The sequence below is a fragment of the Oryctolagus cuniculus genome, chromosome 10 (genome assembly GCF_051225735.1).
Source record: "Oryctolagus cuniculus isolate XC-2025 breed Fujian yellow rabbit chromosome 10, ASM5122573v1, whole genome shotgun sequence".
NCBI classification, from domain to species: domain Eukaryota; kingdom Metazoa; phylum Chordata; class Mammalia; order Lagomorpha; family Leporidae; genus Oryctolagus; species Oryctolagus cuniculus.
The window spans coordinates 87355710-88276867 of NC_142876.1; the positions used below are offsets into that span (position 1 = coordinate 87355710).

Consider the following 921158-nt stretch of genomic DNA (forward strand, 5'->3'; position numbering starts at 1 on the left):
CTAGACTAAGTTACTGGAATTAAGACTTATTCTATGCATCTGCTCTCCCACAATATGGCGCTGGGAGAGGAGTAAACAGCTTCTACGCAGCTGCCTCTCGCCAACTTGAGTGATGACCTGCAGGAGCTGATCTTGCTCCTGATTGGAGGAGAGCAGCGTACTTGGCGTGTGGGTAGCAGAGTTGGGATTGGTGGAAGAGGACTATAAAGGAGGAGAGAGACAACATGCACCAGGAACATCTAAGGGGAACACCTGTGCAGCCCCCGAGAGAGCCGGCTGGCGGTGTGCTGCTCCCCCGCAGAAGTGGGCAGGGGGAACCGCCCTTCCACGGAGGTGGAAGGGTTGGTAGCCAACCCGGGAAGAACCAGCAGCAAACCCGGGGAGGGCCGAGCAGACAAAAGAACAGTGCAGGGTCCTGTGTCGTTCCTCCGCGAAGAGGGGGAGCGACAGGGGGTCACTATTCAACCCAGTACTGTAATTTATAAGGACCTTAGCATTGTATGTTAGGTTGATCAATACAATCATTTGGTGGAAAATACAATTAGTTTAGTTTAACATACATTTGCTGAGTGCTTTTTCTATGCCAGTTTTCAGGGCTTTTAATCAAGAAAAATGCACATGTCTTTGGCTTGGCAGTTTTCCTGATTGGAACTTCTCTGTTGATGTTCTTACAAAAGAGCGACAAGATTTAATTACATGGTTGTTCCTGGTAGCATTGTTTGAATAAAATCCATTAATAAGGGATTAGTTGGTATTAGTTTTTTATGTAGCTATTAGAAAGAATTAGGTATGTGTTAATATGAAAGATATATTAATTGAAAAAAATTGGGTAAATTATAGAATTTTATGAATATGAATAAATAAAAATAAACATCTACGTATATGTCTGTACTGGCATAACCAATGAGTGGCATACGAGTGCTGGGACAAATCCAAGAAACTATTCACAGTGCTGCTTTGTCAGAGAAAGTCTGAGGGAGGGAAAATCAGAGGATGAAGGAAGACTTTTACTTGCGCTTTCATGGTTCTGTGATGGATTGAATAGTCTAACTTTGTACCCATGTTGTGTTTGTTTTATCTAAAAATTTGAGAGTGAGTGAGCGAGTGAACTCTCAGCTGCTGGCTCACTCCCAACTCAATCCAGGTCTCTGATGTGTGCCACAGATACATAAGTGTTTGAACCATTACTGCTGTGTACCAGCGTCTTCATGAGCAAGCATCTGGAGTCAGGAGCCAGAAGTAGGACTTAGGCCTGGGCAATCTGATTTGGGATATGGGTGTCTCAACCAATAGGTAAAACTGTGCCCCCCCCCTTCCAACTTCTAGTTTTTAATGAACTATGTCAGGATTATTATTATTATTATTATTTTTAGTACTTTGTTCCTTGAGTTCTAGAATTTTATAAGAGATTGGAGTCTCTTCTTTCAACTGGAACCTCAATTCAGGTCTGCTGCTTGGGATATTTTCTTCCTCCGTTTGTATATTTATTGTTGCTCTTTAAACTGTCTCATATTTCCTTGTGAAACTGATCCTTACGTCTCCAGGATTTAGTAGCTAAATATGCTGACCTTCCTCTCATGGTTTTAAAACCATCACACATTTCTCTCTGTTGTTTTAGAGCTATCTTTCACTCAATCATTTGGGTTACAAATTTGGGTTTCACCAGTGATCATCTTTAGTTTGAGTTTTCTATTGATTTTTTAAAAATATATTTATATATTTATTTATTTGAAAGGAAAAGTTATATAGAGAGACAGAGAGGTCTTCCTTCTACTGTTTTACTCTGCAGATGGCCACAATGGCCAGGCTGGGCCAGGTCAAAGGCAGGAGCTCAAAACTCCATCTGGGTCTCTGATGTGGGCGACAGGGTCCCGGACCCTTGGGCCATCTGGAATGGAAGTGCAGTAGCCAGGACTCTCGGTGCTCGCAGGGGATGCTGGCATTGCAGGTGGCAGCTTACCCCACTGAGTCACACTGCCAGCCCTGTTGATTGATCTTTTAAATTTTAAGATCCTATTTTTAGGAAGATGTGTGCACGCACATGTGTGGGAGAAAGTTGTGCACAAGTGTCCAGACACATGAATCTAAGTTGTCTGCCTCTTCTGACAGTTCCATTTCAGTAGAGTCTCTTCTGAATATTTTATTTGTTCTTGTTCATGGTTCTTGGCTCCCTTCCCCTCTCCATTCCTTGGGTTTGTTGTCATTTTTCTCTCTGTTGGGGCTGACATGTGTTGCTGTGGATCTAGAGGCAGGAGTGGAGGCACTGCCATCTCCACCATGTGCCTTGATAGAATGAGGCAGGCCATCAGATCTGTCATGATGGCGGGACTTGGGTTTGTCAGTGCTGGGGACAGAGGCACCTTATCCTATCTCCTATCAGCACCTCCATTGTCTCCATCAGGGAGACATGATTAATGTCCCAATCTCTTTCTGGTGGAGGTGAGGTCCAGTGAGCGTAACATCCAAGAATGTGGTCCTTTACTGAATATTGATGCAGTGAGACTCTTCTTTGCTGTTTCTAAGATTTTCTTCTGGTTCAGAGGGGGAGAAAATCTTGACATCATTTCAATTATTCTGTTTGGTCCTTACATATATACCATCTGCAGATGCCTTGGCTAAACACAGCCTAGAGCCAAAACTATAGCCTTCCTGCACATATAGCCTATCTATCTAGCTGCAGTCTAGCCAAGAGGAGCAGAGCTGCCCAACTGAGGCCAGCTTAGACCAGCTGACCTGGATCTGGCCCACAGACATGTGACCTGTTAGCTTAGGTCTGGTTACTATGTGGCACTTCTGGTTTGTTATGCAGCAATAACTGATACCAGAGGAAGAGTGAGATGGAATATTTCTACATTTTTCTCTATACGTAAAAATAAACATCTTAAAAAACTGAGTCCAAAGGAAATATTTAAATGGTGAAAAGGCAGATTCTTTTTTTTTTTTTGACAGGCAGAGCGGACAGTGAGAGAGAGAGAGAGAGAGAGACAGAGAGAAAGGTCTTCCTTTGCCATTGGTTCACCCTCCAATGGCCGCCATGGCTGGTGCATCGCGCTGATCTGAAGCCAGGAGCCAGGTGCTTCTCCTGGTCTCCCATGCGGGTGCAGGGCCCAAGGACATGGGCCATCCTCCACTGTACTCCCAGGCCATAGCAGAGAGCTGGACTGGAAGAGGGGCAACTGGTACAGAATCCGTTTCCCCGACTGGGACTAGAACCCGGTGTGCCGGTGCCGCAGGTGGAGGATTAGCCTAGTGAGCCGTGGTGCCGGCCACAGATTATTACAAATTTGACTAAGATGAGATTGTAGAGTCTCGGTTTAAGGTAGTAGAGGTCTGCATTTACTCGAAGACAGGAGCTGTGACCTATCAAAGTCCCATGTCATACTGCCTGGTCCAAGAAAGGAGCTCAACAAATGTTTACTAAGTAAATGACCTTTGAAATACTCCTAGTGAAACTCCGATCTGATAGGTGACTGAGATGAGTTCCCCTATATCAAGTTAAGGGTTGATCCTGAGTCTTACATATCTTCAAGATGGGAACTCACTATCTACGAGGTAGCTCTTTGATGAACAACAATAACGATTAGAATTATTTAATTGAAACCAAAGAGGAAATCTAATTGACAGTGTGCCATATTACCTATGTAATTAAAAAACATAATTTTTTTTCCTAATAAGAACCCTCCTTGGGGCCGGCACCGTGGCTCACTAGGCTAATCCTCTGCCTTGCGGCGCCAGCACACCGGTTCTAGTCCCGGTCGGGGTGCCGGATTCTGTTCCGGTTGCCCCTCTTCCAGGCCAGCTCTCTGCTGTGGCCAGGGAGTGTAGTGGAGGATGGCCCAAGTGCTTGGGCCCTGCACCCCATTGGAGACCAGGAGAAGCACCTGGCTACTGCCTTTGGATAGGTGCGGTGCGCCGGCCGCAGCACACCGTCCGCGGCAGCCATTGGAGGGTGAACCAATGGCAAAGGAAGACCTTTCTCTCTGTCTCTCTCTCTCTCACTGTCCACTCTGCCTGTCAAAATAAAAAATAAAAAATAAAAAAAAATGAAAGAACCATCCTTGGACCAAACAGTCTCACTAGTTGAAAACAAAAGGACTGAGAACCAAGACATACACAGAAGTGCCACCGTTCAGTACTGGTACTTAACATTTCATGTAGTTCCAAAATTACTTTCCTTCATCCATAATAAATGACTTACTTTCAGTTGGAAAAAGCAAAATGATTTCTTTTGGCTGGAAATTACCTAGGAATGTAATTAACGGTATCTCATTTTGTTAGCTCATCATCTGAACTCTCTGTGGATGGCTTTAAGTAGGAAAGATTGGCAGTTTTATTGTGCTCTTAAAATATTACAGACATTCTTACCACTGCGGATGACTATTGGGCCTGTCCAGACATTTCATCTGACCTTAAACAAATTCAGTTTGTGTTTTCTTAGTGAATGGTAAATATAAGACTTAAAGAGTCCTTTAACATACGCAGGATCTTAAGAGACATGCAGCTATCTGATTATAGGTACAGTGTGAGCACAAAGATTATCAATTGAGCTCTTCATCTCTCTTGTCCTTTTAATTTTAAAAGTCTATTGTGGAAGTCCCCAATCAATTTACATAATATGATTAGCAAAATATGTAACACACAGTATTTGAAGAAAGTCATTAATTATATTTATTATAATAAGTATCACCACTAACTAGTACAGCCGCTGTTAAAATAATGAGTCATTAATATTATGACTTTTTTCAGGTGTGTGAGCATTCTAGTTATATAAACATTGGAATTTCAAATAGTTTCTTATCACCACATTCATTCTCTTTCCCAGATATGTTTGGATTGTTTTCATCTAATCCACAGAAATTATATATATGACAATGTATCTTCTTCTCACCTGACTTCCGAAGTCAAAGCTACGGGTGCTTAGGAGAGAGAGCCAGGGGTAATCTCAAGAACACTCCTAGAGAGCGATGCAGAGACTGAAGAAGTCATGGCACAGGTGTAATTCACCAGGTAAAAAGCCAAAGGCATTAGGTTGAGAAACGCCTGCCTGAAAACTTCAGTGCACAAATCACCTGTTTCTCATGTCTCGCTCTTCTCTGTCAAGTTCCAACAATATGCTCCTTGCTCTGCTAACACTGGATATGTAGAAGAAACTAAGGAAGGGCGAGTAATTTCTTATCTGAAACTAAATGAATGCTTCTATTTTCCATCCAGCCCAGTAGATAGCTAATGGGGTGACAGGCAGGTCCTATTTCTCATTGACTTACATGTGTTTTGGTGTGGAGGTATCACCAAGTTGTAGTTATTATAGGCTTGACCCATTGGCCCCAGTGTCCGATGGAGGGTTGCCAAATATCTGGCTCACGTGGATTGCAGCACATCTTTTTGCTGAGTGTGCTTGCACCCTGTAGTACACATGCAGACGTGTGACCCAGATTCCCTTTTTAGGAAGGACTCACTGTCCACCTGAGCAAGTGTGGTCATCAGACATTCCAGCTATCGGTACCTTCGAAGTCAGCCTCAGCTGCAGTACATGCCTTGATTGAAAGCCAGGTCCTCCCTCCATCGACATAAAGGCTGGGAAAGGTGGGAACTGGGGTAGGAGAAGATTAATAAGATCCAGCTTTTCCAGGGCATTGTGGGACATCTGGGATGGGAAGCACCCCACAGGGCCCTCTTCTAGTCTGATGGAGGCTTTGCAACCCTCCACTGCCGTTTGTCTTTTCCCTTTGCCCAATCTTACTGCTTCTTCCTTCTTTCCTAGGCATTGGTCCCTAATTATTACCTCACACGTAAAACTCCATCTCTACAATTGCTTCCAGAGGACCCAATCTAGAATTCACTACCAATAGATTGCAGCTGGTATTCACAAGCCCACTTTCCATGCCTATCCAAAAGTGGGTGCTCTCTGATAGGTAGTTGATCAAGATTCGCAGAACATTGAAAAGTTCTTTTTGGTCTGCTGGCTATGGAGAATATAGCCTGGTTTCAGTGACCTGGCTCATTTCAGCAAAAATAAATAAATAAAAATAAATAAATAAATAAAAAGCATGCTCTCCTTCAAAGTACCCAAATTATTTCCTTCACTGCTGAGCTGGGGCTTTGGAACACTGGCACCACTGGGAGGGGTAGTTCTTTGCTGCAGGGGACTTCCTGTGCTTTATAGACTACTTAGCAGCACCCCTGGACTCTAATCACTGGGTGGCAGGAGCACCCCACCTTTATCATTTTTGACAACTAAAAAACGTCTCCAGACTCTGCCCAGGGACTCCTGGAGAAGTTGTAAAGCATTCCTGCCTGGGAACCACCCGTCTGGGGAAGTGGCCGCCAGGTAAGGGACACAGAACCCTGGGCGGGTCTGGAGGCCATCCTTCTTGGTGTGCCTAGATCTTGAAAGGAGGCAATGGCTCCTTGAATTACTCCTTCCCTGAACCGAGGAAAGATTGATGGCCTTGAACACCGCCTTTTGCAGCAGTGAAACCATTTCATTTCATTTCCTAGTTAATGAAGTTGAATTCCGAACGTGGTAGTTGTCAGCTGTACTAAATCTTAGGCTCCACCCTCTGAGTCCCACAATTCCATCCCGGAAGCACCTCTCACCCTGGCACCTCGAAAGTGGGTTGTGGTTTCTGTTTACTCGTTGGGGGAAGTTGGATTTCTCTTGCTGGTGACAACATTCAGGGCTGATTTTCTTTCCTTTCTGTTTTTTTTTTTTTTAAAGATTTATTTATTTATTTGAGAGGTAGAGTTACAGAGAGAGGGAGAGAGAGAGGGAAAGGTCTTCTATCTGCAGGCTCACTCTCTAAGCGGCTGCAATGGCCAGAGCTGGGCCTATCTGAAGCCAGGAGCTTCTTGCGAGTCTCCCATGTGAGTGCAGGGGCCTGAGCACTTGGGCCATCTTGTACTGCTTTCTCAGGCCATAGCAGAGAGCTGGATCAGAAGAGGAGGAGCTGGGACACAAACCAGTGCCCATATGGGATGCCGGCGCCGCAAGCAGAGGCTTGGCCTACGATATCACAGTGCCAGCCCCTGATTATTTTCCTTCCTTGCTTCCTTCCTTCCTCCCTTTTTCTTTTTCTTTAAGATTTTTAAAATTTATTCAAAAAACAGAGAGAAATATCTTCTATCCTCTGGTTCACTTCTCAAATGGCTGCAACAGCCGGGACTAGTCCAGGCTGAATTAAGGAACTTGGAATTCCATTCAGGTCTCCCATGTGGGTGGCAGGGGAGAAAGCACTCTGGTCATCTTCCGCTGCCTTCCCAGGTGCATTAGCGGGGGACTGGATCAGTAGTGGGGCAGCCAGCACTCTGACTGGTGCCTTAATATGGGATGCTGGTGCGGCAGGCCTGGGCTTAACGTGCTGTGTCACAGTGCTGGCCCCCATGACTGGTCTTGTGTTGCTGGGATTAATTTGAGCCTGACAAAGTTGAAATCAATTACGTAAAAGCTAAAGCAATAGTAAATTTTATGGGAATTTTCAAAAATATTCAGAACTTCAAAAATGTTAGAATGTTTGGAATTGGCTATTGGTGTATGTATGTGTACACAGACTTATTTTAGTTGCTCTTTATTAATTGATGTAGAACATTTGTACTATTTATGGGGTATAATGTAATAAACTGGGTAATTAGTATTTCCATATCCTCAGATGTTATTTTTTTTCAAGATTTATTTATTTATTTGAAAGGCAGAGTTACACAGAGGCAGAGAGAGAGGGAGAGAGAGAGAGAGAGAGTGTGTGTGTGTGTGAGAGAGAGAGAGAGAGAAAGAGAGAGAGAGAGATCTTCTATCCACTGCTTCTATCCACTGGTTCATTTCCCATGGCTGGGGCTGGGCCAGGCTTAAGCCAGGAGCCAGGAGCTGCTTCCAGGTCTCCCACACGGGTGCAGGAGCTCAAGCACCTGGGCCATCTTCTGCTTTCTCAGGCCATAGCAGGGAGCTGGATTGGAAGTAGAGCAGCCCATATGGGATGCTGAGATGCCAACAGTGTAGGTGGAGGCTTAACCTGCTATGCCACAATGATGACCACTATTATTATCATTTCTGTGTGTTGGGAACCTTCAAATTCTTCTAGAGTTATTTTGACATGAGTAGTTAATTGTTGTAGACTATAGTTGTCCTATCATGTGTAGAGCATTACAACTGCTTCCTCCCTTCTAGTTGTGGTTTGCTACCCTTATAAATGTTCACTTAGAACTTTTTAAAATAAGAATATCCACTGAAGAGAATTAGAAGAATATTCATCTTCAGTGATAATAGATCAGATTGTGGTGATATTTTGCAACTCTTTGGACTACACTTGTGCTTCAAAAATTTTGTGGAAAAATGGAATTAAAAGATAATTTTATTTTGGTGCAAAAAAGAGTTTGAAATCTCAGCACAGCTTTCTGTAATCTGTATTTCCAAGAACTTTTTGATGACTTACTTCATTCTCAAAGATCAGGTTGGGGCTATAATTTTTGCACCACTACTTTCCATCTTTTTGGCAGTTGTCCATTTATAATGAAGCCTGCTGAGAGAGTTTTATTTTAATTTTTTAAAAATGTGTTTTTAATTTAATTTAATTTTTCCCCAAAGAAGCCTTTTATTTAATGAATACAAATTTCATAAGTACAACTTTAAGAATATAGTGATTCTTTGTACCATAAACGCTCTCCCACCCCTACTCCTACCCAACCTCCAACCTCCTCCTCCCTTTCCCATTCCCAGTCCCATTCTCCATTAAGAAAACAAACAAACAAACAAAACAAAACAAAAAAAACAAAAACTGTTCCTTGACAGTCAAGACAAGTGCTGTTCAGGTCATCCCTTCTCAAATTGTCAATTTCACTTCCACAGATTTCCTTTTAGGTGCTCTCTTAGTTATCACAGATCAGAGAGAACATACGGTATTTGTTCCTTTGGGATTGGCTTATTTCATGAAGTATGATGTTTTCCAGATTCATCCATTTTGTTGCAAATGACCAGATTTCATTTTTTTTTTTTACTGCTGTGTAGTATTCCAGAGAGTACATATCCCATGATTTTTTTTTTTTTGGACAGGCAGAGTTAGAGAGAGACAGAGGAGAGAAAGGTCTTCCTTCCGTTGGTTCACCCCCCAAATGGCCGCTACAGCTGGTGCGCTGTGCAGATTTGAAACCAGGAGCCAGGTGCTTCCTCCTGGTCTCCCATGTGGGTGCAGGGCCCAAGCACTTGGGCCATCCTCCACTTCCTTCCTGGGCTACAGCAGAGAGCTGGACTAGAAGAGTGGCAACCGGGACAGAACCGGCACCCCAACTGGGACTAGAACCCGGGGTGCCGGCAACATAGGTGGAGGATTAGCCAAGTGAGCCGCGGTGCCAGCCCCATGATTTCTTTATCCAGTCTTCCATTGACAGGCATTTAGGTTGATTCCATGTTTTAGCTATTGTGAATTGACTTGCAGTATATATGGGGTGCATGTTTATTTTGGAAGTTCCTTTATTTGCTGATTTCTTTTCCCTTGGGTAAATTCCCAGGAGTTGGATGGCTGGGTCATATGGTAAGTCTATATTCACATTTTTATGCTATCTCCATTCTGTCTCCCATAGTGGCTTACCAGTTTACATTCCCACTAATAGTGGATTAGGCTACCTTTTCCCCCCACATCCTCACCAGCATTTGTTGTTTGTTGATTTCTGTATGAAAGCCATTCTAACAAGGGTGAGGTGGAACTTCATTGTGGTTTTGATTTGCATTTCCCTGATGGCTAGTGATCATGAGCATTTTTTCATGTGTCTGTTGGCCTTTTGGATTTCCTCTTGTGAAAAATGTCTGTTTAAGTCCTTTGCCTATTTCTTTTTTTTTTTTTTAATATTTATTTATTTCTTTGAAAGACAAAGTTACACAGAGGGAAAAGGAGAGGCAGAGAGAGAGGTATTCTATCCTCTGGTTCATTCCCCAACTGGCTGAAATGGCTTATCCGGAGCCAAGAACTTCTTCCAGGACTCCATTGTGGGTGCAGGTGTCCAAGGACTTAAACCAGCTCCCATATGGGATGCTGGCACTGCAGGCTTTACCCGGCAAGCCATTTCTTTGCCCATTTCTTAACTGGGTTGTTTTGTTGTCGAGTTTCTTGATCTCTTTGTTTATTTTGGTTATTAATCCTTTATCAGTTGCATAGTTTGCAGATAATTTCTCCCATTCTGTCGATTGCCTCTTAACTTTCCTGAGTGTCTGTTTTGCAGTACAGAAGCGAGAGTTTTTTCTTATGACTAACCTCAATCTGATTTTTGGAGCTGAATGAAGGTGAGGCTTGGGAGTTGCTAACCATGTTCCTTGCTGTCCCACCTGCACCCACAGACCCCATAATGCCTGACTCACATCCCTACAAGCCTGAGGATGGAGACTAACTCTGACTCACTTGGCAGATTCTCCTAGAGAAACTGAAGGCTGAGTCCTGAGGAAATCTCCACTGATAATACGATAGCTGTGTAAGAGCTTCAGACAGTGTCGGCGCACAGCCTATTAATGCTGCTAACACAGCACCTATCAATCTATAGGATTTACAAGGTAATTGAAGGAAAACTTTGTTCCCAAAGCCAGACTTTTTCTGTCTGTCAAGGCAAAGCTTTTAATATAGATGCTTGGGGCTGACCTTGAGGGACACGTTTGCAACTGAAGCAAGCAGCAGATTGACCTGAGAGCTGCTTCAAAGAGTTTCCAAGAGATGCTGGGGCCAGACGGCCTCATTCGGAGGCAGCCACTGGGGATTAGAAGTGGTTTGCCATTAATTATGCCCATGACCTTGAGCCAATCACTTCTTTCTGCATCTCCATTTCTTTCTCTGTGCAAATATTCTTTTATTATTATTGTTTAAGCCATAGGCCTATTTGGCTTTTGCTTGCATCCAGTCTGGTGTTGTGGATACAACAGACCAGTGTGCTCTCTGCTCCCAGGGAGCTCACTTTCTACAGCTGAGCTGTGCCACTGTGGCAGCCTCTGGCCGCATGAGTCTACTGAGTACTTGAAACGTTGCTCGTCCAATTTGAGTTGTGCTCCAAGTGTAAAATGCACACGGGATTTGAAAGAGATAGCATTTAAAGAGGAATGTAAAATATACCTTTAATAATTTTTTAAATATTGGCGACACATTGAAATGGCAATGTTGGGTATTGGATTAAAGAAAATGTTACTAAAATGGATTTCATCTGCTACTTCTTGTTTTTAAAAATGTGGCTGCAATAACATTTAAAGTCACATCCATAACTTTTCTTATAGTTCTGCAGGGCAGTGCTGGTTAAAGCAGACAGGTAATAATCCCCCTATAGACAGGAAATAAACCCCCTGTAGACAGGAGTATGTAGTGACAGTGGTGCTTAATGCTGTGAAGTACAGGGTTCAAAGGTCACTGGCAAAGGCAATGGACTTGGTGTCTGGGGTTTCCTAGGGATGAGGAAAAGTGAGTCAGGTAAAGATGAGGTGGTTGTTGGAGGCAGAGAGCTTTCTTGGCAAAAGCAACAGCAAGTATGAGTTGGCAAGTGTGAGAGGGACAAAGAAGGATGGGGTACAGGGAGGAGATGGAAGTGGGTGGAGAGAGGCAGGGGAGGGCCACGATGGGCTTGTGGAGGGCTTGGGATATTTGTCAAAGGAATGGTTGGGAGGAATGACACGACCTTAAAAAAGATCAAGTTCTTCTTACTGCAGAATTAGACAGGATGTGTATATAAATGTGAAGATAACCAAGAGTGTAGGATTAAGTAGGAGGAGGCCCTGGAGCAGGTGCAGAGACTCTGAATCACGTTACTCACCTGAGCTTATTTTTCTAGAGGACATTGCAGAAAAGCTCTTGCAACCTTGCACTTAGAGGGGACCAGGCAACCCCAAACAAGGACAGCTGCAGGAAGCCAGGCTGAGCCCGATGTTTGAACACACGCAACATGAAGATGTGCAGTGCTTGAGCAGAAGGGCTTGCCTGCTCCTCCTTCCCTGTCTCCTGGGCACTCCCCTAACCTTTGCTGTAAAAGCCCTGGCCACTTGCTACTTGGGGAGGCAGTTTGTGTAGGGAACTCTGTCTTGCCACTATCTACTTGTCACAAGTAAATCAAGCTTTGCCTTGAGCAACATAAGCTCTCAGCTTGCTTGAGGCTGATTATTTGGTAACAGCCCAAGCAAATGGACTCCTAGTGCTCCTGGAGAGGCCTGGCTGGACTAGGGTGGTGGAAGGAGATGTGGAGAGAAGCAGATGAAATCCAAGATTTGTTTTGGAGGCTGAGTAGTCAGTCAGGACTTGGTGACTTGCGTAGCATGGGGGTTAAACAGGAAAGATGAAGCAAGCAGGCTTGTGTTCTGAGTATTCTGAGTGGGAGATTTGCAGCATTTTCATGTGGGCTTTAAAAAAACTTTGCTTCTGGATCCGGTGCTGTGGCGTAGTGGATAAAGCCACCGCCTGCAGTGCCAGCATCCCATATGGGTGCCAGTTCGAGTCCCAGCTGCTCCACTTCCCATCCAGCTCTGCACTATGGCCTGGGAAAGCAGTGGAAGATGGCCCAAGTCCTTGGACCCCTGTACCTGTGTGAAAGACCCAGAAGAAGTTCCTGGCTCCTGGCTTCAGATGGGTCATTGTGGCCAATTGGGGAGTGAACCATTGGAATGAAGACCTCTCTCTCTCTCTCTCTCTGACTCTGCTTCTCTCTCTGTGTAACTCTGACTTTCAAATAAATAAATGAATCTTTAAAAAAAAACAGCAAAGCAAACCCAGAAGTGTTTAAAAAAATTTACCTCTTACACATAAGGGAGAACATGCAGTGTTTGTCTTTTTCTGTCTGGCTTACTTTGCTTAACAGGATGTCTTCCAGTTCTAACAGTTTTGCTGCAAATGATAGAATTTCATCATTTTTTCAAAAAATAGCTAGTAATGTTCCATTGTGTGTGTGTGTGTGTGTGCGCACCACATTTACTTTATCATTCGTCTAATGATGGACACTTTGGTTGCTTCGATGTTTTGGCTATTGTGAACAGCACTGCAATACACATGGTGATGCAGGTATATCTTCGATACAGTGAGTTCATGTGTTTTTGGTGTGCGGTACTGAGATTGCTGGATCACATAGCAGGCCCATTTCTAGTTTTTAGAGGGATCTCCATACTATTTTCCACAGCAGCTGCACTAATTTTTGTTCCTACCAACAGTGTAAAAATTCCTTTTGCCCCCATCCTCCCCAGCATTTGTTGCTCTCTTTCTTTTGGATAATGGCCATTTTGGCAGGGGTGAGGTAACATCTCATTGTGGTTTTGATTTGTGTTTCCCTGATGGCTAGTGATGTTGAGCATTTTTTTTTTTTCATATACTTGTTGACCATTTGCATTTCTTCTTTGGAGAGCTGTCTGTTCAGGTCCTTTGTCCACTTCTTGACTGGTTGTTTTCTTGTAGGTGAGTTTTTTGAGTTGCTGACATACTCTGGATATTAATCCTTATCAAGGGCCAGCTTTTACTAAGACTTCTTCCTGGGTACCAGAGGCATCACAGGAATTCACTGTCTAGTGGGAGAGAGAGACCCTGTGATACAGGGGGAAGGAATTTTAATGAGGTACTCGGAAAAAATGTTTTCGGAGAAGGAAGATGTGAGCTGACCTGGAGAATGACCAGGATTTTATGAGCAGAGAAGGCAGGGTGTTCTAGGTGCAGGAAAATGGCTACTGTAAGACATTATGCAGTTGAATTTCAGGCTTCCTGTGGGCACCTATGTTGCCCATAGGTGTTAGCTCGGTCTTAAAGCCACAGGTCCCAGGTTGGCACTGTTGTCCTCATTGTCCAACAGATATTGAAATTTGAGTCCTCACTAACAAGCCCGATACTCACATAAATATTCACAGAATCCTACTAGTGAGTGTTAGGCCAAGAATTCAAGTCTAAGTTGGTCTGTGCTTTGTAGACTTTGTTGGGTAAATAACAGTCTAACAACATGTGTTTAAAATGTTTGCACTTTGAGGTATATAAACACTGACATGGATTGAAGGTTTACTGCATGCCAATATGTGAGCCCATGGCCTTTCTGGAAGGAGCAGCGTGTCCAGTGGTTAAAAGCACAGATGTGGGTCAGTTCGTGGGTTCAGATCCAGGCTTTCCTCTCGAGCTCCCTATGGCTCAGTTCTCTCTTCAATAAAACGGGAATGATGACAGCAGTTTGCTCCTCAGAGTTGAGGTGAGGGTTGAGATAAATTCTTGGCATAGTGATTTGTTCAACAATAGCAGTCTTATTTGATTCTCACCTTGACTTTGTTTTGTTTATTCCCCAAACCGGTTGAGGTTGTTGCCCAAGGTTACATGGAAGCTAAGGGCCAGTATTGTAACCATGTTCTTTCTGACCCCTGGGTCGGTCCTGTGCTGCTTCTTTGGTTTGGGTCGGAGCAGTGAGAATCTGTTTCTGGCAGTTCCTCACTGAGCTGATTTCCATGCCTTCCATCAGAATGTTTGCAACTAAGTTCCGAGTGTCCCTTTCCCTCTTTTCCCCTCGTGCCCATGTTTACCGCTTATCTTGCAAACAAAAACGTGGTGCTCTTGCAGACCCTGACGTCCCACTCACAGTCATCTAAACCTTAATTCCTATTTCCCCCTTTTCTTGTGATCCTTTTGTCTTGATGTTGCCATGAAAATGTAACTGTCGCCATGAAAATGCAAAATGGGGGGAAATTTGAGTTCTGGAGAGAACTGGGATTTGAGCATTTGCTCAGATCCAGTCACTGCTTAGATAAGCTGCAGCAGAGACCAGGAAAAAAAAATTCAAAAATGATAATTAAGGCAGTTACAAAAAATGATGGCCTTGGGGCCGGCGCTGTGGCGCAGTGGGTTAAAGCTCTGGCCTGAAGCGTCAGCGTCCCTTATAGGTGTCAGTTCTAGTCCCAGCTGCTCCACTTCAGATCCAGCTCTCTGCTGTGGCCTGGGAAAGCAGTAGAAGATGGCCCAAGTCTTTGGGCCCCTGCATCTATGTGTGAGACATGGAAGAAGCTCCTGGCTCCTGGCTTCAGATCAGCGCAGCTCTGGTCGTTGTGGCCATCTGGGGAGTGAACCATTGGGTGGAAGACCTCTCTCTCTGTCTCTACCTCTCTCTATAACTCTGTCTTTTAAATAAATAAAATAAATCTTAAAAAAAAAAAGATGGCTTTGTTCTGGTTCCAGAGGCAGCTTGATATGAGAGTGTGCAAAAGAGTAACTTTTATGTATGCATATGTATATATATATAATTTGAAATACTTATTTGTATTGGAAGAGTAACAGAGATCTTCCAAATACTGGTTCATTACCCAGAGGATTGTGAAAGACAGCACTGGGCCAGGCTGAAGCCAGGAGCTTCATCTGGCTCTCCTACATGGGTAGCAGGGGCCCAAGCACTTGGGCCGTTTTCTACTGCTTTCCCAAGCACATTAGCAGGGAGTTAGTTTGGAAGGGGAACAGCCAGGACTCGAACTGGCACCCATATGGGATGGCAGCATCATAGGTGGTGACTTTGCTACATCATGGCTTCAGCCCCGGGATAGTGAATTGTAGAGACATTGTCTATTTACACAATGTATATTGAAAAGCTGTTTTGGGGATCTGTGACTTGTTTATGTAAAAGTCCAGATAATAAATATTTTAGGCTTTGCAGGTCACAAACATTTTTGTCACAATTACATGACTCTGCCACTGTAGTTTGAAAACAGTCACATAAAATACAGAAATAAACAAATGTGGGGCCGACATTTTGTGTGAACACAGTGACGTGGCCTTTACCCTCACAGGGTCACATGAAGTTGTCAGATTTTCCTTCTCAAAGATGTGCTAACGTACATGGTGAGTTTCCAACAAGGGAATAGGTCAGGGCCAAACCCACTTGATTACAGGAGCTTTTCACACTGGAACACTTGTTGTGACTTCCCTGTGACACACTGAGCAAGTCCTCTGGCGGCCGGGCTGAAAGAGCAGGCGGAATCCAAGGTCTCTTTCCTCTCAGGTTCATTCTCTGTCTCCCAGCAACAGGCAGAGCTTAAGAATGATGTTTAGATTTTTATTTTTATTTTTAATAAGGAGCTGGAATTGATAAAGACCCAGTTTGTCTTTTGGTAAAGCACGTGGTGTTACTTCCCATTTGCTTATGGAAACCCCAGGTTGAAGTGCAAGGCTGTGACTCTGTTCAGTCCTTACAGTTCCCAGGACACCGTTCAAAATCACCCCTCAATGGCTCCTGGATTCATTTCCAACTTCACTCTTCTCTGTTGTGTAATTGCTGCTTTAATAATTAAACCTCCAAGCTTGTCTGACCCTAAGCTCTTTGGAACCCGGGGCCCACAGTGCTGAAAGCAGCTGAAATGAGACTGGGCAAAGCTTCTAGACTTTAAACCAAGGTGTGAATTGTTTAAAAGCAAGCACAAATAGCAGGATTTAGTGGGACTAGTTTTGATTAGAATCCGAGAGCCTTTGCAGAAACTCATGTAATATGAATGATTCTTGAGGCCGGAGGTGCTACAGGACTTAACAGGAAAGTCGTATTCTTGGTGGGAGTTGGTGTTTAGAGTCACCACAGGACTATAAAAAGTTGTGTTGGGTCAAAATTACCTTTGAAAGCACTTTAAATCATCAAAGAAGTACCAAAAAAAATGTTGCTATGTAGTGCTCTGTAGTCTCTTAGTAAATCTGAAGAACTAAAATGTTGTTTTTCCTCCTGTAGTGTTGTATGGGTTCCTTATATTTTAGTTAAACAGCAGGCAAAGTCGTTGGCTTGCATTCAGGGGTCTGGCTGCACAAAAAACGCTCTTTCCCTCCTTAGTAATTGAATTACCCTGAGAGATGTGCTCCTCCGACGTGGCCTGTTCACCCTGAAACGTCTTACCATAAATGATTGGAGATTCATCACATTGGGAAATGTGATTTTGTTCTCCATCTGTCCTTCTTCATAGGGTCCCAAATTCCCTTTGTGTTTCAGTTCATTTATCACTCTCAGCATGTCCTTGGCGATGCTGGGACACTGCATTTTCAGGCCCTTGCTGGACGCTCTGCCCGGCCACTCCATAAAGAACCTGAGGATGTGACTAAAACGTAAGGATAAGGTAGGATTCATTTGTTCAGAAAAGTAAAAGGAATGAAATCAACAAGGCAGAGCAAAGTGAAATGAATATCCCCATAGGCCCACACGTATCTATGCAGAGCAGAGAGGGGAAAGACATTCTCTTTGTGGAAGGTAGAGGCATTTGTGTGGCATTCAAACCCTAGCTTGTCTCAGTCCAGTGTCCAGTTTTGATCCACTGATCTCACTGTCCTGGCCCCCAGTGTCATCATAAGGGAAATCTAGATGTAGCTGGAAGTATCTTTGGAGATGTAGCCAAATGCCACACCCTTGAGCTACTGCCTGCATCTGGCAGTGAAGTGGCCTCAGGCATGGTGTTATGTAGTCAAGAACCTGATACCTGTGCAGTATCACAAATTTGTACTGAATTTTATGAATTGGTGGGATTTAGCTGTGCTTAAATTCAGCTGTGAGTGGGGCCTCAGAACGCATTTCTGGAAAAGGGAACATCTGAAAATGAAGACTTGGAAAAGTCCTCTAAACCACGTTGGTTATGCCAGGATCAAAGGAGTGGAAGATGCTTCCTTCCTGCTTGTTGGAATGACCAGTACTGGGGGATGCTGAGCGTTTTTGTTTGGTGAGAGCCTGAAGGATATAAAAAGCATTCACAGGGACAGAAGGTTGAAAACTGGGTAGAATCAGATCCTGGAGGTCCTCTGGTGTTGTCTGGGGGGAGGCAGAAAATGGCCTCCAGCACTATCCATGCCCAGACCCCTGGACTGGAGAATGTGTCAGCTGAGGAGGCAGAAAGGAATAGGAGTTGCAGCTGGGATGCAGATGGCATTGGCTGCCCTGAGATGGGCATAGTCTCCTGGGTTACCCAGTGGGCCCAGGATAACCCTCTGTTCTTGGGAGTGTACGTAGGAGGTCAAAGCAGAAAGGTAAGAGTGTGAGGAAGACTCACTGTGCCCTGGCTGACTTGGAAGAGGCAGAACGGGGCTGCTGGCTGAGGAATCTGGAGAAGACAGGAATGGATTCACCCTAGAGCCTCCAGAAGCGATGGAGTTCGGCAGCCTCCCTACCTGTGGTGTGGTGACAACAGTTTGCCTTGTCTGTGAGGCTCACATGTCATGGAACTATATAGGAAATTGGCAACAGATGCACAGTCCCAAGGAGAACCTATAGAACCTATAGTCCCAGGTAGACCGTGGGATAAGCCCACATTCTTATTAGTCATGGAATCTTGATAACTTATTTTGCTAATTAGAGCAATGCTACACATTGAAACTCTGCATGGATGAAAATACTTTGAATCTTTGTTGCCAGTACTGCAGCTATTAACTATGTTTTTAACTTCTTTCAAAATGTGGCTAGTCGAGCAGGCAGGCATTATAGTGCATGGTGGATTAAGCTGCCACTTTGGATGCTGGTATTCCTCCCAGCTGTTCTGTTTCCAGTCTGTCTTCCTGCTGGTGCACGGGGCAAGGAGGCAGAGGATGACCCAAGTACTTAGCCGTCTGCCTGCATGGTGGTAGACCCAGATGGAGATCCTGGCTCTTGGCTTTAGCCTGGCTCAGACCTTGCTGTTGTGGGCATGTGGGGAGTACAGCAGTGGATGGGGGTTCTCTTTCTGTTTCTCCCTAAGAAATAAATAAATTTTTTTTTCAAGAACGTGTGGCTAGTATAAGTGAGGAACTGAAATTTTAATTAATTTAGATTTGCATCAATGAAAACACAATAAACAACATAGTCTCCTAGTCTTGATTTTTTCATCTATGATGGGGAGGTAATGATAGGAGGGTACTTCACAGGGTAGACTGAAAATGGAATTACAAGGTACATTTATGTTGGTGCCAAAAATACTGGAAATCTGTATATTTTCCATAAACACATTTTCCCATGAAATTGCCACAGAAAAACTCTACATGGATTTAAAAATTTTTTGCACCATAATAGACATCTTTAAATTCTACTTTACACACTATTTTTTTTCCTTTAATGAGAGAGAGAGAGAGAGAGCCCCCCTATCTGCTGGATTACTCCCCAAATGCCTACAACAGTCAGGCTAGGCTGAGCAGAAGCCTGGTCTCCTATATGGGTGGCAGGTGAGCATCACCAGTGATGCCTGCAAAGTTGTAGGAGTTGTAGGAGCCTGCATTTCCGCACCAGCCTCCTTTTGTCACATGTTTGAAGCCTCAGTAACTGGTGCCTCCGTCCTCTCATTTGCCCCGCAATTCCTGCACTCACAGTCAGCTGTTACCAGGACCGGTGGGGGCGCCTCCCACACTCATCAGACTTTCTTTTTCTCTAGCCCTCATGCAGCCAGCGAGTCCAGGCTGCCGGCATTGCTTCCCTAGGTTCCTGTCGCGGTTCCCAGCAGATCCTCCCACCTCCAGTTTCGTTCTCCACCCACTCCATGCACAAGTGTTCTTATTAAAATGCAAGTTTTTATTGGATGCTCTCACTTAAAATCCCCAGAGAGTCCCCAGCTGATATATAGCATGTCGTAGGTGCTGGCATTGCTTTATGGATCTTTCATATAGTAACTCACTCAATTTTTACAACCTCTCCAGGATGCATTGGCTACTCCCTGCCCTCCCCTCTCTCCCAGGTCCGATGGTTGGTTTATGCCAGAGCCTATGTAGAAACTGTAGCAGGAAATATTTTTGTCTCAATTTAAAAAAGAAGTTTGAATTATTTGAAGGCCTGCCTCCAGTTAAGTTTTTCTGTGTGCTTCAGAGGGTGTAAACATCTTGTCTGAGCTGATTAGGTCTCATCATTTCTTGTTCCCTGTATTCCAGCATGGAGTTCTTCCTTCTTGATAATATTGCCAGCTCCTATTGCTATGTTTCTCACTGTTAGTTCTCGGTGTTCCATCTCTGTTTCTCATCGTGTGCCTGAATGTGTAGGTTTTAAGCAGAAGGAGCTGGAAGAGGAGGTGTGAACTCATGGAAGAGAACTGGACTGGCCCTCTGACCTACTAAAAATAAGAATTGGGGGGTGAATATTGTGGTGCAGCTAGTTGAGCTGCCCTTGGGATGCCCATATCCCATATCAGATACTGGTTTGGGTCCTGGCTACTATGTTTCTGATCCAGTTTCCTGCTCATGCATTGTGGAAAGACAGTGGATGGTGTTCCAAGTATTTGGGTCCCTGCCACCCATGTGGGAAACCCAGATGGAGTTCTGGGCTCCTGGATTCAATTTGGCCCAGCCCTGGCTGTTGTGGTCATTTGGTGAGTGAACCAGCAGATGGAAGATCTCTCTCTGTCTCTGTCTCTGTCTCTGTCTCTTTCTCTTTCTCTTTCTCTATCAAACAAACAGATAAGTAAACCTTAAAAAATACACAGATGAATCCTTTTCCTAAGTAGTAAATTCTCTGTTGACACATATATACCCACATATAGCCACTATGATCTTTCAACTCTTCTAAGTTTCTCCTACATGAGTAGTTGTTAATAGTTGAAATATATCAACTTGTTGAATATTTGTTACATTTATCAGATTTTTCTTGTATTTGCCTTTATACTTTCTTCATCCATCCTTTTCAGAAATATATTTATACTTTGTATGATCAATAGCCTTTAATGTTGGGGATTTGAAATGCAATATCAGTCTATAAAAGTCTGTTAAACTCTGAAAACAAAGGCTCACCTTCACAAAAGGTGGACTTTAATTTCATTTGGCTGGGCTTGTGGGTTGGAGGATTGCTGGAAATACTTGGAAATCAGATTTTGCTGGCTTTCTGGGGAAAGGGTCTGCATTCTCTAGGGCTGTGTTGCAGACAGGAAGTGATGGTTTTTGAAATGAAGACAAGCAGAGTCATTCATCCTGGGCAAATCACAAGCAATCACGCTGCTCCCAGCTTTCAGTTCGATCTCTACAGCTTTTGTCTACCAGGAGACAAATTTGTTATCCCCCCATTGGCAGAATACTGAATGCTGTCCCTGAACATCAGGCTTTGAGACTGGTTGACAGCTTCGTGTTGCATACGGGAGACCAACCTAACAGCCAGGCAGAGCCCTGCACGTGGGAGCACTCTATCCCATTATTTAACAGAGGAGTTCTATACCCAGAGTGCCCAAGTTTCACCCCCACGCTACCTCTTGGTTGTGGGACCTTGTGTGAGTGGTTTAACATCTCTGATTGTGGGCTAATTGCAAGGGTGACAGAGGACTAACTTCACAGAGGTACTCTAAGACTACTCAAAATGTCAATGTACATATAAAGCACTTGGATTAGAAGCTGATGTGTAGCATATGCTCAAAACAGGTTTTCATTATTTCCAGAGTTAATTGTGTCTGTTACATACCTGTCTTCTACTGTGTTTCCTGAGTCTACTCTAGTACATGGCATGTGTCAGCATTAATTGAATAAGTGAACAAAGAGAATGACTAAAAGCCAAACAACGACAATAGCAATAGCAATTGCATAGTCTTAGTAAGGCGTGTTCAAAGCATTTTGTCATTCCCTAACCCATTCATGCCTCTGAAGAATCCTAGATCATTACTGTTATCCTCATTTTACAAGTGAGAAACTAAGGCCTAAAGGAATGAAGCCATTCCCCCAGAGATAAATCGTGAAACATCTTTTTTTTGTTGTTTTATTTTTAAGATTTTTTTTATGAGATGAAAGAGAGAAAGAGAGAGAGAGAAAGAGAAATTGTCCATCTACTGGTTCAATTCCTAAATGACCACAATAGCTGGAGCTGGGCCAGGCCAAAGCCAGGAGCCAGGAGCTTTATCCGGGTCTCCCACGTGCGTCTAGGGGCCCAAGCACCTAGGTCTTCCTCTGCTGTTTGCCCAGGTATATTAGCAGGGAGCTGAATCAGACTGGAGCAGTCAGGACTTGAACCAGTGCCCATGTGGGAGGTCAACACTGCAGGCGGCAGCTTTACCTGCTCTGCAACAGCTCTGGCCCCATGGAGCACCTTTTGAATTAATGATTGTGTGAGTCCAGGGCCGGACTATTTCCAAGACAGTTGACAGACAAGAACTGAGCCTCAGGTGTCAGCAGGCCCTAAGTGTTTTCAGGGCCTGCCAGTCTTCCTTCTCCTGTTTTTTATCACCCTTGTCTTTTCTAGGCAGAGCCCAGTGTAGGATTCCCAGTTTCGTATCCGTTCCTTTTCTCATCACACTGTGTTTGGCAGCAGAGAAACAACAGTAAAAACATTGCTGATGGTTTTGGAGGGGCAGCATCTGTTTCATGTGCTTTGATCAAAACAAACCATTTCCTTGCAATAATGCCTTGGGCACATGCGCAGTGCACACGTTCACAGTCAAACATAGAGGAAGAGTGCGCAGCTTCTCACATGGCCTGGATGGGTCTGGTGCTGTACTGGATGCTTTACATATCCACACAATTACTCAGTGTTGCAACAATAATGAGACCATGACAGTCATTATCACACTGATTACTTTATTCAGCAAGTGTTTCCTGGGTACCTCCTTGGTGGTGGGTACTGTTTCCTCCTGAGGAGGTTGCTCTAAGACAACCACTGTCTGGTGGAGGATTCTTTTTTCATTTTTATCCATTTTAGTATTTTCTCTTTGTTCTAGTACTATTGGTTGAACTCTGTGATTAACACACAATTATTCTTAGGTGTTTAAATTTTAACTGAAAAGTGATTGCTGTTAAATATAAGAGTGGGAATAAGAGAGGGAGGAGATGTACAATTTGGGACATGTTCAATTGGACTTGCCCCAAATGCTGGAGTTAGAATCATGCCAGGGGATCCCAATACAATCCCATCAAGGTGGCATGTATCAATGCCATCTCACTAGTCCAAGTGATCAATTTCAGTTCACAATTGATCACACTGATAGGTTTAAGAGTTAAAGGGCTCACACAAACAAGTCTAGTGTCTGCTAATACTAGCTGATAGAAGCAAAAAGGGAGAGAACGATCCATCATGGGAAGCGGGATACACAGTAGACTCATAGAATGGCAGATGTCCTAAATAGCACTCTGGCCTCAGAATCAGCCCTTAAGGCATTTGGCTATGGCTGAAGAGCCCATGAGAGTATTTTAGGCATGGAAAGCCAAGACACCATGGAAAAAAAAAAAAAAAGGAAGACCTAAATGGAAGATCTTTACGAGTGAGATCCCAGTGGCAGTGGAAATAATGGGGCCATCAAAGAAGGAGGTACCTTTCTCTGAAGGGAGGGGAGAACTTCCACTTTGACTATGACCCTGTTGGAATAAGATCGAAGTCGGTGAACTCAAAAGGCTTCCATAGCCTTGGCAACTCATGACTAGAGCCTAGGGAGATTACTGATGCCATCAACAAGACTGTCAAATTGTTAAGTCAACAACAGGAGTCACTGTGTATTTACTTCTCATGTGGGATCTGTCCTTAGTGTGTTGTCCAATGTGAAGTAATGCTATAACTAGTACTGAAACAGTATTTTACACTTTGTGTTTCTGTGTGGGTGCAAACTGATGAAATCTTTACTTAATATATACTGAATTAATATATTTACTTAATATGTACTGAATATGTACTTTACTTAATATATACTGATCTCCTGTATATAAAGATAATTGAAAATGAATCTTGATATGAATGGAATGGGAGAGGGAGCAGGAGATGGGAGGGGTGTGAGTGGGAGGGAAATTATGGGGGCGGGGAAGCCATTGTAATCCATTAACTGTACTTTGAAGATTTATATTTATTAAATAAAAAATAAAAAAAGTTTGATACAAATAAAAAAAGATTTATTTATTTATTTGAAAGACAAAGTTACAGAGAGAGGTAGAGACAGAGAGAGAGAGGTCTTCCATCTGCAAGTTCATTCCCCAGTTGTCTGCAATGGCCAGAGCTGTGCCCATCAGAAGCCAGAAGCCAGAAGCCAGGAGCTTCTTCTGGGTCTTCTACATGGGTGCAGGGGCCCAAGGACTTGGGCCATCCTACTGCTTTTCCAGGCCACAGCAGAGAGCTGGATAGGAAGAGGAACAGCCAGGACTAGAACCAGCATCCATATGGGATGCTGGCACTTCAGGGTGTTAACCCACTGTGCCACAGCGCTGGCCCAGGTGGAGGATTCTGAAGGCCCAGCTCCCACAGCCTGGAGTATGGTTTACCCTCTAGGGCTCCCTGTGGGGTCCCACTATCATTGCAACTTTGCCTGATGTCGCACTCTGCTTAGTCGTTTCCCTTCCCATTCTTCTGCTACCAGGTTCTCTTAGATGCACGTCCTTACCAAATCCCTCATCAATGAAGTCTTGTCTCAGTATTTGCTTCTAAGGAATTTGCCCCGAGAGATGCTCTGTGACCTCTGGCCTCATCTCATTGCTGTTGATGTCGCCTCATATGGCAGAACATTCTTGTGGCATGGAATTCCTAAGGCTTCCTGCTGGAAGCCAAGGATGCAGTCCTTCCCAAACTCCTAAAGCCAGCTCTTTTCCAAGCCACCTGTGGGAGAGAGGCTACTCATTCTGACCAGGAGTCAGGAGGAGAATGGGACATCTCTGCTTTCCTGGGTCTGCCACTGAGTCAGAAAGTCATCAGTGAGGGAGAGGTGAGGGACTGAGCTAGGAAGCTGCAAGGGCTTCTGGGAGTCCACACTAATCCAGCTTCATCCCTTGATGAAGAGCTGCCCAGGGGACCACAGCCCTTCACAGTGAGAGAGAAGATGTTTTGGAAAGAGGCACATTTTCATCTGATCAGGAGTGACTTCAGAATTTTAATTAGGATGTGATCCTGGGCTTTGCAAGGCTTCTTATGCATATCCCTGTGCTGCCCAGATGCTTGTATTTCACCCCAAATAGCTGCTTAACTCTGGTGTTGCTGAAGTAGATCATAGGCAGGCAGGGAGGCAAAACAAACAAGCATACCAAGCATTGCTCTCAATACAGTGAGTGTACCGGCAGCTAAGATAGCCTTGAAATTAGAAATGTTACTGGGAACCAACTTGTGTGGAAGTCATTCCTGCATTTGGTTCTCTATCTCCTTCCTCAGCTTGCCTGTTCTATAAATAACAGTGATATTCTCCAGGGCTTCGTCCTTGGGTGCAGGACGCAGAATAGTGGTTACTCGAAGATGTCCACATACTGATCCCTGGGGTCCATGACAACCTTACCTTACTTGGCAAAAGCATCTTTGCAGATAAGATTAAGCTAAGCATCTTGAGATGGGAGATATTCCTGGATTATCTGAATGGAACAGATGTCATCCCAGGGCCCTTCAGTAGCAAGAGAGGGAGGCAGGAGGGTTGGGGTTAGAGAAGGAAATACGACGAGAGAAGAGGTGGGAGTGAGATTGTGGCTGGGAGAGAACCTTGGGGGAAATGGGGAAAGGCAGGGGGCAGGTGCTCCTCTGGGGTTCACACGCCTCTGCTGCCACCCTGTGGGGCCCACTTCTGACTTTCAGACCTAGCTGACGGGAATGCATTTGTGTTGATTTAAACTGCTGTGAGTGTGGGGATTTGTTACAGCAGCAATGGAGATGTCGTCTACTCAGCTTCTGCTCTTCTCTTCTGGAGCACGCATGACCTCTTACAGCTTCCAGGTTCCCATGTTCGCTGGGTCCTGCGGACTCTTCAGCCTAAGCCTCTTTCTGTCTCTCACTTGAGGCAGAGCTCCTGTGGGGCTCTTCACCACCACATGGTATCTCAGGTGCCACCTGTATTCTTCTTTTTTAAAGATTTACTTATTTACTTGAAAGTTAGAGTTACACACACACACTCACACACACACACACACAGAGAGAGACAGACAGACAGACAGACTTCCATCTGCAGGTTTACTCCCCAGATGGCTTTAGTGGCTGAGGATGGATCAGGTAGAAGTCAAGGGCCAGGAGCCAGGAGCTTCTTCCAGGTCTCCCATGAGGGTGCAGTGGCCCGAGGATGTGGGCCGTCATAGGCTGTTTGTCCACACACATTAGCAGGGAACTGGATCGGAAATGGAACAGCCTGGACTTGAACTGGTGCCCAAATGGGATGCTGGCATGACATGCAGCAACTTTAACTGCTACACTACAACACTGTCCCCACCACCTGTATTCTTTGTGGCATGACTGGTTGGCTGGCCAAAACACCTACTAATGTGTGTTGCTTGAAGTGGTTTTGATGGTTTTTGAGGATTTGGAGGGTGTATCTTTTTTTTTGGGGGGGGGTAACAGTTTATTTTATGTGACAATAAATGTCATGTGAACTGTGAGTTGTTAATGTTGCAGAACTGAGTGAACAGGAGTGTGAGTTTCTCTCTGACCGTTCATTTCCAGTGAGCCCATCAGCTTCTGTGTGATGGAAGCCAGGCTCTTCTCCTGGACTCTGTACTTTGATCCATTCTCCATATTCAACAGGGTCCAGGTTCTAATAATGTCACCTGCTAGACATCGTTGGGATCTGGATCCTTCAAGACAAAATGGGCCCTCAGAGAAGCAAGCATCATGATGGGATTCAGTGTCTAAGGATTTGTCTGGAGCAAATGGCTGTGTGAAGGGAAATTCGTAGGGAGCCAGACAAGGCTGGGAGAGCCGGTGGAGTACTCTGCAGGTCTGAGCCTGGCTGTTAGGGGCAGAGAGAGAAGGCTGGGGGCGGGGAGTTGAGAGCTTCTTGACTGCCTCACAGTCCTAGGAAGTTTCAGCAAAGCTATTAGGGAGTCCCCGAGCCAAGACTGGCTCCAGGAATGGGGCTGCCTAGCACCCATGCTGTCCTTGGTCACCAGAAGATAGCAGCTCAGGAGGATGGGCGTGGTGTGAATGCCGTGGTGTGTAATAGGAGGTGTCTGAAAGGCCACCTTAAGGACTAAGTCTGTGCCACCCTTCCGAGGTGCCCTGCTCACCACCCAGTGCGTTCCTGCGGCTCTCTTGGCTTTACGTGATTGCCTCGTGTGTTCTCATTGTTCTGTTGGCTTACTTGTCTTCCATAGTAGATAGTAAGATCATAGACCAAAGATCTTAGTCATTTTTTCTTTCATTTCCTAGCCCCATCGCAGGGTATAGCACATATAAATACATTTCCAAAAGTTTGTGGAAAATGGAATTCAAAGAGAAGTTTATTTTAGTGCCCAAAGTTTTTGAAATCTGTACATAGTTTTTTTATAACATGCATTTTCTATGATATTATTAAAAATAGAGTTAAAATATTTATGAGAGAGGGAGAGAGAGAGAGAGAGAGAGAAACGAGAGAAAGAGTCCCCATCTGCTACTTCACTGCCTAGTGCTGGCAGCGGTTGACTGGGCCAGCTTGAAGCTGAGAGCCAGGAACTCAATCCAGGCATCTTACGTGGGTGGCAGGGATCCAAGAACTTGAGGCATTATATGCTGCCTCTAGGAGTCAGGACTAGCAGGAACCTGAAATCACCAGCAGAGCTGGGACTTGAACCCAGGAACTCCATTATGGGATATGGGTACCTTAATCACTAGGCCCAATACCCACCCTGTTTCCATGAAGTTTTTGCAAACTTCTTGTAGTAGGGACATAGGAAGTGCTTTCATGTGGTATGCAGACCCCATTCCTATGTCATAGATAAGGAAATTGAGATTTGCATGGGTGTGTGGCTATGCTACAGTTACATTGGAGCCCACTAAGGACTTGAACATCTTAGTGTGTTCAAATTGTATGGTTCTTCCTCAATCCAAAATCCTAAGGGTGACATGGAGGTGGGGACTAAACCAGCCTTTGACTCACCCAATCACTCCACTCCAAGATTAAGGAAAAGGACACATATGTGGAAATACCCAGTAAGCAAACATACTGGTTCAAGGTTGAAGTATATGGAGATGTTCTGTGCTCCCAAGGAAATATGAGCAAAAAAGCAGATGTCTTGTCTTTGCTTCTTTCTGTGTCTCAGAACTCAGTTCTTGCTTCAGATTTTCAGGAGAAGCTGTAGACACCCTGCCTGTAACTTTTCAGCACTCACCTCTGTACACAGAAAGATCTTCACTGGGAATATCTGCAGACTTCTGCTGAGAGATGTTTCTGGCTGTGGGTCAACAGCACCCCTGGGCTAACACTATCAGCTATCTTCAAACAGTGATTGACAAGGAGCTGATGGATAAAGACCCATCCTCGTCCCCTCTCGGTTGAAATAGTGTCCTTTGGTTCCCTAGCACGTTGAGCACATTGAGCCTGTGCTGGTCTCTTGCTTGATAAACACACCTCTCTTTGTTTCCTACCATTTCCTTTCTCCCTTCTCCACTCTGCTACGTACATCCTTGGGACTATTTCCCAAATAAACTACTTGAACTTGAATCTTTGTCATATAACCTGTTTCTGGGGGAAACACACACCAAGCTGAAAGTACTTTGAGTGTCACCATTGTCCATCTACATTTCTCCTGTCTGAACTCCCTTCTGCATCTGAAGGGTAGATGTTCTTACTTGCATTTACAGGTAAAGAAAATGAGGCTCAGATAGGCTAAGTAACCATCCTGCCAACCAGAGGGCTAGAATTGGAGTACTGATCTCTTGGATTCAGACTCCATGTGATTTTAAAAAATTACTTATTTTCATCTTATGGGAAGGAGGGAGAGAGGGAGAATGGGGGAGAGAGGGGGAGAGAGAGGGAGAGAGGGGAAGAGAGGGAGAGAGGAGGAAGAGAAGGGGGAGAGGGGGAGAGAGTGGAGGAGAGGAGAAGAGAAGGGAAGAGGGGGAGAGAGAGGGAGAGTGGGGGAGAGAGGGAGAGAGAGAGGGAGAGAGGGGAAGAGAGGGAGAGAGGAGGAAGAGAAGGGGGAGAGGGGGAGAGAGTGGAGGAGAGGAGAAGAGAAGGGGAGAGGGGGAGAGGGAGAGAGAGAGGGAGAGGGGGAGAGGAGGAGAGAGAGAGAAACATTTATTGGTTTAGTTCCCAAATTTCAGCAACAGCCAAGGATGGGCCAGACCATACTGTGGAACTCAATCTGGGCCTTCCACGGGACAGGAATACGAGTACCTGAGTGGTTATCTGCTGCTTCCTGAGTTATTCTTAGCAGGAAGCTGGATCCGAAGCAGAGGATCTGCATGAACCAGACACTCCTATGTGGGGTGCAGATGTTCCATGTGGCATCTGAACTGCTGTGCCAAACACCTGTCCTGAGATTCATGCCTTTAACCACTCAGCCATCATATGAACCTTGACACTATGGAAATACAACTTGAATCATGGTTATGACTTTGGGCATATTACCCCACTTCTTGTCCTTTAAATTGGACTTCATGATATCAGCCTTCCTTTAGACGTGGTAGGCAAATGTCTGTAAAGTATTTAGACTCTATTGATATTGTTGTAAAATAAACCCCAAAATAGAACTTCCCATGAAATATTTTGAAGTTCCACAGCATTCAGACTTTTTGTGTATATTTTACCAGAACCTTGCATGGGGATGCAAATATGAGGGTACTTCAAAAAGCTCATGGAAAATGGAATAGCAGGTACATTATTATTGGTGCAACCATTTTCAAAATCCATGCATATCATGAAGAAAAGATGTATGTGTTTCAAAAAACTATTTTGCATCAAAATAAGCTTATCTGTTAATTCCATTTTTGTACGAGTTCATATATTACCTGGAAGATTGTTAATAGCTCTTTGTGGCCAGATTATCATTGATTATCCCCTTTAGAGGAACTGCTGTCATTGTGTTTAATTCTTAGAAAGAAAAGAAGCACTGTATGGCTTGGAAACTGGCTAGTATCTCATGACTTTTTCTAATTTTTTTTGAGCCACTCTCAATAAGCTAGAAGGTGAAGCTTCAGCACAGCCAACATACAGGATCTTTTGAGGAGCAATTGATAAATAGATCCATTGTTCCATAAAAGCTTGGTGATGTCTCCCAGAGCCCTATGAACAAACTTCTTCGCAGTACTTGGTTGCCCCGTCCTGCTTGTGGGGGCTGTGTTGTTCCTAAATCCTAAAATTGTCTGTTGTTCATAATATTCCCCATTTGTTCTTTTCATAGCCACAAGCTCTGTGGTGATAACACCCTTTTCATTCAAGGTATTGGAGATTTGTGCATTCTCCTTAATTCCTCACCCAAACGTCCTTTTATTTATTTATTTATTTATTTATTTATTTATTATTTTAAGTTTTATTTATGTTATACATTTTTTTAACTTTTATTTAATGAATATAGATTTCCAAAGTACAGCTTATGGATTACATTGGCTCCCCCCCCACCAATGACTTCCCTCCCACTCGCAACCCTCCCCTTTCCCGCTCTCTCTCCCCTTCCATTCATATCAAGATTCATTTTCAATTTTCTAAATATACAGAAGATCAGTTTAGTATACATTAAGTAAAGATTTCAACAGTTTGCACCCACATAGAAACACAAAGTGAAAAATACTGTTTGAGTACTCGTTATAGCATTAAATCTCAATGTACAGCACATTAAGGACAGAGATCCTACATAAGAAGTAAGTGCACAGTGACTCCTGTTGTTGACTTTACAAATTGACACTCCTGTTTATGGCATCAGTAATCTCCCTATGCTCCAGTCATGAGTTTCCAAGGCTATGGAAGCCTTTCGATTTCACCGGTTATACATGTTTCATGTGTTACATATATATATATATGTATATATATAGAAATAGATATAGATATAAATATAGTTATAGATATAGATATAGATAGATAGATTCATGAACACAGTGATATTTCCTACCTACACTTCCTCCTGCCCACACTCCTACACTTCCTCCTCCTCCCTTTCCTATTCCCACTCTAAATTTTTAAAAAGATCTATTTTCAGCTTGCTTAATGATCATAAGGTTAACCATACACTAAGTAAAGAGTTCAACGAATAGTATGAAGAAAAAACACTGTTCATCAACAGAAGAGACAAGGCCTGTAAAGAGTCATTGAGTCTCAGAATGTCCATTTCCCTCCATTACCTTTTAGGTACTTTACTAGTTATCCCAGATCAGGGAAAACATGTGATACCTGTCTTTTTGGGACTGGCTTTTTACACTAAGTATAATGGTTTCCAGTTGTATCCATTTTGTTGAAAAGACAGGATTTCATTTTTTGTATACTCCATAGTGTATATATATATCATAATTTATCCAGTCTTCAGTTGGTGAACATCTGGGTTGATTCCATATCTTAGCAATTGTGAATTAAGCTTAATGAATATAGGGTACAGATAATTCTGTATTAATTTGGTTTAGGTAAATTCCCAGCACTGGAATGGGTGCATCATATAGTCATATTTCTGAGGTATCTCCATGCTGTCTTCCACAGTGACTGTTTACATTCCCACAAACAGTGGATTAGGGTATCTTTTCCCCCCATATCCTTGGCAGCATTTATTGTTTGTTGGTTTCTGTATGAGAGCCATTCTAACTGGGGTGAGGTGAAGCCTCATTTTGGTTTTGGTTTGCATTTTCCTGATTTTTTTGAGCCACTCTCAATAAGCTAGAAGGCCAAGCTTCAGTACAATGTGACTAATATATAGGATTTGGTTTGCATTTTCCTGATGGCTAATGATCCTGATCATTTTTTCAAGTGTCTGATGGTCATTTGAATTTCCTCTCTTGAAAAAGGTTTGTTCAAATCTTGGCCCATTTGTTAACTGGATTGTTTATTTATTGTTGTTGAATTTCTTAAGCTCTTCATAGATTCTGGATATAAAATTGTTTGTCAATTGCATAGTTGAAATTTTTTCTCCCATTCTGTTGGTTGCCTCTTCACTTTGCCGAGTGTTTCTTTTGTAGTACAGAAGCTTCTCAGCTTGATGGAATCCCATTTATCAATTTTGGTTTTGATTGCCTGTGCTTCTGGGGTCTTTTCCAAGAAGGCTTTGCCCATGCCAGTGTATTGCAGTTTCCCCAAAGTTCTCCAGTAATTTGATAGCATCAGGTTGTAGACTTAGGTCTTCGATCCATTTTGAGTTGATTTTTGTATAAGGTGTAAGATATGGGTCTAATTTCATATTTCTGCACATGGAGATCCAGTTTTCCCAGCACCATTTGTTGAAGAGGCTGTCCTTGCTCCAGGGGTTGATTTTAGCTCCTTTGTTAAAGTTCAATTGGTTGTAGATGCGTGGATTGATTTCTGGAGTTTCTGTTCTGCTCCATTTTCTAGATATGAAAAGAGATCTTGTTGGCTGTGCTGAAGCTTCAACTTCTAGCTTATTGAGAGTGGCTCAGAAAAATTAGAAAAAGTGACGAGATGCTAGCCAGTTTCTACATGTCTGTTTTTGTGCTATTTTGACTACAATTGCCCTGTCTTGAAATCTGGTATTGTGAGGCCTCCAGCTTTTAGTTGTATAAGATTGCCTTAGTTATTCAGAGTCTCTTGTGTTTCCATATAAATTTTAGCATCATTTTTTCTAGATATGAAAAGAATGTCATTGGTATTTTGATTGCTTACCCAAACTCTTTTAGTTGGTTCTTCACAAAAACCAATAAAGCCCATTAGCCTTGTTAATTTTCTCTTCCTTTGTCACTGATTGCAGTTCTCATCTGTTTCTTTTCTACTTATTCCCTTTCAGTTACTTTGCATTTCTTTGTTATTTTTTTTAGATTCTTAAGGTGGAAGCTGAGGTCATCCGTTTCATAATATTTTTTCTTTTCTAACATAAGCATTTAAGTAATAAATTTCTTTATAACTACTGTTACAACTGCATCCAACAAATATCAATATATTGTATTTTCATTTCCACTCAGTTTGAAATATCTTCTAGTTCCTCTGTGATTTCTTCTTCTTCTTTTTTTTTTAGGTTTCATCTACATTTGTTTTTTTTTTTTTATCTTTTATTTAATGAATATAAATTTCCAAAGTACGACTCATGGGTTACAATGGCTTTCCCCCCCATACCGTCCCTCCCACCCACAACCCTCCCCTTTCCCACTCCCTCTCCCCTTCCATTCACATCAAGATTCATTTTCGATTATGTGATTTCTTCTTTGACCTGTAGATTATTAGAAGTATGTTATTTAATTTCCAAATATTTCTATTGACTTCTAGTGTAATTCTATTGCAGTGAGAGAACATATCTACATGAAATCAGTTATTTCAAATTTATTGAATTTTTTATGGCCCAGAATATATTCTATTTTTAAATAAATGTCTGGTATGCTCTTGAAAAGAATGCACATTGTGTCATAAGTAAGTGTGAATATCAATTAGGCCACGGCGGTTGAAAATGTAATGCAGGCCATGCGTCTTTACTCATGTTTTGCTCAGCTGTTTATCTATTTCTGGGAGAAAGAGGTGTTAACATCTTCTACTGTTATTGTAGATCTGTTGATTCCTACACTTAGGTCTGTCATTATTTGTCTTTCCATAATAAGCATCTATACACTGGTTTCTCTTCAGATTGTTTAAATCTTTTGCCTTTGACATAATACGTTTTTATACAGGTTGGCTAGGATGATTTTGTTGATTTCTGTCAGACTTGCTTAAGTACCTATGCATAGTATGGGAGTCAGTTGACCTAGATTAAGCTTGTCTTGACTTGTCTTGGGGGCTCTTTTTTTTATTATTACTAAGGGTGGCAGTTCTGTTGGTCAGCCACAAAGTTCTTTATTTGTCTCTTTGTGTTTGGACCAGTGGGCAGGCCAGGTCATGCTCCTCTCATAGACAAGGAACAAGACAGCAAGCAGAATATTCTATGGCTCTTCAGACCTGGGGTAAGAATGGGCACACTGTCAATTCAGTCATAGGCCCAGAGACAAGGTGCGGAAAGATGTGCTCTGCTTACCTGCAGGCCACAGTGTGCTTACAGGGGCTCTGCCATTTTGTCTTTTTGCTTTATTTATTTTGAAGCTTTGTGGCTAACATGGTTATATTCACATATTTATGGTTGTAATATCTTCCTAATGTACTTGTCCATTGATCATTATGAAGAATGAGGAGGTCTTCAAAACATTCACAGAAAATGTGTGTTCTAAAAAATTATACTTGGATTTCAAAAATTTCCTACAGCAGAATCAACTTATCTTTTAAATTAATTTATTTCTTTTTTTTCTGTATGAATATAATTTCTTTTTTTTTAAACTTTTATTTAATGAATATAAATTTCCAAAGTACGACTTATGGATTACAATGGCTTCCCCCCCATACCGTCCCTCCCACCCACAACCCTCCCCTTTCCCACTCCCTCTCCCCTTCCATTCACATCAAGATTCATTTTCGATTATCTTAATATACAGAAGATCAGCTTAGTATACATTAAGTAAGGATTTCAACAGTTTGCTCCCACACAGAAACATAAAGTGAAAAATAATAGATGATTTTTTTTAAATGATGATGAAATCAGATCAGACCTATTGTCATGTTTAATCCCAGTGAGAGTCAAGTAGGGAATTGATAATTTCTTTTTTTTTTTTTTTTTACAGAAGATCAGTTTAGTATGCATTAAGTAAAGATTTCAACAGTTTGCACCCCATAGAAACACAAAGTGAAATATATTGTTTGAGTACTCGTTATAGCATTAAATCTCAATGCACAGCACATTAAGGACAGAGATCCTACATGAGGAGTAAGTGCACAGTGACTCCTGTTGTTGACTTTACCAATTGACACTCCTGTCTATGGCATCAGTAATCTCCCTATGCTCCAGTCATGAGTTTCCAAGGCTATGGAAGCCCTCTGAGTTCTCCGACTCTTATCTTGTTTAGACAAGGTCATAGTCAAAGTGGAGGTTCTCTCCTCCCTTCAGAGAAAGGTACCTCCTTCTTTGAAGACCTGTTCTTTCCACTGGGATCTCACTCACAGAGATCTTTTTGCCAGAATGTCTTGGCTTTCCATGTCTGAAATACTCTCATGGGCTTTTCAGCCAGATCTGAATGCCTTTAGGGCTGATTCTGAGGCCAGAGTGCTATTTAGGACATCTGCCATTCTATGAGTCTGCTGAGTATCTCACTTCCCATGTTGGATCACTCTCCCCTTTATTTATTCTTTCGGTTAGTGTTAGCAGGTACTAGACTTGTTTATGTGCTCCCTTTGACTCTTAGTCCTTTCATTATGATCAATTGTGAACTGAAATTGATCACTTGGACTAGTGAGATGGCATTGGTACATGCCACCTTGATGGGATTGAATTGGAATCCCCTGGTATGTTTCTAACTCTACCATTTGGGGCAAGTCAGCTTGAGCATGTCCCAAATTATACATCTCTTCCCCCTCTTATTCCTACTCTTATGTTTAACAGGGATCACATTTCAGTTAATTTTCAACACTTAAGAATAACTGTGTATTAATTACAGAATTAAACCAGTCATATTAAGTAGAACAGACATATTAAGTAGAACAGATCTACTAAGAGGGATAATGTGTTAAGTTGTTCATTAACAGTCAGGGCTATGCTGATCAAGTCACCATTTCCCATAGTGTCCATTTCACTTCAACAGGTTTCCTTTTTGGTGTTCAGTCAGTTGTCACCGATCAGGGAGAACATATGGTATTTGTCCCTTTGGGACTGGCTTATTTCACTCAGCATGATGTGTTCCAGATTCCTCCATTTTGTTGCAAATGACTGGATTTCGTTGTTTCTTACTGCGGTATAGTATTCTAAAGAGTACATATCCCATAATTTCTTTATCCAGTCTACCGTTGATGGGCATTTAGGTTGGTTCCAGGTCTTAGCTATTGTGAATTGAGCTGCAATAAACATTAGGGTGCAGACCGCTTTTTTGTTTGCCAATTTAAATTCCTTTGGGTAAATTCCAAGGAGTGGGATGGCTGGGTCAAACGGTAGGGTTATCTTCAGGTTTCTGAGGAATCTCCAGACTGATTTCCATAGTGGCTTGACCAGTTTGCATTCCCACCAACAGTGGGTTAGTGTCCCTTTTCCCCCACATCCTCACCAGCATCTGTTGTTGGTAGATTTCTGCATGTGAGCCATTCTAACCGGGGTGAGGTGAAACCTCATTGTGGTTTTGATTTGCATTTCCCTGATTGCTAATGACCTTGAACATTTTTTCATGTGCCTGTTGGCCATTTGGATTTCCTCTTTTGAAAAATGTCTATTGAGGTCCTTGGCCCATCTCTTAAGTGGGTTGTTGGTTTTGTTTTTGTGGAGTTTCTTGATCTCTTTGTAGATTCTGGTTATTAACCCTTTATCTGTTGCATAGTTTGCAAATATTTTTTCCCATTCTGTCGGTTGTCTCTTCACTCTCCTCACTGTTTCTTTTGCAGTACAGAAACTTCTCAATTTGATGCAATCCCAATAGTTGATTTTGGCTTTGACTGCCTGTGCCTCCCGGGTCTTTTCCAGAAACTCTTTGCCTGTGCCAATAACTTGAAGGGTTTCTCCAATGTTCTCTAATAACTTGATGGTGTCAGGTCGTAGATTTAGGTCTTTAATCCATGTTGAGTGGATTTTTGTGTAAGGTGTAAGGTAGGGGTCTTGCTTCATGATTCTGCACGTGGAAATCCAGTTTTCCCAGCACCATTTATTGAACAGACTGTCCTTGCTCCAGGAATTAGTTTTAGATCCTCGATCAAATATAAGTTGGCTGTAGATGTTTGGGTTGATTTCTGGTGTTTCAATTCTGTTCCATTGGTCTATCCATCTGTTTCTGTACCAGTACCATGCTGTTTTGATTACAACTGCCCTGTAGTATGTCCTGAAATCTGGTATTGTGATGCCTCCGGCTTTGTTTTTGTTGTACAAGATTGCTTTAGCTATTCGAGGTCTCTTGTGCCTCCATATAAATTTCAGCACCATTTTTTCCAGATCTGAGAAGAAGGTCTTCGGTATCTTGATTGGTATTGCACTGAATCTATAAATTGCTTTTGGGAGAATGGACATTTTGATGATATTGATTCTTCCAATCCATGAGCATGGAAGATTTTTCCATTTCTTGGTATCCTCTTCTATTTCTTTCTTTAAGGTTTTGTAATTTTCATCGTAGAGATCTTTAACGTCCTTGGTTAAGTTTATTCCAAGGTATTTGATTGTTTTTGTAGCTATTGTGAATGGGATTGATCTTAGAAGTTCTTCCTCAGCCATGGCATTGTCTGTGTATACAAAGGCTGTTGATTTTTGTGCATTGATTTTATACCCTGCTACTTTGCCAAACTCTTCTATGAGTTCCAATAGTCTCTTAGTAGAGTTCTTTGGGTCCCCTAAATAAAGAATCATGTCATCTGCAAAGAGGGATAGTTTGAGTTCTTCCTTCCCAATTTGTATCCCTTTAATTTCTTTTTCTTGCCTAATAGCTCTGGCTAGAACCTCCAGAACTATATTGAATAGCAGTGGTGAGAGTGGACATCCCTGTCTGGTCCCAGATCTCAGTGGAAATGCTTCTAACTTTTCCCCATTCAATAGGATGTTGGCTGTGGGTTTTTCATAGATTGCTTTGATTGTATTGAGGAATGTTCCTTCCAAACCCAGTTTGCTTAGAGTTTTCATCATGAACGGGTGTTGTATTTTATCAAATGCTTTCTCGGCATCTATTGAGAGAATCATATGGTTTTTCTTCTGCAGTCTGTTAATGTGGTGTATCACATTGATTGTCTTGCGCACATTAAACCATCCCTGAATACCAGGGATAAATCCCACTTGGTCTGGGTGGATGATCTTTCTGATGTGTTGTTGCATTCTATTGGCGAGAATTTTATTGAGGATTTTTGCATCTATGTTCATCAGGGATATTGGTCTGTAATTCTCTTTCAGTGCTGCATCTTTTTCCAGCTTAGGAATTAAGGTGATGCTGGCTTCATAGAAAGAATTTGGGAGGACTCCCTCTTCTTCGATTGTTCTGAATAGTTTGAGAAGAATTGGAGTTAGTTCTTCTTTAAATGTCTGGTAGAATTCAGCAGTGAATCCATCTGGTCCTGGGCTTTTCTTTGTTGGGAGGGCCTTTATTACTGTTTCAATTTCTGTCTCAGTTATGGGTCTGTTTAGGTTTTCGATGTCTTCCTGGTTCAATTTACGTAGGTGGCATGTGTCCAGGAATCTATCCATTTCTGATAGGTTTCCCTGTTTGCTGGCATACAAGTCCTTGTAGTAATTTCTGATGATTCTTTTTATTTCTGTGGTGTCTGTTGTTACATTTCCTTTTTCATCTCTGATTTTATTGATTTGGGTTTTTTTCTCTTCTTTTTTTAGTTAGTTGGGCCAATGGGGTGTCAATTTTGTTTATTTTTTCAAAAAACCAGCTCCTCGTTTGGCTGATTTTTTGTAATGGTTTTTTTGGATTCAATCCTGTTGATTTCTTATCTGATTTTAATCATTTCTCTTCTCCTACTAGATTTGGGTCTGGTTTGCTGTAGGTTTTCTAGATCCTTGAGGTGAATTGAAAGCTCATCTATTTGGTGCCTTTCCAATTTCTTGATGTAGGCACCTATTGATATAAACTTTCCTCTTAACACTGCTTTTGCTGTATCCCATAAGTTTTGGTATGTTGTGCTGTTATCCTCATTTACTTCCAGAAAGTTTTTGATTTCTCTTTTGATTTCTTCTATGACCCATTGTTCATTCAGGAGCATGTTGTTCAATCTCCATGTGTTTGCGTATGCTCTAGGGATTCCTGAGTTGTTCATTTCCAACTTCATTCCTTTATGGTCTGAGAAGCTGCATGGTATGATTCTAATTCTTTTGAATTTGCTGAGACTTGCTTTATGGCCTAGTATGTGGTCAATCCTAGAGAAGGTTCCATGTACTGCTGAGAAGAATGTAAAATCTTTAGCTGTAGGATTGAAAGTTCTGTATATATCTGTTAGATCCATTTGGGCTCTAGTGTCATTTAAATCTACTGTATCCTTGTTGATCTTCTGTCCTATTGATCTGTCTATTTCTGAGAGTGGAGTATTGAAGTCCCCCAGTACTATTGTATTGGGGTCTAAGTCTCCCTTTAAGTCTGTTAATAAATCTTTTAGATAAACCGGTGCCCTGTAGTTAGCTGCATATACATTGATAATTGTTATATCTTCCTGTTGAATTGAACCCTTAATCATTATATAGTGCCCTCTTTGTCTCTCTTAACAGTTTTTGTGGTAAAGTTTATGTTGTCCAATATTAAGATGGCTACGCCTGCTCTTTTTTCATTTCTGTTGGCATGGTATATCTTTTTCCAGCCTTTCACTTTCAGTCTGTATGGATCTTTGTTGGAAAGATGTGTTTCTTGTAAGCAGCAAATACATGGGTTTTGTTCCTTAACCCAATCAGCCAATCGGTGTCTTTTAACTGGACAGTTCAGGCCATTCACGTTCAATGTGACTAATGATAAGCGGTAACTTTGCCCTGCCATTTGCCAAAGATAAGTTCTAATATATGCTTTGAATTCCCTGTGATCTTTTGCTGTGAGCTTTCCTTCCTTGGTTTCCTTCCTTTACCTTCTTTCATATTGATGACCGTGTTTCTTTGTTTCTGTGTGTAACACATCTTTAAGCATCTGTTGCAGGGCTGGACGAGTGGCAACAAATTCTTTCAATTTCTGTTTGCTATGAAAAGTCTTTATTTCACCTTCATTCACAAATGATAGCTTTGCAGGATATAATATTCTGGGCTGGCATTTGTTCTCTCTTAGTACCTGGGCTATATCTCGCCATTCCCTCCTAGCTTGTAGAGTTTCTGATGAGAAGTCACCTGTGAGTCTGATTGGAGATTTTCTGAGAGTAATCTGACGTTTCTCTCTTGCACATTTTAGGATCTTTTCTTTATGTTTCACTGTGGAGAGTTTAATTACAACGTGTCGTGGTGAGGATCTCTTTTGGTCGTGTTTATTAGGAGTTCTGTGAGCTTCCTGTACTAGGATTTCTCTGTCCTTCTCCAAACCTGGGAAATTTTCTGCTAATATCTCACTAAAAAGGCCTTCTAATCCTTTCTCCCTCTCCATGTCTTCAGGAACTCCTAGAACCCAAATGTTGGGTTTTTTAATAGTATCCTGAAGATTCCCGACAATATGTTTTAGATTTCTAATTTCCTCTTCCTTTCTTTGGTCTGACTGTATCCTTTCCTGTTCTCTGTCTTCTAAGTCCGATATTCTCTCTTCTGCTTCACCCATTCTGTTTGTAAGGCTCTCTATTGTGTTTTTCATTTGATCTATTGAATTCTTCACTTCAGTCACTATCCCAGTTTCCTGTTGTACTAGTTGTTTCGTTTCATTTTGATTCCTCCTTAATATTTCATTTTCACGAGAGAGATTTTCTATCTTGTCCATTAAGGATTTCTGTAGTTCAAGAATTTGTTTTTGAGAACTTCTTAATGTTCTCATCAATTTTTTGAGATCTGCTTCTTGCATTTCTTCTATGTCATCATCTTCATAATCTTGAATTGGGGTGTCTTTTTCATTTGAGGGCGTCATGGTGACTTCCTTGTTTTCATTACCTCGGTTTTTGCGTTTGTTATTTGGCATATTGGAGATATTTGGTTTCTTCACTGTGGTGCTTTTTCTTGTTATACTATGACTCTAGATTAAGTGGACTATCTGTTTTTGATGGAGCCTTAGGGCTTGAGATGGGTGTGGCCTGAGAGCTCTGTTTGGTGTGCCAAAGGTGACACTCCCAGGTTAGGCGTGGTAAATCTCTCTCTCTCTCTTTCTTTTCTTTTTTTTTTTTTTGATTCAAAAGGGAAGTAATTCCGCACAGCTGAACGAAGTTGGAGGTAGTTAGCAGGCAAATGATATACCCACAGGAGCCAGAGATCGGAAGCTCTTTCCCAAGGACCACACAGGGAATCTGTTCGGCCCTCAGAGTGGGCTCAAATTCTCCTTCAGTCTCCCACTGGGTTGCCAAAGTTACGGAATTGTAGCGTCTCTGGAGAGTGCTCACGTGAATTCCGTGAGTTCTCTCCCCCACCGTCTCTTTTTTCACAGTCTCAGTTCAGTAGCACCACAAATTTACTAGGTCCTAATCTCCTGTTAATTCACCCCACCCAGAGTCAGGTTTTTCTGCTAGGCTCAGGGCCGGTGCAGACCTGAGGTCGCTCTGCTTATGACGTATGTCCAAGATGGTGCCTGCTCTTTGTCTTGCTCGCCCTTGAGAGGTGAGCGGAGAGAGAGAAACCCGTGTCCGTACCAGTCACCTTTTTTTTTTCCCTCTCTCTCTCTTCCAGTTAGCTTGGTGAACTTCCCCTCCCCGGGGGTCGTTCCCTCTAGTCTCCTCTCTCCGCTTGCCTGCTGGTGTCTCGGGCTATTGAGGTTCGGCTCACCTCGCGTTCCAGCGCTGGTGTGTTAAGTCTGCCGCTGGTATCCCGAACTGTGGGCTCCTACACTCTCCACGCAGGTCCGCTGTGAATCACGCATTCCGGAAGAGTTTCTTCTGCTGTTTCCTCCCCTACTCTTCCTTGAACCTGCAGTATCTCCACTTTTATTAATCTATCTCTCCCCGGACTATCAGTGTGCTCCCTTCCTATTCCGCCATCTTGCCAATACAATCTAAATTAATTTATTTCTTTGAAAGGCAGAGAGAGGGGGAGATCTTCTGTTTGCTCATTCAACTTACTGCATGGCCACAACAGTTGATGCCTGTCCAGGATGAAGCCAGGAGCCCAGAATTCAGTTTTTGTCTCCTACATGGGTGACAGAGACCCAAACACCTGAACTATCACCTGCTACCACCCACGGTATACATTAGCAGGAAAGTTGAACTGGCAACAGAACCCGTATCCAAACCTGGACAATCTCATGTGGTATGCACATGTCCCATGCAACATTTTAACAGCTGCACCAAGTGCTTGCTCCTAACTTATCTCTTTTTAATTTTTTTAAATTTTATAGAAGGCTTTTATTTAATATAAATTTCCTAGATACAACTTTTGTTATAGCAGTTCTTTTCCCCATAACCACCCTCCCACCCCCAAACTGTCCCACCTCCTACTTCTTCTCCCATCCCATTCTTCATTAAGATTCATTTTTAGTTATCTTTATATAGAAGATCAATTCTATACTAAGTAAAAATTTCAGCAGTTTGCACCCACATAGACACACAGCATATAAAGCACTGTTTGAAGACTAGTTTTACTGTTAATTCTCATAGTACAACACATTAAGGACAGAGGTCCTACATGGGGAGCAAGTGTACAGTGACTCCCATTATTGATTTAATAGTTGACACTCTTATGTATGATGTCGCTGGTCACTTGAGGCTCTTGTCATGAGCTGCCAAGGCTATGGAAGCCTCTTGAGTCCACAAACTCCGACATTGTTTAGACAAAGCCATAATCAAAGTGGGAGTTCTCTCCTCCCTTCAGAGAACTAACTTATCTTGTAATAATGAACTCTTTGAGGTATCCTTTTATATATCTTTGTTTTGAGGTCTACTTTATTTAATATGGCTATATGGCTACTCTACCTTTCTTAAGCTACTGTTGGCTTTGTGTATATATTTTTCCCATCAATATAACTTTATTTTATATTTTAAACTTGTTTATTTATACCTATTCAAAAGGAAGACAGAGATAGTTTTTTTTTAAGATTTTTTTTTTATTTGAAAGGCAGAGTTATAGGGAGGCAGAAGCAGAGAGAGAGAGGTCTTCCATTCACTGGTTCACTCCCCGGATGGCTGCAACGGCTGAAGCTGTGCTGATTCAAAGCCAGGAGACAGGAGCTTCTTCCAGGTCTCCCATGTAGGTGCAGGGGCCCAAGGACTTGGGCCATCTTCTGCTTTCCCAGGCAATAGCAGAGACCTGGATAGGAAGAGGAGCAGCCGGGACTAGAACCAGTGCCCATGTCAGATGCCGGCACTGCAGGCGGTGACTTTACCCACTATACCACAGCGCTGACCCAAGATAGATTTTCTATCTTCTAGTTCACTAGCCAAAAGGCTGCAACAGCCAGAGTTGGGCCAGGCAGAAGCTAAGAGCCCGGAATTCTATCTCATTCTCTCACATGGGTCATAGGAGCCCAAGTGTTTGAGCTGTAATTTGCTACCTTCCAGGATGCATTAGCAGGGAACTGGATCAAAAGTGGAGGCTCTGGGACTTAATGGGGTGTGGGTGTCCTATGCAGCAACTTAACTGTCAACCTACTCCCTCGATATCACTTTAATTTACATGTGTCTTTGTATTTAAAGTGCATCCTTTTTTGAAAGATTTATTTATTTACTTGAAAGAGTTATACACAGAGAGAGAGAGAGGGAGAGGGAGAGGGAGAGGGAGAGGGAGACGGAGGGAGGGAGGGAGGGAAGGAGGTAGGGAGAGGGAGAGGGAGAGGATCTTCTATTTGCTGGTTCAGGAGGCAAGTCAGGAGCCACAGACTCAATCCAGGTCTCCCACAGGGTGGCAGGAATCTAATTCCTTGAACAATCACTGCTGCCTCCAGCATCTATGTTAGCAGAAGCTGAAGTCAGGAACTGGAAGTGGGCATTGAGGCCAGGTTCTCTGATATAGGATGAGGGCTGCTGCTGCTGCTGCTGCTGCTGCTGCTGCGGCTGCTGCTACTGCTTCTGCTGCTGCTTCTCCTTTTTTTTTTTTTAAGATTTATTTATTTGAAAAGCAGAGTTACAAAGAGGTAGAGGCAGTGAGAGGGAGAAGTCTTCCATCTGCCGATTCACTCCCTAGATGGCCACAATGGCCAGAGCTGCACCGAACTGAAGCCAGGGCCCAGGAGCTTCTTGTCTCCCATGGGGGTAGCAGGGCCTAAGGACTTGGGCCACCTTCTGTTGCTTCTACTGCTTTCTCAGGCCATAGCAGAGAGCTGGATAGGAAATGGAGCAGCTGGGACTTGAACTGGCATCCATATGAGATGCCGGCGCTGCAGGCATTGGCTTCACCCACTATGCCACAGCACTGGCCCTGGGATGTGGGCTTCTTAACTGATGACTTCACTGCTTGGTCAAAGGTGACCCTAGGACTTTGAATCTTGAAACAACAACTCCCCAGTTCTCATTTCCCTTAGCCCATGGCCACCACTATTCCACATTGTTTCAAATGTGAATTAGTGGCTCTAGGTGTTTTATATGAGTGGGAAACATATTGTGACTGGCTTATGTTATTTAGCATGATGTCTTCAATTTTGTTCATGTTGCAGCATGAAACAGAATATTTTTTCTGTTAAAGCTGAATAACTTTGTAAGGTATGTGAATGCCATATTTTGTTTATCCATTCATCTGTCATTTGGGCTGTTTCTACCTTTTGGCTACTGTGCGGTGATACTAAGAATACAGCTCTACAAATATATTCCAACTTTCAGTTATTTTGAATACAGAATTAGAAGTGAAATTGCTGGATCATACAGTGATTCCACTATTAATTTTAAAAGATTTATTTATTTGAAAGAGAGAGATTGCAAGAGCGAGCATTCCTGTTCATGGCTCTACTTCCCAAATGCCTGCGATGTCTTAGGATGGACCAAGGACTGAAGCCAGAAACTGGGAACTCAATCCAGGTCTCCCACATAGCAAAAAAATCTCAGTGACTTGAGCCATCACTGCTGCCTCCAAGGGTCTGCATTAACAGGAAGCCATAGTCAGGTGCCAGAGGCAGGTATCAAACCCAGTGGTATGGGTTGAGTAGGATTTGCCTCCTCATAACTCAAGCAGAGTTAAACTCAGATGTCTTAATGTCAATGATGGATTGAGTAAGGATGGAGACTTGATCTAATGGTGGCATCTGAGAGGAGTGGCTGGTGGTAGGTCTTTGGGTCATTGGGGGCGTGCTCTTGGAGGGTGGTTCTGTTAGAGATTTGAGTGCTTCAGTTCAAGTTTAGCTTATATTCTCTCTTGCTTCCTGGCTGACCATGTGAGCACTGCTTCCATATCCACCATAATCAGCTTCCACCAAGCACTGGAATAGGAGGCTGCTCTATCCTGTCACCTCCACTGTAAGCTGAAATAAATCTTCTCTGATGCTCTCAAGTATTCTAGTTAACGTAACAGAGAGCAGACTAACACACCCAGGCACTCGGATAGGGGACTTGGCCATCTTTTTTTTTTTTTTTTTAATTTATTTTTTTAACTTTTATTTAATGAATATACGTTTCCAAAGTACGAATAATGGATTACTATGGCTTCCCCCCCATACCGTCCCTCCCACCCACAACCCTCCCCTTTCCCACTCCCTCTCCCCTTCCATTCACATCAAGATTCATTTTCGATTATCTTAATATACAGAAGATCAGCTTAGTATACATTAAGTAAGGATTTCAACAGTTTGCTCCCACACAGAAACATAAAGTGAAAAATAATAGATGATTTTTTTAATGATGATGAAATCAGATCAGACCTATTGTCATGTTTAATCCCAGTGAGAGTCAAGTTGGGAGTTGATAGTTTCTTTTCTTTTCTTTTCTTTCTTTTTTTTTTTTTTACAGAGGATCAGTTTAGTATGCATTAAGTAAAGATTTCAACAGTTTGCACCCACATAGAAACACAAAGTGAAATATATTATTTGAGTACTCGTTATAGCATTAAATCTCAATGCACAGCACATTAAGGACAGAGATCCTACATGAGGAGTAAGTGCACAGTGACTCCTGTTGTTGACTTTACCAATTGACACTCCTGTCTATGGCATCAGTAATCTCCCTATGCTCCAGTCATGAGTTTCCAAGGCTATGGAAGCCCCTTGAGTTCTCCGACTCTTATCTTGTTTAGACAAGGTCATAGTCAAAGTGGAGGTTCTCTCCTCCCTTCAGAGAAAGGTACCTCCTTCTTTGAAGACCTGTTCTTTCCACTGGGATCTCACTCACAGAGATCTTTTGCCAGAGTGTCTTGGCTTTCCATGCCTGAAATACTCTCATGGGCTTTTCAGCCAGATCTGAATGCCTTTAGGGCTGATTCTGAGGCCAGAGTGCTATTTAGGGCATCTGCCATTCTATGAGTCTGCTGAGTATCTCACTTCCCATGTTGGATCACTCTCCCCTTTATTTATTCTATCGGTTAGTGTTAGCAGGTACTAGACTTGCTTATGTGCTCCCTTTGACTCTTAGTCCTTTCATTATGATCAATTGCGAACTGAAATTGATCACTTGGACTAGTGAGATGGCATTGGTACATGCCACCTTGATGGGATTAAATTGGAGTCCCCTGGTATGTTTCTAACTCTACCATTTGGGGCAAGTCAGCTTGAGCATGTCCCAAATTATATATCTCTTCCCTCTCTTATTCCTACTCTTATGTTTAACAGGGATCACATTTCAGTTAAATTTCAACACTTAAGAATAACTGTGTATTAATTACAGAATTGAATCAGTCATATTAAGTAGAACAGACAAAAAAACTACTAAGAGGGATAATGTATTAAGTTGTTCATTAACAGTCAGGGCTATGCTGATCAAGTCACCGTTTCCCATAGTGTCCCTTTCACTTCAACAAGTTTCCTTTTTGGTGTTCAGTCAGTTGTCACCGATCAGGGAGAACATATGGTATTTGTCCCTTTGGGACTGGCTTATTTCACTCAGCATGATGTGTTCCAGATTCCTCCATTTTGTTGCAAATGACTGGATTTCGTTGTTTCTTACTGCGGTATAGTATTCTAAAGAGTACATATCCCATAATTTCTTTATCCAGTCTACCGTTGATGGGCATTTAGGTTGGTTCCAGGTCTTAGCTATTGTGAATTGTGCTGCAATAAACATTAGGGTGCAGACCGCTTTTTTGTTTGCCAATTTAAATTCCTTTGGGTAAATTCCAAGGAGTGGGATGGCTGGGTCGAACGGTAGGGTTATCTTCAGGTTTCTGAGGAATCTCCAGACTGATTTCCATAGTGGCTTAACCAGTTTGCATTCCCACCAACAGTGGGTTAGTGTCCCTTTTTCCCCACATCCTCGCCAGCATCTGTTGTTGGTAGATTTCTGAATGTGAGCCATTCTAACCGGGGTGAGGTGGAACCTCATTGTGGTTTTGATTTGCATTTCTCTGATTGCTAATGACCTTGAACATTTTTTCATGTGCCTGTTGGCCATTTGGATTTCCTCTTTTGAAAAATGTCTATTGAGGTCCTTGGCCCATCTCTTAATTGGGTTGTTGGTTTTGTTTTTGTGGAGTTTCTTGATCTCTTTGTAGATTCTGGTTATTAACCCTTTATCTGTTGCATAGTTTGCAAATATTTTTTCCCATTCTGACGGTTGTCTCTTCACTCTCCTGACTGTTTCTTTTGCAGTACAGAAACTTCTCAATTTGATGCAATCCCAATAGTTAATTTTGGCTTTGACTGCCTGTGCCTCCCGGGTCTTTTCCAGAAACTCTTTGCCTGTGCCAATATCTTGAAGGGTTTCTCCAATGTTCTCTAGTAACTTGATGGTGTCAGGTCGTAGATTTAGGTCTTTAATCCATGTTGAGTGGATTTTTGTGTAAGGTGTAAGGTAGGGGTCTTGCTTCATGATTCTGCACGTGGAAATCCAGTTTTCCCAGCACCATTTATTGAATAGACTTTCCTTGCTCCAGGAATTAGTTTTAGATCCTCGATCAAATATAAGTTGGCTGTAGATGTTTGGGTTGATTTCTGGTGTTTCAATTCTGTTCCATTGGTCTATCCTTCTGTTTCTGTACCAGTACCATGCTGTTTTGATTACAACTGCCCTGTAGTATGTCCTGAAATCTGGTATTGTGATGCCTCCGGCTTTGTTTTTGTTGTACAAGATTGCTTTAGCTATTCGAGGTCTCTTGTGCCTCCATATAAATTTCAGCACCAATTTTTCCAGATCTGAGAAGAAGGTCTTCGGTATCTTGATTGGTATTGCATTGAATCTATAAATTGCTTTTGGGAGAATGGACATTTTGATGATATTGATTCTTCCAATCCATGAGCATGGAAGATTTTTCCATTTCTTGGTATCCTCTTCTATTTCTTTCTTTAAGGTTTTGTAATTTTCATCGTAGAGATCTTTAACATCCTTGGTTAAGTTTATTCCAAGGTATTTGATTGTTTTTGTAGCTATTGTGAATGGGATTGATCTTAGAAGTTCTTCCTCAGCCATGGCATTGTCTGTGTATACAAAGGCTGTTGATTTTTGTGCATTGATTTTATACCCTGCTACTTTGCCAAACTCTTCTATGAGTTCCAATAGTCTCTTGGTAGAGTTCTTTGGGTCCCCTAAATAAAGAATCATGTCATCTGCAAAGAGGGATAGTTTGAGTTCTTCCTTCCCAATTTGTATCCCTTTAATTTCTTTTTCTTGCCTAATAGCTCTGGCTAGAACCTCCAGAACTATATTGAATAGCAGTGGTGAGAGTGGACATCCCTGTCTGGTCCCAGATCTCAGTGGAAATGCTTCTAACTTTTCCCCATTCAATAGGATGTTGGCTGTGGGTTTTTCATAGATTGCTTTGATTGTATTGAGGAATGTTCCTTCCAAACCCAGTTTGCTTAGAGTTTTCATCATGAACGGGTGTTGAATTTTATCAAATGCTTTCTCGGCATCTATTGAGAGAATCATATGGTTTTTCTTCTGCAGTCTGTTAATGTGGTGTATCACATTGATTGTCTTGCGCACATTAAACCATCCCTGAATACCAGGGATAAATCCCACTTGGTCTGGGTGGATGATCTTTCTGATGTGTTGTTGCATTCTATTGGCGAGAATTTTATTGAGGATTTTTGCATCTATGTTCATCAGGGATATTGGTCTGTAATTCTCTTTCAGTGCTGCATCTTTTCCCGGCTTAGGAATTAAGGTGATGCTGGCTTCATAGAAAGAATTTGGGAGGATTCCCTCTTCTTCGATTGTTCTGAATAGTTTGAGAAGAATTGGAGTTAGTTCTTCTTTAAATGTCTGGTAGAATTCAGCAGTGAATCCATCTGGTCCTGGGCTTTTCTTTGTTGGGAGGGCCTTTATTACTGTTTCAATTTCTGTCTCAGTTATGGGTCTGTTTAGGTTTTCGATGTCTTCCTGGTTCAATTTAGGTAGGTTGCATGTGTCCAGGAATCTATCCATTTCTGATAGGTTTCCCTGTTTGCTGGCATACAAGTCCTTGTAGTAATTTCTGATGATTCTTTTTATTTCTGTGGTGTCTGTTGTTACATTTCCTTTTTCATCTCTGATTTTATTGATTTGGGTTTTTTTCTCTTCTTTTTTTAGTTAGTTGGGCCAATGGGGTGTCAATTTTGTTTATTTTTTCAAAAAACCAGCTCCTCGTTTGGCTGATTTTTTGTAATGGTTTTTTTGGATTCAATCCTGTTGATTTCTTATCTGATTTTAATCATTTCTCTTCTCCTACTAGATTTGGGTCTGGTTTGCTGTAGGTTTTCTAGATCCTTGAGGTGAATTGAAAGCTCATCTATTTGGTGCCTTTCCAATTTCTTGATGTAGGCACCTATTGATATAAACTTTCTTCTTAACACTGCTTTTGCTGCGTCCCATAAGTTTTGGTATGTTGTGCTGTTATCCTCATTTACTTCCAGAAAGTTTTTGATTTCTCTTTTGATTTCTTCTATGACCCATTGTTCATTCAGGAGCATGTTGTTCAATCTCCATGTGTTTGCGTATGCTCTAGGGATTCCTGAGTTGTTCATTTCCAACTTCATTCCTTTATGGTCTGAGAAGCTGCATGGTATGATTCTAATTCTTTTGAATTTGCTGAGACTTGCTTTATGGCCTAGTATGTGGTCAATCCTAGAGAAGGTTCCATGTACTGCTGAGAAGAATGTATAATCTTTAGCTGTAGGATTGAAAGTTCTGTATATATCTGTTAGATCCATTTGGGCTATAGTGTCGTTTAAATCTACTGTATCCTTGTTGATCTTCTGTCCTATTGATCTGTCTATTTCTGAGAGTGGAGTATTGAAGTCCCCCAGTACTATTGTATTGGGGTCTAAGTCTCCCTTTAAGTCCGTTAACAAATCTTTTAGATAAACCGGTGCCCTGTAGTTAGGTGCATATACATTGATAATTGTTATATCTTCCTGTTGAATTGATCCCTTAATCATTATGTAGTGTCCCTCTTTGTCTCTCTTAATGGTTTTTGTGGTAAAGTTTATGGTGTCTGATATTAAGATGGCTACGCCTGCTCTTTTTTCATTTCTGTTGGCATGGTATATCTTTTTCCAGCCTTTCACTTTCAGTCTGTATGGATCTTTGTTGGAAAGATGTGTTTCTTGTAAGCAGCAAATAGATGGGTTTTGTTCCTTAACCCAATCAGCCAAACGGTGTCTTTTAACTGGACAGTTCAGGCCATTCACATTCAATGTGACTAATGATAAGTGGTAACTTTGCCCTGCCATTTGCCAAAGATAAGTTCTAATATATGTATTGAATTCCCTGTGATCTTTTGCTGTGAGCTTTCCTTCCTTGGTTTCCTTCCTTTACCTTCTTTCATATTGATGACCGTGTTTCTTTGTTTCTGTGTGTAACACATCTTTAAGCATCTTTTGTAGGGCTGGACGAGTGGCAACAAATTCTTTCAATTTCTGTTTGTTATGAAAAGTCTTTATTTCACCTTCATTCACAAATGATAGCTTTGCAGGATATAATATTCTGGGCTGGCAGTTGTTCTCTCTTAGTACCTGGGCTATATCTTGCCATTCTCTCCTAGCTTGTAGAGTTTCTGATGAGAAGTCAGCTGTGAGTCTGATTGGAGATCCTCTGAGAGTAATCTGACGTTTCTCTCTTGCACATTTTAGGATCTTTTCTTTATGTTTCACTGTGGAGAGTTTAATTACAACGTGCCGTGGTGAGGGTCTCTTTTGGTCGTGTTTATTAGGGGTTCTGTGAGCTTCTTGTACTAGGATTTCTCTGTCCTTCTCCAAACCTGGGAAATTTTCTGCTAATATCTCACTAAAAAGGCCTTCTAATCCTTTCTCCCTCTCCATGCCTTCAGGAACTCCTAGAACCCGAATGTTGGGTTTTTTAATAGTATCCTGAAGATTCCCGACAATATGTTTCAGATTTCTTTTTTTTTTTTTTTTTTATTTTTATTTTTTTTTTTTTTGACAGGCAGAGTGGACAGTGAGAGAGAGAGAGAGACAGAGAGAGAAAGGTCTTCCTTTTGCCGCTGGTTCACCCTCCAATGGCCGCCGCTGCAGCCGGCGCACCGCGCTGATCCTGGCAGGAGCCAGGAGCCAGGTGCTTTTCCTGGTCTCCCATGGGGTGCAGGGCCCAAGCACCTGGGCCATCCTCCACTGCACTCCCTGGCCATAGCAGAGAGCTGGCCTGGAAGAGGGGTTTCAGATTTCTAATTTCCTCTTCTTTTCTTTGGTCTGACTGTATCCTTTCCTGTTCTCTGTCTTCTAAGTCCGAAATTCTCTCTTCTGCTTCTCCCATTCTGTTTGTAAGGCTCTCTATTGTGTTTTTCATTTGATCTATTGAATTCTTCACTTCAGTCACTATCCCAGCTTCCTGTTGTACTAGTTGTTTCGTTTCATTTTGATTCCTCCTTAATATTTCATTTTCACGAGAGAGATTTTCTATCTTGTCCATTAAGGATTTCTGTAGTTCAAGAATTTGTTTTTGAGAACTTCTTAATGTTCTTATCAATTTTTTGAGATCTGCTTCTTGCATTTCTTCTATGTCATCATCCTCATAATCTTGAATTGGGGTGTCTTTTTCATTTGAGGGCTTCATGGTGACTTCCTTGTTTTTATTACCTTGGTTTTTGCGTTTGTTATTTGTCATATTGGAGATATTTGGTTTCTTCACTGTGGTGCTTTTTCTTGTTATACTATGACTCTAGATTAAGTGGACTATCTGTTTTTGATGGAGCCTTAGGGCTTGAGATGGGTGTGGCCTGAGAGCTCTGTTTGGTGTGCCAAAGGTGACACGCCCAGGTTAGGCGTGGTAAACCTCTCTCTCTCTCTCTCTCTCTCTCTTTTTTTTTTGATTCAACGGGGAAGTTATTCTGCACAGCTGAACGAAGTTGGAGGTAGTTAGCAGGCAAATGATATACCCACAGGAGCCAGGGATCAGAAGCTCTTTCCCAAGGACCACACAGGGAATCTGTTCGGCCCTTAGAGTGGGCTCAAATTCTCCTTCAGTCTCCCACTGGGTTGCCAAAGTTACGGAATTGTAGCGTCTCTGGAGAGTGCTCACGTGAATTCCGTGAGTTCTCTCCCCCACCGTCTCTTTTTTCACAGTCTCAGTTCAGTAGCACCATAAATTTACTAAGTCCTAATCTCCTGTTAATTCGCCCCACCCAGAGTCAGGTTTTTCTGCTAGGCTCAGGGCCGGTGCAGACCTGAGGTCGCTCTGCTTATGACGTATGTCCAAGATGGCGCCTGCTCTTTGTCTTGCTCGCCCTTGAGAGGTGAGCGGAGAGAGAGAAACCCGTGTCCATACCAGTCACCTTTTTTTTTTTCCCTCTCTCTCTCTTCCAGTTAGCTTGGTGAAGTCCCCCCCGCCCCGGGGGTCGTTCCCTCTAGTCTCCTCTCTCCGCTTGCCTGCCGGTGTCTCGGGTTATTGAGGTTCGGCTCACCTCGCGTTCCAGCGCTGGTGTGTTGAGTCTGCCGCTGATGTCCCGAACTGTGGGCTCCCACGCTCTCCACGCAGGTCTGCTCCCCTTCCAGCGCCGATGTGTGGACTCGGAGCCCTGGACTTCCCAAGTCTCCCCACTGTTGCACTCCCCTTCGAGCACTTGCGCGCAGACCCTGCAGCTTGCGCAGCTCAGTCCCGCGGCTCGGCTTCCGCGGCTCAGTCCCGCGGCTCGGTCCTGCGGTTCGGCTTTCGCGCGCGGTGGGCGACCTTGTTCTCCCAGTAGGTCCTCCGATTCACGCCCACTGGATCCAGAAGAGTTTTGTCTGCAATATTTTCCTGGTTCTTTTTTCTGAGGCTACCGTAACTCCCCTTTTATTAAACTAAATTTTCCAGGACTATCGGTGCGCGCCCTCACTATTCCGCCATCTTGGCTCCGCCCCCCGGGACTTGGCCATCTTAACCAATGTCTCACATGCTAGGCCAAACCATTGCCCAGCTTCCTTGTTTTTGCCTCTGTTTCCAGCTTAAGGCTGACCAGAGAAAGCTAAGTGTGCACCCCTAAGAAATCAGATAACATGCCCCACTCCTGGTTGGCCTGTCTGTAGAGTCTTCAGGCCAGGAGCCCTGAAACAAGGCACACAGGGAGGCTTCCCTTTTTTCCATCTGAAGCTTTCCCTCTCCCCTGCCCATTCCATTGCACATGGTAGTGGCTGGCAGTGGCTGGCAGTGGCTGGTGTCGCTCCCCGTCTTCGCGGAGGAATGACATAGGACCCTGCGCTGTTCTTTTGTCTGCTCGGCCCTCCCCGGGTTTGCTGCTGGTTCTTCCCGGGTTGGCTGCCGTCCCTTCCACCTCCGTGGAAGGGCGGTGCCCCCTGCCACTTTCCCCACTTCCACAGGGGAGCGGCACACCGCCGGCCGGCTCTCTCGGGGGCTCTCTTGGGGGCTTCTCGGGGGCTTCTCGGGGGCTGCTCAGGGGTTCCTCAGGTGCTCCCCTTAGATGTTCCTGGTGCATGTTGTCTCTCTCCTCCTTTATAGTCCTCTTCCACCAATCCCAACTCTGCTACCCACAACGCCGAGTACGCTGCTCTCCTCCAATCAGGAGCAGGATCGGCTCCTGCAGGTTATTGGTCGAACTGGAGGCACCTGTGTAGAAGTTGTTTACTCCTCTCCCAGCGCCATATTGTGGGAGAGCAGATGCATAGAATAAGTCTTAATTCCAGTAACTTAGTCTAGTCCGAGTTGCTCCCCACAGCTGGCAGTGGCTGGCAGTGGCTGGCTCCCTGGAATAGGGAGCTCTCACACGCCACGTTTGCTCATTCTCAATTAGGTGACCTAGAGTAATTTCCAAGGTAGTATTCTTAGTGTTTCATTTCTATTGGTATTTATTCCTCTTATATATTTTTAAAAAATTTATTTATTTATTTGAAAGTCAGAATTACACAGAGAGAGAAGGAGAGGCAGAGAGAGAGAGAGAGAGGTCTTCCATCCATTGGTTCACTCCCCAATTGACCGCAACAGCTAGAGCTGTGCCAATCTGAAGCCAGGAACCAGGAGCTTCTTCCAGGTCTCCCATGTGAGTGCAGGGGCCCACAGACTTGGGCCATCTTCTACTGCTTTCCCAGGTCATAGCAGAGAGCTTGATGGGCAGTGGAGCTGCTGGGTCTCGAACTGGTGCCCATATGGGATGCCAGAACTACAGGCAGTGGCTTAACCTGCTACACCACAGTGCTGGCCCAGCTCTTACATATTTTGTCATCTGCATTTGTCATATAGTTTTGTCTTCCTTTCCTTTCTCCTTAGCAATATGCTAAGGCAGATATGTCATGGAATATTTTTGAAAAATATGTTGATAGATGCATAATAATTCATTTTATGCACATGCCCTCAGTGCACTAACCATTGGTCTGCTTTTAAAAAAAATTTTTTTTAAAATTTATGTATTTTTGAAAGATAGAGTTATACAAAGAAGGGGGGGGAGGGAGGGAGGGAGGGAGGGAGGGAGGGAGGGAGAGATCTTGCATCTGCTGGTCACTCCCCAGATGGCTGCAGCCAGGAGCCAAGGGCTTCTCCTAGGTCTCCCAGATGTGTGGCAGGGACCCAACGTCTTAGCCCATCTTTCACTGCTTTCCCAGGCCATTAGCAGGGAGCTGGGTTGAAAATGGAGTAGCTGAGACATGAACGGGCAAATTAAGGGATGCTGTTGTCACAGGTGGTGGTTTAATTAGCTATGCCACAATGTTAGCCCCTTAACTTTAAAGAAAGTTTATTAAGTTATTTTCAACTGCTTGAATGGCAGAGTTATGGGAGACAGAGACAGAGACAGAGAGAGAGACAGAGAGACAGAGAGACAGAGAGACAGAAGTCTTCTATCTGCTGATCATGTTCCAAATGCCCTCAACAGTCAGGGCTGGGTCAGACTGAAGCCAGGAGCTCAGAACTCCATCTGGATCCTCCATGTGTGTGGCAGGTGCCGAAGAACTTATGCCATCATCTAGTGGCTTTGAGGCACAGTAGCAAGAGGCTGGACTGCAAGCCAGCATAGCCAATAACTTGGATACAGGATACAGGAGTCTCAAGCTCGCTTCAACGCACTTAGCCAGAACACCTATCCCCTCAATGCTTCTCTTCCCTCATCTATAAAATGGGCATACTAATATCAATACTGCAGGATAGCAGTTAAGAATAAAATTTAAAGAATATTAAGAGTTTCTAGCAGAATTCCAGACACACAATAGACACTCCATGAATGTTAATGCCCCTGACAGTGAAATAGGATGCTTCAGCTAACATCTCTACCCCTCCACACCTCTCTCCTCTGCCCCCAGATTCTGCTCCACTGGGGTCAAAATAAATTCAGTGCTCAGATAAGCTGTCTGTGGGCCACAGGTCAAGTTTCTCAGCATCTCCCATAACTGAGTGCTTCTCAGAGAACTTGGTAATGAGTAAACAGAACTCCAATAGGGCTCTTCCCGTTGGCATGGCAACCTAACTACCAGCTGTCATGCAGCTTTGTCAGACTGCACATTTAGGGGATTTTGCCAGCCACACCTGATTAACACTTCTTAGCCTGGAGAGAGAGGTAGTGGATGTATAATTGCACTAGGGGCTTGCTATAGGGGCTTGTTCAACCGCACCCCTCAGCCAAACCCAACAAGCCTGTTTGAGGCTTGATTTAGTGAGAGATCTTTATGATCTGCTCCACCCCAGCAGCTACAGATTGCTTAAACCAGGGCTGCCGATATTACCTGCTTGAAGACCTTTTGTCTTCAGGTTTCTGCCTGGCTGACTTTCAAAAACCTCCCCAATCTGGGCTTCAGCCCCGCCTGTGCTCTGCAGGTACAATCTGCAGGTGAGACTCCAGGAAGGCGGAAGAGGCAAGGAGCAGCAGCCAGTTGTCAAAAATGCCAGTGTTTGGGAGACAGAAATCTTGTCTGCAGGAGCAACTCACTGCCTGGGGGTCAGAGACAAGGAGCCTGGTTACCAGTTAACATGAACACAGGGCACCATGGGGCCTGAGCTGTCTGAAGCAATTATGTTCATCCCATTATTTATCCTTCCAACTTCAGGAAAAATGTCTGATTTCTTTCCCAAAGGGTCAGGCGTTTTTCTCAGGGTGGTTGTGTGTGGTGGTACGGGTTGTGCATTGCTCAAAGCTGTTTGACACAGGAGTCAAATAGGAAGCTGAGATACTGCCTCCCTCACTGCTCTGGAATGGGGTCCTGTCTCCCCAGAGAGTAGAAGCTGTTCCTAATTAAAAGAAGACCTTGAAGAAGCTCACAGAGACTCTGCTGAGGCTGCCTCACTTTACCAAACTGTAACAGCAGGGCTCAGGGGAGGGGGTAACTGGGGCAGTGGAAGGGGCCAAAGGGAATAGTGGTTTGTTTGTTTTTTTTTTTTTTTTTTTTTTTTTTTTTTTTTTTTTTTTTTTGCTTCAGGTACATTTCTAAAGAACCTCAAAGTTAGATTTTTCTCATGGAGCCCAGTGAAGTTTGTAAATAAAACGAAGGAGTTGAACCAGAAGGATGGAACAAGTAAAATAGCTTAGGATTTTTATAGCATGGGTTTGAGATATTTGCATTTTCTTGTACAACAGGAGTCTTTAGATGTGCAACAGGCTTGAGCCCCTCTGGAAGCCCTCGCTCTGCTCCCTAGGCCGAGAGGGAGCAGCCCTAGTTCTGGCCTGGAAGCTGAGGGAGTGGGTGTGGTTTGATGGTGATTCTGTCACTTTGCTTCCAGGGAGCTTTTGCGAACTTACTATTGCTGCTCTGCCTTTAACCCTTAGGACCAGTGCTGCACAGTTCACTGGGCGGTGGGACGATCTGCAGTGGTGATACTTCTGGGCCTTTGACTCCCCTAGTCTCCTGCCTTGGTGCAGGTGAGTCAGAGGACCCATGGATCCCAGGCCAGGAACAGGGGTCGTGGACAAAGGCTCTTGTGAGAGTTTCATAAAGACAGAGACTTTGTCTCGTTCGCTCCTTAACTTCATTGCCTGGCATCTGACAGGTTGGGTGATCAAGGGTTCCAGTTTATCTGGGACTCTTCCAGTTTCAGTACGGATAATCCAACATCCTAGGAGGGTAAATGGTCACCCTTCAGGGGTTTGTTAAACAAATGAATGAATGAACAAATGCTTTTTTTCTTCCAAAAGTGTGCATGCATGGAAGAGGTCATGCTAAGTTTCTTGGAGGCCCACACAATCAGAGAGCAGAAGTAGTCCAGGGTCTGCAACTCTGCCAAATGTATCCCATTGCCTATTTCTTTCTTTCTAAGTCCTGAACACTAAAATGACTTTAGAAGAGTCAACTAAAGAATAATATTTTGTGACACGTGAAAATTTCATGAAAATGGATTTCTAGGGTCAGCAAGTACAGTATCATTGACCACAGTCACGCTCGTTCATTGACGTGCCATCGAAGCCTGCAGCAGCTCTGCAGTAGAGTTGGGCAGTTGTGACAGATGTCATGAACTGCCAAGCCAAAATAGCTGTTGTCTAGTTCTTTATAGGGAAAGCTTTCCAGTCTCTTATATTCAAGGCGCTGTCTGGGTTCAAAAGGAGATGAGAGTTAGAGGGTGAGAGCCAGGATGCGCATAGTGCAGGCCCTCCTGGAGCAGCAAGACATGGCGGGTGGTGGTTGGACTCATTCAGGGAGTTCTGCCTCAGCAGGGTGTCTGTACACACTGAAGCCCAGAGCTGTGTGTGCAGAAAGACCACTGCAGCTGTGACATGAGAAGGGTGGCTGTGACCATGGCGTTTGGGAAGTCATGAGCTGCTATGGTTTGGATATGAATTTCCTTGTTGAATGTTGCCCAGAGGCCCATGTATTACAAATCTGGCCTCTAAAGCCTTCGGTGAATGACAAAATTTAATCTAGTTATGGTGTTTAGAAATGGGCTCTTGGGTAGGCGATGGGATTGGGTGATCAAGGTAGAGCCTCCATGATTAAATGCCGGTGGCTTTGTAAGAGACCCCATAGACACAGATAGACACACTCCATATCTCTTGCCATGTGATGCCCGGGTCACTTTGGGATTCTGCCAGCCAGAATGCCATCACCAGAGGTCAAACTAGTGCAGCTTTCCTGGTCTTGGACTGTGAGCTTCTGGTGCCAGGAACCAAAGCAAGCCTCTCTGCTTTATAAACGGAGCTGCCTTGGGTATTTTGTTGTAATAACAAAATAGTGGACAACTGTGGGAGGCCTTTCTCTGTCTTCTGGCTGCCACTGAAGCCTGCATTCTAAAGCACTGCTCAAAGAGGAGCTCAACTGTGACTAAAAGGGATCTCCCATGCAGACCAGATGTGATGAGGCATGGCAACTCATACGAACTGAATTGAGTGAAAATGGAGAAATAGCGACATCTTACACATCTGGAGTGGTGGCTAAGCCTGATCACAAGTTCTGTGGCAGGTTCTGTTGTTGTCATTGCGATATCTGAGGATATACATAACCTGGGGGCGTGCTAAGCCAAGGCCTGAAGTTTGAGAACTGGGATCCAGGTGGTTTATTTTAGTCCAAAGCTGTGGGCTTGTCTGTCCTCCATCTCCCGGGAACCAGGGCAAACCTGGCCTATAGTTGGTGCTAAGTAAATGCTTAATGAGTGAGCAGCAATTTTTATATCTTTCCTTTCTAGGCCCACAGAACCTGTTTCAATCTGGTGTAGATAGTTTACAGGTCACTGTGAGTTTTAAGTATATCGCTATAACTCCTAGGAGTGTGCATTTAAGCTTTATCTATAGTGGAATAAAAGTGTGTTCTTCAACTGAAGAGATTTAAACATTAGGAAATTATCCAGTGACCCAGACCTTCCTCAAATTCTTGAAATCAGTACCTTAAGCACTAATGCTTACTGTACACCCATGAAGTGTCAGGTTCTATTTATTTGTGTATTTATTTGAAAGGAAGACTCGCTCTCGCTCTCTCTCTCTCTCTCTCTCTCACACACACACACACAGAGAGCGAGAGCGAGAGCGAGAGAGAGAGAGAGAGAGAGGGAATATCTTTGCCAGGAGCCAGGAAATCCTTCTGGGTCTTGCATGTGTGTGGCAGGAACCCAAGCATCTGGGTCATCAGCTCCTGCTTTTTCAGGCACATTAGCCGGGAGCTGGGTCAGAAACAGAGCAGCCAGGACTTGAGAGATGGCACTCTGTTGTGGGACACCAGCATCCCAAGCAGCGGCTTTTATTTCTGTGTCGCAGTGCCCCAGTTGTAAGGTTCCAAGATGTGCACACTGTGTGCATTATCTGGAGTCCTCGCAGAAATGCTGCAAGATAGCTCTTCTTCCTGGACATAGAGGCAAATTGAAGTTCACAGAGCTCATGAGACCCACTCCAGGTTACAGAGCAGCGGCTCATCTTTCTCAACCCTCTCAGTCTCTGCTGCACGGGGAGTGCCTGGGAGGAAATGTTTAACCACTGTTTCTCAGAACAAAGGGTTCCCAGAACTGCATCCCTGCTTTTCTTCTGCATGTTGAATTTCTGAGCATGAGCAATTACATAGCCATCACAGACTCTTGCCCATGGGAAACATACTAAGCTTCTCTCCCAGTTGTTTTGCTAGCTATGTGCAGCTGATTTTTTAAATCAATCATCTCAGAAGAAATACAGATAAACCTCCGCTTCATTGGCTTCATCTGAATACTGGGGAAGTTTAGCAAGAGAATGACTTCATTTTAGATAATCAGCTGTCTTCCCCAACTTTTCTCCATCCATAAGTAAGTAGCTGGGTGAGCATCCCTGGGGCCGGGCTGGCCCCTTGTTTTTAGACAAAGTCTGTCTCACGTGGAGTCCAGACTGGCAGTATTCCCCAGAATGGAATGAAATGAGGTATGGATTGAGGATTAATTCCCAGCTTTGTGACAAGACCTTCAACATCCAATTATCAATTATAATGCTATAGAACATATTCCCAGTTCTCATAGCAACTTGGGGACTTGAAGAGATTATTTACCTGGCAGATATTGTCATTTTTTGCTTCTTGTTTTCATAATGCCAAATAATTCCATGTTATGATTTAAGGACTTTCTTTCTTTCTTTTTTTTTTTTTTTTACTGAATCCTTGCTTTAACGCTCTTAGAGTTATCAGCTTGGGAAACAAGAAAGTTGTTTTCTGTGGAGGACTCACAGAGGTTATTGTAGCAAAGGCATTTCTCAAAAGGGGGTTAGTAAGGAGCTTCGTTTTTGATTTTGAAAGACTTTGGGGGAACACTTAAGGTCCAGAGTTTTAAAAATTAACCTTTTCTTCCTGAGTGTAAAAAAGCAAGCAAACAAACTAAAATAACTGGGTACATGGAAACATTTTAATTCAAACATTTAAATGAAAAGTTAAAATCACTAATCAGTGGTTGCAATGATTAATACTCATAATACTTGGCATTTTTAAAGATTTATTTATTTATTTGAAAGAGTTACATAGAAGGCAAAGCAGAGAGAGAGAGAGAGACAGACAGAGAGAGAAAGAGAGAAAGAGCAAGAGAGACACATCAGTCTTCCATCTGCTGATTCATTCTTCAAATGGCTGCAACAGCCAGAGCAGGGCCAGGTTGAAGCCAGGAGCCAAGCAATTTATCTGGGTCTTCCATGTGGGTGCAGGGGTCCAAGGACTTGAACCATTTTCTGCTGCCTTCTCAGGTGCTTTAGAAGGGAGCTGGATTGGCAGTGGAGCAGCCAGGACTTGAACGGGCGACCATATGGAATGGTGGTGCTGCAGATGGTGGCTTTATTCACTGTGCCACAGTGCTAGCCCCTGTTTGGCACATATGTATGTGCATTGTTTTTAAGGGCTAAGCACTAGGCTATATATATATATATTTTGACAGGCAGAGTGGACAGTGAGAGAGACAGAGAGAAAGGTCTTCCTTTGCCGTTGGTTCACCCTCCAATGGCCACCGCGGCCAGCACGCTGCGGCTGGTGCACCGCGCTGATCCGAAGGCAGGAGCCAGGTGCTTCTCCTGGTCTCCCATGCAGGTGCAGGGCCCAAGCACCTGGGCCATCCTCCACTGCACTCCCAGGCCACAGCAGAGAGCTGGCCTGGAAGAGGGTCAACCGGGACAGAATCCGGCGCCCCGACCGGGACTAGAACCCGGTGCGTCAGCGCCGCAGGTGGAGGATTAGCCTATTGAGCCACAGCGCCAGCCTAGGCTATTTTTTTAAAAAAAAGTTTATTTATTTATTTGAAAGGCAGAGTTACAGAGAGGCGGAGGCAGAGGCAGAGGCAGAGAGAGGTCTTCCATTTGCTGGTTCACTCTCTAGATGGCTACAACAGCCAGAGCTGAGCAGATCTGAAGCCAGGAACCAGAAGCTTCTTCCAGGTCTCCCACTTGTGTGCAAGGGCCCAAGGACTTGGGCCATCCTCTACTGCTTTCCCAGGCACATTAGCAGGGAGCTGAATCACAAGTGGAGCAGCTGGGACTCAAACTGGCATCTATATGGGACACAGGCAGCAGCTTTACCAGCTATACCACAGTGCTGGCCTCCACTATGCTATTTTACATGAATTTCCTTAAGTCTTTCTACAAATGTTTTTTAAAATTAATTAATTAATTAATTCGAAAGGCAGAGTTACAGAGAGGGAGAGGCAGAGACAGATGGAAAGGTCTTCCAACTGCTGTTTCACTCCCCAAATGGCTACAATGGCCAGAGCTGAGCCAATCTGAAGCCTGGAGCCAGGAGCTTTTTCCCATTCTCCCATGCAAGTGCAGGGGCCCAAGCACCTGGGCCATCTTCTACTGCTTTTCCAGGCCCTAGCAGGGAGTTGAATTGGAAGTGGAGTAGCTGGGATTCATCTGTGGGCTGGAGGAAGCTTAGCTTACTATGCCACAGCACCGGCCCCTACAAATGTTTTTATTAACGATCATTGCACATATTTGTGGATGACAGTGTGATTTTTCATTGGATGCATAGAAGCGTACTGATCAGAACAGGGTCTTCAACATTTCCCCTCTGTGATATAACCTTATGACTGGAGACTTGGAGCTCCTTCTGTTCATTCATGCAGCATACGGGGCCTTCTTGGGGGCTGTGGTCCCCTCACTGTGCTGTGCAACAGCAGGATCTTGTTCCTTCCGTCTGGCTCTGACTTGGTACCTGCCATCCAAACTCCCTCTTTCCCTGCTGCATCCTCTCAGCATCTGTTAATCACCGTTCTGTGTTTAGGCTGAGTTTTTCGTGGTTCCCACATAAGTGGGATAACTTGTGTTGTTGGTCTTTGGGTGTCTGACTTACTTCACTTAACCTGATGGCTACTTCAGGAGATAAGTAATGTTGTTATCACATTTTGTAGATGAGAGGCTGTTTGGAGACGTTAAAGAATTCGCTCAAGGCCACCCTGAGAAAGACATACATGTGGGATTCAAACCTACCTAAACAGAGTAAAGCTAGATTTCTGAACTTGGACTCTTCCCATCCTTGAAGGTTACATTTGTAGGTATGCATACAATAGATGTCCTGTTGCTGGCTATACATATTTAATTACATATATTCAAGTGAATTCTTTTTGTTTATAGAGCTTGTTATTTTACATGGTGTTCCTTCTTAAATTTGTTTATTTAAAGGCAGAGAGAGACAGATTTTTCATCACCCCTCAAATGCCTACAACAGTCAGGACTGGGCCACGTTGAAGCTAGGAACATGGGACTCCATCTGATATGCCAAATGGATGGCAAGGGATCCTCATCTACTGCATTTCAAAATGTGCATCAGCAGGAAGCTGGGTCAGGAGTGGAGGAGCTGGGACTCAAAACAGCCACTACTGTAAGGATTGCTTCCCAAGTGGCAACTTAACTACTGAGCTAAACACTTGCCTGCAAATTTGTGTTTAGTGCAGTTACTTACCCTGTGTACATAGCTTTGTGCTCCACCTTTTTTTTTTTCTTTCTTTTTCTTTTTAAAGATTTATTTATTTATTTCTCAGGTAAAGTTACAGACAGTGAGAGGGAGAGACAGAGAGAAAGGTCTTCCTTCTGATGGTTCACTCCCCAGTTGGCTGCAACGGCCAGAGCTGTGCCGATCTGAAACCAGGAGCCAGGAGCTTCCTCTGGGTCTCCCACATGGGTGCAGGGCCTAAGCGTTTTGGGACATTTTCTATTGCTTTCTTAGGCCATAGCAGACAGCTGGATTGGAAGCAGAGTAGCCAGGTCTTGAACCGGCGCCCATATGGGATGCTGGCACTTCAGGCCAGGGCGTTAACTCACTGTGCCACAGTGCTGTGCTGATCCAAAGCAAGGAGCCAGGTGCCTCCTCCTGGTCTCCCATGCGGGTGCAGGGCCCAAGGACTTGAGCCATCCTCCATTGCCTTCCCGGGCCACAGCAGAGAGCTGGACTGGAAGCGGAGCAACCGGAACTAGAATCGGCGCCCATATGGGATATGGGCGCCGCAGGCGGGTGATTAACATAGTGTGCCACGGTGCTGGCCCCCACCTTTTTTTCTATTGAACTTGTCAGACACATTTATTTCCCCATGCCATTAAATTGTTTTAAGAAAACCATCATTTTTAATTAGTTGCAATTTAAAAAAGATTTATTTATTTATTTGAAAGAGAGAGAGCATGCCCGCTTCCATCCACTATTGTGCTCCCCAGATGGCCACACAGCCAGGGCTGTCAGCTGGGAGCCTCATCTGGGTCTCCACATATGTGGCAGGGGCCCAAGACCTTGGATCACTTTCAACTGCTTTGCCCAGGCCATTAGCAAGGAGCTGGATTGGAAGTGGAGCAGCTGGGACATTGTCGCTCCCCCTCTTCGTGGAGGAACGACACAGGACCCTGCGCTGTTCTTTTGTCTGCTCGGCCCTCCCCGGGTTTGCTGCTGGTTCTTCCCGGGTTGGCTACCGTCCCTTCCACCTCCGTGGAAGGGCGGTTCCCCCTAGCCACTTTCCCCACTTCCGTGGGGGAGCGGCACACTGCCGGCTGGCCCTCTCGGGGGCTGCACAGGTGTTCCTTCAGATAGATGTTCCCTTAGATGTTCCTGGTGCATGGTGTCTCTCTCCTCCTTTATAGTCCTCTTCCACCAATCCCAACTCTGCTATCCACACGCCGAGTACGCTGCTCTCCTCCAATCAGGAGCAGGTCCTGCTGTTTATTGGTTGAACTGGAGGCAGCTGTGTAGAAGCTGTTTTCTCCTCTCCCAGCGCCATATTGTGGGAGAGCAGATGCATAGAATAAGTCTTAATTCCAGTAACTTAGTCTAGTCCGAGTTGCTCCCAGTTGCTCCCCACAGGACATGAACCGGTGGGGCCCATATGGCATGCTGGCGTCATGAGGGATATATTTACCCACTACACAACAATGCTGGCCCTCAGTTAGTTGAATTTGTAGAAAATAAAATATTTATATTTTACTTCACATCACGCTTTACAATAAATTCCAGATAGATTTAAACAATTCTAAAAAGAAACAAAACAAGTGAATCAGCCCACCTGAGTTTGAACCACAGTCCTCTTATCAGCTCTGTGATCTGGGCACGATACTTATCCTGCCTCATCCTCTACTTTTATATTATTTTAACTGTTGTAAGAATTGTAGATATTTATGGAGTAGCAGGTGATGTTTCTACACACGTCTATGATGTGTAATATCCAATGACAGTAGACAGATCTATTTTCTGAATGTTTAACTTTTTCTTTGGTGAAAACATTCAAAATCCTTTGTTCTATTTTTGGTTTTCAGATAAATATATAATTTGTAGTCCTCCTATATGCAATAGGACACCGAACTTCTTAATCCTAACTATAACATTACCGATTAATCTACATTTTCTCATTTTTCCCTCCCTACTACTCTCCCCAGACACTGGTGACCACCGTTATACTCCTACTTTCTATAAGATTGATTTATGTTCCACAGATAAGTAAGATAGTGAGATACTTCTCTTCCCATACTATGTTTATTTTACTTAATGCAATGACTTCCAGTTCCTGTTGCCAATGCAAGATTTCATCTTTCTTCTGGCTGAATAGTATTCCATTGTGTTTACACCCCAGACTTTCTTTATCCTTTTTACAGTTGATGGACATGTAAGCTGTTTATATTTCTTGATAATTGTCAACTGTGCTTCAGTAAGCATGGAAATTCACACGCCTTTTTTTTTTTTTACAATAATTTCATTTCTCTTCCATGTGTTTACTTGAGAGTTGTTTTGTGACATATCACATGATCTATCCAAGAGAATCTTTTATGTGCTGTTGAGAGAAATCTGTATTCTGCAGATATTGGATGGTAAATTCTATAGACTTCTGCAGGTCCAGTTGATCCAGGGAACAACATAACTCCACTGTCTTTGCTGATTTTTTTGCTTGGAGAATCTGTCCATTTCTGAAAGTGGGCATTGCAGTCTCCTAATATTATTATATTGGGGTCAATCTTTTTCTTTAGCCCTACTAACATTTGCTTTATGATTTGAGTACTTCAGTATGAATGCATATATTTATAATTGCTATTTCCTCTTACTCAGTTGAACCTTCTATAATTATATAATGACTCCTTGTCTTTTTTTTTTTTACTGATTTTGAGTTAAAAATCTTATCTGATATGAGTATGTTACACTTTCTTTTGGAGTCTATTTGAATAGAATACTTTATCCTTTTATTGTCTGTGTGTATCCTAAGAATTTAATTGTTTCTTTTTAAAAAAATATATTACACATCTTTTAAAAAAGTATTTATTTATATGAAAGGCAGAGTTACAGAGGGGCAGAGAGAAAGAGAGAGAGAGGGATAGAGATGGATAGATATATATATATAGAGAGAGAGAGACAGAGACAGAGTCTTTGACTTGCTGGTTCGCTCTCCAAATGGTCACAGTGGCTGGATCTGGGCCAATCTGAAGCCAGGTGCCTGGAGCATATTCCAGGTCTCCCATGTGCGTGCAAGGGCCCAAGGTCGTGGGCCATCTTGTACTGTTTTCCTAGGCCATAGCAGAGAGCTGGATAGGAAGTGGAACAGCCAGAACTCAAATGGGCATCCATATGGGATGTTGGCACTGCAGGTGGCAGCTTTATCTGCTACACTACCGTTGGCTCTGAAATGAGGTTTTTTTTATGATTTCAAAATATATTACAAAAGCAACAGTAACCAAAGAGTATGTTATTGTGTAAAAACAGATACAAGGAACAATGGGACAGAATGGAGCCCAGAAGTAATCCCATGTGAATAGTCACCTGGTATTTTTCAAATGTACCAAGAATAATCATTGGGGAGAGAATAGTCTTCAATAAATAATGCTGGCAATGAGACATCTACATGAAGAGAAAAGGAGATTTTTACCTTATGGTATATCCAAAAGTCAGCTCAAAATAATGACTTAAATGTAAGACTTGAAGCCATGTAATGCTAAGAAGAAAACTAAGGCAAAAAAAAAAAAAAAAAACTCTTGACATTGTTCTGGATAGCAAGATTTTGGATCTGACACCAAAAGCACAGAAAATAATAACTAAAACAAGTGGGACTACATGAAACTAAAAAGTTTCTGCACAGCAAAGTAAGAATAAAAAAGAGAAATAGTATCTTAATGGAATGGGATAAAAATATTTGCAAACCATCTGATAAGAGGTCTATCCAAAATATACAACAACTCTTACAACTCAACAGCAACATAGTCTTCCCCCCAAGCAATTAAAAGTAGATAAAGGATCTGAATATTTTTAAAAATGATACATACAAATGGTCAGCAAGGAAAATAAAATTATGTGGGTAGGCATTGTTAAGCCACCGCCTGGGATGCTGCTTCCCATATCACAGCATTGGTTTGAGTTCTGGCTGTTCAGCTTCCAATCAAGCTCCCTGCCAATGTGCCTGGGAAGGCTACAGAAGACAACGCAACTGGCACTGTGGTGTAGTGAGTGAAGCCTTTGCCTGAAGTGCCAGCATCCCATATGGGTGCTGGTTTGAGTCTCGGCTGTTCCTCGTCCAATTCAGCTCTCTGCTGTAGCCTGTGAAAGCAGTGCAAGATGGCCCAAAGAGACCTGGAAGAATCTCCTGGCTACTGCCTTCAGAACAGCATGGCTCCTACCATTGTGACCAACTAGGGGGTGAACCAGCAGATGGAGGACCTCTCCCTCTCTCTCTCTCTCTCTCTCTCTCCTCCTCTCTCTGTGTAACTCTGACTTTCAAGAAATAAATAAATCTTAAAAAAAAAAAGAGATGGCCCAAACACCCTGGCCCCTGCACTCATATTGGAGATCTGGCTCCTGGCTCCAGCCTGACCCAGGCCAGCCTCAGCCCTGTGGCCATCTGATGCCAACAGATGTAAGACCTCTTTGTATCTCTCCCTACCCACGCCCCATCACTCTGCCTTCCAAATAAATAAAACAAATCTTGAAAAAAGAAAATATTTGCTCTGCATCACTAATCACTGGGGAAATGTAAATAAAAATCACAGTGAAATATCATCTGACATCTACTGAGATTGCCATTACCCAAAACCCCAAGGACAACAAGCGTTAGCAGGGGTGTGGAGAAGGGGAAATGCTTGGACACTGTTGTTAGGAACATTAATTGGCACAGCTAATATGGAAAATAGTATGAAAGTTCCCCAAAATATTAAAAAATAGGAATGCCATATGACCCAGATTGATTAGTTTTTGGATGTATGTGCAAAGGAAGTAAAATCACCAACTGCATGAGGTATCTGCAGTCCTAGGTTCATTGAGGCATTAGTCACAATAGCCAAGAAATGGTTACCACTTGAACAGATGAATGGATAAAGAAAACATGGTGCACACAGACACACTGGGATATCATTCAGTCCTGAAATGAAGGAAACACTGTCATTCACAAAAACATGGATGAACCTAGAGGACAGTGTGCTAAGTTAAGCTTAACGCAGAAAGACAAATAGTACATGATATAGCCTAGAAGCTGAGGTGTTAATTAAGTCACCTGTATCCCACATAGAGTACCTGGGCTCAGCACCAGGCTCTGGCTCCTGACTCCAGCTTCCTGCTAATGCAGACCTTGGGAAACAGCAGGTGAAGACCCAAATAATTGGATTCCTGTCACCCATGTAGGAGACATGGATTGAGTTCCCAAGCTCCTGAATTAAGTCTGATCAAGCCCTAGCTGTTGCAAGCATTTGGGGCATGAACCAGCAAATGAGAGCTCTCTCCATGTTTATCTCTCTCTGTCTCCCAGTCCCTCCAAGAAATACATTTAACAGAAAACACTAGCAAACCAAATTCAACAGCACATTAAAAAGACCACAGAAACACCATACAGCACAGCCAAGTGGGTTTTATCCCAAAGATGAAAGGATGGGTCAGCAAATCAGTCAATGTGATCATCTCAGTAGGCATTAAAAAAAGAAATCCAGAGACACAGACACTCATTCACAATCAAGAAGCTCAACAGAATATGTACAGAAAGCTCTCACCTCAACACAATAAAGGTCAAATAGGAAAATCCCACAGCTAACCTCATAATCACTGAGAAAAAATGCAAGTGTTCTCTCTAAGATCTGATACAAGGCAAGGATGTCCACTGTTGTTACTCCTTCTCAACATGGTTCTGGAAGTCCCAGCCAGAACAATTAGAGAGGAACAAGAAATAAAAGGCACCCCAATTGGAAAGGAAGAAGTAAAATTATCTTTGTACCTGGCATGATTATATATGCAAAAGTTATTTTTTAATAAAACATTTACTTATTTGAAAAGAAAGAAAGAGAAAGAGAAAGAGGAAGAGGAAGAGAGAAAGAGAAAGAGCAAAAGAGAAAGAGAAAGAGAGCGAGGGAGGGAGAAATCTCTTCCATCTGGTGGTCTACTCCCCAAAAGCCAGAGAAATGAGTTTCTTGTAAGCGGTATATAGTTGTATTTCACCCCCTTTTATCCATTTTGCCAGTCTATGTCTTTTAATTGTACAACTTAGCTCCATTTACATTTAAGAGAATTCTTGATAGGTAAGGTTTTACTACCACCATTTTGATGCTTATATTGTGTTTCCCTCCCTCCCTCCCTCCTTCTCTCTTTTTCTCCCTTTCTTACAAACCTCATTTGTGGTTAAGTGATTTTTCTCTAGCAGCATATTTTGATTTCTTATGATTTTTGATTGAACTATTATAAATTTGTCCTTTGTCTCCCATGAGGCTTATAAAAATACCTTTTGGTTATAGCTATCTATTTTGAAATGACCACTACTTGACATTGGCTGTGAAGATTGGAAAAGAAACAAATAGGAAAAGAGATGAGAACTAATAAGAACACAACATGCTCCATGTCTCCATACATCTTGAATTTTTGATGACCCATTTTACGTATTTCTATTTTGTCTGTTTCTAACATATTAGTATAGTTATCATTTTTAGCAAATTGCTTTCTTTTTAGTCTTCATACTAAAGATATGAGTGGTTTACATGCCATGTTTATATGATTTAAGCCTTCTGAATTTGTGTAGTTATTCTTCCCAGTGAGTTTTCTATCTTGCATTTTCTTAGTACTTGTTTCTCTTTCAGTTTGAAGAATTCTCTGGAGTATTTCTTGTAAGACAGCTCTGGTTGTGATAAACTCTCTCAGCTTTTGTTCACCTGGGAATGTCTTTATCTCTCCTTCATATCTAAAGGAGAGCTTTACTGGGTTCAGTTCTTGGCTGACACCTTTTTTCTTTTAGTACTGTGAAAATTTCCTACCGATCTCTCTTGGCCTGGAAGGTTACTGCTGTTGGGACCCCTTTACGTGTGAGTAGTTGGTTTTCCGTCTTGGCATTGAGAGTCCTTTCTTTATCCTTAACCTTGAAGAGCATGATTGTAGTATGCTTTAGGGTTGACTGTGATGAGTTGAATCTGACTGTTGACCTTGACTTTCCCATGGCTGGAGAGTGCCATCTTTCTCTAAGTTTGGGATGTTTTCTGTGATTATCTCTTTGAACATGCTTTCTACTCATTTGGAATTCTCAAGTTTCTCTTGAACTCCAGTAACTTAGATATCTGTTTTTTTCATGCTGTTCTGAAGTCCACAAAAGCTTCCTTAATTCCACTTGATTGTTTTTCTTTGTTTCTTCTGACTGTGTATTTTCAAAGAGCCTGTATTTGAGCTCTCTGACCCTTTCTCTTTGTGGTCTGTTCTTCTATCAGTGACTTCTACCATGCTTTTAATCTCACTTAGTGTATTTTCAGGTCAAGGACTTCTGTTTGATTTTTAAAAATTACTTCCTTCTCTCTGTGTGCTTTTGAAGTTTGCTGAGTTTCCCTAAAACAGTTATTTTTGATTATTCATATTCATATTTGAAAATGTCAGTGTCTAAGTGATTGGCTTCTGACATTTTACCTTGTTCATTAGGTGAGGTCATGGTTTTCTAAGAGTTCTTGACACTTGTTAATATACGAAATTGTCTGTACACTGGGGGACTAGTTTTTTTTTTTTTTTCTGGGCTTTATAATCTGACTTCATTTGTGGCTGTCCCTTCAGAAATTCTAAGTCTGTTTATTTTCTCTGCTTCCATTCCAGGAGTGGAGGGTGCCCTACACAGAGATTTGCTGTGATTCTACTATTGGTGTATTGTTACTGTTTCAATCCTAGAGGATGCCCTGAGCTCAGATGTGTCCCAAATTTCCAGTTGGTGTGTTATTCAGAATGTACTGCAAATGTCTAAAAAGAGGATAGTCTATTTCTACAAGCCTCTTCCTGAGTCTGGGATAGACCCAGACAAGTCCCATGACTGTCAGCCTCATAATGCTAGGTCATACGCAGAGCCTACAGCCCACTAACACAGTGCAGCATGGGGATAAGACCAGAGTCCACGCTGCTGTGGTCTGTATGTTGCTGTCGTGGACTCACGGTGATGCTGGCTGCATTGTGAATGTGATCAGCTGGGGTCACGTGACTCCACCAGGCCTCAGGGCTGGCCCTGCAAGTACTGGTCTAGGGACAGGGACTGTAAAGATCTGCCAAATTTGGAGTTTTACCATCCTGGCTTTGAATCCTAGGGCCCAATTCTACAGTTCCTTGCTGTTTTCCCAAGGTTGATGAAGGAGTAATAAGGCAGCCCCCTGGCTACCCAAGCTGGCACTAAACTGGGTCCCATCTTGGTCTTAGAGTCACTGGGACCTAAAAAGGTTGAGACTTGCATTCCAGGCCAAAATGAGACCAACTGTGAGTCAAACAATAGCAAGTCCATCCCATGGGGGTACAGGACTCCACCTGAAGCTGGAATAATTCTCCAGTCTCCATCTGCCAGCCCTGGCCTAGGGCTAGTGCAGGCCTTTTTAATTTTATCAGGTGCTGAAAAAGTGGGCAGGGCTGGTTTTGTGGCTTAGCAGGTAAAGCCACCGCCTATGACAACGGTATCCCATATGAGTGCTGATTCGAGTTCTCACTACTCCAATTTCAATCTGTTTCTTTGCTAATGGCCTGGGAAAGAAGAGCAGAAGATGGCCCAAGTGCTTGGGTCCCTGCCACTCATGTGGGAGACCTGGAAGAAGCTCCTGGCTCCTGACTCTAGCCTGGTGCAGCCCTGGCTGTTACAGCCCTCTGGAGAGTGAACCAGCAGATGGAAGATTCTCTCTTTCTCTCTCTCTCTCTCTCTCTCTCTCTCTCTCTCTCTCATTCTGACTTTTAAAATAAATAAATAAGCCTTTTGTAAAAGATTTTTTTTTTTTATTTTGAAAGTCAGAGTTACACAGATAGAGAAGGAGAGGCAGAGAGCTGCGCTGATCCAAAACCAGGAGCCAGGAGCTTCTTCTGGGTCTCCCATGCAGGTTCAGGGGCCCAAGGACTTGGGCCATCTTCTACTACTTTCCCAGGCCACAACAGAGAGCTGGATCAGAAGTGGAATAGCCGGGACTCGAACCTGTGCCCAGGTGGGATGCTGGCACTGCAGGTGGTGGCTTTACTCGCTACACCACAGCACCAGCCCAATAAATGAATTTTAAAAAAAGAAAAAATAGAGGCAGTCCATCTATAACCTCTGAGCTCCAAGGCAAAGTCTCGTGTTCCTTCTCCCATACTCCTCAGTATTTTAAATCTTGCTCTGCTGTGTGCCAGAGGCTCAGTGAGGCTGTCTCTTGGCCTACTGGATAAGGAGGGTCCAGAGATTGAGTCTGCAGATACCAGGCTGGGAGCAGAGGCCTTGGGGCCATGTCTGGCTCCGGTGGTTGCCATGGTGGGACACAGACTCTCACTTCTGAAGTCTGGACTCGATTCCCTGTCTGTCCCCTAGGTGGCAGGTGTCTCTCTTCATGCTGTGGTACTTGGAGTTTTGGGAGGGGTGGTATGCAAGACTCTTGCCTTTCTGCTTTCTTTCATGTGTCTTTTGTTATTATTATAGTAAAACCAGGCACTGTGGTCTCTTACCTGGCTTCCGTAGCTCTGGCGAATGTGACTTAGTGTGTGAATAGCTGTTGACACTGGTGTCTTTGTGGGGAGCTGAGCATCAGAGGATCTTAATCAGTTGTCATCTCGCTCTGCTTTCTGCTTCTTAGTCCGCACAATAGAACTGAGATAGTTTCCAGGTCAGAGGGCTTTAGAGAAGTTTGGAGAAGTTCTCTTCCATGAGAGAAGTTGAGAACTGTGCCCAGCATATAGAAAGTTCTAAGTCATGTTGGATACTATTATTATATAAGCATGTAAAGAAGGAAAACAATTTGTCCAAAATTTCTGGGATTAGCAGCCCTTGCCCCTGCCCCAGGACTGCCTCTAAATAATGCATTCAGTTGAACTAATTAGATCCCTTAACTGCTTTTCCATTCTTGAGAACTGAGGTCTGTTTGAATGGGTATCTAATGAGGAATTGCTTTTATTCTTGGATGTGGCTTGTGGGTGAATTAAGTCAGTTTTAAATTAAGTTCAGAAATGAGAATATTGTCTTCCTTCCTCTCAGCTTATTTTTTCTCTATTACAGAATCACAAACGAGAGGTTTGGTGTATGAGTCTGCATATTCACAAGAGGCAAAAATACGATTTCCATAACCAGCTTCCAGTCTTCAAGGAAAAGAGCTGGCTTAATTGCTAAGTAAAGACAGAGGGTGAATTCTAGCCGAGTCTCAGGTCAGATGTAGCCCCAACCTCCCATCAAAATGAAGCCAGAGTTGTTTCAGATTCAATATGAAGCTACTGACACTTAAATATGTTAAATTTGCTAGATGTCCTCAATGACAAATCTGTATGTAAACTCGGCTGTGTGCCTGGCTTGTTTGGATCTGAATGATAAAATCAGACAGCAGCGTTTCATCAGAAAGCTTGAACAATATGTGGTAGACTAATGAAGCAGTTGGCACTTCCAAGAAATTCTAGAATGACTATTCTAGCAACGTGAAGCCTTGTGTCCTAGGATTAAACAGCTTTGGGATGGCAAAAAGCAGCAAGCATCTCTTCATATGCATAATCTCTTGCTGTATATCTTCTTTGGTGAAATGTCTGTTCAAATATTTTGTATATTTTTAAAAATTGGATGTCTTGTTTTCTTATACTAGTCTAAGAGTTGTTCTTATATTCTGGGTACATTTCCTCTATTTGAGAGAGAGAGAGAGAGGGAGAGAGGAGAGGAGAGGAGAGGAGAGATAGATCTCATTCTCCCAGCCACTGGTTCACTCCTCAGTTGCTGGGTAGCTGGGAATTCAATCCTGTGTGGCAGGGACCCAACTACTTTCCTCATCACTGCTGCCTCCCAGGGTGTACACTAGCAGGGAGCTGGAACCTGGAGCAGAGGTGGGACTTGAACCCAGACACTCTGGTGTGGGAAGCCAGAAACCTGGAACTCTACCCAGGTCTCCCACATGGGTGGCAGGGACCCAAGTGTGTGGGCTATCTTCCACTGCTTTCCTGGGCATGATAGCAGGGAGCTGGATCAGAAGCAGAACAAGCGGGACTTGAAGTGATGCTCATTTGGGATGCTGGTGCTGCAGGCTGCAGCTTACCCTGCTGTGCCACAACTGGCATTAGTAATGGCTTTATAGGAGGGAGAGTGAATGAGCACACTTGCTCTGTTTCTCTGTGTGCTGCCCTCTGTCTGTGATGCTGCAGCAAGAGGGCCCTTACCAGATGCTGAGCAGATGCTGGAGCCATGCTCTGGGATTCTCCAACCTTCAGAATTGAGAGCCAAATGAACTCCGTTCTTTATAAATCACCCAGTCTCAAGTATTTAGTTATAGCAACAGAAAACTCATTAAGGCAGTAATATGAGAACAGTGTAAAATTTGTTGAATATTGGTATGTAAATATACATGAAAAACAACCATAAACAAATTATATCGATTTTTCTTGAAAGCAGCTGTCAAACACTTGAGAATAAAAATGCATATATATGAGAAAGGAAAACATATGTGTGTGTATATGCGTATGTAGTATATATGTATGTATATACAAGAAGTATATAAGTGTATAAACACACATATTTTTATCTGTTTATTTTCATTGTCAGCTCATGCATTCCTCTGCAATTGTTTATAGTTCATTCCTATTGTTAATTATTTTCATGCCTGGGAGCCCATCTAACTGGGCCCCGTCTCCCCTTAAAATGTGCCATTGTTGTGTAAAGCACTTTTTTTAGGGCACAAGATGTTCCAGGCTCGTCTTGTACTTACCTCACCCAGCCCTGAATTCAGCTGTTTCCCTAGGAGTCCAGGTTCCTTTCAGTTTCCCCAGACTCTTCATCTCCACCTGCTAATGATGATTGCTTCTGAATAGTGGACTTGGGGATGGTAATGTGCTTTTTGTGCGGCTCTGAATTTTTCTTTTCTGTAACGAGCACATTATTTTTCCTCCCCAAAACCAATACCTGCAATAACCAGATTGGTGTTGAGGTAGGGTTTCCAACGGGAGCTTTTCTCTAGTTACTTCTTTTATGTTTTTGTCTTCTGTCCCCATTGACTGCATTTTTGAGATCAGGGAAAAGTAGTCTTGTTGGCTCACATTGAACCTTTAATCTTAGGATGAGACAGGAACTTTGCAGGGAGGTTGTGAGTTGCCACACTGCAAACCTGAAAGAGTAAGGGCTAGGCTTTGGGTGAAAAGGGAGGTTTTATGTCACATTGAGGGTGTGGAAGGCCTTATTGAGTCAATATACACAAAGTGACCTGCCAGCAGGTGGCAGAAGGAAAGGGCAGCATCTTCACGACTGAGGGCTTTGGGTCACTGTCCTACGACGTCCAACAGAGTGGGGCACACAACCTAACTGCACTCCCTTTTGATTGAATTGTGGGCAGATGCTAAGAATAGCATCTCTCATGCCAAGGCTGATGGGCAGAGGACACTATAGGCAATGCACAGATGAACCGATCAAAGGTTAAAGTGTCCCAACATGGTTATCTGGGGTTCAGAGACTTTTAGAGAAACTATTTAATTCATTTCTTCCCCATCTTAAACAGATAAACTGGAGTTTAGAGAGAAGAGATTTGCTCAATGTTCCGGTGCTGCTTAGGGGTCTAATTAGGGTAAAAATGTGAGTTGGCTGATTTGCATGCAGTGCTGATATAGATAATTGCCCTGTCTTGCGGGGTGTGTGTGTGTGTGTGTGTGTGTGTGCATGGTTGGAGCCCAGTTTTCTTAGGACATACTTAAAAATACTTATAATGGAAGATTTCAAACATAAAATAATCAGAAGAGTAGAGTGAACTTTCATGTTCTGATCATTCAGCTTCAGCAACTCAGGAAGAATTTTGTCTTCACCCATTTCCCTGCTCCTTATTATTTTGAAGTGAATCCCACACCTTACACCATCTCTTCCTTAAAGATTAGAATATATATATACTAAAAGGTCAGTGCTCTTAGACATTCACCACGATGCCACTACACTCCTTAAAAATTAGCACTGATTCTTAAAAATCAGGAGATCTTAAAAGTCACCTGCTAACTCAGGTTTGACAAGTGTCAGCTCCTGACACAAGGTGATTACAGTATGGAAAGAAGAATAGTACCCAGGAGATGTGACACATTTTTAGAGGAGTGTGTAACAAGGATTGCTAGCCAAAATCTGGATGCTTGGTTAAATTTGAATTTTAGGTAAACAACAAATACTTTTTTAGTCTAAGTATGTCCAAAATGTTGCCTCAGATATGTATATACTAAAAAAGTATTTAAGTATATCTGAGCCTTAAAAATACATTTGTTGTTTATCTGAGATTGCAATTTCACTGGGTATCCTGCATTTTTGTTTGGTAAATCAGGCAATGCGTTATAAAATATTTAAAATGTATTTTATTTGTTCTACAGGGATAGAAAGAGAGAGAGAGAAAGAGATCAATCTTCAGTCTGCTGGCTTCCTCTCCAAATACCTGCAGCAGCTGGCGCTGAGTCAAGTTGATGCCAGGAGCTGGGAAATCAGTTTGTGTCTCCAACACAGAGGTCAGGTACCTATTTGAGCCATTGCTTGCTTCCTCCCAGGGCATACAGTAGCTGGAAGCTGGAATGCAAGGTGAAGTCAGCACTCAAACTCAGGCACTCCAGTATGATATGTGGACATTGCAAGCTGTGTCTTACCACTATGCCAGTCACCCATTCATAAATCAGGCATCTTTTAATGCCACTGGGGAAGGGAGGGTTTTAAGGCTTCCTGGAGGAGGAGACGCATCTGTAAGAAGAGGTAGGCATACCAATATGGGCCTGGGAATGGTAGGTAAAGGGATGTAGAATTCTGGAGTACTCTCCTCCTCTCCTTCCACCTCTCTGGAAGGCCTCTGGAAGCTTCCTGCCTCCTAGTCACCTGAAATAGGCAAAATTCAAATATACTGCTACTGCAATATTGGCCACATGCCAGATACCATTTGTATCTTAAAATGAATGCAAATTGCCTCCATCCTCTCAAAAATTTTGCTGGGACAAGTGTTCCCGTTTTACAGGTGAGGAAAATGAACTTGGGAGGGTTGGTGCGATGTTTCCAAAGTCAACCAACTTGGGATGGCAGCAGATTTCAGACCCAGGTGGGTTTACCTTCCACATCTATATGCTCAAATGATGCTCTCGGTTACGTGTAGGCCCTAAGAAACAACTGGATATTTTGGAGAGCCAACCTGGAATATCCTAGTTGGATACAGGCTTCGGACTGTGCCATTGAATTTCTCAGCCCCTAAAGTGATTCTGAACAGGAGAAGATGCTTCTATGCTTGGTCTAGGGTGAAGCCACAGGGTCTACTGGGGGCCAGGTCTGGCCTGGAGAGGTGGGACAGGGAAACGAGTTTAGTTCTAATTCCCTGATATGGTGGAGTTCAAGCAAGGCAGAGCCAGGAATGACAAGTCAGGATAGGGATTTTCATCCGGGAAAATGGGGAAGTGGAAGAAAGGCTCAGAAGCTGTTTGCATGGTAGACAGTCTTTGGAGCAGACACCGTGGGTCTGCGACTTCTAGCAGCATGCCTGGTCAAGTCACTTGAAACCTCTGAGTCTTGGATTTCTGGTAAGTGTGGTTTAACTTGAGGTGGTGGGAAATGCTTGCAAAAACCCTTAGAAGCTCCAAGTGCAATAACTGATAGCTATATCATCATCGTCATCATCATCCTTCTTATTACTATTATTGAGGAACTAGTAATTCTGAGCTACCTTATCCTGGAACCCCGACTGTTGTTTGCCTTCCATGTTTAGTGAGCACTTGCTAATTTGTGCCTAACTTTGGGTAGAAAAGAACACAAGGAACTCAGTCTGCTGGCCATTTAACCACCTACCCCCCTCCCACCCCACCCCCCACTGCAAAAAAAAAACAAAACACACAACTCAAACGACCAAAAAAAAAAAAAAAAAAAAAGCAAAACCGAAACCAAAACCAAAACAAACAAAAAACCCTAGACCATTCAAAATGAGAGGGATGGAGTCAGGGACTGTGGGAGCCTAGTAGCTTCAAGCTAGTCCAAGCCCAAAAAGGAACTCACTGGCTGACTTAATTGAGAGGTTCGGGGGCTGTCTGGCTTCATGAATTGCTGTCCTCCTGTGAGACCTGAGCCAGGTGCTTGCACAGTGTCACTGTGAATCCGTCTCTCTTCATCTCGCAGCTCTGGCTGCTTTTCTATTGTCTTCAGTCTCAGTCAGCTCTCTCCAAGTGTGGTTTCCAAGGGCTTAAGAACCCTAGTGGAAAAATAAAACCTTTCCCTTAACACTTTCAGCACCGACTCTTTGTCTTGGATTAGATGCATGTCTGTCCTTGTAATTCCCCCCGCCACACACACACACACACACACGCACACGCACACGCACACGCACACGCTCAGCATCATAAGCCCATCTATCTCTGAAGGACCACCTAGTTCATTTTCCAAGGGGAAACTGAAGCATGGTTATAGGAAGCCGGGGTGGATACTCGGTAAATGAAACAGCAAACCTATACTCGAGCAGTGATGGGTAGAAGGTCTGTGAGAAACTTGTAGAATGAAGGGAATCCTGTTTGAAGCCACCAATTCCTAAAAGTATGGCTTAGAAAAATAATTTATTTGAAAGGGATGGAGAGAGAGAGAGACAGATAGACATAAAGATACAGAGATCTCTCATCCACTCATTCTTTTCCCAGATATCTGCAATAGCTGGGGCTGGGCCAGGTCGTAGTGGGAAGCTGCTAGAGCCAGGCTTCTTCCTGACCCCTTGCAGCTTGGTTCTCTTACCCTGTTTGTGCTTTGGGAAGGATCCCTTTGTTGTCTAGTTAATTAGCCAGTCTGAGTCTGTCATGCGGGGCCTTGACTGGTCTGACAGCATATACACTTGGAGGTGATAGGCAATCAAATGGGTCCCCCAGTCAAGTGTGTCTTTGGGAAGAGCCCCTTGTCATCTTTTCTGAGGCTGCAGAAAGGGCCTTTCAAATACATGTGCCTGCAGCATGTTGGCTGGAAGTGAGAAAGACAAAGAACTGGACTGCAGGCTTTGTCACCAGTGGCTATCCAGTCAAGGTCCTGTGTGATTTGTAATCTAAAGCAAGCTTAATAGGAAACATGTATTTTAGCTTCATCTTTCTCTCCTTCTAATGATGTTTACTTTGCAAAATGCTTCTCATGATTTTCTAACTGCATCTATCTGTCAGCCTTCTCTTTTGTACCAAGAGCACAAATACTTCATAGATCCAATTTTGTTGGGAGGAAGCTGACTCTATTAATTATTCTCTGAAATGGGACTTCTGAAACCCAGCAGTAGAACTAAATAAGAACCTGAGAATTATCACAAGAGCATGAAAAAATATTTCTACCCAAATATATACCATAAAATCAAGTCAAACCACCCATTATGTACTCACACTCCTTCACCATCCTGTCATCACAGACCGTTGGCCTACTCCAACCAGAAGCCAGAAAACAAGGTTGTCTTGTCTATGCAGTCCGTAGAGGTCAACCTTACCAGAGGTAGAGCTGGGTACAACAGAGTGAAGAGAAGAGCTGAGAGACAAATAGAGAGGAATCATCATACCTCCTGCTACTTCCACCATTCATCTCAAACCTTTGCAGAATGTCCACTAGTCAAGATCCAGTGAAAATTCCAGTTGTGGCCACATGATGTAGAAGGTTCAGCCTCCATTTCCACCTCTGTTCTCAGAGGTCATCTGTTAGAAAGTGATTCTGATCAGAAGGGGTAGGGAAGTGGCAAAGCAGGATGGGGAGGAGGCTAAGTAGAGGGGTGTGTCTCAGTGCTGCAAGGGAGGCCTGGGGTCAGCACACACTGGCTTTGCAGTTGACCCAACCACTGAGCAGGGGCCAGACTAGTCGAATTCCCACACAAGTCAGTGGTGAAAGATGTGCATTTCTCTGAGCTTCCAAGGTAAAGTGGCTCTAGCAGTCTCTGGTTAGACACCAACAAAGTGTCACAGGTTCTGGCTGTTTGGTGTTGAAGCTCTCTAGTGCCTGATATGCATTAAAGTAGTAAGGGAACCGACAAAGCTGGCACGGTGTCCCGACAGATCTTTTGTTGCACCTATCTTCTCGATAGTTCTGGAGGGGAAGATGAGAATCCTTTTCTGTAACTTCATATATGTCTTTGTAGTATCAGCATCCAGCCCCAGTGATGCCTTCATGATTGTATGGCTTAGGTATTTACACAGCACTCAAAAGGGCCCCTTACTTGGTTTAATACTCTGCTGTCACCATACTGACATGCTTAATATTGGTTGATCAAGCAGCCCTGAAGTTTTGTTTTGCACTGGGCCTTATATAGCCAGAGCTGTCTAGCACAGTGTCTGGCACACAGAATGCATCCAGTGTATTTTTACTGAGTGAAGAAATGAATGCCTGACAGTCAGTCACTATGTGGCTAACAAATGCGGCTAAATGAGTGCACCATGAGCAGCTAACGCCTTATGTCTTCAAGCTGGAAGATGAGGAAGCTGGAGCTGAGTCTTGCCATCTGACCTCCCACCCACGCCCCCCTTCCAGTCTTCACACCTCGCTAGAGCCCCACGAGGCAGGGGGAGGACTTGTTTATTTTGAGCTACTATTTATTTTTCTCTCTCCATGACTTGGAAAATTCTTGGCATCAGGCAGCACTATTTTTATTTCCTCAGCAGAATAATTAAATTTAGGCTCAGTCGCTTTTCTTCAGCAGGGAGGCTGTGGGCAAAACAGGATGAGCAGGCTGCAGCAAGGTCTGTTGGGGCTGGGGTTGCAGGGAGACAAGGCACAATGATCGGGAGCACATTTGCCGTGGCCTCACGTGGGGTGGAAGGAATGAAGGCTTTGCTGACATCAGCCAATTTGACCTTTCTGATGTGCAGGGAACCCACAGATGTGTCACAGAATCCTCAAGCTGGATGGAACTATAGAAATGACCTAAACCATAGCTCATGGGCGAAATCTGGCCAATCACCTGATTTTTTAAATAAAGTTTTGTTGGAATGAAGTCGTGGCTATTTGTATATTGTGTGCAAGAGCTTTCGGGATACAGCAGATGGAGCTGAATAGCTGTGGCAGAGGCCGTATGACCTGCAAAGCTAAGAATACTTACTGTCTAGCCTCTTACAGACAGTTTGGTGACCACTGACCTAAACAGGGAACACTCAATTTTGTTATGTGGAGCATTACTGTATTAGTCATCTTGCATGATTGCAACCAAATACCTAAGGAAACTAACTTTATAAAGAGGAATGATTGATTAAGCTCACAATTTTGGAGGTTCAAGTTCAAGAATGGGCAGCATCATTGCTTTGATCTCTAGTGAGGGCACTAGAAGGTAATGGCAGGATCACATGTTGGAGCAAGTGGTTCCATTTCAAACCAGGAAGAGAGAGATAATTTGGTACAAAGGCAGACTTTATAGCAACCCTTTGGGAAGAACTGCCTTCTTGGGTTATGCATTCTTGTGACCTAAAGACTTCCCACTAGGCCTCAACTCATGAAGGTCCCACCACCTATCAAGAGTACTGTGTTGGAGACCAAGCTTCTAACATATTGAGGGGTACCAAACTATACTAAGTATTAGTCCTTGAGGATGGTCTATCTAAAGTAGATTTTGTGGTCACATATATTAGGAAAATGTACAGCTTTAGTCTGCTGGAGCTTCACAAATCACATTCCATGATTGTAGGAGACTGTTCCTGCTCTGCCCATATTCTCAAGATTTGTGGTCTTTCCCTATGTTCGTTCGTTCGTTCGTTCTTTCTTTTTTTTTTTTTTCTTTTTTTTTTGACAGGCAGAGTGGATAGTGAGAGAGAGAGAGAGAGACAGAGAGAAAGGTCTTCCTTTTGCCATTGGTTCACCCTCCAATGGCTGCCACGGCTGGTGCGCTGCGGCCGGCGCACTACGCTGATCCGATGGCAGGAGCCAGGTGCTTCTCCTGGTCTCCCATGGGGTGTAGGGCCCAAGCACTTGGGCCATCCTCCACTGCCTTCCTGGGCCACAGCAGAGAGCTGGCCTGGAAGAGGGGCAACCAGGAAAGAATCCAGCGCCCCGACCAGGACTGGAACCCAGTGTGCTGGCGCCGCTAGGTGGAGGATTAGCCTATTGAGCCGCGGCGCCGGCTACCTGTTTTCTTTTCTTTTTTTTTTTTTTTTAAAGGGTAGTCATGACCTTCTTTATTTACAAGCACAGGGTGAGTCCCTAACCTCCCCCAAGACAGCAGTCCTACCCGCCCAGTTTAATACTGCAACTGGGGGGCAGGGAAGGTTTGAAGGAGGAGTTCAGGGAAGTACAGGACTAGGGGAACGTACCCCAAATTAAATAGTTATATACACACCAGTTCCTGTGGTTCTGTACAAAGCAGCGGCTGACCCCACCCCCATAGGACATGGAATGTGGGAGAGGAGACAGGGTACTGAGGCCAGAGCCAGCCCCTGGTGAAGTGCAATGGAAGCAGCAAGGTCCTAATGGTGCAAAAGAACCCCCAGGGCTACCCACCCCCACCCTGCCCTGGAATGTGTAAGGGAGAGGGATGGGTTCAGGGAGCACATAGGAAGAACTAGGCTAGAACCGTCTTGAGGACCCAGGTTTAGGGGCGACGTTTTGCCTACTTCACCCTAAACTGCAATCCTTGGAGGAAAGCAGATGGCCAGCAATGGTCTTATCCACCCCTCCAAACCAAATGAAGGCCTGGTTCCTTCCTACCTCTCCCCAGGGAAAAGGAAGGCAGCTGCTTGGCTTCCTCACAGAAGCCCAGGGAGTCATCCCAGCTCCCTTGGTAGTGTCACTGTCCCCACCAGGGAGGGGCCAGGCACAGTCTGTGGGTCATCGTGGGGCTCAGGAGAAGTTCTGGACAGGGTGGCTGACCTTCATGCAGGCCCAATAGAGGGCCCTGCCCAAACACAGCACAGCCAACAGGATCACAAACGCCCAGGCTGCGTAGATGCCTCCATACCGCCGTGCATGCTTCCGTGTGCCAAAAGCAAGGCCAGTAGCAGTGACCACAAAGAGTAAACCAAGCAAGAAGCAACAGACACATCTCTTTCGTGGGTATCTGCGCCCAATAGATGACACTTTCCTGCAGTGAGGGCAACGCGCCAAGGTTCGGTCTGTGAACTCTGTCCACAGGAAAGTATTCTTGCAATGTCCACAGGTGACTCTGACACCCACGGGCTGTGGTTCTGGACTCAGAGGTCCTGGGTGCACAGGTCCGAGGTTGATGATTCTTTTGCAGTAGGGCCGAGGACAGGCAATCCGCTGGGAAGTCACTTTGCAGATAAGGAGGCAGTTACAGGGACATCGGACATATTTTTTTTCCTGGAGGTGCATTCTTGATGGGAGTGGCTTCGTTGCAGACACCACATTTGACTACATGCTGATGCATCTTGCCTTCCACATTGATGAGAGAATGGCAGACTCGGCAGGTGATCATGGGGGCGCTCCCACTATCCGGGCTGGTCAGCGGTGAGTAGGGGGGTGGGTCCTCCCCAGGCAACACAGCTGGGTGCCCCTCGGGGAACGGGGGGAATGCGGAGGGGGTCAGGCCTCCCCCGGGCCCAGCCCCACTCCCTCCCGGCCCCACTAAACCGTTGCCGCCAGCGCCTCCGTCGATGGGTTCGGACAGCAGCGGGGAACGCTCTCCATCCGCCGCCATGGCCGCTACAGACGCCTCCCGCTCTGGTCAGCTATCCGGCTGCTTTCGCCGCCGCTGTCGCCGCAGCCGCCGCCACCGCCGCCACTACCGGGTCCCCCACTGTTTTCTTTTCCTTTTGACCTAGGAAGCACCTGTAATGGTGTGCAGGGCAGGGTGGGAGTACCCGGAAGTCAGTGCCTCAACCAAGGATGTGTGGTGGTTGGGAGAAAGTTCCATAGCTTCTTGTCTTTTGGTTGGGACAAATTGGAGGCATGTTTTCCCTTCTCTCTCTCCAGTTTCTCACCAGTGGGACTGAACTCTAGGTGTGCACCTAGTGAAGCTGCTCACTGATGTATCCTGTGTTGATTGGTTTCACTTCCCCTGGTGAAGCTGCCTGAAACCATCTTGCAAATTAGCTAATTCTACTCTAATTCTTATCTCAGAGTATGCTTCTAGGGGAACCCCAACTAAGATACCTACTAATTAAGGAGTCTGAGAAGTCCTTCAGTAAACACATATGTCTTCTTTGTGAGGCCCTCAAGGCTTTTTTGGATCTGGCCTCCATCCAACTTCCCAGCCCAATTTTTTCACACATCACCCACAGCTTTGTTTTATGGTGCATTTGGGTCACAACAAACTTTTGTTTTCAGTTCATTGGAGCTGCCATGCTCTTAACAGTGTCACTTTTTCCCTGTTGCCTTGCCAGTTCTTATGCATCTTTCAGACCTATTATCTGGGAAGTCATCCAAATAAAAAAAAGAAAACAAAAACCAGGGTTGGGTGTTCATGCTGGGCATTTTTGTGTTTTTCCTGTCACTGGAACTTCTTGAACAGCATAATTTCTGGTTTCCCTCTAAACAACTCAGTGAGAACAAATACCTGGACTGTCTTGCTCCATCAATTGTATCTCAGAGCCCAGAAGAAGTGTTTGATGAATATTTGTTGACTTAGTGAAAGGAAGATTGAGTGGTTCTTCTCTATAAGGCCTTGTCTTTGGCCTGTTGTGTCCACTTTACCAGGAATCACTTACCTTTGATAGCCAGTTAGGTTCTTCATCTTCTCACTATTGCTACCTAACCAAATTCTGTTAATATTTTTCCGTCCATTCCTCTCACCCTGATTGTTGGCTATCAACCCCCAGCTGGTACTTTGTGTTCATAATTAAGTTCAATAGTAGTCTTCCTCACGTGCTTAGCTTGGAGTTGAGCTCAGTTTTATAAGAAAATCTCTCCTCTATTTTTTTTTTTTCTGACAGGCAGAGTGGACAGTGAGAGAGAGAGACAGAGAGAAAGGTCTTCCTTTGCCGTTGGTTCACCCTCCAATGGCTGCCGTGGCCGGCGCACCGCGCTGATCCAATGGCAGGAGCCAGTACTATCCTGGTCTCCCATCAGGTGCAGGGCGCAAGCACTTGGGCCATCCTCCACTGCACTCCCTGGCCACAGCAGAGAGCTGGCCTGGAAGAGGAGCAACCAGGACAGAATCCGGTGCCCCGACCGGGACTAGAACCCAGTGTGCTGGCGCCGCAAGGCAGAGGATTAGCCTAGTGAGCCGCGGCGCTGTCCTAGAAAATCTCTCCTATTGAAGTAACACAAAGCCTGTCTTGCCATTTTAAACAAGTGTCTGTTGCAATTCCTCTTTAACAGAATGGTCTGCTGCTTTATATTTGCACATCGGTCCAGAACAGCTGAGAGTTGTACTCCTAACCCCCAACTTACAAGCATTTTAACTGTGATGAGTCAATGTGAGTGATAATTGACAGAGATCTATTTCCTGTCTCTGCACAATTCATCTTTTACCCACCTGAGTCCCTAGCCTTTCCCTGTCTTTGTCACACCTGTTCCTGATTTCCCATACGAGTGTCTCATCTTTGTAAAAGACATGGATTTTTCCATCTTCTACACAAGGTTCAATCATGAACCATTTCCCAAAGTATTCCAAGGAATACCTGGAATTACCACAAGGCAGACCTCCCAAGATATCACAAGTATTTTTTGAATACTTATGATGTGCAAAGCACTGTTTACATGATGAAAGTCAGGGGAGGGTCTTCCTCTGTTTTGATTTCTCCCCTAAGCAAATGCCGGAATAAGGGCTTAGGTGCAGGAAGTTTTTTTTTTTTTAAATATATAGAAAGCTTTTATTTAATATATATAAATTTCATAAGTACAACTTCTAGATTATAGCGGTATGTGCAGGAAGTTTAATGGAAGGCAATATTAGGAAGATTGGCAAGTTGAATCAAGAAAAAGAAAAGAAAGCAATATAAGTAAGTTGATGAGTAGGATGTTTCTGTGGACAGTGGGGGCTCAGTGGCACTGGGGATCTTCTGGAAACTGTGAGAGACTTGCCTCATGATGAGAACATGGTAAGGCTGATGAAGTTACCCGCTGACTCCTGTACCCCATTGCTCCTCTGTACATCTGAATTACCCCTGCCTGCTGTAAAACAAATTCCTGGAGCTCCAGGGACAAAGAGAGACACATATACTTGAGATAAGACACTTTCCATATGCTGGCAATAGTCTAACTGTGGTTACAGATACACCTGGGTGAGCTGGGAGAATATGGGATGGACATTAGTATCATTTTCTACAGAGGTGGCATTGAAAATATATGGCAGCTGGGCCGGCGCCGCGGCTCACTAGGCTAATCCTCTGCCTAGCGGCGCCGGCACACCGGGTTCTAGTCCCGGTTGGGGCGCCAGATTCTGTCCCGGTTGCCCCTCTTCCAGGCCAGCCCTCTGCTGTGGCCAGGGAGTGCAGTGGAGGATGGCCCAGGTGCTTGGGCCCTGCACCCCATGGGAGACCAGGATAAGTACCTGGCTCCTGGCTCCTGCCATCGGATCAGCGCGGTGCGCCGGCCGCAGCGCGCTGGCCGCGGTGGCCATTGGAGGGTGAACCAACGGCAAAGGAAGACCTTTCTCTCTGTCTCTCTCTCTCACTGTCCACTCTACCTGTCAAAAAAAAAAAAAAAAGAAAATATATGGCAGCTAACATGGCCTGGGCGCAGACCATTCAGAATGATCACTGTGTGTGTACATTTGCTGTGGGCATGCCTGTGAGTACACAGTGACAGGTGACACGAGATGAAGAACTCCAGTTCTCAGGCTGGAGACATTCAGGCACAACTCCTATGGCTTCTGTGACAACCTACTATTCCAGAGCTTCTGCATCATACCCAGATAGGCTCAGAGGATTGAAAACAAACATTAGAGATAAGATCCTAATCAGGCTGATTCTGAGTACGGTATCTGAGGGTACAGACAAAAGCCTCCCCTTTCTTTTTATCCTCACCACCTGTCTCTAGCTTAATTTCAGAAGAGTTCCAGGAGTCAAGACATCCCTGTTCACTCCCATACAGAGATCCTAGAGATGAGAAGTGATGTTCGTTCACTTTCTCTTCTCCCATCTTCATTTCAGAGACAGAGGTGAAGGGAAATCGAGCAAGGACTGCTCGTGAGCAGTAAACCACACTGCTGTGCAATTTCATGTCTTTGGTATTCTGCCCACACTTTTCATGAGGGGCATCACACTCTTTCCTTGAAAAACAAAGCATCAGAAAACTTGGGGTTCTCCTTTTACCAGCTTTCATTTCATTATTGATTTTTTTTTGCACTTTGATTTTTTTTACTTTTATTTAGTAAATATAAATTTCCAAAGTACAGTTTATGGATTACAATGGCTTCCCCCCCCCCATAACTTCCCTCCTACCCGCATCCCTCCCATCTCCCACTCCCTCTCCCATTCCATTCACATCAAGATTCATTTTCAATTATCTTTACATACAGAAGATCAATTTAGTATATATTAAGTAAAGATTTCAACAGTTTGCACCCACACAGAACATAAAGTGTAAAATACTGTTTCAGTACTAGTTATAGCATTAATTCACACTGGACAACACATTAAGGACAGAGATCCCACATGAGGAGTAAGTACACAGTGACTCCTGTTGTTGACTAACAATTTGACACTCTTGTTTATGGCATCAGTAATCTCCCTAGGCTCTAGTCATGAGTTGCCAAGGCTATGGAAGCCTTTTGAGTTCACCGACTTCGATCTTATTCAGACAAGGTCATAGTCAAAGTGGAAGTTCTCTTCTCCCTTCAGAGACAGGTACCTCCTTCTTTGATGGTCTGTTCTTTCCACTGGTATCTCACTCACGGAGATTTTTCATTTAGGTCATTTTTTTTTTTTTTTACAGAATGTCTTGGCTTTCCATGCCTGAAATACTCTCATGGGCTTTTCAGCCGGATCCGAATGCCTTTAGGGCTGATTCTGAGGCCAGAGTGCTATTTAGGACATCTGCCATTCTATGAGTCTGCTGTGTATCCCGCTTCCCATGTTGGATTGTTCTCTCCCTTTTCTATTCCATCAGTTAGTATTAGCAGACACTAGTCTCATTTGTGTGATTCCTTTGACTCTTAGACCTAGCAGTATGATCAATTGTGAACTGAAATTGATCACTTGGACTAGTGAGATGGCATTGGTACATGCAACCTTGATGGGATTGTATTGGAATTCCCTGGCACATTTCTAACTCCACCATTTGGGGCAAGTTGATATTTTAAGTATCAAATAATGCAAGACACCCAATAGTAGAAATACAAGATTACTTCAAGAAGTTTGTGGAAAATGAAATTAAAAGATAAACTTATTTTGATGCTCAAAGTTTTTAAATCCATGCATAGTTTTTTGCAGAATGTGAATTTTCCATGAATAGTCTGAAAACCCTTGTATGCATGGATTCCAATTTATTGTACCAAAATGAACTTAACCACAAACTTTTTTTTAAAGGTAGAGTTACAGACAATGAGATAGAGAGGAGGAGAGAAAGGTCTTCCTTTTCCATTGGTTCACCCCCCAAATGGCCGCTATGGCTGGAACTACACTGATCCAAAGCTAGGAGCCAGGTGCCTCTTCCTGGTCTCCCATGAGGGTGCAGGCGCCCAAGCACTTGGGCCATCCTCCACTGCCCTCCTGGGCCACAGCAGAGAGCTGGACTGGAACAGGAGCAACCGGGACTAGAACGTGGTGGCCATATGGGATGCCGGTGCTGCAGGCAGAGGATTAGCCATGTGAGCCACGGCGCCGGTTCCAACCACAAACTTTTTTTTTTAACTTTTATTTAATGAATATAAATTTCCAAAGTACGACTTATGGATTACAATGGCTTCTCCCCCATACCGTCCCTCCCACCCACAACCCTCCCCTTTCCCACTCCCTCTCCCCTTCATAAGAGTTACTTTAACAGTTTTGACCAATACATCAATGAGGCCTCTTTTCCAGAATTGACAAAGGTACAACTTTACTTTTAAAAATCTTGTTGGCAAGCAAGAAAATCCAAGTAGGAAGAGATTTTAAGGACTCTCTGGCCATGGAGTTCCTCACTTGGTAGAAAGGATCTGAAAGCCCAAGATGGGTAGCCCCGAGCAGAGTCAGAATCAGACCTGTTTCTGACTTCCTCGTCAGCGTTTCTACTGTGCTGCCCGACAAATGCCAAGGTCAAGAAGATGCCAAGGGCTCTGCTGCCCTCCCTTCCCATTTTCCATGGCTTTCTTCACACTATTTATACTTTGTTTAAGGAAAACCACAGGCTACGGACCACACAGGTTTAAAAATTTCATTGTCTTTTCCCAAAGGAATAATTTCTTGGCAAACTAAGCTAAATGACAGACAAGAGAAAGCATGTTACATTGTTATTGCATTTTAGAAAAGCTCTTCTTAATTCTCTTTGGCTCTGGGCATTTGAAATACTGTTGCTCCTTACTATTCTTCCTCCTCATTTTGGAGAAGAGTTTGTTGCAATTAGGAATAAGTCTCCAATAATGGGGAGGCTCGTTGGGTAGTTGGATATCCACTAATGCTATCAAAGAAAGCAGCTAGAGTGGGTCGAGAAACAAGCCTGCGTTGCAGCCCTGGCTGTGATCCTGCGCTTACCACTCTGTGACCCTGAGTCACAGGTCCCTTCCCTGCATTGCCTTCTCAATAGTCAAATGAAGATGCTAGTGCTGGTCTCCTAAGGCTGTGTAGGGAATTAAGCAATAGACCACACTGCAACACTTGCATGTAGAAGATGTTCTGCAAGGAGCAGCTATTAATTAAAATAACGATAACAACAATTTATGTAGCATTAGGCACATTAGAATAGACATTAGACACGCGCACATATCTACTCTGCATTCCTGAAGTACTTAGCAGCCTCTTGCTGTCTCACAGCATCTTCTTTAAGTAAGCAGGCTCCTTTCAGATTCCAGATCTACATTTGGAGAAAGCCGAGGTTTGCTCAGAGAAGATGGAGACTTCGCCAGAGCCACACAGCTTGTGGTAGATCTGGGATCAGAGTCTGGGTCCTCTCTCTGCTCTCCTGACAGTGATTTCTCTCAGGGTGTAGAGCTCTCAGCTACACACTTGAAATTTCACACCAAGTGGGAGATATAAAGACCCTAAGTGGGCCCTAGCTCCGAACCATGTTTCATCACCAAATGAACATGAAAAGAATCTGATGGCTCCTGCTCTTTAGATCTGTGATTGTAGATAAGGTGCTGGGAACTTGTAACAGGAATGCATGATATTCCTTAAGTGTGGGAGGTAGGGGCCTTGTTTAATATTCCATTTTATACTTTGTCACTTCCTGAATTTGGTTATTTATCATTTATACCCCCTAAAGGATCAAAGATGTGTCCTGGCACAAAATTACAGAAAAGGAGATTAGTACAACGAACCTGTCAGGCCTGAATTCCTTGGGGGCAGTGTCTCCCCTTGCCAAGGGGCTGGGCCAGTGTTTGACTCATACATCTGAGTGAGCACCCAAGGGCTCTCATGAGTTCCACCAGCACCGAAGGTCAGCCTGTGGCAGGACTGCCACTGGTTCCCGTTCAGCCCTTTCTTACAAAGGACCAATTAAAGCACAAACCCCGATCTTGCACTTGGACCCATTTTTAGATGCTGAACTAAGGAAAATTAGGGGTGCTGGGAATGGGCATGTTTCCATCACACTCACCAAACTACAAGGGTGCCACAGCTCTTGTATAAGAATCTGTGAGCTAAACTTAGTCACAGGACTAGCTCTCAGGGAGGCTCAGGTTAGCTTCTTTCATACAGTGACCATGCACAAAAGGTTTCACTTGGAAAAACACATGCAATCATGCCTTCAAGACACTGTTGCCAAGAAGCAAATAGCATTGCTCTTCCAGTCCAAGTTAGGGATTTTCTTGTAGACATTCTTATAATTTCCACTGTTGGTCCTTTCTTCCTCTGTTGCTTCCTTCCTTCTTTGAGAACCTGCTGCACACTCTCTGGGGAGTCAGTTCCCATGGGCGCTGCTGAGAGGGCCCTGTGACCTGCCTTCTTGTCCACAGGCAGGTGCACCAGGAGCATCCCTTCTTGAACTCAGTCCTGAGGGTAGAATCGGGACTTGTGAAAAGCTACCGAGAGGCTGTAGAGCATTTGAAGAGAGAGGTAAGGTCAGTTGCAGAGACAGTGTGTTTGACTTCGGGTCAAGATACAGAACAAACTAGTCAGTAGATGGAGAAGGTAGAGATAAAGAGGTAGGTAGGTAGGTAGGTAGGTAGAAAGAAAGAATGGAGAGTAAGTATTACATGCAGAGAGAGGCAGAGCCAAGAGCTCACTTCATTTAAAAGAGAATAAGAGAAACCTCAGTTTTACTTTTATGACTCTTTCTAGTATTTTGTGCACATTCCTTGCATTGTTTACCCTTTTATTTCATTTTATGCCCTGGACCTTGTTGATAAATATAATCATATCATTTTTCCTTTGTATTAGGGTATTTCAAAAAGTTTGTGAAATACAGAATTGGAAGATCAGTGTATTTTTTGTGCAAAAAAATGTTGGTATCCATTCATGGCTTTTGCATAATATACATTTTCCATGAACTTTTAGGAGATTCCTCTCTGCACGCATCTCAATATCTTTTGGCATCAAGTAAGCTGTTTAAATTCTATGTGCCAAGAACTTTTTTGATGTGCCCATAATGTGTGTGTATATGTATATGTATATTTGTATCTATATATCTTTTTATTTATTTATTTATTTATTTTTTGACAGGCAGAGTGGACAGTGAGAGAGAGAGACAGAGAGAAAGGTCTTCCTTTGCCGTTGGTTCACCCTCCAATGGCCGCCGCGGCCGGCGCGCTGCGGCCGGCGCACCGCGCTGATCCGATGGCAGGAGCCAGGAGCCAGGTGCTTTTCCTGGTCTCCCATGGGGTGCAGGGCCCAAGCACCTGGGCCATCCTCCACTGCACTCCCTGGCCACAGCAGAGAGCTGGCCTGGAAGAGGGGCAACCGGGACAGAATCTGGCGCCCCGACCGGGACTAGAACCCGGTGTGCCGGCGCCGCTAGGCGGAGGATTAGCCTAGTGAGCCGCAGCGCCGGCCATCTATATATCTATAATTAAAGTGGATTTTCTTTCTGGAAACCAAGGAATCCCAAGACATATTTACATCATAATCTTACCTGCAAAGAGGAGTAACATTTCCAACATGGCACCTTTGTTATAAGAGTTGAGCTCACGGTCCTGGAAGTAGAACCAAGAAATGGGAACTTTCATGATCTGTGTCTCAGCATCCTGTCCATTGATTTATCTGTCACTGATGCTTCAACATGTACACGTGCTTTTGCTCTGTTTTCGTTCTTTGCATCAGGCTAAAATAGATTCTGTAATTTATATCCCCCTCTGAGGAGCGTGACTTTCCATCTGGGATGGATTTTCAGAAAATTCTTACTGGGAGTCCAGAGAAGTGGAACGGCTTCAAGTTTCTTCATCGTGCCATTGGCCAGCCTCTCTTTCTTCCCTTCTCTGAAAGGTGTGAATCTGACCTTTTCATTGGTCACCGAGGTTGCCATATTCAGCAACTTGCAACTGAGCCACAAAGGGCTCTGAAAGAGAACAACCCACAGAATTCTATTTGAGGAATGCCAAATGGTTCTCCAGGGTCCAGCTGGTACTGCTATCTCTTCACAGTTGCCTGAAGTGTGCACAGCTATTTTGGTTGAGTTTATAATATTATTTCTCACAACGAAATCTAATATTAAACAAAATTAACATTGCCTTTGGGAATGGCAGGGAACTCTCAAACCTGTCGTGTGACTTTGGGAAAATCAAAAACTCTGTGCTTCAGTTTCCTTGTCTGTAAGATGTTCATTAAATAATAACAATCACAGTGATAACAATAATACTATAACAACAACAGCAGCAATAATAGTTACCCCACAGGGTTATTATGGGGGTTCAATGATTTATTAATTGTAACACCCCTGGCACAAAGTATGAGTCCTGTGTTCACTCAATAAGTAAATAAGAAAAAAAACTTTTCTCGGCTTCTCTCTCCCACTTGCTTTTATTTATTTTTTAAAAAGATTTATTTATTTACTTGAAAGAGTTATACAGAGAGAGAAGGAGAGGCAGAGAGAGAGAGAGGTCTTCAATCCATTGGTTCACTCCCCAGATGGCCGCAATGGCTGGAGCTTCTCCGATCCAAAGCCAGGATCCAGGAGCTTCTTCCCGGTCTTCCACATGGGTGCAGGGGCCCAAGGACTTGGGCCATCTTCTACTGCATTCTCAGGCCATAGTAGAGAGCTGGAATGGAAGTGGAGCAGCCGGGACTAGAACTGGCGCCCATATGGGATGCCAGCACTGCAGGTGATGGCTTTACCCACTATGCCACAGCGCCGGCCCCTCAACTTGCTTTTAGACAAACAACTCAAAATTGGAAGACACTGAAAACTGGGGATAAAGAATTTTCTTTGATCACCTTTTCTTCTTTTGTTGGGTACGTAAGTTTGACACCTTCTGTTGAACACATCTGGTTATTGCTAAAGTGGTGATAGAACACAGAGTGTGGAGCTTTATCCTTTGCGTGGCCTTGGACTTGTCTGAGGGCTGGGAAACGGGGAAGGCCTAGGAGATGCTTTTGGTGGATCTGGGACACTACAGGATGAAATAACACTTCACCATACCAAGGTCTCTCTTGACTTTGCTTGGTGTTTATGTGTGGGTCTGATAGTGTTGGGTAAGAAGACAATGTGAAATGGGAAAGGTTCTTGGGAAGTCATAATAATTTTACAGTAGCTAAAAATCTATTTGAAAATATTTTTTTAAAACACGGGACTTCTTTCTTCCTTTAGTGGCAGGTCTGTATCAGTTTGTCTGGACTTCTGGTCTAAATTGGCCCCTTGCAGGACCCAGGCTGACGGCACACACTCCAGTGGGGCATATTACCAGTTAGCATGGCCCCAGGGAAGCAGAGTGGTGGAATGAGCCCAGGCTCCTCAATCTTCCACCTGCAAGTGGCACACATCACTTCAGCTCAGATGTCATTGGCAAAGCATGAACCACTCAACTCAAGGGAGGTGGGGAGAGCTTATATAGTGCTCCTGTGTGTTGGGCAGGAGAATGAAGATGCCTGGTGAATATCATGATCCTACCACATGTGCATCCAAGTTTTACCAGCCATAAATTCCTTTCAAGTAAAAGCTGTCACTTTCTGTTTGCCTTTCTGTGACACTTGACTATAATAGAAGTGCAAAAAATGTTAGGTGACTCGAAATCTTGACATGTGATTAGGACAAAATGGGAATGGGGCTATAAGACTTGGTCTTCCCTTCACTCTTTACTTTGTTTGGAACCTCTCTCCTTTCCTTGAGCTGGGGTTCTGACTCTGGAATTGATGACCTGGATGACTCTGGGTCATCACTTAGCATCTCTAAATATCAGTTCCACTTGCTGGAAAATGGGAAGATGATTCATCCCTTGTCAACACTTGTTGAGATAGTATGTGTTGGAAGCCAGTGAGTTTCAAAGGCTTGTGGCTCTGATTGTTGACCAGTGGCCCCTCTGGGGGTTCTTGGCTGCCCATCACTCTCTGACAAGCTGCTCCACTGAGGTCTGCTGTCCTCAGGCCCACAGGAAGATGTCTTTGGGATATGACCAATATATTCTATTTCATTATTTTAAAAAATGTTATTTATTGGAGAGTAAGAGAAAGGGGAGCATGAGAGTAAGAGTAAGAATGCATGACCACATGAGAGAGACATGAGAGAGAGAGAGAGAGAGAGAGAGAGAGAGCTCCTAAGTCTGTTGGTTCACTCACCATATGCCCTCAACAGCTGGGAGACTGATGCTAAGAACTGGAAACTGAATCTAGGTCTCCAGTGGGAGTGGGAGTGACCCAATCACTGGAGCTATCACCTGCTGCCTCCCAGGATCTGCAACAGTAGGCAGCTTGACTCAGGAGTGAAATGAGAACTCCAGCTCAGGCCCTCCAGTGTGGGACACAGACTTCTTAACCAAGATGCCAAATGGCTCCTCCAGAATATGGCCACTGTTAGGACATTATCTCACCATGGTCAGAAATGACAATGATAATGAGTCTGATTTTTTTTATTAAATCAGGTTTATTTAGGTATAAATCACATACAATAAAATTCACCCTTTTTTTGTGAGTGCAGTTCTAAGAGTTTGATGAATGCATGCAGCCCTGCATCTACCACAATCAATGTGGGAGACATTTACATGCCCCTTAAATGTCCACTTGTACACGTGTGTGGACAAACTCATTTAGTAGGCCTGGATGCTGCTGCAATATTTTGTTGCCTTTTAGGGAATGTCAGTAAAGCTCTGACCTTCGAACACAGGTGATAATCTTTTTTAGTATCCTATAGTCCTTATCATAATGATCATTTCACTGTATATGCATTTGACAGAAGAGTTGTTCAATGTTCATCTCTTCTGCTAGGCTTTTGCAAGCACATCTGAGGAAAGGGAGGGTCGAGCCAGTTCATGATTGTGTTCCATGAAGCAGATGTTCAACAAATGTCATTTAATGAACGTAAGAATGAATGAATGAATGACTCAGTGATTATAACAATGTGCTAGGTCATGATGGACTCAGCAAAAGCAAGGTATTCATTGGTATCAAATCTATCATCTCATCCAGGGGCCATATGTTCAAACAGTCCTGAAGAGCAAATGCAGATGTTTAGTTATATTGGATCTGAGCATCTGCAATCATAACCATCACTAGTATATGATCAGTAGATTCAACTCATCAAAATCAGATGGAAAAATCTTTAATATTTTAGTACTGTTTTTTACTGTTATTGTATATAATTGTATATTTAAAGCTATTTTATTTTGTAGTTTTTGCACTCCATATATTTTGTAGCAAGTCTGACATAATAGTGATGCTTAAGAGTAAGATCATAAAGTCCTCAAAGTCGAGTTTATTTTCTGTCTGCTCATCAAGTTCAGCAAGGATTTCTTTGTATTTTGGTTTGGTTTCTTGTCCCTGTGAGGGTAAAGAATAAATAAAAACCAAACTTGTTATGCAAACCTTGTGTTTACAGACATAAAGTAACAATAAATATATTATTGCTTTTTAATTTTTGAAATTAATGGTAATTATGCATATTTATGGGCTGCAGGGTGAAGATTCAGTACATGTACACAGTTCATAGTGATCTGCATTTCCCCATCTTTACGTTGCTTTAGGATTGGAGGTGTTTTGTTTTATTTGTTTATACATATATACTAGGTGATTCTGCATCAAGTTACCACTAGTGCAGCAAGTTAAGCATGGTATTAAATCTTTTTTTAAAGATTTATTTATTTATTTAAAAGGCAGAGTTACAGAGTGAGAGAGAGAGAGAGAAGATAGAGATCTTTCATCCTCTGGTTCACTCCCCAAATGGTTGCAACAACTGGAGCTAGGCTGGTCCAAAGCCAGGAGCCAAGAGATTCCTTAGGGTCTTTTATGGGGGTGCAGGAGCCCAAGTTTCTAGGACATCCTCCACTGCTTTCCCAGGCACACCAACAGAGAGCTGGGTCAGAAGTGGAGCAGCTGGGACTTGAACCAGTGCTCATATGGGATACCGGTGTTGCAGGTGTCAACTTAACCCGCTACACCACAACACCAGCTCTATTGTTAAATATTTTAATGGGTTGTCTCATTTAATCTTCACCATGGCCTTAGTGAATTTGTTCTATAATTATCCCAGTTCTATAGATGCACTATCAAAGAGTCTGGTGAGAATTAATGGACTTGCCCAAGACTAGTGGATTTTAGTGTGGAGTCAGATGGACAGCTTTGTCTATCTGATTCTGCAAGTAACTGTTAAACTATCCTGCATTTCTTTGAATGTGGATATTGTTGGTTTCTGATTTTCAAAATATAATCTCTTTGTTACGGGAGGTATCTGCTGTATATTTTACCCAAACCATAGCAGCATCCAGAAATATGGAATAAATAATGCTAAAAGAAAATGTGCTTGGGAATATTGTTCAGCATTTACTTTACTCATAAAACAAATCCAAGTTCATAGTCCCCATGAACAGGTTGAAGGGGAAACATCTCAATGATACCTAAATGGAGATGCTTTTCCATTTCCAGCTCAGCTTGTAAGCTATCTTTCCCAGCGATGTTTAAAAGGCTGAGGTCATTTGACTCACTGTTATGCTGTGCTTTGTTTATTTTGTTCAACTGCAACTCTCACCCCTGTGCTAGCTGTAAAAAACAGTCCCAGCCAGAACCCAGCCACTTCTGTGGTGCTGGTACCTTCCTCCTACAGCTTTGGACCCCTTCTGGTCTTCCTTGGCCATTTATCCTCAAGAGATCACCCATTAGTGGGGGCCTAGGGAGCTCTTCAGCTCCTCTGCTGAGAGCTAAATTGGCTTTTTGGAAGGGATAGCCCAAGACAGAGCGATAACCACTTCACTGGTGGAATGCAACAGTGTTGGCTCAAAGGACACAGATGGGTGTAGATTTTCTGCTGTCTTTTTCCTGCTTGTTGTAAGAGCACAGAGCCGACTGAGGTCTGGTCTTCCTGGGGCATGACTGGCCAATTGTTTTTGTATCTTCTGAGCAGTGCCTTTAGGTGCTAATTTTATGAGAGCTGGCTGGCTATACATCAAAAAATCATATTTAGACTTATGAGAAAGGAGATTTTTCTACTTAAGGCTCAAGCCTCAGCCAAAAGGCCTAGCTCTATTTGCAAAGAACTCCCCAAGGGGATTTAGAAGAGTGGCCTGGTTAGGTCAGGGCAGCATCCCAACACTCCGTGTTTGCTAAGTGAAGTTAAATAGTGTTGCCTATCCCAGGAATGTCCTGGGGTGAGCTGTCCCCTCGAGCCCCTGAAATCTGGCTCTGCTGTCTGGTGCCTGTCATCTCACACAGCAGACAAAATTACGCTGAGGCCTGGGTGTGTCTGCAGCTACAGAAACCCTGAGATCAGTTGCTTTTCTTGGGTTTAGCCTACACCGAGGCACAAGAGGCTGAGGGTATCTTCCCAACTGACTTGGGTTCACATGGTTTTCCTTTGGTGTCGTCAGAGGGCTGGTAAGTTGCATCAAGATGAAAGATCCACTTAGGCCTGTTGTCATCCTTGTCTTCTTGTTACAGGCTTGCTGGGGAGTTTTCATCTCACAGGTGACAGGCCCCTTTTCTCCTGGGCCATTTCTTTCCGCCTCTGATGCAGGCTAATGTTAAGGGGTTTATTCACCTCCTTTTTTAAGACACTCAAAACTTTTTATCTCTCATCAAATTCTGCCTGATACTTAAGCAAGAAAAAGGCTCTTCTTAATATTTTAACAATGATCCATATTTTTTTTAAAAAAAATTTTAAAAAGAAAATGTAAAATAAGTTTTTACTCCATTGCCCAAAGGCAATTCCTTTTAGCCATCTCTTTCCAAGCATTTTTCTGTATCACATTATACATTTTTGTGTGTCATACTATATTCACAAAAACATAACTATTAATAATTATATGGCCAGCACCACGGCTCAATAGGCTAATCCTCCGCCTGCGGCACTGACACCCCGGGTTCTAGTCCTGGTTGGGCTGTTGGATTCTGTCCCGATTGCTCCTCTTCCATTCTAACTCTCTGCTGTGGCCTGGGAGTGCAGTGGAGGATGGCTCAAGTGCTTGGGCCCTGCACCCATGTGGGAGACCAGGAGAAACACCTAGCTCTTGGCTTTGGATCAGCACGGTGCGCTGGCCACAGTGTGCTGGCCGCAGCGGCCATTGGGGGGTGAGCCAACGGAAAAGGAAGACCTTTCTCTCTCTCTTTCTCACTGTCCACTCTGCCTGTCAAAAAAAAAATTATAGTCACAGGGAGTTGTGCTCTTGGTCCAATTCCTTCTGGTGAGTGATATCTTACATGACTGGAGTATAGTACAGCCGTGTGTATGTGTGTGTGTGTGTGTGTGTGTGTGCATGCGCGTGTGCACATGAATAGAATAGTTATCTTTTTAATATAGGAACACATAGCACCCTAGAGACTACCTCTGCAATTTTTTCTTGCTCTGCCTATCAGCAAGTAATGGTGGTTCCAGCTTGTGTGATGCCTACTTTTCTTCATACACATTTTCCCTAGGCCAAAATTTCCCAAAGTCTGAAATACACTGGTGGTAGAATGTCATCTAGTTCTACGTGATGTAAGAATAACTGCTGATAAGAATGAATAATCATCTTTTATTTGTTACTATCATTTCTATATTTTACTGACTGAATTTACTTTTAGAAGAGTTACAAAGTATCTTTACAAAACAAACATTTAGGTATAGCAAAAACGTAAAGGGAAAGTTGCAAGTAAACAGTGATTCAGGCTATAGGTAAATGTGGAGAAATACTGAAAGTGGAATTCTAATCAGGGACACCTGAGAAACATGCCTCTAGGTGACTCAGGTGACTCCTTTTAGGTGAGTGACATTTGTAGATTTCCAGGACTCATTTCTGTGTCTCGAACACTCGATTTCTTTCCAGACTTCCCAACTCATACAGCCTGTGGCTGGCTGAGTTTCTCCACTAGAATGTTCCATGGACCTCTTAAAATTGACACATGCTAACGGAATCCATCACCTGCTCCCCCTCTCCCCACTTCCAATCTGCTTCCCCAACCTCTATCATTTGCGGAACCAGCATTCATCACTTCGCTAATTTGGAAACTGAAGTGTTGCTGTTTTCTCTTTTCCTTCAACTCTGAAAGCCAATCTGTGTTTGGATCCTGCTCTCTCCACCCTCCAAATGTCTGGAATTTGTGTTTCCTTCCACCTTCACTCTAGTCCAAGCCATCTCCATCTTTGGATTGAATTGCTGTACCATAGTTAGCCCTTTTTTCTGGTCCTCCCATGCCTCTCTATCATCTACACTGTGCCTCAGATTTGCTTTTCTTTAAAGATTTGTTTATTTACTTGAGAGGTAGAGTTATAGACAGAGGGAGAAAGAGAGGGAGAGGGAGAGAGAGGAAAAGAGAGATTCTCTATCTGCTGGTTCACTCCCCAAATGGCCACAATGGCCGGAGCTTGGCTGATCCAAAGCCAGTAGCCAGCAGCTTCTTCCGGGTCTCCCATGCAGGCAGGGGCCCAAGAACTTGGGCCATCTTCTACTGATTTCCCAGGCCATAATCTGGGAGCTGGACTGGAAGAGGATCAGCTGAGACATGAAATGCTGCCCACATGGGATTCCAGCACTGCAGGTGGAGGCTTAGACTCACTATGCCACAGTGCTGTACCCACTGGGGTGTGTTTTCATTCCTTGACTTGCAGACTGTTCCTGGCCTGGTCATGCTCTCAGGCTCTGCAACCATGAGATCTAGCTACTTCTGACCCTCACCAACCTCCTCTTCCACTATTTCCTACATCCCTCCCTATCCTCACTAAGTACCTAATGTCTTTCCAGATCGTTGACCAGCCTCAGGGCCTTTGCATATGCCATTCCCACTGCTTGGAATGTCACCATTTTTTACTACCCCTTGCCTACCCAAATTTTGTTCACTCTTCCAGGAATCTTTGACCAGCTGCTCCAAGTTGTTGCCTCTACTTCCTCCCTGAATGTTATGCTATATCATGGCCTTTGAGTACTTCTAATTACTTTTTCACCATATTTAAAAAAAAATTTTGCTAGATTTTTAGTTTATTTTCTGCATTAAACCTGGTCTCCAGCTCCTGGAACATAGTTGGTACTCAACAAACATTTGTCAGAGTTGTTGGCTTTCTGTGTCAGCCATCATGGTGTGGTTCCTTTTTCTTCAAGCATGTAAGTCCTCTTACCTCTGTGAAATTGCTAAATTGGGTTTGTAGAAGATGTTTGGCAGTAGTTTTTGCAAGTTTACCATCCGGGTCAGAAGAGTTCCTGAAAATCAGAGCCAGTGGCAATGGCTTTTTCCAGATCTGAGCCCTTCTCCAGAGCTGTGAGAAAAGACATGTGCAGTGAGGTATCATAGATAAAAAGTAACCCTTCCCCAGGGGACACGGTCAATTAAGGTACCAACTGTGTGCCCGCATCTCACATGGGAGGGCTGGTGTGAGTTTTAGCTGCTCCTCTTCTGATCCAGCTTCCTGCTAATGTGATTTGAAAAGCAGCAGAAGATGGCCTGAGTATTTGGAGCCCTGCCACCCATGTGGGAGCCCTGCCACCCATGTGAGAGACCTGGATGGAGTTCCAGGCTCCTGGCTTCAGCCTGATGCAGCCCTGGCTTTACAGGCATTTGTGAAGGGTCTCCCATGTGGATGGCAGGGACACAGCTATTGGAAGCATCACCTGCCACCTGCTAGGGTGTGCATCAGCTGGAAGCTGAAATTGGTAGCAGAGTTGGTAGAACCCACGCACTCAGATAAGATACATCTGAAGCAGCCTCTTACCTGCCATGCCAGACACTTGCCCCTGGAATTGATTTTCTTGGTCACACACAGCATCTCCGCAGGTCAGTATGCTAAAGAAGAATGCTACTCAGGAGAAGCTTTGTGACATAATGAGAGACAAGTGATCTCCTTGGTTGTGGCCTTACACAGCCATGTGCTAGTTGACTGCTCTGATTTAAATTCTTTGAAAGAGCAGAGCTACAGACTTGGGCTCTGTGCTCTCTTACATCCTGCAGCATAGAATTTCCCACACTTTATAGTCAGTGCGTGTTTAACTCGCTCCTCAACTGCTTTTTTTTTTTTAATCACTATATTCCAGGTGACCAGTGGAGATGATCCATGGTAAGGGCTCATATATGCTGTTAAGTGAACACTTGGAGAAGTAAGGAAAACAAAATATCTCATATTTCAGCCTAGGAAGTGTAGACAGAACAATGTCACTTTTGTATTGAGCAGTCACTATGTGCCTGGTAGTCCCTTAAAGAACTCAGCATGCAGAGGGGACAGAACCAGATGTGGTCAACTCCCTCAGACACCTTAGGAGAGAAATAAGTAAAGAGTGGATGTCTACATGTGGATCTACATACATATTCAGGTTTATTTATTTTTGATAGTTATTTCTCTTCACACACACACATACATGCACACACATAACATACATTTTGCAAATTGTGATAGATGAAGCAAAGAAGGTGCAAAGACAGAAAAATATTTTTCTGTTGTGTTTGAGAGAAGACTTAGGTGATCTTAAATGCCCCCGTGTTCACTGGTTCACTCTCCAACTGGCCGCAATGGCTGGAGCTGCATGATCTGGGGCCAGGAGCCAGGAGCTTCTTTTGGGTCTTTCACGTGGGTACAGGAGCCCAGGGACTTGGGCCATCTTCCACTGCTTTCCCAGGCCACAGCGGACGGCTGGATAAGAGGTGGAGCAACTGGGAACGAATCAGCACCTAGATGGGATGCCAGCACTGCAGGTAGCGGCTTTACCCGCTACACCACAGCGCCGGCCCTGCTACATAATCTATTGCAATTCTCTGTTTGTTATACAATTTGCACAAATTTCTTCAGCTTTTTCATGCAATTTAATAAATCCAAAATTCTTATGGCAGAACATTTAGTAGTGTCATACATATCAGAATAATCTATGAAGTTTCTTTATATGCCTTTTTATAAGATTTAGGTTCTGGAAATTATGGTGGTAGGTCATGATATTCTAAGAGGTTTCCTAATTATAAAAATTATTTCAGTTAACTGTTTGCTAAGTTTTTGTTTTGTTTTGTTTGGCTTTGGTTTTGTTTGGATAGCTGTTTTTGTTTTGTTTTGTTTCCATTTTTAAATTTTGCCTTCGTGGGGCTGGCATTGTGGTGTATCGGGTAAAACCGCTGTCTGCAGTGCCATCATTTCATGTGGGAGCCAAATCACGTCCCAGATGCTCCAGTTCCAAATCAGCCTCCTGCTAATGACCTGGGAAAGGCAGCGGAAGATGGCGCAAGTGCTTATCCTCTGTCATCCACGTGGGAGACTTGGATGAAGCTCCTGGCCTCTGATTTCAGCTTGACTCAGTTCTGGCTGTTGCGGTCATTTGAGGAGTGAACCAATAGATGGAAGCTCTCTCTCTTTCTCTCTCTTCTCTCTCTCTCTCTTTCTGTTTCTCTCTGTCAGTAACTCTGATTTTCAAATAAATAAATGTTTTTTAAAAAATAAAGTAAAAAAATACATAAAATCTGCTTTCCCATATCATAATGTTCCTGAAATAGTAAATGATTTTTTCCAAAACTGTATTTAAATAAAAAGCAATAAAAACAAGTATTTTTTTTTTTTAAAAAAGCCCCATGCTGGCGCCGCGGCTCACTAGGCTAATCCTCCGCCTTGCGGCGCCGGCACACCGGGTTCTAGTCCCAGTTGGGGCGCCGGATTCTGTCCCGGTTGCCCCTCTTCCAGGCCAGCCCTCTGCTGTGGCCAGGGAGTGCAGTGGAGGATGGCCCAGGTGCTTGGGCCCTGCACCCCATGGGAGACCAGGAAAAGCACCTGGCTCCTGGCTCCTGCCATCGGATCAGCGTGGTGCGCCGGCCGCAGCATGCCAGCCGCGGCGGCCATTGGAGGGTGAACCAATGGCAAAGGAAGACCTTTCTCTCTGTCTCTCTCTCTCACTGTCCACTCTGCCTGTCAAAAAAAAATGATTAAAAAAAGCCCCAGTGAATAGAGTAAAAGCTAAGCTAACACCGATAGGGTGACCAGCCAACCATGGAAAGAGGTGGGATTCGGGCTTTGGTGAGTGTTGTGGGCAGGCTCAGGGAGCAGCACATTGGAAGGCTGAGGTCAAGAGGGGCTGGCACCTTGGAAGGGAACAGTCGTGGCTGGAGTCGAAAGCTGCAAGGGTCTTTGATTAGGAAAGGTAGGCAGAGGCTATATCATGTGAGGCTTACAGGCCATGAAAAGGAATCTGGATTTTCTGTAAAGTGTAGAGAAAGCATTAAAGGGCTTAAATGTGTAATTTTTAAAAAAGATTTATCTATTTATTTATTTGAAAAGCAGAGTTACAAAGGCAGAGGCAGAGAGGTCTTCCATCTGCTGGTTCACTCCCCAAATGGCTGCAATGGCCGGAGCTGGGTTGATCCAAAGCTAGGATCCAGGGGCTTTTTCCAGGTCTCTCTCCAGGTCTCCCACGTGGGTGCAGGGGCCCAAGGAGTTGGATCATCTTCTACTGCTTTCCTAGGCCATAGAAGAGCTGGATCAGAAGTGGAGCAGCTGGGAATAGAACCGGCACCCATATGGAATGCTGGCAGTGCAGGCAGTGGCTTTACCCATTATACCACAGTGCCAGCCCCACATCTAATTTTTCATGTGGAGCAGACAAGAGTCGAGAGGAATGAGTGAAGGAAGGGAGTGTGTGGACTGCCTTAGTTTTTACTTTATTTCTGAGTAGGGTGAACACTAAGTTATGATGTGACAGTTAAAAATTTATTTACTTCTTTTCTTTTTCTTTTTCTTTTTTTTTTTTAACTTTGAAAGGCATGGAGACAGACAGGGAGAGCTTTCATTCATGGTTTTACCTCTCCAAATGCCTGCAACAACCAGAGCTGTGTCAAGCCAAAGAAAAGTACCTGGAACTCAATCCAAGTCTACCACATGGTGCCAGGGACCTAAGCTATCATCTACTGCCTTCCAGGGTGCACATTGGCAGGCAGCTGGATCTAAAGTGGAGGAGCCAGGACTCGAACCAGCCACTTCAGTATTGTGTGCAGACATCCCCGGTGGTGACTTGTGCTTCTCTCTGATATGACAAATTGTGTGAACACAAACAACAACCAAAGAGACTGGTTCTAGTCAATGTGTTGGCACCTCTACCTATTGCAGGGGAAACTGCGTCTCTACCTGTGCCCTGCCACCATCCATTTGTCCTGAAGCTTGAACAACTTGGACTTTCTGCTCTTGTACAATAGATGATGCTTTTCTTTGCCGCTCACTCAGGAGTCCCTACTAAGCTGTTCTAAGCTAAAGCAAGTCAAGGACTTGTGTGTAAGCAGCAATCTGGTGGGGACAGAAGAGTGGAGCTGCCATCTATCTAGCACCTACTATGAGCTGGATACTTGGTATAAATTGTATATTTAATTCTCATAACATCCATAGGATTTATTATATGAGGCCTCCTCAAAAGATTCATAGAAAATATATATAATGAAAAAAATGTGCACATGTTTCAGATCTTTTTGCACTGAAATATTTATCTTTCAGTTTTGTTTCCCACAAACTTTTTCAAGTACTATTCTGTTATTTAAATTTTTATTGTATTGTTAAGAAAGATTTATTTATTAAAAGAGAGAGAGAGAGAGATGGAGAGACAGAGACAGAAAAAATAGAAAGGGAGAGCTATCTTCTATCCCCTGGTTTTCTTCCCAAGTGGCTGCAGCAGTCAGGTCTGGACTAGCAGCCAAGACCTCTATCCAGATCTCTCACATGGTGTCAGGAACCCAAGCACTTGGGCTTTCTTTTTATCTGTTTTCCCAGGAGCATTAGCAGGAAGCTGAACTAGGAGCAGGGAAGCCCAGACTTGAACTAGCACTATAATATGGGATGCCAGCATTATAAGTAGTGGCTTAACCTGCTGCACCACAACACCAACCCAAAAATGTATAGTATTTTTTAACTTTATATTTTTAAATAGTTACAGGATGTTGTAAAGAAGTGTGTGAAGAGGTCTCATGTACCCTTAACCTGGTTTCCCCAAATGGTAGCAGTTTGTATGACTTTAATAGCAAAACTGAGAATCAGAGATTGATAAAATCCAGAGCTTGTACAGATTTTACATTATTTCTATACTAGTTGTGTGTATGTGTGTGTGTAGAATTCTGTTCAGGTTCATTCCACATGCAGTTTGGTAGCAACATACAAAAGTGTCCCATCAATACTTATCTTCATATTACTTCTTTGTAGCCACTGCCAATCCCTCTACCCTCTATTACTAACCATTGCCAATCATTAATCTGTTCATCTGTGCAGTTACATAGTTTTATGAGTGTTATATAAATGGGTTCATGTACTACCTAGCCTATGAAATTGGCTTGCTTCCCCCACTCAGCATAATTCCTTGTGATTCATCCAAATCTTCACCTGGATCTATAGTTTGTTCCTTTTCTCTGCTAAGTAGGTTTCTATGTTATGAACATTCTAGTTTATTCAGTCATCTACCATTGGCTGGGAAGGTTGCTTATGGTTTTTGGATATTACAAATGAAGCATCTATGAATATTTGTGTCCAAGTTATTGCTCCATGATATTTCATTTTCTTGGAATAAATGCCCTGGAGGATAATTGTTGGGTCGTACAAGTCATTTTTTGTAAGAAATCATAAGTTAGTAAACTACTTTATAGTTTATCAGTAATGTATGAATTTGTTGTTGTCACAGTTTTTGGATTTTTGCCATTTTGATAGATGCATAGTTATAAGTTGCTGTGGTTTTAATTTGTGTTTCTTGATGTCTAATGATGCTGAACATACTTTCATGTACTTCATTACCATTTGTGCATCTTACTTGGTAAAATTTCTGCTTTGATCTTTTCATGGCTTATGCCCATTTTCTAATTGAATTTTAAAAACATTTGGGCTTTGAGGGCTTCATATCTGTTCAAGATAATAGTTCTTTGTAGGATATGCAATTTGCAAGTTTTTTTCTCTGAGTCTGTAAATGATCTTTTTAACCTCAGTGGGGGTCGTTTGCAGAGAAAAGTTTTTAATTTTGAAGAAGTCCAATGTATTAGTTTTTCTTTTTGGGAAAGGTTTTGTCCAATACTTTTCCCTAAAAGTTTTACATTTTTGTGTTGTGCATTTAAATTTTGGATCCATTTTTCATATTACGTGTGAGATACAGGTCGAGGTTCTTCTCTTTCCTTTATTTTTTGGTGGATGAGCAATAGTTCCAGTACCAAGTGTTACAAATATATCCTTCCATTTTAAATTAATTTGCACATTTATCAAAAATCAGTGGATGTGTCTGTGTGAATCTATTCCTGGTCCTCTGTTCTTTCACATTGTCTGACCCTCTGACAATGCCACAAAGTCTTGATTATTATAGCTACACGTAAGCTATAACATTGAGGACTTGGTCCTGCCATTTTCTTTTTTTTCTTTTTAAAGATTTTATTTATTTATTTGAGAAGTAAAGTTAAAGACAGAAAGAGGGAGAGACAGAGAGAGTGGTCTTCCATTTGCTAGTTTACTCCCCCAAAGGCCACAAAGCCTGGATCTGGGCCTTTCAGAAGCCAGGAGCAAGGAGTGAGGATCCCTGGTCTCCCACACAGGTGCAGGGGCCCAAGGACTTGGGCTATCTTCTGTTTTCCCAGGCCACAGCAGGGAGCTGGATTGGAAGTGGAACAGCCAGCACATGAACTAGCGCTTGTAAGGCCAGTTCTTGGGTCCCTGCACCCAGAAGATGGTGCCCAGAAGATGGCCCAAGTTTTTGGGTCCCTGCACCTAGATAGAAAGATCCTGGCTTTGGATTAGCTTAGCTCCAGCTGTTGCGGCCAATTGGGGAGTGAACCAGCAGATGGAAGACCTCTCTCTCTCTTTCTCTGCCTCTCCCTCTCCCTCTCCCTCTCTCTCTCTCTCTCTCTGCCTCTCCTTCTTTCTCTCTCTCTGCCTCTCCTTCTTTCTCTGTGTAACTCTGAATTTCAAATAAATAATAAAATAATAATAAAAAAGAGTCCCTGACTTTGTGCATCTTGACTTCTGGTGGACGACAGCGGTGAGTGACAGTGAAGGTCATCGTCTCCATGCCCTGCACTTCTTTTTTTGTTTTTTAAAACCCACTTTTATTAATTAGTTGTAAGTAATACAAATATTCCAAAAAATATAAACAGACACAATGACTTATTGGCGTCCTACATTTCAAGTTTTGAATACAACAAATGTATCAAATCATGAAGCAAGGTAGTCAGAATCCCATAGCTCAGGCACAGGGGGAAGCAGATTCCCGACCCTCCAATGGCATCGCCAAGGGGGGATGGTGCGGGACCAGGTGGACCATGTCAGACTTGGGGTCATCATAAGCTCAGAGGCCCACAGTGGGCCACTGTGGGGCAGGCCCCATGACAACCAAGGAATGGGGAGGCAGGGCAGATGGCTGACCCCCTCTGCCCTGGGTGGACGCTGACACTTACTGACATATAAAAGGAAGAACACAGACAAAACAAAACACCATTTTATCGAGAGAGGCAGCTTGAGTGGGCGGACAACCAACTGAAGACCCAAAGGGGTAACGGGCTGACCGTCCTCCTCTAGTGGCCTGGCTGGGACTCGGGACTCTGGACAGCCTTCCATGGGGACGGCCCGTGTGCACAAGGCCTCAGGAACACATAGGGGCAGTGGAATACACGGGACCACCTCCCAGGCAACAACAGCTGCTGTAGACTCCCCGTGTTTAGCCTGGATCTGAAGCACAGTGGACCAGGAGCCCGAACTGCACTACCCTTCGGGAGACGCATGGCTGATGGGCGCCTGTGGGCAGCCACACAGCTGTGGGGGAATGATCACACAAGCTCTGGGGGCCGTGCCACTTCTGGGACCCCAGCGAGTGGAATGAGGCCTCACAGCCCCGGGCTTGGGAGGGAAGCTGGCACCACCATGGGTCACACTCGCCATGCCAGACTGCTGCTCTGCAGCCCGTTGTCCTTGCCGCTGGTTAGCGCCTGAGGCTGGACCAGTGTGTGGGAGTTGAGGACAAGGGGGTGAGTCCTGAGTGGGCAGTGCCCCCACATATGAAGCAATTCCCAAATGCTTTGTGACACCTGCCTCGGGGGAACAGAGATGGGGACAGCAACTCCCTCCCACCTCTGCAGGAGGGAGGGAGAGAGGCGAGAGCCCCACCCAGCCGCGGGGAGGCCATGATTAAGGTGGAGGTGGGGGCTCCCTCTTTGGGGGCTCCTTGTGCTCTCAATCATGGCAGCACTTCCCCTTCTGTTTTTTCTCCCCGGGGATACTTCCTCTTGGTGACTGTTACAGCATTCGCCAATAGGGACCACTGAAAGCCAGACACGCCCAGAGAGCCCTGCACTTCTTTATGGGATGGATGTACGTGACTCAACATTCAGTCTAGTGTCCATTCTGGGAGATGGGTCCTCATATCATCTCCACGTTACAGCTGAGAAAGCTGAGGCCCAGAGAGGTTAAGTGGGCTTATCCAGTGTCCCGCGACCAGTGTCGTTCCTCGCTCCATTGGACACTGCTTCTTGCTATTGTTTTACAGGCAGTGGATTCTGCTGGACTCTTTCCCAAGCCCCTAAATGGGGTGATAGATCTCTTATTTGGCTTGTGTTGTTCTGTAGACAGAACCTCTTCATAACCCTCATATTGAAGTGCTTTGTTTATTTGTCTAAATTATTTTGTAAATAGTGCCATAAAAAATACAGTATGAGTCATAATCATAATTTTTGAATATTATGGTTGCCTCATTAAAAGTAAAAGAAGAAAGTGAAATTAATTTTAATGACACATTTTATGTATGCATTTTATAGTATGCAAATATGTTATTTCAACATGTAATTAATGTTAACACATTATTGAGACATTTTATACTTTTCTCCATTAAATCTCTTAAACTCTGTCTCAGTTCAAGCTAATCACAATTCAAGTGTTTAGTGGCTATATTGGACAGCATAATTCTAAAATGTATATTTCCTAAGGGAAGTTATGGCATCTTATTTATCTTCACATTCATTTCCATTTCCTTGTGTTTTGTTGGGCTCACTGTACATATGTTGATCTGAGCTGACTTGGACTTCAGAACTGTTTCCTGTCACTTCCTGCTCACCTACCCAGGGACCGAAAACACTAAATATTAAGTACTTAATTTAGTGAATCGCTAATGCTTTAGTGTGAATATAAATACCACTTTTACTTAATACAGCAGGTGGTCAGAATCACTTTATAGAACTTTTCCAATCATTAGTTATTTTTGCAAATAAAAATGTGAATACCTGTACAGGAGAGTAGTTTGCAGTACAGTACAGAGTGGTTTGCCCAGTCTCAGATTGGAACATATAGTAGAGTCAAAAATTAGATCTTTGATCTCTACTTGCTAGGCTAATAATTTTCCCATTAGTGTAATATTTTTCAAACCTTTCTACAGAAAAATTGCCCTGGGTGTCTTAGGCACCTATATATTCACCCCATATCCTTGATTCTTAAGTAACCAATGGAGAAAATATGGGTTTATATTGATTTCTTTTTAAAGAGAGAGGGAGAGAGGCAGAGAGGCAGAGAGGCAGAGAGGGAGAGGGAGAAAGATAAAGAGGCGGGGAGGAACAAGAGCTCACATTGGCTCTTTCCCTCTTCAAATGCCTGCAAGGACTAGGACTGGGCTGAGGCCAAAGCTGGGAGCTGGAAACTCAATTCAGTTCTCCCATGGGTGGCAGGATCCTAACCACTTGAGCCATCACTGATGCCTTCCAGGATATGCATTAGCCGGCAGCTGGAATTAGGAACCAGAGGTGAGAATTGAACCCCTGGACCCCAGCAGTCCAATGTGGGATGTTAGTATCTTACCTGCTAAGCTAAATGTTTGCTCCCAATTGTGTAACTTCTTGAAACAGAAATCATGGAACAGAATTCATGTTTTGTGAAGTGTGAAAATAATACCTTCATCTAGGTGGAGATTTATTTAATTAAAAATGTAAAGAATCTCTTCTAGAGAGATTAACCAGCCACCTAGAAGGAAAAGCAACTACAGCTGATTAATGCCCAGCCATCATTGCTACCCTGTAAATGTGTTAAGTCATCAATTTTGGAATAAGATAATGGTTCAAGTATATGAGTGCTTTTTGTCTTGTATTGCTATTCCCATGGAAATGCTGTTAGTTCTAAAGATATTTTACCAAAGCAATCAAATTCCAAGGGTAAGTAATTACACGTGCTGGCCATACTGTGTTCTCCCTCAACAAACAGAGGCAGCTGGGGTTTATCATGTCCTGAGTTCATCCGTGAGTCATATCTTTATGGTCCTTCTGTGGACATCCTGAGGATGTTGCCCATGAAGAAGAAACTGGGTATGATGGGAAGAAAACTAAATTAAGAGTCGGGGGACTCATTGTCTCATCTTAGCTCTACCTTTAACACAGCTTTTTTTTTTTTTTTTTTTTTTTTTTGGTTTGGGCAAGATGATTCTTATTACTGGACCTGAGTTCTCAAATTTTTAAAAAGAACATCATGAATATTTGATGAATATTTGATAATTTATCCATAAGTTCTCTTAGACCTCTAACATTCTGTGACGTACTATATTTTTTAACTCTTGACCTCCCATAATTATAGAGGACAAACATGCACATCTCAGTTGTCCCATGCCTTACCTTTTATTGAAGTGAGTTGTTTGGATGTTGAAATGCTGCCAACAAAATGAAAGAAATATAATGATTCTGGGAGCTTGGGTATTGGCATCAGCATCCAAAGCAAAGTGGTAAAAGGATTTAAAAATTATCTTTTTGCAAATCAACTTCCATTGAGCATTCTAGTGGAGCAGTCTTTTGTTTCCCAGAATCCCTTGTGCCCTTGCCACATAATCAAGAAGTGCTTGATTGTGCCTGGCCAGATAGCTCACATATTCCAGCCTTCCTTGTTGCCATGTGGCAATGAGACTAAGTTCCTTTGGAGGAAAGGAGCAGAAGAGAAGTGAACACCTCTCAAGTAAGTACTCTCATGCACTTTCCCTTTTCCACTTAACTAAGGTGGGGATTACCAGGAAGGTGTTGGAAGTTGCATTAGGGAGATGGTAGAGCTTCCATTGACCTATGTCCTTTATTGGATGCGTGGAGTAAAGGTAACCCCAACTTGGGATTGTCATGTGAAAGAGAAAAAAAGATGTATTGTCCTATAAAATGCTTGAGATTTTGACCTATGTTTGTACTAGTTGCTTAGGCTGCTTAACTAAAAATCAAGGCATCAGTGAGTGATCGAGACATGTTTCTGGCCTCTTGGGACTTAGATCCTAGTGCAGAAGACATTAGACATAGTGGCAATATGTATACCACAGAAGCTGGCAAAAATTTAATTCACAATGCTCCTTGCTAACTCTCCCCTATCTGTGACACAAACAAAATTGTCAATAGGTTCCCTGCTGATCAATCCCAGAGAATGGGGGAGATGACTCATTATCACATGATTTGAAAGCAATGATGAAAGAAATCTCATTCCATGGGAATTCTATAGTCATTTTGACGGTTTGGCTGGATGCAACCAGAAAAATCGTTACAAACTTCCTCTCCCTCTCTTACCCCCTCATTCTCCACTGGGCCATCCCCCGCTGCCTTCTCAGGTGCATTAGCAAGGTATTAAACAGGCGATTCAATAAAGAGTAATGCCAGAGCACCTATAGAGAGCAGAGAAGGACTCATCTCCTGCACTGTTAGGATGATAGCATTTTACCTGAGGCTGATGAGTCAGTTGGTGCAGGAGGAAGAGTATTTTGAGCAGAGAGAAGACTGTGTTGTAATTCTGCATCACATGATTGAAGAACTGAAGGCTAAATAGGGTGGCTGGGATGTAGGCGGTGAAGGAATCAGTGGAGGGAGAAGAGGCTGAAGTCTCAGGTCAGGGTCAGAGCAGGCTGAACCTGGGAGACTGTGTGAAGGATTTTGGTTGTTATGCCAAGGGCAATAGGGATTACATGATCAGATTTTTGCTCTGGGAAATTATTTCACCTACTGTATCAGAAATAGATTAGAATGGAGCCAGACTGAAGACAGAAAAATGAATCTTGCTTCCTTATAAGCAGAAAAAAAGAATTGCTTGATTTTTCAATCCCCAATGGATGGAGTAGTTTTTAAGGAAAGCCAATAAGAGCAATAGAACTTGTCCACACCTTTGACAACTCCTGAAAAAGAACCATTGTGTACAGGGCCTGGTTTTGGTATCAACTAGTAAAGGGATCATTGCCTTTGAGGCCCTCACTTTTCTTACTTGTAAAATTAGGGAATTGGACTCTATGGTATCTTGGACCCTACATGGTCTTCTTGGTGAGATCCTCTTGATTTTCTAAAACCTCTGCACTGTTAATTTCTCCTTCATAGACAGAGGGATGTGCCATCTTTCCACTTTGCACAGCATTCCCTTATGACCTTGCATGTGCTATTTTCTATTGCTATGATTGACTTTCTGTCACGACTGTTAGTCTTTGGGGCCCTTGAGAAACAAGAATTAGGCTATTTGTCTTCATATCTTCCACTCCTTGCCTAACAGAGAACCTAGCACTTGTTAGGTGTCCAAAAAACACTTTTAGAACTCAAGTTGTTTTCCCTAAGTGGAATTACATAAAAAAAGAACCCTTTGCATTTATTAGATCCAATTTCACATATTCAGGTAACATGAAATAATTTCTCTTTGCCATGTATAATTTGAAAGGATATGCTATACAGTTAAAACTATTACTCATTTCGATTCATGAATGATTTTTCAAAAGGCAATCAGAGATTTGTGTTAATTGCATCATCTTTTCAGTTTATAGTCAAAGATGCCAGTTTGTTCTTTTGTTCTTCCAATCCAATTTAAAGCTGGATTGGAGTGGGTAATGGGCGCACTTGCAATCTCTTATCTACCAAGGTACTGACAAGCACTCTGTGGGTATCCACTTGTGGCCTAAATGAAACTTGATAAAGGAGAGGCAACTACCACTGACCTTTGTGGCATTTTCCTGGATGCTACAGTGGATGTTGCAGCTGCAGACGTATTGGGCTCCCCTTCCGATTGGAGTGCTTGGTCCTGGGTACTGTGCATACAGCCGCCCATTGTCCGGTCTCAGGCTCTTGTTGTGTGTGGGCACTTCCTAAGAAACAGTCACCTGCCTACTGTTACTGTGGTTGCTCACTGCATGACAACCACACAATGGCACTTTCATGAGAACTTTTCTGCTGTGCTGTTCACACATTCAACTCTTGCATCCAGGATTTGAGTTTTACTCTAGGTCAGGCTGTGCAGCAGGATCCAATAGTGAACAAAAGCAGCCACAACCTTGATGTACAGGGAGTTTAGTGAGATATCCATGAAGTAGTCAACATGAAGAGTGACTGTTTCACCATCAACATGATCAAATGAAGCAGATGCCTGAGGGTGGAATCAGTCATTGAGGTGTCCCTGGGGAAGAAGACTTGGTGATGAGTCGGAGTTAACTAGGTGAAGGGGCGAGAGCTCACCCATCTGTAGGCAGAAGCAATATCCCCATCCCATATCCTGTGACAGAAGGGAGTGCGGGGGTCAGCAGGGGCTGGAGGTAGGCCAGTGAGATTGGATCGAAGAAACCAACAGGCCATGTGGCTCCATCGGAGGCTGAAAAGAAAGCACAATGGCCAGGCTCTGCATGGACTAGTAGGCCATGGCAGGACATCTTCACTTTGTGTCAAAGGAGTGGAAAATCACTTGCGGATCTTCAGTAAGGCCGTTAATGGAGTTAGATTGACGTTTTGGAACACTCACCCCGGCCTCAGCGTGAGCAACGTGCTAAAGAGTAAATACTGGAAGACCAGCGTGGAGACAGTTTCACTTCCTTGTGGCTTAGCACTCCTTCTCTAACAACTGGGAGAAGCCTCAATCCAGTTAAACGTGTCTGTCCAGGGCCGGCACGTGCAGTGATTGCTTGTGTCACCGGGGAGCTGATGAGTGAGAGCAGATAGAAATCTCGATAGAAGGTAAGAACAGACATCATTCAGGCTGTCTGCTGGATCCAGGGACACTGCTCCTCCCTTAGTGCTGCATCGCTGGTCACCGGTCCACCCTCAGTCTGACCACGTCCATGCTCTCACTGCCTGATTCTCTTTGTGGGGTTTCTTTTCTCTTTCTACCTCTTCAGTAACTTCCTTAGCATTTTTTATTTGATTTTTTTTTATGGCAAGAGCATTTGATTGCCTCACTAACTATCATTTCCCATTCTGGTTGTAATTTTGGTGGCTGGGCCATCACACAGGTTGTCAGTTACCCTATGCAATTATCTCCAATGGTCAGGTAATTATCCTAAACCCATCTCGGTGTCCAAGCTAAAACCTACAGCTGTTTTCCTCAGAAAGAGACAGGAGTAGGTTTCCCAGAATTTGTAATTTTAATAAACACTCCAGGTATGGGCTGTGTTGAAGAGCTGTTGGTGGGAGTTAGAAAAAGAGAGAAGGGAAAGAAACATGCTGTGCTCTGAGCTCTAGGCTGTGCCTCCTTCTGGCTAAGCCAATCAGGAAACCAGTGGCAAAAGAGGCTGTGATATGAGTCTATAGGATTCGGCTTCCTGGGGCACAGAGAAGGGCAGAGTGTGGGATCAGTGGGAGAGGCTCACAAAAAGGGCAAGAAAGAGCAGGATGACGACGACAGTGCTGGTGATGATGAAAGAAACCGTCTGGGAATTGGATGTTTATTGATCATCTTCTTGTCAGAACTGATTTGAAGCTGACATTCTCAGAAAGCTACAGAAGGTTTTTTCAGACATTTCAAGTAGTAATGCAGTATTTTTTCCTGATACCAGAATCTTAAAATATCATGGGTCATTTAGGCTATTCACACAGAGTATCAAACCATGTAGGCAAAGCTTGCAAAAAAAAAAAAAAAATCCCCACATCAACTTGGTTCTTGGGTGATGTGAAACAGTGCTTTAGTTAATGGATAGAGTAGGTATCAGTTTAGGGAAAAGACATTTGTGGGTGGGAAGCAGGGGTTTGACAAATGGCTCTGTGTGGATTTATTGACAAGCACACAGGACCACCTGCCCGGAGGCCGCAACCAGGTGGCTCTTGCATGTTGGCTCAGCAGGCTGCAGGCAGTGCAAGGTTAGCACAGTGCTAACGGTGCTTGAGGCTTGGTAAACTCACTGAATGAGAAAAAACTGCTAAAGCAGGGGAACAAGTTTTGTCAGATGTGCTCTCACACTCGGGTTCACTGCCCTGCTTCCTCTGCAGCCAAAATTCAGTATTGAGAGAGAGTAAAAGATTTGCTTTTGGTGGAAGGCTTGGCCTATGATTTTTTCTGGTGCTAAATTCTTTCTTAGAAGGTCTGGAAGTTCTGAGGCCGGCACTGAGGTGCAGTAGTTGAGCCTCCATCTGTGGCGCCAGCATCCCATATGGGTGCCGGTTCATGTCCTGGCTGCTCCTTCCTCTTCCAATTCAGCTCCCTGCTTATGGCCTAGGAAAGCAATGGAAGACTGGCCCAAGTGCTTGGGCCCCTGTTTTTGATTCTCGACCACCATTAGAAACAAGAGTTCTCAGAGTTTAAAAATGATGAAATAGAAGTGTGGTGAAGTTAAGTTATACAAAATCATATGACTAATAGATGAATCTGGATCCAAAGCTAAGGCTGTGGAGTTTCAAAATCATTGCTCTTTATATCACACCACGTTGTCTCTTCCGTAATTATTTGATCACTTAAATTACAGCCAAAGTCCTTGTTTCCTACACCAACAGACCACAACAACTCAGGATAAATCTTATGAGAAATCTGACTAGAATTTTCTAACCCACTCTCTCAGTATCCCCAAAGCACATTCTACTTCTATTCAGCACATCTGATCATCTGCCTTGTATTTGTAATCAGTCATAATTTGCCTTCTTGCCTCACTGGATTGAGAATACATAATAATAATAAAGAATGTTGATTTAGACATGTCTAAGTGCCAGATGTGCTGTGCACTTCACATGCATCCTCTGATTCAGTTCTTAGAGTCCTCCTTTGGTGAACACTCTTATTGTTTGCATGGTGCAGATATTAAACGGATCAGAAAATTTAGACTTGCCCAAGAGCAGATACCAAATAAGACTTGGGTTTCAAGCGTGTGTCTTTCTGACTGCAAGTATCAAGCTCATGATCATGGTCTTCACATTAGGGACCATGTCTTAATCCTCTTTGATTCTTCTGCTCAGAATTGAGCTTCATGCCCAGAAAGTGTTAATGAGATTGACATTTGTTGAAACCGTGTGACCCAGAGTCTAGAGTGTGATAGCTATTGAAGAAGCTGGATTTGTGTCTTGTTGGGGGATATGCGTAGGGCCCAGTGCTCCCTCCCTGAAAATGAAATAGAATTCCCCAGAAGGGGTGCCATGCTTACTGAAAATAGTGATGATAAGGGTATTGGGTATAGGCCTTCAGGAAATATTTGTCTTATTAAACCACTGTTTATGTCCCCATTCTTCTGTTGATGTATATTTGCAGTGTTACAAAGAAAGGAATTAGGAATATTTTCTTTTTTTTTTGTCTTTTTTAACTTTTATTTAATGAATATAAATTTCCAAAGTATAGCTTATGGATTACAATGGCTTCCCCCCATAACTTCCCTCCCACCCGCAACCGTCCCCTTTCCCGCTCCCGCTCCCCTTCCATTCACATCAAGATTCATTTTTTTTTTGATAGGCAGAGTGGACAGTGAGAGAGAGAGAGAGAGACAGAGAGAAAGGTCTTCCTTTTGCCGTTGGTTCACCCTCCAATGGCCGCTGCAGCCGGCGTGCTGCGGCCGGTGCACCCTGCTGATCCGAAGGCAGGAGCCAGGTACTTCTCCTGGTCTCCCATGGGGTGCAGGGCCCAAGCACTTGGTCCATCCTCCACTGCACTCCTGGGCCATAGCAGAGAGCTGGCCTGGAAGAGGGGCAACCGGGACAGAATCTGGCGCCCCGACCGGGACTAGAACCCTGTGTGCCAGTGCCGCAAGGTGGAGGATTAGCCTAGTGAGCCGCGGCGCTGGCCAAGATTCATTTTCAATTCTCTTTATATACAGAAGATCAGTTTAGCATATATTAAGTAAAGATTTCAACAGTTTTAACCCACATAGAAACACAAAGTGAAAAATACTGTTTGAGTACTAGTTATAGCATTAAATCACGATGTACAGCACATTAAGGACAGAGATCCTACATGAGGAGTAAGTGCACAGTGACTCCTGTTGTTGACTTAGCAAATTGACACTCTTGTTTATGGCATCAGTAATCACCCTAGGCTCTTGTCATGAGTTGCCAAGGCTATGGAAGCCCCCGGAGTTCACTGACTCTGATCATTTTTAGACAAGGCCATGGTCAAAGTGGAAGTTCTCTCCTCCCTTCAGAGAAAGGTACCTCCTTCTTTGATGACCCATTCTTTCCACTGGGATCTCACTCACGGAGATCTTTCATTTAGGTTTTTTTTTTTCCCCCAGAGTGTCTTGGCTTTCCATGCCTGAAATAGTCTCATGGGCATTTCAGCCGGATCCGCATGCCTTAAGGGCTGATTCTGAGGCCAGAGTGCTGTTTAGGACATCTGCCATACTATGGGTCTGCTGTGTATCTCGCTTCCCAAGTTGGATCATTCTCTCCCTTTTTGCTTCTATCAGCTAGTATTTGCAGACACTATTCTTGTTTATGTGCTCCCTTTGGCTCTTAGTCCTATCATTATGATCAATTATGAACAGAAATTGATCACTGGGACTAGTGAGATGGCATTGGTACATGCCACCTTGATGGGATTGAATTCGAATCCCTTGGTATGTTTCTAACTCTACCGTTTGGGGCAAGTCAGCTTGAGCATGTCCCAAATTGCACATCTCTTCCCTCTCTTAAGGAATATTGTCTACAAATTTTTTAGTATATATGCACTCATTTCTCTTGGATCTATGTTGAGATATGGAATTGCTGAGTCATAGGGTAGATGATGTCTAATTTTCTCAGAAATTGCCAAATAATCTTTCAAAGGGGCTGTTCTATTTTATACTTTGAACAGTAATGGATAAAAGTTTTTTTTAAAAGAATTAATTTGAGAGGTAGAGTTACAGACAGAGAGAGAGAGACAGAGAGAAAGGTCTTCTATCCACTGATTCACTCCCCAAATGAAACAGCTGCCTGAGTTGGGCCTATCGGAAGCCAGAAGCTAGGAGTTTGCTCCACATCTCCCATTTGCATGCAGGGGCTCAAGCACTTGGGCCATCTTCCAGTGCTTTCCCAGGCCATAGCAGCTAGCTGGATCAGAAGAGGAGCAGCTGGGACTTGAACCTGTGCCCATATGAGATGCTGGCACTGCAGGCAGAGGCTTAGCCCACTACACCACAGTGCCAGACCTGAAAGTTCTTACTGTTCCGCTTCCTCGCTAGCATCTGGCCTTTTCAGTCTTTTACATTTCTGTTCACTTGGGCATCACAATGTGATTTTAATTTGAATCATGTTGATGACTAATGACAATAAGTCCCCTTTCCTGTGCTTGCTGGCCATTGGTTATCATCTGTGGAACACTTCCTAGTAATAAAAAAGAACAAGTTACAAATACATATAACTATGAATAAAATGCAAAACCATTACGCTGAGTAAAAAAGTCAGAATATTTATGCTGTATGATTTATTTACATGAAGTACGTGAGCAAGTAAAACTAATCTAAACAGACAGAAGTTGGAATAGTGGTTACCTCTGAGAGGAACGTGTGTTGTAGAGGGAACTTTCAGGGAAAGTTAAGAACAATTATATCCCAATCTTGGAGGTAGTCATATGGATGTGTTCAGCCATAGACAACTTTTCCCTGAGTGACGCTGATTAAAACTTTGGCCAGGTGAATTCATTTGAAGAATGAGAGTCCATAAACTTGGATTACCAATTTGAGATCTTTGTCAAAGGAGCCCTTGATCGTACTCGACCAGCAAACCCCACTGTGGTTCTGCAAGTAGGGGAAGAACACTGCTTCCCTCGTCGCCTGCTGGAGCTCTCCTCCTGTCTTTGAACACCATCCTTTCTTCCACAAGGCAAGAATTCTCCTGAGTCTCAAGAACTTAACTCTCGAGCTAAATATCTCCTTAATTCTATTAGTAAAGATGCTCCTTTTCTATCTAATGGAAACTTGATAGGAATAATTTAGTTTGCTGGGTTCTTCAATTTTGTTGCCACAAATTCTGTTGAATAAACTGCACAATTAGGCTTGTGGCATTGGGATGATTTGTATTGATTTTTTTTCAAAGCCTAATCTAATTCTCTTATCCTATGGCTAACTCTTTTCTTACTCTACAGTAAAGGAAAGCAGAAGCTTTGTTTTCTGCCAAGACAGTGTCTTATGTAGCCAGGCAATATTATCTAAACTTTGGAAGGTGGTGTCATTGCAGCTACTGGTAATGGTGCTCATACTGACACTTTGCTGAGACTTCTTTTTTATTCATTTTAAAATAAGGTTTATTTTTCTGAAGGGCAGAGTTACAGATAGAGAGGCAGAGGGAGGGAGGGAGAGACAGAGAGATAGTGAGCACTGGCATCCACTTGCTCGCGCCCCAGATAGCTGTAATGGCCAAGGCTGGAGCCAGGGGCTTCATCTGGGTTTCCCATAAGTGTGTAGGCACCATCTTCTGTTGCTTTCCCAGGCACATTAGCAGGAAGTCAGACCAGAAGTAGAGCAGCTGGGACTCAAACCACTGCCCCTATAGGATGCTGGCATTACAGGTGGCAACTTAACCTGTTCCACCACAATGCTGGCCTCACTTTGCATTTACTTTGTTGATCTTGCCACAGTGGGAAGCAGGTGCAAAAGACGATAGGGGAATTTTATACAACTAGATCTTCTTCACTTAGTAGTTATTACATCCAAGAAACAGAAAGTTGTCCTGCTATAAATTTTTATATTCCCTCTTCATCCCTTAGTAATCAATCACTTGTTGAACCTCTACTATGTTATTGAGAGATGCAAGTTGTGGGTGACAGAGACTCTGATGTTTTAGCCATCATTGCTGTATTCCAGGGTGTACATTATCAGGAAGCCATAATCACATGCAGAACTGGAACTGAAACTCAAGTACTCCCATATGGGCCTTAGGCATTTTAACTGGAATCTTAACCATGAAACCAAACACCTGCCCTTTGGCAATGCTGTTTTTAACTTTTGAGGGACTTCTACAATGGCAGTATTATTTTAAATTCCCACTGATATTGCACAAATGGTCTGATTTAATTTTTTTAATTAATTGAAAGATATTTCATATATTTCATAAGTAGAATTCTCAGAAGATATCTGTACTTCCCTCCCACCCTCCTTTCTTATTTATTTTTTTTTTGCAAAATTCCCTTCAATTTACTTTATAATTACAGGCTTAATGTACCACTAATTAGAATATTGAACAAGTAAAAAGTAGAAAGTCCACAGTTCCACAGGAGTATAGACAAGGGCTAAAAACAATAATCATATGTATGTTTTGTTCTCAGACATTTTTTGTGTATTTATTAATTACCACGTATCAGAGAAAGTATATGATATTTGTCTTTGTGGAATTGGCTTGTTTTTCCAAACATCATGGTTTCCAGTTGTATCCATTTTGTTGCAAAATACAGGATTTCATTCTTTCTATGGTTAAGGAGTATTCCATAGTGCATATAAAACACATTTTCTTTATCTAGCCATCAGTTGTACATCTGCATTGATTGCATATCTTAGTTATTGTGAATTGATTTGCAATAAACATGGTAGTACAGCAAACTCTTTCATAGGCTGACTTCATTACCTTTGGGCAAATTCCCAGGTGTGGGATGGCTGTGTCATATGGCAGATGTATTTTCAGATTTCTGAGAAAGCTCTCTACTGTCTTTCACAACGGCTGTTACAATGTTTACTATGTTTACACATGGCTGTTACTATGTGATGATTTATATTACCATCAATGTGGAATTGGCTACTTTTTCTTCAGATCCTCACCAGTGTTTATTGTTTGACTTTTCAATGAGGGCTATTCTAACTGTTTTTTATTCCCATTTTCCAGATGGTTAGTGATTCTGGGCATTTTTTCATGTGTCTGTTGGCCATTTGTATTTTATCCTTTGAATATTGCCTGCTCATGTCCTTTGACTACTCTTTATTTTTTGTGTTTTTTGAGATCTTTATAGATCCTGGATATTCTTTATCAACTGTTAGTTTGCAAGTATTTTCTCTCATTCTTTCAGTTGCCTCTTCACTTTGTTGAATGTTTCCTTTGCAATGCAGAAACGTCTTAGTTTGAAATAATACTATTTGTCTATTTTGGCTTTGATTGCTTGTTTCTGGGGTCTTTTCCAAGTCTTTGCATATGCCAATATCTTGCAGAGTTTCCTTCTAGTAATTTGATGGTATCAAGTTGCAGATTTAGATCTTATATGTAAGGCAGGGGTCTTATTTCATACTTCTGCACACATAGATGAAGTTTTCTGAACACCAGTTGTTGAAGAGATTGTCCTTTCTCCAGGGATTTATTTTAGCTTGCTGGTCAAAGATTAGTTGGTTGTAGATGTAGATGTATGAATTGATGACTAGAGTTTATAACCTTTTTTATTTTTTTTAACTTTTATTTAATGAATATAAATTTCCAAAGTACAGAATATGGATTACAATGGCTTCCCCCCCATAACGTCCCTCCAGCCCACAACCCTCCCCTTTCCCACTCCCTTTCCCCTTCCATTCACATCAAGAGTCACTTTTTTTTTTTTTTTTTAATCTTTTATTTAATGAATATAAATTTCCAAAGTACAACTCATGTGTTACAATGGCTTCCCCCCCCATACCGTCCCTCCCACCCACAACCCTCCCCTTTCCCACTCCCTCTCCCCTTCCATTCACATCAAGATTCATTTTCGATTACAAGATTCACTTTTGATTCTCTTTATATACAGAAGATCAGTTTAGCATACATTAAGTAAAGATTTCAACAGTTTGCTCCCACACAGAAACATAAAGTGAAAAATACTGTTTGAGTACTAGTTATAGCATTAAATCACAATGTACAGCACATTAAGGACAGAGATCCTACATGAGGAGTAAGTGCACAGTGACTCCTGTTGTTGACTTAACAAATTGACACTCTTGTTGATGGCATTAGTAATCACCCCAGACTCTTGTCATGAGTTGCCAAGGCTATGGAAGCCTTTTGAGTTCACCGACTCTGATCATATTTAGACAAGGTCATAGTCAGAGTGGAAATTCTCTCCTCCCTTCAGAGAAAGGTACCTCCTTCTCTGATGACCTGTTCTTTCCACTGGGATCTCACTAACTCGCGGAGATCTTTCATTTAGGGTTTTTTTTTTTTTTTTGCCGGAGTGTCTTGGTTTTCCATGCCTGAAATACTCTCATGGGCATTTCAGCCGGATCCGCATGCCTTAAGGGCTGATTCTGAGGCCAGAGTGCTGTTTAGGACATCTGCCATACTATGGGTCTGCTGTGTATCTCACTTCCCATGTTTGATCATTCTCTCCCTTTTTGCTTCTATCAGCTAGTATTTGCAGACACTATTCTTGTTTATGTGATCCCTTTGGTTCTTAGTCCTATCATTATGATCAATTGTGAACAGAAATTGATCACTGGGACTAGTGAGATGGCATTGGTACATGCCACCTTGATGGGATTGAATTGGAATCCCCTAGTATGTTTCTAACTCTACTGTTTGAGGTAAGTCAGCTTGAGTATTTCCCGAATTGCACATCTCTTCCCTCTCTTATTCCCACTCTTATATTTAACAGCGATCACTTTTCAGTTAAGTTTCAGCACTTAAGAAGAATTGTGTATTGATTATAGTATTCAACCAAAAGTATTAAGTAGAACAAACAAAAAAAAATACTAAGAGGGATAACATATTAAGCTGCTCATCAACAGTCAGGGTGAGGGCTGATCAAGTCACCGTTTCTCATAGTGTTCATTTCACTTTAACAGGTTTCCTTTTTGGTGCTCAGTTAGTTGTCACCTATCAAGGAGAACAAGTGGTATTTGTCCCTTTGGGATTGGCTTATTTCACTCAACATAATGTTTTCCAAATTCCTAACAGGGATCACTTTTCAGTTAAAATTTAAACACCTAAGAATAATTGTGTGTTAATTACAGAGTTCAACCAATGGTACTAGAACAAAAAAAAAATACTAAAATGGATAAAGTATTACATTGTACATCGACCGTCAGGACAAGAGCTGATCAAGTCACTGTTTCTCATAGTGTCCATTTCACTTTAACAAGTTTCCCCTTTGGTGCTCAGTTAGTTGTTTCTGATCAGGGAGAACATATGATATTTGTCCCTTTGGGACTGGCTTAATTCACTCAGCATGATGTTTTCCAAATTCCTCCATCTTGTTGCAAATGACTGGGTTTCATTGTTTTTGACTGCTGTATAGTATTCTATAGAGTACATGTCCCATAATTTCTTTATCCAGTCTACTGTTGATGGGCATTTGGGTTGGTTCCAGGTCTTAGCTATTGTGAATTGAGCTGCAATAAACATTAATGTGCAGACTGCTTTTTTGTTTGCCAATTTAATTTCCTTTGGGTAAATTCCAAGGAGTGGGATGGCTGGGTTGAGTGGTAGGGTTATATTCAGGTTTCTGAGGAATCTCCAGACTGAATTCCATAGTGGCTTAACCAATTTGCATTCCCACCAACAGTGGGTTAGTGTCCCTTTTTCCCCACATCCTCTCCAGCATCTATTGTTGGTAGATTTCTTTTTTATTTTTAAAGATTTGTTTATTTATTTGAAAGATAGAGTTAGAGGGAGAGAAAGAGAGGGAGAGGAAAAGGGAGAGGGAGAAGGAGAGGAAAAGGGAAAGAGAGAGAGAAAGAGAAAGTTTTCCATCCACAGTTAACTCTTCAAGTGGCTGCAATGGCCAGAGCTGGGCCAATCTGAAGCCAGGATCTTCTTCCGGGTCTCCCACGTGGATGGAGCAGCCCCAAACACTTGAGCCATCTTCTACTGCTTTCCCAAGCCATAACAGAGCTGGATAGGAAATGGAGTGGCCAGGACTCAAACTGGCCCCTCGTGGGATGCAGGCACTGCAGGTGGTGGCTTTACCCGCTAGGCCACAGTGCTAGCCTGGAGTTTTTATTCTGTTCTGTGGGTCCACATGCCTATTTTTGGCCTGTACCAGGCTGATTTAACTATAACTGCCCCGTAGTATTTCTTTCAGTCTTACATTGTGATGCCTCCAGCTTTGTTTTTGCTGTTTCAGATGACTTTAGCTATTCAGGGTCTCTTGTGTTTCCATATGAATTTGAACATTGTTTTTTCTAGTTCTGAAAAGATTGTCATTAGTGTTTTGATAGGGATCACATTGAACTCATGAATTGCTTTGGGTAGTATGGACATTCTGATGATATTAATTCTATAAATCCATAAACATTGAAGATTTTTCCATTTTTTGGTGTCTTCTATGTTTTTCTTTAATGTTTTATAATTTTCATTATAGAAATCTTTCACTTCTTGGTTAAATTTATTTCTCTGTTTTCAAATTTTTTTTTCTAACTGTTGGGAATGGGACTGATCTTACAAGTTGTTTCTCAGCTATGACATTGTCTGTGTATACAAAGGCTGTTGATTTTTGTGTGTTGATTTTATATCCTTCAATTTCATGAGTTCCAGTAGTGTCTCAGTGGACACTATGTTTAGTTTCATGTCACCTGCAAACAGGTATAATTTGACTTCCTCCTTTCCAATTTGTATCCCTTTTATTTATTTTTTTTCTTGCCTAATGGCTCTGGCAAGTGGTCTTATTTCTCTGCATCCTTGTCAACAGTTCTTTTATGTTTTAATTTGTTTGATGGTAGCCATGCTAATGAGGTGATATCTTTTTTTTTAAAAGATTTATTTATTTTAAAAGCAGTGTTAGAGAAAGTATTTAAACTTAATCCAATTAAAAACATTCAGTTGTTTTTTGTTATTACAGGGTTGTATGTTCTGAGTTGTGTTTTTGAACATTATCTCATTTAATGCTCACAGTGAAAAGAAAGCAGTATTAATAACTTTACAACTGATGACTCTGCAACATGCATAGTGAAATTGCTAATTTGCAATTTGTTCACTAAACAAATACTTATTAGATAACCACTAATCTCTTCTCCATTTCTGTACTCTATCATTCCATGAATGTCATATAAATGGTATCATGCCATCTATAACTTTTTGGAATTGGATTTTCTGGAAATTGCTTCAGGTTGTTACATATTATTTTTTTTTATTACTGAGTAGTATTCCATAGTAGGCAAGCACCACCATTTTGTTTAGCTATTCATCCACTAAAGGGCATCTAAGTTGTTACTAGTTGAAGGCTGTGTAAAGTTTTTTGTGTGAACTTAAGTTTTCAATTTTGTGAGACAAATGCCCAGAAGTGCAATTGCTAATTGTGTGGTAGTTATACATTTAGTTTTGTGAGATAATGACAGAAACTTTTCCAGGTAGCTTTAAAACACCACCAACATTATGTGAATGATCAAGTTTCTCTGCATCAAGTTCAAGTTGCATTTGGTGATACCATTATTTTCTGTGTGAGCTATTCTGATAGGCATGCAGGATACTTCATTTTGGTTTCAATACGCATGTCCCTCAAAGCTAATGATACTGAACATTGTCTCATACATTTGTTAGTCATTTCTAGATATTCTGTAATGGTTTTTACATGTCTTGTACCCATTTTCCAATCAGATTTAAAAATTTTTTACTGTGGAGCTTTGAAAGTTCTTTATATATTTTAGTCACTTTGGTGTCACATACATAGTTTGCAAATCTTCCATAGCACCGCTTATACATTTATTGTCTTAGGGGAATCTTTCACAAAGCCAGAAACTTGAATTTTGAAGAAGTTCAAGTTCTCACATTTCCCTTTTATGGATTATCCTTTGGAGTTGTGTCTAAGTATTCTATGTGAAACCCTAAATCTTGAACATTTCTCCAAGTTTTTTCTAAGAGTGTTGTGGTATTACTTTTTAAATTGATATTTGTAAACCTTTTGGAATTAACTAACATGGTGTGAGCCTTATATGGAAATCATTCATTATTTTATGCATTTCCAATTGCTATAGGGCTATTTTTTAGTAAGGCTATCCTTCTAACATTGAATTTTTTTACCTGTGTCAAAAATCTATTTGACCTTTTTGTGTGGGTCTATTTTGGGTTTTTGCATTTTGTTTAATTGATCTTTGAGTCTATACCCGATCATATTATTTGCATTTGGTATAACCAAGATGTTGTAGCTGATATGAACCCCAGGAATTTGCTCTATCGACAGTGAAGTCTGAGGAAGATGAACGAACTGAGAAGGCAATTAAACAAAAGAGTTTCGTTGACAAGAACAGAGGTGTTTAAACAACAGAGGGAAAGTTCCCGGGAAAACAGCTGGAAGGAACAACTTCAGCGGGAAGAAGGCTATCTATGAAGACCTGACATTGCAGAGACTGATTGGTTCCCTCTTACTCAATTTCTTTCCCAAAATTAATTTATCTATTCTAGGTCCTTTAACTTCCTGTAGACATTTTAGGATAATATTGTCTATATCTATTGAAAAATATCCACCTCACTGGGAATTTGGTAGGAATTCTATTAAAGAATGTAGAGGAAAAGGAAACTATTCTATCTGCCCATAGTTTAGCTTATCCTGTTCTTTGTTCCACTCTGATGTTCAGAAATCCTCCTCTGATAGTTTGCTTTATGCTTACAGAACTTCTTTTAATCATTGTTTTGGGATAGAGATGGTAACAAATTCTCTTAGCTTTCCATTATGTGAGCATCTGTAATAACCCTTTCATAGTTTAAGAGTTGTTTCACTGGATGTAGGCTTTGGGACAGACATTTATTTTAGTACTTGAAAACTGTTCCATTTTCTTTTGTTCTTCGTAGTTTCTAATGAGAAATCTGAAATTCTGTTTTCCCCCCTTTAAGTTATGTGTTGCTTCTCTTTTGTTGATTTCATACCTTTTCCATCATCTTAATTTCCAAGTTTTGAATATGATAGATCTTGGTGTGGATTTTCTCCTACTTAGAGTTTACTCAACTTCTTGAATTTACAAATTTATGTTGTTTTTTTAACCAAGCTTGGGAAGTTTTTAGCTATGATTTCTTCTTGGACTTTTTAGTAACCCCTTTTGTTTGGTCCTCTCCTTCTAGGACATTGGGATGAAATCAATGTTATATCTTTTTAGAGTCTTCCAGGTACCCACAATTTAGTTAACTGCTTAGATTTCATAATTTATATTGTTTTGTCCTTTAAGTTAATTGATTTTTTTTTCTGCAGTCTCTAACTCCACTGCTAAGGAAAAATTTCAGTTAGTGTGTGTGTGTGTATATATATATATACATATATATATACTTTATAAGTGAAAAAATATATATATTTTCACTTATAAAATTTACTTTAGTGTTTTTTTCATATCTTCTGTTTATTTGCTGAGAATCTATTTTTAACATTTATTCAAACATGTTCATAATTGGGAAACTGTTTTTTTAAAATGGCTGCTCTAAAATATTTATCAGATAATTCTCAAATCTTTGTCTTCATAGTATTGGTATCTGCTGATTTGTTGATTCATTTTGTTAAAGATTTTTCTGGTTCTTGATATCATGGATGATTTTTAAATTGGAATTTGTATATTTTGGTTATTGTGTTATAAGGCTCTTAATCTTATTTAAATCTTCTATTTTTGTCAGTTTGCTCTGTATTTCCTCAACAGGTGAATGGGCAGGATTTTGCCTCATTACTAACAGTTATGGGCAAAATTCTAGGCTGTTCAATTGGACTCCATTGATAAGCGAGAGGGGATTTCCTCATTACTTCTGATTGATACTGAGACTTGTGACTTCATGTTACGTTTCCATCGATACTTCTCTGGCTGGGAGTTAGAGTGCCTTTTGCTGCTCCTGATGTTGCTCCCAAGGACATCATTGTTGGAATTGGTCTTTTCTGCTGGGTGGTGGTGAAAGTTGCGTGTCCTTGCTTGGTTTCCCCTAAGATCACCCCAATTGGAAATGGGAGGAGTCTTTGTTACTTTCGGTTGGAGTGGAAGTGCAGGCCCTGCCATGATATCACTGGGTAAGAAGACTTGTGACTGCAATTGGAAGACAAAAGTCCCAATCTTTTACTTGTCTTCGATAGCACACTGATGTGTGGCTGGGCAGTCTCCCTACAGCTTGGAAAGGGTGGAAGTATAGGCCCATTCGTAATTTTTGCCAGTGTAGTGGGGTGGTGCAAAATTGTAATGACATTTAGTTTCAGTGGAGTCCTTATATTCTAAAAGCATTCTGGCTTGATAGGCTGCCCCTTTCTTTGAGTAAAGAAAGCATATTTTTTTTTCCAGGCAGAGTTAGACAGTGAGAGAGAGAGAGAGAGAGAGAGAGAGAGAGAAAGGTCTTCCTTCCGTTGGTTCACTCCCCTAATGGCCGCCGTCGCTGTGCCGATCCAAAGCCAGGAGCCAGGTATTTCCTCCCAGTCTCCCATGCGGGTGCAGGGGCCCAAGCACTTGGGCCATTCTCCGCTGCCCTCCTAGGCCACAGCAGAGAGCTGGACTGGAAGAGGAGCAACCAAAACTAGTACCTGGCACCCCAACTAGGACTAGAACCCAGGGTGCTGGCACCACAGGCAGAGGATTAGCCAAGTGAGCCACAGCACCGGCTGAAAGCACATGTTTGCGAGCACTCTTTTTGTCTGTTTGCATTGGTGTTTCTGGTGACCGGCTTTGCCAGCTTTCAAGTCTGAGCTCATATGAGGCACAAAGCAACCCCAGGGCACTCACTTCCCAATAGTTCTTTGAATCCTGAGTTTGCCTAGCAGTTTGTTGTCTTTTCTTTGCTTAGGCTGATTTTATGTATAGTACCTAGGGATTGTGATTGTATTTAGGAGGAAGAATTGGGAGAGTTTGTTTATTCAATTGTTGTGGAAGTAGAGGTCTTCATATAATCACAGGAACATTAGTTTATTTAAATATTTGCCATATAGTCATGGACAGGCTCAGAGAAGATAAGTAACTTATCCAGGATTGTGTATTCTAATGAGACACTACACAGCTTATATAATCTCACCATGTATCTTTGCCAGTAATGGTATTTCATAGTACTGTTATATTGTGGAATAAAGTATTTATGGAAATCTGTTGGATTCTTGTGACTTTGGCAGTTACATTGACATACTGTGTCGTCTATGTGTCTACACTATAGACTATCTCTAACATCACTCTCTATCTCACTCTCTATATCTCACTCTAGTTACTTTTATATCTACATTCTGTCAACCCCTTTCTGTATATCCATGCCATTAGAGTCTCATAATGATATGTATTGGATAGTCTGGTCTTTGTAAAGAAGCCTTCTATTAAACTTTTGCATTAAAATCCACAGTTGGTACACCCCTACAGACGACTAGAGATCCAGGCTTCATGAATATAATTACTACACAGCAGAATTAGACCTGCCAGTGTGACTTATTTTATGTAACATCCTTTTTGGTGGTTTATCTATTTTTAATGAAACAGTTCTTTCTGATTTACTACGTGGAGCCAGCAGACACTGGGGCCCAAGGCTGTCAACACAATGCAGAGGTTTGCCAGGTCCATTTCCTCTCTTGAGCTGGGCACTGGCAAAACCACTTGGAAAGACCCTGGGTTTGTCATCAGCCCACACAGTGCTTTTGCTGGCTGATGGCCTAACACATATCAGTGCCTGACTGATGGAAAGGAAATTAAATTTCTGAATAAGGATGTTCAGCATTTTACTGGCCTAGGCTTTAATTATCTTACAATATAGTTGGGGGAAAAAAGAGAACCTTTAGTTTTCCATTGGTGACTGTTATTATGCAGTCCTTTCTGATGCTTGTTGGAGAGGGAGTGACTGGTTCTGATGACAATCTGGGGCCTTCTTATGAATAAAACATCCATGTAATTGCAGAGACACAGCCAACACAACCCCATATATAAAATCAATGCTTGTTATCCCATCAATTAACACAGAAAATTAAACCAAATTTTAGGTTTTGTTCCTGTTAGTAATCTGCCACTCACTAAAAGGGTTTGGAATCTCTTGGGCTAATCCATGGGTTCTTAGTTTAGAATTTTAATGCCCACAGGGAGAAGGAATCAGGCAAAAATGCTCAGCTCAGCTTAAAGAGGTTTGACTTAAAAATGGAAGGAATTATTTTTCATCCTGGTCAAAAATGTTCACTTGCATTTCCTGAAATGATAGTTTGTGTGGGGAAAGGGCTTACTTTCAAAGTCATCAGAAATGGTTTATCTGTATTTATTGAGACTTAGAATTTATATTTTGAATACATAACACTCTTACTTTAAAAACCAAATACCTAAAGAGGTAGACAGTGAAAAACTACCTTCCCATTACTGTGCATGTCTGCCCAAGTTCCATTAGTTCTCCAGTTATTTTCACCTTAGTATGAATTAGTTATAAAGCCAATTTTCTTCTCAAGAAAATTCCATGCTTGGTTTCCAAACAGAATTAATATTGTCTTAGGTTCTTTAGGGGATAAGGTACAGAATAAATGAAGACATAAATCCATTGCTATAAAACATATCCAATTGAGACATGAAAAAGCCACAGTTTCCTTCCCTGTCTCTGCACTGGGCATCTTTCAGAGGCTGTGTGCTTCCTGTCTGATTGATAAGGAGGCACTCTGTGTTTCTGGAAGTGGCAGAAGGCATAGCGCATAGTGGGCTTTGCTCCATATTGGGAGAGTTCTGAACCCTTGGTATTGCCGTTGTGAAGTTGCGGCTGTCCTCTCCTCTGACATGACGGTTAGGCTCTTTGCTGCTCTGTTCTTTTCTACTTGTGTTTACTGCTGCAATTGTTTCCCCTAGACAACTGAAGTGCTCAGTCTTCACTCAGACCTTTATGTGTCTCCATTTATTTCTCTAGCATGTGACTTTGCAAATTCAGTGGAAGCTTTTTCCATGGTGATGTCAGAGTTTGAGACTAATCTGTTCTGAAGGAATAAAATACAATAATGCAATGAATTTCTATTGATGCTTCTCTGTTGAGGGGAATGCAATTTAACCCGGAGAGATTTGGATTCCCAGAATACCAGCAACATTTATTTTTTAAAGCTTTAGTACTCTACTGTTTAGGACCATATTCTCTCCATAGTGGGCATAGAAGATTTAAAAAATACTGTGTTGATGAATTCTTTTTTTAAAACTCAAAAACAGCTGGCAGTATGTCTTTTTTACAGCGTGTTTGAAATTGGACAGACACAAATAAAGAAAACCAAGCTGTAAACAGCAAGATCCAATCTTGAATCCTGAAGAGAGATTAATTCCTTGAAGACTCTATTTGGGGGGTTTTAATTTCCCTAACAAAATAAATGTCCTTTGGAGATCTGACTTAGGAAAGTAGGGGCATCAGCAAGTTTCCTTCAAGTGCTCAGGGCCTGTCACGATGATAAATTGTTCTGTGGCATGTCTGCCCGAGCAAATCCCACTACCAATTTCAAGTCACTAAGCCCTCTGTAGGTTTCAGAGAGCATAGAGGATCTCAAAATAAGACCCAGATAAAGATTAACTGGTGCCCCAGTTACCTCCACCTATCATTGGTGCTATGGATGAGCAAGAATTACCATTTCTTCCCATAGTGAGATTGCTTTTGTTCAAATATCTAATTTAGAATGAGGTTCCTTTTGGGAAGAACAGATTTTGGAACCATTTTTTCACAGCTGAATGAAGTTGAATGAATTCTTGCTGTTTGTATGTGTTTGTTCTTCTATGCTCGTTCATTCATTCATTCATTCAGAGTCTCTGGGAATTCTTCCAACACAGGCTGAGTGGCAAGTGGGTCCCGGGCACCATCATAAGGGCTTGAGGCTGCAGCCAAAGTCGCCACCTTTTCTTTTGTTGACATTTTAGTGGGGGATGACAGACAAACACAAAAATTACTGATTTTGATATGCTGTGGGACTCTGACATATTGTCATGGCCTAGCATGGAGCAGCAGGATTAGGTGGGAAACAGCTGTAGGTTGGATGGTAAGAGCGGCCTGCTCTGGTGACACTTGAGCTGAATCCTGAACAAGGGAGTAATCCGGGTGACATGCCGGCTGAAGGGCGCTCCTGGCAATGGGAATGACACATGCATGATTTTGAGACAGGGAATGGCAGGTGTGGGGCCTGGGTAAGAGTAACTACCATGCTTAGAAGAATGATCCTTACCTGAGGGCAGTGGGAATCAAGAGGATGACAGAGATGTGTTGAAAGCTGGAGCACAGACTATAGAGAAAGCAAGCGGGGTGGTGGGTCAGAGACTGTTGAAATTGTTGCCTTGTGATGAAGATCAGAAAGAAGACATTTGCATCAGGGATGCAGGGAGAGTGAGGGAGAATAGAGACATATTTTACACACTATAGGATAGGGGGATGTGGCGGAAGAAAGGACCAAAATGACCCCTTGCTTATTGGCTTAGAGGACTAACGTAGATAACCATGGAATTGTTAGAGGTTCTCTGTGATTGTCAAAGGCAGAGAAAGCAAAAGGGCAGGCGGTTAGGAGGAGGGCAGGCGAGTACAGATTGAAAGGCTGCCGGGGCTTGCATGGCTACACCCAGGAGGGAGCAGGATGAAACCTCTTGACAGTTTGTCCTGATCCAGGCAGAAGGCCTGGGCTACAGGCTTGAGACTTTAGAGTTCATCCTCCAGACTCCATCCTAGGGTCCAGGAATGTGAAGGTAAATTACACACTTCAGGAACTTGTTGTCTGGAGCCTAGGAATGAGGGAAATAAAGAAATGTGTGAATGTTCTGAGTTCACTCAAAAGGGCACACAGCTTCCTCTACCCACAGGGCCTGGCTGGCTTTGTGGAGGAGAACTTTTGCAGTTGGATCTCAGCTAAGAATAGTTTGCAAAGGCACAGAAGTGCAAGGTGTGATTAGTGTGTGTTTGTGTATGTATAGGTGCATTCCTTCCCAAGAGAAGTCTGGAAATGAATGAGAGCCTCAGAGTAGCTGTTACAAGCACACATGGCTCCAGAAGCCAGGCAGGCCCCCAGTGAGTGATGGATGGCAGCTGGTGGGATGACATTGGGGAATGGTGGCAGCTTCATCAGTCTGGAAGAGGATAGGGCCTGTGTAATGAGGCCAGAAGCATGGTCGCTCCAGCTAACAACTGCCAGGAGAAATTATTATCTGAGGAATCCTGAGTGTGCTGGGCTGATCCCAAACCAGGAGTCTTCCCACATGGATGCAGGAACCCAAGGACTTGGGCCATCTTCCATTGCTTTCCCAGGCCATAGCAGAGAGCGAGATCAGAAGCAGAGCAGCTAGGACTCGAACTGGTGCCCATAAGGGATGTAGGCACTGCAGGCAGCGGCCTTACCCACTATGAGATAGCACCAGCCCCTCCCTTGAATTATAAATGTTGATGTTGAATTTGAAAGAATTTTAGGACACTCGGAACACTTCTGTGGACTAAGTGGGGTAGAGGTTTGGCACCCTTGGTACTTTGGGTACAGGGATTCCTATGATTCCATTGTGCATGTCCTCAGCTGGGCCGTGTGAAGCTGGCTATAGACTGGTAATTTCATGGGAGTACACTATTGGGTTACCAGGTAATATTTGCAAGGCACCACAGCACAACAACTTCATTTCTCCAGGTGTTAGGTATGTACCTGCTGTGCACACAGTCCTTTCTCAGCTCTTGCAAATGGGCACAAAAATCTAGGTTGGCCCGGTAGAGCTGCAGTGGTAATATGGTAGCCATTAGGTACATGGGAAGATTTAGATTTCCACTGAAATTTACTAAAATTAAAAATTCAGTTTCTTAGATGTGACGTTTCAAATACTTCACTATTGCATGTGGCTAGTGGCTAACATACAGGACAGTGGAGGTACTGAGTATTTTTAACACTGTAGAAATATATACTGGATAGCACTACATGTGATTTCAAATTGTGTGGAGAGCCAGTGTGTTAACTCTGTACACTAGCACATGGTATTGGGCACTTAGGAGCTTAACAAACATGAGTTGATTGTTTAATTGGCTGAGAGCTGGCTCCGTTCAGAAAATGAATGGAGGCTGGATATTTATAGGTAGATAAAAAGCAGCTTTAAAAATCCCATTTGATGTGTGTCCTTCTGAAATCTAACTCTGTGCTCTCTACATTACCAATGGGAATGCTCTGAGACCATTGAAGCATTTAATAGTTGTCATGTTTCTAGTGTTGCTAGTGCTTACCCTCATGGGCTCATGTTCCAGAATCCACAGTAGCCTAGCAAGTCGAGGCATGTAGCTTAGGGGCCAGCTTCTGGACTTGTGTGGTTGCATCAGTGGATGGAGTTGGCATTGTTCCTGAAAACCTCCAAGAATGGGGAAAGGCCTAGATCCATCCAGCAAATAGAAAGTACTTAATACTCTGACATTGTCACTAGGGGAAATAACTTAAATGTCTACAAACTTCTCTTCTGGGTGAGAAAACTGGGATTCAAGCTATGACTTAGCTGCTTAAAACTGATAGGACCAAAGCCCACATGTATTTCCCCAAGTCACAGTGTGAGTGTTACTGTTCTTGTTCAGCATAAAAGGAAACTGAGGCACAGAAGTGTTAAACTCCTTTCCCAAGACCATGCAGTTGAAAAGTGTGGTGCTATAATCCAGACTGAGGCAGTTTGATTCCAAGCAGAGTTTGGTTAATCACAGTACTACTATGTCTCTGGTCTTTGCCCAGTTAATTTAACTCCTCTGTACCTCCGTTTCACTGTGCAAAAAAGACTTAACCTTACCTACCCCACAGGATTTGTTGCAAAACTAAAATTTTGGTGTACTGTGTCAGCTACTGAAGGATTTATTTGCTTTTAGACCAAGGCATTTGCTACTTATTATTGTTACTATTAGTACCTATCAGACTGACACAGTAAAAAAATCAGATACTAATTGAGTGAGGGAAGTGGGTAAAGAGGTTCCTGTGCACACACAGCTGGTGGGATTGTAAATGACCCTGAGGGAAGATGGCTTAGTGTGCTTGGGCTGCCTTCACAAAACACTGTAGGCTGAGTAGCTTAAACAATGAAAAATCAGTTCGTCGGTTTTGGATGCTACAAGTTGAAGATCAGGATGCCAGCAAATTTGGTTCCCAGTGAGGGCTGTGTGGCTGGCTTGCAGCCAGCCATCTTCCCATGGTATCCGCCCAAGGCCTCAGCTCTGTGCTCCGGGGGAGAGAGTGGTCTCTGGCACCTGCTGCTTCTCCTCTCAGGGCTCCGGTCCTATCAGGGGAGAACTCCACCTTATGGTCTCATGGAACCCAATTATCTGCTTAAATATAATCACATGGTCTCCACATTTATCTTTAGATACAAGCACACTAGGGGTTATGGTTCTATGTGTGAGTTTTGGAGGAGACACCATTCAGGTAATAAAAAAGCAGGTAGTGTGTGTCAAAACTAAGGATGCGCAGGTCTTTGGAACCCAAGAAAGCCACTCCTGGGAGTTTATCTTAGAAATGTGTGTTCAGTGATGCTCCTTGCTGGGAAGTCCATTGTAGCAGACGATTGATCTCACAGTCTGAGGGTCCTTTGACAGAGCATTGACCAAATCAGCAGTTGGGAAACATTTTCCATAGTCAGATATCGAACAGGAACCCTTTAGCACCGTGAATCTCAGTCGATGCTGTTGTTGTCTGAACGCAGCCATTTACAATATGCAGACTTGATTGGAATTAACTTGATGAAAACAGATGGTTGGCTGGAGTTGAGCCTGTTTTCTTAGTCCCTGGTCTAAATAAGTTTTGGTACATACACACAGGGTCTTATACAGTCATTAAAAGGAAAACTCAGATATAAAATTAAGTGGAAAATGATGATGCAGATGCCCCAATCAGGTACTGCCCATGTGCCAGGCACTGTCAGTAGTGCTTGCCATGAACAAGGGGACTTGAACAACTTCATGGAAAAATGGAATTAAGACACTGTACATTTTGCATGAATTTTTTGATGATCCCTGTATTAATAATTACAGTTTCACTATGAGGGAACAGCTATGTTAACCCCCATTTCATAACTAAGTATATATATATGAACATACAGAAAGGAACTTAGTCAGCCTTTCTCAACTAGAAGTAAGCCATAGAAGCAGGATTCAGGCTAGGGTTTGAAAGCCAAAGCCAGGGCCAGCGCTATGCTATGGTGGATTAAACCAATGCCTGCAGTGCCAGCACCCAATTTGGGCACTGGTTCTAGTCCCAGCTGCTGCACTTCAAATTCAGCTCTCTGCTAATGCACCTGGGAAAACCAATGGAAAATGACCTAAGTGCTTGGGCCCTGCACCTGCATGGGAGACCCCAATGAAGCACCTGCCTAGCCCTGACTGTTGGGGCCATTCTCTGCCTCTGTCTGTACGTCTACCTTTCAAATTAAATAAAAAGAAGAAAAAAAAGCATACAAGATTCATAATTCTCCCTAGAAACTTCAAAAAAGGGGGGGGGTGAAGGAGGAAAAAAAAAAGCCAATGACACAGTTTCAGTGTGCTGTCTCTAGGAATACTGTTTACCAGGACAGTGAGTTACTTCTTACATAATACAAAAAAGTGGGATTTTACCAGGGTGTCTCGGCCTATTTTTCATTAACACCTCTTCTAAGGAACAATTTTAGACTCCTTTTCTTAATGGCCTCCCTAGGAAATTATATCACAGATAGACAAGTGTATGTTCATGCACTGCTTTACTCAGAAAGAGGAAGATTTTTCTGCTGTTCCCCAGAGCCAGCTTCCGCCCTCCTGGGGCAATGCCACCTTCAGTTGAGAATTCATGGTTTACTATATGCTTAAGTCTTCATCAACCTACATTCTCATCTTGAAGAATCTGTAAGAAACTGAGAACTGGGGTTGGTATTAAAGTGCACTGGATTAAGCTGTAGCTTGTGATGTTGTCATTCCATATTGAATTGCCAGTTTGAGTCCCAACTTCTCCACTTCCAATCCAGGTCCCTGCTAATGCACCTGGGAAAGCAGCAGAAGATGGTCTGAGTACTTGGGGCCCTGCAGACCATCTGGGAGATCAGGTTGGAGTTCCTGGCTTTTGGCTTCAGCCTGGCCTGGCCTTGCCTCAGCCATTGTGGCCACTTGAGAAGTGAACTAGCAGGTGGGAGATTTCTTTCTTTCTCTCTCTCTCTCCCTCTGTGTGTGTGTGTGTGTGTGTGTGTGTGTATGTGGTCCCTCTCTCTATAACTCTGCCTTTCAAGTAGATAAATTTTGTAAAAATAAAACAACACATCTTATATTAAAAGCAAATTGAGAATAATCATTGCTGCTGGGGTTACAATCTGGGGAGGTCTGAACCAGAAGACCCTGGATTGTGTGACTTTGTACAAAAAGGTGTGTTAATAGAAGTCTCCAAGCTGCCAAACAAGTAAACTGTCTTATGAAGGTGGGCAAGGCCCCACAGTAGAGCACCTGCTGAGCTCCCTGGGCTGGCTGTGGTGCAGGAGCACTAATGAGGCCTCTGAGTCTCCAGAAAGCCCTTGAAAGGAGCAGGGCAGCTATTTCTCAATCTGTGGGGAGAGCCTGTATGTCTGGCTTCGTGGTTTATTCCATAGCCTCTTCCCCTTTGCACTGCACATTGGCATAACTAGATATTTAATGAGTTAACCCTTTGCTGGAATGTACCCGGACTGCCTCCTCCTTTCTTAGAACACAGAAATCTCCTCTGAGTTTGTTAAAATAAAACACACATCCCATTTATTCTTTATTGCTCAACAAATGAAGACTCTACAGTGCATTTTAGGGAAATGGGTTTGATGGCATAGAGAACTGGTCAGACCAGGATAACGACTTTGTTAGAGGCCCCAAACATTGTTCTCAGCCACTTGATCATCCCCCTGCTCTGGTGTCGAAACACTGCATATGTGTCATGGAGGACTGGGCCCTTTAATGGGTCAGATCATGTATGGTACCTTCATGCATGTGAATCAGTCAAGAGAGCAGAAACCAGCCATGAAAAGTAAAGGGATTGCAATGGAATGGAACAGCTGAATAATGTAGAGAACACAGACTGTCCTGGGTGGTAATGATGAAGCCTGTTGTGTAAAACTCTGAGTTTAGTGCTGTATGCTGTATGTGTATCAGGGCACTCAGAACATGAGTGCAGTGCTTGTCCTAGTAGGAGATGACTCTCAAACTGAGCCTTGTGAAAGTTCTTACCCTGCCTGTCATCCTCTGTGACATCACTTTTTGTACATTCTCCACATTAATATGCCTGGAGTAGTTTACGTATTTTCACTTGGGGTGGTGTAGAGGGGGAGGGAGGATCCAATGGTTCGTCCTTAACATAATGCACAGGTGTGGACTTCAGGTGAGACTTGCACTATGACCTTGGGATGGTGCAGTTTACAAACAGGTGTAGGGAAATTCCTGCTTAACTTTCTGAAGGCTTGGTAAGTGAGTCTCCTGAAACAAACTGACAATGGTGGATTAACAGGAGAAAAAGTATAGAAGTTCCTTCATGAGCATACATGGGTGGGTGTGGGGAGCAACCCGGACTAGACTAAGTTACTGGAATTAAGACTTATTCTATGCATCTGCTCTCCCACAATATGGCGCTTAGAAGGGAGAAACAGCTTCTACGCAGCTGCCTCCAGTTCAACCAATAAACAGCAGGACCTGCTCCTGATTGGAGGAGAACAGCGTACTTGGCATGTGGGTAGCAGAGTTGGGATTGGTGGAAGAGGACTATAAAGGAGGAGAGAGACAACATGCACCAGGGAACATCTAAGGGGAACATCTATCTGAAGAAACACCTGTGCAGCCCCCGAGAGAGCCGGCCGGCGGTGTGCCGCTCCCCCGCGGAAGTGGGGAAAGTGGCAGGGGGAACCGCCCTTCCACAGAGGTGGAAGGGTCGGTAGCCAACCCAGGAAGAACCAGCAGCAAACCCGGGGAGGGCCGAGCAGACAAAAGAACAGCGCAGGGTCCTGTGTCGTTCCTCCACGAAGACGGGGAGCGACATAATGGTGCCGTGACTCGGATATGAAGCCTAGGCAGGGTTTAGTGTCGTTCCTCCATGAAGAGGGGGAGTGACAGGTGGGCACCATGTAAAACATGAAACTCAAAGAGCAGTTTGTAAGGTTGGGACTCAAGTATCTTCTTTACAGGGGAGAGGGAACTGAAAGATGCAGGAAATTTAGAGGTGTAGTAAATTCTTTTAGGAAGAGTGAATGGGCCTAAAGAACAGAGCACGGGTTGGGACAAAACTAACAGGATGGTGTTGGATTTTCAGTCTTCTCCTGTGTGATAGGCGTTTACTCTCCCTTGGTTAATGAAACTTCAGTGGGACTCGAAGGTGGCAGGTGTGCTCCTCTTCGTGTATCTGATCTCAGGTAGGTGAGGGAACGTCAAAGAAAATCCTTCTCTGTGTTCACAGCTCCCCTTGCGCTCGCCATTGAAGGTCCAAAGCATCGGTTTTCTTCTCAGCCCCAAGCAGGGTAGCAAGCAAGAGTATCCTGGAGGTGAGCCACTGAGAGGCAGGGCTTGGAGGCCTCACAGTGAAGGAAGCATTCTGGCTGTGAGCAGACAGCAAGCTGTTTGTCACCATGCTGGAAACATGACAAAGCAGAGTTAGCATTTTGTTTTCCGTTCTGGCTAGGCAACATGTTATATTACCTATGGTATCATAGTATGCATATTTTAAGAGCAATGTGCAATATAATAGCTTGTAAAATGTATCATATTTATTTAACAATTATTTGACTACTTGGTATATTCCAGGGACTGTTGGAATTGCTGAGGTACAAATGTACATAATATGGCTCCACTCTTCATAGAATTTATGTTGAAGTGGGAGAGACATATAAAAATAAGGCAACAAATGAACACATAGTGTGAGTTTAAGTCTATGTGTAAGCTTTCCCATTGGGCTATCAAAACACTGAGGCAAGATTTGTGTCCTGTTCATCTGGATGTTTCTGTAGCCATGTGCTTAACTATGAACACTTGATGTGCTCAGTGATCTCATCTACAAACAATGTATTTTCAGTTCTTTGCACACTTCGACAAGGATAAATATTGGCTCTTGGTTGGGAACATTGTCGAAGTTGTTATCTCTGTATGTGATCATGAAAAAGCCACCAGCAGCCACACTTTAGGGCTACAGGGCAGGCCAACATGTAATTGCAAAGTTATGCTATTGACTGCAACAAGTATCAATTTTAATCATCATTATCAGCTATTGAGTGCTTGAGGCAAATTTGCAATACTTACATAAATCATTTTATCCTTTCTTGGCAGGACAGTGGGTAGACAGAATAATGTCCCCCGCAACCCCTCCCTCCAGTGTCTCAGATCATATGACATAGGGGAAATAGAGCTGCAGATAGAAATAAAGTTGAGAGTCAGTTGACGAAGGTTGAGAATTTATTCTGGGCTCCCCATGTAGGCCTAATGTAATCACCAAGGTCCTTTAATAGGGAAAAGAAATTCCAAAGGGGAAGTTGGAGGGGTGCCATGTGTGAGAATTCTACCTGCTTCTGTTTCCTTTAAAGGTGGGGAAAAACGGTCATGAGCCAGGGGATATAAGCAGCTCCTAAAAGTCGGAAAGGATAAAGAAATGGAATTTCCCCTAGAACCTTCAGAAGGAAGATAGCCCCGCTGATTCTCGGCTTTTATCCTGGTGCTACCTTTGCAGGATTTCTGTCTTACAGAACTTTAAGACAACAGATTTGCTTTGTGTAAGGTGCTATGTGTGTGGCCTTTTGTTTTGATGGAGAAGGCAAACACAGGTGGAGGTCACTGTCATTATAAGGGTGAGGAGTTGGAGGCTCAGACATGCTGAGGTCCTTTCTTAGAATCCAACAGCCCGTTTGCCTCCAGTCTTGTAGCCAAGATGGAATTTGGAGCTAACTCTCTCCAAGCTGATGTTTATACTCTGCTGCTAGCAATTTGTATAACAAATTTCCATTGTAAAGCCAATAACACTTACTGGTGCAGTAAGATGAAATCTATCCCCCAGCACCCAAGATAAACATCCAAACTCAGGTCTCATTGGAGGCAGCAGTCAGTGCTGAAAAATGCATCCTTGAGAGAGCATGTGGCACCCTGCTGCTAAGTCAGGTGGAAACATTGATCATGGCTAACTGGGAAATTTCATCAGAAGGCCTGTGAGCTTCCAGAGAGCAAGGTGAATATGGCCTTGCAAAAAGGTCAATAATGGTCAGAGCAACCCATCACCTAAGGAACGACCCAAATTCTGGAAGTAGTATGGCAGTGGGGATCACTCACAACAGGCTTGGTTCCATGGGAAAATTTCAGGAGAAAATATACAGAAGAAATGCAACTTAACAGAAAAAGAAGGAAAAATGTTGATAATAAGAAAAAACATTGAGTTAATATTTTGCATTTTTTGTGTTTACCAGATTGGCATGAAATCAGATAGTATGTTATGTGCAATTCTTTCCAGTAAGTGGGGAGATAGCTTTAAGTGCATATTAATGAACTTCAAAAAGCTTATGGAAAATAAAATTAAAATATTTTTCTATATTGGTGCAAATATTTTATAACACCTTGCACAGTTTTTGCATAATATGCATCTTTCCATGAACATTTTGAAGACAACGCATATGCATGGATTTCAAAAGTTTTTATACCAGAATAGCTATCTTTCAATTCCATGAACATTTTGAAGTACCATTATAGGAACCACTGAATCTGTTCACAGCTCAATCCAATTACATCATTTTAGACTACAAGAGGTCAAAAAATCAAAAATCAATATATGAATAAAATAGCAGAGACTCAAAAGAAAACACCTTCTCAGTCACCAGGAATCCTCTTAGATTTATTCCAACTGCCTTCAAGTGCTTGGTTCAATAAGGTAGGGTACAGATAGTGGAGCCCTGTCCATTTAAAGGAAATATTCAACTAGACTTAAGACATTGTCCACAGAAACATGGGATTTCCAGGAAAATAACTCATTTGCTCTGTTCTCATCTTGGCCTTTAAATGTCTCATGAACAACTATTATTCAGAGGTGAGCATCCAGGTGGATTGCAGGAGCCAGAGCCATTCTTGGAAGTACTTATTGTTAACAGGGTTCTCAAGAGCATTTACCCAAACTCTAAAACTCAGCAAAGCCTCAGACTTCATTTAAGCATAGTAAGAAATCATTCTTGGGGTCAGTGCTGTGGCGCAGCAGGGTAAGCTACTGTCTGTGACTCCGGCATCCCATATGCCTCCACCTGTGGCACCAGCAACCCATATGGGCACTGGTTCATGTCCCAGCTGCTCCTCTTCCAATCCCACTCTCTACTGTAGCCTGGGAAAGAAGTGAAAGATGACCCAAGTCCTTGGGCCCCTGCACATGTGTAGGAGACTTGGAAGAAGCTCCTGGCACCCCACTTTGACCTGGCCCACTCCCGGCAATTGTGGCCATATGGGGAGTGAACCAGTGGAAGAAAGATCTGTCTGTGTCTGTCTTTATCTGTAACTCTGGTTTTCAGATAGATAAATCTTTCTTTAAAGGAAAAAAAAAAAAAGGAAAGATAAATGGGCCCTTAGCAGTCTTAACCACTTAATTAACTTACTCCGTAAATGGAGTCTGACCTTACTCACCTCCGCAAATGCTTCTGGCACAGGCTTTCCTTCTGTTAGGGAATCAGCATCCATGTGGTCTGGGCCTTATGTTGATTCCACCCTTGATCAGACAAAGCACATCTTGCATAAGATGTAGTTTAACAGTGAGTTCAAAGAGAAGCAATGCTGTGTCGCTCCCCCTCTTCGTGGAGGAACGACACTAAACCCTGCCTAGGCTTCATATCCGAGTCACGGCACCATTATGTCGCTCCCCGTCTTCGTGGAGGAACGACACAGGACCCTGCGCTGTTCTTTTGCCTGCTCGGCCCTTCCCGGGTTTGCTGCTGGTTCTTCCCGGGTTGGCTACCGTCCCTTCCACCTCCGTGGAAGGGCAGTTCCCCCTGCCACTTTCCCCACTTCCGCGGGGGAGCGGCACACCGCCGGCCGGCTCTCTCGGGGGCTGCACAGGTGTTCCCTCAGATGTTCCTGGTGCATGTTGTCTCTCTCCTCCTTTATAGTTCTCTTCCACCAATCCCAACTCTGCTACCCACACGCCAAGTACGCTGTTCTCCTCCAATCAGGAGCAGGTCCTACAATTTATTGGTTGAACTGGAGGCAGCTGTGTAGAAGCTGTTTCCTCCTCTCCCAGCGCCATATTGTGGGAGAGCAGATGTATAGAATGAGTCTTAATTCCAGTAACTTAGTCTAGTCCGAGTTGCTCCCAGTTGCTCCCCACAATGCTGTTGTGGTCTAGAAAGGAGTTTTGGAGCAAGGAGCTTGGGATGCAGAGAGACCTGGATTTCTGTATTGGGAGGTTTCCGTACAGTTCCAGCTCAGCGACTGAGCAGGTAGCCTAATCTTTATGAATTTCTGTTTTCTCATGTGCTCATGAGTATAAAAATAGGACTAAATCTTGTATTTCCTAGGAGTGTAAGTAGGAACATGGATATATAGTATCCGACAAGGGTGAGTGTTTGGAGTAGAAGTTCTGGATCCCTTTGTCAGCTCCTTGGTAATGCACACCCTGGAGGGCAGCAGGTCATGGCTCAAGAAGTTGGGCCCCTGACACCCACATGGGAGGCTTGGATGGAGTTCCTGGCTCCCAGTTTCTACTGGGCACAGTCCCAGCCATGACAGGCATTTGGGGGGAATGAACTGGAGGATGGGAGATCTGTCACTGCCTCTCAAATAAACCCAATAAAGAAATACACTTTAAAAAGCCTATAATATAGTTCTGTGTGCAGAGTACCCAGTGGATAGTAACAATGAGGAACTATTTCTATTATTGAAGTTGCTCACAAGGATTTTTGCCATTACCTGACTTTTGTGAACTTCGCTTCTATAAACTATTGTATAGGAATAATATGGGTAGTGATAACAGTGCTGTGTGTTTAAATGCAAAATGCTTACTTAGCTCAAGGGCTGGCATGTTGTAAGTACACAATAAATATTACCTATTACTTTATAGTTACTAAATAATGCATCTTTGAACATCTAGATAAAGTCAAGTGACACACTGATGTTGAAGTCATATCTATATGCAAGGAATACTGGGGAGTTAATGCAGATAGAAATATCTAGAGCCAAAAAGGGACTTACATTCTAGTCTTCTTATTGTCATCACATTGGCCATGCTGTTTAACATTGCCTAACCTCACTGTGGTAGATGCTGTTAGTGGTCCGTTCATTTGCTCTCATTACTCATCCCTGAGTGCATGCTGACCTAATGACTCCCAGTGTGCAGCACCTGTGATGCTGCCCAGCACTTTCTCTATCTGTAAAGCCCATTCACAGGATGGCTGGAAAGTGCTGGGGGATTACCACTCTGCCAGAGCAGCGATCATGTGGTGGGACTGGGTGGATATACACCACAGCTCATCTGCTCTTTAATTCTGTTAACTGTTGAGTGGTGTTTTGTAGTATGTTGCATGTTCTCCAGTGTGAGAGAGACCCAGTTCTCTACAACTCTAACCCTCTCCATAGCAAGACTAATAATTGGCTTCCCTCTGTTCTGTGACTCACTTCTCTAAACCTCAACTTGTCCTTGAATTCTTGTCTCAGGGTCTGCTACCTGGGAACTCAATTTAGGATACTTGCATTCAAGTGTAGACAATGGCATCTACCTTTAAGCTACACTGTAGATAGGATTAAATGCAGTCACAGATGTCATGGATTTTGAAGAACCCAAAGTGCTATGTGTAGGTGGAGACTGACTCTTCAGCTGGTATTTGAGAGTTCCCCACACCAATATTTAAGCTCCTAGAGTTGGCCTGCACTATTGGTGAACAGTGATGCAGCCCTCATCCTAGTTTGGGCTGCCAGTCTTGGCCTCTGGCTTCTCAACCTGTGCCCATCCTCCTTCAACTCTTTTGCTTTTCTTCATGTCTTCACCCTGTTTTATATCTTCCTTAACCTTATTTTGGTATATCTTACTTATCTGTTGATGCCCTGATTGCCCAGCACAAGATAATACACTCCGTGAATACGTGGGTAACACCGATCTTCTCCAAATTTACATCCTTGGCACCTAAAAGAGAGCTTGGCACATGGCAGGAGCTTAATGAACAGCTGTTGAGTGAATTGATGAAGTAAATAGTAAATCCTTTTTCTGCATCCTCACTTACAAGACAATGTGGAAATAGTATAGAGTCCCATGAACCATTCACTTTGCTCTCCACAAGGATGATTTATTGTGTAACTATAGCACAATCTTAAAGTCAGAAAATTACGAGGGGTCTCCTCAAAGTGAAAATTTTAAATCATTGCCCTGATTAGTTACCTAGTGGCATCTCCATTCACTTAGAATGAGGTCCATTTCCTGTGATCTCCATAGTCTCTCATAACCCCGATCCTCTCTTGTGTGTTCCGGTCCTACTAGCTTTATCCTTATAAGTCTTGAGAAGGTACTGAGTGATCTTCCACCTTAGGTCCTTGGATGAAGTCTTCCCTGTGCCTGAAATGTTCTGCCCAGGATGGACTCCTTACTAGCTCATGTCTTCACTTCTCAGTTGGAATGTTATCACTTGAGACTGGGTTTCACTGTCAGCCTTATCCCATTCCTCCCTACACTTGGCCTTGTTTCTTTCCTTCATAGCATTTATCAAAATTTATTCTTGTGTATTTTGCTGATTTACTTGCCTGCTATTTGTATCTTTCAACTTCCTGTGTTAGTTGCAAAGATGTTAGAGACTTTACTTTGCTCACCTTAGTACAATTAGAAATTTGACTTGTAAAAACTCAGGTTTACTTAAGAAGTGTGTATAGATCCTCACTGTTCAATATCATACTGATATGATTTGGATATTAACTCTGGTGTTTTCCCAAAAGCTCGTGTGCCGAAGACTTGGTTCCCAAAGTCTTATGTTAATAGTTATTGCTTAAAGGGGAATTCTTGACCCAATTATGATGGTTTGTATCAGGTGTTTAGCAGGTGGGCCCATTGAAAGGTCCTTAGGTCATTGAGGGTGTATCAGACTGTAGTTCTTGTAGAAGAATTGGTTATAAAGGAGTATCCTGGGCCCAGTGGCTTTCTCTGCTGTCTGGCTCAACATGTAATCCTTTCTTTACATGCATTTAACATCTGCTACCCTTTTCAGATGCCTGCCCAGTAGGGCCACCCATTTTTGGATCCTCAACCTCCAAAACTGTGATCATCCTGTTTTAGATCTTCTTCCTTTATAAATAGCTTCTTTCAGACATTTGTTTTAGTGACGAAAGCCAACTATTGTACCAACTCCCTGTGCTGTGTGCTACGCAGTTAATTAACATTTCTCACACAAGGGTGGATTGATTCTTGTCCTACCTCATGATGTGGGATTATCTGCAGTTCCATTTTACAGACTAATAGTGATATTCAATGATCACTTCAATGAGTGATTTTAAGACTTTGTGTTTCTTTCCCTTGGCCAGCCTCTAATTTTAGCCACCGATAGAAGGGAAGCATGCACCTTCCAAGACAAATGGGGGAGAGGAGCATGGTGATAAGACTGAGGCTGTCTCCCTTCTACTATCCTTCTGCCTAATAGATGTTAGCACCCAAGGCTTTTATTTATCTGAAGAGCTAGGGGCCTGATCTGTTCAAGGGCAAGTGCAATTGGGAAATTTGGGAAAGTTACCTTCACTTTGGACAGCTCAACCAATTGGGCCTGGGGGTTAGGAGATGAAAACTCCTGTCCCTTGATGGGAAATTGCCAGATATATTCTGAATACTCTTAGAGATGATGAAAGGATTGATTTCTTCCTGCCTTTACCAGCAACAGCAGGAGCACACCATTTTATTGACTTTCCCTCCTTGCCTGTCTCGTTCTCCCCACTCACTCACTCACCCCTGCATTCTGGAATTGTCTCCTAAGCAAACCACTTGGAGCCAAGCCCTTGTCTTTGGCTCTGATGTTAGAAGACCCCAAATCCAGACAGTTCCTGCTGTGAGCTAGAAGCTGCTTGATCCTAATTCTAAGAGGCAGATAAGATGTGCAGTGGAATGAATGAGAGGTTAAGTATCTTGCCAGAGGCATTCATTGCCCTGCCCACATCCCCCAGTGGTTGAAGGTGATCTCCTGGGCTGTTAACTTGCCTGCTTCCCAAGCAGTGCTTGCCTGTTGGCTGTGACTTCATGAAAGTTTCTGGACTAAAAACAAACAAAAGCAGAAGATAGAAGGAAAAAAGAATCAAAGGGAAGAAAGGGGGAGGGAAGGCAGGAAGAGAAGAGAGAAGGCAGGCCAGTGGGTCCTGGGTTTTGGAGGGAGCACTGATGGAGAAGAAAGAGGAATGTTGGGTAAATGGCAGTGCAGAGGTTCTAACACAGACAGCAGATCTCAGAGCCCACCCTTCTTACCCACATCGTATATCTCCTCCCAAAGGAACACTTAAGAAAGTGAAGTCAAATCCAAAAACTCAACTGGTGAGTAGTGAAGCCAAGCTTCCGAAATGGGTTGTTGAATACACAGATCCGGGCTTGCCCACTCCACCCATCACCTCCCTTTTCCACAAGGTCAAATTTACGCTCTGCTCTTGAAACCAGAATGAATGAAGCCAGTTCAGTGAAATCCCCATTGGGTTACAGCCGCTCTCTGTTGTAAGTCTGTGGCAGGCTAGATGCAATGTCTTTCCATACGTCACAGCACCTGTGTATTTTGGAAGTGCTAAGTCTGGTGAAAATCACTGCTGATTTTAAGGATTTCTCTAGTTTAAGAGCTCATGGGAGTTTGTGAAGCAGAGGTCATGTTCTCCTCCTGGACAGCCACTACCCCAGCAAATGAGCAGGGGAGGGAACCAGGGAGGGAGAGCTCATGTCAGTTCTCCTCTCCCATTGCTAGCCCTCTGCCTCACAGCTACTAGGAGTTAAGGTTTATTTCCTCATCCTCAGGTTACCCATACCCCCTTCTCCTCCTCCTCAATTCTCAGTACTGAAATCCTTTGAACATGCTATTGTCATCATTTCTCTCTGCTTAAAAAAATCTTTTAATGCTTTCCATTAGTTTCTTTAGCATAAAGGCAGAATTTCAGGTCATGATGTCCAAGCAAGTTTCAATCGTGCACCTGCCCATCATCATCTCATCTCTTTCAAAACCACCCTTGCTTATTATATTCAGGCAACTCTGCATATCCAACTCTTGCAGGCTCTCCTCCACCTGGGACATCTTCCTCTCCCACATGTTCTGTTAAACTCTTTGCAGTCCTTAGGTCTGAAGCTGTTAATTTATATGGCCTCATTCTACTTGTGCTATTTTATCCCTGGTGATTTGATTAGCATTGAGTGTGCAGGAGGTCTTAGAGTGGTGGAATGAATGAATGAGCAGCAGTAGGTTCACTGAACAAAGACAGGGGAAGAGATTAGAACCACTGTATATTTTACCTTTTTTCTTTCCTGGTTAAAGCTTACCAGGTTCTGTCATTGTAATTCTTCATCATCCAGTCAATATTGTATGCAATAACTTTATTAAGGTCAAATAGATATCACAATACAGGCCTATCCAACAGGATATAGAAACTGTTTACACATATCATCTAAGACACGAGATTGCTTTGTGCTAAAATGCTTCCAACATCACAGATCACACAAAGAGTTTACACATCAGTAACGACTTGGATCTGGAAATACAGATGCTCTGTTTTCCCTCCTATTGGGCCTTTGTGTTTCAATTGAGTTAAAACAAAGAGCTGAAGATTGGCATTTTCTTGATAATGAATACATTCTTGGGAATATTCTGTGAGAATCCTCTTAGGGATACAGAATGGCACAAGGAAGCCACTTCTAATTTATAGGCTACATTCCAATCAGAATTAGTAAGCTGAGCTGTGACTTGAGAATTTCCAATAATTAGATTTAGAAACATGTTAGCTTTAGAAATAAATAGGATTTAAACATTTAGCTGGTAGTGTAGGTTTTACAGAATAACCTTTATAGGTTGATGCTTCCTCAAAGCAATTCTTTTTTTATTAATTAATTAATTTATTTTTAATTTTATTTTATCCTCATAGCAATTCTTGACCACAGTATCTGTATCTGCATCTCCATTATTCTACATAAACACAAACAATTACTGGGTCTTAAATTTTATGGTCCACAGAATAAAAGTCACAAAACACCATAGAAAGTTAAAAGAATGTAAATATTTAGTTAAGTAAATAGGATAGATACTGGGCAATTACTATATATATATATATTTCACTGTATATCTACTAATAGGACAATATCCCCGAAACCTTAGTTACAATGCATTCAGAAACTTGGTAAAGCCAAAGAGACAACTCGTAAAGTATATAAAGTAGTGAATCTGTTTACTTTAAACATTCATTTAACAAATTCAGGGTGCAGACTGGAAAATTTTAATAAATACAGTTGAAATGTTCATTGTGTGAGAAAACGCTTATTCATGCATTAAATCATTTAAGCACTGATTGATCAAGTAAAAAACACAGAGTAATTGTCTGAAACAAATATTTAGAGATGCACAATCCTACAAGGCCTAAAACTAAAAAATAATGCATGCATGTTGTGATACACCAAATTGTCTTTTAGGAATCCTTAAAACATCTTTTGCATCAAAATGCATAGGAAAACTCAGTGCTATTTAATTTACTTTATGCATATTACATACTAGAGACTTGAAGCTACAAAATGCTCTTACTATCTCTACACACATACAAAATGACATAAAAGTATCTGTGTATATAACAAGGTATTCTCTCCAATTAGCTGTCTATGATTAATAATATATTTCCTTATGTAGTCTCACCTCTAAGTACCATTTATCACGACCCAGGCCTTTCTGCCTTAATGAGGACCACAGCTCTCTGATTTACATTCCACACTCTCTGCATTAATAATTGATCGAAACTCATAAAAAATTCTTCTGCCACTAAAATGGAAAGTGGTGAGGCTATCTCCAGAAGAATACAAATGCTGCTCTTTTAAATCTGATTAGTAAAGGAAGTAGGACCACTAGGCTGCTGGCCAAACTCCTCTGAGGATGGCTCCAACCTGGCCTGCTGGCTATACCCACCACTTGACCCATAGCTATCTTGGTTGTAACCACCCTGACTATAGCTGCTGGAGTGTTTCTCCATGGGGTCGGAAAGATACCGCTGTCCAGAGGAATGCCAGCCAGTCTCCTTGAAAACAAACCATATGTTTCCAGCCCAGAGGATGAAGTTCAAGAATCCAAAGACCTGAAAGAGAATCAAAGCAAATGAGTTGACTGACTAGACAGTGACCCAAGGGAAAGAATCTCCATTCCAGAAAAATCCTCCATCATCTGAAGGCCACTTATCACTTTAGTGTTGAGTCCAGTTCAAATATTTCTTTTGGAACCACTCTCTCATTTACAACATATAGCTTTGATTGAATGCATGTTCCTGGTCAGACACTCCATGGAAGATATTATATATCAATTCACTGAGTTTAAGAGTCAGGATTAGAGGAAGGTGCTATTATTATACCCATAGTAAAGGTATGGAAACTGAGGTGCAACAAGGAAAATAATCTGGTTCCAGGTCACAGGAATTGGTAGATTTGGAATTCAAACTCTTTTGACTCCACAGTTTGGGTTCTTACCAAAGCCATGCTTACCTTCCCAAGTAGGACATCGCTCAGAGTGTGTAAGAATATTTTCAGGTAGTACAGGGCTAAATATTTTTGTTTTAATGTGATACATCTATTTATAATGTTAACTTATCTTTATGGCTAGTAGACTTCTGTCTATTGTAATTACATTTAATTTAAATAAAAACATTAAGATTCATTCAAGTAGTATATAGATAAACACCTACATGATAACACTCCAGGGCCTTTAAAAATGTTCATGGAAATGCATATTATAAAAAAGCTAGGCATGGCTGGCACTGTGGCTCACTAGGCTAATCCTCCACCTGCGGCGCCGGCACTCTGGGTTCTAGTCCCGGTTGGGGTGCCGGTTCTAGACCCAGTTGCTCCTCTTCTAGTCCAGCTCTCTGCTGTGGCCCAGGAAGGCAGTGGAGGATGGCCCAAGTGCTTGGGCCCTGCACCCCATGGGAGACCAGGAGGAAGCACCTGGCTCCTGGCTTCGGATCGGCACAGCACGCCAGCCGTAGCAGCCATTTGGGAAGTGAACCAATGGAACGAAAACCTTTCTCGCTCTCTCTCTTTCTCTCTCTCATTGTCTAACTCTGCCTGTCAAAAAAAAAGTTAGGCATGGATTTCAGAGGTTTTTTTATTTATTTTATTTATTTTATTTATTTTTTTATTTTTTGACAGGCAGAGTGGACAGTGAGAGAGAGAGACAGAGAGAAAGGTCTTCCTTTGCCGTTGGTTCACCCTCCAATGGCCGCCGCGGCCGGCGCGCTGCGGCCGGCGCACCGCGCTGATCCGATGGCGGGAGCCAGGAGCCAGGTGCTTTTCCTGGTCTCCCATGGGGTGCAGGGCCCAAGCACCTGGGCCATCCTCCACTGCACTCCCTGGCCACAGCAGAGGGCTGGCCTGGAAGAGGGGCAACCGGGACAGAATCCGGCGCCCCAACCGGGACTAGAACCCGGTGTGCCGGCGCCGCTAGGCGGAGGATTAGCCTAGTGAGCCGCGGCGCCGGCCTTCAGAGGTATTTTTTTACACCAAAACCAACTGTTTTAATCCAATTTTCTATGAATTTTTAAAACTGCTCTTGTATGTGGAACACGAGTCTCTGCAGAGTTGTACTTTCTTGCTTCTCACTTTAAAAGTGAACTGTGAAACCGACTATGGGAGAAGTATAGATTCCAAGAGATATAAAATGTCTTTTTTTTTCAAGGAAAGGCGTGGGATTTGCCCATCGAATTTCTTCTTACTCTGCAGAAGGTGATTGAGAGGACAGAGCTTTCCCAGGGCCTTGTGTTTGGTGGAAGAAGAATTGTTGGCCATGCAAATGGTCCAAACAGAGGCCCTCAGGATGTGGCTTGTCCTGCAGCTTTGATCAAGGCTGGGGGTTGGCTTGGGAATCAGCCACAGGCTGTCTGTTTTAACAGCCCTCAATTTATTGATATTATTTTTAATTGACACATAATAATTATACACACATGTTTAGGATGCACAGAGTGTTATTCTGATACATGTAAAAAATGTGCACTGTGTTGGGAACATTCTAAGTTCTTTTTTTAGTTTTCACACCTATTTATTTATTTATTTATTTTGACAGGCAGAGTGGACATTGAGAGAGAGAGACAGAGAGAAAGGTCTTCCTTTGCCGTTGGTTCACCCTCCAATGGCTGCCGCGGCTGGCGTGCTGTGGCCGGCGCACCGCGCTGATCCGATGGCAGGAGCCAGGTGCTTTTCCTGGTCTCCCATGGGGTGCAGGGCCCAAGCACTTGGGTCATCCTCCACTGCCTTCCTGGGCCACAGCAGAGAGCTGGCCTGGAAGAGGTGCAACCGGGATAGAATCCGGCGCCCCGACCAGGACTAGAACCCGGTGTGCCGGCGCCACAAGGTGGAGGATTAGCCTGGTGAGCCGCGACGCCGGCTATAGTTTTCACACCTTTAATAAGTCATTGTTAACTACAGTCCCCTAATGTGCTACAGAACATTAGAATTTTTTCCTCCTATCTAACCATATTTTTTACCCAACTGCCAACCTCTCTCTATGCCCCTTTACTCATTCCCTTACCAGTCTGTGTAATGACTATTCTACTTTCTACTTCTATGACACCAACTTGCTAAGCTTCTCATTATGAATAAGAACATGTCCTATTTATTTTTTTGTGGGTGTGCCTGGTCTATTTCCCTTAACATAATGTCCGCCAGTTCCATCCCTGTTGCTGCAAATGACAGGATTTCAGACACAGAAAGATAAATATCACATAATCTCTCTCATATGTCAAGTTTAAAAAGTCAACCTAAACTTAGAATGAGGATTACTAGAGACTGGGAAGGGTGGAGGGAAGGAGGATGGAGGAATGTTGGCTGTCAGGCCCCCAAACACAGGTAAAATAGATTTTAGTGTTCAACAGCAGAGTGGAGTGCTTATAGTTTGCGATAATGTATGATAGACTGTATATGGCAATGGAAGAGAGGAGCTGGGAGGCTCCAAACCTAAAGAAAAGGAGAAATGGAAATGCTAATTACTGGATTTGATTAGTTTATGCTGTATACAAGTGTTGAAATATTGCACGGTACCTCTTAAGAATGTACAAGCACTATGTACAAGCACTATATTAACATAAAAAATCTAAAAATTGAAAAATTACCGAATTTTATTATTTTCATGAACAAATAGTCCACTGAGTGTATGTACACATCTATAGAGAGAGATATATATATCACATTTCTCTATCCATTTATCTCTGCATGTACACTGAGGTTGAGTTCATATTTCAGCTATTGTGAATTGTGTGACAATGAATGAGGGTGTGCAAATATCTCTTCAACATCCTGATTTTTCTTTCCTACAGATATATACCCAGTAGTGAGACTGATGGATCATATAGCAGTTTTGGAAATCTCCATACCATTCTCCATAATGACTATACTAATACACATTGTCACCATAGATGAGTAAGAATTTACCTTTATATGCATCCTCACCAGCATTTGTTATTTTTCTTTTTTTTTCTTTTTGACAGGCAGAGTTAGAGAGAGAGACAGAGAGAAAGGTCTTCCTTCCATTGGTTCACCCCCAAAATGGCCGCTACGGCTGGCATGCTGTGCCAATCTGAAGCCAGGAGCCAGGTGCTTCCTCCTGGTCTCCCACATGGGTGCAGGGGCCCAAGCACTTGGGCTATCCTCCACTGCCTTCCTGGGCCACAGCAGAGAGCTGGACTAGAAGAGGAGCAACCGGGTCTAGAACCGGCACCCCAACCGGGACTAGAACCCAGAGTGCCGGCGCCGCAGGCAGAGGATTAGCCCAGCGAGCCACGGTGCTGGCATATTTTTCTTATTTTTTAAAATAATATCTATTCTAACTGAACAGCCCCCTACTGGAGACAGATAACAAAAGTGTAATACAAAGAATATTTAATACCTCTTTAGCATGACACAGAGCATTCAAAATAGACTTGGACAGTCCTCATAGTTCTATAGCAGGTGTTGGAAAGTTCCTTGCTGAGTCAAAATTAATCCCTTAGTTTTTGGATGGTGAGGTGGTCTGGAGAGTGCTGTTTTGGGAGTGAGGAGGGCTTCTTGTGCAGTCAAGTTGTGGGACTTTTATCAGGGGCCATTTACTAAAGTATATCGATATTTAAGCAGTAGGTGGATTACAGCATACTGGGTGTCTTTGAGTTTTGGAATAATTTCCATGGGCTTTGGAATTATAGTGGCTGAGGCACTGTATTCTTTCTCTATGACCCTGTACAAAGGATTTAATCTCAAGACTTCAGTTTTGTTTCTCTGTTTATAAAAAGAAGACAGTAATTTCTTACGGGATAGTGGGACAATTCAAGAGATCATGTGTAAAGTAGCCAAACAGTGTTAGACAAAGGACAAACATATTGAATGTGAACTGATCCTCTAAATCCATTTCTAAAAAATGTTTGTGAGTTGCATTTCATTGACTATTTTGCTGCAGTATAAACTGAAGTGGAGCTGTGATAGGACAGATTGTCAAGAGATGACAATGCCCAGAACAGAGTCACTATGCCTCTGCTGATGTAACGGAATCTAGTTTATCTGAACACTGGTTTATCTAGACTTCCTGTCCTTCTTCACTTCCTTCTTTTCTACTCCTTCTTTTCTATTCCCTTCCTCTTTCCTTTAATATTAACTGAGAGCCTGTTTTGGCCTATTTTGTGCCATTCCATAGGCTACTTGCAGAGAGTGATGGAAAACATAAAATTTAACAGTTGCTTGACCAAAACTAACAAGCTAATCACAGACCAAAATGTAACTTAGATACAGAACCTTTGAACCATGTGTGTAGTAACTAGGATATTTTCCATTAAAGGGGAGATACTAAATAAATTGTGCCTTTATAAGTATTTATCAAGACATGAGTGGGAAAATTAGCAAGGAGTCTTTTCACATAGGAAGGGATGACTCTATCTGGACTATAATTTTGCCAGATTATTATCTTTTGAACTCTTCATTTTCCCTATGATACTTGATTTTAAAAATGATAGCCTCAAGAGGAACCTAGACATTGGGTAAATGCAACTAAAAATAGAAACACAAATAAAACATTTCAGTGGGCACATTTAAGGAACAATGATTTCTTACTCCATGGTCAGCATAGAAATATCAATCAGACTGCTCTTGGCTGCAGTATTTTAAGGCACATGGGCCCTTGACTTTCCATGCCATTTTGTTGCAAAGAAAGTCAAGGTGAGGATTTTGATTGAACTCAGATGTGAGGACAATAGAAAGAAAGATGGAAAGAAACTATACATACCAGGAGAAGGAATGGGTAGATGAAATCTACATTAGCCAAAGAGATGTGTCTAGATTGCCTGTTGTGAAGCCAGAGAAGCAGCCAAATAAATTATATACAAAAATAGTTATGTCAGTGAACCATCAAAACAAAGATTTAGAGGCTCTCTCAATCCCACGCCTCTCTGGGATCTAACACTGTATGACATTTCAGAAAATGAGTACATTTCACTCGCAGGTTCCAGTTAATACATAATGAGCTTTGGTCCTGTGGTGGGCACCATGACAAGGGGTTTTCACGGCTTATTTCACTGAATCCTTTCAACAGTCTTGAGGTCTGTTCTATAATTACCCTCATTTTACAGGGGATTAAACTAAAGTTTAGAGAGCTTAATTATTTTGTTTAAGGACAGCCAATTATAGTTTTGAGTAGCAAAGCCAAATCTTGGTCCAGGTAAGGAGGAAACTGTGCCCTTATTTGAGTGGCAAGAGCATTAGGCGAATTTGCCTGTAGCTCAAGCATGGCTATAACTACTCAGGAAATCTTAAACAAGCCCCTGAAACTCAGCTGCCCATGTTTGTAGAAACTGGCTAGCTCATCTACATTTTATTTTATTGTGAGCTTTCAGAAGCCAAAGTACTTTGAAGAAAGTACATTTGTTACCAGTGGTAGAAAATGAGATCATTACTTCCATTTACTTGTAGAGAACATCTATTGTGGATGTGTCTGGCTCCTTCTCTAAAACTTTGCCCAAAAAGGTGGGTTCTTTGGATGAATGCTTTGACTACATGATTCCCCAAGCTTTTTAGCCATAACTGATAAGACCAAGGTAGACACTTGGCCTAAGGTGGGTCAATGAGTTTCTGTCGTCAAGAAATTTGGAATTGGACCTCAGCTATTTTAGTTAATTACAACATGTTTCTTTAAAAACTTACAATATTATAAACTTTAGAGAAGCTATCTTCTGTATTTATAGAAAAAGAGATAAAATTGTATCTGAAAAGGGAGTATTTTAACAGATGAAGAGACAGATGAGCAGAAACAGTAAAGAAGAATGGAAGGTGAGAACAGTCCAATTTTTTGATGGATGTCCAGTTCCTGGCCCTGGGTTCTGCCCTGGGAAGACACATTTCAAACATTTCTTTCCAATTATTTCTGTTTGCATAAGCTGGCTCAATGAGTTGAAGACAAACAAGTTGTCACGAAAAAGAACAAGTTGTGTTTTGGCTAATAAGCTTTCCCCTGATCTCCTTTGCAGAGCCAAGTTGCAATCCAATGTCTTGAGCTTGCTCCCAGATCCCTGCCTCTAGAGCAGAGTAATACAAGGTTAGGTAAAACTTGCTTCGCAATAGGGACGTCTTGAAGAGCTGTATGCTACCTTACACCTAGAACCCTGGATCTGCTCTAGATTCTGATTTTTTTAGAGCCTGTTTCTTCAGGTTACATCAAATTGATGAGCTCCCTGATAGCTTCCCAAAGAACTTTTCACCCTGACAAAGTCAGAGTCAGTTTCTGTGACTTGCAATCCAAATACAGGGCATACAGATACTGGTACTAGAAGGGTGCAAAGAACAAATTTCACCAATACCGGATTGTTTTACTTTGACCAGTTGGAAAGGAGTTTCCTGTCACAAGGAACTAAAAGGCTCTTCAGGGACATAGATACATACCTACAAGCACAACATATGATTTGATTTTAATATGACTCTCTTTTTGGTTTTACAAGCACATCATTTTGTTTTTCACTCATAATTCCTATTTTAATCTAAAGTTTATTAGAGATATCAGAAGTGGAATTAAAGGGAACATACAGGGTCTCATAATTTATTAGGAGATGATTGGACTAAGAGATACATCAAGTAATTTGATTTTTGTCCCTTTATGCTTTGAGATCAGAGTGACAATAGCTTCTATTAAACACTGTCCAGAAACAAATGACAGAATAATAACTATATTTGTTAATGCATACCTTGAACTATTCATATGCATATATGGCCAATAGTTAATAAAAAGTTTCGAGACCCTCGTATATAGTTTATTTCCATGGTTACCATCTCACCAAGGCAGGATTCAGTCAAGTCATCAGGACCAGAGTAGAAACATTTTCCCCTTTCTTAACTGTCTTCCCAGATTGAATTTGAGAAAGCTGTACAAACACAGGCTAACCTTGAAGAAAAGATAATTTTTTCTTAGGGTTTACTTAAGAATGCTGTTGCTTCAACAAACATGGTTGAGCCTTGTATCTGTTGATGACTGCTGCTTTTCCCGGCCACTACAGTTTATGTCTTTGTGAGAGAGAGCTTCTCTTTTTAGAATAACACAAGTTTTAACACTTATAAATTAAGAATCCAATTTAGTGTCCCTGGTGTCAGCTTGTCTCTCTTTGTTAGAGCTAAATACTTGTTAATAATATTTGACTTTGTTCAACTACTATAATGCCGATCTTCTAAAATCATCAAGTAATTAAACTGGGAGCACAGAGAAGACAAAAATACATTACCATAACCACTAGAAGTACCTTTTAATACCATGTACTGTATTTCTTTTTGTAGCCTACTAGGTCTGTGTTTTTTTCTTTAATCAATAAGGTGTGATCTACATGTGGCTTCATGTTTCTTCCCAGGAATAGACTTCTATTGCCATCACATAGTCCTTTCAACTTCTCTGACAAGCTTCAGGATTAAAGCTCAGATTTTACATTTGCTTCTGGCTGGAAATTTTGACTTGACTGTTATCTAAACAGCAGCTGCTAATACCTGCTGTGTACTCATTAAGAACTCTGCAATGGGTGGCATTCAAGTCTACGGCTTCTCACAATAAAGAATTTGAAGGCCAAAGCATCACATTGCACCTGAGGTGAAAGATCACCTCTTTGAGAGGTCTAGTTTTGGAGGCAGAAATTTCCAAGATGACTTCTGAGATACTAGTCTTACTCCTTTGACACACAGAGATTTGGGAAGGAAAGCACACATGCAAGCCTACTCACCACGGAAGTGTTGAGGCTGGACATGACAGGGCTGTGGACAGCCATGCATTTGTTGGATGGCTGTTTGCAAGCTGACATCAGTAATAAGACTTCCTTGGGGTCTGTTGCAACTTTGACATCAGATAGTCCTTTCGCCCAAGCAGATGAACCCACCAACCACAGGAAGGAAAAGACTACGGTGACGATGAAGTCCTACAGAAACAGAAGAGAGCAAACAGCAAAGGGGAACATGAATTCTAAAAGCAAATGGTTAAGTTTATGTACTTATTTGGCCTTTTGGAAACTTAGAATATTCTGTAACATTGGAATAGAGGAAACATGATGAAAAACAAAGAACAGAAGGTTTATGATACTTGTATATAAATAATTGTAGTGTTTATTCAATGCTTATTATGTCCCAGGAGTAATGCTAAGGACATGATAACCATAATCTAATTTTCTCATAGCATCCTGTCAGGGAGTTTTTACCATCATCCTATTTGTAGATTACAAACTCAGAAAACAGTTGAACAACATGTCTAGAACATGAAAGATAGGCAGGGAATGTATTGGGATCCAATACTGAGTCCAACCACTTAACTAAAATGCTGTCATGATCTCAAATATGTAGAGAGACTTACCAGTTGTTAAACACTTCTGGATGTCACTACTTACTCATTTATTCACTTTTTAATTCAGCAAACCTACAAGTTATTTATTGCAATGCCTGCAGATGTGTTTAAAAAGGTGGGAGACAATAATAGCTATGTGTTCTAAGTGCTTACCATGGATGAGAAGTTTTAAGTAAAATTTTCCTTATTATAATCCTTTTATGTAGTTATATATAACATCCATTCTAAAGATAGAGAAACTGAGGCTCAGCTACATAAGGTAACACATAGAAAGTGGTGGAGCCAGAGTTGAAGTCTGATGTGTTTGGCATCAAAGCCACCTGTTGTGTGTGCAGGGGAAACAAGTTTCTTGGCCCACATCATACAATATTTCTGTATGTAAGGCAATGACCATTTCAGAGAACCAGCATCTGTGTACTTCCAGAGGGGGCTAATTCCATAGCTTCCTGTTGATTCCAAGAGGTGGCTAGTGGAAGTCACTTTCTAAGGGGTAAGCAGAGTATGTTTCACTGACTAGGACAATTTTCCAGATCACCTATATTTATATTCAGCTACTGGACACATGTTGTGTGCTGCTTCACGATGGTGTGGAAAGAAACCATGAAGTCTGATGCATCGATAGAAATGGGCTGCTCCTTTATTTTAAATCAGTGCCTCAAGTAGAAAGCATGGTGTGTTTGTTTCTCACTCAAGAGCATGATGACCGGGACTTGTTCAGGTTACCCTGTCCTCATGATATCATTGAAGACCTTGGCATTAGACTCTCATGACCTATAGGCAGAGAGCTTTTAGCTGTCACGCTGCTGTTGTGCCCCGTGCTGGTTAGGTTTGACCTTCCTGGCGAGTGCCCTGGAGGCTCTACTTGCAGAAGAAGCTGAATTGTGTGAATGATTGGTCTCTTTTCATCTAGTGGTGGTCATGGATTATGTAACTCACTGGTTACATCGCGTTGGCTCTGTACCATTGAGGACCAGTTCATGACTAAATCCTAGTTTTTATGACATTGGCATTTTTATTAATTAATTTGCATGCTTTTCATAAATACAAATTCAGAAACAGAGTGATTCTTTCCCTTCTACCCACCCTCCAACCCACACTCCTACCCCTCTTCCTCTTTGCTCTCCTGTTCCCAGTCCTGTTTTTCACTAAGATCTATTTTCACTTAACTTTATACAAAGTTTACTCTATTCTAGGTAAAGAGTTTGGCATTGGCAGTTTAACCTTATTTTTTACTTTGCTATATATGCCCATACTTCTTTTCCCTTGGCCTTCCCTCTTCATTTTTTAAAAATTAAAATTGTTTTTCTGCTTCATTGTTTTTTTTTTTTTTTGACAGGCAGAGTGGACAGTGAGAGAGAGAGACAGAGAGAAAGGTCTTCCTTTGCCGTTGGTTCACCCTCCAATGGCCGCCGCGGCCGGCGCATTGCGGCCGGCGCACCGCGCTGATCCAATGGCAGGAGCCAGGAGCCAGGTGCTTTTCCTGGTCTCCCATGGGGTGCAGGGCCCAAGCACCTGGGCCATCCTCCACTGCACTCCCTGGCCACAGCAGAGGGCTGGCCTGGAAGAGGGGCAACTGGGACAGAATCCGGCGCCCCGACCGGGACTAGAACCCGGTGTGCCGGCGCCGCTAGGCGGAGGATTAGCCTAGTGAGCCGCGGTGCCGGCCTCTGCTTCATTGTTAATTAATCCATCTTGGGTTTTACATATCCTTGTATGTCATCTTCACTGTTTTCTGAAATGAGGTAGAGGTATAAACAAAACAAGTAAAAAAGCAATTATCTACAGTTGTTTCAATATTAATAAGCATTGGAATAAAGAAACTCAAGTGTTAGGTTTGAAATAGAAATTGGAAGACTAGTTATAAATAGTGAAGCCAGACTGACTCCGAAATCACTACTTTCTGTTCATGTGCAGTCTGGTACCTTATTTCATTTATTTATCCATGCATTCATTCAAACTTTAATTTGTGATTAATGTGCCAGGTATTAAGCAAGGCGTTAGAGGAATAAATATAAAATATGGATTCTTGCCTCTTAATAATTTAAAAAATTTAACTGACAAAATTTTTATTTATTTATGGGGTATTGTGTTATGTTTCAATACATGTATATATTGAACAATATTTAATCACTGTAAACATATCTTCCATATCCTCTTTTGTCATGTATCATTTCTTGTAACTCTATTCTTCCAATTTTACATATTTTATAGGGTTCATAGTTACTATATAATTTAAACTATAAAACAGTGACTGCCATTATTCATAGTCATCATAGTCAGATAGAGTCTTAAAAAGCCATCCAGATGAGAAATAAGAATAAAATCTTGTGAAGATCATTCAGTTGAAAATTGAAAAAATTATGTCTGCATTGTTAAATTTAATGTTGAAATACTAACAGTACATAAGATTTACTGACCACTTACTATGTGCTAAGTGTTATTTCAAGTTCACATGTGTTAACTCATTTGATCTTGACAACAGCACTGTGGAACATGCTAATCCTGTTTCTATTTTAAAACTGAGGAAACTAAGGCAGAAAGAGGTTAAATACAGTGTGCAATGCCATGAGTTAGGAAGTGAAGGAGCCAAGATTCTAAGTCTGGCCATCTGCCGCCAAGGCTATGTGCTTGACTCTTATATACTGCTTCTGCTGTCTGGTTCCTGTTTAAAACAAACTAAAAATGTTTTTTTTTTTTAATGCTGGAGTTGAGATCATCATAATTTTCTGTAAATCAACATCATGATTAAATTCACAGATCTATACCCTTGTATTAAATATGGTGTTTTTGGAAGCTGATATCTTTTCATATTTTGTAGTAACTTCTTAAAAAGAGGGATCAATATATTGTAGTAAGTTATCTTTTACCTGAGTTAAAGGCTCAGACTTTGTGATCATAGAGACCTGGGTTCGAGTCCTCAATTTGACGTGTACTAACCATGTGGCTTGAGGCAATTTGCTAGATGCCTTAAAGCCTCAGTTTACCTCTCAGTAAACTAAGATAGTATCTGTCCCATGAGATAGCACAATAAAATGCTTTCCAGTGTGCTGAATAATGAGTGTTCATTATATATAAACTTTAATGTCACCGATAAAAGAAACTATAAAAGCCACAACAGTAATATAAATAGTACGATGCTATGGAGAACTTGCATGCTTATAAATCTTCCTCAAGTGACTTATATCTATGCAACAGAGATGGAGACTATGAACAGGTTGTAAATGACACCACTGAAAACTAATTGAAAAAGTTGGCAACTAGCTCTATGTCTGGCCTCAGAGAAACTCACATGCAGCCATGAAAAAGAACACTGTGGAACACTACTGACATTCATTTACTTCCGACACAGTGGGCAGAGTAAGACACAAGTGTGAGCCTGTACCTACACTTTTTTACTCAGAAACTACCAGTGACTCCAACCTTCCAGAACATAAAGTCCCATTGAGGTTCACAGGGGTTCATAATCTGGCTGCTATTCCTGCCTCTTGGACTTCAGTTCCTGCCTTCATCCATCCCCCTGTCGCATAGGCCTCCTGTGGACACTGATCAAACCCATGAAGAACACTTTCACAGACATCATTAACCTTACAACTTAGGGACTTCCAGTTTTACTTAGGAGGAAACTGAAGCCCACGCAGGTTAAATATTTTACTTATAATTAACATCTGGCTTGACTGCTGCAGCATGTTGTAAGCCTCCTGATAATTTGGAGGGCAAGATGCTTTTTGGTGTATTTTCCCTAGATAGCTTCTCTGATGTTCTCTAAATTTCCGTTCATTTGCTAATACCTAAACAATTTTCATTTCTACTGACTTCTATATTATTTAATGTTTCATTTAAAGCAAATTATGCTTTTTATATAAGCAAATTTATATTAGAAATTATACATTTACTGTCAATGTTAAACTAATATTTCCCATTGATAGAAGAAATGCTGCAAACATAAATGCTATCTAAGTAAAAAAAATAACTGGAGATGTTTGCCCATGGCTTTGGAGTATATGATGTTTGTTAGACTGGGAGATTAATGAGTGCTGTTAATGAAGTACTTTGCTGCCTTAATCAGAAGACTGGAAGTTAAATTGGCTATGGAATAGCCTTTTCCTTGCTGTTATTTTATGCCACATTAAAGGTCTGACCAAGAGCATCTTCTGTATTAGGAGAGGTGAATGCTGACACTTGGGAAGTGACTTCATTGTGATGGTGCTAGCAAGGATTCCCTTGTTCACAAATTTTACTTCTTGTCTTTATAACAGAGGTAGTACGTGCACAGGGAAGATAAATGGTTCTCATGGGACGTACATTAACCCCTTGAAGGCAGCTTCTGCTGGTGTTGCTTGTATTACTTTTTTAGGATGGAGAAGTTGCTGTTTGGAAGGGGCTTCAGTGCTTCCTAAAAGCTCTCCAGATTGTGATTTGTGTGGCTCCCTACAAAACCCTAAGCAGTCAGAGTAGGTGCTATCGGCCTCATATCACATGAGAAAATTGCAGCCAAGAAAGTTAAGCGATTTATTTGCATATGGGTCATTAAATGGTTTATAAAGGCACTCTGAGCTACTGGTCTCATTCTAAAAGAACTTTGACATGTGACCTACCTGTGTTTCTGCAACAGATGAAATATCTATTCATTGAACTGGGAAACTGCTTCCTTGCCACAGGGAGTAGCCTGGCTCTGTGTTGGCTGAGTGGTTTATTTCCATTTGATTTGGTGGAGGTATTTTGTTGCCCTCACTTCTCATAAGTTACTGTTAGCAAACTCATTTTTAAATGAATGTCATTCTGTTAGCATAATAAAGTTGCTACTCCTGGATCACATTCAAGAGGGAGTCATTTTTGGTGAGAGTACTTTGTATTTCAGAACCAGGTGAACTTGCCTCCATCTTTCTCTGATATTGAAAACTACAATAAATTATTCCATTTCTATAACTATGAACAAGTATTTCCAACACTGTATTTCAATCTAATGACTGTATTGAGCCTATCTGTTATCTTTGCTATGTTTTCTGTTGTTGATACTTATATCAAGAGCCTATACCAGAAAATGAACTGTCCAAAGAGCCATTCTTATCTTCAGTGGTAGTGGATTGACTTTGGTAATTTAACTTCCAGAAATCCCAGAATGAAATTATGAGTCAGGAAATATAGAAACAAAATAGTAAGACAGTAGCTCAGAGAAGAGGGGTTGGCACAGGAAGAGAGAAGAGCTTAGCAGTGGCTAACAGAACAACTCACTGTTCTGTCCAGTTAGTTTTTTTCCCACTATTCCATCTGAAGTACTCACCATACTGATACTAGGATGTCATACTGATAGCAAGATCACTTGTTTGTTACAATAGATGTGTGAGGGTGAAGATATTATATCCATTTTACAGAAGAGAAAAGGGGAGGCAAGAAGTTAAGTGATACACCCAAATTGTCACAAGTAGCTGAGACTTGAATTCAGGAAACTGGGCTCCTTAGAGACTGGGCTTCCTTATGCCCACATTTTCTGAAGTTTGGGTTGCCTGCCATGGCAGGAACAGAGAAACAGCAATAGAAAACACTGAGCTACACCAAGACAAACACACTCTTCTTTCACATTTTTCTTGTAATCTGAGCAGTAAAGGGGAGACTCACTTAAGGGTTAATCTGTCTAATGCTTATTTAACAAATTCTAATGCCTTCCTTTAACAATGTTTGATTATGTGTGTGTGTGTGTGTGTGTGAGAGAGAGAGAGAGAGAGAGAGAGAGAGAAAGAGAAAGAGAAAGAGAAAGAGAAAGAGAAAGAGAAAGAGAAAGACAGAGAGAGAGAATATGCAAGTAAGCAAGTGAGAGTGCTCCCAGTCAGTAGTTCACTCCCCAGAGGCCCTCAGTAGCCATAGCAGAGCAGGGGCTAAAGCTGGAACCAGCAAGTAAATCCAAGAACCCGACCAATTGATCCTCCATTGCTGCCTCCCTTGGTCTCCAGTAGCGGGATGTTGGAATCAGCAGCAGGAACTGGGAACACAATCCCTAGACTCTGATGTGGGATGTGTGAATGTGTGCGTTTTATCCACTGGACTAAACACTTGTTTTTGTCTTCCTTTTTGTCAGGAAAAATTGCCCTCAGGCTCAGAGCCTTCCGGCAAGCAATGATACCTACCTGGGATATTTCTCATTGCTTCACTTCTGTGTTTTTCTTCTTATTATGTCAAATACTGCTGGATTTCTCTATTAATGGTATAGGGTTTTATTAAAAAGGTGTATTTTGTTTAAGAAAGTGGCTTAAAGAAAAACAATCAATCATTTGTGGTTCAGGTGATAGGAACATGGAGTAAGAATGCCTGAAGTTTGGAAACAGCTGCATGATACCATTCTAGGATAAGGACGCAGATCCAAACCCAGTTTAACAGAAATCTGCAAGTCACATATGTTGCTTTAAGTTTTATAGTTGGCACATTACAAAGAGTCACATGCTGTTAATGCTACCCCATTGTACAGTTCTTCTCAAATTCACAATTAACAGAGTCACAACTCTATCCATGATCACATGATAGTGATGTCTCTTCTGCTGCTTTGGGTCATTGATGCACTTTGCTTTGGTATTTTGCTCTGAGATGGTCCCAGAAGCCTTCCATCAGCTTAGCTTTGCCAAAGCCAACATGCCTCTCACGTGCCTCTTTGAACCTGTAAGATCCAATAGGTGAGTCAGATAGTTGGTCAATTCATTGCCTCAGTGGTCTGGTGGAGGTCTGGAGTATTGGCAGCCCAAGGAAGGAGATAATCCCAGGGCAAAGGGAGAAAGGCTAACTTACTGCTCTGTTCACACAATGTGACAGGTACAGAGGGATAAAATATGGAGCCCCTTGTTTGCAGGGCTGGCTAGCATGATGTAATCAGAGGGGAACAGGAACACAGAGGGGAACAGGAAAGGAAGAGGAAGGAGAAGAGAAAGGAGATGAGGAAGGAACAGAGGGGGAGGGGGAGAGGAAGGTCTGAGACAAGAAGGAAGAAGGAGAAGAGAAGGTAGGAGTGGAGAAGAAGCAGAGAGGGAGGGGGTAGGAGGAGAGAGTGGAGGAGGAGGCAGTGTCTGAAGGAGAGAACGAGGAAGGAAAAATAGAGACATCAGAGTTCCCACCCCCACTGGGCATGTATCACATCCAGAGTTGTGCTGTATGAGCTATATGCACCATTTCATCTTCACACCAACTCTGTGACACAGATATTACTACGATTTTTGTCTTATTAACAAGAAAACAGGAACCCAATTTCTAGAGGTCAATCATTAAGTTAGACTAGGTTGGAGTTTTCAGTCCTAGGAGGCCCATTTCCTCTCTTCCTGACATTGAATGTTCTTGGACAAATCCCATCAATCCCCTAGACTTGAGAATCCCTAAGACAAATCCCAAGTAAAAGTGGCCAGAGCCTGTTAGGGGAGCTCTAGTCTGTCTGAAAAGCCAGTGCTTGACCGTCAAATGCCCGAAGGGAATTCACATGGGCTGAGAGTGGTCAGCTTAGCAAGTCTGTTCATCTTTGATAGAGAGGAGAACCACAAAGTCAGAAAGTCCCTCAGCATAGGCAGATGGACAGCTCCACGGAGTCGTGGACATGAGTCCTTTGATTTTGGAGACAACTCCTTCCTCTGTTTATTTGATGACTAACTTAAAGCTAACGAGCCAAGGACTGGGGGTACCAGCTAATTCATTGGTGCAGCACTTAAGTGGGAAAGCCAACCCGTGGGCCTCTGCTTCACACCCCACATCAGCTTTTCTTCTTTTTTAAGTATTTATTTATTTGAAAGGCAGAGAGACAGAGAATCAGAGAGAGACAGAGAGATTTCAAATCCGCTGGTTAATTTCCAAATTGCTGCAACACTGGGGACTAGGCCAATCCAAAACCAGGAGCCAGGAACTCCATTGAGTCTCCCACATGGGTGGCAGGAACCTAGATGCTTGCACCCTTATCTGCTGCCAGCCAGGTGCACTAGCAAGAAGCTTAATTATTAGTGTAGTTAAAAGTTAAAAAAAATTATTAGTGTAGCTGGGAGTCAAACGAGATGCTCCAATACAGGATGCAGACTTCCCAAGCAACAGTTCCACTAGCTGTGCCACAATGTTCACCCCTCCACATAATTCTTCTAACACCAAAGGGAAAGAGGCTCCACATTTATCCCTCCACAAAGGGTCGCTGTGCCTCCTTCAAGTGGTTTTTTTCCTGACCCCAGCCAGACTTCTGTGTAGGCAAGAGTGCCACAAAACCAGCTACCCAGACATTCCATGTCATTAGTGGTCATTGTTCTTATTCTGTGATTAATTTATGGGATGAGCAGTTGCTGTGCAGTTCGTTGTGACCCCCTGAAGAAGATGACGAGGGTGGCGCAGTGCTAATGTGATGATGCCGATGGAGCCGCTTACACTCAGAGAACACCTATTCATGCTTCACATCTATTTGCTTAGTTATTTTCCCAACAACCCTGTTGGGGTAGGTACTATTATTAGGCCACTTTGCAGGTGGGGTTAAATTACTTACACCTAGTTTGAAAGATACAGTTCCAGGATTTGAAGCTAGGGAATTTGGTTTCAGAATCTGTATGCGGAACTATTTTAAAAGCACTCTGCTGCTTTTAGAGGGCTGTGATTTTATTGACTCATAACAAAAATTAAGTATTAATGTTAATATTTGTGACTATCATTTATGGAGCAGTTATTAAGATTCAGACACTATGCATTCCATATATTATTCATTTAGTTCCCACAGTAATATTCTGAAATGGCTCTTTTTTTAAAAAATGTTTATTTTTAAAAGTTATTTGGAAGAGTTAGAGAGCAGGGGAGACAGAGATCTTCGATCCACTGGTTCATTCCTCAAATGGCTGCAATGGCCAGGGCTGGGCCAGGCCAAAGCCAGAAGCCAGGAGCTTCTTCTGGGTCTCCCACATGGATTCAGGGTCCCAGTGCTTGGGTCATCTTACACTGCTGTCCCAGGCATATTAGCCATGAGCTGGATCAGAAATGAAGCAGCCAGGACTCAAACTGGCACCCAGATGGTATGCCCGTGTTGTAGGCAGCAGCTTTCCCTGCTATGCCACAGCACTGGTCCCAAGATGGCTCTTATTGACCCAACTTTACAGATGAGGAAGTCAAGGTTCATAAAGATTAAGTGATTCCCTATTGATTTCAGAGTTACTAAGTCACTCAAGTTTGGTTGTGGCTAAAGTTTGTTGAGTTCCTAATAGTGTGTTTCTTACTGGAAGGTAAAATACTTGGCTTCCATCCCAGCTTGAATGGGTGTCCATTATGTGAGTGGTGTGATGTCAGGCTGCTTTACCTGTTTGAATTATTTCATTTGATACAAAAACTCTGTTTAGTAGCTCCTAATTTTTTAAATTTCACCAATGTGGAATGGGAAGTTCACAGCAATTAATTACAGAGAGGGCCTGGATACCAAACTTGGTTCTGTTTGACTCCAAATCCCATTGACTTGTTCACTGTCCGTTGTTGTCTCTGTCCTTTTTCCCAATCATCTAGTCAACTAGTATTGTGTTCCCACTCACTACAGGCTGGTTGCCATTCTACAAATGGTGCAAGGGCAGTAGGATACCAGCTGACGATCTGTTCCGGCTCACAAATGGTTTACGCCTTGTCATTGTCTGGGCTGTTCTGTGCTATAATGGTAACAAACATAATTGTCACGTTCTCAATCAGGATTCTTCAAAAAAAGAGAGGGGCATTGGGTGCTGATATTCTCTTCCAAGGGCTCAGGACTAATCAGTCTTGTTGTTTGATGTGTGAAGGATCTGACTTAGGCTTGAGAATCAATGTAGGATTTAATTTCTTTCCTTTAAGTTAAACTTGTGATTGACATCCTGTGCTTTTTGTTTTCTACACTGTTCCCAGATAACTTTATCAATTGATCTGTGATTGTTCAGTGGTGGAACTAAGAGTTCCTAATTCTTAAATTATTTTTGTGTGTGAAAATAAGACCAAAAAAAAGACCTTTTGCATATCTCCTGTTAGTCGAGTCATAGGCAACTGATTTCATAATCTTGGTGCAAGAGGGAAGTATTTCTGGCTCTCTGGCCACTCAGAATAGATGCAAAGTTCTCACTGGATTTCTGCAGTGCTATTGTAAATTACGAGGTAAAAACACTCTTGAGGCTGGCTAATCCTCCGCCTGCGGCGCCAGCACTCCGGGGTTCTAGTCCCAGTTGGGGCACTGGTTCTGTCCCAGTTGCTCCTCTTCCAGTCCAGCTCTCTGCTGTGGCCTGGGAAGGCAGTGGAGGATGGCCCAAGCGCTTGGGCCCTGCACCCACATGGGAGACCAGGAGGAAACACCCGGCTCCTGGCTTCGGATCGGCGCAGTGCACTGGCTGTAGTGGCGATTTGGGGGGTGAACCAATGGAAGGAAGATCTTTCTCTCTCTCTCTCTCTCACTGTCTAACTCTGCCTGTCAAAAAAACAAACAAACAAACAAACAAACAAACAAAAAATACTCTTGAATACCTGAGATTTGGTTCTCAAGTGCTCCTTCCTAACCTCTTCATTACCAATAGCACAGACCTTTCAAAACAAGTTAATAGTAATGTTAGCAAATTAATAGCTATGGAAATAAATTAATGGTACTGGTAGAAGTATTATGATCAATAGATACTATTAAGTCAGGTCTGACCATGGGGTAGGCACTGTGCTAAGTCCTTTACATACATGATTTCACTTAATATTCACATAAAATGTGTGAGGTAGGCCTTATTACAGGTAGGCTCTGAGCAAAGAAAGTATCGTAGTGGTTAATTCTATAGTCCTTGGAATCAGGTAGCCCTGAGTTCGAATTTCAGTTCTTAGTGCTCAAAATGTATCTAGCCTCAGTTTCTCAATTTTTTTTAAAAAAATGGTCATAATGATATCCATTTCATAAGGTTTCTGCCAAGAATAAAAGAATTAATGTAGTAAAATGCTTAATATAGCACCTGAAAGTTCACTTTTATAATTGGTCTTGATGCAGGAAAAATTCCTCTCTATATATAAGTGAAATACAATATATAAGTGAAAATACAATATATAAGTGAAAATATAATGCAGACAAATGTGTTTACATTATATAGTTGGTCTAGGCAGTCAGATGAATCAGATGCATTCATCCATTCATTGAAAAAATAACTACGTAGAACCTACTAGGTGGTAGGTGTTGGGAATATAGTAGTTAAGAAGAACAGTCTTTCTAGTGGAGGAGAACAATCTTAAATAATAACAGAAAAAAAGTGTAATTGCAAATGGTGGTGATAACTTTAACTTTGCAGGAAAAAGATTTGGTGTTCTGAAAACAAAAGAAATACATGAGTAGCACTGACCTGCTTAGGGAGACAGGAGAAGTTAGACCTAATTGAATCTAGGTTTTTAATTTGGCTCTTGCATGACTCTTAAAGCAGATTCATGTTGAATGATAAATATAATATAAAATGGATCATCTGGAAGGCCTATGAATGCCTGGGAGAGCATGTTGGGCTCTTATGTACTACTGGCTGGCTCCATGCCTATGGAGGATGCATATTGGTACTGGATCTGTCAGGACCAAAGGGTATTTCTTGGGTTACACTGCTAGCAGAGGCAGCTATCAGTGTGAGGAGAAGACTGCTTGCTTCTTAGGAACGTGGGTGGCTTGCACAGATTCTGAGACTATCAGTGCTCTGCACTTGTCCACTTATAAGCCTCCCTCTCTTACAAAGCTAAGCAATTAACAAAGTGTATCCAGAGGGTAAAGAGAACTAGGATGGATCTGTTCACACATCTAAATGTTGGCAGCATATTCTTCCCTTTCTGGATCCTAGCAGTTTGCGAGTTCTGGGAAGTAACCAGTGTTAAGTGTTTCTAGGAAAGTTGTTAGCCTATAGAGGAAACAGCACCCTTTCCAAAAAATCCTGGTCATTGGTTTGGATAAACCATCATTAAATACAGAAATAAGTAATAAGCCCAAGATCCTAGTCCAGAGATTAGATACCCTAAAAGTAACTGAGCAAATATTATATGTATAGAATTAGTCAAAGATGAATCTGGAAAATTGGGGATGCTTATTAAACATCCTATCAATCCTTCTTAGTTTTAAATTTTTTAACACTTTAAAAATATTTTTGGTCTGCCATTGGGCAAGATAGGTGAAAATGTAGAGATTTAGATAATTAACCAGCCGCCTTGTTTACTTGTCACACAACATCTGGACATAAACATAGCTGGAAAACACCAGATGTCAAGCAGCATCTCTTGTAGATGAAACATCTGGAGGAAGGGGAGCATGCAGGAGACACAGTGAGACGATCACTGGCAGAAGCAGCTGGGACTGAACTGCATCTCCCACAGGTGCTCTGGACAACAATGCTTTCTCACTGTGGGGATAAAACTCTCCCTCCACAACCCAGACACACGCATCTTAGAATTTGCGTATATGTATGTGTATCACACACATACCTACAAACAACAGCAGACAGTAGAGACATGGGTGATAAAGATATTTGAAAAGTTATTTCTGAACTTGCTTAATTTTTTTAAGTTGCTCCATCACTAACTTATATGTGAAAACAGCCATGCTGTATGGGAAATTATTTCAAGTAAGCCACACCAAGGAATTTCGACTCAGAAAATGCTGGCGGGCCTTTCATGGGTCGCCTTTTAAACCAATCAGCTCCTTTCTGAACTCTGCTGTATGTTCTTTGGCCATCATCTTCCTGAAACCAGGGGGAAAAATGCATGTCTTCCTTCCCCAGAATTACACAATATGAGAGTGGGAAGGAACTGCTGAGAGAAACTCAGGCTGTCAAATACTCCTTTGAAAACATAATCCTATTATTTATTACCTTACTATTCTACACTACTGGTATCTCCCACATAGAACATGAAAGATTTGATATGCATGGCCAGACTTTATGCAATTAAGTCAACCTGACCGTGGTTTTTGAAATTTTCTGGACTTCAGTGTTTGCATCTGTAACATAGAAAGAAGTGCTTCCCTTTCAGGGCTGTTGGGAGGATTAACATCAAGTAAAAGTGTTGAGCATGGAGATATCAAAATACCTGAAATGCTTACATTTCTGCCTTGATGGTAGTGATGATGATGGGAAAGATAATGCAGTCTTCAAGTGACATGGCTGGATTTGGTCAACCACAATTGACCATGACTTTAGCTGAGTTATTTTTTTTCAAACTGTATCCTGACATTCCTTTGAAAATAGAATCATTCTGCTGAGGTTACATAAATATAGTCAAAACCTTGCCGACTCAGTCAAAAGTGTTGAATCACTGGGTCTTTATAGATAGAGCTTCAGACCTGTTGGGCAGTAACCAAACATCTAAGTGTTGCAATGTCTGATTGGAAAAAACTTTGGATAGTTGTGTAAAGACTTGTAAGACCGTTTGAAGAAGTTCTGCCTGGGATAATGAACCACTGACAGATCAATGAGTGCCTTAATCACAGTGCTGCATATCATGGCTCTTCTTTGGGGATAGGACTCTCCATCATCTGTGTTGCTAGTGTAGAGCCAAATGCCAGCTGTTAGAATCTTAGGTATATCCACTGAAGGGAAGAAGATAGCAAAGAGACTTTATGTTTTGTGGAGATGCCAAAAGGTAAAAGTCATTTGGGTCTCAAAAATTGACAGGTTTCCTAGATTAAAGCCAAGACAGAAGAAACTCATAATGCAAAGAGAAGAGAATTTAATGGCTGGAGAATAGAGAAGGAAGGTTTGTTAAAAATGCACTTTTATTATTTTTCTTTATGTCTACTTTTTCTCCTCCACATGCCCTTTAAGGAACTGAGAAATTCTGGCATGATTTTAGAAGAGCTGTACTTTACTGGATTTGACCTTTGGCAATTATAAGGAACTTTCTGTTTAGGAGAATGATTATGATTGTGTCACTCTTCCCCTCCCCCACCCCCAACTAACTTTTTTTTCTTTGCAAATGAGCAAGTGGCATTAACACACAGTTAGGTTCATGAAAAGAGCTGCTATTTTTCAAGCCTTCCTTCTGCCTTTCTAGAATTGAAGACCCATTATTCTGTCATGTATCAAACCCATCTGTCAGCCTGCAACAGATGGTTAAAATGAAGAACTTCTAAAATACCAAGGAGGAAATTATGTTGTGCTTTCACATCCACAGCTCCAGTTCAGCCTGACTTCAGAATATTCCTTTGCCACTTCCCCACTCATCATATGAAGTAAAAGTGAGGGAAAATACTGCATTTGAATTACAAATGAGGAGACATTTCTCAGAAAGGTGACTATTGGCTTCATAAATGTCTTTATTCTCAAGGAAGGACTTGGGTTCGAGTGTCAGTTACACTACCTCTTAGCAGCATAGCATTTGGCAGTTTATTTTAGCTCATCAGCTTTTATTTGGTCAGGTGAAAGAGAAGAGAATTAATAACTCACATGGATTATAAAGGAATGGATGATCTTGTGGGGATAGGACTTAGAAGTAGGCACCTAATATATGATAGACACTGTTATTTTCACCATCAGTTCTCCCCTTCTGTTCTTAGTCTCTGATTCCCACAAGTTTATTACAGATCAAAGCTTCTATGTCTTTGGCACGCAAGATTTGAACAGGTGCCTAAGGCCAGAAGGTAGGCAGACACGAGACAGCGAGAAGTTGTGGATGAGGTAGAGTCTGTCGATTTCTCTGCAACATGTGGTGTACACAGAGTGTCACCCAGGAAGTGTTGTGTTGTTACTGTTGTTGTTTGGAGTGTGTGAGGGGAAAACACAGGGAGTCAATAATACTGCCTTTTAGGAGCATGCATGCTTTCTGAAAACCTGAGAGTACCAGGAACTTGAGCTCAAACCCTTCCAAAGAGAGTGAGGACATGATTCCTTGATTTTTATTTCAATTTGGATGGAATAAATATTTGTGATTTTTACTCTGTCTAGGCATAAGTATGAATTAAATCGTAACTTCTGTTTCATCCTTTATTTAGCTGACTACTTATTTTTGTCACTTCTATGATATTTCCAATACTTAAGTGGTAGAATTTTGCACTCACAGTACTTCAGTAGTAGGGATTTGGGGGAGTACAGGCTCCCTCTCCCCAGTGTTATTTTGTAAGTGCAGATGTCTGTGATAGGAGATAGCAGCTAATCTGAATGTTTTGAGAAGCAAGGTGTGTTCCAGAGAAGGGCTTTGCAACTTAATGTGTCACACAACCTTTAGGCATCTTGTCAAGAAACAGATTCTGATCCGGTAGGTCTGGAACAGGATCTGGGAGTCTGTTTCGAATAAGCTTCCAAGGGATGCCAGTGCTGCTTTTCCATGGACAAACTCTGGGAAGCAGGTCTTAGCCAGGGAGGAAATTTCTTCATTAGAAACTTCCCAATCTGCTCCTGCATCCACTGCTGTCTACCACCCTACTCTCAGAACAGCTTCCCCATGCACTTGCCTACGTTGCCATTCTGTTGTCATAATGGCAGGTCTTATTTTTCCAGCTCAGTTTTAAAATAACTAACTTTTGAAAAATACTTATTGGGTAATTTCTATGTGTCAGGCACTATACTGAGTGTTTGCATGAGTTAACAGCAGCTACTTTAAGTCTGATTTAATTCTTGGTGATGTAATAGAGACTAATAGGGTGGGGTCTTCAAAAAGCTAAGAGAAACACATATTATGAAAAAACAATGCAGTAATTTCAAAGTTTTTCTTTTGGTACCAAAATCATCTGACCTTTTCCTTCCAGTTTCTCATGAATTTTTGAGTGTACTTGCATGATGGGAGTGAGTCAGAGAGAGGTTCAGTAAAATTGCCCAGGGTCTCCTAGCTTTCAGTGGCAAAAGCAAGGAACAAATGAAATCGCACTCCACAGTCTGGGTCCCCGACCAGGAAGGATTTGCTCAGAGTTGTGCTTTTTATGGGAGATTGTATCAATGTATTCTCTTTTTTAAAGGTATTTTCTTTTATTTTATTTTGACAGGCAGAGTGGACAGTGAGAGAGAGAGAGACAGAGAAAGGTCTTCCTTTTGCCGTTGGTTCACCCTCCAATGGCTGCTGCAGCCGGCGCGCTGTGGCCGGTGCACCGCGCCTATCCGAAGGCAGGAGCCAGGTGCTTATCCTGGTCTCCCATGCGGGTGCAGGGCCCAAGTACTTGGGCCATCCTCCACTGCACTCCCTGGCCACAGCAGAGAGCTGGCCTGGAAGAGGGTCAACCGGGACAGAATCCGGTGCCCCTACCAGGACTAGAACCCTGTGTGCTGGCGCCGCAAGGCGGAGGATTAGCCTACTGAGCTGCGGTGCTGGCTGCGTCAATGTATTATTATAACTCCTAAACACATATTCCAGTGGTATATTTAATCAATACAAGCAGTAAAAATATTTTTTAAAGAATATATAAATGTGTATTTATACATATATGCCATTTTAATATTTTTTTTCCTACTAATTGGCTGCTTAATGAAACCTGTGGAGCTGCATATTAGGGAATTAGGACAACCATTATCAGACAAAAGTCCAAAAATAGGCACTTAGCAAAACTGATGATTATTAGAATCTGGTCATGAGTAGTTATGCTATGGGAGCATCATTGGACCCATGTTATATTAAAATCTGTTACAATGAGATCTCATTATATGCCATATTGTATCCTGTTGATGAGGGGAAGAAATGAGTTGCTAAAAAAGTAAAGGTTCTGAATCAAATGTTTTTTGTTAGAGGACCCTGCTTTCACACTTTCACAGACACTTGCTGAAGATGTCATAATCTTGTACCATTTTGCAAAGCTGCCCCCTGTTAAGTGCTGCTCATCATATCATTCCAGTTTTAAAAATAATGTTCACCATACCTAAAAGGAAACCATAGAGAAAATGTGTTTCAGAGCACAAAGAAAGCTTCATCCCACTCAAAAGGTAAGTGTGTAGTACTGTGGTTCCATGTTTCATGAACCACACCCATGTGGTTGAAGGCAAGCAGTATGGCCTGTCCTGGAAAACACCGGGGAACAAACATTTCACAAGCACTGCTCTTTGTTTTTGTTTTGTTTTGTTTTAAAGGAGTTTTTTTTTTTTTGATTTTTATTTATTTATTTGACAAGTAGAGTTACAGACAGTGAGAGAGAGAGAGAGACAGAGAGAAAGGTCTTCCTTCTGTTGGTTCACTCCCCAAATGGCCACAATGGCTGGAGCTATGCCGATTTGAAGCCAGGAGCCAGGTGCTTCTTCCTGGTCTCCCACGTGGGTGCAGGGGCCCAAGCACTTGGGCCATCCTCCACTGCCTTCCCAGGCCACAGTAGAGAGCTGGACTGGAAGAGGAGCAACCAGGACTAGGACCTGCGCCCATATGGGATGCCGGCGCCGCAGGCCCAAGCACTGCTCTTTGTTTGGAAGAGTTTGAGAGAACAGGAAAGCTACCTCATCGTACCTATTAAAGTAATGGCTTAAATTAAAAAAGAAATCCACACTGGTAACAAAAGTAACCTTTAAAAATGTGTTGGAAATGTAGGAGAGTTGGATCACAAGTAGTGATAGGTTCTAAAATATTTTTTTGCAATAAAAATATTCCCTAAGTATGAAAATAAACCTTGACAGGCTTTTGAGGTTTCCTGTAGCAGGCAGTGTCTTGGCCTTTTGTGCATGCGTTAGGCTGTTGGCTTGTTTTTATGACTATGTTGTATGAAGCCTGAACATCTTCAGAGGTCAGAGTTTGGTGAAGATGCCCTTATTCCACCTCAGAAGGTCTGAGTTTGATACTGGTTCCAGCTCCCTGTTAATACAGATACTAGGAAGCAGCAGGTGATGGCTCAACTAACAGGGCTGTTGGCACCCCTGTGGGAAACCTGGATTGAGTTCCCAGCTTTTGGTTTAGCCTGGTCCACATGAGTCCTCTGTGAGCATCTGGTGAGTGAGCCAGGCAATGGGAGCTCTCTCTGTCAAAGATTCTCCCGTTGTAAGAATCATGTGGGGGCTGAGAAATGGCTGCATACGTCTGTGCTTATGTAGGCTGGGATTTTTTTTTTCTCGTCTGCATTTTTTTGTGTATCTGTATTTTGTTAGTCTTTTCTTTTTAGATAAATACAGATCTTTGATTGTATGTCAAGTGACTATACAATGCACCCACTCTCTTACTGATTTACAATGGCCATGAATTTCTTGGTTGGTTGGTTTTGAGTGGCAATCCCCTCACTCTGCCTTTCCTAAAGATTCAATATAAAGCTTCTACACCTAGTGTCAATCTGGAGCCAAGGGTGGCTGGGTCAGCTTTTCTAGTGCTGTACTAGCTTTTCTGGCTCCACTTAGGACAACAGTAGAAAATATCCCTGGAGGGTCAGTTCTTTGCCATTGCCCCATCTCTTTAGTTTCTGCCCTTTAAAATGGCAGTAGAGCATAGAAGTTACCAGCCACAGTTCTAAGTTCTTGAATCATCATTGACAGTTAATGACTTTAGCCAGGGTCTCTATACTCTGTCAACCCTAATTTCCTCACCTGTTAAATGGGGGATAAACCTCATCTCGCAAACCTGTTACAAGGACTAAATGTGATAGAATATAGGAAGCATTAATTACATGCCTCTCATATGATCAGTACCCAATCAGTATTACGTATTTGACAACAGTGAATTCTGAAAGCAGATCCCTGGCAGCAGAGACAGTCTTTCTGGAAGTGAGGCTGCTGGATATGTTGGATGGGAAGTCATTTATTGCAATAGGAAAAACCCAGTGGCTTTCAGAGACTGATGTAGCAGCAGCTAAGTCCCCCTAGTTATTCACCACGTTAATCAAGGGTGACATGTGTATTAGATTATTGCTTCTGCTGCCTGGTGAGGTGGCAGCTAGCTGCCCAGCTGAATCGCTTCCTTTGAGAAGTTTGTCCTGCACCGTGTGCCTGGCTTTCACTGGTATTTCTTCCCACTCTGTTAGGAAATCTATACTGTCATTTAACTCCCACAGGCCATGCCTGCTTTGATTTGTACTACTGTGAGCAGAGAATAGTTATTAAAGTGTTTTTCTGAGTCACAGTTTTAGTTGCTGCAGGGCACTTAATTCCATGCATTTTGGCAAAGAAATGCAATCATTCCAGTCATTCCCAGGGTTGCTGTTGTGTTTGCTGAATCACCTGTATTTTTACCAACACACACATATTTTCTGCGAGATAAGTAGAGATTTCTCAAAACTTTGAGTTCTAGTCTAATGAGGTTCGGATGAACTTTGTTCATAAAAAGAAGTAATGAAATAGAGAACTTTCTCTAATACTGGCCAACTTTTTTGTTTCTAGCCATAAAATAGCTGTGAGGATTAATTTTACTTTAGCCATTAGAGAGCTTTTAGCTCAATTGGGTCATATAATAGCTATTTATAAGCATGAGTGAGAAGGCCTTTCAAATGAAAATTCATAATTCATTTTTAATATTTTTAAAATGGAAGAATCCTTCCTCCCAGTGCCTGGCACTCACAACTAAAGAGAAACAGCAGAATATCTTTCTCAAAATGATAGTAGCAATTTTTTCTCTCTGGTTTGTTTTTATGGTAACTAGATGTGAGGAGCCAATCTCCAAAGCAATTTGAAATGACTTAGGCACTTCAAGTGAGAGAGCACTGGGAAAATTAGATAATGCAGTACATTAAAAAAAATACACCAAAAAGAAACAGGAAACATCACCAATCGTTCATCTTCCACCACATGTCAAGGGAGATTCTCAACACTGAAAATACAGTAATGGACAAAAGCAAACAAAAGTCCCTGCACCCACAATGGACTTCCTTGTGGAGGAGACAGACAGCTAATGAGACAACAAGTGAAATACACAGTGGCTCAGACAATGGTGAATGGGGTAGGGCAGGGCTGGGGAATGGGGACAAAAAGATGAACCGTGTATGCCGAGCAGGGAGAGGCTAGAGGGTCCAGACAGGGCAGTCAGGCCAACTTTGCTTGAGGGTGGCTTTCAAGTAAAGACCTGAAGAAAAGGAAGCCAGATATATAGAAACCAGGGAAAGAGCCTTATGAACAGATGGAAGAGCCAGCACAAGGGTTCTGACATGGGAATGAGCTGATAGCTTTATTTGTCTAGAAAAAGGCAAGACTTACGTGCTTTTAGAGACCCTCATAGATGAGAAAACAGACACGTAGTATCTCTGGGAAATTAGATTTGAGGGAAGGAGGCAAAAGGTAGATGAGTAGTAGATTGTGGTTGCATTGTGTTTTATTTAGTTTTTTTAATTTTTTTTTATTTATTTGACAAGCAGAGTTAGAGAGGGAGACACACAGAGAGAGGTCTTCCACTGCTGGTTCACTTCCCAAATGGCCACAATGGCTGGAGTTGAGCAGATCTGCAGCTAGGAGCCAGAGCTTCTTCTGGTCTCCCATGCGGGGGCAGAGGCCCAAGGACTTAGGCCATCTTCCATTGCTTTCCCAGGCCATAGTAGAGAGCGGGATCAGAAGAGGAGCAGTAAGGACTAGAACTGGTGCCCAAATGGGATGCCAGCAACGCAGGTGGAGGCTTGGCCTACTGCGTCATGGTGCCAACCCTGTGGTTGCATTTTAAACAAGAGGTGATGGTAGTCCGAATTAGGACAGTAACATTTGGATTCAAGGAAGAGATGATAATCAGATAGATTTGGTGAGATTTAGTGAAAGGTTTGACTTAGCATCAAGGAGGAGGTGTCCTAAGAAATCCCCAGATCTCTGGCTGGCAAGATGGTGGTTACATTTACTGGGGACTCAACTCTGAGAAGCTCCAGTTATGAGACTGCTACTAGCAGCACTCTTGACCAGCTAACCATGTGGGCTTGGCGGACCTGCCTTGCTGAAGTCTGCAAATTCTGGAGATGCAGATGTGCCAGGCTCCCAGATGGTTCCTTCTTCCAGATACAAGCTCTCTGCACTGCTCTTATAAAATGACACACAAGGGACAAAAGGACCACTGCATTCCCAAATCTTTTCTTTGGTTAGGGCTGGTTAAGGGAAACCTTTCATTTATTCATTTCAAAATCTTTTCATGGGAGATCTTCCAATGGTCAGCATTGCCACTTAAGTTCGAGAGAGTTCTCTGAGTCTCTCAGTGTTCATCCCCAGCACAGGGCAGTCTTAGAGTTAGACCTTTCCTTAATCTTCCTTCTCTCACATTCTCATCTGTTCTCAGGACCTCATCTCATTGCGTATCCACGCTCCAGCTCTCGGCTACTATCCATACACGATGTCCTCTGCTCCTCCAATTCAACTTGGCTGAAAATAACTCACTGTCTCGCTCCCGACACCTACCTCTTCGCCGGCCTGCATCCATTTGCTGAAGACAAAATCTCATGCCATGTGCTCAAATGGCAACAGCTTTCTCAGGCTCCTCCTCCCTTCACTGCCCTCTACTTCTGGATGGGGTGAGGTGGTGAGTACGAGCCCAGGCCCTGTGTCAGACAGACCTAGCTGCACATCCTGCCCAGAATTTACCAGCCATGTTATTTACTTTGGTCCTCACTTCAAATGGGACTGAAACCACATAGTTTACGAGATTTCTGTGGCTTTAAATGACATAATGCAAGGGAAACACTTAGCTCCATGCCTAGCAAATAGTAAATGCTCAGGAAACAGTGGATGTTATGGTTGGACTCTGGTCTTCTGTTAGACTATTGCAGTCACCTCCTAACCACTGCCTCCTCACCGCCTCTATACCAGCATATCACTTAATGCTAGCATAAAGTTTATAAAATGTATATTTGCTAATACTGCTGACCTACTGAAAACTTCAGTAACATATGTAAGTCCATGGGCTTCATCCTACCTTGGGAAGTTACTTAGTTACGATTATTGTTGTTGGAGGAGGCAGCCACAGGCTGTTCATAGTTTGTACATCCACAGTTAGGCCCCTCCTACCTTTCCTCCACTTTTACACATCCTTAGCCTCAGCCTCATTCACCTAGCCCCACAGCCACACCTCTGTTGTCTTCTACCTTTGCCCTAGGACTCTAGATCTTCTCATAAAAGGAGCTTCCCACTGTATTTGTATTTTGAGGTCAACCTTTGTATTTACCTTTGAACTTACTCCCCCTCACTTACATATCCGACTTGCTCTGGTTGGATCAATTCAATCCCTTGCTCTTTTGATGTTTTCCAGCAATAGCCATTTGCTTTCCTCTCAGTTTGGACCCTGGTGCTGTGAAGCATAAGTCCCTGACACCAGGGTTCTCTATAACTCAGCTTTCTCTGGGCCTTGGGACCAAGGGCAGTATTGTGCACCTAATGATTTCTCAAGTCAACTGTTGGTTGAATTCAATTAGAAAGATTTCAGTCTCTAAGATCTGAATGTAAACATGCAGACAGCTTTGCGTCTCCTCGGCCACCTGCTGCTCTCTGGTTCACAGTTTACCTTACAGCTGAGTGTGAGAATTGTATTTGCATAGCCATCTGTTTCACAAATTGCCAACAGGACCAGCTTGGCCAAGTCTTTGCATCACCACACCTTACAATCAGTTCTTAGCAGTGAGCCTTTTCAGTGATATGTGCCACCTGTCTGTGTAGACCAGAGATGAAAAACTGGCCCAACTAGTTTGACTAGCTAATGCAAGGGTGTTAAGGAAGAGAGGAAATGTGTGATGGGATTGTCAAGGGTCATGGGTTTCTTTGTCCTGGTTAATATGTTAACTAATAATTGGAAAGAAGATTTAGATAATTTGTTGTCTTTGCACAGACTATTATGGACTGGCTTGGCACACTGCTAGCAGAATAAAGGCACAATTTTAGGAAAATGAGACCCTTGCTTCTTGATGCTTGAAAAATCATTTGAGAATATCTTTCCTGACTTTGCACAAGGAAATGGCTAAGAACTTCCTAAAATTAGCACCAATTCCCTTACCCTTGTATAAATTATCATCTGGTGTTTCTTTCATGCACTTGTGGAATAGAATATATTAAATACCAGCAACATTTTATTGTGAAAGTTCTACTTGTTATCAAATTCCCAAAGTTGTGAAAACTGTAAGTCTACACAAAGGCAGAGGATGCTCATGGTCTTTGGTGGAGGTGGATCTTCTTGAATCTAATCTAAGAAGAAATAGTATGTTTCAGTCTTTAGTGGAAACTTCCTTGTAGCCATCCAGTCAGAACAGGAATAAAGGAAGCTTTGCCAGCTAATGATAGAAACACTACTGTCCCTTATATTTGTTGTATAAAATAAGGACCTCTGGAATCACCAAATTAGTGCTTCTTTTCAGAATAACTGCTTTGAAAAGATGATAAACAAGTAGTTTTTACTGAAACAGAGCTTAGTATCAACGGAAAATACAATGCAGACTGGAATTTTCAGTGTCTTCCTTCCAAGCCCATGCCTAGAGAAGCTTCTCAATGACATCCTTCTTCATGCTTGGTCCTTTATGTAGCAAGTTTCCACAAGAGAGCTTTGTTACTGACTTCTACCAAAGCAAACTGACTGGTGCAGGGATCTCCTTCTACCCACACAGCAAACATGGGGCCCACATCTTTGGTAGTGCTTCTCTGGGTTTGATGATCACGTGTCCTCTGAGTGTTGTCAGTTTGAAGATGGTTTCCTCTGTAAAGCTTAGCTTTTCCCCCACAATCACAGGTAGGGTTTAACCTTTTGGCTGGAGCCAAGGTACTTCAGGAAGCCCAAATACAGCTTGGAACCAAGAGAACTACATCTGAGAAGTTAGTTTTATTTCCAGTCTCAGATTGCTTCCTAAGCAGGGAGGGTCCCCTCAGTAATAGAGCAGAGCTAATGAGTATGGGCATGCAAGCTGATGGAGTGCCAGTGCAGGGGAGGATAGCAGAAAAAGGAAAAACCTGGAATCTGGAGAGGCTGATGGCAGGAGGTTCAAGAAGCAGAGGAGAAAGCCACAGAGGGTGGGCATAAAACAGAGGCCAGGGATAAAGAACAAGTCATGTTTTGATTTATTTAATGAATTTATTATATAATGTCTAATCTTCAGCAGAGTTCTAGTTGTCCATGAAACTTACTGATTGTTACTTTCTTTTGGGTAGAGGGGATTTTTAAACATTTTTAATTAATGAATAATAGCAGCTATTTGTAGGGGTATACTGTGATGTTTCCATTCATGTATATTTTGTATAATTATCAAATCAGATTAATTATCCTATGTATCAACCTAATTTCTATTATTTCTTCTTAGTGAATACATGTGAAATCTTCTCTTCTAGCCATTTTGAGATAATAATGCATTATTGTTATCTGTATTCATCCTGCTGTGTGAGAGAATGTCAGAATTTCTTCCCATTTAATTGTAGCACTGTACCCATTAAACAACCTGTCTTTATCTCCTGTCCCCTTACTCCCTCCAGCCTCTGGTAATCCATATTCTCCTCTGAAGTTCTATGAGATCAGTTTTTTTCAGAGTCCCCAAAAGTGAGATCAAGTGAGTTTGTCTTTGTGTAATTGGTTTGCTTTACTTAACATAAATAATGTTCCTGGGTCCATCCACGTTGTTGCAGTTGACAGGATTTAAGGTTTATTTTATGGCTGAATAGATGGGCTTTTTTGCTGTGTGACATGCAATGTAAGCTTCTCTAGTTCCCATGAAATTCACTCTATGTCTAACACCCATTCATGTTGTTGGAGGTAGAATCTGCTGCATGGCAGGTACTCAGTGACTTACGGGCTGCACAGCTTGTTTGTCTTTGTATGTGGCTTGTGTGGGACAGGCCTATTGCAGAGATTCACTTCTGGCACTGCCTGAATTATTTGAAATGATTGGTAAGTGCTGACTCTGACTTTCAAAAGTGTATGTCTGGACAACAACATGGCTTTTATATGATTGTACTTTTTTTTTTTAAAGTATTCATTTGAAAGGCGGAGAGACACACACAGAGAGATTTTCTATCCACTGGGTCACTCTCCAAATGGCTGCAATGGCCATGGCTGTGCCAGGCAGAAACAAGGAGGTGGGAACTCCTCAAGGGAGGAGAAGGTAACCTATCTTTGGGTAGAATTTTATTCATCTGTGATCCTCAAAGCCTTGTCACTGCTACATAAGGGTTTTAATGCATAATCATGCTACCCTTCAGGATTCTTGGAACAAAGTCTAGTAAACTAGGGAGAGGTTTAAATTTGAATCTTTTGCACTAGATGAAATTTGACTAAGGAATTTCATGCTGAATCATGAGTTCCCACATTCCTCCCCAAAATACCCTCTCTAGCTCCAAAGGGACTTACTCCCCAAATGTCACAGGACAGATTTTCTAGCAGTTATTTTGCTGTTAATAAACACTGACTGCCAGGCACTTTGGCAAATGCCAGGTGCTTGTAAATGTTAAATAGTCATTATAAAGCCACATAAATATTTTAGATTCCACCATCCACAGCAGGGAAAGAAAAAATTTCGGATTCTAAAGGGGAAAATAAAAAATCCTTGACATTCAGCGAATGGCTTTGCCTACCTATGGGCCCACTTGGTAGCTTGAAACTTTGTGTGTCTTGGAAATAAATACTCTACAGAAGATCATTCTGTGCCTACTTTGATGGAGGCATTCTTTCCCCAACTTGGCTATTGTTTGGATGATCATGATGACATGAAAATTCACAGCCCAAGCCACATAGTCTTTTCATTGTCCTCTGTCCTGAATCAGACTGATATAGAATAATGGGATAGCACAGCTGAATGTCAAGATGAACTTGAAATTTCTTTGGCCTCCCTGATAGACCTGGACATGTTAAGCATTACTGGAGGCTTTGTGAACAAGTTGTGAGACCTTGTGCAATGGACAAAATCTCCTGGGCTTGCATTGGTGTATAAGAGGGTGTAGAAAATGATTTCCTCATGGAAATGTCAGAAGCCCATGATCTGCCCCTGCCCCAGCACCCTGTGAATGATGACAACCAATGGAGGAAGTGACCTTTGTCCCTTGGAGTAGAAGGGAGGAGGTAAAACTCAGAAAGGCAAGTCTGGCAAGTAAGGGTGATGGATGGCACAGTCAATAAGTTGATTGAAATGAAACCAAACAGCTTGTCTGAAGTAACTTAGTCCCGAAGCTGAGTTTTGTAGGAGATGAGTGGAAAAGGATTTCCAGGGCTGGCATTGTGGCATGGCAGGCTACACCAATGACTGTGACGCTCGCATCCCATGTGGGCACTTGTTTAAGTCCTGACTGCTTCACTTCGCATTCAGCTCCCTGCTAATGCACCTGGGAAAGCAATGGAAGATGGTCTAGGAGGTTGGGCTCTGCACTCATGTAGGAGACCTGAAAGAAGCTCCTGGCTTCAGCCTGGCTGAGCCCCGGCTGTTGCAGCCATTTGGGGAGTGAACCAGCAGATGGCAGCTCATTCTCTGTCTGCTCCAACTTCTCCTCTACCCCATAACTCTATCAAATGAATAATAAAGCAGGTTGTTAGTGTTTATTAGGCTGAGCTGTGCACGTTCTTTGTCTTTAGGAATAACTTGTATTGATGAGTGACTCACTAAAAGTTAAAAGATCACTGTGCGAACAGTTCTTGTGGGCCAGGCTTGGCAGGGACAATGCATGGGGTAATGATGAGTGAGGATTCCTGCCTTGACCTGATCCACTGGTGTGTTGGTGTGAATGGGCTGGGCACTGGGTTGGGCTGGAGGAGTCTGTTAACAGAGAACAGTTAAGAGGTGAAGAAGTCCAAGTGGGAAAATGCATGTGGGCCTGCTGCCCTCACAACCGCGATTTCTGGGAACTTCCTGGGCACATTGATGGTACACTGAGAATCCAAATAATCAGTCCGATAAAATCAGACATGGTAATACTGTAAAAAACAACAAAAACAAGTGATTCCAGAGCTGCTCCAGCACTCATTCTTATTCCTTTTTCTGTAATTTCATATCCTTTAAAGATGGAAGTAATTGTGGGGTTCACAGAATTTATTTTGGGGATGGGAGGAAATAGCATATATACATTGGCCTTTCAATGGTCTTGGTAGCTTTGGAGCAGAACTTGGAGGTTGCTGGTGACAGTGAGTGACTAGGTCAAGTTTGCATGTGTCTCAGCTACATCCCAACTCTGCTATCAACCAGTTGGTTTCATGCTGCCTGTGCAGGGTTCCAGTGATGCAGGTTCCAGTGATGCAACAATGACCCCATTGCTAGTCTTGGACTTGGGATGATGAAATCTTCTGGGAAGTCTCTGAAACTCTGTCCTATTCCCAAGAGAAATGTTCCCAATGAGTGCAGACAGGCCAATGGATGCTATTTCAATTTTACAATTAATAGTAAGATTTTTCCCCAGTGGAGTTGTTGTCCCCCCAGTGGCTGAATCCTCATTTTGACGCTGCCTCCCTAGGGGTTCCTATTTGCTACAGCACTCTCAAAGCACATACAAAACCCAGCAAAAAGACTGCTGCTTTGTTTTAGTATTGGTGCTAAGCTTAGGAAAAAATAAATCACAAGAGAAACCTCCTTCCTCTTTTAATTCCTTTGGGAAGAGCCTCATTCTCAATTCTTATTAAAAACAAGAAAGCAGTCCTAAGAGGTATCTGGAGGTCAAGTTCATAGAGTGAATATGCATAAAGCAGCTGAATACCACATTTTTGTAATTACACCTTTTCATGCATACAGTTCCAGGAGTGAAATCAGCTTTGACTTTGGCTGATTTAAATTAGAAAGGCTCTATTAAATCTATCCCTTCACTTCTGCTTAGCTGTTGTTCAATTTTAGATGGGAGGAATGGGTTCCTGTTTCCCACTTGCTCAAACCAAAAAAGATTGTGCATTTCTAGACAGGAGTGATGAGATAATGTTTAATATTTGACCTCCTTGCCTGATTCAAGAGCTTTGGGGGAAGGAAAGTATTTCTGTTTGGGAGAGATAAACTGTTAAATGAGAGGGCAAAGGAAGATGAAGAGACTACTACAGCTTAGGTGACCATGACTGGTTAAGTCAGCAGGCATTGATCTTCCTTGTGAGAACAATGCTTAGGATGGGAGAGAAGACTTGGAATAATCTCACAGCAAAAGAGGTAGTTAAGAAGATATCCAAAAAAGCATAGTTGAAAGTAGAATTTTGATGAATATGAAGTCCTGTTCGAGCAATTTGATTTGATAGGTAGCAAGAATCAACCACAAACATTTTGAATCAAATGCAACTGAAAAATCCCAGGACACACAATAACATGAATAACACTCAAATGTAAGATTGTTTCAGAATGAAGGTCAAGTACGTATGCGGGTTTGGATTCTAATTAAAGAGCTGAACCTTACACACACAAACTGGAATGTGCAGTTAATTACTTTTTCATTGTGGGGTGGGGGGGAGGGAGAGAGAGGGAGGGGCAGAGGGACAGAAAGGGAGAAGTAGTTAACTAGTTATTCGCTTCTCAAATGCCTGCAATGGTAGGAGCTAGATGGGCACCAAAGCCAGGAAGCAGGAACTCAGTCCAGATCTCCCATGTGGGTGGTGGAGGCCCAACCACATGAGCCATCGTGGCTGCCTCCCTGGATCTGCATTAGCGGGAAACTGGAGGCAGGAATTCAAGTGCGAGGCTGAACACCTGTTTCTGGAGTTTATTCCTTTATTAGATACTTCCTGAATGCCTCCTGTCTAGTTAGTGCTGGTCTGTTTGGGATAGAAGAACAAATCCTACCTCCAAGAAGCTCATTTTCTGGGATAGGGAGCTATTACATCAGCGGAAAACTGGAAATGTGGAACTGTCATAGGATCACAAATCCGGGAGGGGCCACTGTACCTAGTCTGGAAAAACTTCATTTGTTTTTGAGAAATAAATTTGCTGAACACATCTCACTTAGGAAGCTTTGCTTATGCAGTCTTTCATTAAATTACTTTACATAAGCATGGGCATAAAAGCTTGGTGAATTAGCTTTATTTATTAGACACGGGAGAAAAGGGACTTCTCTCTTGTACAAGTATTTGCAAATCATCTTAACTAGGAATAGAGAATATTACCAGTTAATACTTCTATTTGGATGAAACTCACACCAGATCTTAAAAGGGTGGCTCCTATTCAAGAGCAAATCTAGTTTTCTGCTTCTGTATTTACCAAGTGACCACCTATACCAACAACAGAAAACCAGAGAGATGGGTGTTACGAGTGAGAGGCAGAAAGGATGCTTTACAAATTTATAACCTAGAAATTGCCTTGATGGAGTATAATTAAACTCCATTCTTCTAAATAGAAAGGTATGAATTCAGGCCAAATTAAAAGACAAAGACTGGAGGAGTGTCAGGTGTACTCCATTTGTATTCCGTTTCCCTCTTGCACAGTGTTCATTAGGACAAGGGCATGACAGGAAAAGCTACGCTCTGTTTCTCTGTGGTGGGGCACATAGTGTGTGTGTTGTAGGGAGTATTTGAGAAGGATCAGAGTTTACCATTTGAAAAGGCCAGTTTAGGCTCTTCAGAGGTGGGGCATTATCTTAATTACATTTATGCATTTTGGAATTTTTCAAAATCCTGGTGTTAAAAAGTATAGCAATTCCACTGGGTACCTCCAATATCTATAGACTCAGATTATGAACAGTATTTTATATTTTTTGGAATTCTTTTCTATTTGGTATGTGCAACCAGTTCTAAGCATAGATCTTAGCATACACTAGGAACTCAATAAATGTGTGTTGAATGGGTGATTATAACTCTGATGTTATCCTTAATGATAATATTGGAAGCTCATTAATTTTTTTAAAGTTTGTCATTTATTTATTTATTTGAAAGGCAGAGTTACAGAGAGGCAGAGACAGAGAGCGAGAGAGCGAGATCTTCCATCCTCTGGTTAACTCCCCAAATGGCTGCAAAGGCCAGAGCTGGGCCGATCTGAAGCCAGGATACAAGAGTTTCTTCTGGATCTTCCACATGGATACAGGGGCCCAAGCACTTGGGCCACCTACTGCTGCTTTCCCAGGTACATTAGCAGGGAGCTGGATCAGAGGTGGAGCAGCCGAAACTTGAACCGGTGCCCATGTGGGATGCTGGCACCACAGGCAGCAGCAGCTTTACCTGCTACGCTACGGCGCCAGCCCCCAATTTAATTTTTAGTACTGCTACAGTTGTAAGGAGCTATAGCTGTATAGAAATACAGTAGTCCTTGTTCTTCAGATTTTTGATACCATAGAAGGGGGAGAATTAGACCAAACCACAGCCAACTAATATACAAGGCAGTGATAGTTTTCAGAGAGAGAGATTTTAGGAAGGTCCATGGAGGTTGTCTGGAGGGAGAATTGACATCTCTTTAGAAGTAAGGGTATGAATGGCGAGGAAATACTTGATGGGACAAATAACTCTTGAGTTGGGTCTACGGGGATAAATCAGATGTTGAAGGCTGAGATGGAGGAGGAGAGGAGATGAGGAGGACCTTCCAAGGAGCTGATAGAGACTCACTAACAACACAGAAATAGGAATTCACCCAGGATTGTTAGGGACTAGTAAATGGTCTAGTTTGGCTAAAACATGGAGTATACAGAATAGCAGGAAATGATTGTGAAGGGTAGGTGAAGGTCATCGTTTAGGAGAGAGCATTTATTTCTAGAAGCCAGAGGTGGCCAATGGCACAAACACAACTGTACTTAGAAGGACTGGAAGGAAGCAAGACAGAGGTACAAGCTGACTCCAGTGAATGTCCATAAATGTGACTGGACATGATTGATTATTTCCTTTCCACAGCTCCCTGCCCACCCTGCTCCCCATAACTGTGCCAGTCCTCAGGACGTGAGGGGTTCATGCAGCTCAGGATGGTCTCCCCACAAATGCCTCTGCCCATCAGGCATGTGTGTCTCATGCAGTTTGGTTTTGTTTGCTTTTTCCATCCTGAATCAACAATTTGCAGAAGGAGAGAAAATAAAAGTCAGAGAAGGCTGTGGGAGATGGCTTAATTGGGGGTTTGCAAGGAGCCACCAGATGCGTGCAGCAGCTCCCTGAGGATGCCTGCTGCAGGCACGGCTGGCGCCACTCCCGCCCTCGCTCTCCCTGCCCATCTGCCGGGCTGCCACGTTCCCAACCACAGGCGCAGGAGACGCCCCAGGAGGAAACTTAGCGACTATCCCATTATTTTAAGGAAATATTACACGGAATTTTTGGATGCTTATTTTTTCTTCCATTCTGACCAGAGGAGCTGTGAATGGTCTTGAACTTCACTGACAGCCCCAGTGCAAGAGCACAGTGCCAGAGCTCACGGCACAGAGCCCAGTGCTGGGGCTAAACTTCAGCTGCTGTGCAGATTAATGCCTGTCTTGGGGATTTCTCCCTGGTAATTAAAGCCTGACTTTCTGCATACTTGAACATAGCCTGAGCTGAATTTTTGATGCATCCCTAGTATCTCAAGTTTCAAAGCAAAGGTTTCGGTAGCAAGTGTCTTGGAATGACTTGTTTTTATTTTTCTCTTTTCTGGGTAAAAAATTCTCTTTGTAGATCTTTTTGGAAGATTTCTTTTAGAGCAGCATAAATTCTTAGGGACTAGGATAGATAAAAAGTTGAAGTTCAAAATTTTTACTCAGATGTTTTATATAGGCTTAAAAATAGAAATTCTCTCTTTAAAAATCAGGAAGATAATTGACTTCGGGATTTTATCCTGAAGACAAATTGTAAATGTATGTGAAGATTTAAATACAGACTTATTGCTTAAGAGAGAAACATTCAAAGTGATAAAATAATTCAAATTTTAATAAGAGTTGGGATAATTTCTTTCCCTTGATATATTAGATTATTATGCAGGTGTATTAGAAAGTAAAACAACCAGAGACAAATAATAATGAATATAAAATTATTATCAGAATTATTTTATCCTTTCTTGGTTCCATGAATAAATAATTTTTTAAAATTTTTGTTGAGAACATAGGTGCTTTTTTTTTTTTTTTTTTACAGGCAGAGTGGACAGTGAGAGAGAGAGACAGAGAAAGGTCTTCCTTTACCGTTGGTTCACCCTCCAATGGCTGCTGCGGCCAGCGCATCGCGCTGATCCAAAGCCTGGAGCCAGGTGCTTCCTCCTGGTCTCCCATGCGGGTGCAGGGCCCAAGGACTTGGGCCATCCTCCACTGCCCTCCCGGGCCACAGCAGAGAGCTGGCCTGGAAGAGGGGCAACCGGGACAGAATCCGGTGCCCCGACTGGGACTAGAACCCGGTGTGCCGGCACCACAAGCGGAGGATTATCCTAGTGAGCTGTGGCGCCGGCCAACCATGAATACATAATTAAAAAGCATCTACTTCCTCCGCCTAGCGGCGCCGGCACACCGGGTTCTAGTCCCCGTCGGGGCGCCGGATTCTGTCCCGGTTGCCCCTCTTCCAGGCCAGCCCTCTGCTGTGGCCAGGGAGTGCAGTGGAGGATGGCCCAGGTGCTTGGGCCCTGCACCCCATGGGAGACCAGGAAAAGCACCTGGCTCCTGGCTCCTGCCATCGGATCAGCGCGGTGCGCCGGCCGCAGCGCGCCGGCCGCGGCGGCCATTGGAGGGTGAACCAACGGCAAAGGAAGACCTTTCTCTCTCTCTCTCTCACTGTCCACTCTGCCTGTAAAAAAAAAAAAAAAAAAAAAAAGCATCTACTATGTGCTTCGTACCTAACTGATGTAATAGACGTTTGTTTTTTAATATTCATACTGTTTGATGTGTGGGTTCTTAACAACTTTTTACAGAAGAGAGAAAATATTTAAGTCAAGATTACAAGAGGTCTTCAAAGAGTTCATGAAAATACATATTACAATAAAAAATAAGCATGGAGCTCAATGACATTTTGCTCCAAAACAAACATTTTTTGATTGCATTTTCCACCAACATTTTAAAGTATGCTCATATTTTCTGGGGCAAGTATCAGAGCAGGAATCAAGCAGGGAAATTCATGAGCTTACAAAGTCTATAGTGTGTTAGCTTGAGATATGGCTGAATATAGGTGTTGACATTTTTTCCCCTTCATTCTGTCAAGTCTGTCTACATCTCTATTTCTCCATCCTAAGACCTTTACCTCTGCTCGGCTTTATTCTTGAAACAGTTTCCTTCCATATAATGGGCTATGTAGCAACCATCAGCTAGACCACCCATTCCCAGGGGAGCAATTCAAACCCAAGAAAAAGTCACACCAGGACAAAATCAAAAGTAGACTTGGAATTATGTAGTCTTACAACACTTGAACTTCTGTGATATTAGATGAGTTATCACGATTGATGGTCCAATGGATCTGTGTGAGAGGAGAATGGTTTTCCCAGAGAAGGCAGCCAGCAGGCCAAAACAGTAATGACTGAAACATCTTCCTCCTCTCATTCTTGCTTCAGCCATTACTTGAGTCAAAAACTCCTACTTTATAACCACCTAGTTTTCTGTTCTTTGTCACTGACTCTGTAAGTTGTCTTTGACTATTAAAACTGTTAGCAGCTGCTCTTTCCTGTTGATTCCTACATGATACCTCCATAATTTGTAACAATAAAAACACACTTTCTTTGTACCACCTGTCTTGTCTTGTTGACTTGACTTCCAGCTGCAGTAGTCAGGTCATATGAGTGTAGTCAGTAGTCAGGTGAAGTCATATGTATTTGATGCCACTGTAGGCTGCGCATGTCTCCAATACAGCAGGTGCCCAGAGCTGGTATTCTTGGTTTGTAATTTTCCTATTCATGGGTAAAAATGAGGTGGCAGAACAGCTCTATGGTAAGGAACATAGCTCTGGTTCCCACTGACTGTGTAGCCAGTGAGTTAAGTTACACAAGCTATTTAACATAGGGGCTGGCATTGTGGCCTGGCAGGTAGAGCTACCACATGCAACACCGGCATCCCATATGTGCACCGGTTTGTGGCCTGGCTGCTCCACTTCCAATCCAGCTCCCTCTTCAAGGCCTGGGAAAAAGCAGCAGAAGATGGCCCAAGTGTTTGGTCCTCTTCTAGCTGTGAGAGGGATCCAGATGAAGCTCCTGGCTTCATCCTGGCTCAGCCTTGGTAATTGCGGCCATTTGGGGAGTGAACTGGCAGATGGAAGATCTCTTTCCCTCTCTCTAACTCTAACCTTCTAAATAAATAAATTAATTAAAAAAGTTAATTGTCCTCAGGCAATATGACATTACATCTTTAAAGTGGGGATAATAGTAACTGCTTTAAGGCATTTGTGGAATTGCTGCTCTGTGGAAAATATTCAAAAATAAATAGTGGCTCAAACAATGGCATTTAAGCTTGCTTTTCCCCAGCTCCAGTAGCAGTTTTTTAAGGTTCCTTTTCCACTCTAGAAGTTTTATTGTTTTTTGTTTATGATTTCAAGATTATTAATACTCTACATCCTTTTCTGCCAATAACTGACTGATCACTTGACTAGTGGACCTACTAGATCATGTATAAAAAAATTGATTACAATTTAGGCTTAGCTATTTATTGAGAAAGCATAGGAATTGATTAGATATTTCTTACATATTTCAGAACGATATGGAGGAGACTTCAACGTTGCAGGTGTTAGATGCATGGGGATGGGGGACTGAATGTGAGATCATGCCTCAGCCAAGCTCTCAGACATTTTCAGTAACCACTTCTCTCACAAGGGATCCAAGTCAATTTTACCTTGAGTCACTCAGTACCTGTTCCCAGGGCAAATTTTGAAGCCCTTTCTTTTATGGCTCTGTGGCTTGGATTACAGTGTTCCTAATAAGCATTGGAAATGAAGGTGCCCAGCTGGGAGGGAGAGCTAAGAGGGCTGCGAAACCCCTACCTCTGGACTTGGTGCCAATTATGTGACTGTCTAATGAACTGTAGGTATTAGAGCAAGACATGTGTAAACTGCACAGCACCCAAGTGAAGCCAACACTGTGTGTGAGTGTGGGCTTGTTCCAATTCAGAGAAATTCATTTAGCAGATAGATTTTTTTCCATGTTAGGGGGTGGGGTGAGGAAGATCTCATCACTTAAAAAAAATTTAGAGCAGTAGGGTGAAAGTCTGAGATCAGTTTCTTAGTTGGGTGCCCCAACAGTCAAATTTCCTGTTTATCCCTGTACTCCTGAGAGGTTCCTCACACTCTTCTGCTATTTTCAAACTTGCCGGCTGAAAAGGATTGAAATTCCTGTTCTAGGGAGACTGGTCAGTTTGTGACAGAGTCAGGCTCATTCCCCCCCTTGCCTTGGAACTTGAGTTCTGGTTTTCCAAGATGGTGAAATAGCAACAGGATGGTCAGAATCACAGGAGGCAAAATTAATGTTTAAAAGGGTTGAAACTACAAGCCATGGGTAATTGGCAACAGAAAACCCAGGCAGAGACAGTCCAGGTCCATGGCAAAAAAAACAAATGAGAAGGGGGGCGGGGCAGTGGAGGCTCCATCCCTGAGAAGAGAACACTGGCTGGCACCAGCTGACCAGGTGAGAGTGGAAGAGGAATTTGTGGATTTGCAGAGAGGTGGAGAGCAGCAGAAGAGAGCAAACTGTGAAGTTACACGTGGGGAAAGAGTAAATGAACAGATAGGGAGGTGATGCGCCTCCATCCCCCCCATCCTCCCCACCCCCAAGGCAGCAGGGACTGGAAGATAGTGGAAAAAGCCATTCTGCTCCTCTGTTTTTTTTTCTTTTTTTTTTTCTCTAATTTTGGACCAAGCAGGTGGCAGCTGCTCCTGCCTCCCATTCACACACCCAGCAATAGCGGGAGTCACCTCACCCTCCACCATGCAAGCCTTAGAGCAAGGGGAAGCCATGCCTATCAAAAGCTCAGGCCCACTATTGAGAAGGGAGCCCAGTAGGTGGGGCTCTGCTCACTCACCTGCGACCCACAGACCTATAGAAGCTCACAACAGAGGGAACCATGCTCACAGGAAAATCGCCACAGAACAAAGATGAAGCTCATTAAGCAGTCCAACTACTTCTGAAAACATGAGAGACTAACACCAGGGTGTCCCGCAGCTGTGAGAAGGGCTGGTCACACCAACAGAGGTGAACACCCTCCTCTACAGACATCCTGCGGAGAGCTACAAAGCCCCACAGGGGCATTAATTTTGATACTTGCTCCACGCTGGAATACTGAGCAGAGCTACCAGGCCACACCCACCACACACCTCCTGATACTCAGTGAATGTATGGACACTTCACTAAACCACACACATGCCAAAAAACAAAGCCAAAACTTAAAGGAGAATAAGGAAGACACTACGAGCCCCCCAAAGGAACCCAACAACACTTCAGTAGTAAATGAAGATAGAGATTGAGTATATGCCAGAAACAGAATTCAGAAAATTAATCATCAGCCTACTTAGAAGCAATCAAAAGCAAATTCACAAACTAAATGAAAATTTATCCCCCAAAATTGAGATATTAAAGAGAAATCAGGATGAAATACTAGAAATGAACTCTATAGATCAAATAAAAAATGCATTAGAAAGTCTTAGCAATAGAGTAGGTGTGACAGAAGAAACAATATCAGAACTAGAAGACAAATTTCTGGAAATTTAACTGTCAGGCCAAAATAAAGAAGTTAGAAAACTGAAAAAAACAGTGTTGCAGAATTAAAAAAAAAAAAAAAGAACTTGAGATCTGAGTGCTATGCTTGCAGTGGGAGAGGCAAAGGGAGCAGAACAGAGTGCAGGGGCCCAGGGAGAAGCTCCCTGGGGAGACTGATTGCCTTTTCTGTAATGTAGTAGATTTTGCTGTGTTTGGAGGCCTCCTCATAAGTGAAGTGTAACTAACAGAGCACCTGATGTGAACAGTGCAGGAAGAAGCCTCTTCCATGGCACTTCTTGTGATGAGAAAGTCAACGGAGGTTGTTTTCATTCCCTTGTCTCCCAGACGGTCATGTGCTGAGATTTCATAGACAACAGCTACACAGAACGCACAGGATGGACTCCAGGGCAGATCCTAATTGGGCTGATAAAAACAACAGCTTGTATGAATGTATACCTACTGGGTGCCTTCTGGTGTTCTCGTGGCTTTTTATATCATACCCCATTCAATCTGACAACTTCATAATTTAGGAAACATTATCTCCAGTTCATAGGTGAAGAAACAGAAGCACGGAGAAGGCCTAGAAGGCGCCCAAAGCCACGCAGGCAGTGAATGGTACTATTGTCCTCTGGGCCCAGGGCCTGAGTTGTCACCACTGGCTTCTACTAGCTCTCCGTGACAGATTTTGCCTGGAAGGATAATAGGAAGAAAGCAGGTAGTATGAGGCTGGGTTTTATCCAGCTCTGTGTCCTTAGTGTCAAGCACAAGGCCGGGGACCCAGTGTGACCTTAACAGGGTCACCTTAATTACTCTTTCCTGTTGAATCCTACATGATACCTCCATAAGTTTAACAATAAAACACATTTCCTCTATTTTATTTTTACTCTTTTATTTATTAATTTTTTTAATTTTTGACAGGCAGAGTGGACAGTGAGAGAGAGAGAGAGACAGAGAGAAAGGTCTTCCTTTGCCGTTGGTTTACCCTCCAATGGCCACCGCGGCTGGCGCGCTGTGGCCTGCGCACCACGCTGATCCGATGGCAGGAGCCAGGTACTTATCCTGGTCTCCCATGGGGTGCAGGGCCCAAGCACTTGGGCCATCCTCCACTGTACTCCCTGGCCACAGCAGAGAGCTGGACTGGAAGAGGGGCAACTGGGACAGAATCCGGTGCCCCGACTGGGACTAGAACCTGGTGTGCCGGCACCGCAAGGTAGAGGATTAGCCTACTGAGCCGCGGCGCCGGCCTGTTTTATTATTACTCTTGATTCTGAGAGATGTGTCTTGTTATCAAAAAGAGAAAACCAATCTAAGACAAATTATAAAAAAAAAAATCTGTGGCTAGCTATGAATTGAATAGGGAAGTATTTTTTTTCCCTCTACATTCCTAACAGAATGCCTTTTTTGGAGCCTTGTCAAAACTCCTTGTGGTAGATGTGAAGTTAAAGTGGTGCCCCATACTGCTTGGGAATAATCAGTGGGCTCCAATTCCATATTAGCAAGGGTGGGCAAGAACAAAGTGAAAGCTCCTACAGTCTTCTTGGGGGAACATTGTGTTTTCTGCTAATGGAAAATAGGAAAGTGGTCAAGGAACTGGGACTGGCGCCACTCCTTTTCTAGGATGACAGCAATAGCAAATAGCAGAGGTTGGGAGAAAAAGCCTACAAAGGGGAGATGTTCAGATTTGTGGGATGGGGTGTGTGTGTGTGTGTGAGACAGAGAGAGCACAAGAGAGTGAGTGAGAGCCAGCCAGCACACTGAGTGGGGAGCCATGAGAAGAAACATAAAGGACAGAGAGAGCACTGGGGTGGCCAGAAGCCAGCAGTGAGGCCCGTGGACAAGGGGAAACAAGAGCCGCGAGGGTAGCGAGTTCTCTGAAAGTGGAATCATTCAAAGACAAACGAAGCCACTTCTGAGCCCAAGTCTGCCAGGCCTGTGCTGCCTTTGGGGCAAGACTCGTCCCTTCCTCAGCCTCAGTTTCCACCTCTGAACAACGGGAATTAAAATAGCATGTGTGGGGGCCGGTGCCGTGGCGCAGTAGGCATCCCATATGGGTGCCGGTTCTAGTCCTGGCTGCTCCTCTTCCAATGCAGCTCTCTGCTGAGGCCTGTCCCAAGAGCTTGGGCCCCTGCACCCACGTGGGAGACCAGGAAGAAGCTCCTGGCTCCTGGCTTCAGATCAGCGCAGCTCCAGCCATTGTGGCCATCTGGGGAGTGAACCAACGGAAGGAAGACCTTTCTCTTTGTCTCTCCCTCTCACTGTCTGTAACTCTACCTCTCAAATAAATAAATAAAATCTTTTAAAAAAATTTAAAAAAATAGCACGTGTGCTATTTCAATACCTAGGTGAGCCTGGAGGGGAGCTGAGACACCCAAGATGAAGACAGCAGCAGGTTCTGTGGTTTGGTGAGGGCTGCTGCTTCTGTGATGGCGCCCGCTGTACCCTCTGGAGGAAGGTACACTGTGTCCTCATGGGGCAGAGGCCCAGGGAGCTGATCTCTGCATGAAGCACCTTTTATATAGGCTCCAGTTCCACCCACAGAGGAGGAACCCTCAGAGCCTACTCACGTCCTACAGGTACCACCCCTTAATACAATCACTCAAACAACACACAGATTGTGAAGAACACAGATTCAAACCATGGCGTTGCACTGCTGGCCTCCCAAAATCCAGGCATTGCCAGTGAGAGTATTAAGAAGGGGGTCTTCTGGGGGTAATTAGGTTGTGAGGGCCCCTCATGAGATTAAGGCCCCTATGAAAGAGATGTCAAACAGTGTTGAGCTCTTGGGTTCTTCTGCCTTCCACCTTGGGAGGATACAACCGTCCTCCCTTCCAGAGGAGTCATCTTGGAAGTAGAGAGCAGGCCTCCCTAGACCACAGAACCAGCTACTTTTTTTTTTTTTTTTTTTTTTTTGCCAGGCATAGTGGAGAGTGAGAGAGAGAGACAGAGAGAAAGGTCTTCCTTTGCCATTGGTTCACCCTCCAATGGCCGCCGAGGCCGGCGCGCTGCGGCTGGCACATGACGCTGATCCGAAGCCAGGAGCCAGGTGCTTCTCCTGGTCTCCCAAGGGGTGCAGGGCCCAAGCACTTGGGCCATCCTCCACTGTACTCCCTGGCCACAGCAGAGAGCTGTCCTGGAAGAGGGGCAACTGGGACAGAATCCAGTGCCCCGACTGGGACTAGAACCCAGTGTGCCGGCACCGCAAGGCGGAGGATTAGCCTAGTGAGCCACGGCGCTGGCCAGCTACTGTCTTTATCTTGGATTTCCTAAGTCTCCAGACCTGTAAGAAAATAAATTGTTTTCTATAAGTGATCCCAACTCAGGTATTTTACTATAAAAGCACAAGTTGGCAAAGACGAGTGAGAGGGGAACCAGTGACAACCCCCTACCCAGGAATCAGAAACCACTGTCAGGGGGTGGGTAACAGGGGCAGCAGACTGCTTGGGAAACCCACATCCTACCTAGGAGTACCTAAGTTTGGGTTCCAGCTCCACTTCTGATTCCATCTTCCTGCCAATGCACACTCTGGAACAGTAGCTGTTGACTCAAGTCATTTTTTAAAAATGTATTTATTAATTGAGAGGTTGAATTACAGACAGAGGGAGAGACAGAAGGCTTCCATCCACTAGTTCACTCCCCAAGTGGCTGAAATAGCCAGAGCTGGGCCAGTCCAAAGCCAGCAGTGAGGAGCTTCTTCCCGGTCTTCCACGAGGGTGCAGGGGCCCAAGTACCTGCCATCTTCTGCTCTCCCAGGCCATCAGCAGGGAGCTGAATTAGAAGCGCAGAAGTTGGGAATTGGATTGGTGCCCTTATGGGATGCGCGTGTCACCATGGGAGACTTAACTTACTGTGCCACAACACCGACCCCAGCTGAAGTATTTAGGTCTGTGCCACCCACATGGAAGAACCAGACTGAGTTCCTGGTCCCTGGCTTCAGCCAGCCAATGCTGTTGTGGGCCTCTGGGAAGTGAACCAGTAAAAACCAACTGGTTCAGTTGAGAAAGGGGGCACAGTTTTCTCTGCCATGCTTTGCCATGCTTCTGCTAGTCGAGACCTATTTTCTAACTGGAGGATGAGTTCCCCGGCACGAGAGGAAATTGAACCAGAACGCATGAGGCTAGGACATACATTTCCCACCAGCCTTGGGAAGGCACTGAGAGGCACACGGGACGTGAAGAGACGTGGGACCTGCAAGACTGACCCTCGTGCTTTAAGCAGTTTGCTGCCTTTGTTACAGCTATTGGGCTCTTTGTGTTTAACCAGTTAATTGGAGAAATGTGGTACCAAATAGGGCAGGAATTAACCTCCATTTATACTGTAATTAAGAATTTGCTAATCACGAAGAAGCTAAAAAAGATTTGAGATTGTAAAATCCAATAAATCACATAGTTGCTATCCTCGGAAAATGGGAAATGGATGAACTTACTTAGATTTTTGTGGGGTGTCAATTCGGGAAAATGTATTTATTAATGCAAAATTTTTAGGAGTATAGATGAGGTATTTCAGGTTAAGTCTACACCCTTTTGACTGCCCACACTTGTTGTTTCAAACAATGAGGTATAACACACACACAAATACAAGCCACAGGGTCAGGTGCTGACAGGTTAGCCTACCACTAGCAATGTACTTACTTTCAGGGCTGAAAACTGTGTGAATATAGTTTTAGCATCAAAATTGTGTACCTGGGGCAGAACTTCCCAAACAACACCCTTCATTCTTCTCCTGCAACAACCTCTTGCTGCCCGGTCATTGTATTTAAAATAAGTGCACACTGTTAGAGGTGTGGAGGAAGCAGAAGCCTTGCTCCCAAGGGGAGTCAGGCTTCCTCCTGAAGGTTACCATGGCCATGTGCACCCCTCCAGGAGGCTCTCTGTAGGGAGGCTGTGATGATGCAATAATCTTCCTCCACAGACTGGATGCTTTTCATTCACCTGTGTTTTCCTGTTGCCTGGTCCAGTGAAGATACTTTTTGCCTATTAACCTGAGATACTGTCATCTGTGAAGTGGAACTGATAAGATAGAGCAGAGCAAACATAACAAAGGAAGGGGGAGTTGTAGGGAGTGAAAGGGAGAGGAGGGAGGGAGATTTATCAGCAATTTCTGAGGAGTTCAGATTCTGCTACATCTTGTTTCCATCTCTGCTTACAGCCAAGCAGAGGGGCAGCTGGTAGTCAGGAAACAGCCTTCCATGCTCATTCCGTGGGCATCCAGCCCTGTGCTTGTCTCCTGTTGTCCTCCATGAGTGATGGCCCCAGCCTGTACTGCAATATGGACAGCCAATATGGACAACGTACTGGGGTGGTTACCAGTCTACTTGGGGTAGACTCAAGAAACAGAGGCACGTAGAATTGTGTGGCCCCAGTCAATTAAAGGAAGGTGCCTGCAATTTTCCTTTGCAGGTCTAAGACTCTACCCAATAATGGGTAGAATAATTAAAAGTAATGGCAATTATAATATTAGAATTAGATGCTGTTAATTTGTCACTTACTATCTACATTTCCCTGTACAAAGTGCTTTACAGGTTTTAATTCTTCCTTTCTTGATAGTGCCATACATAACTACTGTTCTACTGATGAAGTATGACATGCAGGGGGTCAAAACCCAGAACTGTGTGGTTTAGCCACTACCCTTTAACAGCACAGGCTTAAGCATCTCAGTGCTTGTTTTGCCATCAACTTCATCGCTGACAGCAGCACGGGATTCATTTCCCACCATCGAGTGCTCAATAAAATGGAATTAAATTGAACCTCTAGAATGGGGCCTAATCTCATTGCTCTGCTCTTTGAGGATTTTTTGAGCCCAACTGGGGAAATATGAAAATATTTGGAATGCATTGGGCATAAAGCAAATATGAGCCCTGATACAATTGTGGGCCTGCAATGAGTTTGCACTCCTTGTCCCACAAACCACCTTCGGTCACCCTTGTCTCACAGAAACAGTGGAGTTTGAATAACACAGCCTGTTTATTTTCCTCAAAATCTTTTTTTTTTAAATAGTTACTTGAAAGGCAGAGCAACACACAGACACAGAAACACAGATGAGAGAGAGAGAGAGAGAGAGAGAGAGAGAGAGAGAGAAAATGAACAGGAGACCAGAATGAGATCTTCTATTTGCTGCTTTACTCCCCAAATACTTGTGATACCTGGAGCTGGGCCATGCTAAAGCCAGGAGCCAGGAACTCTATCCAAGTGTCTCACCTGGTGTTAGGAGCCCAAACACTTGGGCCTTCATCCACTGCTTCCCAGATGTATTAGCAAGAAGCTCTTTTGTAGACAGAGTAGCTGGGACTCAAAGCAGGCACTGTGATATGGGCTAGGGCAAGAGGGAGTACCATGGAGCAGCTTAGCCCGCTGTGCTACAATGCCTGCCCCCAGCACAAAATCTTACAGAGGATACTGGGTTTCTCTTTGATTCATAGAATAATTACTTTCAAATTCCTTATAATAAGGACTCACTGAAAGATGGGATGTGTTTACTACACACTCGTTCTTCGTGCATTCTGTCAGCCTTGTAAGATGACTTACTCTGTTAAACCTGCCTTGCATAATATGAAGAAACCCTAAAGCCTGACTATTTGACATGAGATCTGAAAACAGCTCAGAACGCCCTGTCGCATAAATGTAGGCAGGAGATTGGCTTTAAAACGATACTCTAAGGAACATAACAAAATGATGTAACCAGATGTGACATTTCAATTCCACCACCACGCACTGTGCAGGTGGCCATTTCTGCTCTCTGGAAGCTAATGTTTATTCATCTGTACAGGCAGGCTGTACTGTAGAGTGGTGAGGGTCTGGCTGATTCTTTGACCTGATTTTCTGGCTATTGTGTCATTCAGGGTCATTTACAGTTGTTACTTCTAAAGACGTTCAGATTCTCATTTTCCCTTAAAGGTGGGTGATCTTGTCACGTATGTTCTGTAGGAAAATATTTTGAGAAATAGCCGTCGGTAAGCATGGCTCTATTCCATGTGAAACTGCTCGCAATGGCTTACAAATGTATACCAAGCACTCTTGCTAATTGCTGATTTGGAATACACTGTGGCCCTTGCTATCTTCAAAGTACGTTCTCTCCTATTGGCATCTTTTTTGTGTAAGAACCATAAAGCACCACACATATGGAGCCTCCAGTTTTTGCAGCATCACACATTCATATCAATCGTTCAACAGCTCCAAACAGATTGTGAAGGCCAATAAAAACACTTCTATGACAGTCTAATGAGCAGAAAAGCCTGGGGATTACAGGGTTTGGTATCTACTCCAAGATCAATCTAGAATTTATACAGGTGTACGAACTAATTTACCTTATATGTCTCTACCCTCTCACTTCAGTAGCACATTTTCTACCAGGACTTTGGACCCTCTTGTGTAGGTGGTTTGTAGGGCCCCAAGTTTGGGTCCTAACTCTATGCCCTTTGTCTGTTACTAGTGATATGATATAAGAGAGTTGGTAATGCCACTAAGCTTTCTTTTGCTCATCTATAAATGTAAATAGTAATAATGTAAAGTAAGGACATCGTGAATATTAAATCAGTTCAGCATATGGTAGAAGCTAGTCAGTATTAGTTAAAACTATTATCATCACCTTTGTCAATATTAGTTGATATTATTATCATCACCATTATTACCCTGGCCACTTAGCTACACAACAATTTTATTTGTGTATGATGTGTAATATTAAATCCTTTAAGATCATAAATCTAGATGGGAATGTGTTAGTTTTTAGATATGAACTAGCTTAGAAGTAAATCTGACTTAAAATTGCTTGAATTAGTTCATGGCAGCATACTACAGTAACTATGTTTTAGACTAAAGTTTGGCTTGGAGAATCAGGTAGAATAAAAAAAAATGTGATTTGTTCAACATGAAAAAACAACAATAAATAAATGCCAACTAGAACAAAGTTGTCCAAGTAATGCTTAGGAGCCATCTTTCTGAATAAACAAGATTGGTTTGAAATGATTACAGTGATTGTTAACACCTGGACAGGTGATTTTCCAGTACTTGAAAGTTTTCTTTGGGATGAGTCGCCCTCTAGAGATCTTGCCCACATCGTGAGTTTGCTCGATGGTGTGACAGCACACCTGCACCACTCAACTTGTGGCCTTGTCTGGTGGATCTTGGTATTTGCATTCACAGTGGCATCCTACTGGTCTAGCTCCTAGGACTCAGGCTCATTTTAAAATTAACTTTTATCTGCTGAGCAATGAGCCTATCAGTTTTTTAATATCACGGAACTTTCATCTCGGAGCCTTTCCATTTTTATTACTGGAATATTCTCCCCTGCATTCCCCCATGATGCAATAAAACAAAATCTACCCAGTGTATTACACAACTCAGGATTTCATTATATCCTGCTTGATGAGAAAGACTATTTACACAGAGACAAAGTCGTAGGCTTTTACTAGATGATTTCTTATGAGTACAGTGTGGTTTTATATAACAACATATATCTCTCCCACTTTATCGGTGATCAAGCTATGCCAACTGCTTCTGTGAGGAAGGCAGGCTGTTGCCTCAGGCTTGAGCATTCTGTGAGAACTCGGCCTGTCTCGAGGAATGGATAGATGCATGTTGGTTTGGTGGCACATGTGTAGCAGCCTCTCTTGTCTACCCATCTGTGGTCCATCTGCAGTTTCTTTTGTCTACCTACAGTACGTGGCAGTCTCTTTTATCTACCTATCATCGTGGGAGGCATGAGGTCGAGTTAGGTGACTATTAAAGAAGTTTTAAACTCATTAAAGTTCAGCTCCAATTTGATAGGAAAAATACGGGTACCTGCACATAAAGATTAGAGTTGTGCTTCATTATTCCATTTTTTTCCCAAAGTGGTACAAAATTGAAATTTTTTTCTAGTCCCCTCAAACTTAACAAGAATTGTAGTATTAGGGATTTCTTCTAGTTGCCTTTAAAGATTGGTTTACATGTTAAGTCTTTAAAGGGTAAGTCAGAAATTTATAAATAGAAAGTACTCTCATCCACCAATTCACCCCACAATGCCTACAATGTTGGGGAGGTGGGGGTGTGATGCTGGAAGCTGGGAACTCAATCTAGGTCTCTCACATGGGTGGCAGGAACCCAACCAGTGGAGCCATCACCACTGCATCCTGGGGGATGCGTTAGCAGAGGCTGGACGGGAGCCAGTGCAAACTGCTAGGTCACATGCCTGCCTCTCCCTAGCCCCGCCTCCACCAGCCTCAACTGTGTTCCTCCTACTTGTGTTAGCTTACCATTAAGTTTTGTTTTCACTAAAAGTTTAAATAGTTGCAAAAAAGTTTTTTTTCCTACCATATTCTAAGTATTGCTGCTTAAAAATAGCTATTGTATCAATTTTAAAATATACCCAGTGGAACCATTACTTGATACTATCAGTCATTAAAAGCAGTGAGCAAGCTATTAAATAGTTAGAAATGTTACATGCCTTTTGTTCTCTTTGAACTTTATGTTTTGTACTTTCCTCAGGGGATTATAGCCTAATGTAACAGTTCTTTTTCTGGAAAACATGTTATTGATCACACTATTCTGTTTCTTTGCATCAAAAATAGGTACACAAATTTGTTACTTTTTAATTACTTTATGACCCTGAGGCTTTATGAATGAAAAATTTATTGTGGGTTGTGTGATTATTATGAATGTTAGTAATGAACAAATACCCTACATGAACAAAATATATTAAAAATGTAATAATAATCTGCCAAAGTAAAAATTTTGTAGAAAATTTATGTTTATTAGACAAATGAGGTATTTTTCTTCATAAAATATATAATTGTGACAAATATTTATTACTGGAGGATCACATGATTCAGTATGAATTTTGTTTCTGCTGTTTTATAGACAAATGCTGAGAAACTTGCTCAAATGAGTGAGTACACAGAAATGGATGTGGTTTTGCTGCAGCAATGTCATTGATTTCTTTGCTTCTGAGGTACAGGTCCAAGAGTGACTAGTAATCCATCATAAGAACCGTTTTTTTAATAATCCATCAACTGAAAGGTAGATTATGACTTTTAATTTTAGTGAAGGCAAAACAGTGGAACATTCCTTATATCCCCAAAAGTATGTTACCTAGACATAGAATCACTCATTTTTGTCAGCATTAACACCAGTATTTCAAAAGGTCTTTTTTGAGTGTGTAAGATATTTTTTGTTCTATAAATACACTTTGTTGTAAGATTTTGGAAGGTGGAGAAGATTTGTCTTTTGTAAGATCAGAGTAGGCAATTAGGAAATAAGAGTGAGATATTTTCAGATGTAACATATTCTCAGGAAGATAAATTTTAGGCAAATGTACCAGTGCAGGTTGAGAAATTTAAAATTTCTGTACTTAAAATCAGCCATGCCCGTGAGAATTATTGTGGCCCCCTAGATGTATGAGTGCCTGTGAGTAGAGATGCCAGATCACATTGACGTCACCCATATGAGTCTTTGGAGCATTGTATAAGGTAACAGAGAGTAGAGGTAGGGAAGGGGTGGTGGAGATGGTTGACAGTGAGCTAAATGGGAAAGGAGAGACATCCAGAGATGAATTGCATCTTCAAACAGTTTTCTGCCCAGGGTATCATAAACTAAGGGGATAACACATTTCACATGAGCACCAGTGAGAAAAATGGGTGACTTACTCCCTGGTGCCGGAAATGCAAACAAACCAGCAGCAAGCCTCCCTACTCCTTCCTTGAGCCCTTAAGATTTCCAATCATTTATCTCTAGAGATTTTTGTCAAGTCTTTATAGTTTCCAAATGCAGGGCACAAGTGGTTGATAGACATCTAACCTCTTGTAGATCCAAGAAACTTGGATAAAAAAAGAATACGATTTTCTGTCAAGTACCTGCCCCAAGGGCTTGGGTAACCATACAGCTGTTCAAAAGCATTAGCAAAAGACGTTCGAAGAGATAGAAACAGTTATTTCCAAAAGAGAACCACTTACTATGAGTGGGCCCCGGTTGTTTTCTCGGTACTTGTTCTGGAAGAAAATGTAAACAACGGTGGCGGCCAGAGAGTAGAGGAAGGCGAACACAGCCACGGTGACGAAGAACTCTGCTGAAGATGAGGAGTCGCCAATCAACGCCAGCTTCTGCCGTGTCTTTCCCTCACAAGTAGGCACCTCAAATGCCACCTGGTACAACCTAAAGGGGCAGATGTGAGAAGACACTCTTAGAACTGCCAGGCAGAGGCAAGAAGAGAGTGCTCCTAGCAGGAGTGGGGAATCTATGTTCCTGCCAAGGGCCACTTGGATAATTATGATATCATTCATGGGCCATACAACATTATCCACTTAAAACTGAGCCTCGTGGGGATTTGCTGACTTTCGAGTTGCCTTGGCAGGACCAGACCAGATGATTTTGCAGGCTTTATAAGGCACAGGGGTTGCACGTTCACCACCCCTGCAGTAGAATGAGGTATCACTTGGGTATTTTATGGCATGTTAACATGGCACATTAGTTGAGGAATTTATGCATTATAGCTGGAAACATGGAAACAAAACTGCTGTGAATACCACTCAATTTGGGTTTCACAAGAGCTGGTCAGCCTAAGAACAGCAGCGAAGGGGGAAGGGAACCACAAACAGTGCTGGGTTAGCCTTTGGCATCTCCTTCTGAAGTTCTCCATGCCCTTTCTCCATAGCATGGCCTGCCAGGGCTTTAATCCTGGGCCCCCAGCGATGTCCCCAACTTCTCCACCTATTACTTTGGCTTTCATTAGCTTGCTCCCATCATATGGGCCCTGCTTGCTGTTTCTCAGTTGTAGTCCTGAGGTCCTCCCATAGATGATTTCCTTCTCCTGAATCACTCTACCCCTTGGCAGGCTCCTTGCCCATGGCTGGCTTCTTGGCATTCAGGCATCAGTGTAAACATCTTACAGAAGATGTTTTCTGGCCTTTAATCTCAAGCTCTTTCCTTTGAACATTTTCCATCACACCATCCTGTTGGATGTCATTCATACCACTCCTCTCCCAGCGAAGCTGTCTTGCTAATGTATCTGATGATTTTTGTTTTGGCCTCCTCTGCCCTCTTCGCAGTGGTTATGATATCTCCAAAACAGTGGGGATCTTGGTTTCCTTCTTTGTGTGTTCCCAAAGCCTGACACTTGTGGGGCACTCAGTACTTGGTTAAGTGAATGGACATTCTGAATTCTGCAAGATGACTTATATATCTTAATATTTTTTAAAAAAATGCTTATTTGGTTTATTTGAAAGGTATGCACACACAAAAAAACAAAAACCCTATTCGTTGACAGGCAAGACAAGGGCCGCCAAAGTCATCCCTTCTCAAAGTGTCAATTTCACTTTTGCTGATTGCATTTTAGGTGCTCTATTATTTATCACAGATCAGGAAGAACATATGGTATTTGTCCCTTTGGGACTGGCTTATTTCACTAAGTACGATGTTTTCCAGATTTATCCATTTTGTTGCAAATGACCAGATTTTTTTTTTTTTCATACTGCTATGTAGCTAGTGATCCTGAACACTTTTTCATGTGTCTTTTGGCCATTGGATTTCCTTTTTTTGAAAAATGTCTGTTTAAGTCCTTGGGCAGTACTTTACGCTCAGCAAATGACACCTAAGAAAGATGTGTTATAACCTATACAGCAGCTCAATGGACCAGAACTAGGTGGTAAACTGTAATTTAATATAGAAGTCAGAATTCTTCAGAAACTCTTCTTAGGGAGGCACTTGAAAACAGACACGGATGAGGCTTATTTTATCAATAAAGTACCACCCAGAAATTATCTGTGGAACTAACAGTGATGATCAAGCTATTGATCAACCTGGTAAATTCCTAGCTCATGATTAGAAAGTATTTTTCTCACTAAGAAAAATCTCATCTCTTTAAAGCAGGTTTGTTATGCACACTCTCTTCCAATTTGAATAATGGTGATAAGGGTAAAAAAATAATAATTGCAACTAACATATTGGATTATTAGGCCAATTGTGGCATAGACAGACTCTTTGTAACGTCACCTAGGAATAATTTGTCTTAAGCCACATGGTGAATAAATATGGGGCCACAAGGATTTACACTTGAACCTGATTCCAGAGCCTGATCTTTTAACTTCTACATTAACATTTTTTAAAAATGAGGACATTAGCTAGAATAAATATTTTTTCAAAGTGAAGGTCAGGGGCCACTGGCATTGGAGTTACTAGAGGCCTTGTTAAAAATGTCTATTCCAGGGCTCCATCCCCAAACTAGGAGATTGGCCTACTTGACAGATAAAGCAGGAAATTTTCCTTCCCCTGAGTTCCTTATTTTTCAAAAACACGTTCTTTTTTATTTACTATTTGATTAAAAAAAGAACTATTTATGTAGTTAATTTGATTTTGCTTGTGGTTATTGACTTTCCTTACAAAGGATGTAAAACAAAAAAAACCAGACATACAGGTGCACAGCTCCAATAAAACTCAGGAAAATAGAAACATTCATTACAGGTATATTACAGCACCCGTTTCCTGCACTTGCCAGAAATACTAAAACACTTCTTGACAGTTCCGTCTGTAGGTGCACTGAAAAACAAAAGGTTTATTGTGTAATCATCTCCATTTTTCTGCTATGGATTATTTTCAGAGAGTATACACTTTTCTTATTATATTTTAATATATCATACATTTAACACATTTTAAGATATCAGATTTCTCTTTATTTTGATAGAGGATTTATTCAACAAGTTTGATACTCTTTGCAACCAAATATTCATGAGTATCTACATTATGGAAGTTCATGTTTCATGCCTACTATACATTTTCAGCACACAGACAAAATAAAAATTCAGCCTTCTTCATGAATCAATTAGAACAAAATGAGGAAGTAGCAACCAACCTCAAGATAGGTTCCTATAGTGTAAATTCTGATGTACACTGCACAGGTCACCTTTAACTTTGAAATGGATTACAGATACATGCAAATCAGCAACTTCAGAGTGCTGAAATTTTTTTTTAAAAAAGGTTTAGGGTAGTTTTATTTACAGTATCAAAAAACTAGAAATAATTCATACTTATCAACAGATAAGTAAAGTGCATTAAGTCCATCTGATGCACAGTTTCCTCATAATATACATTTTCCTTCAACTTTTTGAAGCTCCCATCATGTGCAGGTCTGAAATATTTTTACAACAAAATCTCTTTTTTCCCCAAAAAACTTTTTGTTTAAGGGCTACAAATTTCATAAGTACAACTTTAGGAACATAAATATTCTTCCTACCATATCTGCCCCCCCATCCACACTCCCAACCACTCCATGCCCAGTCCTATTCTCCATTAAAATTCATTTTTAATTAACTTTATGCACAGAAGACCAACTCTATACTAAGTAAAGATTTCAACTATTTGCACACACACACACAAACACACACACAAACTGTTTGATAACAAGTTTTACAATTAACTCTCATAATACAACTCATTTAGGACAGAGGTCCTGCATGGGGAGTTAGTGCACAGTGACTCCTGTTGTTAATTTATCAATTAATGCTCTTAGGTATGACGTAGGTCACCACCTGAGGCTCCTGCTCACTGATAGCCATGTATGAGGCTTGCACTGAGTTTCTGGCTCCAGCTTGGTTCCCAGCTTCCACCGGGTCCAATTCTGGCTGCTGAAGGCATTTGGGTAGTGAACCACCAGTGACTCAGAGAGCAGCACTCTATCTGCCTCTCAAATACATACACAAATAAATAAAAAATAAAAATACTATTTGTATAAGAATATTCATAATATCCCAAAAGTAGGAGCAGCCATAGTCTGTCAACTTAAGAATAAATGAAATACGATGTATCCATATGGCAGAATCTTAACTGACAATAAAAAGAAATGAAGTACTAAAATATACTACAACTTGGATGAATCGTGGATATGTTCTAAATGAATGAAGGCAGTCACAAGACCACACATTGTATGATTCTGTTTGTATGAAATGTCTAGAATAGGCAAATCTATTTAAATTTATGTAAAGCAGATTTGTGTATGTCTTGGATAGGGCAGGAGGCAGGGCATGGGAGAAGTGGGGATGATAACTAAGGGGTATACAATTTCTTTTTAAAAAAAAATTTGTTTCAAAGTCACAGAGAGAGGAAGAGACAGAGTGAGTGAGTGAGCAAGAGTACTTCCATCTGCTGATTTCTTCCCCAGATAGCTGCGATGGCTGAGACTGAGTCCAATGCCTGAAGCATCATTCAATTCTTCCACTTAGGTAGCAGGAGTCCCAACAGTTTGGCCATCAACAGGGGGCTGGATTGGAGGGGAGCAGCCAGGACACAAAGTAGCACCCATATGGGATGCAGGCACCTCTTAACCTACTATGCCACAATGCTGGCCCCGGAGGTTAGGCGATATTGAGAATCTTCTGTAATTGACTGTGGTTACTGATGTTCTGTGAATATAATGCAAGCCTCTGGCTTGTCCATGTTAGAAGGGTGAGTTTGTGAGATGTATGGTGTGAGAAATTTTTCCTTGGGAAAATTGTCAGACAATAGGTAGGAAAGAACATGCACTAACCCTCTGCATAAGGTGAGGAGTGGAGCACATGGAGAAACGCACTGTGGTTTGGGAGGCTGGGAGATGGTGAGAAAGGGGGTGGGTGGCATAGGATGAGATGCAGAATAACCTCAGGGTCCCTGTTGGGAGGCCTCGGGAGCCAGGTTATAGATTTTGGTCTTTTTTGTGAGACAAAGACTGGAAAGATTTTCAGAGTATCAACATGTGCAAAACCAGAACCATTTTGCCTCCCATGTGGAGATGTGCACAGGTGCCAAGGAGGCAGCCATGTGTGGCTAGCATGCCATGTCCCTCAGATGATACGCACAAACTGGGGCCACAATCTCTGGGTACTGAGGGCAGTGAGTGAGACGGGGCAAACACAAGAACTACTCGTGGTCTACAGCCAGCTGAGTAACACCATTTCCCTGCTGCTAACTTATTGTGTTGACTTTCAGGAATTGTCAATTTTGCTAATTTATAGAAGGCCCAAAAATCATTAAAAAATAAGCTGTGCTTATTAATAACAGTGATCTATAGTTGGGTATTTATTGTACAAGCCACACAGGAGTAAAATCAGGACAAAGAAGGGACAGGGAAATGAAGCTCTAAATTAGTAGCTAATCTATGAAGCTCTAAATAGTGGGAGCATAATAGTTCATATCATTAAACAATCTGAATGCAATATGAGAGCATAAATGGCTATACGTATATGAGTTCTTTTAATCAATAGTTTTCTATATGTATAAGTACATATGTATTCTGGATGGGGACAATTTAGTCAGCGTGTGTTTTGCAGCCATAATAACTTTGGAAGCAAATGGCATTCATTTAGAGACTGTTCTCTGCAGATCAAGCGTGTCTCTCTACAGAATCTGGAGGCAGACAGGGCCACCTCTGATCCTGTGCGGAACCAGCTAGGGAGCAATTGCTGAGGCTGCAGAAGGGACCAAATCCAATTTGTTGATTTCAAAGTATAATTTCCTTCTTGGCTGGCCTGACCCAATCAAGGGGTAATTGAATTTTGCTGGGTTTTACTGCATTGTGTCTATCAACGAAAGGCCTCCACTTTACAGTCGTTGCTTTCTTTAAAAAATGTTTTTACCAACAGTTATATGGAACAATTTAAAGCATTTCACTGGTGCTTCAATTAAACTAAACGAATTGCTGAGCACTCATGGTTTTGAGTTCTGTTTGTAGGGCCTGGGAAAATATTAAATGTAACTATTGCTTCAGGAAAACTGGAGCTTGTTGCTTTATTAAAAACAATGTTTATAAAAACAACAACATTTTTGGACCTTTATACATTATGCTAGGTTCTTGACCTACTTGTATCTCCCTTAATGCTTAGAACAACTTTCTTGGGGAGGGACTATCACTACCACTGTTTTATCGATGAAGCAACTGAGGTTTGGAGTGAGCAGTGAGCTTGCCCAGGGCATGTGACTAGTGATGGCTGAGAGCAATCTTGGGTGCAAGCAGATGAGGCGGCACCTACACCAGTAACCACTGCATATTTGTGCTGCTCTGGCTTTACCAACCACAGCATCCTTGTATGTCCAGTTGAATGCTGGCACAAAAATAACCAAGCCAGCTTTTCTCTGTCTTTTCCTCTAATGGTGGGCTGACAGTTTCTGCTGAATAGGATGCTTCCAGCATTCTTGCATTCTTGCAGCTACCTAGAGGTATGTGAATTGGCCTTGTCCAAGGTACCCAGCAGTGATACGGTTGAATTCCTATAGAGCAACCAATACACAGTTACTAAAAACCTTCTGCTTCCCAAATATGTTCCTGGGTAATTTCAACATATGCCTCCGAACCAAGCAGGAGGCAAACAAACTTGATGACATACATGTAGAAATTGCAACCATCAGAGTGTGGTTCCTGACTGAAAGAGGGCCGTTCAGTGAAATACGGCACAGATTGATCTCTAGGGAGCAGTGTACTATTATGGTCATCTGGTAAAAAGACTCTTGAAATTATTGATGGTATCTTTCACCGAGTGTCAAGAAAATGGGATAAAATCTCTTATCTGTGGGTGGCTCAGTGTGAGACAGTAATAACATGTCCCAGGGGCAGTGATGTGGCCACAAACCAGGTGTGGAAATGGGAAGAGTGTGGGGAAGCAAGCTGCTGTCATTGAATTTCTGAAAGTTGGAATTCAAGTGACTGAGGGAGGAGCTGAGGGCAGCGGGAGCTGATCTTGCCTTTTCTTGACCTGGTCATTTGCTGTTGTTCCCATTTCAGTCCTTTTTGCCAGTTGACAAGGACTTAATCCTGCTGCTTTATTTTTTCACAGGTCTGGTTTTAGGTCAGGTTTTGTTTGCCGTGTGTGTGTGTGTGCAGAATAAGTGTGTTTTTGTATACATTCACAGAGGTGCACACAACCATACCCTCTCTCCCTACTTTCTCAGCTTCAGTGGTCCATACATAAATGACTAGTCTACAAATCCCGAGAGTCCACGTGCCCTTGGACACACTGCATCTAGGTTCTTTTCTCTCTCCACATTTGTAGACAGGGAAGTTATAACTCTATCATCTTGAAAGAATCACCTAAGGTGGCCCAGAGAAGAGGCACATCTAGAAGCCAGGATTCCTGACACCCAGCTCGAAATTATTATCCTCATGGCCCAAATCTCATTTCTAGGTTTCCCAAACCATGGGCTGCAACATTGTGCTCAAATCCTTCCTCCATTCAACTGTGAGTTATTGAGCCCCAGGGTGCTGGCTACCACAGACCCTAAGATAGGAAGGCCGTGAGTCAGGGAGGGTGGGAGTAAAGATTGCCAAGGAAGTCAACGAGGGCAAAACACTCTCTGTCCCTTCTCCTGGTTTTCTTACTGTGCCTGATGCTGTTCAGGACAATGATGGTGATTTCACTTCCCCTGCTACTGAATGCCAATCACTGATTGATATTTGTTGAGCCTGTACTAGCCCAGCCACCATGCCAAATGCTTTTGTACATTATCTCACTTAAGCCTCCAAGCCGGATGTTGTGCTTGCTGTTACCTTATTGTACCCCTATGCAGAAGTGAAGAGACTTATTGAAGTAAGTACCATGAAATGCAGTTTGTCTGACCCTACCACTCTTGCCCTTAATCTTCCATATAAAAATATAATGCTATTGATTGTCCTTATAAATCACACATTTGTTGACTTCTTAGACCACTGCTAGTTTTTCTAATGGCCCTCTCACTTGTCACATTCATTCATCTCTCTTCAGGACAGCAATCATGGGAAGAATATGTGAGCTGGGGGCTATTTCTTCTACAAGTTTCTTGGCTTACAGGTGATTTCAAAGTAGTTCTAAGGAGTCATCTTAGTTAGAGCAAGCTTGGCCTTTATGCCACCAGCACCTTATAAGGCACAGTTTTATGTTGTGGTCAGAATCGGATTACAGAGTCTGCCTTTACAGAGCCTAAAGTTTAGCATCTTTTTGTGGTAAAAAAGGCAGAAGAGTTGAAGGTCTCTATGGATCTCACACCTGGGAAATACACCATTGTGATGAAAACCAAAAGGAGGCCCCAGCAGTTGGGCTCAGGTTGCTTTAGCTGTCAACAAGGTTGAAGTTTTGAGCTTGCGAATGGCAATAGTTTATATGAAGTGCAAGATCTGTTCCCTAGATGTTGAGAAGGGTAAGTAGACCTGCGACGCCTCTGTTGAGAAAAGGGGGTCATTTCTGCCCTCTATCCAAGATCGAAGCAAGCAGAACTATAAAACAATTCAGAGCACCGACATCCTTCTAAGAACCTCAGCGATTCTAACGGTGCTCACTGTTTCATGAAGGTCAGTGGAAACCAAGATGTTGGTACTGAAACTCATTGCTGCACCCAAGGAACGACCTCCAACTTTCTTATCTTGAGGTAAATAGCATTGTTTAGGTAGTCAGAATCATATTTCTAGACATTTCCATCCTAACCTTAGTTGAATCACAGTTTCATCTTCAAGGCTTCCAACAATCGCATTCACTCAAAATATTGTCTTTCAAAAGAATAACTTTGCATTCTTCCTGTCCTTTCTACTGTACTACTGGAGAAGATAATATATTTTTTTAAAGGGCAAGAAATAAACACAAGGAACTGAGCTAGGAGTTGCAAAGCATGATCAAGGTTCCTGCAAACAATACTCTTTTCTGCACTATTAATTGTATTCGTGAATGTGGAGATAAGGCTGGAAAATAACTGTATTCTCTCCTCTACCACTAGCATATAGTTTTCATTTTCTCATGTTAGGAAGAGATTTATCCCTTTATTCAAGGTGTGCTATGTTAGTAAGGAAAATCATTTCAAATTTCACCATCTCACACACCCAAGTTTGTAATTAGGCAGACAGACGTTTCAAAGCAAACATGCAGGCCCCAAAGAGATTAACAAAGAATGGTTCACCAGAGGTCAGGGCAAGGCTTAGAGTTGAATTTAGAGAAGTAATACTTTATAAAACCCTTATAATGGCTTGCAAAGAGGCATTTCTGTGCTCACTAAACCATGATTTATTAATTTTGGTTTCTTCAAATAGAACTTGAGTAATAGAGAACTCAGACTGCCTCTCCATTGCCAAATTAAAATACATAATGAGGTCATTATCTGTATATTTCAGGGAAAATTCTTTGTTAGTCTCCTGTTTTTCTTCCCTGAACTTTGGTCTTCCACCCAAGAGAACTATGAAACAAAACAGTCTTAGAGTTGTTGTTATTCTAAATCTTGAACATCCACATGACAACTGCTTATCCATCCATTTTATTTGGTTTGCACAGAAATGTTGCATGAATAGACAATATGTAGAACTGGATTAAAAGATGCAACATTCGAAAACACACAGTAGCTTGGGGTAGGGCAGCAAAACTCTTTCTGAGCTGATTTGTCCTTGTGATTTTTGGTCCAACATGATTAAAGCAGTGGCAGTCCTTCAACTTGCCTGTTAGCTCATCTCCTCTCATACCTTGGGGGAACACTGCAAAGAATATTCAAGTATGAAACCAGTCAGTGAGATGTTATTTCCAACACACTCCCGGCCCTAGCATACCTTCTGTTTGTCCTCATTTTGTGCCCAGTGGAACACTGTCTTTTTGCTTCTTGTCCTTCTAATTGAAAGACAATAAAAAGCAGCTCCAGCAATCATCAGCTGTGTGATCTTTGGCAAGTGTCGTGACTTGCTGAATCTCAGTTTTCTCAGTTGAAAAATGGGGGAAATGAAAGCACCATCCTTATAGGGGTTTTTGTGAGGCTCAAATGAGATAACAGAAAACATTGTATGTATTATAGTGCTTGAATGGAATTAGCAATTACAGGTGTTATTTATATGTGAACTGCAAGGAATTTCCTAATTTCAAAATCAAGGAACAAGTTTAATTACTATAGTTTATTTTTAAAATCTAAATGCTTTCAAAATGTAATATCAAAGACCTGGAAAGAGACCAAGTACTATATGGCTGTCAAAGAAGCCAGCCATTCACACAGATATTTGGTCATTTTCTGTTTGCTATCATTTTGTTCTTAACATGATAGCTGGCCTTGCTGAATACTCAGGATACAGAACCTAACAGCACTCTTGCTGGGTAGGAAATTCAATATATATACCGATTAAAATGAAATAAACTGTAATTGCTTATATATATAGAACAACATGCAATTTCCTTTAAACTGCTGAAAAGCTATTGCCATGTCAGGAGGCTTTTGAATTGTAAATTCTCAGTTCTTCAGTGATTAAAATCACCATCGTTTCTGGAAAAAAAAAATGTTTCTGACTCAAGGAAACATTGTTCATTTTAGTTAACTAGGAACTGTTTAACATAGTTACCAGCTTGGGCTAGCAAAAGTGCCCTTTACTGTCAGCAAATATAATGTTGCCCATGTTTGCAATGCTTTGCCTGTGATTAGGAGATTAATCATACTATTTTCAAGTTGCATTTGGAACCTGATATGTAAGAACTCATTTTCTGCACAGCAACCAGAAATCGTTTAAACACATAAATCTGAGCCTGTCACTCCTCTTGTGAAACTTCTCCCTAGGCCTGCTTTGAAGTCACGGCCATGGGCAAAGCCCTTACTGGGGCACATATGGGCCAAAATAAACTGGCTCTTACCCACTAGTTTTCTATCATCATGCTTCTTTGTTCTCTCGGAATGAAATTCACCCCCGAACTTGTCCCCACGTTGTTGTTCACAGCTGGCTTCATCCCTTCACACTGGCTCAAATGTCACCCCCTTGGGAGGCTTCCTTGGACCACCTGATCTAAACCATGCATCCCATCCCTGGTTATTCTATCATCTTGTTCCACTTATTGGTCTTTTGCCTTGTCAGTGGCTGGAGGTATCCTGTTTGTGAGCCTGCTTTCCTACTAGATCGTAAGCAGCACAAAGGCAGGCATATCTACCTCCTTATTACTGAATACCTAACTGTTTCTGGTTCATAGTAAATACTCAATATTTGCTAAATGAAGAAAGGAAGGAGAAGAAGGAACACATCATAGCAGATTCTCAGAAGATACTTGCTTGAAAGCAGACCCTGCTGTCACTTTGTACAGTTTTGAAAAGAGATGCCCCACTTGTTTCACCAGAGGAGACTAATGCTAGAGAGGTGATGAGGCTCCAGGACAGCCATGTAATGGAAAAATGAGCTCAAGCTTTCTGCTCCTACATCAGGGGACCTACCATGACTCTGCAATTCCTTGAAGCAGCAGCTCCCTTGGGGCCCAGGGAGGCCATGCCTGGAAGCTGGGAGAGCCAAAGGGACGGAGAATAAGAAAATGAAAGCCATTCTTCTGATTATGGGCTCTACTGGAGAAACTCAACAAAGGGTCTTGCCTGCAGGCTGGGACCAGAGGTTTGCTTCAGAATCTGTGTCTCTAGGGTACACCTCCACACTGGCTGTGCTCCAGTGGCTGGACTGGGAACTTTTGCTCCTGAAACAGCACCATGCTCCCAGCCTATGCGTCATTCATTCGTCCACCTACCTCTAACACGCTGGGCAGAGTACTAGAGATTGCTGATGTCACAGTAATTAATGTGGGGATGCTAAGTTTTTTTCAAAAATTTTATTTATATATTTTAGAGGTATATTTACAGACACAGAGAGGGGGAGAGAGAAAGGTCTTCCAACCACTGGTTCACTCCCCAAATGGCTGCAATGTCCAGGGCTGGGTCAGGCCGAAACAGAAGCTTCATGCAGGTACAGGTGTGCAAGTATCTGGATGATCTTCCACTGCTTTCCCAGGCCATCATCAGGGAGCCAGATGAGAAGTGGAGCAGCTGGTACTTGAACCGCTGCCTATATGGATAATACAACCTAGTACGCCCTAGCACCTCCCCACTCCCCACCTCCCCCAGAGTTTTTATTCTAAGAAAAGGCATGCACTTGAAAAAGTCTTTGCAATAAATGGCTGTAAGAGTGGAGATTAGGGTAAACAGGGACCCTAATCTAGTTGAGGGGATAAGAGAAGGCTTGCTAGGGGAGGTAATGTTTAAGTGAAGTTTTAGGTTAAAGAGGAACTAGTCAAGTACAGTGGCTAGAGAGTTGGGGAAATGTGGGCATTAATGATGATAATAGTACTGATGATATCAGTAGGGATTGATTGCTCACTTTGGGCCAGCCATTTTACCATGGGCTTCACATATCACATTAACTTTTTTTTTTTTTTTTGGTACGATTTATTTTGTTTATTTAAAAAGGAGAAAGAGAGAGAGAGAGATTGATCTTCCATCCATGGGTTCACTCCTTCCTGGCTGGGCCAGGCTGAAATCAGGAGCCAACTGAGTGTCCCATGTGGACGGCAGGAAGTCAACTGCCTAAGCCATCAGCTGCTGCTTTCTAGACAAATGTAGAAAGAGCTTGATCAGAAGCAGGATAGCTAGGACTCAAACTGGCACTTCAATATGGGATGTGGGTGTACCAAGTGGCAGCTTACCCTGCTGTGCCACAATGCCTGTCCCAATTGCCTTTAGGCTTTCCAACAGCCCTGATAGGTCATTATTACTATTCTACAGATGTGGAAATTGAGGCTGAGCACAAAGGAAGCCAATGCAATGGGTGCATGGAAAGAGATTCTTGTTGTCCAGTGGAATGTCTTCCCTTTGCGTCCCGCTGCTGCTGTCATGCTGCTGTAGGCATGCTCAGGCAGACTGCACATTTCTCTAGCCGTTTTCAGGGACTCATCTTACCCAGATACCTACAGAACAGCAGGCGAGGAATTGCAAATTTTCATAATGGTAGACACATCATAAACTTTATTTTTTATATCCATTGGCTAAAAAATCAATTTGCCAAATAATTAGTGGACCTGAAACCATCATGGGGAATACTGCAGGTGTTTTGCTCCACACTTCGAACATCAGCAAAAATGTGGATTGTTTGTGTGTGTGTGTGTGTATGCATTGGGGTGTGGTAGAGGACTTGGTCCAGTAAAGTCAATACAAAGTAATGTGTTACCAGAGAAGATCCCATCTTTCAGCAAAATGATTACTTGGTAAGATGGCCAGAGGAAATAGCTTTCCTGTGTACTTAACTTTGGTTGGAATTAGCTAAAACTAAATGGTAGCCTCAGGGCTAACTCACATTGCTACTAGAAAAGAGTTTTTCAGGTCTGATAACATCTTTAAAGCCAAGGTCATCTACAGAAATGAAGCCAGTAAACATGATAGAAGAAGAAAGCAAATTGCTTTTCTAACTGCCCAGGAAAAAGAGTGAGATGGTTTCTTTCTGTCCCTGGGTCTTAAGTCTGCTTCCTGATCAGAGACATTCTTCCATTATGTCCAGCTATAACGCTTTCTGCTTATTCAAGTCACTGTCCTGAAATTTTGTCTTCAAATAAATCACCCTTTCTTTATTGAAAGGTAATCTTGTACAATATCTAGCAAAGGAAAAACATGGAATTTTTTTTTTAACTTTTATTTAATGAATATAAGTTTCCAAAGTACGAATAATGGATTACTATGGCTTCCCCCCCATACCGTCCCTCCCACCCACAACCCTCCCCTTTCCCACTCCCTCTCCCCTTCCATTCACATCAAGATTCATTTTCGATTATCTTAATATACAGAAGATCAGCTTAGTATACCTTAAGTAAGGATTTCAACAGTTTGCTCCCACACAGAAACATAAAGTGAAAAATAATAGATGATTTTTTTTAAATGATGATGAAATCAGATCAGACCTATTGTCATGTTTAATCCCAGTGAGAGTCAAGTTGGGAGTTGATAGTTTCTTTTCTTTTCTTTTTCTTTTTCTTTTTCTTTTTTTTTTTTTACAGAGGATCAGTTTAGTATGCATTAAGTAAAGATTTCAACAGTTTGCACCCCCATAGAAACACAAAGTGAAATATATGGAAGTCAGTCTGGAGATCCCTCAGAAACCTGAAGATAACCCTACCGTTCGACCCAGCCATCCCACTCCTTGGAATTTACCCAAAGGAATTTAAATTGGCAAACAAAAAAGCGGTCTGCACCCTAATGTTTATTGCAGCTCAATTCACAATAGCTAAGACCTGGAACCAACCTAAATGCCCATCAACGGTAGACTGGATAAAGAAATTATGGGATATGTACTCTTTAGAATACTATACCGCAGTAAGAAACAACGAAATCCAGTCATTTGCAACAAAATGGAGGAATCTGGAACACATCATGCTGAGTGAAATAAGCCAGTCCCAAAGGGACAAAGATCATATGTTCTCCCTGATCGGTGACGACTGACTGAACACCAAAAAGGAAACCTGTTGAAGTGGAATGGACACTATGGGAAACGGTGACTTGATCAGCATAGCCCTGACTGTTAATGAACAACTTAATATATTATCCCTCTTAGTAGTTTTTTTGTCTGTTCTACTTAATATGACTGGTTTAATTCTGTAATTAATACACAGTTATTCTTAAGTGTTGAAATTTAACTGAAATGTGATCCCTGTTAAACATAAGAGTAGGAATAAGAGAGGGAAGAGATATATAATTTGGGACATGCTCAAGCTGACTTGCCCCAAATGGTAGAGTTAGAAACATACCAGGGGACTCCAATTTAATCCCATCAAGGTGGCATGTACCAATGCCATCTCACTAGTCCAAGTGATCAATTTCAGTTCACAATTGATCATAATGAAAGGACTAAGAGTCAAAGGGAGCACATAAGCAAGTCTAGTACCTGCTAACACTAACCGATAGAATAAATAAAGGGGAGAGTGATCCAACATGGGAAGTGAGATACTCAGCAGACTCATAGAATGGCAGATGTCCTAAATAGCACTCTGGCCTCAGAATCAGCCCTAAAGGCATTCGGATCTGGCTGAAAAGCCCATGAGAGTATTTCAGGCATGGAAAGCCAAGACACTCTGGCAAAAGATCTCTGTGAGTGAGATCTCAGTGGAAAAAACAGGTCTTCAAAGAAGGAGGTACCTTTCTCTGAAGGGAGGAGAGAACCTCCACTTTGACTATGACCTTGTCTAAACAAGATAAGAGTCGGAGAACTCAAGGGGCTTCCATAGCCTTGGAAACTCATGACTGGAGCATAGGGGGATTGCTGATGCCATAGACAGGAGTGTCAATTGGTAAAGTCAACAACAGGAGTCACTGTGCACTTACTCCTCATGTAGGATCTCTGTCCTTAATGTGCTGTGCATTGAGATTTAATGCTATAACGAGTACTCAAACAAAACATGGAATTTTTAATGAAGCTCGTAATACTAACCTGTTCACAGAAGGGTCAAAGAGGTCTTGAAAAGGAAAATGGTATGCAGTTATTGGAAAGATTTAAAGAAAAAACCAACAGTGCAAAACAATAATCTCTTTTCATAGCAGGCTAGGGTCTATCCTCTACAGATTTTTGTCTTGATTCACTGAATACATAAATGGAAGTGAATAGAAGCTAAATTCAACTTCTGTGATAACTAAAAATCCAGGCATAAATGATGTGAACATATGCTACAACTAACTGTTTCAGGGAATTTAATATTCCATAGAAATTGCTTAGTTTCCCAGAAAATCTTACTGCTTCTGAAAACTGCAGATCGGGGATTCTTAAACTGCGGTTCAGAAACCCTTAGGGATGTCTCTTTTAGGGGGGGAGGGTTCATGAAATCAATACTATTTTCACAATGGTGCTAAGACCGTATTTGTCATTTTCACATTCAGAAGTGCACAGTGGAGTGTTATAGAAGCTCTACGATGTGAGATGATGCCTTTGTTCTGATGGTTAATGAAATGTATGTTTATAACTTTGTCAGTTTTGGTATCTAATATGGTAAATACAGACATAATCACATGAAAAAAAATGACCAAGGAATACAAAGAGTCTTTTAAGAATGTCGAGAGGTCTGAAGATTTAATGTTTGAGAACTGCTGCACTAGATGATTTTTGTTTTTTTTTTCAGTTGATTTCACTTATGACCATCTTCTGGTAATTCAGGGGTGCATCACCTGACTGATGTATTTAACATAGGATTTCCTTTCACTCAGATACATTCTGAGTACCTAATGTATGCATGTTACCATACACAGTAAGCAATAGTTTTTGTTGTCCTTGTCAAATGGTGTATGCATATACCAGTTCCCTGTTCTTGGTCAATAAAGAATAAAGGGCTCTTGTCTCCAAAATAGATATAATATTACTTAGATACTCCTCTCTAGCTGATTGTCCATATCCAACCCAGAAAGGAGAAACATCTCTCCCAGATTGTGACTGTTCCTTACTCTCTCAGGCTAGAGGTACAGGAACAGAGGTCAGACTTGGATGTTCCGTTGTGGTGACTGTGCAATGCACTCCTCACCACTTCATCCTTTCTTTGATTCCTGAAGGGGAGTCACAGATTAAGGCTTCAATTTGGGGCAGTTTGCAATGGGAGAGCAAATGCTTGCCATCCCTTATGAACTGAGTATCTGATATTTTTTCTTCCCTGGCACCTGTTCTTCATGTTCAGACAGTTCTTTGATTTTCTGAGTTGACTGTGGTATTTACATATGATCAATCATCAAGTTTCATGCCTCGGCTTTAAGGATCTTAGACAAACATACTGTATCCTACTCCAGGATAATGGGGTCAGCGCAAAATCAAGCACGGAGAAAAAGTGAGAAAGATTCTAGTTAATTATTGTGTCCCTAGCACTCAGCAGGTGTTCAGAAGTATTTACTGATTTAGCTGACTATGACCGAGTCTCTCTTCAAATGCCTGGAACATCTCAGATAAAAACAGATAACTGTATAATCCTTTGTTTTCAACAGGCATCCGCTGTAGAAATACTCAATGGCACATCCAAGGTTTAATAAAATCCACTTCCTATTTTTTTTTCCTCTTTCCTATCTTTGTTGTTACCTTGTACCACCTTCTCTAAGCATGCTCTTTTCATTCCAAGTACACTCTCAGGACTCTGGATAGACTGCATGATTCAAAAGCTTTTGTTTCCCCTGAAAATATCTTTGATTTTGCATTTCTAGGCTTAGCTTGTGTATGCTCTGAATCTTGTGAAAGAAATTTCATGTGTAGCCAACCTATGCAAGTCACAGACTGCATCTTGAGTCGGGAAACACGAACCAAAGTGGATGAGGTGAGTGAATTGGAAGAGGAAGAGCTGATGGAAGGATGGTTATAAACAGCAGAGTTCAGGGCTCAGTAGATTGGGTTCCTTCAATGAAGTGAAAACAAAATTAACCTTAAGTTAAGATTTCCTTCTAAAATCTACTTAACAATTCCAGAACCTCCCCTACAAAAGATAGAGTGAGTCTGATAGGATGAGAGGACTGATGTGTTCCAGCATCCTATAGCATGACCTGCAGCACACTGGCATCTTTTGTTGGTCAAGTTTTACAGGAAACCATGTTAAGGAAAGCTTACCTAAACATCCAGTCTCCCTGTTTCTATGTACAGTTAAAAGAATTGTATCTTGTTTATTGTCAACACTGGAGACCAAGGGCTGGAAAAAGTGGTGGCAGACCAACCCTCTGTTCTCCAAGCTGCCTGCCTGTGCTTGGCTTGCTCATTCTCCTTGTGGGGTCCAGGTAGACATCTCACACATCTTAGCAGATCGGCAGCCCTGACTGTCAGCAGCCAACTTCCGTTTCATCTTCAATAGGAAAATCCAATTTAGGTCTACATCCATCTCTAACAATCACCAAGGCACAGGGATGGGTACACTAATTGGCCAGGCTGCGTTCGGAGGCCCACTATGTGTGGCTCCCAGAAGAATTAATTTTTAAAGTCATTGTTTAGGGTACAATCACTTTGGGCAATACTTAAACCTTTTGTTTCATGGATCTATATTGCTTGTTGTGTTGTGTGGAACCACACTCAATGTCATGCTGAATAATTGCTCTATTTTCAGAAATGTTTTAGGATTTATATTCCCAAGCAACAAGTCCTACGACATGTCTCACCACAAATGATAAGATTAATCTTCTATTTGCATACCTATTAAGTTCAAGTTTGGGATACATATTCTTTAAATCTTTTTGAGAAATTTAGCTTAAGAACTATAACCTGAGAAAATGAGCATGAATCAGGTTTATTTATAAAATAACTTCACACTACCTTTGGTGGTTTTACTTTGTTGAGAAATCTTTCATCTTTTGAATGACTAGTACTCACATTCCAAAGTATCAAAATGTAAACCACAAGCCAGGGAGTTCTGTGTGTGTGTGTATTTTCAGTTATGTAGAAACTTGCAACTACAAAACTGAAATCACAGACGTCCTGGTGAAAAGGTGGAAAAGAGATGAGAATTTAGCTTTCTTTCAACTAAACAAATGGCTGGAACAAATCAGACATGTGGTCAGATAAGGTTTATGTTTTCCAAATAGAGTTACTTGGACTCCTGTTTGCTTAATTATGAGTTGAAAACAACCATCCATTTCCAGGAATGACTTGGCAACTGTATATTATATGAACAATAAGAAAGTGGTTTTGTAAGAGATTTGGTTTATTTGAAAAGTATAGTTAAAAAAGAGAAGGAGAGAGAGTTAAGTGAGTGAAATTGGTTCACCTTCAGTTTGCCAGTTCACTCCACAAATGGCCACAATGGTGAGGGCTGGGGCAGTGCAAAGGTAGAAGCTTGGACTTTCATCCATGTCTCCCATGTAGGTGCAGTGGCCCAAGCACTGGGGCCTCCTGCTGCCGCTTTCCCAGGGGAATTAGCAAGAAGCTGGATTGGAAATGGAGCATCCGAGTTTCAAACTGGTGCCCACATGGGATGACAGTGCTACAGATGGTGGCTTTACCCACTATGTCACAGTGCCAGCCCCAAAAAGTCTTTAAAAAGTGAAAAATAGAGGGACTGGCATTGGGTTAAGCCACTGCCTGCAATGCCAACATCCCATGTAGGTGCTGGTTTGAGTCCCAGCTGCTCCACTTCCCATTCAGCTCCCTGCTAGTGTGCCTGGAAACCAGCAGAGGATAGCCCAAGCAGTTGGGCCCCTGCACCCACATGAGTGACCCAGAAGAAGCTCCTGGCTTCTGGCTTCAGCCTGGCCCAGCACTGGTCATTGCAGCCATTTGGGGAGTGTACCAGTGGATGGAAGACATTCTCTCTCTCTCTCTCTCTCTCTCTTTCTCTCTTTTTTTTTCTCTTTTTCTCTTTCTCTCTCTAACTCTACCTTTCAAATAAATACATCCTGTTTTTTTTTAAAGTGAAAAATGGATAAAAATGTGGCTGATGAGAATTGACGGTGATATCAGCTTACCATTGCCATGGGAATGCTATATAATTAACCAATACTAACGCTGTTGCTCTCATGTCTACTGGTGGGCTGGAGCCTGATGTAATTTTAGGACTCTACATGGAGGGTACAACTCCAGGAAGGTAAGCAGGAACACACTGTTTCCATTTTGACTTTCTAGAAAATGACAATTAAGATCACTTCTGTCTTTCCATTGACCAACTTTCTGTTAAGCCCAAAATCATGGGTTGGGTGAATATAGACTCCATCTTTGAGACCCTGGCAAAGGTGACCTTGCAGCCTGTGAGGGCACTGCAAGAAATTCACTGATAAATCTAATTGCAAGCTAAGTTTATTTTGGAACAAAAATAATTTGAAATCCATGCATTGTTTTTCCATATTAATAGTTTTCCATGAACTTTTGAAGATCGCTCCTGCTGTTTAGGGAAGTGAGATGAGGAATTAAGACCAATAGTTCTGTCTAACAGAATCATGTTAACTATCAAGAGCTGCTGTCTCATGTTCATCATGCACTAGCCACATTGGCTTCTTCAATTTACCACACATATTCTCACTTTTACACATGATTTTCTAGTCCTGGAATTATTTTCCTTTTTATCTCTTCTTCTACAAAGTAACGTTAAGATGCAGGGCAATCCTGTTTTGGAAGGCTAATATCTGGTTAACATTTATTCATCTGTGGTCTTATTTATCACCATAATAGACCCATCATTCAATCCTTAAAGTAGTTTGGCTCTATTGACCAATGCACAACAATAAAATGATTCAGGATCTTATAATCTAGTTGATCAGTTTTGCAAGTGTATTCCATGTGGCAAGCTCAATTTCTTGCCTTTCTTTGGAAGCTCAACTTGTCCTGGGACAAGTGAAAGCTAAGTTAGCAACTCATATTTAGAAAGCAAATATTTATTTGTGGTAGCTTGATTTCCATAGGCAATTTGACTTGAACATATAAAAGCTTTTAAAGTTTAAATCCAACACACTGTAAGTGATCTGAATACACCCTAACGTTACATAATCGTTCCTCTAGAGTTAGGCTTTTGTTTCGTTTTCTGTCTTCAAGCCTTCATTTATTTAATTATTCAGTTAGTAAACATTTTTTTAAGTAGTTTGTTTTTAACTTTTATTTAATGAATATAAATTTCCAAAGTACAGCTTATGGATTACAATGGCTTCCCCCCCATAACGTCCCTCCCACCCACAACCCTCCCCTTTCCCACTCCCTCTCCCCTTCCATTCACATGAGGATTCATTTTCAATTCTCTTTATATACAGAAGATCAGTTTAGCATACATTAAGTAAAGATTTCAACAGTTTGCTCCCACACAAACATAAAGTGAAAAATAATAGATGATTTTTTAAATGATGATGAAATCAGATCAGACCTATTGTCATGTTTAATCCCAGTGAGAGTCAAGTTGGGAATTGATAATTTCTTCTTCTTTTTTTTTTTTTTTTTACAGAAGATCAGTTTAGTATACATTAAGTAAAGATTTCAACAGTTTGCACCCCCATAGAAACACAAAGCGAAATATACTGTTTGAGTACTCATTATAGCATTAAGTCTCAATGTACAGCACATTAAGGACAGAGATCCTACATGAGGAGTAAGTGCACAGTGACTCCTGTTGTTGACTTTACAAATTGACACTCCTGTTTATGGCATCAGTAATCTCCCTATGCACCAGTCATGAGTTTCCAAGGCTATGGAAGCCTTTTGAGTTCACCGACTCTTATCTTGTTTAGACAAGGTCATATTCAAAGTGGAGGTTCTCTCCTCCCTTCAGAGAAAGGTACCTCCTTCTTTGAAGACCTGTTCTTTCCACTGGGATCTCACTCACAGAGATCTTTCATTTAGGTCATTTTTTTTTTTTTCAGAGTGTCTTGGCTTCAGTTAGTAAACATTTTTAAATGACCTTAGAAATGTACCAGGCACTGTGCCAGACCTCAAAACACAAAGATAAATTTACTGGAAGAAGCTTACACACCAGTGGGACATAGGCATAGAAACAGATTATAACCATGTGCTGGGATGCATAAGTGGGCCTTCAGCTGAATGAAGCTGAACGTTCAGTGAGGTATCAAGAAGTCTTTGTAGTACAGGTGAAGTTTGAACCAATTCATGAAGGAAGAATAGGAAAATATCAGGGCAGAATAGTCACGGGAAGGGAACATGGGTAGAAGATCGTAGACAAAGGATAGATTGTACACACAGTTATAGAAATGTCTGAAAACATGAAGTTTGGAAAACTACAAGTCATCCCATAAATTTACCATCTCAGAGAGATGATTACTGACTCTGATTTTTCTTAAGTAGCAAGTTTATTGAGATGTAATTTGTATACCATTAAGAAAAAACCAGAAATGGACCTGTCATGTGAGCCAGTATTCCACTACTGGATTTGTTCCCAAAAGACATGAACTCATTATATCAAAGAGGTATCTGCACTACCATGTTTATAACAACACTATTCACAACAGCCAAAATATAGACTCAACCAAGTCCATTATCAGATGAATGGATTAAAAAAATACATACAAAATGAAATATTATTCAGCTATAAAAAAGAATGAAATTAAGTCATTTGCAGCAAAATGGATGAAACTGGAAGACGGGTTGAGTGAAATAAGTCAGATACAGATAGGTAAATACTGTGTGTTTTCATTTATTGTAAGATTTAAAATAAAAAATTGAAACTTTTAAGGTATGTATTTCAGTGGGTTTTTACACATTCAAGAACATAGTCATAGGACAGTCGTTACTACCATCCAATTTCAGAACATTGTCATTACCCTCAGAGGAAGCCTTATGCCCATGAGAGCCACATGCAGTATATTTATATCGAAGCCCCTGGGTACTACTGGTTTGTTCCTATGGATTTACATACTCAGGACATTTCATAGAAGAGGAATCATTCTCACCAGGTTGCCCTTTGTGACTGACTGCTTGTATTTAGCATGTTCTCAAGGGTCATCCATCTTCTTGCATGTGTCAGTACCTCATTCTTTCTTGTATATTGCTAAATATTATTCCATTGCATATGTACACCTCATTAAAAATCCACCAGTGGATAGAGATTTGGACTGTTTCCACCTTTAAGCTATTGTACATAATGCTGGTAGGTACATTCATGCATAGTTTTTGTGTGGACATATGCCTTTATTTCTCTTATCTACTAGAATTATTAGATTCTATGGTTTAATATTAACATAATCATATGTGTAGCATTGAAAGGAACAGCCAAACTGCTTTCCAAAGTGGGTGTACCATTTTACAGTCTCAGTAGCAATGTAAGAGAAATTCAATTCTTCTATATCCTTGTCAACATTTACTGTGGGTGGTTTGTAGTCATTTTTGGGGATTTGAAGTGTATCTATTGTAGTTTTGATTTGCATTTTTAAAAAATTAGGTACATATCTCCCAGATAATAATCCATGTTGCAGCAGTAGTCAGCTTCTAGCTGCCCTGCTCGACTTCTGCTCCTTGCAGCATATGGCAGCAGCAGGCATCTTTCTTGCTGACCTGCTCATCCAATGCTCCCTTGCAGTGTTTTTTTATTTTTTATTTTTTTAATAAATTCAACTCTGCTTACTCCTCTCTGTGTTCTGCTGCTAGCGACTTCCTTCACCACCTTCAATGCCAGTTTCAGTTAGCTGCTTTCGGCGACATAGAAGTCCATCCTTATGCCAGTATCACTTGCTCTATATTACTTTTTTTTTTGATAGCACAGAATAACATTTCACAGCCACTATTAACAAGCAGTTCCAGGAGCAAAGAGATGTGCCAATGAAAATCATCAATTCTTCTGACTGTAGTTACAATGAAACTGAAAGCCGTTTCTAGAATCAGTAGAAGGAAAAACAAGTCATCGTGTTCTGTGTGAAAGCTCTTTTATGCTGATGCATCTGTCTTTCCTACCCATAAACATTTTCTTGGAAGTCATATTTTTAGAATCACATTATAGATTTCTGCCTTTATTACACAGTTGTGGAGGACCTGCTCTTTGCAAGGGTAAAGGATCTCTGTTTCAAAGAATAGTTCCTAAACTAACAACCATGTCTGTAATTATAGGTGTGAATGTATGTGTAGCATATTTATTTGTTTTTTTTTTTTAAAGTTTTTTTGTGACTTCTTCCAAACATTTGTTTTTTTTTTCTGTTAAAAAGATGGCTTCCTAAGTAATTTAACATGGAAGGAAAACCCTGAATTATATGGAAAACATGAATAGGAGACAGGATATACTTGTCAAAATGTGTTGCCCTTGATTTCAAATCCAATATGCTTAAATAAGATTCTTAAGATTTCTCTTTCCTATTATGTTAGAGTTTTAGTCCCTAAAGTAGTTTTTTAATTTGGATATTTAGTAGTGTTTTATTGCCAAGCACTGAGTTTCCCTTCTTCATTGATAACACCTTTATTTTTCCTTTTGAGAATCCCATTTCCTGGAGAAATGACTTGTCTCCCATGGAAAGGGCCAATCCAAGTGATGGATGTGTGATCCAACTTCAACCAACTAGATTCCTCTAGATTTTGAGGCTTGAGTGTCATGATATAAGAACGAAGAGAAGTAGCTCAAAGAAATCATCCTGATAGCAATGCACAGATTGAACTATGGCTTGAAACCGTTCCTTACTTTCTACTGTGTGTGGGCCTGGAGCTATGTTTTGTTTTTGTTTTTGTTTTTTAAGATTTATTTATCTATTTGAAAGTTGGAGTTACACAGGGAGAGAAGGAGAGGCAGAGACAGAGAGAGGTCTTCCATCTGCTGGTTCACTCCCCAGTTGGCTGCAATGGCTGTAGCTGTGCCAATCTGAAGCCAGGAGCTTCTTCTGGGTCTCCCATGTGGGTGCAGGGGCCCACAGACTTGGGCTACCTTCTACTGCTTTCTCAGGACATAGTAGGGATCTGGGTCAGAAGTGGAGCAGCTGGGACTCAAACCAGCACCCATATGGGATGCTGGCACTGCAGGCTTTACCCTCTAGGCCACAGTGCCAGTCTTTCTGTTTTTCCTCTCACTTCATGAACCGAACCTTCCCACGTCCCTCCTTCAAACTCCTTCTCTGCTTTTATTCTCCTAAGGAAATTTCTGTATACTCTCAAGAACTTGTAGTGATTCAAAGCCTATCTCTATGCTTACCCATTCTGGAACCCTCTGAAGCAAGCAGGGGCACTTAATGTGGGTTTTCCATATGCATTTGTTTGCCGACTTCTTTAATTTCCCAAAAGACTCACCCCGAAATTCTCCTGTTTCTTTTACATCCCAGAATCTCTTCAGTATTCCGAATTCTCTTTCAAAGGATTTGATTGAGACTTTGTGTAACAGGAGGTAGTGACATTTGATAATAGAGAAAAGCACAAATCATCCATTCATTCCCATCCTTCAGTTATGTAGTTCGTATCTACTGAGGACATACCACAGCCTGTCCTAGATGCTAGAAATATGAAAATGATCATGAAAGATTCTTGGTCCTTAGACACCCTAGAATCTAGGAGTGGGAGATAAGACATGCAGAAATAACCATAATTCCAGAGAGACTGTGATAAGTGCTATAATTGAGGTACAGGTCAAGTGGAATGGGAGCACAAAGCAGCGGAGATTAATTCAATGCTGGAAGGATTGGGGAAGATTTCAGGGGAGGAGATGGAACTTCAAGTGGACTAATCCTCCTGTAAGTGCCTAGTGACCAATTATCTCCAGGAAATGGAGTTTGCAAAATTAAGCCTGTCCTGTAGAGGATAGTTTATTTTTACTAAGCATGGCTTAGGAGTTTCTCAGGTTTATGCCTTCTTGGGCAATGGCCTAAATTGCTTAAGACAGGCCTGAGGACATCAGGATATTGAACCTTGCTATTCCCTGCCTAAAATGTCCAGGGCCCAATGTTTGCATCTTCTGGAAATCAGTGGGACCCAGTGACTACTGACTATTGCTTGGACTGGGGGGCCACATGCTTGTTAATGGTATTTCAATCTGGTTTAAAATTAACTACCAGATTCAACTAGCTGTTGGGGCTGTTTTCTCCAACTATAGACAGCAGCAAGGACAGAAGCTGTAACTTATACTCAGCTGCCTTGAAAATAGAAGTCATTTCAGGTTCTTTTATTTCCATACCTTCTCTTCTCCTACCCACGCAATGTAGCCAACTTCCTTCTTGATTTAAGAAGAGAATGGATGCTCTGAATTAAAACTGAGCTGAACAATCAGTCTTTCAGCGTGAGTCTGAAAAACTTACTGCTCTTACTGCACAGGGTGGGTGATGGGTGCAGGGGGTTTTGTGTGAACTGCTTCTTGCATGCTGGATACCTCTGAGGCATTAGGAGGATGTGTTATTTGGAACACAAAATATTGTGAATTTAGGGGACAATGGATTCATTTACCTAGCCAGAGCATGTGCATTGAGAGAAAAAGTCATTTATTTAAAAAATTCTATTTTTTTTCAAAAAGGACAGTTTCTATTAATAAGATAATTAGCCACTGTCCCTTTCCACTTGCCTACAAAAATCACAATATAGACAATGTTGACATAAGTTTTTCACTGGACAAGAGCAAAGGGAAGGAAAGAAAGATTACTGCTTCTACCAGTAACTAGGAGAAAGACATTGTAAACTGCTCTTTAACTGAACCCGTCTGTGTGAACACACTCACAGGAGCCTGGTGGTCTCCCATTCACAGGTAGATGGGACAAAGGAGAGAAGGCTTCAGTGGGGATTCGGATGCTCCTCTTTCCCCACAGCACAGCAGTCTCAACTTCCAGCTCAGCTCAGTGATCCCCAGAGCTGGGAAGGTGTACATGCAGAGACATAAGAGGGCCTCCAGATCACCGGCCCTGTGTTTCTGTCCAAAGTCCATTTTTGAAACTTACCAGGCCATGGACAATGACTCAGGGCCAATGAATGTGTCCCTGTTTGCTAGTATGGATGGCACTGTGTCTTCCAAAAACACATGGTGCAGTGTTTGCTCCCAATACATCAGAATGTGAACTTATTTGGAAATAGACTCATTGCAGATATGAATAGTTTAGATGAAGTCACACTAGATAGGGTGGGCTCCCAGCCCAATGTGACTGGTATCCTTAAAAGAAGGCCACCAAGTGAATACACAGAGACACACAGGGAGACCACTGTAAGGCAGCAGAGATAGAGATCTGAGTTAGACTTGGGGTTTTCAATAAATTGAGACAATGGAATTTCATTTGCTTCAAGGCACTAGTTTGTGGGCCTCCATTACTATAGTTCTGGGAAATGAATACATATTTGCTTTCAACTGCATTTGACTGTGTGTTGTTGATGCCTGGGACACAGACTTCCAGGTTCAGGGTCCACTGGATACCTGTCTCCTCCTCACGGCACCTTAAGCTTTGGGCTCTCTAGCCTTTGAGCATCTCATTCATTTAGCATATGCTTTCCCAACTCCACAAGAGATTCCTTTCTGGGTATAACCAGAACCAGAACTGAAGGTTAAGGTTCTTGGCTGCCCTGATCTTGATTCAGTTCCTGTTAATGTAGATCCTGGGAACCAGTAGTGATGACTTCAAGTGTTTGGGTCCCTACTGCACATGTGGAAGACTCAGGTTGAGTTCTGGGCTCTTGGCTTCATTCTGGCCTAGCCTTGGATAATGCTGGCATTTGGAGAGTGAACCAGAGGATGGAAGATAGAACCGAACATAAACTTAAAAAAATATTTCATGGGTCTGGGCCTCCTCAAAGTCTGCTCATTATACAAATATAACTTACAGTGAAAACCGTCCCAGGAAGCCTGTTGGAGGACAATGACTTTCTCCTACAAAATGGTTGATTTGTACCAGAGATCTGTTTTGCTATTTATTTATTTGAAAAACAGAGCAAAGGCAGGCACTGCAGCTCACTAGGCTAATCCTCCAGCTGCAGCGCCGGCACCCCGGGTTCTAGTCCTGGTCGGGGCGCCGGATTCTGTTCCGGTTGCTCCTCTTCCAGACCAGCTTTCTGCTGTTGCCTGGGAGTGCAGTGGAGGACGGCCCAGGTCCTTGGGCCCTGCACCCACATGGGAGACCAGGAGGAGGTGCCTGGCTCCTGGCTTCGGATCAGTGTGGTGCGCCGGCTGCAACGCACTGGCCATAGCCCAATGGAAGGAAGACCTTTTTCTCTGTCTCTCTCTCTCTCACTGTCTAACTCTGCCTGTCAAAAAATTAAAAAAAAAATAGATGAAAAACAGCAAGGAGGAGGATGGTCAGGGAGGGGAACATTCCATTTGTTTTTTCATTCCCCAAATACTGGTGATAGCCAGCGGTGGGCCAGTCCAAAGTCAGGAGCCCAGAACTCAGTCTGGTCTCCCATATGGATGGCAGGGACCCAAGAACTTGAGCCATCATCTGCTACTTGTGAAGGTACACTATAGCTGGAAGCAGGGTGGGCAGGACTCAAACCAGGCACTGTGATTTTAGGGCTTGGGCATCCCAAGCAATGTACTATGTCAAACAAGTATTCCTGCTTTGACATTGGACTAACTGACCACATATATAGTTCCTCCTCATGTACTAGAACTTTTCAACAGTGGAGACTGTGAGACTGTATTTTACCCATTTGGTATGCCTGAGAGGCTTGCTGTTCAAATCGTGGTCCTCCAGCCAGAAGCACAGACGACAGATTCTCAGCACCACTCACCCCCTTTCTGGATGAGGATCTGCCCTGAAACCAGTTCCTGTGAGGCTTGTAGACAAAGTCAAACTCAAGTACCATTGCTAGTAGTACCTTGACTGCATGCATGCTTTGTGTCTGCTACTCTGCTGAGCACGTTGACTTAGATTATTCCAGAACAACTCCATTAACCATCCTGTGTGGTCGGTAGCATTACTCCTTACTATCTACAGATGAGAACACTGGAGTGAAGTTGGGCTAGAGACTCTGGGAAGTGTTCTGGCCTGTCATAACTGAAAATAGCTGGGAACATAACAGCTGAAGAGGAGGGAGTTGCTGGGAGCAATTTAGACCCTGTGGTTGTCCAGGTAGGTGAGTTCCTTCCACTACCAAGTGGAGGAAAAAGAAAGGCAGGACGGACTGCATCATTTCTGGAATGTCGGGGAAACAGGAACATGTGTATGTGGTGGGGGGGGGGTCCCTCCTTCGATCAGCAGGTAAAGGGTTTTGTTTTCTTTCCTCCTTTCTCCCACACCCCTGGATATTAGGAGTTTTTATGTGCTATTTTATGTCAGCCTGCTAGGGCTGGGAATTCTCGCTGGCTTTCCTACGTGGAAGGGGCAGGGTATAGTGGTGGGGACAGCAGCCCTGTGATGCTGAAGAGCCCCTTCCCACTGACTAGCTGCTGGACCAATAGCAGCACACGGTTCTTCTGCTGGGAAGTTTCATGATGCATTTTCTTCCTCAGGCTGCATCCCTCCTCTCCAGCAATTTAAAATGGCTGGGCAGACCCCAAGAACAGGGGCCCCTCCTTGCCTGATTGGCATAGGAACTAGTGGAGAGCTGCAGAGGGACAGGACACACTGGCCCCAGAATGTTCCTGTCACAGGGACCTCCTTATTTAATCTAAAATTCAGTCCCCTGAGTTGAAGTCGTTATCTAGCTCTTTTTGTAATTATTTCAGCAAATACACTTACCTATCTGTTCTATCCTTCTCCAGTGAGGCATTAACTCCTGTGGAGTGCATATAGAGTCTGCTGCAATTTGCATCTTACAGTTTTTCAGCTTTGACTGTCACCTTCTGAAATCACTTGGCTTCTACACTCTGGAGCTGGAACTAGCACAGATATTCTGTGACTATCATTTGTTTTCCAGACATTTTCCTTTTCCTTTTATGTGTGTATCCCTATGTGTGGAGGAGCAGGATGATGGTGCGATTCAATGCACAAGCCCTGGACTCAGGCAGGCTGGTGGTCAAATTTCATCTTGACCATTGTAGGCAGGTCAGTTTGATGGGAGATAGTGATAAAGCTGGGTTGAAGAACCAATGGGAAACTAACAAAGGCAATAATTTGGTTTCTGTATTAATCCCCCTTTCACTACAATGATGAAACGCCAGCGACAACTAACTTTGTAAAGATAAAAGGAAAGGTCTAAAATCAGGCGGTCCCATTGGGTTGGCACCTGGTGAGGTTAGTGGATGACAATGGCAGAGCAGGTATGGAATAACGGTCTCATGGCAAGGCTGTGAGTTGAGAATGGCTGGGCTCAACTCAAGTTTTTATAACTGACTGTCTAGTAATGAATACCTTCTGCAGGCATTCCCACAGGGACCTAATGACCTATTGACTCCTAATGATTCTGCCACCTCCCAACAATGCCATCCTAAGAATGAATCCTTTAAGACATAGCCCTTTGGGGGACTCCCAAACTAATAGCTAAACCATAGCATCTGCCAATTCTGGGTATCCATTATTTCTCCATTTATAAGAATCACATATTTCAGCCCTAGAAGGAAGAGAGTTAGGCCAGTCTCCAGCCAGTCCTCTCTTTGCTGATCCCACTGCTCAAAAGAGGGGTGAGAAAGATTGTATGGGATTCCATCAGTGCCAAGAAATGCTTACATATCTGCAGGAAAGGATAATTTCTGGTTCTGAGTATGAAACAAATATAAAATTCTCTCTCAATTTTTCTATTCATGCAAGTAAACACTGCTTATTTTCATAAAAAAACTGGGAGAAGTCCAAGTGTGAATAAACCCTGACCCACACTGTCGCTCCCCCTCTTCGTGGAGGAACGACACAGGACCCTGCGCTGTTCTTTTGTCTGCTTGGCCCTCCCCGGGTTTGCTGCTGGTTCTTCCCGGGTTGGCTGCAGTCCCTTCCACCTCCATGGAAGGGCGGTTCCCCCTGGCCACTTTCCCCACTTCCGCAGGGGAGCGGCACACCGCCGGCCGGCTCTCTCGGGGGCTGCACAGGTGTTCCCCTTAGATGTTCCCCTTAGATGTTCCTGGTGCATGCCGTCTCTCTCCTCCTTTATAGTCCTCTTCCACCAATCCCAACTCTGCTACCCACACGCTGAGTACGCTGCTCTCCTCCAATCAGGAGCAGGTCCCACAGTTTATTGGTTGAACTGGAGGCAGCTGTGTAGAAGCTGTTTCCCTTCTCAGCGCCATATTGTGGGAAAGCAGATGCATAGAATAAGTCTTAATTCCAGTAACTTAGTCTAGTCCGAGTTGCACCCAGTTGCTCCCCACACACACCATAGCCTAGTAGTTATTCACGTTTTAATACTCACTGCCCTGGGAATTGTAGTTTTAGGGGGATACTTAGCATTGCTGCACAGACAGATGTCTTTTTGCTAGTTCAAAACTAGTTGATGAGTTCATACCTCTTACAACATTGCATCCACAAAATGTTTAATGGAAAAACCAGATTTGAGAACTGCTAAATATTATATGCCTTTCTTGAATATTAATAGGGCAGAATCACCTATTAAAGGCTTGGACATGACCTCAGTAAATATACCTGCTTAACTTTGTTTTAACTCAGTAGTCCCTGAAGTTTATTTGACTCCAAATCGAGATTGCATAACAGTCATTAACATTCTGTGAAGCACATTTTTGGTTTAAAATGAGATGTTAATGATGAAGGGAGATCAAGAGGGAGATGCTGCTCATGGATTGCTTTTTGATTCAGAAGGGGGAGTGTGGAGAGTGAGTGAGCATTTCCATCCTGTAGTTATCTTCCAAGTGGGAGTTTTCTCAAAAATCAGATATTAGCATGTGGGGAGGAAGCGAGGGACCAGCAGGAGCTTCTGACCTACTGGGAAGAGCGGTTCGTTTCTCCATGCATTATTAAATAGCATAATGTCCTCCCTAGAATCTTCTGTTCCTTGCTATCACTCAAGGGACAGACCTTTGATAAAATTAAGTAGGATATTAACTCTGAAGTACATTGGGAAGATAAAGTGTCCTAATAAATCATTTCAACTTTTAAGATATGGGCACTGAAGTGGTGCTCTTGACACACAGAGACACACTACTGCAAAGCAGCAGCAAACAGCCATGCAAAGACCACTCATGACTTGCCACAAGGTTGCCAGGCTCTAGCAGTAGGGCAAAGGGGCAGGGTGGTATATGCACCTGGCCCTCAGCCATCGGAGGAAATCTCATTTTGAGGGTCTGTTGGCCCTGGAATTAAAAGGGGATGGAGCCTTTGTGGTTGGGCAGGCCTCTTCTTTATTTGGAGGGGAGATTTCCTTTGCATCCCAGCGCTCATAGAGAGCAGCTCTATGCAGCGCTACTCAGGGCTCTGACAAAAAAAAAAAAAAGCTTCAGGTTTTCCAGGGTTTTTGTCCAGGAGAGAAAGAGCCCTCCCTTTATTGCGAATCCAGGACAGCTACAGCTTGCTGCCTGGGTGTTTATAAGGGGAACAATATTTTCTTTAGGGAAATAAAAAGGAGAAGTTGAGTTTGGTGAATTGGAAGCAGAGACGGCTCCTTGCAGCTCCTCTCCATGGGAACACGGGCGCTAGCATCAGTGATGCCTTTGTGATGGTGCCTGGGGATTAAGCAGGCTAAGAGGAGGTGTTGTGTGCATTTTCCACTAAGTTCTCCATGTTCCTTTTTTCTCAGAATTACTTGCCACTATTATTCTGCCTGACTTGGCTCCGGGTGCCCGTTCAGTCTGGTTGCCTTCGCTCCAGTGTCTGTCCACTGAAGTCTCACCCACTGTTTCAGGCCTTATTCAGACTTCCTCCCTGGAATCTTCTGTTCCTTGCTATCACTCAAGGGACAGACCTTTGATAAAATTAAGTAGGATATTAACTCTGAAGTACATTGGGAAGATAAAGTGCCCCAATAAATCATTTCAACTTTTTAAGAAATGGACACTTGGAGGGATCCTTGTGGACTCCTTTATCTGCATAGCACCCACTTTCTCTCCATCCCCTTTCCTTGTTTGATTTCTCTCCATAGCATTTACTTGCCCTATTCAGTCTCTGAGAAGAAGTTCTGATTGCCTCTGGGCAAGAAAGACTTCTCCTCTCAGGCCTGTCTGGACTTTCAGGAAGCATTCTTCACATTTTCATTTGCCCTGGTGGGGAGTCAATGCTGTTTCTAGGTTCACATTGTGAATCCCATGAAGATGGGATTGGATTCTGAATCCTGCCAGCTAACCTCTGCCATAGGACCGGGCATACAGCTCGTGGTCACTTGTGCCTCAACAACCACACAAGATTGCATTGGAGCTGCCCAAAATCCTCACTTGCATGTTTGTCCTCCCAATTGTGTCTCCTGTCCTGTTTCCTTATGTGGTGTTTCTCGAACACCTGTCATTCTCCTGTCACTCTCTGTGGGGAGCAACCCGGACTAGACTAAGTTACTGGAATTAAGACTTATTCTATGCATCTGCTCTCCCACAATATGGCGCTGAGAAGGGAGTAACAACTTCTACCCAGCTGCCTCCAGTTCAACCAATAAACAGCAGGACCTGCTCCTGATTGGAGGAGAGCAGCGTACTTGGCGTGTGGGTAGCAGAGTTAGGATTGGTGGAAGAGGACTATAAAGGAGGAGAGAGACAACATGCACGAGGAACATCTAAGGGGAACATCTATCTGAAGGAACACCTGTGCAGCCCCCAAGAGAGCCGGCTGGCGGTATGCCGCTCCCCCGCGGAAGTGGGGAAAGTGGCTAGGGGACCCGCCCCTCCACGGAGGTGGAGGGACGGCAGCCAACCCGGGAAGAACCAGCAGCAAACCCGGGGAGGGCCGAGCAGACGAAAGAACAGCGCAGGGTCCTGTGTCGTTCCTCCACGAAGAGGGGGAGCGACATAATGGTGCCGTGACTCGGATAGGAAACTTAGGAGGGAAGAAACGGGAAGAAGTGGGAAAATACTGGAGAGAGAGACTAGCAAAGAGCCTAGGGAAAAGCCCGACGGAAAAGGTGCTGGAAGAAGCTATCGAAAGCCTAGGCATAGACTCGGATACGGACTGTGGGAAAGAAGTTAGGATTTAAAGTGAAAGCAAGAAGAAACTTAGACTCAGATACGGACTGCAGGTTGAAAGTGAAAGTGAAACCTATAAGAAACTTAGACTTGGATACGGACTGTGGGGAGAGGCCAGGAGAAATGAGGGAGGAATATTGTTGGAAGAAAACTTAGGGAAACATACCGGGTAGAGAAAAATGTTAGGGAGGATGAAGCCGCGAGTGCAGGCCGAGGCAGAGACGTAAGCCAGCTTGGAATTCTTCAAGTCAGCCCGGGCAGCAAAAGGCGAAAATCTGGAACCAGAGGCAGAGACGTGGGCCGCCAGGTTGGAATTCGCCAGGTTAGTCCGGGGAACTTGGACTGAATGCCAGCAGCGGAAACGTGAGCTACGCTGTGTGATTCGCAGAAGCCACTGTGTGCAGAGAGAGCACGGGGCGTGAATAGATAGGGAACGCGGGGCTGGCGCGAGGCCATGGTGCGGGCGCGAAGGGCGTGGAGACCACGGAGTGTGCGCGCGAAGCCGAGCCGCGCAGAGCCAGGAGCCCGCCGCAGGGCAGGCACCGGGAAGCCGCGCAGATGAGAGAAGCGCGGGCTGAAGCGGCTCTGAGCCGGGAAGCCGCCGAGAAGCAGCCTCGGGGCGGGCGCCGGGAAGCCGCAGGGATAAGAGAAACAGAAATTTAAAAGTAAAATGAGAGAAATAGGAATGCTGGAAGATAGAAGTAAAATGGGAGAGATAGGAATGCCCGGAGATAGAGAAATAGAGAAAAATAAGGCCTCCCCTCAACATGGCAATGAGAGAGCTTGGATTCGGTCTGCCTGATTAGGGAGGTGGTGAGCACCTGTGGGTGGCTAGCAGCTTATGCGCCGCAGGTCACCGAAGACAGGCACGATTCAACACCAATAAGTCTCCCCACAAGACGGCAATGAGAAGGCTTGGATTCGGTTTGCCTGATAGGGCTTGTAAGCACCTGCAGGCAGTTCTAGCAGAGCAGAGCATGCGCTGCAGGGCACCGAACACAGGCACGCATCAGCGCCTAAAAACCTCCTCACAACATGGCGAAGAGAGGACCCGGATTCGGTTTGCCTGATTGGTAGGGCTTGTAAGCACCTGTGGGCAATTCTAGCAAGCAGAGCAGTGTGTGCCGTGGGGCACCGAAGACAGGCGCGTATCAACGCCAAAAATAAAAAGAAAGGGGGATCTGTGGGGAGCAACCCGGACTAGACTAAGTTACTGGAATTAAGACTTATTCTATGCATCTGCTCTCCCACAATATGGCGCTGAGAAGGGAGTAACAACTTCTACCCAGCTGCCTCCAGTTCAACCAATAAACAGCAGGACCTGCTCCTGATTGGAGGAGAGCAGCGTACTTGGCGTGTGGGTAGCAGAGTTAGGATTGGTGGAAGAGGACTATAAAGGAGGAGAGAGACAACATGCACGAGGAACATCTAAGGGGAACATCTATCTGAAGGAACACCTGTGCAGCCCCCGAGAGAGCCGGCTGGCGGTATGCCGCTCCCCCGCGGAAGTGGGGAAAGTGGCTAGGGGGCCCGCCCCTCCACGGAGGTGGAGGGACGGCAGCCAACCCGGGAAGAACCAGCAGCAAACCCGGGGAGGGCCGAGCAGACGAAAGAACAGCGCAGGGTCCTGTGTCGTTCCTCCACGAAGACGGGGAGCGACACTCTCCTTAGCGATGTCACAACTGCACACCACTTATACTTCTAGTAACATCTTGCTTGAGATAGATGCTCCTATTCTTTCCTGGTTAAAATTTTTATTTATTTTAAAGGCAGAGAGACAGTCAAAGAAAGATCTTCCATTTGTTGGTTGACTCCCCAAATGTTTACAATAGCCAGAGCCATGCCAGGCGAAAGCCAGAACTCAGTCTGAGTCTCCCATTTAGGGGTGGCAGGGCCTAGCACTTGCTGACTCCCAGGGTGTGCATTCGTATGGAGTGGGAATTGAAAATGGAGCTGTGACTCAAATTCGGGCACTCTGATATGGAATGTGGCTGTCCCAAGTATCACCTTAACTACTGGGCCAAATGCCCCTTCCAGATTCCCATTTTTCTTATGTGAAGTCATTTAAAAAGCAGACCGTTGGGGCTGGTGCTGTGGCACAGTGGGTTAATGCCCTGGCCTGAAGCGCCAGCATCTTGTATGGGTGCCGGTTTGAGACCTGGCTGCTCCACTTCCAGTCCAGCTCTCTGCTGTGGCCTGGGAAATAGAATATGGCCCAAGTCCTTGGAGCCCTGCACCCACATGGGAGACCCAGAAGAAGCTCCTGGCTTTAGATCAGCGCAGCTTTGGCCATTGGGGCTATCTGGGGAGTGAACCAGCGAATGGAAGATCTCACTATCTCTCTCTGCCTCTCCTCTCTCTGTGTAACTCTGACTTTCAAATGAATAAATAGATCTTTTATAAAAAAAAAAAAAGCAGACTGTTTATCTCTACTATAAACATAAACCTAGTGCCACTGCCTTTAAATAAACACCTTAATAGAAGGGGAATGAAACATGATGTTTATTCATTGAATAAGTATTTACTAAACAACTAGTCTATACTAGGCAATTTGCTATGCTCTAGTTATATAGGAATGAACAAGAAAGAAAGGATCTGAGCTCTCTTTGGGCTTATCCTCTGTTAGAGGAAACAGCTAAACTATAAAGGTATAATAAATGCAATAGGGATAAATGAAACAAGGAAAAGGGATGGAGAGAAAGTGGGTGCTATTTAAATAAAGGAGTCCAGAAGGACCCCTCCAAGGAAGTGATATTGGCATGGAGATCAGAGGAACAAACCCTGTGACCCTCTGGAGGCAGAGGCCCAGAGGCCCAGGAAACAACAGGTGGTGGATCTGAGAAGGAAATATGGCTTGAGGATTCTCAGGACCTGGAAGGAGGTGAGCATGGCTGGATCAGGCTGAGTGCGGGGAGGAGCTCTAGGAAGTGAGGCAGGAGACAGAAGCAAGAACAAGAGCACAGAGGCACTGAGTCTGAGTTGACCCCTAAAAGGGACTGGCCAGTATGCTACTGCTGTTTGGGAAATGATACCATTGGTTAAATGAAGATCTCAGTGAAGTCCCTCTTTGGCCTTTTTGTAAGTAAAATTAATTGACTTGGAAAGAAGAGAGAGAGAGAGAGAGAGAGAGAGAGAGAGAGAGAGAGAGAGACAGAGAGAGAGAGCATGCGCATTCTTTCCTCTGCTGGTTTACTCCCCAAATGCCCATGATCCATGGGGCTGGGCCAGGCCAAAGCCAGGCAAATGGACCTCAATTTGAATCTCCCTTGTAGGTGGCAGGGAGCCAGACATTTCAGCCATCACCTATTGATTTCCAGGGTGCATACCAGCAGAAATGTGGAATCATGGAATCAGGAGTGGAGCCAGGACTCCAACCTAGGCACTGTGATATGGGATGGGGTGTCCTAAGTGATATCTTAACCATGGAGCCAAATGCCCACATCTCTTCTTTAGCCTTTTAATTAGAACGTCTTCCCTAACTCAGGTTCAAACCCTGCCAGCAAGCAGGCTTGTCTTCAAGATATGGTAGAATTTCTGGGGATATAAAGTGTTCAGTGCCAAATTTCCTGTTTGCTTCTCTAATTGGTGACCCCTATTGTAGTGTACCTGGTGTCAAGTTGACAGGTCTTAATCCCTAGAGGAATGAAGGGAGCATGTATTGCTACTGACTCCCAGTTTTTTCTCTCCTGGTTTTAGATCTGTCTAATCCATGACTCCCACCTCAGACTCAGCTCACTCTACTAGAGCAAGCAGGGGATAGAATATGATCTGCCAAGGAAATGTCCCTCTCTTCATCCTAAACCACCTGTTCCTTGCCAGGCTGTGCACTGGGAGCACCTGTGGAGCTCTGGAAGCTGACTGCAACACCCAGGCCCCACTTGAGGAGATGTTGGCTTGCTTGGTCCAGGTAAGGCCTGGCATCTGGGTTTCTACAGTTCTACAGGTGATTCTAATGCAAGCAAGGCTGAGAGCCATTGCTTGAAGGGAACCCAACATTTTTACAGGAGGAGAAATTAGGAGTTTCAATTTTGCAAGATCACATACAAACAGGTATGTTGATGTGATATATATAGGTTGGTGGGCATGGAATAGGCCATGCTGGAGGTGAGGTACACAAATCCTTGCACTGAGAGGGGGAACCACTATTTTGGTTCTCCTTGTCTCTTGCCATTGTGTATTCCAAGTTCACATAGTGGTCTTCTGTATCTATTTTATCATATCTACCTGTGGTCACATAGACACAGCTTTCAGGTTGGAATCTGGGAGAAATTTAAGTTTCTATTTTCGAAGATCCCAATGCTAGCTACTTTTCCTGTACATGACACAGCTCCAGTCTATATTAGTGACACAGGGAGCTAAGGATGAGTTGGCTTTCTCTTTTTTTCCATTCTGATGGATTTTTGACCTCCATATCAGGAAGTTGCTAAAAGGCAGAAGAAACAAGATAGCATTGGATACTGACATTTAAAAGGCTTATGACAAACTTTCTTAAGCAGCAGCTGCTTTGGTTATTCTGAATGAGACTTGAAAAGCTTTGGAAGTGAAAAGGAAGGTGTTGTGGTTTGGATTAAGTTTGAGTGTCCCCCCAAAAGGCCCAAGTGTTTAAGACTTGCTCCCCAAAATCTTAGGTTAGTAGATAAATGTTAATGGATTAAGGGTGGAAACTTAATACAATTATGATGTCTGAAGTAAAGCCTTTGGGAAGTGGTTACATTGGATTAGGTTATTTGGGCAGAGCTACTGAATGAATCATGGTTGGTTTACATGGTGAGACTACCTAGACATAGACTACGAGTGTTTTCCCTGTCTTTCGCCGCTTCCTTTTTCTCCGCGTGATTGCTTCTCTGCATATGTTGCACCCTTGCCACCCTCCAGCCCCACCAGAGGGCTGAACCAATGAGGCCCACTTGATCTTGGACTGTGAACCTGCAAAACTGTAAACCTCCTTCCTTCCTAAGTGACATCTCTTAGGTATTTGGTTGTAGTAATGAAAAGTTGCCTAATACCGATGGCCTGCAGGTTGAAGGCCACATTCCTCAAGTCTGAGGATGGCTCTCTGAACCTGCTACTCAAAGGTGGGCTAGAAAGGTATAAAGGATGATAGGGTGATGATCATCAATGCACAACTTGACAGTCTGTGTTTTGGAATCTTAGGAGACAAAGATGAAGCCTATAATGCTAACTTCAAAAGCACTGCCAATTATTCTAAGTGTGTGATGATACTGTCTGTGTCATCCCACCCCCTGATCTTGCCAAACTTTGTCCTTAGTAACTATGCTAAAAGATAGTGACCCAGGGGCTATGGCAGCACATTCCCCACACTCACTCCATATGCTGATTTTTTAAAGAAGATATATTGATTTGAAATGCAGAGTTAGAGAAAGGGAGAAAGAGATCTTCCATTGACTGATTCACTCCCCAAAGGGCCATAATAGCTCAGGACGTACCAGGCCAGAGGCAGGAACCTGGTCTCTAACATGGCTGGCAGAGGCCCAAGCTCTCGGGCCACCCTCTTCAGCTTTCACAGGCACATTAGCAGGGACTCAAAATGTCACTCAGATAAGATGTTGGCATTGTAGGTGGCAGCTTAACCTGCTGTGCTACAACAGCAGCACCTCATTCTATATTCTAAATCATTTACTTCTCTTTCCAGAATTACAGGTTGTTTGAGCTGGGAAATTTGAGAAATCACGCAGTACCTTACTTTTCAAATTTAAGTGTTGAGATGATTTCTCAGTGGTATTCTTCTACCTTTTGTTTTTTGTATTAATTTTTTACTGACAGGGAATAATAATTACTTTTCACTTACAAAAGTGATATGAAACTTCCTTCCACAGTGAATTAAGTTCAAAATAAGATAGTTTTTATCGATATGAAGTACATATCAAGAAGGCAAGGTGTATAAGGATATGCTAAATTAGGGATGTGAGAGAAGATGGACAGTTGTATAGGAGTGTAGCCCTGCACCAATCTCTCATTTGACAGCTGAGGGACCTGAAAGTGACACTGCCCAGTATGAGGCACATTCCTGCTCATGCCTTTTCTCCTGGTTTTTCACTCTACGTGCTGTCCCTCTAAGAGGACCATAAAGCAGCTAACAGTCCATTACAGACTGACCTGAGATCATAGTGAGCAGATGTATGCACATCTCCCATATATATGTGTTATTAGCATTTTTCTTTTTATTCTCAGACTCTCTGCTACATGCAAAACAAGCAAGCACCAGCTCTGATAAAGGGCCTCCTCTCTGCAGGGCAGGCCACCCCAGAAAGCATCACGCTGAACACCAGGCAGAGCTGACCCAGGCAGACTGTCACTGGCCCCAGCCAGGGCTCTGGCAGTTACTGCCTTCTGTGGTTGGGGGCAAAAGAAAACAGTAGTTTCTGGTATTTGGTGAGGGGGCAGGAAGGGAGAGGAGGGAGGGAAGAGATAGAGAGAATGAACTAACAGGGTCTGTGGTCTCTTGGAGGGATGTGGCCAGCCCTCGGTGACCATGCCTGGAGGACCCAGGAATCGTCCCTTCACTTACTCTTCCCAACTCACAGCTCCTGCCAGTGCTTCCCATTCACCAGAGACAACAGGAAGCCAGGCAGAAAGGCCTCCTGAGGCACAGTGCAGGGTGTTGCTGGGTGACGAGGTACGTGGAGGGGCCAAAAGCAGGCAGCTAGCATGCTTCCTTCTTCCTTCCGCTTCCTTGGCTCACATGTGGTGTGGTCGGGAAGGTGGGATTTTCACAGTACCGTGCTGTCCTTGGGAGCATGAGTGCAGGCCCCATGTGACTACTGTTTCTCCTGCCTCTCTCTCTTTTTTTTTTTTTTTTTTTTGACAGGCAGAGTGGACAGTGAGAGAGAGAGACAGAGAGAAAGGTCTTCCTTTGCCGTTGGTTCACCCTCCAATGGCCGCCGCGGCCGGTGTGCTGCGGCCGGCGCACCGCGCTGATCCGATGGCAGGAGCCAGGAGCCAGGTACTTATCCTGGTCTCTCAAGGATAATAATCAGCACTTGGGGCATCCTCCACTGCACTCCCGGGCTGAGCCCTCTTCGGTGTCTCTCTTAGAAACTGACTCCAAATCCAAAGCATTACTTTCTAGACTCTTCTGTCAGCCTTCTTTGCCCCAGCCCATAATACATTTTCCCACATAGCTGCTAAAGTTAACTTTTATTTTTTTAAAGATTGATTTATTTCTATGAAAGACACAGCGAGAGAGACGGATAACTTCCATCTACTTGTCTGCTCTCCAAATGGCAGGGCCAGGCTGAAGTAAGGAGTCTGAAGCTTCATTTGGGTCTCCCACATCAGTGCAGGGGCCCAGGCACTTGAGTCATCTTTCATGTCTGTCTCAGGTCATTAGCAGGGAAATGGATCAGAAGTGGAGTAGCTGAGACTCCAACCAATGCCCCCAGGGGATGCCTGTATCACTGGTGGCAACTTAATCTGCTGTATCATCATGCCGGCCCCTAGAGTTATCTTTTAAAATACCTTTCACATAAATAAAAATGAAAATAGGCCGGCGCTGCAGCTCACTTTGCTAATCCTCCGCCTGCGGCGCTGGTACCCTGGGTTCTAGTCCCAGTTGGAGCGCCGGATTCTGTCCCGGTTGCTCCTCTTCCAGTCCAGCTCTCTGCTGTGGCCCGGGAAGGCAGTGGAGGATGGCCCAAGTGCTTGGACCCTGCACCCGCACGGGAGACCAGGAGGAAGCACCTGGCTCCTGGCTTCGGATCGGGGCAGCGTCGGTCGTAGCGGCTATTTGGGGAGTGAACCAATGGAAGGAATATCTTTCTCTCTGTCTCTCTCTCTCTCTGTCTAACTCTGCCTGTCAAAATAAATAAATAAATGAAATAAATTTTAAGAATAAAAACGAAATGACAGACTCTGGGTTTACATTCAATGATGAAAAACCAGTGAGATGTATTGGAGGAACTGGGAAGGAAGGACAGTGAGAAAAGAAGTGAAAGATGTTCACTGATTCATTCCCTGTTTATTCTTTAGTGAATGAGGGTTTTTTCTTGATTAAAGTGAGTCTCTTTCCTCAGCTCTCTGGAATTCTAATCTTCGTTCCAGATGTGCTCAGCATAGCTAGGATGCCTTCACCCTTCCTGCTCAGCATATCCTAGTCCTCATACTAGTTCTGCATGTATTTCAGGCAGTTCGACTGTTACAGGAAGCTGTTCAGGATCTCTCCAGATGGAAGTAATCTCTTGCCTCTGTAAACCACCACAGCCCATGACCGTCACCTGTCTGGTGGATGTAGCTCTGTTCATCTTTCAGTCTGTCAGTCCCTTTCCCACCGCTGCCCCACTATGTGTAATTTAATTTACTTGGAAGTCCCTTTATTCTTTGCTCAGTGTGAGCCCTACAGTTTGCAGGAAAGCAGGGCTCACACAATATTTATTGAAGACACAGTTGTGTGCATTCAACTAATTTCCACAAGAACAACATAAAGCAAAAACCCTAAGGACACATGAACCTTGTTCATGCAGCGAACCAAAACACATTGGCTTTCTTGCCTCTGCATGTATTTTTTAATTTTCCATAATGGTCTGTGATCGTTCACTCATCAACTGAAGTAAAACAGTTTAGGGAAAGCCAACTCATATATTGACAAGGAATGATAAGCACAGCCAGAAATGGAGACTACAAGGAAATGAAATGTCATCATTCTAACCTACTTGATCAGGCACTTGGGAGCAGGGTGGAAGATAAGAGCAATAGGTGGAAGAAGAGAAAAAGAGAAGAAAGGAAGATTATTGTTGGCTACAGGGTGGATATGCTAGCTGCCGGTCAGTGGGGAGTAAAAACACATTCTCCAGGGCTAGCTTGGCTACTCCCATGCTTGCGCACTCTTCTAAAAGAGTTACCCTCATAGGGAGGGACCCTACCATTTATTGGTTCTCAAAACCTATCTTATTTAAGCCTACTCCTAACCTGAAGAATGGATAGCATCACGCTACTTTCATAAATGTTGAAACTGACCTACAGTTCTGCAGGCACCAAGGTGTTGTGAGAGAGGGTACTGGCTCTGGAGCTTTGGATGGACTGAGATCTATTTCTGGCTCCCCATGCCCCTCTTATCTGCTGAGCATGTGGCTCATGCTCCTGAGCTTTGTTAGCCAATGGTAATAAATAATTCCTTCTTTGGAAGGTTGTTGTGAGTGTGGGCACTTAGAACAGTGTCAAGGATGCCATCAATGTTAACTGAATAGTTAGAGAGGTTGGGTAACTTGCCCAAGGCTGGCACATGGTAGATCTATGATACGAATTTAGGTGTGTTGAAGAGGAAATGTTAAACAGTGGAGGTCTAAAGCAGTCAGCAGTGTGATTGAAGGGAGAGAAATCGCTCTAATTTGACTCTCACATCCACACCAGCATCACTGGATATGCAGATCATTTCCTCAGTTTCTTTTCTGAACAAGCAGACTCCCGGGCTTGGGACACAATGAGATCTCCCCTGAAACAAGGCTATGGGGAAAGGGGTCAAATGTGCACTCTATGGAATATTTGGAATCAAAAATTCAGAAAAATAAAAGCTTGGCATGAGTATCATCATCTTGAAAAAAAATCTTACAGATGACAGAAAATTTGTAAAGTGGGGCTGGCACTGTGGTGCAGTGGGTTAAAGCCCCAGCCTGCAGTGCTGGCATCCCATATGGGCGCCAGTTTGCGTCCCGGCTGCTCCACTTCCAATCCAGCTTTCTGCTTTACCCTGTGAAGGCAGTAGAAGATGTCCCAAGTGCTTGGGCCCCTGCACCTGCGTGGGAGACCCAGAATAAGCTCCTGGCTTTGGATTGGCGCAGCTCTGGCTGTTGTGGTCATTTGGGGAATGAACCAGTGGAATGGAAGGTGTCTCTTTCTCTGGCTCTAAAACGGAAGAAGGTATGTCTCCTGCTAAGTTTCTACTCATCACCCCACTCCTCATCGCCAACTGTTTTAGAGACAAAGGACAAAGGGTGTATATCTGATCTGGTTTTGGTGTAGTGTTTGTCACTGTCACTGTCACAGAATCTCCCTAAACTCTGACATATCCTGGATTCATGCTGTATACATGAAATCAGTCTAGCTAGGGGTTTCCCTTATGATGTTTAGTCTTCTACCACCATCAACCTTCACCAGGAAATCATTCCATCCAGTATGTGCATTTATGGCATGTTTGTCACACCATGTTATAATTCTTCTTTGCCTATTGGTCTTCTTTTTGACATCATGAGTTCCCAAGGGCAGAAAATGCATCTGATAAATGTAGTGTTTAGGATCTCTAGATTTGTGGTCAGGTACACCAACTGGAGCCCTGACATGCTGTGACTTCTCTCCCTTCTGACCTATGGCAGATAAATGAAGGCACATCTTCTGAAGTTGTCTGCCTGTGCTTAGAACCCCTATGCAGTATTGTTCCTGACTTCTCTATAGTCCTTGGTGTGTAAATAGAAGCACTCTAGTTCACTCTTTGATTTGTGAAACAACTAGTTCTAGCAGTTTCAGAGTTCTTGAGAATTTCAGTCAATAACACACAAAGATAGATCAGTTAGAGGCCACAGTTTATGCTCCTTTTGAGGTGGAATGTTAACTTCCCCCAAGAGCAGGTCTGGCTTTTACAAACAGAGTTTTGCAAGATACCTTACATGACATCCAATATACAACACTATTCAAAGGCTTCATGAATATATATTAAAATTTTAGCTAAAGAGAGCTAAGAATACTTTAATACATCAAAGATTTTAATGAAAACAAGAAAAGTTGCTTTCTAATACTTGGAAAGGCAAATGCTCACCAAATTGATGTTAAAAAGGAAGGAAAATTCTGACAGAAGATAAATAGAGCCAAGTTAGATGCCAATCATTCACTGCCTTTGGAACTGTGCTCTGAGAAGATACACTGCATAACAGAGTTACAGAGGGGGAGGAAAGGCCATTGTCTTTGTTTCAGGCAGACATGGGTTTGAATCTAGGCTCTGCTGTGCCTCAGATACTTGAAGGCTTTATTTGCTGAACTACAAAATCCAGAAAAAAATCCCACCTAATTTACAAGGTTGTTAAGAGGATATAATGGCTATCATTCTATAGATACTCATTAAAATTATTTCTTCTTGCTTTAGAATTTTCCTTCCGATGTGGCGTAACACCATAGTGACTGTTTCTGGTGCAGTTCTTTAAACATGAAGAAGAGAATTTGACCCAAATACAGCTGATATGTCAGAGGTACAAGACCTCACTGATTAAAAAGAAGCCCTTGAACATTATTTAGAATCACTCAAACAGTCTGAGCCCAAAAGAAGAACAATCTAGTGTTATCTGCCCAAGATGACCAGAGACAAAGAGAGATAACCATGGAATGTCCTTTGCATATGAAAACCAAGACAGGAAGAATGAGTTAGTACAATCTTTGGGTGTCTTTCTGAATATCAATGCTCATGTTTTGAACTGGCAAATCTAACTTGACACATTTTTCTTGAAAAGCTATTTCTTTTCTTTTCTTTTGACAGGCAGAGTGGACAGTGAGAGAGAGAGAGAGACAGAGAGAAAGGTCTTCCTTTGCCATTGGTTCACCCTCCAATGGCCGCTGCGGCCGGCGCACCACGCTGATTCGAAGCTAGGAGCCAGGTGCTTCTCTCGGTCTCCCATGGGGTGCAGGGCTCAAGCACTTGGGCCATCCTCCACTGCACTCCCTGGCCACAGCAGAGAGCTGGCCTGGAAGAGGGGCACCCGGGACAGAATCCGGCACCCTGACCAGGACTAGAACCCGGTGTGCCGGCACTGCAGGGGGAGGATTAGCCTATTGAGCTGCGGTGCTGACCGAAAAGCTATTTCTTAAAAAGATCATGCCTCTGCATAAAGGATGTTGATTGTAGTGGCATTTATATTCGTCTAATTAATTGCTTAACGCGTCATTGATGGGAAATTAACTAATTGTACACCACCCAAGAACTGGTTAAGCAGTTAAGATCTGTCAGTGTAAGAAGGGACATTATAGTTGTGGTGATGCCAGGAAAATGTCAACTAACTGTCCACAATGCATGGCATTCACAATAGAAAACATGATGTGGTTGGCTTTTATTTTTGATGTTAAAAATTAATATGAATATACTTTATATAAATGTACACATACACTCAAAATTTGGAAGGTAGAAACACATGATTTGTCTATTCATCTTTGTGCTTCTCTGAACTAGTCGAATTCTCTATAGTGATTTTGTGTTGGTTTAATAATAACAACAGCAATCAGTAAAAAAAAAAAATCAGACTCTGATCTTTCACAATACCCATTATCAATGTTTCACCTTCTCTTCTCTTTTCCCAGGACAAATGCACTTGGATATGCCTCCATTTCCATTAACAGGCAACTTGGGGGAAAGAACTCAGCTATACTTCGATTTTTCCACTTAAAGAAAGATGGTTTTCATTATTCATACCCAGCTGACGAGGAGAGAGAAAAGAATAAGCGAGAAGATGCTGCTTGGAGTGAGGGGAGGCTTTAAGGTAATAATTATAACAATTTCACTTAGCACTGGGGCAGCACCTAGCATATTCTAAGCTGTCTCAGACACTGTCTAATTAAGCAAAGGGAGGAGGACAATGACAAGAGTGAGAGATTTAATCTAAGAAGCATGAGGGGGCCTTAAGATACCGAGGAGATGAAAACAACAAAGGGGTGTAGCAAGAGCAGCAGGGTGAGAATTTCAGAGAAAAGTCTGAAATATCATAAGCTCACAGAGGAGGGCCAAAAGCAAAAAATGTAAATTAAGAAGATACAGAAAGGAGAAAAAAGACTGATGGAACTGGGAGAAATGGAGGAAGGGAAAGTTTAACATTATTTAATATTGTTTTTAGAATCTGACATCATTAACCTATTCAATCATGCTTCGTAAATATCTGAATGTGGAATAATTCCTGTGACTCTGGAACTCACATAATCCCAGAGGCCTTGAACATTGGGCCTGCCACTCAGAATTACTGGCAACATTAATCTCTGTAAGAGAGAGAATGCATTAAACATACATCACAGATGTTCTTGGGGGAAGCCTTAGAAGGCTGCCAAACTCCTGCCCCCGATCCAATTTAAATGCACTGAGAAAACAAGTAGAGCAGAGGCCATCAAAAGAGCAAGGCTTAGGCACCTTAAGAGGAGAAGGTTATTCAGCAGAAGTTGAGAGAAAAAGCTAAGATAAAGAATGCTAATTTAGGAACCTCCAGTTCTTGGTTGAGCTCATCCTTGGAAACACTGATCAAATCCTGCACTCCATTACTTGCCCCAAATTACCTCATTCTATAAAATATTTTAATTTTTCTCATTTAGTAAGACAATAATATGTTGCCTTGAAGTGCTTCCTATAGCAGAAAGTAGAGAAGTGATATTTGCAATGGGCATGGAAGGATTAGTGCCAATCTGTCTGGATGAGGGAGGAGAATTCCAGGAGAGGTCATGGAAGTAGCCAACATGAAAACCACAGATGGGATGTATTTTCTATGCAAGCTAGTAAATAGGGGGACATTTCTTAGTGTTGCTCCACTTTATACAACCATCCATGAAATGCTCTGTCCCCTTCACCAGGTTTGAACAGGTGCAGCTGGCCTAGCAATGTGACTTCATGGGTTCAGCTGCTGCTTGGGATACCTGTATCCCATATTGGAGGTCCTGGTTCCAGACCCAGCTACTCTGCAATCCTTATCCAGCTTCCTGCTAGTGCTTCCTGAGTGGCAGCAGATGCTGGCTCAAGTACTTATATCCCTGCCACCCAAGTGAAACACCTGGATGGAGTTCCTAGCTCCTGGCCTTGGCCTCACCCAGCCCTGGCTGTTCAGGGCATTTGGGGTATGAGCCAGCAGATGAAAGATCTCTCTCTGCTTTTCAAATCAATCAATCTTAAAAGAAAAATAAAGATTTATAATGATGCACTGCACATCCTGAAAATAGGCATTGCAATGCTTGCTTCCTCCCCTCCCTGCCCCCCAAAAAACATTCAAACTTGAAATGAAAATCCAGCTACCAAACATAAGTTTTCTGGCCCACTGGTGCTTTGCACCTGTGAGAAGCCAGATAGGGAGTAATCCAAAGTCAGCTCTGGGTTTTGATTATATCTGTATGCCATATTGAAAAACTGAGTGCTCTATAGAACAAAAGGAATCAAAGAAGGAGACACCTAGCTATCTGCTTCAGATATTACTCACTGCATTTCTGATAGCTGACTTGAAACAGTGGTAGAGGGGGAGGTTAGAGTGGGGAAATGACTACCTTAAGCCACTGGAGACAACCCCGGATATGTTATGAATGTTTACGGCAGGGTTTATGAATTAAATATAAATGGCTTAATTTTAGAAGATGTCCTGCTGGCTCCCAGCACTTCCTCATTTGTCATAATTATAATCTACTTTATTTCTCCTTCCTTCCTCTATCCCTTCACTCTTTTTTCTTTCTTTCCTGTATTTTCCTTCCTTCCATTGGAATACCATACAGTTATCAAAATTAAGACAGTTAAGTTACAGAACAAAATACATGTTATAAAGCCACTTTAAAAATCAATAAATAACAAACAGCCTGTGTGTGTAGCACTTTTATCTGCCCCACAAGATCTTTCCTTTGGAAAATTCCCCCTTCCTTTGAAAGTTATGTGATTCCCAGGGAGGGGGATGACTGTTAAACAAAGTCTCTTGCTCCCCTTCTCCTGCCATAAGGGGTATTCAAATCCAGACAGTGAGGGTTCTGTTTTGCTAACCATGAAGACTGTTGGTTGAAAACTAACACAGGCTAATCAGAATCTTTCCACAGGTTTTGGTTTATTTACATTTTTATTTGACAGGCAGAGAGAGAGAGAGAGAGAGCGCACGCGCACGCACTCATTTGCTGGTTCTCTCCCTATCTGCCTTCAGTGACCAGTGCTGTGGTAGCAGAAGTAAGGAACTGGGAACTTAATCCAGGTCTCCCAAATGAATTGCATTGACCTACCTATGTCAGCATTGCCTGCCTACTGCTTTGCAGCATCTGCATGAGTGTTGCTCCCCTATTCGCGGAGGAACGACACTAGACCCTGCGCTGTTCTTTTGTCTGCTTGGCCCTTCCCGGGTTTGCTGCTGGTCCTTCCTGGGTTGGCTGCCGATCCCTCCACCTCCGTGGAGGGGCGGCTCCCCCTGACACTTTCCCCACTTCCGCGGGGGAGCGGCACACCGCCGGCCGGCTCTCTCGGGGGCTCCTCAGATGTTATCCAGATGTTCCCGGTGCATGTTGTCTCTCTCCTCCTTTATAGTCCTCTTCCACCAATCCCAACTCTGCTACCCACATGCCGAGCACGCTGCTCTCCTCCAATCAGGAGCAGCTCCTGCAGTTTATTGGTCGAACTGGAGGCAGCTGTGTAGAAGCTGTTTACTCCTCTCCCAGCGCCATATTGTGGGAGAGCAGATGCATAGAGTAAGTCTTAATTCCAGTAACTTAGTCTAGTCCGAGTTGCTCCCCACACATGAGCAGGAAATTGGAGTCAGGCGAAATACAGGGCACGAGTGTGAGTGTTCCAATCAGCATGTTGCCTGCGAGGTCAGACACCTGTCCCCCAACGGTTTTGAGAGTTTAGATTTTGAAGAGAAAAAGATGTTGCTTTTTGAGCCCTGTATGAGTTTCCTTTGGTTGTTAGAGCAAATTACGACAACCTTAGTAGCTGAAGAACACCAACGAGTTACCTTACAGTTTGGTAGGCCAGAAATGGGCCCGAGGTCTCAAGTGCCAAAAGGCTGAGCTCCCTCCCTGAGCATCTGGGGACAATGAATTTCCTTGGCTGTTCCAGCCTCCAGAGGCCACTCATACCCCATGACAATTGGCCCCTTCCTCCATCTTGAAATTCAGCAATAAGTGGCTGTGTCTGTCTCTCATGTTATCTCTTTGACTTTGCTTCCTTTATCCCATCTCTCTGCCTACCTCTAACTCTTCTTCCTCCTGCTTTCATTTCCAAAGCTTCTTTGACTGCTTGGGGGCCCACCATATAACACAGGACCACCTCTCTATGTTAAGGTCATTTTGTTAACAACCTTAACTCTATTTTATTAACCATCTCAATTCTCTTCTGCCATGTCAAGCAATGTATTTTTGGTTTCTGGGGATGGGGATGTGGACTTCCTCGTGTATATGTATTGGGGGGATTTTATTATTGTCTTAAGTTTGGAGTTGGGGGCCGGAGCTGTGGCTCATTAGGTTAATCCTCCACCTGCAGCACTGGGATTCCAAATGGGTGCTGATTCCAATCCAGCTCTCTGCTATGGCCTGGGAAAGCAGTGGAAGATGGCCCAAGTCCTTGGGCCCCTGTACCTGCATGGGAGACCCTGAAAAAAGCTCCTGGCTTTAGATCAGTGCAGCTCCGGCAGTTGTAGCCAGCTGGGGAGTGAACCAGTGATGGAAGATCTCTCTGTCTCTGTCTCTGCCTCCCTACCTCTCAAGTAAAATAAATATTTCTTAAAAAGTGAATCCAAGGTTGTACATACCTAACTTCCTGAACACATCAAGAAAAATGAGGTAGAGACATAAAAAACAGATGTGCCAAGAGAGAGGTAGGGAGAGAAACTGCCCTGCTGTAAACCCTGCATCCAGCCATTGCCGACACTAATACACCTCACTTTAATATAAGCCAAAATGTCCTTCCCATTCGTTCAAACAAATTCTGAATTGCAGTTCTCTCATTTGTAACTTAAAAAATCCTAATTACTCACATGTGTGTATGTGTCTGCAGATATGTAGTCATTTATGTTGACACAGGTCTAGAGAAAAGTAGAAAGAATAGTAGGAAATAGAACTGGGAGGCTTGTACAGGGTAACTTAAATTTCTGACTTAATGTATTTGTATTATTTGACTATTTTTCTATGGCCATGTATTATTTCTATAATATTCAAGAAGATAAAATAAGAGACTACAGCATAAAAACTAAGTTCCCTTAGGGCTCCAAGGTCTAGATGAAAAGCAGAAAACCCATACATTTCTCTGTAACTTGGTGCTTTTAAATAGTATACATATTCACACAAGAGCCAATAATTACAAGTTGCTTCCCAGGCCCTGATAACGTGCTTTCTTCTTCTAGAAAAGCTATTTAGATGGGGCCACGATGATAAAAGGTCCATGCTCAGAGACAAACAAAGGACCTGCTGGCTCATCTTTGTGGGCCCCACATAGGCCTGTCCAGGGCCACACAGCAAGCCCTGAAAGTACAAGTTTGTCCTAGTTCTGCTTTCTTACCTCCTTGGACTATAAATAGGCATATCACAGGGATCTAAGTTCAAAGAAAAGCAGCAGAGACAAATGCCTCCATTCCCCTTGGCAAAACAAAGACACAAAAGCAAGCCTCCACCCCAGATGCATTAAAACAGGAGAATAGAGGAATTGTTAAAAAGTCCCAATTAAGAGATCTGAAGAATCCTCTTGCTGGACTGGGCACAGTGGGATGCAGGATGCTGGATCTGAATTCCTCGTCTTCTTTCTTACAAGACCTGCTACACAGAAAACCCACCGACTCACGCAGGTATCTCAGCCCCTTCCTTGCAGGGGCCCCTATGACTATCCCCAATCCCCCTGCCTGTGAGCAGGAGTTTTCCATGGAGCCCTTCCTGGTGCTAAGTTTCATGATTCCCCATACTCAAAGGGCGTAAGCACCACTCAAGAATCTGATTCCACAGCCAGAATGTCAGGCTCATCTCTCACAGGTTCACCATCAGGAGCTGTGGGGCTGAGGCCAGGAATCTACATTCCAACAAGCACTGCCATATAGTCAGACGCAGGACTACCATCACAGAACAGATCACACACACACAGCACACACTTCCTGGTGTCACTGGCTGCTCTGTCACTTCTCTGAACCCTCTGGGACTCTGATGAGCACAACTTCCCCAGATTCTCAGTACAAAAAGAACTGAGATAAGGAGCTATTTACATGAGTAACTATTCTTCACCAGATCTTTAAAAAGACACCAAGGACCTCACAGACTATTAACATGAGACTAAATAAAGTCATAGTCCTCCAGAGAGCAATAATGAACTTTTCATATGTTAAATTCACCCCTCTGTTGATAGATATTCAAATTATACAAGGACTCAAACTTTATTGATCAAAGCTTTCTGGATTCATGTCAAGGACTTTCAGTGGGCTGCCTAACTTAGGAACCCTCTCATTTCTGCACAGGTATCCCTGTCTGCACAAGGTAGCTTGCTCACTTGTCTGCTTTGTTTAGCTGGAGGCCTCGTGGTGCTCGATGCTATCACCCCCTATAACCCAGCCATTAAGAAAACAGGGGTCTAGTGCAGTTGTCCATGGCAGAGCAGGATTTGACTCCATTAAGTAGCAAGTAAGTAAAAAGCAGAGGACTGTTTTTAATCTCCACTCAAAAATGTGTGTTGAAATCCAAGACTGGAGAGAAGCACAAGGCAGCGATGGTGACCTGGCTTTGAACTAAGGTCCTGCCTCTGTCAGCAACCGAATTTGCAAAAATTTACCTAGCTAGTGGAGGCCCGCCTACCTCGGCCACCCAGCATGGCACAGAATCCTTTTAAATTAATTGCTGATCCCCCTTAATTTATTCTGTGTCTCCCCATCCACTGGCACATACACCATCAACCCCACCCTTATTTATTTATTTAATTCATTTGAAAAACAGAGTGAGAGAGCTTCCATCCACTGGTTCACTTGCCAAATGTCTGCAAGAGCTGGAGCTAAGTCAGGCTGAAACCAGGAGTCAGGAACTCAGGTTGGGTGTCCTGTGCAGGTGGTAGGGGGCCAAGTTCTTGAGCCATTACCTACTGTTTCCTACAGTGTCCATCAGTGGAAAACAGAAGGAGAAACAGGACTCGAACCAGGCACTCTGATGTGGGGTGCAGGCACCACAAGGGGCATCTGAACTGCTATGCCAAACACCTACCCTCATCCCCTTGTAAATGTAGGCTGTGTTTAGAGGGCAAAGAATAATCTTTGCCAAATGTTCAGCAAAAAGAGGAAGGGGAGAGAACAAGCAAGGAAGAAAGAATAAAAGACAGGGAGGCAAGGAGAAAGCAAATTCTGTCTTCCATGAAAAATTAAATGAGATGGCCCATGTTTAAACTACTGCATAAGACAGTCGTTTATTACGAATTCTCAGCTTTCAGTAATAAAAGCTTTCTAGAAAGGATGGTTTCATGCTAAGTTTTTTGTTTCCGATTATATTGTAAACTTTAAAAATACAACCTTTTTACTGTGTGCTAAAAATTACCTTTCTCAGGAATATTAATTAGCAGGAGCTTAAAATTTATCATTAATTTTTATTATCACTTCTTAATAAATTGACAGTTATTCTTTGGTATCATAACCGAAGGGACTGAGATTCCTCTTGATCAAAGTGTGTTCTGTTTTCAACATCTCCCTTGGCTCAAAGCAAACACCCAGCACCTAGCACCTCGCCATCAATGGGGGTAGCCTAGATATCTGGGCACAAACAAGGAACGTGCAGAGAAACCGAGAAAATAACAAGAAAAAGGCAGAACATGTATTATGAGGATAAAGGAATTCTCATAATGAACATTTATTTTCAGATACGTTTTCAGCCTGGAAAACATTTTGTGTGTGTGTGTATGTATTCCTTATATATGATGTATATTATCTTGGTAATACACATCCAAACAACCAATCTGAAAGATTTGTGACCTATTCAGAGTAATAGAGCTCATCTTAGAAAAGCTGGGACTTGATTCCAGGATCACCCCACCAGGAGTTCTATGTCTCTCAATTTAGATTTGTCTTTCATCTCAGCATTACACCAAGGTTAGGCATTTGTAGAAAGAAAACTACAGAAGAAATCTGGGGATCCTGGGGCATTGTGTCAATTGTTTATTATTTTTCTCATCATCATTTGTAATTACTTTGGAGCAGATACATTAATCAAACGTCCAGTTTCTCCCAAAAATTTTGTGCATGTTTTTAGCATCTGTTGGTGAGGATCTCAGCATTTCAAAGGCCAGTTCTTAAAGGAGCTTAGTGCTAGTGGCTGGGTCTGCTCGTGCACCATGGTGTTTTTGTAGCCTCTCTTCAGCATTCATGTTGCTTGTGTGACACAACTGCTACTTCAGCTTGTATTGTCCTTGGGATTGGTTCATTAAATCTCAAGCCCAAGTTCTTATAGCCCAGTGCTCACAGACTGTCATATCTGAAGCAGCACAATGGTTTTTAATGTTTATTTCTTAATGATTCTTATAAGAGGTACAGCTTTTTTTCTTGCAATGAGAATGCAAATTTGCTAAAGTGTAACTTAACACTTCTCAAAGTGTGTTCTCTGGAAGACTGATGTTAGTGAATGTAATACATTAAGAAGAGTTTCTATTATCAGCTCTCTGGGAAATATGAGGTTAATAAAGACAAATGGATTTCTGTATTGCAGGACTTCTCAGAGCCTTTAATGTTCCAATATATCTGGTGATTAGACTGGTAAAAGGTATTTCTTGATAATATTTGAATTCTTTCTTTGAAGAACATTCCACAAAGTTAATGTTTCTCCAAAATCACTTTGGGGAATGTATCCTAGCTTATTCATCTATCAGGACACAACCTCTATGCTAAAATTATTTGAGAAAAGATGTTAGAGAAGTTTTGTGGCATGCAGTTGATGAGCTTTTTAGGTACATTGGTGACCAGTAGGAACTGCACACATGGAAGGGGGCATGTGTCCTCTAGCTGCCACCTCAGGCCTTTTCCACTGCTTTTCAGGGTGTTGGGCTCCATGTTCAATCAAGAGTTCCTTTCATAGATTTGCTCTGCAAGATGGAATGAGGAAAAGAAGAGAGAACAAAAGGGAGAGACCAAGAGAGAGGAAAGAAGACAGTAGGAAGAGAAAATAAAAAAGGAAGGGGCTGAGCAGGAGGGAGGGCAGAAACAATGAAGGGAAGTGTTGGAGGGAGGCATGAGGAAGGGAGGAGTGTCTAAATTGGAGTGATACCAAAGTATAAAGAAGTTGGGCTGCCTAAATACCCAGGAAGAATGACAAGTAAACCTAGAATGACAGCCAAAGTGGCATTTGTTGATAGATTGAGGTTTCATCACAGGGGGACATGAAGATGCAAAAATCAAAGAAGACCTATTATAAGACATCAGTGTCACTGACTGAACTATCTAGCAGAAGTTTGTTGACTGGAGCCGGTTTTGTTGTATAGCAGGTTAAGCCACCACCTGCAAAAAAACAAGCATCCAGTGGCCGGCTCTGCGGCTCAATAGGCTAATCCTCCGCCTGCGGCGCTGGCACCCTGGGTTCTAGTCCAGGTCGGGGCGCCGGATTCTGTCCCGGTTGCCCCTCTTCCAGTCCAGCTCTTTGCTGTGGCCCGGGAGTACAGTGGAGGATGGCCCAAGTGCTTGGGCCCTGCACCGCCCTGGGAGACCAGGAGAAGCACCTGGCTCCTGGCTTTGGATTGGCGCAGCACAGCGGCCACTTTGGGGGTGAACCAACGGAAAAGAAAGACCTTTCTCTCTGTCTCTCACTGTCCACTCTGCCTGTCAAAAAAAAAAAAAAAAAAAAAAAAAACCAAAACAAACAAACAAACAAAAAACTAAAAAAAAACAAGCATCCATATTTGAACCATCCATATGGTTCCAGACCTGGTTGCTCCACTTTGATCCAGCTCCCTACTAATGCACCTGGGAAAACAATGGAAGATGGCCCAAGTGTTTGGGCCCCTGCACACATGTGGGAGACCTAGAAGAAGCTCCTAGCTCTTGGCTTTAGCCTTACACCGCCCTGGCTGTTGCTGCCATATGGGCAGTGAACCAGTGGAGGGAAGATTTCTCTCTTTATCTCTCTCTTTCTGCCTTTCCAATAAATAAAAATGTCTTTTAAAAAACAATGCTCTTGATTAAAGCTTATAGCCAATAGGGAGGGGATAATTGTTTAAAGATACCATTGATAACCAATAAAATGTTTTCTTAGGTTGAGGGGAGATCAAAATGTGTATTGTGTATATAAATGCATTACAATAGAAGCCTATTATAGTAGAAATGGTCTTCACTATACCAGTTAACATTTTGATCTCTATAAATTACTTAAGAGATAACCTGCAAGCTACAAACAGCAGACATGCAAAGTACTCATGCATTCAAATGATGGATTCTCTTCTGGCCTCACCCTCTACCTTGCTCTGAAAAATTACCAGTCATTTCATTTTGGATTGGGTCACCATCAAGGCCAGAAAGAGGGATGGACTATCCAGTGCATACTTCTCCTATGAGATATTGTCTCTTTCCCCCAATATCCTATTGTCCATTGTTGTGGAAAAATATATCAAGTGGGAGAAAGAATTAGTGTTTCAGAGCCAGGTAGAGGGGCAACCAAAATTGAGCACTGATGATTACTTACAGCCCTTGTCTCTACTGTTGAAGTCATTACTCAGTGTAGGTTTAATTTTCTGAGTATGATATACAGTTCAGCACATGCTTAATTGGACATACCTCTAATGGTAGAGTTAGAAACGTGCCAGGGGATTCCAATTCAATCCCATCAAGGTGGCATGTACCAATGCCATATCACTAGTCAAGGTGATCAGTTTCAGTTCATAATTGATCATAATGATAAGATTAAGAGTCACAGGGATCACATAAACAAGACTAGTATCTGCTAATACTAACTGAGAGAATTAAAAAGGAGAGAACAATCCAACATGGGAAGCGGACTTATAGAATGGCAGATGTCCTAAACAGCACTCTGGCCTCAGAATCAACACTTAAGGCATTCATATCCTGCTAAAAAGCCCATGAGAGTATTTCAGGCATGGAAAGCCAAGACACTGTGGCAAAAAAAAAAAAAAAAAAAAAAAAAAAAAAAAAAAAAAAAAAAAAAAAAAACCAACAACAACAAAAACAAAAACAAACAAACAAAAAAACCCAAAACCTTACCTTTCTCTGAAGGGAGGAGAGAACTTCGACTTTGACTATGGCCTTGTCTAAATAAGATTGGAGTTGGAGAACTCAAGAGGCTGTTGGATGCTACTCAGGATCTTTACCATTAGTCTATGCAGCCTCTGATGCTTCCCAAAGCAATTTTCAGAATGTCTACAGAACTCTCTCTTACTTCTTTTCATTTGTTAAAAAATGCTTTTCCTCAAGCATTGAACCAGAGAATTGTCAGTTTTGTAGCAATTTCTTTTCTTTAAACACTTTGTATCCTTGTTGTTTATTGCAAATATATTACAATTTAGTAGGATATACAACTATAGTGAGCTAGCCTTGGAACCTAATATGCTTTACGCTCCAGAGAAAAATGACTGACTTATATGTCAACTTGGAAAAGCAACTAGTTTGTAAATTTAAGGGACAGATGTTAAAAACTTGTTGGGTTTATTAAGCAATAAACAAAAAAAGTTTCCAAAGAATATTTAATGAGATAGAAATGCTAGCTAACCTCTTTGGAGCTTCTCACACTGAACATATACATCAAATTATCACACTGTATCCCAATAACATGTATAATTAAAATAATAATAATAAATTAAAAAGTCCTGCAGAGTGAAAGGAGGAACATAGATGTGAATAAACAAAGTGGTATTTTGTTAGTTCTGTTTTGTAATAATCCATTCTGAGCTGAATCAAGTTGGTACTTAATAGGTTTTCATATAAAGTTATTTTGGGGGGGGTCACAGAAAGGTTTGGGAATGTTCTTTCTAAGATCTTCCTGAAGCAAAGCAATTGGTATTGATGTTTAGCTGACCAAGACTCTTCATTTTATAATGTACCCCAAACCTGAACTCAGATAGATATATGAACACATGCATGAATATAAGATTTTAAAACATCACTAGTATAATGTTCTCAATACAACATTGAATAATAAAGAGCTCATTACAAGGTTATATTGTCTATTTGATAGAGATTTGGAAATATTCATGTTGTTGATTATTTTCAATAAAAATTTTCTAGATTCACAAAGTAATGTGCAACATTGTGTAGAACATGGTAATCTTAGATAATCTATATTTGTCCTTGCATAATGACATCATTAAAACCAATATTCTATATATTAATTCATATTGGTATCTAAGTAATTCATGATTATTTTCAGATTCACCACTTAATTTTAGCCACTGTTAAGGTTACATGCGTTATACACACACCCACACACATTACTTGTGTACATGTTTGTTAATTTTGAGAGGCACTGTCACTATTCTACATATTTGAATCCAGAATATACAATTCCTTAAATATTTTATGTTATAAAATAACACATTTTTAGTAAAATAAGATGTAACAATACTGGAACATATGAAGAAACTCTACTTCCTTCAAACTGTGGCTTGCTGCAAAACAGTGCATTTAGAAAGTAGCTTCAACAGAGAAAATAGTATAAGAACTTTGAAAATTAAAATTCTGAAAAGAACTTTGAAATCGATTTCTGTTCAGAGATCATTTTTGATAGTTTGCAATAAGGTGAGCCACACTATTTTGAAAACATTCGAGTTACAAAATGCCTGGATTATCAAGAGAATGAGAAGACACTTGCAAAAACCATATCTAATAAAGAGTTTTTTTTTTATTGAAAATACACAGAGAACTTAAACCTCAACGATAAAAAAATCATCCCAAATACAAAATGGGATACAGATATTAACAGATACCTCACCAAAGAAGATATACACATGGCAAATAAGCAAATGAAAAGATGCTCCAAATTACGCAGCATCAGGGAGATATGAGTTAGGACAGTAATGAGATACCACTACACTTTCATGCACAGGAGAATGGCCAAAATCCAGAACACTGAGAATGGCAGATGCTGGCTAGGATGTCGAGTGATGGAAGCTTTCACCTATTTCTGGTGGGGACATAAAATGGTCCAGCCATTTGGGAAGACAATCTGCTGGTTTCTTAGAAAACCCTCTTCCCATATGTGATCCAACAATCATGCTCCTTGATATCTCCCAAAGATGCTAAGCATATGTCACACAAACATTTATAGTAGCTTTATTCTTAACTCTCAAAACAGGCATGCAACCTAGATGCATTTCAGCAGGTGAATAGATAAACTATAGGATGTCCGGATAAAGGAATGTTATTCAGTATGCAGGTGAAATAGCTATCAAGTCATGAAAAGCCATTGGAGGAAACTTCAATAGACACTGATAATGAAATAAGCCAATTTGAAGAAGCTATTTACTGAGTGGTTCCAACTACATGACATGGTAGAAATGGCAAAACTGAGGACACAGCAAAACAGATCAGTGGTTTCCAGGGGAGTAGGAGTTGGGGATAAGAGGTCAGTAAGCAGAACAGATACTCCACTGGATATTATTTGGTGAGTACATGTCATTATCCATTTGCCCATACACAATTTACAACACCAAGAGTGAGACGTGATGACAACTATGGACTTTTGATGATTATAACATGGCACTGTAGGTTCATTAATTTTAACACTCTGGTGGGAGATGTTGATAATGGAGAGGCTATGCATGTGCGCAGGAAGGGAGTACATTCTCTCTTCTCTCAGTTTTATTGTAAATGTAAACTTTCCTTAAAAAGTTTTGAAAAACAAATATTCTAGGTGTCACTGCCCAATAGGAACAGAACGCAAGCCACTAATGGGAAACACAAGTGTAATTTTAAATTTGGGGTTAACAATAATGGAAATATCTAAAAGAAGTGAAATTAATTTTGATAACACCTACATAAAGCACTATATCTAAAATATTACTATGTCATTGTGTAATCAACATAAATCATTAAGATGTTATATACGCCTTCGATATTAAATCTTTGCAATCTATCATGTAGTTTATACTTACAGAATGCCTCCATTCAGACTAGTCATATTTCGAGTGCTCAGATGTCACATATAACTAGTATAAATAGCACAGTCTAGATATTTATGATTCAGACTCTTATTCAAATCATCTAGATGCTAATCTTTCCTGTTCATCATGTAGATATTTTTTGAACATCTATTATTTTATCATATTGTGCTAAATTCTCAAGTATTTTAAACACTAGATAGCATACACAATCCATTCTGATTAAACAGAGAATTTTCTGCAACTAAGGATTCTTAAAGTCATCACACCCCACGTTACCCAAAGCAAGACTTAAAATAACAAACAATGTGATTTTGAAAAGCTGATGACGATGGAAAAGGTTCACATTTACATAGCAATTATTGTAGCATTTATCACCATGTTTCTCTGTGATTACTCAAATTCTTATAATTACTCTATGTGGTAGGTACATGATATTGTACATAGTAGCTATTTTTGCAGTAATAGTGGCTGATATTCATACATACTTACTGTGTGGGTCATGTAATTTGTTAAGCAATTAACTGTCATTGTGTCACTAAATTTCACAAAAATCTTTAAAAAATAAGCATTATCAGTTCTACTCTCCAAATGAAAAAATAGATTCAAAGAGATCATCTTATACAAACATATTCATAAGTGGGTTACATTCCTGTTCATACATGTAAGGTGCCACAATACATGATGTATTTTATAACTGTTAACTTACTTGACCAAAGCAGCTTTCTTCTTTGGGGACTTTTTAAGGGACTTAAGAAGCTGAGCTCACTTGCTAGTAATAATTGGAAATGTCACGAAAGCAATGAATGAGCACAGGTCAAACTGGATGGCTCTGATAGGTGAAGACAAGAGAGCTGGAACATTCTAGAAACACAGCTAGTCGGAAAAAAAAAATCTTCTCTTCAATGCCAGCATTTCTCCAATTTGTACTCATTTTACTAAACCTACAGTGATAGGATCATGATAGCTCACATCCACATGCATAATAAATATTGTCATAAGTTGAGCACTTTTTTAAAAAAAATTATATACTTTGGCTTCTTTGATTCTTGAATCACTTCACCTTGTGAACAGAGAATATGTTATACCTACTTTACTGCTGAAGGGAAAGCGGATGGACTTGTCCAACATCAATTGCTAAGTCAAAGATCCAAAGTCAGATCTTTAAACTCTGAATCTAGCTCTCTTCTTTCTATGTTGTTTCCTGGAATCTGGTACATGCAAGATCTAGGAGTTGTGAGATGACTGTAGGTACACAAAATACTTTTCTTTATTTTTGCATCACCTAATTATTTCAATGAAATTCTGCACAGGCTAAACTATATACTTAGGTTACCAGGGTGAATTTAATCATTTGAGGATGTTAAGTAATTAATAATCTAGGTGGTAAGCAGATATGGAAACTGAATGCCTTAAATAGTGCCATGTATTTCCTTATAGAAACTGTCACTTGGTCTTTGTATTACTCAATAGATATTCCAATGGGTCAGGTCATGTATTTTATGTTTTATTTGATTATAAAAGGAAATTTAATCACAATGGCAAATAGTGTTGTAACACCTTTAATGTTGCATTTTCAATTGCCTAATAATTCTTGTATTATTATCTTCTCTGCTCCACTGGATTGTGAACTTCTAATAGACAATGGCACTATTTAGTGATATTTGTAGGTGTTAGTGTGCCTCCACATTTATTTCATTCAGGTTAGTTTACGAGAAGGAATCTGAGACTCCTTTAGGTAACCTCCAGAATAAAGCACATTTTTGGAAAAGTACATATGGACAGAACTCTAAGTTAAGAGACAGAGGTAGCCCAAGGGAGCAACTCATTTCCTCTCTCTCAATATGCTGGTTTTTTGAGATGTCTTTATTGCTCTGTTGGCTGTTCTCCTTCCTCCTGCTGACATCCTTTTTTTGTTTCACTTTTTCCTTCCACATAACTTTGGCTTATTAAGTGCTCTTTGGGCCTCACTGGCCTTGATTGTAATCCCTATCCAAACTCCTTCTTATGCTCCCTCTAGTTTCTCAGTGCAAATTCCCTAGACAGGGATTCTGATTAGTCTAGTGCAGCTTTCTACAAAAGATCATCAATCACTTATCAAAAGAGTACAGCACAATGTACCTGATAAAAATTTCAACTTTACATATCCAAAATAAAACAACTGGTTAGTGTCTCACCAACCTCCCTCTACCACACTTCCAATACTTGGGCCCCAGTCTTGATTGATTGGGTTATTTCCGCAGCTTATCGCCCATATGTCTAACAGCCACTTCCATGAGCATGCCTTTAAAAGTTCATGTCAGAGACAGTAGCTAACACTGACAAAAAAAATCATATTCTAAATCTTTCCAGTTTTCTCCATATCAACCAAAAAACTCCAATTAAGCCACCAAAATCTCATGACTAAAATAACTGTGAAAGCCACTCTCCTAGTTTCAAGCAAAGGATGTCCATTTCATTTAGAATAAAGTTCAAGCACCTTACAGGGCTTATGAGGCCCTATCTGATACTGGCCCCTGCCTGCCTCAATGCATCTTATTCTGCATCTACCCAGAGATGCTTTCATCATTCTTTTCTCTGTTCCCTTATACCAGGTGCCTTCCTGCACTTGCCCTTATGCTGCATCTGCGTGTCATTTCCAGATCTTCACACAGTTCACCCATCTCATCACTCAGGTCTCAGCTCAAATGTCCCTCATAAGAGGGACCTCTTGGGCTAACCCCGCCCTTGGTATTCTGTATCACTGTCTATTTCTATTATGTGCCCCCATTGTTACATAACTTAATCTTGGTCTCTTGCTTGTTTATTTTCACTGTTCGTTCCCTTCACTACAACTGAAGTTCTTGAGAAGGAACCAATCTCTCTTGTCCTCAATAGATCTCCAGTCCCAAGAACAGTTCCTGTTCCAAAGTGGGTATCCAGAAATGTGTTAAATGAATGAGTCTCTCTTTCTGCCAGGAGCCATTCATACACGAACAGTTGGCTAATAACACTGATGCTCACCTTCTATCCAACTAACTAAGATGAGTGGGACCACTAGTACACAGGTGTGGCTGAGCTGGGCTGATGTTTGTTGAGGGCACACATCCCATCCTCCACTGGTGAGATGCTTGGCAATCGCTGACCCAACAAGTGAATAGGTGAGGCCTTGGAAGTTCAACACATCTCTGAGGATTCCTGCTGGTGTATAGTGAAGCTTTGAAGGAAGAGCTGAGTGTGCTTATTTTTTCCTACTGTCTGCATTTCTCTCCCAAAATGCATTATAAGAAGTGCCAGAGAAACACTGTTTATCTGGCTCATGGCATTTGGTTGAAAATTGAAGTGATTCTTAAAACTACAGAAACACAGTCATCTGGCACCAGTGATGAGTCTGAGTTATGAAGGAATTCACATTACATTTTCATTTAGTCTTGCACAACATAAGGCATTTACATTCATTTTCTTCTATGATTCTATTTGTTCCAATATGGGATATTTATGGTTTACTTTTTTTGATGTGTATAAAGCAAACATTAAACTAATCATTCTATAGAGAACAAACACTCCACAGAGGGTCTGAATTCCATTTCTAAAGTTCATGGTAATCACAGCAGTAATTTTAGATTTGGAAGAAGGAAAGTTCATGTCAGAGACAGTAGCTTGCACTGACAAAAAATCCTATTTAATGGTGTATTGTTGGTGGCATTCATTCCCTCTTGACAACTGCTGTGGTGCCTCACATAAAGATATAAGAAATCAGTCCCTTCTCATGTTGGCGATAGACTAAATCTCAAAGAAACAAGAATAAATTCTGGAAATTAATCCTGAAGATAAACTCTTCAATGAAACCTTTCTATCTATGAGTGATTCAGAAATAAGTTCTCTTTGTAACCACTATTAAATGGATTCCTGTTAATGCCATTATTTAATGAGGGTTGTTAGGATGAACATTATGATACAAATTAACTTAGATATGAATTCTCAACAGTTCTATCACACTGTGTAAATATTGAATTGTTAATTTAGAGATTGATTACAGACCTTCATGTCATCAGTAAAGAGTAACAGGACTTTAATTATAACTCTCTGCCTTGTGACTCTGTGCAATGGTCATATTGGGTAAGGACTTTAGGGACATCAGTACAAATTCATTTATAACCAAGGATTGGTTGTGGGTGGTAGGGGGCTATGTAATCTCTCTGAGTCTCACTTTTAGCAATATTGAGCTATTCTTTAAAAAGAAGAAACTCTATGAAAAGAGAGTCTGTTTCCTCTTCATTTTTAAGTTCCTGTCAGTGTTAAGCACCATACTGAAAGTGCGTTGTGTAGATAAATAAATCTTTCAGGAATGCGCTCAGGAATACTGATTTAATACATCAGCTGGGTTAGGGTGGCCAAGTGAGAAGATGGGTTTGTCAATGATTATATTTAAAGAAACTTGAGTATACTCTTCGTCAAAAATTTTAGCTGCATGGTAGATTTACTTGTAGTTTTTTGAGTAACTGCCATATTGTTCTCCCTAATGGCTGCAATAATTCACTCTCCTACCAGCAGTATATAAAGAATTCTCTTATCTCCCCACCCTTACCAACATGTTACCTTTTGTCTTTCTGATACCAGCCATACAGAGTGGAACAAGCTGCTATATCATTTTGATTTTGATTTGTGTTTCCCTGATACCTAGTGACACTGAGCAGTTTTTCAATGCATTTGATGATATTTGTACTTCTTTTTCTGAGAAACATCTATTCGGATTCTTTGCCTGTTTTTCAACTGGACTGATTGCTATTTTGCTGAGTAGTTGGTAGACTCCAGACACAAAGAAAAGAAAAGGACATGGGAAGGCTGATTGCCTGCTATGACCAGTTGAAACTAAGGAGCAGTGCAACTAAAGTTCCTTCATTGCAATCAGAGATGTTCACATCCCCTGATTGGTATCTGGGGCCTCTTTACTCTACTCCCGCTGTTTTCCAGAGTCCACCTCTTTACCAGAGAAATGAGTATCTCCCATAGCTCTTAACCCATGAAATAACTGTATCTTAGAAAACCCTATCATTCGTGTGACTCCTTCACAGCCAGTCACAAGTGACAGCTACCACTCTGGCAGAGCATCTTTCAAAATGAAATACATTAAATTCTACAAACTGAATCAACAACAGCTTCTTTATTTCAAATTCTTGCTAGTTCACAAAGAAAAAAGGGAAATCATTAGCTCCAGCCTGGAGCTTTTTGTCTTTAACTGTTTATTCCTGGATTCAAGAAATCAATTGGAAGAAAATGCCAGGAATCCAAGTCCCAAAGACCACAGTGTTCCCAGAGAACATTCCCTCAATCTCCTGGCCTGTCTTACTTGCCTGCTATGGTGAGTCAGCTATAAATCTAGGAGCAAGGAAGGAGCTCTATGGCTGTGGCAAGTGGTCAACTCAAGTGTATCTCTGCTGTCTTCACGGTGTGGCGGCCAACATCATGGTCTTTGGAGGGAGCCAGACCCACATATTCAAAGTCTGCCTTGCACTTTTCAGTTTTGTGAACTTGGGCAACTCATCTAACCTCAGAAAAGCTTTGTTTTCTTATCTTCGGAATTGTAAGCAGTTATCTCATAGGGGTATTATTAGCACTAAGGTGTCTAATAAATGTAATATGCTTTGCAGTTTCTGATGTATGGTAAAACTATCCATAATGGCTTTTATTTGATGAGAATGATGTTGTTGATGATGATGGCCTTCATTATCATCTTCATCATCACTCAGTGTTTCTAGAAGGAGTTTGGGATGGTGCTAAACAAGTCCATTGAGACCCCTAATTTGAGCAGGCTTTCGTGTGGTATTTTCCAGTTCTGTGGCCTTCAACAAAGCTTGTCTCTGTGTGCTGATCTATGATGAAGGGAACAAAAAGCATGAGACGCTGACTCTAGTACAGTGCTTTTGTAATAATCAAGGGGACAATGACCCCAGTGAATCATCAATCATTATATGGAAATATATTATACACACACAGACACGTGTGCACTAACAGGACAATGTCTCTGATTTATACTGTTACTTCTGCTTGACCTAAGGGAAAAGAGCAACAAAGACTTCAGCCTTTTTAAGGGGTCATGCTCAAAACCCCACTGTGGGAGGAATAAAACTGTCTTAGTTTGCTCATTACTACTGTAGTTAAATTACGTATCGTATTTTAACAAGTTTATGGGCTTTCTAAGAGTAATAGTTACTGTAACAGAAAATATAAACATCCACTTGCTCATTCAGCATACTTTTCTGTTTTATTGTGTTAAATATAGTAAATAAGGCAAGCATTTGTGTAAAACGAAATGTAATCCCAAATACTTTTTTTAAATCCATCAATGTTTAAACACAAAATATCAGGCTATTGCAAACTGAAGCTCTACCCAATTCTTTTTAGGTCAGCAATAATTTAATTTCTGCCGGTCTTAGAATTATATGGGTGCTTACTAAAATGTTAGTCCTGGACCTCACCTGTATTGATGCTGACCTGGTATGTCTGAGGTGGAATCTTGGAATCTGCATTTTTAAAAAACTTGCTACAGGATATGATTCAAGAAGGGAGCCCCTGAACCTCATGATTCTAAGGTCCTGTGAATTCCCACAACAGGGTCTTGGAGCAGAAATTAGGTATGTGATTCCTAGTCTTACAAGTGTCACCCCAGGCCCTGATGCTTTCATGTCCCAGTTATATGCTACTGGAACATCTGGCTAATGAGTAGCTTCAGTACTTGCTTCCTTTTCCTTTGACCTTGCAACTCCTAGAGAATGCAATTCATCCCATGGCTCACAGAGTGCCATTCTGTCAGGTAGAAGGTGAGTTTGGGGCAGGAGGGGAATCCCAGGTCTCCACTGATGGGAAACTGGCGCAGTTCACTGCATGGCCCAGCTACCTGAGCCAGGCTCCACCCCCATCCTAATGGGATTGGCTGCTCTTGCTTCCCTGCCCGCCCTCAGGCAAAGTTTTAAAAGGGCCTGTTCCTGAACACGTGCTCTCTTGGCCCTTCTCTCCTGCTCTCTCTCAGCTCTGCTCCTTGCTCTCTCTTGCCCCTTCCCTCCTGCTCTCTCTCTTGGTTCCTCTCTCCAGCCTCCTCCTCTGGGCTCTTGGCTCTTGGCCCTTCGCTCCTGCTCTCTTTCGGTTCCTCTCTCTAGCCTCCTCCTCTGGTCTCTTGGCTCTGCTCTCCTCTCTCCTCTGCTCTGCTCTATCTTCTCTCCTTGCTAGCTCCTCTCCTCTCTGTTTCTCTCTTTTTCCTTCGCCGCCCCTTCACTCCTGTCTGTAGGGTGTTCCTCAATAAACCCTTTCCCTTACTCCGGTGTCCGGTGTGCTTTGCGACGGCTAACATTAAGATATAACATCCACTAGTAAAATGACACCAACTTGACTTTGTAAGGTACACTGTGTGTAACTTCCAGCCATCTGCTCGAGGTGATACAAAGAAAGGTCCCACATTTCTCGCTTCCGTGAGGAGAAGGCAGCAGAGATAGAGGTTAATGGGATCATGGAATGGGCACTTAGCATTTAAAGGCAAATGACATCATGGATAGACAGGATGTTTCCTTGTCACTTTCTCAGCTATCACGGATTGGATTCCTTTGTGCTTTTCTAGGCCACTCAAGTCAGTCGTGCAGCTCACCGTCTCCTCTCTCTCCCTCTCTGTCCTGTTCTAGGAAAGAAAACAGATATAAAGAACTTATTTTATAACATTAAATAAAGAAATGTCTGTGTTCCTCTAGGGTACAAGGTTTCTTCCAGGTAATGAAGTTCGTCCCACCATATTCACCCCTGACTGCTCTGTAAAATTACACACAGTGAGACCCAGAACTACGTAAAAAGCCCACTCAGTACCACTGATTTAATCTCTGCCCTTTGTCACCACCCTATGGGAGCTCAACAGAAACAAAGGCCTTGATTACATAAACTACAACTATTGTCAATAAGTGTTCTAATCCTGGTCTCTGAAAGCCTGTTGAGATTTTACCTAAATAGGACTTGCATCAGAGCAAGCCCTGTGAATCTGAAAGAGACACACAGGGAATAGTTTTATTGAATTTCTGCATTGCCTCTGCTCTTTCTGGAGCAGAAGTAGCTGGAGCACCACCAGGATTCCTAGCCAAGGTCAACTTCTACCATTCTCCAGGAGGTCTAATTCTCTCTTAAGAAGACTTTAACCAAACTTTCTCATTTGTAGATGAGGAAGGTGGGATTGAGCCAAAGGTGCTGTGCTAATTATTGCCTGTCTTTTTCCCATTCCCTGCCCCGCCCTACTCTGCATCTCTAGGGTCTGATCTTGACCAACTGCTTCCAGTAACACTCAGCCAATGGGAAGCTCTGGGAGGAGACTGGAGGGAAGGAGCCAGTGGGCAGCCAGGTTATTTCTCTCCCTCATTCTAATGCTGCTTTGGGGAACATCTCTGGCAGCAGCAGCTGCTTCTCCTTGGTTCCTGCTCCTACTGGACACTTCATCTCACCATGGTCCCAGCTTCTGCAGACAGGTACCACCTTGCATTCTAATAGGATCACTCCCTCCTTTATAGCTCATTCTCAGCAACTGTATTTTTTTTTAAAGGACCAGGTATCATATATGTTAGACCTTACAGGCCAAGAGGCAAACAACTGTATTTTTTTTAAAGGACCAGATGTTATATATGTCACACTTTGCAGGCCAAGAGGCAAAATTGAGGATATTTTATAGGCACAAGATAGCATTTAATATATAATCATTTAAGGGCGGGAATTTGGCATGGTGGTTAAGGCACCACTTGGCAGGCCCCTATCACATATCAGAGTGCCAGGGTTCATGTCCTGGCTCCTCTCCTGATTCCAGTTTCCTACTAATGCCAACCCTGGGAGGCAACAGATGATGTCTCCAATAACTGGGTTCCTATCACCCATATGAGAGACTTAGACTGAGTTCTCAACTGGCCTAAGCCTAGCTGTTGTTGGCATCTGAGGAGTGGACCAGCAGATGAGGGATTTCTGTGTTTCTATCACTTTTGCTCTGCCTCTCAAACATGCATTTTAAAAAGAATTAAATATAATTATTATAAAATGTCTGAACTATTCATAGCCTGTGGGCCACATAAAAGCAGGCAGTAGACTGGCTGGGTTTGGCACAAAGGCTGGACTTTGCCAATCTCTGCTCTAGTCTCAGGAGCAGTAGTGGCTTCACAGAGTTGCTAATCTCCTGATTGCTTCCCGGGCCCCTTTTCAATCATCCACACATCTATGCCCTGTGTACCAAGTTCCCTGCGTTACAACTCTTTTTAATTGAATCATCTGGCATGAGTTCTCTTTTCGTTCATGGACTTGAACTGATACAATAGGCAATGACTTGTTTAAAACCACATTCCATAAAATGGAATTATTATCCATTTCATAAAATTCTCATTGCATTCTGGTCTTCAAAAATGCATTTCCAAACATGTCTCAATGGAATCATGGAGAGTCATCATTCAAGAGAAATTAAGCTGCCTGCCCACTTGTGTTTCGACTGTCTAAGTTGATGCACTCATGCAGTGCTGAAAAACTAGTAGCCCAAAGGGATACCCACAAATCAGCATCAGGAAGAAGAAACTTAAAATATTGACCTTCTTGACCAACACTAACCAATATCACAATCAAAAGAGATGGAAAAAGGTGCCCCACAGTACTGGGTGGTAGATGGAGGTACATACTAGAAGTGACATTAAAGCTGAACTCTGAGGCCAATTTCTTGCACCAGACTAAGTTAATAATAATTACGACAGTAATGATACAATTCAGTGAACACCTGACACATGCCAGATTCCACACTACACAATTTACTTGCCATCACCTAAACTGAATAATCATTATTTCCTTTATACAATAAGAAAACAGAGGCCCAGGGAAGTCATGTACCTGGAAGATAGCTGCTGAGCCTCTCTGCCCATGTACTAGCAAAGCTTGGATTGCAGCCAAGGATTGGCTAGAGATTCTCCATTGACGCTTTGGTCACATGACTTTCAAATCTTTCCAATTCTCTGTCTCATAGAGCCACCAGATCTCATTATACAGAAAATATAGTTTAAGGCACAACATTAAAATAAGATACTGTGGTTATAAATTTTCTGAAATTTTAGCCATAAAGAGTGAAACTCCTTGGTTATGCAAAACTATAAATGCATGCTTAAGTGTAATTGCATATACAGCATTTCCTGAACACAAGGAATAAAAAAATTGTAGCCCTTAACACTTTTATTTTCCCCAGTTTGGCTTTTATGGTAAAAATGTTTATCATCACTGCTTTTGGATATGAATCTTAGAAAACATGTTTTCTAAGAGCTACATTGCCAGATAACGGCCAAACCCCTACAGCTTTCCTGGTATCTACTTCCATCTGTATCCATATTTCAAGTAGAAGTAATAGAGCAATGGAATAAGATGCTGGAGCCACGAGGAGGGGAACAGTGTCCAGCCAGCCAGAGCTCAATGAAGCAGTCCCAGCTTACTGTTGTATCCATACAAAAGACCCTCTCCTGGAATTCTTCAAGGATTTCAAGAGCTAAAAGCAAGTTAATGTAAGATAGCTAAATATTTATACTTTTTATTATTTGAATATGAGGAAAAAGGGAGTGAAGGAAAAGGAGTGAGAGAGGAAGAGGGTGGGGGGGGGTAGAAGGGGAGAGAGAGAGGAAGAGATATGCAGAAGTAACCACTCTGGGTTAAATATAATAAAGGAGGCATTTGTTGTCTCAAGGATAATTTTGCTAACTAGTAAAAATAATTCCATATTTTTAGTTATTATGTTTATTTTTAATTACCTCTACTTGATTATAAACAAAAATAATTTACTAAAGTAAAACTCACTGAATGCCAGGTCTTGTATTAAGCATTTCATATACATGTCTCAATTAATGCAACAATATTATGAATTAGTTGACATTCCACAGATAAGAAACAGAAATGATAAGCAATTTTCTCAACAGTACATAGCTAATAAATAGCTGAGTGCAGATTTGAATGCAAATAATCTGTCTCTAAAATTCAAACTATACTGTTTCTTCAGATTAACAATATAAAAAATCATAAAAGCTTACTGTAGAATATCTAAAAAATATGGACAAGGGTAAAAAGAATATTTCATGTACTCACACTCTCACTGCCTAGAAATAAATGGCATTTTTATGTGATAGCTATGGTATAATCTTTTATAAACACAATTTAATGTGTGTACTTTGGGTATCCCATGAGAAAACTAATATTTAACACCAGATTTGGAGAATATATTGGGGAATATATTGGAATATATATAGAATATACTGGAGAATATATTATGGACTGACCAAAAATAGAGATTATGTCTTACACAAAATGGATTTCAGAGGTGCATGAAATCCTCCAACATCTGAGTAATGATCTACTTTTCAGAAAATCTGAAAAATGAGGTTGAAGCACATCCTACTATAACTGCCAATCAGGGAAGCCCTACCATATTGATTAAGATACTATGGATGGAGAACAACTATGGCTTCATATATGAGACCTTGAACTGAAAACCAAAAAGGAAATGTTTTGACTTGTAGCTATTGATTTCCTACCAAGTTTGTTTTGTTTTTGTATGAACTATATTATGTAACATGATTTAGAGTGAAAGGAAATAGCTATCTGCTCTATCCAATGAACAATCAAATATGTATCCATCTATTTTCTTTAATGATGATAATTTTCTAAAGTATGCCAGTGTTTTAGGTTCGACTTTCAGAAACAGACCCTGTGATCAAGAATTGAGTACAACTCCCTTTTGGAGGATTTATCCCTGGAAACACTAGAAGGTAATTAAAAAGGTGAGTTAAAGATCAGAGTGCACTGATCTCAGAATCAGCCCTTAAGGCATCTGATCTGGCTGAAAATCCATGAGAGCATTCCAGGCATGGAAAGCCAAGACACTGTGGCAAAAAAAAAAAAAAATCCTACATGAAGGATCTCTGTGAATGAGACTCCAGTGGAAAGAAGGGGTCATCAAAGAAGGAAGTACTTTTTTCTGAAGGGAGGAGGGAACTTCCACTTTGCTTATGGCCTTGTCCAAATACTGATGGAAACTGTGGACTCAAAAGGCTTCCATAGCCTTGGCAGTTCATGTCAAGAGCCTCAGGTGATCACTGACGTCATACATAAGAGTGTTAATTGTTAAATTAACAGCAGGAGTCACTGTGCACTTACTCCTCATGCAGGACCTCTGTCCTAAATGAGTCATACTATGAGATTTAACTGTAAAACTTGTTCTGAGTTTTTTCTTAATATTTTGTATATGTGTGTGAGTGCAAATAGTTGAAATCTTTACTTAGTATAGAATTGGTATTTTGTATATAAAGTAAATTGAAAAATGAATCTTAATGGACAAAGGGACTAGTAATGGGAGACAGAGGAGGAAGTGGAGAGGAAGTGTGGGTTCGGAGGGAAGGTATGGTGGGAAGAATTACTGTATTCCTAAAAATGTACTCATGAAATTTATACTCATTAAATAAAAGGTTAAGAAAAAAAGGACCAGAGTGCAGCCATCCTGCTGGGTAACTATGAGGGATAGTACAGAACCAGCCTTAGAGTTGAGGAAGTTGGGATATGTATTCTCCAACTCAGATTTGTCAATGGATGTGGGTTGCTCTATGGGATATTAGCCCCTCAGCATTTCTTGCCTGCCTGGTCTACTGACCAAGCAAGTTCCTATGGTTAGAGAAATCCCTTCAACAGTAACAGGGACTCTGAGAAAAAAGTGTAGGCACAATTAGTCAAAGAGTAGGAAAAATGGGTGGCAATGGCAGTGTCTGCTACAGTCAGCCAATATACAGTTAAACAAATCTATGCCATCCCACATACATAGAGTCTCATTCAGCTGTGTCACTTAATATTATGTTGACAGTATATCACGTTTCACAATACTGATCTCCATTTATAATTTCCCAGTATCTCAAATGATTTGACAATAAATATCTCTGCTCAGACTTTATTCTATCTCTAAGTATTTTTGGGGGTAAATTTATCAAAGACTACTTACTAATTACCTAGAATTATGACTACTAATCTCATATTCAAAAGAATGCTTGAGATAGTAGCTAACTTACTCTTTTTTCATCCTGATGGGATCTCAAGACATGAAAGTGACATGACAACTAATTTAATGAATGTGTTATTATTTTGCTTAATTTGGGATTGGGGAAGAGAAAGGAGAGGGAGATTACTCCTGTCAGTGATTTACTTCCTAAATATGCATACAGGCAGGAGTGAGGCTAAGTCAGAGCCAGGAGCCAGATCTCTCATGTGGGTAGAAGGAATCCAATTACTTGAGCCATCACCAATGTCTCCCACAGCCTACATAAGCAGGAACCTGGGTTCACAAGACAGAGGTAGGCGCTGGACCAAGGCACTCAAATGTGGGATGGTGCTGTCTCAGTCCACATTACAACCACTTGCCACGCAGCCCACCCTAGTGCATTTTCTTATTATAACTCTTCTGTTCTCTTTGTTCAGTAGTTCTTAATTAATGGAAGATAGCTATACACCAGGAAACCTTAATGAGTAGTTTATTTGCCCAGCCTAAGTTTATCAAATTTATTAGTCATCTAGTGATCATATTACTTTCAAGAATGAAGAGGTGAACTAGTCTATAAGAAGATCATTAACCAACTTGATGTATTTTTTGCCCAAATCATCAACTCAGACTTATTGGATGATTGTTAGTCTTTTGAATTTTGCATTTCACTGTGTAAGGTAAAATACACCTCATTCTACTTCTTATCCTCCAGCAGTTTGGTATGCTTTCTTTCCCACTGAAATATCTCCTAAAGCCTTTAACAAGCTATACTCGATAGCCTTTTCTTGGTTTCACGCTTTTACTTCTGTGAAGTACTCAGGACTGCTAGTGCTAAAGTGCATGGGATTTTCTTATCTCCCATGAAAACTACACTTTCCAAACTCTTCCCCATTTCATTCTCCTTGGTCTCTGTCAGGGACTCTTCATCTCTGTAAGTGTGGGCATCCCCCATAGTCGGCCACCTGCTTCCGTTCTGTCTCTTGTGACCTCTCTTCTTCAGGGACTTACTTTTTCTTTCTTTTAAAAAAGTTTTCATTAATATAAGCAGAACAGATTTCACGTATTTCACAGGTACAATTCTAAGAGAACCATGTTTCCCTTTCACTCTTTGAGGCTGGCTCTTAATGCTCCATTCTTAAGCTTTACCTCTTTCTTTCTTCATGAAGTCTAACATCAATCTGCCTGAAAGAAAATTCTTCCAGGCTTCTTTCAAGAGCCTCAAATACTGTGTGATCAAATCCAAATTTATCCTCTACATTTCAAAATGGTTTTCCTTATTATTCTCTCTTTATCACCGTTAACTCCTTCCTATTCAATCATCTTATAATTCAGTCTCCTTTAATCTGGGTGAAAACCACCTTTCCAATTTTACCACTTCTTTCCATCATGAATTGTTTCTCTGCTCACCATGGTTCATGATGAATATTTCTTACCTCTTAGTTTTATGCAAATTAATAAAATGCATGAAATCCAAACTTTAGATTTTATGTTCTGTGTGATGTTGTCAGATTTCTCTCAGTCATTTCAACTGGTGTAACAGTAACCTTCCTCATAGAGTCTTATACAGTCATATAACATAATGTACTTGGAAATGTGTAGCACAGTATTTGGCATATTACACCCTTACAGTAAGTATTTGTGTATGTGTTCATTCATTCATCTCTTTGATGCTTCAAAAGTAGCCTTTGCTATGAAAACCATTACCAGAGGCCCCTAAATTCTCAACTTTGACCTTTGCCACCATTTGTGCATGTGTAAGTGTAAAACATTTGCTGTGAGTCCTCAGGTAGACTGCTACAAACATAGGAAACAGCTTAAAATGAGAAACCCAACTCGATACTTCCATGGATAAAGGACGCGCTAAAAATACTGAATACAGAAATACCCTTTTCCCAATCATCAAGCATGTACAAAGATGGGACAAAACAGATGAGCAAACAGTGAAATACTGCTTTTTCACTTAAATAAAGTCAAGTTAGTTCAGGTGATAAATGTTTTTCCTACAGTAAATGATATATTGATATATGCAAATTCTAATATAAGTATGAGACAAAAATACATACGCTGTATGATGGTATAAGTATTTGTACTTTTTGGTTATGTATTAGGAACAGCACATCAGTATTTTGTATGCTATCTACAATTTACTAAAATGACAATGTTTTACATCTTGAAGTACTTGTGTGATAATGAGTTAAATAGCTTCCTTTGATCTGTCATTTGTAAACTAATTGTTTTTTATTCAAATGACATGGGATTTGAGTTTATTGTCTTCCCTGCGATTGTAATAATCTGAATAGTGATGAATGCTCTTATTTTCAAGATTCTGATCAAATCACTGGCATTGGCTTGGGAAGTTTTAAGGGAAAATAACATCCTGATAACTAATTCTACAGTTTCTGAAGCAAATGCCTTCATAATAATCTGTATAAATCGAGCTTCTTACTGACATGTTCTGTAGGAGAATAATGGTACAATTTGTATTTGAATATAAAATTGAAATTGCAGACTTTAGTGTAATTGATTCCCTTTAGAATGGCATGGATGTCTCCTAGATGGATGCTAGTGGGAAGAGATTCCTTGCTAGTATGCAATAAATGTTGTACAGACATGGTAAGAAGAGGGAAAAAAGGTTTCTTACTGTCTTATAGAATGGTCATATTTCAATGGTTTCTAGGAGACTTGAAGATCCCAGAAGATACCGCAGAGGCTGTATGGGATGGGGTTGGAGGAGTGGGGTAGAGTATGTGTGTGCTACACAGAGTGCTAAGGGGGACTACGTAGGGACCTTCAGCTCCCTTCTTCCCTGCTTCTACTTTCACCATGACTCTCATCTGTCTTATATATGGAGGTTCTGAGTGACATAGTGTTTGAAAGTCAAGCTGTGCTACTAAGAAAAACAATAATTGAGCATCGTTGTTTTAGGACGCACATAAACAATTTTAAAATGCAGGGGCTGGCCAGCGCTGCAACTCACTAGGCTAATCCTCCTCCTGTGGCACCGGCATCCCGAGTTCTAGTCCCAGTTGGGGCGCTGGATTCTGTCCTGGTTGCTCCTCTTCCAGTCCAGCTCTCTGCTGTGGCCTGCAGTGCAGTGGAGGATGGCTCAGGTCCTTGGGCCCTGCACCCACATGGGAGACCAGGAGGAAGCACCTGGCTCCTGGCTTCAGATTGGCGCAGCCCGCCAGCTGCAACACACTGGCCGTAGCAGCCACTTGGGGGGTGAACCAACGGAAAAAGGAAGACCTTTCTTTCTGTCTCTCTCTATATATCTAACTTTGCCTGTCAAAAATAATAAAATAAAATAAAATAAAATAAAATAAAATGCAGGGGCTGCTAACCTTATTGGTGTCAGTAAACACTTTTATCTAATTTCTCCATGTTGCCTTTCACTGGGCGGATCCATACAACTTTGCCTTGAGAATAAAATCAAGGAGCCCCATGGGAGAAAATTTGTTAAAGAATGTTCTCAAATTGTACCATGAGTCAGGGATTGCAGGAAATGAAATATGACCCTGTAGAAGAAATACAGCCACAACCAGAGACAAAGAAAGAAAAGCAGACCCCTCCTCCCAACACAGACCTTGCAAAGTGGCTACTCGCAATTAACTAGTGAAGCAACTGCCCACTGTTATCTTGTCTATGGAGGGAAGAAGTCTTAAGTTCTGCTTCTATAACTCCAGTCATAAATCTGTCCTAGTAAATCTGCCCCAGTATCTCTTTTAGAAACATACTGGCTCACTGACCATTGAAAGTGTGGTCCTAAGTCACACTGGCTGCAATTTAAACCCACCAATGCTGTAACAGCTAAGGTATGACGCTGATGAGCCTATAAATATTGTGAGAAACTTGGGACTGTTGCTCTATTCTCAAGAAATGATTGTAGCTGGGCCCGCTGGCATAATAAAGTACTTCAATATTCCACTGTCTCTGGTGCCTGTTTGAACAAAGACAGTCTTTCCACCTTGGATTTCTGTAACAACCCTGCTTACTATGCCCACTGCAGCTCACGCACTTGTTTCTTTTCCAGAAAGATCTCTTGATTGCTCTCCTCCTGTGTGAAGGACTACTGTGCTCCAGTAATTCAGTGTTTACTGACTCATTACTCTTCAGATCTTAGGGAACCGACCTTAAAGTTAACTGCTCCTACTATACCTCTTGGTGTTGAAATCACCATAGATGGAATGCAAAACATATGATTTCATGAACGAAGTCCCTAAACCGTGTGGTCGTTGCCTAGTCATTGGCAATTCTTACATCCTATCCTAGACACTGCAAGTTACTCAATGAGTGAGCACATACTGGTTTGGCCAACCCCTTCATAAGTAATCTGGAACTTTCAGAAATGCCAATGACTTTCATGGGCATTTCTACCAGCCCAGCACAGCTCTAATAAACACATTACCAGGGATTACATGCTTCCTATTTTTGAACTTTGTACTCTCTTTTTGGTTAGTGTGTAGACTATCTAGTTGAAGAAGTGTCTGCAACTGCTTCAAGCTGCATTCTTAAAAACCAGTCAGAATAGCGGGATATATACCATGTCCTCATGACTTTTAACTTAGACACCAAGGCACCTTATTTCACACTACAAAAAGTTCACTAGACCAATAATGGATGTGTGCATTTAAAAAGCAAAGTACCAAGAAATATTTCTTGAATTTATTTTATCATATTTTAAAATTCTTCCTCTTAACTTCTCTCTTCTTCACTCCTCCCCCATCTTGCTTATTCTCTTCCTTTTTAATGAAATCAGTTTTCTATAGTTCCATGGAAAATATTTTTGAAAACACTTTCCTTTTCTGTTTAGAAGATTTTGGGGGGCTAAGTTTTTTTTTTTTTGTATTTATATGGCCAGCATCATGCCTGGCACAAGATCTATACTCAATAAGTACTTGTTAAGTTGAAATGAACAAGAGAAGAAGAGAGAATACTGATGTTATGCTAGGCTGTTGAAAGCTTTCTTTTTTTAAGATCATACCAGTTACTTGGTGCCAAGTATTTGGGGAAAATTCAGAAATAAATGATTTCAAAATTGAATCTAGTTAGCTTGCTTTGAATATATGGTTCAGAATTATAAGATGTCAGATTTGGGGCAAAGCCTGATAGGCATCTAACTTTATAAACAGGGCATATATGTAGATAAGGTATTGAGTCTCATACTGAATTTATAAAGAGGTTACAGGAGCTATTCTAAGCAGTTTCAGTAGAGCAATGGAAATATGAACATTTGCTCAAGCCAGTTGCACTCAAACCCTGGCTGTTACTCTGAGCTGAGGGCATATGGACAAATGGTACCTGTGCCTTAGTTTTGCCACTGGTCAGTGCTGATGGTCATGGTACTCCTCAAAGTGACACTGTGATGAGAGCCTAGCTAAGCCCAATGTCTAGCACATGGAGGTAGTGTTAGATATAATTAAACACATTGTCAGACACAACTGCATAGTTACTATGAAGTTAAAGGTGATGCACCATTCTAGAGAGAATTTGGGAGACCTCAAGATTAGGAAATTGGAGGAGGAGGAAGGAATCATGTATCTGAAGTCTCTGCGTTGATATCCCTCAATGCTGGACCATGTGTAGCATTTGCTTTTGAAGACAGTCAGCTCTGGATTGCAAGGTACAACTCATAAATCTTCCCTTTGTAGGGGCTGGATGTGCACTTTGGGCATTTTGTGGCTTTAGGCAGAATCTATTCTGTTTATCCACAACTCTCTGGGAGAATGCATGTTTCTATGAGAAACCACAGAGGAAGAAAACCCCCTCTCTTTCACAGTAAGGTGCATGAACCGCCATTTCCTACCTGAATGGATAGGCAAACGCTATGTCAATGCTCAGGTTACTTTCTGTCTTGTTGACGCAGTCCACGCTCAGCCGCAGGCCTCCAGAGTAGCCACCACATGTTGCAAATGCAAAGATTGCAAAAAGCTGGGGAGAACAAAGAAACACAGGAGAGGGTCACTATTAGGATGATGTTGACCTGGTGCAGCCTAACAGTTGGAGCTCAGTCATTCATAAGGGCAGCATCGAGTTTGCTTGAAGCTGGAAGAGAAAAGGTGGAAAAATGGGAGGATCTGGGGGGCAGGTGTCTATATGAATAATCCTGCAAATTAGAGAAATGTTGTTTGGTGCATCATGTAAGACTAGCATGAAATAACTGCGCTTTCATGTGCAAAGAGCTGCCCTGAGACATAAGCCACAAAGACCTCAAAGTAGTGTGCCAATAGGTCAACAATGGATATCTCCAAGTAGGGAGAATTTGGAGTATATCCTTAGTTTCTTCTCTCTCTCTCTCTCTCTCTCTCTCTTTTTTTTTTTTTGGCCTTATTGTCTGTGGTACACACATTTTGTTTATGTTGCTGCAAATTACAGGGCTTCATTATTTTCTTATGCCTCCACATTACTCCACTGAGCTTATATACTGCATTTTCTTTTTCTTTTTCTTTTTTTTAATTTGACAGGCAGAGTTAGATAGTGAGAGAGAGAGACAGAGAAAAAGGTCTTCCTTCCATTGGTTCACTCCCCAAATGGCTGCTACGGCTGGCGCACTGTGCCAATCTGAAGCCAGGAGCCAGGTGCCTCCTCCTGGTCTCCCATGCGGGTGCAGGCGTCCAAACACTTGGGCCATCCTCCACTGCCCTCCCGGGCCACAGCAGAGAGCTGGACTGGAAGAGGAGCAACCGGGACTAGAACCCAGCGCCCATTTGGGATGCCGGCGCCGCAGGAGGAGGATCAACCTAGAGAGCCACAGCGCCAGCCCCTACTGCATTTTCTTTATCTGCTCATCTGCTGATGGCCACTTTCTTGAGTCCATATTTTAGCTAACGTGAATAATGCTGCAATACACAGGGGAGTGTAACTAGAAGAGGGGATTCTGAGTCTTCTTGCCACAAATACATGAGAACTGATTTGTGGGAATATGAGACACATGATGTGATCGTTACACAGTGCATACATGTGTCAAAACTCCTCACTGTACCCCATGAACATATATAATTATTATCTATCAATTAAAAACAAAATAAATTCTTAAGCATGTTTTTTTTTCTTTTAGAATAATACAGATCAGTTTTTGGAAAGGTGTGGTCAAAGGATTCTATAGCTAAAAAGATTGTAGATATCCAGGAGATGAGAAGTGTATTTGCAGAGCATAGGACCAAGGTATATTTCAGTCTAAAGCCCTGCTGGTGAATACATCTCTGTGGTGGCTGTTATTTCTGAACCAACTATTAAAGATTTTAACTGATGACCAGCGGGTATCATCATTTCTCCTGGGTAGAAAATTAACCTGAGAACCATGCTCTCAAAATTATGAGAAGTATTCTAGAAAGACATGGGCCAACCCCAGGAAAGCAGCCTTAGCCTAGGGTGGGAAGTTGGCAAATCCCCAAATCACTCACATGACAATTTGACTAAATTCAGAAGAATTTCCTGATCAATTCCAACATAAGTTAATCCAATGCATTTGCTACAAAGCTCCAGTTTATTTCAATGTTGGAATTTAGCTTTTTGCAGTAGCTTGGGGGTTCCTATTGGGACTACTTGCTCACTTTGCACAGTGAGAGGAATTATTGTGTGGCAATCAAGTGCATGGTTTCTGGAACATGACACTGGTTAAGATGCTTAACTTCCTCATGCCTTGGTTTTCTTGTAAATAAAGTAACATTGATCATCACTCTTAAATGTTGCTCTGTTATTTGTTTCATGAGGTAGATAACCATCATGCACAAGAAGACTGCTGGAGCTCACAAAATCATCAAGTAGAAAGTCCAGAAGTTGAAACAGATCCGAGTCTGATTTGGGAAGAACACTCACAGGATTATTTGCCTCAATTGGCTATTTAAATTTAATGGGCAAAGACTGGACTGTGACAATAACACACTGTAAAAGCTTTGCAAGGAAGCAGTGCTTTGTGGGGTCATATTTTGGTGCATGGCAGTTTTAAGTTATAAGCCTTCAAAATTAATATTTTTTACATGGAAACAGCTTGACCAAAAGCTTGGCCTGCAGTGAGAGCAAAATGTGTTAATGTGTTAACACACGTGGAACATTCAAAATATATACTGGCACATCATAAACACTCAATAAATGTTAACAAATATTATGACAGTAAACACATGTTTCTCGATGAGATGCTGCAGGCCATAAAATAGGAAATTAAGACTTAATGCCTAGCAAACTCTACTTGATTGTCAGTTCCAGTGAACCAACATCCAGGCAATCCAGAAAAACTGATCTTTTTGGTTGCTTTTCCTCCTAGTTTGCTTTACTGCTAGGACTTGACAAGACAGTCAGACGCTATTCCAGCCCACACACAATCTGGGCACAGTGCACACAATGTGAGAGCTCAAAGAACCTGGCCTTCATCCCCATGGTGTGGATTTGCTCACTTCTCATGACCAAACGCTCTCTTCCTCTCAGCTCTTAATACTGGTAGGAATAAAGACAAATTATTCAGTGCTCACATCTAGATTTCACTGTTTAATACTGGATGGCCCAGCCACTTGCGCTAGGTCAAGACACCATCTTTCATGAGACTTCTTTCAGAAGAAACAATCAAGTGATAGAATCTAAATCTGCATGCGATGACTGTGGGGACAGCTCTTCTGTGTCCACAAGATCCTTATCTGTAAAACAGGGATATCCCCTGTACTCCTTGAATTGTGGCGAGAATGAAATGATGTGAAGTATATATTGATGTATTGCCCTCTCCAAATGCATGCCAAGATTCCTGGGGTATTTACACACACGTACTTCCCTGAGGCAAGAGTCCTGTGTGTGTCATCAGCTGTTGGGCACACAAAAGGAAATACAGGTCATCTACTGCTGCAGTTGGATAAGAGAGGGTCCCCCAAAAGCCCGTGTATGGAAGGCTCGGTCCTCAACATTCCTCTGTGAATTGTTAATGGACTAATGGCAATGATCAATGAGTCAACGGTGGAGACTTGGTACAATCAGAATGTTCAGAAGGTGCACCCAGTGAGAGGTCTTTAGGTCATTTTGGAGCATGCACGTGGAAAATCATTCTCCTGAGAGGGTTGGTTCTAACAGCCACGTTGGGATCAGCTGCTGATTCCTACCTTACCAAGTAATCTCCCCATCTGCCTCCACCAAATACACTCAACAGTGGGAGTGCCTAAACTTAGACTTTTTTAGACCTTAACTCTGTACATTGAAATACACTTTCTTTCTTCCTAAGAAGTGCCTGTCAGGTATTTTAGATGTAGCAAGGAAAAGCAACAAGTGCTGAGAATCTGATGTGGCTATTTTCAAGTGCTTACCATGGGCCAAGTTCTTTTTTTTTATTTTTATTTTTTGACAGGTAGAGTGGACAGTGAGAGAGAGAGAGACAGAGAGAAAGGTCTTCCTTTTGCCGTTGGTTCACCCTCCAATGGCCGCCGCGGCCGGCATACCGCGCTGATCCGATGGCAGGAGCCAGGTGCTTCTCCTGGTCTCCCATTGGGTGCAGGGCCCAAGTACTTGGGCCATCCTCCACTGCACTCCCTGGCCACAGTAGAGAGCTGGCCTGGAAGAGGGGCAACCGGGACAGAATCCGGCGCCCCGACCGGGACTAGAACCCAGTGTGCCGGCACCGCAAGGCGGAGGATTAGCCTAGTGAGCCGTGGCGCCGGCCCGGGCCAAGTTCTAATACCCAACACTTAACATACATTATTATATTTTCTTGTGATAACAGTATTGTGAGGGGTGTATGCATGTATGAGGCTCAACATTCGTTTATTAAAAATATGGCTGAAAAGCACAGTTGCTTCAAAAAGTTGCATTCAGAAAGTTCCGTGGGACCTTCTAATGTACCAAGTTAAAAGGTGAACAGCATAAAAAGAAATCTTGTTGATTTCAGTATTTAGTAGCTATAAAGGGAGTATCTTGCGTTTTTATCTTATTTAAAAATACATATTTATTTATGTGAAAGCCAGAACTACAAAGAGAGAAGGAAAGAGAGAGAGGTCTTGTATCCACTGGCTCACTCCCCAAATGGTTGCAATGGCCACGGCTGGCCAGACTGAAGCCGGGAGCCAGAAGCTCCATTTGAGACTGATACATGGACATACAAAGGCCATCTTCTGCTTTCCCAGGCACAATGGCAGGGAACTGGATCAAAAGTGGAACAGCAGTCATTTGGGATGCTGGCACTGCAGGTAGCCATTTAACCTCCTATGCCACACCTGCCTCAGTTTTTCATCTTAAAATGTTTTATATACAGTAGGGTATTATTAATACCACCACATAAGAAACTTCAGATGGAATGACAATTACGTACTTAGCTAGTTCAAAATGTTAGACGCATGGAAAAGAGGCATCAGTCTGTTCAAACCACATACGCAGTTGTTTTTAGCTTGTTTGGAGTTCTAAAACACAAGACATTGTTCTTGAGTTAAATATGACACTTTCAGGCTTCCTGGTTCAGTTTTTCCCATCCACACAGTCCTCACTGATTAAAGGGAAATCATACTGTGTGACTGATATTATATTCACATGGGTTTGTGAGGATTAAACAGATAATATCTGTATAACTCCAGAAGAGGCAGATCCTGCTGAGCGAATAACTTATTACAGGGTTGGCTGATTTCATATTTGGGAGAGTGAAATCAACTCCTCCAGAGTATAGCAGCTAGAGGCCTGGTCCCCAAATTAGCATACATCAAGACATCAAGACAGTGAGGAGAGTGGGCCTATAGAGTCTCTTCAAGGGGTGAGGGGGGTGGCGAGAGTCTCTTGATGTGGCAGAGAAATGCAGAGTGGGAGGAAACATTCAAAGTCCTCCTGCTGATTCCCCTTCCATTGTTCCACCAGCCACTCCACCCTATTGTGCACACAAGAGCAGTTCTGAAATCAGGCACATCTTGAGTTTGAGCCCAATTTCCAAATGTGTGGCACTAGGCAAATTAGATCAACCTTCTGCCCCCACATGTGTTAATTCACTGATGCAGTCAGGTGTTCAGTGGCACACTTGCCCCATGGGACAGCCGGTGGGGAAGAGAAAGGTAATAAGGTCAAAGGCAAAAGTAAAGTAGATTTATGTCTGTTATGGAGGTTAATGCTGGATGGAGAAGGCAGAACTAATAAGTATATATAAATTCTTATAAATCATGGTCATTGTGTTGAAAGGAACCTCTTTTAGATAGGAAGTTATGCCTGTGGATTGTATTCTTTAAAAAAGATTTATTTATTCAAAAAGCAGAGAGACACACACAGACAGAAAGAGATCTTCTGTCTACTGGTACACTGCCCAAATGGCTGCAACAGTCAGGCCAGTGGTAGGCTGAAGCCAGGAACCAGGAACCTCATCTTGGTCTCCCTCAAGAGTGGTAGGGGTCCAAGCTCTTGAGCCATCATCTGCTGCTATGCAAACACATTAAGGAGGGAGCCGCATAGGAAAAAAGCAAAGTAGGAGGGACTTGAACCAGCACTATGATATGGGATGCCCACATTTCAAGAAGCAGTTTAACCCACTGAGCCACAGTGGCTTGCTCCTAAGGATCTTACACCTAAGTTAAAACCTGGAAGAAGAGCAAGAGCAAGCCTGCAGAAAGTGTAGGGGGCAGATAAAGTGCTTTGAGTAGCGGAATCAGCTTATGTGACATCCTTAGTGGGGAAAAGCTCAACAAATTCAAGAAGCCAGTGAAGATCAGTGTAGCTAGTGGGTGCTGAAAGAGGTTGGGAATAATAGTATTGCTACCTACTGAGAGAGCACATGTAAAGTAGTAGGCTAATAGCCTTCATTCAACATCCAAACGTCATCTCCTTCCTCTTCTGTTCCTTTACCTCCTTTCCATCCTCCTCCTCTTTCTCTTCCCCTTCCCCTTCTTCCTGTTGTTGTTACTACTACTCTGTTGGGAAATAAACCCAAGAACTGGAGGAAAATCATCCTGCCCAATGCAGTTAGAAGCAGAGTTGGAACTAGAATCCTGGTCTGTAGACTCTACGTCCATGTTCTTCTACCTAACTTGAGAACTGCAGAAAGGACAATTTCCAACCACATAGTTTGAAGGAGTGGACTGTCAAATGATCCACTGTTCTCTGGCAGATACGCACCATGGTGCTTTAATAACCTGAGGTTCTCCATCTTTCTCGAGTGTCTCATAAACACATAGGCACAAACTCTGGGCCAAAGCAGAACAGGTGCTTTGTCCTCCCTCTCTCTTTTCTTTTCACCTTAATGAGATGGGAGAATTTATAAGAAAGACCTTGAAAGGCATTGCAGAGACAGAGCCTTCCTTAGCTTTATAATTATTGCTCTAAGGGGCCATTAATATAAGCAAGAGGAGGGCTGATATGACTTGCAGATGCTTGGCTCTATGTAACTAATTTGGGTTCCTAAGACACACAAGGACCTCTTCTGGGAGATGGGAAAATTCTCTTTTGCAGCCAGGATGGAATGAAAATCTAGGAGTGGGTCCCTGCAGGCTAAGTAAGGAGAAAAGCCTGAGAGTACACTGGGTTCCTGTGCATGTGTGTGTGTGTGTATGTGTGTGTGTAAAAGAAACCAGAAAGATCTCCTCGAGGCTGTTTATAATGATAAGCAACATGAAATGAAGTGTAGACATCGTGCTTATTTGTGAGTGTGCATGTGCATGTCTTTTTTCCAAACCTGGGGCTCTGCACTTCTATTCACAGCCAATCCTGTATTTTGTAGCAAGGAGGTAACTAGCTCACATTTCTTACCATTGAGGGTATACCCCGGGTACAAAAATTCATTTATCTACTGAAGAGGAATTATAGAACCTGAGGGTTTCCGTGTTTCCTCAAATTCCCAATTCTCCTCCAACAAAGCAGAAACCTCACCTTCCAGCATATGCCATGATAATCAGTGAATGACCACTGGCCCATTCACTTTCCTTGAATTCTAGAGAGCAAATTAAATCTTCTACAACGAACTTTGATTTTACTGCTGTGTGAGTGATCTATGGTTCTGTTCCTAGCAATAAAACGTGTCCCAAGAAAGGGACAAATTAGTCAATGCAGAGTTCCCTTGTATGAAACCTGGTTAGAAATACATTTGAAAGAGATGAGAGGCAGTACCCTGCATTTTGTGGCTTAATAAGCATCCATAAACCATAATCACCCAAAGCAGGAGTGTTATCTTTGCAGTTAATGACACCAAAGGTTTCCCCTGGAGAGAAGGCAAGCGGCTCCCTCCTTGTAACTAATTGAACCACACAAGGAATATCAATGAAAAATGCTATTAATCCTTCAGCTTAATTTGCAAGTCACTGTTCAAAGCAATAGGTTGATGGAGGACAGGAAAGCAGCTGATGAATAGCTCTTACAGGATCCTCAGTCTGCAGTGAAACCAGGGAGGGACTGTCTCCCAGGTCTAGCGCAATTTCAGGCAAGAGAGGCATGAAGGGGCCCTTGGAAGAAACAGGCAACAGTAAGGAGACTGGTAGGAAAGGGGGTGGGAAATTGGGATTAAGTAATAGTACTCACATTCACACTGAGCTGTGTGTGCCACAAACTAGACCTTCCAGGGCTAAAGCTATGATTGATGGCATTTGTCATCACCACAGTGTAAAGGTTTCCACCACAGCCAACTGTGAGCTAATTGAATGCCTGTGAACTTGAAGTGGGAAGAGATTTTCACTATCTTTGTGTTCTAGCACATTACTGCCACTGAGGGACTCCCCTGGGACAAGAAACTTCAATCTCTTGAAGTTTCAATTAGTTCAATGATTTTATCCATTCACTCATTTTCCATCAGAAAGAATGATCCATTCCTTCATGGATTTATCTCTCAGCTACTTAATCACTTATTCCTTTTTCTATAAGAATATATATTGATGCCCTGCCTGTATTCCTTTAAGTCACCCTGGAGGCCACCTGCAGCTGCAAGGGGTTATAAAGCTTCCTTTCTCATATACCCAAGTCTCTCTGCTGAGGGCTTCTCATAGGCATGGCATATGACCAGGGCAAGGCAGAAGTCCCCAGGAGTTAATTCCCTGGCAGCTGCCAACCAGCGTAGGGTGGAACTCAGGGGTAAAAGCTACCCTGTCTTTGGCTCTCTGTGGCACAATTTGGAGATATGTTTGATCCCATTTCCTAAGGGTTGCCCACTGGGAGGGAGCTCTGGTGGTGCAGGAACAACCTGCTTCCTCACACTCCTTTGCTTGGTTTCCCTCATTCCCTGCCCTGTCCCCTACTCTCATCACGTTTTCTGCCAGCACCTCCCACAGAAAACTCTTGAACCAGTATTCTTGTCTCAGTATCTGTTTTGGGAAAACACAAGACAGTTCTCAAGCACTAACTGAGCAGGCACCTCTCACTTTTTAGGGGCTGCAAGGGGTCCTCGAGCTATGTGAATGAAGCAACTTGGACTTAGTCCCTGGGACCACCTTGTCTCAGGCCTTCCAGCTTCTAGAATTACTATCTCTGGCTCTCTTCATATAAACCAGAGTCCTTCCAGCTGCAGACCATTTGTGTTTCCTGTCTCCTCCTGAAGCTTCCTCCTTTGTAGGCTTTGCATGGAGGATTCCTTTTCAATCTTTTCTCTTTTTAAAAATCGTGTTTATTTCTTGCAAAGAGAGACAGAGGCATCTCCCATCCAAAGGTTCACCCTCCCAGAGGCCTGCAACAGTGTGAGCCAGTTGAGGCCAACAACAGGAGCATACAACTCCATCTGCATTCCCCACATAGGTGTCTAGGTAACAAGTACTTGAGCCCTCACCACGGACACCCAGGTTACACATTAGCAGGAAGATGGAGTTGGAAGCAGAGCCAAAAGCCGAACATGGACAAACATGGGATGCTGCCATCCCAAGTAGTATCTCAACCCCTGTGCCAAATGCCTCTCCCCCTTTTCTTTCTCAAATAAGAAATCTTTGATTACACTGTCTAAACTAGGCTTCCTTCTCATATCCCACCCGCATCTCATCTCTGTTATTCCAGTTGCTTTTTTGTTTATTTTCAATATGGGCAGCAATTTAAAACATATGTATTTGTCTGGTATTATTTATTCACTTGTTTATGTTTCATTTGACACCTCCCCTGAGGAAAAATAACACATTGCTTTCACTGTTGAATCCCTGCCACCACCTTGCAGGGCTTGGAGTGGCATAGGAGTTCCCTAAATGCTAGTTTATTTAAAAAAATAAATGGGATACAAAAGTTAATAAAGACATGTCCCTCCCTCACTCTCAGGGAACTTGGGGTTAACTTGGGGATCCAAACAAGTGGATGAACTGGCACTCTGACAGTTTTTCTGCAACAACAGTGACTAGATCGTGTCAGAGAGAAATGTAATTATGGGGGCAGGAAGAGGCATCAGTCTTTGGAGGAATGGGAAACCAGGGGAGCATGCCTGATTTATGCAGGTGAGAGTGAGAAGAAGAGGGCTGTGGACAGAGAGAGCAGCAAGTCAGAGACTCACAGCGAGGTCAGTGAGGCAACTCTGGGTTGTGCAGTTGATACAACAGCAGCACACGTTACCAGGTGACAAGAAGAGAGTGACTGAATTCAAGAGGTCGGCAGGGCAGGCACAATGATAAGTATAATCTAGCAGGGATCCAAAAGCTACAGGTCCTGGACCACTCCAGCCACGTCTACTCATTTCAGGATGGTCACTGGCTGCCTTCACGCTATGATGGTGGAGCTCGGGATTTGCAACACAAAACTTGCAGTCCACAACACCAAGCATATTTCTGACCCTTGCAGAAATAGTTTGCCAATCTGAAGAATCCCAGGTTTGACAAGATAATTTAGTTTTCATTGAGGAAGTGCTGAACCTAGAATGCAACTCAGAAAGGCTACACTAGTTAGCCTTTCTGGAAACTGTGGATTGAAAGAGGATGGGATCTGATACTGGATGATGAGAAAGCATCTTCCTTCCCCAGGCAGGCTGCAAATACTTTGCCCACAGGACTATCCCTTGGACATCTTTGTATTCGTCATTGTGCAAAACACGGTAGGTAACTCACAAACTTTATCAAGTGATGAAGATGTGCACGAATGAATTGGCAAGAGAGGATGAGAAGACGACCTGGTTGGAAAGGACTACTTTGGCACTGAATAACAAATCATAAACAAGACAATAATCACTTTTGCTTTTCTGTGCCAGCGTCTTCAGTAAGCACCCTGTTTGCATTGGCTTCTTTAATCTCTACAGCCTCCTGCATTAGAAACCCAACTCCTCCCTTGACAGAGGAGGAAACAGATGTGACAAATCCTGCCCAAAGTGGTGTGGTTATTGGTAAATGAAAAGGGCATGATTGGAGCTCAGATCTGCCTTTCTCTAAAGTTTATCTTTCTTTTTCCAACTCTCCCAGGGGAACAGAGGGGATTCTTTGGAGGACTGTGGAGAGAAGAATAGGGAACTATCAATTACAGACTTTCTAATTAAGGCTCTCTGTGTTGTGTTAATGTTTAGGAGGCCAAATGAGGGCGAAGGGAAGCATCTGTAGGACGAAGCCCTGATGATCCAAAGAGCTATGACTGTAATTCTGTTCTGCTTCAGATGCACACACAGCAGCAGTATGCACAGGCCAGCAGAAGCATGTTACAGTCTGGCCTGACAGGACTATTTGCAAAGCTGATACGAGAAGATTATGCCAACTACACTTGACAAGTCCTGCCTCCTGAGCAAGGCAGGGGTTCGATTGCTCACTTTCATACTATCAGTCAACAGCCTATAGGTTAAAGGTTATGGGTTACAAAGGCCCAAACCTTCTCCGTGCACTCCCCTCTAGGAAGCTCTCTGGTCCCTGTCTCTCTGTGTAATTTGTCTTGAGCTGGTGAACCATTTTGTCCCTTGTACCTATCAGAACCTATCTGGCGCTGGCGCCACAGCTCACTAGGCTAATCCTCCTCCTGCTGCGCCGGCACCTCAGGTTCTAGTCCCAGTTGGGGCGCTGGATTCTGTTCCAGTTGCTCCTCTTCCAGTCCAGCTCTCTGCTGTGGCCCAGGGAAGGCAGTGGAAGATGGCCGAAGTGCTTGGGTCCTGCACCTGCATGGGAGACCAAGAGGAAGCACCTGGCTCCTGGCTTTGGATTGGCTCAGTGCGCCGGCTGTATCGGCCATTTGGGGGGTGAACCAACGGAAGGAAGACCTTTCTCTCTGTCTGTCTCTCTCACTGTCTAACTCTGCCTGGCAAAAAAAAAAAAATCTGGGGAAAATCTGGGGATGCAGCTGTTTATAGGAGTTAACTGTCCCAATCACGGCCCTGAAAGCAAGGAACAGTCACTGTCAGCTCATTCTCCAGTAAGAAAGAGCTTGTTGTGATTAGGTGTGGCTTCCCTCACAGTGCACCTGCTGATCAGGAAGCACTGGGAGACAGATGGACACCCCTAACGCTTAGTGTTTCATTTCTACTGAGCCAATTCTCTTCTACTTTTGTTTCGTCCTATTTACTGATAATTGGAGTTTTTAAAGAAATTGGGCAGTTTCTTAGCTATCTGTTTATGGTTACTGAAGGATGTAGAACATTTTGACCCAGAAGACATTCAGGAACAACTCTGTAAAAATTCAGATACGACTTTCATGTGAAGATAAACACTGCCAGTTGTCCCTGGAAGATGGTAGCATTGCATTGAATTGAAAGGCTCTGGAAACTGCTGTTAAAAAGCTTTCCCCCACAGAGCTGTATGTTTTTTCCTGCCTCCTGCATATAACCTTCTGTGTTCTCAAATGGCTCCAATATCTTCTACGCTATATTCCATTTCATGCTACCCGTGCAAAATTGGATATGGGCTCTGCCAGCTGCATTGTGATTGGTATGTAATCTTCCCAGAAGAAAGCAGCCTTAAAGAATTGGCACTTCAGACACTCAACTGGGGAATTTTAACCGGGCACCACAGAAAGATCACTCCCAATTACTTACATGGCAAAAGAGGTTTCCTTTCTTATTTTCCTCTTTCTTAAAAGATTTATTTATTTATTTGAAAGGCAGAGCAGCAGAGAGCTAGAGACGTAGAGTGTGACAGAGTGAGAGTGCAAGAGCGAGAGTGAGAGAGTGAGAATCTTCTATTTGGTTCACTCCCCAAATGACTGCAATAGTCAGCTCTGGGCCAGGATGAAGCCAGGAGCCAGGAACTCCATCCAGGTCTCTCACATGGGTGGTAGGGGCCCAAGCACTTGAGCAGTCTTCCACTGCCTTCCAGGCCAATTAGCAGGGAGCTGGATAGGAAGTAGATCAGCAGGAATTTGAATTGTTCTGATGTGGGATGCTGGCACTGCAAGTGGTGGCTTAACTGCTACACTACAATACCAGCTCCTCATTCTTATTTCCTTAAACCTGCAGCCTGAGGGACTGAATCAGATAGCCAAATAATCAGCTACAGACAATAGAAAGCTTGACTCACAGTGGCTAAACGTATAGGAGTTGGTTTTTCACATATGTCAGGAATTCTAGAGCTAGATGAACCCTGATATAAATGGTGTCTAGGCCCAAGTCCCTTTGGCTCTTATACTCTTTGCCTCATGGTCACAAAATGACTGCTATGTCTTCCTGTGGACACTTTTAACTGTGTGGCAGTCTAGGAAATGAACAGTTAGATTCCCTGAGCTCTATAAGGGAGCTGGGCAAGGGTTTAGGAGAATTGACTGGGGATTGATGGTTGAGAATCATCCTCTCCACTGTCTCCCAGAGGATCTGATTAGAGAAGGGTGACAGGAATATAACAAATATCCACGGCATTGCATAAAGACAAACCCTTCACCCCCAAGGTCATTTCCTCTTCCCTACACAGTGCCTCTGTGCCTGCATGCTACAAATTTAATTCTTGCCTATGAATTAATGTTTAATTTCTGTTTGAATTGTATTTTCCCACAGAAAGCACAGAAAAAAAAAAAAAGAAAGTTTAAACTAAAATACATGCCTGAGAAGAGTAAAAGCTCTTTCAGGAAACAATCCTCATGCCTATAAAAAATAGAGTAATTAAATAAATTATGAGCCATTCAATCAGAGAAATTTTATGCACTAAAGGAATGAATAGCAGTATAGAAAGTTGACAGGCCGGCGCCGCGGCTCACTAGGCTAATCCTCCGCCTAGCGGCGCCGGCACACCGGGTTCTAGTCCCGGTCGGGGCGCCGGATTCTGTCCTGGTTGCCCCTCTTCCAGGCCAGCCCTCTGCTGTGGCCCGGGAGTGCAGTGGAGGATGGCCCAGGTGCTTGGGCCCTGCACCCCATGGGAGACCAGGAAAAGCACCTGGCTCCTGGCTCCTGCTATCGGATCAGCGCGGTGCGCGGCGGCCATTGGAGGGTGAACCAACGGCAACGGAAGACCTTTCTCTCTGTCTCTCTCTCTCTCACTGTCCACTCTGCCTGTCAAAAAATAAAAAAAAAAAAAAGAAAGTTGACAGTTGTTCATAGTCTTCTGTAAAGCAAAGTAAGAACGTAAATTGCCAAGTATAACTTACATGCACTGCATCTTTCTGAAAGTATTTGCACATGTACACATGTACATTTTTAACAGCTATTGAAACATCTAGAGAGGAAGCACTGAAGTGTTAGTCATTGCAATCACTGAGTGCAATCTGAAATCAGAATCTCAGTTTTTGATTATTTTTATTTTATTTCAACCTCCCCCAATAAGCAAATTAAATTTAGACCTGTCATTTGATGGTTGCACTATTTTCAGCATTAATTTGGATGGAAAAATGTCAAATCAAAGAAATCTACAACATTTGGAATTATTTCCAATAGTATTTTCACATTATTTATATTTACAGAGACTAAGAGTGAAACAATATTTTTGATCTGCTAATGTTAACACTATTTTGGCAAAGTCATTCTTCAATCAAGGTAAAAGTACTTCAAAATACATCATGGGAACCCATGAGCCTGTGTAGCCAGTGTAGCATTGATCATGAGTTGAGTAAAAAGTATGACTTACTTATCTTTCATCTGACTAAGAATAATTTCTTTCAAGGGAATCAAGTCTAATTTTCTCTTATCTGTCACAACAGAATAACAAGATAAAATAAAAATTCACCAAAGCTTCTCCTTTAGAGCAGACACCATTGCTGTGACATCTGATTAGTGTTAGTCTTGTGCATTAATTTCTTGCCTATGGTAGTTCTTTTAAACTTGTCATTTTCCTAGGTGAATTGGTGATATAGATTTCCCAAATTTTCTTACTACCATATCATAGTTGAAGAATCTCATTGATGATGGCTATCCTAACTGCATATTTCAGCTGGATAGGAAAATAGAGCAAGGTACACCCAAAGCACACAGCTAGAGCTCTGCACTTCAACAATATGCCTAGAATATAATGGCATGAACTATTCCTTGCCAGAAGCTATACTTTCATGATAATGCACGAAGACTAATTTTTTTTTTTTCAAACTGAAGATGTCACCCCTCTAACTCTCCCCTACCTTTACTTCCCAGCTCTAGACCTCTGATTACCATGTCCAGTGTTTTCTGAATAGAAAACAAAATTCCAGTTTGGATTCTGTTCTGGTTGGGTTCAGTATATTTGGCATATCTGTATTAAGGTTTTAGTATTTAGAGTTGTATTTATACCCTTAAGACATTTTAGAATAGCATGGAGTTATTGTGGGAAAAAATATGGTTCCATGACAATTGCTGCATTCAATTAATGGTTTTACTAGACAGCCATTAAACGAAGAAGTTTCATCACCCCTCCTCTTTTTTTTTTTTTTTTTTTTTTTTTTCATTTTTAAAAATACCTGGAGTGGCATTTGGTGTTAAGATTGCTCTTGCTTGGAATTGCCACATTCCTTAGCAGAGTATCTGGGTTCAAATTCTGGCTCCAGCTCTTTGTTTCAGCTTCCTGCTAAGCATACTTGTGGAGGTAATAGATGATGGCTCAAGCACTTAAGTCCCTGCCATGCATGTGGGAGACCCAGCTTGAGTTACTGGCTCCTGGCTTTGGCCTGAACCAGCCCTCACTGTTTTGGGCATTAGTAGAACGAACCCATAGATAGGAAATCTCAGTCTATCCCTCCTTCTGTGACTCTTTGCCTTTCAAATATATAAAATATATTAAAAAAATCTATCATTACCTTAATGAAAGCTCAGGGTCCCATGAATGAAAAGGTAGAAGCTGTTGTGGCGAGGAAGGGATGTTCTTTGGGGCTGTATTAAGTAAAACTCAGGGCTTACCAACTACAAGCTATGAGTCCAAGTAAGCATCATATTTCTGCTTCTAAATGTAAGCATCACAGAATTAGTCATAGACACATTCACTGTCAGACATATTTTAAAATATGCAAATAATTGTGTACATAGAGTTGAAGACTTCACTGACAACTTGCCTGCTCATTCTTCAAGATTTCCATGGAACTGTTTGCCTTTTAACCTGGGAATCAATGTTTGAGACCAAAACAGTGCATGGTCATCAAATTACCTAACACCAGGGAATTTATTGAAATGCATTATTCTGAATGTTCAAGGGGAACAAACAACCCTGAAATAGACAATGAAGAGGTAGCCTATTGTCTAAATTTTGAAGTGTCAGAGTAGAGGTTCTAGAGGATCAGTTTGAAGTGTATTCAAAAGAGGTATTTTACGATTACAGTTATAATGAAAATAACAACAATGGCTACTGCTACTTAGCAACGTTCTATCCATCATACCTATCATATTATTCAGAAATGATTTACAGATGAGGTGGTCCCATCAAAAGCATGGCTTAGGTGATTCATTCAAGGCAACAGAGAGTATATCCATGAGTTCATAATAAAGGGAACAAGTGAACATAAACATTCAACTGGTCACCATTTAGAGGATACTACTGAACTTACTCAGTCTAAAAACTGATGAAGAAAATAAGTCATTTATCTTGTCTTTTCTTTAAGAGTACCACTAGCAGGTGGCCAAACACTAGAGGACAAGATTCTGCAATTTGTTATGGGTTGACCATTGCCCCCTAAATTCATGTACTGAAACCCTAACCTCTAGTTTAAAAACATTTGGAAGTGGAGCCTCCAAGGAAGTAATTGAGATTAAATGAGTCACAAGGGTGGGGCCATGAATCTACGGTCTTAGTGTCCTTACAACATGATACACCAGAAAGAGTAGTCTGTCTCCATGGTGCGTACACTAAGAAAAGGTCACACAAGCACACCGCTGATACCAGAAATACACATGGTAAGAGACCTTGGAAGACAAGTATCGGGGCTGGCACTGTAGTGTACCAGGTTAAACCTCCACCTGGAGTGCTAGCATCCCATATGGGTGCCAGTTCGTGTCCCCACTGCTCCTCTTCCAATCCAGGTTTCTGCTAATGGCCTGGGAAAGCAGTGGAAGATGGCTCAAGTGTTTGGGCCTCTGTACTCCCATGGGAGACCTAGAAGAAGTTCCTGGATTCAGATCAGTACACCTCCATCCGGGCCCACTCCATCTGGGGAGTGAACCAGTGAATAGAAGACCTCCCTCTCCCCCCGCCTCTGCCCCTCAAATAAATAAATAAATCTTTAAAAAAATAGATGATGAGTACCCTGTTAGCACCCTGAACTTGGAGTTCCATTGCTCAGAATTATGAGAAATAAATGCCAATTTGTTTAAACCACTCAGTCTATAGTATTTTGTTCTGAGTAACAAATCTAAGCACTGGTAACTGAGCCCACAGAAAGAGAGGACATTGGATACTATGTGACTCTTGTGGAAGAAGACCACAGCAATTTTGTGATATTCTTGGTCAAAAAAAGAAAACACTGAACTTAAACAAGCTTGTATGCCCAACTGCCAATTTACAAAAGAATATAGAAGAGAAAATGTGTACAGTGATAGTATAGGATGAAACCAACAGAACCAGAGCCTTAGAAACTCTCCCGGAGAAAACATCTCCTATATTCAAGGACATCCCGAGACTACAAAATGAAGAAGAAACCAAAAAAGAGAAGGAGGGAAGAGACAGGCAGACTGACACAATGAGAAAGAGAGGGAGTGGAGCTCACAGATGCAAAAGTCTTCAAAGATGTTATCAACCAATCACATTGTGCGAATTTTGTAAGACTCAAATTCAAGAAAACTATACAAAAACCATAAGATTAGTGTGCCTGGGAATGTCTAGATATATGATGACACTGAATTGTGGCTAATTCTTTATATGTTATATGATATTGTGTTGTTTTTCTATTAAATATTTTTAAGAGATACAAATCCTTTTAGTTAAGGGACAATTGTGTATGTTTGGGGAAGTATAAGGATAGGAGTATACAAGGAACAACACTAGGTATGAGATGATTAGTGTTGAGTTAGACAATGAGGCAGTAGATACTCATTATATTACTGTTTTTTATGTTTGAAAATTTCCATTTTTAAAAGTTTTTAAAAATTGAGGTGATACTAGGGCCAGCATTGTGGTATAACAGGCTAAGCTGTCACCTACAATGTTGGCACCCCATATGGGCACCGGTTCGTGTCCTGGCTGCTCCACTTCTGATGGAGCTAACATACCTGGGAAAGCAGTGGGAGATGGCCCAATTGCTTGGGCCCCTGCAATTACGTGGGAGACCAGGATGAAGCTTCTGGTTCCTGGCTTCCACTTGCCCAGCCCTGGACACTGAGGCCATTTGGGAGTGAACCAGCACATGGAAGATCTGTCTCTCTCTCTCTCTTTTTTTCCTCTCTCAATCTGTAACTCTGCCTTTCAAATAACTATACAAAATCTTTAAAAAATTGAGGTGACATTATAAAGTAATCTACATATGAGTATGGGGGGAAAGACAGGGAGAGAAACAAGATTCAATGTAAGTTTTCCATTTAATATTCATATAAACAGTTTTCATGCTTTTTAAAAATATTTAAAAATACTCCTAGGGTTCCCTGGGAGAAATACTTTATAAAGAAAGCAATCTCATCCACTCTGTTCCATTATTACAATACAGCAGGACTTAGAAGAAAAGATATTCTCTTTGTTTATGAAAAATTTTTCCTTCTTAATAATCTTTTATTGATTGCATAAAGATCCATTTAGTGCTGCCTCATTATGAGAAAGTGGCTTTTTCTCATTATGTTTTAATGAGATGAAAGATCCCTGTAGCCTAAAGGGTTATACATTCCATGTAAAGGACATTATCTCCTAGGCATAATGACAAAAATCTCCACCAACTTTCAATAATATTTTTCTATTGATTAAACCCAAGAGATAATAAAATATATCAAATTATTTAAGATTTAATATGCTTGTTTTAGTTTCTGAGTATAATGGCAAGATTTAATATATTAGTTTTAATATTTGAGTGCAATGGTAAGTGTAGTTCCCCTAGACCAAAACATTGGGGCAGATGTAAATATCAGACCATCTACTCCAGCACTGAAGAACAAAGTACAAATATGAAACCGTCTACCTGAAAGACAGAGGGAGCTTTGAAAATACTGGCTTTCAGCTCCAAAATTAAAGTTACACCGCTTAAAATTTTTTAAACAAAACTTCAGGGGGTGGAGGAGAGTTCCCATTCATTGATTCATTCCTCTCTATTGCCTGCAATAGCTGAGGCTGGGCCATGGCTGAAGCTACAAGCTGGGAACTGAATCCATGTCTCTGATGTAGGGGACAAGAGCCCAGTAACTTCAGCCATCATCACTGCTGCCTAGAATCACTTTTTAACACATGCAGCATGGCTGAAATATATCCAGGGTCATCTTAATTCTTCATGGTAGCCAAAGACAATTACACAAAAAATACTGACAAAATTCTGAAAGGAAGGAATTGAATAGGCTAAAGAAAAATATAAGGTATGGGATAGACATATAAGAGGAGCATGCTTTGCAAATACTTACAGTAGTTGCTCAAAAATGTGTTTAAGGAATATGAATGGACTTCAAAATGTTCATAAAAAATGAAATGATGGATGTATCTTGGTGCAAAACAACCGTGGAAACCCTTGTATGGTTTTTTTTTCTTAAAATGCATTTTCTATGACCTTTGCAAGATGCTTAATATGCATGGATTTGAAAAATTATGCACTAAAATAAGTTTATATTGTCATTTCATTTTTCCATCAGCTTTTCTAAGTACCTTATGTTAAAGGATAATTTTTTTCTCCAAAGCGAACAAGGAGCCTTTGGCTGGGGTTTCTGGGGGAAATGTTGAGTTGCAAAGGAGGGAAATTGAGGGTCCTACATGGAGGGACCTGAATTTTCTTAGTAAATGGAGATGTGCGATTAAATGATGAATGGGGGTGAAGGAGGAAATTAGAAATTTGAGGAACTAGGGAGAAAAGCTGGAATGTCTACTGAGGAAGTGGAAAGAAATTAAGTACAAATCAAGCAACTAAGAATTACAAAAGGGTACAATACCATTATATTATCTTCCCTGCTTAGTTGGGCCATCTTTTGGTTATCTCTGTAACCCAGTCTTCTCCATGAGGGAAAACACACTCAGAGCAAACCTCCATTCTAAAGAGACAGCAGAAGTAAGCTCAACAATAGGAAAAGATATTAGAGAAGAGTTCTTTGATGAAGATAAATAAAAATCAATGACAGAACCAGTATCAGGATACGCACTATGTATAACTTGTAGTTAGCATTTATTATTAATTTGTTCAATTGATGGAAATGCACCCCTTCTCTCTAAAAAGAATGAAACTCACAAATTTCTATCAAAGTGATTAGGGAAACCAAACAGATGTGGTTGTGATGGAATTGTAGAAGGAAATAAGAGGTCACGATGGAAGTTGGACTGACATGAGGAATGTCTACGGCTGGTGTGGTGACATGAGGAATAAGTAAAGATGGTGTTTCTTAAAAATTTTTAAATTTTTATTTTTTTCATTTATTTGACAGAGTTAGACAGTAAGAGAGAGACAGAAAGAAAGGTCTCCCATTGGTTCACCCCCCAAAATGGCCGCTATGGCCGGTGCTGCACCGATCTGAAGCCAAGAGCCAGGTGCCTCCTCCTAGTCTCCCATGCAAGTGCAGGGGCCCAAGCACCTGGGCCCCTCCCAGGCCACAGCAGGGAACTGGAATGGAAGAGGAGCAACTGGGACTAGAACCTGGCGCCTTATGGGATGCAGGCAGAGGATTAGCCAAGTGAGCTACAGCACCGGCCTTGTAAAGATGGTGTTTTAACTCTGTTTTCCCTTTGGGAAACTACTGAAAATCATGAATTTATTCCACTGGAAAACCCTAATCTGCACACATACATAACAACTGTTGTACAGACTTGGTGGAACCAGAGACCCTGCAGGACTCTAATCAAACAACACAGAGATCCCAGGACCCTGGGCTAAGAAACCGTTAGAATCACTTGTTTGACACCACAGTTGGTGATGGTCACTGGATGCCTCCTCCTAGACTTACCCATTACGTTCATTACCAGCTACTTTTTAGGTAACCACTATTTCCAAGAAACTTTCCAATGCTATTTTCTCCAATATTTACCTTAAATCCTTGTCTTTAGAGCTATGTCACTCGGTAATTTCTTTTCTGTTCTTTCTATATACTCCAAAACATCATCTGAAGAAAATCGAGGATCTGTTTTTTTAGCCAGTCTACTTCATAGAGGGGAATTAGCCTGAATGGAAATCACCCCCACTGAAAAGGTAAACTATAAAACAGCCTACAGTAAAGTGACTTTGTTCATATCTTGCTCCCTGGACTACACAATACAGTGGAAGGATCCTCCTGAAATCCTCCTGGCAGAGGTAAGATCTTAATGACTGTGTGGCACCAAAGCGATTTCTAATGGAATGACCCAATCTCTGAGGAATGTGGTTAGCAGGGGCCAAGGCGGTAACTCCCCACAGCAGCTGAACTGTGTGTCTGCAGAACAGAGCAGTCCAGAGCAATGGTGGGGCCCAGCCTCCACTCATTTCCCCGACAACCCCAGTCTAGGTGCACACACCAGCACACTTCTCCTTACAGGAAACCGAGAAGGGTGCCCAAGAGACCGACTGAGTGCATCAAAACCTTATGGTGCTGTGACATCCTTTACAGAGACTGGTTGGAAATGCATATTCTAATAGATGCACACTGAAGTATGTAAAGAACAATTTTCCAGTCTAATGTTTTCACTGCTTCCTAATCATAATAGGTGTAAGAGGGAATCATCATGTAAAAAAGCTAAGTTTCAGCTCATTTTATATAAACATCATTTAGGGAAGGCATCTATCTGTGACCTCCTGTATCAACAACTTCAGGAAGCTGGTGCATAGTATTTGGGGAATAAAGTTTAACTCAGTGCCCTATATTAGAGGTTAATGAACATCCATTTACCCTACTGAATTCAAGATTTTATTCCATATATGGTTGTTTCTGAGATCCTTTTTTCCAAGGCGGTTTATCAGAAGAATAGAATTTTCTCTTAAAATTAAAATCTAAGTATAATCTACATGTAAATATTTATTAACTGCATACTAATTATCAGGCATTGTATAGATGCTCTGTGCAGGCCTGTGTGTGTGTGTATACACAAAGATTTCAAAAAAGTTCATGGAAATGTAAATTATGATCCAACTATACAGGAACTTCAAAAAATTTTACAGCAGAAATAAGCATATCTTTAAATTCCATTTTTTGCACCCAAAATAAACCTAACTTTAATTCATTTTTCATGAACATTTTGAAGTTTTGTGCTTTTCAGGCTTGGAGTCTGGTAGGAGTAACAAGCTGTGAATGAAAAGATAAATATATAATTCTGATAAAGAAAATTCAAGTACAAGCAGATACAGTGATAATGAATAACCGTAGGACATTCTCAATGAGGCAAACAGGGAATATTTCTTAGAGAAGGGGATATTAAGGCCTGCAAGACTGAGAAGAAGCCAGCTTTGGGAAGGATTAGTGATGAGAGCAGAACCCAGGCTGGTGATTCTGAGCAGGGCAAGAACTTGACAAGTCTGAAGGAATGAAAAGATCCTACTGCAGGTGCCATAGGCAAGAAGAATAGCAAGAGGCGAGGCTTGAGGTAGGAACTGGAATGTCCTCCTAAGAAATCTGGAAATACCACATAAAATCAGTTTAGTATTATTTATTTATGAGTCATTCTACTGTAATTTTAAATAATAAATTAACATTTAGAGAGCACTGGTTACGATCAAGGACCTATCAGGTAGGAAGTTTGAAATTAGCCTATGTGTGTGTGAGAGGCGCCTGAGGAGACCAGCATCTACACTTCCAAGTCCTGCCCAGGCCCTGATAACCTGCCAGGTGGTCCCAGACCTTTCCCCCAAGGAAAGCTCTCAGGAGAATTCTCCTCAGCACCAAATGGGTTACTTGGCTTGATAACCATCCTTCCACTCTAGGACTGGTGCTGGGGTGGCCTCACCCAGTCTGATAATACTGACGAGTAAACTTGGGGAGGAATTTTTCTTATTTACACTCAGTAAACCCTTCGTACTAGAGGAGGAGGAGGAGGCAGGGAAGAAAAACAGTGGGAACAAACTGGACCCTTCCAATATAAGCCTCCGTCTGCACAAAGACGGCACGCTCAGCTCTCTGCTGAGCCGCCTAGCTGGCCCGCCAGGTGTATTCTCTTCAATGAACTGTAACTTTCTTCTCCCCCAGTCTAAGTGACTGGGCACTCTCTCTCTGTCCCTTCCATTCTGACAGATGCCCTGTTCCCAACAAAATCTTGCTACTTTGCTCTCTGCCTCACGCCTGAATTACTTCTTGCATGAAGACAAAATCCCCATGACTTCTCTCCGGTGACAGACACAAAGTGCTTTACACTGGTTGTCTTAAGTGATCATCCCAAAGTACCTGCAAGATAGGCATTATTCTTGTTCTACATCTGGGGAAACTGAGGCTCAAAACATGGGAACTTCTCTAACATCACACAGGGAGTAAGTGTTAAGGCCAGGAGTTGAATCCTAGAATATCCAACTTGAGTTTTCAGTCACAGACAGAGCTACCCTCCTTCTCTTCAACTCTATCTATCCTGAAGCTCTCAAACAGGAGAGCCTTAAAGGGAGAATGCAGAGGGACTTGGGCTCCTTTTGATCCCACTTGGTCTTGCTGTGTTATCTATCTGGCAGCTGCTGGGATAGGATCCAATGACCAATTACCTAACAGAACCAGTGGCTTGTGGGGAGAGGATTAGAAGAAATTTTTGACTCAAGTCCAGAAAAAGACCAGAATAAAGATATAAGAAGGTGTCAGACTTGCTCAAGTCAAAAGATGAAGCTGCTGCATTTGGCTCTTATTGGTTGATGTATTTATGCTCCCTGGTGAGAACTGGTAGACAAATGCCAGAGGGAAGTAGAAAGAGCTGGGGAGTGTGCAGCTCGCCGCAGAGGAAGCAGATCTTTAATGATTACAGTTCCCATAAATGTCCTCATTTCTTAATGCTGCAGGTCCAGTGAAAGATTGGAAATGACACAACAAACCAACTTACCAAGTACTGTGAGAATTTCTGACTTAGTACACTGTTAGGAATCTGGGGTTCATGAGCATCTAAAACCTGTGTTCCTTTTAGGATGTCTAGTAGAAGCCATAGGAACTGTCTGTCTGAGATATGTACAACCTTAGCCTATGGTACCAACTGTCTCATCACAAAAGTTAAAAAAAAAAAGTACCTAAGAGTCATCTCACATTTCTTTTTCCATCATACCATTCAGTCAGTCATCTAGCTCTCTTGATCCTACATTCTTGGAGTTATTCATAGCTGTGTATCCTTCTCTACTAACCTGCTAAGGCTTTAGCCAAGGCTAATATCATCACTTGCCCAAAGTACTGCTGTGGTCCCTTATCAGTTGTACCTTCCTCCAACATTGCCCAAGATATCCAGTCTCTACAATACTTCAAGGGCAGTCTTTTCACCATGCAAGTCTGACTGTGTTGGCTCCCTTGCCCCACTTACAAGCACTCAGTGGATCTCCATTGCCTGACAGTTGAAGTCTAGCTTCCTTAGCATGACATACAAGCCCTTCCATCTTCACATCCTTGACCCCTGACCCTAGTCTCATCTCTAATTGACTTCAGTGAAGAACAACCTTGCTAGGGTCCAGTACTGTGGCTCAGCAGGTTAATGCCCTGGCCTGAAGCGCTGGCATCCCATATGGGTGCTAGCTCAAGATCTGGCTGCTCTGCTTCTGATCCAGCTCTCTGATGTAGCCTGGGAAAGCAGTAGAAGATGGCTCAAGTCCTTAGGCCCCTGCACCCACATGGGAGATCTGAAAGAAGCTCCTGTCTCCTGGCTTCAGATCGGTGCAGCTCTCGCTGTTGTGGCCAATGGGGAGTGAAGCAGCAGATGGAAGACCTCTCTTTCTCTCTCTGCCTCTCCTCTGTTTAACTCTTTCAAATAAATAAATAAATCTAAAAAAAACCCTTGCTATTCTTTGCCTATAAGATCTCACTTATGCTGCTATTTATGCCTATACTCCCTTCTCCATCTTTGTGTTTTATGGAGTTCAAGTGTTACTTTTTCCTTCAAATTCTTCTTATATCACATCCTTACACTTGACAGGCAGAGTTAGACAGTGAGATGAAGCTCCCAAAAATATGTATGTCCTAATCTACGAGGTGATTACCTTACATATTAAATGGGTCTTTGCAAATGAAATTAAGGACCCTAAGATACAATGATGATCTTGGATTACCTTGTTGGACTAAATGAAATGACAAGGAAGATGGAAGAAGGAGCCATAAAGCCAAGTAACAAAGGCAGCCTGTAGAAACTGGAAAAGGCAGAGCAAAAACATTCTCCATGAAGTTTCCAGAAGAAACACACCCCTGCTGGTATCTTGGCTTTAGGACTTCTGACTTTCAGAACTGTCAGATAAATCTGTATAATTTTAGGCATGAAGTTTGTGGTGATTTACTATAGCAGTGATAGTACACAGTCCTGCTCTTCCTTTCCTCCACAAGGGAAATCAGTCCCTTCATGCTAACGCTTCTACTGGTCCCTCTACACCAAATTTGTACACCTGCCTTTCCTAATGAGTACAGAAGCTCTTGAGGGCATAAACATCTCATATGTATTTGTGCATGAGCACACGACTGGGACATAGATGGTTATGCATTCATTCATTTGCTCACTTGCTCTCTCATTCAACTATTTATTGAGTACTTAATAAGCACTAGACACTGCTATGATTAGTAAATGCAATGAGAAGCAAAAAACAGAGAGGCATTATGGCTTCAAGGAATTTATAGTTAGATGAAGGAGACAGACATTGATTATGTAACCACTAAAATAATTTGAGTTGACTGAAGGATGTATAAAAGTAGATGAAGGGCAGTCAGGGTGGAAAGAACGTTCTGGCAGAGGAAATGCTATGTATAAAGTCTCAATGAGGGAATGGAGCAGGTATGTTTGAGTGACTGAGTTGGATGAAGCAATGATAGAAGAGATAGGAAGAAACAATCCAGAAAGGCAGGCAGTGGCTAGATGCTACAGGGCCTTTGGCCGTGGCTGTTATTGAATGTTAAACAAACAAAAATCAATAGGAATTAACTAGAGCTTGTTAAGCTGGGGAATTGGGTGAGTGCACTTGAATTTGGAAATGATGGCTGTAGTCCGTACATGAAGAAAGACAGCAGGAACTTTTATAGGAGGTTGGAGTGACCAAGGGAAAGAGAAACAAGAGAAGATGTAGAGACATAGTTAGAGGGAGAGATAGTTTGGAGGCAAACTTGACATGGTTTCATGATGAATTGGAGGATGGTGGATGAGGGAAGTGTCAAGGATGACTTTGCTGAATGAAGCAACAGAGCATTTCCTATATGTTAATATTGGAATATTTTGTCCATGTCTTGTCCAATAAGATCTAGAGATTGCAAAATGCAGATGTGAATTGCCTTCTGACTCTCAAGGAGGTCATACTTTGCTGGAGGAGACAGCACTTGCATGCATGAATATTGGGCTAATTTAACATGAAACATAATTGCCTGGTAATATATGTAATGATGCTCCAATACATAATGGAATGACAGGAATGTCAAAAATCATAGACTATGGCCTTTTGGCTCTGGAGAGGAAGGGTTAGCGTTTACAAGTTTAAAAGGATAAAGAAAACTGAGTGTGAATTAAAGAATATAAACAATTATTGAGTGTTTCGGGCTGGTGAAGGGCCTCATTTCAGAGAGGTGTGTGAAAATTCAAACTGATAGGTGGTAGAAGCAAATCTGGGCAGGTGAGTTGGGGACAAATCAGCAAGTGTGGCCTGTAGAGAACTTGAGCATGGTGTATTGGATCCTGGGGAAGCATGACGGGTTCTGAAGTGGGAGAGAGACAAGATAGGCAAGATTAATTCAGAGAGAATGTGCTAGATGTTTATTTATTTATTTGACAGAGTTAGACAGTCAGAGAGAGAAACAGAGAAAGGTCTTCCTTCCGCTGGTTCACTCCCCAAATGGCTACTACAGTTGGAGCTGCGCTGATCCGAAGCCAGGAGCCAAGTGCTTCTTCCTGGTCTCCCATGCGGGTGCAGGGGCCCAAACACTTGGGCCACAGCAGAGAGCTGGACTGGAAGAGGAGCAACCTGGACTAGAACCCAGCACCCATATGGGATGCCGGCACCAGAGGCAGAGGATTAACCAAGTAAGCCATGGCACTGGCCCAAGCCCAATCCCAAGTCTTAAGATATTGCAACTTGCTCACACACCTAGAACCCAGAGAGAGTCAAGACAGCATTAGATGAAGAAAGTTAAGTGGCCGACTCAACCCTGCTTTCCCGGTTGACAGAAAGTTGACTCTTAGAAAGAAAGCCATCCGCAAAAGATCTCTGTGAGTGAGATCTCAGTGGAAAGAACAGGTCTTCAAAGAAGGAGGTACCTTTCTCTGAAGGGAGGAGAGAACCTCCACTTTGACTATGACCTTGTCTAAACAAGATAAGAATCGGAGAACTCAGAGGGCTTCCATAGCCTTGGAAACTCATGACTGGAGCATAGGGAGATTACTGATGCCATAGACAGGAGTGTCAATTGGTAAAGTCAACAACAGGAGTCACTGTGCACTTACTCCTCATGTAGGATCTCTGTCCTTAATGTGCTGTGCATTGAGATTTAATGCTATAACGAGTACTCAAACAATATATTTCACTTTGTGTTTCTATGGGGGTGCAAACTGTTGAAATCTTTACTTAATGCATACTAAACTGATCCTCTGAAAAAAAAAAAAAAAGGAAACTATCAACTCCCAACTTGACTCTCACTGGGATTAAACATGACAATAGGTCTGATCTGATTTCATCATCATTTAAAAAAAATCATCTATTATTTTTCACTTTATGTTTCTGTGTGGGAGCAAACTGTTGAAATCCTTACTTAATGTATACTAAGCTGATCTTCTGTATATTAAGATAATCGAAAATGAATCTTGATGTGAATGGAAGGGGAGAGGGAGTGGGAAAGGGGAGGGTTGTGGGTGGGAGGGACGGTATGGGGGGGAAGCCATTGTAATCCATAATTCGTACTTTGGAAATTTATATTCATTAAATAAAAGTTAAAAAAAAAAAAAAGAAAGAAAGCCATCCGATCAATCAGAAAATGACCACCTCAGCCAAGGCCAGAGGATAAGTGATCAAGCCGAGCTCAGGCCAGACTGGTTATCCACAGATTCATGAGTTATTTAAGTGGTGTGGCTTCAAGACACTCCATTTTAGAATGGGCTGTTACGTGGCAAAAGTTGATACTTAAACTTAAACTCAAGATTATCAAGGAAGAGAGGCACAGTGCGATGCCATCAAAATAAACCATATACATTCACTGGAGAACTAATGTTGCCAGATTTCATGAGACTTTTTGAAGTGTGATAAATGAATTACCTTATCATATGTCAAAAGCAAACAAAATTTAGTACCCCAAATACCCGTGTTTTCATAAAAGGTGTACACCTCACTAGGATTACGAGTCAACAGAGGAAGATGAAAAAGAACTGAGGCTCTTGAAAGGAGAGAATGATTCCTATAAATAGGTTGGAAAAGCCAACCATTTTGGGTAAAACAGGCAAATAAAAAAGCAAGTCAATATGAAATTTATCATGTCTGAAGATAACACTAATATGCAAAGCATCAGCCAAGGGTAAGGTAAGTATGTAAACTTAAACTTAAGGCATGAAACTAGGCGAAAGTAGAGTCTTCTCTCTTCCTGGAACGAAGTTTGCTGAATACTCAACATGTCCATGAGATGGTTTGAGCTCTGTGGGTTTGTACACTTGTTCAGTAGAGTACCTCCTTCTTGTGTAGGTGACACAAATTAGACTCTGCTCTGCTGAGACTTCTGATCCTTTGCTAAATGTGGAAGCTTAATTACTGTCTTGAATCTGTGGGTTTTTACATTTTCCTGTTTCCAAGATAATAAAGGCAGTTTGTTAAGCACTTGAAGATCACTTCAATCTTACTTCGACTGAATTTATTTTAGCAGCTGTAAGAAATATCACCAAAGAACTCATTAAAAATAACTTTCTATGCCCGGTGCTATGTATGCTGGTGAGACAATGATGCCCTAAAAAGTTCTGGGGGCCAGGAACAACAACAAGACTTTAAAGAGAGGATAAGAAATCATATACAAAGAAACTTTATGCTTATGTAAATAAACAAGGTTCAAAAAGACAAATCTCATATATTTTCCCTGATATGTAGCAGCTAATATGGAATAGAAAAAATGTAAAGGAATGAAATGGTCACTTTGGGATCAGATTGTCATTTTTCGCTTGTGTTTATAATCCTGTGGAACTGTGATCTTCCTACTTTTTATTTGTTGAATATCATGATTAGTGGTGAATTAAGCCTGTGAAAAGAGAGTAGATTACAATTATGTCTGCAAAAACTACTGAAGAGAGGGGAGGGAGGAGGGGAATTGGTGAGGAGTAGGGGAGTGAAGGAAGTGTGGTCTTCTTGGAATTTTACCTATGGAAAGCATAAAATCTGTTCTCTTTATATAATAAAATTTTGTAAAAAACAATCAATATAAGTGGAAATCAAAATTCCATAAAATGGCATTGTTAGAATAAAAAAACCCACATAATTAACTGGAACTGAAAACTTTTCTTGGGAAGTCAGAATTTATGCGAAGAAAAAGCACAGAGGAATTTGTGAGGAATTTCATTCTTATCTTTGGAGAGGGCAAACAAGAGGGCTCTGAGCATGGACCATATTCTCGGAGGACTCTGAGAGGTGCTTAAGAGAAGCTAGAAAAGGCAATCTAAGCTTAGAGGGTAAGGGCCCCACTTAGGGAGAAACAAGCAAAGCCCACAGCTGTGAGCAGCTCATCCTTCACACAGCTGGCAGCCCTACAAGACAGTCCAGGAGAAGGCATTGTCAAGGGGCCCATTAGCAACCTGTATCCACCAACTGTCAGAAGATAAAACACAGTTTTATTGGTATGTGTGTGTTCTGTCCTCATCTGAGGTGAAGTGCACACCAATTATTCCAAGGTAAACTTGAGGTCAAGGATGTCAAGGTAGGGGGAAAAAAGAAAATCCAAAGAGAAATGGGCCAGGGTGAAGAGTGGGTTCTGAAGCAGGCATTGTGGTGGATTATCCTATGTCTTGAGGCATCTTCATCCCATATCACAGTGCCTGGGATGGAGTCCTGCCTTTGCTTCTGATCCAGCTTCCTGCTAATGCACTCTGGGAGGTAGCAGATGATGGCTCAGGGACTTGGGTCCCTGCTATCCATGGGAGATCCAGATATTGTTCTGGCTCCTGGCTTGGGTCCAGCCTATCCTGGGCTGTTGTGTGCATTTGGGGAGTTAAACAGCAGGTGAAAAATCTGGATCTCCCTCTCCCTGTACTATTGTGGCTTATAAATAAATAAATAAATTCAAGAAATAAAAAAACAGAGTAGGTTCTTCACCAGAGGGATGGGATAAATAGCAATAATTCAGGAAAAGAACCATGACCATGAATCAGATTTGCCCTTTTCACAATTTCCAGTTGTTGTAAACATGGTCGTTGAAAAACAAGTCAGTCAGTCTTCTTATAAGCAAAGAAGCAAGAAATTCACCTGGCGATGAAGGTGCTTGCATCCCATACTGGAGTGCCTGTGTTCCAGTCCTGTCTCTGCTCCTGACTCCAGCTTCCTGCTAATGTGCACCCAGGGAGACAGCATTGATGGCACAAGTGGTTAGGGCCCTGCCACTCCCATGAGAGACCTGGAATGAGTTGCTGGTTCTCAGTGTTGGGCTGGACATTGTAGGCATTTGGGGAGTGAACACGTGGATGGGAACTCTCTCTCTAAATCTGTCTCTTCAATAAGTAAATGAACTTTAAAAAAGAATGCGGGCTTCAGATTGAACCAGACCTTGGAATAAATCTTATACCATCACTTCCTAGTTCTATGTCCTTGAACAAAACCATCAAGTATGATCCCTCAGGCCATCTATATTACCCTTTCTCAAGGGAGTGAGACAGTCCCTACCTCATAGTGTTGTGAGAGTTCAACGACTGAATGTATTTAATGTCCTCTGCCCATGCCTAGCCCACAGTCAAGTGCTCAAGAAAAAGTGAGAGCTGTTAATTCTTGTCCCACCCATCCCATTCTCTTATCTGATCAATTTCATCAACCTACCCTTCACCTGGCAAGTCTTTCTGAGGAGGCTTCAAGGTACTGATGCAAGAGAAAGCTGATGGAAAACTGAATTGTAAATAATTGTTATTTATTCATTAACTAGGCATTTCCTGGGGACCTACTAAAGGCCCAAATTATATCTTAGGACGATGATCAGCAGCTAACTTTGTGGTGCAGCACAGGAAGATGTCACCTGTGATGCCAACATCCCATGTCAAAGCATTGGCTCAGGTTCCAGCTGCTCTGCTTCCAGTCCAGTTCCCTGCTAATGCATGTGGGGAAGCAGCATTAGAGGGGCCAAGTACTTGGGACCCCGTCACCCATGTGGGAGACCAGGATGGAATTCCTGGCTTCTGGCTTTGGCCTGCTCCAGATATAGATGTTGCAGCAGTTTAGAAAGTGAACCAGCTGATGGAAGATCAATCAATCTCTCTCTCTCTCTCTCTCTCTCTCTCTCTCCTCCCACCCCTTCTCTTTAATTTTCTCAACCTTCTCTTTCTGGTACTCTACTTTTCAAGTAAATAAACAATTTTTTTTGATAGGCAGAGTGGACAGTGAAAGAGAGAGACAGAGAGAAAGGTCTTCCTTTTGCCGTTGGTTCACCCTCCAATGGCCGCCATGGCCGGCACGCTGCAGCCGGCGCACTGCGCCTATCCGAATACAGGAGCCAGGTGCTTCTCCTGGTCTCCCATGGGGTGCAGGTCTCAAGCACTTGGGCCATTCTCCACTGCACTTGCTGGCCACAGCAGAGAGCTGGCCTGGAAGAGGGGCAACCGGGACAGAATCCGGCACCCCAACCAGGACTAGAACCTGGCGTGCCGGTGCCTCAAGGTGGAGGATTAGCCTGCTAAGCTGCGGCGCTGGCCACAATTTTTTTAATAGATGCTGAGTAGCAACAGAGTGGGCTTGATGTTTGATGTCCACATCAGAGTAAGTTTTTGTAGTTAAATAATTTATTTGGAAGAGGGAGGGAGAAAGAGAAAGAAAAAGAGAGAAAGAGAAATACAGACAGAAAGAAACGAGATCATATCTTCTGGCTCACTTCTCATTGCTCACAATCATCTCCAGTTGGGGCTAAAACTGGGAGCCACAAACTCAGTCCAGGTCTTCCACATAAGTGACAGGAACCCAGTCACTTGAGCCATCACCATTGCCTCCCAGGGTGCACATTAGCAGGAAACTGGAGTCGGAAGCAGAGGAAGGTATCAAACACAGGTACTCAGGAGGAATGCAGTCATCTTAAATGGCATCTTAACCATTAAGCCAAACAGCTCTCCCAAGGTCTATTTCAGAATAAAGAATTTAATGGGAGCGGGGTAAAACCATTAACATTTGAAGAAAGTCACACACAGAGGTACAGGTGCATGCTCGTGTACACACACACACACACACACACACTATATGCAATCATTTAAAAGGCAAATGAAGAGAGAAAAATGAGGATCTTCTTTGAAGTTCATTTTTTTAAAAGATTCATTTTGTGTATTTGAAAGAATAACAGAGAGAGGAGGAGACAAAGAGAAAGAGACCTTCCATCCACTGATTTACTCCCCAAGTAGCTGCATCATCCAGGGCTGACCCAGGCCAAGGGCAGGAACCAGGAGCTTCATCCATGTCTCCCCTGTCTATGCAGGGGCCCAAGCACTTGGCCATATTCCACTGCTTTTCCAGGTGTATTAGCAGGGAGCTGGATTGGAAGTGGAGCAGCTGAGACTGGAACCAGTGCCCATACAGGATGCTGGCACTACAGGCTGTGGCTTAAACCACTACACCACAACGCTGGCCCTTTTTTTGAATTTTAATACAACTGACTTACTGAGTGGGTAAATGTACAACTCAACTGGTAGATTCAGTAGGGCTTAGCAGCATGAACTTTCCCTGATACTCAGCACATTATGGAAGTCAGTAAATTTTTTTAACTGTTTTTTAACAGAGCAACTAAATAACACTGTAGTCCAAGCATTGTAATGAGCAAGAGTTATTGAAGAATATCAGCATGCTTAAAATTACAAAGTATTTTGATTTTCTGATCCTGTTATTGACATGTTATTATTTCAAAAACTATTTTACTGTTAAAATATTCATTTACTTGAAAATTAGAGATAAAGAGAGAGAGAGGGAAGGAGAGATAGAGATCTTCTATCCACTGGTTCACTCCCCAGATGGCTGCAATGGCCAGGAGTGGGCCAAGCCAAAGTCTGAGCTCAGGAGCTTCTTCCAGGTGTCCCATGTGTGTGGCAAGGCCAAAACACTTGAGCCATATTAGACTGCTTTTCCCATGCCATCCATAGGGAGCTAGATCAGAAGTGGAGGAGCTGGGACTTGATCCAGTGCCCATATGGGATGTGGGCATTGTAGATAGTGGCTTAACTCATTACACCATAATGCCGGCCCCATTAGGTTATTTCTAGCTTCAACCCCCGTGCATGTAGCAGATGCTATGGCTAACTCATGATGAATTGTAACTCTTATCTTCAAGAACCTAGGAGAATGAGGCTAAAGAAAATTGCTTTCAGAATGTGACCATCTTAAAAATTATGATTGCAGGCCCGTGCCGCAGCTCACTAGGCTAATCCTCCGCCTGCGGCGCTGGCACCACAGGTTCTAGTCCTGGCTGGAGTGCCGGATTCTGTCCTGGTTGTTCCTCTTCCAGGCCAGCTCTCTGCTGTGGCCCGGGAGTGCAGTGGAGGATAGCCCAAGTCCTTTGGCCCTGCACCCACATGGGAGACCAGAAGGAACACCTTGCTCTCGGCTTCAGATCAGCGCAGCACACCAGCTGCGACACACTGGCCATAATGGCCACTTGGGGGGCTGAACCAACGGAGAAAGGAAGACCTTTCTGTCTCTCTAACTTTGCCTGTCAAAAAAATAAAAATAAAAAATAAAAAAAATTATGATTGCAGAGAAAATTGCCCTTCAGTCATGCTTTATTATTTACAAATGAATTTCTTTTTAATTGACATTCTTAAATTATTCTTACATTGATGCATTACTGGAAAAATATCTACCCTGCCAGAACTTAGGGACTACATACATTAGAAATCCATTTGTACTACCCTTTCAGCTGTTTGTACTGCTAGCGACAATTGCCAAACATCCATGCGTATTTCCTACTTTTTCCTTAATATCATGTTCCAAATGGAGTTGAGGGGAGAATTTACATTATGCTTTTGTGCTTGTGTGTGTGAAAGAAACTAAGGCAAGATCACTAATGACAGTATAAGATATGATTATGGAAATTGTTTGAACCAGAATTTTAACAATGTAATGTAAATTGTCACCTCAATACAATAAAACTAGAAAATTAATGAGGTCATTTAAGAATCCACAGGTGGACATAGGTCAACTGGAGTGCAGTTGTGTTCTAATTGTGCTCAAAGTTTTAAAATGCTATTTTTTCCAACATATTGGTTATCACATTTCCATTATTAGATCAATGTGATGCTTGCATACTAGTGATATAACAAGGGGGAGGACTTCTATTTTCTTTTTTAGAAGATTTATTTAGTTAAAATTGGAGTAACAGAGGAAGACAAACACACACACACACACACACACACACACCTTTCATCTGCTGGTTCATCACCCAGATGGTCACAATGGTTAGGACTGAGCCAGGCTGAAGCTAGAAGCCATGAGCTTCTTCAAAATTTCCCACAATGGAGATGCAGAGGCCCAAATACATGGGCCATCTTCCACTGCTTTCCCAGACAATTAGCAGGACACTGGATGAGAAGTCCGGCAGCTGGAACACAAACTGGTGCCATACAGGATTCCAGCATTGCAGGTGCAGCTTTATCCACTATACCACAGAGCCAGACCTAAGATTTTCTAAGATACGTATTATGTGCTTAACTGGTAGAATTCCCTGGGATACCATTTCAATTCTGAGCCAGTAAGAATAAAATTGGTCATAAGTTTAAATCAAAAAGTATTAAAAGAGAGCTTCTTTGGAGTAAATGCTTTAAAAGTCCAGGCTAAAATTTAAGTACAGTTCAGAAAATTCCATAATAGCCTAACCAGATTTATATCTATGAGGATAAAGTTGTCTTCAAGCTGATGCGCCATGACTCAGAAATTCCATTTGCTTTCATATCATTTATTCTCTTTTCATTCTCAACACCATCCCTTTTAGACAATGGTAATGGCTTGAGCCTAAAATAACCCCAATGAATCCAGGCAATGCCTAAATATAGCAACACACAGAAGTCTGAAGCCTGGAGCCCAAAGCCGTTACCTTTCTTTTATGGTAGGTGAAAGAGAACCGAGGTTTATGTCTGCGTTGCTCCCTACCAGTGCAGAGCCATGGTTTCTGTCACTTGATGGAAAACGCAATCTACAATTAATCTGTTTCATGGGGCTATTGTGAGCAACACATCAAATGACGCTTGACTTTGTCAACTGCTAAGTGCCATGAACCTGCATTCATCACAAACTCTGTGGGGGCACAGAAGAGGGAGTCATCAAGTTTTGGTCATCAAGCATCGAATCAACTCAAAATTTTCCAGTAGGGTGACTCTTCACTTTTAAGTAAACCTAGAGAGAAAATCTAAAACTTGCAATGATGAAAACAGTTATTTATATTTCCAAAACTTTTCTCTAAGTTTCTTCTCATAAATTCATTGTTTAAATCAGCTCTTTCAACTAGGCCTTTGAAAGAATGGCCACTTCCCTCTACCTGTTCATTTCTCTATCAATCTTGATAGAACTTGTTTCATTATTCCTGCCCCTCCAAGTTGCACTGAAGACCAGCACACTCTGACCCCAGGCCTTGAGAAGCTTTCTGGCACTTAGTAGAATATTCATCAACATTTCTTGCATGAATAAGTGAATAAATATAGTGACAAGATCTATATTCTCAATTAAGTTAAACAGCACTTCAAAAGTATTCAAACTGGGTTCCTATTGACAGCAGCTAATCTATAATTTCATGATTATGGCTTGATAATAGAGATAATTGGAAAGCAATGACTGTGAAATTTCATTCTACTTAATAGCCAATAAGAACATTTATGATTTATGTAGGCTAATACTATAATGCCACACATTTGTGAGAACTGCTGAGATCCTCATAGCAGCTCCTTCCCTCCCCAACAGTGAGAATTCTTTCCTCACTTTACAGATGAGAAAAACTAAGATTCGTACCAATGTAAATCACTCAAAAGCATGCAGGCAGTGAAGAACTGGAACAAGTATTTGGCTGGGTCCAAAGCACACATTCCACAATGATAGTTCCTTCTAGCAAGTAATTATTTAAATGAAAAAATTAAATCTGATTTCATATTTGGTAATGTTGTAAAAGTTGCCAGAATTAAAATGGAGTCACTACCACCATCAAGCCTTAACCTCTTGCTCTTGCTATTCCCCCCCTCCAAAAAATCATTAAAGCCAGGAGTTTATGAAGGCCTAAATATAGCAAGTTTATGATCCTTGATGAACATATGCTTGACAGCAAAAACTATGCATGAAAAACTCTGCCAGACCTGCAACCTTGCACAATGGCCATAACACTGCCCCTTCAGTGTGTGTTCCATTCAGACTGGTGCCATGCTTGTTAGTAATCCTTGTAGCTAAGGATTACTGTTTCAATATATCTTACACAACCCTCACTGCACATTTAAAAAGTTGTCCTTGCTTCAGTCTCTGGACACACTCAAGTTTGGCATGCCATGTGCAATGGTCTTCTCCTCCCAAATAAATACCACTATTCTCTTGAGAGTTTTTCTCCGATCATTATGCAGAGGTTTTTTGGGGGGCAGTGGGTGTGAGGTGGGGTGGTTTCAATACTTATTATAAAACTAAAAACCTGAAACCAAAAAAGTACATTAAAATTAGGATGACACTGTCTGTCTAAACTGTATTCCTGTTCCACACAAACACCTTAGGAGGACTATTCAGTTCTCATTGGGAAGCCTTTTTTCTCAAGGCATTTGAATACATCATTATACCACATTTTGGCATTTATTGCCATTCTGAACAGCCTGTTTTTAAAAGAAATATTTTTTAAATAAACTCACAGGTGATTCTGGTATAGGTGGTCCATGGACCACACACTGCAAGAGACTCTAAGTCTCTACAAAATCTGCCTTTTCAATAGTTCAAAGCTCTTATGTGAGGAAGGCTGAGGTCATCCTCATGGGGGAGGCAGAGGAATTCTGGGCAGGTCAAATAACGGCCATTGAGCATCACAGCCAGGGTTGGTAACTTAGTCTTTTCAGCTGTTCTATACCTGAGCCTCTCAAACTGAACTGTGGCTGGGAGACCATCTCAGTGTAGATTCCAGGTACTCAGAGATCTGTGATAGGACCCCAGAGTTTCCTTTTCCAGCCAGCACAGGTGGTGCCGATGCTGCTGTCCCCAGCTGCCCTTCAAATGGGAAGTTGTAAAAGCAGCTGGCTGCTTTCCTTGAAATATATTTAAAGGCTACAGATTCAGCACACCCAGTTCCAACCAAGTTCCATTTCATCTGCAGAAGGCATCACTGTAGCTCTTACTCAGATACACAGATCCTCTGCCCTCTCTATTCTACCAGTATTTTCCAGGATATAGACAAGGTGAAGACTCTTTTGTATCAGCTGCTCACAGGTTAAAATAGAGTTGGATGTGGGGTCCAGCACATCAAAGCTACAGTCTTGGGGGTCAGCACCTACAAAATACGTGATTTTGGACAAGTGGCGCAGAGTCTGTGCACCTTATTTTCCCCATCCTTAATCTAATCACCATGATTATGCTGAGATTCTGACAGGGGTTGAACTCTGTGACGTATATAGCACAGTGAATGGTAAACAGTAGGTATGTGTGAACTCTTGGCAACTTGTCCAATGATGCCCCCTCATTCTGATATTCCTGGATTTACCAAAGGAGCCCATGCCCTTCAGATCTTATTTGCTCTAATCCTTTCCTCTTTTAACTCCCTCAAAGAGTTGTTCTTAGGATTAAATGAATTAATATGCATAAAACACTTGGAACTGTTCCTGTCACATAATTAATTAGTACCCAAGATGGCTTAGCTTTTATTTTTAGCACTTACTACAATGACAATTAAATCACTTTTCAGGGATTTTTAAATCAACTCTCTCCCCATGAGACTGCAAATCTTATGAGAGTAGGCATTGCAATGTTTTTCTAAATTTCATATCCCGAATCTCAACACTGTGCCTGGCACACAATTCCTGCTTAGTAAATATGGTAGGAATGTTTAATAAAACAATTTTACTTATTTATTTGAAAGCCAGAGAGACAGATTCACTGATTCATTATCCAGCTGGCTTCAATAGCCAGGGATGGGCCAGGCTGAAGCCAGCAGCTGTGAACTAAATATGAGGTTCTCAGGTGGGAGGCAGGATCTCAAATAATTGAGCCGTCACTCGCTACTTCGTAGGGTGCACATTAACAGGAAGCTAGAATCTGGAGTGGAGCCAGGACTTGAACCCTGGCACTCCAGCATGGGATGAGGGTCTCTTAACCAGTAGTTCCAAAGCCCACCCCCCAATAGGATGTATACATGAATGAATCAATGAGAAAATGAGTGAATGAATATCAAAATATTCTTGCCTTTCTGAAAAGAGTCCCAGAAAAAAATGAGAAGCATTCTCTTTGAGTGTTGAGATAATGGATAAGGGAAATAATTCTATCGGGGGTCTGGAGGGAGATGTCTTTTCAATATCTCAGAAGACAGGAGGTGAGCTGAGAAGGAGCCTCGGCAGGGGATTTTCAGCAGACACAGTCTTAAAAAAAAAAGTTCGAGCTAACAATTTCCTGACCCAATGTGTCAGGAGGGGCTTCGAGGTAAAATAAACAGGAAAAATGAGGTGTCTTTGAATTTCCTGCAGCAGGGTTTAATGAGGAAGCCAGAAAAAGCAACAAGAGGCTTTCCCTGAGCTGTGGTCCTTGGGGAGGAGCCAATCACCGATTGTCAATTCCTCCGAGGAGCTGCCGGGAGCAGGTGGAGGGAGCAGGGGTTCAAGTTCACACAGGCTTAGCACGAAATGTGCAAGGCTGCAGGACATGGAAGTCCCCAGCCCTGACTACACAACCAATGGGAACTGCCAAGATGGATGAGAGTGAAAGGATTCCAAGGAAGTAGAAAGGATAACTCAGGGGTAGTCCTCCAAATAAGTTAATCATAGGGAATGGCTTTATCCACTTTACATTTGGTTTTATTACAGTTATTCTTCAGGGATGATACTCTCTCTGCAAAGGATAATATGAGGGGAAAAAAATCTTCCCTTAAAAGGGAATGACTCATTAAAACATTTCTAGACTACTTTAAACCCACTCTATAATGGCAGTCCTCTCCCTGGTGGACTAGAGAAGCCATTTCCTATAACCTCAGGCACTCACTGAGGCATGGGATGAAAACTGATAGCAAAATGGACTTCATCTACAAAGGGAAGAAAATAACAAGGCCATTGTCTAGGTCGGCTTGGTCTCCAAAGAGCCTTCCTCCACGTATCCCCTGTAACAGTGATCTTCTCCAAAACTGTGGGGAGAGGGCTCATTGTTTTCATTTTACAGATGAAGAGACTGAAGCCCAAAGAGGGTAGATGAAATGTCCAAGGCTATGCATATTCCTAAGTTGTACAGCAGGATTTGGAAGCATTTCCTCACTACAAGCTCAGGGTTCCAAGGCAATACAGGCAGAAGGCAGTCTTCATGCTGAGAATTCTGCCAGAACAAAATGGTTGCAAGGTCTTTATCTTGGCAGATGTGCCAAGGGTTTTAATAGTTACAAACAGTTTTGAATAGGTCATCAGAAGATCAAGGATATAGGCCCACATACAGTGAGTTCCCTCTCCTGGGAAGGCTGCACATCTGTTGATGCTCAGGAGCAGGTATGATGAGTGCCATTGCAAATCCCCACCTGCCTTTAATGCAATTCCTATGTCTACTGCTCTTCTATTACTGTAGTCTTTAATAAGACTGAAATGTGTGTAATCACCAGAGATGTTTAGTTGCACCTGATTAAGAAACAGGGACCTATTTCAGGGTCCTAGACCTCTACTTACAATCCAAATACACTTCTGGTATGTTCCTGACTCATTCGTTGGCCTTCATCCTTCTGCAATGGTTCTTCAGCTCCCTGAGCTGGAAGGACACTGAGGGCTGCTGTTATCTTCCATGTGTACTGCATGCAACATGAGGTCTGGGCCAGTGAACTCACCCCTTAGGGCTTAAGTTTTCTGGCTTCAAGAAATTAAGCTTTGGGGCCAGTGCTATGGCTCACTTGGTTAATCCTCCACCTGTGGAGCCGGCATCCCATACGGGCGCTGGTTCTAGTCCCAGCTGCGCCTCTTCCAGTCCAGTTCTCTGCTGTGACCCGGGAAGGCAGTGGAGGATGGCTCAAGTTCTTGGGTCCCTGCACTCGCATGGGAGACCAGGAAGAAGCACCTGGCTCCTGGCTTTGGATTGGCACAGCGCCGGCCATAGCAGCTATTTGGGGAGTGAACAAATGGAAGGAAGACCTTTCTCTCTCACTCTCTCACTGTCTATAACTCTACTGTCAAATTTAAAAAAAAAAAAAAGCTTTAATGTCTTACAGCCACCAGAGGTCAGATAATTTGAGAGGGTCATCCATCATCTCTTCCTGCCAGGTGCTGACTCATATGGCAAATTCATGTGACTTCAAAAGCCTGTGCGGTGTACACTGTGCTGAACACATCTCTATGGCTTCACTGTGTGTCACTCTACAGTCCTGGAACTGTTGCGGGAACTCCAAGAATGTAAGTAGACAACGCAAAACTACGCAGCAAATACTTTTGTGTGTTCAGTAGAGAAGCCAAGTCTGTAGGATAAAATCCCTAGGATAAACCATACAGCAGAGTATATGAAAGGAAGGGAGATAGAAGTACTGGAAATATGGGGGGGGGATCTGTAGTGATTTGCATCTAGAGGGCAACGTTTGGAGGTAACTCTGGTTGTCGCAACATGGGGGAGAGAGGCTGCTACTGACATCTAGTGGGGAGAGGTTAAGGATGATGACAAACAACCTATAATAAAATAACCCCTCACACAATATATTAACTGGGTCAAAATTTTAATGGTGCCAATTTTGAGATTTTCAGATCTATTAGAACTTTATGGACTCAGAAACTAGAATATCGTCTTTATTCTCTTCCCCTAGCATCTAGGTTACTTGTCATGAAAGAGGAATCCGATACATAAACCTATTTGTTGAATAAGTGGATGACTAAATGAACACTCACTGAAAATCAAATAACACAACTTAGATGAACTCAGATAGTCAGGGAAAATACTGCCTTCTCTAGGTACCTTCTTGGTTTACTTTTCTATCTTCTTTACTTATCTGTCCTGACAAAGCTTTTTTCCTTTCTTTTCTCTCCCAATGCAAGGCAAGAATGAGAGTAACCTATCACATCTGAGAATACCTCTGAGTGTTAAATAATGCTTATAAAATAAGCACTGTAAAATCTTTTCCATCCCCTGCCTTCAAACCACTCCATTGCAGCAGACAGTAATCACATCAGTAAATAAGTGGATTCTCTCTTGTTCCTTCACTGAGCAGGAACAGACAGGACCAAAAGCACATATTTCCTGCGGATGTCTTAGTGGAGCAGTTCAATTGTGCTTTTAAGAACATACATTCTGGGACATGAAATACAAACTAGGCTTAGGTGAGAAAATGGAAGATGAAGATATTTAATTCCGAATGTGCATATATTATATGTATTTGTTCATCACTCTATCTCCCATGGTTCCTGGTGCTTAGTGAGCATTCCTGAATACTTTTAAATGAAAGGACAGCCTGTTGAAATCAACATTCCACCCCTTCCCTTAAATCTGCCCTATACACACATAGACACACATACACACCTGGTACATATGTATTTGCTTCAACCATTCAATTTCATAGGAAGGTAGTTTGATTGCCATGGGTTCTGAAAAACTATGTCCACTTTACTTCCTGATATTGATACAAAGCCATATAAAGATATGTGTGTTTATCAGTGAGAAATGGATATCAATATGGTGATATAAAATGTCCTTGCAGTAACAGTTCATATTGGATACAAATGTTCTTAAACCCTTATCTTACCAGGGGTAAAACTAAGCCTCAGGTATGATTCATATTTGCCAGAAAATTTACACTGAAACAATGTGTAAAATTTGGGAGGATTTAAAGATTCTGTAAGCAAGGCTTCCAAAGCCACATGGCGATATCAATAGACACATTTAATGCCCAATAAAACATTGCCCCAAAGGACCATATGATATGACTCTCCACTTCTATTGGCCAGTGCACACCTGCACAAGGAACTAACTTCCCTGTACTAGGAATAAACTTTGCAAAAACTGTCATGTAATGTGTTTTGAGTGACCCCTGCACAATTTTCCATTAGTACTTTTGGCTTGAATCTGTGATAAAAAATGATCTCTATAATATATATTAATTATGCAGATCCATTAGTCTGTAGAGTTGAGAGACTGAGGTGTTTCCATTTTCAACTCACCTAATCTTCAAACATTTAAAGACACACTGATGACCAAGAGCCTCTTCTAGAGGTCTTAGTTCTTCACATGCTGATTTCAGACTCAAAATAACTCATTGATTGTATTTTTTATGCCTATAACAAGATCACCAGCTCTATCTGTACATCTGTCTAGGATGTTTGATGATACATTGAAGACCAGTGCAGTCCTCACTATGTCTTAACACCAGCTGCATTCTCCGTACTTAGTAGAACATTTTAAAGCACTTAATCATCCACAGCCCTAGCCAAAGAAAGGGTAGAAGGAAACACAGGTAAGATGAAGTACAAACTCTCCTAGTATTTATTTGGGATTGGGTCACCTCTCTGAAGAAAGTAGTATCTTCTTGCTAGAGATCAAAATATGATTGACTTTAGAAAATTGTCTCTTAGAATGAGTTTTAGGGTATAGCCTTTATTTGTTGAGTCCTAGGCTGAGCACAACATATTTCATTAAAGCTAGTTCTCATCTGATAGCTCTTAGTATTCTTAAAACCTTCACAAATTCTATTAGAACAAGCAAATTGACTTACATTTCTTTATCAGTAGTGGCTCTAGTACTACACTTTTTGATTAAGCCACCCAATTATGATGATTTTTTAACAACAAGAAAAAGAAGAAATGTAGAATCAATGAGCTATCAAGCTTTTCTCCCACAAAAATGAATATCATTTTTCAAACATTTTATTGTGTGCTGCACTCTAAACCCTACTGAATCCACTGTGTGTGCAAGAGCTCTCTCAAAAGCAAAGGCTTATTAGACACAACAAAGCATAGCACGAAGTCAGTGTTTTGTTAAACACTTTAAAACTTGACTCCTAGTTCTCCCATTTGTGGAAGTTGGGTTTTATTTATTCCTATTTTTTTCATATCCCTATAGTTTTTAGAAAAAAAATAGCAAGGGTATTCCTGAGCTAGGGTCTATTTTGTAGCTGCAATCTTATCAGTCGTCATCCTCTTTCATAATTTCTCTCTCATGGGAGTGAAGAAAATGCAGTGCTTCCCAGTCTCAGCTCACGAGTGGAGTGTCCTGCCACCAGTCTGAAAGCTGCCATTTGAGGAGACATTTCAAACACACTGGTTCTATGTCTGGTGCATTTGCCCCCTAAGACTCATCTGAATTTTACTGGCTCAAACAGATCGCCAATGGGCTCAGTGCTCAGGTGCAAAGGAATGCACTTGGAGACTCTGAATCTCCACTTTGCCATGTTTTGCCACATGTTTATCGGCAGCTGTGTTCATTTTTTTAATTACCCAGGTGACACAGATGGTTGGCCAATTCTACCTGAAGTGCCACCTCCGCCCTTTCCAGCTAGCCAGAGAATAGAGAAAAATATCATTGTTGGGGGGTGGTGAGTTTAAAAGCTGAGGATTCTATTAAGTTCTCCATAAATAAATCATTTCAGTTAGAATGGTGTTTTAGATTTTGCTTTAATGACAAATCAGATGCCTTGAGATACTGATATTTCCAAGCCACTGTGGCATTGTTATTTTGGCTTTATGTTCAAAAGATTGAAATGACTTTATTGTTATCAATTATAAAATTTACCATCATTTAGCCACTTCCGTGTATACATCTCCTAAGGCTGGCTCCCTCTCCTTACATCCCCATTTTTGTAACTGTACAAATTGAGTGGAAATAAAGCACACATTCTTCAGTTTTAAACACATAATTATCTAGGAGTCATAAAGGCACATTCTGAGAAGATGGTGGTTAGGTAGTGTCAGGAGGAGGAAAAGTACTAATGAAAATGCCATGTGGTATCATAAATCTCTGTGAATCACTCTAGCCTAGGAGTTCCAATTGCTCTGATGAAGTGAAACCCGACAGCGGTGGCAGAAGAGTGTGTCTCTGGAATGAACCCTCCTGATTCTCATCTTCATCACCGTGCTGCCTCCAGCAGAGTGCATACTTGCCCTGTCTCCATTATCTTATCTGTAAAATGGAAGGGAAGGTACTGTTATATCCCTCAAAGAATTATTGGGAGAGTCAAAGGAAACAAACCCTATGGAAGGCTTAGCCTAGTGCCAGGCATACACTAAATACTTATCAAATGGAAAGGACTATTATATTCTTCAGTCTGCTAAAAAGTACAGATGATTGCCTTGTGAAGGTTTTTAAAAAGCCCTCTATTAATTGTCCCCCACATGGCACAGATTTTTTAACTCCCTGGCATAGATTACAACAGATTTTCTGGCTATGTCATTCTCTACTTGTCTGAAGTGACAGTATTAAACATCCTGTATACCATCAGTAACTCAAACTAAGGGTCCTGACCTCTCTCAGATGCAGAGGTCCGGTAGTCCTTCCTGTGTTGGGAGTCTGAGCACACTGGCAGCCCTGCATCTTCTATAAGCTGGAAGCAGGATGCCATGCCTTCAAACCTCACTGAGTTATATTACTGAAGAGCTTCAGATGATGATAACTCCATAAACAACTAAAGTTGTTAATGACTTTATACACAAACTGTAACAATGGCTGTGAAAGCAGAATCCTAACAGAAAATTGAAGAGGGGTTGAATTGGGTATATGCGTGTTGGGTGGAAGCAATGCTGAATGCTGGTGTGTTCATTTAGCAGTAATCAGCAACAGCCCAAGTATAAAAATTGTGCTTGTTTTCCCAGGAAACTATCTGCTAAGGAACACTTGGCTCCAGCTTGGCTGTCTAAACATCGAGGGCTGTTATTAGGAACACGCTAATTGTGACCAGTAAGAAGGCAATATGCTAATTTCTCATAGGTTTAGAGGATTTGTCCATTGATGAGCACTGTTAGATGAATCAAAATTTATTCTATTTGTCAGAATGAACAGCTCCATCCAGTGTGCAAAGGGTGTCAGAGTCGTGGACAGCCCAATGGCACTGGGCATGAGCGTCAGAACTTTCCCAGATGTATGTTACTGTTTCCCAGAACACCCCTAACAGTAGTTCAGAATTTGAAAATTGCTGTTCTGGAAAAGAATATATACCTAAGAGCTTCAGGCATGTGTGACAGTCCCAATTTTACTTTCAAAAATCTCTGAAAAATATATAGACTTCCTCTTCTTCACATTCCCCTGTGCCTTTAACTTTCACTATAAATATGTTCTCTGGTTCATTTCTGCATGGAAAAGACTATGCAGATTTGTTGATTGTATAACAAAAAGAGAAGATTAAAGTGTCAGATTGTTTCCATTAGAGCAATTAGTTAATCATCTTATCATCTCTGCCTGGGATAATTATATTAATAGACTTTCTCCCAGACTTCTTCATTAACAACACAGAATTCAGACCATCTTTTACTTGCTGGGGGGAAAAAAAGGAAGCAGTTAACCAGGTAATGCAATTAAAAATCATTACTAGCAATGGTGACCAGATATTCATTTTACATTAGTCTGAATTTAACACATCATTTTTTCTCCTGATTAGCTTCAGCTATAGAAACACAAGAGTGGGACTGGGCATTTGACAGATGGTGGCATAAATACACAGAGCAAAGACAGAAGAGCAGCAACAGCCACTTGGGAGTCTATCTTTTTCACGAAATGCTAGAGATTTACTTAAATGGTCCAAATACTTCTTGTAAATCCAGTTCTTTGAAAAGCGTGTGTTCCCCAATCATAGGAGAAACTCATCCCATGCGTTCCACCTTGGTACAAGATCCTACAAAATTAGCACATGTCTTCTGGCACAGAATAGGATATTTGGTAGCTATTTATGGAGTTTAAGATATTCTCACTCTGGCACTGACCAAAAAAAGTTTAATTAAAATAGTAAGCAGGTTGTAGCATAACGAATGCACCCAGGACATTAAACACTCCTAAGGGAGGGTAGGGTAGAATGATATTACATTTTTACAAAGCAAATCTAAGTTTGCTTAGACAGTTGCCTTACTATATTAAAAGAAACCCAGTATACACTTCACCACTTAAGGTAAGCATCGCATTATCACCCAACACAGCCTCTTGTTTTTAAATACATGAAATATGAGAAAGCAAAAAAAAAAAGATTTTTAAAAGACATATTATCCTAAAAGATTCCCAAAGCATTATTTCATAAGAAAAGTATACAGCTGAAATGTACCTAGGCAGATACACACATGCATACGCACACACACACACATACACAGAGCAGCTATAAATCAAGATAGATAAAAACTTACCGGAGCAAATATCACCATACACATTTACAAAAGAATTGATAATCCAACTTCCCTCTCCTGAAAGAAAATAGAGATTGTCTCATACTAAAAATAAAGCCTCTGTGTCCACAGTAGCAGCCACTTGTCCCTCTTTCTGTGAAGCAAAGGAGGAGAACAAGAAAATCAATGCGGAGGGAAAGTGAGATGCTTGCTATACCAATCAGGTAGCAGCTTCTGTCTTATTTGCAGGGAGATGGCAAAACGGTCATATTAGTAGACAGTGACAGCCCACAGCCGAGTACAGGAACCTGATACTTCCCTCTGGTGAGACGCTGCCTGCTTTGTGGGGAGGTGGTTACCACCATGGTGAGCTCCCACACTTGGCTCTCTGCTCACAACTGCAAGTGCAGGGCCGCTGTGCACAAGCAGCCTGCATTGTGAGCAGAGGCTCATCTTCCCCCGACTCTGTGAGCCCCCTCCTCCCTCAACCACAGAGCTCAAAAACATACTGGGAGAGAGAAAAAAAAAGCCAGAATTTGTGTTTGAGGGTGCAGAGAGAAACAGTAGTTTTATACAATCCTTATGAATAGATTTGCATAGATTAGGTGAATGTTGATATGTTTGTTTTTTTTAAATGCCCTCGTTTTTATGGAAATGCAGATATTATGTCTGATCCCCAATGAGGAAATTCATAGCCTGCCCATAAATAATCATTAAGGTGATGAGACTGGAAGAATGGCTTTTTAGGAACATTGCCTTTGTGAAAGGGACAACTTGGTTCATCACAGCACAGTTTCTGAAGGCCTTCTGCAAGATCACAAAATTAAAAAGCTTTCAGAGGCTGAAATCAGACCTAAATCTGCTTGTTCTCCAAACACTGAGCCCAGCAACTCCCAGGGGCTCAATTCACGGCATCCTGAAGCAGGTTTTCAGGGCACCAAAGCACCGAAAGCCTGCCACAGGTGCCACACACTCCCCAGGCTGGCATCCCAAGCCTGCCACAGGTGCCATGACCAACCAACGAAGCATGATGAAGCAGCCTGGGTTATAGTCCTGATCCACCACTTCTATGTCAAGTGATTTAGGAAAACCCTGAAGGTGTCTGAGTCTCAGTTTGCCTCCTTTAAAATGGGCATACTAACATCTCAGAGAGCTGCTGGTGGGGAGGCATGGGCAAGAAAAGAAAAACAGCCACTGCAAGGCTTGCCAAGTTGTACTGCAGTCCTGCACAGTGGGTTCAGGGACCTCTGGCTCCCCTTCTCTGCCTCTGCTTTTGATCTCCTTGTTCCTTATGCAGAAGCCTTCAGGGTACTTCCAATTCTCCAAACATTGTAATTCTGTAAGAACCTTTTTCTCCCAATTTCTCCAGGTCCACCCTTGACCTGCTCGCTGAAAAGTCAGTGCATTCAATGAGAAGAGTTACCTGGGGGAGTAAATGAAGCAAGTGAACACAGCTGATATAGAACAATAGGCTGCGAGCCACCAGGCATTCAAGTGAGCACTCGGCGTGCACTGATACCGTAAGTGAAGGAAGAACTGAGCAAAGGATCATGGTCACTGCTCCTGCCAGCACTGTCACCAAAGGGCAGTCACACTGCTCAGTGTCCTTAGGGGCACCAGGGAGCGGTTCTCACTGGCTGGAATATGAAGAGCCCCATGTGAAGTGAAAGGAAAAAAACTGTCTTCCATGTAATAAGTAAGCATTGCTTGAATATGTTTACTCTGTGCCTGAGATTGTTCTCAGTGTATTTCGGTATTTTACCTTATTTGGTCCACACAAATCTAGGCACTTACTACCTTGATTCTGGTTCACAGATAAGAAATAGAGTGAAATGAGTTATCCAATGGGACACAGTCAGTAACCGGTCAAGCTGAGACTTGAACTTGGTGGATTGCCAGCACCTAAGCTGTGAGCCACTCTGCTGGAAATATTGCAGAATGGTGCTTATACCCCTATTCAGTGTATGGGGTATGACTAATCCACAGATAGTACATGGACCCAACAATAACTCACAGATATAGCTTTGTGAGGGATCACACCATAAAAGTTGTGAGCCCCTGGCTAGAGACAATCTACCATGCTGCCAATGTCCCTGCCCACTACCTACAGATCCTCTATGGACTCATCTCACCATTTAACACCTGGGAAGAAAGGAGGCATGAAGCTCAGTCTTGGGTTTTCTGGAAACCCACCTGCTCCCTGACCTTGCCATGTTCTCAGTGTTTCCATGTTTCCTTCAATGTAAAGAAGGATTTCAATGGAATGAGTTCCAAAGGGATTTCTTGCTCCACTTTGACTAGACTAGCTTCCAATGCTAATAGGTAGGGTCTCATCTTCCAGTTAAGGGAGCTCTTGCCACTTCATGCTTCTTTTTTGTTCCAGATAAAGTGTTAGCACTGTTTCCACTGCTGCACGCTGCCACCAACTCCTCTCATCACAGCAGACTTCCAAAAGGTCTCGCTACTTTCACAATTACCCCAATAAATCACTTTGTATGTTATCCATGGTGAGACTTTTAAAGAATGTGAGATGATATTCTCATCTGAGGAAATCATTTCAATGATTGTCCAGTAGGTTTAAAGTAAAACCTAACCCTTTACAGTGCCTTCGCAGCTTTCCCCAACTGCTCTCCCATCTCCCCTCAGGATTTCTTCTACTTCCAGCCCTCTTCTTCCCCACTCTAAGCCATGACAGCTTTCTTTGCCTTTGCACTTGCCACTTCTTCTGCCTGCAACTTTCTCTCCTCTGATCTTTTCCTGTTGTCTCTTCCTTTAACATTCATTTATGAGACTTGTTTTCTGTCTACAGAGTCCACTCCACTGATCACTGAATCAAAAAAATTTTTTCTCTTTCTCCATTCTGTTCCTCTCACATTATTCTGTACTTTTGTTGTTGTATTTGCTATGATTTCTATTTTTTACACTTATTTCCTAATATGTCCTTGCTTACTTATTGTTTATTTAATTATCTTCCTTTTGCTAAAAGATCATTTGCATAGAAGCAAGAAACTTGCTTGTTTTGTTCAGCACCCAAGTTCCATGTTAAGAAAAGTACCTGCCACAAAATAGGTGCTCAATAGATATTTGGAAGATAAACAAATGAATGATGAAATCAATGAATCATTATGAGAACAAGTTAAGCCGGAAATACAGAACCAATGACCAATGGCAGTTGATGTCATTCATATGGGTGAAGACTCCCTGATATTTCAGGGAACATTCTCAAAGCATTGCCGATGTCAGTATTATCTTGAGTTAAGTGGAAGTCATGTCAAAGATGGTAGTGAGCTCCTTATGTAAACTGTGCTGATCAGGTGTTTTATAAAAGTCTGGGTTCACAGGGTTCAGCCCCCCTAGGCCCACTCAGAGTAGGTGATATTCAGATAGTTCCCCACATAGTTATCATTAGAGGACAAGGAGTTGTGTAAGTTAACCACTTAGACTGTCCTTCTTTTCAAATTTAGCCAACAATTCACACAGTTGGCTACCATACTCTATCATGGAATTCGAACTGACAAAAAATTAGGCAATATGCCATTGTTTTGATGGTTCTTGTTTGAACATGCTGTTAGCATTGTTGCTACTGTCTTAAAAATAACACTTACCCATTATTAGAATACTAAAAATAGAGCTCCAGTGTTTTCTAAGTTGAACATTTATAGAGAAGGTTAGGTAGATTCAAAATAATCTGTGATTTGATGAAACCCTTATTAGCAATGCTAATTTCAATATGGTCACATTTCAACTCTAATCTTTCAATTGAGCCTGGCCTTCAGATCAGTTCAAAATAATTTAGTCTTTTTCAGAACAGAAAAGCTTGTCTCCCCTTTGGAGGCCATCCCTCCTAGTTCAGGCAACTGTTCTTTTCTTTAGAGCTTCTATTTCTAAACATCTGGCCTCTCAAAAGGGGTCCTTTCAGGCCCACGTGCTCCTGGGCTTGGCAGTGGGACGCCTCACTTTCTAAGCATTTAGCAGAGCCCGAGAGGAGAATTCCAGAGCCGTGAAGATCTCTCCACTGGTGGAAGGGGTGTAATCAAAGACAAGACGACTCTGGCCAGACTAATAATGACTGATGGAGTTAGTGAAGATTCCTCCATTCTGCTCCTAGGACAATTTCAACTCTTTGAAGCCACAGCAATGAGAGCACTTGCTTTCAATGCACTCCAAAGAATGACCTCCATTTGGGCCCTTCCTTCTCTGTCCGAGTATAGGTACTAGCAGGGGTAAAACGGGCTCACTCTGATGTGAGCAGGACAGTCAATGCAGAGCTTCTTAAGTCTGCTGTCTTTCATTCCCCTTGTAGGAAAGAAAGGGTGTTTTTCTCCAACTGTTTTCCTTTTCAAATGCCTAATGAGATAAAAAAAAAATCAGTGTCATTTGAGCATTATGTTAGATCATTAGCTTTCCTCAGTGGAGTTCAAGGGTGGTTATGGGATCTGTATGTGGAGCTGAAAGCAGCAGCAAAATCTAGGGAAACACGAATAGCTCAGAAACACAGCGGATCAAGACTGAGAAAAGTTAGGATATTTGGGTGGAAATGCAGTCATGCCTAGGACAGTAGAAAGAGAACTAATGGCATTTTAAATGGCAAGTTAGAAGTGTTCAAGACACGTTTGGAAGCTCTCTAAGCAACTTAACTGTGAGCCCACAGACCACAGTAAAGTGCCTGGCCTGGCACAGAGCAGCTCAGCAGTGACGCCTTACTGACAGATGAACGCACAGAACCTCCTGGTGGGCAGAATGCACTGGACAAAGCCTGATCCCCTTCTGCAGACACCGTGGTGGCCAGCTTCCCTCTGTCCCTCTAGAATTGCTGTTGCACCCACTCCAGTCTTATGAGGCTGACCTAACACAACACATCAGCAAGCACCCATTCTCCAAGGCATTCCAGTGGAAGGTGCTTCTATTCCAGAGGAAGGTGGGAGGAGACTGAAGGCAGGGTGCTTGTTCCCTTGATCTGTCCTGATGGGTCCCAGGGCAGCTTTGTTCCCCTGGTGAAGTCATAGAGGGTATGAAGCAGCCTTCTCTAGACCATGTAGCCTTTCTGTCCCTCCTTCATCTCTGTCTCTGGGGCTCCTCTGCTCTCACCCTGACCCAACAGGTGGGGAGGGATCATACCTCCCATCAGTTACTACTCCCAAATACTGGCCATGCCATACCTCTTTTTTTGCTTTATTTAAATTCCACACACCCCTTTGAAAGTCATCCTTTTATTTTTATTTTTATTTTTTTGACAGGCAGAGTTAGACAGTGAAAGAGAGAGACAGAGAGAAAGGTCTTCCTTTTTCCATTGGTTCACCCCCCAAGTGGCTGCTAAGGCCAGCGCACTGCGCCGATCCGAAGCCAGGAGCGAGGTGCTTCCTCCTGGTCTCCCTGGTCTCCCATGCGGGTGCAGGGCCCAAGCACTTGGGTCATCCTCCACTGCCTTCCTGGGACACAGCAGAGAGCTGGACTGGAAGAGGAGCAACCGGGACAGGATCCGCCACCCCAACCAGGACTAGAACCTGGGGTGCCAGCACTGTAGGCGGAGGATTAGCCTAGTGAGCTGCAGCACCGGCCAACAATTCATCCCTTTTCAAAACTCCTTTCACTCACTCCATGGGTCAGCTATTTCATACCTGGAACCTGACTAATCCAAACAGGGGGACTCAATTTCCTGTTCTATCTCTCACTGATACGTCACAGGCCCCATCTACAAAACTAGGTTCTTGCAAACAAATGCATACCCAGTGTTACATGCATAGTGAGCTTTCAATATGCGGCATATATAATGAAGATAGTGACACTCCCTGGCAGGTGGTTTGCTTGATGGAGACGATGAACATATTCTTTCATTTTTCTTCTAGAAGGAAGAGTTTGCCACAATTTGTGAAAGCAAAGAAATCTCATGCCTCCTCCACTTGAATTTTGGGGAGTATAGAAATGACACTGAGGCACATGGCATAAGGCAAATAAGTAAATGCTGAAAATGGCTTTGAGTATCTGCATGTCTTAGTATTCAAAGTATACCCACCACCCCTCGCAGCCTTCGGAGCAGGTCTGCAGAGAGCTGCCTCTCTCTGATACTCAGGATAGCCAAATCATGGAATCACGATTGTCCACCACCAGCCCTGGACCTCTGGCAACAATTCCAGATCTTTAAAGCGCTGATTACCTCTCTGCTTTCATTCTTTTCCTAATTAAATATTTCAAACCAGTGAAAAGGCTCAGTGCCTTTAGGAATTTCATCAACATCCTAAAAAGCCTGACTCTGGAGAGAACAGGATATAAGTATTATATATCACAGCTAAAGCCTACTTGGCAACTCCTGTTTTCAACAGGGAAGAACACTTTTCAAATTCACAAGAACTCTATTAATATTCTGAAGTTAACTGGCCATCCTTCATTAGCCTAAAATCCCAAATCTGTAATTGTTTATGAGGAATGTGTTATAAGCCAGGCACACACTCAATTCTATTGATACAATGTGGATACAATGGGGAGAGATGAAAACAGCTATGGCCAAAAGGAACTTAGAATTTTTCTGAGTATTGCACAAGCCAGGAATGTTTCAGGGCCTGAGATACAAACAATGTTCAATACATATTTGCTGAACGATTAAATAAATAGTCCTGAATTATTATGATATACTTCTTAATTATAAAGACCAGCATGTCAACATGTGAGCTTGGCCACACAATTTTCAGAATGTAAAATAAGACCATGAAATATTTGCCAGTACTGGGATACAGGTAGCCAAATCCAGTGAGCAAATCATCTCAGCTTATAATAAAATATTGAACATAACATTTAATACCACAGTTTTAATGTCAACACTGAAAATTCCAAGGGAATGCTTCATGGCACACAATGGAGATGGGAAGACAGTGCAGGGGAACCCAAGGAAGTCAAGTCTCCCTATCCCTTCTCTATTTCAATCTGCACACTGCAGAATTTTCTATCCTTTTCCCCATATTTCTCAACAAAAGTGCATTTGAAAACATTAGCAAACTGTGGAGTATCACCAATCTAATGAAACCATGAGGCAACTGTGATTTCCTGCCATCGACCTTTCTGATACTAAGAGTGATACCAATCTTTATTTCTGGGTATTAGCCCAAGCACTGTTCATGCATTATCTCATTCGATTATCACCCAACACTATGAACTAGAATCCGTTGTTATTATCATTTGACAAAAGAGGAGGCTGAAGGTTAGTACAGCTAAGTAAACTGCCCAAGTCTGCAGAGATAGTATTAGAATGAGGCCTTGAACCTGGAATGTCAGATTCCAAAGCCTTGTTGTGCTCTCCGCGTTATAAAGCCTTGCTAATGTGTGCAAGCTGAGCATATACAAGATACACGGCTGGACAATGTATCTCTGGCTGCTGTTAGAGCTTACACTTGTGGAAATCAAAAGCTATGATGCAGTTCAAACAATTTCTGGTGATTACAATTACTGTTCTGCTATAGGGAGTTACATGCGGGCAGCTCGTGGCAGGGTGTTTATCCTAGCAGTGCAGATGCTGCTTGCAAGCCTTGCACCTGACATGGAAGTGCCTGTGTTCAAGCCACGGATCTGCTTCTGATTCTCAACTTAAAGCTCTGGATAAAATCTACATGTTTATGATGTACAGCATGATGTTTTGAAGATTATTCTGTTAATGTTGGAGGCAGCAGGTCACAGCTTCTGTATTTGGGTTCCTGCTACCCATGTGGGAGATACGGAGTGAGTTCTCTGCTTCCAGCTTCCACCTGGCCCTATCATTGTGGGGCATCTGGGGGAGTGAACCAGAAGACAGGAGCTGTATGTGTCTTTTTTTGTGTCTCTGCCTCTTTCTCTGCCTATAAAACAAACAATGTGCAGCTGGACATTGCATTTGTTTCTGTAATTTGAGCTCAAACTCACAAGAAATGAAAGGCTCTGCTACATTTTGGGTGCTTAATACCTGGCAGTTAAAAGTAATGCTCTGATAGACGCATTAAAAGTGATCCCATCAGGGTCACTGGTGTGGCATGTCAGCGTTAGCCACAGCCTGTGACACCAGCACCCCACATGTGCCCAAATTTGAGTCCCTGGTGCTCCACTTCTGATCCAGCTCCCTGGGAAAGCGGCAAAAGATGGCCCAAGTACTTGGACCCCTATTCCCACATGAAAGACCCTGATGTTGTTTCAAGCTCCTGGATTTACATTGGCCTAGTTCTGGCATAGCAGCCACCTGGGGAATGAACCAATGGAGAGAAAGTGTGTGTGTGTGTGTGTGTGTGTGTGTGTGTGTAAAACTCTGCCTTTCAAATAAATAATTTTTTTAAAAAAGCAATTCTATCATAAACCACTGGATGTCCTGTAGTCTTACATAGCACATAATATTACTTTGCACATAGTAGGTACTAAATAAATCTTTGCCAAAATATTAAAGAAGAGAAAAGGAGTGAGTTTTCTCAGGCTCACATTCGTAATTCTAATCAGAAGTAGCAAAGGTCCATGGCTTTGTGGCCCTCCTATCATATTGATAACAGGGTGAGCTTGCTCAGAAAATTGATGGCTTAAGAGTTTGGCTGCTCCTGTCGCATGGTTCTTAAAGCCTAGTGTGGAACCAGAAATGAATAGCTGTTATTATGATTGAGGATTAAGACTCTATATCAGAAAGAATCCCTAAGGTCTGGTTTTTACATGAAACTTGTTAGTACTGTAATAAGAGTGAGAGAAGGAAAACATGAGGACCATTTTCAATAATCTGGCTCAGTATACTGAGAAATGAATAGAAAATTAGATCAAGGGCTACATGACTTTTCACTGATCATTTTCCCATGAAGGGAAGGTGTCATTGCCAATTGTGTTTACTGATGGGTCTCTCCTAGCCTTCCTCCGGCTTTTTAAAGTGACAGATAAAATGCATGTTTTTATAATGAACAACATGATGTTTTGAAGATTATATACATTGTGGAATGGTTACATCAAGCTGTTTAACAAATTCTTTACCTTACATAGTTGTCATGTTTGTGGTTGTCATGCTTGTGGTCACTTCTCTTGCAGTTTTCAAGGATACAGTCTATCTTTTGTAACTATAGTCACTGGGTATACAATAGCTCTCTTGAACTTATTCCTTCTATCTAATTAATATGTCCTTTGACTAACACTTCCACAATCCTCACTGCCCCCATCCCATCCCATCATCTGGTAGCTGCCATTCTATTCTCTATTTCCATGCAATCAACTTTTTGTTCTTAAATGCCATCAATGAGTGAGATCATTTGGGAAGTTGTCACATAATGTCTTCCAGATTCATCCAAGCCTCTTAGCCTTGCTAAACTTCAGTTTCTTCATCTGTAAAATGGGAATGACAGCCCTGAGTTATATAAATACATGAAGAAGAGCTTGATGATAATTATAATGACATGAGTAAAATGCAGGCTTTCTTCCTGCTAGTGCTTCAGGCAAAGCAGAATTGAGAATCAAACACTTGCAAAAAGGCTGTCTGGTTTTTCTTTCCCTCTCAACAAATTGAGTTAAAAATCTCTGTTAAACAAACATGCCTCCAGAACCTGGACCAAATTACAGCTCTTAATAAAATAAGGCGTAGGTGGGAAAGAGGATGAAAGACTTTCTCCTCCAGGTAGTTCACAAAATACAGAATTGGTAACATTTGTGTGTTTTCATGGAGTTCCAAGGAGTCTAGTCATGACCGACGTGATTAGGAATCTGTCTGAAGGCATTTTCCCCCTCTGCTCCCATGACCACCCCCAGTTCCAACCTAACAGACACAGAAAATGCCATGTAGCAGGGGAATGGATTGGGTCAAAAGGGATTTGGAGAAATATTTTAATTTGAGGGTTTATAAAAATCTTTGCAAAAATTCTCTTTCTAAAATGTTTTTAAAAAATATTTAGTTATTTTTTTTAAAATGTGTATTTATTTTCATCCACTTGAAAGGCAGAGTTAGAGTGCCAGAGAGAGAGAGAGAGAAACAGAGACAGAGAGAAATGTTCCACCCTGTGGTTCACTCCGCAAATACTCGAAACAATACTCAGGCATGACCAGGCCAAAGCCAGGAACCCAGAACTCCAACTGGGTTTCCCATGTGGGTGGCAGAGAATCAAGTATCTGAGCCATCATCTATCTGCTGCCTGCCTCCCTCCCAGGGTGTAGTTTGAAGTAGCTGGAATGGAACCAGAGCTTCTGGAAACCAAACCAGCACTCTGGTATGGGATGCAGGAGTCCCAGGAAGTGGCTGACCATGTTGCACCACAACACTGTGTCCTGAAACTAGAACTTCTCTCTTTGGTGCAGTGACTGAGTGTGCTCCCACGTCAGAGTGCCTGGCATCCAGTCCTGTCTCTGCTTTGGATTCCATGATGATGTGCCTGTCCCTGCTACCCACACGGAAGCCCTAGAATGAGCTCCAGGCTCCTGGCTTTACACAGCCTAGCCCTGGTCATTGTGGGCATTTGGGGAGTGAACCAGTGGATGGAAGATTTCTCTCTCTCCTTCCCTTTCAAAAAAAAAAAAAAAAAACTTTTCTTTTGCCAACAGAGGAGGCATTACGTCAGAGATGTTTCTGGATTCTTGTGATATGGGGCAATCCACTTGGCTGATAACATTCTCTACAATTTTATTAAGATGCTTCTTCTGTTAATTCACATTTTCCCACCTGTGGCTTGAGGGCTACCAAGAGACATGCTTTGTCTCTAGTTATTTCACCAGGCAGCTGTGATGGTTAGATGAGACAGCTCATGGGAAAGTCCTTTGAGAACTAAAATTTGTAAGACTAAGGGGATTTGGAGCTGGTTTCTGTGTTCAGTGTCTCCCCTCATAAACATAAGATAGGACTCTATCTTGATCACTTCTTCCTGCAGTCCTGTTGAGAACAGTTCAGAATGCCATGGGCATTCACGCAAAGGAAACTCAGTCTTCTTCCTCAGCCACGCGTCTGTTTATAAAAGAGAATGTTTCACCAATGCCTTCCTTAAAATGTTAGCTCCTTCTTAAACAAATCAAGACTTAGTCTGAAGAAGGACACCCTGGTATTTCCAGAATGTCACTGATCTCAACTTCGAGAGCAATATGTGGTGTTTCATTTCTATGAAAGTGTAGAGACAGAAACTGCCTAGAAGGAGCTGCAATAGCACTTGCAGTATGAGAGTCAGCCTCAGAGTCTGGAAAGAGTTAAAAAGTTCACGCTTTCTGTTACAACACCACAATGCTCTATGGTATGGACCCTGGGTACCAAAGCCAAGTAGCAATGTGGTTCTTGAACCTGGCTGAATCACTTGGGCAGCGTAGAAAACAGCATGAATTACCAGTTCCAAATACAGACCTCCTGAATGAGAAACCAGGAGTGTGGGAAGTGCAGAAATCTGGAAGTGATCAAAGGTAACTGGAGAGGGAACGCTGACACAGTGCAGGAGGCCAATGACTGTAAGAAGATACCATCAATGAGGCCACCATAGCTTGTCACACAAAGTGAGTTCCCTGTTCAACAACGGCTCTGAGGACAAAGAGACTGGTTTCTGGTGAGAGGCTGGCTGCTAGAATGACTGTCACAAGATAGAAGCACGACCAATGAGCCCTCAGGCCCCCCTTCTTCTTGTCACTCATGGTCTGGGGTCTTACCCTGTTCTAGAGCATACTGTCATAGGAGAAACAAGAGGAAGAACCAATTGTAAAACAACATGAGAAAGTCCTTTGAGAACTAAAATTTGTAAGACTAAGGGTATCTGGAGCTGGTTTCTATGAGAGCAACAGCCATGCTTGATATTTATGTGTCAGGCCCCTTTTCAAGCACTGCATAGCAATGGACTCAGTCCTCTTTAATATACAGCTAAATAGGGATGACCTTTGAGCTTACCAGGAAAGGAACCCATGTCTCACATTGGATGGCCTGGATTCAAGTCTTGGCTCCAACTCTTGACTCCAGTTGCCTGCTACAGCAGACCTTGGGAGGCAGCAGTGACAACTCATGTAATGTGGCTCTTGCCACTCATGTGGGAGACCTGGATTGAGTTCCTGACTCACAGCTTCAGCCTGGCTCAGCCTCTGCCATTGGAGGCATTTGGGGAGTGAACCAGCAGATGGAACATCAACATCAACATCATTATCATCATCATCATCTCTCAAAATAATTTTTAAAAAATGAAAATTAAAAAGATCTAACTTGAAAAAAAAGTTAAAGACCAACATAAATATCCCTTGAAGCATTTCCTAGCATCAGCTTAGATTCTGCTATCTTGGCTCAAACCATCCCCAACGTTGTCCTTGTCAGTTCGTCAGCTCCGCTACCCGGATACCATCTGTAGGCTTAAGCTGTCTCAGTTTACCCAGTCCTCATTAGATAAGCAATAAGTGCAATGAGTTGATTTGGAAGGTGGTAACAGGAAAGGGAGTGAGGAATTCATACAGAGAAAGGAAAGAAGCTAATCAAGGGGGTGTTAATAAGCAGATGATCACGGTAGGTATGTGGGGTTTGATCTCAATGGGGTGATCTTGGGGCCAGTGTGCACACACTTCAGGGTACTGCACACTTGGTGCATAAAGCAGGTGCATTTATTTTCCAGCTCCCTTCCCTCACTGGCTTCTGTAGCCATTACATCCCCTGTATTTTCTGGCTGTCCCTCTGAAAGACCTGAAACCCGCAGGCAGAGGTGGTCCCTTCATGAGGATGCTAAAGTGTGTCATAAGGCAGTGAGTGTGGCAGAGAGAACAGCATAACCTTGGCAGTGACTGCTGTAATAGAATAGGTGCCTTTGAAAGACCTAAGTTACAGCAGGGAAGGAAATAAAAACAGAAGGAAACCATGACTTTTTTTTTTATGAGGGCACCAAGGAAAGATTATGTTGGTTCTGGCTCTACTTCTGAGTGATTTGTGTGTGTGTGTGTGTGTGTTTGCTGGGTTTGTTTTTAATGGACTTGGTGATTTATGTAACAGATCCATCTTTTCTTCCTAGCGACATGCTTTTGAGACTCAGCCCTTTGCTTAAGCTGTTCTCCCCATAGAGAACGTCTGGGCTCCTCTACTCAACCAACCATAATTCCACCTGTCCTTCAAAAGGCCTGGTAAATTGCCTGTGACACCCTTTAACATTTTTTTCTCATTTACATCTCTTATTTCATTCTGTTGGTATCAAAGTCAGACCTCTCATGTTTCTCTGCCTCTCTTATTCCAGTATTCTCCAAGTGGGAGGTGCTCAACAAAATGCCTATTGAATGGGTAGACCTATCCTAAATTAGGACACTCCATGCTTCTTAATAGTTTTAAGTGCAGACCCCAGGCACATGGCTGTGGAAGAAATATCTTGTTTCTCTTCTTACATTTACAAAAGTTCTATTAGTTTGTTCACTGTTACAGGTTTCTAACATCTTCTTCTCTGCTCTTTATAACATGAGAAGTGTGATATCACTGTCCAATAGAAATAACAGCACAAATATGCTTCTGTAATGTGATGACACAGATCAACAAACCCATCAGTGAAGGTCAGTGAAGTAGTAATATTAAAGATAAGGGGGGAAAAATCACTGTTTACTCTGCTAGGAAGGGAGCAGCAGCTTTGCAAATTAACTTCAAAATCTCTTCGTCTGGCTTTACTGAAAAGCCACTTTCCCTGCTGGGAATTTATGATTTGGTTTATGAACTCCTACTCATCCTGCAAAACCCAACACACTTATCCATGAAGAAGAAAAGAAGATACATGCTGACACTTGTAGACTGCTTACTTTTCCAGGCAGTGTGTGTGACACACCACTTATTTTATTTTCCCAGTAATACTACAAGTCAGGAATTAGCCCCAGCTGCCAGAAAAGAAAGGTGAGGCTAAGCAAATTTCAGTTAACGAGTGATGAAATCAAGATTGGAATTCCTATCTCTCAAATAGCAAAGTGCACATGCTTTGTTTTAGTCAACATTTTCCTCCATACCATTTATATTATTCACTTTTTTGGCATAAATAAATTCTATTACTATCTCAATAAGTCCTCAGAAAATATGCTGTTAGTTGGGTATTATCAACCACATTTTATAGGAATGTCAAGGTCTAAGTAGCCTTTTTCTGCTTTCACCTTCTATTCTTTCATAGTGACTGATCTGTCTCATTATACTATTGTCTGAATTTTTCATAATTATGCATTTATGTTGTATATCTCCCCAAAAGAGCACAATTTCCTTGAGAACAAGATTTCTATCATCATTTGTGTGCATCGTCAGCATAATGGACAATGAATGAAAGTATGCAATGAACAGACTCATCCTGCCCCCAAAAATAAAATGTAAAAATATATCAATGCTTTGAAAAACTGCGAAATTTATTTGAAAAAGAAACTATTGACAAAGGGATGTCATAGAATGCTTGATGTCCAACTGGCCATTCTAGAATATATTTTATTTGTTCATTTGTGCTATTCACATCCACACCTCTTTCATACCTGACAATGCTCCAAGTCTTTGTCTCTGGACATAGCCAAGAATCAAGATATAATCATCTGAAAGACATGTCACCAGGCTGTCCACACACTAAAGGTCACGGACCTGATTCAGTTCAGCGGTCACCTGGCCCTAACACACAGCATTGTTACTCTTCCATTACAAACACTCCTAATATGGTGAGTTTTGCTGCATTGATAGCATGTTAGAAGAAGCCAAGTAAAATGGAACAGACTGTCAGCGGCAGGCACACTTAAAGTCCTATGGGAACAAGAGAGCATACAAAAACAATAAAAGGGGTGGAAGTAAGAACCGGGAAGCACGGCACTCTCAGTATATTTTATGTAAGGGCAAAGCAACCCTGCTTTGCTCCACAGGTTCCGAGGATGTCCCTGTGCTGTGGCAAAGAACAATATTGTTACAAACTGTTAGCATGTTTTCTATCAACTCTATTTTAAGACACAAGGACATGAACAATTTGTATTTTTCAAGAATAACTTCTATTCAAAACAGTTCTGATCTTTAAAAAATAAAAAGCTAAAAATTTGCTTCCTAAAAGGGCAAAACTTCAACTATCAGAAATCATGGCTATTAAGAAAGAATAGTTCCCTGTGGGTTCTGGAGATTGCCAAAGTGTTACAGCCCTGAGATGGTGCCAGTCTTGGTAATAAGCAGAGTGTGCAGTTGTGCTAAGAACAGTTGGGTATCTCACAGCGGAGTTCCTTTCACGAGCCAAGGCTACTGGGTGTATTTTAGAGACCTACTTAGCTTTGGCAATGTCAAATCCTTTCCTTTGTTACCCACTAGCATGCACTACAGAACAGGAGGTTATGCTGGTGTATGATATGCAAATTACTGATACAATCTTTTCATTGTTGTGAGTAATGAAGATGTTGATCATCTTCTTAGCATAGATTCTCTTATTATTTCTTTTCTTATTTGTTGTGTATTACACCAGAGCTATATCCATATACATGAAATAAAATGGGAAAAAGAACATCTATGGCCCTAATTTGCCAACATCAATTTTCTCATTTTCATATGCCTTCTAGTTCTTGTTCATACAAGAACTAGGAAAAATGACCCTATTATCTCTTTTACTGTGTCCACATTTGTTCACTATGACTTTAAGCTTTCAAATGAAAGACAGCTGATCCCTACTCCCTGAAGCTACACTCTTGGCATATCTATCTCTGGCAATAGGCTGCACAGAAGTGAAGCACCCACTCTGAGCCAAGGTCTCAAGTTGACTTGTAGCTTTACCTTTCTTGGAGTCTTTCCAAGCCATCAAGTGAATAAGCCTGGGCTAGCCCACAGGATGACAGAAGTACAACATATGGTTGAGTTACATACATTGTCCCAGCAGTCAGCTGGCCACCAGTTATGTCAGTGAGGCTATCCCAAATCAGTCAGTACCTGGCTGACACAATGGCTGACGACACACACAAGCAAGACCAGCTGATCAGCAAAACCATTTGTGCATGAATAAACCAGTGAGTTTTAATAAATGCTTATTGTTTTAAGCACTAAGTTTTATGTGCTCCTTATGCAGCAATAATTGAGACAAGATGCATGCAGTTGACTTAGTCATAATCACGTAGTAAATCAAACTTCTAATAGCTATCCAATGTGTCATAAAGTCAATATACAGTGATTAATTTAAACGTTCCCCCAACTGTTAGATATTTAAGTTGTTTGCAGTCAGGAAAGGCAATAATGCAATGCAGTATGCACAAGCTACTGGTCTTCTAACAGTGATTTTTAATCCTGAAATTCCTGATGCTGAAAACTCTGATTTGGCAAACTTAGCCCCAATTAACCTCAATTTTCTCATCTGTGAAAATGGAATAATTGCAATTTGAAATTGTGTCTTGAATTCTCAAGATGATATATGACCATCTAGTGCCTGTAGTTGACTAACAAATGGAGGACAACATTTAAATAATTTTGCAATTCACTTAATCCCAAAGTATGAAATTGTGGGTTCAAATATAGAAGCAAAAGATAAGAAAAGGAGAAATATTGTTGGATTGCATTTAAGAAATATATCACATGGTGTATAGGTGCCACCAATTGTCTTTGGAATGAGGTTTAATTTAATAAGCAGACACACAACAATGGGTATGGAAAGAAAAAACAGAGCTTAGAGAGGGAATTATGGATTTATTTACCTTCCATTTCTTAAGATGAGAGGCCCCAGCCGGTGCCGTGACTCACCTGGCTAATCCTCCACCTGCAGCACTGGCAGTCCGGGTTCTAGTCCCGGTCAGGGTGCCGGATTCTGTCCTGGTTGCTCCTCTTCCAGTCTAGCTCTCTGCTGTAGCCCGGGGAGGCAGTGAAGGATGGCCCAGGTGCTTGGGCCCCGCACTCGCATGGGAGACCAGGAGGAAGCACCTGGCTCCTGGCTTCGGATTGGCATAGCTCCTGCCGTAGCAGCCATTTGGGGGGTTAACCAACGGAAGGAAGACCTTTCTCTCTGTCTCTCTCTCTCTCTCACTGTCTAACTCTGCCTGTGGGGGAGGTGGGGAGAAGATGAGAGGTCCTTAAAAATCAGTGTTCTACAGGAGTAGACTAGTTCTGGACCTTGGGAATCAAAAACCACAGCTCTGGTGTATACCAATACTAGTGTGTGTGGCAAGAACTCAAAATGTTCTAGAAGAATAGGCTAACACCATAAAAACTGATAAATTTTGAGATGAGTGTGTTTACCCCAATTTAAATGTTATACAACTCTCATTTATCAAAAAGAATGCATAAAATTCCATGTGATTTATTTTATAAACAAGTATATTTTTAGGGTATCAGTTTAAAATAATAATAAAAAAAAAAGACAAAGAAAGCATAATGAGCCAATGAGCATGTTAAACAGCCAACTTCTTAAGCCATGTATCCAAGGATTCAGCTTCAGTGTATCTGGAGCTGAGTCCAAGAATCTCTTCTTGAGCTTTCCCCAGGAGAATGTTAAGAATCCATCAGTTTCAGGGGAACCACTGGTTTACTGCCCATCCTCTTTATTTTTCAGGCAGGAGACCAAAGCCAAGAAAGGTAAAAAACAAACAAACAAACAAACAATGCTGGGCTTCTGAGGCCTGGTTCCATGGGGCTAACCATCAGGAGAGTGATCCTGAGTTCATCAAAGGACAGGAATCAGCCAATGCCCTCTTCCAAAGAGTTTATTCTTCCCAAGGCCAGCCTCCACCTCACTCTGTTTCACACACGCCTTATATGCTGGGGAAATGATTAATGTGAATACATTCTTCATCCTCCCCTGAAAAACTGTCCTCTGAAATGTGACTGTAGTGAGTGACTTTCAGAAAGCTTCAAATGCGCTAAGAAATGGTTTATCTTATACATCAACTTATAGCTGAGTGCTAGCATTAACTAGCACTAAATAAAATCAAGGTGAATAGATTCTCTTAAATCTTATTGTCTCCTTGGGGCGTTATAAAACTTTTTTTTTTTGGATCACAGAACATACCATGTTTTATAACTCATTTTTTCAAACATATAACATGAGACATTTCTGTCTCCCAAGTTAGAAGTTTGGGAGGGGGTACTCTGGTCATTTGATTTGCTCAAATACAAAAGAAAAATTCTTATTTTGGTAGAACTAGAAGGCTTGATACAGCTTTAGACTTATTTAAAAATTAGTTTAATATAAAAGTTGAATTCAGGCCCAAAGCAACCTATCAGTCTAAGTCAGCTGTCTATCATTCTATGCTTTAAGTGACTTGGCAAGAAGAACAATTCATGGTGTAATAATGAGAAGCCTGCTGTTGGAGGTGACGAGGTTTTAAGTCTTCCCCATTTAGAGACATATGACGTTAGACTGACTCAGCTTCCTTAAGCCTTAACATGTCCTCCCATGTAATAATTTTAATCAACATTTACTATATGTCGAGATATTTGAAATAGTCTATTTCCATGATTTCACTAAGTACAATAACGCCATGATGTGGCTGTTGTCTTTAATGCCCATTTTATAGAAGTAGATATTAAGAATCAGAGAATATGAAAGCTCAGTCATTACCTTGCCCAAAGTCATGCAGATAGAATGGGATTAAGCCTTACTTTGAACCTTGACAGACTGATTCCAGAGCCGAACCTAAATACTCAAGAGCTTGGAGTGTGCTTGGCTTATAGTGGGAGCTCAAAAATAGTAAATCTAATGCTATTATTGTTAGAGGAGTAAACTGAAGAACACACGTAAGCTAACTTCACGTATTTTTTCCCTTCAATAATTTGTAGCATACATACTAATAATCAATGAAACTAAGCTCGTTTAACAGTTTGCACTCTTTCACATAAGTCTACTGTAGTCTGGAAAATACATAAATGTATAAAGTTTACAGAATCCCACCATTTTTGACTTAAAAGTTTATCCTCCCAATCTTTTCTCTATGCCAGTGACTACTGCCCATTCCCCCCTAAATATCAATTATGTATAAATAAGACTGAAACCTTCCCCCTCCTCCCATAACTATATTATGAGCATTCTTTCCCATAGTATGTAGTATCCATGAAACCAGGACTTTGGGGGCCACCACTGTGGGATAGCAGGCTTAAGCCTCTGCCTACAGTGCCAGCATCCCATATGGGTGGCGGTTCATGTCCCAGCTGCTCCTCTTCCAATCCAGCTCTCTGTTGATGGCCTGGGAAAGCAGTGGGAGATGGCCCAAGTGCTTGGGCCCCTGCACCCTGCTCCTGGCTTCGGACTGGCCCAGCTCTGGCCACTGCGGCTATTTGAGTAGCAAACCAGCAGATGGAAGACCTCCCTCTCTCTAATTCTGCCTCTCAAATAAGTAAATCCTTAAAAACAGGATTTTCATCATGGCACAATATTTCATTTTACAGATAAACTGGAGAGAGGTAGGAAGAGTGACTGCATTTGCCCCTTCCTACTCCCCCCTCTGTAACAGGAAGCATCTGATGAAATCAAGATGGGTCACATTATCTAATGCATTGAAAGATCGTTCTGTTAAAAACTTACAGGACTTTGCTCCCCGCCCCACTTAATTTGGTTGAAGGACGAGATTAATGCCCATCAAACTTCTTCTTCCCTCTTTGCGTCCTCTCCTGCCATGGGATGGAGAGTGTTGTAACCCTGAGATTTGGTTGTGGTTAAGGAAGTCTGGGAGAGAAAATTCTGCTGCCTAAGCACATGGCTTAGTATAATCTGCAAGTAGTTTCTTTTCCCCTGACGTGTCCCATATTGTCAGAGGGATGGTTAACACTGTGTATATTTTATTGTTTAACAGAGTGAGTGCAAACCTCTTCTGGGAGACATCAGGCAAATCAAGCTTTTTTTTTTTTCCCTTAAAATAAAATAGTTCATGGATGATATGATTCTTGTTATCTCATCAAAAAAGCATATTTAAGGTGATACTATAATAACCGTATTAAATTAGACTAATAAAGGTGAGTGTTTGGTCTGGTGGTTAAGACAACACGGCCAACATTGGAGTCTGTAGTCAGACAACAGCTCTGGCTCTTGATTCTAACTTCTTGCCAAGGCAGATTCTGGGCAGCAGTGGGTAATGGCTCAAGCTCATATCAGACCTGGACCCAGCTTTGGCCCTCACCTGGCCCCAGATGTTATAGGAGTTTGAAGAGTGAACTGTTGATAGGTGTACTCTCTGTCTATATCTTTGTCTCTTTTTCTATGTCTAGCTAACTCTGCTTCTCAAATAAAATTGTCAAATATGGAAAGAACAGGGCCAAAGAAGAAGGTACCTTTCTCTGAAGGGAGACTATGACCCTGTCGGAATAAGATCAAAGTCGGCGAACCCAAAAGGCTTCCATAGCCTTGGCAACTCATGACTAGAGCCTAGGGAGATTACTGACGCCATAAACAAGAGTGTCAAATTGTTAAGTCAACAACAGGAGTCACTGTGCACTTACTCCTCATGTAGGATCTCTGTCCTTAGTGTGTTGTCCAATGTGAAGTAATACTATAACTAGTACTCAAACAGTATGTTACACTTTGTGTTTCTGTGTGGTTGCAAACTGATGAAATCTTACTTAATATATACTGAATTGATCTTCGGTATATAAAGATAATTTAAAATGAATCTTGATGTGAATGGGGTAGGAGAGGGAGCGGTAGATGGGAGGGGTGTGAGTGGGAGGGAAATTATGGGGGGGGGAAGCCATTGTAATCCATTAACTGTACTTTGAAAATTTATATTTACTAAATAAAAATTTTAAAAAAAATATATTGGAATAATGGGTAATTGTTACTGAGCCCTAATTATGTGCCGAATGCTTTACACATCACATTTAATGTCTCAATGGTTCTCTGAATTAGAGGTCATCATCATGTTGCACAAGAGGAAATGGAAGCTCAAAGTAATTGTGTGACTTCTCAATGACTAGGTGACCATGAGTGATAAAACAAAGATGTCACTGCAAACTTGCTTGCCTACAAAACAGTATTTCTCCACATGCTGTTCTGCCAAACTGTTGCTGGGGCCAGTAGGTGATGCTTTCGTTTACAACATAAATTTTAAATTTAGAATATTTTAGATTTATAAAAAAGTTTCAAGAGTATTACTCAGAATTTCCAAAATCCTCAGTTTTGTTTTCTTTCTCTCAAATTCATGGATTTGTTTTTTCTTCTCCTTCCTGTTGTTACATAAGCTATTACATACTTTTTCAACAGCATGCACAATATTTGCATTTTTGTGTATAAATGTTACCATAATTAGCAATCATTCCACAACTTGCTTTCTTTTGACAACAGATTTTTGAGATATGTTGATCTATGCATATCTAGATCATTCATTTTTATCTCTTGGTGTCTCATATTATGAATATGCCATGTTTATCCATTTGTCTAACTGGATATTTAAATTGTTTTCAGTTTTTGTCATTGCAACAATATACAATGTACATCTTTGTACTTATTCTTGGTGGTGATGGGTGAGTTTCTCTACATTAGCTATCTAGCAGAATTCCTGGGTCTTAAAATACAACACTGTTCATCTCTTTTTCTAGGTATGACCAAACATCTCTCAATGTATACTTTATTGCCACAGCACCATGGAATGATACTTCAAAATATATGTAGGAAAATGGGGTTAAAAGATAAGTTCCAAACATTTTTGTATCCAAATAAAATTTTTTTAAATTCCTTTTCCAATGAACTTTTAAAAATATCCCTGTGTGTTTCCATTATTCCTTACACTCAAGGTCCATTTAGAACTTTTAATAATTCACAAGTTTGATGGATAAAAAATGTTTCGATTTAATTGACAACTCTAGTAAGCCTTCACTGATGTACAAAAGACTGTACCTATGTAAAGGGTACGATTTGATGTTTTTTCAGCACTGTAGAGACAGATGAGCCCACCACCAAAATAAAGTTACTGAGTATTCTATCACTTCCAAATTTCCTCATGCTTCTTTGCAAACCATCTCTCCTTCAATTTTTTTTTCTTTACTTGAGTCACCATAAACATCAATCATTTTACTCAACAAAACAGGTGTCTTTTTTGGAAGGAACAGTGAAAAATAAAAAGCAACTGCCATTTCCATTCTATCTGAGAAAACACCACAATATAGACAGTGGTTAAGGAGAGTGATAAAGCATACTGCTTTATGTACATCTCCTCAACTTCACACTCCAGGTGCAGTGAACAGGATTCTAAGACGGTCCACAAGTTTTCCACCTCCTGGCATATGCACCCTTTGCCTTGAGTGTGAAGGGGAACTGTGAAGAAGATAGCACAGCACTCCAAGGCTTAGGCTACATTATACGGTGAAGGTGAAAAATTTTGCAAATGGAATTGAGATTCCTAAGCAATTGACTTCAAATAATCAAAAGGGAGGTCATCTAAAATGGACCTGTTCTAACGATTTGAGCTTTTTTTTTAAGATTTTTCTTCATTTATTTTTATTTATTTATTTTGAGAGGTAGAGTTACCGACAGTGAGAGGGAGAGACAGAGAGAGAGAATTCTTCCTTCCGTTGGTTCACTCCCCAGATGGCCACAACGGCTGGAGCTACAGCGATCTGAAGCCAGGAGCCAGGTGCTTCTTCCCAGTCTCCCACGTGGGTGCAGGGGCCCAAGGACTTGGGGTCATCTTCTACTGCTTTCTCAGGCCACAGCAGAGAGCTGGATTGGAAGAGGAGCAGCTGGGACATGAACTGGCACCCATATGGGACGCCGGCGCTGCAGGTGGAGGATTAATTTACTGAGCCACCCATGTGAGCTTTCTTTAAAAAAAAAAAAGGTTCTCAAAGAGAGTCAGAGCAATGATGATTAAGAAATGTAAACAAACTCTCCTGGTAGACAGAAAGAACCAAACTTCCATGGGTGGAGAGTACCATGTGGCAGAGAACGGGAGACCCTATAAAGAAGAGTTCAGGCCTTCATTCATGCAACTACAAGGAGCTGAAATCTACTAACAATGATGGAGCTTGAAAGAGGACCCAAAACCACAGATGAGAATGTAGCCCTGATTCCACCCTGAGCAGAGCACCCAGGTAACTCCTGTCTATGAAATGTGACATAGTAAATATGGGTTTAAGTCTTTAAGATTGTTGTGATGGATCATAAAGCATTAGAAAATGAGTACACCAGGAAATAGCTTACCTTTTTACTTTCACCATAAATTAACTTGCATTGTTTAAAAATATATATTTTTTGGCAGAAAGAGAGAGAGAAAAGGAGAGTGAGGGATTGTGATATCTGCTGGTTCACAGCCCAAATGCCCTTAAAAACCAGGACTGGACCAGACCAAAGTCAAGAACCCTGAACTCAATCTCAGTGTCCCATATAAGTTGCAGGGACCCAAGTACTTGATTCATTACCTACTGCCTCCAAGGGTGAGCATTGTAGGAAGACAGATTGAGAAGGGAAGCAGGTATTGAACCCAGTCACTCCAAAATAGGATGCAGGTGTCCCAGATGGCTTCTAAATTACTGAGACAAAAGCCCACCCCTAGTTTACATTTTCTAGATTTCTTACATTAAATGCACTCATTTAATATGCATTCTCTTTTTGAGATTAATAATGATTTCTGAGATTTATCCATATTGCTGTGTATACGTATTTAGTTTATTTTTGTTGAGTATGTGGATATACTATGTATAATGGAAAATTGATAATTTCCAGTGTTTTCACTATTACAAATAAAGCTGCAAATCTTTGTATGGACATACGTATCATTTCCCTTATTTTAACTCTAACTATTTTTGAAATATTTTAATTGTCTTTTCACATTTTATTGTCATTTCAGTGTCTTCTCCCGGTTGTTGCCTCGGAGTATCTTCTGCTCGTTTTTCTACTGAGATGTTTATATTGCTTTCCACTGATTTATAGGAATTCTTTGTATATTCTAAATTGAAGTCCTTTGCCAACTGTTATATTTACTCAAAGTGTCACTTCAAGTAGACTATTGGCCTTAAGACATCCTTTGCCATACAAAATTTCAAATTTTTATAAAGTATAATTACCTTTTTAAAAATATTTTGTTTTATTTATTTTTTGACAGGCAGAGTTAGACAGTGAGAGAGAGAGAGAGAGAGAGAAAGGTCTTCCTTTTTCCATTGGTTCACCCCCCAAGAGGCCGCTATGGCTGGAACGCTGTGCTGATCTGAAGCCAAGAGCCAGGTACTTCCTCCTGGTCTCCCATGTAGGTGCAGGGCCCAAGGATCTGGGCCATCCTTCACTGCCTTCCCGGGCCACAGCAGAGAGCTGGATTGGAAGAGGAGCAACCGGGACAGAATCTGGCGCCCCAACTGGGACTAAAACCCAGGGTGTGGCGCCGCAGGTGGAGGATTAGCCTAGTGAGTTGCGGCACCGGCTATTATTTTGTTTTTAAAAAGTCCCTCCTAGACCTGAAATCATAAAGATATTTTCTTAACCTTTTTAATCATGATTTCAGAGTTTTTTTTCCCCACATTTAGATTTTTAATTATTTTAGAGCTTATTCCTCTACGAAGGGAGGTAGGCATACAAGTAGTTTTTCTGTAAAGAAAACCAATTTTCAGACTTCTACATATCAAATAATTCATCCTTTCTCTGGTGATTTTCTGTGTCAGATACAGCAAAGCCCATATGTACAAGATCTATTTTTCAGCTTTCTATTCTGATGCCCTTGTGTATTTGATTACTACTGAACCAATACAAGCTGTTTTAATTATGATACTCTTGTCACAAGCCTCATATGTTTTATGACATTTCCCTCTCTTTTGTTTTCTCTGCCAGAATCATCTTGTCCTTTCTTGGATTTTACTCCTTTAGATAAAATCGAGAATAATTTACCAGCATACGTGAGCATTTTTGGTGCATTTTCCCCCCTAGAATTGCATTGATTTTATAGATTAACTGGAGGACAATTTACATTTTTACAATGTTGAGTCTTCTCATCCCTGAGCATATTATATCTGACCATTTTTCTTGTCTTCTTTTCAGTGCTTTAATAAGGTTTTGCAATTTCTTTTACCCATAAAGTCCTGCACTTCCTTTTTTAAATTTATTCCTCAGTAGAAAAGTCTTAAAATTTCATGCAGACCATCATAGCTGTTTCCCTATGAAAGTTAGAATGTGCAGAAATTGGAATCTCACCAAATAGACTACTTTCAACAAAGAAAATGAATCAGCTCTTGGTATTGCTTACAAACTGATTTCTTAAATTATATTTTCTCTATTCTTTGTTAAGAAAAGCTCACTGTTATCCCTCACATGTCGCATGCCTTTCCCATAAAACTACCTTCTGCAGTCCGCATTCAAGATGTACAGATAGGCACTCAACAACCTTCCTGATGGGAGCAGGTATTACTCAGCTCCAAATACTACTCCAGCTAAGAAACGTGGAAGACAAAGCTTACTGGATCTTCTGTTTTTCAATAAAAACTGACAATCCAAGTTTTTATATGAAATTTTCTAACTTTGAAGTATTATCAAATCATTTTTAAAAATACTGAACATCAGGTGGGCCAAATTAAACAGACCTAAGGCCTGACAAGACATAAGACTTCCCATTTCCAACCTCTGGGTTGGTTTGTCATCATGAACTTTCAGTTCAGCTTCTCTTTTTCAGATCATACTCCTTAGCCAGTAAGAACGGGCAGTACCATCATGTCTGGAATCTGAGTTGTAGCTCTAAGTATCTGGTATTACGAAGTCTGTGCTATAAAGGATATAAGCTTGTGTCTAGATCTATTTTACTTTTGATGGTTATAGCAGTTTTCAGGTTGACACAAGGAAGCAATCAGCTCAGGTACATATGCAGTACATATGCAGCAGGTTCTCCATTGCTCACTCGGATCATTTTACAAAACCTTCAAGGGAGAGGCTGCACCCCTCCAAAAAGCCCTCAAGTAAAGAAGAGCTTATTTGACAGGTTACAGAGTACTGAGTTATTGTTCCTTTTAAGGATTGCATGGAAGAACGCTAACCAAAGTACAGAGAACTCACAGTCACAAGTGTAAGATGAAGATAGATAATCATGCACACTAAAAATTAAAGCTCTATGCAGCCAGATATTCTCGTTTACCTCTTAGTGGATCATGGGCTAACATCTGAACAGTTGTGACCAGACTTTCCAGAGGAGTGGGCGGGAAGATTACCATAGTATTAACATTTGTGCTTTAAGCATTTCTGCTACACGGTCTACATATCAGCATGCATTGGTGGCTGCACATAAACATACCCACACGAATAGAATGAAATACAATATAATGACAACCTTCTTGCTACAAACAGCTGTGTGAACTGAAACCCAATGCTCAATGATTCAATAGAAAACAATCTCAGCAAACTGAAGTACATTTCAACTCAAACATTTGGATTTAGATCATTTAAAAGAGCAGAGGGTTGAATAAGGAGCTATGCCTTGCTTGTAACCTTCAATTGCTCTTAAGAGTTACCTGAGCAGCTTAGGGAATCAAACAATTTTCAAGGGCTTTAAAATCACAAAACTTCATTTTACAACCGTCATCATTTGATTGACCAAAGTGCCTTCAGAGATGGAATTTTCCATCTAATGGAACTGCAAAGTGATTCAAATGAGCTGTACTGCAATTTGCTGCAGTGAAAGCCATTGATACATTTAATTCCTTTGTGGCATTGCCTAGATTTAAGACTATTATGCCAATTATTATTTATTGATTAGAAGGACTCTTTAAGAACATGGACTTAATTATTCCTGTTTGTAACTACAGAACAAGTTGAAGAACTATGGTCGTTGGGCCAAAGCAGGCCCACTAGCTGTTTGACTGAATTCTTATTGGAATACAGCCAATGCCCATTTGTCTAGATTTGGTCTGTGGCTGTTTCTATGCTATCAATAGTGGTGACAGAAACTCTGTGGCCCACAAACCTGAGACCTTCCGTCTTAGTCTGTTTTCTACTGCTCTAACAGAATATTTGAGATGGGGTAATTTGTCAAGGAAAGAACTTTATTCAGCTCATGTTTCTAGAGGCTGGAAGTCCAAGATCAAATGAACCCCTGTGTAACATGGCAGAAAAAGGTAAGAACAATAGTAGCCTACAACAATTTTGCAGTAACTAATCCAGTCCATGGTGATTGCATTAATTCCTCTTAACAACCTGATCACCTATTAAAGTTCCTACCACTTTGTAACACTGTTACCCTGGAGACCCAATTTCAATAAGAATTTCATAGAGGACAAAACATATTCAAGCCATATCACATTTACTACTTGTCTTTCAGAGACACGTTTGCTAGAAATGGTCTATTGTATATCTGTCTTTATTTTTCAACAACCCTTTTATAATTTTCAAAAGCATTTCAGTTTCCTGGGATAGGATTTGATTCTTGGGTCATAATTTGCCAATCTCTGATACTAGACAATCAGAAGAAAATCCGATTGGTAGCATTTGCCTATTTCTGTGGTGTAAACAATCTTACCTTGACAAATACCAAGCTCCCAGCACGTGTTTGTTGAAAGTAGTGTTGGAAAAAGCAGCACAGTAGCAAGCTGTTATGTATTGTTTTAATGTAGGTACAATTACACATGAAAAACCTCAAGAGGACAATGATAATAAAAAGTAATAAAATAATGAATGGTGAATCTCAAGTGCTTATGACTTCTGAACATAATCATAAATTTTAAGTTTATATCATTTTAATTTTAACATTAAGAAAATACTTAACAAGTGACTCATAAAATCCTTGAGAATTTAACAATTGGATCTTGCAAACCAGTCAAAGCCCACTGCAGTATAAACTGTTCTTAGTAAATTTCCCACTGTTTAGAGATAAAAGTACAATAAATATTGTAGTTCAAAAGTGGTAAGTTTCAAAATATACAATATGTACTTGAGGAGAAGGCCTGTATACAAATGCACTGGCCAATTAATATCATTGCATGTACAAAAGATATTTGTTATAATTAAAGGCTATAAAAGCTCAAAAACTCACAGTTTCTATCTACAATTGGCCATAAGCCTCACACATTCTGACATAGCCCCAAGTAAATTGTCTTCCAGCTCAAGAAAAATAGTCACTAGCAGGTGGGTTTGATCTTGATTGATTCAAAATATTTAGTAGGTAAATTTTCCCAAGTTTTCATCAGTGAAGGAAGATTCTCCCAGTTTCTGTGGTATATTTGAATATTTACAATAGTTCTTAATTGCAGTAATGAAGAGACAGGGATAGGTTTATTACAGCATTGTGACATCTCATTGTCACTGTGTTCATGTTGAAGAAGGCATTTTGACCCATTTGCTGCACAAAGTCTCTTCTTAGAGTTCTTCAGAATCAACAGATCCCAGGGTAAGGAGACACATTCTCATGCTAATAAAACTCTAAAGAATAAAGAATTCATCAGCTAGGTCTCTACTGTTTGTGAGTTTTTAAAACGATATTTAATGTTTTATGTTTTTAGGAAAAGAAACACAAAACTAATTTCTGTCAACTACATTTTAAGCTCTCAGTTATCTAGCCTGAAGAAAGCTGTTATTAAATCACTGTAAGCCTTTTTTGCTTTTCTTCCCACATAAGAATCATTATTTTATTCATAATATTAGCTTCAAAACAGAGGCTGTCAATCAAGATACCCAAGTTACTGCCTCAAAGAAAGGGCCTTTGTTTTTACTTCAGATACAGATGAAATATATATATCCTCTGGAGGTTTCTATTTCACACCTCCAAATTTTACTAAGAAAACAAATGGAGAAAGGCTCCTTCTTTGAAGATACAGCAGCTCATAGCTTTTGAAAGATCATTTCTTTTGTTAATGTTTAACTCCTCATTATCTTTCCAGGGCAGTAGAGCCCTTCCCATCTGGGCAGTATGGAAACACAGTTGGCGGGGGATTTTTCTTTCCAGTTCCACTTCTCCAAGCAGAAGTCGTTTTCAACAGCAGCTGCTAACCGAGGGTGCTACAGAAAGTAAGACAATGGCTCACAGTGATGTGAATGCAGTAAGTCCAAAGCAACCAGGGATTTGCTCTCTAAAGTTCTAGCTCAGCCTAACAGATATCAGATGAAGTAGTATTCAAGCCTGTATGTGGTCCAAGGGTCTTTTCTCACATCTGTCCTCATCACTCCTAGTAATGAAGGGAAATAAAATAGCTTTAGTCTAAAAAAACTGCATTTCCTATTTTGTGTTTCATGAGGACTAAATAAGGCATTACACAGATCTTCAGGGTTCTTTCTTAGCAATTGTTCTCAGTTACTTAGTTATTATTTAAATTAAGACCCCCAAGAAAAAAAGCCCCAAGAATCAAAATGTCACCTCAACATTCTCCTTGGCTCTCTGAGCCTTTGGCAATTGTGGCAAAAGGTAATAGACCACCACAGGTGCAGTCACCTACAGTCAGAACCTGAAGACATGGTCACTGGTCCCAGCACCCACAGTCTGAACACTGTGGTGACTCATGGAATAGGATGCAGACTAAAATATGCCAATAAAGAGAGATTAAAGACACACTGTGCCTTGTTCCAAGCTTGCTTTATGAAAGGAAAATGGTTATTTAATAAGAAAGGTTATTGTATGGTTTCCAGTAAGTGAGTCAGCAAGTGCTGTTTTGTGATTCTTATCTAATTTAGCCATGAAAAGAACGAAGTATAATGCAGCATTTTCTAAGTGCCATGCTTCAAGTAAGTTAAGATAATGACATGAACACTCAGAACCTAAAGGCAACAATGAATATAAAATCTACCTGCTTGAAAGAATGCAGATGGCAATTTTGGATTACGACTGATACTCTTTAGGTGTCCTGTAAAAGCCATCCCAGCAAATCTCTAGAGTAGTTTTCTGCCTAAAACACAAATCTGATCCTTACTTCCCATTGAATGAAATGCTTTGATGCCTCCTGGCAATTGTCAGGTTAAAGTTCAACAAGCTTATAGGATATCTGATACAGTCATCTTCCTAATCTATAGCCTTGTTTGATTACCATCCAGCCTTGAACTCCCTAGCAGCAGCCATATTTAATATTGGTGATTCCTTAAGAATCGTGTACTCCTCCATGACTATAAGCCTTTGAGCTACTGTCTCCTCTTCCTGGAATACAACTAATCCATGTTCCTCAACCTTACAAAATGTGCCTTTAAAAATAATCCACCATTTGCCTTTTATGATGTTTGTATGCTGACCCTTACAGCTCACAACTATACCATATGCTCTCCCCTTCTTGACTCTATCCTAGGGCTTGTTGGAAGGTATTATGTTGGCCCAAATTTCACTGAATAAATGCATGAATGCTCCCAGCTTGGGTTTATTCTTATAAATTTGGCCAGATTCTATCTTCAGCCGATCCTGCTTTTAAGATCAACAGAGAGAACTCTCCAGTGCAAAAGTCTCCCTGCATCTTCTCACCCCAGTATTCAACTGCCAACTTGTCTTCTGAATACTCAGACACTTCAATCTCACCATGTGAAAGGCAGACAACATCATCCTCAGCCTTCTGTTCCCCAGTCTGATGCTCTTCCAGTCATCTTTGCGTAACTTCTCCAAGTCAGAAAAGTTTATCTATATCTCACATTTTGCATCTAGCAGTATCTCTTAAATACCTCTCTAATCATATTTCCCTCCAAGTCTCCTGCTGATGTCCAGAAAGATCTAACGGCCCACTCTTGCTTAGACTACCTTAGTAGCCTTGTAATTTACTTTCCTGGATTCATGCTATTCCCCCACCCCATCCTCTTTCCCCATTATGTTTAACCTGGTATTTTAGAATGCATGTATGGCAAGGCTAACACTTAGCTTGGAACTCTTCGATAGCCTCCCATTGGTTTTAGAAAATAGATCAAAATCATGGCTAGGCCTCTGAGACTCTGCTGGTCTGTGACTCCCCAATGCCACTATGGCCATTCTCACCTCTTCCCCTTAGCCCAAGATCATCAGCTTTACAGTTCTTTGAATGTGCCATATTCGCTGTCTGCATGGCCTTGGCACCAGCTGCCCATGTCTCCCTGAATATTCCTTTGCTCTCTTTCACCCTTTTCCTTTGTTTGCCCTTTATATCTCATCTCGAAAATAACTTCCTCTAGAAAACTTCCCTGACCCCATGTGCTTGGCCATATTATACAGTTAGATCATGAACTGCATTTTTCTTTATCAGTTTGGGTGGCCACTTAATTATGTTAAGTCTCCCCACTACATAAAATTGTTAGCCAGAAAAGGGCTGAGATTATGCCAGCCTTATGCACCATTACATTCCCAACTGCCTAAGCATGGGGCCAGACATGCAGTGTGCGCTCTGTAAACATCTGTTGAGTAATGGAACGAAGAGATCTAGGACGACATGGGTTGCTAAAAGGATGCTGCCCACACCAGTTTGTCTAGGGTGGACCTGAAACTCATCGCCTTTTCAAGCCTTACTCCCTTCTGATCTCAGATTTTAATTCCTCACCCACTCATACACCTTCAGATGAGCCACTTGCTGTTCTGTTTCTCCCAGGATCTGGCCTGAAACTTTCTGAGTCAGCTTCTACATTGCATCAGTGAACCTGCTTACTTGAAGAGGCAGAAGCTGAGTGTGGCTGAATAAGCACAAAAAAAAAGTTCATTAAAGGATAGTGGGTAGCTCACAGATACTGGGAGATTTAGAGAATTGGGCCTAATGCCAAATTTCCAGGAATAATGCTCCCAATCATGTTCCAAAGATAGCCCAAGAACAAGAACACGGCTGTCTCAATGCCTGGTACTAGTGAGGGAGCCTCTGCCAGCACTGCATCCTCCTGTGCCAGTCGTTCAGCCCTGCTATTACTGTCCTTCCCAAAGCCTGGGACTTCTGCTGCCCCTCAGCCATGAAGGATTTCACACTGAGCCCTTTTCCTCAGACTGCTCATCTCTGCATTGCTGTCTGGCAGGGATGAATTTGATTGGTGGAAGAGGGTCCCGTGAGACAGGTGTCCTAGCTGCAAAGGAGGCTAGAAATAAGCCTTCAAGTTTCCATCTTGGGGACTCATTCAACAGCAAATACTAGAAATATAACACAGTGTTTAAAGATGCTACATATCCAGAAAGTGCAGCCAATGTCCACAGAATGGATCGTGAGGAAAATGTCAGCATCTTGTTCAACCTCTCTTTGGTGGTGAACCACAGCGAATTTGCTTTTCCTGTCAACACCTAGATTGGCAGCTCATAGGGAACTTAGCCTGCTGTGCTGAAGCAGACCATGTCCAGACCTTGAACTATTTTGAAATCCCATTGTAAATTATTCTAGAAACCTGCAACAGTGTTTCAGAACATAAATTCTCCGATCCAAAGGTTTGCATTTGAAACTCAACTGCATCCTTTCATTAAATGCGTGGCTTTAGTGGACGTGTTACCAGGGACAATACAGGCAAGTACCATGGATTACTTTTGCAGTAAGTACACAGTCCATATCTGGCATTCAGAAGCTAGTCCTTAATTTTCAGCTGGGTGATTAATAAATGGGATAAATAATCACCTTGAATAAGTAATTCATTCATCAGCATAAGAAAGGTTAAGCTGCATTAACAATCTGAAAAAATTAGTAGCTTAAAACAAATGTTTCTTTCCTGTATGTTGCTACCTGTTCACTAAGGAATGCTGGCAACTCTGCTAGTGAATGCAGTTCCCACTATTTGGAACACATTTGGGACACAGGAAAAGAGAGCATGACAAACAGTCCATCAGCTCTGAGATCCTCCAATGGATGCAATGCTTGTCAGTTCTACTCAGATTTTATAAGTATGCCTAATCCCAAGGCCTTACAGTAGTATTTGAAAAGAAAGCTTAAAATACATGAATTGCAGAAATCATGGCTTCAACTTCGCCAAATGTTAGTTTGCTCATTTTTAAAATGAGAACAATGAGGACAGATGTTCAATGGTTAAGAAATCACTCGGGACATCTGGAATGCTTGAGTTTGAGTCCTGCTTCCATTCCTGATCCCAGCTTCCTGCTAATGTGAACCCTTGGGAACAGATGTTTGTTTAAGTATTTGGGTCCCTGCTAGCTATGTGGGAGATGTGGACTGAATTTTTGGCTCCTAGCTTTGGCCTCACCCAGCCCCAGCTGTTGGGGGAATTGGGGGGTAAAACAGCAAGTGGAAGATTCTCTCTCTCTCTCTCTCTCTCCCTCTCTCCCTCTCTCTCTCTCCTTCCTCCTTACCTCCCTTCCTTCCTTCCTTTCCTCTTCCCCCTCCCTCCCTCTTTCTGTCTTCCTGCCTCTTAAATAAATTTAAAAAATTTAAATGGAGATGAGCATATCATCTACCTTATCGGGAAAGATGACATGACAACATGGTATAGTACCCAGTGCACTCACATCTAAGGAACAATATTTAAATTTTGAAAGTTCTTAAGGAACATTATGATAAGAAGAACATAAATTTCTAGGGATCTTTACCACCATGGTCCTCAATTTACAACCTCATAGGAGTAACACAATAGCGCCCAGGATTGAATGTCAGCAGTAAGTCAAAGACAGGCCAGCTTACTGAATCTTGAAAGTAGGACGCACAGGGAATGGACCTAACAGAGCAAGCTATGATCAAAGCGTCAGTCCTTGTGATTTTCTTCCCACCCTTCCTGTCATTCAGAGGTACCACACTGCCTCAAGGAGAACTAGTATGGATATACAGAAATGCAAACAGAGCAAAAATATCCATCTTTAGTGTTGCTGAATTCAAAACTATGTTCTTGAAGCCCACATCAGAAACAACTGTTTTGAAAGCCATGGCTTCTGCTACAGAAAGATTCTTGACGAGAGAATAAAGGGATTTTGAGAATGAAAGTAAAGGGCCCTGAGGAGTAAATGAGTGATACAGGTTTATGCTATGGATTTACTGTTACTGGAACATAACACTGCAGCATGATTCATCTATAGCAAGACAAGCGTGATAGGGCTCAAAAGAGGAGTTAAGAGAGGAAGAGGATTGGAGGGCTCAAGATCCTGGGAGAGCCTACTGGGGTAAAAGAGGAAGGACCTCATGTAGAGGAGTGGAGGTTGGAGCCAACCCGCATGGAGACTGAGAAGATGCCCTTTGGGAAGCTGTGATGGTTAAATGTAGGTATTGAATTGATTACAGGATGCCCACACAGCTGGTAAAGCATTATTACTGGGTGTGTCTGAGGGTGTTTCTGGAAGATTGGCAATTGTGTCAGTGGGCTTAATAAGGAATGTGAGTGGGCCCCATTCAACCAGCCTCAGACCCAGATATAGCAAAAAGGCAGAGGAAAGTTGAGCTTACACACTGTTTCCTGCCCTGAGGCATTAAAACTCTGGGCTTTCTGGCTTTTGGACTGTAGAACTTGCACTGGTGGTCCTTGTTTTGCAAACCTTCAAGCCTCTAACTGAGAGATCTATCACTGGTCTCTGTGACTCTCAAGCCTTCAGGCTTGGACTGAGCCATGCTAATGACTTCCCTGGTTGTAGAAAGCACATCTTGAAATTCATCAGCTTCAGTAATCATCTAAGTTGATTCCTGTAACAATTCCCCTCTCATATCATCTATTGTTTTTATTTCTCTAGAGAGCCCTAAATAACATAGTAGCCAAAGAAAAGCCAAGGCAAAATCTGCAGATTTCCACTGACATGTGGTGAGCACTACAGGTCATCAAACTGAGCCATTTAGCTAGTTTTCTAAAGACATCTGTGAATTATTCCACAGAAAGACACCAACATTCTCAGTACAGAGAAATGATTTATGTCTGATGCAAAAGATGTGCCAATCACCTTGGTTTGATAATTAGACACGCATACATGTAATGGAATGACACCTGTATCCCATAAATACATGTAATTTCCATGTATAAATTAAAATGTGTATGTACAAAATATGAATAAAATATGGCATTAGCACATCTGCTTTTTTTGTTGTTGTTGTTGACAGGCAGAGTTAGACAGTGAGACAGAGAGACTGAGAGAAAGGTCTTCCTTCCATTGGTTCACCCCCTCAAATGGCCACTACAGCCAGCGTGCACGCTGCACCAATCCAAAGCCAGGAGCCAGGTGCTTCCTCCTGGTCTCCCATGTGGGTGCAGGGCCCAAGAACTTTGGCCATCTTCCACTGCCTTCCTGGGCCACAGCAGAGGCCTGGACTGGAAGAGGAGCAACTGGAACAGAATCCGGTGCCCTGACGGGACTAGAACCCGGGGTGCCGGCACCTCAGGCAGAGGATTAGCCTAGTGAGCCGCAGCATCTGCACGTCTACTATTTTTGTTGAATGCCAATGCAAGTAGACATTCTCACTCCCTTAAAATGACCTTAGATCCTGATATCTATCAAAATACAGACCACTGAAATCAACATGGTGGTGTTGAAGGAGAATCTTGAGTGAGAAAATAGAGACACTCACTTTGGGTCACATTCTAACTTCTGAGTGCATTTTCTACTCATTTCACCACTTGTCTAATTCCTCACTAGTACCACAGTGCACCTCTGGATTCAAATTTTAAAGTATTGATTTATGTATAGTTCATTTATTTGTGTTTTTTTTTCCTTGAGTACAGATATTGGGAAACTGTGCAAGTCTACCAACTAAAGCTTTTTACTTGTAAACTATTATTCCTAATAGTATTGAGCAAATATTACATAACAGGTCCACAAAACACTTTAAATGAAGTATTTTCAAAAGTATTATGTGATAGATGTGATAGATGAGAAAACTGAAGCAAAGAGTTCAATGTCAAACATGCAGTGAGAATGATTTGAACCATCGAAGTCTAAGCCCAGCTTTCACTGGATGGATCACTATACCAAACTGCTTAATCCACTTACTTCCTGGGATCAAGAAGTTAATTGGACACAGTGTTACGACTCTACAGAGTTCCTTCTTGTCTATGCTGCAATGGTCATTACTGCCATGGTCCTAAACTATTCAGGTGATTTCTTCATGGAAAATCAATATGCAGTGGAAGTAAGTGAAAGTCTTACCACTATGTGATCCCAGGTAAGTGCATAAATAATTTAAACTATTTGTGATTTGTTACATGTTTTCAATCTTCCAATCATAAGCTCTTTGGACTAGACAGGTGGATCATGAGCCCAGGGTACTACAAAGTTCAGAGGTGAGGTGGCACTCCTTAGAGTCTCAATTATTCAACATGGACTGATCTGGGACAACCCAAAGGGCACCAAATCACTTCCATTCACACTAAAAATATCTAGACTGGAACTTATGCTCTGGTCCTGACTTCTAACTCTTGTGGAGTTCAATGTGGGCCATTAAAGTTAATAGAACACTTTCTTTCTATCACAGAAGAAAGCAAGAATGTAAAGAAAAGACTCCTTCTGCTGTTTTAATGATACCTGTTTTTAAGACTAACCAGCTCCATATTCTACACTCAATAAAATTTCCTTGTTCTTTAATACTTTTTAAACCCCTGTTTCTTTCTACTAGAATGTGTACCTGCCTTGGAAGTCTCTGTCTCCCTTTTCCCTCGAGAGCTACTAGTATGCTTTACAAAGAGAATCAAAGTCAGGCAGGGGTTTGGCCAGTCCCAACTGAATGACTTTGGACAGAAACATGAATCTGTTTCAAATCCAAGTTCTGAATTTATAACATGAACAAGCTCCCTCCTAAGGTGCTTGAAGGACTGAAAATAACAGAAGTGAGCACCGAGCATAGTATCTGGGGTAGAAAATATACTGAATCCATAGTCTAAGCTAGTTTCTTAATTATTTGATTTATTCCTAGTTTCTCTTTCTTATCCCAAACCTATGGTTTCTCAATGAAAAAGGAACAAATTGCATACTGGATCTGACAGCTACAAGGGATATTGGAGGTAAGATAAAAAGGCTTCATTCTTAGTCGACATACTTCAACATATGACTATCATACACATCTCATTATTGTCCTCTAAGGTTCATTTCCAGTGACAATTCTGGCTCTGGAGTCAGGCTGCCAATGCCCACATACCAGCTTTGCTACCTCGTGCAACGGGATCCTAGGCAAGAAGTCGACCTCACCAATCTTTACTTTCCTCTTTATATGGCAGAAAGAATACAAGGAGTATATCTAATTCACCATATTGTGATGATTTAATGAGAAGTGCTGATCAGGTGCCTGTCATAGAGTAAGTGCTCAATAAATGCTATTACTGTGATTGCTTTCACTATTTTCCTATTATTGGATCCAGCACAAGGGAATGCACCCTAGTAATTGAGCATTTAAGCTACTGTGGAAAAGGTTTTGTGGCTTCTGTTCCTTAATGCTTTTTTCAAATGCATTTAAGCTCTTCCTTGTCCTAGCACAAGCCACCTAGCTCTTGCCCAGAATTTTGCCAAGAGTCTCCAGCTACTCTTTTTGCTGTCAACTTTGTCCTCCTTGTCTTTCCCAAGCCACTGTGCAGGATTTTCCTGAAGGGTTAGTGTACTCATCTCACTCTTTTGTGCAGCACCCTTTTTCTGCTTCCCATTGTTCTTAAGAGAAACTCCCTCCTTTAATACAGCATAATTATTCTAGACAGCCTCCATGTGAAACATACCCTCAGTGCTCCTCTAGGATCTGGCTGGACAGATCCATTTTCACCCCTTCAAGGAGGGCTGCTCTCTGTTGTCCTCTCTGCTTTGCAACTGCTGATCTCTCCTACCCTGCCTCAGGATTTCTTCTGAGATTTCCAAAATGTGCATGGCATGTTTGCCATGTGATTTCATAGCTTCATGTGTCTCTTCTGTTAGGTCACTTACTGCATCATTCAGTTTTTTCTCACTGAATTCTGAAGCTACTCTATACAGATGGCTAAGGGCAGAAACTGAGCTTGTGTTGTTAACATTGCAGGTCAGTCCCATTCCTCCACTGGTGAAAGGGAAGGACAGAGATCCCCTTAAGATGCAGAGAGCCAGTAACCCTGCTGAGAATATACCCTGCTCATCAGGAATGTCACTAAAGAAAGGTGTGGACTACTGCACCCACTCAGTTCTCAGGACATGTGCCACATGGTAGGTGTGCAATAAATACTTGTTAAATGAAAACTAAATAAATGCACATTCACCTACTCTGCTGGCTTGCCATTTCTGATTATAAAGAGCTAACGTAATGCCTCTCCCTTCTGTAGGTTGGTTTTTTATTATTATTAGTTGAGAATCAGAGAGAGAGAGCAAAAGACAGAATTCCTATCTCTGCTATTTACTCTTGAAATGCTTTTACTAGCCAAGGGAGCTGATGCTGGGAGCTGATGCTGTGAGCCAGGAACACAACCCAGGTCTGCCACATGGATGGCAGGGACCCAACTATTTGAGCCATCACTGCTGCCTCTCAGGTTCTACATTAGCAGGGAGCTGGAATTGGGATCCTGACCTGGGGCTTGAACCCAGGCACACTAACGTGAGATGTAGATATCCTAACCAGCATCTTAACTGCTAGGCCAAATACCTACTTCATGCAGATTTTTTTAATTACAGTTTTAGAGAGCATATTAATCTTGCTTTACTCCTGAGATCTATATGAAGTGTTTAAACACATTTAACAGATGCTTTATTTAAAAAATCAATTGATAATGTCTTTATAGAAAGAATTCCTTCAATAAGAATCTGACATTTAGCTTAAATACTGATACTCCAATTTATTATTTTTATTTGAAAATAAATTAATTCAATTAAACTGCCATATGAAGTAGCTGATCATACAGGTTACTGCAGTACTGGGGTCCTCATGGGAGATAAAAAGCATGTGATTAAAATATTATTAAAATGATGGGTTTATAAGAACTGCAGTCTGACCTACTTCTAAGGAAAATCAGAAAGATAACAGCCTAAAACATTGTGCTGAAACCTTGAGGTAAAGATTTAAGATAATTGATTTTCTTTTAAATGAGGGTTCCTGCTTCACAAACTCTTTTTCATAATTTTCCCTAATATAGAATATATACTTCGTGTTAGAATATTATCATTGTTACAGTTCTTTGTTAAGGAATCTATTTTACTATAATTCTATCCTCAGTAATTTCCTTAGTAACAGGCTGCTCTTTTTTCTTTTAAAAACTATTAAAATGTCATTCACATCACATTCTAGATGTGAATCCAGCTATTCCCAATAGCTATTCAAAAAACATAATCACCATAATTACTGTTGACACCTAATTAACATTCAGTTTCCTTTCGACAGCATCTACAGCTGGACAAACCACCCATTCCAGGATAAAAGCTAATATTCTGCTGCTTTTACTTCAAAAAATAAAACAAATCATGGTCTAAACACCTGGGCTCAGTGTTTTGTGGTGGGAGGTAAGACAGCTGCCATGAACACCTTTCTAAACACTATCAACTGATAAACAGGACTTGATCCTAAGAAATTAAATCCTTCCCCTAGTCACTGTAGTGCTGCTGTTGACATGTGAGTCATGGACAATCAAGGATGACTCCCAGAGTATGTACCTCTTGACTTTGGATGAAGCCTGCCTTGATCCATGCTTGCCCTATCTGCTGACTTCATCACTGGCGACTCTTTGATCTCACTGTCTAGTGCCTCCTGGACTCCTTACAGCTTCCCAACATCATGCTCTCTCACACCTCTGGGGCTCTGGATATGTGATTCCTCTGTCTTCTTCCATTAGTGTGATGGTTAAAGGTGGGGCTTTCATACCGGATCCTCCAATTTCAAATCTCAGCTCTCTACACTACGAGGGGTATGACCTGGGGCACATCAGTTCAGCCTCTGGGTACCTGTGCTCTCTCACTTCTTAAATGGTGATGGCATACAATGGTGATATGCCTACTTCATGGGATTATTGTGAGGTGTGTGTGTGTGTGTGTGTGTGTGTGTGTGTGTAAAGGCATGTTTACTACATGGTCTCTTCCTGTGGCTGGAGTCTCTGTCTCTTATTTGAGGCTGAATCCTCTAGAAAAGCTTCTTTCATGATCCAGGGCATCCTAGGTCTCCGTGTTGTGTGCCCTTAGCCCCCTTTGCTTACACACTGCACTACTCACACTTGGAATGATTACATCAAGCACATCATGTATTATTTTATTTGTTCAACAAATACATCGATCCTTCAAAAAAAAAAAACTGAAGGAAAATAGAACTAAAAGATTTGTTTATTTGGGTACAAAAGTATCTTTATCGTGACACAAATTTTCCATGAATTTTTGTAGACTGCTTGTATACATGAATTTCACAGTCTTTTGCACCAAAATAAACTGATTTTTTTTCAGTCCATTTTCCCACAAACTTTTGGAAGTTACCTTGCATTTCTTGAGCTGCCACTCTGTGTGGCACAGAGGATAGAGCAGTTAAAGCAAAAGATAAGGTCCTTGCTTCAAATGGGCTTACAACCTGGTGAGTGTCTGGAAATATAAAGTCTGTATGTATACAAACTAAAAATGAAAACAATTCTAGGGTTAAATATTATGAAGAAAAGACAGCAGTATGACGAGGCTAGGAGTGACTGAGTGTTGGTGTCTTCAAAAACAGTGGCATTTGGACTGAACCTAGTTTGATTAAAAAGAGCTAGCCAGGTTTTGATGTAAGGAAAAGAGTTCCAACCAGAGGGAACTTCAAAGCCAAGGGCTTGGTGGTTGGTTTGACCTATGCCTTGTGGCTCCATATGTTTCCCTTACATTCAGTGCAAAGCACAATGCAAGCTCCTACCCTCTTCCCCTATCCTGCAGTTATCAAAATCAGAAGGAACCCCCACAGCTGTATCCACAAACACAGCAAGGCTTCCCTTTTTTGCTCTTGAGGGTTTGCTATATAAGTACAGAATACAAATAAAATGTCTGAAAGTCAGAGTTCCCACAATTCATCCTCTCCCTTATTATCATGAGCCATGGAGTAACTATGCATGCATTTCAGACATTTTTCTGCCAAAAGAAACTTATCTGTTTAAAAGAAGTTTTCTATTTGTTGGCTATTTATTTGAAAGGCATAGTGACATTGAAAGACAGAGGGTCAAAGAGAGAGAGAAACAGACAGATATACCTCTTATCAGCTGGTTAACTACCCACCTGCCTGTGACAGGCAGAGCTGGCCAGGATGAAGCCAGGAGCCAGGAAATCCAGTCTGGTTGCCCAGGTTAGTGCAGGAACTCAAGGAGTGGAATTATCATCTGCCTCGCAGATTAGTAGGAAGATGGATCAGTAGTACATGGGACTCAATTCCAGCACCCTGATTCCAAATGTGGGCATAGCAAGCAGCAGTTTAACTTTCCACACCACAACACCCACCCAAAAATTAACATTTATTTTAATTCTACTTCTCTTGAACTTTTGAGATCCCCTCATTTTTCCTGAATTAAAAAAAGAGGTTTTCTTTAGATCCCTTCTTCCTGCCTTTGACACCATCCTCATCTAAGACAGCCGGGGCTACTTCCCCTGCAATAATGCTCTTCATATATGTACTTATGAGCTTGAGTATCTCAAGGACATACAGCAGGCACCTTTGCATCTCAAGGGAGCAATGTGAGTCTCTTAGGATCAGCACACTGCAGAGTAATTTACTCTCCAGGCATTTCCCTGGCCAATGACACTGCTTTCTTTAACTCTTACTGTCCCAGGGTTCCTCAATTCTCAGTGAGACCAGATACAAGGATTGCAAGCAGGTATCACCCTCCACTATAGTTCTGATCGAATGGTAGCAGCTGGTCAGAGCACCATTTTCACCCTCATGAGGCCACATTCAGGCTTTGCAAAAGAGCACTATGAACTATTGATGTCTACCAGGAACCCAGTCACAGTGGCAAAAGTGCTCCAACCTGTTGTGACAGGCATGCAACAGCCCATTGTTTCCTGCTGTGGGCCAGAAGCATGACTCTGAAAGGATCACAATCAATGCTCTCTGAAACTCTGCGCAGCCCACTTGGGGAAGTCAGCACACAAGTGATGTTTTCTTGCATTTTCTTCCTAACCCCTTAGCCTTAGTCCTTAGGCTGGCTCACCTGTAACGGCACTGAAGGCAGCTAAGCCTGACACTGAGGGCCCAATATTGGAGTAGCACTTCCTGGCAGCACCCTGATACAGATCTACTTGGCAGCAAACCTAACGACCATTACTGTCCTTTTTCTTCTTACTTCTAATCGACTATAGCAATCTCCTCCTCCGAACTGAATGGCTCTCATCAAGCACTTATTTGATTCCTGGCCAGCCTGTTGAATGCATACACACCTGCAGGGTACTCATCAGCAAATCCAATTATCTTATCAGGAGCTTTCTCTGCCATTTCACTTGGAGCGTCCTTCATAGATTTCTTCATAATACCTTTGTGAAAGCACAGATTCCATCTCCATATCTCTCTTCCTTTATCCACCTGTATTATAGCCTTCAAAGCACTGTAGGTTTTCTAAACCCTCCTCCTCTCAAACTAGGGCTTCTTCTTCATTATCATACTGAAAATCCTTTTTATTTTTTAATTAATCCAGTTGTGGTAACCCATCCTGACCCTGCCATTGCTAAGTCTACTGCTGATTTTGTCTTCTCTCTGGACAAGCCCACAGTATCTTCCATCATGGATACCAAGCAGTTCTGCTTTTGCACACACTGCACTGACTCCTATTTTATTGACTTTACTGATTTAATTACTGACTTGGGACTGTTCTTCCCCTTTCCCTTCTTATAGCACCCTTGTTTTAATTTAGGAAATTCCCTCTGCCCCACCATGTTCAGTTCAATGAGTTCATCCAGTAATGACCTGTAGTGCTTCTAACATATGCCCACAAATTCTGACACTCCCACCACTGAATGTGGGGCCAAATTCCCCTCCTTTTAGATGTGGGCTAACCTTAGTGACTCTCATTAAATGAATAGCATGGCATTACCATGATGGGGTATGACCTCCCATGTTTTCTCAAAAAAAGAAATGGCATCTTCTTTGATCTGTCTTGGGAAATCTCTTATGGGGTATGTCAACTGCCTTGTTGTGTGGACACACACACCAGCAGCCTTATGGAGAAGGCCTGCTGGTGAGGAAACAAGACACTCCACCAGTGCAGCTCTTAACCATCCTGTGAATCACCCATTTTGGGAGTAGATCACCTCATGCAAAACGCCATGTTACATCCTCCCAGCTAAGCTGCCTCTGTGGGGAGCAACTCGGACTAGACTAAGTTACTGGAATTAAGACTTATTCTATGCATCTGCTCTCCCACAATATGGCGCTGGGAGAGGAGTAAACAGCTTCTGTGCAGCTGCCTCTCGCCAATTTGATTGAGCTGCAGGAGCTGATTCTGCTCCTGATTGGAGGAGAGCAGCGTGCTCGGCGTGTGGGTAGCAGAGTTGGGATTGGTGGAAGAGGACTATAAAGGAGGAGAGAGACAACATGCACGAGGAACATCTAAGGGTCCGAATAACATCTGAGCAGCCCCTGAGAGAGCCGGCCGGTGGTGTGCCACTCCCCCGTGGAAGTGGGGAAAGTGGCAGGGGGAGCCGCCCTTCCATGGAGGTGGAAGGATCGGCAGCCAACCCGGGAAGGGCCGAGCAGACGAAAGAACAGCGCAGGGTCCTGTGTTGTTCCTCCGCTAATGGGGGAGCGACAGCCTCCAGACTCCTGACCCACAGGAACTGTGTGGAATAATACATGCTTACAATTATTTTACGTTTTGGGGTCACTTGATTGGCAGCAGTAGATAACACACTGCATCTCACTAAGACAAGCAGCAGAAAGGGCCATGTATCGACTGCTGCCGTGGAGGAACCACAAACCTTATCTTTTTTTTTTTTTTTTTTTTTTTTTTTTTTTTTTTTTTTTTTTTTACAGGCAGAGTGGACAGTGAGAGAGAGAGACAGAGAGAAAGGTCTTCCTTTGCCACCGTTGGTTCACCCTCCAATGGCCGCCGCGGCCGGTGCGCTGTGGCCGGCGCACCACGCTGATCCGATGGCAGGAGCCAGGAGCCAGGTGCTTTTCCTGGTCTCCCATGGGGTGCAGAGCCCAAGCACCTGGGCCATCCTCCACTGCACTCCCTGGCCACAGCAGAGAGCTGGCCTGGAAGAGGGGCAACCGGGATAGAATCCGGCGCCCCGACCGGGACTAGAACCCGGTGTGCCGGCGCCGCCAGGCGGAGGATTAGCCTAGTGAGCCGCGGCGCCGGCCCCACAAACCTTATCTTCATACAAACATTTGCAGTGTTTCCCCCACACGTCTAGAGGTCAGCGGGTGGCTCTGCTGAACTTGGCTGAGCCTGCTCTTTCTTCTATAGAAGGCGTTGGGGTTGGCTCTCCTAAGCAGCTGCATTTCACTTAACTCTGATTTCCAGTCAACAGCAGATGGACATAGGTGTATTTCTCCTCAAGCAAATAATATAAGCACAAATGAATGAGCAAAAATAGAGGAAGACTGGACTTTCAAAGCCTGGACTAGGAACCAAAACAGTTTCACCTCTACCTTGTTTGGTCAGCCAAAGCCAAGTTACATGGGAAATAAAATATACATTAATGGGAGAAACTATAGAAATGTCCACCAGACTGAGGATGTGTGAAATGAAGTAAAGCATGACACAATAATCTAGTGGACTGCAAGTCAGATTTCACCTTACCCCTTGCTATGGTTTGAATGTCCCCTAAAATTCTCATCTTGCAACCTAATGTCAAATGGTATTGGGGAGGTGTTTTGGGAAATGATTGGATCGAGAGAGCAGAACCTTCATGAATGCTATTAGCACCCCTACAAAAAAGTCCCCAGAGAGCTGCCCCCCTCCTTCTACCATGTAACGACACAGCAAAAAGTCATCCGTGTCATGGTAGCAGCCACCGTGACTTAGATTGATCTAATGAGAAGTCACTTCCAGGACCCAAGTCCAACATTCAGCCTCTCCATTCCAGCCATGTGTTGTGATACAGCTTTTCCTGCCATGACCAGTGATGTGTTCTTGCTTCCTCCCAGCACAAGAAGTCTTGGTTTCTGCCTGTTTCTAAGTCTCAGTCCTCATCTTTCAATCCTGTGAGTCTAAAGTAATTTTTCAATAACTGTCCCTCTGTGGAATCAGTTCTGTAGCTTGCACTGAGAGAATCCCGAAAGATGCAACTTCTCCTCGGGTACCTGAAGCCAGCAGCAAGTCAGGTCTCACACACTTCAGCATCTTGAGTTCTCTCATAGCTTGCTCATTGAATGTGGTTTTCACTCCATCATTTAGTTACATCATGAGAATATTTTTCTATGAAAACATGCTTTGAAGAGGAAGATTCAAACAGTTCTCTGTGTGTATTTGAAATATCAGAGAAAAAGGGGGGCATATTTCTTTGTTTTAGATACTTTGTTAGTGGAGACTAAGATCACATTTGCTTCACAACCAACTCAAAACGCTTAAGTGCAGACTAAGGAAGCTAAGCAAGTTCTCTCACTACCCTGCTTAAACAACCATGTTGCCATCTTTTGGCTTGGGGAGTCCTTTTGTCTTAGGAGTGGACTTTCGTTTATAGAAGACCAAGAAGAAGAAGCAAACTTTGAATGAGCCATATTCCCCAAATTTGATCATTTTGTACCCCATGTTTTCCTATGGAAGCTTTCATCTCTCTTTAAACCAAACACACCTCAGAACAGTGCACAGCTTCTTTCTCCTCTGTCTTCAAGGATAACTGGAGGTTCTGTTTTCCATTATGACCTGAGTAAGGTTTACATCCTGAAATGATTTCCTTCCTGGTGCTACCTGAGACTGCTTCAGTAACACTTTTAATTTTCTACAAAGACAATTTTTAAGACACAGAAGACAATAGGTCTGATCTGATTTCATCATCATTTAAAAAATCATCTATTATTTTTCACTTTATGTTTCTGTGTGGGAGCAAACTGTTGAAATCTTTACTTAATGTATGCTAAACTGATCTTCTGTAGATAAAGAGAATCGAAATGAATCTTGATGTGAATGGAAGGGGAGAGGGAGTGGGAGAGGGGAGGGTTGCGGGTGGGAGGGATGTTATGGGGGGGAAGCCATTGTAATCCATAAGCTGTACTTTGGAAATTTATATTCATTAAATAAAAGTTAAAAAAAAGACACAGAAGAAAGGAAAATTAATATATCCCAACATTTTAAGGATGTACTCCTTCTTTTTGAGGAAGCTACCATCTTCCCTATTTTTCAGATGTGTAGATCGTTTTTAGAGAGACCATAACTGCCTTCTTCCAAGTTTCATCATTACTCAGTTGCTGAGTGAAAATGCGATCTCAGGTCCACATGATTCCCAAGTTGATAGTTTTTCTTGTGCACCAGGCTAGAAGGCCTAATACCGTATAGGCTTCTGATGTCGTGGTTTTTCAAGATACCCAGACCTTAGGAATTGCACTGATTTTTTAAACTGTGACAATCTGGGTCCAAGAGTTCCTCAAAGGTACCTTAGAAGCTTCCAAAAAGAGGAGGATAGGGGAGGGGTTGGGGAAAGACAAGGAAGTAAAGGAGTAACTGTCAGGAGGGCTAGGTAGATAAAATGCAGGCCTCTAAACTCCATTTGTACCATATTGGCTCCATTTCTATCTATGTTATATCCCACAGTTCCAAGTAAGATTTTTAAGGGTTTGCTGCATTGAAAAAGGTTTAAAACTACACATTTATATCAGCTCTCTCATTTTACAGATCTATAATTCCAGAGGAGAGTTAGATGGTTGGCTGCACGTCTCCATAAATAATAGCACCCAGACAACTTCCAGATATATTGTTTCTCAGTGGGGCACTTTCTCTTCTCTCCCGCCCATAGGAGCCTTTAGGCCTTCTAGAACTAGTTGCTTATAGGATTAATCCCCTCTCTACAATACTTTTAATATCAATATCTTCAAGGCCCTAGCTGTTCCCTATTATTCTACTATGTGAGGAGCCCAAGTTCTAGGCTAAAGTTTCCCACAGCAAATAAAATACAGATATGAAACGTTTAAACTTTGTTTTTGCCTCTTCATCAGGTTTTGAGTATTGTTGGTCCCATGCTGGAAAAAGAACTCGACCCTCTCTCACACGTCTTTTCAACCTGAAGACCTGACAGCCCAGAAACTTACCCAGTAGTGCTCTTGACACATTAAGAAAAAAAAAAGAAACTGTCAATTCTGGGAACTAAAGATGTTGGCTGAAAAAGAGGCATTGCCTGAGCTAATATTGTTTCTGAGAGGTATACTGTTTTAGGATGCTTCAAGAAGGAGGGATTGAAAACCTCTCCCGGCTTTTTCCCTCTAGCCCTCTAGCCACAGGATATTGACTGGCTTGCAGAGTTGATTTTATGATTTTCTTCCTGGGGTTTCACTTCTTTAAAACCTTATTTTGTCAGAAAGGGAACTCTTGAATTTTTCCTTATTTTTAGGCTGATAGCTTTCCCAAGAAGTAAGATCAGGAAAAGCCTTATGAAATGGCTGAATCACTGACTTGAAAGGCAATTAAGGCCCTTTCAGAGAGAGGACACACCAGCTCCAGCATTCATTAATGGTGGAACTGAAATCATGCAAGGGACCACGCACTGTGCAGGTGCAATCACCCCAAGGTGGTACGTGTGCTGGAAGGGACAGCTGGCCCCTGTCTGGTCAGGAGTTCAGTCACAGATGGTTGCTCATGCTTGTGTGGTTATTATTAGGTTAGTATTATATAAAGGCTAATCTGATTATCCTGTTTATGATGGGCCAGGAACTCCGCTGAATGTTTTATATGTTCTTACTCATTCGATCCTTACAAGAGATAAGGAAATGGAGATCTTGAGACACTAATAATATAGAATTGGGATTTAGATGGAGCCAATGTATTTCTAGAATACTATTAACTGGAACTATAAAGTAAATGTTCATCTTTACAATTAAAAATAAAAAAATAAATTCTAAGTAATGATTTTTGGATCCACTAGATATGGAAAATCAATATAGTCCAACACATAATACAGATAAAGCTATTGGAATAAAGCTCATCACTGAAAAGGATGATGTATATAGAATGTATACAATGTGTGGTAGCTTTGGGAGCCAAAAGGAGGGAAGGCCTACACCTCTGGGAATGCAAAGTTCCTACCTGTACTTCCAGGGAAGAAAAGTCCTTGTCAAGGTCTCTGCGGGTGCCTAGAGGTCAACCAATGAGGATCAGACCCGCCTCAACCTTTAACCCCCACGCCCTGAATCTATAAAAAAAGCCCTCCCAATCTGACGCATGACTTCCCCGGCCCCCACTCTGTTGCTCTGTTGGGACCGGGGAATCTCGCCCAGGAGTGGAACCCCAATAAAATCCTGTGAATTAATTGATTCGTCTGCCTAGGAAGATTTGTTATGCGCCAGACACCTTGCAACGTGCATATGTATAATACTTGGCAATACAGCTCACTAGGCTAATCCTCCGCCTGCGGCGCTGGCACCCCGGGTTCTAGTCCCGGTTGGGGTGCTGGATTCTGTCCCAGGTGCTCCTCTTCCAGTCCAGCTCTCTGCTGTGGCCCGGGAGTGCAGTGGAGGATGGCCCAAATCCTTGGGCCCCTGCACCCGCATGGGAGACCAGGAAGAAGCACCTGGCTTTTGGCTTTGGATCAGCGTGGTGTGCTGGCCGCAGTGCACCAGCCACAGCGGCCATTGGTGGGGGGTGAAGCAATGGAAAAGGGAAGACCTTTCTCTCTCTCTCTCTCTCTCTCTCACTGTCCACTCTGCCTGTCAAAAAAAAAAAAATGACAGATACATACTTCTTGTAGAGAGGTAATAATCCACACCATAATAGTAACATGAAACCAGTAGCCCCTGGATTATTATGTCGGAATCATGTAGATGTCCTGGTTGGGGATTAAGTGATGCTTACCTGGGAGACCGTCCTGGTTTGGAGTAAAATACAATGGAGTGTTCCCTGTAGAGGTGTGAATATGGTAAAGCAGTAACTGTTGGGCAGTCTGAGGGAAGGGTTGGGGTACTTTGTGTTACCACTGTAAGATTCCTGTAAACTTGAAATTATTTGGAAGTAAATTACATTTTAAAACAAAAAAAAATACTTGGCAATACATTAAACATGCAATGCTTGCTACCCAACATTTGTGTTTGCTTTTATTCTTTGATATGTAATGGTGACAGAGCTCCAGCACATGAGCTAATTGACTTTAAGCAACTCACTTAATTCTCTGATTCTCTGAAACTCATCATCTGAAAACAAATACACTCAGAATACTGATCTCACAGGGGTGTGGTGGGGCTCAGATATGATAATGTGTGTGAAATGCTTAGCACCTGGCACACAGCAGTGACTCAACATCAGAAGCTAGAACTTTTGTTGTTGTTATTACTATCACATGTATTTTGCCACAAGCACTAGAAATGTTTGTGATCTTTCTGAAGTAACAGGATAAATACAGATAAAGAGACTTGTTAACAGGTTCCTTTCCACTTTCTGAAATTTAGCATAAGGAAATAATTAAATAGAGCCAAGAAGTAACGTGTAAGCTTCACTGAGCAGTAGTATTTCCACAATCTCATGAGTTAGGAAAGAAATGATAGCCATCTAACAACTCTCCCATGGACTGACAAGGAAACTTGACCCAGCAATTGCAACCAGTGAATGTTTTGTCCCCTCAAGTACTCAAATTGTCTGAGGAGCAGTGGTAAGGACCCAAAGCTTTCAAACCTATTATTATTCACCACGGGTGGATGGTAAAAGTGAACTCTTTTTCATTTAATTGTATAGACCAGTAAAAGCTTAATTAATTCTATCTTCATAGCAGAATCTATTTTTGCTGAAGGTTTTTTTTCTTAAATTATGCCCCCGTAAGTATGAGATAATTTCCAACTTCTCCTGATGCTAATGCTCAGAATTGCTTTACTGCTTAAAATTTGCTTTTGGTAAAAAGAAATTTACTGTTGGCAGTGGGGCCTATAGCAAGTCAGGATATGTACTATCCAAGGAAATCAAGAAAGCATTTTTACTTTGAGGGAGAGCTCAATGGCTCCTCGGATTCAAAGGTTGAGAGTTGCCTGATAAAAGGTAAGAGACTTTGCCATATGGAAGAAAAAAAATGGGGATACAGTTGACCTATTTTAAGCAAGCTAGAACAAAAAGTTCATGTCCTGGCTGCTTGACCTCCAATCCAGCTCCTTGCTAGTATGCCTGGGCAATCAGTAGAGAATGGACCATGTCCTGGGGCTCCTACATCCAAGTGGGAGACCTGCATCAAACTCTTGGCTCCAGGCTTTGGCCTGGCCCACACCCAGCCTCTGTGACTATTCGGGGAGGGAACCAGCAAATGAAAGCTCCATCTCTCTCCCTCTCTAACTCTTTCAAAAAATTAATTAGATAAATTTTTTTTTAAGAAAGTTAAGTTTAGAGGCAGGTGTTGCTGAGGCAGTTAAGAAGCTGCTTGGGATGCCTGCATGTTTTATTCATTTGAGTCCTTGCTGTGCTCTAGATTCTAACTTCCTGCTAATAGAAACCCTGGGAGGCAGTGGTGATGGCACAAATAGTTGGATCCCTGCAACCCACACTGGAGGCCTGGATTGAGTTCCTGGCTCCTTGCTTCTGCTTGGACCAGCCCTGATTACTGCAGGCATTTAAGGAGTGAACCAGAGATGCAAGATCTCACTCTGCTGATGTGTCCATCTCTCTTTTTCCTTCCCTTGCCTTTCAAAAAAAATGTTAAGTATATTTATAGTTTCAGTTAATAATGTTCTCAGGAACCAAACCAGGAGATTCTTGTTGTGAATAGAGCTTTCTTGTTTCTCTAGCAATTATTTCTTAGAGTAAAAAAGCAGATGGAAATTATACTAAATTCTGGGTCAGGATGAGTGAAGTTAGTATTCAGTATCATTTTTTTTTTTTTTTGACAGGCAGAGTGGACAGTGAGAGAGAGAGAGAAAGGTCTTCCTTTGCCATTGGTTCACCCTCCAATGGCCGCCGCGGCCAGCACACTGCGGCCTGCGCACCGCACTGATCCGATGGCAGGAGCCAGGTACTTCTCCTGGTCTCCCATGGGGTGCACTTGGGCCATCCTCCACTGCACTCCCTGGCCACAGCAGAGAGCTGGCCTGGAAGAGGGGCAACTGGGACAGAATCCGGAGCCCCGACCGGGACTAGAACCCGGTGTGCCGGCGCCGCAAGGCGGAGGATTAGCCTAGTGAGCCACGGCGCCGGCTTCAGTATCATTTTTTAAAGTGAGCAAATAAAATAATTATAAAAATGTGCTATAAATTAGGAAACTAAGGCAAAGAAAGGTTTTAAGAGTTGTCTAAGGTAACTGATCTAGCAAAGGGGATGAACTAGGACATGAATTCATGTCTGTCCTGTTAGACAATTCAATTGCTTGCTGAGCAAAAAAACATTTTTATTGCACTTACTATGTGTTAATGCTTTCATCTCAGGAAAACATATTGGCTACATGTAACACAATCTTGACCTTGGAGAAATTACATTCTGAGAAAATAGATATTAGTGTACTTGCTTAGAATGGATTTATAAAACAGACAAAAAGAAGCCATAATACATAAAGAGCAACACAAATTGATAAGAAAAAATATTCAACAAAGAATATGAAAAGTCACTTCATCAACAATGTGACACCAACAGAACAGTATTGGTTATTTATTATGTTAACAAACTTAAAGTTTGGCAATAGTTTTGCAATAATATAGGACAATAGTCATGCTCTAACCCTAATGAAAAGAGTAAGGGCACAATGAGCAGTTACTTGGGGCTTTGTGACTCAATATTATACCTCTTAGTATTTACCCTAGAATAATATTCACATATGTCTGAACAAGGAGACAAACCAAACTTTGTTTTAACCTTAAAACAAACTGAAACATCCTAGCTACTCACCAGTAGGGGGAGGGGTCAAATAAAGTCTGGCATACGGATCCTGTGAGATATCATCTTACTTTTCCCAAGAGTGACTTGGTTCTACACATAACAGATGACTGTATTTCCAATACACACATTTCAGGGATTTATTGTTTAGTACAACATAGGGAAAAAGGCATATGGGATGATATTTATGTTAAAGATTCTATTCATACCATTTAGTTTTTTACAACCTAAGCAGGTATGGAAAAGCATAAAACATGTATAGAAGAACCACAATGTATGCACTACAGAGCAGGTAGGAATTGGGGCATGTGTCAAGAAAAACTGGATATGTGTGTATTCTATTTCAGGACAGTTTCTTCCAAAAATATACTAATAAAGTACAAATAAATGTTAATGAAGTAAAAAGAGAATGTTGCTTACTGAGTGACAACACTGCCCAATAAGAAAATGGAGGGTTTGGTGCTGGACCGTGGCTCACCTGGTTAATCCTCCGCCTGCAGCACTGGGATCCCATATGGGCACCGGGTTCTAGTCCTGGTTGCTCCTTTTCCAGTCCAGTTCTCTGCTGTGGCCCATGAAGGCAGTGGAGGATGGCCCAAGTGCTTGGGCCCCTGTACCCATATGGGAGACAAAGAGGAAGCACCTGGCTCCTGGCTTCGGATGGGTGCAGCGCTGGCCATAGCGGCCATCTGGGGGGTGAACCTTTCTCTCTGGCTCTCTCTCTCACTGTCTATAACTCTACCTGTCAAATAAATAAATAAAACAGAGGCCTCATTCATCACCTCCTTCTAGCAAAAGAAGATCACTTCCCCTTTGGTTGGTTATTGTGACTGATCACTCAGGCAGTAGAGGTATAGCTGCTTCTAGGTATGATAATGTTAATATTGCTTCCTATTTGTGCAGCACCTCAGAGTTTTCAAACTACTTTCCCCATACATTATCCCTCTGGATTCTTACCATAGCCTCATGAGGTTGCAGCTCTATTCTCCAGATAATATATGAGTGAATAAGGACAACAGATTTTCAAAATGCCACCAAGTGGCATACACACACACAATCATTTTTTCCAGGGTCACCAATAGCCTTATTTTGCTAGCTCTTTTTGCAAAGGTCATCCATCTTATTGAGCAAATTTGAGATGCAAAAATGGTAATGTGGAGTTTGGTATAAGGATGTAATCTGAGAATCTATTTAATTTTTGTTCTGTAACCAGAGAGCAGTGCCACTTCTGAAAACCTAATGATTACTTTCTAAAGTTGGGCAATCAAATATTCTACTCTGATTATACTAATGCAAGACCTACAGGAAGGAGGGATGTGTGGTATCATTTCTGATACTGACGCTCATGTCTTCTCCGGAGTAAATTCATCATTACACAAATATTAATAATTAATAATACTTTTTAGTTAGGGAATTGAGTTTTTAGTCCTAATGCACCTATAGACTACTTACAATATCAGCTCATACATAAAAGGTTTTGTTCATTGCTCCCATCTGTTAAGAGGCTGCATATCCATGACAGAGGGTATAGCCATTGTCATTAAGAACCAAAGTGCTAACGACAGGCACTTCTGAATCATTTTCTCCTCTGCTATGTACTCACTGTGAAATGTAGAGTATGTAACATTTCTACTGGAAGCTTCAGTTTCCTCTTCTGTAAAATGTGTTTGTAGGAGTTAAGAACACAGATCAACCCCATCCTGCAGGTTCACACCTCAGTTCTGCCTCCATCTTTTTTTTTTTTTTTTTGACAGGCAGAATTAGAGTTAGACAGTGAGAGAGAGAGAGAGAGAGAGAGAGAGAGAGAAAAGTCTTCCTTCTGTTGGTTCACCCCCCAGATGGCCACTACGGCAGGCGCTGTGCTGATCCTCCTGGTCTCCCATGCAGGTGCAGGGCCCAAGCACTTGGGGCATCCTCCACTGCCTTCCCAGGCCACAGCAGATAGCTGGACCAGAAGAGGAGCAGCCAGGACAGAATCCAGTGCCCCAACCGGGACTAGAACCTGGGGTGCCGGCGCCACAGGCAGAGGATTAGCCAAGTGAGCCATGGCGCTGGCCTGCCTCTATCTTCTTACATGATAATACAAGTGATTTAACATTTATTTTCCTCAGTTTTCTATATCAGAGATTATTTTGTACCCTTATTAAGGTGTTTTCATGAGAATTAAAAGTACCTATTTTATATATACAAAGGGACTTCAAAAAGTATGGAAGATGGAAGTTCACATTGGTGCCAAAATGTTTGCAAATTCATGCATAGTTTTTCACCATATACATTTTCCATGATAGTTTTTTAAAAACTCTGGATTCACAGATTTCATGTTTTTGCACCAAAAATAAAGATACCTTTTAATTTCATTTCCATGAACTTTTCAAACTACCCTCATATGTGTGTGTGCATTTGGTAAATGTATCCTCACAGATGGTAGTAATTATTGTTAATGCTCTTAATTTAGTATGTAGCACATAGTGAGTGCTCAGTACAGCATAGTGGATGATAATGGTGCTTGTGATACAACTGACTTTAGGAAGAGACTTCTTGCAGATTCAGACAAAGCAAAGAAAAATTCCTCCATTTTGGGAGAGGCACAGAGTTGATCCTCAGCAGATATTACTTGACTAGCAGACACAAATGTCCTCAGAAAGCCAAAATGACTCTATTGAAATTTAGAATTACAAAGGCACATTGGCATAAGTTTTACAGAATTCTCCTGCTGTAATTTGGTATGTTCTCCAGAAGCCTAGAGTTTGTGGACCCCAGGGAGGCCAACTGGGAAGGATGAGTGGGACACAGGGGCTCCTTTAGACACTTCTCAAGGCTGGCCAGAGCCCTGAATGAAGATGAAGAGAATTCGTGATTCGTGGAAGAATTGTCCCCAGACATCTTACTCCACAAACAGATTGAAAACTTATTATTGGGAAAGGGTTGTGTTGTAATGAAATCTGGTAATTCTCATTTTAATGATTTTCAATTAAGCATGAAAACATATTCAGTAGTTACTATGCCCTGTATCTTTCTTTGGCATTGAAAGTATAAATAGGAGCACAGTGAACAGGATTCCTGCCCTATGGAGCTCACAGTCTAAAGAGAAACAAACAAAACAGAAGGCTCTAGAGGAATAGAATAAGCTATGAAAGAATAATAAAACCCGGGAGTAGCTTTCAAGACAGTCTTAGCTGAGAAGCCAGAAGTTAGGAAGGAGCACCCTAGCTAGGGAATAATGTAGAAGGCCCTGGGAAGAGGTGCATTTATAAAAGTTTTAAAAAATTTTGGCTGGAGCCAGAACATGATAGAAAATGTGTGTGAGAATTATGACTCTTGTCTTGGGGGTAAAAACTTGTTGTTCAAGTTCTCACAGATGATATACACCCAAGTCTGTCTGACCATAAAACCAAGAACATGCTCTATTTCCTACCACATGGTGCTGTTGGCATTGTATTCTCACAGTAGCAGAGAGCTCCGAGTCCTCAGGAAGTCATCAGTGAGGACACCATCTTCTCTTCCAGGGGTCAGCTCATACCCCTTTCTTTTTGGCGGATAGTCTAATTTGTCTCTAACCTTTCAGTTACTCACATCAAAAGCTATCACACTTAAATTGCACAGTCATTCATCCTTTCTGGAGTTTCCTGCCTTTGATCTATTTAATAACCACCTGGGTACCATTTGAAGGGTGTATACTTGCTACTCTGCTTTGCTAAATGTACCCTCAAGAGGAAGACCTGTCTGGAAATCTTTTTTCTGCTCAAATTTTTGATTAAGATTCAAAAGGAAGCTACTAAACACATTTGTTTACTATGATGTTTAGAGAGAGATCAGTTGTCCTGTCCCCAATTTGTGTGCAAAGATGGAAAAGGCTGAGTTATCACACAATGTTCTCTTTATGATGCTAGGACAGTATTAAAAATCCCATGTAAAGGTGGAAGCTATTAGTGCTAGGTTCCTAATTGAAGTGAGATAATATTTGTGGAAATGCCAGCATTGAAACCAGAGTATGCTTGTGATGAACTATAATGATAGTTCTTAATTAGCAATGCTCCTATGATCCAAAGAGATTCTGTGGACACTTTCATAACTATCATTACAACAATCCTACAAAATCAGATGAGCCCTGTGGGGAGCAATCCGGACTGGACTAGGTTACTGGAATTAAGACTTATTCTATGCATCTGCTCCCCCACAGTATGGCGCTGGGAGAGAAGAAAACAGCTTCTACACAGCTGCCTCCAGTTCAGCTAATAAACTGTAGGACTTGCTCCTGATTGGAGGAGAGCAGCGTACTCGGCGTGTGGGCAGCCGAGTTAGGATTGGCGGAGGAGGACTATAAAGGAGGAGAGAGACGGCATGCACCAGGAACATCTAAGAGGAACATCTAAGGGGAACATCTGAAGGAACGCCTGTGCAGCCCCCCAGAGAGCCGGCCGGCGGTGTGCCGCTCCCCTGCGGAAGTGGGGAATGTGGCCAGGGGGAACTGCCCTTCCACGGAGGTGGAAGGGATAGTAGCCAACCCGGGAAGAACCAGCAGCAAACCCGGGGAGGGCCGAGCAGACGAAAGAACAGCGCAGGGTCCTGTGTCGTTCCTCCACGAAGACGGGGAGCGACAGAGCCCCATTTCATATATCAGAATAATGAGGTGATGAGAATGGAACTAATTTGCCAAATATAAGGGGTAGAAGCAGAATTTTTGAATGGACATATATGAAATGTTTTTGTTTCATTGACATTCATTTATCTGTTTTATGGTGACAGCATGTTGATTCTACTTTTAGAAATTACTCCCATTGAGTTCTCAATCCATACAACTGCAGAGTGGCTAATAGGGTATTCTGGGGTGGTGGGGGATGGGCAGGTACACTCACCTGGCCAACGAGGATTCCCTAACTGCCAACCACAGTGATTGATGTATACACAGGTACCCAACCTAGCTAGCCAATCAGAGCCGAAGAATATTAGCCCCACAGAGTTGACTTGAACTCCCTCAGCTACCACATCTTTAGGGCTTGCCTTAGTTGAAGATTTCTGCTTCACTCAAAGCCACGCCTTCTTCCTGAGACAATCCACATCCAGTGTGGACATCTTTGAGGGTCATCCTTTCTCCAGAATTTCCCATATGGCCACCTAGTCTTTTTACTAACTACCCTTTAGGTCATCTTCCTCAGCCACACAGTGCTTCTACCCCCTTGACCTCCCAAGATGCTGGCCCAATGATGGGAGTTCCCCTGGTGAATTTCCTGAATCTAATCTTTGACTGAGCATCTTCCTCCTTGGAAGTCCAATCTGTGACATGCAGTAGTCCCAAGAGATTTGCTCCCTATCCCAAAGCTGCTTTGAGTCCTTCTACTTCAAACTCCCACTACCCTCAGCAGCCCCCACCTTACATAGGATTTCTTCCCACCCCCCTCACTCCTTTTTCAGGGCAGCCCTTCATTAAGTGGTCCAATGTGGCCTTTTTGGCTATGACTATGTGCTCCCATTGTCTTTCTCACTCTGCCTTTCTCTACCTACCCTCCAAATTTCAGAAGACAATTCTTCAGTTGGCAAGAATATTTTAGGAGGTGTACATTCAAAGTTCTTCCAATCACAGAGAATAACAGTGATGCTAAAGTTCTCTATATTTATATAGTGATAAAGTACTTCAATTTTAAAAATCTAAAGGTTATAAAATTTGAAGTCCATTTATAAGAAAGCATGGATTTTTGCCCTCCCTTCTAAACACTATGGACATGCTAAAAAACTTCTGCATTAATTTAAATATACCAGAATAATTGAAAGGAAAAATTTAAACCATATACTTGGTTATGAGGTAGTACATGGATATGTTGAAAATTACATATGTGGGATGCAAATGACTAAATTATAGAAAATTCTTTCTTATGGGGTAGTTGGAGAATCAAATCAGATCACACTGAAAGCAAAAAAGCAATGTGTGAGTATGAAACATTTGTTCTGATCCTTAAATTGCTGCATTATCTATTAGAGAAGAGTTCTGATTTAAAGAAATGGCAGCTTTCCTAAGAGGACTACCGTGCCAAATGTAACCTGACTCCGAAGAATTGGAATTCTAGAGGGATCTTTGCCATTTGTTTCAAAAACTCAAAATCATCTGGAAAGAAGAGCAGAGGCCACTAACTAGAGTTCCAGCTATTTTTTGAGGTTCTCCTCTGACCCCAGGCAAGCCATTAGGAAACTGAAGGAGCCAGGATGCTTTGTGGTCTAGCCTGAGATGCTGGCCCCTAGTAGTGCCAAGGTGTGCTCTTCTGTGATGTGTGTAACCAGCCTCTGGCTTTCACTAAGTCAGCCTGGGCTGCAAGCACAGCTACATCCTTGAGGCAGATCTGAGGTCATTCACCCAGAACTGAGGCTCCTTGGATCACAGTGAGTCACAGCAGAATTTGCATGTTGAGAAGGTGGGGGGAAGAAAGGAAGGAAGGAAGAAAGGAAGTAAATATAATTCAACTCTGCTCTTGCTCTCGTGGAAGGTAATTACAACCAAACAAGAAAATTAAATGTCAAAGTGCCAGACTATATTATAATTAAACAAACACAAAGCAGGTTCCAGAAACGTTAAGAATGCCATCTAAATGATTCAAACAAAGCTTGTCAACGAGGAAGGCAGACACCTTGTCATTACTACAGAACTCAGCACTGCCCATGCCGTCAAAGATGGCAGGCAGCAGTGGAACACATGGACTCCTACAGGGTGGAAGAAGTTCTTTTGTTATTTTGGAGGTAAGGCTCAGTAGTTACAGCACAGGCTATGGAGTCAAATGGATCAGGGTTCAAATCCTACTTGGCCATTTAGCATGTGCATTCTCATTGCCTTCATTCCCTATCTACAAAGCAAGAATTAATAAGAGTTGCAAAAGGTGTATACAGTTGGCCATCATGGAGGCTGTTTTGCAGTAAGCCCTTTGTAGATGTTAAATGTGCACTCCCAAGATAATTACCAATAACCACAGTACCTGATGTATAACAATACCTGATGAAATAAAGGTGAATGAACAGCTACCTACACAAAATCAGAAATAGTGGGTATTTTCCCTATGTGGCCTCAAATAAAGTCTAACTACTTGCCCCTAATCCTGACCCATTACATCATTTGTAAACATTTTATAGATGATTTTTTAGAAAACTATGAATTAGTGGTAGCAGGGAGAAGAGCTAGACTTGCTGTTAATGTGACAGGCAAATTATGAGTTTATGTTTCTTAAGTCCAAAGGGAAGACTTGCAAAAGACCTTCTCATTTTACTGAGTAATTTTATTTTCAGAAAAATTCTCACAGAATTCAAGCCAGTGATTCTCAAGTTGTTGGGCATTGCTTAGAATGAGAGAGGATAATAGGTAATAAAGATATAACATTAAATAACATTGGATTATACCACTGAGTAATTACTCCCCTTTTCCATTATTTTTAATATATTACATCAAAGAGAACCTCTCAGTCTGGGGCCAACATGTCTGATGCATCTCCATTACTGTTGTTAATCTCTGAGAAGAGGAGTAAGAGGAGAGAGGCAGGGGTAGAAAATAGTTAACATGTTCAAAGCCACCGTGCCACATTTAAATAGAAATTAATTTATATTTTCTTCATTATGTGCGTTTTCAGAGGGATATGTTTAAAGAAGAATATCAAGGAATTGCTAAGTAAATAATAGCACAGTAGGTATCAATACAACAAAAAATTAGGGGAGCAGTTTTATATCACTCATGTCTATATTCTTCTAGACTGGGGCTTACTGTATTAGGTTTTTCATGCTTGGAGACTGAGAGATGAGGCCATTAGATCATCTAAAATCAGAATCTCATGCCCCTTTCACTTCAAGAATATATTCTAAATGATTAAATAGTTTAAAGCCAGCTCTCCTCTCTAGTTAAGAAGATTTACAGTTCAGTCTAGCTTCAGTATCACTAACTATAATTCCTTAGACAACACAATCTCTCTAAGCCTTACTCTGTATCTTTTGAAAAAGAGGAAAACAACAGTATCTTATTCCTAGTGTTGTTATAATAAGAAAAAATTTAGCACAATCCCATACACATGCAGGTTTTACATGTATCTGATTAAAGTACGGACTGAAACGCTTAAAATGATCACTTTGGGAAATGTTTGACCATTCTAGCACTATACTGGCATTTCAACAGGCATGAACTGGTCTATCTTAGCATACATTGTTCACTCCCTTTCTTGAATAAGCCTAACCCTGGTTAAGGAACTATAAGGCTCTTCCTGAGACAGAGATCAAAGGAACCTGAAATTATAAATTGTGCTCAATCAAAAATATTTTTACAAAAACACTGAAGTTCGAGGAAGGTAGAGTACTGAGAAATTGGTCTTAACTCAATCTCAAAGGATGTCCTATGTAGAAGTTAAAAATGGCATTTGTCCCAGACATATATTAGGATCCAACAAACTTCTATGGATATATATATATATATATATATATATATATATATATAGAACACTTACACTATGCTATACTTTCTACTAGGTGCTGGGAGTATGCCCACAAGTAAGAGAGATCAGGTCTGCTTTCAGCATGTTTTACAAAATATTCTAGGACTCTAGTCTACGGTCACACAATCTCCCCTGTATTTACTGAAGAAAGCACAAGTGGAAAGTAGTAAAAGAGTAGGCATCAGGTAACTCAGCAACATAATTTTACACCCTACAACTGATGTGGTACATTGAAGAAGGAATACTTCCTCTGAATGTCCTCATTGATAAAACCATGTCATTAGATGCTTGATAAAGATTTTCTAAATATCTAGCATTTATATGAACACATAATTACTACTGTTTTCATATATATATATATATATATACCACATGATTCAAGATTTATTCCAGTAAGTTATTTTTAAAAGAAATTCTATGTCACTATCATAATTATGGTATACAACATATGCCCCCCGACACACATGCATGCTACATTGTCGTATCTTCTTACATACATGAAGTCATACATTAAAAGTTTTACTTAAGCTTAGTAACAAATTATAGCCAGCTATCTATTTTTACAGCTTTACTCAGGCATAATCAGCAAATGAAAAGTGTACATATTCAAGGTACGCAATATAAAAATTTTATACTTGTATGCACTGTTTGATGATTACAATCCAATCAAGATATCCATCATCATAAAGTTATTCTTTTAAACGTGGATGTATGTGTGCAGGGAGAATGTGGATGTGGAAGATCTATTTTCTTAACAAATTCCAAGTAAATGGTATAGTGTTACTAACCATCATCACTAGTTCCAATTAGCTACTAAACTGTAATAGAAGAGATGTATAGGAAAGCAAAACACACTCCTAGGTATCACTGTGGAGAGGAATGCTCTTTACTGCTCCTACACAGAGTCTTCCAAAACTTCATAGAAATTATTTATTATAAAAAAAACTATGTATGGATTGCAAATTTTTTAACAAAGTAAACCAATCTTTTTTTTTTTTTTTTGACAGGCAGAGTGAACAGTGAGAGAGAGAGACAGAGAGAAAGGTCTTCCTTTGCCATTGGTAAACCAATCTTTTAATTCAATTTTATCCTACAAACATTTTGAAGTACCCTTTACTATTTGTTTCACATGACAAAAGTTTCATTGGGGAAGTTCATGATACTGCAGGAGTGACAGGTGACTTACCTGCTTAATAACATTGAAAAGGATAAAGAGTACTCTGGGTTCATTCTCATGCTACATTGCGTTCTTCAATTTGATATTTGACCACCATGTATTACTCCTTGATTTCATTTTTTTTTTTTTTTTGTTGTTGATAGGCAGAGCGGACAGTGAGAGAGAGAAACAGAAACAAAGGTCCTCCTTTTCCGTTGATTCATCCCCCAATGGCCGCTATGGCCAGCGCACTGCAGCCGGTGCACCACGCTGATCCAAAGCCAGGAGCCAGGTGCTTCTCCTGGTCTCCCATGCGGGTGCACGGCCCAAGGACTTGGGCCATAGCAGAGAGCTGGACTGGAAGAGGAGCAACCAGGACAGAATCTGGGGCCCCGGACCGGGACTAGAATCTGGTGTGCCGGCGCCGCAGGCAGAGGATTAGCCTATTGAGCTGTGGTGCTGCCCTGATTTCATTTTCAACTTGTTTGGAATGTCACTGGGTATAAGGTGGTTTTTTATTATGACAGTGAAAAGCCAAATTAAGAACCATCAGCAAAGTTGATGGGAAGCCATGTAATCGATGAGAAAGGACAACAACTCCGTAACTCTTTGATAAATCTTAACCTCTGTAAAGGTAAGATGATCAGACATTTGCTATCTCCTTGTATGAAAATCACACCATTTGTAAAATACTATTCCAAGGAATTAATTCTGAAGCTAATCAAGTCTCTATGTCTAAATTTCAGTTTGTGGAAACGTAGGATGTAGAAGAATGTATTACATGAAACGAAAAATGTAATCATTTAGAATATAAAAACTTTCCTAAAATAAAAAATTAACTATCAGCTAAACCAAGTATCTTTTCAATAAATTGGTAACAGGGAAAGGGAAAGAATGAGAAGATGAAAATTAGCTCTGTGAGAAGATAAAGTACATGTAGTTTTCGTTATTCTTCCTGCTAAGTGGAATTACAAACCCTGGAAATCACAGATAAGGCAAACGTAAGATTCTTAAAGAAAAAAAAAGGAAGACTGGCTATGGACTTCAGTGCTCCAAAAAAAGGCATGATGATATGCTTCCTATATGTTCCTTTTTTCTTATATATCCCAGACAAGGAGATGAAGAAGCCAGAAACCTGAAATCAGTCACAAGTGCTGACAAATTAAGTCCCAACAAAAGTCTGTTTTCTACAAAAAACAACTTGCAAAAATGGTAAAATTGTAGAAAATAGTTTATCTATGACAATCAAACAGCACTGAGAACAGCTGTGGCCCTCCTTTCCCATATATCAGCTAGGGTCAAGTGAAAAAGCTAGACTTTAAGATTCACGAGAGTCAGTGAGAACCTTAACTCTATCCCCTTCTAGCTGATAAGAAATGCTATCAAAGAAGGCTGTATAGGAATCAAGTGATTTCATGACTTTGGGGCAATACCAAAGCTCCTGGAAGACTCAAGAGTTCACCTAGGGAGCCTTCGTCACCTCCCAGTAGTGATGAGACATCCCTCCAGCTGAAAGGTGCCAAAACAAAGTCTAGAATACCAAATTTTCACTGGTGCCTAGAGTGAGGAGGCCATCTCGCATTCCCATGATGTCAATGGAAAGTGTTGTAAAAAGGGATTCCTACTTTTCCATGCCAGGAAGGTATCATCCCAGACCTATACGGAAGCGGGATTTCCCAACTGCAGTAACACTAACAACTATATGCTCCTCTCCTCGGGTGTCATTGTAGGCTAGTTGGGAAATCTGGACTTCTACTCTCACCTGACAGCAATGAAGAGGACACAAGCTTCTATCAGGAAATTTAAATAAGGTGCAGAATTTCACAGCATGAAACTCCAAATAGGTAGGTCTCTTTTAAGAATTTGTATATGGTCACAGGAAAAGAAAATAATTAACTGAATGGAAAAAAAATACAACCACTGGATTCCAAAACCTAGATGACAGACATGTTATTATCTGACAACGATATTAAGTTAATCATAATAAAATGCTTCAATGAAGAACTGCAAATATTAGCGAAAGTGTGGGAAAAGTAGAAGTCTCAGCAAAGAACCAGGAAATCTCAGTAAAAACATATAAAAAAATTTTGATCTGAAAAACACAAGCACTGGAAAAAGATTCAGTGGGGCTCAGCAGCAAAACAGAGGGAACAGAAAAAAAATGTTGACCTTGAAAACAGAACAACAGAAATTATCCCATTTGAACAACATACAGAAAATAGACTAAAAAAAGCTAAACAGAGGCTCAAGAATTTCTGGGGCTTTAACAAAAGAACTAGCTTTTATGACACTGGTATTCACAAAGGAGATGAGAAAGAAAGCAAGATAACAAAAAATACTTGTAAAAACTTCCCAAATTTAGCAAGAAATATAAACCTGCAGTTACAGAAACATCAGAATACCCTATACAGGATAAGTCCAAAGAAATCCATCCCAACACACACCATAATCAAATCAATGTTCTGAAAACTAAAGGCAAAAAAAGTCTTGAATGCAGTGAGAAAAAAAAAAAATGACGCCCTCTCTAAAGGGAAAAATCCATTAGAATTACAGGGGAGTTTTTATTTTTGAACCATGGAGGCAAAAAGGGAGTGGTACAGCATATTTAATGATAAAGAAGAGAAATACATAGCCAGAATTTTATAACCAGTAAAATAATATTAATCAGGAATTGGCAGGAAAAGGAATACAACTAGAAGCCTTTGTTGCCAAAAACATATACTGAGGGAATTGATGAAGGAAGCTAAACATTAGGAAATAAGAAAGGAAAGACCCTTGGGACATTAGAAAGGAAGAAGAAATGGTGAAAAATAGAAGCACAGCAGTAAATATAAATATAGGACATTTGTCTTTTCCTTGAGTTTTCTAAAGTATGAAAAATAACACTGATGTGGCTCTAAGTGTATTTAGAGAATGCATTTTATTTTTTTAACTTTTATTTAATGAATATAAATTTCCAAAGTACAGAATATTGATTACAATGGCTTCCCCCCAATAACGTCCCTCCAACCCGCAACCCTCCCCTTATCCACTCCCTCTCCCCTTCCATTCATATCAAGATTCATTTTCGATTTAGAGAATGCATTTTAGATGTCATGCTATCATGAGGGAAGGAGGAGGCAAAAGAAGTTTTCTATACCTGAAATGCAAAATTTTGAAACTTGTACACACATTTTAGCTACATATACACAAAGTAATACTAAAAGCTGTACAATGACATACACTCAAAATCACTAAAGATAGCACAAATGGAATTTGAGAAAGATGTTTAAGCAATCCATAGGAGGGCATGAAAAAAGAAAGCAGAAACAATGAAGTAAGAGTGAAAAGAAATAAAAAAATAAAATGGTTAACTTTAACACATCAATAGTGGCAATAAATATAAATGATCTAAACATGCCAGTAAAAAGACACAGCTTAGAATACCCTGTGTAAAGTAGTATCCAACTAAACGCATTCTACAAGAAATCCATTTAAGCTACAAAAATACAGGCATGTTGGAGCAAAGGGATTTTCAAAGACATATCATGCAAATATTAATCAAGAAATCAGTAGTAAAAAATAAATTATAGATATAAATAATAATGTATTAAAGTAGAATTCCAAGCAAAGAATATTATAGAGGGACATTTTATAATGATAAAAGGGTCAATCCAATAATGTGACATAGAAGTCTTTTTTCACCCAAGAAAGCTTTCATTTAATGAATACAAATTTCATAAGTACAAGTTGAGGAATATAGTTATTCTTCCCATGATACCTGCCCTCTCACCCACACTCCCACCTCTCCTCCTCCTCCCTCCCCACTTCATATATAACATTTTTCCCAACAGTGTCATAGCTTTCCATGCATACAATGTTCTCATGGGCTTTCAGTCAGGCCAGGATGCTATAAGGGTTGATTCTGAGGTCAGAGTGCTACTTAAAATGATTGTCATTCTGTGAGTCTGCTGTGTGGATTGCTTCCCATATTGGAACATTCTATCCTTTTAATTCTATGTATTATTATTACCAGGTACTTTATTCTATTTATATGATCACTTTAATACTTAATCCTATTTATATGTCATTTTAACACTTAATATGATCACTTTAACAATTAAGATGGCATTTTTACCACCAAGCTTAAGGGATCTGGAGTCCCTTGACAAGTTCTTAAACTGTACCCTTAGAAGTAAGTCTATAGGAATGTATGCAGAACTATATAGCTTTGCAGTTCCAAACTTCCTCCTCCCTCTTTTATTCCCACAATTATTTTTTACTGAGACCTATTTTCAACAAATTGTATGAAAGAAAACAAAAAAACAAAGAAAAATTAAACTGTTCCTCAACAAGACAAGGGCAGCTCAAGTCATTCCTTCCTGAAGTGAAATTTCACTTGTACAGATTTAGTTTTAGGTGCTCTGTTAGCTCTCACAGATCAGGGAGAACATATGGTATTTGTCCCTTTGGGACTTGCTTATTTCACTAAATATGGTGTTTTCCAGATTCATCCATTTTGTTGCAAATGATTGGATTTTATTCTTTTAAAACTGCTGTGTAGTAAGCCATACTATACATATCCCATAATTTCTTTACCCAGTCTTCAGCTGATGGGCATTTAGGTTGATTCCATGTTTTAGCTATTGTGAATTGAGTTGCAATAAGCATTGAGGTAGAGACAGCTCTTTTATCTGCCAATTTAATTTCCTTTGGGTAAATTCCAAGGAGTGGGATGGCTGGGTCACATGGTAGGACTATAACCAGATTTCTGAGGTATCTCCAAACTGTCTTCTATAGTGGCTTTACCAGTTTACACTCCCACCAACAGTGGATTAGGCATTGTCTATGTATACAAAGGCTGTTGATTTTTGTGTATTGACTTATATCCTCTCACTCTACCAAACTCTTCTATGAGTTACAATAGGTGACTACTGATAAGTAACAACTTGGCCCTGCAAGTTTTCCAAAAATATTCCTATTTTTGACTTTGGATTTCCTTTGAACTTTTACTGGGAGATTTTCTTCCTTTACCTTCTTTCATAGGGATGACCATGTTTCTGTGTTTCTGTGTGCAGCACATCCTTAATCATCTTTTGCATGGCTGGATGGGTGGTGGCAGATTCTTTCTTTTTGTTATGAAAGGTCTTTATTTCACCTTGATTCAAAAATGAAAGTTTTGCAAGGTATAGTATTCTGGGTTGACAGTTTTCTCTTAAAACTTGGAATATATTTTGCCGTTCTCTCCTAGCATGTAGGGTTTCTGATAAGTCCGCTTGTGAGTCTTAATTGGAGATCCTCTGAAAGTCATCCAGCATTTCTCTCATGCATATTTTAAAATCTTTTCTTTATGTTTTACCATGGTGAGTTTGATTACACTGTGCCATGTTGAAGATCTTTTCTGATCATGTCTATTAGGGGTTCTATATGCTTCATGTACTTGGATGTCCCTTTCTCCCAATTAGGGACGTTTTCTATTATTTCATTAAAGAGGTCTTCTAATGTTCTTTCTTTCCACGCCTTCAGGAACTTCTGGAACCCATAGGTTGTGTCGTTTGATAGTATCCTGTAGATTACAAACAGTGTTTTATAGTTTTCTAATTGTTTTCCTCTTGTTTTTGGTCTGACTGTATAATTTCCTGTGCTTTGTCTTCTAAGTGGATAGTCTTTCATCTACTTCACCAATTCTGTTGTTAACACTTTCCACTACATTTTTTATTTCTTCTATTGAAATCTTCATTTCATTTTGATTTCTTTTTAAGATCTCAATTGCATGTGAGAGATTTTCTTTTATGTCATGTATGGATTTCAGTAGTTCATGCATTTGCATCTGATTACTTCTATGTAATCTTATGATCAACTTTCTGAAATTTATTTCTGGCATTTCTTCAGTCTCATCATCTTTACAATCTAGTATTAAAGTGTTGTTTTCTTTTGCAGGCATCATCATATTGTCTTCCTTATTCTGTTTCTTGAATTGATGTGTTTGTTATTTGGCATTTGTAGTTGTTGTTCTGCTGTGGCAGCTTTTACCTTTTTACTATGCCTCTGTAGAATAGTGTGGTGTCTGCTTTCAGTGAATATCTAGAAGCATGTAATGGATGTGGCCAAGGAGCTCTGCTCAATTCTCCAGGGTGAAGGGTGTGTCTAAGGTAACACACCCAGGTTTGATGTAGAAAATCTTTTTTCTTTTCTTTTTTTTTTTAACCAGAGGGAGGTTTTTTTCTACTCAGCTGAACTCCTCTCCTCAAAGGAAACCAGTGCTTGAGCACTAGCCCCAATGCCTGTAACAGTCACCCACTCTGCCACAAGGACTACACAAAGGATCTGTGCGGTCCCCAGTGTAAGCTCAGATTCCTCAGCAATGTCCCACACCAGGCAACTAGGGAGCCCTGAGTGTGTGTAGTCTCCCACATTGACTGCTCAGTCTCAGGTACACCATGACCCTCCCACACAGTCCTAGTTTTTTCACAGTTCCAGCACACAAGCATCCCAAAGTCACCAGCATGCAGTCTCCCATTAGTTCTCCCCACCAGAATCAGGAGTCTCTACTTGGCTGGGCACAGACACGAGTTGGCACAGCCGTTATGTATGTCCAGAATGGTGCCTGCTCTATTTGCTTGTTACAGGATGCTGTTTTAAGGGGATCAGGGAGAAAGAAAACATGCCCCTCCTTTTTTATTTTCTCCTCTAGTTTGGCAAAGTACACTATCCCTCATGGGGCTGCAAGCCAGGTTCTCTCTAGGTTCTTCCTGCAGCTTTAGCACCAGTGGATTGGGCTGCTGCAGTCTGGTCTCACCTCACTCTTCCTCACTCTTCAACGCTGTTGTTGAAGTTTTCAGCTGCTGGAGTCCTGAGTTGTGGGCATCCACACCCTCCTCATAGGTCCACTGTGTCCCTCTAATTTGCATAGAGTTTCCTCTGTAGTTTTTTTTCCCTAAATCTTTCCTAAGATTGCACTCTCTCCCCCTTTTTTAAAACTATCTTCTCCTAGATTAGAGCAATAAGCTCTCTCCCTACTCCACCAACCTGGAAGTCACTGACATAGTAGTTTCAAATGTGCATGAACAACAACAGAAGGAGCTACAAAGTATTTGATACAAAGTCAGTAGAGCTGGAGAGATAGACATACTCACAATTATCTTTAGAAGGTTTAACATTCCCCCCAAGAACTAGAAAGAAAATGGCCAAGAATACAGAATAACTGAAGAGTATCACTAACAAACAGAATCTAACCAACACTATAGTACCTTACACTAAACAATACCAGAATACATGTACCATTGAACTTGTATCAGGTTATGACATTTTTTAGCCATAAATCTAAACTCAATGAATTTAAAGAACTGAAATCATTCAGAATATATTTTTGACCCCAATAAAATAAAACTAGGAATCAATAGCAGAAATATAATACAAAAGCTCTCCAAACATGAGGAAACCAAAAAATAAATTGATATATAGCATATGGATGAAAAAGTAAATACCAAGTGAAAGTTTTAAAAATAGATTGAATTGAACCCAAATGAAAATACAATGTTGTCAATGTGTGATACACAATAAACAAGTGTTAAGATGAAAACATATAGCACTAATTGATTATATTAGAAAATATTTTTAGAACCTTATATCATTGTAGAGATCTTTCACATCTATGCTTAAATTTATCCCAAGGTATTTAATTTTTTTGTAACTATTTTGAATGGAACTGATCTTACAAGTTCTTTCTCAGTCATAACATGGTTGTTGTATATGAATGCTATTGACTTTTTTTTGTTGAATTTTATAACCTTCAAGTTTGCCATACTCTCTTATCAGTTCCAACAGTCTCTTGGTGGAGTCTTTTAATTCCCTTACATAAAAGATCATGTCACCTGCGAACAAAAATAACTTGACTTCCTCCTTTCAAATTCATACCCTTTTGATTTCTTATTTGTGACTAATGGCTATGGTTAATATTTCCAATAATGTTAATATTAATAGTAATGGTAAAAGTGGGCATTCTTGTCATGCTCCTGATCTTAAATGAAAATCACAAATCATTAAGGAAAGAAATACAAGATTACAGAATAAAAAGAAAAAATCTCCTGTGCTCATGGATTGGAAGGATTAGTATCATCAAAATGTCAGTATTATTCAAAAGCAATTTCCAAATTCAATGCAATCCCAATCAAAATACTGCAGACATTCTTCTCATTTCTAGAAAAAATTTATCCTAAAATTCATATGTAAACAGAAGACACTTCGAATATCAAAGCAACCTTAAACAATAAAAACAAAGCTGGATGCATCAAAATATCAGGTTTTAAGACTTATTAGATGGCTGTAAAATCAAAACAGGCTGATACCCACACAAAAATAGACATGTGGACTAACAGAACAGAATAGAAATTCCAGAAATTAATTCACATTTATATAGCCAACTAATCTTGACAAATGTGCTAAACTCACTGCCTGGAGAATGGACAATCTCTTGAACAAATGGTGTTTGGAAAATTGGATCTCAGCATATGCAAGTATGAAATAAGACCCTTACTTTATACCTTGTACAAAAATCAACTCAGAATTGATCAAGGATCTAAATGTAAGACTTGAAACCATCAAATTACTAGAGGAAAATATAGGAGAATCATTGTAAGACATTGGTAAAGACTTCATGGTTAAAGCCACAGAAGCATAGGCAATAAAAATAAAAATAGACAAACAGGATTGCATCAGACTTAGAAGCTTCTTCTGCACAACTATGGAAACATGCAACGAAGTAAAGAAGCAACCAATAGAATTGGAGAAAATATTTTCAAAGTATGCATCTGATAAAAAAATTAATATCCAGAATATATAAGAAAATGAAACTCAGCAACAACAAAACAAACAATCCGGTTAAGAGATGGGATAAGATCATGAATACACATTTTTTAAAGGATGAAATACAAATGGCCAATAGACACAAGAAAAGATGCTCAGGATCACTAGCCATCAGGGAAATGCAAATAAAAACCACAATGAAGTTTCACTTCAGTGCAGTTAGAATGGCTATTATCCAAAAATCAAAACAACTGGTGAGGTTGTGGAGAAAAGGTGCCCTAATACACTGTTGATGGCAATGTAAACATGTACAACTATTATAAAGAGAACATGGATACTGCTCAGGAAAAATAGATCTAGCATATCACCTAGCCATAACAGTCCTGGGAATACACCCAAAGCAAATAAAATCAGAATTTCAAAGAGTTTTCTATACCACCTTGTTTACAGTAGCTTAATTCATGATCGCTGAGATATAGCATCAACCTAGATGTCTATCAACTGATGACTGGATAAATAAAATATGATATATAGATAAAGATATGATGGAATACTACCCAGCCATAAAAAGGAAATCTTGACTTTTACAGCAAAATGGATCAAACTGGAGACCACTGTACTTAATGAAATAAGCCAGACCCATAAAGACAAATATCACATATTTTCTCTGATTTGTGGTAGCTAATATATAAAATATAAAAAATTTCATGTATATGAGTGAAACTGACACCTCAGTATTTGATTATTGTTTATAACCCTTGTCTATATTACTGCTGAATAGTGGTCATTGTACTTTTGTACTTGAACTCTTCATTTAGTGGAGTATTAATCCTTTAACTATAAAGTAAATTAAAAATATAGGGGTCAGCCCTTTGGTACAGTGGGTTAAGCCACTGTTGCAGTGCTGACATCCCACATGGGCCCTGGTTCAAGTCTTGGCTGTTCCACTTCAGATCCACCTCTTTCCTAATGTTCCTGGGATAGCAGCTGAGGATGGCCCAAGTGCTTCTGCCCCTGCACCCATGTGGGAGACCTGGTGAAGCTCCTGGCTCCTGGCTCTGGCCAGGGCTAGGCCATCTGAGGAGTGAACCAGCAGAAGGAATGCCCTTCTGCCTCTATTTCTCCCTCTCTCACTGTAACTTTGACTTCCAACTAAACAAATAAAAAAGTTACCACAAAATTAAGAAAAAAAAGAGGAAGCATCATTACATTCTTAGAACTGTGTCTATGAACTACATGAAATGTCTTCTCTTCAAATAAATAAAAATGTAAATAAAAAATTAAATGCTGGGTGTAACCTTAAAATGAAATTTTATTATTATTTTTATTTTATATATTTTTATATATTTTATATATTTTATATATTATTTTATTTTAAATATTTTATAAATTATTTTTTAACTTATTATATCAGTAATCTAACCTTTCATGCCTCAGGAACCTACAAAAAGAGGAGGAAAAATAAACCCAAAGCAAGCAAAAGGAACAGAAAAATAAAAATAAGAGCAGAAATAAGTGAAAATAATAAAGACAACGAAACAAGAAATTGGTTTTTAGAAGAGCTAAGTAAAATGAACAAACCTACAAAGAATGGCAAGGAACAAAGGAGATAAGGTATATATTAAAAATCTTAGGACGACAAGGAGATCTATCACTACAGACTCTGAAAATGTCAGATGGATTGTAAAGGAATGCTGCAAACATCGCCACAAACTGCAATTTGATGAGTAAAGTGAGAAAGATCAACTGTGCAAAACGCACGAACTACCATTACTATTGAGCATGAAATAAATAATCTGAATAGCTCAGTAACTGTTAAGCCAATTAAACACAATTTAAAAGCTTTCCCCCAAAGAAATTTCTAGGCAGATATCGTTTCATTGGAGAATTCTATCCAATGTTTAAGGAATTATTAACACAGTAATTCAATAAAATCTATTCCTAAAAACTGAAGAGGAAAGAATACTCCTCAGTTCACTTTACTTTATTTAAAAAAATTTTTTTTGACAGGCAGAGTGGACAGTGAGAGAGAGAGAGACAGAGAGAAAGGTCTTCCTTTTCCGTTGGTTCATCCCCCAATGGCCGCTACGGCCGGCGCACTGCGGCCGGCGCACCACACTGATCCGAAGCCAGGAGCCAGGTGCTTCTCTTGGTTTCCCATGCGGGAGCAGGGCCCAAGGACTTGGGCCATCCTCCACTGCACTCCCGGGCCACAGCAGAGAGCTTGACTGGAAGAGGATCAACTGGGACAGAATCCAGCGCCCTGACCGGGACTAGAACCCGCCTACTGAGCTGCAGTGCCAGCCCCTCAATTCATTTTATAAAAGTAGGATTACTGTATTACCAAAATCAGAAAAACACAGCATTAAAAAACTGTAGACCATCATCATTCATGAACATGGATGTAAAAATATTTACCAAAATATTAGCAAATAGATTTCTGCAACATATAAAAAATATTATATACCATGACCATGTGAGTTTATTCTAGGGATTCAAAACTGGTCTAAGTTTGAAAAACAAACAATGTAATCAATATAATCAATGAAGTATTAGCAGGTTAACAAGAAGTATCACATGGTCATGTAAATAAATGCATTAACAATGGGTGACAAAATCAATACCCATTTATTATAAAACTCTTGGAAAAATAAGAAGGAAGGAACCTCCTTAGCTTGATAGAGAGTATCTTAGAAAACAAAACAAAAACTCTAACTGGGGACAACCATTTGGCCTGGCAGTTAAGCTACCTGCGAGGACTTCTGAGTCCTTTGTCAGAGTACCTGGCAAGTCCTGGCTCCATTCCCAATTCTAGTTCCTTGCCAACACACACCCTGGAATGCAGCAGGTAGTACCTCAATTAGTTGGTTACCTGCCACCTACATTGGAAATCTGAACTGAGTTTCTAGTTACTTGCTTTGGCCTAGCTTAGCACTGGTTGTGGCATGCATTTAGAAAGTGAACTAGCAAATGGGAGTCATATTCTTTTTCTCTCTGCTTTTCAAGTAAATAAAATAAATAACTTTTTAAAACCCTACAATGCATACCAAATGATTTTTATTATATCTATTTACTTATTATTTGAGAGAGAGAGAGAGAGAGAGAGAGAGAGAGAGAGATGTCTTCCATCCACTAATTCACTACCCAGATGGCTGCAATGGCCAGAGCTGCACTGACCCGAAGCCAGGAGCTTCTTCTGGGTTTCCCACATGGGTACAGGGGCCCAAGTACTTGAACTATCTTCCACTGCTTTCCTAGGCCATAGCAGGGAGCTGGATAGGAAGTGGAGCAGTCGGGACTCGAACCGGTGCTCATATGATATGCTGGCACTGCAGGTGGTGGTTTTACCCACTACGCCATAGTGCTGGCCCCTATACTTAATGATTAAAGTCTAAATACTTTCCCCTTTATTTTGAAAACAAAGCAGGAATGCCTCTTCTCTGTCTGGTTCAAGTTCTGGCTATTTCTGCTTCTGATCCATCTTCCTGCCAAGATGTATAGGAGTAAGCAAATGGCTAACGTGCTTGGGTCCTTGTCACCCATGCAGAGATCCAGATAGAGTTTCTGGCTTAGGCCTCAACCAGCCATCGTTGTTGTGGACATTTGGAGGGTGAAGTAGCAGATCAAAGATCTCTATTCTCCCTGCTCTTTCTCCTCTCTCCTCTTTCTCCTCTCTCTCCTCCCCTCTCTCTCTCCATCTGTCTTTAAATTAAACAAAACAAAAAAATAAATATTTTAAGACAAATGAATACCTATTTTTTAAAGTTTTTATTTATTTATTTATTTGACAGGTAGAATTACAGACAGTGAGAGAGAGAGAGACAGAGAGAAAGGTCTTCCTTCCGTTGATTCACTCCCCAAATGGCCGCAATGGACGGAGCTGTGCCAATCTGAAGCCAGGAACCAGGTGCTTCCTCCTGGTGTCCCATGTGGGTGCAGGGGCCCAAGTACCTGGGCCATCCTCCACTGCTTTCTCAGGCCATAGCAGAGAGCAGGACTGGAAGAGGAGCAGCCGGGAGTAGAACTGGTGCCCATATGGGATGCTGGCAGTGCAGGTGGAGGATTAACCTAGTGCGCCACGGTGCCAGCCGTGAATGCCTATTCTTACCACTTGATATCATATAGGGCATTATAGCCAGTATAAAAAAAAGAAAGAATAAAAAATAGATCAAATATAAGAAACACTACTGCTTCTACTTGCAGATGACATGATTTTCTATGTAGTAAATCACAAGAAATTCATAAAGGAAAAAACTCCAAGAAATAATAAGTGAGTTCAGCAAGAGTAAAGATACATGATAAACATACAAAAATAAATTATATTTTTACATTAGTAATGAATGCATGGAAATAAAACAGAAAATACAATAAAACACTTATCTGGGAAAAATGAAATAGATTTTTATCTATCAAAGCATGTACAAACGTACATCAAAGACTCATGAATAATGGATTTATTCAAGACATACTACAGTGCAGTTATAATCAAAACAGCCTGGTACTGGTACAAAGATAGACGCATAGATCAATGGAACAGAACAGAAACACCAGAAATCAATCCAACCATCTACAACCAACTTATATTTGATCAAGGGGCTAAAACCAAGTCCTTGAGCAAGGACAGTCTATTCAACAAATGGTGGTGGGAAAACTGGATTTATACATCCAGCAGTATGAAGCAAGACCCCTACCTTACACCTTACACAAAAATCCACACAACATGGATTAAACATCTAAATCTACGACCTACCAGCATCAAATTATTAGAGAAAATCGGAGAAATCCTGCAAGATATTTGCACAGGCAAAGACTTCTTGGAAAAGACCCCAGAAGCACAAGTAGCCAAAGCCAAAATTTACAACTGGGATTACGTAAATTGAGAAGTTTCTGTACTGCAAAATAAACAGGAAAGTGAAGAGGCAACCGAAAGAATGGGAGAAAATACTTGCAAGTTATGCAACTGATAAAGAATTAAAACCAGAATCTAAAAAGAGATCAAGAAACTCCACCACAGCAAAACAAACAACCCACTCAAGAAATGGGCTAGGGACTTAAACAGACATTTTTCAAAAGAGGAAATCCAAATGGCCAATAGACACATGAACCACAATGAGGTTTCACCTCACCCCAGTTAGAATAGCTTTCATACAGAAATCAACAAACAACAGATGCTGGTGAGGATGTGGGGAAAAAGGGACACTAATCCACTGTTGGTGGGAATGCAAACTGGTAAAGCCACTATGGAAGAAAGTTTGGAGATACCTCAGAAATCTGAAGATAACCCTACCGCACGACCCAGTCATCCCACTCCTTGGAATTTACCCAAGGGAAATTAAATTGACAAATAAAAGAGCTATCTGCACCTCAATGTTTACTGCAGCTCAATTCACAATAGCTAAGACATGGAATCAATCTAAATGTTCATCAACAGAAGACTGGATAAAGAAATCATGGGATATACGTCTACAGAATACTACACAGAGGAAAAAAAACTGAAATCCAGTCATTTGCAACAAAATGAAGGAATATAGAAAACATCACGCTGAGTGAAATAAGCCAATCCCAAAGGGACAAGTATCATAGGTTCTCCCTGATCCGTGACAACTAACTGAAGATCTAAAAGGAAGCCTGTAGAAGTGAAACTGACACTATGAGAAGCAATGACTTGATCAGCCCTTGTCCTGACTGTCGAAGAACAGATTACTATTTTATTCTTTTTACTATTTTCTTTTTCTACTTAATACCATTGATCAAACTCTTTACTTAACACAGATTATTCTTAGGTGTTTAAATCCAATTGAAAATTGATCCCTGTTAAAAATAAGAGTTGGATTAAGAGAGGGATTAGATGTACAGTTCAGCACACGCTCCTTCAGACTTACCCTTACGGGTAAAGCTAAAAACTTGTCATGGGACTCCAAATCCCATTAAGTTGGCAGGTACCAATGTCATCTTACTAGTTAAAGTGATCAGTTTAAGTACATAACTGATCATAAACATAGGATTAAGTGTCAAAGGATCACATAAATAAGACCAAGTGTCTGCTAACAATAATAGAATTAAAAAAGAGACAAAAATCCAACATGGGAAGTAGGGCACACAGCAGACTGATAGAATGACAAATGCCCTAAACAGCACTCTGGCCTCAGAATCAGTCCTTAAAACATTCAAATCTGGCTAAAAAGCCCTTGAGAGCATTTCAGGCAGGGAAGCCAAGACATTGTGGCAAAAAAATGACCTAAACGAAAGATCCTTGTGAGTGAAATCCCGGTGGAAAGAAGTGGCCATCAAAGAAGGAGGTACCTTTCTCTGAAGGGAGGAGAGAACTTCTACTTTGTATGGCCTTGTCTAAATAATGTCAGAGTTTGTGGACTCAAGAGGCTGCCATATCCTTGTCACCTCATGACAAGAGCCTCAGGTGATCACTGACATTGTAAATAAGAGTATCAATTATTAAGTCAACAAGAGGAGTCACTGAGCACTTGCACCCCATGTAGGACCTCTGTCTTACTGTGTTATACTATGAAAATTAGTGGTAAAACTAGTCTTCAAACAGACTAGTTTTGTGTGTCTGTGTGGGTGCAAACTGCTGAAATCTTTACTTAGTATAGAGTTGATCTTCTGTATATAAAGATAATTAAAAATGAATCTTAATGAAGAATGGGATGGAAGAGGGAGTAGGAAGTGGGATGGTTTGGGAGTGGGAGGGCAGGTATGGGGGGAAGAACCACTATAATCTAAAAGTTGTATTTATCAAATTTATATTTATTAAATAAAAGCTTTCTATACAAAAAAACCATGATCAAAAAAGAAAGGATTTAAAATACAGAATCAACAGAAATTGATGCCTAGTATCTCATGATACTGATTTTCCACAAACTTTTTGAAGATCCCTTACGAGTATTCATATGAATTCAAGTGTAGGACTTGCACATGGAAAACTACAAAATACTGAGGGAAGAAATGTAAAATCATCCAAATTAATAACAAAACAGACTCTGCTCATGGATTTCATGATGCAAAATTTGAAGAATATCATTTTTTTCTTCTTCAGCAAGATTTTATTTGGAAAAGCAAAGGAACTTGAATCACTGTACAATGTTAGGAAAGTGACGAGGTGAGATAAATCAACCTACCTAACTACAAGAATTATTTTGTAGTTATAGTTATCAGTACTATGTGATACTGGCAGAGAAAAAACTATATAAATGGAATAGTATAGAAACCAGAAATAAACTCAAACAGAAAAAGTGCAACTGCTTTCTGACAAAATTGCAAAAATAATCTAACAGAGAAAGGAAAGCTTTTCAATAAACAGTGCTGGAGTATTTGGACATCCACAGACAGACATGACCTTCAATCTCAGCCTAAATTGGATGAGTGCTATGTGACAGTTTATAATTATTCCTTCTATTTTTATATGTGCTTGCAAAGTTCGCTAATAAAGAGTTTAAATAGACAAAGAATTTGAAAGAAAATACCTTTCGTACTGTACGGTTTATTGTTATTTAATGCTATGACTTTGGACACTTAAAGTGGCATTATAAAATATCCTGCTAGATCAACTCAAACACTGATCCACTTGTCACACTAATAAACTAAGTTGCTGTGATTTATATAAAAAATACAGAGTTACTCATTGAAAATATTCGACTATATACCTTTCTAAGATGTTTAACTTCGTGTTCCTGAAATAAATGCAATGCAGGTCCATACATTGAGTCTAGAAACTATAGCCTCAGCTTTCTGTTTGTTTTCTGATTCAGCACAACTGGTTAACAGAGTTTGTCTGTTTAAAGTTTAATGTTCTGGTAACAAAAACTCATGCTCATTTATTCTTACAAACCTCAAATTTCCATTATATTTGCTTTTATTAAAGATTCAACTTTGCAGAGAAGAGAAAAATCATGAAAAGCATAACATCCTATACAATAACTGTATGGTGCTCTGCTAAGTATAAAGCCATGTAATTAACACTTCTGTTTAAGAACACTTAAATGTTCCTAATTTTCAGGAACATTGTCCTTATAAGGCATTTTTTAAAACATCTAGAATGTATCTGACTTGTTCTACTTCATCCTTGTTTGATGATTCTTTCTAGATAAAAAAGGAATCCTTACCTTTTATTTTATAGTACAGTAAAACAAAGACTGTGACCCAAAGTAAAGGATTTCACTACAGATGATAGGTTGGCATTGCCTTACTGAGATCTGTTATTGTCCTGAAGCTATTTCCTTGTACCTTTCCAGGCTGTCAGTTTCACTTAAACTTGATAATTATAAAGTAAGACTTCTTTTCTTACCTTAAACTGACTTCTAACATGGGAGCAAGTTGTCTTTTAAATCTACAATTGTAAACCTCATCTGTTTAAGCCTCAGCAGACTAGAGCACCAATGGCTGGAAAGTTGGTAATATAATGTCATGTCTTGTTGAAATATTTAGGAACAAACTCTTTTTCTTGCTAATTTTGGGTAAACTGAGTAAATCATAAAGGGATGTACTAGAGAGAAAAACTTGTATGTATGTAATATGTTCAAGCTGGCACTTGAACTAAAGCCATGAAGGTGCAGAAAGATCCAACCAAGTGATGACCTGGGAGGAAGCAGGTGGCAGGCAGGATGGGAGGTGGCAAGTGCAAATGCAGAGGGGTGGGAAGTTGTGCACCTTTACAGAGACAGGGAGAAGCTCAGGAGAGTAAGTGACTAAGATAGAGGACTGCAATGATAAAGAAAGCAGGGAAAGCAGTCATATAATATAGGCTGTGATCAAGGTTGTATTTTATCCTAAGGGTAATGGCAAAGATGAGAGATTTTGACAGTTTTGTGATGTTAACTGATTAAAAATGGGACATGATCATTCTTGCAGCTGTGTGGAGAATGGGTTCTAGAGTGGCAAAATTAGAAGGTTTGAGTGAGAAGACTGTTGCAGAAGCCCTTTTGAAGGGTGGTGATGGCTTGGAACACAGAGATCTTAGGGAAGATGCAAAGAATGATTTGGAACATATTCAAAAAGCACTAGTACAACACGTGCTGCTGAATTATAAAGGAAAGGTAAGAGGAAAAAAGGGAAACCAGGGCTAATTCCTGGCAGGAGAAGAATCTTAGAGGAACACATTTTAAGGTGGGAAGCAAGAGCTCCTATGGACACGTTCATTTCTGGAAACCTTCACACATTGAAGTGGACGAGTCTGGTGGATCCATCACACACTCAAGTCTGGAGTTTAAAGGGCAAGTCACGGCTTTGGTAGTATTATTTTTTTACAATAGGACTGGAATAAATCACTGTACTAATACTAAACTTGATGACCTATCTAGAACATAATTGAACTGTAAATTGGAGGTCTTAGCAAAAGTGATTTTAGGCTCTCTCATTTTTACAAACTATAATCAAAATATCAAATAAGTATAGCAGGAAACCCTGAAAACCTTGAAGACTCATGGTCTAAAATTACTTTGATTACACAATCAAAATGCAAATATTTAAATTCTAATTCAACATTGAGTTGAGAGGATTTTTTTTCTGAGCTTCTGAATATACTATGCAAGTATTTACACAGGAGTCTTTCTCTAAGTCAGCACTCTAAATTTTGGCAAGGCTCTCAATTGTGATTTCAATGCTCAACCTGATGGTGTAAAAGATGAAATTCCAGGGCCAGTGCTGTAGCACAGCGGGTTAGGGCCCTGGCCTGAAGTGCCGGCATCCCACGTGGGCGCGGGTTCTAGTCCTGGCTGCTCCTCTTTCGATCCAGCTCTTTGCTATGGCATGACAAACCAGTAGAAGATGGCCCAAGTCCCTGGGCTCCTACAACCACGTTGGAGAACCAGAAGAAGCTTCTGTCTCCTGGCTTTGGATCAGCGCAGCCCCAGCCATTGCAGCCATATGGGGAGTGAACCAGCAGATGGAAGACCCCTCTGTCTCTACCTCTCTCTGTAACTCTGTCAAATAAATAAAATAAATCTTTTAAAAAATTAATTTCCTCCTTACTTTCCTCTCCAATCAAAAACTGTTTGGGAGCAGAAGATACACTTATTTTGTATCTCACAAAGTGCTAAGAGCTCCATCTTGAAGTTTTGCCTCTGCCTAAAAATTTCCAGCTATGCCTATAAATCACAGACAAAAGGCCACATGTTCTTTGTCCATTTTAAATGCTGCAGTGTGCAACTGCCACAGTTAAACTCCAGAATAATTTTTTGGATGAGTACGAATTCCATTCTTTGGACCTCTACAGAAGTGAGATTATGAAGTTCTATTAAAAGAAAGTATACAGTAGATTTGGTCCTGGCACCCTAGACAGCTTGTCAATATGTTTTTAAAAAATTCACCTCCAGGCTGATCAAAGGATTAAAGAAATCTCAGACAGAGGCAGAGTCAATCCTTTCGGAATGCTCTCAAGGGCCTGGTTTTCTAAATGAAATCTTGCCAAGTATTTTAAAATATCATTGCTCCTGTCTTGGGCCAGATTTGGAGAAGCTTATTCCGTAGGGGAGACAACTGCCTCCTTGAAGGAAGCTTTCAGAGGATAAAGGGGGATTAACACATCCACTTCACGTGGACATCCACACACTGATGACCATTTACACTTCTCATCCACCTGCCTGGCCACTGGCCTGTGATCTGGACTTTCAAAACTCACAAATAGAAAGGGTAGCTCCCAAGAACAGAGCACAGTTTTTACACATTATTCTCTGCTCTAGATAATAAATTCAAATGAATTTCATTCACAAAATCATCATGGGGTAAGAAAAGGATTCTACATGATTTGAGTTTCTCAATCTCTAAACTCTATAGGTCTTTGCTAGTCCGGATCAGTCTCGGAATCCCACACCCCAATAAAGAAACAAGACCGGAAGTTTAAAAGGTCTTTAACACAATGTGTATAACATGATATTAGATGATTGCTGATTATCCCAGGCACAATCAAATCAATAAAGATGACCTGAAAAGTTTTGAGAACAACACTCTCTCCTTCCTGCACTTTCATGCCAGAGGGTAATGATTCATCAAATGACAACAACAAAAGGGCAGCAGGTTGGTAAGAGATTAGATCTTAAGAATCTGGAATACTAGGTTCCAAATAGCAAAGTACTGGATTGGTATATTCACTGCAAAAAGACAAATAATGAAAGATTTGGGGAAAGCAAAAGATAAGAAATGCCACCTATGTTTCGTTACTTGGCAATAAGCATTTTTTTAAATTTCTGGGATTACTGTATTCTGTTTTTGCATGTTCATGTATGATCTGAAGTCTATTTCACCTATACTGACCACTGCCCTTTCCACGTCTACTCCATGTCCTGACCTGACAAATGGGTTGCCAGGGCTGCCAAAGAATTGCCATAAAATGAGAGACCTGAAACACAGAAACTTCTTTTATACAATTTTGGAGGCTAGAACTCCCAGGTCTCATTGTTGGTATATGTGGCTGCTCTTGAGGCCTCCCACCTTGGTTTGCAGAAGATATTCCTTTTGCTAATTCTTTACATGTATGTCCTCTGTGCATGTATCCCCCATATCTCTTTCCCTTCTTAGAAAAATATAAGGATTAGAGCTGCCTTGTAACTTAACCACCTGTTTAAAGATTCTGCTTTCAAATATAGTTATATTCTAAGGAGGTTGAATTTGAGGAGACATGATTCCATGATCTATCCTAGACCATCAACATAGAAGTTACTTTCCACTTATGTCAAAAATAACTGGGGAAACCACTTGGCTTAGCGTGTAAGATGATGGTGGAAAAAACTCATAGCCCATGTTGGATTATCTGGGTCTGAGTTCCAGTTCCAGCTCCTGACTCCAGCGTCCTGCTAATGTGGACCTTGGGAGGAAATAGTGATGGCTTAAGTGATTGAGTTCCCTTCACCCTTTTGGGAAATCTAGATTGAATTCCAGGTCCTGGCAGGTATTTGGGGAGTGAACAAGTAGACACTCAATCTCACACTCACACACTCTCTTTCTCTGCCTTTCAAATCAATTAGTTTTAAAGAATTTTTAAAACTAACAGGACCATAAGTGTTCATCAATAAATGCAGGGTAAAGAAAATGAAAATGTCATACACACACACACACACACACACACACAAATGGACTGCTATCCTGTCTTAAAGCAGGAAACCCTATCAGTTGTGACATCATGGATGACCTAAAGGCTATTAGGCTAATGAAATAATCCAGTCACAGAAAAACAAAAAAGTCATGATCTCCTTTATGTGAAATCAGGAAAGTTAAATTCATAGAAGTAGAGAGTAGAAGGATGGTTACCACTGGGTGGGGAGAGAGAGAGAATAGGAAGTTGTTGATTAAAGGGTACAGTCAACAGGAAAATATATTTTGAGATTTATTACACAGCAAGGTGACTATAGGCAATAATAATTATATATTTCAAAATATCTAAGAGGTTAAACTTCAAATATCTCACCATAAAAGTAATAGGTAAGTGATAGGATGAGTATCTTCATTGACTTGATTTAGTAATCCCACACTGTGTACTCATATCAAAACATCACATGGTACCCTATAGAGTATGCAATTATGATTTCTCAATCAAAAATAACTTCAAAACTTGAAAAAGAACAGTATCTTCATAGAAGACATCCACTTCAACTCTAAGAAGCTCAGTGGCTCAAATCGTGGTTGAACAGCTATCAACATTCAGCCTTCATTTTGTCACCACCATCACCTCATTGAATCTTTGCTAAAACTCTGTCACATAAGTTTGAGACCCATGACATAAAGTTTAATGAGAGAACTGTGTCTTCTTTTGGTCAACACGTAAACTTCCATAGAAATACTTGGGTAAAAGAACATTTCCTCTAAACCTACTATGGGGGTAATGAGAATCTGTTAAAACTTAATAAGAATACGAATCTTGAATTAATTTTTCCTTGGGTGATAACTAAGTTTTTCCCACCCGTTTTCAAGAAGGAAGAATCCTGCCTCAGTACATAGTGAAAAGCTACGAGGACTCTGTTAATCTCAACACTGTTAGCACAGAAAATTTGATTAACTTTGTTGACATATACTTTATTTCAGAAGACTAAATATTAAGTGACATGTGTCATGCTTTGCAATATGACTTGAAGTAGCATTGTATAAACACAACAGCTCTTTCCAAAGCTGTCAATAAACTGGTGTGGCCAAATTCAAGGATCGTTTTGCACTCTGCTTCTCCATCAGTAGCACTGGATGCCATCATTGCTGCCTCCTTTGGGAAATATTTTCCTTCCTTAGGTACTACGCCTTTATACCTCATGGAGCTCCTTGCTGCATTTCCCCTGTTTTTGCTCCTGTATTTGGAGTCCAGGCTCATTCTTCTGATCTGCTCTGTTCCTATTTCCCTTCAGAACATCCTGACCTTTTAACAAATTCAATCCATGACTTCTTGCACAGGTAGTCCTAGAGTGACACTTCCAGACTTGAAGTGTTTCAAAACTTGAGTTTCTTACACTCCCCTGGAGCCTTTCCATCATCAGTGTTTTTTTTTTTTTTTTTTTTTTTTGCAGTTCAAACTCGGCATATGCAAAATCATATTCCCTTCTCGCTCTTACTATCAACTCACCCTGTACTATCTCTTCACCTTAGCACAGGACATTCAGGCTTGAAGCCTGAATAAAGTCATTCATTAATGTATTTTTCAAGTATTTCTTAAGTCTCTTCTGGGAAGGAAACACCACTAAGCAAGGCATATATCAGCGAATGAAACAGTTTTTAGCTTCACAACTGCTCATGGAACAGGGGAACTATCTTTAATGACCTGTCGCTTGTCAATAAATTCTGTAAACTCTACCTTCTGATTACTACTCAGGCTCATCTCTTCTTTAAAAAGAATCCTATACTGTCAAAACCAACTTCTTGCTCCTGGTATCATTTTTATCACACTGGGATGAGTCTAACAAATAAAAGTTAAAAAAAAAATCACAACAATATGTATGAAAGTGTAAATTATTATGTAAATTTAAGGAATGCATAACTTAGTAGTGTTTTCAATTATTGTAAAATTCTATAGCTAATTTCTGTTTTCAGTTACTTCTATTAAAAACCATTAAATCAATAAAAAAAAAAAAGATCCAAGCTAATCCTTTACTTCTGACCTCCACCATACTCCACCATCATCACCCAATATTTCTTTTTTAAAAAAGATTTATTTATTTATTTAAGAGGCAGAGTTACTAACATAGAGATGGAGAGTCACAAAGAGAGATCTTTCATCACTGGTTCACTCCCCAAATGGCCACAGCAGCTAGAATTGGGCTGATTACAAGTGAGCAGCCAGAAGCTTCTTCCAGGTCTCCCACTTGTGTGTAGGGGTGCAGGCACTTGGGCCATCTTTCACTGCTTTCCCAGGCCATTAGCAAAGAGCTGGATTTGAAAAGCAGCAGCCAGAACATGAACCGGTAACTATATGGGATGCCAGTGTTACAGGTGAAGGCTTTATGTACTACACCACAGCGCAACTCCAGCACCCAATATCTGCAGAATATTTTGACAATGTTAGTCTTTAGCTACTGTTATTAGCACTTAAATTCCCTGCAGAAATTTGTGAGTATATTGGCCTTCTGAAAATTAAAGCCCAAATCACAGAGTTGAGGATGTTAAAATAAAAGCATAGCTCTTAATTCTTGTTTTTCCATTTAAATGGTAGGTGTTCCCAGAAAAGTCACTTACCCTCTCTGGACTTGTTTCTTCAATTGAGATATTTGGATTAAAATGGTTGGCTAACTCATTAAGCTGTTATAAGGTTCACTTGCACAAAATATTATTACTACAACCATGGGCACCTGGTCTACCACTTAATGTTTATGAAGCACTTAAGGTGTCATGCATGTGATTATTGCTTACCATTTATTAGAGCACGTAAGCACCACTCTATATGGTGCAATATCTGTGAGATATTGGGGCAAGTCTCTTAACCCATTGTGGCTCAGTATTTATTTTCAAAATGAGGTGTTATGAGTTGTGACTGTGATAATACATGTGAATCACAGTACCTAGCATAGCCATGGTTGGACGGTTATCCTGTAACACTAATTGTAACTCTTAGAGAGTTACAAATCAACCCATTCATTTCCAATTTCTGAAACTACATTATGAGCTTCCAATAAGATGAAACTGTCTTTCTTTGCTTTGTTTTCTTAACAGGAGTGAATAGCATACAGAAAACCCATGCTTAATGAATGTGAATGAATTACCAGGTAACCACTGACATTCAAAAAGGTGCATACCCTTCATTTAAAGTTGTAATCTAGAAGGAGTCAGAGTGGTCTTTCTTGATCAGGTTTTACAGTATTTGGCCTTCTTGGCCACCTGCTTTTCATAGTCTAGTGAAGCTATTCACTTTTAGTTCCATTCTTATAATTATCAATATCATCTAAGTCTACCTAAGATCATGAATAATCTTCTCACCCTCTTCCACCAATGAAATTTAGCAAGGAGTGCTGGTTACAGTCCTGGCTACTGTGCTTCTGACCCAGCTTTCTGCAAATGCATACCAGGGGACAACACAAGATGACTCAGGCGCTATCCCCCTACTCCCCACCTCTTTCATGGGGGGGACTCAGATGGAGTTCTGGCTTTCTGGTTTCCGTTTGTCCCAACTTGCTGTTTCAGGCATTTGAAGACTGAATAAGTAGATGGGAGTTCTGTTTCACTCTTGCTCTTGTTCTGCTGTTCAAGTAGATGAAAATCAACAAGTATTTACAGAAAGGAAATTAACATTTTAAGAAAAAAATAAACCTATAGGAAAATATCATTCAGCTTTGCTTGAGAAAGTCCTGAAAATATTTAGATTCTACTTGAATTCAGTACATAATCAGAGACTACACAGGGGTTAATGAGCACTGGAAATAAAGCTAATTATGATTCTGTTTCTTTTGCAGAAAATAAAATGGATCCAGTAGCATTCAGTCTTCCAACTCTTTTACTGATATAATTACCAAATGCAAATATTTATGAATTGTACAGTCAACGTTCAATATCATTTAAAATAGCAAACAGCTGTTGCCACAACAAAGGGAATCAGGGAACAGAATTTCAAAAGTTTACAGAACATTTGTTCACCTTGTTTATGTGAGAAATAATGAGAATATGAAGCATCTACCCATTAACAGACTCATCACACTAAAGTACCAATGGTTAACATTTTGGCACTGTTTTGCAGTTGAATATAAACTCTAATAAAAGTGCTTCTGTCCATCCAATTATACAGGCATGTATATCATTTGCATGTATGTATCTCCTTTGGATAACATAGGCCTTCTTTGCTGTGGGTAAGCTTTTAACTCAAATGAATGAAAATAGCACTAAATATGTTTCTTCTGCTTTTCAGTATCTTTTTCAGGAAATATACCCTGGTGATATTTTTGACAGCAAATGGTAAGGCTGCCACTCTTATCAGTGATTTTTCAGGTTTATTTCCCCATGTTAAATTTTAATCAATCATATTTAAAATTAAATTTCCCCTATGAATCTCTATGTGGATGCCTAAAATGTAAAAGAGATAATAGGAAAGCTTCTCTAGTTACAGCTTCCTTGGGGGAGAGGATACTGAACTCTGAACTATCCCCCACCCACTGAAAAACTCCTCTTATTTCCAGTTAGGAAGATTCCCTGAGGAATGATGGGGCTCCATGGAACTCTCTTTGAATACCACTGGACTCACTGGTCTTGTAGTCTGTTTCAAGTTCTAAGTGTCAGTTCTCTATGACATTCTGGTTGTTGAACACAGCCTTCAAAGCTATCATTTGGTCGAATTTGCCCAGTAGATTGTGTATCGTGCAGCTAAGCCGGTGGTGCCCTGTGCTTCAAAGCACATTGGCTATGCTGAAAGCCACACCTTCTGTGAGCACATATTGCCTCTGCAGGCAGTTTACCTGCCCTAAATATTTCCTGTAATTACTGATGTTTAGTGATCTCTCCTCCTCTGTTTTCCAGATCGCTTTGAGATTCTCCAAGGTAAATCTTTTTATTTAACTTTATTTCTAAAATGCCATATCATTAACATGGTCTTTGTTTCAGTTTAGTCAGGTCACATGAGATCACAATTCAGCTTTCCAGTATATTTGTTTATCCTTCAACCTTGTTTCATTTACAAAACAGACGAGGGCAGCTTTTTAAACACAGAGCATCCCAAGTCTCATCTCATGCTCAGTGGCAGATTCAAGCAACTCTAGTTTTCCCATGTTCCCAGGTGACTCCTATTTACTCCTAGACAGAGCTCCCTCTAGAGGTCTTTAAGCAAGTGACTGCTAGCAATGGAAGATCAGGACCAAGGACAGAGAATATCTGACCCCTGGTTAATTTATGAGTAATGTATGCTGGACAGTTCCAGCAATTAAGAATTCATTTACATTGTCTTCTGGCTTAATTTTTTATACATGCTGAAAGGAAGAATTCCTCAGTGGGTTTCCTCCGAACCTTACTTATATCCAGATATATCTGTTTAAAATGTTTTTCTTTTTCTTTTTTTTTTTTTTTGAGGAGTCTGAAGTTGATGCTTCTAATATGTCTACTTCCTTCCACATGTGCTCATAAGCCATTTATTTGACTACTTATCCTTGAAATTGGCTCTGGTTAGCACTAATCTCCTAAACCTATAGACTGTACTATCTACATATATCCCATACCTTTTAAAGTATTCCAATTTACAAATGAATCGAGAAGATCTCTAAATACCTTGCAGGAAAGTACAATTTATTCAGAACGGGACAAATGAATCTATTTAAATTCCAGTTATATAACTTTTATGAAATGTCAGTAGCTTTAGCACTGTATGTCTTACATTTCTACAGCAATGGTCACCATTTTTGGAAGAGTAATTAGACCAAAGAACAGGAACTTAGTGTGGGAAAATTTTTACAGATGGGAACACCAGCAATAATTTTTAGCCAGTATTACTTGCTAATATTTTTTCATCCATCCAAATCAGAAGATCTATCTTTAGGAATAGTAGTAAAAATAGATGTAATTAGGTGCTGGTGATAAATTTCTTTTCATACTTAACACTTATACTCATTATCTTACGATATTCTCATAACTGATACAGGAAGTGAGTCCATATGGAAGTAATAGAAAAAGTTTTGATCTATGTGGCACTTCCTCTATTTCCTGCTACTCGGAACATTACAAAAAGGCAAATATTATCTCATACAGGGCCATATTTTCAGTATCTAAGTAGTACCTGGCACAGAATTGGAATACAATAATATTTAAATGGAATACCTAAATAAATGTTCACATCAGTATAAAGCAGCTGACCTTGTATAACCCCTACAATGGCCCCACATATTAGAAATCATTCTTTATCTTTTTTTTTTTTTTTTGACAGGCAGAGTGGACAGTGAGAGAGAGAGACAGAGAGAAAGGTCTTCCTTTGCCGTTGGTTCACCCTCCTATGGCTGCCGCGGCCGGCGCACTGCGGGAAGGCAAGAGTCAGGTGCATCTCCTGGTCTCCCATGGGGTGCAGGGCCCAAGCACTTGGGCCATCCTCCACTGCACTCCGTGGCCACAGCAGAGAGCTGGCCTGGAAGAGGGTCAACCGGGACAGAATCCGGCGCCCCGACCGGGACTAGAACCCGGTGTGCCGGTGCCGCTAGGTAGAGAATTAGCCTACTGAGCTGCGGTGCCGGCCTCATTCTTTATCTTTATAGATAAGGAAAATAAGGCTCATAGTCATTAGTGAATTGCCTAAGATTACACAAAAAGTCAGTATCTGAACAACGAGCTGAACCCACATATTTCAACTTTCAAGCTATAAATAGATTTTATGTCTAAATCAAGTTCCGAACGAATTGAGATCACTTTGTTGTTCAGCCACTTACAATATGCAGACCTTCATAAAGTCTTAGAAAGTCCCACACCAAGTCTGACTTCTAATGAAAAAGAATCATATTTCATATTGGAGACCTGGGTTTGAGACTTGGCTCTGCTTCTGATTCAGCTTCCCACTAATGTGTGCCATGGGAAGTTATAGGTAATGAATGGCTCAATTGCATATGATCCTGCCACTCATGTGGGAGACCTGGATTGAATTTCTGTGACCTGGCTTTGGCCTGGTCCAGCCCTGGCAGTTGCAGGCTTCTGGATAGCGAATCAGAAGGAAGATCTCTCTCTACCTGCCTGTCTATATGTCTGCCTTTCACATAAATAAAATCAAAAATTTAAATGGTATTTCAAAAAAATAAGTAAAAGGAAGAAATACATGTTTCTGGCTTTGTTTACCAAAATGGCTGCTTTAACATTCAAAGGAAAAATGTATAAGCTGTAAAGTACAATGAAACATAAAAAGATTATTATTAGCTCTCAACTCTTCTCTTGAAGAACATGATTAAGTATCTAAACATTAAAAGACTGATATTTACTACTGAAACAGATGCTGTGTGAAGCAAAAATTATTTAAATTGCTACATAAGATAGCTACGAGCCAGGTAATAATTACAGGGAAGGACGTTGGTTTCCAATAGTTAAGCACATAGAGTATTACTCTGAATAGTATAAAAACTAAAAGTTGTATTTTAAGATTATTTGCATATGGATATTAGTGAAATATTCTTATGTCATACCTACTGCAGTTCAGTCTCCATATACAGGTAATTTTTTGGATAATTCTATTGGTGTAAGAAGTCTATTTTCTCAGGAATCATTGAGATAATGACTTCTGCTCTCCATGAAATTCCATCTTATTATTTGTCTAGTAAGAGGCTCAGGGTATAGAGCAATTTTAGAATCAAGGGACTGGATTTCAGAGAGTGGAATCATTATATTGGCACCTTTTGCTAGTGGCTGAGAAATCTCAGCTCATTAGTTTGAAAGTCACCTGCTTATGAAAGCTTTCCCTACCTGCCTCCCTCATAAAACTAAGCTAGGTCCCCTCTTCAGCATCCAGAATGTTCTCCTTATGGCATTCATTGCAATTGTGATTACAGAGCAATTTTTGTGTGATTATTCAGAGTAAGTCCCACCAGAGTATAAGGTCTTTAAAGATACTACTTGTTCACATTCTTTTCCTAGAGCTTCATTGTCAGATTTGGCAACAGAGGAGGAACTTAATTTTTTAATCAACACATCTTCGAAGCTAGAACAGAAAGACAGCTGTTTTATTTATCTCCAGTAACATGCTTCCTAATACAGAAGCTGCCACTTAGTGGTTGCTCATCTTCTAACAGCTAAAGGAAAGCAAAGCTCCATAGTTGGGCCTGGATAGGCTTAATTACACTGCGGCAGCAAACACCCATCTAATCCAGCTGGCCTTAAAACAATACATGCTTATTTTTCACCCATGCTATAAGCCCATCAAGTATTGGGTGTTGTTCACACACTCAGGAATGCAATTTGATCATGGATTTGGGAACAACTCTGGTTATGGTGTCAGGAATAATATGGCAGGGAGATCATGCACCAGTCCCTAAACGCTTTTGTCTCAAAGGGCAATCATCACTGTCACTCCCATTTTATTGGCCACAGCTATCCAATTAACTATGAAATTTAACGGCAAAGAAAAATGAATTCCTCCTGTTTCCAATATTAATCATATATTAGCAAACATTAGTAACATCTCATCTACTGCACAAACAATTGTTGAAAATGTAGTAACATCCGCTATTTTTCCGGAGGTGCCTCACAAGGCCACCAATTTCTTACTATTTAATATGATGTTTGCATATGGTAACCTGTATAGGCATATAGAATGGGATATCTGAAGTTTCAGGTTAATTAACACCCTATATCAGCCATAACTGCAACTATAGCTACCATGATGTATACTATGTGGCATGATTTACACACAGTATTTCACATTAACATCACAATAATCCTAACAGAAAGTAATATGAACTGTACACTTGCTACTCTGATCTTATATCCTTCCAGCTTTCTCCTGGTAACATCACTGTATGTTATCTTCAGGGAATCAAAATTCCTTGATTGCACACAGCCTTATGGTATGACTGTAACAGAAGCTTATTTGTCCCTCACCAAGAATGGACATACAACCTGTCATAGGCTGTTGACAGTCCTGGAAGCTTACAAATCTTGAAGATTTGAGGAGAAAAATGGAGTTGTACACCCCACTAGTGGCAGTACAAAGCCTTCATTGATTTAATGTGATCTTTGGTTGTTTATTATGTTTAAGTGATACCACAGCAGTGCACCAAATGTTATCTGCTGTCTTCATGGAATTCATATTCTAGTGAGTAGATCATCAGAAAGCACAAATACTCAAAAATGTAACACAGGATCTTAAACAGCACCAAGTGTTATGAACAAAAACGTAAAGAGATAGAGTAGAGTGGAAGTAGGGCCTACTTTACACAGGGTAATCAGTAATGCTTCTTAAAAGGGTGACTCTGGGTTTGAATGAAGTGAGGCAGTCAGCCACGTATTAGGTAAATGGTGTTTTGGTCCAGATGAGATGACAAGTACCAAGACCCTAAAATAGGAATAAACTATTTCAGTGCCACCCAGGAAGCTTATGTGACAAGCATGGTGGGTTTAGAAAAATACCCTATGTCTAGAGAGTTATTTGTTGTAGGCGAAGATGAACACAATCATTTTTATTTTATTTTATTTTGGGGGAAGCCACAATTTTGCTTTTTTTAAGCTTTCATTTTGTAAATTTAAAATTTTATTTAATTTTGAACAGATTCAGTATGATTTCCTGTTACAAATATAAGAACATAATATTTCCCTCGTCCTCCCACCACCCTTTGAGCTCACCTTCCTTCTAATTTTATTTCCTTTTTTTGTTTTTGAGACATTTTAAATTTAAATTACAGTAAAAAGCCTTAATATTTTACTAAATAAGAAGGTTAACAAGTAAAAAGCTAAAAGATCCTAGGTTAATAGGAATATAGACAATGGCTACACATAATAGTTGAATGTATAAAGGACCATTTTGCCCATATATAGGGTTTTATTATTTTTTGTTCAAGTAGTCATTCACATTCTCTTATAGTGAAATTGAACCAATGACAATGTAACATTTAAATATTTTCAGTGTGGTTATAATTATGTTCACATAGACTTTGAACCATTTTCTCTCAACAGTTTATACACAGGAATGATTTTTGAAACAATACCTGTTAAAGTCCTGTGCCTATTTCTTAAAACTGGATTATTAGTTTTATTGTTGTTAACTTTTTTGTGCTCTTCATAGATTCTGGATGTTTATCATTTATCAGTTGCATAGTTTGCAAATATTTTCTCTCATACTGCTGGTTGCCTCTTAACTTTGTTGAGTGATTCCTTTACAGTGCAGAAGCTTCCTGATGCTATTTCATTTGTCTATTTTGGCTTTGCCTGTGCTTCTGGAGTCTTTTCCAAGAAGTCTAAACCTATTCCAATGTCTTGTAGCACTTCCCCAATGTTCCCTCTAATGTTTTGTTGATATCAGGTCACAGACTTAGATCTTTGATATATTTCAAATTGATTTTTGAATAAGGTGTAAGGTAGGGGTCTTGTTTCATTCTTCTGCATGCCAAGATTCAATTTTCACAGCATCATTTGTCAAAGAGATTGATTCCAGCTCCTTTCTCAGGGACTGATTCTAGCTCCTTTGCCAACGATTAGTTGATGGTAGATGCATGGATTGACTTCTGGGGTTGCTATTCTGTTCCATTGGTCTACATGTTTATTTCTTTGCCAACATCAGGCTGTTTTGATTATAACTGCCGTGTAGTATATCTTGAAATCTAGTATTGTGAAGCTGCTGGCTTTGTTTTTGTTGCATAAGGTTGCTTTAGCTATCTGGGGTCTCTTGTGTTTCCATATGAATTTTAGTATCATTTTTCTAGATCCTTACATACCAAGGATAGATCCCTGGTGAATGATCTTTCTTATGTATTCTTGCACATGATTATCCAGGATTTTGTGGAGTATTTTTACACCTATGTTCATCAGGGTTATTATTGTATAGTTCTTTTTCTTTTTCTGGTTTTATAATTAAGATGATGTTGGTCTCATAGTAGGATTTTGGGAGGATTCCCTGCCTTTCCATTGTTTTGAACAGTTTGATAAGTGGAATTATTTCTTCTTTGTTGGGAGGGTCATTACTACTGATTCAATCTCCATCTTGGTTATCATTTTGTTTGTGTCTTCAGTGTCCTCATGCATCAATTTTGGCAGACAATATATGTCTAGGAATCTTTCCATTTCTTCTGGATTACCCAATTTGTTGTTGCATTTATTTTTAGGTATTTTTTGGAAACACTGATTTTTCTCCAGTGTTCAGTTTTACCTCTGAACTATGCCTCTGTGGCTTAGTGGAATATCTATTCCTTCTCTGAAAACCCAGAGGGAAGGGCTGTATGTGGCCAGGGAGCTTAAGAGTGGGACAATAATCCAGTGCGACACCAACGCTGGGCAGGGTAGATCTCTATTTTCAGCAGGGGAAAGGGTATGATTACCCCTGTTGGCAAAATTATAATCTCATCTCTTCTCTTCCAAAGTGATCAACGCCTGGGGTTACCCCACTGTGTGTTCAGCCATCAACAAGGCTGGCACATGAACCTCACAAAGGATCTGTGCGGTCCTCAGTGTGAGCACAGAACCCTCTGCAATGAACCACCCCAGGCAGTCAGGGTGCTCTGAGCCTGTGACACCTGACACAGTGGTTGCCCAGAGACCTAACTACACCCAATGTGCTATCATGCAGTTACAGTGTTCCTACAGTCACAGTGTGCAAGGCTCCCACAGTCATGGGGTACAGAGGATCTCCTCTCTGCCCCATGAGCCTGCAAACAAAGCAGAGTCATTTCTAGAGCTGGCTGCCTGTGGAAGCTCTGACTTAATTTGAGCCTGAGAACCTGAGATCAGTTGGGAGGATGGGGGTGCCTCACATTCCTAAGTGAGTGCCCAGCCCCCTGTCAACCCTCCCAGACAGACTCAAAGGCAATGAGAAACATGGAATTTTCTCTCTGCTACAATCCACTGGTCACGTGGGAGAAAGCTGCCTCAGACTCTGCTTGTATCAGATGGTGCCTTCCCCCTACAGATTGCCAGGTGTCCTTGCTGGGGGCTGGGGAGAAGGATGTGTGGTTTTTCTTTGCTGAAATAGGTGGAGCCCTGCATCCCCCACCCCAGCTTGGGTGTTAGGCCGCACTCAGAGCCAGTATAGTCCACAAAGCTCTCCCTTGGGCAATATCACCAGGGATGCGAGCTGCCCCAGTCTGCTCTCTCCATGTTCTCAGAACCTGCCATCTCCTCCAGCCTCCAGCTGACCAAGTCAGGGGTGGTGTTCATGCTCGTTGCTACACATCTGCACGTTCCACACAGCCCCGCAGAGATTTTCTTTCTGCAGAGTTCCCACTGCAAACTTCTCTCCAGCTCTCCTCTGGGAATACACTTCCTCAGCTTTTTTTTCTGCTACCTTTTGCTGGCCAGAGCCAGCCTGTCTTGTCCCTGTTCAGCCATCTTAGAATCTCCTTGGGCCCACAAAATTTGATACGCTGTTTTCCCATATCTTTTGCTCATGGTACCACACGGAGGAAAGGGCAGCCGTGGAAGTATACATCAAAGACACCGGTAAGCAAGAGCAGAGATGTCTGTCCAAGACTGGTCTGTGGCAGAAATAGCAAAAACGAGAGCAGCACCTCTAAGTAGGGTCTGGGGCCAAAAGAGCCAGCTCTATTTTCAGTGAAATGGAGACTCTTCAGAAGTTTTAAGGAGAATAGGTAGCTTTTTTTTTCTTTAAAATAATGACTCTGGCTGCTATGCACATGGGACAGGAACAAAAATCAAAGGTTGGAGAATAAAAAGAGGCCAACATAAGGTTCTAGTTCTGTAAGCAGGGCTTCTTGGTCCTTGGACGTGTGTGGGAATTTAAAGTGGTCCAAATCAATAGGCAGGTGGAAGCCATGATGAATATAATTTCTTCACAGATTGCATGTGTGTATGAGAAAAAAGTAAAGATGGATTTCTCCAAGATTCTTGGCTAGATAAACGGATGAAAGGGGTGCAATTACAAATAGGAAATACTGGAGTTTGAGATCTGTTTACCAATTTTATTTTTGTATTATCATACAATCATATGGAGATGTGTATCACTACTGGCAGTTGGTGCAGAGATCTCAATTTTTTTATTTTTTTATTTTTATTTTTTTTTATTTTGACAGGCAGAGTTAGACAGTGAGAGAGAGACAGAGAGAAAGATCTTCCTTCCATTGGTTCACCCCCTCAAATGGCTGCTACGGCCGGTGCACTGCGCCGATCTGAAGCCAGGAGCCAGGTGCTTCCTCCTGGTCTCCCATGTGGGTGCAGGGCCCAAGCACTTGGGCCATCCTCCACTACCCTCCTGGGCCACAGCAGAGAGCTGGAGTGGAAGAGGAGTGACCGGAACAGAATCCAGCACCCCAACCGGGACTAGAACCCAGGTGCCAGTGCTGCAGGCAGAGGATTAGCCAAGTGAACCGTGGCGCCGGCCTAGATCTCAATTTCCACAGGAGGAGTAGGGCATGGAAGAAAAGGATGTGATAAGCTTTCAGGGTGGCTATTAATTGCTACTTTATGAGTCACTAGAGCTTCCTGAATATTCCTGTGCCTTCTTAACTCTCAAATAAATTTTCCACCTGTACCCTTTCTATTTGAAAAGTCATTTTCTGCTGTTTGTAACCAAAGGCACCTGTTATTGCCTCTATCCTAAAAATATGGTTCAGAGAAGCTGCAAGACTCGAAAGAAATCACACAGATTGTAAGTGGGGGCAGAGTTTGGAATGAAGGCCTGGTCTGTTGGTAGGATACTCCTTAGAGTCCCAGAACATCAGTGTATCATTCAGAACATTACAGAGCTGCTGCCTGCACTGTCTCCTCAAAGAAGCCTTCAAAATCTTGGTGCCCCAAGGGGCTGTTTAACGTGACCTCACAGTAGTTGAGAAAAGGTACAGGAGAGGCACAGAGTTCAAACATAAAAGAATGTACAGCTGGGAGAGCCAAAAGTTGAGAACTTGAAGTTCCAGGAGGCATCTCAAAGCATCAGGGAGTTTACCTGATTCCCAAACCTCAACCCAACTTAATCTAAATCTCATGGTGGGCCCAGGAATCAGCATTTTAGACAGCTCCCAGATGATCCATATATACTTCAATCTTAGGTTCCATGAGAATCCTAATCCCTACCCCATCACACACATCATGCTGTACAATTGAGAGGCCTGCAGGCAGGCAATGGGACCCTCATGCTATAGCAGGTTAGGATACAAGGGAGGTGGATTTTACAATGAGAAGGAGCTCAGAGGAGAAGTGCTTTATTTTATTGTCCACAAGAGTGGATGAAATGGAGAAAGGCTACATGGAAAGATGATGCCCCCACCCCAACCCCCAAAGGGACACTCAGGATCCACTATGGCTGAGATGGAAGAAAAGAAGCATCACTCAAAGACAAAAGCCAGCCCAATGTCTGGGCACTGGATACTCTTCAAAAGGGCAAAAAGACAAACAGGTCAGGCTTCAGGATTCGAACAGAGATTCCTGAGAGGTTGATAAGAAGATGTCTAAAGTGAGAATGAGGGGTGGGCACTGTGGCATAGTGGGTAAAGCCGTCACCTGCAGTCATCCCCTATGAGCGCTGGTTCAAGTCCCGGCTGCTCCATTTCTGATCCAGCTCTCTGCTGAGGCCTAGGAAAGCAGTAGAAGTTGGCCCAAGTCCTTGGGCCTGCACCTGCATGGGAGACCCAGAGGAAGCTCCTGGCTCTTAGCTGCAGATTGGCACAGCTCTGGTCATCGTGGCCAACTGGGGAGTGTGCCATCAGATGGAAGACCTCCCTCCCTCCCTCCCTTCCTCCCTCTCTTCTTTCTCTCTCTCTCTCTCTCCACCTCTGCCTCTGCCTTTCAAATAAATAAATAAATCTTTTAAAGAAAAAGCGAGAATGATCTCTGGGTCTCAGGCAGGGATGGTGAGAGAGCTACGCAGCTCTCTATACAGGCATACCCAGGGCTGGAGATAGGACATAGAATCTACCAAAGCCAAGAAAGCAATCCCAATTCCAGAGACACAAGAAACTAGGGCACTGATGTTTACCATATGGGCAAGGCACTAAGATTTGTAATAATGATAGTAACCATTTATAAAGCACTCAACACTTTTCATGCAAAAACTACTAGTCTAAGGATTTTTTATCCACATGTTAACTCATTTTAATGTCACAATAACTCATGAGGGATCCTCCCAATTTTCAGTAATAAAAGGTTTAGAGAAGTTAAATGTCTCATATAACTTCTAGCCAAAACGTAGCAAGATGGCAACCCATTATTTTGTTTCTAGAATCAGTCTGCCTACCTCTACACTGGAATGCTTGACTTCAGCACTGCTTACATCTTCTGATTTTATGGTTTTCTTTACCTTGATCTATTGAGAAACTCATTCTCTTTCTATTTCTAAAGTGACTTATTTGTTAGTATCAGGGCAAAGGAAGGCCAAAGTGAGGGGCCAGGAACTCAATCCCAGTCTCCCACATGAGTGGCAGGGACCCAAGTAATTCAGTCAATACCTGCTGCCTCCCACAACACACATTATCAAGAAGCTGGACCAGAAGTAGAGAAGGCTGGACTTGAACCTTAGCGCTTCAATATGGGATGTGGGCGTAGTAACGGGAATCAACTGCTAGACCAAATACCCACCCACATATTAGCACATTTCATTCTCATGATACCCTTCTCTGTTGCATCATTGTTTGTCTAAATTCCGTACTCCTCCCTTTATCTGTTTCTTTTATCACGTAGTGTTACAGCTCCTCTTTGTAAAAGGGAAGAGTGTATTTCTCTCCCTTTGACTTTGGGTTTGACCATGTCACTTGCTTCAGTGAACAGCACAAGGCAGGAAAAAATGGTGTGCTACTTTTGAGCCTGTATCTTAGGAAGCCTTGTGTGCCTCTACCTGTTGGTGCCTTTTCTGTTACCATGAGAAGAGCATACTGGCTACTATGAGATGACGATGAGAGACATGTAAAGCAACAGAAATTTGCAGAATGGAGCAGACACAGCTCAGCTCAGCTTGACCATTGAAATCTAGCTGCCCCTTATTGGTACACAGTAGCAAACAGTCATGGCTTCAGTCCTTGGGCTTTTAGTTTATCTTGTACAGCATTGTTGTAGCAACTACCAGCTGATGCATCTGAGGAGACCATTATCCTCATTAATATTCATTTTACAGATGAGGAAACTTAGACACTGAGAGGTTCTGCCGCCTTTTCTTACAGCCAAGTGTCAGACTTGAGATTTGTACCCAGACAGCTTGACTTGAGCATCTGCATTTTTACATTTCAGACACAGAGCCACATAAGAAAGCTGTAAATTCACATTTAAAGCATCCACTGATTTTACTAAAGTAACACAAAGCATGAAGAGCAAAGAAATTTAAAACAAGGAATGCACAGTCTTCTATTTTTGGACATTAAAGTTGTCACAGGTATTCGGTCTCTTCCTAAGAAAAAGCCTGTGCATGGACTCCTGTGATATCACCACACTGTTGCTTTTAGCAATGTGTCTCATTCGCCCAGTTGGATGTGGTGTGAAACTTAAGTTTTATGAAGCAGGGCTAAAATGAGGGGGATTGGAGTCATCAGTGAGTCAGGCCAGGGGCGTCACTGCTAAGGACGTGATTCACCCAACTGATCTGTTCGCATCATGATCCAACTCCTGGCTAATGCCCAAATCTCCATTTCAGGACTGCGTGGGCCAAGCCTAGGGTAATCTATCATGAATGTCAAGTAGCAGCAGGATATGCTGCTGAAAACAGCAGCCACAAAGTCAAAGGCGGGGGTTCTAACTGAGGCAGCAGCTCAGGCAGCCTCACCAGGTGTCCGTCTCGGAAGAAGAGGATGACTAAGGGTGATCCAGCTCCTCCCTGGGGAGACACTTCAGCCCTCTCTGGGTCAATGCCAAACTCATCCTCCTCTGAATTCCCATACCAGCTCCTTCTGTGCTTTTAACAGCGCATACATTTCCCGAGGATGGCTGTGTATCCATTTCCATTTCATCCACATCCTCTTACATACAACAAATGCTTAAGATGCTTTCTCAGTAAACGAATGAACGAATGCAGAGGACGGAAGATACTTACAGAGGGCCAGTGACGCAGACCTCTCATGTTGATCACTGTGCCCCAGGGACCAGTACACTGCCTGGCGCTTAGTAGAGGAAAAGTAATCAGGTCCTAGTGAAGGAGTGAACATTCTGCCCTGAGAAGCAGAGAACCAAGGCTGGAGTAGATTTTTAGGTTGCAGTGGCCTGAAGAGATTCTCCATTATACAGACAGATCATTTTTATTTTCCAATTAAAAATTAAATCTGAAAAAGGGGGAGGGAAAGGTACTCCTTTGTGAAATCTAGATGCCTAGAGCATCTCTGTGCCTTGTTGATCAATGGTTCTTTGCTCTGTTTTCCAGCTGCTGTGCAATAAATTCCTTCAGTTAGGTGGACCTGAATTCCTTCAGTTAGGTGGACCTGAATTCTCTTGGGTGCATCAATGGAGTCCTAAAAGATAAACCATTATATTCTCAAAATATAGCCCAACGTTCTATTTGCATGGAAACCACCTGAGCTACAAGATGTGGATCCAAGGACTTCACCCTTGACCTCCTTATAGATTTTCTGGCAAGCTCCTTCTTCATGTGCTTTGAGAACAACTGGAGGAAGTTCCTTCCAACACTGCAACCCTACAACTGTATGGGACAAAACAGTAGCTCCAAAGCCTGCAAGCCTTGGTGATTAGCATCTGCTCATTTCTTTGGCCACTTTGTAGGTTACTCTCCCATCAACACTCACTGTACTCCATCTTTTCCTGAATGCTTTCGGTTTCTACCCTCAGGACCTTTTCACTTGATGTTTCTTATCCTGGAAGTCCCTCCAAGGTCTTCCTATATTTCAGCCACCCCTACTGCTTTCCCAGGTACATTATTAGGGAGCTGCATCATAAATTGAGGATCTAGCACCCAAACTGGCACTGTGATATGGAATGATAGCCTTGCAAGCAGCAATTTAACCCACTGCACCACAACACCGGTCTGCCATAGCAGTATATTAGCAAATATTACTGAATAAAAAGAATCTATGAATATTAAATACTGATGGAATATTATCCTATGTGTACTATTGAGCTTAAAATAGTCTGCAGTTAGTAGAATCAAATGTCACATTCACCTTTAGGAATTTCTCATCTCATAATATTTTCAGCATTATTATTTGCACTGTCCACGCTTTGATCTCTACTGGGTGCTTAAGAAAAATGAACTCCTGTTTTAACTTTGTATTTCCTTATCTAAGGAAATCTTGACTTCAGTTTCCTTCAAACAACAAAAAAACAGGAATTCATGCTTCTCAGAAACATTAGGGAATAAAGCATAGCAAGCTTCAATGATTCCCCCCCACAGCTGGTTCACACTCGATTTGAAAAGCACACATGCCCTCTACTGGATGTATGCAGTATTGCAACTTGAACTCAAACTGTCAAACCCATTAGGCATGGAGTGTCAAGTATTCCATTACCCCTGAAACCAGATGAAGTAAGCAGATGAAAACAGCAAGACCTACAACAAAGAAAAGAGCCGTATTCATGGTGTTTATCAGTTCTTGGGTTTAATTCACACAATCAATTAGGCAGATCACTCAGAATCTGGCCTTTGAGACCCTGAGTATATATCTTCCAGTACAAGCAATGAAGGTTATGAACAACTACTTTAGGTCAGTCTAAGAAACAAAAAGAATTAAGCAGGAAAAAATGTAATAATGAAATATGGCCTCTGATAAGAAGTAAACAGTCAAGAGAACGAGGCTACAACCCACAAGGAATTTCACTGGGTTCAAAGTCCTCCTTGGTCACACACAAGAGGTCAGCATAAAGGGACTGCAGGCTGTGGGGCAGACTCAAGCAGCAGGCATTGCTTAACCCATTCATTACTGCTTAGACTGAATCACCAGAGCAAGGATGCCACCGTTTGCTACAGTCCCTCTGTCCTTCTCTCATGCACAGATCAAAGAACTTCAAGTTCAGAGAAAAGTGGAATTAAACATTCACTTTATTTTGGTGCAAAATAAAATTAGAAATCTTGAACACATGTTTTCATTATCAGCATTTTCCCTTGAAGTTGTTCAAGACCCCAGGCCCTTGTCTGCTTCTGACCTAGGTGTCTGCATCGAGGGCAGGTGTCACGCTGTTCAGGGTACTGCTAACTTCCCAACAGCTGCTCTGCCTCCTGCTTTCACTTTGCCTGTCTGACCCCTGCAGGCAGGCGCGTGACCTCACACTGTTGCCTGGCCTGGTGTGGGTGTCTGGTGTGATGGTGCTGCATCTCTGTCCTCGTGTCAGCTTGCACACACACGCAGCTCCGGGGACGTGGCTTTTCTTTCCCCTCCCATGCTCCTTCCATGATATTCTGGAGTTCCCATTTGCCAAAAACCATAAAGAAGACAGAGCTCTCCTATTCCTTGATGACAACTCTCAGCTCAAGATTTGTAGTGGGTTTATTGAGTGTGGCATGTTGGAGTAGGGCAGCTGTCTGGTTTCCCAGAGGCATCTTTTCCTACTTATGCTGTCTAGCTAAGGCAAAATCCTGGTTTTCCCTTAGAATTCAGTGGCTGTGGAATGTGTGCGTGCACAGCTGTGCGTGCAGAGGAGGAGGGTTAACCCACATTTTGCCCATATTAAGCAAGATATCTTGCCCACATATTAAGCATAATTACAAATGTGAAGGTTTTCTTCCTCTGATTCCTCTTCCAAAATTCAGATTAGGACTCTAAGACATTAAATCATGATATATTGGTTCCTCTTACCAGTTCCAGTATAAAGTGGCCACAAACAGTACCTTTCTCTGAAGGGAGGAGAGAACTTCCACTTTGATTCTGGCCTTGTCTAAACAAGATTGGAGTTGGTGAACTCAAGAGGCTTCCATAGCCTTGGCAACTCATGACAAGAGCCTCAGGGGATTACTGATGTCAAAAATAAGAGTGTCAATTGTTAATTCAACAACGGGAGTCACTGTGCACCTGCTCCCCATGTAGGACCTCTGTCCTTAATGTGTTGTACTATGCAAATTAATGGTAAAACTACTACCCAAACAGTACTCTATACTTTGTGTGTCTGTGGGTACAGTCTGTTGAAATCTTTACTTAGTATATACTAAGTTGATCTTCTATGTAAAGATAACTGAAAATGAATTGTGATGAAGAATGGGATGGGAGAGGGAGTGAGAGTTGGGATGGTTGCAGGTGGGAGGGATGTTATGGGTGGGAAAAGCCACTATAATTCAAAAGTTGTACTTTGGAAATTTATATTTATTAAATAAAAGTTAAAAAATAAAGTGGCCACAAAACCCCCTGCATTTCAGAAATATAATGCCAAAGAATTAAGAACAGCTTATATCTAAGCTTTGATGAACTTAATGTATTCAGATGAATTCACTGGATTACCTCTTTTTTTAAAAAAAAAAAAAAAACCTTCTGAGAAAGACACAGAGAAAACAAAGCAAATGAAGTTAAAAGGGTAAAATTAAAATTAAGACAAAATTGCATCTCTCGCTATCCATAATAGGTGTGGCTGAATCTTTTATGCTTCCGCCACCTTCTGGGCAAAAACAACTGCTACTCAAAATGAGCCAGAAGCTCCTTCAGTTTAAGCCTATGAAGATCAAAGGTGGCGAGACATTCAGCAATAATGTATTCACAAAACAAAAATGGCAGGTGCAGAACTTAGGCAAAGGATAACCAGGCTTCTAAAACCACCTGTAATGACCCAGAAAGGATCTGCTTCTACCAAAATTCATACAGAAAATGCTAGGATTTCTCCACAAAAGCCAGATGGAAACATCTTCAACCACATTTGCATTTCATTACTGTCAAATCCTGGCAGCCGTCTATTGCTTATAAGCTTGAGTAGGCAAAGAGGAATCACCAGTTAAGACAGCTCTGGGAGGAAAGGGATTATCTACAGGCATTGAGAAACCTCATAGATACTCACACTAAGTGAAGTCAAGAATGAACTACATCCCAACACCGTGTAAACTACATCACCCCCAGGGAGTTTCCCTCAATCCTTTAAGGTGAGCACAGGGTTGTTCTCATTCCACACATGAGATGAAGCCCAGGTAGCTTTTTTTTTTTTTTCTTTTGAAAGAGTTATAGAGAGAGGTAGAGACAGAGAGAGAGGTCTTCCATCCAATGGTTCACTCCCTAGATGGCCACAAAGGCCTGAGTTGCGTTGATCTGAAGCCAGGAGCCAGGAGCTTCTTCCAGGTCTCCCACGTGGGTGCACGGGCCCAAGGACTTGGGCCATCTTATACTGCTTTCCCAGGCCATAGCAGAGAGATGGACTGGAAGAGGAGCAGCCAGGACTAAAACTGGCGCCCATATGGGGTGCCAGCGATTCAGGCCAGGAATTTAACCGGCTACACCAAGCGCCAGCCTCCAGGGTAGCTTTAACACAGCCTATGACCTCATAAAATAATGTTTTGCTCCACAAAATTATTCCTGATCTTTCATATATATGTATGTGTATGTAAATATATATATATATATATATATATAACCCTTACATCCATGTCATTAAGAAATCTTTCGGATTATAGGTGCCCCATCAACAAGTACTTTTTTTGACAGGCAGAGTTAGACAGTGAGAGAGAGAGACAGGGAGAAAGGTCTTCCTTTACCATTGGTTCACCCCCCAAATGGCCATTATGGCCGGCACACTGCACTGATCCGAAGCCAAGAACCAGGTGCTTCCTCCTGGTCTCCCATGTGGGCAGCAGGGCCCAAGCACTTGGGCCATCCTCCACTGTACTCCCTGTCGCTCCCCGTCTTCGTGGAGGAACGACACAGGACCCTGCGCTGTTCTTTTGTCTGCTCGGCCCTCCCCGGGTTTGCTGCTGGTTCTTCCCGGGTTGGCTACCGTCCCTCCCACCTCCGTGGAAGGGCGGTTCCCCCTGCCACTTTCCCCACTTCCGCGGGGGAGCGGCACACCGCCGGCCGGCTCTCTCGGGGGCTGCACAGGTGTTCCTTCAGATAGATGTTCCCGGTGCATGTTGTCTCTCTCCTCCTTTATAGTCCTCTTCCACCAATCCCAACTCTGCTACCCACACGCTGAGTACGCTGCTCTCCTCCAATCAGGAGCAGGTCCTGCTGTTTATTGATTGAACTGGAGGCAGCTGAGTAGAAGCTGTTTCCTCCTCTCCCAGCGCCATATTGTGGGAGAGCAGATGCATAGAATAAGTCTTAATTCCAGTAACAGTCTTAGTCCAAGTTGCTCCCCACACTCCCGGGCCACAGCAGAGTGCTGGACTGGAAGAGGAGCGACTGGGACAGAACCAGAGCCCCAACTGGGACTAGAACCTAGGGTGCTGTTGCCACAGGCAGAGGATTAGCCTAGTGAGCTGCAGCGCTGGCCTCAACAGGTACTTTTAAAGTGGCCTCAATTAATCCTACTTCAGACACTTACTATGGTAAGCTGAGAAAAAGCTAAAAAGAGAGGCAAAGAAATTTGGTATGCATTTCATCACACTTTTCATTATGATGAGCTCTCAACTGCAAGGAACACATATAATTGTAAATAACCATTTACATCATTTTTAGAAAGTAAAAGGGTCATACAGAGATCTCTAGAAACCTAAGATAACTACATTGTCATAATAATAAATGAATATGTATTTTTCACTGGGATAAGAATTAAAGACAGAATCATAGCAAGATTTAAGTTTTATGTAAGGGCTGGCACTGTAGAATAGTGGACTTAGCCTCTGCCTGGGCCGCCGGCTTCCCATATGGGCAGCAGTTCATGTACTGACTGCTCCTCTTCCAATCCAGCTCTTTGCTTATGGTCTGGAAAAGCAGTGCAAGACAGCCGAGGTCCTTGGACCCCTGTACCTGTGTAGGAGAAGTTGCTGGCTTGTGGCTTTGGTTTGGCCCAATTCTGGCTGTTGTGGTCATTTGGGGAGTGAACCAGCAGATGGAAGACCTCTCTCTCTCCCTCTGTGTAACTCTACCTCTCAAATAAATAAAATCTTTAAAAAATATATGTTATATGTACACATTTTAAAAGGATGATTCAATAATGCTTTCAGTTTTAGAAACAACATTAATGTATGTAAAGTTTGAATAAAATAGTTTCAGGAAGTGCTATGGTAGACAAAGGCAACACTTCAAAATTAATGTAGTGTTTTAGAATATGCACTTGTAAGTCCAATGGAACTTGTCCTACTAGATCCATTCTGCACTCCTCTCTGATCCTCCCCAGGAGGCAACCTGCGTGGACCATACTAATGGGCTCCCTTGGACTCTGATGTGGAATCGACTCAGCCAGAGTCCCTCAGGAGATCAAAGGATGTGGCAGGGGTGAGGGCAGGCTCTGTTCCTGGCATGAAACTTCAAGAATGCTTTGCCTCTCTCTGCAACTTGTAACTCTTCTCAAGACTGTACCCTTCCTTGCTTGGTACCATATGGGCTTCTGCCCTGCCTCCCTCTGGACACAGCTCTGCGGCTACTAACCTCAGGTCCCTGAATATGACACCTGCTGGCTCCCATATAACCAAACTGCACTTTAATGCTCCCTGTATAAAGAAACCATCTTGGCTGAATATGCATCTGTTTTGTATGGGGTTCCCAACAGATTAAACAAGGACATAAATTAAACCCTGCAAGTGGATATTTAACTATTTTCTATATATCCCCAAAACAGCACACATATAAATAGATCAAATCTTTTTTTCCTTGGATATTCACAATAGAAAAAATAAAGCAGCATTTCCAAAACTTGTACTCAGGGCTTTCTGATTTGTGAGCTCAAGGGCATACTACCTCCCTCAACAAAACAGGTAAGAAAGAAGTGACACTTACAACTAGGTCAAATGTAAAACAGTGCATTCCATTTCTAAAGGGCTGTTGGTGCTTTGGGTCTTTTTTTTTTTAAATGCCAGAATTGTTATTATAAGCACATCCTGCTAAACACAAGAGTTCTGGTTATTACCTTTTATGAAAATGTCAGGAGGGCAGATTTTGAACTGAGCTACACAATAGGGAAAGAACATTTTTTCCATCCACAGAGTCTTTGAAATGGATTGCCAACGAGTCATCTCTGAACAGCACCCAGTGAGGCCCAGAGCTCTCCTAATGATGTACATCTGTGAAGCCTCACTTGGGGTTTGGCTGCATTTACATCACTATAAACTCTGCAATTACAGCTCAAGCCATTTCCGGGGTAGACACAGAGAATACGAATTGCAACAGCAGGTTGCATTGGATTTCTGCCAGGAGCCTGAGTCACCATCCTAGACATCTGTAGCACATTAAACAGTACCCTTGTTATCTCTGAATATGCACAACAATGGCCCAAAGCTCTGACAAAAGGGCCAAAGCCTTCTCAAGACAGCCCCTAAAATAAGGCAGTCAGCATGAGCTTGCATAAAGCAACAATTTATGCTGTTGGAAAAAAAAAAGCCAAACTCTAGCTGATATGGTGCTTGTAATCTGGACCTTATTTAAGGTTCATGGATGTAGATGGCCTGAAAAACATGTCCCTGTGTTGCCACCTCAACAAAAAAAAGGATGTCCTTAGTCTTCAATTGAAGGTGCCCAGCCCAGTAGGGCAACAAGGCAGGAAGCTTCACTTCCCAGCGGTGATCAGACTCTGCCTCCTTCTTGCTGTCAGTACTGCAACTTCGAAGATGGAAGCCATCAAACTCTGACTTCAACAGCAGCCTGCGAGTGCTGTACAACTTGTCTTTGTCATTCTCTCCTGGCTCTCCTACAATCCACTCTCCTTAGCATAGGCATAGCAATCTCATATGGATATAAATCTAGGAACAATTTCTTCCTGCTTAAAACCATCAAAGGATGCCACAACACAATACAACAGCATCCAAGCACCTGCCATGGATCAAAGGCACAACATTATGTGGCCTCCACCCTCCTGTCCACCTTCAACTCTGATCAGTCTTCTTATGTCTTCTGTTTTATTCTAGGTAGATTTCCTTTCCTACAAAATGCCAGGCTTGGATCTTCCTCTTGGGCTTTGCACAAATTTCTGCTTCTCCTTCCTATGTTTTCTATGGCTGGCTACTTTAGTTCTTAGCTTACATATCACCTCCTTAGAGAGGCTCTTCCCAGTCGACCATATTTTGACTTTATGTGCAATATTTACCATTATTTAAAAGCACACATAAAAGAAAAAAAGCACACTAGTGATAAATTTATAGTCATAAATTCTACAACTTAATATAAATGGACCAATTCCTCCAAAACAAACCACCCAGAATCAATCAACATGAAACAGACAATCTGGATAGCCCTATAACCATTTCAGAAATTGAATTTGTAATTAAAGAGCTCCAAACAAGGAAATACTTAGACCCAGATGGTATCACTGGAAATTCTACCAAACATTTAAAAAACAACAGCAATTTTACATCATCTCTGCAAAAAAATAGAAGAGGGAACATTTTTTAACTCATATTATGAAGCCAATATTACTCTAATCCAAAGCATGTCAGAGACATTGTTAGAACAAAAACTTCAGACTAATATCTCCCATGGACTAAGACATAAAATCTTTGTTAAACAGATTTATTTATCTGCAAGTCAGAGTTACAGAAAGAGGAAGAGACACACAGCGAGAGGTCTTCCATCCACTGGTTCACTCCTCAAGTTGCACTAACAGCCAGTGCTGAGCCAGGCCAAAGATAGGAGCTTCATCCAGGTCTGCCCGATGGGTGCCTGGGGGTCAAGCACTTGGGTCATCTTCCACTGCTTTTCCTCAGGCCATTAGCTGGGAGTTGCATCAGAAGTGGAACAAGCGTTACACAAACTGGCAGCCTTACTGGATGCTGGCATTGCAGGCAGCAACTTAACTTGCTATGCCACAAAGATGGTCACAACACAAAATCTTCAACAGTACACTAGCAAACTGAGTTCAACAATGTAGAAACAAAATGATATCCATTAGCAAATGGGATTTCTTTTAGACATATCAATCTTCAAAAGTAATTTTTTCACCTTAAAAAAAAGCATTTACAATGATCAGAAGTGTGGTATCAAAGGAAGCACAGCAAAACAAATCCATGGAGCAGAACAGCCAGCCAAATAATAGATTCAACAGAGTGAACAGATCTTTGAAAAAGCAATCAAGGGAATTCAATGGGGGAAAGGGTAATGTTTTTAATAAATGGTGTTGGAACAACTGGACATTCATAAGTAATTCAAAATTTAAAAAAAAGAACCTTATACATAGACCTTGTAACTTGATAAAAATTACCTTAACTAAATCACAGACCTAATTGTAAAATTTCAAACTATAATACTTATAGAAGATAAAACAGGAGAAAATCTAGGTGATTGTAGATTTGGAGATGACTTTCAGCAACTAAAGCACAAACCATGAAAAAAATTAGATGAGTTGGACTTCAATACAATTAAAAATGCATGTTCAGTGAAAGATAATGGAAAGAGAATGAATAGAGGAGCCATAGGGCGAGAAAAATATTTGCTAAGCAAATATCTAATCAAAGACTTGCATCCAAGATATACAAAGAACTCTTAGATTTCTGTAGTAAAAAAGCCCAATCAGAAGTTGGCAAAAGTATGAACAGAAATGCTATCAAAGAAAATATATGGATGACAACAAACCACATGAAAGATACTCAAATTCAAATGTCATAAGGAATTACAAATTAGAATAGTATGAGATACTACCACAATGTATTAGAGTGCTTAGAATGCCTAACATGGGGCCGGCACTGTGGTGTAGCAGGTCAAGCTGCCACCTGCAGTGTTGGCATCCCATATGGAAGTCAGTTCGAGTCCCAGCTGCTCCACTTCGGATTCAGCTCTCTGCTATGGCCTGGGAAAGCAGTAGAAGATGGCCCAAGTCCTTAGGCCCCTGCACCCACGTGGGTGACCCGGAAGAGGCTCCTGGCCCCTGGCTTCAGATCGGCACAGCTCTGGTGGTTGTGGCCAATTGGGGAGTGAACCAGCAGATGGAAGACCTCTCTCTCTCTGTCTCTCTCTGCCTCTCCTTCTCTGTGTAACCCTGACTTTGTAACACTGACTTCGAAATAAATAAATAAATCTTTAAAAAAAAAGAATGCCAAAAAATGCCAACATCAAACTATGATGAAAATGTGGAGCACCAAGAATTCTCATGGATTGATGGTGGGGATGCACAATGGTACCAACTGGAACATAGTTTCCCGGCTTCTTAGAAAGTCAAACCTCATCCTCTGGGATCCAGCAGTTGTGTCACTAAGTATGTGGTCAAAGGAAGTGAGAACTTAGGTCCACACAAAAAAATCTGCCTACCAATGTTAACAACACCATTGTTTCTAATTGCCCAATCTTGAAAGCACTAACAAGAATTCATATTCAGTGAGTGGAAAAGCAAACTATACAACCACACAATGAAGTATTGCTATGCAATAAAAACAAATAATCCCTAAATTCACAAAAGACATGGGAGAACCCTAAATAACTACTGCTAACAGCAAGAAGCCAGCCTGAAAAGGCTATCTGTCATATAATCCCAAACATATCACATTTTGGAAAGGCAGAGCCATAGAGACAATAAAAGATCAGTGGTTTCTAGGGATTAGTGATGGAAAGAAGTCCGGGAATAGCACAGAGGATTTTTAATGTGATTAAATTATTGTGCTTGACAAAATCCATGGAAGTGTGAAATCCAAAGACTAAGTTCTAATGTAACGTACGAGCTTTAAAAGAGAATAATGTGATCAGTATTGGCCAATTTTACTAAATGTTCCACCCTGATATAAGATATTAAAAGGGAAAATTGTGTACAGAGGAGAAAGGGTAGATAGGATTCACTATAGTATGTGTTCAATTTGTCTGTGAACCTAAACATTCTATTAAAAAGTACATTAATTAAAAAGGTGAATGACAGAATCCAGGTGGTAGGTTTATGACTGTTTTACCACATGTTTTTGGAAACTTGATCTATAAATTTGAAACACTGTATAACAGAATGTGGAAAGCAAGGACTTATGACCACACAGAACCTTCATATGTATATTTGTTGCAGCTGCATACTTCCTAGCTAGAAAATAAAAATAGCCCAAGCACTCTTCAGGGCGTGAATACTCAGCCCAAGTCTACTCCATTTATGCCGTGGACATCAGTGATCAAAGGGCCAGCACTATTGCTACATGGAACAGCTTGGATGTGAATCTGAAGGGAATTCAACCCAGTGAAATAAAGCCAGGTCCCAAAGACTACATACTCAACAATTCTATTTATATAACATTCTCGAATTGAAGAAAAATTATAAAGATGAAAAAAGATCAATGATTTCCAGAGATTAAGAATGAGGTGGAGGACAGAACTTGGTAGCAAGCCTAACTCTGGATTCTCACCCATTAGCAAAGTCCTTGACATTCAATGCAAAGAAAGGATGAAAGGGAAATGACCTTTTCTGAGCTGGGAAGGGAGCTCTGTGGGTTACAGGTGATCTTCCTAAGCAAGGGGACCATTCCTCAGGTCACTTTCTGTGTTAGCTTCTTGTTCCTTATCACCTCCTTAAGTCACCAAACCTGCTAGCTGGCAGGTAAGATGGATGGCTGAGACCTGGTCTGCTCTCTGCCTCTCCCATCTGCTTGTTAACAGAGCCTTGGCTTACTCCCAGGGAGACCACACTCTGGAGTTTAAGAGCTCTTCCCCAGAGCTCTTCAACTTCTCTTTTGCTAGTTCCTTCAGGTGAAACATGATTTCTTGGGCCAAAACCTGATGGTATCTTTAATTTAAAACTTTTAAAAAGTACCAGTATAAGTGCAAAGCCCTGAGGATAGAGGAAGGGTAGAAGGAAACTACTGTCCACACTTAGACTCTCCCCTGCCTTCCCCAGAATGTCCACTCGGTCTTCAAATCCAATTCATCCTTCAGAGCCCAGAGCATATGTCACCTCCTCCCTGAAGCATTCCCCTGATGATCCTTTGCTATTCTCCAGGCAAAGGTTTTTTTAAGTCTGTGAACCTGATAGAATTACTCCTGGGGGCCAGTGCTGTGGTGTAGCAGGTAAAGCCACTGCCTGCAGCACCAGCATCTCACATGAGTGCTGGTTTGAGTCCTGGCTGCTCCACTTCTGATCTAGTCCCCTGCTAATGTGCCTGAGAAAGCAGCAGAAGATGGCCCAAGCACTCAGGCCCCTGCACCCACACAGAAACCTAAAAGAAGCTCCTGGCTGCGGGTTGGCTGAGCTCCAGCCACTGTGGCCATTTGGGGAGTGAACCAGTGGATGGAAGATCTTTCTTTATCTCTCCCTCTCTTTCTGTAACTCTGCCTTTCAAATAAATAAATAAATACATCTTTTTTAAAAAAAAAAAAAAGGTAAAAATCTCAGGTGTTGGTCCATTTATTGCATTAACACTTGACTGGGGCTGGCATTGTGGCACAGCAGATTAAGCTGCCACCTGCAGCACCAACATCCCATACAGGAACCCTGATTTAAGTCCCAACTGCTCTGCTTCCAATCCAGCTCCCTGCCAATGTGCCTTGGAAGGCAAAAGAAGATGGCCTAAGTATTTGGGCCCCTGCCTCCCACATTGGAGACCCAGATAGAGTTCCAGGCTCCTGATTTTGGCCTAGTCCAGTCCTGGTGTTACATGCATTTGGGGAGTGAACCAGCAGATGCAAGATCTTTCTCTTTCTCTGCCTCTCCTTCTCTGTCACTCTGCTTGATCAAATAAATAAAAAAAAAAACTTTCAAAAACAGAAACAAGAAAAAAAAAAACACTTACAGATTCCCTGAGTTTTGGGATTGTGAGAGACTCGAGAAATTCCTATAACCCATTTGGTTTTTCAGGGAGTTTCAGAGGTTAGGACCCTGCTCAAGGCCGCACAGCCAGGGCCACATGGGGAAGCAGTACAGTGAACCTGCTTTCTTCCTTTCTCTGTAAGATGTCAGTTTGGAGTCATGTACCAAAATGTTAATACACATGTAAAAGAGGATGGCAAATAACACTCATTCAAACTTATTTGTTGGCTTCCACTTTCGTTTACTAAAGTCCTCAGACTCCTGAAAGGCAAAAACTACACTTTATAAAAATTCACTTGCTGAATTTTCTCACTCCAAACATACAGAATGGTATCTAAAATACATATGATAACATAATTCTCTTTTGTTTATTTAGCAAGAAGGAAAGTTTTGTCTTTAAAATGTGCTTCTCTGCTTAACAGCTATAATCTCACCAACCGAACATCCACAATGACAAACAGAAAATCCAAAAATATTTTTGACACGTACAGTTTTGGATTTCTGAGCACTGTGGACTTCAGATTTTAGCAACAGGAACGCCCAACTGGTAGAAAGAGGTAGAGAGGGCCGGCACTGTGGCTCACTAAGCTAGTCCTCTGCCTGCGGTGCCAGCACACCGGGTTCTAGTCCCAGTCGGGGCGCCGAATTCTGTTCTGGTTGCTCCTCTTCCAGTCCAGCTCTCTGCTGTGGCCCGGGAGTGCAGTGGAGGATGGCCCAAGTCCTTGGGCCCTGCGCCAGATTGGGAGACCAGGAGGAAGCAACTGTCTCTTGGCTTCAGATCAGCGTAGCCCGCCGGCCGCAGCGTGCCAGCCGTAGCGGCCATTTGAGGGATGGACCAACGGAAGGAAGACCTTTCTCTCTCTGTCTCTCTCACTGTCTAACTCTGCCTGTCCAAAAAAAAAAAAAAAAAAAAAAAAGAAGAAAAAAGAGGTGTAGAGAGGAAGGGATGGAACCGGGGGTGGGGGAAAGAGAGATCTCTCGTTGCTGGTGCACTCCCCAGATGCTCTGCACAGTTAGGCCTGGGCCAGGCTGAAGCCAGGAATGCAGAGCGGAGCCAGGACCCAAATCCCAGTACTCTGATGTGGGATACAGGTATCTCAGGAAGCAGATTAACTCAAATGCCTGCCCATATCATCTCCTAAGCCATATGCCTGCCTATATGATCTGCTGAGCTATTTTTTGTCTATAAAATAAAATTAATAACACTACCTACATGTGTCGCTATTAGGTTAGAATGTGGTCCACTGTTATCTACTGGCTCTTACATTTCAGGCTGTTAACAGGTCCTCTCAAGCATGTAGTCTCTGAAGAATATTCTGAAGGCATTTGAATCCAAAGGCAGAATGAGTTCCTATGTGGAGACTAAACTCTATTGCCATCAACCTGATTTTTTTGTTTTTGAAGATGTCCACAAAAAAGAAAGTAGGTAACCAAAGAGCCAGACACCACTCTTCAGACAGATCTTTGGTGTTTTAAGGGGGCTGGACATCTAGACTGCCACTTACAACTCACCTTCTCATGAACACATCCCGCATAGTGGAGACTGGTAAGAAGCAGAACTGGTTAGTCACTGTGGTTAAAGGTTGGAAAAAAAGTTTTTAAAAGGCTTTAAGGGAGGGTAGATTTTTTTTTAACAAATAGATTGTGTTTCTCAGAGCTGTTTCAGATATAGAGAATATGTTAACAGAACGTACAAAGAATGCTCATGTACCAACTCCTTTCTGAACACATAATTTCCTTTATTATTTTAAATCTGAGAGGCAGAGAGACAAAGACATTGGAAGAGGGAGACAGTAAGGGGAGAGGAGAGAGAATTCACATCTGCTGGTTCACAGCCTAAAACCCAGAGTGTCCAGGAGTGAAGCTGAGAGCTGGGAACTCAATCTAGATCTCCAGACTAAGTGGCAGGAACTCAGTCACTGCTACCTCCCATTAGCAGGAAGCTAGCATGCAGATGCAGAGCCAGGAATCAAACCTAGGCACTCCTACATGGGACATGGGTATCCTAACTGGCATCTTAACTGCTAAGCCAAATGCACACCCCAAGGTCTTTTATTAATAAAGTTATCCCTTGGTGTAGTGCATTTGGTACAATTGAAGAACCCATTAATATACACTGATGTCTATATAGTATGCTGAGTCTTACTCTGTGCTCATATGGGCTATGGGCCCATTGTAAAAATCCCATGTCCCACCAATTTGCCCCTCCCTCCCTCTCTGTTAACCTTTGGTAACCAACAATCTTTTACTGTTTCTACAGTTTTGTTTTTTTTCCAGAGTATCATACATTTGGCCACATTTTGTGGCCTTTTCATATTCAATTATTTCTCTTAGCAATGAGCATTTAAGGTCCCCCCATGTTTTCTGTGACTTCACAGCTCATTTTTTTATCACTATATTCTATTCCATTGCATAGATGTACTACAGTTTGTTTATTCACTCAGTTATGAATGCTAGTTGTTTCCAGTTTTGGATAAATTATAGATAATTCTGCTATAAATATAGGTGGCAAGGTTTTTGTTTGGATACAAGTTTCAACATATTTGTAAATATTTAGAACCGTGGTTGCTACATGATATAGCAGACTAGATTCAGCTTTGTATGAAATTGCCAAGCTACCCTGTAGATGCTTGTACCATGTTTGCTTCTCACCATCATTGAAGAGAGTTCCTGCTGCTCCATACTCTCACAATGTCTAGCGTTGTCAGTGTTTTGCATTTCAGTCACTCTAAGAGACATCCAATTCTTGGAGTTGCTTTAACTAGTAATTCTCTAATGGCATATGATGTTGCCCATTTTTTTTTTTTTAACAGGCAGAGTGGACAGTGAGAGAGAGACAGACAGAGAAAGGTCTTCCTTTGCCGTTGGTTCACCCTCCAATGGACGCCGCGGTCAGCGCGCTGCGGCTGGTGCACCGTGCTGATCCGATGGCAGGAGCCAGGTGCTTCTCCTGGTCTCCCATGGGGTGCAGGGCCCAAGCACTTGGGCCATCCTCCACTGCACTCCCTGGCCACAGCAGAGAGCTGGCCTGGAAGAGGGGCAACCGGGACTAGAACCTGGTGTGCCGGTGCGGCTAGGCAGAGGATTAGCCTATTTAGCCGTAGCGCGGGCGCCCATCTTTTCTTATGCTCGTTGGCCATCCATCTATCTCCCTTAGATAGTGCCGGTAGTTTTCGTTTTTCTCATTGTTGGGTATTCCTCAAGTGTAAGTGCTTTATCAGATATATGTTTTGCATATATTTTCTCCCAGTCTTTGGCTTACCTTTCATTCCCTCAACAGTATCTTTCATGGAGCAAAAATGTTTGATCTTAATGAAGTTCAACTTTGCAATTTTCTGTTTTCATAGATTGTACTTTTGGTGTTGTTTTTAAAAATCCAAGACCACCTAGATATAAATCAAAGATTTTCTAGATTTTCTCTATGTTGACTACAAGATATTTTATAATGTTGCTTTTACCTTTAGGTCTTGATTCATATTGACTTCAATTTTATGAAAAGTGTAAGCCATTGTCTAAACTATCTACATAATTTTTTATTTTATTATTTATTTGAGAGGTAGAATTACAAACAGAGAGGAGAGACAGAGACAAAGATCTAGTACAAGTTCTAGTTCTATCCTAAAGCAGAAATTCATAGTTGTTGCCTCTTTTGAATATTATGCATTCTCTTTTAGAGTGTAATCTCTTGCTGACCCAAACACTGTAAATATTTTTCTAAACAGATTTTTGTGTCAAGATGTTTATCACTGCCTACTGTTGCATGATGCTTTCAACTAAATTTTAGAGGTCAGGCTTTTAGGCTGTTTTCAACATTTCTATTCCTTGCACATGAAAAATGAAGCTCTCATGAATTTTCGTGAGTCAGAAAAGTGACATTTAAAGAAGACTCGGAGGCAGGCCAGGAAAACAGAGATGTGCACAGACAGCAAGGGCACCATCAGAGCACATGGCCAGGAGCGACGGGCAGTTTTTTGTGTCAGGAGTATATCTCCGTTAAAGAAACAAGTTTCAGAAGAAGCCCTCAAGTGAGTGGTTTCCTCCAAAGCATGGCGATTCCTGGGACATTGACTCAATGAATCTGATGGAAGCCTCCAGGCCTTTCAGGTATGGGGCCCCTTGTGGCTCTCGCCTCCTTCCTGCCTTGGCGTACTTTGTGCTGTGACCCCAGGGCACTAAACTCAATCCTGATATGACTCTGGCCACTTCCCCTGGACTCTGTGCCCTAGAGAATGAGGCAGCGGGCAGTAGGCAGCTTCCATTACATCCCTGAGATTAGGTGGTCATGGTGCACATTATGGACTTACTCCCCAATCTAGAATTAAACCTTCTGGAGTAGGCTTCCCAAGTATCTGCCAGTGGAACTAATTCTATCAGCTATAAAAAATGAAATACCTGCTTAGTCACCATGAAAACATAAATCATTATATGCCCAAGGTTTAAGATATGCAATGGACTTCTCAGGGCAGGAGAAAGATTTTCATCAGAGGCAGCCAGCTTGGATTCCCAGTGCCTGTCATTAATGGCATGGTCTCTAATCATCACCATCTGCCTGCACAGGCACAAATACACTCGCTGCTCTACTGAGACAATTTCTCAAAATGTCACGCCTAACTTCAGTAAGAGGGGCTGATAAAAGAGGGCTAGGGCAATGGCCATTCTTATATGCACCTGATCTCTCCTCACTAAACCCCTTCACACAGGAGCAAAGTGGGATTCATACTCCTTCTGGAATCTTCCTTACAGCAACCATGTCTCAGACAAACCCCCTGCAGGCAGTCACTTTAGAAAGCCACCCAGAATTAACTCTTTGATTTTAACTCTACAGTCAAAGTCCATTCCTGAGGGAGGTCTTACGGGCAAATAGATTTTACTTTGCTGTCTGGTCCTGTTTGTTTCACAAGCTTTTCTATGCTGGAAAAAAAATTATTAGCTATTCTGTATGTCACAGCCAAAGCATTTGCAATTAAACACTTCTGTCCTGCTTACTAAAACATCTGTGAGCCAAAAATACTTTATGGTACTCGACTGAAATAGCACAAAGTATTCTAAAATAATAATAAAAACTTTAAGATGTAGTATGTAGTCTACCACCAGGTGTCACCAATTTCTCCATCCCTGTAGACTTTCTTCATCATTCATGTAGTATGAAAAGTCTCTTAGAACATTTTGCCTTTTAATAAACTCTCCTGTGCATTCAAGGAGAATAGCATAGAAACTGCTTCCAATTTCAATACAAATGGATAAAAATTAATCAGATGGAAAAGACCAAATTCAGTGGCAGATTTCTTCGCACCAACATGACTATCTTTGGATAACTGCCGTGACCGGAAAAGGAAGAACTTGAAAGCAACTAAGAAATTCTTTCTTGAGGTCTCAGCCCTCATTTTTGTGTTTTCCTTGCTTTATTTTTTTATTTATTTATTTATTTTTTTTGACAGGCAGAGTGGACAGTGAGAGAGAGAGACAGAGAGAGAAAGGTCTTCCTTTGCCGTTGGTTCACCCTCCAATGGCTGCCGCTGCAGCCGGCGCACCGCGCTGATCCGATGGCAGGAGCCAGGATCCAGGTGCTTTTCCTGGTCTCCCATGGGGTGCAGGGCCCAAGCACCTGGGCCATCCTCCACTGCACTCCCTGGCCATAGCAGAGAGCTGGCCTGGAAGAGGGGCAACCGGGACAGAATCCGGCACCCCAACCGGGACTAGAACCCGGTGTGCCGGTGCCGCTAGACGGAGGATTAGCCTATTGAGCCACGGCGCCGGCTTTTTCCTTGCTTTAAAACTTAGAATCTTCTCTTTGCTTTGAGGAGTTCGAGTGAGTATATCATTGGTGGACAACACCAGGCAGGGGGTAGATAGTAGGAACTCAATACTTGTCAAGTTTCAGATAAGTCTAACCAGACGCGGGAGGTAACCGAGGAGTAGCTCACAGATTCTTTGAAAGCTCCTTAACCTGAACTGAACAAAGCAAGGTGAAGATAAACTCAAGGATTAGGAAAAAAAAAAAAAAAACACAAAACCTGTTCTTGAGATGTGAAAGCTCTCATATGCTGTTTTGGGATGTGCATTACTACACTAAACCCAGGGTTGACTTTGTTCTCTATGGGATATCCAACAATATCTGGAGATGTTTCTGGTTGTCACAGTGGTTGGGATGTGTGTGGGGGGAAGTACTATTAGTTTCTGTGAGTACAGGCCAAGGACCCTGCTAACATTTCACAGTACACAGATTAGCCTCTGCAGCAAAGGATTAGCTGGCCACAAATGTCAATTGTGCTGTCATTGACCAACCCTGCTCTTGGATAGTGAAGACTCTAGAAAAAAAAACCTTGGATTCCAACAGCCTGAATTCCCATCCTAGATTTACCACCTCAATGTTGATGACTTTGGGCAACGTACTAGAATTCTCTGGGATTTCATCTCTCATTCACAAAACAAGAGTGATGAAGCCCTTGTTTGGTAACTGTGGTTAAAACCAAATGAGAGAAGAATCTTGGGAGAGTTCAGAAGGGCTAAGTGAATGTTTCATTTTCCTAATTATTAATTAAGATTAAGATTCATACATATCCTAATTCTTTTTCTGTCTTTTCTCCTTCTTCCCTCCAATAAATCTACAGAGTGGGAGCTCTGAACAAATTACTAAAGTCTGGAGCCACAGAGAAAGGACAGATATATTTGACCTTTCCAGACCTTACTTCTAGCACAGGAATCAGTCACGAAGCCAGCAGCTACTCACTGTGTGTAAGGCAGGAGCTATAGGAAGCCCTGCAGACACGAGTGGGTCAAAACTGAGGATGGTAGTTGGAGAGGGCAGGAAGGTTAGCCTTGAAACACAGGTCAGGAAAGGGAGAAAATAAACCAGGTGTTTCAGCAGGATTCACTGAAGTGTCGATGAGAGAATTCTTGCAGAATTCACAGAGTTTCTATTGCTCTGGGAGTAGGCACTGTGGTGCAGCGGGTTAAGCTGACACTTTGGATGCCTGCATCCCACACTGGAGCGTCAGTTCAACTCTCAGCTACTCTACTTCGGATTCAGCTCCCTGCTAACACGCCTGGCAGGTGGATGATTGCTCAAGTACTTGCCATTCACGGCAAACACCCAGATGGAGTTCCCCGCTCCTGGCTTGGGCCTGGCCCAGCCCTGGCTGTTATAGTCATCTGGGGAATGAACCAGCAGATGGAAGATCCTCTCTGTCTGTCTCTATCCCTTTCTTTCTTTCCCTCCCCCTTTCTCTTTGAAATAAATAAAAACCTTAAAAGAAAAAAAGACTTGCACTCACTCATAAGCATCAAATGAACTCCTATGATTCTGCTTTGTTATCTAAAACTCATTTCGGTTGTCTTAGAATAATCCTAAAATATTATCCCTGGCAATTTCCTGAGAGACCCTTTAATGTTAGAATAGCAAAACAGTTTTATTTTCATCTGCAAACTATGTCCAGTTATGAAGACTTTCAGAATCAATGTGTTGAGAAGGATTCTGAGGCTTCATCCAGACTTAAGGGAAACATAATGAAACAGCAACGTCTACTCAAGAGCAGTGTGGGCATGCAGGTCAGAATGTTCTTTCTAACCTTCATCCAGGCCAGCACCTTCCTTGCAATGAGGATGAATCTGAAAGTTCAATTGCTTAACCAAGTGGGATCTAGGTGGAGGGGACCTCTATTACAGTTTTTTTTTTTTTTTTTGTCTGAACAGCAAGTTTTGTTTCAGAAAACCTTCTTCCTCATCTGATGAGGCTACTATTACATGGCTGACAGGCAGCCTGGAGTGAAACAGCATGTGTTGCCAAGTTAGGCTTCTGGGTTTCAAGCATCGGCCCATCAGTTGCAAGCTGTGTGATCTTAAACAGGCTACTTCATCTCTCTGCACCTCAATTTCCTTAGCTTTAAGAGGGGATAGTCATTATAATCACAGCTCTTTCACAGGGCTCATGAAGAAATCAAAGGGAATTCAACATTTGAAGTCTTTTCCAGTGACTAGCATAGAGGAACACTTTATATGTGTTCGCCATCTCCTCTTTCTAGTTTGGTTTGAGCCCTGTTTAGAGATTGATTTAAATGTGCCCTTGGAAAGAAGACAACTCTACTTGTGAGGTTTCCAGTATGGCGACACACTTAAATTTGGATCAGGCTGAATCCTGGATCCAGCTGGACCCTGAGTAGGGATCTGAACCTAGACTGTAAAGTCATTTGCATGTAACTTCTTTTCCTAAGGCAATTTGAGCAAAGCTCTCAGTCCTCACAGAAAACTCCCTTGGAGAGATGGGTCCTTGGAAGCATCTAGAAGAATGTTCTAGAAGAATGACTCCAAAAGACCACAGAGGACAGACTATGCCACAACACTGCTGCTTTTTCTCAGGGTCCACCAGCTGCAGACAAGGCTTCCGGGGGCCAAGTAGCACTTCTGAACTCACAGCAATCAGTGCTCTTCCTGACAGCATCAGGCATAGGAGAGCCCACACAAGCCAGAAGACAGGATGCTCAAAGCTCAGGCAGGCCAAGTTCATGCTAAAATGTTGGCAGGAATGCCTGTACCCTGGGAACAAGGGGTTGCCTGTCCTCCTGCATGCCATCTGATTTCAGAACATTGACTGTAACATCCACTACCCTGTATGAAGAGAAGAAGTTAAGAGGCAATTCCTCAGGCAATGGAAGAACCTCTCCTGGGAGAAGTACTCAGAAGCTCCAGGATTGCTAATTTCTAGTCAAACAGAAGCCCAGTCTCCATTCCCATTCCTACAGCAGTAGGTTTAGACTCTGCATTTAAATCCAAGCTCCACGGGCAGGCCTTGTGGCCCAGCAGGTAGGGCTGCCACTTGGGATGCCCCCATCCCATAGCACAATGCCTGTGACTGAACCCTGCTCTACTTCTGATCCACCTTCCTGTTCGTGCACCTGGAAGGCGGCAGATGGATCCCTGTCACATATCTGAGAAACCTGGATGGATTTTCTAGCTCTTGGCTTTGGCCTGATACAGTGCTTGTTGTTGCAGATATTTGGGGAATGAATATGGATGGAAGTGTCCTCTGTGTCTGTCTCTGTGCATGCTTCTTTCTCTGTCTTCTTCTTTTTCTGTTGCTCTGTTAAGTAAATAAACAAACAAATCCCTCTGAAAATGAATTCTGGCTCCACTAAGCAGCTGTGACACTTTGGGCAAATTACCTCTCCATGCCTCAGTCTTCTCACCTGTAAAACAGGACTGAGAAAAGTAGCTACATCACTGGGCTGTTATACTTAAATTGTATGTTCAGTGACCAGTTTAGTTGCTGATACATTCTAAACTTGCAGTTATTACTATCTGTTGTCTTTCCTATTGAATAGCCCTGGATTGTGAATTGAGAACTCTGAAGTCAATTTGTTGAACTGTCAAAGTTTTTCATGTGTTTATTTGAACAGGCTGTGTACTGTTCTGGGCTTGTTGATCATAGTACTACTGTTGCACATCAAAGGACTCGCAGACTGCTCCTGTTTTCAGAACTGTGATAGCTGGGACAACCCTCAAGTTGGATCTGATTTATTGACTGCACTCAAAACACGCAAGTAACAACTATGTGGTACAATTATTATAGTGCAGCTTGTAAAATCTGGAGATATGGCAGCAGATTCGAGAAAAATGGTCCTGGCCCCTCATGAACATCATAAATAAAAGATAGAAAAAATAAAGCCACCACTACTGCTTGGTCATACAATACTTAGGCTCAAACAGAAGCCACTAACACAGGTAGCTGGTTTGTCTGCCCACTGTGGATTTAGGCACCTGCCCTGGGGAACTTGGAGTTGTGACCACCGAGTTCCTCCGAGGTCATATCACCCTTGCAAGCTGACAGAGTTTATTTTGCAATGACCACAACACACAGAAGCTACAGATTTGTGGCTGAGCCCTGAAGCACTGTGTTCTTCCCAGTACTGCTGGCTTACTATTCTTAGTCACCAGCAATTTTGCTCTTCTGCTCATTCCCTTGTCCATTTGAAAACCACGTGACTCTGAATCAAAGCCAGGCAGAACAGGCATGTTAGGGAAAGCGGGCCTGCACTGCCCAACCTGGTCCTTAAACTCTCAGGTCCTGCTGCTGCATTCTGAATTCCTTCTTTTAAATACAGACCAGTTTCATTCAGCACAAAATGCACCAACTCAGGCCAGCAATGCTAAGCAGGTCATCTAATCATGGTGAAATATGCATCCTTATTAGATAATTCTGTAAAGCTACAACAAGGGAGACATGGGCTCTGGCTTCTAGAACCCTAGGGATGAGGGGGGGAAAGCAAGAAGGAACTCTGACTCTCCAAGTTGCACAGTATTTCTGAGGGCGTGTTCTAGCTTTTTAATGACTTAGTATTAAGCATCTTGAATGATTTAACTGGTCCTGATGGACATGCGATTTGTAGAATTTCTTAAAATTAATGTTAAAAATGTAGTGATGGGTTGACTAAAAGCTATTTTAGACCCAGCATATGTGGCATTCCTCATTTGAATAACATTTTACAATTTATGCCCAATTAATTTGCTAACAATGTTTAGTTTGTCCTGCTTTTTCCATCTGTGTCTCTCCTGCTCCTTTCCACAGACTGCCTTTAAAACTGAGTTTCTTGATATATTACATATGTGCAGCAAAGTGCAAAACAACTCAGTGAATTTTCAGAGGGAACTCACCTCTCAACTCAGTTCCTGGAAGACAGACAGAATGTGATGGAAATGCCAGCAATCCCTTCCTACCCTGTTCCTACCAAAAGTTAAGATGGATAATTTTACAAATGTGTTTTAAATGAATTGAATTGTAAGCCATATTCACTGTTGTGTCTGTTTTTTTTGTTCAGTATTTAGTTTCATCCATGTTGCATGAATTCATTGACAGAAGCAATTGGTTCATTTTCATTGATAGAAGCAGTCCAATGTCTACATACAAAGCTATGTATGTGTCCATTAGACAATAGAGAGGCATTTGTGGTTTTATAAACAATATTATGAACATAATTATCTGTGTCTTTTAGGAAACAGACACCTAAGGACAGAATTGCTTGAACATAATGCATTTATAATGTATATGAATATGGACAGAGATAAGTATGTTTGCATGTGGGGAGCAACTCGGACTAGACTAAGTTACTGGAATTAAGACTTATTCTATGCATCTGCTCTCCCACAATATGGCGCTGGGAGAGGAGTAAACAACTTCTACACAGCTGCCTCCAGTTCGACCAATAACCTGCAGGAGCTGATCCTGCTCCTGATTGGAGGAGAGCAGCATGCTCGGCATGTGGGTAGCAGAGTTGGGATTGGTGGAAGAGGACTATAAAGGAGGAGAGAGACAACATGCACCAGGAACATCTATCTGAAGGAACATCTGAGCAGCCCCTGAGAGAGCCGGCCGGCAGTGTGCCACTCCCCCGTGGAAGTGGGGAAAGTGGCAGGGGGAGCTGCCCTTCCACGGAGGTGGAAGGATCGGCAGCCAACCCGGAAAGAACCAGCAGCAAACCGGAAAGGGCCGAGCAGACAAAAGAACAGCGCAGGGTCCTGTGTCGTTCCTCCGCGAATGGGGGAGTGACATTTGCATGTATTATACATATGCAATTGCATCCTATAGTTATCACATGATACATATATAACATATATACTAAATACAAAGTATGTATTATCTTTATAAGCAACTAAAGAGTTGTGCAAAGTTACTTCAATTTATGTACTCAGCAGTAGTAGTGTAACAAAGTTTTAGTTGTTCTGTATCTTTTCCATTACTTGCTATTGTCTTTTACATTTTACCGGGAGTTTAGTGTATATATTTATACCTGGCCTCCAATATACATTCCTTATATCAACTGACTATTTTTTCCTTCCAGTTTCATTACCGATTGGAACTTCCACAGAGTTAGCATAAAGCTAAAAATAAAGCATTATGATTCATTTCATTTTTTAAAGCAATTTAGTTTTCTAATGGAGTGAGACAATATTGCTAAGGGTTCTGGTAAAATTTAGGAGGAGGGAAATTAACCTGATGACGATTTCAACTCAAGATAATTGCATATTATACCTCCTAAAACTAGCCCAATATGAACTTAACTTGCAAGACTACAAGTAAAGCCTTCGATTACTTCCATGAGTTAATGAGTCCAATTCTTGCTAAGAACTTGGCTTTCTTCTGATGATCTCAAAGTTAGTAACAATGTCAATCCCTCTCTGAATTCTTTAACAGAAGGACAAACTTGGATGATAATGGAGAAGAAACCGGTTTCAGTGTATCACCGTAAGATGGCAGAAGATCCATGAATGGAACACAAACCTCCACCCTTCCAGACAAGACTGGGCACCCAACGATATGTGATAAAACATGTGCAATTCCAAACAGCAGCTCTTGGGAGTTCCTTTTTAACCAATACAGAATAGAGATGTCCACTGGAATCTCTGCATAATCCCATTAGTTACAAAGGAGACCTTCACAATGCAGACACGGATTAACTACTGCCCTTAATAGCTAGTAAGAGAGGAATAAGTAAATGTGTTATAAGGTATTTTGATTCATACACAGTACCAAATAGATAGCTGGAGAACTAAATTCTTAGTGAGGTCCTATAAGCCAGCTTCTGCCTCTATTATCTGTAGAGTGAGAGGTCAGTGCTCACCCTCCACTGTCAAACTGACATGTCCAAACTCCTGCACTACTCTTGGCTTCATGAGGGTTGTTAATATTTATCTTGTTTTTTTCTCTTCTTCATTTTTCACATTGATGAAGACATTGTTCCTACTACCAAGAGGTGCTACTAGAGGATCATACGTATGTGTGGCACAATCATAACTTCAGATACTGGTCAATTTCCTCCTTTATTCTACCTCATCCCTGTTCAATTAGACAGACCTGGGGTCACCATTTGCCCTGGAGCTGGGACTGCTCAGAATAAAAAATAAATTTCTCAGCTTCCGTTTTTATCTTGGATACATAGACAAGATCAATCTTTCTTTACAACCCCCAAGCCTCCCAGAGCCCTGGAGTATTATGAGGACAGGGCATCCAAAACTCTCATGAGTCTTCAGCAGAAGGTCAGTTGGCTGAGAAGGAGGGGTGCGTGGGCACAAGGTTCTGATATGGGGACAAAGTACTCTGTGTCAGATGTGAATCAAGTGGACAGTTGTCACTAGGAATGATGGGAAGATAAACTTCACTTTCCCAGGTTACCAGAGCCAAGAATCCAATGGGGATCAATCCAAACTGGCTTACCTAAGCTCCATGTGGACGTGCAGCAAGGTTTGACTAAAACAATTTACCCTGAGTGTAGGAGGCTGGTAGGGGGCCTTCCACGTCCAGGGAAATACACACTCCCTAGTGTCACCAATTTGTGACTGGAGAAGATTCTTGAGATTGAGACTTCTTGAGATGAGTATCTTCTCTGGGTGGAGGAGTGAGCATGATTGCATCATATACCTGAAATGACCAACACACTTCTGCATCAGGCCTCTCCTAGAAGGAGAGGATGTGTGGATGATGTTCTGACCACTAGGTGGATTGTGGGCTCCAATTATTTTGTTAAACTTTTGTTTCTTGTGTATCTCAAGTGCATGATGCCAGCATCATACTTCTTACATGTGGAAAAAAATGCCTGGTCCATGTAAATAGCCATTACTTTGTGCAAGATCTAATTATCACCTTGCCTCTTGTCAGCTAAGAATTAAGTGGTAATTGCAGTGGCTGTTCTGCCATGCTATAAATACTACTACTACCATTTAAATGGCAGAGAATTTTCTAGCTTACAACCTGCTCGATATATTTTATGGGTGCCAAGACATATATGCAGAAAACTGATCAGATAGTGTCATGCAAAAAAATTTTAAAAAATATGATCTTTACAAAGCATTCATCACCACCAGCAACTTGAAATAACTTAACTGAAGCAATAGGTGAGGAAAACACTTTGAGAGCTCCTAAGCTCACAGAGCAAGTTTTCTGATGTGTTCATAGGAAACAATGTGCCTCTTGCTTGTGAAATTTGTTGTGCTCTCTCCTGAGGTCCATGGAGAACAGCCAGCCGCCCATCACCATCTGGCCAGGCTAATTCTGGGTTGCTGCAGCTGCAACCCAGTGTCTGGTAATCACAGCTCCAGGTTTTCTCCATACTAAACAGCTAGCTCAAGTTGCTGCCCGGTGAGCAGACCCCACTACGGCAGCCTCCCTCTCCAAAAGAGATTCAGATTTCAATGCACCAAGAGCACACATGTAATTCATAAGCCCAATACCAGCTATCTCCTTTCTCTCTTCCTTCTAGTTTATAATGGACTTTCAGGACAACTGGACCTTATCTCACCTGGATAAGTGGTTAGACATGGACCATGATAACAGTTCCATAGTTAGTCTCTTTGTTCTGATTTTCAAGTCCAGCCATCTACCCAAGGCTGATCCTGGATTAATCATTCAAAAGCTCAGATCAAGCCATATCACCTCTCGACTCACAAACTTTAAATATTTCCCAGGTGGACACGGGATAAAGGCAAACTTCCGGGCTTCGTATTCAAGGTCCATCATGGGGAAACAATATAGTGTAATGGCTCATAATCCAGGCTGAAGTCATTGCTGCTGGCTTAAAGTTGAGGTCCACTAGCTTCTTAATGAGCTTTTATCAACTTTAAACAGATTTTATCTGTTTATTCCTCTTAAAGTGAGATTAATAATTCACAACTGTTGTAGAAATAGAATGAAATCAAAATTACTTGCCTAGTACTTTTGTGCTGAAAACACTCCCCTTGGAGGAAGGTGATATTTGCAATTCAGTTTTCAGAATTATTTTCCACTACTCAGTCACAATTACTGGCAGGGGCCATATAAGTGGTTAAATATTAGGATTTCACATTGAGACTGGGGTTCAATGCTGATGATGATACTTGGTGTATGACTTGGATGCTTAACTGTTTGGGGTCTCATTGTTCTTCTCTGTAAAATGGATATAATGCATGTGATGGGATATTTTATTAAATCAGAGCACTAATATGTAACACTGAATTCTTGGAACAAAATGTGTGCTTAGAAAAAGCAGGTGCTATTTTCCATCGTATCAAGAGCTTACTTTTAAGTCTGTTGAGTTCAATCTCCTTCTTTTTTGATTCTATAACCATCCTACATTCCTTCTTCTTAAGGTCTTGTAGTCTTTAAACCCAGACCAAACACCAAATGTTTCCTTTCCTGGTGTCCCAGCAGCAAACAACTTTTCAGAAATAAATTAATATGAGGAGCAGGCACTACAGTGCAGCAGGCAAACCTGCCACCTGCAATGCTGGCATACCCTACGTGCACCAATCATGCCCCAACTACTCCACTTCCAATCCAGCTCTCTGCTAATGGCCTGGGAAAGTCAGCCGAAGATGGACCAAGTGCTTTAGCCCCTGCCTCCCCCATGGAAAACCCATATGAATCTGCTGGCTCCTGATTTCTTGGTCCAACCCTGGCCATTACAGCTATCTACAGGGTAGCTGTTTGTATACTATTTTATCAACTAAAAAATCAAGTTCATATCAACTCCACAAAAAGAACCCAATAAACCAAGTTTTATCCATTCCCCCTCTGTTTTGCTGAAGTGCTCAGAAGTGGAGGAACTAACGCTTCAGGAAAGGAAGGCAAGTGCATGGTCCACTGGAAAATGATCATCCCTGGTGCCTGGAGGAGTTGATAGCATCACAGTTGGCCTATTCATGTTTCTTCTGGGGCCTGTTGTGAGCATTTTGCCCTTAGAGAAGAAGGATTACTGATGTTTCAAAAGGCCTTAGGTGGACGAGAAACAAATGTCAAAAGCTGTAGTCTGATCGCTGCCACAGTCACGGTGCAGCAGAGCCTGGCACTCTGAATTCCATTGGTATGCTTCAATTAGCCTCTGCTTTGAGCCTTCCCTGCATTTTGGGGATTTAGGGTCTTAGCTTCCTTCTACCGCTATCTTTGCAGTGCCTGCTGAAGAAAGCTTTCCCTGGATAATCTCCCAATGAAAGCCTCTCTCAATCCTTTAAAGGGATATTTGAGGCTGAAGAAATGCAGTTTGGCACAGGTAGTCCTTGGAAGCTGCTATCCTTGATTCTGGAGTCTCTTCTAGAACATTTGACTCAGAGTGAGTAACTCAGTCTCAGACAGAGACCTGTAAATTTGTCTCCATCTGTTTACAGAGCAGTTCAATGATGAGGTCCTCAAAGGCAGGAGAGACATGGGGATTCAGTGCAAAGGACTTGTCCTTTGCCCTCACACAAGATTCAGGCTTTAACATTAGAAAGCTTGGTGGTGGGTGAGTGACTATGGCTTTTGTTGCTACGTTGCTTGCTTATAATATGGCAACAGGACCACTTATCTCACAAAATAATCCCATGTGTTAAAGACCTAAGATTGTGTATATTCAGTAATACTCCTAGTCAGTTTACTTTTGTAGACACTGGATAGACCAATGGCCATGCACATATTTTGGGTTATGGGTAGATGTGTATCTAAGGCCTATCTTTCCTACTATAGACTGTGTGACTTCAAAAGAGGATTTCACGCCTCTAAGCCTTTGTCTCACCATCTGTAAAGTGAAAATAACACCCCTTCCCCAAAAACCTGTGGAAAATTGGCGAGTTCAAGAAAATGAAGCGCTTCCCACAGGAGCACTCAAAGGCCTCTGCCCACTTCCTCTGTTTACATGTGTTTATATCCAGCATCTACATCACACACTACTCATAGGATGCTCATGCGTTTCCACACAGTATCAGGTCTCACTCTACTCTCTAGCAGGGAATTTTCCTATCATTACAGCCAAGCAGTGGGTTTGCAAGAGGTTGTCTCTCCTCAGTGACTGTTTTAACAGGCCTAATTGGGCTAATAACAACAATGTACTCTCTTGGTGACAGGAAGCTGTAAACACCCGAGAGGAACAGTCACAGTTTCAGCCTTTTCCGAGCTGACAGCTGATCATTCCTGCCAACCAGCCTGACAAGGCTGCTCTGACGGCCAGGGAACTTGAGAGGGCCCACTGGGAGGCATCTAAAGCAGGGAGCAAGGCGGTGCGGAGTCGATTTTATTCGAAGGACATTTCCTCCTGGTTCAGACTGGCTACACGGGTACAGAGGTGTGAGCGCACACTTGGAAAATCTGCACACTCACGTGCAGCTAGGTGTTTAGACTCTTCTCCCCAGTGGAGGAGCAGAGGGAGGTTTCTCCCAATCATAAGGAAGCAGCAAACTTTCCTTGGATATCAACACATATACTACTCTTTTTTAAATTTTTTTTTTTTGACAGGCAGAGTGGACAGTGAGAGAGAGAGACAGAGAGAAAGGTCTTCCTTTTGCCGTTGGTTCACCCTCCAAGGGCCGCCGCGGCTGGCGTGCTGCACTGATCGAAGGCAGGAGCCAGGTGCTTCTCCTGGTCTCCCATGGGGTGCAGGGCCCAAGCACTTGGGCCATCCTCCACTGCCTTCCTGGGCCATAGCAGAGAGCTGGCCTGGAAGGGGGGCAACCGGGACTAGAACCCCGTGTGCCGGTGCCGCTAGACGGAGGATTAGCCTATTGAGCCACCGCGCCAGCCACATATACTACTCTTACTTCCGGGCATTAAAATTAATTCCTGCTTTCTCTGTGCCCACAAGTAACTTGACTTTGTTAACCCATGCAACAGTCACCACACTGATCTCTTCTAGAAATAGAATTGGATTCCAGTGGAAATGTTTGACTGCCACAACTCACAACAAACCAAGACTTGGAGAGAACAAAACGTACTTTTCTCTTTGGATTTTTCCTCCAGAGTCCATATGTTTCCTTATGCTAAGATAACCAAGAAAAAGTGCCATTGTATTGAAAGGTCACAGTGGAGATTAAGTCCTTTGAATGTTTTAACCCAATGAATATGCTGTCGTAAAATATTGACATTTTCTAAAAATAAATTACAAAATCTGCAACAGCTTTTCTGTGTTTAAAAGAAGTGTCTTGCATTTTATCAACTTCAAAACTGCATTCTACATAATTATTCTGGGTATGTTGTTTCATCAGTTCATGCTGTATGTATGTGTTAAAATATTACATTGTATCCCATAAAAATGTGCAGGATTACTGGTTGGTAATTTTTAAAATTAATAAAAAAGTTTTTAAAACTGGGTTCAGAAGGAGAGAGAGAAGAAAGGGACAAAAAGAGAAACTCAATGCACATCTATCTAACACATACACTTTGATGCAAATACAATTTGATCTCCTTGACTTTTCTGGAATACATCTTTTAAAGCACGTTAATACTTCCAGATTCCAAAATTAACAGTCTGATTTAGTCAAAGGTGGAGGAAAAAGAAAGCATTTTGGATTATAATTTCTTTAAAAATGGTAGGAATTAAAAAAAAAAGTTGTACAGCCTCAGTTTACAGAGTAAACTGAAAACAAAGTCACACAGCAAAGCTAGCATTAAAATGTTTATCTGACACTCCAATCGGTGCCATTTCCATGCAGAAAGTCAGCAAAGAAAATAAAAATCAAGAGCTCTTGTAATACACAGCTGATATATTGCGGTCCCAACATTTCTGTCCCATCAATCCTTCAATAATGGTTCATTCACTCAGTCACTCAGTAAGTGCCTCTGAACCCACTCCCTGTTGCTGTGCTACACAATTTCTTTAAGTTCTGCGGGCACAAGCAGGTGGAGACCTGCATCTGGGATCTGCCTCTCTGGCCAGCAGTGTATTACAGAATAAATTCTTAGAGGCCAAAGTCCTCTCACTTGAGTGATTTTGTTCTTAACAAAGTATGCTTTTATCATGGTGCTTCTATAGCATAATGTTCCTTTCCTCAGCTTCATCTGCAAGTACTTACTAGAAAGAAGAGAGAGATTTTCCAAACATCGAGTGGATACACAACATTTCATTTCCTTGTTTTACCTTGACACTGTTTTGATAGAACTAAGCCGAATATGCTGACTTTCCATTGTCCCATTAAATCTGCTTTCAGAATTTATAATCAGGAAAAAATGAAATACATTTCAAGATGTTTATGAAAGCACTATCTATAATACAGCCAAAGCAAAATCAATATAGTTTTTTCCATCATTAGGAAATTATTAAATAAACTATGATTAATATGATCAACTACTATAGAATGATAAAAATAACCTTTTAAAACAATTCCTAATGCTGCAGAAACATTTTTGTCATATGACATGAAAAGGAAGTTTAACTCTAGGTATACAAAGCACATATGTGCATTATGTTCCAAATCACAACATCTTCAAATGTTGTAATTATGATTTTTAAAATATTTTCATTTTTATTTAATTTTAATGTATGCAAGTTTCATGTATTTCATATATACAGATTTTGGGACACAGTGACACTTCCCCCTTTATGCTCCCTTCCACCCATGCTCTAGTCTTTCTTACTTCTCCCTCTCACATCCCCACTGTCAATTTTTACAAAGATCTATTTACAGTTTACTTAATGATCATGTAGTTAACCCTATACTAAGTACAAGAGTTCAACAAATAGAATGAAGAGAAAAAAAACAAAACACACCAAAAACAAAACGCTGTTCCTCAAAGGAAGAGACCCGCATTGAATATCAAAATGTGTATTTCACACCAATACGTTACATTTCAGGTACTGTATCGGTTACATCGAATCAGGAGAAACATAGGAAATCTTTGTGGAAGTGGCTTATTTCTGTCCACAAACTGTTGACTGGATAAAGAAATTATGGTATAAACAGTATAGAGTACTACTCAGCTGTAAAAAAGAAGAGATCCTGTCTTTTGCAATGATATAGATACAACTGTAATGACGATTTTAAGATAGTCACCAAATTACAACAGCAAACATGTATCATTTTCGTAATCAGAAAAATACCTATAACTGAAGACTTAACCAGAGCTTCATGCCAATTTGCTTCCTATCATAAAATTATTTTACTAAAAGTTAAATTTCTGTTACCAAAGATATGGAAGACATAAAATCCTTGTTTTTCAATTCCTCAACAAAACTCTAGACTTACTGCCAGGTATGAGTACTGTACCACTGTACAGAAGCTTGACAGAACACTATAGACAAGGTAAATGACAAGGACATGTACTCTTTCCTTATTTAGTAACTTAATCGTGGGCCAGAGTTTGCTTGTATATTTTTAGTTAAATAATCTGTTTTTTTCAAATAAATTTTTCTTGATGTAAATATGTCAAAATAACTCTTACCTGTAGTAACAGATATAACATGGTCTTGAACAATTAAGTAATCTTTTCCAAACCCAAAATTCATGTCTGCATGAAGAATCATATACCTATGATCTCTATTTTAAAAATATTTATTTATTTACTTACTTACTTATTTATTTGAAAGGCAGAGTTACAGGCTGGGCCAGGATGAAGCCAGGAGATAGGAGCTTCTCCTGGATCTTCCATGTGGGTACAGGGGCCCAAGGAATTGGATTATCCTCCACTGTCTTCCCAGACACATGTGCAGGGAGCTAGGTCAGAAGTGGAGCAGCTGATAATTGAACTGTATGTAGTCCATATGAAATGCTGGCACTGCAGGCCATGGCTTAACCTGCTACACCACAGTGTCAGCCCCACCTATGATCTCTTGCAAGAAGTCTTCAATCTATAGGGTCATATGTCAGGCAACATAAATTCTCAATGTTATACTTTATCTATGAAGTCAGGAACTTATTATATGGAAATTCTTCTACATTAATTTCTTAAACACCACAAATAAAGGAATGCATTATATTTGTATAAGCTATTAAAATCTCCATTCATGATGTATTTTTCTTGACTCAGACTAAAAAGATAGCCACTTCAAGGAGAAAGTGAGGAAAGAACATTCTAGAAGAGGAGCCAAGAGCAACAGTCTCAAGTCAGGAAAGATGTTGGTCTGCTAGAAGAACTAGGCTGCATTTGGTGGCCCCTAGAATGGGGCAAGCTTTGGGGAGCTCAGTACAATAGAGTTGGATGGGGCCGTACTGTGGCAGGGCAGGCAGGGGACCTGCCATGGTATTCTAGCATCGCAGGTGGTGGCTTTATCCACTATGCTACATGAATTTATAGTTTTAATAAGAGCACATGCAGTCTTTGTCCTGCAGATTGCAGAAATGCAAATATGGTAATCTTACTTATGTAAAATAAAGGCAAACAAAGATATTTCTGAGAAAATTCATCAATATGTCAAATAGAAGTTACTCAGATTTTGAATAATTTTGAGGGATAATTTATTCATAGAATTATTTATTATGACTATTGATTATTATATTCACTTCATATTTGCACATCAGAAACAAAAATTTCTGGAAAAGAATGAAGATGACAACACAATGTGTCAAAACTTACTGGGATAAATTTATAGCAATTAATTCCTACATCAATAAATCAGAAAGGCATCAAATAAATGAGGTATCAATGTATTTCAAGGACACAGAAAAACAACAAACCAAACCCCAAATTAGTAGGAGGAAAGAACATTAGAGAAGAAGTAAACAAAGCTGAAACAAAAAAAAAAATAAAACATCAGTGAAATGATGAGTTGGTTGTTTGAAAAAAATAAACAAAATTGATAAAGCATTGGCCGAATTACCCCCAAAAAAGAGGGTCAAGACCCACATTAATAAAAATAATGAAAAAGGAGATGTAAAAAATGCCAGAGAAATAAAAAGAATCATTAGGAATTTCTACAAACAGCTATATGCCAACAAATTGGAAAATTAGAAGAAATGGATAGGTTCCTAGACAAATATAACCTACCACAGTTGAAGAACAAAAGACTGAAAACCATAACAGACCAATAACTAGGATAGATATTGATTCAGTAATAAAGACTCTACCAACAAACGAAACCCCAGGATGGGAAGGCCTCACTGCTAAATTCTACCAAGCTTTTTTTTTTTTTTTTTAACAGGTAGAGTTATAGACAGTGAGAGAGAGACAGAGAGAAAGGTCTTCCTTCTGTTGGTTCACTCCCCAAAAGACTGCTATGGCTGGCGCTGTGCCGATCTGAAGCCTGGAGACAGGTGCTTTTTCCTGGTCTCCCATGCAGGTGCAGTGGCCCAAGCACTTGGGCCATCCTCCATTGCCCTTCTGAGCCACAGAAGGGAGATGGACTGGAAGAGGAGCAACAGAGACTAGAACCTGCGTCAATATGGGATGCCAGCGCCACAGGCAGAGGATTACCCAAGTGAGCCATGGCACTGGCCCCTCTACCAAGCTTTTAAAGAAAAATTTCAACTCTTCTCAAACTATACAAAACAAATGGAAGGTAGAGAATCCTCCAAAACTCCTTTACAAGGCCAGCATCACCTAAATTCCCATACCAAAAAGATACTACAAAAAAAGAGAACTGTAGACCAGCATCCTTGATGAACATGGATGCAAAAATCCTTAATAAAATGCTAGCTAATAAAATCCAACAATGCATCAGAAAGATCATTAACCTGTACCAAGTGGGATTTATCCCTGCTATTCAGGAATGTTTCAATATCTATAAGTCAATAAATTTGATCACATTAACAAAATGAAGAATAAACATCATGATTATCACCATAGATTTGATAAACTACATCTGATAAATGCATTTGATAAACTACAACATCCTTTCATGATAAAAACATGAAGCAAATTGGTTATAGAAGGATCATACCTCAACACAATCAAGGCAATCTGTGACAAATCCACAGCCAGCACCATACTGAAAGGTGAAAAGTTGGAAGCATTTCCACTAACATGTGCTAGCAGACAAGGATGCCCACTTTCACCACTGCTATTCAATATAGTCCTGGAAGTTTTAGCCAAAACCATTAGGCCAGAAAAAGACATCAAAGGGATACAAATTGGAAAGGAGGAAGTAAAATTTTATTCCTGTTCACAGATGACATAATTCTATATATAGGGGAACTAAGAAAATCCACTAAAAGATTATTTGAACTCATAAGAGTTTGGTAAAGCTGCAGAATGTAAAATTAATACATAAAAATCAACAGCCTTTGTATACACCAACAGTGCCACAGCTGAGAAAGAACTTGTAAGATCAGTCACATTCACAGTAACTAGATAGAAATTTAAATACCTTGGAATAAATTTAAACAAAGAGCTGAAAGATCTCTATATGGAAAAATGCAAAACATTAAAGAAATAAATAGAAAATACAAAAAAAGCAGAAAAAAATTTTCCATGTTTGTGGATTTGAAGAATTAACATCATCAAAATGTCCATAGTACTGAAAGCAGTTTACAGATTCAATGCCATCTCAATTAATGTACCAACAACATTTTTGTCAGATCTGGAAAAAACAATGCTAAAATTTATATGGAAACAGTAGTCCCAGAATAGATGAAACAGTCTTAACAAAAACAAAGCCAAAGGCAACACAACACCAGATTTCAAGACATACATTAGAATCAAAACAGCTTGGTATTCACAAAGAAATAGCCTTGTAGACCAAGGGAACATAGCAGAATTCCCAGAAATCTACCAACCAACAAATAATTGACAAAAGAGATAAAATCAATATGCGCAAAAAAGGACAGTTTCTTTAACAAATGGTGTTGGGCAAATTGGATCTGTACATGCAGAACTATAAAAAAAGACTCCTATCTTACACCTTATACAAAAATCAACTCAAAATGGGTCAAAGATCTAAATCTATGACCTAATATGATCAAATTATTAGAGGCAAACATTGGGGAAGCTCTCTAAGACACTGGATTAGGCAATGACTTCTTGGAAAAGACCCAAAAGCATATGTAATCAAATATAAAATTGACAAATGGGATTACTTGGAGCTGAGAAGCTTCTGCACTGCAAAACAAACACTCAGCAAAGTGAAGAGGCAACCAAAAGAATGAGAGAAACTATTTGCAAACTATTCAACTGGTAAAGGTTTAATATCCAGAATCTACAAAGAGCAGCAGAAATTGAACAACAACAAAATAAACGATCCAGTTAAAGAAATGAGCAAAAGACTTTAACAGGCATTTTTCAAAAAGAGGAAATCCAAATGACCAACAGACACAAGAAAAAATGTTCAAGATCACTAGTCATCAAAGAAATGCAAATAAAAACCATAATGGGCCGGCGCAGCAGCTCAATAGGCTAATCCTCTGCCACGGCGCCAGCACACCGGGTTCTAGTCCCAGTCAGGGTGCCAGATTCTGTCCCAGTTGCCCCTCTTCCATTCCAGCTCTCTGCTGTGGCCTAGGAGTGCAGTGGAGGATGGCCCAAGTCCTTGGGCCCTGCACCCACATGGGAGACCAGGAGAATCACCTGGCTCTTAGCTTCGGATTAGCGCAGTGTGCCTGCTGCAGCGCGCTGGCCACGGTGGCCATTGGAGGGTGAACCAACAGTAAAGGCAGGACCTTTCTCTCTGTCTCTCTCTGACCACTCTGCCTGTCCAAAATAAAATAAAACACAATGAGGTTTTACCTCACTCCAGTTAGAATGGCTTTCATATAGAAATCAAAATAAAATAAATGCTGGTGAGGATGTAGGGGGAAAGGTTCTATAATCCACTGTTGGTGGGAATTTAAACGGGTTCAGCCACTGTGGAAGAAAGTACGGAGATTCCTCAGAGTTCTGAAAATAGATCTACCATATGACTCAGCCATTCCGCTCCTGCGAATTTACCCAAAGGAAGTGAAATCAGCATATCAAAGAGTTATCTACACCCTCATGTTCATTGCAGAGCAACTTACAATAGTTGAAATATGACATCAGTCCAGGTGCCTATCAATTGATGATGACTGGATAAGAAAATGTTGCATATGTGTGTGTGTGTGTGTGTGTGTGTATAAACACACTCAGATACTATTAAATATTACTCAGCTGAAAAAAAATTCCATTTTCTACCAAAAAATGCATACAACTGGAAGCCATTATACTGAGTGGGTAAGCCAGTCCAAAAAGACAAATACTATATGTTTTTGCTGATTTGTGGTTACTAATAGAGTACAAAAAAAGTCATGTATTTGCATTGCAATCTGCATAAAATTATTCTTGTGCATAAGCTGTTGAGAGGAAATGGCTTAAAGTCTTAATGAACTTAATTATGATCTTGTAACCACAAAGGAAATATTTAGAAGTTACATTGTCATTGGTTCTATTAAAATGAAAGAAATTATGAATGACTAACAAAAAATGTATATATATGAAATGGTAATTTTTCCATTCAATTAGAGTTTATAGCTGTGTTCTACATTTCCATTAAACTAGGATCTTTTTGCTTTGTACTCTAAACTTCTTATTCAATGAAGTATTGAGCCTTTTTACTGTTAAGTAAATTTAAAATATGTCATCTCAGAAACTAAAGAATAAAAAAGAAAGGTAGAAGGGAAATGGAGATGGGAGGAAGAAAGGTAATATCATTATGTTCTTAGACTTGTACCTACGAATCATATTCAATCTGTTAAAATTAATTAATAATAAAATATTAAGATGAAAAACTTGAGAAAGTATTATGCAAGATTCTTTTAAAAAATACTTGTCGGGCTGGCACTGTGGTGCAGTGGGTTATGTTATATCCCTGGCCTCTAGCACCAACATCCCATATGGGTACCAGTTAGAGTTCCAGACATTCCACTTCTGATCCAGCTCCCTGCTAATGTATCTGGGAAGGCTGTGAAGAATGGCCAAGTTCATGGGCCCCTGCAACCATGTAGGAGATCTAGAAGAAGCTCCTGGCTCCTGACTCCTGGTTTCAGATTGGCTTAGCTCCAGTTGTTGCAGCCATTTGGGGAATGAACCAGCAGATGGAAGACTTTTCTCTGTGTCTCTACCTCTCTCTGTAACTCTTTCAAATAAATAAAATAACTCTTTAAAAAATATTTGCACGTTAGAATTTATCATATTGCCAATGGGGAGAATTTAGATGATCACAGAATTCTAGACCTGAAATAGAGCATCTCATTTTACTCACTTTTTTTAAAAGATTTATTCATTTATTTGAAAGGCAGAGTTGTGTATGTGTGTGTGTGTGTGCGCGCGTGTGTGTTTGAGAGAGAGAGAGAGAGAGAGAGAGAGAGAAAGAAAGAAAGAAAGAAAGAAAGAAAGAAATAAAAGAGGGACTGGCGCTGTTGTGGTGTAGTGGGTAAAGCTGCCACCTGCAGTGCCGGCATCCCAAATGGATGCCGGTTCGAGTCCCAGCTGCTCCACTTCTAGTCCAGCTCTCTTCTGTGGCCTAGGAAAGCAGTAGAACATGGCTAAAGTCCTTGGGCCCCTGTACCCACATTGGAGACCAAAAGAAGCTCCTGGCTTCGGATTGGCCCAGCTCCGGCCATTGCAGCCATTTGGGGAATAAACCAGTAGAGGGAAGACTTTCTCTTTCTCCCCCCCCACCCCCACTCTGTGTGTAACTCTTTCAAGTAAATAAATTAATCTTTGGAGAGAGAGATAGAGAAAGAGAGATCTTCCATTTTCTGGTTCACTCCCCAAATGGTCTCAACAGCCAGAACTAGGCAGATCTGAAGCCAGGAGCTTCTTCCAGGTCTCTTATGTAGGTGCAGTGGTCTAAGTACTTGGGCCATCTTCAGCTGCTTTCCCAAGTGCATTATTAGGCAAGTGGATTGGAGGTGGAAAGTCAGGTCTTCAACTGGCACCCATATGGGATGTCAGCCCTTCAGGCGGCAGCTTTACCCTGTATACTACAAAGCAGTTCCTTACTCTTTTTTTGACAGAATTAGACAGTGAGAGAGAGAGAGAAAGAAAGGTCTTCCTTCCGTTGGGTTCACCCCCCAAATGGCCACTATGGCCAGAGGTATGCCGATCCGAAGCCAGGAGCCAGGTGCTTCCTCCTGGTCTCCCACGCAAGTGTAGGGGCCCAAGCACTTGGGCCATCCTCCACTGCCTTCCTGGGCCACAGCAGGGAGTTGGCCTGGAAGAGGAGCAACCGGGACTAGAGCCCAGCGCCCATATGGGATGCTGGCACCGCAGGCGGAGGATTAACCAAGTGAGCCATGTTACTGGCCCCAACTTATTCTTTTTATATAGGAGAAAAAGGAGCCTCAGAAAGAGGAAGTTACTGTCCAAAATTTTAATGATTAACTACACAAATGCATAGGTCTCAGGTCTCTTACTTCTCACCCAAGAGTCCTTCCTCTACATCATGCTGGGTTCAGACACAGTGTTAAATTTAATACAATGCACAGAAGACTATTTAACATAGGTGTTGAAAATATTTTTCAGATGAGATATCCTGTTTTTTGACCAAGTTTTCACATATGTACATATATGTACAAACACATATACACACAATATTAAGTTCTGATTACCTTGAATTTCTTACACTTTTCTCAGATATTATGCCTGTCTACAGACCCCAACTGAGACTTACTGTGGAGGAGTTATTCAGATGATTAATTTACTGACATTATCCCCACTATCAACCACTGGTTGTCAGGGGTATAATAAAGTTTCTCAAACTCATTATCAAGAGTCATAAGATCTAACTATATCTTATTTTGAGACACTAAGAAGAAAATCATAAGCCAATGAAAACAAAGCAAAAAGATGTTTAAACAAAACAAAAATACTACTACCATCTCTTGGCTTCTGTTCACTTGTACACATTCAACTTTATACTTGTGATTTTTGGATGAATGTGGGTTGGAAGGACACAACTGCATTAAGTGACATCTATGTGCATTCTAGGGAGCCTTAAACTAGTTAGAAGAATTGAGAGCGCAACCAACAGTTCATTAACAACCCCTACCACAGCAGTTCACATACCTGCACCTGAACAACCAGAGCCAGCTGCTCTCATGGTCTGAGCATGAGCCATGACCCACTTCCTGACTTCTTTTTTGAGAAATTCTCTCTAATGACTTTCATGCCATGTGAATCAGATAAAGATTACTCCTTGTTTTAAGTCAATACTGAATCGAGATCTAATCCAGCCAGTGCCCCATAGTGAACTCAGCACTGAATCTGTATTGAGCACATGAGCACATCAGAACCAAATAGCACAGCATAAATCTTTTTGCTGATACTTATAGCTATGGAAGACATTATCCTTTTTGGGCACGGATCTGGCAGGATGTTGGCTGGGGCTGCCATGACCATCTTGGCAACAGGAGTGTGATTCTGTCTGAAAATGGAACCACCATGTTTCAAATCAGGCAAAAAAAAATAGGGGTTAAAAAAAGGTGGTTTCCAGTTTTATTTAAAAATAATTTAAAATTAATAGAGAGAGAGAGACAGATAGAGAGAACCAGCCCCACCATCTGCTGGTTCACTCCCCAGATACCTGCAATGGCTAGCGTTGGTTCAGGTTGAAACTGTGAGACAAGAATTCAATCCAAGTCTGCCACATGGGAACACACAGTTGTTCACTCAGCTGAGCCATCAGCACTGCCTCCTAAGGTCTGTTCTAGTAGAAAACTGGAGACTGGAACCATAGCCGGGTATGAAGCCCAGGTTCTCTGATGTGGGCATACTGATAACTATCTTAACCACTAAGCCAAATATCACCCCAAGGTTCACAATTTTTGAAGAATAAAATACTTTCCAGTTCATGGAGTTTAATACAATAAATTCTCATCATCATGAGATGAACTTCCAAACTGAACTCAGTTCTAAACCAATAAATTCCCTCCCCTCCTTTTTTTCTACAATCAATTTTCATTATCTATTGTTTGAAATACATAAAACAATGGAAGTTCACCTTCTTCCTCAAGTCTGAGATCTTCTGAGAAGAAATCAAAACTCAAGGAGAGACAGATGAGCTTGACCCCATTCCAACTACATGGAAGGGAAAGAGAAGACCAGGTGGGCAGTAGGCAGGAAAGGGAATCTGAGATGTAAAGAGAAGGATGAGGGCAGCTCCCCATCAGATCCAGCTGAACACAGAGCCTCTACTCCAAAAAACTTTCACTAAGCAAAGAAGCCTAAGGGCTTGGGAGTGAATACATAGAAGAGGGCTATAAAATATAGCCCAATGTTATATAAATAACATCTTAGGCAGAGAGCCAGTAGAAGAATGTCATTTCACTTACTTGTGTAAATGATTCTGGGGGGACCAGAGCCCCTGTGGTTTGCAGGATAGAACAAACACTAGAAAGCAGAGTGTGGCACAGAGCACTTGGTAGAGGGCTCTGACTAGTGTTTGGCACATGCATGGGAGGAAGCTGCCCATGGCTGGGGAAAGGAGCACATGGAAGGCTAGCAGAAGAGTATGTGATATTCACACAGGGATGCCTACCAGCCAGGTTGGAAAACCTGCCATTCATGTGAACTATGTAGAAGTCTTGTAGTGTTGGATTAGGTATATTCAACCCCCATTATTAACTTATATAACCTACAAAAATGTTTAAGAAAATCTCAAATAGAAGGAAAATGACTGATGAATTGCAGATCTAAACATAGACAGGCAGAACAAAAGGAATGGTAATCTCATAATTTATTATATGTTAATTAAATCTCAAGGAAGCTACTGGAAATGAAGTACATATGAAGAATTAAAGTTGATTATTTCCTCTACATTTTATACTTTCTATGCTGAAAATACCAACATTATCAGATAAACTTCTTATACTAAATTATTTTGCATATTACCCACAATGAATGAAACCACTATGGAAAGTTCAAATAATTGCAAAACAAAAAATTTCTCTTTATCTCTCAACTTAAATGTCAAGGTAAAAGAAGGGATTTTATTTTAGCAGTTCTTATTTTTCTTGCACATTCTAACCCTCTTTCTTTTTCTAGCCTAATATTTTCAAGTCTTTCTGAAGGTAATCTTTCTAGTGTCTTTGTCCTTCAGAGTTCTTTACTTTTTAAAAATCCGTATTCATTATTTTTCCCTAATGCCAGCAAGATTAAAAGCCATGAATTAAGTCCTTCTGTAGTTGATATCGGATCTCAATCAGTCCCTCAGTACCAACTGCAATTAGACCAGAGTCAATGTTCCCTTCCCTTATAGTGCAATCTCTAAATAGGTTTCCCCCATAGAATTTTAACAGCACAGAATTTATCACTTCAGCTCCACATGTGACCCCTTTAAGAACACTTCATACATGAAAATCAAGATTTACAGAACTTGTAAATTGAAGGCTGCCTGCATTGTACAAAAGACTCATGAAGACTTTCTCTAATGTTAACAAAAAATACACTCTTTGAGCATGAAAGCAGAGATGAAGGTTGAGAAAGGGAGAGACTGCAATACTGCGTGCAAAGGGTTGAAGGCCAGTGAGTGAGGAGGATGAAGCGTTTCTGAAATGACAATGTTGGTTAGTGCTAAACTAGGAATTATCAGGACAAAACTTCTGGGGATACATGTATTAGACTGAAGGAATTAAACTGGAACTTTGTTAAGACATTAGTGACATTTATCTATCTAGCTACCTACCTACCAAGAGAGAGAGAGAGAAAGAGAGAGAAGAGAGAGAAAGGGAGAGATACAGAGGGAGAGAGAGAGAGAGAGAAGGCAATCTTTTATCTCTTGATTCACACCTAAATTACCAGTAGCAGCGAGGGTGCTGAAGCCAGTAACTCAATCCAGGTCTCCCATGCAGGTAGCATGAACCCAATGACTTGAGCCATCACTATTCTGCTTTAAGAAGAAGCTTCTGACAGGTTCTGCCTTAACAAGAAGCTGGAACCAAAGTCCGGAGCCAGGAATCAAGCCCATGCACTCCGATGCAGGCTTCTTCATCACTCGGCCAAAGACCCACTCCCTGTGACCATTTTTAAAATAACTTTTTAATAAAAGGACTGATTTCCATAGAACTATAGTATTTAAAGAGATGGTGAGTGTGGTGTGTATATAATTCAGGGGTGAAGCCCTTGGGACTGGAAATCAAGCTGCCTGGGTTTGAATCCTGGCCAATTCACATAACTTACCTCTGGGTTTCTAATTCCTCAGCTATAAAATGTGGACAATGGAAATATCTTCTTCCTCTGGATTACTGTCAATACTGTATTAGACAACACAATTTTTTTTTAAGATTTTATTTATTTATTTGAGCGGTAGAGATACAGACAGTGAGAGCGAGAGAGACAGAGAGAAAGGTCTTCCTTCTACTGGTTCACTCCCCAAATGATCCCAACAGCCAGAGCTGAGCTGATCCGAAGTCAGGAGCCAGGAGCTTCCCAGTCTCCCACATGGGTGCAGGGGCCCAAGCACTTGGTCCACCTTTTACTGCTTTCCCAGGCCATAGCAGAGAGCTCGATCAGAAGAGAAGCAGCTGGGAGTAGAACTGGCACCCATATGGGATGCTGGTGCCACAGTCGGAGGATTAACCTACTACACCACAGCGCTGGCCCCAACACAAGTTTCAATACTGAAGAAATATAAGGTTGCTTGGATATCATCATGCTCATTAATAATTTTCAATATTAATTGTCCTGTGGGTTCTTGCCACTTATTCAGAAAACGATTCTGAATGCTGGCTCAAATAGACCAGACAACATGGTAAGTTTTTAAGGATTTTATTCAGTGAGAGAAATGCCCAGGAAACTGAGGGCTTTAGTTAGGGAACAAAGAGATCTAGAAGCAAATTGGGGTCCTTACCAGGCAGAGAGCAGGCTAGGAGCAAGCGTATGGTTATGAACAGCCACAGGTAGCTTAGCACAGGTAGCAAAGTACAGGCAGAGAGCGATTTCTGGGTGCTCCTCACCTTTTATATGCTTCCCAAAGGGGAATGGTTACATAGCCTGATGGGCAGGTGGACACTCAGGTGAGATCAGGTAGGGGCATGAGATCACACAGGGTGTTGTCTCCAGCTTGAAAATCTAATAGTAATCTTATCTGCCTGCCTATCTCAGCTTTAAGCTCATAGAAGGATGGACATTGAGAGAACTCACAAAAGAGAAGCTTCCTGCTAGCCCATAGCCTAAGATGGAGCAAGAAATCAGCAGATGACAACTATTACACTGGCCCAGCAACTACCTTCAGCTGTCATTGTAGAGAGTGTAAATTTCATAATTCAGGAGAAGAAATACAGTAAAAATGAAGACAGTTGAAGAGTAAGCTCTGTCTCCTTCCCTAGCCCAACTGATTGGCTTTGCTGAAGTCTACACCAAGGGGATGTCAAACCCATGATTAAAATCACCTGTCTGCCAAGTGGAATGCCTTTCTGAGATTAGGCAAAGAAATCCTTTTCAGACATGAGAGAGCTTTGATTGATTTCTTTGCAGTTTGAAGTCATAATTAAGCATATTGAGTTGCCGCTACTCTGATGTTTATCATTCTAATGAACTCCTTGGCAAATTCTAATGGACTATCTATAAACTAATTTAATATTGTTTTTCATCACCAATAAAGCTGATAGACAGAGGTAATGTCTGTGTATCTGGAAAGTCCCTAGTGGGCTGCCAGTGGGCTCTCCCTGTGAAGAACTATCAGCTGTCTGACAAGCCATCAATCACATGCCTTGGCACAGCCATCTGTTTATAACACAGCTTCTTTAATCTTCCAGGAGTGAGGGACGCAAGATTGTTCTAAATTCAAACAGACTGAAAGCGAGCATATTGAGAAACCTCACGAAAGAGAGACGCTTTCTTCCTTTCCCTTAAGGCTTGCTCCTCAGAGCTGCACCTGCACTTAAATTGACACCTTGAATCAAGGAGCCTGACATTCATTCATAAGGTGAATACCACAGCAGTCCTTGCCTCCAGGGACATACAAAGGATAAAGAAGCTACAAATGGTACTCTTATCAAATGCTATAAAAGCATAGGGACTTTGAAAACCTAAAGGCTTGCAGAATAAATGAGGGGGATCTGAATCTTGGGGGAGGGTAAGGAACCAGCATCTTTCAATCAAATGGGCTAAGATTCAAACCCAGTGTCTTCAATGGTGGATTGGACTTTGGCTGGGGAAAATGCACAGACTGCAATGAATGGGCAAGTCCAGAGAAGAGAAGCTGGGATGGGAAGATGTTAGATGACCCAGTACATCCAGTACTTGTGTATTTCCTGGAAACTAGGACTTCCTGTGTTAGAACTGGGACAGAACATGGCCAACCTAGGTTATGTAAGAAGTGCCAGCATGGGTTCTGAGTGTATCTAAGAGCTGAGTCTAATGGCAGAGCTTCTGAGAGGTGGTATGTGAGTAGCGTGCTCGCACGTCAAATACATGGATTGCTTGTTAAAGACAGGGATACCAGAGCCCTGCCTCTGATGTACTCCATCAAAATTTCAGGTGGTGGGGACTAAGTGTATTTTAAATAAGTTCTCCAGGTGATTCATAATCACAATGTAGTCAAAAAACTAGCAGAAAAAAATGGTTTATTCAAGGGAAAAAAAATCTAGGAATAGGCATTAGGTATAGCAGTAGAGACATCACGTGGGACAGCCACAAACCCACATCACACCCACGCCCACACCATCCTATATCCCATATCAGAATGCCCAGGTTCAAGTTCTAGCTCTGATTGTAATTCTAGTTTCCTGCTAAAGCATACTGTATGAGGCAATAGATGATGGCTTGAGTACTTGTGTCTGTGGCACTCACGTGATGGATTCAAGACTGCGTTTCAGGTTCCTGCTTCAGCCTGGCCCAGACCTCACTGCTGAAGTCATTTAAAGATGGAACCAGTAGATGGAAGATACCTCTCCCTCTCTCCCTCCTTCCCTGCCCACTCTGCCTTTCAAATGAAATTACATGAAAATTTCAAGTCTAACAACACAATAAAGAATGAACTCTTTCATGTTATGTTTATGTCTTATCAATTGCCCTGTAACAAACCAGCTCCCAATTATTATTACACAATTATTTCCTATCACGCATAAATTCTGAACATCGGAACCCAGCAGTAGTTTATCTGGATGGTTCTGGCTCTAAGCATCTGATAAGATGGAGTTAAATTGTCAGCCAGGGCAACAATCATCCCCAGGCTCAATAGGAACTAGAGAAACACTTTGAAGGTCACTCATGAGATTGTCCACAGGCCTGATCTCTATACTGGCTGTTGCCTGGAGGCAGTGCAGGGGGATGGGAATGGCATACAGATATGAAAACATGGGGCAGCTATGTGATCTAGTGACTAAGATGCCACTTTTATCACTAGCATCCCCCATCAGAGAACGGGATTCTAGTTCCAGCTCAGCTTCTGATTCCAGCACCCCCTAGGAGGCAGCAGGTGAGATGCTTCAAGATTTTGGTTCCTTGTCACCCACAAGGGATATCTGGGTTGAGTCCCCAACTCCTAGCTTCAGCTTGGTCCAGCCTTGGCTGTTGCAGGTATCTGACAAGTGAACAAGTGGATGGGGGATAAGTGTGTGTGTGTGTGTCTCCATCTTTATGCCTTGCTCTTTCTAAATAAGTAAATAAATAAAATTTAAAAAGATGTGAATACCAGACTGTCACTGGGCATCTTTTACGCTAGCTAGTACCATTCTCAAACTACCCATTATACAAGTCTGAAAACTAAGAATCAATTGGAAAGTAACTTTCTCTTTTGTTCTGTATGTAATATGACAGAATAAGAACTAAAATCAAGATCTCTGATCTTCAGCTTATACAAAAAGAATGCAATAAAAATCATCATTTGAGATTGTATTTAGTAAGGTACTGATTTTCTTCAGCAGTAAACAGTACAATTTTATACTTAATATTAAATTTAACACTAACAAAAATTCAACTCCCTGAGAAACCAGGTCTTGATGACGAATCTGTTTTTTTTTTCCCCAGAGAGACATACATGATGGTCTCATTTAAAAGAAAGATGATTGTGATACTTACACTTGAAAGACAAAGAAAATTTTGAGTATTTTGCATGAGTTATTTGTATGAGTCTCATTTACGATATTTTCAGATCATATAATTCCAACTTGGAGCCTCTGGGACAAAGATCAAAATCTTATTGCAAAACATGTACAGTCGTAGTATGCTCTAGAATTTCAAGGCCCACTTCCATGTAGGTGGTGCCATTTCTCTGGCCTGATCTTCACTTTGCTCAGAGAAACCCAGTCATTGTGGAAAGAGACAGCTACTTTTAAATGACCAGTAATTTAAAATTTCTTACACATATTCCTTTTTTTACTCCCCTGACTGTGAGGGGACTAAAGCTCTTACTGTTTGGGGAGCTGGACCACAAACAGTGATGCTTCTCTGCTCAGTTCCTAAGTGCCTTCTCCTCCAGGAAAACTCTTGCAGAAAAGGGATCTGCAGGTGTATCCATTTACAACACAATACAAAATTAACCCAGCTGTTATTTTTTCCAAGAAAATTTGCCATTTAAGTGCTATCACTAACTAAGGAAAGCACAGCTTTTATGGACAGTCCTAGAATAAGAAAAAGGCACAGAGGAGAGCCAAAAGCGCTCACTGGAGAATTCCTGTGACTTCTCAAGGTAAACTGGGGGCATGTTTCTGTGATGGATCAGCTCTATGGGCCTTGGTGACAGTACGGTTTGGGTCCCCAGTTGCTCAGAATTACCCATGAGGACATTTTCATTAACTACATTTTCTTGGTAAAACCTAAAAGAACCATTCTGCTTTACAGGAGAAGATACGGTAACATCAAACACTATGTCGGCATCTTTAAAAATCTCACCAAAAGTTACTGGCAGAGTCCAAAACATCTTGCTTATTAAGTGATAATGCACTTTTCTAAGGGGGAGAGAAGAAACTCGAGTCCATGTTCAATGCTGTTCTTCACTCTTCCAAGTACGTGTCCCTTGCTGTGTGCCTGCTGAAGGGCAGTGTTCTAACTCTGTGACGTGCACATGCAGTGAGCAGTGCCACAGGGAATCTATCGGGCAAGCTCTGCTACTACAATTTTGCAAATGAGATGAAGCTCCCATCTGGCTTCCATCTGGAAGTAGCTGACCACACACTTGAGAGTGAGCCTGCCTGAGGCCATAGGATGAAACGCTTATGTGCATATAAGGAGCTGCTGTTCAGTGTGTGAGCTTATGTAGGTGGTTCGCACACGGTGTGCTCTCCAAAACCAGGGAAGTGCGATTTTACAGATGAATTCCCTGGAGTTCCGACACAGAAGTGGTTTTCCAAGGGTCTTATCAGCAGGTGGGTCAGGATCTTTTGATGAATAAACTTGTCCCTCCCACTAAACCACCTGTAATATTTGTAATTAGGGCACAGTGAAAACAGTAGTGATGCTTAGAAGTGAATAAATTTCAGAGTATTTTCTTCCCAGTTTTCTTTCTGAATTCACGTATCACAGTACTTGAGTTTGATACTTGGTTCTAGCCCACGATTCCAGCTTCCTACTGATGGAGATGGTAAGAGGCAATGGTTAACAGCTCAAATAATTGGGTCCCTGCTACCCTCTTGGGAGACCAGGATTGCATTCCTGCCTGCCAGCTTTGGCCCTGGCTCAGCCCAGGTTATCATGACCACTGAGGAATGAAACTGCAACTGAGAAATAGTTGTCTTTTCTCTCTCTCCATCTGTCTCTCCATTTCTCTGCTTTTTGTGTATTTTCAGAAGATGTTCTTTTTTTTAACATTTGTTCAGTAAACACAAATTTCCAAAGTACAGTTTATGGATTACAATGGCTCCCCCCCCCCCAATAAATTCCCTCCCACCTGCAACCCTCCCATCTCCCTCTTCCTCTCCCATTCCATTCACATCAAGATTCATTTATTCATTTTCAATTATTTTTTTTTTTTACAGGCAGAGTGGACAGTGAGAGAGAGAGACAGAGAGAAAAGTCTTCCCTTGCCGTTGGTTCACCCTCCAATGGCTGCCACGGCCGGCGTGCTGCCGATGGCAGGAGCCAGGTGCTTCTCCTGGTCTCCCATGGGGTGCAGGGCCCAAGCACTTGGGCCATCCTCCACTGCACTCCCAGGCCATAGCAGAGAGCTGGCCTGGAACAGGGGTAACTGGGACAGAATCCGGCACCCCGACCGGAACTAGAACCCTGTGTGCCGGCACCGCTAGGCGGAGGATTACCCTATTGAGCCTCGGCACCAGCCTCAATTATCTTAATATATGCTAAATTGATCTTCTGTATATAAAGTAAAGATTATCAGTTTGCCCCCACACAAACACAAAGTGCAAAATACTGTTTGAGCACTAGTCATAGTGTTAATTCACACCGAACTACACATTAAGGACAGAGATCCTACATGAGGAGTAAGTGCACAGTGACTCCTGTTGTTGACTTAACAAATTGACACTCTTGTTTAAGGCGTCAGCAATCTCCCCAGGCTCTTGTCATGAGTTGCCAAGGCCATGGAAGCCCCCTGAGCTCACCGACTTTGATCTTATTTCCACAAGGCCATAGTCAAAGTGGAAGTTCTCTCCTCCCTTCAGAGAAAGGTACCTCCTTCTTTGATGGCCCGTTCGAGACGATGTAGCTACAAAGTCTAAGTTAGGCAACATGAGTGTGATGCACTAGGGCAGAGAGGGAATCCACGACTCCCCTGCAACAAAGAGAGAAGCTGCTCTCAGGAAAGTTCAGATTGAAGTGTACTTCAAAAAGCTCCTGTAAAGTAGAATTGGAAGATAATTTATTTTGGTGCAAAAACATACTGAAATCCATGAGTTTTTTTTCTGCAATATTTATTTTCCACAAACATTGTGAAGACCTCTCTTAAATAGAAGAGTAATTTGCAAAGTTGAGATGGTCCCAGAAGGACAGGTAGAAATTCAACTGGGTAGACAATGGTGAAGCAAGAGATGTTCATGAGGAAGGGCACTCCAAGTGAGAAAATGACTCATCCATGTATTCATGCCTCCATTCATTTTGGAAATATGTGGGTGCCTACAATGAAGCACAGTTGCAGATAATGGAGCTGCAGAGTTGAAGTTGCCTGAACAGGTTCTTGTTCTAAGGCAGCATACATTTCGGTGAGCTTCTGGTACCATTCAATACAGGGAGTGAAATTAACCTGATGGTCAACAGTGAAGCCTGGATATTTCAGGGTTCAAAAAAGACAAGACAGGAACTTCACAAACAAGAGTGTCAAAAAGGGACAGAAATTAGTGTTTTAAGCATTTACTTGCAAATCTAAGCTTCTGTAGAGACTTTCCCACAGCGGTTCAACTCCCCTCATTAAATTATGTGTGTTGAAGTGCAAGGTTAATACAGGAGACTTGAAAGAACTACTTAAAACCATTGTCATTTTCAGAAGATTCATATCACAGCCTCAGGACTGCCCATCATTTACTTTCGTGAAGGAAAAGTGTAGGAAATTCTCGTTTTCTTACACTTCAGTGCAAAACACGTTTTTCAAAGTAATGAACTGTGCATGTGCATCCAATTCAATATGAGATTACCAACAACACCTCACACTCATTTCTTCCATACAAATTTGACTTCAAATAAATAAATCTTTGTAATGAATAAGAGAGGGAGATATGTACAATTTGGGACATGCTCAGTCGGACTTGCTCCAAATGGTGGAGTTAGAAATGTGCCAGGGGATTCCAATACAATCCCATCAAGGTGGCATGTACCAATGCCATCTCACTAGTCCAAGTGACCAATTTCAGTTCACAATTGATCACACTGATAGGTCTAAGAGTCAAAGGGATCACACAAACAAGACTAGTGTCTGCTAATACTAACTGATGGAATCAAAACGGGAGAGAACGATCCAACATGGGAAGCGGGATACACAGCAGACTCCTAGAATGGCAGATGTCCTAAACAGCACTCTGGCCTCAGAATCAGCCCTTAAGGCATTCGGATCTGGCTGAAGAGCCCATGAGAGTATTTTAAGCATGGATAGCCAAGACACTCTGGCCAAAAAAAAAAAAAAAAAAAAAAACCACCACCACCTAAATGAAAGATCTCTGCGAGTGAGATCCCAGTGGAAAGAACAGGGCCATCAAAGAAGGAGGTACCTTTCTTTGAAGGGAGGAGAGAACTTCCACTTTGGCTATGACCCTGTCGGAATAAGATAGAAGTCAGCAAACTCAAAAGGTTTCCATAGCCTTGGCAACTCATGACAAGAGCCTAGGGAGATTACTGACGCCATCAACAAGAGTGTGAAATTGTTAAGTCAACAACAGGAGTCACTGTGTACTTACTCCTCATGTGGGATCTGTCCTTAATGTGTTGTCCAATGTGAAGTAATGCTATATCTAGTACTGAAACAGTATTTTACATTTTGTGTTTCTGTGTGGGTGCAAACTCATGAAATCTTTACTTAATATATAGTAAATCGATCTTCTGTACATAAAGATAATTGAAAATGAATCTTGATGTGAATGAAATGGGAGAGGCAATGGGAGATGGGAGGGGTGCGAGTGGGAGGGAAGTTATGGCGGGGCGGGGGGGGCACTGTAATCCATAAACTCTACTTTGGAAATTTATATTTACTAAATAAAAGTTTAAAAATAGGCCGGCGCCGTGGCTCAATAGGCTAATCCTGCACCTTGCGGCGCCGGCACACCGGGTTCTAGTCCCGGTTGGGGCACCGGATTCTGTCCCGGTTGCCCCTCTTCCAGGCCAGCTCTCTGCTGTGGCCAGGGAGTGCAGTGGAGGATGGCCCAAGTGCTTGGGCCCTGCACCCCATGGGAGACCAGGAAAAGCACCTGGATCCTGGCTCCTGCCATCGGATCAGCGCGGTGCGCCGGCTGCAGCGGCGGCCATTGGAGGGTGAACCAACGGCAAAGGAAGACCTTTCTCTCTCTGTCTCTCTCTCTCTCACTGTCCACTCTGCCTGTCAAAAATAAAAAAAAAAAAAAAAAAAAAAAGTTTAAAAATATTTTAAAAAATGAAGGCTTTTCTGTAATTTGTTCTACAGCTGGAACTGTCTTTTAAGTTAGCCAACAATTACAAGCACTTTTTAAATAAAGATATTTCAAAATATGTACTCAAATTTCCCAATAGTTACTGGAGTTCTGCCTTATATTGGATACAGCACTCTGCACATTTTATACCTAAAGATCACCCGGGATATTATCTAAATATCTACCTTTATTCTTCCAGCTTTTCACAGTAATAGGAAGGGTCTTTCAAAAGTCCATGGGAAATGTATTATGAAAACACTACGCACGGATATCCTAATTTTTACATCAAAATAAACAACCTTTAAGGCCACTTGCCAAGAATATTCTAAAGTACCCTCACACTACCAAAAATAAAGGCTGTATCTACAAATCAGAGTGGCATTCCCATTTTTTTCCTGTGAGGAACTAAGACTCACAAAGTGACTTCTAATGTTCACATGACTTAAATGTAGAGGAATAGAGACTAAAGCCTGGATTTTCAAATCTCATTCTCCTCTAAATCGTATTTCACTGCATTTAGTAGAACTATTCTAATTTTCTAGATCTTCCTTTGCCAATATGCTTTTTAGAATATATGGCTTATTAAAAAAAAAGAAAGAAAACTACAGGAACATTCCTGGCTTTGACTGGGTTCTCTACGGGCACAGCCTGAAACAGAGATTTTTTGTGCTCTCTATATGCTGGGATAGCATGCTGCAAGAAATGGCACATGACACAAGAAGGAGCTAGGAAGAAGCAATCACGGAGAGGCTAGTTCCAGACTGAGCCCAGCAGGTGTTCTTAGGTGTGAATAACACTAGCGTTCATCCCATCCTAAGGCAAGGGAGCTAAGTTTTTGCACCTCAGTTTCAGACTGTTGCTGGCTTTGGGCTATCCTTGGGTTGGGGTGTGAGCTCCAGAATGAGGTGGCTTTCATTCAACCAAAGACAATTCCCTAGAAAAGGGCTGTTCTGTCCTTTTGACGGTCAATATTCACATCAGCTGGGGTGGTGGTGGTATGTGGTGGTAATTTGGTAAAGGATCTGGACAGGGAACTGACAGAGTTCCCCACAATTACATTATCCTTAAAGCATACCAGAAAGTTGGCACAAGGTTGCTGAACACTAGCACCATGCTATACTTTTTTCTTAACCAAAAGCACTTTAGTTAGTCCCATACTGGCACTATCTTAGGATGACTCAGAGATAGAGGGGTTGTGGATAGAGAGATGGGTAAATGCAATTTGTTTTCTAGAATTCACTCTCACAGCTTAAACACAAGCAGCATTTGCAATTTTATAAAATGTTAAGCCCAAAGCCTAATTTACAAGGCATCATCACTCCCTCCTGTCCCATATCTGTACCCCTACCAGTTCCTCTGTGAAGAGCTCTTCTGAAACTTGAAACCATTATTGAAACATATCCAAATCACTCTGGAACACCATAAATGAAAAAATGTATCCTGATGTTGCAATCAAGGCCACTCATCATTTGTTGCTAATTTTAATACCAAGTACCACTAATGATTAATGAATTCAACAATGCTACATTCAAAGCATGGAAATACCTCATCCTGCTATACAGGAGACAGTTTGAGGATGAGTATCCTCAACATCTGAATGACTGTCACCACCCATGGAGAACCCTCATTTTTGCTCCTTTCTCAGGTACTGTCAAACTATTACCATCACTCCCCCATGATTTTGTGGTTCAGCGTTGATTACCAACTTCCTCAGACCTTGCCTGCATATCATCTTTGTGTTTTCTCACACTTGAAAAACATTATCAGTGGGTACAGATTGCAACCACTCCCTTTCTTAAAGAATCCATATCTCTGTGCATATTTGGCCTATTGGTCAACATGCCCACATCCTTGGGACCAGCATTGTGGCATAGTAACTAAAACTTCCACCTGTAACACTGACATCCTAGATGGGCACAGGTTTATGTCCCACCTGCTCCATGTCCAATCCAGTACCCTGCTAATAGCCTGGGAAAAATAGTGGAAGATGTCCCATGTGTTTGAGCTCCTGCCCCTCACATGGGAGACCCAGATGAAGTTTTTGGCCCTTGGCTACTGCCATCTGAGGAGTGAACTAGTGGATGAATGAGTTCACACTCTCAGTAACTCTGGCATTCAAAATAAATAAATCCTTTTTAACAAAATGTCCATATCCGATATCAGAGCACCTAGGTTCAATCCCAGCTCCAAATCCAGACTCTACCTTCTGGTGAATGTAGACCCTGTTTGAGGCAGAAGTGATAGTTCAAGTAGTTGGGTCCTCGCCATTTACCTTGAACAGCTGGATTGAATTCTTGGTTCTCAGCTCTGGCCCTGGCCCAGCCCTAGTTGTTGCAGGCATTTGAGAAGCAGCCAGCAGATGGGGGCCTATTCTCTCTCTCAAATCAATTTTAAAAATTCCACCCCACAACACTGGCTAACCTCTGGACACTACGTGGTCCTGCCTCTTCCTGCTAATCTTACTATAGGACTATAGCTGAAGCCTACTGCAGCTAAGGCTGAGGCAGCGATTTCTCCTGTCTGGAGAATCTGAACTAATAGACAACATGCTGGACCCTTCAACGATGAGGCCTTAGAACAGATAGGTCATCAGAGATATGGAGCAAATATACAAAGAGAAGCAAAAAACAGATTTTACAAGGGCCCAGTAAGATGATGCTCATAAACTCATCCACTTTCCAGCCCCTAGATCTTACTTCCCTCTCCCTCACTCTCATGATGTTTGATTTAACTTCTTGCCTTTTGGTAAACCCCAGTTCTTTCCAATACATTCTACTTTTTCCCTTCTTAAGCCAGAATGAAAGGGTTACTCTTCCCTACAACCATGTAATCCCTTGAGAGTTTGAAAGATGAGAATGAATTCATTTTTTAAATTTAATGTAGGTTTAGAAAGCAAACTGAAAAATGAAGCAACTATTTGAAGCCTATAAGAGGTCTTCAAAAAGTCCTGGAAACCTGTATCATGAAAAACCTATGCATGGATTTCAAAAAATATTTCGCACCGAATAAAATTATTTTTAATTCCATTATCCACCAACTTGTTCCAAGTGCCCTGTTACTCACTGTGTGTCTGTTTCAGAGAGGGAAGTCTCTCCCCAAGATCCCACTCTCCCCTCTTTCTGAACAAGTTGTGTTGGAGCTGTCACAATGCGCAGGTATCCACACCATTTCCCTGATTCTTCTGTGGACAGGGCCAGGCATGGGACACAACAGACAACCTGTGTTCTACATGTGTACCCAGAACCTCCCAATGAGAGTCAACTGCAGGTACCAATAGTGTCAATGTTTTAGATAAAGCACTCACTATTACTTTACTTCCATTCCCCGTATGTCTCACTTTCCATGTCCTCAGCAGTGGACAGCTGTGCCAATCCGAAGCCAGGAGCTTCTTCCAGGTCTCCCGTGTGGGCGCAGGAGCCCAAATACTTGGGCCATCTTCTTCTACTTTCCCAGGCCATAGCAGAGAGCTGGATCGGAAGAGGAGCAACTAGGATTATAACCAGCAGCCATATGGGATGCCAGCACTGCAGGCAGCAGCTTTACCCGCTATGCCACAGCACCAGCCCCTTGGGTGCCAGGTTGAGTCCTGGCTGCTCTATTTCTGATCCAGTTCCCTACTGATGGCCTAAGAAAGCAGTGAAAGATGGCCCAAGGGCTTGGGCCCCTGTACCCACATGGGAGACCTGCAGGAAGCTCCTGGCTTCAAATCAGCCCAGCTGTGCCAGTTGTGGCCATTTGGAGAGTGAACCAGTGGATGGAAGACCTCTCTCTATGTGTCTCTCCCTCTGTCTCTCCAACTCTGCCTCTCAAATAAATAAATAAAATCTTTTAAAAAAAAGATTTATTTATTTGAGAGGCAGAGTTACAGACAGTGAGAGGGAGAAACGGAGAGAAAGACCTTCCGTCCGTTGGTTCACTCCCAAATGGCTGCAATGGCCGGAGCTGCGCCAATCCAAAGCCAGGAACCAGGAGCCAGGTGCCTCCTCCTAGTCTCCCATATGGGTTCAGGGACCCAAGGACCTGGCCCATCCTCCACTGCCTTTCAAGACCACAGCAGAGAGCTGGATTGTAAGAGGAGCAGCCAGGACTAGAACCAGTGCCCTTATGGGATGCCGGTGCCGCAGGCAGAGGATTAACCTACTGCACCACGGTGCCGGCCCCAAATAAATAAATCTTTTTAAAAAGTGTATTTTTAACATCATAAAAACAATTGTATCAAAATATTATCAGACTACTTTGCTAACCTAAGAATTGACAAGTATCTCAACATCCTTGTGGGAGAACCAGAGCAAACTCCTGGCTCCTGGCTTTGGATCAGCCCAGCTCCAGCCACTGCAACCATTTGCAGAGTGAATCAGTGGATGGAAGATCTCTCTGCCTCTGCCTCCCTCTAACTCTGTCTTTCAAATAAATAAATCTTTAAAAGAAAAAAATATATTCTGGTCAAAAATGGACTGCATAAACAGTGTTCCTATAAGATTATAACGGATCTGAACAACTTCTATTGTCTAGTGACACTGTAGCTATAAAATGTTATAATGCTATACACTGCTTATGCGTTGTAGTGATACTGGTGTAAACCAACCTGCAGCATTGCCAGTTGCATCAAAGTACAACACGGAGCCTATCGTGGCACATGGGTTAGGCTGCTGCTTATGATTCCGGTATCACACACTGGGGCACCAGTTTGAGTCCTGGCCACTCTGTTTCCCATCCAGCTCCCTGACATTGCACCTGGGTAAGCAGCAGAGGTTGGTAAAGTGCTTGGGCCCCTGCCATCCATGTGGGAGATGACTCCAGCTATCAACCTGGCCTAGACCCAGTTGTAGCAGCCACTGGGAAATCAACCAGTATATAGGAGATCTCTGTGTGTCTTCCTCTGTGCCTTTAAATAAATAAGTCATTAAAAATAAATAAAAAGGATAGCATATATATTACAGACAATAAACGCTACTTGATAATAAATGATTATGCTACTTGTTTCTGTATTTGCTATATATTTTATCATTATTTTAGATGGTACTCTTGTAGTTATTTAAAAAGTTTATTATAAAATAGTATTCTATGTTACATAGGCAACAGCCTCACACATCTCGTTTATCAGGTTTCTTGACTGCATCACTTCCCCTGTCCTTGATTAATCTCATGTTGTTCTGTTCATCATGGTCCCAAAGCATAAAAAAATCTATTGCTAGTGTTGCCAGTAAGAGGTCACATCAAGCGACTGGCCTGGAAATGAAATTAAAAGTGATTAAGGACTATGGAGGTGGAAAATTGGCAGTAGGTATTGCTCGCGCATCAGATACACAGCATTCCACCACAGCTAGGAGCCTGAGGAGCAAGAGCAGAGTGAAGGAAGCTGTGAAGTATCTGCTTCACTGAAGGCAATATGACTACGAAAGAAGCAAGAAGGGCCTGAATCACATATGGAGAACACTTCTAATGATCTGCACTGAATACCAGAACCAGAAGCTTAGCCCTCTCAGCACCATGACAATCATAACCACAGAAGATGCTTGCGATGCTAAAAGAAAATGCTGGACCTGACTACAATGTTGAATTAGCACTCAGTGGCTTAAGCTGTTCAAGAATTGTTGTGTCTGCGAGACTGGTAGGAAGGCAGCAGAAGGATTTTGGAAACTGTAGATAAGCTGATTGTGGAAGAAAATTACTTGTCAGAACAAATCTTCAATATGGATGAAATCTGCTTGCACCACGGTGAAATCACTGAACACTGCAACTCTCAGAGCATATCCCACTGTTAGCGGCACATGACTGCATAAGTATGTGAAATTTATAAACATATGGAAATACACAAAATGCATAAAACATAAACTAAGGTATGGTGACATTGCAAAAACTTAGAGCCTAACACCATTTTTTTTAAAAAAAGATTTTTTATTTATTTGAAAGGCTGAGTTACAGACAAGGAGTCAGAGACAGAGACAGAGAGAGATCTTCCATCCACTGGTTCACTCCCCAAATGGCAGCAACAGTTGGAGCTGGGCCAGTCCAAAGCCAGGAACTATGAGCTTCTTCCACATCTCCCACAAGCATGCAGAGTCCCAAGCACTTAGGCCATACTTCACTGCTTTCACAGGCATATTATCAGAGAGCTGGACTGAAAGTGGAGCAGCTGGGACTTGAACTGGTGCTCATATGAGATGCCAGTGTTGCAGGTGACAGCTTTACCCGCTATGCACAATGCTGGCCCCAGGGTCTTGTAATTTTCTAGAACTTGTTTGAAATGTTCATCGCCACTAACACAGTGAAAATTCAATATAAAAATGAGTGTTTTAAAGAACAGTCTTGTGGCAGGCATTTGGGCTAACCGATAAGTCACTGGTTGGAATGCCCGCATCTCCTATCAGAGTCCCTGCTTTGACACCTGATCTTCCTCCATGCTCAAGTACATGCTGGGACACAACGGGTAATGGCTCAAGTACTTGGGCCTTTGGCCACCCAAGCAGGAGGCTTGATTCATATCGAGGCTCCTCAGTTTGACGTGACATGGCACATCCCTGGATGCTGCAGGAATTTGGGGAGTTAATTAGCAGATGGAAGATCTCTGTTTCTTACTGTCTCTCTGCCTACCAAATAAAAATAAATAAATAAAAGCAGAGACACTTTGCAATAGCTATTTGCTGAAGTTTGGGATCTGACATTTGAACAATTATATTTACAATGTCCCATTTGTTAAATAAAAGAAAAAATTAGTTCTTCAAGTATAGCCATATAAAGAACATTCCCATTATTGCAGTATATTGTACAGTACAGTTCCTACTCCACAGATAAATATTCAGAATCACCCCCATTAGGATTCATTTATTCATTGGTTCTTTAAATCACAAATAACTCAGCTACATTTTTAGAGAATCTATTTAATTCTTTGAAATTACTCTGGCTGACTGAGAGAGTCACTTCTTCTCAGCATTGCTGATACTTGGAGCTGTTTTACTAACATCAGCCACTGCCTCCACTCCCATTAGTGTTTGGGACCAAGACATAGTGCCTGTGGTTTTATGCTTCTTGGATCTCTAAGGAGGAAGTTTCCTGTTTTATCTGAAGGCAAGCAAAGCAGACTCACTGATTGCAGCATCTCAAAAGCCAACTTACAGTTACTTTCTGAACACTACATTTCCCATTCCTCCATCAGACAAATGGCTTCTGAGAACCTCCTGTGTAAGAAGAACTGGGCCGGATCCTTGGGGATACAGACACAAAGCTCCCAGAGGTCCAAGAAAGTACAGCACAGCAGGGCCAAGACAGAGGCTGTGAGCCACATTCAGAACCCAGCCACATGTTGTTTATTCTGCAAAGGATGTGCTTCATCAGTTTCAACAAAGAAAACCATCGAGTAGGGTTTTAGCCTAGTGGTTAAGCCTCCTTGCGGAATACCGTGTCCCACACCACAGTATCTGACCCAATGTGCACCTCTGGATCCCGATGCCAGTTTTTCTCATGCAGACCCTGTGAAACAGCCACGGTGGCTCAAGTCATAGGGTTCCTGCCATGGGAGACCTGGATTACATCTTTGGCTCTTGGCTTCAACTCTGACCCAGACCCAGACCAGTAAACCAGGGGATGGGAGCCCTCTGTCTCTGTCCTATTCGTCTTGTTGTGTCTCTCAACTGGGTAAGTGGTTGTTGTTGTTTAAATCAAAGAACAAAAAATGAGAAACACTCTGGACAAAGAAATTTTTTAATAGGAATACCAACACCTTCATTTCTGTTTTCTCAAGAAAAGCAAAACACTGGGGCACATTGGACCTGTATTTCTGATGAGCAACAGGCCAAAGTAGAAGCAACTGATCCCACAGCAGAAAGTGCAGTGTGCGCCACCCCTTCTGTCCACTGATGCCATGCATGGCAGCCTGCATACTGCTTCCTAATGCATTGTCTGCCTGTCCCACAACACACCTGGTCTGCAGCCTGTTTCTATCATCCATTCCCCCAGTGGCCTTCGGCATGTTACCTAGGTTTTTCAAAGGCAGGCCAACCAACGTTGGGGCAGAAACTGAGCATCTCCCAAAACATAGCAATAAAACAAAACATTTACAAGGACAAGGATCTTCACATTTTCACAAGTGGGTAGGAGTGGAGTGAAGAATTGCAAAATAAATACTGAATCCTTAAAGAATATATTAAAAAAAAAAAAAGCAGGGAACATCCAATCCCATGGTTCTTAGTTGTCTGCTTTCCCTTCCTGGCTTCTTCATTGGACTTAAAAAGTTGTTTTTATTAACATGTAAAACTTGTATATTTTTATGGGATGTGATGTATTTCAACACACAGATATAATATAAACTGTTCAAATCAGGCAATTAGCATTTCTACTTCTTTTTTGTTGTTTGCAGCCTACCAGTTCTTCTCTTCCAGGCTATGTGTTTTCTATAATTTGTTACGTAACTGTGGTGGTTCTCATTTATAAAAACAAATCAAAATTAAAATAAAATCATTATCATGCTTTCATTTGTTGGTTCATCAAGTATATTCATAACAATTGAAACTTTTTTTTAAATGACGTGGTTTTGAGGTACAAAGAGAACTTAAAAATCTAATGGAGGCCGGCGCTGCGGCTCACTAGGCTAATCCTCTGCTTTGCGGTGCCGGCACAGCTGGTTCTAGTCCTGGTCAGGGCGCCAGATTCTGTCCCGGTTGCCCCTCTTCCAGGCTAGCTCTCTGCTGTGGCCAGGGAGTGCAGTGGAGGATGGCCCAAGTGTTTGGGCCCTGCACCCCATGGGAGACCAGGATAAGTACCTGGCTCCTGCCATCAGATCAGTGCGGTGCGCTGGCTGCAGCGCGCTGGCCACGGCAGCCATTGGAGGGTGAACCAACGGCAAAGGAAGATCTTTCTCTCTGTCTCTCTCTCACTGTCCACTCTACCTGTGAAAAAAAAAATAAAAATAAAAAATAAAAATAAAAATAAAAAACCTAATGGAGACAAATAATAGCTACACTTGATCTCAGCCAAAAGGCCAAGAAGCGATAATAACTATCCTATGACAAACCACCACCTTGGTCAACTTTGCCCCGACAGGGACTGGTTCTTAAAGGGATCAAATTTTAAGGAGAGAATCAGAATTTTTCTTCCTATATTACTAAGAGATTGAACACATTAGGTCTCTTTGATGGCCAGTAGAATTGGAATCAAATCTTAGATTTCTTGCCCAAAAGGGAAGAAACAAGAATGTATATGTTTAAAAAGAGCTACTAGAGGGGGGCCAGCACCGTGGCTCACTTGGTTAATCCTCTGCCTGTGGCACTAGCATCCCACGTGGGTGCTGGGTTCTAGTCCCAGTTGCTCCTCTTCCAGTCCAGCTCTCTCCTGTGGCCCAGGAGGGCAGTGGAGAATGGCCCAAGTGCTTGGGCCCCTGAACCCACGTGGGAGACCAGGAAGAAGCATCTGGTTCCTGGCTTTGGCCATAGTGGCCATTTGGGGGGGTGAACCAACAAAAGGAAAACCTTTCTCTCTCTCTCCCTCACTGTCTAACTCTGTCAAATTAAAAAAAAAAAAAAAGAGCTATTAGAATTAAATGGTATAACATTTAGAGGATACTTAGCTTAAGGTCTGGAACACCCTAGGTATGCAATGAATTTAATAATTGCTATTTTAATGCACAGAAGGGCCAAAGTGACCCTGAATAACAATATGTGAGACAGAGGCAAACTACATCTATCACATTATGTCAGATTATGGCAAGTGTGGTCAGGAATGGGATCAAAGAAAGAAGGGAAATGCCCTTGGATTCATGTAGCTATTGAATTTATTTTACTTTATTAACAAGGTGTTCTACAATCAGAAGTCAGATGCAGAGACAGATTCTTGGCACAACAGTTAAGTCACCACGTGGGATTTCCACATCCTGTGGCAGCGTGCCGAGCTTGGAGTTCCGACTGCTCTGCTTCCAATCCAGCTTCTAAGTAATGTGCACCTTGGGAGGCAACAGATGGTGGCTCAAGCATTTGGGTCTCTGCTCCCACAAGGGAGACCTGGGTGGAGCTCCAGCTTCTTGACTTAAACCTGGCCAGCCCTGGCTCTCCTCTTCTCTTTCTCTGGTTTTCTCCACCCCTTCCCATCCCTCTCTTTCAAATAAAATGAAAATAAACTTAAAAATGTGAAGCCAAGTAGGTTTCAGATTTTTCAGATGATGCAGGAACGCTCCATTCATGCTTTACCTCCAAGGAATGACGTGAAGGCCTCAAACCCATCTGCAAAGTACACTCAGGATAAATTTGTGTGAAGGTGTCTATCTCATCCGTGTTTCTGCGTGACCTGGAATTTCACGAAGGTCTGTATCTGGACCAACACTTTTGAGTATCATTCACAGCAAAGCAGTAAGTTATTTAGGATGAATAAATTTAAACTATCATATCAACAAACTGCAAATAGAAGAGTACATACATATTATAAAATTCTTTGTTTCAAAAGATTTTTCCTAGCGGTTATCTTTGACATTCTAATGACAACATCTGTTTTGTATAATGATTCAGAGACAGAAACGCTCAGTTGTTTGCTTCTCTGCCCAAGTCAGAGAACAGCAATCTAAATAATTTCCAAATGGTGGAATAGTACAATGACCTAGAAAGATTATGGCAGCAGCTTATGTAAAAGTTCACGTGAACAGTATCATGATTTCTCAGCCTCAGCTATTGCTTTATAAATCCACTCTGTGTATCTAAACTCGTTTCAAATCAAGAATATGAGCAGTCGTAGAAAAACTGTGCCATTTCATTGTAAAATGGAAGGACCAACTCAGTTGAGACCCCGCTCTTTTATGTAATGTACACACTAGAAACACTTCATTGGAGGACAATCTGGCAATTTTTTCAAGTATCTTTTTTTTTCTTTTTTTAACTTTTATTTAATGAATATAAATTTCCAAAGTACGACTTATGGATTATAATGGCTTCCCCCCCATACCGTCCCTCCCACCCGCAACCCTCCCCTTTCCCACTCCCTCTCCCCTTCCATTCACATCAAGATTCATTTTCGATTCGCTTTATATACAGAAGATCAGTTTAGCATACATTAAGTAAAGATTTCAACAGTTTGCTCCCACACAGAAACATAAAGTGAAAAATACTGTTTGAGTACTAGTTATAGCATTAAATCTCAATGTACAGCACACTAAGGACAAAGATCCTACATGAGGAGTAAGTGCACAGTGACTCCTGTTGTTGACTTAACAAATCGACATGCAGCTTCTCAAGTATCTTGAATATCTACAGCCTCCTGAACAAGCAATTCGGTATCTAGAACCCATGTTAATAGTAATAGAGGTTAAGTGATCATTTCTCTTGAAGTGAAGTTCTCTGCCAATTTGATAAATATACATTTGAAAACTGATGAAATTAAGAACTCAATAATATGTATGACAGGCATAGAGTACAGTAATATACAGCATTGAAATTATGGATAAAGATACTTTACCTAGAAGCAAAGAAATGTAATTTACAATAGCAAAAGATGTACAAAGCAGGTAAAAAAATTATGTGTTTTAAACACTTATTATGGGTTGAATTATGCGCTCTCACAAGATTCATATGGTGCTGTGCTAACTCCTAGCGCCTCAGAACGCTACTTTCCTTGGAAAGAGTTATTGCAGGTATACTTAGTTAAGGTAAGGCCATCCTCGAGTTAGAAAAGACCCTAATTCAGTACCACTGGTGTCACATAAAAAGGGGAAGCTTGGACACAGACATACAACCATAGAGCAGTTTTGTGAACATATCAGAAACCAGGGTGATGCATCATCTATAAACAAGGATTGCCACCAAACCACAAGAACCTGGGACGAAGCATGGGAAAGACTCTTGATCATGACCCTCAGAATGAACAAACCCAGATGACACCTTGACACTTTTTGTTTTCTTTTAAAAAAACACTTCTTTTGTGATCCTTTGTTACGTGGTACAGTTCTACCAAGTCATGTATCAAAAAGTCATATGCTCATAAAAATGGCTCAAAGTTTATTGGGGGGGGGGCAGCATTATGTCTCAGCAGGTTAAGCTGCTACCTGCAGTCATGGCATACCACTGCGATCCTAAGTTTGAGTCCCATTTGTCCTGCTTCTGATCCTGCTTCCTGCTAATGGGAAGCAATGGAAGACCACCTAAGTACTGACACCCATGTGGGAGACCTGGATGGAGTTCTGGGATCCTTGCTTCGAATTGGCCTGCCCCAGCCTTTGTAGTTATTGGGGGAGTCAATCAGTGGATGGAAGATGTCACTCTCTCCGCCTCCCTCTCCTCCCCTCCCTTCCCCTTTCCTTCCCTCCTTTTCTACCTTTCAAGTAAGTAATTTTCTTAAAAAAATAGTTTATTTTTCAAAATATTAGCCCATAGTTATCTCCCAGTAGAAGGGAATTAGTTATTTTTTACTTATCGCTGTTTAGTTATTATTTAACGTATTACTGATGCATAAAAATGGCTCAGAACAGCATTGCCCACCCTCCCCCCTCCCCCAATAAGCCCATCCCAAATACAAATGCAAAGATTCTCAGTGTGTTAGGCAGCGCAACAGGCATAGGAGAGGCTGAAGATCAGGTGCATAAGGCTTGAGATCGTTCTCCTTACTTAAAAGCTGTGTACCTTTGGACACTTTGCATTCCACAATGGTCATGAGCTTTGAATTAAAGTCCATCTTATACAGCTTGGCATGAAGCAAGAGCTTGTTAATCTCTAGCCATTATAGTGAACACCTATTATTAATGGAGACTTTGTCCTTTTTTTTTAAATAAATGAGTATATTATTCCCTTTAGAAAAAAAACTTCACAAATCCATGGTTACCTCGACAAAGGCTATGAGGCTCCAATGTGTCTGGGACAATGATCTATGAGTTAATACTGTTGTCAAATCTTTTTTTCCTTGCTACATATGTCTGCTAAATTTTACCGACCCACTCAAATGTATTGCAGTTATATAGATCTTCTCCTTAATGTCTTTTGTATAAAGAGCATATATGCACAGATATGCATGTGTGCATGCCCTATGCACAGAAAAAGATTCTGGTGAGTTTTCCATTTTTTCCTTCTAAACTTGCACAGTAAAAAATATTTGGGGTGTGGGGAGGGAGACAGAAAATCAATGTGCTGTGAATATTTCTTGTGTGTTACTAGTGTTGCAAATGTCATCTCATTTAATAAACACAATAATTTTTTCTGCTAGTTGTTATTTCTGCTCTCATAATTATGAAAATTCCAGAGAAATCAACACATTCAAGTTCATAGAGCCTGGTAGTCAAATATAAATCCAAGGAGTCTTTATATTACCAAGCAGGAATGTAGCAAATAAAGTTAGGCATTAAAAAAAAAAAAACTCTATCTGTTTATCTACCTATAGGAGAGGGGCAGTGGGGCAGGGGCAGACATTAAGATTTCAAATTTACTTTTAAGCCTACCTGTTTCCTTCAGAAAAGCTAGTGCAATGCCACTATCAATTTCACATGCAGTTTTACATAAACAATGAAACATTTGAAAATGAATGTCAAATACATCACCGGGGATATTTAGTTGACTGCATAAACAATCATGCCTTACCTTCAACAGACAACAAATTTTCTTAGATAATCTCTAGTGGGTGACAACAGCTGTGAAAATACACCTTCCCCACTTCCTCAGACAAATGCAGCTGTAGATGGACAGTGAAGATGGTTTATCAGGCACTGCTCTTACAGGAAGGCTTCCCTGCACAGCTGAGTGGCATGGGCCCAAGGAGGGGACCATTCATACTCTTTGGCTCGTTTTACTGCACAACTCTGTGTTATACATGTTCATCACCATTTTATAGTTTAAGAAACTCAAGTCCCAGCAGTAAATGGATCTGCCCTGAATTCATTTCATCTCAACACATTTCTAACATTACAACACATCTTTGATGTAGTTAATATCCCTGAAGAACATGAGGCTCAATGAAGTCAGTTTGCACATGAGCATACCTAAGGTCTGAACTCATGCTGGGTGGTTCCAAATCCAGCACAATAGGACTAACAGTCATAATCCCCACTCACCCTTTCCTTCTTCCTGCAACCTCCTTCCCAACTGCAATGTCTCATAAGGTCTCCATCCGTCGCTCAGACCATGAGTCTGGGCTTAATAATTTTCTACCATCCCTTTTCCAATCTAACCCTTCTACCTTCTCAGCCTTTCTGGGCTCTGCTTTCAGGAAGGATCCCAGCAGGTGTGCCAACAGTCTACCAAGTCCAGGCAAAAAATCAGCAGGTGAAGTCATTGCATGAAAGCACAGCCAGGCAGTCTCATGACAGACCAGATGGATGTGTGAGCTCTTCCTGTAAAGTCATGGGTGTTTTGTCTTATGATTTCACACATAATCCTGCAAATAACAAATTCAAGGAACAGCAGCTCTCTCTGTCATACACACACAGAATTCAAAAGCAAAATTCATTTGCACCTCTATCACCCATGATGGAAACTGTCTGATTTGATAATTCACCCAGTATCTGAGAGTAATTAAAGTTGTCATAATCTTGCTAAATATCCAGATCCTTCCTAAGTTCTACAAATCTCTTTATACCCTGTTGTAATAATATACTCCAGAGTTTTATTTTCTTTTTACAATGATTAGTGAAAGAATAATTCATTGAAAAATAGGTACAAGGTGAGTAAAATTTTCTCCGGGAATAGTACTGTTTTTTTGTGGAAGAAAACAGGACCATGAAAAAGTTTGGACTCGCTCATCCTTATGAGGGCATTTGAATGTTGCTTTGTCCACTGGTAACACAGTAGAGTGGAAAAGGAACTGAATTAGTAATGAGTAGACATATGACATTAACAATGAATTACAGGGGCTGGCACATGGCACAGGTTAAGCCTCCAATACCAGTATCTCATATGAGCACAGGTTTGAGTCCTGGCTGCTCCACTTCCAATCTGGTTCCGTGCTAAAGCACCTAGGAAAATAGCAGAATACAGCCCAAGTACTTGGATACCTACACTCATGTTGGAGATGTGGATAAGTTCATGTAAAATGCATATTGTGAAAAACTACACATGAATTTAAAATGTTTTAGCATCAAAGTAAGTTTTTCTTTTAATTCCATTTTTTACAAACTTTGTGAAGTTTCCTTATGGATATAGATATACACACCTACATATAAATATATATTTCCACAAACACTTTTCCCTATCTTCAAAGGACAATCATTTAACTCCAAGACCTCAGTAGTGAATAACCACTAATAATGGGACACAATCAAAAAAATGATTAAGAGCATGGAATCTGACATGCATTGGCCCAGGTTCAAACCCTGGCTTTATTATGTACTATCTGTATCACTTGAATCATGTATTGTGGTCTCAAGGCCTCAATACAAGTTTCCCCCACCTGTATTAATTACTGCTTCATAAAGGAAATGTGAGATTAGGGGCTGATGCTGTGGCATAGCAGATAAAGCTGCCACCTACATTGTTGGCATCGCGTATGGGTGCCGGTTCAAGTCCTGGCAGCTCCACTTCTGATCCAACTCTCTGCTATGGCCTGGGAAATCAGTAGAAGATGGCCCAAGTCCTTGGGCCCCTGCACTTGGAAGAAGCTCCTGACTCCTGGCTTCAAATCGGCACAGTTTCGGCCACGGCGGCCAATTGGGGAGTGAACCTATGGATGGAAGACCTCTTTCTGTCTCTTCTCTCTGCAGTTAACTCTGACTTTCAAATAAATAAATAAATCTTTAAAAAAAAAATGAAGTGTGAGATTAAGTGAAATAATACATGTATACTGCTTAGTAAAGTGCTTGTCTCTATACAATTCTATTAATAATATTTGTATATTGTTTATGATCACCTCACAATTTTCTCCCAATGGAAGATAATGTAAAGAAAAATCAATATAATAATATACCGATCATACTTTGTTTATACAGAGCTAGGCAATTTTAGAAATTAGAAATGTTTAATAGCATTTGTTGATACATTATTTAAAACAACCTATCCCTCAGTTAGAGGGACCAGATACTTCCAGAAGTTTTAACAACAATATCTTACTTAACTTTCATGGAAATCAAAAGCCAAGACTGTTGATTTTTCATTTTTTTGAAAGGCAGAGAGACAGAGACATACATGACAGAGAATATCTTCCACCTGCTTGTTCATTCTCCAAATGCCCACAACAGCTGCAACTGGACTATGGCAGAGGCAGGAGTTTCAAATTCAATATGCATTGGCCCAAAGAGGTGGAAAGGACCCAAGTACCTGGGCCATCACCTTTTACTGCCAAGGTGTGCTCTACCAGAAAGCTCAATCTGGGAGAGGAGCCAGGACTCAAACCCAGGCACCGCAATGTGGGATAAGGGTGTCTCCAGTGGGGTCTTAACCACTATACAAACACCACCCCCCTCCCGACTCATGGAATCCTCATTTCATTGCTGTGGACCTTAAGAGTCTGAGTAATTATGCAACCCACACAGTGTCCCACGGCTGGGACACATTGCAGCATAAGGCTGATTCTAAACACATCGTCCTTCAAACATCATGTCAACGCCCAGTTTTGCACAGGGTCATTCCCCTTTCCCCAAAAACCCATCACACAGAATAGGCCAATGACTCTAGCATGAGTAGTCTATTTCCTATCACATTCATAAACACACACAAAACCATAATCAATGTAGTCTTCTAGCATTAAGGATAAAAGCTAAATTAATCTACCAAATCTAGGAGTAGAGACTGAATACACTTGGGATTGAGAGACATACTTTCATAAATGGCCTACACCACCACTAGGCAAACCTCGATATTCCTTTCAGGAGGAGGCTTTTAAACAGATAGACGAGATGGCACAAGCTGGTGGAGCCAAAATCCAAAAAATTATTCCCTAATCAGAGAAAATTCCAAGAATGCTAATACCAAAACCTCCAAGGTAAAGCATCTTAGGAAATTTACTCAGTGCCACTTTAATGAAAGAAGTACTAATGAAGAAATCATTTACTCTATTGGCCTGTTGGGCCCATTATCTGGAAGACTGTGGCTCCAACAAGTCCAGCTGAAAGAAGACTAAAGATAATTTTTTTTAATCTCATTCACAGGTGAAAGTATAGTATTTGCTATCTGATCCATGGGCAACCAATCCATAGAATGGCTACTGGCTTACAATATAGCTTGCCACTAACAGTGGTGTCCAACAGAAAAACTTATTAGCTAAGCTAATCATATTACTTCTCTTAGTACGTTAGATGAGAATCATGGAAAATACAAATTGCAAAAAGAATGGAAACACACTGAGAGAAGGCAGGACAGTGGCCAACACATTATAATGATGTTGCTAATCCTTGATCCTTGCTAACGTACTCTTACTGCTCACTGCCTTGAACGCCAGGACATGAGTTGGAGTCTGTTTCAGTTCCTGTGCTTTTATTTCTGTAAGGGTTCTCTTCTAGAATTATATACGAGCTACCTCAGTCATAGCTCTCTTTCCCTGACAGTTTAGTCACCTTATATAAGTACTCTCTTCTAGAACCAAGACTAACATCGACAAAGTGTTTTTGGTGTAAGTGCTTGCCATATCTTTAACAATGTAGATACTGAAAGGGAACTTAAACTACATCCATTCTGTTTCTAGAACTCATTTATTCATTCTTGATTCTTTTCCCCACCTCCTTGCAACCACACACAGTAATCAAGTATAGTCTGGTTGTTTTGGTGTGATCTGTGTATGCCCCTGGAATTGGCCCTGCCATGTGACAAGCACTGTGCTAGGTTCTTAGAACACGCTCACAGACAAAATGAGCAAGACCCCTGCTCTCATGGAGTATCTCATCCAACAAAGGAGCTAGACTGTATATACATCATTAAGAGTATGCTCTGGAAGTCACCAGGAGTCTAACCCACTAAGACCTCTACAGAGGTCTTGCATTAGTCAGACCTTTTCTGCTACCGTGACATACAAAACACAACTAACTTTATAAAGAAATTAGACTCATTTTAGCTCAAGGTTTCAGAGGTTTTCAATCTAAGATAGAATGAGCCCCACTGGTTTGGCCCATGGTGATTCTTATATCCCCAGGTGGTGTACAGTGTCATATGGCAACAGAGAGTGTTTGTCTCCTATAAAGCCACATAGATTTAATGATGGGGGCTCTATCCTATTGGCAGAATCTAATCTAATCACTTCCCAAAGATTGAGTGTTAGGGTATAGTTAAGTTAGTAAGTGCTGCCAGTTGACTCTATGGGGACTTTCATCTACATCCTGTTGAATTCAGTTGGCTACACTGTAACCCTTTAAGTTTTTGACAATGTTTTATGAAGGACTATGTTTTAAGAAGGACCTGGAAAATTCTCCCTCCATCCCTCACCAAAAGCTCCTCAAGGCTCAAGTGCTTCCAAGACTCCCATTAGATCTTTTCCTTTGGTTCAACACTGGCCTCTCTGGAATTTTGTTTTGAAAGTTTTCTAAGACACAAGACCCTGGAAATTCATTCATGTTATGATAAAAATAAGTCTAGTAGCCTTCCATACTAGGGTGTAGAGATAAAGGGGCTCTAGAGATGTCTAAGTAAGTATGAGTACAGATTTTCTACTTCAGAATTTTCAAAGAGTTTCACTTACAGGAAATTAGTGAAAATATTCTAAGTTGCACTCTGATAGATTTATGGCTTTTTTTCACCATCATCATAATCACCAGAACTATCATCAGCACCACCTTCATAATCATTTATTGAGCACTTTTTATAGCCCAGGCACTCTGTGAGGTACTTTACTTGGATTAAGTCATTTAATCATTATAGCAAACCTTTAAAGCAGGAACTATTATTAGCTCTATTGTACAGATGAGAAAAATGAAGCCTAGTGAATTAAATAACTTGCCCAAGGTGACCAAGCTACTAAAGAATAAAATGTAGATTCAAATCCCTAAGAAACATTCTTCCATTTTATCTCTTTTTTTCTGTTCTTGTGGGGTTAGATAACAATTGTCGTAATAAATTCAGAACAGCATTAAGTGATGAATCTATTAACACACTGGGGTATTGCTTTTTTTATTGTGTATTTCTTGGTTCATATTCCAATAGCATGTGATTTTTGTCACTAACTGAAAGGCTAGAAAATTATAGCTAAATTCACATGAATGTAGCTTAAAACTACATTAGAATCTCAATGGCAGATTGCTGCTCATGATTTAAATGTTTTACATTATAATTCCCCATCTTGTTTATCCTTAGGGAAAAAAAGTTATTTCATGCAATAGACCAAATAAAAAATACTGTTAATGTTTGCTGAATTCATCTCTAAATGCACACCTTCTCTGGTATTTTCAAGAAAGGTACCAAATATATATCTTAAGAGGGGAGATAAATACTGAAAAGTGAGATACCATCTGGTTTTTAAAGTTTCTTTGAGGATTAAGGATCAGATAGAACAAATACCTGCCTTGCTGGAGGAAGGAGTATAGGGCAGCCTTTAAAGCACAGTTTGAAGTGAGGCTACTCAAATCTTGGCTTTGCCATTTCCCACAGTTTTGTCCTTTGAGTTGATTATCATCCTTGAGCCTGCAGGTGAAATGTTAGAGTCACATGGATCCAACATGAGAGCATGTGGAGAGTACAACACAGTGCCTTATATCAAGTTTGCATGATGAAGGTAGCTATTATTATGTCTCTAATGAGAGCCTTAAAATGTGATTCTAACTCTGACCTATTCTATTCTACTGGATGGGCATGATCCATTTTATTTTTCTCACTAGCATGACCTGTAAATTCTATTAATATAGAAAGCAGTAGGATGTTTTCTTGAAAAACATAGCTCAGAATGCAGGTTCAGGAATGAAGACTGTCTAAATGCTAACGTTGACCCATACTTCAGATATCTGATGTAGCAAATCTCTGAACTATCTGGCCACCCTAGGAAAGCAGAGAAACAGAAAGGAAATACAGAATAGAGATGTAAAGTCCAGGGGTTATAGCAGAAAATGGATAACAAAATTACAGATGGATGTCAAAGAATAAACATTTGAGGAATCAGGCAAGTTAGTCCAGCAGTTGGTTCCACTGGGAAAGAGTCTGGAGCTGGGCTCTGAGCTGGGGGACAATGCAAGCCAAGCAAATTGCACGTTGGGGATTTTAAGTCCCTTCAACGTCCTTTGATCAGTGTGGTCCTCAACAATGTGGATGTGTTAGAGACATCCATACTCTATTTCACATAAATCCACATGTGCAAAGTTAGACCCTTATTAATAGTAGAGTAAAGTATGCTCACAGAATTATTCTAAAGAAAAGAAAAAAAGGGGGGCAAGACCTTCTGGCAAAGTATGGAAGCAGGAAATATGAAGGATCAAAGACAGAAGGCAGAGCACCAACTCAGCTTTGCAGGTAAGTATTAGCATAAAGCAAACTCCATTTTCCCACCACCACTAAATGATAGTTCAAGACATCCCCCATCTCTATTTTATCATCAGAGAATCCATGAAGCAGACTGCTGGGATTAGCACTGTGTCCCAAATTTATGTTTTGTCCCGAAAGATAGTGAAAAACCCCTGATCTCAGTTCAGTAGAGATTAAAGATGTGGAGGTTTTGCCTCAAAGTATTTGAAATTGGCTAAAACTTTTCTATGAAGGTTTGACTTCTATACTATCAAGATATTAAATTTAGGGGTTGGCACCGTGGCATAGAGGGTTGGGCCTCTGCCTGCAGCACTGGCAACCCATATGGGTGCTGGTTTGGGTTTCAGCTACTGCACATCTGATCCAGCTCCCTGTTAGGGTGCCTGTGAGGTCAGTGGAAGATGGCCAGGTCCTTAGGCCATGGGATTCCTGGAGAAAGACAAAGCTCCTCGATCCAACATGGGAAGTGGGATACACAGCAGACTCACAGAAGGGCAGATGTCCTAAACAGCACTCTGGCCTCAGAATCAGCCCTTAAGGCATTTGGATCTGGCTGAAGAGCCCATGAGAATATGTTAGGCATGGAAAGCCAAGACACTCTGAAAAAAAAAAAAATGACCTAAATGAAAGATCTGCTAATGAGATCCCAGTGGAAAGAATGGGCCATCAAGGAAGGAGGTACCTTTCTCTGAAGGGAGGAGAGAACTTCCACTTTGACTATGGCCTTGTCTAAATAAGATCAGAGACGGCAAACTCAAACGGCTTTCATACTGACGCCATAAACAAGAGTTTCAATTTGTTAAATTAACAACAGGAGTCCCTGTGCACTTACTCATGTAGGATCTCTGTCCTTAATGTGTTGTTCAATGTGAATTAATGCTATAACTAGTACTCAAACAGTATTTTACACTTTGTGTTTTGGTGTGGGTGCAAACTGTTGACATCTTTATACTAAATCGATCTGTATATAAAGAGAATTGAAAATGAATCTTGATGTGAATGGAATGGGAGAGGGTGTGGGAGACGGGAGGGTTGTGGGTGGGAGGGAAGTTGGGGGGGAAGCCATTGCAATCCATAAATTGTACTTTGGAAATTTATATTCATTAAATAAAAGTTTAAAAAAAAAAGACAAATTTCCTGGTTGCTAACTTCTGCTTGGTTGCTTGGTCCAGCCTGGCCACTGTAGCTGTTTAGGGAGTGAACCAGCAGATGGAAGATTTCTCTATCCTCAAATAAATAAATCTTAAAAAGAGATATTAAATCTACTATATCCATGACTCTTGGAAGAGAAGGATATACAAATGAAGTGCATTTTCCTCCTAAGGCTATAAATTCAAAAGTGGAGAGTGCCGTTCGAGGTAAAACCAGCTGCTGGGGTGAGTCCATAGGAAATAATCTAATATACATTATTTTTAACAATTCCTCAAGTGCTTAACTGTGGACAAGTGGCAAGCCTATCATCGTTCCTGCCTATCACAGCTTTCTGTATGCCTCTACCATTCTTTACTAACTTCACCTCAAACTACACTCTTGTGAAAAAATTAATCTTAGTAGTTCAGTGGTATAAAATTATGCATTACTCACAAATAATACACAAACATGCACAACTATACTTCTGTGTTGAAGGACCATTGCACCAATGTGCCTTTTTTTTTTTTTTTGGACAGGCAGAGTGGACAGTGAGAGAGAGAGAGACAGAGACAAAGGTCTTCCTTTGTTGTTGGTTCACCCTCCAATGGCCACCGCGGCTGGTGTGCTGCAGCCAGCGCACTGCACTGATCTGAAGGCAGGAGCCAGGTGCTTCTCCTGGTCTCCCATGGGGTGTAGGGCCTAAGCACCTGGGCCATCCTCCACTGCACTCCCTGGCCACAGCAGAGAGCTGGCCTGGAAGAGGGGCAACCGGGACAGAATCCGGCGCCCCAACTGGGACTAGAACCCGGGGTGCCAGTGCCGCAAGGCAGAGGATTAGCCTATTGAGCCACGGCGCCGGCCACCAATGTGCTCTTGAACAACATGGATTTGTTGGGGTTCTCCAATTTCAATTTTACACAAATACAGAGGTTCATGTCTGGAGCCATGTAGTATTAGAGGGGACAAATAATGGGCTAACATGGCTTTCTTTTTTTTTTTTTAAAGGAAAAAAGAACCAAATACTAATTTTTCAAAAATACTATTGTATACTGTCTTTGAATATGGTTGAATCAATCACCCATATTGATTAAAATGGATTTTCCATGAGATAATTTTATGAACTATATAGAATGAAATTTATTTTTCTCACTTCAAGTTTACCCAAGTATTGAACTCCAGGTCAATTCATTCTGTTTAATGACAATATAATATTCCATAACATGCAGGATTCATATTTGAATTACTTTCTTATAATGGATTTACTACTTGTTTCCAGTTCTTTCCACAGAAGATGTTTCAATAGGTATCTTTGAACACAGTGCTATAATTTGAATATTTATATGTAGCCTCCCCAATATGAGATCACACTTCCATATTGGTATTATCTGTCACCAGTAAAGGTACTTCAGAGTGGCTCCTCACCCAGCATACACACACACCGACTTGATCTTGTTTACCCTTGTGCACGGCCTTTAACTTTTCCAGGTACTAGCTTTCTCTGTCTTTGCCCTCATGTTTCTGCCATAGCTCTTCAATGTATAGGTCAACCATCTGACCTACCTGTCCTTTTAGGTTTCTTTGTCCATTAGTCACGTTATCACTCACAAATGAGAGCCTACTCACTGCTTTACATGAGAAAAAAAAATGGCCAATATTTTAAGTGGTGTGACTTCCCTTTCTGTCTTCACACACATACACTCCAAGGAAGGAACAACTACAGGGCAGTATAGAGTAGTGTGGAAAAAGCTCATCGAATAATGCATGAAATAGAAGCTCACAGAATGTGGTATATCATTCAGTTTGGATTAGAGGAAAGGTGAAGAAGTAAATACGGGAGAAATCTTCCTTGAGGAGGTAATATTTAACCTGAGATCTAAGAAAAAGCTTATTTTCTAAGCTTAAAATGGGTGGATTCCATGCAGTGTGAACTGAAATACCAAGGACAATAAGGTAAATCCTGTTTTGAGTTTTGGAGGGACCCAATCCATCTTAGGGAGGTCATTCTCAAAGTTCCATGTGCCTAAGAACTATAGAAAGAGCTTGTTAAAAACACAGACTCCTAGGCACTCATCTTCCCAATATTTGTGCTTGGATACTCCTGCCTGGATAGCATTAGGTCATAGCCAGTTAGGCTGCTGCCACCTGGGATGGCAGCATCCCTTATGGGTGCTAGTTCCCATCTTGGCTGCACTCACCTGGGAGACCCAGATAAAGCTCCTGGCACTGGCTTAGCACAGGCCTGGCCTCTGCAGCCATTTGAGGAGTAAACCAACAGATTAAAAATCCTCTCCCCTTCCCCCTCCCTCCTACTCTGTAAATCTGGCTGTCAAACAAATAAATCTTTAAAAAAGAATTCTGTATTCTAAACAATTTCATACAGACTGACAACTTCTTGAGATACACCAGTAGAGGCTGTGTGGTGGGTTGTGGCACACAGTAACATTCCAAGAGCACAGAACAGCAAGTAATGCTTCAGTGAACTGACAAGTTGAGACAGTCACAGATTATGTCGGAAAATCATGTCAGATCTTTGAACTTTGTTGCAGGATAGTCTAATCTGACCACAGAACTATTTTCAATCCTAAACATCACTCCTTCACAGGAAGTGCTCCTTGAATGCCAAGTGAATGAATGTGGATGGTATAGTGAGATTGTCAACTGAAAAGTTTCCTGGATTATGGGCATTGCTTGGTTTGCTTAACTTGGCTATCAAAAAACAATCCAAGAATAGCCAGCTCAAAACCCCTGGTTCAAGCCATCCAAGAGTGGCCTTGATGTATGCTAAGTTGATATGTTCACACGTTTTTATTCTTGTCTACAAACAAGGCAAATGTGATTATCATGTAGATCGTCCAAGTAAACAGGCACCACAGCTGTGTAGGCAAAGCCTGTTACAACCCTCTGAGCTAAGACCTGGGAACACAGAACAGGCTCTTACATAATTTCCCAGCTAGTCCATGTTAGGGCGTGTGATTAATGCTACATGACGGGCTTTGAACTTTCTGTTCAGATAGCTCCGCTTGCTTTTCAGAGCTCCCAGCAAGATGAAATGTGTGACCTGCAGATTTCACTCCAAATAACCATCACCCCAGCCAACAATATTGCTCTGTGGCCCCACGAGTAACCATTTCCGTGCCTTCTTCCCCTGTCCAAGGACAAACTGCCATGGGACTGTCTTCACTATTTTTTAAGGCAACAAAACAAGATGAATATAGTCTCCTACATCCCAATCACTGAAGAAAGCTACACAGTCTTGGGGGTTCTTCTGGAAGAATATCAGAACAGCCCTCGAGGAATGGCAGAGAAACTACAATACAGAAACAAGGAGATCCACTCTGTGTGCCAACCTCTAGTTAGCGTCGCCCAGCATCTCACGGGCTGCAGCTCCCGCCCAGAACTGGACTACAGGACTCCCAGCAGAGCGGGAGCTGTCCTAGTGCTGACCAAGTTTGCAAGCTTGGTCAGGTCCTCCCAGCCACTCGGCGGGTGCCTCTTCCCCTGCCCTCGGCCCGAAAAGGTAAAAGAGCCCAGCAGCAGCTTCTTCCGTCCCCTCCCCACCTCCGGGAAACGTTGCTAGCAACACAGCTCCTGCGCCTCCGTGAGAAGCGCCAAGGTGAGAAGACACCTCCTCTAAGCGCCTGCCAAATCCCTCCGCAAAACCCGCCTCAAAGCAGGGTCTCTGGATCCTGTCTCCGCCACGCCGCGATGGCACCGCGGTGGTGGGCAGGCTCAGAGCGAGGGCAGCCGACCCGGGAGCGCCCCTCTTCGACTTCTCCTCACCTGATCCTTAACTGGCTCAGTCCCCCACCCGCACACCGCCACTCACCAATTCCAGTGCTCGAAGAAAGGCAAGAGGCTCCTTCAGTGCCCGGAAGGTGCCCGCTGAGGCCAGCTTAACACGAAGCAAAGAGAGAGAAAAGCAAAAATGTGAGGAGGGGGCTAGGGCGCCTCCCCGGACCCCCAGGGCCCCCGAGCGCTCCAGCCATCCTGCCTAGTTCTGTCCTACCTGACTCACGGGGTCCATTGCTTGCCCTTTGCCTAGAGCGTCTCAGCCGAGCGTTCCCACTGAGAATGAACTTGGATGGACTCCGCCGTCCTCAGGGCCACAAGCCCCTCCAGGAAAAAGCTGGCGGAGCAAGGCCTGGGAGCCACCAAGCGAGGGCAAGGGACTTGGGAGAAGCGGCGGCCCGGCGCCAGCTCGCGAACGCTGCGTCCGGCTGTGCGCTCCGGGAACGCTGCGCGTCCAGGAGGCGAGGCGAGCCAGCCGCGGGGCGGGAGGCGAACGCCGGGCTCCGGCACAGGCAACAGGGGAGGAGAGAAACCCACCCCGCCTGTGAGAGGCTGTCATTGGCCAGCTTCGCGCTCCAGAGGGCAGGGCGAGCGGTGAGTGAGGCAGAACCCACAGGCATTGGTGCGGGCTTAGCCGCCGCGCCCGGTGTTCTGGAGCTCGGGATAAACTTTCCGGATGTCGGTTGCGGAGAATGGGTTGGCCAGCTTAGCAAGACGGTTTTCTACGTGAGACAAGAGGCTCCTGGGTAAGAGAAAAACACCCACACCTGACAGGGGGCACGTGTGCATGAATTCTGTTTGACTTCTGAACACCATAGAAAGACTGTTGGCTCCTTCATTCACACCCTCAAACCTTAATGCCAGGTTCTCCACGTGGCCATGTAGTGACAGCTGCTGGGATACCTCAAAATAATAATAACAATAGTAATAATAATAATAAGCACTGCCTCTTTTCCTAGGACAAAGGAAATTGCAGTGTGGCTTGATTAAAAAAATCTGAAGGTGAGCACAGGTGCTGTGAGTTTCCTAGCAAGTGCATCCATTCTGGCTTAGTGAGGGTCAGGAGAGGGGGAATATATTTATCTTTAATGGGTCCTGAGGTCGGGCTTCTGATATTCCTGGTCTCTGTGTGAAGTCAGGAGCAAGTTATTGTGCCCACTTGTAAAGAAGAACACAGATTTATTGAGGTTGAATTAGCCAAAGTAAAATAGCTCATAAAGGGACACCAGGCAATGGAATGCAAGTACCTTTCTTGTTTTTTTTTTTTTTTAAGATTTATTTATGTATTTGAAAGTCAGAGCTACACAGAGAGAGAAGGAGAGGTAGAGAGAGGTCTTTCATCTGCTGGTTCACTCCCCAGTTGGCTGCACTGGCTGGAGCGGCACTGATCTGAAACCAGGAGCCAGGAGCTTCTTCCAGGTCTCCCACATGGGTGCGGGGGCCCAAGCTCTTGGGACATCTTCTATTGATTTCCCAGACTATAGCAGAGAGCTGGACTGGAAGTGGAGCAGCCAGGACTAGGAATCTGCGCCTAAATGGGATGCCAGCAATGCAGGCAGTGGCTTTTACCTGCTACACCACAGCATCAGCCCCTCAACTGCCTTTCAAATTCAAGGCGTTTCTATTGAGATCCTTTGGGTAAGTTCCAGACCCCCAAATAATGCCCTCCTATAAAATTAATCAATTCCTGTCTTCAATGGTACACAAATTCTTTGATTGGAAATTTGTAAAAGGTGATACATAGATGATCTCCCCCCACACACAGAGTTTGTGGGCTGACCTTACTAACTATAGTTACAATTGAGTGCTTTCCGTGAGTTAGAAACTGCTAAGTAAACATTTAATAAATATTCATTAGATATTCTCAAAACACCCATGGATTAGTAGTGCTATTATTCCCATTTTATGGATGAGAATAATTAGGGCTCCTGGAAAGGATGCTAACAAGCAAGGAAGCTAGAACTGAACTCAAAAAGGAGTCAGAAAAAAAAAAGGAGAAGGAAGTGGGTGGGAGAGAGAGGCGCTCATATCCACTACACTCACTAGATGATAGGTCCTCTTCCTTCTCACTCCCTTTGGACTGGATTCCCTGTATGAACTGGTCTCCTGGCAACACAGATAGTCCATCTGTTTACTACAAAGACTTGCCAAAATTGTTTGGAGTTTGTGTGTATTTGAGTGTGTGTGTGTATGCGTGTGCGTGTGTGCATGGGAGAGGGTCAATTTAATATTTAGAAGTGAGAGAAAAATGTAGAAAGTAATAGTTTGAAGTCTGGGAGGCCAAAAGTTGGTAAGAGAGACAGTCTCCAGTGTAGATTTTACCCTGCCCATGGATTTTGTTGGAGATAAACTAGAAATGTACAAAGTAGGAACTCCTCAGAGCCAGTTCCACCATCTGCAGTTAGCTAGTTTTGTTCCTACTGCTCTTCCTACATGCAGATAGAGTATAAAACAATTAGAAATGGTTGTTTCAAAAATAAACCATTATACAATCACAAGGGGTGAAGTGGGAGCAGGGGAGAGCGAACATGATGGTATATTTAGTGTGTGTCCTGCACTTTGTGTATATGCTCTTAAAGGGGAAGTTGCTTAAGCACTTCAGGCATTCAGTTTATTGCAATCTGCAAAATGACAACTTGGCTGGTTGTTTTGAGAACCCCGTGAGATTTTGCAGATCACATACTGAGGGCAGAGTCTCACACTTCATGATCTCTGCAAGTGTTCGGTAAACATGTCAGCCCTTGGCACTTGGACAGAAGCTAGGATGAAGACGGAGGGCCGCATCAGAAGCAGACTGTAGCACTGTCCTGCTGCCGTCTTTACTGCTCTTCCGTTAAGACAAATCCTTACCATTTTGGACTCAGGAGTAGTTATTTGATTTGCTCGACCGATGAATTATGGGTAGAGGTAATTTGTACATTTCTGGGCAGAAGTTTTAAGACCCACCATGTGATTTGTTATGTTTCTTTTTTCCCTCTTTGTTGATGAATAGAATTTTTCCATAGAGGCTGTTCTGATAGCCTGAGTCCTGGTGTCAGAATGACCCACAGTGAGCTGCAGGTGGGCCTTGATGGAGAGGTAGCTGAGCAGTGAATGTGTTTTTGGACAGTAGCAACAGGATTCTATGTCTTCTACTATTACAGCACAACATAAACTAAGCTCATTAATAACAAGAGTTCACACAACTAGCAAAGTAGCTGAGCCAAAATGTTACCTCATTGTCCTTGCATTCTAGGACAGTGTCCTTATTCTGTGCATCACAGTCCACTAGATTTTGGATTATAATGTTTCTTACAGGTGTTTAATAATAAGAATTACTGTTAGAGTTACTATCAGTCAAATCCCTGCTCCATACCAGGCATTGTTGTAAGTGCCTTATGTACATCATTTAAGCAATCACCACAGTCTCCCCTTTTCCGGATAAGACATCCAGGCTTAGAAAAGCTAAGTAACTTCCTCAAAGTCATTTTATCTATTTGTATCTCTTTAGACAAGGCGAGTGATTATTTAAAATATTATCTACCTACATATCACTTGAATTGAGAACTTGCACAAAGTGTTACTATTGAGTCTACTCCCCCAGGTCTCTCTTCACACCCAACATTCCTCTTCGCTAATATGGTGCCAAAATTCTCCAGTTCTCCAAACACCATGTGAAGTAAGCCAGAATGATGACAATTGGCGGCGTAATAGCTTAGACAACAATTGCTCATTGTCACAGGATCCTCTTCACATTCCAGAAATGTATGAGCTTTCAACAGCTGCATTACCAAAATAGCCCAGAGTTCCATATCACATTTGCAGTGTTAAATGTTTTGTAGACTTTGGGGTTAGAACCTTTGCATTCAGACTTGGAGATAACATTGGGTTCCCTAAACTGGGTTGTGAGGGGCAGAAGAGATGATGTAAACACTGCCACAGTATTACTAATGGCAGCTCAGTGACCACTTCTTTTTCACTCCAAGATCTTGAAAGATGATGTCCTTCTTACTGTAATAAATCTATTGCTATGATGCAATGATCTTGTTGACTTTGGCGGGGCATCAGTGATCCATTGTAGTGACTTATATTTATTTAAATCAAACATTTTTGGTAGTCTTTTGATTTCAGCCAGGGACTTACAGACTTACTGCTAGGAGGGTTTCCTTTGACAATCCATTCACTTCCTACAGTTGTTCTAGTTCTTGAGAGAGAATGACTTCACTCCTCCCTCCAACAGCAGATATGCAGCAATGTTTACAGATGTTTATGACTGTCACAACTTTGAAGGATGAAGTGTGCTGCTGGCATTTAGAGGGTATAGCCAGAGATGCTGCTCACCATCCTGCAGTGCAGAAGAAGACCCCTCCCCCAACAAAGAGTAATCTGAAAAATGCCATTAGTGCCAAGGGTCAGAAATCCTCATTTTTTTTTGACAGGCAAGTTAGAGAGAGAGAGAGAGAGAGAGAGAGACAGAGACAGAGAGACAGAGAGAAAGGTCTTCCTTTTTCCATTGGTTCACCCCCCAAGTGGCCACTACAGCTGGCACATTGCGGCTGGCGTGCTGCACCAATCCGAAGCCAAGAGCCAGGTGCTTCCTCCTGGTCTCCTATGCGAGTGCAGGGTTCAAGGACCTGGGCCATCCTCCACTGCACTCCTGGGCCACAGTGGAGAGCTGGACTGGAAGAGGAGCAACTGGGACAGAATCTGACGCCCCAACCGGGACTAGAACCCAGGTGCTGGTGCCACAGGTGGAGGATTAGCCAAGTCCTCACTTTAAAAAAAAATTATTTATTTATTTGAAAGGCACAGTTACAGAGACACAGAGGCAGAGAGAGAAAAACAGCAGAGATCTTCTATCCACTGATTTACTCTCCAGAAGGCCGCAACGGCCAGAGCTGCACCGATCTGAAGCCAGGAGCCAGGAGCTCCTTCCAGGTCTCCCACATGGATGCAGGGACCCAAGGACTTGGACCATCTTCTACTGCTTTCCCAGGCCATAGCAGAGAGCTGGATCAGAAGAGGAACAGCTGGGACTTGAACCAGCATCCATATGAGATGCCAGCACTACCGGTGGCGGCTTTACCCATTAAGCCACAGAACCAGTCCCAGAAGCCCTCACTTTTTAATCCAGCAAGTAAGGACTGAGTTCCTATTATGTGCTAGTACTTATATAGGTACTTTAAAAAAATTTTTTTAGATTATTTTCATTTATTTGAAAGAGATACAAAGAGGCAGAGGCGGAGAGAGAGAGGGAGATCTTTCATCCATTGGTTAACTCCCCAAATGGCTGCAATAGCCAGAGCTGAGCTGATAAGAAGTCAGGAGCCAAGAGCTTCCCCCAGGTCTCCCATGCAGATGCAGGGTCCCAAGGCCTTGAGCCGTCTTCCACTGCTTTCCCAGGCCATAGCAGAGAGCTGGATCGGAAGAGGAGCAGCCCAGAGTAGAACTGGTACCCATATGGGATGCTGGCACTTTAGGCTGGGGCTTTAATTCGCTGTGCCACAACACAGGCCCCAATCTAGGTACTTTAAATAGCTCATCAACATGACTTCACCAAGCTTATATTTTAAGTGGGATACACTTTTAGTCCAATTTTTGAAAGCAAAGTATTTTCTTTTTTTTAAGATTTATTTATTTATTTGAAAGTCAGCGTTACACAGAGAGAGGAGAGGCAGAGAGAGAGAGAGAGAGAGAGAGAGAGAGAGGTCTTCCATCTGATGGTTCAATCCCCAGATGGCCTCAACGGCCGGAGCTGTGCCGATCCGAAGCCAGGAACCAGGAGCTTCTTCTGAGTCTCCCACATGGGTGCAGGGGCCCAAGGAGTTGGGCCATCTTCTACTGCTTTCCCAGGCCATAGCAGAGAGTTGGACAGGAAGTGGAGGAGCCGGGTCTTGAACCGGTTGCCCATATGGGATGCTGGTGCTTCAGGCCAGGGCATTAACCCACTGTGCTACAGCACCACCCAGCCCCCAGGTATTTTCTTAAAAGGCAAATAAATAAAACCAAATATTTGATCAAGTAACAAAACCAACCATTTTGCATCTCAAAGAGGGTTAGTCTTGGATCAAACCTTCAAAAACCAAAGTCACAAGGGGCAATAGAAGGACTTGTATTATTCAAGAAAATTAAATCTGTTTTTCAGATTTCATCTGGGTTTCATCTTCCTATGTGTCTGTGACATAGAAAAAGTAATTTAAAATTTTATCTTTATCTAGGAGGTTAACATAGGAGGGAACACTGCCCACATATTATGAAATCTACAATACAGAAATAAGTGAAGAGGTGAAATGTGTCAAAATGTTATATATGTAACTCTCGGTTCATGCTACTAATCAGAAATTTCCAAATCTTTCCTTAGGTGATTTGGTGAGTGAGTGGGTAAATGAGAAAGTCAAGAACACAAACATGTCTGTGCACTTTTCTGTGTTTTTTGTTTGTGTACAACCGTTGGTCCACAGGATGGGAATTTTATAATAAATATAACATTGATTCTTCACTCAAAGGTCAAAAGAAAAAGCTGTCTATACTTTCTTATGTTTCTGTCTTAAATGGATACAGTAAAATTTGTGTGAATATGTATATGTGTTTGGTCTAAAACTTTATCACAAAATAAGATTCCACAGGCTTCCTATTAGAATACCTGGTATTCAAACAAGGTCATTTTTATTAATAATCATATCTGATAAAAGTTTCAGTATGGATGGCCAGTGTGAATTCACATTGTCAAATGATTTTCCCATCTTTGTTTTTAACAAAACAGATCTGTGTAAATTTGGACAAGCTTGAATATATGCAAATTAGAGGAGCAAAATCAACATCAAAGGATTTGTCATTGACCCCAGGGAAAAATGGTAGCAACAGTAATCATAATAATGACTCTGGCAGCACATTAAGTATTAAGTTGCTGCTGTATGAATGCTAAGTGCTTCCATAAGTCTAACTCATTTAGTTTCCTCATCAGCATTATAAGTATGCTCTACTGTTATTCCCGTTATGCAGATGAGAAGATTTAGGCTCTAAGAAATTTAACATCTCAGCTAAGAGTTTAAGAAGAGTAAATAGCAGAGTCAGGATTTTCCTCCTACTCTCCTAACTTTCCAAGAAAAAGATGATACACGGATTCCATTGCAAATTTGAAAATCTCACAAGAACAATATTTTTTCTTTTTTAATGTTTATTTATTTGAAAGTCAGAGTTACACAGAGAGAGGAGAGGCAGAGAGAGAGAGAGGTCTTCCATCTGATGGTTCACTCCCCAGTTGGCTGCAACAGCCGGAGCTGCACCGATCCAAAGCAAGGAGCCTGGAGCTTCTTCCGGGTCTCCCACATGGGTACAGTGACCCAAGGACTTGGGCCATCTTCTACTTTCCCAGGGCACAGCAAAGAGCTGGTTGGAAGTGGAGCAGCTGGGACTCAAACTCGTGCCCATATGGGATTCCAGCGCTTCAGGCCAGGGTGTTAATCTGCTGCACCACAGCACTGGCCCCTGGCAATATTTTTTCTTGCTGAAGCACAAACAAAACTCTTTTGTGGGAAGTGAAGTAACATGGGCACCATATTCTACTCCAACTATTATTCTGTAGGTATACTAGAACTCTATTAGAAAAAAAATCCTTAGTTTTCTCCAAGGCTCAATCATTCTAATTATTTTCATCTTTCATAATTAGCTGTGTTTTCCAAACTGCTCATCATTTTTATGTTCTTGGATCACTCCCATGTTTTCGCAGACTCATGGAGTACAACAGCTTGGAGTTAATTGTGCTCCACTCACTGCAGTTTTTGAATGAAGTAAATGGATCCCGAAGACTGGAGGCCTCTTGCCTAAGTCTTCTTCCCAAGGAAAGATTCCAGCATAAGGGGTGATAGCCCAAGTTCTAGAATCAGATAGACTGAGTTCATCGTATTCTGGCTTCGACACTTCCTTGTGTGACCTTGGAGAAGTCACAGTCTTGTCATTCAGTTTCCTTATCTTTAAAGCGGAGATAATTATTTGACCACCCCCATCAGTGTCTGAGAAAAAGTGCTTGCAAGGGTACCTGGCACCAGATAAGCTCATGTGGACACCCACTAAAATGACCACCAACAATGGCCAGGACATGGTCTGTGATGCTCGCACCCTGAATGCTGATCTGGGAAGCAATATTCAGAATACACCTTTTTAAGAAAATTTTTGGAAAACTTCCTTCATTCTTTTCAAAAGTCTCATTTCTTTTTTCCCTCAATTCTTTATTCTTCTTAAGCCTGTAGACTATCCATTGACAAGCAAATTTCCTTGGAGATTAATAAAAGTACTGAATCATTCAAAATATCCTTTGGGGGGGAAGACATACCTACCCTTTCTAAGATTATATAATTCAACTTTTCTCTTTCTCTGATGATTATAAATGGGAAATTGGCAGTAATTTTTATGATTTTCTAAAGAATAATGATATTTGGCAGTGGTTACAACTAACAATTTTTTTCTTATTTACGGAAGAATTCTTCTTAAAATTTTATTTATTTACTTGGGAGGCAGACTTATAGAGAGAGAGAGAGATAGAAAGGTCTTCCATTCGCTGGTGCACTCCCCAGATGGTCTCAGCAGGCAGAGATGAGCTGATCCAATGCCAGGAGCCAAGAGCTTCTTCTGGATCTCCCACGTGCGTGCAGGGGCTCAAGCACATGGGCCATACCTCCAATTCTTTCCCAGGCCATAGCAGAGAGCTGGATCGGAAGAGGCACAGCCAGGGCAAGAACCAGGGTTGTGGAATCTGGCTCCCCAGGCAGAGGCTTAGCCTGCTACACCCTAGCTCCAGCCCCAGAAGAAATATCTGTATGTAAAAAACTTACAGGTTATGAAGATATTAAAGATCAGTTAATAAAAGTATGTAATCCACATAGTACCAAATGTATTTACTTTATTTCACTCTCCAGATAGTCTCCAGAAAGTCTTTAGACTTTGTGCTTTGTTATTACAAAATAGCTTTCACATCTGCTTCTAATGAAGTAAAAGTTATTCTTTCCTAATTTAAACCTATAAGTAAAACACAAATTTAAATGAATTTGAATACAAGGTATTAGAAAATTGAGTCTTCTGGCTTCCATGGTCACATTCTCCAACTGCTTAGCTGCTTCCTCACAGTTGATGACTGTGAGGATTCTGCTGAATCCACACACAGAGAGAGAAGCACAAATCCACTATCTAAAATTAGCTTTTCGCTAAGTTATATCGCACTGCACTTTTACACCTGCTTACAATAATGCACCTGGGTATTATTGGCAAATAATACTCAGAAGAAAGGTACAATTACATATTCTTTTCCAGAAATAGAGGACAAGTTAAAATAATATTTAAAAAGAGAGAAGGAAGGGAAAGGAGAAGATAGGAACAGAAGGTCTTCAGAATGGGTGGGCCAGTGTTATCCAGTTCCCTGCTAATGTACCTGGGAAAGTAGCTGAAGATAGTCCAAGTATTGGGGCCCCTGGCAACTACATGGGAGACCCAGATGGGATTCCTGGCACATGGCTTTGACCACCTGCTGGTTCACTCCCCACATATCCAGCAGGTGAACATCTCTGTATCTCCTTCTCTGTCTGTAATTCTGCCTTACAAGTAAATTAATCTTAAAAACAGAGTATATGAATCTTTCCATAATCTGGTCAGCAGATATCATTACCAGCATTATTGTAAAGTGCTTTTTTTTATTTTTTTAAAATTTTTTTGACAGGCAGAGTGGACAGTGAAAGGGAGAGAGAGACAGAGAGAAAGGTCTTCCTTTGCCGTTGGTTCACCCTCCAATGGCCGCCGTGGCCGTCGCACCGTGCTGATCCAGTGGCAGGAGCCAGGTGCTTATCCTGGTCTCCCATGGGGTGCAGGGCCCAAGTACTTGGGCCATCCTCCACTGCACTCCCTGGCCACAGCAGAGAGCTGGCCTGGAAGAGGGGCAACCAGGACAGAATCCGGCGCCCCAACCGGGACTAGAACCCGATGTGCCGGCGCCGCAAGGTGGAGGATTAGCCTAGTGAGCAGCGGCGCCGGCCGTAAACTGCTTTTAATCAAAATGTATTCCATGTCAGACAAGTGATAAGTTCCTTTTAATAGTTCATATTAGTTATTATTATACCCAGTTTAAAAATAATGGAGCTGAAACACAGATAAGTTGAATTACTAGTCCAAGTTCATGCAACTAAATGGAAACAAAGCCATGCTTAAGTCAGTAATCCTAGAGATTTTGAACTAACTGTATACTTCCTGATTATCCAAGAAATATACATCTCTCAGATCCATAGCTAGAAGCTTGAGATATTGATGAAGATTTCATGTAGTCACCAGCCCCAGCTGCCTATATTCTCAATCTGTGTATGTCCTTTGCTTTTGGTCTTACTGCTAATGATTTTGCAACATGATTTTCATCTTAAGAAAAGCACTAGTCTAAGTTTGTTTTCGAAATAACTGATGTATTTCTTATTTTGCCTTTGGGCTATAGGACATTAAATACTGAGGTGATAGAAAACTGTTACATTCAAAAAAGTTAATCACTACTTAGCTCTATTATTACTCTAATTAGGGTTCTATTATACTCAGTGGTAGAATAACAAATGAAACATGATTATGTATTGTTCATCTGGTGAATTGAATGCTATATTACTTTTTCTTCTATGTGTTGAATAAATTAACCAAGTGAAATTGCAATTTTCTTTTGAATGACTTTTGCCTATGTCTAACGATCAATTAAAAGTAATTTTGTTTTGGTTTGATATGTGTAAAATGGGTGTGTCTATGGGGAACTTATAACACACAAATAAAAGCAAATTAACCCTTCTGGTACCTTTCCTGCTCTGTTTATTTTGCCAATATTTATAGGAGTAAAAATATATTTCCCATTAATATAGAACCATGTAAACCACAAAAAGGAGTCCTTGACCCCCCTACTCCTGCTTTTGCCCAGGAGTAACAAATGTCCTGTACAGAGATGTATTTATGTGTCAATATAGGTATGTATATATAGATGTATATCTATACTCATATTTAATATGTAATTATCCCATAAATCACATAAATATAATATATACATGTATTACATATTATAAATCTTACTATATATATTATTATGTATTTGTTTTATTCACTCTGCATTTTTTCATGGTTACATTTCCTTTTCATTATTACACACAGATCTACTTTGCTGTTTGCAAATTCTGCATTGTATTTCATCATTAGATATAACCAATCCTGTATTGTTGAACTTTGCGAATGCATCTGTTTTCACATTACAAGTATAGCAATATGTAAATATAGATATGTCTATATTCTCATAAGATTTATAGGTAGTTTCTAGGTAGTAAAATTATTTGATCAGTAAAAAATTATGTTTTGTTAGGTAGTCTTCTACTATCTTTATCTCCCAAAAATTTCATTAGCAGCTTTTCAGTCAGAAAAGGTGTCGATATCCAGTTCCCTAGTTTTCTATAGAAGGAAGCTCCAAAACTGTTGAAATCTTTACTTAATGTATGCTAAACTGATCTTCTGTATATAAAGAGAAACGAAAATGAATCTTGACATGAATGGAAGGGGAGAGGGAGCGGGAAAGGGGAGGGTTGCGGGTGGGAGGGACGTTATGCGGGGGAAGCCATTGTAATCCATAAGCTGTACTTTGGAAATTTATATTCATTAAATAAAAGTTTAAAAAAAAAAGAAGGAAGCTCCACTTTTTGGTACATCTGCCCTTTAAGGGAAATGCTTATTTGCTTGCAGTCATTCTCATTGGCATAGGCATTTGGCCTACCATTTAAGATGTGCATGTTCCATATTAAAATGCCTGGGTTTTTGTTTCTTGGCTCCAGTTCCTGATTCCAGCTTCATGGCAGTGCAGATCCTGGGAGGCAGCTGGTGATCACCAGATAGTTGATTCTTTGCCAGTGACACGGGAGACCTTGGTTGAGTGCCCAAATCCTGACTCCTGACTCTGACACTGGCCTATCCTTGGCCATTCTCAGCATTTGGGGAGTGAAACAACAGGCAGGAGTTCTCTCTCTTTTTGTATCTGTTTCCCTCTGCCTGTATCTGCTTCTCAAACAAACAAAAAAAATGGAGCTTCTCAAATGGCAGAAAGTTCCAGATATATACGTAGAATAAGTTCTAATGTTCTTTGCACAGCAGGGTAACTATGGTTAACAATAATGTATGCTTCCAAAGCACTAGAAGAGGCAAGTTTGAATGTTTTCTCACAAAGAAATGATAGATGTTTAAAATGGTGGATATGCTAAGCACTCAGGTTTGATCATTATGCAATGCTTCTATGTAAGAACATCATACTGCACCCCCAAAATCTGTACTATGTATAACCTTAAAAACAGAATATCTGAGTTCTAGCTGGACATGTGGCTATGAAGATGATAGTACATTTTCCTGCCACCTTTGCAGTCAGGTGTAGTCACACCTGTCTTGTGGATCATATTACAGGTATTTAATTATTTATTTATTTGAGAGTGGGAAGAGAGAGAGAGAAAAAACAAGCAAGAGCACACTCCCATCTACTGGTTCACTCCCCAAATGTTCACAATGGCCAGGGCCAAAGCTAGGAGCTGGCAATGAAATCCAGGACTTTCATATAAGTGAAAAGAACCCAATTACTTGGACCATCACTGTTGCCCACTTGGGTGTACATTAAAAGGAAGCTAGAATGAGGAGTTGGAGCTGGGACACAAACCCAGGTGACTCCAATGTGGGATGTGGGCATCTTAACTGTTAGGCTAAATGCCCACTCCTCTTCTTGAGTATTTTCTTCACATAACTCACTTGCATTCCTTTTGCTTCTCTTTTTTCCTGGTAACTAGAAGCCATGTATGATCAAGAGCAGCCACCTTGGAGACAATGAAAGTCACGTTTGGAGGAAGATAGAATATTCTTACACCTGATCAGTTACAAGGTAACACGTTGTTCATGTGATTATTTGGGGGGGGGGTCTCTAGTGGTTGCTAGGGTACTTTAGAATAGAGAGCATTAATTTTTTATTAAAATGGCATCCATTTTGGGAAGTCTTCTGTAATTCCACCTATTTTAGTCATTTGTCAATCAGAACTAGTCACTTTTATCTTATGTTCATTGTACTTTGAAAATATTTTATTTAGTACTTAAATTCATTCCCCTGGCTTTATCATAGTTACCTTAATTTAGCTTCTGTTTCTGATGTTAGAAGCATTACCTAATGCTCCAGACTGTTCAGACTGTTCTGATAGCATCCTATGTTTCTCTGTAACAGTTGTTTAAATTTACTCTTCCAGTATTTATCTTCCCTTTGCATTGTATAAGCTTCATACAGAGAGGAGCTTGGTTGAAATTCAGGTGACTTTGTAGCCAATATCCATATATTTGTTGAATGAACAAATAATCTCTTTGAAGGTAGGAAATGTGAAATGCTCATTTTTGTAGCCAATTTATTGGTAACCTCAGTGTCAGGTGGTTATTAGGTAGACAATTAATCCAGAATGCAACATATTCATTTAGAATGGGATGATATTAAATGAGCAGAAATGGAATACCGTCGGTTCTGTGCAGTTCTATATAGGGTGGTAGATGGGTATTTTTGGTCCAGAATTGCGTCACAAAAAGCATATCTGGCATTGTTTCTCATAGCAAATATTTTTAAATGCCTTTATATCTGACAAATGATTGCTGGTAACAGCAACAATAACTCTAAATGTGCCAGAATGGAATGGTTACTTCACAAATTCTAAGATAGGTCTTGTTATTTAAAAAGCAGTTGTATACAAAACTGTTTTAGTTTGTACTCCTATACTCATATTTCTACAGTCAAGCATTTGTGAGAAAAATATAACAGTATTTAATTTACTTATTTATAGGTAAATTCAAAGCATGATTCCTGCATTATTAGGAAGATGGAATATATGCTTATATTGTAATTGGGCAAATAAACATATGGGATACTTGTACATACAAATGACTTCTCAATCAGTTATTACTACAATTAAGATTACAAAAATGTCTTTTTGCAGGCAGGCATTTCACTCTTGTAAATGGAAAGGAAATTTCTAAGACTGACACAGTTTAGACATTTCCAAATCAATGTTATTCAGAATATTTGTTTTGTATCTTAATTCATTTCATTCAATTTCCCTGTAATAAAATTGGTTTGATATTTGGTCCTCTAAACTTTTAGAATATTCCATTTTACCCATGAAATGGAAATGATCAGAATCAAACACATGCAGTAGATATCAAGAATGTGTTGATTTATTTGATCATCAGTTTATAACACAAAATAGTGATTTTCTGAATATCACTCTGGCCACTCTTCTTGCTGTCTGAATGGCTTGTTATTAAATGACTCTTTCCTAAAAAATACTTTATGACTGTTTTTCCAAGTATAATCAGGAGTTAAAATCTATACCCCTTTTAATTTGCAAGTTCACTTTTATGATAATCATCCAATGTGCAAAACAGTTATTATTCAATTGAAGGAAATTCTGAGTTTGTGAAACCATACCTGATATTATTAGCTGTTTCAGGATTGTTGTTGGTTTTTTGTTTTGTTTGTTTGTTTTTGTTTTTGCTGAAAGTCATGCTACTTGAACACATGGACTCTATACTTTGGTCTCCTTTGTTTCCTTTAAAATTTATTCAGTGGAGAAAAATGCCCCCAGGCCCTCTGAAAGAAGCCTTAATCATGACTCTGGTTTACTCACAACTCTTTTTTAAAATTGGCTTATGCTTATTTAAAGCTGTCTTGAATCTAAAATTTGTAGTTTTTAGTACCATATTAGAATCACAATTGCAAACCTGGTTAGAAGTTAAATCTTCCACCGGTCCCCCAGCCACCAGCCAGGGCTTGTGCAAGTGAGAAGAAGGACTGGAGCTGTTGTGCATGGATTGTTGCTTCCTTCCTTGCTCCTCCTCTCTTTGTTGCTAACAGCCTTCTGATAGGCATGGAGAGGAGCTGGTGGAACAGGAGTGCTGTTCCTTGACTGACACTGTGTAAACTGGCCTCAACTCTCTTTCATTCCGGAATATTTTCCTCTGCTTCAGAATGACTCTTCTAACTCCCACTGTTGGGAATAATTCACTGCCCCTCCTTTTTATGAATGTTATTTAAGGTATACAGGTTTCATGCATTTCATATATACTGCGGGCTCAGGAATATAGTGATACTTCCCACCCTACCCTCCCTCCTGCCCACGCTCCCACTGTTCTTCCTCCTCCCTCTCCTATTCCCACTCGGAATTTTTACAAAGATCTGTTTTCTGTTTACTTTTTACTCATAAGATTAACCCTACACTAAGTAAAGAGTTCAACAAATAATATGAAGAAGAAAAATTGTTGCTCATCAGTCTAGACAAGGGCTGCAAGCAATCATCAGATCTCAATGTGTTGATTTCACTCGTATAAGTCACCTTTTAGATATTCCATCAGTTAGCACAGATCAAGGAAAACACATAGTGTTTGTCCTTTTGGGACACTTGCCCTCCTTGACTTCAGCAAAGGTGTGTCTTTCTGAACTGCCCACTCCCTTCTTCTGTGTCGCTCCCCCTCTTCGTGGAGGAACGACACTAAACCCTGCATAGGTTTCCTATCCGAGTCACGGCACCATTATGTCGCTCCCCGTCTTCGTGGAGGAACGACACAGGACCCTGCGCTGTTCTTTTGTCTGCTCGGCCCTCCCCGGGTTTGCTGCTGGTTCTTCCCGGGTTGGCTACCGACCCTTCCACCTCCGTGGAAGGGCGGTTCCCCCTGCCACATTCCCCACTTGCGCGTGGGAGCGGCACACCACCGGCCGGCTCTCTCGGGGGCTGCACAGGTGTTCCTTCAGATAGATGTTCCTGGTGCATGTTGTCTCTCTCCTCCTTTATAGTCCTCTTCCACCAATCCCAACTCTGCTACCCACACGCGGAGTACGCTGCTCTCCTCCAATCAGGAGCAGGTCCTGCTGTTTATTGGTTGAACTGGAGGTAGCTGTGTAGAAGCTGTTTCCTCCTCTCCCAGCGCCATATTGTGGGAGAGCAGATGCACAGAATAAGTCTTAATTCCAGTAACTTAGTCTAGTCCGAGTTGCTCCCAGTTGCTCCCCACACTTCTGCAGCTGCTGAGGAAACTGGCAGTGACCTCAGGACCCCTTCTGGTGAAGCCCTGTTGGCATTGCAAGAAATCCCCTGAAAACAGGATCTAAGAAGTCCTCCTGACAGCTCCCTTACATGTGGCCCATGGAAAAAACTCATACATCCTCTTCCCCAACTATTTTTTTAAAGATTTATTTATTTGAAAGTCACAGTTACATACAGAGAGAAGGAGAGGCAGAGAGAGAGAGAGAGAGAGAGAGAGAGAGAGAGAATGTGAGAGAGAGAGAGAGAATGTGTGAGAGAGAGAGAGAGAGAGAGGTCTTCCAACTGCTGGTTCACTCCCCAGTTGACCATAGCGGCCAGAGCTGTGTTGACCTGAAGCCAGGAGCCAGGAGCTTCCTTCTGGTCTTCCTGGATGGGAAGTGGAGCAGCTAGGACTCGATCTAATGCCCATATGGGATGCCGGCACTGCAGGCAGCAGCCTTACCCGCTACACCACAGCGCTGCCCCCCCCCAATTAATTTTGAGAGAGCAGGTCACCCAGAGTCTCCACTGCCCCATTCACTTGTCCTTTTAGCTAGCCTATTATATTTCTCAGAAGAAAGCCATTCATGAGCTTGCATTTGCCAACTTCAGGGGATAAACATTGAGCTCCATTTTCATGTTTATAAGTTTTTAAGGAGTCCATGTACTTCCATAACTTTATAAGTTTTTTTTTAAGATTTATTTATTTGTTTGAGAGGCAGAGTTACAGAGAGAGAGAGAGAGGAGAGACAGAGAGAGAGACCTTCCATCCACTGGTTTACCCCTTAAATGGCTGCAATGGCTGGAGTTGGGTCAGTCTGAAGCCAGAATCCAGGAGCTTTTTCTGGGTCTCCCTGTGGGTGCAGGGGCTCAAGCACTTGGACCATCTTCTGCTGCTCTCCCAGGAATGTTAGCAGAGAGCAGGAGCAGAAGCGGAGCAACCAGGACTTGAACCAGCGCACATATGGGATGCCAGCATTGCAGGCTGCTGCTTTACCTACTATGCCACAATGCCGGTCCATATACATTGGCTTTTAAAGCTCTTAGAATGGGCTGGCGCCGCAGCTCACTAGGCTAATCCTCTGCCTGCGGCGCTGGCACTCGGGGTTCTAGTCCTGGTTGGGGTGCCAGTTCTGTCCCTGTTGTTCCTCTTCCAGTCCAGCTCTCTGCGGCCTGGGAGGGCAGTGAAGGATAGCCCAAGTCCTTGGGCCCTGCACCCACATGGGAGACCAGGAGGAAGCACCTGGCTCCTGGCTTCGGATTGGTGCAGCGCACAGGCCGTAGTGGCCATTTGGGGGGTGAACCACCAGAAGGAAGACCTTTCTTTCTATCTCTCTCTCTCACTGTCTAAATAATCTACCTGTCAAAAAAAAAAAAAAAAAAAAAAAAGAAGGAGTTGTGCTTGCTCCTTTAAAAAAAAATTAGAAGACTAGCCCAGCCCAAGATCAGATATGATTTATGGGCCTTATCTCCACAAAATCAAAATAAAAAGTGTATTTTATGGTTGTGTTGCTATAAGGAGGACTATAACCCAACCTGGATTATATTAATTTTTTCTTTGGATTTTAAAGAAATTTAAATACCTTTATAAACCCCTAAAAGCATTAGGGAACTCAGGCACTGGGTCTACTGGGTGTATTGGAGAAGCCAACTGGGAATGAATTCCATAAATATTTCATAAATATGAGTATAAAAAAGCATTTGAACAAGTGACACTCATGAGGTTTCATAACAATACCTTTTTATTTTGATTTTCTTCCTAATATCAATTTACTGAGCTTCTACCAGGTTCTAGGCAATATAGTAACAAATACAATTGCCACCTGATGATTTCAGAATTTGATTTTGTATGAAGTGAAATAGTGGACACAATGATGGGAAAAGAATGACAGGGCAACAATGTTACAAAATATAGAAGACAAGACAATAAATCTTAGGTGATTGAAATGGATTATGCTACAAATTTTTGGGGGAATATGGGTGCCCCTTTGGTTGGTGAGGGATAGTCATGTTCCCATTCTTACTGATAATAAATATTGCAAAACCCTTGGCTTGGGTGTTACCTGGTTTGCATTCTCTGAAATATCCATGAATTTTGGCTATTTGCATTTCTAGACTCAATTTCTTCAATATAAAAAAAAAAAGGTTTAGAAGAGATAGTCTTTGTTATCTCTGCTGCTCCATAGGGAAAGAATTAAGGGAAAGAAAGTAAAACATTTTGCCATCTGATAAATCCAAATTAAATTTATGAGTGCACACAGGCTCTAACTATTATTTCTTCAAACGAATGAAGTGTCTCACTCATTTAATAAATGTTTATTTAATGCTTACTCAACCATAAATATTGCACTGCTGGCGTTAGAATAGTGATGTCCAGCCAACATAGGGTGTGAAACTCTAGTCATTGAATAAAGTGCCCCATTTCGGATATTCCAGTGTATTGAACATTGCAGTAACACATAATTTTATTATTAGAAAACAAAAATTGTGCTTCCATTACTTTTTTTTTTTTTTTTTTTTTTTGGACAGGCAGAGTGGACAGTGAGAGAGAGAGAGACAGAGAGAAAGGTCTTCCTTTGCCGCTGGTTCACTCTCCAATGGCTGCCACAGCTGGCGTGCTGCGGCAGGTGCACCGCGCTGATCCGATGACAGGAGCCAGGTACTTATCCTGTTCTCCCATGGGGTGCAGGGCCCAAGCACTTGGGCCATCCTCCACTGCACTCCCTGGCCACAGCAGAGAGCTGGCCTGGAAGAGGGGCAACTGGGACAGAATCCGGCACCCCGACCGGGACTAGAACCCAGTGTACCGGCGCCGCAAGGCAGAGGATTAGCCTGTTGAGCCATGGCGCTGGCCTTCCATTACTTCTTTGCACATAAAATTATTACCCTTTCTCAGTAACATCTCTGTATCTTAAATGCTCAACATCACTGGCCGAGAGGGAAATGCAAATGCAAAGCACAATGAGCTATCACCTCATCTCTGTCAGAATGGCTAAAATCCAAGAAACAGAAAGAAACAAATGCTGGCAAGGCTGTAGAGAAAGGGGAAGACATATACAGTGTTGGTGGGATGTAAATTATTGCAGCCACTGTGGAAAACAGATGGAGATTTCTTAGAAAATAAGAAATAGACTTGCTATATAATCCAGCAATCTCACCACTGGTTATATACCCAAAAGACGTGAACACATTGTATCAGAGGGATATGTGCAGCACCATATTTATAGCAGTACTGTTCCCACTAGCCAAAATTTGGAACCAACCAAGGTCTATCATCAGATGAATGGAAAAAGAGAATCTGCTATATATACATAATGGAATATTATTCAGCTATACAAAAGAATGAAATTCTACCATTTCTACCAAATGGATGCAACTGGAGGACATCATGTTGACTAAAAGAAGCCAGACACAGAAACACAAATACCACATGTTTTCTCTTATACTGGGGAGCTACAATTTAAAAAACAAACAAAAAAAGAAAATAGAGAGGTAACTGTGTGTATCATTATTGCTGCAAATATAGTTCCCTAAACCTTTGTTTTCAAACTTTGTCAAACCAGTAGTTAAAAAATTATGCTTTCATAGTTTTAGTGATCACTGATTGCTTTAAAATTTACTGTATATGGGTGAAATCATTGTTTTTCCTTTCAATTATTGTTTATAGCCATTGTCTATATTTCCACTGAGCTAGGGTATTTTTCTTTTTATTTGCAAAAACTTCTTATTTGGGGAAAGTATTAAGCCTTTATATTATAAAATCATTTTTTTTTTTGACAGAGTGGATAGTGAGAGAGAGAGAGACAGAATGAAAGGTCTTCCTTTTGCTGTTGGTTCACCCTCCAATGGCCACCACGGCTGGCGCGCTGCGGCCTGTGCACCGCGCTGATCCGAAGGCAGGAGCCACGTGCTTCTCCTGGTCTCCCATGGGGTGCAGGGCCCAAGCACTTGGGCCATCCTCCACTGCACTCCCTGGCCACAGCAGAGAGCTGGCCTGGAAGAGGGGCAACCGGGACAGAATCCTGCGCCCCGACCGGGACTAGAACCCAGTGTGCCGGTGCCACTAGGTGGAGGATTAGCCTATTGAGCTGCGGCGCCGGCCTATAAAATCATTTTATAATATGTTATCTCAAAAATTACAAAAACAAAAACAAAAAAGGAGTAGGAAAGAAGGTGGGAGGAAGAGAGGGGGAGGGAGGGAGAGAGGTCAGAAATTTCCAATTAGTGCTAACATAGCTATTTCCTCAAACATTTAGCATTTATTTGCAGTAAAAGCATTGAAAATCCTTTTTCTAGCTTTTTAAAAAAGAAACATCCAGTGTATTATTAGTATCTGTAGTCATTCTATCATGTGGTAGAATATCAGAATCTGATTATAACTGAATTCCCATTAAGAACCCTTTCTCCATCAATCCCCATCTCTTCTATTTTCCTCAACATCTAGTAACCATCATTATACTCTTAATCTCTAAGATCAACTTTTGCAGATTGCACATATAAGTGAGATTTTATAGTATTTGTCTTTCTGTTCTTGGCTTATTTCTGTTAACATAATGACTGCTGGTTCTATTTGTGTAGTTGCAAATGACAAGATTTCATACTTTTTATGGCTAAATAGTGCTCTATTATATAAATGTTCATTTTCCTTATGTGTTTATCAGTTAATGCACACTCAATTTATTTCCATTTTCTTGGCTATTTGTGAATAGTTCAATAAACATAGAAGGCAAATGTCTCTTTCATGGAGTGATTTTATCCCTTACTTGTGTAGCAAGCAGTGGGATTGGTAGGTCCAATAATAGTTTTATTTTTAGCTTTTAAAAGAGCTTCCAGAGTGTTTTCTACAATGGCTTTATTAAAGTACATTCACAATAGTATGTAAGGGTTACCTTTTCTCCACATCACTCCAGAAGCACTTACCATCTTTTGTCTTTTTAATGGTAGCCAACATGAGTGGAGTGAGCAGATACCTCACTGTGGTTTTGATTTTCATTCCCTGATGATCAGTGATGTTGAGCATTGTTCATGTACCCACTGAACATTTGTATGTCTTTCTTTGAGAAATGTCGACTCAAATTTGCTGCCCATTTTCATTTGGGTTATTTGTGGGTTTTGGTTTTGTTTGTTTTTGCTACTGATTTGTTTGAGTTCTTTGTATAATGTTAACCCCTTGCCAGATATGGAACTTGCAAATGTTTTCTGCCATCTTGTAGGTTGTCTCTGGCTCTGTTGTCTATTTCCTTTGCTGTGAAGAAGCTCTTCAATTTGTCTATTTTTTTTTCTTTATTGTGTTTTGATGTTTGTTACAAACTATGCTTGCCAAGTATAATTTCCTGAAGTGTATTCTTGTATTTTCTTCTACTGGTTTCAAAGTTTCAAGTCTAACATTTATGCCTTTAATCCGTATGGAGATGATTTTTATACATCAGGTAAGAGTCTAGTTTTATTCTTGTGCATGTGGATATTCAGTTTTCTTAGTACCATTTATTGAAAGGACTGTCTTTTTTTTGCATGTGTTTTCTTGGCACCTTTGTCAACACTGGTTGGCTGTGGATTCATGGGTTATTTATTTTTATAATTTATTTGACAGGTAGAGTTATAGACAATGAGAGAGAGAGACAGAGAGAAAGGTCTTCATTCTGTTGGGGCCAGTGCACTGCACCGGTCCGAAACCAGGAGCCAGCTACTTCTTCCTGGTCTCCCATGCAGGTGCAGGGGCTCAAGCACTTGAGCCATCCTCCACTACCCTCCCGGGCCAGCAGAGGGCTGGACTGGAAGAGGAGCATCAGGGACTAGAATCCAGCACCCATATGGGATGCTGGCACTGCAGGTGGAGGATTAACCAAGTGAGCCACAATGCCGGCCCCAGGATTCATGGGTTTATTACCAGGGTCTCTGTTCTGTTCCTTTGGTTTCTGTGTCTACTTTTATGTGAATACCATGCTGTTTACTAATGCCTCCTGCTTTCTTTTCTTTAACATTGCTTTATCTATGTAGGGTCTTTTCTGATTCCGCACAAATATTAGTAGTGTTTTTGTTTTCCTAGTTCTGTGAAAAACATCACTGGTATTTTGATAAGAGTTGAATTTATTATGTAAATTTTGGGGGTAGTATGGTAATTTTATCAGTATTGATTCTTTGAATTCATGAGCATGACATATCTTTTCATTTACTTATGTCCTCTTCAATTTTTTTCATCAGCGTGCTAAAATATTCATTGAAGAGATCTTTTACCTCTTTGGTTACATTTGTGCCTAGGTATCATTTCTTTCTTGATTGCTTGCTTGCTTTTGACAGCTGTTGGAAATGGGATTGCTTTCTAGATTTTTTTTTTCAGATAATTCACTGTTAGTAAATATCAATGCTACTGAATTTTGTACATTGACTTTATATTCTGCAACATTGCACATTCTTTTTGATGAAGTCTTTGATGTGTATATACAAAAAATGCTGTCTGCAAGTAGGGATAATTTGACTTCTTCCTTTCTAATTTGAATGCCCTTTATTTCTTCTTTTTGCCTAATTACTCTGGGTAAGAATTCTGGTAATATAAGTAGTTAAACTGGGCATCCTTGACTTGTTACAGATACTAGTGAATATTCCCTATTCAGTATGATGTTATTTGGTAGATTATATAACTGGCCTTTATTAAGCTGAGGTACATTCCTTCTGTACTTAATTGGCCTGAGTTTTATCATGAAGGAATGTGGGATTTTATCAAATGCCTTTTCTGTGTCTGTAGAGGCAATCCTGTGGTTCTTGTTTTTCTTTCCTTTAATGTAGTGTATCATATTCTTGATTTGCATATGTTGAAACATCTTTGAGTGCCTTGGATGAGTCCCACCTGATCTTTTCAATAATGTATTTTTTAAAAATTACTTATTTTAAAGGTACAGAAACAGATAGAGCCAGACCAAGATCTTTTGTCTGCTAGTTCACTCCCCAAATGTTTGCAAGAGCTAGCACTAGGCCAGGCTGTAGGTAGGAGCCAGAAACTCAATCTGGGTCTCCCACAAGAGTGGCAGGGACCCAAATTCTTGAGATATCTTCTGCTCCATTCCCAGCGTTCCCATTAACAGGGGAAGCAGAATTATAAGCAGAGCCACGGCTGGAGCCAGGTACTCCAATATGGGATGTGGGTGTTCCTGGCAGCAACTTAACCACTGTGTCAAATGCTTGCCCTTGAATGATCTTTTTAGTGTGCTGTTGGATTTGGGGTTTACTACTATTTTGTTGAGGACTTCCCATCTATGTTTATCAAAAATATTGCCTTGTGGTTTTTATTTTTGTTATTGTGTCCTTATCTGATTTTAATATCAGGGTAGTGATGGGTTTGTAGAATGACTTTGGAAGAATTTCCTCATGTTCTATTTTTTTGCATGATTCAGAAGGAGTTTATGTTAATTTCTTTTTTAAACATTTGGTAGAATTCAGCAGTGAAGCCCTCTCAGTCCTGGACTTATATTTTTATATTTGATGGGATACTTTAAAATTTATTTGTGAGACACACACATACACACACACATGCACACACACACACACAGAAATCATTCCCATCTACTGGTTCACTTCCCAGATGTCTGAAACACCTAGGGCTAGGCCAGGCCAGGCCAAGATCAGGAGCCAGGAACTCAATCCAGGTCTTCTTTGGGGATGGGGAACCTGATCCCTTGTATTCCAAGGTGTACCTTAGCAGGTGGCTGGGGTTAGGAATGGAGCAAGACTCAAACCCAGGCAGTCCTATGTGGGATGCACGTATCATGGCAGGCATCTTAACCACTAGGTCACTCATCCCCTGATACCTTTAAAATTTTAATTTATCAAAGATCAGGGAAAATATGAAATTTTATTTTTGGGGCTAGCTTATTTCACTAAATATAATGGTTTCCTGTTGCATCCATTTTGTTACAAAAGATAGGATTTCATTCTTTTTTTTTTTAAATGGCTGAGCAATATTCCATGGTGCATATATACTACATTTTCCCTGATCCGTGGTAACTAATAGAATACAAAAAGTGTAATACATATGATCGAAATTGACATTTTGAGGCTTGATTATTGTTTATAGTCTCTATTTTTGAGGAACAGCGGTTTTTATTTCTTCTTGTTGTTCTTAATATCTGTTAAAATTTTTACTTAGTGAATGTTTAAGCTTGTGATTATAAAGTAAAGTAAAAGTATGTCATTGTAAAAATTACAGGAAAGAGTAAAAAAGGAAGGAGGAGGCAGGGTGGAAGTGTGGGCAGGAAGGAGGGTGGGATGGGAAGTATCGCTATGCTCCTTAATCTGTATATATGAAATACATGAAATGTGTTCACCTTATATAAATAAAAATTGTTGTAAAAATAAATAAAATTATAATTGACATGGAAAAAATTTAATTTATTTGAGAGAGTGACACACTCATGTGTATGCACATATACACACAAAGAAAGAGGAAGAGAGGGAGAGGAACTAAAAGTTATAAGAAATACTAATAAAGGTCTCTACATTTGCACTCCATTCTTCCCCAGATTTTGAATCTTTGTTGTCTGACCTTACGTATTAAAATAGTTATTTTTGTCTGTTTTAGTCTGCATGATAAAGACTTTGTTTATGCACTTTGTTTACTATATTAATGTATCCTGAATTTGTCTGCAAATCATCTTACTAGTGCAATTTCTACTTTCCAATATTCTTCTCTTACTTGATAGTGGATTTTTCTTTAAGCTTGGAGAATTTACTTTAGCTACTTTCATAAGACAAATCTGGTATAGATAAGTTCTCTCAGCTTTTGTCTGGGCATGTCTGTACTTCTTTTATATTTGAAGCACAGCTTTTCTGGGCCCAGTATTCTTGGCTGGATGTTTTTTACTTTAAGTACTGTGTAAGTCTGATATACTCTCTCCTTGCCTGTAAGGTTTCTGCTGAGAAACCTGCAGGTTGGCAAATTGGAACCCTTTATGAAATTTTTATTTTGCAGCTTTGAGAATTTTCTGTTTATCTTGACTTTGGAGAGCTTCATCATGATATGTCATGGCGTAGATCTGGTTGAGTATAATCAGTATCTTCTGACCTTCCCATACCTGGATAGTTGTACTTTTCTCTAGATTTGTAAAGTTTCTGTTACTATTTCTTTAACTATGATTTGTATCTCTTTCATGTTCACAAGTCCCTACTGAACCTCATAACTCAGGCATTTGCTCTTTTCATGCTGTCCCAAAGTTCCTGTAAGCTTTCTTCATTCCTCTTGATTTTTCCTCTTTTTTTCTATGAAAATGTGTGTTTTCAAACAGTTTGTTCTGGAGCTCACTGATTCTTTTTCTTGAATTGTTCTGCTCTGGTCCCATCTATTGTATTTTAAATTTTGCTTAGTGCCCTTTCATTTGAAAAAATCTCTGTCTGATTTCCATGTCTCCTTCAAAACTCTATGTTGGATAATTAATTTATTTTTCTGTATTGTCTTGAATTTCATTGAGTTCTCTCAAAACAGCTATTTTAAATTCTTCATGTAAACATTTTAAAATGTCAGACCCTAGGTGGTTTGTTTCTGGCCCATTATTCTGTTAGTCAGAACATGTTATGGTCCCCTAAGAGTTCTTGAATATTGTTATAATATGATAACACTTGCATTTTGAAGGGTTATTTTTTCCCCTCTCCATAATATGGCTTCATTTGTTACTGTCCTTCCAGAAATTCTAGGAAGTATGTAAGGTTTTTCTGAATCTGTCAACACTCTGGCACTTAAACACTAGATGGCACCCTAGGTTCCTAAACTAGGATTGGCCAGAGTCTGTTTCCATTGCACTGTCACTGCCTCAGTTCTATAGGATGCCCTCAGCTAAGATTGGTCCTGAATCTGCAGTTGGTGTGCTGTTCAGAATGAGCTGGGGAATTGTCCAAAAAAAGGGTAGTGTGCCCCTATAGACGTCCCCCCTGGGACTGGGGCAGGCCCAGATACTCAGTCCTGTGGCCACAAATCCTGCAATTCTAGACATCCAAAGCCCACATCCCACCAAATCCAGCACAGCATGGGGTTAGAACCAGAGCACACACTGCTATGGTGGACCCACAGCCCTAGACCACTACAACCAGCCACAGTGCTGGCTGAGATGTAAGTCCCGTCTACTAAGGCAGCAGGATTCCAATGGTTTCCAGGGTAGATACAGAACCTCCATCTGTAGAAACTGGTTTGGGGACAGGAACTATTAGGGTCCTCCAAATGTTGCATTTTACCAGCACAACAATGAGTCCCAAGACACAGCCCTGGGCTTCCTTGCTGTCTGGACAGTGATGGGGAACGAATGATAAAGGCAGTTCTTTGGCTGCCTAGGCTGACACTGAGCTGGATCAAGCTCTGGTCTCACAGTCACCAGGCCCTGTGTAAGCTGTGCTGTGAGGCTGGTGGGGATATACGCTGAAACAAGCAATTTCCACTGCAGTACAGACCTCTGCCTAATGCTGGGGCGATTCTAGGGCTCCATCTGTGAGTCCTGCCCTGGAGGCAGATGGCTTTGAGCTTTAGCAGGTGCTGGGTGTCATAACTGTGGGACCAACTCTGAGCACCAAGGCAAGACCTAAAGTTACCTTTCCTGCTTGGCTCCTCAGAAGCTGGAGTCTGCCTCTGCTGTCTGCCGGGGGATGGGGAAGGGTGGTGGAGGTGATCCCTTAGCCACCTGACTGTGGGAGGGGAGGGGAGAGTGGCTGTCCAAAAGCTCAGTCTGCAGAGCTGAGGCTGTTGGGGCTGCCAAGTACTGGGTTTTATCCTGGTGAGTGCAGTCCTGGATTCCAAGTCTAAGGTCTGAACTTAATCTGCTCACTTTTTCCCAAGTTGGAGATGAGTTGTGACTCCATGCTGTACTGCTTGGAATTTGGGGAGGGCCATTTTGCTGGGACAATTCTTTCCTTTGTGATTTCTTTAATGTGTTTTTTCTTATTGTTCTACTAAAATTGTACACTGTGGTCTCTCACTTCACTTCTGTAGCTCTTGTGAAGGTGATTGGTGCATGAATAGCTGTCCAAGTTGGTGTCTCTGTTTTTGTTTGTTTCTGTTTACATAGCTTCTTAGAATTGAAGAAAAAAATTTTTAACAAAAATATGCATTTCAGGGGCTGGCATTATGGTATAGTTGTATAGTTGGTAAAGCTACCACTTGCAATGCTGGCATCCCACATGGGTGCTGGTTCGAGGCTCAGCTGCTCCACTTCCAGTCTAGCTCCCTGCTAATGTGGCTGGGAAAGCAGTATAATATGAACCAAGTTCTTGGGCCCCTATGGCCATGTGGGAGACCTGGAGAAAGCTCCTGGTTCCTGGCTTTGGCCTGGCCCTGCTCCGGACCATTGCAGCCATTTGGGGAGTGAATCAGCAGATAGATCTCTTTCTCATTCTTTGTGTCTCTTCCTGTCTCTCTATAACTCTGACTTTAAAATAAAATAAATAAACCTATTTTTAAAAATATTTATTTATTTATTTATTTGACAGTCAGAATTACACAGAGAGAGGAGAGGCAGAGAGAGAGACAGAGGTCTTCCATCCTCTGGTTCATTCCCCAGATGGCCGCAACGGCCAGAGCTGCGCTGATCCGAAGCCAGGAGCCAGAAGCTTCTTCTGGGCCTCCCATGTGGGTGCAGGGGCCCAAGGAGTTGTGCCATCTTCTACCGCTTTCCCAGGCCATAGCAGAGAGCTGCATCGGAAGTGGAGCAGCTGGGTCTCAAACCGATGCCCATATGGGATGCTGGCACTTCAGGCCAGGGCATTAACCCGCTGTGCCACAGCACCAACCCCATATTTTTTAAATCAACTATGCATTAAAAAATTAGAGAATGTCATCCAGACACAAACTTCCACTATATACTGTATACTAAAAATCAAGCTAGATTATTTCTATGGTTTTGAATAATTCCAATGTCTTTGTTATGAGATAAAATTTGTTTGGTCAAGAATCTTGTAATGCTCCTTTCATGTTGCTGGATTTGAATCAATTTTATATTTTCTGTTACAGACCAAGAGCTATTCTCACTAAGTACAACTTAGTTTCATGTTGAATGTCTAATGACATCACAGAAAGAAAAATACTGGGATCAAATTAACATTTAGTTCTGGAAACGTGATATAAATACATATTGTACTGCTATAAACTGATAAGTGATATTTCAACTTTTTATTTTTAAGATTTATTTATTTGAAAATAAGTTACAGAGAGGCAGAGGCAGAGAGAGAGAGAGAGAGAGAGAGAGGTCTTCTATCTGCTGGTTCACTCCCCAGATTGCTGCAACAACCTGTGCTGTGCTGAGCTGATCCAAAGCCAGGAGCCAGGAGAGTCTTCCAGGTGTCCCACGTGGGTGCAGGGACCCAAGGACTTGGGCTGTCTTCTACTGCTTTCCCAGACCATAGCAGAGAGCTGGATCGGAAGTGGGGCAGCCAGGACTTGAACAGGCAGCCATATGGAATGCCGGCACTGCAGGCAGCAGCTTTACCTGCTACACCTCAGTGCCGGCTCCCATATTTCAACTTTAATAAAATTACTCTAAGGGTGATTTTCTTCTTAGATGTGTACAGTTTCATTGCCTGTTTAACGGACACATACATAGTTATCTGGAAAATGTTTTTTTAGAGATTTATTTATGACAGAATGACAAGGAAGGAAGGAAGGAAGGGAGGGAGGAAGGGGTTAGAAAGATAGACATCTGTCTGCCAGTTCAGATCCAATGCAACAGCGTTCAGAGCTTCAGCAGGCAAAAGCCAGGAACTCCATCCAGATCTCCCACATGGGTGCAAAGGCCCAAGGACTTGAACCTTCTTAGGCTGCTTTCTCAGGTCATTACTAAGACCGTGGTTCATAATCAGAGCATCTGACAACTGAACCTGCACTCTGCTATGGGATCCAGCATCACAGGCAGCAGCTTAACTCTGCACCACAATGCTGACCAGAGGGACTTTATGATCTACTATTATTTTAGTTAAATTCACAATATTCATGATGTAGCTGCTAATTTTTCCATATTTCTTCCACAAATTACTTAGTTCCTAGGCTTTTTCATCAGCTCAACACCACGTTAAATTTCCACCTGCAGTTTTCTTACTTTATGGAACCCCTGAGTCTTCCCTGCCCCAAGCAGATAATGCATGTGTTGAATGCTAAACTGTGTAGATCATCCATATTTCAGTGCCCACAACGGTACAGCAGAGTCACTGGGGCCTGGGCACTGGAGGCAGAAAGGTGCTACATGACACATAAAAGCTGTGTGACTTTGGGTAAATGACACTTTGTCTCTGCATCATTTTCCATGTACAGAAGATAGGCATGTAGTAATATATAGTCTATCTTTTTGTGGTTAGTGGAAGAAATAGCCGTTTTGAAAGATGTCTACTAAATTCTTTGATACTTCTTTCATCAAGGTGTAAGGCTGATGTCCTCTCCTATTTAGTCTGGACTCTGGGAGGGCCTTGCTGTGTCAGTTTCTGGGCAGTTAAGAACTATCTGCTTCTTGCTATATCTTGGGATGCTTGTTCTAGGAACCAGTCATGAAGCCAAGTCTTAGAATCTCATTGAGAGACCCAGATGTAAAAGAATTTGAGCTCCTTGCCCTTGGCCATGGCTGAGCTCCCAGCCGGCAGCAGCCCCATGTGTGTCAGTCATGTGAGAGATTTTCAAAGTGAGTCTTTCAACTTCAGTCAAGTTTCCCAACTGACACCACAAGGAATTCAAATGAATTTTCTGTGTTGGTTGCTGGTCTGAATCCAGGAGCTAAATAAATTATTGTTGGTATTGTTTTTTTTTTCAAAAGGTTAATTTATTTATTTGAAAGGTAGAGGTACAGGTGCGGGTGAAGAGAGATCTATCCTCTGGTTCACTCCCCAAATGTCTACAACAGGTGGGGCTGGGCCAGGCTGAAGCCAAGAGCCAGGAGCTTCCTCCTGGTCCCCCACATGGATGCAGGGACCCAAGTATGTGGGTCATTCACTGCTACTTTGCCAGGCACAGTATCAGGGAGCTGGATTGGAAGTGCAAAACCAGGTCTGGAACCAGCACCCATGTGGGATGTCTATACTGCAAGCAGAGGCTTAATCTTCCATGTCACAGTGGCAGCCCTTAATCTTGTTTTAAGACACTAAGTTTTAGGATGGTTTATTACACAGAAGTTTTAACTAGAATACAAATTCAATGAGGTTTTATATATTTGTTGTTAATTTTCTAGAGAATATTAGCACTTAAAAAATTCCTAGAGACTAAGTAGGTGACAGGTGACCAACTGGTAGTCCAACTGACCCACAAGTATCTTCTGTTTGGCTCTTACAATATTTTCTAATAAATTGTACAAACATCTACAAATATGGGCATATCTCATGAAAATGTATAGTTCCTGTTCCTCTCCTAAATGAGACCATGTATCTGTTAATACTGGGTCCATGTTACCCCAGGCATCAAGGAGCTATTGTGTGCAAGGTTACTCTCTGTTTGAAGCACATTGACCCAGGTTAACTCCACCTACAACCCAACACTCTGAGAGCTAGTCTGTTCTCCCATTTATATTTCTACTGTTATTTAGTTTTTCAATCTGCCCAAATACAGCTTCCTTGTCATGCAAATGAACAAGGAGATATATGTGGAAATGGGAAGGTGCACTGCAAACCTGCGTTTTTGACACTGAACTCCATGTAGGTGTAATCATTGGAGACAGTGGTCTCTGTGACTGAGCTAAGCTAATTTATAGTGGACCTGTGCCTGTACTTCCCTAGATGCACCCAAACATACTTGACTCTCTGCCATGGATCCTTGGCTACCATGTCCATGATTTGGGGACTTCCTCTGTCTTCTCTAGGACTTGGTCCTGGGCTTTGGCAAGGCTTCCATTACACATGCTACAGTGAAGACCATAGCATACAGTCCACCTGAATAGACCCACATGTCCACCATTGTTACATCCAGGTAACAGCTCACCCAGTGGGATATAGAATTTGCCTCATCCATCAGTTTCCCAGAAGGATCAAATACCACCACCTACAAATACAGGGGAGTCAAGTGGAGCAAAGTTGGCCGAGAAGCGAGACAGAGGGAGAAGCCACTGTAAACTTCCTCAGTATGCCCCTCTCTATCAACCCCCTAATCTCTACAACACCCTTTTGGAAGAGCAATGATTCTCTTTATCTCTCAAGAAGGGTTCTGTATGGCCAGGCACACAGCTATGTTTCCAAGTAAAGTGTGGCTGCTGGGGCATCACTTTCTATTTGTTTTCCCACCTGCTCCTTCCTCATTCCTTTTCCCATCCTTTGTATCTTTGAATTACAGTTCCCAGAACAGAATCAGCATGTAAATTTGTGTCTTAGGCTTTGCTTTCTTTAGAACCCAGGTTAAGGCACCATTCCTGGATAATATTTGTTGACTTTTTTCCTCAAGAAACAATTTTAAATATAGTCTTGTAAAGGTACTTTTCATTACAAGATCAGAAGCTCTGAGTTTTTTTTTAATTTTTAAAATTGTTTACATATTTGAAAGACAGTCATAGAGAGTGAGAGAGAAATCTTCCATCTAGTGGTTCACTCCCCAAATGGTCATGTTTGGGCCAGGCCAAAACCAGGAGCCAGGAGCTTCATCGGGTCTCTCCCATGAGTGCAGGGGCCCAAACACTTGGGCCATCTTTTGCTGCTTTTCCCAGGTGCGTTAGCAGGGAGCTGGATTGGAAGTGGAGCAGCCTGGTGTCAAACCAGTGCCCATACAGGATGCCAGCATTGCGGGTGGCAGCCTAACTTGTTACACCACCACACCAGCTTCATTTCTAAGTTCTTAATCCCACCCCTGCTGTTCATTCAATAAATGATAGCAAATGATCATTTAACTAAGTCCATCCACAGTTTTCCTACCTGAAACTTGGATAAAGGCTTTGGCAGTCAGCACTACCCAACATTTTTGACATCACAGCATACACAGAAATTGTATTTGTTTAACATTTTGTCATAAATGTTCATAACTGGTGGTAACAGGCCTGGATGATGTAGGTGCTCTGGGCTGAAGGATGAATATCATAGCATATCTGTAAAAAAGTCATTGTGTTCCCTGAGCAGTAAAAAAGTTCGAAGGTGGCAATTTCAACATTTTTAACAGCAATTCACATAAATAAAGACACAATCACCTTACTATTTGTACAGCCACATACCTCCAAAGCAGTGGTTCTCATCGGAGGGTAACTTTGCTCCCTAGAGAACTTTTGGCAACATCGGGGGAGATGTTTGTTCCTCATAGCTGAAGAAGGGTCGCTACTGTATCCATTGGGTGACAATTAGTTGCCACAGCAAATACCACAGACTGGTAGCTAACAAGGAAGTCCAAGATCCAGCCGTCTGCAGGACTGGTTCCTGCTTCTGTGGCCACTGTCCTGGACTAGTAGGTGGCTCTCTTTTCCTTGTGTCTTCACATGGTCTTCCCTCTTTCCCTGTCTGGGTCCTAATCTCTTCTTGTAAAGAATCTGCTCATATGGGATTCTGCCCCACCCTGCCAACTTCATTTGGACTGAATTACCTCTTTAAATATGCTACTTCCAAGTACCATCGCAGTTACTGGTGATTGGTACTTCAGTATATACCTTTCAAGGTGATTCAATTCGGGCCATAAGAACAGTGATGCTGCTGAACATCCTGCAGTGATTTCCCACCTGCCATCCGCCCTCACCAAATACACACACCAGTAAAGCTGGCCCGGCATGAAATTCCAGCAGTGGCAAGACCTTGATCTAGAACCTGGTCTAGGGCATAGTGGATATTCAATATATCCTGAATAAATACATGCGTGATTAAAAACAAACTAAAACAAAAGTTTCATAAAGGAACTCTTTGTGTGTGTGTATACACACACATATAATATAATATAATTATATACATATGATTATATATATAGTGAACTCTGGTATTTTCACTTTAACTTTCAAAATATGGGTTTTGAAAAATTTTGCTAAATTAATTTCCTGACCAGTTAATATATCTTGATCCACAGTTTTAAAAATGCCTAGTTCAAGTGTTCTCTAACTTTAACAATCCAGCAATTCTGTAGTTTAAAACAAATATGCTCTATAGAATGCTAGGTAAGTCAGCATTACAAAGGTTTTTAACAGAGAGACTAGAATTTATTCATCAAAATTAGTATTTTTTAAACTTTTATTTAATCAATATAAAATCAAATATCAATATAAATCAATATAAATTTTGAAAGTATAACTTTTGGATTATAGCAGTTTTTTCCCCCATAACCACCCTCCCAACCACAAATCATCCCTAAAATTAGTATTTTTAAAAAGTCTAGTGGCTAGTCTCATGGCTTAGCAGTTTGAGCTGTTGTCTGTGCCCCTGGTATGCCATGTAAGTGCCAGTTGAAGTCCCAGCTACCCCACTCCTGATCCAGCTCCCTGCTAATGCACCTTGGAAAAGTAGCAGAAGATTGCCTGAAAACCTGGGCTCCTGCTACTTGTCTAGGAAGACCCGGATAGAGTTCCAGGCTCCTGACTTCTGTCTGGCTCTGCCCTGGCTATTGCAGCCATCCTGGGAGTGAACCAGTGATGGAGGATGTCTCTCCCGGCATCCTTCTGTTTTTCCATCTCTTTCTGTAACTTCGCCTTTCAAATAAATAAAATAAATCTCTTTTAAAAAGCAGCAGCCTGAAGTATAAAAGAATATTTTGTGGAAGGATACACCATTGTTTCCTTCAGACTTGGAAAACAATCATTTGGTTTTAGTTATGGTCCTTTTTTCATTGTAAATTTATTATGTAAATGGAATTACTTTCTTACTTACCACAGTTGATTCTAAGCAGCCTTTGGCTACCGTTGAAATTTAAATCTACCCTCAGAGAGCAATTATTTGGCATCTGTTTTAGGACATTCAGAAGACTGTGTCATAAATTCTAAAAGCAATTCCAAAATTCAACTTACCAAATATTTTTGGTGGTGTAAGTTAACTCCGGGTGAGTTGGAGGCAGCCATTCTCACCTGCCTATGTATGTTCTGATGATTTGTACAACTTTGGTTGCCCGCAGGCATGCCCATATGCCACAGCATATGAAAATGCATGTCGTTGTCCATTTCTGCAAGTCATACCTCAACACATTTTTAGGAAGCTTTCTCGTAGATTTGTAGTGAGAAAAGCTACATAGCCACTTTTGTGGAGTGACACAAAGAAGTTTTCCTTTAAGGCACGTTGCAACACCCTTTGAAACTGAAAAAGAAAACAGAATAAATTCTTTTTGGCAGCTTTAAACTCTATGGTAAAAATATTTAAGACACGTGTTATTTTTTCTGCTGAAATTATCGTAACAAATGCTATTTAAATGGAATTCTAATTCAATGTAATGGATCACAAACCCTGGCATAAGCACACAAGGGATATTTTATTAGGACAATAAAAGTGATCCATGCCTTAGATTTAAAAATCTTTATAAAATGAAAAGTCCAAGTCTTTAAAGGAAATTGGTTAATTGTGTTATCCATATCCTCAAACATTTAGTACACATAACATTTTTATGCAAGTGTAGTGTGTACTATTCAGTTGTTCCTCACTTTGCATGTTTTTAATTTAAAGTTTATCTTGCACATCTTTTACAGCAGAGTGTATTTATTTGCTTCATTATTTCTAATAGCTCCACATTATTCCATTGTATGTGAAGTGAGAAAGGCTACCTCATTTCACTAACTCAAATATGGAAGACAGTTAATTGTCTCTGTTTTTCATTTATGCAACTTAATTGTATCTCGGGATTCTATTCCCCTGGGTGCTCAAACTTGAATCTCTGCAGTTCTCCTGCATGGCGTTGTCTCAGTTTCGTGAGACTTGTGAGGACATGGATGGGAGCTGGACCTTTGTCCCTGGTGATTGATTTTCCACATGCACGGATGCAGAGTTGTACGCCATCCCATCTGGTCTTCGGCCGCTGACCTGGGGAGCTCTTTGCTCATCATCCCTGGTTCCCACTGCAGTTCTTCCAGAGCCTTCTTCTCTCCTGAAGATGACTGTGTTATTCTCAGACACGGGGAATTACTGTGCCATGCAGATTTCTTTCTTTTTTTAAGATTTATTTATTTATTTGTGAAAGAGTTACACAGAGAGAGAAGGAGAGGAAGAGAGAGAGAGAGGTCTTCCATCTGCTGGTTCACTCCCCAGATGGCCACAGCAGCCACAGCTGCTCCGATCCGAAGCCAAGAGCCAGGATCTTCCTCCAGTTCTCCCATATGGGTCCTTGGGGGCCATCTTCGACTGCTTTCCCAGGCCACAGCAAAGAGCTGAATGGGAAGCAACTGAGACTCGAACCAGTGCCACTATGGGATGCCGACAGTGCAAGTGGTGGCTTTATCTGCTACGCCATAGCACCGGCCCCCATGCAGATTTCTGGGAACAATCTTGCAGACTCTCTTAGATCCATCTCTTAGTTCTATCATATAGCTCTTCTACTCTATTCTTTCAGCACTATGAGAGAATACTGACAAAGCTGGGATTCCTGCTGTTTTATCAGCATTTCACTAAAGTTTCCATCGATCTCAAATTTGGCACAATGATCTGTGGATTCCCAGCCCTGAATTCAGCCTTACCTGGAGGACTCCTTTCTAAGGCACATAACAGCTTTCCTTCTAACTTCTTGACTTCTCCCAACCCACAGAATTTTTGTCTATGGTGTCAGATACCTAAGCTTCTGTTATTTATGCATAAATTTCCAGATACTCTGTTTATGTCAGGGTCTAGGCTTTTGAAAGTAAAAAATCAGACATTTTCTACTGGTTTGTTATTTGCACTCTGCTGCATTCTTTGTCCCCTAAAGCAAAGCATTCAACACACCAGATGGAAAAGAACTTAGAGAAAGAAGATAGTACTATAAATGTTATCTCACATGTATGTATGTGTCCTATTTATGATTCCTTATCACTAGTTATATATGTTGTTCATTTGTACCGCTGTTGTTGTGAAAAGCTACAATAAATATTCTTGCCAGTGTAGCTTAAGAAATTATGTTGGAGTCAGGATATTAACAATACAAATCCTCACATTGCAAATCCTGGAACAAAGTTTGGTTGTTTGTTTATTCCCCAAATGCCAGGGATGGCTGAGGCTGAGTGGGATTTGAAGCAGGAAGCCAAGAAATAAAAGCTGTTTCCCCATGTGGGTAGCAGGGACTCAACTACTTGAGCTGTCACTGCTGCTTCCAAAGGCCTGCATTAGCGGGAAGCTGGAGTCTGGAGTTCATGCTGGACATCCAACTTAGGTAGTGCAAGATGGGAGGTGGTATCTTAACCTGGTGTCTTAACACCTAGATCAAATGCTGCCCAAGGTCTTGTTTAAAAAATATTTATGGAAATCATGGCATTTACCTCCAGAAAGATCACCCAATCACTATTTTATATAGGAGTTTCTCCATAGCTTCATTTACTAGAATTTTTCATTCCTTTTGAATTTCTTAATCTGATAGATGAAACTGTTGTCTCTAGGTTTTTCTGATTTTTCCATGACTTTAATTAGAGGAGTAGATTGAATATTTTCCTACAGATATTCTGGCCTTTTTCATTTTCTGATCCATGAGCTGCTATTGTCATGCAAAAGACCGTGTTCAGTAACCCCAAAGTGCATTAAATTGATATTTGTTTCAGGAATTACATGTTTATTTTTGTTTGGATCGGCAGACAACATAAATTTGAACTCAACTACTAACGAGTCTCTACTTCATTTGGTAGCAAATGAATGTAAAGAAAGGAACAAACAGAGGATCAAAGTTTGGATCATCAAAACAGAACTAATAATTGCATTTCAACAATGTCATCATGTCTCCAAATACAGAGCCCGTTTTCATTAAAGTGGCATTTGCTCCCATGTTCACATGATAGCAGGCATGAGAGACAGCCAGTACAATGAGTACGTGTCCCTTGACCCTATAGAATGATGCAGGTTGCAATAACTAGTTAGCATAATGATTCAAATATTGCAGAACATGCATTTCACGTGTGCTATGTTGCCATTGCCTCAAGAGTTTCCACTTTAGTAGATTTGCTTCCAGTAAGAATCCCACAAAGCCTTCCGCAGGAATAAACAAAGACTTACTGCTAACTGCATGATTAAGGCTTTTCAACACACTAGCGGTGTAACATCTAAATTATTGGAATTTTTATCTTTAAAACTTCCCCTTGTCTATTTAATATATTTCCTCTATTGTGCATACCTGAGTCTAACTATTTTACAGCAAGAAAACTTTAAAATGTGAGTAACCTACTTTGTTGCAGACCACCTTGTGTTTATATTGATCATAATTGCAGCCATTCCTCAAAGCATCCCACGTGCCAGGCCACACTGTAAGATACTTATGCTTATCAGCCTGATGCTGAGAGGTGAAAACACTGTCCAGAATCAGTGTGTGCCAAGTTGTAGAATCAGCATTCACATGTTCTAGGAGACTGGTAAATTCTGCACAGAAAAAAAAGGGAGATTTTTGATACGAGCTGTGGCATTTCTTGGGATAGAGCTTGCTGGAATTGCTACTTAGCAGCTCTCAATGTTAAGGCCTTCTTGATATTACTTTCCCTCTGGGCGGTTAGCTGTCCTTTCAGTACTCTGGCTGTGTTTAACCCTGATGAAAGATTGAAAGGGTGGGTGAGGCAGCCAGTGTTATGTAATTCAAGAATGGAGAAAACACGTGAGGCCTGGGCTGGATTCCTGCTCCCCTGCCCCATCTTTTGGTCATTTCTCTTCATGACAGAATTGGTGCTGAATGTACTATTTCCTCTTTTCCCTTCTCCTTCATGGTCAGGAGCCATGCACCCCATAGTCTTCTGACCATTCATCTCGCCGTATTTAGGGTAGCTCACTGAGGGAGCTTGGGAAACGTCTTTCCCTTGAGAGCCAGGAAAGGAATGAATGAGATTTGGGAATGAAGGTATGAAAAGAGACTTAATCCTATAGAACGGGACCAGTAGTGGATCAGGTATTGGGGTTAGACCTGGAGCTACTTAAGAATATCTCAAGCAGCCAGGAGTTTAGGATAGTAATGTTCTTGGAATATATATATATACATATATATATATATATATATGATAAAAGGCCTTAACTGTTCACCTCCATAATTCAGCCCTAAGTAAGCTCAAAAGTCATATCCCTTGCTGTCCTTAACAGAATAAATATAAATTTTCGATCAGGGATTTTTTTAAAAAAAGGTGACTCAGACTACCTACAGGGTTTATATTTTTAAGATATTTATTTAATTCCCTCATTTTGCAAAATCTGAGGTTCATAGAGGAAAAGTGGCTTGTCTAGCCACGCAGAAAAAGAAGTATTTCTACTCACTTTATAATTTTTGACTAGCATTTGGAAGACAGTTTCAATTCAATACTTGTGATCAATTTTATATGTAAATATTATAAAAGTTCCAGTTGCCCTAATAAGTATATTCCCCCTTACAGTAGCTCACATTTGTTGAACTTAGCACAGTACCAGGTTCTCTGCCAGACTCTGCTGCATGATGTCCTCCCAATATTTACAATAATGCTGAAGCGAAGGAGGTTGTAGAAATCCCAGCTCCACAGGTGAGAAAACAAAGGTTCCAGGACTTCCAGTCATTTCTAAGTTGCTAATATGAAGAACTGCATCCAAGTGTTTGGATTCCAGAGCTTATGTAGGCTCTCATTACAATGACACATGGAACTCGTGGACAACATCTGAAGAATTTCCAGCAAATCAGGAGCACTGCTTCAAGGGCATACCCATGCTGCTCCTTCTGCCTTGTATGCACCTTCTCTAAATAGCCCCAAGGCCTACCTTGTGTTAGCAGGCTAATTTGGTAATTTTGTTTGGCTCAGACATGAAGTTATAAACATCCAAATAGCCTTTGGCAGAGAAAGATTCCCCAGCTCTGGAACCCTCATTTACTTCAGCTCTCTGTTTAAATGCCACCTTATCAAGGAAGACTGTTCTGACCCCTTGCTGGGCATTGCATAAAACCTCCCTTACAATATGGCGCCTGGCAGATGTTCGAGGGGCGTGTCTGCAGCTGCTGCAGTTAAGCTGTGTAAGATCAGACCACCGGCAGGGATAGGTCCGCTTTAGTTCCGGACACATGGACAGTGCGTAATCCCTATACTTTGCTTAAGGTGCCCCTGTGCGTGGTCCGCCCCTGCCTGCATGACCTTTTCTCTGATTGGCTCCCCTAGTGCGCATTGTAAGCTTTATAAGCCTGCATACTTCTTCAATAAAGCAGTTCCTGCTTTGACAGAACCCATGGGTGCTTGTGTGTGTTCATCACACGTCGACCTTACCTCTCCCACTCACCTTGTTGGGGAGTGTCTGCAGTGGCCCCTGCTGGCCAGGGGCCAGCCTAGGGCTTGAGACAACCCATGGCAGGAAATACCAATACTTTTGCATCCATACTTTTTTTTTTTAAATCTCATTCATTGTGTCTCATTTTTCTGTATAGAATTTACTATGATGTCACATATTATGTATTTACTTATGTGTTGTGCCTCTCTCCTCTCACTACAAATTCAGTTGCTGTGGGATCATGAACTTGAATATGTTCCCATAACTCCAGTACCTACAAGTGGGCTTGATGCATAGTAGATGCTGACTAAATACTCAGAGTAAATGAATGAATGAATGAATGCATCAAACAAGTGCAACCACATTTCCATCATCTTCCTCATAAAGATATCAATCAAAAAAGTACTCGAGGACTTTAGGAAGTCTGGTTTAAAGGCGTCTGATTTTCTAAAGAAATAGACTTTAAGAATAACGTTTAAGGGGTACATTTTCCTTCAAGCACTGACAGCTGGGAGAAGAATGTGCAAGTCTGCTCTCCTTGTCTGTCCTTGTATTTCCTGGAGAGCTCTGTATATTTAACAGTCACTGGGGACACTCAGCCTGAGAAATGTAGAAGCCTTTTTTTTTTTCCTTTCTCATAAGCCAAACACTAACTCCCAGTGGGTATTGTTTAGTGATGAAATGTTTTTAACTCCAGCACTTATCAGTGTTTCTGCAATATACAGTGTAATTAAATTATGAAAAAGTTGTACTTTAATTAGGAGCAAATTAAATGAATATTCAGACTGTTCGTTGTTGGGAAATGTGAAGAGATTGTCAGAATACATTCATCACAGTCTCAAAAATCATCCAGAAGAGGGTGCTAATGTTCTTTATGAAATATCTCACACATATACACACACATACACACACACTCCACAAAGCATTATGTAACTGACCAAGTGTTACTAACTGTATGGACTGAATATTAAATAGAAAATATAAACATAAGCAGTTTAAAACATCAAAATCATTGCCTATAGATAGCACTAAATTTCTTATAAAATGGAACAGTTAATAAAATCTACCTCAACTCCATACAGATTATTTAACAATTAACTACACTGCCATAAAATTCATATATTTCCTCTCACCAGAAATACTCATCTGAGTTCATAATATGATGTTTCATTAAATAGCAAACCTCCATCAAAGCTAGGAAAAGAAAAGCAACAGATAAATAGTCTGGCTAACTTAGTATTCTGGACAATGATAGATTTCAAATGAGAAGTTACGCTCCTTTCACTTGATTAATAGCATGTGCTTCTCTGTAAGGCTTTTTTTTTTTTATGATAAATGAAGATGAGTACTTAGTATTGCCTGTGATTCAAAAAGTCATGTTCTGGATTCTTATCATCTACCCCAAATGAAAACAGAGACTGGACATTGATTTATTTTCTCATTCACACAGTAAAAAATAAGATTTTGGAAAGCATCAAGTTTCCATGAACTGAGTAATTCTCAAAATTCCTTTCTAGTCGTGCTTTGGTGATGTCAGTTGAAGATAGCCATGGTAGAAAAATCTCTTATTTATGTCTCCAGTGTGCCCTCATTTCTCTTTCCTATCCTAGGTTTCCTGAGCGCCTGTCTTTACAGTTCAAGCAATTGGTATTTTTTTTTTTTTTTTTTTTTTTTTTGACAGGCAGAGTGGACAGTGAGAGAGAGAGACAGAGAGAGAAAGGTCTTCCTTTTGCCGCTGGTTCACCCTCCAATGGCCGCCGCTGCAGCCGGCGCACCGCGCTGATCCTGGCAGGAGCCAGGATCCAGGTGCTTTTCCTGGTCTCCCATGGGGTGCAGGGCCCAAGCACCTGGGCCATCCTCCACTGCACTCCCTGGCCATAGCAGAGAGCTGGCCTGGAAGAGGGGCAACCGGGACAGAATCCGGCGCCCCAACCGGGACTAGAACCCGGTGTGCCGGCGCCGCAAGGTGGAGGATTAGCCTATTGAGCCACGGCGCCGGCTCGCAATTGGTATTTTGATTATTTCTTTGAAGCAGAGCAGTCATGTGAACTGTATATTTTCTGTGGGCAAAATAAATGCAAATAAGAAGAGCTTCCTCTGCCTGCCTAAGTGATTTTGCTTAGAATACAAATAAGAAAAGCCATACAGACAACAAAAGCTATTTTTATTCCACTATTAGCTCCTAGGCAGAGCGGATTGGACAGCACATCTGTATTCCAAACACTCCATAGATGGATGATCTGAAGTGAAGTCCCCATCTCACAGAGCTTGTTGAACAGAATTCTCACTGGAAAGAAGCAATGTGTTTGCATGGAAAGAGGAGTCTGTTCATTCATTCACACACAAGACGCATGTGTCTCTTTCAAACTGACATTGACTGCCAAGCGGGAGTGGAGGAACTGCGGTAGTCAGCTGGGTTAGGCGAGGGCACACACAGACCTGGCCTCTGATGGGGGAGATGCCTGTGCCAGCACTGGCAGCACTGCAGTGACTCTTCCGAACCCAGCAGCTGCCAGTGAGTGGTGCCCAACCTGTGACTGCTACTCCTCAGATTCACTCTCTTGTTCTCTGCCAGGTTGTGTGTTGCAGGAAACAGCGTTTCCCAGGCTCCCGTGTCTTCTGCTTCTAGCTGGGCACGACTAAAGGATGCTGGAAGCCTGCAGAGTAAGCAGATGATAGAAGGACATCTACCCCACTTTCACCTACACTCTGTTTCAGGTGGCATCTCCAATAGTGGCTGCAGTGTCTGTGGGCCTCAGGTCCTGCAGAACGGCCCCTACCTGTACACTCTGGGCTCTCAGCAGATGAGCAACGAGGCAACCACTTGTTGCTCTTCTTATTCTAAGCTTAGAGGGAGGCTGGCTTCCTTGCTTTCACCAAATTCAGAGAGGCCTCATGGTGCTCTTGGTTCCTTAGCTGTTCCATCGTCTAGGTTTGAAGTACTTAAAGCTCCCTTCTTATGGACACAGGGACCATCATTTGAGTTATGGGAATATTTGGAAAGAACCCCTTGCCCTAGCTTAGCCTGCATATTATATTCAATAGCATTTTAAAATCAATCCAAGGGACCGGTGTTGTGTTGCAAACCTGTGAGGCTAGCATCCCATATGAGTGCTGGTTGAGCCGCAGCAGCTCTGCTTTCAATCTGGTTCCCTGCTAATGCACCTAGAAAAGCAGCAGAAGATGGTCAAAGTACCTAGACCCCTGCCACCCACATGGGAGACTCAAATGAAGTTGCAGGCTCCTGGCTTCAGCCTGACATAGGCCTGACAGTTGTGGCCTTTTGGGGAGTGAATCAACTGATGCAAGATGGATCTCCCCCACCCCCTTCTCTAACTCTGCCTTTCAAATAATTAAAATCATCAAAAATTTTTTTAAAAAGCCATCCAAGTGGCTACTATAAAGCAAAATTTTGGTTTTTCTATACCAGTTTCTACCCATTTCAGAAATAAGCAAATACATAACTCTAAGGAATTTGTGACAACATACTACCTCTTGTGTGATCGTATTGAATACATATTTTCCATTATTCTTCAACTCTTTAAATGCTGATGAGTTATTCATGAAAGAAATAAGCAATTCTTGAACCACACTGTTGACAAATTTTGTCTACAAATGGAGGTATGTGAAGAAATTGCTTGTGCCTCATCCCTTTGAATGTATTCTTCCACTGTCTTTTGACAGTTGTTCTATGTCTGCCTGTGAAGTAGGGATAGCAATATGATCTTTCCCTTTCAATTGTTGTGGACATTAAACGAGAGATACTTAAATAATGACTGGCTCACAGCAGTCACTAAATGTGAGCTACATTGGTGACTACAAGTCTTCTGTCAAAATAAAGTACCATTTCATTGTTGAAATAAATCTTTTAGTCTCTGGTAGCTCTTAAAATTTTTTCTTATTGATATTCTGTAGTTTCACTACCATGATTATGTGAGCTTGTTTAATTTGTCGTCGTCAGATCGTGTAGGTACTCCTTTAATCCTGAGGCTGATGATTCTTTTTCAATTCTGAAAAATTCTTAACTATTGTCTTTCCTTGCCTTAGGTGTTCCATATTCAGTGTACTCTCTCCTTCCAGAATTCTTATCAGACACAAAGTAGACTCTGTCCTCCTGGCTTTCACAGATTAACTTCTTTTGGTTTTATTTCTCTGTCCCGCATTCTAGGTCATTTTCTTACATTGCTTAAATGCTTATTTGATTTTTTAAAAATTTTGCTGAGTTATAATTTTCATTTTAAAATCCAAATGAAGTATTCCTGTCCATTTTTCAAATCTGTTCTATTTATGCTCTCATGTGCTAGCTTTGTCTTTTCTGGTTCTTTGCATCTATTAAAGCATTTTAAAAATAATTAAGGGGTTTTCAGGCAATTCTATTATTTCTTGTTCTTTATGAGCAAATTCTTCTTTTTGTTGCATTCTCTTCCTCCCCATCTGGTATTTCTCTTCCCTCTTTTGTTTGCAGCTTCACCCAGGGGCTCATCTGCAGGTGACAGAGAATGCTGTAGTGAGATATCCTTCTTGGGCTGCTTTGACTTTGCTTTTTCTGAGTTTCTGTGCATTTCATTCATTTTGGGTCAGTTTTTGTGTTGGTTTCTCAACTAGGAGTTTCTGTTCCTTATTATTGGTGTGAATTTGTACCTGCTCATTCACATGATGGTAGACTCAAATTTCCCCAGGTTACCTTTTTTCTAGCTTCAACCTTGCATATAATTCATGTTTTTATGCTTCTCCTGCCCGCTGAGGGGGATACAGTTTGCGCAGTCCCTAGAACTCCTGGCTTTTTGCAGATATCTCACTTCTGTTTCCTGCATGAATAGGACATGTGTCCTGGACTACCTTTTCTGCACAGACACCTGCTGTGGTGTGAATAGGATTTGACTCCTGAACTCATGTAGACAGATCAACGCCAAAGTCGTAAGTTAATGGTGCTAAGAGGCTTGAGACATAATTCTATTATGGTTGGGTAGAAACTGAATCCAATTATGATATTTAGGAGATGGGCCTAGTGAGAGATACTTGGAAACATGCCCTGGCTGACTGTTCTTTTGTGGAGGTTAGTTATATAAGCCTAAGGCAGGCCCAGCTGCTCTCTCTGTTTCCTGCTTGGTCATGGATTCATTCCTCTGTGTGTGCTCTGCTGTTGCCATTTTCCATGATCACTAGAGGCCAGACATATGGGGCTCACTCAGTTTTGGACTCTAAAACCTCTGAAACCATGAGCCACAATCAACTCCTTTCATAAGTCAATTGTATGTATTTAGTTGCAGTGATGAAAACCTGAGTAATACATCACGTAGTAATACGTCCAAGCATGAGGACATATACTTACTTCTCATAATGCTATGGTGAGTTTCACCTGAGATCCTACCCACTTCTCGGATTTTGTTTGTTCCATTTTTGAAAATGGTTATTTTCTTTTTTTATTTGAATTCATGTATCTTTTACATATTTTATAATATGTTATAAGTTTCATTCCCCATATTTACCATGTTGAAAACAAAACATGCTCAATATTTATAGAAAGTTTCTTCAACAACATGTAGTCTCTGTAATTTCATCTGAAGGGGATGTAAGTGAAGTCCTTCACCAGGGAGAAGATATTATTACTTGTAGCTGATCAGAAATCTACAAGGAATTTTGAAATGATGCAAAAAAACCAAAACTTTTTCCACCATATAATTGATTTGTTTGGTGTGCTTTTGTCAAGAGGTAACAGAAAACTCAAAGAAATATGGAACATTATGATTAAATGCATAATAAAACAATAATTATTAATTTTATTTTAAAAATGTAGCTTATGTATTTGAAATGTAGGGTTACAGAGAGAAGGAGAGACAGAGAGAAAACAATGGCAATTTTAGAATCTACTCTTCAAAGATATTATTGCCTCATCCAAATATAAATATATTGAATTATCACTGCTACTATACTTTAAAATCACTATTATGAGACAACATCTTCCCTTACCAACTATTTGAAATAAAGCCTCAGTACTCCATTTTGTTTTGCTTTGAATCATATAAAATACAAATAACCACTCAGAATCTAAGTTCCATCAGTCATGAAAATCAAGAGAATGAAAACTCTAAAAATGTAAACCTCCTTATTTAGTAGCTCCCTTTGTGTTTAACCTAACAAAAAAGCTATCCTGTTTGATGTTTAGCATACTCTGCTATTAGTTTTTCATACATGTAAAACTCACCCCAAAATTAGACATCAGTACATGGTAGGGAATGGGGGAGAGGCTTGAAGGGGTAGAGGGTAGAAAGTAAAGAAAAGGAACTGCTGACGAGAAAGAACCCAACCAGTAAGGTCCTTTTCTACATGGCAGGTAAAACCAGAATCACAGGAAGAAAAGGTTGTTTGGAGTTATTTTTTAATTGAATTTCTTTCTTTCATGAAATTGTAGTAGATTGACTTCTAGTCAGGAAAAATGATAGAAATGGGTTGTTCTCTGCACCTTCTCACTCTGCACAACTCTAAATCCTGGGAAGAGGGCAGGAGAGAGCAAGAGGAAAATTCTGAAAGGTAGAAGACAGCAAGATGGTTCAGAACTCTGGATGTGAGGAACAGCATGGTGGCAGGGAATCGTGTCCCCTAACCCAACTTTAGCTCCAAGTGAAAGTCCTGGTGACAAGGATGAAAAGACGAGTTCCAGCACGAGAGAAAATATTTGCGAATGTCCTATCTAATAAAGGACCAGTGTTTATAATAACATGACCTTTTAGATAAAATTGAGAACTGGAGAAAAAATTAGTGGTTGCTAAGGGTTAAACTTGCCTCTGGATGTCCAAGTACTCTGGTACTATTAGTTGAAAAGTCTATCTATCCTTGATCTGAGTTTAATTTATAGGTTTGTATCATTTATGTGTTCATGGCAGATCCATTCTAACCAGGGACCAATGGGTGAGAATATGCGAGAGAAACATGGAAAATCCCTGCTCTGTAGATCTAGTCAGTTTCTTGACTGTGGTGCTGTTAAAGTTGTTTTACTTTGAGAAAGAGCATCAACACAGGTGCAAAATCAGAAAGAACTTGGTGCACATGCACAAGTGCACACACACATAGGCACAGCTGAGTACAGGGAAAACTGGAAAATCTAAAGAAGATCACTGGGTTGTATCACTGGCAATGTCCCGGTCGTGATGCTAAACTAGAATTTTGCAGGCTTTCTTGGTTGAGGGAGATTCTATGCAAAACGTGCAGGGATCTCTGTGTATCATTCCTTACATGTGAATCTGTAATTGTGTAATGAAAACATATTAAAATGAAAGAGCCTCTTCTTATTAATTGTTAGGTAATGGAAATTGGATAATTGCATTTAGCTATGTCATCTCGTATTAAGTTGTCCAAAGCAGCATCTTTTAGGAGAAGCAAGCAGATGGACTCAGGCCTGCCGGCTCAGAGCAGAATGTACTGCACTCTTGCAGCAAAAACTCTGACTATTGAAAAGTACGTTTGAAACTTTTAAAGTCTGCTTATTTCATCTATTGCTTCCATACAGGGGTAGCCACAGAATTCCTAAACAGCGGGGTTTGCTAGAGATGGCTCCATTTTTTTTCCCTCTTAATCCCAAAGCAAAGTAGGCTGGCAGTCTGGTTTGGTGTACCTGCTCTGTACCTAAACCCAAAGATACAGGGGATGGGAAAATTTCCAGCAAAGCCATTTTTGCCATACTCCTAAGCTAGATTCTCCAACCAAGCTTTCTGAGAAATTAAGTTGACATTTTGAACTTTATCTTTCTTCTGTTTGTTTCTGAATTATTTATTTATTTTATTTAGTAAATATAAATTTTCAAAGTACAGTTAATGGATTACAATGGCTTCCCCCCCCCCAATAATTTCCCTCCCACTCACACCCCTCCCATCTCCCATTCCCGCTCCCATTCTATTCACATCAAGATTCATTTTCAGTTATCTTTCTATACAGAATTGTTTCTGAATTATTTCTAAACTTGGGTAAATTAGAAACGGGCTTTGGGCTTCCCTTTGGAAGAGGCAATGACCATTGGCAACATTTCTGTAGCCTCACTCTGCATAACAACACGTTGTTTTTATTTAGATTGCTTGGTTATTTGGGATGACATGGGGGAAATGGCTTATGGAGTTGCTATAGGCTAAATGCAGAAGAAAACTTTTGGCTGTTACATATTTCAACATTATATAACATTCTTTTCCTTTTTCTTGGTGTTTGATAAAAATGGTAATTTTCTAATAAAATTTAAGCTAGGTGCAGGTATATGCCATGTAATGTGAATAGCATATTAAAAAATGCAGAACAAATTGCACAGATTCTTATAGGATTCCACATTGATCCTCTGTGGAATGTAGTGGTGGTGCTGTTGTCAACATGGGGTGGAGGCCAAGAGGAAGAGAGAGAATATTCCATCCATGGGTTCACTTCCCAAATGACTGCAATGGCTGGAGCTGGGTGAATCAGAAGCCATGAGCCCCCTCTGAGTCTCCCACATGCGTGCAGGGGCCCAAGGACTTGGGCCATCCTCTGTTGCTTTCCCAGGCACATCAGCTGGGAGCTAGAAGTGGAACAGCCAGGGCCTGAACTGGAGCCCAGATGGGATGCTGACACTGCAGGTGGCGGCTTTAACCTCTGAACCATAGCACCAGCCCCTCTCTGTCTCTCTTAAACCTTGGGGTAAGGAAAAGAGAATTTGAATTTATATCTCTCTCCAGCTGAAAGAGATTTGCTTCCTAACCACACAGTAGATTAACCATAATGTTCACATCCCTATTACATCTTCCAGGAAGCTACGACAGTGGTTTTTACATTTCAGTGGGCTTAACAGTTCCACTGAGTGCTCTGTTAACCATGCATTCTTGGGCCTGTTTCCCAAGGAGCTTGATTTAGTTGGTTTGGAGAGGACTCTAGGAGACTCTCAGTTTAACTTTTAAATCTGAAGCCCCAGTCTTTGGATAACACTTTGAGATGGACTGTACATGAATAAAATTTAAAGACTTGATTTAGTTGGTTTGGAGAGGACTCTAGGAGACTCTCAGTTTAACTTTTAAATCTGAAGCCCCAGTCTTTGGATAACACTTTGAGATGGACTGTACATGAATAAAATTTAAAGACTCTCCTTATTTTTATTATCAGTATAAGAACTGAATGCATTTCCAGATAGAATTAGCAAAGTAGTTCCTAGTCACCACTAGAGGGTAGCATGTAAAAATTTTGAGACCAACCAAACTTGTTTCATTACATAATTTTTTTTTCTTTTTGGTAGAAAAAAAGAATTTGAGGATTTAATACAATTTTAATGTAGAGTTTAAAAAACCCATGAATAAATTAAAACAAAACTTTCTTTGGAAATCCTTTTCCTATTCACCCCCTCCATGCAACCAAATGATAATCTGAAATATTTCTTGGCATTGCTGATGCATTGTGATTTCAGCTGATAACAGATAGCAATTGAAGGATGTTAAAGACAAGCAAGCCCAGTTTCTGCATTTTACAGATGAGAGACGTCAAGCCCCAAAGATAACAAGCTTAGGGGCTCTACACTTAGTGCCATTGTTGGGACAGGTTCCCAGGTGTCCTATCCAGTCAATATTGTTTCCCATATGCTGTCTTGAAAAGGTTAGATAATTCGCAGGAGCTGCAATGGAGGAAAGAATACTACTTTGTCACATTTCAGTTCTTTCAGCTATAGTTCCAAGAAAAGCCAGAATCTGAAATGTTCATTTGAAACAGCCTTTGAAAAGTGTTTGAAGTCACCCTGTTTAATGACTTCATAAATCTTGCATATCTTTCTGCAAATGAAGTGCCCCATTTCTTTATTTCTTCCCACTGTGTCAAACTCTCAGTTATAATTCTTCCACTTCTATCTTTTTGTCTTGTGCACTTGTTAGTTAGTTTTTTACTGGAAGAAATAGATCTTCCCATGTAAGGACAAAACAAGTCAAGATTAAAAAGAACAACAGCAGAGCAAGGCTAATATGTTCATCTTGTTAAAATAAGGGGAACGGGTGTAAATGCTCCAGTAAGATCAGCCAATTTATATTTTAAGTCGTCTTGGCTTTGATAAGGAAATCTGTGCAAAAAACTTGAACTTTCTTTTCTTTTTTTTTCCTGACATGTGACATTTGCTTCACTGAATGGCTTAGCATCTGGTGAAGGCTTTTGCTTGCTTGGCATGCTTCTCTCCCCTGAGAGCTACTGAAAGAAAAATTGGCCTTTTTCTAGAAGGTTGCTGACCACTTTCAATGTGGAGCCAAGTTTGGCAGACTCAACAGTGGTATTATCCCTTTGAGAAGAAGCACTAACATTAGTTAACATGATCGAAGTAATTTCTAGAGATGGATGAGTTAAGAATCTAATTGCAGTAGAAGGAGTCACTGAGCAGCAACCTAGCATTTTTCCCCTTTAACGGGAAATTATAATTCATTCCATGCCCTTTGAAATGATACCTTCTGAGCATATTTTTAAAACTTGTCATCTATTTATTTGCATTTTACTTGAAAGTAAGAGAGACAGTGAGCAAGCGAGTGAGTGAGAGAGATCCTCCATTCTCCAGATGCCCACAACAACCAGAGCTGGACAAGGCTGAAGTCAGGAACCAGAAGCTCAATCTAGGTATTCCACATTGCTGGCAGATTTGCAAGCACTTGAGCCATTATCTGTTGCCTTCCCAGGGTGCACATCAGAAGGAAGCTGTATCAGACGCAGAGGTGGGGTTTGAATCAGGCACTCTGATATGGGGTGCAGGCAACTCAAGTGGTATCTTAACTGCTGTGCCAAATCCCAATCCCTTTTGAGTATCTTATACATAACATGGGGGGCCATGAAACTCCAAATTTCTAAGGTACAAACTAGCCTTAATATAATAATAGTGATGGTTAGATTTGCCAAGTTCCTGCTAAGTATGAGGCGCTGGGATGACAGTTCCATCCATACAGTCTTACTGATCCCTTGGAACGGCCTTATTAAGTAGTTACTTTTATCAAAAATATTTCTTTATTTTGTGTGAAAGCAGAGAGAGAGAGAACGACAGACAGACAGAGACAGAGACAGAGACAGAGACAGAGAGAGAAATTCCATCCACTGGTTCACTCTGCAAATGGCTGTAACGGCTGCAGCGGGGCCAGGTCACAGCCAGGAGCCAGGAACTCCATTCAAATCTCCCATGTGGGTGGCAGGGGCAGTTGTTATTACCATCCCCATTTTACTGTTATGTGGTGGAATAAGGAGTTAATATGAAAAATAAAAATTGGGAGAGTCTTCTCTCAAATCCAGGCAAAGTCTGAATGCAAACTCTCCATCTCTGTGCTATCCATGCTTAATTTATGTGCAGATACACGTCTCTAGTGAGCACTTCTGTGGAAACCCCTTTTACTTTTGAGCATTTACGTGGTGTTTCTCAATCTTTTTTTGAAGGTAAAACTACTGTGAAAGGGGTAACACAGTTAATTACTAGCTGTACCTTTGCTGGTGAAAGCAAGCCTGCAGAAGCTGAGGTAGGATTAATGTCTAGGCTACAATTCAAGCCAGACCTGATTTTCATGCTCTATTTACTGTAGCAGAACAGAATCCTTCCTCCAGAATATCTGTAAACAAAAAGAATAAATAGCAGACATATGTAAAGGACCAGAACTGAGACATGCTGTGCAGGTTTACCTTTGAGACAAAAGATCTTTCAGGTCTATTACGGCACTTCATGAAATTTGTGGACAAATGGAATTTTAAAGTAAGTTTATTTTGGTGCCCAAAATCTGAAATTCAGACAATCTTTCTTAATATGCCTTTTCCAGGAGCCTTTTGAACACCCCTCAAGTGCATGGATTTGAAAAAAATTTGTATCAAAATAAACTTACCTATTAGTTCCATTTCCCACAAGCTTTTTGAAGTATCCTTATATTCATATAGTAAATTATATCTCTCGTGCCTTGGTTTGTAGTAGTTTGTAGCCCTGTCTTTGCAAGATTGTCCTGAACACCCACTGACATGTGCAAGTGGGAGAACGAAACCCCTGTGGGGAAGGAGAAGCAGTGAGGCTCACACTCCAGGAAAGCAGCCGGTGTAGGACGGGCCGGGCATCCTGTGTCCGTGTATCCTGCGTGCTAGCTGAGCTGATTTCAGGGGGAATACATGTCTGTAAAGACATGTTGGGGCGGTGCTGTGGCATAACGGGTTCAAGTCCTGGCCTGAAGTGCCAGCATCTCCTCTGGGTGCTGGTTCATGTCCCAGCTGCCCCTCTTCCCATCCAGCTCTCTGTTTATGGCCTAGGAAAGCAGTAGAAGATGGCCCGAGTGCTTGATCCCCTGCACCCACGTGGGGGACCCCGAGGAAGCTCCTGGCTCCTGGCTTCGGATCAGCCCGTCTTCAGCTGTTGCGGCCATTTGGGGAGTGAACCAGCGGAACAAGCACCTTTCTCGTGTCTTTCCCTCTCTCTGTCTGTAACTCTACCTCTCAAATAAATACATGAAATCTTTTTTAGAAAGCAAAAGACATGTTATTAGATGTATATTAATTTAATGGGCATTAGTGAAAAAAAACTAGCATCTAAGCTCAATGATTTCATGGATATTGCTTCTTAGGACAAGGCTTTCAAAAAACCTTTTTAGTTTAGAATAGTTTTAAATTTACATAGCAACAAATTACAAAAAATTCCTCACATCCAGCCCCCCATGGTATCAACTTCTGTTATTACGTGTGTTACAAGCCCTCAGCCACACTCATTTTCCCCTATTTTTAAATCCAAAGTCCCTGTACTCCTCCCACTCCTCCCAGACTCTGGTAGCCAACATTGTGTGTGCACATATTTATTTTTTAGTTTCCACAGGCTACATTTTGAGTGAGCAAATTTAAATCTGATTCAAATAAAGGTTTAAGTTTAGTAATAATGATAAGCAGATTTGACAAAATTTTGAAAAAAACTCTACAGAAGAGATTGGAGTTTGGGAAAATGAAGTATGGCATAATTGTTATGGGATGAAGGCTCTGGATGCTTGGGTCTGATTTCTGCCTCTGAAATGAACTAGGCACATGACCTTGGGTATGTCATTTTAATCCAAGCAGTTTTGACTACAAAATGAGAGGTTTAGTCTAGATCAGGTTGGCCCTCTAGAGACTGTAGACCCTGCAAAGGCTGCAGAATTCTCAAAAGGGATGTAAGGATCCAGATACTCAGCATTAGTATTGAGTATATTAATACTAACTCAATATTAGGTTAATATCCTTACCAGTAAACATGTGGCTAGTTCCCCAAAGCACATAGGTGTTGTAATGATTGCTTATGAACTTTAATTTGAACGTATTCATCTGGAAGCTCTATTGAGCTCTACAGGTACTTACATTACCTGCACATTTTCCAGAAAAAAAAGATAAATATAATTGCAATTCATATTTTTAAAAAGTTTCATGTATCTACTTGATAGGCAGAGAGATAGAGAAAGTTCCATCTGCCAAGTCACTCCCCAAATACTTGCTACAGTCCCTGGCTGGGGTTAAAGATGAGAGCTGGAAATTCAAACCAGAATTCTCATGTGAGTGGCAGGAACTCAATTCCGTGAGCCAGCCCAGCTTCCCAGGATCTGCACTAGCAGGAAGCTGGGCTAGGAGTTAGAGGTGAGGACAGGACCCATGCACTCTGATATGGGATGAGGGTGTTTTAACCACCAGACTAAATCCAACAAGTCATATTTCTTGTACTGAAAAAAAAAAGGGGGGGGGCGCTATGGCATAGCAGGTAAAGCCTCCACCTGCGGCACCAGCATCTCATGGGTGCCAGTTTGTGTCCCAGCTGTTCCACTTCTTTTTTTTTTTTAAGATTTATTTATTTATCTGAAAGTCAGAGTTAGACAGAGGGAGAAGGAGAGGCAGAGAGAGAGGTCTTCCATCTGCTGGTTCTCTCTCCAATTGACTGCAGCAGCCAGAGCTGCACCAATCTGAAGCCAGGAGCCAGGTGCTTCTTCGGAGTCTCTCGCGTGAGTGCAGGGGCCCAAGGACTTGGGCCATCTTCTACTGCTTTCCCAGGCATAGCAGAGAGCTGGATCAGAAATGGAGCATCCAGGACTCGAATTGGTGCCCATATGGGATGCTGGCACTGCAGGTGGCAGCTTTTTACCCGATAGCCACAGCACCAACCCCTGCTGTGCTTCTGATCCAACTCCCTGCTAATGGTCTGGAAAAGCAGTGGAAGATGGCCCAAGTGCTTGGACCCCTGCACCCACATGGGAGACCCGGGTGAAACTCCAGTTTCCTAGCTTCGGTCAGGCTCAGCCCTGGTCATTGAGGCCATTTGAGGGAATGAACCAGTGGTTGGAAGATTCTCTCTCTCTCTCTCTCCCTCTCCTCTCCCCTCCCTCTCTCTCTCCCTCCTCTCTCTGTGTAGTTCTGACTTTCAAATAAATAAATTAATTTAAAAAACTGCTATAGATTCTCCCTTTTAATACCATTTAAAATTCTCCATTGTGGAAACACTGGAAGTGTGCCCATCATCGAGAAGGGTCCTAGGAGATCATGAGCAGAAATTAGTTAATTCCCCTGCTACATTATCGTGCTGAGTGGGAAAACACCCTCATTTGATCTTTGTCATGACTTAGGGTATCTGCATAGAAGCACCACCATCACCCAACTCATCTCACATTCCCAAGGTGATTCCAAAGAAAGCAGATTTGTAGACAACTGTTTTTTTTTTCTGGAAGTTTATTATTGGTAATGATGATGTGAATTGCCCCCATTCATCTAACAGGTAGTGTGTGTCCCTATAAATTAAGTATGAGTACCGCTAAATTGTAGTTAATGAAACTGGAGGTCATGGAGATTGAAGACTTTTTGTCCAAGGCTACCACTGCATGGATGATGCTGCTAGGATTCCAATCCACACCATTTTGATTCTAAAATGACAGGTAATTCTACTGTGTTCACCTGATTTCTGAGCTAATAACTAGACATTGATATAGGAGAAAGAATTGTGAGTAGCAGGCTCTTCAGAGTTTTCTTTAGTGAAGACAAAGTCTGTGAAGTTAAAGGATGATGGTGCTTTAAGTACAGGACCCTCTGTGGCTCACTGATTGTTTGGATTAAGCTTGGATTGAGCAGGTGTTACTTTCACAGACTGGGTCCATGACTGTATCTCCTGCCACTTACTAAAAATGTTTTCTCAAAGTTAAGCTAGCAGGGTAGTCACAGAGTTTTGAAGGCTATTATTTATAGAATTGTTTAGATTTATGTTGTGTGCATCAGTTGGCTCTCATCCAACAACTTGGCAGTTTAACATACTAAGCAGATGTAGACAGTCTGAGAGGGATAGCTTGAACCAAACATTGAAATTATTGTATTTCCATAATTTCCCTCCTGCTTCAAGAAATAAGTATGAAACAGGATCATTGGAAAATGATAATGGCCCTGAGATAGGGGATAACACCATGTAGACGAAGTAGCTTGAGACATGATGTGTTTTCCTTATGGCTGCTATGAATGGAAAAGAAAGGGAATTCATCCACCCGTTGATTCAAAGATTAGTGTGTAAGTCTTGTCATACAGAAGTTACTAATGGCTGGAGAATGTCATTAGACAATTTAGTAATCAAGGTCAGAGGAGCCCCACAACACACCTTAAAGATTAACTTTATCCTTGAAAGTGTATGGTTTCTGTTGACCATTGCTATCTACATACAACATTGATTTGTACCATAGTTGTCAGAACACTGGACAGAGCCAAGAGAAAGTGATGAAGTCTTTATTCTCTTGCTGATCATATGTAAACCTTGTATACATCACAGAAACTCAGACTCAGTATTCCTCGCTGATATAAGGGAGTAAGAATATGTCAAATCAAAGCAAAGATCTAAAGCAATAATCCTTTCCTTCATCACACAAATATTAATTCCTCTTCTCCGCATTGATAGGAGAGTACCCAATGGTTTAGAGACACTCCTGAAATGATAGCCCTAAAGGATGGCAGCTTTCAAGTTATTGCCTGATTTGCTGCCAGGATCTCAAATGGTCAAGAACCCAAAACTAGAATTTGGACTATTTTCCCTATGCAATTTCTGGAGTAGCCACTTGGTGGTGCCAGATAGTTAATTCTATTTTTTGTTTACATGCAGAAAAACAGAAAAACCAATACTAGGGTTTTTTTTTTAAACCTAATATTTAATTTATTACTTTTTGAGATAATATGTTTTAACTTATACTATAGTCAAAGCTTAATGGCGCTCCTAAAGAGTTCAACAAAGAAAAAAGTCAACATACCATGGTCCAGCAAGAAAATAGAAAAAAGGGCCTTAAACAGTAATTGAATGAAAAGATATTCAATGTCACACATATAAATTAAATTTTAAAATATTCATTAAAACTAGAGTGGTATAAAATTCCTATCAATTTTCTCAACAAAGATTTAAAGCAAAGTTTGTCATAAAAAGTTAAATAAGAATTCACCTTTTGTGTTATTTATGAATATATTCAGCATGGTCTTAACCCATCAAAAGGTACTGGGAACAGGAGTCTAGAAATTTGAGAGTATGATAAATTGAAGGGAAAATAAATAAAGAAGAAATGAATTTAAGGACAAGTTTATAGACCATCTAGATTAAGGAAGCGAATGAATGGGATACAACAGTGAAAATATGCTACAATCAGACTCAGAAATCTATTCAATTAATTTTTAAAAATTATATGTTAGAGTGGCAGCATTGCTGCTTGCAGCTTCAACTGTTTGAATGTATGTAAAGTGAAGATGGTAACTCCTCATCTGCTCAAAGGTAAGAATACCCTGATCTGATGGCTTAGTCTTGCTTCTTGCTCCAAGGCAATGGAGTCTGATAGAACTGATCAAATTGATGCTGCATTTAAACATCAGTAACTGCTGCTCTACGTGGAAGATGGAGTAGTAAGCAGAATGGGTTTGTCTAGTGAAGGTGATAGTTTCATGCTAAAGCTCTGAATTCTTCATAAACTCCTGGGGCGTGGATGTCCCATTCACAGGAGCCATGGCTTCACTCTTGGCCTACTAAATAGCCTCACAGCTGGCTTCCCTTCCTCTTGTAACCTGTTCTGCATCCAACTGCTTGAATAAGTTACATCATACCATTCTCCCCCTTAAAACCCTTCAGTGTCCATTCATTACATTTAGAGTGAAATCCAAACTCCTTCCTATGGAAGACAAGGCTGTATGATCTGACCCCAGCTTGCCTGTGGAAGACACCTCTGGCTGACGATCCATATGGAATCAGTTTCTGTTCTTCCTATGAACGTGTCTTCAATTGTGTATGTGACAGCATGAGCTCAGTTAGAAATTCTCAATCCTTCAGACTCCTTTGGGGTTAGTAGTAGCCATATGAACCATTTCTAGCTAGTGAGTTATAAGTGGGAGACTTCTGCTAGGGTCCTCCTGGGAAAGCTGTTTTTCCCATCATTTTAGAAAACGACACTCAGCTTGCATGATCCTTTACCCTTCATGTTTCTTACAGCCTTGAATAGAAACAAAATACCTACAGATAGAGCCTTAATATCATGACAGTGAGGTCAAAGCTTGCATGCTAAATAGAGAGACTCAAAAAGATAAAGGGGTCTTGAGACTCCATGGATGGCCTAGAATGTGACAGCAGCTTGAGTGGCCTATCTGCAGAATTTTTTTTTCTAATATGGTAAAAATATATCTATACTTGCTTTAGTGACTGTCCTCATTTTTGTTTCAAGTTGTCAGCAGTAATCTTATGTCTCTGAATTTATCTTCTACATTTCCCTCCTCACTCATCACAGCTGTTGTTGATGGGTTGTTCTGTTGATCCTCCCCTTAAAACTGAAATAACTATTTCTCCAATGTCTACTTCCTAGACCCTTGAGATGCTCCCTAACACGATGAGATTTCATTTTACTCATCACACCACTCCCTTTTTGAGGCAATGCAGATGTAATCGCTAAGAGACTCTTCAGTTTTGAACCATAATTAGTGTAATATATGTGTGTCGGTCCTATCTTGTCCCTGTAGGGTACAACCATGAAAGACTCTTCCAGTCTCAAAGTCTCCTGCGGATTGAGCAAAGTCTTTGTCGTAGCCCAACTACTTTCTCTTCCCAATCCTGCTTCTTTCCCTTCCCTTTCAAAGACATTGATTCCCAAAGAATATTCTAATAAAATTCCTGCATGCTAATGTCTTTCTTGGAGTCTTTTGATGAAGGAGCCCAACTTTCAGGAACTGATGCCAGGATAGTTTGAAAAATAGATGAAAAGAATGAGATTCTGGAGCTGAGTCACCTACCAGTCACATGGCAGTGAGATTCTTGTCACTGATGGTAAATGGAGCATTGTGGTGTAGCATGTTAAGCCTTTGCCTGCAGCACTGGCATCCCATATGGGTAATAGTTCGAGTCTCAGCTGCTCCACTTCCAATCCAGATCCCTGCTAATGTACCTGGGAAAGCAGCAGAGGATGGCCCAAGTGCTTGGGCCCCTGTACCTGCATGAGAGACAGGGAAGAAGCTCCTGATTTGGCTTCTGCCTAGCCCAGCCCAAATTTTTGCAGACATTTATGGAGTGAACCAGCAGATGGAAGATCTCTCTGTCCTCAACATCATAATTGGATTAAGTTTTCACCATCTTAGAACTGCTAACTTAGGACATTGGTGTTCAAACATCTCCTTGAGCTGAGGGAAATACAAAGCACCTCTCATAAGCAAAGCATCATGATAAGTTCTTAAGTCATGCAAAAAAATTCAAATACGAATTCTGCTGTTGAGGAAATCAACCTACCATCTTGTTAGTAAGCACCAATTGTATACATAAAAGAGCACAGTAGAAAGTAGAAACAGTTTAATTATGTAGTGAGAGAAAAGAAATCCCATAGAAATCGGGGGGGGGGGGGAAACGGCCCTTTTAGCCATGTGGTCATTATCTGCATGCCACCTATAACATGGCTATGCTGTGTCTTGTTTTCAGATATACGCTGTAAATGATGTAAATTTATATATATAAAAAGAAAGTGCATTGGATGGCTTACAGTGAGACTGGAAAATAAGTCTTGAAAAACAAGCAAGAACAAATAGGGTGAGAACCCCAGCTGATATCATGGCAGTAGTGTGGTAGAACATAACTGTGGCCACTATGTATAACGAGATGCCATATCTGGTAACATGCTTACCTTTCCTCTTCAGGTGAAGAACCCCAAAATATGGAGGCTTAAAAAACAACTTCACTACCAGGGCAAAACGCAGAGTAAATTTACAACAAAGATTAAATACACCAATCAAGGGGGGAGGGTTTCCAGTGCTAGAGATGGATATCCAGAATCATCTTGGCATCTTGGCAGACGTCACTGGAACTTGCGTATGGCATTGAGCTCTTTCCCTTTGTTGCTCCAGAACAGGACACCTCCCAATTGCCAGGCAACAAAGCAGGGCAATGTGACCAGTGCTGGCCAATGAAATGGAGTAGCGGGAACCTGTGTTCCTTCTAGGCTAAAGCTGATTGATTCTTGAGGTTCTCTCTTCCCCTACTTGACAAATAAGGAGGCTGAGTGTTGAGACAGTAGGAACATAAATTTGCTGAGTAATTGCACAGGGCATAGCAGCCTGGGAGACTGTCGGGTTTACAACAGATTTGGGTAATCAAGAAATGCATTTTTAAACCATTGATATCTTGAAGTTGCCTACCTAAATCTAGCCTACTTTGCCCTAATACAGAATTCTGACAGCTACAGTAAGAACTTTCTGGCACTTATTTTGAAATACCTATGCCTTTTCTCATTGGGATATAGATAATGTGACTAGATATTTATAAGCCACTTATACATTCCACATTTCACCCTGAGTTAAAAATCAGGGCAGGTGGTATTTTTTAAGTTGAAAATAATTTTTAAAATTAGAAATAGATTATTTTACTCAACTTCAAGGCATAATACCATTTCTCAATCTACTCTGTATCAGTCTTTCTAAATTCTCGTGGCATTATTCTATTCTTAGGTTATATAATTCATCAATTTCCCATCAGGGTTTGGCTAAGCCATGAATCATTTAGAAACTTTGCAGTGCACTGTATCACAAGTTGATCTCTTACATCCAAGGGCATGTACATAGCTGCTAATTGCTATTCTATCAGGAAGAATATGTTGCATAAAGGGTCTTTTCTAAAATGGCAGGGCCTGACATGCAAGCTCACATTAAACATGGCTTGTGTATTGAGAAACCACTCTCTGCCCAGCACTTTGTAAGAAGTATCTGGGCATGATTCCTTGCATGGATGCATATAATGTAGTCTTTCTACTACACCTTTAGTGGTTCTGTACTTTGGGTAATGGTTGAGCATCCCCCAAATGCCCACATGTCAGTGATTTGGTCCCCAGAGTGGCACTGTTCAGAGGTGGTGGAACCTGTTGGAGGTGGGGCCTAGTGGGAGGTCCCAAGGTCATGGAGTGTATATTGGGAAGGCAATTTGTGAGTGACTCTTTGAGTTCTCCGAATGGAGTTCTTAGGAAAGTCTGAATTGTGGCCCTCTCACTCTGCCTCTTGTCTTACCTTGGGCTCTGTGCTCTATACATGCTCTGCCGTCCACCATTCGGACTGCCCTGAAGCCTAGGTCTTGCCCTCATCTCAGGCTCCAAAGCCATGAGTTAAACAAACCTCTTCCCTTCAAAAAACACTGGTCTCATGTTTATCACTATAGTGTGAAAAACTGAACAATGCAGATTGCTAATATAGTGGCTAATATTAATGATCATCAACAATATGCTTGGCCCAAAGCTAAACTCATTGGATATATTTTAGTTATAATAAGGACCCTGAATCCCAGAAAAAGCAAATTTTCCTAAAAACGGGAGTATACAGATAAACAGGGTCAATGCTGGGATTCAAATCTGATTTTGCTGACAAAAGAGTACTTGCATTTTACTAAAGAATTCTTCTGACTTCCAATTAGCAAGCGAGGAGGGTCAGAAGTGGAGTGCTGAAACAGGACTTGTTTGGCCAGATCTGTACATCTCCTGGGGGCTTACTACCTAGCTTAAGGTCAGAGAAGTACAACACGAGATAATTGGGCCAAAGCCACAGCTTCTTCTTCTGTGCTGGTGAATCTATCCAAATTTGTTTCTGCTTTCTATGCTGGAGGGCTGACTTGTGCATTTTCATTCTTTGTCTTCAATGATTAGACCAATGTTTCTCAACATGTATCAGTTTGTGACTCATAATGGATCTAAGCATGTTGAACTCAATTCTAGACCTCCTTTTTTATTTATTCCCTAGATTAAATGCTTTCTCATCTATTTACACTATCTTGCAAGGTGAAATCATCTAGCCCTATGTCTGTATATACCGTCTGCATCCCTTAATTCCAAAATTATATTTCAAGTTTAACCCTCTTCTTAGAAAATTATTTACTCAAGTGCCTGCTTCACCTCTCCACTTATAGTTACCAAAGACTAATCAAACTTCAGATATTTAAATGTTCATGTCTTCCATTTGTATGTAGTTTGTGTCTCTACCAGTCTTTCCCACACTCCTACCAGCCAAATCAAAACCCTAATGCATTGATCAGAGGCAATGGGGACAGAGACACAACACACCACACTAGTTATCTGAACTAAGATCATTTGACATACAGGATAGTTTACAAGGAGTTTGGTGCAGTGATTAAAGCAGCAGCTGGGATGCCTACATCCCAACTGAAGTACCTTGGTTCAAGTTCTGATGTGGCTACAGACTCCAGTTTGCTGCCAGTGTCGCAGATGTGGCCCAAGTGGTTGGGTCCTTGACACTCACAAGAAAGACCTGGATTAAGTTCCCAGCTCCTGGCTTTAGGTTGGCACAGCCTCAACAGTTATAGGCATTTGGGGTAGTGAACCAGTTGATGTTCTATCTCTCTGTATTTCAAACTTTAAAAAAGAATATTAGGTATAAAGTTGTTAACTAGATAGCTGAAAAAAATCAAAGAATATGAAGTTATTATAGAAGCAGCAATTGATGGGACAGCTACCACCTCTAGACTCAGGGAGCAACAGGGAAACAGCAGTTTCCTTTTTTTTTTTTTTTTTTTTTTTTTTGACACGCAGAGTGGACAGTGAGAGAGAGAGACAGAGAGAAAGGTCTTCCTTTTCTGTTGTTTCACCCCCCAATGGCCCCTGCGGCTGGTGCACTGTGCTGATCTGAAGCCAGGAGCCAGGTGCTTCTCCTGGTCTCCCATGCGGGCGCAGGGCCCAAGGACTTGGGCCATCCTCCACTGCACTCCCCGGCCACAGCAGAGAGCTGGCCTGGAAGAGGGGCAACCGGTGTCGCTCCCCCTCTTCATGGAGGAATGACACTAAACCCTGCCTAGGCTTCATATCCGAGTCACGGCACCATTATGTCGCTCCCCCTCTTCGTGGAGGAACGACACAGGACCCTGCGCTGTTCTTTTGTCTGCTCGGCCCTCCCCGGGTTTGCTGCTGGTTCTTCCCGGGTTGGCTACCATCCCTTCCACCTCCGTGGAAGGGCGGTTCCCCCTGCCACTTTCCCCACTTACGCGGGGGAGTGGCACACCGCCAGCTGGCTCTCTCGGGGGCTGCACAGGTGTTCCTTCAGATAGATGTTCCCCTTAGATGTTCCTGGTGCATGTTGTCTCTCTCCTCCTTTATAGTCCTCTTCCACCAATCCCAACTCTGCTACCCACACGCCGAGCACACTGCTCTCCTCCAATCAGGAGCAGGTCCTACAGTTTATTGGTTGAACTGGAGGCAGCTGTGTAGAAGCTGTTTGCTCCTCTCCCAGCACCATATTGTGGGAAAGCAGATGCATAGAATAAGTCTTAATTCCAGTAACTTAGTCTAGTCCGAGTTGCTCCCCACAACCGGGACAGAATCCGGCACCCCAACCGGGACTAGAACCCGTGGTGCTGGCGCTGCAGGTGGAGGATTAGCCTAGTGAGCCGCGGCGCCCGCCAGAAACAGCAAGTTGCATCGACATGAGAAGCTTACAGGGATAGGGGCTTCACAGCTGTAATTCAGACACCTGAGAAGATGGCACTGGCCTCTCAGAGGAAAGATCTGGGGCTGATTCTGAGTTCTAGAACAACTACAAAGTGGGTTAAATCTGAGCCACGGCTTTTGCTGGCAAGTACAAGGCTGGAAGCCTTGAATGTAAGCAGAAAGACCTCTGAAAGTGAACAGGAACAACAAGTTCCTCTTTCTACTGTTCCATCTCTCAGGCATTCCTATTGGAAGAATCTAATAGGGAGCAGCTGGAAAGCAAAAAGTGGTTGGCAGAGTCCCAGCCTGAGCATCACACAACAAGGAAAATTAGCAACCCCAGACACAATAGCCTATTACACAGCTTATCGGGCATTAACCATTTAATAACTGAATTATCTTTGTTTCCTATTCCTGCTGAATTCCTGCATCAAATGCATCAGAAATCCCTAGTATCATTCTTTCCAAAATAGTTCTTCATTTGTGGCTTTTTTTCCCCTTCTTTGCCATCATAAACGAGAGTGTAAGGTTCTGTCACCTCTTACTCAGACTACATCAACATCTGTCGTCTTCCTGGTCTTTTTAATTTCACTCCTGCTCTCTTCCAAACCCTACATTCATTCAACAAAAGTCTATTGAGTACCTGCTGTATGCCATCACTGGCCTCACACATGGTGTATTACAGTGAACAAACAGACCAAGTGCTATCTTTGGGATTCTCTGATGTCATCTCCTCCCATTGACACGGAGCTGCAAGGTGGCTCTTTTTAAAACCCTTCAAAGGCTTCCCATTCCAAATAATACAAAGCCATGTCTCTCTGTGATGTGTAAGTTCTTGTATGACCTGATGACTTCTCATCTCTTTACATGGAGTGATGTCTCTCTCATCTTAAGAAACATTCAGTTTCATGACAAGATCTTTTCCTGCTCATTCATTTCCCTCTGTCTAGAAAAGTCTTTAGCTCACTAGTGGCATCTCACCACTCGGTCTTTGTTAAAATATCTATTCCTATTTCTGAATACTGGAAACAGTAGTCATCTCCCCCATCTTGTCCTCTGGGGATATATTTCAGGACTCCCAATGGCAGATGCTTAGAACCACACTTAGTGCCAAATCATACATGTACTATTTTCCTATAGATAGACAAATAACCTTTTCACATATAAGAGTTAGTCTTGCTTTCTGTATTTTATTCCCTGTGCCTCTTCTGTATCACTATTGTTGGACTTTGGGGGCCATATTAGGCAGAATAGGGTTTGTGGACACAAGCAGTGCAATACCAAGAGAGTACATCTGACAACCAAGATAGCTACTAAGTGACTATATATATATATATATATAGCATGGGTACACTGCACAAAAGGATGATTCACTTCCCAGACCAAACAGAGTAGGAAGGTGCAAGATTTCATCTTGCTACTCAGAATGGCACAGAATTTAAAGATTATGAATTTATTGTTATTATCTTTAATAATTTGATATATTGGTTCACCAACAGTAACTGATAGCTTCAGAACATGAAATCATGGATAAAGGGTAACTGCCGTATGTACAAGAAATCCTTTCCTTAATTGCTTCTATCACTTCTTTTTTTTTTGGTTTCTTCATAGAACTTGATAAGTTTTATAATTTTAGGTAAGTATTTTATTTGATTATTTACTTACTGAAGAGATGTCTTTCTACTTGACTATAGTTTTAAGACTGCAGGGGCTAAATCTACATTCCTGCATTTAACATATAGTCTAGTGCTTCAAAACCATTTCAGAATGAAGTAATCAATTGAAATCTCCAAGAAGTCAATTTAATGTTGTTTAATCCAGAAATACCCAAACTTATTTGGCCACAGAACCATTCTTAACATAATGCCTCTCAATTCCACTAAAGAACTCATGTTATGTTAATAGATGTTGGGGAACACAAACTTTCACTTCAGACCTTCATGTGTTAATACAGAAATAAGATTTTCCAAGTAGAAAGTACAATGAGTCAAATTTTACTCTCTCAAAAAGCAAAGAACACACAATTTATAGGTACATCTTATAAAACTCCAGCCAGCACACTAGGTTAGGGCAAATGTTAGAATTACAAAGTAATTAGATTCCAATCCTCTCTTCTGTAAAGTGAATATTATAATTCTGACATTTAATGATTCTTGGAAAGATAAAAATGAAATATCACAAATGTCATGCTTTCACCTGCCCCCTTTGTCCATAATTTGGAGAAACAGATTGCTAACATTTTTCAGAGAATAATAGAGACACCTAGACAGCACATCCAAGGCTTGGATTATAATAACTATTGCATAGTATTCAGTTTATCCTTTATAGCTTCTGGTCTCTACAATTTGCTCAAACTACTAGTAAATATAGTCCTACACTTGAAATTTAAATGCTAATTCTGAAAATAAGCAATCCATCCAAAATAAATGACTAGAAAGAAAGAAAATCCTTACTTGTAATTAACATTGCAAGAAAGGAGGCAGAAGGGCTGAGGTATCTGAGATTTTTTTTCTCATACATGACGCTGGGAACCATGGGTGTGCAATTCCTCTTAGACAACCTCATATACTGAGCAGTCTAACAAATGCTTTTTGACGGAGTTGGGGAAATCCAATCCAGGTTAAATGAAATTCTGGTTTAATAACATGTACTTCTAAGACCATACTACATTTGCAGGAGTCTGTCCTCATAAATCCCCAACTAAAGAAAGATCCAAGCTACTTTCTCAGCTCTGACTTCGCAGCAGAGTGCTTCATTACAGACCCTGGGAAGCTCAAATGGCAAGCTAATTTTTCTCCTTCCCCCAAATTGAAAACAGCTGGAGCTCTCTAAAGTCCCTGTCATCTACCAAGGCAGATGGAAAACTAAAGAAGAGAACAACCTTATAACAAAATAACAGCAGGATTAGCCTATGGAGAGAGTGAGGGCTTGAAGAGATTCAACAGAACATTATTCCTGCAAAAGACTGTAACCTTGAGTCTCCTTGCTGAAGGACCATTATATCATCTAAAGTCTAAAGAAGAACTTGAAATTAAAAAAGGCATTATGATACTTCTCTCACCAGCCAAATGTATTATAACAAAGTTAGATTGGCAGGATCTGGGGAAGAGGCTGAAAAGTTGTAGGAAGAGTTTATTTGCTACAGATTGAATTTGAGGTACCAATGAAACATGCATGAAAATGTCAAGTATGAAGGTGGATTACTAAACATGACTCTGCTAGAGAATAAAAATCAGTGCATTTTGGTTTTGGATTCTGGCACCTGAAGCTTTATTTTCAAATCAGCATTAATGAGAACTTAAATTATGGGCTTATGTCATGTTTAAAGAAGTATCATGAAATCATAATGGATTTGGAATAAGCTCTCTCCCAAACTTCAGCCCACATTTGAATATTGAGACTCTTCCTACAGACTCAAGAGTACTGAGATTAGGTATAAACTGAAAGGGTGTCCTCTTTTGTTCTATTTTTGTTAGTAGTGTTAGAAATATTACCTAATAGTATGTATTATGCTGTTATTTGTTAGTAAATAATAGTTGCATATATCTATGGGGCACATGTAATAGTTAAAACATGTAAAAATCATGTATACATCGTATTAGAGTGATCAGCATTTTTGTATCTTTTTTTCTATGAGTGGAGAATTGAGCTCCTCCTCTGGCTCTTCATCAAATACATACTGGGTTGTGCTATTGCACATTGGGACTTATTCCTGCTGTCTGAATGTATTTGGGAAACTCTTACCCAACATCTCTCTATCTCCTCCTCACCCTTCCAAGCCTTTAGTAATCACTATTCTACATTCATATTGACCTTTTTAGCTTCCAAATATCAGAGAGAACATGCATTATTTACTTTCCTATGTGACTTAATTTACTTAGTTTCCTCAAGTTCCATCCACTTGCAAATCACAGGGTTTCATTCTTCTTTAAGGATAAACCACTCCCCAGTGTGCGTGTGTGTGTGTGTACATTTTTTTTAGACATTCATCTATGAGTGGACATCTAAATTGATTCCATATCTTCGCTGTTGTGAAACTGAGAGTAAAACATCTCTGATATACTGCTTTCATTTCCTTTGGATGTATATTCAAATAGCGATCCTAGGGAAGATCTATTTTTAGTTTTTCGAAGAACTTCCATACCGTTCTCTATAATGGCTGTACTAATTACATTTCCACCAACGGTGTTTAAAAGTTCCTTTTCTCCATATACATGCCAACATTTGTTAATGTTTATCTTTTCAGTTATGTACATTCCAACTAAGATTGAACATATTCATTGTCATTTTTATTTGCATTTCTCTGAAGATCTATGCATTGGGCATTTTTTCATAAAATTTGTTAGCCATTTGAATTTCTTCTTTTGCAAATTTTTATTCAGATCATTTGCCTATTTATTTATTTATTTGACAGGCAAAGTTAGACAGTGAGAGAGAGACAGACAGAGAGAAAGGTCTTCCTTCCGTTGGTTCACCCCCCAAATGGCCACTATGATTGGCACACTGCACTGATCTGAAGCCAGGAGCCAGTGCTTCCTCCTGGTCTCCCATGCGAGTGCAGGGCCCAAGCACTTGGGCCATCCTCCACTGCCTTCCCGGGTCACAGCGGAGAGCTGGACTGGAAGAGGAGCAACTGGGACAGAATCCAGCACCCCAACCGGGACTAGAACCTGGTGTACCGGCACCGCAGGCGGAGGATTAGCCTAGTGAGCTGTGGCACTGGCCTCTTTATTTGCCCATTTTTAAATTGGATTGTTTATCTGTCAGCTTTTCATTTCCTTTTATATTCTGGATATTAATCATTTGTCAGTTGAATAATTAACAGCTATTTTCTCCCATTCTGTAGGTTGTCTTTTGCTTCTGTTGATTATTTCCTTTCCTGCTAGGTTGGCTGTAGTTGGTTGGGTTTCTTTCTGGGATTTTTCCTCAGTTCCATTGGTCTATGTAGTTTTTTTTCATGCTACCATATTGCTAGTTTGGTTTATATGGCTCTCTGGTATGTTCTGAAATCAGGTATTATGATGATTTTTTTTTGTTGCTCAAGATTTCCTTGGCTGTGTGTCATTCATGTTTTCACATGAATTTTAACATTTTTTTCTACTTATACGAAGAATGCCATTAGTAATATGAGGATTGCATTGAGTTGGGAAATCCCTTTGGGTAATAAGGACATTTTAACAATATTAAGTCTTCTAATTTACAAACAGGAGAGATCTTTATATTTTTGTGGGCTTCCTCAATTTCCTTTATCCATGGTTTGTAATTTTATTGTTGAGATCATTTATATCCTTGGTTAAATTGATGATTTTTTCTTTTATAGCTTTTGTGAATAGGATTGTTTTTATGATATCTTTCTCAGCAAGTTTGTTATTGGTGTATAAAAATGCTACTGATTTTCAGGGTTTGATTTTATATCAGGAAACTTCATTGATTTTTTGTATCAGTTGTAATAGTGTTTTGATGGAGTCTATAGGGTTTTATATATATGTATGTGTATATATATATATATATATAAAACTACATTAACTGCAAATGGGGATAATGTTATTTTCTCCATTCTTTTTATTTACTTTTTATTTCTTTTTCTTTTTTTTTACCTGTTTGCTCTGGCCCATTAATTCAATACCATGCTGTTAAGTTTACATGCATTTGTGTATATATACTGATTTCTTTTTTTTAAAAGATTTTATTTATTTATTTGAGAAGTAGAGTTATAGACATAGAGAAGCAGAGACAGAGAAAAAAGTTTCCATCCACTGGTTCACTCCTCAAATGGCTGCAACAGCCAGAACTGGGTTGATCTGAAGCCAGGAGCCAGGAGCTTCCTCCCAGTCCCCCAAGCGGGCGCAGGGGCCCAAGGACTTGGGCCATCCTCTACTGCTTTCCCAGGCCATAGCAGAGAGCTGGATCAGAAGTGGGGCAGCTGGGACATCAACTGGCGCCCATATGGGATGCCGGTGCTGCAGGCAGGGGCTCAGCCCACTATGCCACAGCACTGGCCCTTGTTACTGATTTCTGACTTTATTCCATTATGGTAAAAAAAATAGATGATCTGCTTTAGATTTTTTTGTAAATTTGTTAAGACTTGTGTCTCTGTTCTAGAGAATGTTTCACGTGCTGATGTAAAGAATGCAGGTGTTGGAGGAGATGTTCTGTAAATGTCTGTTAGGCCCACCAGCCTAACTCTGGTGTTGCTTTGTTGACTTTTTTTTTTTTTTTTTGGACAGGCAGAGTGGACAGTGAGAGATAGAGAGACAGAAAGAAAGAAAGAAAGGTCTTCCTTTTCCATTGGTTCACCCCCCAATGGCCGCTGCAGCCTGCGTGCTGCGGCTGGCGCACCGCACTGATCTGAAGGCAGGAGCCAGGTGCTTCTCCTGGTCTCCCATGGGGTGCAGGGCCCAAGCACCTGGGCCATCCTCCACTGCACTCCCGGGCCACAGCAGAGAGCTGGCCTGGAAGAGGGGCAACTGGGACAGAATCCAGCACACCAACCGGGACTAGAACCTGGTGTGCCGGCGCCGCAGGTGGAGGATTAGCCTATTGAGCCGCTGCGCCGGCCTCCTTTGTTGACTTTTTTTTTTTTTTAACTTTTATTTAATGAATATAAATTTCCAAAGTACGATTTATGGATTACAATGGCTTCCCCCCCATACCGTCCTTCCCACCCACAACCCTCCCCTTTCCCACTCCCTCTCCCCTTCCATTCACATCAAGATTCATTTTCGATTATCTTAATATACAGAAGATCAGCTTAGTATACATTAAGTATGGATTTCAATAGTTTGCTCCCACACAGAAACATAAAGTGAAAAATAATAGATGTTTTTTTTTTAAATGATGATGAAATCAGAGCAGACCTATTGTCATGTTTAATCCCAGTGAGAGTCAAGTTGGGAATTGATAATTTCTTTTTTTTTTTTTTTTTTTTTTTTTTTTTTTTTTTTTTACAGAGGATCAGTTTAGTATGCATTAAGTAAGGATTTCAACAGTTTGCACCCCCATAGAAACACAAAGTGAAATATATTGTTTGAGTACTCGTTATAGCATTAAATCTCAATGTACAGCACATTAAGGATAGAGATCCTACATGAGGAGTAAGTGCACAGTGACTCCTGTTGTTGACTTTACCAATTGACACTCCTGTCTATGGCATCAGTAATCTCCCTATGCTCCAGTCATGAGTTTCCAAGGCTATGGAAGCCCTCTGAGTTCTCCGACTCTTATCTTGTTGACTTTTAAAACAAATTTCTATTGATTTATTTTCATTTTATTGGAAAGGCAGAGAGACATTCTCCAAATACCCAGAATATTCAGGACTGGCCCAGAACTCAATCCACTTCTTCACAAACGTGACAGGGACCCAAGTCTTTGAAAAATCATCTACTACCTCCCAGGATGTATGTTAACAAGAAATTGGATCAAAAGCATAGGAGCTGGGACTTGAACAAGGCCTTCCAATATGGGATGCCAGCATCCCAAGAAACACCTTAATTGCTGAGCCAAATGCCTGCTCCTCTTCATTCACTAGTTTGCTTGAAGGGCCTGTTCATTGATAAAAGCGGGGTGTTGAAATCTCCTTTGCTCTTGTACTGATGTCTGTTTCTCCCTTTGGATCTAATAGTGCTTGCTTTTATAAAATTTGGTGCTTTGATATTATATGTAGTACATAGACATTTTCAATAATTATCTTTTTCTTGAATAATCATTTATTTGAGAGGTAGAGTTTCAGACAGAGAGAGGGAGAGACAGAGAGAAAGGTCTTTCATCTACTGGTTCACTACCCAAATGACTGCAATGGCTTGAGATAGGCTGATTCAAAGCCAGGAGCCAGGATCTTTTTCCAGCTCCCTCACTCTGGTGCAGGGGCCCAAGCACTTGGGCCATCTTCCACTGCTTTCCCTGGCCATAAGCAGAGAGCTGGATGGGAAGAGGAGCAGCCCGCACACAAACCAACACCCATACAGGATGCTGGTGCTGCAGGCGGAGGTTTAGCTTACTATGCCATATTGTAGGCCCCTGCTTTTTACGGGTTTTTGTCTTAAACCATGTTTTTTCTGATAAAAGTATAGCTTCTCACACTCATTTTTTTTTGTTTCCATTGGAATTCTTTCTCTTTCAGTCTATGTGAGTCTTTACTGGTAAAGAAGTGAGTTTCTTGTAGGTGTTTCGTTTTTTTTTTTTTTTTATAACCATTCAGCTAGTCTGTATTTTTAATTAGGGAATTTAGTTCCTGTATAATCACAGTTATTATTAATAAGTAAAGACTTACTCCTAAGCCAAGACACTGTGGCAAAAAAAAAAAATGACCTAAATGAAAGATCTCTGTGAGTGAGATCCCAGTGGAAAGAACGGGTCATCAAAGAAGGAGGTACCTTTCTCTGAAGGGAAGAGAGAACTTCCACTTTAACTACAACCTTGTCTAAATAAGATTGGAGTTGGTGAATTCAAGAGGCTTCCATAGCCTTGGCAGCTCATTTCAAGAGCCTCAGGTGATTACTGATGTCATAAATAAGAGTGTCAATTGTTAAATCAACAACAGGAGTCACTGTGCACTTACTCCACATGTAGGATCTATGTCCTTAATGTGCTGTACTATGTGAATTAACGATATAGCTAGTACTCAAACAGTACTCTAATACTTTGTGGTTTTGTGTGGGTGCAAACTGTTGAAATCTTTACTTAGTATATACTAAACTGATCTTCTTTATATAAAGATAATTGAAAATGAATCTTGATGAAGAATGGGATGGGAGAGGGAGTGGGAGATGGGATGGTTGTGAGTAGGAGGGAGGTTACGGGGGGAAAACTTACGCCTGTCATTAAGTTAAATTTCTTCTCATTGCTTTGAATATCATTTGTTCTTTTCTTTCTTTTTGTTCATCTTGTGGTTTGGTGGCTTATAAAATTTTTTCTTTTATCTTTTGCAAAATCTTTTGCAAATCTTCTATTCAAATGGGCTTATACTTTCATGTGTTCTAATGATGTAGTTATCTTTCTTTTACTTCTGGAAGTAGGATTTATTTGAGCATTTTTTTTTAAGGTCAGTCTGGTGGTGATGAATTCCATTCTTGTTAGTCTTGGCATGTCTGTGTTTATATTGTATTCTTTCTCTTTTTAAAAAAATGTATTTGTTTATTAGGAAGTCAGAGTTGCAGGGGAGGGGAAGTAGAAAGAAAGAGATATATCCACTGGTCCACAGCCTAGATGGCTGCAATGGCCAGGGCTGGACCAGGTCAAAGCCAGGAGCCAGGAGTTAAATCCCCATCTCCCACGTGTGTGACAGGCCATCTTCTACTATTTTCCCAGGCCATTAACAGGGGAGTGGATCAGAAGTAAAGCAACTGGGACATGAACCAAACCCATATGGGATGCCAGCATTGCAAGTGGTGGCTTTATCCACTACGCCATAATACCTCCCCTGTCTTTCATTTCTGAGGGATAACTTTGATGGGTATAGTATTCTTGGTTTACAGTTTTTTCTTTCAGAATCTGTATGATGTTATTCCATTTCCTCCTATGTTGTAAGATTTCTGCTGAGAAATCTGCTGTTAGTCCAATGGGTGTTCGTTTATATTGACTTGGCTCTTTTCTGTGAGTTTTGGAATTCTCTTTGTCTTGTAGCTTTTGACAGCTAAACTGTAACATGTCACAAGTGAGAATCTTTTCTGATTGTGTTTTTTGGATTCCTTTGGGCCTCCTCTAACTGGATGTCCAAATCTTCCCCAATGTTGTAGAAATCTCTAGCAGTAATTTCAATGAATATCTTTCTTTGTTATTCTCTTTTTTGAAACTCCTCAAATTCCAAATATTGTTCATTTAATCACATCTTAAATGTTTGAGATGCTGTCTTTGTTATGTCTTCATTTTTAGTCTGAGATGCTTCAGAAATTTGCCTTCAAATTCATACATTGCTTGTTCTGCTTCATGTAGTTGGCCGTGAAGCTTTCAAATGCATTTTTATTTGACTCATTGAGTTTTTCATTTCCAAGAGTTTTTGTTATTTTTTGAGATCTCCCTTTGCTGTATTTTTCACTCATATCATGAATTGTTTTCCAAACTTTTTTGAACTATCTGTATTCCCCTGATCTTGTTGAATTTACTGATACTCAGTCTTCTGAATTTTTTAGCAGTCCTCTCATCGATCTTCTTTCCTTTGCCATCTGTTGCTAAAGAGTTACAGTGTTTCTTTGGGACATTATGTTACCTTGCTGTTCCATATTTCTTGTGTCCCTATGTTGATATTTGTGCACCAGGCACAACTGTTTATTATTTTTAAATGGTGGATGCTGTAGTAAATATATTTCTCCTGAAGATGTCTATTGGAGTGTTGGTTTAGCCTGATATATTGGCCTTTGTTCCAGCTGGGGGCCGTAATGTAGTGTCTGTAGCTTCCTCCACTGTATTCTATGGTTTGGGCATAGTGTATATGGTATGAGGATCAGAGAGCCCTTCTGACTCTGTGGGCCACACAGGGCAGAGGATACAAGAATGACCCAGGGAGGTTGGTGCACATAGCAGTGCGCATGTGATTCTCACCATGTGGCCAACCCGTGCCACCAGAAATAGGGGTTGAGGTGGATGTTTCCTTTGCAGCAGGGGAGGGGACAGGGGAACTGTGTGCAAATTCTGTCAAGCAGAGGCATGAGCTGTGGACAGGTGGGGGTGGCAGTAATGCTGTTGGTAGAGTACACACTCTTGGGTCTAGCAGTAGCTCAACAGCAGAAGGCAGCATGGAACATGGGAACACACATCCCAGACCCAGCAGTGGTGTGAAGTTAATGGCAAGTAATATAACAGTGTGGTTTGACCTCCAATCTGTCACCCTGGGACAATAGCTTGGGCTCTGAGTGTTACAGAAACACAATACAAGTTCTAGCAAAGCCACAGCATAGCGACTCCAGGTAGCTCTCTCTAACTGGGCATCAAGCTCTGACATCTGTGGAACCCTTCTGTGGCTTAAGTTGCTGGCATCCAGGATGGTGGGTCCTGCTGGGACTCCTCTGTCGCCCTTTCTGCTGCAGTGGGGAGACTCCTGCACCACGGAGCCATGTGCTGCATCCTCACAGCTGCAAATGTGTTGTCGTACTATCCCTCATCTCCCAGTCTTACAGGTTCCCATCACCCCTTGCTGGGTTCAGGTGCCACCTGGAAATGCAGCCCTTTATTTGTTGTTCTGATTCTTCCTTAGGAGGAGCTGAGTGCAGGGCACCTCTATGTGGCTGTCTTGCCAGTCTCTAAACCAGTGTTTTTTTATTAAATGAACTCTGCTGAACTTTGTAATTTATTGAGGGGACAATAGATGGGGAGAATCAACAAATTATATTCTCTGCACTCCTTGGTCAGCCCAAACAGCCCACTTTGTCATTTTAATACTTTAATTTTATTTCTGATAAATCATTTCTATTGCTTAAAAAATTCTGAAAGTCGCAATGTTGGGTGATTTGTGAGAAGCCTTTCCATGAAAAGTGTGGATCTATGAGACCGGGAAAGTTCCTAATGTTCTCCGAAGCTTGGTAACACCTGAAATTAAGCTGCTTCTTTTGTGAGGTGGCATTTTCCCCATTGCCTTTCTTCATTGCCCTAGGAGCTTTTGACCTGATTATGGTTTTCATTATTGGAAACATATTGATTTACATACCAAAAAGACAGTATAAATGAAGACAGGAAAATTTTTGCAAGTAACTGAATCAATGAAGCATAAATGAAACTTCAACTTAGTTTGCTAGTGATTCATCCTTAATATTCAGTTTTTAGTGGGACTATATATAGGGCCTACAACACTTGAGAATCCACAAAAACAATGCTTGTATTATTATTTCATAGAGGAGGTAACCAAAATCCTCACCAAATACCTGCTAAGATAAAAAGGAAAGATTCATGAGAATACAGACAGGATGAGAAACAGAGAATAAAAGAATAACAGGAGAGAGAAGAGGAACAAATACCAGAAGGCAGGAAGCAGACAAGACAGAATTAGGTTACAGAAAATCAGCATGGATGACTTTTTCTTTTCACTAACAGCTACTTACTATGTAGTTTCTCCTGACCATATCTGTCATTTCTGCACTTCTGTTCTTCAGTCACTCTTCTGTTGCTAATGTGTTGGACAGGAGCACCAAAAGCAGGAGTGGTGTTTATAAAAATGAAAAAATGGAAAAAAAAATGGAAAGCTGGCATTTTGGTACAGTGCTTTAAACTGCCCCTTGGGACACCATCATCAGTTATTCTTAAGTGTTGAAACTTAACTGAAAAGTGATCCCTGTTAAATACAAGAGTGGGAATAAGAGAGGGAAGAGTTGTACAATTTGGGACATGCTCAAGCTGACTTACCCCAAACCGTAGAGTTAGAAACATACCAGGGGATTCCAATTCAATCCATCAAGGTGGCATGTACCAATGCCATCTCACTAGTCCCAGTGATCAGTTTTTGTTCACAATTGATCATAAAGATAGGACCAAGAGTCAAAGGGATCACATAAACAAGACTAGTGTCTGCAAATACTAACCGATAGAATAAAAAAGGGAGAGAACGATCCAACATGGGAAGCAGGATACACAGCAAACTCATAGAATGGCAGATGTCCTAAACAGCACTCTGGCCTCAGAATCAGTCCTTAAGGCATTCGGATCCGGCTGAAAAGCCCATGAAAGCATTTCAGGCATGGAAAGCCAAGACACTCTGAAAAAAAAAAAATGACCTAAATGAAAGATCTCTGTGAGTGAGATCCCAGTGGAAAGAACAGGCCATCAAAGAAGGAGGTACCTGTGGGGAGCAACTCGGACTAGACTAAGTTACTGGAATTAAGACTTATTCTATGCATCTGCTCTCCCACAATATGGCGCTGGGAGAGGAGGAAACAACTTCTACACAGCTGCCTCCAGTTCAACCAATAACCTGCAGGAGCTGATCCTGCTCCTGATTGGAGGAGAGCAGCGTACTCGGCATGTGGGTAGCAGAGTTGGGATTGGTGGAAGAGGACTATAAAGGAGGAGAGAGACAACATGCACCAGGAACATCTAAAGGGAACATCTGGATAACATCTGAGCAGCCCCCGAGAGAGCCGGCCGGCGGTGTGCCACTCCCCCGCGGAAGTGGGGAAAGTGGCAGGGGGAACCGCCCTTCCATGGAGGTGGAAGGGTTGGCAGCCAACCCGGGAAGAACCAGCAGCAAACCCGGGAAGGGCCGAGCAGACAAAAGAACAGCGCAGGGTCCTGTGTCATTCCTCTGCGAATGGGGGAGTGACAGGTACCTTTCTCTGAAGGGAGGAGAGAACTTCCACTTTGACTATGGCCTTGTCTAAATATGATCAGAGTCGGTGAACTCAAAAGGCTTCCATAGCCTTGGAAACTCATGACAAGAGCCTAGGGTGATTACTGATGCCATAAACAAGAGTGTCAATTTGTTAAGTAAACAACAGGAGTCACCGTGCACTTACTCCTCATGTAGGATCTCTGTCTTTAATGTGTTGTTCAATGTGATTTAATGCTGTAACTAGTACTCAAACAGTATTTTTCACTTTGTGTTTCTGTGTGGGTGCAAACTGTTGAAATCTTTACTTAATATATACTAAACTGATCTTCTGTATATAAAGATAATTGAAAATGAATCTTGATGTGAATGGAAGGGGGGAGGGAGAGGGAAAGGGGAGAGTTGCAGGTGGGAGGGAAGTTATGGGGGGGAGCCATTGTAATCCATTGTCGCTCCCCCTCTTCACGGAGGAACGACACAGGACCCTGCGTTGTTCTTTCGTCTGCTCGGCCCTCCCTGGGTTTGCTGCTGGTTCTTCCCGGGTTGGCTACCATCCCTTCCACCTCCGTGGAAGGGCAGTTCCCCCTGCCACTTTCCCCACTTCCGCGGGGGAGCGGCACACCGCCAGCCGGCTCTCTCGGGGGCTGCTCAGGTGTTCCTTCAGATAGATGTTCCTGGTGCATGTTGTCTCTCTCCTCCTTTATAGTCCTCTTCCACCAATCCCAACTCTGCTACCCACATGCCGAGCATGCTGCTCTCCTCCAATCAGGAGCAGGTCCTGCTGTTTATTGGTTGAACTGGAGGCAGCTGTGTAGAAGCTGTTTCCTCCTCTCCCAGCGCCATATTGTGGGAGAGCAGATGCATAGAATAAGTCTTAATTCAAGTAACAGTCTAGTCTGAGTTGCTCCCCACAATCCATAAACTGTACTTTGGAAATTTATATTCATTAAATAAAAGTTAAAAAAAAAGAAGAAGAAAAAAGTATATCTTTTGAGAGCTAGAGAGAGAAAGCCAGCTCATGCCTGGTAGCTCACTTTCTAAATGCCTTCAATGGCTGTGGCTGGGCCAGGCGAAAAAAGGGAGCCAGGAATTCAGCCTTGGTGCCAATGAGAGGGTAGGAACCCAATTCCTTGAGCTATCACCTACTGCCTCCCATGTTGTACATTATCAGGAAGCTGGAATTGTGAACGCCACTGGGACTCAAAGCCAGGCATTTGAATATGGGGTACAGGTGTCTTAATCATCCAGTCACTGCTTCACCCCAGGTCCCTCCATTTTAATTATGCAAAACTAACACTCTTAATTTAGTTAAATAAAAGTCTCTCCCCACATATATGCCCTTTATTGATTTTTTCTTATTGGAGGGTAGAAAGAAGGAAACAGATAAAGATTTCCATCTGCTGGTTCACTCTCCAAGTACCCGCAATAGCTGAAGCTGGGACCAGGTACTCCATCCTGGTCCCTCACATGGGTGGTAGGGGCTCAAGTACTTGAGCCATCACCTGCTGCCTCCCAGGGTGTACCTTAGCAGGAAGCTGGAATGCAGAGCAGAGGTGGGACTAGAACCCAGGCACTCTGATATGGGACGTAGGCGTCAAAAGTGGAGGCTCAGCCATTGTATCAAATATCCACCTCCACAGTTACATTTACTTAAATGTTTTTCTCTCAGTAAGAGCAATGTCCTGGTGGGAAAAAAAATTGTTTAGCTAACATGGGCTCTCTGAAGTTTTCCAAAGCCTATTTACTACAAAACAAAGCCTCAATTCATTCAACAAATATTTATCATGATCCTTTCAAGTATATGCTGTTGGGCAGCACACTGAGCAAGACAAACACCAACCATCCCTGGAAGAGCTTTAAGTCTATGCCAGGGACCACTGTGAAGCAACTAATTACCTAATTAATTATTTACTAAAATCAGGATTGGTGTTACTCTGTGGAAGTTAAGGATGCTAGGAGAGTGTAGGTTAGAGAACTGGGACCTCTTCTCTGAGAAAGGAATGAGGGCTAAGGGGAAATTAACTAGCTGAATAAGGAGAGGGAGAACAGTTTTTCATGCAGTTTATTTAAATATCCCCAAATGAGAAGGAGCCAATGTGTCTGGTATGACCAGAGGGAGGCAGTGTGGCTACACCCCAGAAGCAAAGAATAAGTTGTCCTTGGATTGATAGAGAATCTAGCAGAGACCTATTAGATTGTGAAGAGCTGACTGTGGCCATACTTTGTTTTGTATTTTTTGGTTATTTTTATTATTTTTTATTTATTTGGAGGGAGGGAGGGAGGGAGGGAGGGAGAGAGAGAGAGAGAGGGAGAGAGAGAACGAACAAGCTGTCATCAGTAATTCACTCTCCAAATGACTGCCACATCAAGGATTGGGCTGAGACCAGAGCCAGGAACCAGGAATGCAGTTATTTGAGATATCACTGCTGCCTCTCAGGGTCTGCAATATCAGGAAGCTTGAGTTAGGAGCCGGAGGTGGAGTCAAGAACTGGACACAAATATTCAGAGGCGGTTCACGAGCATCTTAGCTACTAGGCTAAATGCCCACTGCTGTATTGTAAGCTGGATACACAAATTATTCAGCAAGGCACTTTAGGAAGCTTGCATTGTACATGAAAATCATCAAAGTCCCGAATTTATGGTAAGGTTGATTCTGGAGTACAAGGATTTGCCCATTCTAATTTTTTCTTCTATCATTTACTCTCTCTTGACCTTTAAAACACAAAATGATGTTTACATTGCCCAGAACAGAAGTACATTTAAAGTAAGGTTAGTTTATTTATTTGAAAGGCAGAGTTACAGAGAGAGAGAAAAAAAGACAAAGAGGTCTTCCATCTGTTGGTTCACTCTCCAAATTGCCAACTCTCCAAGAGTTGGGGTTAGGCCAGGGTAGGGCCAGGAGCTTGGAACTCCATCTGAGTCTTTCACATGGGTTGCAGGGGCCCAAATGTTTGGGCCACTCCCCACTGCTTTCCCAGGGAGCTGAAGGAGAAGTGGAGCAGTTGGGACTTGAACTCGTGCCCATATGGGATGCTGGCATTGCAGGTGGCATCTTAACCTGATGCTCCACAATGCTGGCTCAGAGAGTACATTTTTAAAGGATGGCTGAGTTTTTAAGTGTTTCCACTCTGTTATTAAACATGTAAGGTAAACTTTAGAGGAGAATGGAGGGACAGTGACCTAGGAATTGTGTCTTGTGAATGAAATACCATGTTAACTTTAAAAACAAATAACCAAATCAGAAATGAAGCTTTAAGGAAGACTAGTAAGTTAAACCAAGGCAAATACATGACCTTACTGAGGGATTTCTTCAAACCTTTGCTGTTCTATTGAGCCAATATTTCTTACTAACCCAGTATGCAGAGCTCAGGAACACTGAGTAGCTATAAAAGGCACAGTTCCTGGCCTCACAGAGCTGGCAGTCTCTTTCACATGGACTTGGCTCCTCTAAGAGAGAAACAGAATTTTCAGGCCTTCCCCAGGATGTTTGACAGAATACTTGTACAGAGGAATATCCCACATAGAACAATATGTGAAAAATGCTTGCTGATCCCACCCAGAAGAATCAGTAGTAGACATCGCCAAAACACTTAGATTGCATTAGATGGAAAAGTACCTTGGAAAAGATGCCAGACAAGGCCATGTCTCCTAGAGAACAAAGCAGATGATGTGTGGCCTTTTCAAATAAATGAAGCAGTAGCAACATTAGAGGAACATACGCATCCTGGAGTGACGACTGCTAACTCATTCTGTGCTGGGTTCAGCGGCAGTGCAGAGAGTTCGCAGGATGAGCCTCAGAAGCCCTCATTGTCCCTCAGTCCAGTTCATCCTTCCCAAACTGTTTGAACCTCTGGCCAGTAATATAATCACCATGTCTGGTGCTGGTGCCCACTTTGATGTGATTTTAATTCAAAGAAGGCCATCATGCTAGGTGTGAGGATAATTAAGACACCCATCTCTTCACTTTGAACACAAATGCGTACTGTGCAAGTTGTTGACTCTGAGTGTGTGTATGTGTGTGTGTGTGTGTGTATTGTGAGCACATGAAACACAAGTGAAAGTATTCTTTGATCCTCTGGCCATCTCTAAACCAAGATCTCTGAAGCTCTCTTCCAGGAGAACAAATACCAGATTAACATTTCCCAAGTAACTGAAAACAGTGGGCATCTTGCTGGGGTGAGAGCAGTGGAAAACTCCTCATAGGTTTCATATGATTTTTGATTCATTAAACTTCATCATGCTTGATGATGTGATTTGAATAGAATTTTTTCTTTTTATTATTTTCTAAAATGTTTCAGGTTGTGGTTGGATAGGAGATGGGCAGATATTGGATTATCAGAGACGAGGAGATGACCTGTGCTTCCTTTCTTAGAATCTCAGAGTTTCTCTTTCTGATGAATTATTTTACTTTCAAGAATTCTGCTTATAGATCTTTATTTACACTGCATTTGATTGTGGACATTGTGAGTTTTATTTAGAAGGATGCAAAAGATGACTTATTTCAGAGAAATCTGTATAAAGAAGATGGGGTACAAAAAGACATGTAAGTGCTTATGAAATTCTTTAATCTTGTTAATGACAAGTGTTTCTACGAATCATTTTCTTTCTGGTGACACTGCCTTCATAAGCCAGTCACATCAAAGATTAAAGCCACATGTTCTGGTTCCTGACTTGCAATGCACTCCTCAGGAAGTTAGCATCATCAGATAAAATGTGGCAGAAAGTATTAGATCACAATATGCAAGAATGTTGATGCTGAGTCAGAATATTTCTGCACATCGCGCTGCTGTGGGTCATGACACATGTCATGGAGGGAAGACATTCAATCAGAGTTGTTCATCTTCCAACCTCTTTACCACGTTCCTTGCCTACTGGATTCTATACTTTCATTAACAATGACCTGGGTTACAAGAATGGAAAGGATACAAAAACTAAGTGTAACGCCTGTGTCAGAAAATACTACCCATTGCTGATAGGACCTGATGCCTGGAACTGGAAAATCAGAAGTCAGACTTCCTGTCTCCTCCTCTGCGAGAGCCTCCTGTTTCTCTGTGTGCATCCTCTGAGCGTCAGCCTTGACCTTTATCAAGGACCCTTCTCCCTGCTTCTCTGGCCGTTACAGCAAGATGAGAGCCATATCTCCAACTCCAGGTACTGCCCTAGGTCTGTATCACCTCCAGTTCCTGCTCTCAGCCTAATTCCCATTTTCGGGTATAGAGAAGCCGATTGGCCCGGCTCAGGTGTCACCTTCTAGGACTCTCAGCTGTAATCAGGATCAATGACCCATGTGTTCTGGGCTCACATACGGAGAGGCAGGGTGTACAAACGGATTGGCATGTCCATTACCCTCTTCATGGTTTTTGACACCTAAGTTTAAATACATCTCTGTGTATTACCCAAAAAGTTTTTCCCCAACCATGTAGAATTTAAAGATATAAAATAAAGCACTTAAACTTTAGGTATAGTTTGAATTTTTTTTCCTGTGGCTATGTGTTTATAAATGTCCACTGGGGAAATATTAGCATAGACTCCCTCAAACTCTTAATTCTAAGCAAGAAGTTCTAAATTTTAGGGAACTTTAGGACTCCTCCATAGATGCTGTTAACAATAGGAATTATATCACCCTCTCTCAGAAGGTCCAAGTAAATATTGGAAAATGTGACGATTAGAGATTTTCACAAGCTGTCCAGCTGATTCAGTTCCATGTGGGCCTCACTTTGAGAACCAGAGGACCAGATTAAATATGAAAGGTTTCAAAAAGTTTGAGGAAAGTGAAATTAAAAGCTAAGATTTTTGGTGTAAAAACTTTTGGAAAAGGAAAAAGAGAATAGAAGCTAAAGTAGTAGAGAAATGTTTTCTTTAGAGAGAAGACAAGAAGAAAGTGACTGGGCAAACCTTTCTTGTGATAAACCTTCTCAGTTATCTGAAGGACTGTCAAACCCTGTTCCTTATTTTTTCTTTTAAAAAGTTTTCTTCTTTCTTTCTCTCTCCCTCCCTCCTTTCCCTCCTCCCTCTCTCCCTTCTTCTTTTGAAGGCAGAGAAAGAGAGACAGAGACAGAGACAGAGATAGAGACAGAGAAAGAGATCTTCCACCTGCTGCTTCACTCCCCAAATAGTCACAACAACAAGAACTGGGCCATGATACAGACAGAAGCCAGGAACTCCATTTGGTCAACCACAAGGGTGGCAGGGGCGCAAGCACTTGAGCCACCTTCTGCTGTTTTCCCAGGTGCATTAGTAGGGACCTGAATCAGAAGCAGAGAAGCTGCTCTGATATGAGACGTGGTGTTACAATCAGTGGCTTAACACACCATGCCACAACACCAGCCCCCCCAAACCCTTAGTCCTGAACTAAAATTCCTCAGTGTATTTAAACCACTGTATTTCAAATGCCTTGGATATTTTTGACCAGAAATGCTCAATTATTCCCCTAATAAATCAAAATGTCCATTATCCCAAAAGCAATTTATAGATTCAATGCAATACCAATCAAAATACCAAAGACATTCTTCTCAGACCTGGGAAAAATGATGCTGAAATTCATATGGAGAAACAGGAGACCTCGAAGAGCTAAAGCAATCTTTTACAACAAAAACAAAGCTGGAGGCATCACAATACCAGATTTCAGGACATATTACAGGGCAGTTGTAATCAAAACAGCATGGTACTGGTACAGAAACAGATGGATAGACCAGTGGAACAGAATAGAAACACAAGAAATCAACCCAAACATCTACAGCCAACTTATATTTGATCAAGGATCTAAAACCAATTCTTGGAGTAAGGACAGTCTATTCAATAAATGGTGCTGGGAAAACTGGATTGCCACATGCAGAAGCATGAAGCAAGACCCCTCTCTTTCACCTTACACAAAAATCCACTCAACATTGATTAAAGACCTAAATCTATGACCCAACACCATCAAATTATTAGAGAACATTGGAGAAACCCTTCAAGATATAGGCACAGGCAAAGACTTCTTGGAAAAGACTCCAGAAGCACAGGCCGTCAAAGCCAAAATTAACAATTGGGATTGCATAAAATTGAGAAGTTTCTGTATGGCAAAAGAAACAGTCAGGAAAGTGAAGAGGCAACTGACAGAATGGGAAAAAAATATTTGCAAACTATGCAACTGATAAAGATTAATAACCGGAACCTACAAAGAGATCAGGAAACTCCACGACAACAAAACAAACTACCCACTTAAGAGATGGGCCAACGGGAGTGCCGTGGAGGATGGCCTAGGTGCTTGGGCCCTGCACCCACATGGGAGACCAGGAAGAAGCACCTGGCTGCTGGCTTCAAATCCACACAGCGCGCTGGCCGCAACTCGCCTGCCGTAGCGGCCACTTGAGGGGGTGAACCAACGGAAAAAGGAAGACCTTTCTCTGTCTCTCTCTCTCTCTCACTGTCTAACTCTGCCTGTGAAAAAAATAAATAAAATTTTAAAAAAATAAAAAAAGAGAGATGGGCCAAGGACCTCAATAGACATTTTTCACAAGAGGAAATCCAAATGGTCAACAGACACATGAAAAAATGTTCAGAACCACTAGCAATCAGGGAAATGCAAATCAAAACCTCACCCCAGTTAAAATGGCTCACATTCAGAAATCTACCAACAACAGATGCTGGGGAGAATGTGGGGAAAAAGGGACACTAACCTACTGTTGGTGGGAATGCAAACTGTTAAAGTCACTATGGAAGTTAGTCTGGAGATACCTCAGTAACCTGAATGTAACCCTACCATACAACCCAGCCATACCACTCCTTGGAATTTACCCAAAGGAAATTAAATTTGCAAACAAAAAAGCTGTCTGCACCTTAATGTTTATTGTAGCTCAGTTCACAATAGCTAAGACCTGGAATCAACCTAAATGCCCATCAACAGTAGACTAGATAAAGAAGTTATGGGCAATATTTCATTTCAATGATTTATTTTTCCTTTTTAAGATTTATTTTACTTATTTGAAAGACAGAGTTAGAGAGAGAGAGAGGTTTCCATCTACTGGTCCATTCCCCAAATGGCTGCAAAGTCTGGAGCTGGGAGGATCCAAAGCCAGGAGCCAGAAGCTTCTTCTGGGTCTCCCACACGGGTGCAGGGGCCCAAACACTTGGGTGTCTTCCACTGCTTTCCCAGGTGCTTTAGCAGGGAGCTGGATTGTAAGTGGAGCAGCCGGGACTTGAACTGGTGTCCATATGGGATGCCAGCACTGCAGGCCGGGTGTTTAAACAGCTGTTCCACAGTGCCAACCCCAGTGATATCATTTTCTAACCCAGCTAGGAAGTCCCTGGCACACTCCTGTCAGGTAGGTAACTAAGCAGAGATTACTATTGCTCATACAGATTATGAATACAAAGCAGCTTCCCAGACAGAATTATGCTCAGAGATTAGCTGAATGAGACAGATTCTCTCTTCAGACACCTGTCAAACGAAAAACATTTGCATTCCACAAAGGGCCACGTCAGTGTGCTTGCTCTCAGCAACGGAGCAGCTTGATGATGATTTCATTCTGTTTGGCAACAACCAACATCAACAGTAACAAGAGTTTAACAGTCCCAGAACTTGGAGACATCCTCCTGCTTGTGAGTGGGGAGACACATGCAACAAACAGGAAGCTTTGTCTCCCTCACTTTCAGCAGTAGGTCAAGTAAGACATGGCAAGGCAGAATTGGCATGACATGAAAAGGTACAAGAGCCCATTATTTTGTTCCCTTGCTTAGAAAGGTTCTTAGATTCATTGATTTTTCTCTATACTAAAAATTATTCGGCATATGTGAAGTCGCAGTTTCCATTAAGCTTTCTTGGAAACTCTGCTAAGGGCACTAGATATACAATGCCAACAGTAACATGGCACCTGTCTCTGAGGAAGGAAGATGACAAAGAAAGATACAAAGACAAAATTTGCATGCCTGATAAAAAAATAATAGCAAGTGAAGGGCTACCGAATGAACCTTGGAGTGCTGCAAAGTGCATAGAGATAGGGCCTCGTTGGAGGGGTCAAAAAAGGGCAAAGAAGCACTGTGAGGTGAGAGAGAACCAGGGAAAGAAGAGGCGTATGGGAAGTATCTGCCATGGTCTCAGGGTACGGTGGTGAAGAGTGAGGTGGCTGGGGATTTAGGTGACATGACAAGTTGATGAAGATTCTTGACAGGGAAGAGTGAGCCAGCTTCTTGTTGAGGGTTGGTTTGTGTTTCCCTAAGCATTAGGTTGAAGTTGTTTCCCCTAACACTTGAGCATGTGACCTTATTGAGAAATAGTGATGTTATTTGTTTTCCTGGAGGGTTGTGTGTTGGGAGCTTGGGCCCCAGGGTGGTTTTATTGGGAGCTGATGTAAATCTTAAGAAGTGAGACTTTTTGGGGGGCTGGCACCAGGGCATAGCAGGTAAAGCTGCCACCAGTTTGAATCCTGGCTGCTTCACTTCCAATCCAGCTCTCTTATATGGCCTGGGAAAGCAGTAGATGATCTCCCAGATCCTTGGGTACTTGTACCCACGTCGGGTCCTGGGGAGGCTTCTGGTTCCTGGCTTCAGATAGGCGCAACTCAGCTGTTGCAGCCATCCGGGGAGTGAACCAGCAGATGGTCTCTCTCTCTCTGCTTCTCTCTCTCTCTCTCTCTCTCTCTCTCTCTCACACACACACACACACACATTCTCTGTCTGCCTCTGCCTCTCAAATAAATAAATAAATCTTATAAAAAAGAAGAGAAAGAAGGAGGAGGAGGAGGATGAAGAGGAGGAAGACGAGGAGAAGGAGGAGGAGGAGGAGAAAAAGGAGAAAAAGAAGAAAGAATGGATGTGATGGAGAGATAGACTCCTGGATAGGAAGAAGGGACCAGGGCACCCCTCCATAATATCTGGAGATACTCAAGGTTTTTCCATGCTGTCGTAACTGATGTAGATAAAGAGAATTCCATGCATCTTGGGGGAGTTTCATGTGTTTCCTATTGAGTCTTGTTTGGAACTGTTAACCAATTAACCAATGAAAACCATCCCTTTTTTGGACCAATTATGAGAACTTTCCATTTTACAGCCTACAAAACCTTAGACAATCAGCCTTCTACATGACTCAGTCCTTTAGGGACTCTTCTGAGTGTTGATGGGAGGTTTTCTCTCACTTTTGCTTTTTTCAGGGATTTCTTTTGGTGTTGTTGGGTGGGTTTTTTTGTTGTTGTTGTTTTTCCTTCCTTCACTTTTGTTTTTACTTTTCTTAAATAAACCACTTCTGCTTTACACACTGTTCCTTGTGTGTGTGCTTCTCATTTCGTGCATATAAAAGACAGCAGAGGAAAAAATTTGAAGTACTGCAGACACCTGCCATGGTAGGTCATTTGGATGTATGTCTTCACAAGGGATTATGGAAGTTCTTGTCACATCCAAGTTAAGTGCAGAGAGAGAACTGTTAAATGGCCTGAAACTGAGTTCTGAGTCTGCCCTGTTTCCTGTATGGAGATGTGACCACTTCCCACAAACAATTCCTCTTCCCCTTACATGACCCTTGCAACAACAGTCAGCGCTATGCTGTTTTGAGATTTCCACCTCCAAAACTGTGAGCCATATAATTGTTTTTCTTGACTAAGTTACTATGCCTCAGATACTTCATTACTGTAATGGAAACTGACTCATACACAGGGTCACTGCAGGTGGAATTGGTAAAGATGAGGTCACAATGGAGTAGAGTGAGCCCTTAACCCAACACAACTGGTGTCCTTCGAAGATGAGTAAGGGCAGATGAGGAGGAAAGCAGAGATTAGAACTAAGCTTCTATAAACCAAGGAACACCTGGGGACACAGGAAGAGGCAAATAAGGTCCCCTTCTCTAGAGGTTTCAGAAGAGCATGGAGCTTCCAACACCTTGATTTTTGGACTGGAAGACTCTAGAGCTATGAGAGGAAACTTTTTTATTGTTTTTAGCCACTCAACTTGTGTTACTTTGTAACAGCAGCACAAGATCGGGTAGTAGAGGAAGTCATACCTCAAAGGGCAGGGAACCCTTTAAGACAGTTTTTTGAAAACCATGGTTCAGTGGTTGCTGGGTAGTGTGTGAGAGGATCCCAGTTGCTTTTTTTTTTAATTTTTAATTTTATTTTTATTTTTTGACAGGCAGAGTGGACAGTGAGAGAGAGAGATGGACAGAAAGGTCTTCATTTTCCGTTGGTTTACCCTCCAATGTTTGCTGCGGCCGGCGCACCGCGCTGATCTGAAGCCAGGAGCCTGGTCTCTCATGCAGGTGCAGGGCCCAAGCACTTGGGCCATCCTCCACTGCACTCCCGGGCCACAGCAGGGAGCTAGACTGGAAGAGGGGCAACTGGGATAGAATCTGGTGCCCCGACCGGGATTAGAACCCGATATACCGGCACCGCAGGTGGAGGATTAGCCTACTGGGCAGCACCACTGGCCCCTGATTGCTTTTTGAAATCATCAAATTGAACTTCTTTAGCAAGCAAGTTGGAAGGAGGCGCGGATGAAAGGTAATCAGTGCTCCAAATCATTAATGTTTCAAAGGAGCCAATCAGTGAGATCTCATTTTTTCTTTCCAAAGACTAGAAGATACAAGCCAAACTTCTTTTAATCACTAATATGGGACAAGTGAAGCCAACTTTACCAAGCTCTTCCAAGGAACACTTGTTCTTTCTTTTTAAAAAAGAATACATTTATTTTCATTTTTTATTTGAAAGGCAGAGAGATGGAGAGGCAGGCAAATAGAGATCTTCCATGTGATGGCTCACTCCCCAGATGCCTTCAATAGCCAGGGTTGGGCCAGGCCAAAGCCAGAAGTTTGGAACTCTGGGTCTCCCACGTGGGCAGCAGGTACCCAAGTACTTGAACCATCATCTCCTGCCTCCCAGGGCACACATTAACAGGAACCTGGATTGGAAATGGAAATCCCAGGATGTGGACCAGTCACTTCCATATGGAATGCAGGCACTCCAAGTGGCACTTAAATGCTGTGTCCAATGCCTGCCCTGAAACTGGTTCTAAGAAGCTGATTTTAGGGAATATTTCATGGCCAAATAAAATTTTAGAAGTTCTAAGTTTCTTGAGATCTTTTTCCTTATGTGAAGACTCATAATGTTCATGAACATGCTAAAGCCTCTCAGAAGTCCTGCAATTAAAAAATAAATAAAAAATAAAGCTTGGGGTTGTCGTTGTAGCATAGTGGGTTAGGCCTCCAACTGCAGCGCCGGCATTCCATTTGGACAGCGGTTCAAGTCCCGCGTGCTCTACTTCCGATCCAGCTCCTTGCTAGTGTGCCTTTCAAATAAATAAATCTTTTTTTTTAAAGGGGGTTTACCCTAATTCTATATGTGTTTGGTTACGAAACATCCTTTGGCCAAATCATAACCATAAATAGGTAGGAATATCTACTCATATCCTAAAGAATTGATTTTTGGAATATAAAGCAGAGAAGCTTTCAAAAATAATCTTTTAATATCCTTACTCAACTTACAGAACCGGAAAATTCTCCCCAAGACTGAGTTTAAATCTTACTCTGTGATTTTTCTCTTCCTTGTGTTCCTGGCCCCTGGGGAGAAAGCTGCTTACAGTCTGTGAAGTCATCATTATTTTGAAGCTCAAATCTCTCCTCCCTTTCTTTTTTTCTCAAGTGGGTCTCATCTGAGAGACCTGCCCTCAAGTAGTTCCACAAGCAGGATGTGGCAGAAATATTTATGAATCTTTTTTTCAATGCCACTTTAAAAAGCATGGTAGATTCAAATGTAATTTGCAGTACACTTATCCAAACGTCAAAACTTTGGTCATTATCACTATAGAGAGAATGCTTCTTTGGAAAGGAATTTAGAAGCCATTTTCTCAAAGATAAAGTAAGGACCAGAGGGCCAAAGAGACTGCAGTAAAGTCAGGCAGCTGATGGGATCAGGCAGACAGGAGCTGAGCAGAGGTGTTGACTTCCAGTTCCTCTTCCTTTTGAAATCCACCTTCTGGGGATTTTTCTAAATGTGTGAGACTGTGAGGATCTGAATCTAGACATTAATAGTTAATATACAGGGGAATCACCAAAAAGTCAGTTTCATGAAATCAAGCATCTCCACATACTTCTTGTGTTAATGAAACTCACCATCCAATAAAAAAATGTGGAGAGGAAATCTGAGTTTCATATTCTGGTTATCCATGGAGTACATTCAAGATTTTATTGTGGGTACCAACAAATAACCCTCTTTGACATTCTCATGTATTCACTGTAAGTTTTCCATTTTGGGTTTCTTTAAGTAAAGAAATGTTAAGAAAATGACTGAAAAATACTCTCCTTGGCCTTTTTTAAATTTATTTTTTTATTTTTTTGACAGGCAGAGTGGACAGTGAGAGAGGGACAGAGAGAAAGGTCTTCCTTTGCCGTTGGTTCACCCTTCAATGGCCACCGCAGCCAGTACGCTGCGCCGGTGCACCGCGCTGATCCGATGGCAGGAGCCAGGTACTTATCCTGGTCTCCCAGGGGGTGCAGGGCCCAGGTACTTGGGCCATCCTCCACTGCACTCCCTGGCCACAGCAGAGAGCTGGCCTGGAAGAGGGGCAACCGGGACCGAATCCGGTGCCCCGACCTGGACTAGAACCCGGTGTGCCGGCGCCGCAAGGCGGAGGATTAGCCCAGTGAGCCGCGGCGCCGGCCTTGGCCCTTTTTTTAATTCTCTCTGCTTTCCTTTCACCAGCTGTCTCCGGTTGCAGGATAGATGTAGATAGCAGAAAGATTCTTGTCAATCATTATGCAACACTGAAGGCGGGAATGTTGCATCTTGCTCTCTCTGCTCTTCACGCACTGCAGGCTATTACAGATCCCTATTAATGCATTTATAAAAGCACATTTCAACCTGTTCTGTTACTGCTGCACCATACAGATCCAGGCTTTGCAGACTTGATTCTTCTTAGAAGCCATGGACTTTCCAACAGGGTGATAGGGCATGGAAGGAAGAAAGATGGCTGTGGTCCAGATGACTCTGCCTAGAGTGAGCTTGGGCTGGAAGACTCATGTATGTTGTCTCTCCTGCTGTGTGCATCTTGTAGACACTGCTGGAAAGTGGTGTTCTTGCAACATGAGTCCTTCACCTGAGTCATCTTCTGTACTTTGTACTCAGCTGACGAAACAATCATCTGTTATAATACTGGGGGCATAACCAGGCTAGGGGACCCTTGAGAGAGCTATTCATTCTCCTTTCTCCTGCCTAAAGAGTTTTGTTTTTTAATTTGAGAGGTAGAGATACAGAGAGAGAACTGTGATCTGCTGGTTCACTCTCCAAATGCCTACAGTGGCTGAGAGTGCTCAAGCTGAGAATGAGGAATTCGATCCTGGTCTCCCACACGTGTGGCAGGGACCTAACTTCTTGAGCTACTTGCAGGGTGTGCATTATCAGGAAGCTAGAGTCAGAAGCTAGTGCAAGGATCAAACCCAGATACCTTAATGTGAGGTATGGACATCGTAACTACTAGAACAAATGCCCACCCTCCTCCTTAAGGAATTTTTAGGGATAAATTGACATTAAATGAAGTTCTCCTCAGTAGCTAATATTAGAAACTGATCTGTACATAAAACCCATTTTTCCCAGATGTAATTTCATCAAGACTAAGTGAGAGAGATATTTGCGAGGAAATATGTATATGTAGCTATCCCTGCCCAGCTCTTACCTGGCTATGTTGCTTCCTCAGTTGAGAGAACACATTGATGTTATCCCACTTGGGCTAAACTATAAACACATTCAGTTCCAAATGTTCTCTGGTCTCAGAAAGCAGATAAATCTGTCAGAACGCTTAGGGAGCCGCTTTAGCAATACTGCCACTCCCCTGACAATAAACACACAGACATTAGAGTCCACAGCCTTTCTCTGGTATGAAATGAGGAAAGATGGAAAAATTTGCAAGAGAAACAAGGATCTAAATCATGTTCCTCCTGCCATTTGTGGAATGACCTCAGATGTTTCTTCATTTTTCTGGACTTCAGTTTTCTCATCTGTGAAATTGGAGTGATGATATATACTCAACAATGTTGTTGGGGGAAAGCAATGGCTGTTTTACAATGTGTGTTTTATGACATGGATATGCTCTGAAAAGCGTGTCGTTATGGGAACAGTGCACCATGTGCTTCTCAAGGATGGTTAGGAATCACTAACAATTTCATGGATATCCATCACTGGATATCTAGTCCGTTGTTGACTGAAACATGTGTATGTGGTGTGTGACTGTATCTTTCATGGTTTCTGGCACATCAAAGCTCTTAGTCTATATACTTGGTTTTTTTTTCTCTGTCCCCATTTGAGCTTTAGCATTAAAACCAAGATAGCCTCAAACATGCCAGTTGTGTTTAAAGAATTTTTTTCTGTGAATTTAGCCTTAAAGAAATTGTCATCCAGAATCTAATATCCTGGGTTGAATAAAATGCGTGATACAGAAGAGATAACAAATGAATTTCACAGAATGTCATGGTGGGGCTATGTCCATGAATAAAAGCTTAAGATAAAATCAAACTGTTCAGTCCAGCATATAGGCCATATTAATTCTGCTGTTGCCTACAGATAAGAGGCTCATGGGGATGCTTGGCAGCCCTGGGAGGCAATTCAACGTGATAGTTCACAGCATGACTTTTGACTCAAATACAACTATATTCCAGGTGTGGCTCTGCCCTAGCATAGCTGTGTCATTTTAAGCAATGTATTGAAACCTACATGAGTTTCACTTCTGTCATCTATGTAAAGGGGGTCATGCAACCGTGTCTAATTCATGGTGTTGCTGCTGTAATAAATATTGTAATGGACACATACAACTCTGCACAGTGTCAGCCAAGCAGTAAATGTTCAGTACATGAAATCAATTATTATTGAGTCTCATTTTCTCTTTTACCAGACATGTAAGGTCAAGTCTGATTCATTCCTAATCACATATATTCTGTCTTCTGGCACTCCAAAATGCTTATCATGAACCCAGTGCTTGACTACGGAAACAAACAAAAGAAAATGCTCCTTTTTGATGCATCTTCCACCCCCTCCATTAAGCAGTCAGGAAATAAAACAGTGGCTATCAGTGGGCTGAGACAAATCTGAAGAACCATTTCTAGCTATTGAGAAGGTATGAATTAAGTAAAGCATACTCATGTTAGCTTAATTGTCAGCTTTTCCTCTAGAGAAAAACAGAGATCCGTAGATACATTACCAAAGGGGTCAGTTTGCCTTTTTCCGAGCCAGGTGGCTGCTCTAATTGCTGTATTAATGACACTGTTCATTGTCATTCTTTTTAGAGATCTAGAAAAGAGAAGCTACTTGGATTTGTGTTAAATGACAAACATCTGGCATATGCCACAGTGGTTTCCTGGGTAAACATAAAGTACTATTTACAGAAGGATCCTAATGCTTCTTTACTCCATGGGACCAGTGACAGGAATTTTCCCATGTCGCTGAAGAGCCAACATCTCATTCCCAGTGGGGAGCAGCACCTGGGCTCAGCACACAAGAAAAACAGGATGTGAAATAAAACCAAAAGGGACATCTACTATATTACTGTACTCATGCTCTATGGAACACTCATGGAAGAGAACATTTGATGGGGAAGTTCTATGAAATTGACTCAAAGCCTCTCAAGGCTTGCTTTTGCTGACCATGGACTAGTGGTCGCAGTAGTCAGCAAATGAAAAGATTTTAATTGTTTGACATGTTTTAAGTTGGACAAATATGGGTGTACATCCTATGTAAATATTCTGTGTCCATTTGTGTATACACACACACATATAATTTAATGTGTTCTCATAATTAAAATATTCTAAAATTATGGAATTGATAAAATTATATTAAACCTCTGTGTTTTGCACACGGATGTGTACATCAGCTTTATTTGTAATTTCCAAATACTGGAAACAGTCCAGTGTAGTCTTTCAGCTATTTTTGAATTAAATGTGCCAGTCCGTGCAGTGGAATGCAAAATTCCCTGAGAGAGTAAGTTTCTTGGCTATAGCTTTAAGTGAGAACCTCCTGGGCTGAGTGGGGCCTAGCTGACTTGTTAACCACTGGCTGCCCAGGCCTTAATCACCAGCACGTGGCCTCCACGCCACGTGGAGACCATGGCGAAAGCTGAGAAGCTGCTACCTCCAGCTTTACACACCGACCATCTCCAGCCTTGCATTCGGGGTCTGCCTGCGCCGCTGGCTGGGTGCTTCTGGTCTCCCTGTCACCACTTCGTTGCTTTTCACCTGGTGAGTGCGGCTGTCAGAATACTGGGCGTTTTCTCCCTTGAGACTACCGGCAGGAGCAACCAGGGTCCCCCAGTTGCCCACATGTTTAAGACCCGGCCAGACTTCAGACTTTGCAAATGCCCCCCTGATGGGTAGAAAAATGTTTGTCAAAGAGCAGCCTCTTGTTTGAAATGATTCCAGAATTCATCAAGGAAGAAAACAAGACCAGAAGTAGGGGTAGTTAAATGAGGAGGAGATGAGTGTCCAAGACTTCCCAGTGGAAGGCCCAGTAACTAGGATTCAGTGTTAAGTGACAGTCATATCGTCGTTTATTATAGTTTATTTTATTGTTGCAGTAATATCGTAGTTTGTGCTTTGCATATACTCTCTTCTGCTTGTGGAATGCTAAGGCCCTTGTCTTCTAATCCACACAGAAGCATGAACAAAAGCCCAAAGATACCATTGGCTTAAGCACAGGCAAAACTATCTGGAGGTATGTGTTCATCCTCAATAGCAATTACTTCTAACCGAGAAGTGTTCTAAGTAAAACAGTACAAACTCTAAGACTTGATGCAGAATAATTAAATCGCTCATTAATTTTTTCTTGATTTTTCCTGTTGAAATAGTAATTGTTAGGACAAATTGTGTTTAAAATATTTTAAGAATCCCTTTGACATTTAATCCTATCATTATAATCAATTATGAATGGAAACTGATAACTTTACTAGTGAGATGGCATTGGTACATGCCACCTTGATGGGACTGAATTGGAATCCCCTGGCACATTTCTAACTCTACCATTAGGGGTAAGTCCGATCGAGCATGTGCTGAACTGTATATCTCCTCCCTCTCTTATTCCCACTCTTATATTTAACTGGGATCACTTTTCAGTTAAACACCTAAGAATAATTGTGTGTTAATTAAAGAGTTCAACCAATGGTATTAAGTAGAACAGAAATACTAAAAGGAATAAAATAGTAAGTTATTCCTCGATAGTCAGGACAAGGGCTGATCAAGTCATTGTTTCTCATAGTGTCCATTTCACTTCAACAGGTTTCCTTTTAGGTGCACAGTAGTTGTCACCAATCAGGGAGAACACCTGTATCTTAGTACAGTTTAAAATGTGTCTCTGTAAAATGTTGAGTTACCTATGTTCTTGGACTGATTTTTTAATTGGATTGCATATCTCTGTAGCCTAGGGAAATAACTGAATTTCAGCTCCTCATCTGTAAATCATTTTAAGGATCAAAGCTAATGAAGGTTAAAAACTTGGCATTATTGTCTGCTTAGTAGGAAACTTTAAAAAATGGTTGTTATAATTAACACAAAACTATAGGTTTAAGTAATTATACATTTCACAGATCATTCAAGAAATGTCACAGCATTAAATAATCATAATAAATGAGAAATGAGTTGAGATAAAGCAAGATTATAGAGTTCAATTGACTGCCTTTTAATTCATTAAAAAGCCTATTATTTCAAAAGGCCATGTGAACAAGTGAGAATTGTTACCCCAAGCGAATGGTGGTTGTGGTAGAATGACATAGAAGTGCAGAATGGCTCTACTAGAAGAATAAAGTCAGCTCTATGGAATTCAGGAGAATCAGTGTTGAGAGACTGTGGACATGGTAGGGAGCGCTGTCTGACTCCTCTGAGCACCTGCAGGTCACAGAATCCTAATCAGGGACACCTGCAGAAACCTATGCCCCGGAGAGGCATCTGCGTCCTCAGGAGCCTTGTCCCACAACTGTGACAAAGTGACAGTCCAGGGAAAGCAAACTGAGGACCAGGAACGCTTTTGTGGTTTTCTGGATTAAATAAATCCACATTTCTTTGCTGATTTCCATGTAGGACAGGAAAGTCTCCTGTGACCTATCTGACCTATCACCCCTACCTCTTGCTCACCTCCCACTGATGACTTCAGAATGTCCAGGACCAAATATTGTGCCAATTCTGGAAAGTGGCTGAATTGGGTTAGATAATAAAGGCATGTGATGGTCCCTGCCCCTCAAGTTCTGCATCACAAATTCCTTTCTAATTTTGTATACTCACTGAAAGTACTATCTAACAGCATACCTCCAGGAATCTTCACCTGTTGTCTCTTTTACTATAGTAGAAATTAGGGAGATTTTGTTACTGTTGTTAGTATACTATTGGCTTTCAGTACACTGAAATTACTCATTGCTTTCATAATAACAGTAGTAGTAATGAGTAATAATAATTATTTATTACCACTTCAGAAAATATGATAAAGCTACAGAAAAAGCCCCTATTAGATTGTTGGTAATGTTTCAGTGTCCTTTCAGGCTTAGATAATGGTCTGTTTGTATTCTTCTGGGGGTTCTAGGAGCATGTCACCAGGTAAATGGTCTATAGTTCGTGACTAGAAAAAATACCCCTGGCTCTGCTCCCAGCCTGAGTGACCGCACTGATCAAAGCGTTGTTGTTTTGAAAGCTGTCCTGGAATGGGAGGGCGTGGCCATCACTTTCAGGTCCTCCTCCAGGCACTGGGGGAGAAACACTTCTGAGCTTACCTTTGGCCTTTGCATTCAGGCACTGAAGTGGCCCAGGTGTCACTTGCTGGGTCATCATTTCAGGAGTTCTTTGCAGGAAATGCCCACAGAGGTCAATTCCATGTTTCTGCTGTGTCATCTTGCACTTCCCACTCTGTAGGCTCAGGGTCAGACACCTGTCTCAGGGGAGGGCACTCTGTGTGTCCCAGAAACTTGTCACTGAAATGAAAACAGTGCTCGCCCCAGCGTCCCCATGGTCTCAGGCAGGCACAGTTAGAAGTTGGAGGCACTGAAGAAACCTTGAAAACAGGGCGCCAGAGGGAAACGGAGTGAGGAATGGTGGAGATGAGAACGGTAGTCCTGACAGCTCCAGTCTTTGCCCACGGCCCCATGCCTTTGGTTAAGTGAGAACCTCCCGTAGTTCCTGTTGATGTCCCTGCTTTTGCTCAGTGAGACTAGTTGGCTTTAGTTGCTTACATTCAAGGTAGGTACAATGCCCACCTACCCAAAGCGTAACAAGAGAAGAATTAAGAGTATTCTCACTTGGAAGGGTCTACACATATAGGAAAAATTAGTCACAGCTTTCTCACCTGTAATGAGGGAGTTGTAATACCTTTTTTAAGATCCAGGTTATTAAGATATTTACCAAGACCTTTGACAAACAGTCTGATAGATACTCTAGAAAATTCTGTCCACACCATCAAGGCAGCCCCCTGTGCCCCTAGGCTTTCTGACCAGCCACAGTTGTTGCTAACACTACCCTACCTTCACACATTCCTTAAAAAAAAAAAATCACCTAAGACTCTCCAGCCTATGTTAAAAGTAATCTACTCCATTACCACCGGCAAACAGAAGGGGGCACCCTAGGCATGTTTAAGTAGCTGCAAAGGGCAGCTATGTAACTAACCTATAAGTGCTCCATTTCATGCTTTCTGTCAAGCATAGGAAAGCAAAGCATGGTCCATTATTGTAATTAAAATTATTCTGTGACACCACATGACTAGGAGATTCAGATTAAGAGCAGCTAAATTAGTATCTGGGGGAAAACATGGAGATTAAAATAAAATCAAATATTTTTCAAATACACGCTATTCTTCCCCAAATAAACTAATCTTATTGTCAGAATGGTTTAGGGGAAAAGGATGGTCAGAAGTGATTATTTCTGTTTAATAATTAAGAGAAGTGTTTTGGAGAAAGAGACAATAAAAGCAACTTTTATAGAGCCATTTCTATGTGCCAAACAGATACTTTATGAGCACTTGTACTCCATGTTCTACAACAACTCTAAGAGGTAGGTACTGGCACTTCCTTTGCTTGGTTGACAGGGTGGTTGGATAGACCTGAAATAGATCATTCAAAAAATCTTCATGAAGCAGATGGGGGAAAGAAAGAAGTCAGAGAGATGTATATAAAGTGAAGAAAGCAGAATAAGGAAAGTATAGAGGAATGGAGAGAGCACCAGGAGACAGAGCAGGGGAACAAAGAGAAAGAGAAGGAAGAGGGAAGAAGGAAGGGGAAAAGGGTTTTCTCAGCCTTCAAAGGGCCCTTTATGGGTCTGAGTGACAAACCTTTGCTTTATTTTCATACATGCCAACAACTTAGACTCACACATTTTGGAGGTTCTGAATGGCATGAGACAATGTTAACACTGGCTACCGTGTCTAGGAGTGGTTCTTTAGGAGGGAGCCAGATGACTTGGGCAACTCCGAAACCAGCATTTTCAGAAAGGTTTTAAGAGCTCCATCTGTTCATTAGTTAATGATTCTGCAATATTGACCCAAGGGTGGCCCCAGAGGTGGTTAAGCAAACAATCTCATTAGAGCCTGGATCAAGAGTGGATGGTGGGGGGAAGGGAGGTAGTCCTTTACCCCTCCCCTGACTCTCCCCTGAGCCAGAGGGAAAGCGGTCCTTGGTTCCCTCTGCTTCCCCTCTGCAGGGTCCTAAAATAGACAAAGAAACGTGTATTTCCCTAGTGTTTCCAAACACAGTGGATGGTGTTTGCAAACTATAGTTGGTAAAACATCTTTTCTAAAAAGCCACTCTTAAGAAATTATTTGAAGAAAAATAAACCTGCATATAAAGCCTTCAGTTACACAAATGTTAGATAAAGCTGCAAAAGCCAATGATATTCTAAAAGTAGATATTTTAAAAATTGTAGGTAAGTAGTATGACCAAAAATTTATCATTATAAATATTGAGTCTAGAGTAGGAATTAAGTTTGAGAAATTTTGATAGTGCATAAATAGTGCTTGGTAAAAAGATGGGTGGGTGATGAGTAAATTATTTATTGATTGGGTGGGCGGATAAACCAGGTGTATTGGCATAATGGATGAGTATGTAAAAACATTAAATTATAATGGCCTGGTTTTGCAGACCTTAATTGGCTTTATCTGGACCTGAAACAGTTCAGAATGCTTTGCCTCTCCACGTGGGCAAGTTATATGTATAGCCACAGGAAAAAAAGTGATATTCAGAAGATGCAAATGAGATATGGAAACAGCAGGATTGGGTAAAGCTTGAGTAGTTTGCCATATTATGTTGAGCCAAGATTCTGGTACCTGTTGCTGTGGGTCACAGTCTGTTTATATATCAATTAGGGTGCAGTCTACGTGGTGCTGAGAAATGTTTAGTCCAAACAGTTCAGTTTAGCAAGTTGATGGGTGAATGATTGGATAAGTGGATGACTGGATACTTAGATGGTCAAATGTATCATAAAACCGGAGTATCCATGAAAGATATACCTTTAGAATATTTGTTTATAATTGCAGAGTGAGTGCCATTGGGTTAAGGAACAATGGAAGTGGAAATGAGTATGTTTTGTTCTCAACCAGTAAACAGGTTTGAGCCAATCCCTTCACAGATGTACTGGCAATCAGTGATTAATTTAAAGTGTTTCCATGTTAAAATTCTGCTTCGTGGGCAAATTCCCTTTCCTCTTCATGCCTCACATGTAGAAAAAGCTCCATTATCGAAGCTACTCTGAAGACTGACTGTGGGGTTGATAAATACAGGCAACCCAAACACCAAACCATAAAATCCAAATTGATTTCATTTTTCATTATTCTTATGTAAAATTGACATTATTGATGAATAATTTTTGTTTTTTCTGGTTTTAAAATAGATGATACTGGGCATCTAATAAAAGATATTTGCACATTTTAAGTATTACTTGACAGTTTGGATCTTTAAATTTCAGTTAGCAATTTTTATCAGTTCTAATATATTTTCCATTTTAGCAAAAAGGAATCCTTAATTCTAATTGTACTTTTTGTGAATATTTCAACTGAATTATGTACTCCATATCACAATATTGAGGTTCAAAATTGCTATTTAGTGGAAAATTTATTTTGGTTTCTATACTTCTTAAACATTTCCTTTTTATGGGAACCTCTGAGTTTGTTCCTAGCATCCCTCCTCATACCCATTCCTTTGTGTAATCCCGCCCCTTTGTGTGTGGTTGCACGCAGTGTGGGATATCACTACCGTGATCTGCTTACCAAGAGGCTGCAGTCTCCACCTTCCATGTTTGCTTTCTTTCCTCACCCTCTCTACTTTGTTCCCTACCCCCACTCACTTCCTCATGAGCTCTGAGAACCTTTGCTGTGGGGGCTATTAGCTGCCACATCCTTGGATAGCACTAGGAGAGGTTCACATGGCAAAAAAGCTATTTCTAGCCGAGAGCCTCAGAGGACTGGAGGCCGCCAACAGTGAGTTGGGGAGTGATTGTTTAAGTGGATGCTCACCAGTTAAGCCTGCAGGTGACCACAGCCCAGCTGATGCCTTGTTTACAGCCTTGTGAGAGAGACAGAGTCCATGCCTCGGTGAAGCTGTGAGTTCAGATATTTCTGGTTTTAAATGATAAATTTTGAGATAATTTATTATGCAACAATATACTGATATATCTAAACTTAAGAATTCTCATAGAACTTTTGAGAGAGAGTACTGAGTATCCACAGTTCCTTTACCTATTGTGTATCTGAGCTCTTAATTCACTTAACCTCTCTTTAAAAAAAAAAAATCAATTTACCTATTTATCTGAAAGGCAGAGCAACAGAAACAGAAAGCTCCATTCTGCAGGTTTTCTCCTCCGATGTTTGTAATGTCTGGGGCTGGGCCAGGTGACAGCCACACACTAAATCACGGCTTCTCACATGGGTGGTGGGGCTCCAACTGCAGAACCATCACTCACTGCTTCCCAGGGTGTACATTAGCAGGAACGTGGAATCAGGAGCAACGCCAAGACTCAATCCAGGTACTGCAGTTGTGGGCATCGCAACTTGTGTCCTAACTGGCAGACCAGCCTCCTGCACCTACTTAACCTCTTTGATTTCTGTTTCCTCACCCATAACACAAGGAAACTAACTTCACACTCTACAAAACTTAATTTTTTAACCTCTGCTATAAAACTTAGAGGATTGCTTCTTGTTCCTGAAAGGATTTGCAAGCACACAAGCTCTGTATTTGCCCCACTTATGAAAGTGGAAAGAAGAGTCTTTGGTTTGTGAAGGAACTTAAATACCAGGTCTAGAAATAGATATTCAGTTTTGGTAACACTAAACCTAGGTTAGTATGGTCAAGTACTACTTCAAGTCCAAGTTTGCATGTTTGAGTCTTACTCTATGGTCCCCTCCACATAGAGGTCTGCCGTGATGGCCCTGGGTGAAGCAGCTCACCTCACCCCGAGCCCATACTGAAGTTTTAGTCTCTTCATTGCACTCAGTGGAAGGGGACTTATTGCATTCATGTGTTTATTTTCTGTTTTCTCTTTTGAAAGTTAACTTTCGAGGACAAGACTTCTGAGATAAATGTATTTGGTTCCTCTTGTGTGCCTTATGAGCCATAGTGTCTTGATCTGCTTATGCTGCTATCATAAAATAACTGATGTTTTGAGTACTGGGAAGCTTGTAAACAAAAGAAATGTATTTATCACAGTTTAGGAAGCTAAGAAGTCCAAGGTCAAAGTGCTGGAAGATTCAGGGTCTGGAGGAGGCCCCATTCCTGGTTCATAGATGGCCATCATTTCGGCAAAAAGGACTGAAGAGCCTCTGTGATCTCTATTATCATGGTGTTGATCCCAGTTGTGAGGGTTCTGTCCTCACAACCCAATCCACCTCGCAAAGGCCCCATCTCCTAACGCCAACACTGGGGGTGATAAGAATTTTGGGAAGACATAAACATTCAGACCATGGCATGGAGGAACTGTGTTTCATTCTTTGCCAGGGAGGAGAGACAGTAAGCCTTTCAAGTAAAACATATGATTAAAACAAAGATGTCATCTTTACACTCAGTGGAGAATTTTTTGGATTTTTTTGAAATTCAAAATTGGTGCTGGTTAAGGGATTTTCAATAGAAATCTTTGAACAGTGACAGAAATCATTGTAAAATCTACAGCCCCAGAAAACTCTGGAAGTGAAAAATTGACCAAAAAACTCGAGACCCTTCTATCTGCTTGCTACACCCTTTGACAATTTATGTTGCAGAAGGACAATTACTCTGTTCTCCCTGCCATTGTTAATATTTACTTAGGAAATAAGGAGACTAATTACTGGATCATGTGTGGCTAAGCAAAAATTTTCAAAACCCTCAACTGAGAAAGAGTCCAATGTCTATAAATCTTCTTTGGATGGCATTAATTTCTCCCTCCATTTATTTATCTTCCTCCTACTAGAACGCATCCTTTGTTTGGTATGTGCTTTTTCTGTCTGTCTGTGTATTGGGGGATTAAGAAATTGTGGAAGGAAGAATGAAAGGAATTGTGTATGTAGTAACACTTCTTTTTAAAGTACCACAAATCATAGTTTCCAAAGAAGTTTCATGTAATGTTCTAAGAAAATGTCTGATTTTACCTCATTTGAGGTTCTAAGAAGAAAACATAAAGTTGCACTACGTAAATCACTTTAGAAAGAAGGTTTCAGTAGTAACTTAAGATCTTCTTAATCTCAGGCACTCCCCCAAGCCATTAGCTTCAAAACAAGGTCTACCCTTTGCATTTATGCTAGCTTCTAAAGGAAGCATTGCAAGATGAAAAATTAATTTCAAGTTTTCCTAGAGGTGGGAGGCAGGGAGGAGGATCTGTTTTCCTTCTTACTTAACCCCACTCCCCTCAGGCATGATGCTGGAACTGAATAAAGACAATATGTTCCAAATTGCCAATCACATTCGTCTCTGTGTGGGCTGCTTAAAACATGCAAATGGCTCTGAAAAGCGGCTCTCCTCCTTGCAAGATAAATGAAGGTACACATCACCATGCATTGCAATGGAAGTCAAAGGAGGACAGAAAACGCTGATAAGCGAGGAGACTTTGCCTTTCCCCGTAGACAAACATCCTGTAAGGAAACACAGGTGTTGATGGATTACATCAGCTGCCTGGCTGTACACACACTTGGAGCCTCCACTGCACAGCCAGACAGATCTTCTTCCCGAATAGCCTCACTTCTATGCTCAGATGCCTCCAATGGCTTTCCATTGAGGAATGAAGAACACTCCACATTTTGTCTTGAAGTTAAGGCTGCAGTCAGTGTTGCCATCCCTATCCCTCCAGCATCTGAATACATACCTTATATTCCAGTCAAAGTCAACTATGGGGGATCCTTAGACCTGAGTATTTGCCATCAGACTTTTTTCTGATAACGATGATGCTTCTCTGGTACTGAATCTTCTCTAATAAGAATGATGATGATGATGCTAATGACAAAATGAAAGCATCAGTGAAGGACCCCAAAAGCGGTGCCCTTTTGTGACGACCCCAGAAACAGACTCCAGACCAGGCGATGCAAAAAGCAAGAGGCAGTTTTATTTCATTTGCACAAATGGGCCCTCTGCTGCCGCAAGCAACGAGAAAGAGAGGAGCCCCGAGCAGTCATCTCACACAGCTTTTAAGGGGAAAAACCACAAAATTAACATACCATAGGGTGGCGTAAGTTCATTGGATAATTTTTGGCAATTGACCTAATATGGCAGTTTGGAAGCGGTGGGGAGGTATAGTCAGTGGAAAAGTACTAGGTCAAAAGGGTATGACGGGGAGGGGGGGTCGTTTGAGGAAGAGAAGCGGGCTGCTACGTGCCTTACGTGCCTTGCGGTTTTCTTTGTTAAGTCTGAGCAAGTACGGGGGGGGGGGGGCATGTACATAACAGGATGTTCTGTTGCCCATACCTCCAAGTAATATCTAACCGCTCCTCTGAGAACCTGTTTACTTCCCTATTTCCTGGGACCAGCACTATCTAGGGGAAAGGCTTTACTTAATGTGACCAGGTTACTTAACTACTTGGCCTAACAACCTAATATAACATATTTGTTAATATCACTGTTAGCTCACTTTTATGGCGGCTCGCGGCCGCTCCTTTCAATCAGCAATAGGGAGATTTATCCCTTGGTAGAATTACGGGACAATCTAGCTGTTTTGTTACTATAAACTCTGCCTCTTACAGCCCAGGTTTGTTTACTGCACTCCCTCATGGAATAGTTCTGAGCCCATGTATAACAGGTTTCTTCCTGCCCTTGGCTGTGAGTATTTGTGGCTAATACATTGCTGTCTACTTCAAGAAAAAGTTCTCAATGGAAAAATATTATCAATTGGTGGAATCTGATTTAACACCTCTGCTCTTTGAGTATCTTGGTTTCTCTGTGACTATCAAGTACTTTAACTTCCCTCCACGCAACACGTATGCAGAAGGAAATTATTACACGTGGAACTGTCCACATTGTAAAACTTGTAACATTATGTGAGGTTGATAAAAATGACGAAGAAAGTAATGGAACTCTCAAAATATTTTGTCAGGTATGACCTCTTCACTGTCAATCAGCAAAAGTCAAAAAGGGTAAAGTAAAAGAAGTCACCTCATGTTATCATTCAGTTGTATAAAGAAGATTTCACACACAGAGACCTTGACACATTGTATTAATACTTTGTGTATGGCAGAGATTATCACTAACAAGTTGTAAAGTATTGTTTACACTTATTGTAAATTTTTGTTTAGTTTCAAGACAAATTCCAATTAAATTTATCTGCATTACTTACTATGAAATTGCACTTCCTACTTTAAAAGCATTCCCTTTAATGAGATAGCAATTTGCATTGGTCTTTGCTCATACTTCAAAATACTCTGTACTTTTATTCTTAGTGATTTGCACATCTTCCTGTTGTGGATCTTCTTAGCCTTCTAGTTGCAGCTCAAAAACCATTCCCTCTAACCATCCTCCTCTAGTAACAAGAAATCTGTCTTCAGAACATCCAGCAGGTTTTGTTTGCAAGCGATTATGAAACATTTCAGGTGCTGCCTTGAGTATAGATGCCTAAGCATATTGGTTAGACTGAGGGCAGGTTCTATATAGGTCTCATTCACTCATTGAGCTAATGTTAGCTGAGTTCTTTTATGTATGCATCAATGTCTCGTTATCTTTAATGGGGAGACAGTTGTGCTTTTGCATGTTGAATTTTATTTAATGAACAAAGAGGAAATAAGAAAAGGAAAATTTGAAATTATTTCCTTTGGGTTTACTAAAAGTGAAAGTAAAATGCCAAATTTGGTGTTACTTAGCAAAGAGGATTTTGTTGCTTTTTACCGTGGGCCTCTGTTCCAATGGAATAGGTTTCATATGAGAGGTGAGGGCTCCCTTTGGCAGGGGAACAGCACCCTGCATGGCTTTGTCTTTGTCCCTTGCCTTACTCCTGCTGCACAGATATTTATGATCTGTTGCCTTGCCTTCCTCTGGCCAAAAAAGGAACAGGACAGCTGGTTCTCTGATAGGATAGTGTCAGATGGAGCTACAGGCCCTGTCCTTGGTGCATGCCATAATTTCTTCGGGTGAGTTTCTACAGACTTGGAAGCTGTTTTTTAAACCAGCATTGGCTAATAATTCACAAGATGGTTCAAGCTTGTGTTCAAGTTCCTTTAAGGAATTGTTGTGAAAGTTGGCTCTTGGCAAAAATCTCTGCAACCCTGATAGATGTTGTATGTCCAACTTTTGTAGAGAAACCAGAATTTGAAAGACTGAGCAGCACAGTTGAGTGGTCCTGAACTGTTGCGGTGACCCCTGTGACAGAAGTGCCCTGCGTGACCTTGATAGAGTCATGAGGACTATGATGGCATGAACTGGAGAGTGTACTCTTCCTTAAAGAGTCAAGAATAAACTTTTTGCAAACATTGTGTGTGTTTACCCGCAAAAAAATGGGGAAAAAATGAATCTTTAAGATTGCATAGAGTTTGTTTCACTCATTCATTTCTTCATTCTGTCCTGAGACATGTTTACAATATTTGTGCTAATGCCAGGGCCATTTCTCCTAGTTTAAGAGATTTGATTATCTTCTAAAGCAGGAGCAACATGGGAACATGATTCTGGAGTTTTAAATGTTGGATTCCAATTTTGTGCATGCCCTTAGGACCAACCTTAAAGCTATGATATGGTTTTCCCAAGTTTAAGGCAATGTGGAATTTTGAGATTTCTTAGCAATGCTGCTGTAACCCCAACTGCAGGCTGAAAGTTCAACTTTGCCTGAACCCCCTGGGTGTGTTGCTAGCTGCCCTTGCAAGAGGGCTGCCTGTCTGTGATATAGGGGCTTCCAAACTGGGTAGGGCTCAGGAAATGTATACTCCTGTCTTTCACAGAACCAAAGCTTGGTGAAAATTTAAACAGTTTTTTTTTTAAAAAAAGATTTATATATTCATTTGAAAGGCAGAGTTACAGAGAGGCAGAAGCAGAGGCAAAGGCAGAGGGAGAGAAACAGAAAGAGTTCTTCCATCCACTGGTTCACTCCCCAAATGGCTGCAATGGCCAGAACTGGGCTGATCTGAAGCCAGGAGCCAGGAGCTTCTTCTGGGTCTCCCATGCAGTTGCAGGGGCCCAAGGACTTGGGCCATCTTTCACTGTTTTCCCAGGCCATAGCAAAGAGCTGGATTGGACATGGAGCAGCCAGGACTTGAATTGGCCCCATGTGGGATGCTGGCACTGCAGGCAGCAGCTTTACCCGCTACACCACAGCACCGATCCCCTGAACAGTTTTTAACTGTAGGGCCTGGGGTACTATTTCAAAGCTCCTAATTAGAGTGCAGATTAATAGAGGGAGAAAAGAAATAGGGGGATGTGTGACTTCTCCTTCCTTGTACCATGTGAGTGGTGAGCTCTCAGTGCTCTCTGTAATCAGGTTCTAGACATGGCTCTGCATTGGTATCATAAAGGAGCTTAAAAATAAACAAAATCCTGATATTTGGTCTTACTTCCCAGAGATTCTATTTCAATGGGCTTATTAGACCCTGGGCATCAAAATTTTTAAGAAAATTCTAAAAAGTTGCAGCCAAGACTGGAACTACTAGTTGAGCTGAGACCTTCAGAGGGCTGAACAGTAGGATGAGGTGGCAGAATGGTCCCTGATTCTTCTATGTCTAACCAGATTCCCTTCCTTCCTCGTTTCCCACTATGTTTGCTCTAACTCCTTTGCATTTCCACTCTACAATAGCAGAGACAAAATCCTTCTGACTTTGGATTTTTGTAAGTAAACAACATCCAGCTTCCTGTTGAGCCATCATTTGTCTAGCAAATTTCACAGCCTCAAGCACCCATTGAGCCCTAAAGTGTTCCCTCCCAGTGTTAGATAGTGCAATGTTTTCTCCCTCGACATTGTTTATCATAAATGTAATTGCACTGGCTATATAATATGCCATTGTGTATGTAGATAGTTTATTAAAACAATTCCATTCAGTGATACATTTTGGTTATTTCCCTTTGTGTGGAAATGTTGCGCAATAAATGCATTTAGGTATTAATATTTTTCCATTTTTTGATTATTTCCTTAGGAGGATTTTCTCACTATAAAAATTATTGCTGCAAAAAGAAATTTTTGTGTGGTTCCTGGTGTATAACACCAAGCCACTTTTCAAAGCAGCAATTCTAATTTACAAAAATCAATCAGGCTGATATCCTTTAAGTAATTATTTCCTAGTTGTTCATTGGGTGTTTTTCAGTTGTTTGGCTTAATTTAAACAGAATTCAATGAAAGCCTATGTTACCGGCTTCACCTTTTAGTAACAAGCATCAAACATCCTATCGTAATAATAAAATATAAATATTGTATGTTCCAGGGAGTGCATCTTCATTAAATCATTCTGTTCTCCCAGTCAGTAAAGGCCTTAAGTAATCTCTTTTTAAGTCTTTAGTGATTTACCTTATAACTGTAACTAAAGGGAATATTCATGCAAATTACAAGCCGGATCTGTGGACACACTACAGGGTAATCACTGGAGCAATATTGTTTTTTGGATTCCTTTCACAGGAGGGTCATATTTATTTCATTCTAGAGATTGAGAATCTGTATCTTAGTAGAGGCTGCCCAGGTGAGGGTAGCCTGTGGTTTTGGGTGCCATTACAATGTGTTATTATGGAGCACCTTTTTGTCTGTATGACTGTCAAGAACTTACATATTACCATGCTTCTTAAACTTTATGCTTTTTTGAGTCTGCTATATATCCCGCTTCCCGTGTTGTATTGTTCTCTCCCTTTTTAATTCTATCAGTTAGTATTAGCAGACACTAGTCTTGTTTATATGATCCCTTTGACTCTTAGTCCTATCATTATGATCAATTGTGAACTGAAATTGATCACTTGGACTAGTGAGATGGCATTGGTACATGCCACCTTGATGGGATTGAATTGGAATCCCCTGGCATGTTTCAGAATCAGCCCTTAAGGCATTCGGATCTGGCTGAAGAGCCCATGAGAGTATTTTAAGCATGGAAAGCCAAGACACTCTGGCAAAAAAAAAAAAACAAAAAAACAAACAAACAAAAAACAACTATATGAAAGATCTCTGTGAGTGAGATCCCAGTGGAAAGAACGGGCCATCAAAGAAGGAGGTACCTTTCTCTGAAGGGAGGAGAGAACTTCCAACTTTGACCATGGCCTTGTCTAAATATGATCAGAGCCGGTGAACTCAAAAGGCTTCCATAGCCTTGGCAACTCATGACAAGAGCCTAGGGTGATTACTGATGACATAAATAAGAGTGTCAATTTGTTAAGTCAACAACAGGAGTCACTGTGCACTTATTCCTCACGCAGGATCTGTCCTTAATGTGTTGTACAATGTGAATTAATGCTATAACTAGTACTCAAACAGTACTTTATGGTTTTGTGTTTCTGTGTGGGTGCAAACTGTTGAAATCTTTACTTAATAGATACTAAACTGATCTTCCGTATATAAAGAGAATTGAAAATGAATCTTGATGTGAATGGAATGGGAGAGGGAGCGGGAGATGGGAGGGTTGCAGGTGGGAGGGAAGTTATGGTGGGGGGGAAGCCACTGTAATCCATAATATGTACTTTAGAAATTTATATTTGCTAAATAAAAGTTAAAAAAAGAAAATAAAAACTTTAGGCTTCTTACTCGCATCCCAAAAATCAAGAATTACTTGACAACAGAACTCCTAAATTTACTGATTCTGAATTAAAATTTGTATTAGAGGTCGATGTTTGGTGAAATATTGAAGACACTGCTTGGGATGATTGTATCTCCAATCACAGTGTCTCAGTTTGAGTCTCAACCCCTGGTTTTCCTATCCAGCTGCCTGCTGATGCACACCCTGGGACATAGAAGGTGATGGCTCAAGCACTTAGATTCTTGCTACTCACGTGAGAGAACCAGATTGAACTACATGCTCCTGATTTCGACTTGGCCCAGCCCTGTATTTTGCAAGCAATTGGGGAATGAACCAATAAACGGACATTTTCTCTGTGTGTGTCTCTCTTGGGTATCTCTGCCTTTCAAATAAAATTAAAACAGATTAATTAAAATTAAAATAGTGTAAAATTCATAATGGAATTTAAATGTTTTGGCAGATGAAGTGATTGTCAAAAGAAATTATTAACATTTAATTATCATGTTTAATATACTATAGCTCTACAAATATCACAAATATGTTGAAATTTAAGACATGAAATGTATAATAGAGACCCAAGATGATCGACACAATGGTATGCCACTCTAGAGTGAGCTAGTGTATGTTTTAAGCATCAGATTAATAGCATTCATTGATGAATTCGTTGCAGCCCACCAATTCCCAAATAGGTTGGTTCTCTTTACTGTGAAGTATTTTGCATGTAAATATGCATGTGTATGTATCAGAAAAAAATGAGAAGAGAAGAAAAAAAACTTTGTTGCTATTTTTCCATTTTTGTTTTATAATTTGTAGTGTTATAAATTATTACAATGTGAAATATTTAAATGAGGCTAATTAGCATATGGCTCATCTCAAATGCTTATTTTTATGGTGAGAGTATTTGAACTTTATTCTCTGAGTAATTTAGAAATGTAGAGTGCATTATTATTTGTATATTTACCATTCTGTGCAACATATATCAAAGAAAAACATTTCTTAAGAGCGTTGTCTCTCCATCCTCCCCACCTTTCCTGCCTTTGGTTACAACTATTTCACCCTCTGCTTCTTTGAATTTGATCATTTCAGATTCCACAATTAAGTGAAAATGTATGGTATTTGTCTTATTTCACTTAGCATAATGTTCTCCAGTTCTATGCATGCTGTTTGAAATGACAAAATTGACTTCAAGTGCTGAACAGTATCTGATTGTATGTATTTACTGTATTTTATTTATTTGCTCATTGATTTTTATACACTTAAGATGATTCTGTAACTTAGACATTGAGAATATTGCTGCATTAAATATGAGATTGAAGACATCTCTTTGATGTACTGGCTTTGCAGCTTTTTTTTTTTTTTAGAAGTATGATGGAGACTCACACAGTAATTCTTTTTAAAAGGGGCCTCCATTCAGTTTTGGATAATGGCTCACCAACAGTGTACAAAGATTCCTGTTTGTCCATATCCTTGCCAAACTTTCTATCTCTCAACTTTAGGGTAAAAGCCATTCTGATAGGTGTAAGATGATAGCCATTGTGTTTTTAATTTGTATTTCCTAATGAATTGTATTGTTGGTATTTTAAAAAATGATTTGTTTGTTTATTTGAAAGTTGGAGTTGCAGAGAGAGGGGGAAAGAGATCTTTGATCTACTGGTTTACTCCCCAGATGGCCACAGTGGCCAGGGCTGGGCCAGGCCAAGCCCATAAGCCAGGAGCTTTATCCAAGTCTCCCATTTGGGTGCCTGGGGCCCAAATACTTGCTGCTTGTCCCGGGCCATTAGCAGGAAGATGCATCAAGAGTAGAGTCTCTGGGACAGGAAATGGCACCTGTATAGGATGCTGGTGTGGCAGGCACAGCTGTGTTCATTGTGCCACAACGCCAGCTCTGGCGTTTCTCATGTGTCTCTTGGCCATTTGTAGGCCTTCTTTTTAAGAAATAACTATTTAGAATTGCTGCTTGTTTGATTTCAGATTACTTGTTTTCTTTCTATACAGTTGTTTGAGTTCCTCACATATTTTATTATTCTTAAAGAGTAACTTATTTATTTGAAAAGGAGAGAGAGAGAGAGAGAGAGAGAGAGAGAGAGAGACCTTCCATCTGCGGGTTCATTCCCCAATGGCTGAAGCTGGGCCAGACTGAAGCCAGGAGCCTGAAATTCCATCTGTGTATCCCACATGGGCAACAGAAACCCAAGTACATGGGCCATTTTCTGCTGTCTTCCCAGGTGCATCAGCAGGGAATAGATTAAAACCAGAGCAGCCAGGACTCAAACCAGCACCCTTATGCCAGAATCTGAAGAAGTGACTTAATCCACTGCGCCACAGTGATGGTCCCTAAAGGACTGACAGACAATTTTGACAGCTTATGCAAAATATATGTGTGTGTATATATATATATATATTTTTTTTTTTTTTTACAGGCAGAGTGGACAGTGAGAGAGAGAGACAGAAGAAAAAGGTCTTCCTTTGCCGTTGGTTCACCCTCCAATGGCCGCCACGGCAGGCGCGCTGCGGCCTGCACACCGCACTGATCCGATGGCAGGAGCCAGGTGTTTCTCCTGGTCTCCCATGGGGTGCAGGGCCCAAGCACTTGGGCCATCCTCCACTGCACTCCCTGGCCACAGCAGAGAGCTGGCCTGGAAGAGGGGCAACCGGGACAGAATCCAGTGCCCCGACCTGGACTAGAACTCGGTGTGCCGGTGCCACTAGGCGGAGGATTAGCCTATTGAGCCACGGTGCCGGCGGCAAAATGTATATATTTTTAAAAAATACTCAGAAAATTGACAGGTAAAGACAAAATTTTGCAATAATCCCCTATGTTTTCAGGAAGTTAACTTTATTTTTAAAATCTACACCCAGAGATAACTACTGGCCCAAGTGGTTTCACTGGTAACTTTTAAGAAGCATTTAAAGAAGAAATAATTGCACATTAGTATGATGTTTCAGAAATTATAGAAGGCTCAGGTGATTTTCAACATATTTTTAGATATCAAAACCTGCTATGGGGCTGGCATACATTAAGCCTCGATCTGTGGTGTTGGCATCCTGTTGGGTGCCAGTTCATGTGCTGGCTGCTCCTCTTCTGATCAAGTTCTCTACTGATGGCTTGGGAAAACAGTGGAAGATGGCCAAAATGATTGGGCCCCTGCAGCCTTGTGGGAGATGCAGAAGCAGGTCCTGGCTTTGGATTGGCCCAGCTCTGGCTGTTGCAGCCATTTAGGGAGTGAACCAGTGGATGGAAGACCTCTCTCTCTGTCTCTCCTTCTCTCTGTCTGTAACTCTACCTCTAAAAAAAAAAAAAAATATAAATATTTTTTAAAAAACCTATGTGGAACAGTAAAAAGTTATAGAACTACAGTCTTAATATAGATGAAGAAATTTTAAATATATAGAAATCAAATCCAGTAAAAAGTAAAATCTAAATTAGCCAGCGCCGTGGCTCAAGGCTAATCCTCCGCCTTGCGGCGCCGGCACACCGGGTTCTAGTCCCGGTTGGGGCGCCGGATTCTGTCCCGGTTGCCCCTCTTCCAGGCCAGCTCTCTGCTATGGCCAGGGAGTGCAGTGGAGGATGGCCCAGGTGCTTGGGCCCTGCACCCCATGGGAGACCAGGAAAAGCACCTGGCTCCTGGCTCCTGCCATCGGATCAGCGCGGTGCGCCGGCTGCAGCGGCGGCCATTGGAGGGTGAACCAACGGCAAAAGGAAGACCTTTCTCTCTCTGTCTCTCTCTCTCACTGTCCACTCTGCCTGTCAAAAAAAAAAAAAAAAAGTAAAATCTAAATTGTCATTTTTTTCTGTCTCCTTTACATCTGCTCTATTGTTGAAACTATTACATTTACTTCTTTTCATTATGGCAATTGTAATTCTTTCATTTTTTACATTTTAAAAATACTTTATAATTTTTAAATATTTTGCCACCTCTGTTACAAATGTAAATTATATGCATTCACAGTTAGACATTTTTTCTTGAAAACGGATATTAATATCAGAGTAAGAGACTCATAAAAATGATCACAATGTAGGGATAGAAGAGTATTTTTTTATTTGCCTGGTGTAGCACTCCCCTAAGTATTTATTGTAAGGACAAAGTGATGGTTTTGAAGTCCTTTAGTCTCTGTCATGGAAAGTCTCTATCCCCTTTATTTCTTTTTCTTTTTCTCTTTCTATCTTTTTCTTTTCTTTTCTTTTCTTTTATTTTTTTTTTGGAGACAGGCAGAGTTAGAGAGAGAAAGGTCTTCCTTTTTCCATTGGTTCATCCCCCAAGTGGCCACTATGGCCGGTGCGCTGCGGCACTCTTGTTTGTGGTGTCAGTAATCACCCTAGGCTCTTGTCATGAGTTGCCAAGGCTATGGAAGCCTTTTGAGTTCCCCGACTTTGATCTTATTCAGACAGGGTCATAGTCAAAGTGGAAGTTCTCTCCTCCCTTCAAAGAAAGGTACCTCCTTCTTTGATGACCTGTTCTTTCCACTGGGATCTCACTCGCAGAGATCTTTCATATAGGTTTTTTTTTTATGTTTTGAGGTCCTCAACTATATTTTTAAAATTTCATTTATTGAGTTTTCTAGCTCCAGTGTTTGTAGCTATTTATTTTTTATGGTCTCATAATTTCTCATTTGTATCATGAATTAGCTTTCTAAAATCATTGAGTTTTCTGTCTATATTCTCCTGTATCTCATTCAGTGTGCTTAAAATTGTTCTTTTGAATTCTAAGGATGCTCAGTGATGTCTATTTTTTTTTTTTTGAGGTCTTTTGCTAGAGACTTAATGTGTTCCTTTGGAGGTATCAAGCTACCTTGTTTTTCATGCTTTCTTATACTCCTGCATTGGTTTTTGTTCATCTGATGAGCCACTTTTTCCCACAAATTTTATTGGGTGATTTTCATAGCAAAAGACTGTGCTGCCGATGAAGTGTCCTAGTCTGTTGGTTGTTCATGCGTGGTGGCTTTCCTTCCAGGTGGATACTTCACTGTAGTGTCCGTACAGCTTCTTCAGAGCTAATAAACCTTGCTCTGCCTGTAGATGCCTCTCTGGTTGAGGCAGGAGAAGTTGTGGGATTTCACCACCAGATGGGATGCAGCTCCCTTTAGCAGTAACTTTTGTTGGCAGCTCTTGGTAAGGTCTACTAGGATGTGAATGTGGTTTGCCCATCAGATTCTGCTGGTCCTGTGAGGACCTGTCAGTTTCTGAGAGCTGCACAGCTGTATTAAAGGGGCTTCTAATGCTGAGGGCAGTGGCATGGGCCTGGTGTCCATATCTCAGGCCCTCAATGGGCCAAGTTTCTCTGATTGGGCTGCTCATCTGTTTCCTGGGGTCACAGGGTGATTGGGAAAACCCAGCTGCCTTCTAGGGGCTTCAGCTGGCTGAGCCATTCAGAAAAGGCTTCTCAGTTGCTTCTTGGGATTGTGTGTGAAAGGGACCACTCCTCTGCATCCATTGGCCTTTATGGGTTGAGCCATTTAGGGCTGGTCATCTGGTTGCTTCCTGATGCTGAGGGGGATATGGGCAGGGCCACCCAGAGACTTTAAAGCTGTTTAATACCTATTTTTAAAAGATCTATTTGGCCAGCGCTGCGGCTCAATAGGCTAATCCTCCTCCTGCGGCGCCTGCATCCCGGGTTCTAGTCCGGGTCGGGGCACTGGATTCTGTCCTGTTTGCTCCTCTTCCAGTCCAGCTCACTGCTGTGGCCCAGAAGTGCAGTGGAGGATGGCCCAAGTTCTTGGGCCCTGCACACGCATCGGAGACCAGGAGAAGCACCTGGCTCCTGGCTTCAGATCAGCACAGTGCGCCGGCCGCTGTGGCCACTGTGGGGATGAACCAATGGAAAAGGAAGACCTTTCTCTCAGTCTCTCTCACTCACTGTCCACTCTGCCTGTCAAAATAAATAAATAAATAGATCTTTTTACTTACTTATTTATTTATTTATCCGAAAGTCAGAATTAGAAAGGAAGACACACAGAGATCTTTCATCTGCTGGTTCTTTCCCCAATGGCTGCAATGGCCAGGGGTGGCCAAGCCAAAGGCAGGAGCCAGAAGTCTCATCTGGGTCTCCCACATGGGTGCAGGGGCCTAGGCACCTGATCCATCCTCTACTGCTTTCCCAGTCACATTGGCAGGGAGTTGGATCAAAAGGGGAGCAGCTGGTACTTGAACCGGCATCTATATGGGATGCTGGCACTTTAGACAGCAGCTTAACTCACTGCACCACAGCACCAGCCCCTAGTTCCCACTCTTTATAAGACCATTATATATCTCCTTGCTCTGCACCGTGCAGTCTATGCTCACTTGATGCTCTACTTGCTAGTGGCTGAAGTCTTCCTCCATGTTGTACTAGCCTAAGTTGATGCAGGGGTACTTGAGGTGGCCCCTTGGCTGCCTGCCTGAAGAGGTTCCAGGGATGCAGTCTACAGGCACTCAACTGAGGGCTGGGGCTGTAACGCTTTTTCCAGAACCGGGATTCACCATTGTGAGCCTGGGGCTGAGATATGACTAAATTCCCTCTTCCTACCCTAAGCTGAAGATACATTTCTTCACACGCGGGGACTTGGGATATGGGAGAAGGATGACTTGGCAACTGTTTCCTCCCTTTGCTTTATACTGTGTAAAGTATACTAATGTCTCTGACCTGGCTTCCAAAGCTCTTAGAAAGGTATCTTGGTGCATGAATAACTGTTCAGGTTGGAAAGGGCAAGGAAATGAATCACCCCCCTCCCCGGATTGGTCCAGTTTCCATTGCTATAATAAGAACATGCTTGAGGCTGAAGGGTTTATAAGAGGATTATTAACTCATGCTTTTGGGGGATTTGAAAGCATGCAAGCAGCTTTGATCCAGCTCTCATGAGGACCTCATGGCATTACTGTGCCAGGAGCACGTGTGAGAGGCAGAGATCATGTGCTGAGTCAAAAGGCCAGAGAGCAGACAGGGATCAGTCTTGCCCTTTTCCAACAATCCTCTCATGAGAACTGAGTAGAGTCCCACAAAACTACACTGGTTCTTCTGAGGGCAACTGCCTGTGACCTAACCGCCTTCTACTAGGTGCCATCTCTTAGAGGTCTACCACTGCCACACTGATGGCTGAGATTCCAGCATGGTCCCCTTTGGGGGACACACTTAAACCACCTGCAAACCACCACGACCCTCTGGAGCTTTCAGAAAGGAATAGATTTTTGCTAAAAATCCTAATTTTAGTCCAGTGAGAATTCTATCAGATGTTTAACCTACAGGATTATAAGATAATAGATTTTTTTACAGTTACTAAGTTTGTGGATAATTTGTTATAGCAACAATGGAAAGCTAATACAGACCACTCCCAGATTAATGTGGTCAGAGTTAGCATTGATTTCTAACTGATTTTTATTTTGTATTGGTTTTTAGGTAAAGAGATGGCCTCAAAGGTCTCATCAGGCCAGGTCTTAACTGTCAAAAGAGGATGATATTTGAGAGGCTCATGAATAATTTGAGTTTCAAAGGTGTCGCACAGCTAGTTGATAGGGGTGATTGTAACCGCATCCTCAGGGTGTCAGCCCCTAGCTGCTTCTCCTATCATTATCACTCTAGTTCCCAGCTTTGACAGACTATGGATGCTTTTGCTGAATTGGCAAAGGCAATTCCCTTTGTCCTTACCTTTTATACTAGAGGTTATAGAAGGCACCATGGTTCCTTGCATGTGACTAGCTAGCAATAAAGTTTTCTAGCACTCTGTCATTTTATGCCCTGATTGAAGATATGAAAGCATGATCTAAGTTATCTAACTTCCAGCAATCAAGAAAAGATTGTAAGAATGTCAAAGACTCCGACCATGATGTCACTGAGTCCCTGGACTAATGGAAGATTTCCTGTAAGGTGAGAAACAAAATCCTATTTGGTGAAGCTTCTGTTAGTTATTTGTTGTAAACTTTGCTGCCAAAGTATTCCTAACAGTTAAAAATCTCCATTCCATCCTTACTGACACCCTACACAATCTATCTCCCCAATCTATTCATAGTCATCCTTAATTTATCTTCTAGAATTTTCTTCCACTATTGGTGCTGATGGGTATCTCTGCCCAACCCACCCAGAAATATCTGAGCCAACTGGTTGGTGCCTTCTATAACATATTCCTCATGTGTCATCACTGACTGCTCACTAGAGTAGCACTATACCATAGAAGTTTCTGTGATGAGGGAAGTTTCCTCTGCCATCTGATACAGTAGCCAGTAGCTACATGTGCTTAAATGTGGCTAGTACAAGTAAGGAATGCAAATTCTAGTTTCATTTCCTTTTAAATAACCTCATGTAGGGAAGTGGATCTATATTGGCCAGCCCAGTATCAGAATATCAGTTCCTTAATGAAAACAGTTCAAACTAATAAGTTCTTTGCCTCCAGCAGATGGGCCAGCATTAAATATATAATAGATAGATCTTAGATGACTTTTAATTACTCTTCATCACTCAAAGCTGCCATTGCCAGTTCGTGCGCCCATAGGAAATGAACAAGTAAAGGAAAAGAAAGAAGTCACGTGAGTATAACTCTGGGAAATGTGGCAACACATGAACCTGTCTAAAGGGATCTGTAGCTTTTCTCCCCAAGCAATACTGCCATATTAAAAGGGGGCTTAGAGTTAAACATTTTTTTCAAGAAAAGCTGAACATTTGGATATTTGGATAAAAGCATCATATTTGTACACAATAAAAATACAAAATTTTGAGATAAAACAGAACTCTAGGAAGCACAAATAAAAGACCTATTGGCCAAATATGGCCTGTGACCCACAAGAGAAACTTGAGATTCTTTCGAAGTTGTCCCTGAAAGGCCTGTAAACATTTCAGGCTGGCCTTGGGCCTCATGTGCTCTGGGACCACCTGCAGTTCCCCAGCCCTGTCCTGTACTCTTGTGATTTGGCTTCTGCCCATCCTTGTTGATTCTATAGCACTTTCCCCCTGTCTTCATATGAAAATCATAATCATTTTTCAGGGCTCAACTCCCATGGCTTGTCTTCAGTGTAGTCTTCTCTGATTCTGCACAAAATCAAAAGACTAACCTAGCTGTTTGCACAGAGAGCTATTGTCTTATTTCTTATGTGGCATTAGTATAAATTGCACACCCACCAGCTTAAATAGTAAGTCCCTCAAGTTTCCAAGCACTGTGCTGGTAACTTGTATAACTAACTGTGCCAAGGGACTTACTTAACTTACCACCTGTGCCACCTCAGGGTTACATAACTCTGTGTGCTACTTCCTTCTCTGGAAAGGATGGGTAATACAATAACTACTTCCTGGAGTGTTAAAGAGTAAAAGGAATTCTGTGTGTAAAGTTCTTAGTTTGGGGTGTGCAGCACAGTGAGTGTCCAGTAGATGTTGGCCCTCATTGTCGCTTCTTACGCTGGAGTATGTCGTGAGAAGATGCTCACTTGCAAGGCAGTGCAAACACAGGCTATGTCTGCTTTTTGGCATCTCTGCACTGGAGAATTTGGGCTTACATTTGATGCTCCACAGTTGATTGTAGCTGTTGTTGTTGTATTCTCCTTCTGAAGCATCTTGATTCACAAAGCATGTCCCTTAGCTCAGTGAGTGCACGCACCTCATTCTTCAATTTCAGATGCTCAGGAAGATGATGGAGGTTCTCTCTGTGTAGCCCGCCAGCACTTCCAAAAGTGAATTCTGCATACACAATAGAACTTCATTTTAAAATCAGATTATCTAGTTAAATTAAGATCCAAATTTGGTGGAAACTCCATGCAACTGGTTCATTTGAAATAGTAAATAGACAAATAATTTTGTTTACATAATGGTGTGACTTAGTGTTAGTATTTTATGTTACAGATAAAAACACTGAAGCAGGAACAGATTGAGCAGTCTATCCAAATTCAAGTGGCTGTTGAAACAGGGATTTAAACTCATGTCTGTTTAAAATCAAATCCTAAGCTTGCTGGGAAGTACCACACTAGGGAGAGGTTGGCCCCTGTTTCTTAGGCAGGGAAAGGGACTAAGGCCAGGATTGGCGATGTGAATCAGCAAGAGTTGGACTGTGAGAGCTGAGACCAAAGTCCAGGGTTTCTTCCCTTGTAGCTAGATGCTTCCCCTTGCATAAGAAGCAGTCTGCATTCAGGAGCACCTGAAAAGAGGGATGGAGAGAAGCAGTGAGGTCAGATACTTTTAGAAAGGACCTTTGAGGCAGTCTGAGCATTGCCTTAAGGGCATCATCATTTGCAGTGATGCGTGGAGCAGGTGCACGGAGCATCATACGTAGTCTGTAGTTGCCACAGGGGAGGAGTGTGGGAGTGTATGCCTGTCCTCCCTGACACCTACACCAAAAAGTAAGGGGCACTGACCTTCAAAAAGTACCCATGTGCCTCTCAGGAGACTCAGCCTGGCGCTTTTTGTTTCTTCACAGGCCTTTGAAAAATCTAAACTGCACAGGGAGGTATGTTTCATGTGCCAGACAGCAGGCACAGTGCCTCCATGAGAAGTGTGTGCCTTTTATGAAGGAATGGCAATCATGACACTGGGAATCCTGTCACTTCTGAGAATTCTTGAGAGTGATAGAAAGTCACCGTAAATCCTATTTTTATTTCCTTGGGGAAATTGGATAAAAACATAAGTTGGTATATACAATATAACATGCCTACAGTAAAGCAGTAAATGCTATGCCACTTCAGAGGCCTGGTAGCTTTATTTCTCTATTGTCTGGGGATTTTAAGAGGTGTTTGTCCTAGAAACTTGAGCACCACAAATCCACAAAATAATCTGACTTCTCAAAAGTCTGAATCACTTTGTCTAACAAGAATCGTTCCACTTGAACTGCTGAATTTCTCTCATCAATCTTTCTTTATTAACCAGCATTTAGTTTAAGGATTCATCCATTAATATTCTTCAAAACTCCATGCTTGGAGGAAGCAGACACATGTTGGCGTCTATGTTCATCTATCTGAGAAATAATCCTCCCCAGATCCTGTAGGGTAGCTGCACCCCACCAACCCTCTCTGGTCGTGTTTATATCCTGTGACCATTTCTCTGGTCGCACATGATTGGACCAAAGATGATACTGACCTCAAGCGGGGCCAATCAGATGCCCCACCATGGGTTTCTGAAATCTGGAACAGATGTAGGGAATGACCTGGTTGGTGAGCTGCTCTCTTAAGGGAGGAGATGGAATCTGGAGACTTAGGAGGATGGCTCGCCAAAGGATGCAAAGGCAAACAAAGCTGTTTGAAGGGAGCATAAGGTGAGAGAGAGGCCAACAGAGGAGAAACTGTCAGGTGGAGGGTGCGAGGAGCAACAGAGTGAGAAACCGAAAGGGACACGTAAGACAGAGTCAGCTACAGATTCAGGGAGGACTCAGGACATTGAGAGAGACAAGAGAGGTAGACCCACAGATTGAGAAATGACAAATTAGTACCTGAGTTTCCTACATCTGTATCAAGTCATGCAGGGACCCAGCTATTTGGGTTTCTCTATACAGAAAACAAAGTGTTCTTCCAGTTCTACCTCCTTTATAATTTGTGCTTTGGTTGTTAAACTGCAAATAAGAATTTTAACAAAGTAGCTTGGCGTTCATTCAAAAAGCCGTTCTCATTAAAAGGAAATAGAAATACAATAAGCTTAAAGCGACACACTGTGGATGTTGAAATATTTAGAGACTGTGTCTCTCTGTATCCATTCAGACACTGTCTAGTTATCCTAGGTTAATAAAGCCTTCACAAGGAAAGGCAACTTCATTCAACACTGTGACTGAGATGGTCATGTCATCGTATGATGAGTGGAGCAAGTTCAGGTACTCAGGTTTAAAGAAAACATAATAGAAATCACCAAAAAAGAAAATCCGCACTTAGCTGGCATTCGAATACTAGAACACAACCATAGTTGCTGAGGCTTTGCCCAAGAAGGGCCTTTGGAAATTAAGGTGGGAGTACACATATTGGTGGGGCCCAGTTGTTGGGAGCAAATGAATAGGGATTGACACATGGTTCCATAGTTGCGTAGTGTGTATAGCATCAATCTGCCATGCTACATGTTGGTCACAGCTGTCCCCCTTCACTTACCCTTGCTCAGTCATTGCCTAAGCACACCATGCAGTCTTCCTGTGCCCTTCCCATAGTGCCTTTTCCTTTGCCTGCAGCGCTCTTACTCTATTCCATGAAAGTGTGCAACTTCCAAGTACAGGCTTCAGACATGGTCCCCTCTGGGGCTTTCTGCAGCCCACCCTGAGCAAATTTGCTCACTTCTTCCTCTGCCGCCTCCTTTGTGCTTGGTGCTAATGCCTATTATATGTTGGGCACCTTTCTGGGTACTGGAAATACAGCAGTTAGCACAATTCTTTATTTTTATGGTGTTTACATTCTACTTTGGAAGATAGGCAGCAGGTGTGTAGCAAATAAATATATAATTTCCAGTTCTTATAAGTGCTGTGAAAATTATGCTGTGTAAGGTGGTGATTGATGGGGAAGAACAGGAGATCTTATTAGAGTTTTTATGTGGTGTGACTTAGTTGTCTCTATGTTTATTCAGCCAACCACGAGCTCTGAAAAGGATCTTAGCCCAGCATATACCAAGTGCTCAATTAATTTGTAATAAGAGGATCTAGTAGAACCATAAATTTCAGTGTTTCACAGTGAAGGGAATGCTCTTCCAGGTTTTATAGAAAGCAGGTGAGCTACAGAGTTAACCAATTTCCCAGTAAATGACTAAAATTATTTTGTTCTCTACAAAATGTATCACATTTTTTTCCTGATTTCATCCAGGAATGTAATTAACCAGAAAGCTCTCAGTATTGGTATGAAACATCAATATTCCATTTGTCAGTTTCATAAATATCAGTGTAGACTTGGCCCCACATTCCACTTTAACCAGTTTCAACTATTTAATGCCATGCTCTCTCATCAAAATCTGCTGTTTATTATCTATGTGCTTACATTATTCTTCCAGTTGCTCATCCAACTAGGTTGTGATTTTTAGTGCAGAGCACCAGGGCTTGTTGTCTGACTTCCATTCCAAATAGTAGGTAATCTGGCTATGGGGAGTCAAGGCTGGAATTTGCTAAGTATACATTTTCAACTCACTTCTCATGAGAACCGTGAAGGTGGAAGTGTAGAACACGCTCAGTAAGCTGAAGCGTGACATTGAAGGAGACAAGATTTTGGCTTTGGAAGACAGCAAAGGACATAGTTTTTTGTTTTTTGTTTTTGTTTTTGTTTTTTTTTTTTTTGACAGGCAGAGTGGACAGTGAGAGAGAGAGACAGAGAGAAAGGTCTTCCTTTTGCTGTTGGTTCACCCTCCAATGGCTGCCGCGGCCGGTGCGCTGTGGCCGGCGCACCGCGCTGATCCGATGGCAGGAGCCAGGAGCCAGGTGCTTTTCCTGGTCTCCCATGGGGTGCAGGGCCCAAGCACCTGGGCCATCCTCCACTGCACTCCCTGGCCACAGCAGAGGGCTGGCCTGGAAGAGGGGCAACCAGGACAAAATCCGGCATCCTGACCGGGACTAGAACCCGGTGTGCCGGCGCCGCTAGGTGGAGGATTAGCCTAGTGAGCCGCGGCGCCGGCCGACATAGCTTTTAAAACCATCTAGAGATCCTTCAAATTTCTGTTCTGCAACTGATCATTAAGCTGTCATTGTACAAATTGATCCCAAGTTCCTCCCCTGAACATGAGGGAAAGGATACTTATTTTGTAGTGTGGCTGCAACAACCACATAGGAGAATACTTGAAGAAGTTTGTGGGAAAATAGAAAGACAGAGTTTGTTCTCGGGTAGCAAGCAACAGATACTGTCTCTGATAACATTAGGCAGAAGAAGTAATTTACTTGTTTAAGTGGAGAGCTCATAGAGTAACAAAGAAAAAGCTGAAAACTAGCTTTAGGGAACAACTGGTACTGAAGCAGTTTTCAAATCATGACTCCAGGGTACATCTTGCCTGATGCTTTTTTTTTTTTTTTAAGATTTCTTTATTTATTTGAAAGGCAGAGTTACAGAGAGGCAGAGGCAGAGGCAGAGAGAGGGAGAGAGAAAGAGAAAGAGGTCTTCCATCCACTGGTTCACTCCTCAAATAGCTGCAATGGCCAGAGCTGAACCAATCCAAAGCCAGGGGCCTAGAGCTACTTCTAGGTCTCCCATGTGGGTGCAGGGACCAAAGGACTTGGACCATCTTCTTCTACTGCTTTCCCAGGCCATAGCAGAGAGCTGGATTGGAAGTGGAGGAGCTGGGACTCCAACTGGCACCCATGTGGGATGCCAGCACTGAAGACTGGGGCTTTAACTCACTGCGCCATTGCACCAGCCCCCTAATGCTGGTTATTATAAGTAGAATTATCTTGAACAGTGGCAATCCACACCTGTTTGCATATTGTGCATGGCTGTTATGCCTTTGCAGTAGCTGGGTCAAATCCTTGAGGCAGGGACCTTACGAGCCACAAAACCTAACATATTTTCTATTTGGCTATTGACAGAAAAAAAGTTGGCAACTCTTGCTCTAAGTAATGAGAATTCATGCACAGCATTTTGCGAATGCTGTAGAAGAGCTAGACCTTTATCAAGCATTTTGAGTCCACGTATGTCTCATTTTGAAATTTGAATTCCTTTGGAGAGAGAGTCTGACCGACTAAACTTGTGTTACATGGCCAGACATTTCTCAGAAAGGGCAGGGTTCTTGGCTCACATTCATTTTAAGGAGGCATCCTCCACTGGGTGAGGCAAAATTCCCTAAAACACACCCAAGGAGCTCTTACTGTAGAACAGAGAATAAGCACCAGGCAGGCAGAAACAACAGATGTGCAGTTTACACACTCCCACACAGCAGCCTTGCAGCAATTCAGATCTGTGCTTCAGCAAAATTAAGATAGAGTCAGTTCTCTGTATCCATGGGTTCCACATCCGAGGACTCAACCAACCATGGATCAAAAACATTTGGGAGAAAATTGCATCTGCTGTAAATATGCACAGACTTTTATTCTTGCCATTATTCCCTAAACAACATCGTACAATTATTTACAGAGCATTTATTAGGTATTATAGATAATCTGGAGTTGATTTAAAGTATATGGGAGGATTTGCATAGGATATATGCAAATCTTAAACCACATTATGTAAAGGACTTGAATACCCACAGATTTTACTGTCTTCAGGTGGTTCTGGAATCAACTCCAGCAGATGCCAAGGGACAACTGTATACACATACACATATTATAAGCCATGGAGCTTTGGATTCCAATGATCTTAAATTTCTCCTAGTTCCAAATGCATTTAAAATAGCCCTGAGCATCAAAACAAAGCAAGAGAAAACAAGTTTGACACTGATAAGCAGAGCATGTCACCTCTCTGAAGCTCAATTTCCCCAACATGCCCTACCTACCTAACAGAGCTGTGATGAGGTGCAGGGTTAGGGTTGCAAAAGATGATCACTAAACATTTGTAAAATAGTCAAGGATCTTGTATGAATAAAAGGACACTGTAAATGGAAAATCATTAGATAAAAGCAATGCATGATTAAGTATTCAAATAGTTTTTACAACAGGGTTTCACAGTTTCTAAATGCACTGCACTGTAATTCATGCAGAGTCTTTGTCCACCATTTCTTTCCATAGCCTACTAGTATTAGGGCACTTCTCCTTTTTCCTCCTTCCATCTCCATCTTCATCTAAAGTGAGTGTGGCCTCCCTTTGGTCACCAGATGAACTTGGACACCTATCTGATATGTGAGATCCTGGGAGGTAGTAGTTGACTTCAGCATGCCTCATGCCTTCTAGGAGATAGATCACGCATCAAGGTCAGTTTATTGTGAATGGAAGGGGAGAGGTAGTGGGAGATGGGAAGGTTGCGGGTGGGAGGGAAGTTATGGGGGGAAAAGCCATTGTAATCCATAAGCTGTACTTTGGAAATTATATTCATTAAATAAAAGTTAAAAAAAAAACTTTAGGCAAGTTAGACTCTGAATAATATAGCCTCCATTGCTTTCTTGTACTATGTCAGTGTCACTTCCATCATCATAGCACCCCAGTTATATTTTATTCAATTGTAGCTGTTAACTTAATAATTTTGTATTCCTCACTAATGCTCCCAATTCTCTGGGATATACAGCCCTGAGGGTCTTCAGTGTTTGGGGTTCTATCTGATGATAATAATGACCACAAACCCCTAGTTTGAACCCAGCATCATGCTGAGACCATGTATATTTCATATTTCTGGTATAAGGTTCTTATCATTGTATCACAAATAGGAAAATAAGGAAAAGAAATTTTATACAACAGTCTCAAATTCATCAAGCTTAGGAGCACTGGAATTTAGATTCTACTCAGACTGGCTCATATTGGAGTTCTTTGTTGAAAAATGCTGTCATTTACATCCTTGGCCATATCCAGCAAAATAGAGCACCAAGTTTACTTGGATCAGAAAGAAAAGGAAATATAGAAAACTATAATGTGTTCAAATGAAATGAAGTTGTGAATAGGATTAGAAAGAGGTTGCAGACTATGACTGGGTGGCACCTTTAGATAAAGAAATGCAGAAAGAATTATTTACTGCTTCAACATGGAGACTCAAGAAGCCAAATGGAAAAATATACTTGAAATCTGTGTTGCATGCCTCTGTCTTTAAGCTGAATGTTTAGATCTTATATTTGACTTCTGTAAAACGCCATCATTTTTACCACTTTTTAACCATGTCATTGGTTTCTGATAAAAAAAGAGAGAAGGATAGGAAAGAGAAGTTCCACAATTTGCCTTTTCCACAAAGAGGGCAATGCTGCATCTACCTGAAAATTGCCTTGCCCTCCTGTCAGTGGTTTATGAGCAGAGCTGGAAATGTGGTTGAAGATACACAGTAGGAAATAGGAAAGGCCTGATCCTGTCCTGGAAAGAATGCCACTCACCAGTCAGTCACAGGCATGGCATGACTGATGTCAGCACAGCAATGGCATGGATTGGTTGCTTCTCACCCAACCAATCAATAGCACTGACCTTTGGAAAGCTGAATCTGCACTTCCAGTACCTTCATGACTCTGTAGCTTGTGTCATGATTCTCCAGCTGGTTGTCTCCTGGATGGCTCCATTTGGATGTCACATTCAGCATACCACAAATATATATATATATATATATATATACACACACACACATATATATATATATATATATATATATATATATTCCATATAAATTGCTCTGGATTCTCCATTCCTGTAAACAGCAGAATCACATACCTAGTTACAGAAGCTAGAGTTCTTGGAGACTCATTTTTTTTCTTTCAAATTACAACCATTCCATCAGTACATCCTATCAGTTCCACCATGAAAATCTATCTTTTTAAAAAATATTTATTTATTTATTTATTTGAAAGGCGGTGGGGGGCGGGGAGAGAGTCAGTCTTCAATCTGCTGGTTCAATTCCCAATTGGCTGCAATGGCCGGAGCTGTGCTGACTTGAAGCCAGGAGCCAGGAGCTTCTTGCGGGTCTCCCACAGGGATGCAGGAGCCCAAGAACTTGGTCCATCTTCCACCGCTTTCCCAGGCCACAGCAGAGAGCTGGATTGGAAGTGGAGCAACTGGGACTCAAACTGGCATCCATATGGTATGCTGGCAGTGTGGGCGGCAGCTTTACCCACTATGCCACAGCACCGGCCCTGAAAATACATCTTGCATCTGTCTAATCTCTGTTAATTCTAAAACATAATCATTACTCTCTTTGTCCTCAGCAGTATACTCTTCATTTCATTCTTTTAAAAGGCTTTACTTATTTATTTTATTCAAAAGGCTGTGGAATAGTGAGAGAAGCAGAAAGGGAGAGGGGGGAAGAAAGAGGTGGGGAGGAGGAGGAGAAGGAAGAGGATGAAAGAAAAGAGTAAGGAAATGTTGATCTATTTCTCTCTTTCCACTGAATCACTTCCCAGATGCTTGCAACACGGAGCACCCAGGTCTGGGCCAGACTGAAGTGCAGAGTTGGGAATTCTGCCTGGTCTCCCATGGGCAGAGCACAGACCCAAGTATTCGAGTCATTACCTGTTGCCTCCCAGAGTCTGTATTAGCTGGCATTTGGAACGGAGAGTGAAACAGTCTCCATCCTCACAATATAAAGGCAGAAGTGACCTTTCTAAAGCATAGTGTCAGATCCCATCAATTCCTCTTTAGTCTATCATTGCTTGCCTTGGAATTTAGAGTCAAAGCCAACCCCTTTCACTGGGACCCTTGTTTTCCAGGAGTGGCTTTTTGTTTGGGACCTTCCTGCACGCTTTTTTTTTTTTTTTTTTTGACAGGCAGCGTTAGACAGTGAGAGAGAGACAGAGAGAAAGGACTTCCTTTTTCCATTGGTTCACCCCCCAAGTGGCCGCTACGGCCAGCGCGTTGTGGCCAGCACACTGCACTGATCTGAAACCAGGAGCCAGGTGCTTTCTACTGATCTCCCATGTGGGTGCAGGGCCCAAGGACCTGGGCCATCCTCCACTGCACTCCCGGGGCCACAGCCGAGAGCTGGACTGGAAAGGAGCAACCGGGACAGAATCCGGTGCCCCAGCCGGGACTGGAACCCGGTGTGCTGGTGCCGCGGGCAGAGGATTAGCATAGTGAGCCACAGCACCGGCCCCTGCATACTCTTTTACTTGCTGGTCTGGGCTTCATCCTACTCTCCAAGCTTAGTTTCCTGCACCAAGAACATTTACCAAGTCAGATTGACCTGTTTGTTTGTCTCATAGTGTCCTGTTTGTTCCTCTGTAACACTTACTGTAGGATTATTAGCTGTTTGCTATTTTTTAAATTCATGTTTCCCCTGTCAGACTGCAAGATGGTTTGCGGGTGTGGACAGAGGGAGAGCTCACCTGTCTTGTTCATCAGTAATCTCCAGCCCTGAGCAAAGCACCAAGCACATAGGGGACACTTCATAAATATTAAACGAGTAAATGAATGTTTGTCCAAGCCTGCCTTAGATTCATTATGGTTTCTGTTGTTCCATTTCTTGTTTTGTCAGTTCCTTCCTCCCATCTGCTTAGAGATTCATAGTTAGCAAAGCCTTGTCATTGTCTTCCTCTCGCCTATGAAGAGAGAAGAGAAGCTGAGCTCAGTCCTTTCTATGTAACTGAAGAAAATAAGGTTTGGGGAATGTAAGGCTTTGGATCTAAGGCTTAAGAACAATAAGAAAGTGACAAAACTACAACTAGAACTCAAGACTTCAGATTTCTTCTCTCCTTCTCTTAAGTCTCAGTTGATTCCTTGACCCTTTTATCCAGGCAGCTAATTGTTATTAGCATAGAATTAAAAACACATTGAAATAAAAGAAAAAGACTGAAAAAATAAACAAAAAGCATAAGTTCTATTTAGTCTTGGTTCTGTTGCTAGTGTTATCAAGTAACAAGCAATTACGAGTGGCTTATGTATTCTGCTCTAAGAAAAGCTATGCATAAGAGCTTGTCCCTGGAATTCCAGAATTAGACATTCTCCTCAGGTCCCTTGAAGATTTATTACCAGTGAGGCATTATCATGTGTAATAAAGCTAGCTTCATTGACTGCAGCAATGATGGAAAGTAATTAAAAAGCTGTGGCCATACTAGATTTTAATTAGTATAATGGACATGTCTAAAATGCAGGTATATCCATTTATTATTCTGTTAGAGTTCCATATTTTCTAAAACATTAATTTGAAAAAAGGATGTCTCAAGATAGAACGTGTACATATAATGGATTAAACACAGACACTGTTTTGAGTTTTAGCCGAGGAACGTTAATATTTTCAGAGATTTCATCTAGGTAATTTTTCATGAAAAGTTTCTGCTGTCATAGAGTTACATAAGTCCTTTCTTCATTAGCTTCAACTTATCTTAAAGTTTGTAGAAAAGCCCTTCCGCACTGTGACTGGACATGGCCATTCAGATAGCATGCCTGATTCATTCATTCATCTTTGTCTTTGAAAATAAAATGACTTCAGCAGAAGCATGATTCTTCCCCCTCTAATCACAATTCTTGTCTCACCTAATGATAATCTGATCCACAAAAATAACTATATAAGTTCAAAAATTTAAGAGTGGGCTAATCTGGTTAAGCTACATATAATGATTGGCTTATCAAATGTGGGTTGTCAAGATGGACATCAACAAACTCTCCCATCATTGAATGCACATGTCACTAATCCCACCAAGAGATGACACCTATTTTTTCTTTCTCTTAAGTCTGGGCTCACCTTGTGAGTTGCTTCGGTCAGTAGAATGTCATAAATATTATACTATATTTTTTAAAGAAGATTTATCTATTTATTTGAAAGAGTTATGCAGAAAGAGGAAGAGACAGAGAGAGAGAGAGAGAGAGGGAGAGAGAGAAAGAGAGAGAGAGAGAGAGAGATCTTTCATCTGCTGGTTCACTCCTCAAATGAGTGGGCCTGGGGCTGAGCCAGGCTGAAGCCAGGAATCAGGAGCTTCCTGTGGGCCTGGGTCTCCCACAAGAGTGCAGGGGCTCCAGTATTTGGACCATATTCTGCTGCTTTCCCAGATGCATTATCAGGGTGCTGGATCAGAAGTAAAGCAACTGGGAATTTAATCAGCTCCTATATGGGATGCTGGCATCACAGGTGGAGACTTGATCTGCTACACTGTAGTATCAACACATATACCATAAATTTTTGATAGGAGTTCTTAAGAATCTCAGCAGCTTTTTTTGTCCTATTGGAATCTAGTTCACTTATAGAGAACTCGGCAGGTGCAACTCACTTTTGGGGGGACTAAACAGATGGAGCAAGGAGCCCAGCTCTCTCTTGGTATTTCTGTCATCCCGGCCGAGGCACAGACATGCCAGTGAAACTATCTTACATGCCTAAACCACATTTTCTTGAATTCTCAAGTTCAGGCATTGTCCACTGGTTTCCCCTTTAAAGAAGTGAAGATCTGGGGACCATTACATTCCATTCCTCTTGCCGCTGCCCTTCTCAATATAATTATATCAAGTCTTTGATTAACTACACATCAGTGCTTTTATTATTATGACTATGTAAATATTTCTGCTCAGATGATGCGTTATTATTACACTTAATTTCTTAAGCCACTTTGGTTTCACCTACAGTTTATACTTAATTTTTTTATTGCTCAGTTTAAGTAAATCAATGAACTATTCCAATGCCTACAAATAATCCTTCAAAACTCTTCTGTACAATTTTTCCTGTGTCAAACTTGTAATCTCTTGCTTTCCATGTAGTCTTAAATACATTATTCCTTGAATCCATTGCTTTGCTCCAATCTGTGCCACCATCTCTCTAGTACACCTTGAACCCTGGATTTTCCCTTAACCCTAGTTTGAGAATTCCCATAAACTTTGCTGGAGAACCTCTTTTCTGGATTCCATTACACTGTCTTAGATAATTATTTAAATTTTGTCAGGACAAATAAAAATAGCATATTGAATGTAATTATTTTGAAATAGGAAAGTCTGAAAATGTCTTTTCCTTTCCTTGTTCTTGACTCACAGTCTGGCATGTGTAAAATTCTAGGTTGAAAATAATTTTCCCTGAGGCTGGTGTTGTAGTGCAGCAGGTTAAGCCACCATCTACTATGCAGCATCCCATATGAGAATAGGGTTGAATCTGGCTGCTCTGCTTCCAGTCCAGTTCCCTGCTAAGGCTCCTGGGAAAACAGTGGATGATGGCCCTAGTACTTGGGACCCTATACCCACATAGGTGTCCCAGATAGAGTTACAGGCTTCTGGCTTTGGCCTGGCCGAGCACAGTCATTGTGATAATTTGGGAAGTGCACTAGAGGTTGGAAGATATCTATAGCTCTCTCTCCCCCTCTCTCTCTCCCTCTTTCCATACACAGATTGAATGGCTTCTCTAAAGTGTTTCGTAATCTTTGATTTTTAGAGTGAGATAGTAAAAAGATGAATGAAAATTTGGAGACATAGTGGGGCTTATCAATTGGTAGTCTCATTTTAGATTTCATGGACAGTTGGATATCATATTAAGGATCCCCTGCAAATCTCTTAGGGACCATTCAGTTTCTCTGGATAAAGATCTCTGAACCTTGTGGTTGAGGCTAAGGTTAAGCAGATACACGTTGGTTCATAAGTGCTTTGGTTTGAAAATTTATGGAATACAGAAAAAGCAGTGTTCAAAGGAAAGTTTATAGCAATTGGTGCCTACATCAAAAAATTAGAAAGTAAGTCACCAAATAAATCACCTATCAATGTATCCAAAAGGCCTAGAAAAACAACAGACCAAACCCCAAATTAGTAGGATGAAAGAAATAATCAAAATTAGAGAAAATAAATAAAATTCAAACAAAATTACAAAAGATCAGTGAAATGAAGAGCTTGTTTTTTGAAAAATATAAACAAAATTCACACACCGTTAGCCCAACTAATGAAAAAAAAAGAGAAGACCCAAATAAAAAAATTAGAGATGAAAAATAAAATGCAGTAACAGATACCACAAAAATAGTAAGAATCACCAGGAATACTATGAAGAGCTAAATACTAACAAATCAGGCAAACTGGAAAAAATGGAGACTCCTGGACTCAATTATCTACCAAAATTGAGCCATGAATACATAGAACCAATTACCCAGATGGAGACTGAATCAGTAATAATGACCTTCCCAACAAAGAAATGCCCAGGTCCCAATGGCTCCACTGCTGATTTAAATCAAACATTTAAAGAACTAATTTCAGGTTTTTTTAAGCTATTCAAAACAGTTGAAAAGGAGGTTATCTTCTCAGATTCCTTCTATGAAGCCATTATTACCTAAATTCCTAAGCCAGAAAAAGAAACAGCAGAGAAGGAGAATTATAGACCAATTTCCCTGATGAAGACAGATGCAAAAACACCCAAAAAATACTAGCCAGTGGAATCCAACAACACATCAGAGAAATCATTCACCCAGGCCAAGTGGGATTTATCCCTGGTATACAGGGATGGTTCAATATCCACAAATCAATGTGATACATCACATTAACTTAGGTACAAAAACCATATGATTACCTCAATAGATGCAAAGAAGGAGCATATGATAAAATACAATATCTTTTCATGATGGAAAACTTGTGCAAATTAGGCATAAAAGGAACATTCCTCAAATAATCAAGGCAATATATGACAAAACCACAGCCAACATCTTACTGAATGGGAAAAATTGAAGGTTTTCCCACTAAGATTCAGAACCAGACAAGGATGCCCACTGTCAACATTGTTATTCAGTATAGTCCTGGAAGTTTTATCCAGAGCCATTAGGCAAGAAAAAGAAATCGAAGGGAAACAAATTGGAAAGGAGGAAGTCAAACTATCCCCATTTGCAGATGATGTGATTCTATACATAGGGGACCCAAAAGACTCCACTAAGAGACTACAGGAACACATAAAAGATTTTGGTAAAGTAGCAGTATAGAAAATCAACATACAAAAATCAATGGCCTTTGTATACACAGATAATGCCTATGGCTGCAAGTAACTTCTAAGATCAATCTCATTCACAGTAGCTACAAAAAATTAAATATCTTGGAATAAATTTAACCAAGGACATCAAATATCTCTATGATGAAAATTACAAAAGATTAAAGAAAGAAAAGACATAAAAAAGTAGAAAAATCTTCCATGTTCAAGGATTAAAAGAATCAGTTTCATCAAAATGTCCATAATACCAAAAACAGTCTATAGATTCAACGCAATTCCAATCAAAATACCAAAACCTTCTTCACAGATCTAGAAAAAAAATGGTGCTAAAATTCATATGAAAACACAAGAGACCCCCAAATAACTAAGGTAATCTTACACAACAAAAACAAAGCCAGAAGCATCACAGTGCCAGATTTCAAGATATACCACAGGGCAGTTATAATCAAAACATCTTGGTATTGGTACAAAAACAGATTTGTAGACCAATGGAACCAATTAGAAACTCTAGAGATCAAGCTACATATCTATGACCAATTTAACTTTGACAAAGGAGCAAAAATCAATCCCTGGTGTGAAGACAGTCTCTTCAACAAATGATGCTGGGAAAACTGGATCTGTGTATGCAAAAGTATGAAACAAGACCCCTGCCTTACACCTTACACAAAAATCCACTCAAAATGAATCAAATACCTACATTTACAACCCTGCACCATCAAATTACTAGAGAACATTGGGGAAACCCTAAAAGTCATTGGTATAGGGAAAGACTTCTTGGAAAACATCCCAGGAGCTCAGGCAATCAGAGCCAAAATTGATAAGTGGGATTACATCAAAGCTTCTGCACTGCAAAAGAAACACTCAGCAAAGTGAAGAGGCAACATACAGAATGGAAGAAATTATTTGCAAGCTATGCAACTGATAAAAGATGAATTTCCAGAATTTATAAAGAGCTCAAGAAACTACACAGCAACAAAACAAACAATCCAGTTAAGAAATGGGCAAAGGACCTGAACAAACATTTTTCAAGAGAGGAAATTCAGATGCCAACAGACACATGAAAAATGCTCAGGATCACTAGCCATCAAAGAAATGCAAATCAAAACCACAATGAGGCTCCACCTCACCCTGATTAGAATGGTGCTTATACAGAGAATTATAGACAAAAAAACAAATGCTAACAAGGATGTGGGGAAAAGGGTACCCTAATCCACTGTTGGTGGGAATGTAAACTGGTCCAGCCACTATCAAGACAGTATTGAGATACCTCAGAAAGCTGGATATAGACCTACTTTATGACCTAGCCATCCTACTCCTGGGAATTTACCCAAAGAAAATGAAATCAGTATATGAAAGAATGATCTGTACCCATGTTCACTGCAGCTAAATTTACAATAGCTATGATAAGGAATCAACCCAGATGTCCATCAACTGATGACTAGATAAAGAAATTGTGGTATATATACACTATGGAATACTACACATGGTTAAATAAAAGAAATCCTATCATTTGCAACAAAATGGATATAACTGGGGGCTGGCCCTGTGGTGTAGTTGGAAAAGCCACCATCCGCAGTGCTGGCATCCCATATAGATGCCAATTTGAGTCCTGGCTGCTCTACTTCTGATTCATTTTTCTGCTGTGGCCTGGGATAGCAGTAGAAGATGGCTCAAGTCGTTGGGCCCCTGCCTCTATATGGGAGACCTGGAAGAAGCTCCTGGCTCCTGGCTTTAGATTGGTCCAACTCTGCAGCCCTTGCAGGCATATGTGGAGTGAACCAGCAAATGGAAGACATCTCTCTCTCTCTCTCTCTCTCTCTCTGCCTCTGTTTCTCTGCCTTTCAAATAAATAAAAGTTTGCCTTTATTAAAAAAATGAATGTACTGGAAACCATTATATTTAGTGAAATAAGCCAGTCTTGAAAAGACAAATAGCATATGTTCTCTCTGAACTGTGGTACCTAGTAGAGTGCCTAAAAGGTAATCTATAGGAGTGAAATTGGCACTTTGTGATACAGTGACTTTGAATAGCACTTGTCTTGACTATTGAGGAACAATTTTTTTGTTCGTTTGTTTTTTTCATACTATTTGTTGAACTCTCTACTTAGTGTAGGGTTAATCTTCTTTAAAGTTAACTGAAAATAGATCTTTGTGAAAAATAAGAATTGGAATGGGAGAGGAGGTGGAAGAAGGGTGGGGGTATAAGTGGGGAGAAGATAGGGTGGGAAGAATCAATGTGTTACTAAATATGTATATATTAAATGCATGAAGTGCATGAAGTTTGTATTCCTTAAATAATTTTTTAAAGAGCTTTGGATCAGACAGAGGTATGGAACTGCGGATCTTTTGTAGAGAAGATTCACTTTGCTCTCTTTTGCCATCCACATCTCTTTTCTGTCATCCTCTGTGTCTAGGATCCCACGACCTTTTGGTTCACTTCCTTCAGGGACCATTCTTTTCATTTCGTGCAGGGTCATGACAGTCAGAGTCTAGGTGCATACAAGTCCAGATGCTCCTTATACAGACTTTACAATTATCTTCCTGTCTTCAACCATCACCTGAGTCCTTCTGAGAAATTACATGCCTTTATGAACTTTGTTTTTTTTTTAACTTTTATTTAATGAATATAAATTTCCAAAGTACAGCTTATGGATTACAATGGCTTCCCCCCATATCATCTCTCCCACCCGCATCCCTCCCCTTTTCCACTCCCTCTCCCCTTCCATTCACATGAGGATTCATTTTCGATTCTCTTTATATACAGAAGATCAGTTTAGCATACATTAAGTAAAGATTTCAACAGTTTGCTCCCACACAAACATAAAGTGAAAAATAATAGATGATTTTTTAAATGATGATGAAATCAGATCAGACCTATTGTCATGTTTAATCCCAGTGAGAGTCAAGTTGGGAATTGATAATTTCTTCTTTTTTTTTTTTTTTTTACAGAAGATCAGTTTAGTATACATTAAGTAAAGATTTCAACAGTTTGCACCCCCATAGAAACACAAAGCGAAATATACTGTTTGAGTACTCATTATAGCATTAAGTCTCAATGTACAGCACATTAAGGACAGAGATCCTGCATGAGGAGTAAGTGCACAGTGACTCCTGTTGTTGACTTTACAAATTGACACTCCTGTTTATGGCATCAGTAATCTCCCTATGCACCAGTCATGAGTTTCCAAGGCTATGGAAGCCTTTTGAGTTCACCAACTCCTATCTTGTTTAGACAAGGTCATATTCAAAGTGGAGGTTCTCTCCTCCCTTCAGAGAAAGGTACCTCCTTCTTTGAAGACCTGTTCTTTCCACTGGGATCTCACTCACAGAGATCTTTCGTTTAGTTGTTTGGTTTTTTTTTTTTTTTTTTTTTGCCAGAGTGTCTTGGCTTTCCATGCCTGAAATAGTCTCATGGGCTTTTCAGCCAGATCGGAATGCCTCTAGGGCTGATTCTGAGGCCAGAGTGCTGTTTAGGACATCCACCATTCTATGAGTCTGCTGAGTATCTCGCTTCCCGTGTTGGATCACTCTCCCCTTTATTTATTCTATCAGTTAGTATTAGCAGGTACTAGACTTGTTTATGTGCTTCCTTTGACTCTTAGTCCTTTCATTATGATCAATTGTGAACTGAAATTGATCACTTGGACTGGTGAGATGGCATTGGTACATGCCACCTTGATGGGATTAAATTGGAGTCCCCTGGTATGTTTCTAGCTCTACCATTTGGGGCAAGTCAGCTTGAGCATGTCCCAAATTGTACATCTCTTCCCTCTCTTATTCCTACTCTTATGTTTAACAGGGATCACATTTCAGTTAAATTTCAACACTTAAGAATAACTGTGTATTAATTACAGAATTAAACCAGTCATATTAAGTAGAACAGACAAAAAAACTAAGAGGGATAATGTATTAAGTTGTTCATTAACAGTCAGGGCTATGCTGATCAAGTCACCATTTCTCCAAGATGGAGTTTGTATTTCTATATTCCTTGATGTTCTCAAAGTGATTTTCAAAAGAAGATTGGTTTTCTAGTTGTCTTAAGTCTCGAAGTCCAGCAAATAGATTTTAAGCGGCAGCAAATATTTCCAATCAAGTATTTTTTAATTTTTATATTAATTAAAATATGCCTGAACTTAAAATGCATCAAATGAAAAGTTATTCCTGTTTTAGTGTTTTTTTCATGTGACATCACAATCATATGGTCTTGGAGGACAAGGCATATGCAGTCCTATTGTTCCTATACTACCCCTAGTGTAATGCTGGGCACAGTCTTCTGTTTGCTAAATGGTGTATGAAGTCAGCTGAGAATGGATAAAAGAAGCCATATATAACTACAACTTTCCTCCAGGGTTAAATATTCCCAGACCATAATTCTTATTCCCATTCTTTCAAAACCATGTTCCACTACTTCCTTCTTTTGTTGTTAGCAAAAGAGAGCACAGTTCAGTCACAAAGCTCTGTATCTCCTCAGGAAACAGGCAACCAGTGCCTTATATTTTTTTTTTCTTTTCATTGACACATATCAAGTGTAACTATCTACAGTACACAGGATAAATCAATACATGTATACCACAAGTAATGATCAGATCAAGATAATTAGTTATTTCCATACCCTCAAACATCATTTGTTTCTATACGTTAGAAATTGTATACCAGTCTCGTTATTTTGAAATTTTCATTGTTACTCTAATAGGCTATAGAATGCCAAAACTAATTTTTTCCATCCAAATGTATTTTGGGGCCATTTATCTAACCTTTTTCCCTGCCCCTTCTCCACACCATACTCAGTAGTGACCAGTATTCCTCTTTCTTCTTCGATGAGATAGATTTGTTAGTTTCCACAAAAGTATGAGAATCACAAATGTGATATTTTTACCCATACGTTTACTCCAACTCACCAGTGACTCAACTCTATTTCAAAAATACTTCACACTTGGGTCTACTCCATTCAGAGTTGACAAAAATGAAGTGCTCTGAGGAAAAGAAAGAACTTTATGATCTTTCAGGATGATCACTGGGAACCACGTGAGAACAGTACGAATCTCTGCTTTACCAGGGAGAGCAAGGATGCGTGTAAGCCTGAAAGGGCAGCATTTCCCGAAGAAGTGTACTAGAGAGCAAGCATTCCACGACAAATTCATCTAGCAGTCATGGGGTAAGGGTCCTCTTCTTGGAGGATCACAGATCTCATTAGCTTCTTAAAGGCTCTGAGAATTACTGTAACCAGCTCAACTTGTATTTTCCCCCAGCTTTATTAAGGTATGATTGATAAATTAAAAAATGTAAATATTTGAGGTATACAGGCTGATGTTCTGATACACACTGTGAAATGATTCCCACAACAAAGCTAATTATCTGTCAGCTCACATGGTTAACACTTCTGTGTATGCATTTGTGTGAAGTGAGAATGCTCAGGATCTACTCTCAGCAAATTTCAAAATACAGCACATTATTAACTATAGCCACCATGCTGAACAATGGCTCTCTAGAACTGTTTTCACCTTAAACCTGCATGTTTGTATCCTTAGACCCACATCTCCCCATATCACCCTCCCCACATCAGCCCCTAGTAGCCACTCTTCTGTTTTCTGCTACTATGGAATGGACTTGCATCAGCTTCTACATTGCCCCCAGAGTTCATATGCTGCAAATTTAATCTCCAGAGTCAAGTTAGTGTTATTTGAAGGTGAGACATTGGAGGTAGCTGAATCACAAGGGCTCTGCTGATTAATGGGTTAAGGGATTATCAAAGGAGTAGCTTTGTTATGAAAATTAGCTTTGGCACACCTACTGTGTCTCACCATGCAATTCCTTGAAGTATATTGTGCCCAGCAATAGGGTCTGTCAGTAGATGTTCAGGAGGTGCTGGAGCCATGTTATTGAACTTCCTAGTCTCCACAGCAAAGAGCTAAATACACTTCCACTCCTCATTAATTGTTCAGGGTGTAGTGTTCTGTTACAAGAAAGGGAAAATGGGCAGAGACCTGGATATAAGCGAGGTCTTGCAGCACTCATTTTTGTCTTTTTGTCTCTGGCTTATTTCACCTAGCATGATGTTCTCCAATTTCATCTATGCCATGGCGAATGGGAGAGTTTTCTTCTTTTAAGATCAAAATATTCTCATTCTCTGTGTGTGTACACATGAAGATATGTATATAATAAATTTTCTTTATCCATTCACTCATCAATGGACTCTTAGGGTATTTGTGTACCGTGGCATTATGAATAATACACAGTGAACACAGGTGTACAAATACCTCTTGCAGGTAGTGATTTTATGACCAGGTCTTCCAACTCGTGTGATTGCCTCTGCAATCAGAGTCAAGTACAAGTGGACCTGGACAAGTAGTTGGTCTGCAGTTGGTATACCTGTTACTAGAGACATGAGTGGATATGGACATGGTTCTTTTAGGTTCTCAGGCACATGGGACTGACTCTGGGACTCTGGGACCCTAGCAGGGCTTGAAACAAGCTTCTGGGTCAATTGTCAGGCTGAATTCAGGGTCCATAGTTGGAACTGAGGTTGTTGGGTCTAATGCCAGGGGTTGCAACAAGTTTCTTGAGACTTTTCAATGGGCAGGACTGAGAACATGGATGGATCTGAGTCACAAGGTTGCTTCAGGACCCACAGCCATTACCAAGTTCAGCAGCCCTGTAAGGAGGGACAAGGAACAGCCTCAGACTTGATATGGGTTTCTTCCAGGGCATGTGAAGTGAGGTAGCCAGTACTATAGTTAAACCTTTGGAACCCAATTATACTAGTTTGCATATCAGTAATACGTAACAACTACTCTGGCCCAGAATACCTGGAGTTGTTCAAGTCTCACCTATATATCACATTCCAATCCTGAAAAGCTCTCTGGGCAGTAGATGGCATTATCTCCTTCACATTGACAAAGAAATAGGGGCAAGTAGCTAATCGCAGAGCTAGGAGTTGAATTAAAAACTGTGGGCCTCCGAAGCTCCCACCCTGCCCACTAAATTATGCCATCTCTTGCTAGAACCTTTGGTCCCTTTATCACCATCAAGACCTTCAGTAAGATGTGTTCCAGGAAAATAGCACATGGGGCTACAAATGAATTTTAATGATTGCTTATTGTATGCCACCATTTAGTTGGCCATTCTTCACACTCAGGTTTTGAGAAGTCTGGAAAGACTGGCACAATTGAATGAGCCTTTGATGAGGACTCAGTTAGTCCTATGCAAGGATCTGCCATCAGCCAGAGTGGGTGGGTATTTGCCCATTCTTCATTTTCTGGATTTCTCCCTCTGCCTCTGATCAACAGGCTCTGCCCATCCTCTCGCAGGTCATTTTGCATGTTGGGGAGCTTTGATTCTTGTTTATTTCCCTTAGATCAGAAATGGACAGTAGCAAAACAGTTCATGTTTCTGGAGGATTTATCTTGAGGCAACTTCCAGGCAAAGCCTTTGATCCTCATTATTATATTTCATTTTCCTAAGTCTTTGCAGAGGTATTCTGGTCAACCTCCTTTTGTCCTTGAGAAAACATTCTTTGACTGATGTGTGACTGGCACAGGTCACATAGCTTGTAAGTAGTGTGTGGGGGGGGGGGGTCACAATTTAACCCTTATCGATCTTATTCCAAATTGCATTCCCTTTGCTATTGGCTAGGCTGGTTGTTTTTTAGAGACTCTGGGGAAAATGCTGTGCTGTAAATCAGCTCAGAGGAAACACTAGCTGCCTTGCCATTCATCCTCAAATACGGATCTCAGTAAACCTCCAGAGGGGACCAGAGGAGCTTAGATGACCTAGGAAGTATACAGTAGAACTGAAATTAACAGCGTTTTTTTTTTAAACTGTTATTACTTCCAATGACTGCATCTTTGTGTCTTCCTGAAGAAATTCTAGGAAAAATACTCCAGAGAATACTTGAGAGAGGAATCTGTTCCTTTTCTAGCTTTTAGAGGCAGCTTACATTCCTTGGCTGTGACATGTTCCATGCCATCACTGGACAGTTGCATTTTCCATATGCTCTGTAACTCTGACTCTCTTAGGTTTTATTGTCACATATTTGTACCTACTTGTAGAGTGGAGTACAGTGGGAAAATTCCATACAAGTATACAACGTGCAGTGTTAAAGTCGGGGTGATGAGCCTTTCCATCTCTTCAATCATTAATCATTTCTGTTTGTTGGGAATCCTCAAACTCTTCTAGTTTTTTTTAATGTAACATGGATTGTTATAGACTAGAGACACCTTATTACAGTGTAGAACATCAAATGTAAGTTCATCCTTTCTAACTGTATTATTGGTGCCGATTATCTAACCTCCTACTCTTCTCCTTCTGCCCTGTACTACCTAGTGCCCAGTGATCACTGTTCTACTCTTTTCTTTTATGAAGTTGATTTTTTAGTCCTAAAATGGTTGAGAAATGCATGGCTTGTCTTTCTCTGCCTAACTTATTTCATTTAACATGATGTTCTCCAGATACATCCACTTAGCCATGAATGACAGAATTTCATTCATTTTTAGGGGAGAATAATATGCTGTTTTGTATTTATGCCATATCTATTTTTTCTGATTGTCTATAGGTGGGCGTCCAAGTTAATTCTGTATCTGAGCTATTGTGAAGAGTGCTGCAGTAAATATGGGAGAACAAATATCTCTGACATAATGATTTCATTTACTTTTTTTTTTTTGACAGGCAGAGTGGACAGTGAGAGAGAGAGACAGAGAGAAAGGTCTTCCTTTGCCATTGGTTCACCCTCCAATGGCCACCATGGCTGGCACACCACGCTGATCCGAACGCAGGAGCCAGGTACTTCTCCTGGTCTCCCATGGGGTGCAGGGCCCAAGCACTTGGGCCATCTTCCACTGCACTCCCAGGCCACAGCAGAGAGCTGGCCTGGAAGAGGGGCAACCGGGACAGAATCCAGCGCCCTGACTGGGACTAGAACCCGGTGTGCTGGCGCCACAAGGCAGAGGATTAGCCTAGTGAGCCGCGGCGCCGGCCATGATTTCATTTTCTTTGGTCGAAGATCTAGTAGTGGGATTACTGAATCATATGAAAGTTCCATTTTTAGTTTTTTAATGATTCTGCATCCTGCTTTCTATAATGACCCTACCAATTTACATTTCCACCAACACTAGGAGCTAGCTTTTCTCTGCATCCTTTCCAGCACTGGTTATTTTTAATCTGTTTTGAGAGTAATCATTCTGAGGTGAGATGCTATTTCATTGTGGTTTTGATTTGCATTTCCCTGATCATTAGTGACATTTAGCATGTTTTCTATACTTATTGTCCATTAGTCTACTTTTGAGACATGTGTATTTAGATCATTTGTCCATTTTTATTTGTCTATTTTTCCACTTTTTTTTTTAAATGGAGCAAACAAGTGTCTAATTGATGCCTATCTGGGATGCCAGTGTCACAGGTGGCAGCTTTACCTGCTATGCCACAATGCCAGCTAGGGATTGTATTTTTTTTGCTGTTGAGTTCCTTATATATTCTGGATATTAATCCCTGATTGTCTGTGCACACTTTTGACTGTTTCCTTTGCTCTGCTTCTTAGTTTGATAAAATGACATTGGTCTATTTTGATTTTGTTGTCTGTGCTTTTGAAGATGTTATCCAAAATTTCTTATCCCTCACTTTTCCACATTTAAGGGCCCTTTTTAAGGTTAGCCGATTATAATCCTTAATTATTTCTGCAACATTAACTCTCCTTTGCTTGCAACGTGACACAATCATATGTTTTAGGAATTCAGAAATGGACATTATTAAAGGACTGTTATGCTGCCTTCCAAATAGAGTTATTTGGAATTTTTGGTATCTGAATGGCATCCTTCAAAAGTGTTAAAAAAACAGAGAGGCAAACTAGAAAGACGTTTCTTTCAAGAAGCTATGACAAAAGAATTACTGCAGACTCCATTACGTCTGGACCAGTTCAGTGTACAAAGCATTAGTACATGTCACTTACTAACCTGCACTGCAAAAACCTCAAGGTGTCTGCTATTCACTTCTCTGTAGAGATGAGAGAAGCCAAGACCCCAGAGCCATGCAGAATTAGTGACAGAGGTGGTTACCAACCCACAGCTTGTGACTGTGGCTCTGTGTTGTCTACCACCCACAAGTACTCCACAGAGAGTTCCCGCCATACCAGTGGGCACTCCCTGACATAGACAGACCCCTCTGCTGCCACGGACAGCAGTGATGAACAGAAACAGGACCTCCAGGCTCAGGACATTGGGAACCAGATGCTATGGGTGCCTTTAATACTGCAGCTTCCTGTGGTCAGCCTTCCAACCCTCACCATGGGTGAGCTTCAAGGGCAGCCAAGCCACTCCTGGATTCTTAACTTCGCCCAAACACAAAGAAATGTCTATTCTCTCTGCAGACTGGCTGGGAAGGAGTCGCCAGGCCATGCTTCCCTACTTTTTACCCTCCAGCCAAGGGCAAATGTTCCAGTGTGCATATTTGTCACCATCTATGGAAAGTAGGATGATCAGCCTAACTTTCACTTTTTAAATTAGGAAAAGTCCTGGGAAAACTGTAATGGATTTGTCACCCTCATAGAAAGGGAATTTTTAAAAATTCATTCTGAATTGTACCTGGGTGTTGTTTCTGAAATATCCATGTACTCTATTACCCACTATATCTTTGTTGACACTAAGCATGTACGTGGAGATGCTCAGCAGATGTAACTAGATGAATTGCTTAATCATGCTTTATCATCCATGTGACATGGATATGGTGGGATTTCCATCCCAACGTTGAGGTGTGGATTGAACAAGACAATCCATGTAAATTTAGCAGAGCATTGGGCTGTGAATATTGGTTGCAGTGACTACTCTAACCAAACTCGTCAGCTCAGTAAATTTAACACATTGCCCAGTAAACATGAGCAACACAGCATGTTGCTGAGAGTGTGCGATCTGGTTACTGGAGCCTTCATTCAGATCTCAGCTTCTCTACTCATTAGAAGTGTGACTGATGACAAGTTCCCCATCCTCACTGAACCTCATCGGCAAAAGAAAATAATAGTATCTCCCTAAAACTGTTATTGTTTTCAGAAATAGATGAGATGATATTATAGTTTTAGCACCTTTCCTGGCATATAATAAATATTTACATGGTATTACTTATGAAAGTACGTTAAGACTTTTTTATAACTAGCATAACTAATGTAGAGGTTTTATTGGCTTGTGGCTTAAAAAATCCAGGGACAGAGCTGGCTGGAATCAGCCTGGATTTTCTAGATGCAAATAATAATACCACCAAGAACCAGTCTTCTCCCAACCCCTTTATCCTACTTCCCCATTCATTCGTTCATTCATTCATTCTCTCTGTGTCCATCTCTTCATCTCTCCATCTCTCCCTCTGTGTATCCCTCTCCCCCTGTCTGGATGGCATTTCTCCTCTGTGCTGATACAATTCTCAACCAAATTCTCCTAACAGTATAGAAGGTGCTGGGAATCATGGCAGGAAATAAATGACAAAAAACCTGCTTCCATTAGTTCCAACATAGTTTGGGGATTGACTTTTACTGGACCCGTGTGGTTTTTGTGACTATTCCAGTAGCAATCATTGTGACCATGGCAAACAAACACACTGATTGGTCAGAACTGAATCACATGCTCATTGCTGGAACAGAAGAAAGTAGATTGAAATCACCAACAGTTCCGCATGGACTGAGAAAGTTGAATGGGTGTTTCCTAAAATAAAACTAGAAGAAGAAGGAATGGATTCTGGGCATGCAAGAACTTCAGGTTTCCTCCTCCATTGCATTATTACTTCAGTAATAAATATTTGGTAAAATAATTTTCAATATTCTTGTTGGAGGAATAAAAGTGTTCTTAAAGTGCTCGCTCCTGTGAGCTGGGGCAAACTTGCCACATAGTAAATTTTGGCAGCCTGATTCATTCATTCTTCTGGCTTAAATTTCCTGGAAGACAAGCACTTCCCACCCTTAGTAGCAAATTTTAAGCCACCCAAAGAGTGGTCCTGTGGAAGTTTTAACTTACACCTGTAAATCCTTTGAATACGTGCAGCTTAATACCATTTCTCTTGAATATCGGCTGAATTTAAATGTTTGCGGATGCATGGAATGTAGATGAAGAGATGGTATGTGGCTTCTGCGTTTAGTCATCAAGGGTACTCCAGCTTCCTTCTGGTTCTCCTTCTTAGATGGTTCACTTGTGGGAAAATCAGCTTCCATGTTGTGAGGAGACTCAAGTAGTAGTATAGAAGGTCCTATGGAAGAGGAAAAATGAAGGGTCCAGTCCACAGCCAGGAGGGGTACAATCCTGGGAAAGAAATCTCCATTTCCAGTGAAGCCTTCCTAACTAAAGCCCCAAGCTAACATCCTGACTATAGTATCACAAGGAGCTGAAATCACCCAGCTAAGCCACTACTGATCTCCTGGAACTGTAAGAAAGTAGAAGCATTTGTTACTATGAGCCATGATATTTGAAGGTAATACGTGTTGTAACGCTAGATAACCAATACAAGGACACCAGGCTACAGGGAATATTGTGGTTTAAGGTAGTAAAATTAATCTTGTAGTTTATTAACTTCCTATCATTGTGTTGTAACTAACACGATAACAAGTACTTTAAAGTGACTAATTCTATAAAGAATTCGGGATGGTATATTTGGTAGGAAGTGTAAGTTGTTTGTCCCCTTGTTTGGCAATTACGATTCATCATTTTAAGACGCAAGGTCTCCCAACCAAAACGGATCCTGAATGCAGTGTTTGCTTGTCAGTTTCATCATTATAAAACAGCAATAATAACACCTAACTCTGAGGCTTGTTGTAATTGTAACCCTACTATAGCCAGACTACATAGTCCCAGTTACTAAAGAGTCAGGTCACAGCCCAAGAACACAGTCTAGAAAAGCTGTTTGAGAACAACAAAAACACTTACTTGTTTTTTGAATTGTTAAAGCAGCACATGGCGGGAAACAACCTCTTGTAGCACTTTGCAGCTATTCTCCAACCACCTGACTGTAGGTCTGCCTTCTCCCAATGACATTCACCCCTCTCTCTTCTCAGTTGATTTTTCCTTGTGTATGTATGTGGGAGTGATGGAACCTGGTTCAGAGAGCAAAGACAGGGAAGAAGCTGGTGGGCAAGTGCACAATTCATTTTGGTGGTGGAGGTGGGGGAACAAGGCAAGGAAACCTTCCATCACATGGTTTTTATACAATATTGTCATCATGGATTGGGTTTTCCTTGAAGAAGACTCAGACAGCATTTAACAGGTAGGATATTTATTAATGAGGGAACTGGGATAAATACCCAGTGAGGAGAAAGGGTAGAAGCAGAACTGGGAAGCAGCAGAGGTTGACCTGCCAGGGAGGTCCAATGACAGCCCCTGCTCACTCCACAGGGAACTTTGGAGTCAGTAGCACCCAAAAAAGCTGTCCTGGATTGGTACAGCCCTTCTAGCTCCACCCCAATCAGATCTTGGGGGTGAGTCACCCAGGGAAGGGTGTGACCTTGGGGAAGGCAGCTCTGGATGGCTAAGGCACTAAAGGAGCTGGGGAGACAGGGCTGTCTGTCAGCAGGACTTCCCAACAGTTGCAGCAACAGCTTGAAGGGGGCTCTTGGGGACTCAGGAATTCACTACAATCCCATATGGTATAATATATGTGCCTGGCATCTGATAGGCAATTAGTAAGTAATAGCCACTAGCTGGCAATGCATTCAGGATCTCCCCATGGTATTGCTATGATCTCTTTCTGTAATAACGACAGAATTTCAGTGTTTGCATCATAGATCTGCAGAGAACCCTGACTCTCACCATTGTGCACTGACTGAGCTTCAGGAAACATGGCCAATCAGACTCTGCCCTTTGATGTTCTAATGTTTTCTGGGCAGAGAGTGTTGTCCTTCCTGGGCTAATTCCAGGAACTCTAGATAATGCAGAGATTTTGCTGGAATGCTTGGGGTCTGGTCCAGGACAGTAAGCACCAGAGGAAGGATTGCTGCACAGCCCTCTGCTTCCTCACTTAGCGTTCCCTGTTAGCACAGAGCTCTTGCTCTGGCTGTGGGTTACTTTGCCATTGATGGGGCAGCTTCCTGTGCTCTGAGTCAATAAAATGGTTTAGTGTTCTTGCTGGAAGTAAAACTCTCTACAAGGAAAGTCTTGACCATCCCCTCAAATGCACACAAAGGCAAGCCTGCTAATCATTAGTTGCAGCACTGTACAGGAAAAATCAGGTCAAATGAATATCACAGGCAGCCTGGAAGGGAGAGAGAAATGACCAGAGCTGAACCCCAGGGAAGTGCAAAGAGAGGCTGTATGGTTTTATTTCCCTTTCCTAGGAATGGCGTATAGGCGGATTTTGCTTAGAAGCCTATTATTTCTTCTTCTTTTTTGTCCTGCCTTTTTCAGTCATTTCCTGGAACTTATGCATAGAATCAGAGCAATCATCATGTCACAATAACAAAGGGGCAGCTTTGGTTCATTCATATATTCATTTTTTCATCAAATGTTTATTATACTGCCAAATGCTGTTCTAGGCCTGGGGATATGGTTGCAAAAAAACTAGAGTCTATGTTCTTAGGCACTGGACTATAATATTGTTGGTTATATGCCTAGAAATTGAACCCCAGCAGCATTGGCCTCAAGTCTGTGCCTTAACTACCACACCACACCAGCTATGCTCCCTACTTCTACCCTACCTTCTCTCTCACAGTTTTATTTTTTTTTATTTGCAGCATCCATAAACCCCCATATCCATTAAATATACAATTCACTGTAAGAAGATGGAAAACTTTAGAATTTCTTAAAAGATTGCATTGTCTACATTGAATACTTGTTGGAATAATGGAATTACAGATCTTCAGTATACAAAAGACCTGACACACCGTGTAATTCCCCTTCATTCTTCCTCCCTGTTTGATTTCATTTCCTTAACCAATGCTTTTTCCTTCAAGTGTTGCCCAACTTCTGCTTTCCCTTCCTTGCTTATTAGCCCAAGCTATTTATGGACAGATATGTGTGATAGCAGTGTGTAATTCACATCCAGCTACAATGAGTTTGCTTTATCGTGGCTTACCTCCATGGACTGGCTCCTGGTACATTCCATGCTCTTCTTTAAAGTACCTCAACCCCCATGCCACTTAAATTACTGGCTCCCTTGTAGGTCCCTGAATGTGCCAAGTATGTTCCTACCCCTCCTGTTCCCTTTCCTTGGATTGCCTACCTATTCTGTTCATCTGGCCATGATGATGGCATCCTTCTTGTCTCAATTTGAATGTTGCTTCCACAGGAAAGGATTTCGTGAACAGTAAAATCAAACTTCTGAGTATTTGGATTGTCCACTTTGCTTTCAGGGGTTGATAGGTGGATACGTAGGTGTGTGGATGGATGGATGGGTGAGTATGTGAATGGGTAGATAGATGGAAGGAAAAAAGGAAGGAAAAAGGAAAGAAGGAAGGAAGGAAAGGAGAGAGGGAGGATGGATGGGTAGGTAGATTGAGTCAATGATTTATGCTCATTGCTTTTGATTCCTACTTTTTAAGGCTTTACCAAACAGGCTGCATTGCACATTTTCATGAGCTCCCTTTCATTGTTTGCAGAATGAGTTCATACTCTGTCTGACTCTTTTGTAGTCTGAACATTCTCAGTTCCTTCTCTGTTCCATTGTGAAGCAAAGCAGGAGCATGGCTTTTGTATTGTGCAAAAGGACCTCTTACAGTTTTATTTGGATCAAGTTGATTCTGAATGGAATGGAATTTGATGCATGAAAGGAAAAAAATCCTTGATAGAGGCCATCTGGAAACAAAAGGAGCAATAAATGGAAACAATAACAGGAAATCAATATAGTTATATTGCCAGGAACAGCTAAGTATAGAAAAGATCTTCATTTATGTTATTTATACCATTCTTGCATATAGCTAGGGACATTTTACCAGTCAGCCCATTTTCCAAAGGGACCAGAGTTCATCCTGGCCTGGCATGCGGGTGAACCTGTATGTAAAGCTAATGTACTCTAAATATGAGTAATTGTGTTTGTAAAAGTGTAAAAGCCTAACATCTGCGTCCTCCTGCTGACCCTATGGAGGAGGTCTTATGGGTCTTAGATCTAGAAACATGCTGTACTCATTTCATTTCCTTTTAGCATCTCCTCTACTGCAGACAGTTTGTTAGCACGGGACTTTTTTTGCCTACTCCCACCCCGTGATCAAATGATACAAAGGAAAAATATTTTGGAAGCTGTGACTCATGCCACAGATATAAGATGTGTTGAAACTTTCTTTAGGAAATAAATGGAACTTCTATTAAATATTCCTTTTAAATGAAATATATCTCTGGGCATGGAATTGTACAAGGATATCCCAAGAGATATTGAGATTCAGTTTTTTTTTTTTTTTTTACCATGAAAAGAAATCTGCCAGTCACTGATGAGATCAGCAAGAAAGATCTCCAATGGTGAATTCCAGTTCACAAAAGCAAGTGTCCCATCCACACCAAGTGTGATTTTTTCCTAATGCAAACAGAATCAGATTTGGGCAGATGAAGACTGCCATTTCTATGTTTGCATAAGAATTTATCTTTTCTAAAGTTCAAGGAAAAATATGCAAAATGATCTTCAGGTATTACATCTTAGTGGCATAAAACAAGTTTTTGAAATCAGGAAGACTGTTCAAATGCTAGTTCTCTGTGTAAGTGGTATGATCTTAGTAATGATCTCAATCATTTAAGCTGAAATTTTTTTGTACCATATAAATTTTATTTTTCAAAGGTTTTATTTTTTCATTTACTTGAAAGATAGGGTGACAGAGAGAGAGGGAGAGAGAGAGATGGATGTTCCATCTGCTGGTTTACTCTCCAAATGTTCCCAACAGCTAGGGCTGAGCTAGGCCAATGCCAGGAGCCTAGAACTCCATCTGGGTTCCCATATGAGTGGGAGGGACCCAAGTACTTGGGCTATCATCTGCCTTCCCAGTCACATTAACAGATAGCTGGATCTGAAGCAGAATATTCAAGACACCAATTGGCACTCCAATATGGGATGCCAGCATACCAAGCAGAGGCTTAACCCACTGTGCCACCGTGCCCTTCCCGAAGCCTGGTTTTCTTACTTGAAAAAGAAGAGAGTTAGATCTGAGAAGTATTTGAAAAGCTCATATGAAAACAGAATTAAAAGGTAAGTTTATGGCAAAGCATTTTTGAAATTCATAGTTTTTCGCAGTATGCATTTTTGTGAAATTTTTGAAAGCCTCTCCTGATTGTGGCTGTGCATGTGTGTGTATGTGTTAGAGAGAGAACTTCAAAGTGTTTCCAAAAATTTTTTGGACTTAGTACATTATTTTATCCTAATATATGTTTTCCCATGTATTATCAGAAAAAAATTTGCATCAAAAATTTTTTGCACCAAAATGATTGACTGCTTTTATGAAATTTTATATTGATCCATTCATTATTCAGATACTTTAATCAGTATGTTTCCATTAGCATGTCTACTGCTTTTAACTGTGAATTGAGCATGAAAACAAGAAATAATTCTTCTACATATTATTAAAGTTTAGCTATTATTATCATTACAACTATTATTCCATCATATCACAAAGATTCAGTTTCATTTTAGATTATTCTAATCACCAGGACATGCTTTCAAGTCCATTTCCATGAACTTTATGAAGTCCCCTTCTGTATATGTGCCTATCTTTATGTCACCATCTAGTGCTTGACATGTGGTAAGAACTCAGTGAACCACAGTGGGATGTATGTGTTTGAGAGATAAAGCTAAGAAAATATCAGAAGCAATTATACATAGTAAATTATAAATTGATATTTACTGCAAATATCTAAGTCATACTGTAAAAGAATCAAGGTGAAAATGAGTGTAGGACATGATGGGAAATATTTTTAATCTGTGCTGTGAACTCAGATATTGTTTACCAAAGCTATCCCCAGACACACTGTGGAATAAATGCCTTCTTAGCCCTGTCCTCAGGTCTTGAAGCACTGAGGGACTGCAGAGAATTGACAGTGGAAACATCTCCTGTGCTGCTTCCTCTCAGGGCCCTCAACTCAACCACAGATCTCAGAACGAAGTCTGCTAACTGATCTTTCTGCCTCCCTCTCTCACCCCACAACGCATGGGCCACAGTATTGCCATGTCCCCCATGCCCTCCCCAGCGCCAGCATAGTGCTTAAAATCCTACCATGAGTTTCCTTTGCACTTAAATTTGCAACTCCGTGTTGTGGCTGCTGAGGCTCCTTGACCTTCCCACCTCCTCTGAATCCTCTGTGCTTGGGTAGGCCTTGCTCAATGTGCTCCAGGCACACTAGGCTTAAGCCAACACTTAGCACAAATTGAGGGCTCCTCCTCCACCTGCAACACTCTACCTTTTATCTCTCATTCCACTCCTGGCCCCAAAATTCAGCTCCCTGTGTGTCAATGGCCCTCACTTCATTGAGGAGTTCCCTCCCAACCCTATCTAAAATAGCTCCCAATCCCAGTTCTCTCTATCATGATTTGGAGGGTCCTTCTTAAACATTTGAGACAGCTGTATTCATTTTATTTAATTATACATGCATTGGTTTTGTTTTGTCTCCTCTCACTAAAATACAGACCCAATAAGAACAGGAACCAGGTCTTGCACCCTGAATGTCTGGGCGTTGCATAGTGTTTGGCCCCTGGAAAAGCGCTTATTGAAAAGCATTGTGTGAACAACAGAATGAATAAATCCCAATTTCACCTGTTTTCCTAAATGGCAGGTCCCTGAGGACAATAAGCTGGTAGATTGATGGGAGCCTTGGTAATGTTTATTCTCTCAGTAGTGATTCACTGGAGAGAAATCACACATGACAGCCAAGCTACTCCGTCAGTTTTTACAGAATGAAGCTGTGCATGTGGCCTAGGAATTGTTACTAGCAATTCCCATCGTGAGCCATGGTACTGTCAGACTAGATCCCTCTCTCCCCAAAACGTCACTGTGCTCTGAGGCTCTCCCTACACAACCTCTCTCGTCCATCTTTCTTTCTCTCCTATCCAAGGCTCCAGATTTGCGTCGTAATATAAATGCTTTCTCTACCTACTTCAACTCCTGCTCTCTTCTGAAAGCTTTCGCATGTCTAATCTGATTTTAGTGTGTGCTTCTCAGAGGATCCAAGTGGACCCAAGAGCCTCAATTTTTGTGTCAAAAGACAAAAATTCAAAAGCATACCCTCGTCAGTAAGCCATGTGAACATGAAGACCTTAAGACTGAAGGCTCGTTAAATTCATGGTATCTCTATGCGTTGCCAAAACTCCCCACAAGAATTCCCAATCTTCTAGCCTATTGGACCAAGCACCATGTGTTTTTTTTTTTAATCCATCTGAGGAGCTTTCAAAAATGCTAATGGCCTCTTTCCCACATAGGCCAGGGGTATGACGTTGGAACCCAGGCTTTCAAAAGCTCCCCGTGTGATGTAATGTTAGCTGGGCTTGAGAACCACAAATCTTCATAGAGAGCTGGAGAGGCAGCTGAATTCCAGAAGAGTCTGACTGCTGGCCTTGCTGCTTTTCCAGATGTTACTTAATTTTGCTTCCATGTTCCTGCCACTCACCAGCTCTGTGATACCCAACAAGATCCTTACTGCCTCCAAATCATGTTTTCCCTGATTTCATAAAATCAAGTGAAACAGTAAATATTACAACATGTTGAAATTACTTTGTATTATCAACAGTGATTATGCAGTATGAACCTTGCCATGTATAAGAGCCTTTACAAGCAAGATATAAGAGTAGGATCTTTAGTAGAGATGTAAAATATTTCCTGATCACTTAACCCCTTGAGAATATAAACTCATAGGAAGCTGGGACCATTTTATTTCATCTTTGTGTTTGGTGGTATTTTTACAGCCATAAGTAACTCAATTCTTATTTTATGTTCTTTCCCCCACAGAGATAAGAATTCAAAGCAGAGGCATAAATATGGTGCACAAGTGACATCGAGTTGTATTTAATAAATGAATGAATATTAATAAATAAGGTTTATTTATTTAAGAAAGAGTGAATACACATTCATGCATGAGTATAGGCAACCCCATATGGAGAGATATCCATCATGAATGGAACAGAGAATTGCCTAGGAGGATAGATCATGGGAGTAGGCCAGAGAATGATTCATAAACTTGGTCCAGAAGCCAAAAACCAAAGGGCTGCTCCCTTTTCTGAGGTAGGGCATGGTATCCTAATTGAGTATACAAATGAAGTGGAGTTTAGTGTGCATGAGGATTGCCAGTGTTGTGGCCCCCACACCAGGGAGCTCAATTTACATAAGACCATCACGGCAACTCCTCCTTCCTGGTGCTGAATGAGAAACAGATGCATTATGGGAACATGGGTATATTGGATTGACAGATAAGGGGTAGAGTTAACACAGTACAACACAGAAATTATGAAAAAAATTGTTCCAGCTTCATTTATTCCTACCTGACTTCCTACTTAGGTTCCACATATGCTTTTTTTTTAAAAAAATTATTTATTTAAAAGGCAGAGTTACAGAGACAGGTAGAGACAGAGAGAGAGGTCATCCATCCTCTCATCCACTCTCAAATGGCCACGATGGCCAGGGCTGGGCCAGGCCAAAGCCAGGAGCCACGAGCTGCTTCCGGGTTTCCCACGTGGGTACAGGGGCTCAAGGGCTTGGCCCATCCTCCCCTGCTTTCCCAGGCACATGAGCAGGCAGCTGCATGGAAAGTAGAGCAGCCAAGATGCAAACTGGCACCCATAAAGGATGCTGGCACTGCAGGCTGGGACTTTAACCTGCTGTGCCACAGCGCCTGCCCCAGTCTATGTTTTTTAATCAGTAATAATGTCATATATGATAAGAAGGCAATTCATTTCTGACAATTCTTGTGTGCTTTACATATGAGAATCTAATGAAGCTGCTGGTTAAAGATGCAGATGTCTTAGTCCCACATAATAAGGCCTTGAAAGTAGGAGGGATGAGGAATGGAGGGCAAGTCTGTACTTTTAATAATTGGCCCAGATAATTCTTTTTTTTTTAAATTTTTTTGACAGGCAGAGTGGTCAGTGAGAGAGAGAGAGACAGAGAGAAAGGTCTTCCTTTGCCATTGGTTCACCCTCCAATGGCTGCCACGGCCGGCGCGCTGCGGCCGGCACACCGTGCTGATCTGATGGCAGGAGCCAAGTACTTATCCTGGTCTCCCATGGGGTGCAGGGTCCAAGGACCTGGGCCATCCTCCACTGCCTTCCCAGGCCACAGCAGAGAGCTGGCCTGGAAGAGGGGCAACCGGGACAGAATCCAGCGCCCCAACCAGGACTAGAACCTGGTATGCCAGCGCCACAGGCAGAGGATTAGCCTATTGAGCTGTGGCGCCGGCCCCCAGATAATTCTTACACAAACCAATGTACTTCGTTGTCTCTGGTGTGCTTGGAACCAGTGTTTTTTTTCCAGGTTAAAAGGACATTGCCTTCCATTACCCTGTGACAACTTCATTTCACCAGAAATCTATTTTAACAACAAATCTAGCTCATTTGAGATAACTGATTATATATCATTTGTTAAACAGTAGACTTTGCACATTCAAATGAAATTAACTTTTATGTGCTTTTTATTTTAGTATAAAGAGAACAGATTTAATGTAGTACATAGATACATTTCTAAGAATATAATCATAATTTCATTTTTCCGTTCCTCTCTTTTCTCTTTTCTTCTCTCCCTCTTTCCTTCCTTCCTTCCGTCCTTCCTTCTTTCTTTATTTTTTTCTCTCTTATTTTTGAGATAAGATTTTCAAAAGACTTATTAATTAGTTTCTTTATTTGAAAGGCACAGTTATAGGGAGAGAGAGAGTTTCGTTCCACTGATTCCTCCCCAAAAGGCCACAATGACCAAGACTGCACCAAGCTAAAGCCAGAGCCTGGAACTCTGCCCTAGGACTCTCACATGGGTGGCAGCAGTCCAAGCGCTTGGGCCATCTTCTACTGCTTTCCCCTCTGCCTTAGCTGGGAGCTGGATTGGAAGTGGGAGCAGCCAGGACTCCAACCGCCTCATATTAGATGCTACCACTGCAAGCAGCAGCTTAACCCACTGCGTCATAACAGTGGCCCTGAGATAACATATTTTTAATTTATATTATAGTCAAAAGCTTAATGCTCCACTGAATAAAGAGTTCAACAAGTAAAAAGACCATAGTTCAGCAGGTATATAGGCAGCAGCCATAAACAATAATGAAGTTAAAGTATGTCAATTACTCTCATATACAGTAGATTTTAAAAATAGTCACAGATCATTAAAACTATAATGATATGAAATTAATTTTAAAAAGAGGTTTAAAATGTAGTAAATTAAAAAATAAGCACTCATCAAATATATTTAAGAACACAAATTAAAAATTCTTCATTTTCTGTAATACCAATCCAGAAAGAACCAGGAAAGTAAAGGCATAATTTAAAAAAAAAAAAGATTTATTTATTTACTTAAAAGGCAGAGCTACAGAGAGGCAGATGGAAAGAGAGAAAGAGAGCGAGCCATCTGCTAGTTCACTCCCAAATGGCTGTAATGGCCAGAGCTGGGCAGATCTGAAGCCAGGAGCCTGGAGCTTCTTCCAGGTCTCCCAGGGACCCAAGGATTTGGGCCATCTTCTACTGTTTTCCCATGCCTTAGCAGAGAGCTGGATCAGAAGTGAAGCAGCCGGGACTCAAACTGGCACCCATATGGGATGCTGGCATTGCAGGCCAGGACTTTACTTGCTATAGCACAGAGCCAGCCCCAGCGAGTAACTTCCTTACTACTCCCTAGTAGCCCATTCAAGTTGACACAATAAATCTAATTCCTGTCTTCATTCTCTCTTCCATCTTGACAGAGCTTCTGAAGTGGTCTCCTGCCTTAATTCTTCCACATCGCCTAGCCTAATAGGATCACCCCACTACAGCAGGTTGGTTTTTAGTCTTTAAAGCTTTCAAATGTTGTTATGCAAAGCATGGTATTAAATGTACTGGCAGTATTGGCATCACCAAGAAACTCATTAGAGATGCAAAATGGGAAGGTTCTCGTTGGGTGATTTGCAGGTTTTTACAGTGTGAAAAGCTTTAATCTGCTTCACAGTGTGCTAGTGAGATAGCCAGGTAAGCAAAGTGGTTTGTGATTGGGCATCTGCTCCTCCACACCTTACTCCTCTTGTACTGCCAGCAACTCCCCACTACCCAGAGTTCTAGAATATAATGTGTCCTTCCACCTCCTGGGACTTTCATACATACTGCAATTTGCTTGGACATCCCTCCTCTGTGACGTCTCCCCAAACTGATCCAAAGAAGTTACTTCTTTCCCCCATGAAATTCTTCAGTCATCAGTGTCACAGTATGTTGCCATGGCTTTTTGTTGATCTGCTTTCTTGGATTGTGACCATGTGGAAAGTATAGCTTGTTTTTATGTTTAATCCTTGTATCCTGTATCTAGTGTATTCTAGGGAATAGAATTGATTGAGTAGAATAGGTACTTAATCAATATTTGATGAATTGAATTGAATACTAAGGGTGTCATTTGCTCAAGGACTCAATGTTCATAAAGATCAATGTCACTGCATTTGGTTATGTAACACAACCTATGATATAACTCACAACCCCTAGAGTTGTGCAGTGTACAAGTGTACATGACAACTTCAGTAAAAATTGTTTGGCTCATAGATTAGTTAGATGTTAGTGGTGAAAAGTGACAGAAACTAGCTAAGGCCGCCTTATGCTAAAAATGAGAATTCATTGAAAGAATAATGGGATATTTTAGAGAACGTAACCGGAACTGAAAATTGAAAGCCTTTCATGACTTTTTCTCTATTTCTCATAGCTGTTTCCCTTTGTAGATCAGTATTATTTTTATTCTAGCTATAGCTGGCTTCATTTCTCATTGTCACATACAAACGTATGGCTCTCCCATTGCCCTCAGCTTTAGGTGTTATTGGTTTAGCCACTCACAAGGACAGAAATCATACATCCAAAACTTCCAGGAAAAGTGATAGGGTTGGCCCAGCTGATGTATTGTTAATTCATTGGTTAACCAGTTATGTCCTGGGATATGAGTATATAGCAGAAATGTGACTTACAGACAAATATTTCTTTGGATGTATAGATGGCAGTGTCTCGTGAAATACAGGATTCATCAGCTTGTGATTAGAACCACATCCTGCATGAAATGGTGCTCACTATAATGTAACTTGCATAGGTTTTGCCTACTAAATACTGACAGTAGTCATGAGACGGGCAGTGGCTATAGGTTCTAACTCTGTATCACTCAGGAAATCTGCTTGGCACTTTCCAAAACAGCACAATGAACTGCGAATGGTTGTCTCAGTAATAACTGTGAGTTAGAGATCCCCTTCATTCCTTTCCTAGTGTAGCTCACAAAAGCTATGAGGGACTCTCAAATTCCCAAGAAAATAAAGACTGAAATCCACTGGATAGATTCTGACTTCCCTGAGGGCAGGAGCTGCAAACTATTTATCTTTGTCTTCCCTTTCCTCCCCAGAAACTAAAGCCTTTGATGGGGCTTATTACTCTTCTAGTGGACTGAATTAAGATATAAGCACTTTTTAATTCCAGATACAGCTCCTGAACAGAAGAGCATTAGAAGCAGCATGTAAACAAGATGTCATGAGTTTCTTAACATGGAATAATTACATCATAAACTTGATGTCTTCCAAATGAATGACATTTTATTCTATTGTGAATGTAATGGTAATACATTAACATTTTATATTGGCTTTGACACATACTAGCTACATGTTTCTAAGGCAAATTATTTGATCCACCCAAATTTTATCTTCCTTATTTGTAGGATAGACGTGATAATGATAACTACCTTATAGGATACTTATAGAGATTAAAATTAAAATGTGTATCAGGTATTCTAGACAGTGGTTAGCACATAGTGATCAGAAGCACTCAGTAATTGTTAACTATTATTTTTATTTATATATTTATTTCAAACATTGTCCAACTAAGGGGAACTCTTGACAAGACTTTAGAAACCCATACCAGGGGTTAATATTTCTGGGTTACATCATAATTCCAAAGCAAACTTAATGACTTGGATTTGGATGCAATAATAATTGTTCAGACCTGGCTAATTTGCCACTTGGGAGCTTAGAAAGATAATGCTTAATGAGAAAATATATAACCAATCTGTATATGTTCTTTCTAGAACTTACCCAATTCCCAAGGAACAAAAAAACCCAAACTCAATATTAAAAAGTTTTGGGAAACCAAAAACATTGCACAGTGAAGGGTAAAAACTAATGGAAGAATAACCAAATTTCTCCCTTCAGTATGGCCCAAGTATCAGCCTCTCTTTAACTTCCTATAAATCACCTTTGGCCAAAGTTTGGCCAAAATTTTGCTACTCTTTGGTTCAACAGGAAAGAAATATTGTTTCTTATAATTAAAAAACTCTGGTGTTCCAGAGATCTTGGCCAAACTACCTTGGCTTATTTTTTAACATTTATCAGCCAAAATATTTTCAGTACATTCTCTAGTCTTTTCAATTACATCCCCAAAGTAGATGTTCCAGTTGCCGATGGGAATGTCTAAAACTAGGAAGCTACAGTCTGAATGATTTCCTAAATTAAGAATGAAGAGACGGAAGAGAAAGTGCACTGAACTGAAAGAAAGCCAGGGGTGGCTGGCTGTCCAGGATTTTTTTTTTTTAAGATTTTTTTACTTATTTGAAAGGCAGAGTTACAGAGAGGCAGAGGCAGAAAGAGAGAGAGAGAGAGAGAGGTTTTCCATCTACTGGTTCACTCTCCAAATGGCCAAAACAGCTAGAGCTGTACCAATCCAAAGCCAGGAGCCAGGAGCTTCTTCCAGGTCTCCCACACAGGTGCAGAAGCCCAAGGACTTGGACCATCTTCCAGTGATTTCACAGACCATAGCAGAGAACTGGATCAGAAATGGAGTAGCGGGGACTCAAACCGCTGCCCATATGGGATGCTGGCACAGCAGGTGGCGGCTTTACCTGCTACACCATAGCACCGGCCCCTGGCTGTCCAATACTCTATAAACAAGTTGTGTCCAGAAATTGAGAACAAAATTATTCATGTCAGGTCAGTGGTGATCTACAAAATTTTAACCAGTCACCTGCAACATAAACCAAAGACTATCTAGTTCATTCACCCACTCATATTCATTTTTTTGCCACAGAGCAGATAACACAGGTGGCTCATTGTATTGTTGTAATCCCGATACCTAGGTCAGTACCTGGCATATAATATTCAAAATGTGTTAGAAAAACACAATGTATTTCAAATTAATAGGAACATAAGTTTCTGCAGCAAGGTATGTTCTTTAGATGTTGAGTAAGAATTTGGGGTGCAAGAACTGCATTGGGGATCTATACCTCTGAAACGGAGAGGACCAGCATTAGCCAGAGGGAGAAGTCAAACTTTGATGCATGTCCTATATAGCACTGGCCAAAGTGACAGGAAAAATTAGAATATTTTACCTATGAACATGCTGTGCATCCCTAAGATAGCTGGTTCTTTACATCTCCAAGTTGCTCAGTCACTGGATGCAGGCTTCCTCGCAAGGGCATGACCTCAACAAGAATGCTCTCTGCAGCTGAAGGCAAACTTGAAAAAGCTGACAGCCAGAGGCTGTCTGCTGACCTTGTTCTTGCACAGCTGGTCATCAAGTCCTTCCTGGAAGGGATAACTCAGTAGTGCATTCTTTGTCACGTGTGCCACAGTTTCTGTATTAATTTCCTCTCTTGTGGTGATGAGATGAAGGGCAGGATTTGCAGAAGGCTTTATGTTATCTGAACATGGTGATGAATCTCTTGTTCTGCAAAGAGAGACCCCAAACTGAGTTAAGAGATGATCTAGACAGAGACAAACTACTATGCCTAATAAAACAGGGAGAATGTTTGTTTGCTGGTTTTAAATTTGCAGAAAGATAATGAGTAAAGGATAATTAAAAACAGAGAAAATTGAGCTAAAGACCAGTGCCTAAATTAATAGAAATAGTTAAAAGTTTTATGAAGCCTCCTTCTCCTTATCTTTTAGAATTTCAAAAAAGTTGTTTTTCTTAGATCATAGGTTGTACAAAAACAGGCCACTGACTGGATTTTGCCCTAGTGTTTTATTTCTGTTGACCCTGAGCTACCCTTGTTAAACTCGCTGTGTTGTTTATAAGAAAAGTTTGCTGAATCCTGTGATAAAAGAACGTAAGAGAACTATATATTGTACGGGAGCTGGGGAGGACTCCCAAGAGAAAGACAAATCTAGAAGGGGGATCCCTTCCAAAGGCTGGGGTTCAAAGCTTAATAGAAACATGCAGTAGCAACTTATTATATGATAGTAGAGAAATTTGCTGTTTTTCTGGGCCTGAGTTGGTCTACCATTGTCCTGTAAGCAGGAAATAACTCTTAGGGAATAGGCTGGGTACAGCTGGTAGCCTGGCATTCAAACTGGTAGAGAGAGTTGGAGACATGTGGACAGGAAGCCCGCATGCACAGTCCCCTGGTGAGAGGACCATGGGAAGGGAAGAGTAACAGGGACTGTGAAAAAGGAATAAGAGTGTTCACAAAGCTTAGATTTAGGCAGGTCCAGTAATTTAATTGATGCTACACTTAGTGATTGAAGGGACCAGGACTCAAACTCAAGGAATATGATTTCAGAGCCTAGGATCTTACTGGTGTGCTGTGTCACTACTTTATATGAAAGTGTTTGTGTGTGTGTGTGTGTTGTGTGTGTGTAGTGTATACATATCATTGGTTAATCTATTGTCAATGGACAAGTTGCCTATTTTTTGAAAGTTGGACTGAGAGCTATTTCTTATAGCTAGCTGAGTCTTTAAAACTGTTGACCAGCTGCAGCAAAGTACTACTTTCTTGTTCAGCCAAGTTAGGCTTAGCCTCTCTTTCCAGTGGCTTCTGCCACTTCTCTGGTTGTCTTATGTCAGGAGGGTGAGTGAAACTCCAGGAAGTAGACAGTAGAATGGAAGGTCACATCGTTAATCCTTTTTTCCTCACTGACTCTCAAAAAACTTTCTTCCTTTCATCCGAATGTTGAGGTGCTTGACATAAATTGTATAATCTCTTTGAAAAGCCTCACCCTCCTAGGGCTTCAAGGAAGAGGTGATGAAAGACCACTTTAAGAATCCTAGGCACAGGCACATCTGTATTTTTATCCTATTTTATCATTGTAACAAATATAAAATGATTAGAAAACACAAGAGTGATTTTCTTGAGTTTTTACCATCCCTGCGCTTGGGTTGGAGATCTAATTTATTACTCTATTTATCACTTGGTCCTTGGACACTTGTGTCCTGTTTTTGAAAACCTCGTGAAATGAACATTTTCACATTTGCTAAGAGCCTTACCCTCATGAACCATGGGTTGTAAATAATAATAAAAGCTGAAAGTGCCCTTGAGAAATATCATTTATTGGCCAGAAAGTGAGTTTCACATTCCTACAATTCCCACAGTTACTTCCTCGTTCTGACATTTGTACTAGATAGTTGAAGGTCTTTTGTTTGGTGTAGAGGAAAACTTCTTGGGGAAGACCACCAGAGCACAGGCGAACAAAACAAAACTAAACAAATGAGACTCTATCACTCAGAAGCTTCTGCACAGCATAGAAAATGAACCATAGAGTGAAGAGACATCCAATAGAATGGGAAAAAAATGCTTGTAAGCTACCTGACAAAGGATTAATATTCAGAATATGTCAGTGGCTTAAAAAAACTAAACAACAACAATAAAAAACAACCAATCTAGTTAAGAAATGAACAAAAGACCTCACTAGACAGTTCTCAAAAGAAGAAATACAAGTTACCAATAAATATACAAAAAATGCTCAATATCACTAGCCATCAGGGAAATGCACATCAAAACCATGTGAGAGACTATCTCACCAATCTCAGAATAGCTAAATCCAAAACACTGAGAATAACAAATGCTGACAGAAATGTGGTAGAAAGGATATACTTATACATTGTTGGTGGTAATATAAATTAATGTAGCCACTGAAAAAACCAGTGTGGAGATTTCTTTAAAAACTATAAGGAGACTTGGCCATATCATCCAACCATCCCACTACTGGGTATATACCACAAATACTTGAAAACATTGTATCAAAGAGATACCTGCACCACTATGTAGCACTGTTCAAAATAGCCAAATTGGGAATCAACCAAGGTGTCCATCGTCAGATGAATGGATAATGAAATGGTAGTATATATGCATGATGGAATATTATTCAGATATAAAAAATGAAATTCTATCATTTACAGCAAAATGGATGGAGGAAGAAAGGGAGAGAGGGAGTATATTTATATTCTTAGAATTGTATCTATGACCTATACTGAATCTATTAAATACCAATTAAAAATAAAATAAAAATTAAAAAGGCCTTGGATTTCTGTTTCTGAATTATCTCCTTCTAGTTTAATAAAATTTATTTGCTTTAACCCAGAACATCTAGATCAAACTCAGTAGGTTAAAATATCTTTATAAATGTAATGCATGTATATTTCAGAAAGTTTAGATAAGGCAGAAAACTTTAAATATAAATCAAGCCTTGTTTTCACCACCCAGAGACAACCATGTTTAACATTTTAGAGTGTTTTCCTTTAAGCTTTTCTTTCCAGATGTCAAAATTTAGAATATATGTGACAAAATAGTTAGATACATTGCTTTTGTACAAGTGATTTTGTAAAAAATTTACTTCCCCTGTTTATACTAGATCTAACAGACATAGCTCAGCTCATAAGGACATAAGCTCATAAACCTGACAATTTGTGCATCCTCATGTGACCAGCAGCCAGATCAATAAACAGAACCATTCCAGCACCCACCTCTGCCATCATGGCCTGCAGGCAGCATCCTCATTTCAATCCCTGTCGAGTATTTTCACCTGTGTTAGTACTTTATATAAATAGAACATGTAATGTCAGGGTACGTCAAAAGCATTGTAGGGAAAAATGAAATTCAAAACTGTTTGTATTGGTGCAACAATATATTTGAACTATATGCACAATTTTTTACCCACTAGGCATTTTCCACAAATGTCTTGAATAGCCTTGGTATGTCCTTGTTGATACTCAACCTATCTCTTGTAATACTTGCTGTGTGAGGTAAGCAGAGGTGGCAATGAGACTGATCTCAGGTACTCCAATGTGCAAAGCTGGCATCCCAAGCAGCAGCTTAACCCACTGGACCACAACGCCCCCCTCAGGTGTTTTCCTTCTTAGAAAGAATACACGTTAAAAGCAGAATGAAAAAGACACTGGGATTAGACAAAGCAAATAAAACTTTGCACAAGAACTTACTGTATTCTGATTATTTCTGGGATATTATTCTGGAATTTCAGAGGATTTTGTCAATCCATGAAAAAGTTAACTTTTTTATTGACAGATAATAATAATGTGTATTATGATGTTTTGATACATGTAATATATGTATATATGTAACATATGTGATATATGGTTTTTTGATACATGTAAACATTGAGTAATGATCAAGCTAGGATAATTAGTAAGTCACCTCAAACATTTATCATACCTTTGTGGTGAGAACATTCAAAATCCTCTCATCTAGGTATTTTGAAATATGTAATGCTTAATTATTAATATAGGCATCATGCTGTGCAATAAATCTCTCCTCCTGTCTAACTGATTTGATAAATGTCCTCTATTCCCCATTCACTTCTACCCAGAGCGTCTGGTAGGAGTCCACATGCAAGTGAGATCGTTTGGGGTCTGTATCACTTTATCTTGCTTATTTCTGCTTCATGCAGGGTACGCTGCATTCACCTGTGTTGTCACAATCAAAGGATTTCCTTGAGTTTCCCCAATTCCATTTAGTGAAGAGGTTATCCTGTTCCCATTATGTGTTCATAGAAACTTTGTGGAAAACCAGTTGGCTGTAAATGCGTGGATTCATTTTTGGACTCTGCTCAATTTGTCTGCATCTCTTTTTGTGCCAGGACTATGTTACTTTGGTTACTATAATTTTGCAGCCTATTTGAATTCAGTCAGGACATACAGTGCCGTTTTGTTCCTCTTGTTCTAGATCACTCTGGTCATCCAGAATCTTCAGTAGTAGTTCCACAAAATTTTTGGATTTTTTCTAGTTCTGTGGAAAATGTCCTAGGCATTTTGACATGAGACAACATTGAGTAGTGATTGTTTTGGAGGGAATGGACATTTTAATGATGGTGATGCTTGTAATCCATGGACATGAGATTCCTACCTGGTCATGTCATCCTCAGTCAGTCTCTTTCATCAGCAATTCGTAGGTTTTCAGTGTAGAGATTTTTCACCTCTTTGATTAAATTGATTCCTAATTTTTTCTCACTTTTAAGTATAATAAACGGGATTATTTTCTTGAATGTTTTTTCATATAGTTTGATGTTGGTGATTTTTGTATGTTGATGCGATATCCTACAGCTTTTCTAAGTTTATTTATTAGTTCTAATAGGCTTTTTTTTCTTCTGATTGAGTCTTTAGGTTTTTTCACATGAGCACCTTAGATCCTGCTTCTTGTAAACAGGGACAATTCAACTTCTTCCTTTCTAATCATGGTCACAACAACAACAGTGAAACTATAGGCTAATATCCCCGATGAACATAGATGAAAAATCCTTGAGGAAATACTAGCAAACCGAATTCAATAGCATCTTAAAAATATCATTCACCATGATCAAGTGAGATTTATCATCCTAGGGATACAAGAATAGTTTAATGTATGCAAAACAGTTAAACATAATATATTACCTCAGAATGAAAGGCAAAATTCATATGAAGATTTTAATAGACACACAAAAAAGCATTCAACAAAATTCATCATCCTTTTCATTATCTAAACTTTCAACAAATTATGTCTAGAAGGATTGTACCTCAACAAAATAAAGGTTAATATCATGTGGAATGGAAAAACGTTGAAATTCTTTGTTCTAAGATCTAGAACAAGACAGGGTTGCCCTCTTCTGTTGCTGCCCTTCTATTCAACAGCATAGTAGTATTCCTAGAAATAGGAAAAAGTAAAAAAAAAAAAAAAAAAAAAAAAAAAAGAGGGGGGGGGGTTGATTTCTTGATTGTATAGAGTTGTGTCACTCAAAGTGTCATCCTCAGACTGATGGTTTGAGCTTCAGAGCAGAACTTCTGAGAAATGCAAATTCTCAAGCCCCATCCCTGGACCTATCGAATCAGGATTTGTGGGTATTAGGCCCAGTCCTCTGGATTTTTAATGGTCCTGCCAAATAATTCTGATGCTGACTGAAAATTCAGAATCCATGTTTTAGGGTAGGTCAAGGTAGTGTCAAAAAAAAATGTGTTTTTTTTTTTTTATTTCACCCGCTTTTATTGGGGTTCCGCTCCCAGGCGAGGTTCCCTGGTCCCAACAGAGCAACAGAGCGGGGGCCAGGGAAGTTGTGCGTCAGAGATTGGGAGGGCTCCTTTTATAGATTCAGGGCGTGGGGGTTAAAGGTTGAGGCGGGTCTGATCCTCATTGGTTGACCTTTAAGCACCCGCAGGGACCTTGACAAGGACTTTTCTTCCCTGGAAGTACAGGTAGGAACTTTACATTCCCGGAAGTGTAGGCCTTCCTTCCATGCGGATCTCAAAGCTACCATCCTGACCTTTTGATGATAGGAAAGGGGGCAATGATGAGTCTCTCTGGCTACTTCTTGCTGACTGGGGATGTCATCTACAGGGGCCCACTGGGGGCAAAAGTTGAGTGGCCTTTCTCCCGGTCTTGGCTGGGATCAGATTTAAACCACGTCCATCAAACAATCCTCACAAGGGTCCAGAGAGCCCCCCCTTCCCCATTTCCTCTCCTCTGTGAAATCCTTTCATTACCTGGTTAGTGCCACTCTTAGGATCATTGGTTGCTATTCTCATCCTGACTTGTATACTACAGTGTCTGTTTAAGTGTTCACAGCAGGTAATAATGGAATGAAACAAGGCCTTCAGCAACCAGGCAGTCAACCAGATGCTTCTCCATCCATACATGCCTGTCCCTGTGGAGCCCCCAAAAAATGGTTTTGAAGATGAGCAAGAAATGGGCCCAAATGCCATTTCTGACATTTACATGTGTATAATCCTAGGCAAATTACTTAATGTCTTTGAGACTCTGCTTCATTAAGTTGAAAATGAGATCCTAATACTAACCTTACAGGGTTCCTGAGTATTTAGACAAAGATAATGGCCATGAAGGGCTCACTGCAATGCAGGGTAGAAGATTGCTTTTTCTTGGAGTCCATATTTGGAGTTTACATGACATTCCTCATTGAACCATAGGTGGATAAAATGGGCCAACAGGGCCTCTCAGTGACTTAGAAGCAAAGATATGAGAGTTTCAGTCTTTACTTGCTACTTGACATGTTAATGTCAAGGGCATGTGAGTGAGGAAGCCTAGGGCAGCTGTCTTCTGCCATATGTGCAGAGATGGAGATTTAGCAGAAGTGTCAAAAAAAGAAGAATGAAACTGAGTGCAGAAATGAAGGAAAATGAGAGACCAGATGGCCTCACAGAGAAAGAGAAAGACAAACATAGGGGATATATAATCAGTTTTTCAACCCAGTCACTTCAGAGGTCAGACTATAATTAACAATCCTGAGGGCCATAAAATGCTCCAATATCCTCCGACTGTAGTTCCTGTCATATTTCAGCACATCTGAGGGAGCATGGCAATTGATGCGAAAAGCAAACCTTCAATAAGGTAAAGGGTAAGTTCAACATGGTACCAATAATAGATTCACTACCACTACTATCTGAACCACGATCCTGGCCGACTTCCTAAGATTCTTATTTTCTTGCATCAGCATCTTCAAAATAGAACAGCTTTGGCCAGCTGCACTAACAGTAACAGCAGGGGAATATATACATATTCAACATACATACTTGAAAGAGTGAAGATGGAGATAAGACTGGCTATCAATCAGAGAAAGAACACATAACTTCCTCTTTAGAATTATAATACACATTTACTACCTGGAGTGTCATTGTATCAAAGTGGGAAAGATATCTGGCCATTAGACAGATTTTTGATGAATTTATTTTGCTAGTTCTGGGGCAAGGTAGAGGGGACTTCCCTTAAAATTGCAGATTAATTGGAGAAATAACAAGTGCTCATCATGAATCTCTCTCCTATGTGTGTTCACCCACTCCTTACTCTAGTTGATAACTAACCAAGTTGTGGGCTTGGGCTCCTAACTAGGCATGCTTGTTCAGAAATTGGTTGTTAGATTTGATCACACGTATATCTCAAGGCCTGAAAGTATAGCAGAGAACAAACTTTCTCCATATTCTACCATCTCTGGGCTACTTAAGAACAAAGATTAAGGCTCTGTCTATAGAATTTAGAAGAGTTCCGGGATTATCCAAGGTGACTCTCCATAGACTTGTTAACATTCAAGGTAATTTTCTTTTTCCTTTGAAGGAGTGGAAATAGAATATGACTATTACATTCTATAGACACCATCAAAGAAATCAAAGTACATAAAAAAGAAAAGAATATATGTAATTTAATAAAATACTTCAAAAGTGTTCTCTTTGTTCAGATTTTATATTTACTTGCTATTTAATATTTTCATTTATAGGAGAAATTACCCAAGGGCCTCAAATGAAATCCAAGAATGGTGATTAAGTTACAACATTGGCCTTAATTTCAGCTCTAGAGAAAGTAGCAAAATGGAGGCCAGAGGTGAGCAGCCTATTAACTTTTTATGCCCACCAGTTTGTTCAAATAATTTATTGTTTGAGGAAATAGCAGTATGTTGGGGTTGTGTGTTGGGGTGCTTGTAAGGGTGCTCAGGCATTCAAACCAATCACACTTTCATCACAGGGCAGAAGCTAGATATAGTAATATCTCAGTAATAATTTGGATTGTCTTAGAGATAGAACAAAATGCAATTTAAAAATATTTTTCAAGTGTTTATTTTCTATTGTGTCTATTTCTGTATGTCTTGATATTATGTTTAAAGGAACTGAACTAAAACTTTTGCATGGAGTATAGTTTTTATTACATTTCAAAACATTCATTTTCATATTAATTTGTTCTGCTATTTCAATAGAAAGTACGTAGTTCATCATCTTCATTTCATATATTTAAAAGCTGAAGTCCAAGAAGATAAGGGGGCCTTGTCCAAGTTAGCAAATGGCAGAATAATGACACAACCGCAGTTGTTCTTATCCTCAGGATATTGTGCTTTTTGGGGGGTAGTGGGTTGTCACAGTTTTACTTCAGCGTAGCACTTGATTTGCCCAAGAAATACAAAATAATGTTTTTAAAAATCATGAAAATAGGATTTCCCAAGTGGCTTAAATATTCATTGAGGAAACTGGGCATCTTCAGTATCGTGTCTGAGTCATACCCTGGATATAGGTTAAGGCCCATTACGGCAAGTTTGCCAACTTCCAGTATTTCCAAAGCCATGTTTCAGGAGGAAAAAATTGGCCCCAAGGGCTTTGATCAACATCCATCAATCAGAAGCTGTACTGAAGAAACTATTTTACATCAAGAAAGTGCTTGTTTCTAAAATTACCAAAAAGTTAAGAATCACATATTTAAAAATTATGTCTTGCCCTTGGAAGAGGTTTTGTCTTGTTTTAAACAGGCAGTTCATACTTGCCTTATACCTATTTTGTTTTGTCTCTCTTTTTTCTTGGCTTATTCTAGGAATTTGACCCTAACTCTGACTCCATGTAATTTTATGGCGATGTGCACCTGATCCCTGATCACATCTTAGGCCGGGCATCCTTTGATTTGATGACAGTCAGATTCTTCCTCTAGGAGCCTGAGTTTTGGGCAGTTGTATATGAAGTAGCTGAGGCTGAAAGATCTGGTGAAAGAATCCTGGAAAGGTTACTCAAGATTGTCTGCCCCCGAGACCACTGTGAATACTTACTCCTGTCTTTCCCAGCACCTACGTCTTCACTCCTCCTTCAAATCCATGGGTGCTTAGAATTCTTCTCATCATGTGTCTACTTATCTGTCTATTGCTCAAGGTACTACAATGAATAACTGTTACTAGCAATCAACGAATTCTGGTTTTGCTCAACTACTGAGTAGGAATGTGATCCTGAGAAAGTTTCTTCCCACTCTCCCGGCTTCAATATTTTTATCAATATGATGAGCATGATGAATTGGATTGGATAATCTCTATATATGAACAAATAAAGAAGTCTGAATGAGATGCTGAACAGATTTTCAAACAGAATCAAATAAGCTCTCAAATAAGCTTAAGCTTTCTTTTCTGATTTAATAGGTAGAGTGAAGATTTATTGAACAACCATCTTACATATATGTTTTAACTCATAAGAAACCAGTAAGTGAAACATTGTTACTCCAGGGTTTTAGCTGGGGAAGCTGAAGCTTAGCATCTTAGGAAGAGGCATAGTAAATGTTTGAAGCCTTGGTCTCCAACCTCTTGGGTTTTCTTATCTGCTGTACTTTTCTGACTCTTGCTTCTTTCTCTGGTAATGGTAAGTGGGTAAGGAAACAGATAATAACTAGGATACGATTAATAAGTGAATATCTGTGATGTATTTCATATTTAGATAGAATCCATCACTAACTCATTATTATCTGAGTATAGGCAAGTATTGGACTTGGTAGCTAGCTCTGGGTGTAGGTAGACAGAAATGAAACATATGTACCTTAGTTTTCCATTTCCTGTACTTTTCAGACATTCAGTTCTCAGTTACCCAGAAGACTGTATTGAATTCCAAATGCTCTCACTCCAACTCCAAGGGAAATTTAGAGTTGAATTTTCCTCTTCCTCTCTTCACATTATCAAACAATTTCATATTGAGTTGTGCAAAAACTGAAACAAGATACTCTTGCTAATTGCTATCATGCATTACCAGGCCAAACAAACAGAATCTGAACCTTGATTCTGTGCTTGTTGCTGGTATCTGCAGAAATACCCAATCAGATCCCTAGGATAAAATAAAATGAGTATTCAAGTGCAGTGCAAAATATTCCATGAGAGTCATTGCCGTACTCCTATCAGTTTATATTGAGGTCTTTTAATTTTCATCTGTAATAATTACAAGTATACTTCAAAACGTTCATGAGAAATGCAATGAAAATACAGGTTTAGGCTCAATAGGCTAATCCTCCGCCTTGTGGCGCCGGCACACTGGGTTCTAGTCCCCGTCGGGGCTCCGGATTCTGTCCCGGTTGCCCCTCTTCCAGGCCAGCTCTCTGTTGTGGCCAGGGAGTGCAGTGGAGGATGGCCCAAGTGCTTGGGCCCTGTACCCCATGGGAGACCAGGAGAAGCACCTGGCTCCTGCCTTCGGATCAGCGCAGTGCGCCGGCCTCAGCGCGCCAGCCGCGGCAGCCATTGGAGGGTGAACCAAATATAGGTTTATTTTGGTACATTGTTTTTGAAATCTATGTGCAGTTTTTTCATGATATACATTTTCATGAACTTTTTCAGGTCTTCCTTGTGTTACCAATTAGTAAAAACCAATTGTGTGCCAGGCTCTGTGCAAAACTCTATGTAAATGCCATTGTGTTTAATCAAAGGAATAATAAGAGGTGTCTAATAGATGCCTCTGTTACCCTGAAGAATTTGGGTCACTAACATTTGCCCGAGTAAACGGTACAATCACATGTCAAACCTGGTGAGTGTGAAGGCCAACCCTAAATACTGAACAGGATGACTTCTCCTCTCCCAGGAAAGAAAGCATTGCCATTTTCATCAATCATTCCACCTTTGAGTTCAATGTCAGGCACTTTACAAATATTCAGATAAATTCCGCCTCCCTCACTCCTACTTACCAGGCAGTAGAGGAAACATATAAAAATATCCAGCCCCATTTGTCAAACATGATCTGTTTTTCGTGAATGAGGTAGAGACTCAGTAGGTTTCCACTGATACCAGCTGAGAAGAATAATTCTGCTGCAAACTCACCTTGCACTTAATGTTATTCATTTGCCCTTGGAGATGATTTAATAGACTTTCAGGGACTAGAGTATTCATAATATAAAAGGCCAACATGGAGAGAAGTGGAAAGAGTGCTAAGAAGCCTAGACTTTCCGAAAATAAGTAGATCTCTTTCTGCCTGTGTGAACAAGGTGACTTTGTTAGTAGAGCCTGAGTTGTGGGAGACTTACACTGAACCTGTGATACTGGGGTCATGAGCTCTTAATTCAGCAAGTAGCAGTTGGTGCCTCACTTAAAGGATGAGATCTTAGTTAAGGCTCTTTTCTCTACTTCTCTGGGATGCAAAGTGTTTTTCCTCTCTTTCCTATGCATAAGCTGAAGCAACTGATCCAATCTAACTACACTTCCAGTTCAGAAACCCAGCAGGGACAGTGTCTTATTTATATCCTAATTCCTTGATACTTGGTCAAAAGGACCTCCTTTCCACAGTATGTAGCTGAAAGCAGAAGTAACCACCTTAACACTTGTCATATATTGAAGACATTTTTATCATGCAAAATAATATTTATTATAGAAAACAGCAATCACAATAAAAATAAAAGAGAAAATATAAATAATGCATGATCTGCAATGTGAGGTCCCAACAGAAGTCTTTAGGCAGCTATTGATATCCTAGCTAACATCATTCTTTTATTTTTTCATTTTTGTTGTGTTTTAAATTGTCTATTATTCAACTATTCTTAGAGAATATAATGAACAAGTGTTAGTGGTCAAGACCCAACTTAGGATACCCATATCCTATATGGGAACGCCTGGGTTGGAGTCCCAGTTCCATTCTGAATTGCAGCTTCCTGCCATTGCACACCCTGGGATGCAGTAGCAGTGACTCAAGTGGTTGGGTTCCTGTCACCCATGTGGAAGACCTGGATTGAGTTTCCAGATCCCAGCTTCAGCCTTGCCCAGCCCTGACCATTACAGCCATTTGGGAAGTGAACCAGAAATTAGGAGATATTCCACTCTCACCCCCTGATGCCCAGTGCACCCCCACCACCACCTCTTTCAAACAAATAAAATTCTTTTTCTTTGAAAAAGGAGCCAAAAGAAGAGTTAGGAGACAGGTCTTGATTAAACAGATTTGTTATGTACACCTTGTTTCTAACAGTTGATTTAGATCGCCAGTGTCTTAACAATTAAAAATACCCTTCAAAGTGGAGGGAATTCGGGGCCAGCATCATGGCTCACTTGCTGATCCTCCACCTGTGGTGCCAGCATCCCATATGAGTGCCGGATTCTGTCCCGGTTGCTCCTCTTCCAGTCCAGCTCTCTACTGTGGCCCAGGAAGGCAGTGGAGGATGGCCCAAGTGCTTAGGCCCCTGCACCCACGTGGGAGACCAGGAAGAAGCACCTGGCTCCTGGCTTCAGATCTGTGCAGCGCCAGCCATAGCGGCCATTTAGAGAGTGAACCAACGGAAGGAAGACCTTTCTGTCTCTCTCTCTCTCACTGTCTATCTCTATCTGTCAAAAAAATAAATAAAATAAAACATTAGTCAAAGTGAAAAGATTTCTACTACTTGGGTTCTAGAATACCGTAATTCCTACTCTAAAGATGAACACATTGGATAAGCAGCAAACTGCTGAGGATATGATGAAATCTAATGAACTAAATTCTGGAAAATGATAATACCTCCCTAAGAGAGGAAAACAGTTTTTCCAACCCTGGTGGAACTGTGGGAAAGAGACTATATCACAATGTGGATGAGGATAAGCTAACTGCTATCGTTTAGACATTAGTTTGCATGTTGAATGTCCTGCAGAGATTAACGTGTTGCAGGATTGGTTCCCAGGATAGTGTGATTCAGAAGTGTGGAAACGTTAGGAGATGAGGCCTCGCGAGAAGTCCTTAGGGGATGGGCCCTTGGAAGACCGTTATCCCCAGAGAGTTGTTAGGAAAGCCTGGTTTTGAGCCTTGCTTCTTTTCTTCCTAGCGCACAGTGGGATTCTTCCCCTGTACCTGCTCTGCCAGGTACAGTGGTACCTATGCCAAACCCTGAATCATTCTATTTGAACTTTGACCCTTCAATGCTGGGAGCTAAATAAGTTAGCGGCCTTAGGTATTTCATTAGAGTAATGAAAAAAACTGCCTAATCAATTAGACAAACTTTTTAAAAAAATTTTTTGATTAATGTGCAATACATAAACATTTTCATAGGGTATTGTGCAGTATTTCACCATATGTATATAGTATAAACCAATTGAACTAGGCAGAGCATTTTTCCATTTTATTATCTTTCATTATGTTTGGAGCCTACAAGCCCTGTCTTCTATTTCTTCCTGTAAGATAAAATATATCACAAACTAGTGTAGTTTTACTGAGCTGTGGAACACTAGGTCTTGTTATTTGTATACAAATGTATTTTGGAACCCATTATCTAACCATGCTGTCTTCCCCTCTCCCCACCACTCCAACCTTCTTTAAAAATATTAAGAATTTGGGCCAGTGCCACAGCTCACTTGGCTAATCCTCCATCTGCAGCGCCAGCACCCTGGGTTCTATCCCAGTTGGGGCGCCGGACTCTGTCCCGGTTGCCCCTCTTCCAGGCCAGCTCTCTGCTATGGCCCGGGAGTACAGTGGAGGATGGCCCAAGTGCATGGGCCCTGCACCCCATGGGAGATCAGGAAGAAGCACCTGGCTCCTGGCTTCAGATTGGCACAGGGCGCCAGCTGTACAAGCCATCTGGGAGGTGAACCAATGGAAAAGGAAGACCTCTCTCTCGCTCTCGCTCTCGCTCTCTCTCCCTCTCTGTCTAACCCTGCCTGTCAAAAAAGAAAAAGAAAATCCCATCAAGGTGGCATATACCAATGCCATCTCACTGGTCAAAGTGATCAGTTTCAGTTCACAATTGATCCTAATGATAGGATTAAGAATCAAAGGGATCACATAAATAAGACTAGTGTCTGCTAATACTAAATGATAGAATTAAAAAGGAGAGAATGATCCAATATGGGAAGCAGGATACACAGCAGACTCATAGAATGGCAGATGTCCTAAACAGCACTCTGGCCTCAGAATCAGCCCTTAAGGCATTCAGATCTGGCTGAAGAGCCCATGAAAGTATTTTAGGCATGGAAAGCCAAGACACTCTGGCAAAACAAACAAGCAAACAAACGCCTAAATGAAAGATCTCTGTGAGTGAGATCCCAGTGGAAAGAATAGGCCATCAAAGAAGGAGGTTCCTTTCTCTGAAAGGAGGAGAGAATTCCAGTTTGACTATGACCTTGTCTAAATAAGATTGGAATTAGCTAACTCAAAAGGCTTCCATAGCCTTGGCAACTCATGACAAGAGCCTCAGGTGATTACTGACACCATAAACAAGAATGTCATTTGTTAAGTCAACAACAGGAGTCACTGTGCACTTACTCCCCATGTAAGATCTCTGTCCTTAATGTGTTATACAATGTAAATTAATGCTATAACTAGTACTCAAACAGTACTTTACACATTGTGTTTTGATGTGGGTGTAAACTGTTGAAATCTTTACTTAGTATATATAAAATTGATCTTCTGTATATAAAGATAATTGAAAGTGAATCTTGATGTGAATGGAATGGGAAAGGGAGCGGAAGATGGGAGGGTTGAGGATGGGAGGGAAGTTATAGGGGGGGAAAAGCCACTGTAATCCATAAGCTGTACTTTGGAAATTTATATTTCTTAAATAAAAGTTAAAAAAATTTAAGAATTCATTTAGTTGCTCCAAGATAGAGGGAGCCAGGGAGCCAGAGAGGGAGGGAGGGAGGGAGGGAGGGATGGAAGAAGAGAGACAGACAGACAGACAAAGAAGAGGAAGAGAAATCTTCCATCTGCTGGTTTACTCTCTAAATGTTCATAATGGTCAGGATGGTGTCAGGCTGAATCCATGAAGTTGGCACTACATTTTTGTCTCCTGCACGGGTCACAGGGCCCCAAGTACTTGGGCCATCTTCCACAGGATTCCAAGATACATTATCAAGGAACTGAATCAGAAGCAGAGAAGCTTGGACTCAAACTGAAACACATATGTGATGCCATATCCCAGTTAGAGGCTTAATCCACTGTGCCAAAATACTGTACCCCCCCAACTTCTTAGTATTCACTGTTCTAAGTTCAGATTGACTAATTTTTAAGAATTCCACATGTGAGAGATAACATATGGTATTTGTAGTCTACATCTAGCTTATGTTACTTAACACACGTATCTCCAATTCCATCCATTTTTCTGCAAATGTTAGGATTTCATTCTTTTTATGGCTGAATAATGCTCCCCAGTATCTGTAGATACCACATTTTCTTTTATCATTCACCTATCCAAGGATATTAAGGTTTAGCCTATCTCCTGGCTATTGTGAATAATACAGGGTACACAGTATATATTTTTCATATCTATTTCATTTCTGTTGGGTATATACACAGAAGTAAGTTAGCTGGATCACATGACAGAACTATTTTCAGTTTCCAAAGGGACTTCCATTCTGTTCTCCATAATGGTTGTATTAATATGTGTTTCCACCAAAGGGTATAAGAGATTCTTTTCTCCATACCCTTACTCCGACTTGTAATGCATGCCATTTTTTTTGTAGTTTTAATAGTAGCTATTCTAACTCAAGTGATTTGCAGTTTCTCTAAGGTTTTGATTTGTACTTCCCTGATGTCTATTGATACGGAGTATTTTTTCAAGTATTTCTTTTCTTTTTTTAAAAAAAATATTTTATTTCTTTGAGAAATACAACTGCAGACACAGAGAGGGAGAGACAGAGAGAAAGGTCTTCTACCTGCTGATTCCCCAAATGGCCACAATGGCTGGAGCTGAGCCAATAGCAGGGGCTCAAGCACTTGAGAAATCTTCAATTTCTTTACCAGACCATAAGCAGAGAACTGGATAGGAAGAGGAGCAACCAGTACTTGAACTGGTGCTCTCTAGTATGCCAGCAATGCTGGTTGAGGTTTAACCTACTGTGCCACTCTGCTGGCCCCTATGTCTTCTCTTGTGAAATGTCTGTTGATATTCTTTGCTAAATTTTTCACTGTATATTTGGGGTTTTGCTGCATTTTGGGGTTCTTTGTATATTTTAAATATTAAACATTTGTCATATACATAATTTGTACACATTTTCTCATTCTGTTGGCTATTTGTTGATTGTTTCTTTCACTGTACAGATGCTTCTTAGTTTGATATAATTCCTTTTGTCTATATTTTACATTGGTTGAGTATGGTTTGGGATCTTATAAAAACATTTTCAATATTTTGAAGTCTTTCCCCTATGTTTCCTTCTACTAGTTTGACTGTTTCAGACCATAAAGTCTGATATTTGATGTACTTTGAGTTGATTTTTGTATAGACTAAGAAGTATAAATCAAATTTAAATCTTTTGCATATATCCAGATTTTCTAGTATGATTTATTGAAGACATTGCCTTTTGTTTAGGGTATGTTTTTAATGACTTTGTCCAAAATAAGTTGGCAGTACATGCATGGATTCATTTATAGGATTTCTGTTCTATTATGTTGGTCTATATATCTGGTTTTATGCCAGTGTCATTATATTTTGGTTACAGTAGCTCTGTAGTATGTCTTGAAATCTGATATTATGATGCCATTAGCTTTGTTCATTATGTCCAGGATTAGTTTGATGATTCATGCTGTTTTGTGCTTCATATAGCTTTAGGATTGTTTTCCTAGTTCTTTGAAGAATGTATTTGGTATTTTGATGGGGATTGCGTTGAATCTGTAAGTTGCTTTTGGAGTATGTACATTTTAGTACTAATTCTTTGAATGCAAGAACATGGAGTCATTTTTTCTGTGTATTCTTCAGTTTCTTCAAGAGTGCTTTGTAATTTTCATCATAGAGGTCTTTCTGATCCTTGGTTAAATTTATTCTAAGGTATTTTCTTTCTTATTGGTAGCTATTGTGAATAGAATTGCTCTTATTTGCAGTATTTGTCTATATAATTCTGATTTTGTTCAATTCTGATTTTTTTAAATTTTGGATCTTTCAAATTTACTTAATTGATTTATCTGTTACAAGAGTTTCTTGGTGGAATTTGAGAAGTATTGATGTTATTACTTACTTAAAATTCTGGTAGAATTCAGCTGTGAATCTGTCTAGTCCTGGATGTTTCTTTGTTGATGGACTTTAATGATTCAATTTCATGGTCATTATTAGTCTATTTAGGTTTTCTGTATCCTCATGCATCAATTTTGGTGAGTTGTATGTATCCAGAAACCTACTATTTCTTAAAGATTTTCAAATTTGTTGGCATATAGTAGTGCATAGTAGCCCATAATGATCTTTCCAGTTTCTGTTGTACCAATAGTAATATCTTTTTTATCTCTGATTTTACTTATGTGTTTTTCTTTTTTTCTTAAGTTTAAAGATTTATCAGTTTTATTTATCTCTTTGATACTAATGCTTCATTTTTTAGTTTATGTTTCATTTATCTCTGTACTGATTATTTCTTTCCCTTTAGTAACTTTGGGTTTCATTTGTGCTTGTTTTCCTAGTTCCTTGAGATGTATTGATAGATTGTTTATTTGATATTTTTTTATTGTTACTGTTACATCTTGTATTCATATTTTGTTTTTTCAGTTTCATTTATTTCTAGGAACTTATACATTTTCATTTTATTTCTTCAAATTACCTATTTTCCATCCAGGAGCATGTCATTCAGTCTCTGTGCATTTGAGTAATTTCTAGTCTTTCTTTTTTTTTATTTTTTTGACAGGCAGAGTGGTCAGTGAGAGAGAGAGAGACAGAGAGAAAGGTCTTCCTTTGCCGTTGGTTCACCCTCCAATGGCCGCCGCTGCAGCCGGCGCACCGCGCTGATCCGATGGCAGGAGCCAGGATCCAGGTGCTTTTCCTGGTCTCCCATGGGGTGCAGGGCCCAAGCACCTGGGCCATCCTCCACTGCACTCCCTGGCCATAGCAGAGAGCTGGCCTGGAAGAGGGGCAACCGGGACAGAATCCGGCGCCCTGACCGGGACTAGAACCCGGTGTGCCGGCGCCGCAAGGTGGAGGATTAGCCTAGTGAGCCATGGCGCCGGCCCTCTTTTGTTCTTGTTTCTAGTTTTATTTCCATTTGGTCAGGAAAAAAATATATACTATGTGATTTCAATCTTTTTGATCTTGTTGAGACTTATTTTGTGACCTAATACATAGTCCTTTACTAGACAGTATTCATGTGCTGATCAAAAGAATTTAATTCTGCTTCTGTTGAATGGAATATTTTACAGATGCCTCAGGTCCATTTGATCTCTAATAGAGTTTAATTATAATGTTTCTTTGTTCATTTTTCACTTTGTTGATTTGTCCATTGATGAATACACGATGTTGAAGTCCCCCACTATCATTGTATTGGAACTTATCTCTCCCTCTAATTATAATAATGTTCATAAAATTGGATGAAGTATATCTCTCCCTTTAAATCTAATAATACTCACTTTATAGAATTGTGTGCACAAGCAGTCGGTGCATACACATTTACAATTGTCATTTCTTGCTGTTGAATTGATCCCCAAGACAAATAGTGACCTTCTCTCATTCTCTCTCTCTCTCTCTCTATCTCTCTCTAATATTATTTTATATTTTGAGTTATGGGGAGACAAAGAGACACTGAGAAGAAAGTCTGCCTTCTTCTGGTTTCATCTCCAAAGACCCACAGTGGCTGGGACTGAACCAAGAGCTGAAGCCAGTAGTTAGAGCACAATCCAGCTTATTCCATGAGGGTGTCAGGAACTCGATTACTTGAGCTATCACTGAAGCCTTCCAGAGTCTGCATTTGCCGGAAGCTAGTCAGGATTTAGAGCTGGGTTTTGAACCCAGGCACTCTGATGTGAGACATGGGTACACTAACTAGACTAAATGTACACTCCCTTCCTGCATGTCTTTTGTTTTGAAGTCTGTTTTCTCTGATGTAGGTGAACATACTCTGCTTGTCATTGGTATCTATCTGTATGGAATATCTTTTTCAGTTCTTTCTTTCACTTTCACCAGTGAAGTACCTTTGTTATAGTCAATGTATCATGGGGATGGGGTCTTATTTTTTAAATACTTGTAGCTATTGTGTATTTTTTTAATTGGGGGATTTATTCCATTTCCATTTAAATTTATTAGGGTAAGTAATGACTTATTCAGGTCACTTAAAAATTCTTGATGTATTTTGAATAATCATTGTTCTGTTTTTGTGGGTTTTATACTTTCACATATTTTCACAATGTTTCTTATCTATCTTTTGCTTCTGTATTTAGTACTATTATAACTATCTTTTGTAAGGCTGGCCTGGTGGTCATGAGTTCTGTCAGCTTCTGCTTTATGTGTTTTTATCCTTTCTTATGAAAGATCATTTTGCTGTAATATTCTTGTTTGGCAGTTCGGTTCTTTCAGAATTTGGAAAATGTCATTCTTTTCCTTCCTAGCATGTAGGGTTTCTGTTGAAAAATATGCTGTTAACTTAATAAGAGTTCCCTTCAAAGTGACCTGCTACTTCTCTCTTACAAATGACAGAATTCTCTCTCTGCGTTATACTTCTGAGAATTTGGCCACAATGTGTTGCAGTGAGAATCTCTTTTGGTCATGTCTATTTGGGGTTCTAGGACCTTCTGCACTTGAATGTCTCCAGATGGGGAAACTTTTCATCTGTAATATCATTGAGCAGGTTTTCTAAGCCTCGCTTTCTCTCCAAATCCTCACAATTCAAATATTTCTTCGTTTAATGGTGTCTCAAAGGTCTTTTATGCTGTTTTTAATTCTATTTTATCTTTTACTATCTTTGTTTCACTGGGATTTTTCCAAAGACTTGTCTTCACATCAAATATATTGTTTTCTGCTTGATGTAGTCTGTTACAGAGGCTTTCAAATGTACTTTTTAGTTTGACTTAGTAAATTCTTCATTTGTAAGATTCATGTTTACTTCTTTTTTATGTCTATCCCTATTGAATTTCACATTCCTATCATGTGTTGGTCTCCTTATTTCATTCCTTTTTCTGTCTGTACTGTTTTCTTTCTCTTTGAGCTCCTTATAATCATTCTTTTGAATTCTTTGTCAGGCATTTAGTCGATCTCCTTTTCTTTAGAGTTTGTTACCAAGGCATTATTGTGTTCCTCTGACGACATCATATTGTCTTGCTTTTCATACTTCCTGTATTTCTAAATTGCTATTTGCACATCTGGCAGATTAGTTGTTTCTATTACTTTTAATGAATGGTTTTCAGGGTAAAAGTATTCTTCCTGAGGATGTGTCCTCAGGGGTTGCTTTGATAGCCTATTTTGGCTTTATTTCTAGTTGGATGCTGTAATCTAGTCTTCCTGTATCTTCTTCCACTGCAAGTGATACAAGTGGCACTGGAGGCACAGGATGCTCTTGTCAGATCTAATGGGATGCATGGGTCTCTGTAGCAGCCAATGAATCAGGTTCCATGGTTGTAGGAGTGCCAGCTCTTCTACCACTATTGCTGTGGTTTTGAAAGCATCAGCTCGAAGTCAGATACTGACTTTCTCAGATACCACATTGGCAGAGACATTGGTGGGGACACAGTAGCATTAGTCAAAGCCCAGGAAGTGTGTGTGAGTCCCTATAGCACCAGCCTCAGGTTTCTATGCAATGTCCTGAAATCTACTAACCTTGTTTTCATTCAAGCATTCATTTACTCTCTCTATTATGCTGTTTGTGGTTGGTGGAGGAATGGATTGAGCTGTCCTGCAGCCACCTCTGCTACAGTGCTAGACAACGTGGAAAACCTATAGCTTCACAAGGCCAGTGCAACTTAAGCGTCAAGCAAAAGCCAACTTTCCTATAGGTGGAGGTGAGAGTACAGTCTGAGGCTGCTGGAACCAATCACAGGTGATATTGGCTGTATTACAAGTCTAATTGACCAGAGTCATGGGTCTCTGGTACAGAGGTACAGAGGCTCTGTTTGCAGGTACTGCCCTCTGGACAGCAACCATTAGTGTCTCCCCGTGATAATTTTCACAGGTGCAAATCCTGTCTCACCTTGGTGCCACACTTCAATGTAGCTGGAAATCTCACCCCTTACTGTCTTCCCAGGGCTAGTGGAAGAGTGGTAAAGGCAGTTTCTTGGGTACCTATGTTGATAGTATGCTGAGTTGCACCTGGGTCTTGGAACTACTGGATTCTGGGCTAGCTTTCAGATGTACACTGAACCTGCAAGCCTGGGAGAATATAGACTGATATGAGTCTGTCCCACCAGGGTACATATCTCTGCCTGATACCAGGGAATATCCAGAGACTGTGTATATGAGGATTTGCCTAGGAATAGAAACCTTTGGACTTCGTCTTGCACTTAATCTCACTACGGTGGGCCCAGTTCTGAGAATCAATGCAAAGCCCTAAGCTCACTTTCTCAGTGTACCCTCCAGCAGCTCTAGTCTAGTTTTGCTGTTTTCTGAATGTTAGGGATGAGGTAGTAGAGCCAATCCTTTGACCACTCAGGATGACATTATGCTAGGACATACCACTCCCCTAGGCTCTGTGTAATTTCAGGGGTATATGCCTGCCTGCACCAGGCTTGCTGTGATACAAACTGAAATGAATCCTATGCATCAGGGCTCAGTTCTCCACCTTATACCAAGGTGCATCCAAAGGCTGTGTGTGGGGAGCAACCCGGACTAGACTAAGTTACTGGAATTAAGACTTATTCTATGCATCTGCTCTCCCACAATATGGCGCTGGGAGAGAAGAAAACAGCTTCTACACAGCTGCCTCCAGTTCAGCCAATAAACTGTAGGACTTGCTCCTGATTGGAGGAGAGCAGCGTACTCGGCGTGTGGGCAGCCGAGTTGGGATTGGCAGAGGAGGACTATAAAGGAGGAGAGAGACGGCATGCACCAGGAACATCTAAGGGGAACACCTGTGCAGCCCCCGAGAGAGCCGGCCGGTGGTGTGCCGCTCCCCTGTGGAAGTGGGGAAAGTGGCCAGGGGAACCGCCCTTCCACGGAGGTGGAAGGGACGGTAGCCAACCCGGGAAGAACCAGCAGCAAACCCGGGGAGGGCCGAGCAGATGAAAGAACAGCGCAGGGTCCTGTGTCGTTCCTCCACGAAGAGGGGGAGCGACAGCTGTGTCTATAAGAGCTGGCCTGGGGTTAGAGGCCTGTGGAATTTATATTGCCCTGGGTCTCACCATGGCAGGTGCAGCACTGAGCTTTAAGATTGAGTCCCAAAGTCACTTTTATAGCCTATTCTTCAGTGGCTGCAGTCTTGCTGCAATCTCAAAGAAGAGGTTGGGGGAGGGCAGGTGGGGACAGTCCCCTGGCCACCCAGGATGACATAGGCTGTGTCATATCTCAGTCTCACAGCCACTGAGCCCTGTGTAGTGTAGATGAGTATGCCAGATCTGCATGATGCTACAGTATGGAGAACAAGACTGGTCTGTGCCAGCAAGGGTAAGGTCTCTTCCTGACGCCAGGGCTGAGCTTCAAGGCACAACTCTAAATTCACTTTTCCATCCCCTTCCCCAGGGGCTAGAATTTGCTCTGGGATCTGTTGGAAGTTTAGGGAGGTGTCATGAAGGCAGACTCTTGGCCAAAGGCTCTGTCTGCAGGCGCTGGCCTGTTGGTAGAGGTCATGGGACTCTGACCACTTGAGGTTTCACCATAGCAAGCCTTGTCCTGGGTTTCAGATCAAAGGTGTGATTTTTGTTTCCTCTCCCTCCCCTAAGTAAGAGGCGTCACTCTCCCAGCTGTGGCTACTTAGAGCAGGGGTGGGGAGTGATAGGACTGCTCTTCCCTTCCTTTTTATTATACTAAAATATGACACTGTGGTGTCTCCCTTCCTTCATGCTTGTGAAGGTGACTTGATTTGTGAATAGCTGTTCAGTGGGGAGATCCTTGGAGTGCCATTTTCCACTGCCTTCTTCCTCTGTTTTTTAAAATAGTCCCCTAGACTAACTTTTAACAAACTTTGAATGGCTGTATGCAAACTAGCATGAGAGATTAGACTCCTAAGGATCCTTGCCCATGGAAAAACTCTGAATCCCTTTACTATACTATATACTGTCACTCCTAAAGACTTCCACTTTGAGGATGTTATTCTGATGAATAGGAGTCTTGTACAGGAGAACCGAGAGAAGCTCTTCCAAAGAATCCCAGACTTATAACAAATTGTACTTCCGTGGTCCTCCAGAGGCTGAGAGTGGAACAGGAGAATTAAAATAAATTCTCCAAGGCACGCAATGCTGGAAAGCAAAAGGACCTCCCCAGATAGTCGACATGCTGGGGAAAGCTGTACAATAGATGTTGCAAAAGGCTCCCCAGTACTCAAATCTCAGGTCCTTCCAAAGGAACACTCCTCCAGATGAACTGAATCCAGATAATGCTTCATTGACCAAAATTGAATGCAGACTATATTGGCTCAGTTCCCAACAATATTAGCCTCACAGGATGAGAAACATATCTTAATTTGGGTGCAAACAGTGCATACTTCAGTTTCTGCAGATCATGTACACACAGAGTGTAGGGCAGCATAAAACTTCAGACATTGAAGAAGGAAGGACACGTGAGCCATGATCAGAAGATACAGTCAGTACTGAGAGGCTCAGAGGTAAGCCAAATGGAAGTAGTGTGTATAATCTGAGGAATTTAAACGATAATAAAAATAGGTTAAATATCTAGAAGAAATGGGGAGAAGCATGTTATAAACAGAGAGGGCTTGTAGCAGAGTAATAGAAGGTAAAAAATAAATCAGTTCCATCATCTTTCAGATGTAATGACAAAAGGTATTAAGCAATCTGCCAGAGGTCATTTAGTAATGAGAATAAAACTCAAACTCTTTAAAATCTGTTTTCTCAGGATGCTCTGCTTTCTCTAACACCTGTGGCTCCTATTGTTTCCTCTGTGTTTCTCATGATGTTTAAAACTCTGCCTCCAACAGACTCTATTTCTTCTTGCAATGAGCAGCAGAACTCCAGCTATCTTTGGGAGATAAGGAGACAGGACTCCCCTGAAGCAGGATGAGGTTTGGGCTGAGATTTCAGCTTCACATCAGCTTAAGGAGATGTCCCACTACCACGTCCAGAAGTGGAAGTCTTGCACTAAGTATAAACAAAGTTTCATTTTATTAACATCAGCTGATTTCATTAATCCTAAGTCCTTTGGTAACCTTGGGTGAAAAAGCATGAACCTTTACTCCTTTGTCAGGTTCAAAAGCAAAGCCAGGAAAATCTGTAGGCCGAACACTCATTTGCTTCTTATGAAGCGAGTTCTTTGTCCTCAGAAAAACCTCCCTCAACATGTACAGAGGGCTCCTTGTTTACGTGGTGCTGTGTTCATCTGGTATCCAGCTTCTAGAGGGGACAAATTATTTCCTCTGGCCTCTTCGAACATTTCATAGCCTCCATAATCACCACTCACCCAACCACTGTGGCTGAACAGAGAATTGGTTTACATCTAATATGAGCCATTCAGATGTAATCTGGGTGTGATTGATAGGACTTGTGTTCTCTTGAAAGATAGAGACATGCTTCCTCTTTTTTCTCAACCTGGAGATGTAAAAATAAAAGCTCACAATTTCCATGAGCTATATATGGAAGGATGTTACTTGAGAGTGACAGTAACAGAGAGAGAAGGTGAGAAAAGAGCTAACACTGCTGATTCTCTTAAGAATAAGGATTTACTTTTATTTTAAAACTATTTTTATATGACATATATATAATATACATATCATTTTCAAATGAAACGATTACAACTGATGAGGCTGATGTTAAAGACATGTAAACATAATTGGGGAATTAATTAAAATTTCTGCATAACACCCAGATTCTAGAGAGGCACTAAACTAACTCTATTCCAAGTGCTTGAGTTTCCTGCCCTCACCCTAGTGTAGTGAACTCTGGTCAGGTACTGGATTAGAGGCAGCCAGTAATCATGTAGGATTTCTAGGAGCTTGGCCTGGGCCAAAAGAATGAGCTGGACTAATTCGGATTCTTACTCTCAAGAACTTGACTGAGAAAATGGAAAAATTAAATGAGATGTTTAAGAACAGAAACTGAAACTAAAAGTGTTGCATAGATTTCTTTAAAAGATGGGAGAATGTGTATATTTACTCTTCTGAGGATTAGTATACAAGAGGTCATGGTAACTCCAAGTTATTAAGAAACACACCCACAAGGAAGCAGAAATCATAGTCTGAATACAAAATATATTCAGAGAAGAGGAAAGAATAAACAAGTCAAAAGTGAGAGAAGAAAATTAGAGCAATAGAAGACCGTGTATGTGTTACATGTGAGACAGAGAAAGACTGACAAGGAAATGGGCTCTGAGATAACACTGTTTTTGAAATGCCATTTCCCACCAAATGGGACTTGTTTCCAGCACTTTTTACTTTCGAATGCTGACAGTAGCTAAAGGCACTAGCTTTCATATGTGAAGTACTATTCTCAAATCTCAGCATCTAACCCTATTAGATTTGTAATCTTGAGCTATTCATTTAGTTAACTACTATGCCATTTTCTCACCTGTAGGAAAATAATAATTCTGGCTTCACTGGATTATTATGAAGGTAAAACAATCCATGCAGGTCTCTTAGCATCATGATTGGCATCTGCTGAGAATTCAATAAATGGTAGCTATTTTTATTCATATTATTGATTTTATCATTAATTCAAGTATATTCAAAGTATTTTAAATCAAATATACATGAGAATCTAATGTGGCTAGGTAGACTTTTTCACAGTGAGTATACATTGTGAATGAAGATATAACCCCTATGACACAGAAAACAGAAAGAAACAAGCATGTCACCCCTGGACGTTATATATTGTCTTTCCTACCTCATAAATTACCACCACAGAAGTCCTTATCACAGGTCACTGCTCACTTGCCTTCTTTGGATTTTCTTAATTCAATATGAGGACACCAGTCCTTGTGTCCAAAAATGCACAGCCTAAACCATTAACCTGTTCAAGTGGTAAAGATTAAGAACCCAGAGACATGCTTCTGGATCTAAAATGTCTCTTTCTTGAAAAACGTCTCCAGCTCTCTGTACTCAAATTTGCTCAATTGACAAATGAGGAAAGTACATGAAAAAAATAACATGGGACACTGAAAACTTTATCTCATTAGAAGGAAAATAGTAGATGGGATCACACGGCATTATTGCTATTTGATATGCCACTATCTTTGTTATTTCTGCCATTCGTAAGTCGAAACTCCAAGGCATATATATATATATGAAAAATCTTATAATAATAGAGCTAAGAGTCTAAAACATTACATAATATATACATGTATCAAATATCACAATACCTGATAAATATGTAAATTTTATGCAGAAGTTCAAATTTAAAAAAATTAGGATATTCAAATTAAAATATTATGCTTCATAGTAACTTCAACTAAGAAGTCAGGTAGTCAAGGATAGACACATCACAAGGAAATATTCCTGGTAGGGTATTTGGACGGAATTCTGATCTTCCACAACCTCAAAATTTGTTATTACCAAGTTTTCAGCCTTGATGAGCTAATCAAAATCAAAGGTTGTATCTCTGCCATTAAAAAATTGTTTTTGTTCATTGAAAAATGTTGACTCCAAGATCTCAAGACCCAGGGAGAATTGTGCTTATGGTAACCGTTAGCCTTTTATTCTTTTTCATTAACTTGTGTCTGAAAAGAATGAGTGAGAAATCAACATCCAAGTCTAGAATGACTGCCAACATCAGTCATAATTGTGGAAAATAATGTGCCCAACTGTTCCTATTTTGTAACCATGCATCAAGGAAGCTCAGAAAATGGGCATGTCAACCATCAAGTTCACTAGAGGGCAGCTCCTGAGACTCCAAGGTAACAGGCAGGAACCCCACACTCGGTAGACTACAGACACCAACTCCCAAGGCAGACAAGCTCAAAAGAAGTGGTCTGATTCTTAGTGCTGTCATTTTCTTCTTGGTTTTATATCAGTCACATCAACCTCTAAGCATCTATCCCTCCCTTGTAGCTGACCTTGTTAAGAACTTCAAAATCAAAATGAGAGTGTAAGCATGTCTAGGAAAGAGTAATCGTGTAGTGAGCATATTTTGAATGAACTGAATATAGATATAAATGAGTTTGAGAACACCACAGATAGAAAAGATACTTGAGAGAGCTGAAAAATTTCCCTATGAGACTTCAAGAATTGGACTGAGCCAATTGTATTTCAATTAGTATCCATGTGCTAGCAAATTGATACCTTTTGTTACTTCTTTAACACTGTGCCTCAATTTCCTATGTGAGTGATAGATAAAAATGACACATGCCAACTATATTGCACACATTCCACAAGCTCACTATATATCTGTATCTATCTGCTTATCTTTCCATCTGTCATACAATGTGAGTGCTAAATGCCATTTAAACTCGACATGTTCAATCATTCACTCAACTACCCCACAGCTAATTGAACCTCTAAAGCATATTTAAGTTCTATTACATGCTCAGCACTTTGCTAATAACAAAGGACAAAGGACAAAATGAAATCTCATGTCTGCACCTCTTTGTGTGTATACTGTAGTGTATTTGCAGTAATGATTTGAATGCCATGTGATAGCTGGTGATGAGGGAATTATATGAGTCGTGTGTGATTGCAGAAAAACCTTCTACATTTATTGGTACAGGAATCCCATGAACCCAAACATTTCAGTGCTCAGGCTTTTCTAGGTAAGAGTTAAAACCATTATCAAAGCGTCAGAGTCTCCTTGAGCTCAGCTGTCTGCTGTGAACGAGAGTCAGAAGTGACGACTGTCACCACAGATGACACTGGCTGTCAGAAACAATTGCATCTTTAAGAAGGAATGAAGAAAATTCTTCCCCTTGGTCCCAAGTGAGCGTGCCAGGTGTAATTGTTATGCAAGAGGGGACTTTTCAAATCAGTAGCTAAAGCAGAGAGCTCAAAACAGCCTGGAAAGCAGCAGATCCATCCATCAGCTTGCTGGCAAGCCTTTCTTTTGGAAGAATGTTTATTCTGCCCCAGTGAGGGAATGTACCTTATTTGTATCCAGTGGTACATAGGTCTTTCTTTTTTTTTTTTTTTTTTTTTTTTTTTGACAGGCAGAGTGGACAGTGAGAGAGAGAGACAGAGAGAAAGGTCTTCCTTTTTGCCGTTGGTTCACCCTCCAATGGCTGCCGCGGCCGGCGCGCTGCGGCCAGCGCACCGCGCTGATCCGATGGCAGGAGCCAGGAGCCAGGTGCTTTTCCTGGTCTCCCATGGGGTGCAGGGCCCAAGCACCTGGGCCATCCTCCACTGCACTCCCTGGCCACAGCAGAGGGCTGGCCTGGAAGAGGGGCAACCGGGACAGAATCCGGCGCCCCGACCGGGACTAGAACCCGGTGTGCCGGCGCCGCAAGGCGGAGGATTAGCCTAGTGAGCCGCGGCGCCGGCCATAGGTCTTTCTTAACATAAAAGCGTGTATGTATAGCTTTTTCTTGTTTTCACCTACCAGCAATTCATCTCTCCTCATCTCTAATAAAAATACTCCAGTTATCTGTGGGGAACCACTGTCTCCTTTGCTAACATGACATGCTTTTGGGGGATGGGGGTAGTGGGACACAGAGTTGTCCTTTTCTTCACTCACTCCAGTGATTCGTTGAAAACTGAGACCATTCCAAGGCCAATCCGATATGTTCAATAAAAAGCAGCCCCAGTAATTCACTTTGATAAAATAATAAATAAAATATTCTGGTTCTGAACTTAAAACCTATTTTAATATAAAAATGAAATTGATTACATCCATCCTGTCACCCAATAAAGCATGTCCATGTAAGAATCAAGCCAACAGGGGCTGGCATTGTGGAATAGTGGGAAAGCCAACATCTGCAAATCAGCATCCCATGTAGGTGCCAGTTCCTGTCCTGGCTACTCCACTTCTGATCCAGCTCCCTGCTGATGATCTGGAAAAAGCAACGGAAGATACCCCATGTATTTAGGCCCCTGCCATCTGTGTGGGAAACCCAGATGAAGCTCCTGGCTTTGGCCTGGCCTAGCCCTAGCTGTTGCAACCATCTAGGGAGTAAACCAGGGAATAGAAGACCTCTTTCTCTCTTTCTTTCTCTCTTTCTCTCTCTCTCTCTCTCTCTTTCTCTCTTTCTCTTCCTCTGTCTTTCTCCCCCTCTCCCTCTCCCTCTGCCTCTCCCTCACCCTCTCCCTCTCTGTTTCTCCTCCCTGGCCCTGCCGTAACTCTGACTTTCAAATAAATACATAAATCTTAAAAAAAAAAAAAAAGAATGAATCCAACAGAGAAGAAAGAGCCATAAAGAGATGGAGAGAGGTGACCTAGATCCTTATGAAATGATTTTCAGCTTGGAGCACACCATGCCTAAAGCAGAACCAATTTTTTTAATGACTTTGAACTCAATTCTCTATTACTGTATTTGAGAAAATTATGATGAACGCATATGGTACAGATCTAATCGCTACAAGGGCAAGGGTTTTGGCTTCCTGGGTGGATTAAATTGTTTTATCTCTGCTCCTTTTATACCAATCACCGTTTATGAGAGAGCTGAATTCAGAGTCAGGACTGCGTGATTCCTCAGCTGAGATAGGGAATCATTCTGCTAGACTTGCCTTCCTACAAATTAATTTTGTTAGTCATCCCACTCAAGGACATTTTAATTTGAAAAGATGACACTTGCTTAGGGATGACATACCCAAAAGAGATGTATTCTCTTAACAATATTTATTCGAAAGTTGAAATGGTGCTCTTCTTTCCTTATTTTTTATTTGTAAATCGAAATCTATTTGAAAAATCTGAAGAGGAGAGACATTATAGGATGAATTTCCACATTGCGCTACATACAATCAGAAATTCCATTCTTTCCTCTTAATTTTGGCTAAATGTTTACGAAATGACTTATTTCTGGCAAATGGTTTAAGAATCTTTGTAGTAACTGACCATTAGCTTCTAGCTTAATGCACATGAGTTTTTTAAAAACAGATAGTGCAGAAACAGACAGGGGGCTGTAGAAATCTCTGACTACATTTGACCCTGGCTGTAGTAATTTATCTATGTGTCAGGTCAAGAAATAGATCAGTGAGAGCTTTCTGGTTGCCTGCAATGGGTATAACATGCCATGTTGTTTAAAAACAGTCTTTGAAGATAGAAAACCTATATATCAAATACCAACTCAGAAAATTAATAATAGTGGAACCCTGGAAAAATTACTTACCCTTACAAGCTGCAATGTCCTTGTCAGTAAAATAGGTATAATCTTGCTGCCTATTTTATAGGGTTGTTAGGAAGATTAAATGAGATAATATAGTAAAGAGCTTAGGAACAAAAGGAAAGCCTCAACCGATTTTAACTATCATTAAAATACACAAATTATACTTATAGCCTTTGAGGATTTCCAGTTCTCAGTTGCAGAGTTCAATGCCCTTTATTTCTTAAAAGAGATAGGGAGGCTCTGAGACTTGACTTCTATGGCTCATTGGCTGCGTAGATGAGATTAAAACTATATTTTCTGAGTTCAAAGTTTGCTGCCTTGCTCTGCACAGAGAAAGCAGGTTGTCAACAGGGCTTCTCTGTAGTCAGGAAAAACCTAGACTGCTCCAATGTTTGGTGCCTCTTAGTATGTACATACCAATATGTGATTGTGATATGCATATGAATATTTGCAATTTTTTACATTAACAACTTACAGTGCACTTCATTCAATGTGATCCCATGATGGAATTCTAGCTGATCTTTGACATCCCATTGCTGTACTTCTTTGACTACATAACAACATTATTTGTACAAAATTTCAAATGGCTAAATTTTAGGTCCTTCATGAATGTGAAACACGGGTTAAAAAAAGGTGAGAGAGAAAGGGTAAGGGAGAGAGAGAGAGGGAGGGAGTATTGGGGAGAGAGAGAGAGTGCAAGAGAAAGAGAGAAGAGAAGAGAAGGAAATAAATAAATAAATAAATCTGGGTATGATCCTTCCCCCCACCCACCAAGTCTTTATTGCCCCTCCCTATGCTATGCTAGGGCCATAGCACCAGAAATAGAACTTATTTATAAAGGAAAATTATCATAGCATCACTTAATCAACCATTTATTAGCCAAATATATAAAGCCATATTTATTAGTACAAACAAAACAGATTTCCTGTATTTCATAGATACAATTTTTTTTTGACAGGCAGAGTTAGACAGTTAGAGAGAGAGAGAGAGACAGAGATAAAGGTCTTCCTTTTTCCATTGGTTCACCCCCTAAGTGTCTGCTGCAGCCGGCGCATTGCAGCTGGCCGCGGTGCCCATCTGAAGCCAGGAGCCAGGTGCTTCCTCCTGGTCTCCCATGTGGGTGCAGGGCCCAAGAACCTGGGCCATCCTCCTCTGCACTCCCGGACACAGCAGAGAGCTGTACTGGAAGAGGAGCAACTGGAACACAATCTGGCACTTCAACCGGGACTAGAACCCGGGGTGCCGGCGCCGCAGGCGGAGGATTAGCCTAGTGAGGTGTGGCACCAGCCTCATAGATACAATTTTAAGATACCGTATTTCCTTCCTCCTTCCCTCAACCTTCCCTTCTTCCTTCCTTCCTTCCTTTTTGTTCCTTTAATGTTTGCAGCAATATGCTTATAATTTACTTGATAATCACAGGCTTAAGGTACAACTAACCATGTTCAACAAGTAAAAAGTACAACACCACTGTTCCATAGGAATATAGACAAGAGCTGTAAACAATAATCAAATTTTAAGATGTCAGTTTCATTCTTATACAATGGGGGCTTTTTTGGTATTCTATGTAAATTATTATATAGCAGATATTTGTATTTGGTGGAATGACATTTCACTAAGCATTGCGGTCTCCAGTTGCATCCATTTTATCTCAAGACAGGATTTCGTGAATTTTAATGGCTGAGTAGTATTCCAAAGTTTATATAGACCACATTTTCTTTATCAGTTGATGTACATCTAAATTGATTCTATACCTTAACTATTGTGAATTGTGTTGCTATATAAACATGGGGTACAAATAACATTTTCACATGCTGATTTCATTTCCTTTGGGTAAATTCCCAGGAAAGGAATAACTGGGTCATATGGTAGGTCTGTTTGCAGATTTCTTTGGAATTTTCATACTGTCTTCCATTTGGTTGTATTAGTTTACATTCCCTTCAACAATGTATTAGGGTACCTTTTTTTCCACATCCTCACCAGCAATTATAATTTTTTAAGTTTTGGATGATAGTCATTCTAACTGGGATAGGGTGAAACACCATTGTGTTTTTTATTTGCATTTCCCTGATGATTAATGTTTCTAAGTATTTTTTCAAGTATCTGTTGGCCATTTGTATTTCATCCTTTGCAAAATGCCTGTTCATGTTCCTTGCCCATTTCATAACTGGATTGTTTGTTCTGTTGCTGTTGATTTTCTTGAGCTCCTTATATATTCTAGATATTAATCATTTATAACATACATAATTTGCAAATATTTTCTCCCATTCTCTCAGTTGCCTCTTCACTTTGTTTAGTGTGTCCTTTTCTGTGCAGAAGTTTCTTAGCTTGATGTAACTTCATGTGTCTATTTTTTACTTTTTATTACCTATACTTCTGGGGTCTTATCTAAGAACTGTTTGCCTATGCCAATGTCTTATAGTTTCCCCCACTGCTTTCCTGTAGTAATTCAATGGTATTAGGTCATAGATTTAGATCCTTATTCCATTGTGAGTTGATTTTTTCTAAAAGGATTAAGGTAAGGATCTTGTTTCATGTTGTGGCATGTGGAGATCCAATTTTCCCAATACAATTTGTTGAAGAGATTGTCTTTTCTCCAAGAAGAGATTTTCCATGCAATACTAAAGACATAACACAAGGTATATAATAATTATAAAGGAATCTCCCCACACAAGAGATAAAACATTAATAACATATTTGGAGGTTCCTTTAATTACATTTTTCTAAAGTGGGTCTATTTGAGTTATAGAAAAAGAGAAAGTGTAGTATGGTGGGATTTGCTTCATTTCTTCATAGTTATATGATCTACAGAGAACACATTTTACTATGACAGGAGACAAAGATTTTAGCACATCTGAGACCAGAAGACTTCCTGTGTCTATAAATGACACCTCTTCTTTTCCATATTCCTCTCCCTTCCCTTGGCCTGCCTAAACTCCCAGAGCCTCTTCTACCCTGAAATTCTGCAGTTTGAAACATTGATCCTGCAGTCATTTCTCAAGCCTAGGCAGATCGCAGTGGGACTGATTGAAAATAAAAACACATCAAATAATAGGACTGAACTACAATTTAGGTGCCATCTAGATCTGAGCCTCTATCCATAAATTTCTTATGATTCCTTCAGACATTTTTAAAAATCCATTGTGTCAGCTATTGATGCAAAAAGAACTTTGGCCATGGAGATTAGCCTGAAAAAGTATATCTTAGGGCTGGATTAGTTGTGATCCCCATCACCGACTATCAGGGATGACTCTAAGTCATTAAGTATTGAAGTTGTCTGACAGCTCTTTAGTCACTCTCGTAAGCTTTTGTCTCAGCTGCAGGATGAGAAATGAGTAGAGACCCAGGGTTCAGGGTAAGTGCTTAAATCAGAGTAACCACAGTATGTTTTGAGATGTCATTGGGCATGTGGTTTCAAGCTCCTAGTGGGTGGACAACCATATTTCCTGAGAAACCGCTAAACTACTTTACTCAGTGCTACCTGATATATCAAAGGAAGTGAAAAAATGTTATTATTCTTTTTGAACCACTGAATTTCAGTCTATTCAGTTAGCTTTTGAAAATACACAGTACCATCTATGAAATCACTTGAAAAACTCAATATGCCTTTACCAATGCACATGATTTTTATTATTATCAAAAGCAGTTTTTGTTAATTTCTGTGTGACAAATCATCTCATCATTCTAAGTAAGTGTCCTGTGGTCTGCAAAATGTGGGAGGGTGGTCAGATTTACAAGCCCTGGAGAAGTCAGTAAAGCATAAATCTGTCTCCTGGAATGCACATTTTCATAAATACCACCTCAAATACAATTAAGAATGCCTATGCCTTTTTGAAAGTCCCTAAGGGCAACATATACTGCTAATAGGAAAAGTAAATTGCCTTCTGTGATGTTTCTCTACTATTTTAGTTAACAAATGATTATTTGTAAAGACAGTTAAGATAATCGTATCTCATTAGCATCAGGCCACTGCAATTTCAGTCCTATTTATTTCACATCTACAGTTTCATGTCTACAGTGTCCTATGTGCTGGTAGTATAGGAGATATAGCTATGAAAAAGACACTCCAAATTCAAGTAAATTATACTACAATTGTTATATCCCAAATCAAGAATATAAATGACTATAATTCAAAAAGAAATTCATGAGTAATGCTAGGGATTCAAAGGCTAAACAGCTAGATCATGCAGTTGAGGTCTTCCAAAGAAAAAGAAATAGCATTTAATTAACAACATTCAAATAATACTTCTTTGAAGGATGGGAAGGAAATTGACCAGAAAGGCTGAAAGAGAAAGACATTTTAATCAGAATAAATAAGATGAGTAAGATACAAAGATTTGAGCTATTGGAAACTTTTAAGAAAAACCCAAGAATCAATTTTAATTATATCACAGGATATCCACTGGGACGAAATGGCAAATAATGACAGCATAAAGAAAACAACAGTAATGAAATAATAATGACAATGACTAGAGTAGCTAACACTTATTGACTTGGGCATGTTTTTTAATCTTCATATTTAATAATATATAACCATAGAACATTAGAGGAAGCAAGCTCATTTTTAGATACAGATGTAGATATAGATACAGATAGATACATAAATATACATACTATATATTTACATTTTGTTGGGGGGGGTTTAGTCAGCAGGAATCAACAGACCTGAAAAAAGCACATACATGTAGACTCACTCAACCATCACACACAAAGAAATAGGCATGCAAGTATAGACAGATGTGTGTACAAGAATGTTAATTGTGATACTAGACATTACACCAAAGAATTGGAATCATAATTCTCCAACAATATACATTGGAGTAAATTAGTATTAAAATAACTATTCAGGCTAAAAAACTATAAAGAATATTCACAAACTTCAAAGAACTTTAAAAATATGTGGTAGAAAAAATAGAAAATATATTAATCAGTTTGTTCAACATAATCCCAGTTTGTAGGACCCATGTAGCATATATTTTATTAGGATATTGAAATAGAAAAATTCATGGGGAATATAAGCAAAAATTTTAAAGAAATTATATGTGGATATTTATTGTAAGTTGGATATTTTGTTAATCTTTATTTTCTCCTTTTTCTACCATAGTCATGTATTACTTTGACAAGTATAACAAAAAGAATTGAAGTTAAAAATAACAGAAAAAATGAATTTAAGATTTTAAGTTTCCTTGGAATCATTGTCAGCTTTTCCTAAATGATCTTAGGCTATCAGTGGATTTTGGGTCTATCACAGTGGCCAAACAGTAATCAAATGTTTGACAGCAGTAAGTCTGAATCAGCAGATCTGGCCAACTACATAGTTTCTGTATCTTTGACACTCTGAGTTCTATATTTAAGTGATGCAAAAATTAGAGCTAACGGCAGTTGTCACTACATAATTGTTATGGAATCTGAGAACTGGAAAATATTTTGAAGAATGATACATCAACAAAGGATTTTGATATTGGTGAGAAAAAAAAAAAACAGGGCAGGATGCAGGGTCCTCATGGTTGGAAATGGATTGTTTTCATGTATTTCTTAATGAAGCTGCATGAACTAGATGCTGTTATTCCAGTTTTATATGAGAGGAAACTGACTTGGATTCTATAGCTTCTTCAAGGTCACACAGCATGTAAGCCATGGAGCTTGTATAGAAGGCCAGCAGGTAGAAATTACAGAGAAACAGATTTCACTTCATCCTAGGGAAGAGCAAGTGTGAAATGGGCCTCTGCTGTTTATAGCAAGCTCCACACTATTGGTGGCAATCAAACACAGCTCTGATTCCTCTTAAGCATTGCTTCAGAGGTGACACTGTGTCCCTGTCGGTGGTCCCATCGTTTGAACTCACAGCTCCTCACAACTTGAAGAATTCTATCTAGCCTTCTTGCCAAACATAAAATTTGATCTTCTGTTGACATTCAGGCAAAAGGACTTCAGAACCTCGCTTAGGGGCTTGTGAGTCTCATAATTGACAAAAGAACTTTTTCCACATGTTTCTCCTTTATCTCTACTTCTTTAATGTTCTTTCTTCTTTTTCTTTCCTCTCTCTCATTGTCCCTTGTGCAGATCACTTTATTGCACTTCTGCTTGCCTGCATCCCCTCCCACTGCTCTGTCTCACATTCTGTTCGAGATATATCCTAGGATGATTTCATTCTTCTCTTACGACTAGTTTCTTTAGACACTTTCATTCAGTATGTATTACCAGGGATACAGGGAACATTGTAAAAAGGGAGAAATAATGTGACAAAATAATGTGACAAAAATGTTCAGAGCTCCTTTGTTCATAGAACTCAAAGCCAAGCTCCACTATTTTCTCCCATTCAACATTCTGGAAGCCATTCTGGCTGTGTTAGAGCATGAATGGTGATCAGAGCCCTGCTGTGATCTTATGGGTGAAAAATAAAGACAAAAAGGTAACTTGGACCAATACAGAAGCACAGTGCAGTTCAGCCCTCTCTCAGATGGTTTTTATGGAAACAAGAGTTAAAGGGTGGTCTTTGCTCCATTCACCACTCATTCATTTATTCACCAAGCACCAAATGACCAATGATCATGAACATGAAAGATGCTTTCCAAAGAAACAGAGATAAGTAAGACGTGGAAGAGCAGAGCTGAGCAGAGAGGATACGGGGGTAGGCAGTCTCCCAGCAGAAATTCCCAACTGATCTCACAAGACAAACAACTAGGGAAATGGGCATTTGTGTCAACTTTTATACACAATCAGAACTTGAATTCGTTTAAGTCATTCCAACTATGCAAGGAAGATATTAATGGCTGCTTACAGATTAGTTAAACGACATTCCAAGAGGTTAAAAGAAACCCACAAGGGCACATTGCTCAGAAATGGAATGTCCTGGTCCTAGTGTCTCTAGATTGCTTTTTGCACTAGTGGTTAGATGAAATAAAAGAGACTGCATTTTCTGGAAACAATTTCTTTCCACTATTTTGGATTTGTAAATTCTGGTAATAATTCCTCCATGTTTTATGCCTTGGTGAAGCAGAAAGTCAAGGCAAGAAATCAGAACAGGGTGGGGGAAAAATAGAACACGAACTCGTCCTGGTTTTCCTTTTCCTACATTGCCTCCCCAGCACCTGTAGGTGCACATGTCTGCAATGCATGCACCATGCTCATGCTGTCTCCTGATCCAGCCATCCTTCTTCCTTCTCCTGGGATGTGTTCATGAGGCCAATTGGGATAACAAGTCTAATCTCAGTCAAATCTTGACTTCGACTGTACTTGATTGCTTTAGTTTATAGTAACACTATTTCCAGAACCCAAATTATCATAAACTCTAATAAATCCTGCCATTCAAACCACCTTTGGCCTTGTGTGAAGGTACTTCAGAATGTTCATGAAAAAATGGAATTAAAACTCTGGGTTTATTCTGGTACAAAAGAAATGAAAAAGCAATGCATAATTTTCCATGATATGCCTTTTTCATATATTATGAAAAATTTTTAACAAATTATTTTGCACAACAATATTTATACTTTTAATACCAGTTTTATATGAACTTTTTTATGTCCCCTCATACGCAAACACGATGGCCACCATAACTCAATCTGAATAACCCAGGTTTGTTTATATAATATTATTAAATGCTATATTAAATGTTTATATAATATTATTAAATGCTATATTTATTGTTTATTATTTCCTATTTTATAACACAATCTTGGGCACAGAGATTTAACAAAAAATTCACTGAAAAATATGATTGAGAACAATTGGAGAAAATCGGTAGTGAATGTAAGCCAGTGTTACATGGCGACTCAGCGGAGTGACTCAAGCCCTAGCATTCTCAGGGATATCTTCAGTCTTGTTCAATCAAAGCCTGTCTCTGAGAGGCACTTGATACGATTGCTGGTGGCTCCAATCTGCAGGAAATTTGACTCTGGTAGGACCGGGAAGCAATCCAAGGCACTATTGATGATGTTATTACTGGGCTCTGTCAGATGTAGCCTATTAGGCCATAATGGGGCCTGGATTCTTAGCCACAAAAAGTAAAAGTGAGTGAAACGGATGAAGCCAGTTGCAGCCAATCAAAATTTCTCACCAGGTGTCTTGTTTTTGTTTTAAAATGGGAATGCTGAACTGAAATTTGAGTTTGTGCCTGGTCGTTTAGACTATGTGGATGGCTTAGTGCTTAGAAAATACTGGGTGGCATAATAGTTTTCAGATATTGAAATAAATTTTCTCAACGCTTTGCAAAAAGGTATCCTAATACATGGTGAGACTGTTAACTAGTGCAGCCATGGTGGGCTATCACTGTGTAAAGGCTACCAATATCACATTTTTAAGCTTGAATTTCATTGTGAATATTTTCCCCATGAGTTTCTTAAGTTCATACAGTCAATGCAGCAGTAAAGCAAGCCCTGGTTTGTAGCTTTCTCCAGTTTCTGTGGTGCTGATCATCCCACAATGGCCAATTTCAAGCTATCAACTTGGTGTCACTGCAGATGAAGCTGGGAAAAGATGCACCACAGACAACCTTACGTATTTCACATAGAGAGAACAGACCCATAGACCAAATATAGTAAAGGAGTTAGGAGACTGTGTCTTGGATAATTATCATCTTTTAAGGTATGTTTTATTTAATTTTAAGTTGCTATGTTGTAGATTTTAGTAATTAAGGCAGGTGTTTTAGCATAGAGCTTCAGCCGCGTAGGATGTCTGCATCTCATATCAGAGTGCCTGTTTTGAGTCCTGGTTCCTCTGCTTCCGGTTAAGCTCTCTGCTGATGTGAATTCTGGGAGGCAGCAGATAATGGCTCCAAGTAATTGGGTTCCTGTCCCCTACTCGGGAGACCTAGATGGGGTTCTGGGCTCTTGATTTTGGTATGGTACCGTCCTGTCTGTTGCAGGCATTTGGGCAATGAACCAGCAGATCATTCATATTCATATTCATATTCTCACTCTCTCTGTCTCTCTCTCACTTACTCTCCCCACCTCTTCTCTTCCTCCTGTTCCTCCAGCCCCCAGTCTTTTAAATAAAATAAAAATAAATTGTAATAATGGCTATGTTTAACAACTGGTTTATAAAATTCCTCAAAACCTAGCTATCAACCCTTGGAGGCTAGTATGAGCAGGAATCAGCACACCAACCATCTCCTCTTGCAGTAGTTACATCCAGTATTATTCTGAGATCATTTTCATTATAGTGCTCATAAAAATCTAATAGTGTTTATTTTGTACCCTGGTGTCGCACACACTTAAGTGGAATAGACACACTCTTGAGAGCAGCAATCCTGCTGTTTTTTCTTACTATTTTGTTCCCGGCACCTGGAACAGCCTCTGGCACCATGATACACACTCAGTATCTATCATGTGATGAAGAACCACTGAAACTGTAACACGTACCAGTTATTGTGGAGGATACAAATAAGCTAACAAAACCCAGTCTAAGGAAATAGCAGGTGAAGAAGTTCATGAGGTCAATTAGAAAATGAGAAGATAATCACCCTGGAATTAAGAAAAAGTCTGTTACAATTTCTGTACTCTTGGTCCCTATCCTGCTGGTAGATAGGGACTGTTTCTCACCATATCTCCCTATTTGAAGATGGAGCTTATTTTGAAAGAGAGATCTTCAATGTGGGTGTCCATGGAAATGGTGACTCAGGAGGACCGGGACTATACTTTTAACAAGCACTTTGGAAACTCGGATTGAGGGGCACAGGTCACGAATGAGGTATCCTTAACCCTGACTGAGCATAAACAGTGACTGGGTGGGGCTGGGGGCACTTATTAAAAATACACTCTTTTTTTTTGAGGTTTTTTTTAACTTTTATTTAACGAATATAAATTTCCAAAGTATGATTTATGGATTACAATGGCTTCCCCCCCATACCGTCCCTCCCACCCTCAACTCTCCCCTTTCCCACTCCCTCTCCCCTTCCATTCACATCAAGATTCATTTTCGATTATCTTAATATACAGAAGATCAGCTTAGTATACATTAAGTAAGGATTTCAACAGTTTGCTCCCACACAGAAACATAAAGTGAAAAATAATAGATGATTTTTAAATGATGATGAAATCAGATCAGACCTATTGTCATGTTTAATCCCAGGGAGAGTCAAGTTAGGAGTTGATAATTTCTTTTTTTTTTTTTTTTTTACAGAGGATCAGTTTAGTATGCATTAAGTAAAGATTTCAACAGTTTGCACCCCCATAGAAACACAAAGTGAAATATATTGTTTGAGTACTCGTTATAGCATTAAATCTCAATGCATAGCACATTAAGGACAGAGATCCTACATGAGGAGTAAGTGCACAGTGACTCCTGTTGTTGACTTTACCAATTGACACTCCTGTCTATGGCATCAGTAATCTCCCTATGCTCCAGTCATGAGTTTCCAAGGCTATGGAAGCCCTCTGAGTTCTCCGATTCCTATCTTGTTTAGACAAGGTCATAGTCAAAGTGGAGGTTCTCTCCTCCCTTCAGAGAAAGGTACCTCCTTCTTTGAAGACCTGTTCTTTCCACTGGGATCTCACTCACAGAGATCTTTTGCGAGAGTGTCTTGGCTTTCCATGCCTGAAATACTCTCATGGGCTTTTCAGCCAGATCCGAATGCCTTTAGGGCTGATTCTGAGGCCAGAGTGCTATTTAGAACATCTGCCATTCTATGAGTCTGCTGAGTATCTCACTTCCCATGTTGGATCACTCTCCCCTTTATTTATTCTATCGTTTAGTGTTAGCAGGTACTAGACATGTTTATGTGCTCCCTTTGACTCTTAGTCCTTTCATTATGATCAATTGTGAACTGAAATTGATCACTTGGAATAGTGAGATGGCATTGGTACATGCCACCTTGATGGGATTGAATTGGAATTCCCGGGTATGTTTCTAACTCTACCATTTGAGGCAAGTCAGCTTGAGCATGTCCCAAATTATACATCTCTTCCCTCTCTTATTCGCACTCTTATGTTTAACAGGGATCACATTTCAGTTAATTTTCAACACTTAAGAATAACTGTGTATTAATTACAGAATTAAACCAGTCATATTAAGTAGAACAGACAAAAAAACTACTAAGAGGGATAATGTATTAAGTTGTTCATTAACAGTCAGGGCTATGCTGATCAAGTCACCGTTTCCCATAGTGTCCGTTTCACTTCAGGAGGTTTCCTTTTGGTGTTCAGTCAGTTGTCACCGATCAGGGAGAACATATGGTATTTGTCCCTTTGGGACTGGCTTATTTCACTCAGCATGATGTGTTCCAGATTCCTCCATTTTGTTGCAAATGACTGGATTTCATTGTTTCTTACTGCGGTATAGTATTCTAAAGAGTACATATCCCATAATTTCTTTATCCAGTCTACCATTGATGGGCATTTAGGTCGGTTCCAGGTCTTAGCTATTGTGAATTGAGCTGCAATAAACATTAGGCTGCAGACTGCTTTTTTGTTTGCCAATTTAAATTCCTTTGGGTAGATTCCAAGGAGTGGGATGGCTGGGTTGAACGGTAGGGTTATTTTCAGGTTTCTGAGGAATCTCCAGACTGACTTCCATAGTGGCTTGACCAGTTTGCATTCCCACCAACAGTGGGTTAGTGTCCCTTTTTCCCCACATCCTCTCCAGCATCTGTTGTTGGTAGATTTCTGAATGTGAGCCATTCTAACAGGGGTGAGGTGAAACCTCACTGTGGTTTTGATTTGCATTTCCCTGATTGCTAGTGATCTTGAACATTTTTTCATGTGTCTGTTGGCCATTTGGATTTCCTCTTTTGAAAAATGTCTATTGAGGTCCTTGGCCCATCTCTTAAGTGGGTTGTTGGTTTTGTTTTTGTGGAGTTTCTTGATCTCTTTGTAGATTCTGGTTATTAACCCTTTATCTGTTGCATAGTTTGCAAATATTTTTTCCCATTCTGTTGGTTGTCTCTTCACTCTCCTGACTGTTTCTTTTGCAGTACAGAAACTTCTCAATTTGATGCAATCCCAATAGTTGATTTTGGCTTTGACTGCCTGTGCCTCCCGGGTCTTTTCCAGAAATTCTTTGCCTGTGCCAATATCTTGAAGGGTTTCTCCAATGTTCTCTAGTAACTTGATGGTGTCAGGTCGTAGATTTAGGTCTTTAATCCACGTTGAGTGGATTTTTGTGTAAGGTGTAAGGTAGGGGTCTTGCTTCATGCTTCTGCACATGGAAATCCAATTTTCCCAGCACCATTTATTGAATAGACTGTCCTTGCTCCAGGAATTAGTTTTAGATCCTTGATCAAATATAAGTTGGCTGTAGATGTTTGGGTTGATTTCTGGTGTTTCAATTCTGTTCCATTGGTCTATCCATCTGTTTCTGTACCAGTACCATGCTGTTTTGATTACAACTGCCCTGTAGTATGTCCTGAAATCTGGTATTGTGATGCCTCCAGCTTTGTTTTTGTTGTACAAGATTGCTTTAGCTATTCGAGGTCTCTTGTGCCTCCATATAAATTTCAGCACCATTTTTTCCAGATCTGAGAAGAAGGTCTTCGGTATCTTGATTGGTATTGCATTGAATCTATAAATTGCTTTTGGGAGAATGGACATTTTGATGATATTGATTCTTCCAATCCATGAGCATGGAAGATTTTTCCATTTCTTGGTATCCTCTTCTATTTCTTTCTTTAAGGTTTTGTAATTTTCATCGTAGATATCTTTAACGTCCTTGGTTAAGTTTATTCCAAGGTATTTGATTGTTTTTGTAGCTATTGTGAATGGGATTGATCTTAGAAGTTCTTCCTCAGCCATGGCATTGTCTGTGCATGCAAAGGCTGTTGATTTTTGTGCATTGATTTTATACCCTGCTACTTTGCCAAACTCTTCTATGAGTTCCAATAGTCTCTTAGTAGAGTTCTTTGGGTCCCCTAAATAAAGAATCATGTCATCTGCAAAGAGGGATAGTTTGAGTTCTTCCTTCCCAATTTGTATCCCTTTAATTTCTTTTTCTTGCCTAATAGCTCTGGCTAGAACCTCTAGAACTATATTGAATAGCAGTGGTGAGAGTGGGCATCCCTGTCTGGTACCAGATCTCAGTGGAAATGCTTCCAACTTTTCCCCATTCAATAGGATGTTGGCTGTGGGTTTTTCATAGATTGCTTTGATTGTATTGAGGAATGTTCCTTCCAAACCCAGTTTGCTTAGAGTTTTCATCATGAACGGGTGTTGTATTTTATCAAATGCTTTCTCAGCATCTATTGAGATAATCATATGGTTTTTCTTCTGCAGTCTGTTAATGTGGTGTATCACATTGATTGTCTTGCACACATTAAACCATCCCTGCATACCAGGGATAAATCCCACTTGGTCTGGGTGGATGATCTTTCTGATGTGTTATTGCATTCTATTGGCCAGAATTTTATTGAGGATTTTTGCATCTATGTTCATCAGGGATATTGGTCTGTAATTCTCTTTTAGTGCTGCATCTTTTTCCGGCTTAGGAATTAAGGTGATGCTGGCTTCATAGAAAGAATTTGGGAGGATTCCCTCTTCTTCGATTGTTCTGAATAGTTTGAGAAGAATTGGAGTTAGTTCTTCTTTAAATGTCTGGTAGAATTCAGCAGTGAATCCATCTGGTCCTGGGCTTTTCTTTGTTGGGAGGGCCTTTATTACTGTTTCTATTTCTGTCTCAGTTATGGGTCTGTTTAGGTTTTCTATGTCTTCCTGGTTCAATTTAGGTAGGTTGCATGTGTCCAGGAATCTATCCATTTCTGATAGGTTTCCCTGTTTGCTGGCATACAAGTCCTTGTAGTAATTTCTGATGATTCTTTTTATTTCTGTGGTGTCTGTTGTTACATTTCCTTTTTCATCTCTGATTTTATTGATTTGGGTCTTTTCTCTTCTTTTTTTAGTTAGTTGGGCCAATGGGGTGTCAATTTTGTTTATTTTTTCAAAAAACCAGCTCCTCGTTTGGCTGATTTTTTGTAATGTTTTTCTTGATTCAATCCTGTTGATTTCTTCTCTGATTTTAATTATTTCTCTTCTCCTACTAGATTTGGGTCTGGTTTGATGTAGGTTTTCTAGATCCTTGAGGTGAATTGAAAGCTCATCTATTTGGTGCCTTTCCAATTTCTTGATGTAGGCACCTATTGATATAAACTTTCCTCTTAACACTGCTTTTGCTGCGTCCCATAAGTTTTGGTATGTTGTGCTGTTATCCTCATTTACTTCCAGAAAGTTTTTGATTTCTCTTTTGATTTTTTCTATGACCCATTGTTCATTCAGGAGCATGTTGTTCAATCTCCATGTGTTTGCATATGCTCTAGGGATTCCTGAGTTGCTAATTTCCAACTTCATTCCTTTATGGTCTGAGAAGATGCATGGTATGATTCTAATTCTTTTGAATTTGCTGAGACTTGCTTTATGGCCTAGTATGTGGTCAATCCTAGAGAAGGTTCCATGTACTGCTGAGAAGAATGTAAAATCTTTAGCTGTAGGATTGAAAGTTCTGTATATATCTGTTAGATCCATTTGGGCTATAGTGTCGTTTAAATCTACTGTATCCTTGTTGATCTTCTGTCCTGTTGATCTATTTCTGAGAGTGGAGTATTGAAGTCCCCCAGTACTATTGTATTGGGGTCTAAGTCTCCCTTTAAGTCCGTTAACAAATCTTTTAGATAAACCGGTGCCCTGTAGTTAGGTGCATATACATTGATAATTGTTATATCTACCTGTTGAATTGATCCCTTAATCATTATGTAGTGTCCCTCTTTGTCTCTCTTAACAGTTTTTGTGGTAAAGTTTATGTTGTCCGATATTAAGATGGCTACGCCCGCTCTTTTTTCATTGCTGTTGGCATGGTATATCTTTTTCCAGCCTTTCACTTTCAGTCTGTATGGATCTTTGTTGGAAAGATGTGTTTCTTGTAAGCAGAAAATAGATGGGTTTTGTTCCTTAACCCAATCAGCCAATCGGTGTCTTTTAACTGGAAAGTTCAGGCCATTCACGTTCAATGTGACTAATGATAAGTGGTAACTTTGCCCTGCCATTTGCCAAAGATAAGTTCTAATATATGCTTTGAATTCCCTGTGATCTTTTGCTGTGAGGTTTCCTTCCTTGGTTTCCTTCCTTTATCTTCTTTCATGTTGATGACCGTGTTTCTGTGTTTCTGTGTGTAACACATCTTTAAGCATCTTTTGCAGGGTTGGACGAGTGGCAACAAATTCTTTCAGTTTCTGTTTGCTATGAAAAGTCTTTATTTCACCTTCATTCACAAATGATAGCTTTGCAGGATATAATATTCTGGGCTGGCAGTTTTTCTCTCTTAGTACCTGGGCTATATCTCGCCATTCCCTCCTAGCTTGTAGAGTTTCTGATGAGAAGTCAGCTGTGAGTCTGATTGGAGATCCTCTGAGAGTAATCTGACGTTTCTCTCTTGCACATTTTAGGATCTTTTCTTTATGTTTCACTGTGGAGAGTTTAATTACAACGTGTCGTGGTGAGGATCTCTTTTGGTCGTGTTTATTAGGGGTTCTGTGAGCTTCCTGTACTAGGATTTCTCTGTCCTTCTCCAAACCTGGGAAATTTTTTGCTAATATCTCACTAAAAAGGCCTTCTAATCCTTTCTCCTTCTCCATGCCTTCAGGAACTCCTAGAACCCGAATGTTGGGTTTTTTAATAGTATCCTGAAGATTCCCGACAATATGTTTTAGATTTCTAATTTCCTCTTCTTTTCTTTGGTCTGACTGTATCCTTTCCTGTTCTCTGTCTTCTAAGTCCGATATTCTCTCTTCTGCTTCACCCATTTTGTTTGTAAGGCTCTCTATTGTGTTTTTCATTTTATCTATTGAATTCTTCACTTCAGTCACTATCACAGTTTCCTGTTGTACTAGTTGTTTCGTTTCATTTTGATTCCTCCTTAATATTTCATTTTCACGAGAGAGATTTTCTATCTTGTCCATTAAGGATTTCTGTAGTTCAAGAATTTGTTTTTGAGAACTTCTTAATGTTCTTATCAATTTTTTGAGATCTGCTTTTTGCATTTCTTCTATGTCATCATCTTCATAATCTTGAATTGGGGTGTCTTTTTCATTTGGGGGCGTCATGATGACTTCCTTGTTTTTATTACCTCGGTTTTTGCGTTTGTTATTTGGCATATTGGAGATATTTGGTTTCTTCACTGTGGTGCTTTTTCTTGTTATACTATGACTCTAGATTAAGTGGACTATCTGTTTTTGATGGAGCCTTAGGGCTTGAGATGGGTGTGGCCTGAGAGCTCTGTTTGGTGTGCCAAAGGTGACACTCCCAGGTTAGGCGTGGTAAACCTCTCTCTCTCTCTTTTTTTTTTGATTCAAAAGGGAAGTAATTCTGCACAGCTGAATGAAGTTTGAGGTAGTTAGCAGGCAAATGATATACCCACAGGAGCCAGAGATCGGAAGCTCTTTCCCAAGGACCACACAGGGAATCTGTTCGGCCCTCAGAGTGGGCTCAAATTCTCCTTCAGTCTCCCACTGGGTTGCCAAAGTTAAGGAATTGTAGCGTCTCTGGAGAGTGCTCATGTGAATTCCGTGAGTTCTCTCCCCCACCATCTCTTTTTTCACAGTCTCAGTTCAGTAGCACCACAAATTTACTAGGTCCTAATCTCCTGTTAATTCGCCCCACCCAGAGTCAGGTTTTTCTGCTGGGCTCAGGGCCGGTGCAGACCTGAGGTCGCTCTGCTTATGACGTATGTCCAAGATGGTGCCTGCTCTTTGTCTTGCTCGCCCTTGAGAGGTGAGCGGAGAGAGAGAAACCCGTGTCCGTACCAGTCACCTTTTTTTTTTTCTCTCTCTCTCTTCCAGTTAGCCTGGTGAACTTTTCCCCTCCGGGGGTCGTTCCCTCTAGTCTCCTCTCTCTGCTTGCCTGCCGGTGTCTCGGGCTATTGAGGTTTGGCTCACCTCGCGTTCCAGTGCTGGTGTGTTGAGTCTGCCGCTGGTGTCCCGAACTGTGGGCTCCCACGCTCTCCACACAGGTCCGCTGTGAATCACGCGTTCCGGAAGAGTTTCTTCTGCTGTTTCCTCCCCTACTCTTCCTTGAACCTGCAGTATCTCCACTTTTATTAAACTATCTCTCCCCGGACTATCAGTGCGCTCCCTTCCTATTCCGCCATCTTGACTCCCCAAAAATACACTCTTAACCACTCTTGCTCCCTCTCATATACCTTCACTGAAGATTTTTTCCCTGAACCTTTAAATGATCCGTATGTAATGATTTGTTTTTCTGCCTGGTGAAGCTCAAGGTAAAATATGCAGTTAGATTACAGTTAGCAACCCCTCTCCTTTGGTTGCCACAAACATAAATCCTGCCTAGATCCTGATCTTTCTAGGCTGAAGAATGAGACAGTCATTGGCTTTACAGCAATTTCAGATCTTTCACCATTTATACCATTTTTTTCCGTGATCTCTTTTAAAATGCCTACATGTTCAATTACAGACTTGTCTTCAGCTTTAGAGAGATACTTGACCGTAGTTGTGAGCATGGACTCCCTGCGCCTGAAACCTCCCTCTGCTGCCAGCTACCTGTGTGGGCCTCCGTAGTTTCTCTAACCCCACATGCCTCAGTTTCCCCACAGTGGTGTTGTGAGGGTTGTGTCTGTTTATAGGCGAGTGTTGGTGTTGTAGTTTTATCCTTCAGCACCATGTTCTGCACCTCCAGAAAACATATCCTCAGAAAAGAGGGAAGGGCTGCTGCGGCAGAAGAAAAACCAACTGGTGATTTTTTAAAATCCAACCAGTCCACATCAGCATTTGTGCTGGCTCGCCCTTGGTTAGCTTGGCAGTAACTGCAGTTTAGCATTTACATAAGTTACAAGTTGTGTTGCCTGGGTTCTCAGCTCCTCTCCTAAATTATAAGATGCTCTTCAAGCTTTCCAGCGAAATGAACTTGGGGTGATCTTTTCTTATTCTGGAACCAGTAAAGATCATTTTAAGTGGCAGCCAGCACCGACTTTCAAATGACTTCTTAGAAACGGGGGAAATTACACCATTTCCACTTCAAATCTTTTTTTAGTGAAGTGAAGCCAATTCTAAAAAGGCAGCCAGGGTCACTAGGATGAAAATTCTAAAGGCCATTTATATGGCACCGCTGTAACGATCCTGGAGATTGATCAAATTCTCCAACTTCCTCTAAAGCCCTAGGGTTTTGGTTCTTCATTTTGCAAAGGAAAATAGCCATGTGGCTTATCCTAAACAATATTGTTTAGTTGTACATAGGTTTTATCCTTTGTATAAATTGAACTCCCTATATTTCTGTTGCATGAATTTTTTGCCCAAAATTTTATTTTTCAAGTTCACCTTTGCTGTTAACTATAGTTTTTTTCATTCATGTACAGTTTTCCTTTGAATTGACCATAACTTACTATTTTCTTTTTGATGAACTTTTGGGTTGTGTCCAGCTTTTTGCTATTACAAACAATACTGTTAAAATAATATTTTGTATACACACATGTTAAAATGGTGAAGAGAAGTAAGAACATGATATATACATGCCTTGAAAGGCAGAGTGACAGAGAGGGAGCGAAATCTTCTATTTGCTAGTTCATTCCCCCAGTGTCTGCAATAGGCAGGGCTAAGCCCTAGAACTCCAGGAGCATAGAACTCCATCTGGATCTCCTACATAGGCAGCAGGGACTCCAGTGCTTGAGCCGTAGTCTGCTGCCTCCAGGATGCATTAGAAGGGAGCTAGATCAGAAGTGTGGGTGCTGTGACTCAGTCCAACGATGTGGGTATCCCAGGCAGGGGCTTAGCTTGCTGTGTCACAATGTCCATCACAGAGTGATGGCTCTTCCTGAAGGCGAGGAAGGGGAAGTGGCACGAGGAGAGGGATCAAGGGAATGATAACATTCTGCTTCAAAAAGGCAAGTGTGCATGTGTGTGTGTGTGTCTACATTTAGCTATGCATATGCAGAGACACGTATATATGTACTTTAAATTTTTATGTTGAGATAATTTAATAATAATTCACTTGTAATGGTAAGAAACAATACAGAGATACCACATATACTTTCTCAAGATTCACCCAATATTAATATCTTATATTACTTTATAGGATAATATCATAACAAGGTAAATTATGTTAATTCAATAATCTATAACTTGATTCAGTTTCACATATGCTTATTTGTGTGTAGGGATGTACATTCATTTACATATTTTTATCACATGTAGGATCATGTAACCACAGCTGGTAAACAAAACTGTTCTGTCACAAAAATCTTGCATATTTTCCTTCTATAGCTAGAGCCACCTTCCTCCTTTCTCATCTTCCTAACCCTGTGAACCATTAATATCTTTTCCATCTCTATAATTTAGTCACTTCAGGATTGTAGTATATATGAACTCATATGGTATGGAATCTCTCAAGATTGACCTTTTAAACCTCAAAATTTGCTTGAGATATATCTAAGTTGTAAGCATCAGTAGTATAGTTTTTTTTAGCTCCTTTTATTAAAAATTTAAGAGGCATAGAGAGAGAGAAAGAGAGCTCCTGTCTATCATTCCACATCCTAAAAGCTCAAAGCATGGCTGGGCCAGGCCAAAGTAGGGAGCCAGGAAATCAGGACAGGTCTCCAACATACTCCTTGTTCCGTCACTTGCTGCTTCCCACTGTGCACATAATCAGGAAGTTGCAGTGTGAGAAGAGTTGGGACTCAGATTCAGTCTCTGCGATATGGGATGTGAGGATCCCAAGAAGCTTCTTCACTGCTATGCCAGATATCCACTGTTACAGTCAGTTCCCTTTCGTTGTGTAGTATTCCACATACATTTAAATGTACCATTATAAAATGGAAAAAGGTAATCTTGTAATAGACGGTGAAGTTGGGAGGGAGGGAAGGAGGAAATTATGCTCTTAAAACTGCATATATAAAATTTATTCCCTTTATATGAATTTTAAAATAAAATTAATGAATTCATCAAAAACAGTAGAAGAGAAAATTTTTAATCATCTTTTCATACCACCCATTTTGAAATTGGTCAAAGAGTGTATTTTGTTGCTTGACTATGTGTAGACTAAACTCTTTATGTGGTCTTAGGAATCCAACTTTGAGATCTTGATTTCTGCTAACAATTGATCAGGCTAATATTGTGAATTATCTACCATTGTGGACAGGAAAAAAAGACACAGATTTTTCAAAGACAGTAAGGCCTAGTGTTGATCTGAGTTTGCATTTCGAAATTTCATGAGATGGGTGGGCTGGTAAAATATGTGGGCTAATAGCTGTAACACAATTTGAAAATCTTGACAAGATGCATAAGCCAGGGGTGGGGTTGGGGGAATCCTTTGAGGCTTCTGTCATTCCATCATCTTTAGTCATTCATCCATGTAAGAATTTATCCAACCATTCATCAAATATGTCTTAAGTGCCAACTGCAGGCATGCCAGCACTAGGATCTAGTTCATGCCATCAGTAGTGAAGAGTTTAATGCAAGAGAAAGATGAGACATTTTCAGTTCTCTCCCACTTGTAGACTGCTTATCCGTACCAATATTTCCAGTTCACAGGTGAGAAAACCAAAGCAGACAGGATGGAAACTGGTTACCCAAGGTCACATATTGAGAGATTGCAGGTCACTTAAAACACCAATGCAGTCTAATAGCTGCAACGATAGAATTCGCATACAGGAGTAGTTCTAGAATTGTGGGTCTCAAACCCAGAGGTGCAGTAGTTAAAACAATTCCTGGAAAAGCATGCTTCCTAGCAGGTTCTTGTGCACATGGTTTGCACATTGCCTCTGCAGAGTTTCTACTATTACATTGTGGGAGAAGAGTTGACTTTAATGGTGTGTTTTATTTAAAAGGATTTAAAGGAAAAAATGAAGAGCCAGTATGAGGACACACAGTCTTCCTTTACTCATTTTTCCCCATTAATTTCTCTAGTCTATCTTGGAAGACTGCCTTGAAAATTAGGGTAACAGACCAGCAACAAAAAAATAAGTTAACAAGGTTGGTAAGGGAAATATCTGAGCTTTCTGGAGAACAGCTGGGGCCTCTCTGCCCTGTGCTCCATTCTGAGATTCCTTTAGGAACACTTAACCAGGGTGCTATCTATTGCCCTACCCAGGACAGCACAGTCAGGAACAGTCTAGTTCTAGCCAGACTGAATACAGATAATATTTTTGAAAAAAAAAAATCACCTCTGTGCCTCTTGGGTGATGCCTCAAGCTGACGCAGGCAGAGATAAATGAACCAGGCCACCAGCTTTATAATTCAGTCTGCTGTGGAATACCAAACCACAGAAAAAGATGGCTTACTTTACTGGAACTTATTAAGTCAAGATCTCTCTCCCCTAGTCATACACACTTTTACTTTCACCAGTATTTCTTTCCAGTGGTAGATAAAGATGTCAGGGCACAAAAGGAGAAAGTGATGACGTAATGAGTTCAGGATCATTATTAGATGAAAATTAGATCATCTATGTATTAACAGGTTAATAAGAGCAGTATCCTAAAAGTTGATGGAAATAGATTATTAAAAAAAGGATGCATGGATTTAAAAAAATTTTGGACCAAAATATATTGACTTCTTAATTCCATTTCCCATGAGCTTTTTTAAGATATGCTCATAGCAGGAGTCAGTAACTGGGAATCTGAGCAAGAAAATGGGAGAAGCATCTGATCCTCCTTTGTTTTAGAGAAGAGGAAATTGCAATCCCAAGAGGCTGAGAATATTGTCCAAGATAAGCTGGTGCCTGGAAGCCCTGCTCTGTGAATGGCCAAACACTTTCTCCATGACACTGATGTCCCTCAATTCTGGCTGCACGTTGAAATCACCAGGGGGATGTTAAAAGCAAAGCAAACAAACCCAGACCTAAAGATGTTGATTTTCTGGACAATGGCTTCTGATCTGAAATGATGGCTGCGCATCAGTACTATTTAAGAATTACCCCAGATGATTCTAAAATAAAGCCAAGGTTGAACAGCACCTAACAGAGGTTCTCAAAATTTACTGGGTTTCAGAATCACTAAGGGTTAGGTCTTCAGAATTTATAATTTCATGTGCTTAGGGCAAGACTCAAGCATTTCCCTGTTGTACAAGGTCCTGTGTAATGCTGAGGTTCCTGGTCTCAGAACCAAACTTTGAGAAGCCATTGCCCTGAATAATGATGTAACAGTGAGTAATGGTTAGAAATGCCTGGACTGAAGTCCTACTTCCACCACCTGACAGCCAAGAAAGGGTGAGGAAGTGACTTACCCTCTAGTGGTGGTTCTCAGTTGGAATGAAGAATGGACTTCATTCCTCTCTCTCTCTCTCTCTCTCTCCTCTGCCTCTGGGGAGCATTTTGTAATATCTGGGATATTTTTGATTTTCACAGCTGACAGCCTGTCACAACCTGGCACCTGTGGATAGAGGCCAGGGATGCTGATAAAATTCCTACAATCCACAAGACAGCCTCCACAGCGAAGAACTGTCCACCCAAAATATCAGTAGTGTCAAGGCTGAGAAAACCCTCTCTATAGCTTTGCTTTACTTACCTGTAAAACAGGCACAAGGAATCATCTGGCTCACGTAATCACTGTAAGGATTAAATGAATTGCTTGGAAAGAAGTTGGTACTTGGCTCGTCAGTGACTCTTAGTTATTGAAGCAGGCTCCATATGTGCAGAGTCACTGGCCTGTATGTTAAATGCCAATTATTTTCATAAGAAATATGAGGGAAACTTTTTCCTTACCTGTATAAATGGTGCTGTTTGTGTGCTCAGTAGTGGGATGTGGCAGCAGATTGCTCAAGTGCAGGTGGTGAGAGAGTACACTGCCTGTGAGCTGTTTAAAAGTAATAGTGAATGGAGCTAAAATCAGTCTCATCTTTTAAAATATTTATTTGAAAGGCAGAGTCACAGAGAGAGAGGGGGGCAGGGAAGAGAGAGAGGGAGAGAGAGAGAGAGAGAGAGAGAGAGAGATCTTCCATCTGCTGGTTCACTCCCCAAATGGCTGCAACAGCTGGAGCAGGAGTTTCTTCCAGGTCTCTCGCGTAGCTTCAGGGGCCCAAGGTATTGGGCTATCCTCCAATGCTTTCCCAGTCACACTATCAGGGAGCTGGACTGGAAGTGGATAAAACCAGGACATGAACCGGTGCCCATATGGGATACAGGCATTGAAAACTTTGTAGGCAATGGCTTTACTCTCTACACCAGAGCGCCAGCCCCCAGCCCCAGTCTACTTTTTATTATCATCAGGTATCAGAACAATAAATAACATGATCAAGTAAATACTTTTTCCTGTCCTGTGGCTTATCACCTCCCCTGCCTCTACCCTCTTGTCCCATTGCTGTGACAGCTTAGTCAGAGGCAGGCAGGTGCCTAAGTGCCTTAAATGAATGAAAATTCTTCACAGAATTCAAGGAAATGTATATTAAAGAAAAACTATGCATCAATTTCAGGTTTTTTCACCAAAATAAATATCATTTAATTCTGTTTTCCAAAGTCTTAAAAATTACCCTCATATTAATCCATTTACCAATTTCAGCAACAAACTCTGAGGAAGGTACCAATGTTATATCCACATTATAGATCAGAAAGCTGAGAAGAGAATTGGTGGACGAGCTAAGGAACAGGAACCCAGGAGTCACATTCTGGTACCCAATGTCTTAGCAACAAAGCCAGATGAGCTTTGGTAATGTGCCACTGGCCATCCCAGATTACAGCTAAGGAAAACTGAAGAGCCATATGTCAGTTCTCCTAAAGCAGTAGGCTTCCTTCTATTAGCAAACAGAGCAGCTCCAAATGGCAAGAACTTTCCCCTAAGATACTCACTTTGGGAACACCTCACAGCATGTTCAGCTGTTGGACTCCCGTCTCTTAGCCCATTGGCAGATCCTGAGTCAGCTGACCAGCTCTCTAGCCGCAGAGTCAGGTGTCTGAATCAAGTTCTCGTTGACCTAATGAATGAATGTTTTCTGAATTCAAGCAAGGAAATGCTCAAAGGTCTGGCCCCCATAGATGTCTGTGCTTGTTGGTAGGCAGAAAGCAACATCTGCCATCCAGATCCCTAAGCTTTCCCCAGATGTTTTGGAGGATGCTTGTCTGTGGTTCGTTTGCCTTGGTGTAAGCAAATATGCTCTGGTGTGTTTTGTGCTGAATAATGGTTTTGTCGAGTATAATTTCAGAGATGAAAAACAGTATTGATCATTCTATTTTAGGATTTGTACAGAGGTATTGGAGCAGGATTTGGTAAAATGCAGCTCTGGGAAATATAATTCAGTCTCTCACGAAAATATTCAAGCTTCTATATTTGCTTCTGAAGACAACATAGGGAAATGGAACGTAGGAGTCATGGAAGACTGTAGTCATTAGCTGGGAACCTTCTAAATGCCAAATAAGGTTATAAAGAAAAGGGTTAAGTCTGGGACACTCACTCTTCCAGGTATGCCTTCGAATGTCTTCCCCAGCCCCTACACAACCACACAAAGTTCTGGGCAGGTGGTATTTTCCCATATGCTGGAATAAAATCAAAAATGTTTGAAAGGGTTTACCTGTTTTCCCATGAAGTGGTGATTAAGAAAAAAAAACTTGCCTAATATTTCCACAAGCTGAGCAACATTCAAATGTGTTTTCAGATAGCAAAAATTGTCAAAATTTTACCTTATTCTTCTTCTCAAACATTCTTTAGGATGCACTATGCATTTTCTGACCATCTTCAAAGTAAGCACACACCATTTATGTGCTACTTTTTGGCTTAAACAATGATGATTAGTTACAAAACTGGGCAAAATAAAACAGCTCTCACCAGTGTTGTTATTGATGTACTTTGTCCTTCTTGACACAAAATGGCCCCAATTCACTACTGTTTGAACTCTTCTGTCTTTGCTGCTTCACCTCTTCCAGATGTCTATGTATTTCTCTCTGGCCATCTTGTTTCCGTTCTACACTCAGCTCTTCTCATCTGCTGGAGTCCTGAAATTTTGAGAACTGTGCTTCTTAGAGTTGTTTTGAAGATTAGAATATTCAGTGAAAGTTCTCTTATGAGTACTGGCAAGAGTTACTTAGTCCTGATGAAGGTTACTTTCATTCATAAGTGTTCTGAGGTCTCAGAATAATGTGATCAAACCAACTTCAAGTTCCTATGGTTTTACTATTTGTAAATAAAATCAGTTTGCTCAGCTGTCCTTAAAAGGAAAACATTTGGGTCAGGTGATTTTAAATTTTACATTGAGCATCAAATTAGAAATACAGAAATGTCTTGAGCTAGTGAGGTTGATATTCTTATCCCAGATTCCAAGTAATGAGATGTTGGCGCCCAAGGTTAATGGATTTGCCTAAAGTAAAAATGAGACCTAGAGCAGAAGTACTGAAAATCTGTGTGTTATACTACTGAAGCTGGGACCTCATTCCAGACTAATTATATCAGCAACTCTAGGTCATGTGGCATATGGATTGATTTCTGGAGTTTCTATTTGGTTTCATTGTTCTACATGTATATTTTTATGCCAGTATTAGGCTGTTTTGATTGTAACCACCCAATAGTATATCCTGAAATCTGTTACTGTGATACCTCTGGCTTTGTTTTTGTTTTGTAAGATTGCCTTAGCTATTTGGGGTCTCTTGTGTTTCCATCTGAGTTTTAGCATCATTTTTTCTAGATCTGAGAAGAATGTTATTGGTATTTTGATTGGGATTGCATTGCATCTGAAGATTGCTTTTAGTAGTATGGATGTTTTGATGATATTAGATCTTCCTATACATGAACATCAATGATACTTCAATTTTTTTTGCTGTCTTCTATTTCTTTCTTTAATGTTTTATAATTTTCATTGTAGAGATCATTCACCTCCTTGGTTAAATGCATTCTAAGGTATTTAAAATGTTTTTTAGGTATGGTGAATGGGATTGATCTAAGAATTTCTTTCTCAGCCATGGCATTGTCTGTGTATACAAAGGCTGTTGATTTTTGTGTGTTAATTTTATATCCTGCCACTTTACCAAACTCTTATGAGTTCCAGCAGTCTATTGCTGGAGTCTTTTAGTTCCCCCATATATAGAATCATATCATCTGCAAATAGGGATGATTTGACTTCCTCCTTTCCAATTTGTATCCCTTTGATTTCTTTTTCTTTCCTAATGGCTCTGGCTAGAACTTCTGGGAATATATTGAATAGCAGCGGTGAAAGTGAGCTTCCCTAGTGGAAATGCTTCCAACTTTACCCCATTCAGTAAAATGTTGGCTGTGGGTTTATGATAAATTGCCTTGAATGTGTTGAGAAATGTTCCTTCTATACCCAATTTGCTAGGGGTTTTCATCATGAAAGGACTTTTGTATTTTATCAACTGCTTTCCCTGCACCTGGTGAGGTAACCATATACCTTTAATTCTTCAGTTCGTTAATGTGATGCATAATATTATTGAGTTGCATTTGTTGAATAATCCCTGCATACCAGGGATAAACCCCACTTGGTCCGGGTGAGTGTGTTTTCTACTCTAAAAATCCAAATAGTAACCTCCCTAAGGTATTCTAATATGTAGCCAAAACATAGAACCATCAGTCTAATGATCAGATCAGATTTCTTCTCTTTCTTTAGTTCTTCCCTTTCTTTCTTTCCTTCTCATCCCATCCATGAAGGCTTCCTCTCCTTCATTTTCTGCCTCCAAAATGCCTGTGTTCTGGGAGCAAAAGATATAATGAGAAAGCAGTTATCATTCTCACCTTCAAGATGCCGAATGTTTTCATAACAAATTAGGCTGCCTCCTGATCATAAAACTTACCTATGTTGCAGTGATTACAAAGTTATTACTAATTGCAACTGCAAAGAAATGACCTTTTTGAATAAGTGCCTGACTGTGTAATGGGCAGGCTGTATTGCAACAGGCATTCATTACCAAGGGTTGTGTTGGATTTTCTAATACAGTTGACCCAGAGTGTAACAATATGTATAATAACAAGCTTAGTTGCTACCTTAAGGTTCTAGAACCCATACATTTCAGTTGTATCTGGCATAGGGGTCATTCCATTCCCAGTATTATTCTCAGGCAACATCATAAGTTAGAATTCTCCTCTTCTTTGTCTGATTTTTGCAAGCAGTATGTGAAAATTAGGCTTTCTTCTCTCTATTATTTCCTCTACCTCTCTCAGCATTATTCCTCTGAAATAAATATATAAAGCAATGCCTTTGCATAATCTAGACATTTTGGATTTCCAAAACACATTGTCTATGCTCATATCTTTGTCCTTGGGCACTTCCAATAACCAAGGTACTGAGTGACATAGAAAGTCGAAGTAAATCATCTTTATCTTTCACAGCACACTCTGTCTCTTAAGAATGTGGCCATTGATTATTTGACTCTGGTCATTATGCCAAGGTTTGCCTTCATAAACAAACGAAAGCTGCAGTAGCTTTGGCGTGAATCCTACCTTTAATTCATACTACCTCTGGACAAAGATTTCCACACAAGGCCAGGATTCATTCCTTGTGCCAAGAAGAGAGCTATAGAGGAAGGTGCTTATCTTCCTAAATATCAGTTTTAAGAGGTAAGGATAGGATATTTCCAGTTCCTCTCCTCAGGCCCCCAACCTTTCCCTGAATCTTGGAATGTTCCATAGGATATGAACAAGTGAAGGAAGAATATGATATATCAGCTTCAGGGTCAAACCCACTGTTGTTTCCAGTCTTTGTCCTACATAGAAGATGTATGATCTTGAAAAGTTAATTAAGTTCTCTCTGTCTGTTTCATCATTCTTAAAATAACACTATATCTAACAGAATTATCCAAGAAACAAATTAGTGCATTTTCTGGTACCTGAAAAATGCAAAAGCTACATGTCATCCTTGTCGATTGTCAGCATCTTCTCCTGTTGTGTGACTCGCATTCCAATATTCCTGAATTGTTGAAGGAATCCTTGCTCTTCAGGACTGGAAGGGTTTCAGTCATATACCCTTTCACTCTCTTTTTTATAAAAAAAAAAAAATAGAAAGCCCCTAGCCCTCTTGGACAGTCTACATTTCTTTCATCCCTTTGAATGTTAGAGTTGCCTGGCAATTTCTCCTACAGCTGTTTCTTCAGTCTTTCTGGCAACACTTAATGAGACCTTTCTAAGGTAGGCCTTTCATCTACATTGCCAAGTACAGAGCCTTGTCAATAACGGGCACTCCATAAATATTTGTTGAATAGAAGAACAAATAAATGCAGCCAAGACATGCAAAAGTAATCGTGGCATTAAGCTAAAAATAAGGCAGCTTTGTTCCTCTATAGACATGCATTGGGGCTAAATTACCACGTCCCCTTCAGAGCATTGTTCCAAATCAGTCACTCATACAGAATTGTACAAAGCCCTATTAATCATAATACTATTATAAAACACAATGGTGGGAAAGGGGACTGTCTCCTCTGCCTTAGGCATCTTTCAGTTCTTACTGTGGCCAAAAATCCATCTAGACTGGAGCCAAGATCAAAGGGGAAACCCCTTGGCACTCTTCGCCCGGTGCTTTTGTTCAATGAAAATGGGCAGAAACCCAACTAGTTTAAAACTTTAGTGCCCACTGTTGAACCTTTAACAAGGTAAATTAGATCATTTTATTCCCATTTAGATCTACTCAGTGATGTTCTGTGTCACTTAAAATAAAACCCAGTCCCCTCTTCAAACTTAGTGTCAGTCCTGTCTACATTTTTCTTGGCTGTCATTTTCTCCCACACTTGCTCCCAGTGGTCACTCTATCCCTTAAGATGGAGGTCTGCAGTACTTTCTTTAGAAGATCCAGATAGTAAATATGTTAGATTTGGGGGCCATGCCTGGCACAACTACTTAACTCTTGGATTACTGTATGAAAGCAGCCATAGAAAATATATAAATATGTGCAAATGGCTTTGCTCCAATAAAATCATATTTCCGAAGTAGGTGATCAATGGGATTTGACCCATGATCCGTCATTTTTCAACACTTTCCCTAATATAGGACCTCTTCTTCAGTCTATCCTCATATGCTACATTAATTACTGTCACATAATTTCAGATTTGTTACTTACTGGACTTGGCCACTTGGATGCAGGCTTCAGGAGGACAGGACCTTTGTTTCCTGGACCATACTTTCTCCAACACTGAAGGCAGCTGCTAGCACACACTGTGTGTTCAGTAACGGGCCTTATTTTTTACCACTTTGGCCATCACTCAGCACCTGGACCTCCCTTCAGTTCACTGTTACCTTTCTGACTTGGTACTTGCCTTTTCTGTATGCCTAAAGCTTCCTTCCCTCTTTTTTCCTTACCTGCCTCTTCCTTTTATTCAGGTCCCAGATCAACTCACATCTCTTTGGAGTACCCTTTCCTGATCATGCTAAACAGAGCTTCCCAGCAACCTCAACCATTCTGTCCTACTTGCTCCATAGTACTTACTGAGAACTCAAATTGTTTTTTACCGAGTTCTATATCCTCCCCCATGACTCCAGAAAGTTTCTTAACCTCCTAAAAACCTAGAAAACTATTTGACACATAGATGGCTTTTCAAAAAATGTTTGTCTAGAACAGTGCTCTTCAAACTTTAATATGGTATGAATCACCCAAGGATGTTGTTAAAATGCAAATTCTGAATCAAGTTTGGGGAAGGGCTTTGAAATTCTGTATGTCTAACAAGCTCTCAAGAGATGTCTGTGCTGCTGATCCACAGACCAGATTTGAGCAATGAGGATCTAGTGAATTTTTGTGACTGCCGGGTAAAAGTACTCACTTTTGAAGGCTGAGGATCCTTCAAAAGCCATCTGAGGCAGTCTGAGTGAAAGATCAAAGTGAGGGACCAATCCCAACCTTACAAGGCACATCCAAAGCAGAATGAGTCAGGCAGATTTTCCTGAGTCACGTAAGTGGTTTTGTCCTCAGGCACTGTGTCTTCAATGAACAGGAACTGGCAATCTTTTCCACATTAAATTCATCTTGAAAATGCTGAATCATCATTGAGAAACCAAAAGGCATCTGTTGTCTTGCCATGTTCAGTTAGGTCTCCCTTTTTTTCAATCATTCTCTTGCTTATGTTAGGAATATTACTGCTCAGAACCTCCATTTGGTAACCTGAGAGAGCTCCTGTTTCTGCAGATCCGCTATTGCAGCATAGTGTTGATTAGACCTGAAAGAGGGCTCCCTACCTCGCAGCTGACAGGAAGTGTATCCAACAGGACAATGCAATATGGCAGAGTGATTAAGAGCTAGTCCTCTGGAGTCTGATTGCCACTTCATCTCTGTATGACCTTGAATGCAGTACCTACAGTTCAAGTGCTTCCGTGTCTCCTCCTTGAATGAGATAATAATGTTATGTGATTCATACAGCTGTGTGAATGAAGGGCAGTAATCCTTGTCAAGAGTATTGTACAACACATAGCACATGTACCTATTATTGACTGGTGTTAAAATTCTTATTCTATCAAATGTTACTGGTTATTATAAGTTATCTTACATTCTGAAATTTGCATAGTGACTTTGAATGTTATAATTATTACAGCTATTTTAATGTAACCATTGAAACATGGAATGCTTACTACATACCTGGCAAATCTATTAAGTACTACTTTTTCTCATTTAATTGTGAAGGTAAACTTATAAAGTAGATATTAGTATCTCCATTTCCATATGAGGCTTAGGATGGTGAAGAAATTTTAAAAATTGCTCAGTTAATAGAGTTGGAGTAAAGATTTAAGCCCAAGTCTTGTTGACTGCAGGGCTCCAGCTCTTAATCATAGTACTATCCTACCTTGCAAATGACTTCATACACGTAACTATAGAAAAGGTCTGGCTCCCAAGTACGAGATCTTTCTATCCAAATACCAACTCTTATTTTTTTAGATTTATTTATTTGAAAGTCAGATTTACACAGCGAGCAGGAGAGACAGAAAAAGAGAGATCTTCCACTCATTGGCTCACTCCCCAAATGACTGCAACAATGAGCCAGGTCAAAGCCAGAGGCTATAACTCTATCCATGGTTTCCATGTGGGTGGTAGGGGCCCAAGCACTTTGCAATCCTCTGTTGCTTTTCAAGGCACATTAGCAGGGGGCTGAATCAGAAGTAGAGCAGCCAGGTCTTGAACCAGCACTCATATGGGATGTTGGTGTCAGAGGCAACAGTTTAACCAGTTGCAGCACAATGCCAGTCCTTCCTCCTCCTCCCCAGCACCAGCTCTTTGGCTGTGAGTGAGCTAGTGCTGGTTGATTGTCACCAAATGTACTGCAAATGAGGCAACCCAAGTACTATTCTCATGATTTTCACTATTTGTTTCCCACTAGTTTGCTTGCTTAATGTTGCCCCTGTTGAAACGCCCTTTTTGATGGAGCTTCATAACAAAGAACATCGTCTGTTCAAAGCTTAAGGATGCTTCTTGGTGTCCAAGTTCTCTTTACCTTTCAGCTGCCAAGCGTCCCAGAATTCAGTGGTGTAAAATAACTGCAGATAGTGGAAGCAGGATCATAATATAGAAGAACATGTAGGTTGGAAAATACTCTTGTGGCAGTCTTTGCAAGGTGCAGTCACCATACCTTTTGACTCCACAGGTTCCATTTAATCCTACACATTTCTCCAAGCAACAGAGGATGGCCAAAGTGCTTGGAACCCTACCAGCCACATTGATTATCATACACCTTGCAGGAGGCCAAAACCTCTCTACATATCCCAAATATTCAGGAAGAGAGAGGTAAATCAATTATTTAATTCTTGAACACCTTCAGAAAAAAAATATTGCCTAATATGTAGCATGCTATGAAGCCATGAGCAATAATATTTAATGGAACCTCTTGAAATTTCCAAGAATCACTCCTCAGATAAAACCAATAGAGTCCTAAAGTGAGAAAAAGGTCACCAGAAAGAAACTTACTGAATAATTTTTTTCAAGTATGGGTGCCTTCAGGGCCACTCTGAACATGTATATAACTCTCACAATGCTAGGTAATAATATTCTAAGTTCTTTATAATGATGACAACTAGAACCCCTAATTAGCAAGTCAAGTTTCACCTCGATAGAAAGTGCTAAAGCATGAGTTCAGACCCAACTATTTAAGGCAATTCTAGCCTTTCAAGGATAATCTGGTGATCTCCCTTGGAGATCATTCAGTTTCAAATTCCCTTTATCGGTAAAGACCGGTTGTACCAGGTGATGATATACCAACCAGAGTTGTCTCATGTAAGTGTCAGCTCATACCAGTTACAGGGCCTTCAGGCAGGGCTGCATCCAGGAGTTCTAACAATATCATTGTGAATCTGTGTTTCTCCACTGTTTCGTTCTCCTTCTTCAGGTTTTGTTCTGATGTAGGCATTCCGCACCTGGTGAGAAAAAAACATTCATTACCAGCTACAAATTTATCTCTTATCACTTGAGCAATAGAGAAACAGATATTCAGTTACCTTTCTCTATCCATTTGAGGAAATATCACTTTTATCTCTTATCTAAACTCTAAACGTTCTCGGTTGGGTGACAACCAATTCCATTCCAATCAACCATTTTTAAACAGGGAAATTAACTAAGGTGATTGACTGACATAGACTTTCTCAAGCACCTTGGATTGCATGCAGTGGAGGAATGTTTTCCCAGGGAATATCAGGATGAAGTATTCAATGACACAATAATGGACACTAGGCAAGTAGAAACATTGGAGGCTGACTATATATTCAGTTTGCAGATAGATAATCTTGTAGCTGGCAGGAGTGATCATTATTCCATTTTTATCAGTTCCTTCCCTCTGGCTCCCTGTGTTCTATTATTGCATCTGTTCCTGCTTCCTTAGAGGGAAAGAGTTGACAAATTTATTCACACTAAAGTGTGAGTCACTCCATCACCAAGAATCTTTGCATTCTGCTTTCTCTAAAGAGCATTCACTCATTTGAATAATATCTATTGAGCATTCACTATGTGACGGGGCTGTGCTAGGTAAACACTGAAGATGTAGAGGTGAAATATGACAGGCATAATTTACATAGATTTGAGTATTATTAACATTGTAATGGAAAAACTAAAGTGTTTCTTTTTTAAAAAAATTAATCAGGGGGAGTGCAAGTGCTCAGCTATTTTTTACATTTGAGTTCATAAAAATTGCTTGGAACTTCTGTATGTTCCCCAACCCCAACCCCAATCCCAACCCCAACCCCAGAGCACTGCCACAACAGATCTGGAGACTCAAGAATATGAATTTTATAAAATAATTACAGGTGATTTTTTATATAGAGTGGACTTTAGTTATCAATGATGCATCAGCTTTTTTAAAGAATTACTTGTTTTTATTTGAAAGTCAGAGTTACACAGAGAGAAGGAGAGGCAGAGAGAGAGAGAGAGAGAGAGAGAGAGAGAGAGAGAGAAAGTCTGCCATCCGCTGGTTCACTCCCCAATTGGCCACAACATCTGGAGATGTGCTGATCCGAAGCCAGGAGCCAGGAGTTTCTTCTGGATTCCCCCATGCAGATGCAGGGGCCCAAGGATTTGGGCTGTCCTCTACTGCTTTCCCAAGCCATAGCAGAGAGCTAGCTTGGAAGTGGAGCAGCCAGGACTCGAACCGGTGCCCACATGGGATGCCAGCACTGCAGGTGATGGCCTTACCTGCTATGTCACAGTACCAGCCCCCCACAAAGGTGATTTTGATGTTTGTGGTTCAAGAATCTAATCTGATTCTTACTAATTTCACTGAAAAATATTACTCTGTAATGGCAACATTTTTGGAATCATAGGATTTCTCTCCAAAAAAGAGAATTCATTCCTTTTCCTGCAAAATGTACTGCATAAGCAGCGTCTCATCTGGCCTTTACATCTCAGTCCCAGCTTCCTACATGTTACATACGCAGACTGAATAAATGATTCCTCATAGCCATGTGACTGGTTACAGCAGACACCGTCAGTGCCCTACCCACCTCTCCATAGTATCAGTCTCTTCACTGATAGTTACTGCTGTGGACTTCTGTTTCTTTTGCCTGAGGATTTTGTCTGGCCATTTGAGTACACCTGACCCATACAAGTCCAGGTGGAAGGCTGGGGTGTGAATGCCCCTAGGACAACCTTAAACAGTGTCAGATGGGGAGCTGGGAAGTAAATAACCCAGCTCCCTTCCTCTCCATTTGAATGTCTGATCCTATTCTGTGCCTTCTCAGTTCTCCTAAGGTATTAAGTGCCATTGGCCTAGAGTGGTAACTGGCTTATGAAGGTTCCCCCTCAGTGTTTTCTTTCTGTTTGGTTGTATTTTTTTTTCAAAAGATTTTTTTAAAGACACAGTAACAGAGAGAGGTAGAGACAGAGAGAAAGAGAGGTCTTCCATCCACTGGTTTACTCTAGCCGCAACAACCAGAGCTGAGCCGATTGGAAACCAAGAGCCAGGAGCTTCTTCTGGAGCTGTCACATGGGTGCAGGGGCCCAAAGACTTGGGCCATCCTCCACTGCTTTCCCAGATGCATTAGCTGGATTGGAAGTGGAGCAGCTGGGACTTGAACCGGCATCCTTATAGGATGCCAGCAGGCAGGCTGGAGCCTGCTGTATCACAGCACTAGCTGCCTCCCATCCCTGTTGACTTTTCCCAGTCCTCTAGTAAGAATTTCTATGACTGCTTCCTGTACAAGTGTCCAGCAGTTTAGTCCTTGTCTCAGGATCATCTTCTTGGGAAGGTAAAAGTAAGCACGCATGAGTGTGTTTGTAAAAGGAATACTGTACTTCATGTTGTTCTTAGAATGAATAGATGCTGACACCTGACTCAGATTACATCACCAGGGAACCAATTCACACCAAGTAAATAAAAATTCCAGACAGGCTGAAATTAGAAGGCATTCTTCAGTGGCTCTAACCCAAAAAGTAGTATATGTCCCCTCAGCTGTCAGGCAGAAGATGGAGATCTTGCTGCTATTATTATTATTTGCCATTAACTGAGGGAAAAATATCACTCAACCCAGATCATCCTGATAACTACTTCAAAGAAGGATGTGGGGAAGGAACAGACTGATATTAAAATGTTATTTCACTAAAATAGTCATCGAAAGTGCAAAGAGTGTGTTTATTATGCAGGATGCATCTGAGCATGATTAGATGTTTGGCAGAATAAAAACAAGGAAAGCATGGAAAAAGCCCAGCGAAAACCAGCCAGATCCAAAGATTTACTCAAAAAAGGAATAGATAGAAAACTGCTTCTTAGGATCTAAATGCTGATGTAAAACTTCTCCATTTTTCCTCTACTTTCAAATAGTCACAGTTCATTCCGGTGATGATTGCAGAATTCATCTGTTTATGGACAACTCATGGAAGGCCAGGGAGATCATCACATTATGTGTTCTGTTGATTGCCCTCCAGACTGATTCACAGGCTTCCCGTGAAGCCAGAGAATAAACAGTAACTTCAGTGCTTTGTTCTGCTCCACGAAGAGAAAAAAAGAAAAGTATTCGTTGACTAAACACCTAATAAAGAAGACAAAAATCAGTATTCACAGAAGACCAGATGAATAAATTAAATGTGTGTGCGTGTCTGTGTGTGTGCATGTGTGTGTGTGTGTGTGTGAGAGAGAGAGAGAGAGAGAGGGAAGGAGGGAGTGAGGGAGGGAGGGGGAGAGAGAGGAAGGGAGGAAGGGAGGGAGAGAGAATGAGAGAACCTGACTTACTGACTAGGAGAGCTCTTTCAGAGGAACTCAGAAGATTCCTGTTCTCTGTTCCTTCTATAAGCAGCAAGGAAAAACTCAGTTGAGAAATTTGTTTTCAGTTCTGAGTTCAGACCTCCATCATGTTGTAGAAGAAAACCCAGTTGAAAAGCTGAAAATATTCTTGATTTCTTTTTTTTTCTTGAGAATTTCAGATAGTTCCTATTCTTCTAAAGCCATTTATTAGACATTTTCAGAAATTATTTCACTAAATCCATTCTTACATGTATAATTCTAACAAAACCAGCTATTTTAGTTAGGATCCTTAGTTTGCAAGTAACAGAAAAATACATTAGATCTGGCTAATTTAAGGACAAAGTAATTCACTGGCAGGACTGGGGAAAGCTTTGAGAGTTAAGAGAAAAACTGAAGAAAAAAACATGAGAAAAGCACCCAGGAACGAGTGATACTCCAGGAACCCTGGGAGCTGGAACAGAGTGACAGGCTCATTGGCCACCACAGATGGGATGAGCCAATCTCCACTGTTTGGGCTGCCTTCGTGTCAACCCATCAAAGGCTGGAAATACTGGGAAAGCGTAAGATGTCCACCTTGGCACCACCACCAATTCCTTGGCAGAGAGATAGCGAGGGATCTTGAATGACAGTCTCCCCAAGATGGCAGACTGAGAGGCAACATTTATTTCTCAAAGGAGAATTAGGTTCTGGAAACAGAAGCAGGGCCTACAGACCCTGAGGACTAGGCTAGGATTGATCAATGGTCACTAATCACTAAGATGGCACACTTGTCAACAGTCAGCCTTGGACACTCTGCTTCACTGTCTCATGGTCTTACTGTTTGGTGATTTGTCTAAAATCTTTATAGCCCTAATAACCATCACAACAGTAAAATGTTTATAGCAGGGACCTCTTTTGGAGGACATTATTCACTGTTGACTGGTTTCCCTCCCTGAGCCCTGAAACACTGCTACCTTTTCTCATTAACTCTCCAAACTCCAAAACACAATAGCCCTGCTGGGTAGCTCTACTTCTCCTGCTGTATACGGTCTTTTATAGGCCCAAGTTTGCAGATCAAATGGTGTCTCTCTGAGTTCTAATACATGATCAGTTGCCATGTGCTAGGAACTTAACACAATGTTCGTGGTGTTAGGTATTTTACAGCTGTGTTCACCTCTACAAAAGTAAACCCTACTGTATAAAGCTAACAATGATAATGGTAAGACAACAGCCCTTGGGAGTCCAGTCAGACGATGTACTTGATGGCCTTTGAAAACCGCCGAGCTGTCAGGAATATCCCTTCACATTATATCTTCTCCCACAGCATGTAGTAAAGTAGAACTATAAGAAGCTATAAATAATCCCCTTGGTCTTTTATGATTCTGTAAATCTAGGGCTAATGTCATTTACAAAGTCATTAGAATAACTACTGGCCAGATTACTTCCTAAAACAGTTTCACAAATTGCTCTTTCTTGTTTTCCTAATAGAGAGTGTAGAGATCTGACTTAGAGCTGAACATAACATTCCCCCTTTGAAGTTTTCAGTACCTGTAATTTCCAGATAAGAACTCCCAATTTTATAAAACTCTTGGTGTCTACCACCCATCCTGTGGGTGTGGGAGGGCTAAGAATAGGTACTAATCAGTGCTCTGGAGTTACCAGATACAAGCCCTGGTTCCAGCAGTTAGTTTATATAAACTGGATAAGACCTTACTCTAATAAAAAGCCTTGATTCCTTCACTGGTAAAATGAGGCAATGATGATACCTCCATGTGCAGTAAATTTTTAGGTATTTAGTTAAATTTTTAGGTATTTAGTTAAATGTCTGATAGTTCATAAATGCCAATTATGTGTTAGCCAGATTCTTTAAAATAACGACATTGGGAGAAAATTGCTTCTGCAAAGACTTCGAAATTGATACACTAGATGTCCAGGGAGTCTCCCTTTTTAGCTAACAGACTCATTCCCCCAGAACTCATATTTATGTCTTAGCAAAATTAAACATTTCTTTATGACATCAAATAAATAACTGAAATACAAATAAAATACAAATAAATAACTGAAATACCGAAGCTATATATACTGAGAATCTAATGCAGAGTTGACAAATAATTGGAGAGAAAAATGGAAGACGTTTAGAAGTGTCCCTGAAATATCAGCAGGCTTCATGTCAAAGGACAAAGCCTATGAAAGCCTGTAACAAAGTGACTCAAACATAACTGAACTGCAGATACTGTATATAACACTATGTAGTGTATATGACACTCTATATTCCTCTAAGTGACAAAGGAGAATCTCAGGGTTCATACCAGATAGACGAGGTCAGTTTGCGCAAGCCACCATCCCACAGTGAAAATACAGATTCCTGGGAAGCATTTTGAAGTTGCTGAAGTGGCAGGAGTATATGAAAAGTAAGGCTAAGCCCCATGAGTGTCAGCCCTCATAGAGTCAGCTTTAAAATATTATGGGAAAACATGTCACTGGTAGTCTAGATTTCTCTACTAATACATCAGTACCCCAGTAAAAATGCTAACTGATGATGGCTATTTAGTGGTAATCATTCTCCATTAATTTTCATGGAAAATAACCTCACATGTTCATAATGAAAAGATATAAATGCTAACTCAAACACAGCCCGTCTCAGTACCGTACTTGTGGTACAGTTTATAAATGGCCTCAGGGAAGGTCTGTGACTCCAATTAAATAAGAAACCAAAAGATGTCAAATCAATGTTCCTCTCAAGGGCTCTTCTCAGACCAGGAAGCCCAGGAGATTTAGCTAGCGGGAAGTTTATTAGTAAGCACGTTAGCTCTTTGGGAACACTGCGGAAGGATCTCGTCCTAACAAGGTGCCTTTGCTTGATCTGGTACTAACGCTTACACACTGCTATGGGCTTCATTAATTATGACGATAAGCAACAAATCTCTGTTCTTATTCCCAGGTATTATAGCTCCCACATATACCAGCAATACTTATTCAATTCTTGGGGTTCCACATTCTCCCAGTGGCATATTTTTATTTAAAAATAAAATATTTAACGGTGGAGGCCACACATTATTATAATGGCTTTAGTGTAAATTAATTTAAGTCTGGGGGGAGAAGATACTGAAATACATGTATTTGTGTTACTAAAGGGGAAGTGAGACTGAAGTAAACAGGAATGCAGCTGAGGTAGTTCGTAGATACAAAATACCATTGTGCTTGAATGCCATTTTTTCAAATTATGATAAATGAGATGTTTTTCTGCAAATATTTATGCCCTTCCTATTCCTTTTTCTTTCCTTCTTTCTTTTTTTTTTACAGGCAGAGTGGACAGTGAGAGAGAGAGAGACAGAGAGAAAGGTCTTCCTTTGCCGTTGGTTCACCCTCCAATGGCCGCCACGGCCAGCACACTGCGGCTGGCGCACCGCGCTGATCCGATGGCAGGAGCCAGGTACTTATCCTGGTCTCCCATGGGGTGCAGGGCCCAAGTACTGGGGCCATCCTTCACTGCACTCCCTGGCCACAGCAGAGGGCTGGCCTGGAAGAGGGGCAACCAGGACAGAATCCGGCACCCCGACCGGGACTAGAACCCAGTGTGCCAGCGCCACAAGGCGGAGGATTAGCCTAGTGAGCCGCGGCGCTGACCCCTATTCCATTTTGAGGATAAGATTTCCTTGCCCCACTGATTTTGGGTCTGGGCGCATGACTCACTTCAACCCATACTATGTGACCATGAAGTAAATCGAGGCCTCGCCTCTATGTTCAAGTTTTGACTCACTCTCTTGCTGCCCTGCCATTTATTAAGTACTGACCCAAGGAAGTTAAGCAGGACTGAACCCAACCCGTAGCCTTGAGAGAATCAAACCCAGCCAACACACAGCGCAATAGAAATTCATTGCAGATTACCTACAGGCCTGTGGCAAGAAAAAATGTTGATTATTGCAAGCCATGGAGCTAAACACTGATTTGTTATGCAGCCTACTGAACATTAATTGTTAATAATTGAACAGAAATTCACAGTTTAATAATAGCTAATGATAGCTGAGCTCTCATCTTGGGCCTGTCACTGAACTAAGGACTTAACATCCGTAATTTGTTTTAATTCTTAAACAACTTGGAAGGGTGGAGCTTAGTCTCCTGTTTAAACTTTTATTTTTTTTTTTTTTTTTTTTTTTTTTTTTTTTTTTTGTTTTTTTAAAGATTTATTTTTATTTATTTGAAAGACAGTTACAGAGAAAGGTAGAGATAGAGAGAGAGGTCTTCCATCTGCTGGTTCACTCCCCAGATGGCTGCAACAGCCGGAGTTGAGCCGATCCGAAGCCAGGAGCCAGGAGCTTCTTCCAGGTCTCCCATGTGGGTGCTATCCCAGGTTATAGCAGAGAGCTGGATCAGAAGTGGAGCAGCCGGGACTAGAACCAGCGCCCACATGGGATGCCGGCACTTCAGGCTAGGGTGTTAACCCACTGCGCCACAGCGCCAGCCCCTATATAGTAGTTTTAGTTCTAGTTTTCTGAGGAACCTTCACATTGTTTTCCATATTGGCTACACTAATTTACATTCTCACCAACAGTATATGAGAGGTTCCCTTTTCTCCACATACCTACCAACTCTTGTTATCTTTTGTCTTTTTGATAATATCCATTTGATGTGAGATGATGATATTTCATTGAGGTTTTGACATACATTTCTTCTTTTTTTATTTAATAAATATAAATTTACAAAGTACAGCTTTTGCATTGTTGTGGCTCCCCCCCCCATAACCTCCCTCCCACCCACAACCATCCCATATCCCACTTCCTCTCCCATCCCATTCTTCATCAAGATTCATTTTCAATTATCTTTATATACAGAAGATCAACTTAGTATATACTAAGTAAAGATTTCAAGACTGCACCCACACAGACACACAAGATACAGAGTACTGTTCGAGTAGTAGTTTTACTGTTAATTCTCATAGTACAACACATTTAAGGACAGAGATTCTACATGGGGAGCAGGTGCACAGTGTCTCCCATTGTTGATTTAATAATTGACATTCTTATTTATGATGTCAGTAATCACCTGAGGCTCTTGTCATGAGCTGCCAAGGCTATGGAAGCCTATTGAGTTCACCAACTCTGATCTTATTTAGACAAGGCCATATCAAAGTGGAGGTTCCTTCCTCCCTTCAGAGAAAGGTACCTCCGTCTGTGATGGCCCATTCTTTCCACTGGGATCTCATTCACTGAGATCTTTCATTCAGGTCATTTTTGCCACAGTGTCTTGGCTTCCATGCCTGAAAAACTCTCATGGGCCTTTTAGCCAGATCCGAATGCCTTAAGGGCTGATTCTGAGGCTGGAGTGCTATTTAGGGCATTTGCAATTCTATGAGTCTGCTGTGTATCCTGCTTCCCCCGTAGGATCATTCTCTCCCTTTTAATTTTATCCTTCATTATTTGCTGACATTGGTCTTATTTGTGTAATCTCTTTGACACTTAACCTATCTTTTTGATCAATTATGTACTTAAACTGATCACTTTAACAAGTGAGATGGCATTGGTACATGCCTCCTTGATGGGATTGAATTGGAATCCCCTGGCACATTTCTAGCTCTACCATTGGAGGTAAGCCTGAGTGAGCATGTGCCGAACTTTGACATACATTTCTGATGATTAATGATGATGAGTGTTTTTTTCAAGTACTTGTTGACCATTTGTATATAATTTTTGCAGAAGTGTTATTCAGGTTATTGACTCATTAAAATTGACTTTTTTTTTCTGTTCACTTGAGCTCCTCTTGTTGGATGAATAATTTGTATTTTTCCCATTCTATAGGTTGTCTCTTCACTGCTTTAGTCTCCTGTTTAAACTTTTAAGTGATTGGCCCAAAGTCATACGGTAAGCAAGTGGCAGAATTAAGATTCAAACTCAGGGTGACCAGATTCCAGTGCTCAGGAATTTCCACTGTGCTGCGTCTTCCTGTCAATTTAAGTGCTCATTTAGATCAGTAGGGAAAGGTCAGACCCCATTCTTGTAGTGGTCTTGACTTCATTTGTCTTACCTTAATAACCACTTATTAAATACCGCATACTATTAATTGAGTTTGGCACACAGTGAGCACTCAATGTTTAAATGTAAGTTAGTTATTATTAGGGTTTTATCCTGTGGATGTGTAAACAAATTTCAAACATTGAGATCATAAAGCAATAAAATGATTAAAAAAGTAGAAATACTGTGGTGCTAGCAACATTTCATTTGATGCAACTGAAGAAAGAAACCACCTGCAAATGTTTATGTTAAATAATTGATTTCTGCCTAGTAAAAATTGAAGTTTAATTTCATTATCAGAGGAAATAAATCTACTCTGTACTTTATCCTTTCATCTTTCACACTGACAGCTTTTATATTCTGCACCATTGCTTGGACTATAAACTTGCTTTGGAAAGAAAAACCAGAAATTCCCCCCAAAACATACAACCTCTCTCTCTCTCTTTCTCTTGAGTCTCTCTTTCTCTGTTTCTCTGTCTTTCTGATGTTTCTACCAGCAGAAGGAATTAAATGGAGGCCAGAAAGTTTTTAGATAGCAAAAAAAAAAAAAAAAAAAGAAAAAAAAAAAGCCTAAATTCCAAAACAGTATTCAAGATGTACACAGAAAACATTGCTTTTTCATAAGCAATTTTTGAAGCTTTTAAAAACTGATTTATTTATTTCAAAGTGTAGCATAGAAGGGGAGAAACAGAGAGAGAACTTTTCCTCTGTTGGTGCACTCCTCAGATGGCTGCAATGGCCAAGGATGGGCCAGTCTGAAGCCAGGAGCCAGGAGCTTAAACTGGATCGCCCACATGAGTGCAAGGGCCCAAGTGCTTGGGTCATCTTTTACTGCTTTCCTAGGCCTGTGGCAGGGAGCTGGATCAGAGGTGGATTAGCTGGGACACAGACCAGTACCTGTACGGGATGCCAGCGTCCCAGGCGGCAGCTTTGCTCCACTATGCCACAACGCCAGTCCTAATATTTTGAAGCTTTTAAGAGTTAGAAAGGACAAAGTACTTGTTGAACTGCATACCCATTACTAATTAATTCTGGGATCGTAAACCTTCTTGATTAAACATCCTCAGTTTACATTTAGGGAAATCAATGTATTTATGATGTCTCTGGTCACACAGCTAAGAATGTTCATTGAAGATTCCAAGGAAAGGATGTGCTGATCAGACAAAACAGTTGCTCTGATTTGAGTGTGTCCCAAACCTCGTGTGTTGGAACCGGAATTCCTGAACGCAGTAGTGTTGGGAGGTCAATCTCTTCGTCTCATGAGTTGCCAATTCTTCCCCCTGGAAAGACCAGATTAGTTACCCACAGAGCAGCTTGTTCTACAGTTCAGTTTGGTTTCATTGGCTTACTCTTTCTCCCTCTCTCTCTGTGCAATCCTTCCCACTCTCCACTGTAAGCTACTCTCCAGCACTGTACTCTGGGAATTCCCAGCCTGTGAGCCAAGACGAATCCCTCTCTTCTCTATAGGTACCCAGATCCAGGCACTTTGTGATAGCAATAAAATAAAAGACCAAGATGTTTTGTTTTGCTAGAACCAGGAGAACCAGGGCAGTAGCAAACGGGACAAACACAAGACCCAGCAGGGCCATTCAGGGTCAAGTTAGTGAGTGAAGGCAGACAGGAAAGAGCATAGGAACCAGGGAAGACTCTGATGCGGCAGAGCACACAGGTGCTTGGACAGGCCTGTTGATTGCCCACCCAAAGGTCAATCTGGACTTGCAAACAGAACCCCGATTCTGTTAAAGTGAGCACCCAGAATGGATGTAAACACTGTCAGGATTCCATTCACATTTGCTAGCAGCTGGAGCTGTCAGGTGACCCAGTTCTGGCCAGTGAGAACCAAGTGAAACCTCCACAGGACTTCTGGCAAGATTTCTCTTCAATGACCTCTTTCCCTTTCTGACATGATGGTGGAAAGGGTTGGAGGGGGAAGCCGGTCCACGGAGGACAGCAGCAGCAGCAGAGGAAGACAGGGAAGGAGAAGGAGAAGATAGTGCTGTCAGGCTTTTGCAGCTCAAGATTCCTTGTGAAGAAAGCCATAAATACCCCCTAGGGTTTAAACACCTGTTACGTGCAGGAAAATGAATTCCTACCAACTCTATGTTCCAGCTAACGGAGCAGCTGCTAATCAGCTTCCCCTGAATGCTGAATGTGGGAATGCAGGCCTCCTGTTGCCACAGCTTCCAATAATCTAGAAATATGAAATTTTTAAAAATGTTATGGCCATTTACAAAAAGACTGCTAAGTCACATTATTGAAACCTCATACTTACCTAACAACACATACCTTCAGGCCGGTTCTATCAACTTTGTAAATTCTGCCCTAAATTAACTACCCATTTTGCTGGCTTGTCTTGTAAAGAAAGAAAAAAAAAACACAAAAGGACAATCAAAAATCAGTTATTAGGTGCCCATTGCATCCTTCAGATAAAATAAGCCAGATTTGCTTTTCTCAAAACACAAGAAAAAGCAATGGCTTCTCTATACAACTGGGTTTGGATTTAAAAAGAAAGCTGAATTATTTGGTCATAGATATGATTGAATCTGTTCAGGTATTTCAATGGGTCTGTTTTCCAAATTGATTGTTCATTCTCTTGATAAGATCTCAGAAACTGACTGCAGAGCTACTTGGAGTTTAGGGCTCATGCAGCTGCCATCAAAAGAAGAAAATAAGATCCTTTGTATGGCAGTGGTCAAACCAGAGACCTGCTTCTAATCTCAGGTTTATTGTGTGTCTTCAGATACTGCTCTCAGGTGGAACAAAAATAGCAGCAGTGATAGGAAGAGCCACAGTAATAGCAATGACATGCCCTCTGTCCAATCTAGGCCATGAAATGGATCTCTGTTGTTTTTATGTTGGGAAATGGCCAGCCCCTGCCCTGTATGTTGCCAATGGAACTACATCTGACACTTGCCTACCTCATACCTGCAGGTGAAACCACATGACATGGGTCACACTCAGGTTCATTCTTTCCTGTCTTTCCCATCTGAGAAAATGGCAACGTGATCCAGCCCATCAATTCTATTCAATTCCCTTATCTAAGTCACAGTGAGCCTGTTGGCCCTGCCTCTTAAATCTGTTATGTACCCCATGTTTTTTCTTTACTGACAATGCTATCAGCTTGGTTCAAGCTAAAATCATCTCTTGCTGGGGCTCCTAGAGTTCGAGCTCATTTATCATTGGGTTCAGATTTGGCATGAACTGGTTACCATTGGATGTTTCTGATGAAGAAAGAGTGAGTGTCCAGCATCATGATTGTTTTATTTCCGTGGATATCTTCAAAATCATACTCAACCAAGGAGACTTCACTGCAAGTCAGAAAAGTCAGAGTGCTGGGTCAGGAATTCTCTCAGTGCAGGACAAATTTAGAGGTTCTTGAGGATCAGGAATCTGCCGTGCTGGACAAACTAAGTCATCAGGTACCAGGTCACCTATTTTTAAACACAGTCAATCTTCCTGGGTGATTTTCCCACCTACGTAACACCAGGAGGGAGACCAAGCTTTTAAGCTCGTGAGAAGTTTAAGGGAACCTGGTGAATGGAATAGTCTTGTGAAGTGAAATCAGTTTCTACCCAAAGCCTTGAAGCAAAAGGTAGCTTTTAATTTCAAATTTCTGCTTCTCAAACAGAACTAAAGCATCTAGGCTACTGGGTTACTAGATTTCCTTCAGGAACAATAGTATTCAGTTGGACCATGTGAAATTGCCATTTTTGCAGGTCCAAAATAGTCATATAATAGCAATTTCTATAATTTAACCTAATTAAAATACTAGCGTGTATTTATTATTTACTGTGCATTAGAAGCTATATCACATTTTTTGTGTGCATTATATGAAAATGTTTAGCAAAATTAATGGGGTCAATAATTATTGGCAATTGCAATCATACCTAATAAAGTACTTAATTCCATAATCTATCAGATATTATTATCCCATTTTTATCAGCTAATGAACTGCGAGTGAAACAGGCCAAGTAACTTGCTCAAATCCCAACTAGAATTAGGTAGGGCAGTCATAGATAATGTACGCTCTATGAGATCTTAAATACCACAAGTTAACTGCTTTACTGAGTACCTACTAGTTGTCAAGCGCTTGGAATACACTAATTCTAGCTTTCATAAAAATACGTGAAAGGTAAAGCTGATCTGCACTATGAAGAAAAGTGAGCCTCCACCAAGAGGTGGAGCGGCACAGAGCCAGAGCACACGGGGCACACAACTGTGATTTAAACCAGGATTGGAGACTGGGCAGAGTAGCAGGAAAGATACCCAAGTGCTACATCAAAGTGCCTGGGTGCAGTGCCCAACCTCAGCTTCTAGCTCCAGCTGCCCTCACTTCCCACCTGTGCCGGCCCTGGGAGGGGTTTGCCCCCTAGGTGGAGACCCAGATGGTGTTCTTAGTTGCTAGTCTGGCCCTAGCCCCACCCAGACACTTTAGGCATTTGGAGAGTGGTATATGTGGACATGAACTCTCTCTGTCTGTTCATTTATCTCCCCCTACCTCAAATAAATAAATAAATAAATAAATAAATAAACCCAGCACTATCTTATTCCTAGTGCTTTGTATATAATGACAAACTTTATATCGGTGGCAATGTACATATGTGTACACACAAACATTGGTGTGTGTAGTGTGCTAAGACTATTCAGTTGCATTTACAGAAAGAACCCCGTTTTCTTCGGCTTCTGGAGACAGTCTGATGTATATGACTCTCTCCAGTGTACGACGTCCGTGCTACTCCGCACTGGGCTGAGGAATGAAAGCCGGGATCAAGAGCCCAAATTTGCTCTGGTTCGAATTGCTGCTGATAGCTTCCTGTTCCCTGGTGAACTTCCAGGCCCTTCACTTCCCCAGCCAAACTTCCCTCCTCCTCGTACTTTCCCTCGGGGAATGTGTATGGAATGACTCACTGAAACACTGTAAAAATGAACAGGTCTTTCGAGTCTGTGAGCCAATACTGAGAAATCTGGTACAGACCCTCAACCAAAGGGAACTCATTTCGTCCACATTAAGATGGTAAGAATGAGTCAACTCTCAGGAACCTCAAAACTTTCATTGCAATAAATACAAATAGTGTAAAGCAAATGCTTTAAAACTTCCAAATTGTACCAAGCTGACCCCATATTCCACTCCTTTTATGTTTTCATACACTTTTTAAAGTCCAATGACAGCCTTTGCCTGGAATTGTTTTCTTTCTACTCATTGTTGTCACTCCCTTGCCCGCAAAGGAACGACACTGCTCACAGCTTATCGGTCTTCAGTAGACTTTTAATAAGAAAATAACAGCGACAGAGAAAGAATGAAGGGAGGAGAATGGAAAGAAAAGGCCCCCTCCTTCCTCAGCACACAGCTTATATACAAAATCTGGCCAATTGCAAGCTCAAGTCCATGCACAGAACACTCCAATCTGCTGTCTGTTCACGCAGTGTGCACGCATCCTCGGGCCAATCAGATGAGGTGTCACGCAGCAGGCAGGCTCACCGCGCAGTCCTCGGCACCATCTTGTTGTTTACAACATTCTCAACTCCTCTGGAAAGTTCCAACCGTGGGAAAGCATTGCCCTAACTGAAGCTAGCAATATCCGCCTTGTGATAAAGACACAGCAACAGCTATCAGACTGACCTTGACGTGGGGGCTCCATGGCTGCGCATCCCATGGAGCCCCACAATTGTAATTACCAACATTTCAATTCTAAAGAGAACTCAGGGGGCCTGTGTTGTGACACTGCAGGTTAAGGGACCACCTGCAGAGCTGGCATTCCCATATTTGCTCTGGTTTGAGTCCAGGCTGCTCCACTTCTGATCCAGCTCCCTGCTAATGTGCCTAGGAAAGCAGTGGAGGATGGCCCAACTCTTTGGACCCCTGAAGCAATGAGGGAGACCTAGAAGAAACTCCTGGCTCCTGGCTCCTGGCTCCTGGCTTCAGCCTGGCCCAGCCCTGGCAGTTGTGGTCATTTGGGGAGTGAACCAGTGAATAAAAGATCTCTCTCTCTCCCTGTCTCCCCCCAACCCTCAGATGGTTAGAATTAATAACTACCCTTAAAATGGAAAAGGATGTGATTAGGAGTAACTTCTTTACATTTTGGATAAACACAGAAGTTGCAACATTTATTATCCAGTATGTGAAGACATTTGCTGTGTTTACCAATCATGAGATGTTGGTTGCAAGCACAAAGTCTGAAATCAGACACAAATGGGTTCCAATTCTGGCCCTGCTATTTATTGGCTGGATAGCTTTTTGCCTCATTTCTCTCACCTACAAAATAGAACTGGTTTCAGTTCCTGGTTCATAGGATATATTTTTTAAAAGATTTATTTATTTATTTATTCCTTCATTCCTTCATTCATTCATTTTAAAGGCAGAGTTACAAAGAGGCAGAGACAGAAGAAAGAGGTGTTCTATTTGCTGGTTTACTCCCCAAATGGCCACAGCAACCTTTCACAATTAGGCATTTTCCAAGAATGTGCTGGCCCTCAAAGGGGCAACTCTTTATAGAGTCTATCTTGGAAAACTCAACAGCAGAGTGAAAAAGACAAGAAGGCTGAAACACCAGCCCCTCCCCCCTAAAAAAAGCCAAGGACAACAAGATTTTTCTGTGCTTATATATTTAAAAAACAGCATCCGACATCTTTGAAATCGAAAGTTCTTAAAACAATGGCCGACACACAGCAAATGTTCAATGGGTTATATAGCATCTTTATTATCCTACAAGCTTTGGAAATGAATCTTTTTGTGAGCAAGAGAAAATTAAATTGAACAGGCTTAAGAAAATATAAAAGCAAAACAGCACAAAGGAAATGTGGTAACTCACATAACTGGACAAGTGTAGAGTATTCTCAGGTTCAGGTACACTGGGGTCCAGGGCTAACCAATATCCTCGGGATTCTGAGCACTCATAGCAGCTTCCGTTCTGCCCTTGCAAATACATACCTTCTTTTCCAATAATTCCACTACAGCCAATAGACCTGTCCACCGGGTTATAAATCTTTCCTACCATCTCTCTACTGGTGCCTCTGACTCTTATTGTCTAGTCTGTGTAGGCATCTCTCAGTCACAAGGCAGTAGAATGCAGTAAACCCCACATGAATTTCAAGGTCAGAGAGAGGAAGAGAAATGAGTCCCTCAAATAGAACCAAGATGCCATTACTAGGAAGAAGAGAAGGAGGGACCATAAAGTCAGAGGTAAGGTTCAAGTCCTCAGGAATAGTTGCTTGAAACGTGAAGTGCCAAGATAGATGAGTTTTCATGTAGTTAATCATGTAGAAATCAGAAGAATTTGTAAATGACAGTCTCTCTCCCTCTCTCTTTCTCTTTCTCCCTCTCTCCTCCCCTCTCTCCCTCCCTCCCCCCACCTTTTTTTTTCTAAAAGGCCTCTCCATGTTGAATTTGTTCTTTCTACACTGAGTCAAGTCAATATTCTCTGTACTATATTAAACTCTTTTCAAGGCTGCTAGCCTATGACTGGCCACATACAGGATGTTATTTCACAGTTCAGTTAAAGTCATTTCTAAAGGTATTAAAGTCTTGGAGACAGCTTCCCTTGTGGAAAGGTTACAGCCTGCATCTCTGTGTTCATTCTTTCTTTAATTCTCAACCCTAAAGATTAGGGGTCACTATCACCATAATACAGACAGGGAAACTGAGGCTCAACATATCTAAGTGAATTATAAAAGCCATGTAAAGTGTGAATGTGGCCCACTTGTGCTTCTAATCCAAATTTGTCCAACTCCAAGCTTGATTATTTTCCTATAATGATTGGCCATCATTTTTCTTAGCAAGAGCTATGAAGAATTCCTTCCTTTTTTGCCCTTTCTCCATATTTGAAATGGTCTATAAAAGAGGTATAATGGTCCTGATTGCATTGGAAAGTCTGCATACACAAGAGATTTTTTTGTAATGACACCAAGTACAGATAAAAAAGCAGTTTCACAATTGCTGAGACTTTGCCATTTCCAACAAAGAGCCACCAAACTGGAATCTCTCACATTCCATCTCAATGCAAAGGTGGATGCTTTAAAAATACCTGAAAATAAATCCTTTGTTTTTAAGATTTTTTAATTTTATTTATTTGCAAGGCAGAGTCAGAGAAAGAGATCTTCCATCCAATGGTGCACTCCCCAAATAGCCTCAAAAGCCGGGGCTGGGCCAGGCTGAAGCCAGGAGTCTGGAACTCCATCTGGCTCTCACACATGGGTTCTGGGGGCCCACGTTCTTGAGCCATCTTCTACTGCCTTCCCAAAGATTAGCAGGGAGCTGGATAGGAAGTGGAGGAACTGAGACTTGAACCAGTGCCATATAGGATGCTGATATTAACCCACTGTGCCACAGTGCCAGTCCCTGAGGAAAATCCCTTCAGCTACTTTGAGTGAATCAAGAATGAGAAAGCAGACCTTGCCCATTCCATAAAGCCAGTACACATGATGGCATCCAATGTCAAGAAGCCACAACCCTCCCAGGGATTTCTCTGGCCACAGGTGTGTGCCTGGCTCCCTGGAGGAACAGACCATGTTCCTTGTGTCCCTATGGAAATTCTGCCTCTCACAAATGCTAGTGTGACACAGAGAGGGATTTTGCAGAAGGGATGTGTGTCATGCTCTAGAAAGGTCTGGTAGTTGTTTTTGAGGTTCTTTATTGTGTTTTGAGTTTATAAGAATGGGAGCTGGGGGGTGGGAAGCTGGCATTGTGGCGTAGTAGGTTAGGCTGAAACCTGCAGCACCCACATCACATAGGAGTGCCAGTTCGAGTCCTGGCTGTTCTACTTCCCATTCAGCTCCCTGCCAATGTCCTGGAAAGGCAGTGGAAGCTGGCCTGAGTCCTTGGGCCCTGCCACCACTGTGGGAGACCCAGAGGGAGTTTCAGGCTCCTGGCTTTGGCTGGCCTGGCTCAGACCCAGCCCCAGGCTCAGCTGGAGAGTGAAGCAGGTGAAACACCTCTCTCGCTCCTTCTCTCTGTCACTCTGCTTTCAAGTGCATAAAATTCTTCAAAAATGGGGGTGTGGACACCTGTTGAATTGATGGAAGGGACAATTTTCCAGAGTTTACTGTTATCTAGAAAGATTCCTATTGCATCGTTCCTTGCGGTCAGCCTCAGTTGTGATGAAGGGAGCTTTACAGCTGGGTTTCCTGCCTCCTGGAGAACACAGGGATGTTTCAGGATGTGTTCCCATCCCATTAGGCTGAGACTGGGGACAATGCTGCCATTCCTTCATTCACTTCCTTCCTAGAAGCCCCTGTCTGCATGAGTGTCCATGACCAGTTCCCCACATATGATGGACTGTGCAGAAAGGTTCCTAGGCCTGGTGACCCTAGTGGTCAGCTCAAATGCTCTGCACAGGTGGAGTATACACAACACTGAAGGATTTGAACAGAGAAGCTGAGATGATCGCGTCACTCTTAATTTTCTTGTCATTGTTCCTTGTATTACATGTGTTTTCTTTCTGAATTTGGCTTTTTAAAAAACTCTTCTTGGCTCTTGTTACGTGCATTTCCTTCAGAATGTGTGCTAGTTGGCACAGAGATACACACACGTGCGCATACATACAAATCAACTAGATAGCTAGTCCACAGTTAGAACTAGTAGTAAATATAAAAGTATTAGCAGCTTACAGATTTTTCTCCCAAGCCTACAACCAACATGAAAAGTAAGAATAAATAAAAATTTTCATTATTTCTTCATTTTAAGGCAGCCCACAATGTGCAGAAATTGACTTTTTTAAATACTGGTGTCCAGTGCATAGCAGTATATATACAATGGTCATAGCTCAATAAATAATTTTTAAGTGAAGGAAAGAACAATTTGCAGCTGTGTAAATTGCTTGGAATCTGGTAATTTCTTCTGATATTGACATCATGTGCAAGAGACATTTAATGTGTGATTTCTTAGTGCCCCTTTAAGCTGTTTATGGGGCAGAGGTTAGGGCTAAGTAGCTGAAAAAGATCATTCTAGATGCCCTGAAACAGGAGAAAGGAAGTTACATGTGGTTGGCTGGAAGACTAATAAAGGATGATTTTATACACAGGTTACTCCTGTGGGCAACTGGAAGCCAGTGGCACCCAGGTACAGTGGGAGGCTGTGTATATCAGCCCTCAGAATCATGGGGCAATTGCCCACCTACTCCAGTTCTTCACTGATTGAGACCTGTCTCTGCAGGAAGGAACTCCCCAGCTCTCACGGTCTGTTCCTCCAGGGAGCCAGGCACACACCTGTGGCCAGAGAAATCCCTGGGGGGGTTGTGGCTTCTTGACATTGGATGCCATCATGTAAATACTGGAAGGGTATGCACAGTGGAAACTCACACATAGGCTGTAGCAGTCTCCAAACGACCCCCAATAGTTCCCATCTCCTGGTGTTCATACTTAGAAACTTTCTCAGATGTCCTTGTGTCTGTTGGTTTAAATATAGTGACACTATGAAAACAAACTCTTTTCTACTTGGGCAGGTATTTGGCTGCGCTGTTAAGACACAGCTTGGGACACACAACCCAGATGGAAATGCTGACTGTGACTCCTGACTCCACTTCACATCCAGCTTTGGGCTAGTGTGTACTCTGGGAGGCAGCAGGTGATGGCTCAAGTTCTTGTATCTCTGCCACCCATATGGGAGAACCAAGTAGGGTTCTAGGTTCCTGGCTTCAGCCTAGCCCAGCCCTGGCTGTTGCAGGCATTTGGGGAATGAACCAGCAAATGGAAGACCTGTCTCTGTGTCTGACTCTCTGCCTTCCAAGTAAAAGTAGAAAAGTAAAGAATTTCTCTACAGTTTTCTAATGACCAAATGAGACCTTCATAATTTATCCCTACTACCAAGGTATGCTGCCTGTAGCTTAAAGAAGACTAGATCTGGGCAGAATTTACCTGACTCCATTTTTTGTATTGATTTAAATGAGCCTAACATACGATATAGAACAAAGACTCACTGAACAAAGTAACTGAAGTTGTAATTTATACAAATATATTTGAACTAAAATGTATTATGGTTAGATGAGAATCAATTCAGTTTACACAATTGATTCCTAACTCAGGTTTATTTTGTGTTTGCCAAAAACTATTGAGTGAAGCTCTGAGCTACTTTATTCCTGAAATAACTAAATCTAGAAAAGCAGTCATTAGACAACATGAAGTCTGGATATAAACAATATTGCAATTTGGGAAGTCATAAATTTAACAACACAGAGATGTTTACTTTTTAAAAGATTAATTTATTTATTCATTGATATGAAAGGCAAAGGGATGGAGACGCTCCGGGAAACCGAGAGAAAGAGGGAGAGAGAGAGAGAGATCAATCTTCAATGGGCTTATTCATTCCACAAATTGCCACAACAGTTAGGTCTGTCCAACCAAAAGCTAGGATCTAGAAATTCCATCCAGATCTCCCACATGAGTGTCAGGGACCCAAATATTTGGTCATCAACAGCTGTCTCCCAGGGTGCATTAGCCAAAGTCTAGATCAGAAATGGAATAGCTGGTACTCAAACCAGCACTCCCATGAGATGCCAGCTTTACAAGTGATGGCTTACAGTCCCAAAGGGACAAATACCATATGTTCTCCCTGATCGGTGACGACTGACTGAACACCAAGAGGGAAACCTGTTGGAGTGAGGTGGACACTATGGGAAATGGTGGCTTGATCAGCATAGCCCTGACTGTTAATGAACAACTAAATACATTATCCCTCTTTGTAGTTTTTTTATCTGTTCTACTTAATATGACTGGTTTAGATCTGTAATTGATGCACAGTTATTCTTAAGTGTTGAAAATTAACTGAAATGTGATCCCTGTTGAACATGGTGGTGGGAATGGGAGAGGGAAGAGATGTATAATTTGGGACATGCTCAGGCTGACTTGCCCCAAGTGGTGGAGTTGGAAGCATACCAGGGGATTCCAATTCAATCCCATCGAGGTGGCATGTACCAATGCCATCTCACTGTTCCAGGTGATCAGTTTCAGTTCACAGTTGGTCATGGTGAAGGGACTGGGAGTCAAAGGGAGCACATAGACAAGTCTAGTACCTGCTAACGCTAACTGATGGAGTAAATAAAGGGGAGAGTGATCCAACATGGGAAGTGAGATACTCAGCAGACTCATAGAATGGCAGATGTCCTAAATAGCACTCTGGCCTCAGAATCAGCCCTAAAGGCATTCGGAGCTGGCTGAAAAGCTCATGAGAGTATTTCAGGCATGGAAAGCCAAGACACTCTGGTAAAAGATCTCTGCGAGTGAGATCCCAGTGGAAAGAACAGGCCATCAAAGAAGGAGGTACCTTTCTCTGAAGGGAGGAGAGAACCTCCACTTTGACTATGACCTTGTCTAAACAAGATAAGAGTTGGAGAACTCAGAGGGCTTCCATAGCCTTGGAAACTCATGACTGGAGCATAGGGAGATTACTGATGCCATAGACAGGAGTGTCAATTGGTAAAGTCAACAACAGGAGTCACTGTGCACTTACTCCTCATGTAGGATCTCTGTCCTTAATGTGCTGTACATTGAGATTTAATGCTATAACGAGTACTCAAACAATATATTTCACTTTGTGTTTCTATGGGGGTGCAAACTGTTGAAATCCTTACTTAATGCATACTAAACTGATCCTCTGTAAAAAAAAAAAAAAAAAAAAAAGAAAGAAAGAAATTATCAATTCCCAACTTGACTCTCACTGGGATTAAACATGACAATAGGTCTGCTCTGATTTCATCATCATTTAAAAAAATCATCTATTATTTTTCACTTTATGTTTCTGTGTGGGAGCAAACTGTTGAAATCCATACTTAATGTATACTAAGCTGATCTTCTGTATATTAAGATAATCGAAAATGAATCTTGATGTGAATGGAAGGGGAGAGGGAGTGGGAAAGGGGAGGGTTGTGGGTGGGAGGGACGGTATGGGGGGAAAGCCATTGTAATCCATAAGTCGTACTTTGGAAATTTATATGCATTAAATAAAAGTTTAAAAAAAAAAAAAAAAAAAAAAAAAAAAAAAAAAAAACAAGTGATGGCTTAACCAGTTTGTACCAGAATGCTGGCCAAGAGATTTGTTTGTTTACTTGGAGCACAGCCACCAAATCACTGTCACTTCAAACTGGAACATTCTACCATGTCTGAATAAGTATAATTCATAAGCCAAGTTTTAAAGGAATGTACATATTTTGATAACCTGTTCACTCTGTTGGTGAGGAAGGAATTCTCATTGTTGGTTTATGGGCATGGCCAAACATGAATCCCCTGACACCGGAGGGATAAGATTGACAGCAGTTTGTTAGTTATATATACTCGAGAGCAGAATGAGTAGTCAGGAACCATGGGAGGTAGGCTTTGCAGTATAGAGAATGGAGTGACCCTTGGTGTCTTATAGGCAGGTGTAGTTGGCTAGTTTGAACAGATCCATGGGCTGGCAGGGAACTGAAACCCATTGCTAGGGGGAGAAGCCATAGCTGCTTGTGGTCTTTTTAATAAATGAGACTAGCAGATTTTATCTGCAGTAGAAAAGTGGAGTGGACAACTGGCTCTGAGGTCATCTGAGGCACTCCTGATTTTCCCAGATATCAACACATAATGTTGATTTTAGATTTTGTACTATAATACTCTTAAGAAATGTCCATACTAAGAAGCCTGTAGTCTCTGTTCACAGTTCCTCCTGAGATATCAATTAGATAAATTGACCATATAAACTGGCATAGTTGTCAGACATAAACTTTTCATACCCTTTTCTTGAAGGTAGATCAACTACCTGTAAAGACTATACATGCCATTTTTACGAATTTCCTACTCAGAGTTGGTTTGGGTTTAGAAAAACCTACTTGCTTAATATTTCTAAAGAAGGTCACAGTCACTAAAGTTCATAAATGATGTTAAAGACTGTGAGTTTTTGGAGCACAGGCCCCAGATTTCTGCCCTGAGAGAAACGTTGGAGCAGGTTGGGACACTTCCACTGCATCTCCCTGGTCAAGTTCACAGCCGCAGCCACAGAGTCACACACAGCCTGTCCGGTGGTTGTGCCAGCCATGAGATGGCTTTGTCCTATCCTGGTTGCTATAGCCAATTGAGAAAATGAAGAATTCAGGAAAAATGCATTTCTGGAAATTTTCTCAGTGTTGCTGAGCACTGGATTTGATAGGGAGTAAAGGTGTCATAAATTCCTCTTGGCAAGTCTGTTTCCTTTCTCGCTGCTTTTTCTTAAGATGACAGATTATCAGGTTGGATATTGCTTCAAGAAAGGTGATAGCCTTAATTGGGTAAAATTCATTTTGGTTGTATGTTTCAAGGGAGCAGAAACCTGGGAGGGTTTCTCACAGGTCTTAGAGCTGATTAGTGCATTTAAAAATGCTCTGTTTTCTGGGACCCTTGGCAGACTGCTTAGAGAAACAAGGTGTCAGTATTGAAATTAAATTCATTAGAGTTTTAACCTCAGCTTTCCTACCCACATGAAGTATCAAAATGAGTAAGTGGGGGCCAGCCTCCCATGACGCTGGCATCTCATGTGAGCACCTGTTCATCTCCTGGCTGCTCCTCTTCCAATCCAGCTCCTTGCTATGGCCTAGGAAAGCAGTGTAAGATGGCCCAAGTTCTTGGGCCCCTGCAGCAGAAGTAGCTCCTGGCTCCTGGCTTCAGATGGGCTCAACTCCTGCCATTATGGCCATTTGGGGAATGAACCAGTGGATAGAAGACCTCTCTCTCTGTCTTTCCCCCTCTCTTTGTAACTTTATCTCTCAAATAAATAAACAAATAAATAAATTTTTTTTAAAAAAAATTAGTGATTTGAAGCTTCAAAACCTCAGTTTCCACTTCTTTCTGAAAAGTTTGACTAAATCCGTGATGTGACACGTGCATATTCACACACATGCCTGTATTTGCACTTCCGTTGGGGTAAAATTAGAAACAATACAATCCCCAAAGTCAACCTAATTGAGACAATTTCTTTTTTTTAAGATTTATTTATTTATTTGAAAGACAGAGTTACAGAGAGGCAGAGGCAGAGAGAGAGGGGGGGTTTTCCATTGGCTGGTTCACTCCATAAGATGGCTGCAACAGCCAGAGCTGCACTGGTATGAAGCCAGGAGCCAGGAGTTTCTCCTGGGTCTCCCACGTGGGTATAAGGGCCCAAGCACTTGGGCCATCTTCCACTGCTTTCCTAGGCCATAGCAGAGAGCTGGACTGGAAGTGGAGTAGTCGGGACTTGAACCGGCATCCAAATGGGATGCCAGCTCTGCAAGTGGTGGCTTTACCCACTACACCATGGTGCCGGCCCCGAGACTGAATTTCATGCATACTGTGTGACCATAAATTCGCTATGTACATGGTTGCTCATTGAAGAGCAACCATGACACAAATAAAACCTTATAGAATGTGTATCTACAAAATTGCAGACAGAGAGACATCACTATAGAATAACCTGGCAATAGATTAGGACCTGGAAATTAGTACTGTTTTCAGTCTTAGCACTGACCCTCTTTCCATCTCTTTGACAAACACATTTAACTGATTGGAACACTTTTTATGCTAACATTACCCAGAGTGTAAAGCAAAGATAAATGATTGATGGGCAAATAAGCATCTTGTAGTAAATCTGAATTATCACAGTTCAATAATCTTTTGTACCTGTATATCTGTTTCCAGATTGTTGAACCTCTTCACAGAATTTTAAGAATTTGTTGAACAAATTATTGTTTCGTGTCCTCTTAGCCTACTGTTAGCCACCCAGTGCTCTGGATAAAGAGAGTATAGCATAAACAACCAGGAAGACACAATGGCCTATTCACATTCAGTTTAGATCTCAGTAGACAGGCAGAAAGGCCATAAGGAAAAGTAAGGAAAGAAACTCGATGTGTGAAAAATGTCTGGCAACAAAACAGGGAAGGGCTACCAGGCTCTCTGGTTGGAAGAGCGCTGTAGTTTAAAATACGTTGGTTAAGAATGGCTTCCCTGAGACAGTGGCATTTAAACAGAGACATGATAGAAGATAACAAGAGTGTTCTAGGCTTCAGCAACAGCTAGAGCAAAGGCCCTGGGCCAGAAGCACAGTTGAAGTGTTGCATTCCTGGAAGAGTAAGGATGTCACTGGGGCCTAGGAAAGTCAGTAGAAGAAACTAATGCTGTATGGCAGGGGCAGACAGGTCATGGTGAAGGCTTTGGATCCACCTTCATGGAAGATGAAAAGGTTAGGAAAGACAAGTGGAATGCTCTGAAAGACATTTTAAAGATAATTTTACTTGCTGAGTTGAGACTAGATTGGAGGGTGTAGGATTAGGGGGGAGAACCAAACAGGGAGCCCCTATTTGGAGAATCCAAGTGCAGGGTAATTTTGGCTTGTGCTGTGTGGATAGTAGTGGAATTGATGAGAGGTTACATGACTCTGGAAACACTCTGAAGATGGAACCAACAGAACTTGTTTACCCCCTAAGTGTTTCGTTGGAGCCTTGAGAAGGAAGGAGCTAGGTATGTGAGTACTATGAAAACGGCAGATTGTATGAGATGAGCTGGTGAGTCAGGAGTCTGTGGACTGTTATTTTGAAATACCTACATGGTCTACTGGGTAAGGCACATCTACTGGTTAAGATGCTCATGTCCCATATCACAGCCTGGGTTCAAGTCCTGGCTCCCAGTTCCACCTTCCTGCTACTTAATGTGCTTACAGGGAGGCAGATCTAAAGATTACAGTAGTTGTATCCCTGTCACCCATGTGGGAGATCTGGATTGAATTCCAAGTTCCTGGCTTCAGCCTGCTCCAGCCCTGGCTGTTGAAGGTATTTGAGTAATGAACCAGTGGTTACGAGCTCCCCTCTCTTGTATACTCTCTCCTTCTCAAATAATAATACTAATACTAAGTGCCTATTAGACAATCAAATGGAGATTTCAAAGAGATAGTTGTTTAGGAGTCTGGAGTTTTGATCAGAGAACCAGACAAGAGATTTAAACTTGAGTACCAGAGCCTACATTGTGGACATCCAATATTTATGGGAAAATGAGGCAGGATCAGCACAAACAGCTTCCCCTGCATCTTCTTTATGATCCTTAGGAGTGTTAGACTTTATGTTCTCCCAATGTGTGTTCTCCCCCGAGCTGTGTTTCTCTGCAGGGTCATGGACAGGCCCACATGAGGGGTCTGACTGTAGAAGAACGGCTCTTGCACAAGACAGATGTGAATTAGCAGGAGCTTAGGTTGGTTGTTTGCAGCTTGCATCCAAATTGCCACTGACATAGCTCCCTTTAGCTTCAGGCATAGCAAGGGAAAGGGACTTCTTTATTTGGGGCTTGGAGGCAAGAAGCAAGCAGCCCTAGTCACTCAAGCCCCCATTCTTCCACCTCTGCACTCCAGATTGATGCTTGAGGCCCTGGGTATTTTTCCACTAGAGAACTGCTTATAGTGGATACAGTGATCAAAACTCCTCCTTAAAGATGACTCAGCTGCTCTGGTTTTCTGCCAAGTTCCTGCTCAAGAGGGTGTTGAAGAAGGCTCCAGACGGTGGGGATGGAGCACTTGCAGCAGGAACGTTCTGGGGTTAGGACTACCAGATTTAACAGTTGCTTCCCCTGGTTCAGCTATATAATAATGACTCCTGTTTCTCTGGGCACCAGGCACACAAAATACCATTTTGTGGATGAGAAAGGAAAGCATAGAGATGTTAAATAACTTAACCAAGGCCACTCTGGGCCTGTGCTTTTGACCACAATAGACAACTACATCTTTGACCTTTTTCAGCAGAACCAAATATTTGCAGGTGCCTCCAGGGAGGGGAATCTTTACATCAGAAACTCCATGTGCATTCTCTGTCTCTCTGCCTTGCTTTGTCCCTGGACCTGTTGTAGAAGAAGAGAGACTCAAACAGTGTCTCAGCTGTTCACTGTTCTGTGAGACAAGTTCTAAGGAGAAGAAGGTAAAGCGGACTTCTGGATAAGTCATTGGCCCTATCATGCTACCCGTGATGTATAAAAGGATTGGAACCACAAACTTGCTTGTATTTTGAACCCAAAACAGACTTAGCATGACTTTGGTTCTTTCCCTAAGGGAGAAAATCTAATGTATTATTTGGAAAAGAAAATCTCTATGTTTAGTTTGATGCATATTTCACCATTTTATCTCAATTTCCTGGTGTATATAATTGCTTTTGGCAACACGGATTCTCCCCCAGTAAGAGCATCTGCCCTTGGAAGCTACATGGAGTACTGAGGCTCCTGGCTAGGACTCCCCACTTTCTGTGTCACTGTCAGGGCCCTGAGCAATATACCCTTTGCATATCCAGAGTAAAGGATGATTTTTACCCCAAATGGGAACAATGTTTCTGTATTTATAAATCCAAGAGATTCAGACACATCTGCTCATATTTATACCAATTCTGCTGTGGCTGTAAAATTGCATATGCTATTTTGATGAAACTTTATCTTAATTTCATTACCAGCCTGAGTAATCATATGATAATGGCCTGATTTCCAAGTAACCAGGCAAAAATGATGTTTAGCTTTCTTCCTGAATTTGTTATTTCAGACTCACGACTTTAATAAAATATTGTACCATTTACTTTCCTAAATGGAAGCCAAAGTAATGTACTTTCATGATACTCAGATGCAAATACTTGAAGGGAAAATGGTTGGTTTTACCTTAGAGACAGGGACATTGATGGGCATAGGTCATGGTCAAATCCACGCTGAGGGAACATCAAGCATCATCTGAGGTTAGGGGCAATATCACATAAGAAAGACTCGGGATTTGACATTGGACAGACTTCAATTAGCACCAAAGGCTTTCACTAACTGGTTGCTTATATAAGGTTAAGCAAAGAAATCACATAACTTCCCTGAAACTTACTCTAACACCCAGAATATGTGGAGTTTCTTTTCATCTGTTTTCTGTGGCCCTTTGAGAGTAACTAAATGGTGCTGGATGGTGCCTAGTGTGCTAGATAAACGATCATTCCTAACGTTTTATCACCTTCCAAGCCAGGTACATTCTGTCAGATCCAAACTGATTTAAAGAAGTGGGCTATACTCTGTTTTTTTTTTTAAGTTTTTTTTTTTAATTTATTTGAGAGGTAGAGTTACAGACAGTGAGGGGGAGAGACAGAGAGAAAGGTCTTCCAACCGTTGGTTCACTCCCCAAATGGCCACAATGGCCGGAGCTGTGCCAATCCAAAGCCAGGAGCCAGGAGCCTCCTCCCTGTCTCCCACGTGGGTGCTAGGGCCCAAGGACTTGGGCCATCCTCCACTGCCTTCACGGGCCATAGCAGAGAGCTGGATTGGAAGAGGAGCAGCCAGGACTAGGTGCCCATATGGGATGCCAATGCTGCAGGCAGAGGTTTAACCTAGGATGCCATGGCGCCTGCCCCAGTCCGTTTTTATTGTTGGGAGAAATACCATTCCACCTATCTGACTGGGACCCACTTGTGCCCGTGAATGCAACTGCAATTCCCTTGCTGAAAGAGGAAAGCAGGATCCCTATGTTGCTCAACACCATTCCAGAGTATAGCATTCACAGTGTAGCCTAAAGGAATGGCCTCCTCTACACATAGGAATTACAAGACCTGCAGGAATACATCCTCAATAGTCTACATAGGTTTTCATAGCCCCACTCTTATATCTCAGGTTGACTCTGTCTTAAACTTCCAGTTACTGGCTGAGTTTGTTTACATGTGAAGTTAATGCCACCACCTTTTGTATTCTAAGCAATGATGACCCACTCACCAGTTTCAGCTTCCTTGGTTGAAATAAGCCTGAGTCTCTTATGACCCTTTGGACATCTTCTTTGAGGTCATCTATGGTGTAGACAAGTCCTACATCCTACTCTGATTCACTGACTGTTAGCTCCAGTGATGCCAAACCTATCCTACTTCTGAGATTCAACTATGCATCAGAGGCTATATACACATTATACTTTTTTTAGATTTTAATTTAGGCAAAAGCTTTAAACTGGGAAGTAGGCACCTTGAGTTCCAGTCCTATCTCTTCTACAAATGAGACGTGTTGTAGGTGGCAAAATGATCACAAAGTCCTCTCATTTCTATGTCTACTCATTTGCAAAGGGACATTGATTCCATTCATTTGCAAAGTGGCATTGGATACTCATGCCATCAAGAGGAATAAATTCATTTTTCTACCCACTGCAGCCAGGCTTGGCTAACTGACATGCTTCAATCAGTCCAACATTAGTAAATATGATGGAAGCAGAGGTTTTGGACTCCACTCTTTCGAGTTACTGAGATACACTCTGCTGTATCTAAGGAAGCTAAGGTTGGCCTGCTAGGTGGTGTTGAATTTAAACCTATATCCAGACTGTAAATGATTTCTGCCCACTAGAACATCCAGTCTCAACTCTCAGGAAATGAGGATGGGGCTATTCTAGACTGTCTGACCCAAATCAAGTCAACTCCCAACATCATGAGGTTGTTGTTTTAAGCCTTTAATGTTGGAAACACTTGGTTAAGAAACTAATATTAAATTATAAGCTGAGAGAGTAAGTCAGCTTCTTTCCTGTTTTTTTTTTCCAATTTTGACAATGAGGATGCAGAACAAGATCAATGCTGATAAGTACAAGGCAAGAGTACCCCATTCTCCTGACCAAGACTGTAGTATATGATGCATTGTTAGCTGCTTACAGCACACTTTGTTATTGAACCCAATATCAGTAATAGAATTCTTTGCATTCCAACATACCAGTAGGTACCTGAAGCTAGTGTTGGCAGTAGGCTGATTACTTGTGATCCAATACAATAATTCCAACCCTGACCAGTTGCCACAACCATGCAGAGGAGAGGTATACAATTCCATATGGCCTGGTTTTATGTTGCTGAAAATCACATTCAGTATGATGGGATCAGCCTGGGAATCTGTACTGATGGAAAGCTTTCTAGGTGACTCATCCTGAGACAGCTTTGGCAATATCAGACTGTGATTTCTGAGGCAATTTCCAACTGTATTCTGTGATTATTTTGAGCAAAGCATTTTCCTTAGTCTCATATTTGATTAGGTAATGATGATACTGGCATTTCTAAGGAATCAATTATATATGATTCTTCACATGTCACACCCGAACCATTTTGGGTGAAGGCTCCAAGATATAGAAAGAGGTATTTTAATTGCTTTATTTTCTGGAGACATAAACCACTGATCCCTAAAAGACTTCACGTTGTTGTTAAGACAACATCCACACATGAACTTCCTAACGTTGACCTAGTGTGTAAGAGACACAGACATCTGTAAACCAAGACTTCCAGATGAGAATATTGAAGGATGACTGTGAACTGCTGATAATAATACAGACAATGGAAACTCATTAAGCGCCTACTGCATGCCGGGCAGTGTGCCAAGGTTGTTTTGTGTCATCTCCCTGGCGCAGCACGGTAAGCCTGTGAGATGGGTGCTTTCATTGTTCCCATTCAGTGGTTGAAGGAAGTAGGTTCCAGAGGTCTAAGTAACTTGTCTGAAGTCACAGAGCCAGTGAGCAGCAGAGCCAGCCAGGGTGCATGTCCCACCCCCACTGCCACGAGTGTGCTGAACAACGTCTCGATGATGCTATTGTTAATGCAAAGGAAACATTAACAAGTTCCATAAAGACATTCTTCTACGGCACAACAACTTTGACAGAACGTTAAATCAAATTAAAAACCATGCAAAGGAAATGAAGCATTGGTTCTTTCTCCTTACATTTCTCATCAAAACCCACAATCCCATTATGTTTATTGCTCCCTTTGTTCCAGTTTCTTTGTAAAAAGAAGTTCTGATTGACAGCTTCTTGGAAGCCACTCTAATTTAATTTACTCACCTTCTCTTTAATCATTTTACTTTGTTTCCTCACAGAGCTGTTTCTGTGGAAAGAGAGAAAATATCCCTTTTCTTTTGCTTTTTAGAATATTTCTAAGCTTTGTATGTTTGTCTTCACTTTCTTCTCCTTGAAATTCTACTGTTCCCAAGAAGAAATCCCCGTATGTAAGAGGCAAAACAGCAGGAGAGCTTGTCTTTATGAAATGGGAATGGAGAAGATATCACTGAACATGGCAGAACGTTCCTATCCATTCATGCCTTTGACACGTATTTCTTGAGTACAAAGTGGTCCTTTGAGAGATTTATTGGGATTTTCAGTCTATTGGAGGGGAGAGCCATCAGTCAGATTATCACATATCAGTGAATAAGCACTAGAAGTAAGAGCTGTGGAGAGGAGAGAGATGGGGAGATACAGGGAGTTGACCTCATCTGAAGGGGAGGGACATTGAACATAGTTAACAGGAAGAAGGAAGAGAGAATAGGAGGAAGAATTGCTATACAATGTGATCGGCATGTATAAAGGGAGAAGGACTTAAAAGATTGTTGTAGATGTCAGAGCAGAAAAACAGAAGGAACATTCTATAACCAAAAGACACAAAGACCAGGTTGTGCTGAAGCACAGAGGTCAAGATGAAGATTTGGGGTTTTATCTCCAGAATGATACCACATTGAAGGATATTAAACAAGAGGATGGCTCATGCAGATTACGGTGGTGAAAGAACTACTCTGGCTGCAGTGGTTTATAAAACACTTTCTCATAGAAAAACTTGGTTAATCACCTTGGCTTTTGGCAGTACTAAACTAATCTCAAACATTTCTTTTTTTCCAGTAGGCAGAGAAGACTGGCCTATCTGGAGTTGTCTTAGAACTTTAGTCTTCAAAGAGCTTGCCAATGAGATGAGTAGTAAAGGAATTCTCTCAAATACTCTGTCATTAGTAAATAAGCCACAGCCTCCTAAAGTCCCAAGAGTTAAGAACACCTCAGCATAGATCTATTCCTAAATTCCATGCTGTAATGATCAAGTCCCTTTGGGGAACATTATGATCAACATCAGAGAGATAGAGAGCTCTCTCATCTGTTGGTGTACTCCCCTAATGTCCACAGCTCAGCCTAGGCTGGGGCTGAAACCAGGAGCCAAGAATGTAACATGCATCACCCACACAGGTGGCAAGGTCTGCATTAGCAGGGAGCTGGAGCTGGACATTGAACCCTGCTTCTCCATTATGGCATGCAAGCATCTTAGCTAGCATCTTATATGCCCACAATCTTTTAAACGAATAGGTAATGTAAAATCTATTTGAAGAGCAAACAGTATATTCACTTGACTTAAGAATAAAATTTGATCTCTCAGGCTGAGGCTTGTCTGTCCTGTCCTTGGCAATCTGAAGTTGAGATGCTTTTGTCTCAATTCCCATCCATGTTCCTCAATTTTAGAATGATTTGCATCTTGGGTCTTGGGGCTGGCATTGTGGACATAGCAGGTAAAGCCATTGTCTGCAATCCCAGCATCCCATATGGGCGTGAGTTTGTATCCTGGCTGCTACTCTTCTGATCCACCTCCATGCTAATTGCCTAGGAAAAGCAGTAGAAGATGGCACAAGTGCTTGGGCCCCTGCTACCCATGTGGAGGACCTGGAAGAAGCTCTTGGGCTGGCTTTGGCCTGGCCCAGCCCTGGTCATTATGGCCATCTTGTGAGTTAACCAGTTGATGGAAGGTCTGTCTCTCTGTCTCTCCCTCTCTCTCTGTAACTCTGAGTTTTAAATAAGTAAATAAATAAATCTTTAAAAAATGATTTCCATCCTGTATCTGAATGATGCCACTAAGTTTAAGATTTTTCCCAGACATGTGAACCCTTCTTTATAAACTTTTTTTAGGTACTGTGCCCATATGGGAAAGATTGAGTCATTTAAAAATATGTTTTAATTGCATAAGTAAATATTATATGTTGTCCCATTTAGAGCTTTCATAAGGGCTATAGTATATGCTGGCAATACTATATGTATGGGCTGCCTATAGCCTTTATTTGATAATGACATTCACATTAATACTGTTAATCTTAGATTATCTTATGATAAAGAATAAATCACTAATAAATTCAGTGGCAAGTCATCAAATACCTGAATATTTCCAAATTGTACCATTAATGTAATATGGAATGCATGGCTTATTACACAACCTTATGTCCATTGCCAAGTCCATTTACCATCTACTTCATCTGGAATAGCATGCAGGACCATCTCAAGTTCACCTAAAATATCTGGTCCTTGCTACAAAAAGATAAAGCTACAGACCTATTGGTGTAACCAAGACATGTGTTTTGAATATTAGAGGCCACAGAATTTTTTTTTAATTGTTAAGCACTTTAAGTGCAATGACAAATGGGTTGTTTTCAAGATGGTATATTGAGGTTAAGGGGACACTGAATGACCCTAAACTTGATCTTTTTCTGTAGGGACCTCGTCAACAACTCATATTGTTGAATTCAAATTTTGAACACATTAAGATTCGTAAGCTGAGAAATATAATTCTGTAGACAAGACCTTCCTTGAAATCTAAGAAAAATCTTGTATGTCTGCCATTCTACCCAATAATTACCAGTTCCCAAGTTGGGCTGTATGCATGTAAAAATAAAAAAGAATGAACTTGAGTGGAGCTAAACATAGAAGCCAAGATCCAGATTCTATTGTGTTAGAATTCCAACTGACTCAACCAATCCCCATAGGTTGACAAGCAGTCTAATTTTAAGTCTTGTGTTTATAGCAGTAAAAAAGGATTTCCTAATTAGGTAAGTCAGTTGCCTGTCATTTTCCACTGCTGGTAGTTATCATAAGAAACTCATTTACATTTTAAACTCAACATTTTGTTTCCAATTTTATTCCAAGCCCCATTTGACTTCCAAGAAAATGGCCTAATTTTCTTACATGTGGTACAATCACTGAACCATTGTGGGAACTGAGCTGGAATTTTAGTAAGCAGAGCATTAGCTACAATGACAAGACTTAACTGTCACTCAAGCTGACCAAATCTCAAAGGCATGAAAAATGATAGAACCTCATTTAATTACCATTTGTTCTTCATGACAGTAAAAATTATTGTAAATTATACAGATAAGTAATTCATCAAGAAGAAAATGCCAAAAAAGTCTAAGTCTATGGAATTAAATAACATTGACTCAAGGCTTTGTAAAAATGAAAATTATAGAGTAAGAGGATAAAGTTTGTCCTAATACTTAGTACAAATGAAGTCTCCCTCTTTGTTTGAATAACTCTAGTCCTACCTATTCTTTAATCATTGTTGAATTGTACAGCACAGAGATACCAAAAATTTCATAAAATTTAATTCATGCCAATTCACTAGGTAATTACTCAGTGCTGACTATGAACAAAACTTTGCCTAAAGCACAAGTTCATGGTGCCACTTTAGACTCATTGAAATTCAGTTGGCTCACTTCTAAGAAAATGAAAGTGACAAATGACAGCCATTCCTTTAGCCCAACATTTCTACAAAATTCTTAAAATTTCATCTTTTTAAATTCGGAAGAATTCGCTTCCAAATTTTTTTCCTTGTACACATCTGAAGCTACAACTTCTGCAATGGTCAGTGAAATGTTTGACTTCTAGTTCAGTGAGATTTCACCTCCACTGTAAAGGCTCTTCTAAAATTGTGTACACAGAAAGGGGAATGGAGGCCAAAACTGTGCCAGAGGCAGGCAAGGAACAAGCAAGCTTTGATTTGTAACAGATTTATGGATGAGAGGAGGGCCTAGGTAATACAGTATAATAAAGCGACCAGGGAGAGACAGTGAGGCCACTGGGATTCTAAAGAACTGGGAGACTCCTTCAAAGAAAGGAGAAAAAATGATGACTAGTACTATGTATGTTTTTGAATGCATAATTCCCAGAAACCATACTAAGCATTACCATGCATTGTCTCATTAAAGTCTCATAATTACAGCCATTCTATACTGTTCCTTGGTTGAGAAAAAAAGAACTGTAGAGAGGTTGAGAACTTTTCCGAAACATATGCAAAACTGGGAAGTGTCTGGGCCAAGAACCAAACCCAGATCTGCCTGCAGAACACAAATTCTTAATCACTACATTCTAATAGATTTCACCAGTCTGAGAGTTGGCACTGCTTGGATCCTAATAATGAAAATATATGAAGTTAGGAAATGGCAGCTCAATTAGCTCAGGTCAAAGACTTAAAAATAACCCCTCTCTGTAAATTATACTTCCCCATAATTTACCCTCAACTTTTAGTCTGTCTTGTCAGTTCTTCCCTCCATAGTTTATCTCAAATCTGGCCACTACTATGTCTTGATCCAAAATGACTCCTATTTTCTTGCTTTCATTCTAAACTCCCATTCATTCTCCTCTTAGCAGTCAGAGGATCATTTTTTATTTTATTTTATTTTTTTGACAGGCAGAGTGGACAGTGAGAGAGAGAGAGAAAGGTCTTCCTTTACCGTTGGTTCACCCTCCAATGGCTGCCGCTGATCCGAAGGCAGGAGCCAGGTGCTTCCTCCTGGTCTCCCATGTGGGTGCAGGGCCCAAGGACTTGGGCCATCCTCCACTGCACTCCCAGGCCACAGCAGAGAGCTGGACAGGAAGAGGGGCAACCAGGACAGAATCTGGCACCCCGACCGGGACTAGAACCCGGTGTGCTGGCGCCGCAAGGTGGAGGATTAGCCTACTGAGCCACGGCGCCGGCCAGAGGATCATTTTTAAAAGTAAATCAGTTAGCGGCAGGAATTGCAGCACATCACAACAGATCACCCACTGCTTGGGACACCTGCGTCCTGTATGGGAGTGCTAGTTCAAGTTCCAGCTACTGCCCTGTGATCCAGTTCCGTACTAATGTGCTTGGGAAACAATGGATGATGTCTCAAGTCCTTGAGCCTCTGACACACATGATAGACTTGGATAGAGTTCCTGGCTCCTGATTTCAGCCTGGCCTAGCCGAGGCTGTCACAGTCAGTTGGTGTGTGAACCAGGAAAGGGAAAATATTCACACATTCTCCCTCTGCCTCTTGAATAAAATCTTTTTGAAAATCAGGAGACTGGTGGTTGGCCCGGTAGTTAGGTTTTTGCTTGGAACAACTGCATCCCATATCAGAATGTCTGGTGCAAGTCCTAGCTCTTTTGCTTCCGCTTCAGCTTCCTTGTAATGTGCATCCTGAGAAGCAGCATATCTTGGATCAAGGAATTGGATCTGTGGGAGACCTGAATAGAGTTCTGGATTCTTGGCTTTGGCCTGGTCTAGCCCTAGCTATTACAGTGTTGTAATTAATTGGGAAGTGAACCAGCAGATGGCAGACATCTCTGTCTAGTTTTTTTTTTTTTTCCTCTCTCTCTTTTCTTCTCTTTGGTCTCTTTCTCTTCCTCCTCCTCCTTCTCCTTCATCTCCGTCTCCTTCTTCTTCTTCCTCTCTCTCTCTCTCTTTCTACCCTTTCAAATAAAATGAAAATAAATAAGTAAAATTATTTTTACTTATTTTTAAACTTTTTTAAAACTTATTTTGAAAAGAAATCAGATTATGATGCCACTGTGTAGAATTCTCCAATGATGTTGCACAGCGTACCCTGTCTTTCAGCACTGGCTCAGTTTACCTCTTCAGCTTCATCTGTAATAACTCTCATCTGATTATACTCTCAGTCAGTCATGCTGGCCTTCGTGTTCCTTGAACAAGCCAAAGTAAGCCACAACCTCAGCTCCTTGCTCCTCCCTAGCTGGGAGTGCATTTCCTGCAGATGTTCTCAAGATTAGTTCTTCTTTTTCACTCGGGTTCCAGTGAAAGCACATGTCTCCTATGATTCTTGTGAATTTCCAGTCCCGGTGTCCTCATCTCCGCAAAACCTTGATTTTGTTCCTCATATCACTTTTCGCAGGTGAAAGCATGCTGTTCATTACTTAGTATCTGCCTGACAGATCTCAAGTCTAATTGAAATTTTGTGTGAGGACAAGAGCCCAGCCTTATTCGTGCATTTTGCAGCACTAAGAGTATTACCTGGAAGATATTACTTAGAAAATGTTGAAGATTGTATGATTGGATGCATATATATTTAGAGAAACTAAGGCTCAGAGAAATTCAACAGGACTTAATCCATGGTGCTGTGGTTATTACAAGGTGAACCCAGGATAAATCAGCTAAGACTCAGGAGCTGCAGAGAGAACTCAGGAGCCAAAGCAGATTTGCTATTTGGCGTAAATCTTTAAGAGAATGGGGCTGTGACAGGCAGACCTAGATGCCAGAGCAGTCAAAGTGAAGTGTGAACTGTGGGCAAGAGCAGAAATGTAGAGAAGTTCAAGTTCCCCTAGAAAAACAAAAGTATCCAACCGGCAGAGATAAGCAAACATGAGAAAACCCTGGCACATCAACCTCCCACTGTTTAGCTTTCTAGCTGGCAGGAGAGATTTTGCAAGACACTAGAGTTAAGGGATTCTTAATTGTACTTTTTTTTTTTTTTAGCTCAGTTAACCTACTTCTACTCAGCCCCCATTATGAAGCTCTCGCACAGATCAAATTTAATTATAAGGAGCTTGCCATGGACTTGGACAACATACATACAGCAAAACTTGGTGGTGGGTGGGAAGGAGTGGGAGTCAAGAGGTTGAGTTCTTAAATTGCTTTGGTGCCTTGCACAGGAGATTTCTACTCTTTATTGCTCAGTTTTCTCACCTAGTAGGATCTAGCCCAATACAACATTGCTAAAATTCTATGGTTTGATCTAGAGAATTGGTACTAACTGATGAATGCTCAAGTACACTGGATTGTTCAATCATGTGGTGTTTACTGGTTGTCTGTTTGATGTCTATTCATTTCTCATGGATGCTGTAACAAAGTAGCCCAAACTGGATGGCTTAAAACAGTAGGAGTTTATTTTCTCACAACCCTGGAGGCCAGAGTTCCAAAGTCAAGGTGCTGACAGGACAATACTTGCTCTACCTGCTCTAAAAAGGGGAATCCTTCTTTGCCTCTCCCAGCTTCTCCTGGCCCCAGGTATTCCTTGGCTCCTGGTAGTAAAGTAGGTTAAGCCATCAATTGAAAGTCCTCTTCCCAGCAAGCTGATTCAAGTCCTTGTTACTCTGCTTCCACTTCAGTTTTCTGCTAAGCCCTTGGGAAGTCAACAGATTATGGCCCAAATATTTGAATCCCTGCCACCTATCTGGAGGACCTGGATGTAGGCTCCTGGCTTCAGCCTGACTCACCACTACCTGTTGTATCCATTTGGAGAGTGAATCAGCTGATGGAAGATCTTTCTCTGCCCCTGTCTCTTTCTCATTCAAAATAATAAATAAATCTTTTTTTAAAAAAAATCCTAGTCATTAGATTTAGGATTCAGTCTGAGTGCAGGATGATTTCATGTTGAAATCCTTGAATATGAACACCTGAAAAGATGCCATTTCCAAAAAAGGGCACAGTCAGAGATACTGGAGGTTAGGACTGGAACATAATTTTGGGGAAGACACAATTCATCCCACTACAGGTAATTGCACAGGATAAAAGACGTGAGTCAGTAAACCTCAGCTCCAAATTTACTACCAAACCGTTTAAGATTGATCAAAGGATTAAATGAGAATATATTATACTGATTATAAGTGTGGTTCTCTTTAACGAAGTGTTTCCAATGATGAAGCAGTCTACCCATCCAGATAACAAATTTATGTCCACATTAAACCACTACAAAGGAGACTGAAGGAAAATTAAAACCCAAAAAGCTCACCCTAAAAATCACAGGCCTAAAGTACCCAGACTAATTTTGCATTGATTGCATTATCTAGATAGATGTTCAGTTACCAACTTAATGACATCCAAATAGATAAATGCTGGATTTAAATCCATTGAATATCTTTTTTGCTTTCTAATGAGTAATTTCAGGTTCTGCTAGCATTCTTGCAAGAATGGTTAATATAGCAGATTTCTTTGTGTAAGAAGCCTACTAGGCTTAAAACAATCATTTTTACTCCTGAAATTTTGGAAAATAAGAACAAGTACACATTTTATAAACATTTTTGCCACTCAGTTTCCATAGCTTCTGTATGTCAAAGAAAGCAAGCCCCAACTGCAGTAGCCTGTGGCTGTCTCATTTCTCTAGAAACAGCTGTACATTCCATCTGTGATGTGTAGTCTTATCTCTGCTTTCCTCTCCAACATCATCATTCATCCATTAGTACAGGAAAGGCTCTGGAACAACAAGGATCATCTTCTCTGTGCCATGCAGCCAATGAAAGCACTAAGTGCTTTTCCAGTAACTCATCAGCTCCATCAGACTCAGATTTCTTTTCCTAGGATTTGTGAATTCTTCCCAGGATCCCAGGGAGCTGGATCGTGACCTCTTCAGCACAATGAAGAACAAGTTGTAACTTTGCGGGACACTAGACAAATGTGACAGTGATGTTCTGACTCTTCTGCAAAATCGCACATTTACAAGACAGTTTGGAGAGGAGGGTAGGATTATTGAACATGAACTGCAGGAAGGTGGTCACCTCTCTCTGATGCTCATGGTTTGGTCTGTGTCACTATGTTGTATGCGCCAAAATCATGCCATTTGACTGTGACGCTGGAGACCAAGGTTAGGCCTATTCTATCACCTTTATTTGACTTAAGTCAGCAAAAATAATGGCCACAACCATGTCTGATTTATTATTGCATGCATGCCACTTGAGGTACAGTAAGTGTTCAGCAAATATTTCAGAGAAGAAGAAAGGGAAGAAGAATACGGGTAGGGGAAGGATCCTATTATATCTGACCTTTGTCAATCTTTGTTCAGTTGTGCCTTTCTAAATCTCTGCTCTGTTGAGATTATCTTTATGCTACTATTCATATTTCTCAAGGATCAATCCCTTCCAAATAGTTTATTGTGGCCTAACCCTATTACATTTCCTGCATTTGACCTTGCAGCCTGGGGTCAACTAGTTGCCTCCTTTTTTTTTTTTTTTTTTTTTTTTTTGACAGGCAGAGTGGACAGTGAGAGAGAGAGACAGAGAGAAAGGTCTTCCTTTGCCATTGGTTCACCCTCCAATGGCTGCTGCAGCCGGCGCACCGCGCTGATCCGATGGCAGGAGCCAGGTACTTCTCCTGGTCTCCCATGGGGTGCAGGGCCCAAGGACTTGGGCCATCCTCCACTGCACTCCCTGGCCACAGCAGAGAGCTGGCCTGGAAGAGGGGCAACTGGGACAGAATCCGGCGCCCCGACCGGGACTAGAACCCGGTGTGCCGGCGCCGCAAGGCGGAGGATTAGCCTAGTGAGCCGCGGCGCCGGCCCTTCTCTACTTTCCATTGCCAACTCCCAAGAGATAGAGAATTATGTTGGCCCATATTCAGTTTTCTGCTTTTTCACCCTGCTACATCCCAGGTCATTGATGGCTTGACCAACTTCATGGTAGGAGCTCATCCCTAGGCCAATCAGCTGTGCTTAGGTTTATTAGGGACAGGATATTTGCATATAAACATTTTCCAGAGAAAAATGCAAAGTTCCCAAGATGAGGCTATTCAGTGGCAAACCAATTTCTTAGCAGCAACAGCTCATTACCGTATTGGCCAATATATTTTAAAAAACAGATACATCTGAGACCAAAATCGTCTTATTAAAATGACAATGAAGCCAATAAAACACATCATCCATATAGCTTAAGAGACTAAGCCTGACTCATTCCAAGAAAACTATCTCAATGGGAGTGCCTATAAAACCCTCCCCATTTCTCCAGTCTCCACTCTGAATTCTCTGTGTCAATGAATTATTTTCACACATTGCAAGCATCCATACTGGATATTTTTTGTGTGTAAATTTGCTTGCTTCCATTTGAAGGGAACTTTATTTGCTTCTGGATTTCATGGAGTGTAATTTACATCATGTTCCCTGTTGTTCCAGCCATTTGCACCAGTTGGAAGAAGCAGGCATGAAATAAATAGCCAGTTTCCAAAGAGATCACTGTCTTTCCTAATAGCAGTACAGAAGTCCTCACTTTTTAGGTCATAACTGGGGGTGGGTTGGGGAATGGGATCTTTTTAATCTTTTGACACCGATGTATGTGTATAAGTGAAGAATTTGTGTTGGTTAAAGGATCCACAAAACTGACACTATGCAATGACTATTTCTCTTTTGTGATAATACCAGAGTCCCTGCTCAGTACACCACTGTATCCAACTCTGCAAGCCTCCTTTAAGCTTACAGTAATATTCCATTGGTTTTAAATCAATCAAGTGTCCCTAGAGCATTTCGCCAGAAACCCAAATTTAATTATGTAAACACACAGGCTTCCTAACTATGTATGGGTTATGCCAACAGAAAAATGTATCTTTGGTGCAATGGAGAAAGAATAAAAGTTTATAAAATGTACTTTAATTTCCTAAGAATGACATTATTACACTTAGAGTTGAACACAAACATCAAAAAAGAAAAAGATATAAGCATAGAAGATATGACTAATTGCTGGAATTTCCCAAAAGTAGCCTCTACTCATTTCGATGATGTTGACTCTGTTTCATAGTTTTCATTTCTACGACATACTTATTCAGATCCTGGAAAATTGCTAACTTCATCAGCAGGAGGCAATGCGAGGGCCTGAGGGTATGAGCTAGTCTTTTATTTATTCATTAGATTTCTATAACATCTCTTTTCTGAAGAGCTCTAGGCTCAGTGGAGAATAGTTAACTAGTGTTAGATCAGGGTTTCATGGAAAAGAGAAACCGTAGCTGAGAAGTGGCAGAAGAAGAGAAAATATGAAGAGGGGACTAAGAGGAAGTGGAGAACAGTGAATGTAGGAATCAGATACAAGCAGCCTTTAACATTCCATAATAAACATGGAAAGTCCTAGCATCTGCTCTCTACCTTGGGCCCAGATAACAACATGATGTCAGAGGACCTATTCCATGAAACATAATCTTTTTTCTCTCTTCAAATTATACAGAGCAAGCAAGCTTTAACGTATTTGTTAAATGTACATGCTACAAAGTGGCTAAACTTAATGTTCAAATCAATGGTAAGACATTCTAAAATATTGTAATATGTCCTTATCTCATGTAAAATATTACAGTATGTCCTTATCTACCCATTTATTTCTGGGTATGAATTAACCTTTTTTTTTTTTTTTTTTTGGTGGAGGTGTTGTTGTTTTGTTTTGTTTTGTTTTGTAGATCGCACCATTTGGAAAGTACTGAGAGCCATAGAAGGGAATGGGTGGAAGGTGGGAGAGTTTACTTTATCAGATCATAGCTCTCTGCTGTTAACTGGACATTCCACTGTAGCATGTTCCTAGCTTTTCCCTGGCCAAAGAGAGGTTGGAGGGTTTGGGAAGAGTATTGTTTAGAGAGAACAGTGGTTGGACTCCTGTGATGTGTCTTCACTACAAACCTTTTTGCGTAGTGTATCTATCCAGCCAGGTTCATGTCAAGTTCAATACTAACAATAAAGAAGAAGTAAAAGAGTAGTTCATGATGAGATCATGGGCAACATGTGGTATATTTAGATTTCATTTTGTTAGAAAAACAGGAGACTGCATAGTTAACACATTTTACAACTGTGTATATACATTCTATATCCTTGTTATTGAAACACTGATAATCAATTGCTCTAAAACATAGTCCAACCAATTATGTGTACATAATTAAGTCTAGTACTGCTGGGAGGTATCAGAAGAAGTAATTCCTGGAAGTTTTATTTCTAAGAGCCTCCTGATAGACAACTAGTGGGAGGATATACTTGATCAGCATTGGGAACCACAGAAAGATGAGTGTTTTCTCCTTGTCTATCATTTCATTCAATTTAAATGAGTACAATGCACCATGTATTGATTAGCAACTTTGTGCTTGGCGCTAAGACGTGTGTCTAGCTTTATGTTGCCTGGAGTCCCATGAGTGGTGGTAAGGTGAAGTATGAAGATGCCATTCTCTGAAAACATGGTTTGGGTTTCATTCTTTTCTTTTTACATTAATTTATTTATGTATTTATTTATTCATTCATTTATTTTCATCTAATAGCAGCAAGAGGAGAGAGAGAGAGAATTCCCATCTACTAGTTCACTCCCTAAATGCCAACCTACTGCTGGAGTTGTGCCATGCCTGAAGCCAGGAGCCAGGAACTCAGCCCAGGCCTCTCACTTGGGTGGTAGGAATTCAATTACTTGAGCCATGTCTACTGGCACCCAGGGTCTGCATTAGAAGAAAGCTGGAGTCAAGAGCCAGGGCTGGGGACTGAACCCAAGTACTTTGATATGGGATGTGAGCACCCTAACCTACATCTTAGCCACTAAGCCATAAGCTCACACCCTCCCCCCCACCTTTTTTTGGTATTTTCTAGTGAAGTCTTCCACCCAAAAAGTATGAGAATCCAGTGAAACAAAAATTTTTGCTATACACAAGAATCTGGAAAAAAAACTGTTGAAAAATTAAAAGTGACAAACTTAAATGCATCTTCTTTTAGAACCTAATTTTACCTTTAGTGGCTCTCTGGAGAAAACTCTTGATCTGCTTTCAAGATCAATAAATGAGTTCCAAATCAGGAGAAATAATTAGTAATGCCTTATTTATTGCCATGGAATATATACTTTTTCAATGCATTGGTTGCAAGTTTATTGACTCAACAAAATAAATGTTTACTAGCATTGATGATAAATAGAACACTGAAAAGGGAAGTAACAAAACTCTTGAGTGCTTGTCTTGCCAGTTTATCTCCTCCTGCCTAAGATCAGATACCAGGAGATGGTTTATCACCTAAAACCAGAAAACTGGAAACAGCCAAATGACTCTGTTCATTTCCAGATAATCAGGTGTCTAAAAGAGATGACAGACGACATGTCGCCCTCCCATGCTTCATGAGAGTATTGTTTTTTAACCCAGGATTGTGTGTTTCAGAAGAAGAGGAGGGTTTATTTATTTATGCACTTCTGTTCTTCTGGGACCTGATCATGAAAAGAGATAAGAGAACTTACCTTGCACCCAGTCACTCACTCTGCTCCCATGTGACTGTCAAGGGACTTGCCTCTCTTCGTCCCTACTCTGCCCAGAATCTAAAGCAAGTGATCTAGGATGAAAGACTACTGATCATCAGAATTTACTGGGAAAAGTCCAAATACAGGTCGTGGTAAACGAGATGAGAACTCAGAAAAGAGCCTCCTGGTTTTGTCCATCAAATTCTCAAGGGGAAAAGTGACAAAATGGCAGGCCTTAAATATAAGTGTGATGCTCTGTTTCTTGATGGCTAAAATGTGTCAGTGTAACTATCATGATGTCTGCAAAAAGACAATGTCAAATTACATAAGAAATATTTAACTGGTAAAATGCTTGGGTGTTACAGGGATTTAAAAGCATCATACACACTTTTTGTTCTAATCTGAGAGTGTTTTCAGATTTTGTTGTGATACAACTGATTCAGTAGCCCGTGAATTCTAATTTTGACAGCTCTTGTTTTCCCCTGTGGTTTCCTCTTCAATGTGTTGGTAGCTACTCTTTTTGGTACCCAGGTTTCATCCTAACTTTCTGTCCCCTTTAAGCAGAGTTCAGTGCAAAGGTGAACACTGTTTCCCTGTCTCTCTGTTGGTCTGTGTTACCTCTCGCCTGCAGTAGGTTACCATTAACAAGCCAACATTCTAGGATTTCTAATTAATGGTGGCTTTCTTATCAAGCTAATACCCTGGCACATTATCTCCTAGAGATTATTGTAATTTGCAAGTGAACATCTGTCGCTCCCCCTCTTCGTGGAGGAACGACACTGGACCCTGCCTAGGCTTCACATCCGAGTCACGGCACCATTATGTCGCTCCCCCTCTTCGTGGAGGAACGACACTAAACCCTGCCTAGGCTTCATATCCGAGTCACGGCACCATTATGTCGCTCCCCCTCTTCACGGAGGAACGACACAGGACCCTGCGTTGTTCTTTCGTCTGCTCGGCCCTCCCCGGGTTTGCTGCTGGTTCTTCCCGGGTTGGCTACCGTCCCTCCACCTCCATGGAGGGGCGGGCCCCCTGCCACTTTCCCCACTTCCGCAGGGGAGCAGCACACCGCCAGCCGGCTCTCTCGGGGGCTGCTCAGATGTTCCTCAGGTGTTCCTGGTGCATGTTGTCGCTCTCCTCCTTTATAGTCCTTTTCCACCAATCTCAACTCTGCTACCCACACGCTGAGTACGCTGCTCTCCTCCAATCAGGAGCAGGTCCTGCTGTTTATTGGTTGAACTGGAGGCAGCTGCGTGGAAGCTGTTTCCTCCTCTCCCAGCGCCATATTGTGGGAGAGCAGATGCATAAAATAAGTCTTAATTCCAGTAACAGTCTAGTCTGAGTTGCTCCCCACAAACATCCATAGTTTATTATCTAAGGGCTTAGCAGACACTGCTTTTAAACATAATTCAGGGGTATCCCTTATTATGAAAGTTTGCTTCCTGAGTAAAATGAAAAATATGTGCAATAAAAGTAGCCCCTTGACAAACCCTAATGGCACTGCACTACAAATCATTCTGGTGTCCATTCGTCCTACATAGCCTCAGAGGTGACCTTTCCTGCAAATGAGCACCAGACCCTTAGCACTGAGAGGCATGTTGAATGAAAGACAACTCCCTTGAGTGACCAGAATCATACTTAGCCTGGCAAGGGGCCCACGCTGTGAAGTGGGCATGGAAACAGTTGGTTCTGATCACATCTCATCATTAAGGCAATGAACTCTAGCCTGAATTTCTTGCATTGTTTCATTTACTCCATTTCTTTATAATACTTTTTCCCCACATCTTCTATCTCTTTTTTGTCAGAAATATACAAATAAATCTCAGTAAGTTAATCAAACACAGGGTATGATGCCAATATCTTACATTTTTAAGCAAATTCATTGCCTAATTTTGGCTCCCAGGTATTTCTATATTTTAGTATTTCCATTATCTTCTTGCATTTAAACAATCTCTATCCTAATTGCAAACTCCCTGTGAGAGCTTCTATGTCACCATTTAAAAAGAAAAACAGAATTTTACTAGAAATCAATTGGGATGCATAGCTCTTGGATCTGCCATCTGAGGAGTCCTCACTCATGAAAACTCTAGAGTTAGTTTAGAAAATTATTTTCAATTCTTATAAGTCATCTTCATCTGAAAATGTTCATTTATCTTTTTGTCCCAGAGATATATAACATCCTGCCTTTTTGTAGGTTTTCTGAAAATGCCTGTTAAAGGAAAGAGATATAAAGGGGAGTATAAGTAATGATTGTATAAGGAAAAGAAGGTGATATTATCAAAGAAGAAAGAGGTGTGTGTGGGAAGAAAGAAAAGAAGAAAGGAAGAGGGTTGGGAGAAAAGGGGGATGGAAGGAGAGAGAGGGGGAAAGGCAGGGCAGGGCAGGATGGAGGAAGGAAAGAAGGAGAAAAGCAGAGGGGAGGGAAGGAAATGAGTTGGTGGAACAAGAACATGCATTTGAGGTCTGATTCTGCACACTTGGAACTCTGTTACCTTGGAAAGTTAGATTTTTCTGTTGAATGCTCAACTTCTTTAGCTTAATGTATAGACAGCAAGAACATGTCTGGCACTTGGTAATGCAATCAGTGGGAGCTTTGTCTACTAGGCATTTATCACTGGGTCACATTTAGCATTATGATCATTTTGATCATCACAGGGATTCCATTCATATAAAATAAATATATACATTTTTATGTCTGGGCACCAAAGAATTGGCTGCTAAGTAGTTGTGTTGTCATAAACAGTCTTCCCTCAAAGACCATCAAAAGGTGGCTAACGCCTTCTGATAGTTCTTTGACGGACTCTGCCATCACAGTCAAAAGGCAAATAATCAAGAAACAGTGGCGAAACAAAGACCTAAGGCTCTTACGTCATTATTAACCAAGCTGCCTCTTCCTCCTCTGAGCTGCACACTTAGTAAATGCAACAGTACTTCTTGCATTATCTCAGTTAGCAAAGGGTTCCTAATTCCATTTTGCAGGTAAGGAAATGGAGTGCAGAGAAATCAGTAACTTTCCCAATGTCACAAAGGTCGTGAGTGCCTACAACACAGATTCTGTCTCACCTCTATGGGCTGTACCCATTACTAGTTGTTTCTACCGTACCACTCTCATGCTTGTTTTTCTTATTTTTTTTTAAAATTTATTAACACAAAGGGAACAGATTTCATGTACTTCCTAGGTATGGTTCTAAGATGATAAGCATGCTTCCCTCCCTCTCTTCCTCTGTCAATACCCCTCTTTCCTTTTTTTCTTCTTTAACTTTTTCAAAGACATAATTTCAAGCCCCTCTATAACCACAGGTTTAATTCATCACTAACTGTAATATTCAACAAGTAAAAAGCAGAAAGACCACAGTTCCACAGGAATATAACATGGTCTAAAAACAACAATTATGTCACAAGATGTCCATTTCACTTCTTACATTTTTTTGTATTTTATATTAACTGCCATATATCAGAGGAAAAGTAAAATATTTTAAAATACTTGTCTTTTGGGGCCTGACTTATTTCAGTAATATAATGTTTTCCAGTTGCATCCATTTTGTTGCGAAAGACAGGATTTCATGTTTTTTATGACTGAGTAATATTCCATAGTGTATCTATACCACATTTTCTTTATCCAGTCACCAGTTGATGGACATCTCAGTTGATTCCATATCTTAGCTATTGTGAATTGAGCTGCACTGAACATGGATGCACTGGTAATTTTCACATGCTGATTTCATTTTGTTTGGGTAAATTCCAGGAGTGGGATGGCTGAGTGATATGGAAGCCCTATTTTCAGATGTATGTGGATCCTGCTGGTCAATAGACACATGAAAAAATGCTCAGAATCACTACTCATTAGGGAAATGCAAATACAAACCACAGTATGCTTTCACCTCACCTCAATTTAAATGGCTATCATCCAAAAATCAAAAAATAATAAATGCTGGCAAGGATACAGGGAGAAAGATACCCTAATTTTCTATTGGTGGGAATGTGTACTAGTACAAAATCCTTTTCTAAGTCTGCTAACTAATTATCAGAAGCAAACTGTTGAGCACACTAGTAAAAGAAGCCTGGAATAAATGTGGGTATGAAAACAGAGATCAGCATGATACACAGTGCAGTTTGTAGGGGGTGTCTTTGGGGACTTTTTTATTTTACATGGAATGAAGACCTGAATGGGTAGTAACTAAGGACCCTAGACAGGTGGCATCTTTGAATATGGACTGTGTGCATGCTAAGCACTTTCACAGATGGTGATAACTCATTGCAGCCTTAAATTCACTCTTTGGGGCAGGAACTGAGACCCAGGGAAGTTTATATTAAAAAAAGATGGAGTTGGTATTAGGACAAAGTGTGGGTGATCTCATATTTGTCTCATGTGGGCCTGCGTTGAAAGACTTGTAGGGAACCAAGAGCACAAAATGGGAAGAGAATCTATCAGATGAACCAGTCCTGATTATTCTGAAGTGGAAATCAGGGACTCTATCTTTCCCCTCCCTAAGCCTTAATATCTTCATTGTAAATTAGGATCTGAATTGCCTAACTAAACTGCTTCAGTGAGTATGACCATATGAATGGGTATTGGATAAAGAACCTCAGAATCTGATGGGGTTTGAATCCTATCACGTAGCAGCAATGTGGCCTTGCCTAAATTACTGAACCTCTCTCTGCCTCTGGGATTCACATTTTCAGGATCAATAAAGTCTGTCTTTTCCCAATTCCTCTCTCCCTTCCTGTCCCTCTCTGTGTTCTGGGTGAGATTCTTGCTGTATCGATATGTGTTCTCAATTTCAGTTTATGTCTGTCTCCATCCATCCGAAAAATTATAGAACGGCTGCATCTCTCTGTAGGCCCTGCAGCGTATTCAAAAAAATTCAACCATGAGGCTTTCAGATTGAAAGACTAGCTGACAGCTCAAGCAGAATCTCATTTCCTGGGGGAATCAGTTCTCCAAATTAATAAAAAATATCCATGTCTACATTGTAGAACACAAACTCATTTTCCCAGGTTTATAGACATCCCAATAGATAGTGAACTCTATTCAAATGCTGATGGCTTTGTAAAGTTACAGTGAATTGGGGAGAAACTGATGCCTCGCTGTATGGTAAGCTCATGGGACCCAGCATCCCATTCATCATCTTGGGAACACTGACGGTATAGGACAAGTAAGAGGAGCAATTAGGGCTTTCTGCAAATGAAGTTCACTGTTCAAGTGAAACAAGAGAACAATAAGCCAAAGCTTCATTGTGTCTATCCTGCTTTTCAGATAAAGAATACAGACCAAAATAGATTTGGAAAATGGCCTTTTATCCTGCCCTCACTGAAGAGATAAAAAACCTAGAGGTTGCTTCCTGGAGTTCAGTATCCAACTGAGAATTCCTAGGGAAATAATCTCATTGCTGGATAATATGGACTTATAGAAGCCCAGCACTGTCACTTATTAGTGTAGATTATTTTTATGGTTCTTGTGAAGTCATCACCAAAATAAAAATGAAGATAGGAATTTTGTGTTGTGGCACCCCTTGAGTGCCAGTTCGAGTCCCAGCTGTTCTACTTCCAATCAAGCATCCTGCCAATGCAACCATTGAATCTGTCCCTAAACAACTGACAGCACTTGGATCTAGCCATATCTGGGCAGTCTTTTTTTACTTTATTAATTGAAGATAATAGATGTCTCTTAAGAATTTTTTTAAGATTAAGGAACAGAAAGAAGCCAGAAAGAACCAAATCAGGACTGCAGTGTGGATGCCTAGTGTTTTCCCTCCAAGAGTGTTGCAAAATTGCCCTTGTTTAACAAGACACATGAGCAGCAACATTGCTGTGGCAGAGAAAGACTCTGTTTAAACTTCTCAGATATTTTTCTGATAAATCTTTGGCTAACTTGCTCAAACTATTCTCCTGAAAAGCAGATGTTATTATTTGGTCCTCCAGAAAGTGAACAAAAAAATTCCTTTAACAGCCTGTGGCTATACCTTTGCTCTTGATTTTATTGCTTTGACTTGATCACTTCTACCTCTTAATAGCCATTGCTTTGGTCATGTTTTGTGTCCAGGATCATATTGCTAAAGCTGTGGTTCATCTCCTGTTATAATTCTTGGAACAAATGCTCAGGATCTTGCTCCCATTTGCTTGAGTTCTGTGCTTGCCTGCGCCTGGTCTGGATGGGACAGTTTTGACACCCATGGAGCAGACAGTTTGCTCCACTTTAGCTTTTCCAGCAGAATTGTGTAAGATGAACCAGTTGAGATGTGTATGCTGTTGCCTATTACTTCTCCTGTTAATGGTCTGCGCTCTTGAATTAGACCACAAACAAGATCAAATTTGTTTCCTTGCTAGTTGACATGGATAGTCTGCTGCTGTGGACTTTATCTTCAGTAGTGTTTTGCCCCTTAAAGAAGTTATTCGTTTGTCACCTGCTTATTTCATTGGAACATTGTCTGCATATGCTTTTCATAAAGCCTCAATGCTTTCACAATTCTTCCACCCAAGATTTACCATAAACTATTCATGTTTCAATTTAACAGAATCCATGTTACTTTGAAAAGAGCTCTTTCCAAACTGCTTGCCTTTCTGAGTATCCCAAACTGCATCTTTTTAGACATATTACAAAGTTAGTATGGGTTAATTTTAGTGTAAAATCATATATGTAGTTTTTTCATAATATACAGTATCCATGAACTTTTGAAAAATTTTTCTTTCTGAAAAAGGTATTATTAAAAACTATGCATAGATTTCAAAAACAAAAACTTTGCACTAGAATAAACTTTCCTTTTAACTCCAATTTCCATAGACTTTTAAAAGTATGTTTTGTACATCTACTATGTACCCCCGCCCAGTTTTAGGTACTAGAGTACAGCAGAGGCCAGTGAAGCTAAGGCCTCCGTCCACGTGGAATTCACTTTCTACTTGGAGATGCACCCAAAATAGAGAAGCACAGAGTCATCATGAATGAATAGATCAGGTTCAGAGAGTATAAATGTTCTGATAAATATAAATAATGTAAATACAGAACAACTGATTGTGGTGGTGCCTTCTGACAGATAATTCAGTGAGGCCTTACCAAGTAAGTGAGAAAAGAGGGGCAGGGGCCAAGGAACAGGAAGTTTAAGGTTCCAGATGTAGGAAACAAAAATCGCAGGACACCCAGTTCAGTTTTAACTTCTGCTGAGGAACAAGTAATGTTCTGTACTCTAAGTAATATTTTCACGTTTTTAAACTAGCAACCCTGAACATACCAAGCCTCAGAAGTAAAAACTAAGACTGATATAAAAAAAAAGACCAGTAGACTGGTATCTCTAGAGTTTGGAAGTAGAAGGAAAGTAATGGGAAGTGTGATTGAAGATGAGGGCAATTGAGGTAAGAGGTTGGGGTTTTATTGTTGGAGTCACAGACAGCCATTCACAGGTTTTATGTAAGTGAATGACATAATCTGACATGTAGTGGGCTGCAGTGGGCTAGACGGGGGTGGATGAGGGCTTGGAGGCAGAATCAAGCCAGGGCTGTTGCACCTGCCCAGTGTGAAATAATGGGGACTCACCCTAGGCTGATAGCCGTGGAGGGGAATAGCAGGGTGTTAAGTAGCAAGCCCCTGAAACCAACCCTGCATATCTTTAGTACAAAAGGGAATTTTTTGAAGTTTGCATGAAGCCTGAAGAAGCAAACTTAGAGGATGGGGAGAAATTAGGGGAACACAGACAGCAGGAACGAGTCAAGATCATGCCAGGAAAGCATAGGTGCCAGCAGTATGCCACCCTCATGTTGTCAATTCCCCATTAATATGTTTGCACTCTCCTTGTGTCTCCATACTGTGCTCTTAAAATTCACTGCCCTTGACTGAGTCATCTGAATGGCCACTTCCTGTCACAGGTCCCTACACTGGCAGCCAGGGAGCGAGGAGAGGGACTTTGTGTTTGGCTTCTACAGTAGGAGGATGGAGGCTCTACTTGGCTCTGTCATTCACATTGACAGAGATTCACCCCAAGGTGAAATCAGGTTCAAACGGGGCTGAAAAAAAAATAGTCATTATCAGCTTCATGGACATTTGCTATGCAAGATAAGGAACGTGACCAAAGCATCACAGTTTCCTGGAGCTATAATTTATCAGCGAACAAAGGTCAGAAAAATCAGGTGGATGTTCTTAATAAAGATAAACTTCAGTTCCTATGTCTAAAAATTTCACCTGGGTGCATAAAGAAGAAATGAGACTTATTGGTAGCATGTATATAAAAGGCCTGGAGATTTTAACAGCTGGTGAACGTGATCTAAATCAACAGTGAGCTGCGGCTGACAAAACAACATAAATTCTCATGGAAACAAAACCGAAGGGGATTCGAAAGGAGAAACCAAGGAAAGAAAATATGCTAAAGGCACTGACTGATTCTCAGTAGACCCAGGTATTTTTGCAGAGTTTATTTTTATGGATGATGTGAATGATGCTGATGTTCTGACAAACACTGAGCACCAACCGTTTCTAAGATTATGAATCTGTTTGGTTGCCATGAGGCTATAGAATGAAGAAGAAGCCTTACAAGGAATTCTTAAGCTCTATAGTCAGAGAGACCTAGATTGGATAATTGATTCAACTTAAGTTAAAGGAAGATGATAATAAAGCCAAAATGGCATCATTATTATAAGAATTTAAAGGAAATACATGGAAATTAATGTCCAGTGCCTAACATAGAAATATTTGATAAATCTTAGCTATTGCTTTCACAAAAAGTGTTTCACAGCTCCTAATAGTAGCCAGTTGTGTCTTAGAATTGGATATATAATAAATTGGTATTCACTGATTTGAAATACCTCCTTACAGGAAGAAAAGAAGACTCGAATGCACACACACAAACACACACAAAGAACCTGAATGGCCCAACTTTAATTTATTGCTCATCTCAGTTGACAGGTCTTCTTGCATTACCAGGATTCTACTCAAAATCCCCTTTTCTGTGATTTGTACTTAAATTAGTAGAATTTCCATCAACATTGACCTTGGGTGTTTCCACAGCCCACGTGGATGATATACAGCTGCATTGGCCATGGCTCTGAGTCATGCTCATCTATTTCTATCCAGTTACTACATGACCTCTTCAAAAAAATTACTAGAAACCCAAATCAAATAATCATAAAAATTCACAATCTTCCTGTACCTGTTCTGCTCAAACCTCATTTTATGAGAATGTTAGGAAACAAAATGAAAAAGTAGTTGTTAAAATTTATGGAGCTAGGCATATTTTATAGAGAAGAAATGCATCCTTGTTATATCACAATCAGAGTAATTTTTCATATAAGTTTACACTCTGGTATATATATTGTACATTCAGCTTCATAGTTTATAAAAATATTTCAAATAAGTCCTTACCTTTAGAAATGTTGGACAACTTTTGTGTTATTCATCTTACACTTTAGTTTCTCATAAGAGAGACATATTTAGTACACCAACTGAAGAGGAAGGCAGTAGATGAGCTTTTGGACTTGGGAGAAGTAGGTATTCATGGAGGAGATGTAGGCATTGTGGTGCAGCAGGTAATGCCACTGCCTGCAATGCCCACATCCCATACATGTGTCAGTTCATATCCCGCTGTCCCACTTCTGATCCAGCTCCCTGTTATTGACTTTGGAAAAGCAGCAGAAGATGTCCCAAATGCTTTGGTCCCTGCCACCCACATGGGAGACCTGGAGGAAGCGCCTTGCTCCTGGCTTTGGCTTGGCTCACCTCATTCCTAGCCATTGCAGCCATCTGGGGAGTGAACCAGTAGACAGAAGATTTCTCTCTCCTCTCTCTTTCTCTCTCTCTCTCTCTCTCTCTCCCCTCCATCTCTCTATAACTCTTTCAAATACATAAATGAGTCTTAAAAAAAAACAACAGTATGCACTAAATTCCAGGCTAGAGCTCCATCAAGCATATACATTTTCCTGAAAAATAAAGGGTTTTTAATAAGCTATGAGTGAGGACATGCTTCACTTGACTAGTCTGTTGTCTGTGGACTATCAAATAAACCATCTTTAATATCAAAGTTTCTATTTCCTCCACTCAGCTAGGTCTTACTCTCTTCTTAGAAAAGCATTTTTATGGAACCAGTAAACTGAATTTGCAGCATTAGTAAGCAGCAATCAGAAATCAGGTTCCACAAAGACTACACTCCTACTAGTTCTAAGTCAGAGATCCAGCCAGACAAAGCTTACTGTGGTTTTGTCTGTGTGAATGCGTCATTAGTGGGCTATAGGCCATTTACTGAAATTCAGTTTACATATCCCTGAATTACAGCTTTCCTCAATGTTATCATGGCCATCACATTCTAAAGTATGTCTTCTTTGTCCATAATGGGATGAATTATTTCTTCATTTACTCATTTACTCATTCATTCGATACACATTGGAGAATAAGATTATGATTAGGGCTATGGCATATGCTGGATGAGTATAAAACAGACCTTTTCTTCCAGGAATTTTTTAAACATTTAGTTTTTTTGAAGGTTAAAATCTATGGCTATCATTTCACCCTCATGTCCTGTCCTATGGAAAAGTACTTTTGAGGCCAGCATTGCTGCCCAGCCGATTAAGCCAACCTTGCAATGTGGCATCCCGTAGCAGAGCACTGGTACAAATACTGGCTACTCCACTTCATCTCCAGTTTCCTTCTAATGCTCCTAGGAAGGCAGCAGACAATGGCCCGAGTGTTTGGGTCCCTGCCACCCACATTGGAGACCAGTATGGAGTTCTTATTTCCTGTCTTTGGCCTGGTCCAGCCCTAGCTGTTGCAGACATTTGGAGAGTAAACCAGAAGATAGAAGATTACTCTCCTTCTCTCCCTCCCTTATTTTCTCTCTCTGTGTCATTCTGCCTTTCAAGTAAATATGTAATTAAATGTATTTTTTAAAAGTATTCTCATTACTGGGGCCGGTGCTGTGGCGCAGTGGGTTAATGCCCTGTCCTGAAGCACTGGCATCCCACATGGGCACCAGTTCTTGTCCTGGCTGCTCCTCTTCTGATCCAGCTCTCTGCTTTGGCCTGGGAAAGCAGTAGAAGATGGCCCAACCCTGCACCTGCATGGGAGACCCGGAAAAAGCTCCTGGCTCCTGGCTCCTGGCTCCTGGCTTCGGATCGGCGCAGCTCCGGCCGTTGGCAGCCATCTGGGGAGTGAACCAGCGGATGGAAGGCCTTTCTCTCTGTCTCTACCTTTCTCTGTAACTCTGTCTTTCAAATAAACAAAATAAATCTTTAAAAAAAGTATTCTCATTGCTTTAACTTAAAGTATAGGGAAATAGGGAATGCACTTAGATTAGCACTGAGTGACTGTATTGACATTTTCTCGAGCCAAAGTGAGGCTGCCTGGGCCTCAACGTCTCTGTCTCTGAAATGAGGAGGTGGGGCAAGTGTAAATTCTCTTACACTATAAAAATTCAAATCAATTTTCCTCCCGTGCAAATCACTTCTCTTATAGGTGAAGACTTGCTGAAGCTCTCCCCGGGTAGTAGAGAGCAGAGACTGAGATGGAAGCCTCTTGCCATCTTCTGTCTATCCAGAAGCAGTATCTTGGTAGGGGACTGATTACAGCCTACAGACATGAGTTCTTGGTGAAGAAGTTGTTTTGTTTGCTTGCTTGCTCATTTGGTTTAATTAGTTGACTAAACATTAAGAGATTTCAGAAAACCTAATACTTCATGATTCTTCTTGCAAAATTAGATGATCTAGCAATATTGAGCCCATTCATATGTATCAGTAATTGGTTGGAGATCATTAAGGGCTGTCCAGTAAAGGGATACACTCAGCCCCATTTGCCAGAGTCCTCATTACTGCATACTGCATTGTACAGAGCTTTCTCTCCCTTGTGTTACTTATCTTATCCTTTAAGGCGATGAGTTTGAAAACCCTCTACTAAGCCACAAATTGGTGTGTGTGTGTGTGTGCATAAACAGAGAAGAGAACAGTTTTTGTATAAAATTTACAACTGTATCTAAAATATGAAGAGAACGTGGTAAAAATAATTAATATATCTTATCCCCAAATACTACATAATTAAAATTCTAGAATTAATTGCTATTCATGCCATTGAATAGAAAAAAAATACCATTGAAAACTTAGCCATCATTAAATTATTCATCAGCACTGCCTTTGTAGATATTCTTTCTTTGTTTTGTCTAATCCAATCACCACAATATGTGTGGAGATACCTTCAGATAAAACTCCACACTACAAGAGTAGAAACCTTGGTAATGAAAAATATAGCTTGTTTACTTTAGTGTCTGCCTGTGTGAAAAGAATCGCACAGCTAAACTGGATCATTATCAATCTCCTTAAATACTTTGAACTCAGCTTATCTTCCTACTAGTTCAGATTGCTTAATTAAAGAAGAAAAAAGAAGTCTCATTTCATTTTACTTCTATAATTCATTTTTTTCCTTTTAAGCACAAGTCATTATCTTTATAGTTTGATTTAGCATTTCAATCCTAAGTAATTTCTGAATGGTTTAGTGTTTGTTTTCATTCATTTTTCTATTTTTCTGTTCTCAATGGATGACAAAATAATTAAATGTTTGTATAGAGGTTGAGAATATGTTTAAAGGAAGAAACAACTTCTTAGTGAAACTGGTGCCTTCTGCTCATTTTTCTTCAGTGTTCAAATAAAATAAAAATGCCAAAATGCCATTAATTGCACCTCATTCTAGTTAGATATTTTGGCTTCTTTTGAAGAAAATACATCTCACCATTACTCCCAATTTCCCAGTGGTCTTTGGGGTTTTCTATCCTTCAGTTGGTTATGGAAGATAAGAGTTGCAAAAAAAAAGTAACATCCCAGACATTTTTTCTTAAATGCTATTTGAAGAAAAGGTACTAGAAAAGTTATAACTTGAGAGCAGAGTTACTTTATATGCAAGAAAATCCTTCTTGCACTGGAAAATCCTGTACCTGTGTCAAGATCAGTCATTTGAATTCAGTGCAGATATTCTCAAGACTCTGGCTTCTACTCCAGTGCTGAAAATTTCAACAAATAGTAGGCAAGGTCTTAAAATGTCCCTGTTCTTTCTTCTGACAGCTTGTTGTTCAGCATCATTTATGACTTTACAACAGTATTTTCTTAAAGAGATGGCACTTTTTCAGGAGAAAAATTATAGTACATATAAGACTTGTTTCTCTCATCCATAGACAGGAGAGGTATAATTTTGAGACTGAGTTTCTTTTCTGTAGTATTGGAAAGATGTTGTCCATAATACACAATTTTGTGGCTGTGGACAGACAATTTCATACACACAGGAGTCACAAATTGAATGGAGAAGAGACTTTGGCTTTGCTTGAACAGGTATATGCTAGATAATTCAAGAAGTGTAAGGACATTGGAAGGAGTTGTTTATTCAGTCATCCTGTCTTTATATATCATTTTGTTCTCAACTTCAGCATCATAAAGAATGTTTGGAGCAAATCAAGACCCATTGGTCATGGAAAACAATGTTCTCAGTTTTGGGCAGTATCCATTTCTATTCATTCTGGTATTTTCATTCTAGGGATTTCTTTTTTCAAAGTAGACATAAACAGAAAAGGAAGCACGTTACAAAAAAAAAAAAACACTCACCATGATAGTGATAGTATATTGATATAAATGTAATGCTTAGCAAAAATAAGCAAATAAAATTGATGTCATCTCCAGGATGCTAGGAGTGTAGAGTTTTATTTAAAGGACTAATATTCAATCCTGTTTCAAAAATAGTTTTGAATAATTTTATATAGTGTTAATTCTAATTATTTAATGGTCTTAACTTTTGTCCTATATTATTCAACAGGTTAGATTATATATACATGGATATTTATTAAGATGTTATTTTAATTAATTTCAGTTTCTATTCTATTTCCAAAACTATTATATGTTTATGATTTTATATTTTTAACCCTACCTTGCTTTTCCTTTATTGATGGCTTGTTTCCCACAAAATCAATAACATGTTATATGCATTCAGTGGTTTTGTTCCTTAGCACCGTACTTTCTAGTCAGTTTTTTCCCAGAAACCTTTTATTTAAGGAATACAAACTTAATACATTTCATAAATACAACTTTAAGAACATAGCGATCCTTCCCACTGTACCCACCCTCCTACCAAAACTCCAACACTCTTTCTTCTTCCTCTCCTTTTCACATTCTTATTTTTTACTAAGATTTATTTTAAATTAACTTTATACATATACAATTAACTGTATACTAAGTAAAAAGTTCAACAGATACTATGAAAAAAATTGTATGGATTATCAATCCATACAAATGAGAACATGCTCTATTCTGGTCATCTCTAAGATCAGATAAATTAATAGACAAGCCTTCCACTCACTTAGTACTAATTTTCTGATTTAATTGTTCCTGTGAGTTGTACTTTATCCTCCTTCCATTCTTCCTTCCTTCCTTCCTCCACTCCTTCCTTCCTGCCTCTTAATAAATATTTATGGAACACCTACTATCGGTCAGGATGTAAACAAAATGAAATGCTTTTATCTAGGAACTTATAGTCCAACAGAGAAAGATACAGAAAATAAATACTGATATACTACAATGTCAAAAGAGTGATTTAAAAAGAAATCAGTTTGGGATATTTTTCAAATAACTTATGGAAGACATGATATTGTCCATTAAAAAAAAAAAACAGAAAAATAGGGTTTGATATGAAGAAATAAAATGACGACAAGAGAATGGCCTTCTCTCAATTATGTAAAAACATCATATTGAATAATCCTTATAAACAGTATTTTTAAATGCCTCAAAAACATATCTTCCATGATTATATACACCAGAAAAATTATAAATTATACATACCCCACAAATCATCTAGCAGTAACCTTTGAGCCTAGTTGGTGTCAGGCACAGTTCAAAACCCTGAAAATACAGCTGTGAATAAAATCAAGCCCTTTTCTTGAACCCCATGTGGTAGACCAGGCTTCACATGGATTGCAATATGTACCCCTGAAGTTGTGTAATACCATAGTTCTACTCTAATTGCAGTGTACTATCTAGTAGGGGGAGACAGGCCATAAAAAAGAGGATCACATAGAATCGCTTTGGGGAAAATAAGCAAGATAAGAAATAGAAGAGCTAAGAGAGCTATTTCATATTCTGTGTTCACAGCAGGTGTCCATGATATGGTAATATTGTGTGATAAGATCTCATATTCCAGAGAAATCATCCTGGCTTCTGTTTTAACAACAGATTGAATGGGGAAGGACAGAAACAAGGAGACAGAGACAATAGAAAAATTGCAATACTTCCAGTGAGGAATGATCTTAGTTTGGACTCAGTGATAGCAAGAGAGATGGGGATACATTTTGAAGAATAAGAGGATTTGCTAATGGATTGGAGAAGAGACATGATAGAAAGGAAGGCATTGAGGATGGCCCCATGGTTTTTGTCTGGAGCACTGAAAGTACTATGGAGTACTAATTACTGAGACAGGGAAGCAGTGTGAGACCAAAGCAATTCTGACTTAGATGCATGAAGTTGGAGATACTGATAAGAAATCGAAGTAAGCAGTTGGAGAGGTGAACGTGGAATTAAGGAGAGAGATGATTGGAGATATAATTTGGGGATTGTTGTTGGTATAGTTAATAAGAAACCTTGAGAGTAGACAAAAGTCACCTTGTGTCATAGTTCTCAACCCAGGCTGTATATTATCAGCAACTGGGGAGTTTTCAGAAAGTATTGAAGACTTAACCCAACACCAGAATGATTAAATTCAAACCTCTGGGGGTGATGCAGAGGCATCAGTATTTTAAAAAAGATTCCTGAATGATTCTTAAGAGTAGCTGGGGTTGAGATTCATTGACTTAACTAGTCAGCAAAGAGGGGAAGGGATTTCCAATGACTAAGATCTAGTGTTCATAAATCAGGAGGATGAGGCAGAACTAACAAAGGAGACAGTGCCTGGGTGAGAAGGGTATAATGCAGTGATCAGAAATCTCTCTCTGTGCAAAGCCAGATAGTCAACATTTTACGTTTCCAAGCCATACTGATTTTTTCACTGCTACTGAATGCTAATGTAGCATGAAGAACATGCCTGCATTCCTATTTACAAAAACAGGTGGTGGATAAGATTTGGCTCAGGGACTGAAATTTGCCAATCCCTGATGTCAAGTTTCATACAAATAGTCTTGGTGACCTTCTGTTCATGTTATCATGGTCGATGTGTGAGGTTTGAATCAGCAAGGAGTCCATGGGGTAGTTAGTGTAAATTCTCCTTTCTATGCCAGTCAGCAAAGATGTCTGAGCGTCATAAGCATCTGTGGAAACCCTTTAGTCATGTAAATATTTTTAAAATCAGAAACCCCACAAGCTAGGAGGGAATGGCGAGATATAGCCCAGGTACTAAGAGAGAAAAACTGCCAGCCCAGAATATTATATCCTGCAAAGCTATCATTTGTGAATGAAGGTGAAATAAAGACTTTTCATAGCAAACAGAAATTGAAAGAATTTGTCGCCACTCGTCCAGCCCTGCAAAAGATGCTTAAAGATGTGTTACACACAGAAACACGGTCATCAATATGAAAGAAGGTAAAGGAAGGAAACCTCACAGCAAAAGATCACAGGGAATTCAAAGCATATATTAGAACTTATCTTTGGCAAATGGCAGGGCAAAGTTACCACTTATCATTAGTCACATTGAACGTTAATGGCCTGAACTGTCCAGTCAAAAGACACAGATTGGCTGATTGGGTTAAGGAACAAAACCCATCTATTTGCTGCTTACAAGAAACACATCTTTCCAACAAAGATCCATACAGACTGAAAGTGAAAGGCTGGAAAAAGATATACCATGCCAACAGAAATGAAAAAAGAGCGGGCGTAGCCATCTTAATATCGGACAACATAAACTTTACCACAAAAACTGTTAAGAGAGACAAAGAGGGACACTACATAATGATTAAGGGATCAATTCAACAGGTAGATATAACAATTATCAATGTATATGCACCTAACTACAGGGCACCGGTTTATCTAAAAGATTTGTTAACGGACTTAAAGGGAGACTTAGACCCCAATACAATAGTACTGGGGGACTTCAATACTCCACTCTCAGAAATAGATCAACAGGACAGAAGATCAACAAGGATACAGTAGATTTAAACGACACTATAGCCCAAATGGATCTAACAGATATATACAGAACTTTCAATCCTACAGCTAAAGATTTTACATTCTTCTCAGCAGTACATGGAACCTTCTCTAGGATTGACCACATACTAGGCCATAAAGCAAGTCTCAGCAAATTCAAAAGAATTAGAATCATACCATGCAGCTTCTCAGACCATAAAGGAATGAAGTTGGAAATTAGCAACTCAGGAATCCCTAAAGCATACACAAACACATGGAGATTGAACAACATGCTCCTGAATGAACAATGGGTCATAGAAGAAATCAAAAGAGAAATCAAAAATTTTCTGGAAGTAAATGAGGATAACAGCACAACATACCAAAACTTATGGGACGCAGCAAAAGCAGTGTTAAGAGGAAAGTTTATATCAATAGGTGCCTATATCAAGAAACTGGAAAGGCACCAAATAGATGAGCTTTCAATTCACCTCAAGGATCTAGAAAACCTACAGCAAACCAGACCCAAATCTAGTAGGAGAAGAGAGATAATTAAAATCAGAGAAGAAATCAACAGGATTGAATCAAGAAAAATTACAAAAAATCAGCCAAACGAGGAGCTGGTTTTTTGAAAAAATAAACAGAATTCACACCCCATTGGCCCAACTAACTAAAAAAAGAAGAGAAAAGACCCAAATCAATAAAATCAGAGATGAAAAAGGAAACGTAACAACAGACACCACAGAAATAAAAAGAATCATCAGAAATTACTACAAGGACTTGTATGCCAGCAAACAGGGAAACCTATCAGAAATGGATAGATTCCTGGACACATGCAACCTACCTAAATTGAACCAGGAAGACATCGAAAACCTAAACAGACCCATAACTGAGACAGAAATTGAAACAGTAATAAAGGCCCTCCCAACAAAGAAAAGCCCAGGACCAGATGGATTCACTGCTGAATTCTACCAGACATTTGAAGAAGAACTGACTCCAATTCTTCTCAAACTATTCAGAACAATTGAAAAAGAGGGAATCCTCCCAAATTCTTTCTATGAAGCCAGCATCACCTTAATTCCTAAGCCAGAAAAAGATGCAACATTGAAAGAGAATTACAGACCAATATCCCTGATGAACATAGATGCAAAAATCCTCAATAAAATTCTGGCCAATAGAATGCAACAACACATCAGAAAGATCATCCACCCAGACCAAGTGGGATTTATCCCTGGTATGCAGGGATGGTTTAATGTGTGCAAGACAATCAATGTGATACAACACATTAGCAGACTGCAGAAGAAAAACCATATGATTATCTCAATAGACGCCGAGAAAGCATTTGATAAAATACAACACCCGTTCATGATGAAAACTCTAAGCAAACTGGGTTTGGAAGGAACATTCCTCAATACAATCAAAGCAATCTATGAAAAACCCACAGCCAACATCCTATTGAATGGGGAAAAGTTGGAAGCATTTCCACTGAGATCTGGTACCAGACAGGGATGCCCACTCTCACCACTGCTATTCAATATAGTTCTGGAAGTTCTAGCCAGAGCTATTAGGCAAGAAAAAGAAATTAAAGGGATACAAATTGGGAAGGAAGAACTCAAACTATCCCTCTTTGCAGATGATATGATTCTTTATTTAGGGGACCCAAAGAACTCTACTAAGAGACTATTGGAAGTCATAGAAGAGTTTGGCAAAGTAGCAGGGTATAAAATTAATGCACAAAAATCAACAGCCTTTGCATACACAGACAATGCCACGGCTGAGGAAGAACTTCTAAGATCAATCCCACTCACCATAGCTACAAAAAAAATCAAATACCTTGGAATAAACTTAACCAAGGACGTTAAAGATCTCTACGATGAAAATTACAAAACCTTAAAGAAAGAAATAGAAGAGGATACCAAGAAATGGAAAAATCTTCCATGCTCATGGATTGGAAGAATCAATATCATCAAAATGTCCATTCTCCCAAAAGCAATTTATAGATTCAATGCAATACCAATCAAGATACTGAAGACCTTCTTCTCAGATCTGGAAATAATGGTGCTGAAATTTATATGGAGACACAGGAGACCTCGAATAGCTAAAGCAATCTTGTACAACAAAAACAAACCTGGAGGCATCACAATACCAGATTTCAGGACATACTACAGGGCAGTTGTAATCAAAACAGCATGGTACTGGTGCAGAAACAGATGGATAGATCAATGGAACAGAATTGAAACACCAGAAATCAATCCAAACATTTACAGCCAACTCATATTTGATCAAGGATCCAAAACCAATCCCTGGAGTAAGGACAGTCTATTCAATAAATAGTGCTGGGAAAATTGGATTTCCACGTGCAGAATCATGAAGCAAGACCCCTACCTTTCACCTTACACAAAAATCCACTCAACATGGATTAAAGACTTAAATCTACGACCTGACACCATCAAATTTTTAGAGAGCATTGGAAAAACCCTGCATGATATAGGTACCAGCAAGGACTTCTTGGAAAACACCCCAGAATCACAGGCAGTCAAAGCCAAAATTAACATTTGGGATTGCATCAAATTGAGAAGTTTCTGTACTGCAAAAGAAACAGTCAGGAAAGTGAAGAGACAACCGACAGAATGGGAAAATATATTTGCAAACTATGCAACTGATAAAGGGTTGATAACCAGAATCTACAAAGAGATCAAGAAACTCCACAAAAACAAAACCAACAACCCACTTAAGAGATGGGCCAAGGACCTCAATAGACATTTTTCAAAAGAGGAAATCCAAATGGCCAACAGACACATGAAAAAATGTTCAAGATCACTAGCAATCAGGGAAATGCAAATCAAAACCACAATGAGGTTTCACCTCACCCCAGTTAGAATGGCTCACATTCAGAAATCTACCAACAATAGATGCTGGAGAGGATGTGGGGAAAAAGGGACACTAACCCACTGTTGGTGGGAATGCAAACTGGTCAAGCCACTATGGAAGTCAGTCTGGAGATTCCTCAGAAACCTGAATATAACCCTACCATTCAACCCAGCCATCCCACTCCTTGGAATTTACCCAAAGGAAATTAAATTGGCAAACAAACAAGCTGTCTGCACATTAATGTTTATTGCAGCTCAATTCACAATAGCTAAGACCTGGAACCAACCCAAATGCCCATCAATGGTAGACTAGATAAAGAAATTATGGGACATGTACTCTACAGAATACTATAGAGCAGTCAAAAACAACGAAACCCGGTCATTTGCAACAAGATGGAGGAATTTGGAAAACATCATGCTGAGTGAATTAAGCCAGTCCCAAAGGGACAAATATCATATGTTCTCCCTGATTGGCGACAACTAACTGAGTACCAAAGGGGAAACTTGTTGAAGTGAAATGGACACTATGAGAAACAGTGACTTGATCAGCTCTTGTCCTGACGGTTGATGTACAATGTAATACTTTATCCATTTTAGTATTTTTTTTGTTCTAGTACCATTGGTTGAACTCTGTAATTAACACACAATTATTCTTAGGTGTTTAAATTTTAACTGAAAAGTGATCCCTGTTAAGAATTTGGAAAACATTATGCTGAGTGAAATAAGCCAATCCCAAAGGGACATATACCACTTGTTTTCCTTGATAGGTGACAACTAACTGAGCACCAAAAAGGAAACCTGTTAAAGTGAAATGAACACTATGAGAAACGGTGACTTGATCAGCCCTCACCCTGACTGTTGATGAGCAACTTGATATGTTATCCCTCTTAGTATTTTTTTTTGTTTGTTCTACTTAATACTTTTGGTTGAATACTGTAATCAATACACAATTCTTCTTAAGTGCTGAAACTTAACTGAAAAGTGATTGCTGTTAAATATAAGAGTGGGAATAAGAGAGGGAAGAGATGTGCAATTCGGGACATGCTCAAGCTGACTTACCTCAAATGGTAGAGTTAGAAACATCCCAGAGGATTCCAATTCAATCCCATCAAGGTGGCATTACCAATGCCATCTCACTAGTCCCAGTGATCAAGTTCTGTTCACAATGGATCATAATGATAGGACTAAGAACCAAAGGGATCACATAAACAAGAATAGTGTCTGCAAATACTAGCTGATAGAATTAAAAAGGGAGAGAATGATCCAACGTGGGAAGTGAGATACACAGCAGACCCATAGAATGGCAGATGTCCTAAACAGCACTCTGGCCTCATAATCAGCCCTTAAGGCATGCGGATCCGGCTGAAAAGCCCATGAGACTATTTCAGGCATGGAAAGCCAAGACACTCTGGGGAAAAAAAAAAAAAACAACCTAAATGAAAGATCTCTGTGAGTGAGATCCCAGTGGAAAGAATGGGTCATCAAAGAAGGAGGTACCTTCTCTGAAGGGAGGAGAGAACTTCCACTTTGACCATGGCCTTGTCTAAAAATTATCAGAGTCAGTGAACTCAGGGGGCTTCCATAGCCTTGGCAGCTCATGACAAGAGCCTAGATTGATTACTGATGCCATAAACAAGAGTGTCAATTTGTTAAGTCAACAACAGGAGTCACTGTGCACTTACTCCTCATGTAGGATCTTTGTCCTTAGTGTGCTGTACATTGAGATTTAATGCTATAACTAGTACTCAAACAGTATTTTTCACTTTATGTTTCTGTGTGGGAGCAAACTGTTGAAATCTTTACTTAATGTATGCTAAACTGATCTTCTGTATTTAAAGAGAAACGAAAATGAATCTTGATGTGAATGGAAGGGGAGAGGGAGTGGGAAAGGGGAGGGTTGCGGGTGGGAGGGACGTTATGGGGGGGAAGCCATTGTAATCCATAAGCTGTACTTTGGAAATTTATATTCATTAAATAAAAGTTTAAAAAAATAAAATAAAATTTCCAATTGAATCTGTTATGCCTAATAGAATAGTTGTACATAAAGATAAAACAATAGGCTTTTTTCATGGCCAGTGTGGTGGCATAGCAGGTAAAGCTGTCACTTGCAGCATCCCTTATGGGTGCCAGTTCATGTCCTGGATGCTCCACTTCCAATCCAACTCCCTGCTAATGGCCTGGGAAAAACAGCAGAAGCTGGCCCCCCAAGTGTTGAGCCCCTGCCAACCACGTGGAAGACCTAGATGATGCCGGGGCTCCTGGCTTCAGCCCTGGATATTGTGGCCATCTGGGGAGTTTGAACAAGCAGATGCATGATCTTTTGCTTCCTCCCTGTCTGTAACTCTGACTTTCGAATAAATAAATAAATCTTTAATAAAATAGGCTTTTTAAAAATTTCACAAGTGTCTTTTCAAATAAAATTCAAGATGAAAGAAATGAGTATGTTAACAAAACAGTTCATGCTTTCCCTTTGATGGTGCATATGCCGCTCCTTGCTTTCAACATGAGGTAACGGGGGTACATTAGTCTCTCAAAACTCCTGCTTGGGTTTCCCTGAAGAAGTTAACTATTCTCCTCACTACTCTTGTAAGCATGAGGCAGTATACGTTTTGTCTTATGGGTTGTCACAGCTGCACACAAAGAAAAGGATATTAACGTTGAAACCAGGAGCCTCTGGAAAAATACAAAGAACCCATTGAAATGCAACTTCATACTTCAGGGAAAATACCACAAAAAAGGTCATTCTTTGGAGACCAAGAGTGTTGCTTTCACCTGCTTAGCAGCTAAGTCATCATAATAATCATGGTAATTCATCATTTCATAGGACCTCTAACTCCAGTCCAAACAAATCCTACTACTCTTTGGTAGCTACCAAGCATGCACTGTACAAACATGCAAAGCAGACAACAGAAAGATTAAAATAAGTGGTGAGAGAAGAGAAAGCAGAAGCAAGTCCGAGGAGTAGAACTCCAGGGCCCTGGCCAGCCCTAGGTACAACCGAGTGTCCTTCTTCATTGGGAAGCTGGAATTCAACAGATGGCTTCTGCTCAAAGTTGTGAGACTTGTGATGCAATAGGACTTTGGTGGGAATCGGCAAATTGAAAGTACAGAAAGCGGATAATGAAGTCACAATACCACGCCAATACGTAAGTGTGTCTAATTGACCCAGACATGGATTCCAGATCAGCCAGCATTTCTTGAGCAGTTACCATGTGCTAGCCTTCAGCTGAGTTATAATATAAAATGTTGATATAGAAACAGAATTGGACAAAAGATTTCAGATTCTGTGGAAGACGGAGTAGTCTCTGTGCTGCTCCTCCCTTTGACAACCAAATATCCCTGAATCTGTCATAATAAATAGCATGGGAAGATTGAAAAGTGGGCAGAAGGCAGACAACCTATGAACCCTAGGGACTGAGGCACAGACCAACAGGAAATTCTCTGGGCTTCTTTCTTGCCTCTTGCTTGTTCAGGAAAGGGTACCACAGACACCTTCAGCTCCCAGCCACCAACCAGCACAGACTGCAAAATCCAAGAGTAGCCTGTTGTCCCCAACCAAAAACCAGAAAAATCATAGGCTATCAACAGCAAATCTTTCTTTGCAATGCCCACCCCCCATCAGGTGAACAGCAATAAAGCAGCTGTACTTTTACTAAGCCTCACCCTCCCTTACCAGGGCTTGGCAGGACCAAACAAAAGAGCCACTCTGATTGCTTGGCACAGCAGTGTCAGTGGGACCTTGAGAGTGGCTGATCCTCTATCACTCATCCATCTTAATAGAGGCAGGTAGTACTCAAGCTTCTTTGCCAATTAGCATCTTCAGATCAAGTGGAAACCTTGGTTCTACTTTTCACCATAAATCATTTTGCCTGTTCTCATACTTAATACAAATGGAACCTACAGTATGTATCCTTTGGTGTCTGGCTCCTCTCATATAACAAAGCATTTCTGAGATGTATCCAAGTAGCAGTAAATATCAATTGTTAGCTTTTCTAAAAATTAAGAAATATTCTATTGCATAGATTTACACAATGTGTTTATTCATTCTCCTGTTAATTGACATTGTCTTTGTTTCCTGTTTGGAGCTAGTTTTAATATAGTGACTATGAGCATTCTTGCACAAAGCTGGTATGGGCGTAAATAATTTTGATTTTGTCACATAAACAAAATTGCAGATCTATGCTATCAGTCTCTTGATATAGTCATGTACTTTAGAAATCCCCTGTAACTAAATTAATCAGATAATTGCTCATTTTATCATTCTTTTTTGGTGTAAATAATCTGCCTCAATATTAAGAGAAAGAATAGGAAAATTGTGTGGTATGAACCCAATGTGCTTAAAAGATATTTCAGTTCCAGGTAAGTACATAATATAGAGATTTGTATGTCATTTATCCAACCCACTTATCAAATCTGACTAAGCAGCAGCACTTAAGATTAATGGGGTTCTATACTTGTTCATGATGTGCTCATTGCCAAAACACTTTATAGGATCAAAATCCAGTCACTTAATTTGGGGGAGTTTTGCAATCAAGGGTATCTTGTTAAATTCTCAATCTTTGAATATTAATTTTGTATGACCCTTTTCTGAAGTGTGTATGGCTATTTTCTAACCCAATGATAACTCATGCTGAGCAAGGCAATTGATAAACTTTAAGATCAGCAAGCTGAAGAAAATAGAAGAATTTAAATGATCTCCATTCCAGGGAGAGCGCAAGGTGTTCTGCAAAGGGTAGAATGCTGGCTCATCTTCATCTATGCCCTAAGGTAATCTTCTCCCTTCCCCCACAAGAGAAAACAAAGAAGGAAGTAGGTGAGTCACTTTGGAAACATGCTGTAGGCAACTCAGTTCAATGAGAAACTGAAAAGCCGGCGCTGCGGCTCACTAGGCTAATCCTCTGCCTTGCGGCGCCAGCACATTGGGTTCTAGTCCCGGTCGGGGCGCCGGATTCTGTCCCGGTTGCCCCTCTTCCAGGCCAACTCTCTGCTGTGGCCAGGGAGTGCAGTGGAGGATGGCCCAAGTGCTTGGGCCCTGCACCCCATGGGAGACCAGGATAAGCACCTGGCTCCTGCCATCGGATCAGCGCGGTGCGCCTCCGCAGCGCGCCGGCCGCGGCAGCCATTGGAGGGTGAACCAATGGCAAAGGAAAACCTTTCTCTCTCTTACTGTCCACTCTGCCTGTCAAAAAAAAAAAAAAAAAAAAAAAAAAAAAAAAAAAAAAAAAAAAAAAAAGAGAGAGAGAAACTGAAAAGCCAAGGTATTTCCAGCTAAAAATGCAAGGTAATATTTGCAAGAATGTACTTTGAAGTAGAAATTAGAATATCTGGAAACTGTGATCAGAGATGAAAAGCATAGCAGCTTTTAAATGAAGACATACTGGGCAAGAAAGTGCCATTAGTAGCACCACCTCGATTTCTATCTTAATCTGTAAGCTGTAGTTTTATCTTGCGTGCTTGCTACTTCTATACAGACGCACTAAGTTTCCACTGGAGCTAACGGACTAGAATCAGAGTTGGCCTGGAATTTCTCTGCAAAGCTCATACACAATCCCTTCTCTAGTGGTGATGAAAGTCCTGTAAAAGAGATGCAGTGCCCCCTCTTAGATGCTGCTAAGTGCTCATCTTTTTTATTAAGAGAGATGGTTCAGCCAGTAAGAGTGCTACATAAAGGGGCCTGCACACAATGGGTAGTGTTTCTAACGGCTTTCCGCTGATTAGGACTAATTCTCAAGGGAACACAGAGGGAGGAACTTAAATTACTTTGTTTTTCCGAAACCGGAAACCGTGGGCTCCAGTCCTCAGTGACTTTATTCTGGCATTCTCAACATGCTTTGCTCTTGATACTGCCAATCTCTGTATTGTAAATTCATTTGAATTACAGTGGAGTCTGGATCAAGTATATTCAAAATAGAGCCTGCTTCTCTCATGCATTCTGCAGATTGCCTTTGACCCATTATCTGCTAATGGTTTCCCTTCCAATTTGCGTGACTTGGCTTTTTCAGGATCTCTTCAAGTTCTCTGTGCACTTGATGTCTGTGTTCTGCTTTTGGTCTATGGCCTCCATATTGGTATTTTTTTGTTTTTATTTTTTGGAAGCAGTTTAGAAAGATACTTCAATGTGTCAGATGAGTAACTTGTCAGATACTTGTCAAATAGGAATATGAATATCATTTACCTGTGTAAAATTATTAAAAACCACTCAGCCATATCATAGAGCCATAACAATTATTCATCATTTATTTAATCCCTGGGCTTTTGTATTGGTCTCAGATTCTCTCCTGGATTCTCCCTATGATATTTCCAGTTACCAAAGGTAGAATATCCTGAAGTCTGTTTTCTAAGCCAAACGGAGTTTGACTTTTATCTCCAAATATCAAGGCCAGCTACAGCCATTTTAACATCTGACACTGGGCACGTTGGTACAAACTTGAAAGTGATTCTGAAATACAGAGGGCCCCACAGTGTTGCTACCTTCTGCTGCCTAACACTGAGGTTGAGCCTAGGACCTGTGTGGCTCCTGAAGCCTCATCCACAATAATGTGCTGATGCTAGGTTTTCTGGCCAGGGCTGAACTGGTGACTAATTCCATTACACACTGTGTCCCTGGATATGAATTTGTTACTTCATTTTATTTCTGACATGTTTCAACTGCTATCGTGCTACGAACAAAACAAAGACGATGCCTGCCTGAATAGATTCATTTCTGGTATATGAGAGAGACTATTGATATAAAAAAGGAAATCAACCATATGCTTCCGGAATGTGTTAAGTGCTATGAGGGATATAAGCAGGATGATGTGATGGAAGGCAATGGCAGGGCACCTGCTGTAGACGAAGTCATCAGAGAAGACCGTAAATTGTTTTGAGGAGCAAAAGTATTAGCTGTAGAAATATAAGGTATTTTATTATTATTTTATTGTCATGGTTAGATCTTGAAGTATATATGAAACAGTTACAAGGACGTGTGAGAGGTCTTCATAAAGTTCATGGAAAACATTCGAAATTATGAAGAAGGATACATGGACTTTAGCTTGTTTTGTATTAAAATGAAACTTAAATTTTATATTTTTAAAAAGGTATTATTTGAGAGGCAGAGAGACAGAGATAGAGAGGCAGACATGGAGAGATTGAGACCCACACACTTTTCTGAAGTACCTTCAGAGCTGACACACTTAGGTAGGGGTTCTGAGGAGAGTGTAATGAGGGACTGTGAAGTGGTGGGTGGGATGAAGGGAAACCCAAAGGAATGATCCCTCTCCCACTCTTAAGCATGATGGCACAAAAAGAGGGAGGAGTTTCTGGGAGTCGGTGAGGGTGGCTGTGGACATAAGAGTTGCCCCTCAGGACTGCAGCTATAGACGGAAACCACAACTGGACCATGCCCTGGACAAGTGTGGTCCTGGAAAACGCGAGACTCAAACTCACTCTCTGTTTTCATCCCGCTGCAGGACCAACCCAAAGCCAACAGGCAAAGGATCCAGAATGTTGCCATCCACAGAGATCCCAAGGCCCAAAGGGAAGTGGTGGAGGGCAGAGAAGTAAATGGAGGACCGTGGGAGAGTGACCATCATGGACCAGAGTGTAGCAGGTTCTGACCATGCTACACTGTGACCCACTAGAGCTGACATTAATTCAAGCTACTGTTCCATGGCATCATGAAGGGAATGGACACACAGCCTTCCCATAAAGCTGTCCTGGGCAGGCAGCGGGTTTGTGAGGTAGGCCCAGCAAGAATGCTTTGCAAGATTCAGCTGTCTTTGTAACTTGGTAATTAAAGTCTTTCCCATGAAGTGTCATTTTACAGCAAATCCTGTCATAATGAGATTGTACCATGTAATATTTTAAAAAATCAAGACAGCCTGACAATTATAGCAAATATTATAAACAAGAGTGTACCAACCATTTGAGTGACTGTTTGAGACATTCAAGATGACAGGCTTTGGTAGCTTAAGCTCTGGTTTATCCTAGATAAAATGAAAATTGCTTTCCGGCTGGTCTTGCATAAATTTAGATTGCAGGTAATAAGTGACAAGATGAATTTTCCATTCCAATCAACTCACTTGTCACCCTTCAGTCCACCTTCAATTACTTATGCTATCTTTAGAGTTCAAGATGTGTGTGCGTTTATATGATACTATATATACATATACGTATATATATATGAAATACGAAATTATAAGAAACTGTTTAAGGGCCAGAAAATAATTTTCTTTTGATATTTTTGGTACCACTTCAGATCATAATATTTTGTTTATTTCAACTCAAATCAACTCTATACCTTAGCAAATATTTATTGAATGCCTATTCTGTTCCAGGTTCAGTTATAAATTGTATAATCTAAAATTATCTTTGAAATTCTCCTAGTTTACCTAATATATGCTGTATAGTGTGTGTGATTTGTGTGCTCACAAGTCCTGTATCAGTTTATCTCATTCTAAATCAGTATTACTCTGTGACTGACAATTATTAATAATTAAGGATAAAGCATTGCCATCTATTTGCCAGCCATTTGATCAGTGTATTTCAACCCGTTGGCACTGGCTGGACCATGCTAGAGTTTTCCCTGCCTTCTTCCAATAGATTTTGCCAACATTTGTTGCCTGTGGCAGGCTGGCTTGCATCCACTGACTGTTTAAAAGTAGGGAGTAAAATGGTGGCTTTGCAGCTAGCATGGTTGAAATAAAGGAAGTCAATTTGTCTGTGTTACGAGTGCACTGTGGAAGGCCACACACCATGGAGACACCAACATGAGCCTTGTGCAGTTTCTGCCCTCCAATAGACACCAGTCATGTGACAGGGAGGTGGTACAAGTAACTTAAAAGTGGGAGAGGAGGCCAGCACTGCAGCTCACTAGGCTAATCCTCCACCTTGCGGCCCGGCACACCGGGTTCTAGTCCCGGTCGGGGCGCCGGATTCTGTCCCGGTTGCCCCTCTTCCAGGCCAGCTCTCTGCTGTGGCCCGGGAGTGCAGTGGAGGATGGCCCAAGTACTTGGGCCCTGCACCCCATGGGAGACCAGGATAAGCACCTGGCTCCTGCCATCAGATCAGCGCGGTGCGCCGGCCGCGGCAGCCATTGGAGGGTGAACCAACGGCAAAGGAAGACCTTTCTCTCTCTCTCTCTCTCTCTCTCCCCCGTCCACTCTGCCTGTCAAAAAAAAAAAAAAAGTGGGAGAGGAATCATCCTTTTGTGTTTCCCTTCATCCTACCCACCACTTTGAAGTCCCTCATTAAACTCTGCTCAGTTTAATGCAGATAAATAGGAGAAGATGGTGAGTGCATGAAGCAGAGCAAGGAGTTAAATGCAAAGACCATCACAGGGCTACAGTCAGAGGTAGCACTTGAACAGGACCTGAAAAGGTAGGTGAGATTTCAAGAGACATACACAGAGGGAAAGGAGAGCCCAAACAGAAGGAACACAGAACAGCCTGGAGTCATAAATGAAAGCATTAAAAGCTCAAAGTTGTTACTACTATTGTCCACAGATGAAGTGGGTCACCATGGCAGGAGTAAAGACAAATGACAACACAAATGTAGATGTGAATCCCAGCCATGCCTCTCATGTCATCTCGGATGTGTCACTAAACCTTGTTAAGGCTCAGTGGCCTTGGCTTTTATGGAAACAGCACTGTCTCAGAGAATATCACCAGGATTAAATGAGCTGATGGATTCCCTGAATGTAATACCCTTCACCCACATCTTATTTTTCTTTTGAAATCATTGTTCCTCAAAAATGTGAAAGGAGGGGTTAAATAATGATTTATTAAATCATATAGTAACAGTTCATCTCTACTGAATGTCCAATACATGCCATACACCAGGCTAAGCACTCTGTATACATCTTCTCCATGAATCCCTTTATACTATCATTCTCATTTTGTGGATGACAAAACTGGGACTTACTGAGATGCAGCAAGTGTCCCAAGACTATTAAGTGGTAAGCAGAAATGTTGAGAGAGACCATCTTTTTCCATGGCCCAGGTTCCTAAACACCACACTAATTTATTCGCTGGAAAAATGGATAAAATATATCTACCTACTTGACATATATCCATGGAATGTGTGCTGCAGTGGGCACAAATATATACCAAAGAGAAGGGTCTTTGACTTCATGAGCTTTAGATTCTGACAAGGAAGAAGGACAATGGGCAAATGAGTCAGTTGTGTCATATTTTGAAAAGTGCTCATAGGCTGGTGCCCCGGCTCACTAATCTTCCTCCTGTGGTGCTGGCACCTGGGATTCTAGTCCCGGTTGGGGTGCTGGATTCTGGCGTGGTTGCTCCTCTTCCAGTCCAGCTCTCTGCTATGGCCAGGGAGTGCAGTGGAGGATGGCCCAAGTCCTTGGGCCCTGCAGCCACATGGGAGACCAGGAGGAAGCACCTGGCTCCTGGCTTCGGATCAGAGCAGCGCGCCGGCCATAGCTGCCATTTGGGGTGTGAACCAACGGAAAAAGGAAGACCTTTCTCTCTGCCTCTCTCTTTCACTGTCTAACTCTGCCTGTCAAAAAATAAATAAATAAATAAATAAATAAAAAAAATGTAAAAATTAGAAAAGTGTTCAGTGCTACAGAGCAAAACGAAGCAGGAGCATTTCTTAGGGAGGTTGGAGGTATAGCATTTCATTGCTTAAGTATAGGGGTAGGGAAAGGTCAGAGAGAAAAGATAGCAGGGAGGGAAGGCTTTAGAGAAATGAGGAAGAAACCTTTGAGGATACTGGGGCAAGCTACAAATGAATGGCCCATGGGTGAGGCAGATTGGGTCTGTGGTTGAAGCAGCAAGGAGATTCGTGTAACTGGCATGGGGGTGTGTGTGAGGACAGCAGCAAGGAATGAAGTGAGGCAAGTGACAAAAAGCCAGGCGTTGTGGACTCCATAATGAGATTCGAGCTACTGGGAGCTTCGCATGAAGGGTGACACAGTCTCCTAACAGCATCACTCCACCTATGCTTTGAAGCAGGGAGTCGAGTGTTTGCAGGCTACGGTACCAGCTGCCTAGTCAAAAAGAAGATAGCTGTGATAGTAGAGCAGTGGAAGAAGTGATGAGTGGTTGCACTTGATATGCTTAGAGGGAGAACTAATAGGATGTAGTGATGGCTTAGAAGAGGAAGGTGGTGTCAGTGACGAAGCCCGGGGTTTTTTATGAGCTCCATAACAATATCACTCTGTGGCACTGTGTTCTTGTGCTTTCTTCTCCACCACCCCACGCAGGATACCAAGAAAGGGAAACCTGCTCTCCTAGGACTCTCACATCAAAGGTAATAACCAAGGGAAGGTGAAAACCAGGAGAACACAGGCTTGCCAGTGGAAAGTGCCCATAGTGACAGCAGGGAATTTCTGTTGCTGTGTTGGTCTAAACAGAACAACAGACTTTCTTCAGGCTCTGGGGCAGTGCAGAGCTGTTCAGTCTGAGAAAGAAGTGGGAACCACTGATTTAATATGGAATATCTATCGTGGGAGTTTTGCTACCAGTTTGCTTTAATGACTCTACATTTTATAAGCTACAGAAAATATGAATCCTAACTTGCTCAGTCCAGTTTTCCCACTGTGTCTGGGGAAAAGCCATTCCCCTCCTCCGAATCTCTCCCTCTCTCTGAATGTGTGCATTTTATTCTTGAAGAGAATCCTCAGTTTCTGTATGCAGCAGTATGTATAGCCATATACCCAAGGGAATCCTTAGTACTCATCCAAAAGCCAAAGCTCTCGTGAAGCAGGTGTTTACATATTGATCATTAAATATGTGTCCATGATTAGTATTTATGTGTCTGTATGAATTCACTCTACCATGTACACATTGCATTAGTTACTGAAAAGCTTTCCTGACCAGTATCAGAGTTGGCATTGATAGTACCAGTCTCTCAAGGTTTAACTCAGGACCTGTTACATAAAAAGTGTTCAGTAAATGTTTGCCCATTCTTGACACTTGAGATTCGGTTTGTGATTAACCTTGTTCATATGCTTAACTAAGTGCCTGGAATATACTAGTAGATGTTGCATCAGTTACCTATTGCATAATAATGCAACATAACAAACAGCTGTTACACCTTAGTGGCATATGGCAAACAATTTTTGCTCACATGATTTGACTGATTAGCCAGTTCATCCTGCAGGTCTGGGTCAGGCTCAGTTAACCCAACTGGGCTTATTTATGCTTATCCAGCTAGTTGATAGGTCTTCTTGGATCTACTTGTGTGGATGTCAACTGGATATTGCCTGGACATGATGAATGGGCCATTTCTTACCCACCACCCAGCCAATGCACGGTGCTTGTTCACAGAGTCAGCAGTGTTCTAAGAGAGAAAATAGAAGCAGACCTCATAAGTCCTGGACTTGAAACTGGCACGCATGGTTTCTCTGATACATTCTATTGACCTTTGCAAGTCATTGACAACTATTGGTCATGGTGTCATGAATATGGTTGGGGGGGGGGGATGGTGTGAAGAAAGAGGAAAATTTGTGATCAATTCACCATATACATCACTCATGGAAATCAGTGCTTATGTAGGGAGGCAAAGGTGTCAGTCTACAATCCCAACCTCCCCTTGCTCATCCTGCTCCAAATGCATGACAAGACTGTCCAGCACAATAGATATTTGTATCCTCTCCAATCAGAAAAATTTAGTTTTCAGTCACTTAAATGCAGGGTCCCTGTCTAACCTTTACCACCGTATCAGAGAGCCTCATTTTATGGAGACAATCTGGAACAGTTACATGCAGATCACATCGTTGTAAATGGATACCATTTCCCCAGAGACATGTTATTTTTGTTCTCATCATTTCTGATTGATCTTGGCAGGAACTGTGAGTCTGCTATCCTCTAACCTTTAGTTCCTAAATTTCTCTGATCCCTGCCTCTCTGACAAGCTGATTTACAATGATTTGTAAACAAATAGTTCCATTTATTGATGCTATCTATTTGTGAGGCAATTCAGTGACAAATCTTTACTTAAATCACTGTCTACTTTGGAAAATGTCGTTTCTCTTAAACAGAGGCACCCCTGGACTGATTTACTAGTGGCAATGAACATTAAAAAACACCCTGAGCAGTGTTCCCACCGAGTTTTTTGGCAGAATAATATAAAAAAATCATCGTCATACCAAAAAATGACTGTTTAGCAGTTCAGCAACTGATGGAACAGTCCCCCAAGTGAGTGTGTGGAAACACCTCACGAGCAGACTAAGCAGGCTGTCTACTTAAGAGCTGCAATTTTAAGGTTGAAAGATACACCTATCCATTTGCTCAGTGATAGCACAAAGTCTCTTAGCACATAATTAAAATTAAGCCTTAAATTGCAAATAGCCCTGTTGGCTCTAACACAGGGACTTACATTCATATGAATGATGTGACATGATTAAGTTAGAAGATGATAGACTGATGCCCAATTATTTATTGTCATTCATTAAATATGTTCTTAACACCTTCTGTATTCTCAGTTCCTTTCCTCCATCTTTTTTCTTTCCTAAAATTTTCCTTTTTTCCATCTTTGTTTCCTTTCTTTTTTACTTTTAAATCCAAAACAACTGTGATGTTAGCTTCAAACCTCAATGCAGAAATCTTGTTAGCTGGGGAGGACCAATCCAAAAGTTCCCTGAGTTCCATAGACTCTTCAAACAGTTCATAGAACATGCATAATATGAAAAAAACTACATTTGAATTTCAAAAACTTTTGCACCAAAATTAATATCTTTTAATCCCATTTTCTGTAAAGGTTTTGAGGAACCCTTGCATTAAGCATATTTTTATTCTGAATGGTTGACATCTTCAGGCTTTGCTAACACTGGAAGGGTCTGGCCTTCCCAAGGCTGATTCCTAGACAGAGGACAACTTGCCCCAGGGAGTGCATCTTTCATACGCAAAGCAACCAATCCTCAACTTGCAGCCACATCTGGGCAGCCGGTAGGCTCCAAAACCCGCTGAAATTATCTGCCAATCCAGCCCTGTTTAGGTTGCCTTCAGCATTTCTTCTTTTTTGAAAAAAGATTTATTTATTTTTAAATTCAGAGTTACAGAGAGGAAGAAAGAGAGAGAGAGAGAATGGTCTTCCATCCTCTGATTTACTTTTGAGATGGTCACAATGGCTCGGCGGGGCCAGACCAAAGCCAGGAGCTTCAGCTGGATCTGCCACCTGGGTGTCAGAGGCCCAAATTCTTGGGTCCTCTTCCCCTGCTTTCCCCAGGCTTATTAGCAGGGAGCTGAATCAGAAGTGCAACAGCCAGGACACGAACTGGCACATGGTGTGGGATGCGGGCATAATGGGTGGCAGCTTTATCTGCTGTTGCACAGCGCCAGCCCTGCCTCCTGCATTTCTTCCTGAAGAGACCAGAGGAAAGGTTCCTCCTGCATCGTCCGCTACTCCCTCTGCTTCCTGGTGCTTCCCTATGCTCTGCTTCCTCTTTCAAGGTATCTGCCTATGAAAGCATCTTCCTTCATGACAGTCATCTCCATGTCTTCATGCTTTACCATGTAACTGATTGGGACAAATTCCTCCTATACATTAAAACACCAAAGTGTGTGGAATCAGTCAGAAGGTGAGAAGTGTCATTTTGTGTAGATCTACTTCCCAGGCCCACATGTGAGTTCGATCTAACCACTAAGATACAAAGAAAAGTGAATCCCAAGGATACGAACCAGTGATAAGGAAAATAGCTAAAGCAAGAGATGGGTTGAAAGATCCTTGAGCTGCCTAAGCTTGCTGCTTGAAGAGAAGAAGGTAGAGTCTGCAGCTTCATACAGGGTTCCAACAGGGATGTGCTTAAGGCAGAGATGTGCCGAGCATCAGTTGATCTTAGCTCTTTAGTAAATGGCACTGAGATAGGAAGTTGAACAAAATATGTCCTGGCCCTGAAGGAGATTGCCTGTGGTGTGAGAGAGAGAGGAAACACAAGATAATTGCTATGAACATAACAAGGGTCTCCCCAGGGCTCTCTGGGATGGCTTCCTGTAACAGGTGGCGGTTACACTGGTTCTTCAAGGATAAGCAGAAGTTTACCTGAAGAAGGTCAGGTTGCAGATCTTAGATAGAGGAACCTTATTTGTTCATGCATGAACAGAAGTTGGGCAAAAGGGTATGTAGACTTTGGTTTTAGAAACTTGATAGTGTTGGGTGATTTGAGATGATTTCTTAGCTCGTATTTTCTCCACATACCTTATAAACAAATTCCAAGGGTAGAGTAGAAACACAGAGTCTCACTCTGAAAGTCTCAGGAAATACATCACCCCTGGTCATTGACCGTTTATAGGAGTGTGGGAAGATTCTCCCTCTACAGATTTCAAATCTTGTCTCAAAAGTCTGAGTGGTGGGCCGTGCACAAGAGAGCACTGTGGTTTGCATCTGTTTGACCCTTTGAGAGCCATTTGAAACAATACCAGGAAGCGAAAAGTGACATGGTGGATTGAATATGTAGCAGCAGATTTACAGGCTTCCATTCCTACACTTAATTCCCCAGCCAAGAGTTATGTCCTCATCCCCAGGGCATTGGGAAATTAGGGTGGGAGCATAGACAGTACCATGCTCTTAAGCGTGGCAATCATATTTCCACAGTACCCAGATTTTTGACAGTCACTGATGCTCATGAGTTCCCAGACAACAAAGATTTGCAAATTGCAGTTCCCTTTTAAGAAAAAAATAAAAAAAAATTAAGGCACTCCATTAATTTCAAACTGCTCTACACTTCCCAGACCCAAACTGTACTCATTTCCAAAGGCAATGATTCTTGAGCATCTGAAGAGCCTCAATTATTCTAAATCACTCTGCAAGGCAGGCACAAAATTAATCAGGACTCCAACGCGTGCATGTTTGGGGTCAGGCATGCAGCAAAGATTGTCGTAAATAAAAACACCAAGTCAGACTACTGCCCAAAAAAACAAATGCAGTAAAGTCTAGTTTCAGTTGGCCGAAATAAAGCTATACCAAACCAAGTAACACATGGTTCTACTGAGGGGGAAAACTAAAAATAAATCTTAGGTAAACAGGGCCCTGACTAGCAGGGAATTGCTTCTTCACTATTAACCAATTAGAAGTGATACTTGCTTATTTTAATAAAATGTTCAAATGATTATACTTTTTTTTGGGGTACTGAGTCAACAGTGTTCCCAGCTAAAGCATATTCAAGATTTAGCATGTTTCCATGCATTTGACCACTGTGGAGTCTAAGAGGACTTTGGTCTTTTCCCAAACGTCAGGCACTCTTAGGAAGTTTTAGAATCCAATGATGTTATATGTGCTAATAATCTTTGTGATCTCCTTTGCAGAGGAAATCAGCATGCAATAGTGTTGTAAAGACAAATCATCATCTTCATCAGTATTCTCAGAATTTATCAAGTGTATTATGTGTAATATTGAATGATAAAAGTTTTCAATGGCAACTCTTGAATTTTCACAACAACCCTGTGAGAGAAAGCCTTTGATTAGCCCCATTTTAAATGTACGAATTTATTTATTTTTATTTTATTCGAAAGACAGAGGACTAGAGAAAGACAGAGAGACAGAAGTGGAGAAATCTTCCCTCCTTTATTGACTTCCCAAAAGCCCACAACAGCCAGGAATGGGCCAGGTAAAAGCCAGGAGCCTAGAACTTTTTGGTCTCAGATATGAGTGGCAGGGACCCAAAGTACTTGAGACTACAGTACTTTGGTACTGGGGTACCATTGCCTCTCAAGGGGCTATTATCAGGAAGTGTGGATCAGGAACAGAGAAGCTAAGACTTGAACCCAGGCACTCCCATTAGGTAAGCAGGCATCCCATGCAGTAATTTAAGCCACTATGACAAATTATTTTTCAAAGTAATGTCATGATATATAGAAGTTCTCATGAATTTCGTATATTTGATTTATTGCATTTCTTTTTAAAAGCATGAAAACTTAGTTCCTAAATACATATAAACTTGGTATCATTTCCCTTATCAAGATGTGTAAATGTATTTAAGCAGGGCTGTTTTCTGAAAGGGATATAGAACAGGGCAATTGAAATCAGACTGCCTGAGTTCAAACCTTCACCTTACCATTTACCAACTGTGGGCTTGGGCAAGTTGCTTAACATCTCATTTTCCTTCATTATAAAGTGAAGATGATAGTAAGAATGCCAAAGTACCCAGTGCTCTTGGGATTTAATGATGTGATACCTATAGAGCTTGTAAAACAACTCCATGTTTGGCCGGCGCCGCGGCTCACTAGGCTAATCCTCCGCCTAGCTGCGCCGGCACACTGGTTCTAGTCCCGGTCGGGGCGCCGGATTCTGTCCCGGTTGCCCCTCTTCCAGGCCAGCTCTCTGCTGTGGCCAGGGAGTGCAGTGGAGGATGGCCCAGGTGCTTGGACCCTGCACCCCATGGGAGACCAGGAGAAGCACCTGGCTCCTGCCATCGGATCAGCGCGGTGCGCTGGCCACAGCGCACCGGCCGCGGCGGCCATTGGAGGGTGAACCAACGGCAAAGGAAGACCTTTCTCTCTGTCTCTCTTTCTCACTGTCCACTCTGCCTGTCAAAAAAAAAAAAATTAAAAAAAAAAAAACAACTCCATGTTCATCATAAATACTTAAGAAAGCTTAGATAACATTGATAAATTTTGTTGTTATCAATTTGTGTCTTTAGATCTCATCTGGAATCATGTGAGTGTAGGAGGGCCTTCCATTCAAAAGATGGCTTTCGTAATAAATTGTCATTTTATCTGCAAATATGATCCATAAGAGATGCCAGTTGCATTTTCACAACCTAGCAAAGAAGCTATCAGTACTCTTAATACAATGATATACAGGTTGTTTGGGGCCTGTGTGTGAAAAACAAATAAAGCTCCTTGACCTAAACATGGTAATAATGAAAGTGCTCAATCATGATGACCTACCATGTTTAGAGCTTCTTTTTTTATTTATTTTTTTTAAACTTTCATTTAATGAATATAAATTTCCAAAGTACGACTTATGTATTACAATGGCTTCCCCCCCATACCGTCCCTCCCACCCACAACCCTCCCCTTTCCCACTCCCTCTCCCCTTCCATTCACATCAAGATTCATTTTCGATTATCTTAATATACAGAAGATCAGCTTAGTATACATTAAGTATGGATTTCAACAGTTTGCTCCCACACAGAAACATAAAGTGAAAAATAATAGATGATTTTTTTTAAATGATGATGAAATCAGATCAGACCTATTGTCATGTTTAATCCCAGTGAGAGTCAAGTTGGGAATTGATAATTTTTTTTTTAACAGAGGATCAGTTTAGTATGCATTAAGTAAAGATTTCAACAGTTTGCACCCCCATAGAAACACAAAGTGAATTATATTGTTTGAGTACTCGTTATAGCATTAAATCTCAATGCACAGCACATTAAGGACAGAGATCCTACATGAGGAGTAAGTGCACAGTGACTCCTGTTGTTGACTTTACCAATTGACACTCCTGTCTATGGCATCAGTAATCTCCCTATTTTTTTTTTTTTATTTTTGACAGGCAGAGTGCACAGTGAGAGAGAGAAAGACAGAGAGAAAGGTCTTCCTTTGCCGTTGGTTCACCCTCCAATGGCCACCGCGGCCAGCAGCGCTGCGGCCGGCGCACCACGCTGATCCGATGGCAGGAGCCAGGTACTTCTCCTGGTCTCCCATGGGGTGCAGGGCCCAAGGACTTGGGCCATCCTCCACTGCACTCCCTGGCCACAGCACAGAGCTGGCCTGGAAGAGGGGCAACCGGGACAGAATCCGGTGCCCCGACCGGGACTAGAACCCGGTGTGCCGGCGCCACAAGGCGGAAGATTAGCCTAGTGAGCCACGGCGCCAGCCTAGAGCTTCTTATAATTTCTAATCTTTATTGCTGTAAAAAGTAGGCATCATTATCCTATATTATAAACATAGACCTGGAGGCTTTAGGAAATTAAATAGTCTGTACCAGATCACGTAGGTACAAAATGACCAAAATGGCTTTTGAGTCCTGCTTTCTATATCCAAAACCTACATTATTTAAATATATAGCACTCTACTTAACTCAACAGTGACTCTCAGCTCTGAAAAAATGCTAGAATCATAGGGGGAGCATTAAAAATGTCAGGAACAAATGAAACAGAACCTCAATAGACAGAGAAAAGATCTCAGCACCTGAGTTTTGCAAGACTTTCCATTCAAGGCTGTGAACTTTTCTTTTAGAAACTGCTGTCTCTGTGAAATATGTAAAATAATGATGAATTTAAAGTTAGCTCACTTGTCACATTATCTATTCCATTAATTAAGTTTAAAGTAGGTTAAACGAAGGCTCATTTGCATCATTTACTTAATGAACTTCAAGAGCCATCCATCTGAATTTTGATGAGGAATCCCCTGTCGCTTAGTTTGCTTCTAGATTATGAGCCATATTTTTTCTTTTCTTTATCCACAAAGCATTTGAAAGTGTTTCTTGTGCCCTTATTGGTAGATATGAAGGATATAAAGAAAAATGAACCAATGCCCTTTCCAGTGAGCTTCCCCAGAATTATTGTAACATATACTGTTGAACATTTTACTAATGCTGAATGTCCTATGAGCCATTGAGTAGACAGTAGCAAACAACAAACATGGAGCTGTTGACCTCTTGAATCTTATACTCTCATAGGGAGACAGGAGATTACCATTGAAACTGACGTCTTATAATTTGACTATTGTTTTTAACCCTTGTCTATACTCCTGTGGAACAGTGTTCTTCCTACTTTTTACCTGGTGAACAGATGGTTAGTGTGCATGAAACCTTTGGTTATAAAGAAAATTGAAATTATGTTATTCCAAAAATTAAAGGAAGCCAAGAAAGGAAGCAAGGAGGGGAAATTGAGGGAGGGTTAGAGGGAAGGAGGGAAGTGTGGTTATTTTCTTAGAAATCTGAGAAGCTGACTCTGTGGTGTAGTGGATTAAGGGATCACCTGCAATGCTGGCATCCCATACAGGCACCAGTTCAAGTACAGGCTGCTCCACTGCCCATTCAACTCCCTGGGAAAGTGGCAGAGGATAGCCCAAAGTGCTTGGGCTTGTGTGCTTACACGGGAGACTGGGAAGAAGCTCCTGGCTTCAGCCTAGCCCAGCCCTGGCTGTTGCTGCCATTTGGGAAGTAAACCAGTGGATGGAGGATTTCTCTCTCTCTTTTCCTCTCTTTCTCTCCCTCTCTCTTGTTCTGTAACTCCTTCAGATAAATAAATCTATTTTAAAAAGAAGTCTATCAATGAAATATGTTCTCTTAATTAAAGTAATCTGGAAATTAATATGATTACAAAGTGTAGTAAATGCTGTGAAAAAAATGGACAGAGAGGATCTCACTTACATCGGGTGGTCCTGAACAGTTTCCAAGAAAAAACTTCACAACCATGAGACTGAGACAGGTATTGTGGCACAGTAGGTTAAGCCACCACCTTATTAGAGTGCTAGCTTGAATCTCAGTTTCTCCATGATTATAAACTGGCTTCCTGCTAAATGGACCTGGGAGGCAGCAAATGATGGCCCAAACATTTGGGTCCTAGCTATGCACATGGGAACCCCAGATGGATTTTCTTGCTGTTTTAGTCCTGGCCCAGCCCTAGAATAGGCATTTGGGGAGTGAACCAATGTAACAAAGTTGTCTCTAGCTGTGTCTCTGTCTCTGACTCCCTCTGTCTCTGTTTCTCTGCCTTTTAAATAAATAATTTTTAAAAAACAATATTTTATGGTTGCCTGCTTTATTCATAATATTTTATTTCATAATAATGGATATACCAGTACATGCTTTTTTCTTATTTAATATTTTTTAAACTTTGATTTACAGATAATTATACATACATAATTATGGAGTACAATGTGATATTTTAGTACATGTATACACTGTGACATGATCAAATTAGAGTAATTAGCATATCCATCAGCTCAAACATTTATCATTTCTTTGTAGTGACAATATTAAAAAATCCTCTCCTAGCTACTTTGAAATGCTTTGGTTACCTATAGTTATTCTACTATATAATAAAAGCCAAAACTTATTCCTCCTATCCAACCATGAGGTCATACTCATTGAGTAACCTCTGCCTATTTTTCACCATCTTCTACTGACCACTAATCTACTTTCAACTTCTATGAATTCTACCTTTTTAAATTCCACATATTGTGTTTGTCTTACCGTATCAGGTTTATTGACTTCATATAATGCCTTCCAGGTTCATTCACATTGTCCCAAATGACAAAATTTCAGCTCTTCTTTGTCTGAATAGTATTATATATTATGTACATAATATTCATGTGTGTATACTATATTTTCTTTATTCATTAATCTGTTGATGGACACTTAGTTTGATTACATGTCTTGGCTTTTGTGAATATTACTGGAATAAACATAGGGGTACAAACGTCTTTTCAACGGATTAATTTCATTTGCTTTGGATATACACCAAATAGTGGGATTGCTGCATCATAGGATAGCTCTATTTTTAAAATGTTGAAGAATTTGAAACAGTTTTGTGCCAACCATTTTGGCATCTTAAATACACATATATCTTCAAAATCAAAAATTCCAAAAACTGATGTGTTTAAGAAAGTAAAATCATTTTTAAACTTTTTCCTCAGAGATAACCAAAGACCTCAATCATTTTGCTGATGAATTCTATTAACATTTATTTAAAATTTTTTATTTATTTCCTTTTGTTTACTTGACAGGTAGAGAGAGTGAGAGAGAGAGGAAGAGAGAAGAGGAGGAGAGGGAAGAGGTGGAGAGAAGATGAGAGGAGAGGTGAGAATAGGAGAGAAGAGGGCAGGAAGGGGGAAAGAGGGGAGGAGAGGAGAGGAGAGGAGCTGGGAGAAAAGGAAAGGAGAGGGCAGGGGAGGAGAGGGGACAGGAGGGGAAGAAAGGGAAGGGGAGGAGGGAGAAGGGAGAAGGGAAGGGAAGGGAATGGATTGGAAGGGAAAACAGAAGGGAAGAGAAGCCATTCAGTGGTTCACTCCTCAAATGCCCATAACCACCAGAGCTGAGCCAGGCAGAAGCAAGGAGACTGGAACTCCATCAGGTCTACTATGTGGATGGCAGGTGCTCAACTGTTTGAGCTGTCATGCACTGCCTGTCAAGGTGGACAATAGCAGGAAAATGGAATTGGGAGCAGAGCCAGAACTCAAACCCGAACTTTCTCACATGAGCTGTGGGTGTTCCAGGAGCATCTTTAACTCTGTGGCAAATGCACTGCCCCCTACTAAATGTTTAAGGAAGAAATAACATGTTATTTCAGAAACTATGGAAGGATCAAATGCTTTCTAACTCAACATAACCAAATGAATAAAAGAAAAATTATGGACTCAAGTCCTGCTTAATACAGATAAAAAAAAACTCTAAATACATAGCAAATCAAATAAAATTTGAAATAAAATATGAATCACTGTATTTTTCTTCTTTCTCTCATGTATTTGCTCTAACACTAAATGTTTGTGCTTTTGTGTGTGTTTGTGACAGTAGTTACCATTTCATGTCTACTGTCGGACTCTCTCAAGACTCCCTCTAAAGAGTGATTAATTCCTTCAGTTTTGTTAGTCATGGAAAAATCTTTCATTTCTAAAGGACAGCTTCCCAGAGTTTAGTATTCTTGGCTGACACTTCTCTTTCTTTAAATTTCAGGACTTTGGACATTTCGTTCCATTTTCTCCTGGCCTATGAAGTGTTGGCTAAGAAGCATACGATAAATCTGATGGGGATTCTGCTCTATATGCTTCTCTGTTACTGTTTTTAGAATTTTCTCTTTGCTTTGTTTTCTGACAGTTTAGCTATAGTATGCCACAGACAAGATCTTTTGTGATAAAATCTAGTAGGCACCTCTTTGGTCTTCCTGAACCTGGATGTCCACATCTTCCCCAAGATTTGAAAAGTTTTGAGCAATTACATTGTTGAATAGGTTTTGTATGCCTTTCCTTTCTCTTCTCCTTTGGAAATTTTCATTATATGAATGCTTTTTCACTTAATAGTATCCCGCAACTCTTGGAGGATTTCTTCATTCTTTTGAATTGTTTTCTTTTTTTGTCTGACTGGGTTATTAAAAAAAATCTGTCTCCAAGCTCAGAAATTCTTTCTTCTTTTTGCTTAATTTTTCTGCTGAGGCTCTAAACTTTTTAATTTCATAAATTGCATTCTTTTTAAATGATTTCTCTTTTTGATGTATTTCTCATTCATATTATGAATTGTCTTTCTAATGGCATTGAATTATCTGTATTTTTTGTATTACATTCTAATTCCTTAAAATCATTCTTTTGGGCTGGCGCCGCAGCTCACTAGGCTAATCCTCCGCCTTGCGGCACCGGCACACCGGGTTCTAGTCCCGGCCGGGGTGCCGGATTCTGTCCCGGTTGCCCCTCTTCCAGGCCAGCTCTGTGCTGTGGCCAGGGAGTGCAGTGGAGGATGGCCCAAGTGCTTGGGCCCTGCACCCCATGGGAGACCAGGAGAAGTACCTGGCTCCTGCCATGGGATCAGCGCGGTGCGCCGGCCGCGGCGGCCATTGGAGGGTGAACCAACAGCAAAGGAAGACCTTTCTCTCTGTCTCTCTCTCTCTCACTGTCCACTCTACCTGTCAAAAAATAAATAAATAAAAATTTTTAAAAAAAATCGTTCTTTTGAATTTGCTGGGAAATTTATTGATTTCTATTTCTTTGTGTTGTGTTGCTAGACAGTTGTTATGTTCCCTTGGGGTCATGATCTTACCTTGTCTTTTCATGTTTCTTGTGTCCTTATATTAGTTTTTATGCATTTGGTGAATCAGTTGCTTTTGCAAATTTTACCACATGGATTTCATATATCTGCTGGTGATGTGTCCTAGGGTATTGATTGGATAAGCTGTTGGCTTTTGTTTCAGGTTTGTGTTCTAGTGTAACATCCACGTGGATTCTTCAGCTGTAGTCAACACTGGGAATGTCTGTAGGTGTCTCAGTGGCATAGGCTGCATGAGTTCCAGGATTTCACCACCTGTTGGGATACAGTATCCTTAGGTGGGGAAGCTCACCTCATTGGAAGCTCTGTGTAAGAGGTGCCTGGCTGTAAATGCTGTAAACGTGGGGTTTCCATCAGTGTCTGTGAGTTCTTTGGCTGCAAGACAAACTGTTGGCTCAGCTGGATACAATTAATTGTGCCTAGGATCAAAGTAGTATGCATGTAAGTGTCTGAGGGCTACATAGGGACTGAGCCACAAAATTGTGTCCAGATGGGGCACATAGCAGTGTTTGAGGGCTTCACAGCTAACTTTATGTGGCCCCCAGCTGACCTGCTTAGTGAAGTCACCCCAGCTGCTGCCTGTGGCTGAGAACTGAGTAGGCAAAGGCAATTGTCTGCTTTTCTGGGCCCTAGTGCCCTGAACTTCTGAGAACAGACTTCTTAGCTGCTTCTTGGGGTTACAGGAGGATAAACAGGGTCTGCTGTTTGCTTCCCAGATTCATCAGCTGTCCGAGCCACTCAGAAAAATCTACCAGGTTGCTTCCTCTGATCACAGCTGGAGCCACTCATCTGCTTCTCTGGGTCTCGGTGAGCTGAGCCATGAGGAGATGATTAGTTGCTTCTCTGAGCTGAAGGTACATGGTGGGGCATCCCTGACTACTTCTGGGGACAACAGAACAGTTGCTCAACTGTTTTCTGGGGGCCTCTGCAGGTGGGACCACTCAAAGTGGCCATCTACATTCCTCCTGGGCTATGGTAGGATGTGTGAGGACTCCTTGCTGGCTCACAGAGCTAGCCGCCCTAGTAGGTGGAGTCTCAAGATGGCTCTCGGAAGCAAGAGCTTGGCTTAAGGAGGGTGCAATATGGAATGGGCGCTTTCTCAAGGTGAAAGAAATGGTGTGGCAACTCTGCAGCTCCCACAACTTGGTTCTGGACCTGCAAGGGTGCAGGGTTCCCCATCAGTAAATACCTCAAGTGTCTCTTCCATTCAAAGTTGCTCTTAGGTCAGAGTTGATCTTGAGAAGCAGAATGGCATGGCAGGTGTAGTTGGTTTGTTTCCTACTTCATGAAACCAGTGTCACATGCTTGTTTTCCCAATGCTTTCCCCATGGACACGGTCTTCCCTCACATTGTGCTGCCCAAGGTTGGGAGAGAAGTGGTGGAGCACCCCCTTGGCCACCTGGCAAACGTCTTTCAGATGTTCAGTCAGCAGGTAATGGCTTGAAGGCAGGTTCCATAGGGGCTCTGCCCAGCACTGGGTTGCATCATGGCAAGCCAGGTATTGGGTCTGGTACTTAGACCTGAACTTAATTCCATCTCCTCCTAGCAGGAGACATCTCTCTCCCAACTGTGCTGTTGAGAGTTGGGGGAGGAGGAGTTATGCAGTCATTTTTTTCCTTCTCACCTTCTTCAACACATGATTTCTTGTTACACTAAAAGTGAGCCCTATGGGTTCTCACCTGGCTTTCCCAGTTCTTGTAAGGTAGATTGGTACATGACAAGGTTCTCAGATTACTGTCTGCAGGGAGACAACTGCTAGAGGATCTTCCTTTTTTACCTGCCATTTTGCTCCACCCCATAGCATACACACTTTTTTAAAAAAAATATATTTATTTTATTTATTTGAAAGACATAGTTACAGAGTGAGGTAGAGACAGAGAGGGAGGTTTTCCATCTGCTGGTTCACTCCCCAGTTGGCCATAACAGCCAGAAATGGGCCAATCCGAAGCCAGGAGCCAGGAGCTTCCTCCAGGTCTCCCACGTGGGTGCAGGGGCCCAAGGACTTGGGCCATCTTCCACTGCTTTCCCAGGCCATAGCAGAAAGCTGGATCAGAAGAGGAGCAGCCGGGACTCAAACTGGCACCCATATGGATGGCGGCGCTTCAGGCCAGGGCATTAACCCACTGTGCCACGGAGCCGGCCCCGCATACACACTGTTGAATCTGACTTTTTCCCTCAGTTTAATGTTCTTGAAATGCATCCATGTTGTTTTGTGTTATGATAGTTAATTCTTTATTATTGCTAAGTAGAATTTCATTGTGTGAATATCCCCCGTTTGTTTGATTTTTATGGTCATGAGAATTTAAGAATCACTTAATTAGACTGTTGCATCAATAAGGGCACAGACAATAGCTAGTCTGTTTATTTTTACTTTCCAAATTTGACTCACAATGTTGCTCTTACCAGGTGTTCAATGCGCATTAGCTGATTAGATGAATTTTGATGTTCACTTATAACACTATTGTTTCCATTCTCATGTCCCTATCCATGGTATTAGTATGACTTTCTTGTGTGTTTTTTTCCCTCTCAATTTAGAGTAGGTAATAATTAGAGCCTATGGGAGAGAGGAATGAGTGATTATTTACATACAAGGCAAATAATTCCTTGGGATAAGAACAAGGAATTATGTCGACAGTATTGCCCCACTCATAAGATTGTCCTTGGTAGGTTCTTCCTCTCTAGCTCAAACTCAGATGCATTAAGATATGAGGATGTTCCTGTAACTTTCTAGGAAAATCTGGCTTAAGTTTATTCATTTATGCCTCTACTGTTATGAGTCACTGCACTTAAAGGCAAGTAGGTGCTCAACAAATGTTTCTGGAATTGAACTGAATGTTGACAAATTGTTTTAAAATCAAATATGAATGTTTAGAGGTGCTCACCCATAATAATTAGCTTGGAAGATGGTAAAAGAAGCTCTTACCCGGCCTGAATCTGCATGCATGACACATTTCTGAGCTGAGACTGATGTTCCCTTAATATCTCCCATGAAACCAGACTAACATTTAAAACAGTTCATATGCCAAAAGCAGCCTGGGAAATGTCAGTGCGGTGTGTGATTATGAGCTGATCTAAATGAAGAAAACAAGCCACCCTATTAAACTGAGCTATACACAGCCTGTGAAACCCCTTTGAAAGGAAGGGAGACTGACTTGACAAAACGAAAAGGCTGAAACATTATTGCCTATTAAAATGTTCATTTATTTTAGGATGAAGCCATCGAGTGTGATTTCACTTAGACAGGAGGCAGTTAGAAGATCGTTATTGGGCCTTCAGGCTCTGCCATTTCTACCTGACACCTTGGCAGTTCACCTATGCTCTCTGAAGAATAGTTTTCTTATCTATGAAGGAGAAATAATACTAACAGCCTCATTGGATTGCACTCTGATTAAATTACACAGGGCATGATATAATGTCTTGTTGGAGAGATTAGGGATGAAGTCCAGCGCATCAGCTCCAGCTGAGAACTCACTGGAAATACAGGAGCGTAAGCCCTACCCAGATCTACTGAGCCAGAAATTCCATCTTAGCAAGGTCTCCGTGTGGATTGCATGCACTTTTCAGTTGGAGAACTGCAGAGCTTCAACCATTACACATGCCAGGCATACAGCATATTCTCAATTGCTATTATTCCTCCATGCAAAAGGCTAAAAATACAATGTTGCTCTATCATCAATCAAGGGATAGTCTCATGCATTTCTTTACCATATTATATACATCTTTCATCTTAGAATTCTTTCCCCATTGCAGAGATCAATGATCCTTCTACATGTTTACAGACTATGATAGAAATACTGGATTTCTTAATTTCAATGATCATTTGCAAAAGTTGTATTTAACAGTAGACAGTCATCATATAAAATGCAGACCATATTTCTTTGTGGACCACAAACTTGCTTTATCAGAATTGGCAGGCTGATGTTAAAATGAAATAATTAATTGACAGTTTTCTGTTCCCACAGCCATGAACTGTGGATATTGGTTTTAAATGGATTCTTCACACTCTGGCAGCTTTATCACTCCTCTCCACACCAAAAATTGACAGCAAAAGATGAAACCTAAAGGATAAAAGGTAAAACTTTAAGAAGTGACCATGTTCTCTTCAGCCTGCTTGAACACAGTGGAGAGATTATACTGGGTGTCTTCCTCCTGGAATGTTCTCCCTTGGCATCAATATGCCTGTGTGTGTTGTCTGCAAACCTCTAAGAGAAATAAGTAGTTCAGCATTTGGCTTTGACAATTCTGCATCTCCCTGGAGCAGAAAGCTGGGAGCAGAGTAAAGGCAATGCATTCCTTATGAGCCTCACATGGAAACCATCACTAATTCTCAGAGCATCATGCTGGCCCCAGAGCAAATGGGCTGAGGATGGTGTCAGGCTGTAAAAAGTTAATTTACTAGAGTCTCTTCTAAGACAAGCTGGGTCATTATAAATTCTAATGCAACATTTCTACCCTTCGTGGACAACTGAATTGAAACAGAAGAAATAGGAGGCACTTTCAATGGAAGCTTTAAACAAGCAAAATTGAAAGTTTGCCCATCCTGTTATGTGCTGATTCCAATTGCTATTTCTCTATGCCATCATAGATAATGCTTTCTGATCTCCTTAGTGTCACATCAGTCTGCACTATGGAGACCAGCTCTCCCTGCAAATTCTGCATGGTTTGTTTAAGTAGTCTGACCTCTACTTGAGAAAATGTAACTTGTCTTTAGCCACCACTCTCTAAATCCTCCCCCTACACACACACACACACACACACATACACATTCATACTCCCTTTTTGGATTCCTTAGCCCCAAGTTTAATGAATTTTTTTAAAGTTGTATTTTATTTATTTGAAAGACAGTTACAGAGGTGGGAGGGGAGAGACACAGAAAGAGGTCTTCCATCTGCTGGTTCATTCCCCAAATGGCCGCAACAGCCAGGGCTGGGACAGGCCAAAGCCAGAAGCCAGGAGCTTCTTCTGGGTCTCCCCTGTGGTGAAGGGGCCCAAGCAACTTGGGCCCTCTTCTATTACTTTCCCAAGTGCATTAGCAGGGAGCTGGTAATATAGTGGAGCAGCCAGGACTTCAACCAGTGCCCATATGGGATGTCAGGGTCAAAGGCAGTGGCTTTACCTGCTACGCCACAACACCAACCCCTAAATTTAACAAATTTACTTTTATGGTCCCTCAAGATGCTGGGAGTTTCTCTTATCACAAAGAATGTTTAATATATTTTTTGCATTTTAATACCTGTGTCTGATCATACTCTATTGTTTAGCTTACTATGAAATACTGAAAGCATATACAAAAGGGTCAAAAATATAATTATTTATACAATGCCTTCCAAATTCCCAGCCTTGGCCTCACAGGCCAATAGGCGACCTTAACACTCAGCCACTCTCCACCTCTCTCAGTCCATCTGGCCACCCCTATCTCCTTGCATCATCCTTGGAGGATTAGAAATCCAATTAAAACACTTTCTATTTCTTTCTCTTGCCTAATAACTCTGGCTAACACTTCCAATACTTAATTAAGCAAAAAGTCTAAAATTTAGTACCAATGCCATCTCACTATTCCAAGTGATCAATTTCAGTTCACAATTGATCATAATTAAAGGACTAAGAGTCAAAGGGAGCACATAAACAAGTCTAGTACCTGCTAACACTAACCAATAGAATAAATAAAGGGGAGAGTGATCCAACATGGGAAGTGAAATACTCAGCAGACTCATAGAATGGCAGATGTCCTAAATAGCACTCTGGCCTCAGAATCAGCCCTAAAGGCATTCGGATCTGGCTGAAAAGCCCATGAGAGTATTTCAGGCATGGAAAGCCAAGACACTCTGGCAAAAGATCTCTGTGAGTGAGATCCCAGTGGAAAGAACAGGCCTTCAAAGAAGGAGGTACCTTTCTCTGAAGGGAGGAGAGAACCTCCACTTTGACTATGACCTTGTCTAAACAAGATAAGAGTCGGAGAACTCAGAGGGCTTCCATAGCCTTGGAAACTCATGACTGGAGCATAGGGAGATTACTGATGCCATAGACAGGAGTGTCAATTGGTAAAGAACAACAGGAGTCACTGTGCACTTACTCCTCATGTAGGATCTCTGTCCTTAATGTGCTGTGCATTGAGATTTAATGCTATAACGAGTACTCAAACAATATATTTCACTTTGTGTTTCTATGGGGGTGCAAACTGTTGAAATCTTTACTTAATGCATACTAAACTGATCTTCTGTAAAAAAAAAAAAAAAAGAAAAAGAAACTATCAACTCCCAACTTGACTCTCACTGGGATAAAACGTGACAATAGGTCTGATCTGATTTCATCATCATTTAAAAAAAATCATCTATTATTTTTCACTTTATGTTTCTGTGTGGGAGCAAACTGTTGAAATCCTTACTTAACGTATACTAAGCTGATCTTCTGTATATTAAGATAATCGAAAATGAATCTTGATGTGAATGGAAGGGGAGAGGGAGTGGGAAAGGGGAGGGTTGTGGGTGGGAAGGACGGTATGGGGGGGAAGCCATTGTAATCCATAAGCTGTACTTTGGAAATTTATATTCATTAAATAAAAGTTAAAAAAAAGAAGGCAAAAAAAAAAAGAAATCCATGTTCCCTTTGTCTTTAATAAGCTGCTCCTAAAGTACTATTTGACTTCCCCTCACCAACTGTTTCAATTGCCTCTGAATTATTTTCTTATTATAAAAGTATTTCCTGACAACGCCAAATTCAATGGGTAGCTCTCCCAGATCCCATTCTCAACACTTCATAGAGTCTTATTCTGCTTTGATTTTCTCCACAATGGCTAACTTGTACAGTGTGTGTGTGTGTGTGTGTGTTATTTTTAACTCAGATATAAAAATTTTATATATTTATGGACACCATGTGTTGCTTTAATACATGTATGCATAATATTCTTTCCACTCAAGCTAATCCTTCTAGCATTAAATATATAGTATATTTTTATTTTTATATAATTATAATTTATAATATTTATAATTATCTATAATCACCTTACTGTCCAATAGAGCAGTGGAATTTCTTACTGCTAACTGTAAGTTATAACTGGTTAGTCAGCCTTCCTGTCCCTCTCTGGCCTCTACACTCCCCAGCCTGTGGTAATCACTATTATACTTTCAACTTGTGTGAGATCACCTTTCTTACATTGCACATGTAAATGAGACCAGGCAGTGCTTGTTATATGCTTGGCTTATTTCATTTAACATAATGACCTCCAGTTTCATCCATGCTGTTGCACTGGGCAATGTTTCATCTTTTCAAGGCTATATAGTATTCCATAGTGTGTGTGTGTGTGTGTGTGTGTGTATCACATTTTCTTTAATCATTTATCATTTGGTGGGCACCTAGGTTGTTTCCATTCCTTGACTACTGTGAATAATATTCTAACACACAATGGAATGTAGCTGTCTCTTTGAGACTGATTTTGTTCCCACTGTTTGAATGTTCACTAGTGAGATTGCAGGATCATGTTAATTCAATTTTTAGTTTTTCGTGGAATAGCTGTGTATTTTCCATAATGGGTATATTAGTTTACGATCCCACCAACAGTTTATAAGTGTTCCCTTCTTCCACATCCTAGTCAATACTTGTTATCCTTTTGGTTTTTGCTAATAGCCCATCTAACTGGGTGAGATGATTTCATTGTGCTTTGGATTTGCAGTTTCCTCATTATTAGCTGTTTTTCATGTACCTGTTGTCCATTTGTGTGTCTTCTTTGAGAAATGTCTGCTTAGGTCTACACATTTTTAATCAGATTATTTGTTTGCTATTGAGTTGTTTGAGCTCTTTATAGCATCTAGTTATTAACCCGCTTGTCAGATATGTAGGTCGCAAATATTTTCTCCCGTTATTAAAAGTTGCCTTCTCACTCTGCTGATTATTTTCTTCACTGTTCAGAAGCTTTTCAGTGACTTACAGTTTGTCTTGTAGAGATCCTTCACCTCTTTGGTAAAATTTACTCCTGTATATCTTACTTTTTGTAGCTTTTGAGAGTGGGGTTGCTTCCAGAATCTCTTTTGACCATTTGTTACTGGAGTATAACAATATCACTGTTTTTTTATACTGACTTTTTAAGCTGCTAATTTGTTTATTTCACTTATCAGTTCAAATAGATTTTGATTAGTTTTCAAGATTTTCTAGATATGATGTTATACCATCTGCAAACTGGTAGTTAGACTTTCTCCTTTCCAATTAAAACGCTTTCTATTTCTTTCTCTTGCCTAATAACTCTGGCTAACACTTCCAATACTTAATTAAGCAAAAATTTAAAATTTAGTCGTTGACTTTTCCCCATTCAGCAAGATTTTGACTGCTAGTTTGTTAACAATAGACTTTATTATGTTTAGCTGTGTTCGTTCTATACCTAATTTGTTCAGAATTTTTGTCATAAATTGTATTAAACATTTCTGCTTCTGTTGAGATGATTATATAATTTTTGTTCTTCATTCTGCTAACATAATTTATCACACATACTGACTTCAATATGTAGAACCATTCTTGAATGCTTGAGATAAATCCCACTTCATCATGATGAATGGTCTGTGTAATGTACTAGCGAATTTGGTTTGCTAGTGTTTTGTTAATTTTATTAGGGATTTTTTTTAACTTGTGTTTATCTAGGGTATTTGTCGCTCCCCCTCTTGGTGGAGGAACGACACAGGACCCTGCGCTGTTCTTTTGTCTGCTCGGCCTTCCCCGGGTTTGCTGCTAGTTCTTCCCCGGTTGGCTACCGTCCCTTCCACCTCCGTGGAAGGGCGGTTCCCCCTAGCCACTTTCCCCACTTCCACAGGGGAGCGGCACACCGCCGGCCGGCTCTCTTAGGGGCTGCACAGGTGTTCCTTCAGATAGATGTTCCTGGTGCATGTTGTCTCTCTCCTCCTTTATAGTCCTCTTCCACCAATCCCAACTCGGCTGCCCACACGCCGAGTACGCTGCTCTCCTCCAATCAGGAGCAAGTCCTGCTGTTTATTGGTTGAACTGGAGGCAGCTGTGTAGAAGCTGTTTCCTCCTCTCCCAGCGCCATATTGTGGGAGAGCAGATGCATAGAATAAGTCTTAATTCCAGTAACTTAGTCTAGTCCGAGTTGCTCCCAGTTGCTCCCCACAGGTATTGAAGTGTAGCTTTCTTTTATGTTTGTGTCCTTGTCTGGTTTAGATAGCAAGGTAATATTGGTCTCTTAGAATGAGTTTGGAAGAATTGCTTTGTGTTCCTTTTTTTTTTTTTACATTAAGAAGAATTGATATTAGCTCCTCTTTAAATGTTCAGAAAAAATCAGCAGTGAAGCCAGGTAGTCCTAGTCTTTTCTTTGACAAGGATTTCTTACTCAGTCACATTACTTGTTATTGGAGTGTTTAGGTATTATATGTCTTCATGATTCACTCTTGATAAGGTATATGTTTCCAAGAATATGTGTATTTCTTACAGGTATTCAAATATATTGGTATATAATTGCTCATAATAATCTCCAGTGATGTTTGGCGTTTAAGTGGTGTCAGTTATTATGTCTCCCTTTTCATATCTGATTTTATTTATTTGAGTCTTCTCTTCTAACTTAGCTAAGGGCTTTTAATTCCCTAGGTTTTCAAAAACCAGACTTCATTTAATTTATTTTGGGAGATTTTTAGTCTCTGTTTCATTTCTTTCTGCCTCAAATTTTATTTTTTCTTTCTGCTAATTTTGATTTTGATTTCTTTTTTTCTATTTCCTTGAGATACAGTGATAAGTTGTTTATTTGCACTCTTTCTGAATTTTTGATTTAGCTCTTTCTGTGTTTTGATTTACTGTAAACATAACTGTTAGTACTGCTTTTTTGCTCTATCCCATCGATTTTTGTAGGTTGTGTTTTGATTTTCATTCATTTACAGAAACTTTTAAATTACTTGCTGATTTCCTCCCTGATCTATTGGTTATTGCAGAATAAGTTGTTTAATTTCCTGTATATAGTTTCCAAAGTTTTCTTTGTTAATGATATCCAGTTTTATTCAATTGTGTTCAGAAAAGATACTCAATGTGATTTCAGCTTTTCACATTTGTTGAGACTTTTTTAGTGATCTACCCTGGGATCTGTCCTGGAGACTGCTCCATGTGTGGATAAAGAAAAGAATTATGCATTGTGCAGCTGTTTGGTTGGAATGTTATCTAGTTGTCAGTTCCAACTGATGTAGGGTGCAGTTTAACTGCTGTTTCTTCATTGATTTTCTGTATGATCTGTGCATTGCTGAAAGTGGGGTATTAATAACCTCTAACTATTGTGTCAAATATACATCTCACTGCATTTATATTAATACTTTCTGTACTTGGATACATTGATACTGAGTGTGTGTATATATATATATATATATATATCTACAATTGTTGTTTCCACTAGTGAATTATGCCCTTTATCAGTATTTAATGACTTTGCTCATCTCTTTTTTACTACTTTTGAGACTAGTTTATAAATTTAAGTATAGCTACTGTTGCATTCTTTAGGATTACATGTAAATAGAATATTTCAGTCCATCCTTTCACTTTTGCTCTATGTGGATCCATAGAGATTGAGTAGTTTTTGGTGTGTGTGTGTGTGTCCATTCAACCACTTTCTGTCTCTTAATCCAGGAATTTAATCCATTTACATTTAAGGTACTTGTCAATAGGTAAGATTTTACTGCTATCATTTTCATGCTTGATTTTCAGTTTTATTGTAGTTTCTTTTTCTCTGTGTTGAAAAAAAGAAATGGAATATCCTTCACCCTTCAGTCTGTTATAGTCTACACCCTCCACAGTATAAAAGGTTAATTTTGCCTGTTTTTTTTAAAAGATTTATTTATTTATTGAAAGTCAGAGTTACACAGAGAGAGAAGGAGAGGCAGAGAGACAGAGAGGTCTTCCATCCACTGGTTCACTCCCCAGCTGGCCGCAACAGCCGGAGCTGCACCAATCTGAAGCCAGGAGGCAGGAGCTTCTTCCAGGTCTCCCATGCAGGTGTAGGGGCCCAAGCACTTAGGTTATCTTCTACTGCTTTCCCAGGCCATAGCAGAGAACTGGATTGGAAGTGGAGCAGACTGGACTCGAACTGGTGCCCATATGGGATGCCGGCACTGCAGGCGGCGGCTTTACCCACTACGCCACAGCACCAGCCCCAATTTCGCCTGTTTTTAAACTTCACATAAATAAGCTAAAGAATATATGCTCTTTTGTCTGATTGTTTCATTTGACATACAGAAAATGCTTTACTTTTTAATATTTTTTAAAAGATTTATTTACTTATATGAAAGGCAGAATTATATAGAGATGGAGAGACATAGAGAGAGATCTCATTCATCAGTTCATACCACAAATGCCCTCGATAGCCAGAGCTGAGCCATCCCAAGTCCAGGAGCAAGGTACTCCACCCAGGTCTTGTATATGAGTGGCAGGTGCCCAAGCACTTGGACCAACTTCTGCTGCTTTCCCAGGTTCATTAGTAAGGAGCTGGATCAGAAATGGAGCAACTGGGACTTGAACTAATATTCATATAGGCAGAGACTTAATCCCCTACATTACAATGTCAGCCCCTAATGCCTTTTGATTTAAAAATAAATATAAAAACAAAAGCTATAATGAAGAGAAACCAAAAGCTACTAATTATTTTAAAAAGTATTTGATTCATTGCTAAAAAAAATGAAAGACTTAATGTAGAGGGCCCTATAATTTATATTTTAAAAGACACTTCCCCCTTTTCTTCAATGAATACAGAAACTTTTAAATTGCCCATTTTATGTACTCATTCATTGGCCTGTTAGTGTACTTTTTTCACAATGTATAATACTTAGAAAACAACATGAATGTAGATTATTTGGGAAGGCATTTATTTAAAGGTAGGTGAGACCAACTCCATATGCCCTGTTAGTACATTATAGTTGTCCATAATCTAAAAGTCATTTTTATTTTTATCTGGAAGAGCATGTTTAAGGGCTAAAAGTGAACAAACTCATAGTAATAATTTTAGGCTAATAATAGCCTGAAATACCTATTGACTCACTTATTCAATGAATTTTGAGTGCTAGAAATACAATATGGAGCAAAAACAAACTTGGTCTCTACCATAATGGATCTTACAGTCTAGTGAGAAGTCAAAATTAATTCATAAATCATGTGCATAAATTAAACTTCATGCTAAGTTCTAAATGGAGACCAGAAAATCAAGATCAGAACTGAGTGTCCATCAAGGGAGGAATGGACTTGATTAAGTGTCACCCCAAGAATGTAATGGTGGAGCTCATTATTAAAAGCAGGATAACCAATGAATGATGCTGGGGTTTAAAATAGCTTCAAAAAATTGTAAGCTACATATACAGAAACTGAGTAGAACACTTTGGGTCCTGTTGGTCTATATTCCATCCATTTCCACTATCATCCCTCAAGTACACATGCGGGCACATACACACATACACACACACACACACACACACACACACCTTTTCCAGAGTAGCTGTTATACAACCTTCTGGTGTCAGCTGAAATTCCTCTTTCTTAGTGAAAATATTGTGGATAGTCTCCATGTTCCCAAAGTCGGTCAAGTCTCCCAGTTCTGTGCTACTGAATTCTTCCTCATATCTCCTATCCCCTTCATCACATTTATAGATTTCCCTCTTTGTAAAGACTACCATGACATGATGTCATGATGTACAGCATATTTCATGTACTGCCTTGCACATCACAAGTGCAATAAACATTAATGTTTCATGCATGCAATGTGTACAAGAGTATTTCAATAACTTTGTGGAAATGGAATTACAAGATAATCTTTATTTGGTTCAAATTTTTTTAAATCATACATAAGAGGAGTCTTCAAAAAGTTGGTTGAAATACATATTTGAAAGAACTATTCTTGGATTTCAAAAAGTGCCCCAAAATAAACTTACATCTCAATTCAGTTTCTCAACATTATTTTTGGTGAACGCTGGTATTATCATTTTCACTTGTTTTATATTGGTCTCTACAAAACACTCTAAGGTCTATAGGGACAAGAACCAAATGTGGCGTTTTCCCCAGTAATTTCAGCACTTAATGGAAATCGTGCTTGGTCCTAGTAGTATCTAGCATAGTAGAGTGTGATGTTTCTGGGTTTTAATCTAGTCCTAGGACTGTGACCTGGGGCAAGTTATTTAAGCTTTCTTGTCTACATGGCTCATGAGATGATAGACACTTCAACAAAGCTTATCTCACAGAGTTACGGTCGTCATACGGGTTAATGTTTACAAGCCAAAACAAATAGTGCTTGGGTTATATAAGGGATTCATGCATTATTATTCTTAGGAATTCAGTAACTATTACTATTGATTTATTTAATACTACTCTAATTTTTCATTCCATGTGCTCTGTAGAATACAAGAAAATTAGAATTAAATTCAACATGATTCTCCCAGGGTCAGTTCATACATCTCAATTTTCTCTTACCTGAGTCAGCTGGAGGTGGGGGCAGTCCCCTGAGCCTCAGCAGGACTCTTTAGGGAGAAAGCACATTTGAAGGAACTTGTGCTTACAAACATTTTGTTCTTCTTTCCCAATCCCCAGATCTTCAGTTAGATTCCTTTCCAACTTAGATGTGCCTTCATGCTCTTCAATGTCAAATGAATTGAGGATATTGTACTGGAAAGAGATTAGAAATGATCTAGTCCAATGTCAGTGGCTTATATATGGAAAAGCTGAGGCATAGAGACAAAAAGATAGTTATGCAAGATAACACCGTGAAACTAAAACAGATCAGGAATGAAAAGGAACATTTTTATTTTTGACTTCAAAAACAAAATGCTTTCTAAAGCACTCCATAATATTTTTTAGAGATTTATTTATTTATTTATTTATTTAAAAGGCAGAGTTACAGAAAGGCAGAAGCAGAGAAAGAGAAGTCTTCATTCACTCCCCAAATGGCTGCAATGGCCAGAGCTGGGCCAATCCGAAGCCAGGAGCCAGGAGCTTCTTCCAGGTCTCCCATACCAGTGCAGGAGCCCAAGGAGTTGGGCCATTTTCCACTGCTTTCCTAGGTCATAGCAGAGAGCTAGGCTGGGAGTGGAGCAGCCAGGATTTGAAACTGGGTCCATGTAGGATGCTGTCATTGCAGGCAGCAACTTCACCAGTTACACCCCAGCGTCAGCCCCAGCACAATTTCCTTCTAATACAGACCCTGGAAGGCAGAAGTTGATGCCTCAGGTGGTTGGGTACTTACCATCCACATAGGTAGGGCTGGTGGGAAAGACATGAATTGAGTTCCTGGCTCTTGGCTTCAGCCTGGCTCAGCCCTGGTCATTGTGGGCATTTGGGAAGATGAACCAGTGGTTGCGAGTTCTCTCTTTGTTTCTGTCTCTCTGCTTCTTAAATAATTTTTTAATAAGAGTAGAATCTCAGTAGAAGCAAGGAAGATGCAACTATAGAAATGAATCATCTCAAAGATACTCATACCTGAGGCTTCTGAAGCAGAGAGCAGAATTTATTAGATCAAAGAGAAGCCACAATTTCCTCTGGGGTTAAAGGAAGTGGGTCACTTCTCATCTTTCAAGTCAAGAGCACATTTAATTAGAATTGTTATGATCTGATCAATGCAGTGTAAAAATGCCAACACAGGGTAAGGTGAGCAGAAGGGTCTGTAAATAGGAATATTATTGTAATGTATATAATTCTTCATAGAAGCCATCCATATACCATGTAGTAAGTAGTCATATATATTATCTCATGGGAAACATACCAACAACACTATGATAAATATGCTGATATTGCTCTCAGTTTACAGATGTTGAAACTGAGGCTATATTTCTCTGGGTCTGAAGCCGTGCTATGCAAATGCATACAAAACACATAGGCAAGGAAAAATGGTGCAATGCGTTGGAGGAATCCAAAGAAATTGAGAGCTCCCAAGAAAGGGTTATCTGAGGATATGGGCATGAGCTACGAGATGAAAATTAAAAGTTTGAAGGTCATATTCTGTGCTTAAGATTGGAGTTTAAATTTATCCTGAAATAACTGAGAAGTTTCTAGGGGACATTAAAACAGGAGACTGACATGATTAAGGAGTGCCTTTAATTAAACCTCTGAGAGGCTTGGTTTGGGAATAAATTCATTTTTGAACTTTTCACAAAGGCTAGGGAAATATAATCCTATGATGGCTTAGGCCTTAGTTACACGATCGACATCTGAAGCCAGGGTAGAGTCAGCTATGCTTAGAGCACTCAGCTGAGGTGAAAGGAATCCCACAGCAAGTTCCGCCATTTCTGCTCTTAAGGGAATCTAAAGAGGTTGGTGACTCTCTGCTTTCTGACACCAGGAAGGGCATGGGGCTTTGCCTCCAGATGCCTTATGCCATGGATTCAAGTTACAATATGACTTGGAAGGAGGTTTTCAGAAGAATGAAGTGTCTTAGATGATACTGTAATTTGTGTGTCGACGATATCATAAAGAGCAGAGGGAGTGGGAGAAAACTAAAGGATGCTTAGGGTGGGTGCAGATCTCTATTATACATATATAATATATTCAGAAGAAGAATTCATTCATCTTCCCTCAAGATTGTATCCATGACCAAAAGAGGCATTCCATCATTTTCCATCACCATAATTGGTCGGGCCTTTCCTATAGTGACAGTAAAAAATCTCTGTGCTTGGAAGTGATAGGAAAATGAACTGCTGCTTTCAGCCTTTATACAGATCAATAAAGTTCAGCAGAAAAAAGATTAGTTCTGTGAAACAAAACCTAAAAGAAAACAGAAGTTAAAATTTGAATTCCACACTATAAATTACTTGTTTTATTTTCTATGATAGATTTTTATGGCTTAATTAGAATGATTCCTTATTAAATCAAATACCTCCGCCAAGGGAAGCTATAAATCTTTACTGTACAGTTTTGGTTTTCTCAACAAATGAATCACACTTCTCTTTGTGGGTTCATTTTTACTTTTTTAATTTTATATCTTAGCATTTCTTACAATAAAGGCTCATAGAAACTAGTAATTAATGAAACAGATCAAAATGGAAGATTGAAAAGAAAGTTTCTAGCAGGCTTCCAGTGGATGGAGAAGTTAAAAGGGGGGGGGGGTGAAGGTTAAGAATTACTTTTTCACTGTTTTGATATCATATGCTTTGGTTTCTGTCCTTGTGCAGAGTAAAATGGGGGAATCAAGACACTAGGGTAAAATAAACAGATTGTGCCACGTTTTATTGCACCTTGATGCTTAAAACATCTGCTTAATGAGGCTATAAAACTCGTATTTAAATCTCCCAAACTAGAACATTCTCTCAGTGAGGACAGGGATGGTCTGCCTATTTTTACTGTGTCCATACCGTGCCCATAATAGGAATTCAAGAAATTTGTTGAACAAATAAATTTAGGGTGAAAAAACTGATATCCTAAGGGCCCACTGAGTATGCAAGTCTTAGAACTATGAGAGGGTACAAATATAGCATGGTCTCCTGATTGACCTAAACACAGTGTTGTATTATTTAATTAGAATGATAATAATAAAAGATAACATCCCTAGAGATCCTACATCCATACCCTTTCCCTTCTGCCATCCTATCAGCTCCCAGTCTTCATTAGAGAGTCACAGGATCTTTTGTTTTAAAGGTTTTATTTATTTATTTGAGAGGCGGTGTTACAGACAGAGAGAGGGAGAGACAGAGAGGGAGGTCTTCCATCCGCTGGTTCACGCCCCAAATGGCTGCAATGGCCAGAGCTGGGCAGATCCAAAGCCAGGAGCCAGGAGCTTCTTCTGGGCCTCCCACATAGGGACAAAGACCCAAGGACTTGGGCCATCTTCTGCTTTCCCCGGGCAGAAGCAGGGAGCTGGATGGGAAGAAGAACCATCCAAACTAGAACCAGCACCCATATGAGATGCCAGTGCCACAGGTACAGGCTTAGCCCACGGTGCCACAACACTGGCCCTGAGATTCATAGTATCTTTTGAAAAATTTACCCCATGGCCAGTCCAAAGGCACATAATGTCAATTGAACCAGTTAGTGCATTCTGCCTTGTGGTGGTGCTGATTGGTTTGTTATATACATGACCTAAGCCAGCCCAATCAGATTGGCTCCCAGAACTTTTACAAGAACTATTCTCATATATACTTCCTTTCTCTGGATAGAATGAGGTGCAGGGCTGAAATCCTTGCGGAGATATGCAGAATAAGGTCTGTGGTAGATGTAGTCATCCTTGTCTTACTGTGTACAAGTATGGTGAGAAGCACTGAATACACAACATTTTATTTCAACATTAAATATCCATGTAATTATAATTACATTATCCTGTCTTCCAGGGAAAGAAGCCGAGGCTGTGAACAGCTGAATGACGTGCCCAGGGTAATAGAGCTATTAAGTGATGTCCTCTTGCTCTGGAGCCCATGTCATTAACTTTGCCACCTCCTCTCAGATCCTCTAACACAATAGGATTTCCCAGGGAGAGCCTTTTCTTTTGTGCCTGAAATGCTTCTGACTGTCACTATGACTCAGGACAGTGAGCACCTCTTAAATGGCCTTCCAGACCACCTAATTTAAACTGTGACACTGCCATCAACTTTTTATGCCATCTCCCCGTTTGCTTCCTACACAACACACTCATCTCCTTCCATATGTACTCACCACTAGGGTGTAAATCCCATGAGGGCAGGACCCTGGAACTTTGCTCACTGCTGCATTCCCTGTGCCTAGAGTGGAGCTTGACATGGGGCAGAGTTGGAAAAGCATTTGATATTTTTGAATAAATGAATAATTTAGCTAGTTAGAAATGCTTCTGATTATTGAGACCATAGTCTCACTCTCCTTCCTGTGTGTTATTGAAGCAAAGTCAGGATGGAGAGAAATAGAGGGAGACAGAGAAATGCTTTAGAGCCCTTGGATGCCACAAGCAGTGGTAGGTCTGTTTTGTTCTGGCACCTGAGCCATCTGATGAGTCAGCAACTCTGCATTCATCTGTGAATAGCCAAGTTATCATTTTCAATGTCCTCTGGATCCTGTCACATGCATGGCTACCCAGACAGCTATTTAAGGGAACAGGGAAAGGAGTTGACTCCAGGTTCTGTGTGATTCATAGGCACGAGGAGACCAAGTGGAATGAAAACAAATGTTGACTAAGATGAGGCCTTGGTCAGGTCTGTATACATTTTGGGGTCCTCCATAGTATGCCCCTTTACCAAACCCACTCATGCTAGGGCACTGAGCCCTCTCAGGTCAGACACATACACACACACACACACACACACACACACACACACACAGTTTGCCTATTTGTCTGAAAAACAGTGATGGAGGGTTGTGTGTGCATAGCCAATGTCCTATCTCAAGAGCAAACCTGGAGAAATCTGTCTACCTTCTGCTTTCGAAGGGAACTTGGCCGTACAAAGTGGGATCATCAGTGCCCCAGAGGCAATCCTTACTCTGTGGAGGATTGATGTGTATGATTAAGTGCCCCCAGCCTCCCATTCTTTGACAATCTCTCCAGATTTTCTCCACAGAGTCTCCAGTAGGATTGTGCTCCAGTTGCCTGCAGTGGGAATCAATCTTAATGGGCTTTCTCCCCCACATCTGTCTGTCTGTCTGTCCATCAATATCTATCATCTCTCTGACATCTTTTCCACTGTGCTTTCTGGCATCACCTCCCAAATAAATTATCTATACCCAAGACTTCATCCCAGGATTTGCTTTCATGAAAACCTTGGAAAAAATGACAAGAAGATTCTCTCAGATGTGTGAATACAATGGGGAGCTTTTCCTGGTTATAAAGTTACCTACAGAAAGGAGAAAGACACTTTTTTTTCTTGAGATGACATAGGACCCCACCCTCATTTCCCAACAACCATAACTTGTATTTTAGTCCAGCTCCCTTGCTGTGTTCCCTGGGCCAAGTGATTTCATGTAGCCCAAAGGTACACAGCTATACATGTCCTTCCTGCCCTTAGTCCCTTCTGCATTTCCATAGATGCAGCAGAAACACTGTTAGGGTTTATCAAACACATCAAACTCTAAAGTGACCTGTCCCCCAGAACTCCATTTTCCTCCATAGTAGCAGCCCTGGTTTTATGTCAATGTATGTATTTCAGCCCTTTCTTAAACCCAGCATCAATAGTCATTATGAAGGCTTCATGTGTTTCAATTTTATATAACATTGCTATACTGTACATTAGCTCAAAAGTTCCCTGTATGTGTATAGTATCCCCATTGTCCAGCTGAGAAAACTGAGAGAAGATAACTTAATTACTCAAAACAATAGTTGTTCTTCAGCTAGAATGTGATTAACCCAATATTTAAATGCAGGTCTTCTGATTCCAAACCTTAAAACCTTTCCACCAGCCCAGACAGCCTCAGTCAGCATCCAGTGAGAAAACCAGACATTTCTGGAAGCTGAATCTCCTTTCGCTTCCTCTATTGAGTTCTATAAATATCCTCCTGGTTTGCAAAGCAATTTAGAAGGACAAGTGCATGGCATATGGAACTCAATATATAATTTTTTTTTCACTGAATGGATGAATAAGTGCAAGGATGAGTAAGGAGAAAACGGAATTGCTTTCTTATTTATTCTCTAATACTACAAAATACAGTCCAAACTACAAACTTTTTATCACATTGGCCATGATATCAGAGGATCTCAAGTATGGGAAGAAATGGTGGGTTTGGGATCAGACCAGGACTGGAATCTTCCTCGCTTCCTAACTTGGAGCCTTTGAACAGCTTGCCTCAAAGTGCTTTTTAGAGAATCAAATGAGATAATAAGTTTTCAATAATGAGTTCCTAAATTAATGAACATACGTTAATTGCCTGCTCTATGCGAGTCACAGCCACAAAGTAGAAGTGGGGGTACCAATTAAAGACAGTTCCTGCCCTCCAGGAGCCCACAGCCTGGAAGGGAAGTGGCTTGTGACCAGAACGCAGATTTGAAATCCTCATGGGTTCTGATAGCTCTCAGTTGTGTTACAGTAAAAGTGCCCCTCTGAGTTCCAGGAAAATCACTCAGCCATGGCTTTGTCTGGGGTTGTGTGTGAATCATGGTCTACTTTGGGTTTCTCTTTCCCTTTCTCATTTTGGATCAGTCTGCATTTATGAAAGCCAAGTGACTCAGGAAAGTGCTGCAACACAGAATTCAATGGACAGAGAATTCTCCACGCTTTCAGGCAGTATACTCTCTGGGCTCAGTGTGGCTAAACAGCCAGAACCGGAACTCCTGAGCAAGTAGGACTTCTGATTCATGATCATAGGTGTGCAAAAACAACCGCACCATGTCTCTCTCTCTCTCTCTCCCTCCCTCCCTCCCCCACCCCCAATAAAGCCATGAGTTTTGACCCAGAGTGCACATCTCTGGCTGGGAAGAGGATGGACTGTTTAGCATCTTCCTTCCCTGAGATGGCTGGTGTCTTGGAGACTATGTAGCATCAGAGCCTCAGGAAAGCTTCTCTGGTTGGGGGTCGCAGTGCCTCCAGTCCTCAGAGAACCCCAGTAGTGGTGGTACTCCTGCCTCAGGGCCATGCTGGGAGCCTAGGACCACTGAGAAGGCTGGGACCTGGAACGTCTCCTTGGACCCTGTCACTCATTCCCTGTGGAGGGCTGGATACCTCCCCAGGACACTTTCAGGGAGGACAGCTCCAAGCCCTGCTGTTTAGAGGACACACGTACACGCACACGCACACGCACACATACACATACTTCTTTGTCTTTCTGCAGTCTCCAAAAAACTCTTTTTAATCCAAATTGTAGTTTTCCCTTTATACTCTTGTTGCCCTTAGAACTCCCCCACCACCACCACCACACTGTCTTCTCCCTCTTGCAAGTCTGTCTTCTCAATGGACTTCTGTGAATCAAAATTCTCAAAGGGGGCGCCCCCACGCCTTTCCATGTTGCCACTAACCTTCCCTGGGGCGAGCGAGTGAAGCCTGGCTGATGCTTCAGTGAGGGAGGAGAGAAAAGTATTTGAGAAAAAGAGGCCAATGAACAAGTGTGTCGGAGATGCTGCCACAGTTCTATGCTGCGTGAGTTTCAATACAGCACGCTTGGTAGTCACATAGGGCTTTTACTAGTTTAATGTCTGCTCTCGTCTATCGGTGGATGAGTCCCATTTCACAAAAGCATATGTTTATAGATAATTAGAAGTTAGACATAAAGAGAAATGGCTGCCGCACTGTTTCCATTTGGGCAGATTTGATGATGATGGGGTGTGGGAACAGCAAGGCTGCAAGAAAGTGTCACGAGCAGTCCCAGGAGAGCCTCAGTTGTTCTCAAACAGCCCTGAGATATGAAGAGACAATTTCTGCAATTTATTGGCCGTTTATTATATGCCAGCAACTCTCCAATAGTATCATATGTAAATTTCACAGAAAGGTAGAGTGATTTCTGTGAGAAAAAGGATTTTCCTTCCATCACCATCACATCCCACGACCATGAGCAGCACTTGGCATATAGTAAGTGCTCTGTTTGTGTGTGTTAAAATCCTGGACAGACTGGGGAGACATCATAATGTCGAAGCATACGTGAAATGTAGTTTTCAGCTTCCTTGACCCGAGAGCTCTTTATTTGCCAATGTGTTTCAGCCTCCAAGAATATTGGGTACAAGAATATTGGGTAGAAATTTCTGAACTTAATTGATGTCCCATCTCCTTGAAAGACTGAAACTAAAACATGAGCTCCAAACTTGCTGCTCTGCAACCCACATTTATCCTGTTAGGAGGAAATTGTGTTGCATAGACAAGCTTTTCCCATAGCCATTTTATCAGAATATAACCATGATCACAAATGATATTTACTATTGAGTTGCATTAACAGAATGATCAATAACAAAAAGAGGCTCAAATTGTGAGAATCGGGAATGAAAGGGAAAATATTTGGTCAGCTTACAGAAATGAAGAGAATTGGAAACAAAAGCTATTTAAAAATCTTTTGCCAAAAAGTTATGTAACTCAGATGAAATAGACAAATTCATATAAAAACACAAACTATTGAAACTGATTCAAAAAGAATAAAAACTTGAACAGATTTATTTATTTTTTAAAAAGATTCATTTTTTTATTTGAAAGGCAGAATTACAGAGAGGCAGAGGCAGAGAGAGAGAGAGAGAAAGAAAGGTCTTGCATCTGCTGATTTACTCCCTAGATGGCCTCAGTGGCTGGAGCTGTGCCGATCTGGAGCCAGGAGTAGCTTCCTGGTCTCCCACACAGGTGCAGGGGCTCTACTGCTTTCCCAGGCCATAGTGGAGAGCTGCCAGAACTCAAACCAGTGCTCATATGCGATGCCAGCACTGCAGGCGGCAGTTTTACCCACCATGCCACAGTGCCAGCCCCTTGAACAGATTTATAACAAGTGAAGACGCTGATTTATATGTAAAATGAAGCCCAGGTCAACATGACTTTACTGATAAATTCTTAGCATTTAGAGAATACTCTTCTCTTAAAAAATAGACTTATTTACTTATTTCAAAGTCAGAGGGAGGGAAAATGGGAGGGACGAAAGAGAGAGAGAGAGAGAGAGAGAGAGATCTTTTTTCCACTGGTTCACTCCCTATGTGGTCTCAATGGCCAAGGCTAAGTCAGGCCAAAGCCAGGACCCAGGAGGTTTATCTGGGTCTCCCGCATGGGTGGCAGGTACCCAAGTGCGTGGCCTGTCTTGTGCTGCTTTTCCCAGGCCATTAGAAGAGAGCTGGATAGGATGTGGAATAGCAGGAACATGAATAGGCATCCATATGGGATCACAGGCAGTAGCTTTATCCATTACACCACAATAGCTCCACAAGAATATTCTTAGTATTTACAAAAGAATAACAATTAATCACAAACTATTCCAAAGAATAGAGAAAAGAATACTTTAACTCATCTTATGAGGCCAATACAACCTAATTCTAAATTCAAAGATACAAAAAGAATGTTATAGACCAATATTTATTATAATTATAGGCACACAATCCTCAAATAAAATACTCAACTCTTGAAGTGCATCCAATCACGTTTTAAAAAAATGCTGACTCACTCTGACCAAATGTAATTTATCTCAAGAATTCAAAGTTGATTTAACATCTAAAAAATCAATGTAATACACTACAACAATAGGGTGAAAAATCCCATATGATTATCTCAATAGGTATAGAAAGATCACTTTGCAAAATCCAACAACTTTTTTCTAAGAAAAATACACAACAAACCAAGAATGGAAAGAAACGTTCTCAACTTCGGAAACTATAGCTAACATCATACTTAATGCTGAACGACTGAATGTTTCCACAAAGATCAGGAATGAGAAAGGGAAGTCCACTCACGCACTGTATTGGAGATTCTAGCCAGGACAATTGAGCAAGAGAATGAAATAGGGGGCAGCACTGTGGTATAGCCAGTAAGGCTTCTGCCTGAGATGCCAGCATCCCATATGGGTACCAGTTTGAGTCCTGGCTGCTCCACTTCCAATTCAGCTCTCTGTTTATGACCTGGAAAAGGTGGCTCAAGCCTTTGGGCTCCTTCACCCACTTGGGAGACCCGGAATAAATGCCTAGCTCCTGGCTTTGGACTGGACAAGCTTCAGTGGTTGCAACTGTTTGGGGAGTGAACCAGTAGAAGAAGACTCTGTGTGTGTGTGTGTGCGTGTGTGTGTATGTCTGTCTGTCTGTCTTTCTCTCTCTCTCTTTCTCTCACTGTAACTCTGCCTTTCAAATAAATAAATCTCTTTTTTTTAAAAGATAGAGAATGAGAAAAGGGAATTTCAATTGGAAAGTAATCATTAAACTAGCTGTATTTGCAGATAACATTTTCTTGTATGTAAATAATCCTAAGAAATTCATTTAAAAACTATTGGGAAAAAATTAACAGCCTAATGAAAGTTTATCTATGCAAAATCAATATACCAAATTCAACTGCATTTTTATACACTAGTGTCATGGACTAAATTTTTGTGTTCCTCCCAAATTCATGTGAAAGGTCTTACCTTGAATATGAGGGTATTTGAAGGTGAGAACTTTGAGAGGTATTTAGGTTTAGGTGAGGCCATGGGACACAATTCTCATGTTGAAATTAGTGTTCTTAACAGATAATAGCAGGGAACCCTCTCTTTCTCTCTCCCTCCCTCCCTCCTTCCACTTCCCTCCCTCTCTCTATCGTCTGAGGTTATAGCAAGAAGGCACCTATATGATGGCTTACTATTCAAATACTCGCAACAGCCTGGACTAGATCAGGTTGAAGCTAGGAGGTGGGAATTCAATCCAGGTCCCCCACAGGAGTGGCAGGGACCCACATACTTAAGCCATCACTTGCTACCTCCCAGAGCCCACATTAGCAGGAAACTGGAATCAAGAACAGAACAGGGACTTGTACCAAGGCATTCTGATATGGGATGTGGGTATCTTAAACACTAGGGGCAAAACATTTCTCCTTCCACAGTTGTTCATCTCAAGGGTACTTCTTAGACAAACTGTCATGATAAGCTCTGTCTCAGGAACTACTTCCTGGGAACCCATTTGGACACTCAGATGTGCAAAATTCTTGAAACACAAGCCCTGATCAACTTTGCATCATTTCTTTCTTCATCCATTAACTGCCATCTCTCATCGCTCATGTGTAATATAATCTCACACGTCACATTTCACCTGGCCGGGAGGAGGGGCCTGATGGGGGGGAGAGACGGAATACACGACCTTGACTTAGAGAAGTGTAAGGAGTTAAAATCTCTATTTATTTGTTTTCATTAACTTGTCATCTTCTTCCTCTTCTATTGAAAGCATCAGGGTAATTTGTTCCTTTTGAACAAATGACTAAATTTACTGAAGCAGTTTTAAGCCTACCCTAACCCCAAGTTTGGTATGCATGTTTAGATTCATCCATAATCATACAATCAACACTTAGTAAGCCCCTCATTGGTACAAATTTCATGCATGAGAAGTAGAAGCTGCTCAGCCATTGAGTACTCTCAGTGCCCGTGTGTACCCTTCAAGGCTTACCACTTCAGTGCCCTCTGGCTTCTAATGGACATGATCTTCTGTCCAGAGCCTTTAACCAATGAATGAATCAGAATAGTTGGTAGATGAAAAACTCTAGCACTTTCAACCCTTGACAAGATGATTCTGATGTGTGTTTTCTACACTGTTCCTCAGAATTCCATGGTGGTATTTAACCCCAAGGACTTGCGTGGTAGTAGATGCTACCTCTCCAGGAATAACTCAGTTTTACTGCTTTCACTGTACCAGTTATCTCACTTCCCAAATAAACTGCTTACACTTGCACCTCTGGTTCATGAATGCTTCTTAAAAGTCAAAATTAAGGCATATGTCACTCCTACCCATAAAGAATTCTTAAGCAATTAGAGATTAATCTAGGCACAATATGCCAGAAAAATGCATGCAGGCCTCCAATGGCTCAAAAAAGAATTTTCTTCTTCTTGCCTTTGACATCCAGTAAATCATGAATTAAAAATTCGACTCTGTTAATAATAAAGGCTGCCTGTGGTCACCCTAGGGAGCTGTTAGCTAATCCCATCAAAGGCCATTCTCTTGCTAGGAGAGGAAGGCCTTTCCCCCTCACCTCACTGTTCCCCACCAGGGGCCATGTCACCCTGAGCAGCTCCCTGGCTGCAGAATAAGCATCTAGAGAATCAGAGAAAGGCTCATCTTGAGAACCAAGAACACTCTTGTGTTTTGGTCTCAGAATGAGTGAGGTTTTAATGACAGAAGCTGTGATTGTGAAACCTTTGTTTTAAAGATGAAGGGAGGCCAGCGCCGTGGCTCACTAGGCTAATCCTCCACTTTGCGGCGCCAGCACACCGGGTTCTAGTCCCGGTCAGGGCGCCGGTCTGTCCCAGTTGCCCCTCTTCCAGGCCAGCTCTCTGCTGTGGCCCAGGAGTGCAGTGGAGGATGGCCCAAGTACTTGGGCCCTGCACCCCATGGGAGACCAGGATAAGCACCTGGCTCCTGCCATCGGATCGGCGCGGTGTGCCGGCTGCAGCGCGCCGGCTGCGGCAGCCATTGGAGGGTGAACCAACGGCAAAGGAAGACCTTTCTCTCTGTCTCTCTCTCTCACTGTCCACTCTGCCTGTCAAAAAAAAAAAAAAAAAAAAAAAAAAAAAAAAAAAAGATGAAGGGAGGGACTGGTATCATAGTGCACTAGGTTAATCCTCCGCCTGCCGCGCCAGCACCCCATATGGGCACCAGTTCTAGTGCCAGTTGCTCCTCTTCCAGGCCAGCTCTCTGCTGTGGCTGGGGAGTGCAGTGGAGGATGGCCCAAGTGCTTGGGCCCCTGTACCCACATGGGAGACCAGGATAAGTACCTGGCTCCTGGCTTCGGATCGGCGCAGCTCTGTGCAACTCTGGATGTAGTGGCCACTTGGGGAGTGAACCAGCGGATGGAAGACCTTTGTCTCTGTCTCTCTCTCTCACTGTCTATAACTCTACCTGTCAAATAAATAAATAAATAAAATCTTTAAAAAAAAAGATGAAAGGAAGGTCACGTTCAGCTCCAGTTCTGTCAGAATCACCAGGAAGGAATTGTGTGCACCCTTCCTCATTTAAAGGCAATGATAATAAGGAAGTCATTCAAGACAATAATGAAATAAAACAACATGAGGCAGTCCTATGTAAGTGTTTACCCAGTGCCTAGAACTCTCTTCATGGCAACTGCAAGAGTTAGGTGCTTTTATCCCAACGTTACAGATGAGTAAACTGAGGCATAGGGGATGTAGTAACTTTGTGAAATACTGAGGGAGAAAAATATAACCTGCCTGAAACAGGAAATGACATCTTATTCACAACTGCACCCTTTTGACACAGTGTTTTGATAAACCTTTATGAAGGTTGTTTGAATGTTGAAAATCTGTGTTATGCAGGAAGAATTCAGGATCAGAGGAATAATCTAGAGCTGAAATTGTAAATATTTTTTCTAAAGTGTCAGATAGTTAGTAAAAACCATAAGGTCTCTGTCTGAACTACTTGTTTCTGTCAATGCAGTGGGGAAGCAGCCAGGTTAATATATAAGCCAGTAGGGAAGGCTTGTGTGACAATAAAACTTTATTTATAAAACTGGCAGATGCTGAAAATGAAATCTGCAGACCCATAGCCTCAGCATCACCTGGACCAGAACACAGCATTTCAGCCCCACGTCAGACTCATGAAATTAGAGTTTGCATTTGAGTAAGGGCCACAGGGATTTATATGCACAATAACATTTGCAAATAATTGCTCTGGGAGACTTGAATAGTATTGGTATCAATCAAGATCATTAGGTGTGGGTTTTTTTTTTAAAGATTTATTAATTTATTTGAAAGTTAGAGTTTACACAGAGAGAAGGAGAGGCAGAGAGAGAGAGAGAGAGAGAGAGAGAGAGAGAGGTCTTCCATCCACCGGTTTACTCCCCAGATGGCCGCAATGGCTGGAGCTGAGCTGATCCGAAGCCAGGAGTCAGGAGCTTCTTCCAGGTCTCCCACTCAGGTGCAGGGGCCTAAGGACTTGGGCCATCTTTCCAGATCATAGGAGAGAGCTGGATCGAAAGTGGAGCAGCTGGGACTCAAACCAGCACCCATATGGGATGCCAGCACTGCAGGCGGCAGCTTTACTCACTATGTCATAGCACGGGCCCCAGATGTGTTTTTGAATACATTTTTATTTCCAGTCAACATTGCAGGAGTGTGATGATAGCAAAATTTTCTTGGTTTTGTATGTCTATCTTGGGTCCACACTGATCACTTCTTCTTGGGGAAGAGAGAAATGGAAAAAGCTGAGCAGGGTCTGCTAGAAGCCTGCAAAATTGGAATACATCAAGAGATCTGGACAGGCTGATTCAGGACAATTCAAAGGCAATCACCATGGAGCCCCGAAGCCCGAGGACTTCCTTTCCTTCACTCTCACAATAGAAACAGCTTCTATGGAACTGAACCAATCAGCCCAGCACCTAATTGCTCAGTTGTGTGTGCAAACAATTTAGGTGTCTCTGCCATCGCAGGTCATTAAATGCCCACAAAGTACACAGCTGTTCCCATAAATGTCAGCCTGGAAGCCTTGAAAAAAATGAACGCCTCTCTCCAAAAGCTGAAATGCTGCCTCGTTAAACTCACTCACTGTTCTGTGTTTAATCAAAGATGAATCCATGGTGGAAAGGAGCAAGGAGAATGTAGGAAGAGAGGTGTAGGGCTGGGAATGCTGCCCCAGAGAGAGAAAGCGATGTGCAACCTGAGCTGCCCCTTATGGACCACATACGCATAAGATAATTGAGACGACAGTATTCTCATCTGGAACACAGGCAGTGAGAACACCAGTTTTTATAGGAAAACCTTACTGGCTCATGATATTTTTTTTTTATTTAATGAGCATAAATTTCCAAAGTACAGCTTATGGACCACAATAGCCTCCTCCCCCCCCCCCCCCCGTGTCTTCCCTCCCATCCACAACACTGGCTCATGATATTTAACCCCTAATTGTGATTCTAGGCATATGTTCTCTAAGTGTTCACATACATATGCAAATGGTTATAGAGAAATATATTCATCGAAGGTTTTCTGAAGAGTAAATTTGGAAGTAACCTCTATGTTCAACAACACAAGAATGGCTAAATAAATTGTGGAAAGCTAAATATGCTATCATATATAGCAGTTTCAAAAGAGGTGGATCTGTTTCCACTGAAGTGAAAATACATGTCTGCTACACTGTTAAAGAAAAAGATGAGAAGGAAGGTGACTTTTTCATAGATTTTAAGATGTTTATCTTTCACATTTTCCTCGTTATAACAAGATGGTGTCTTCTAATTGCCATGGGCCAGGCAACACTATTTTTAAGATTTATTTATTTGTAAGGCAGAGTGACAGAGAGGAAGGGAAAGACCAAAACAGAGAGAGATCTTCCATCCGCTGTTTCACTCCCCACTCTGGCCACAACATCTAGAGCTGGATCAGGCCAAAAACTAAGAGCCAGGACCTGCATCTAGTTCTCCCATGTTGGTGGCAGGAACACAAGTATTTGGGTCATCATATGCTAACTCTCAGGCATGTTAGCAGAAAGCTGTTTCAGAAGCATAGCGTAGCAGAGATTCAAACCAGGCACTTTGAAATGGGATACAGGCATCCCAGGTGCTGGCTTAACCTGATGCATCACAGTAGTCACCCCAAGCAACAGTCTTGAACCTGTACATGAAATAAAGGTGTCCTGTGCTATTGGTGGCATGTTAGAGTCAACATATTTTGCCAAAAGAGCGACAATATATATGAATAGATGTGTTCATGTTTCCTCTGCACTGTGTATGTCTATACTTAGAAACACACACACACACACACACACACATGTGTATACAGATGGTTCCTGATTTATAATGGTGCGATTTAAGATTTTCCAACTTGATGATGATGCATAAGAGCAATAAGCATTCAGTGGAAACTATACTTTGAATTTTTATCTTTTCCCAAAAAGCAGTGTGCAGTGTGATACTGTGTTGAAATGCTGGGTAAAGGGTCCCAATCAGCCCAGTGATGATAGGGGAAGCCACCAGTGCTTGGCAGGGCACCATGTTTCTGACCTCCAGTGTTCAGTAGATCAGGGGAATTGAATGCATTTCCAGATCACGGGGTTTGTAACTCATGATGGGGTCTGTTGGTATATAATTTCACCGTAAGCATTTATACAGCAGCACAGAAAAATGTCAACAAATGTGCCTACCAAATGAACAATGATAATTTCCAAGGAGAATTGGGAAGTAAGGTGGAAGTTGTTTTGCTTTTCAGATGTTACAGCTTTTACATTTTATATTGTGTTGGCAGTGAACGTGTTTTACTTCTTGTTTTGTTTTTTTTTTTTTTTTTTTTTTTTGACAGGCAGAGTGGACAGTGAGAGAGAGAGAGAGACAGAGAGAAAGGTCTTCCTTTGCCGTTGGTTCACCCTCCAATGGCTGCTGCGGCCGGCGCACCGTGCTGATCCGATGGCAGGAGCCAGGTACTTATCCTGGTCTCCCATGGGGTGCAGGGCCCAAGCACTTGGGCCATCCTCCACTGCACTCCCTGGCCACAGCAGAGAGCTGGCCTGGAAGAGGGGAAACCGGGACAGAATCCGGCGCCCCGACCGGGACTAGAACCCGGTGTGCCGGTGCTGCTAGGCGGAGGATTAGCCTAGTGAGCCGTGGCACCGGCCTCTTCTTAAAGAATAGTAAAAAAATAATGATATCTGCATTTTAGTGTCACAAGACTGGGGTGAAATGTGTTGTCATATACATGTAAATGCTGTAGAGGTAAGTGGCAGTCATACTTTTTTTTCCTCATCCACCAAGACTATGCCTAAGAGGCAAAAATCGGAGACATTTAGGACTGCCACCTTATTTTGCCTTTAGGGTAACTTTTATTCTGTGAGGAGATGAGATGGGATGGCCTGTGGCAACAGAAGAAGTCAAACTTTGGCACACTGAGATATCACTTCCAGTCATGGAAGTGTTATGAGACATTCATTCATGAGGCCAAACAGCAAGAGAATGTCAAAACATCAGCACATTGTGAGTAAATAGACCCAGACACTTTGGTGCAAACTTGCCGAGAACAGAGGCTGGGGTTTCCATCTGCCCTGACAGACTACACTGGGTGGAAGGCTTCATGCATATTAACCAAGGATAGGCTCACCTTGTTTTATTGCACTTCTTCTATTGCACTTCACAGATAACTGCAGGTTTTACGAACTAAAGCTCTGTGACTACCTTGTGCCAAGCAAGTCAATTGGCATTGTTTTGCCAAAGGTGTGTGTGCTCACTTGATATCTCTGTGTCATTTTAAGAAGTCTTAACAACCAACTCATTCATTATTATTGTGTCTGCACTGTTCAGCTATGATCAATGATTTTCAGTGTTGCTGTTGGAGTTGTTATAGGATCCTACAAACCATACCCACAGAATACAGTGAACTCAGCTAATGTGTGTGTTCTAACCGCTCCATTGTCCAGCTGTGCCCCATCGCTCTCCTTCTTCTTGGACCTCCCTATGTCTTGAGATAAACATGTTGAAATGCAGCCAATTAAGAAGCCTACAACAGCTTCTCAGACTTCAAGTGAAAGGAAGCATCGCATGTCTCTCACTTGAAACCAAAAGCTAGAACTGATTAAGCTTGGTGAGGAAGGCATGTTGAAAGCTGAGACAGGCCTTAAGTGGTGCTTCTGATGCCAAACAGACAAGTTGGGAATGCAAAAGAAAAGTTCCTGAAGGAGCTCAAAGGCGCTCCTCCTGTGAGCCTAGGGGTGAGAAGAAAGAGAAACAACCTAATCACTGATTTGGAGAAAGCTTGCACGGTCTGCATAGAATATCAAAGGAGCCACAACATTGCTTTAAGTCAGCACCCAGTCCAGAGCAATGCCCTAACTCTCTACAGTTCTGTGAAGGCAGAAGGAGCTGATGAAGCTGAAGAAGAGTGGTTGGAAGCTGGCAGAAATTTAAGGGAAAAAGCTGCCTCCAGCACCCGAGAGAGCAAGGTGAAGCCGCAAGGCTGCTGGCGAGGTGCAGCAAGTTATCCAGACAGTCCTGGATGCAAGTGGCTACTCTTAACAACAGACTTGCAGTATAGATGAATAGTTTTGTGTCCCAACAAATGACATGGAGTAATGTCACAGCTAGAAAGGAGTTGTCAATGCCTGGCATCGAAAGTTCAACTGGCTGTGTCTCTTGTTAGGGGCTAAAGCAGCTGGTGACTTCAAGTTGAAGTCAGTGCTCATTTGCCTTCCGGAAAATCCTAGGGCCCTTAAGAATCACACTAAATCTGCTCTGTCTGTGCTCTATAAATGGAATGACAAAGCCTGGGTGACAGCACATCTGTTGACAACATGGTTTACTAAATATTTTAAGCACACTATTGAGAGCTGCTGCTCAAAAAAAAAAAAAAAAGATTTCTGATTTCTTCTATAATGGTGACTGCTCAATGACAATGCATCCAGCCATCTAAGAGCTCTGATGGAGATGTGCAATGAGATTAATATTGTTTTCATGCCGGCCAACACAACATCCATTCTGCAGCCCCGTGGATCAAGGAGTCATTTCAGCGTTGAGGTCTTCTTATTGAAGAAATACATTTTTGTAAAGCTACAGCTGCCGTAGGTAGGATGGATCTGGGTGAAGTAAATGGAAAGCCGTCTGTAAAGGATTCACCTTTCTGGGTGACATTAAGCACATTCATGCAGTAGGCAGAAGATCAAAATATCAGTAACAGGAGGTTGAAGAAGTCAGTTCTTACCCCTCATGTTCAACACTTCAGTGGAGGAAGTAAGTGCAGGTGCAGTAGAAACAGCAAGAGAACCAGAACTGAGTTCATGATGTCTCATGATAAAATTTTAGTGGTAGGAGTTGGCTCTTGCAGGTAAGCCAAGTGTGGCTTGCAAACAGTGAAGGGTCTGACTTTTTCTTATTTTCTAGGTAGGTGTGTACATGCCATGGCAATATGTACAGTTTTGCCTCTTAGATCTCAGTTCTTTCTATTAGTCTTGTCTTCTAGTATAAACAGTTCAGCCCACAACGGTGCTCACCAGGAACATGTTCTTAAACACAATTGACGCAGCAGCCCAGCCTCTTTAAAGTGCTAGAGAGGCAGGGGCTGTGGTGGATGGGTAATGCTGCTGCCTGTGGCAGTGGCATCCCATATTGGTGCTGGTACGAGTCCTGGCTGCTCAACCTCCAATTCAGCTCCCTGATAATATGCCTGGGAAAGCAGCAGAGCATGGGCCAGATCCTAGGGGCCCCTGTATCCACTTGGGAGACCCAGAAGGAGATCCTGGCTCCTGGCTTCAGATGGGCCCAGCTCTGACTTTTGTAGCCATTTGGCGAATGAATCAGCAAATGGAAGACTGACTCTTTATCTCTCTCTCTCTCCCTCTCTCTCAACTCTGCCTTTCAAATAAAAAAAATAAATATTTTTTAAAAGGTACTAGAGTATTTCATGTTTATTCCCTGAGCAGCTGCAGGGTGAGTTATCCTTAAGTGGACTACAGACAAAGAAGTTCACATGAACACAAGAAGAAAATGGGTTAAAATTGAGACAAGATGAACATGCATTGATAATTGGTAAAGTTAGGTGATGGATACATAGAGGTGCATGATTTTTTCATTCTGTTTTTATTAAGTTTGACTTTTGGGAATAAAGTCTTAAAAAGTACTGGGAGACTCTTGAAAAGGAGTGCTGAAGTTCTACTTCAAGAGGGAGAAATTAACATGCTAACAAAATTTCTGTTACTGTGTTGTTAGTTTCCATATTTCCAAAAGTGCTGATATCTCCTCACTGAGTTATGAAAATTGAAGGAAGAAATGAATGCAAACTTCCCAACACTGTGTTTAAAAGTATGCTACATCACTAAAATAAAATAAGCTAAACATACATTTAAAATACCAACATATTCACAAAGATTGTATTTTAATGGTAGAATCATTTGTACTCCTTTGAATGCTACTTTGTTTTTTATACTTTTCTACATTAAGCATGTTTATCATTATAATTAGGAAGAAATAAAATAATCTTTATTTGGAATTAATGTCAGCTAGTTTTTATCTACAGATGGAAGAGTCTGAAAAACTTGTACTACAAAAGATTCAAAAACGTTCCGAATGTCATTTCAGTCCCTCCATGTCTGAAATTTTAAAGACTTTTGGAATCATAACCTTCCATGCAAGAACAATAATAACATTTTTTAAATGCTGGGTTATGATATACCTATCACGTCTACCTATTGTGCTTACATTAGCTCCTGGCTATTTCTGTGTAAAATTTGTTTGTGATTTTACTGACAAGCAATGGGTTACAGTAACTCACTCTGTAGTTTCCCCAAGGATAAACATGAAATATCATACTGCTGCCAAATAATTTAGATTGCTATTTTTTCTTTTGTGTTTTTTTTTGTTTCGAGTTTTGTTAGCCTAGAATGCATGTATCATATGCCTGCTGTCTCCACTTTTATTAGGAATGTAAAATAAATAGAAACCACTGACTTGCAAGAGTTCGTAGTATTGATGCTGCTATGAAACCTTCATGCCTACTGTATCAATGATCAGTTGTCATAATGATGCTATGTGAGCAGGCAAAACTTGACACAGCAGCATAGCTTCATTAAAAAGAGGAGAATATTTCACGTTTGCCCTTGGGATAGCTGCATGGCTGGTGATGTAACCCCCACACTATCCACAGGTGGAGCGAATACTCATGGAAAACTCAGCAGTCAACCACAATAGGCATGGGGATTTGGCTTGCAAGTCTGCAGGTTGCAGCTGACTAGAGTGGACTTACATGATGAGGGCTGGACTCCCTCTTACTCCGAAGTCCACGGGTTGCTGATTTCAAGATCCTTCTCAGTGGTGCTGGTTGAAGAGATGGGGCAGGTGGTTTTCTTCTTCGAGCAGGTTCTCTTGGACAGATTTTCCTGGTAGAAGAATCGCAAACACAAGCAAAAATGATCATGTGGGCTTATTATCTTTCTTTCTCATTATTTTGTTTAAAAGATGATGTATTTTTGTGTTACCTTTTTTCCCAAGGGCCTACTTCCCTTAATGTCTCTCAGTATTATATCCACTATACCCATGCTACCCAGATTCAAGAGTAAGAAATTATAATGTGTATGTTGATGGAAAGAATTCCAAAGTTATATGGTGAAAATTTAGGATACCAAGACAGATAAAGAATCAAGGCCACTCATGCAGTTGATAAGCTGTGTAAGTTTACATACTAACTAACCTTCATCTTCCTGCTAATGCACCTAGGAGGCAGAAGGTGGTGGTCCAACTATTTGGGGCCCTGCTGCCTACTTAGGAAAACCAAATGGAGTTCCTGGCTCCTAGCTTTGCCCTGGCCCACCTCTGCCTGTTGCAGGCATTTGGGTTAGTGAAAAGTAGGTGAAAGATTCTCTCTCTCTCTCCCTCTCTCTGTCTTCCCCCCTATATCATTCAGCTTTTCAAATCACTAAAACCTTTTAAAAAGAATCTTTCTCTGTGATGTATAGTTTACAAAGCATTATCCTATATAATCATATATCTAAATACATCCCTGAAGAGTAAAGAAAGTTAACTCTTTAAGTAGGGCAGCTTTGACTTGTAGTTTCAGAATTTTGCCTTCCAATTTATATATTCTCAGAGTTTAAGGTTATATTTCAGAGATCTGTGAATAACCTTGTTTCTTTGCGTTTTGCTCATGTCTTTTGTGGGTCCACATTTGTGAATACCTGTTCAACACCCATTCATCTTTCAGACTCTGTCTATCATGTCACTTTTTCCAGGAAGCCTCTTTGCTCCCTGGACAGAATTCATCACAGTTCCCTTTGATCTCCCTCTGTGGCTGGTCAATGCTGCTTTCATGGTTTTCTATTTGTTCACATTGTCATCTGCCTCTCTAGAGTCTGAACTCATTGAAAGGATTAAAGAGCACAGGAGATGGAATCAGATGCCAGCCTCAGGATTTCAAATTCCTATAGGTGGGCCCTTCAATAAATTATTTTAAATTATTCACCCTGGGTTCTAGGTGCCTCTGTTTCTCATCTCTATAGTGGGAATAATAATTTCATGTAATTAAATGATCATGAAACGTTCAGTAAAATAGGAGGCCAACACTGTGGTGTGGTGGGTAAAACTGCCGCCTGTGGTGTTTGTATCCCATATGAGCATCAGTTCATGTCCCAGCTGCTCCACTTCTGATCCAGTGACCTGATCATGGTCTGGGAAAAACAGCTGAAGACAGGCCAAGTGTCTGGGCCCTATTACCCATGTGGGAGATCTGGATGAAGCTCCTGACCCCTGACTTCTGCCTGGCCCAGTGCTTACTGTTGTGGCCATCTAGGGAGTTAACCAGTGAGCAGAATCTCTCTGTCTCTCTGTCTTTCTCTCTCTCTCTCTAACTCTGACTTTCAAGTAAGATGCATAAATATTTTTTTAAAAAAGTTTAGTGGGGCTGGTACCATAGGGCAGTAGGTTAAGCCATCATCTGTGACTCTGGCATCAAATATGGACAACAGTTGGTATCCCAGCTGCTCCACCTCCAATCCAGCTCCCTGCTAATGCATCTGGGAATGCAGTGGAGGATGGCCCAAGTCCTTGGTCTTGTGTACCTACATGGGAGACCTGGATAAAGCTCCTGGCTCCTGGCTTCAGCCTGACCCAGCCCTGGCTATTGCAGCCATTTGAGAAGTGAACCAGCAGTTCAAAGATTGGTCTCTGCCTCTCTCCCTGTAACTCTTTCTTTCAAATAAGTAACTAAATCTATTTTTAAAAAGGTTTAGTAAAGTAGCTGATGGAAAATAATTTAAATTAACTATCATTAATTAGAATTGGTTATTATCCTTAAAATTATTCATGTGAGTTCATGCTATTTTGGAGTGAACTTGCAACATGGGGCCTAGAGCGCCATACAAATGCATAGATCCTCATATCCTCACAAGTTCCTTTCAAGTCCATTGCTTAAATCCCAAATTATTCACAATATTGCAACTGAGGACCTGAAAGAGAAGGGAGAAGGAGCAGAAAATTAATGGCAGAATAGTAGTCTCCAAAGGCCACCTTTTGTATTATATATCATTCAATGTAGATAAAGAAAACACAAGAAGATAAAAACAGTCAATTCATAGTCATCATTATGGATCTCATTTCTATGTATTGTGTTTCTATTTCTCTGAGCAGAAGATTCACTTTTGTCATTACAATAAGCTTGCTTCAACAAAAGCCAAACAAGAAGATGATGTGGGGACAATGGGAAATAAAATGAAACAGCCTACCCCATCCCTGAGGCTAGAAGAGGCAGTGAAATCGAATTATATAAGCACCCCTAAGTCCTCCAATTGAATGATGCATTTACTTTGAGGCTTCTTGACTTCAAAATGGGTGAGCTGAGGATTAGAAGAATTGAACAGATGGCATCTAGATAAATTGAATTAATACTCTGAAAATCAGGGAAGAGAATATTGTATACAAAACTGACAAAGTATTTTAAGTAGAAGAAAGTGTATGCTGCATTTTGAAGCATTGAAGATTAATTTAAATGCTTGTATTATCATCAGTTTAGCAGATTTGGGGGGGAATAAATGGAAAGATATACTTTTTCACTTTGTGTACCGTCAGATGTTGAATTCAAAACATGAATGTTCTGTAGGAATAATAACCATGAAATCACTTATCAAAGAGGTTGCCTTTTTTTTGGAACAAATAATTGTGATCATTAAAAGTAAAATGAATGTATCATAAAACTTAAAAGTCCCATTAATGCATAAGGGTGGAGAGTGAAAACTGTTTCTCTGCTCAGTTCTGAATCCCCACTGTTCAAGAGAAATGCTACTACCAATTTTTATAACCTTTTTTTCTTGTATATGCTTATATATCCTAATAATTGCATTATAGCTTGAAAGAACTAAGATTACTTTTAAGATTTATACCCTTATTTTTAATTTATTTTTTAAGAAAACAAAACTTGACAGGTCAGAGGATTTATATGGTTTGAGCAAGCTATTCTGTGAATCAGGATTAATTTGGTTTTAAGTGACACACATACACATGTACACACATGCACACACACACAAGGTACTTCCAAATGTTTATGGAAAATGAAATTAAAAGATTAGTTTATGTTGGTGTAAAAAAGAATGAAATCCACACAGACAGTGCAGTGGTTAGGATACTGGCTGGAATGCCTGATTCTCACACCAGAATGCCAGTTTCCAGCTGGCTACTCTTTCTCATCCAGTTTCCTGCTAACTTGAACCCTTAAAGTCAGCAGATAATGCCTAAAGTAGTTGAGACCCTGCCAGCCACGTGGGAGACCTTTGTGCCAGCATCCCAGTTTCTGTTTGACCCAGTCCTGGCTCATACGGGCATTTGGAGAACCAATCAATAGATAGAAAACTCTCTCTTCTCTCTGCCTATCTCTCTCTCTTTCTCTCTCTCTCTCTCTCTGTGTGTGTGTATGTGTGTGTGTGTCTGTGTCTGTCTTTCAGATAAAATAAATTAAAAATTTTTAAATAAAATTTTGAAATCTATGCATATGTGGGGTCTTCAATGAGTTCATAGATGATGCATAATATGAAAAAACTATGCATAAATTTAAAACATTTTGACACCTTGAGGCAATAGTGTCTGAAGTACCATCTGGAATATCCACATTCCATATCAGAGTGCCTGGGTTCAAGTCCCAGCTCCACTTCTAATTCCAGCTTCCTGCTCCTGTGCACACTGGGAGGCAGCAGATTTTGGTGCAAGTACTTGAGTCCCCACCACGCATAAGAAAAACCCACATTGAGTTCCAGGCTCCAAGCTTTGACCTCATCCAGCCCCAGCCATTGTAGGCTTTGAAAAGTGAACCAGCAAATGGGAAATATCTCTTCTCTGTGTCTCTCTCCACCTTTCAAATATGTAAATAAATAAAAGATTTAAAATATTTTTTCTCTAAAATAATTTTTCTATTCAGTTTCTCCACAAACTTGTTGCAGTATCCTTGTTATATCAGCACACAGGAAAATATCCAAGGGGTAACTGTAAGCTTCAAACACACCTTGAGGTCTTGGATGTTCTCTGTCTCTTTAACTTTTTGGCTCCATTTTCAACAAGTGGCCTCCAGTTTTAGACTTTGAAAATAACAATATAATGGTCAGCATTTCTAGTCCCATATTTTCTAGCTTTATATGCAGCAAAATGAAGAATAGTTGTTCTCTTCAGTTATTCAACAAAACCTAAAGCTTAATTCTTACTCATCCAAGTTGTCTCATATCCACCCCGAATCCAATTACTGTGCCTAGAGAAATGTGCTCCACATCCTCCTGTCCTCTGAGGATATGACCTAACAGTGAGAGAAGTTGTATCACCCAGGGAAAAACTGTGATACCATTGTCAGAGAAAGGATGAGTTGGTAGGCAGATGGAAATCACACAGAATTCACTGCACTCATCCAATGTGGAGAAAGGCTGGAGTCTTTATCACTTGCTATGCATGGAAACTAGCCATATCTAAGATTGAGGGACTTTTGGATTCCTTTTATAATAACATACAGTTGTTTATTTTCAAATCTTATTTCTTATTACAGGCTAAACCTCCGTCAGACAAGGTATTTATTTGTCTGAAAGTCAGCATAATACTCCTATTTTCTACAATACGAGTGGAATTCAATAGTGTAATAATTCAGAGTTTGGTCTCTTTCCAGTTGCTTTTTGTGATAATTCCCAGCAAACACATGGTGATAGTTTTACATTTTTCACCTTTGCAGGAAACCTGTTACGGGAATGGTGCTGGCCGCTAAAACTGGCAGTTAAATTTTTCCATCACCCAGATAACATGAACGTATATACAAAAGCCTATCTTAAGTAGAAATTATAAAATAATACATAATGAGTACCAAATTAAGAAAATAGCAAATAGGATTCAAGTAAAAGAAGTAAACTAACCAGTAATAGAAGGCAAAAATTTCTCTTCCTTAAGATGCACATTTCAAGTGGTATTATATGTTCACTGACATTGTATGTTCAATAACTGTATTGACTAACATTGTAAGTATATCCTTTTCAACATGAATATTGCAGTAGATTTAGGCTGGAATAAAGATCACCTAATCTAGCAATGTAAATATCTGATGGACCAGACCAATGGCAGGAGAATTACTTCCTGTGCTGACTTAAAGTGCCAGTGTCTGGGCATGACCTTGATCTAGTGAGCTAACCATCTACAAATAAACACTAAGAATCTACATACCAAGGAATTTCAAAAGATTGGTGAAAATTGTCCTTTAAATTTACGTTTGGTGTCCTAGTGTAGCATAAACTCTACCCTGATCTATAAACTCCACTAAAACTAGAGCCATATTTATTTTGTTCATGCTTTTATCTGTAGTACATTAAAAAATGCCTGGCTCATAGTGGATTATCAAAATATTTGTTAAATGAATAAACAAATTTTAATAATTGATTTTCTTATGATGTGACCAATTCAAGTATCACTCCTCTTCTGCATCTCATGAATTAATATCCTGAGAGTTTTAAGATCATTACTCTTGGGCTTATTGTAATTGAGAGACAGAATTTGGTGATTTCACCATCTTCACTTATTTGATCCATTGCTTTGTGAAGATCTGCTGGAAAGTCCATTTTGTATTCTGATGTATGTTATTACATACATGTGTAAATGTGTAAGTAAAAAATGGTGTAAAGTTTAAAAAATAAATAAATAAATAAAAATTTAAAAATGTAAATTATATTTCTCAACATATGCTATATAAAGTTCAAGATACTTTTTAAAATTTTTGTTCATTTATTTATTTGTTCAGGGGGTGGGAGCAGGAGAGAGATCTTTCATTTGCTAGTTCACTCCTCAAATGACTGCAACAATCAGATGTGGACCAGGCCAAAACCAGGAGACAGGAACTCCATCTGCTTCTTCCATGTGGGATTTGGGGGCTCAAACACTTGAATCATCTTCCACTGATGCATTAGCAGAGAGCTAAATCAGAAGCAGAGCAGCCAGGACCAGAATTGACATCTAATAAGGGATACCAGTATCACAAGTGGTGGCTTAACCCACTGGCCCCTCAAGATATCTGTTAATGTGATGATATCAGCCATTTATTCCATCCCTGAATAATCGCAGTTCCTGGGATTTAACCACATCAACACAGTCTTTTTTATAGTATTAACATTTAAGATAAGGAAGCAAAGGTAAATCAAAAGGAGCCAATCAGGACTGTTAGGTTGATGCCTAATGGTTTCCTATCATAAAATCACTCTTACCTGGTGAGAGAAAGGCATGACCATTGGTGTGGTAGAGAAAGACTCTATGGGTATCTTCAGTTTGGCTAACTTTCTCTAAACACTCTTATAATAAGCAGATGATATCATTTTTTTCTTCCTCTAGAAATTCAACAAGTAAAGTGCCTGAGCATCAAAAAAAATAATAATAATAATAACAACAAACAAAAAGAAAAAAAAAAAACTGTTGCAATGACTTTGGTTCCCAGCTGATCTGCTTTAGGTTTAACAAGACTACTTCTACCCCCTCAGTAGCCTTTTCTTTGTGCTTTGTTCTCAACATCATATTGACAAAGTCTTGTCTGTTCAGCTGTGACAAGTATTCAAGAAAAGCTTCGGGATCTTCATCCCATCCTTAACAACATCCATCACTTTGTTCCTCTTGTCTGCAGCCAATCTGGGTGTGGCAGTGTTGGCACCCACTGATCAGAAAGGTTTCTGCACAGTTATGTTTCAGTCTGAACTTTGTAAGCTGAACCAGTTGGGGTGTCTCTGGTGTTGCCTATTCTTTCTGCTGTTAAATAGCATTCTTTTCAATTAGGGCACAAACAATATTTTCCTTGCAAATTGATGTGAATGATCGGCTGCTGTGGATATCATCTTCAATTTTCTCTAATTCCTTCTGAAAACAAGGTATCCACTTCTGAACTGCTGATTTCTTATTACCCCCATAAGCTTTTAGTAAAGAATCAGTGATTTCACCACTCTTATACCCAGGCTTCAGCGTGAGTTTGATATGTGTTCTTGCCTCAATTTTAGGAGAATTTATGTTGGTCTGATAGAAACATTTTCTAACTTATATCTCATCCTTCATAATGCCTCATCTTCTTCATACATGCAGTAGCAAGTTAGTACAGGTTTATTTCTGGCACAAAAAGGTTTTTTAAATCCATGCCTTTTTTTTAAGAAATAGACATCTGAATAAGCTTTTTTGAAGATTTTTAATTTTTTTAAAGATTTTATTTATTTATTTGAGAGAGAGAGTTACAGACAGTGAGAGGTAGAGACAGAGAGAGGTCTTCCTTCCATTGGTTCACTCCCCAGGTGGCCACAACCACTGGAGCTGCACAGATCTGGAGCCAGGAGCCAGGAGCTTCTTCCTGGACTCCCATGCAGGTGCAGGAGTCCAAGGACTTGGGCCATCTTCTACTGCTTTCCCATGCCACAGCAGAGAGCTGGATTGGAAGAGGAACAGCCGGGACTAGAATTAGCCAGCGCTGGTAGGATTGGATTGGATGCTGGCACTGCAGGCAGAGGATTAACCCGCTGCACCACAGGGCCAGCCCCAATTTTTAATGTTAATTAATTTGATTTGTAATGTTTATACACTCTAAACTAGAAAAAGGTGACTAATACAACTTCTTTATTTTACAAACATGGTTATTGAAGCACAGAAAGGGAGAAATTATTCGCCAATAATTGACAAGGCTGAAGCTAAACCCATTATTAAAACCATACTATTTGCCAAACCCTCAACTCTTATTTTGCTTTCTTCCTTTCTATACAATGATTTTTGAAGAGTCACTGAGAATGAAACTTGCTAACCAGATAGTCAAAGCTGGTGTACAGTTCTATTAAACAGATGTCTGTTTGGCAAATTACCATATTTGTGTGCTTAAATTGTTCCTTAGAGAATTAATTTTCCTGAATGTATGAAGCATCAGTCTGGTTTAATGCCCTGTAAGTTGGTTCTTAAAAGTGTTACAGATAAGAAATAGTGTCTACCTTAATCAAAGGGTAATATTCAGCAGATTTAAAAAAGCCAGTACCCCCTTTCATGTTCAAGATACACCATACTTCACTACACCATTGATCCCTATCACGTTTCCTAGAATAAAACTGAAAAGAGACTATGGAGATTTTTATACTGAGCTTCCAGATTATTCTTTTCTTGAATAACTTAGGTCCCATTTTACCATGCCTAAAATTGTACCTAAGTAATTTATTCGAAGTGATGTTTCAAGCACAATCTCCCAATTTCCCACAGGTGAGCTTTCATCTTTCTTACGTCTGCTGTAACTTATACATCTTTGTACCTTCTGCATCCAGTAAAGTTCTGCACATAGTATTACAGTGTGATGTGGGAATTATGTACCATGGACATCAAGAAAAAAAGGCCACAGGTGTACTGGAAGTGTTTCACAACTGAATCTGCCAGGCTGAGGGTGGGAGATTACACACTGGTTGATTTCTGCAGTGAAAAAGCCAACCATGCCACTTTAAAACTAGTAATGTGATACCACTGGAAGCAAAGTTGGAAGAAGATTCCATAGCACACCATATGTAGTAATTCTGCCATTGGGATTCAATATATAGGACTATCTTCAAAAATATTGATAAAAGTGTAGTAAAATTGTTACAACATGATGAGTTTATGTATTTATTAAATTTTCACATGTAAGTTAACCAGAAGTTTTGATAATGTAATTGTTAGTAATGGCTATATTTAACACCAGTATTCAAACCTGACTACCAGTACTAAATATTAGAATTGGTTCTTGGGAGCCAGGATGACCTGGCTTTAGTCACTACTGGAAAGGTCTAAGTCAATGATCTGGGGTTGAGTCATGACGTTTCCAACCACTAGCTCTGAAACTGAGCAAATCCCTTCCTTGTGCTTCACAGTCTTTATCTACATAGTGGAATAACAGTAGTAAATAGCTCATGGTTTACACGAAGAATAAATGAGAAGGTGCATGTAAAATTAGTGGAAGGTTTTCTAGAGCAAAACGAATGCTGCCTTTTAGCGATAATGTTCAAGAAACATTGACCCAGCAGTAGGTGGTGAGTGGGTGGATGAATGGATGGATGGGTGGGAAGAGGGATGGGATGAGTAGATGGATGCATGAATGAGCAGACAGAGGAATACTTTCCAAGGGAGGAAGTCTTTTCCAGTGGGGGGAAAAAAGAATGCAAACAAAAACGAGCTATGTTCATCCACAAAAATGCCCCTGAGGAAGAAATCATGTCTGTCACTTTGAAATGAAGGGTGAGGTCAGTGCCGCGGATCACTAGGCTAATCCTCTGCCTTGCGGTGCTGGCACACCGGGTTCTAGTCCCAGTCAGGGTGCCGGATTTTGTCCCGGTTGCCCCTCTTCCAGGCCAGCTCTCTGCTGTGGCCAGGGAGTGCAGTGGAGGATGGCCCAAGTGCTTGGACCCTGCACCCCATGGGAGACTAGGAGAAGCACCTGGCTCCTGCCTTTGGATCAGCGCAGTGCGCCGGCCGCAGTGCGCCGGCCGCAGTGCACCGGCCGCGGCGGCCATTGGAGGGTGAACCAACGGCAAAAGGAAGACCTTTCTCTCTGTCTCTCTCTCACTGTCCACTCTGCCTGTCAAAAAAAAAAAAAAAAAAAAAAAGAAAAGAAAAAAAAAGAAATGAAGGGTGAGTTTACCCAACTCCTCTGTTTTTTGTGGAGTTTCAGGCCTAGCGTTATAGACTGGGAGACATAACACGACATGCTATTAGGAGCGGCAGCTGCCCCTGGAAAAGCAGAGAGACAAGTGCCTCTTACTCACTGCTAACACAGCAGCCTCCCTCTGGGAGCACAATGTTAAATCCCTTCTATGGCACGCTATTTCTTCATGTCCACACCTCTTCTCTTCAGAAAAGGGCTGAGTCTATCTTTTTCTGCATCCTGCCTCAGCTAATATCAAGTGTCGTTGTCTTCCCTTTGGCTGCTGCCTTCTCTGCTCAGTTCACCTAAGGAAACATTTCTTTCCTGCTCGTAGTGGATTGATGGCAGCACAGCTCAGCAGTGCCCTGAGAGGCTGTCTCTGGCCAAGAGGAAGTCTGACATACTGGGAACTGTGCTTCTTCTCAGACTGCGTGGAGCCCTGTCCCTCGGAATTGTCTCTGTATCTTGGTTCCAGTCAAAACTTTAGTTCACTTCCCTTTGCAGGGAGGAAAGGGTGGGCGGAGTGGGAATTGAGTCTTCTGTGCAGTTAGGTCGCAGAGGAAAGCTAGGAGTGGGAACTCATTGCCTACCAAACTTAGTTTTATACATCCTTCAAATTGCCAAGAGCTGATGCAATCCAAATAAAAAAAGGTGGCCTGCAATGGAGGCTTTTCCACCACTCTGTGACCCCCATCTGTCCTAAGCAGATAATTCTCCACAAGGACTTGCTATGGACTGAATGTTTACCTCCTCTGCCCCTCCCCCACAGTCACCTGCTGAAGCCCTAATCTCCAATATGATGGCATTCGGAGTCGAGACCTGTAGCGGATAATTACAGTTAGATGAGGTCATTAGGGTGTGGCCCTCCTCATGGGATGAGCACCCTTCTAGGAGGAGATTTCAGTGGTCAGGAAGAGTCCCCAGCAGAGTCTGACCACGCTGGCAGCTTCATCTCAGACTTCCAGGCTCCAAGTCTGTTGGAAAATTCCCTTCTATTGTTTAAAGCACTTGGTCTGTAATATTTTGTTATAGAAGCTGGAGCTGACATGAGAGACTACTTTTCACACTCTCCCTTAAGATCTTCCAGTGTCCCCTGATTGAACTCAGAATGACACCTACATTTCTTAACATATCCTACAGGGTCTCATGCAGCCTGATTCTCACATACCTCCTGGACTTCTCTGGCTACTGTCCCTAAGGCCGCTCAGAACTGTCCCAAACTCTCCTCCACATTACAGTGCTACATGTATCTAGAAACTGATGTCATATTTCCATTTGGGCTTCTAATCCTCACAATAAACACCCTAGTTTTGTCATAAGTATCTCATGGGACAAGGCTATGTGTCCCTCAATCTTGCAATTGTTTCTTAAATTCAGTGCTTTTGTGTATTTATTATGAGAGTAACACATAAAATCTTACTATTTAAGGAAATCTAGTAATTTATAAGTACCTAGAATAAAACTCAAAAGTCTATTTTTAAGGAGGGTTTTTCCATGTTTATTTATTTTCATTTACTTGAAAGCAGAATAACAGAGACAGAGACAAGTTTTCTATGTGCTGATTCACTCCTCCAATGCCTGCAACCTCCAAGGCTGGGGCAGGCTGAAGCCAAGAACCTGCAGATCGATCAAGGTCTGCCAGATGGAAGCAGGGGTCCCAGCTCTTCATTCCTCACCTGCTGCCTCCTGGGATGCATTAGCGAGAAACTGGATCAGAAGTGTGGAGTAGGGGAACTTGGACCAACACTCTGTAGTAGAATGCAGGCACCCCACAGTGCCACAGACCTACCCTCGTACCCTCAAAGTCTCTCCTTTCTCCCTCTAACTTCACTCCCAGGCAGTAACAATTATAAATAGTTTGATACCTTCCAGAGCTTTATCTCTGCACTTGGGACTTATATGGACATATGCATAGGGTTTAAAACATAAACAAATTGGATTATATTATTCCCATTACCATGCAATTTAGTCTTTTTTTCTCTGATATCTTTAGAATTTTCTATTTAGTATATATGGATGTTATTTTTTTAAGATTTATTTATTTATTTATTTGAAAGAGTTACATGGAAAGAGGAGAGTCAGAGAAAGAGAGAGAAAGAGAAAGAGATCGAGATCTTCCATCCACTTCTTCACTCCCCAAATGGCTACAACAGTCAGAGCTGAGCCTATCCGAAGCCAGGAACTTCTTCCGGGTCTCCCACATGGGTACAGGGGCCCAAGGACATGAGCCATCTTTTCCTGCTTTCCCAGGTTTTAGCAGAGAGCTGGATTGGAAGTGGACAGCCAGGACTCTAACTGGTACCCATATGAGATGCTGGCGCTGCCAGTGGCAGCTTTACCCACTACACTGCAGTGCCGGCCCCTGGATTTATTTTAATTTTAAAAGCACAAACCAAAATTTCCTTGTGTCCTCGGTTCATTTTCAAAAACTTTCTGAGTCTCTGCTTCCTTATTTGTAAGTTGGGAAATAGAAACTACTTCTAAATTTAAATGTGAAGGGGAACACAGAGTGTAATGATCATGAATGGAAAGTATTACTGCCTAATCTATGGTGAGTATTGAAAATAATAACTGTATTCATAATGTTTTATTCATTATTAATGTATTCTTATGATAAATCGACACCTGTTGACACCAATCATTCTATGCATATAATTTTATTTATGCCCCTAACAGCCATGTAATTTGTAGTCTTGTGCCAGGCTAAGTCCCTTTCATGGTGTGTATACTGGGAAACACGTGGTGTACATTCATGGAGGCACATTCACATTTGAAAAGATATCTGCAAAGATATTTTAATAGAGGTAAAGGCAGGCCTGAAGCCCCAGGAAGGAAGAATGAGTTATCAGAAGCCGAGAGAACTGTAGAGAGAGAGTCAGCTGAGAGGACCTGTGGCATTCTGTAGAGGTGACCCACAGGAGAGGAAGCTGGAGAAACAACCAACGCCCTGATCTCAGGCCCCTCACACTCTCAGACCTGCCAGTGCTCGCACTACACAAGCAGATTTCAGAGGGTGAGGGGCCCACTGACATAGCCCCTGCAGCTCTGCCTTCCAGGCACTCAATGGGAAGCAGAGGGTGAAGAGGGAGCAGTTCCAGCTTGCAGACATGACTCATTGTATTTGCAACATTTCTACAGAATGTGTCTCCTTTCAGCCCATTCTCAACAGAAGGACGCTGACCCTGAGAGATGTTATGTCACCAACAGTGGCCACAAGGTAGAAATGTGTGATTCTAGAGAATCGTAGCCATGAGCCGTGTATTTCACCATGAATGTGAAGAGCATGGCTCACTCATGAGCTAAGAGACTGAATCTCAAGTTGAGTAGAAAACTAGGCTCTATGAGTTCATTTTTCATTACTAAAATGAAATACCTGAGGCATCCTGCTTTATAAAGGAAGGAGGTTTGTTCTGGACAGTCTGGGAGATCTAAGATCTAGGGGCAGAGTTTCAAGGCAGCACAGAGCATCCTGTGGACAGAGACAGCAAGTGCAAGTATCTGTGCCTGTATGTCTCCTTCTGCTTAGAGAGCCAGTGTTATTCAATAGGGCAGTTCCACCCTAAACTCCATCCACATGTGACTTTGCAGATTAAACTCTTCATGAGGTCACAGTGACAAACTATATTTAAACCATACCCTGGGCCAACGTCAAAAGAAAGAACTATCAGTTCCCAGTTATACTGTATGTGTCCCTATGACCTGCAAATACTTGGGATTCTTTCTTATAATAACAAAGTACACGAGTGACACCAATGACACTACTGAAGAACCAAACTGACTGTTGCATGAGGTGGGGGAGAAGGCACCCTTAGAAATACTGTCAACATAATGACATTGAATGTAGCAAGGAGTAGAGCACTATTTGCCAGTTGGTGTTTTCTGTCCATTTGCATTGTTAAGGAAGTTAGGATGCCTGATTTCTTTTTGAATTTTTAAGACTATAAAATAAAATCATGGGGCCGGCACTGTGGCACAGTGGATTAATGCCCTGGCCTGAAGTGCCAGCATCCCATATGGGCACCGGTTCTAGTCCCGGCTGCTCCACTTCTGATCCAGCTCTCTGCTATGGCCTGGGAAAGCAGTAGAAGATGGCCCAAGTCCTTGGGCCCCTGCACCCGTGTGGGAGACCAGGAAGAAGCTCCTGACTCCTGACTTCGGATCGGTGCAGTTCCGGCCATTGCAGCCATCTGGGGAGAGAACCATCGGATGGAAGACCTCTCTCTCTCTCTGCCTCTCCTCTCTCTGTGTAAATCTGACTTTCAAATAAATAAATAAATCTTTAAAAAAATAAAATCATTAGGTGAGGTTGTTTTTCTTTTAAAATAATAAAACAAACAATCTGAAGACTTCAAGTTATTATGGATAATTTTAAGGTATGTAGCGTTTACTCACTCATTGTCATTGGTCAAAACAGAAGCTTCTCAGTTATACAGTTTGGTTTGGTTTGACTTATTCTTTATTTACATGTGGCTTAAAACATACTCTTAACTAAACAGTTAAGATGAAAAAAGCAAAAATATAATGAACATTAACATGTTTACCATTTTTCCCTCATGTTGATATCTTCTGGATTCATCTGTGGATCTATCAGATTATAATTTTTGCTTTTTATTAACTTATTTGAGAGACGTTGAGAGAAAGAATATGAGTGTTGCATTCCACTGGCTTACTTGCCAAATGCCCACAAGGCCCAGAGGTGCCAAAGCTGAGAGCCAGGAACTCAATCCAGATCCGTGTGAGTGGCAGGAACACAACTCTCTATACATCACCTGGTACGTCCCTTGCCAGAAAGCTCGAATCAGGAGCTGAGGGAGGCTGTGAAACAGGCAATTCCATCTGGGACATGGGCATCTTTAACAGTTGTCTTTAGCGCTGTCTAAGCCACTGGCGAAAATGCTTGTCCCTGATCAGAAATGTTAAAGCACACCTTGGCACATCTCTGTGGCCTCAACTTCCATTGCCCAATAAAGGAAACTCAGTGTTGATTATATTAATTTGGATTTTGATTTATTGGAGATAATAAAAACTGTCATAATGGGTTATTTGCAAGAAATGTTGCAAACAGAAACCCTGAAATTTTTTATTAACTTATCATTTTGAAACAAAATTCACAAACATTAAAAATAAACACATTAATTTCAAAGTGAAAAATCTAAGAATTCCAGACAATCAATTCATGAAGCCATTTTTAAAATTCTATTTTCTGAAGCTGTAACACCTGTTAAACCCATCTCTAAATAACCATTCCATCCTCAACCAAGATGTGTTGTTTTCTTAAAATATGTTTGGTTACAGAATTAATTCAGAGTAAATTAACTATTGTCTGCCCTTTAGAAAATTTTATTTTTATTTATGTGAAAGGCAGAGAATCACAGACATATAGGCAGAGTTCTCCCATCCACTTCATTCACCAAATGCCTACAACATGCAGGGCTGGGCCAGACCAAAGCCAGGACCAGGAACTCAGTCTGGGCTCCCATGTGGGTGGCAGGGACCCAACTACTTGAGTAACCACTTGCTGCCTCCCAGGGTCTACACTAGCAGCAGGGCGGGGGTCTGAGCTCAGGCATTGTGATACAGGATATGGGCATCTTAATCCCTGTGCCAAATGTCCACCCCTTCTGCTCTTTTTCAAAGAAAAGAAGTTGGCACTTTTTTTTTTTTTACATATAAAGCGATTACTCTTGATCATTTTGAAATTTATTTTATTGTCACCATAGAAAAGAGCCGTGGAAGCTGTGGGGTTCTTGTCTTAATGCAAGAAAGAATTCATGTGTGAGATAGAGAGTAAATTAGTAAGGCTTTATTGGGAATAGGGCATCTGTCAGAACGGAAGGAGAGACAGTGAGTGCCTAGTCACTCAGACTGGGGGAGAGTGAGGTTACATGGTTGAAGGGAGAGAATACACCTGGGCAGGCCAGGCAGCCAGCTCAGCAGACAGCAGAGGGCTGAGCATGTCATCTTTTAGACTCCTGGTTTTTAAGGGACTCTCTTTACCTCTTCCCCCTTCTCCTCCAGGATAAAGGATGGGGAGCCCTGGCAGAAGGATGTGTTGGGTGAAAATATGAAAAATTCCAAGTTTACTGTTGAAGTTGTCAGACAGAGGAAGCCTTGCTGGCATCAGCCAAGGGACTTCTCTCAAGGGTGCACGCCTTAGAGGAAGGATGTTCATCAGGCCACGTAGAAGGGGCGGGACCACCTGGGTAGGACTCTGAAATCAGATGCTGGATGCAGATGCTGGACTGCTGTAGATGTCAGTTTCTTTGGCCCTTCTCACACACAGAGGCTAATTTCTAACTTACTGCCTAACGTTATTATATAATATGTATAGATATAAGTTTTTAGAAAAATGTAAATCACTTTTTATGATATGCCATGAGGGAAACAGTCAAGTTAGTTATTAACCTGAGAAGGGATCCGAGGAGTATTGCTACGTAGAGTAGTTTGTTGTTTTTGTCCGTTCAGCCCCATTTCTTCTGGCAACACTGGCTGGCATTTCCTATGGTTGCTACTGTCTTCTAGTCCTGGTTCTATATGGCTTTAGGTAAGGTGACCTGATGGGCACCTGGACCCCAACCAAGAAAATGAGACTGAAATGCTGCTGGACACACTGATTCAGAACTAGACTGCAGTGCCAACCAATGACTTTAACTAGAACCAGCAGAATAAAGAACTCATGGCCAGTGTCGTGGCTCAATAGGCTAATCCTCCGCCTGCGGCGTTGGCACCCCAGGTTCTAGTTCTGGTCGGGGCGCCAGATTCTGTCCCGGTTGCTCCTCTTCCAGTCCAGCTCTCTGCTGTGGCCCGGGAGTGCAGTGGAGGATGGCCCAAATCCTTGGGCCCTGCACCCACATGGGAGACCAGGAGGAAGCACCTGGCTTCTGGCTTCTGGCTTCGGATCGGTGCAGCGCGCCGGCTGCAACGCGCCAGCCATAGTGGCCACTTGAGGGGTGAACTAACGGAAAAAGGAAGACCTTTCTCTCTCTCTCTCTCTCTCTCTCTCTCTCACTGTCCACTCTGCCTGTCGAAAGGGAAGGGAAGGGAAGGGAAGGGAAGGGAAGGGAAGGGAAGGGAAGGGAAGGGAAGGGAAGGGAAGGGAAGGGAAGGGAAGGGAAGGGAAGGGAGAACTCACTTTTTGCTAGCACCACTGAAACTGGAATTAGCTTAGCCCTGACAAAAGCAGGCTTCCTGAGAAGAAAGCAACACAGGGATAACCGAAGGCAAGTGATGGACAGTCACAGAATACTGGCCACAGGTTGGAGCACCTGGGTGCAGCTGTTACTGAACTCTGATAGACTTCACTGCCAGTTGCATCAACCAGTATTTTGATAAATGACTCTGACTAAGTCATTTGCTCTGGAACTCATTGCCCTCACTTAAAAATAAAGGCCTGAGACAAGATGGCTCCTACCTAAAATCTTTTTCAAATCTCATGGTTTCTAATACTGTGATTGGTCATTTGTTAGCAGTTTCATGGATAGAATTCTTTTAAAAAAAATTTTTTTTGAAAGGCAGAGTAACAAAGAAAAATCTTCCATCTACTGGTTCACTCCCTAAGTACCTGCAGCAGTCAGTGTTGAGCCAGGCCAAAGCCAGGAGCCACGAAATGAATCCTAGTCTCCCACAAAAGTGGTTGGGACTCAGCATTGAGCCCATCTCTCAGTCTCTCAGGTGCATTAGCAGGAAGCTGGATCAGAAGCAGAGGTGGAAGCAGAACTTGATCCTATGTGCACTGCTATGGGATGCAGGCATTCCAAGAGGAAACTTAACCCACTGTACCACAATACCCACCACAGAATTTTTTTCTTAGCTTTGTCAAATTATTATAAAATAATTCAAACAGTCCAACTACAAACAAGAATTCATTGAGCACATACAAATTGAACAGTTTTTAACATTTTGCCACATTTGCTTCCTATGTAAATATTATATGTATTATATGTACACACATAGATGCTATTTTTGAAAGCAGAAGATGTATAGTAATATCATATAACATGTAATCCTTGACAAAGATCATAAAACAAGGAAAGAAAGGGTAAAATTCAGTGAAGATATTTATAAATAACTATATAATAAATAATGTGGCATGTTCACTTCTTTTGTTCTATATTAACTAACACATACAAGGCAAAACGTGGCTTCTTTTTCTGCCTCTTAGTATAATAATCTCTAATTCCACCAGTTGTGTTGCAAATGTCAGATTTCATTCTTTCTATGGTTGAGTTATATTCTGTTGTGAATATATACCGCATTTTCTTTACCCGGTCATGCATTGATCAGTATCTGGGCTGATTCCATATCTTTGCTATTAGAAGCAGGGCTGCAATAAATAGGGTGTTGCAACTATCTCTTTCATATGCTGACTTCATTTCCTTTGGATATATTCCCAGAAGTGGGTCATATTGTGGGTATATGTTTCAGTTTTTTGAGGAATATCTAGTTTTCCATAATGATAGTACTGATTTGCATTCCCATGAACAGTGTATTAGGGTTCCCTGTCCTCTACATGGTTCCTAGCACTTGTTCATTTTTGGATTTTTCTTAGCAGCCATTCTAACTGGAGTGATATGCCATTGTATTTCCCTGATGGTCAGTGATGAAAAAACTGAGCATGTCTTTGTGTGTTTATTGACCCATTTGGTTAAATTAATTTGGAACATTTCTTTTGAGAAATGCCTATTCAGGTCATTTGTCCATTTCTTGACCAAGCTTTTTGTTATTTTTTTATTTCTTGAGTTCTTTGTAAATTATATATACTAATCCTTTATTACATTATGGCTTGCAAATACTGCCCCCCATTCTTTCAGCTGTCTCTTCATCCTATTTATTGTTTCCTTTAGTCTACAGAGGCTTCTGAGTTTGACAAAATCTCATTTGTCTTTTGTTTTTTTGCTTTTATTGTCGGTGCTTTGGGGATCTTTTCCAAAAAATCATTGCCAATGCCAGCGTCTTGGAGAGTTTCCCTTATGTTTCCCTCTAGCACTCCCAAAATTTCAGGTAATACGTTTAGATCTCTGATCTATTTTGAGTTAATTTTTGAATAGTATTAAAGTAGGGATCTTGCTTCAAACTACTACATTTAGAAATCCAGTTTTCCCAATGTCATTTATTGAAGAGAGTGTCCTTTCTCCAGGCAGCATTTTTAACACCTTTGTCAAAGATAAGTTGGTTGTAGATCTGTGTGTATAGCTGAAGAGAATTCTTAAAGGGCCAAATTCCAAGTGACAAAATAAATGGTGCTGACTGCCTTTGCTCTCTTGTTAGATAACAAAAGGTGAGTCCTACTGTGGTCATCACTAGGGCCTCGAGAGGTCATTTCGTCTTCCTCCCGGGTCTCCAGTCTTAAATATAAGACATACACAGCTTGTTTTATACATGGCAGTTTCATTTTGATGGAGCTGAAAGACAGCACTCAAATTAATTTCATCAAAGATGTTACTGCCAAACTGTATCATGATCCTAAATATCCTTTCCCCTTTTCTTTTCACTTGTATTTAATGAAATTCTACTTGCCCAATTTAGCAACTGCAAAGGAAAAGCCCTTGGATGTCATTCCTCATAGTTAAATAACTCTGACAGACAGTATTTATATCCCCTGCTAATTATTTTCCCCATATGATGGAGGATTTTATTCCTTAGCTGTTTCATAGATAGAAAAGCTTTTGAAAATATATAATATTTTGACCCTTAAGATAAACGATCTGTTGTGAAACTGGTGCTTTTTCTTATGAGTGTCATTCAAAATAAAATAATACATTTAGATGTGTTGTAGCAATTTACTTGCTGTTACTCAAATCTTACCCTCTAATTAGAATGAGAAATATGAAGCCTCATCAGTGGATAATTTAACAAATTCAATGTCAAGGAATTACCATATTTTGTTATTTCCTAGCACAAAGATTTGTGGGCATGGAGAAAAATGTAAGCTTCTAAAATGTAAGGTATGACTTACAACAAAGAGCTCTTAGGAGGTGAGAGTATGAGTTCAGGCTAATCAGAGGTTTTGGACAAGTTCCAAAAGGCAGATTCAAAAACGCAACTCAGTCTCCAAATCCATCTGCTTTGTGATGCAGTGGGGATAGGATGATAGAGACAACTGGTAAAACAAGAATTTTCGAAGCTCTTATAAAATGATTGTGGAGCAATAGGGATTCCAAGAAGAATTCATATGGGAATAAGAATTTCACCTCCCAGAGTCTGCGTTGTGGTGTTGCAGGGTAAGCCACCATCTGTGATGCCAGCCTCCCATATGGGCTCCAGTTTGAGTCCTGGCAGCTCTACTTCTGATCCAGCTCCCTGCTAATGCACCTAGGAAAGCAGCAGAAGATGCCCCAAGTACTTGGACCCGGGCACCTCAACCTGGCCCAGCCCTGCCACTGCAGCCATTTGAGGAGTGAACCAGCAGATGGACGATCTCAATTTCTCCCTGTCTCTCTCTCTCTCTTTAACTCTGCCTTCCAAGTAAATAAACAAATATTTTTAAAACCTTTTTTTTATGTATTTGACAGAGTTAGACAGTGAGAGAGACCGAGAGAAAGGTCTTCCTTCCATTGGTTCACCCTCTCCCCTCCACCCCCCGCCAAATGGCTGCCACAGCCAGAGCTACACTGATCTGAAGCCAGGAGCCTCCTGGTCTCTTATGAGGGTGCAGGGGCCCAAGCACTTGGGCCATCCTCCACTTCCTTCCTGGGCCACAGTGGAGAACTGGACTGGAAGAGGAGCAACCAGGACAAGAACCTGGTGCCCATGTGGGATGCTTGCGCCGCAGGTGGAGGATTAACCTAGTGAGCCAGGGCACTGGCCCCAAAATAAATTTTTTTTTAAATAATCTCAGCTCCAAAGTGAGAAATGTATAACTATATAAGTGGCAGAGATCTTGCTGCATTGGAATCTAAGTTTACCTTGTTCTATCATCTCTGTACCCATCATTGACTGATATGAGTATATCCTATAAGGACAGATCTTGCTACTATAACAAGTAATTCTATAGTTACAGTGGTGTAACAAAATTAAGGTTATTCATCATTCCCATCACAGTTCCATAGGGGACTTCCTGGACAGACAACCTTCTATGTAATCATTTTATCTTTTTTTTTTTTTTAAGCTTTACTTATTTTGAAAGGCTGAGTTACAGAGAACCAGAGGCAGACAGACAGAGAGAGAAGTCTTCTATCCACTGGTTCACTCCCTGAATAGTGCCACAATGGCCAGAGCTGGGTTGATCCAATGCCAGGAGCCAGGAGCTTCTTCCAGGTCTCCCACACAGGTGCAGGGGCCCAAGCATTTGGGCCATCTTCCACTGCTTTCCCAGGTCATACCGGAGAGCTAGATCAGAAGTGGAGCAGCCAGGACTCAAACCGGTGCCCATATGGGATGCTGACACTTCAGGTGGGCATTTTACCCGCTATGCCACAGCGCCAGCCCCAATCATTTTATCTTCACCTTCTGCTAGGACTTGGAGCCCTTGCATTCAGCCAGGCAGTTGGGAGAATAAGCCATAAGGAAGGCACACCTACATCTTAACTATTTTACCTGGGAAGAGACACAAGTCCACTTTTCTTCACCTTTCAATGGCCTGAACCCAGGCGTGGTCTATATTCAGGTGCCATGGAGCCATGAAAACCAAATGCAACTGTGGGCCAGGAAGAAAAGGAGACACATGTTAGGGAATGTGATGTGCCTTCTGCCAGCTTCTGTCTCTCTCTCTCTCTCTCTCTCTCTCTCTCTCTCTCTCCCTCCCTCCCTCCCTCCCTCCCTCTCTCTCTCTCCCTCCCTCTCTCTCTCTCCCTCCCTCTCTCTCTCCCTCTCCCTCTAACTCTCCCTTTCCCTCTCCCTCTCTCTCTTTCTCTCCTGCTGTCATCCTATGGCAAAATAGCTAAGATGCAGAGTAGAGTATGCTCTAGAGGCTGTGTGTTTAAACCGTTGTGTCAACCTTCTATATTTACTAGTCTGCAAAATGGTAATCCCCAAAGTATCTTCTCATAGCATTGTTGTGAATATTAAATAAATGATGGCCTGCAATGAACGTAGAATATACCTGAAGTTAATTACTTCTCGGTATCTGTGCCAGTTGGACTCCTAGTTCAAAGCAAACTATCTTGCTGACTTAGGTAAAAGAGAATTGATGAAGGGGACCAGAAAGACTGCAGACAAAGAAGGGCAAAAAGGCAAAAAGCAAGCAGCCTCTAGAGAGCGTGGCTTCTGGAACTCAGAGCAGTTACTCCAGGAGATCTGGAAGTCACTTCTGCTGCATTCCTCCAAATGCCTCCGCACCCAGGGACACTCAATCAAACTCCAAGTTCCATAGAGCCTATTCAGTTAGTCGAGCTGAAGTCAGTTGTGTGCCTCAAATTTGCAAAGTGTAGACAAGGAGAATTTAGCTCGACTTGTTCCCTAACTCCCAAGGATGCACACAGTGATGCATTCCTAAGAAAATAAAATGTTTGAATGCTGGACACCCTCCTGCCAAAAAAATAAAACAAAAAGAAACCACTATCCATTATATGATCCCTCTCCCCATCCATCCACTCACCCATTTATCCATTCATCCATCCACAAAGACCTAGATACATACATATTTCTCAATAAACAGATCACCAGAATTAATTCATGTTCTTTATATCCAAGTGCCCATAAAATTGAATCTTTCCAAGACAGCATTTATGGACCTAATTCTCCCCAAGGCTTTTGTCTCACTGGGCAGTGGATGAAAAATATTACAGCCTGAAAAGAATTGACTTGAAAGAATTAGGGTCCTTGCCTAAATGCCCAACATAGCACAAAAGAGTGGCTGCCGCCTCAGGGTGAACAGAACGCTGTGTTTCACAAGGCATGATATTTATTATGATGGTGGGACAAAATGGCCTTGGCCAGATCTTAAATTAATTATGCATCTAAGGCAAGAATGCTGCTTTCAAATTTAGATAAAAATTTTTATTAAAGTTAGAACATGTACAGATTCTGTTTAAAATTCCCTTTACAGAATCGAATTAGGGTTGCCATTGATACAAAGCTTCTGTTCTACCTGAGATGTATTTCACACTTTGAGCAGAATTCAGGTGTTTCTTCTGGAACTAATAGCTTCATTTAATTTACAATTTTTATGTTAGAACTGACATGCTAACAATGAAACATATTTTAAAACTCACAGTATCCTTCAGTGAAATTCTAAATGAGCCCTTAGTATCTCCAACTATAACAGCTGCCACAAAAGATTTTGTATTTTAAAAGTATTAATAGTTTTGGCATTTTAATGCTGTGTTTACAAGGAATTAAATTCAGTCACCAAAATGTGTTCTAATGCAATTATTATAGAAATTGTTTTGTGTCTGCCTCCTGGACCATAGTGGTTGAGTACAAGATGCTATACAGAGACATTTACATAAATCAATATATTTAGTCCTTGCAATAACTTAAGACAGTCTCATTGGTTCTCTATTTTATATACAGAGAAATTGCAACTTGGAACACAAATTGCTTACCGAACTTTACACATGTATAAATGGCAAGACTGGTCATCGGAACCAGCAGTCCTAGTCCAGAATTCATGCTCACCCACTACATATCCCTGTAATTCTATTCATTGCTGTCTTCCTTTGGTAGTATTAACTGATTGGCAGCCATGGTTGGCATACATGATCACATTATCTTGATTAATGTCATTAGGGTTAGACATTTTATCTAACAAAGACCATCAAGGGTAGCTTTTCTGAAAATCTGGAACTGAGATGAACAGATGGCTGTTTAGTCTGTGTCCTTAGTCTTTACAACATGAGATAAATGTAATCTGAGGAGTGTTTGGCTGGATCCATCCTCTTCATGGTGTGGGACTGAATAGCAGGACAATCTGGATGGCAGAGGGTAGAACAATCAAGAGGGCATGCTAAGATAGGCTTTGCGGCTGGCGCTGTGGCTCAATAGGCTAATCCTCCGCCTGTGGCGCCGGCACACTGGGTTCTAGTCCAGTCGGGGCGCCGGATTCTGTCCAGCTCTCTGCTGTGGCCCAGGAGTGCAGTGGAGGATGGCCCAGGTCCTTGGGCCCTGCACCCGCATGGGAGACCAGGAGGAAGCACCTGGCTCCTGGCTTCGGATCAGTGCGGTGCGCTGGCCGCAGCAGCCATTAGGGGGTGAACCAACGGAAAAGGAAGACCTTTCTCTCTGTCTCTCTCACTGTCCACTCTGCCTGTCAAAAAATAAATAAATAAATAAATAACAAAAACAAACAAAAAAGATAGGCTTTGCATATTTTTAAACCATTTCTTAATTTGGTTAATGAGCATTTGGTAAAACAAGGATTTAATGACAACCTAAAGAGAAGCAGCAATGTTGGAGACATTTCTTTCCAGATTTTCATAAATACTATTATTTCAGTTCTCAAGAAAATGTGTATACTCTAATAAGTTATGCAATATGAAAAGAACATGTACCTCTTATTTACTTCACTATTATGCCAGTGATTTAGATTTCTAGCACTTTGCTTAACTTGTGTTAGCAACCCCCAAATCATCTTGTTTGTAGATTGTTCTAAATAAAGGACTGTTACTTAACTCCTCATTTTCTCTTAGGGACCATTTGAAAAACATTTTCTCTTTCTATGTTATAGAATTTTGTGAATGGCTTCTAATCCATTATAAATTATGTTTAAATATTGTAAACATTAAGTCAATTAAATTCCACCTATGTTCCTGTTGGCTTCCCTGTAGTACTTAAGATACTTACGATATCTGCTGTTAGGGAGCAGACATTCAGCCTAGCAGCTAAGATTCCATGAGACACCTATGTCCCATATGAGAAACCTTGAGTGTTTACCTTGCTCTGGCTCCTGTCTCTAGCTTGCTGTCAGTACAGATCTTGGAAAATATTGGTGATGGCTCAAGTAATTGATTTTTCTGTTACCCATTTGAGAGACAGACCTGGATTATCCCAGCTCCCACCTATTGTGGGCATCTAGGGAGTAAACCACCAAATGGGAATTTCTTCATCTCTCTTTCTCTCTTCTCTCTCTCTCTCTCTCTCTCTCTTTCTCTCTCAAAATAAAAATAAAACATTTTTTCAAAGATAGCTGGAGTTTGCAACCCCAAATGCCCTAACCCTGTAAGAAAGGAGGAAGAGATTTAGTATTTCCTAGACATTCACATAAGTTTATTTTAGTTATCATGGTATTTCTACATGAGAGTATCAAGTTCAAAATATTAAGTGGTTAGGAGAAGTTAAGATTTCAGTTTTGATTTCCTGAATTCAAGGACCCAAGATTTTTCTCTTCCATTAGATGCCCTATCTCAGAATTGAAAGAAAAATGAAAAAATCTCAGAAATATTGCTCAAAACTGAACTTCACATCTGTGAATTATCAGAGTAAAAATAAAATGTAACAGTTGCTTGTTTCTGAAATATATCATTTCCCCTCTAAAGCATTGACTAATCAGTGCCTATTCCCTTGCAATTCTATGTGCACAAGGATTACAGAAATGGACGGAGTTACTGTCATAGCATGCTCAAAACAGAACAAAGGACAAGGGCCATCCTCTTGAAAATGGAGGCAATGGACAAGAGACAAACAAAACATGAAGTAAAGAAGGCAGTACCTGCAAAATTACAGTGCTTAGGCCAAAAGGAAGAGATTCAGACTAAGTTAGGAAATAAATGCTTATGGTCATTCTGAGAGCAGGGATGTTGGGAAATGAACCCTGGTGCATCTCAGAGAGGTGAGAGCAGAAGCCGAAGCAACTTGAGAGACCTCACACTGCTGGCTCACCTACATGTTTACTAGCCTGTTTTTTTTAATCCCTTGTATCTTCTACTACCTATAGCTTCTGCTTTTTGTTTGTTTGTTTGTTTGTTTTTCCATTTTAGCCCATGTATGTTTAGTTTCCCCTACACACATATAGTCCTCATGGCCCTGGTTTCAGCTTCTCCTGGGACCATTGGCAACTGGTCCTGGCACTGGAATTGCTCTGTGTGAACTGTCCTTTAGTTGGGCAGAAGTGTGGTTTGTTTATTTGTGGGCTTCTGTGCTGGTCTGTTTCACATCGAGCTGCCCAGACCATGGACTGTTTGTGTGGGCCAGGCTCATCCCTGCGTGGGGATAGGAGATATGAGGTAGTGAGCGAATGGTAGGTCCAGGACACACAGTGGAAATCCCCAGGGCTTTAGGCTGTTCTTATCAGGAGCGATAGTGGGAGGGAAAGTTGTGGCTACCACCAGCATATACGTGCTCAGGTCAGGCCTTGCCTGAAGTGTTCACATATTAAGAAAACAGCAGCTAGGCCGGCGCCACAGCTTACTAGGCTAATCCTCCGCCTAGCGGCGCCGGCACACCGGGTTCTAGTCCCGGTCGGGGCGCCGGATTCTGTCCCGGTTGCCCCTCTTCCAGGCCAGCTCTCTGCTGTGGCCAGGGAGTACAGTGGAGGATGGCCCAGGTGCTTGGGCCCTGCACCCCATGGGAGACCAGGAAAAGCACCTGGCTCCTGGCTCCTGCCATCGGATCAGCGCGGTGCGCTGGCTGCAGTGCGCCGGCCACGGCGGCCATTGGAGGGTGAACCAACGGCAAAGGAAGACCTTTCTCTCTGTCTTTCTCTCTCACTGTCCACTCTGCCTGTCAAAAAATAAAAAAAAAAAAAAAGAAAAGAAAACAGCAGCTAAGACAGATCCACCCTTATATTGTGCTTGACACCACTCCAAATGCTTTGCTGACATGGTCTCATGTAGTGTGAATGATGACAGTAGGCCCCCGTTTCAGAAACAGGCACCCAAACAAAATTCTATCTGGAGATGATTCTCCATTTTGGAGATGAAAAACCTGAGGCACACAGCCCTCACTCTTAACCACTGCATAAATTACAAGGGACTAGGTGTTGAGGCTGGGGAGCTTGTGAAAGGAAGAAGGGAAGATGCCATTTAGAGAGTGGCATTGTCTTTGATATTTCTGCTGCCTGACAGGAATTGGCTTTGTTTTCCAAAGCTCCTAAACAAACAAACAACAAGCCAACAGTGGAGGGTGTTCACCAGTGAAATGGAAATGGCAGCACAGTGTTGAAAATTCAGGGGAAGGACCTGTCTGTGGCTAAAATACACCGGTGGAAGTTGGAAAAAAGAATCTTTGGGCAAAGTGAAGAAGTGGGTGATGACGATGAATTCTCTCTCTCACACTCAGCATCCTTGGCTGTCACCGGGAAAGGCCGATCCAGATCCCACCTAACCTTACGTTGCAGAAAGTACCCCTCCACGAGGACTTCCCTGATTAGTCCATTATCCCTCCTTCCGTGGAATTCTTGTTGCCATTATTCTATGGCTAATACAGAATGATGTCTGGATAAAAAGAAAAAAGAAAGAACTACATGGCCAATGTCGGAGCCACTTTCTTGCAGCTTCAGCTGTGCAAGCTGGCAAAATATTAACAGTAGCCATTCGGGCAGATGCCAACATCCCAGAACAGATGTGCACCTGGGGCTTCGAAAAATCCTTGCTGCAGTGGGTACTGGCTTCCTTCTCGCCAGCGTCCTGATCTCTTTTCCCTTTGGAGAGCCCAGTCCTCAGTTCTGAGGAGGCCGGTGCACCTCTGTGGCCGGGTCAATGACCCGCCTGACTGGGTGAGTCCCCTGAGCGGTCCGAGGAAAAGGAGAGCGAATGCAGCCAGGAAACAAGCTGCCAGATGCAGTGGAAGGAAATCAAAAGGCGTGAAGAGAGCAGGGCGGTCAGTGTGCAGCTGGAACTCTTCCCCTAACACAGCCTGAACGGTTAAAGGGAATTGTCTCCCTGGCACGCTCCAGTGGGGGCCTCTGTGCTCAGTGCTGCTGGTTTCCCTCTCGGCCCTGCTAAGTGGGCATGTGCAACTCTATTCCGAATCCATTCCCATCCTCTTGGCTTCCCTTGCTGCAGATAGCCCCTGCTCTCTACCAGCTGCAATTCTTCTCTAAGAGAAATGCATCCCAGGCTTATGTTTTTCTCTTTCTTTCTCTCTCAGACTCCACAGTATTTGTTAAATGTGTTTGTGCATATGTTTTCTGGAAACAAATTCCCTGCAGAAGAATCACAGGTTTACCCTGCTTTAAATACTTGTCTATTAGTTATAAAATCAGAAAATATCAGCTGAAATATGGAGTCACTGTGTGTTTTATTAAGATCTGATTCTCTTTCTAAGCCAGGGTATATCTGTCTTTAAGGAAAAAAAAAATCCACCGAGATCCAGTAAGTTGTTTTTGTTTTAAGATTTATTTATTTATTTATTTGAAAGTCAGAGTTGCAGAGAGGCAGAGGCAGAGAGAGAGACAGAGGTCTTCCACTGGTTGACTTCTCAGATAGCTGCAACAGCTGGAGCTGGGCCGATCCAAAGCCAGGAGCCAGAAGTTTCCTCCAGGTCTCCCATGTGGGTACAGGGGCCCAAAGACTTGGGTCATCTTCTACTGCTTTCCCAGGCCATAGCAGAGAGCTGGATCAGAAGAGGAGCAGCTGGGACTTGAACCGGCGCTCATATGGGATGCCGGCACAGCAGCCAGCAGCTTTTTCCACTGTGCCACAGCACAGGCCCCAAGTTTTGTTTCTGTTTTTGTTTTTTTAAATAACACAATGGCATTCTTTTTAGGGGAAAATTATTATTTTGCTTAAAAAATAAACACATGAGTACATGTCTTTTCTTTATCCAGCCCAGGATTTCTCAGGCTCAGCACTATCAATGCTGAGAACCAGAGAACTCTTGTTGCAAGGGACTGTCCAATGCATTGCTGAGTGTTTATCAGCATCTTAGACTTTACTCAGGAGAAGTCAGTCCCCACTTCCCTCCTGGCTGACATGAAACAAAGAGTATCTCTAGACATTGCCAAATGCCCCCAAGGGGACAAAATTGCTCTTCATAGAGGCCTAGTGAAAAGGCATAGGCTCTCTCACAGCAGATACCTAATTTTTGGGTTTGAGTGTCAGCAGCCAAGGGTGAGGCCTGGCGCTGTGGCATAGCAGGTAAAGCTGCCACCTGCAGGGCCAGCATCCCATATGGCCACCGGTTTGAGTTCCCACTGCTCCACTTCCAATCCAGCTCCCTGCTAAGGCACCCGGGGAAGCAGCGGAAGATGATCCAAGTTGTTGGGCCCCTTGCACCCATGTAGAAGACCTGGAAAAACTCCTGGCTCCTGTCTTCGGATTGGCCTAGCTCAGGCTGTCATGGCCATTTGAGTGTGAACCAGTGGATAGAAGACCTCAAGTTCTGTCTCTCCATTTCTCTGTAATTCTACTTTTCAGATAAATAAATAAATCTTAAAAAAAAAAAAAAAACAGCCAAGGGTGTTTCCTATTGCCTTCAGGAAAAGGTACAGTTTACCTACTTGGCCATCTCGGCAAACATGGTCTGGCCTCAGCTTCCCAGTAAGTTTGGATCTTCATCTATGTGTCCCTGCTCTCTCCTCCAGCCAGCTCCCTGCTGCCATGGAGTTGAAGACAAGCTGGTACCTCCCTATGGAATAATCTGGTCTTTGTTGCAAACTCACCCCTCTTCAGCTTTCACAGATCACTAAGTGCCACTTCCTTAGAAAAGTGACAGTGACCTGTTCCCTCAAGGGTTTGTGTCCCCTATGCAGCCACTCTCCATAGTTGATGTCTCTCCTGCTTTCATCTGGGTTGAAACTGTTTGAGAAATCTCTCTCTTCCCCATGATGCTGTGTAATCCTGGAGAGCAGGGCCCAGGTTTGTTTTGCTCTTTGATGCTCATTTTCTCGCCATTGTTGCCTGGCATTGTACACACTTCCTGGATCACCCTGGATACAGAGTATTTGAACAATGGATGCATGAACAAGTGGCTCAAGGGACTGTTTCCTAACAGGCTGTATCAGATATCTTACTCCTTTGTTCCTGTAGGAGAAGAGCTTTGTTCCTGTAGGTGCAGCTGTAACAAAAGACATGCTTTTATTTTAAAATCTTGATTTAGTTTTATTTTCTATTCAACTTTTATTTAATAAGTATAAATCTCCAAAATACAACTTTTGAATTATAACAGCTTTTCCCCCCATAACCTCCCTCCCACCCGCAACCATCCCATCGCTCACTCTCTCTCCCATCCCATTCTTCATCAAGATTCAGTTTTAATTATCTTTATATACAGAGGATCTACTTAGTATTTACTAAGTAAAGATTTCAACAGACTACACCCACAAAGAGACACAAAGTATAGAGTACTGTTTCAGTAGTAGTTTTACCAATAATTGGCATAGTACAATACATTAAGGACAGTGGTCCTATGTGGGGAGCAGGTGCAGAGTGACTCCTGTTGTTGATTTAACAATTGACACTCTTACTTATGATGTCAGTAATCACCCTAGGCTCTTGTCATGAGTTGCCAAGGTTATGGAAGCCTCTTGAGTTCACCTACTCCGACCTTATTTAGACAAGGCCATATTCAAATTGGAAGTTCTCTCCTCCCTTCAGAGAAAGGTACTGCCTTCTTTGATGGCCTGTTCTTTCCACTGGGATCTCACAGAGATCTTTCATTTAGGTCATTTTTTTGCCACAGTGTCTTGGTTTTCCATGCCTAAAATACTCTCATGGGCTCTTTAGCCAGATCCAAATGCCTTGAGGGCTGATTCTGAGGCCAGAGTGTTGTTTAGGGCTTTTGCCATTCTATGAGTCTGATGTGTATCCTGCTTCCCATGTAGGATCATTCTCTCATTTTTAATTCTATCAAGTATTTGCAGACACTGGTCTTATTTATGTAATCCCTTTGACGTTTAATCCTATCTTTTTGATCAATTATGAACTGCAACTGATCACTTTAACAAGTAAGATGGCATTGTAATTTTTTTATTCAATTCTTTTGATTTCTTCTCTAATTTTAATTATTTCTCTTCTCCTACTAATTTTGGATCTGGTTTGCTGTAGTTTTTCTAGATCCTACCTGTAGCTCACTTGTTTGGTGCCTTTCCAATTTCTTAATGTAGGCACCTATTGTTATAAACATTCCTCTTAACACTGCTTTTTCTGTATCCCATAAGTTTTGATATCTTGTGTTGTTATCCTCATTTACTTCCAAAAAGTTTTTGATAGCTCTTTTTATTTCTTCTATGACCCACTGTTCATTCAGGAGCATGTTGTTCAGTCGCCATGTGTTTGCATATGCTCTAGGGATTCATGAGTTACTAGTTTCCAGCTTCATTCCATTGTGGTCAGAGAAGATGCACGGTATGATTTCAATTCTTCTGAATTTTCTGAGACTTGCTTTATGGCCTAGTATGTGGTCAACCCTAGAGTAGGTTCCATGTACTGCTGAGAAGAATGTGTATTCTTTAAGTGTAGGATGAGAAGTTCTGCAGGTATCTGTTAGATCCATTTGGACTGTAGTGTTGATTATCTGCTGTTTCCTTGTTGATCTTCTGTCCAGTTGATCTGTCATTGCTGAAAATGGTGTATTGAAGTCCCCCAGTACTATTGTATTGGAGTCTAAGTCTCCTTTTAAGTCCCTTAACATATCTTTTAAATAAACCGGTGCCCTGTAATTAGGTGCATATACATTGATAATCGTTATATCTTCCTGTTGAATTGATCCCTTAATCATTATATAGTGCCCCTCTTTGTCTCTCTCAACAGTTTTTGTGTTAAAGTTTATTTTGTCTGATATCAAGATGGCTATGCCAGCTCTTTTTTGGTTTCTGTTGGCACAGAATATCTTTTCCCAGTGTTTCACTCTCAGTCTGCATACATCTTTGTTGGAAAGATGTGTTTCTTGTAAGCAGCAAATAGATAGGTTTTGTTTTTTAATCACTTCAGCCAGTCTGTGTCTTTTAGCTGGAGAGTTGAGGCCATTTACATTCAATGTGACTCGATAAGTAGTGATTTTGCCCTGCCATTTTTCCAAAGATATTTTCTAATATATCTTTGAACTTCCTGTGATCTTTTACTGAAAGATTTTCTTCCTTTACCTTCTTTCATATTGATGGGTGTGTTTCTGTGTTTCTGTGTGTAAAACATCTTTAAGCATCTTTAGCAGGCTTGACAAGTGGTGACAAATTCTTTCAATTTCTGTTTGCTATGAAAGGTCTTTATTTCACCCTCATTCACAAATGAGAGCTTTGCAGGATATAATATTCTGGGCTGGCAGTTTTTTTCTCTTAGTACCTGGGTTATATCTCTCCATTCCTTCCTAGCCTGTAGGGTTTCTAATGAGAAGTCTGCTGTGAGTCTAATTGGAGATGCTCTGAGAGTAATCTGACGTTTCTCTCTTGCACATTTTAGAATCTTTTCTTTATGTTTCACTGTATGAGTTTGATTAAAATGTGCCATGGTGAGGATCTCTTTTGGTCATGTTTATTGGGGGTTCTATGTGCTTCCTGTACTTGGATGCCTCTTTCCTTCTCCAAACCCGGGAAGTTTTCTGCTAGTATCTCACTAAAAAGGCCTCTAATCCTTTCTTTCTCTCCATGCCTTCAGGAACTCCTAGAACCTGAATGTTGGGATTTTAATAGTATCCTGTAGATTCCTGACAATATTTTTCAGATTTCTAATTTCCTCTTCTTTTCTTTGGTTTGACTGTATACTTTCCTGTGCTCTGTTTTCTAAGTCCGATATTCTCTCTTCTACCTAACTTGATTCTGTTTTTAAGGCTCTCAAATGTGTTTTTCATTTGTTCTATTGACTTCTTCATTTCATTTTGGTTTCTCTTCAATATCTCAATTTCATGTTCTACTAAATTCTTCATTTCATTTTGATTCCTCCTTAAGATTTCATTTTCATGAGAAAGATTTTCTGTCCTGTCCTGAATGGATTTCTGTAGTTCATGCATATTTTTTGATAACTTCTAAATGTTCTTATAAATTTTTTGAAATCCATATCTTGCATATCTTCTATCTCATCGTCTTTATAATCTTGTATTGGAGTGTCATGTTCATTTAGGAGCATCATGATGTCTTCCTTGTTCTTGTTTCCTTGATTTCTGCGTTTGTTGTTTGGCATTGTGGAGATAGTCTTTGGTTTCTTCTTCTTTTTTTTTCACTGTGGTGGCTTTTCTCATTATACTATGACTCTAGATTAAGCGGACTGTCTGCTTTTGGTGAATCTCTAGAGGCTTGTGGTGGTGTGGCCAGAGAGCTCTGTTCAGTTCTTCAGGCTTATGGGTGTGCCAAAAGTGACACACCCAAGTTTGGCGTGGTAAATCTTTCTCTCTCTCTTTTCTTTTTTTCTTTCTTTTTTTTTTTTTTTTATTCAGAAGGGAAGTAATTCAGCTCAGCTGAGTGCTTTTCCTCGATGGCAATCAGTGCCTGAGTGCTAGCCTCAGTGGGTATAATATTTGCCTGCTCTGTCCCAAAGACCACACAAAGGATCTGTGCAGTCCTCAGTATAAGCTCAGATTCCCCTGCAATGTCTCTCACCAGGTAGCCAAGGCCACCTGAATTTGTGGCATCTCCCACCGAGACTACTCACATCAGCCACACCATGAGCTCTCCCACATACCCTCAGTTTTTTTTTTTTTTTTCACAGTCCCGGTTGATAAGCTCCACACATTCACTAGGTCTTAGTCTCCTGTTATTTCTCCCCACCAGAGTCAGGTTTTTCTGCTTGGCTGAGAGAGCAGGTGCAGCCCCAAGCTGGTGCAGCTATTATGTATGCCCAAAATGGTGCCTGTTCTATTGTCTGGCACACCTTTGTAAGGTGTGTAGAGAAAGAGAATCATGTCCATACTGGTCCCTTTTATTTTTTTTTCTCTCCTCTAGTTTGGCTGGTGTACTCTCCCCCATGGGGCTTCAAGCCTCATTCCCTCTAGGCTTTTCCTGCTGCTTTTCCACCAGTGTCTCGGCCTCCTGCAGTTTTGCCTCACCTCCCTTTCCAGTGCTGGAGTGGAGACTCCCTCAGCAGCTGGGCTCCCGAGCTGTGGGCGCCCATGCCCTCCACATAGGTCCTCCATGTCCCTCTAATTCAGGAAGAGTTTCCTCTGCTGTTTTTAACCTAACTCTTCCCTGAGACTACAGTATCTCCACTTTTATTAAACTATCTTTCCCTGAACTATCAGTGTGCTCCCTCCCTATTCTGCCATCTTGAAGCCCTCCCTTGATTTAGTTAATGGATGCAATTGATTTCTTAACTATGTTGGAAAAAGCAAGAATTTACAGGGATGGTTTGGTTCCAGATCAGTTAACTCAGAAGCCCTGCAGCAGTGGTTCACAAACGTTTGTGCATTGCAGTCAGCTGGGGGTCTTGCAGACTGCTATCACCTACCACCAAATTGCTGAACCCTCCTCCAGAGTTTCTAGAAACAACTCCAAGTTGTCGTTGATCACACTGACAGAGAGGCCACATTTTGAGCACCTCTGTCCTAGATCAAGCAGAATAACAGAAAGCCTGAGAGTTTGAGCTCCTCTCAGTCACAGCTTTTTGTAGAGAGAAGAGGGTAAACTACTCTAGTAACCATTTTACTGGAAATCAAGGTTTCGGGGTTTAGAGCACTGATCCTGACACCTTGGCCTGGTAAGCTGTGGCGCCCAGGAGCAGGTCCAGCCCTGATTGCAATGACTGTGCTCTTCAGCTGCTTGTACTTGTGTCTCGGGCTTGCCTAAAGGCAGGAATTGCTAGAGGCAGGTGTGAAATACACAGGCAAGATGAAAGAGGTTTGAGAAACAGTGCCCTGGCTGTACTCTCTGCCTCCTCACTGTCAAAGACAAAGCTCAAGTACTGGGGCTGCCCTCAGCCTCACCTCCTTCCTGAGCTATCTCCAGGCTGTTCCATCACTGAACACTGATGCAAACCAACCTACTTATTCCTTTTTCAACTGAGAATCCTCCAGAGAAAAGCAATAGACATTTTAATTAAAAAAACAAGGCCATTACAGATTGTAATTCTGTGTGTGTTTGTGTGTGTGTATTTAAGGCAAAATAGAGACTTCAGGTGCACCTCGTGCTTGAAATGAATAAATCATTCTCTGCCATCATAAAACTCCAACAGGAAGAAGTAACAACTTTTCTGCAACTGGGGAAATTTAATGACAAGCTTTAAATGCTTTTTGGCCCATACATGAGAAGATTCAGATATCAACTAGGAAAGTGGTGAGCAGCCCCAGAAGAGTCCACTGTCTCTCAGAGCCTTAAAGGCCATGGTCTTTCCTGAAAGACAGACAACAAGGTAAAACACTGCACCTAACTTGATGAAATTACAATTCACAGACTAAGGTTGCCAGATTAAATGCTGAATGCTCAGCTAAATTTGAATGTCAGATAAGAATATCTCATGCAATAATTAGGATGTGCTTATTCTAAAAATGTTATTCATTGTTTATCTGAAATTCAAATTTAACTAGGTGTCCTGCCTTTCCGCCTACCTCTTAAATCTGGCAATCTGAAATAGGGCAAGTAAGCAAGTATCCAGGCAATTAAAATACAGTCCAGTGCTGGTTGGACACTGAGGTTTCCTTCAGGGAAGCTATAAAAAAAGTGGTTCCAGATTGGGCAGAAGTCACTTCTGCTCTTAAAACTAAAGGAAGATGATGGGGAATGTGGAATTGAAGTTGAGCCTTGGAGAATAAATAAAATTGGAGAGTGTTCTAAGCAGAAGGAGAAGGCAGGGGAATGGGAATGTACAGAGTACAGGACTGTAGGTTTCATCTTGAGAGCACAACATTGGAAAGGACTGATCAAACCAGGTACAGAGATGACAGCCAACTAAGGCTTTTAGAATAAATCAGATTCCCCAGGTCCTGGGAAAACTTTATGTTTCCATGGGATCTGGGCTTCATAAAAGGCCAATCTGGCATGAATAGATAGAATGGACTGGAAGAGAAACATCAATTAGAAGGCTGTTTCCATGATCTAGATCAGTGTTTCCAGTTATTAAAACATTGTGAAGTCAATTTAATTGATTCTGATCAGCACTTTTGAAAAACAAGACAGAATAAACAGATGAAAAAGAATCACTATATATCAGCAACCATCACATTTCAATACTTCTTTAACAAGCACCTGTTTGTTTTATGTGTCTGTATGGAGGGGGGTGGCGACAAAGAACGAATCATGGTGTAGAATATGTTTCTTACAAAATTGAGCTCAAAATGATTGAAGGCTATTGGTCTCCAGAGTGGATCAGTAAACCCATTTGTGCACATCACTGTCTCTAAGAGTCAGTTCTCTCCCAGTGACTTTGACAGGGGGAGTTCATTGTACCCTGTGACGCCCAGCTCTGTCAAAGCCACAAAGTCCAGGGTGAACATCTGACACAAGAGGAACTGATATCAAGAATGAGGATGAGCCAGTCATCTCCTCCAGAGGACATGTCTTAAGATACATGACCTATGGTCACATGGAATTTTACTATCCGACATAAGGATATAGAGTCTGGTAGCCAGGACACATATTGAGCCATTGACAAACTCATATCAGTAGTCAAGGAGTGAGCTTTAGAGCGGCTACCCAGGCCCTAAAGGTGAGGAAGGATGAGACCCAGTGAAGTCACTGATGGGTAAAGCCAGTGACTTTGTGTTCCAAATGTCCACTTCCAGTCCTTATGTGGCCAGAGTATTATTGTTGATGCTTGGATGTCTGTGAGATTGCCAATTACACCTTACTGCTTTTATTTGCAATAAATTTCCCCTTTCTTTAAACAAGCTGGTGCAGGTACAGTTCCTGGTTACCAACCGGTCTCTCACTAAAGCAGACTATTTAGACAGTGACACTATCAATAAGCAAATATTTATTGTGGGAATAGCTAATGGTCATTATTTATTTTGTGCCCAGAAACAGCAGGGTAGACAATGCACTGGTTGTGGCAGTCATAAATGTGTACCCTCATCAGCACCTGCAAAGGCTGTCCTTTTCCCAAATGCTGACCTGAAAGTCTTAGAACTAGGGAAACCGACCCAAGTCACCTGCCACTAAGTGATGGTAGGGATTTGCCCAGGTTCATCCTCCTCTACTCTTAGTGTTTTTCCACTGCACCACTATGTGAGCAACAAAGAGTAAAAGATAAGACTGATGTGACAAGATCTCTGGACCCAGTGTCTGTGAAAGCAGTCCAAACTCAAGCTCTATTGCTTTGTTGCTTTTTTCTGGCTTATTTTTTCTCTTCAGCTTAAGTTCTGAAAGCAGCCAATCAATCTTGTGGTGTGAGACTGTTTCTGTATAACCCCAAATGAAGTGGAAATGACTATTACATAGTTAATTTGATCAACAGTCAAGCCGCACAATTCAGGTTTAAAAAAAAAATCTATGGAAATAGAAATGATTTGTCTTCTCTGGTTATTGGGTTCAGTTCTGCTTTTGCTCATGTATAAGATTAGCAAGGCCCTGGAAAGCTATAAAGAGGTGTACAATGGACCAACCCCTAGCCCTCACCTATTTCATGAGTCTATTTGGTAGTACGCCCACCCCTCTCTCCCCTTCTAATGTCAAGTGAGGGGGGCTCAGGGCTGCTGCATGCTGCATTCCTATGACAAACCTTGAAGAGATATAGTTCCTTATGGATATAATTCAAAACCTTAGTAGGAGATTTAGGTCCCTCCAAAACCTGAAAGTGGCCTGAAATGTAAGAACTTCCAATTCTGCAGCTCATTTTCACATCCACACATGCATATATTTATGCATGATTCTGTACAAAGAACTCGTGTTCTAACCATGTACCAGCTCTGCTCTAGGCATTGGACAATCAAAAGTTGCAATAATATTAACTAATGTTTGTCAAGTATCAATAACTAATATTATAAATACATTACTAATAACTAACATTGTCAATATCAGATTTCATACTTACTTAAGGTATACTAAGCTGATCTTCTGTATATTAAGATAATCGAAAATGAATCTTGATGTGAATGGAAGGGGAGAGGGAGTGGGAAAGGGGAGGGTTGTGGGTGGGAGGGACGGTATGGGGGGGGAAGCCATTGTAACACATGAGTCGTACTTTGGAAATTTATATTCATTAAATAAAAGATAAAAAAAAAATATCAGATTTCAGGCTAAGCAATTGATTCACACTAGCCAATTTTATGTTCATCATAAGTGTATGAAATGGATACTATTATCATATCTTTAATGTTTAAGGAAACCAAGACACAGTGAAGCTGATTAGTCCCCCCTGCCAATAATGCAACACACAGATTATGAATGGCAGAGCCAATATCCAGTCCAGAACTTTCTAAGCTCAGAAGCTAGATACTACACAGTAGTTCCCAATGCATCTCTAGAATGAGAACTACAACCTTCCTGTCCACAAGAGGGTCAGCCTCTAGGAGAAAGAGGTGTGTAAATATGGTTAAATGCAAAGCAAGAATGTTATAATGATCATATGGAAAAGGGGTCAATCCATCACAATGGTTACTTGTGATCTCCCAAGGACCATTAGCAAAGTTGTTCTCTCTGCCTTTACCTACGCATTTCCTTGCCTGGGATCCCCACTTAATTTCTCTCAACCTGTCTTATGACACTGCTATTTTAAGGCATATGTGCTTCCACATGTACCTCCCTTCACCCATAGCTCATCAAACTCAACTCTGTCCTGCTACCAGACAGACCTCAGAATCCTTCTCAAAACTCCCTTCAAAGTGGCTACTGTTAATGAATGAATTTATCATGAGATAAATAGATGTGGTCTCTCAAAACTCGTCTACCTCTACTCACTCTATGAATGAGAAAATTGAGCAAAAGCCACTGGCGTAAGTTCACAAAGCATGTCAGAGACAGAAATAGGTCTAAATATCGCATCTCCAGCCTCACAGCCTCCCCAGACTTAGCTTGCCTGTGTCGTCTCTTGCCAATCATGAGAAATGATGACAAATGAAATCCAAGTAAGCAGAGAGAGAAGGGAAGTGAAATGGCAATTACTCAGTCCCGACAGACGGGGTGCCCGCTTGCAAGCTGCGTAGAGATACACCTACGGAAAATGTCTTTCATTAGAGACAGATTCTGACGAAAGGTTGGCAGTGTCTCTGAAATCCTTGTTTGCGTTGAAGTGCATGGAACACGATACATTCATATCATTTCCATGCCATATTTCAGTTAAAGAGTATTAAATATTTATTCTTCATCCCTTACTGAGTAGCGTGCTGCTCAACTTTCCTCTTTGCTGACACCACTGATATCCTCAGTCCGTGACTGCATTTCCAGTCGGATATTTAAAATCTCACTTTAAGGAGATTCTTGGGTGTTCAAAGAAAATTGAAACTTGCAAACAAAAGCATAGGAATTACACAACTGTAAAATAAAATCCTGGTTCACTCATTATATCCCATGGTATAGTAGAAAGGCCTCTAAGAACCAAGAAGACTGGGGTTTACATCTTATTCTGTTCTTTGCTACTGTGTGGCCTTGGACAATGGGACAGTGTATCAGCCACCTTTTAATTACTGTAACAAAATGCCTGAGGTCATGGACAAGATTTATTCAACAAAGAGTTTGAGAGGTCCAAGTCCCAGATAGTTGGGCCCATTGGTTTGGGTTCTGTGAGGGTGACAGATATCAGTGGTAGAGTCATTAGGGAGGAAGCATCGTGTGATGAGCCAGGAACAAGTGCAGGAGAGAGATTGGATCCAAACACAGGCTTTTAAGACAACCTTCTAGCAAGAATTGCCTTCCACACACACATATCCTCAGTGAACCATACAACCACCTCTTAAAATTTCTACTTCTTGCCAGTAGCCCTACACCTGGGCCTTTGGAGGACATTTAATACCCAACTCCTGTTCAGATCATTGAGTGATTGGACATCTCTGAGCCTTGTTCCCCAGCTCCACCAGAGATGCAAGAGTGATAATAAACAGGAGGGCTCCATCGCATCTAATTTGAAAAAAAGCACCTCTTGTTATTCTTCATCCCATGCTGCACACTGTGGCTTATGTTGTGCCACACATTGAAAACTTTTCTGGTCACTTAAATTCTCCACATCCAGCAACCCCATGTCAAGACCCTCCTTAGAGATGCTTGCGCTGACTATTCCACCCCAGGGCAATTTCTCTCTCCTCTGAGTTCCCAGACTGCTCATAATTTCAGCCAGTCATTTAGGTACTAGATGTGCACTGCCTAGATTATTGTTTAATTTCTTACAAACGCATTTTTGTCTTGGTTCAGGTAGCAATAGACAATAGTTCACAAAACTCCAGGCTGTAGGGACCTCTTCTCTGTTAGCTTGGGCTTCCTCTGTGAGCGGTGATTGGATGGATCCCAAGGGCAAGCGTTCTGACAGAGACAGAGCAGCAGGCAACGTGCCCTCACCTTGAAGTCACATAGCATCATTGGGACCACCCTCTAGTGGTTGGAGCTGTCACGGCCCGCTCAGGAAAGAGAATAAGCTTTATTTTCAATGATGTAGTGACAAAGTTCTAGAGGAACACGTGGGGCCAGAAATATTGGTGTGATTATTCTGGAAAAATACCATCCACCACAGAAAGTAAGTGCTATGAGGGCAAGAAATTATGTCTGTTTTGTACTCTGTTTAGTTCCTTAGTCTAGGGAAGAACTGACTCCCAGTATATATTGTTTAATTTCTGTAAAATAAGATAAAGAATGTTGGTAGCAGGGCCTAGGGCTCATCAAATGCTTTGCTTTGTGGAGGATGAAACTGAGACCTCTTGATGAGAATGTATCTTCCCAAAGGGAGAGCCAGGACTACAGCTGGATTCCTGCTTCCAGTCTCTTGTTCCTCTCACACCCAAGATTCTGCTTCCCTTGGATGAAGTCACACAGTGCTCCTATCTAAAGTTTCACTTTTCATAGTCTGTTCCTTATAACAGTTGTGGTCCAAGAATGCTCAATGAAAGCTTCCAGAAAGAGGCCATTTCTAAGTTTGAAATCCAGGGCTCTTCTGAGTAGTATGGTGAGATCTTGCACCATCTCATCGTCCCCTGCCCAGGTTGTGAATCATCCATCCGTCCAAGGTATCCAGGTTGTGAAAGCCAGCTGCCATTAGCTGTCTGGGTTAGTGGGATTGATTGTCCCATTAGCCATGACCTTATGTTAAACTAAGCCTTATTTTACTTACTATTGTCCTGAATACATGAGACCAGTAAAGCAGGAACTTGGGCATAAAACATGAAAGGACAGATTAACTCTGGTAATAGGAAGCAACACTGCAGGGCATATAGGAGAAAAACATAGTATTTCTAGGGTTCAGTTCTACCCTGTGGTTTCAGGCATTCCCTGGGGTCTTAAAATATATCCCTCATGAGTAAGGTGTGTGGGGAGGAGTACTGTACTGAGAAAATCTGAGAGCAAAAACCATATTATGATTCAACTTCTGACAATAATGAGAATTTTTGAGCTCTCAGAAGGTTCCTGAAAATAACAAAATATCAGTACTATAAATTGCTAGTTGTTAAGAAACTTGTAGGAGTGCCCCATATTCATAGAAATAGCTGGAAACCCAGAGAGCAATTATTACAGAATTGATCGCCTATGGCTCAACCCAATGAGATTCGGATTGTACTATGTTATGAGGTGGTAGTGAACCAAACGCTGTGATATTTTGGTAGGACCATTGATTGCCCTCTGAATAGGACTTGAAGCAATTTAAACCAACAAGAGATCTTGCATAGGACCCCTGATGGAATTTTATGTGGCTCCTGTGAAACAGAGGTTTACAAAGTTGCTGGAGGCTGCTTGCAGCATTTTCATGTTCTCGTTTCAGAAGCCTGCACAGAGTTTGTGTTATGCAATTAAACCAATTTATTAGCAGGTTGGTATTAGATGATACTGTTAAATACCATCTACAGCTGAGAGAAAATAAATCAAAGGTCGGAGCAAAGCCTGCAACATTGCCCAGTTAGAATACTGATAAGGCGAAAGAGAATGGAAATGAAAACTAGCAAGTAATTCTAAAGGAGAGAGGTAAAACACATCATCTTTGCCACTAGGTTTCCTGGACTCAAACAGCCCCTCTCTCATCTAACAGCTCTTTAACTTTCTGAGTTTTTCAAGCTCTCTCTCCCACAGTTTCCATAATGGAGATAATCATATATCCTTATCCTTGGCTTTGCTTGGAGATCACACAAATGAACAAATACAAAGCGTTAAGAGCAGTGCTTGAGACAGAACAATTGTGATGTAAATGTTAGCTATGATTATGATTATGCAAAAATTCGTTCATCTGAACAGTTGAGCCTCCCTCAAGAACTGCTTATTTGCATCCACAGCCACATACCTGGCAGGTGCGAGAGCAAAGACGGAACTAGAAAAGTCCTGAATCCAACCTCTGTGTCTTGGCATCCCCATTGTGATGGCTCTTTTTTCTTTCCCAGAAGCTACACTTGCAGTTATCAGTGACTGATAGAACTAAGTACATGATGTTTCCTAGAGACACTGGAGAAGAAGAACGAATAAAAGTCAGTCTGGGAACCTAGATCTGAAGCTCACCACGCTGGATCACTTCCCTGAAGTCTGGCTTTAGGGAAAGGCAAGATAAGAAGCAGTCCACGAGACAACCAGAGCTGAAAGAATTAGAGGCTGGCAGGAAGCATGGGTCTCTGAAATAGGAAGTCTCATTATTCCTGCTCCCATGGTGGTTTCGGGGTTGATGATCACTTGTGTGTTTATCCTGCAAACTTCTTCTGTACAGAGGCCCACCTTCCTTGACTTTGGTGCCAAATCTCCTTTACACAGTGCTGTGTCGTGCGTCCAACTCTAATCTCTCATCTCTTCCCAAGGATTGACTTCCGGCTTAGGGGGAGATGGACACCCAGGCTTGGCATGGTGTGAGCAGAAATCTGAGCTGTAGATCCATGTTACTCGAGGCCAAATTTTATTGAGCTCTACTCTTTGCTACACACTCCATTGAACCCCTGGAACAATTCTGTGAAGCATACTGTTACTGTACCCATTTCATAAACAAGGAAACCCTGCTGTGATGAGTTAAACAACTTCCCAAAGTAGGTTAGGAAGTGCAGAGCTGACACTCAGACTAAGATCTGCCTGCTTCCAAAGCTCATACTCACAATCTTTGCAAAACTGTGTACATAACCCAGAATGCTTGTGGTGGCCTGCATAAGTCTTATTGCTCTGGCCTCCAGATTCCTCTCTGAATTTTGCTGTCTCCCTCTCTCATACCATTCCTGCCATGTTGGCCCCCTCAATGCTTCCGAAGGTGCCCAGCCAGGCCTTGCCTTAGGCCATTTCCTGAGATGTTCCTGCCACTTCTGCCTCACATATTCCTTGAATTGCTCTCTTATCTCAATTCTTTACTCCCAAGTCACTTTCTCAGTGAAGCTGAATCTGACCTAATACTGAGGCTGCTTCCCCACCTGTCACTCACCTAATCCCTTTAACCAACTTGACTTTGTTCTCTTTTCTATCACACATATAACTTTCCTAACTACTATCTCAGTTACTTGTTTTCAGGTTTCTTGTTTATCTGTCTCTGTCAATAAAATGTATGTACACCCAATGAGTGGATGATACTTTGTTGAGCTCACCAATACACCTCAAGCACCAATAATAGGACCTGGCACAAAGTAGGTGCTCAATAAGTAGTCACCAAAGGGGATGAATGACCCATCTTCAGATGTATAATTGCTGTTTTTCACTTTTTCTCTCCTTTCCTCTTATCCTTAGAGGTTGCCACACGCCTGAATCATGTACTACAAAAATCTTAACATCTCTGAGTATTTATTTAGAATTTGAGTGAGTTCTCTTTATAGCCAAATGCAGCAATTTTCTACAGTCCTTTCGTTCTTTGCTTCCTTCACTCTTGCCTTCCTTCCCTTCACTCTTTCCTTCTTCTGTCTCCCATTCTTCCCTTCTTCCCTTCCATCATCTTTTCCTTCCTTCCTCCTGTCAAGATTTGATGAACTATCTACCATATGCCTGGCATTCTGCCAGTTTCTGGTAGAGATGGAATGATGAAAACTTCACAATTGTTGACCTCTAAGAGTTCCCTTACTGTCTTAGGTTAGACCCATCAGAAGAAGACCTGGAAGTAGAATGTGCTTGCGAGTGGTTTAGTCAATGCTCTTGGGAGAGACCAATGAAGGATTAAGGAAACCAAGATGGGGTAGAGTAAGAGCCAATAAACGATACCATTGCAGGCAGCTGCTTCGTCTCAGATTGATCCTACCAAAGAAGTCCAAAGTCTAAGTTACCTGAGGGTTTGTAGCCTAAAAGCAGGGGAGAGAGGCTTTCATATCCCTATGCCAGTCATTCCTGGGCCAAGGGCCACGCTTGGGGTGGAACTAAACCGTCAGCACTTCAACCTCTAGTTCAGGTTGCTCCAGCTGAAGGAGAACGGTGGGGGCTTTGCCAGGACAAGGGAGGGAGCCCAGGTAAAGGGGATTCTCAGGAGCCTGAGTGCATGCAGCACAGTGCCCCTTCCACTTACTTGTCATCATTTCAGCTTGGACTTGCATTGCTTTCTATTTGGTTCTGTATAGTATCTTCCCCCAACTCCCCACTCTGGTGTCCTGCCGATTTCTCCCATCCTCCATATAGTGCTTTTGTTGAGCACCTATAGTGGATTAAGCATTGCACCAGAGGCTGAACCTCAGGTCCCTGTTGTCATGGAGTCCACATCCTGCTGCTTGTTGAACCATGCCATGTAGCTCTGCCGTACGGAAAGGTGTAGCCTAAGTCCCACATTTGGCGTTTATTCTTACTGAATACTTTAGCCACTTGGAGGACTTTTAATTATATTTCTTCAAAATGTATTTTTTCTCAGTTACTCAGTGGCTATTAGGGAATTTAGAAGTCATCCCAGTTTTGTGTAATCTGCAGATTTGTTGGGTACCAAGTCATTGACAGGAGTATTCTTAAGGCTTGTATGTCTACAGATGAAGTTCTGTGTCAGCACAGGTACAGGTTACTATCACTTCTGCTCACTGGTTGTACTGTTGTCCTATTTGGGTTATTCGTTTCCTTTTTGGTGTTTCATGGTGGATTTTGTCACATTCATTTAATACATTCCAGTCGTGGTGGATTTTTATGTTCTCCTGAATTTTATAGCGTTTCATGGGAAAAATGTCTTCAGATGAGAACTCCTTTGTTCACATTTTGAATCCATCACAACTCAAATGTTTTCTGGAAAAGAGTGTTCTAAAAATCAGTTTCTGTGCTTATAAAATGAGGAAAATAAGACAGTATGTCTTACAGAGATGGTATGAGTAGCTGTTGGGTACCAAAAATAGTGATCAAATAAATGGGAGCCATTTCCTAGGATTTTCTCATTAAGAAAATAGTAGAAATTATAGTTTTTATACCTTGGTCCATAAAAAAATACTACATTAGTCAATAATGCAGAGTAACAAAAAGATCCCAAAACTTCCTTGTTACACAATAAATGTTTGTTTATGTAAGATAAGTCTGAGTGTCAACTAAACAATTCTGGTGATCTGGATTAAGCTCAGCTGATCTACTTTGCATCCCCTCATATGTCTGAGGTCAGCTTCTGCTGTAGCTGGGAGCTGGTTGATCTGGGATGGGAGTGGCTGACCCACCTGGTCTCTTCTTCTTATGGTCTCTCATCCTCCAGTAAGCTATCCTGAGTTCCCTTCTTTGCATCTTGGAAGTCCAAGATAGACACAAGCAGCATGTAAAGTCTCTTGAGAGGATGCCATTGGTTCTGCCACAAACTGTTGGCCAAAGCAAGTGACAGGACTGTCTGTATTCCAAGGAGTGTGTGGACTTGACTCCATCTCTTGATGGAAGATGCTTCATAGTTGCTTTGCAAAGGCAATAGTTATAGGAAAAGCCATTAATAGGAATCAAAATGCACTGAATCTACCTACTACAAAAACACTATTTTTTTTTCATTCTGCATGCATACCTTCTTCCTAGCAAGCAAGGCCTTCACTACTCTTTCTTCATCATGCTAAGATGGTGCTGTTTGCCTTTCGTCTCCTGTCCTGGCTCCCCGTCTCAGGTCCCAAGAGCAGAAGAGTCTTCTTCCCTCTCATGTCTTCAAGCTATATGCTTACTTACAGTTTGACCCAAGTCTTACCTTTACCGTGGAGCCATCCCAGACTTGTCCTGAGTCCTTCATTCCTGAACACTTATTTACACTGATTAATTACTAACTACGAGTCATCTAGGCCAACTATGTTATAAATAGAAATGAAATGATACTGGGGATTTTTTTAATCCACTAGTTAAGACTAGGAGATTACAAACAAGAAAGAACACAGAGACAATTAGTACTCCTATAAAATGCTTTGAAAAAGGTTGGACTGTCAGATCAACCTGCTTACACATTTACATGCTGCATGATTTTGACAAATTATTCCAGCCCTGTGAACCTACAATATATAGTGTCTGTTAAATAAAATACTATGCTATAGATTTGTCTTGGATGTTGGACAAAAATACTGTATAAAAAGTGCTCAGTGCAGAGCCCTGACATGTACCACTTAGTAAATGTTATCTGCTGGTACAGCTAGCATTAGATGATGATAACAATTCATTCTTCTATCCTCTCTCCAAAGCTGTTGGCCAAACAAAGTGAATTAAATTCACCAGGTCATCCTTGGGTGTCTTTATTTTGACTGCCCAGATGAGTTACACTAGAAAGAACATTTTGCTGTTATTACCAGTTGGAAAAGGAAATACCAAATTTAATTTTGTAATGAGTATAGTATTTACTCATCTTGGCTTTTTTCATAATATTTAATGGACTCTAACCACCAGGATAACCCTTAGCTATTTGGTCGTCTTAACCATGATGATTGCCTCCTGAGAACTGGGTCTTCCATTTAGCTCCTAACCTGAGCTACACTTTTCTGGGTTAATCTGTTCCTCTCCCAAATATTGCCACCTGCAGATGATTAGAAACACTTCAGTGTTCCAAACCAAAGATGCCTTAAAACCTTTGCAATATGCAACAGATTTGTTTTAAAAGCAGGAAATTGCAAAATAATACACAAAATTTCTCATCAGCCAGACTGGAAGAATTGAATTGGGCTGTGGTGTTTCAAAGTAGTAGGGGCCATGATCATATTAGTTTAAATTAATTAATTTATTTGAAAAGCAGAGTGACAGAGGGAAATAGAGAGATAATACCTATATGTATTTCCCTCTGTCACTCTGCTTTTCAAATAAATTTATATATATACACACACACACACACACACACACACACGCGTGCACATATGAGAGAGAGAGAGAGAGAGAGAGAGGGAGATCTTCGGTGGATAAAGCTGCTGCATGCAACACCAGCATCCCATACGGGCATCAGTTAGAGTACTAGCTGCTTCCCTTCAATCCAGCTCCCTGCTGATGGCCTGGGAAAAAGCAGCAGAAGATGGTCCAAGTGCTTGAATCTCTGCAAGGACATAAGAGGCTCAGAAGAAGCTCCTGGCTCCTGACATCTATGTTACTCAGCCTTGACCATTACAACTGTTTGGAGAGTGAACCAGCAGATGAAAGATTCTCTCTCTCTCTCTCTCTCTCTCTCTCTCTCCCTGTAACTCCAACTTTCAAATTAAAATAAGTATTCCATCTTTTCTTTAAAAAGATATATTCTATCTGCTGGTTTACTCCCTAAATTCCAGCAAAATCCCTGCTGAATTCAGGAGCACAGAACTATATCTGGGTCCCCCCTCATGGGCAGTTAAAGCCCCAAATACTTGAGCCATCAGTGCCTTCCCAGGTGCCTTAGAATGAAGTAGCCCTGATTTGAACTGGAAACAAAGTAACCAGGTCTTGAATTGGCACTCTGACATGGGATGCTGGTGTCTCAAGTAGCAGCTTAACGCACTGCACCACCATGTGCACTCCCATGATTGTGTGACTAACAAATATATACTGAATAACACAGTGCCTGGCACACGACGGACCATCAGAAAGTGTATGTGGGGTGAATGAGTGAGTGAATGAACAAGTGAACAAATTGTATTACATTACATTTTCAAATTTCTGAGAACATTATTGCAGGTTTTAAGCTACTTTGAATTCTTTGAGGATCAAGGCAGGATATTAATTAATTTACTAAAATCCCCAGTTTATCAGTCTAAAGGCTCTCTCAAGAAAAGGAAATCAGATTAGATTACGAATAATTACCTTAGCTTTCTTCCTCTGGGGATTGTTCCCCTCTAATCTATAGCACAAATTGCCTTCAAATTAATCTTCTTGAAATTTAATCTTTTGTTAATTTGTTGCTAACACCATCTATCATATCTTTGTTTTACTTCTTCAACGCATTCATCAAGTATTTCACTTACACAATAACAACATTCTTCTAAAATATCATATTTCCATTTCAATGGGAGTAGGTAATTGTTGTGACTTCTGTGCCCAAAGTAGAAATGACTGATAAATGTATTATTTGATCAGGAAGACAAATACTTCTTATACTCTGGTTTTTAATTACATGTTATTTAAACAGTTAGGAAGAAAATACATATGTGTAACTACTTTGAAAAACAGAACATTGAGTCTAAGAAAACTTATTATCATATAGAGCTAAATGTTTACACAACCCTTTTAGTGTATTCTATTATAAAGAGTTATTAAATCAATAACCATTTCCTAGAATGTAAGGTTTACAGTAATATGATTAACACCTGCTACTTAGACATCACCTTGAAATGACTTCAAAAAGTTCATAGAATGTATAATATTTTATGGAAAGACTGTTCATGGGTTTCAGTTTTTTGCACCAAAATAAATTTACTTTTAATTCTACCTTTCCATACCTATTTTAAAGAACCCTTGTATCTGTATGTCAGTCACTATGGTAAAGGTTCTACATCTATCAATTTATGTAATCCTCACATGCCTATGAAGTAGTGACTGTTAGAATCTTAGAATTCAAGGCCGGTGCCATGGCTCACTAGGCTAATCCTCTGCCTGTGGTGCCGGTACTCTGGGTTCTAGTCCCAGTTGGGGTGCCAGTTCTGTCCCGCTTGCTCCTCTTCCAGTCCAGCTCTCTGCTGTGGCCCGGGAAGGCAGTGGAGGATGGCCCAAGTCTTTGGGCCCTGCACCCACAGGGGAGACCAGGAGAAGCACCTGGCTCCTGGCTTCGGATCAGCACAGCGCGCCAGCCATAGTGGCCATTTCGGGGGTGAACCAGCAGAAGGAAGAACTTTGTCCCTGTCTCTCTCTCTCTCACTGTCTAACTCTGCCTGTCAAAGCAAAACAAAACAAAAAACAACAAAGAATCTTAGAATTCATAGACAATGACCATGGAGTTCAGAAAGGTTAAGTAAAGCTAGCTCAAGGTCACCCATGTAGCAAGAAGCAGAGTGGAATCTGAAGGAGGCTGTCCAACATTGCCACCTCTTCTCAATCCCTAGTTGTACTGACCCCACATATTTTCTCTAAATAGCAGAGAGATGGACAGAGAAATGACTTTTCTATTTTCATAGCATGAGTGTTTCAATATATCTTCTTTGATACATTCTCTAAACAATATAAGCCTCTACACTGGACACTGCTAACCACTCTGAGTAGATCAGTGAGTACTGGCATAGAAGAAGGGGGGTGAGTACCAAAAGACTTCTAGCATCGAATGTGTATTATGTACTGCAGTAAGCACCTTATATAATTACATTTTTTAGCCAACACCCTAGAACTATTGCTAATACAGAGACTGCCACAGAGTAAGCATCATATATATGCTTACTCTGCAAAGTAAGATATATATACTCTTTGATTCAGTCAGAGCCTAACTAATACTGCCATGCAGGGACCATCAGGTGACAGATTTGGGAGATACCCAAGAAGCCCACTATTTGTGACATTCTGCAGAATTTGTACTACTCAACCTCCTAATCAAGAGAAGGATGAAAATATTCTATGTGAGTATGTATTATTAGATGGAAAAACAGTAATATAAACTTTTGAATCTTTTGTCAGACTATAGATACAGCTTAAATTTATTTTCTATAAACCAGAAATAATGGCCAAAATTTGTTTGTTAAAATATTAAATATTAATTGGATATAAATGGAATGTGAAACACAGTTCAGAGTCTAATTTTAGGGAGTATTGGTCAACGCTGTGGAATAGCAAGTAAAGTTACCACCTGTGATGCCAGCATCCTACATCATTGCTGGTTCAAGTCCCAGATACTCTACTTCTGATCCAGCTCTCTGCAAATGCACCTAGGAAAGCAGTGGAGGATGGCTCAAGTACTTGGTGCCCCTGCACCTATGTGGAAGACCCAGATGAGACTCTTGGCTCCTGGTTTCTGATCTGCTCAGCTCTGTCCTTGTAGGGTCCCGGAGTACAGAGGAAAAGGCTTGAGTGGTCGTATGGAAACAAAGAGATGACAAGAGCCCCCTTATAAGGGAGAGAATCCAAACACAGAAACCAGACTCATCATCACTACCAACTACATGTCTACCCCTATGGTGGTGGATCAAAACTTGAAGCAAGTATCTACAAAATAGAGCAGATCTGCTGACGATTTATCCCCAAACTACCTGCAGAATGCCCTTCCCTTCTATTTACCAACTCAATACTTTCCCAGAAATTCATATAAGGTTGGCAAACCCTTGGCCAGCAGTCACACATCCCCCTTACTCCTGCCTCTATCTTTTTATTCTCTGAGATTTCGAGTGTGGTGGGAGAAGAAACAGAGCCAGATATAGCTGTGGGTATTTTTAGATTGTTTCACCTCTGGCTGGGCTTGGCATAATAGCTACAAAGGGGAAAAATTCAGGAACTAATAGAAGCCCTGAAAAGCAAATGCAGAAGGGAAACTGTCCCTTCCACTCTCCAGACAAGGAAACACAGGCTGGATGGATGTAAATCACCTGCTGGAGGCATAGCTGGAATTTGAGCTCAGCTCTCTCTGCCTCCCCAGTGTGAACTCTTAGCAAGAGGAGGATAAAAGAGAAAGATTTCCAACATAAATGCCCCATTTAGATCTCAAACCAACCCAATGGAGAAATAGTGACAAAAATTAAGCAGCGGGGTTGATTACAGGCATTCTACTTCAGCAATGACTTGGGCACTTGACACAGCAGGGAGCTAAGACAAGTGACTGGGGTAGAGGGCTTGCGGTAGGTGCTGAACAGAATGTGTAAAAAAAAAAAACACATAAAAGCCAAAAACTGGTTCACACAATAGGCCATGGTGGTTTAAGACTGTTGGAAAATTTTAGAATTCCAAGGCTTTTTAAAAAAATTATTTATTTATTTGAAACTCAGAGTTAGAGAGAAGAAGAGATAGATGTATCTTACATCTGCTGGTACACTCCCCTGATAGTTGCAATGGCCAGCACTGACCAGGCTAAAGCTGGGAGCCAGGTCTCCCAAATGGGTAGCAGGGCCTAACCAGGTGGGTCATCTTCCATTGCTTTTCCCAGGCCATTAGCAGAGAGCTGGATCAGAAGTGGAACAGCCGGGGCTCAAACCGGCACCCATATGGAATGACGGCATCACAGGCAGCAACTTTACCTGGTGTGCCACAGTACCAGCTCCAGCAAGTTTGGTTTGTAATATTAATTAAACCAGAACTGAAATTATGCATCAAATAGAGGGAAAATATTACTGGCCCAAAACATGACCTTGTTAATAAGCATGACCCTAGAATCAAAGAATTAACATTAAAAAGACACAAACCGGAAGTACTGTTGCATGTTAGGGGTCCTTAGAAAAATGATTAAAAATACAAAAAAAGGCAACAATGCTATAACCCAAGAGCAATTCAGAGAAGTAAACTTTGATAGATGAAGATTCTTTCTACACTAAAGGAAGACCAAGGAATGACACAGGATGCAAAAGAAATGAGAACCTAGCCAAAGACTTAGGAGACATCTAAACTAAATGTATGGTAGTCCCATGAATTGGATCTTGGAACAGAAATACGATCTTAATGGGAAAATAGGAGAAATTCAAATAAGGGAACTTAGCTGTAAAGTAATTTACCAATATCAGTTTCCTAGTTTTGACGAACATTTGATTTTAATGAACAAAACAAGATACTAGATGAAGAGAATAGAGGAACTTGTTGTACTACCTTTCCAAGTTTTCCATAAATCTAAAATTGTTCAAAAAGTAAAAAAGCTACTTTAAAATACCCTTCATTGCCCACTGCAATGCTTTTGCAAGGTTCTTCCAATTCAGGGTTTACTTTCTCCATCGCCATAGCAACCTGTATCCGGTAACACGTGGTAGGGTTTCAAGAGAAGAGGATGAAACAAATTGACCCTGGTTCCCAGTCAAGGGATTTTGTCCAAAAAGAGCTCCTACAGCTAGTATGTGTTGTCAGTACTTGTTGTCCTAAGATGTAGAACACACACAGGTGAACTTGGAAAATAGTCCAGTTAGTGTCTCATCCTTAAGGATGTTACTTGGTCTATATGTGTTGCACCTGTCTTCAAAAATCAACAATTATAAAATATTCATAATACATCATTATAAACATCCCGTAATGAGAAGCCAGGCAAAACTTTCTAAGAAAAAGACACTGTGGGAAGGTGTGAACCATTTATTGGAGTTAGAAAGCTGTTAAGATGCCTAAGTTAGAGATCAAAGGAAAAAGAAATACTGGCCTAATTCCTATTGTCTTCAAGAGTGCAGAGGAATCACTCACACACACACACACACATTCACACACCACACTCAAGTGATCATAACAGAAAAAAATCCGAAAAGCAGTGAGGACATGGCTTGCTGTCTTCTGAGGATTCCAATATTTGGCATTAAGTAGTTACATATTAGATACCCATGATGTGGTAATGACACGGACACATTGAAGTTCCCCACCTGTTGATGGTTGGACTTAACAGTACCATGCTGTGAAAGTGTAATGCATTCAGTGGAAATCAGACTTCTGCAACGTTCATCTTTTCCCACGCTAGCATTATGTGGTATAATCTCTCTTTCAATGTGGGCCAGTGACAACAAAAAAAGTACTAAAAAAGTACTGCTCTTTTTTAGGTTAAGTATAAATTTACTTGATAAGCAGAGTGACAGAGAGAGAGAGAGATCTTCCATCCTCTGGTTCACTCTCCAAATGATTGCAACAGCCAGGATTGGTTGAGGTTGAAGCCAGGAGCCAGAAACTCCATCCAGGTCTCCCACATGGATGGCAGGGACCCAAGTCCTTGGACCATCTTCTGCTGCCTTCTCAGGTGCATTTGCAGGAAGCTGAATCAGATGTGGAGAATCCAGGACTCAAACTACCACTCGAGCAAGCCCAGTTGGCAGTTTAGCCTGCTGTGCCACAACACTGGCCCTGGAAATAAGGCTCTTAGAAATCCACGTGGTCGTGCGAAATAACTAACACTACAGTGTGCTGTGGTGCTCAACTGATATGATTGGCAGCTTAGATGTGTGAAAAGAACCTTGAGAGATGGTTTGTGGGGCAGCAGGTTAATCTAGCATCTGCAACACTGGTTTCCTATATTGGAGAACCAGTTCCGGTCCTGGCTGCTGTGATTCTGATCCAGTTCTGGCTGCTGCAGCTATTTGGAGAGTGAACTAGCGGATGGAAGGTCTCTTTCTGTCTTTCCCTCTCTCTCTCACTCTTTCAAATTAAAAAAAAATTTTTTTTCAACTTCCAATATTCCCAAATTGCAATAGATTTATCAAGTTGTGCTTTCATATTAAGTCAAAGAATATTTCTACATATCCTTTTCACTTAGAGAATGACTTACTTTTTCTTTAATAAGTATCTTTAATAAACTGCCCAACAGAAAACTATGTTTTGGCTGGTGCCGCGGCTCACTAGGCTAATCCTCCGCCTGTGGTGCCACCATACCGGGTTCTAGTCCCAGTTGGGGTGCCAGATTCTGTCCCGATTGCTCCTCTTCCAGTGCAGCTCTCTGCTGTGGCCCGGGAAGGCAGTGGAGGATGGCCCAAGTGCTTGGGCCCTGCACCCCATGGGAGACCAGGAGAAAGCACCTGGCTCCTGGCTTCGGATCAGCGTGGTGCACCGACCACAGCGCGCCGACCACAGCACGCCGGCCGCAGCAGCCACTTAAGGGGTGAACCAACAGAAAAAGGAAGACCTTTCTCTCTGTCTCTCTCTCACTGTCCACTCTGCATGTCAAAAAAAAAAAAAAAGAAAAAAGAAAAAAAGAAAAGAAAAGAAAACTATGTTTGTTGGAATGTATGGGATTCCTCAACATGTGAAATTAAGAAAAAATACTATATTGCAAGCTGAATTTAGTATACACTGAGGAAAGTATGTAAGTTTCAGCATATGATAGCCAGGTAAACAGATTGCTGATTTTAATTTATTTATACTTATCTGAAAGGCAGAGAGACACAGACAAAGAGATCTTCTATCACCCGATTTACTCCACAAATGCCCACAACAACCGAAGCTGAAGTGAAAGCTGAGAGCCAGGAACTCAGTCCAAATCTCCTGCATAGGTGGCAGAGATCCCTCACATCCTTGGGTCACCACTTAATGCTTCCCAGAGTGAGTATTAGCAAGGAGCTGGCTCAGAAGCAAAGTAGCTGGGACCCAAAACAGACGTCCTGCCGTGTGGTGCAGGCATCTCCAGCAGTGGCTTAACCACTGCACTAAAATACCCAACCTGGACTTTTTTACTTTAAAAGTAATGCGGTAGAGAATATTCTCTCTGACTCCTTTGAATGATGTCTAAGACAGAGAGGGTGAATGTCTTTCATTATTATCTGTAATAATATATAACATTCTCTCTCTATAGCACTGTAATTCTTACTAAGAATAATTGAGGAAAAATAATTTAACAGATGGAATTTACTAATTCCTCACTGCAAAACAGAGAGTTAAGTCAATTTCATATTGCAGCAGCCTGGAAGATTAAGTAAATAGCTTCTTTTCGAGAAAGAATGGACAGGAGAAAGAGATGGATGCACAAAGAGGGAGAAAAGGAAGAGGTAAGAGAGGGAGGAGGAAAGCAGATCTGTTAGAAACAGATACTGCCAGGGGTTTAATTTAATATGCCAACATTTCTTCTCCCACTCAGAACGCTTAAAACAGTGATCCTTTTCCAGGAAAACTGAGTTAGGGAAACACTCCCACAGTTAGATGCTGCTTTCTAAGAGAAGGAAAACAGTGATAGAGTAGTCTATTCGGTCCTTGTTAGACAGTAACAAGCCGTTCTGCTGGTCTCTCATTAGAAACGCCATCCTGAAGGAGAGACTTAGCAGACAATGTCTATCTTCTCTCTGTGCTTGGACTTTGTTTTTATTTTCAGTCACACAAAGTTGGTTCTGAAGGTCAGAAGGATCTGAGCGATACCTGTACTCATCTGCCAGATAATTCTGGCCACAAACCAAACAACAAAAACTCAGTTTTTGCCTTAAAACTCCTTGTTACTGAATTGATTTAGAAGGTGTTTTTTTTTGTTTGTTTGTTTGGTTTTTTTGTTTTGTTTTTTGTTTGGACAGGCAGAGAGTTAGTAGACAGTGAGAGAGAGAGACAGAAACCGAGAGAAAGGTCTTCCTTTTTCCATTGGTTCACTCCCCAAGTGGCTGAAATGGCCAGTGCGCTGCGCTGATCCGAAGCCAGGAGCCAGGTGCTTCCTCCTGGTCTCCCATGCGGGTGCAGCGCCCAAGGACCTGGGCCATCCTCCACTGCACTGCTGGGCCACAGCAGAGAGCTGGACTGGAAGAGGAGCAACAGGGACAGAATCCAGTGCCCCAACCGGGACTAGAACCCTGGGGTGCCAGTGCCACAGGTGGAGGATTAGCCAAGTGAGCCATGGTGCAAGCCTTTGAAGATGTATTTTTAAAGTAGAAATGTAAAAAGGTTCATGTAAAATTAAATAAAAAAGATAAACTTATTTGGTACAAAATATTTTGAACTCTGGAGCCAGCATTGTGGCATAGCGGGTAAAGCCGCTGCCTGTGATGCTGGCATCCCATATTAGTCCTGATTCATGTCCCAGCTGCTCTACTTTTAATCTAGCTCCCTGCTAATGGCCTAGGAAAAGCAGCAGATGATGGCCCAAGTACCTCAGCCCCTGACACCCATATGGGAGACCCGGATGAAGCTTCTGGTTCCTAGCTTTGACCTAGCTTAGCCCTGGCTGTTGAGTTGTTTGGAGTTTGAAACAGAGGATGGAAGATCTATCTCTCCCTCCTCTGTGTAACTCTGACTTTCCAATAAATAAATAAATCTTTTAAAAATGTTTTGAAATCTATGCATAAGAAGGGTCTTCAGAAAGTTCACGTTTGGAATGGGCATTTGGTGCAGCAGTTAAGATGTCACTTGAAAGGCTTCCCTCCTATTAGAGTGTCGGACTGATTTCCATCTCTCTGCTTCCTGTTGCAGCTTCCTTGCAATGCATACCCTGCAAAGCTGCAGGTGACAGTTCAAGTCTTTGGGTCCCTGACACCCATGTGGGAGACCCTGATTGGATCCTAATCTCTTGGCTTCAGGTTGGTGCATTCCTGGTTGTTGTAGGTATTTGGAGAGTAAACTAACAGATGGAAGATTTCTCTCCCTCTTTCTACTTCTTCTACATAAAATTTTTAAGTTGATGAAAATTCATATCCATGTGTATTTCTTTGTGTGCATTTCTGTGAACATTATTTTTTGTTTTTGCTTTTGTTTTTGTTTCACAGAGTTATAGACAGTGATAGAGAGAGACAGAGACAACCTTCCATTGATTCACTCCCCAAATGGCCGCTATGGCTGGCGCTGCACCGATCTGAAGCCAGGAGCCAGGTGCTTCCTCCTGGTCTCCCATGTGGGTGCAGGGCCCAAGCACCTGGGCCATCCTCCACTGCCTTCCCAGGCCACAGCAGAGAGCTGGACTGGAAGAGGAGCAACCAGGACTAGAACTGGCACCCATATGGGATGCCGGCGCCACAGGCAGAGGATTAACCAAGTGAGCCACGGCGCCGGCCCCACTGTGAACATTTTGGAGACCCTTAATATGCACAAATTTCAAATTTTTGTGCAAGACAATTGATACATAAGTAAATATATACCAAAGTAGCATATATAAATGTGTTTATATTGCATTTGTTTATGGATAGTCATGTACCAATGCTTTATTTTCAGGAGAAATACCAAAAACTAAGATTACTGGTTCAAGGAAGCAACTTACTTCACAACCCAGATGTAGAGAATATTACAACTACAAATATCCAGTTTTTCCTCCTTTCATCTTTGGGACTCAGTGAGAGTCATATAGTAACACAAAAATGTAATGGTCTAAAGAATTCAAAATTAATTTGGTGGCACGAAATATCCTCTACATGACAGAACCAAGCAAAGTCTCCAACTAAACTTAACGGGAAGAGCTTTTCATAGCATTTCATAAACCAAAGTCAGAGAGTAACTTCCTAGACTCTTCTCCAACAGAGTTTACTCTCAACCACCACCACAACTTCTTAGTAACAAGAATAGAAAAGAGGCTTCTAATAGTGTCTTAACTGGGGCACATGTCTCCTTTGGAATGCTAAGGTTAAACCAATACGAATTATTTCCATCCTGAAGAATCAAGGCACCTAGATGCTTAAACAAAGAAAACGTGAGACTGAATCCTTCTTTGCAAGGGTAGGGGGCCACTTTTAGAAATACTAGCAGTTTTCTAAAAAACTGGTTGAGGGGCAATGCCAACAATAAAAAGAAAGCCAACATTTGTCTTCACAACTATGCAGCAGTCTTTAATGTCAAGAAGGCCTGCTAGAGAAAGACAGCAGGTCAATTCTCTTAAGTATACTAGATTTTTATACTATGCATCAATTCTTGTATGATTATTAAAGTCAAATGTCAACAGAAGCCTTGGAACAGAGATGGCTATAAAATAGGTCAACCCTATGGGCCTTCCCCCTGTCTGGTGGAGGCAGGATTTTTATGAAGAAAGCCACTTGCTGCTCAGCATTATGGAAACAACTTTGGAGGAGAATCCAGGATACTTAATAACATTGAAGAACTCCTGAAGTTGCCTAAGAAAATAGGGATAATCTTGTCCCTTGCTCCCTTTGCTTCATGGCAGTCAATGAAATAACAGATCCAGAAGAACTGAGGCCAATATAAGTATGGAGATTAAGACCCTAGACCCTGAGTTAATCCAACCTCAGACTACAGCTTTCCTAGTTAATTCCTGGATAATCTTCATCCTGTTATTTACCTTCTGAACTTCACCTTCCAAAAAGGGGATAATATGCTTACTTTCATGACGGATTTCCGCACAAGATGAGATCATGCCTTCATCAAAGGTGCTTGGCACAGAGTAAGACCACAGTAAAGGAGAGCTAATATTTGTAGAGTCACAGGAAGCTCTAGCTTTTTTCCAAGCTCACAAGACCTTTTCCTTCCATTCAGGAACTGCTCTTCTTCCTCTACTGAGCTTCTTTTCTTGTTAATTTCCATTTTCCTTGTCTCTGAGAAGTAAATAGAGGTCTTGGTGCTAGAATTGATGCTGCAGAGAAGGTACGAGAACATGAGGTTCAGGTTGTGATTGGATTGGAAGCCACGTACTTGAGCTCCCAGGTCCCCCCTCCACCTCCAGGCCACCACTCCAACAACATATTAACTTCTGGTTGCTGTGCAAACCGGGACAAACCAACAGATTAAACAATAGCAGAGGCAGCCAGGTTCAGGGAGAGACATTATCCTGAATTCATTTTGAAACCAAGTATGTGAGTTTGGGGGAGGTTAAGGGACCAGCAAAATATATTCCCTTGTGTTGACCTTTCACCAGCTCCCATGCCATCTTGCTTTCTCCCCATTTTCCCTAAGATAAAAAGGTAAATTTTATTTTGTAAATCAGTCACCCTAGGTCAAGATTAAAAGCCAGTTTGTACTGAACAGGGTTGGAGAGGGATCTTTCCACACTAGCTCTGGAGTAAGAACAACTCTGACCTTGGATTAAATCTAAGAGCATGGTCAAAATAATTTTCATTTGAAACAGGTTGGAAAGCCCTGTAATGTGGTACTAGACCCAGGGGCTGGCAGCCCCCTCAGGAGATGCATCAGACAGACTCTGCTAATAGTAATAGCTGTCATCCAGTATTAAATTTTCCTTTTTTTGCCTGGTGATTTCTTCTTCTATTGTCCACGTTTCCCATTAGGTCAGTCACATACCATGTCCTGGTTGCCATTGTGTTTTGAAGGGCTATGGGAAGAGTTTATCGTCATGCTGAGAATGAATAAAACTGTACAGGTGAATGAAACATTGCATGATGACAAAATTGATCTCTGATCATCTGAAAATGTACTTCAGAGCAAAGTAGACATTTAAAGGTGCCATGAAGCCTCCAAAATAGATTTCAGAGGGTTCCAGAAACCACCTAGGGAAGACAGCATGGTCTACTGAGTGTCAAGGGAAGGTATTTTTGACTTGTGGGTTTTAAACAAAAGGATGAGCCTGAAAGACTGGAGAGTTCTGCAGCATCTTGGTGATGTAATCATCAGAGTAGTGTCCTCAGCAACTGTCAATTCTTATTAAACAGACATCATGCCAAGGCCAAGGCAGTAGATGCTGATCTGAAAGTGGGGAGTCTTAGCCTCATTTATGGATGAAGTTAAGAGGCTTGAGTCATGTGCTAGAGCAGATTAAAGACCATAACTACCTCACTGGGTTGTTGCGAGGTTGAAATGAGTTGAGATTTGAAAAGTATTTTACATAGCATCAATATATAGCAAAAACAGAATAGATGTCAGGCATCCATTCAGTCAAAATGTGAGTCTCAGATTCTGTGTTCACTTAAATGATAAGGATTTAGAAATGACCGAGATGGATTCCTTTCTCTCAATAGGCCTTTTAGCACTACTTCATTTTTAGAATTTTTTACTTATTCTGCTTCCTTTAATCCCACTAAGTCTAAATAGTATGCAAAGACGAGCAGTAAGTGATAGTGGCGGGTAGGGAGTACCTGGTACTTATTAGGCATAAATCTCTGCAATTTTTCTCCTGTATAATGAGGTTATATGATTTGCAAAGCTAGACTGGACCAAAGTGTTGCTGCATCCTTGGCCACCTGAATCTGAGCTCTCAAGTAGGACAAACAGATGTTACCAAAATATGCTTTGCCTTCCTACTGCTCTCACTCTGGCTTTATTTCAGAGGCTGCCTGAGACTGGGAATGTGAGAGGTTTGTAGAGCGTGAGTGATCTTCCAAATACAGAAGTACAGTAAGGTACTCACAGTCATTATTATGTAATATTCAATAGGGTTTTCTCCCAAAACCTCCAGTGATATTTCTTTGTGAGACCCAATCTGTATTTTCCTTGAAGAATCACTCCTTTCCCATCCCAGTTCATCTTCTGCATGTGGGTGATTCTGACTCTAAGATTGGCATGTGATTCTGTATTGATTTAACAGAGTACTACATATAATTAGTCAAGGTGATTGAGCACAAGTGGCATTTGGCCCAAATAAGTCCAATAAGGTTTAAATCAAAACTCTTGGGGAACTCTTTGGAAGAAAGAATATTTCTTTCCTAAGAACTTAACCTGCAGGTACACTGTCTGGAATTGTCAGGGGTTTGTTATGTGAAGAAGGTTTGACCTGGAGTAAAATTGACACAAAGCAAAGTAGACCGGAAAATAAAAGAATGATTCAATGACTTGGCTTGAGCCCTGGTCCCCACCTTGCCTGAAGCTCTCTTGCTGTGCTTTAGTTATATAAATGAGTTGATACATTCATTGCCTTACTTGCTTCAGCCAGGTTGGTTCGGAGTTCTGTTTCTTGCCACTGAAGCAGGTTGTTCCCTCTGCCATTTCTGGGGCTACTAGGGCTGTGCCCAGTGACTCTCTCTGAAGAGTGAAGAGGCAGATGCCCTGCACTTTTGTTTCCATGGAAGCAACCTCCAGAGCTTTAATCAGAAAAGAGCCAAATGGCAAAAGCTGCTCACATGCTCATGGCAGCAATTTTAAGGATGTCCTAAGTGGGACTGACCCTAAGAAGGGATTCTAAAAAAGATCCTTGCTTATGTAATTTCAATTCTTAAAATAACTACAGATTGAGTCTGAGAAATCCCACTGGGGCTCCTGACTGCCTAACCTGGGATGGAAAGGTCATAGATTCTTAGTGAATGAAAAATAGGCTGAGAACAAAATCATCTCTTATGCTCGGCAGAGGGTAAGAGTAGGTCAGGACTCCAAGTGGCAAATTAGTGACTGCGTTTTATTTAACAGCTTGTCAAAAATACGTTTAATAGCACAGGAGGAAAGCTGACCTATTTTGGGGTCTGGAATCAATAGACTAATAAAAATAATCCTTAAAAATAGCTTTCTCTTCTTAAAATATATTTCCCATTGAGCAGAAGGCAGAAGAAAACTTTTATCTGTTCCCTGACGCATTTTTGCACAGATTGAAATAGAGTGCAAGGGAACTCTCTGTGTACTGGCTGGTTCTTTGGACGCTGTGGACAGAGGTTTCTATCCCCTAGTGGAGACTACAGCCCAGGTTTCTCAGCTCTCTTCGTGATCAGCTCCTTTGCACTCAGGAAGGCAGGGGGCAGGGCCAGAGAAGCTCCCAGACCATCTCTTTTCCAAAGGAGTGAATGTGGAATTCGCATTCAGAATCCATCACGCTGAAATCTTGAATGTGAGAGTAAGAAGCAGAGTCAGGAGTGCTGAGACTGCCGACTTGAAATGGTGGAGAAGTCCTGCTGAGATTATCCTGGAGCTAAGTGGACAAGAGAGAGGTGTGATTTGCCCTCATGTGGACACTGATATTTTCCTGTGCTTGGATATTTTCATACTCTAACTGCCTCAGAATATCGCTGTCAATAAGACTCTACTTCGTTGTATTTTTTTCCCCAAAGATTTCTCTTTCCTGTGTAGAAGGAAATTTGTTTCTCCCTAGATCTGTCCAGCACTTCTGATACCAGTAATAATTTGGGGTCTCTTCTTCATCCCTTTTGTCCAGTGTCACGGGAATGAAAATTCCCTAATGAATATTTTTTAAATACAGGCCATCTTCTCCGGCTCACTCTAAGGTGTCTGACACAGATGCCAGTTCCAGAAATCTATCACAGACCTACCACATCAAAATTGTAAGTAATGGAGCCCAGAAATTTCCATCATTAAGACTCTTTCTTGGTAACCTTTAGTCTACTACAGTTTGAAAAATGTGATCTAATGGTAGCAGCAGATAGTTTTCAGTTGCTGTGGGCAGATGGCAAAGTAGACCCTCCCATGCCTATACATCCTCTGACCTCCAGGGCAAGACCTCATGTGACTGTATGCTCTTCAAGCTTGATTGAGGTGGGGTGGGGTGGGGAAGGATGGGGGTGGATTTAAAAAGATAAGACAGAAGCTACTGTAGGTCTGAATTTTTATTCCCATTTGATTATCTAAAGAGTATGGTCCTGTTTGCCTCTCTTTCATAGACAAAGATTTACTTAAACATCCTGAAAGCTGTAACTTCCTTCCTAGATATAACTTAGCCACTTTCATGAATTCTGAGGTTAATACTTGGGGTTTTGTCTGTCCTCATGCCCCCAGAAATAATGATATATTGTGAAAATTATTTTATTATGGACCATAATCTTCATGATGGGGCTTATTTTGCAGTCTTACATTTGAGCTCAGAGAATAAATGATGTACCAAAGGAGGGACAAGACAAAAATGCAGAACTTAATTCAAGATTTTATAATTGGAATTTGGAAATGTTGGGAAATCAATAACAGTAGTCAACAGGATGTTGAGTCTAATATGATTAACAGATTCAAACTGAACCAGACAGGCATCTGAGGAGTAGACAAGTTACGAATTATCCATGACAGCTTTTGAATGGTGTCTCATAAAAACAAGGGTGCTAAAAATAATGACAAAATCCATGAGATAAAATAACTTCATTCAAAAGCCTTCCTTACGATGAGAAGATTGAAAAACAAAACCAAAGCAGAGTCTGAACTATGTCTTTTTTCATAGTAGTTATATCCATGAAAACTCTGGAGAAAAAAGAGGTAATGATCATGATGATGAATTCTAACCTAATCCTTAGAAAGATCCTTTTGAAATAAGTACTGTGACAAAGGAAACCTGGGCTCTGAAACATTAGAAAATACAGTTTTATAAGATATTTGTATACACAGGTAACATGACTATGTTCTTGGCTGAAATCAACAAACCAGAGTCCCAGGAGAGCCAGTGGTGTAAGCTCCGGTACAAGTACAGGAGAAGTTTCCTATTACCTAGCCTTTTGATTCAATTCGGGTCTTCAGTTGATTGGATGACAGCCTCCCACATTAAGAGGACAATCTGCCTTAGTTACTCAAATGCTATTTTCACTCTTAACACTCTCACAGATACTCCTAGAAAAACATTTGTCCAAACATCTGGGTACCTCATGGCCAAATCAAGTTGACACATTAAATCAACTATCCTAAGCAATTGTTATCTGCATAAATTCAGCAATCACCCCATAAGTGAACATAGTAGATATAATCATCATTTTTATTATCATGAACAATATTTATAATATTATTATCTATTCTCTAAATAGGGCAAACCATAAAGATGACTTGGAGTTCATAAACGGTAACATGAAAAGTCAGAATTAAAAATGGAATTATAATCAAGCAAATTGTGAGCAGAATCATCTGCTCTAGAAAGTTTGTACATGAGCAGTGTGAGTTGGAAAATGACAGAGCCATGATTTGAACCCAAACATGTCTGATCCCAAAATCTAAGTACACCTTTCTACACACCACTCTGCTGTTTGTCCCACCCTTTGCTCACATGGTTCTTTATGCCAAAGAGTAGAAAACTTCCTCTGTCCTCTTTCTTCTTAGGGATGAGAATAGTTTAAAATGTTTCTGGCGGAAGCCAGCACCGTGGCTCACTTGGTTAATCCTCCGCTGCGACACCGAAATCCCATATGGGTGCCAATTCCAGTCCTGGTTGCTCCTCTTCCAGTCCAGCTCTCTGCTGTGGCCTGGAAGGGTAGTGAAGGATGGCCCAGGTGCTTGGGCCCCTGCACCCACATGGGAGACCAGGAAGAAGCACCTGGCTCCTGGCTTCAGATCGGTGCAGCGCCGGCCGTAGCAGCCATTTGGGGAGTGAACCAATGGAAGGAAGACCTTTCTCTCTGTCTCTCTCTCTCACTGTCTGTAGCTCTGTCAAATTAAAAAAAAAAATGTTTCTGGCATTGCCATAGAGGCAAATTTCAACGAGGACAGAGATTCTCCCCACATCACCTTCTTTGATACAGTCTCCATCCTTCTGACATGCTTGCTATAGCTCATCATCAACTTCGCTTTTCTACTCCTTCATATTTCTTCACATACTGGTGCTGAACGACACCCCAGACTGGCTGGACACATTGCTGTGGAACCCCCAAAATGGGTCTGCTCACCCAGCGTACAGAAAACCAATCAATGGCATTGGCATGGTAGAAGAAAGTAGGTATTCATTGCAAAGCACAGAGCAAGAAACTGGGCAGCTATTGCTTAATTCCCCAGGCTCCCTGAATAGTTGGAGGTGAAGGTTTTTATAGTTTGGAACTGGAGCTAAGAGGTTCGTGATCAGCTCATGTCCCAGTTCCTATTGGTCAGTGGTGTTCGTGACCTTCCTCTGATTGAACAGTGATGCTGGGCCCTTTAGGGAATTTGTGATGGCCGGGTGGGCTCCAGTTGGTCTGAGGGTTACGTGAAGGTGTCAGTTATATTCTGCCCAGAACTGGAATTTCTCTACACAAATCACCATCGAGGTTCTTATCTATTGGAAAAGCAAATGACTCCTTGAGTCCTGTGATTAGAACCTTGCAGGGCCAGTTGTGTGTCACTCCCTGAGTCAGTGAATTCCTTTCTGATAAAGGGCAGGCAAGGACACCTGGGTCCAGATTTTACACTTATGGGGTTCAATTTCAGTACCAACTCTAGTTACTACTCCTAGGTGATCATGAAACACCCAAGGCATTGTTCTATCCTTGTAAATTCCAGTGAATATTCTGCTTTCATTTTAGTAACCATATTCCCAACTAGACCGTGAACTTCTTAAGAGCAGAGAACTTAGCCCATTTCACTTTATATTCTCAGGATCTAGTACAAAGATGGATACTTAATAGGGACTCAGTGTGTCAATCAAAAAATAATTGCACTCTGATGTCAGGAGTTACTTAACAAGTCTCCATATATCTAGCATAAATGATAATGTTTCTAAGAGTCCCTGCTCACAAAACCAAACTTAAATAACAAGGGATGATACTTTCAGTGGTTGAAAAGGCATCACATTTCAATTCTCAGAATATTAAGTCCTGGACTGCACTTTCAAGGTACATCCACAGGAACTCTTGGTCCCACGTGTGTGGTTTCATATGTAATTCTTGTCATTTAACATCTTCAATCTTGAAAACTGGCACATGCTGAAAAGACTCTCTGGGGTAGAAGAAAATCCTGATTCTCTGATATGTTCCAACAGGGACAGAAGGATTGCAGCTTCATTTCCTGCCAATTTTTAAATTATGAATATTTTGGTATAATTATAAGTAAGCAAGACAATCCTACCAAGGAATCAAATAATCCAGGAACATGAAAACATAGATTATTGTTTTCCTTCCTTTTTCCTCGCAAGTTGATTTGTTTTCCCTTTGCAGGAGAAAATAAGGTCAGGTGGCAGAAAAAATTGCATTGAGAAATTAAAATCTACAAAATCATTGCAAAAGGAAATTTGTCCTTAAAGTCAGGCAAATCTCTTCTAGTTTCCCTGGAAATATGAAAAAATTATTTGATTAATTTAAACCCTGCTTATTAGCATAAGGAAAAAATTCACCCCGTTTGAACCCCCCAAATACCACTCCAGGTTGGGTTAACTCTTGAGGAACCATATCCTTTAAATACTCATATTAAAATAAAGACAGTTTAAACAGAATTCTCAGTTCAGAACAATAAGAGAGATGAGAGGAGATTTCCCTTTAAGTTTCTGGAGTGAAGTAAGAAAGCTTAGATTTTATGGCATATTTCTGTAGTAATATGAAGCACGGCTTTGTTATGTTAATGAAAGACACTACTGTTTTGAGGACTTTTCACAAGAAAGCACTTTTAGAATCCAGACAGATTAGATTAGGGCAAGGCTACCTTTCTCATCCCCATTTTATAAGCAAATCTTCCAAAATCAGCATATGTTAGTTAGTTGAATTAATGAGAACAATAAACAAAGAATCCAAGATTAGTGATGAACGTGCTCAGTGGAAAACTTCATCTTATTCCAAAGTCTCTTTTCTGTCATTGAATGTCATTGCTGACTATAAGATGAAAATGCTGTCTTGTATACTTCTCTTTATGTTTCAGTCTCGTTCACAGACTTTCTGACTCACCCCTATTCATGATCAAACACAAATTTCACAAAAGGTTTAATTGCATCTAGACTTTAATAAATATTCTACTTGAGATCTGCAAATAAGACTATAGGAAGGTGGGGGAATCTTTTTGTTATGCAAATACAAGTTAGTGGAAGCTCTTTTGAAAGCTATTTAGCTGAGCCCTCAAAAAGCAATGTTTGAATGGCCTTTTCTTTCTTTTTTTCTGCCAAGAATGTCAACCTCATTACAAGTCTGATTATAACATCTTATTTCATGGTCAGTTGCCAAATAAGTTTGGATAAAATATATAATGATAATTTCATGTATTTTTATAAGCTGTCTCGGATGGAGCTCTTTAATAGGAGAGGGAAAGTTAAGTTTCTGATAACAAAGTAGAATTTGTGCAGGGTTCTCCAACAAGATCTCTATACAGAGGACAAATGTTGAATATATCTCTTCTTATAGTTTCCCTGCTCAATGGGACACAGATTCATGCATAATGTTGATGATAACCTTCCTGAACATATTCTAGACATTGTCCTAAATGTTTTAGATACATTAGCTTGATTCATATTCAAGGAAAAGGTCTTCACATTCTTGGTGTTTTATTGATGATGTCAACATTGAAGAACTGAGGATCAATGATTCAACATCTTTTCCAAGACCACTCAGGTAGGAAAACAAGGATTTGAACCCGAATCTGTCTGATTTTCAAGGCACAATTTGTATCCTTAATGCAATAGTCTGGGTTTTGATTCTTCCTGTGAGTGTTCTTTGTCTTTCTGAAAAAAAAAATTTTTTAAACGAATGAAAGTGGAGGTATCTGGACAAGTTCACCCAGTGAGCTGTGTCTATAAGAATTACGAACCAATATACAATGCAAGTGAATAACTAGGGTAATTGTGGAGACCAAGAAATTAGGTATTTGATGGTGGGACTATATCAATAATTGTGGATATAGGATGATAATTATATGGCCAAACTTTGACTTAATTTCTTATATGCCAGTCAACCTGAGCCAATTTAAGAGAAAAAAAAAAAAACCCTAACATAGTATGACTTATCTTATTTTGGAGCCAGTCACTCCTATGAAAGACAAATTTGATTTTAATGTTTTATTTATTTATTTGTATTTATTTGAAAAGCAGAGAGAGAGAGAGAGAGAGAGAGAGAGTTTTCATCTGTTGTGGTGGTTTACTCTACAAACACCTGCAACATCCAGGGCTATGTCAGGCCAAAGCCAAAACCAGGAACTCCATCCATGTTGCACACATGGATAGCAGGGACACAAATACTTGAGCCATCATTTGTTGCCTCCCCAGTTGTGTACAGGAAGCTGGATGGGAAGCTGAGGTGGAGCTCTATCCAAGGCACTCTGAAATGGAATGCAGGAAACCCAACTAACATGTAACCCTGCTGCAGTGGCATTGTGGTGTGATGGGTTAAGCTTCTGCTTGTAACACAGCATCCCATGTTGGAGTGCTGGTTCAAGTCCTAGCTATTCTACTTTAAACTTAACTTTCGGCTAATGTGCCTGAGAAGGCAGCAAAAGACAATGTAATTGCCTGGGCCCTGCTACCTGCTTGCAAGATGAGGATGGATTCATGGCTCCTGGCTTGATCCTTGCCCAGACCTTGTTGTTACAGCCATTTGGGGAGTGAACACATGGATGTGTTACCGGAGGAATTGCAGGGTTCTTGTCTTCACGCAAGAAAGAATTCAGGCGTGAGACAGAGAGTAGTGGGAGGTAAAATAGCAAGGTTTATTAGGGAAGGGACATCTGTAAGGATGGATGGGCACCTCTCCAGACAGGACCTGGGAAAGAGTGCAGTCGCTGGGACTGGGGGGCGGAGGGGGGAGGGAGGAAGGAGCGAGGTTACACAGTTGAGTGTGGCTCAGCAGAGAGGCAGAGGGCTGAGCGTGCAGTCTGGGTGAAGCCTGGGGTTTTTAAGGAGATGGGTCTTGCTTCCCCACCTCTGCTCCTCTTGGAAGAAAGGGCTTCTTGGATGTAAATAGAAAAACTTCTCTGGTCTGAAACAAAGGACTTTATGGATGCAAATGTTATCAGACTGGAGGAAGGGAGCACGGTGTTTGAGATGAAGATACTGGGCTGCACCTGGGAGATTGTGGAAGATTTGTCAGGCAGAAGGGGTGGGGACCCCCTCACCAGGCAGGTTATCAGGTGGAAGGGGGCAGGGCAGGGCAGGATGTGAATACCGGGCTGCCCCTGAAACACCATCGGGACGACCTTGAGATGCAGCATATGCTAGACATAGATGTCTTCTCTCTAGGCCTTCATGTCACACATACATAAGCTCATAACTGACTTCCTACCTAACAGGTGGAGAATCTCTCTCTCTCTCTCTCTCTGTAGGTGTCTGTGTAAGGGGGTGTTACTCCAAGTTTTAAATAAATCTTTAAAAAAAATAAAGCTGCATATTTTGTATCATGAATGTGGGCACAATTTGAACATGTATTACTTTTCATCACCCACTAGGAAAATGTCAGTAAGGAACTAAAGATTCCATTGCCCTCAATAAGTCTGATTATGCAATTGAGCCCCTGGATGAAGTTCCCCTGTGATAAAGTCATTCCCCCAACCTGTGTGATCACTGTTAGTTATACATATGTATGGATGGAAAACCAGGATTACTCCATTTTATCTGATGACTCATCCTATTGCCTGAAGGCATCATCATGTAAGGTTTTCCCCTTTCTACAGTTTTCTGAAATAATCAAACGGGTTATGGCCAGTGTATGGAACATGTGCTTTTTAAATGCCCAGCAACACAAATGACTCGGTGACTCATAGCACTCTCACTTTGCTGGCCAGTATAAATAATAATGCAAGGAAAGAGAAAGGCTTATGATATAAGATCTTTTTCCAACCTCCCCACTGTGATTTGACTTTGAGTATAGCATATTCTTTACTATCTATTGCTTCTCCTGCGATCAGTGGATTGAAATGGAAACTGATTTTCCATGAGTCCAAAGAAGTCTTTACACTGGTCTTCTTACGGCAGAAGTATTGCCCTGCAAGAAAAAGGCAGAGAAGTCTCTTTGACAATTCATCTCCCTGCTCAAATATTCCATAATGGTTCCCCTTAGAGTCCTGTTCAAGTCTTCCAGCCTCACTAATCATTCATTACTATCCTTTACTTCACTTTCCTCCTTATGCCTGTACCTTCTAAAAATGTAAAAGTAGAGTAAGATATCATGAGTGAAAAGAGCAGGTGTTAAATCCATACTGAAAGAGCACAACACCTACACCCTCCGAGACCTGTGTTGTGGGGTCAGCACTGTGGCGTAGTGGGCTAACCATCAGCCTGCAGCATCCCACATGGACAATGGTTCATGTCCCGGGTTCTCTTCTTCCAATCCAGCTCTCTAGTAATGGCAGTGGAAGATGGCCCAAGTGCTTGAGCCACTGCACCTGCATGGGAAATCCAGAAGAAGCTCCTGGCCCCTGGCTTCGGATTGACACAGCTCTGGCTGTTGTGGCCATTTGAGGAGTGAACTAGGGATGGAGAACCTTTCTCTCTGTCTGGCCCTCTTTCTGTAACTCTGCCTCTCAAATACATAAGTAATAAAAAAAAGTAAAAAAAAAAAAAAAAAACCTGTGTTGTAACCCTAATGCTGACTTGGAACAGTAGGTTGCAGGTCCTAGGAGGTCTTTTTCATAAGGGGCAAAAGGTTTCTCACTCGTCTTTCTAAGCCATGTCCCTTTCCAAAAAACAGGGCTCAATCTTGTTATTTGGGATAAAAGAGAGTTATTAATTTTATCATTATCTCCGCTGGCCTTTATCAAATCTTACTACAGGCTAGATTTTGTTCTAAATGCATACATACATTAGCTTATTATCTCCTTCCAAGCTGTTGTCAAGAATGGTACCAGAATCCTGCATAAATACTTCTGCCATATTCTTGGTTACAGAATTGTCAGGAGTCCAATAGGCTGGGACACTTAATGAAAAGTGACAGCACATGTCCTGATCCTGCAGAAGAAAGGTGACAGGATTCAGGACCTACCAAAATGTAGCACCTGGGCTTTGAGAAAACAGCAAAAGCAGGAAGGTCACCTTCAACTTCTCCCACCCTCCTTACCTGGGGCAAGCCATGAAACCTAGAATGAATTTTCAAAACTTCCTCTAAAGTAAGTCATGAGACCTTCGTATGATAGCTGCACATCCTATATTTGGAGAAAAGAAATTTCCTGAATTCTGAAGCCACGGGAACACAGAGGAATATGATCAAAGAGGCTTTCAAAAATCCCCCCAGGTTACTCTTATTGTATCAGACCCCTTGGTCCAGTTAGACTTCTCCGTAGCTGTCCATTCTTTATCGCATCTAAGTATAAAAGTATACAGGCTTCTTGGTGTCTTTTGGTCTTCATTTCTCAAAGTTCTGGTGTCGTGTAAATTTTATACTACACAAAAGTGTATGTTTTTTCCCTTGCTACCCTACCTTTTTTGGTAAGGGACAACCTAGTGATGGGTGAGGAAAAAAATACATCTTTTTCTCTTCTAAAAAGGAAGGCTCCTGGCTCTGTGGCAATCTGTTTTCTGACCCTTTTCTATCTTGTTCTCAAGAAGAGAGATTGTTAATCAGATTTTCCTAATGAAGTATGCCAGTTGCTGGTGGGTAAGTCTTGTGCATTAAGGAGCCATGTCACTTAAGTATTTCTCTCCTTTATTTTCTTCTTTGATGTGAGTAGAGTGAATGGATTAAGACTTGTAATCTTAGGATAATCTTTTCTTTTTCTATTTTTGCAGGCATGCCTAATTGTACTAATTGCTATTTCAGTTTGCTATACTTTGCAATTGGTCAGAGGATGATAAGATATTAATATATGGATTCTTGCTGATGAAGGTAGAGATTTTGCTTAGATATAATGTCTCTCACTCTAGCAGTATCAGACTTTTGTATTGGAGGTGAATTGAGCCTTCTCCCAATTATCATTAAAATGGCATTGTGATTTTTTTATATAAAATTTTTCTTTGTATCTCTCTCTCAAGATCTGTAAGGGGTGAAAGACACTGAAAGAACAGATTTGTATAGGTTTAGGTGCCTGGCTGGAATATATCAAACTCTACCATAATGCAACTTAGAAGAATTTATTTCTCAAGGTTTAACTTGTGAGCACAAAGTAATAGCTTATCCTCATATATATTTTTTGGAATGAGAATGGGGCAGAATTTTACAGTTGGTGAATGAAATTTGAAAGAGAATGAGAGAGTAATGGATCTTATAGCCAATGAATGGAATAGTGAATTCCAATAAGGAAGATACAGTTCCACTCTAGGAAGAGGGTTAGGAAGAACACTTTCATGAGTGGAGCTGAGGCCTTCATCCATGTACTTCCTTTAGCTAGTTGGTATGGCATGTAGGTGACCAGAGGTGATTTAGAACATTTCTCCCCAATATATTTATGATATTAACCCTTAACCCAATTGTTTAGAAAAAAATTAGCTATACAACTACATATAACCCAAACGGTCTAAAAAATTTAAGGAGGTGAATATAATGTTATCAGTATTTATCTCATGCTATTATGTAGAAATATATATATTTGGGTAGTCTCCCCCCACTTTTTTTGCTGACATGTCATTGTACCTCAGAATCAATGTAAAATGACAAAACTCTGCGCCTTGTCATGTAAATTCCAGTATAAGTGGCATTTCAGTCCATATCACGTCTGGCTTCCATTTTTATGAAAATAAAGTGTATATTCAAGAATGATGATTACCCTTGTGAATAGGTTCTCAGAATTCAAGTTAAATATTTATTGTAAATGTGTTGTTTCATTTTTCTTTTTCATCTTCTTAAGTAATGAGGGTGGCTTTCCAAGGCCAATTCTTGCAAGAAGCATTATTTATTCATTCCAAAACATGTTTTGTTGCCTAGAGTGAAAGATGTTTTTGTGTGGTTTGATTATATTGTTTTTTGGTCTTATGATTATCCTTTAATTCCATCTTAATCCACTTCACTTCACTTTAGCAAGAATCATCACATGATAAAAAGCAATGATGAAAAGGAGGTTTCTAAAACAAAATAGACTCTTTTTCTAAGACTCAAAATACTATGTAAAACTAGACAGGGATAAATTAAATAAATAACTTCTGCTACTCAAGATCTATTGCTGGATTGTTTGATTTTGTAAATGTTACATTCTTTGCAATTATTTGTTTCCAATTACAAGTCAACTTATTTACTATATGTTCATGTCCCATCACTTGAAAAATATTTAAAGCTGAAATGTGCTGAAAATTACATTTTTAGTGTATCATCTAATTTAATTTTTTGGTCATTTCAAGGAAGAGTGAGTACTAATATTCCCCACTTTACATATGCGAACTTGAGCCTAAATAATTCATTCAAGACAACTCTGCTACTATGTGGCAGAGACAGAACTGCCTATATTAGGAGCCAAGCACTTAACTCAACCTAAGGCATACCATAAGGTTCAAATCAATTCATTTTTGGAGTTCATCAGCTACTCCTATAATTCAAAAAAGTCTAAAAACAATGATTGTATGAAATAATCATATCTAGCTAATAAAGTTATTGAGATATTTTTTAAAAATGACTTGGCTAAATTTCCAATAATTACTTCCAATAATGAACCCACAAAATCACCAAAATGGGCATCATATTTTGTTTTGATCGAAAAATTATTTATGAGTGACAAAAAGGAGTAATTTTTTTTAAAATTTATCAGTTGCCAATGAATCAGATATTGCCTTGTATTTGTGGCCTTCCACACAAAGCAAACACCTGGGAGGAGACAGGAGATCAGCTAGGTTTAGATGAGAAAACCTTGGTTTAATGTCTCAGTCATTTCCATTTCCTCTAGACTTTTCATGGGTGAAATTACATAATTTAATATTATAACTTCTACTTTCATGAAGTTTGTTCCCCAGATGGCTGACTAAAATTTATTCCATCACCTTGAGGTTATCCAAGTGTCGTACAAAGCAGAACTAGGATGTGGGGGCAAATATACACGGACCTAAAATAGTTTGTTTGAAGCTATAAATACTTAAGTGTATTGGAATCTATGGTACATTTTTTTTTTTTTACTAAGAACATGGATGTTAACAATTGGCAGAAACAAGTTAAGAGCCTTTGGCTATGTTCTAGGATTATTTTCTTTCTAGTTCATTAAAAATGTGCATGTAGGGCAGTCACAACTCCTTGTTCAGAGAGCTAAGGGGTTCTTGTCGGCCTATCTTAACCACCTTACCAAATGACCACCTATGGCTAAATGTATTATAACTTCAGCTCTTTTTTCCTCAACTCACCTTTATGTACTCTCACCACATCTCGATAACACTCTGAACCTTTCTTGGTCCCTTGCCCTATTAGTATGGCTCTGCAAATTACTTTGTCCACTTGTAATGTCTTCTCTTTTCACACCCACTCATGATTCCTTCCTTTAAATATTTAACTCCTTTACTTGAGAAATCTTTGATTCCTTTCCACTCCAAGGTGCTTCATTAATGCAAGGTTTT

The 921158-nt window shown here is 41.3% G+C and overlaps 3 protein-coding genes, 2 long non-coding RNA genes and 2 pseudogenes across 24 annotated transcripts; 2 read left to right on the forward strand and 5 right to left on the reverse strand.

Moving 5' to 3' along the window:
- Positions 1-81962: 81962 nt before the first annotated feature.
- On the reverse strand, positions 81963-83057 carry LOC100338400 (type 1 phosphatidylinositol 4,5-bisphosphate 4-phosphatase pseudogene; annotated as a pseudogene).
- An 11357-nt stretch (positions 83058-94414) lies between these two features.
- SNTN (sentan, cilia apical structure protein) lies at positions 94415-112934 on the reverse strand. The gene is given in 5 exon segments (XM_002713286.5): positions 94415-95304; positions 100064-100160; positions 100162-100201; positions 110497-110531; positions 112818-112934. Coding segments are annotated over 5 exon segments (441 nt in total). The 5' UTR covers positions 112928-112934; the 3' UTR covers positions 94415-95145.
- A 24538-nt stretch (positions 112935-137472) lies between these two features.
- Positions 137473-142843, reverse strand: LOC149124328 (uncharacterized). Its single transcript, XR_016214242.1, has 3 exons — positions 142372-142843; positions 140026-140131; positions 137473-139361 (listed from the first exon to the last, which is right to left on the reverse strand). It is a non-coding gene; the product is annotated as an uncharacterized LOC149124328 (long non-coding RNA).
- Positions 142844-142961: 118 nt separating this feature from the next.
- Positions 142962-197232, forward strand: LOC127486064 (uncharacterized). Its single transcript, XR_016214243.1, has 3 exons — positions 142962-143180; positions 179793-180032; positions 197049-197232. It is a non-coding gene; the product is annotated as an uncharacterized LOC127486064 (long non-coding RNA).
- Positions 148253-506602, reverse strand: SYNPR (synaptoporin). Of its 3 annotated transcripts, XM_089305467.1 has the most exons (7): positions 506315-506602; positions 506135-506200; positions 329754-329810; positions 283550-283674; positions 205880-206078; positions 158122-158313; positions 148253-150003 (listed from the first exon to the last, which is right to left on the reverse strand). In XM_089305467.1, exons 3-7 carry the CDS (start codon positions 329775-329777, stop codon positions 149746-149748), a joined length of 798 nt encoding a protein of 265 aa, XP_089161593.1. In that variant the 5' UTR covers positions 329778-329810; positions 506135-506200; positions 506315-506602; the 3' UTR covers positions 148253-149745. The 3 variants fall into 3 exon arrangements, with proteins under 3 accessions (XP_089161593.1, XP_002713330.1, XP_017199416.1); XM_002713284.6 differs by lacking the exon at positions 329754-329810; XM_017343927.4 differs by lacking the exons at positions 506135-506200; positions 506315-506602 and having other exon boundaries at positions 329754-330155.
- LOC149124329 (U2 spliceosomal RNA) lies at positions 489635-489839 on the reverse strand (annotated as a pseudogene).
- On the forward strand, positions 506380-797969 carry LOC138843963 (uncharacterized). 18 transcript variants are annotated; one of them, XM_089305470.1, is made up of 6 exons: positions 506380-506843; positions 518895-518986; positions 659692-659763; positions 671416-671519; positions 725288-725427; positions 728945-729119. In XM_089305470.1, the coding sequence occupies exons 1-2, from the start codon at positions 506380-506382 to the stop codon at positions 518905-518907; spliced, it is 477 nt and encodes a 158-aa protein (XP_089161596.1). In that variant the 3' UTR covers positions 518908-518986; positions 659692-659763; positions 671416-671519; positions 725288-725427; positions 728945-729119. The 18 variants fall into 18 exon arrangements, 11 of the variants coding, with proteins under 11 accessions (XP_089161596.1, XP_089161595.1, XP_089161598.1 ...); XM_089305469.1 differs by lacking the exons at positions 725288-725427; positions 728945-729119 and adding an exon at positions 797385-797774; XM_089305472.1 differs by lacking the exons at positions 725288-725427; positions 728945-729119 and adding an exon at positions 735139-735161.
- Positions 797970-921158: the final 123189 nt, after the last annotated feature.

What these genes read in the sequence shown, in the direction of transcription:
- SYNPR (XM_002713284.6), bottom strand. An exon ending in TTCTTCGAGCACTGGAATTG is followed by an intron (nt 283,675 to 506,134) that starts GTGAGTGGCGGT and finishes TGTTCTCCCCAG; the next exon opens with CTTTTTGCAATCTTTGCATT. An exon ending in ACAACCGGGGCCCACTCATA is followed by an intron (nt 158,314 to 205,879) that starts GTAAGTGGTTCT and finishes CTGTTTCTGTAG; the next exon opens with GACTTCATCGTCACCGTAGT.
- LOC138843963 (XM_089305469.1), top strand. Translation starts at nt 506,380, where the DNA reads ATGAACTTGGATGGACTCCGCCGTCCTCAGGGCCACAAGCCCCTCCAG.